The sequence below is a fragment of the Taudactylus pleione genome, unplaced genomic scaffold (assembly GCF_031769625.1).
Source record: "Taudactylus pleione unplaced genomic scaffold, aTauple2 ptg000046l, whole genome shotgun sequence".
NCBI classification, from domain to species: domain Eukaryota; kingdom Metazoa; phylum Chordata; class Amphibia; order Anura; family Myobatrachidae; genus Taudactylus; species Taudactylus pleione.
Window position 1 is genome coordinate 9,207,790 of NW_028284448.1, and position 1,153,433 is coordinate 10,361,222.

Consider the following 1,153,433-nt stretch of genomic DNA (forward strand, 5'->3'; position numbering starts at 1 on the left):
TGAGCATTGTAATTGAACCGCACAGTTTTGGCTAAATTGTGATTGTGAACTGAGTAGAGGGTGAATTAAATCACTGAAAAGGGGAGGTGTTACTGGAATGCCTACATGCTAGCAGTTGAAAGGTAGTCAAAAAGGGATTAGGTGCGTGGAAGCAGCCTGTTTATTCTTCCATAGGTGTGTGGGCGCATCCTGTTAATATCGTCCACAGGTAAAGTGAAAGTATCTTGACTTTCTTTCACCAGTCTAAATCTCCATTGAAAAGCTTAGGGTTCTCCCAGGATGGGAGCCAAGCAAACGGTAGAGCTGTTAGATCATGTGCTGCTGTTGGAAGCGCCGCTTGGGTTGGCACAGCATATTATGCATACTAAGTACGGTGCTTATGCAACTAGGTACTGTGATGTATGGTTTAAAATGATGATGAGGAGTGTTAGACCTTTCCCCAGAATTGGCAGCTTTGATAAGGAGGTACTGAACAATGTCCAAGATGGCATCTGTATGGTGCGCTCTCGAATGAAAATGGTAAAATATAACGAGTGTTTAAAGTTGTGGCAGTATGAGGGGGATGCGTGGCTTAAAGGTGTGCAAACTAGCATCGCAAGCACGTTACAGGAGAGTGCACCCGCAGCGACAAACTGCGGTGCGTGTGCGCCACGAAATAGTGCACACGTGCAGCAAGGTAGCATTGCGGAAGGTATTGCCAGTGGTTCACGCGCTCCACCACTGCCCTATGCGGATAGGGGTGCAGGTACAGTTGTTGAAATAACCCATAAAAATGTAACAAGTAACTTGTACCCTCTCTTGAATAATCACAAAGAAAATGTTAATGATGCGGATGATGAACCTGTTATGTCTTCCATTTCCCATGCTGTACACATGTTAGATGCTCCATCACAACACGCACACGTGGTGGCCCCATCTCCATCAGTGATAGTACAGGAAGTGTTAACATCCACTGCACCTGTAGAGGAAATTGTTAACCCTATCCGTAGCATTAATAGACTAAATCCCCAGCCAGGTAACAAGGTCAAAAGTAGCGGTGCGGCCGGTCTGCATCCCATCCGGACAATAACTGTCCCGAATGCGGATGCGAACGGTGTAGTGCCCACAAGGGAGGTAGCAATGCATTGTCCTTGGACAAGAGTGGAGCTAAATTCCATAATGAATGATTTCCCTGATCCTAAAAAGGAATTAGCCAAATGCCAAAGATTTTGAAAAATTTGGGTAGTGCTCACGAGCCAACCAATAAAGATTGGCGAGTGGTGTTAAGGGCTTGTCTTCCACACAATACCGACGTGAAAAAGTTTATCACGTATTGCGTACTGGATGGAGATATTCCCTTAACCGACGAGAGTAACCAAGGTAACATTACCCGCATAATAACTCAATTAGGTATATATTTTCCAGTAGTAGTTAACTGAAATAAAATTTTCACCGTAAAACAAAAAGAGAGTGAATCTGCAGAGGATTATTGTACCCGAGCTCTGCAGGCTATCACCCAGTACACTGGGATAGAGGATATTAGAGATAGCACTCATCACAGGGGAATGATCATTACGGTACTTATGGATGGTCTAAAAGACAATCTAAAGACCTGAGTACAGACCTCATTACCTGGCTGTAGAGGAGTTACGGTAGACACACTCATAGAATCAGCTATTGAACATGATAAAAACATCCTTAAAAAGAGAGAGACCCAGAGCGAGAAGCTAATGGCTGTTAGTATTCAAGCTCTAGAAGGAATGACTATAACATCACAGCCACCAGACACACATGCACCTGCACAGCTTCATGTTCTCACCAATCCCTAACCACCTCAAACACTACCCTACCCCACTTATCACACACAGCCACAAAACCCATACTATCCACAACCACCATATTACCCTCAAAATCCTTATCCACACCCACAATCTTTCCCTACCGCTCAACCCTTGCAGCAACCCTTCCACCCACTCCACTCACGAAGGTGCTTCAACTGCAACCAAGTGGGACATGTGAGTAGGAACTGTAAAGTGAAGAAGGTAGGACCCCCTAACCAGGGAGTACCTGGATAGCCCCATAAGGGATATACACAGAGTACAGGAAATTTCCAACAGTCACCTGCTCCAATTGTGGCCGTAAATGCTGTATTGGAGAGTGAGAGTCAACGCTAGGATTCAGGTCATACCTGTAGTCTACAGATAGTCAGGTTAACGGGAAGTACTAGGGAAGAACCGGTAATGATGATTGATGTAGCTGGTACTAAATATCCTTTTCTTGTAGACACAGGGGCGACCAGGTCAGTGATAAAATCTCCCGCTAATTTACAGGTGACCAGCGAGACAGTACCAGCAATGGGCGTAACGGGTAAAGTGCAACATTATCCTTTAACCAAATCCACAGAGGCCACTATCAGGCCACTACATACCAGGAATTCTTTCCTCCTGGCAGCAGCGGCTCCTACTAACCTACTGGGAAGGGATTTGTTATGTAAGATGAGATGTGTCATATATGCTACCCCTGATGGTATATTTCTAGATATCCCAGAGAGAGTTGCGCACGAGGTGAGGGATATATTGGACACTCCCCAAAGGATAATGTATCACTCTACTGGTTCAGGTGAAAATCCATCTCAGGCAGATCAAATGCTCTCTCAAATCCCAGATTCACTTTGGACCAAGGATGGACATGACACTGTATTAATGGCAAATGTAAGTCCCGTAATGGTAAATCTAAAAAGTGGTAGGCAAGCTCCAAAAATTCCCCAGTACCCATTAAAACAGGAGGTAGAGTTAGGGGTTTATCCCATAATTGAGTGATTATTACAGCAGGGAATCTTAGTCCATACAGCCAGTGTAGCCAACAGTCCCATCTTTCCTGTGAAGAAGAGTGGTGAGAGGGATTATAGGCTGGTACAAGACCTTAGAGGGGTTAATAAGGTAGTAGAGAGCCAATTTCCCATAGTGCCAAATCCAGCTGTCATTCTTATGCAGATCCCACCAAATGCAACCCATTTCACTGTCATTGACCTCTGTTCTGCTTTCTTCTCTGTACCTCTTCATCCTGACTATCAGTACCTATTTGCTTTTACATACAGGGGTGTACAATATACATGGACACGACTGCTCCAGGGTTTCATAGACAGCCCCAGTATCTTCTCCCAGGCATTGCACGACTGTTTACAATCTTTTCAACCTACCAATGGATCTGTTCTAATACAATATGTGGATGATTTGTTGTTATGTTCTGATTCATTTATATCATGTTTAAATGATACTAAACTTTTGTTACTTCATCTCTCACAAACAGGGCACAAGGTATCAAACTACAAATTACAGCCATGGAAGACTAGGGTCAAATATTTGGGACACTGTCTAACCCAGGGGCTACGACATTTGACAACTGACAGAATACAGGCCATACAAACTGCCGCAGAACCAGCAAAAAATTTGTACCTTCTTGGGAATCAGTAGATACTGCAGAATGTGGATCCCTGGTTTTTCTTTTTTGGCCTTGCCATTACAGGACTTGGGGCCTTATTCAGAGTTGGGAATAGAGAGAGAGAGCACTTAAATGTGTATCTGGACAAACCATGTTGCAATGCAAGGGGTGTAAATACATACATTTTTTTGCATGTGGGGTAAAAACTGGCTGCTTTTACATGTAGCCCACAAATACTGCACAGCTTTATGATTACTCTACAATTTAGATTTCAGTTTGGACACATCCCTCCAAAATCTAAATCTTTCTGCACATTTTAAATCTGCCCCACCTGCAGAGAAGCATGGTCTCACCAAGATGATCAGGTGAGAGAGATATCTCTCTATTCCCAAGTCTGAATCAAGCCCTTAGTCTCTTCCTCAAAGGCAGATTGTGTCATACACACAGAGGAATCAGAACAGGCTTTCCTTAATCTTAAGGATAGTCTGACAAGAGAACCTGCATTGGGAATACCTGATTATGAAAAACCTTTTGATTTGTATTGTATGGAAGCTGATGGCTGTGCAGCAGGTGTCCTCACACAAAAACATGGTGATGCCAGTAGGCCCGTAGCATACTACAGTGCACAATTGGACACTGTGGCAAGATCACTCCCAACATGTTTAAGAAGTGTAGCAGCAACTGCTCTATTGGTCAGTAAGAGTGAGGATGTGGTACTAGGCCATGAGATGATTGTCTATACTCCCCATGCTGTATCTGCTTTGCTAAACTTTGCCCAAACCAGACATGTCTCCTCAGCTAGGTTCACAAAATGAGAACTGACCCTAATAGCACCTGCAAACATCACCATCAAAAGGTGCAGTATGTTAAATCCAGCTACGTATTTTCCATATGTGCAACATGATGCACAAAGGGTGGAGAGAGGTGAGTCACTGGCGAGTTCTACAGGTATATTGATGCACATGATTGTATGGAATATCTGAATCAAACCTTTACTGCAAGACCTGACATATGGGATACACCTTTAGAAAATGTAGATGAGACATTTTACACGGATGGGAGTTGTCATAGACAAACTGACAATGGAGAGTTATGTACAGGTTATGCTGTAGCAAATGACGAGGACGTTATAGAAGCCGAACCTTTAGGCCCACCACACTCGGCCCAAGTGGCTGAACTGGTGGCACTAAAGAGAGCGTGTGAATTAGCAAAAGGTACATTTGCCAATATCTACACTGACTCTAGGTATGCCTTTGGGGTTGTACACTATTTCGGCACCCTATGGCATCTGAGAAAGTTTATGACAGCAGCAGGCACACCAATTGCACGTTCCAGACAAATAAAAGGACTATTGACAGCAATCCAATTGCCTAAGGCAGTGGCGGTAATTAAGTGTAAAGCCCATACATGTGAGGATGATCCGGTGTCACTGGGCAACAACAGGGCAGACAAAGCTGCAAAATGAACAGCAGGTTAAAAATGAATATACCAACTGAACAGATGATGACTTTTCAAACGATTGATATGCTGAAATTAATTGAGATGCAAAATTTGTGTTCCATGCAGGAAAAGGCAGTCTGGAAGTCCAAGGGATGTGGGCAAGAGTCTTCTGGACTCTGGAGAGATGGTCAAGGTAAGCTAGTGGCTTCCCAGGCATACTACCCAAGCCTGGCTGAGGCAGCGCACGGTCTGACTCATTTGGGAAATCAAGGTATGTGCAAATTGGTGAGAGCATACTGGTGTGCATCGGGTTTTTCTTCTCAAGCGGAAAAGCAATGTTCTGTCTGACCTGCTTGAGGAAATACATTGGGAAGACTATCCCTACCGAACCATCCGACATTCCTCCAACTGACGGACCTTTTCAGGTAATACAAATTGATTTCATCCAATTACCACCCTGCAGGAATCCAAAGTATGTATTAGTGTGCACTGATGTGTTTTCTAATTGGGCTGAGGCATACCCAGCTTCCACTAATACTGCTGCGTTTACTGCCAAGAAAATTGTTCAGGAGTTTGTATGTAGATACGGTATCCATAGAATAATTGAAAGTGATAGGGGTACTCATTTAACAGGTGATGTTTTCCAAAGTATGTAAGCTGATGGGTATTAATAGTCGACTTCATACCCCCTACCAAACGCAAGCCAGTGCCAAGGTGGAGAGGATGAACGGGACTATCAAAAATAAATTAAGTAAAATCATGTCGGAAACTGGACTGGGTTGGCCAGAAGCACTGCCACTTTTCCTTCATAGTATCAGGACAACTCCTAGACCCCCTCTCATTCTGTCCCCCTTTGAAATACTGGTTGATTATAAGTCCGCAGGAAGATTTGAAAGGTAACAATGAGGTAACTGTAAGGCATCTTATAACAATGAGTAAACAGTTAAAACAGCAACAGCAGAAACTGAAATTGTTGTCACATGATATGCCTGAAACAAACTGCCATGATGTTGAACCTGGAGAATTTGTTATGTTCAGAAATTTCTTGCATTCAGGTTGTTTGACAGATCGGTGGGAAGGTCCGTATCAGGTGTTGCTAACGAGCACAACTTCATTGAAAATGGCGGAGAGAGAAACCTGGGTCCATTCCACTCACTGCAAGAAGGTCAACCAAACGGTGGAGAAAAAAGGTGGAGACAATGCCGATAACGTGGACCTGTCGATCGCGAGCTTGTTCCGGGAGGGTTAAACGGTTGCAGTGAGATATCTGAGCTAAAGAAATTTGTAGATCCTTGCTACAGCAATGGACTGGTCTGCTGTGTTCATTTTTGTATTCTCTTCCAGAGTTTCCAACATCCTGGTTTGTTCAGGGATCTCTGGTTTTTGTGACGGGGGACCGATAGAAGAGATGGGAACTAATGGCAGTATTGATGGAGTGGAGTCGAGAGGAGGAGTACTATGCCAGTCAGGGGAGTGTCTGACCAATCTTAGTACAGTAATTAAGAGATCTGTTATTTTGGATACTCGGAGACAGTGTGAAGGTCTATCGTCTGAGGATTATTGTATGTGTGAGTTGTTTGGGTCCGTAATTGATGAGAGATGCATCCAACGGTGTCAACCCAAGTATAATCAGTATTGGGGTGGGTATCCTTTAGAGGATTATCATCACATAGTGGGCAAAATTACTAAACCGACTGTTGGGTGTGCTCTCACGTGCCACAAGGACAGCATAATGTAGGATTAGTGCCATTTCCATTAAATGTCTCTGAAATCACAAAGAGGGCATGCACTGGATGTCCAAACCACCTCATTTTAAACTCCACCAGTATCAAGTAGATAAATCAATTTTATGTTTCAACATCACCAACTCCAATGAACCAGGAAGTTGGGAGATGACTAGGAATAACCAGACGATGACCTTCTCACTAAGAGCTGATCATGAGCCTATGAATTACGAACTGTTACGCACACTTAGGTCAGGTGGAAGACACTTCCAGTATAAATATACACTAAGTTCCACCAAAGAAATGGTTGGTAGGGTACCAGAAGGGTATTGTGCCAAGATATTACAACAAGAAACTTGAATGAGTCAAATGGGAGAACCTGAAGTAGGATCACTTGCTAGGGAAATGTGTGGGTTACTGATGTTCACTATTCCTTGTGTTCTCCCCGATGATGTATATTTTATATGTGGAAGGAAAGCATATAAGTGGCTCTCTCCGAGTTCTGAAGGTTTGTGTTACCTGGGAAGAGTAGTCCCAGAGGTTATGACCCTTACACATGGTGAAATGCTTGGTATTCATAAAAACACACCATCACCATATCTTCACACACAGTATGAACACAGAGACAAAATAAATGAGATACCTGGTGATGTGCATAAAGCCACACAGTTAATTAGTGAGACAACTGGCTTTCAAGTTTTGGTAGCATTGGATTCCACCAGGATCGCTCGGGGTACACTAAATTTTAGATATCCAAGATCTTGATAAATTAATAGATAATATCACCGAGATGTATGATGACACATTCAGGTATACAGGTAGGAAATTGCAAGCGTACAAGAGAGAACCGGTGCAACACAGATTAGTCTTAAATTATTCAACAGCTGTCACTGGAGGGTATGCATAACTTTTGCCACCCAATTTGGAGTAAAGTGTTGCACATACATTACAAATGATACCAGCGATCCCAAGGAGGTAATAGACCGGAAGATGGATGAAATTCTGCGGTTAAAATGGGAATTTCGGAAGAACCATAATGCTTCAGTGGCTGAAGTAGAAGAGAAGGTAGAGGAATGGGTTTCATGGTTGAACCCAGTGAAATGGTTCTCAGGTCTAGGAGAGTGGGTCCAGGAAATGGTTGCGAGCATAGGTAAACTCCTGATCCTCATACTGGTTGTCATCATAGTAATTGGCATATGTGTCAGGTGTGTTCCTACTGTGTTGAAATGTGGAGAATGTAAAAATAAGGTGAATCAAAGGAATGAAATAATGATGGTGGTCAGTAGTAACAGTATGAATACTGAGGTAAATGTTGGACTGCATTACAACACTGAACTAGGCAATACCATCATATGATGTATAAGATTTAGACATGCATAAAATGTGTTACTAAAATGTTATTTTAAAACATCTTAAGTAATGTAAGTCCCTATTCCCCCTCAAGACTTCCTTTATAGGTCTGGTGCATCCCCACATCTTTCCCATGATCTCCCAAGATTCGCGGTGTGCGTTTAAGGGTAGTTTTACGTCCCCTCCTAGAGACACATCGATGGTTTAAGAACCACCTTGTGCCATCCCATAACATAACATTAAATAATATGCCATAATGTAAGCCTAAATTAATTTTAAAAATCAGTGTGATAGCATGTTTTTTTGCTATCAAAGGGTGGACTGTTGAAGCCGTATAATTGGCTGAGACAGGATCGGTTTAAAATTCAAATCTGCACAACGGCATTTTGCGAATAGCAATAAGATGCCATTTTAGTGAATCTCGCCCATTATAAGTACATACTGCGATGCTATTATTTAGCGTTGTGCGATTCCCACGCAATAGAAAAAAGTTAAAAATCCTCATCATATAAATACAGTCACTAAAACATATAAAATGATCAACCCTGCAAAACACGTACCATGGTGTACTCCACAAACACGTAGTCGCACAACGTTAACTAGCGTCTTTTCCCAAAACCCCAATACTTACACACTGCACACTTACATAAAGGGTTCCCTAGCATTAAAGTGTAATATTCAAGGTTTATTCAGTAATATTAATGTTGTAAAATAAAGGTTATTTGATATCTAAGGTTTAGTACATGGTAAGCAGACAGTGTTTGGTGTTGTACTGATCCACTGTGTCTCTACAGATTTCTGGTATCGGTGAGAAGATCTGCAAATTATGGACTATAGAGAGTTAAACATTAAAATGCGGCTTTAGATCAATCCTTTACTCCTCATTGCCATTTAATAGCACTCTTACATCTTCACAAAGAGGAATTACCAGAAGAGGTTACTCATAATCCTCTTTTAATTTCAGCTTGGCGAGTATGGCAGTTTACACGAAAACAGAGAAATCTCAATAGTCATTATTCTTTATTTCTCCCGTTAATACTTAACCCTGAATTTCAAAATGGTGCTGCTTCGATGCCTTTTGGTTCTTGGGAACGAAAGGGGATCCTGTGGGTTCGTGCGCTGGTTGACACTGAGACTTGCAAGCTGTTGCGGGTGGCTGACGTATCCACTAAATATAACTTACTCCAATCTCACTCTTGGGCGATCCATCAAGCTCAACATTATGTAAATTCGGTAATTAGGGTGTTCTCACCTTTAGACTGGTCTAACTCGCTAGACCTTTTATTAACCTGTCCTATGGGGGGAGGAGGGACGATATCCCTACATTATAAGATTCTTCATCCTCCAATGGACCATGAAAAAATAACCACAGGTCTTTCTTCTTGGTTAAAGTTATTCTCTCATTTATCTATGGCTAAAATATTGAATTCACTTTCCTATTCTCAATCTATACTCTCAGCAAGTATTTATAGGGAGATGTTTTATAATATTTACCACAATGGATATATTTCCCCCCATCGCAGGTTTGTGATGGGAGCGTCTGACACTAGCAATTGCCCTAAATGTGGGGCTGAGGAGGCAAATTTTGTTCACTGTATGTGGGAATGTCCATTAATACGACAGTTTTGGTCATCAATCAATAGATATGCCTCTTCTTGCCTGGTTAACTATTTACCCCTATCGGCGGAATGGGCAATACTGGGCATTTTACCATCTAATGTTCAAGCTCCATCTGAAAGTAAGAAATTGTTGATGATAATCTCTGCAGTGGCCCGTAAAAGTATACTCCAGATGTGGATTAACCCATTACCTCCATCGATTTCACTATTTAGAGATAAACTATTTCATGTTTTTCGGATGGATTGGTTAGAAACCACCCTACAAAAAGAGGTCAAAACAACTTTTTTCCAATTATGGGAAGGATTTATAGACTCGCTATCTACATCTATCAAACAGCAAATTTTCAATTGTTTTCAATATACCTCATGGTATGAGACTCGTATATTGCTTTACGACCCTCCGATTGTTTTTAACACTCCGGGTTGATATTAAACATTTGATTCTATTTGGATGGGAGTGGGGAGGGGGGGGACCCGGCAGGCCACGTCCAGTGAAGAAAAATCTATGTATACAAATTGTGTTATTGTATGATTGATTGTATACTATATATACTATGGGTTTAAATTGTGATATGTTGTTTTTCTATGCTCTGATGAATAAAGAAAGTTTGAAAAAAAAAAAAAACATTAAAATGTACTCTGTAATGTTACCAGCTTAGATTTATTATGCAGCGGGAAAAAGGACACAAAGGGCTGTTGGAGGCTGGTTTATGTCCATACGAACTGATCTATGAACTATCCTGTAACAGAAGAACCTTTAAGAAGAACCAATGGAATCATGTCAAACTGTTCTATTGTATTGCCTATCCCTTTAAGAGTATATATGTGGGGTCTCTAAACTTGGATGCCAGTCTTCTTGCTATGCTGTTGACGGAGGTTTCTATATTGATGCCGGAATCTGGGTCCAGAGCGCGTGCGTATGTAACAACTGTACATTGGGTCTGTATAATTATTTGCGCTAATTGCATTTAGATCACAGCGTGTAACCATCTGTTTTTATATTGAATAATAACTTTTTGTGCTTTGGAACCACACTCAAAGTCTGAAAGCATTTATTTCTTGTGCGACTCATAACGCTAAATAGCGACAATTTTAGAAGGTATAGAGGCAGGAATCGATAGAAGGTATAGACAGGCAGAAATCGATAATCAGCATAAGATGCAGAACCACCAGTCATAAATTAGCCTTTCCTTGCCACTTCATGTGGTGAAACTAGCATATTGCCAATTTTTTATCTATCTGCAGCTAACTTTCCCTTTGATGTTTTTCTTCTTTACCACTGTAAAAGATTGGTTCTTGATTTTAGATGCCCTGACTTAAGCCCTGTATGCCCTTGGGCATCGGCTTTAGTAGATGATGTAGATGGACTAAGTATCGTCATGACTGGTGGCACTGGCAGCAGCTCCAGCACTAGTATGTGGTTCCTGCTCTCCTCTCATGTCTCAACTGATTGTTCTCCATATCAACAAACACGAATGAAGTGGGGTACAGGACACATGTCAATTTATACCAATTTTAAATGTTACACTGCAGTATCAATGACCTACAGTGTCACAAGATTGTTTATGAATAAGAAAGGAATAACACACTGCGCTGCCACTTAGTGTCACAAGATTATGTATGAATAAGAATAACACACTGTGCTATCACTTACAGTGGGCCTGATTCAGCAAGGAACGCACGCACTCGGCCGATGTTTTTGCACTGCGCATGCATATGCATCGCACTGCGTGTGCACAAACTAGCCAGTGTGATCAGGTTAGGATACGCAGACTACACCCAGTGTGTATGCAGACCCCTCCAATATTGATTGACAGGTAGTGCCATTTGTGGGTGGTGATCAGGCGAACTCGGGCATTATAACGCCGTTATAGTGGCGTGCATAATTAAGGCAGTGCAGCGGCATACACAGCCATACTGTAAGCTGTACACAGGAAGCAGCCAAAATCCTGGTGATCAGGCTGTGAGTAAAGGGAGATGAGCGGCATAGTATGGGGTTGGGCGTCTGCATCTTTTGCTGCAGTTTCCGTGCGTATGCACTAATTGACATTTTCTCGTAGTGGATTGATGCGTCCGTCTGCATCCATGCGTTGCTTGCTGAATCAGGCCCAGTGTCACAAGATTAATTATTTAAGAATAACACACTGCGCTGCCACTTAGGGCCGTATTCATTGCTGGCGAAAAGCCGTGATCTGCAAAAAGTTCTCGCCGGTGACGTAATTTCGCCAGATGAGAACTGTTCCCCGTATTCAATTCCATTGACTTTCCGCTGGTGCGAAAAGTCTGCGCCTTCTAACCAGCGGGAAAGATTCGCCTCTGAAAGGAGACGGAAAAAAGTGCAGAATTGGGGGTTTGGGGTGCAAAGTTACGGCAACACCCCTGCAGCCTTGGGACAGTCCCCCAAAGGTAATCTGCATCAAAAATAGTTTTAAAATTACTTTAGATCACCCCAAAAAAGTACTTTCATTTTGGGAGCGAAATAAAACAAAGTTGGCGGACAGACTTAAAAACTAGCAAAATCGACTCCAGGGGGTCCCCCAAGTATGCCCAAGCTGTTTTTTGGATTGAAGGTGCATTTTTTACATTTCTAAAAAATGCACTTTAGCAATTTTTAACCATGCTTGCACCCATTTTCATGTACCCCAAATTTGCTGGGACTACTTATTTTTGGCAAAAAAAACACCTAAATGCTATTCTTCACCACTTCTGAAAAGACACTAAATAGCAGCAATTGAGAGCATTTAAGCACCCCAAATACCACCAGCAGGGATATTCGGGGGTATCCATAGTGATCCCCCATGTCAGTGCATCTTTTGGGGGGTATCAGGCTAATTTCCCCAAATCTGACAGGACTTTTCACCTGTTTGAATTTCACTGGGACGCGTTTTTGCGTCCTTTGCAATTGAATAGGGCAAATCTCAGTGACTAGCGCGATACTTTTCCGGAGCCTAAACTGGCGTTGACAGCGTAAACTCTGGCATGCGAAAAGTCCAGGACTTTTCGCCTGCAATTGAATACGGGCCTTAGCGTCACAAGATTATTTATGATTAACAATAAAACACTGCGCTACCACTTAGTGTCACAAGATTAATTATATATGAATAAGAATAACACACTGCGCTGCCACTTACAGTGATGCCATTATGTTTTATATATAACGCATGTTATTTAGCACTTTGTTGTGGTCTTGTAGTCGGCGTGTAGACTATTTATTCACAATTGAGGAAAGAAGTGAAAAGTTGACTATTAGACTGCGCTACCACTTACAGTGTTACAAGATTAATTATTTATGAATAAGAATAACTCACTGTGTTATGACGATAAACTGCGGTCGGGCTGGCAGTGTCACCAAACAATAATAGCGCAGCTAAGTTGCTAACGCGCACACACACCAAAAAAACACTTATTTTTTTGGACACTGGGGAAGAGCACCCCTGATTGAGGCAGCAGCCCCTTGATGAACAACACAGACCGTGCCCCTTTTTTATGGACAACAAAGCACAATCTGCCGAGTGCGGAAAGACCACCTGCAGAGTCTCAAATACGTGGACGATAAACTTCAGCAGTGTAACCGAACAATAATAGCGCAGTTAAATTGCTAATGCACACACACGCACACACAAAAGGACTTTTTTTTTTACACTGGGGAAGAGCACCCCTAATTGACAGAGCACCCCCCTCCCGGACAACACAGCTCCCTTTTATGTACTGCAGCCCTAGCCTGATAGACAGGACAACACAGCAGCAGCCACAGTTAATTGACAGGACAAGTGACACAGCAGCTGCAGCACCCACTGAAGGAAGCCCCCCTTTATACTACAGCCTAAGCCCCTTTATGGACACACAGCAGCAGACTTCAGGCCAAAACCCCTACTGGAGACACACACTGAGTGACTGACAGTGACAGACTACGTCTGCTAGCTTCTCTCTCTACAGCCGGAGTGAAAATGGCGCCGATCGCGGGGACCTTTATATAATCCAAAACCTGTGAAAATCTGACAGCAGGAGGATGACGCGTTTTGCCTCGTTTTCGGATCCGAGTCACGTGGAAAACCTGAGCCTAGCTCGGTTCTCACTTTGGATCTGGAAGTTTGGGTGGGTCCGGTTCTCAGAGAAATGGACCCGCTCATCTCTAGTTACAACACAGCTAATGAAGCAATGGGTGCAAGGGCAATATACCTCGTAAGCTGTACCGATTCACCTGAGTGCAACTAACAGGTTTAGAGCTGCTAATAGAGGTGTGAAACTAGAAAAGGAGGGGAGTTTGAGGGCAGAGAGCCCATGGAAAAGATGTAGAGTGTCGCTGGCACGGAAGAGACGTAGGTAGTGAGAGCAGGAGGGAGGATCATCATCTACATCATAATGTCAGTTTTTAATAGTATTTCATTAACTGTTCAGTAGACACGTCGTTTTTTTTTTTTTACAAACATGCATATAAACTGTAGTCAGGAATAGAGAAATGGACATTTAAGCACATATAAATATTACAAAACACCACAAAATTCTACATACAGCCTGTATTTTGCCTTCACAGTATATAATTCTCATTTTATGAGGTTTATGTAATAAGGCGGGTATCCACTACTAGATATACAAACGAGAGCACGATTACGACATTGCAATCGTGCTCTCATTTGTATATCTAGTGATGTGCCTAGACTGAATGTTCACTCGTTCAGTCCAGGCACATCCATCATCCCCGCACATGCTGAACCTGACGGGATCGTCAGATTGACCAGCATGTACGGGCGATGATAGATGTCAGAAGCGACCAGCGTGAACGCGCATCGCTGGTTGCTTCCAACCAAAACATGCCTGATGCATGCGCGATTTGCAAGCGATTGCACGATAACAACGTCATTATTGTGCAATCGCTTGCTAAAATCGCCTAGTAGATACCCCCTATAGTGTGTGCAGGTTGATGGCGATGGTGGGATCACCGCGAATGTGTCTTTTTTTTTTTTTTTAATGAAATATGACAACCTTAAAAGTTTGGCATAATATGAACTGGGGCCAATGGGTGGTATATTGGGAACTGGAAAACTACAATATGAAATAATATGAACTGGGTGTACTGTGTGGCATAATGTGAAGTAATGCAGTACCATGGGCAGTGTCGGACTAGGGCATGAAGAGCCTACCGGGAAATGCAGTGATGGGACCCATACGTGGGGATGTGGCCAGTCTATACTGCTAGTGCATTTATGATAATATACCAGATTAATAAGAGCAATGCATTTTAGAAAATATGCCATAGTCCTGTGCAGGATAATGTTACATATGTATAATTAAAGTGCACAGAATGGAACTTGATCCCTAGAGGAGGGGCTGGGCCCTCAGGGAGTTTCCCCTGTACCTCTGTGGGCCAGTCCAACCCTGACCATGAGGCATGTCTCTCTAGAACAATTGGGGAAATGGCTCCTTCAAAATGTTGCTATGGGGCCCACAGAGCTCTAGTTATGCCCGTGGGCACATTGCCGAGGTGTATGCTTTGGATAATAGTAGAGCATCATGAGAGTGTTTCACTGAATTCTATTTACACATTACAAGGTTTTCTAGGACTAGCTGATTTGACCTGTTTGTGTTTCGTTCCATTTTTCTCTTCAGCTGTAATCTCTTATGAGCCCTCTTTCTTGTTGTTTCTCTATAATATACTTGTATAGTTGATATAGTATCAATGGCCTGTTTTGCTTACTTTACAGAGCTGCAGGACCATTAGTTCTATTTAAATCGATATGATGTGGATGATGCTAATTATATATTTGATTTAAATTGTTGTAGAGCTTTTTATCCCTTGCTAATATTACAAAAGTTTAGTGAAAATGCATCCATAGATGAATTGTCTGCGATTCTTATGCTTGATACATACTTGGTTATACATCGCTCATTTGATCAATGAGTGATATATCGCGAGTGCATCGGCGGGTGTGTACACCCGATATGTCTGTGAACGATATCACAGATGCCCATATATCTAAAAGATACATTGGTGTGTATCTGCATGTGTGTACAGGTGACTCGCCGGCCGCCCGCACACTTGCTGCAGGGACCGCAGACACTGACATCTAAAATGGGTGGGCAAATTTGGCCAGACATGTCGGGTGGCCAATTGGTAAGTGTGTATAGCTCAGCAATCAGCCACTCGGGTGGCGGATCGGTCTGCTGACTGATCAGTCATTGTACTGTGCAGCCATCTTAAAACTATGGAGATAACGTAGCTTTGTGATAGGCTCAATGAACCATTGTTTGACAGTTTTATTTTTGCTTCACAGAAACAGCTACTCCATGAGTCTGAGCACAGACACTCTCAAGAATCTAGAAGCCGGCAGCAGCTTGATGGTATTAAATCTGCCAACATGGACAAGCTGCAGGAGGACATAGAGGAAAAGGAGCAGAGAGTGCGCTTACTTGCGGAGGAAGTGGAGAGATCCTCCAAAATGAGTCAGCTGCACCAAAATAAAGTAAAAAAAGAAGTAAAACAGGTAATACTGCGGAATTTGGTGAAGTTATAAAATCTGACAAATAACGTGCTTTTCCCTACCCCAACTGTACTGAGTGTCAGAGAGGGGTGCAGCTAAAACTATGAGATGGCACACAGGAGAGTTTGGGGGAGATGTATGATGCGGCTAGGTCTGGGCGTTATTTGTCTGGACCCGCTTCTATGCCGCATCGCGGTGAAGTATGTCCAGCTACTCGATGCATCTATTAATGTGGGTGTTTTCTGTCTGGGAAAGCGTTATATCCTCTACTGGTGATATGCGCTCTCCCAGCGTTGGCTCTCCTCTTCGGTGCTGAAGTTTTGACTGCGCAAGCGCCACTTGTGTATTTCCCAGTTGCACCCACGGCTAATTGCAATTAATAGATATAGTTTTTTTTTTTGTTTTTTTTAAGGCACTATCCCTGGTTTTCGGAACTGACAGCCAGGGTCAGTGCTATGCATACAGCAGCAACAGCTGCAGCTGTCAGTACCACTGACCGTTCATATACTGCCAGGCACATTGGCGGGCTATCTTGTAGATAGCGCCTATAATGAAATAGCGCGTCTGTCTTTTAACACAAAACCCCACATTAATACATGGGGAGAAAAACCCCCATATCGCCCATTCATGCATCACTCCCCTTGTCCTTTCCAATAAGTCTGTTCTGTGTAGGTAATGGTGGTAGTGAAGTATACAGCAGAATCCTAGTTTTAGCATGTGTTTCCTAGCTGCCTTGTGTCACACAGTCCCACTCCCGATAGTATTCCTTCCTCAACTTCCTTCACTCTTGTGCAGCAGGGCAGGAAATTCAACATTTATTTCAGCATGTCATTATGCAGGCTAGTAATATGCTCCATATTTGCTCAAAATTGTGAAAAGAAAGAAAAAACCTTTTATTATGGGACACACACTTGAACTAAACTTTACATATAAAACTTAACTTTTATTAAATATGAATAGAGATCCTAAATAAAATGGACTAACAACATAAAACATAGAAATCATTGGTATAAGTGCTGAAACAAGTCAAAGTGATCCGCTATAACTATAGTGAAATATTGTACTTCATGTACATAGCGAAGACCATCCCGTTACAGCCTCACCATCTCTACACATGAAAAAATGTTCCCCCAGCACTCTGCAAAGGACCAGCAATGAGACTTAAATACTACAGGATAACAGAAATACAGATCTCATTTCACATATATTTGCAAAGATATATTTAAGCCACCAGGCCACGTCAAAGCATCTCTGTTCTGGTGGTCCCTAGTGGCTTAACATATCTTTGGAAATATATGCAGGCGGCCTGGTGGCTAAATCTCTGCAAACTGAGATCTCTGTATTTCTATTGTCATGTAGTATTCAAGTCTCATTGCTGGTCATTTGCAGAGTGCTGGGGGCACAGGTTTTCCTTTTTTATGTATAGACAAGGTGAGGCTGTAAGGGGATGGTCTACCCTATCTACATGAAGTACCATATTTTACTATACTTATAGCGAATCACTTCTCCATACTTCTTATTGTATGTGCCCCTAATAACATAGTATTCAAGTCTCATTGCTGGTCATTTGCAGAGTGCTAGAGGAACATTTTTCCTTTCTCTTGTATAGACTAACTCCTCCCTTGTCATGCACCTGTGAAGGGCCATTAAGTTGATTTGAGCAACCACCATTTTATCCATGTCTATACATGGTCTATGTGAGTGCATGATCTATGAGCATCAGAGTGATGGAAACAGTTTTGTTAAACCAGGAAATCTTCTACTTCCACTAAACTGTTGTCGAAGTCGAATGATTGCATGCGACCGCAATTCAACTGTTATCGGACAATTTGGCCGCCCGCTGCCCGATTTATGTTGGTACAGTCTACGATGTAACATTGCGTGCGCATGCACCCAGTGTGTGCACGTATCCACACATTCGCACAACACTAAATAGTGAATAATATACAACACTCTCACACTGACCAACACAATATTCATGCAGGGTTTAGTTAGTAACAACAGACAGCTTCTGTATACATGTCTGAGAAAAGCAATTAAAAAAACAATACACCAGGATACTGTGAGTGTTTTACATATAAATTGGGAAGCCCTGTATATAGACAAGTATGGCTGTGGCAAATGAACTATAACCCAGACATTGATATGCACAATTGAATTTGTCTGTTAACAATGATCAGAGGTTTTGCATACCAGACACAGTGGCAACAACAATCAGCTGGGGGTCCCCACCCTGCTTGAAAGTGAACCTAGCTGTTTGTAACACCTTGCATTATAGATTTAAAAATATGTTAGTAAGGGATAGAAAATATATATATATATATATATATATATATATAATCCATCATGAATAGACTTGCATGCATAAAACACACACAGACTCAAATGCATAAACACAGCACATTATGCACAGTTGTGCTGTTTCACTCTACAAATAAATGCACCACGCATATTACCAACTGTATGCAATATTCTCTTACACATACACAAATTACATGAAAGGTTCCCTAGTATTAAAGTGTAATATTCAAGGTTTATTCAGTGATTATTAATGTTATGTAATAAAGGTTATTTGATATTTAAGGTTTAGTACATGGTAAGCAGACCATGTATGGTGTTGTACTGATCCACTGTCTCCACAGATTTCCGGTTCCATCGTTGAGAAGTTCGGAACCTGCGTCTGCAAACTATGGACTATAGAGATTTAAAACATTAAAAATGTACTCTGTAATGTTAGCAACTTAGATTTGCATGCAGGGGGAAAAAGGATACAAAGGGCGGTTGGAGGCCGTTGTGTCTATTTGAATTTGACCAATAAACGATCCTGTAACCAAGACACCTTTAAGAAGAACTAATGGAATCATGCCAAACATCTATTTAAGGATACTGCCTTTGAACCTCTATATACCCCTGCCTATACCTTCTAATATCCTGCCTATAAACCTCTAAGGATGACGCTAATTTGCATACGCAGTCATACAGTAAATAAAGACTCCAGACCTAGAACCTGTGGTTCCAAAGCACAAAGTATTATTCAAGTAAAAGTACAGCAGTTACACGCTATGATCCTCATATAATCTTAGCGCAAAGAGATTATACACACCCAAGTACAATTATACATACGCAGCGCTCTCTGGTCCAGATGTTAGGCATCAGCAAGAAACCCCTCGTCAATCAGCATTCAGCACAAAGACTAGGAACCCAGGGTCAGAGCACACATATTTATACCCCCCCCCAGAAATAAACAACATAATAGAGAAGTTTGTTGCTAATACCATTGGTCCTAAAGGAGAGGGCATATGTTATAAGGCATTTAACAGGTTGATTCAAATAGACACAACCCAGCCTCTAACAACTGGGGGTCTCTGGTTTCCTGCCTCATGCAACATTCTAACAGTTGTTCATATAATGTACATTTTGTTGCTTGAAGTCTCTGCGGTCCATAAGTTGAGAATGCATGATGCGATCTCCACACCGATGGTACTGGAATACTGTTGAAAGAGTACGCATCAGTACAATACCAAACACGGCTTTCTTATCATGTATAAAACCTTAGTTACCAAATAATCTTTATTTCACAGAATGAACAAACTTAAATCTTGTACTTTAAAGCTTATTAAACCTTTATGTGAATATGTAATGTGTGAGTATGCGGGGTGTGATGTAAAGACGCTAGTTAACTTGGGGCAAATGCATGTGCATGAAGCTAATAAACAGCGTTTTCATACAGGATCTTATGCATTCGCTAATATGTGACTAGTTAACAGCGCAATTGTGCGTATTAATGTGTGTATGAGAAATGGTGCACTTAAATCTCACTTAAACTAAGTGAACACCTAGCAGTGTGGAATGCTGAGCATTATAGTTCCACACGCCCCCGTCTCTCAGCAGCCCCCACCCTTCCCAGGCTCAAAATACTGGTCTTTGTTCTCCCAGGGTCTGTGTGAATGCAAATTAGCACAGCTACAAGACCTAAACATCAGATAACACTCTTGGCTTTGAAGGTATTTTATTGTAGGAAGCCTGCTAATGTAAGGTGCTACAAACGACCCTCTTGCTGTATTCGAGCAGGGCCACCTGGAGTGAGAGCAGACGTTATATCCATGAAGCTTGTCTACACAGGCTAGTCGTCACGTGGCCATTTGTTCTGCTTAGCTAATGCAATCCAATTGTGACATACTGTACAGCCATTTCTGAAATATATCCTTTAGGGGAATTATAATAATATACACTTTATCCAGAGCACCCAAACTATGTAAAGTCATGAAAATGGGCTTTTGATGAATCGCCGTAACTTATGGCGATGGTCACAGATGCAATCTCATTATGCTAATAGTAATATCGCCACATGTACTAAAGTGTGAGTTTATCTAAAATGGCGCTTAGGCGGCCATTCGCAAAATGGCATCTTGCGATCTCATTTCCAAGATGGCGTCTTGAGGCCAGTCGCAAGATGGTGTCGCTGCGATTCAATTTTAAACTGATCTTATCTCAGCCAATAATCCAGCTTCGACATATTGTATTTCTAAATCCCTGCAAGGGTATATATGTGCGCTCTCTGACCCCAGTCTTGAGTCTTCTTGCTGATGCTGTTGACGGAGGTTTCTTGCTGATGCCGGTATCTGGGCCAGAGCGCGTGCGTATATAACAACTGTACCTTGGTCTGTATGATTTATTTGCGCTAATTGTCTTTAGATCACAACGTGTAACCATCTGTTTTTATGTTGAATAATAACTTTTTGTGCTTTGGAAACACATTCAAAGTCTGAAGGCATTTATTTACTGTGCGACTCATTACGCTAAATTGTGACAATTCTAGAAGGTATAGGCAGGATTTAGAAGGTATAGGCAGGATTGTGCCAAGGTTTAATCAGGATATAACAGTTGGGGGCTCTGCTGAGTGAATCACACTATCTGATACACAGTAACACTCGGTCAGTTGTCTCTCAACAAAAGGGTGGAGGCGCCATGACAGGAGACGCATTTAGCCGTTGCCTGTCACCATTTTGTTGCTGAGAGCGCACTGCCGGTTATTGTGTAAAAGGAGTGCTGATTAGAATCCAGGGACGAGGGAGGAAAGTTTGTTTTCCTTCATCGAAAGGTTTTTCTTTGTATTTTGTTTCGTATGTTAAAAAGGGGAAGTCGCATTATTGTGTATGCGGCTAAGTCGCATTATTGTGTATGCGGCTAAGTCGCATTATAGCGTAAGAGTCATAATACGTGTTGTGTAGTAGTCGCATTATTGTGTATGCGACTAGTCGCACAATACCGTATACGTATTTCGGGTCTTGCTGCCACGTGTTTTAAACAAAGCCGTTGAATTGCATTTTCAAGTGTTGCCAATAGCTGGGTTAACGTGTATTTTCTGCACAGGAAAGAAGTGTGTAACAGTGAGTATTTGTTTAGGGTGTAACACGGTTTCTAAATGTTAAGGGTATCGTAGGACCCTTAAGTGCTAGGCGTAAGGAGCGGCCTAGTGACTCAGTAGCAGCTTACCGTTTACTATACGCAAGGCAGGTGTATGGGTTGTTTTTGTTAAGGTTCGGCTCTCAGTGTGATTACAGTATTCAGTTAATCGGTTAGGCTTATTTGAGCCGCATAGTTTTGGCTAAATTGTGATTATGAACTGATGAGAGTGTGGACGAAATCAACTGGAAAACAAAGGGTAAGTATTACCCCCTAGCAGTTGAAAGGTAGTCAAAAAGGGATTTCTGCGTGGAAGCAGCTTTTCTTCCATAGGTGAGTGGAGGCGTCTAGAGGTTTTCCATAGGGTTTGTGGATAAGCCCTTTTTCAAAGACGTCCACAGGTAAGTGAAAGTGTCTTGAGTGTCTTTCACCGGTTTAAATCTTTATTGAAAAACGTAGGGGTTGTCCCAGGATGGGAGCCACGCAAACAGTAGAGATGTTAGACAATGATGTGCTGCTAATGGAGGCGCGGCTTGGGTCGGCACGCCGTATTATGCATACTAAGCAGGGGCTGGCTGGCAACTTTTAGCCTGGGGGGCAAATGCATGCAGGCGGCCCTGGCAGAGGAGTAGTGTGTAGCCAGGGTGCCCAAAGAATGTGCGTGCTACGGCGCCCCCCCCTCAAGTGTTCCAGGGAGGAGGCGGGTCCATATGGGATTAATGTAAAGTAAAAATAAAGATTAGGGACAGCCCCGTTGTGGTGCCCATATACAGTGCCCCCCTGTGCCCAGGAGAGGACCCCCTTATGCAGGCCTCCAGTAGTGGTCCCCCCTGTGCAGTGACCCTTGTACCCCCAGTAGTAAGCCCCTAATATAGTGCCCCCAGTAGTGGTACCCCTTATGCAGTGCTCCTTATGTAGTGCCCCCAGTAGCAGTCCACCCCCCATGCAGTGCCCCCAATAGTGGTAACCCTTATGCAGTGTCCCTTAAATAGTGGCCCCAGTTGTAATCTCCCCCCTATGCAGTACACACAGTATTGCCCTTTTTATAGAGCCCCCAGCAGTAGTCCCTCGATGAAGTGCCGCCAGTGGTAGTCCCCTCCCCCCTATGTAGTGCCCCTAGTAGTTGTCCCCTCCCCTTGTAGTGCCCATAGTAGTAGTCCCCCCCTTGTAGTGCCCCAGTAGTAGTAGTCACCCCCCCTTGTAGTGCCCCCAGTTATAATCCACAGTAGTGGTCCCCCCCTGTAGAGCTCCCAGTAGTGATCTCCCCCTTGTAGTACCCCCAGTAGTGGTCTCCCTCTTGTAGTGCCCCCAGTAGTGATTCCCCCTTTGTAGTTCCCCCTGTAGTAGTAGTCCCCCCCCCTTGTATTGCCCCCCTTGCAGTGCCTCCAGTAGTGGTTTCCCCCTTGTGGTGCTCCCAGTAGTGGTCTCCCCCCCTTGTAGACACACATAGTAAAAAAAAAAAAAAAAACACTTACCTGAATCCCCGCTCTCGCCGTCGCCATCCGCTCCTCCGTCTGTCCTTCCCGGGCTGAGCCGCTCTGCATTATGGGAGAGACATCATATGACATTATGATGCCTCTCCCATTGCCCACTGTGGGAGCCGGCAGATGGAGCGGCTCCTGCAGTGGGCGCAGCAGCAGCTAATGAGAGTCTGACAGACTCTCATTGGCTGCTGATCAAAACACACAGCTGCCGGTGGCGGCGGCTGTGTGTTTGTCACTTGTGTAGCGCTGTCCGAATTCCGTCCGGTTAGCGCTACACATGCGGTGCAGTCTGTGTCACAGTGACACAGATGGTCCGCATGACGCTGCACCCTGCCCCCCGGCCCAGTCCGCCACTGATACTAAGTACGGTGCTTATGCAATTAGGTACCGTGATGTATGGTTTAAGATGACGATGAAGAGTGTTAGACTGTTTCCCAGAATTGGTAGCTTTGATAAGGATGTATTGAACAATGTCCGAGATCACATCAGTCTGGTGCGTTCTCGAGTGAAAAAGGTAAATATAACAAATGTTTAAAATTATAACAAATGTTTAAAATTATGGCAGCATGAGGGAGATGTGTGGCTTAAAGGTGTGCAAGCGACGCAAACTAGCATCACGAGCACGTTACCGGAAAGTATACCCACAGCGCTAAATTGCAGTGCGTGCGAGCCGCGAGATGCAGCAAGGTAGCATTGTGAAAGGTATTGCCAGTGGTTCACGCGCACCACCGACGCCTTATGCTGACAGGGGGTGCAGGTACAGTTGTTGAAAAAAAACATAAAAATGTAACAAGTAATTTGTCCCCTTTCTTAAGTAACCATAAGGAAAATGTTTATGATGTGGATGATGAGCCTATTGTTATGTCTGCCATTTCCCATGCTGTACACATGTTAGATGCTCCACGACGGCAAGCACAAGGGGTGCTGCCATCTCCATCAGTGATAGTACAGGAAGTGTTAGCATCCACTGCACCCGTAGAGGAAGTTGTTAACCCTGTATGTAGCAGTAACAGACTAAACCCCCAGCCAGGTAATAAGGTCAAAACTAGCAGTGGGGCCGGTCTGCATCCCATCCGGACAATAACTGTTCCGAATGGGAATGCGGATGCAAACGGTGTATTGCCCACAAGGGAAGTAGCAATGCATTGTCCTTGGACAAGAGCGGAGCTAAATTCCATAATGAATGATTTCCCCGATCCCAAAAAGGAATTGGCCAAATATCAGAGATTTGTGAAAAATTTGGGTAGTTCTCACGAGCCAACCAACAAAGATTGGCGACTGGTGTTAAGGGCTTGTCTTCCACGCAATACCGGCGTGACAAAATTTATCACGGATTGTGTATTGGATGGAGATGTTCCCTTAACAGACGAAATTAACCAAGGTAACATTTCCCGCATTGTAACTCAATTGGGTGTATATTTTCCAGTAGTAGTTAACTGGAGCAAAATTTTCACCATAAACCAAAAAGAAAGTGAATCTGCAGAAGATTATTGTAACCGGGCTCTGCAGGCTATCACCCAGTACACTGGGTTAGAAGATATTAAAGATGGCACTCACCACAGGGAAATGATTGTCACTGTACTCATGGATGGTCTTACAGAGAACCTAAAGACCCGGGTTCAGACCCCACAGCCTGGCTGGAGGGGGAGTCACTGTAGATACCCTCATAGAATCCGCAATTGAACATGACAAGAATATCTCTAAAAAGAGAGAGATCCAGAGCGAGAAACTAATGGCTGTTAGTATTCAAGCTCTAGAAGGAATGATGGTAACATCACAGCCAGCAGACAACCTGCACCTGAACAGCTACACATTCTCACTAATCCTACACCACCACAAACGCAGCCCTATCCCACTTATCACACACAACCACAACTCCCATACTATCCACAACCCCCATATCTCCCTCAATATCCTTACCCATACCCACCACCTTTCCCTCCTGCTCAACCCACACAACAATCGTTTCATCCACCCCACTCACGGAAGTGCTTTAATTGCAACCAGCCAGGACATGTAAGTAGGAACTGTACAGCGAAGAGGGTAGGACCCTTGAACCAGGGAGTACCTGGATATCCCAATAAGGGATATACATAGACCAGCAAATGTCCAACAGGCACCAGCTCCAATTGTGGCCGTTAATGTTTTGTTTGGAGAGTGGGAGTCAACGCTAGGGGTCAGGTTATACCTGTAGTCTACAGATAGTCAGGTTAACGGGAAGTACTAGGGAAGACCAAGTTAGTGATAAAGTCTCCCGTTAATTTATAGGTAACCAACGAGACAGTACCAGCAATGGGCGTAACGGGTAAAGTGCAACATTATCCTTTAACAAAATCCACAGAGGTCACTATCGGGCCATTGCATACCAGACATTCTTTTCTCCTGGCAGCAGCATCCCCTACTAACCTACTGGGAAGGGATTTGTTATGTAAGATGGGATGTGTCATATATTGTACCCCTGATGGTGTATTTATAGATATCCCAGAGAGAGTTGCGCACGAGGTGAGGGATATGCTGGACACTCCCCAAAGGATAATGTATCACTCTACCAGTTTAAGTGAGAATCCATCTCAAGTAGATCAAATTTCAGATTCACTTTGGACCAAGGATGGACAGGATACTGGATTAATGGCAAACGTAAGTCCTGTAATGGTAAATTTAAAAAGCGGTAGGCAAGCTCCAAAAATTGCCCAGTACCCATTAAAACAGGAGGTAGAATTAGGGGTTTATCCCATAATTGAGCAATTGTTACAACAGGGAATTTTAGTTCGTACAGCTAGTGTAGCCAACAGTCCCATCTTTCCTGTAAAGAGAGGTGGGAGGAGTTATAGGCTAGTACAAGACCTTAGAGGGATTAATAAGGTGGTAGAGAGCTGATTTCCCATAGTGCCAAATCCAGCTGTTATTCTCATGCAGATCCCACCCAATGCAACCCATTTCAGTGTCATTGACCTCTGTTCTGCTTTCTTCTCTGTGCCTCTTCATCCTGACTGTCAGTACCTGTTCGCTTTCACATACAGGGGTGTACAATACACATGGACACGATTGCCCCAAGGTTTCATAGACAGCCCCAGTATCTTTTCCCAGGCCTTACACGACTGTTTACAATCTTTTCAACCTACCAATGGATCTGTTCTAATACAATATGTGAACGATTTATTGCTATGTTCTGATTCGTTTGTCATGTTTAAATACTAAACTTTTGTTGCTTCATCTCTCGCAAACAGGACACAAGGTTGCCAAGGACAAACTACAGCCATGCCAGTCCAGGGTTAAATATTTGGGACACTGCCTAACTCAGATGTTACGACATCTCACAAACGACAGAATCCAGGTCATACAGAACATGACACTGCCGCAGAACCAACAGCAAATTCGTACCTTCTTGGGAATGTGTGGATACTGCAGAATGTGGATCCCAGGTTTTTCTATTTTGGCCTTGCCATTACAGGACTTAGTCTCTTCCTCAAAGCTCGATCGTGTCATACACACAGAGGAATCAGAGCAGGCTTTCCCTAATCTTAAGGAGAGTCTGACCAAAGCACCTGCATTGGGAATACCTGATTATGAAAAACCTTTTGATTTGTATTATACGGAAGCTGATGGGTGTGCAGCAGGTGTCCTCACACAAAAACATGGTGATGCCAGTAGGCCCGTAGCATACTACAGTGCACAATTGGACACTGTGGTAAGATCACTCCCAACGTGTTTAACAAGTGTAGCAGCAACTGCTCAATTGGTAAGAGTGAGGATGTAGTACTAGGCAATGATATGATTGTCTATACTCCCCATGCTGTATCTGCTTTGCTAAACTCTGCCCAAACCAGACATGTCTCCTCAGCTAGGTTCCCAAAATGGGAACTAGCCTTAATAGCACCTGCAAACATCACCATCAAAAGGTGTAGTACGTTAAATCCAGCTACGTATTTACCATATGTGCAACATGATGCACAAAGGGTGGAGAGAGGTGAGCCATTGGCAGCAGGTGAGTTCTGCAGGTATATTGATGCACATGATTGTATGGAATATCTGAATCAGACCTTTACTGCAAGACCAGACATATGGGATACACCTTTAGAAAATGTAGATGTGACATTTTACATGGATGGGCGTTATCATAGAGAGACTGACACTGGAGAATTATGCACATGTGATGCTGTTGTAAATGACGAAGACATCATAGAAGTCGAACCTTTAGGACCACCACACTCTGCACAAGTGGCGGAACTGGTGGCACTAAAGAGAGCGTGTGAATTAGCGAAAGGTAAATCTGCTAATATCTATACTGACTCTAGGTATGCCTTTGGAGTAGTACACGATTTCGGTGCCTTATGACGTCTGAGAAAATTTATGACAGCAGCAGGCACACCAATAGCACATTCCAAACATATAAAAGGACTATTAACAGTAATCCAATTGCCAAAGGCAGTGGCAGTAATTAAGTGTAAAGCCCATACATGTGAAGATGATCCGGTGTCACTGGGCAACAACAGGGCAGACAAGCTGCAAAATGGGCAGCAGTATTAAAAATGAATGTACCAACTGAACAAATCATGACTTTCCAAACAATTGATATGCTGAAATTAATTGAGATGCAAAATTTGTGTTCTACCCAGGAAAAGTCAGTCTGGAGGTCCAACGGATGTGAGCAAGAGTCCTCTGGACTCTGTATGGACGGACAAGGTAAGCCAGTGGCTCCCAAGGCATACTACCCCAGCCTGGCTGAGGCAGCGCACGGTCTACCTCATCTGGGAAAGCAAGGTATGTGCAAATTGGTGAGAGCATACTGGTGTGCACCAGGTTTCTCTTCTCAAGCAGAAAAGAGAGCAATGTCCTTTCTGACCTGCTTCAGGAAAAACATTGGGAAAACGATCCCTACCAAACCTTCTCACATTCCTCCGACTGACGAACCTTTCCAGGTAATACAAATTGATTTAATCCAATTACCACCCTGCAGGAATCTCAAGTATGTATTAGTGTGCACTGGCGTGTTTCCCAATTGGGTTGAGGCATACCCAGCTGCCACTAATACTGCTGCGTTCACTGCCAAAAGAATTGTTCAGGAGTTTGTGTGTAGATACGGTATTCCTAAAATTATCGAGAGTGATATGGGTACTCATTTCACAGGTGATGTTTTTCAAAATATGTGTAAGCTGATGGGTATTAATAGTCGACTTCACATCCCCTACCGACCGACCGCAAGCCAGTGCCAAGTTGGAGAGGATGAATGGAATTATTAAAAGCAAACTAAGTAAAATCATGGCAGAGACTAGACTAGGATGGCCAGAAGCATTACCGTTGATCCTACATAGCATAAGGACCACTCCTAGACCCCCTCTAAATCTGTCCCCATTTGAAATACTGTTTGGTAGACAACCTCATTTGATTATAAGCCCGCAGGAAGATTTAAAAGGTAACAACGAGGTAACTGTAAAGTATCTTATATCAATGAGTAAACCGTTAAAACAGCAACAGTAGAAACTGAAATTGTTGTCCCATGATATGCCTGAAACAAACTGTCATGATGTTGAATCTGGAGAATATGTTATGATCGGAAATTTCTTGCATTCAGGTTGTTTGACTGATCGTTGGGAGGGTTCGTATCGTTTTGCTGACGAGTACCACATCTTTGAAGGTGGCCGAGAGAGATACCTGGGACCATTCCACTCACTGCAAAAAGGTCAACCAACCCGTGGATAAACAAGGCGGAGACAAGGCTGATATCATGGACCTGTCGATCGCGAGCTTGTTCCGGGAGGATTAAAAGGTTGTAGTGAGATACCTGAGCTAAAGAAATTTGCAAGTCCTTGCTGCGGCAATGGACTGGTCTGCTGTGTTCATTTTTATATTCTCTTCCAGAGTTTCCATCATCCTGGTTTGTTCGGGGTTTTCTGGTTTCTGAGACGGGGGACTGATAGAGGAGATGGGAGCTGATGGCAGAATTGATGGAGTAGAGTCGAAAGGAGGAGTGCTATGCCAATCAGGGCAGTGTTTGACCAATCTTTGTATACTGTAATTGTTAAGAGATCTGCTATTTTGGATACTCTGAGACAGTGTGAAGGTCTATCGTCTGAGGATTATTGTATGTGTGAGTTGTTTGGGTCCGTAATTGATGAGAGATGCATCAAACGGTGTCAACCCAAGTATAATCAGTATTGGGGTGGGTATCCTTTAGAGGATTATCACACCACGGTGGGCAACATTTTGAACCAAACCAACTGTTGGGTGTGCTCTCACGTGCCACAAGGACAGCATAATGTAGGATTAATGCCCTTCCCGTTAAATATCTCTGAAATCCTAGAACTGCAAAAAGGGAAGACACTGGACGGAAAATCTCTTAATACCAAACTACCCCATTTTAAGCTCCACCAGTATCAAGTAGACAAATCACTTTTATGTTTAAACATCACCAACTCCAATGAAACAGGAAGTTGGGAGGTGACTGGAAATAATCAGCCAATGACCTTCTCACAAAGAGCTGACCGTGAGACTATGAATTATGAACTGTTACGCGAAATTAGATCAGGAGGACGACACTTCACTGAATAACACCAAAGAAATGGTTGGTAGAATACCAGAAGGGTACTGTGCTAAGATTATACAACCAGAAACATGTATTTGCCAGATGGGAGAACCTGAGATAGGATCATTTGTGAGGGAAATGTGTTTGATGATAATGATGCATACTATTCCCTATGTTCTCCCCGATGATGTATATTTTATATGTGGAAGGAAAGCGTATAAGTGGCTCTCTTCGAGTTCCGAAGGTTTGTGTTATCTGGGAAGAATAGTCCCAGAGGTTATGACCGTCACACATGTTGAAATGCTTGGTATTCATAAAAACACACCATCACCATATCTTCACACACAGTATGAACACAGAGACAAAATAAATATACCTGGTGATGTGCATAAAGCCACTCAGTTAATTAGTGAGACAACTGGCTTTCAAGTTTTAGTAGCATTGGATCCCACCAGGATCGCTCGGGGTACACTAAATTTTAGATATATCCAAGATCTTGCTAAATAGATAATATCACCGAGATGTATGATGACACATTCACCTATACAGGTAGGGAGTTGCAAGCATACAAGAAAGAACTAGTGCAACACAGACTAATGTTAAATTATTTAACAGCTGTCACTGGAGGGTATTGCATAACTTTGGCCACCCAATTTGGAGTAAAGTGTTGCACTTATATTACAAATGATACCAGCAACCCTAAGGAGGTAATAAGACCACAAGATGGATGAAATTCTGCAGCTAAAATGGGAGTTTCGAAAGAACCATAATGCTTCAGTGGCTGAAGTAGAGAAGGTAGAGGAATGGGTTTCATGGTTGAACCCAGTGAAATGGTTCTCAGGTCTAGGAGAGTGGGTCCAGGATATGATCGCAAGCATAGGTAAACTCCTGATCCTCATACTGGTTGTCATCATAGTAATTGGCATATGTGTCAGGTGTGTTCCTACTGTGTTGAAATGTGGAAAATGTAAAGATAAGGTAAACCGGAAGAACAAAATTATGATGGTGGTCAGTAGTGATAATATGAATACTGATGTAAATGAAGAACTGCATTACAACCCTGAACTAGGAAATACCATCATATAATGTATTATATTTAGACATGCATAAAATGTATTGTTAAAATGTTATTTTAAAACATCTCAAATAATGTAAGTACCTATTCCCCCTCAAGACTTCCTTTATAGGATTGGTGCATCCCCACATCTTTCCCAAGATCCGCGGTGTGCGTATAATGGTAGTTTTATGTCCCCTCCTAGAGACACATCATTGATGGATTAAGAACCACCTTGTGCCATCCCATAATATAACATTAAAATGATGTCATAATGTAAGCCTAAATTAATTTTAAAATCAGAGTATGATAGCATGTTGATTGGCTATCAAAGGGTGGATTGTCGAAGTCGAATGATTGCATGCGACCGCAATTCAACGGTTATCGGACAATTTGGTCGTCCGCTGCCCGATTCATGTTGTATAATCCATGATGTAACATTGTGTGCACACGCACCCAGTGTGTGCACGTATCCACACATTCGCACAACACTAAATAGTGAATAATATTCAACACTCTCACACTGACCAACACAATATTCATGCAGGGTTTAGTTAGTAACAAGAGACAGCTTCTGTATACATGTTTGAGAAAAGCAATTAAAAAAACAATACACCAGGATACTGTGAGTGTTTTACATATGATTTGGAAAGCCCTGTATATAGACAAGTATGGCTGTGGCAATTGAAATATAACCCAGTCATTGATATGTACAATTGAATTTGTCTGAGTTAACAATGGTCAGAGGTTTTGCGTACCAGACACAGTGGCAACGACAATCAGCTGGGGGTCCCCACCCTGCTTGAAAGAGAACCTAGCTGTTTGTAACACCTTGCATTATAGATTTTAAAAATATGTTAGTAAGGGACAGTATGTGTGTGTGTGTGTATATATATATATATATTAAATCCATCATGGACTTGCATGCATAAAACACACCACATTATGCACAGTTGTGATGTTTCACTCTACAAATAAACGCACCGCGCATATTAGCAACTTTATGCAATATTCTCTTACACATACACAAATTACATGACAGGTTCCCTAGTATTAAAGTGTGAAATTCAAGGTTTATTCAGTGATTATTAATGTTGTGTAATAAAGGTTATTTGATATCTAAGGTTTAGTACATGGTAAGCAGTGTCTGGTGTTGTACTGATCCACTGTGTCTCCACAGATTTCCGGTACCATCGGTGAGAAGATCGGAACCTGCTTCTGCAAACTATGGACTATAGAGAGTTAAAACATTAAAAATGTACTCTGTAATGTTAGCAGCTTAGATTTGCATGCAGGGGGATAAAAGGATACAAAGGGCATTTGGAGGCCGTTGTGTCCATTTCAAATTGTCCAATAAACGATCCTGTAACCAAGACACCTTTAAGAAGAACCAATGGAATCATGCCAAACTTATCTATTGTATTTCCAAATCCCTGCAAGGGTATATATGTGCGCTCTCTGACCCCAGTGGGGAGTCTTCTAGCTGATGCTGTTGACGGAGGTTTCTTGCTGATGCCGGTATCTGGGCCAGAGCGTGTGCGTATATAACAACTGTTCCTTGGGTCTGTATGATTTATTTGCGCTAATTGTCTTTATATCACAGCGTGTAACCATCTGTTTTTATGTTGAATAACTTTTTGTGCTTTGGAAACACATTCAAAGTCTGAAGACATTTATTTACTGTGCGACTCATTACGATAAATTGCGAAAATTCTAGAAGGTATAGTCAGTATTGTACCAAGGTTTAATCAGGATATAACACTGTGATCTTGTGCTCATTTATTGAATTAAGAGGTATCGTCTATAGACCATGACAGCTGAATCCATAACAGGGTTTAAATCCCCAATTATTATAATCTATCCTTGTGCCACACAACAAATTTTACCCATCAATTCCTCATCAAAATCATTTAGAGTATACAGACTTAAGGCCCCCATACATCAGATTGATTGCAGCAATCGTGCAATCGATTGTGTATAAAAATCTTTCCCTTTTTCAATCGATTGTGGCAATTCTGCAATCGATTGAAAAAGGGAAAGATTTTTATACAGAATCGATTGCAGATTGCTGCAATCAATTGCTGATGTATGGGGGGGCCTTAACTGTAGACTGTATATATGCAATTACTATCACAAACTGAGCTGTGTGTAACTCCTCTGAACTACATATGTACTGTATAAGAATAGAGCCATGCCTAGAATAGGAAGAGTAGGTTGTATGGGATAGGGAGTGGGGGGCTTACAGGCCATGACCCTAGAATACACCTAGGGAGTGCAAGATCATAACAATGCAAAACAGCCATTTATAGCAGTTATTTCCAGGCTGCCGTGTTGGTATATAACACCTAACCAGTAGCAGCTGGTATATAATTTCACAGAATATAAAACTGATTGTTCAGAGTGATCCAATAACTCTTGACACAGTAACACATTGACCAAAACATTTTTCTTGCTGTACCCACCTAGGCTAATTTTGAAGAGCTTAACCCCCAGAAAGTAGAACACTATTACAATGGAGCGTTTATCAGTGCCAATATAGCAAAAACCCCATAAAATAACTTTGTCACCCTTGATTCACTGCAGCTGAGGGATAACTTATACTGAAAGAGAACAATCTGGTTCCCACATCCAGAGCCTTCCCTATAAAGCAAGTTAACAAGTTTGGCTGGGTTCTGCATTTCAGGAGACTAATCAATATCTCCTACATTTCCTAGTATGTATATGGATTATTGCATACTAAAAACTAAAATGGGCAATACAGGTAGTGGTCCAGCATCTGAAGGGTTGGACAATGCAATTTAAGTGAAAGGTATAATAATTACAAGGTTATAGGTCAAGTACCCACATAATGTATCTATATGGGTATCATATGTGTGCAGTCCATAATCCAAAGGGTCTGCTTGTTCTCCAGTAAATTGATGCATGGAATCCGCAATTAATGTGGGTGTAACAGTACTAAATATTTGCCACCCAAAGACGCAGAACTAATCCCACATCCACTCAATTCACAGTAGACTACTTTAAGGGAGCCCCTAGGTTTTTAGGTCTTCCCCATCTAATCCTGTGTTTCTCAAATGTATGAGCTGTATCTATATTTGCCTCACACAGCTTAGCAGGGTAAACTATAATGAAGGCAAAATTTAATTGTTTTATCTAGCCCTTTGGACTGTGCATTTCTGAGATTACATCGGTTGGTGTCTCTCCCTAAATAAACTAATATCTGATATCAGGAAACCACTGATAAAATACTATACCAACAGGAACTGTAATGTACAGTAGACAGCTCTTTTTTACATCGGGGTTGTGTTATCAGGTTGACATTTTACTACAGTGTTTAAAAGTAGAATTCTAACAAGAGTAAAAATGTAATTCAATTCTGTTTGGATTTCTGCTGTAGGTGAAATCTCAGCTCATGCAGGAACGCAACTTAAAACTAGATGCTTTTCAGCGTGTGGACGAACTCCAGAGCCAGGTGTATGATTTGGAAATGGTCACCTCTTTGCGAAACTCACCTGCAGGTAAAACACAAATTTTATTTCATTGTCTAAAATAAGCACTACGCAAAGGGTTTTCACAAAAATAAGGCATTGTTTAACTTCTGAATGAGTTGTACAGGGGCCTGGATTTGAGCAACGTATATCCAGGCCAAGCCTATTGCATACGAATGAGTTATTCATGTAATATAAGCATGTAATCATGGACACTCCTTTTGTATTTTGAGAGAAGCAAGGATGGATGGTTAAGAGTGAGACTATACAACAGTCACTTGCCAGTAAAAGAAAGTCAGAGCACCTGGGCCTGGTTGTACGGTTAAGAAACAGCATGGTAGTGTCATTCCGGGTACTGCCATACAGTTGCTTCCTGTCATTTCAAGTTGATTTATTTATTATTCAAACTTATTTGCTTTGTAAGTTTGGGGTCAACGTCTAATGTCGCAATACTTTTTGCTTAGGCCTAAGGCAGACATCAGCCTCATTCCTGTCTCGTGGAGCCAGAAGTCTTTCAGCAGGTAGGGCTGTTATACACTTAATATTTTAATGCACCAGTTTATCTGTTGCACTGTCTGACTGATGAATTTAGGAGGCAAGTGTTATGGCTTGTAAGGTTGTGCTATGGTAGACATAGTTTTATAGACTGTGAAACACAAGATAAATTAAGGTGCGTACACACACACACGATTTTTTGAACGATTTAACTATAACGACGTCGTTATTGTTCAGTCGTTTTAAAAAATAGTATTTTTTAGTCTAAATGATGAACGATTATCATTCATGCGCGTTCACGTTTGTAGCTTGTTGTTCATCGTCCATTCTGACTGAACAACTTAACGATTTTCATTAAGGGAAAGTTACAAAAATCGTTCATTACATTTAGTAAATGAACGATTTTCGTTCATTTTTCCCTTGAAAAAATTAACTAAAGTCGTTAACTAAAATCGTTCATTTACTAAATCGTTGTGTGTATGCACCTTTAGAGTTACGTGAAGCAAAATGTGATACTGTATAAAGCACAACCATATCGGACTATTGTTACTCACTCCAGAAAGTTTATTGAATAGTCGTCCATAGTTTCCATTTTCCCCTAGAATTCTCCTTTCTTATGCAGACATGTTTCTTATTACATGACGTATGACTAGGCATTACTCCCCATTAGGAATTTAACCTCTCGACCAGATTAGAGAAACCCTTAATTTGTCATTACCACCATCATTGATGCCCAGTAACACCTGCATGAAGAGAATAGTTCTCAAATAACCTAGTAATTGTTAAATTATTATTTTGATTCCAGGGTTTTTGTATCTCAAGGCACAGCTGTCTTCTATTAACCATATATTATATTTTTTTGATTTCACATATATACATGTTGTTTAAATAAAAATGTACACTTTTTATCTTTTAAGTTGGAGTGTCCCACAAACCACATTCCCATTATAACATGATTTCTTCAAAGTTATAATAGGACTATAATGACAAAGTTTATAAATCTCCCCTATTGTATTTTTCTGTTGGAGAAATATAAAGTACCAACCAACCAGCTTCTCTCATTTTTCTAGCACAGGCTGTAGCATGACAGAAGCTGGTTGGTCAGTACTTTATCTCTCTTCAACATTTGATGAAACTCCCCCTTTTTTTTTTTTTTTAAACCTAACTCAATGTTAGTGACTAAAGAAAGTGACCACTTTCGTATATAATATATGGGCTTGCTCATAATACGGTTTTTGCCCACATTGGTTTGCGCGTATGCAGTAAGGATTTTTGTGAATACACAGTAGCAAAACAACGCTCTACTGCAGTATTATCGCCACTCCGTCCATCTCTGAATATACGCACCTAATGTTAACTTGGTGTTTAATTTTAAAATTGTAGTCTCACCCATGCCTGCAGAACCTCTTCATTATAACCAAGTAGTATGGGATTCTCTACATGATTTTCAACCACCTGAAGCCAAAGCAATTACACGGGGACAGAAGAGACTCCAAAGGCCCAAAACCGTGAGTCAATGTGATAGTTTGAGAAATGCATGTTTTAGTGCACATATCTTCTAGCATTGCTTTTTAATGCTAATAAAAATACATATGATGCATTCCATTTGCACTTTTACTAGTGTTTGTATACTTTCCAATGTGTTGGAAATGTAACATTAACAGCAAACATGAAAATTATTTTTAGTGTCAGACACATTTACAATTTACAAACCTTAATTATGGATGTAAAATGTATTTATATAAAAGAAGAATATGGGCTGAATTCACAAAACTGCAGGATGAATTTACGAAAACTTCTAAAAATGAAAATTCACTTCTTTTATAGGATATACTTGGTAAATAACTAGAATTTGATTGTTTCTATGGGCAATACATAAACTTTTCTTTCTTCTTCAAGGTCCACAGGGTTGACCTTGGGGTATAGGTTGGGAACCAAATCCGGGCACCACGCAGTCAAAGCTTGCAGCTCCCTGGATGCACTGGGTCCACTCTCCCTATAACCCTGCCCTCAAGCCAGAGGCACTTCAAGTTTGAGTTGGTGCCCAGCCGGAGTCGGTCAACGCTTGCGCAGGGGGGCTGATTAGCAGCCCCTAATCTTCATTTTATGAGTTAAAAGTTTTTCTTTTACTTTTGGTCTCTTCAGAGCGGCGGCGTCGGACTGTCCATTAGACGTCCAACTGCCGCTCCATCACCCTACCGCAACACCAGTACAGATCTGGGAATCTTGGCGGGACCCCAGAGTCTGTGCTAGCCAGACTCTGCGGGCGCCCAGGACTGCTGCCGGATCGACGGGGAACAGTTAAGGCCGTTGATCACCGCTTGCGGTGATCCGCGCCTTTATGCATTCCATCGCCTCCTGGATGTTGGGGACACACCAGAGGCACTGGCAGTGGCGATGGGCCCCTCACATACCCCGCGTGTCCACTAGACCACCAGGGACTTAACGTTCGGCAGCGGGAAGCCGGCTTTCCGGGGGTTAATAGCTGGCTAGGGGAGACGCCTGTCATTTTCCCGATGCCGATCGAAGGGATGCCGGGCGCCGCGAGCGGGCAGCCGGCGGGGGGGGGAGGCCATCCCTTCAGTGTTCATTCCGGGAGTTCTCCTTTGGGAAGCGGACTTCCTCAGCCATCACGACGTGCATCCCGGGGACCGGTCTCTTCTCAAAGAGGTTTCAACTCCTAGTGAGCAGAGGGGCCTTCCAGAGGTGGTCCTGATGGCCTCCTGACTATCTCACACTGCCAGATCTAGAGGTACTGAAGCAACCTTCGGTTGTCAGTGAAGTGGACCTTCCAATTTGTGTACCTGTTTTCTCCGGTCTCCCTTCTTCCTCAAGTTCTTCGGAAGTTCAATCGAGATGGAGGTACTGTCCTGCTGGTGGCTCCAAATTGACCCAGACGTCACTGGTACTCTCCGACACTCCGTTCCTGCTGCCTCAATATCCGGACCTGTTGTCTCAGGGTCCTTGCCTTTCCCTGGACCGTTTGTCTTTGACTGCGTTCCTACTGTGGTCCTAAGGCTCTTCTGGCTCTGTCATCATGAGGGATGTTTAGAGCACGTAGGCCAGATTTTGCTGGGATCTACCACAGAATGTGGCATATGTAATTCTTATGGTATCGTTACCTGTAGCTACGATCCTCAGGTGTTTAGGATTTCCAGAAGTTCTGGCATTCCTTCTAGCTGGCTTGGGTCTAGCCCTCCGCCTCACCTCCCTGAAAGTCCGGATCTCTGCCCTGTCAGTATGGTTTGGATGTGGAATTGCTCCACTCTCGGGTATCCAGACCCTCCTTCAGGGTGTTTTCTGGAGTCTGCCTCCCTTTATCCCCCCTAGGGGCTCCTTGGGATTTGGCAGTGGTTCTTCGTGTCCTCCTGGGGCCTCCATTTGAACCATTAGTTTTGATAGGCCTTGCATGGTTTATGGCTTAGACTCTTTCTTATGGCGTTTGCATCTGCCAGGAGAGTCTGTATTGGGAGCGTTCTCATGTGGCTCCCTCTTCTGGATATTTCACCAAGACAGGATTGTGAGTCGCACTTGCCCTTGTGTTTCTTCCTAAAGTGGTTTTTAAGTTCCATATTATTCAGGAACTTATTGTACCGACATTTCAGTCTCCAGTTATCTCGGCTAGGGTGGCCTCATTGACTGTGGTCCGGCCTCTCAGGATTTACATGGTCCGTTCAAGTTCCTTATTTGCGGTCTATGGATTTCACAGGAAAGGAAGTCCGGCTAATAAACAGACATTGGCTAGATGGCTTCGTATGACTATCTCAGGGGCATACACATAGGAAGGCCTTTCTGTTTCTGTTGATGCTTATTCTACTCGGCCTGTGGGCGTCTCAGCTGTTCTGCCTTGTAAGGTGGCCATATGGTCTTCTGTCCAGACCTTTCTAAAGTTCTATGCATTGGATATCTTTGCCTCTCAGGATGCTTCCTTGGGCGACGGATTCTCCTCTCCCCACCCTTATAAGGACTGCTTTGGGACATCCCCAAGGTCAACCCTGTGGACTCTGAAGAAAGAGATAACAAGGGTAAGTTATTACCATATCTCTCATTTTCTTCTTCAGACTCCATAGGGTCCACAGGGCACCCGCTCTGACGCACCTGGCTTCATATAGGCTGTGTTACTGGTCACCGGTTTCCTTCTCTGTGAGTGTGATTCTTGAGTGTTCCAGTCTTCTCTCTCTTTCTTTCCTCCTCCGGCTACTTACAAACTGAGGTGCCTCTGGCTTGGAGGCGGGGTTATAGGGAGAGTGGACCCAGTGCATCCTGGGAGCTGAAAGCTTTAACTGCGTGGTGCCTGGATTTGGTTCCCAACCTATACCGCAAGGTCAACCCTGTGGATCCTATGGACTTCGAAGAAAGAGATAACAAGGGTAAGTTCTTACCATATCTGTAGTAATTTTTTTTTTTTTAAGTTTTAGTAAATCTACCTCACAGTTGTGGGAGGTGAAAAATTGATTGATTAAAAATTTTACTTTCTGCATCATATGTTTTAAATAATAGATAAAATGTTGCGATTTATTGCAATAGGACTCTAATGTAAAATTTCAGACAGTGCTCACATTGACATATTAAACTTTTTTGCTCACTGCATCATGTGCCATGGTAGTGTGTAGCTACATAATTATAGATTAGCAGCAGGATGAAGAAACAAATCAAGGAAAACCAAACATCAGCATTATTTTACAATCTGTCACATTGATTAATGTAAAAAAACTTGATTGCTGCTTTAACTAATTGTAAGATACATGGGGTCTATTCATCATTCCTTTATTTTATACAAAAGTGAGTGAAAATTACATTAAGGTAGAGGACCATTCATTAAGCATGTAACACAGGAGATATTACTGATATATCCTAGTAACAATTCTCCCCCAATAATTTCCACAGTTCCCAAGTATCGCAACTCTGAAAAGCTGACTCCGCAAAAAGAGCAGGTTTTTGGAAGTGATACTGTCGTTAATGAGCAGCGAGTTGAAACATAATTATCACTATATGTGATGATTACTAGGCCCCGTAAAAACAACGTTTTATCTGCCTTTTTTTAAAAACAAATTTACAAAGAAAGCGGTTTATAGTATTGATATTTACAATGGGTTGTGTAACATGTAGATACTGTATAAATAAAAGCTGATAGCATAGCCATTAGACTCATTATACTTGTAATTTCCAGGTCCCAAGCCGATGCAGAGCACCTGAACTCACTGACAGCACATCGCAAGCCATCCTCACCCAACTGCATGAGCTAAGACTTAGTACCAAGTGAAATTGGTGATCTGTAAGCTGCTTTGGTACATTGAACCTACTATCACACCTGTAGATTTCAATGCTCTTTTGAAAACGCTCTGCACCTGTTTTGACTAAGTACAGGTTTCTCCCATTTTTTAAAAATGGTGTTATTTGGCGGTTGTGTGGGAGAGTTATATTTGTACATCTTTTAATTTCAGGGCCCACAGGATGCATCTCAGCCAGTTGCAGAAGTTCATAATTTCCCCTTTGCCATGGACCAGACACTAATGGTCTCTAAAAACCTTATTAAACCTGTTCTTATAAAGAACATCAGTTAATTCGGTAATTTATGTGGCCTTTAGATTAAAATACAAAACTTCGGCCAGTAGATGAAAATACTGTAGACTAATATTTCAACATAATTATTACAGCTTACTAGGAACTATTAAAATAAATTGGTATCCAAACTATTGTAGAATTTCTGCTGGTACTACTGTATAAATCTGTTTCCTCCCCCTCATTTACACAGAAACCTGCTTGTGTAATGAACAACTTCCACAAACAAAAGACATCACATAAGCATTTTCATAAGAGATAATTATCTGGAGATTATGTATTTATTAAAATTCTAACATTTTATTAATAACAGATCAATTTAAAATTTCTTTGTGAATCCTGCACTATTTAGTATACAGGATGTTTCTGTGTACTGTGTTCTAATATGCTTTTAATTAAACACAACATAACCTCAAATTCTTCTCATCAGCACTTTTTTTTGACTCGGGACAGTAGTAAGATTAGTTTTTTTTTTTTTTAGTCTATACAAAATACAGTCTTGTTATTTAAATGTCACGTACATAGAGTAGTGTATGGGAAGTCACTTTTCATACAGACCTAATCCAGCCATATGATCTTCCTTTTAGTGACAAAGATGTAAGATGCTTTACTGGTAGCACCAAGGTCTAAGTGCCCACACACATACCGATGTAATCTCAAACACACGATGTGTACGATTTCCCCCTGAACTCTCCCTGGCAGTCCTGCACACGATTTGGTCTGAAAATGCTTTCAATTGGACACATGATCTATCGTGCCTCCTAACTACTCCAGTGCATCCTGACTTTTGTCAGATCTGCCCTACTGCACGGCAGATCTGAAGATGCGATGTGCGACCTTTGGGGACGTGCATCGCATTGTGATCGTGAGTGGGGACTCACGATTTCTTCACAATTTGGCCATATTTTACATGATCAGTCGTTTCAATGCGTCGGAATCGGCCAGATTGGATAAAATATCGCTATGTGTGTGGGCACCTTAATGTAATAGCCAGTCAGATATGGGCATCGGCGCAAGTCTGCCTGTTTTTGTTTTTAAAGTGGCAATAATTCAAAACGGGGTTTTTTTTTGCCTTTGAAATTGCCATTTTTAAAAGCAACTCATCGAATCACACCGATGGCAGCACATTACAGGCTATTACAGTTTTCCACTTATCTTTTATGATAGTATGGCAGCGCTAGTCATAACATCTATGCACGTGTAAATAAATCAGCTTATTAGTATACTCATAAGTTAAGGAATCTACATTTATAACAGCATCCATTCAGGACCACATTTTGCTATTTAAGTCCATATTTTTTTTTACTCTTTTTAAATTGCTTCTAACAGTAACAATAATTTAGTAATTTATCAACATTAAATGTAATTTTTTTTTTATGTTTTGGACAGGATGCACAAGGCATATCTGGGTATTAAAGTAACCTAGAAGTTCTACATCCTCTACAGAAACTGGCAATGACCACATTTTTCTGGACAGGCAGAGGGGGGAGTGATCATTCACCTGCATATCACTCCATTGGTCATTATGCAAGAATGATCTGATGGCCATTAACAACAACTTGTTCCTGTGTAACAGAGAGGACCATAACAAGTGGCCGCCAGTAACAGCACCGTTACTGTGTGAAGTTCCTCGGGCATTTGTGCTGCACTAATCACACCAGGGCGTTCAACATATAACCTGGAGTGTGAAGGGCACTATGTCTAAAAGGTGCGATGGTTATATGAGCATTACACATCCTCAAAGCTCATTATAGTGCTGTAAACTATAAAACATATAAGCAAGTCTGTTAGTGGATCATGCACAGATCAGTTTGGCACAAGACGCTTGTCATGTGTATATTCACAGAACTTCAGGAACACCAAATAAATCAGCCATTAACCACTATTTGCGTTTTACACTTCATTGGTATTTTCTGATTTTATTTTTTTTTGAGCAAGTAAAAAGTGCGCCAAAATTATACTATAAAAATTGATTATATACAAAGTTATTAATACAAAATATACCTGCTATTGACAATTTTTTTTCACTGCAATTTTCTGAATAACTAATGCCACACCCCATAAAAGTAAATAAACTTCTAAAATGCATCTTATTTTTTTCTGGTGTTTTCTCTTCTATCTTTTTTTTTTCTTTTTGTTTTTTATGCCAGTGATGCATAGTAATACTAGAATAATATGTTCTACTGTCTCCAAGTCTCTTATATATGCCAATATCTACGATTGTTTTAATTTTTCTCCTGTTTTAAGGTATATTTCTAACACTCACTATGGTTAATTTAAATATTGTTTCCATTAATGTGAGGGGTCTTAACGTCCCTGAGAGGAGATCTCTAGTATTAAGAGAATTGAAAGCTGAACATGCTGAGGTGGCGTTTCTTCAGGAAACACATTTCAAGGAAGGTGCCGCACCACTTTTCAAGAATATAAGACTTTCCTTGTGGGTTCTTTTCCAATAATCCTGAAGGCAAATCTTTGGGGGTTGCAATTTTTATTCGCTAAACATATCCCCATTACTGACATTACTTGTTAACCACTGATTGCAGGCCGGGTCTTAGTGATAAAATGTAGGGTATATACACAAATATTTACCTTCGCTAATATATACACACCTAACAGAGCCCAACCGGCCTTCTTCGAAAAGGCATTGGAATTGATCCAGGCCCACGTAGAAGGTCTGTTGGTTTTTGGGGGTGACCTCAATTGGTCTTTAGACCCACACCTAGACTCCTCCAACAAATCACCTAGGTACTCAGACAGGTTCCATCGTAAAGTGAAGAAAACTTTCCATGTACATCAATTAGTGGATATTTGGCACATACAACATCCTAATACAAGAGACTATTCTTTCTTCTCCTACCCCCACCAGCTGTACACTAGATTAGATTATTTTTTTATTTCGCACAGATTTCTTCATTTGATAAAAGAAACAAAGATTGGCCACATTTCTTGGTCAGATCATGCTCAAATTTCAATGTGTGTTTCACTTCCATCTTCTCACCCGACTAGTTTTACTTGGAAGCTGAATGAATCACTGCTTCAAGATTCTTATTGTCAACAACAAATTAAGTCAACTCTGGAAGAGTATATATCCACTAATGATCTTCCTGACATGTCCAAGTTAACCGTTTGGGAAGCACATAAGTGTGTTTTAAGGGGAAAGCTAATTCAGCTGGGATCTTATTTAAAAAAACAACACTTAGGGGTAAGAGATGCTCTAATACAAAAGATCCAAGCATTAGAACTAACACACAAATCCTCCCTTTCCCCTGAGACATTCCAAGTACTCTCAGATGTGCGTCAGGACCTTAATATGCATATGTCCAACAAAATTAAATCAGATATACCTAAATGTCATAGCCAATATTTTAGCCGGGGAGACTCCTGGCTAGAGCACTTCGTGAACAACGTGCAACCACATTTATTGCCCAGGTAAAATCACATTCTGGCTCCCTATGTAACTCCACAAAAGATATTGCAGCAGCATTTCAATTTTATTATTCCCAACTATATAATTTAAAAGATTCCAGGTCGGGGATTGACATGTCCTCGCGAAGAGCTTCCATCAAGGCCTAGTTGGAGGAAGTCGGTTTTCCCACTTTATCGGATATAGAAAGAGTCATTCGAAGAGCCATTTACTCCAGATGAGTTAGAAGCTGTGATCAAATCTACACCTAATGGAAAAAGTCCAGGCCCAGATGGGTTTACCATTGCCTATTACAAAATGTTTGGTGAGGTGCTTTCTCCCATACTGCTCTGGGCTTTAAATGAGATCTCAGATCTTTCCTGTTTTTCTTCCCAATCCTTGCTTGCCCATATTACAGTGATACCTAAAGAAGGGAAGGACCCAGCCCAGTGCTCCAGTTATAGACCCATCTCCCTGTTAAACGTTGATCTAAAGTTTTTCGCTAAGCTAATGTCCAACCGTCTCAAATTGTTTCTCCCCAATCTGATCCATTCAGACCAGGTGGGATTTGTCCCTGGTCGAGAGGCCAGGGACAATACTACTAAGGTCTTAGACCTGATCCATGAGGCTGTCTCTAGGAAGATCCCAACTATACTCCTGTCCATAGATGCTGAAAAGGCGTTTGACAGGGTAGACTGGGATTTTTTGATGGGAGTCTTGGAGCATATATGGGCTTGGGTTCGATGGGCATGCAGAGAATTCGAGCGCTTTATTCTACTCCATCTGCGCGAGTGAGGATTAATGGAGACCTATCTGGGCCAGTCTTGATCACTAATGGGACTCGACAGGGATGCCCTCTCTCTCCACTAGTATTTATTTTATGTATGGAGGCCCTGGCGATGGCTATTCGTCTTCATAGCAATGTAACGGGGCTGAACGTGGGAAGGAGGGAATACAAGTTAGCCCTATTTGCAGATGATCTTTTGCCGGTAATTACAAACCCACGGACCTGAATCCCTAACATCCTAAAGGAATTTGACAGATTTGGAGATCTTTCCAATTTTAAAGTAAATTTGGCCAAATCTAGTGCATGAACGATATACAATCTTTCTGTCACTTTTCCTGGCACCCCACGTGCCAGGAGTTTTCCTCCATAAAGATCTCTCTCAAATATTCTCTTATTTTCTTCCTTTACTTACTAAGCTGCGAACAAACCTTTCTACCTGGCGTACCAAGAAGATCTCTTGGACGGGAAGGATAGGAGCTATTAAGATGAATGTACTTCCTAGAGTTCTTTATCTTTTACAAACTCTCCCAATTACAATACCCCGTTCCTGGTTTATCACGATTCACCGAATTGTTCGGGAATTTGTTTGGGCGGCCCGCAAACCCAGTTTCAAACATGATATTCTTTGTAGGAAAAAGCATCAGGGAGGCCTACAATTACCACATTTTCTCACCTACTATCATGCAGTTCTACTTCTGAGGGTGATGGAATGGAGTAGGTTAAATGATAGAAAGCAGTGGATTGATATTGAAGCAGCTTCCTTTCCGTCTGTTGATTTAGGTTTTCCTTGGCCTGTGAACTTACCTTGAACTAATCACCCTCTACTGGGTCCAATCATTTCCTGTTGGAGGTGTCTTCACTCACATCCCCTTCTTTCCCCTATCCCTTCTCCTTTAACCCCCTTATTTGGTAATCCGGCATTTCCGCCGGGGATCCCAGCAAACTCATTTGGATTGTGGCGTGCGTAGGGGATTCTCAGGATTAACCAGCTATTTGAAGGTTCAGAAATCATGAGTTTTCCCTCTGTTGAGGCTAAATGGGTTTTGCTTAACAGCGAGATCTGGAAATACTTGCAAATAAAACATTTTCTTTCAACTTTAGGTTCCCCTAAATCATATGGGAGGGGGAATACTCCATTTGAGAATGTGTGTAGCTCAGAGACCTCCGTCACACTCACTGTCCTTTATTTACACATTGTTGATTGAACACCTTTTTTCTGATAGACCCAAATTTATTTCTGATTGGGAATCAGATCTAAGGGGAATGATAGGAGAGGATGATTGGCTGGAAGTTTTCAGAAATACTTTCTCCGCATCCGCAAATGCTTTAACAATGGAGACACATTATAAAGTTCTCTCAAGTTGGTACCGCTGTCCAAGCCAGCTTTCTAAAATGGACGCGGGTGTCCTTGACTCTTGCTGAAGATGTGAGACTGAACTAGGTACCCCCTTACATATTTGGTGGGAATGCTCTTCTCTTAGACCTTTTTGGGACAAAGTGATTGAGACGGCAGGCCTTATTCTTCAGGAGGATCTGCCTTCTTGCCCTAGCTTCTGGCTACTAAATCTCACTCGGAAGCCTTATGCTCACTTCAAAAAGTCACTACTGAGTGCTTCCAAAGCCGTAATTCCTGTTCACTGGAAATCCAGGTTGGCTCCCTTCATGTCTGAATGGTGTACATGCCTTAATCATTATATGGCTATGGACGATTTAATTTTATCCCATACAGACAAGGGCAAAAATTTCAATGTGACTTGGCATCCCTGGCTGCAGTACAAGGCGTCAGACCACTATAAGACGCTTAGTCGAGTTTAAGGAAGGTAACAAAAAGTCCCTGGTATATACCTAGTAGTTTATTAAAAGTAGATGGTCAGATGTATTGGTTTTGCTTTCTGGCATACTTGTTTGTTTGGTTTTTTTTTTTCTCTCTCTCATCTTTTTCTCTTTTATTTTCTTCTTATTCTGATGTATTTGTTACTGATAAAGTTTATGGTGTAAATTGTGACCATACATAATATTCTTTTTAGCAAAATTGCAATACCAAATATTGACTCTTGATATGTTTTCAATTAGAATTTTTCATTATCTGGGAAAGATTTAATGTTTGTATTTTGTTATGGTTCTCAAAAAATATAATGCAGAAAAAAAAAAGTAAAACAAAAAAAAAATGACTAAAAGCAAAAAACTTCAATTGTGATGAGAGAGCAAAGTGTTTTCTGTATACCAGCCCAGGGGTAGGCAACATGTGGCATCCCAGCATGCCCTGCCAGTTTTGCTGTTAGGGCATGCTAACACAGTGGCAGGGCATGCTGGGTTGTATACAGTAGTTCCACAGGTTGCCTACAGTTGTAATAGCCCATCTCATGGAACAAAAGAAAATGAGATGGTAAGAACTTACCTTTGTTATCTCTACGAAGTCCATAGGGTTCCACAGGATACCTTGGGGTATAGGTGATGACAGGCATCGGGCACCATAGAGTTAAGTTTTCAGTCCTCCCAGGATGCACTAGGGTCCCCCTCCTATACCCCGCCCCCGAGCCAAGGCATCTCAGTTAGTTACCAAGCCATAGGCCAAAGGAGGAGAAGGAAGAGAGAGAAGAAAGATCTGGATACACACAAGAATCACATTCTCACCAGAGGGAGACGGAAAATACGGTGACCAGAGCAAAGCCCATCTGCAGCACAGGTGCGACAGGGCGGGAGTCCTGTGGAACCCTATGGACTTCGTAGAAATAGAGATAACAAGGGTAAGTTCATACCATATCTCATATTTTCTATTTTCTACTTCAGGGTCCATAGGGTATCCACAGGATACCTTGGGGATGTCCCAAAGCAGTATCCTTTAAGGGTGGGGACGCTCCTGTGCTGAAAGGAGAATCCGCCGCCCGAAGGAAGCATCCTGAGAGGCGAAGGTGTCAAACCTGTAATACCTCACGAAGGTATGGACAGAGGACCACGTAGCAGCCTTGCATATCTGGACTGCAGAGGCACCACGTCGAGCTGCCCACGAAGGACCCACAGACCTAGTGGAATGAGCCTTCACAGAAGGAGGAATCGGCAGACCTTCATGAAGATAAGCTTCAGAAATAGCCATACGGATCCAGGCTGCCAAAGTTTGCTTTGAAGCAGGCCAACCCTTTTTACGGAAGCCATAGAGGACAAACAAGGCGTCCGACTTCCTAAACGAAGAAGTGCGGTCAACATAAGTCCTTAGGGCCGCACAACATCCAAAGTGGCCTCACCCACTGAAAGGCCAGGTGAGTTAAAGGCCGGAACAACTATTTCCTCGTTAACATGAAACTGGGAAACAACTTTGGGAAGAAGTTCAGGACGAGTGCGTAGCACTGCCCTGTTCCCATGAAAAATCAAGAAAGGGGGTCTATAAGAAAGAGCCCCTAAATCAGAAACACGTCTGGCCGAAGCAATAGCCAGAAGGTAAACAGTCTTAGCTGTTAGCCATTTAAGATCCACTGAGCCCAGTGGTTCAAACGGCGGTCCCTGGAGAGCCCTCAGGACCACAGCCAAATCCCAAGGCGCCACAGGTGGAACAAAGGGTGGCTGAATGCGTAGAACACCTTGCATAAAGGTGCGCACATCCGGGATTGTAGCAATCCTACGATGGAACCAGACAGGGCCGAAACCTGCACCTTCAAAGAAGCAAGGCGAAGCCCATGGTCTAGTCCCGCTTGCAGGAAGGCGAGAACCCGAGACAGACGAAACTCCCGCGGTGCATAACCTCTCGGCCGACACCACTGGAAGAATGTATGCCACACGCGATGGTATATTCTCGCGGAAGACGGTTTCCGAGCTCTGAGCATGGTACGCACTACAGAGCTGGAAAACCCCCTGGACCTTAACATGGCCGTCTCAACAGCCACGCCGTCAAAGACAGCCGAGTCAGGTCCGGGTGAAGACAAGGACCCTGTGACAGAAGGTCCGGACGTGGCGGCAACCGCAGAGGACTGTCCACGGACAGACCCTGAAGGTCTGAGAACCAGTGCCGTCTGGGCCATGCGGGCGCTATCAACAGGAGCGTCCCTCTTTCCTGTTTGAATTTCCGGATTACCCGTGGAAGAAGGGAAACCGGAGGAAACAGATATGCGAACCGGAACGTCCACCGGACGGACAGAGCATCCACCAGAGACGCCTCTTCGTCTCTTGTGCGAGACCCGTACACCAGCAACTTGTTGTTGTGCCGGGACGCCATGAGGTAGATCTCTGGAAGACCCCACCTGTCCACCAGCCGTTGAAAAACGTCCGGGTGCAGGGACCATTCTCCCGGATGAACGTCCACCTGCCCTGGAACAAGTGTGGACCCGAAACTGCTCCCCAGCCCCGAAGACTGGCGTCCGTCGTCAACAGGACCCAATTCGCCACCCAGAACGGACGACCCTTGTTGAGATGGGTCGTCTGCAACCACCAGGCAAGGGACAGGCGAACCTCCGGAGTGAGCACTATCGTCTGGGATTTTAGAGACTGAGGCAGCCCGTTCCACTTGGACAGGATCAGGTGCTGCAGAGGTCTGGAGTGAAACTGGGCATATTCCACCATGTCGAATACCGACACCATGGAGCCCAGTAACCTCATCGCCGAGTGTAGAGACACCCGGCGGCTCTGCAGACAACTGCGCACCCTCGACTGTAAGGCAGAGATCTTTTCCTCCGTCACAAAGATCCTTTGCTGTCCCGAGTCCAATAAGGCTCCGAGGTGCAGAATCCGCTGAGACGGGACCAGGGTGGACTTCTGCCAGTTTATTAACCAGCCATGCCGTTGCAGTAGCGCAATGGTCAGGTCCAAGTGGCGCAGAAGGAGCTCCGGAGATCCTGCCACTAATAGAAGGTCGTCCAAGTACGGCAACATGCGAACTCCCTGCAGCCGCAGGGAAGCCGCCATGACCGCCATCACCTTGGTGAAAACATGTGGCGCTGTCGCCAGGCCAAAAGGTAACGCCCGGAACTGAAAGTGGTCACTGCGGATTGCAAACCTGAGGAACTGCTGATGGCGCAAAAGAATGGGGACATGCAGGTAAGCGTCCTGTATATCCAATGTAGTCCCCAGGTTCCAGCGCCAGAATGATGGACCGTAGGGTCTCCATCCGAAACTTCGGCACCCGCAAAGATTTGTTGAGAGTTTTGAGGTTGAGAATCGGACGAAATGACCCATTGGGTTTCTGAACCAAAAAGAGATTGGAATAGAAACCCTGGCCCTTCTGGGAGAATGGAACAGGCACTATAACTCCAGCCTGGAGCATAGTGTGCAAAACTTTCCGCAGCTCCGTGGCTTTGTTCCGGTCTGATGGTAGACCCGTGGTGAAGAATCGAGCCGGAGGTCTGTGCCGAAAGGAGAAGCCGTACCCGTGAGAAACCACCTCGAGAACCCAAGTGTCTGTCGTTGTGACCGACCAACACCGGGCGAACTGCAGCAGGCGACCTCCCACTTTGGGATCCCCCAAAGGGAGGCCCGGACCTTCAGGCCGTAGGCTTGTCATCTGGCTTAGGGGCCGGACGTCTGGTACTCCAGGCCTGCTTCCGAGGCTTGGCTGATTTCTTGGGGCCAGCCTGTCGGGGAAAGGACTGTCTTAGGCCTACCCTGGGCCCTATAAGACCGAAAGGACGGAGTACCTGAACGAGAAGGAACAGTAGCCGATGGGAGACATGCCGATTTAGCTGCCGCCAGCGTGGCTACAATTTTGTCCAGGTCCAGACCGAAGAGAACTTCTCCGTTAAAAGGCAACGCCTCCAAACCCTTTTTGGAATCAGCGTCCACCTTCCAGGATCGCAACCACAGCTGCCGAAGAAATTCGAGACGCCAGGGTACTAACATCCAAGGCTGCTTCGTTGATATAAGTGGCCGAATCCCGGAGATTGCCGATCAACTCCGTCTGCTCAGCCGAACAGTCGGAATCGAAGGACGCCTCCAATGTATCAGCCCAGCACTCCATAGCTCTGGCAACCCAGCAAATGGCCATAGCCGGCCGCGCAGCCCCCCCCCTGCAAGGGAATAGACGGACTTCAGGCAGATCTCCACCTTGCGTTCCGTAGCATCCTTAAGGGAGGACATGGATGGCATGGGTAATGTGGCACTACGGACAAGGCGTGTCACATGAGAATCCACCTGAGGAGGGGATTCCCACTTTGCAAAATAATTGTCCGCAAACGGATACGCCACTCCTCAACGCCTTTGAGGCTGATATCGTTTGCCTGGCTGTTTCCACGCTTCCTCTAGGTGGTCAACTAATTGCCCCGAAAGAGGAAACACTGTGGTATCTCTTTTAACATCTTTGAAAAAGGCGTATTTGGACTTTGATACTGGAGGCTCCTCATCTTCAATAACGAAAGCAGTACGGACTGCACGAATAAGGCCAGGTATATACACCTTAGACTTAGCGTCCGACTCCTTAGGGCGGGAAGTTTCCTGGTCAGAAAGATCCAGAATCTCCCCATCATCGGACGTCCCGTCGTCATCCTCATAAGGAGCAGACAGAGACGGCACCGGCCGCATCACAGACTCCCCTTGTAACACTTCTGACAACTGCTGTACAGAGCTTGTTAACGAATTAACCCACGCAGGCTCATGAGAGACCTGAGGGGGGGGAAATAGGGAGACTGTGGGCTACCATCAATTGTCTTGGGAAACCCTGCATGGGTGACGACACCACTGACTGCTGGGACAAACCCATCTGAGGGAGGGCAGGCTGCGGAGCTAACTGGCCCACGAGGGTTGTAAGCGCTTTGGCAAAACAAGCCCAGGGCGGCTCCTGTACTGGAGCCGTGACCGTAATCAGTCGCGTCAACGAATAACACCGCCGACATAGTCCTTCCGCACTGCCGTCCCCCTCCGCTATAGGTACCTTGCATGTAGTACATAAAAGCTGGAGAGGAAAATAACTTTCAGACATAATGGTAAGTATGTGACTCCTCTCACTGATACTCTTTATTATAGTGTGAGACCACCCTGCAAGCACCGCACCGCAAGGGCTTTAGCAGAAAGAACAGGGACAGTTCTTGTCAGTTAAATGCTGACAGATAGAAAATTAAAGTACAGGCAGCAGCGCTAGCACAGTCACCTACAATGCAAAGAAATCAATTCCTGCACTATCGGCGCTGATCCTCAACTACACAGACTAAGCGCCTGGTAGGACACAGCGCTGCATACACAGACCTTATCCAACGGAGGAGAGGTATGCAGGGGGACCCAGACCACGATGCCACCGTTCTTCAGTGTCCAGCAGAGCTCACCATGCTTCTTCCAAAGATGGCCACCAAGGAGCAGAGAGGAGGCCGGCCTGGGGGAGGAGCGCTGACACAGGACCAGTCAGCGTGTGTAGAGAGGGCTGTGTGCAGCGGGGGAGGCGCCGGCTGTGAGACAGGGAAGGCGCGCTCCCCTGGCATGCATTTAACCCCTGGGACACTGCAGCGCTACCGCTCTGCCGCGGTCCTGCTGTCCCAGGAAGGTAGTGGAAGTGCAGTTTAGAACCTGGCTCCACGCTGCAGCCAATCCCCAGGGAGCCCCCTGCCTGGGGACTCTGGACCATGTGTTTCAGCGGGGACCCACCGCGGGACCCCCCTGCTTACCTTTGTCCCCCTTGATTCCGGCCATGGTCCTAAACATCTGGGATCACCGCTAGCTGTGACCCCAGATGTCTACCAGCATCCCCGGATCAGTACCAGCGTTCTGGTACCAGCGGGGGTGTAGGGAAGACAGCATGGACGTCAGGACTGACTGTCCATGCTGTACTTCCAGATGTGCAGCCACAGCTGCTTGAAGAAAACTTCAGGGGCTCTTCTTAGCCCCCCCTCTAACAGGTGCATCCGACTCCGGCCGGGCACCAAACTAAACTGAGATGCCTTGGCTTGGGGGCGGAGTATAGGAGGGGGACCCTAGTGCATCCTGGGAGGACTGAAAACTTAACTCTATGGTGCCCGATGTCTGACGTCATCACCTATACCCCAAGGTGTCCTGTGGATACCCTATGGACCCTGAAGTAGAAAGTAATATACATGAGCATTTTCACAACATGACTCCTATGTTAGCCATTTTGAGTTACAGTTGATGCTTGTCCTCACTTTTTTCTGCTAAGAAGCCACCGTACACTCTGTACGATATAGATGAACAATTGGAATATCGTTCAACGATATATCATTTATTTTTATGCAGTGAACGACCAACGATGCGCATTCCAGCATCAACTATATCTATGATCGTCCATACATGCAGGCCAACTTGCACGATATTGTCAACTTTGCCTTTTCAGGGATGTGGCAGGATGACTTCACTGAAAGATATCTTTCAAATATCTCTTTCAAGTCAGTGGTACAGATCGTACTGTGAGTATGCAGTTTTAAGGGGTACATCAACTAGTAGTTAGTGGAACAACTGTACAATTCCAACATTGTAATCGTACAGTCGTTCCTCTGCCCCTGCAGTGCCTACACTGACCAATATGTCGTTCAGTGCAGGCACCCTCCCTCATCCCTGAACATGGTCAATCTGTCGTTATCGGCAGATTGACCAGCATGTTCAGGCGATGATTGATGTCAGAAACAACCAACGGGAGCGTGCATCGCTGGTCGTTTCCGACATTTCCGTGCACGTTTAATGAGCGTTGAACAATAACGATATTGTTATATCGCTCATTAATATAGCCTAGTGGATGTGCGCCTTAAGATTTCCCTCATCATTTCACTGGTGGTAGAAAGCTCCCTCAAATGTACTAAAGCCTTAAGCATTTACAAAGTGTTCTTAAAGTAGGATTCAACTTGTATTTTAATAAATAAAAAAGTTAATTTTCAAAACTTTTACATCATCTCCAATATTACTGATATACTATCAATGATTTTGGTTGTAAAATAGTGCATATAACAAAGCAGTGCTTGTTCCCTGATGGTACACAGGGATACGCAGTACCTGCATCATTTTTAAGACTAGTTCCAAAAACTTGAAGAAATTGGTGAAACAATTTCAGAAAATGATACTTACGTGCCCAGAGTATGGGAGCTACTATATATCTTGTATCAACTTCTCATTTATAGAAAAAAAAGCAAATCACTTTCAGGTTTATACAACTACCAGTTAGAATATGGACTCATTTATTGTCTCTCACACAATAGTATATACCAGCTTTACATCCTATGAACAATGTACAATCACCAGCCATTTGCTTAGGGAATGGTAGTAGACATCAGATGACCTCTTGTACAGCAATACCATTGCATTCATTTCAGGAACAAATACTTATTTATTTTACTTGTCCACTTTAAACCTTGAGCCTGAAAGGCTAGCTGTATTATACAAGAGTGAAGCTGCACATACTCTATAAGCAAACAAGTCATATATCCATACCTGTCCTGATTGTTTGAAATATATGATGGCATACTGTTGGCACATGATGTCATAGTGCTATTTACATTGAAAACTATGGGTAGCACATGATCAGGTCATATCGAAGGTCGGGAATTCCCTGATCAGCGGGAGACTGAGGGGCAGTCACAGGTACAATTGTTACATAACAAAATGCTTATCTTCATTCATGCAACACAACTTTTTCAAAGTAAATTCCATTTACAATTCTATACACCATAATATTACTTACGGCTCAGGCAGTGTTTTTTTTTTTTATATTGCCCAGCAGTGTTCATTTCTGATATATAATCCCTCTGTAGGTAAGAGTAATCTCCACTTCTGCCATCACGTTTTCTGTTCTATTGGGCTGGGCATAAAGATGTTTTTAAACAGCTTTTCCTTTCTAACGGAAAAACGGCAATAACCATCTTCCTGGGACTGACATATTGCAGAGTGTAGCTACAACCTCAGGCCTGGTATTATACCAACTAGATCATGTCTTGGAGGGGAGCTGAGAACACACAATGTGAACTTGTAAGGCACTTAGAATTTGCTACTTTTATCATTGATGCATTATCTTTCTATGTGGTGCACTAAACAATGTTGGCTGGTCACGAAGAAATAAGACACAAAAATACACGCTTTTTGGAGTGTTGCATTCACTTTAAAACTGTAGATAACCATTATTGATGTATAATATATTCTGCAAAGGAGGCAGTTCCCTGATCTATTAACTTCTTAATCTGAATTATTTATGTGTAAGTGTCATTTTAGGTTATTGCTAAGCCTACCATTTAGAAAAGTGCAGATGATTTAGACACTAATCTCCTCCTTTAGCATTTGCCTCATTCATCATCTACCAATCTGCACCAAAGGTGTACACATTGCAGACCTGCATAATACATCAAGAATCAGTGATTCATATGGTAACTGAATAAAATGCAGTTCATTAACGTGGGAAAGCTTTACTCGCATCTGCCAGGTATAATCCCCGCTGTCTCCCATACTCCATTCAGCACGTTTCAGATTTATTTATTTTTGGCTTATAGCTTTTACTAATATCTTGAGCCATAGAAAGTTAATTGTAGGTAATATCTAAATCCATAGTCCATTTGTGTTATTGCTAACACCTTCAAATGCAGAAATACACTTGTTAGAGAAGAAAAATATATATCTCTATCCACAACTAAATGATTTGCTACTAGCTCATTTGCTTAGAGAATTATATTCAATTAACGAACTCCAAACAACCTGCAAACATCAGGCGGAAACAGGAAAATGACTTTGGACAATGATCATATGGGGGTCGAGGGGGGAAGAGAGAATTTCACAAGGAAAACAATTTGTTTAATAATTAAATAATAAAAAAAAACCTCAAGGAAACCAATGCAATATTAGATAAAACTTGTTAAACACTAATTATATCCTCAAAGTTTTTAAGGCACAATTCTCCCAACCTCATCTTCCTTTAGGAATAAGGTGCACTTAAGAAGATGCTGAAAGGAAATAACTGGCTTTGGAAATCAACTTTTGATTTCACTTTTACAATCAATTTCTAGGTAAAAGACACACCAACAGATTTGAAAAGGGACATAAAAATATATTTCAGCTAAGCCATCAATTATGTACTACCTAGAGACTAGACTACCCCTAACATCACTTACCTAATCAGTTTGATCAAATTGACAATCACGTAAAACCACATTCTATAGGGCCTCTACTCTTTCCATGGTGTAATTTACATTTACCTATTCTATTTCTCAGATGTACGCAGGAAAACATTTGTTCCTCTCCAGGTTCTGGTGCAGTGAAGAAGACAGGGTTAAAGCAGTCTCAAATATTATAGAAAGCAGATGGGATGCATGCAATCCACAGCATTATAAAGCTGGAATAACCTCCTTCTTGTCTGTAATGGCACAAATGTGGCTTCATTCAATTTGTAGAGGGGAAGAAAAAAAACCTTTTTCTGTACTTCTCCCATGAAAAATCTTCAAGTTTACATTTGGGAAGAGCTTAGTTGGCAAGCAGTCCAGAGCAATAGGTCTTAAAGAGTATGGTAATTCCTGTCCTTGGCCTTGCAGAACTTGTACAAGAAGAAGATCACTGCTTGAATACCCAACACAAGGACTATTCCTCCAATGAAGCTTGCAGCATCAAATGTATTTTTTTTCGGAGAGGATGTTGGAGTCACAGCTGTCGTGTTTGAAGCGGCTGGATAGGAACAGAGGAAAGAAATATAAATATACTACCTTTTCAAATTTAGAAAAACAGGCCTCAGCCCAAGAATGCAGAATACCACCCGCATAAAAGAGCCAAGCCTAATCTGTTTTGCACACAATCCTTAAATTGGGAGAATTTCAAGAACAACATTTACATAATGTAATGTTCCAAACGGAGACCATTAAGAAAATGCTTGCACCAGGTTACATACAGCAGAGGTTCCCAAACTCGCTGCTAAAGGCACACTAGGGTTAGGGTGCCTTAAAAGATTGACTTTGGGAACCTCTGCTATACAGACTTAAAGGATATTTCCAGTTTAAATAAGGGTTTGACAAATTTCACATTTATTGGTAGAAGGAGAGACCCAGTGAAAAGATTTAACAATTCTCAAATGGAAAGACTTGGGTCAAGCCTCTACTGCTATGGAGAGAGGTCCTATCTATAAAGGGGTGCCAGAACTCTGCTAAATAGAGCACGGTTAGCGGCCATTACCACAGAACTATTATCGGTGAAAGTGGGATTTAGTACATTTCATATTAAAAACCCTTTTAAAAAGGTATACAAGTTAGAGAGACTACAGGGAATGTAAAGACAAAAAAAAACAAAAAAACAACCACACTTGATACAGAAACACAAAGTTTGCTAAAGACTTACGAGTAGAACTATTCGTAGTGGATGATGAAGGAACTACAGTAGTGTTAGTTGCTGTAGCTGGAATACAAAAGCAGACAATAAATAAAACAAACCAGAAGCCTTCTGCCACCACTCTTAGAAACTTACAACAGAAATGACAGTAGCTATTAAAAAAAAAAAGTCAAGCTTTAGGCCACTTTTTATTCTAACTAGCAGGCAAAAAACTGCAACACGGAAGTTGTCCTATGGCAAACTGCTTCAGACATTATAGAATGTAGTATGTATACCTACTGCTCACTTCTCTCTAAAGGACAGTAATCATATAGGGAAATAGAAAAGAATGTACATGCAGCAATATATTTTGTATAATGCAATGAAAATAGCCATCATGAATCCATGTTTGACTCCTGTTAGAATTTGCTTCATCATGCTGCAGACAAAGCACACGGAAGACCTATAAATTCCTGTGTGTACAATACCTAATTAAACATAAAAGTTGCTATATTTACCAAAGTCTCCTAACCCAACAATATCTTTACGCTACTTTTCACGAGGGCACTGTGCTAAAAACATAAATCCATCTTTATGATTTTATCTACAATGAGCATAAAAGACCTGAAGGATCCATTTAGTTTAATTATCTAACAGGTAGCTGCTATACCAGTCATTACATCTACCGGGGGCTGGATGTCTGCAGTTTCCTCCTTCCATCCAGCCCCACCACCACGTCATATGTCATACAATATTAGAATGTGTGAAAAAGTAGCATGACTTACTAGGTGTTGAGGTGGTCGCAGGAACAGTAGAGTTTGTCAAATTGGCTAGAACAAGAAAACAAAACTGCTAGTGTTGGCACTACCTACTGTATATGTACAACTTTTTTGGAATAAACAATTCTGATAACCCACAGATGTTTTTTAAAAATGCAGCATCAATACAGAAAAGTAAATTAAAGAAAATTTCAGTGGATTCAAAGCATCAATGGATGGATTAAGCAAATTTAATGTAATTTAACAATAAAAGTACATGTTCCATCTTTTGGCAAAAAAAAATATACATCATAACACTTCTCGCACAGAAGCAGATCAAAGACTGTTTCACAGCTGAAACCCACTAATCCATATGCAGCCTCCTAAATGATCCAGGCATTTCTGGCCACTTATCTATGGGTTTATACATGTAAGGTGCCTCCTCTTCTCCCAAAAATGTTCATCTAATGCTGGCCATACACGCTACAATTATTGGGGCGATCCGCCTGATATCGGCGGATCGCCCCCGGTAATTGTAGCGTGTAGGGGGGCGACCGAGGGTTAAATATTGCTTGGTCGGGCATGCCGGATTGTCCAGCATGCCCGTCCGATGCGATATTTACCGGTAAACAGTCGGCCGCATCGGGCAGTGTAGGCGCGGCCGACAGACAGACATTTCCTGTGTTCTTTCATACGGAAGGAACAGGGAAATGTCTCCTCCCCCGGTGGCGGAGCGTGGATGTCGGGCTGATACACTGTGAGAGTAATATCACAGTGTATGCCGGTGATATCTGCGGCTGGCAGGCTGCCAGATAAAATGTCTGTTGGTCTGACAGACATTTTATCTGCCCATGTATCCCCAAGCATTAGTAGCAGTAACAGAATGTACAAAAAAAAAAAAGTTGGAGCTCAAACAGCAATAATATTTGCCAATTGCCTCCAAAAACTGGGGGGAAAAGGCTAAATCCAATGCTGCCACGACAGAAATCAATGTAACGGCACAACTTTCTGTACACATCATAACATTGCCTAAACTATCCATTACCTGTTGGAGTGGCTGTGGCTGGTGCTACTGTAGCAACTAAAATGAAAAACAAGTAGAAATGTAATACATCTCAAGTTTAATGTGTACTTGCACAGTGGACTTACACATTATATTCAGGATTGCCCACCATATATGTGAACATAGCTTTAAACATATAAAACTAGTAGCTTTAATATGAAATGTGAATTGACCAAAAGTAAATGGAGCTGCCACTCCTGCAAACACCTAAAGACAATACTACAAATTACAAACAATGTAATACATACTGGACACTGAGAACATAAAATTATTTAGGGATAAACAAAGTAATCCATCTGCTATTTGTTATGTTCATTCCACCTTTAAGAACAATGGTACATAAACCCCCACCACCACCACCACACACCACATAGGATGAAACAAAGGGCATGATTCATAGGTGGGCGCAGGCACGGCTGCATCTTTTTCGGTCGTCCAGCTTTGATTTCATGCAGATGCAGCTACAAAGTCCTTCCCTGGTGTACATCTATGCGTATGAATGAGCAAGGTCTGAGATGCCCACTTTGAGACGCTGTCATAGAGCCCGATGTGTCTTTAACCACCACCATGGAAATTGCACCTGCGCTGTAGCAGGTGCAGATTTACTGTCTGGCAATGGCCTCCAAAGTGAGCGATTGAGCATCTGAGTATACAAACACTTCATACATGCACATGACACTCATATACCATGCTCTAAGGATGGACCACCTTCCAGTCACCACCCAGAAATGCCAAGCATCTCAATCGTAACAGCGCCTGGGTGAGTATATACTGTGTAACACATGCGTCTCAGGAGTTTATAGGGATTCTTGTGAATGCACAGTGGCAAAAAAAAAAATCGGTGAACATGGGCATTGTGTGCGGGCCTGGATCAGGCCCAAAGTATTTTAACACAAAATACTTGCTGTAATCTGTACTGGTATGTACTAAACCAAAACACGCTCAGTATGAATTAAATATATTCATGGCTACACTTGCTGAGATATATAAGGTATACTGGTAAGCTGTGTTTTTATGGGAATGACCATTAAAATTACTTCACTCAAATATCTTTTTTTCAATAATGTAGCCCAATTGTACTAAACCTTTAGCTCTAAACTATTCATTTCATACAGTAAGGTGCTATGCTTTATCTACGGTTACAGTAATCTGGGATTACTGCATGATTAATAACAGTTATGGCGCATATCCACTACACGATTAAAATTATCGATTGAACGATAATGACATTGTTATCATTCAATCGTTCATTAATCGTGCAGGAATTATGCCGGCAATGACCAACGATGCGCGTTCCCGCAGGTCGTTGTTAGCATTTGTCATTGCCTGAACATGCAGGCTACCCTGACGATATTGCCAGGTTGTGCATGTTCGGGGATGAGGGAGGGTGCCTGCAGTGAACGATATATCATTCAGTGTGGATACAATATCCACTGCACAGTATGATGAACGATTACAATGTTGTAATCATACAGTCGTTCTACACTGGTGTAGTGGATATGCCCCTTTACTAGCTAGGCTCGTTTACACGTTGAGTTGGGAAATGCGTCCATTAGACACACTTTCACCAATAGATTATAATTTTTAAGTGTGAAATTACAATTTTAGAATGCAATGGTGGTAACAAGCCCATAAGAACCCATTCATCCTACATTTAGCCTAGATTTCAGGACATGGCTATCAGCTGAAAAGTATATTAAGAACAGTGCGAATAAGCCTAGAATGCTACAAAGATACTACAGGGTGTTTCACTCGCTATTGGCCCCAAAGTTCTCTCACCAGATACTGAATGGGTGAATTTTGCCGGTGGTTTCCAACATCCAAACTGCTCAATAAGTTGTCTTTGGCATGCCTTTATCAACTCAGTTTTTCCAGTACATCTGGACAATTAAAACTTGTTGTTCAGCTGTGTATCGGTTCATATCTGCACGTAACACAGACACGATGAATGTGGACGCCTCAGTACAGAACACCACTGTCAGAAGCAGGAATACCTACTGGCTAGCAGTGGCGGCTCCAGAGGTGGGGCTGCAGCACAGCCCATAATTCAAATAGGGAACCTCACCAACTGCCATCGTCACTGACATCACCTGCCATCGTCACTGACATCACCTGTCATCGTCACTGACAGTTGGTGTGGCTCCCCTATTTGAATTTTGGGGTGCACACAAGAGTGGGGAACAGCTGGCCTTCACTTCGCACATGCGTGAACAGCTGGCCTGGATGCTAATGGCGAACACTTTCAACACTTGCTATGACCTCCTCATGTTTCTCATAGACCAAGGTATGTCTGTCACATTTCACAAAATTATGTCAATTACTTTAATAGTTATAACAAAAACTTTGGGGCCAATAGCGAGTGAAACACCCTGTATAAACAGGCTGACATTTAAAAACTTTCATGAAACTCTACACAGGATATAAAACAAAAGAATGCAGAGATAAGACGACCATACTACCACAAGTAGATACCCCTATACTCCCTGTCCTAGGCAAAATAAACTTTTAAGGAGATAATCAGGTGTTGGAGCTTTGTTGGTAAAATCAATATTGTTTGCTACATGAACCAATGCTCAGATTATAGGAAACTAAGCAAGTAGAATACAGAAGTTTACTGTAAAATATGGATTTTGTACTCACCATTGAATCCCTTCCTCATAGCCCATCTGGGGGACACTACGTTACTTACATGTGGGTTATGCTGGGCATACACTGCCAGATAAAATGCGTGTCAGACATGTTATCTGGCAGCCTGCAGATATCAAAGGCATACACTGAGATATCTCACAGTGTATTGGCCCAGATATCTGTGCTTCGCCCTTGCTGAGGAGACATTTCCCTGTTCCTTCCCTGTGAAGGAACAGGGGAAATGTCGGTCAGTCTGCCGCAGCTGGGCATACACTGCCCGATGCAGCCGACATTTAACTTACAGAATATCGCATCGGACGGGCATGCCTGACCAATCGATATTTTACAATTGGTCGGCCGCACACACAGTACAATTATCAGGGCGATCCGCTGATATCAGGCGGATTGGCCCGATAATTGTATAGTGTGTGCCCAGCATTAGATTGTGAGGCACTAGGAGTTTAGTGGCAAACTCCTAGTGCCACACACTATTAACCCACATGTAAGTAACGCAGTGTGCCCCAGATAGATGCAAGAGGAACACATAATTGGAATGAACGCACAAAATACTGGACCTTTCATTCAGCTTATTAGTAACCGAAAAAGACAATACATTACCTGTGACTATACAGCTGCCAGTAGAGTTTGTACAGTTTGGTTCAAGTACTGTTTCTAAAAGAAAAAAAATTATGTAAACATTTCATTAAATGTTTCAAATGAAAAATTATTTATTGCAAAAGAAAAACATTTTATTGGGGGTTATACATCTCTACTATAAAAAAAACCCCAAAAAAACGAAACTCCTGTACAGTTATTAGTTAGTAATACATTAAACATTTGCAGCTTTCAGTGCGAACTGAAAACATTGCAGCCTTTGAACCCTGTATTCACAGGGCATCACTTTTTCCACATTTTGTTATGTTACAGCCTTAAGGTGCATACACACACAATGATTTTTTGAACAATTATCATTAAAAAAATCGTTCACTTTCTGAGTGAAAACAATGAACGATCATCGTTCATGCGCATTCACGTTTATAGTGTAGTCAGACTGGCCAACTCAACGATTTTCATTAAGTTAATATGCTAAAATCATTTGTAGTTCAAAAAAATCGTTCATTGCACTTTAAAAAATCTGACAGATAATCGTTGTGTGTGATGCAGCTTTATTTCAAAATGGAATAAATTCATTTTTGTCCTCAAAATTCTACACACAATACCCCATAATGACAACGTGTAAAAAGATTGAGATTTTTGAAAATTTTTTTTTTTTTTTTTTTTTTAAATGTGTTTATTGAAGTTATCATATAGACCATAGCATACATATAAATGCAACGCAAGAATGTATCGTGAATACAACGCAAGTACACGTCATTTGTACATTATAAAAAGAATAACTTCATCACCATTTTCTCTTTTTACCATTCCATGAAAAAAGAATGTTTCAAAAAATTGTTATTATAACTTCAACCACATTTAGATTTCTGCAAATTTAAGTAAAAGAAACCCCACTAAGAAATCACAAGTGCATAAGTATTCACAGCCTTTGTTTGGACATGATTTTGAAAGGCATACACCTGTCTATACAAGGTCCCACACTTGACAGTGTATGTCAGAGCACAAACCAAGCATGAAGTCCAAGGAATTGTCTGTAAACCTCAGAGACAGGATTGTCTCAAGGCACAAATCTGGGGAAGGGTACAGAAAAATATCTGCGGCTTTGAAGGTCCCAACGAGCACAGTGGCCTACATCATCTGTAAATGGAAGAAGTTCGGAACCACCAGGACTCTTCCTAGAGTTGGCCGTCCATCTAAACTGAGCGATCGTGTGAGAAAGGCACTAGTCAGGGAGGTGACCAAGAACCAGATGGTCACTCTGTCAAAACTACAGCATTCCTCTGTGGAGAGAGGAGAACCTTCCAGAAGGACAACCATCTCTGCAGCAATCCACCAATCAGGCCTGTATATTAGAGAGGCCAGATGAAAGCCACTCCTTAGTAAAAAGCACATGGCAGCCCACGTTTGCCAAAATGCACCTGAAGGACTCTCAGACGATGATAAAACAAAATTCTGTGGTCTCATGAGACAAAGATTGAACTCTTTGGTGTCAATGCCAGGCGTTATGTTTGGAGGAAACCAGGCACCGCTCATCACCAGACCAATACCATCCCCTACAGTGAAGCAGGGTGGTGGCAGCATCATGCTGTGGGGATGTTTTTCAGCTGCAGGGACTGTCAGGATACAGGGAAAGATGAATGCAGCAATGTACAGAGACATCCTGGATGAAAACCTGCTCCAGAGCACTCTTGACCTCAGACTAGGGCAACGGTTCATCTTTCAGCAGGACAACAACCCTAAGCACACAGCCAAGATATCAAAGAAGTGGCTTCAGGACAACTCTGTGAATGTCCTTGAGTGGCCCAGCCAGAGCCCACACTTGAAACTAAGTGAACATCTCTGGAGAGATCTGAAAATGGCTGTGCACCGACGCTTCCCATCCAACCTGATGGAGCTTGAGAGGTGCTGCAAAGAGGAATGGGCGAAACTGCCCAAAGATAGGTGTGCCAAGCTTTTGGCATCCTATTCAAAAAGACTTGAGGCTGTAATTGCTGCCAAAGGTGCCTCAACAAAAGTATTGAGCAAAGGCTGTGAATACTTATGTACATGTGATTTCTTAGTTTTATTTTTTAAATTAAAGTTGCAAAAATCACAAAAAAAAAACTTTGTACACGTTGTCATTAACGGGTATTGTGTATAGCATTTTGAGGCCAAAAATGAATTTATTCCATTTTGGAATAAGGCTGTAACATAACAAAATGTGGAAAAAGTGAAGCGCTGTAAATACTTTACGGATGCACTGTACTATTCAAAAACATACAGCATAGGGCATATGAGGCCAATTAATGAATGGGGCAGGGTGGCTGTAGTGAAGTTATGGTGTCATTAAGGCCTACTTCATTACTCTGGTCAGGTTCCATTTTTTACTACAATGGCAGTCCAAGCATGATGAGACATGTAGTTCCACAATAGGGTCATTCCATCCCAAATCACAATAAAAGTAACTTTTCAACCTGACCATCTCAGATTTTAGTGAAATTTGGTAGTATGATAGACAGCATAAAGTTACTTTCATATGTAAAATTTTTAGCCCTTAGTTATACACTGTGTTCATGCTACAGGGTTGCAAACATGACAAAAAGTGTAAAAATGTATGCTTGCAAGGTCAACTAAAAGGAATCATAAATTTGCTTCCAATTGTGGTAGAACTTTCATGTTGGTCTTGTCTTGATACTAAGGGACCAGAATTTTCATAAAATAAAGTTTTAAATTTAAATATTGACTTCTACATTTTAAAGGTCACATGATGTGACCTTTAATCTTGAATATCTAAAAAAAAAGTGTAGGTTTATTTATTTTTGTACATAAAAAGTAAATGAACCCTCTCATTGGTATAAGTTTCATTTTTGAGAAGCCTTTGGGAATAGAAGTAAAAAATAATCTGAGAATTATACATATAGAGTGCCTTGCAAAAGTATTCACCCCTTTTTGAATTTTTCATGTTCTGTTGCCTCCCAACCTGGAATTAAAATGGATTGTTTGAAGGTATGCATCATTTAATTCACAGAACATGCCTACAACTTTGAAGTTGTTGTTGGATTCACAATATATAAAAAAAATAAAAAACACATTTAGGACAACATAACAGAAAACTTCAGCGTGCATAACTATCCACCCCCCTAAAGTCAGTACTTTGTCGTGCCACCTTTTGCGGTAATTACAGCTGCAAGTCGCTTTGGATAAGTCTCTATGAGCTTGCCACATCTTGCCCCTGGGATTTTTGCCCATTCCTCAAGGCAAAACTACTCCAGCTCCTTCATGTTGGATGGTTTCCGCTTGTGAACAGCAATCTTCAAGTCTGACCACAGATTCTCAATTGGATTGAGATCTGGGCTTTGACTAGGCCATTCCAACACATTTAAAGTTTGCTCTTAAACCACTCGAATGTGGTTTAAGAGGAAAGAACTGGTTTAAGAACTCAAAACAGTTTCCCAGTCCCTGCTGCTGAAAAACATCCCCACAGCATGATGCTGCAACCACCATGTTTCACTGTGGGGATGGTGTTCTTGGGGTGATGGGATGTGTTGGGTTTGCGCCAGACACAGCGTTTTCCTTGGTGGCCGAAAAGTAAAATTTTAGTCTCATCTGACCAGAGCAACTTCCTCCATACATTTGGGGAGTCGCCCACATGCTTTTTCCCTAACTCAAATCGTGTCTTCTTATTTTTATCACTAAGTTTAGGTTTTTTCTGGCCACTCTTCCATAAAGCCCAGCTCTATGGAGTGTACGGCTTATTGTGGTCACATGCAGATACACCAGTCTCTGCTGTGGAACTCTGCAACTCCTTCAGGGTTACCTTTGGGTTCTGTGCTGCCTCTCTGATTAATGCCCTCCTTGCCCGGTATGTGAGTTTTGGTGGGCGGCCCTCTCTTAGCATGTTTGTTGTGGTGCCATGTTCTTTCCATTTGATAATGAGGGATTTGATAGTGCTTCGGGGGATCATCAAAGATTTGGATATTTTTTTATTTATTTTTTTTTATAACCCAACCCAGAATTGTACTTCCCAACAACTTTGTCCCTGACTTGTTTGGATAGCTCCTTGGACTTCATGGTGTGATGCCTCTTACACCTTTCAGAAAAGTGTGTTTATACTGACAGATCATGTGACACTTAGATTTCACATAGGTGGACTTCATTTCACTATTTATGTGACTTCTGAATGTAATTGGTTGCGCCAGAACTTTTGAGGGGCTTCATAGCAAAGGGGGTGATTACATATGCACATGTCAATTTTCAGAATTTTATTTATAAAGATTCTTTTTTTATATATATTTTTCTCATTTCACTTCACCAAATTAGACTATTTTGTGCAGATCCATCACATAAAATTCAGATAAAAAAAATAAATAAAAAAATTACAGGTTGTAATGTAACAAAAAAGGTAAACCGCCAAGGGGGGGGGGGGGAAAATACTTTTGCAAGGCACTGTACATACAAAAGCAATTGACCACAGCCTGGGCATGCACCACATTCTTTGAAGAAACACTCTATTTTGGGTAGAGTGCATATTGCCAGATAGTGTTGGTAAGTGAACAGGTGAAAAACCTGGTCCTCAATTAGTTTATTTAATTTGCACCTTTCCATTAACAGTTTCACATTCTAGCCTGTATTCAATTAGATGCGAAATGCAGAGTTCTGCCAAAATTTTGCCGATTGCAAGTTTTCGCCTGTCGAAAAAGTATCACCGTAATGAAATCCATCCACTTTTTGCGTACACGAAAACGCAATGCAATGAAATAGACAAAAAAGCCTCGCCTCTGAGTAGATGGTGAAAAGGTGCAAAAATCGCTATTTTGGGGTGCTAAGGTGGGGAAACCCTTCTGCACCCTTGGAACAGCCCCCCAAAGGATCACTGCATAAAAAAAAAAACCTTTTAAAAAAATAGAGGAACACCCCAAAAAATTACTTAGAAAGAGGGGGCGAAAAAGTGCAAAGTGGGGGTACAAACTTAAAAACTAGCAAAATAGACTTTAGGAGGGTCTGTAAGTAGGGGGTGAGGTATTTTTTTTTTATTGCAGGTGCTTGCCTCTGGCGCGTTTTTTAAAACTTTAATTTAGCAACTTTAAAACATGCTTGCACCCATTTCAAGTACCCCAAATTGACAGGACTACTTATTTTCACAAAAAAAAAATGCTTAATGCTATTCTTCACCACTAGAGCAAAAGATGCTAATTAGAAGACATTGATACACCTTAAGTACCCCAAATAGCTTTATTAGGGCTATTCGGAGGCATGTACATTGATCCCCAATATTAGTGCATCTTTTAGGGGGTGTCAGGCTGATTTCCCCAAATCGGACAGCACTTTTCGAAGGATTTGCATTCGCCGGGTTGCGTTTTTGCGTGTTTTGAAATTGAATATGGCGAATAGCGGGGGCGCACACGATAAGTTTCCGCAGCTAAAATACGCGATGTAGGTGAAAAGTCCGGCATGCGTAAAAGTATTGCAGGTGTAAAACTAATTGAATACGGGCCTCTGATGTAAAGACAAAATGTGTACCATTTGCTCCCACAAGAACACAGTGTTTGGGATGCAGAGAGGCACATTTTGCAAACCTCACTTTTATATCGGGATGTGATTGTTTGAAGTGGGCATAGAATTCTGAAAGGTTATTCAAAATTAGCCTCTTTTGTATGTGTTCTTTGGCACCACCACTTCTTACTGTCACAAAGTCTTTCTTACCAGGCATAATCCTGCTGACATCACTGCAGCAGAAGTTCTTCATTCTCAGCAATATCTGTGTCCAAGCTTCTACCTGGTTTATAATTTGGGGATTACAAAATGCCAGACTCTCTTACTAATTGCTTTGCTTTTCTTATTATGTAGTTAATTGCCTAAGGAAATTGTTGTTCTATTTTTCTAATACTGCAGTCTTTTTGAAGAAGTGTCAAAATAGTAACTTGTTGTGGTCTCTTCAAATTTTTCTTTCAGTTGTTGCAGTATGACACCATCACAACATTGACTATTATCAGGCACACAGGTTCCTCAGCTGGAATAGGGAATATATCAGTGGTTCCCAAACTGGGTGCCTCAGGGTCCTTGCAGGAATGCCTCGGGTTCGTGGTCCAGTACCATATAAAATTATTTTTAGTCAGTGTAATAGGCAAAACCAGTGTTAATAACTGGCAATCAAAAAGAAGCACAGCCCTGTCAACCACCATATACTGAACCTAAGGGTGACATATAAGCCAGGGCCGTAACTAGGGGGAGGGGGGGCTAGAGGTGCACGTGCACCGTGTGCTGGAATGCAGGGGGTAAAAAAAAGCCTGACTCGCGGTGGCTTGGGGGCTGCAGATTCAGAAAACGGCCATCCAAAAATGGCCGCCGCAAGAGAGGAGACAAATGCTAGAGATCCTTACTGGATCTCTACTGTCTGTCTCCTCCTTGACAGCGGCCATTATTGGATGGCCGTTTTCAGCAGATTCCATGCGGACTAGCCGTCCGCATGGACTCTGCTGAAAACAGACCTCCAAAAATGGCCGCCGCCAAGGAGGAGACAGATGCTAGAGGTCCTACTGGACCTCTAGTATTTGTTAGGCCAGCGCAATGCACACAGCGTTCCCGGAAGTGCTGGGAACGCTGGCGCTGCCAGAAGATGCTGAAAGCTGCATCTTCTCCCGTGAAATCCCCTGGCAACGAGCATGTAGCCCCCTGGCAAAGAGCATGGAAATGGTAATGAGCATAAAACCCCTGACAATGAGCAGGTAATTTTAAAGTAATTAGAAGCCTTACTGTGGGGCATAAAATGGTGTCAGGCAAATATGTAAGTGGCACTTTGGTGATAAGCATTACAGTGTGTGGCATAATGTGTAATGGACATTATGGTGTGTAAGTCACTATACCAGGGATGTCTGAGTAGTGCACTGCCTTATGGAGGAGCAAGGACAAAATGCAGGTACAGGAAGGGAGGGGGCGCAAATTGCTGCCTTGCACCGGGTGACAAATATCCTAGTTTCAGACCTGTATAAGCACAATTTACTTCATTTAATTTTTGCTGAATTTCTCAATAAGAAACTGTTGGCCCAGGGGTGCTGTAGAAAAAATGCTGATAGTCTAGGGCGCCATAATACGAAAAAAACATTTTACAGCTTCTGCAATTTTTACAGCTTTCCTTTTGCAACAGTTTTCTTCTTTCATTTTTTTCCTCTTGATTTGTGATGCTCCCACACTGCTTAAACTTTCATTTAATGACTGCAAAGCTGATTCAGTCCAGCATGTTGCCACTTCTGTGTCACTTTCCTCATCAATTGATGTGCTTGGTCCTTCCTCAGCAGTTAAAAATACTTTTTTATTTGTTTCCTACAGTTACCACCAATCATTTGATCACTATAGACATGTGGCAGTATTTCAATCATCCATGGTAGAACCTTCCTTAATGGTTTTCTGCTGCTGCTGTGACCTTTAATATCAAATGGGTTGCAACACTTCGGGGTAAATATACTAAAGTTCAATTTTAATTTTAATGTGATTTCACATTCGATTTTGCATTTGGAGATTTACAAAGGCAAAATCGAACATAAAACCGAATTTTACTAAAATCCCACTCAAAATCGAACATTGGTACCTGTACGTAGACTAACACACAAATCCCTTATTTTCTATTATTCGATTTGAAATCGAGCACAAAATCGAACTTCAAATCCCCAAATGAATAGACCTGCTTTATGCTTTCGATTTTAGCACGAGCAGGTCGAATTGACACAGATACAGAGTCCCCAACTCTCCAGGGATCCCTGGCCTGAGCTGACTAGCAGTCAGGGTTGATGTTTTGGCTGGGCTGGGGCGCCCGGTTGTGGCATCAGCGCCCCCCGCTAGAAAGGGTCTGGTGCTGGTTGTGAAAATTACAGGGGAACCCTACGCATATTTTCCACTGCTATTCCAGAACCAGGACAGGATAAGAGCTCAGTGCTGGTTGTGCCAAGTACAGGGGGAACCCTACGCATTTTTTTTCCCTATACTTACACAACCAGGACTGGCTATGAAAAGTCCGGGGCTAGTTCTGTTTTAGGGGGGGGGGACCCCACGTCATCTTTTATTTTAATTTAACTCTAAGCTTTTTACAGTAAGATACATGCATGCATCTCACTGATAAACTGTATTAGATGAACTGTCTTAGTCCCTTGAATCACTAGTTCTCAATGCAGAAGCTGCAGTCAGCCTGAGAACAAAGAGAGACACTACAAGTCAAGTCTAAACTTGCCAGTTGCATGGTTTGTGCAAGAAGGGTTCAATTGCCACACTTAATTTATTTTAACCCTGCTCCCAAAGGCTTCCCAAAAAGAAACTTATACCAAAGAGAGTGTATTTAACTGTATAACATACTTTGGGGGGGGGGGGAATTCAATTAGACACGAAAAGCCGCGATTACGTGATAAGTTTTCACATGTGCGATTTTTTCGCACCTAAATGCGTATCGTTCAATCCCATGCCTGGAGTTGTCGCACGTATGAAAACTTCAGACAGAAACCGCCAAAAAGTTTTCACTATCTCAGAGAATGTGAAAAGATGTGCAAATTAACCGATTTTGGCTAAAAATGTGGGGACTTGGACACCCTCCGTAATGACCAAGTAGGCAAAAATATAATTTTTTAAATAGGTTAATACCCCTAATAATGACATGTAATTTTTAGGGTGAACATTTTAAAAGTGTTGGAAAATGGGTTTAGTATTTTGGGGGGCTGTATGGATGAGACAGGTGTTTTTAGGATTGAAGGTGGCTGCAGCAGGTGTATTTTTAACATTTTTTTAAAACTACACTTTATAGACACTAGCACCCATTTTAATGTAACCCAATTTAACTACAGCAATTATTTTTTCCAAAAAAATATGAGATATGGTAAGAACTTACCCTTGTTATGTCTATTTCTACGAAGTCCATAGGGTTCCACGGGATACCTTGGGGTATAGGTGTGACATCAGTCGCTGGGCACCATAGAGTTAAGCTTTTCAGCCTCCCAGGATGCACTAGGGTCCCCCTCCTATACCCCGCCCCCGAGCCAAGGCACCTCAGTTAGTTATCAAGCCATAGGCCGGAGGAGGAGAAGGAAGAGAGAGAAAAAAGATCTGGACACATACAAGAATCACATTCTCACCAGAGGGAGACGGAAAACCGGTGACCAGAGCAAAGCCCATCTGCAGCACAGGTGCGACAGGGCGGGAGTCCTGTGGAACCCTATGGACTTCGTAGAAATAGAGATAACAAGGGTAAGTTCTTACCATATCTCATATTTTCTACTTCGGGGTCCATAGGGTATCCACAGGATACCTTGGGGATGTCCCAAAGCAGTATCCTTTAAGGGTGGGGACGCTCCTGTGCAGAAAGGAGAATCCGCCGCCCGAAGGAAGCATCCTGAGAGGCGAAGGTGTCAAACCTGTAATACCTCACGAAGGTATGGACAGAGGACCACGTAGCAGCCTTGCAGATCTGAACTGCCGAGGCACCACGTCGAGCTGCCCACGAAGGATCCACAGACCTAGTGGAATGAGCCTTCAGAGAAGGTGGGACCGGTAGGCCTTCATGAAGATAAGCTTCAGAAATAGCCATACGGATCCAGGCTACCAAAGTTTGCTTTGAAGCAGGCCAACCCTTTTTACGGAAGCCATAGAGGACAAACAAAGCGTCAGACTTCCTAAACGAAGAAATGCGGTCAACATAAGTCCTTAAGGCCCGCACAACATCCAAAGAGGCCTCACCCACGGAAAGACCCGTTGAGTTAAAGGCCGGAACAACTATTTCCTCGTTAACATGAAACTGGGAAACAACTTTGGGAAGAAACTCGGGCCGAGTGCGGAGCACTGCCCTGTTCCCATGAAAAACCAAGAAAGGGGGTCTACAAGAAAGAGCCCCTAACTCAGAAACACGTCTGGCCGAAGCAATGGCCAGAAGGAAAACAGTCTTAGCTGTTAGCCATTTAAGATCCACTGAGTCCAGTGGTTCAAACGGCGGTCCTTGGAGAGCCCTCAGGACCACAGCCAAATCCCAAGGCGCCACAGGTGGAACAAAGGGCGGCTGAATGCGGAGAACACCCTGCATAAAGGTGCGCACATCCGGGATTGTAGCAATCCTACGGTGAAACCAGACAGATAGGGCCGAAACCTGTACCTTCAAAGAAGCAAGGCGAAGCCCATGATCTAGTCCCGCTTGCAGGAATGCGAGAATCCGAGACAGACGAAACTCCCGCGGTGCATAACCTCTCGGTTGACACCACTGGAAGAACGTATGCCACACGCGATGGTATATCCTCGCGGAAGACGGTTTCCGAGCTCGTAACATGGTACGCACCACAGAGCTGGAAAACCCCCGGGACCTCAGCATGGCCGTCTCAACAGCCACGCCGTCAAAGACAGCCGAGTCAGGTCCGGGTGAAGGCAAGGACCCTGAGACAGAAGGTCCGGTCGTAGCGGCAACCGCAGAGGACTGTCCACGGACAGACCCTGAAGGTCTGAGAACCAGTGCCGTCTGGGCCACGCGTGAGCTATCAACAGGAGCGTCCCTCCTTCCTGTTTGAATTTCCGGATTACCCGTGGAAGAAGGGAGACCGGAGGGAACAGGTATGCGAACCGGAACGTCCACCGGACGGACAGAGCATCCACCAGAGACGCCCCTTCGTCTCTTGTGCGAGACCCGTACACCGGCAACTTGTTGTGCCGGGACGCCATGAGGTCGATTTCTGGAAGACCCCACCTGTCCACCAGTAGTTGAAAAACGTCCGGGTGCAGGGACCATTCCCCCGGATGAACGTCTTGGCGACTTAGAAAGTCCGCCTCCCAATTTAGCACTCCCGGGATGAAGACCGCTGATATGGCCGGAAGATTGCGCTCCGCCCAAACCAGGATCCGAGAGACCTCTACGAGAGCCGCCCGACTGCGAGTTCCTCCTTGCCTGTTTATGTAGGCCACGGTGGTAGCGTTGTCCGACTGGACCTGCACCGGGCGACCCTGGAGAAACCGCTGTGCCTGCTGGAGAGCATTGAAGACCGCACGGAGTTCCAAGATATTTATTGGAAGCTCCGCTTCTGTCGGCGTCCACCTGCCCTGGAACAAGTGTGGACCCGAAACTGCTCCCCAGCCCCGAAGACTGGCGTCCGTCGTCAACAGGACCCAATTTGGAACCCAGAACGGACGTCCCTTGTTGAGGTGGGTCGTCTGTAACCACCACGCAAGGGACAGGCGAACCTCCGGGGTGAGCACAATCGTCTGGGACTTCAGAGACTGAGGCAGCCCGTTCCACTTGGACAGGATCAGGTGCTGCAGAGGTCTGGAGTGAAACTGGGCGTATTCCACCATGTCGAACACCGACACCATGGAGCCCAGTAACCTCATCGCCGAGTGTAAGGACACCCGGCGGCTGTGCAGGCAACTGCGCACCCTTGACTGTAAAGCAGAGATCTTGTCCTCCGTCACGAAGATCCTTTGCTGTCCCGAGTCCAATAAGGCTCCAAGATGCAGAATCCTCCGAGACGGGATTAGAGTGGACTTCTGCCAGTTGATTAGCCAGCCGTGCCGTTGTAGCAGTGCAATGGTCAGGTCCAAGTGGCGTAACAGGAGCTCTGGAGATCCTGCCACCAATAACAGGTCGTCCAAATACGGCAACATGCGGACTCCCTGCAGCCGCAGAGAAGCCGCCATGACCGCCATCACCTTGGTGAAAACACGTGGTGCTGTTGCCAGGCCAAAAGGTAACGCCCGAAACTGGAAGTGGTCGCTGCGGATTGCAAACCTGAGGAACTGTTGATGGCGCAAAAGAATAGGGACATGCAGGTAAGCGTCCTGTATGTCCAATGACACCATGTAGTCCCCAGGTTCCAGCGCCAGAATGATGGACCGTAGGGTCTCCATCCGAAACTTCGGGACCCGCAAAGACTTGTTGAGTGCTTTGAGGTTGAGAATCGGACGATATGACCCATTGGGTTTCTGTACCAAAAATAGATTTGAATAGAAACCCTGGCCCCTCTGGGAGAATGGAACAGGCACTATAACTCCAGCCTGGAGCATAGTGTGCAATACCTTCCGCAGCCTTGCTCCGGTCTGATGGTAGACTCGTGGTGAAGAAGCGAGCCGGGGATCTGTGCCGGAAGGAGAGGGCGTATCCGTGGGAAACCACCTCCAGAACCCAAGTGTCTGTCGTAGTGGTCGACCAACACTGGGCGAACTGTAGCAGGCGGCCTCCCACCCTGGGATCCCCCTCAGGCCACAGGCTTGTCATCTGGCTTGGGGGCCGGACGTCTGGTACTCCATGCCTGCTTCCGGGGCTTGACCGATTCTTAGGGCCAGCCTGTCGAGGAAACGACTGTGGTTTGGGCCTGCCCTGGGCCCTAGATGACCGAAAGGACGATGGTCCAGAACCAGAAGGAGCAGCGGCCGACGGGAGACAAGCAGATTTGGCTGCCGCCAGCGTGGCCACAATCTTATCCAGATCCGGACCGAAGAGAACTTCTCCGGTAAACGGCAACGCTTCCAGACCTTTCTTGGAATCTGCGTCCGCCTTCCAGGATCGCAGCCACAAGGTGCGACGAGCAGCTACCGCTGCTGAAGAAATTCTAGACACCAGAGTACTAATGTCTAGAGCCGCCTCGTTGATGTAGGTGACCGAATCACGGAGATTGCCAATCAACTCCGCCTGTTCGGCCGGACAGTCGGATTCAAAAGAAGCCTCTAATGAATCCGCCCAGCGCTCCATCGCTCTGGCAACCCAGCAAATGGCCATAGCCGGCCGTGCTGCCCCCCCTGCAAGGGAATAAGCGGACTGCAGGCAGATTTCTACCTTGCGGTCCGTAGCATCCTTAAGGGAGGACATGGATGGCATCGGCAATGTGGCACTACGGACAAGACGGGTCACGTGAGAATCCACCTGTGGAGGGGATTCCCACTTAGCAAAATAATTATCCGCGAATGGATAAGCCACCGCCAGGCGTCTCTGCGGCTGGTATCGCTTGCCAGGCTGTTTCCACGCCTCCTCTAAATGGTCCACCAACTGACCCGAAAGAGGAAAGACTGTGGCATCGCCCTTCACATCTTTGAAAAAGGCATACTTAGATTTAGCCGCTGGGGGAACTTCGTCCTCAATCACCAAGGCTGTGCGGACCGCCCGAATAAGTCCAGGAATATATACTTTGGACTTAGCATCAGCGTCCTTAGTATGGAGAGGTTCCTGATCGTAAGGATCCAGAATCTCCCCATCATCAGACGTCCCTTCGTCATCCTCATAAGGAGCGGACAGAGACGCCACCGGCCTTTTATGAAGCCGCATCACAGACTCCCCTTGCAACACATCCGACAAGTGCTGTACAGAACTCGTCAGGGAGTTAACCCACGCTGGCTCCTGAGAACCCGGGAGCGGGGAAATAGGGAGACTGTGGGGTACCACCAATTGTCGTGGGAACCCCTGCATGGGTGACGACACCACAGACTGCTGGGACAAACCCATCGGAGTAAACGCGGGCTGCGGAGCTAACTGGCCCACTAAAGCTGTTAACGCCTGAGCGAAACAAGCCCAGGGCGGCTCCTGTACCGGTGCTGTAACCGTAATAGGCCGCGCCATGGACAAACACTGCCGGCAAAGGCCCTCCGCGCTACCCTCCCCCTCCGCTAACGGTACTTTGCACGTGGTACACTGTAGCCGGAGGGGAAAATCACTTTCAGACATGATGGCACCACGTATGTGACCTCTCTCACCAATTAAGTATTAAATAGGCGAGAGACCACCCTGCAGCACCGCACCGCAAGGGCTTTAGCAGAAAGAACAGGGACAGTAATAAAGCTGACAGTTTAGAGAAGAAAAGTTACAGGCAGCGCTAGCACAGTCACATACAATGCAGAGAAATAACAATTCCTGCACTAACAGCGCTGATCACTCAACTACACAGACACAGGGCCTGGTAGGACACAGCGCTGCATACACAGACCTGAGCCACAGCGGAGGGGAGGTATGCGGGGGGACCCAGACCACGATGCTTCCGTCCAGCGCTTCCAGCAGCGTTCACCATGCGTTCTGAGAAGATGGCCGCCGAGGAGCAGAGAGGAGGCTGGCCTGGGGGAGGAGCGCTGCCACAGGACCAGTCGGCAGCGTGCAGAGAGAGCTGTGTGCAGCGGGGGAGGCGCCGGCTGTGAGACAGGGAAGGCGCGCTCCCCTGGCATGCATTTAACCCCTGGGACGCCGCAGCGCTACCGCTCTGCCGCGGTCCGCTGTCCCAGGGGGTAGTGGAAAGCGCAGGTTGGTCGCCTGGCTCCACGCTGCAGCCAGTCCCCAGGAAGCCCCCTGCCTGGGGACTTAGGACCATGTGACCAGCGGGGACCCACCGCGGGACCCCGCTGCTTACCTTTGTCCCCCTTGGATCCGGCCATGGTCCGGAACATCTGGGGTCACCGCTAGCTGTGACCCCAGATGCTCACCAGCATCCCCGGATCGGTACCGGCGTTCTGGTACCGGCGGGGGTGTAGGGAAGACAGCATGGACGTCAGGACTGACTGTCCATGCTGTACATCCAGATGTGCAGCCACAGCTGCACTGAAGAAAGCTTCAGGGGCTCTTCTAGCCCCCACTCCGACAGGTGCACCCGACGCCGGCCGGGCACCAAACTAAACTGAGGTGCCTTGGCTCGGGGGCGGGGTATAGGAGGGGGACCCTAGTGCATCCTGGGAGGCTGAAAAGCTTAACTCTATGGTGCCCAGCGACTGACGTCACACCTATACCCCAAGGTATCCTGTGGATACTCTATGGACCCTGAAGTAGAAATATTGCCTTTTATCATTTCAACACTTATGCAAATAACATGTAACAGCCAATTTACACAATTTAAGAACCCAAAATACTTTATTAGGGCTATTAATACACTTCTATATTGATTTCCGATGTCAGGCTTTTTATGGGGTACAGATTGATTTCCCCAAAATGTGCTGTACTTTTCGCTGGTTTCGCCATGCGCAGTTTTCGCACTTATGCATCTTTTGTAATAGGAAAAGGGCGAAAAATGGGAGCGCGCACTGCCAAGACTAAAAAATATCGCTCCAAAACTGGCGAATAGTGCGAAAACATCTCCAGGGTTAAGTTTTAATTTTATTGCGGCTAATTGAATCCGCCCCTTTATGTACAATTTTTTTTCTACTTTTTAGATATTCAAGGTCAAAGGTCACAATGTCACCTTGAAATGTAGATGTCAATATTTTAATATAAACAATTTTTTCTGAAAACTCTGGTCCCTTACCTTCAAAACAAGACCAACATGAAAGGGTCTACCACAATTAGAAGCAAAGTTAGGATTCGTTTTAGTTGACCTTGCAAGCATAAATTTTAAAAACTTTTAGTAATGTTTGCAACCCTGTTGCATGAACATCGTGTATCACTTCTCTCCCCTCTCCAGTCTGTCTTCAATGCTGCTGCTCGGCTCATCTTCCTCTACAAACGCTCTGCATCTGACTCCCCTCCCCTTTCCTACAAGCTCTCCACTGGCTCCCCTTCCCTTTCAGAACCCAATTCAAGGTTCTCACACTCACTTACAAAGCCCTCACCCAATCCACTCCCATTTATATTTCTGACCTCATCTCCGTTCACTCTCCTGTCCGCCCACTTCGTTTAACAAATGTACGCCGCCTCTCATGCCACTTACTTCCTCTCACTCCCGCCTCCAAGATTTTGCCTGCGCTGCTCCCCACCTTTGGAACTCTCTCCCTCTTCCCATCCGACTCTCAATCTCTCTACAATCCTTCAAATGGGCTCTCAAGACCCAATACTTCATCAAAGCCTTCCAGCTCTCATCTTAACTTGCTGCTACATACTCCTTCTTCCCTGCCTACCCCATCACACCTGTTTGTCTGCCCCTCTCTTTTAGAATGTAAGCTCTTACGAGCAGGGCCCTCTACCCTCTTGTGCTTCTCCTTCTCTACTTTCATCTACTTCTTACTCCCCACTAGGGCACCAAACACTTGGCTGCTTTGCTCTATTGCTTATCTGGGTGTTATGGTCGCTAATGCAGCAATGTATATTAGCCATGTTCCTTGTCCTGTATTGTATTGTATTGTACTGTAAGTCATTGGTAAACTTATTTGTTTATGTACTTTGTAAGGCGCTGCGGAACACTTGTGGCGCCATATAAATAATAATAATCACTGAGGGTTGAAATTTTACATATGAAAGTTACTTTATGCAGGCCATCATCCTAACAAATTTCATGAAAATCTGAGATGGTCAGGTAGGAAGCTCTGATGATTTGGCATGGAATGACCCAATAGCACAACTCAGTGGTTGCACCTGTATTATACAGTTTCCTTAATTTGTGTTCCTGACAATTGCGTTAAAGTGCAGTCGGTGCAGGACTAAACAGAAGACAGAATAGTAAATAAGCCACAGATTCACAAACGCGGCCCGCAAGGCACCCCAACAGCTCAGGTTTTAGAGATATCCATGGTTGAGCACAGGCGGTTAAATCAGATGACCGAGGTATTAATTAAGCAGGGTTGGCTGGTTTAAACCAAATGTTTTTTTTTTTGTTTTTTTTTTTTTAATAACACTCTGGTTTTATTATTATGCTATTAACACCGTGACTGGTATTATTCCACATGCTTGTTGCTTGTGGACTTTATCCTAAGTAAGCTGAACCAATGCAGTACATAAACACACGCTACAGAGATATAGGGAGTATGAACCAGATAAGAGAGGTGCTAAATCTGCCTTGCATCAAGTTAAGACGTCTCCCCCATCAATCCCATAGGGCAGGAAAAAAAAACACAGCTAACATTCTCAATCTTAAAGAGTAAACACCAACACATAAAACAGGCAATATACAGAGAAACACCTCAAGGTTTAATCTCCATGTTTACCTTTGTATTTCAATTCAAAACCTTCGGTCCTATTGAGTGCTAGAAAGAAAGACTTGTGGTGTCACAAGTATCATCTTATGAATGGTGGACGAGCAAAAAAGTTAACCCCAATGTATTTCCCATTATTTAACAACTTCTGACTGCTCAAGCATCTTCAGCTTGTAGAAAGAATTTTTTCTTCTTTTGGTTTAGTTCATTCGAAGCTTCGAAACTGAAAAGGCCTCTAAACTAGTGTTTTTACTCAAAATGTTTAATGCAGTGACATTTCCAGCTCTAATGCTTAACTCCTTTTTTGTGTGCGTTTCTCTGAAAAGTGCTTTTGCATGTTTTAATTATGTTTAGTCTAAAATTGGTTTTATTGAAAGATGTCAAATAAATCATATCAAACCTTAATAACTTTGGTTTGTTAATGTTAGAAAGCATTACAACGTGATAGATCAAGGTTTCTAATACATAGCAAGATTTTTTTTTTTTCATTTAAACATGAATGCAAAAAGACTAGTTTAAAAAATAATGTGTGTTATGGTAAGAACTAACTTTGTTAACTCTCTTTCTACGAAGTCCATAGGGTCCACAGGGAGTACTTGGAGGTGTAGGTGATGGATAGGAAATCCGGGCACTACGCAGTTAAATTCTAACTCCGATGATGCACCAGGTCCACTCTCCCTATACCCCGCCCCAGAGCCAGAGGCACCTCAGTTCGTAACGAGCCAAATGCCGGAGGAGGAGAAGAGAGAAGGAAGTCTGGAACACACAAGATCACATTCTCACAGAGGAGACGGAAAACCGGCGACCAGAACAAAGCCCATCTGAAGCCAGGTGCGTCAGGGTGGGTGCCCTGTGGACTTCGAAGAAAGAGTTAACAAAAAGGTAAGTCCTTAACTTAACTCATTTTCTTCTTCAGGGTCCTTAGGCTCCACAGGGAGACCTTGGGGGATGTCCCAAAGCAGTCCTTTTAAGGGTGGGTAGGCTCCTGCGCTGAGAGGAGAATCCGGCGCCCAAAGGAAGCATCCCGAGAGGCAAAAAGGTATCAAATCTATAGAACCTTAAAAAGGTCTGGACAGAAGACCACGTGGCCGCCTTACACAGCTGAACAGCCGAGGCGCCACAGCGAGCTGCCCATGAGGAACCCACAGACCGAGTAGAATGAGCCTTAACAGAAGGCGGAACAGGAAGGCCCTCCTGAGTGTAAGCCCCTGAGATAGCCATACGAAGCCATCTAGCCAATGTTTGTTTATTGGCTGGCCAACCCTTCTTGTGAAATCCATATAGCACAAATAAGGAGTCCGATTTACGAAGGGAACTGGTACGGTTCACATCCAAAGAGGCCTCACCTGCTGAGAGGTCTGGAGATTGAAAGGCCGGAACTATAATTTTCTCATTAATGTGGAAACTAGAAACAACCTTAGGAAGGAAACCACGGCGAGTCCGAAGCACAGCCCTGTCCTGGTGAAATATCAGAAACGGGGAGCGATAGGAGATCACCCCTAAATCTGACACTCTTCTAGCGGAAGCAATAGCCAGAAGAAACAGTGTCTTTGCCGTCAACCATTTGAGATCCACTGAATCCAGGGGTTCAAAGGGAGGGCCCTGGAGGGCCTGAAGAACTACAGCCAAATCCCAAGGAGCCACCGGGGGGACAAAGGCAGGCTTAATCCGAAAGACACCCTGTAAGAAGGTACGGACATCCAGAAGAGGAGCAATCCTTCATTGGAAACACACTGAGAGGGCAGTGACATGCACCTTCAGTGAGGCTAGGCGGAGACAGAGATCCAGTCCCGCCTGAATGAAGGCCAAAACACTGGAAATCTGAAACACTTGGGGATCGTAACCTCTGGGCTGACACCATTGAAAATATACATGCCACACTCTGTGGTAGATCCGTGCAGAGGCTGACTTACGTGCTCTGAGCATAGTGTTTACAGAGCTTGGGAATCCTTTGGACCTTAGGAGGGATGTCTCAAGAGCCACGGCGTCAAAGACAGACGACCCAGGTCCAGCTAAAGGCAAGGACTTGAGACAACAGGTCCGGACGTTGAGGCAGTAGGAACGGAGCGTCGAAGGAGAGACTCTGCAGATCTGAGTACCAATGGTGTCTGGGCCAAGCTGGTGCCACCAGCAGGGCCGTACTTCCGTCTTGTTTGAACTTCCGAAGAACTCAAGGAAGCAGTGAAACTGAAACAGGTATGCAAACTTGAAAGTCCACTTGAATGACAGAGGGTCTACCAAGATCGCTTCGGTATCTCTTGTCCTGGACCCGTACACAGGCAGTTTGTGATTGTGTCGGGAGGCCATGAGGTCTACTTCTGGAAGGCCCCACTTGTCCACTAGGAGTTGAAACACCTCTTGGTGAATAGACCATCCCCCGAGATGCACGTTGTGACAACTGAGGAAGTGCACTTCCCAACTGAGAACTCCAGGAATAAACACAGCCGATATGGCTGGGAGATGACCATCCGCTTATGTCAGAATGCGTGACACCTCTGTCATCCTTGACGGTTGATGTACGCCACGGTTGTGACGTTGTCTGACTGAACTTGAATGGGTTTCCCGTGAAGTATATGTTTGGCCAGTTTGAGGGTCCTGTAGACTGCCCGAAGTTCCAATATGTTGATGGGCAGGGCTGATTCGCCTGTCGTCCAACGACCCCGAAAACAGCGCGGACCAGTTACTTTGCCCCAACCCCGGAGATTGGCATCCGTTATCATGATCACGCAATCCGGAATCCAAAAGGGGCGCTCCTTACTTAGATGAAACGCCTGTAGCCACCAAGACAGGGACAGACGAACCTCCGGAGAGAGCACCATCGTCTGTGACTTTATCTGATGGGGTCATCCATTCCACCTGAAGAGTAGCAGTTTCTGCAGAGGCCTGGAATGAAACTGTCGAATGTCGACACCATAGACCTCAGAACCTGCATCGCTGAGTGGATTGACACCCAGTGACTGTGGAGACATCTGCATACTGGCTTCTGTAAACTGGAGATCTTGTCTGCTGTTGGGAATCCAACAGGGCGACCAGATGGAGCATCCTCTGGGATGGAGTTAGGGATGACTTCTTCCAATTGATTAACCATCAGTGGAGTACCTCTGGAGACCTGCCAACAACAGGAGGTCGTCCAGCTATGGTAGCAGTCGGACACCCTGCCTCTGCAGAAGGGGAGCCATGACAGCCATAACCTTGCAAGAAAATGCCCGCCGGAGACCTCAGAACTGTGGAATCAAAATGCTCTTATATCCTGTACATAGCACATAGACCGGTATCCAATTAGCAGTGAAAAATTCTCGGATGCAAACATTTTTTTTCCCCCCGACAATTTTCGGGTGTTTTTCGCCAATTTTTTTTTTTGTGGTATCCAATTAAACCCCGTTTTTTACGTCTGAAAATCTGTTATTCTCACGAAAACACATAGGACCTGCGAAAAGTCACGGACCTATGTATTTTCACTGCTGCGATAGGGAGAGAAATGGCTTCTTATCACGGATTTGGTGGGCAGGCGAAACAAAATCCCTGATAAGTGTCGGCATCGGGGCTAATAGAATAGCCCCGGGCAAGTTAATTAGCCACTGTCATTTATCATGGTTAATTGGATACCGGGCCTTAATCTGAAGCTCAGAGGTCTAATAAGCACATACTTAAAATCATGTTTCCTTTTACTGGTCAATGATAACTAAAACTAAACTACATGGCCAAATAATACATATGGGCACATTCTACACATCTTTAACATTGAAACAGACGGTTGCGGTTTGAGCCTGCACAAGACTTTATAAGATATTATATTTCACATAACCAATTACCAACAATGTACAAATAGTATATTGGTGTGTTCCCCAAGGTTATGGTCGTTGGTGGTGCTCCCCAATGTTTAAATACTGAAATAACAGAAGTCGTTTCTCTGAACAGACACAGAGATAAAAGTGAAACCTCTTTTTGGAGACATTCTTAAAATATAATTATTTTAGAATGTAACTATTAGTAAGATTCTTGCTAAAAATGATCAGGGATAATTGTATAAAATTAATCTGGAAGATAAAGAAAACAAATCTCCCTGTGTTGTGTGGTCTAAATTCTCCTATATGTTGGATGGTTACTCATCCATAAAATGGGCTACATTAGTCCACCATATATTGTGGGTACAATGCAGCCAGCAAATAGCTGCTCATGTCATTATCATTTGTCCTGGGGAAACCGGCACATACACCAAAAGTAATTATGTCTAACATTTAGTAGTATTCCTAAATAAATAAGTGTATTTAACATAATTAGACATATGTTGGCTTTTCGGATCGCTTCCCTGGAAAGGCAAATAAACGTGAATGATTTTTTTAGAACTACTATATTTTGCATCAATATGATGCGATCTATAGTGATAGTAAACGCATGGCATTCTGAAATGTACAGCATTGTGCTTAAAGTGTGCACCTGCATTTTATTTTATTTTTTTCTGCATGGCACTACAAGTCTCAGTCTGGTAGCACCTCTTATGTTTAACATTAGGGTGTGCAGTCCAGCTCCCGCCCAGCTTTATTTTTACACTGCAATTTAGAGCTAGAACACACCCCTCTCAAATCTTAATCTCTCTGCACATTTTACATCTGCCCCACCAGCATGCTTTTACCAAGGGGCAAAGTTACTTGCTCTTATTTTGCTTTGCTCCCAACTCAGAATCAGCCACTGGATGGCAAATAGGGATGCAGTCAGGAACCAGGTGGTCTAAATGCCGACCGCCGGCTTCCCGACTGTCTAATCCCGGCAGGGGTCTAATGAAAGGCGTCGAAATCCCAATGCTGTCATTTTACCTACGCCGGGAGCCTACCCATCAAAGGTAAGCCAGGCGGCGGGCGCTGACCGGGGGGGTCTTAGGGTTAGGAACCCCCCTCCCCCAGGAGACTTGGGGGGGGGGGGGTTAGGCACCCCTAAGGGAGGGTTAGGGGGGGTGAGGTTAGGTTAGTAAATAGTTAAAATACTTACCTGTTGGGATCTTCACTGCCAGTCTTCCGCCGTCGGGATTTCATACCGACCCGGCAAATATATATTGTACATATTATTATGAAAATTGTTTATGACAATGTTTTTAAAGTTTACTATAACTTACCATTCAATGATGTTATCCAGTAGCAGTCTGTTGTATTATAACAGTCGATACAAGTTTTATGATCTTCACAGGGAACTGCAAAAGAAATGAATAGTAAATTAGCATAAATTAAAGCTTTTGAGAGTAAAGCTAGGTACACAATATATAATTATTCTGCCCATTTGCGAATACTCAGGTGATCGGCCTCATTTATTGTATAGTGTGTATGAACAATTGTTTCAGCGTGTCACTGATAAAATGGTTAGAAAACATCCACAAATACATTCCTTCAATTATCTGATCTGTCAGTCAAGACCAAAAATCTTGGCCTCAATTTCCTGATATCGAGCAGTGTGTGCATTCTTGAAAATCTGCCCATAGTTCCTATGTTTTCCTGTTACGATGCAGTGGCGGAACTCCCGGAGACAATGGAGTCAGTTGCCGCCGGGCGCCCAGCCCTGAAGGGGGCATCTGGCTCCATTGTCTCCAGGGTCCCGGCCGTTCCAATTCCTTCCACCGCATCTATACCTACCCATATACCGCTACCGCCGGCTTCACTAGTCTGTAAATAAAAGAAAGCTCCTCTGAAGAGCCGCCCGACACTGCAGAGTGCAGACGGACCGTGGTGGTGGAGACACTGTCTGTGGAGAGTGCGGCTGGGACCCGGGAGACAGGATCTGCGTGGTGGACCACCTCCCGGAGAAATAAAACTGGCTGATCGGGAGCCGGCAGCCTCTGCTGTCTGACAGCTCAGCCACAGGTAAGAGCTCCCGTCCCTTTGCCCCCCAGAACTATCACCTCCCTCTCCCTTTGGGTTCTGCCATGTTGCCCACTCCTATTACCCTGTACCTCAGCTTTTGCATGTCCCCGAATATTAGCAATGCCCCCTCTCTCTGCTAGTCCATGATAAGTTTCTGAAGCCCCCTCTATTGCCAAGCCCCTGCCTCACACCTTGCTGGCAGCTCACTTTGCACCCTCTTGCCAGTCACAGTCCTGCATCACCCTCCTGGCAGCTACCCATCAGTCCCCATTGGAATGGTCTTCTCCTCTCTATGCGTCCCTTAAACCTGGGAGGGGGCGGTGGGAGACAGGATGGATGGAGAGGCGGCCCGGAATAGCTGTTTACCTGCACCGGGGACGTGGGACAGCACCTTTCTGCGAGGGAAGGAAAATTGTATCTGTGGCGTAGTGTAAAATCCATCAAAGGCTGGAGAGGAGGAGAAGATGAGAGGGCGGGCAGCAGCAGCACACATAGCTATCTACTGTATGTGCAGGACAGGCTGATGATCTATACTTACTATATATTATATGTGTGGCACAGAGATTATATATATATATATATATATATATCATGGGCAGGGTTATGATTAATCTTTATACTGGAGAACCGAATATAACTGTTCTGGGTGCGCCAGGACGTATTGTGATACTATAGGACAGTGACAGATACAGGGGCAGAACTATGGGAGACAATGGAGGTGCCTGCCGCCGGGCTCCTGCTCTAAAGGGGGCACCTCCTCCATTGTCCACAACATATTCACCCCACTTAGGGCTGTAACTATGTACCATCATGGCCCTTCATGGCACCTGATAAGCCACCATACACTAGTGGAGAACTTCGTGTCAGACCATCAGCTGCTGCCTTCGTCTATCTATAGCCTGTCTGCATGAGAATTGCTACATTACAGTGTCAGCGGCTGTGACGGGGGGGCACCAAATTATAACTTGCCTCCGGGCGTCTGGGATGAACTTACGCCACTGTTATGATGTCATCATCTTTGTAGGCGGACATATGCAAAATCAGTGTGGTGGAAAATGTAGTTTCTGATAAAAAATTACATAATGTGTAGCACAGATAATGCGTCTTTCAATTTGCCTCCCCCCCCCAAAAAAATCACCCCTTTTGTCGTCCCAATGAAAATTCATAGGCTCCTCTTTCTATTACTATGTGTGAGAGGGAGAAACCACAGACTCATGCCTGGAGGCAGGGGCTTCCAGCTTAGGCAACAGGAGCTACATAGAAAGCCCTTTCCCCAGTTAGTGCAGATGGTGGAGATGTGCTGGCAGATTCACAATAGCACACTCAGTTGCCACTGACAATCATTAGTACTCGCATCATCATTTCTCTCCGACCCCGTGCAAGTGACCTCTCAAATGCCCTCATGGCAGATCTGTATCATGCACATCTGAGAGAGAGGACTAGACAAATGATCAATGAGAAAGTCATAGCAGTGCGAGGGCACAATTGGAAGTGCCTCTCCAGCTTTAGGTGACTTATTTAATGATCTAATGTATATGAAACATCATCCAATGTTACTAAATGCATGGTTTTCTCCTCCAGGATTTCAGCTACTCCTTACTATTATCATGCATTCATATTGGTCACAGGATTTTCTCATTGCAAAGCAAATACCAGATATGTGCCAGATTCCAGAGCAACCAAAATGTGTATCTGAGAATACAAATACATGACTGAAAAGCACAGAGAGAAGCCAAAGACCTAAAGTAATGTATTTAGATCATTTGAAAGGATTGCATTTACAAGCCAATAAATAGGAAAAAATAAAACTCAGCATTTCCCCCTCTTCCCTGAAGCAAGCTGTGGAGGTAGCTAAACCTACGTAGCCAAGTAACAGCATAGCCAAACACTGCTTCTTTAACAGAACTGAAGTGGAGCAGGACTCTGAACGTCTTGTTATGTGTGGAGTTGGAGAGAGGGGAATGTGGTACTACAGACTTGATGGAGGGTACAGAGTTGTTACTACAAAAAGGTGGCAGATGCTAAATGTGTACGAGGTGAGGGGCATGGCTCTAACCCTGTGGGATGTGACCACACATTATATGAAATGGAATAGGTATGTAATGCCGGCTTTCGGGATGCCTCCAGTCAAAATATAGTCAGCGGCATCCCGATGGTTGGTATCCCGACAAGGGGTCGGGCAAGTCTACTTACCCTCCCCCCTTCTCCCCCAGTTAGTGCCTAAACCTAATTCTCCCCCCTTTGTGCCTAACTTCCCCCCCAGTGGTCCCTAACCCTCCTCCGAAGGGGTGCCTAACCCTAAACTCCCCCCCGCCATACCTAACCCTCCCCCCTAACAGCCAAGGACGCCCTGGATTTACCTTGTTCGGGCTGGTGTCCTGGATTCCGGCATCAGGATTAAGATAGGCGTCAGTATTTCGACACCTATCTCAAATCCCTTGTCTGGATTCCCGTCGGGATTTAGACTGGCGGCATCCCTGCCGCCGGTCTCATAGTTACATCCCATATAAAATAGCCATGCAATTCTGGTGGTACTCAGCCACTTCACAGTCATGCAAACCACTTCTTTTCTCATGGGGTCTGTTTTTTTAACAGTGTTAAAAGGTATGGCATACCTCCAAAGTGGTTCCTCTTTGCCTCTAGTAAATTCTATACATTTTGCACATTTAAAGGAGTTCTGTTTAATTTGGCCCTTTGTTTAGGAGCACCATGTCCCAATGTGGACCTAGCACTAGGGCCCGTATTCAATTAGATTTGCACCGGCGATACTTTTTCACCTGCCGGACTTTTCGCCTATATCGCGTGTTTTGCATGCAGAAACTTTTTGCGAGCGTCCCGGCGATTCCCCGTATTCAATTTGAAAGTACGCGAAAACGGCACCCAGCGAAACTGAAACAGGCAAAAAATCCTGTAAGATTTGGGGAAATCAGACTGACACCCCCCAAAAGATGCACTGACATGGGGGATTACTATGGATACCCCCGAATAGGCCTGCTGAAGGTATTTGGGGTACTTAAATGTTCTCAATAGGTTCAAATTCGCGTCTTTGTATAAGTGGTGAAGAATAGCATTTAGCAGGTTTGTTTTTTTAAATAACTTATCCCAGCAAATTTGGGGTACCTGAAAATGGGGGGGGGGGGGGGGTATCATATTTAAAAGTTGCTAAAGTGAAGTTTAAAAAAATCGTGAAAAATCCACCAGCCGCAAGCACCTGTAATTAAAGAAACACCTGGGGCATACTTGGGGACCCCCCTGGAGTCTATTTCGCTAGTTTTTAACTTTGTCCCCCAACGTAGGTATTTTTCACCCCCAAAATTAAAGTACTTTTTTGGGGTGTTCTTAAGTTTTGTTTTTTTGGGGTTTTTTTTTACACAGATTACATTTGGGGGATTGTCTTAAGGCTGCATGGGGGTTCCCGCAACGTTGCACCCCAAAACCCCAATTCTGCACTTTTTTCTGCCTGCTATTCATAGGTGAAACTTTTCCGCCGGGTCCATTGCATTAACTTTCCGCCTAGGCAAAAAGTCTTTGAAACTGAATACGGCGAAAAGTTTCCACCTGGCGAAATGACGGCACCCGCGATACTTTTTCGGCAAACTTGACTTTTCGCCTCAAATTGAATACAGCCCTAGGAAGGTTAAACACCCCTGCTTTATAGAGTAGGTCATCCTGTGTTTTCCATTCCCTAGTTGCCTGGTACATTCATACTTCTTAGACTGGAAAATTGTAAATTATAAGCTAATAGGCTGTCATTTCAGCACTGCCATCAGTTACTTTACACAGATTATTATAAGACTGTCACTGCAAACATCTGTCTCACTCTTTTTGGTCTTTGGTTACATCTTCCAAAGTAAAATAACTCATATCCAAGTCTATGCCAGTCATCCAGGGCCTCCTCTGTGGGCATGTCATAGCCCAGGGAGAGGTGCTAGGGGTGCAAAGCCTCCCTATCTTATGCTATGTGATTGGTTGGGTTGTCAACTGCATGACTGAGCAAACTCATTTTTTGTGGCAGATTAGATGACAACTCTAAAGAAAAATGAATAAGTAACCAGGATTAATACTCAAAGACAAATATGCAACCAATTTATTCAGTTGTGTGCTTGTGACTACATATGTGACGAAGATAAATATGAAAAAAAAACAGCTAGCTCATACTTGGCTTTATTTTTAACAATGAGAACTCCTGAATTAGTTGGCAGTGTCTCTTTACTCTGCACCAAGGTGCAGTACATGATGTGCCCAGAAACTGACTCTTATGCAAGAACAGATGTACAGAAGACAAATAAGCATAAAAATTTGCCTACATGAACAAAATTGTAAATACTCTGCACTGTGAAAGACCAGGAAAAGCTACAGCCTATGTTTTACTTCCAATACAATTATCCAGATTGGTAAAACTCAAAAAAGTGCCATATGCTCACATATAAATTAATCAGTCTAGATGAATAACATTGGCAGTGCATCTTCTAATGTAGACATCTAGCAGTGATTTTGTTGGAGTCACTTAAATCTTACTCAAATTAATTACAGTACAATTTTAGTAACAACTTCATAACTAGAACAAACCAAATAGCCAAAGATAGGGCCCATTTCAATCTTTGCATTTTAAGTATCCTAAGGAATGCATCTCAAACCATTTGTATTGTTCATTTGCGGATTCATTCATTTGATCTTTAATGGCAGAAAAACATTTGTATAGGCTGTGTGAATGGAAAACAAAGTAAAAATAGCAAGCCATAAATAACATTACAAAGTACTCCAAAAAGGTGCCCGCCTAAGCGACTTTCTTGTGACTTACTGTACAAACAGTATAAACCATTAGAAGCAGCTAACATTTGTCAGCAATAGCCATAGACACACAAACAATTAACAGGAGACACCCTATGGATACTATATCGTACATAAACATGGTTATGGTCTGGGTTGTACTTGAGTACATAACTAAACTTTGAATAAAATATGCCATGTGCATCAGAACAGAGCAATGATAGGCACCCTACCATTAAACGCCAGTCACTAACAATCCTGATTGTGATATTATAGTATAATAGGCTGCTATCCTGCCTCTGTGGTGGGTGAACGGCTGGCGAGACCTAGAAGAGGATATGCCCAGATGCCGAACTGGGAACGCTGTACAGTATACATTTATAATCACTCAGAGCCGGGGGGGTGTAACAGCTGACAGTCACTACTATTAATGCCACCTAGGAGTAGGTGCAGCAGCATGCTATTAGGCCGGGACAGGGCAGCCGGCGCTGATACGTACAACATGGAGCCGGACTGTTCCCCCGTGTTGCAGAGCACTAGCACCGGGCAGGGTAGCTGGCAGAGTGTCCTATTACTGCTGCTGCATATATGGGTATACTTACCGGCGACGGCCGCTGTCACTCCCAGCAGTAGCAAGAGCAGCAGCGCCCCCAGCGGCAGCAGGTGGGGTGAGATGCCCCGTGCTGTGCCCGCGCTCATCATGCCGGTCTCCTCCTGCCTGTGTCTCGCCCTCTCCGCTGTCACCGCCGCCTGTCCTCGCTCCCTCACTCGGCGACTCTGCTGCCTCGGGATGCTCACGTGAGCAACGAGTACTGTAACCAACCACCGGCGACTAGGTGTGGTCTGTCAGGCGCGGGCAGCCCGGCCTTGCCCTCTGCGTGCGGCGCTCTGGGTGAGGTGACCCGGCTGGCGATGCTCTCCCACCTCCTGCGGTGACGCACTGCGCACGTGGCACTAGAAGGCGCTGCTCACCTTCCCGGGACCTTTCAATGGACTGCAGCGCCACCTGCTGGTGGTGCGGAGTGCTGCAGAGTCACTACCTGTACCTACTGTAGCCTATGATTAGCACATAGTACAGTTATCATAGCATAGAGTTGCCAACTGTTCCTCATTGTTATGGAAAGTCTCAGGTTTGAAATATTTTATGTCTGGAAATATCGTTTATGTTTTGGTTTTAAAAATGGACGATAGCCAGAATATAATTATCTCAATGTTTAATGTAATTCTTAAAACCCACCCTTATTTTCTGGGTTATATAACCTAAACTAGTGACCTGCCGCGGCTTTGCACGGGAACAATTTTGAATTTACCACAATAGTCTTTTATTAACCTAGGTCTTACAAGGTTACCTTCTAGCCGACATTAGTCCTAAATTACCTGGGCCCGGGCTTCCTGAGGGGCATGGCAGGTGCCCGGGTCCAACGCCGCCCCCCCCCTCACAGTAGCCCAGCACACAGCGTGCGCTGAGCTGCAGTGGGAGACTGCTCGTGGCTGCTGAGCACTGAGCAGCAGCCACAGCAGTCTACTATGCCTGTGGATGGGAGCGAGCACACTGATCGCGCCCCCCCTGGCTTTGCGCCGGGCTGAGGGGGCTCAGAGCGCCCCCCTCGCCAGCGCGCAGCGCCACTTTGCGGCGCTGAAATTCTTTTTTTTTTTTCAAGGGGGCGTGGCCACGTTTCCCGTGATTAGGCCACGTTCAGTGTATGCACATCAATCATCACTGAACATGGGCAACCTGACGATGGTCGTCAGGTTGACCGCCATGTTCGGGCGATGATAGATGTTGGAAGCCTTGCTGGTCGTTTTAGACATTTACAGGGGTATTCAATTTGGAGCGAAAATTTCGGAATCAATGATTTCAAATATCCCCATATTCAATTTCAAATACTTTTTGCAGGTTCGAAAAGTCTTTGAAAAAAAATGGGGATAACTTTTCACCACTGAATAGGTGGCGAAAAAAAGTGCAGAATTGGAGTTTAGGGGTGCCGGCTTTAAAAAAAAAATAGCCTGCACCCCTGGGAATGTCATTTAAAAATAAACTGCGTCAAAAAAAGTTTTAAAAAAATTAGGGACACCCCACAAAAATTATTTAGACAATGGGGGGGAAAAAATAAAAATGGAAAAAAGTGTTTAAATATAGGGAAATAGGTTCAGGGCTATTCTGCAAGTATGCGGTAGTAGGTTTCTAGAATAGATTATTAGCGGCAGGTGCATTTTTGCAGAATTTTTAAAATATTACTTTTTATCGACATAGAATTATGCTAGTACCCATTTTCATGTACCCCAAATTTGATGGGACCACTTAAAAAAACAAAAAAAATAACCTAAGTGCTCTTCTGCATCGCTTCTTCAATGTCGGAAAAAAACATCTGCTGCAGCTATTTAAAACCCCGACTTTCATTTGCAGGCTAAAACAGGGGACCCATAGTGATCCCCCATGTTTTGACAGCTTTACGGGGGTCCTACAATTTATTCCAGGTAAATCCTGTTTTTTTTTCGCCGATCCTATTTCGCCGGCTCCCGTTTTCGTAGCTTTTTAATTGAATACTGGGATAAAGTGGGCGCGCACCCGATACTTTATCCCAGGATAAGCTCCGATGTGGAGCGAAAAGTCCAGCACGGACTTTTTGCTTCCAAATTGAATACGGGCCTTAAATGCACGATTTGCAGCCGATAACTGAGCGATTGCGCGATTACGATGTCGTAATCGTGTAATCGCTCAGTATTATCGGCAAGTGGATGGGCACCTTTAGTTTTGACCACGTAAAGTTGTCCATGAGAACAGTCTCCACTTAGGTCAACTCCAGCCACGTTAAGTGTCTGTCCCTGTGCTTTATTTATTGTCATGCCTAAGCAGACTATGGGAATTGGACTCGTTTGAAATTAGAGAATTGTTTTTCACATCAGTGAAATAGGAACTGTAAAAGAAGGAAAAAAATTAAATTCTGTATCAGTAATCAGGGCTTACATACATTTTTATGAAGAAACTGGATAATACATATGAATCTCTACATGGTATAAAATAAAGTCCATCATTGTGATATATCTTCAGGGGCGGCTCCAGGCATGTTCAGTGTGTGCGGCCGCACATGGGCAACAGGTGACCGATGTGGCTGCACACTGCAGAATCCTGCAGCAGCGGCAACTTGGCGGGCTCGGCAATATCCTGCCCTCAACCTTCCTGCTGGTGTTTAAAATCGTCACTGCTCAGCTCCCTTTTGTCATACATCAATATTTCATACACCTAAATCTTCCACGACAAATGCTCTATAGAAATAGTAAAAATTGCATCAAAATCCATCCAGTGGTTCTCGAGATTTGCCCGAACAAACAGACTATTTAGAGCTAGTTAATTGTTGAAGAGTTTTCAATATGGTAAAAAAAATTTCATTTAAATTCAGCAAACTAGTGCTTCAAGGTCTACAGAGTATTTTGTGTTATACTAAGATGCGCTGACTCAATACTAAACATAAACTTCAGCAATAAAAAACACAAGCTGCATACAGTAACATATTGTAAAAAACTCCATAAGGCCTTTGATTAACAAGTGAAGAGTCACTATGTTTCAGGCATGCTGAAAAAGACTGAGGCCCTGATTCAGAGCCGGACGCTCTAACCAGAGCGCTCGCTCTGAATCAGGGCCCACCTCCATTAAAATGGAGCGTCCTCCTGGACGCTCGTATAGCTGTGGGTCACCACCCACAGCATATACGAGTGTCCAACAAGATGGTCGCGATGGTCTTGACCATCGCGACCATCGGACTTGCGAGTGAAACCCTGTGGTCGGGTTTCTCAACCGCAAGGCCAGGAGTGATTTTGGCTCTATCAGAGCCAAAATCACTCCCACTGATATCACTAGTGATGTCAGTGGGGCCGGCTTCAGACGGTAGGCGTTCCCATAGGAACGCCTCCGTCTGGCAGGCACGCCCCCAGCACGCCCACCAAAGGGGGCGTGCTGTCAATCAACATCGACAGCATGCCCCCTTTGGTGCGAGACCCGGAGCGATGGAAAGTCCTTCGCTCGCCGGGTCTCGCGCATGCGCACGACGGAGCTCCCTCCATCGTGCGCATGCACAGTGGGGAACATCGACCCACTTGCGAGCGTACTGCCACTCGCGAGTGGGTCTGAATGACCCCCTGAGTTATTAATCCGACTGTCTGTTTTGGGACTTGTAGTCCCACAAGTGATTTTCTCCAACAATAAGACTAAAGGGGCCTATCCATTAGCAGATAAGTTTGAACGATGAACGATTTATCGTTCAGTCGTTCAATTTATCTGCTAATGGATAGGCTCTGAACGAGAAAAATGTGCACTCCCGCAGCCGACAAATTGGGTCTTTTGTCTCCAACATGTTGGTCAATTATCGTTGATCGCTGACAGATATGAGAAATATCTGTCGCGGTAAACAACGAACGACAAACGATTTTTTAATGAAAATGAATAGAAACATTAAAAAAATTCCACTCCCAGAATGATGTCATGCAATATCGTTCGTCGTTCGAAAAAATCTGTCATGTACATGACAGATATCTGTCACAGCAGCCCCAGGAATTTTCAAAAGATAAATCTTTTGTCTTTCAGAAAGATCTGCTAATGGATAGGCCCCTTAAGGGGGAGATTTAAAAAGCCTCGAGAGAGATAAAATTGTGAGAGATAAAGCACCAACCAATCAGCTCCTAACTGTCATTTTTCAAACACAGCCTGTACAGTGACAGGAGCAGATTGGCTGGTGCTTTATCTCTCACAATTTTATCTCTCTCCAAGCTTTAGTTCCACAAGTGTTTTCTTCCAGTTTTGAGACTGCGTATATATTACTCATTCTAACATTATATTGGATCCTATAAGGGACTTATGATGCGATGACACCAGCATGGGCATTAGAGGGGGGCCCAAACATGTGAAAGGAACGGCGGCCGCGGACAGTCAAGGGCTGTGTTTTATAGCAATAGGCTGCACGGCTCCAGCACCGCATGGAGGAGAAGGTGTAAAGTGCGGCTTTTAAGTTAAAAGACCGCACATTACACCTCCTCCTCCATGTGGTGCAATTGCAGTGCAGCCTATTGCTATAAAGCACAGCCTCTGACTGTCCGCAGCAGCCGCTCAGTTGAAGGTGAGGGAGGGAGGAGGGGCAGTGCCAGAACGATTTTATGTTGCCCCCCCAACATAAAAACGTTCCGATGCCCCTGAATACCAGCATATGTGTTTTTATTGTATCTTTTAGGGCTTATATAAGCTTGAAGTTCTTATTGTCTTGATTCATTTTTTTTCCATATATTCACTGATTCACTGTTTTGGTATACTCTTATTAAATTGATATTATTAATTTACAAAACAGCATTATGTGCTTCTTGGACTCTCACTAGCCTACCAGTGTCATATATATATATATATATGTATATATATATATATATATATATATATATATGTGTGTACATTTAATTTCTATATCTATCTTTATAAGCACAGTTCCACTTTTATTTATTTTTCTGGATTGTTGATTTATTTTTGCTCTTCTTAATTTTGTACACTTTTAACAATAGTCTTATCAATTCGACAACACCCTACTGTGGCAGTGCCTTACCTTAATATGCCTTTTGATGTCTGTCATCATTCTTGTAACTACTTTTAACCATTTACTGAGCCGCAATATGTATGTTATTATATGTATGTGCGCCAACCCCCGTGTTTTGGTTTTGGATCTGGATTTGGTTTTACAAAACCCTCCTTGGTGTTTTGGTTTTGGATCTGGATTTATTTCTAAAAAATCATAAAAACAGCTGAAATCACATAATTTGGTCCTGTTTTTGGCCCTGATTCAGAGCCGCTCGTAAGCGGCCGCTCGTTCGTTCTGACCGATGTTCGCACATCTGCGCATGCGTACGGATTTTAATACGCATGCGCGAACCAGTCAGTGCGGCTGAAAATCGTTTGTTCGCTATATTATAGCGAATGTCTGCTATTTTGAGTGACAGAAGGAGGCGTATGTGGGTGGTAACAGGGGAAGGTGCTTGAAAACGGGGGTGTGGAATTAGATCGCAGGCGTGCTTAAAGGTCAAAACGGGCGTTTTAAAGGAGTGCATAATTAATACAGCTGCTTCATTGACCACGTCACTTGTTTTTTTTTTAACCCCGAACTGATCGCAAAATAGCGGTTGAAAAAACCAGCCACAAGAATAGCGAGCAGTTCATACGCTGTTCGATGTGCACGATTAATCTAATAAATAGCGGACATGACGTAGGATGCGAGCGGCCAGGGGGCATATTTTTCAAAATTACAACTGCAATTTTGCTCGCTCGTTCAGACTTAGAGGCGTGAACAGACCGCAATTAGCGAACGGTTCATTTGAATAGCCACCCCTTGTTTTAGAACGAACGACCGCAAATAGCGAGCGGCTCTGAATGAGGGCCTTAGTTCCTACAGTATTATTTACCTCAATAACATTTATTTCAGGTAATTTGCAGTCAATTTTGACCACCTCACAGATCACAATATTGATTTCATCCAGTTTAGTCCAAAAGGTTGCACGAGTTAGCTGGCTGAATAAGCTAAGCAACAGCAGTGGGCGGCACTAACATGTGAAAACCAGGGACAGGGACTGCCAAATGTGGCTGACCGATTGGTTTGTTTGGGCCCCCACAAAACAAGCTACCAATGGGCAGCTGAAATTTCTGGCAATGATCTCTCCGTGCACAAACTGGCTTCACAGAGGCAAGATGTTGTCGCAATCATCATCCGATTCCTCACCTTCATCTGTATGTACATCATCTTCACACAACATGAATTCATCTCCGCTGGAATCCACCATTACAGCCTCAGGGGGCTCTGTAATTTTTGGATGTAATTGGCGGTAAAGGTCTTCCACATGAAATTTGTAGTTCATTTTGATGAACATCATCTTTTCCACATTTTGAGGAAGTAGCTTCCTACGCCGATCGCTGACAAGGTACCTGTCAGGATGCGGCCTGGAATCGGCCGCTACTCACCATTGTGCTTGCTTCCCCTGATCTGTCAGACACCAGGATCAGCGGCGGGTGGCGTGCTGAGTATTCTCTAGGACATCCATATGTTGCTCCATGAATTGGTTCTTATGGTGACCATCATGGACGCAGCCATGACCGTCTACTTCACCTGATTAACCCTTCACCTAATGGTAGCATTGGTTGCTGTCAGCTGACACTGTCCTCCAATGGACTGCTACCTTTGGGTATTTATTCTGACTCCAGGAACAGGAAAATTGCTGTTCAACTTCGCTTTCCCAGTGACTTTGATCCTGGTACATGGCTCCAGGCTTATGCTATTTATTTCCATTGACCCTTCTGCTAATCAGTGTCTGACTGCTCTCCTGTACCAGTTCCACGCCCAGATCTCCAGAGATACTCCCTAGTGCAGCCCATGCTGGAATTCTCTACAGTGTACGAACTTTCAGTATTCTTGCATTCATTATTCTGCGTATTCATCTCCGCTCCATATCATTACACGGAGAACGCAGTTTCTCAGTTATCCCACTCCTAGTGTTATCTCCCAATCCGTGTCATTCCCAGGTACCTGACCAGAGGGCCGCGACCTGCTCACTTGGCGCGGCGAAACCTAAATCCCAATAGTAGGGGTCATTGGTGAAGACCATCAAGGGGTTTAGACTCCGCGTCTCTGGACAGGTCTAGCCAACACCTGGGTTTGATTATTTAGGAGGACCTTAGTACTGTCACTACTCCGGTTGCTTCCTAGCCACCCTAACTCCCCAGCTCCCAGTCCCCCAACTGAGGAATTCCCTGTGACGGATCGTGGCAGTTCCCGGCTGTGCTGAAAACTCTTCTAAGTAGTCACCTGGCCCTGTCATTTTTTTTTTTTAATTTTGCACCACCAAGTTGATTGTGTGAGCAAAACATGGGACGTGTTGGAATTCACTCTGCTGTAATGCTCTCTCAATATTGGAGGCATCAGAAATTACAAAACCTGAGGAGAGTCCAAGCGGGTAAGCCATTTTGCAATGACTTCTCTGAGTTTTTCTATGAGGTTGTCAGTGGTATGCCTCTTAGTGAAACCGGTGATACACAGAGTAGCCTGCCTTTGAATGAGCTGCTGTTTCTTAGATGCTGCTGCTGTTGGTGGCGCTGAAGGCAATATACCCTCCCAGTGGGCTGTTATAGTCATGTAATCTTGTGTTTGCCCTGTTCCACTTGTCCACATATTTGTGGTTAAGTAGACAGTGGGTACAACAGCATTTTGGAGGTAAGTGGACAGGGGGTACAACAGCATTTTGGAGGACACTAAGTTTTTTTCAACGTCCCTGTACAGACTGGGAATTCCTTTTTTAGTTAAGTGGAATCTAGATGGGATTTGGTAACAGGGACACAGGACCTCAATTAACTGTCTAAAACCCACTACACTAATGGCGGATATCGGAGGCACATCTAATACCAGCATAGATGTTATGACGTCAGTGATTCGCTGTGCAACTGGGTGACTGCTGTCATTCTTGCTCCCTCTTGCAAATGATTGTTTAACAGTCAATTGTGTTCTGGGATGAAGATCAAGGATTTTTCTGAGGAATCCAGAATAGGGGAGGACTTAGTTAGCCTTATCAAATTCAATGCATGACTAGTTCCGATCACAATTGAGGATATTGTTGATGAAGGTGTTGGTGGTGAAGATGCCAGGTGCTTGGATCTAGCAGAGAGAAGTGAGCTAGCTTATGCTGGACTAATTGTTGTTCCTTTTTTAACCAAAGTTTCTGAATTTTGCAAACACTTTGGATGGATGCGCTGTAGATGACGTAACAGGGAGGAGGTTCTTAGATGGTTAAGGTCCCTACATCTACTTACTCTGGCATGAAAATGGGTACAGATGGCTTGACAATTGTCCGGATTTGGGTAGAAATTATTCCACAAATAAAAAATGGAATGTTTTATGCCCAGGCATGGCAATGGTCTTTTCTTTATCATGGGTAACAACTGTTTCCACTGGGGAGCCTGATTTACATAAACATCCTAATCAACAACATAGTCATCATCAGCATCATCATCAACATCCTTATTAGTGTCAGCTACACAAATATCCTCCTCATCCTGGTGCACATCCACAGAAGCATCCTCTATTTCTATGTCAGCATGTTGATAGTACTGCTCATCCCCACATTTGCAGAGGACACGCATGTGGTAGAAGGAGGCTCCTCTTTGAGTACAGTTTGGAAAGGTCAGGCTCACACATGGTACCCGCTGACACACTTAGGACGTCATTCAGAGTCGATCGAAGCGGCCGCACGGTCATACGGGAAAAGGGGCCGGATATGCAAATGATTCCCTCGCAAGTTGCGTCCCTAAGTTCGGATCGGCAGCTGGCCGACCAAGGGGAGGAAGCGGTCGGAAGACAAAAAAATACGCCCACTTCTCGTACGCATTGCACGTCATCTCCGGGCATATAAGGATTAATCGAGACCATCGGCAACCATCGAAACTGGTCGTAGAGCTTAAGGTTGACCATACCCTCTCTTAAGCTCTACGATCATGTCAGTGTAAAAACCTCCCATATCACCTGTGCCATGACGCTACTTTGTTAATTATGCACTCCCATAAACCGTATGCACTCCCACAAAACGCCATTCGCATAATTAGGCACGCCTGCGTTCGGATCTCCACTCCCCCGTTTTCAAGCACCTTCCCCTGTTACCACCCACAAACGCCTCATTCTGTCACTCAAACTACCGACCTGGCTGTGTTCAAGGAGAGAGATATTTCTGATCGTAGCGGCTAGTTTGCGCACGCGCATTGCGAACTTTACGCATGCGCAGTATAGCGAACATCGGTGGCGTACAACCGTGCGGCCGCTTCGACCGACTCTGAATGAGGTCCTTAGACTCTCCTCAGGGATTTGTGACATTTCTGAGCACACAGTTGGTTCATGTCCCTTAATGATTTAAATTTTTTTTAAAAGTCTAAGGCTTACATCATCACAAGAGATAGAACCACCAGTCATAAATAAAAGCCAAGGCCTTAGCTTTTCCTTGCCACTTCATGTGGTGAAAAGCATAGTGCCAATTTTATGTCTTTCTGCAGTTAACTTTCCCTTTGATGATTTTTCTTTACCACTGTAAAAGATTGCTTCTTTGATTTTAGATGCCTGACCTAAGCCCTGTATGCCCTTGGACATCGGCTTTAGTAGATAACGTAGACTGACTAGTATCGTCGTGACTAGTGGCATTGGCAGCAGCTCCAGCACTACTATGTAGTTCCTGCTCTCCTCTAAACTGATCATTCTCCATATCAACAGACATGAACAAAGTGGGGTACAACACGCACGTCAATTTGTAACAATTTAAAAATACTACACTGCGATATCAATGACCTACAGCGTCACAATATTTTTTATGAATACACAGCGCTACCACTTACAGTGTCACAATACATGTTGACTATTACACTGCGTTTCAACTTAGTGTCAAAATATTTTTTATGAATACACTGCACTAACACAGGGGTAAATTTACTAAGAATTGAGTTTGGTCGAGATGCCAATCTCAGGAGAGTTTAGGCATGATTTTCAACTCGCAAATTGACTAAAGGCAAAGTCGTGTGAGTTAGAGAGAGATTTCTCTCTTCTCACTCGTAGGTGAGATAGCAAACTTGAATTTTATCACCATCGGGCAAACTCAGAAGTACTTTTCATCTAAAAGATACAGCTCACAAATTTACCAAGAATCGAGATGACAATCTCAGGTGAGATGCCTGCAAACTCTCTGCCAAATTGAAGTTTTAAACACTCAACTCCAGAGCTGCGAGTTTGGCTGAAGCATACACAAATCATTGTGTATGTTTCTGCCTGTACATAGTTTAATTGCGTATATTTTAAAAAAATTACATAGGGTCCCCCCCAAAAGCCTAACCAGTCCCAGACTTGCCACCAAGTCCTGGCGCTGGTATCTGTAGTTCACCTGTAAAGAAATGTCTTAAAAAAACACAAAACACACACACCGTGAAAGTAGTTTTATTGCAAGCATACACACACACACATACTGATGCACAGGAACAATATACACAATTGTGCGCACTTTGTACACAATAGTGTGACTCCGGACGCACCAGAAGACCTTGGAATAGTACCTAACGATGTGTATTTTGTACACAAAGGTGCGACTCCGGACGCACCAGCATAAGACCTTGGAATGGTACCTAACAATGTGTATATTGTACACAAAGGTGCGACTACGGATGCACCGGCAGATGACTTTAAAAGTCTACTTAATGGTATGTATTTGTACACGAAAGTGCAACTCCGGATTCAATGACTGAGGACTTGAATTGAACACAGAGATTTTAATACACGGAGGTGGAACTTGAGACACTCAGGATAATTATATTGGACACAGGCAGAGGAGTAGCCGGAACCTTAGCGCCCGGAGAAACTGCATGCCATAGCGCCCCCATGTACTCAAGTGTGCCAGTGGGGTATGGCCAGCCTGCGGGGGAATACTGAAGTGAAGAGAAAAATAGCAAACAGTGGCAGTATCATGCTGGGCATTGAGGTCCCATTGGGGGAATGGAATGCTGCGGTGATGCGCTATCTGACAGTAATGGGTAGTTCCTTTGGCAATGCTTTATTTATGTATAGCATCTAGGATCTGACTTATCTCCTTAGAATCATTGTTATTAGTCAATAGAGGAGACTGTATTATATATTCTGATCATTTAACTTAAATTGACAGAATACATGTGGTAGAGTGAGATTCCACAGAGTGCACAGCTTATTACTGCACTTACTGCCCTGAGCAGCTTTCACTGGAGTGGGGACACTTATGGGAAGCTCCCTTCTCAGCTATGCTCCTACTTAGCAAATATACATTGCATCTATATTAATGTGAGTACAACTAATCATGTTCTGTCTACCAACATTATTTCAGGTCTCCTAATACAGTATTTTATAAAAGACCTTTCAAATAACACTTTGTGGTCATGCCTAGGAACACCTCATTACTTTATATAGCAAAGCAGAGACTTTTTTTTAAACTCTTACCTGCCAATAAGAAAAGGTGAGGAGAGGGGTGGTGACAGAAGCCAATAAGAAAAGAGTGGACAGGGACAAAGCCGATCACATGGTAGAGAGGGGAGGGAATTAAAGAGGTGAGCAGTGAATGTAATCTGACAGGAAAGGGGAGGTGACAGAAGACGATCACAGAGGAGGGAGGGCTGGAGGGGAGGAATCTGGGCAGCTTGAGGGAGCATGAAATGTAGAAACGGATGTCAGATCAGTAACTTATTTAGGATATAAAGCAAACAAACCGAGATAAAACTAACAGGCGGCCGTCATACTGTGCAGCGCCCCATGAATTTCGGAAACCTGAATTGCGCCCTCTGTCCATTTTGGCGCCCGGAGCTCATGCTCCACTGGAACCACCCTCGCTACTCCACTGGACACAGGTACTGGATAAATGGAGATCCGAGTGGAGACACACAGGATGAATTGTACTGTACACAGGGACTGGATACACGGATATCTGAGTTGAGACAAACAGGATGAATTGTACTGAACACAGGAACTGGATACACGGAAGTGCGACTGGAGACACACAGGATGATTTGTACTGGACACGGACTGTATACACGGAGGTCTCAGAAAACAAACAGGAAACCAGGAAAACACTGAGGGAAGGAATACAGCCTCTGAAGCATAAGACGGTTGTCACAAGGAATGACTACGTGCAGTCATACGGTGATGTTGAACAGCAACTTCCTATTGCAGGAGTCGGTCCTGAGGGATGCAATTGGGAAACCGGCTGACGTGATCCCGACAGCCAGCTTCCCGACTGCTTTATCCTGGCGTGGGTTAAATGACAGGCATCTATATCTAGACGCCTGTCATTTTCCCGACGCCGGGAGACAGGCACCCAGCATCCCGATCGAAGGGATGCCGGGCACCGCGAGCGGACAGCCGCGGGGGGGAGGGTTAGGTTTAGGGCACCCAGGGGGACTTAGGGTTAGGCACCCCCCCGGGAGGGTTAGGCTAGGAGGAGGGAGGGTTAGGGTTAGGCACCCCTGGGGGGGACTTAGGGTTAGGCAGCGGGGAAGAGGGGGTTAGGGTTAGGCACTTAGAGGGGTGATTAGGGTTAGGCACTTGGGGGGAGGTTAGGGTTAGGCACCCCTAAGGAGGGTTAAGGGGGTTAGGTTAGGTTAGTTTTTACTTACCTCAGGACGTTCAGGATTTCCAGCGCTGTCGGGCTGCCACTGCCGGGATCTGTTGAGCTGTCGGGCTGCCGCTGCCAGGAATCGAACCGCAGCCGGCGGTATTTCATACCGATTCCGGTCCTAAATACAGGCAGCTAGTCATTGGATCACGAGATCAGCTGGGAGACTAGCAAGACTGCCATTGGAGACTGGTCAGGTGAGATGAACCAACATGGCTGTGCCCATGCCTGCTAACACAGGAGTCCGGACGCATGCATGGAAGTCCAACAAGACCCTGGGGAGAATCCTCAGCCATAACCCACCACTGCCATCTGAATGCCTCGAAGCCTAAATACACCAGTCCAGCGGTGAGTAAAGGCCGATCCCAGGCCGGATCCTGACAGCTACCACTTAGAGGTAAATTTACTAAGATTCGAGTTTGGTCGAGATGACAATCTCGGATGAGTTTAGCCATGTTTCTCATCTCGCAAATTTACTAAAGACAAACTCTGGTGAGTTTGGGAGAGATTTCTCTCTTCTCACTCGTAAAACTTGGGTTAGATCGCAAACTCAAAACAACTCACCCTTGGGCAAACTCGGAAGTACTTTTCATGAAAAAGATCGAACTCGGAAATTTACCAAGAATAGAGATTTCAATCTCGAGAGAGATTGAAGCAAACTCACAGAGAAATTGAAGTTTCAAACACTCCACCTCCTGAGCTGTGAGTTTTGCAGAAACATACACAGATCAGTGTGATTTGTGTATGTTTCTGCATGTGTACCTAATTTAAAGTGTTTTTATATTTGAAAAAAAGATGTGGGGTCCCCCCCAAAAGCATAACCAGCCCCAGACTGATCAGCCAGTGTCCTGGTTCCTAAAATTACGTGAACAAAACAAGTAGGATTATCCCGTAATTTAGGAACCAGCACCTGGCTGCAGGGCCAGTGCTGGTTTTAAATATAGGGGGGAAAAAATGCGTAGGGGTCCTCCTATATTTAAAACCAGCACCAAACCCAAACCGACCGGGGTGTAAGGCCACAGCCAGGAGACCCTATCATTGGGTCTCCAGGGCCAAAGCATTCACACCCAAAGCCGGTCAGCCCAAGCCCTCAGGGGAGATGGGAACTCCCCCAAGAATGGGGTTCCCCCTGTCCCGAAAACCCCAGGTTTACGCTGAAGCCCGGGGCTATTCCCCGCACCCCCGGAGCAGTGGGTACGGGGGTAATAATGTGTTAAATAGTTCTAAACTATTGTAATTTATAGTGAAACTACAGGTGCCAGCATGCCTGCCCTTTGGCACTTGTGGAACTACAAGTGCCAACAGGCGGCTGGCACCCGTACCTTCACTGTAAAATAAATAGTTAAAAAACACAGTACACACATAGCGTCTAAAGTAAAAATGTATTATACACCTACCTACCTCACTCACACATACTTACCTGCAGCCAGCTGGTTGGTCCCCTACTCTAGTAGAATCCATTTGGAGTACCTGGAATAAAGATCCTATACTCACCTCCATCCTCGCGCTGGTCTCCGTAGCATCCAGGGGTCTTGGCAAAATAAACAAACAGAACCTGATCCATATACTTACTGTAACGGTGTATGTGTGTGACCACATACACCGCTATCCGCCTCCTGACTGATCAGTGTGAACTGTCAGGAGCTGGCAGTCAATCAGCGGCCGCTAACTGTAGAGCGGCCACTGATTGGCTCCGGCTCCGACTCACTGACCAGGCCATGTGGGAACTGTTACGAGCTGGAGCCAATCAGCAGCTGCTCTACAGACAGCGGCCGTTGATTGGCTGCCGGCTCCTGACAGTTCACACTGATCAGTCAGGAGCCGGGTAGCGGTGTATGTGGTCACACACATAAAAAGCTAATGTAAGTATCTGGATCAGGATGCATTTTGTTTTTTTACAAGACCCCTGGATGCTACAGAGACCAGCGCGAGGATGGAGATGAGTATAAGATCTTTTTTTAGGTACTCCAAACGGGTTCTATGGGACAAGTGGACGTGACCAGCTGGCACCAGGTATGTGTGAGTGAGGTAGGTAGGTGTGTAATAAAGTTTGACTTTAGATGGTGTGTGTGTGTACTGTGTTTTTTAACAATTTAATTTACAGTGGGGGTACGGGTGCCAACCACCTGCTGGCACTTGTAGATCCACAAGTGCCAAAAGGCAGGCATGCTGGCACCCCTAGTTCCACTGTAAATTACAATAGTTTACAACTATATACCACATTATTACCACCGTACCCATCCGCTCCAGGGGTGCGGGGAAGAGCCCCGGGCTTCAACCTAAGCCTGGGGTTTCGGGAGAGGGGGAACCCCTTCTTGAGGGGTCCCCACATCCCCTGAAATCCTCGGCTTGGGCTGACTGACTTGGAGTGTGAATGCTTTGGCCCTGGAGACCCAGTGAAAGGGTCTCTTGGCTGTGGCATTACACCCCGGTCGGTTTGGGTCCGGTGCTGGTTTTAAATATAGGGGGACCCCAATGCATTTTTCCCCTCTATATTTAAAACCATAATTGGTCCTTCAGCCAGGTGCTGGTTCCTAAATTACGGGGGAACCCTACTCGTTTTGTTCCCCGTAATTTTAGGAACCAGGACTGGCTGAGCAGTCTGGGGCTGGTTATGTTTTTAGGGGGGACCCTACGTCTTTTTTTTTTTTAAGATTTAACCCTTGTTGAACAGGTAGACCACACAAGCAGCCTTCACATATTTCACTGATTTCTGCAGGCTGCTTGCTCAGGAGAATTTTGCAGAGAGAAAACATTGCAATCTTGGGTGAGTAATCTCATCTAAACTTGCTACTTGAGGGAGAAATCTCGATCTGCTTCACCATCAGCCAACTCACTTTCAGCTAAACTCACTTCTTAGTAAATTTGCAAGTTTAAAAATGGGAAAAGCACCAGAGTTTCGGCGATGCAAATCGAGTTTAAAAAAAACTAACTTGATCAGACTCGATTCTTAGTAAATTTACCCCTTAGTGTCACAATATTTTTATGAATACACTGCGCTACCACTTAGTGCCACAATACGTGCTGAATATTACACTGCGTTTCCACTTAAAGTGTCACAATATTTTTTATGAATATATTACACTGAGGTATTACTGACCAAAAGTGTCACGATACTTGTATGAATATTTTTTTTTAAACATAGTTTATTAGTGAGACGAGACACAGTAAAAAAGAAACCTACACAGAGGTCTAAACGTATAAGCACACAATATTGCAAAAATTAGCAAATGCACAATACACCAGTAATAAACAGATGTGCAGCAAAACAGTCTCATCTATTTTTCTCTATATTGAAAAAAGAGAGAAAGAAAGAACGGAAAAAAGGAGAAAAATAATAACGAGAAGAAAAAGGGAAAGAAAAGAAAGAAGGAGATTGGGGAAGGAGGGAAAAGGGAGAGACCCGACTGGTTGTGGCTATAGCAGAAAAGCTAAATAAACTAAAAACTGGGATGAGATAACAAATTAACATATCAATAAGTGTTCATAGAAATGCTTGGGGGACCTGAAAATAAGAGGTCCAGGGTTCCCAGACCTTAATGAAATTCGTGGAGGAGCCCTTCATTATGCTAGTGATGTATTCCATGGAGTGGACATGCCATATTTTAGCTATAATCAGACCCATACTAGGTGTTTCAGACTTCTTCCATGCTGAAGCAATAACGCATCTGGCCGCCAAAACCATCTGAGTAAATAATTTACTTTGATGAGGAGATGCCCCAGGGATGCCTATAGGAAGTAGAACATATTTAGGGCTAAAAGGGACCTGAATACTTAAGAGGAGTTAGCCAATATACACAATTCCTTCCAGAGGGAAATTAATTTCGAGCAGCTCCACCAGATATGTAGGAACGTCCCATCTGTCATGCAACATCGCCAACACAAAAGGGAAGTCCCAGGGTACATTTTGTTAAGACTAGCAGGAACATAATACCATCTAAAAAATAACTTGTACACATTTTCCTTTATGCGAACGCATATTGAGCTTTTGATCAAGTTAGAATAGATATCGGTCCAGTCATCGTTGTCTAAGGTTTCTCCCAAGTCAGTCTCCCAGGTCCTTTCATTATCCGGTGATGGGGGCAAGAGCAAATTGTATAATGTGGAGATGAGTCCTTTGCCATACGAAGGGCCAGGCCCTCCAACGTGGTGAGAGACCTGTGGGTAAGTTGGGACACCAATGTCGAGTGAAAGTGTTGTATTTGCAAGTATTGGAAAAAGTATGAGGGATGGAAAGTTTGGCCTGTATATCCGAAAATGTGGGGAAGGGCCAGGTTTGCGTAATATCATTTAGCAATCTAATTCCACCGTTCTTCCAATGCACCAAGATGGAGAAAAGACAGCCCGTACGGAAAAGTGGATTGTCAAACAGCAGAATCAAAGGGCTAGGATGTGGGGTAATATAATGTTGGCGGTTAGCCGTATCCCAAATATCTAAAGAATGAGAAATCACAGGGTGATGAAGGGCAACCCCAGGGCGGGCCATTCTGGGAAGCCACAATAATGAAGAAATGAAATGCAGTTTAAGTTCATTAGTTTCTATCATGACCCACACCCTCTCAGACTTGGGTCCATTCCACAATACACATTATGCTAATCTAGTGGCAAAATAGTATGAATTAAAATTGGGGACCCCCAGGCCGCCACCAGAGGTGTGCCTCTGCATCACCCCGCGTCCCACCCAAGGTTGCTTATTGGACCAAATAAATTGTGCAGTGATGTGCAGAGAGAAAATGTAGATGCTTAAAAACATAATGAGGTATCCGGATAGGCATAGATATAACAGTCTGAAATAGATATAACAACCTTGGCAATAAGTTAATTTTGACAGCATTAACACGGCCAATCCAGGAGATGTGACAACCTCCCCAGTCTTTAAGACCTTTTTGAAATTGTGCTAACAATTGTTGAAAGTTAGTTTGGAAAAGTTGTCTATAGTGTACTTCAAGTACTTCAACTGGCGTCGATTCCAACGAAAGTGGAAGGATTGTTCTTTAACAGCTTGTGGGAGATAGAAGTCAAGAACCTAAGTTTTTTGTGCATTAATTTTCTAGCCAGAGAGTACACCAAAATCCTCTATCTCCCAAAAAAGATGGGGTAAGGAATGGACTGGATCGGATATCGTGAGCAAAACGGCATCCGCGTAAAGTGCTATCTTATGTTTGACAGACCCAATCTTAATACCCTTTATATATGGATTGGCACAGTGCTTGAAGTGAGCCGGTATACGGCAGTATGCCATACCGCCACTTCAGTCTGTGCTCCAATTTAAGGTTGGTGCTGGGACCAGGGCCGGCACAAACCACTCAGCGGATCCTGCACTGCAGGGAGGCGCCAGGCTGGAGAGGCGCTCTCCCTGCAGATGCTGCTGAGTCCGCTGTTCTTGCTGCCGCTGCGCCTGTCATACTGTATGACAGGCAGCAGCAGCTTGCTGCGGAGAACCTGGGCAGTTCCAAGTCCCACCCCCGGCTGTTCCCCCTCCTGCCAAGTCCTCCCCTTCCCCACCTCCCTGCTGCGCTGCAACTGACTTGCTGTGCTGCCTGTCAAACTTAATGACAGACAGCGATCTGAGCCTGCCCTAAGTAGCCCTTCACCACCAGAACCGCTACACTTCTCCCTCTGGATGCCCCTCCTTCCTCTGTTCTCTCCTGCTGGCTCCTTAGATGTGAAGAGGAGAGGAGCCGGGCCGGCCGACATGAAGAGGAGTGGGACCCACCTAGTGACATGTAGATGCAGGCTGCAGCAGCAAAGGCTCAGGTAAGTGCTGCCTCTCCTGCAGGAAAAACAGGGGGAGGCATGTATTAACAACGGGTGAAGGGTGCACCCAAGATGGGGGGGCTAGACTGTGACACAGGTGAGAGCAGGAGTGTTATATGGGGGCTAAACTGACAGGTGGGAACAGGAGTGTTATATGGGGACTAAACTGACAGGTGGGAGCAGGAGTGTTATATGGGGGCTACCCTGACAGGTGGGAGCAGGTGTGGTATATGGGGGGTAGAATCTGACACAGGTGGTGATGGAGTGATATATGGGGGGCTGTACTGTCATTGTGGAACTAAAGTGACACATGGGTGAGCTAACAAAGCATAGGGGAGCTAGAGTAACATGTGCGGAGCTGAAGCCAGAGAGACACAGGGGTCTAGTTACTAAGTGGTCTATTTACTAAGCAGTGTTAGGAGACAGAGTGAAAAGTGATAAGAAAGTGATAAGGTGCCAGCCAATCAGCTCCCAACTGTCATTTTTCAAACACAGCCTGTGAGATGACAGTTGGGAGCCGATTGGCTGGCTCCTTATCATTTTTCACTCTGTCTCCTAACACTGCTTAGTAAATAGACCCCTCAGCCTTGAATGGAGATAGAGATAAAGTGCCAACCAACCAGCTCCTAACTGTCATTTTTCAAGCACAACCTGTGACATGGCAGTTAGGAGCTGATTGGCTGGTACCTTATCTCCGATCACTTTATCTCCATCCAAGGCTTAATAAACAGACCCCATATGGAGGGGGATGCCTGCTGTAGAAATGCAGGGGTAGTGGGGGGTGGAATGAGTTTGCTGGACAGTCACAATAGGGATGAGGCCACTGTTGTTACACAGAAGAAATTAGGAGGCAGCTGGGGAGAGACAGGGATGAGGCAGATGGAGAGACACTGGTGGAGGATGTGGATGAAAATACACTGGAAGCAGGAGCCTAGTGTCATATGGGGCATGTGGCTGAAATTACACACAGGGCAGGAGGTAACACAAGAAGCACGAGGCCAGAATTAACACAGTGAGCATGAGGCTGGAGAGACACGAACATGAGGCTGAAGGGATACGTTGGGTTGTATGATGATGACATTGGTTATATTCTTACATAAACAGGCGTCTTCCAGACTATGGGATTTCCTACATGAATAGTGAGTACTGACGGAAGACCTCATCTGCCCAGGGAGGATCAATTTCTTCAGAGGTTCCCCATCGCAGAGAAACCACCATATAGGTAAGGTGTATTTTTATTTAGTACACACAAAAAACTGTATATTTATTTTTTAAGGGGGGCGGCAAAGAGACTTTCGCTCAGGACTCTACTTGGTCTAGAACCGGCCCTGTATGGAGGGCACTGATGGTAGCTGCATTATATGGTGGTCACTGCAATGCTTTTTGTATTATATAGTGATCACTGATGGTCTCTGCATTATATTGCGGGCACTGCAACACTCCCTATATTATAAGGCAGTCACTACAATGCTCTCTGCATTATGGGCCCGATTCTGACCCGGTCGCAAGCGCTGTGCGCTCGCAACCGGGTCGATGGTGGGCCAGTGCGCATATGCACGATGGAGCCGGCTCCATCGTGCGCATGCGCGAGACCCAGATAGCGACAGGCAAGCCGTCGCTCCTGGTCTCGCACCAAAGGGGGCGTGCTGTCGATGTTGAGTGACAGCACGCCCCCCTTTGGTGGGCGGGCCAGGGGGGTGGCTGCCCAGATGGAGGCGTTCCCATGAGAACGCCTACCGTCTGGGGGCAGCCCCACTGACATCACAAGTGATGTCAGTGGGAGAGCTTTTGGCACTATTTGAGCCGAAAGCTCTCTGGGGCTTGTGGCAACGAGACCCTACCACAAGGGTCTCGTCGCAAGCCCGATGGTTGCAATGGTCTTGACCATCGCGACCATCTTCCTGGACGCTCGCTATAGCTGTGGGTGGTCACCCACAGCTATGCAAGCGGCAAAGAGGCCGTTCTAAAACAAAAATGCCCGGCCCTGATTCAGACCGAGCGCTCTGTCAGAGTGACTGGCTCTGAATCAGGGCCTATATGTGGTCCCTGCTATGTGATCTACATTATGTGGTGGTCACTGCAATGCTCTTTGCATTATATGGAGGTCACTGCTATGCTCTCTGTATTACATTAACAGCACTAATGGTCTCTTCATTATACAGTATGACAATCACTGCAATGCTCTCTGTATTATCTGACGGTCACTGCATTGCTCTCTGTATTACAGTATATGTCAGTCATTGAGATGCTCTCTGCATTATATAGCTGGCAATGTAATGCTCCTAGTGAGACCATGTTCCTTTTTTGCAGTGCATGCCAAAGGCGCGCACTGTCCCTTTATAAAGAATGGGAAGGCGCAAATTGAAAGTTTGCAGAGGGGCGCCGAACACCCTAGCACCGGCCATGGCTGGGACCAAATATGGGATCCCAGCAGCAAAAGAGCAGCGGCAGGATTATTTGGAGATGTGTCCCACTGGGGGACTGGCGACCAATCAAAGAGAAGCATCGGCTGTGGCCATTTAAATTTGGAACTGGCTGCTAGCCAATCACGGCTTGCGGACCAGCAGCCAATCAGAAGTAGCCACGTGGCTGCTTGTGATTGGCTGCAGGTCCGCCCCGTGATTGGTTCACGGCCGGCACAATGCTTAACATGACGCTGCATCTCCACTCATGCCCTGGCCAAAGCTGTGCCCCTGCTTGGTGCCGGGCGGCTGAGCAGCGCCCACTGTCACCCGGGAAGGAGAGGCAGAGAAGCAGCTGTCTCAGCAAACGCCGTCAAAGATGTGACCCTGATTGTGCAGTGCCACCCACAGAGAGCCCACTGTCAGCCGGGGGATTGGGAAGCATCTCTGTCAGCGCAGACAACAGACTTGGACTGAGAGGTACTGTGGGAAGGGTGGGCACTGTGAGGACCAGGAGGTGAGAGGGAATAAGGTAGTGCTAGGTGCAGGAGATGAGAGAGGGAAGCAGGTAGTGTGTGGTGCAGGGGGTGAGAGAGGGAAGCAGAGGCACTTCGAGCACTGGATTGGCACATATTCACGCCGCAAGGGGTTCTATCATCAGGGCGAAAATGAGGGGTGACAACTGGCAGCCTTGTTGAGTCCTGTTAGAGATCGGGAATGGGAAAGATGAAATCCCATTGGCCAGCACAGTTGCACGGGGGGGGGAGCTACAGTGTGTGTGTATATATATATATATATATATATATGGCGGTGTCTTGCTTCCTGCCTGTTCTGTTTTATGAAGTTGGAAGTCTGCTTAAATACCAGAAACATGGAGGATTGACACTACTATATGCAGTATACTTTGCAGTATCCGTTACGCAGATTATATATACAGTCAGGTGCATAAATATTGGGACATTGAAAGAATTTTCATATTTTGGCCTCTATTCACCACAATGGCTTTGAAATGAAACAAACAAGATGTGCTTTAACTGCAGACTTTCAGATTTAATTTGAGGGTAATTACATCCAAATCAGGTGAACGGTGTAAGAATTACAATGGTTTCTATAGGTGCCTCCCACTTTTTAAGGGGCCAAAAGTAATGGGACTATCAACTCAAAAGCTATTTCATGGACAGGTGTGGGCTATTCCCTCATTATTTCATTATCAATTAAGCAGGTAAAAGGTCTGGAGTTGATTCTAGGCATTTGCATTCAGTTGCTGTCGACTCTCAATAGGAGATCCAAAGAGCTGTCACTATCAGTGAAGCAAGCCATCATTAAGCTGAAAAATCAAAACAAACCCATCAGAGAGATAGCAAAAACATTAGGTGTGGCCAAATCAACTGTTTGGAACATTCTTAAAAAGAAAGAACGCACCGGAGAGCTCAGCAACACCAAAAGACCCGGAAGACCACGGAAAACAACTGTGGTGTATGACAGAAGAATTATTTCCCTGGTGAAGAAACACCCCTTCACAACAGTTAGCCAAATCAAGAACACTCTCCAGGAGGTAGGGGTATATGTGTCAAAGTCAACAATCAAGAGAAGATTTCACAAGAGTGAATATAGAGGGTTCACCACAAGATGTAAACCATTGGTGAGCCTCAAAAACAGGAAGACCAGATTAGAGTTTTCGAAACAACATCTAAAAAAGCCATCACAGTTCTTGAACAACATCCTATGGACAGATGAGACAAAGATCAACTTGTACCAGAGTGATGGGAAGAGAAGAGTATGGAGTAGGAAAGGAACTGCTCATGATATAAAACATACCACCTCATCAGTGAAGCATGGTGGTGGTAGTGTCATGGCGTGGGCATGTATGGCTGCCAATGGAACTGGTTCCCTTGTATTTATTGATGATGTGACTGCTGACAAAAGCAGCAGAATGAATTCTGAAGTGTTTCGGGCAATATTATATGCTCATATTCAGTCAAATGCTTCAGAACTCATTGGACAACACTTCACTGCGCAGATGGACAATGACCCGAAGCATACTGCAAAAGCAACCAAAGAGTTTTTTAAGGCTAAAAAGTGGAATGTTATGCAATGGCCAAGTCAATCCCCTGACCTGAATCCGATTGAGCATGCATTTCACTTGATGAAGACAAAACTGAAGGGAAAATGCCCCAAGAACAAGCAGGAACTGAAGACATTTGCAGTAGAGGCCTGGCAGAGCACCACCAGGGATGAAACCCAGGTTCTGGTGATGTCTATGCGTTCCAGACTTCAGGCTGTAATTGCCTGCAAAGGATTTGCAACAAAGTATTAAAAAGTGAAAGTTAGATTTAGGATTGTTTAGTTTGTCCCATTACTTTTGGCCACTTAAAAAGTGGGAGGCACATATAGAAATAGTTGTAATTCCTACACCGTTCACCTGATTTGGATGTAATTACCCTCAAATTAAATCTGAAAGTCTGCAGTTAAAACACATCTTGTTTGTTTCATTTCAAAGCCATTGTGGTGGTGAATAGAGACCAAAATATGAAAATTCTGTCAATGTCCCAATATTTTTGCACCTGACTGTATATATATGGCTACTTTAATCTATTTGCATAACAGTACTACACTATATTACGTTCATGGGCTTGTATTAAGTCCATTTTTTAAGGTTGATTCAAGCAACATCACCCATGGATTAACATCCTGATCACATTGTTGCCACGTGGATCCTGGTATTAGGAGGATTTACTGACTATCAGATAAGCTTGATACAATTTTATTTTTGGTACGCACAATATTTACCGTTTGAGCACTTTAATAATTATCTTAAATACTACACTATTAGTCTCTTATTTTTCAGCACCCCTATTCTCCTGCTTGCCACAAGGATTATTAGAAGACTGCTGCCACCTGTTATCTTCAGGAGTGTTTTTTATACACAAACATATGATCACTTTTGTTACCATAAGGAACCCAAAATTTTTGTGTGCTAGTGTTCATTTCACTTAATATATACGAATTTATTATCCAATCACCACTGTTGAATACTGTGAATACTGTTCCTGTTTTTTTATCTTGCACATTTATGTGTGGTTACAAAATTTCTGCAACAAATGATAAACATTGCAAAGTACATGGATTTATTATCAAAATTTCCAGTGAGCCACAGCAACAAACAATTTTTTTTTATCTGTTAGTACAAGTTAGACAATGAAAGTGTCAGATTAGATGCCACGGTATGGTGCAAATTTTGCACTTAAATGCAATGTTAGTAAATTTGCCCTATTAGTTTACCAGATGCAGACTGAGAATCGTTGGGAAGTTGTTATATCAGAATAAACACTTGTGTCTGCTGTCAAAGTGTGAAAAGACCACAATCTACAACTATGCAGTCCAGTTTTGGTCTCTCACTGTAAGTTGGGATAGCTTCCATTTTCTGAAGCACCTCGCTACCTTCAATCAGTTGTCTGTAAAATAAAATATGCAATTGGTTTCAATAGTATATTATTCTTCCATTTTCAAATGGTAATATATCTGATATTGAACTTTTACATTTTTGTCTTAAACTCTCCAGGAAGCGCTTAGTAAATAAACCCCTGTGACTCTGACTATTCAACATATGTTATCAGTCGGTGACTTGCACAAGATGACTGGCGCCCTGAACTAAAAGGGCTATTCCACAGCATTTTGCAGCACCATGCAATACCCTGTGGTCTACGCCGAGTTGGTCAAGGGTTCATCCTACAGCAAAATAATAACCCAAAACATACCTCCAAACATACAAGATGATAGGCTTCAAACCATGGAATGGCCAACACAGTCTCCAGACTTAAATCTCACTGAACTGACTTAGGATGAACAGGGCTAAATAATTAAAGCAAAGCAACCTGTGAGTGCAACACATTTGTAGGAACTTCTGCAACCGTGTGGACAGAACTTCACGAACCATGTTTGTGTGCTCAACAGTTATATCTGCAAAAGGTGGCTACTTAGATAAGTTAAAAACTTAGATTAAATCTTGTTAAACAAAATTATTCTATGATTCCTTTTCTATCTCCAACTGTTTATTTGTTCTATGCTTTAATATCAGTGTACACTGAGACATTAAACTACTCAAAGTTCAAGAACTGGAAATGGAGAATGGAGTTGTTTTAAACCTTGGAATGGGTGTCTGTGTGTGTATGTATGTATGTATGTATATATATATATATATATATATATATATATATATAGTGTTCACTCTAGCTCCGGCGGCAGGCAGGGCGCCGGAGCTAGAGAGGGCAACCTTGTGCGCGCGCCCGAAAAGGGGGCGTGTCATGAAAAGGGGGCGTGTCTATAAGACGCATCCCCTTTTCGTCATACTTGGGGGCGCTTACGGACATGCCGGGCAGCCCCCAAGCGCTGCAGAAAGGGAGAATAGATGCCGGGCGCATGCGCCCGGCATCTATTCTCCGGCGGTGACCGGGACACGGCATGTTTCTCCACCCGCGGGACACTGCGTCCCGCGGGTGAGAACAGCACCCGCAGGCTGTGAGGGCAGGGCGCTTTTTGCCCTCCTCCTGGAAGACAGGGTGCTTTTTGCCCTCCAGAAGGAGGGCAGGGCGCCGCGCCCAGCTAAAACAGCCTAGCGGGAACTATATATATATATATATATATACACACACACACAGACACACACAAGGGTGGTTCAATAAGTAAGGTAACAAGACCTCTCACGTGTGTAATGTTCTCTATTTCATTCTGATTTCCCACCAGGCCAGAGCAGGTAGACCACTGCTTCCTCTTACGGAAATTAGACTGTGCTTCATATCAGTCGTACTGTCCCAACATCAGTTGTAAGATGGCGGGGCTGACAGAAACATGGTCAAACATTGAGGTGCGTAGTGTGATCAGATTTCTGCGTCTAACGTGCACATCAGCAGCTGAAATTCCACACCAACTTATCGAGATGTACAGTGATATCGTCATGTCACGGAAACAAGTTTGGGTCTGGTGCACTGCCTATGATAACGGTTTACGGACTTGTTTTTCCAGAACATCACACAGATGCTTGATCGGATTGAGATCTGGGGAATTTGGAAGCCAAGTCAACACCTTGAACTCTTTGTCATGTTCCTCGAACCATTCCTGAACAATGTTTGCAGTGTGGCAGGGGCTCATTATTCTGCTGATAGAGGCTTCTGCCATCAGAGAACACCATTGCCATGAAGATGTGTACTTGGTCTGCAACAATGTTTAGATAGGTGGTACATGTGAAAGTAACATCCACATGAATGCCAGGACCCAAGTTTCCCAGCAGAACATTGCCCAGAGCATCCACAGTGCCTCCACCAGTTTGCCTTCTTCCTATAGTGTAGCCTGGTTCCATCTTTTCCCCAGATAAACAGCACCCATAATGTCCACATAATGTAAAAGAAAACATGATTAATCAGACCTCCATTCTTCCATTTCCAGTTCTGATGCTCATGTGCCCATGGTAGGGGCTTCAACAGTGGAGCAAGTTGTGTATTCTGACACCTTTCTATCATAGCCAGCATTAACTGTTTCAGCAATGTGGACTACAGTAGCTCTTCTGTGGGTTAGGAGCACATAAACTAGCCTTCGCTCTCCATTCTCATCAATGAACCTTGGGTGCCCGTGATCCTGTCAACGTTTCACCAGTTGTCCTTCTTTGGATCACTTTTGGTTGTTTGTGGGTTTTAACCTCTGCATACAGGGAACAACCCACAAGACCTGCCATTTTGGAGTTACTCAGATCCTTATGCTTGCCCATTTTTCCTGCTTTCAACACACCAACTTCAAGAACTTGCTGCCTAATATTTCCCAACCTATGACAGGTGCCATTTTAACAAGATTATCAAAGTTATTCACTTCACCTGTCAGTGGTTTTCATGTTATGGCTGCTTAATTAGTGTACTGTGTGTATATATATATATATATATATATATATATATATATTTCCCATGGAGGCCTGGCACTCTGGATGAATAGACCAGCGGAGGGGTGCCTTCCTAAGCACATGCAGTCATCTCACGTCCCACTCCAAGAACGAGGCGGCTCTCCCAAATAATCATGATGCAAAAAAAACGTGTATTTAAATCGATTCAGTGACACATGTTATAACATGTGTCACTGAATCGATTTAAATACACGTTTTTTTTGCATCATGATTATTTGGGAGTGCCGCCTCGTTCTTGGAGTGGGACGTGAGATGACATATATATATATATATATATATATATATATATGTCAGGTGCACAAATATTGGGACATTGACAGAATTTTCATATTTTGGCCTCTATTCACCACCACAATGGCTTTGAAAATGAAACAAACAAGATGTGCTTTATCTGCAGACTTTCAGATTTAATTTGAGGGTAATTACATCCAAATCAGGTGAAAGGTGTAGGAATTACAACGGTTTCTATATGTGCCTCCCACTTTTCAAGGGGCCAAAAGTAATGGGACTATCAACTCAAAAGCTATTTCATGGACAGGTGTGGGCTATTCCCTCGTTATTTCATTATCAATTAAGCAGGTAAAAGGTCTGGAGTTGATTCTAGGTGTAACATTTGCATTTGGAATCAGTTGCTGTCGACTCTCAATATGAGATCCAAAGAGCTGTCACTATCAGTGAAGCAAGCCATCATTAGGCTGAAAAATCAAAACAAACCCATCAGAGAGATAGCAAAAACATTAGGTGTGGCCAAATCAACTGTTTGGAACATTCTTAAAAAGAAAGAACGCACCGGAGAGCTCAGCAACACCAAAGGACCCGGAAGACAACGGAAAACAACTGTGGTTAATGACAGAAGAATTGTTTCCCTGGTGAAGAAAAACCCCTTCACAACAGTTGGCCAAATCAAGAACACTCTCCAGGAGGTAGGTGTATATGTGTCAAAGTCAACAATCAAGAGAAGACTTTACAAGAGTGAATATAGAGGGTTCACCACAAGATGTAAACCATTGGTGAGCCACAAAAACAGGAAGACCAGATTAGAGTTTGCCAAACAACATCTAAAAAAGCCATTAGAGTTCTGGAACAACATCTTAAGGACAGATGAGACAAAGATCAACTTGTACCAGAGTGATGGGAAGAGAAGAGTATGGAGAAGGAAAGGAACTGCTCATGATCCAAAACATACCACCTCATCAGTGAAGCATGGTGGTGGTAGTGTCATGGTGTGGGCATGTATGGCTGCCAATGGAACTGGTTCCCTTGTATTCATTGATGATGTGACTGCTGACAAAAGCAGCAGAATGAATTCTGAAGTGGTTCAGGCAATATTATATGCTCATATTCAGTCAAATGCTTCAGAACTCATTGGACAGCGCTTCACAGTGCAGATGGACAATGACCCGAAGCATACTGCAAAAGCAACCAAAGAGTTTTTTAAGGCTAAAAGGTGGAATGTTATGCAATGGCCAAGTCAATCCCCTGACCTGAATCCGATTGAGCATGCATTTCACTTGATGAAGACAAAACTGAAGGGAAAATGCCCCATGAACAAGCAGGAACTGAAGACATTTGCAGTAGAGGCCTGGCAGAGCATCACCAGGGATGAAACCCAGCGTCTGGTGATATCTATGCGTTCCAGACTTCAGGCTGTAATTGCCTGCAAAGGATTTGCAACAAAGTATTAAAAAGTGAAAGTTAGATTTAGGATTGTTTAGTTAGTCCCATTACTTTTGGCCCCTTAAAAAGTGGGAGGCACATATAGAAACCGTTGTAATTCCTAAACCATTCACCTGATTTGGATGTAATTACCCTCAAATTAAATCTGAAAGTCTGCAGTTAAAGCACATCTTGGTTGTTTAATTTCCAAGCCATTGTGGTGGTGAATAGAGGCCAAAATATGAAAATTCTGTCAAAGTCCCAATATTTATGCACCTGACTGTATGTGTGTGTGTGTGTGTATATATATATATATATATATATATATATATATATATATATATATATATATATATATATACACACATACATACACACACACACACATTCCATCTACTACATATATAATTGTTCAAGGAAGGCACTAACCAGTATTTTTTAATGAAAATAGTCAACTGCATTTCGCAATTTACAGGTGGTTGATGTTTTGGTTACATCTTGACCTTTGTCAAGACAGCATCATCCTCCACATAGCTAAGAAATATTTCCATAACCCACGCCCCTGATGATGTCATAGCAAACAATACATATTGGAAAGTGGTTTCACACTACAGTTAGAATTGTACTCTGTTCAGCTGCTGGTACTCTAGTGAAACTGCTCTGCTTAGCCATGGATATAGTAGTTTTGCCTGTGCTGTGACACATTTTTAACAATAACAAGGCATTTTTTATTAATATAGTGCAGGATCATGTGTCAGTTTTCCCTGCAATACCAATTGTACTCTGATTTTTTTTTACAACTGTCAGCCACTTGCCTCACAGCATCGATCTGTTGGGTTTACTTTTCAAATAACCCTCAAATGTTAAAAACGAAATGTTAACAGTAAAAGTCTTCTAACAGTCTTTGCCTGTATTAGCAGTTCATGAGCTGGGGCTATCTTTGCAGTATTACCTGTGGCACTGTACATCCAGTACAGTATACCTAGCCAACAATCGCCTGGAAAATAGCCATGGCGGACATTTTCCAGGCGATTTGTACAGCAAAGGAAATAAGGGCGCTTCAGTGAGGGTCCGCTGGAAACCTTCTCTGTATGCAGCTCACCTTATAGGGATGGCAAGCCCCTCAATATCTAATAGAAAAAAAAGAAAGACTGGGAGTACAATTTAATTATATAAATTTCCCATAGTAGTATAAAAGTTGAATCAAAAATTACAAATATACAGTTAGAACCATCCTGTAGACATAAATCACTGGATGTGAATTAAATACACTACCGTTCAAAAGTTTGGGGTCACTTAGAAATTTCCTTATTTTTGAAAGAAAAGCACTGTTTTTTCAATGAAGATAACATTCAATTATTCAGAAATACACTCTATACATTGTTAATGTGGTAAGTGACTATACTAGTTACAAACGTCTATGTTTTAAAGGAATATCTACATAGGTGTATAGAGGCCCATTTCCAGCAACCATCACTCCAGTGTTCTAATGGTACATTGTGTTTGCTAAGCGTGTTAGAAGACTAATGGATGATTAGAAAACCCTTGAAAACCCTTGTGGAATTATGTTAGCACAGTTGAAAATGGGTTTGCTCATTAGAGAAGCTATAAAATTGGCCTTCCTTTGAGCTAGTTGAGTACCTGGAACATCACATTTGTGGGTTCGATTACACTCTCTAAATGGCCAGAAAAAGAGAACTTTCATATGAAACTCGACAGTCTATTCTTGTTCTTAAAAATGAAGGCTATTCCATGCGAGAAGTTGCCAAGAAACTGAACATTTCCTACAACGATGTGTACTACTCCCTTCAGAGAACAGCACAAATAGGCTCTAACCAGAGTAGAAAAAGAAGTGGGAGGCCCCGATGCACAACTGTGCAAGAAGATAAGTACATTAGAGTCTCTAGTTTCAGAAATAGACACCTCACAAGTCCTCAACTGGCAGCTTCATTAAATGGTACCCGCAAAACGCCAGTGTCAACGTCTATAGTGAAGAGGCGACTCCAGGATGCTGGCCTTCTAGGCAGAGTGGCAAAGAACAAGCCATATCTGAGACTGACCAATAAAAGGAAAAGATTAATATGGGCAAAAGAACATAGACATTGGACAGAGGAAGATTGGAAAAAAGTGTTATGGACAGACAAATCGAAGTTTGAGGTGTTTGGATCACACAGAAGAACATTTGTGACACGCAGAACAAGTGAAAAGATCTGGAAGAGTGCCTGAAGCCATCTCTCAAGCATGGTGGAGGTAATGTGATGGTCTGGGGCTGCATTGGTGCTGGTAAAGTGGGAGATTTGTACAAGGTAAAAGGGATTTTGAATAAGGAAGGCTATCACTCCATTTTGCAACACCATGCCATACCCTGTGGACAGCACTTTATTGGAGCCAATTTCCTCCTCCAACAGGACAATGACCCAAAGCACACCTCCAAATTATGCAAGAACTATTTAGGGAAGAAGCAGGCAGCTGGTATTCTGTCTGTAATGGAGTGGCCAGCACAGTCACCACATCTCAAACCCATTGAGCTGTTGTGGGAGCAGCTTGACTGTATGGTACGCAAGAAGTGCCCATCAAGCCTATCCGACTTGTGGGAGGTGCTTCAGGAAGTGTGGGGTGAAATTTCTTAAGATTACCTCAACAAATTAACAGCTAGAATGCCAAAGGTCTGCAATGCTGTAATTGCTGCAAAAAGAGCATTCTTTGACAAAAGCAAAGTTTGAAGGACAAAATTATTATTTAAATCAAAATTAATTTTTCTAGCCTTGCCAATGTCTTAACTAAATGTTCTATTCATTTTGCAACTCATGTGATAAATAAAAGTCAGTTTTCATTTAAAAACACAAAATTGTCTGAGTAACCCCCAACTTTTGAATGGTAGTATATATGTTGAGTTTCACAAGTTTCTGTGAAACTTCAACATATATATAATTCACATCCAGTGAGTTATGTCTACAGGATGGTTCTAACGGTATATATTTTTAATTCAACTTTTATACTACTATGGGAAATATATCCCTTTAAATTTGTACTTACTCAGATTGCGCTCCCAGTCTTTCTTTTTTATCTATTAGATTTGTACAGCAATGCTACCACCGGCGCGGGACTCCAGAGAGGTAACTATTTAATAAATGCAGGGTGTGCGGTGTGGACCACCTGGACCCAGGGGTCCGTGTGCACTGCACAATCTGCACCCATTATAGATAAGTCCCTGCAATGAAGGACCTCAATGGTGGCAGCTACTATGCTCCCTTAACTGGGGCATCATATTGGTAGGGTGGGTACATTACTTAGACCAGTGGTTCCCAAACTTTCTCTGTGCGTGGCACCCTTATTTTCTCACAATTTTTTCGTGGCACCCCTAAGTCAAGGGGTAGATTCAATTAGTGTTGAGATTCCACTGGAACTCACGCTAATGTAACACTGGCAAAAGTGAGGTTCTCTTACAATAATAACCTCTTAAGTGTGCAAAAGACATACACATACATATCGTACAGGCAGGGTCACGCATAGACATATACATACATACCGGCAGGGTCACACGGACATATACATACACACATACAGGGTCACACCAACACAAACACACACACACACACACACACACACACACACACAGTCATACAGACACACATAGGCAGGGTCATACATACATACACACAAGCAAGGTCACACAGACATACATATATACATACAGGCAGGGTCACACATACATACATACACCCAGGCATGGTCACATGACATACATGCACACAAGCAGAGTCACACATAGACACATACATACAGCAGGGTCACACATACATACACATATGCAGGCAGACTGCGGTACCTCTATCGCCTTGCTTGATGTGGATTCGGATCCAGCAGCTCCTTCTTCCTCTATGTTGCTGTAGTCGTGTCATCTCTGCTGGTGTCAGAGGAACATGTGCTGAGCTCTACCAATCATGGTTCAGGACACGCTCCTCTGACCCTGAATATCACTAGCACATAGAGCAGCAGCAGGAAGGAAGATCTGCAGGGAGCTGTCTGCTGCTCCATATCCCAACCCCCACCCAGCCCTTCCCTAATGCGGTTCTCTCAAAATCGGGAGAACCGCATTGCTACAAAGACTGGCTGCCTGAAAAAAAAATTATGAAAAAAATGCCTGCACGGCACCCCTGAAAGTGCGATGCGGCACCCCAGGGTGCCGCGGCACACAGTTTGGGAAACACTGACTTAGACAGTAATTTTTAGATATTCAAAACATAGGCACCATAATGTCGACAGGTACAATAAATAGACAACCAGAATTTAGACATGGACTATATGCAGACAATGTATATATAGACAGTCAAAATGTAGAAGGAATATAATTTAGACAAGTGCATAATGTAGACAATTAATATTTAGACAGGTTAAAATGTCAACAGGGTCAAAATGTCAACAGTCAAAAAGTAGACAGTGTCAAAATTGAACCACTCAAAATGTAGACAGTGTCAAAATTTAACCAGACAGAATGTATTCACAGGGCCTGATTCAGAGATGTACACTATTTCAATGTTCACACAATTGACCGATTATTGGTGGTCTGCGCATGTGTCCCAGCTGCAATTCGCCGCATGGCGATTGAATTGAGATTACGGTTGCGGTGAGAATTCATTCACTTATGATTGACAAGATGCAACTGTTTTGTGGGGGGTAACGGTGAGTGACAGCTAAAATGGAGGCGTGTTCAGGCTGTTTTCGGGGCGGTTTTCCGGCAGTGTCTGCGGTTCAGTACACAGAGAACATGGCTCCAGCATCTGAGTTACAGCGGTCATTCTGATTGACCATAGACTCACTCAAGAAGTCCATGTTTGCGTCAGATGCTGCGTATATGTAAGCAGTTTTCTTTTTGACTGTGTCTACATTTTAACTGCCTAAATTTGGTCTGTGTCTACATTTTGACTGCCAACATTTTGACTGTGTTTACATTTTAACTGTCGATCTTTTAACCCTGTTGACCGTATGTGCATGTCGACCTTTTGGTTGTCTAACTTTTGACCATGTCTACATTATGTCAGTTGACATTTTGGTGTCTAAGTTTTGACTGTCTAAAATTTGACTACAAATTTGGAATGGTCAATAATGAAAAGTTGCTCATGGTAACCTCACATCTCAAACCAGAGCCGTAGCTAGGGCTGTGAGCGCCCTGTGCTAGCCCCACCCCCTTTGTGCATGATGTCATGACGTCACGCATATGGGAACGGCGGTACCTGAAGCTGTAGCAGTGCCCGGAGCCTATTCAAGATGCTCTGGGCAGCTGTAATTATGGTAGGGTGCCTGCTTGTAGCATCCAATGGACGCTACAGGCAGCACTGCGGCGGTGATACTGGCTGCAGGGTGCTGTTCCAGAAACCTTGCACCCAGAATCAGGGGCTGAGGGGTGGAGACAGTGCTGCCCACAAAGGCCTGCGCTCTGTGCGGCCACACTAGTCTCATACTCCTAATTACGGCCACGTCTCAAACAATCTCTAACCCCCACTGACAATGTGGAAAAGTAAGTTCACTCTGTTACAGTCTAAGAGAAATAGTTAATGATAACCTGTTCAGTGAAAGAGGTTACCTCATGTGCTGGATAAAACAAGATTTTTTGCACTCACCGTAAAATTATTTTCTCTGATTCCATAGGGGACACTGGAACACTGGGTATAGGAGTGGGTGAGAGGAGCTTGGCACTTCAATCTAACTGTTTTGAATGTTGGCTCCTCCCCCTTCTATACCCTGGAAGCCTCAAGCTCTCTGTTATTTACTAACAAGGCACAGAAAGGAGAAACAAAGTACAGAAGAAGAAGAAAAAAACTAATAAAGCTTATCAAAAATATGTTAAACATAAAAACAATAAAACAAAAAAAACAAAAAACAATAAAGTAGCAACAACAGCACAGGGAGGATTTCCAGTCTACTCTATTGAATAGGAGAAAAGGATTTTGCAGTGAGTACAAAAAAATTAAGAGTTATGGTAGACTTACTGTACCTTTGTGAACTCTATTTTTTCAAAATCCATAGGAGCCACAGGGATACCATGGGGTGTGTGTGGTTGGAGTGATCCGGGCACCAAACAGTTGAGTTTTAGCTCCCAGGATGCCCCGGTCCTCCTCCACATATACACCGCCCCCAGCCATAGGCAGACAGTTTTGTAAATAAGCCCAAGGCAGGAGAAGGAGAGAGGAGAAGGAAGAACCGTATATTCAAGAAACACTGTCCCAGAAGATGAAGGAATCAGTGATCGAGAGGAAAAATAACCCAATGAGGCCAGGTGCATCAGGGTGGGCGCCCTATGGATCCTACGGACTTTGAAGAAATAGATTTAACAAAGGTAAGTCCACCATAACTCTTAATTTCTTCTTCATAGGGGATCCACAGGGATACCATGGGGATGTCTCAAAGCAGTATCCCTAAGGGTGGAGATGCTCCTGAGCAAAAAGGAGAATCCGATGCCAAAAGGAAGCATTCTGAGAGGCAAAGGTATCAGGCATAGAACCTGAGAAAGGTGTGGACGGAGGCCACGTGGCCGCCTTGCACAATTGTTCAGCAGAAGCATCACGTGGAAACGCCCATGAGGGTCCCACAGACCGAGTAGAATGAGCTGTAACCTTGTTTAGAGAACAGGAAGATCAGCTTGCGTGTAGGCATGAGAGATTGTCACGCGGAGCCAACGAGTCTGCTTGTTAGCTGGCCAGCCTCGCTTGTGAAAGCCATACAATACAAAGAGAAAATCTGATTTCCTAAAGGACTTAGGAGCTCATTCAGACCCGCTCGCTAGATGTGTCCACTCACACTCAGCGTATGCAAATCCGGCACACAATCAGCAAGACAGGCGATCACACGGCAAGGCATAAGCACACCCACTATGTCTTGGCGTGCGATCACTTTGTGTATACAGACGCCCACCAGCCTGTCTTAATACGCCCACTTGCGCATGTCATCTCCAGGAAGTGTAACCATTGATACATCGAGGACCATTGGATGCGATCGCAGCGCTTGAGGTTGACTATAACCTACCGCAAGCACTGCGAGCACTTCAGTGTAAAACCAGCCAGGTGACATGTACTGTGACATTGCCTGTTAATTATGCACGCCTCTGAAACAGCGTTAAGACGCTCAGACATGTCTGCATTCGCACCTCCACTCCCCCGTTTCTAGTGGCCTGCCCCTGTTACCACCCACAAACTGCTTGACCTGTCACTCATTCAGCTGTTAGTCTATGCGCAGTGAGCAAACGCTTCCCGAGCTTTCGCACTGGTTCGCGCACTGCGATCCATACACATGAGCAGAATGCGAACATCGACCAACTACGAGCGAACGCTTCTTAGCGTCCGGGTCTGAATCAGGTCCTTAGTACGATCCACGTAGATCCGAAGAGCACGAACGACATCCAAGGAAGCTTCACCTGCAGAAAGACCCAAGGACTGTAAGGCCGGAACCACAATCTCTTCATGCAAAAGAAACCGGGATACCACTTTAGGGAGGTACCCAGCCCTGGTATGAAGGACAGCTCTGTCAGGATGAAAGATCAAAAATGGGAAGTGACAGGAGAGTGCTGCTACATCAGATACCCTGCGGGCAGAGGAGATAGCGAGGAGAAAGAGCATCTTCGCTGTCAGCCACTTGAGGTCTGAGTCCAGAGGTTCAAACGGAGGAACCTGTAGAGCCCGGAGAACCAAGGACAAATCCCACATAGCCACCAGAGTGACAAAAAGGAGGTTGAATGCGGAGAACACCCTGCAAAAATGTTCTAACATCAGGCAAAGGAGCAATTCTTTGCTGGAACCAGATTGACAGAGCTAAGGAAGGCCAGGCAGAGACCCAGGTCTAACACAGCCTGGAGACAGGTAAGCACCCAGGAGACCCCAAACACTAAGGTCATAGCATCTGGAGGAGCACCATTGAAAGTAAGAGTGACAAACTCTGTAATAGATGTGGGAAGAGGCAGGCTTATGTGCCCTGAGCATCGTCTGGACCACAGAGTGAGAGAAACCTTTGGCTCTTAAGAGGGAAGACTCGAGAGCCATGCCATCAAAGACAGACGAGGTTGGTCCGGGTGCAGACAAGGTCTAGCTGTAGAGGAAGTGGAAAGGGAGTGTCTATGGGTAGACTCCTTAGGTCGGTGAACAATGTCGCCTGGGCTAGGCTGGGGTTATTAGTATCACCGTGCCGCCTTCTTGATTGAACTCGGGAGGAGGGACATCGGCGGAAAGAGGTATGCGAGATTGAAGATTGAAGTCCCACCTCACTGCCAGAGCATTCATGAAGGCAGCTGAGGGGTCTCTGGTCCTGGACCCGAACCTGGGGACCTTGTGGTTGTGACGTGAGGCCATGAGGTCTACATCTGGCAGGCCCCATTTGTCCACCAGGACTTCAAAGACATCCGGGTGGAGAGCCCACTCTCTGGCATGTATGTCCTGATGGCTTAGGAAGTCAGCTTCCCAGTTGAGGACTCCGGGAATGAACACTGCTGAGATTGCCGGGAGATGACCTTCGGCCCAGACCAAAATGTTTGCCCACATGGCTGCCTGACTTTGCGTGCCTCCCTGATGTTTGAGGTACTGATGTACGCCTCCATAGTTGCGTTGTCGGACTGGATCTGGACCGGCCTGCCCCGGAAAAGATCTTGCGCCTAAGTGAGTGCTCTGTACACTGCTAGAAGCTCCAGAATGTTTATAGGCAGGTGACTTTCCTGAGTTGTCCACCATCCCTGAAAGGTATTATGATCGATTACCGCACACCATTTGTGAAGGCTGGAATCTGTTGTGAGAAGTTCCCAATCTGGAATCCAGAAGGGGCGACCCTTGTCCAGATGGGACGTCTGTAGCCACCATGAAAGGGAAAGCTGAACCTCCGGAGAAAGGATGGTCACGTGAGACCGGATCAGATGTTACTGACCGTTCCACCGGGAGAGAATCAGTTGTTGAAGGGGTCTAAAGTGAAACTGGGCGTATTCCACCATATTGAAGGTGTATACCATGGATCCCAGGACTGCATTGCTGAGTGAATGGATACCCTCTGATTGTGAAGCCAGCTGCGCACACACAAGTGTAGTGTCAAAATCTTGTCTTGTCTGACCTCTTAATCTTGGCACACTCACCGGCTGTGTTGCAACGCCATCTCCAGCTGACTGTGGAGTGTCTGCAAACACATGGATGTATCGTCCACTGTGTCGGAGATAGGGAGGATTTTTTGCAATTGATGATCCAGCCATGTGTTTGCAGACACTCCACAGTCAACTGGAGATGGCGTTGCAACAGAACCGGTGAGTGTGCCAAGATTAAGAGGTCATATAGGTATGACAGGATTCTGACTCTCTGGCGCTGAGGTGTGTCGCCATCACTGCCATTATCTTGGTAAAGACAAGAGGGGCCGTTGACAGACCAAAGGGCAGCGCCCAAAACTGGTAATGTTGCTGCAGAACAGCAAACCGTAGGAACTGCTGGTGGATTGGAGTAATAGGTACATGCGAGGCAGCCCCAATAAGGCAACACCGCGACCACCTGATCCGACCAGCAGGCACCCCGCCGAGAGTTGATGCCCAACGGTATAGCCAGACCAAGCAACGCTGTTGGCTGCCCCTCAAACAAGGGGCACCACCACAGCCTGAAGTTCAACAGGATCACACTAAAGGACACCGCATAACCGAAGGTTGAGGTAACAGTGTTGTCGCTGAATCAACAAAACCCCCACTTATATATTTTTTTTCTGGACTATTTTTACCCCTTATGGTACGCAGCCCTCCAACATCAGTACTGTATTAAGATGGTAACCAATAAGTAGGGCAGGACGCCGCTGTTTTATACTAATAAGACACCCCGCAACACACCACTAAGCAAGTGGTATACCCCTACAGGCGGCTATTAGTCACGAACCCAAAGGCAGACAGACTTATACCCCACCTTGATTAATATGTTATGTTTTATATATGCAAATGTACTACAATTATAACTGTTATTAATACTATGCAACATTAGTAACTCTGCTATCCCTGTATGTAATGAATAACCTTGAAACCCTGTCATACATTGTTTACCATATATGATTGTTCAAACAACTGTACATATAGTGTTATATTGGTCTGAGGTTAACACTGTGATTAACCAATAAACAGATTCTTCGCACACTTTTTTCACGCACATCATTGTAGTATATTTGTAGAACACAGAAATACGCAACAGATTTAGGGGTATAGCACGGTACATCTTGTATTTATCTCTAATCGAGAGGTTAGGCATCTCTATCTTACCAGCAGCAAACCCCACCGCATAATAATCCCAGTGCGCAAGGAAACCAGTACCAGGCTAAAAGGAACATGCAGGTATGCATCCTGAATGTCCAGAAAAACAATGAAATCCCCAGGCTCCAATGCCAGGACAATAGATTGTAGTGTTTCCATGCAGAACTTGGGCACTCGGATGAATTTGTTGAGTGGTTTGAGATTCAGAATAGGCCGATGAGACCCATTCGGCTTCTGAATCAAAAAGAGCGTGGAATAAAAACCAGTTCCTCTCTGAGCCGAGGGAACTGGTATTATCATACCTGAGCGCAGCAGGGAGTGAATGGCCTCCTGGAGGGCCAAGGCCTTGATAGGGTCTGATGGGGGACCTGTACAAAAAAATTGCTGGGGAGGACACCTCAGGAAGGTGAGAGCGTACCCGAGAGACCACTTCTCGGACCCTGGCATCTGTTATTGTCTGAGTCGGCAAATCAAAGAAGTCGGCCTCCCACCCTGGAATCCCCCAGGAAAAGGCCGGCCCCATCAGGCGGAGGGTTTGTCATCCGACTTGGAAGCCGGACGTCTGGCCGACCAAGACTGTTTGACTCGCAGCTTGGGGGTCTTGTGCAAACTATACTGCCTAGGAAAGGACTGTCCTCTGGCCTTACCCTAGGGGCAAAAGGACCTAAGCTTAGAGGCAAGTGCTGAAGGCAGAAAGGCAGATTTTGAGGCTGACACAATAGCCACAATCTTGTCCAATTCTGTGCCGAACAGCCTGTCTCCAGAGAAGGGTAAGGATTCAAATGCCTTGTTAGATCCCGCATCCGCCTTCCAGGACCGTGGCCAAAGGACCCAGCGGGCGACTACCGAGGTCGCATATGCACTAGAGGAAAGGAGTCCAGTATGCAACACAGCTTCTCCCAAATAAGAGGCCACTTCCTGAATATGGGAAATGTAGGCCAGTTGTTCCCTGGTAGTGTCTGATGGCAAGCTCTCTTCCAGTGCCTCTGCCCATCCTTCGATAGCCTTAGCCATCCAGGCCGCAGCCATAGCTGGCCTAATGATAGCGCCAGAAAGAGAGCAGACTGACTTGAGACAAGTTTCTAGCTTTCTATCCTTGTCATCCTTAAGGGAGGATGTAGACAGTAAAAGCAGCGTAGAGCTTCTGACTAAGCGTGCCACATACGATTCAACAGTGGTTGGGACTTCCCACTTAGTACACTCCTTAGTAGTGAGAGGGTAAAAAGACGCTAGTCTTTTTGGGAAACTAAAAATTATATATATAACAACAGCGCAATAAGAATATTGGATGCCAATTTATTTGCAAATATATCAATCATAAATTATGGAAGTGGTTTCATAAATTACAATGATAATATAAAACATACACAATGTGTACAATTCATGTATAATGGCCACAAATGTTGAATAAAACAAATTTAAAACCAAATAATGCACCAGCAAAAAAATATATAAATGTAATAGATGGCTTGAAGGTGATCTGTATCAATAAATGTTCAGTCTTTGAATAAACAATAGCTGCTTTATTTGCAGGGCCAGATTAAGGTCTGTGGGGGCCCCTGGGCAACAAACATTTGGGGGCCCCTATCAATAAAAGTTGAAAATATATATATAGATATCACAAGTCCCATGAGGTTGGCACTCCCTTAGAGAGAGTTTAAAAGACCGTGGTGCCAGCAATTCAAATTCCAATCAACACATATCAATATATATATATAAAATTATTACACACATGCATATATATATATATATATATATATATATATATATATATATATATACACACACACATTTTACATTTTTAACACATGTATATGTATGTATATATATATATATATATATATATATATATACACACATATACACACACATATACATACATACTGAGTGTGTGTGTGTATATATGTATTTTTTATTTTTAACACACATACTGTATATACCCAGACACTCCCCTCATTCACCAATTACTTCCCTCCTCTGTAATGCACCAAGGACACCCCAGCAGCACCCAATCATACGTTCATCACCAACACACAGTCCAGACACAACCCTCATCATTAGCTATCAGCACCCACCGTCACATACTGCACTAAAAACACACAGACACCCCCCTTGTACATTAAAAACACACAGACACCCCCATCCCACACTAAAAACACACAGACACTCCCCCTCCTACACTAAAATACACAGACACCCCCCCTACCTTCCGACTGCAGTGTGCTGCTTGTGCTCCCTCCATGGTGCCCCCTGACCTGAGCAGAGGAAGCAGGTCCCGGGCCTCGACCGCCTTGTGTGTGGGCGGAGAAGAAAGGAGCTGATAGGTAGCCCGGTCAGTTTGAAAAGGGGGCGGAGTCAAATCGTGGGGGCGGGGCCTAATTGTGGGCCGCGGCACTGTTAATAAATCATTTTTTTAAATGTTTTATGGGGATGTGGCTGGGGGTTGTGTGGGGGGGCCCCCTATGTGTGGGGGCCCCAGGACAACCGCCCCTTTCGCCCTGCCCTTAATTCAGCCCTGTTTATTTGAATAAGTGGCTTTAGTTAATTTTTCAATGTATTCACTCCATGTATCCTTTTATAACTCCAATGGTTTGTGATATGCACACATTAAGATAGTGTTTGTCAGAAAAGATATAAAAGATTTTTTGTACAAAGCCGGCTTTGAACATAATTATGGTATACGATACCCGTGACAGCTCCCGAGATCACGATAATAATTATATTCAAAGCCGGTTTTGTACAAAAAATATTTTGTTTCTTTTCTGACATACACTATCTTAATATTTATTCAAAGACTGAACGTTTATTGATACAGATCACCTTCAAGCCATCTATTGCATTTATATATTTTTTTGCTGGTGCATTATTTGGTTTTAAATATGTTTTATTCAACATTTGTGGCCATTATATATGAATGTAGACATTGTGTATGTTTTATATTATCATTGTAATTTATTAAACCACTTCCAGAATTTGATTGATATATTTGCATATAAATTGGCATCCAATATTCTTAGTGCGCTGTTGTTATATATATAATTTTTAGTTTCTTCTTTTTAGCTTGCTACCATTCTTTTCAATGGCAGCAGTAGATTGGGTGTATTAGTGAGATTTATTCATTTACCTATATAGACATTTTGTAGGTTCATTTTAAATAGACTGTGGGAATTTTTGCCCTTCCAAGTGCCACAGGCTATTTGTTTTCTTTGCTAGTCTTTTTGGGACCTGGAACTGCTTGCCAGGAGTACCCCAGGCTTCTCCCATGAGCTCAGTGAGCTGTTCTGATTGAGGGAATTCAGCCTTAACCACCTTTTGATGGTTAAACATCTGGGTTTTAGGTTTAGGGTCCGGTTCATCATCCCCTATATTGAGGATTAATTTAACCACCATCACTAAAGCAGAAACATCCACTGTTGATTGATGGTGCTACTCACCCGAGTGCGACCTCAGATGATGCGTCAGAATCCGAAAGCTGGGTGGACTGGGAAAATGATACAGTCTTTGGTGGGTAATGGTCTGTCCGCCTATAACCTCTGCTGAGAGGCGGCAGATGTCTGAGCCATATTCTGAACTGGATGTTGAGTGGGCATAAACATCCATCCATGTTGAGTGGGCATAAACATCCATCCAAGTAGGATGCATAGGGGGTATCAACATAGTAGACTGTAATAGCTGTGGGTACCCCATGGTGGAAGCCAGCATGGGAGTTGATAAACGATCCACTAGCTGCATCATGATCTAGGATAAGGAGAAAACCCAAGGTGGCTCCTGTACAGGGGCTGGTAAGTTGGACTGGTGAGCAGATTTAGAACAATTAGCACATAGACCATCCTATATGAAATCCTGAGAGGGAAAGCCCGCAAAACAGGATTTGCATGTAACCAGCACAGGGGCCTCAGCCGCCTGTTTATCCTTGCCTTTGGAAGACATAGAAATAGCCAATAAGTAGCACACAATAAGTGTCTAGCTAATAATGCAAAGTGACACCCTTCACAAATACAAATATATGTGAAGTACTAATGAACCCCTAACACCTGTTAGTTGAGGGTTCGAGAAAGAGCAGCAGGGATAGATGTAACTGACAATAAGAAAGTTTAAGACAGTATATCACAACAACAGAGCTAGCATAGGTCACATACAGTGCATATAAATAATGGGATTTTGGTACCTACCGGTAAATCCTTTTCTCTGATTCCACAGGGGATACTGGAGGTGCTTACGCTGGGGTATAGAGGTGTGGATAACTGGAGCCGGAACTTTAAATAATTTAGAAGTGTGAAGCTCCTCCCCCTCTATGCCCCATCAGCCCTCAGTTTAGAAAATGAAGACCGAAAGGAGATGGAGAACAAGCAGAGTAAAAAGGGAGAGAACACACAATCAAAACATACAACATATGGAACAAACCAAACAGGCAGGCTAAGAGTGCAGAGGTGGGCGTCCAGTGTCCCTTGTGGAATCAGAGAAAAGGATTTACCGGTAGGTACCAAAATCCCATTTTCTCTTTCATCCACTAGGTGACACTGGAGGTGCTTACGCTGGGGACGTCCCAAAGTTTTCCCCACGGGCGGGAGCGCTCTGCGGGGCCTGCAGAACAAGACGGCCAAAACGGGATGCCGAAACCACGAACATATCAAATTTGTAAAACTTGACAAACGTGTGCACAGAAGACCAAGTGGCCGCATGGCACAACTGTGACGTGGAGGCTCCCCTACCAGCCGCCCAGGACGCACCCACAGAACGTGTGGAATGAGCCGAAATGGACGAAGGAGGCCGGCGTTCGGCACCAACATAAGCCTGATGAATAGTCAGTCGGATCCAACATGCCAAAGTCTGCTTAGACGCTGGCCAACCCCTCCGAACCGCATCATAGAGGACAAAAAGTGACTCAGACTTACGGAGGGAAGCAGTCCTGTCAACATAGATGCGGAGAGCTCTAACCACATCCAAGGTAGAAGAACCACCAGAGTCCTCCACCAAAGACGGTACCACAATAGGCTGATTAATATGAAAAGCCGACACTACCTTGGGAAGGAAGGCGGCTACCATCCAGAGTTCCGCCCTATCAGCATGAAACACAAGGTAAGGTGGCTTATAGGACAGAGCACCCAATTCCGAAACTCTACGAGCCGAAGCTAGAGCCAAGAGAAGGACAGTCTTCCAAGACAAGTACTTAATATCAACCTCTTCCAAATGTTCAAACATGGACGACTGAAGAAACAAAGCACTAAGTTCAAGTCCCAGGGAGCAATCGGAGGTACAAAAGGAGGCTGCACCCGCAAGACCCCCTGAAGAAACGTCTGCACCTCAGGAATGAGGGCCAATTTCCGTTGAAAGAAAATGGAAAGGGCAGAAACCTGCACCTTTAAAGTTCCAAGATGAAGGCCAGAATCCAGACCCGTCTGAAGAAAAAGCAGAAACCGGGACAACCGAAAAGTCCTAGATGGAAGATCCCAACTGGAACACCACGAGATATAAGAACGCCAGATGCGGTGATAATGCGCAGCAGAAACTGGTTTCCTGGCGCGTAGCATGGTGGAAATGACAGAGTCTGGGATTCCTCTGCGCCTTAGGATATCGGTTTCAAGAGCCACCCCGTTAAACGCAGTTGCGCTAGGTTGGGGTGTACTAAAGGACCTTGCTGTAGCAGATCCGGGCGCAGAGGAAGGGGCCACGGATCGTCTGACAATAGGGACCGAAGGTCCGCGAACCAACTCCTCCAAGGCCAGTTCGGAGCCACGAGAATGACAGAGGCTGACTCGTGTTTTATCCTTTTTAGCAGTCGAGGAAGAAGTGGAATCGGAGCAAAGAGGTAAACCAAGTCGTAGTTCCATGGAACTGTCATAGTGTCTACTGCCACTGCCTGCGGATCTCGAGTTCTTGACACGTATACCGGGAGCTGACGATTCAATCATGATGCCATGAGGTCCACCTGAGGGCATCCCCATCGACGTATCAGCGTGTTGAACACGTCTGGATGAAGCTTCCATTCCCCGGGGTGGATATCCTGTCGGCTTAGGTAATCTGCTTCCCAGTTGTCCACACCCGGGATGAATACCGCCGACAGGATTACTGACTGGCTTTCGGCCCACCTGAGAATCTGAGTTACTTCTCGCATGGCCATGTGACTCCGAGTCCCTCCTTGGTGGTTGATGTATGCGACGGCCGTCGCGTTGTCGGACTGAACTCTTACCGGACGAGTTCTTAGAAACTCTGTTGCTTCAATCAGAGCATTGTAGATCGCTCTGAGTTCCAACATATTTATGGGCCACTTTTGTTTTAGAGGGGACCATCGGCCCTGTAAATGATAATCGAGGACTACAGCTCCCCATCCTCGAAGGCTGGCATCCGTTGTTACGATGATCCAGTCCCACACTCCGAATCTCCGGCCCGCAAGAAGATTGTTGGATTGTGTCCACCAGAGAAGGGCCACTCTGGTAGCTGGGCTCAGACGGATCTGGCGATGTAGGAGCAGATGAGACCCTGACCCCTGTGTTAGTAGGTCCAGCTGAAACACCCTGGAATGGAACCGCCCAAACTGTATTGCCTCAAAGGCCGCTACCATCTTCCCCAGGAGACGCAGACAAAGAAGGAGGGACACCCTCTTTGGTCTGAGGACCAGCTGAACTAACAACCGGATATCCCGGGCCTTGTCTACTGGAAGGAAGATCCTCTGTGATGCCGTATCTAAGATCATGCCCAGAAACAGGAGCTTCTGGGACGGATTGAGATTTGATTTCTTGAAGTTTATTATCCAACCGTGTTGGATTAGAGTCTGATATGTCAGTAAGGCATGACTTGTAAGAAGAGATACCGACTGCGCCTTGAGTAACAGGTGGTCCAAATAAGGGATTATGTTCACTCCCGATGACCGAAGGAGAGCAATCATGACTGACATGAGTTTGGTGAAGATGCGGGGAGCCGAGGATAACCCGAACGGCAATGCCCGAAACTGATAATGATCCTTCAATATGGCGAAACGCAGAAAGGCTTGGTGTGGTTCCCAAATGGGAACGTGGAGATAAGCATCCTTGATATCCATGGATAATAGGAACTCTCCTGGTTCCAAGCTAGCAATAACGGACTGCAGAGACTCCATTTTGAACCGATACATCTTCAGATACAGGTTCAATGACTTGAGGTTCAAGATGGGCCTGACCGATCCATCCGGTTTGGGTACTACAAACAGGTTTGAGTAAAACCCCATACCTCGTTGATGTTCTGGAACTGGGACTAGCACAGATGATACTACTAGAGACTGGATAGCCTCCTGTAGAACCCTGGCCTTGTCTGCAGGTATTGACAGACTTGTAGTGAAGAACCGAGGTGGAGAGGGACCTCGAACTCTATTCGGTACCCCAGGGAAATTAGTCTGCGGATCCACGGCTCTGAAGATGTCTGGTTCCAAACTTGTTGAAATCTTTGCAGGCGGCCTCCCACTGTAGGTGGTCCCAGGTGGGACGGAAGACCGTCATGCCACCTGTTTTTCAGCTGGCTTAGGCTCCTGTCTACGTGCAACCAAGTGTGGGCGACCTCTACCTCTGCCGCCTCTTGCTTGGGAGGGAGGACCTCTGGCTCTACCACGAAAGGGATGTGGCGCACAAAAGGAATGAAAGGAAGGTCCAGTGTAAGATCATCTGGGAGCCAGTGCAGTTGACGGGAGGAAGGAAGACCTACCCCCCGTGGCGTGGGATAGCCATTTGTCTAATTCCGGGCCAAACAGCATGTCGCCATTGAATGGTAATCCCTCCACCGCACGCTTGGATTCTGCGTCCGCATGCCAGGCGCGCAACCAGAGGGCTCTGCGGCCCGAATAGCAGAAGCAGATATGCGAGCACTAATGTGACTGATATCTTTTGACGCTTCTCCCAGGAAAACTGCAGACTCGCGGATGTGTTCAGCTAGTAAGCGTAACTCTGCTCTAGAAGTACCCGAGTCCAAACCTGTAATCAACTGGTCAGCCCAGCAAACCACCGCTTTGTTAACCCAAGCAGTAACAAGGGTGGGCCTAAGTTGAGCACCCGCTGCGGTATAAATAGATCTTAGCGTTGTCTCTAATTTACGATCTGAAGGATCTTTTAGTACTGTAGCTCCCGGTACTGGGAGTGCTGCTTTTTTTTAGAAAGACGGGAGACGGACGCATCTACTGGAGGGGTGTTTCCCACTTCTCCATCATGGATGATGAAAAGGGTAGCTAGAATTTGGAACCGTTTATCCGGTTGCTTCCAGGCCACCGAGAGCTGCCGTTGAAGATGCAGTGAGAACAAAAAAAACGCCGAACTCTTTGGTTGATCATGAAATAATTCACACTCCTGGGATGCAGGAATAATATCCTCAGGTAAGTTAAGGATTTTTCTGACCGCCAAAATTAAAGATTCCACCCCGGGAGAAGTGGACTCTAACTCTAGAGGGGTATCGTCCTGTAATGCTTCCTCCAATTCCCCTTCCTCAGTATCCTCCGTAGCGAGGAATTCCTCGTCAGGCTCGCTTTTGTGTCGGTCCCTGTAAGGAAGTGGAGGGTGTGGACACAGCCATACCCATTACCTGTACTAGGGTGTCTAGAGACTTGGTTAGCCCAGCAACCCAGGGAGGCTGAGACTTACGTGACTCAGCTAACTGAGACGTTAAATCCGTCATTACTCCTACCATGTCAGCGGCCCATGTAGGCGCAGGTGAGGCAGTATTGGCCACAGGTGGATCAATTGCTATACAAGCATCACATAACGTGGACCCAGCAGCATGCGGCTTGGGTAGTTTGTTGTTACACCTAGAACAAACAAACATCTTTTGAGATGCTTTTGTCCCACACACAGAGGGACAGAGTATATACATAAGTAAAGAAAAAAACAGAAGGCTGGCTTGGGACACAGAGGAGATACACCCCACTCCCTTCCCATAGATCAGATTCCCTGCACCCCCAGTGTATTATGCACAGCCTCTGCTTAACTTGTAGCTGCTGTAGCCAGGAATAGGGAGCCAAAGAATCCAGCCTTCAGATCTGCTGCACTCTTCCTGTATAAGGGAGAGATGCAGGCATTTAAGAGTTAATAAACGGCAGCCACGCTGTTACTACAGCCGCTTGCCGCATATAGAGAGCCCGTGCTAATTAGGCCCCGCCCCCTTCTTCATACCCTAAGGGCTCCATTATGGCTGCTATATCCACCCCCCCCTCCCCTCCGCGCTACCCGCGTGTTCAACGGGGAGAGGGAAGAAGCAGGGAGCCGCGTGTAGCGCTGTGTATTCTCTAACACAGCGCAGGGCAACGCTGACAGCGGGACCCTGCAGCGCTGTCTAACAGCGCTATGCACATAGTAACACAGCGCAGTATGCTGTGTCAGCGCCGGGCAGCGGGGGCAGGAGCCGGGGGATGTGGGCAGGAGCCGGGGGATGTGCAGCTTGTTACTCACTGCGTGTCCCCTGTAGTCAGTCTCGGCAGGTCAGCAGAGTCTTCTCTTCTTGTGTGGAGACCTGCTGTGGCGATAAGGAGCTGTCAGGAGCTCTTGTAATGAGCCCTGTGCACTCCTTCCTGGTGTTTGCTAAAACACCAGGGCGCCAGGTACCCGGACCCCACCTTTTAGATAGGTGGCGAAGGGTACCTATAGGAGTGTAAAAGATGTATAAAATAAAATAAATGTATTTGCTGGAGCACAGCATAATGTGACCAGCTTCTAGTAGGCACATTTTCGAAACTGAGGGCTGATGGGGCATAGAGGGGGAGGAGCTTCACACTTCTAAATTATTTAAAGTGCCGGCTCCAGTTATCCACGCCTCTATACCCCAGCGTAAGCACCTCCAGTGTCCCCTAGTGGATGAAAGAGAAATATAAATATACTTATAATGGGCACTAAAATCAACTAGTCAAGCCTCCAAGGGCTGGTAGGATTTGTGCACTGTATAACCTGGCCCCAGGGACAGTCATACAGGGAGACTGCACCTGACATTCCTGAGACCTGTAGCTTCATAAAAGCATTGATTAATGGCTACTGAGCATCTCATATAGGAGGAGGGGCAACCCAGAAGTAAAAACTCTTGTGAGGGATCGCGCTGTTGGCTGGGGGAGGGGCTTCAGGGGGAGAGCCTACCTCCCCATTGCTGCATCAACCACCGGGTGCCACTGGCCTCTACATGGCCCCCGACGCCGGCTTTTAACCGCCCGGTGATCTAGTGGGGGAGCGGACGAACCAGTCCCCTCACTACAGTGTCTCCACCGCCAGAAGCAAGGACTGCCCAACATGTGATTCCCCGCAAACAGGGAATCGCCTTACCTGTTCTTCTCCATTTGCCTGACTGCAGCCCTGGGTTCCCAGTGGAGCGGCTAGCCAAGCCCCACTGGCGGCCGCCGAAATCACCAGACCGCTAACTGGTGTTGCGGCGTCGGCAGAGGTAGTAGGAGCAGCGGCACAGGCACTCATTAGGACGCCTTGCTGCTTGCTCAGATAAACAGAAAAAATAACTAATAAAATCAAAAGCTTGGGACTAAAGCAGTCCCCCTGTTATAAAAGATGCAACTGATCCTGTGCAGCACCAAATGAAAAACTGTCTGCCTGTGGCTATGTGGAGGAGGACTGGGGCATCCTGAGAGCTAAAGCTTAACTGTTTGGTGCCCGGATCACTCCAACCACACACACCCCATGGTATCCCTGTGGATCCCCTATGGACCCTGAAGAAGAAAAATCTTTTTTTTTTTTTGTCCTGCACAATCTGGGAAACAATAGGGACGTCCCAAAGCTATCCGTACAGCAGGGGGCACTGTGTTGTGGCATACAGCTTAGACACCTAGGCACCATGCCTTGTCAACCCAAACGCTCCCACAGATCAAGTCGAGTGAGCAGTAACATGCTCAGTGACTAGCTGAACCAGCCGCAACATAGGCAGCACATATGACTTTTGTAATCCACTGGGCTATAGTCTGTTTTGACGCCAGCCATCCCCTCTTTGGGGAGTCACAAAGCACAAAAAGACTTTCAGTTCGACTGAGGTCTTTAGTCTACTTAAGATAGATGCTCCCTACATCTAGAGTCTGGGAAACCTGAAAATCTGTTGATGAACCAGACCAATCTACAGCCGGATCCATAATTTCTTGATTAATGTGGAATTTTGAAAACCACTTTAAATTGAAAGGATGGTTTCTTTACTAAAACTAACTGAACGTGCAAACTAAGGCAAAAAGTTGGGAGACTCTTCTTGCTGAAGCATTAGTAAGGTAGTTTTCAAGGATAAGAACTTAAGCTCAGGCTCCTATAATGGTTCAAATGGATGTTCCTGAACAAAATGCAGTACTAGACAAAGGTCCCAGGGTGCCACAGGAAGTATATAGGGGGCTGCATGTGGAGTATGCCCTGCATAAAATGTGAACTTTCAAAGTTAATGCTAGCTTTCACTGAAAATATATAGACAGAGCAGAAACCCGAACCTTTAAACATCTGAGCCCCCCTTCTAGGCCATTTTGTAAGAATTGTTAGATTCTACTAAGACAGAAAGTGGACGCAAGAAAACTCATTGATTCGCACCAGGAAATATATGATTTCCAAATGATAGTTCCTTGCTGAGGCTGGGTTTCTGACTTCAAGCATGGTTTAAGTGACAGTGTCTGAAAAACCCTTTGCTTTCAATATGGAGGACTCAACAGCCACCCCGTTAAAGCTAGATGACCTAATACGTGGTGCATTATGGGTCCTTGGAATAGGAGGTCTGGTCTCAACGGAAGGTGCCAATGGGAATTTATTTACATCTTCTGCAAAGCCAACCCAGAGCAACAAGAATAACTCGAGCCTTCTCCCTCTTTATTCTCTCTAGAACTCTCAGCAACATTGCCAGAGGAAGGAATAGATAAAATTAGACAGAAGTTCCAAGGGGCTACAATTTCCTCTACCAGACTGGCTGCCAGATTTCGAGGTCTGGAGCTATAGGTCAGTAACTGGTGATTCTGCCTAGATGCCATCATATCTACGTCTGACAGGCCCCATCGATCTACGAAATCATCAGGGAGGCAAACCACTCCCTGGATAAATGCTTTTCCTGCTCAGGTAGTCTGTTTCCTAATTCTCCACAACGAAGATGACTTTTCCGCCACCTAATTATAAGAGCAGTCTCCTGCTCCTGGTTTTCCCTGGTGATTCAGGTATGCTATTGCCATAGCATTGTCTGGTTGAGTTCTCGCTGGAAAGCCCTGGTGCACTTAGTAGAGCATTGTATACTGCCCTCAGCTCTAAAATATTTATTGAGAGATCATATTCTCCCATTTGAAATGGGATGGTAAAAGTCAAACAAATATAGCAGCGCTTGGAGTATTCAGTCAACGAGATAGATATCCTATATTGTTTATTTTATAAAGTATATTAGAGTAGCATAAATGCAATTTATTTTAATGTAATCATAGTAGCGCTACATATTGTTTTTTATTCTTCTTTGGATGGTAAAAGTCATCTGGTTTTGAAACCAGAAAAATGGTTTGCTTCAGGACAGCAATAACTTCTGCCTGGAGTAGATCTAATATTGCCTTTTTTTATACATCTGTGGTAGTCTTTGGAAAGATCCGTGATAAAGAAATTGTGAGGTGTCTGCAAAAGATCTAATTTGTAACGTCTCAAAATAATTTTCCTCACATATCTTATGTGGTCGATGATCACCTATCCCAAAAAAGGAGAAGAGGGGCTCCCACCTCAGGGGCCCCTTTGTGGAAGAGTGACTAGTCTTGCTAGGCTTAATGGATGGTTTGGAGGGTGGGCAGCGTCCTGTCCAAGCTTGCCTTTCTCTGGAGAGAGTTCCTCGCCGGACAAATAATTGTCCTCTAGCAGACACTTGCCCTTTCGTTTTTACAGGGAGTAAAAGGGAATGAAATGAAATTCCTCTTGGCCTATGAGCCGAGGAAGGGAGAAAATAAAATTATTGTTCTCGCAACATTGGGTAAAAGTTATCAAGCTCAGCACTAAAGAAGACTTCTCCTTCAAAAGGAAGTGCTTCCAATGATCTTTTAGAATCTGAGTCTACATGCCAGACTCACAGCCACAAATCTCATCTAACTGCAACAGCTGTTGCAGAGATCCTAGAAGAAACTATAGGTGCATCAATAGCCACCTCACCAAGATAATTAGCAGACTCCTTAATATGCTCTAGTCTACAAGTTGTAGCAGGTTTGATCTCTGAGTGCAAGAAGAGAGACCGTGAGATAACTCATCCCATTTTTCAATCTCTTTCTTAACTGAAGTAGAAGTTAACTGAAAGTGGCCTAAGATATAAATAGCAATGAGAGTGGTTTCCGTTTTCCAAACTGAACTATCCTTAAGGACAGCAGCTCCAAGAACAGGAATAGCTGTTTTCATAGATAAATGAGAAACAGAGGAATCCAAAATAGGAGGAAGTTCCCATTTGGCTCTATGTGTACGGGATAATAGATAAAAAGACATTAAATGGCAAGATACCATGAATTTTGATCTGGAGGTTGCCATGCTTCAGTCAGAAGATCCACAAGTTGAGAAAGGAGCGGGCAGCATGGAAATGCATTAAGTTTCTCATACATCTAGCCTCAATATGCTATGCAGCGTGACTGCCATGAGTGAGCCGCCAGGTCCCATGCTACTCTGCTAGTGTTGGGCATCTTTTTTTGCTGAAAATGCATCTAACTTGCAATGCAATGCGACTAGGGAAGCAGTCGGAAAGCCGATAGACGAAATCCCGCCCGCCGGCTTCCCGACTATCTAATCCCGGCAAGGTACTAATGACAGGCGTTAAAATCCCGACGCCTGTCATTAGACCTACGTCGGGAGCCTGACACCAGCATACCGATCGAAGGTAAACCGGGCGTGGACAGCCACAGAGGGGGGAGGGCTAGGCACACCCCCGGGAGGGTTAGGGTTAGGCTAGGGGAAGGGGGGGTTAGAGTCAGGCACCCCCCGGGGGAAGGTTAGGCACCCCCCGGGAGACAGGGTTAGGCTGTGGGGAAGGGGAGGGGGGTAGGTTTAGGGAACTTAGAGGGGGGTTAGGGTTAGGCACTTGATGGGAGGTTAGGGACCCCTAAGGGGTTGGGATTAGAACAACCGGCCATGCGGCCAGCGGTAAATCATACTGATTCCCTTTGATTTATAACACTTGCATATCTGTGTGCACCTGAGTTTGTATATGAAGCACAATGGAATATGGAATGAAAAACACTGCGACCGCTACATTGTAGCACTTCATATACAGATTCAGAGACATCAGGTGCACACAGATATACAAGTTTAAATTAATCAGCACAGTCTTCTGGTGTGTCCTAGTTGTGTCGCAAATTAGAAGCATTTTTGGCAAAAAAGACAAGCAGCGCTAGCAGAGTCTCACGGGACCTGACACGCAGAGAGGGGCTTTTTAGCGCAACTGCAGCAAAGCTGTGTAAGGACACATATGTAGATGTATGAGGATAGTATGTTCATCCAAAGGAGTTGTCTGATCGCCATACTGGGGTCAACAAGAACTAAACTTAACCTCTGCTTTATTATTTGATGTTTTCAATTTCCTCTGCATTAAATGTTTTTCTTTTTTTTTAATATTGAACAATGGACAAATTTATATTCAACCGAAACTATGGTAACAAATTTACATTTAAAAACCATATAGAATTTACTTACCCAAATGCCACAAGCTTTCTATCCATATACGGAGTGGCCTGCAGCGTGATATAGAATTGGGAACCATTTGAATGTCGCCCCTTATTGGCCATTCCAAGGATTCCACGTTTATTGTGAGAAAATGCAAAATTTTCATCTGTAAAACAGATCACTATAAGTAATCACTATAGAACTTCTGCATGTGTTCATGAGAGAGGAATGAGATTTATCTGAAAAGGGAATTAATTGTACAAGGCACTGTCAATATATGCTATTAAGTGACATAAGGAAAGATTTACGATTTTCCTCTGACAATTAAAGCATGCGAATGCTAGCATAAGCATGAGAGGACATAAGCACCCTGTTTTTTTTATTGTACTAGTACTGGTTAGAACTGGCTTTGGGTTGCAGTCTCGTTATTGGTAATTGTATTGGTTCAGTCAAAGCTGACAGCCTATCAGGGACCTGTTTAGGCGGGCTCTGTTTAGGAATATTAGGGCACTGGGAGGAGTCAGCTTCCTCTTTTCCAGTTGTGATCCCACCCACCCACCCTGAAAATTTTGAATTGGCTTGGGCCGATGTTATTCGTCGGAATGTTGTTTTCTTCCAACAGGCGGAAAGCAGTGCTTCTCGGCGGCTCAATTTAGTGCGGCTGAACTTGGCTAGCATCCCCCCTTTGAGAGAGGCAAGTCGGTTGCTGCCTTAGGGGAGGACCAGGTCTCCATATTATGGAGGGACCAGCACTTTGCTAGATTAAGGGGGGATGGTACTACTCAAGATAGCTCACACTTGGCGGTGGAATCTCCACCCCCATCTTAGTAATACATTCTTCATATGGGCTGATCGAATATTACAGATCAATTTATAATACGATTTAAATAAATTTGGCTGCGACCTCTTTTTTGCAAATCTATTCAGTTGTTAGTGTCGTTATTTTAGATGGTTATGTTTAAGTTAAGTATGGTAAATAATAAAACTATGGGTGACTTATCTATTTACCTTCAAATGTACCTCCATAAATAGATTCTCCTTCATTTCCTTTTCCAGACAATATATCTATTTAAAATATAAAAAGTATCAGTTACATAACAACATCACATTGTAGGGCTCACACATGGGGCCTGATTCTGAGTGGTATGCAGTGGCGGCCGTGTCTGCATCTTTTGGAGGTCACACGTCTGTGACTTTATGCAAATATGCTACAAGCCCCTCCCTGGTGTACATCCGTGTGACTGAGACACCCAATTTAAGCATCTGAATATGGCCACCAATGTGAGCGATGTAAGCGTCTGTGTACACAACCAATTCAGTGAAACGCCAGCGACACTCCCATAACACACCCATAAGACGGACCAACTCTAAGTATCTGAATAGCCTCCGCTTCTGGCATCACCCAGTCATGGCACAATACATTTATACCTGCCACTCTTCATGAACACAATCAGGGCGTATGCACGAATGCCCCCTGGCCTGCTCTCTCACTCCCTTCCTTTCAGAGATGAGGAGCAGGGATGCCGGGCTGAGAAGAGTCAGTGGCCCTGATTCAGAGCCGGACGCTCTGACAGAGCGCTCGCTCTGAATCAGGGCCGGTCTTTTTTTTTTTTACAACGGCCTCCTAGCCGCTCGCATAGCTGTGGGTGACCACCCACAGCTATAGCGGGCGGCCAGGAAGATGGACGCGATGGTCAAGACCATCGTGACCATCGGGCTTGCGACGAGACCCTTGTGGTAGGGTCTCGTGGCCGCAAGCCCCAGAGAGATTTTGGTTCTTACAGAGCCGGAATCTCTCCACTGACATCACTTGTGATGTCAGTGGGGCCACCCCCAGACGGTAGGCATTCTCATGGGAACGCCTCCGTCTGTGCAGCCACCCCCCGGCCTGCCCACCAAAGGGGGCGTGCTGTCACTCAACATCGACAGCACGCCCCCTTTGGTACGAGACTCGGAGCGACGGATTGCCCATCGCTATCCGGGTCTCGCGCATGCGCATGACGGGCCACCATCAACCCGGTTGCGAGCGCTCAGCGCTTGCGACCGGGTCTGAATCAGGCCCAGTATTCAGTGTTCTCCTCAGAATTTTTTTTCACCTGGGTGGCATCAAGAAGTCGCCGGGTGGGGGACTTCACAATAATAAAAGGTTTTAAACCCTGACCTTATAATGATTTAAGAAAAAAAAAAACACCTAGAGCTAGGCAAGCAGGAGTATCAAGTATTAATGCAGTAGTAGAAGAAAGAGGTAATAGCCAACCTCACTTGCAAAAACAGAAAAATTGTATACTGCGCTCTAATACTTATGTTGGGACATTAGTATACTAGAAGAATAGTATATATGAAAATGTATTAAAAAATGCAGTTATTAATACAAAACAGGAATCATAAGAATGAATAAACAATCTTCACATGTATCTTATAGTTTCTCATATGACGATTAATTAACTATAGTCAGATTCACATTGTGAGCATATTGTATTCCAATTACATAAAGAATTGTATTCAGAGTAAAAAAAAGAGATGATCAGGCTCTTTATGAATTATAAAATGGGAGTGATAATTCCAATATGAAGCAGCTAAATCTTTGCAATAAAAAACTCAAATGTTACTGTTGCCAGTAACTAGTTTCAGACTGTGGTTTGATTATATCCACATAGCTGATACTGTTGCAAATAGTATCTAGGTGGCGATTCCCTGGAGATTCTCTCTGATAGAAATGCAGCTTTAGAACCAGCTCTCCTTCGGATATCAGATGGAGAAAAATTAGCCAGTCACAATAGGATAATATAGTCACTGTTTTATCAGCCAGACCCAGTAAGTGTATAAAAGTCTTGTCGTCTTATATAGCCCAAAGTCACAGTTTATGTCACCTTAGCTCATCCACTGTTAATAGTCCCGTATATATGCACACCGGTCGACAGGGTCTTGTTAGTATAGGTCACTAACAGCCCGTACCTAGCACTGCACCTGTGAGGCAGCTTAAACACGGCATAAGGGGACAGCTTGATACACTGTGACACCGTGATCTCAGACGGCTCACGTCTCTGTGTTTCTTTGGCGGCGTAGAGTATTTACTGGGTAGTAGCTAGCACTCGGTGGCCGCGTGTTATACCACCGTAGTCGTGGTCGGCTCCCGTATTTGCAGTAGCCTAGCGGTGTGGAGCTTGTAGCGGATAGTGGGTACTGGTTAATTGCCGCGTGCTGATTAGCAGGCAGCTGGACATAAAATGTAATCCCCGGTGTTCCTGTAGGAGAACAGCAATGTGTTTCGGCTACCACCGTAGCCTTTTTCAAGCTGAGCAGAAACCTCAACTCTAAGGAAGGCCAGACAGAGACCCAGGTCTAACCCAGTCTGGAGAAAGGCAAACACACAGGAGACCCCAAAAACTGTAGGGTCTGGATGAGCACCATTGAAAGTAAGAGTGCCAAACTCTGTAATAGATGTGGGCTGAGGCAGGCTTACGTGCCCAGAGCGTCTTCTGGGCCAAAGATTGAGAGAAACCTTTGGCTCTATGGAGAGACTCTGTAGGATGATACCCCAATGTCGCCAGGGCCAGACTGGGGATATTAGTATCACTGTGCCACCTTCTTGCTTGAACTTTCAAATTACCCTCGGGAGGAGGGAGATCGGAGGAAAGAGGTATGCGAGATTGAAGTCCCACCTCACTGCCAGAGCGTCCACAAAGGTGGCTGAGGGGTCTCTGGTTCTGGACCCGTACCTGGGGACCTTGTGGTTGTGATGTGGGGCCATGAGGTCTATGTCTAGCAAACCCCATTTGTCCACCAGAAGTTGAAAGATATCCAGGTGGAGAGCTCACTCTCCGGCGTGTATGTCCGCTTCCCAGTTGAGAACTCCAGGAATAAAACACTGCAGAGATTGCCGTGAGATGACATTCAGCCCAAACCAGAATGTATGCCACTTCTCGCATGGCTGCCCAACTTCTCGTGCCTCCCTGATGGTTGAGGTACGCTACCACAGTTGCGTTGTCGGACTGGATCTGTCCCGGCCTGCCACGGAAAAGATCTTGCGCCTGAGTAGTGCTCTATACACTGCTAGAAGCTCCAGAATGTTTATAGGCAGATGACTTTCCTGAGTTGTCCACCGTCCTTGAAAGTTATGATGACCGACTACCGCGCCCCATTCACTAAGGCTGGCATCTGTCGCGAGAAGTTCCCAGATTGGAATCCAGAAGGGGCAACCATTGTCCAGAAGGGACGTCTGTAGCTACCATGAGAGGAAAAGCCGAACCTCCGAAGAGAGGAGGATCATCTGGGACTGGATCAGATGATACTGTCCATTCCACCGGGAGAGAATCAGCTGTTGAAGGGTCCTCAAGTGGAACTGGGCGTATTCCACCATATCGAAGGTGGATACCATGGACCCCAGGACTTGCATTGCTGAATGAATGGATACCCTCCGATTGTGGAGCAAGCTGCACACATGCAAGTGTAGTGTCAAAATCTTGTCTGCTGGCAGAAAGATCCTCTGTATTCAAGAATCTTGGATGATCCAGCCGTGTGTTTGCAGACACTCCATGGTCAGCTGGAGAATGTGTTTTAACACAACCGGTCAGTGTGCCAAGTTTAAGAAGTCATCTAGGTATGGCAGGATTTTGACTCCCTGGTGTCTGAGGTGTGCCGCGATCACTACCATTATTTTGGTAAAGACCAGAGGGGCCGTTGACATACCAAAGGACAGCACCCAATGCTGGTAATGTTGCTGCAGAACAGCATATCATAGGAACCGCTGGTGGATTGGAGTACTAGGTACATGCATGTATGCATCCTGAATGTCCAGAGAAACCATGAAATCTCCAGTCTGCAATGCCAGGACAATAGATCATAGAGTTTCCATGTGGAACTTGGGTACTCTGATAAACTTGTTGAGGGGTTTGAGATTCAGAATAGGCTGATGAGACCCATTCGGCTTCTGAATCAAAAAGAGAGTGGAATAAAAACCAGTTCCTCTCAGAGCCAAAAGGAACAGTATTATCACACCTGAACGCAGCAGGGAGTGAATGGCCTCCTGAAGGGCCAAGGTCTTGATAGGGTCTGATGGGGGACCTGTACAAAAAAATTGCTGGGGAGGACACCTCAGGAAAGTGAGGGCGTACCCGTGAGACTACTTCTCGGACCCAGGCGTCTGTTGTTGTTTGACACCAAAAATCGGAAAATTGAAGAAGTCGGGCTCCCACCCTGGGATCCCCCAGGAGGAGGCCCGCCCCATCAGGCAGAGGGTTTGTCGTCCGACTTGGAAGCCGGACGTCTGGCTGACCAAGACTACTTGACTCGCAGTTTGGTGGTCTTGTAAGAACTAGACTGATTGGGAAAGGGCTGACCTCTTGCCTTACCCTGGGGGCAGAAAAATTGAGAAGAGAACATCCTAGGCTTAGGGGCAGCTGCTGATGGCAGAAAGGCAAATTTTGAGGCTGCCACGGTAAAAACAATCTTGTCCAATTCTGCGCCAAACAGCCTGTCTCCAGAGAAGGGTAAGGATTTGAGTGCCTTCTTGGATCCCATGTCCGCCTTCCAGGACCGTACCCAAAGGACCTGGCGTGTTACTACCGAGGTCGCATATGCCTTAGAGGCAAGGAGTCCAGTATCCAACGCAGCTTATCCCAAATATGAGGCACCGTAGAGCTTCTGACTAAGCGTGCCATACTGATTGAGGTAATTCAGCCTTAACCACCTTCTGACGTTTAAACATCAGGGTTTTAGATTTAGGGGCCAGTTCATCATCCTCTATATTCAGGATTGATTTAACCGCCCTCACTAAAGTAGGAACATCCACTGTTGCGACTCGGAATCAGAACCTTGCCTCCTCAGATGATGCATCAGAATCTGAAAGCTGGGTGGACTGAGAGGATGATAGAGTCTTCCTATGTGCTTTGGTGGATAATAGTCTGCCTGCCTGCCTGTAACCTTTGCTGAGAGGCGGCATACATATGAGCCATATCCTGAACTGGGTGGGCATAAACATCCATCCAAGGATGCATAGGGGGTACCAACATAGTAGGCTGTAATAGCTGTGGGTACCTCATGTTAGGAGGCAGCATGTGACTTGACAAACGATCCATTAGCTGCTTCATGACCTGGGATAAGGAGGCACCCAAGGTGGCTCATACACAGGGGCTGGTAAGGTGGACTGGTGAGCAGATTTATAACAATTAGCACATAGACCATCCTATATGAAATCCTGAGAGGGAAAGCCCGCAAAACAAGATTTGCATGTAACCAGTACAGGGGCCTCAGCCTCCTGTTTATTCTTGCCTTTGGAAGACATAGAAATAGCCAATAAGTAGCACACAATAACTGTCTAGTTAATAATGCAATGTGACACCATTCACAAATACAAGTAAATGTGAAGTACTAATACCCCTACACACCTGGTAGTTGGGGGTTGAAAAAGAGCAGCAGGGATAGATATAACTGACAGTCATAAAGGATAGATATAACCGACAGTCAGAAAGTTTGAGAGTATATCACAACAACAAAGCTAGCACAAGTCACATACAATGCATATAATATACTTATAAGGGCACTAAATCAACTACTCAAGCCTCCAAAGGCTGGTAGGATTTGTGCACTGTATAACCTGGCACCAGGGAGAGGCATACAGGGAGACTGCACCCGACACTCCTGAGACCTGTAGCTTTAGAAAAGCATGGATTAATGGTTACTGAGCGTCTCATATAGGAGGAGGGAGAGTAGGAGGAGCAGCCCAGAAGGGAAAACTCTTGTGAGGGATCGCGCTCTGGGCTGGGGGCGGGGCTGTCGGGGGAGAGCCTACCTCCCCACTGCTGCATCAACCACTGGGTGCCGCTGGCCTCTACCTGGTCCCGGACGACGGCTTTTAAACGCCCCAGTAGCCTAGTGGAGGAGCGGATGAACCAGTCGCCCCACTACAGTGTCTCCACTGCTGGAAGTCAGGACAGTACAACATGCGATTCCCCTCAAGCAGGGAATTGCCTTACCTGTTCATTTCCATTTGCCTGGCTGCAGCCCTGGATACCCAGTGGAGCGGCCAGCAAAGCCCTGCTGGCGCCCGCTGAAATCACCAGACCACTATTTGCGTTTCTGCGCCGGCGGAGGTAGTTGGAGCAAAGGGCAAAGGCACAGGCACCCATCAGGACGCCTTGCTGCTTGCTCAGACGAACAGAAAAAATTAAATAACTAATAAAGTTAAAAGCTTGGGACTGCTAGAGCAATCCCCCGGTTATAAAAGATGCGACTGATTCTGTCCAGCACCAAACAAAATACTGTCCGTATGTCCAGTGCAACCTGGGAGCTAAAGCTTAACTGTTTGGTGCCCGGATCACTCCAACCACACACTCCCCATGGTATCCCTGTGGATCCCCTATGGACCCTGAAGAAGAAAAATCTTTGTAACTTTTAGTTCCTCGTTATATGCATTACTTGCTATACATACAGAGGGCCTGATTCATTATGGATCACTATTGCAATCGCAGCTGCGATTATGCACGCAGTTCTGCTGCGAAAATATGCTAATGTTTGCAACTGCTCAGCCAGCATAGAGACGCCCACTACCGCTTTCTCACATCCGTAATACCTCACAGTCCTGTGTATACATCAGTAACATCGGCCCCTCACGAAGAATTACAGCAGGTCTCACCTGTCTCAGAAATTGCAACCCTTGTTGTATGCAGTGAGTACTCAAGCTGTGTATACTTTCGCAGTGGCTAATTTTTGCACGCCCATGTAATGGTGTTCAAGCGGACTGGCACACCTGCGTTTCTCCGACCACTCCCTCCTCACCACCCCCAAACGTTGCAGTCCCGTCACTCAGACTGTGATGGCTCTCTGTCGACGTGCGTCAGCAGTGCTATCGCAATCCTGACTTGCGCATGCACACTGCGTTGCATACGCAAGCGCAGTACACACCATCGGCAGATCTGCATACGCTGTTGCAATTGCGATCTGTGATGAACCAGGCCCAGAGTACCTTCTGAATGTAGAGATGCTTTGATACTTAAATTTGATTTTCTAGAATTTTTCGTACCATACTTAATACATGCTCCTTTTAAAGGTTTTCTTTTTCTACAATTTTGTAATTGATTGTATGTTTGGAATGTGAAACTTAAGACACTATCAGGATCGTACATTGTATTCTATTTTTATGATTCCAATAAAAAAAAAAAAAAATGCAAGGACAAAGTACAATACTTATGTCTCTAATGAAGAGCCTTTATAGTGTGTGCAGGCGTCCAGGTCATGCAAACATTGATACAAGAAAATTTACTGTGATCAGATAAGACTAAAGCTGCCCATCCACTAACAGACCTCAAAACGACTGCGCAATTACGACGTAATCGTGCAGTCGTTTGTCAGTCTGTGATGAGCCTGCACTGATAGAGCAGTCAGTCAGTGTAGGCACATCAATCATCTGCAAACATGCTGAACCTGACGTTATCATCAGGTTGTCCAGCATGATAGAGGTCTAAAACGACAGCGGGAGCGCGCATCGCTGGTCATTTTAGACATTTTTCTAAATGATTTGCAAACGATTAGTGAACAATTGAATGATAACAATATCGTTATCGTTCAATTTAATCATCTAGTGGATGGGCACCTTTAAGCTGGGTACACACTATACAATGTATCATACAATATATTGTTTTGACGTGTATCGGAATGATATATTTTACACATCATATAGTGTCGGCCGATCCGTCACTCTCAATGGTCGTTCGTCGCATTGTCCCATCTGCTGTTCTGCACGGCAGATGGGAAGAGGCAATGAACAACGCGGTGCAGTTACCTGCAGCATGTAACGATGCATCGTACACCAGATCATTCAGTGTGTACGGCTCGCGCAATATATTACATCGCATCGCACCGTCGCTGGGTTGCATGGTCGTACAGTGTACACAGTTTTAGAACAAACTGACATTATCTACTTTATTGCTGCCTACTCCTACTTTTTATTTATGTGACTTCTCTTTTCTTCATATCTCCTCTCTGCTGTGATATATTATATGAAAATTAAGTTTTTCCCAAGTTATATAAATGCATACACTTTGGGCCTGATTCAGAGTTGGGAATAGAGAGAGATCTCTCTCTCTCAATTGATCATCTTGGTGAAACCATGCTGCACTGCAGGTGGGGCAGATTTAAAATGTGCAGAGAGATTTAGATTTGGGAGGAGTGTTTTCAAACTGACATCTAAATTGTATAGTAATAATAAAGCTGTGCAGTATTTGTGGGCTACATGTAAAAGCAGCCAGTATTTACCCTACATGCAAAAAAATGTATGTATTTACACCCCTTGCCATGCAATATGGTTTGTTCAGATACACAGTTAAGTGCTATCTCTCTCTCTATTCCCAACTCTAATGGAGCATACACACGGTCAGATTTGTCAGATGAACGATTTTACCAAAGTTTTGAACGATTGAACGATTTTTGACTGCATTAAAATGAATGGAATCGTCGAAGTCTGACTGCAAACACATCAGATGTCAGATATCGTTATCTGACAAACGGGAACGCTCATCGTTCATCGTCCATCGTTCGGGCATGTCAGATATGTCAGCTTTTCCTTCAGATATGAACGACTGAACGATTTTTAAATCGTTATCGTTCAGATCTGAAGGAAAAATCTGACCGTGTGTATGCACCATAAATCAGGCCCTTTGTTTCGTAAGATACATTCAGTTACGTGTGAAACCATAGTTACCTCCCCCTTGTATCCAGCCATTTTTCACTATGCGGTGGAACAGAGACCCTTTGTAATGCAACTTCACGCCACTTGCAGAGTTCCCTGCTTCTCCGGTGCACAACAGCTGGAAGTTTTTACATGTTTTAGGATATAGATCTGAGAATAACTGTAATATAGAAATGCAAATACTTTGCTGATAAGGAATGCATAAATATGATTTAAAGTCATTAAAATAGCATATATTGTGTCACGACCAGGGTTTCGTGGCATGGTGGTTTGCGGTCCTTGCCGGTGAGGGCGCTGTGGCACGGTCCTTCCGGCGAGGGAGCTGGAGCGTGGAGACTGGCATTGGGTGTGCGCAGGGGTCTGCCAGCATTGGGCCATCCTGGCAAGGGTAAGTCTAGTGGCGTCTCAGCACCATAGGTACATTGGCGCAGCCATCTTGCCTGAGGTCATGTGACATAGTGGTCTATCTGGATGCGTCAGGTGAGCTTTCCAGCCACTCACGCTCTGCTGCTGGGTACTTAAGGGGGTTTAGAGCTCCCTGTAGTTGCCAGTGCAACGTGTGACATACATACATACATACATTTATTTCTGCGCTCCTGAACCTTAGCCTTGTGCTTCAGTGCTTGTCCTAGCTCCTTGTCAGCCTCCGGCTCCCTGCATAACCTGCACCGCTCTGCCCTGCCTTGCACTCCGCTGGAGATCAGCCCTGCACCTTCCACCAGACCCACTCCTGCCTGAACCTGTCTCCTCAGTTAACCCATTCCTGCGCAGTCATCCCTCAGCATTTCTGGATTTCCCTTCAACCATTTTCACAGCATTTCTGAATTTCCCTTCAGCCATTATCACAGTATTTCTGGATTTCCCTTCAGCCATTATCACAGCATTACTGGACTTCCCTCTCAGTCACTGTTCAGCATACCTGGATATTCACTTCACTTTCACAGCCTAATTGGATTCACCTGATTCATCTCTGTCACTGATCTGGACATTTGCTTACTCCCATCCACCTCAGTCTCCTTCAGTCACATATTAACTATGTCATTACAGGACTTTAGTTATATTATTGTTCATGTCTACCAACATTCACATTAAACAACCCACCTTTCAATTTAAACCTGTTTCTATGTCTACTCCTGTTTCCAACCAGGGTCCACAACAAACACAGGTCCTAACATATTGCTTGTTTAGATGATAAGTGTACTTTAATGTAATATGCTCATGCTGGTATTTATCGCAGTGTTTTATATGTTTTGCCATTTTGGGACCCACTGGCCCATGAGGGATGTAGTCAGGATCCCGACGGTCACAATATTGACAGCAGAATCCACAATCCCTAAAGACTAGGGGATAAATTAACTAAAGTGAGAGCTTTAAGAAGTGAGTTTTAGAAGTGATGTCGCCCATAGCAACCAATCAGATTCTACTTAACATTTAACTAGCACCTTCGAGAAGATAATAGCTAGAATCTGATTGGTTGCTATGGGCAACATCACTTCTAAAAACTCTCACTTTAGTAAATTTACCCATAAGTATTAGTGTTAGGTGTATGCACTAGGTGGAGGGCTATGGTTACGGTTATACTGCGGTACGGGAGGGTTATGTTTGGCTGCGGTACAGGAGGGTCCGGGTTAGGCTGCGGGATGGGAGGGTTAGGGTTATAATGCGGTACGGGAGGGTTATGGTTAGGCTGCGATACAGGAGGGTTAGGGTTAGGCTGTGAGAGGGGACGGTTAGGGTTAGGCTGCGGGATGGGGGGCTTAGGGTTATACTGCGGTACGGGAGGGTTATGGTTAGGCTGCGGTACAGGAGGGTTAGGGTTATAATGCGGTACGGGAGGGTTATGGTTAGGCTGCGGTACAGGAGGGTTAGGATTAGGCTGCGAGAGGGGACAGTTAGGGTTAGGCTGCTGGATGGGAGGGTTAGGGTTAGGCTACGGGATGGGAGGGTTAAGGTTAGGCTGCGGGATGGTAGGGTTAGGGTTAGGCTGCGGGACGGGAGGGTTAGGGTTAGGCTGCTGGATGGGAGGGTTAGGGTTAGGCTACGGGATGGGAGGGTTAAGGTTAGGCTGCGGGATGGTAGGGTTAGGGTTAGGCTGCGGGGCGGGAGGGTTAGGGTTAAGATTTGGGTTAAAACACTTACCAAAATCAGTCAGGATTTTGACCATAGGGATGCCACTGTTGGTATTCTGACAGTCAGCATCCTGACTGTCGAAATCCCGTACCTAACCCGTCCTTGAATCACCTTTTAAAATGCCTGTTTATCATACTGTAATCCATTTTTGTGCTATGTTAACATTGTAAATGACTACGAAGATCTCCTGATGTGGTCTAGTCTAGTGGTAGTAAGATGGAGTTTGATATGAACCTTTTAGTGGTTCAACCAAGTCATACTGTATATTCACCTAAATAAAACAAATGGGAGTGACAAAACTGCACTGATCACTTTGATATGCGGCATTTGTACATCTGTGTGCGACTAAGGGCCGTATTCAATTGCCGGCGAAAAGCTGAGATCGCCGAAAAATTCTCACCGGTGACGTCATTTTGCCAGGCGAGAACTTTTCCCCGTATTCAATTGCAAAGACTTTTCGCCTTTGCGAAAAGTCTGCACCTTGTGACCAGCAGAAAATATTCGCCTGTGAATGGAGGCGGAAAAAACTGCAGAATTGGGGGTTTGGGGTGCAAAGTTGCGGGAACACACCTGCAGCCTTGGGACAGTCCCCCAAAGGTAAACTGCATCAAAAAAAGTTTAAAAAATACATTAGAACACCCCAAAAAAGTACTTTCATTTTGGGGGCGAAAATAATAAATAAATTTGGGGGGACAAACTTAAAAACTAGCGAAATAGACTCCAGGGGGTCCCCCAAGTATGCCCATGGTTTTTTTTTAGATTGAAGGTGCATGCTGAAGGTGCGTTTTTTAAAAACACACTTTAGCGAATTTTAACCATGCTTGCACCCATTTTCATGTACCCCAAATTTGCTGAGACTACTTATTTTTGAAAAAAAAAACTAGCTAAATGCTATTCTTCACCACTTGTGCAAAGGTGCTAAATAGCACCAATAGAGAGCATTTAAGCACCCCAAATACTTACAGCAAGGCTATTCGGGGGTATCCATAGTGATCCCCCGTGTCAGTGCATCTTTTGGGGGGTGTCAGGCTGATTTCCCCAAATCTGACAGGACTTTTTTGCCGATTTCAGTTTTGCCGGGACGTGTTCTCGCATCCTTTGCAATTGACTAGGGCGAATCGCTGTGACGAGCTCGATACTTTTCCGGAGCCAAAACAGGCGATGACGGCAAAAACTCCAGCATGTGAAAAGTCAGGGACTCCAGCAATTGAATACGACCCTAAGTATGAATCGGCGTAAAAAGTGCCACGATGCAGCGGGCGCGGATTTTTCTCACGCCAAGTTACGTTGTGCTTTATCTACGACTTTGTATGTGTTTAAAACAAATTGTGTGGTAATTGTGGCAGGCCAGCATCTGTAGTACACTGTGAGTTGTGTTTTGCTGCATCTGTGATGTGAATAAGATGCATAATGTAAATAAAAAGATGTGTTACACCTCTAGCGTGTCAGTCGCACTGGGCTTCTCGCGCCTTATAGTGTATAGGCGCTAGGTGTATGAGGACAAATCTGTACAAGATGAGCCAAGATTTATAGTTTCTTTCATACCCTGGATGACTGTGCAGATGCTGATTTTACCATTTTTCGGAAAAGTTCTAAGAATAAAAATTTACAGCAAACAAAATAGTGCGTGATCCAGACAGCACAGCTTACAGTTGTATTGGCTCCTTGTTGACCATATTTAACTTATATTATAGTCATCTGACATTTTTTGGTGGAAAATGCACCTTTTAGAAATGTAGTGTAGAGCTGGCATTCACTGTAAAATCAAATCTGCAGATAAATGAAATATATCACTAGAAAAGAAGCTCCTCCTCTTTTGTATGAAATATTTTAAGCTTGCACTGCTAATATTTATAGTTTTGTCAACAAGATTAACTTGCAAACCACAGAGAATGGACCAGCACTGCTTCTGTATGCGGGCAATAACACATTTGTGCATTTTGAGGAACACACACATTTCCCGATCTTTGGGACACTCCTATAAAATCTTTATGGCTACATTTGTGGGGTTGCAGATAAGCTGTAAAAAGACACATATTAAGTGAGAAAGATCAGTGCGACTGAGTTGCCCAGGACCTGGGGTGCTGAGCGACTTGCACAACAGTTTATGAGGACACATCTGTAACTTTAGATGAGTACCGCACCTGTTTCTCTCAGTACCGGCCACTGGCAATATCAAACAACCTACCTCAAACAGTAGCCTTCCAATGGGTTTATCCTGAATTGTAATGTCAATGTATACAAACACATGCTGGAAGAGGAAATAACACAGAGTTAGATAGACAGAAAGTATCAGCACATAGACAGCATTTATCATATCAGCATACTCAGCTTTGTTACCCTCTTATCACTCATGAGGGGAGATGTACGAAGCCTTGGAGAGTGATAAAGTACCAACCAATCGGCTGTTAACTGTCATTTTTCAAACACAGCCTGTAAACTGACAGTTAGGAGCTAATTGGATGGTGCTTTATCTCTCTCCAAGGCTTAGTGCATCTCCCCCCTGGACAGACAATGCTATTTCGGCAATAGACGTCACTACTTTGCAAATATCCCCATTTTGGATCTAACATACTTAAAATTTAAGTCTGACTAGTTCTTAAAGTCTCAATAACCGTATCCACCATATGTAGTACTAGATTTTATCTTTACTTAGTAAAGAGACAGTTTGTATAGGGATGTGTAGTTCCCTTCCCCTTAGCTGAGTAGTGTATACAGGTAATTAAGAAAAACTTACTGTAGCAATTAATTGCTTTACAAATGATTAGGATATACAATTTGGAATGTTAATTGGAATTCCCCATTGGTTTTTGTCATACTGATCTGTGCAGGCCTTCAGCCTAACACGCTGCTCACCGGCAGGTATCTTTATTTTCAGCAATTTGACTAACGCGATTCTTAGTAAATCTGTGATTTCTATTCTTGCCAATGTTAACCATATGATGTTTGGTCCGATGGTGTATTGACATGTACTGGAATGTGAAGTTGTGTTTCACCTGCGATTTGCCTTCGATTTGTGCTTTAGTAAATCTCTGATTTACAAAATCACCCAAATCGCAGAAAAAGATAAAATCGACCAAAAACTAATCTTAGTAAATTTACCCCATGGACTCAACACATTTAGGAACTTTTGCTGAATGTCTGTTACACGCAACACTATGGGCCTCATTTAGTGTTGCATGTAAAAAATTTTATGTTGGTACTTTAAATTGCTTTTATCTTAAGATACATTTTTTATAACAAAGTTTTCTTTATCAAAGCATGAACACACAAAGTATGAAAAACAAGTCTGACATTTATGACAGACGTAAAGTACAAAAAGTGTCAATATGACACATAAACAAATAACAATATAAAAGAAGCAATATCCATGTATTAGTAATTACACAAACCCAGACCTGCATATCACAGTCACCCAGAGTTTGAATAGTATCAATAGTTATTGGGGGGTCTTGGGAGTACATGTGTGTTTCATACCACAATGTACCTTGGAAACATTACCAGAGTTGTTCCCTAAGTAGCGGGGCGGGGACAGAGTGTCAATGTAGCTCCCCCATGTATCAAAAAAGCATTCCGTAAATTATTATTTTTTCAGCAAAGCTTCCAGCCAATGCATTCTAAAAACTTAGAATAACTTTTCTAGAAAAAGTGAGAATGGACGGATGGTGGACTGTATCCACTTTTCTAGGATACATTTCTTAGCCGTCGCTGATATCACTAATAATAATTTACATACCCCCTACGCCACATAGGTACCCCCAGGTAAGATGCCGAATATGGCCCATTCGGGTGTCAGAGGTAATTAAGTGACCAAGTGGCGAGTGACATATCTCCATATTTAAGATACATGCAATATAAAATTGAGCCTACAAATGTGTCCGGAGCAAAGATATAGTGGTCACTGTCATTAACTCGTAGACTTGCAACATCTTATGGATATTACAGATACACCTTCTAAGTACTAAATCTAAACATATGTGAAACGCATCTCAATGAACTAACTTCTGAATATCCTTAATGTATTGAAATTGCAGTGAATGATCCCAATATGCCTTTCAAAGTGCAAAGAGATGTAGATGCAACTCTAAATCTGGGGCAAGTTATGTGCAATGATACAAACTGTATAAATAAAAGCAAGGCTGCAACATGCAAATACACATGTGTGTAACATAAATGAGCCCTACATGTGTATCTTGGCAAATATGAAGCAACAAAACACCAAAACCTTTTGAATAAACTCATTAGTGAAATAACATAACTAAGATATAAAGTAATGGAAATCATAAATTGACAGGAAGCATAAAGTCTGTATAATACATTTGTTATTTTTCTTACTTGTCAATCAAAATAGTAAAACTACTCTCAGTGGTCTGGATTACACAAAACATACTGGATACATAATGGAACCATTTCATATATTTTATCACAGTCACAAAGGTTAAGTAACTGTATGGGGCTTTATAATAATGACAAGTGGCGCTGGGTTGTCACTTACTTTTGTGCTTTTCATGTACTTTGTGTAATAGTCCTCTGCCAAGGCCTTGTACAAAGGCACAGGTCTGTAGTCTTTGTAACCCCACATATCATTAGCCCATATCCTCATGGTTTTTTCATCTCCAATAAACTGTCCATCAACAAAGCACATGACCAGGGAGGAAAACTCCCATGCTTCCCCTTTTATTTCCTAAAACAAATGTGACAGAATGAAGAGGTGAGAACATATATACTATACATTGTACAAGTGTTTGGCTTGCAGCTAAGAAAGTATTCTGAAAGTAGATATCTTTACAAAACAGTTAATTGAGCAATAGCCATCGGTAAGTAAAAAATAATTAGCAGTATATTTAGTAACTGTTAGGAAACAAAACAAATTTCATTTAGATTATAAAGAACGTGAGTGAGTCCGTCAAATACCATAGCAACTCTGGTCCAATCTCCAAGCAAAGTAGCTAAGCGAGACCTATCACTATAAACATCTATCGCTATCCAGCAGCTTACATACCAGGATGTCGTAAAAACAGGTAAGCTATCCTTACGTATCACTTGTGAAGCAATGGGGACCCTCCACATGGCTATTTCAGGGTAATTTAGGATTCTGCCATTGCGACTTCTTCTCAACCTATAACTATACCTCCCAACAAATGCAATTTGGAATTTGGGACCCCTCACGTGTGCGGACGAAAGGGGGCATGGCCTCGGAGGAGGGTGCGTGGCCTCGCAGCACGTCCCCTGATTTCGTCACTCTGAGGGCTCGCCCACTAGACATCTATCCAGCAGTCACTTGCTGCGGTGATCAAATGTTTTATTTTCAATACACTCTCCCTGTAATATTAACTGTGCTTCTACCACATCATTTTCATAAAGGAAAATCCTGCTTCTCAGGGGTGGCTTTATTTCAAAATTGTGGTGGTGTTGTCAAGGTTTGAGTGATCTTACAAAGCAGCCTGGCACAAGAAAAGAGCCAAAAATAAAAAAGGAAAATAGTTAATTGCTGTTGGTATGTCTCTATATATTCAATTAACTGGTTAGAATTAACCATATATTGAGCATACAACTTGCATCAATGGATATGTATTCATTATTATTTTAATTCTAATTTTAATCAAATAAATCCCATTGTTCAAACTTTTTCTAGTGTCTGTTTTCACTATTATTATCTAAACATCACACTCTAAGGTTAGCATCTGGGTAACACAATGTTGTACTTTTACTGTATCATTACCTACAAATGCACCACTATCTGTACCCTCTTCCCAACAAGATGTAGTTATGATCCCAGCTGTCAGGATGCCGGCGCCGGAATCCCGTCACCAGTTAGAATCCCGTCACCAGAATCCTGACTGCTGACATAGACCGCTGACAAAGACGAAACGCGTAGGGTGTATGAATCCTGTGCCCAGAACATTGTAAGCCACAATTAGTACTAGCTTGCATCCTTCTCTTGGATGGTACAAAGATTGGCATTTTCCATCAAGCAGTCATAATGGTAACAGATCTCCAGCTAATGGTGGATGAACACAGTGATTGTGAATCTGTATTGAAAAAGTCTTCTATGTAAAAAGTTAGTTATGAGAAAATGGTTAAATAAATTTTACAAGATTTTATTTGATGTTTAATTCTGTGTCACTCTCGGATATACATCTGTTCTGTATATATATATATATATATATATATATATATATATATATATATATATATATGGGATGCGGTTAAGATACCGCCGCCCGCAATCCCCGACCAGGGACTAAAGATAGGCGTCTAAATCCCGACGCCTATCTTTAGCCCCTGCCGAAATCCCGATACCCGGCATCCCGAACGAAGGTAAGCCAGGGCTTTCTAGCTGTAGGCTGTGGGGAAGGGGGGGGGGGCAGAGAGGGTTAGGTTTAGGCACTCTTGGGGGCTTCAGGGTTAGGCACTACTGGGGGGATGTTATGGGTTAGGCAACCCCCGGGAAGATTAGGATTATACACCACTAAGAGAGGGTTAGGGTACTTACCAGGTCTAGTCGGGATCTTCACTGTTCGGGCTTCCGGGGTCGGTATTTTGTCTGCCGGGAATAGATCCGGCGGCATTACATACCGATTCCTATATACAGTCAGGTCCATAAATATTGGGACATTGACAGAAGTTTCAGCTTTTGGCCTCTATTCACCACCACAATGGTTTTGAAATAAAACAAACAAGATGTGTTTTAACTGCAGACTTTCAGATTTAATTTGAGGGTAATTACATCCAAATCGGGTGAACGGTGTAGGAATTACAACAGTTTCAATATGTGCCTCCCACTTTTTAAGGGGCCAAAAGTAATGGGACTATCAACTCAAAAGCTCTTTCATGGACAGGTGTGGGCTATTCCCTCGTTATTTCATTATCAATTAAGCAGGTAAAAGGTCTGGAGTTGATTCTAGGTGTGACATTTGCATTTGGAATCAGTTGCTGTCAACTCTCAATATGAGATCCAAAGAGCTGTCACTATCAGTGAAGCAAGCCATCAGTAGGCTGAAAAATCAAAACAAACCCATCAGAGAGATAGCAAAAACATTAGGTGTGGCCAAATCAACTGTTTGGAACACTCTTAAAAAGAAAGAATGCACCGGAGAGCTCAGCAAAACCAAAAGACCCGGAAGACCACGGAAAACAACTGTGGTGGATGACAGAAGAATTATTTCCCTGGTGAAGAAAAACCCCTTCACAACAGTTGGCCAAATCAAGAACACTCTCCAGGAGGTAGATGTATATGTGTCAAAGTCAACAATCAAGAGAAGACTTCACAAGAGTGAATATAGAGGGTTCACCACAAGATGCAAGCCATTGGTGAGCCACAAAAACAGGAAGACCAGATTAGAGTTTGCCAAACAACATCTAAAAAAGCCATTACAGTTTTGGAACAACATCCTATGGACAGATGAGACAAAGATCAACTTGTACCAGAGTGATGGGAAGAGAAGAGTATGGAGAAGGAAAGGAACTGCTCATGATCCAAAACATACCACCTCATCATTGAAGCATGCTGGTGGTAGTGTCATGGCGTGTGCATGTATGGCTGCCAATGGAACTGGTTCCCTTGTATTTATTGATGATGTGACTGCTGACAAAAGCAGCAGAATGAATTCTGAAGTGTTTCGGGCAATATTATATGCTCATATTCAGTCAAATGCTTCAGAACTCATTGGACGGCGCTTCACAGTGCAGATGGACAATGACCAGAAGCATACTGCAAAAGCTACCAAAGAGTTTTTTAAGGCTAAAAAGTGGAATGTTATGCAATGGCCAAGTCAATCCCCTGACCTGAATCCGATTGAGCATGCATTTCACTTGATGAAGACAAAACTGAAGGGAAAATGCCCCAAGAACAAGCAGGAACTGAAGACATTTGCAGTAGAGGCCTGGCAGAGCATCACCAGGGATGAAACCCAACGTCTGGTGATGTCTATGCGTTCCAGACTTCGGGCTGTAATTGCCTGCAAAGGATTTGCAACAAAGTATTAAAAAGTGAAAGTTAGATTTAGGATTGTTTAGTTTGTCCCATTACTTTTGGTCCCTTAAAAAGTGGGAGGCACATATAGAAACCGTTGTAATTCCTACACCGTTCACCTAATTTGGATGTAATTACCCTCAAATTAAATATGAAAGTCTGCAGTTAAATCACATCTTGTTTGTTTCATTTCATAGCCATTGTGGTGGTGAATAGAGGCCAAAATATGAAAATTCTGTCAATGTCCCAATATTTATGGACCTGACTGTATATATATATATATATATATATATACTCGCACACGTACACACACACACAGATGCTTCAGTTGAATAGTCCACTATTGCGAACGGTTAGCACTCAGTTTACAAAGCATAGGCAGTTTATTAGGGAGAGCTAAGAGAGTAGTGTACCTTTTTCTTCTCATATACGTACTCACTCCAAGCAAATTCAAGAAGTGGCTTTAGGACTGGGTCTTTGAATTCTGCATCAAATGAATGTTTCAGCACCTGGCAATAAAGGTTGTGATAACAATTAGTTGCAGAGAAGCAGCAGCAGTTTATCATTAGATTATTTATATTTACTTTTAATCACCCTTTGCTTGGGTTACATAACACTTGTTAAGGTAAAAAACGTACAGTATCTTAACAGGAGTAAATGTGCCCAGTGACTGGATTGGGGTAGAAGTGAATCCAATATAAAGTTGTATCTTGTAATTTTCATGTTTTGTCATATCATCTCAGGAGACTCACTGTTAGAAAGACGAATAATGTGCATAGGCAAGAAAAATTTGCAAACAAAAACCTTATTTATATTCACTACGTTCCATTGGTCACTACTGAGATTATTTTTTTTTACATACGTTATACGGTTAGTGACCATTTAAATCAAAATCCTTTATTGGCTGAGTTACATCATTTCAGTTTCTAGGACAGGTAAGTAGTAGGAGATGTGCTGTGAGATAACAGTGTAGCACGTCTCCGCTGCCACCTATCCCTGTGCTGCCTGCCAGGCTAATGTGATCTCCCTGCCCAGGAGACTACAAGACATTTCCCGCACGTTTACCTCCGCCGTGCATTTGGCTATGTGGAAAGGGGGTTCACTGAGGAGCCCAACAACCTCCAACTGCAGACGGACCGAAGCCATGACCACTGCCTCCAGCGTCCCCCAGTCACTATGACAACCGGAGCGCGGTCACAGCAGCATGGTGCGGGCACTGTGGTTGCTGGGCAGCAGTGACGTCATCACTAGTAATAACACGTGCCGCCCTCAGACAGCAGGTTTCCCCTTACATGTCATATCTGACGTTCCCCAACCTAACTTGCTGCCATTTGGGATCAATTTAGTAAATATGCTGGTAATCAAATAACTGCCAAAAATGTACCATTAAAATAACAACAAAAAAATAAGTACGTTATTTTCAGATTTCCAATACATGGGTAGAATACATACAATTTTCTTTATAATACTTTTACACCCAACATTACAGTAAACCCATTTGCTTTACTAACACGAGGTTTAAGTAATCTCTGTCTGGAAAACACCACAATGGCTTCTACCTTGTCACAAATTATGGTAATGGAGCTTGCCCAAATCAACAAAAGCAGGGTATTGGTGTAATTCATAGTATATTTGAGGACTTACATTTCAGGATTTAAATGACAACAGGGCATAGTTATCAATTATTGTGTTTTCGATCTGATAAATGAAATTTCTTATCACCGCTATTCGTGGCTATAATAAATTATTTACCACCCGAATGTATCAAAAAACACATGCAGTGACAGGCACCGAAAGGAGCCTATTCCAGAAATGTGAAGGAGCCTATCCCAGAAATGTATACTGATCTCAGCGGGATAGTCCTGTTTTACAGGCACTGTCCCGCTGTCCCACCCACGGGCTGCAGTGTCCCACGGGCGGGGTGAAGTTGGGGAAGACACTCACACCGATGCTCTGCACTGCTGAGCAGGGGTGACTTGATGATGTGCGCATCATCCATCTATACTTTCGTGGCTCTGGAAGAGGCTGGGGGCTCTCCAGCTGCTCCCAGAACACTGGACAAGCCCCCAGCATGACGAAAACAGGGGCATTTCTCACTGGGTTGTCATTTCCCACTAGGCCATGCCCCTTGGCTATAGGAGACACCCCTATTTTCAGGCACAAGTGTCCCTCCTCCCTGGTTGTAAAGTTGTGATATATAAAAATGTGTTATGCCAGGCATACACTATACAATTATAGGGGCAATCCGCCCGATATCAGCGGAACCGCCCGATAATTGCAGTATGTGTGCAGGCGACGGAGGGTAAAATATTGATTGGTCGGGCATGCCGGATTGTAAAGCATGCCCGTTAACGATACTACCTTTGAACCTCTATATACCCCTGCCTATACCTTCTAATATCCTGCCTATAAACCTCTAAGGATGAAGCTAATTTGCGTATGCAGTCATACAGTAAATAAAGACTCCAGACCTAGAACCTGTGGTTCCAAAGCACAAAGTATTATTCAAGTAAAAGTACAGCAGTTACACGCTATGATCCTCATATAATCTTAGCGCAAAGAGATTATACAGACCCAAGTACAATTATACATACGCAGCGCTCTCTGGTCCAGATGTAGGCTTCAGCAAGAAACCCCTTGCCAATCAGCATTCAGCACGAAGACTAGGAACCCAGGGTCAGAGCACACATATTTATACCCCCCAGGAATAAACAACACAATACAGAAGTTTGTTGCTAATACCATTGGTCCTAAAGGAGAGGGCATATGTTACAAGGCATTTAACAGGTTGGTTAAAATAGACACAATTCAGCCTCTAACAACTGGTGGTCTCTGGTTTCCCGCCTCATGCAAATCCTAACAGTTGTTCATATAATGTACATTTTGTTGCTTGAAGTCTCTGCGGTCCATAAGTTGAGAATGCATGTTGCGATCTCTCCATCAATATTACCAGAATACAGTTGAGAGAGTACACATCAGTACAATACCAAACATGGCTTACTTATCACGTATAAAACCTTTGTTCCGAAATAACCTTTATTTCCTAGCAATGATAATAAATGTGCATACTCGAATCTTATACCTTAAAGCTTATGGAACCTTGTATGTGAATATGTAATGTGTGAGTATGTGGGGTTTGATGTAAAGACGCTAGTTAACTTGGGGCAGATGCGTGTGCATGGAGCTAAAACTCAGCGTTTTCATACAGGGTCTTCGCTAATATACGACTAGTTAACAGTGCAATTGTGCGTATTAATGTGTGTATGAGAAATGGTGCACTTAAACTCACAGTGATTACGCAATTATAGCATGAGCCTCTACAGGCACGTGAATTCATTACAGCACAGAGATAACGCTGATCTGAAGTCTTAGAGAATCTGTGTGGAGGGAGACCACCATAGACCGACATGGGGAGCACTTCTTCGCTCTCAGCTATCCCTAGAAGTGAACACCTAGCAGTGTGGAATGCTGAGCATTATAGTTCCATGACTTGCTCATGCCCCAGCAGCCCCCACCCTTTTCAGGCTCCAAAATACTGGTCTTTGTTCTCCCAGGGCCTGTGTAGATGCAAATTAGCACAGCTACAAGACCCAAACCTCAGATAATACTCTTGGCTTTGAAGGTATTTTATTGTAGGAAGCCTGCTAATGTAAGGTGCTACAAACGACCCTCTTGCTGTATTCGAGCAGGGCCACCTGGAGTGAGAGCAGACGTTAAGTCCATGAAGCTTGTCTTCACAGGCTAGTTGTCACGTGGCCATTTGCTCTGTTTAGCTAATGCAATCCAATTTTGACATACTGTACAGCCATTTCTGAAATATATCCTTTAGCGGAATTAGAATAATATACACACTTTATCCAGAGCACCCAAACTACGTAAAGTCATGAAATGGGCTTTTGATGAATCGCCGTAACATGGCAATGGTCACAGATGCAATCACATGATGCTAATAGTAATATCGCCACATGTACTAAAGTGTGAGTTTATCTAAAATGGCGCTTAGGCGGCCATTCGCAAAATGGCGTCTTGCGATCTCATTTCCAAGATGGAGTCTTGCGGCCAGTCGCAAGATGGCACCGCTGCGATCCAATTTTAAAATGATCTTGTCTCAGCCAATTATCCAGCTTTGACAGTCTACCCTTTGATAGCGAACATGCTATCACAATCTGATTTAAAAATATAATTTAGGCTTACATTTATATACTATTTAGTGTTATTATGGGATGGAACAAGGTGGTTCTTAATCCATCAATAATGTGTCTCTGAGTGGGGACATTAAACTACTATTATACGCACACCGCGGATCTTGGAAGATCATGTGAAAGGTGTGGGGATACACCAGTCCTATAAAGGCAGTCTTGAAGGGGAAATTTGAGACTTTACATTATCTGATGTGTTTTAAAATAACATTTCAATAATACATTTTATGCATGTCTAAATATAATACATTAAATGATGGTACAGTATTTCCTAGTTCAGGGTTGTAATGCAGTTCTGTATTTACCTCTGTATTCATACTGACCACCATCATAATTTCGTTCTTTCGTTTTACTCTATTTTTACATTTTCCACACTTCAACACAATAGGAACACACCGGACACATATGCCAATTATTAAGATGACAATCAGTATAAGGATTAAGAATTTGCCGATGCTGGCGATCACTTCCTGGACCCATTCCCCTAGACCTGAGAACCATTTCACTGGGTTCAGCCATGAAACCCATCCTTCTATCTTCTCCCCTACTTCAGCCACTGAAGCATTATGGTTCTTACGAAATTCCCATTTTAGCTGCAGAATTTCATCCATCTTCCGGTCTATCACTTCCTTAGGGTCGCTGGTATCATTGGTGACATAGGTGCAACATTTTACTCCAAACTGGGTGGCCAACGTTACGCAATACCCTCCGTTAGCAGCAGTTAAATAATTTAACACTAGCCTGTGTTGCACCAGTTCTTTCTTGTACGCTTGCAATTCTCTCCCTGTATACCTGAATGTGTCATCGTACATCTCGGTGATATTATCTATCAATTTAGCAAGTTCCTGAATATATCTAAAGTTTAATGTACCCCGAGCAATCCTGGAGGGATCCAATGCGACTAGAACTTGAAAGGCAGTTGTCTCAGTAATTAATTGAGTAGCTTTGTGCACGTCACCAGGTATCATATTTCGTTTGCCTCTGTGTTCATATTGTGTGTGAAGATATGGTGATGGTGTATTTTTATGTATACCAAGCATTTCAACATGTGTGAGGGTCATAACTTCTGGGACTACTCTTCCCAGGTAACACAAACCTTCGGAACTCGGGGAGAGCCACTTATACACTTTTCTTCCACATATAAAATATACATTATCAGGGAGAACATAAGGAATGGTATGCATCATTATCATTAAGCACATTTCCCTTGCAAACAATCCTATTTCTGGGTCTTCCATCTGGTACATGCAAGTTTCCGGCTGTATTATTTTAGCACAATAACCATCTGGCACCTTACCAATAATGTCTTTGGTGGAACTCAATGCATACCGGTACCTAAAATGTCTCCGACTAGATTTAATTGAGCGTAACATATCATGGTTTATGGACTCATTATCAGCTCTTTGTGAGAAGGTCATCGTCTGATTATTCACTGTCACTTCCCAACTCCCGGGTTTATTGGGGTTGGTTATGTTTAAACACAAAAGTGATCTATCTACTTGGAAATGATAGAGTTTGAAATGAGGTGGTTTGGATGAGAGGAATTTTCCATCCAATGTTTTCCCTTTCTGTAATTCTAAAATTTCCGTGATATTCAGCGGAAATGGCACCAACCCTACATTATGCTGTCCCTGTGGCACATGTGAACACACCCAGCAATCAATTTGATTTAACACTTTGCCTTCCATGCTATGATAATCCTCTAAAGGATACCCACCCCAGTACGGGTTATATTTAGGCTGCCACCGCTGGATACAATTCTCATCTAGGGACCCACAAAGCTCACAAATACAGGAATCTTCAGACGATAAACCTCCACACCATCCCCGAGTATCCGGAATAACAGCTCTCTTAACAATAACAGTACTAAGATTGGCCAGACACTCCCCTGATTGGCATTGCACTCCTTCTGACTCCACTCCATCAGCGCTGCCATCAGCTCCCATCGGTCCTCCATCACAGAAACTGGGTATCCCCAAACAGATCATCACGACAAAAACTCTGGAAGAAAGAACTAGGATGACAGGTCCACGTTATCGGCCTTGTCTCCGCCTTGTATCTCCACCGGTTGGCTAACCTCCCTATAGTGAGTGGAATAGACCCACGTATCTTCCCCGGCCACCCTTTGAGGATGTGGTACTTTGTCAACAATCATCAGATACGGACCTTTCCACCAAACAGTCAAACGACCTGAGCTAAAAAAAATTGGATCATAACAAATTCCCCAGGTTTGACATCATGACAGTTTGCATTAGACATGTTAGTTAATAACACTTTTAATTTCTGTTATTCTTATTCATTTTCATATCTCAAAGGGGGGACAGATAAAAGAAATGACAGTCTGGAATGATCTTGGTTTTATTACCCATCACCTTACACATGGTCTGTGAAACGTCACCTGTAAAATGAGTCCCCCTATCACTTTGAATAATTCTAGGGATATAGTATCTGCATACAGGTTCCTGCAATTAAATCTTGTTATTAATAGCTACTGCCCTAAATAATGCCTGGGCCCCTGGGTTGGATAGTACTCCGAGTATTTGACCTTAGCCTGGCATGGCTGCCGTTTATCCTTAGCAACCTTGTGTCCTGTGTGTGAGGATAAAGCACAATAGTTAAATATCATTTAAACATGACCTAAATGCAACAATAAATCGTCCACATTTTACATTAGAACAGATCCATTGGCAGGTTGAAAAGATTGTAAACAGTCATATAAGGCCTGGGAGAAGATAGTGGGGTTGCCTATGAACCCATGGGAAACCCGTGTTCATGTGTGGTATTCTTCACTTTGCAGTACTTACTTATGTGTCCCACTTGGTGACAGTTAAAACATCTTTTTTTGAACGGGGTGGATGAAAGGATTGTTGTGGGAGTTGAGCAAGAGGGAAAGATGGTGGGTATGGGTAGGAATATGGAGGATAAGGGTATGGTGGGAGGTATGAAATTTGTGGGTAGCATGGGACCTGTGGTTGTGTATGATATGTGGGGTAAGGATGTGTTTGCTGTGGTGTGGGATTGGTGAGGAAGTATAACTGTTCAGGTGCAAGTGTGTGTATAGTGCAGGTGTGTCTACTGGCTGTGATGTTACAGTCATTCCTTCCAGAGCTTGGATACTGACAGCCATTAGTTTTTCGCTCTGGGTCTCTCTCTTCTTTGAGATGTTTTTATCATGTTCTATGGAAGATTCTATGAGGGTTTCTATTGTGACTCCCCTCTGGCCAGGTTGTGAGGTCTGAACCCGGGTAATATTATCTTGGTTTACTTGGTCTGTTAAGGGAATGTCACCATCCAATACACAATCCGTGACAAATTTTGTCACGTCGGTATTGCGTGGTAGACAGGCCCTTAACACCACACGCCAATCTTTATTAGTTGGCTCATGAGAACTACCCAAATTCCTCAAAAATCTCTTCCATTAGGCTAGTTCCTTTTTGGGATCGGGGAAATCATTTATAATGGAATTTAGTTCTGCTCTTGTCCAAGGACAATGCATTACCACTTCCCTCGTGGGCACTACACCGTTCGCATCTGCATTTCCATTCAGAACAGTTATTGTTCGAATGGTATGCAGACCGGTAGCACTGCTACCTTTGACCTTGTTACCTGGCTGGGGGTTTAATCTGTTGCTGCTACATATGGTATTAACAACTTCCTCTACGGGTGCAGAGGGTGTTAGCACTTCCCTTGCTGTTACCGATGGAGATGGCGGCACCACTCGTGATTGTTGTGATGCAGCATCTATCATCTGTACAGCATGGGAAATGGCAGACATTACAATAGGCTCATCATCCACATCATGAACATTTTCTTTATAGTTGCTTAAGAGAGGGTACAAATTGATTGTTACATTTGTATGGATATTTTTGATAACTGCACTTGCACCTCCATCCACATAAGGTGGGGGTGGTGCGCGTGAACTGCAGGCAATACCTTCCACAACGCTACCTTGCTGCACGTGCGCGCCATTTTGCGTCTCGCCCGCATTGCAATTCAGCGTCGCAGATGTATTCTCTGGCAATGCGCTCGCAACGCTAGTTTGCGTTGCTTGCGCATTTTTACACCACGCATCCCCTTCATGCTGCCACAACTTTAAACATTCATAATATTTTACCTTTTTCTCTCGGGAGCGCATCAGACGGATGTGATCCCGGACATTATCTAATACATCTTTATCAAAACTACCAATTCTGGGAAACAGTCTAACACTCTTCATTGTCATTTTAAACCATACATCACAATACCTTATTGCATAAGTACCGTACTTAGTATGCATAATACGACGGGCCGATCCAAACGGCGCTTCCATTAGCAGCACATCATTGTCTAACATCTAACATTATCTAAAATGGCGCTTAGGCGGCCATTCGCAAAATGGCGTCTTGCGACCTCATTTCCAAGATGGCGTCTTGCGGCCAGTCGCAAGATGGCGTCGCTGCGATCCAAATTTAAACTGATCTTGTCTCAGCCAATTATCCAGCTTTGACACCGTCTGATGCGATATTCTGTAAGTGAAATGTCGGCCGCATCGGGCAGTGTATGCCCAGCCGTGGCCGAGCGACAGACATTTCCACTGTTCCTTCACAGGGAAGGAACGGGGAAAATGCCTCCTCCCTGGGGGTGGAGCGCAGATATTGGGGCCAATACACTGTGAGACATCACAGTGTATGCCCGCAATATCTGCAGGGTGACAGGCTGCCAGATAGAATGTCTGACAGGCATTTTATCTGCCAGTGAATGCCCAGCATTAGTAGTGAAGTGATCACATTAGCTGTTATCTCACTTCTATATCAGGACTGCTACTGCGCATGCGCTGTCTGCTGACCCTGCATGTACGGCTGCCTTTCACAGGGAGGGTCCCGGAGTAACCTTCTCCAGGTAAATTTTGCGAAGTATAGTTACAGCGACTAACGCCATCCTGAGTTGTCTTTAACTGCCGGGGCCAAACTCCAGGAGTGCTTCGCATTACGGAGCTTGGTAAATCTGACAGCTTCACAGCCCCAATAGAAAATTATGGGGGCTGCGGATGCTATCGGAAATAGAGGGACCGCAACAAATAGAGATATCTGCTGTGGTCCCTCATTCATGCTTCTGTTCATGACACTTAATATTTGTGAGTATCCCCTGAAAACTGCTGTTTTAGGGGGATATGCTGTATATATTATTTGATAAATAGGCCCCTGGCACTCATTAACAAGTTGTGATTTTTCACATGCTTCATTTTACACAATTAGTTCCTGTATACAGTAGCGGTGTGCACCGTCCACTTTTCGTGTTTTGTGTTTTGGTTTTGGATCTGGATCTTTCTTCGTGTTTTGGATCTGGATTGGTTTTGCCAAAACCACCCTTCCGTGTTTTGGGTTTTGGGTTTTGTGTTTTGGGTCTGTATTTAAAAAAAAAAAAAAGCATAAAAACAGCTAAAATCACAGAATTTGTGGGTTTTTCTGCTCCTATGCTATTATTAACCTCAATAACATTCATTTCCACTCATTTCCAGTCTATTCTGAACACCTCACACCTCACAATAGCGTTTTTATGTCCAAAAGGTTGCACCGAGGTAGCTGGACGACTATGCTAAGCAACACGAGTGGGCGGCACAAACACGTGGCCCATCTAGGAGTGACACTGCAGTGGCAGACAGGATGGCAGTTTGAAAAACTAGGCCCCAAACTGTACATAATGGAAAGAAAAAAAAGAGGTGCAAGATGGAATTGTCCTTGGGCCCTCCCACCCACCCTTATGTTGTATAAACAGGACATGCACACTTTAACAAACCAATCATTTCAGCGCCAGGGTCTGCCACACGACTGTGGCTGAAATGATTGGTTCGTTTGGGCCCCCACAAAACAAGCTGGCAATTAATCTGTCCCTGCACAAACTGGCTCTACGGAGGCAAGATGTCATCCTCATCCTCCTCATTCACCGATTCCTCACCCTCTTCAGTGTTGTGTACATCCTCATCCTCACAGAGTATTAATTCGTCCCCGCTGGAATCCACCACCACAGGTCCCTCTGTACGTTATGGAGGCTGGTCTCCCTGGAAGAGTTGTGAACATCATCTTCTCCACATTTTGTGGAAGCAACCTCCTACGCCTTTCGCTGACAAGGTTCCCGGCTGCACTAAACACTCTTTCGGAGTACACACTGGAGGGGGGGCAACTCAGGTAAAATAGAGCCAGTTTGTACAGGGGCCTCCAAATTGCCTCTTTTTCCTGCCAGTACATGTACGGACTGTCTGACATGCCTACTTGGATGCTGTCACCGATGTAATCCTTTAACAGACAGACACACACTTGTCGCTGCTGCTTTGAGAATGCAGGTGCAGCTACAGCCCACACATTTCACAAAGACAGAAAAAAAAAGAAGAATTTTTTTATTGTTTGTGGAGCGCACTTTGATGGTTACACCACCCTTTAACAGAGAGACACACGCTTGTCGCTGCTGCTTTGAGGATGCAGGTGCGGCTACAGCCCACACATTTCACAAAGAGAGAAAAAAAAGAATTTTTTTATTGTTTGTGGAGCGTACTTTGAGGGTTACACCACCCTTTAACAGACAGACACACGCTTGTCACTGCTGCTTTGAGGATGCAGGTGCGGCTACAGCCCACACATTTCACAAAGACAGGAAAAAAAAATAATTTTTTTAATGTTTGTGGAGTGCACTTTGAGGGTTACACCACCCTTTAACAGACAGACGCACGCTTGTCGCTTCTGCTTTGAGGATGCAGGTGCAGCTACAGCCCACACATTTCACAAAGATAGAAAAAAAAGAAGAATTTTTTTATTGTTTGTGGAGCGCACTTTGAGGGTTACACCACCCTTTAACAGACAGACGCACGCATGTCGCTGCTGCTTTGAGGATGTAGGTGCGGCTACAGCCCACACAATTCACAAAGACAGAAAAAAAGATTTTTTTATTTTTTGTGGAGCGCTTTTTGGGGGTTACACCACTCTTTAACAGACAGACGCACGCTTGTCGTTTCTGCTTTGAGGATGCAGGTGCGGCTACAGCCCACACAATTCACAAAGACAGAAAAAAAAAGAAGAATTTTTTTATTGTTTGTGGAGCGCACTTTGAGGGTTACACCACCCTTTAACAGACAGACACACGCTTGTCGCTGCTGCTTTGAGGATGCAGGTGCGGCTACAGCCCACACATTTCACAAAGACAGAAAAAAAAGATTTTTTTTATTGTTTGTGGAGCACACTTTGAGGGTTACACCACCCTTTAACAGACAGACACACACTTGTCGCTGCTGCTTTGAGGATGCAGGTGCAGCTACAGCCCACACATTTCACAAAGACAGAAAAAAAAAGAAGAATTTTTTAATTGTTTGTGGAGCGCACTTTGAGGGTTACACCACCCTTTAACAGAGAGACACACGCTTGTCACTGCTGCTTTGAGGATGCAGGTGCGGCTACAGCCCACACATTTCACAAAGACAGAAAAAAAAAGAATTTTTTTATTGTTTGTGGAGTGCACTTTGAGGGTTACACCACCCTTTAACAGACAGACACACGCTTGTCGTTGCTGCTTTGAGGATGCAGGTGCAGCTACAGCCCACACATTTCACAAAGACAGAAAAAAATAAGAATTTTTTTATTGTTTGTGGAGCGGACTTTGATGGTTACACCACCCTTTAACAGAGAGACACACGCTTGTCGCTGCTGCTTTGAGGATGCAGGTGCGGCTACAGCCCACACATTTCACAAAGAGAGAAAAAAAAAGAAGAATTTTTTTATTGTTTGTGGAGCGCACTTTGAGGGTTACACCACCCTTTAACAGACAGACACACGCATGTCGCTGCTGCTTTGAGGATGTAGGTGCGGCTACAGCCCACACAATTCACAAAGACAGAAAAAAAGAAGATTTTTTTTAATTTTTGTGGAGCGCTCTTTGGGGGTTACACCACTCTTTAACAGACAGACGCACGCTTGTCGCTTCTGCTTTGAGGATGCAGGTGCGGCTACAGCCCACACAATTCACAAAGACAGAAAAAAAAAGAAGAATTTTTTTATTGTTTGTGGAGCGCACTTTGAGGGTTACACCAACCTTTAACAAACAGACGCACGCTTGTTGCTGCTGCTTTGAGGACAGTATCATATGCAGTGACAGTAGACTTGTCAGAAATTGTTGGCACGTCCTTCAGTCCGGTCCAGATGTCCAAACTGGCCCTTGACTTATGACACAGGCGCACGCTTGGCGCTGCTACTGTGTTGATGCACGTGCGGCTACATCGCACACAAGTCACAAACACAGAAAAAAAAGAAGACTTTTTTTATTGTTTGTGGAGCGCACTTTGAGGGTTACACCACCCTTTAACAGACAGACGCACGCATGTCGCTGCTGCTTTGAGGATGTAGGTGCGGCTACAGCCCACACATTTCACAAAGACAGGAAAAAAAAATAATTTTTTTAATGTTTGTGGAGTGCACTTTGAGGGTTACACCACCCTTTAACAGACAGATGCACGCTTGTCGCTTCTGCTTTGAGGATGCAGGTGCAGCTACAGCCCACACATTTCACAAAGATAGAAAAAAAAGAAGAATTTTTTTATTGTTTGTGGAGCGCACTTTGAGGGTTACACCACCCTTTAACAGACAGACGCACGCATGTCGCTGCTGCTTTGAGGATGTAGGTGCGGCTACAGCCCACACAATTCACAAAGACAGAAAAAAATATTTTTTTATTTTTTGTGGAGCGCTTTTTGGGGGTTACACCACTCTTTAACAGACAGACGCACGCTTGTCGTTTCTGCTTTGAGGATGCAGGTGCGGCTACAGCCCACACAATTCACAAAGACAGAAAAAAAAAGAAGAATTTTTTTATTGTTTGTGGAGCGCACTTTGAGGGTTACACCACCCTTTAACAGACAGACACACGCTTGTCGCTGCTGCTTTGAGGATGCAGGTGCGGCTACAGCCCACACATTTCACAAAGACAGAAAAAAAAGAATTTTTTTATTGTTTGTGGAGCGCACTTTGAGGGTTACACCACCCTTTAACAGACAGACACACACTTGTCGCTGCTGCTTTGAGGATGCAGGTGCAGCTACAGCCCACACATTTCACAAAGACAGAAAAAAAAAGAAGAATTTTTTAATTGTTTGTGGAGCGCACTTTGAGGGTTACACCACCCTTTAACAGAGAGACACACGCTTGTCACTGCTGCTTTGAGGATGCAGGTGCGGCTACAGCCCACACATTTCACAAAGACAGAAAAAAAAGAATTTTTTTATTGTTTGTGGAGTGCACTTTGAGGGTTACACCACCCTTTAACAGACAGACACACGCTTGTCGTTGCTGCTTTGAGGATGCAGGTGCAGCTACAGCCCACACATTTCACAAAGACAGAAAAAAAGAAGAATTTTTTTATTGTTTGTGGAGCGGACTTTGATGGTTACACCACCCTTTAACAGAGAGACACACGCTTGTCGCTGCTGCTTTGAGGATGCAGGTGCGGCTACAGCCCACACATTTCACAAAGAGAGAAAAAAAAAGAAGAATTTTTTTATTGTTTGTGGAGCGCACTTTGAGGGTTACACCACCCTTTAACAGACAGACACACGCATGTCGCTGCTGCTTTGAGGATGTAGGTGCGGCTACAGCCCACACAATTCACAAAGACAGAAAAAAAGAAGATTTTTTTTAATTTTTGTGGAGCGCTCTTTGGGGGTTACACCACTCTTTAACAGACAGACGCACGCTTGTCGCTTCTGCTTTGAGGATGCAGGTGCGGCTACAGCCCACACAATTCACAAAGACAGAAAAAAAAAGAAGAATTTTTTTATTGTTTGTGGAGCGCACTTTGAGGGTTACACCAACCTTTAACAAACAGACGCACGCTTGTTGCTGCTGCTTTGAGGACAGTATCATATGCAGTGACAGTAGACTTGTCAGAAATTGTTGGCACGTCCTTCAGTCCGGTCCAGATGTCCAAACTGGCCCTTGACTTATGACACAGGCGCACGCTTGGCGCTGCTACTGTGTTGATGCACGTGCGGCTACATCGCACACAAGTCACAAACACAGAAAAAAAAGAAGACTTTTTTTATTGTTTGTGGAGCGCACTTTGAGGGTTACACCACCCTTTAACAGACAGACGCACGCATGTCGCTGCTGCTTTGAGGATGTAGGTGCGGCTACAGCCCACACATTTCACAAAGACAGGAAAAAAAAATAATTTTTTTAATGTTTGTGGAGTGCACTTTGAGGGTTACACCACCCTTTAACAGACAGACGCACGCTTGTCGCTTCTGCTTTGAGGATGCAGGTGCAGCTACAGCCCACACATTTCACAAAGATAGAAAAAAAAGAAGAATTTTTTTATTGTTTGTGGAGCGCACTTTGAGGGTTACACCACCCTTTAACAGACAGACGCACGCATGTCGCTGCTGCTTTGAGGATGTAGGTGCGGCTACAGCCCACACAATTCACAAAGACAGAAAAAAAGATTTTTTTATTTTTTGTGGAGCGCTTTTTGGGGGTTACACCACTCTTTAACAGACAGACGCACGCTTGTCGTTTCTGCTTTGAGGATGCAGGTGCGGCTACAGCCCACACAATTCACAAAGACAGAAAAAAAAAGAAGAATTTTTTTATTGTTTGTGGAGCGCACTTTGAGGGTTACACCACCCTTTAACAGACAGACACACGCTTGTCGCTGCTGCTTTGAGGATGCAGGTGCGGCTACAGCCCACACATTTCACAAAGACAGAAAAAAAAGAATTTTTTTATTGTTTGTGGAGCGCACTTTGAGGGTTACACCATCCTTTAACAGACAGACACACACTTGTCGCTGCTGCTTTGAGGATGCAGGTGCAGCTACAGCCCACACATTTCACAAAGACAGAAAAAAAAAGAAGAATTTTTTAATTGTTTGTGGAGCGCACTTTGAGGGTTACACCACCCTTTAACAGAGAGACACACGCTTGTCACTGCTGCTTTGAGGATGCAGGTGCGGCTACAGCCCACACATTTCACAAAGACAGAAAAAAAAGAATTTTTTTATTGTTTGTGGAGTGCACTTTGAGGGTTACACCACCCTTTAACAGACAGACACACGCTTGTCGTTGCTGCTTTGAGGATGCAGGTGCAGCTACAGCCCACACAATTCACAAAGACAGAAAAAAATATTTTTTTATTTTTTGTGGAGCGCTTTTTGGGGGTTACACCACTCTTTAACAGACAGACGCACGCTTGTCGTTTCTGCTTTGAGGATGCAGGTGCGGCTACAGCCCACACAATTCACAAAGACAGAAAAAAAAAGAAGAATTTTTTTATTGTTTGTGGAGCGCACTTTGAGGGTTACACCACCCTTTAACAGACAGACACACGCTTGTCGCTGCTGCTTTGAGGATGCAGGTGCGGCTACAGCCCACACATTTCACAAAGACAGAAAAAAAAGAATTTTTTTATTGTTTGTGGAGCGCACTTTGAGGGTTACACCACCCTTTAACAGACAGACACACACTTGTCGCTGCTGCTTTGAGGATGCAGGTGCAGCTACAGCCCACACATTTCACAAAGACAGAAAAAAAAAGAAGAATTTTTTAATTGTTTGTGGAGCGCACTTTGAGGTTTACACCACCCTTTAACAGAGAGACACACGCTTGTCACTGCTGCTTTGAGGATGCAGGTGCGGCTACAGCCCACACATTTCACAAAGACAGAAAAAAAAGAATTTTTTTATTGTTTGTGGAGTGCACTTTGAGGGTTACACCACCCTTTAACAGACAGACACACGCTTGTCGTTGCTGCTTTGAGGATGCAGGTGCAGCTACAGCCCACACATTTCACAAAGAAAAAAAGAAGAATTTTTTTATTGTTTGTGGAGCGCACTTTGATGGTTACACCACCCTTTAACAGAGAGACACACGCTTGTCGCTGCTGCTTTGAGGATGCAGGTGCGGCTACAGCCCACACATTTCACAAAGAGAGAAAAAAAAAGAAGAATTTTTTTATTGTTTGTGGAGCGCACTTTGAGGGTTACACCACCCTTTAACAGACAGACACACGCATGTCGCTGCTGCTTTGAGGATGTAGGTGCGGCTACAGCCCACACAATTCACAAAGACAGAAAAAAAGAAGATTTTTTTTAATTTTTGTGGAGCGCTCTTTGGGGGTTACACCACTCTTTAACAGACAGACGCACGCTTGTCGCTTCTGCTTTGAGGATGCAGGTGCGGCTACAGCCCACACAATTCACAAAGACAGAAAAAAAAAGAAGAATTTTTTTATTGTTTGTGGAGCGCACTTTGAGGGTTACACCAACCTTTAACAAACAGACGCACGCTTGTTGCTGCTGCTTTGAGGACAGTATCATATGCAGTGACAGTAGACTTGTCAGAAATTGTTGGCACGTCCTTCAGTCCGGTCCAGATGTCCAAACTGGCCCTTGACTTATGACACAGGCGCACGCTTGGCGCTGCTACTGTGTTGATGCACGTGCGGCTACATCGCACACAAGTCACAAACACAGAAAAAAAAGAAGACTTTTTTTATTGTTTGTGGAGCGCACTTTGAGGGTTACACCACCCTTTAACAGACAGACGCACGCATGTCGCTGCTGCTTTGAGGATGTAGGTGCGGCTACAGCCCACACAATTCACAAAGACAGAAAACAAGAAGATTTTTTTTAATTTTTGTGGAGCGCTCTTTGGGGGTTACACCACTCTTTAACAGACAGACGCACGCTTGTCGCTTCTGCTTTGAGGATGCAGGTGCGGCTACAGCCCACACAATTCACAAAGACAGAAAAAAAAAGAAGAATTTTTTTATTGTTTGTGGAGCGCACTTTGAGGGTTACACCACCCTTTAACAGACAGACACACGCTTGTCGCTGCTGCTTTGAGGATGCAGGTGCGGCTACAGCCCACACATTTCACAAAGACAGAAAAAAAAGAATTTTTTTATTGTTTGTGGAGCGCACTTTGAGGGTTACACCACCCTTTAACAGACAGACACACACTTGTCGCTGCTGCTTTGAGGATGCAGGTGCAGCTACAGCCCACATATTTCACAAAGACAGAAAAAAAAGATGAATTTTTTAATTGTTTGTGGAGCGCACTTTGAGGGTTACACCACCCTTTAACAGAGAGACACATGCTTGTCGCTGCTGCTTTGAGGATGCAGGTGCGGCTACAGCCCACACATTTCACAAAGACAGGAAAAAAAAGAATTTTTTTAATGTTTGTGGAGCGCACTTTGAGGGTTACACCACCCTTTAACAGACAGACGCACGCTTGTCACTTCTGCTTTGAGGATGCAGGTGCAGCTACAGCCCACACATTTCACAAAGACAGGAAAAAAAAGAAGAATTTTTTTATTGTTTGTGGAGCGCACTTTGAAGGTTACACCACCCTTTAACAGACAGACACACGCTTGTCGTTGCTGCTTTGAGGATGCAGGTGCAGCTACAGCCCACATATTTCACAAAGACAGAAAAAAAAGAAGAATTTTTTTATTGTTTGTGGAGCGGACTTTGAGGGTTACACCACCCTTTAACAAACAGACGCACGCTTGTTGCTGCTGCTTTGAGGACAGTATCATATGCAGTGACAGTAGACTTGTCAGAAATTGTTGGCACGTCCTTCAGTCCGGTCCAGATGTCCAAACCGGCCCTTGTCTTATGACACAGGCGCACGCTTGGCGCTGCTACTGTGTTGATGCACGTGCGGCTACATTGCACACAAGTCACAAACACAGAAAAAAAAATGTTTTTTATTTTTTGGAGCACTTTAGGGGTTACACCACCCTTTAACAGACTTATGGGACACAGACGCACGCTTGGCGCTGCTCCTTTGTTGATGCACGTGCAGCTACAGTGCACACAATTCACAAAGACAGAAAAAAAAGGAATTTTTTTTTATTGTTTGTGGAGCGCACTTTGAGGGTTACACCACCCTTTAACAGACAGATGCACGCTTGTCGCTGCTGCTTTGAGGATGCAGGTGCGGCTACAGCCCACACATTTCACAAAGACAGAAAAAAAAGAATTTTTTTATTGTTTGTGGAGCGCACTTTGAGGGTTACACCACCCTTTAACAGACAGACACACACTTGTCGCTGCTGCTTTGAGGATGCAGGTGCAGCTACAGCCCACATATTTCACAAAGACAGAAAAAAAAGAAGAATTTTTTAATTGTTTGTGGAGCGCACTTTGAGGGTTACACCACCCTTTAACAGAGAGACACACGCTTGTCGCTGCTGCTTTGAGGATGCAGGTGCGGCTACAGCCCACACATTTCACAAAGACAGGAAAAAAAAGAATTTTTTTAATGTTTGTGGAGCGCACTTTGAGGGTTACACCACCCTTTAACAGACAGACACACGCTTGTCACTTCTGCTTTGAGGATGCAGGTGCAGCTACAGGCCACACATTTCACAAAGACAGAAAAAAAAAGAAGAATTTTTTTATTGTTTGTGGAGCGCACTTTGAAGGTTACACCACCCTTTAACAGACAGACACACGCTTGTCGTTGCTGCTTTGAGGATGCAGGTGCAGCTACAGCCCACATATTTCACAAAGACAGAAAAAAAAGAAGAATTTTTTTATTGTTTGTGGAGCGGACTTTGAGGGTTACACCACCCTTTAACAAACAGACGCACGCTTGTTGCTGCTGCTTTGAGGACAGTATCATATGCAGTGACAGTAGACTTGTCAGAAATTGTTGGCACGTCCTTCAGTCTGGTCCAGATGTCCAAACCGGCCCTTGTCTTATGACACAGGCGCACGCTTGGCGCTGCTACTGTGTTGATGCACGTGCGGCTACATTGCACACAAGTCACAAACACAGAAAAAAAAATGTTTTTTATTTTTTGGAGCACTTTAGGGGTTACACCACCCTTTAACAGACTTATGGGACACAGACGCACGCTTGGCGCTGCTCCTTTGTTGATGCACGTGCAGCTACAGTGCACACAATTCACAAAGACAGAAAAAAAAGGAATTTTTTTTTATTGTTTGTGGAGCGCACTTTGAGGGTTACACCACCCTTTAACAGACAGATGCACGCTTGTCGCTGCTGCTTTGAGGATGCAGGTGGAATCTAGACGGGATTTGGAACCGGGGACACACTTCATCCTCCTCGCTAAGGACTCTTGGAGGGTCAATTGTTTAGTAAAAGTAGTGGTGTTCCTACTTCCTCTCTGGGATGATGAACAACTCCCAGCAGCCGCAACAGCAGTAGGAGGAAGTGGTTCTTGATCTTTCCCTATTTTATTTTTATCGGAGAAAGTTTGGTCCTCCATTTATGTTATATTGATATATACGTGCAGCTAAGGCGCACACAAACACATAAAATATTTTTTTATTTTTGTTGGAGACTAGTGCACTTTGTGTGTTACACCACCCTTTAAGAAATGAGCCAGCCGGCCCTTTACTTATGGGACACAGGCGCACGCTTGGTGCTGCTCCTTTGTTGATGCACGTGCAGCCACAGTGCACACAATTTACAAACACAGAAAATATTTTTTTATTTTGTTTGGAGTGTACTTTGGGGGTTACAGCACCCTTTAACGGTCAAGCCAGCCGGCCCTTTACTTATGACACAGGTGCACGCTTGGCACTACTTGGTTGATGCACGTGCGGCTACTGTGCACACAATTCACAAACACAGAAAAAATATATATTTTTTTTGCACTTGGGGGGAGTACCCCTGATGGACAGAGCACCCCCTGGACAACACTACAGCACCCCTTTAGGACTGGGACACTGCACAGGACTTTGGAGTGGACACAGCCCCTATGGACAACAGCAGCACAGCGCAGTACAGCACAACACTACACTGCACTACACTACACAGCCCAGCCAGCCCTAACTCCCACCCTCCCTCTTCACTGTCCACAGCCGAGTGAGAAAATGGCGCAGACGCGGGTACCTTATATAGGATCCAAAACCCGCGAGACCCGGAAGGCGGGATGATGACGTTTTGCCTCGATTTCAGATCCGAGTCAGGCGGGAAAAGTCGAACCTGATTCGGATCGGCCTCGGATCGGGGGGGCTCGGATTTCAGAAATCCGAACCCGCTCACCCCTAGTATACAGTAGGTACTTTGTGTAAAGTATGACAATGATAGAAGTATTAAGCAAAATGTCGATATTTTATTTTACACTTTGTTTCCTAAATTGTAACAAGGGAGACTGTCTCGTGTATCCCTAGTACCAGAGTAACAACAGGACAACCAGGGCAGTCGCTCAGGCGCCCCCCACACACAGCTACATCATCAGTGTGGGGAGCACTGTGGCATATGGTAACAGGGTTTTCTGTTTAGCATAATGTGAACTGGGGGCACCACAGTGTGTATAGCACATTTACGGTTCTGGGAGTATATACACCTTATACTTTTCAATAACATCACCAGCATATCATATTGACAATTTTATTGGTAGAGCCTCCACAAGTTAGTTGCCCTGGGGTCCCCATAAACCTTAATCTATTGCTGGGTAGCCCCTAATATTAGTATTGCAAAATGTAGTGTAACCTTGATTTAACATTCAGTTCACAGTTACAGTATATCTAAATTACATGGAATATGTCAATGATACTAATATCTCGCCCATCTGCTTACTATATTGTGGCTGTCACTGTGGCCGTTGTTCAAAATTAAAAGGACAAAAAAAAAAGGAGCGATTTGCTTCTGTAATAAACCATGTTGCAATGTAAGGGCTGCAAATGCATTTATTTGTTTGCATACAGGGGAAATATTGATTGCTTTTGCATTTAGCAAACAAATAATGGGCAGCTTTGAATTGAGCTAAGAAATGCCCTTCCCAATTACAAATCTCCCTGCACATTTTACATCTTCCCCACCTGCAGTGCCATATGGTTTTACTAAGGAGCACATTTGTCCTTTTTTGCTCTTACTACTAATTTGAATAAGACCCTACGTGTAGTTAGGAAGGGTAGGTTTGCTGACAGCTGCATAATGGAGAAGGTTAATATACTATAATATTATATAATACTATTCTGCGCAAATTAAGTATACTACAAGGAGGGGCGGATTGGGCCACAGGAAGAACATTTCCCACTAGGTCGGACCCCTCTCTCACCAGTACCGCGCCAGATTAATAAGGGGAGACACTGTGGACTTGTCCCCCAGGCCCACTGATTGGATCAGCAGTGACAGCACCGCGGCCACCATGACGGTATTGCTTACTGAACTGTGCCTGCAGCCAATCATTGCAGCAGTGATAGGCAGTCTGCACATGCTCAGTGTACTATGCATACACTGGCTGCGCAGGCTGCAGGGATACAGGGGGTGAACATGGAGGCACATACAGTGCAAATCATTTACAGTAAAAAAATCACTTTGTATAGAAATATTTGGAGTACCCTAGTCCTTGTAATAAATAATTATTATGGCTATGTTCCAATGTAGAAATTCTTGATGGTGGATATCACTAAGTACAAAAAAAGGGCTATCCTTTGCCTATAATATATTTTATTGAATCCAATATTCACTTTAAGAGAATTAAATGTGGGGGTGTCACTAAAACACACTGTAACACTTTTCATTTAATAACCAATTTATGTATGTAATGTAAAATAGAAGGATATTTAATAGTTACCAAGGAGTTCCAGGACCAGGCCAAGTGCTTTTATATAGGCCAAGGAGCTATGAAGGTGACATTTCAAACATATATTGTTTTGTGTTAAATTTCCATTTGAGCTATATGTCTTATAAAATCCAAGTTTCACTTCAGAATAAAAACAGTATATTTTTTCCAAAACTTTGTACATACATTTGGCTCATTCAAAAATAAAAATAAATTGCAAACCAAATAATTTATATTACAGAGTGCCTAACTGCTATACTTTCAAGAAGCTTTGTGTATTCATTTTAAATTTTGTATCATTTGCTGTTGTTATAAGATTAAAGAAAACAAAACTTTATATTATACAATATTGCTGTCAGCCATCCACTTGTTTACATGAAAGGCAAACCGATTGCAGGATATATTTAATATATAAATAATACAAATACTATTTGTTTAAAGCTACAGATGAATGCAGAATACACATTTGCAGTAAAAATATAGCCCTCTCTTGTTGGAAACCTGTGCAGAAATACAAACATTTGGTAACACAAAAGGCTTCTGCATTGAGTATTATGCATGTCCCTGATACAAAAAATAGTTTGTAATCCAGTGTTAGATATCTATAGAGAAGTACTATAAATTACACGGACGTTGAGTTAGTTGCTTCCAATGTTTGGTTTATAAAGGAGACGGTGCCGGCTTGTATCTGGAATGCCTGTGCTTGGATTGGATGTCCAGGCACAGGCTGGGCTACAGGGTGTACAGTTAAAGCTTGAGGAGTATGGTCAGGGACACGGACATTTTGGTTTAAGATGCCATGAGATTGGTGAGTATGCACATGGGTCCGTCCCTGCAGCTGATCAAGTGCTTCCTTTGAGAGAGTGATAACATGCATCTGCTCTGGCAGCACAGTTTGCACCCTGCTTTCCATGAAGCAGGGCTAACCAGATGCATTATGAAAAATACGCTAATTTGCGTATGCAGTCATACAGTAAATAAAGACTCCAGACCTAGAACCTGTGGTTCCAAAGCACAAAGTATTATTCAAGTAAAAGTACAGCAGTTACACGCTATGATCCTCATATAATCTTAGCGCAAAAGAGATTATACAGACCCAAGTACAATTCTACATGTAACCCCCCTTCAGTGTGCGGTGTGGTACATAGGTGCATTTGGAGTGATACACCTCCTATTGCCTCAGGCTAGCTCTCCAGGGTGTGGGCAATACCTGAGAAGGGGGTCCCTGCCCATGCAGGCTTTATAACAGTCACACATATAGATACAGGTATAGATAGACACATGCAGCAACAGTTCTATTGAATAACTTGGGCGCCAGACCTTCTCTTATAAAAATAAACCAATTTATTTCTCTCCTCCTGCACATGACTTTACAGGACAAGAATATCCTCTCCCTCCAGCTCATATACTTGGCATGTCAGATGGTATATGACAATCTTATGGATATGGTTACATTACATCACCCTCTTCTTCACCAGCACAGTCTTGAAGCATAGTCACAATGAATGCTTTGCATTTTACCCACACAGGTCCACCTGGCCCTTTGCTGGCTGGTGCCTGTAGTTCTCCACTTCATATGTGCAGGTCCACCTAGCCCTTCGCTGGCTGGTGCCTGTAGTTCTCCACTTCATATGTGCAGGTCCACCTAGCCCTTCGCTGGCTGGTGCCTGTAGTTCTCCACTTCATATGTGCAGGTCCACCTAGCCCTTCGCTGGCTGGTGCCTGTAGTTCTCCACTTCATACGTGCAGGTCCACCTAGCCCTTCGCTGGCTGGTGCCTGTAGTTCTCCACTTCATATGTGCAGGTCCACCTAGCCCTTCGCTGGCTGGTGCCTGTAGTTCTCCACTTCATACGTGCAGGTCCACCTAGCCCTTTGCTGGCTGGTGCCTGTAGTTCACTTTATACATGCAGGTCCACCTGGCCCTATGCTGGCTGGTGCCTGTAGTTCCACAGCTTCACACACATCTCACATAACTTCTTTTGCACTCTGCCTCTCCTTTGTCTCTTCTAAGACAATATACAGAGTGTCTCATACACAGTCTGCCTCTCTCTGCTCCCCTTCTCTTTCACATGGGACAGCAATATACAGACTTTTCTATTGCAGCTATCAGACGCTCAGCTGCTGCCCATCCCTATCCTACAGGAATGGCTCCTATAGCCACACTGCTACCACAGTGACCCCCCCTTTAATGGCTGCTGGGTGGATTTTATGCATAAGGGACTCCTCTGGTACCTTAACAGTAAAAGCTCCTGGGAAATTCCTCTTCCCCATCTCTTCAACACATATACTTGCGTCTCTTACCCCTCTCATGGGTGCTGAACACTTCACTGGGCGGCTCACACTGCAACCTTCCAGCTCTTTCTCTGTGGTCTCTCACAGACTTTATCTCAGTGGTCTCACTCCAGACCTATTTCTCCTTTGGCGTTAGATGGGCATCGTGGCAGTCACCACGGCCCCGCCAATCTCCCCCTGCCAGGGGAGCACGAGGGCTACATTTCTGCTTCCAGCTCTGAAGCTTCCCAAAGATGTCTCCCCTCTCCCAAATTCTTCTTCCCAACCCCCATTTGTTCTCTCCCCCTCCTCCCTCTGCTCTGCCAGCTACACACCCAGTCTTCCCACCCATGCGTGTCTATCTCTCCAGCCCCTCCTTTACCTGAAAACTGATCCCAGGGTCTCAGGCATGTAATATCTACAACAGGAAGCAAGCTCTAACAAACACTGAGAGGGGTGTATTTACAAATACCATCCCTTAGAGGGTGTTACATACTCCCCCCATTAGGTAGGTATGCTTTAAAATATATACATTATTTTGGTATACCTGGCTAATCACTTGCACATGCAGGCACACCCAACTTACACTGGTGCACACATGTAAAACCTTGCAATTTCGTACGTCACACCACATAATAAAACAAAAATCTCAGTGGTGAAAATCACATTATATCACATTTGCATGGAAAAAAACATTAGCAGTGAACAGTATGCAAAAAAAAATTCACATTTCCAACAATATATCCCACTACCCCCAATGTGTATAATAACACAAGAGTCACGGGTGTCCTCAAACACGGTTGTTCATACATGAGTTATAAATGACATTTTTAATGTCATACAACGAAGTACCTGCCAGGCCTGCCCGTTGAGTCTCCTCCCCTCCTCGGGTCAAAAGGAGACAGGTGGCTCTCGTGGCCCCTCCCAATACCCCCAAACTTTTGCGGGTGCAGGGTGCACTCCCCCCCAGCTCTTCTCTAATGCTGGGCAACTTTTTACATGTGCTCCCCCCAACTTCTGGAGGAACACACAACAATTCCGCTGAGCTTGCTCTCCTCGCTTCCCACGCAGATGGGATGAACGGCACTACAAGTCCCAAGAAAACTTCACACATGTGCTTCTGCTTTTAAACAGTCTCTGAAACACTTTGGCACTACCACCATTTTGTACTTGACACTTTGTCCTACAGCGAAGTTACACTGGTAACTTTAAACAATGGGGTCAATCTCCGCCTCCTGAACCCTTGGTCTCGCTGGGACACCCAGAGAAGATCAGACACGGTATCTACCAAGGGGTTTGCTCCGGCTGGATTTACCGCATTTAGTCTCTGTATCCTGCGAGCACTTCTTCCATCTTACTGTGCTCGAGCCCCACGTTGGGCGCCATTTTGTAACCCCCCTTCAGTGTGCGGTGTGGTACATAGGTGCATTTGGAGTGATACACCTCCTATTGCCTCAGGCTAGCTCTCCAGGGTGTGGGCAATACCTGAGAAGGGGGTCCCTGCCCATGCAGGCTTTATAACAGTCACACATATAGATACAGGTATAGATAGACACATGCAGCAACAGTTCTATTGAATAACTTGGGCGCCAGACCTTCTCTTATAAAAATAAACCAATTTATTTCTCTCCTCCTGCACATGACTTTACAGGACAAGAATATCCTCTCCCTCCAGCTCATATACTTGGCATGTCAGATGGTATATGACAATCTTATGGATATGGTTACATTACATCACCCTCTTCTTCACCAGCACAGTCTTGAAGCATAGTCACAATGAATGCTTTGCATTTTACCCACACAGGTCCACCTGGCCCTTTGCTGGCTGGTGCCTGTAGTTCTCCACTTCATATGTGCAGGTCCACCTAGCCCTTCGCTGGCTGGTGCCTGTAGTTCTCCACTTCATACGTGCAGGTCCACCTAGCCCTTTGCTGGCTGGTGCCTGTAGTTCTCCACTTCATATGTGCAGGTCCACCTAGCCCTTTGCTGGCTGGTGCCTGTAGTTCTCCACTTCATATGTGCAGGTCCACCTAGCCCTTCGCTGGCTGGTGCCTGTAGTTCTCCACTTCATACGTGCAGGTCCACCTAGCCCTTCGCTGGCTGGTGCCTGTAGTTCTCCACTTCATATGTGCAGGTCCACCTAGCCCTTCGCTGGCTGGTGCCTGTAGTTCTCCACTTCATACGTGCAGGTCCACCTAGCCCTTTGCTGGCTGGTGCCTGTAGTTCACTTCATACATGCAGGTCCACCTGGCCCTATGCTGGCTGGTGCCTGTAGTTCCACAGCTTCACACACATCTCACATAACTTCTTTTGCACTCTGCCTCTAATTTGTCTCTTCTAAGACAATATACAGAGTGTCTCATACACAGTCTGCCTCTCTCTGCTCCCCTTCTCTTTCACATGGGACAGCAATATACAGACTTTTCTATTGCAGCTATCAGACGCTCAGCTGCTGCCCATCCCTATCCTACAGGAATGGCTCCTATAGCCACACTGCTACCACAGTGACCCCCCCTTTAATGGCTGCTGGGTGGATTTTATGCATAAGGGACTCCTCTGGTACCTTAACAGTAAAAGCTCCTGGGAAATTCCTCTTCCCCATCTCTTCAACACATATACTTGCGTCTCTTACCCCTCTCATGGGTGCTGAACACTTCACTGGGCGGCTCACACTGCAACCTTCCAGCTCTTTCTCTGTGGTCTCTCACAGACTTTATCTCAGTGGTCTCACTCCAGACCTATTTCTCCTTTGGCATTAGATGGGCATCGTGGCAGTCACCACGGCCCCGCCAATCTCCCCCTGCCAGGGGAGCACGAGGGCTACATTTCTGCTTCCAGCTCTGAAGCTTCCCAAAGATGTCTCTCCTCTCCCAAATTCTTCTTCCCAACCCCCATTTGTTCTCTCCCCCTCCTCCCTCTGCTCTGCCAGCTACACACCCAGTCTTCCCACCCATGCGTGTCTATCTCTCCAGCCCCTCCTTTACCTGAAAACTGATCCCAGGGTCTCAGGCATGTAATATCTACAACAGGAAGCAAGCTCTAACAAACACTGAGAGGGGTGTATTTACAAATACCATCCCTTAGAGGGTGTTACATACATACGCAGCACTCTCTGGTCCAGATGTAGGCATCAGCAAGAAACCCCTTGTCAATCAGCATTCAGCACGAAGACTAGGAACCCAGGGTCAGAGCACACATATTTATACCCCCCAGGAATAAACAACACAATAGAGAAGTTTGTTGCTAATACCATTGGTCCTAAAGGAGAGGGCATATGTTACAAGGCATTTAACAGGTTGGTTCAAATAGACACAATCCAGCCTCTAACAACTGGTGGTCTCTGGTTTCCCGCCTCATGCAAATCCTAACAGTTGTTCATATAATGTACATTTTGTTGCTTGAAGTCTCTGCGGTCCATAAGTTGAGAATGCATGTTGCGATCTCTCCATCGATATTACCAGAATACTGTTGAGAGAGTACGCATCAGTACAATACCAAACATGGCTTACTCATCACATGTAAAACCTTAGTTCCGAAATAACCTTTATTTCCTAGCAATGATAATAAATGTGCATACTCGAATCTTATACCTTAAAGCTTATGGAACCTTGTATGTGAATATGTAATGTGTGAGTATGTGGGGTTTGATGTAAAGACGCTAGTTAACTTCGGGAAGATGCGTGTGCATGGAGCTAATCAGCATTTTCATACAGGGTCTTATGCATTCGCTAATATGCGACTAGTTAACAGCGCAATTGTGCGTATTAATGTGTATGAGAAATGGTGCACTTAAACTCACAGTGATTACGCAATTATAGCATGAGCCTCTACAGGCACGTGAATTCATTAGAGCACAGAGATAACGCTGATCTGAAGTCTTAGAGAATCTGTGTGGAGGGAGACCACCATAGACCGACATGGGGAGCACTTCTTCGCTCTCAGCTATCCCTAGAAGTCAACACCTAGCAGTGTGGAATGCTGAGCATTATAGTTCCATGACTTGCTCATGCCCCAGCAGCCCCCACCCTTTTCAGGCTTCAAAATACTGGTCTTTGTTCTCCCAGGGCCTGTGTAGATGCAAATTAGCACAGCTACAAGACCCAAACCTCAGATAACACTCTTGTGTTGAATCGTGCAATGAACCTTTAGTACATTCCTGCCTATAAACCTCTAAGACAAAACCTGCCTATACCTCCTAAAACCATACGGTGTCGCTAATTAGCGCTGTGTTTAATTATACCATTAATAAAACTCTAAGACAGTTGAATAGCGGTCCAACGCGCTAAAGATTATTATTCAGGTAAAAGTACAGATGTTACCACGCTATGATCTAACAATGAGCGCAAACTAAATTGTACAAACATTAGGTCATAAGGTACAGTCAATAGATACGCGTACGCTCTGGGACCAGATACCGGCATCAATAATGAGACCTTCGTCGGAACAGCATAACAGGAACACCGCAGCCTGGCATCTCGTTTCAGAGCACTCACATATATACCCGTACTGGGATAAGCAATACAATAGAATACGTTGGCAGGTTCTCATTGGTTCGTCTTCTTGCTTCTTCCATTACGGTACAATTCATAGGTCAGTGCAAAGACTCAACCCAGCCTCTAACAGCCTGATTGTGTTCACCTTCCCGCTGCATAATAAATCTAATCTAACTATGGCATACAACATTTCAAGAAGTTATTCTTTCTAACATTCATATTTCATAGCCGCATGTTCTGATCTCCTCACCGATGCCACCGGAATGCTGTGGGAACAGAGTAGATCAGTACGGCACCAATCATGGTCCAATTGCCATTTACTAAACTATAGTTACAGAAAACATTCATTTCTTTATATGCTGACATTGCGATTAAACCAAATAATAATCATTCCTTTCGTGCTGCGGGACCATTGCTTTTAAATGTGTATGCGGGGAGAAATGACATTAAATTGTGTTGTGCGTTTGAGGGTCTGTGGGGCACTTAGCGACCAGCACTAAGTTGGAAAGGCTTCTGTGTATGTGTGTGAGCATGCCAGTATGGGTTTGGGAAAGATCACTAAAAAGCTTGCTGTGTGCCTAAATAGCTATTTTGCGTTGTCCTGTGTTTAACATGAAGTGCAGGGAAAACAGCACTAATTTGCTACTGCTCAAATATAAGTCTGTAGTGATTTTAATGTGTTGGAAAGTTATTTTATGTCTGCTAAACACCGTCGGTAGGTGTTTGGGGAAGATTGTTAAAAAGCTGTTCGTGCTACTTTTAGTAATTTTGCACTGTGGATTGTGTACTATGTATTTTTGACAAAATGGCGCTTGTGTAAGCTTTCTTTTCTAAAATGGAGTCTTGCTGCCATTCACAAGATGGCGTCTTCCGGCCAGTCGCAAAATGGCGTCGTCGCGATTAAATTTTAAACTGAACTTGTCTCAGCCAATTATTCAGCTTCGACACTTGGCTTTGAAGGTATTTTATTGTAGGAAGCCTGCTAATGTAAGGTGCTACAAACGACCCTCTTGCTGTATTCGAGCAGGGCCACCTGGAGTGAGAGCAGACGTTAGGTCCATTAAGCTTGTCCTCACAGGCTAGTTGTCACGTGGCCATTTGCTCTGTTTAGCTAATGCAATCCAATTTTGACATACTGTACAGCCATTTCTGAAATATATCCTTTAGGGGAATTATAATAATATACACACTTTATCCAGAGCACCCAAACTACGTAAAGTCATAAAATGGGCTTTTGATGAATCACCGAAACTTATGGCAATGGTCACAGATGCAATCACATGATGCTAATAGTAATATCGCCACATGTACTAAAGTGTGAGTTTATCTAAAATGGCGCTTAGGCGGCCATTCGCAAAATGGCGTCTTGCGATCTCATTTCCAAGATGGAGTCTTGCGGCCAGTCGCAAGATGGCATCGCTGCGATCCAATTTTAAACTGATCTTGTCTCAGCCAATTATCCAGCTTCGACAGTCCACCCTTTGATAGCAAACATGCTATCACAATCTGATTTTAAAATATAATTTAGGCTTACATTTATATACTATTTAGTGTTATTATGGGATGGCACAAGGTGGTTCTTTATCCATCAATAATATGTCTCTGAGTGGGGACATTAAACTACTGTTATACGCACACCGTGGATCTTGGAAGATCATGTGAAAGGTGTGGGGATACACCAGTCCTATAAAGGCAGTCTTGAAGGGGAAATTTGAGACTTTACATTATCTGATGTGTTTTAAAATAACATTTCAATAATACATTCTATGCATGTCTAAATATAATAAATTAAATGATGGTATTTCCTAGTTCAGGGTTGTAATGCAGTTCTGTATTTACCTCTGTATTCATACTGACCACCATCATAATTTCGTTCTTTCGTTTTACTCTATTTTTACATTTTCCACACTTCAACACAATAGGAACACACCGGACACATATGCCAATTATTAAAATGACAATCAGTATAAGGATTAAGAATTTGCCGATGCTGGCGATCACTTTCTGGACCCATTCCCCTAGACCTGAGAACCATTTCACTGGGTTCAGCCATGAAACCCATCCTTCTATCTTCTCCCCTACTTCAGCCACTGAAGCATTATGGTTCTTACGAAATTCCCATTTTAGCTGCAGAATTTCATCCATCTTCCGGTCTATCACTTCCTTAGGGTCGCTGGTATCATTGGTGACATAGGTGCAACATTTTACTCCAAACTGGGTGGCCAACGTTATGCAATACCCTCCGGTAACAGCAGTTAAATAATTTAACACTAGCCTGTGTTGCACCAGTTCTTTCTTGTACGCTTGCAATTCTCTCCCTGTATACCTGAATGTGTCATCGTACATCTCGGTGATATTATCTATCAATTTAGCAAGTTCCTGAATATATCTAAAGTTTAATGTACCTCAAGCGATCCTGGTGGGACCCAATGCGACTAGAACTTGAAAGCCAGTTGTCTCAGTAATTGAGTGGCTTTGTGCACGTCACCAGGTCTCATATTTCATTTGCCTCTGTATTCATACTGTGTGTGAAGATATGGTGACGGTGTGTTTTTATGTATACCAAGCATTTCAACATGTGTCAGGGTCATAACTTCTGGGACTACTCTTCCCAGGTAACACAAACCTTCGGAACTCGGGGAGAGCCACTTATACACTTTTCTTCCACATATAAAATATACATTATCAGGGAGAACATAAGGAATGGTATGCATCATTATCATTAAGCACATTTCCTTTGCAAACAATCCTATTTCTGGGTCTTCCATCTGGTACATGCAAGTTTCTAGCTGTATTATTTTAGCACAATAACCATCTGGCACCTTACCAATAATTTCTTTGATGGAACTCAATGCATACCGGTACCTAAAATGTCTCCAACTAGATTTAATTGAGCGTAACATATCATGGTTTATGGACTCATTATCAGCTCTTTGTGAGAAGGTCATCGTCTGATTATTCACTGTCACTTCCCAACTCCCGGGTTTATTGGGGTTGGTTATGTTTAAACACAAAAGTGATCTATCTACTTGGAAATGATAGAGTTTGAAATTAGGTGGTTTGGATGAGAGGAATTTTCCATCCAATGTTTTCCCTTTCTGTAATTCTAAAATTTCCGTGATATTCAGCGGAAATGGCACCAACCCTACATTATGCTGTCCCTGTGGCACATGTGAACACACCCAGCAATCAATTTGATTTAACACTTTGCCTTCCATGCTATGATAATCCTCTAAAGGATACCCACCCCAGTATGAGTTATATTTAGGCTGGCACCGCTGGATACAATTCTCATCTAGGGACCCACAAAGCTCACAAATACAGGAATCTTCAGATGATAAACCTCCACACCGTCCCCGAGTATGCGGAATAACAGCTCTCTTAACAATAACAGTACTAAGATGGTCAGACACTCCCGATTGGCATTGCACTCCTTCTGACTTCACTCCGTCAGCGCTGCTATCAGCTCCCATCGGTCCTCCATCACAGAAACTGGGTATCCCCAAACAGATCACGACAAAAACTCTGGAAGAAAGAACTAGGATGACAGGTCCACTTTATCGGCCTCGTCTCCGCCTTGTATCTCCACCGGTTGGTTAACCTCCCTATAGTGAGTGGAATGGACCCACGTATCTTCCCCGGCCACCCTTTGAGGATGTGGTACTTTGTCAACAATCGTCAGATATGGACCTTTCCACCAATCAGTTAAACGACCTGAGCTAAAAAAATTTGGATCATAACAAATTCCCCAGGTTTGACATCATGACAGTTTGCATTAGACATGTTAGTTAATAACACTTTCAATTTCTGTTATTCTTATTCATCTTCGTATCTCAAAGGGGGGACAGATAAAAGAAATGACAGTCTGGAACGATCTTGGTTTTATTACCCATCACCTTACACATGTTCTGTGAAACGTCACCTGTAAAATGAGTCCCCCTATCACTTTGAATAATTTTAGAGATATAGTATCTGCATACAGGTTCCTGAAATTAAATCTTGTTATTAATAGCTACTGCTCTAAATAATGTCTGGGCCCCTGGGTTGGATAGTATTCTGAGTATTTGACCTTAGCCTGGCATGGCTGCCGTTTATCCTTAGCAACCTTGTGTCGTGTGTGTGAGAGATAAAGCACAATAGTTAAATATCATTTAAACATGACCTAAATGCAACAATAAATCGTCCACATTTTTCATTAGAACAGATCCATTGGCAGGTTGAAAAGATTGTAAACAGTCATATAAGGCCTGGGAGAAGATAGTGGGGTTGCCTATGAACCCATGGGAAACCCGTGTTCATGTGTGGTGTTCTTCACTTTGCAGTACTTACTTATGTGTCCCACTTGGTGACAGTTAAAACATCTTTTTTGAACGGGGTGGATGAAAGGATTGTTGTGGGAGTTGAGCAAGAAGGAAAGATGGTGGGTATGGGTAGGAATATGGAGGATAAGGGTATGGTGGGAGGTATGAAATTTGTGGGTAGCATGGGACCTGTGGTTGTGTATGATATGTGGGGTAAGGATGTGTTTGCTGTGGTGTGGGATTGGTGAGGAAGTATAACTGTTCAGGTGCAAGTGTGTGTATAGTGCAGGTGTGTCTACTGGCTGTGATGTTACAACTTTAAACATTCATAATATTTGACCTTTTTCTCTCGGGAGCGCATCAGACTGATGTGATCCTGGACATTATCTAATACATCTTTATCAAAACTACCAATTCTGGGAAACAGTCTAACACTCTTCATCGTCATTATAAACCATACATCACAATACCTTATTGCATAAGTACCGTACTTAGTATGCATAATACGACGGGCCGATCCAAACGGCGCTTCCATTAGCAGCACATCATTGTCTAACATCTAAAATGATCTAAAATTGCGCTTAGGCGGCCATTCGCAAAATGGCGTCTTGCGATCTCATTTCCAAGATGGCGTCGCTGCGATCGAATTTTAAACTGATCTTGTCTCAGCCAATTATCCAGCTTCGACACCGTCTGATGCGATATTCTGTAAGTGAAATGTCGGCCGCATCGGGCAGTGTATGCCCAGCCGCGGCCGAGCGACAGACATTTCCACTGTTCCTTCACAGGGGAGGAACGGGGAAAATGCCTCCTCCCTGGGGGTGGAGCGCAGATATTGGGGCCAATACACTGTGAGACATCACAGTGTATGGCCGCAATATCTGCAGGGTGACAGGCTGCCAGATAGAATGTCTGACAGGCATTTTATCTGCCAGTGTATGCCCAGCATTAGTAGTGATCACATTAGCGGTTATCTCACTTCTATATCAGGACTGCTACTGCGCATGCGCTGTCTGCTGACCCTGCATGTACGGCTGCCTTTCACAGGGAGGGTCCCGGAGTAACCTTCTCCAGGTAAATTTTGCGAAGTATAGCTACAGCGACTAACGCCATCTTGAGTTGTCTTTAACTGTCGGGGCCAAACTCCAGGAGTGCTTCGCATTACGGAGCTTGGTAAATCTGACAGCTTCACATCCCCAATAGAAAATTATGGGGGCGGCGGATGCTATCGGAAATAGAGGGACCGCAACAAATAGAGATATCTGCTGTGGTCCCTCATTCATGCTTCTGTTCATGACACTTAATATTTGTGAGTATCCCCTGAAAACTGCTGTTTTCGGGGGATATGCTGCATATGTTATTTGATAAATAGGCCCCTGGCACACATTAACAAGTTGTGATTTTTCACATGCTTCATTTTACACAATTAGTTCCTGTATACAGTAGGTACTTTGTGTAAAGTATGACAATGATAGAAATATTAAGCAAAATGTAGATATTTTATTTTACACTTTATTTCCTAAATTGTAACAAGGGAGACTGTCTCGTGTATCCCTAGTACCAGAGTAACAACAGGACAACCAGGGCAGTCGCTCAGGCGCCCCCCACACACAGCTACATCATCAGTGTGGGGAGCACTGTGGCATATGGTAACAGGGGTTTCTGTTTAGCATAATGTGAACTGGGGGCACCACAGTGTGTATAGCACATTTACGGTTCTGGGAGTATATACACCTTATACTTTTCAATAACATCACCAGCATATCATATTGACAATTTTATTGGTAGAGCCTCCACAAGTTAGTTGCCCTGGGGTCCCCATAAACCTTAATCTATTGCTGGGTAGCCCCTAATATTAGTATTGCAAAATGTAGTGTAACCTTGATTTAACATTCCATTCACAGTTACAGTATATCTAAATTACATGGAATATGTCAATGATACTAATATCTCGCCCATCTGCTTACTATATTGTGGCTGTCACTGTGGCCGTTGTTCAAAATTAAAAGGACAAAAAAAAAAAGGAGCGATTTGCTTCTGTAATAAACCATGTTGCAATGTAAGGGCTGCAAATGCATTTATTTGTTTGCATACAGGGGAAATATTGATTGCTTTTGCATTTAGCAAACAAATAATGGGCAGCTTTGAATTGAGCTAAGAAATGCCCTTCCCAATTACAAATCTCCCTGCACATTTTACATCTTCCCCACCTGCAGTGCCATATGGTTTTACTAAGGAGCACATTTGTCCTTTTTTGCTCTTACTACTAATTTGAATAAGACCCTACGTGTAGTTAGGAAGGGTAGGTTTGCTGACAGCTGCATAATGGAGAAGGTTAATATACTATAATATTATATAATACTATTCTGCGCAAATTAAGTATACTACAAGGAGGGGCGGATTGGGCCACAGGAAGAACATTTCCCACTAGGTCGGACCCCTCTCTCACCAGTACCGCGCCAGATTAATAAGGGGAGACACTGTGGACTTGTCCCCCAGGCCCACTGATTGGATCAGCAGTGACAGCACCGCGGCCACCCTGACGGTATTGCTTACTGAACTGTGCCTGCAGCCAATCATTGCAGCAGTGATAGGCAGTCTGCACATGCTCAGTGTACTATGCATACACTGGCTGCGCAGGCTGCAGGGATACAGGGGGTGAACATGGAGGCACATACAGTGCAAATCATTTACAGTAAAAAAATCACTTTGTATAGAAATATTTGGAGTACCCTAGTCCTTGTAATAAATAATTATTATGGCTATGTTCCAATGTAGAAATTCTTGATGGTGGATATCACTATGTACAAAAAAAAGGGCTATCCTTTGCCTATAATATATTTTATTGAATCCAATATTCACTTTAAGAGAATTAAATGTGGGGGTGTCACTAAAACACACTGTAACACTTTTCATTTAATAACCAATTTATGTATGTAATGTAAAATAGAAGGATATTTAATAGTTACCAAGGAGTTCCAGGACCAGGCCAAGTGCTTTTATATAGGCCAAGGAGCTATGAAGGTGACATTTCAAACATATATTGTTTTGTGTTAAATTTCCATTTGAGCTATATGTCTTATAAAATCCAAGTTTCACTTCAGAATAAAAACAGTATATTTTTTCCAAAACTTTGTACATACATTTGGCTCATTCAAAAATAAAAATAAATTGCAAACCAAATAATTTATATTACAGAGTGCCTAACTGCTATACTTTCAAGAAGCTTTGTGTATTCATTTTAAATTTTGTATCATTTGCTGTTGTTATAAGATTAAAGAAAACAAAACTTTATATTATACAATATTGCTGTCAGCCATCCACTTGTTTACATGAAAGGCAAACCGATTGCAGGATATATTTAATATATAAATAATACAAATACTATTTGTTTAAAGCTACAGATGAATGCAGAATACACATTTGCAGTAAAAATATAGCCCTCTCTTGTTGGAAACCTGTGCAGAAATACAAACATTTGGTAACACAAAAGGCTTCTGCATTGAGTATTATGCATGTCCCTGATACAAAAAATAGTTTGTAATCCAGTGTTAGATATCTATAGAGAAGTACTATAAATTACACGGACGTTGAGTTAGTTGCTTCCAATGTTTGGTTTATAAAGGAGACGGTGCCGGCTTGTATCTGGAATGCCTGTGCTTGGATTGGATGTCCAGGCACAGGCTGGGCTACAGGGTGTACAGTTAAAGCTTGAGGAGTATGGTCAGGGACACGGACATTTTGGTTTAAGATGCCATGAGATTGGTGAGTATGCACATGGGTCCGTCCCTGCAGCTGATCAAGTGCTTCCTTTGAGAGAGTGATAACATGCATCTGCTCTGGCAGCACAGTTTGCACCCTGCTTTCCATGAAGCAGGGCTAACCAGATGCATTATGAAAAATACGCTAATTTGCGTATGCAGTCATACAGTAAATAAAGACTCCAGACCTAGAACCTGTGGTTCCAAAGCACAAAGTATTATTCAAGTAAAAGTACAGCAGTTACACGCTATGATCCTCATATAATCTTAGCGCAAAAGAGATTATACAGACCCAAGTACAATTCTACATGTAACCCCCCTTCAGTGTGCGGTGTGGTACATAGGTGCATTTGGAGTGATACACCTCCTATTGCCTCAGGCTAGCTCTCCAGGGTGTGGGCAATACCTGAGAAGGGGGTCCCTGCCCATGCAGGCTTTATAACAGTCACACATATAGATACAGGTATAGATAGACACATGCAGCAACAGTTCTATTGAATAACTTGGGCGCCAGACCTTCTCTTATAAAAATAAACCAATTTATTTCTCTCCTCCTGCACATGACTTTACAGGACAAGAATATCCTCTCCCTCCAGCTCATATACTTGGCATGTCAGATGGTATATGACAATCTTATGGATATGGTTACATTACATCACCCTCTTCTTCACCAGCACAGTCTTGAAGCATAGTCACAATGAATGCTTTGCATTTTACCCACACAGGTCCACCTGGCCCTTTGCTGGCTGGTGCCTGTAGTTCTCCACTTCATATGTGCAGGTCCACCTAGCCCTTCGCTGGCTGGTGCCTGTAGTTCTCCACTTCATACGTGCAGGTCCACCTAGCCCTTTGCTGGCTGGTGCCTGTAGTTCTCCACTTCATATGTGCAGGTCCACCTAGCCCTTTGCTGGCTGGTGCCTGTAGTTCTCCACTTCATATGTGCAGGTCCACCTAGCCCTTCGCTGGCTGGTGCCTGTAGTTCTCCACTTCATACGTGCAGGTCCACCTAGCCCTTCGCTGGCTGGTGCCTGTAGTTCTCCACTTCATATGTGCAGGTCCACCTAGCCCTTCGCTGGCTGGTGCCTGTAGTTCTCCACTTCATACGTGCAGGTCCACCTAGCCCTTTGCTGGCTGGTGCCTGTAGTTCACTTTATACATGCAGGTCCACCTGGCCCTATGCTGGCTGGTGCCTGTAGTTCCACAGCTTCACACACATCTCACATAACTTCTTTTGCACTCTGCCTCTCCTTTGTCTCTTCTAAGACAATATACAGAGTGTCTCATACACAGTCTGCCTCTCTCTGCTCCCCTTCTCTTTCACATGGGACAGCAATATACAGACTTTTCTATTGCAGCTATCAGACGCTCAGCTGCTGCCCATCCCTATCCTACAGGAATGGCTCCTATAGCCACACTGCTACCACAGTGACCCCCCCTTTAATGGCTGCTGGGTGGATTTTATGCATAAGGGACTCCTCTGGTACCTTAACAGTAAAAGCTCCTGGGAAATTCCTCTTCCCCATCTCTTCAACACATATACTTGCGTCTCTTACCCCTCTCATGGGTGCTGAACACTTCACTGGGCGGCTCACACTGCAACCTTCCAGCTCTTTCTCTGTGGTCTCTCACAGACTTTATCTCAGTGGTCTCACTCCAGACCTATTTCTCCTTTGGCGTTAGATGGGCATCGTGGCAGTCACCACGGCCCCGCCAATCTCCCCCTGCCAGGGGAGCACGAGGGCTACATTTCTGCTTCCAGCTCTGAAGCTTCCCAAAGATGTCTCCCCTCTCCCAAATTCTTCTTCCCAACCCGCATTTGTTCTCTCCCCCTCCTCCCTCTGCTCTGCCAGCTACACACCCAGTCTTCCCACCCATGCGTGTCTATCTCTCCAGCCCCTCCTTTACCTGAAAACTGATCCCAGGGTCTCAGGCATGTAATATCTACAACAGGAAGCAAGCTCTAACAAACACTGAGAGGGGTGTATTTACAAATACCATCCCTTAGAGGGTGTTACATACTCCCCCCATTAGGTAGGTATGCTTTAAAATATATACATTATTTTGGTATACCTGGCTAATCACTTGCACATGCAGGCACACCCAACTTACACTGGTGCACACATGTAAAACCTTGCAATTTCGTACGTCACACCACATAATAAAACAAAAATCTCAGTGGTGAAAATCACATTAGATCACATTTGCATGGAAAAAAACATTAGCAGTGAACAGTATGCAAAAAAAAATTCACATTTCCAACAATATATCCCACTACCCCCAATGTGTATAATAACACAAGAGTCACGGGTGTCCTCAAACACGGTTGTTCATACATGAGTTATAAATGACATTTTTAATGTCATACAACGAAGTACCTGCCAGGCCTGCCCGTTGAGTCTCCTCCCCTCCTCGGGTCAAAAGGAGACAGGTGGCTCTCGTGGCCCCTCCCAATACCCCCAAACTTTTGCGGGTGCAGGGTGCACTCCCCCCCAGCTCTTCTCTAATGCTGGGCAACTTTTTACATGTGCTCCCCCCAACTTCTGGAGGAACACACAACAATTCCGCTGAGCTTGCTCTCCTCGCTTCCCACGCAGATGGGATGAACGGCACTACAAGTCCCAAGAAAACTTCACACATGTGCTTCTGCTTTTAAACAGTCTCTGAAACACTTTGGCACTACCACCATTTTGTACTTGACACTTTGTCCTACAGCGAAGTTACACTGGTAACTTTAAACAATGGGGTCAATCTCCGCCTCCTGAACCCTTGGTCTCGCTGGGACACCCAGAGAAGATCAGACACGGTATCTACCAAGGGGTTTGCTCCGGCTGGATTTACCGCATTTAGTCTCTGTATCCTGCGAGCACTTCTTCCATCTTACTGTGCTCGAGCCCCACGTTGGGCGCCATTTTGTAACCCCCCTTCAGTGTGCGGTGTGGTACATAGGTGCATTTGGAGTGATACACCTCCTATTGCCTCAGGCTAGCTCTCCAGGGTGTGGGCAATACCTGAGAAGGGGGTCCCTGCCCATGCAGGCTTTATAACAGTCACACATATAGATACAGGTATAGATAGACACATGCAGCAACAGTTCTATTGAATAACTTGGGCGCCAGACCTTCTCTTATAAAAATAAACCAATTTATTTCTCTCCTCCTGCACATGACTTTACAGGACAAGAATATCCTCTCCCTCCAGCTCATATACTTGGCATGTCAGATGGTATATGACAATCTTATGGATATGGTTACATTACATCACCCTCTTCTTCACCAGCACAGTCTTGAAGCATAGTCACAATGAATGCTTTGCATTTTACCCACACAGGTCCACCTGGCCCTTTGCTGGCTGGTGCCTGTAGTTCTCCACTTCATATGTGCAGGTCCACCTAGCCCTTCGCTGGCTGGTGCCTGTAGTTCTCCACTTCATACGTGCAGGTCCACCTAGCCCTTTGCTGGCTGGTGCCTGTAGTTCTCCACTTCATATGTGCAGGTCCACCTAGCCCTTTGCTGGCTGGTGCCTGTAGTTCTCCACTTCATATGTGCAGGTCCACCTAGCCCTTCGCTGGCTGGTGCCTGTAGTTCTCCACTTCATACGTGCAGGTCCACCTAGCCCTTCGCTGGCTGGTGCCTGTAGTTCTCCACTTCATATGTGCAGGTCCACCTAGCCCTTCGCTGGCTGGTGCCTGTAGTTCTCCACTTCATACGTGCAGGTCCACCTAGCCCTTTGCTGGCTGGTGCCTGTAGTTCACTTCATACATGCAGGTCCACCTGGCCCTATGCTGGCTGGTGCCTGTAGTTCCACAGCTTCACACACATCTCACATAACTTATTTTGCACTCTGCCTCTAATTTGTCTCTTCTAAGACAATATACAGAGTGTCTCATACACAGTCTGCCTCTCTCTGCTCCCCTTCTCTTTCACATGGGACAGCAATATACAGACTTTTCTATTGCAGCTATCAGACGCTCAGCTGCTGCCCATCCCTATCCTACAGGAATGGCTCCTATAGCCACACTGCTACCACAGTGACCCCCCCTTTAATGGCTGCTGGGTGGATTTTATGCATAAGGGACTCCTCTGGTACCTTAACAGTAAAAGCTCCTGGGAAATTCCTCTTCCCCATCTCTTCAACACATATACTTGCGTCTCTTACCCCTCTCATGGGTGCTGAACACTTCACTGGGCGGCTCACACTGCAACCTTCCAGCTCTTTCTCTGTGGTCTCTCACAGACTTTATCTCAGTGGTCTCACTCCAGACCTATTTCTCCTTTGGCATTAGATGGGCATCGTGGCAGTCACCACGGCCCCGCCAATCTCCCCCTGCCAGGGGAGCACGAGGGCTACATTTCTGCTTCCAGCTCTGAAGCTTCCCAAAGATGTCTCTCCTCTCCCAAATTCTTCTTCCCAACCCCCATTTGTTCTCTCCCCCTCCTCCCTCTGCTCTGCCAGCTACACACCCAGTCTTCCCACCCATGCGTGTCTATCTCTCCAGCCCCTCCTTTACCTGAAAACTGATCCCAGGGTCTCAGGCATGTAATATCTACAACAGGAAGCAAGCTCTAACAAACACTGAGAGGGGTGTATTTACAAATACCATCCCTTAGAGGGTGTTACATACATACGCAGCGCTCTCTGGTCCAGATGTAGGCATCAGCAAGAAACCCCTTGTCAATCAGCATTCAGCACGAAGACTAGGAACCCAGGGTCAGAGCACACATATTTATACCCCCCAGGAATAAACAACACAATAGAGAAGTTTGTTGCTAATACCATTGGTCCTAAAGGAGAGGGCATATGTTACAAGGCATTTAACAGGTTGGTTCAAATAGACACAATCCAGCCTCTAACAACTGGTGGTCTCTGGTTTCCCGCCTCATGCAAATCCTAACAGTTGTTCATATAATGTACATTTTGTTGCTTGAAGTCTCTGCGGTCCATAAGTTGAGAATGCATGTTGCGATCTCTCCATCGATATTACCAGAATACTGTTGAGAGAGTACGCATCAGTACAATACCAAACATGGCTTACTCATCACATGTAAAACCTTAGTTCCGAAATAACCTTTATTTCCTAGCAATGATAATAAATGTGCATACTCGAATCTTATACCTTAAAGCTTATGGAACCTTGTATGTGAATATGTAATGTGTGAGTATGTGGGGTTTGATGTAAAGACGCTAGTTAACTTCGGGAAGATGCGTGTGCATGGAGCTAATCAGCATTTTCATACAGGGTCTTATGCATTCGCTAATATGCGACTAGTTAACAGCGCAATTGTGCGTATTAATGTGTATGAGAAATGGTGCACTTAAACTCACAGTGATTACGCAATTATAGCATGAGCCTCTACAGGCACGTGAATTCATTAGAGCACAGAGATAACGCTGATCTGAAGTCTTAGAGAATCTGTGTGGAGGGAGACCACCATAGACCGACATGGGGAGCACTTCTTCGCTCTCAGCTATCCCTAGAAGTCAACACCTAGCAGTGTGGAATGCTGAGCATTATAGTTCCATGACTTGCTCATGCCCCAGCAGCCCCCACCCTTTTCAGGCTTCAAAATACTGGTCTTTGTTCTCCCAGGGCCTGTGTAGATGCAAATTAGCACAGCTACAAGACCCAAACCTCAGATAACACTCTTGTGTTGAATCGTGCAATGAACCTTTAGTACATTCCTGCCTATAAACCTCTAAGACAAAACCTGCCTATACCTCCTAAAACCATACGGTGTCGCTAATTAGCGCTGTGTTTAATTATACCATTAATAAAACTCTAAGACAGTTGAATAGCGGTCCAACGCGCTAAAGATTATTATTCAGGTAAAAGTACAGATGTTACCACGCTATGATCTAACAATGAGCGCAAACTAAATTGTACAAACATTAGGTCATAAGGTACAGTCAATACATACGCGTACGCTCTGGGACCAGATACCGGCATCAATAATGAGACCTTCGTCGGAACAGCATAACAGGAACACCGCAGCCTGGCATCTCGTTTCAGAGCACTCACATATATACCCGTACTGGGATAAGCAATACAATAGAATACGTTGGCAGGTTCTCATTGGTTCGTCTTCTTGCTTCTTCCATTACGGTACAATTCATAGGTCAGTGCAAAGACTCAACCCAGCCTCTAACAGCCTGATTGTGTTCACCTTCCCGCTGCATAATAAATCTAATCTAACTATGGCATACAACATTTCAAGAAGTTATTCTTTCTAACATTCATATTTCATAGCCGCATGTTCTGATCTCCTCACCGATGCCACCGGAATGCTGTGGGAACAGAGTAGATCAGTACGGCACCAATCATGGTCCAATTGCCATTTACTAAACTATAGTTACAGAAAACATTCATTTCTTTATATGCTGACATTGCGATTAAACCAAATAATAATCATTCCTTTCGTGCTGCGGGACCATTGCTTTTAAATGTGTATGCGGGGAGAAATGACATTAAATTGTGTTGTGCGTTTGAGGGTCTGTGGGGCACTTAGCGACCAGCACTAAGTTGGAAAGGCTTCTGTGTATGTGTGTGAGCATGCCAGTATGGGTTTGGGAAAGATCACTAAAAAGCTTGCTGTGTGCCTAAATAGCTATGTTGCGTTGTCCTGTGTTTAACATGAAGTGCAGGGAAAACAGCACTAATTTGCTACTGCTCAAATATAAGTCTGTAGTGATTTTAATGTGTTGGAAAGTTATTTTATGTCTGCTAAACACCGTCGGTAGGTGTTTGGGGAAGATTGTTAAAAAGCTGTTCGTGCTACTTTTAGTAATTTTGCACTGTGGATTGTGTACTATGTATTTTTGACAAAATGGCGCTTGTGTAAGCTTTCTTTTCTAAAATGGAGTCTTGCTGCCATTCACAAGATGGCGTCTTCCGGCCAGTCGCAAAATGGCGTCGTCGCGATTAAATTTTAAACTGAACTTGTCTCAGCCAATTATTCAGCTTCGACACTTGGCTTTGAAGGTATTTTATTGTAGGAAGCCTGCTAATGTAAGGTGCTACAAACGACCCTCTTGCTGTATTCGAGCAGGGCCACCTGGAGTGAGAGCAGACGTTAGGTCCATTAAGCTTGTCCTCACAGGCTAGTTGTCACGTGGCCATTTGCTCTGTTTAGCTAATGCAATCCAATTTTGACATACTGTACAGCCATTTCTGAAATATATCCTTTAGGGGAATTATAATAATATACACACTTTATCCAGAGCACCCAAACTACGTAAAGTCATAAAATGGGCTTTTGATGAATCACCGAAACTTATGGCAATGGTCACAGATGCAATCACATGATGCTAATAGTAATATCGCCACATGTACTAAAGTGTGAGTTTATCTAAAATGGCGCTTAGGCGGCCATTCGCAAAATGGCGTCTTGCGATCTCATTTCCAAGATGGAGTCTTGCGGCCAGTCGCAAGATGGCATCGCTGCGATCCAATTTTAAACTGATCTTGTCTCAGCCAATTATCCAGCTTCGACAGTCCACCCTTTGATAGCAAACATGCTATCACAATCTGATTTTAAAATATAATTTAGGCTTACATTTATATACTATTTAGTGTTATTATGGGATGGCACAAGGTGGTTCTTTATCCATCAATAATATGTCTCTGAGTGGGGACATTAAACTACTGTTATACGCACACCGTGGATCTTGGAAGATCATGTGAAAGGTGTGGGGATACACCAGTCCTATAAAGGCAGTCTTGAAGGGGAAATTTGAGACTTTACATTATCTGATGTGTTTTAAAATAACATTTCAATAATACATTCTATGCATGTCTAAATATAATAAATTAAATGATGGTATTTCCTAGTTCAGGGTTGTAATGCAGTTCTGTATTTACCTCTGTATTCATACTGACCACCATCATAATTTCGTTCTTTCGTTTTACTCTATTTTTACATTTTCCACACTTCAACACAATAGGAACACACCGGACACATATGCCAATTATTAAAATGACAATCAGTATAAGGATTAAGAATTTGCCGATGCTGGCGATCACTTTCTGGACCCATTCCCCTAGACCTGAGAACCATTTCACTGGGTTCAGCCATGAAACCCATCCTTCTATCTTCTCCCCTACTTCAGCCACTGAAGCATTATGGTTCTTACGAAATTCCCATTTTAGCTGCAGAATTTCATCCATCTTCCGGTCTATCACTTCCTTAGGGTCGCTGGTATCATTGGTGACATAGGTGCAACATTTTACTCCAAACTGGGTGGCCAACGTTACGCAATACCCTCCGGTAACAGCAGTTAAATAATTTAACACTAGCCTGTGTTGCACCAGTTCTTTCTTGTACGCTTGCAATTCTCTCCCTGTATACCTGAATGTGTCATCGTACATCTCGGTGATATTATCTATCAATTTAGCAAGTTCCTGAATATATCTAAAGTTTAATGTACCTCAAGCGATCCTGGTGGGACCCAATGCGACTAGAACTTGAAAGCCAGTTGTCTCAGTAATTGAATGGCTTTGTGCACGTCACCAGGTCTCATATTTCATTTGCCTCTGTATTCATACTGTGTGTGAAGATATGGTGACGGTGTGTTTTTATGTATACCAAGCATTTCAACATGTGTCAGGGTCATAACTTCTGGGACTACTCTTCCCAGGTAACACAAACCTTCGGAACTCGGGGAGAGCCACTTATACACTTTTCTTCCACATATAAAATATACATTATCAGGGAGAACATAAGGAATGGTATGCATCATTATCATTAAGCACATTTCCTTTGCAAACAATCCTATTTCTGGGTCTTCCATCTGGTACATGCAAGTTTCTGGCTGTATTATTTTAGCACAATAACCATCTGGCACCTTACCAATAATTTCTTTGGTGGAACTCAATGCATACCGGTACCTAAAATGTCTCCAACTAGATTTAATTGAGCGTAACATATCATGGTTTATGGACTCATTATCAGCTCTTTGTGAGAAGGTCATCGTCTGATTATTCACTGTCACTTCCCAACTCCCGGGTTTATTGGGGTTGGTTATGTTTAAACACAAAAGTGATCTATCTACTTGGAAATGATAGAGTTTGAAATTAGGTGGTTTGGATGAGAGGAATTTTCCATCCAATGTTTTCCCTTTCTGTAATTCTAAAATTTCCGTGATATTCAGCGGAAATGGCACCAACCCTACATTATGCTGTCCCTGTGGCACATGTGAACACACCCAGCAATCAATTTGATTTAACACTTTGCCTTCCATGCTATGATAATCCTCTAAAGGATACCCACCCCAGTATGAGTTATATTTAGGCTGGCACCGCTGGATACAATTCTCATCTAGGGACCCACAAAGCTCACAAATACAGGAATCTTCAGATGATAAACCTCCACACCATCCCCGAGTATGCGGAATAACAGCTCTCTTAACAATAACAGTACTAAGATGGTCAGACACTCCCGATTGGCATTGCACTCCTTCTGACTTCACTCCGTCAGCGCTGCCATCAGCTCCCATCGGTCCTCCATCACAGAAACTGGGTATCCCCAAACAGATCACGACAAAAACTCTGGAAGAAAGAACTAGGATGACAGGTCCACTTTATCGGCCTCGTCTCCGCCTTGTATCTCCACCGGTTGGTTAACCTCCCTATAGTGAGTGGAATGGACCCACGTATCTTCCCCGGCCACCCTTTGAGGATGTGGTACTTTGTCAACAATCGTCAGATATGGACCTTTCCACCAATCAGTTAAACGACCTGAGCTAAAAAAATTTGGATCATAACAAATTCCCCAGGTTTGACATCATGACAGTTTGCATTAGACATGTTAGTTAATAACACTTTCAATTTCTGTTATTCTTATTCATCTTCGTATCTCAAAGGGGGGACAGATAAAAGAAATGACAGTCTGGAACGATCTTGGTTTTATTACCCATCACCTTACACATGTTCTGTGAAACGTCACCTGTAAAGTGAGTCCCCCTATCACTTTGAATAATTTTAGAGATATAGTATCTGCATACAGGTTCCTGAAATTAAATCTTGTTATTAATAGCTACTGCTCTAAATAATGTCTGGGCCCCTGGGTTGGATAGTATTCTGAGTATTTGACCTTAGCCTGGCATGGCTGCCGTTTATCCTTAGCAACCTTGTGTCGTGTGTGTGAGAGATAAAGCACAATAGTTAAATATCATTTAAACATGACCTAAATGCAACAATAAATCGTCCACATTTTTCATTAGAACAGATCCATTGGCAGGTTGAAAAGATTGTAAACAGTCATATAAGGCCTGGGAGAAGATAGTGGGGTTGCCTATGAACCCATGGGAAACCCGTGTTCATGTGTGGTGTTCTTCACTTTGCAGTACTTACTTATGTGTCCCACTTGGTGACAGTTAAAACATCTTTTTTGAACGGGGTGGATGAAAGGATTGTTGTGGGAGTTGAGCAAGAAGGAAAGATGGTGGGTATGGGTAGGAATATGGAGGATAAGGGTATGGTGGGAGGTATGAAATTTGTGGGTAGCATGGGACCTGTGGTTGTGTATGATATGTGGGGTAAGGATGTGTTTGCTGTGGTGTGGGATTGGTGAGGAAGTATAACTGTTCAGGTGCAAGTGTGTGTATAGTGCAGGTGTGTCTACTGGCTGTGATGTTACAACTTTAAACATTCATAATATTTGACCTTTTTCTCTCGGGAGCGCATCAGACTGATGTGATCCTGGACATTATCTAATACATCTTTATCAAAACTACCAATTCTGGGAAACAGTCTAACACTCTTCATCGTCATTATAAACCATACATCACAATACCTTATTGCATAAGTACCGTACTTAGTATGCATAATACGACGGGCCGATCCAAACGGCGCTTCCATTAGCAGCACATCATTGTCTAACATCTAAAATGATCTAAAATTGCGCTTAGGCGGCCATTCGCAAAATGGCGTCTTGCGATCTCATTTCCAAGATGGCGTCTTGCGGACAGTCGCAAGATGGCGTCGCTGCGATCGAATTTTAAACTGATCTTGTCTCAGCCAATTATCCAGCTTCGACACCGTCTGATGCGATATTCTGTAAGTGAAATGTCGGCCGCATCGGGCAGTGTATGCCCAGCCGCGGCCGAGCGACAGACATTTCCACTGTTCCTTCACAGGGGAGGAACGGGGAAAATGCCTCCTCCCTGGGGGTGGAGCGCAGATATTGAGGCCAATACACTGTGAGACATCACAGTGTATGGCCGCAATATCTGCAGGGTGACAGGCTGCCAGATAGAATGTCTGACAGGCATTTTATCTGCCAGTGTATGCCCAGCATTAGTAGTGATCACATTAGCGGTTATCTCACTTCTATATCAGGACTGCTACTGCGCATGCGCTGTCTGCTGACCCTGCATGTACGGCTGCCTTTCACAGGGAGGGTCCCGGAGTAACCTTCTCCAGGTAAATTTTGCGAAGTATAGCTACAGCGACTAACGCCATCTTGAGTTGTCTTTAACTGTCGGGGCCAAACTCCAGGAGTGCTTCGCATTACGGAGCTTGGTAAATCTGACAGCTTCACATCCCCAATAGAAAATTATGGGGGCGGCGGATGCTATCGGAAATAGAGGGACCGCAACAAATAGAGATATCTGCTGTGGTCCCTCATTCATGCTTCTGTTCATGACACTTAATATTTGTGAGTATCCCCTGAAAACTGCTGTTTTCGGGGGATATGCTGCATATGTTATTTGATAAATAGGCCCCTGGCACACATTAACAAGTTGTGATTTTTCACATGCTTCATTTTACACAATTAGTTCCTGTATACAGTAGGTACTTTGTGTAAAGTATGACAATGATAGAAATATTAAGCAAAATGTAGATATTTTATTTTACACTTTATTTCCTAAATTGTAACAAGGGAGACTGTCTCGTGTATCCCTAGTACCAGAGTAACAACAGGACAACCAGGGCAGTCGCTCAGGCGCCCCCCACACACAGCTACATCATCAGTGTGGGGAGCACTGTGGCATATGGTAACAGGGGTTTCTGTTTAGCATAATGTGAACTGGGGGCACCACAGTGTGTATAGCACATTTACGGTTCTGGGAGTATATACACCTTATACTTTTCAATAACATCACCAGCATATCATATTGACAATTTTATTGGTAGAGCCTCCACAAGTTAGTTGCCCTGGGGTCCCCATAAACCTTAATCTATTGCTGGGTAGCCCCTAATATTAGTATTGCAAAATGTAGTGTAACCTTGATTTAACATTCCATTCACAGTTACAGTATATCTAAATTACATGGAATATGTCAATGATACTAATATCTCGCCCATCTGCTTACTATATTGTGGCTGTCACTGTGGCCGTTGTTCAAAATTAAAAGGACAAAAAAAAAAAGGAGCGATTTGCTTCTGTAATAAACCATGTTGCAATGTAAGGGCTGCAAATGCATTTATTTGTTTGCATACAGGGGAAATATTGATTGCTTTTGCATTTAGCAAACAAATAATGGGCAGCTTTGAATTGAGCTAAGAAATGCCCTTCCCAATTACAAATCTCCCTGCACATTTTACATCTTCCCCACCTGCAGTGCCATATGGTTTTACTAAGGAGCACATTTGTCCTTTTTTGCTCTTACTACTAATTTGAATAAGACCCTACGTGTAGTTAGGAAGGGTAGGTTTGCTGACAGCTGCATAATGGAGAAGGTTAATATACTATAATATTATATAATACTATTCTGCGCAAATTAAGTATACTACAAGGAGGGGCGGATTGGGCCACAGGAAGAACATTTCCCACTAGGTCGGACCCCTCTCTCACCAGTACCGCGCCAGATTAATAAGGGGAGACACTGTGGACTTGTCCCCCAGGCCCACTGATTGGATCAGCAGTGACAGCACCGCGGCCACCCTGACGGTATTGCTTACTGAACTGTGCCTGCAGCCAATCATTGCAGCAGTGATAGGCAGTCTGCACATGCTCAGTGTACTATGCATACACTGGCTGCGCAGGCTGCAGGGATACAGGGGGTGAACATGGAGGCACATACAGTGCAAATCATTTACAGTAAAAAAATCACTTTGTATAGAAATATTTGGAGTACCCTAGTCCTTGTAATAAATAATTATTATGGCTATGTTCCAATGTAGAAATTCTTGATGGTGGATATCACTATGTACAAAAAAAAGGGCTATCCTTTGCCTATAATATATTTTATTGAATCCAATATTCACTTTAAGAGAATTAAATGTGGGGGTGTCACTAAAACACACTGTAACACTTTTCATTTAATAACCAATTTATGTATGTAATGTAAAATAGAAGGATATTTAATAGTTACCAAGGAGTTCCAGGACCAGGCCAAGTGCTTTTATATAGGCCAAGGAGCTATGAAGGTGACATTTCAAACATATATTGTTTTGTGTTAAATTTCCATTTGAGCTATATGTCTTATAAAATCCAAGTTTCACTTCAGAATAAAAACAGTATATTTTTTCCAAAACTTTGTACATACATTTGGCTCATTCAAAAATAAAAATAAATTGCAAACCAAATAATTTATATTACAGAGTGCCTAACTGCTATACTTTCAAGAAGCTTTGTGTATTCATTTTAAATTTTGTATCATTTGCTGTTGTTATAAGATTAAAGAAAACAAAACTTTATATTATACAATATTGCTGTCAGCCATCCACTTGTTTACATGAAAGGCAAACCGATTGCAGGATATATTTAATATATAAATAATACAAATACTATTTGTTTAAAGCTACAGATGAATGCAGAATACACATTTGCAGTAAAAATATAGCCCTCTCTTGTTGGAAACCTGTGCAGAAATACAAACATTTGGTAACACAAAAGGCTTCTGCATTGAGTATTATGCATGTCCCTGATACAAAAAATAGTTTGTAATCCAGTGTTAGATATCTATAGAGAAGTACTATAAATTACACGGACGTTGAGTTAGTTGCTTCCAATGTTTGGTTTATAAAGGAGACGGTGCCGGCTTGTATCTGGAATGCCTGTGCTTGGATTGGATGTCCAGGCACAGGCTGGGCTACAGGGTGTACAGTTAAAGCTTGAGGAGTATGGTCAGGGACACGGACATTTTGGTTTAAGATGCCATGAGATTGGTGAGTATGCACATGGGTCCGTCCCTGCAGCTGATCAAGTGCTTCCTTTGAGAGAGTGATAACATGCATCTGCTCTGGCAGCACAGTTTGCACCCTGCTTTCCATCAAGTCAATGTTGTGAATGGATTGTACTTGTTGTTGGTGGGATGTGACAGACAAACCATGCAAGGCTGGAGGCTGATGAGTGATCAGGGCAAGGTTTGCAGCTTGGTCTGTTATGCTTTGAGGCACATCAGTAGTGACAATACTAATGCCTTGCCCGTGTCCTGACATGAAGTTCAGATTATGGACACCATCTGTGACCAGTAACTGTATTTCCTGTCCATTAGGTGTCGCTAGCTGATACTGCTGCAGCTGGAGTACGTTCCTTGCTTCGTCTGTTGCTCCAACGCTGGCTTCAATGTCCTGTGACTGCTTTTCTTTACTATGGATCTTCATGTGAGCCTTCAGATTGTCCATGCGGGAGAACTGCACTTTGCAGTCTGTACAAGAGAACGGCTTCTTTCCTGTATGTAGAATGCAATGTCTCCTCTTGGCACTGGAGTCTGAAAAAGTTTTCCCACAAATGTTGCAGGAATAAGGCTTTTCCCCCCTGAAAAGAAAAGCAGTTTTCATGATGTCTGGTGTTTTATCTGAAACAGTATATACACTATAAGAAACGTAGAAAAACTGAAATATAACAAGGCCTCACATACTGTGCATTAGAAAGATGTGTCAGAGAATAAAACAACCCATAAATAACATAACGGTTAGACAACCTGTGGCACTCCAGCTGCTGTAATGGCAGTGCCCGGGCATATTGGAATGTGTATATCCACAACTACATGGCAGATTACTCAGCTCACACTCTTCTGTACGTCATTAGAAGTTCTTCATGCTTACTTTATTATGACATTGGGACGTTGTCATGAAATATGAAGCAGGGCTAACCAGATACATTATGAAAAATAAATACATATCTGTATGTTCAAATTAAATTGTTATACCGGTGGCGCTCTAATTGGAGGTGAATAACACCACATAGGCTGCTCGGTGGCAGATCACAGCATTATAAACAGAGATAGTATATCTAGACATCTAGTTAATGATCTATTAATGGACCCTGTATCTCAATATATGTGCATAATCAGCCCTGATATTCCAGCTGTTTCCTTAATTGCTGGGTAGTCACATGAACATTTCTATCATGTAAATGTAACATATGTACTGTATTATCAGGGAATCATGAACTCAAATTTATACAGTTAATCAAAAAAGCTCTTTCCATCAGGTTGGCTTTATTGTCTCAGTCTTTGTAACATGTAATATACAGTAGTTGTGTCTGGTCTTAATGCTCCTGTTTTGTGATGAAGCCCTATCAAATTATGGGCCTGATTCAGAGGTTGATGTATTGTCGGCCAATATTCCCACTCTGCACATGCGCTAGTCGCACTGCGCATATGTCATGATGGTCTTGTGATGGCGGTCGTATTGCGGATCAGGAAGCAGAGTGACGGGCATTGCGTTCACCTCTGAATCAGGCCCTTTTTCTCGATATACTGTATGTTCTCGTATTGTTATCCAGGTTTGCTCTGTTCCTTGCTAACCATCATTATAGAACAAGCTGCCACTTTATAAAGAACAGAAACAATAATTAGCAACACCTTTTTTTTTGGTGAGTATTGTTTTATATGGCTAGTTTCTACACTTACATATATTAATGATCACTGCAGGCAGTGCTGGGAGTGTCATCAGTCTTAGTCTGGCTGGAACTGTGTGCTTTCATTGCTTATTTTGTACAGGATAACAGAGTAAATAAGCTCAGAATCCCCAGAGGCTAAATGATGCAAATAAAGTACTGCAGTTTGCAGAAGGTGTGAGACAATATACATATTTGTGTGTGTTATAGCTCCTATGTATTGCCTTGCTAGAAAAACAGGGGAATAATTATTGCTGAGGCATGAGGCTGGCTAGGTTGGCCTCTGTATTAGACTTTATTTCTGCACACTTAAACATGATAGGTCAGTGGTTCTCAAACTCGGTCCTCAGGACCCCACATGTCATGTTTTCCAGGTCACCCAGCAGGTGCACAGGTGTATTCATTACTCACTGACACATTTTAAAAGGTGGTATCTAATTATTTCATGTGTGATTCTGTGAAGAGACCTGGAAAACATGCACTGTTTGGGGTCCTGAGGACCGAGTTTGAGAACCTGTGTGATAGTGTATACCACCTAAGTAGATATTAGACAATACATAAACATAACATACCTGTGTATTCTGATGTGTGTCTGTAGTGAACTTTTAGCAGTAAATGATTTTCCACAGATCTCACATGTAAATGGTCTTTCACCTAAATGAATGAATAAATAAATAAATACAGACTATTACAGGTAGTAGAAAATATAGTAGTGACCGTGAGAACGCACAACATAATTTCATGGATCAATTATTATTAACAAATGATCTGGTGAGCAGCAGCAGTCTTCTCTCATTCCCTACCCGATGTACTGCTGCTCTACTATACAGCTGCCAGCAATAGTGGGCAGCGGAGAAGTTTTACAGGTGAGGGCGAAACACAGCTCAAATTCTGAGCTTGACCTAAGCTAAGTAACTTTTAGTTATATAGGAAAATAAGTGTACCTGTATGAGATCTTAGGTGTTTCTTCAACTGTGCAGCATCCATGAACTTTCGTTGGCAGACATTGCACTCCGGTAAACTACCACCTTACATTGATAAATAAAGGATACGAGTAATTAATAGAAAACCTGAAAAGCACTGACATTTACAATTTTTGGCATTAAAACTAAGGGCAAAATGTACTAAGCGGCGGGTTCTAAACCCTGGCGGTTTGACGGCGGGTTCTATTCTGTTCTAAACAACGGGGGTTTGGTGGCAGTTTTGCAGCAGTTTCTAAATGACAGCCCTGTTCTATTCTATTCTAAAATGTGTTTTGCAGCAGTTTTGGCCTTAGTAAATCTGCAGATAGCCAAACCGCAGTCAAAACACATTTTAGAATAGAATAGAACAGGGCTGTCATTTAGAAACCGCTGTCAAAACACAATTTAGAATAAAATAGAACAGGGCTGTAATTTAGAAACCGCTGCAAAACTGCCACCAAACCTCCGGGGTTTAGAACAGAATAGAACCCGCCTCAAACCGCCGGGGTTTAGAACAGAATAGAACCCGCCGTCAAACCCCCGGGGTTTAGAACAGAATAGAACCCGCCGTCAAACCGCCGGGGTTTAGAACCCTCTGCTTAGTACATTTGCCCTAAGTCTTTCGCCAATATTATGGGCATGAAATATGAACTATGTTTTCAGTAATGAGATACATTAAATGTAGAAGTCTCCTGTTGTCTTCTCTCTATAGGGCTGTCGACTTGTGGATATACTGAATGGAGGTAAGGGTGAGAGATTCTCGGTACTCATCACCTAAATTTCTATACATACATGCCAATTTATGATGCAACGTTACAGGCAGAAGGTGCAGCCTCTATGCCTATGATTCATAATGTAATGCACTCAAAACATTTCTGAAAAAACTGCTGCTGCACATAACTTCTAACAATAGGCATAAACCATATATTAGGTGGAAAACGCAGATCCATGTCCTGTCCACTTAGAGAACTAGATCCAGTCAGTTAGTGAGTTTTGCTGCTGTGAAAGTGTAAACAGGAAGAGTCCAGAACTTCTTAAAATCCAGATAAAAGCAAAATCCTTTCTGGCACAGCTTCCACCAAATACAGAATCAGTAGCAGTTCTTTAAAACCAGTAGTTTATTTAATAGTCTAACAGGCTAATGGTATTATGTTTATTACGGATGAAATTGAATCATCAGATACATCAGGGGTTCCCAACCACGGTCCTCAAGGCACACTAATAGTCCAGGTTTTAGGGATAGCCATACTTGAGCACAAGTGACTTAATTAGTACCTCAGTTATATTGATTTAACCATCTGTGCACAATCATGGATATCACTAAAACCAGGACTGTTAGTGTGCCTTGAGGACCGTGGTTGGGAATCACTGAGATACATCATACAGAGAACTTGAATAAACTTGTTACGTGTTTCACGGGAGCACTGCCCAATTCTTCAGACGGTTTATATCACGGGTTCCCAAACCTGGTCCTCAAGGCACACTAACAGTCCAGGTTTTAAGGACAGCCAAACTTGTCTTAATTAGTACCTCAGATATTTTGATTTAACCATCTGTGCTCAAGCATGGATATCACTAAAACATGGACTCTTAGGGGTAAATTTACTAAGGTGAGAGTTTTTAGAAATGGAGATGTTGCCCATAGCAACCAATCAGATTCTACTTAACATTTAACTAACACCTTCTAGAAGATAATAGCTAATATCTGACTGGTTGCTATGGGCAACATCTGCACTTCTAAAAACACTCACCTTAGTAAATTTACCCCTTAGTGTGCCTTGAGGACCGAGGTTGGAAAACACAGGTATATATGCCAGCGTTTTTAAATGATCAGTAACTCATTCAATTAGTGTACGAATAAACTGCATTTTTTAAACACATGACATCTTCAATGCAGGCTGTAAGCAGAGTTACCTGTATGTACACGATAATGACTCTTCAGTTGTCTTTTTTGACTGAAAAATTTTCCACACTGGTCACAAGTAAATGCTTTTTTGCCTGATTACAAAAATAAATAAATAATTATATACTTTTACAAGCACTACATATCTACAACACACACTGAAAGACGTATTAAATACTAGTAAAAAGTTTGTACTAAAATGTTAATATATAATATATTTAGTATTAAACTATTCGTTCATTTATAACATAAACCATGGTTGAAGTTTTGGGATGGGTGGGGAGTGAATAACATGCAGCCAATTAGACGATGGGCATTACCACGCAGTACAAAAGAAATGCAGAGATGATCTTGTAGGGAATACTTTGAATATTATTATTATCATCCTTTATTTATATGGTTCCACAAGGGTTCCGCAACGCCTCATGAAGTACATAAACAAATGAGCAAACACAAAAACAGTGACTTACAGTACAATATCAATGCAGGACAAGTACATTGCTTCAATAGCGATCATAACACTAAGAATAAGCAGTAGGGCGTTAACTACCAAGTGTTAGGTGCCCTTGTGGGGAGTTTGGAGTAGCTGATCGTATGAGTGAGGGAAGGAGAAGCACATGAGGGAAGAGGGCCCTGCTCATGAGAGCTTACATTCTAAAGGGGAGGGGCAGACAGGGGTGACACAGATGGGATAGACCGTGAGGAAGAAGCATGGAGCAGCAGGTTAGGATGAGAGTTGGAAGGCTTTGATGACGTAGTGAGGTTTAAGAGCCCGTTTGAAGATTTGTATGTAAAAGCTTCCACAATCTTAAGAAACCTCTACTGATCCCAAAAAAGCCATAGAAATCTAGCTAGAATAGGAGTAGAAATAAAAAAGTGATTTCCAATGTAAATGATAAAGCATTTATCATGACCTGGTCATGGCAGGTATTCCAAACATCATATACAGTGTGCGGCATTTTTATGCCCAGTGATCGCAAATACGCGCTAGAGCGCGTATTTTACCCGGTATCGGGTACTCACTTTTTTAGAATGGGTGGGTCCCCAGGGACGCGCTTCTCCCTGGCCAATCCCTGTCTCCTCATTAAATGATTGATGGCCCTGGCCCTGCTGCAGGCAATAAAAACCAAAGGTGGAGTCCGGCCAGCCAGCATTGCAAGAGACCTCTCTGGCGCCTTTACTGGATATTTCATGCTGCGGCATTACAGGGAGATGACCCGGCGTGATGATGGCCCCTGCACTTGGAGTGAAGACATCCTCCAGTGAGTGTAGGCGGGTAGCGTCTGTTACAAAACTGTCTGAACGGAATTGGTATGTAATACCGCCGGACGGAAGCCTGGCGCTTGAAATCCAGACGCTGGAAGATGAAGATCCCGACAGGGGAGGTAAGTAGGCTATCCATACCCTTCTCCGCCCCCTAGCCCTCCCTTAGTGGTGCCTAAGCCTAACCTCCCCCCTAGTGCCTAACCCCCCCATCCCCTAGCCTAACCCCAAGTCTCCCCGGGAGTCCCTAAACCAAACCCCCCCCGGCGGCTATGAGCTCCCGACGCCCGGCTTACCTACATTCAGTATGCTGGGCATGGGGATAATGATAGGTGTCAATATTTAGAAGCCTATTTTTAGTCCCATGCCGGCTTTCAGTGTCAGGAAGTTGGCGGTCGGCATTTTGACCGACGGCTTCCTTACTACATCACGTCTGAACGCATTGATACTTGCAGGCAGTCTTGACTGGTATGCTCCCTTGAGATAATATACACAATAATATTGATTTAACACCAGATATGGCCATTATAAAATACAATTTATTCCTGCTTATACATTCCATTATACATATATCTGTGGGTTTTATTATCAGTTTTAATCTTAAAATCATGGATAGCAACAGTGACCATTACTGGTACAGTCCGGAATATGTAATCATCACATCCATGTCCCATTTATGCTCTATGGTACTCTTTTTGTCAGAAGCAAACTAACATACAAGTAACTTTTTAGAGGAATTGGGTACGCGATCCCGGCGCTTATAATGCCAGCGGTCAGAATCTCAGCAGCGTAATCCTGACGGTGGAAATCCCGACACATGCAGGTGTATTCTAACCATTCCCCTAAAGCTACCCCTAACTCCACCTTTCCCTTAGCCTAACCCTTACCTCCCGTAGCCTAACCGTCTCTCCCCCTCAGTCTAACCCTAACCCTCCCCCTAGTACTCACCGTCAGGATTCTGGAGGCAGGACTCTGACTGCTGTCGGGATTACGGCGTCGGGATTCTGTCCGTCGGCATTGTCTGCGTGGGGATGGTGACTACATCCCTGTTAGAGTGCAGGAGGAAACCAAAGCACCCGGAGGAAGCTTACCTGTTAGTTCCAAATAATCTGGGAATACAGCCAGTTGTTAAAGGTTCAACATTTGTTACCACAAACTATTTACCTGCATGCAAACTCATGTGCTCCATTAAAGAATGCTTGGTTGCAAGAGATTTGTTGCATACAGTACAGCTATAGGGCCTCTCTCCTGTGTGTATTCGCTCATGGACCTGCAGAGAGTGCTTTTGGGAGAAACCTTTTCCACATTCTGCACATCTGAAGGGGCGCTCTCCTGGAAGATCATAAGACATACCGACAGCAATCAGTCACGTACATAGAAAACACAGGACCACATTTATTAGCAATGTAGTAAATGAAAGGCTTTTAGCTTCTGAGAAGTATAAAATACCCCCAATTCCTATTTTTTTTTCCTCAGGTGAAGAGTTTAATATTTTACATTTTTGGTAAATGTTAAAAAAAAATAATAAAAAAAAATAGACAAATTAATCTAGGACAGAAACGTGGATAGAAGAACAAGTGACTGTGCTGATAATAACACTAAAAAATGTATAATAAATATACCAATAGCTATCATACAAATTAAAATGTACTAAACAACATATCAAATTATTATAAAGTGATAGAATTTTCTTCTAAAATGGTTGCTGAATAGGACAAATACAAATCGACAGAATAAGGCACAATAATACTCATATTGTCGCCACTAGTGGACTCATGGATAGAAACATGTAAAGTGATAATTCTATGTAAGAATAAGGATGGAGTCCTAGCTGGTTTAGATGTCCTATGATGAACATTTTTTCGGGATACAGGACCTCATTCAGAGCTGCTCTCAAAAAGCGAGCACTCGTTCAGATTGAGGGCGGCCACTTTTTTTTTTTTTAAGCCGGCCTCCTGGCCGCTCGCTAAACTGTGGGTGACCACCCACAGCTTTTGCGAGCGGCAAGGTGATGGTTGCGACCATCAGGCTTGCGATGAGACCGTTGTGGTAGGGTCTCGTCTGCCGCAAGCCACAGTGAGCTTCCCGGCTCTAATAGAGCCGGAAGCCCACTACTGACATCACTGGTGATGTCAGTAGGGCCGAACACAAATGGCAGGCGTTCCTTAAGGAACGCCTGTAAAGCCACCCCCCCCACCGCCTACAAAACTGGGCGAGCTGTCGATCAACATCGACAGCCGCCCCGTTTGTAGCAAGCCCTGGAGCGAGTGAATTTCTCACTTGCTACGGGACTTGTGCGTGCACAATGCACAACCATCGACCCGCTTCGAGCGCATAGCGCTTGAGAGCGGGTCTGAATCAGGCCCATAGTCAGATGTTGCCAGTCACTATATTGGAAAGCTGCATGTTTAAAGTTATCAAGCCTGAACAGTTTATATGCTTTAATTAACATCAGAACCATGTCGGGATACTGGCACATGCATTATGTTGTCGACATAGTGATTGTTGACATCACATATCCATCCCCTCTTTGTATGCCATGTGGTTTTGCAGGATACCGAGATAGGGCTGTCTCCATTACAACAGCAATTCCCTGCTATTTACTATCAACAAATGCAGGCGGAGCACGAGATCCATCAAGTAGTGGAGATATTCTAATGGCATTTTCTGGTACATTGGATATAGGGCCTGATTCAGACCAGCTCGTTAGGAAGCGTTCGCACGTAGTCAGCCGATTGTTTGCATTCTGCGCATGCATACGCATCACGATGCACGTGCGCGAACCAGTGCAAGCGATCGGGAAGCGTGCCCCGCTGAATGAGTGACAGAAGAAGCCGTTTGTGGGTGGTGACAGGGGCTGGCCACTAGAAACAGGGAAGTGGAGGTGCGAATGCAGGCGTGCCTGAGCGTCTCAACGCCGTTTCAGAGGCATGCGTAATTAAGAGGCAGCGTCATTGTACACGTCACTTGGTTGTATTTCACACTGAAGTACTCGCAGTGTGGCAGGGTATGGTCAGCCTCAAGCGCTGCAAGCACTTCCGATGGTACTCGATGTACCAATGGTTGCATACACTTCCTGTACATGACGTGCGCAAGTGGGTGTCTTAAGACAGGCAGGTGGGCGTCTGCATACACAGAGCGATCGCTCGTCAAGACATAGTGGGCGTGCTAATGCCTTGCGATCGCTTGCCTTCTGAAATCGAGCCCAGGGTCTCATTCTGGCTGTTTATGGTTTGTAAACAAGCAAGAATAAAAAGTCTAGATTATTCTTACCAATACGTCAGTTTCCATGCATCCTCCATGACAGCACTGATTATGAGATTGTCCCCTCCCATCTGTTTAAGAACAGGAAGTAGAACAGATTACAGGTCCTCTCACTGCTAACAACCAAGTGTATTGCAGATTACCACTCATCGACAGCAGTATGGTTTGCATAAACTAGCCCAATATAAATGCATATCAGGCGGTAAGGAGAGATTAAAAGTGCTATCATGGAGGAATTATGCAAACTGTTAGAGGTGGAGAACTAAGCAGTTTACCATTGTTCGGCAACGACACTAACTTCCACCTTGCAGCGCCGTCTTTTGGCCAACAAACCCAGATTCTAGGCAACTGGGACACTTTAAGTTTCTATTCAGCTGCTGATGATCATTTGGTTAAGGCTGGTTCTCCAGACTTCACTCCATTGGTCAGTTAGGATTTAAATAATTTCCTACCTTTTTCACTTGTACCAGTAATAGTTCCTACTTTGCTAGCAGCTCAATCTGCATTCCTCAGTTTGTCTTTCAGATTCTGCCGACTTCTCCTGTCCCTGTCCTTGGCCTGTTCTTGGATTACCAGTTTGTCTGCCACCAGCCCTGATCCAACATTGTCTAAAGGCTCATACACACTAGACGATATGCTCCATGAGCGATATCGTCAGTGTTTGCCCTTGAACTCCCGGGCAAACTACATAGTGCATACACACTAAACGATATTACTAACGATATTGTTCAGTGATGTCATCCTGCCACATCTCAGAACAGGCAGTTCCTGATGATATCGTCAGATTGACCCGCATGTTTGGACGACAGCAGACAACGTAAACAACCCGCAGGAGTGCGCACCGTTGGTGGTTTAGACCATACACATTGAACGATATATCGTTCAACGATATCGTTATCGTTCATAAAAATAGTCTAGTGTGTACGGCCCTTGGATGAAACTTTGTCTGCCGCCAATCCTAGCCCACAATTGTCTAATCATTAGTCCGTTTACTGCAAGTCTGACCAAGTGTTGTCGAATTATTAGTCTGTCTGCCACCAGCCCTGCCCCAGTATTATCTAATCATTACTGTCTGCTGCCAGCCCTGACCCAAAATTGTCTAATCGCTAGACTATCTGCTGCCAGCCCTGACCCAGCAATATCTAAATGCTGCATGCCTGCCATCCAGCTCTGACTCAGAATGGTGTACACAGCTTTCTGCTGCCAGTGCTGTTCCCCAATTGCATCTGTCTTCTACCAGCTGAACCGTAGTCTTAGGGCAGCATTACTTCTGTGTCTGGTCTTTTGTACTCAATATTTGTACTTTCTGTAAGGTGTAATGTTCAAGAAATACCTTGAAAGGATAAGCCTTTATTTCTTGTATTCAAGCCATGGGGACAACAATAATAGGGGAACTCATCAGTACTCTACAAGTATTGCCCTAACACAGTGGTTCTCAAACTCGGTCCTCAGGACCCCAAACAGGTCACCCAGCAGGTGCACAGGTGTAGTCATTACTCACTGACACATTTTAAAAGATCCACAGGTGGAGCTAATTATTTTACTTGTGATTCTGTGAGGAGACCTGAAAAACATGCACTGTTTTGGGTCCTGAAGACAGAGTTTGAGAACCTGTGCCATAACACAACTCATCATCCTAGGACAGCATTGACAAGGTGATACACTAAGGATTCAGGTAGAGACTGCTGCTTGGAGCAATTTGCGTCTGATGGTGACTTGTTTATGTAATACTTCCAGCCTGTTGAGAAAATGTATGAATGTTGGACCATGTTGGGACCCTGCAAATCTGTTCAATGTCACATAAGCCATTTCTTTCCTAGTCAAGTTTGTCATCATGCTCAACAGTGATAAACATGTAGCGCTATCAGATCACCTGTTTTAACCATCTTCCTAATGTATCTATGAGGTTCTTTAATCCTTTGTTAATCTCTTGCATTTGTAAATAAAATGGTTATGTTTCTGGCAATTACTTGCGATTTTCATGTACTAGATGAAGCATCTTCACATGATGTACATGACTGATTTTGCATATAATGACGGACGGATAATTTTATCCTGTGAACCAAGGAGGGTAGAGACGACTTTAATATAGAAGTTTAGGTTTAATTTTAGGATTACTATATTTCCTAGGATTGAAGATGGACAGAAAAAAATTGGATTTTAACAATTCTGCTTGCGTACTTAACTGCAAAAATTACACCTTTTACGGTCAGAAATTTCAAAGAGGCCTCTTCACCAGGCTTGTGTGGGGGAATGGAATAAGACCATAAAAAAAACAGGTACTAGATTATGGATCATTCTTAATTACTTTTTTCAGCCAATAAAGGAGCAAGGAGGATAATCGTTATTAGACCTCGTATTTTGATTGATGTTGTTGAAAAGTACTATACATCCCGCTTACTTTTGCCATTTTGTTTCGGCGACCTGTCTGATTACGATGACCTTATTGCATTACATTATTTTTCATGAGATTATGCAATGCTCTGTGAAGACATTTTTCTAGTTCCAGGCTTACCAACATCTGGAATAGATTGAACACAGATATGGATCATCTTCAATATTTATAGTTAATAAAAGAGCTCCTCCATGTCATCTCATGAAAAACAAAATCTCCCAAAGGGGAGAATTTTTTTTCCCCATTCAGTAGAACTGTTCACTGGAACGCTGGGACTGTCTCTATACAATAGTCCGCGATGCCTCCAAAAGAATCTTATTCAAGATCCTAAAACATATAGCGAATTTCCTCTTTCAGTTAAGATAAAGCCTCCTATTTGTTCAGCTCTGAAGTACAAACAAGGTAAAGTGGTTTTTGGTATAAATCTGATTTGGGCTTCTACACAGTCTTATTAACTCTTTAAGACATAGAAAGGAATGAGAGAAAACAATGTGGAGGAGAGGTCAGAACGTTATTACTATTCATGCCAGCCGAGTCCAGAGGGAGATACTAGGCCAGGGGTTCTCTCTGGCTATGCAGAATCTGGGCCCATGGACACGACTGGTTTGTCACGGTTTCAAAGCTCAAGTTTACCTTGAACTTTCTCCCAAACTAGTTACAGATCATTCATGTATTTTTTAATGTCGTCAGATGGCAGTGCTAGTAACCTCATACGAATAATGGGTCAAAGTGAGAATCTGGCAGTCGTTAATGAGGTCACTTGCCAGAGTTCACCGGCGCGTATATATACCAAAGACATGCAGAAATACCAGGCTGTAGAATTAACTGCACTTGCTAAATCAGATCAAGCCCAGATCCTTGCCAGCAGTGGCGCCTCCAGACACTGGCAAGGCAGGCTGTCGCCCGTAGCGCCATTGTAGCCGGCGTGCGCAGGAAAAGCCCACCCTCCCTCCCGGCAGTAGTTGGATAATGTAAGTTATATGGGGGGGGGCAGAGGAGGGAAGGGGCGGCACTAGACAGCAAAGCCTAGCGCCGGTCTTGCTTGCCAGACCAAAGGTTAATTCTTTAACCTGTCTTAGACTGGTGAAGATGCAATCAGTGAGTTGGTGGCATGACGTAATTTTAGTAAATGCACTTGGAAATCTTGTAAGCTGTATACAAATGTTGTCATAGGGCCACAGTAATTTCTAGTTATTATTCTGGGAGTAAATGCCTGTTACTAATTAATGATAGAGATGGCATTGGCAGAAGGCAGTGTGAAGGAGTAAGTCATAATCACCTGCCTACTGTAAACGCAGATGATTTGTAGGTTTTCAATCAGTGTAAAATGGGTCCTACAGCAGTATAAAACACGTTAGCACCTTGACTTTGTAGTCCACAGGAAATAACTGGGGACTACAGTTATTTCCTGTGAACAGGTGGAGTCCATTAATGGAAGTTCTCCACAGGAAACACAAACTGTATGTCTAAAAGTGCCCTTACTTGTAACTATTCTTTTCGTACCTGTATGAGTTCTACGGTGAATTGCTAAAAAGTGCTTGTATTTGAACACTTTGCCACAATCCTTGCAGTGTGCTTCAGTGCTGGGTTGTTTCCTCCTGCCTAGAACATGCTTATTTGGTTCATGCTCCTCATTATCCTCAGAAAGTCTGTAGTCTCGCAGCTTAATGGATCTCTGAAGTCTGCGCTTGCTGTGCCTCTTGTGAAACATTTGCAATTCGAAAGGTCTGGGGTTTATATCACAGGTCACCTCTACGGCATAATCACCAACAACTTCCTGCTCATTTAATGTATTTCCATTGGGAACAGTTGTAGCATTGCTGTGTCCTGAGCTATGTCCATGGTTTGAGTCTGTCTTAGTGGGTGACACAAGGCTAACATTCGCCTTTCTGTTATCTTGAACACACAACAGTTTCTTTGGTCTTCCACGTTTACGCTTTGGCAAGTCACTGTCTGTCCCCTCTATTAAGCCATTGTCTGATACATCGAGGAGCGATTTGACATAGCATTGGCTCTCCTGAAAATCTGCACAGGCTTTTACTAAATCATCCACTTTTAAAACCTGTGCAGTTGTGATTATTTGTTGAAGGCATTTTTCACTTACATGTACATTTCCAGTGTAAATAAACTGCAGCAGGGTTCCAAAGATCTCAGCAACCATTCCTTCCATGACATAAATTGACTGGCCTACATCTCCCTCATCAGCAAACATCATGCAGAAATATTCACTGCTAGCAGCTAGTAGGGCCTTGTGTGCACGAAACTGCACATTCTCTACTATCAGTGTGATATCACATAAGAAGTTCTTTCTCCTCTGCTCCTCTAGGCTGGAGAGCACGGTGTCCACATGCACTCTGGAGTGGATATTGATCTGCACTTCTGTTTCTAACTCCAACTGTGGATCCGCTTCTTCCATTGTCCACAGAGGAACCCTACAAAGTTAAATACATGCAAATAAATATCCAACTTCAATATCTGGTATGAGCAATGTAAGACATTCACTTATGTTTGTTTATCTGCAGGCAATCGCAAAAACATTGTGATAGAAGATTTAATACAACCACATTAGTTTATTTATTTAGTATTTATTAGCACCAAATAAATGCATTTTCAGATCAAACTGGGAACCCAAACAGGAACAAGTACAAATGTATATATTTATACGAAATAGGAAACAGTTATCTAGTATTCTCCATCTGTACATCCATGTACTGTAGTTGGAAACATGTAATACAAGTTGAACTAAATATATTTGAGAGAAACCTATGGCTGTGGAGGAAAGTTTAATTCCTATACATGGCCTAATTTATACTACAATGAAGGACATGGGGCCTCATTCAGAGATATACACTATGCCGATGATCATGCTGCAATTTTTTGCTACTGAGCATGCACGAAACGCAGAGGAACGTCTCACTGCGCACACGCAAGCTGTAGTCTTACATAGCATTTGCAATGTCTCCCTAAGTGTTGACAAAAGGAGGCCGGTCCATGGGCATGTTATGGGAGTTCCAAGGGTGTCTGCGATCGCGGCTGCATTCCCAATCTCAGAACCAGTCTCTGAGGCCATTTTTAGAGAGAAAGTTAACATTAAATCTGTGCAGCCCAGGACTCACTCACGGAGTAGATGTTGCGTTGATGGTGGCGTGTTCTCAACCCCAGGAGGATCTGCACAAATGCATATAAAGTGGGTGTAGCAACATTCGCTCAGTCTGTCACACACTATTACAGTCAGGGAGTCTGTTGGCAGGCATTGGCACACTTTCGTACATAAATTGAGAGCATGAATGCAGCTGCGAACGTAATAGCCTACATCTCTGAATCAGTGCCATTGACAGGCCCAACTCAGTCTGAAATTAGTTATAACAGCATTGTAAGGGGTAAATTTACTAAAGTGAGAGATTTTAGAAGTGGAGACGTTGCCCATAGCATTATCTTCTAGGTGTTAGTTAGACGCTAAGTAGAATCTGATTGATTGGTTGCTATGGGCAACATCTCCATTTCTAAAAACTTTCACTTTAGTAAATATAGGGATAATGAATGCTTCCTATTAAAAACAAAAAAAGGTTTTTGTAAAGCCTATCTTCATCAAAAATGAAAATAATGGCAAAAAAGTAACTTATGCTAAAAATGCCCACCTTTACCAGGACTTTGCCTACCTGGCTGAGCACAGTGAGAGGGGTAGGCGTTGCATAGGGATGTAGTCAATTTACCTCCGATCGGTAGGCCGGTGATTGAAATCCTGGCGCCGGAATCCCAACCAGTGGCCAGAACACCAGAATCCCAACATCAGTTGAGATAGCAACGCCGGAATCCTAAACAGCCGGCTGGGTTAGCTGTTAGCCGCAGGGGGGAGGGTTAGGTTTAGGCACTATAGGGTGGTTAGGCTGCGGGAGGAGGGAGGTTAGGGTTAGGCTGATTGGCTGGAGCACCATTATCATACGCAACGAGTTTTATCAGTCGTTGTGAATGATAAAACTCATTGATAAATGAGGCACAGAATCAGCAACTATTGCTGAAGGCTTGCGACTTGAGATGCCGTTGTCATTAACGATGGTGCGATTGCTATACCCTGTTAAAAGGAGACAAAGCAGTAATTAAGTGCCGCACTCCAGTTTTATTAAAACTTCTGTTGGCCGCAGTGTCTTATCAACGCTTTTCGTACTAGGTCGCTGTCTCCCCAGTCACTGCCGTGCAGGTCTGAACATGATACGTCAGTTCATTTGTGACTGCAGTGCAAGAAAAATGGCTGAGCCGCTTGTGATTTGCAGGAATGAAGAGCAGAGCAGCGTGCAGCGATTTGCTTTTGTGGTCTGAGGCCGATATTTATAGAAGACACTATGCACAGTATGGAGAAAGTGTTTTGTCACGAAGTGTGTATGAATGTATAGAGAAGTTGAAAGAAATTCGCACAAGTGTCAGCCATGAAGACAGAGCCGGACACCCGTCCATGACTGAAGAGAACATTGAGCATGCATGTGAACTGATTCTGTTGGATAGACGAGTGACAGTGGATTATGCTGCAAATCAACCATGATTCACTGTCAGGGGGGATATAGTTATGAGACCGGCGGTCTCAATACTGACAAGGGAAGCCCAACAAGGGACTTAAGATAGGCGTCAGTATTTTGACGCCTACCTTAATCCCGATGCCGGAAAACCGAAGGACGCCAGAACGCCAGCCAGAGTGAGGTAAGCCTGGGGCGCTCTTGGCGTTAGCAGCAGGGGGAGGGTTGCGTTTAGGGAGCGCAGCAGGATTAGGTTTTGAAGGGGGAGATTAGGGTTAGGCGCCCCTATGGGGGAGGGTTAGGCACCACTGGGGGAGGCTTAGGTTTAGGGACTAACGGGGAGGGTTAGGCTACAAAAAGGGAGGGTTAGGGGGAAGAAGGGTGATACCTGTTGGGATACCAACCATCAGAATGCTGCTGTCCGTATTCTGACAGAAGGCATCCCGACAGCCGGCATTACATATCCATTCCGTCAGGGGAGCGCATAGGAGGAATGAGGGACAACCGCATCATTATACATTGCAAATTGTTGGGAGGCACGTTCACGCGCGGCTCCCCAATGCGTCTTTCTCCTCTGTCCATACTAACAGATGTGCTCCTGCAGTGGGAGAGTGTATTAACCCCATTAATACACTATCACCACAGCACTGTGTAATTACTATTCCACATAGGCTCTCACAGTGAGCATGCAAACTTGCACACCACAATGACCAGCATACCCCAAAACTAGAGTGCACCATTATCTGGACACCAAGCCTCCGGGCACCATGTCGGAAGTTTCGGCACTGCCACTGGGTACTATAAACATGCTCATAGCCACTGGGCCCAATTGTGCAGAAAAATCCACCGTGATATCAGATAAACTACAATGACAGTAGTACAATGACAATAATTAAGTAGTAATCATCCAAACAAACTGGGAAGTTCTGCCGAACGTGTTCAGCCCCACATCGCCGCCAGCCGTGCTGCCTATTTAATGTCAGCGCACAAACTGCCCCCGTCCTCCAACCGTACACTCACCTGTACCTACATCCAAGGTTCCTGCTGATGACATCACGATCATGTGACCTGCCAGCATCATGTGATCACACGGCAGAATCAGATAGGAGGAGTAGGAGATGGGCAGCGGCAGCCGGCGCTGTGCGTGTCACGTGACCGCGTGTATGCGCGTGATACGGTCGGGGTATTGAAGTACAGCAGCACATTGCATAGCCTATACGTAGGTACGGATGGCAGCCCTCAGTAATGATAAGTAATGTTAGTATGTGCCAGTCTGTCATAGCAGTAGCTTTATGTGAGTACGGCCAGATAGAGGAAATTTGACCCAAATTTCATTTCTGGTAAGAAGACCTGGTCAGGGAATATTACCCAAATTTGCCCGGGTAGTGTATATTACTTATCACCAGCAGTATACTCCTTACACGTCAATAGGGTTTGAAATAAAGGCAACCTAATGACTGTGTGCAGTGGCAAACGCAGGATTTCTAGAGGGGGGGTTTCCAAATGCTTGATTTTAGAGCGAGTATGGCCAGTCAATGAAGAGGGCAGAATTAGTACTTATCCAGTTTTAATATGCATCATACAATGTGTATTGTGTGTCATAATTCCAGCATATACAGGATCACAGTAAGCCATCCTGCCTGAGCTGAATGTATTTATTTTAGATGTGGGCACCATTCCAGAGCATTGGAGCAAGTCCGGGAGTCTGGGGGAGCAGCAGAAGAACCCAGCACTGCCCTGGACATATATGTACATATTGGGCTCTATAGCAGTGCATCCCTAACAGTGCATGTTTTCCAGAGCTCTTTGTTGGTGCACAGGTTATTTATTACTGGCTGATACATGTTAAAAGATCCACAAGTGGTGGTAATTATTTAATTTGTGATACTGAGAAGAACATGTAAACTAGTAAAATTCTATTCTGTTACTATTTCTACTGTGATCATGGTATGTGCTGGGGAGGGGGGTTTCCAGGCAGATGGAAACCCCCCCCTGCATTTGCCTATGGTGTGTAGGGCCCATGCTAGGGTGTTTGGTGGGGATGAGTACGCGACGCCGGCGGTCAGGATCCCGACAGGGATAGACTTCCTTTCCCTACCCTAACCCTCCCCCACCCGCTCCCTGACCCTAACCTCCCCCCTAGTTCTTAAACCTAACATCCCCCCTTAGTGCCTAACCCTCCCCCCAAACCCGTTACTTACCTTTGGGATTCTGACAAGTGCCAGGATTGCGGCATCGGCATTTTGAGCGTTGGAATCCCCACGGTTGGGATATTGACCGCATCCTGTTTAGCGCCCCCTGCAAACTTAAAATTTGCATCCTCCCTCCCACTGTTATAAAGTAAGAACATATTCCATCACATATTAGTGTCCCTTATTCACATTACAACACACAGTAGTGCCAACAGTAAATCATCCTGAGACCATTCATTTGTGGGGTTGCTTCTCAGTCAAGGGAGTGGGTTCACTCACACTTTTGCCTAAAAACACAGCCATGAATAAAGAATGGTACCAAAACATCCTCCAAGAGCAACTTCTACCAACCATCCAAGAACAGTTTGGTGATGAACAATGCCTTTTCCAGCATGATGGAGCACCTTGCCATAAGGCAAAAGTGATAACTGAGTGGCTCGGGGAACAAAACATTGAAATTTTGGGTCCATGGCAAGGAAACTCCCCAGACCTTAATCCCATTAAGAACTTGTGGTCAATCCTCAAGAGGCCGGTGGACAAACAAAAAACTACAAATTCTGACAAACTCCAAGCATTGATAAGGCAAGAATGGGCGACCATCAGTCAGTATGGGGCCCAGAAGTAGATTGACAGCAATCCAGGGCGAATTGCAGAGTTCTTGAAAAAGAAGGGTCAACACTGCAAATATTTACTTTTTGCATAAACTTAATGTAATTGTCAATTAAAGCCTTTGACACTTATGAAATGCTTGTAATTTTACTTCAGTATACCATAGTAACATCTGACAAAAAGGTCTAAAAACACTGAAGCAACAAACTTTGTGAAAACCAATATTTGTGTCATTCTCAAAACTTTTGGCCACGGCTGTACACATGTTGATAGTAGTAGTGCCCCTTCCTTACACATAATGCCCACCGTAGTCGTGCCCCTTACACATAATGCCCACAGTAATAGTGCCCCTTATAAACCGCAATACTGTCATAGAAGATTTACAAAGCCTTCACAAATTGCAGGCACTGTGAGCGATGCAAGGATATAAAGTATTTCCTCTCCCAGTTAATCCACTGCATAGCTCCGGTCAGACACCTTGCATGGTGCAGCAAATGTTCACTTTTCTGCAGATGACCCTTTCCAAATGTCGCGGCTTACAAACTCCCTCATGGAAGTGGTGGACGCTGGGCTGTCAGATTTTTAAGCACTCAATGGGCCAGATTCAGCAAGGAACGCAGTTGCGTATATGCACGCAATCGGTCGATTAATTTGCACTGCGCATGTGTATGCATCACAGTGCGTGTGCGCAAACTAGCAATTTCTATGGGAACTGTGTTTGCAGAGGCAACGCAGACCCAGAGCAGAGTGACAGAAAGTGCCATTTGTGGGTGGTGATGGGACGGGGGGGGGGGTCGGGTGAACACAGGCGTGCCAGTGCGTTTCAACGCCGTTGCATGGACGTGCATCCACTGCGATACCAGACACCTCCTGAGGGCTCATAGCGTGCACAGAAGTTAGCAATTCCTGAGTGAGGTCTGACCTGCCTTAACTGTGCGCCTGGGTCCGATATCACCAATTGTTTCGCTATGTTGCCCTAGTATCAGTGCTCGAAGTGTGCCGTATCAAACGGTATGTCATACCGGCACTTCACTTCGGCACCTGGCGCTGGGACTGTCACTGTTCCAGTGCCAGTTAACAAGCGGCTGCGCTGCCTGTTTACACTTGGCTCCAGCCACAAGCCAATCGTGGCTCGCGGACCGGTGGCCAATCAGCAGCGACCTGCGGCATATTGAATTTGGCGCTGGCCGCAATCCAGTCAGGGACGGCCCCTATTTGGCTGCCGGTCCGCGGCTGGAGCTAAATTCAATATGCTGTGCCGCCGCCGAGGAGTGAGAAGAGGCGTGAGCAGTGCCAGTCAGAAGAGTGCAGAGCAGCACTGGTCAGCAGGGTGCAGTGCGGCACTGGTCAGCAGAGTGTAGCGCGGAGTGGTGTGTGCTGGAAGATGACCTGGTAGGGACTTGGAGGTGAGCTGGTAACTGTGGTGTGAGGGCAGGTGAGCGGGTAGCTGTAATGGGAGGTATGAGGGGAGGTGAGATGTGAGGGGAGGGCAGGAGAGCTGGGAGCTGTGCTGTGAGGGCAGGTGACTAGCAGGTGTGCTGGGAGATGTGAGGGCGGGTGAGCTGGGAGGTGTGAGGGCGGGTGAGCTGGGAGGTGTGAGGGCAGGTGAGCTGAGAGCTGTGCTGTGAGGTGGGAGGGCAGGTGAGCTGTGCTGTGAGGTTGAAGGGCAGGCGAGCTGAGAGCTGTGCTGTGAGGTGGGAGGGCAGGTGAGCTGTGCTGTGAGGTGGAAGGGCAGGCGAGCTGTGAGGTGGGAGGGCAGGTGAGCTGTGCTGTGAGGTGGAAGGGCAGGCGAGCTGTGCTGTGAGGTGGGAGGGCAGGTGAGCTGGGAGCTGTGTTGAAAAATCAGTATTTCAGAAACTAATGGTTAGACAGTCGAGATATTTAGCAGAAATAGTTATTTTTACATCTCTTATAGTCATTTTTGTAAAAATCTGAGATGGGTGGTGGACATTTTTTTGGGGTGATCTGATGTGGAATGACCCGGCTGTGCAAATCCGTCTATCTCCGATGCAAATGCAGAAGGAGGTGTAAGACACCTCCTTGCTGCGTTAGCGTTCCCAGCACTGCGACTGATGTTGCAGGCTGGAATCACCATCGCGTGGCTCCTTTGGTAAGGTTGTGGGAGCTGAAGCATCCTACAGCCTGAACGGGATCAGGTCACATAAGATGCCGGGAAACTGTGTCCATCGAAGCAGACCCTTGCCTCGTACCTCCTGGAAAATGGGGTGAAAAGCCCCCGTTTCCAGGAACAGTGGCCAGACACACTCCTGCTCCACCCCCTAAATGGGGGTGTGCGAGCGAGATCGCAGGACCAATTCTGCACATACGCAGAATTGGTCCTGTGCAGACGCAGACCCCTAACAATCGGAGATGTGCGTTCATGGCCCTTAAATTTTAGTGCCTACAATATTAGATTAGATCTGTTGACTGTTGTATTGATGCAAGTCATATTATTCATTTACTGGACTTATCTGTTCATTTGCTAGCATTGTGCGTTATTCTACACCTCTCTTGTTTTTTTTTCGTTGTAAAATTCTAACAATTCCTTTAATCTTTAAACCAAACATGTATTTTAAAAGTATAATGATTGTACATGTCTCAAAATAGTTTTTATGTTGTATCTTCTACATACACCATCCCCTTAAATATGAGAATTCCCTTAACTGTTCATTCACTGAACAATTCACCTTAGCATGAAAACCACGTGGAAAGTGCAGTTTTTGCAAAATTTTCCTGAAAATGGCCTTGATACTTTTGTCCCCTGGCTCTGTGGCCATTGAGTGTTGTATATATGTACCGTATATTGCATAAAAAAAAAGTCCCTTGTAGAGCAAATAAATGTCCACTGGATATAATATGTGATTTTCAGTAACGAAGGCAGTTCCTCTTTTCCAGTTCCAATAAGCAAGGAACTGACCAATTACAAGAGTCTATACACAAGAAGAAAGGGGCACCCATATTATATTATCATTAGCAAAGGAATTAGGGTCTCATTCAGACTCAGTCTCAAGCACTGAGCGCTCACAACCAGGTCGATGTTAAGGCCCTGCGCATGCGCAGCGACCGCACTGCGCGTGCGCAAGCCCCGGAGCGAGAGAAACTCTCTCGCTCCGGAGCTCACTACAAAAGGGGCGGCTGTCGATATTGATCGACAGCTCACCCCGTTTTGTAGGCGGGGCAGGGGGGGGTTTCTACACAAACGGAGGCGTTCCTGACGGAACGCCTGCAGTTTTGTGGGCGGCCGCACTGACATCAGCAGTGACATCAACAGTTTGTGGGTGGTAACAGGGGAAGGTGCTTGTGAGCGGGGGAGTGGAGATCCGAACGCAGGCGTGCCTGACTATGCAAACAGCGTTTTATGGGAGTGCATAATTAACTAAGTAGTGTCATGGCACATGTGACATGGGAGGTTTTTACACTGACTTGATCGTAGTGCTTAAGAGAGGGTATGGTCAACCTTAAGCTCTACGACCAGCTCCGATGGTCTCGATTAATCCTTATATGCCCGAAGATGACGTGTAATGGGAACGAGAAGGGGGCGTATTTTTAGTCTTATGGCCGCATCCTCCCCTCGCTCGTCCAGCTAACGATCCCATCTTAACGACGCAACTTGCAAGCGCTTCATTTGCATATCCGGCCCCTTTTACCTTACGACCGTGCGGCCGCAACAACCGACTCTGAATGAGGACCTTAGTCTTTATGACAAAAACATATGTACATCTACTCAAGAAAAATGGGCCTGTCTGTAGTATCTTTGATCTGATGACTTCACAAACAATGATACAGGAATCCCTCCTCAGATGTAGAATAGTAGAATATATACAAGGCGCACAACCACTTAGTGCATTATTAGAAGTGCAAAATTTATTAAATCGGAATCGGTATGATGCCCGGCGGTTCAAATCCCGACAGCGGCAGCCCGGCAAGGATGAAAATCCCGATCGTCCCCAGGTAAGTATTCACTAACCTATTCTACCCCCTAACCCTCCCTTAGGGGTGCCTAACCCTAACCTCTCCCCTAAGTGCCTAACCCTAATCCTCCCTCTAAGTGTCTACACCTAACCCCTCCTTCCCCGACGCCTAAACCTAAGTCCCCCGGGGGTGCATAACCCTAACCTCCCCCAGGGGTGCCTAACCCTAACTCCCCCTTCCCCTAGCCTAAATCTAACCTCCCGGGGGGATGCCTAGCCCTAAGTCCCCGCAGGGACCCCTAAACCTAACCCTCCCCACCCCAGCGGCTATCCGCACTAGGCGTCCCTTCGATAGGGATGACGGGCGTCGGTCTCCCAGCGTCGGTAAAATGACAGGCATCTAGATTTAGACGCCTGTCATTTAACCCTCGCTGGGATAAAGCAGTCGGGATTAGGTCCGCAGGCTTCCTGACTGCATACCATTAAATCTGGTTATAAAAAACTTACAATGTAAAAACAATTAAGTGCTTATCTCAGCTTTCCAGATACAGCTGGAGTATGGAGCTCAGATAGCATCCACCGGTGTCAATGTCTTCAATCTTTAAAGTAGTCAACTAAACACTGCATGGGAGGCCTACCTACGCAACTTGCCTGGAATCTTCATATCAGGGGTGTCTGAGATGGGATACAGTCAGTATCCCGGCACATGGAATGCTGGCGCTTAGAATACCGGCGCCGGAATCCTGACACCTGCCAGAATCCCGACGCTGGCATCCCGACCGCCAGCATCCCGAAGCTAACTAGCGGGTTTAGGGGGAGGGTTAGGCCCTAAGGGGGGAGGGTTTGGGTTAGGCCTTAAGGGGGGAGGGTTAGGGTGAGGGGAGGGGGAGGTTAGGTTTAGGCACCTGGGGGGTAGGGGGAGGGTTAGGATACTGACCAACAAGTTTGGTTTCGGTATCCTAACCCAGTCGGGATGCCGGCATCTGGATTCTGACCGCCGGGATCCCGACCACCAGCATCCCGTACCCAATCCATCTGATATATATACACACACATAAACTCTTGCATTGGACTTCCCAGATTTGTACCTCACTATAATAATATCTGTGACTTTTTAGGAATGCTCTTTTATCTTCTCTTTAAATCAGGGTCTGACATCGGAAGCCTGGCATAGAACAATTGCCAGCAAGGCAGGACTGGCCATCTGGCAAATGCCAGAAGGGCAGATGGCCTGATGGGCTGGTTCGCACTGAAAGCCCAGCCGAGCAGCGTCGCCTCATGCCCTGCTTGGCCGGAATACTGAGAGACGGGGGAATGTTGTGAGGCCAGGCCCCCATGAGATTTAACCACGCCCCCTGTGAGACGAGGAGCACACACAGAGGTAAGTGCCAGGGCTGATCTAGTGCCCTAGTCCGTCCCTGATTGCCAGGCTTCCAACATCAAATCAAGTGATGAGATGGCTACTAGTCATTGCATCAAAACCGTTTGAGGCTTAATGGCAAACTATTGATGGTTACTTTGTGCGCAAAAGCAAGCAGAGCTTCATACATGCACATGAAAGCTGGGCTGCAGACACCACTTCCGGGTGTCTGCTGCTGCATACCAAACTATGAGCCATTGAATGGGTATTGGAAAGCTGCATCCGATGGCTGGTGACCGTTGAAAACCCGCAATTCGATGGAAAATTAAAATTGCTAATTGCTTTCCACAAATGACTAAAGATGCAAAATGAAAATGCAATTGCAAGATGCAATTTACACTAGTTACAATACAAATGAGGATCACTGTTGCCAGTTATTTTTTAAATATAATTAAAACTCTTTCTTTGAAGTCTTACAGCTTGGCAGAGACTAAAAATAATAATTCAAAGTAGGGATGGACGTCGGAAAGCCAATGGTTAGCAATCATCGATGTTCCCAATCCAACGTAAATACTTTTTACATGTGCACTTTGTGGATCAGGGCCGAGATAAACCTACTTTAACCTATTAAATGAGAAAAATATGTAGTTTTCTGTGCATTGAAAATAACATATTTTAGAATAGTCAAAAACAGTTTTACAATGTATTTATATGCCAACCTCTAATATGTGCACAGTCAACTAAACTTAGCATGATAAGCTCAAAAAGACTTGGATATGGTCTGGAGAATGTATTATAAAACCATGTAATAAACTATGACTGATGATGATCAAGTCCCATTATGGCCACTTTTATTTATTTTATGTACTAATATATATGGGTCTATTTATTAATTAGTGGTCATACTGTAGAGCTGATTATGTACTGCAGTTCATTGCAGTGTTAAAAAATTTCTTATAGCAGCACTACAGTACAGGTTGAGTCTCCCATATCCAAAATGCTTGGGACCAGAGGTATTTTGGATATCGGAATATTCCGTATTTTAGAATATTTGCCATAATGAAATATCTTGGGAATGGGACCCAAATTTAAACAAAGGATGCATTCATGTTTTATATACTCCTTATATACACAGTCTGAAGGGTAATTTTATACTATATTTTCAATAATTTTGTGGCTCAAACAAAGTTTGTGTGCATACATGCAAATCATTTATGTTTTATATACACAGGGCCTAAAAGTAATTTTATACAATATTTTTAATAATTGAGCCTTAAACAAAGTTTGCGTACATTTAACCATCAAAAAGCAAAGGTTTCGTTGTCTCAGTCATGCTAAAAAAAATTCCGTATTTCGGAATATTTGTACCAGTAAATTATTGACTGAGCAGCTGAAAGTTGTAAGCCTCTGAGATAGCGACCCAGCCTTGAAGTGCAACTGGGAGCCTGGAATTTTGCTTCTATTTCCACTTTCATAACAAAAAAAATAAAAATTTTAAAATAGAAAAAATAAATGTAATAATGATCTTGCAATTTTTATTAGGTAAAAATATTCTTTATTTAAATAAATTAAGTATTTTTTTCTCTTAATATCCCCTTAATTGCCATCCTGAGATGACGATAGCGATAAGTGGATTGCTGTGGTACCTGTACCACCATGATCCTTATTAAATAGTCTTCCTAATGCTTCACTGATCACAGAATTTGCTTTCTAAATTATTTTAGAAGAATTACAGAATCTGGTTGCTATAATAATAAGTCTTTTTATTCTTATAGAAATTTCTATAAACCTCCCTCATGTCAGTAAAGTTACAGTACTGTTGTTTCTCTTCACAAGGATCATTAAACAATTTAACAATTTCGTACACATACATATAGACAATTACATATTGAAGATTTAATAAAGAATTGTACAAAATACACATGAAAACAGTTGCTGCACATTTCATTGAATAGCTGCTAATAAAAGGAATGTATGTGTCAAATACATGTTGGATCCACATTCTTAAGTGAAAGAAAAGACTGCATTTTATAGTCAAAATCTGCAGGTCTCCTTTGAGGTTCTTTATATTTGTGAGTCATCTTGTTGCCAAGGTAAGTAATGAGTTCACAATACTTCACAAACTGCTCCATTTTCTCCTTGTATTTGTTCCGTATGTAATCTGACTTCCGTGGGTTGTATGCTAGAAAGGCACAATTACCATTACTTGGTGAAAACAAACAATGCAAGATGGCCATCAATCAGACTTATGCTGCGTACACACGGTACGATAAACTGTCAGATTTTAACGATAACGTTCCTATCATTAAAATCTGACAGTTTCTGGCCCCTGAAAACGTCCATACGATGTCGTTATCAATCAACTACCGTCGTCTGTGCAGGCAGGCAGAGATGGTCGATATCGACCAGGTTAGCCAGCTTACTATAGGGACCCGCGAACGTAGTACGCGGGTCATTATAGTCGTTAAGGGGTTACTGCATGTGTTGGATGAACATCCAACACATGCAAGACGATCAGACAACGATCGTCTGATCGTTGCTATCGTACCGTGTGTACGCAGCATTACACTATATAGCAATCCAATTAAAACATCAAAAGCTACAAGTAAATTTGTATGAAATGTAGCAATTTGTCCTGTAAATAAACTGACTTTGCTCTGTGAATGTTCTTACCTTTTAGATGATATGCAATGTACAGCAGGGCTGATTGCTTTACACTTAAAAATGGATACTTAGGCTTCAGACAACCCACATCATTTAATGCCTTTATTAGAGCAGTCGCTGCTCCCTGGACAAACACAAACATAATTGTCAGAAATAGAAAGATGTTATACATTTATTTATTTTTTGCCTTTTGTTAATCTACAAAAGTCAATATACTTGGCAAACTTTGTTATTGAACTAACAATTCACATTTAGGGGCCAAGCTAATCCGGTGTAATAAGAACAGCTCACACAGGTGAAAATAGCACACCTAACATTCCATTTATCATGCCTGATGTTTCAGCCAATTCAATGTAACTGACTGCTTACCATACCTCTGGCTAACAAGCAAGTTGGATCCTTTTACCACTAAATTGTGCTGAGCATATTCAGATTATAATAGTTAATTTTGTATGATTGAAAATATTGCACCACCTAAACAAATATGCCTTTCCCTTTAAATAAATAAATAGACAAAAGGAAGGAAATACTTGCACAAACCTAAAAATGTATCCCTGAAGCATTATCACTTGTGAATTTGGGAGATTAGATTGAAATGACTCGCTAAAGTGTCTGTCACTTTGGAATCCTCTTTGCTATGTTATGCCACCTTAACCAAGTAGCACGTATCTAAGGGACCCGTCCCTAGAACACATACTGATTAGATTGGGATTCGTTTTTGTGTAATGAAGGAAGCGTCTGATCGGGTAGCTGGGGCACTTACGGAGGAGGGATGTCTGAAAGTGGATCTCTTATGCTGTGTACACACGGGATGATCTGTTCAGCGATTGATATCGCTGAACGATCTCCCTTGAATTTCCTGGTGTGTTGGATGAACTATATTGTTCATCCACACACAAAAGATATCACCAACAATGAACGACCAACGATCGCAAACCCCTATGGAGAATGAATAATATCGTCCAGGTTGGCCTGCATGCATGGCCGATCATTGATATCGCCATTCGTCCATGCGCGAACGCGCATTGTTGGTCGTTCACTGATCGTTGGCTACATAAAAATGAACGATTTAACGATGAACGTTATCGTTCATACTGTACATTGAAATCGTACCGTGTGTACGCAGCTTAACTCATACAAACAACAGTTACAGATTTGTTTCTTGTTGCAAATCAGACAGGACAGAGTAACAAATGTTCAAATAGAATAGAAATATGAAAGAAAAGTGTGACCGCTAACATAGCGATGCACAGGGAGCTGATGATATTGTATGACGTGCATAAATGGCAGTGTGGAGCAGGAATAGTGACAAGGATAGCTGTAACTGAGAATATACGACTTTACATCTGCCATCTTGGCCGCAATTCAAGTCAACAAACTTCTCACATGCACTTACTGTACATTGGCTTTGTCTACACGACCCCTACAATCCCTAACCCGGCCCCCTTGTTGTAAGGAGTCGAAATGCAAGTTGTCTCAAAAAAGCTGCTTACAAGTTGCGGCAGGAAAAAAACACTATTTGGATTTACATCTCACTCTGAATGAGGTCCTGTATATATTGGTTGCATATGTGTTCTTCATAAAAAATCTCCATTAAAATGAATACAGAACCATGTTACTACTTCACTAACTGATGCTCCAGCAATGCGGGGTTCACACTGGTGACTTATCATGGTGACACTGCACCAAAACATTTCACCACTGACCATGTTAAAATCTGTTGTATGTTACCTTTCTCACGTGTTACTGGTGCAAGTAAGGAGGTATGGGCTGGTACAGCGTACCATTAAGTAATTAGTAGCCGGTAGGCTGTACTGCCCAACTACCTTACCGCCATTAGCTACATACTTGTGCTGCCAAACGAGTCACAGCTCTCGACGAGATGGACCCCGGAGTGACTGGGGGCAGCCCAGCAGCTATTGGAGCGCAGAGTGCCGAGAAACGGGTTTGTTTAATCATCTTTAATCATAGTGAAGAACATGATGTGAACCAGTACTGTAATAATATAGCTTTCTAAATACTAACCTGTTCAAGGTACCCAGATATAGGAAGAGATGTCAGCATGACTGGCTCCATCTTTGGAGGAAGTTTAGATGGAAGCTTAGGATTCCAATATCTTTCTGGAAATCTAGAAACAAAACATTATGGGTTATATCTGGAAAATCAAAATATACCTCTGATTTACTGATGAATTTCCATACTGCTAATGTTAACACATTGGATGCTGATCTGCCATTTCTAAGCTGGCAGAGGATTAGAACTTTAAAAGGCAGATTTCCACTTAAGACACAGAAACAGACAAATCTCAGGTGCACAACTCCAAATTATTAATAATATATATGCAGCTGCTCCTAACTATCTCTTTACACTGCACTTTTCTTACTATGGTGGTGCCCTGGGGCGGCTTGGCTGGGACAGTTTTGGGGGGTCCTGCGCTCTGGATTTGAACCCTAGTATGTTAGGGACCTACCCGAAAGAGGTTACCTGGATATGGTGGGTAGGCCCATAACCTTGGCCATGATTATGCTAAAAACCTCTATTGATTGCAAAATTTGATTGCATTTATATATATTATTAATAATTTGGAGTTGTGAACCTGAGATTTGTCTGTTTCTGTGCCTGCAATTAGTCTCATCAGGTAGCACCTCCCATCATATATATAGTCAGGTTGTGTAGTCCAGAAATCTTTCCCATATGCTCCATTTAATGTGCTATATTTTACTTCTGAGGGAAAAGAGATGCCCTCATTCTGGACTAGCACCCTTCCTTATTGGTTTCAAAGCATGGAGTATGGTAATGTATATGCACACTGTATTAGGCACAATTCTAGATAAGTCCTACAAGTTATATACTGTAGTGCAACTTTGGTTCATTTTTGGGGTGTGGGTCCCCCTGGATTGCATTGGTTAATCTGTCTCAGGGCACCGCATTATAACACATTTTCCTTTATAACACATTTTAACCCTTCACTGTGTGTGTTTAATATATATGTACTTCACTTTTTTATTTTCATTCTTTATATGCAGCTGCTCCTAACTATCTCTTTACACTGCACTTTTCTTACTATGGTGGTGCCCTGGGGCGGCTTGGCTGGGCCAGTTTTGGGGGGTCCGGCGCTCTGGATTTGAACCCTAGTATGTTAGCGACCTACCCCAAAGAGGTTACCTGGATATGGTGGGTAGGCCCATAACCTTGGCCATGATTATGCTAAAAACCTCTATTGATTGCAAAATTTTATAGCATTTATAATTATATATTAATAATTTGGAGTTGTGCACCTGAGATTTGTCTGTTTCTGTGCCTGCAATTAGTCTCATTAGGTAGCACCTCCCATTATATATATATAGTCAGGTTGTGCAGTCCAGAAATCTTTCCCAGATTTCCACTTAAAAAATGAATCTTATGTAATGATCACTCCTGCAGCACGGCACCCACCACTCGCTATATGTAAGAGGGTACTGTCACTTCCAAATTGCTATGACCTCTGCCAACCACTTTAGCACTGACTGTTTTCTGTAGAAAGGATGATTCAATACAGGACGTCCAAGCGTTTAACTTAAAGTTAGAACATTTAATATCCTGTGTAGTATTATTGGGAAAGCATGGGTATGTGGAAAAATTTAATATCCTGTGTAGTATTATTGGGAAAGCATGGGTATGTGGAAAAATTTGTATTTAAAGTTTGCTCACATGGGAAGGGAAAGACATTTTGGACTCTTCATTTGATACATGCATTTGTTGTAAGGGCAATGCATCCAATAAACATATTTGAAATATAGCTATGTCCTTGCTAACAAACACTACACTGCCTAACGCACATTCCCGATGTTTGGGAATCTGCGCAGGCGCAGGCCCCATTATGCGAGTGTGCAGAATGGGTCCTGCTAACACGCTTGCAGACTGTCAGTGATAGAGAGTCTGCTGGCGTTTGGAGTCGGCGATGCCCTCCATTTCCCAAAATGGAGGCGTGTCGCTGCCGTTGCAGGGGAGGGAAGAAACCAGGATCTCCGTTGGCTGACGGAGATTCCCTGGCCTCTTCCTCTAAATGGCGGCAGCCGGCTGAGGGACCCCATGGGTCACCGCACATAAAGTGTATTAAAATCTGAAAATGCATCAAATTACAAATACAACTGTTTTACTCTGCAACAACAAGCAAGTGCATTTAGCTAACATAAGGGCCCTGTTGCTTCCATTTTAGTCTATCAACACAGTGTATAAACAGTATAGAGAGGATAATTGAAAACATAGAAACAATTCTAAAATTACCTCATAAACCTCTGCAGATTTTCTTCACTTTGAAATATATAAATATTGTCTCTGTATTCCACAGCATTTTCAATGTGTCCAGGAACAAGGGCCTCATAACTTGGGAGAAAATATAAACAGATACAAGTTACTTAACACAACATGCTCAGCTCCTTGACAATCCTGGCTACGGTAAGACTGAACTTAACCTTTCATTGGGCCAGTGTGAAAACAAATGCTCATGCGTAACATGTTTTTGCCGACCCACGTATTTGCCAGAAGTACCAGATGGCCAGTCCGCCCATGTTGTCAGTGGCTTGGAAGCTGGCAAATTTTTTTTAATAGGCCTCCCCTTGCTTGCAGGGACGCAATCGCTATAGGCAAGGCAGTGGGACTTCCATTAAAAAAATCAAAAGTTCAAGTTGTGTGCGAAACAAAATAACAGCACTCCAAACTGAGATAATCATTAAACACTATGCTTTATGAACTTCCCTTTCCGGTGGCTATGCTGTGAGACGCAAGTTGGCTTGGCTCTGCTGCAGGTAAGGCAGAATCCCTTCTATATGGGCTCCCCTGGGACTTCAACCGCTGCACCTACTGCAAGAGGCTTCCCCTCCTTTTAATGGAGAACTTTTTATCCACATATGTCAGCTAAACAATAGCGGAGCTTACAGAAGAAGTGTCACACTGACACCAATATGTCTCCCCGGCTTATGTGCCTGCAGGAGATGCCAAAGCACAGTCTGATTCCTCCTTCCCCGGATATGGCAGCTGAACGCCCTCTATCTTACACAGACATTGTTTAGGTGATTAATGACACTATGGGCCGTATTCAGTTACAGGCAAAAACCCGTTATCGGCAATAATATATCACCGATGGCGTCATTTTCGCCTATTGTAATTATCCCCGTATTCAATTACAAAGACTTTTCGCCCGGTGCGAAAAAGTCTTTGTAAAAAAACGGGGATAAGTTTTCTCCAGCCTTTAGCTGGCGAAAAAAAGTGCAGAATTGGTGTTTAGGAGTGCAGGCTTAAAAAAAGTAGCCTGCACCCCTGGGAATGCCCCCTAAAAACAATCTGTGTAAAAAAAGTTTTTTAAAAAAATCGGGACACCCCCAAAAAAATATTTACAATTTTGGGGTTTTAAAAAAAATAATATAGGGAAGACACTTGTAAAATAGCTAAATTCAATCCAGAGGGGTTCCAAAGTATGCAGCAGGTGTTTTCTTCATTGCGGGTAGTAGCGCCAGGTGCATTTTTGAAGAATTAAAAAAAATTATTTTAGGGACTTAAAAAATAAGATATGGTAAGAACTTACCCTTGTTATCTCTATTTCTACGAAGTCCATAGGGTTCCACAGGATACCTTGAGGTATAGGTGATGACGTCAGTCTTCAGGCACCACAGAGTTAAAGTTTTCAGCCTCCCAGGATGCATCTGGGTCCCTCTCCTATACCCCGCCCCCGGGCCAAGGCATCTCAGTTACGTCACAAGCCATAGGCCGGAGGAGGAGAAGAGAGAGAAGAAAGATCTGGACACTCACAAGCATCACATTCTCACCATAGATAGACGGAAAAACCGGTGACCAGAATAAAGCCCATCTGCAGTACAGGTGCGACAGGGCGGGAGTCCTGTGGAACCCTATGGACTTCGTAGAAATAGAGATAACAAGGGTAAGTTCTTACCATATCTCTTATTTTCTACTGCAGGGTCCATAGGGTATCCACAGGATACCTTGGGGATGTCCCAAAGCAGTATCCTTCAAGGGTGGGGACGCTCCTGTGCTGAGAGGAGAATCCGCCGCCCGAAGGAAGCATCCTGAGAGGCAAAGGTGTCAAAAGCGTAATACCTCACAAAGGTATGGACAGAAGACCACGTAGCAGCCTTGCAGATCTGAACTGCAGAGGCACCACGTCTAGCTGCCCACGAAGGACCCACAGACCTAGTGGAATGAGCCCTCACAGAGGAGGGAACTAAAAGACCTTCATGAAGATATGGGCCTGAAATTGCCATACGAAACCAGCCTGCCAAAGTCTGCTGTGAAGCAGGCCAACCCTTTTTACGGAAGCCATAGAGGACAAACAAGGTGTCCGACTTCCTAAACGAAGAAGTGCGGTCCACATAAATCTTTAAGGCCCGCACAACATCCAAAGTGGTTTCACCCACTGAAAGTCCAGGTGAATTGAAAGCCGGCACAACAATTTCTTCATTGATGTGAAAACTGGATACCACTTTGGGAAGGAATCCCGGACGAGTGCGAAGCACCGCCCTATTCCTATGAAAAATCAGAAAAGGGGGTCTACAAGAGAGAGCCCCTAAATCCGAAACCCTTCTGGCCGAGGCAATGGCCAGAAGGAATATGGTTTTAGCTGTAAGCCATTTAAAGTCCACTGAGCCCAGTGTTTCAAACGGCGGTCCCTGGAGAACTCTGAGGACCACAGCCAAATCCTAAGGCGCCACCGGTGAACAAAAGGTGGCTGAATGCGAAGAACACCTTGCATAAAGGTGCACACATCAGAGAGCGCAGCAATCCTATGATGAAACCACACTGACAGGGCAGACACCTGCACTTTCAGAGAAGCCAGGCGAAGCCCACAATCCAGTCCAGCCTGTAGGAAAGCCAACACCCTAGACAGGCGGAACTCCCTAGGGGAATACCCTCTAGGTCTACACCACCGGAAGAAAGTATGCCACACACGATGGTAGATTCTTGCCGAGGAAGGTGTACGAGCTCTTAGCATGCTTTGCACCACAGAGCCAGAAAACCCTCTGGACTTTAGCATGACCGTTTGAACAGCCACGCCGTCAAAGACAGCCGAGTCAGGTCCGGGTGAAGACAAGGACCCTGTGACAGCAGATCCGGTCGTAATGGTAACCTCAGAGGAACGTCTACTGACAGACTCTGGGGGTCGGAAAACCAGTGCCATCTGGGCCACTCGGGAGCTATCAACAGTAGCGTACCTCCTTCTCGTTTGAATTTCCGTATTACCCGCGGAAGAAGGAAAAACGGAGGGAAAAGGTAGGCAAACTGGAACGTCCACTGGACGGACAGAGCATCCACCAGAGATGCCTTTTCGTCTCTTGTTCGAGACCCGTACACCGGCAACTAGTTGTTGTGCCGGGACGCCATGAGGTCTATCTCTGGAAGACCCCATTTGTCCACCAGACTCTGAAAGACGTCCTGGTGTAAAGACCACTCTCCCGGATGCACGTCCTGCCAGCTTCCCAGTTGAGGACTCCCAGGATGAACACTGCTGATATTGCTGGGAGATTGCGCTCTGCCCAGCCCAGAATACGGGACACTTCTGCAAGTGCTGCCCGACTTCGGGTTCCTCCTTGTTGGTTTAAATAGGCCACCGTGGTGGCGTTGTCCGACTGGACCTGCACAGGGTGACCCTGGAGAACCGGCTGTGCCAGCTGGAGAGCTCTGAACACTGCACGGAGTTCCAAAATGTGTATTGGAAGCTCCGCTTTCGCCCGAGTCCACCTGCCCTGAAACAAGTGTGTACCCGTGACAGCTCCCCAGCCCCGGAGACTGGCCTCTGTTGTTAACAGGACCCAGTTCGCCACCAAGAACAGGCGACCCTTGTTGAGGTGGGTCGTCTAACCAGGTTAGAGACAGGCGAACCTCCGGAGTGAGCACCATCGTCTGGGACTTGCGACACTGAGGCAATCCATTCCATCTTGACAGGATCTTTTCCTCCGTCACAAAGATCAGCTGCTGCCTGGAGTCCAATAAGGCCCCGAGGTGCAGGATCCTCTGAGACGGGACGAGAGTGGACTACTGCCAGTTTATCAACCAGCCGCGACGTTGCAGTACCGCAATCGTCAGATCCAGATGGTGTAAAAGAAGCTCTGGAGACCCAGCTATCAACAGGAGGTCGTCCAGATAAGGCAACAGTCGGACTCCCTGCGTCCGCAGGAGAGCCGCCATGACCTTGGGGAATACCCGTGGAGCAGTCACCAGGCCAAAAGGCAGCGCCCGGAACTGGAAATGTTCGTTGCAGATTGCAAATCTGAGGAACTGCTGATGGCGCAAAAGAATAGGGATATGCAGGTAAGCGTCCTGGATGTCCAATGACACCATGTAGTCCCCAGGTTCCAGTGCCAGAATAATGGACCGCAGGGTCTCCATCCGAAACAGAGGCACCCTCAAGGACTTGTTGAGGGCCTTTAGGTTTAGTATTGGACGGTAAGACCCATTGGGTCTCTGCACCAAAAATAGATTGGAACAGAAACCCAGGCCCCTCTGGAAAATTGGAACATGCACTATAACTCCGGCCTGGAGCATAGTGTGCAAAACCTTCCGCAGTTCCGAGGCTTTGCTCCGGTCTAGCGGAAGGCCTGTGGTAAAGAACCGGGATGAAGGCCTGTGCCGAAAGGAGAGGGCATACTGTGAGAGACCACCTCCTGAACCCAAGTGTCTGTCGTAGTCCTCGACCAGCACTGAGCGAACTGAAGCAGGCGGCCCCCCACTTTGGTATCCCCCAAAAAACCGTTTACCTGGATTTTTCCACGCCTCCTCTAAATGATCCACTAATTGATCAGAAAGAGGGAACACCGTAGCCTCACCCTTAATATCCTTAAAAAAGGCATATTTGAAATTGGCCATCGAAGGATCAATATCCTTAATAACTAAAGCCGTGCGGACCGCACGAATAAGACCAGGGATATACACCCTGGACTTCGCGTCCGGCTCTTTGGTACGGAGAGGTTCTTGGTCAGATAGATCCAGAATCTCCCCATCATCTGACGTCTCATCGTCATCTCCATAAGCAGCAGATAAAAACGCCACCGGCCTATTATGAGGCCGGCCGCAACACAGACTCCCCCTGTAAAACATCGGACAAATGCTGAACCGATGTAGTTAGAGTATTAACCTACGCAGGCTCCGGAGAAACCTGGGAAGGGACAGCGAGACTGTGGGGTACCATCAATTGTCTCGGGAACTCCCGCATGGGTGACGACACCACTGACCGCTGGGACAAACCCGTCTGGGTAAACGCAGGTGGCAGAGCTAGCTGGCCCACAAGGGTTGTAAGCGCCTTAGCGAAACAAGCCCAGGGAGGTTCCTGTACCGGGACCGTGACCATAATCGGCCGTGACAGTGCCAGGCACTGGGGACATTGGAGGTCATTCAGACCCGCTCGCGAGCAGCAGTACGCTTTCAAGCGGGTCGATGTTCCCCACTGCGCATGTACGAGACCAGTGGAGCGACGGGCTTTCCATCGCTCCGGGTCTCGCACCAAAGGGGGCGTGCTGTCGATGTTGATTGACAGCACGCCCCCTTTGGTGGGCGTGCCGGGGGCATGCCTGCCAGATGGAGGCGTTCCCATGGGAACGCCTACCGTCTGAAGCCGGCCCCACTGACATCACTAGTGATGTCAGTGAGAGTGATTTTGGCTCTGATAGAGCCAAAATCACTCCAGGGCTTGTGGCAGGGAGACCCTACCGCAGGGTCTCCATCGCAAGTCCGATGGTTGCGATGGTCAAGACCATCGCGACCATCTTTTTGGCCGCTCGCATATGCTGTGGGCTCCACGCTGCAGCCAGTCCCCAGGGAGCCCCCTGCCTGGGGACTCAGGACCATGTGACCAGCGGGGACCCACCGCGGGACCCCGCTGCTTACCTGCTATCCCCTTGGATCCGGCCATGGTCCAAAACATCTGGGGGCACCGCTAGCCGTGACCCCAGATGTCTACCAGCATCCCCGAATCAGTACCGGTGTTCTGGTACCGGCGGGGTGTAGGGGAGACAGCATGGACGTCAGTACTGACTGTCCATGCTGTACTCCCAGATGTGCAGCCAGCGCTGCCTTTACAACAAACTTCAGGGGCTCTTCATAGCCCCCCTCTGCACAGTGCCTCCGACTCCGAGCCAGGCACCGACGAAACTGAGATGCCTTGGCCCGGGGGCGGGGTATAGGAGAGGGACCCAGATGCATCCTGGGAGGCTGAAAAATTTAACTCTGTGGTGCCTGAAGACTGACGTCATCACCTATACCCCAAGGTATCCTGTGGATACCCTATGGACCCTGCAGTAGAAATATGCTTGCACCCATTTTCATGTACCCCAAATTTGATGGGCATAGTTATTTTTTTTTTTTGAAAAATTGCTAAATGCTATTCTTCATCACCTTCTCAAAGCCGCATTTATGCACCTGCCGCGGCTATTTAAAAACCCAACTACCCTTCAGCATAAAAAAACGGGGGGACCCATAGTGATCCTCCATGTCTGGACATCTTTAGGGGGGTGATAGGATGTTTTCCAGAAAATTCCCATTCCCAGTTTCGCCGGGTCCCATTTTTGCGTCCTTTGGAATTGAATATGGGGAATAGCGGGCACGCGCGCAATACTTTCCCGCCTGGAAAACAGACGAAGGAGGTGAAAAGTCCAGCAGGCGAAAAGTCTGGACTTTTAGCCTCAAATTGAATACGGGCCTATGCCTGAATCTGAGGCAGTGGCTATGTCAGATACAGTGGATCAATGTTTTTTTTTATCTGCACATCTGCCTGATTTGCACCGTGCATGCATCATGATTTGTACATACAGTACAGAGTCACAGTTCAGATTTGGATGCACGTTAGTAAAGACGTGAGGGACGTTCCTGGATGATGATAAATGGGAGGTTACTAGGGGTGGGGGATGGCTAAAAAGATGCATGATATGGTGTGTCTTATGGGAATATTGGAGTGTTGCATAAAGTGTTTCCCTACAAGGACATTGCACCACTCACATAAGAGGCCATGCTCGGATGGAAAAACTGCACCTGCTATAATGCTGGTGCAAGTTTTACTGGTGTGATCGATGGTAGTGTCTAAATTTCGGTACTTCAACGTCTTCGGATGCTGACAGTGGGCGTCTCAGTCCTTGCACATTCGGACACACGGATCTCCAACATGAAAGGACTTTGTAGTAGAATTAGTATAAAGACGCAGATGCGATTCTGGCAAAAGATGCAGCCACATCTACATCCGATTCAGTATCTGTCCCGCTATATCACTGCTGCTACAGGAACAAGCAGCTAATTTCACTCAGATGCGTAATAGGATTATTAGCTCGATCCAATTAGGTGTTACTTTCGGTGCAAGTCTGGGGAGAGATTGGGACGGGAGGTGGGCGAAATGCCATTCTGTTGCCTGCCTTTCTACGGCATTGCTATGGCAACTCGCCCCCTTCCAACCTAATTGGATTGAGCCCTAAGAGTCACTTGCAGCAACTGTCACAGAGGGTGACTATTATAGAGCAGAGACTGGGAGTATCTGTAAGGTTGTTTCTGACCTGAAAAGCCACACTACTCATTTCCAAAAATATCAACACCACCTATTAAATAAGATTGCTGATTTAGAAAACCAGTCCAGGCGTAATAACTTGTGGGTGGTGGGATTACCAGAATCCTTAAAGGGTCCTGCACTATATCCATTTTTGAGATCTACTCTGCCCGAATTGTTGGTGATATTCCGCTGCCTGAATTTGTATATAAGGAGGCCATCTAGATTTCATCTTGGAGACATCAGAATCTATTTTGGAATGACAACAATTGTTTTATTTTTCAGGACTATTCAGCAGAGGTGACGAGAGCCGGTAAGGACTTTTCTATTGTTTGCTCCAGTCTTATCAAATATGAATGAAAGTTTGCACTGCTTTAGCCAGCTAGATTGTGTCTGTTTGATGGCTACTCCTATAAGGATTTTATGCCAGCAGCAGATGTATCCACCTTTCTCCAGTAAGAACAAAATTCGACATCGATAGTCCAGACACCCACATGATCTTCTGATGAGGAGACCTATTTGCTTCTGACCACTCCACTATATATCTCCTGACAGCAGCGATTGGCTTCACTTTACCAGGTTTTTACTCTCCCATTTGTTATTATTCTCTGCCATCATTCTGTGTACTATGTTTATATGACTGTTTATGATATTCATTTATATTTCTTCTAAGCCGTAGTTTGAGAAGTTTTTTTTTCTCTTCAATGCAAAATGTCCTGCTAGGAGCCACTGTCAGATTCTCTATCTCTAAGATTAATGTTTTTACTTAAATATTTCTGGACGTCTTCCATTACGCTCTATTTTCACTTTTTTAAATTTTCTTATGACTAGTATTTGCAAGTATCCACTTGGTAATCTTGCACCTTGGTTCCCCTTGGTACTTCAAATTGTTTGTATGACTTATGCTGGGTACACACTAGACGGCCCGGTATTCTTGTCGGTGGTTGGGGTGAATTACCTTTGCCCTGTACCAGTACACATTAGAAGAATTAATGAACGACGGTACAATGGGTGGTTCTGTTCTTCATTACTATGCACTGCACCCCTATTCGGCTCAAAACGACAAATCGCCCAATATATCTAGTGTGTACCCAGCTTTATGGTTAACAATGCTGTTAGGTTTTGCCTATATGTTACATTGATTTTATGGTCTATCTCAGTGGTTCTCAAACTCGGCCCTCAGGACCCCACACAGTTCACGCCCAGGTCACCCAGCAGGTGCACAGGTGTATTCATTACTGACTGACACACTTTAAAAAATCTACAAGTGAGCTAATTATTTGTGAGGAGACCTGAAAAACATGCACTGTTTGGGGTCCTGAGGGCCGAGTTTGCAAACCTGTGGCCTATCTAAAGATAGGCTCATGGAATGTTGGTGGTATTAACTCCCCTATTAAACAGAAAAAGTTCTTAACTTATCTAAAGAAGTCTAAATAAATAAGTTGATTTAGCATTCCTGATAGTAACTTACTAGCCGATGAAGTGTTAAAATTGAATAGGTTGCATAGATTTCTGTTTGCCTCGGCACCATGAGTTGGTGATCCTGGCAAGGTGGCAGCTCCCGCTGGAAATTCACTTCATTATTGCTGATCCCGAGGGAAGATATGTTACAGCGGAAGTTACCATATATTATTCTTGTAATTCATTGTGTAATATCTATGCTCCTAATGTCTACAGTAAATTTGTTTTCCAGAAATTGCTAGCAAAATTATACTGTTACTCTAATTCCTCTCTCATAGTTTGTGTGGATTTTATTCTCATCTTCTGTGCCCTCTCAGATAGATCTGTTTTGAGTGGTAGGAAAAGTAGGCCACACAGGGTTGGCGTTCCATTTTTTTCAACAATTGCAGTTGACAGATATCTGGAGGGCACAACATCAGCTCGATCATGAATGTTTGTCAGCAGCTCATGGAACTCTATATAGACTGGGCTCTATCCTTGTGTCAGACACGCTTTTCCCTAGAATTGTAGCTACAGAGATTGAGTTGATATGTTTGTCGGATCATGTGTTGATTTGGGTTACTAGAGACACCTCCACAGATAGAGGCCCTTACCGTCAGTCATTGGCAATTTTTATCTCAACTCCCTGTCCTTATGAGATATGTTGGAGGTGGCTGAGTCAATTAAAAACATAATAATTTATATCATGAGCAAGAGAATCCCCTTTTATTTTTGCAAGCTTCTAATGATGTGCTTAGAAGACAAATGATCTCTTATATAAGCAAGTCTAATAAAGACTTTATGACTCTTAATAAATCTGCCCGTGCCGATTTAACCACTGCCTATCAGGCCTTTGTCTACTCATATGACTAGGTCCACTTACCTAACTCAGAAAGCTCACTTTGATAATGTACTTACTTATCTTAGGGATCATTGTTCCTTTCAGAGAGATTTGAAGATTTTATAAATTTGGGAATAACGTAGTATGGGGGAGAAGAAGAAAACTCTCTTGTTGGGGGCACTCGAATGTAAAGGTTATAATAAGAATAATATATAAAAAATAACTTTTATTAGATATATTTTAAAATACCAAAAACAAGTCTGAGCCTGTTACTTATTGGCATTACTGTTGGAATAACAGCTATAAATTATCACAAGCAGAACACGAACATACATAGAACATAAGACAACATATAATACAATACTTATCACAATTATGTGAAGCTAAGTGAAATATTACAAATAGGTCTATAATTCTCTGTCTCATACAATATTGAGACCTATATAAAACATATACTAGTTCAATGACCTCATAATGTCGTTATAGCACAATGGCTAATCAGAATTACGGCAGAAGCATACAAGGAAATCTTCTAGAAAAGAATGTGATAATAACCATACAATATTCAATATAGGTTACGTGAGATATCACAGCACAATAACACTGAACAGTAATCAGAGAAATACAATGATAAGGGGGTCAGATGAAATAATAGCTGACCCTGCAAATATCAAAATGAATATAAGTAAATCACAGGTTGTAATGAGAGGCAGATCACACGTAGGTCGCCTGTGATGCCACCCAGGTACTTGTAGACAGTAAGGTTATAGGAAAAAGTAAAGCTACTCCTTTATGTGGAGTTTACAAAATTGATATTTGCAGGGTCAGCTATTATTTCATCTGACCCCCTTATCATTGTATTTCTCTGATTACTGTTCAGTGTTATTGTGCTGTGATATCTCACGTAACCTATATTGAATATTGTATGGTTATTATCACATTCTTTTCTAGAAGATTTCCTTGTATGCTTCTGCCGTAATTCTGATTAGCCATTGTGCTATGACGACATTATGAGGTCATTGAACTAGTATATGTTTTATATAGGTCTCAATATTGTATGAGACAGAGAATTATAGACCTATTTGTAATATTTCACTTAGCTTCACATAATTGTGATAAGTATTGTATTATATGTTGTCTTATGTTCTATGTATGTTCGTGTTCTGCTTGTGATAATTTATAGCTGTTATTCCAACAGTAATGCCAATAAGTAACAGGCTCAGACTTGTTTTTGGTATTTTAAAATATATCTAATAAAAGTTATTTTTTATATATTATTCTTATTATAACCTTTACATTCGAGTGCCCCCAACAAGAGAGTTTTCTTCTTCTCCCCCATACTACGTTTATCTATACTCTCATGGGGAGCACCTCCACACTTTACAATATTTTTGCTTGACACCTATACTAGGGTTTGATATTTATAATTGTGGATTTTCATTATTCTTTTGACTAATTATATCCAATATATTATATCCTGTGCTCAAACTATATCCCCCTATTCCCCCCTTCCCTGGTCATTTAAATTTGGGAATAAATCAGGTCGCCCCCTTTCTAATCCCTTTTGGGGCACAAAACGGCCCACGATCATAAAATCTTTCACATTGTCAGATGATTCTCTTGCATATGCAGGGGGGCCCAGATTACTGAAACACTCAAGTCCTTTTATGAATCCCTTTATGCTCACCCAGTTATTAATGATGAGCGTAAGCAACCTTTTTGGGATGGGGTGCTCACTCCCCCAGCTAGCAACTTCTGCTGCTACTTTATTGGCACCTATTTAATTTGAAGAAGTCAGAAGGGTTATTCAGTGTTTGAATGGTTTAATCCAGGTCCTAATGGATTAAACAGGGATTACTACAGAATTGTCTCTTCAAAGATTTGAGGTGCTTCAAACAGTATTTCATTATATTCTGGATGCTACCCACTTACTTCAACTCTGTGATACTAAAGCCTAAGCCGAGCAGAGAATTGACTTTACCGAGATCGTATCGTCCCATCTCTACTTTAAATGCAGGTTATAAAATCGTAATGAAAATCCTGGTTGAGAGATTAATTAATTCTTACCTCTAGCAGACATGAATACCAAATGGGCCTCAATTAGGCCATCACTCAGTTTTACATATAATGAAGGTACTTTCTAGTTTCGCAATAGTTGGAGACTTCTGGGGACCGGGGTGTTCATGTCATTTTATACCTTGATGCAGAGAAAGCATTCAGTCTACTTATGTGGGATAACCTCTATAAGGCCATTGGGCCCTTCAGTTCCCCAGACAAATTCATATTTATTATAAAGGTTTTTATGCTGATGCTACTACCCAGGTAGCAAGTAATGGTTATACAGGTTGAGTCTCCCATATCCAAATATTCCGAAATACGGAATTATTTTGGCATGACTGAGATAATGAAACCTTTGATTTTTGATGGTTCAATGTACACAAACTTTGTCTAAGGCACAAATGATTAAAAATATTGTATAAAATTACCTGCAGGCTGTGTTTATAAGGTGTATATAACATATAAATGTATTCTGTGTGTATATTGGGGTCCCATTCCCAAGATAATTCATTGAGATATGCAAATATTCCAAAATACGGAATATTCCTTTATCCAAAATACCCCTGGTCCCAAGCATTTTGGATATGGGAGACTCAACCTGTATTTGTTCCACATTTTTCGTCTGACGAGGCACCAGACAGGGGTGCCCATTTTCACCTGTACTTTTTGCTATCACCTCGGAACCATGGGCAGTGGCTTTACATAGTTCTCCCTCATTCACAGGGATTTCAGTTGGATGGGTGGATACTAAGTTAACTCATTTTGCTGATGTTATGTTGCTATTTAATTCTGACATGACCACCTGTTTCTGCGGTGATGGATATTATTTCTACTTTTAATGCTTTTTTAAGTACAAGGTGAATATTGATAAGTCAGAAGTTCTCCCTCATGCTAGATGTTCCATGGCTGTGAAGTCTATATCAACTATGTAGATAGAGCAATGTCAAAGTCTGCATACCTTTTTTTCCCATCCACGTAGGCAACTGGACAATACCCCTTCATCTCTGCATTTTTGGGGAATTTAGATTTTACACCAGCCACTGTTAACTTCTTTGGTAGCATTTCAGGAGGAGGCAGAGGACGTGGTGCCAATGGAGGCACATATAATTCTGGATCTTGCAAAAAGGCCTGTAAGTAAACATGCACCATTATACATTGTAAACCTATTTAAAGTGCTGATATATTAGTTTTTTAATATTACAATGTATAAAAAAAATTAAGATGGACATTCATGTACTGTTAGTCGGGTTTAAGAACCAGATGCCTACTGCAGTGATGCACACTAATGGGTTGATTCTGAGTTGGGCGCAAAGCAAAAAAAACAAATAACTTTGCACCTGGACAAACCATGCTAAAGTGCGAGGGGTTCAAATACATTTACTGTTTTGCATGCAGGATAACTACTGGATGCTTTTGCATGTAGTCCACAAATGCTGGACAGCTTTATTTTTACAGTGCAATCTAGATTTCAGTTTGGACACATCCCTCCCAAATCTAACTCTCTTTGCACATTTTAAATCTGCCCCACCTGCAATGCCGCATGACATTATCAAGGTGCAAAGTTAAGGCCCCCATACACTATCCAACAGATTGCTGGATCCTGCAATGGGATGGAAACACCGATCCGCCGGCCGGCGTCCATCGAAGTTCTGCGATCTGTCGGAGGAACCGTGAAATTATACATATTCAATTTCACCGATTTGCTAATCACGATCATATTTTGATCGTGATTGACAAATCAGTGAAATGCAACATGTTGTAATGTTTTAAAAGCATGCAGTTACTTCTACTGACATAAATGTATGATAATGAAACTAACTTACATCCAGCTCTGTCTGTGAAGCCATTTTGTAGTAGTGTCCACGGAATTCAGCTGCAAACTGCAGGGATGATGTTACAGAACAATCGACAAGCTCTCCCCTTTGTGCCAGACTCACAGGGCAGTATTGTGCAAACTCTCCCAGCCGAGACAGCAGCTCATGAGGGGTAATGCAGAAGTCAACAATAGCAGCAGCTTTACCTGTTCAAACCATAATTAAAATCAACATCTATGTAGCATGTTTTTCTATGGCACAATAATCAATTAAGTCCAAATTACAAACATTACTGAGAAATTTTAGTAATAAAACATCAGCAAGGCATGGAATTCAGGTATAAGTTAATTTTCGGCTGGATAAATATATTTATTGAATGTCATATAATTGCCAGTTGTCTTTATAGTACTCAGCATTTAGTTGATTTTGGTGCAATGTGTTACTGTTATATTCAAGCAAACACATCACTTTACTTTATAAGTATAATATGTCTGAGTGCAATTATGTGCACAAGTATATTTCATAATTTTGTATTCCATGATGTCAGGGCCGGCTCGAGGCATGTTCGACCAGTGCGGTCGAACAAGGGCACCACCCCATAGAGGGCGCACCTCTCCCAACATCCCAATATCAGTGGGACTGCACTATCCCATTGTTCCACCTGTGAGCCGAAGTGTCCCGCGGGTGGTCTGGTCGGGATGCCGGACCCCGGAGTAGCTGATTGGATGCTGCGCCCATGCGCGCAGCATCCATTCAGTGCCGGGAGAGGGCTGGGGGAAGCCCAGCTAGTGACGGAGTGCTGGGCTCGCTCCCAGCCTGACGTTACACGGGAGGCGTGCTATGCGGGCACGCCCCCAAATAACGGCATTTAGTGGGCGTGGTCTATGGTAATTAGGCCACACCTCCATTTTCAAATGCATAATACTGATCTTGCACGGGAGCGGCTACCCCTGGAGCCGGCCCTGCATGATGTAATAATTATTTCCCTCAGTGGTTGCTAATAGTTATATGTTACTGATTGTCTTGGGTAGCATGCACATGGAGTTCTATTTACTTATAGGGATAAACGTACTAAACATCGCCTTTCAAAACACTGCGCCTTTAGACATTTCACCTACTGGATTTAAAGGGTTAATAATATCAAATAAAAAACAGGTGTGTTTTGTATTTAATAATATTGCTCCTTTATATCTTACAACCAATACTGCAGAAGACACAGCTGCATGGAAAGGAGCTGTATAGTAAATTTACCCCATAATAGTCTGTAAACATCCTCTGTCAATGTAGTTGAAACTCTGAGTATGGCCAAGTGAACTGATGGTGATCTCAAAACAAATTGGTGAAGAGACCACACAACAGTTGAATATATCATTTTAGTTAGTGGCAGAATATGCCTGGAACCTAGAGCATACACTCTGTACTTTCATGGACATAGGCCCTGATTCAGAGCCGGACGCTCTGACCAGAGCGCTCGCTCTGAATCAGGGCCCACCTCCATAATTATGGAGCGTCCTCCTGGACGCTCGTATTGCTGTGGGTCACCACCCACAGCATATACGAGCGTGCAGGATGATGGTGGCGATGGTCTTGACCATCGCCACTGCGAGCCGAAGCCTGCGGTTGAGTTTCTCAACCGCAAGGCCCGGAGTGATTTTGGCTCTATCAGAGCCAAAATCACTCCCACTGACATCACTAGTGATGTCAGTGGGGCCGGCTTCTGACGGTAGGCGTTCCCTTGGAAACGCCCCGTCTGGGAGGCACGCCCCCGGCATGCCCACCAAAGGGGGCGTGCTGTCAATCAACATCGACAGCACGCCCCCTGTGATCAGACACAACGAGCGAAGGAAAGTCCTTCGCTCGTCGCGTCTCGCGCATGCGCACGACGGAGCTCGCTCCGTCGTGCGCATGCGTAGTGCAGACCATCGACCCACTTGCGAGCGGACAGCCGCTCGCGAGTGGGTCTGAATCAGGCCCATAGTTTGGACAAGTTTTTCTCACACTTATGCTGCTATAGATGTGTTCTCACGCACCTAGTCATAAATCCAAAAGTCAAATCTTTGCCAGGACAGCTCTATATCGGAAGATGGTGGGGTTGGAATATTACCCAGTCTTTCACATACACAGTTCTACTGTACCACAGGTTCTATCACTCACATTTACATAATTTGAAGTACATTCTATCAGGCTCTTCACCCCTTTCTCTCTGCATGTTGCTGCTATTGCCCACCTGGGCCACCCCAACAATTTCTGGACCATTTTTCTGCCTGGCTCCCTCACTTCTTATGCTCTGACAACTCTATCTTCATCATGACGTAAATTTTGTACTCCAACTGACTTCCTCACATATAAGACTATCTGCCACACTTATCGTAATGCTCTGGCCACTGCCAAACAAACATATTTCCAATCTCTCATCTCTGCCCAAGCCTCCAACCCCAAGAGACTTTTTAATACATTTAAATCACTTCTTACCCATCCCTCCCTCCCTCACCCAACCCACCTGCTACTATCGGTGCACAAGATCTTGTTTCCTATTTCAAGGACAAGATTGATAAGATCCTAAATGAAATGGTATGCTCTTCTTGTGCTTTCTCCTATAGGTCCCTCCCTATATGTTTTTATGTTGCTGTGCTGAAACTCTCTGCTGTGTCCTGAGCTCTGGATTGTTATATATCTCTATTTCCCTTGTGCATCTACAGCATTATCTTTTCATAGTGGTGCATTAGTGTGTATGTTTCTACTAACTATTATATTGTGTATGTGTACAAGGTCCTATAGAGTGCTGGTGTAGTGTGTTTGCGTCAGGACACCACATACTGACCATACACTCAGGACATCACATACTGACCAGACCACACACTCAGGACATCACATACTGACCATACCAAACACTCAGGACATCACACACTGCCCAGAACAATTTACTCAGGACATAACAAGCTGACCATACCATACACTCAGGACATCACATGCTGACCAGATCAAACACAATCTGGACATCACACGCTGACCATACCACACACACAGGACATCACACACTGACCATACCAAATACTGAGGACATCACCATCTGGCCTTTAGTCAAAAGGCCCCATTATGTTACATCATATCATCATATTGTATTTCAGACATGTTCTTGAGCTGGGTACACACTGGAGCGATTTTTCGCCGTCCCCCTCCTCCAAAGACCCAGAACCCACCCCTATTTTGTTTCCAGAAATTAACTGGGCTGGTTTTCCATCCCAATTCGAACCTACGTTGCCATGCATTTTTTGGGTCACTGTCAGAACTTGACAGTCCCAGTCTATTTATTAAATAGGACATCCCTTTCTCTGGCGTTTTGGAGGTCTATCTCTAGTTAACTCCTCCTTTATCTATTTGCATATATTATTGCCACACCTCTCTGTTCACTGGGTACACCCACTTTGGCAGATGGTTACGCCCCTTCAGCGGACACCTACTATTGCAATCCCCTGGTGGGAGCTTCATGCCCCAGTCTAACACTGATCTGGTCATGCTAAGTCTAAAGGCCATTACTCACTTCTTATTCTCTCTGCTGCTTTTGACACTGTTGGCCACTCTCATACAAACACTACAATACCTAAGTCTTCAGGACACAGCCCTTTCTTGGTTCTCATCCTACCTATCTCATGGCTCTTTCAGTGTTAATTTCTCTGAATCCTCTTCGCTACCTTTATCAATTGGAGTGCCACAAGGCTCAGTCTTAGGTCCTCTGCTTTTCTCAATCTATAGTACCTCTCTCGCCAAACTAATCAGCTCTTTCGGCTGTCAGTACACTGGTTTTTATAAGTTATGTTTTTTTTCTAGTGATTCCTGAGCTCCTATACCACTAAACTTATTAAAAAAACCTCTTTCTACTTCAGGGTCCATAGGGTATCCACAGGATACCTTGGGGTATAGGCGATGGCGACAGACATCCAGGCACCACAGAGTTAAATTTTCAGCCTCCCAGGATGCACTGGGGTCCCTCTCCTATACCCCGCCCCCGAGCCTCAGGCCACTCAGTTTTCGTCGGTGCCTGGCCGGACCAGTCGCACCGTACAGAGGGGAGTCTTTTTAAGGCCCCTGAATATTTCTTTGCAGCTGTGGCTGCACAACTAGAGTGCTCCAGCATAGGAGAGTCAGTATTGACGTCCATGCTGTCACTCCTACACCCCGCCGGTACCAGAACGCCGGTACCGATCCGGGGATGCTGGTAGGTAGCTGGGGTCACAGCTAGCGGTGACCCCGGCTACCTGGACTGTGGCCGGATGCACGGGGAACAAGGTAAGCGGCGGGGTCCCGCGGTGGGCACCCGCCGGTAACACAGTCCTGTTTGGTCCCCAGGCAGGGGGCTCCCTGGGGACCGGCTGCGCGTGGGGCCAGGTACTGATCCTGCTCCTTCCACTAGACCACCAGGGACAGCGGGCCGCAGCATGTGCGGTACAGCGTGGCGTCCCAGGGGTTAATAGCAGGCCAGGGGAGAACGCCTTCCCTGTCTCACAGCCGGCGTCTCCCCCGCTGCACAGTGCCATTCCACAGCGGTCTGAGCGGGCTGTGTCAGCGCTCCTCCCCCGGGCCCTGCCTTCTCTCTGCTCCTCGGTGGCCATTTTCTCACTACATGTGCTGTGGATGGCAAACGCTGCTGGAAGCTGATACAGATGCCATTGCGGTCCGGGTCCCCCGCATACCTCTCCTTCAATTAAGGTCAGTGTATGCAGCACTGCTTCCTACCAGGCTCTGGTCTGTGTAGTTGATCGCAGTGCTTGTAATGCAGGATGTTATCTGTGCATTGTATGTGACTTAAATGCTAGCGCCGTTTGCCTGTACTTTCATTTCTGACTGTCAGCCTTTTTCCTATCCCTGTTCTTCTGCTACAGCCCATGCGGTGCGGTGTTGCAGGGTGTTTATTACCTCACAGTAAACGTGGTTTTTCAGTGTGGGAGGTCACATACGCTCCGTTCACATTCCTCATGTCTGAAAGTGAACGAGGGTATCCTCTTCCAGCTATAATGTACTGATATCATGTGCAGTTAGCGGAGGGATATGTAGACACTGAGGGTTTATGGAGGGCATGTTGTATTATATATCACGCCCCATTTCTGTCACTGTGCCTGCACAAAAAAGGGGACCGCCCTCGGCTGGCTAAGATGCTTACAGCCCTTGTGGGCAACGCCCCCTACGTTTCCCCATAGGGGTTATCGCAGCCTGTGGTGGTCTCATAACATGCAGGGGTCCCTGGACAGTTGATGGTACCCCAGTGTATCCTGTTTTCGCCCCCCCAGGTCTCGCAGGAGCCTGTGTAGGTGAATTTATTGTCCAAATGGTATAGCACCTGATGGACGTTTTACAGGGGGAGTCACCATTTCGGCCTTCTAAGCGGCCTTTCGGGTCTCAGACGGGTAAAGGCATGACGTCTGATGACGGTGACATTATTGACTTTTTCAGACACGAGCCCCTTAGTGCAAAGGAGGCGTAGTCTGGGTCTAAAGTCTATATACCTGGCCTTATACGGGCAGTCCGTGTGGCTTCGGTTATTACATATCCCCCGTGGCTAAATCCAAATATGCCTTCTTTAAGGATAAGGGTGTTGCCACTGTAATTCCTCTATCTGGTCAGGTGGATCATTTAGAGGAGGTGTGGAAAATCTGGGTAAGCGGTTCCAGCCTCAAAAACGGTTGACTTTTTGCATACCCCTTTTGCGGATAATTACATTTCCGAATGGGAGTTACCTTTACGGGTAGATTCTCATGTTACATGTCTAGTGAGGAGTGCTACGTTGCCCATGCCCTCCAGGTCCTCTTTGAAGGAGGTTCCAGATTGCAAGGTGCAAATATATCTAAAATCCAATATTCCCTTGCTGGAGGGGCTTCCAGGTCGGCTATGGCCGTGTGCTGGGGGGACAGAGCCATGGAGCGCTGAGTAGGTAACTGGATCTCTGCACACTGACTCTCCAGTAGAGCAGGTGGATAGTGGCAAATTCTCAGAGACTTAGCCACGTTCATAATGAGACGGTCTTACATATAGCCTACTCCTTTCCAGAATCTCCTCGGCAGCAGTAGCGGCTTGCCGCTCCCTGTGGTTGCGCTCTTGGAAAGCGGATGCAGATTCCATTTGGAATGCTTTGCCTTTTACGGTACAAGTCCTGTTTGGCCCTCGTCTTGACACAATTGTGGCCCCGCAGGCAGCAGCTACGTCTGCGTGTCTGCCATCGGCTACAGTCCCATCAGGGTCTGGGGCTTTGTCTTTTCGGCCCTGTGAGGCCAGGGTAAGTCTAAAATACAGCTTTCCAAGACAGTCAGTAGCCAGGAAATCTGCTCAGCCATAAGAACAGGCTTGGAGTACAAGACGTCCTACTCCCAAGTTGGACTATAAGCCTTCAGTCTCACGGGACGGGCCTCCTCTCGGGAGACCCCAGAGTTGGAGGCCGGCTTCTCCAGTTCGGCCAGTGCTGGTGTCTGACCACCACGGACACTGGGGTAAGAGAAGTATTTTCTTGAAGGTATGTCCTCTCCTCCCGGTAAAAGCCTCCCAGACGGTTTTTCGTTACAGGTCTTCTGTCAATTCAGGACAAGGTCCTGTAATTTTTGAGGGTGTTACACTCTATGCTCCAGGCAGGAGTTATAGTACCTATTCCGTTGCCCCAAAGGGGAACAAGGTATTACTCCATCCTCTTTCTGGTACAGACACCCAAAGGGTCTTACCAGGACATTCTCAACCTCGAATCCTTCAACAAATTCTTAAGGGTTCCTCGGTTCAGGAGGGGGACCCTGCATTCCATCATTCAATGGAGCCTGGGAATTTTGTGGTGTCGTTGGATGTATTCAGGGTGACTACCTGAATATCCCTCTTTTCTTAGCACACCAGTGTTTTCCTCAGGTTTGCAGTGGTCGATAAGCATTTCCAGTTTCTGGCATTGCCCCTTGGTCTGGCCTCCGCGCCTCACGGTTTACCAGGGTCATGGCAGTTATGGCAGCCCACCTGCGGATGCAGGGGGTCCGCTTGTTACCCTATCCAGGCGACCTCCTGTTGTTACCACGGTCTCCAGAGATACTTCAGTGCCATATGCAAAGGACAATATCTGTGTTGCTACGTTAGGGCTGACTGATAAACTGGAAATGGTCCTCTCTGATTCTTCAGAGGATGATCCATATCCCAACATCGGAGGATCTTTGTGATTGAGGAAAAGATCTCTGCATTACAGGCAAAGGTACGCAGTTGCCTGCAGAGTCGCCGAGTGTCTATTCACTTGGCAATGTGGTTCCTGGGTTCCAGGGTGTCGCTGTTCGACATGGTGGAGAGTACCCAGCTTCACTCTAAACCTCTGAAAAACCTGATCCTCTCCGGATGGGATGGGTTGCCCCATAGGATAAAGTCAATAGGCTTTCCCCAGAGGTTTGTCTCTCTCTGGCCTGGTGGCTGCGGAAAGCTCACCTAAACAAGGGGCACCCCCTTTGGGATTGCGGACAGGGTCCTTCTGACGACGGACGCCAGTATCCGTGACTGGGAAGCAGTGACGGGTCCACACTTGTTCCAGGGCAGGTGGACACCAGTAGTTTTTGCGCTTCCCATAAACATCTGAGAACTCTGAGCAGTATTCAAGGTTCTCCAGCATGCAGGATAGGTCCTCCACGGAAAGACCGTGCAGGTACAGTCTGACAACGCCATCATGATGGCTTATGTAAACCACCTAGGAGGTTCCCGAAGTCAGGCGACACTAACAGTGGTGTCCCGAATTCTGACTTGGGTGGAAGGCTATATCCCTGCCGTCATCGGCAGTGTTCATTCAGGAATCCTCAGATGGAAAGCAGGCTTTCTCAGCCGTCAAGACGTGCATTTAGGGAAATGTCCTCTTTATCAGTAGGTGTTCAATCTTCTGGTGAACAAGTGGAGCCTCTTCTGATAGACGTAGGTAGGTCCAGTGGACCTTCCAAGTTGTGTACCTCGTCCCTCCGTTATCCCTTCTTCCTCCAGTAATAGCAAGAAGGAGGCACGCTCCTGCTGATAGCTCCAGCGTGGGCCAGATGGCACTATTACTCAGATCTTCGGAGCCTTTCAGTTAACACTCCGAAGCTGTTGCCTCTACGCCCGGACCTGTTGTCTCAGGATCCTGGCTGATACCCAGACCTGGGTTGTCTGTCCTTGATGGTGTGGCGGTGGAGACTGCCCTCTTAAGGTCTAGGAGTTTTTCCAGCTCTATAGTTAACAGGGGCTCTGTCCATGCTAAGAGCTCGGAAGCTTTTATCTGCAAGAATTACCATTGGGTATGGTATACTTTCGTTCAGTTGTGTCGCCCTAGAGGCTAGGCTCCTCGGGTATTCCGGATATCCAGAGGTTGGCTTTCCTACAGGTGGGCTTAGAGCACGGTCTTCGCCTTGCTTACCTGAGGGTGCAGGTTTCTGCCCTGTTAGTAAGTTATATTCAGCATCCCTTTGTTCCACCTGTGGCTCCTTGGGATTTGGCTGTGGTCCTTAGGGCTCTCTGAGGACCGCCATTTGATCCACTGGGCTCAGTGGATTTCAAATGGCTTACGGCTAGGACTGTATTCCTTCTGGCTCTTAATTTGGCCAGTAGGATCTCAGAATGGGAGGCTCTGTCATGTAGACCTCCTTTTTTCTCATCTTTCCTAGGAACAGGGCAGTGCTTCGCACTTGCCCTGGTTTTTACCTACGGGGGTGTCTAGTTTCCACATCAATGAGGAAATTATTGTACCGGCCTTTACTTCCCCAGTCCTGTCTGCTGGTGAGGCCTCTTTGGCTGTGGTACGGGCGCTAAGAATTTAAGTTGACCGTACCAGTCCATTTAGGAAATCAGACTCTCGGTTTTGTCCTTTCTGGTTTCCATAAAAAGGGTTGGTCTGCCACTACGCTAACTTTGGTAGGATGGATTCACAGGTCTTCCTGTTCCATCCTCTATTAAAGCTCTTCCACTAGGTCTGTGGGTCCTTCGTGGGCAGCTCGACGTGGCGCCTCAGCGGTGATTGGCAGCCACGTGGTCATCTGTCCATATTTTTGTAAGGTATTATGCTTTTGATACTTTCGCCTCTCAGGATGCTTCCTTCGGGCGGCAGATTCTCCTTACAGCACAGGAACGTCCCCACCCTTAAAGGATACTGCTTTGGGACATCCCCAAGGTATCCTGTGGATACCCTATGGACCCTGAAGTAGAAAATATGAGATATGGTAAGAACTTACCCTTGTTATCTCTATTTCTACGAAGTCCATAGGGTTCCACAGGACTCCCGCCCTGTCGCACCTGTACTGCAGATGGGCTTTGATCTGGTCACTGGTTTTTCCGTCTCCTTCTGGTGAGAATGTGATTCTTGTGTGTTCCAGACTGTCTTCTCTCTCTTTTTTGCTCCTGCTCCGGCCTATGGCTTGTTACGAAACTGAGTGGCCTGAGGCTCGGGGGCGGGGTATAGGAGAGGGACCCCAGTGCATCCTGGGAGGCTGAAAATTTAACTCTGTGGTGCCTGGATGTCTGTCGCCATCGCCTATACCCCAAGGTATCCTGTGGAACCCTATGGACTTCGTAGAAATAGAGATAACAAGGGTAAGTTCTTACCATATCTCATATTATCGTATCCCAGTTACTGATATGCACTATAAGTAGTAATGTAATCATGGGTGCTAGTGTGGGTATGCAGTATGTATTCGGTCTAGATACCACTTGTAATGCTGTGGTACTTGTTAATTATTGTATTCTGTATTAATTAAACAGTAACGTAAATCCCATCTAAAGATTAATGGACACACTAAATTCACTGTCATATTGTTATAGACACTATATGGCCAGTGTCATATAATCAACCTCTGGTGGCCACTGTATTTGTAATGTAGTAATTGTAGTATTTTATGTCTGTTAATATAGTACTGTTATGTACGATATCGCCCTCTCTCAAATTGTGGGTATCGTGTAACAGTCAGTAAAATTGGGTTCTAATGTATATAGCACTGAGATTTGTTTAACAAATTCAGTCATTACGGAATAACCCATACAGCGTGGGAGCCAGGGCCGTTGTAAGGCCCACATGGGCCTGGGGCTGAAAATGTTCAAGGGCCTATACTGAGAAGGGGAAGAGCTGTGATGGGTGTGGTCAAAGTCACCTTAGTGTTTACACCCCCTACACCAGGGGTGGGGAACCTTTTTTCTGCTGAGGGACATTTTGATATATATATATATATATATAACAGTATTCGCGGGCCTGGTGCAGGCCACGACCATCTATGTGACATCACATGGGGGCATGGCAGCAATCGCCAGTGATTACAGCAATGCCTGGAGCATCCTGAAGATGCTCTGGGGAGCTGTAAGGGCAGTTGTGTGACCATCTGAAGCATCCTAAGGACACTCCAGATGGCACTGCTGCATAGATTCTGGCTGCAGGAAGCCATTCTAGGCACCCTGCTATCCACATGAGGTTTAACAGAAAATAGCACTGAGGGACATACCAAATAATTCTGGGGGCCTTATATGGCCCCTGGGCCTGAGGTTCCCCATCCCTGCCCTACACTATGAGACACAGTGTCTCCCTAATTACACAGAAATAGAAAAATAGCATAATTTTTTTTGAGGGGGAAAACTAGAAAAAATATTTAAATACTTAAAATGTATGGCCAGTTAGGCAGCTGGTAATCATGCTGTCATGTTGCTGGGCCTAGTTTTATGTGGAGGCCTGGAGCTGTAGCTCCATCCGCCCCATTGTTAATCTGGCCCTGGTGGGAGCTGCTGGCTGTACTGTAGGATTTTCTATCACTGAAATAAACCATGATAGAAAATCTCTACCTATCACCACTTGTTAAATAGACCCCTTTTGTTTCTTTATGGATTAGTTTGAATAATCCACCTCTGCCTAGACTGTGTACTTTTTCCTCCATTGTGCGGTTTTCCTATTTTGCGTCCAAGTGCGCTTATAGTGTTCAAAGTATTTAGGATTAGTGGTATTTGGTGCAGCTAAAACGCAAAGTCCATGGCGCACTAAATGAGGCTATTTGGTTTGATTTGAGGTTAGGTGTATGTGGATAAGTGTTGCCCACAGCATTCATGGAATACACCACAACATAAACTGCCTGTTATGTGTGAACAAATACAGTGTGATGCAATTAACATAGCAGCTTTTTTTTGAAGTTTACTATAATTTAAAAAGCTGCATCCTTTTAACCATAATATCAGCTAAACATGACTGTGAAATTAAGAGAATTTAGCAGCGTTACGTGGCAAAACAGGAATGAAAAAATATTACTGTACCTTCTTTTATGCTTTGCAGGTAGGTTTGTATTTGATTGATGCTTGTCTGAACCTCTTCAATAATTTTGTTTGACACCCACCATTTGCTGTGCATGGCATCTACTTCACACCAGTTTTGATGTTGTATTACATAATTTTTCTTAATACGTTGGACCTCCTGTTTATAATTGGTATTACGTACAGCTAATATCTGTGAACTGTCGTGTGCAGGGTACAACATACTGTGAAGATAAAACATATTTAGCAAAAAGTGAGTGTTGTTATTAATTAGATTTCAAACATGGCAGTAAAATAATAGCGAAAAACTTTCACTATGCTATTCCCACGATATCAGGACAAGCTCTTATCAGAACCACTGTTTCTGCAAAAGTTTTTTAATTAATAACCCCAAAAAGCCATTGCTTGTTGCTGCAACATGAGGCAATAAGAAATTATACTTTTCGGGCCAAATTTGAAAAGCCTTAAATCGATCCTATAAATCTGCCCCCCCCCCCCAGGGCCTAGCTACGCCCCCTCATCATGATGCAGATCGTGGGGCAGTGGGGACTGATCATCGGTCCCCTCTGCTGCAGCTAATCTCTGCATACGAAGAATTCAGCATTCCGGTGCTTGTAGGGGTACTAAGTTCCCCTCCTCACACTTTTACTATCGGTGCATGCACCCCAGAGCACCGTTTGCACAGCATTCTGGGCCGTGATTCCGGCAGTAATGTTGGTGGTCACAGACCGTCGCATCACTTTCGGGGGGTCCGGGGAAACAGAGGACACTTGAGCAGAACGGATCTCCTCTGCTAAAGCCGAGGGACAGATCGGGCTGATGTGGTCGCATGTGATATGACCTTGCCAGCTGAACCACTTATGGCTCCGGTAGCAGTACATACGAACACGCGAGTTAAGTCGTTAATCAATTACAAGCGAGCTGTGTCTGGCAGCTTTCGCTTAGCCTATATTGTAAAATTACGGTTTGCTGATTCTGCTAGCACCTCCATAGGCTGGGAGCAGAAAGCTCCCTGTGATACAAATTACGCAAATCCACTGGCAGTTGGTTCTTGGGAAAATAAATCCCCTACCCCCCAAAAGTAAAACGTCTGATTACCTGAATACAGATAAGTGTTCAGACCCTAGTCAAATATACCGTAAAGTAATTACATTCAACAAACAATATATAATCTGTAACACAAAATATAAAACTGACATTTCTTGTACCTTTTTGTATCTTTCTTGTCAAGCAAACCTCTTTTTAAAACTTCTTGCATGGATATTTCTAACTCAAAGATCTTTATTGGAATAATGCTGTATGCTTCTAGGAGGTCAGCTTGTTGTTTAGTTGCAGGATATCCATCAAGAACAACTCTGGATTAAACAGTCAGAATGTATACAGTAAAAAATGTCATTAAGTATTGGTTATCATTTAATATAATCAAACTTAATTTGTTTTCAGCAAGGGACATATTTTATGGTCCATACGTTATGCTCCACCACTATCCTACATTATTATGGGTATTTTGGCCAAAAGTGAAACACATTTGCACATTAGAACTTATTTAATAAAATAATAAGAACAAACAGCTTTCTATTACAGCACAAGCACTAATATCTAATTACATCCCCTTTCACAGTCCACACATAACCTCACACATTCTTTCTTTCTTTCACATCCTCCTGACATTTGGCCGAAATTCCTGTGTGATTGGATTATACAGCCCAACAAGAAACTCTGCATTCTGGCTAGACCGAAATGCGATATATAACACCTATCCTTGTGTATCCAATGCCTATTTCCCTATAGACTGTAAGCTTGCGAGCAGGGCCTCCCTACCTATATATCCATCTGTTATTACCCAGTTTTGTTCTATTAATGTTTCCAATTGTAAAGAGCAATGGAATATGCTGCACTATATAAGAAACTGTTAATAAATAAATAAAATAATGTAAATATTCAATTTCATTACAGTGGGAACTCACCTGCATGAAGTATGTTATTCAATATGGTTCAATTACCTATTTTATACTAAATTATATTAGCAGCTTTATAATAATTACAAAAGCAGGAATTGGGATTCTCATTTAGGGCCGAATTCAATTAGCCACGAAAAGTGCAGTCTGGCGAAAAGCGAAATGAATTTGCCTCATTCACCTGTTTTGACGGAATGTTTTCTCCATGCGCGTACCCGCTTTTCGTCCTATGCAATTGTAAAACAGGCAAAAACACAGATAGGCAAATGTTTTACAAAGCGAAACTAGCGAAAAGGACATATTTTTTGGGGAAATCAGTCTGTTCCCCATAAAAAGGTTCAGTGACCCTGGGAATCAATATAGAATAGTTGTAGTAGCCCTAGTAAAAGTATTTAGTAAACTTATTTTGTGGCAAAAGGCTGTTATATGCATATTTGCATATGTGTAGAAAAGTGATAGAAAGCAATGTTTTTTCAGAAAAATAAGTACCGAAAATAAATTTGGGGTACATGAAAGTGGGTAGCAGTATATTTTGATGTCTCTAAAATGAAGATTTAAAAATACACCTGCAGCAGCCTCCTGCAATCTCAAAAACCCCTGTCCCATCCATATAGCCCCCCAAAATATCAGGCCCCCCCACTATTTACCCATTTTCCAACACTTTTAAAACATAATTGGGGTATTTTAAAAAAAGTTTTTAACGTTTTTTGACTGATTAGTCATTAGGGGGGTGTCCAAAGGGTTCTGGATCAAATCCTCACACTTTGCACCCCAAAATAGCGATTTTGCACTTCCAATTCGCCTGCCTATATGTTGAGAAACTTTTTTGCCTATTTTTCCATGCAAAGTTTTTGTGCAGGCGAAAACGTCCAGGAATTGATAATGGAGAAAAGTTGAAAACACGCGAAAAGTGCAAACCGTGAAAACTTTTCTCCAAATGGCACTTTTTGCGGCTAATTGACTTCGGCCCTTGGTTCTAGTTAGATGAGATTATTAGATTTCTTGACACAAGAATGTTCTTCGGGGTCATAACTCTTCCAATACAGAATATGTTCTAGGAGATTTTAAAATGTAGGAAATAATTGGATGCTTGTCCACCGATAGGTATTTGAAAAGATTGTTGCAAGAAAGAAAAGGCACTGTTCATGTTATATTCCCAGAAGATAGCCAAACTTTGGGCCATGATTCAGAGCTGTACACTAACCTTATGGTTAGCGCACATCTCCGTTGGTAAGTGGTCTGTGCTTGCACAGGACCCATTCTGCACATGTGCAGAACATGTCCTGCGATACCACACAGAGTTCCCCCAAGCCAGGCAGAAGCATTTAGGGGGGGGGGGGGAGTGTGAGGGAGGGGGCCTGCGTTCCCAGAAAAAGGCAGCGTGTCACCCCCATTTTCTGGAAGTGCTGAAGCCAGGGTCTGCGTCTATGGATGCAGACTTCCTGGACTCGAAAGCCTCCAGGACCTGGTCAGGCTATGGTGAGCTTCAGCTACTGCAGCCTAGCCAAAGGGACAACCATTGCAACCGATTGGGGTGATGGTGATCCCAGCCTGTGATCTCGGTCGCAGCGCTGGGATCGCAGATGCAGCAAGGAGGTATCTGTTTCCTAAAGACACCTCCTGCTACATTTGAATATAAGATAGATGGACTTGCACAACTGCTTGTGTGCGGCTCTTTGATTCCGTCCATCTCTGAGTCAGGCCCTCTGTCTTCTGGTCTTAAACGACAGCCCTATGATATTTATCAGATGTTTGCTAATTTCTTATTGGCTCTGCAGATTTCAGACCACCAATTATTAGATTGTTTGTGATGTCATCGTCTGCTGGGTGTTTATCATAAACCATGAAGAAGGGTATTTTGCCAGTGAAGTCAGGAGTGTGAATATTGGGCCTTATTCAGAGTTGTTTGCAGGTTTGCGTACAACTCTGATGGTGGCCGATTGGTGCATGTGCAGGATCTGTACTACGCATGTGCTTATCCGTGTTTGCAATGATGGTCACAGTGCCCCCTAAACTGCAGCATGATTGAGATGCTCCGGCCGTTTCTGAGCGAGGAAAGGGCGGTGACGGTCAGCATACCAGAAAACAGGGGCATCGACCCATTAAGGAGACCATACTCAATGGAGAAACGGCACCTGCCATATGGTCGTTGCAAGTTTTGATGGTGCGACCGATAGTGGAGTATAAGGACGCACCAATTGGTATTACAGCATGCACGTTTGGCCGCACGGATGTACACAAGGAAAGAAGTTTGTAGGCAGCCAAAATACGCTGCTGCGTGCGCTTTTGATTGCGACTCAGAAGCAGGCCCCATGAGTGAAGCTAAACTAAAAACAAAATAACAACAGGGTGTAGAGCAGGGTTTCCCAACCTCGGTACTCAAGGCACACCAACAGTCCAGGTTTTAGTTATAGCCAGGCTTGAGCACAGATGGTTAAATCAAAATAACTGAGATACTAATTAAAACACCTGTGCTCAAGTATGGCTATCCTTAACACCTGGACTGTTAGTGTACCTTGAGGACCGTGGTTGGGAACCCCTGGTGTAGAGGATGCAGCCAATATGGGTAAAATGGTTCCTATCTTTGTAAAATAAAAATTTTACTTACCCTGTCGTATTACATGTTATATCCATCATGGCTACTTCCAGACACTTGATTGCAAGCTCATCTGGCACAACTAATCCCTTCACAAGATAATTCTTTATCTCTAATGCAAGTTCAGTATCTGGCTGGTTTTCCAACATAAACCGTATGGCATCTCCCATTGACAGGCGCTGTAAACCATATATACTGGTAAACATCTTGGCAACTGAAACATAAAGGAGAATACAGTTATAATTATAAGTGAATAGTGTGCAGGCTTATTTCACATTGAAATTCATGTGCTCTATTTGCATCCTAACATCTGTCAAATTTAAATGTTTCTGCTGATATATGCCATTTTCATATAACCACGTTTTGAGACTCATATAGAGGTGAATGCATTTGCGTTGTGTACGTAAGTATAAATATAAAGGAACATAAATAAAATCATGTTTATATGCAAATATTGAGTCAGGTGTGTAACAATATATAAAATGTATTATTGTTTACAGTATTTATAAAGTACCACCATATTACACAGCACTGTACTGAGTATATGTGAGCATTCACATAAGTCCTTGTCACATTGGAGCTTATAGTCTCAGTATAGTTTTAGGCTCTACGGAGAAACCAGAAAGTATGCAGGAAACCAAAGCTAATAAGAGAAGAACATGCAAACCCCCCACAAGTAGGACCCTGCTCAGAATAAAACCCATGCTGTGATGCAACAATGATAATCACTGCGTCACCATGACTGAATCCGGCTGAAAAGCAATAGCATTTGTGTCAAGCATATATCAGGTTTAACATGTGTGTGTGTGTGTATATATATATATATATATATATATATATATAAATATATATACTCCCTGATAGAGTAGAGATTCCAAAATGCAAACTTGATGAAGTAAAAACAACTGTTGTTTTCTCCTTTGCAAATCAAATAAGAATCTTCTTTTCTGCATTAGTTCATAATGTGAATAGACAGCCCCAACTTCATATGCTAATGATTTAAGTCCTACAGTATCAACTAGGGGAGTCCATATAAAATCTGCAGTCAGAACAGCTAGTTATTACCAGTCATAGGGCCTGATTCAGACATGGATGCAGTGTCGATTTGTAAGCAACCAATGTTTTCAATCTGTGCTTGCATCCTGCGATGGCGGTCGTTGTGTGTATTAAAATGTAGAATGATTAACAGACTGTGACCATTTTGGGGAGTTATCGAGGGAGTGGTGACTAAAACGAAGGCATGACGCGACTGTTATGGGGCGTGTGGCAGCAAGTGACAACAAACTTTTATGCAGTGGTTAAGGCCCCAGAATCTTACTTGTAACAGGCATTCTGAGCAACCATTGGGTTGCTCAGAGGTCTGCTGGTGTGAATGTTTCGGGGCATGTCGCAGCAAGCGACTGTGAATTTGCATGCAGTTGTTCAGACCCCGGCGTCTTACTTGCAACAGGTATTCTGAACAACCATAGGGTTGCTTAGAGGTCTGAAGGCGCGACTTATGTTCATCCCATGCTGCATCTTTGTACGCAAGCGGCAGATCTCAGAAGCCAACGGTGGGCACCTCTGTACAAAAGACGGCGACTGCGACATTTGCATAACATTTAAGATCCTGTGTGTACAGGATTGCAGCAGCGAAGGTCATTGCATCCACCTCTGAATCAGGCATAGTCTAATCTGCCTCCTACAGACATATCTGCTGTGCTCACCTAGAGCAATATTACATTTTTATTGAATTTCACAATTCAAAACAAAAGGGAGGGAGGGGAGAGTATAGGGTATATATATATATATATATATATAAAAAAATATCCATAAATCCAATTATAACCATAGATTTACAATAAACAATGCACTAAATACAAAATTGAAAAATAGTGCTATGAAATATTCGTAGCAATATTAATAAACATATTACAAATTATTACAATTAAGAGGTTACAGCAAAATCTATGGTTCTGTGATTAAATAACACACAAATGCATACAGATAAGAAACTTATATTACCAAGTTACCAAGACGAGGGATAATTACTGCTTTGGCCAGCAGTCAATTGCCTATGAGACCAAAACTCACTCCAACTAAACCAACGAATCAGAGGATTGGACACCGAAAATTGATATAGACAACCTGCTGTCTCAAATTCGAAATGGACTTGTATCCTGGTATCGATAGTATTTATATTTATAATAACAACCAAATGCCATTGTTGAGCAATAAGCAACTTGGTCATTATAAGTATATGAACCATTATATAACGGTCATTATTAATAAGATTAGTAAGATCCCCATAATATATATGAAAAATAGCTAGTATAGGATTTGGGGCTATAGGAACATTTAAAACCTTAGATAAGGTAACTATTTGGCCACAGTGTAGTTTCTCTGGAGTAAAATACAGTTTAGATAAACGGAAACATGTACTATATACTGAATTCCAATCTTCTTCAGTAAATGAACAAGACAGATCCGCCTCCCATTTCACTAAAGATAACTTAGGAGGTTTCTGCGCGCTAATAATAATAGCATACCATCAAGTTATACCCCCTTTATATGAAACTTTTACAACTCTATCATCTAGGGACAGTAAACACTGGAGGTATTTATAAAAATCTTTAGCTGATATAGAAAACATCTCCCGGATCTGAGTAAAGGAGGGCAAAGTGCCTTTAAATATTACATCATGTAAAGAGATGGCTCCCTGGGCTTTCCAATGATCAAATTGTAAATTAGGAATGAGGGATGCCACTCTTCTAGGGAAAGGTTAGTAGCGGGTAAAGTAACATCCTCCATTTTGGAAACCACCTCATGCCACGCTTTATGTGTGGACGAAACGACCACGAGACTGGTGGACCGGTGTGGTTTGATAGATTGGGGTAACCATAGTAGATCTGTTAAGGGGAACAGAGAAACAAAGTTCTTTTCCAAATGGACCAACGTTTTAGGGTTTGTCCTGAACAAACCAATCTCCTGCCTGACTCAGTAAACATGCAAATTGGTAGAAATGTAAATCTGGGAATGCTAACCCACCTTCCAATAGGAAGCGACAATATTCTTCTAGACAATCTAGGTTTTTTAGTTTTCTAAACATATGAACCAGAACAGGAATTGTCCTAAATAAATAGAGCAGCTTAGGGAGAATGATCATTTTCAATGCAGCTATATGCCCCATCCATGAGACCCCCGGCATCATCCAGTCCTTAACAGCATTGAAATAGAGGACAATAGGGGAAAGTAGTTGCAGAAGATTAAATCGTCAACTCTCAGTGTAATCTGAATCCCCAAATATTTACTTCTACCCCACCAAACATAGGAAAAAGTAGCTCTGAGCATGGTCAATAAACTTGGGGAGAAATTAATTGGAAGAGCCTAGAATTTAGAAGTATTTAATTTATAGTAAGAGACTGGAGAGTATTCTTTTAAAGCTGCATGTAAATGTGGCAAACTAGATGTGGGGTCAGTAAGAGTTAGCAGTACGTTGTCTGCAAATAAACACATTTTGTGACTCATACCAAAAAACATTGGACCCTGAATAGCTGCTTCCGATCTAATAGTCTCAGCAAGAAACTCTATGGCCAGCAAGAAAATCAAGGTTGAAAACGGGCAACCTTGACGGGTTCCATTAGATATAGGGAACCCAGATGAGAGTACACCATTAACAAATACACTAGCTGATGGGGTGGAATACAAGGCCATTATAGAGATTAAGGCTCTATTACAAATTCCAAAGCATTTCAGTACTGCAGTCAGGTATCCCCAGTGAATACCTTCTCTGCATGCAAGAACAGTGGTTCACCTGTAATTGAGAAGGCTTCCACCAGGTCTATAACTTGCCTAGTATTGTCCAGGGATTGCCGGCCAAGAACGAAACCAACCTGATACTGATGAATTAGGGAAGGTAGCAACGGTCTCAGTCTATAAGCTATTTGTTTGGCATAGAGTTTAACATCTGAATTTAATAATGCTATTGGGCGATAATTAGAGTTCAAAGAAGGGTTCTTCCTTGGTTTAGGGAAAGCTACTATCCTCGCTTCCAACATTTCTTCTGGAGAAAAAACCCGCTCAGAGACCTCGTTGAAAAGTCAAACCATAACAGGGGTTAGCATAACCTTAAACTCTTTATAAAATTAATATATCCGTCAGGACCAGGGGCCTTGTCTAATGGTAGAGAGTCAATACCCACACCTACTTTCTCTGCTGACCATGGTGCATCTAAAGACTGAGCAGATGTTTCATCCAACAAAGGAAACTGCATAGTATTTAGAAGTTTAGCAATGCCCATCAAGTGGGTTGTGTACTTGGGGATCCTCTGCGAAATTATAAAGTTTAGAATAGTAATCTACAAAAGCATTCGCTATTTCCAGAGGATCAGTTACTTTAGTGCCGACAGTATTAAAGACCACCCTACAGTATTAAAGACCACCCGAATCCTCTCCCTTGCCAATTTTCCCCTCAACTTCCGCACTAATAATCTCCTGGCCCTATCGCCATAAACATAAAATTTCTGTTTCAATTTAGAAATAGTTTTATGAACCTCCTTTAGAGCTAATACATTCCATTCCTCTCAGGCCTTAAGAAGCTCACAATATAATTTATCATTGAGAGGAGACTTTTTATGTCTGGATTCCAGATCTGCAAACTTAAGTTCCAGATCCGCTTGATGTTTCTTAACGACCTTCTTAAGTCGTGCCGCAGATTGAAGCGCGGAACCTTGTACAACCATTAAGGGGCACCAGAATGTATACAACGATAAGTGTCTGAAAAATATTTTGTTTAGCTTCTAAGTAATTTAATATATGGTCTCCAAGATGACAGAGTCTGGGAGGGGTTTTAATTAATTAAACCTACATCCCAAAACAAAATAAGAGCTGAATGATCAGACCATGTTAGTAAGCAGGATAGAAGCCCTTTTTATTTGCTGCAACGTCCATTTGTCAGCAAGGGCTAAATAGGTCATACTCAAGTAAAATTCGGCTAAACAAATGAGAATGATCTCTGACAGTTTGAGGACGTGACTTGCATGTAGGGAAAGTCTAAAGTCGGATCTAGGACCATATTAAAGTCCCCTAAGAGGATAACTGATCCGTTACAGTATTTTTGGAGGATGGTACAAAATTTTCTACATAATAAAATTGTTTGGTATTCGGGGCATATATAGTAGCAATTGTAACGACCCGATCCTCCAATTTCCTGATCAGTATAAGAAAGCAGCCATTAGAATCTGGAATTTGTTCATCCAACACAAAATTATGTGTGTGCGAAAATAAAAGGGTCACACCAGCCTTTTTCTGAGGACCGTTAGACATATAACAGTGAGGATAATGAGATTAAAAAAAACTAAGAGGGCAAGAGTTAATAAAATGTGTTTCCTGAAGCGCAACTATGTGCGCCTTATTCTTGAAAAAAATATTTCAGAGCAAGTTGCCTCTTATTAGGTGAATTTAATCCTTTAACATTTAAAGATAGTAATTTAAGCATCGCACAAAGCAAATTCAGTAATCTAAACACATATGGACTTGGAGAAATACAGGTATAATGAAGCAATATTCTTTGTACCCAATCTGGAAAAAATAAAATAGGGGGACACATAAACACAAATATAGAAAACAGAATAGTAACTGCAAAAAAAAAATACAAAAAGAGAGAGATAAAAAGTAAATGGGGCTAGAGAAGGCCACCTCCATAAGTGGCACATAGAGAGGAAATGGGGGGTAGCGGCCTTCTCCCACCACTCCATATAAAACATTTATTAAACATTATAGTAACTAACATATAATTATCATTAATGAGAAAATACCAGCTAGTCAAAATATCCATTGACAAAGAAATATCAATAAGAATTAGCCAGTTGTGAAGTTGAAAGTCCATGATTCAGGTATCATTGTGACCCTAGATGAACTTCATATGACACCAGCAAAACATATTTATAGAAAAGGCATCTAAACAAAATATATGTCAGACAGAATGTCCATGTTTAAGACCATTCTAGTTCAATCTGTGGACTGTTGGAAACTTTTAAGGAAATGTCCTCCAGGTTCCATGAAACCAGGAGTTTGATTCCATCTTCCGGTGATGAAACGGCCGTGGTGGATCCATTTAGCCTGATCAGTAGTTTGGTGAGAAAACTCCAGTAATATGGAATATCAGCATTTCGAGAGAGCACTTGTAACTGGGTCAAAGGATCTGCATTTGGCTAATGTATTTGCAGAGAAATCTCCAAACACTTGAAGGTCACCCAGGATCAGAGACCTCAGAGGGCCTGGCTGCTTGAGGAATAGCATCCTTAACGTGGAAATAATGCATTCGCATAAGAGTGTCTTGGGGAAACTCAGCTGGAGCATTTCTCTCTTTAGGTAGGCGGTGTATGCGGTCCAAGAGAAAGTCTGTAATGGGACCCATAGGAAGCATTTTGGAAAATTCCTATAGTTCAGCATATGTACAAATTCAGGAATGCCACATTGCGTTGACACCTATCTTCCAGATCCCCAACTTTGTCTCTCAGGGTGGTGACGTCAGTCTGGAGTTGCTCATGTAGCGTTATTAGATCATTGTGCGACTTAACCACTTCCAGTTTATTCTCTAGGTGGTCTGTACGATCTCCCAGGACGTACACAGATTGTTGGCAGGATTGCAACGCTTCTTTGAATTCGGTGGTAATGTCCGATTTAAAGGATGTAAGAAGTAGTTTCATAGAGCCCACAGTTAAGGGTGCATCATCACCTAGAGGGTCCTGTGATGTGGAGGTTAATGAGACAGGTTTAGACACCATGTCAGGGCTAGTAGATAGTTTAGCTCCTTTTTCACTAGACACTTATCCTTTAGCACCTTGCGCTGGAGACGAATGCTAAAAAAAACTCACAGGAGGAACCTTTGTATGATCTTTCTGTTGCTTGGGGGCCATTGGAATTAATAGAACTGAAGCAACTGACTTCACAAAAGGCTTCGTAAAAAAAAGTTATGGTGCTGTTAGAGCCACTTGTATAAAATACGTTAGAGCATCAAAAAGTGGTGTGGAGTTTGGAGCACACACTCAAACCATCATAGCAACAGTTGCAGGGTTACGGTAAAAAAAAAAAAAAGAGTGCAACTGGCCAGCATAAATCAGAAAGTTACATCTAAATTCTAAGAGTAATGGCTTGCTGCTTAGAAAATAAAATACAGTGAACTGGCAGAAGACAACCACAGGAGGGAGCCAAAATATCAGGAATGAAAACTAATAGGTAAACTGCCTAGACCATAGAATGGCAGATAATAATTAACTGATATTGTCCACAATATAGGGCCAATACTGAGACGAACAGGATTACAGTGCTAATGAATAAAAAACTCACCACTACTAAATTATAATAGGTACAATAGCCACTCAACTCTGGTGTGCGCTGGGTATTGTCTTGCCAGTAACCAGGAGGTAAGCAGACTGAAACCTGCTGGGAGCATGTGCTGCTGGGAGGGAGGGATAGAGAAGATGGCGTCTGCCCAACTCCCAAGAATAGAATACCTCTTCCCTTCCACGAGTTCCGGACTATAGATAGACAGTAATTAGATAGACACCAGGGGCTAAATGTAATAGGGTGAGAGTTTATAAACTGTGAGCGTTTAGCAGTAAAACTCTCACACTAATACATTGATCAAGATGTATTTTCAAAACAGGAAACACCTGGATGAGAGTTTAAATCTTGAGAGTTTTTTGAGTCTGAAAAACATGCGAGTTTCCATGTTCTATGACTTTATTACATTGGCTGAGTTTAAAAATGTGAGAGTTTTCTCTTACATTTTCTAAACTCTCACCCTATTACATTTGGCCCCAGATGTTAGACAGACAATAGTTAGACACGTAAAAAGATAGACAGGTACAAAAGGTCAACATGGTCAAAAGTTCAACATGAAAATGGTCGACACAAAAATGGTCGACCAATTTTTACACTTTTTTAGGGTTAGGCATAGGCACTTACTGGAGGGTTAGGGTTAGGCACATACCCAGACAGTTACAATTAGGCACCAGGAGGGAGGGTTAGAGTTAGGGTGAAGATTAGGGCTAAAAAAACAAACAAAAAAATTGTCAACCATTTCTGTGTCGACCATTTTCACGCCGAACTTTTGACCCTGTCGACCTTTTACATGTCTAACTTTAGTGTGTCTGACTTTTTTACCTGTCGACCTTTTGTTCCTGTCTAACTATTGACTGTCTAACATCTGGTGTCTAGCTAGACATTGTCTATCTAATTACTGTCTATCTCTTATACCACACCTCCCCTCCACTGGCCGGGTAGAGTAATATAGGAGGAGACCAATATCACAGTCTCCTCCCTCAGACTAGAACAACAGAGCCGCAGTGGGAGCAGAGACTGGGCGGGTCTGTTCCAGGTTATTCACAACCCCGGGAGGAAGTGCTAGCTCGAGTCCCCAGTCAGGTGAGCAGGCTGAAACCTATAATACCACTTTTATACCAAAGTCCTGGGTCTGACCCGGGATTTGGAACACGTTTCCAACCCGGATCAGACCCCTTTTACACCGTGGCGCCAACTCGGGCCCGGAGCTGCAGTGACCAAGCTCTTCCGTTGCAGGTAAGCAGCGCTCTTACTCTCCCTCCCTCTTACCTCACTCTCTGCAGTGGTCCAAAGGCAGGGAGTGGGGGTGGGGAGCGCTGGTTGGGCAGGCCCTGGTTGCAGTGGATGCTTGGAGATGATGTCATCTCCAAGCACAACTGAAGCCAGGCAGCATGCGGCATCAATCCGGGTCATTGTGACCCGGGTCGCGCTGTTTACACTGCAGGGTGACACGGGAACGACCCGTGGCCAACCCTGAAAGCTACCCAAGTTGGATCCCCGGGTCCCTGGACCCGGGTGGATCCATTTACACTGACAAACATCCCAAGTTGATGCGCGTTCACGTGCATCAATCTGGGATTTTTATGTCGGTGTAATAGGGGTATAAATGACTGACAATCCTCAATCCCACAATGTCATAGTATTCCATGGCAACAATATTAACATGGTGCATGATGTAGATAAGAAGCTTTGGAACAACCCTGTGAGCTCTGTTTTTACTGAGATAATCTCCCCCTTCTACTCTTCCCACCCCTCTCTGCTATCACCCATCATATAAAAGCTGTAAACTTTTGGCAGCCATTGTTTAATCTTCAGAGAGGTATTGAAAAGGAAATAATAATATGTAGGAGGATAGCTAAGAACAATGACATTTTAGGTTTCTAGATTTAATTTTAAGCAGATTTAGAAAATTTATAAAAGCAAAGCTAAAATTGACTTTAATTTTGGTTTCCATCTGTAAAGTTTAGAAATGTGATGGGCATCCTCATCCTAGAGCAGAGAGCATCCTACACTTGCAACTGTTCAACACAACAGAAAGAAGCCACCCTTCTTAAAAACTGTTAACAATGTCGATTTCAGAGACTTTGTCAAAACTTAGATACAGTCATTTACCACAGTCCCCATAGGCCTAAAAAAAACCTAAATGTATCAAATGGCACAATGTATCTCTGGATGGTGTAACTTACCTTTTACATAGGATCCTTCGCTTCTGAAGAGACTTAGCTGACTCCCACACACTGGCCCTCATTCAGAGTCGGTCGTAAGCGGCCGCTCGGTCGTACGCCTAACGACCGTAAAACTGAAAAAGGAAGCAAACGGCCGGTCGGTCGCAACCAAAGTGACGCCCATACGTGAACAATGCACCTCCTCTAGCTAGCGAGTGATAGCAGCTAGCGATCGAGTCAATCGTTGTCAGACGCTGTATGTTAATTTTCTTCTGATGGTTGCGGCCGCTTGTGTTGTGTGCAAATTACAACAAAAATTAACAAAAAAACGCATAGAATAAGCCATCCTCATGAATATATATTTATTCTTTTTATTCTCTAATGCAAACGCAAATGAATCAATTACAAGCCAATTAGCAGTGTTATTAGCAACAACAAACGATTATTAGCTGCTTGCATTGTGTGGCACAAAATAGAAACATCAAACATAACATCAGTCACATTCGATAGTATCGATTGTACTTTGGTGCTTGAGAGAGCATATACCCAAGCTCAAGCTGTACGATCAGCCAGGCCTCTAACCTGCTCGCAGAGTGACGTTTTACTACTGCCGGCGTTCTATGTCGGTCGTAGCAGGAAATTTATGTAAGCCCCTAATACGCCCTGAAAACGGTGAGGAAGCCTGCGTTTTTAGACCACCACCCCCGTCAACACCCACAAACGGCCTTTCATGTCAATCAACTCTCGGAAGCCACTTCCTGCTCGTAAGCCGTACGATCAACAGCATTTTGGATCGCAGGGTCTCGTACGCACATGCGCACAACTAACCGTACGCATGCGTGGTTTGGAAACATCGGATGCGTACGACCGAGCGACCGCTTACGACAGACTCTGAATGAGGTCCACTGTCTCAGCTCAGAGGAGGGTGGTTTTCATGGTGGCTCAAAGAGCAGCCCAGGCATGTTAATTAGTAGAAGTACTGCTATGATATACAGCAATATAGAATAGTTACCGCCGCCCACTAGCCACTACTAATAAACAGACCCTATACTGTTCAGCATTTTCTTATAACAATTTAGTAAGAGCAACTGTGGTCCTCCAAAACCATGTGTATAATAGGACTCAACCATTTCAATTTCTACAGGGCTGCAATAAAGCTTGTAGGAGCCTCAGAGCAACTTACTTGTTGAGGTCCCTACCAATAAAATTGTCACAATAATATGCTGGTAATGTTATTAAAACGTATAATGTGTAATTACTCCGAGCACCACAAATCATGCCACAGTGCCCCCAGTTTCACATAATGCTACAAAGTGTCCTCAATTCACATCATGCCACACAGTGCCTCCCGTTCACATTATACCACTGTCCACACAGTACATATAATACTACACTGTAGTGCCAGTTCTCATTATGCCACATAGTGCCCCAGTTCACATTATGCATCCCCACTGCTATTAGTACCTCCATGTGATCTAAAATCTTGGAATCTGCAGGCTGCAGCATCTGCTACACCATGGCCGTACCATTGGTCCTGCCCGGGACTTTCTTGTTCCTCCTCCTTACTCCTCCCACTCAGCTCCTCCCACCCATGCTGACAATGTTGCCTATCACAGCATCATTTGTGGCAGTCTACACCCTGTTCCTGGTGGGAGAGTCCAGTGCTGGTGATGTAGCGGTTTGTGGGTGGGCCCTGTTTGACCCTGGTTGATTGCCTTGGCTGCCATGTTAAGCCCTACTGAATCTATATATATATTGGCAGGAATGCTATTAGAAATTTGATCTTGATGATTTATGGACCATATAACTGTGACCTGAAAAGGTAGGATCTCTAAGAAAAATAGTGTTCTGCTTTTATATTAGAACCTATTTTCAAAACTGATATATTAGGTCATAATATTTCAACAACTTTGAAAGATCTACACTTACTTGTAGTTTTTCCAGATTTGGGAGGTCCAACAACTGCAATTCTAATTGGCACTGATGGTTTGGGTTTCGGCTGATGGATAAATTTAATGGGGTTTTTCATAAAAGTGTCTCTGTTTTCTTTTGTTGAGAAGAAGTAAATGAATTGCCGGAAGAGTAATGGGAAGCCAGGATTTTCTTGGTTGTTGAAAGGCTTAATTACTTCTCCTTGACTCAGCTAAAAAAATGTTGAAATAAGAAATGCTGGGTTGAAAAAACATTAGTAAGGACAAAGGGGTGTATTTACTAAGCAGTGTTAGGAGACAGAGTGAAAAGTGATAAGGTGCCAGCCAATCAGCTCCCAACTGCCATGTCACAGGCTGTGTTTGAAAAATGACAGTTGGGAGCTGATTGGCTGCTACCTTATCACTTTTCACTCTGTCTCCTAACACTGCTAAGTAAATAGACCCTAAGTTATTGTTAAACTATGTTTTATACATATACACTCATAAGAAATAACTTTTACATAAAGAGATAAATTTGTTCTTTGTATAAGCTTCAATATGAGATGTATTAAAGTGGATTATAATAAAATGTAATAAGAAGTGGCATTATTTAGTAATAATGGTTGCGGGACTGTAAAATATGTAAAATTCTACTTTCATGTTTCCTTACTCCACACTTGCATCATGTTTCCTATAATTTGTGAGTAAGATTATAACGCAAGTGACTATTTCCGTTTCATTTCAATAATTTGGAAACAGGTCAATCTATTCTTTGTTTCTAATGATGTTTTTATCCTTCTGTTCCTTTTGATAAAATGGTAACTGGATAAATTACTTGGTTCAATCACCCCAATAATGTCTTCTAATAATAGTTACAATTATTTCTTCAATCATTTATACATTTTAGGTGAATTTGCCATAACCACCTAATGTATCAAATCATTTACAGCTTATCTGCCCTTAGAGTAAATGAACACTTCCTATACTCTTGGTTAAACAGTCTTTTGTCCTTTCAGTAACGATGACCATTGTCTTCTGTATGGTTCTTGGTATAAAAAGTTTGTTAAATAAATCTCTGTATTGACTTGGAATATATTTATTCATATTAATTGTGTTACCTCTAAAGCTGTGTAAACACCATACAATGGAGTGACCCAGTGGCACGATGTAACGATACATCAGGTGTGCTGTACACATTGCATAATCCGGCGTACGCAATCAGTGGCGTCCCTCCCCGTGGTGACACCCAGTGCAGGGAGGCTTGTAGTGCGCGCGGATATGCTGCGCATTATAAAAAAAGGGAGCGTGGCCTTGCAGACAGGGAGCAAGGGAGCATGGCCTCGCCGGTGAGGGGCGTGGCCTCGCGGGCCAAAACCCAGTTTTAGTCACTTCGGGGGTCCCGGAGATGCGGACTGACCAGTCTGTGTGCAGTGCCGACTCCCTAACTGTGTCAGGAGCCAAGTGCTGCATGTAATGCTAATGAGTCGGCACTTTGGTGTCACCCCTTGGCAGGTGACACCCATGTGCGGCCCGCAACCCCCCTTGTGACGCCACTGTACACACTGTATTGTTACATGCTCCATGTAACTGCACCGCGTCATTGATTGCATTGTCCCAACTGACCTGCAGGACAGCAGATCGGATGATGCGATGAACAACCGTCGGGAAGAACGGATCAGATGCACACACTATACAATGTGTACCATATATTGTTCCTATCTGTGTCAGAACGATATATTGTATGATATATTATATAATGTGTACCCATTTTAAGGCTCTTTTTCAAAGTAATTCATCCAAGGTTTTTAGGTTTGCTTGTGTGATTGTAGCAATTGATGTAGGGAATACTACTATGGACACATAACAGTTTTCAAAGTTGTTGAATTATGGTGGCTTTCACCACTGAATTCAAAATGTCTATAGTAATAATAAATGATTAATGAGGTTTATTTCGCATTTATTGCTATTGCTGCCAGCGGTCAAAATTGCTGAGTGACTTTGCAAACACGCTATTTAGTAAATATACCCCAATGTCTTCCCTCAGTAGGTTCTAAAATACCAGCAATGGCCTAATCTGAACAAAGGAAAAAAGTAAATGACAGAATGTTATTAGGCTCAAAGTTCCAAAATATGAACCAAAGACCAATGCAATTCAGGGTAAACTCATAAAAATGGAAAATGTACTTTCTGTTTAACATTACAATACCTTGACAGGGTCCCATCGTCCAAAGACACTGGGATGTTTGTACGATACATGCAGCATCTTGTTAGCAAGAGGTAAGCTAATTGGATAACTTTTTTCAAAGAGACTCTCACGATTTTCCACTATATGCTTTAGCTTCTCATATAACTGGTAATGTACAATATGTGGTTTGCGGCCAGCATTTATTGTAACACAAGGTATCATTAGACTCTGAAGTTCTTCCTGCAAATAAATGAAAAAAAAAATGAAAACAAATTTCCTAATACTGCAGTATTATTGTGTCAAATACTATACATCAGGCATGTCAAACGCATGTGGCCCAAAGAAGCATTTTATGTGGCCCAACTGTGTGGGCACAAATACATATATTATGCAGCCCAGTTACCCCTGCCGCGATTGGAGCTCAGCTCCGATCGCGGCAGGGATGACTGGGCCACATAATATTTGTGTTTAAACTTGGAACGCTGGTCTCTGAAGCGATCAGAGAAGCCTCTGATCACTTCAAAGGCCAGCGTTCCCAGTGATGTGAGCGGCCTGCCCTGCTAGATCTAATTAGATCCAGTGAGCGGCAGGCGTCTACGCGAGAGCGGTGCCCAGCGGCCAGCGTGAAGAGAGGTAAGTAAGAGAGAGGTAAGTGGGGCCTGTTCTATACTGGGAGGGGGCACTACTAGGGGCATTAATGGGGGCACTGCATAAGGGGCACTACTGGGTGCACTGCATAATGGGCACTACTGGGGACACTGCCTAAGGGGCTCTAATACAGGAGGCATTGCATAAGGATCCCTTATAAAGGGGGCATTGCACAAGGGGCTCTAATACAGGTGGCATTGAATAAGGGGCGCTACTGGGGGCACTGCATAAGATGCACTACTGTAGGAACTGCATAATGGACACTACTGGGGGCACCGCGTAAGGGGCTATAATACAGGGGGCATTGCATAAGGAGCTCTTATAAAGGGGGCATTGCATAAGGGGATCTTGTACAGGGGGCACTGCATAATGGGCACAACTACAGTGGCATTGCATAACGGGCTCTAATACAGGGGGCATTGAATAAGGGGCGCTACTGGGGGCACTGCATAAGATGCACTACTGTAGGAACTGCATAATGGACACTACTGGGGGCACTGCGTAAGGGGCTATAATACAGGGGGCATTGCATAAGGAGCTCTTATAAAGGGGGCATTGCATAAGGGATCTTATACAGGGGGCACTGCATAATGGGCACAACTACAGTGGCATTGCATAACGGGCTCTAATACAGGGGGCATTGCATAAGGGGCACTACTACAGGGTTCACTGCATTGGTTTTTATTAATAATAACCCTTTCAAAATTGGATATGACTTTTTTTTATTCTTGCGACCCACACATTCTTAGACCTTGAATATTCGGCCCGGTTGGTATTTTGAGTTTGACATGTTTGCTGTACGTGTGTTTTAATTAGGGATGTGCAGGCTCGGATAGGTTTGAATTTTCCCGCCAAGTTCGTATTTTTCTCGCCAAAAATTGGGACTCGGAAAGAGGCAAAACGTCATCTTTCATGGACAAACATCATCAGTCCTGGACAAAAGTCCATGGAAGATGATGTTTGTCCATGACAGATGACGTTTTACCTCTTTCTGAGACCGCTTTTTGGCGGGAAAAATCCGAACTTGGCGGGAAAATTCAAACCTATCCGAGCCTGCACATCCCTAGTTTTAATGCTACTAATATTTTTTAACAATTCTAGAAGTAGATGTTTTGAGGTGATTCATTCAGGAACAAAATTTAAATGATCAGACCATGAGAATTCACTGACATTTAATAAAAGTGCTCTTTAAGAGTAACCCTTATTTAAAAACTTACAGCTACAAATGGCAAAAATATTTGAGACAGAGGCCCTGATTCAGAGCCGGACGCTCTGACCAGAGCGCTCGCTCTCAATCAGGGCCGTCCAAGTTAAATTTGGAGCGGCCTTTTGGAGGCTCGCATAGCTGTGGGTTACCACCCACAGCTTATGCGAGCGTCCATGATGATGGTCGCGATGGTCAAGACCATCGCAACCATCGGGCTTGCGACGAGACCCTGCGGTAGGGTCTCGCTGCCGCAAGCCCTGGAGAGATTTTGGCTCTATCAGAGCCAAAATCACTCCCACTGACATCACTAGTGATGTCAGTGGGGCCGGGCCCAGACGGTAGGCGTTCCCATGGTAACGCCTCCGTCTGGGCAGCCACGCCCTGGCACGCCCACCAAAGGGGGCGTGCTGTCACTCACCATCGACAGCACGCCCCCTTTGTAGCGAGACCCCGAGCAACGGCTTCCCCCGTAGCTCGTCGGGTCTCGCGCATGCGCACGACGGAGCAGCCTCCGTCGTGCGCATGCGCATTTGGGTAACATCGACCCGCTTGGGAGCGTCCTGCGCTCGCGAGCGGGTCTGAATGAGACCCAGAATTCGGATAAAGGGGTCTATGTATTAATAATCGCAAAACTGCAGCGATTATTATCCGACCATATCGCAGTGGGGATATACAAAGGGGAACTTGCAGAGACATCGGTTGCTGTAACCACTATCCCTGCTAACTATATCCCCGGTAAATTGTAAAAGTCTTTCACATTTGTGAGGGATTTCTCCTGTAGAAACTGACACTGCGCATGCGCACAGTAATAGCTTCTGGAACCATCCAGAGGCTGTGAGAGAGAGATCAATAGAGCCTAGTATGCATGGAATGCATTTCACTTGCACGGGAACGTCCAATCACTTTTGTCTACACAGTGTATTTGGAAACACACACATCTCTTCAATGTCCAAAATGGTTTGGTGAGTCGTTTTTTTAATTTCATTGGCCGGGATCTCTACTGGAGAAGGGGACCGAAGAAAACAAGATCTCTACTGGATAAGGGGACCGAACACCGGGGACAAGTTGAGTATAGTGTATGTAATAAAATTTAAGTTTAATAAAATTTTACTGTGCACGGTGTATGTGTGTACTGTGGTTCTTTTACTATTTTTTTTGTGAGGTACCGGTACCGGCCACCTGCTGGCACGTAGTTCTACAAGTGCCAGAGGGCAGGCATGCTGGGACCTGTAGTCCCACTGTAAAAAACAATAGTAGACATTTATTATTATCACTATTACTCCTGCACCCACCGGCCAGGGGCTTCAGCCCTTGCCTGGGGTGCTCAGGAGAGGGGGGATCCCTTTATTGGGTAGTCCCCACCTCCACTGGGATTCCTGGCCAGGGCTGACTAGTTTGGGGTGCTAATGCTTTGGCCAGAGGACCCAGTAAAAGAGTCCCCTGGCTGTGGCATTACACTCCGACTAGTTTAAGCCTAGTGCTGGTTTTAAAAATACAGGGGCTTCCACGCCATTTTTCCCCGTATTTTTAAAACCAGGACCAGCTCACAGAGCCCAGTGCTGGTTCATAAAATAAGGGGGACCCCTACACATTTTGTCCCCTGTATTTTTAGAACCAGGACTGTCTCACAGAGCCCGGGGCTAGTTTTGCTTTTGGGGGTGGGGGGGCCCACACTGTTTTGTGTCTATGTTTACACATATTTTACCACAATACACACATACACGTATCTCACTGATATATGCAGACTGCATGTTTGGCTGTGGTCAGACACATAGAACATGGGGAGAAACATGAACACATACGCCATCGAAAGAACACGATTCTTGGTAAATTTGAGTGTTTCAGCTGTCAAAAGTCTCCCATGTTTCAGCGATGCTGTGAGTGTTACAACTTGGACCAGACATGATTCTTGGTAAATTTACCCCTTATAGTGTGCCATTTTGTGGAATTCTATTGTCATATATTAAATATTATCCTATAATGTTCACAAATAAATGGAAACATTTCTATCCTTTGGCAAAATATCGGTCATTACAAATAATGTGTAGTTTCCAGGCATTTCTTATTTTAAGCCACTGCTCAAGTCATTGCTGTATTGAAAGCCCCAGTGGACATTATGATCAGCCAATTATGACATTCTGAATGGTTTTAAGTTACCAGTTATACATAATGTGAGAAAAAAAAGTACCAGGCACTTCTGAATAAAGTTAAAGTAGCAAATTCAATCTGGATGCTGCTCACCAAGTCAAGGGGCAGCTGACCCCTAACTGAGGAAACAAGAACAAAATCAAAATACTGGGAGCGCAAACAGATTAAAATAAATTTTACCTAGTTGCAAAATAGCAATAAAATATGTAAATACATGATACCTCACTACCATTACCTAATAAGTGGCACCCTGCAGCTTCACACCTCCAGACTGGTGAACAATCATTCCGACAGGAGCCGCAAATGATACCTAGCCAACCGCTTTGGCAATGGTGTTCAACTACTGCCATTAAGGACTAATACAGACGGCCCACCTTCCAGTCAGCCTGCCCCTAGAACTGGCACACAACCATCAGGTCCCACCTTCAGTGGTCTCCTCCGGTCCCTGTGACCCACGTCCTGCGCTCAATATGAAATGAACCATAAAGCACATATGTACTGGATGGACTCCCACTTCTATTGAATATCAGCTATTCCTAGCCGTCCTCTGCATCTGTGTGAGTAATGCCTAGCCGGCACAAGGCTCTCACTACATAGTTGAATTATGCAATGCTAACATCACAAGGCAGTGTATGCTGGTTCTACTTGTTTGACTCTCCTACTGCTGCCCTATTTATTCAAAGGATTCTCCAGATCAAGTCCTTTGGATTAAAATAATACTTGCCTTTACCTGACATTTGAGGTATTAATTGCTGAATATTATCACATCTTCAATAATTCATAGATAATACTGCTCTGGAAGGGCAGGGGCCACAGAGCCACTGTATGTCTTATACTTGATGGTAGCCTTAGACATAAAATTAGTCATTTTCATTATACTGTATGTCAAGTATACTTGTTAAGAGATGCTGCTACATCCGCTTATATGACAGTATGCTGCAATTATGTGGCTAATGCTCAGTTGGTCACATACAAAAACCATGGACGTGCAGTCAGGGTAGACGGGAGGCAGAGCCTCTCCTGTCATACTCCCTTTCAGACTACAGAGTTTTAACTACAAAAATGATTAGAATAATACAAAGAAGATATTTATACCTTATAATTTTCTTCTTTGTATTATTCTGATTGTTTTTATAGGCAAAACTCACCAAACTTGCTGCACTCCCTGGAAATACAGGGAGAGAGGAAAGATCAGGCAGTAAGAACTCAGCCTCACCTCTGATAGCTCAGACACTGCCTGGAGATGGGAGCTGGGCCACAATGCAGCCAACAAAACACAGAGAAAAATAGCTAATGGAGGCATGCCTCACTGTGAGGGGCGTGCCACGAGCTCTGACGCACACCTCTGACGATCAACTGACCAGTCCAGTAAGTACTCCAGCATCGGAGCTCAGCAGCAGCACTGAGGAGGGAAGGAAATTGTCATATGCAGACAGAGGAAACACAGAGAAAAAGGCGAGAAGGGTCCGCTGCTAGGGGGAGATCTGTGTGCGTGAAATATTTTGTGCTAGAGGGAGATATGTGTGAGGGTGATCTGTGCTACAGGGAATCTGTGTGTGTGGAGGATTTGTGTTGGGGGGAGGAGATCTGAGCAAGTGGGGCAGGTTCATATATGTGTGTGTGTTATCTGGCTCTAATACTAGCCAGTGCCTCCCCATCCATTGACCTCACCGCATGTCCCTGAAAGAAAATCCTCTTAAAGCGGCAACAGCACTAAATTGTCATATGGATGTGGGCATTATTATTATTTATTGTTTATAAACATTTGCTGCATTAGCGATCATAACCCTCAAATAAACAGCAGGGCGTTGGCAACCAAGGAGAGACAGATGTAGAATGTTTAGAGAGGAAGATAACCCAGACAGCAGCAATGATGGAGAGAGGCGGTAGTAAGGTAGGCCAGATAGGAGGAGGTTACAATAGTCCAATCTGGAGATGACTAGTGAGTGGATGAGGGTTTTAGTAGCATCAATTTAATAGTTTTAGTAGAGACGGCCTGATCCTGGAAACATTTTTAAGATGGAAATGGCAGGACTGCGAGAGCTACTGAATGTGTGGTTTTAAGGAAAGGGAAGAGTCCAGGATGACTCCAAGATAGCTCACTTTGGGGCTAGAGGAGATGGTTTTGCCGTCAGTTGATAATGAAATTGTGTGAGGTGAGGTTATGCGGGAGGGTGGGAAAATTAACAGCTCAGTCTTATACATGTTAAGTTTAAGAGAGCGCTGGGACATCCAGGAAGAGACAGCACAGAGACAGTTGGAGATACGAGTGAGGAGATGGGAGGAGAGGAAAGGTAGATCTGAGTATCATCCGTATAGCATATGATTGTTTTTTTTTTTTACATGTGTTGAGCAGATACTGATAGAGGATATAATAAGAACAACAAAATGTAGACAAATGCTGGGAAATAAGAGCAGGGTCCATAATGAATTTGATTATTATGTTAAAAAATGTATTTTCAGTGCATACTTACCACTTTATAAGCAGGGGTTAATGAGATAATGTGGGTTAGTGTGTTCCAGGTTAGGCCTGGCATGAAAGAAAGCTTGTAGACAGGCAGGAGATGTGCAGGTCACATGCAGGTACTATAACATGACTAGAGTTAGTTACACAGAAAATAGAAAAGAGATGAGGGAGGACACGCCATTTTGGGAGATTTTGTGTATAAGAAACATAATTTTAAATGAAATGATGTCATTGTGATGACTGGCACAGTTGCAGAATTGTGGCTATGTCACCTCTGGAATTATTATAGGAGTATAGTCTGGTGATAGCTGCATCTGGGGAGGTAGCCTATTGTAATATGAATTAACTCATTTCAGATACTTTAAATCTGCACATATGACCTCAGCATAGCTTGCCCTGTGGCTATTGGCTTGCTCATCATTGTACTTGTCTATATATCTTTGATAAAGGAATACATAGAGCTGTCCACATGCAGTAACCAATTAGAAAGGGAGAAGTGTTTTGTAGTACAAGGAAAAATAGACAAACAAATTCAGTAAAACAGGTGTTTCAGGTGTCTGGGAAACTGTTTTCTGGGCTGAAATATAACAATATGGAAAGCCTTATCATTCATTAGTGAAATTACATGGGGAAATAAAGTATATGGGTGAAGTCTCTGCAGAGTGATTACCAGGTAATGAACATGGCAGCACCACTCACAGACTATTTTATTTCTACAAAACATAACTATGGACCTATATACTCAGGGTATCAGCGAGGGTGGGAGAAGGTACTGATTACCTGGGCCCAGGCTTACTGGAGGGGCCTGGCGGGGGCCCAGGTCCGCTGCCCCCCTCCTAGTCCTATCAGCGGCAGCAGTTCAGCGCATTAGGCCATGCCCTCTTGCCATTGCCTGGGCTTGGCTAGACTCTCCACAGTCCTGTATATACTCATTTATTATATGTTATGTTACAGCATGGGAGCAGTTGTGTATAGATCCCTTTACCTTCACTGCCTGTAAAGATTCAGCATCTCCTTCACACTTTTCTCCAATTTCAGTTTTCATTCTCTCAATGGCATCTTCCTCCTGTTCGTTTTCCTCCGGCTCCTCCTCTTCTTCCTCTGGGAACTCTTCTGAAAGAATCAGCTCAATGCTGTCAATTTCTTCTTCTTCTGCCTCTTCCTCCTCCCCCTCCTCTTCTCCATCTTCAGGATCCTTCTTCCCCTACACAAAACAAATGTACCATTAACATCTGAAGGACTGACAGCTAAATACTGCATTGAAAACAATAAGTAATACATGTTTTGCTCCAATAGGAAAGGTTATTCTCTGATGCTCAGGAATAAACCGTGCCGACCTTGCCGCTATCTATAACCACAGACCACCATTCCCCCTTCCCGCCCCCCTCCCCCACGGCAGTGTCTGTCCGTCACACTGCCGTTATCTGTACCAGCCCCCTACCACCCGTTGTCTTCCACCTGCATCCTCTCACCTCACCTGTCTCCTTGCAGCTGCACCGTGTATCCTGAACAGCCTGGACCGGAGGAAAAACTGAGGTAAACTGAAGGGCGGCACCGGGCTATGGTGCCGCTGGAGCGGGGAAGGATTTGAACAGATCATTCTGCTAGCTGCAAAGGCTGACATATATATGTGTGTGTATATATATTTACACGGCAGCCTGTGAAGATTATCGGCTGCACCACCAAAATCTGAAAAACAAAATGCTTTTTCAGAACTTGATGAATGGCCCTGACACTTAGGGCCTGATTCAGAGGTGCTCGCAAAAAGCAAAAGCTCGCTCTGAATCAGGGCGGGCGCTGTTTTTTTTAGGAGCGGCCTCCTGGCCGCTCGCATAGTTGTGGGTACAGCTAGTGAGCGGCCATGGTGATGGTCGCAATGGTCAAGACCATCGCGACCATCGGGCTTGCGACGAGACCCTTGTTGTAGGGTCTCGTTCATCGCAAGCCCCAGAGAGCTTTCAGCTCTAACAGAGCCGGAAGCTCTCCACTAACATCACTCGTGATGTCAGTGGGGCCGCCCCCAAATGGCAAGTGTTCCCTCGCTCAGCGCTTGCGACCGGGTCTGAATCAGGCCATTCATTTATAAATAAGTATGTGAAAGTGTTAATTTTCAGCTGCTTTTGTATAAATTAAGTGATGATGTAAAGATCCCAATATGTGTAGTTTACAGGCAATTCTTACTTCTGAGGCCATTGCTAAACTCAGTGCTATAGAAAAAACCCCGGTGGGCATGGTAATGTGGTACATATCCTTTTCCTGACAGTTGAGGATTTCATTGCTCCCCACAACAATGAATATTATCTTAAATCTACTTGCTAACTGGGCAAAAAGATGCTGCTATATCAGCTGATGGGCTTTATCTCTTACTAAGGGACAAAAACAGACATATCTACAGGTAGTTTTCCCCATAAAACTCTACAGTGATACATCTAATGGCCAAGCACTGCTCATTTGATTGTTTATTCCTGAGGATCTCAGATAAGCAGATAATAATTTTTATTTAATTTAAGGGCAACCTTTGTCCTTCTCGCTTAATTGGGCTTGCGACAAGACCCTTGTGGTAGGAAGTGAGTCGGAAGCTCACTACTGACATCACTGGTGATGTCAGTAGGGCCGCCCACAAACAGCAGGCGTTCCTTCAGGATCAACATCGACAGCCGCCCTATTTGTAGCGAGCCCCGGAGCGAGAGAATTTCTCTTTCGCTACGGGGCTTGCGCACGCGCATTGCGTACGCCGTGCGTGTGCAATGCACAACCATCGACCCGCTTGCGAGCGGGTCTGAATCAGGCCCTTTGGCCAGATCACAATTCCCATTACAATTATTGGAAATGCTATCTGCTTACTAAAAATAAGTGATAATTAGGGCATGGAGTAGAATTTTACGAATTCTACTCCAATTGCCCTTTAGTAACTTTAGGTGATGCTAAAATAATGTGAAAAGGGTGTGATAACACCCTTTTTCACTTTATTTTAGTAAAAGTAATGTTAATAAATAGAGCCCTTAATGTGTAGCCATGTTTACCGGTCGCCGCCAACTCCCTGATGTCATGTAGGCATCATTCTTACATTTCTAAATAATTCCTTATTATTACTATACATTGAAGTATACATTTGGTAGTTAATTTGATTGTTCATTTCTGAAAATAACACATCAGTATGGTGATGGCAATTAAATATCTTACCCTCTTTTCCTCATCTATTTTTTGTTCCGCTAAAAGTTCTTCTCGTCTCTTGGCAATCTGTATGTCCTGTGATAATTTAGTTATAACAGATTTGTTAATCAACTTGCAGCAATGAACATCCATTCAGCTATAGCTAGGATTGGAACATAGGTCAGGAAATAGGCTTCAAATACTTTTACAGTAAACAAAAATTATTAGACAAACTGATTATTATTTTCTTGATTTTTGAATTACTGCATTTGGAATTTTGATTTACAAATCAAACAGATCATTAGTACATTGTTCTACCAGAAAATATGATCACTAGTGCAAACAAAACTACTCATTTTAAAGAGTCTGAAGTTTTATCTCGCCTGCATACAGCAGAGAGAGACATTTTGTATACTGAACATTAAAAGGATTCATCATATGAATTAACTAGGAACCAGTGACATAATTGAGACTGTAAAAGCTGTATTTCTATGAATAGTGGTTCATCTTACAAAATAGATGCCTTCATTGTGTGTAGGTGACAAATTTATATTATTATAAAATGTATAATCCAGTGAACGACTACCAGAGGACAGGTAACAAGCCTTGTGATGAATACTGTGCATATAGAATATCCTCTAACATCAGTGAAAACAGACAGCCATTGCTTGTAAAGATATCCAGGCTATAAGATGGCGCATACATGCAAATTTGGCACAGAGGGTTGAGTAATTTAGCACATACATTAGGGGGTCTATGTACTAAGCAGTGTTAGGAGACAGAGTGAAAAGTGATAAGGTGCCAGCCAATTAGCTCCTAACTGCCATCTCACAGGCTGTGTTTGAAAAATGACAGTTGGGAGCTGATTGGCTGCTACCTTATCACTTTTCACTCTGTCTCCTAACACTGCTTAGTAAATAGAACCCTATGGGGTCTATTTACTAAGCAGTGTTAGGATACAGAGTGAAAAGTGATAAGAAAGTGATACGGTACTAGCCAATCAGCTCCCAACTGTCATTTTTCAAACACAGTCTATGAGATGACAGTTGGGAGCTGATTGGCTGGTACCTTATCACTTTCTTATCACTTTTCACTCTGTCTCCTAGCACTGCTTAGTAAATAAACCCCTATGTCTTTAGTCAGATTATGTTGCAATTTGACACCCTCACCTCCAGTCACAGTGAAGCCAGTGCAGTCACAGACTGCAACTGGCTTACTGAAGTAGCAAATTTTACAGAGGGGGGGGACTGCAGCCTATAGGTAAAATCCACCACTGGTAGGGAATATAGGGCCTGATTCAGACCCACTCGCAAGCGGCTGTCCGCTCGCAAGTGGGTCGATGTTGTGCACTGCGCATGCGCACGACGGCGGGAGCTCCGTCGTGCGCATGCGCCAGATGCGACGAGCGAAGGACTTTCCTTCGCTCGTTGTGTCTGATCAAAGGGGGCGTGCTGTCGATGTTGATTGACAGCACGCCCCCTTTGGTGGGCGTGCTGGGGGCGTGCCTCCCTGACGGGGGCGTTCCCAAGGGAACGCCTACCGTCAGAAGCTGGCCCACTGACATCACTAGTGATGTCAGTGGGAGTGATTTTGGCTCTGATAGAGCCAAAATCACTCCAGGCCTTGCGGTTGAAAACCTCAACCGCAGGCTCCGGCTCGCAGTGGCGATGGTCGCGATGGTCAAGACCATCGCGGCCAACAAACTGCACGCTCGTATAGGCTGTGGGTGGTGACCCACAGCTATACGAGCGTCCAGGAGGACGCTCCATAATTATGGAGGCCGGCCCTCATTCAGAGCGTGCGCTCTGCTCAGAGCGTATGGCTCTGAATGAGGGCCATAGTTTGTATGTCCAATGAGACTGATGTGAATGACTAAATATTCTCTGTAAAGTGCTGCGTAATATGTGTGCACTGTCTAAATGTTAACAAATAAAATATATTATACTGTATAGTAACTAACATATGTTTTGTGTAAATACATTTCTGCTATATCATTGAAATACTTAGCTTGTATTTCATATTAACTTCAAGAAGCAGCGCACCTCTCACTTATATTAGTGAACACAGCTATATAAGGAAATCGTAGTTTTTGCATAATGACTGATAGCCAAACATATTGCTGAACAAAAATGGAGAAACAGAGTAACTTGCAAATTGGGTCTATATTGCCTTTACACAGAATGTAATTACACTGAAAACATACCCTTATATTTTTCTTCATATCTCTAAGCTTCTGTTCGCGTTCTTCCTTTTTTCTTTTTCGCTCTTGCCACTTGGCTAAGCGAGGGGGCAGTAATCGATCACAAATGTCACTCTCCTCTGCTTCAAGCAAGACAGCAATGTCAGGGAAAAAGCCGCATTCTCCTATGTATTGGACCTCCTCCACTGTGTTGGGGAAGCCATCTAGTATAAATCCAAGGGAGCTGTAATGTATAAATGAGAAGAATGACTCCATTCTAGCACGAATATTAGTAAGAAGATGTATACAGCTGGATTATAGAAGAGGAAAAATGACTGTGTGGGCCTATAGCTTGGAGTTGTTACACACCACCTAGGCTGTGCTTACAATGCCTGCAGTCATCTCCCACATCTTTAGGACAGTGTCCTACATATATACGTAAAAAAAACAACAACATAACATAATTTTAATTAGTGGTATGATGATCTGTCTCTATGTATGAATCCACCAATACATGTAGCTCAGTTCTGAAGTAGAAGCCTACAGACCTGTCACTCACAGAAAAAAGGAGCACGTCCATTCTAATACAGTGAGTTGCTGTGAAGGTGGAAGGTTGACACAAGACATATATATGTAGTTAGGTATAGACATATCTGTTATTTCCAGTGTACTTTTCAGCTCAGAGGTATTATGGCTTTGATATGTCTTATTGTAAAACAGTGGCTTTATCTGCTCTTTAACATCTGCAGCATTTCTCTGCACTGTTCTTCTCCCTGCTCAACTCTTTTTTCCTAATCTGGAGATTTACCACAAAATGTGTGTGTGTGCGCCCGCGTGTTGTGTGGGGCCCCCCTTGACCTATGTACACCCTGCACCCATTATTTATACACAACACTGATATTCCACCTTACCATACCTTAGCCACATTGGTGACCTTTTTAAATGTCAAAATGATGGGAGAAATACACTAATGTGCTATGGTACTGCAAAGCTATCTGTCCCTCTTGTTTAAGGTTCTCCTTAGACTTATACTAAAAGATATGAGGTCTACCAGTATTCACCTTCACTATATAGTCACTTGAAAGATCTCTGAAAGAAGCACACGCTCTACTTGGTGAATTATCTCCCAACGGACATAGGGCCTGATTCGTTAAGGATCGCTATTGCGATCGCTGCTCCGTAATTGCATGCAAAACTATGCTAATGAATGCTATCGCAGTGCCGTCGCACTGCAAGCATAGAGATGTCCACTGCCTCCCACTATCGCTATCTCACATCTGTAATACCTTGCAAACCTCCAAAAAACATCGGTAACATCCAGTACCATCGGCCTCTCACACAGAGGGCCTGATTCAGACCCGCTCGCGAGCGATGAGCGCTCGCAAGCGGGTCGATGGTGCCCTAGTGCGCATGCGCACAACGGAGGAGGCTCCGTCGTACGCATGCGCGAGACCCGCATAGCGACGGCCAGCCGTCGCTATGGGTCTCGCACCAAATGGGGCATGCTGTCGATGGTGTGTGACAGCACGCCCTCTTTGGTGGGCGTGCCGGGGGCGTTGCTGCACAGACGGAGGCGTTCCCATGGGAACGCCTACCGTCTGGGTCCGGCCCCACTGACATCACTAGTGATGTCATTTGGAGTGCTTTTGGCTCTGATAAGGTTATGGCATCATCCTCTGGGGTTTTTCAGCCTCAGGCTGTCAAGCCAAAGCAGCCTAAATTTAGGCGCCATGTACCGCCTTACATGGGTGAGCACTCGAGTGCCTCCTCCAAGGAGGAACAGGCACAGGACTTTTCGCAGGAGTCTAGCTCCGAGGAGGGTGATGATCATTTCCCAGTAGCCGATGTCCCTTTTCTGATAAGGGCTGTAAAATCGGTGTTAAATATCGAGGAAGGGGATCTTCCGCTTAGGAAAGCCCCCCTGTTCAAGCGCCAAAAAGTGGTTAAGGCAGAATTCCCAAAGTCTGAACATTTATCAGAACTTATGGAGGAAGCCTGGGTCCCTCCGGATAAGATAAGCCATTCTTCTAAAAAGAATGGCGCCTCTATATCCTTTTCCAGCAGAGGACTGTGCCAAGTGGGAGAATCCACCATCAGTTGATGCGCATGTGGCACTGCTGATTAAACGTACCACTTTGCTAATCCCAGCAGTTTCGCTGAAGGAAACCACGGATAGGAGACTGGAGTCTTGTCTCAAATCAATTTTTTCGCTGGCAGGAAAGGCCACCCGCCCAGCTATGGCCACTACCTTGGTAGCAAGAGCTATTGAGGAGTGGGCCAAAACTCTAACGGAGTCTTTACCAGATGCCTCTAAGGAGCAACTGGATATGATCTTCTTTATTAGAGAAGGGGCCTCTTATTTGGATGATGCAGGGATCCTTTCCTCTAAAGTTTCAGCTGAGTCCGTGGTGGCACGTAGGATCGTCTGGTTGAAGGATTGGAGGGCAGATGTTGGGTCCAAAAAGGCCCTAGAATTCCTTCCATTCACAGGAGGTTTGCTCTTTGGTCCAGAACTGGACAAAATTGTATCCTCTATGGCAGCCTCAAAGACGGCAGGTTTACCATCAGCAACTTCGTCTAAATTGAGGAGGGCGTCCTTTCGGGGGTTTCGGCCGCAGGGCAAGGCCAAAAGTCAGCCCTCAGCAAGATTTCCACCAAGAAAGGCAGGATCCAGGAAGCCCTGGCAGAACAAACGTCCAGGATCTAGGGTCCAGGATAAACTAGTGGCCTGATAGGACGGGCCTCCCCCTGGGGGATCCCAGGGTGGGGGGCCGACTGCTTCGGTTCTCAGAGCCCTGGCACCTCACGACGTAGGATGCCTGGGTTCGGGGAGTTGTTTCCCGAGGGTACGCCCTGACGTTTTGGAGGACTCCTCCTCAAATGTTCTTTTGTGTAAACCCGCAGGTGGGTTCAGAAAGAGCTTTGGCCCTTCAGAAGGCTATTCTTGCCTTACTAGCATCAGAAGTAGTGATTCCGGTGCCAGAGAACCAGTTCCCGAGAGGGGTTTTACTCCAATCTGTTCTTGGTTCTGAAACCGAATGGGTCATACCGGCCTATTCTAAATCTGAGAGAGCTCAACAAATTTGTTCAAGCCCCCGGGTTCAGGATGGAAACATTGCGATCGATTGTGTTGGCAATGGAACAGGGGGACTATATGGTGTCCCTAGACATACAAGATGCCTACCTTCACATCCCAATCACACAGGCTCATCAAAAATTTCTTCGTTTTGCGGTAGGGGAGGAACATTTTCAGTTCCAGGCCCTGCCGTTTGGCCTGTCCACAGCCCCTCGGGTATTCACCAAGGTGATGGCAGTGATGATGGTATGCCTCAGGCGCCAAGGCATCAGGATTTTACCTTACTTGGATGACCTCCTGTTGCTGGGGCAGTCCCCACAGCAGTTACAGGATCATTTGAGGCTGACAGTATCATGCCTGTACAGTCACGGCTGGATCATAAACTGGCAAAAGTCGTCACCCTGTCCGGTACAACAGATGTGTCATTTGGGAGCGAGATTGGACTCCGTGGTGCAGAGAATATATCTGCCGGAGGAGAAGATCCTAGCTCTACAATCACGAATACGCAGGTTGCTTCGCAACAGGCAAATATCCGTTCTAGTAGCCATGCAGGTCCTGGGGTCGATGGTGGCCACCTTCAGGATGGTGGAATACGCTCAATTCCACTCCAGACCACTGCAGCAATTCATTCTGTCTCGCTGGAACAAGGATCATAGCACGATCAGGTCCCAGCTGCTGCATCTCTCTCCAGAGGTATGGTTGTCCCTGACCTGGTGGTTGCAGACAAAGCATCTCAGTCAGGGTCGCCCCTTTTGGGTGTCGGATTGGACATTAGTCAAAACCGACGCCAGTTTTCAAGGTTGGGGGGCGATGACGGGGTCACACACTTTCCAAGGAAAGTGGTCAGTGACGGAAAGCCGGCTACCTGTAAATATCCTTGAACTAAGAGCTATATTCAAAGCTTTAGTGCAGGCTCAGGAAATCTTAAAGGGCAGGTCGGTGCAGATACAGTTGGACAATCACACCGCGGTCGCCTACCTAAATCATCAAGGGGGCACGAGGAGTCGGGCCGCCTTGGCAGAGGTATCAAGAATCCTGGTATGGGCAGAGACTCATCTGCCCACGATATCTGCCGTGTTCATTCCAGGAATCCTGAATTGGGAGGCCAATTTTCTCAGTCGGCAAGAGATAAATGCAGGGGAATGGGCCCTACATCCACAGGTTTTTCGGAACCTTGTGGACAGGTGGGGTCTACCAGAAATAGATCTGATGGCATCAAGAAGGAACAACAAGGTTCCCAGGTACGGATCCTGGACAAGAGATCCGAGAGCCGAGTTTGTAGATGCACTGACAGTAAAGTGGCGTTACAAGCTGGTATATCTGTTTTTCCTGTTTGCTCTTCTGCCCAGAGTGGTCAAAAAGATCAAACAAGAGGGCAGCACCGTCATATTAATAGCTCCGGCGTGGCCGAGACGGCACTGGTTCACAGATCTACAGTCTCTCTCCATCGACTATCCATGGCCTCTGCCATTGAGACCGGATCTGTTGCTACAGGGTCCCTGCTGGTACCCGGATCTTCATCGGCTATCTTTGACGGCATGGCTCTTGAGGCCTCCGTCTTGAGGGAAAAGGGGTTTTCCGAGTCTGTTATACGGACGATGCTGAAGGCACGGAAACCATCCACAGCCCGTATATATTATAGGGTTTGGCATACTTTCTTTCAGTGGTGTGAACTGAAAGGGTATGATCCACATAAATTCCTGATATACAGAGTGCTGGATTTTCTTCAAAGCGGTCTGGAAAAAGGGCTATGCCTGGCCTCTTTAAGGGTACAGGTGTCAGCTCTTTCAGTCTGGATCCAACATAAAATTGCTCTGAGACCGGATATAAAGACCTTTTTTCAGGGGGTGTGAGGATTCAGCCTCCCTTCGTTTCCCCGGTTGTTCCGTGGGACTTGACTCTAGTTGTGAAGGTTTTACAGGCTCCTCCGTTCGAGCCTTTAAATTCAATAGACATCAAGTGGCTAACATCAAATACGGTATTCCTCCTTGCTATGGCATCTGCACGTAGAGTGTCGGATTTAGCTGCGCTTTCCTTCCGGGAGCCGTTCTTGATATTTCATCAAGATAGAGCAGTACTACGTACTAGGGAGGGTTACCTTCTGAGAGTGGTGTCTAAATTTCATATTAATGAAGAAATAGTAGTTCCAGCATTTCAGGGCACAAGTCTCTCACAAGGTGAGGCTTCCCTGGATGTGGTCCGTGCGTTGAGAATTTATGTTAAACGCACGAGCAAATGGAGGAAGTCCGATTCACTTTTTGTACTTTATGGTTGTCATAAGCGTGGCTGGCCAGCCAATAAACAGACACTGGCCAGGTGGATTCGCATGGCAATGTCATTGGCTTATACACAGGCTGGTATGCGTGTGCCGGATTCAGTGACGGCACATTCTACTAGGGCGGTAGGTCCATCATGGGCTGCCCGCCGGGGTGCTTCTGCTGAGCAATTATGTAAAGCAGCCACATGGTCTTCCATCCATACCTTTGTCAAATTTTATGCCTTTGACACTTTTGCCTCTCAGCATGCCTCCTTCGGGCATAGGATTCTCCTCTCTTCCGAGAGTCAGGAGCGTCCCCGCCCGTAGGGTTAGCGCTTTGGGATATCCCCAACGTAATGGCTGTGGACCCCATGGACCCCGAAGAAGAAAATAAGAGTTATGGTATAACATACCTTTGTTAACTCTTTTTCTTCGAGGTCCATGGGGTCCACAGGACACCCACCCAGACGCACCTGTAGTTCTGGGGGAGGTTTTCCGTAGTTTCTTCTCTTGAGAGTCTGGACTCGTAAGTATGGGTCATTTCTTTCTTACCCTTTGTTTGTCTCTGCCTGCTTGAGCTTGGTAACGAACTGGCTACCTGAGGCAGGAGGTGGGGTATATGAGGAGGAAACCCGATGCATCCTGGGAGCAGAGAGCTCGTTTGTATTAACTGTTTGGTGACCGGGATTCATACCCCCAACGTAATGGCTGTGGACCCCATGGACCTTGAAGAAAAAAAGAGTTAACAAAGGTATGTTATACCATAACTCTTATTTTTGCTGTGCGCTTGGGAGGGGGGCGCTGTGATTGCTCCCCCCCACAGGCATAGGAGACTGCTGCGGCTGCTGCTCAGTAGCAACGAGCAGTCTCCCTCTGCAGCCCAGCACACGCTGTGTGCTTGGTTGCTGTGTGGGTGGGAGGAGGGAGGGGGAGAATGGCACTGGACTTGGGGCCCCCGCCATTCCCCTCTAGTAAGCCCGGGCCCGGGCAAAGAGTATCCGCTCCCTCCCCCCCTCTCGGTGCCCCAGGTGGTGCCTTCACGCACGCGCACTGCTATGCATGTGCAGTATGCAACAATCGCACATCTGCGTGCGATTTAGCAATAGCGATCCTTATTGAATCAGGCGCATAGAGCCTAGTTCAGAGCTGTGCATAAACCCGATATTTACGCACATCTCCGATGTTTTTAGATCTGCGCATGTGCAGGAGCCACACGGCACATGTGCAGATCTGGGGCTACAATGTCACTCGCAGTGCCCCAAATTCCGAAGCAGGATTAAAATGCTGGATTTGGGGGTGACGACAGGAAGTGTTACAGAAAATGATGCGTGTCGGCCCCATTTTCTGGACATGTCGAAGCCAGTGGCTGCGCCCTTGGATGCTTCTTTAATGGCCCCAGATGCGTGATTTAACCAAACAACCTGATGGTTACTCAGATGTCTGATGGTCACACAGTTAATTAGATGCTGCGTCTTCGGATGCAGCATTGGATCAAAGAAGCCAGCAGTGGACATCTTTTAGCTCAAGACGCCTCCTGCGGCTTTCCATATTGTAGCACAGCCGCTGCATACAAAGACGCAGTAGTGGTGCTAACTGCGTCCATCTCTAAATCAGGCCCATAGTTGGAGAGGATTTGTTTTACAGTGATAAAGCTATGATAGATGGCCTGTTGGCTTATCTCTCTGTCTGAACCATATCAGAAAAGCTCTTTCAAGTGGTCTGAATGTATTCTTAGTTTTACTAAATCTATCAGAAAATACAACTCCTCTGAAGCCAGCTTGCATGCAACTGTGTGTGATTATCATACTAGTCCTTGACCTTAGCTTTTAGGGACACCACAGCTACTCATAAGAAATAATATCTCCTAAAAACAAACTTTAATTTAACTAAGGGCCTGATTTAGCAAGGATTGCAGTTGCTAATACGCACGCAATCGGCCGAGTATTTTGCACTGTGCATGTAATGTGTGTGCGTGAACCAGACGTGATTGGAAATGCGATCGCAGAGGCTATGCAGACCCACTGCAGAGTGATTGACAGGAAGTACCATTTGTGGGTGGTGACGGGGGTGGTGGTCGGGAGAAGCCAGGCGTGCCAGTGCGTCGGGGCGGCGTTGCAGGGGCATGCATAAATTAGCCACTGCAATACCAGACGCAGCCTGAGGCATCATAGTGTGCATTGAAGTAAGCAGTTCCTGAGTGAGGTCTGACCTGCCTTAACTGTGCATTGTGGGTAATATGTTACTTGATGTTACCGATTATTTTGTTATGTTGCCAAAGTATACGGATGTGAGTATGGGGAAGTGGGCGTCCTTATGTTAGGCTGCGATCGCAATCACCTCTGATATTAGCAACTGCATTGCGTGCGTATTAGCAGAATAGCTATCCGTAGTGAATAAGGCCCTCAGTCCCCAAATCCCCCTATATAAATTATTATAGAAGTAGATGTTTAGTAAGGATATTTTTTATTCCAACAATAGTATATTAGGCATGTCATGTCTTTTATGTCTACTACTCGCTTCCCGCAAAATACAGTATGCATCTTTTAGTCAGTCAGTGTAGTTCATTTTGTTTTTCTTGGAGATTACAAATATCTACTATGCTTGGTATACAATTGTATCCGCAAAGCAAGTGTGTACTGTATCATGTCAAAGAACAACAAAAATCTTTGCCTGTTTGATATACATGATTTGCTGGAAAGCACAGAAATAATGCATTTAGTGAAAGGGAGATGTAGGAGGACATGTACAAAGCAATACATTTAAGGTGTCTGAAGAGGGGAAAGGGCTTTAAGGTTGAGGGAGAAAAAGGAAAAAATAAAAGGAAAAAATACTGTAGCGCTAGTAGAGACAATATACAATTTAATATCAATTATAACAATTAATGAAACAATGTAGCATGTGCACAAAAATCAATACACTGTATCTTCTAAAAGGTAAATATAAAAACTCTTAGAGGGGTAGCAGATATATTCCAAAATAGTATATACACAATTATTGTGATATCAAGGAGAACTTCCACTTAGATATAACCCGAATGGGTATATTTTCCTCAAGTGATATGCTGGTATGTTGTTCTCCAAGTCAACTGCCAGCAGCTGCATCCCACAGTTCCCTGATTGAGAGTACAACCATCTGCCCGCGGTCTGAGCCTTCCTCCACTCAGACTGCGCCAGCTCTCTCCGGTCGAGACTCGAATGTTTTCGACAGCAGCTGCATTCACTTCCCCGGACGAGTGCATTATACTTACCCCACCGGCTGAACTCATACAGCGGCAGCTTCTACACAGACGGCACATCGGTCTGGGGCTGCTTTTGGTTACACTGCCGTAGATAACTAAGCCGCTTTTATCACACGCTACTGGATTTCTCCCACCAGACATTGCTTGAGAACCAGGTGAGCCGCAAGATAAAGCTACCATATATCACGGCTCCAATAATAAATTTGTTATTTAAGTTGACTTGGAGAACAACATACCAGCATCTCACTTGAGGAAAATATACCCATTCGGGTTATATCTAAGTGGAAGTTCTCCTTGATATCACAATAATTGTGTATATACTATTTTGGAATATATCTGCTACCCCTCTAAGAGTTTTTATATTTACCTTTTAGAAGATACAGTGTATTGATTTTTGTGCACATGCTACATTGTTTCATTTATTGTTATAATTGATATTAAATTGTATATTGGCCCTGATTCAGAGTCGGACGCTCTGACCAGAGCGCTCACTCTGAATCAGGGCCCTCCTCCATTAAAATGGAGCGTACTCCTGGACGCTCATATAGCTGTGGGTCACCACCCACAGCATATACGAGCGTCCAACAAGATGGTCGCGATGGTCTTGACCATCGCGACCATCGGACTTGCGAGAGAAACCCAGTGGTCGGGTTTCTCAACCACAAGCCCTGGAGTGATTTTGGCTCTATCAGAGCCAAAATCACTCCCACTGACATCACTAGTGATGTCAGTGGGGCCGGCTTCAGACGGTAGGCGTTCCCATGGGAACGCCTCCGTCTGGCAGGCATGCCCCCGGCACGCCCAACAAAGGGGGCGTGCTGTCAATCAACATCGACAGCACGCCCCCTTTGGTGCGAGACCCGGAGCGATGGAAAGTCCTTCGCTCGCCGGGTCTCGTGCATGCGCACGACAGAGCTCCCTCCGTCGTGCGCATGCGCAGTGGGGAACATCGACCCACTTGCGAGCGTACTGCCGCTCGCGAGTGGGTCTGAATGACCCCCATTGTCTCTACTAGCACTACAGTAATTTTTCCTTTTATCTTTATTTACTGGTGGGTTGCAGCTCCCTCCAACTGTAGCAGCTCTGAAGATTCAATTAATTAAATATATTTTATTTATTTGTTCTTACTGGATTATAATTGCACACCATACCTTTCTCCTTGAGGGAGAAAAAGTCCTATAAGAGCTGCAACTTAAAAATGGAAGGTTTCCTGGCAAATATTGATTCACACAAAATAGATAATTAATATGTTATAATTATATGCAACTGGGATGATAGTGCCTCTAACAATGCCAATTATATACTATTCATATATTTTCAAATTACCGAAATGGCTCTTTTGTCCACCACTCTGCTACAACCTGGTCCAGCACTTCTGTTGGCAGAGGCTCATTGTCTGCTAAATAAGACCTGACTGCTTCCTCTTCTGGCGTCAGAACCACCTCTTCCTATATAAAGTAAAGTAAGGCTGTATTAATGCATTCAATCATTTTCTTCTACAACATGCTAAGTCATTGCTGCACCAGATGTGCTAATGTAGACACTAAACAGAAAAACATACATTATATACCTTTGAATCCACAATGTCCTCTTTTTGCCTTTCATCCATGTTTCCATTTTCTAATTCATGCAGAATAGCTTCATCAGTTGACTCTTCTTGAGCAGTGTCTTCTTCATACTGAGGTCCAATCTTTTTCTGCAGCTTAGACAACATGATTTCCTGCAGTCGCTCTTGAAATTGGATGTGGAAAATGCCTATTTTTTCTGCTATCCATCTGGCATTCACTGTTTTCCCAGTACCATTTGTACCAATCAATAACACTCTCAATGGTGGAGCCTGAGAGATAAAAGGAACAGAACATGAGAGGCTAAGACAATGGTCATAGGGCCTGATTCACTACGGACCGCAATACTGCGTATGCACGCAGTTCAATTGTGATAGCTATGCAAACTCAGCACAACATAAAGATGCCCACTTTACCTTACACACATCAGTAATGCTTAGCAGAATAGCGAAACCATCGGTACAATCGAGTACCATCGCAGCCTTACGCACACTTGCACAAGCTCTGACCTTACTCAGAAATTGCTAACAACCTCACACGCTATGAGACCTCACACTGCGTATGGCATCACAGTGGCTAATTTATGCACGCCCCCTGCAACGGCATCGGAATGCACTGCCATGCCTGCGTTTCCCTGACCACCCCCCCGTCACCACCCACAAACGGTGCTTCCTGTCAATCACTCTGAAAGGGGGCTGCAAAGCCTCTGATCGCAGTCCCGATCGCAATAGCTGTTTCGTGCTCGCGCACTGCGAGAACTAGCTGTGCAGAATGCAATAATCGTCTCCGTTGGGGAGATCCTCTTAGACAGCATTTTATTTTATACAGTGGATATTAACTTTTTTTTAATTTAATATTATATTTCCTATGTACCCTTTTTTCTCTTTCTTAATCAAACAATGAGGGGCAATTATAAAAACAGAACCTACTAATAATCAAGTCACAATAATGTAAAGTAACTTTTTAAATATTGTTATATATTTATAGCAGCATTTGTGTGTTTTTAGTTTGTAATGATTGCACTTTGGCCCTGATTCAGACCTGCTCGCTGCCTGAGGCAGTTCGCAGATCTGAAGGGCGTTTTTTTTTCTTTTTTTGGACCGGCCTTCTGGCCGCTCGCTAAGCTGTGGGTGACCACAGCTTTAGCGATCGGCCAGGTGATGGTCGGCCAGGTGATGGTCGCAATGGTCGCGACCATCGGGGCTTGCGACGAGACCCTTCTGGTAGGGTCTCGTCTGCCGCAAGCCCCAGTGTGCAAGCCCCAGTGAGCTTCCGGCTCTAATAGAGCCGGAAGCTCACCACAGTGGGGCCGCCCCCAAACTGCAGGCGTTCCTGGCCTCCGTTTGGCCAGCCACCCCCCCCCCCCCGACCCACCTACCAAATGGGGCGAGTTGTCGATCAACTTTGACAGCCGCCCCTTTTGGATGCAAGCGCCGGAGTGAGTGATTTCTCGCTCGCTCCGGGGCTCGCGCGTGCGCACTGCCCGGCCTTCGACCTGCTTGCGAGCGGGTCTGAATCAGGCCCTTTGTGAGGTCAAAATAGAGAATAGCTTAAACAGAGCTAATATGTGCTTTAAAGCATTCACTATGCATATAATTATCAGAGAGAAACACCTACAGAAACACTGCCACCACCTGTTACAATATCCATCACAGCTGAAAAGCACTGCAGTGCAGAGCAGGCTTGTGCAGAATAAATGAATGTTAATAATAATAATAATGATAATGAAGGGAAAGGGGAGTCAGTCTTAAATTTAGCAAATTTTTTTGTGTGTCATCTGTAATATTTACACTAAGGGGTATGTTTACTAAAGTGCGGATTTTATAGAAGTGAAGGTGTTGCCCGTAGCATCAACCCCAATCTCAAACAGAGTCGAAAGCTCCCCCTCTGACATCACTTGTGATGTCGTTGGGGCCGCCCCCAAACGGTAGGCGTTCTCATGGGAACGCCTCCGTCTGGGCAGCCACTCCCCCCCCGGCCCGCCCACCAAAGGGGGCGTGCTGTCACTCAACATCAACAGCACGCCCCTTTTGGTGCGAGACCCGGAGCGACGGATTGTCCGTCGCTATCCGGGTCTCGCGCATGCGTACGATGGAGCCGGCTCCGTCGTACGCATGCGCTCTGGGCCACCATCGACCCGGTTGTGAGCGCTCAGCGCTTGCGACCGGGTCTGAATCAGGCCCTGAATCGCTAACACTTGAGAAGGGGTTTGCGATGCCTGGGTGTTCCAGGGCGGAGACTGGAAAATGGCCTAAAGTGATGGTAAAAAGGGGCTGAATCATGGGTGTGTTATGGGAGTGTCACGGGCGTGTCTGGGAATGCTGCTACGCTTCCAATCGCAAATCCACAACTTCAGAGGCCATATATAGAGGAGAGTAGCTAGAGTAGACCCTAGGCTACCGTAGATATCGATAGAGCGACCAATGTTGCCTCGATGTTGAATTGTTGATAATCTCAATAGCAAATGCACAGACCATGCAGCCTGATAGTGGGCATCTCACTGCTCGTACACTCCACCACACCGTCCAGCACAAAAGGAACGCTGAGATTAGCATTTGTATAATCCTACAACCACTATTACAAGAGCGGCTGCGACAGTGGCTGTATTACCAACCATCTCTGAATCAGGCCCTAAGTATGTCATTATATTTGGGCTGCAAAATTTAATTATGAGCGTCGATTAGATGGTATTTTTTCAATGAAAAACAGCAAACATACTACGGAACACTTGTGTTACAATATGAAAACTTTAGTAAACTAGAACTAGAGGGTATATTTACTAAAGTGAGAGTTTTTAGAAGTGCAGATGTTGCCCATAGCAACCAATCAGATTCTACTTAACATTATACTAGTACCAATCTAGAAGATAATAGCTAGAATCTGATTGGTTGCTACGAGCAACATCTCCACTTCTAAAAACTTGCACAATTTACCCCTAAGGGGCATATTCAATTGGGCGCGAGATCTTAGAAAAAAATAAAATAAAACTTGCTCTGAAAGTGCGAGGATAAAAACCTCCTGACGCGCAAAATAGAAAAAAAAACGCACCTACAGTCAGGTGCATAAACATTGGCACATTGACAGAATTTTCATATTTTGGCCTCTATTCACCACCACAATGGCTTTGAAATGAAACAAACAAGATGTGCTTTAACTGCAGACTTTCAGATTTAATTTGAGGGTAATTACATCCAAATCAGGTGAACGGTGTAGGAATTACAACGGTTTCCAGTGGCGGAACTCCCGGAGACAATGGAGTCATTTGCCGCCGGGCGTCAGCCCTGAAGGGGGCACCTGGCTCCATTGTCCCCGGGAGCTGCATGGAGAAGGAGCGCCGCTGATCGGCGCTCCACCTCCATTGGCGTAACTACGGAGGGTGCAAGGGGTGCGGTCGCACCCCTGCACCCTCCATTTGCCGGGCGCCCGCTGAGTGTGTTACCAGCGGGCGCCCGGCTCCTATCCTCCTGGCGGTAGCCGGAGGACGGAGCTCCCTCCGTCTTCCGGGACCCGCAGTGCACTATGGGAGTGACGTAATGACGTCACTCCCATAGTGCCGAGGAGCAGACACCAGGGATGGACGGCAGCAGCACTGGAGCGGGGATAAAGGTAAGTGTTTGGTTTTTTTGTGTGTGTGTGTGCGCGGTGGGGGCCATCACTACTGGGGGAAACTACAGGGGCCTACTACTGGGGGCAACTACAGGGGCTCACTACTGGGGGCAACTACAGGGGCCTACTACTGGGGGCAACTACAGGGGCCTACTACTGGGGGCAACTACAGGGGCCTACTACTGGGGGCAACTACAGGGGCTCACTACTGGGGGCAACTACAGGGGCCTGCTACTGGGGGCAACTACAGGGGCCTGCTACTGGGGGCAACTACAGGGGCCTACTACTGGGGGCAACTACAGGGGCTCACTACTGGGGGCAACTACAGGGGCCTACTACTGGGGGCAACTACAGGGGTTCACTACTGGGGGTAACTACAGGGGCCTCACTACTGGGGGTAACTACAGGGGACTCACTACTGGGGGTAACTACAGGGGCCTCACTACTGGGGGTAACTACAGGGGCCTCACTACTGGGGGAAACTACAGGGTGCTCACTACTGGGGCAACTACAGGGGCCTCACTACTGGGGGCAACTACAGGGGCCTCACTACTGGGGGCAACTACAAGGGGCCTCACTACTGGGGGCAACTACCGGGGGCTCACTACTGGGGGCAACTACAAGGGGCCTCACTACTGGGGGCAACTACCGGGGGCTCACTACAGGATGTACTGCATATGGGGACCATTACTGGGGAGCACTACATAGGCGGACCACTACTGGGGGCATTATATAAAAGGAACTGCATAAGGGGGGCGGCGGCAGCTGGGGCTGGCATAGGTGCTGGTACATTTTAGTTTGGGGGGGGGCACCAACATTTATCTTGCCTCCGGGCACCTGGGATGAAGTTACGCCACTGACGGTTTCTATATGTGCCTCCCACTTTTTAAGGGGCTAAAAGTAATGGGACTATCAACTTAAAAGCTATTTCATGGACAGGTGTGGGCTATTCCCTCGTTATTTCATTATCAATTAAGCAGGTAAAAGGTCTGGAGTTGATTCTAGGTGTGACATTTGCATTTGGAATCAGTTGCTGTCGACTCTCAATATGAGATCCAGAGAACTGTCACTATCAGTGAAGCAAGCCATCATTAGGATGAAAAATCAAAACAAACCCATCAGAGAGATAGCAAAAACATTAGGTGTAGCCAAATCAACTGTTTTGAACATTCTCAAAAAGAAAGAATGCACTGGAGAGCTCAGCAACACCAAAAGACCCGGAAGACAACGGAAAGCAACTGTGGTGGATGACAGAAGAATTATTTCCCTGGTGAAGAAACACCCCTTCACAACAGTTGGCCAAATCAAGAACACTCTCCAGGAGGTAGGTGTATATGTGTCAAAGTCAACAATCAAGAGAAGACTTCACAAGAGTGAATATAGAGGGTTCACCACAAGATGTAAACCATTGGTGAGCCACAAAAACAGGAAGACCAGATTAGAGTTTGCCAAACAACATCTAAAAAAGCCATTACAGTTCTGGAACAACATCCTATGGACAGATGAGACAAAGATCAACTTGTACCAGAGTGATGGGAAGAGAAGAGTATGGATGGGGAAAGGAACTGCTCATGATCCAAAACATACCACCTCATCGGGTTAAGCATGGTGGTGGTAGTGTCATGGCGTGGGCATGTATGGCTGCCAATGGAACTGGTTCCCTTGTATTTATTGATGATGTGACTGCTGACAAAAGCAGCAGAATGAATTCTGAAGTGTTTCGGGCAATACTATATGCTCATATTCAGTCAAATGCTTCAGAACTCATTGGACGGCGCTTCACAGTGCAGATGGACAATGACCCGAAACATACTGCAAAAGCAACCAAAGAGATTTTTAAGGCTAAAAAGTGGAATGTTATGCAATGGCCAAGTCAATCCCCTGACCTGAATCCGATTGAGCATGCATTTCACTTGATGAAGACAAAACTGAAGGGAAAAAGCCCCAAGAACAAGCAGGAATTGAAGACATTTGCAGTAGAGGCCTGGCAGAGCATCACCAGGGATGAAACCCAGCGTCTGGTGATGTCTATGCATTCCAGACTTCAGGCTGTAATTGCCTGCAAAGGATTTGCAACAAAGTATTAAAAAGTGAAAGTTAGATTTAGGATTGTTTAGTTTGTCCCATTACTTTTGGCCCCTTAAAAAGTGGGAGGCACATATAGAAAACGTTGTAATTCCTACACCGTTCACCTGATTTGGATGTAATTACCCTCAAATTAAATCTGAAAGTCTGCAGTTAAAGCACATCTTGTTTGTTTCATGTCAAAGCCATTGTGGTGGTGAATAGAGACCAAAATATGAAAATTCTGTCAATGTCCCAATATTTATGCACCTGACTGTAATTGAATTGCAAAAAAGGTGCAGTTTTTTTGCATTACTCGCACCCAACTGAATATGCCCCTAAGTGTGTTTATTGCAAAAATATGAGATATGGTAAGAACTTACCCTTGTTATCTCTATTTCTACGAAGTCCATAGGGTTCCACAGGATACCTTGGGGTATAGGTGTGACGTCAGTCGCAGGGCACCAAAGAGTTAAGCTTTCAGCCTCCCAGGATGCACTAGGTCCCCCTCCTATACCCCGCCCCCGGGCCAAGGCACCTCAGTTAGTTACCAAGCCATAGGCCGGAGGAGGAGAAGGAAGAGAGAGAACAAAAATCTGGACACATACAAGAATCACATTCTCACCAGAGGGAGACGGAAAACCGGTGACCAGAGCAAAGCCCATCTGCAGCACAGGTGCGACAGGGCGGGAGTCCTGTGGAACCCTATGGACTTCGTAGAAATAGAGATAACAAGGGTAAGTTCTTACCATATCTCATATTTTCTACTTCAGGGTCCATAGGGTATCCACAGGATACCTTGGGGATGTCCCAAAGCAGTATCCTTTAAGGGTGGGGACGCTCCTGTGCAGAAAGGAGAATCCGCCGCCCGAAGGAAGCATCCTGAGAGGCGAAGGTGTCAAACCTGTAATACCTCACGAAGGTATGGACAGAAGACCACGTAGCAGCCTTGCAGATCTGAACTGCCGAGGCACCACGTCGAGCTGCCCACGAAGGACCCACAGACCTAGTGGAATGAGCCTTCAGAGAAGGAGGGACCGGTAGGCCTTCATGAAGATAAGCTTCAGAAATAGCCATACGGATCCAGGCTGCCAAAGTTTGCTTTGAAGCAGGCCAACCCTTTTTACGGAAGCCAAAGAGGACAAACAAAGCGTCCGACTTCCTAAACGAAGAAGTGCGGTCAACATAAGTCCTTAAGGCCCGCACAACATCCAAAGAGGCCTCACCCACGGAAAGACCCGGTGAGTTAAAGGCCGGAACAACTATTTCCTCGTTAATATGAAACTGGGAAACAACTTTGGGAAGAAACTCGGGCCGAGTGCGGAGCACTGCCCTGTTCCCATAAAAAAACAAGAAAGGGGGTCTACAAGAAAGAGCCCCTAACTCAGAAACACGTCTGGCCGAAGCAATGGCCAGAAGGAAAACAGTCTTAGCTGTTAGCCATTTAAGATCCACTGAGCCCAGTGGTTCAAACGGCGGTCCTTGGAGAGCCCTCAGGACCACAGCCAAATCCCAAGGCGCCACAGGTGGAACAAAGGGCGGCTGAATGCGGAGAACACCCTGCATAAAGGTGCGCACATCCGGGATTGTAGCAATCCTACGGTGAAACCAGACAGATAGGGCCGAAACCTGTACCTTCAAAGAAGCAAGGCGAAGCCCATGATCTAGTCCCGCTTGCAGGAAGGCGAGAATCCGAGACAGACGAAACTCCCGCGGTGCATAACCTCTCGGTCGACACCACTGGAAGAACGTATGCCACACGCGATGGTATATCCTCGCGGAAGACGGTTTCCAAGCTCGCAACATGGTACGCACCACAGAGCTGGAAAACCCCCGGGACCTCAGCATGGCCGTCTCAACAGCCACGCCGTCAAAGACAGCCGAGTCAGGTCCGGGTGAAGGCAAGGACCCTGAGACAGAAGGTCCGGTCGTAGCGGCAACCGCAGAGGAATGTCCACGGACAGACCCTGAAGGTCTGAGAACCAGTGCCGTCTGGGCCACGCGGGAGCTATCAACAGGAGCGTCCCTCCTTCCTGTTTGAATTTCCGGATTACCCGTGGAAGAAGGGAGACCGGAGGGAACAGGTATGCGAACCGGAACGTCCACCGGACGGACAGAGCATCCACCAGAGACGCCCCTTCGTCTCTTGTGCGAGACCCGTACACCGGCAACTTGTTGTTGTGCCGGGACGCCATGAGGTCGATTTCTGGAAGACCCCACCTGTCCACCAGTAGTTGAAAAACGTCCGGGTGCAGGGACCATTCCCCCGGATGAACGTCCTGGCGACTTAGAAAGTCCGCCTCCCAATGGAGCACTCCCGGGATGAAGACCGCTGATATGGCCGGAAGATTGCGCTCCGCCCAAACCAGGATCCGAGAGACCTCTACGAGAGCCGCCCGACTGCGAGTTCCTCCTTGCCTGTTTATGTAGGCCACGGTGGTAGCGTTGTCCGACTGGACCTGCACCGGGCGACCCTGGAGAAACCGCTGTGCCTGCTGGAGAGCATTGAAGACCGCACGGAGTTCCAAGATATTTATTGGAAGCTCCGCTTCTATCGGCGTCCACCTGCCCTGGAACAAGTGTGGACCCGAAACTGCTCCCCAGCCCCGAAGACTGGCGTCCGTTGTCAACAGGACCCAATTTGGAACCCAGAACGGACGTCCCTTGTTGAGGTGGGTCGTCTGTAACCACCACGTAAGGGACAGGCGAACCTCCTGGGTGAGCACAATCGTCTGGGACTTCAGAGACTGAGTCAGCCCGTTCCACTTGGACAGGATCAGGTGCTGCAGAGGTCTGGAGTGAAACTGGGCGTATTCCACCATGTCGAACACCGACACCATGGAGCCCAGTAACCTCATCGCCGAGTGTAAGGACACCCGGCGGCTGTGCAGACAACTGCGCACCCTTGACTGTAAAGCAGAGATCTTGTCCTCCGTCACGAAGATCCTTTGCTGTCCCGAGTCCAATAAGGCTCCAAGATGCAGAATCCTCCGAGACGGGATTAGAGTGGACTTCTGCCAGTTGATTAGCCAGCCGTGCCGTTGTAGCAGTGCAATGGTCAGGTCCAAGTGGCGTAACAGGAGCTCTGGAGATCCTGCCACCAATAACAGGTCGTCCAAATACGGCAACATGCGGACTCCCTGCAGCCGCAGAGAAGCCGCCATGACCGCCATCACCTTGGTGAAAACACGTGGTGCTGTTGCCAGGCCAAAAGGTAACGCCCGAAACTGGAAGTGGTCGCTGCTGATTGCGAACCTGAGGAACTGTTGATGGCGCCAAAGAATAGGGACATGCAGGTAAGCGTCCTGTATGTCCAATGACACCAAGTAGTCCCCAGGTTCCAGCGCCAGAATGATGGACCGTAGGGTCTCCATCCGAAACTTCGGGACCCGCAAAGACTTGTTGAGTGCTTTGAGGTTGAGAATCGGACGATATGACCCATTGGGTTTCTGTACCAAAAATAGATTTGAATAGAAACCCTGGCCCCTCTGGGAGAATGGAACCGCCACTATAACTCCAGCCTGGAGCATAGTGTGCAATACCTTCCGCAGCTCCGTAGCCTTGTTCCGGTCTGATGGGAGACCCGTGGTGAAGAAGCGAGCCGGGGGTCTGTGCCGGAAGGAGAGGGCGTATCCGTGAGAAACCACCTCCAGAACCCAAGTGTCTGTCGTAGTGGTCGACCAACACTGGGCGAACTGTAGCAGGCGGCCTCCCACCCTGGGATCCCCCAAAGGGAGGCCCGGACCGTCAGGCCGCAGGCTTGTCATCTGGCTTGGGGGCCGGACGTCTGGTACTCCATGCCTGCTTCCGGGGCTTGACCGATTTCTTAGGGCCAGCCTGTCGAGGAAACGACTGTGGTTTGGGCCTGCCCTGGGCCCTAGATGACCGAAAGGACGATGGTCCCGAACCAGAAGGAGCAGCGGCCGACGGGAGACAGGCAGATTTGGCTGCCGCCAGCGTGGCCACAATCTTATCCAGATCCGGACCGAAGAGAACTTCTCCGGTAAACGGCAACGCTTCCAGACCTTTCTTGGAATCTGCGTCCGCCTTCCAGGATCGCAGCCACAAGGTGCGACGAGCAGCTACCGCTGCTGAAGAAATTCTAGACACCAGAGTAATAATGTCTAGAGCCGCCTCGTTGATGTAGGTGGCCGAATCACGGAGATTGCCAATCAACTCCGCCTGATCGGCCGGACAGTCGGATTCAAAAGAAGCCTCTAATGAATCCGCCCAGCGCTCCATCGCTCTGGCAACCCAGCAAATGGCCATAGCCGGCCGTGCTGCCCCCCCTGCAAGGGAATAAGCGGACTTCAGGCAGATTTCTACCTTGCGGTCCGTAGCATCCTTAAGGGAGGACATGGATGGCATCGGCAATGTGGCACTACGGACAAGACGGGTCACGTGAGAATCCACCTGTGGAGGGGATTCCCACTTCGCAAAATAATTATCCGCGAACGGATAAGCCACCGCCAGGCGTCTCTGCGGCTGGTATCTTTTGCCAGGTTGTTTCCACGCCTCCTCTAAATGGTCCACCAACTGACCCGAAAGAGGAAAGACTGTGGCATCGCCCTTCACATCTTTGAAAAAGGCATACTTAGATTTAGCCGCTGGGCACATCCGACAAGTGCTGTACAGAACTCGTCAGGGAGTTAACCCACGCTGGCTCCTGAGAACCCGGGAGCGGGGAAATAGGGAGACTGTGGGGTACCACCAATTGTCGTGGGAACCCCTGCATGGGTGACGACACCACAGACTGCTGGGACAAACCCATCGGAGTAAACGCGGGCTGCGGAGCTAACTGGCCCACTAAAGCTGTTAACGCCTGAGCGAAACAAGCCCAGGGCGGCTCCTGTACCGGTGCTGTAACCGTAATAGGCCGCGCCATGGACAAACACTGCCGGCAAAGGCCCTCCGCGCTACCCTCCCCCTCCGCTAACGGTACTTTGCACGTGGTACACTGTAGCCGGAGGGGAAAATTTCAGACATGATGGCACCACGTATGTGACCTCTCTCACCAATTAAGTATTAAATAGGCGAGAGACCACCCTGCAGCACCGCACCGCAAGGGCTTTAGCAGAAAGAACAGGGACAGTAATAAAGCTGACAGTTTAGATGAAGAAAAGATTACAGGCAGCAGCGCTAGCACAGTCACATACAATGCAGAGAAATAACAATTCCTGCACTAACGGCGCTGATCACTCAACTACACAGACACAGGGCCTGGTAGGACACAGCGCTGCATACACAGACCTGACCACAGCGGAGGAGAGGTATGCGGGGGGACCCAGACCACGATGCTTCCGTCCAGCGCTTCCAGCAGCGTTCACCATGCGTTCTGGAGAAGATGGCCGCCGAGGAGCAGAGAGGAGGCTGGCCTGGGGGAGGAGCGCTGCCACAGGACCAGTCGGCAGCATGCAGAGAGGGCTGTGTGCAGCGGGGGAGGCGCCGGCTGTGAGACAGGGAAGGCGCGCTCCCCTGGCATGCATTTAACCCCTGGGACGCCGCAGCGCTACCGCTCTGCTGCGGTCCGCTGTCCCAGGGGGTAGTGGAAGCGCAGGTTGGTCGCCTGGCTCCACGCTGCAGCCAGTCCCCAGGGAGCCCCCTGCCTGGGGACTTAGGACCATGTGATCAGCGGGGACCCACCGCGGGACCCCGCTGCTTACCTCTGTCCCCCTTGAATCCGGCCATGGTCCGGAGCATCTGGGGTCACCGCTAGCTGTGACCCCAGACGCCCACCAGCATCCCCGGATCAGTACCGGCGTTCTGGTACCGGCGGGGTGTAGGGAAGACAGCATGGACGTCAGGACTGACTGTCCATGCTGTACATCCAGTTGTGCAGCCACAGCTGCATGAAGAATAAGCTTCAGGGGCTCTTCTAGCCCCCACTCCAACAGGTGCACCCGACTCCAGCCGGGCACCAAACTAAACTGAGGTGCCTTGGCCCGGGGGCGGGGTATAGGAGGGGGACCTAGTGCATCCTGGGAGGCTGAAAGCTTAACTCTTTGGTGCCCTGCGACTGACGTCACACCTATACCCCAAGGTATCCTGTGGATACCCTATGGACCCTGAAGTAGAAATCCTAATATGACCTCTGATAGACTTCAGCATCTTGCCCAAACTGTGTTGTGTATTGTAATTATTGTACAACTTGGTAAACTCATTACTTGTAATGGATCCTTATGAGCAATATAATTTTCAGGATTCTCAAGAAACTTCTTTCTTGCTTCAGGACTTGAGCAGTGGTATGTCTTCTCCCTGTATATGGCAGCGTTATCCTGAAGTCCTGGGTGAAGTATAAGCTTGTCTTTTAGAGCCACTGGACAGAAGTGCTTACAATCTCCATAATGTTTCTTCTTTTCACGGATAATATCCTCATCCTATGTGCAATTAAAATGACATACATTACTAATTACAATCCAACTATAATTTGAACTTGTATAAGCAAAATCACCAAGTCCTGAATCTGTGCCACTAGGTTAGTGTGTTTAGATGGTCACTGCAATCTTATACCCCTTTTCCACCAAAATTCCGGGTCTGACACGGAGTTGGAACAGAGTTCCTATCCGGATCAGCCCCGTTATTTAGCCGGCGCCGACTCGGGATATTCCCGAGTCGGCGCCGCTCACACCGGAGTCGGGTCTGCATAGACCCGGCTTTCCCGGCGTGAAAGTGGATGCTTGGAGAGGACATCATCTCCAAGCACCACTGAAGCCGGGCCAATCATCCGGCTTGCAGCGCACTCCAGGTCATCGTGACCCGGAGTGCGCTGTTCTCACAGGAGGGTTTCACGGGTTACGCCCGTGTTAAACCCTGCTAATTACCTGGGTTGGATTGCCGGATCACTCGACCCGGCGATCCAACCCTCTCCCCTTTTAGACCAGGGCGGATTAACCCTGCAATAACCCAAGTTTTAGCTCCGGTGTAAAAGGGGTATTAGAGAACTTGTGGCATTTTAGAAAATAAAGGCTTTGGCTTATTAGAGGGGGACACTTATGTGCACAGAGAAAAAAAACACATATATTCACATGCCAGAGGTGTATTAATGTTTGGAGGTGGCCCGTGTACAGTGCACCCCCATTTGCCTTCTGCTGGCTGCACCACCTTCCATTTGATGTTTTCAGAAGATGGCGCGTGCACACTGCCAGAGTCTTCACCTATGTTGGGGACGTCATTGTGAATATACCACATGACAGATGGCTCCACAGGCAAAAGGAGTGATACCAGCTGCAGGAATACTTTTCTGGGTGCAGGGTATGCCCATGTGCACCACACATGGTGTACCCATTAGATATGCTAGTGCCATGCATATGTTGAGTCTGATGTACTTCACTATGCATCCAGGGCCTGATTCAGCAGCAGACGCAATGGCGATTACGGGCGTAGATCGAGCGTTTGTTTGCCATTGTGCATGCGTATAAGCCGCACTGCGCATGCACAGCGATCACATTGCGATTACGTACGCACAGAGGGATCCATCGCAGAGTGAGTGACAGGCTGTCAGCGTTTAGGGGTGGTGACGGCTGGGTGGTCAGAAAAACCAACGGAGTGTCTGTCCGTTTGAACGCCATTTTGTGGGTGTACATAAATTAGCCACTGCGATGGCATGCACAGCATGAGAGCTCTCTGCGTGCGAGGAGACTTGCAGTACTTGCAGCTGGTCAGACTTGTTGTAATTGCTGCGTGACTGGCCGGTGTGCTTTGATGGTACTGATGTTTCCGCAGAAGAGCGACATTGGACAGATATAATAAAGCAGCAGTGGGCCTCTTTATGCCGGCTGAGCTTTGCCAAGCATTAGCATATATATTCGCAGCTGCATTCTGTGAAAAATCGCAGCTGCAATCGCTTTAGCATCCTCTGCTGTATCAGACCCCCAGTTCAATAACAGAAGCATTTGCACCAGGCCGACATCAGGGGAAACAAGTATTCAACAACCAAAATAATGTAGCAATGGGGTAGAGCAGGGGGCCTCAACCCTAATCCTCAAGTACCCCCAGTAGGCCATGTTTTGTGGATTTCTTTAATCATGCACAGGTGAGTTATTTTATTTAGCTGGGTCACTAATTATCCCACCTGGTTCCACAGACAGAAATCCACATAACAGAGGTATTTGAGGATAGTGATTGAGAACCCCTGGTGTAGAGAAACCATACAGCTGTGACTTCTGAGTGTACTGTATGTTGTGAATGCTAAAGTCAGACTACCCTTTGTACACAATTAATAAGTACAGTAGTTAGGTGTCATTTACACACGAAGGAATATTAACTTGACAATGTTGTATTATTTATTTTTATTATTAATATTATTATTATTATTTAATATAAAGGTCACTTTACATATAAAAAGTAATTTATTTGTTTTCCTCTTTAAATGGATATATCAGTTAAATAATGCAATTTCCAATGGCAACCAACCAGAAACAGCTATACCAGTTATAGGCAACAGGCGGCTCAAGAGCTGCATTCAGCCATCTGAGCCTTCTCCTGTGGCCCCCAGCTCCTTCTTGCTTCATTGTCAGGTTCATTTGTTATGGCTTGTGACACTTGTTTAAATGCCTGTGGATACATATGAGTGTCTCTTTCTTTGATTAAGTGTATTGCTGTAACTTAATAGTGAGACTAATGCTGGGTACACACCTGGCCGACTTGTCCGCCGACCCAGGGATCTGCCGACTGAGCGGCCGATTGGTAAACCAATACGCACTTACCAATCTGCTGCTTGATATGTCTGGGCTGACATCACAAGTTGAATGTCAATGTCGGTGGTGCCTGCAGCAAGTGTACGGGCGGTAGGAAGGTCCCCCGCAAACACAGCCAAATGCATCAATATATCTGCAAGAGATATCGGCATCGGCTGTGCTGTAGGGCTGATGTGATTTGTCTGTGAACAACATCATTCACATACAAATCGTCTGTATACATGGTCAGATGCACTTTGCGATATGTTGTTCGTCTGCTGAACGAAACGACATATCGCATAGTGTGTACCCAGCATAAGTGTAATGAAGGTTAGAAGGCTGCCCATGTGGTCTCTAAAGATTGTAACACTGTCTATAACTGGGCAAAATAGTGCTACTGATAGTAATCATCATCATCACTGCCTATGGTTGCACGGAATGGGTATGAAATACCGCCGGCCGCAGCATTTTTGCTACATGTGCACAGCATTAAAATATATAACTTACACTGAAAAATCAGACTTATATCTATTCTAAATGATCCCCTTTGTGACATGAGCTGTAATAAGTATTGGTATGACACCTACTTCTTCTTCTTCTGTCTCTTCTCTTCCAGGTTCTTCCTCTTCCTCCCCTTCTTCTTGCTCAGCTTCCAGCTCTGCCTGCATGTCTTCTGCTTCATTATCTATGTCCTGTGATGTTACTTCCCAGCCTTGATATTGAAATGTTTCTGAAGAAATGAATAATTAGATATTAGGCAGAAAACAGATCATGGACAGGCCCATTACCCTTTCAAACATTCACACACCAAACACAAAACGTATCTGGCCTCCATTCCAACATGCAGTAAAAATGTACATCTTCCTTACTCTCCAATGCTCCTTCCTGCACTGCTGACCTATCTATACTGTCAATGTTTAACTTCAGCACTGCAATACTCATGCTTTCATCTTCCTTTCTCTGCTTACACTATTCTCTCAGTAATACAATGCTTCCTGCTTGCTCCTCCATTTGTTACTAACCATCAGCTTCTAAATGCCAGAGATCCTCTGTGTCTGACCTGCTGTAAATGACAGCTACCTCTGCCAGTAATGTAATCTCTTTGCTCATATCGGTACACACCACAAGTCCTGAATAACAGGCCATCAAAATTGCCAATTCTCCCTTTTCCTCCTGGCAATTAAACTGTAGTAAACTTCCCACAAACTCACTTGTCATACAAGTGACGGCTTCTTGCAGAAGGGTTTCTGGCGATTTATCAGCTACTTCCAGGTAAGCGACATTTACGTGGGATGAGTCAGTGAACACTGGCTCCAGTAGTTGCCACTCTTCATTAAATGTGTTTATGAGTGCCTTCAGTGGTTCTATCTCTGGTACATCTGGAAATCCCCCCTCAGGAACCTCAGGTAAAGTGATTTCTGGGTACAAATTAAAATTTCACATTGTAATTGTTCTTCTGTAACAAGCAATCTTAGCACAAAATAGATAAATGTCATAAAGCAGATTTATAACTCTCCCACAGGCGGTATCATATAGTGAGCCACCATATTTCTATATAGACATTGGGGTAGACTTAGTAACCTGTGGTTGCCAAAGCCGTCAATGATCAGCGGCTCTGACTGATGGATTTAAAATGACAAATGCTAACCAAGCTTGATTTAGCATTTAATACAGTTGACAGTTTAAATTCATCGGTCAAAGCCACCGATCATCATGGGTTTGTAAATCTACCCATGTGTGTGGTAACTTGCAATTATATCACAAAGGCAGATGACAAAAATTTTCTTGTGAGAGCAGAATAGCAACAAAATAAGAATGGTTTCACTGTGCTGCATGAATGTTTCCTACATTATTACAAGTTGGGGAAGCATGGTTACTCCTCGTATAGGACCAGGGGCGGACTGGCCATTAATTTAAGCGGGAAGATTCCCGGTGGGCCGGTTGGACTATGGGGCCGCTTGTCATCTGAGGCCCCGCCCCCAAAACTCATCACCTGGCTGTCAGTTTTATTGCATGACAGGCAGCCCGGAACCTGCTGTCTGTCACTGCTAGTAGAGCTGCCCGCGGCCCGCCTCTATCAGGAGAAAAGGCTTGAAGTCCCCACCGAGCAGGAAGGGAGCTGCACCAGCACCATGGACCAAGAGCGGGTCCGTGGCCGGCAGGCAAGTCACAGGGCCGTTGTTCCAATCCTGGGATTTCGGGACTGGCTTTGTTTATTGCCGGGCAGCGCTGAGCTCTGAGCACTCAGCTCCGATGCTGCCCGGATGCTCGGCTGTGCGTGGCGGCGCGGCATGACGTCAGAGGTCATGTAGCGTTGCACAGCGCAGACCCACACTATCCATCCTTCTTCAGCTGCGCCCGCGGAGGAGGATGGAGCGGAGTGGTGTGGCTATGGGGGCTAGTGTAGCGTCAGGCAGCCGGCCAGGCACCTGTGAAAAAATAAATACCAGTGCTAAACTATTATGGAGGAGGGAGCCCAGCTGCTGCACCCCCAGGAAAGGAGCCCTGCTGCACCCTTACCTCTAGGGAAGGAGCCCTGCTGCACCCTTAACTCCAGGGAAGGAGCCCTGCTGCATCCCCACCCCCAAGGAAGGAGCCCTGCTGCACCCTTACCTCCAGGGAAGGAGCCCTGCTGCACCCTTAACTACAGGGAAGGAGCCCTGCTGCACCCCCACCCTTAAGGAAGGAGCCCTCCTGCACCCCTTCCCCCTATGTTAATTTATTCCTGCTGAGGACTGTTAGGGCCCGGGTGGGGGCAATAAAAGATTTTTTTCTGTGGGCCTATGCTGGGCCATGAATGTTATTTATTTTATAGTACCTGTGGTGTTGGAGGGCCCGGCTGAGCCCTAACACCAAAGAAATAAAATAACATTCATGGCCCAGCACAGTTTATGTGTGGGGGGAATGATGATCTGTCTGTCTGAGAGGGAGGAGGGATCTGTTGTACTAGGGGGAGATGATGATGATCTGTCTGTGGGGAGGGGGGCTATTCTGTGCTAAAGGGAGATTATGATCTGTATGTGGGGGAGGGGGTTATTCTGTGCTAATGAAGATGATCTGTGTGTGGGGGAGGGGGGCGACTATGTTAAGGGGAGATGATGATCTTTCTGTGGGGGAGGGGGATATTCTGTGCTAGGGCAGGATAATGGCATTGGGGAGACTCAGAAGGATAGTGCTGGAGAGAAGCAGGGGGATGTTGCTGAGGGGTGTAGGGAGATAGCACGGGGGATACACGGGGGGGGATTGGCTGGAGACACACCAAGGCGATGGTGCTGGAGACACACAAATAGGATGGTAGGACCACTGGTACTATTAGAAGAAAAGAATGGGGGACAGTAATCTTCAGTAAGACAACAATTCTAATGAAACCATATTTCTAATGCAAATGGTACCAAATGAGCAAATATATTTTATTAATATAACATTTTTGATAAGGAAACCCACATGTTGTCCTGCCCCAAAACTTGTTACTATGTATTGTATGATTGAACCTCTGTTGCATGAGGCTGACATTGGCTTTATTCCTACACAAACAGGCGACTTCGAGACCATATGATTTCCTGCATGAATAGTAAATACTGACTCAAGACACTGCCTGTCCAGGGAGGATCAATTTCTTCAGAGAAGCCCCATTGTGGAGAAATCATATAGTTAAAAAAATACTTATTCACGTGCTGTGATTATTCACTGGAGAGAGGGACTGTGGGCATATCCGTCATATCCTGGGGCGGTGGGCATGCCCCCAGCATGATGAAAATAAGGGGAGTAATTTGCAGCCATAGCATTTAACATGCGGCCACACCCCTTTCCGCAAGGCCACACCCACTTATCCAGGCGCGCGCCTAAGGCGCGTGCATATAGGGCCTCTTTCAGGATTTTATCCAGGGCCACTTTCAATTCCCAATCCGCCCCTGTATAGGACGCTGCTTGTTCTTGTAGGTTTGTTGCCAGTAATAGAGTTTGGGCCAATGATAGGTTTTAATCTATCTCAATCCTCAATCCTAAAGCTATCAACTTGTTTAAAGTTTAAGGAAAGGTCCAATTATTTTAAAAACAAAATTGACCCAGGAGATACAATAGTAACCATGGTCAAGCAACTCATCTGAAAACAGTCTTCCTAGAACAACTAGAGGACTGTGCATGGAGAGCCATTTGAATCTGGGCTCTGATACTAGAAAGTATAAAGGTGAGACCATTTTAGCATTCTAATTTTTGATTATGTATTTATTTTTAAAGTGCAACCATAACTCAAAGCATTATATATTATCTATTCAATATTATATAGATGGATATTTACAAAAAAATATGGTATATTAGTAGTACAATTTTTATGGTGCCCACACACATACCGACTTGCTCCCAATCAGCCGATGTACATGATTTCCCCTGAACTCTCCCTGAACTCTCCCCAGGCAGTCGTGGTCACGATTTGGAGTTAAAAATGTCCAATCTGATTTAAGATGTATCTTGCAGCCAGTGCATTGTATCCCAGATTGGCTAATCTGCCCTACAGCACGGCAGATCTGAAGATGCGAGGTACGACGAGCGGGGACGCGCATCGGCATCGTGATCAAGAGTAGAAACTCACGATTTGGCCATTTTTTACATGATCTGTTGTCACAATTTGTCAAAATTGGCCAAATTGGATGAAAAGTCGGAATGTGTGTGGGCACCTTTAGAGATATGCGGTTTTGGTTTTATTTGTTTTTTACTCGGTTAAGTTCGGATCTCAAAAAGAAAGAACTGTTTCAAACATGGGAGATCTCCATGGAAAAAAACAATGTATTAGTTAACCTCGTTCTGGTTGTGGGTCAGGCTCTACAACACTGGTCTTTGAATCCTCTATTTGAGAAGTTGTTTCTGGGACAACAACTTGATCCATTGGAATTTGGTGACCATTATCTACCAAAAAACAAGAATGTTACATTGACCCTGTCCTCATATAAATGCTGGAGTCCTAGATACACATAACATTTGTACAAGTTTTTTAATTTCTACCCAAAGCTAAAAACAAAATGGCAATATTTAATTTCAGTCTACTAGAATGCCTGCAGAATCTTCCCCTTGTGTATAATGTAAGATGCGAAAGCAATGGTAAAGGAAATAAGACCGTATAAAAAGTAAGCACTGAACAAACCAACACATTGACACATGTAATGAAAGTTGACAAATATGGACTTTGGAGTGGGCTATAAATAATAACTACTCTGATGCGCACAATATGTTGAAATGAGTAAGCAAAAATATTTAGATATTAATGAAAATTCAAAACAAGACCAAACATAAGAGAACAGTAGACAATTTGAATGACTGGAAATCTAATTTTAAGTAATATTATCACTAACTCGTCTAACATAATTAATTATTAAGAGTAATTTACAAAATGACATATTGCAGGGTAAGCTCTTGTTTATTATGTCATGTGCCTACGATTGAGCTTGTGTAAGCATGTGGATTTGTGGACCAAAATGGTTTTATGAGCTGAAAAAAAAGTTTGCATCATCTAAGGAGGAGTTAAGCAGATTGGAAAATGTCTACACAAGTACACCTAGGTTTACAGTGTATAAATAAGATTACATTTTGCAGGACTGGATTATTTAAACAAACTGAATGAGGCTACAGAGTGTCCCCCCGTTTTATGTGGGCACACAGCCTTTCCCTCTCCATAAATAACTGAAATTGTCTGCCTGGTCGTAACTGCTGGAATCCCAACCTTTTACTTGTAATAAAATACATTTTGCACCTTTTGAAGGTGAGCGAATATCAAGTAACATGCAATAGACATTTTGCGGGTTTTTAGAAGTGGAGATGTTGCCCATAGCACCTAATCAGATTCTACTTAACAATTATCAAGCACCTTCTAAAAGATAATAGCTAGAATCTGATTGGTTGCTATGGGCAACATCTCCACTTCTAAAAACCCACAGCTTAGTAAATATACCCCATTGTATAGACACCTTAAAGTGCACTGGGTGGAGAGTTAGGCTCTCTAATATATGCTGATCAGAACTGCTCTTTTATTACTGCTACAGTTTATAAAATAAAATTACTGAACTTTAAAAATGACAAATGTCCATTAGCAGTCTATTTTCCACTGTAAATAAACTGAACCTTGACAGCCTCTCTTCACAAGTTAAAGCTTTAATTCCCGCTAATTAATTTATTTGCACCATTTCCTTTTTATGTGGCAAAATCTCACACCATTTATCTAATTCTCAAAGTTGAACGGATTGGAAAAAAGTAGATTGTATATTAAGATAATAGTCATTATATATTTTGGACAAGCTTTTTATATTAATTTAAACTATGTGATGCGCCTTACATTTCATTTTATATTTAATTGGGGTGATGCTAGTCAAAAGTAGATTATACAAAAATGGAGATTCTGTATTAATGTAATTACTTTCAATTCAGCCGCATTATGCTTAGCAAAGTAATCATTGAACTAACCTTCCGTCCTTTCTTCTGTATGCTGTGACTCTTCCTTCTTGTGTTCTTCCTGTAATTTCATTATTTCTTGCTGCTCTTTTCTAAAACAAAAATTATATAGTTTGTCATTTCAGCAGTTTTGCAAATTTAACAAAATAAAAAAAAAATGGAATATGGAAAAGTAAAAAAAGTTATGATTGTCGCAGCACGTTGGAGCCCAGAGCTCACTTACCAGTTCCTGGTGGCGCTGGTCTCTCTGGGCTACCAAGTCTGTACTGCTGTTAGGTCTCTGGCTAGCCATAGTGACATGCAGGTAGCCAACCCTCCTCTCTGCTAGTGTGCAGGCAGCCCAGCTCCTTGGGAGCATGCACGCCAACCTGCTTAGAATTTAAAGTGAAAGTATGTGCCGAACATGACGTCACGTTCAGCACCAAATTCAAAGCTCCTCCCTACAACGTCTCCAGTTCCATTCAGCCTCCTAGTCAGTGCCTACCAGCTCCATACAGGGAACTCAGACAGAGGGCTGAAACCTGCGTATTTGGTGTCGCAAATACGCACGTTTCTTTGCGGAGGTCCCTGGTGAAAACCCCCGCAACGTTAGACTCCTCTGTTTTGGGTATTAGCCAATCCACAGTTACCTCTAAAGTTTTTTTTTTAATAAGCTAGTATTTTATCTAATCACCAATTTTTTTATTAGTTTTGTGGTGGGATATATATTTTTCAATCCCACACACAGGGAGTTTCCTTTTAAACATATTGACGCTCTAAATCCCGCTGCAAAAATCATTGAAAACCATGGCTTTTGTAAATGCTGATTCAGAGAAGGACACAATGGCGATATTTACGCAGATTGAGCAATTGCTGCCAGTGCTCAAGCACATAAGTCTCAATGCGCACGCGCCACGATTGCTTTTCAATTACGTTGGCACAGAGGATCCACTCGCAAAGTGAGTGACAGGTAGTCAGCGTTTGGGGGTTGTAACACAGACGTGTCGGACTGTTTGAAGGCATTTCATGAGCATGAATAAATTAGCCATTGTGATTGCATTGGCAGCATGAGAGCTCTCAGAGTGCAAGGAGAGCTGCAGTGTTTGAGGCTGGTCAGAGCTGTGGCAAGGGCAAGATGGCTGCTTGAAGTGCGTCGATGTTACTGATATTTATGCAGGTAAGCAACGTCATACGCATGTAAGAAGGCTGCCGTGGGCGTCCTTATACGCGTGTGATCTTTGCAACCATTAGCATATTTTCGCAGCTGCGTTGCGCACAAAATCATAGCTGAGATCACATTAGCGTCCATCTCTAAATCAGGCCCACAGTGTTTATACACAATAGGTCTGTTACCCTTTTGTATGTTATACTGTATAATGCAACATCTTCTGTAAGCACAATGACACATGCACAGCCGGGCCAACATGTTTTTTTTTTAATCAAAGAATGTCAATTCTTTAGAGATAAAAAACACAAGGTTACAACAATAAACATAAGTAAATACCTTGCTTCCTCTTCTTCCTGCAACTTTCTTGCCCTTTCCTTCTGAAGCCTTTGTAATATATTATTATTTATCTCTTCTTTATTCAGCAGGTACAGTCTGTTCAGTAAATCATTTCCTAAAATGCCCAAAGTTTTGCAAAATAAGTCAGCAATAGAACTGTCTGCACCTAGCAAGAGCAAACAAAACCTAAACCAAATGGAAACTGATGCAAAATTGGGTCTGTCTGAATAAAACAAAGTTACTTCTATGTCTGAGGGAGGTCTTGTTCACATGTATTGCAAGGTAAATTCAAGCGAGTATTCTGCAATATTCCATAAATAGTCCATTAGGGCCAGTGTTCCATTGTAGTCTCAGGCTTATATCTGATTTTTGCCTGGGCCTTGAACGCCACTGTATTTAAAGAACCAGCGCCCGCTCTGAATCAGGGCGTTTTTTTTTTTTTGGTGCGTCCTCCTGGACGCTCGCATAGTTGTGGGTTCCCACCCACAGCTTATGCGAGCGTCCATGATGATGGTCGCGATGGTCAAGACCATCGCGACCATCGGGCTTGCGACGAGACCTTGCGGTAGGGTCTCGCTGTCGAAGCCCTGGAGTGATTTTGGCTCTATCAGAGCCAAAATCACTCCCACTGACATCACTAGTGATGTCAGTGGGGCCGGACCCAGACGGTAGGCGTTCCCATGGGAACGCCTCCGTCTGGGCAGCCACGCCCCGGCACGCCCACCAAAGGGGGTGTGCTGTCACTCACCATCGACAGCACACCCCCTTTGGTGCGAGACCCCGAGCGACGGCTTACCCGTCGCTCGCCGGGTCTCGCACATGCGCACAACGAAGCAGCCTCCGTCGTGCGCATGTGCATTTGGGTACCATCGACCCGCTTGCGAGCGTCCTGCGCTCGCGAGCGGGTCTGAATGAGACCCTCAGTTTCTTTGCCTAAAATGTGTACTCTCAGTTTATAATAAAAAAGATAAACTCGGCTTTGAAAGACGATATTATTTCTTAATAAATGCTGTATTAATAGAAGATGTAAGGATTCACAGTGTTTTTGTATTTATACTGTAATTGAAAAACACAAGAGTCAGAAAGCTGAAATTCAATTTCATTTTATAGATTAAAAAAAACTCTTAAGGACTAGAGTTTGAGTTTCCCTGTATGTAAAATTAGAAAATATTCAATACAAGGTTACAGAGTGATGACCAGGGGCGTATCTATAATGGGTGCAGGGTGTGCAGGGAACACGGGGGGGCCCCGCACCGCACTACTTGCATCTATAATATTACTTACCTCTCCGGAGTCCCACGTCGGTGCGGGGATCCAGCGCTGTAAAACAACTGGAAAATGGCCTCAGCGGCCATTTTCCCGTTGTTTGCGCATGTGCAGAACAGGGAAAATGGCCGCCGCAGCCAATTTCCCGTTGACCTGGGCATTCATTATAGACTCTGGGCACACTCTAGTGCCCAGAGTCTATAACTCCGGCGCTGGCCGCGCACAGCTCAGTGCGCAGCCGGCCGCCGGGCAGAGAGGAGGGGGCCCGTGTCGGAAACTGCACACGGGCCCCCTCCTCTCTAGAAAACACCCCTGGTGATGACCCCCTAATTAGCAGAAAAACTGTTGATAAATGCCTGGGATCCTCATGGTTAGGGCCAACTCTCCCTGATTGTCAGGGAGACTCCCTGATATAGTAGCAATCTCCCTGACTTCATGAAAAGTCTAGTAATCTCCCTGAATGCATCTTACACACATTATGAAGCTTTTATATAAAAGAAAACACAGAGATATATACATTCAAATAGGCACAATGATCCCTATGGCTACATGCATTATTTGAAAAGTATCAGTGTGTTTTCATCAACACGTAGATCTGACTAACTGCTTTAGGGCTCATTTACACTGCGCTCATAGGTGGTGCTTTCACAATCTCCCTGAAATGCTTTTTCAAAAGTAGACAAGTATGGGTTAAGGTGATACGAGCATGGCATCCCTCCCTGCACCAGGTGACACCGTGGGGAGGGACGCCACTGCATGGACCCCTTCCTCTCTTGAAACGCCCCTGGTCAAGAGTAAAGCTAAACATGACAAACAGCTCTTTTTACAGTTGGAAAAAGATTTGGGGGTATATATACTAAAGTTTTTTTAAACTAGTTTTTAGAAGTGGAGATGTTGCCATAGCAACCTATCAGATTATAGTTATCTTCTAGAAAGTGCTAGATAAATGATAATTAGAATCTGATTGGTTGCTATGGGCAACATCTCCACTTCTAAAAACCCGCACTTTAGTGAATATACCCCTTAGTCTTATTTAAATATAAATGGCGCATAACCGAAAACATTAAATTGTTGATATACCAGCAATGACACAAAATGCAAATTGTGTATGCAAATTTAGGCTGAACTAATACACCATACAATATCTTCCATGTTAAAATTCATTCTAAATGGAAATCTACATTGCCAGTTTAATTATGCATGCGTCATCTTTCTTGCAAGAAAATTTAAGTGTTCTAACTAAATTGCCGGCCACCTAATAAAATTAAAATGCAAATTAAAATGTAAAACAAAAAAACAAAAACAAAACAAGAAAATAAAAAAATTTATATAATAGCTGTCACATGAATCACTAGATAATTCCTCAAAGTTGCTTTATCTTAATAAGCTGCATATTTGCTGATCACAGGCCTGGCACTCTTGATTATGTACCAATTACTACTACAGGAGTGGTTTACAGTTGCACACAAAAGATGCTCATTTGCTAAAGGGAAAATATGCATCTGCACACTTACATTTCCATGTCTGTACCTTGAGTAACACACATGTTCAGATATTTGCAACCTTAAACCTAGCAAACATATGAATACATAGCAAATATATACATCAGTCTCGAACACTAGGCCTGATTCAGTATGGATTGTAATTGCGATCGAAGCTGCGTAATCACACGCAATGAAGCTGCGAAAATATGCTGTCTGCCACAGCTCAGCCAGCATAGAGACACCCACTACCGCTATCTCACATCTGTAATACCTCGCAGTCCTGCATATACATCGGTACCATCGATGCACATCGGCCCGTCACGCACAATTACAGCAGGTCTGACCCGTCGCAGAAATTGCAAGTCTCGTTGCACTCAGTGAGTACTCAAGCTGCGTAGGCAATCACACTGGCTAATTTATACATGCCCATGCAACGGCGTTAAACCGGACAGACACGTCTGCGTTTCTCCAACCACTCCCCCGTCACCACCCCCAAACGCTCACGGCCTGTTGCTCACTCTGCGATGGATTCCTATCTGCGTGCGTAATTGCAGTGTGATTGCAGCACACGAGCAGTAAGGTGCATACTCAGTACTGATCAATCGGCCGATCTGTGTACGTAGTTGCAATTGCGTGCACTACATTCAACTGAAGATACTAAGCAGTACTGTGCAAATCTACACAACTCAAATACACTTGTGATTATTAGGGCAAGCAATGATGATTTATTTTATTAACACATGTGCTATTATAAATGAATGTATGCCTTTAAGATGATTTGCTGTTTTCCTCTCATAAGTAAATAATTCAGATATTTTCTCTTCAAACACTGGCTTACAGGAAATGCTAGCTTACAAGAAAGGAGAAGACGAGCATATTATTAGAGTCGAAACCGCTACTGCATTAACAAAATGGTAAGATACAGACAAGTCAAAAATTTTCCTCGCAACAAGCTCAAGCTAAATTGCCTTATTAGTAAAACTGTTTTAAAAGCTAAAATGTATGCCCTTATGGCAAGAGTTGCTTGGTAAAATGTACACCATCAATTTAAGGTATTAATAAAGATGACCAGGAAGTTGCTTGGCACTTCTTGCAGAGCTGATTTGAACTCCACTACTTGTTGAGTCCATCTCTCTCGCCGGCCGGCCGCAAGGAACTACTGAGGCAGAATTTCCTAAAATTGGCAACTGAATGACCCTAGCATTCTGGGGGCTCGTCCGGGATCCACTCCTCCACAGCACTGATCAGACACCACTCTGAATCTTGGGAACAGCAGAATAAAACCTGGGTGAGTATTCAGTGAATGCATAATTATGCTACTGTTTGCTCTGTCTTCTGCCTTTCCTAACTAGTAAGATGGGATCAGTGCGTGTGAGGTAACGGATTTCTTGAACCCCTAGCAAATTCTGCCTTTCCTATAGAGTATAAGTTGTTGTCAGTAGGGTATGTATGATGAAAGGAGTGTGCCTCTACATGTACAAAACTGAGATGTATATGAGGGAAGGTCCTTAAAAGTACAGTCAAAGACTGCAGTTCCCATCTGCCACTAAAGGCTTGTCCTATCTTTTGGAATCTGTGACCCCTGGACTGACTATTCATTGACCTCCTAGCTCTCAGTTTTTGCTTGAAGTGACATGGAGTGCCTTACTCATGAGGGAAGTGGGTAGGCATGAGAGAACCATGCCCCCTTGCGTGTTTAGATGCACCTGCAGTTCTTGGTGTGTGACCCCTAGGGGCTCCCCAAGTCAGGTGTTTGTTTGTCTAATTATTTGTATATGCTGCTAGCACACTTTCATGCTGTGCAATCAGACAGTAGACATAGTACAGATAGTCTGTATAGCGGGGGTAGCCATCTTAACAACACTAATTTGCTTATTGGGATTGTGGGAGATTCTCAGCTACACACCGCCAATTAATTAGAACCCACCCACACCCACACAATGTGCTGAGCATCAGGAGAAGAATCTGACCATGATAGATATCCCTGAGGCTACATTAATAGTGTGTGTATCAGTACTTGCAGTAACAGTGGTGTTGTACTGCTTGTGGGAACTGAGGACAGGAATTTTGGGTATAAAAGAAGTTTTACATGACCCAAACAGCCACACTTAAGTTGAAGTTCCGAGCGATGTTTGCCCAACTGCGCATGCGTACGGATTTTAATACGCATGCGCAAACCAGTCAGTGCGGCCGAAAATCGTTTGTTCGCTAAATAGCGAATGCCTGCTATTTTGAGTGACAGGAGGAGGCGTATGTGGGTGGTAACAGGGGAAGGTGCTTGAAAACGGGGAGTGGAGATCCGAACGCAGGCGTGCTTAAAGGTCAAAACGGGCGTTTTATGGGTGTGCATAATTAATACAGCAGCGTCATTGACCACGTCACTGGGTTATTTTATATTCAGAACTGCTCGCAAGATTGTGGTAGGAAAAACCAACCACAAGAATAGCGAGCAGTTCATACGCTGGTCGATGTACTCAATTAATCTAATAAATAGCGGACATGACGTAGGATGCGAGCGGCCAGGGGGTGTAGTTATCCAAAAAACGACCGCAAGTTTTGTTCGCTCGTTCAGACATGGAGGCGTCAACAGACCGCAAAGAGCGAACGGTTTATTTGAATAGCCACCCCCATTTCCTGAACGACCGTCCGCAAATAGCGTCCGGCTCTGAATCAGGCCCCTAATCCACCCTCTGCAGCACTACCCCCAGCAGCATCACACATACATCCTGCACCCACAGTACCTCCTATCAAGTTTAGCAGATGGGAGGGACAATGGCGAGTAGGGCCAGCCCCACCTAGACCTTTGTACCCCACAATTTCAGAAGTAATGGGAACAACTCCCAGGGCAGGTAGGAAATGCGCATATTGTAGATTTTGCATACCACCTGCCTACAATACCTGCCCAAATTGTCACAATCCAGTTCCAGAAAGAGGGGAACCATGTAATCCAGATCCCCCTCAAATGACATCTGGAGTTTCATACAGTACACCAACCATACCCCAAGGCCAGTCCCTCTTTAAAAGAACAATAGGATCGATCCCTTGGAACAGTTTAACAAGCCCTCTAAGGCCTTATGTGGGAGACAGAGTACCCCATAGACATAAAGTCTGTAAGAAAGCTATGAGCAGGCGGGCTACTGAGCCATGTGACTGCTCATATTGTAGAGAACCAGAATCTTATTTTGTGCAAGACGCAGAACCACCACCATACCCAAGAGAATCAGCAGGAATTTTTCCAGTGATGGTTCAGAGAGTCCTTGAACCATACCTTGCCCATCCAAACCAGGATAGAGTAGTAAGAATACATGTCCAATACAAGCCCTGGACTTCCAGGGAACTGGATGATATTGTTGCTAAAGCTCCAGACCCTAGAAATAACCCCATGGCTTACCACAGGTTTATGGAAAGATTAGTATCTGTGTGGGGAGCTGTATGGGTGGATCTGGATGAAATCTGCAGAATGACTATAGGGAGAGGTAGTTGGGAGATATACTGGCTCTACAGCTAATGACCCTGTAGTAGACCCCCCCGGAGAGGGGGATAAAAAGAATCCAGAATCAGGACCACTCTTTGTTACTAGAGTAAAAGTGTGGTGTGAAATGCAGCAACAACATATGCCTGCGGTACCAGAAGCAAGGCAAAGAGCAGGACAATCCGTTAAGGAATATTATGATCAAACCCATCAATCACACCTAGACAGGGGGTTTGAGGATGACAATGAGATGCACCAGTGGATGCTCAGAACTTCCTTTTTAGGGGGACTGTTAGAAAATCTCAGAGTAGAGCTATACCAGAAAAGACCAGAGGCGGGCACCATGACAATATCAGCAGTACTTGAGGTTTTGAGAGGATCAAAATTAAGAAAAGAAGAGAAAAGCTAAGTTTTAACCACAGAGGGTTACAGTCCATGTAGTACAGGAAAGGGGTTACAGACCAAAAATCAACCTAGGGCAAACAAAAAGGTTAGCCCCGAAGAGATGGAAAAGAAAGGATTGTGTTTCTTTTGTCAAAAAGCAGGACACATGAAAAGGGATTGTCAGAAGTATAAACAGTGGCTAGAGAATAGGCCAACAGAGTCAGACAATGCCCAGGTGTATACTGCATAGGAAACAGGCCCTCCAGTGTCACGCCCTCAATTGGATACCATCAATACCCCCGACCCAAAAGCAGTGGTAACCTTAACACTGCCAGAAGGGGATCAAATTCAATGCATCATAGATACTGGAGCCAGTCGAACTGTCTTGAGGGCGGCTGAGGAAGGAGTATTTAACAAAATAAACCGTCCCAGGTACAGGACTTACAGGACATAGCATACCTTTGCACATTAGCAAACCAGTAAAGGTATCAGTAGGATCAGAAGAAATTAAGGTACCAGTGAAGTTCCTGACCTCCACATCTTGTCCTGTTAATCTGCTTGGTGCAGATATTTTAAGTGTCTTGCAGGCCACAATTGAATACAGGGATGGAAATGTTGTTCTCAAAGGTAAAACAGGCCAAACCCTGAAAACCAGATTAAAGCAGCAATTTATCTGCTAGAAAGTGCAACCCCTAAACACCAATCCACCCCGCCATGGTTGTCAGTAATCCCAGACAAGTTATGGTCAAAGGGAAAAACAGATGTGGGATTACTAAATGTGCAGCCTGCCACGTTGCATCTAAAGGCAGGTACGATCCCTGTCAAGATAAAGCAGTATCCCCTCACCAAAGAACAGGAACAGGCTATCCAGCAACATATTTGACCACAGGGGTAATAAGGGAATGTAGGTCCTCATGGAATACTCTGTTGTTTCTTGTTATGAAGAAAATAGGGCCCCCTGGTGGCCCCCAAGAATATTGTATGGTTCATGACCTTAGGGAGGTAAACAAAAGATTGGCAGTGGATGTTCCTATTGTCCCTAATCCACATTCCTTGCTAAATCAATCAGATACCGCCCACAGCCAAATACTTCACAGTAATTGACTTGGCCAATGCTTTCTTTTCAGTACAATTAACACCAGAATGTCAGTTATACCAGGCAATCACCAGCATGGGTAAACAGTATTGCTGGACCAGACTTCCACAGGGAGGGGCCAAGTCTCCTTCAGAATTTTCAGAAGCAATGTCTCTAGCGCTGCAAGGGTGGAGACCTCAGTAACCATCTACTCAATTATTGCAGTATGTAGATGATTTGCTTCTATGTGCAGACACAGAAGAAATTTGCCAAACTGAGACAGTCTCATTGTTGAATTTCCTATGTGAACAGAATTGAAGAGTGTCTAAGGACAAGTAACAGGTTGCTAAGATGCAAGTTACCTTTTTGGGACATTGCATTTCACAAGGTACTAGACACCTCACATAAAACAGGGTATCTGCAATACAAAAAGTACCCGAACCCACCACTACTCGGCAGCTGAGAGCTTTCTTGGGTTTAATAGGGTACTGTCGAGAATGGATATCAAATGCATCATGGCTAATGCAGCCGTTATATGATGCCCTGACAGACTCAACAGATAAAAAGGTTAGTCTCACTGTACAGCAGAAGCAGGCTTTCCAAAATATCAAGACAGTGGTATCCCAGTCACTGGCCTTGGGCTTACCTTGGTATGACAGACCTTTTATGCTGTTCTGCCAAGAGAGGGAGGGGCATGCACAGGGAGTACTAGTAAATAAACATGGAGGTAAACACAGACCTCTTGCATATTATTCCCTGCAGCCTGATAGCATAATAAAAGGAGCCCCCCCTCTAGCATCAGAGCTGTAGCAGCAGCTGCACTTCTTAAAGACAAGGCTGCAGATTTAGTCCTGGACCACCACTTAATAGTACAAGTCCCACATTCTGTTACAATGCAAACATTACAATCAAGAGAAGCACAGTGTTGAATCCTGCTACATTGCTCCCGATGCAAGATTCAAGAGAGGGGAGGGAAGGAAGTACAAACACATCTGGAGACAGATCCAGATGAGTGTAGCACAGCTAAAGATCAAGATACACTCACACAACAAAATTTTTCCCAACAAAGCTCTCTAATGTTACTGATGTACCCCTCCAGGACCCCGATTGGGAGCTCTTTGTTGATGTCTCCAGGTACTACCACAACGGGTCTCCAAGAACAGGGTATGCTGTCACTACTCTGGAAGAGGTACTGATTCAGAAACCACTCCCACCTTCCTGTTCTGCACAGGAAGCGGAGTTGAGGGCACTCACTGAGGCATGCATAATGGCTGAACATCAGACAGCAAACATATACACTGGCTCCAGGTACTCCTGGGGTGTGGCCCACGATTTTGGCCCAATTTGTAAGAGTAGGGATTTCATGGGGGCTTCTGGTAAAACCATTGAGCATGCTGCCCTCATCAGGTCGTTGTTTGCAGCCTTGCAGCTTCCCACCAGAGTGGGGATAATCAAGGTGCAGGCTCATAAAAAAGAAAGAACGGCTGAAGCCAGGGGTAATGTCAAAGCTGATGCTGCGGCTAAGCAAGTGGTCCTGATAGAAGTACCAGCCCTATATTGTAAAAAAACTGACAGCAGATAGTACAAAAAGAGAACAAACAGATATACAGACCCTGATGAAGTTTCAGGAACAAGCACTGACAGGTGAAAGAAAGGGCTGGGAAAAAGAGAGAGCCACCTGTGAGAAGTTATAGAGGAAAGGAGACAGGTGGTGCCTCCCAAGGGCCTCATATCCCCTTATGGCTCAGTTGGCACACAGTCCAGTGCATAACTTGAAGGAGTCTATGGCAAACACAGTCTCCCAGCACTGGATAGCACCAGGCTTTAATGCGGCAACTACCGCCTATGTGGCTGCCTGCTTGGTGTGTGGAAAACACAATCCAGGACAGACGGTTAAGACACCAAAGAAACATACACCCAGGCCATTGTACCCGTTTCAGAGACTGCAGATTGACTACATCCAGTTACCCAGGGTGGGGACATTTGAATATGCCCTCGTTTGTACGGAACTATTCAATAATTGGCCGGAAGCTTTTCCAGTAGCTAAGGCTACCGCCAAAACGACGGCAAAAAAACTGATCAGTGAAGTGATCTGTAGATATGGGATACCAGAAACCATTGAATCAGATAGAGAATCACACTTCACTGGAGAAGTAATGCAACACATAATGAAAGATATGGGGATAAAGCAAGCTTTCTACGCCCCCTACAGACCGCAAGCCAGTGGGCGTGTCGAGAGACTTAACGGTACTCTAAAACTAAAAATTCAGAAAATGATAGCTGAAACAGGGAAAACATGGGTTGATTGTCTACCAGTGGCATTGTTAGGACAACACCCAGTAAGAAGCACAAACTGTCGCCATATGAAATAATTGTTTCTCAGTATACACCAAAAACAGGGTGTTACTTTCCACAGCAGCTTCAGTACAATCCTGCAGACTTAACTGAATACGTAGCCGCATTATGTAAGCAAGTAGCTAACACCCATTCTCTAGTTTTCTCCTCCCTTACAGATCCAGATACAGTTCCAGGTTCACACTCTCTTGAACCAGGAGATTGGGTCTACACAAAGAAACACGTTAGAAGGCCACTGGAACCAAGGTTTGAAGGTCCATTCCAGGTCCTGTTGACCACACCTACCTCAGTAAAGCTTGGAGGACGGCCTACGTGGATACACAAATCTCGCAAGAAACTCACAGTCAAGCTGGAACGTGCACAATGAATCCTTTTATCTGGTTGTCAGTGTTTGTAATTGTGATTATGATGAGTACGTGGTCCCAAAGTAAGGGTATTCTCACAAGAAAGTACCATAAAACACTAAATGAGCCTTGGTCCAATTCACTTGTCCAAATGCATTACACAGCAGCACAGCAGCTCAATATAACCAATTGTTGGGTATGCACACATTCACCTCTTTCCTCAAAGACCATGAACTGGGTGGCGGTACCCTTAACACTGGAAGAAGTTATAGCTGTCAACTTTTTTTCCTTACTCCCAGTCACAAAAGCAAAATATGTTACTAGGCCTGTACCCTTACTGACTGGTTTGCTAGGCAGGAATGTAAGCTTTTGCTTTTCAGTGACCCCTACCACCGATATTCCAGAGATGCATGGATGGAATCATCAGATAAAATTGGCAGATGGATCTGTGGTGAAACCAAAAAGAAGGTCCCTTGGCCAGGTTAAATGTAAAGAGGCCATATTCATGTTTAAGGACCTAACTGAGAGATTTAGGCACCCCACTGATCATGATTTACCCTACGCAAACAACCTCCCCTGGCAATAGATGGCTGCACCAATAGATCCATGCCAATGATAGGAGCATGGGTGCAGGGTGAGATACCTGGGTATTGGAATACATCTACCTATAAGGGAAATCACACTAGATTGACCCCAAATATGACGATGGTGAAACCTTTCCTCTATTTCCTCATTCAAACAATGGTGGGACATGCCCCTAGTACTCCCCCTGACAATATATATTATTTGTATGGAAGATATGCATATAAATGGTTACCATATGGGGGTTTGGGAAATTGTACACTGTGTTATCTATTACCTCCCACCTATTATGTAGAAAAGATACACTCCACCCACTTGAAACAATGGGATTTCAAAGAACAAGTTATAAGGAGGGAAGTCCAGCCAGCTAGTAAGGCCAGTCAAGACTTAATCACATTACCATGGATCAATAGGTTTTGTATCAAAAAGGCATTTTATTATATCATTTATCTAGCTAACCTCATTGATAACATAACCAATTTATATGATGACAATTTCAGATTGATGCTTAGGGAACTCCAAATGATTAATAAGGAATTATTGGCACATAGATTGGTATTAGGTTACCTGACAGCTCGAGAAGGAGGAATGTGCTTGATAGTGAAAGAGGCTTGCTGCAATTACATAAATCAGACCTATGAAATTGAGGAAACCATAGAGCAGCACCTGGACAAGGTTCAGGAGCTAAAGAAACAGTTTGCCAAGGACCACACGGTGGAGCCATGGTTTGGTACGTCATGGTTCTCATGGCTAAACCCAGCTAATTGGTTCAAAGGAATAGGCGGTTGGTTCATGGGAATAGTTGAACTTATAGGAAAAGTACTCCTGGCAGGCATTGCTCTGTACGTCATGTATAGAATGATTAATTGCCTATTTGAGAAATGTCCGAAGAAACTTGTAACAGCAGCTTTAATAACCGTGTAAAAAGTGCCCTTGCATGCCACAGTGACTTGGTGTCCTAGATGTAGGAACAAGAACCCAATCACAGCAAGGAACAGTTGTGTATTTTGTAGTCATTGTCTGTATGGCTAAATAAGTGTTAACGCAGTTATGGTAATTAGAACCCCTCTAGCTAAGCTTGTGATAGGGGGCAATATCGTGGTATTGATTGATTGGTTTTAATCTACCTTCATGCTGTCCTTAAGATAGTGATGTATGGTAAAGCAGGTACTGTCAACGACATATTGCGATCTTATCACAAGTATAGGGACAAGTGTTAAATAATAAAAAGAGGGGATTATTAGGGTAAGCAATGATGAATTTATTGATTAACACATGTGCTATTATAAATGAATGTATGCCTTTAAGATGATTTGCTATTTTCCTCTCATTAGTAAAGAATTCAGATATTTTCTCTTCAAACACTGGCTTACAGGAAACGCTAGCTTACAAGAAAGGAGAAGACAAGTATATTATTAGAGTCGAAACCGCTACTGCATTAGAAAAACGGAAGATACAGTCAAAAATCTCCCTCGCAACAAGCTCAAACTAAATTGCCTTATTAGTAAATGTTCTAAAAGCTAAAATGTACGCCCTTATGGCAAGAATTGATTGGATGTTACCATGCTTCAGGAAATATGTTTAATTGGTGGCTTGGTAAAATGTACACCTTCAATTTAAGGTATTAATAAAGATGACCAGGAAGTTGCTCGGCACTTCTTGCAGAGCTGATTTGAACTCCACTACTTGTTGAGTCAATCTCTCTCGCCGGCCGGCCCCAAGGAACAACTGAGGCAGAATTTCCTAAGATTGGCAACTAAATGATCCTAGCATGTTCAACCCTGAATCACCCTGTGTATGTGTAGGTTGTGAAGGGTTGGGTATGAAATACCGGCAGTCGGGACGCCAGTTGTCAATATACCACCCGTGGCATCCTGATGCTCAGTATCCCGACAGGGGTACGTAAGTATGTTAACCCTCCCCCCTCTAACCCTCCTTTCTTGCACCCTAACCCTCCCCACCCCGAACCCTCCCCATTAATTCCTAAACCTAACCCTCCCCCCTTGCTACCTGAACCTAACCCTCTCCCCTTAGTGCCTAACCCTAAACCCCCTCCAGTGGTGCCAAACCCTAACTCACCCTGTTCGTAGCCTAATCCTAACTTCCCCCACCAAAGCCTAACCCTAAACCCCCCGTGGTGCCTAAACCTATCCCTCAAGTACCCGTGGCTAACACCTAACCCGGCCCTGCTATACTTAAGTTCAGGCTGACGGCTGTCGGGATTCCGGCGTCGGTATCTAAACTGGCATCAGGATTTAGGCGTTTATGTTTAGTGGATTGGTATTCCGACGCCGGAATTTCAACAGCCCACATTCCGTTCGTCGGCAAGATAACTACATCCTGGTTGGGAAAGTAAATACTAATGTTAACTACATATTGAAAAAACTTCCAACATGAATTTTCTATTGGAAACTCTGTAAAATACTTTTATTGGGCTGATCCACGTATTGCATTGCCGTGTTTAGACAATGTTGAGTTAATTTATACTTGGCCATTTTTATACAAAAAAAGCACACTGCAATTCAATATAAACCTGTAAATGTGGAGACACCTGTCATCATCATCAACTGTACTGTCTATAACATTTGATTTTCATGTACATTTCAATTCATGGAGCATGGTTGGTAAAATGAGTAATGTGATATTTTCTGCTAGCTGTTCTCAATCGCATCACAGTTATACTCACCATTACTTATTGAATTTCTTAGACAAATGACCGTGTCTGGAGGAAGTCCCTTTTCCATCAATGGAATCCAATAATTTGGTGAATTAGGGAAATTATCTATCACCCATACTCCAACAGGTTGGGATCCAGGAAAGCGCTGTTTATTTTCTTCATGGAACTATGTAATGATATAGCACAGTAAATGAACATATGTAAGAGGATCACAGCTTCACACAGAATCATTTCATTCTTATATGGTCACATATTATATGCCTTTCAATCAGCATAATATAATTATCACTACATATTACTTATATTAAATACATAAAACACTGTATGGCACTCCAATAATAAAAATTGTGTAGCAAAATGCAGTGTGGCCACTAATGAAAGAAAAAAAATAATACATTTCATTACAACATAAATAAGATCACTCTATGTATAACACCTCCACGGTAGGTAAGGTGACTGAAGGTAAAATGGAGAGCCGCTACTTACTGACACCAAAAGTCACACTTAAATGCACTATTATGCTTTCATTTTCCTAAATTATTTTATTGTAATATTAAGTTAATAAACATTGTTACACTATATTCTTCTTCTACTAATCTCTTGAGTGGCTTAACTTTGGACAGAACTAAAATATGTTTTATTATATTGATTAATTTTAGTAGATTAGACCCATATACGGAAAATCCTGTTTTTCCCAGGGCAGGGTAATATTGTCTGGGCAGGATGTACTAACACTAAAATGCGGCAAAACCTCAGAAATCTAACGTTTTAGGAGGTTTGCCGCAATACCCATATGTATCAAGCTCCGGACAGCTAAATTTTCCAGAGCTTGTACCCAATAGGCAATGCCATCTATAGATGGCATTGCCTATAGAAGCCTATGGGCTTCTTTACATGTCCCCCGCGACTTGCATATGCAAGATTAATGATTAAAGATGAATGCAGTCAGCGCGCATACACGTGCCAACAGCACTTCCATGACTTCCTGGCAATTGCTGGAGTGTCCGCACCAGTCATCCCGACCAGTGGGGTAGGTAAGTTTTACATATATTTTTTTTGTCATGTGCCGTTTTAGTATACAAGTAGATGACGAGTGGGACTCGTCATCTGCAGCAAAGAGGTTAATGATGTGCATATATACATAATGAGGTACATTATGAAAACTGTTCTACAGGTAACTGTGTAGAGAGCATGTTGTTGCTCAAAGTAACTAATCAGACTTCTGCTTTCGTCTTCTAAACTATAGTTGCACATCAGTCTCAAACATGTGAACTTTTTCAAACCTGCAAAGATAAAATAGATGAATTGTCCTCTACAGCAGTGCTAATTACCTTGACTTCTGTCAAGCAGGCCGAGAAATGGATGTGTTACTGGTGGATACAGGCTATAGACATTCATGCCAAAGAAACCTGTATAACTATTCCTCATAGCAACCCCCTATAGATCATTTGAATAATGGTTATGTTCTAGTGCCCTGCTGTGTACACCATTTATTACTATGTATTATTTTTGTCACAACTCTCGCTGGGATAATATGGATGTTGGCCGGACTTGTAGTATTTGCGAATACCCAGAGCAGAGGCGAGGAGTCTAATGTATCGGTGGTTTTCAAAAGGGACCCCTGTAAGGGGGTTTGGGCTGCACTATGCCTCAACACTCCAACCCCTTTTTGTTGGGCTGCACTACGCCTGATACGTAGGTCGTGGCCCTTTGGCTGGATTACTATTGTACGGACTAGGGTGCAACCTTGGCCACACAGTGGTTGTCAGAAACAAGTCAGAACCTTGCAGGCAATGCGGTACCAGGAGGACAGATAGCCTCAGGTCAGAAGGAAGCCAAAGTTGGGACCAGGAAGTCACTAGAAGCAGTACCAAAGGAACAGGCGAGGAGAATCGTGACATGGCCCAGATCAGAACACAGGTAAGTATGCAGGGATATCAAGAAGAACAGACACTGGAGATCAGGTAGTGAGACTAATACCCTGGCTCTGAATAGTGTCCAGTGAATATCTTATATAAGGATGGATTCATGTTTTTTGGAGTGCTGGTGTGTTTAAATTATAAACAGAGTGGTGCGCATGTCCCTACTGGAGCCATGGTCGTCTGTAACGGAGCTGCGCGTAGCAGCTGATGAGAGACGATTTCCTGCAGTAAAGGATCCAGTTGCTGACTCCAGTTAGCCAGCGCCGCCAGACCCAGTAAGAGGTAGCTGGGCTTCAGAGCGTTGCAACAATTTTATGGAGGGATAGGATAAATAAATTTACAATAAATTTCTGCAATCGTCAGTCATGAATAGAATATTCAAGTCCTGTGTGAAATGTATGTTTCTAGCATTTGCTACCAAAGAACTTGACTTTTAAGAATAGTTTTAAGCTTCCAAATAAATATATAGCTTACTGTTCTTTTTAGCATCATAAGCTCTAGTATGTTTTGTTAGTGTTGAGTTAATATAACCAATGTTTAGAATATAAGCTCTTTCAAGCAGGGCCCTCTACCCTCTTGAGCTTCTCCCTACTGTATTTTCATTTATCTCTTACTCCCCACTAACACTTAGCTGCTTATGTGGGTGTAAAGGTCGCTAATGTAGCAATGTATATTATCCATGTCCATGTCCTGCTTTGTATTGTATTGTTAGTCGCTGGTTACTTGTTTTTGTACTTTGTAAGGCGCTGCGGAACACTTGTGGCGCCATATAAATAAATTATAATAATAATTAAGCACTATGATTGCTATATAATTGTGTGGAGTCAATACTGTTGGTTTAAAATATAATCTTAAAATAAGTAGAAATATTTTATAACAAACATTGCTGAATTCTCCAGGATATTCAGACATTATTGTTTTTACCATTTTGTTTCAGAATATTTCATTTCTAAAACTAATTCTACTTTTGACTAGGTCAGCAGTATGTGGAAAGCTACATGATCATTTGCATGTATATTTTGTAAAAAGATTCAGTAAGGAAACATGTTGCAACAGTTGTTTGTGAAAGAATTGGAGATACCTGGGCAGTTATGATAGTTAAATATGAAGAACAAATTGCATGTTGAAGAACAATCGACAGAGCTAGACACCATAAACAATTGCAAGGTTACCAAGTACTTGAGCAAGTCATGGATGATCCTGTAAAAGTTTACAAATATAACTCTTTGGAGATAATAGTTTGGCCAATCATATCATGTTGCCAGGACTTGTCACACACTGGAAGAAAGGACTTTTCTAACTGATAAAGATGACTGTTGAGATGTGATTTCATTTATACAAATATGTTTGAGGTAAAAACAAAGATATGTCTAACAGACTTTTTATGCAGAATTTAAAAATTGATTGGATAACTTTTTTTATTTTGTAGCTTTAATTACTAGAAAATATTTAGAGTCTGATCTATCCAGGAGAGTTTTCTGTTTGCAGCTTTTGGGGTCAGTACGGAATTTTTCCCCACTGTGAGGCTAAATAGTCAATTGTCACATATTAGGTATTTGTTCGGTTTCCTCTGGATGAACACTATTAGAATTTATAAAAGGTTGAATTTGATGGACCTAACTCTTAAAATCAACTTTACTATCTACGTACTTTATCTATAATTAATCTGTTTGATAATTAAACTGTCAGGACTATAAAATGCATTTTTAAACTTATACTTGGGGGGAATTAATTTAGCCACGATAACTTTACATTGGGAGAAAAAGGAAGGTAGCCTTGGGCTTCATCGCCCAAGGCTATTCAATTAGGCTCCCTTTTTCACAAGATACCTTTGTTACCACCCATTAAATTGGCGTGTTAACGGGTGTTAACATGGGTTAACGGGTGTTAACACAAAGAATCCATGAAAAGTTCACGGATTCTTGCGTTAACAGGTTCGCGACACTGGTTAACCATTTAGTTATCTGGGTTATTTTTTCACTGCCTGTGAAGTGGTGAAAAATAACCCCAATAAGTGCTGCCAGCGTAGCCCCGGGGGATCAATTAGCCCACAGTAAATTACCACGGCTAATTGAATTTCCCCCTTGGTGTGGTAAAGCACTTTCTATTGTGATACTAGTATCTCCAAAATGACACTCACAATGTAACTTTTGTGTATAGCCTGCTTTATTTGTCAAGATGGCAGACAACTGATGCAAACAGCATCCTTCTGGTGATGCCTAGCAAAAAGCTAACACAGTCCAACCAACTGTCAGATTGGCCAGCTTCTCTTGTGTCTATTGCCCCATCCACAGCATTCTTTGAAAGATAGCTTCATCCCAACTCTATCCTTACTGGATTTCCTGAGGCAGGTCCCCACTTCTCTATATACAACTCATTAGCCCAGGTACTCTGTTTGGCTTGTCTGCAGCGCCACCCAGCAGCCGGCTAGCATTAGTTAGAGTTAGTTTCACTCTAAAGGGCAAAATTCTGGTGTCAATTTCCCCGTCCACAGGAATCAGCATCTTTTTAATGGCTAAGCTCCAACCCAACTCAATGCTTACTGGAATTAACCCAAATTTTCCTTTCCTAGAGGCAGTTCCCTGCTTCCCTATATAAAGCTCATTAGCCCATGTGCTCTGTTTGGCTAGTCTGACTGCAGATCCACAGATTAGCCTGCTAGCAGTAGTAAGAGTTAATTTAACTCCAAAGGCATGTGGTAGGTAATTCACTTTGCCCCACTGAATCAGTGTGTGGTACTGAGAGTGCCTGTGTCAGGGTGAGATAGATCCCTCATACCTCTTTGATGGCTTTCTCCAATGCACTGATATAATCATCAGGAGTTAGTGTTATTGGACTCTCGCTTGCTATTTTCATAGCTTCATCCACCATTTGCCGGACTTCAGGATGATCAGCAGTTACTTCTTCAGTTTGGTCTACAATGTAATTGAAGAAATATAAAAGTCCCTGTTATATTAAATATAACAGTGCAGTTAATTATGAGATATTACCATTCAAATAACTTTAAATGGACCCACAATATGTTAAACAGAACTAATCACTCTCATAAGTACAGTACATTACAAGAATAACCCAATTCTATTTGAAGTCAGAGGGATTGATTATATCAACTGATAAGATGATAAAATTTTATATTTTATGGGTATATTCATAGTTATAATTAATATGTAGAATGCGGGGACATTATCAGGATTTCAAAATATGTTTGCTAATTATTATATTAATTATTCATACTGTATGTGTACCAAATAAACTGTGTTAACATTTCTTTTTTTATAGCAGATTATTGATTTGAATTTGTTGTTGCAGTTGTTACCATTATGATAGAGTCACAGTGTGTGGTTAGTCCCAATGGTGTTGGTTTTGTTTGATACACGATATGGGATTGGGTACACACTTATTTGTTGTTCTGTACAAACTACATATAGGTGTTGGTATATGCTTACTTTAGCCAGTAAGAATACGTCTCTTAGTTCTGCTACGTCATGTAAACTATTACATATTCATCTGTCAAATCAATAGGTATCAGTATCACTTTAAAATGCAGCATATCAATGCCTCGTCAGTTGTCATGAAATGTTCTTCATCCCAATGCTTCCCCCTCTGCTGTGTGTAGACCAGGGGTTACATTTAATGATCATGAGATGTACATCTGAAGTAGTGTTTAGTGAATTGATGTTTTTACCTTCTGCCTGAAGGGTACTTTTCGGTTCTATATTCTCTGTTATTTCGTCTTTTTGGGCTGTCTGCTTTTCAGTTGTATTTGATTCCTCTACATTTTCTGTTTATAGAACACAATATGACTTAGTCTGCATATATATGACACTTTTAGGAATTGTTAGGCACATTAAGAGTAGCCTGGGACAAGAAATAGACAGCTATTGTCCTGATGCATAACTCCAACATAAAGCATAGGACATAGTGATGCCACTATGTTAATCTGAACCTTTTTCAGGGCATTACACATACATTTTTCTTCAGTGATTAACATAGCCCACTTGTGATCTATATTACTCATCACACCATTCACAAGTGAAGCTACAGTCCTTGTTTTTACCATAAAGGCTTGCAATTCCTACCAAACAATAATTTTATATGTTTGGACTATCCCTCCGATTATAATTATTATTATCTTTTATTTACAAGTTGTCCACAGCACCATACAGGGATTTAACTTGTCAATTATAATGCACCTTTTCACTGAAGCTAACCACATCTCCTTCTAACTCCAAAAATGTTGCACCCCATTACTCTGCACCCATGCCCCCTCTGTGTCGCCTCATTGTGATTTTATAATGTGATCTCTTGCAAGCAGGGCATCCTCTCATGTTTTGTTTCTTAGTAATGCATTTTGCAGGTTGTAACTATGTATATATGTCAACTTGTTTATTTATCTGTATCTGTCCATGTTGTTCACTGTAATACCTATGTAATAATATATTATTCAATATAAGACTCTACAGAACTCTTGTGTGCCTTAGAAATAAAAATATAATAATAGCCAGTAGACAAGGTACAATCAAATGTTTATTCTCAATTGATAAATCTAAATTTATAGGGCCATATTCAATTTGAGGCAAAAAGTCCTTTTCGCCTGTTTCACTTATCCCCATATTAAATTTCAAAGACTTTTCGCAGGTGCGAAAAGTGGGCATAAGTTTTCACCATGTAAATCATGGCGAAAAAAAGTGCAGAATTGGGGTTTAGGGGTGCAGGCTTAAAAAAAATAGACTGCAGCCCTGAGAGTGTCCTCTAAAAAGTAATCTGTGTCAAAAAAGGTAAAAAAAAATCCTCAGGACACCCCAAAAAAATTTACTTTCATTTTGGGGGTGAAAAAAAAAATATTGGGGAACAAAGTTTTAAACTAGCAAAATTGATTCAGGGGGGGTTCCCAAGTATGCGGCAGGTGTTTTCTATAATGCGGGTGGTAGCTGCAGGTGGATTTTGAAGAATTTAAAAAAAATGACTTTAGGGACTTAAAAATATGCTTGCACCCATTTTCGTGTGCCCCAAATTTGATGGGCATAGTTACTTCCCCACCCCCAAAAAAAGATAAATGCTATTCTTCACTACTTCTTCACAGGCGCATTTATGCACCTAGTGCGGCTATTTAAAAACCCGACTTACCTTCAGCAGGCCAAATCGGGGGTACCCAAAGTGATCCCCCATGTCAGACCATCTTTAGGGGGGTGCCAGGATGATTTCCCAAAAATTGACAGGACTTTTCCATACTTACCTTTCCTCCGGGTCACGTTTTCGCCGGATCCTAATTGGCGGGGATAAGCAGGCACGCGCCCGATACTTTATCCCTGCAAAAACAGCGATGAGGGCGAAAAGTCCGACCTTGGACTTTTCACCCCATATTGAATATGGCCCATAGTCTGCAAGAATGTTTAAAAAAATAATAATTTCAGTGTAACGTATCTTTTATTACTGCTAAAACATGGAACCAATTACATGTGTATCAGTTATTGTACTTTGTTTTCAGGTCAAATGAAAATGCTTTATATCCAGCATATCTCCTCCTAGCGAATTCTCATGAATACAGTATCTGTATATCCCACAACATTGTTCCCTCTGATGTGTGTAGAAAAGAGGTGGAATTTACTGAAATTTAAAATTGATGTTTTTACCTTCTGTTTGAAGGACATTTTTCATCTTTATCTTCTCTGTTATTTTTTCCTTTTGGGCTGTGCGCTCTTCAGTTGTATCTACATTCTCTACATTTTCTGTTTATAGACCACAATATGTATTATACTGTATGTCTGACACTTACTATTATTTGTACTACTATTATTTCTAAAATAAAATCTAGAGATGAGCAGTTCGGTTCTACTTGGTTACGTTCGGATCCGAAAAACTGCATCTTATTGGCTAATCGGCTCTCGTGTTTTGGATAGTCAATAAAATAAATCCATACTTGCGCTAATTTGGTGAAAAGAACTGAGTAGAACCGAATCGCTCATCTCTAATAAAAACACTCAAATCCTGACAATCCAATGGACATCATATATGTTTGGACTAGGAAATTAGCCAGCAGGCAATTAAAGTACATTGTTTATTTTCATTCAATGCTACAGTATATGTAAGCTGAAGTATTCTAAAAAATAAAAAATATTTTTTGTATGGTTAGCAGGGGCAGATTGGCCGTTAAAAGTCACTGGAATGTTTCCCGGTTGGCCGACGGGACTGTGGGGCCGAAGGGACCGTGGGGCTGCCTGTTGCCCCTCCCCCAGTAGCACGTCACACACTCTAGTCCTTGTATGATAGATAGCCATGGCTTGTTAGTGGCCCCGTCCCCTGTTGCGCGTCTCTCGCGCTGGTCCTTCCTGCATGGTTCACAGGCAGCCCACCCGAGTAGTATGTCACTCATCTTGTGCCTTCTGGATGATTGACAGTCTGCCGGAGCCTGTCAGTAACCCCGCCCCCTGTAGCGCATGCATCCATGGAGAGACTGAGGGAAGGGCCATACGAGGGCTAACCCACTTGTAGCTTAGGAGCTCCGCATCTCCTGCTTCCCTAACCAATAGGAATAAAGCTGGTAATTCACGCGACGTGACCGATGACGTCATGCTGTGCGTTATGTGCGCATGGCCATGGCATCCCTGGGTGAAGAAGAGCCGAGGAGGAGAACGCTGAGCTGCATAATAGCAGAACTTGGTGGATACCGATTTGGCTCAGTGACAGCTGTCTATCGCTGACAGAGACGAGAGGTAAACTGCTGCATAAAGTGTGAGTGGCTCTCTTCTTTGCTGTAGTCACAAATGAAGAATAATTGGTGAAATCCCAAATTTAAAGCATTCTTTTGCTTTGAAAAATATTTCCTTGGTCTCATACTAAACAGGGGAATGTGTAGAATGACATTTTGATTAATAGGTGTATATAGAGTCAGGTCCATAAATATTGGGACATTGACAGAATTTTCAGATTTTGTCCTCTATTCACCACCACAATGGCTTTGAAATGAAACAAACAAGATGTGATTTAACTGCAGACTTTCAGATTTAATTTGAGGGTAATTACATCCAAATCAGGTGAACGGTGTAGGAATTACAACGGTTTCTATATGTGCCTCCCACTTTTTAAGGGGCCAAAAGTAATGGGACAAACTAAACAATCCTAAATCTAACTTTCACTTTTTAATACTTTGTTGCAAATCCTTTGCAGGCAATTACAGCCTGAAGTCTGGAACGCATAGACATCACCAGACGCTGGGTTTCATCCCTGGTGATGCTCTGCCAGGCCTCTACTGCAAATGTCTTCAGTTCCTGCTTGTTCTTGGGGCATTTTCCCTTCAGTTTTGTCTTCATCAAGTGAAATGCATGCTCAATCGGATTCAGGTCAGGGGATTGACTTGGCCATTGCATAACATTCCACTTTTTAGCCTTAAAAAACTCTTTGGTTGCTTTTGCAGTATGCTTCGGGTCATTGTCCATCTGCACTGTGAAGCGCCGTCCAATGAGTTCTGAAGCATTTGACTGAATATGAGCATATAATATTGCCCGAAACACTTCAGAATTCATTCTGCTGCAGTCACATCATCAATAAATACAAGGGAACCAGTTCCATTGGCAGCCACACATGCCCACGCCATGACACTACCACCACCATGCTTCACTGATGAGGTGGTATGTTTTGGATCATGAGCAGATCCTTTCCTTCTCTTCTCTTCCCATCACTCTGGTACAAGTTGATCTTTGTCTCATCTGTCCATAGGATGTTGTTCCAGAACTTTAATGGCTTTTTTAGATGTTTTTTTGGCAAACACTGGTCTTCCTGTTTTGTGGCTCACCAATGGTTTGCATCTTGTGGTGAACCCTCTATATTCACTCTTGTGAACACTTCTCTTCATTGTTGACTTTGACACATATACATCTACCTCCTGGAGAGTGTTCTTGATTTGGCCAACTGTCGTGAAGGGGTTTTCTTCACCAGAGAAATAACTCTTTTGTCATCCACCACAGTTGTTTTCCATGGTCTTCTGGGTCTTTTGGTGTTGCTGAGCTCTCCGGTGCGTTCTTTCTTTTTAAGAATATTCCAAACAGTTGATTTGGCCACACCTAATGTATTTGCTATCTCTCTGATGGGTTTGTTTTGATTTTTCAGCCTAATGATGGCTTGCTTCACTGATAGTGACAGCTCTTTGGATCTCATATTGAGAGTCGACAGCAACTGATTCCAAATGCAAATTTCACACCTAGAATCAACTCCAGACCTTTTACCTGCTTAATTGATAATGAAATAACGAGGGAATAGCCCCCACCTGTCCAGGAAATAGCTTTTGAGTTGATAGTCCCATTACTTTTGGCCCCTTGAAAAGTGGGAGGCACATATTGAAACTGTTGTAATTCCTACACCGTTCACCCGATTTGGATGTAATTACCCTCAAATTAAATCTGAAAGTCTGCAGTTAAAGCACATCTTGTTTGTTTCATTTCAAAACCATTGTGGTGGTGAATAGAGGCCAAAATCTGAAAATTCTGTCAATGTCCCAATATTTATGGACCTGACTGTATATATATATATATATATATATATATATATGTGTGTGTGTGTGTGTGTGTGTGTAAATAAATAGACACGCTGGGTCACCACAGTTGCCGCCTTTGCAGCTCCTCCTGTCCCCATGCCCTCTCTGCCCCAACCTCCTGTCCTGTTATACTTAACCCAGGCCTCCTGATCCCAGTGCATATCTCACCCATTACTGCGGTGTGCGCGTGCTATGGACACTGGGGTGGACGCTGTGCACATTAGGTTTGACATGCCAGAGCTGCAACCTAATTTAGATCAGGGTCAAATTTTATAATAATGTATATTATACATTATTATTATATAATTTGATGATAATGTATATATGTATAATATATATATATATATATATATATAAAATATGTGTGTGTGTGTTTGTTGCAATAAATAAAAAAAAATCTGAAGAACCTGTATCCCTTAGATGTGGACCATGATCATGATCCCGGGACCATATTATTACAATCTGGTTCAAGTTTTATCTTGTAACTCATCTTTTGTCTAGTAGGTACAAGTAAATATATTTTATTTTATGTACAGTAACTGTGATTTTTCTCCCCCACACGCCCGTTTCTTGCTGTCTCCCACCCCCGTCTATTGTTTTCTCCCCCAAATGTCTCTCCCTCCCCCAAATGTCTGTGAATTGTGGGGACTATGGTTTGGCATAATATGAACTGTGGGCTTTACTATTTGGCATAATGTGAATTGTGAGGACTACTCTTTGGGGGGCCCTGTATCAACCATAAAGGCAGCTATGCAGGCACGAACAAAATCTCAGTAGCATACTAACTAATGTGCTTTGCACGTCGATTCTATAGCAATGAGACTTAAAAAATCTCTTGAGAGTTGAAACTGGGACCACCCTTTACTAAGTGTCTACTTTTGCCTATGACTGAGGCAGATCCGCAGTGGCAGGCAGAGAGGTCATCAGCATCTGGATGGTGAGTTATAATAAGAATTGACAGTGGCTGCAGACTCAGTCATGATCATTATTTAATATTGTTTAAGGGGGTGTGACTTAGTGAGAGAGTTAAGTTTATATCCATTTCTAAAAGTCTCAATATTGGAGGAAACATGAGGCTGTTTGCTGTCCTCTTCCTATTCCCGTTGAAGAATGGGTTGGGTATGGGATGCCAGCGCTCAGGATCCCGGTGGTCAGAATCTCGATGCCAGCATCCCAACATGGTTAGGAAACCGACACCTGTCGGTAAGTATCTTAACTTTCCCTCCTAACAGCCTAACCCTCCCTCTAACCCTAATAGTTATCGTCGGAATACTGGCGCCGGGATTCTGACTAGTGTCGGTATTCTGGCACCGGCATTCAGACCGCCGGGATCTCAACTGTATCCCTAAAGTACACAGGTACATTCAATTTTGCACAGTTGGTTATACAAAATTTTACTTACCGAGGATAGTTTACAGTATCCTATGCAATGATGCATCTGGTGCAGTAGCAGTTATTTGGTTACTTGGAATGTAAAGTATGTGTAACTACATTGGTGTGAGATAGTGGGGCTACATGAAAGCATCATAATTAGCACTGCTGTCTTTCATCAAACAGGACCTTAGCTTCAATTCCGGAAATGTTCTATACATGGAGTTTTCATGTTTTACATTGGTTTTCATTTGCTTTAGTTTCTTCCCATACTCCAAATACGTACTTGTAGGCAGGGGCGGATTGGGCCGCCGGGCCATTTCCTGCTGGACCGGTCCCTTTATATGTCTTCAGGGGCTGGCGGCCGCCTGGCGTGCTTCCACCACCCACCACCTCTATGATATGCCAGTCCGGCCCCAGCTGCCGCGATCGGAGCTGTTCAGCTCCGATCAGGCAGTTACAACTTCTGCGCATGCGCAGTAGCTTACCCTACGAAAATAGCCTGCACTGGGCAGCTGTCTGTCCCATGTGCTCCGCCCTCTCCCTGGCCCGTCACTCTTCGGGGACTGGGAGAGACGTCATGATGGAAGTCTCTCCCATCCTGGCCCACAGTGCCCTGCGCCACCGAGCAAGACCATGGTGCTCAGCGGCATGACAGCTCCTCCTATCTCCAGTCCAGGACTGCCAGGACCCGGGTGTGACATCACTCTCTGCCTGGAAGAAAAGCCGTCTGCCCCACACAGAGAGGAGGACCATGCAGGCTGCAGACAGAAAGAGCAATCCAGTAAGATAGCGGGGGGAGGGGAGGGGAGACAGGAGGCTTGGAAAACGGGGCAGGGGCAGGAAAGACAGGGGGCAGGAAAGACAGTGTGTGTGTGGGGGGTCTTGAAATTACATAGGGGAGCAGGAGACTTGAAAAACTGGCGGTGGAGGCAGGATTGACAGAGGGGCAGGAGGCTGGAAATACAGGTGAGGCAGGAGGCCGGGAATACAGAGCAGGTAGGCTGGAAATACACAGGAGGCAGGAGGCTGGAAATACAGAGGAGGTAGGCTGGAAATACAGAGGAGGCAGGAGGCTGGAAATACAGATGAGGCTGGAAATACAGAGGGAGCAAGAGGCTGGAAATACAGAGGAGGCAGGAGGCTGGAAATACAGAGGGGGCAAGAGGCTGGAAATACAGAGGGGGCAAGAGGCTGGAAATACAGAGGGGGCAAGAGGCTGGAAATACAGAGGGGGCAAGAGGCTGGAAATACAGAGGAGGCAGGAGGCTGGAAATACAGAGGAGGCAGGAAATAAAGAGGGGAGCAAGAGGCTGGAAATACAGAGGAGGCAGGAGGCTGGAAATACAGAGGAGGCAGGAGGCTGGAAATACAGAGGAGGCAGGAGGCTGGAAATACAGAGGAGGCAAGAGGCTGGAAATACAGAGGAGGCAGGAGGCTGGAAATACAGAGGAGGCAGGAGGCTGGAAATACTGAGGAGTCAGGCTGGAAATACAGAGGAGGCAAGAGGCTGGAAATACAGAGGGGGGCAAGAGGCTGGAAATACAGAGGAGGCAGGAGGCTGGAAATACAGAGGAGGCAGGAGGCTGGAAATACAGAGGAGGCAGGAGGCTGGAAATACAGAGGAGGCAGGAGGCTGGAAATACAGAGGAGGCAGGAGGCTGGAAATACAGAGGAGGCAGGAGGCTGGAAATACAGAGGGAGCAAGAGGCTGGAAATACAGAGGAGGCAGGAGGCTGGAAATACAGAGGAGGCAAGAGGCTGGAAATACAGAGGAGGCAGGAGGCTGGAAATACAGAGGAGGCAGGAGGCTGGAAATACAGAGGAGGCAGGAGGCTGGAAATACAGAGGAGGCAGGAGGCTGGAAATAAAGAGGGGAGCAAGAGGCTGGAAATACAGGGGGAGGCAGGATGCTGGAAATACAGAGGGGAGGCAGGAGGCTTGAAAAACGGGGCAGAGGCTTGCAAGACAGGTGGCAGGGGCAGGAAAGACAGTGGGGGCTGGTCTTGAAATTACAGAGGGGAGCAGGAGGCTTGAAAGACAGGTAGCAGAGGAAGGAAACACAGTGGGACAGGAAGCTCATGTGACATCGGCAGAAGGTGACACAGGGAGCAGGAGGCTGGAATTATATGGAGTAGGAGGCTGGAATGTCACAGTGAGCTGGAGACAAAATGGAGTAGGAGGCTGGGGGGGGGGGTCATGTGGCAGAACATGACACAGCATGATACAGAGAGCAGGAGGCTGGAGGCGACATTGGACAGGAGGTTGGAGATGACACCGGGACCTGGAGGCAACATTGGACAGAAGGTTGGTGGGGACCTGGAGCAGGAGGTAACACAGGGAGCAGGAGGCGACACGGGGCACAAGACTTGAGAGACATGGGGCATATAGCTTGAAAGACACATTTATGAATTGGACACGGAGCAGGAGGCTAGAGTGACACAGGTAGGAGGCTGAAGGGGACATGAGGCACGAGTTTGGTTGAACCTCTGTTGTATGATAATGACATTGGTTATATTCCTGCACAAAGAGGCATCTTCCGGTACATGGGATTTCCTACATGAAGGCAGGAAGTGAATACCGACTGTTTGCCCAAGGAGGATCAATTTCTTCAAAGGTTCCCCATTGCAGAGAAGCCACCATATAGGTAAGGTGTATTTTTATTCAGTACACACATACACACTGTGTCTGTGCCAAATACATAGTATATGTGTAATATATAGTACACGTGCTGGGGTTACATAGTATAAGTGTAATATATAGTACATGTGCTGGGGTACATAGTACAGTATATGTGTAATATATAGTACATGTGCTGGGGTTACATAGTATAAGTGTAATATATAGTACATGTGCTGGGGTTACATAGTATATGTGTAATATATAGTACATGTGCTGGGGTTACATAGTATATGTGTACTATATAGTACATGTGCTGGGGTTTTGGAATTGCATTGCAGAAAGAGAGTACAATGAGCTGCAAAACAAAGATGTGGAAAATCAATTCCACAGATGATATCTTTTGTATTGCAGCTCATTGCTCTGCTCTCTCTACAATTCCAAAACCCCAGCACATCTACTATTTGGGGGAGGGGGGGGAATTTGCACCAATGCTGTTTCTGGCACTGGGCACCAAAATATCTAGTTATGGCTCATGTCTCAGTTCTTTCACATTTAGATGCAAGGCTGTGCACCATGCAAGGAGTTTGCAGCGACATTAGTATAAGGTTGCAGATGCGACTGCAACAAAGGACGCACAGATGGGCTCTGCAGTATCCCACTCAGAATCAGGCCCTTTGATAAAATAAAGTGCTGTTTAACTCTTTATTTCTGCGAAGCAATATCAATATTTTATATGTGTTGGGCAATCCTGGGAGGTTACAGGTGGTTGCTAATCAGCTGTATATGTAGCATAGTATGGGCGTGTTATTGGAAGGTTGCGAGTGTTTGCTTAAGTAGTTGCATACACATTCAAGCCATACGGATGGATGAAATGGAACTTGTATATTGCTGGTGCAACCGATGGTGGCATCTAAAAGCGTACCAAGCGGTATTGCGGCATCTATAGACGCTAAACGTAGGCGTCTCAGTCCTTGCACATTCTGACACAGCTGTGCACCATGCAAGGAGTTAGAAGTAGCCGCGACTGCATCCAATTTAGAATCAGGCCTTATAAGGAGTGAGTATCACATTCCATCAACAGACCCCGCCTTTCTACAGAACCCGCCCCCATTAGGGCTGCTTTCAAAAAGTTCCCGGGCTGGTTTACCATCCCAATCCGCCCCTGCTTGTAGGCTAATTGGTTCCTGACCATAGTAGATTAAGACCACATGAGCAGAATACTAATTTGGGCCACTTTCCCACTCCTTTTTGTAAAAAAAAAGAAAATGCAAAAATAGGTTAGAGCATTAAGGGGCCCTCAATGGCTTCTGTGCCCTAGGCATGTGCTTAAGGTACAATATGGATGATCCTGCATTGACTCTGATATGTGCGTTTGTAAAAATGAAAAGGTAAGCTACACTGGGGCAAGGACTGCTGTGTCTGAGTGTATAGCTCTGCTCGGAGTGGAGTGTTCCAGGCTTTCATGCTTACCCACTATCTGTTGGGTCTGATTTATCATTCTGGCATGGGATGGATTTCTCTCTGTATTAAGGGACTGATTCTGAGATAGTCACTATAGCACAGCCACTGTGTCTTTGTGAAATTATGCTAAAGCCGCAGGAGGCATCTTAAAGAGACACCCACTGGAGGCTTCTCTGATCTGCTGCTGCATTCAAGTAGGCAGCATCAGAACAACTGTGTAACCCTCAGGTTACAAATCACAAGAGAAAAGAAATTCCTTAAGTGGGGCACTCACGGATCAGAATTTATTGCATCTGCATAAAGAAAATATATGACTGACAAGGGAAACCATAGAATGCACAAAATGAAAAATATAAAATTTAACTTTTATTGTGTTATTATAAAATATCGCGAAAATATAAGGAAATAATAATGAAAAATTAAAGTAGTGTGACCACTGTTAATTATACACTAATATCCTTTAATGTATATTCCTCCTTATATAGCATAATAGCTGAAATGAGGTTATTATATTAGGGTGTCTGTATATTGAGGGACAAACACCAACTATTTTAAGTTGTCTAAAAATAATATATCTCACAAGGATATTAAATTCAAAGACAAATAGTCAATCCCTGCCAGTGTGGTACCTATGATTGACAAAAGAGGGTAAGTATATCCTATGAGGTCTATTAATACAAAAAATGAATGTCACATATATAATTATGTCCCTGATAGAATGTACATTATCTCCTTAATACTCCATCTCAAGGTCACTACAATATTGTGAAATTAAAATTAAGGAGAACATCAGAGATTGTCATAAGCTGTGACAAAGAAATAGTCAAAAGGTGTTTAAAGTGTCACTGTCCAGAAAAGGAGAAATTACTATGTATACGGATACGGACAAAATATAGTTTTAAACAGTAGTAAATTTGCCCGTATCTACTTGGTAGAGTGCTTGTAATATAATATAGTAAATATATCAGTTCTTTTTAAATCCAAAATATTAGGAATTAGCCTTAATCGGCTGTCCATTCATATGTATCAAATCAATATTGTTACAAAATGTCTCCAGATCTCCTCCAATATATTAACCCCTGTTATCTTCAGGGTAGGGAGCTGTTTAGAGCGTACAATTGGTAATGCCACTAGCTATTTCATATAAATATAATATATCCTTTAATCATCAATCCATTAGTTATTATCAGAGCATATATGATGATATATATCATGGCATCCGTAGTACAAAAAGTCCTAACAGAGATATAGTGTATCCCTAAATCCCCTTATGGATGTTAATCTTTACATAACCGGGGTAAGGAGCTGGCTGAATGAACAGTCCTTAATACCATATGAGGCCCCTTGTATTATAATGTATCCCTGAGTCTCCTAATTCTGGCAGGACACATGCGCCTGCTGGCATGTCCCTAAGTGTAACAGACACCCTCCAATAATGTCAATTATATAGCATAGACAATGGTTTCAACACATATTAATAAAACATGACACACGCTGACAACAAGTGCCGCGTGTCTCCCCGACGCGCGTTTCGCATATATTGCTTTTTCAGAGGATCAAAGTTTGATAGCAGTAATTACTATCACATGTTACAAGCACACTGTTTAATGTCTAGAAAATCTGAGCAGTTCATTTAGTGCTAAAATCAAAATACCTTTCACATTCTGTTCACCCTGGTGTTCTTTATCTACTTGAGAAGAGGAAATATCATCTGACTCTTCTTTCTGAGCTTCTGCCAAAGAATAAAAAATTATAATAAAAGCGGAATATATTCTTCTGCTGTCCGTCCCTGAAAGCCCTGTCCCTTATAGGAGGTGGTCTTGCCAACCTAGAAAGACTTGTGGTCTAAGAAAAGAGAACTCTGCTACATGCATGTATATAATTTTAATTGTGTTCTTTGTTGTTTGTTTTGTGATCTTAATAATTAAAAGTTAAGGTTTAAAATAACTATAAGATTGCCCCTAATGTCCCTTTTTCTCAGACCACAATTCTGTTACCATATTACTTCTTTCTCTTTGTGGATTATGAATACTCATTTCTTTATTTTTCTCTGATCTTCACATCATATATGTTATTGATATACTACTAATATATGCCAGTTTGTATATTCACCACTTCAGGGTGGAACTTGTGCACTAAACTACTACCTCTGCAACCCAGGAAGTCATCAGGTACAGAGAATAGAGCAAGTAAGTCCATGTTTGCCCAGAACCACCTCAGGACTGTGAGGAGGTTTGTGATGATGAGTGTGTCTATGATGAGAGACATTCATATTCTTGAAAGTGGACACATTGCCAGATAGAGTTAAGTAAAGTCATGTCGGTGTCTTGGTAGGTAGAAGCCTCTGCAAACTGAGATCTCATTGCAATGGATGAGGAGGGGTGTATTTGTTGTGGACAATTAATTGATGTGGAGCTGAGTTTGGGTAGTAAAAATGGCATTAAATGTCAGGGCAGTAAATAACTAATTAGGAAAATTGTGTCAACATTATTTTGCCAGAATTTTTTCACGGTGCCAGAGTCTCGGCGCAAGCGTTTATGAGAGAGGCTATTAAATAAAAGTGAACCCTAGGGATTATTGCAGACCTAATTAAATATGGGTGCTATTAATTGAACTTCAGGGCTGGCTGAGGGAAAAAATATCCGCTCATTGTTAAGTTGTCCGTGTTTCATGTATTTATCCTATTTTTTCAAACAGGGCCCCAATATTACAGGATCCAGACAATTGCCAACTGAACTTAATACAAGAGCAGCCGCAGGTTGTCAAGGCTTCAAAAACAGGTAGGAGAGAGGAGAACATTCTGCCATCTGTCTTGACTCTGGTGGAGCAGTCCCGAATTTGAGTTACAGGTTGAGTCTCCCATATCCAAAATGCTTGGGACCAGGGGTATTTTGGATATCGGAATATTCCATATTTTGGAATAATTGCATACCATATTGAAATGCCTTAGGAATAGGGCCAAATCTAAACACAGAATGCATTTATGTATTATATACATCTTGTATACACAGCCTGCAGGTAATTTTATACAATATTTTTAATAATTTTGTGGCTCAAACAAAGTTTGTGTACATACATGAAATTCATTTATGTTTCATATACACCTTATACACAGCGTGAAGGTAATTTCATATCATATCTGTAATATTTTTGTGCCTTAAACAAAGTTTGTGTACATTGAACCATCAAAAAGCAAAGATGTCACTATCTCAGTCATGCTAAAAATATTCCATATTTCGGAATATTCCGTATTTCGGAATATTTGGATATGGGAGACTCAACCTGTACTAACCTGCTTTGCAAGGAGAGTTAGGTAATACATACTGCTTCACACTGGTTTGCTCATGACGGTAAAACTGTGTGACTCCAATGTTTGTTTTAGTTGCAATGAGGGTTGCACTTTGAAGTTTTTTTTTACTTGGAATGTTGAAGGTCTGGCCACCAAAGTGTAAAATGTTGCCTACCCCTGCTTTAAACCTTTGTTTAAAATTAGCCAAATGACTTTAACTAGCCCTGGCTACACTTCTTGTATTTTTGCCAGATCACAGCATATATGGGCACCTTATGAATACAGCAATAATGCTTTTAATCGATGATCACCTATTCATCAAGGAATTCTCACCTTAAAATATATGGAAACTGCTGTTTTCTTATGTTTTAGGACAGATTTAAGTGTTGCTGGAAGGTTATTGTAAATATTGGCAATGCCTCCTGCTTTCTGGTTGCCAGCCCTCGCATCAGCCGCCCCGTAGTTTTCTATGGGGACTGTATGTAACAAAATCTGCAAAGCATAGTTTTCCGGATCTTACATATATGGGCTAACGCTATCTTTAGCCCGCTAGCTTCAGTGGGGCAGCCCTGCCGGAAAGGATCTTGCGATTTCAATCACCATATTTTCTCACTGAGCATGCACGGTTTCGCTTTACGCACCTTGTGATTTCAACACTTTTTCTTGCTGCATCTTTAGTTTGACACTTTCTATAGCTTTTAGGGTGGAGTCTTCACAGGCCTTTGCTATAGCATTTTGTTTTGCTTCTTCAACATATGATGTCATAAGCTGAGACATATCAAAGACCTAAAAGAGACATTTAATGTTTAAACCAAAAACTGAAATCTAAACGTAATATTAATGTTTCCTGCAACATCAGAATTTTAACAAAATAACTGATTTCAGTTCAGACAAAAACATGTGAAGTGATAAACAAGCATTTGTTTTTCATAGTCTGAAAATGCTACAATGCATGTGTAGACTGGTCACAAGACACAAATGGAAGATGTTACAAAGAAGTTTAGCTCCCCGTCCTAGTTTGAGATATTTTCAAAGTAGGCACCACTGTCAGAGTGGCAGATTGGTATGCTATACACACTTACCAATTGGCCACTCGATATGTCTGGGCCATACTTGCTAACTTTTAATGAACCTTTCCGAAAGCAGCCCGGTCATCTTGGCTTCATGGGGTGGGGCCAGGCTACAGCTGTCATTAGGCCCCGTCCAATTTACTGGAAAGGCCGCTATTTGCGGGTCGAGGAGGCGGAGCTAAATGACACGATTCACGTCATTTAGCTCCGCCCCCTGCATATGGACCCACAAATCTGTCCTAATATCTCCCCATCCTGTCCACTTCACTAGGAAGTGGGCGGGATGCAGGAGATATGACTACTCTTTCGGGGGTGCGGGGGGTTACCCGAAAAATCGTGAGCCTCCCGCGACTCCTTGGAGAGTAGACATGTATGGTCTGGGCTGACATCACAACTGGGCAGGCATTTAAATTTGTTCGCCCACTTGATGTCAGTGACGGCGGTCCCTGCAGCAAGTTATACAGGTGGTCGGTTGGTCTTTCAGATATATTGTGCTGCAGGGCTCACCTGATATGTCTGTGAACTACATAATTCACAGACATATCGGGTGTACACCTCTGATGCACTTGTTATATATCGCTCGTCGATAGAACAAACGGTATATATCAACAAGTATGTATCCAGCATAATAAAGAGGCCACTGAGTGCATACAGTATCTGGCTTTATTCTATCTACATCCAAATCCTTTTTATATAGGATGTCTCTTTTAGAGTCATTATAAGTCAAAATCAGGAAGAAAGTTGTATGTAGAAGGCAGAACAGACCCATGTGTGGCAATCTGGTAATTTATCGCTTAGAATCTTGGATCACTTATCCTTTGATGATCGGGGCCAGATTAACAATGGGGAAGATGAAGCTACAGCTCCAGGCAGAGCCGTAACTAGACTTTTTGGTGCCCTGTGCCAGAGAGCACTTGCGCCCTCCCCCCATTTTTTAAATAGGGACATAAGATAGAGCACCTGAAAAAGGGCCATGGCCTCATGGGAAAGGGCCAGGGAAAAGATAGAGGAGGCCAGGAGATGCTGGGGATAAATGAAGAGGAAGCTACGTGAGAATGATAATAAACAGGAAAATTGACAGGTCCAAACAGTGCCATGTAACTGGTCGCACTACCCTAGTTACGGCCCTGGCTCCAGGCCCCCAAATAAAAATAGGTCCATCATCATGGCAGCATGATGATGACCAGCTACTGTTCTTAGTTGGCCATTAATCAATCATACTTGTTAAAATTGTATTTCTGGTTTTCTTTCAAAATTTTTTCACTTTTATGTATTTAGAGAGACAGTGGGGCTGATAGTATATGGGGTGTACACACATGCATGGCTCTGGCCACACCCACATAGAACTGTTTACAGCTCCTCCCCTTCTCAATATAGGCCTTTGAACATTTTCAACCCCAGGCCAATGTGGCTCTTAATCCGGCCCTGCTGGTGATTCTCTTTAAAGTTATCTAGTGAGGTTTCTTGAAGAAGTTACAAGTCTCCGAGGTCCTGAATTGACCCCACACCTTTCAGTGGGTAAAAAAAGTATATATTGTGGTAAAACAAGTGCTGGTGACTTACATAATAAAGGAGATAATTAGTGACATGTGCCTGGATGTTTCAAACACATTTAAAAAATGTATACGACTTAATGTATTTCATATAAACACTCATGATTACTTCCCACTCTTATTTTAAATGATTTTTTAGAAATCATTTTTTACCCACTTTTCTACCTTTAACTTATGTTTTGCTTTCACTTTTCATCTATTCATAGGACTCATGTCTTTGAAGACACTCGCTAGGCAACACTAAAGAGAATTACATTGCAGGATTAGAGCTCCAATATATCAAAAGTGTAAAATATGTATTTCTAGGTTATTCCATAGGTGGAGAAACTTCATATGATTGAGATTATGGTAGTCCAACCACAATATTGCACTATACGGTATGTCCATGGCTCTACAGAAGTAAACAATGTTTGTGATAAGTTTGGCCTGGGAATAATATGAGATATGGTAAGAACTTACCCTTGTTATCTCTATTTCTACGAAGTCCATAGAGTTCCACAGGAAACCTTGGGGTATAGGCGATGGCGGCAGACATCCAGGCACCACAGAGTTAAATTTTCAGCCTCCCAGGATGCACTGGGGTCCCTCTCCTATACCCCGCCCCCGAGCCTCAGGCCACTCAGTTTCGTAACAAGCCATAGGCCGGAGCAGGAGCAAAAAAGAGAGAGAAGACAGTCTGGAACACACAAGAATCACATTCTCACCAGAAGGAGACGGAGAAACCGGTGACCAGATCAAAGCCCATCTGCAGTACAGGTGCGACAGGGCGGGAGTCCTGTGGAACCCTATGGACTTCGTAGAAATAGAGATAACAAGGGTAAGTTCTTACCATATCTCATATTTTCTACTTCAGGGTCCATAGGGTATCCACAGGATACCTTGGGGATGTCCCAAAGCAGTATCCTTTAAGGGTGGGGACGCTCCTGTGCTGTAAGGAGAATCCGCCGCCGAAAGGAAGCATCCTAAGAGGCGAAGGTATCAAAAGCATAACACCTTACCAAAAATATGGACAGATGACCACGTGGCTGCCAATCACCGCTGAAGCGCCACGTCGAGCTGTCCACGAAGGACCCACAGACCTAGTGGAAGAGCTTTAATAGAGGATGGAACAGGAAGACCTGTGAATCCATCCTGCCAAAGTTAGCGTAGTGGCAGGCCAACCCTTTTTATGGAAACCAGAAAGGACAAAACCGAGAGTCTGATTTCCTAAATGGACTGGTATGGTCAACTTAAATTCTTAGCGCCCATACCACAGCCAAATAGGCCTCACCAGCAGACAGGACTGGGGAAGTAAAGGCAAGCACTGCCCTGTTCCTAGGAAAGATGAGAAAAAGGGAGGTCTACATGACAGAGCCTCCCATTCTGAGATCCTACTGGCCAAATTAAGAGCCAGAAGGAATACAGGGCCTGATTCAGACCCACTTGCGAGCGGCTGTCCGCTCGCAAGTGGGTCGATGTTATGCACTGAGCATGCGCACGACGGAGGGAGCTCCGTCGTGCGCATGCGCCAGACGCGACGAGCGAAGGAAAGTCCTTCGCTCGTTGTGTCCGATCAAAGGGGGCGTGCTGTCAATGTTGATTGACAGCACGCCCCCTTTGGTGGGCGTGCCTCCCTGACGGGGGCGTTCCCACGGGAACGCCTCCCGTCAGAAGCCGGCCCACTGACATCACTAGTGATGTCAGTGGGAGTGATTTTGGCTCTGATAGAGCCAAAATCACTCCGGAGCTTGCGGTTGAAAACCTCAACCGCAGGCTCCGGCTCGCAATTTCGATGGTCGCGATGGTCTCGACCATCGCGGCCATCAAAATGCACGCTCGTATAGCCTGTGGGTGGTGACCCACAGCTATACGAGCGTCCAGGAGGACGCTCCATGAAAATGGAGCCCGGCCCTCATTCAGAGCGTGCGCTCTGCTCAGAGCGTACGGCTCTGAATGAGGGCCACAGTCCTTGCCGTAAGCCATTTGAAATCCACTGAGCCCAGTGGATCAAATGGCGGTCCTCAGAGAGCCCTAAGGACCACAGCCAAATCCCAAGGAGCCACAGGTGGAACAAAGGGATGCTGAATATAACGTACACCCTGCACAAAGGTGCGGACATCAGGAGGAGTAGCAATCCTACACTGAAACCATACTAACAGGGCAGAAACCTGCACCTTGAGGTAAGCAAGGCGAAGACCGTTATCTAAGCCCACCTGTAGGAAAGCCAACCTCTGGATATCCGGAATACCCGAGGAGCCTAGCCTCTAGGGCGACACCTGAAAGAAAGTATACCATACCTAATGGTAAATTCTTGCAGATAAAAACTTCCGAGCTCTTAGCATGGACAGAGCCCCTGTTAACTATAGAGCTGGAAAAACTCCTAGACCTTAAGAGGGCAGTCTCCACCACAGACAACCCAGGTCAGGGAATCAGCCAGAATCCTGAGACAACAGGTCCGGGCGTAGAGGCAACAGCTTTGGAGTGTTAACTGAGAGGCTCCGAAGATCTGAGTAATAGTGCCATCTGGCCTACGCTGGAGCTATCAGCAGGAGCGTGCCTCCTTCTTGCTATTACTGGAGGAAGAAGGGATAACGGAGGGACGTGGTACACAACTTGGAAGGTCCACTGGACCTGCCTACGTCTATCAGAAGAGTCTCATCTCTGAAAGGCTCCACTTGTTCACCAGAAGATTGAACACCTCCTGATAAAGAGGACATTTCCCTGAATGCACGTCTTGACGGCTGAGAAAGCCTGCTTTCCATCTGAGGATTCCTGAATGAACACTGCCGATGACGGCAGGGATATAGCCTTCCACCCAAGCCAGAATTCGGGACACCACTGTTAGTGTCGCCTGACTTCGGGAACCTCCTAGGTGGTTTACATAAGCCATCATGATGGCGTTGTCATTTCCGTGGAGGACCTGTCCTGCATGCTGGAGAACCCTGAATACTGCTCAGAGTTCTCAGATGTTTATGGGAAGCGCAAAAACTACTGGTGTCTACCTGCCCTGGAACAAGTGTGGACCCGTCATGCTTCCCAGCCACGGATACTGGCGTCCGTCATCAGAAGGACCCTGTCCGCAATCCCAAAGGGGGTGCCCCTTGTTTAGGTGAGCTTTCTGCAGCCACCAGGCCAGAGAGAGACAAACCTCTGGGGAAAGCCTATTGACTTTATCCTATGGGGCAACCCATCCCATCCGGAGAGGATCAAGTTCTTTAGAGTGAAGCTGGGTACTCTCCACCATGTCGAACAGCGACATCCTGGAACCCAGGAACCACATTGCCAAGTGAATAGACACTCGGCGACTCTGCGGGCAACTGCGTACCTTTGCCTGTAATGCAGAGATCTTTTCCTCAATCACAAAGATCCTCAGATGTTGGGATATGGAGCATCCTCTGTGAAGAATCAGAGAGGACCATTTCCAGTTTATCAGTCAGCCCTAACGTAGCAACACAGATATTGTCCATTGCATATGGCACTGAAGTATCTCTGGAGACCGTGTAACAACAAGAGGTCACTCGGATAGGGTAACAAGCGGACCCCCTGCCTCCGCAGGTGGGCTGCCATAACTACCATGACCCTGGTAAACCGTGAGGTGCGGAGGCCAGACCAAGGGGCAATGCCAGAAACTGGAAATGCTTATCGACCACTGCAAACTTGAGGAAAACACTGGTGTGCTAAGAAAAGAGGGATATTCAGGTAGTCACCCTGAATATATCCAACGACACCACAAAATTCCCAGGCTCCATTGAATGATGGAATGCAGGGTCCCCCTCCCGAACCGAGGAACCCTTAAGAATTTGTTGAAGGATTCGAGGTTGAGAATGTCCTTGTAAGACCCATTGGGTGTCTGTACCAGAAAGAGGATGGAGTAATACCTCGTTCCCCTTTGGGGCAACGGAATAGGTACTATAACTCCTGCCTGGAGCATAGAGTGTAACACCCTCAAAAATTACAGGACCTTGTCCTGAATTGACAGAAGACCTGTAACGAAAAACCGTCTGGGAGGCTTTTACCGGGAGGAGAGGACATACCTTCAAGAAAATACTTCTCTTACCCCAGTGTCCGTGGTGGTCAGACACCAGCACTGGCCGAACTGGAGAAGCCGGCCTCCAACTCTGGGGTCTCCCGAGAGGAGGCCCGTCCCGTGAGACTGAAGGCTTATAGTCCAACTTGGGAGTAGGACGTCTTGTACTCCAAGCCTGTTCTTATGGCTGAGCAGATTTCCTGGCTACTGACTGTCTTGGAAAGCTGTATTTTAGACTTACCCTGGCCTCACAGGGCCGAAAAGACAAAGTCCCAGACCCTGATGGGACTGTAGCCGATGGCAGACACGCAGACATAGCTGCTGCCTGCAGGGCCACAATTGCGTCCAGACGAGGGCCAAACAGGACTTGTCCCGTAAAAGGCAAAGCATTCCAAATGGAATCTGCGTCCGCTTTCCAAGAGCGCAACCACAGGGAGCGGCAAGCCGCTACTGCTGCCGAGGAGATTCTGGAAAGGAGTAGGCTATATGTAAGACCGTCTCATTATGAACGTGGCAAAGTCTGAGAATTTGCCACTATCCATCTGCTCTGCTGGAGAGTCAGTGTGCAGAGATCCAGTTACCTACTCAGTGTTCCATGGCTCTGGCCCCCCAGCACACGGCCATAGCCGGCCTGGAAGCCCCTCCAGCAAGGGAATATTGGATTTTAGATATATTTGCACCTTGCAATCTGGAACCTCCTTCAAAGAGGACCTGGAGGGCATGGGCAACGTAGCACTCCTCACTAGACGTGTAACATGAGAATCTACCCGTAAAGGTAACTCCCATTCGGAAATGTAATTATCCGCAAAAGGGGTATGCAAAAGGTCAACCTTTTTGAGGCTGGAACCGCTTACCCGGATTTTCCACGCCTCCTCTAAAATGATCCACCTGACCAGATAGAGGAATTAACAGTGGCAACACCCTTATCCTTAAAGAAGGCATATTTGGATTTAGCCACGGGGGATATGTAATAACCAAAGCCGCACGGACTGCCCGTAGAAGGCCAGGTATATAGACTTTAGACCCAGACTACGCCTCCTTTGCACTAAGGGGCTCGTGTCTGAAAAAGTCAATAATGTCACCGTCATCAGACGTCATGTCTTTACCCGTCTGAGACCCGAAAGGCCGTTTAGAAGGCCGAAATGGTGACTCCCCCTGTAAAACGTCCATCAGGTGCTATACCATTTGGACAATAAATTCACCCACACAGGCTCCTGCGAGACCTGGGGGGGCGAAAAACAGGATACACTGGGGTACCATCAACTGTCCAGGGACCCCTGCATGTGATGAGACCACCACAGGCTGCGATAACCCCTTGGGGAAATGCAGGGGGCGTTGCCCACAAAGGCTGTAAGCATCTTAGCCAGCCAAGGGCGGTCCCCTTTTTTGTGCAGGCACAGTGACAGAAATGGGGCGTGATATATAATACAACATGCCCTCCATAAACCCTCAGCGTCTACATATCCCTCCGCTAACTGCACATGATATCAGTACATTATAGCTGGAAGAGGATATCCTCGTTCACTTTCCGACATGAGGAGTGTGAACGGAGCGTATGTGACCTCCCACACAGAAAAACCACGTTTACTGTGAGGTAATAAACACCCTGCGACACCGCACCGCAAGGGCTGTAGCAGAAGAACAGGGATAGGAAAAGGCTGACAGTCAGAAATGAAAGTACAGGCAAACAGCGCTAGCATTTAAGTCACATACAATGCACAGATAACATCCTGCATTACAGGCACTGCAATCAACTACACAGACCAGAGCGTGGTAGGAAACAGTGCTGCATACACTGACCTTAATTGAAGGAGAGGTATGCGGGGGACCCGGATCGCAATGGCATCTGTATCAGCTTCCAGCAGCGTTTGCCATCCCCAGCACATGTAGTGAGAAAATGGCCACCGAGGAGCAGAGAGAAGGCAGGGCCCGGGGGAGGAGCGCTGACACAGCCCACTCAGACCGCTGTGGAATGGCACTGTGCAGCGGGGGAGACGCCGGCTGTGAGACAGGGAAGGCGTTCTCCCCTGGCGTGCTATCAACCCCTGGGATGCCGCGCTGTACCTCACATGCTACGGCCCGCTGTCCCTGGTGGTCTAGTGGAAGGCGCAGGATCAGTACCTGGCCCCACGCGCAGCCGGTCCCCAGGGAGCCCCCTGCCTGGGGACCAAACAGGACTGTGTTACCGGCGGGTGCCCACCGCGGGACCCCGCCGCTTACCTTGTTCCCCGTGCATCCGGCCACAGTCCAGGTAGCCGGGGATCACCGCTAGCTGTGACCCCAGCTACCTACCAGCATCCCCGGATCGGTACCGGCGTTCTGGTACCGGCGGGGTGTAGGAGTGACAGCATGGACGTCAATACTGACTGTCCTATGCTGGAGCACTCTAGTTGTGCAGCCACAGCTGCGAAGAAATATTCAGGGGTCTTAAAAAGACCCCCCTCTGTACGGTGCGACTGGTCCGGCCAGGCACCTACGAAAACTGAGTGGCCTGAGGCTCGGGGGCGGGGTATAGGAGAGGGACCCAGTGCATCCTGGGAGGCTGAAAATGTAACTCTGTGGTGCCTGGATGTCTGCCGCCATCGCCTATACCCCAAGGTATCCTGTGGATACCCTATGGACCCTGAAGTAGAAATACTAGGTATGCTCTTGTACCATAGTTAGTGCCCTTACATACAAAGCACCTCTACGCAGAATATAAAGTTGCAATAATTTGTTAGTTACTACATGATGTACAATTGTTTATAAACAATGTCATGTTAGCAATTCCCAGGGATAAATGGTCACAATGTTCAGGTGTGTCCATCCCTAAGCATTACGGTACAGCAGCGTTACAGATTATCTTGCTCAGGAAAAATATGCGATGTGGTGGCTCCGAGTTGCCAGAGAAATGGTCGGATCACCAGCACCTAACAGCCTTCGCTGCTAACTGAATTGCTCAAGGAGAGCTTATGCAGTGAAACAAGCGTAAACAGAGTGTTATGAGGATTCACAGACGGATTGGCTCTTACAGCAAGTCATAAATGAACATATTCACCTGCAGGGTACATATTACTTTATTACTTTAACATTACACAATGTTTCCATCCTTAAAAAGTTAATCAAGTACAATAGTTAGATGGACTCCTCAGCTGGGAAGGTGGCTACAGATAAAACATGTAGCTACTCACATAATTTACTGCATTTTTAAAAGTAGACTTATTTAAAAATATTTGAAAGGAATACAAAGTTACAGTAGCTCCTTTCACTAAAGTCACCCTGTTCTGTCTAAGCTGGGTGCTGTCATCAGGTCCCAGCTAATGTGGGAGTGGAAAAGTAAACAGCAGGCACATGGACATATCATGGTGGAGCACACCTACAATATTGAAGTTTATTAAAGTCAACATCTGTAATTAATGATTACCAAGCAAGTGCATGAGGACTGTGCACTCTGTTTGTCCTCCTTCTGGCTAAGGCACCCAGGCTACACAGAGGTATAAGACTGGGCCAGTATACAGCCACATTCACATAGTAGATTGATTCTGAAGATTACTATAATAAAATATAAGCTAAGATATGTTGAATTTTACATTGGTATTCTCTTTTTTTTTAATAAATATTATATTCACCCACCTTTCCTGAGTATTTCTGGGCTATTAAATTGCAGACAGCTGTTTTCCCAGAAGACTTTGGCCCGATGACAGCCACCTTGCAGGGAGGTAATGGCATAGGAGGAAGAAGATATGGACGAGGATTCTGCATAAATTTTATCAACGAATCTTCAGATGATAATAAGTACATTTTATCTAGAAAACTAAAAATCCATAAATAAGATATGATACAATAAAACAATACAATAATTATAGCATGTAATTTCCAAACAAACTTCACCTAACAGCAAACTCTGCCAATCCTTTCTTAATATATCCTTCTTTCAGAGCCACAGGACATAGATTGCCCCAGCAGCTTCTGCGCCATCTATATCGGGGAGCAATCATATGGGATGATGAAAGTATCCGCAAAATTTCATCCTATCAAACAAAAAATAAAATCTATTTCACTAGTCAAACATTTGTATTGAAATTAATAGTGTGTCCATAAAATGTAATAACTATTTGGTTTGTTTTCAGTAATATAACATTTATCAGGTTTTATAGTGTATTTCTCATATTTCTACATTTTCCACTGGGTTATCATTAGTGGTGGATTTTACCTCGGGGCTACAGGGCTGCAACCCCCCCACCAAAGTTTGCCAGGGACTGCCTAGCAGTGGCTTCCCATTGGAAGTGCTCTCTCTGCTAATCACAGCCGGACAGTCAGTCCGGACTGCAATTAGCAGAGAGAGCACTTCCAATGGGAAACCACTACCTTGCTATAATATCAGCCCTATCTGACTTCTAGGGGCTGGACCCGTTGCAATCCCTAGAAGCCTGCTTGTTGATCTGTGCATGATCCCGCATATGAGGGTATGCAATTGTGAAGCCGACTGTCTAAATACCGGCAGCCGGCTTCCCGACTGTCATATCCCGGCAAGGGTGAAATGCCGGTCGTCTAGATGTAGACGCCCGCATTTCCCTGACGCCGGGAGACCGGCGCCCGGCATCCCGATCGTAGTGATGCCGGGCGCCGCGAGCGGACATCCGCGGGGAGGGGAGGGTTAGGTTTAGGGCTCCCGGGGGGGACTTAGGGTTACGCACCCCCCCGGGAGGGTTAGGCTAGGGGGAGGGAGGGTTAGGCACCCCCGGGGGGGACTTAGAGTTAGGCACCCCCCCGGGGGACTTAGGTTTAGGCAGAGGGGAAGGGGGTGGTTAGGGTTAGGCACTTAGAGGGGGGATTTGGGTTAGGCACTTGGGGGGGAAGTTAGGGTTAGGCACCCCTAAGGAGGGTTAGGGTTAGGGGGGTTAGGTTAGTAGATACTCACCTTTCCACGATCGGGATTTCCAGCGCTGTCGGGCTTCCGCTGTTTCGAACTCTGCTGATGTCGGGCTGCCGCTGACGGGAATCGAACCGCCGGACATGCGGCCGGCGGTATTTCATACCCATTCCCATATAAGCACATTTCGGACTGGTCCAGTAGTGGGCACCAGGCCATCCGAGAAATAGAGGTAGGAGCCGCCACTGGTCATCATATTAGATTGGGATAATTTCAGCCATAGTGGGACAGTATTGCTGGGACAGACAGCATGATTGATCTACTACTATAATACTTTTCTACAAAACAAAGAAAGTAATAAAATACAAATATAATACAACAAAATGCTGTATTGGCACAATGTAAAAATCAGTTAGATAACACATCTTAACTCAGTGCAAGGTGAATAAATTCACTGATGGAGAAGTTATATTGTTTGTATTAGGAAACTCAGAATTACCTACTGGGGAGCAGTGTGTATACAAATTGTGAGAATATTTGCTTGTTAATATATGCGCCTGGTTATTAAGTTTTGTTTTAGATAACACATCTTGCTTGAGATAGGGACATCTCTCTTAGAGATGAGGCTCTGAGCAGTTTAGTGACCAGCAAGCCGATGACTAAATACAGACAATTCACTGTAATATAGGGGAATGTAGCAAACCTTGGAAAGAGTTAAAGTGGAAATAGATAAAGTACCAACCAATAAGCCAGGGCCGGATTGGGATGGAAAACCAGCCTGGGAAATTTATGGAATGAGCCCTAATGGGGACGGGTCTGTCGAGGGGGGTTGGATCCCTCCTCGGAGGGCCTGCTTCTGAGTTGGATGCAGTTGCAGCCTTCCTTGTGTCTTTTGCTGCTGTTGCGTCTGCGACTTTATCCTAATGCTGCAACAATGCCCTTCCCTGGTATACATCAGTGTGTCCCAATGTGCAAGGACTAAGATGCCCACTGTCAGTGTCTACAGATGCTGCAATCATGCTTTGTGCATGTTTTGGCGCCACCATCAGTCGCACCATTGAAACTTTCACCAGCCCTATGCTAGGTGCAGATCTGAGTATGACCTCCACTGTGAGCATTACAGGGTCTCTTTCATCAGCATGCCTGTGTCAATCCTATAACACTCCCATACTACGTTACAGCTGCATTTGGTTAGCCAACCCCCTGTAAACACCTTGGAATGCCCAGCACATTTCTAATACACACCTTAGTGAATGCATCTGAATTACCCATTATAAATAAGCCCCTGCTTCTAGGAGAACTGGTACACAAGGGACCATTATGGAGGAAAGGAAGGTGCACATTTATAGTTTGCAGGGGTGCGCCGAACACCCTAGCACCTGCCCTGTCTGCACACGTACAGGCACATAACATAAAATACACAAACAAACATAAAAGTCTCAGCACTCCTTGTGCTAATCAGTCAGCAGTGGCTTGCAGCCACAATTTGGGCATGATCTCCCAGCATAGCCCTTGGACCCTGGCACTACAACACTGTGTCCCTAATTCCTTGCTGCTACTCAGCATCAGGGCAAGGAGCATCAGGTGTGTGGGAGTTTTAAACCCTTCCTGTGCTCAAGTGATTATTCCAGCTGGGTCTGTGTAAATGTGAAAACCTGGAATTCCACACCTCCACTGCTAATGCAGAATGCACAGGTTTCACTCCAGCCTTCCTTGGAGGGAGCTGATTCTACCAGAATGTGGGTAATTCAGGTGATAGACAATCCCTCTCACCACAATACTAGATAAATGATAGCTAGAAACTGATTGGTTACTATTAGCCACTTCTCCTCTTGTCCCCTTCTGCACTCTTTACAAGATTTAATACATATCCCGCTCTGTTTCGGATTGAGGTGCAACAATAAAATAATGATGGTATGGGAGTTCCCTTAAACCCCTTTTCCAACAAAATCCTGGGTCTGTTCTGGGATTTGGAACAAGGTTCCAAGCCGGGTCAGACCCGGGATTTACCCCATTCCCACTGTGGCGCCGACCCGGGAATATCCCGAGTCGTCGCCGTTCACACTGCACATGGGTGCAGTACCGGCACTTGGGGATAATGTCATCGCCAAGCGTTGGAAGTTCCAGCTCTCCCCTGAATACCAGACGGGAGTGGTCTGGCGACCGGGGGAGGGGGTCCTTCCCGATGGGGGGGGTGTCCTTTTGGGAGACTGTGTGATGTCACAGCTGTCACCGGGGAGATGGGCGGGGGAGATTATGGCCTCCCCGTGTGAATAGGGGATGGGGTAGAAACAGGAACGGTCCGGACCATATGGGGAGGCTGTAATCTCTCCCTCCCCGGTGACAGCTGTCATAGACAGCTTTGAATTCCACCCAATCACCATGCTGTAAACAGGTCCCGAGTCAGAAGACCCAGGTTATCCGTTTCCACTGAGCCTGACCAGGGTTTTACCCAACTAAAACCCTGCTCAAGACCCAGGAAGAAATGCCAGGTCAATTGATCCGGGATTTTTTTCCTAGGATCCTTTTCCACTGAGCCGCTACCCGGATTTACACGACAATAACCTAGGTATTTTGGCCAGTGGAAAAGGGGTATTAGGCATAGGCAATCAATCTGGTTTAGTGTTTTTCAATGTATAGTGTAAATCTGGAAGAGCATTTGCATCACTTACATCATCCTGCCCTTCATGTGTCTCTACTTCTTCAGAGTTGTAGAGTTTCATCACAACAGCTCCATGACGAAGACCCAAAGATTCCAGACGGTATATCACAGACTGAAATATATATATATATATATATATATATATATAAATAAACAAAAGTGTCAACATTTTATAATATTAAAATTCTGAAACTCAATTTATTACGCTTCAAAAAGCAATTATTTAGAAAAATATCTACTGTTTTCTTTACACTTGTGATTCCAGAAATTTTCACTTATGTTTCATTCGAAGGTGAATTGTCTAATAAATACACAACATTTATTATAAATATAGCATTTTATAAATAAATACACAGCATTTTATAAACATGATATGTATTTATTTATAAAATGTATTTTTTGCCTCTATTATATAAATTTTCCAGCTATACTGGTGATAGCTTGAAGAATCCAGCATTGATGGACCCAGAAATAGATGAGATCAAAACATGGGGAAAAAATCACTAAATATTGGTTTGTAGTTGGTTTGAAAACAATGTGTGTTGCTGCCTAAAAAAACACAGATTATCAAACAACAAATTTCAGCTTCAATTGACACCAGACGGCGATGTCAGATGTTTTTTGCAGCTCTAAGGGGCTGAACCAGTGCCTTAGCTCTGTGAGGTTCTGAATTTGTTGTGGACTCGGGGTGGTGATAGGAGCAGACACAGAAGCAGACTTTAATGAAAAAGTGGGGTTTTTAAGTGACTTAGAAGACATGGGAATGACAAAAGAAAAAGTCCAGTTATAGCACTAAAGTGCACTTGAAAACTGTAGTGGGGGTTAATAGGGAAATGTCCAGATAGTGACAGGCAGGAACAGTCCAGTATACAAATATGGTGACCTGTAACAAAATGCAGGTATGATGAGCTGTAACTGAATGCAGGAATGATGAGCTGTAACGAATGCAGGTATGGTGAGCTGTAACAAATGCAGGTATGGTGAGCTGTAAACAATGCAGGCTGAGGTAATGAAGTCCAGCTGGGAGTGAAGGGAGGCAAGGTGCAGGGAAACAGCAGGTTCAGGTACTCAGGCAGGTGAAATGTATGTGGAGGGTGCAGGGTACATCCAGCAGGTTGGAGCAGGCAAGGTTCAGGCTAGTAGCGTAACAGGCAGGCAGGCAGGTAAGGCACAGGTACTCTCTCTCAGCCGCAGTTGAGAAACACGTTGCACTGGCAAAGGAAGGAAGGCTCTGGACCTTCCTAAATACTCAGTGCCGCGCTGAGACTGGCTGGAATGAGCACATGACCTACCAGGATTGGACAGCCGGGATCACATGGCCGGGATCAAGATGGCGGCGCCCATGCTAACGGAACGGAAACACCGCCAGACCTCACCAGGCCTAGTGACAATGTGCCCGCACAGAACCAGCCAATGCCCCTTGCCAAACACCAGCACCTTGCCAAACACCAGCACCGCTGCCAGAGACCCCCCACCATAACGACCTCACAGGTAATACCCGGTGACTACCATGCCGAGAAACCCTGGCCGTGACAGTACTCCCCCCCCTTATGGGTGGCCTCAGGACACTCACCAGGCTTCTCCGGATGGGCAGCATGGAACCTCTTGATGAGTGCAGGAGCATGGACATCTCGGGCATCGGTCCAACAACGTTCCTCTGGGCCGTAGCCCCTCCAGTACAGTAGGTACTGCAAATGTCCTCTGCGGAGATGGGAATCCAAGACCTGGGAGACCTCAAACTCTATGCCCCTTTCAGTCTGGACACGGGGAGAAGCAGGCAGGACTCTGTGGAACTTGTTTAGCACCAGGGGTTTCAACAGGGAGACATGAAAGGGATTGGGAATTTTCAGATAAGGGGGTAGCTGAAGGTGATAAGCCACGGGGTTAATGACTTCTATGATGGAGAAGGGCCCGAAGAAGCGTGGAGCAAATTTCCGGGTGGACAAGCAGACCTGGTCTCCAACTTGCATACGTGCTATTTTCCTACGCTTCTTATCAGCTTGAAATTTGTAACAGGAGGACGCCTTCTCCAGGTCAGTACGAACTTGAGACCAGATTGAAGCAAATCTCCATACAGTGTCTTCTACAGCTGGGACATCAAAGATGGGCAGGCTTTGAAATTCAGGGACCCGAGGATGAAGGCCGTAGACCACTTGGAATGGTGTTTGGTTCGTAGAAGAGTGGTAGGCGGCATTATGAGCAAATTCAGCCCATGGCAGCAATACGGACCAATTGTCTTGGGAAGATGTCATAAAAATCCTCAGGAAGGTCTCAAGGTCTTGATTTACCCTCTCAGTGGAACCGTTGCTTTGTGGGTGATAAGCCGTAGAAAAATTTAGCTTTACTTGCAATACAGAACATAAGGCTCTCCAAAATTTTGCTGTGAACTGAACACCATGGTCAGAGACTATCTCAGCTGGAAGACCATGGAGACGGAAAATATGTTGAACAAACAAGTGAGCCAAGTCAGGGGCAGAAGGCAGTTTGTAATGGACCATTTTAGAGAATCGGTCTACTACGACCCAGATGGTAGTGAACCCTTGAGATTCGGCAGATCCGTGACGAAGTCCATGGAGAGATGCGTCCATGGGCGTGATGGAATAGGTAGTGGCAATAACTCACCAGCCGGTGCCTGATGTCAAGATTTATGCTGGGCACACGAAGAACATGAAGAAATAAATTCTGACACGTCTGCTTTCAAGGATGGCCACCAATAGCCTCTCTTTAAAAATTCCAAGGTCTTCCGGGTACCTGAGTGACCTGCAAAGCGAGAGGAATGAGCCCAGGTGAGAAGCTGCTTCCTTAACTCCGGGGCCACAATGGACTTCCCTGTAGGAGGCTGTAACTGTAAGGTGGCGAAGACTCTTGACTCCAAAACAGGGGTATTTTGTTGATTCTCTGATATGTCATCACAGCGGAAAGATCTGGACAGGCATCTGCCTTTTGATTAAGGGCTCCAGACCGGAAGGTCAGGGTGAACTGGAGCCGAGCAAAGAATATCGCCCATCGGGCCAGACGAGGACTCACGCACTGAAGATTCTTGAGGAAGAGCAGATTTCTATGGTCCGTGAAGACAGTGAAGGGAAACTTGTCCCCTTCCAGTAGGTATCTCCATTCTTTTAAGGCTAAGTTTACTGCTAAAAGTTCTTGTTCACCAATGGCATAATTTCTCTCAGCAGGAGAAAACTTCTTGGAGAAGAACCCACAGGGATGAACTCGATTATCGTCATAACGCTGGGAAAGAACTGCACCCACTGCCTCTGAAGACGCATCCACTTCCACTAGAAATGGCCTATCCAGATCTGGTTGTCGTAAGACTGGAACTGAAATAAACACCTGTTTTAAAAGTTGGAAGGCAGTCTCAGCCTCAGGTGGCCATAGGGCAGGGTTAGCGTCTTTTCGGGTCAAGGCGGTAATGGGAACCAATAATGATGAAAATCTTTTAATAAAATGTCTATAGCAGTTGGCGAACCCAAGCAATCTCTGGATGGCTTTCAAAGTTTGAGGATGGGACCAATCCAAAATCGCCTGCACCTTCTTGGGGTCCATTTCTAGACTGGAGCCAGAGATGACGTAAACATGGAATGGCATACTGGGAACCCCAAAGACACATTTCTCCAGTTTGCAGTAAAGGTGGTTCTTTCTTAGACGGGACAATACTTCCTTCACATGTTCATGATGTTTTGTTACAGAAGATGAAAAAATCAATATATCGTCCAGGTAAACTACAACTGAGACGTACAACAGGTCCCGGAAAATCTCATTGACAAAGCCCTGAAACACGGCAGGGGCATTGCACAACCCAAAGGGCATCACAAGGTATTCAAAGTGTCCATCTCTAGTATTAAAAGCGGTCTTCCATTCATCGCCAGCACGAATGCGGATGAGATTATAAGCCCCTCTCAGATCCAGCTTTGAGAATATGATGGACCCTTTAACTCTGTCAAACAATTCTGTGATCAGGGGAAGAGGATATCGATTCTTAATCGTTATAACATTGAGGCCCCAGTAATCTATACAAGATCTTAGGCCTCCGTCTTTCTTGCCAACAAAAAAGAAGTCGGCTCCAGCGGGAGAGGTGGAAGGACGAATAAACCCTTTTGCTAGGTTGTCCTGGATGTACTCTGACATGGCTTGAGTCTCAGGCATGGATAGAGGATAGGTGCGACCACGAAGTGGCATCTTGTCAGGTAGCAGTTCGATAGGACAGTCCCATTCTCTGTGGGGAGGTAAGACGTTTGCCTGTTGCTCGGAAAAAAACATCAGAGAACATCTGGTACTCCTTGGGAATATCTGGAGATGTTAACAAAGCTGTCTTTGTTACAGGTCGTATTTTGGGAAGACAGGATTTCTGACAGTCAGTTCCCCATGAAAGAATCTGCATTGAACACCAGTCTATCCTGGGATTATGTTGGCGTAACCAAGGCAGTCCTAAAATGATTTCTTGAGAAGCCTCTGGTATCACTAAGAACTTTAAAGACTCGGAGTGGAGTGCCCCAACACGAACTAATACTGGTTGAGTTCCTTGGTGACCACTCCTTTAGCTAGAGGACGTCCATCTACAGAAGTCAGGGAAATTGCTTGCTTGAGAGATGAACAAGGAATCTGTAGCTTATCATCTAGGCTGGAAGTCATGAAGTTTCCGGTTGCTCCAGAGTCTAATAGAGCAGAGACGAAGACAGGGTTGGGCTTGAGAGCCAAAGCCAAGGAAATCTTGAAATCTTTAGTGTTTGGGGACGGGCAAATAACTCCTAACTTGATGTCCCCAAGGTCAGTTAGGAACGGGCGTTTCCCGACTTGCGGGAGCAGGAGGCCACCAGGTGACCCGAATCTCCGCAGTACAGACAGAGTTTTTTAGCATCCTTCTCTGACGTTACTCTTTGGAGAGATGGGTTTGGTTCACCTGCATGGGCTCCTCATCTATAGGAGGATGGGGTGGACGGGTAGGCAAGGGAGACATAAATGACCTTTGCCAGTCAGTTCTGTGTTTTTCAGCCTGACGTTCTCTGAAGCGTAGGTCAATTTTGTTGCAGAGTGAGATCATATCATTTAAATTGGTAGGAAGCTCACGGTTAATCAGATCATCTTTTAATCGGTCGGACAGACCATGCCAAAAGGCTGAGGTGAGGGCCTCCTCATTCCACTTAAGCTCTGATGCCAAGATTTAAAACTTAATTGCATATTGGCTGACAGGACAGGTTCCTTGTCTCAGGGTCATGATGCTGGACGATGCTGACACTGTGCGTCCAGGTTCATCGAAAATCCTCCTGAATGAAGATACAAAGTCTGTATAGTTATCCAGCAGTGAGTCTGAACAATCCCAGAGTGGGGAGGCCCAATCCAGAGCCGAGCCGGTCAGCAAGGACACGATATATGCCACTTTGGTTCTAGCGGTGGGGAAGTTATCAGGCTGTAACGAAAAGTGTATATCACACTGATTTAAAAAACCACGACAGAGCTTAGGATTGCCGTCAAATTTGCTAGGCATGGGTAGATGTAGACGAGGGGATACCCTGGTCCCTGTATTACCAGGCACAGGAGGAGGTGAAGTTGCTGATACCCCAGGGGTGATTGACGAGGTTTGCAGATTATCTTGGCATTTAGACATCTCCTGTAGGAACCGAGCCATTTGATGTTGCATAGCTTCCAGGTTTTCTAAACGATCAGCAATACAGCAAAATAAATCCACTCCAGACTCCTGTTCCGTGGCCGGATCCATGGGGCCAGTGCAAACTGTGAGGTTCTGAATTTGTTGTGGACCTGGGGTGGTGATAGGAGCAGACACAGAAGCAGACTTAAATGAAAAAGTGGGGTTTTTAATAAGTGGCTTAGCAGACATGGGAATGACAAATGAAAAAGTCCAGGTGTAGCACTAAAGTGCACTTGAAAACTGTAGTGGGGGTTAATGGAGAAATGTCCAGATAGTGACAGACAGGAACAGTCCAGTATACAAATATGGTGATCTGTAACAGAATGCAAGTATGATGAGCTGAAACTGAATGCAGGAATGATGAGCTGTAAAGAATGCAGGTATGGTGAGCTGTAACAAATGCAGGTATGGTGAGCTGTAACAAATGCAAGCTGAGGTAATGAAGTCCAGCTGGGAGTGAAGGGAAGCAAGGTGCAGGGAAACAGCAGGTTCAGGTACTCAGGCAGGTGAAATGTATGTGGAGGGTGCAGGGTAAATCCAGCAGGTTGGAGCAGGCAAGGTTCAGGCTAGTAGCGAAACAGGCAGGCAGGCAGGTAAGGCACAGGTACTCTATCTCAGCTGCAGCTGAGAAACACGTTGCACTGGCAAAGGAAGGAAGGCTCTGGACCTTCCTAAATACTCAGTGCCGCGCTGTGACTGGCTGGAATGAGCACATGACCTACCAGGATTGGACAGCCGGGATCACATGGCCGCAGGCAAGATGGCGGAGCCCATGCTAACGGAAACACGGCCAGACCTCACCAGACCTAGTGACAATGTGCCCGCACAGAACCACGCGCAGCCAATGCCCCTCGCCAAACACCAGCACCGCTGCCAGAGACCCCCGCCATAACGACCTCACAGGTAATACCCGGTGACTACCATGCCGAGAAACCCTGGCCGTGACAAGCTCTAAGCACTATGCTGAACCAGCAGGGAGGGGCTTACACCATAGCAAGGAGACACATCATGGGGTTCCACAGCCAACATGTAAAACCATCCCCAAACTGGTCAGCATAGGCCTGTAAATCCTCGGAAAGTGAGGACCCCAAAAATAAATTTGGGTCCACTCTCCCGAGGATCAACCAGCCCTGGACAGATCCTAGCCAGAAAGGAGGAGGACGCGCTGAGAACGGGTAAGTATGCAGCCATGAGAAGAAGGGGGCGGAGCGGGACAGAGCAGCAGAGGTGAGTGGGATGGGACGGAGTAGCAGACAGAGAGGGTAGTGGGGTGGGACAGAGGAGGGAGATGGGATCAGCTAGAGTGGAGCAGAGGACAGAGGGGGGAGGGAGGCAGGACAGAGCAGGTGATTGGACCAAGCATATGCCGGGTCCCTTACTAGTAATAATAATCACAGCATTATGACTCACAGTTTCATAAGAGTAACTTACAACACACAGTTCATCTGATTTCTTATTTCCATCAAGTTCAATTAGATAGTGAGGGTCATGATCAATCATCAGATCCTACAATACAAACAGCAAGCCGTGAAAACAACATAATATTCACATAATTACTCTTGCCTGATGGGGCTAAGGATGTAACATAACTGCAGGTTTTGGATTTACTGAAAAGTGAGAAAGTGGTGATTTGCTTTAAAAAAAAAAAAAAAAAAACATTCAGTAGTACGATTTCATATACAATTTTTAAAAACAGAAAGAAATCACGACTGTTAAAATAAATTAAATATTCATGAATTTGTTGTTCTATCAAAAATTATTTCATTTTTGTTTGAATAAATTGAAAATGTAATTTATATTTTATGTAAATATGCTTTAGAATCATTGAAAGAGCTGTTAAATGTGATATTTGCAGATCTATAATGTTGTTGGGCTTTTGAGAGCAGGCTGTTATTTGTTGTATAAAAGAATATCAAATATAAGTTTCTAGTTTTTTTCTCAGATTAGAGTATTTTTTGCACAGCTATAGCACGCAAATCTATTAGTGGTGTATAGGATACACATACTCTGTGCTTGAACACATTAGCAGTGCTAAAAAGATGGAGGCAAATTTAGTAAAATATTGAGCGAATGAGGATGCATAGTGCAGCTTAGTCACAGTTTTCATTGTGCGCCAAACAGGGCTATTTGGCACAATTTGAAGAGCGGTGTATGTGGACATATCTTTATAGTATCTCTTTGTATTTCATCTGAATACATTGCAATGTTCTAAAAGTTTCTACTAAATATGATAATTTTATTTATGAGTGTATTTATGTATATTTTAAAAACAAATGAACTTTTGCCAATATGATTTGGGTCTCAGGAAAAAAAATGTTGACTGCACTAAAAGGCACAGTAGGTGCTTCAATATATTAATAATACAGATCAGGTAATACCGTGTAGACACTAGTAATATTGTAATACTTTGGAAATACAAATCTACAAAAGGGATATTGGGAATATTCCAAAAAAAACAAAACAAAAGATATTTCAGAAAGTTTGACACACAAGGCTAAGTTTATGTAATTAAAGGTATCATATATATATATATATATATATATATATATATATATATATATATATATATATATATATATGTATATAAATAAATGTATATTGGTTATATATTAAAGTAAAGTTAATGTTAACAAATTAGAGTGTGAACAAAAAGTGCAAAACTACATTTAAATTTAAACAAGGAATCTCAGTACTCTGTAATGTAGCTCAGTAGCTTTTAAAACTGCCTTTCCTACCTACTGTAAGTCCCAATTAAATAGCCTAATGTAATGATTTAAGCCTATAATATAGTGCCAAATAATTCTATGAAACAGTGGAATACCCAGCAGTAAGATTCATATAGCTGGAATTAAAATGAACAGAGGGCCTGATTCAGGCCCAGTCGCAAGCGCTGAGCGCTCGCAAGCGGGTCGATGGTGGCCCACAGCGCATGCGTATGACGGAGCCGGCTCCGTCGTGTGCACGCGCGAGACCCGGCTAGCGATGGGCACTCCGTTGCTCCGGGTCTCGCAACAAAGGGGGCGAGCTGTCGATGTTGAGTGGCAGCTGCCCCCTTTGGTGGGCGGGCGGGGGGTGGCTGCCCAAACTGAGGCGTTCCCATGAGAACGCCTGTCGTTTGGGGGCGGCCCCATTGACATCATGAGTGATGTCAGTGGAGAGATTCCGGCTCTGTTAGAGACCCTACCACAAGGGTGGGAGATTCCGGCTCTGTTAGAGGCCACGAGACCCTACCACAAGGGTCTCGCCGCAAGCCCGATGGTCGCGATGGTCTTGACCATCATCATGGCCGCTCGCTGTAGCTGTGGGTGGTCACCCACAACTATGTGATCGGCCAGGAGGCCGTTCTAAAAAAAAAAAAAAAACGTCCCTGATTCAGAGTGAGCACTCTGTCAGAGCGACCGGGTCTGAATCAGGCCCAGAGTGAATAATCACCTTGTATTAAAGGGTTAATAGTATATCAGACATATTGAACTGGATAGTATGGTCTCATATCAGGAAATGTACCACATGAGTTGCTACCATCACTTTTGATGTTCAACATCACTTTTGATGTTCTCTATGAGTTCTTATTGGAATATTATAGCCTCACAACCGAATTGTACAACATAGATCTCATATTATGAATATAAGTGAATGAGGTATACTGCATATGTTCTTAAAAGTATCTGTGTGCCTCCAAAAGATAAATGAGGTACAGTTGGATTATGCAATTCTGGATATTGACAAGCTGAGGCTCTAAAAAAGGTATTTTTTTAATTACATTTATTTAATAGTATCTATTTCACAAGGCTGCTATTTATGATCGAATTGTGTGCCTTGTATCAAATGCTGCTCAGGATACAGTATCCTTTTATTATGAAACCTCCTATGCCAGTGGTTCCCAAACTATGCGCCATGGCACACTGGGGTGCCTCGGGACACTTGCAGGGGTGCCTCAGGTTGGTGGTCCAGCACCATATCAAATTATTTATGGTCAATGTAATGTAAATATGTGGACAAACAGAAGCACAAACCTGTCCACCACATAACTGACCCTAAGGATGACAGGTAAGCACAGTTTACTTCACTTCACTACTTTACTACATTTTTTTCTGAATTTCTCAATAACAAGCTTTTGGCTTAGCGGTGCCATGAAAACAATGCTGATAGGACGCCGTGGTTCAAAAAAGTTTGGGAACCACTGTCCTACAGTATGCAATAAATAGCTTTTATTCACATTATTTACTAAGAATGTTTCATAAAAACATACTGTATCCTGAACAGCATTTTATACAAACATTTTGCATTGGGTAACAACTACCTCCAGGGGGCGTAAAAGTGTGTCTTTGTATAATTGTATGCGCTCGTCAACATTTTCAGGGAAGTCCTCAGGTCTGTACACAAGCTGGTCCATTTTTTCTTTTAAGTTCTCAGGTTCTTCTTCCTTAGCAAATAAATAAATCCCAATTGATACATTATTGATCAGTATACAATGCACTACATACATTATGTTTGGCATTTTCCCTGATACTTCACCTGAAAAACTAATAACAGGGAAAAACAAAGAGAAATAAAATAATTAGACATGCCACATAGACAAATGAGACAACCATAATTGATGTACTGGGCAGGACCAATTCTTCCCAAATAAGTAACTATAGAAAATCAATAGTAGATCGCTGAGACAATTGCTGATTTAGCTTTCGAAAAACAATTCAGAACCCTGTGTTATAGTAATACATTATCACACGGCCTGTTTAATCCAGCAAGTTCCATGGGACTGACAGGATGCACTATATATGGTGTGCAGCATAGTATTACCTCTTCTTCCAGCTCTTCCTCCTCTTCCTCTTCTTCTTGAGGCTTCTTTTTTTCCTTGAGAGCAGGATCCCAATATTGCCGTTGATAAATTATCCCTGTATCTGGATCTTGCTTCTGTCCAGCCAGTCTTTTGCCCAAGTCTTTGTCCGGACACTAGTAGAGACAGAGACATTTTAAATATTCGGGGTAATAAGTCAGAAGTATGGGCGTAGCTATAGTGGGTGCAGGAGGTGCTATTGCTATGGGGCCCAGAGGTTTAGAGGGTCCTGGACCCAGGTTGCACAGTTGTCTATCAAGTTCCCGGAAATTGCCTGCTAAGCAATTGAGTCCAACCCATTGCCCAGTCTGAAAAAGAGGACTCATCAGCAATCTCTGTGTCTCCCTCCCAGTAAAGATCCACACTGATATGAACTATCTCCTGGAGGGCACTGTAATGTTACATGTTGTGAACTAGAGGGACATAAAATAAACTAGGGTCACTGTAATGTTGCACAGTAGGTACTGGGGGACACTACGCTTTCTCCCGGGACAGTGCTTCTGAATAGAGGCTGCACTGATTAAACAATTTCCCCATTGTGAAGCCTTTCAGCAAAACACTTCCTAGATACCAGCAGTTTGATCATTTGGGCCTGACCACAATTCCCATTTAAAATAATGGGGACTGCGGTCAGCAGCGTTAGTGTGCCTAACGCAAAAGAGATAGCTACTCTGTTCAAACTTTGTTAAATAGGCTAGCTACTTAAATAAGGCTAAAAAAACACACATTCACATGATTTTCAGGAGAAATTAAATTAATGAACACTAGGGCCCTCATTCAGAGCCGGACGCTCTGAGCAGAGCGCACGCTCTGAATGAGGGCCGCCCTCCATAATTATGGAGCGTCCTCCTGGACGCTCGTATAGCTGTGGGTCACCACCCACAGCCTATACGAGCGTGCAGTTTGATGGCCGCGATGGTCTTGACCATCGTGACCATCGCCACTGCGAGCCGGAGCCTGCGGTTGAGTTTTTCAACCGCAAGGCCCGGAGTGATTTTGGCTCTATCAGAGCCAAAATCACTCCCACTGACATCACTAGTGATGTCAGTGGGCCGGCTTCTGACGGTAGGCGTTCCCTTGGGAACGCCCCCGTCAGGGAGTCATGCCCCCGGCACGCCCACCAAAGGGGGCGTGCTATCAATCAACATCGACAGCACGCCCCCTTTGATCAGACACAACGAGCGAAGGAAAGTCCTTCGCTCGTCGCGTCTGGCGCATGCGCACGACGGAGCTCCCGCCGTGGTACGCATGCGCAGTGCACAACATCGACCCACTTGCGAGCGGACAGCCGCTTGCGAGTGGGTCTGAATCAGGCCCTAGGTTCCTAAGTCCTAACATTAGAAAAGGAATTTTGAATTCTAATATATTTGTATTCACAGAATGAGTGAAAATCAACTAATATAACTGGCACTAAACAGAAAGCACATATGGCTTTAGGTTGTAATTATAAATAAATGGCATGTTAAGTCACTTAGACAAATCTTGAATGTCTCTGGTAAGGATTGATTAAATAGTTCCTATGGTTACCACATTGCAGAGATGCAATATTGTAGTTTCAGACGCCTGTGAACGTAATCATAACTTGAAGTAAATATCATATTACAGCTGCACTACCACCCACGGAGGCAGCGTGCAATACAGCTCCACCCACTCCATGCAGCCGTAGGTCTCAAAGACAGGGGCTGTGTGACATTTTAGGGGGGAGTGTGAGTAGGAAAATCAAAGAAGCAATCACTAACAGCGCAACTTCACATGGATCTGTAGCCTTTTTAAAGTGGTGGAATAAAAATGTCCATCACATTAGGTCAGAGGTTCCCAAACACGGTCCTCAAGGCTCCCAAACAGTTCAGGTTTTAGAGTTATACATCGTTGAGCACAGGTGGCTTAATTAGTACCTCAGTCAATTTGATTTAACCACCTGTGCTCAACCATGGATATCTCTAATACCTGAACTGTTGGGGAGCCTTGAGGACCGCCATTGGGAACCTCTGCTTTAGGTGATACAATCTTCAGATGTAAAAGATTTGATTACAGAGCATGCGCAATGCAAATTCATGCAATATATACGCTCTCTACAAACAGCGGACGTTCAACTCTGCATCAGCTCCAATATGTTTAACAAATTGGACCATGCAGTGGCGTCACAAGGGGGGTGCGGTGGGTGCGGGCCGCACCGAGTGTCACCCTCCAAGGGGGTGACACCAAAATCCGACTCATCCCCGCCCCCCGCTCAGCAGAGCCTGCACTGCAGGGAGACGCCAGGCTGGAGAGGCGCTCTCCCTGCAGCAGCTGCTGAGACAGTTTTTACTTCTGCCGGCTGCCGCTGCGTCTGTCACACTGAGACAGCCAGCGGCAGCCTATAGTACAGTAAGTGCGGCTGTGCTCTTCATACAGTCCCCTACATGGGGGGGGGGGAGGAGCGCTAGAGGCACGGGGCTGATTACCTACTGTAAACAGTGTAAAGACGATCAGCCTGACTGAAGCCGCTGGGGTGGATCATGGCAGCTGAGCTCCTGCTCCTCCTCTCTTCAGTGAGTCAGCTCCCTCCATGTCTGACAGATCATCACTGGGAGCAGGCAGGGACAGTCTACAAAACATTTGCCAGTTTACAAGTGTATTCAAATACTGTTGATTACACTTGAATACTGACAAGTAGTTTGTACACGGTCCCTGCTTCTTCCCAGCGTGACCCTCTGACCTCCCATTCAGAGAGGATGAGAAGGAGCAGGGACACAGCATGCAGTGCAGCAGCAGCCAGCACAGTGACTATGCTCTAATGTATACAGTAGGTGTAATGGGAAGTAACTAATTCAGTGAGGAGAGAGTGTCTATGCTGGGGATGGTGTATTAATGTATATGCGTGGGTATACTCATTGTGTTTCTGTGTGTATAAGGGGTGTATTCATGTTATGTGTTATATGTGGGTCAATGATGGTCTCTGCATTATCTGGCGGTTACTACGACGCTCTCTGCATTATCTGGCGGTTACTACGACGCTCTCTGAATTATCTGGCGGTTACCATGACGCTCTCTGCATTATCTGGCGGTTACTACAATGCTCTCTGAATTATCTGACGGTTACCATGACGCTCTCTACATTATCTGGCGGTTACTACGATGCTCTCTGTAGTATCTGGCGGTTACTACAATGCTCTCTGCATTATCTGGCGGTTACTACGATGCTCTCTGCATTATCTGGCGGTTACTACGATGCTCTCTGTATTATCTGGCGGTTACTACGATGCTCTCTGTATTATCTGGCGGTTACTACAATGCTCTCTGCATTATCTGGCGGTTACTACGATGCTCTCTGCATTATCTGGCGGTTACTACAATGCTCTCTGTATTATCTGGCGGTTACCATGCCGCTCTCTGCATTATCTGGTGGTTACTACGATGCTCTCTGCATTATCTGGCAGCCACTGTTACACTCTATGCAATACAATAGGGGGCATTACTTCTGGGGGTAATATTATAGGGGGCATTACCACTGCCATTGTGGGCACTATTAGGGGGCATTACTAATGGGGGCACTACTACAGGGAGCATTACTTTTGATGGCACTACTACAGGGGGCATTACTACTGAAGGCATTACTACTAGGGGCACTACTAATGGGGGTATTACTACTAGGGGCATTTCTACTGAGGGCATTAATACTGGGGTCACTACTATAGGGGGCACTAATACTATAGAGGGCACTACTATAAGGGGCATTACCACTACCGCTGGGGGCACTATTAGGGGGCATTACCACTGGGGACATTGCATAGGGGCACTGCATAAGGGGCAACACTACTATGGGCACTACATATGGGGCACCACTACTGGGGGCATTGTGTAAATGTGTCTGCTGGACTGTTATTTGGGGAGAGTTTGCGGAGCTGCGCATTAATTAATTTATTTTTTTATGGGGGGGGTGTCACCATGAGTTATAGCACCGGGTGACACCAACACTAGTGACGCCTCTGGGACCATGCTACAAGCTAAAGTAATATGACATTTTAATCAGCAATGTAATAAAAATAGATGGACATCTTTGTAGGCTATTTTACATAAATGACAACAGATGCAGAATATCAATTATGTCATTAACAACATGTAAACATCAGCAATTCTTAGCTCATCCACAGTGCATACAGTTTTACCACTTTCAGACCTAAAATCCCAGGTTGAGCATGGGTTGAAGCCAGGCATCCCTTTCACACTTAGGGGACGACCCGGGTTATTTCTGGGTCGTCACCCTTCACAATGGACCCGGGTCTTGCAGTGACCCAGGATTCAGTGGGCGTTTGGAGATTATTTCATCTCCAAGTGCCACTGTCCCTCGTCAATCAGTTTGTTTTAGGAGTGACTTGGGTCATCAAGACCCGGGTCGCACCTTTCACACTTGAGCCTGGTTGTCGATCTGGGTTGCAAGTTCCGGGAAAATCCTGCTAGCTAGCAGGGTCGTGGACCCAGGACTGTCAACCCGGGTCGCACCTTTCAGACTTATGCTAGACCCAGATTGATGCGCGTTCACGTTCAAAAACTAGGGTTTTAGGCTTAAGTCTGAAAGGGTTATTATTTGCATTTCAAAGCTGCTGATATCTGAGAGGTGATAAGGAGCATACACACGGTCAGATTTGTCAGATGAACGATTGAACGATTGAATGATTTGAACGATTTGTACGATTTTACCAAAGTTTTGAACGATTGAACGATTTTTGACTGCATTAAAATGAATGGAATCGTCCAAGTCTGACTGCAAACACATCAGATGTCAGATATCGTTATGTGACAAACGGGAACGCGCATTGTAGATCGTCCATCGTTCAGGCATGTCAGATATGTCAGATTTTCCTTCAGATATGAACGACTGAACGATTTTTAAAACATTATCGTTCATATCTGAAGGAAAAATCTGACTGTGTGTATGCACCATTAGTGACGGATGGCCCTATGCAAAAGAGTTTTCAGATCAATGTAACTATAGCTGCACTCTGCTAGATAGAGCAACAAAAATGTAGATTTAAATGTAAAAATGAATGTAACCTCTAATTAATGTACATAATATTGCAGATGAAAAAATCTATTGAACATTTAGATAGGTAAAACAATAATAAACTCTGCATCTGTAAAAGTACTACTGGCCTAACCTAAACATTGCCTTCTGAGAGGTTGGCGTGAAAACTCAAAAAGGTGAACTTTTGCCACTGGAATGCTTGCAAGTACAACAAGCACCTGAGAAAGTTTGCAGTAACCCAGTGATCTTGATAGCTAAATAGTTTAGTCTGTATTTATTGTTTATTATTGCCAAGTGTCATCCATTATGAAAGTCATTTAGTTCTCTATTTAATATGTACTTTTCTAAAAATCTGACAATTGCCATGATTGGCTAACAATAGGATACACTGGGTAAAAACAAGCCAAACACCATGTTAGTCAGAGGAAAAAAGGTAATAGCAATACAAATGTTTATGTTTTCAATCTACTGCAAATGTCCATTTTGACAACCATTACCATAATGTACAGTATGTGAAACAATACATTTGTATAATAAATACTTGTACCTTGATATTAATGATGACATCCGGCTTTAATTTAAAGTTTTTAATTAGCTCAATTTGTTCTGGAACCTTTATATATTCCTCAGAGAGTGACGGCAGCCCACATAGCACATAGCCTAAATTGGGGATAAAAAGATGGAAGAAATTATTTGATATATCCCAGGAGTTACTTTTTGGTTTCCAATATCTCGGATAAAATGTGAAAACCTCTGTGCTCAATAATGGCAAAAATATAAAACAACTGATATAAAATGTATAATGCTACAAATCATGGAAAAGCATCAATGGTATGAAATGATATTTCCATTCTGCTATCCCGAATGCAAAAATATATTGGTCCTGATTCTGAGTCGCACAATGCTGAGGTTTTTGCTACTGCGCATGCGTCTATGTCCCTAAGAAGCCATACAGCTCATGTATGACAGTGTGTACGTACAGAGGCGCAGTTGCTATTGCGACTCACGGTATCAGAAATGTAATAGAGAATTGCTGGGCGTTCCGGGCAGTGACTTGGAGTTGGCTATTCAGACCCACAGAGATGGTCCGTCATATGGGTGTGTTATGGGAGTGTCACTGAAGTTTGCATAAATAGATGCTTCATCGCTCATTTTGGGGGCCATACTCAGACAAGACATCTGCACCTACCATAGGGCTGATGCAAGTTTTGAAGGTGCATCCGATGGTGCGACTAAAGATACACCAAGCATGATTGATGCGTCTTAAGATGCTTAAAGTGGGTATCTCAGTCACATTCACGCACACGTATATACAACAGGGAAGGAAAGAAGCGGACACTCTACTTTGTATAATCACTGAACCTTTTAAATGCCAGTCTCAGCTCAAGAGGAACAGCAATTTCTCTGCTGCATTGTCAGACAGATACAAAGGTTTATAATACAGCTGCATCAGACCGCTCACTTACATATCTTGATGCTGAACAGATATTGGAACCATTTTGGCTGTTCCCCACAATACATAGCACAATAGGTTAACCAATCAGGAATGTCCTGTAATGCATTTAAAAAAATGTATCTTTCTTCATCAGGCTACAAGGATACTACTGTAAACAAACACAGGTCAGCCAATATAAATGCCCCCACCTCACAATGAATAAAATCAAATCAAATTAGTTTTACTTCTAATAGTAATGGCAAATCATTTATATGGAGCAATGTGAACTGTGGATATAGTACACCTACTGTATGTCATCTATATACCATACTTCATTTGAGGATTACAATTAAATGGGTGCACGATTAGAGCTTATATCAGATTCCTTGTTATCCAGGCTGTAAAACCAAGTAGGCATACATTTCTGATGGAATGGGTATGAAGTTCAGGCGGCTGAATATCTCGACGCCGGCAGCCTGAAGGGAAAAGATCCCGACAGGGCAGGTAAGTACCCTATCCCTACCCCACTCCCCCCCTAACCCTCCATTAGTGGTGCCTAACCCTAACCTCCCCCCGGGGGTGCCTAATCCTAACCCCCCTCTAGGGGTGCCTAACCCTCCCACGTCTAACGCTAAGCGTGCCCCAGACTTACCTCGTTCGGTCCAGTGTCCTTTGGCATTCCGGGCGTCGGGATCAAGATAGGCGTCGGTATTTCGACATCTATCTTAAGTCCCTTGTCGGGATTTGGGTGTCGGTATTGAGACCGGCGTCTCATAACTACATCCCATTCCGGATATATATATCAAGAGCTAATAGGGTTATGTCCTCCATCTCAGTTTTTTTGGAACCTGTCATGGATTGGCAGGGTAGTGATCTTCCAGTATACTGCACTAATGGCTTTCGCAGAATTACTGAAATATTTGAGAAAAGCCAAAAACCCCTCTGCACCGACCATCTGTCTAGTAATTTTGATTATAATTTTCCAGAAAGCCTGTAGCATTCCCTCCAGATATGAGGTGAGGATGTTAGTGACAATCCACACCTACAACAAGTATTAGTAAGGCTTGTGCCCAGTGGCGTAACTTCATCCTAGGTGCCCGGATGCAAGATAAATGTTGGTCCCCCCCCCAAATTAAAATGTACCACTCCCCCAGCACCTATGCCAGCCCCAGCTGTCGCCCCCCTATGCAGTTCCCCCTGGAGTGGTCCCCCTGTGCAGTGCCCTCTGTAGAGGTCCCCCTATGCAGTCCCGCCTATGTAGTGCCCCCCAGTAATGGTCCCCTTATGCAGTACCTCCAGTAGTGGTCCCCCTTTGCAGTGCCCCAGTAGTAAGGGCCCCTGTAGTGCTCCCAGTAGTAAGTCCCCTGTAGTAAGCCCCCAGTAGTAAACTACCTGTAGTGTCCCCAGTAACGCCCCCTGTAGAAAGCCCACAGTAACGCCCCCTGTAGCAAGCCCCCAGTAATGCCCCCTGTAGTAAGCCCCCTGTAGAAAGCCCCCTTTAATGCCCCCTGTAGTAAGCCTCCAGTAATGCCCCCTGTAGTGAGCCCCCAGTAATGTCCCCTGCAGTGAGCCCCCAATAATGCCCCCTGTAGTGAGCCCCCCCATGAGCGCACACACATACAAAAAAAAACAAAAAACAATACTTACCTGAAACCCCACTCCAGTGCTGCTGCCTTCTGTCCCCGGCGCCCGCTCCTCGAAACTATGGGAGTGACGTCATGACGTCACTCCCATGGTGCATTGCGGGACCCAGAAGCGGAGCTCACCCAACCCGGTGAATGCAAACCAGGCGAAAAGTGCTGTCAGAATTCAGCCTGACACCCCCTAAAAGATGCACTAACATTGGGGATCAATGTACATGTCCCCGAATAGCCCTAATAAAGTTATTTGGGGTACTAAGGGGTGTCAATTTCTTCTAATTAGCGTCTTTGCACAAGTGGAGAAAATAAGTAGTCCTGTCAAATTTGGGATACTTGAAAATGGGTGCAAACATGGTTTATAGTTGCTAAAGTAAAGTTTAAAAAAACGCACCTGAAGCAAGCACCTGCAATAAAAAAAACACATCACCCATACTTGCAGACCCCCCAAAAGTCTATTTCGCTAGTTTTTATGTTTGTACCCCCACTTCACACTTTTACGCCCCCTTTTTCTAAGTAATTTTTTGGGGTGTTCCTCTATTTTTTTTAGGTTTTTTCATGCAGTTATCCTTTGGGGGGCTGTCCCAAGGGTGCTGTGTGGTTTCCCCACCTCTGCACCCCAAAATAGCGATTTTGCACTTCTTTCCTCCACCTATTCATAGGCTAATCTTTTTCGCCTATTACATTGCGTTGCGCTTTCGAGTACGCGAAAAGTGTTTGCAATTGAATGCGGAGATAAGTTTCCGCCTGGCAAAAAATCGCAATCTGCGACACTTTTTCGCAGATTCAGACGTTTAGTGGCTAATTGAAATTGGTGATTTACAATGTAATGTATTAAATATCGGCATTCAGCTGAAATCAAAAACAGATTATGGGGCACTGCGTAGCTTCTTCCTGCTTCAACACTGGCAGGCTTGTCCTTGTTTATTTACAGAGAGGATAGGGAACCTTAGGACCGGGGGCCATGTAAGGCCCGCGGAATCATTTGGTCTGGCCCTCTGAGCTTTTTTCTGCTAGCCTCATCTGGCAAGCAGGGTGCCTAGAATGGCACCCTGCAGCCAGAATCTATGCAGCAGTGCCACTTGGAGTGTCCTTCAGTGGCAAACGCAGGATTTCTAGAGGGGGATTTCCAAATGCGTGATTTTAGAGTGAGTGTGACCAGTCCATGGAGAGGGCATAATTACCACTTATCCAGCTTTAATATGTGTCATACAAAGTGTATTGTGTGTCATAATCCCAGCATATACAGGACCAGCGATCACAGTAAGCCATTAAATGCGGCAGTAGGGCCATCCTGCCTGAGCTGAATGTTTTTATTTTAGATGTGGGCACCATTCCAGGGCATGGGAGCAAGTCCGGGAGTCTGGGGGAGCAGTAGAATAACCTAGCACTGCCCTGGACATATATGTAAATATTGGGCTCTATAACAGTGCATCCCTAACAGTGAATGTTTTCCAGTTCTCCTAGTTGGTGCACAGATTATTTATTACTGGCTGATACATGTTAAAAGATCCACAGGTGGTGCTATTTATTGCATTTATGATACTGAGAAGAACATGCAGCACTAGTAAAATTCCATTATATTACTATTTCTATTGAGGTCATGGTGTGGGCTGGGGAGGGGGGTTTCCAGGCAGATGGAAAACCCCCCTGCATTTGCCTATGTCCTTAGGACGCTTCAGATTGTCACACTGCTGCCCTTACAGCTCCCCGGAGCATCTTTAGCATGCTCTGGGCATTGCTGTAATCACAGGCTATTGTGGCCCGCCCTTGTGGCCTACTCCGGACCCGCAAATAATGTTATATATATCAAAATGGCCCTCAGCAGAATAAAGGTTCCCCACTCCTGGGCTAGATTATAGCTCCGACTTCCCTGATTGGGTGGAACACACAAATCAAAATTTACAAAGGAAGGTTTGTTTCCAGATCAGATGTATAGAGACCAGTAAATAGCTGTTGAGGAAGATATGCTATATCACTATGTTTATTACTCACAAAGCAGTTTTTTCTCTTACAAAAGTTATCAGACATAGGGATCATGTGATCTCAGTACTGGCTATTTAGTGAGTTTAGAAATGTTTGAGCATGGAGACTCTTTTCTTAAGAAAGCAATGCACTCTTACCCTTGGGGCATCCTGGATAATCTTGCCAAGCATCACATTACCACAGAAATGTAAATTAAAACAGTACTTTGAACAATCAACATTATTTTATAGAATAGACCCAGCATACATGAAAGCTGCTGCATACTGGATAGGAAGCTAAACTGTGGTAGGGAATGGTATGCAGTCAGGAAGCCGACGGACCTAATCACGACAGTCTGCTTCCCGACTGTCATATCCCGGCTAGTGTCTAAAGATAGGCGTTGAAATGCCGACGCCTGTCATTAGACATATACCGGGAGCCCGACGCCCGGCATCCCGATCGAAGGGATGCCAGGCACCGAGCGAGGATAGCCGCGCGGGGGCGGAGGGGGGGTCACTTAGGTTTAGGGTTCCCGGGGGGGACTTAGGGTTAGGCACCCCCCGGTAGGTTAGGTTTAGGCTAGGGGAAGGGGGGGTTAGGCACCCCCGGGGGGGACTCAGGGTCAGGCAACCCCCTGGGGGACTTAGGTGCAGGTGGCGTGGAAGGGGGGGTTAGGTTTAGGCACTGGGGGGAAGGTTAGGGTTAGGCACCCCTAAGGGAGGGTTAGGGGAGAGAATTAGGCTAGTCAATACTTACCTTAGGGACGATCAGGATTTTCACCCATGTCGGGCAGCCGCTGTCGGCATGTGTCCGGCGGTAAATCATACCGATTCCGTAGAGAATTTCAGGACACCTCATTAACAATGTCTTTCAGAAATAAGTTTGTAATAAAAACATAGTACTTACTTTCTACAAAAGCATCTACCACATCTGTTCTGTCCATTCTCAATTAATAAGCAATTTATGCTAAGTAATAATAATCAATTTCACAATTTTTTCTTGACAGTAAATAATAAGGAAGAAACTACCATGATGGGTAACTTCTGCAGAATTTATCTTGTCCACAATCAGCGGTATTATTATTTCCTCGTGAACACTTTGACCCTTGTATAGGAGTTCTTGAATCTGTAATTTGAAACAAAGAGAATAATCTGCAACAGTCTGTGGCTAGAGGAGATGTTACTGAGCTACGGTTCTTCACTTGCTTTTAAGTTCCTACTTCACTTGGGTGTAAAATTCTGATGTGTTTCTGGTCTCTGATTGGATGTTGCTGAACCTGGCTTTGTTTTAATCTGCTGTTACTCTTTACAAATATATTGTGGGGCTGATTCTGAGAAGCACGCAAAGCAGCTGTAGTTGTGGGCAGCCGTGGAAGCTAAACTTACAACCTTATGCTAATATGAGCATCCATTCATTATGCTAATACGAGCCTCAATTCATTATGCTAATACGAGTACCCATTCAACTAATGTGGAGGTTCATACATGCGCAAGGGGAAACCCGTGCTGCCCACTGCCGCAACCCGTGCCGACGCAACTGCCATCTTTAGTATCTGCACTCCATCCAACCCCATGCTAGGTGCAAGAGATGCGTGTGAAACAGGCTTCCCTTCCCCATATACACAACTCAGTTTCACACTGAGCTTTAGATACATGCCTACAACACTCCCATAAGTCAGGGTGGTTACGTATGATCGGATTGTCATCACCCAGTTCCCGTCACGAAACGCCCATATTTCATGGAGAGGCAAATCCAGCCAAGTAGAAAACCACAATTTGCATCCATACTAAGAGATCCGTCTGACTCAGATCCTGTATGTGTATTTTTTGTCTGTGTGTTTTAGATTAGTATTCCCAATAGTCTTATGTTTATCCCAAACATTATGACATTATTTAACTATATGCATCCCCAGCACATCTCATTGAATCAGGTTTCATGGATTTATCACTCTTTCTTTAAATAAATGATGTAATGTTACTTTTCAATTAACTTCCTTTTAATTTCAGTTTATATCCTTTCTATCATATCATTGTATAATTTTATTCAATATGTATTTATTAATAGACTGTACGAACCATAATGCCTTGTTCTGTTTCTCTCCTAATGTGTTCATTAATCAGATCTTTGACTAGAAAATAATCAAAAGACAAAAAAAGCATTATATGTAATGTATTTATCATACATGAATTTTGATACAGAATAAAGATGTAGTTCAAAACAGCAGTTTTTTAATAGCCCATATTAATTTTTAATGCCTTCTTACTAATAACTAGGATTCATAGTAATGCCGGGACTGAAGAGTTTTCATTCCTGTGGTAAAGCAAAGTGTATGCAACATTTCTGAACGCTTTAAGCATCTACCAGCATTTAGATATGACAGGCAAGTATAAAGTGCAGAGATGAATGTTCCATATGACAGCAGGAATTTTCAGGCAGTTATTAAACGTGGTGAATGCCATGCAGTAACGTGCTTAGATAGAATCAGTTTGATTTACCGCATGGCCGGCGGTTCAAACCCTGATAGAAGCTGCCCGGCAGGGGTGAAAATCCTGATCGTCCAAGATAAGTATTTCCTAACCCTATTCTACCCCCTAACCCTCTCTTAGGGGTGCCTAACCCTAACCTCCCCCCCAAGTGCCTAACCCCAATCCCCCCGCTAAGTGCCTAAGCCTAACCCTAAATCTCCCCCCCTAGCCTAACGCTAACCTCGGGGGGGTGCCTAATCCTAAATCCCCCCCCCCCGGGAGCCCTAAACCTAACCCCCCCCACGCGGCTGTCTGTGCCCGGCGCCTGGTTTATCTTCGATCGGTAAGCCGGGCGTCGGGCTCCCGGCGTAGGTCTAATGACAGGCATCGAGATTTCGATGCTTGTCATTAGACCCCTGCCGGGATTAGACTACCCGCTTAGATTACCTCTCAGCTCCAAGCACCCAATTTGGTTACATATGTGTAAACTGGCAAAACTACCAGAGGCAATGGAGGAGTCACTTGTGGGTGTCAGTCCTGAGCACACAATGTGCTCCTACCTCTTGGCAGCATCCCTGACAGGAATAGAGAACAGGAGGATATGGAGAGAATTCTTACTGGGGTGTGCATGCATGTGTGTGAAAGTGTGTGTGAATGTGTGTATGTGTCAGAATTCACTTCCATGAGATATTGACAATGACCTTCTACTGTCCAGCTGGCATGCACGATGCATAATTAGGTGACAGCTCTTCAGACCTTGCACACAATACCAGAACATTGATATACAGGTAATACCATTCTAAAACTACAATGATATTACAGTAACATCTTCAATGCATAAGATAGCCTATACGTGATTCACATTGCATAACTAATATGATAAACATCCTTCTTCTATCTACTTTATTTCTCTTTTCATTTTTAAAAACCTCATGTTATAGTTGATCTTTATATGTATTTAGGGTATTACAATTGGTATAATCTTTTATTGGGCCTGATTCAGATTTGTACGTAAACTCGTTTGTATAAGTACAACTCCGATGTTTGGTGATATGCACATATGCAGGATCTGTACTGCTCATGTGCAGATCTGTGTCTGTGACAACGGTTGCGGTGCTTCATACGCTGCAGCATGACTGACATGGTGCAGTCATATGGGGGCAGGTAAGAGACAGCAACGGCCAGTGTCCCAGAAAACAGGACTGACCCGCAGCTTCACTGGTCCCGGCAGCATCAAATACATGGCCATCCTGAGTAACCTGAGGGTTACAGATAACTGACATTCACGCAGTTAAGCCAATGGCTGCATCCATGGACACAGCATCAGATCAGAGAAACCAGCATTGTCGTTTTATTACTTAAGAAGCCTTCTGCAGCTTTTGCATATTGTAGCACAAAGACAAAGACATACAAAGACGCAGCGGCTGTGCTATAGCGTCAATCTCTGAATCTGACCCATTGTTGGAGAACTCTATTTCACAGGTTTTTTTATTTTTAAATAACGTCAGACCAGTCGCAGTGTTTTAAAATTGTTTCTTGTGATCAGAAGCACAATTAATACATTACCTTCAATATAAATGCAATTCCATGCCTGTGAGAGCTTCTTCCCTAGCGATGCCTTTCCAGTGCCCTAAAAAGACAGCGTTAAAGTAAAGTATCATCAATAAGCTGCTCATAGTTCACATATTCTTATTGTGACAAACCACAATAAACCCCATGCACTTACATGCTACTATAAGTATGATTTTGTTTCCTCTACATAAGTAAATTACCAAATTCAATTTAACATGGCATTAAAAAAATTATTAATTATTTAACCAGGCATTAAAGGAAAAAATAAAAATATCTAGACGGTAACGTTTATAATTTTCTACCACTAATCATACAAAAATATGTCAGTTAATGCATAATTATTTAAATTCATAATGTGACGAAACAATTAGGTAGGTGAACTGCACAGGGAAAAGGATTATAAAGTCAATGACCCTATTAAAATGTATGTTAGAATGAGGAGATGAAAGAGACACTGTTACAAAACCTTTTTCTTTGATAATTGAAATGATTAGTTGTATTATGGGACTTTCAGACATGGAAAGAGATTAATGAAAGTAAGGCAAGCTAATTTCTTTTGAACTTCTATGTTATTCATGTGAGGCACATTTGCAATTATAATAGTCTTCACAGCCTAGCACAATAATAACAGTGATCTGCACTATTGGACAAATTATATTTCTCTATAGATGCATTTTTCTGGATGGTTGTAACTTTGATTTTTGTGCTTTTGTAAAAAACCAGGATGTATACTTATGTATATACAGATATATTTTACATGACACAAGGTAGCAGCTAAAAGAAAAATGTAAATACAGGGCACTTCCTATCAGTGCTTAGATTAATAAGGCACACCAATAGAAAAATAAATCTTACAGGTTTTCCAATGATAAGGAAACAAGTTGGTTTGGATAGGAGAAAATTTCTCTCAACTTCATTCTCATCAAATGTGTCCGCAAGTGGGGAGAGACAACTGTTTTCTTGCAGAGCCATTACAAAGTCCTGCAAACAAAATGAACACAAGTGTCTGAAGTAAATGCATTTTTTTTATTTATAATCTTAACACTTTCTTTACAGTCTTACAACTAAAGTAATGCATACTGTGTTTTCCTGCATCTTTTGACGGAATCGGTATGATTTACCGCCAAACCCCTGGCCGGTGGTTCAAATCCCGACAGCGGCTGCCCAACAAGGATGAAAATCCTGATCATCCCTCGGTAAGTATTCACTAACCTAATTCTATCCCCTAACCCTAACCCTCCCTTAGGGGTGGCTAACCCTAACCTTCCCTCTCAGTGCCTAACCCTAATCCCCCCTCTAAGTGCCTAAACCTGACCCCCCCTTCCCCCGGGGGGTGCCTAATCCTAACCTCCCCCCGGGGTTGCCTAACCCTCCCTCCCCCTAGCCTAGCCCTAACCTCCCAGGGGGAGGGGGGTGTGCCTAACCCTAAGTCCCCCCCAGGAGCCCTAAACCTAACCCTCCCCCCCAGCGGCTGTCCGCGCCCGGCAACACTTCGATCAGTGAAATGACAGGCGTCTAGATTTAGACGCCTGTCATTTAACTCTCGCCGGGATAAAGCAGTCGGGAAGCCGGCTGTCGGGATTAGGTCCGCCGGCTTCCCGACTGCATACCCTTTTGACTCATATGCATAACCAATGGTTTTAAAATGTCTTTTCACACATTGCACCTCAGTGCAGTACAATGTGGACTTTTCCTAATACGAGGTGATAGTATTGTTTTTTTTTTTTTAACAATAGAAAGAAAACTATTATGATCTAAATATATTGTTGCAAGCTTAGGGACGTATTCAATTAGCCGCAAAAAGTCGTCAGCTTTTCGCATGCCGGACTTTTTCCCGTCATCAATGGTTTTACTAGCGGGAAAGTTTTGCACTTGTCACCGCTTATCCCCGTATTCAATTCCAAAGGACGCGTAAATGGGACCCAGCGAAACTCAAACAGGCGAAAAGTGCTGTCAGTTTTGGGGAAATTAGCCTGACACCCCTCAAAAGATGCACTAACATTGGGGATCACTATAGATACCCCCAAATAGCCCTACTGAAGCTCTTTGGGGTACTTAAATGCTCTCAATAGCTGGTAATTAATGTCTTTTCACAAGTGGTGAAGAATAGCATTTTGCAGGTTTTTTTTAAGAAATAAGTAGTCCCAGCAAATTTGGGGTACATGAAAATGGGTGCAAACATATTTTAAAGTTGCTATTGTGAAGTTTTAAAAAAACTTTAAAAAATACACGTGCCGCAAGCACCTGCAATTTTAAAAACACCTGGGCCATACTTGGGAGCCCACCTGGAGTATATTTCGCTAGTTTTTAAGTTTGTCCCCTATAACTTTGTACTTTTTCACCCCCTTTTTAAAAGTCATTTTTTTGGGTGTTCTTAAGTTTTTTAATACTTTTTTGACACAGTTTACCTTTGGGGGGCTGTCCCAAGGGTGCAGGGTGGTTCCCGCAAGTTTGCTACCCAAAACCCCAATTCTGGAATTGAATACGGAGATAAGTTTTCGCAGGGGGAAATGACATCACTGGCGAAACTTTTTAGCCGAAAACGGCTTATCGCGGCTAATTGAATATGCCCCTTATTTCTAGTTAATTTTTCCTTGTTACCAAATATAGCAATTAGTTCCTTTAACTCGGACAAGTAGGCAATGCATTTCCTTATATTTGAAGGAGTGAATACCCTTATATATTAAAAACAACATAAATAATATAAACAATCATTGATGTTTGGATTCTAATTATCATCAAGGAGACACAGTATATCTATATATATATATATATATATATATATACATACACAGAAACACATGAGTGCTGATTGAAAAGTAATGAGACTGCCTCTGTTTTTCTGTCCCATAGGTAGAAGTGGCAATGCTATGCTAGTTATTGTGAAGTTCATTCATCCATGTGTCTGAACCTGCGGTTGGACTGCTGTAGTCTTCTTTGTTTGGTCACAGCGAGTAGAAGATCTTTGTACGTTTCGTTATGGCGGATGAGGACGTGTCTGTGAGATTACGTCAGAGATGTGTGATTGAATTTTGTGTTAAACTTGAAAAAGCGGAAATGAAACTCATGAAATGTTACGGCAAGCAATTAGCCGTGCTGCAGTACTTCGGTGGTGGAAGCACTTGAAAGAGGGTAATACGCAAGTGACTGACACAGCGCATTCTGGGAGACCATCCACCGTAGTTACAGATGTCAACATTGAAAAAGCTGCAGAGATATTGCTTAATGACAGAATGATAACTTTACACTAACTTGGCAACTCATTCGAATGGGTTCAGCATATTGTGACAAAGGAACTGAAAACGCATCACGTGTGTGCCAGGCGGGTACCCAGAAATCTCACAGAAGAGAAGATACGACAACGAGTTGAATCATGCAAGAACACCGTTTGAATGTCCGAGAGGATGCCTGATTTCCTGACATCGATTGTGACGTGTGACGAATCGTGGATTTGTCATTATGATCTGGAATCCGAATGGTCCAGTGTATGGAAACACGAAAATTCGCCTACGCCAAAAACATCCTGTGTGAGTCCTTCGGCGTGTAAAGCCATGCTACTGCTGTTCTTTGATGTGCACGGTATGATCCTACAGCACTGGGTTCCCCGTGGACAGACAATTAATGGTGACTACTATACAAACATCCTGAAAACCCATTTGCGTGGAGCCATGAGGAAGAAAAGATCATATTTGCTGAAGAAACAGTGGTTTTTGCCTCAAGACAATGCCCAACCACATGTTGCTGCTGTTGCATTGTCAGTACTGACTGAAATTAATGGGACAGCACAACACCCTCCATATAGCCCGGACTTAGCACCCTGTGATTTCTGGGCATTCCCAACCCTGAAAATACAACTGCGCGGAAAGAAGATCTCAACAGATGATGAAGTGAAAAATGCCACAGCTGCAACACTAACAGTGATGTCACTAATAGTCTACTGTACATCTTTTAATCTTTATTAAGATGCTGCAAAAAATTTCTAGAATGTGAAGGACGCTACTTTGAAAAATCAAAATGTTCAGATCCTGTGGAGTCATCTGATTCTGAATAAAAAAATCAGTCTCATTACTATTCAATCAGCCCTCCTATATATATTTGATATGTAAGCACATTTGGTTTTTATATTCACAGAGGAACTTTTTATATGAGCAGTACATACTAATGACGCTGGGCATTGCATCATGAGAGGAGGAGTGGAGGGAGTTCAGTCATCTGCACAGACTGATAGGACGATGTCCCTACAATTTTCCGCCAAAATAATGATATTTCTCATATGTCACTATCAGATGGCGGCATATAAGGTTTTGTTTAATGTTTGTCTGCTTGCTGAATAGCAAAAAAACGGTAAGCTCTGTAGAGAATAATGGTTTGATCTCTAAATGCCATGTTTTAGGAGTTGGCATTTAGGCCCCAAATTAATAATGATCGCTATTGCAATGCATTCTGGGCATGACATTGCTGCCCATGATTGCATTGCAATATGTGATCATAGTGCCCGTATGTACCATCCGGCACATGCAGGGAGAGGGTCTCCGAAAGGAGCCCGTCCCTGCAATGTGCCCGGAGAGGGAGAGCTGCCGGGGCTAATGTGTATGTGCAGTCATGCTGACTGCACATGCACAGCTGCCATTGCCAGGGAGGGTTCCAGTGGAACCCCTCGCGAGCTAATTATGCGCGGTGTAGCCCATAGGCTACAGCGGCTAATGCCATCTTCAGATGGCGTTAGCTGTGAGCGCCAATATCCAGAATGCATCGCATTCCGGATGTTGGTAAATTTGGCAAAATCGGATCCCCCATAGAAACCTATGGGGGAGGCGGCTGCCTGCGGGAATGGAGGGATCACAGCAGGTATCGGAGATACCTGATGTGGGTCCCTCCTTAATACATCCAGGTGTAACTTAATATTTGTGGTCAACCCACGAAAACGGGTGTTTTTGGGGATTATACCTCAAATATACGATATATGGGCCCCTTAATGAGAAAATAATGGTGGTATCTACAAAGCAGTAATACTTAAATTACGTGGAATAAGTTTCATTGGTTTTTCTTAAAATTAGCCATGAAAATAAATCACTTTTATATTATATTTTTGTTGTTTTCTTCACAAGAGATTATGGCCCTCATTCAGAGCCATACGCTCTGAGCAGAGCGCACGCTCTGAATGAGGGCCGGGCTCCATGAAAATGGAGCGTCCTCCTGGACGCTCGTATAGCTGTGGGTCACCACCCACAGGCTATACGAGCGTGCATTGTGATGGCCGCGATGGTCGTGACCATCGCGACCATCGAAATTGCGAGCCGGAGCCTGCGGTTGAGGTTTTCAACCGCAAGCTCCGGAGTGATTTTGGCTCTATCAGAGCCAAAATCACTCCCACTGACATCACTAGTGATGTCAGTGGGCCGGCTTTTGACGGGAGGCGTTCCCGTGGGAACGCCCCCGTCAGGGAGGCACGCCCCCGGCACGCCCACCGAAGGGGGCGTGCTGTCAATCAACATTGACAGCACGCCCCCTTTGATCGGACACAACGAGCGAAGGACTTTCCTTCGCTCGTCGCGTCTGGCGCATGCGCACGACGGAGCTCCCTCCGTCGTGCGCATGCTCAGTCCATAACATCGACCCACTTGCGAGCGGACAGCCGCTCGCGAGTGGGTCTGAATCAGGCCCTATGTACTGTATCATATATCTTACTGGCTATACATCACTTATATTTTTATAATCTCTAAAAAATTAAAACTGCATGTGACTTCACTCCAGGATCAATATGCCTCATCATTTTGTGGGGAACAGAGACTGAGATTTTGGTATATTTCATAATTTGCTTCTATCAAAAAGATTGGCATTGCTTTATTATTCTGCCACCATTATTCCATATAAAGTTTCTGTAAACTGCAAGAGCCTACAATAGTTTCAGTGCTCCTCTATAAACTTTCATAAAACCTTCTGCACTAGACAATACTAATCTTAAATCAAAACAACTGTGCCTGAAGTCTGTTTTATAGAATGTAAAAGTGTCTGTTTTATAATATTACATCGTACTATTATAATGGGTGTGCAACATTGGGGTGCACCCTGAATAGCAAAAATGGACTCCCTGGGGACATTATTTAATCTCTGCAGGGGATGCACTTACCGTTATGTCATTCCCAATAGGACAGAAATGATTTAAAACCCAAACTTTATCAAATTCATTGAAATACCTAATAAAAAGCTAAGTCGTGGTGCTTGTGCTTCAGAAGTCCTTCACATTGCCAGCACGTCATTGCAGTTTGCATTTACTTATAAGGGTCAATTATATTGAGATTAGAGACTTGTGTAGGCAATGTGAAGAACTTCTCTACACCAGCATCCCTATTTGAAAACAGTAATTTAGTTTAAAACTATTATTTTGCAAATCAAGGGCACTTTGAATGTATTATCCTCTGAGGTAAATGATCAGTTCAAGGAAAACAAATCATTAATAATTACTATATAGCAACAAGCACTATAGTCACAATTATAATTACTGTGTAGCATCGAACAGCACTGAACATCCCATAGCTGTAGTCATGTGATGAACTTGTTAACTCAACATAACATAATATATGAATCCATATTAATATATAACAGACATTTTACTTACCTACTGTATGAACGAGTTATGTGCTTATAATTATTCCGCAAGTTTACTATGATAAAGTAACACTGATAACTATACCTGTCTACGAGTGCTCCGTGTTATAGTAAATACACAACGGCTTTTTATATTTCGCTTTTTATTAGATATTTTAATGAGCTTTAATAGTTTGGATTTTAAAACATTGATGAACCCTCTGGTAATGTCGTAACGGTAATAAGCAATGTTGCGGAGTGCCCCATTCACAGATGCAGCGATGGCACCGTGGGGTGCCCCCAGCAGAGGAGAGCTAGTGTGGCGATACTGGCAGCAGGGTGCCTGCAGCAGGTAAGGCACCGCATACTCACCGCTCAGCCTCCCGCACCTCCGTCTCCACTGTGTGACTCGCACTGATTTTTGTGTACAGCCCGGGGGTCTCCATGGCGACAGCCCCGCCCGCCCCAAACCAAGCACCCGTCACGTGTCCCGCTCCCCGTCCAGCACAGTGACAGCGCTGAGGTTGTCAGATCCGTCCCTTTAATAAGCAACACATGAATTACACAGGTTCTGTGGATGGCTGACTTCTAGGGATATACTATATATTATTAGTTATAGTTAGTATATCCCTATATGTCACCCATCCGAGAACATGTAGCGCTGCTGCGGTCACACTATGGGGGAGATGTATGAGATGTATTAAGCAGTGTAAATTATAGGTGACCCTATTACCCCGGATAATTCAGCAGCAGCAGCCCACAGTGCTGCGCAGTGACCATGATCTGCAGGCTGGGCACGGCGCAGGCAGTCATACATAAGGGGTCTTCCCAATCCTCTAACAGCATTCTCTATGTCCCATGGACAGAGTGACCGTGTGCCCTGGCTGCTGGTACAGAGGTCACCGCATTAGTAACAGACAGTCACACACTGGACCCTGGAAAAAAAAAATTCTGTTCGTAGATCATTCATAGCACCAATAGTGCGCAACACAGCTCGCGCTGCTTTAGTCCCATTAGGCTTCCGTCCAGCACGTGATGCCCTTTCTACCAAACCCGGAAACTATGCCATCTGCCCACACTGAGCAGTGCCTGTAACGCCCTGATTGCTGACGGCATACTCTAGTCCTGTCTCAGGTATGTGAGTTTTCTTGCCTACTAGGAGGATATTACTCTGCTAGCAGCAGCCATGTCAGTACTGAGCCTGTCAGGGGCCCGGTCTCCGGGGGCAGGGGGCGGTTATTCAGCAGATGTGATATCATTGTGTGTTACTGGAAATTTATCTTTTTTTTATGGATAATCATCTAAAGCCCAGCGGTGCTTGTGCTCTATCCAACCGTGCCTCAACGTGTAGGAGCAGGGTTGTCACATGTCTTGTACTGAGGAATCCAGGGCTTTTTGACTGGCTGCATGGCTGCTGAATAGGGCAAATCAGGAGCAGTTGTCTAAATTATGTCCTTGTCCTGCATTATATTGTATTGTACTGTAAGTCACTTTTTTGGTTATGCACTTTGTAAGGTGCTGCGGAACACTTGTGGCGCCATATAAAAAAACGATAATAATAATCCCCTTCACGGAGAGGATCCTGACGTAATCAGCCAGTGTCCAGCGTCATTCCCTACCATCCAAGTGGGCATAGAGGGGGAATATAACCTTAGAATATACAGGGTGTCCCTAAAGTCTGGACTTATAGGAAATCTCATTAACTATATATTTTTTTTACCAACACATTAAATATGGCTTTGTCAAAAGAAGAAAGAGTTGGTCACATCTAAAGATGGCAGATGAATTTAATGCACGTCATTTCATTTTTTGAAAATATGTTTTTTTGCCTCTGTGTCCAGACTTTAGGCACACCCTGTATATGTCTGCCTAGCATTCCACTGGGGATGCCTAATTCTTTTCGCCTTGACTCCGAGGTATAATGCTAAGTTGAAATACTAGCTATAAAAATGCCTATGTTATCAGAAAAATTTCCATGAGTTCACTGTCCAGTTATTTGCTTTCTAAAAAAGAGGGAAGATTAGTGATGGGCATACATATCCTTTAAAAAACAAACAGATTTTCATGTTCGATGTATTGTGATAGGATGGATATTTTTAAAACCTGGACTGTAATGACAGAGTTTGGGTACCTCTACCATACACTATACAACTTTATTAATCAGACCAGCCAACTAAAAATGTTCTGATGACACAGACACTCTACTTCTGTATGTAAAAAATCAGAATGAAAATAAAGAATAAATGTGTGGGAGTCTCCCAAGTTTTTAAACCAGCAAAGGTCCCCCCAGATTTTATGGTAACAAGCACTAGACTTTACCAGCCTGGGCTGGTGGAAGTATAGAGGGAAGACTTGCAGTTTGGGGACTTCCCCACCATGTTTCCAACCTGCTGCATTCCAGTTGGCAAAAGGGCTGATTTCCACAGGGAAGTTGGGCCACCATTCTGCATGCAACCAGCCCTAGGGTGTAATTCAGTTAGCTGCTGGACTTACCGCAGGCTTTTGACTCCCAAGTTAAATGCCCAGAGCAATATAATTATATCCTGTGGAAAACCCCGTGGCTAATGATTAGGTATAGATTCCAGATTTATAGGGGTATTCAATATGGGAGCGATAACATCGTTTTTGCGTTAATATCACACTTATGACGTCGTTATCGCAGGTTTTAGTTTTACACCGTATTCAATTTCAAAGACTTATCGCAGTTTTGAAAAGTCTTTGATAAAAAACGGTGATAACTTTTCACCATTGAATAGGTGTCGAAAAAAAGTGCAGAATTTGGGTTTAGGGGTACAGGCTTAAAAAAAAATAGCCTGCACCCCTGGGAATGACATTTAAAAAAGAACTGTGTCAAAAAAAGTTTAAAAAAAAAATAGGGACATCCCAAAAAATTAATGTAAAAATTGGGAAAAAATGATTAACAATAGGGAAATAGGTTCAGGGCTATTCTGCAAGTATGCGGCAGGTGTTTTGTAGAATATATTTATAGCGGCAGGTGCACAAATGCAGAATTTTTAAAAACTTACTTTAGGGACATCAAAATATTCTAGTACCCATTTTCATGTACCCTAAATTTGATGGGACCACTTAAAAAAACGAAAAAAAACACCTAAGTGCTCTTCTGTATCACTTCTTCAATGTCGGGAAAAAACACCTGCTGCGGCTATTTAAATCCCCGACTTTCATTTAAAGGCTAAAACGGGGGTACCCATAGTGATTCCCCAAATCCAACTTCGGAGGCTCCCGTTTTCGTTAATTTTATATTGAATACGGGGATAAGCGGGTGCGCGCCCGATACTTTAACGCAGGTAAAAGTAGATATGAAACGTTAACTTCGACAGTGAAGTTAACGTTTCATATTGAATACCCCTCTAAGTGCCCAAAGCAAAGCAGCCACCACGTGCAGTAAGCCTAGAGGCTGCACTCAATGCAGATTTCTGTTCACACCCTCCTGAGGTGTGAACAGACATCCGCATTAATTGGATCCTCGGGGCTAACTGTGTACTCATTTTTTTATTTTTTATTCTCTTTATTTAAAGTAGTTGACATAAAATACAGTGCAGTGAAAAACAAATGCAATACAAGTACAGCATAGTTAAAATAAGTGTGCAGTAATTTATTTGTTTAGATTCGGGAGCTAAAAGCCTGTGGTAAGGCCCACAGTTAATTGAATTCCCCCCTAAGTGCCAATATCACTAAGGCTCTTCTCCATACACTATGAGTTTGAGGGTATTTGTGAGAATAAGTTACATACTACATAATATATACTTATAATTACAACACTTATGTAGTGCATATAGATATTCTTCAACAGTTTTGTTCTAAATAAAAAAAAAAAAATATATATTTTTTTTCTTTCCCACATTAGGTGCAGAAGGTTCATAATTAAATAGTACTGTATATACCGAAAGTTTTGTCATACTTTCCATTATTGTGTTTTCTTGTGCTGGAGTATAGCAGTAGAGGGCACAAAGCACCAATGAGTCTGCTTTATGAGCTCTTTAGTTTAACCCCACACAAAAAAGACCTCACTTTATTGCCAGGGTCGGATTATTGGCCCCATGGACCTGGGGCTAAAAATAATCAAGGGCCCATTGTGAGAAGTGGAGGAGCTGTGACCAGCGCTCTGAGGATGTGACCAGTGCCATGTGACCATGTACACCCCTACTCTATCAGCTCCAATGTCATCTTAAATACGTGAAAGTATAAAGATTATATCATTTTGTCAGGAAAATAGAAATGCAATTTTAATACTTATATGTAATTTATGACTTTACGCGTGGGAGGCTGGTTATCATGCTGTCATGAAGATGGGCCAATTTTTATGTGGAGGCCTGGACTGTAGTGCCATGCACACCATTGTTAATCTGGCCCTGATTGTTGCCTTTTTCCACGTTTTACTCAAGTGAGACTAATGGGTAATATGTAGGTAAATATTGATATCAACTGGTATATTTCAGTACAGTTAAGTGGAACGGATACCCGTTGTGCGCACACGAGATCTGGTAGACAGACCCACCCCGCCTACATACACGCCAAGGACCAGGCATCTCAATTCCACGGTATCAGTACCCTTACTCCGGTGCTCTCTCATCCAGCCGCAGACTGAACCATTAGAAAAGTACTGAGGTAACTGGAGTATTTTTTAATCCCTCTTCCTGTCAGCATTGGATGTCTGCTGTCCATTCCTGGCTATTACAGCTCTTCTGGACAAGTGTTCGAATTCTGCACTACAGCAAGGCTAATGTAGGCTCATCTGCTTGACCCAAGACGTTAAACTTACTGAAACCCATGTGCCTTAACACTGCAACATGGCGGACAGCACTTAGAACATATTTTATAAACTTTATTATAAAACTCAAGAATGCATAAAGATATGTTAAAACGAAGAACAATATTGTTTTTCTTATGAAATTCTGCATCTGTTTGATGTCAGATGACTACCTTCCCACTTAAAAAAAATTACATCCAAGATTGCCGACTTCAAGATGGCCACCATACTGGTGACATACCCTAAATAGTTTTCCACTCCCATATCATATGTGTAGACACTAGATTTAATTTTCTTTACTAATTTCCTTTTTATAAGGGTGTTTCCACACTTATGGACCACTTTGGTCATTGTTGAAATGGCGATATTGAACTTGTCGGCACTGCAGAATGTCAACATTTTGCAAGTACCAGAGGGGGAGGCTCAGTCTATGGACGGGTAAGGTTAGGGTTAAGTGCTTGGAGGATGGATAAAGATACCGCCGGAAGAGTGCTGCAGTATCTGCCAAAAGGCATCATGACGTCATCGTCAGACATGTAAGACACCGCTTGAGCTGCCGTACCAGAAAGATTTTGTCAACTTTCTAATCACGTTGACATTTAATCAGTGTCGATATGACGAATGTCGACATTATGAATAAATGTACTGTGTGTGTGTATGTATATGACTTAGATGAAAATTGATCATACCATTGTTGGCCAGACAGCATAGTTTTCAAGCATAAGCTAGCTATAGTGGATGAATATTATTTTTATACATTAAAAAAACATATATGGTAAGTGCCTTATATCTCCCCATTGTGTTTTCTCAGCCTCTATTATAATAGTCTGTGAAGTAGCTAACATTGCTGCATATTTAACCAGCTAGAAATGTAAATAGGCGATGGAGACGCTAAATACCAGTTCATTTATATACATAACTGTAATTATTAAAATACACACAATCATAGGGGGGAGGGAGGGGGGTGGGCAAACTTTTTTTCCCCCTTATTCTATAACTAGACTAAATATTTCAAGGAAACACATACCCTAAGATTTCCCTCCCCTCACTATCTGACCATCACTGTAATTGACCAAGTTGTAGCTCCATGCACTAAGGAAAGGTCCCTTTGCTCTTCCTCCAGGTAATGCACTTCATCAGTAGTGAGTGGTAGTGCAGCAGCGCCTTCCCACCAATACAATCACTGCCTCCAGGAAGATGATCGACCCAGTAGTTGCAGCAGTCTCCATCGTATCCCCGTCAGCAGTTCCTCATATAGTATATATATGCCACGAAGCAGAGCCGATCGCTGCAGCAGCTGACCCGTGCCCCTCCAACAAGCCTGAGCCTAGGTAAACATTATCCGCTCTCCTACCCTCTTCGTGCTCTTGCAGAGAATTTAGTTTACAGTACTGACTCTGATTCTCTCGTTGGAAGTTTATCTACTTGTGCCGATCAGGGCCGGCTCGAGGCACGCTCCAACCGTGTGGCCGCACGAGGGCGCCACCATATTCGGGCACACCGATTTCCTAAGCTTACTGCTCTTTAATTGCAGATATCCCCGCTGCCTGCCTGCTTCCTAATTGTAGTGTAGTGTACACCTAGACACACCCACTACACACCTTTCACATCGATATTGGCAGGTCTCACCTTGGATTTGTACACTCATCGATCCCGGGCGTGACCTGTCTGAGACCCCTTTCAGACCCGTGGCCCGACCCTGCAATAATGATGGGTCGATCACGACACCTCCATCACTGCTGAGCCAGCACTTGGAGATGACATCCTCTCTAAGCGCCGGCTCTCCCTATGCAGTGAACTGGACCCGGGTCACCCGTTCACACCCAGGTTGAATTGCCGGGTCGCTCGGCCTGGGTTATTTCAACTGGCCCCTTTCACACTGCGCAGTAACCCAGGTTGCTGCACGCTCAGGTGCAGTAATGCGGTTATTTGATGGCAGTGTGTGTGAAAGGGGTAGATTCAGCCTTCGTTGATCGGGCAGCACGGTGTGCCGGGCCTGCTCACAGCTCTTCTCCCAGCCTGCCTTCTTCCTCCCCCACAGCTCTTCTCCGCCCACCTGCTTGCTTCAGAGTAGCAACAGTTTGGGCTGGACGGGGGGCAGGGTCTCCTTCCCGAGTCCCCACAGCCCTCCACCTTCTTCCTCACAGTCCACACAGCTCTGTGCTGCGCCTTTTCCCTCCCAGTCCTCATAGCTCTTCACCCTCCCCAGTCCCTACAGCCCTCCGCTGGGAGAGGGAGAGTTCGGGCGGAGCATTCGCTTCCCCAGATCCTTTCCTGACTGCGACACAGGGTGGGACTGCGTTAAGGAGAGGCTGAGGGACGTAGGAGAGGAGGCTGCGCAGACCGAGGAGGTGGTGGAGGGTTGCCAATCGGTGAATGATTTCTGTACACTACCTGTGCAGGATTGCTAACACTCCGTACTCCTGACAGATGTCCTGGTTTCTTGATTGTCCGGGGCAAACCCCGGATGGGTGGTAACGAATGCAGTCCTATAAAAAGTGGTAACTGCAGAAAATATGTGGTACATCGAAATATACAATAAAGCTCACATTCTTGTAACTCCTGTACTATGCAGTCTCATTCTATCCTGCTTGTCCAAGCACGAGACAGGTTGACCATGTACTTGAAGTCTGATAGGGGCCCTTCAGTACACCTACAATAAGTGGGTTGAATCGGCGATTGCTTATAATCAAGGGGTAGGTGGTTGAAGGAAAAAAGGTGCTGCAAATCCCAATCCTAGACTCCCCCAGGTCTAGCTATAGCAACTTGTAACTGAAAATGATCTGTGTACAGACACACATGTATCATGAGCGGGATTGCGCTCCGTAAATGGTGTATGAAAGATGATATATGCGAATAAATAAATCTGGAATGTTCTCTTGAACTGACAGATCTTTGTTTATAAGAAAAGGGTCTTAATCATATAGGTGGTGAATGTGGTTGAGCAGCCCCAATAGGGGGGAGGAACAAGATGATGATGGGAACTGGTTATATGTAAACAGGGGGGGGGGGGGGGAATGAAGATCAACACCACAGTGAAAGACCAATGTGATTGTATTGCTCAGTAACTTGTATTGTTGGTACAGTGGGAGGGCGTCCCACACCCCACTGAACCCAAACAGAGATCCAAAAAAAGTCAAATTCACAGTTTAGGAGTATAGTTAAGTCAAACAAAAGTTAGTTTGTATGCAGTCACAGTCTTAGTGAGGCCTCACCTGATGATAAGCATCTGAAGATTCCCGGTCCTGTTCTGTCCTGCAATGAGACTTCCTGCTCCCCTCTACTGTCGCCGATGGTAGGGCCGTATTCCGGTGCTTGGCGCTGCACGGCTACCGGCTTGGCCCCCACAGAATCCGTATGCCGTATCTCGTGCAGCACCGCGATCTCGCGAGAGGTCGTGGGCTACAAGGGATCACGCGGCTCCGAAATCCTGTGCGCTCTACTCGCCAAAGTTGAGGAGACTTTGGCAGACAGGAAGGGAGGATTAGGTCACAATGCTGGCAGTGTGGTAGAGAGAATAGTGATAATGCTCTGGTGCTCCTACGCGTGTCGGCTAACAGCCTTCCTTAGGGAGTGATGGTCAGCGCCATCTTGGAGGTGGAATTTAAATCGCATTGGGCGGGCTTCAACCCTGCTGCAAGCCCACGTCATAATGTAAACAAAAGTTGCCATAGCTACTGAGCATACTCACACAAACAGACACGGGGAAGAGGAGGAGGATGTGGGGGGCGGAGGTTGTCTTCCTCCTAATATGAGAATAACTGAACATCTGTTATTAAACTGTATTGGAGACATTAGAATACCTTATTGTAATAGGGACTACTCGCTATCGCATCTGGTTGTCCATAACCTGTATTCTATATAAGGGAGAGAGGAGGTGATGGGGAGGGAAAAGGAAGGGGGCGAGAGGGATATAGAAGGATCATCTACTTCACTTTACTGGCTTAAGATGTGTTTGTAACTTCAAGGATGTATTAAATTCCAGGCGGACTGATCATACTATTTCCACCCAGTTGATCTATGTACTGGATACCGTGTCTACATCTATCTTAATACACTGTGTCTACATCTACCTTCAGTACACCTGTTGACAATTTTGAAATGTTTGCCCAGCAGCCTTCTTTCCAACAACTGTGGCAGTCAAAAGATAATGGTATACTATCTGCAAGTGCTCAAGTGAAGAGTGTACCTTAAAGATAATGAAGCCACAATAGACTTTTTCTCTGGGGCAAGCTTTTACACTAACTTTGATTGGAGCCCTTTTAATTTTCTTTAATGGAGCATACACTCTTTTCTATTGGTTACAGCGGGCTCTCTTCAGTATGTATCAAGCTTACATCCTTCTATGAATGTATATATAATATAGATATGTATACAACATAGGTTGGGCTTTACAATGAATTTGACAAACATTTAGGGCGGAAGTCAATTGATTACGCGGTCCGGATCTCCCGTCTAAAGTGACAGGAGATCGCGGGCCGCCATTCAATTGCTGCCGTTCTTCGCGCTGATCGCGCCCATACAGGTCAGGTTTAGCCGCGTAAAGCAGCTAAACCCAACCAAAGTGCTGGGCGCGATCGCGAAAAGTGATGTTTGGGCGCCCAAACATGTCACTTTTCGCACATTTCAGCTCTCATCCCCCAGGGGCTGCGAGCTGAAATGTAGCGCTTGGCAGCTGATCGCGCTCGACAGGAGCAAGAATAGAATAGCTCCGTCGGGCGCGATAGGGGATGAAAAGAATTCAATTCCGCCCTAGTATTAATAGTTGGAAAGTGTCTACTCTAGGCAAACCACTTCCAGAGACAATCCATTGATGTTCCCTTTTCCTTCAACTGTGATTTAAAGATTACTCAAACTCAAAACTTGATCTAGTATATATCTGTAAATTAAGTTGCATTATGGTGTCTGCAAAAAAGAATCACACTTAACATCCTCAGACCCCCTGGCATTTCAGTGTGTAAATGTTAATATTGAGCGTAATATTAACACAAGTTAAGTAGTCTGATGTTGGTTTCCAAAGCTGGCTCACTGACTTATTTTCTTTTGAGTGAGTTGCGTTTACAGTGTGTTTTGAGTCCTCGTTCCATGCCCAGAGTTTAATGCACGTTATATCCATTGAGAGAATTTTTGTGTTGGCTGTACATTGCCTTGCTTCTTACTGCTTAATTAATCATGTTCTTATTCTGTTTAATATAAAATAGCCTCTAGGCAGCTCCAATCCCAATTGTCCCTTCTGCACCGTGGATGAAGATGGTGTAATTTTTCTTTGCAGTATGTTTGTCAATACCTGTGGCATTTTATGCTTTGATTTCTTACTGTTGAGCTTGAAATTTTTAGTTCTTTGTAGAGTATATTGTGTTTATTGGACTGGTAATTTCAGAGTTGTGGTCTCTGTATAGGTCTGTTGACATGACAGCTTTTCTAGTCACCCTTTATGTATGTCAGATCAGTTTATGCAATTGAAAGATAATGTATGTTATCCACAAAATTGTTGCAAGTGATTCCCCATGTATGTAGGGATGTTTTTTGCGTAATATTGGTCTCTTTGACCAATATTGCATATCTCTGTACTTGTAATTAGTGGTACGATCTTCAAGCAAACTTGGATGTACAGTATGGCTTAAATTTTTTTTATAAATTGTTTTATGACTACTCATTTAACTGTGTTCTGTATAACAAATTCACATAGGTAAAAGTTTGAGCAGAATAGCAAACCGTACCTTTCATTTATCTATAGATGTCAGGAGAGAGCCACATTTAACAATAACTGAAAGTGCATATTTTCTTCTGCAGAGGAATGAAATGCTCAGAGCTATAACACACAAATGAACAAACAAAATTGTTTGTACTGTATATATTGTTTGATATAAAACATTACATTTAGCAGGCTCCTGGTGATAAGGAGTAATTGCATTATTGGCTCTAATCACTTCTTTTGGTGGGATTTGGGAGTTTAATTTAGTACAGACACATCTTACATTGCATTCAGGCCCTGATTCAGAGCCGGACGCTCTGACAGAGCGCTCGCTCTGAATCAGGGCCGTCCTTCCTGATTTTTAGAGCGGCCTCCTGGCCGCTCGTATAGCTGTGGGTGACCACCCACAGCTATAGCGAGTGACCAGGAAGATGGTCGCGATGTTCAAGACCATCACGACCATCGAGCTTGCAACGAGACCTTTGTGGTAGGGTCTCCTTGCCGCAAGCCCTGGAGTGCTTTCGGCTCTAACAGAGCCGAAAGCTCTCCCACTGACATCACTTGTGATATCAGTGGGGCCGGCCCCAGACGGTAGGCGTTCCCATGGAAACGCCTCCGTCTGAGCAGCCACACCCCCGGCACGCCCACCAAAGGGGGCATGCTTTTACTCAACATTGACATCACGCCCCCCTTGGTACGAGACCCGGAGCGACAGTTTGCCCGTCGCTATCCGGGTCTCGCGCATGCTCACGACGGAGCTGGCTCCATCGTGCGCATGCGCACTGGGCCAACATCGACCCGCTTGCAAGCGCTCAGCGCTCGCGAGCGGGTCTGAATCAGGCCCTCATTTCACTAAACTAAACTCTGAGTGAGAAGAAGGGTTGGCTAAGTAATACAACTTGTCCGGCGGTTCAAATCCTGACGCCGGAAGGCCGACAGCTCCAAAGGTAAGTATTAACTAACCTCACGCCCCCCCCCAACCGTAACCGTCCTTTAGGGGTGCCTAACCTCCCTTCCTAGTGCCTAAACCTAACCCCTCCCCCTTCCCTGCAGCCTAAACCTGTCTTTTGGGGGGTTGCCTAATCCTAACCTACCCCCGGGGGTACCTAACCCTAACCCCCCCCTTCCCCTAGCCTAACCCTAACCCTCCCGTGGGGGGGGTGCCTAACCCTAAGTTCCCCCCGGAGCCCTAAAACTTAAACCCTCCCCCCCAGGCGACTGTCGTTCGGTATGCCAGGCGTCGGGCTCCCGGCGTAGGTCTAATGATAGGCGTCAGGATTTTGATTCCAGTCATTAGTACCTTGCCGGGATTTCACAGTCGGGAAGCCGGCGGTCGGCATTTCAACCGTCTGCTTCCTGCTTGCATTCCATGCTGTCTACAGAGCCCCATGCAACTCTGTAGCGCTGAGCGTCTTTTTATGCGACTATTTACTTTCAAATGTGTCTTATTCTCAAAGTGATGTAAATAGGAAGCACAAGCAGCTTCTGCTGATTAAAATGATATGAGCATGCCTATATTCTGTGTGCAACTGCGGTTATATCTGCATGTGAAATGCTACGTTACAGTGGCAGGGGCTGCTTGTGCTTCCTATCTACATCACTTTGAGAATAAGACGCATTTGAAAATAAAAAGGCGCAAGAAAAGATGCTCTGCGCTACCACATCACACCACAACATGGCGCGATTAGAAGGGCTGTTTAATGCGAAAGGAAATAAGATGTATGTCGACACATCTGTATATAAATCTAAAATAGTTTTTTTTTTTGGGAACACATTACAATTGATTCACAATTTTCCCATGTATGCTATAAGACTAAGATTGGCTAGTTAAATAAGGTGAGCACCATGTACAGATAATATAAGTCTATTCCACTGTAAAACATTATTGGTTAACCTCTCTTTTTGAGTGAGTATAAATTGATTAAATAATCATGGGAAACTCAAACTGAATAGAATATATTAATAACATTTATTGTATTTAGTTTTAGCTTTTTTAAGACTATCTTCTTGCCTGACATGAAGCACTTTCATAAAAACCTCTATTAACTACTGTATAATGACTTCCCTAAATTTATTCGGGGGGGGGGGGGGGAATTGGGCAGCCTAAAACAGGCCACATCTGGTTGGAACCCTCAACATCAACCAACCCCATCTACTGCATTATTGCACCCCAGTCATCAGGTTTGAAAGCCCCAATGTGACTAGCTCGCGCTCCACCCCATTATGAACACCCAGACAGTCCAGAAAATACTTAAATAACGTGTGCTCACATCCATGTGAAACACACAAATTATTTTTGTTGAAACATTCACGTTTCACTTTTACAGGAAACATGATATTGCCACAAATGAATCCATGGAGAAGAATTCAATCTGAATTATAGTTCTGGTGGTGCAATTCCACATGCCGACTAGGGAAAGACTGTACGATTACGACATTGTAATCGTATAGTCGTTCCCCATCCCCTGCAGTGCCTACACTGAATGATCAGTCGTTCAGTGTAGGCACCCTCCATCATCCCCGAACATGGGCAATCTCTCGTTATCACCAGATTGACTGGCATTTTCGGGCGATGATTGATGTCGGAAACGACTAGCGGGAGGGCGCATCGCTGGTTGTTTCCGATGTCGTTATCGTTCAATCGCTCATTAATATAGCCTGGTGGATGTGCGCCTTTAGACTGGTTGGGCATTATTCTTCACTTTGCATGCTGTATAATGTAGCAATATACACTGGTGGCCAAAGTTGCGGACACATTTTGAAATGTGAATGTTTTTCAACTTTGAATGCTTATAAAAACTGTTATACTTCACGCAGTGCAATGATTCATATATCAAATGAAAGGAAATTTAATGCTGAATTCAACACAATAAACAGAGGTAAAATATTTGCATTACAAGGGAAGTTATGCTACTTTCAATCAGACAAAGAAGCACAGAATCGTGAGATTCAACAAGCGGATTGTAGTGACAGCTACTACCGTACCAGCTAATCGGAATCGTCGTTCTGAGGACCAATCAGCTGTCGTTTATGAGCAGGTGCAAGGTCATGTTCAGAGGTGGGAAAGGTCAGTTTGGCTGTTTCATTTTGCAGAATAAAGTTGGTTACTGAAGTGCAATTATGGTTGGATGTTTGTGTGTATTGTTTAGTGCTTTTGATGGTGTAAAAAATAAGTACAACATTGTCTTCCAGGCAAAGTGGTGACTGGTCACTCAGGAAGAGATCCAGGATTGTGATGTTACGTGAAAATGGTCTTTCGTATGCAGCAATTGCAAGAGAAGTTGGTGGGAATGTGACAACATCAGGAGTACGAAAGTTGTGTTTACGCTATCAGGAAACACAATCTATACAAAACAAAGAAGGAAAAGGCCAGAAAAAGTGCACAACAGCTGTTGATGGGACAGATGGATGTCATCTGCGGCCATTAGCAGTGAACTGAGTGCAACTGGTGTTTCTGTCAGTGCAAGAACGGTATGGAGAAGACTAACGGAGGCTGGCCTAAAAGGTAGGATTCCCCGAAAAAAGCCATTGCTGACTAAAAAGCAGCGACAGAAACGAATACAGTGGGCAAAAGAACCCATTGCATGGACAGAAGGTCAGTGGAAACAAGTGATATGGAGTGACGAAACTAAGATATCGATATTTGGTAGTGATTGGGGAAAATATGTGAGACGTCACATCGGGGAAGAGGTACATCCAGATTGCATTCAAGCGACAACAAAGAATCCTACAAGTGTTATGATCTAGGCATGTATGACAGCAGATGCTGTAGGCCGCCTTTATGTCATAGATGGCACACTGAATAGCAGAAAGTACATTGACACCATCCTACAACCAAAACTTCTACCATCTATCAGGGATCTTTGTCCAGATAATGTCCCATTTTTTTTCCAGCAGGATTTTGCTCCCTGCCACACTGCATGGATATGCCAACAGTGGTTCACGGAGAATGACATACAGGTACTGGGATGACCAGGAAACAGACCAAACCTGAACCCCATAGAACATTTGTGGTTCCGTTTGAAAAATCTGGTACCTCTGAGGCATCCGGCCCATGAAAGACAATTAATTGAGGCTATAATTTTCTCAGGGCACCACATAATAAAGAAGGAAGAGCTCCAAACATTGGTTGGCTCAATGCCACGTCGCTGTGCTGCTATCTTGAAAAATAAAGGATACCCAACAAAATACTGATAGGACAGTAACATCATAAGTACACAGGGATCTTCACCATAAGTGTTGTTTTCACTGCATAACTTCCCTTGTAATGCAAATATTTGACCTCTGTTTATTGTGTTGAATTCAGCATTACATTTCCTTTCATTTGATATATAAATCATTGCACTGCATGAAGTGTAACAGTTTTTATAAGCATTCGAAGTTGAAAAACATTAAAATTTCAAAATGTGTCCGCAGTTTTGGCCACCACTGTGTATTCAGAGTAGAAGCCATTTTCTAGCAGTCTGCTGTGTGAGTTTTTACTTACTCTATTTTTGGCATCCATACTTACCATTCTCTGTTTTGTATTTAAGATAAATCACCTCTATGTCCTAAGAGTTGAACAATATCGCCCTCATTCGCCTTACAATGCCTCCTGCTGCTCATCTTATAAGTGGTATACAGAAGCTAATACTTTATGAGACAAGAGCGGTGAGTAACTGTATATAGAGCTATATTTATGGTTTAAAGGTCAGCAAAACATGCAAACAGTAAATGTAGCCACTTGTACTATGAACCTTTGTGTTTCTAAAAAATACACAGTCCAATTAATGATTTCATGTCTAGATTACACTGTGTGAAATGAAGATTATAACAACATATATTGAGGGCTAATTCCATCCTGAGCGATGCGCCACCTGGCAGCACCATGTCCAGCTGTGCCATCTGTTAAGGTAGCCAGATTTTGCTAAATTTCCTGCACACCTTTTGTAACGTTTCTGGCTGCGGAAGTGCCTTTGCCTAAGACTCTTCTCAGTCATCATATTTCTACTTCAGGGTCCATAGGGTATCCACAGGATACCTTGGGGTATAGGTGTGACGTCAGTCATCGGGCACCAAAGAGTTAAGCTTTCAGCCTCCCAGGATGCACTAGGTCCCCCTCCTATACCCCGCCCCCGAGCCAAGGCACCTCAGTTTAGTTTGGTGCCCGGCCGTCGGGTGCACCTGTCGGAGTGGGGGCTAGAAGAGCCCCTGAAGCTTTCTTCTATGCAGCTGCGGCTGCACATCTGGATGTACAGCATGGACAGTCAGTCCTGACGTCCATGCTGTCTTCCCTACACCTCCGCCGGTACCAGAACGCCGGTACTGATCCGGGGATGCTGGTGAGCATCTGGGGTCACAGCTAGCGGTGACCCCAGATGTTCCGGACCATGGCCGGATGCAAGGGGGACAAAGGTAAGCAGCGGGGTCCCGCGGTGGGTCCCCGCTGATCACATGGTCCTGAGTCCCAAGGCAGGGGGCTCCCTGGGGACTGGCTGCAGCGTGGAGCCAGGCGACCAACCTGCACTTCCACTACCCCCTGGGACAGCGGACCGCAGCAGAGCGGTAGCGCTGCGGCGTCCCAGGGGTTAAATGCATGCCAGGGGAGCGCGCCTTCCCTGTCTCACAGCCGGCGCCTCCCCCGCTGCACACAGCCCTCTCTGCACGCTGCCGACTGGTCCTGTGGCAGCGCTCCTCCCCCAGGCCAGCCTCCTCTCTGCTCCTCGGCGGCCATCTTCCTCTGAACGCATGGTGAACGCTGCTGGAAGCCTGGACAGAAGCATCGTGGTCTGGGTCCCCCCGCATACCTCTACTCCGATTTGGCTCAGGTCTGTGTATGCTGCGCTGTGTCCTACCAGGCCCTGCGTCTGCGTAGTTGATTGATCAGCGCTGTTAGTGTAGGAATTGATATTTCTTTGCATTGTATGTGACTGTGCTAGCGCTGCTGCCTGTAACTTTTCTTCTAAACTGTCAGCTTTATTACTATCCCTGTTCTTTCTGCTAAGCCCTTGCGGTGCGGTGCTGCAGGGTGGTCTCTCGCCTATTTGATATATAATTGGTGAGAGGGGTCACATACTTGGTGCCATCATGTCTGAAAGTGATTTTTCTCTCCGGCTACAGTGTACTACTTGTAAAGTACCGTTAGCTGAAGGGGAGGGTAGCGCAGAGGGCCTCTGCCGGCAGTGTTTGTCCATGGCGCGGCCTCTTACGGTTACAGCACCGGTACAGGAGCCGCCCTGGGCTTGTTTCGCTCAGGCGCTTACAACCTTAGTGGGCCAGTTAGCTCCGCAACCCGCGTTTACACCGATGGGTTTGTCTCAGCAGTCAGTGGTGTCGTCACCCATGCAGGGTTTCCCATGACAATTGGTGGTACCCCACAGTCTCCCTATTTCCCCGCTCCCGGTTTCTCAGGAGCCGGCGTGGGTTAACTCCCTGACGAGTTCTGTACAGCACTTGTCGGATGTGTTGCAGGGGGAGTCTGTGATCCGGCCACATAAACGGCCGGTGGCGTCTCTGTCGGCTCCTTATGAGGATGACGAGGGGACGTCTGATGATGGGGAGATTCTGGATCCTTACGATCAAGAACCTCTCCATACTAAGGACGCTGACGCTAAGTCCAAGGTATATATTCCTGGACTTATTCGGGCAGTCCGCACAGCCTTGGTGATTGAGGACGAAGTTCCCCCAGCGGCTAAATCTAAGTACGCCTTTTTTAAAGATGTGAAGGGCGATGCCACAGTCTTTCCTCTTTTGGGTCAGTTAGTGCACCATTTAGAGGAGGCGTGGAAACAGCCTGGCAAAAGATACCAGCCGCAGAGGCGCCTGGCGGTGGGTTATCCGTTCGCGGATAATTATTTTGCAAAGTGGGAATCCCCTCCACAGGTGGATTCTCACGTGACCCGTCTTGTCCGTAGTGCCACATTGCCGATGCCATCCATGTCCTCCCTTAAGGATGCTATGGACCGCAAGGTGGAGATCTGCCTGAAGTCCGCTTATTCCCTTGCGGGGAGGGCAGCACGACTGGCTAAAGCCATTTGCTGGGTTGCCAGAGCGATGGAGCGCTGGGCGGATTCATTAGAGGCATCTTTTGATTCCGACTGTCCGGCCGAACAGGCGGAGTTGATTGGTAATCTCCGTGATTCGGCCACTTATATCAACGAGGCGGCCTTAGACATTAGTACTCTGGTGTCTAGAATTTCTTCAGCAGCGGTGGCTGCTCGTCGCACCTTGTGGCTGCGATCCTGGAAGGCGGACGCAGATTCCAAAAGGGGTCTGGAGGCGTTGCCATTTACCGGAAAAGTTGTCTTCGGTCCGGATCTGGATAAGATTGTGGCCACGCTGGCGGCAGCCAAATCGGCTTGTCTCCCGTCGGCTGCTGCTCCTTCTGGTTCTGGACCATCGTCCTTTCGGTCATCTAGGGCCCAGGGCAGGCCCAAACCACAGTCTTTTCCTCGACAGGCTGGCCCTAAGAAATCGACCAAGCCCCGGAAGCAGGCATGGAGTACCAGACGTCCGGCCCCCAAGCCAGATGACAAGCCTGCGGCCTGACGGTCCGGGCCTCCCTTTGGGGGATCCCAGGGTGGGAGGCCGCCTGCTGCAGTTCGCCCAGTGTTGGTCGGTCACTACGACAGACACTTGGGTCCTGGAGGTGGTCTCCCACGGGTACGCCCTCTCCTTCCGGCACAGACCCCCGGCTCGATTCTTCACCATGGGTCTACCATCAGACCGGAACAAGGCTACGGAGCTGCGGAAGGTATTGCACACTATGCTCCAGGCTGGAGTTATAGTGCCTGTTCCATTCTCCCAGAGGGGCCAGGGTTTCTATTCAAATCTTTTTTTGGTACAGAAACCCAATGGGTTGTATCGTCCGATTCTCAACCTCAAAGCTCTCAACAGGTCTTTGCGGGTACCGAAGTTTCGGATGGAGACCCTACGGTCCATCATTCTGGCGCTGGAACCTGGGGACTACATGGTGTCATTGGACATACAGGACGCTTACCTGCATGTCCCTATTCTTTTGCGCCATCAACAGTTCCTCAGGTTTGCAATCCGCAGCGACCACTTCCAGTTTCGGGCGTTACCTTTTGGCCTGGCGACAGCACCACGTGTGTTCACCAAGGTGATGGCGGTCATGGCGGCTTCTCTGCGGCTGTAGGGAGTCCGCATGTTGCCGTACTTGGACGACCTTTTATTGGTGCCAGGATCTCCAGAGCTCCTTCTACGCCACTTGGACCTGACCATTGCGCTACTGCAACGGCACGGCTGGATAATCAACTCTCAGAAGTCCACTCTAATCCCGTCTCGGAGGATTCTGCACCTCGGAGCCTTATTGGACTCGGAACAGCAGAGGATCTTCGTGACGGAGGAAAAGATCTCTGCTTTACAGTCGAGGGTGCGCAGTTGTCTGCTCAGTCGCCGGGTGTCTCTACACTCGGCGATGAGGTTACTGGGCTCCATGGTGTCGGTGTTCGACATGGTGGAATATGCCCAGTTTCACTCCAGACCTCTGCAGCACCTGATTCTGTCCAAGTGGAACGGGCTGCCGCAGTCTCTGAAGTCCCAGACAATTGTGCTCACCCCGGAGGTTTGCCTGTCCCTTGCCTGGTGGTTACAGATGACCCATCTCAGCGGGGGACATCCGTTCTGGGTTCCAAATTGGGTCCTGTTGACAACGGACGCCAGTCTTCGGGGCTGGGGAGCAGTTTCGGGTCCACACTTGTTCCAGGGCAGGTGGACGCCGACAGAAGCGGAGCTTCCAATCAATATCTTGGAACTCCGTGCGGTCTTCAGTGATCTCCAGCAGGCACATCGGGTTCTCCAGGGTCGTCCGGTACAGGTCCAGTCGGACAACGCTACCACCGTGGCCTACATAAACAGGCAAGGAGGAACCCCAAGTCGGGCGGCTCTCGTGAAGGTCTCTCGGATCCTGGTATGGGCGGAGCGCAATCTTCCGGCCATATCAGCGGTCTTCATCCCGGGAGTGCTAAATTGGGAGGCGGACTTTCTAAGTCGCCAGGACGTTCATCCGGGGGAATGGTCCCTGCACCCGGACGTTTTTCAACTGCTGGTGGACAGATGGGGTCTTCCAGAGATCGACCTCATGGCGTCCCGGCACAACAACAAGTTGCTGGTGTACGGGTCTCGCACAAGAGACGAAGGGGCGTCTCTGGTGGATGCTCTGTCCGTCCGGTGGACGTTCCGGTTCGCATACCTGTTCCCTCCGGTCTCCCTTCTTCCACGGGTAATCCGGAAAAGCTCCCGCGTGGCCCAGACGGCACTGGTTCTCAGACCTTCAGGGTCTGTTCGTGGACAGTCCTCTGCGGTTGCCGCTACGACCGGGCCTTCTGTCTCAGGGTCCTTGCCTTCACCCGGACCTGACTCGGCTGTCTTTGACGGCGTGGCTGTTGAGTGGCCATGCTGAGGTCCCGGGGGTTTTCCAGCTCTGTAGTGCGTACCATGTTGCGAGCTCGGAAACCGTCTTCCGCGAGGATATACCATCGCGTGTGGCATACGTTCTTCCAGTGGTGTTGAACGAGAGGTTATGCACCGCGGTAGTTTCGTCTGTCTTGGATTCTCGCCTTCCTACAAGTGGGACTAGATCATGGGCTTCGCCTTTCTTCTTTGAAGGTACAGGTTTCGGCCCTGTCTGTCTGGTTTCAACGTAGGATTGCTACAATCCCGGATGTGCGCACCTTTATGCAAGGTGTTCTCCGCATTCAGCCGCCCTTTGTTCCACCTGTGGCGCCTTGGGATTTGGCTGTGGTCCTGAGGGCTCTCCAGGGACCGCCGTTTGAACCACTGGGCTCAGTGGATCTTAAATGGCTAACAGCTAAGACTGTTTTCCTTCTGGCTATTGCTTCGGCCAGACGCGTTTCTGATTTAGGGGCTTTTTTTTGTAGACCCCCTTTCTTGGTTTTTCATGGGAACAGGGCAGTGCTCCGCACTCGGCCCGAGTTTCTTCCCAAAGTTGTTTCCCAGTTTCATGTTAACGAGGAAATCGTTGTTCCGGCCTTTAACTCACCGGGTCTTTCCGTGGGTGAGGCCTCTTTGGATGTTGTGCGGGCCTTAAGGACTTATGTTGACCGCACTTCTTCGTTTAGGAAGTCGGACGCTTTGTTTGTCCTCTATGGCTTCCGTAAAAAGGGTTGGCCTGCCTCAAAGCAAACTTTGGCAGCCTGGATCCGTATGGCTATTTCTGAAGCTTATCTTCATGAAGGCCTACCGGTTCCTCCTTCTCTGAAGGCTCATTCCACTAGGTCTGTGGGTCCTTCGTGGGCAGCTCGACGTGGTGCCTCTGCAGTCCAGATCTGCAAGGCTGCTACGTGGTCCTCTGTCCATACCTTCGTGAGGTATTACAGGTTTGACACCTTTGCCTCTCAGGATGCTTCCTTCGGGCGGCGGATTCTCCTTTCTGCACAGGAGCGTCCCCACCCTTAAAGGATACTGCTTTGGGACATCCCCAATGTATCCTGTGGATACCCTATGGACCCTGAAGTAGAAAATATGAGATATGGTAAGAACTTACCCTTGTTATCTCTATTTCTACGAAGTCCATAGGGTTCCACAGGACTCCCGCCCTGTCGCACCTGTGCTGCAGATGGGCTTTGCTCTGGTCACCGGTTTTTCCGTCTCCCTCTGGTGAGAATGTGATTCTTGTGTGTGTCCAGATCTTTTTTTCTCTCTATTCCTTCTCCTCCTCCGGCCTATGGCTTGGTAACTAACTGAGGTGCCTTGGCTCGGGGGCGGGATATAGGAGGGGGACCTAGTGCATCCTGGGAGGCTGAAAGCTTAACTCTTTGGTGCCCGATGACTGACGTCACACCTATACCCCAAGGTATCCTGTGGAACCCTATGGACTTCGTAGAAATAGAGATAACAAGGGTAAGTTCTTACCATATCTCATATTTTCATTGAATTGCCCATTAAAATTTTAGAAGGTGCATCCCAGACGTTATTCAAAGTGAAATGGTTAGAACAATAATGTGGTAAAGTCTTATCCTGTGTGTTTTCTATTGTTTTGCAATGTGTAAATATTGTATTTGCTTCTGTATGCAGCTTTCTTTCAATGCGTAAGTGTAATAAATTTGTATGGGTATTGTATGTCATTTAGGAGTCTGTGTACTAAGCTTTGGAGAGGGATAAAGTGGATTGAGATAACGTACCAACTAATCAGCTCCTAACTTTCATTTTTCAAACACAGCCTGTAAAGCTATTAGGTCCTCTGTGGTAATTCTCCACCACTAAAATAGTTAAAAAATATATATCTTTAAATGTTGAGCACCATTAAGTGCTAACCTCCTTTAATTTCTGGGCCCCTTCCTGATTCAGTTCTGGAGACAATTACCGGAATCATTAATATCACTAAACACCTGGAGTTCACATCATCCAGCTCTTGTGCATGACCACTGTAATTATGTAATAAGCACCTAATGGACTCTGAGATCAGAAAATCTCACAGTTAATGTCACTGTATGAGGACTAATATTTAAAATTCCTTAAATACTCTATCTGGCGCCTAGAATATTCTGTATTATAATGTAAGATAGACGTCTGCCCTGAGTCATTTCATAAGGGATGTAGTCAAAAGGTCGACAGGGTCATATCTTAGACAGTCAAAGGTCGACATGCTGAAAAGGTCAACATTGAAAAATTATCTGCTGCTATTCCACCTTCGATTTTAGTTTCATACAGATGTCCGATATTAATAAAAGTAGATATATGTATTTTTTGTTCTAGTATAGTATACTATTTACCGCCTGTAAAGGATAGGTTGTGAAAAAAAAAAGTTGGCACCCCCCCAATAAAATACAAATAAAAACACTAAAATCGAAGGTGGAACAGCAACAGATGATCGATAGCATATATCATCTATGCCACTCAAGCCTGATGCTCCCCTATGATCCTTGATATCAATCATTAGGGCTTAAAAACAGTAACATTTTTCTATTGATCGATTTTCATTAATCAAAAAGTCTTTTAAGTCTTACTTTGTCGATAATCAATGTTATGAAACACAGATCTATATTTTGGATGTTGACATTTTAACCTAAGTTTTGTAATGTCTATATTATGAATGCCAACATTTTGACCATGTTGAACTTTAACTATTGACCTTCTGTCCATGTTGATATTTCAAACTGTCTAAATATTGGTTGTCTAACTTTTGAGTAAGTTGTGTCTCTGTCAATATTTCGACTGTTGACATATCGAATGTCGACATAGTGACCTTGACGGCATTTTGATTGTCGATGTTTAGACTGTCGATGTTATGTACCCAATCCTCTCAAACACAGAATCGTTAAATATAATAATGACCAAATTAATTTTTTCACTAAAAAGTGAAATCCTTATTTAATCATGATAGTGTTTATCCTTACCTTTGTGTAAGCTTCTATCTTTGTACATCCATGTGTTTATATTGTAGGGTTTTCTTATTAGTGATACTTGGGATTGCCTGCTGTCATGTTTGCACAAACCTTATTATCAGACCTGTAATCAGGCATCACTGCACCGACCTCATTTACAGGAACACAATGTCTACTTTATTGCTAGCCAAATTATCCTAGGCCATTGCCTGGTATATATTCATTGCATTGGCAGCCATACTATTACACACCACATTCTAAATGGAAATCTGTATACTTGGACCTAAAACTGCATGTGGAAACCCTGGTGATTCCAACATTGCATTTTCCTTGTAGGGGGGGAATGTGTCTGGTATAGTCACTGATATATACTTTTATTAATTAAATAAACGTAAATTCAAGTCCATTTTCTTGCTCTTAGAGCAAACTTCTGCTATTCTTTTTTTTTTTTTAGCCTCTGTTGGCCATAGACAATATAGTGATACATGTAAATATCTTGTAGCAATAATAACTGGTTAGCAACTTTTTAACTATTGTGTTCTCATAAGGAAATAGGAGATATCTATTTTATAAGGTTTCATTTTTTGAAGGCACACGTGCAGACTACGTTGGCCAGTTTGGCCATATTGTTACTGAATTTAACATTGCGATGTGAGGCCAGAGGAAGACGGATTACATTTTTTCGTCAGGTTGGCTCTTTTACTTATTTAGACAGAATGGAACATTTTGCATGCCATTGTCCCTGACAGACATTTTGCATGTTAGAGCCTAGGAATATCATAAATACAACTATAATATACAGTTGTTATCTATATATGTTCCCAAGTTAACTATAGATCCTGTTAATTGACTGGGCCGAATTACTGTATCGCATAGTATATGATCATCATTTGCAGTTTCTGTTGCTGTACCCATCTGTACGTCATACACATTGGTGTTAAATTACATTTATTTTATTAGCATTTTGTTCTCTTCCGTATTTTCTAGTTTTCAGCATTTATTAGTCTCTATATAGTCATCCGGAAACTGCTGTTTTTTCTTTTCTTGGTATTTAGCCAGCCAGCTAATTACATTATTTTGTATGTTTTGCAAACTACTGATGTGCCCAGCTAGTTTGTTACTCCATACAACCATGTAGCGCGCCATGCATCTCGCGCCACACAGTAGCCTTGAGTCGCGCCACACAGAATGTTTCGTAACGGAACGTAGCGGAGCACTGGAAAAAAGTCATATCGTGTAATACAACTATTTGTCCACCAGGTGGCACTTTTCCTGAACTACACAGCGCATGCGTCAGATTTCCAATGCATTTTCTGTATCACCGCCCGATGATTGACAGAAGCTGTGATTCGTTACACTGTAGTACAGCATTTTGGTCATGGAATCAGTGAACTGTAGAAGAATGTGTAATAAAGTATTAAATAATAACAGTACAGTATGTGTGTGAGTCCTGCACTGTTAAAAAAAAATTATATATATATTTAGTCTCATGGGCTCACGCATAGGTCACAGGCGCGCATAGCTTTCACTGAGATGTGATGAATGTGTTTACATGTACTGTACTAATAAGGCATGACTCTGTAGCGCGAGCGTCTATTATGCAACTTTTTACCTTTATCACACAGCGATGCGAATTAATAGCACAAGCAGCTTATGCTGATTAAAATTATATGCAGCATGCCTATGTTCTGTGAGCCAGTGCGGGTGTATCTGCATGTGAAACACTACGTTACAGCATCAGCGACTATAACACTCCCCTCTATTGACATTGTACACATTGGTTTAATTCGTACACTTCACATCACATACACGACAGGTGCAGCGCTCAACATGGCTAGTGTTTGTGTGCTAGTGGTTAAAGTCTGCACCTTGGGTTTCCCAGGTTCGAATCATGGAAGGGGAGTTTTTTTCTTTAGGTTTTACATCTTCACTACTGGATTAAAAATAAATCACTTGGTGGTGTGTGAATTCTGTTATTTATACAAATACATATACAGATGGGTCCTCATACATCCAGCCTCCTTGCACTTTAAACAGGCCTTCTAGTCGCGCCATGCCATGGTAGTGCAGAAATGCTACGTTTCACTAACAGCCACTGTAACACTGTTCATAGTGATTTGCTTGCAGATACACCCGCACAGATGCTGCTTGTGCAAATAAGCTGCATTTTAGGGTAAAAAGACACTCGGCACTACCAAGTCACACAGCACTCCTGTGACTTTAGACTCAAAACATATTTCTTTTGACATCCCACCACTTGGCATTTCTGCTATACAGTAGACCTTGTATTGTACACATGACGGGGCAAGTTTTTCATAAAGAGAGATCATGTCAGGTTCAATACTTTTAAAACACACTACTTTGCACTTCCCTCCTCCCTTCCCTGTGTATGGCCACCCAAGTACCTTTACCACCTCCCTCCACCATCACGCAATTACTATTAAACTCCACTGAGCTCATTGTATGGCCCACCAACACCTCCACCATCATTCGCTTCTATTCAATGCCGCCGCAAGCTGAGCCTGCTATTGCCTGCTTTAATTTGCACACTTCACATCACATATACAACAGGTGCAGCTCTCAACATGGCTAGTGGTTAAGGTCTGCACCTTGGGGTCCGGGGTTCGAATCATAGAAGGGGAGTTTTTTTTTTCTTTAGGTTTTAAATCTTCACTACTGGACTAAAAATAAATCACTTGGTGGCGTGTGAATTCTGTTATTTATACAAATACATATACAGATGGGTCCTCATACATCCAGACAGGCCTTCTAGTCGCGCCGCGCCATGCCATGACTCTGTAGCTCGAGCGTTTTTATGCAACTGTTTACCTCCAAATTCGTCTGAATCATACAGTGAATCGAATTGATAGCACAAGCAGCTTCTGCTGATTAAAATGATATGCAGCATGCCTATGTTCTATGAGCCAGTGTGGGCGTATCTGCACGCGAAACGCTACGTTACACTAACAGCCGCTGTAACATAGTGATTTGCTTGCAGATACACCCGCACTCGCTCACAGAACATAGGCATGCTGCATATCATTTTAATCAGCAGAAGCTGCAATAACATTTTAGGGTAAAAAGATGCATAAAAGACGCTAGGCGCTACTGAGTCACACAGCACTCCTGTGACCTTGGGCTCAAAACATTTCTCTCGACATCCCACCACTTGGCATTTCTGCTATACAGTAGACATTGTATTGTACATATAACAGGGGGCAAGTTTTTCATAAAGAGAGATCATGTCAGGTTCAATACTTTTAAGTACTTTTAAAACTTTTAAGAACTCTACTGAACTGAAAGCATTTCTCTCAACATCCCACCACTGTACAAATTTTATCAGTGGAGCATTCGCTACCCAGAGGTTAAGCACTGTATTACATGCCATGGCTTATATTTCGTTTCGGTACGCCACAGTACAGCCATCACATAATGTTCCATGGCGCAACACAGGAGGCCTGAATGGCGTGCTATGAGCAACAAACTAGCTGGGCCCATCTGTACATTGTATCATATGCCAGGATTTTTCATGTAGAGAATTAAAAAAACAATTAAAATTAAATAATAGAAAAACCCTGTTTGAAATGCATAGGGGCATTTTGAATTGGGGGCGACAATAGCAAAAATCTGCAGGTGCTGGATTTTTGCTATTCAATTAGGAGCAAGATTTTTTATTTTTTTTTGAGCGCCGGGAGGTTTATTTTTTTTGCGCATCTCGAGAGCATGACCAATTTTTCAGAAAATCCACAATTTTAGGAAAAATGGTCGGGAAATGCTCTCGCCTTCCGAAGTGCTGTCTTTTGCATACAGCGCCTGGACCAGGTCTCCTGTAGCAACGGTGAGTATGTCAGTGTGTGTGTGTTTGAGTGAGTGTGTGTATGCATGAGTGTGGTGTGTGTGTGTGTGTGAACCCCGGTGTGTGTGTGTGTCCAGTGTAAGTATGCCCCCCTGTAATGGGCACTGTGAGAACTACATCTCCCAGCAGCCCTTGTGCCTCCCTGGAGCCTCCCAGCAGCCCCCTCTCCAGTCAGAAGATGGAGGGGAGGCCACCGGGGGCCGCAGAGACCCCGGGCAGGTAAGCGTAATTTTTATTTATTTATTTTTTTACGCGGCGCAGGATATACAAATGGGGCCTACCAGATGTAGACCTCATGGCCTCATGTCACAACCACAAGGTCTCCAGGTTCAGGTCCCAGGACTAGATATCCCTCAACCGCCTTCGTGGACGCTCCGGCAGTGCGGTGGGACTTCAATCTTGCATACCTCTTTCCTCCAATCTCCCTCCTCTCAAGGGTTCTCCGAAAATTCAAGCAAGAAGCCGGTGCAGTGATACTGATACCTCCAGTTTGGCCCAGGCACCATTGGTTCACCGACCTACGGAGTCTCTCCAAAGACACTCCTTTTCCACTTCCTCTATGGCCGGATCTGTTACCGCAGGGCCCTTGTCTGCACCCTGACCTACCTCGTCTGTCTTTGACTGTGTGGCTCTTGCGTCATCCCTATTAAGAGCCAAGGGTTTCTATCGCTCTGTGGTCCAGACTATGCTCAGAGCACGTAAGCCTTCCTAAACCCGCATCTATTACAGTTTGTCACTTTTACTTTCAATGGTACAGGCTATGACTCTACGGTTTTTAGGGTTTCCTGGGTTCTTGCCTTTCTCCAGGCTGGATTAGACCTCGGCCTCTGCCTGGCCTCTCTTAAAGTTCAGGTTTCTGCACTGTCAGTCTGGTTCCAGCGAAGGATCGCTCCCCTGCCTGTTGTAAGAACTTTCCTTCAGGGTGTTCTCCACCTTCAACCTCTCTTTGTCCCTCCAGTGGCCCCGTGGCATTTGTCCTTTGTTCTCCGGCTCTACAGGCTCCTCTGTTTGAACATGTAGACTCAGTAGACCTCAAGTGGCTCTTTCTCCTCGCTATCTCCTCTGCCCGCAGGGTATCTGACTTGCTAGCGCTCTCCTGTCGCTCCCCCTTCTTGATCTTTCATCCGGACAGAGCTGTCCGTACCCCGGCTGGTCACCTTCCTAAAGTGGTATCCCAGTTCCATTTGAATGAAGAGATTGTGGTTCTGGCCTTCCAGTTCTCAGACCTCTCTGCAGGCGGTTCGTGCTTCTCAGGATGCTTCCTTTGGGCGCCGGATTCTCCTTTCTGCTCAGGAGTGTCCCCACCCTTAGGGGAAACTATTTTAGAACATCTGCATGTGGATCCTTATGGACCCTGAAGAAGAAAATAAGAGTTATGGTAGACTTACCTTTTGTTAACTATTTTTCTTCGAAGTCCATAGGATCCACAGGGCGCCCACCCTGACGCACCTGGCTTCATTGGCTATTGTCCTCTTGTTTACTGATTCCCTCATCTTGTGTGAGTATGTTTCTTGTGTGCACTGTTCTTCCTTCTCTTTCATGCTCCTGCCTTGGGCTTGTTCACAAAAACTGTCTGACTTTGGTTGGGGGTGGGGTTATAGTGGAGGACCAGGGCATCCTGGGAGCTGAAGCTTTGACTGGTGCCCGGGTAGCTCCAACCCCCTACACCATAGGGTTATCCCTGTAGATCCTATGGACCTCGAAGAAAAAGTGTTAACAAAGGTAAGTCTACAATAACTTATTTTCTGTGGGGGCCAATCAATGTGAATGTTTGTTTGTTTTTTCTGTGGGGGACAATGTGTGTGTTTGTTTTCTTTTTGTGGGAACTATTTTGTTTTATATTTTTTTCTGTAGGGGCCTAATGTGTTTGTTTTTGTTCTGTGGGGGCCATTGTGTTTTATTTTTTTCTGTGGGGGACAATTTGTGGGTGTTTTTTTCCATGGGGGCCAACATGTGGGTTTTTTCCTATGGGGAACTGATGGTGTGCCATAGCAATTTTAAAATCTTGTTTGGTATGCCGCGAGTTGAAAAAGGTTGAAAATCACTGGTCTATGGGCTCTGTTGATGGATTTTTTTTTTGTTTGTTGATGTCAGGAGCTAAAGGTAAGAAAAAAAAAATCTGTCAAAATATCTGGTTTATCCCTAGGGTTAAAATTTTTTGGATTCTATTAATTCAAAAAGGGGGTCTATTCAGCATTTGATTTTTTGACATAAAAAATACGGAAGCTATGATTTCCGTATTTTTTATGTAGCTCCCCTGTTCAGAAATAGGATATTCATTCCCATCTCGCTGAAGACCGCACTGTAGGGATCAGCCATTGATCTCTACAGTGCTTTAACACTTTTTGATATTCAGCAAAGCAAAAAGTGTTAAATCACGCGATAAATATTTCCTTTATATAATGCCATTTCAGAATGGCGTTACATGAAGAAAATACTTACATTTCCCGAAAACTGCAGGTACAGAGGGAATTTTTCCCATAAGTCCCTGCAGCATCTTGTAACTCCGCCCAGTCTTCGTTCCAGCTTCCTGGTGATCAGCAGCAGGTAAGTCACTCTGGAGGCTTTTAAACCCCCCGAAATTGATTGATATGTGTATACAGGCTTTATACTAGCCTGTGTACATGTATATTTATGTGTGATTATATTTAACATTTATTTATAAATGTTAAATATAAAAGCACATAAATATGCATGTATACAGACTAGTATAAAGCCTGTATACACATATCAATCAATTTCGGGAGGCTGGAGCTGTACTTACCCCTCCGCAGTCACCGGGAAGCCAGGACGTAGACTGTTCCCAAGTGTATGACTGAGCATGCGCAGGGAAAGCAATACCTTCTGTGACATCGCAGGGACAGGGTGTTACCGCAACAGCTGTCCCTGCTGAAAATGTTGCTGAATAGCTTACATATTTTATCATAATTGATAAAATATCGTGACGCTGTTGCCCGATAACATCGTCACTGTTGCTGAATAGACCCCATAATGTTATAATGTGTTGACAACTCTAAAATAATAGTCACCCAAAGCTCATTTTAGTGGTGTTAATGTAATATATTACTTTACATATGTAATATGTGAAGTAATATATATTGCCAATATACAGTACCTTGCAAAAGTATTCTCCCCCCCTTTGCACTTTTCATATTTCGTTGCCTCACAACCTGGAATTAAAATGGATTGTTTGATGGTGTGCATCATTTCATTCACAGAACATGCCTACAACTGTGAAGTTGTGTTTTATTTTATATTGTGAATCAAACAACATTTAGGACAACATAACAGAAAACGTAAGCGTGCATAACTATTCACCCCCCTAAAGCAAAGCTGCTCCAGCTCCTTCATGTTGGATGGTTTCCGCTTGTGAACAGCAATCTTCAAGTCTGACCACAGATTCTCAATTGGATTGATATCTGGGCTTTGACTAGGCCATTACAACACATTTAAATGTTTCCCCTTAAACCACTCGAGTGTTGCTTTAGCAGTATGCTTCGAGGCATTGTCCTGCTGGAATGTGAACCTCCGTCCCAGTCTCAAATCACAGGCAGACTGAAACAGGTTTTGCTCAAGAATATCCCTGTATTTAGCACCATCCATCTTTCCCTCAACTCATATCAGTTTCCCAGTCCCTGCTTCTGAAAAACATTCCCACAGCATGATGCTGCCACCACTATGTTTCACTGTGGGGATGGTGTTCTTGGGGTGATGGGTTGTGTTGGGTTTGCCCCAGACATAGCGTTTTCCTTGGTGGACGAAAGGTAAAATTTTAGTCTCATCTGACCAGAGCACCTTCCTCCATACATTTAGGGAGTCGCCCACATGCCTTTTGGCAAACTCAAATCGTGTCTTCTTATTTTTATTACTAATGCTGGGCATACACGGCAAGATAAAATGTCTGTCAGACCGACAGACATTCTATCTGGCCGGCTGCCAGCCGCAGATGTCCGCGGCATACACTGTGAGAGAAATCTTACAGTGTATAGCCCGACATCTGCGCTCCGCCCCCGGGGGCGGATACATTTCCCTGTTCCTTCCTTAGGAAGGAACACAGGAAATGTCTGTCTGTCGGCCGCGCTGGGCATACACTGCCCGATGCGGCCGACAGTTACCGGGTAAATATCGCATCGGACGGGCATGCTGGACAATCCAGCATGCCCGACCGAGCAATATTTAACCCTCGGTCGCCCCCCCCCCCCCGCTACAATTATCGCGGCGATCCGCCGATATCGGGCGGATCGTCCCCATAATTGCAGCGTGTAAGGCCAGCATAAGTAATGGCTTTTTTCTGGCCACTCTTCCATAAAGTCCAGCTCTATGGAGTGTACAGCTTATTGTGGTCACATGCACGGATACACCAGTCTCTGCTGTGGAACTCTGCAGCTCCTTCAGGGTTTCCTTTGGTCTCTATGTGCCTCTGATTAATGCCCTCCTTGCCCAATCTGTGAGTTTTGGTGGGCGGTCCTCTCTTGGCAGGTTTGTTGTGGTACCATGTTCTTTCCATTTGATGGTGCTCTGGGGGATCATCAAAGATTTGAATATTTTTTTTTATAACCCAACCCAGAATTGTACTTCTCGACAATTTTGTCCCTGACTTGTTTGGAGAGCTCCTTGGTCTTCATGGTGTGATGTCTCTTGCTTAGTGGTGTTGCAGCCACTTGGGCCTTTCAGAAAAGGTGTGTTTATACTGACAGATCATGCGACACTTGGATTTCACACAGGTGGACTTAATTATGTGACTTCTGAAGGTAGTTGGTTGCACCAGCATTTTTGAAGGGCTTCGTAGCAAAGGGGGTGATTACATATGCACATGCCAATTTTCAGAATTTTATTTATAAAGATTCTTAGATATATAATTTTATTTTTTTTTCACATTTCACTTCACCAAATTAGATTATTTTGTGCAGATCCATCACATAAAATTCAGATAAAATAAATAAAAAAAATTACAGGTTGTAATGTAACAAAAAAGGTAAAAAGCCAAGGGAGTGAATACTTTTGCAAGGCACTGTAAAAATTTTTTGCAAGGCACTGTAAAGCATTCTTTTGTGAATTGTGGAAAATAAAGTCGTTTTATACATTATTAATAATGATGTGACCTACTGTGAACTATTTTTACTTTGTACTGGAGTAATTCACAATTGTATTTTTATACATTTCTGTTTAGCTTTATTTCTTTAAATACTTGTTTCGGTATAACCATAGAATAAATAATTAAGTTAGCCCAGAGGATTTTGAGAATACTCATGTTGAGTAACTGTCAATGTGGCAAGTTGTCGCTAGGAACAGTTTACAGTTTTATGGCCTAGACTCCTTCTTAGGTGTTTTGTAGGTAATTTGAGTATGTTGGGGTGTATGGATGTGATGCCAACATATGAAAAGATGAAAGTGGGACATAACCGATTGGTGCCGTGTCCTTTTAGGGGTTTTCTGTGCATGGCTAGTGCTTCCAAAGAACTATGCTTCTCCCTCTTCCCTCCACAAAAATACCACTTCAAAGCCACCTAAACTCAGACAGTTGTGACGTAATGATTTAGGGCCTGAGTCAGCAAGGATTGCAACTGCGATGACGCACGCAATCGGCCGATTTTTGTGTTATGCGTATGCATCGCAGTGTGCGAAGACTCCACTGTGATTGGGACTGTGACCGCAGTGACTACGCAGACCCGTCGCAGAGTGACAGGAAGCACCGTGGGGGTGGTGATGGGGGGGTGGTCGGCAAAACCCAGGCGTGCCAGTGCGTTTGAATGCCATTACAGGGGGGTGCATAAATTAGTCATTGCAATGCAGCTTGGGATTTCACTGCATGCATTGAGGTTCTGAGTAAGATTTGACCTTGTTCAAGTGTGCGTGAGGCTCCGATGGTACTCGATATTACCAATGTTTTCGCAGTCTTGCTAAGTATTACGGATGTGTGTTAGATAAGGTGGTTGTCCTTATGTCGTCGCTTAGCGATCGCAGTGGATTAACATATCATCACAGTGAGACTACGTGTGTAATCACAGCCACGATCCATACTGAATCAGGCCTTTATGGCCGTATTCAATTAGGGGCGAAAAGCCGTTTTCCGTAATTTCGCCAGGCGAAAAGTATCGCCGTATTCAATTCCATATAGTTTTCATGGACGCGAAAACGCAATACAATGTAATAGGCGAAAAAGAATCGCCTATGAATAGGTGGTGAAAAAAAGTGCAGAATTGCGGTTTTGGGGTGCAAACGTTGGGAAAGCATAACTACGTCAAAAAATTCCTTAAAAAAAATTAACAACACAGCAAAAAATTACTTTGAAAAAGGGGGTGAAAAAAAAATCAAAGTCTGGGTACAAACTTAAAAACTAGCGAAAAAAGCTTTTGGGGGGTCTGTAAGTATGGGGGAGGTTTTTTTTGTTTGCAGGTGCTTGCTGAATGTGCATTTTGACGTTATTTGAAGCGTAACTTTTGCGATTTTTAACCATTCTTGCACCCATTTTCATGTGCCCCAAATTTGCTGGGACTAGTTATTTTCTCCTTTAAAAAAACTTCTAAATGCTATTCTTCACCGCTAATTAGCAGCTATTGAGAGCATTTAAGTACACCAAATACCTTCAGCATGGCTATTCGGGGGCATCTAGATTGATGCTGGTTTCCCCAAATCTGACAGCACTTGTCGCCTGTTTGCGTTTCGCCGGGTCTCGTTTTCACATTCTTTGGAATTGAATAGGGCGAAAAGCGGGGCCGCACACGAAAAGATTTCGCCTCCAATACACGTGAAATCGCCAAAAAGTACATTCCGCCGACGACTGCAAAATTATGGCGGCTAATTGAATACGACTCTTCGTTCCATGTTCTGGTCAGGGACAGAGTAGTATTCCAAATGCAGGATAAATGGGGTATCCTAGAAAAAGTCAACTGTTTAATGTTTTGAGGAAACTTGGGGCCTGATTCAGACCTGCTCGCATGCGCTTGTCCCCTCCAGCGACGTCAGCTCAGTCGCTACAGGTCTCGCTACAAGACGGGGCGGCTGTCGATGGTGAGTGACAGCTCGCCCCGTTTTGTAGGCGGGGAGGGTGGGGGTGGCTGCACAAACGCAGACGTTCCCTTAGGAACGCCTGGCGTTTCTGGGCGGCCCTACTGACATCACTAGTGACACTAGTGATGTCAGTAGTGGACTTCCTGCTCTATTAGAGCAGGAAGTCCACTCGGGCTTGCGGGAGCCGAGACCCTACCACAGGGTCTTGTCGCAAGCCCGATGGTCGCGATAATCGCGATGGACTCCAGGCCACTCGCACAAGCTGTGGGTGGTCACCCACAGCTTTGCAAGCGGGCTGGAGAAAAAAAACACGCCCTGATTCAGAGCGAGCGCTCACCAGCAGCGAGCGGCTCTGAATCAGGCCCTTGGTACAGTTTGATACATTTCTTAAGGTGTTTTAGTGGATTATGCTGGCTAAAACCAGGGTGTGCTTAAATGTAAGCTTGTTTGAAGAGATGAACCAAAGCTATATCTAGAGACTTATTATACAAGTTTCTAAGTTTGCTTTTATACTGTGTCTATTAGCACTAAGACCCGCCAGTGGCATTCTGGGTAAATGTTGTGTCTTGCAGAGTATCTGACATAAATGTATTTATCACCTTTAGCTTGGACTAGAGAACAAAATTGAACCATCTCAACAGTAGCAATTTTAACATTTTAAACCACCAGCGCTTGACCTAAAGCCATTGTCAGGTACAATACTTAATGATATTGGAATTTTCCAGTCTTGCTGTGCTTGAGCTTGGAGCTCAGATCCTAATTACAGCATCCAATGGAATTATATCTGTCTTTTTATAGTACATTGTAGAAAATGTTAGCTAAAGTCTGATTGCTGTTTTTTTCCCCCTGTACATGTTTTTATAAATGTTTTCCTAGTAGTCTAATCTTCTATGTGTGTTTTGACAACAATAAAAGTATTATTTTGTCCTGTTCCATCTGTTTTATCACATGACTCCATCTTAGGGGTCAATCCAATTAGGTGCGAGTTTGCGTAAGTGAGCTTGTATAATGAAACTTGCATACATAGCACTAGTGCGTGCACCCAATAACTGCAAGATCCAATTACAAATGTCATTTTGGGGTAGTAGCAACAAGGGTGCGCAACTTTTCTACAAAATGCGACCTGGGAGGAGTACATGAAAAAGTGGGAAACCACCCTGGACCCCCAAAAAGTGACAACTGAGATAGCAGGATCATATAAGACTGTAAGTCTCCATAAGGAAAGTACTGGAGGTTTTTAACAAGTGGCACTTCATTGATGGTGGAAAAATGATAGGAAGCAAGTGTTTTTCAGCAAATCAAAGTATTTCCAGCATTTTTGGGTACAGAATAATGTCTGTATAGTAGTTTTTCAGTGTTTTTATACAAGTTTGTAAAAAGTTAAAATAAACACATTTACCTCTCATCTGCAAGTTTTAAAACCCCTCTCCCATCAGTACACCTCCATATACCTGCCCCACATAATTTACACCACCACATACCTGCCCCATATCATTTACACCTCCACATCCCTGTCCCACATCATTTACACCTCCACATACCTGTCGCACATCATTTACACACCGCTTATCTGTCCCCCATAATTTACACCTCCACATACCTGTCCTACATCATTTACACCTCCACATACCTGTCCTACATCATTTACACCTCCACATACCTGTCCCACATCATTTACACCTCCACATACCTGCCCCACATCATTTACACCTCCACATACCTGCCCCACATCATTTACACCTCCACATACCTGCCCCACATCATTTACACCTCCACATACCTGCCCCACATCATTTACACCTCCACATACCTGCCCCACATCATTTACACCTCCACATACCTGCCCCACATCATTTACACCTCCACATACCTGCCCCACATCATTTACACCTCCACATGGGGGGGGGGTGCACACAAAAACCGGCAAAATTATTGCGAGTTTGGAATTTAAAGTGTGAGTTCGCCATGAGAACGGTTCGCAGGACATGAGTTGGAACGAATTGGATTGACCTCTTAAGGCAGGGATGGGAATCATTTGGTCTGGCACTCTGAGCTTTTTTTCTGCTAGCCTCTTTTGGCTAGCAGGGTGCCTAGAATGGCACCCTGCAGCCAGAATCTATGCAGCAGTGCCGCCTGGAGCGTCCTTAGGACACTTCAGATGGTCACACCGCTGCCCTTACAGCTCCCCGGAGCATCCTCAGGATGCTCTGGGCATTGCTGTAAGCATTGGTGATTGTGGCCCCGTCCACGCGCGATGACACACAGGGGGTGTGGCCTGCAGCTGGCCTGTGAATAATGTTATATATATCAAAATGGCCCTCGGCAGGATAAAGGTTCCCCACCCCTGTCTTAAAGTGTATCTGGATGGATGTCATGACTATCTATAAGGATAAAAAAAGAGAAGAACTTGTCTAATGTGGAGCGCTGCTGTAGGTTTAGGAAAGTGCAAACTTCATTCAGTATATAATCAGATTTATTAAAACATATACATAAATAAATAGAGAAATAAAATATATATAACGACCATTATCAATATGTATCAGAATAAAATTGACAATCCTTAATGACCATAATAATTAAGAAATAAAATTATGCATGTAGAAAGACATATAAATGGGTCCCCAGACTCTTATTTTCACATTGAAACAAATAACAAATGTATCTCTTGTGTTGTTGTATTGATTATACATCTAAGCAGTTAAGTCTCTATGGTTACAATAGTAATCTATTTGTAAACAAAAAAATGACATGTAATTCTTTAGTAATCCTCTGTACGATGGTAATAGTTCCAACAAATGAATAATTATATAGCTGTGCCTTAGCCAAAAGATATTACTCATGAGTTGTCAAGCATTTGTCTATAGTGCTCTGGATATATTCATAAACATAGAAATGTAATCACTGCTATTGCGTCTCTCTGTTGTGACTTGCTCCGGTTTTAGATAAGTTTAAGTTAAATTCGTCCTACCGTCCTTCTGGTGACAGACTTCACTGAGGTGATCAGGCTCTGCTGCCTGGTAGGAGTAGTAGTGTTCCGTAGAGAACCGGGTGTTATTCCGATCCCACAGGTGAGTTAGTGTGGGCGGCTGTAGTCAAAAGTCTCTCCTCCGGCTTTGTCTCTATTTTATAGGCCGGAGCCTGTGTTGTCAGCGGTGTAGCTGTCTCAACCTCGGGCGGGAGAGCACGGAACACTGAAGTGCAGTGGATGGGGGATCCCGATCTACGTCACGGTCAAGGGGAGTGGCGACGAGTTTCTCGGCTGGCTGCCGTTTCTTCAAAAAGCTCCCTATCTATAAGGAGACCGCTTCTCTACAACTTGCTTTTTCCTCTGTGGATGTTAGTTTCAGTGGTTCCAAGTAACATTTTATATCGATGTCTCTGTTGGCAGCATGTGTAGTTCCACGAGCAACACACTAGTAGAAAATGTAATTGGCTTATCACTTTTCCCTGTCTACATTATGTGCTATACAGTATATCTAACCTCTGCCCCAAATATCTGACATGTAGCGTAAATGTAAACTCTCATCTTGAAGCCTAAGGCAATTAGACTTTCTAATTTGATAACTGCGTGTATGAAAACAAGCTTCATTGGTTGCCCAGCAACCACAGCAGTCAGATGCTTACAAATATTTCCCACTAGTTGTATGCTCTACTGTTGGTGTTTTGCATGTTCACAAAAAAATTGTATTCCATACTGTATGTCTTAAGGATACTGCCTTTGAACCTCTATATACCCCTGCCTATACCTTCTAATATCCTTCCTATAAACCTCTAAGGATGACGCTAATTTGCGTACGCAATCATTCAGTAAATAAAGACTCCAGACCTAGAACCTGTGGTTCCAAAGCACAAAGTATTATTCAAGTAAAAGTGCAACAGTTACACGCTATGATCCTCATATAATCTTAGCGCAAAGAGATTATACAGACCCAAGTACAATTATATATACGCAGCGCTCTCTGGTCCAGATGTTAGGCATCAGCAAGAAACCCCTCGTCAATCAGCATTCAGAATAAAGACTAGGAATCCAGGGTCAGAGCACACATATTTATACCCCCCAGAAATAAACAACAAAATAGAGAAGTTTGTTGCTAATACCATTGGTCCTAAAGGTGAGGGCATATGTTACAAGGCATTTAACAGGTTGATTCAAATAGACACAACCCAGCCTCTAACAACTGGGGGTCTCTGGTTTCCTGCCTCATGCAACATCCTAACGGTTGTTCATATAATGTACATTTTGTTGCTTGAAGTCTCTGCGGTCCATGAGTTGAGAATGCATGATGCGATCTCCAGACCGATGGTACCGGAATACTGTTGAAAGAGTACGCATCAGTACAATACCAATCACGGCTTACTTATCATGTATAAAACCTTAGTTACCAAATAATCTTTATTTCACAGATTGAACAAACTTAAATCTTCTACTTTAAAGCATATTAAAACTTTTATGTGAATATGTAATGTGTAAGTATGTGGGGTGTGATGTAAAGATGCTAGTTAACTTTGGGCAGATGCGTGCGCATGAAGCTAATAAACAGCGTTTTCATACAGGATCTTATGCATTCGCTAATATGCGATTAGTTAACAGCGCAATTGTGCGTATTAATGTGTGTATGAGAAATGGTGCACTTAAATCTCACTTAAACTAAGTGAACACCTAGCAGTGTGGAATGCTGAGCCTTATAGTTCCATGACTTGCTCATGCCCCTGCAGCCCCCACCCTTTTCAGGCTCCAAAATACTGGTCTTTGTTCTCCCAGGGCCTGTGTGGATGCAAATTAGCACAGCTACAAGACCCAAACCTCAGATAACACTCTTGGCTTTGAAGGTATTTTATTGTAGGAAGCCTGGTAATGTAAGGTGCTACAAACGACCCTCTTGCTGTTTACGAGCAGAGCCACCTGGAGTGAGAGTAGACGTTATGTCCATGAAGCTTGTCTACACAGGCTAGTTGTCACGTGGCCATTTGCTCTGTTTAGCTTATGCAATCCAATTTTGACATACTGTACAGCCATTTCTGAAATATATCCTTTAGGGGAATTATAATAATATACACTTTATCCAGAGCACCCAAACTACGTAAAGTCATGAAATGGGCTTTTGATGAATCGCCGTAACTTATGGCGATGGTCACAGATGCAATCGCATGATTCTAATAGTAATATCGCCACATGTACTAAAGTGTGAGTTTATCTAAAATGGCGCTTAGGCGTCCATTCGCAAAATGGCATCTTGCGATCTCATTTCCAAGATGGCGTCTTGCGGCCAGTCGCAACATGGTGTCGCTGCGATTCAATTTTAAACTGATCTTGTCTCAGCCAATAATCCAGATTCAACAGTCCACCCTTTGATAGCGAACAACATGCTATCACAATCTGATTTTAAAATATAATTTAGGCTTACATTTATATACTATTTAGTGTTATTATGGGATGGCACAAGGTGGTTCTTAATCCATCAGTAATGTGTCTCTGAGTGGGGACATAAAACTACTATTATACGCACACCGCAGATCTTGGAAGATCATGTGAAAGGTGTGGGGATACACCAGTCCTATAAAGGCAGTCTTGAAGGGGAATTGAGAGTTTACATGTCACGACCCTGTCTAGTTGTCACCTTTTTGCCTTGGGACTTACCCCTGTCAGCTTCCCCATGGATCTGTGTGTGTAATTTGCCTGGAGGATTTGCTCTGATTATTGCACCTGGTCTCTCCTCTGTCTGTGAGCACTGCTAGCCCTGATTGGAATCACAGGTGTGGTTCTGATTCTCAGAGCTGCAGAGATGTATACTCCCTCTGCATGTTGTGCCTTCCACCACTCAGAATGCTACTACCAGACCACCTGTCCGTATCCACCAATTGCTGCCAGACCCATGGTATATATATCCTCTCCTGATAGCATTCTGGGCCTGAACATCTCGTCTTCCCGTGGTGTATGGTTCATGCATTCAAGTCTGTCCCTGAAACCTGCTACAGCAATCCCTGGCGCTATCCAGAAAACCTGTTTCAGCTGTACCTGGCAATCCAGTAAATCTGCTGGCAGCAACCCCCGGTGCTTACAGAAAACCTGTTACAGCCAAACCTGGCAATCCAGTAAGCCTGCTGACAGCAACCTCTGGTGCATCCGAAAACCTGCTACAGTAATACCTTCCATCCAGACGTCCTGTTACAGCAATACCTGGCCTGTGCTCTGCTGCTAGTCCTACTCCTGGTTGGTCCCTGGCACTCTGTAAACCTGCATCGTGTTACCCTGCCTTGCTTCCTGCTGTGGATCAACTCCTGCCCCTGTTACGTACCTATTCTCTCCCTGAACCTAAAATTCCCAAACCTACCCATTCCTTCCTGAAACCTGTTATTTCCAATTATCCTGTCCAGCCTGCAAATTCCAAAACTTACCCATTCCTTCCTGAAACCTGTTATTTCCAATTATCCTGTCCAGCCTGCAAATTCCCAAACCTACCCATTCCTTCCTGAAACCTGTTATTTCCAATTATCCTGTCCAGCCTGCAAATTCCCAAACCTACCCATTCCTTCCTGAAACCTGTTATTTCCAATTATCCTGTCCAGCCTGCACCTGAGTTCTAGCCTTTGTCATAGTAATTCCAGATTACCCTGTTTAGCCCTCGTCTCAGCATTACCTGACTTCCCTTCAGCCATTGTCACGTTCCAGTCCAAAGTCAAGTTCCAAGCTCATCAGTTCAGTCCACGTTGCTCCAGTCCAGAGTCAAGTTCCAAGCTCATCAGTTCAGTCCACGTTGTTCCAGTCCAGAGTCAAGTTCCAAGCTCATCAGTTCAGTCCACATTGTTCCAGTCCAGAGTCAAGTTCTCAGTTCATCAGTTCAATTCAACAAGTCTTCCTGCCGGTCCCAGTCCGGTCCCTCCAGTTCCTGTCATTTATTATCAAAGGCAGTTTTCACTGCTACCCAAGTCTTGTAAATAGAGCTATTTACATTATCTGTAATTCCAGTCATGCCGGCCTCTGTTGAAACCCGATCACCACCTGAGACAGGTGACTCGCAGACACCAATCATGACAGAATGTTCAGGCCCAACGATGGTGGCGGATCAAGCACCTCTTAAGGGACTAGATGCTTTCCGTAACCTGGTCACCCACTTGGATTCACAGGAGGCCGTACAGCATCAAGTGCTACAGCTTTTGAAAATCTGAATAACAGGCTAGATGTTACCCAAACCTTACCTGAACCCCTAACTACCTTCCATCGACTGCTGGAACAGCTTCAGGCTCTACTCAGCAAAATTTTTCAGATCATTCCTGAATTTCTTAGAGCTGCCTCTGTCTCGACTAAAACCTCTGCCTTGGAATCCCTAAGAAACAAGGATTCTTCTGAACCAAGTAATGTCAGACATCGTAGTTACCCACGCCCCAAGCTCTCTGTGGCCGAACGCCAGCGGCACAAAGATTTACAGCTCTGCCTCTATTGTGGGAGTTCTGACCACTTCATTAAAGACTGTTTCCTTTGCAACTCCAGCAGTGGTTCCAAGTGTCAACGTCTCAGTGCCCGTTCCGGTCCCAGCCCGGATTCTGCCCGTTCCGGTCCCAGCCCGGATTCTGCCCGTTCCGGTCCCAGCAGGGGATTCCAGTCAGCAGCCCCAGGAGGGGGTCTCAAGTCTCGTACCCCAGGAGGGGGTCTCAAGTCTCGTACCCCAGGAGGGGGTCTCAAGTCTCGTACCCCAGGAGGGGGTCTCAAGTCTCGTATCCCAGGAGGGGGTCTCAGGTCTCGCGCCCCAGGCGGGGGTCTCAGGTCTCGCGCCCCAGGAGGGGGTCTCAAGTCTCGCGCCCCAGGAAGGGGTCTCAAGTCTCGCGCCCAGGAGGGGGTCTCAAGTTCCTGTTATCAGGGAGAAGTGTCTTGTGCTACAAAATCTGATTATGGTTCCTGTTCACCGTCTCCTGCATATATTGTTCCAGAAGATGACAATCTCTGTAGTCTGTTCTCAGCTTTGATTGTTGATGCTACTGTCTCTAGCTCCCCAGGACTCCTTCCAGTTCCATCAATTGGTCCGAATTACGAACATCGGTCAGCTTCAGTTATTTCGACTCCTCATCAATCGGAGCATCCTCAAATTTCCTCCTGCCAGGCACCTGAAAGTGCTCCACAATCCTTGAACACACAGGATTCGTCAGATACTTCACCATGCATTTATTTTGATGGGGACTTAACTCAATACTATGCTTTATTGAAACAATTCTTCGGTATGATGAATTCTTCCCTGCCATGTGGAGTCAAGTCTACTAATATTGTAGAGTTTATCTCATCTTTTCAAGGTAAGCTTGGGACTGGGTTGCCCCTATTTACAACTCCAAAGATCCAATGCTTCAAAATATAAAGACTTTCAGTGAAGCTGTTGTCAAAGAATTTGGTCCTTACCCTGTAAACCAAAATTCTAGCGAAGTTCTCAGTTCCAAAATATTGTCCAAGCACTCTGTTTGTGCTACCAAGAATTCATCCTCCACTCCTCTGAAATCTGAACAAGGTCAAGTTTTCAAGGGTCAGCGTGCCGAATTCCAGGCATCCCAAGAGAGCAGTACTTTTGAATCTGTAACCCAGAACATGACTTGTGCACACACCTCCTTGTCCCCTTTCTGCTACTGTTCCTCCCAAAATTCTGATCCTGTCCTTCCCAGCCACATATTTCCACAGGAGTTACCAAAGATTCCTGGTCCGTTGGTTGGCACAAAACGTTCTCGCAGCAAAAAGAAGAATCAGCGAAGGTCTTGAACTGTCTCCTTTGTAGACTTTCCACTCAAAGTATCCCAAGAAATTGAGAATTGGGAAGATGTCTGAAGGAAGTTTTTGTTTTGGTGTACGGAGTCCACCCATAAAGAGGGGGGTACTGTCACGACCCTGTCTAGTTGTCACCTTTTTGCCTTGGGACTTACCCCTGTCAGCTTCCCCATGGATCTGTGTGTGTAATTTGCCTGGAGGATTTGCTCTGATTATTGCACCTGGTCTCTCCTCTGTCTGTGAGCACTGCTAGCCCTGATTGGAATCACAGGTGTGGTTCTGATTCTCAGAGCTGCAGAGATGTATACTCCCTCTGCATGTTGTGCCTTCCACCACTCAGAATGCTACTACCAGACCACCTGTCCGTATCCACCAATTGATGCCAGACCCATGGTATATATATCCTCTCCTGATAGCATTCTGGGCCTGAACATCTCGTCTTCCCGTGGTGTATGGTTCATGCATTCAAGTCTGTCCCTGAAACCTGCTACAGCAATCCCTGGCGCTATCCAGAAAACCTGTTTCAGCTGTACCTGGCAATCCAATAAATCTGCTGGCAGCAACCCCCGGTGCTTCCAGAAAACCTGTTACAGCCAAACCTGGCAATCCAGTAAGCCTGCTGACAGCAACCTCTGGTGCATCCCGAAAACCTGCTACAGTAATACCTGGCATCCAGACGTCCTGTTACAGCAATACCTGGCCTGTGCTCTGCTGCTAGTCCTACTCCTGGTTGGTCCCTGGCACTCTGTAAACCTGCATCGTGTTACCCTGCCTTGCTTCCTGCTGTGGATCAACTCCTGCCCCTGTTACCTACCTATTCCCTCCCTGAACCTAAAATTCCCAAACCTACCCATTCCTTCCTGAAACCTGTTATTTCCAATTATCCTGTCCAGCCTGCAAATTCCCAAACCTACCCAATCCTTCCTGAAACCTGTTATTTCCAATTATCCTGTCCAGCCTGCACCTGAGTTCTAGCCTTTGTCATAGTAATTCCAGATTACCCTGTTTAGCCCTCGTCTCAGCATTACCTGACTTCCCTTCAGCCATTGTCACGTTCCAGTCCAGAGTCAAGTTCCAAGCTCATCAGTTCAGTCCACGTTGTTCCAGTCCAGAGTCAAGTTCCAAGCTCATCAGTTCAGTCCACATTGTTCCAGTCCAGAGTCAAGTTCTCAGTTCATCAGTTCAATTCAACAAGTCTTCCTGCCGGTCCCAGTCCGGTCCCTCCAGTTCCTGTCATTTATCATCAAAGGCAGTTTTCACTGCTACCCAAGACTTGTAAATAGAGCTATTTACATTATCTGTGATTCCAATCATGCCGGCCTCCGTTGAAACCCGATCACCACCTGAGACAGGTAACTCGCAGACACCAATCATGACATTACATTATCTGAGGTGTTTTTAAAAATAACATTTCAATAATACATTCTATGCATGTCTAAATATAATACATTAAATGATGGTATTTCCTAGTTCAGGATTGTAATGCAGTTCTGTATTTACCTCGGTATTCATACTGACCACCATCATAATTTCGTTCTTTCGTTTTACTCTATTCTTAAATTTTCCACACTTTAACACAATAGGAACACACCGGACACATATGCCAATTATTATGATGACAATCACTATAAGGATTAAGAATTTGCCTATACTGGCGATCATTTCCTGGACCCATTCCCCTAGACCTGAGAACCATTTCACTGGGTTCAGCCATGAAACCCATCCTTCTATCTACTCCCTTACTTCAGCCACTGAAGCGTTATGGTTCTTACGAAACTCCCATTTTAGCTGCAGAATTTCATCCATCTTCCGGTCTATTACCTCCTTGGGGTCGCTGGTATCATTGGTGACATAGGTGCAACATTTTACTCCAAATTGGGTGGCCAACGTTACGCAATACCCTCCAGTAACAGCAGTTAAATAATTTAACACTAGCCTGTGTTGCACCAGTTCTTTCTTGTACGCTTGCAATTCTCTACCTGTATACCTGAATGTGTCATCATACATCTCGGTGACATTATTTATCAATTTAGCAAGTTCCTGAATATATCTAAAGTTTAATGTACCCCGAGCGATCCTGGTGGGATCCAATGCGACTAAAACTTGAAAGCCAGTTGTCTCACTAATTAACTGAGTGGCTTTGTGCACGTCTCCAGGTATCATATTTCGTTTGCCTCTGTGTTCATATTGTGTGTGAAGATATGGTGACGGTGTGTTTTTATGTATACCAAGCATTTCAACATGTGTGAGGGTCATAACTTCTGGGACTACTCTTTCCAGGTAACACAAACCTTCGGAACTCGGGGAGAGCCACTTATACGCTTTTCTTCCACAGATGAAATATACATTATCAGGGAGAACATAAGGAATGGTATGCATCATTATCATTAAGCACATTTCCCTTGCAAACAATCCTATTTCTGGGTCTTCCATCTGGTACATGCAAGTTTCTGGCAGTATTATTTTAGCACAATAACCATCTGGCACCTTACCAATAATTTCTTTGGTGGAACTCAATGTATACCGATACCTAATATGTTTCCCACTAGATTTAATTGAGCGTAACAGATCATGGTTTATGGACTCATTATCAGCTCTTTGTGAGAAGGTCATTGTCTGATTATTCCCCCGTCACTTCCCAACTCCCGGGTTTATTGGAGTTGGTTATGTTTAAACACAAAAGTGATCTATCTACTTGGAATTGATATAGTTTGAAATGAGGTGGTTTGGATGAGAGAAATTTTCCATCCAATGTTTTCCCTTTTTGTAATTCTAAAATTTCCGTGATATTCAGCGGAAATGGCACCAACCCTACATTATGCTGTCCCTGTGGCACATGTGAACACACCCAGCAATCAGTTTGTTTTAACACTTTGCCTACCATGCTATGATAATCCTCTAATGGATACCCACCCCAGTACTGGTTATATTTAGGTTGGTACCGTTGGATACAGTTCTCATCAACTAGGGACCCACAAAGCTCACAAATACAGGAATCTTCAGACGATAAACTTCCACACCGTCCCCGAGTATCCGGAATGACAGCTCTCTTAACAATAACAGTACTAAGATTGGTCAGACACTCCCCTGATTGGCATTGCACTCCTCCTGACTCCACTCCATCAGCACTGCCATCAGCTCCCATTTCCTCAATCGGTCTCCCATCACAGAAACTGGATATTCCCGAACCGACCAGGATGGTGAACACTCTAAAATAGAATATGAAAATGAACACAGCAGGCCCGTCCATTGTCATAACAAGACCTGCAAATTTCTCTTAGTTTAGGTTTCTCACTACGACCTTTTCAATCCTCCCGGAACAAGCTCTCGAGTGACAGGTCCACGCTATCAGCCTTGTCTCCGACTTGTTTCTCCACCGGTTGATTGACCTTTTTGCAGTGAGTGGAATGGACCCAGGTATCTCTCTTAGCCACCTTCAAAGATTTAGTACTCGTCAGCAGCACCTGGTACGGACCTTCCCACCGATCAGTCAAACAACCTGAATGCAAAAAATTTCTGATCATAACATATTCTCCTGGTTCAACATCATGACAGTTAGTTTCAGGCATATCATTTGACAACAATTTCAGTTTCTGCTGCTGTCTACCAAACAGTATTTCAAATGGGGACAGATTTAGAGGGGGTCTAGGAGTGGTCCTTATGCTATGTAGGACCAAAGGTAACGCTTCTGGAAATCCTAGTCCAGTCTCTGCCATGATTTTACTTAACTTATTTTTAATAGTACCGTTCATCCGCTCTACCTTGGCACTGGCTTGCGGTCGGTAGGGGGTGTAAAGTCAGCTATTAATACCCATCAGCTTACACATATTTTGAAAAACATCACCTGTGAAATGAGTACCCCTATCACTCTCAATGATTTTAAGGATACCGTACCTGCATACAAATTCCTGAACTATTTTCTTGGCAGTAAACGCAGCAGTATTAGTGGCCGCTGGGTAGGCCTCAACCCAATTAGAAAATACATCTGTGCACACTAATACATACTTAAGGTTCCTGCAGGGTGGTAATTGGATTAAATCAATTTGTATCACCTGGAAAGGTCCATCAGTCGGTGGAATGTGGGACGGTTCGGTAGGGATCGCTTTCCCTATGTTCTTCCTCAAGTAGGTCAGACAGGACATTGCTATCTTTTCTGCTTGTGAAGAAAAACCTGGAGCGCACCAGTATGCTCTCACCAACTTGCACATACCTTGTTTTCCAAGATGAGTCAGACCGTGTGCTGCCTCAGCCAGGCTGGGGTAATATGCCTTGGGGGCTACTGGTTTACTTTGTCCGTCCCTCCAGAGCCCGTAGGACTCTTGTCCAAATCCCTTGGACTTCTAAATGGACTTTTCCTGAATTGAACACAAATTTTGCATCTCAATTCATTTCAGCATATCAATTGTTTGGAAAGACATAATTGTTTCAGTGGGAGAAAACATTTTTAACCCTGCTGCCCATTTTGCAGCTTCATCAGCTCTGATGTTGCCCAGTGACACAGGATCATCCTCACATGTATGGGCTTTACATTTAATTACTGCCACCGCTTTGGGCAGTTGGATTGCTTCTAAAAGATGTTTTATGTGTCGGGAATGTGCAACTGGTGTGCCTGCTGCTGTCATAAAATTTCTCAGACGACATAGAACCCCAAAATCGTGCACCACCCCGAACGCGTACCTCGAGTCAGTGTAAATGTTAGCAGATTTGCCTGCTGCCAGTTCACATGCTCTAGTTAGTGCTACTAACTCTGCCACCTGGGCTGAGTGAGGAGGACTAAGAGGTTTAGCTTCTATGATGTCTGTGTCATTTACAACAGCATAACCTGTACATAATTCACCTGTGTCTGTTTGTCTATGACAACTCCCATCCGTAAAAAAAGTCAGATCCACATTCTCTAAAGGTGTGCCGTGTATGTCAGGTCTAGCAGTAAAGGTCTGATTCAGATATTCCATACAATCGTGCCGATCCTTATGTCCGCTGAACTCACCTCCCGCCAGCAACTCACCTCCTTCCACCCTTTGTACATCATGTTGTACATATGCTAAATACGTTGCTGGATTCAGCGTGCTGCAACGTTTAACAGTGATGTTTGCGGGTGCGATTAGAGCTAGTTCCCATTTGGAAAACCTAGCCGAAGAGACGTGTCTGGTTTGAGCTGAGTTCAACAGAGCAGATACAGCATGGGGAGTGTAGACAATCATATCATGACCCAATACTACGTCCTCACTTTTACTCACCAATAAAGCGGTAGCTGCTACACTTCTCAAACAAGTGGGGAGTGATCTTGCCACAGTGTCCAATTGGGCACTGTAGTATGCTACGGGCCTACTGGCATCACCATGTTTTTGTGTAAGGACACCTGCAGCACAACCATCGGCTTCCGTACAATACAAATCAAAAGTTTTTTCATAATCGGGTATTCCCAATGCAGGAGCTTTTGTCAGACTATCCTTAAGATTAAGAAAAGCCTGCTCTGTTTCCTCTGTGTGTATGACACGATCGGGCTTTGAGGAAGAGACTAATTCCTGTAAAGGCAAGGCCAAAATAGAAAAACCTGGAATCCACATTCTACAGTATCCACACCTCTGTATGTAAATGCGAATAGATACTTACAGTCAGGGTGGAGAGGCACAGAGAAGAAAGCAGAACAGAGGTCAATGACAGTGAAATGGGTTGCATTTGGTGGGATCTGCATCAGGATGACAGCTGGATTTGGCACTACAGGGAATTGGCTCTCTACTACCTTATTAACACCTCTAAGGTCTTGTACCAGCCTATAACCCCTCCCACCACTCTTCTTCACCGGGAAGATGGGACTGTTGGCTACACTAGCTGTACGAACTAAAATTCCCTGTTGCAATAATCGCTCAATTATTGGAAAAACCCCTAATTCTACCTCCTGTTTTAGTGGGTACTGGGGAATTTTTGGAGCTTTCCTACCGCTTTTTAAGTTTACCATTACAGGGCTTACGTTTGCCATTAATCCAGTGTCCTGTTCATCCTTAGTCCAAAGGGAATCTGGAATTTGGGACAACATTTCATCTACCTGAGATGGATTTTCATTTAAACTTGTAGAGTGATACATTATCCTTTGGGGAGTGTCCAACATATCCCGCGCCTCGTGTGCAACTCTCTCTGGGATATCTAAAAATACACCATCAGGGTGCAATATATAACACATCCCATCTTACATAACAAGTCTCTACCCAGCAGGTTAGTAGGAGTCGCAGCAGCCAGAAGGAAAAAATGCCTGGTATGCAACGGCCCAATAGTAACCTCTGTGGACTTTGTTAAAGGATAACGTTCCACTTTACCTGTTACACCCATTGTTGGTACTGTCTCGTTGGTCACCTGTAAATTAACTGGAGATTTTATCACTGACCTGGTCGCCCCTGTGTCTATAAGAAAAGGATATTCAGTACCAGCTACATCAACCATCATGACCGGTTCTTCCCTAGTACTTCCCGTTAACCTGACTATCTGTAGACTACAGGTATGACCTGACCCCTAGCGTTGGCTACCATTCTCCAATAAAGCATTTACGGCCACAATTGGAGCTGGTGCCTGCTGGACATTTGCTGGTCTCTGTGCATATCCCTTATGGGGATGTCCAGGTCTTCCCTGATTTGGGGTTCCTACTCTTTTTACTGTACAGTTTCTACTTAAGTGTCCTGTTTGTTTACAATTAAAAATGTTCGTGGATCGGGTGAAGACACGTGTTGTTGTGAGGTTTGAGCATAGGGTAAAGGTGGTGGATATGGGTAAGGATAGAGAGGGTAAGGGTATTGTGGGGGATATGAGGTTTGTGAGTAGTATGGGACCTGTGGTTGTATAGGGTTTGTGGAATAGAGCTGTGTTTGTTGTTGCGTGGGGTTAGTGAGGGAATATAACTGTTCAGGTTTAAGTGTGTGTACAAATGATAGTGTGTCTGATGGCTGTGATGTTACCGTCATCCCCTCTAGAGCTTGTATACTGACAGCCATTAGTTTTTCGCTCTGGATCTCTCTTTTCTTTGAGATGCTTTTATCATGTTCTATGGCAGATTCTATGAGGGTATCTATTGTGACGCCCCTCCAGCCAGGTTCTGAGGTCTGAACCCGAGTCTTTAAATTCTCTTTCAGACCGTCCATGAGTACCGTGACTATCATTCCCCTGTGGTGAGTGCGATCTTTAATATCTTCTAACCCAGTATACTGGGTGATAGCCTGCAGAGCCCGGTCGCAATAATCTTCTGCAGATTCACTCTCCTTTTGCTTAATGGTGAAAATTTTGTTCCAGTTAACTACTACCGGAAAATATATACACAATTGAGTTACAATGCGGGCAATGTTACCTTGGTCTGTTAAGGGAACGTCACCATCCAATACACAATCCGTGATAAATTTTGTCACGTCGGTATTGCGTGGTAGACAGGCCCTTAACACCACACGCCAATCTTTATTATTTGGCTAATGAAAACTACCTAAATTTCACAAAAATCTTTGACATTTGGCTAGTTCCTTTTTGGGATCAGGGAAATAATTTATGATGGAATTTAGTTCTGCTCTTGTCCAGGGACAATGCATTACTACTTCCCTCGTGGGCACTACACCGTTCGCATCTGCATTTCCATTCGGAACGGTTAGTGTCCGAATGGGATGCAGACCGGCAGCGCTGCTACCTTTTGACCTTGTTACCTGGCTGGGGGTTTAATCTGCTGCTGCTACTTATGGTATTAACAACTTCCTCTACGGGTGCAGAGGGTGTTAGCACTTCCCTTGCTGTTGCCGATGAAGATGGCGGCACCACTCGTGATTGTGGTGATGCAGCATCTATCATTTGCACAGCATGGGAAATGGCAGTCATTACAATAGGCTCATCATCCACATCATAAACATTTTCTTTATGGTTGCTTAAGAGAGGGTACAAATTGCTTGTTACATTTTTATGGGTATTTTTGGTAACTGTACTTGCACCTCCATCCACATAAGGTGGGGGTGGTGAGCGTGAACTGCTGGCAATACTCTCCACAATGCTACCTCGCTGCACGTGCGCGCCATTTTGCGGCTCGCCCGTATTGCAATTCAGCGTCGCGGATGTATTCTCTGGCAATGCGATCGCAATGCTAGTTTGCGTTGGTTGCACATTTTTAAGCCACACATCCCCTTCATGCTGCCACAACTTTAAACATTCATAATATTTTACCTTTTTCTCTCGGGAGCGCATCAGACTGATGTGATCCCGGACATAATCTAATACATTTTTATCAAAACTACCAATTCTGGGAAACGGTCTAACACTCTTCATCGTCATTTTAAACCATACATCACAATACCTTATCGCATAAGTACCCTACTTAGTATACATAATACGACGGGACGATCCAAACGGCGCTTCCATTAGCAGCACATCATTGTCTAACATCTCTATTGTTTGCATGGCCTCCATTCTGAGACAACTCCTATACTTTTCAATAAAGATTTAAACTGGTGAAAGACAATCAAGATACTTTCACTTACCTGTGGACGATTTAAACGCCCACACACCTGGATAAGATTTGAAAAAGGCAACTTACACACCCGGATAAGATTTAGTAAGGCAACTTCCACACCTATGGAAGTTTAAGTCGGCTACTTCCACGCACCTCTCTACAACAAAAACAACATGTACACCTGCTACTGTGTATAGAACGGTAAGCTGCTTACCGAGCAACTAGCACTTAGCTCTTAAAGGTCATACGGTACCTTATATGGTAGGGAACAAGTTACCCCTACCAACAAATACTCACTGTTACACACTTTTTCCTGCACAGAAAAATACACGTTAACCCAGATATTGTTAACAATTGAAAAATGTAAGCCTCAACGGCTTTATTTGAACACATGGCAGCACAACTGGAAGTACGTATACGCTATTGTGCGACCAGTTACATACACAATAATGTGACTAACACACATCCGTATGACAACTTTTTAGCTGCATACGCAAAAGTGCGTCTTTAGTGTGTGCAAAACTGCGACTCAGCCGCGTGCTCAATACTGCGGCACCCCTTTAAACGTTAGGTTCTATCAACAAAGGAAAACAAACTTTTTCCTCTCTTGTCCCTGGATTCTAGTCAGCTTCCTTGGCTCACACGAAAACGGATAGCGATCTTTCAGCACAAAGCGGTTGCTGGTAAACCCTGCATGTGGCCACTCCATCCTTTGCTGAGATATCGATAACCGTATGTGCCGTGTGAGTAGGTAAGTTCCTTCACGATGAGCCCCCAACTAAGGATACTGCCTTTGAACCTCTATATACCCCTGCCTATACCTTCTAATATCCTTCCTATAAACCTCTAAGGATGACGCTAATTTGCGTACGCAGTCATACAGTAAATAAAGACTCCAGACCTTGAACCTGTGGTTCCAAAGCACAAAGTATTATTCAAGTAAAAGTACAGCAGTTACACGCTATGATCCTCATATAATCTTAGCGCAAAGAGATTATACAGACCCAAGTACAATTATACATACGCAGCGCTCTCTGGTCCAGATGTTAGGCATCAGCAAGAAACCCCTCGTCAATCAGCATTCAGAATAAAGACTAGGAACCCGGGTTCAGAGCACACATATTTATACCCCCCAGAAATAAACAACACAATAGAGAAGTTTGTTGCTAATACCATTGGTCCTAAAGGAGAGGGCATATGTTACAAGGCATGTAACAGGTTGATTCAAATAGACACAACCCAGCCTCTAACAACTGGGGGTCTCTGGTTTCCTGCCTCATGCAACATCCTAACAGTTGTTCATATAATGTACATTTTGTTGCTTGAAGTCTCTGCGGTCCATGAGTTGAGAATGCATGATGCGATCTCCAGACCGATGGTACCGGAATACTGTTGAAAGAGTACGCATCAGTACAATACCAATCACGGCTTACTTATCATGTATAAAACCTTAGTTACCAAATAATCTTTATTTCACAGAATGAACAAACTTAAATCTTATACTTTAAAGCTTATTAAACCTATTATGTGAATATGTAATGTGTAAGTATGCGGGGTGTGATGTAAAGATGCTTAACTTTGGGCAGATGCGTGCGCATGAAGCTAATAAACAGCGTTTTCATACAGGATCTTATGCATTCGCTAATATGCGATTAGTTAACAGCGCAATTGTGCGTATTAATGTGTGTATGAGAAATGGTGCACTTAAATCTCACTTAAACTAAGTGAACACCTAGCAGTGTGGAATGCTGAGCCTTATAGTTCCATGACTTGCTCATGCCCCAGCAGCCCCCACCCTTTTCAGGCTCCAAAATACTGGTCTTTGTTCTCCCAGGGCTTGTGTGGATGCAAATTATAACAGCTACAAGACCCAAACCTCAGATAACACTCTTGGCTTTGAAGGTATTTATTTGTAGGAAGCCTGCTAATGTAAGGTGCTACAAACGACCCTCTTGCTGTATTCGAGCAGGGCCACCTGGAGTGAGAGCAGACGTTATGTCCATGAAGCTTGTCTACACAGGCTAGTTGTCACGTGGCCATTTGCTCTGTTTAGCTTATGCAATCCAATTTTGACATACTGTACAGCCATTTCTGAAATATATCCTTTAGGGGAATTATAATAATATACACTTTATCCAGAGCACCCAAACTACGTAAAGTTATGAAATGGGCTTTTGATGAATCGCCATAACTTATGGCGATGGTCACAGATACAATCGCATGATGCTAATAGTAATATCGCCACATGTACTAAAGTGTGAGTTTATCTAAAATGGCGCTTAGGTGGCCATTCGCAAAATGGCGGGGGCTTGCGGTCTCTTTTCCAAGATGGCGTCTTGCGGCCAGTCGCAACATGGTGTCGCTGCGATTCAATTTTAAACTGATCTTGTCTCAGCCAGCTTCGACAGTCTCTATGCAATTTAAATCAATAAATGAACGTTAGATTTAAATATATCTGAGAAAATCTTTAAACATATTAGGCCAAAATTAATAAGCAGGTGTGCTTGTTCAATTATTTATATTTGTTTCTGAGGAACAAGCTTTATTTTTAATGTTTTAGATGTTGAAATGTATAGCTGTTGATGAGGATCATTCATGAAGCTACAAAATAGCGTAGCATAGTGATTGATTATCTTGTAAAATTGTTGCAGGAGTAAAACAGCATAAGGCCTGATACAGGACAGATCGCAGCGTTACGTTCGCACGCATCCAGCCGATATTTGCATTATGCCTATGCATCGCATTGCGTGTGTGCGAACCAGCTACTGCGATCGGGATGCTATCGCAGTGAGCATGCAGAGGAATGGCAGAGTGATTGACAGGAAGTGACCGTCTGGGAGTGCTCAGAGAAATGCAGGCATGCCTGTGCGTTTGAATGCCATTACAGGAGCATGTATAAATTAGCCACCGCGACGGCATACGTACTCACTGCGTGCAGGAAGTTTAGCAGTTTGGGAATGAGGGTCAGGTCAACCACAACTGTGCGTATGGGTTCGATGGTTTTTTATGTTACCGATGTTTTCACTGTCTTGCTAAGTAATGCGGATGTAAGTAAGGTGTAGGGGGTGGCTTTATGTAGTGCTGGGCGTCTGCATATTGTGCTGCAGTGGCAGTGCAGTCGCATTCATTTGCATAATTTTGCAACAGACGGGTGAGTGCAAATGCAGCGTTGCGATCCGTGCTGAATCAAGCCCATACTGGAGTTAGTTATGTTTAAGCACTTGCTTCAGGTATTATTCAATTCTATAATATACAGCCTTTGGTATATACTATTTTGTAAAAGTGGCAGTTGCATAAGCCCACACCTGAGTGCAGAGCCTGGCCTGCGGCCTATTTTTAAAATTTATTTAACATAAGGTTTACTGAGACAGTCCCCTTATCTGGAGGCAATGATATACATACAGGCATCAATGAGCATCGAAAAACAGAGCAAAGTCCATGCCTAACAAAATATTGCATATCGCCTAGGGGATATAGTTATCATCCCGGCTTGCGGGATGCCAATGGTCTAAATATCAGCGCCACAATACAAACGGTGTCGAGATCCCAGCTCCAGTATCCCGACCGCTGGCATCCTGAAGGTAAGTATCAGTGGCTTAGGGAGTGTTAGGGTCAGGGTTAGGCACTAGTTGGAGAGTTAGGTTTAGGCACTAGGGGGAGGGTTAAGGTTAGGTTTAGTGTGTCGGGGAGGGGGAGGTTAGGTTTAGGCACTAGGGGGGAGGTTAGGTTTAGGCACCGGGGACGGAGGGTTAGGGTAGGGTTAGTGCTGGTATATTTACCTACGAGTGTCGGGATTCTCACTATCGGGATGCCGCTGTCAGTATTCTCCCCAGTATTTTTTCAGGTGTTCTGTGCAGCGCTGACACCAGCTGTGGGACCACGGACAGGTAAGTTTAAAATAATATGGGTGCAGTGTGTATGATGCGGGGCGCCCCTAGACCCGGGTGCCCATGTGCCCAGCACACACGGCACCCAAAATAGATAAGCCACTGTCTATATGGTATAACTAACTCAGATTAAAGTCCTGAAAAAGAGGAAAAATTGGCTTACGGAGCTAGGGGAGGGACGAGACAGTGGACAAGCCCAGTCCATTTGCGTCAAAGTCCGACCAAACCTTTTGTGCTCCAGTATTGCACCATAATAGGCACAGGGCGAGTTGCGCAGCCATATGGTATCTCTTGAAGTTATCCGTGTAGAATGCTGGAGTAGTTTTAGACAAACATGAGGACGCCTACCTGCCGAAATTTTATACTGTAAGGAATGAAATTGCAGGAATTTAAATACATATGGGGGAACATAGATTAGGAGAGTTTGAAAGAGGTAAAGGATCCGAGGGAGAACAGTCCTCTTCACCGAAAGTACCTGACCTACCCAGGAAATAAATTGATTAGACGATTCATTCAAGTCAGTTTTAATTTGGGAAAGGATACAAGGATAATTAGCCTGGTAGAATGATGATAACGCCAGGTGATAGACACCCAGATATTGTATCCTTTGAGTGCCAGTTAAGCAGAAATTAATCTACTAAAGAATTAGTCGCACTAGGTATATAGAAGTCTAGAACTTCTTCCTCTTTAGTGTTAATTTTATAACCTGAGTATTTGTCGTATAGTTCAATCTTAGCAAATAGAGGCTGAAGGGATTGGAATGGATTAGCTAGTGAAATGAGAAAATCAATCGTGTATATAATGCAATTTTATGTTCAGAGGATCCATCTTTTACACCCGTGATGTTGTTGTTACTGTGAATCCTTGCTGCCAAGGCTATCAAGGCAAAAATTAAAGGGGAGAGGGGGCACCCCTGCCTTGTACCGTTAGCGATCCAAATAAAATTTTTACAGAAAAACCCATCAACCTGAGTACTCCAAATATAAACGACCAAACAATATGGTGGAAGGATTTTTCAGCATTAAGTGGCAAAATAAGCAAGGGGAATTTCTGAGCATGAATGGAATAAATCAGATCTATGGCTCTCCTAGTCTATTAGTGTGGAGCAGCCTGTCTGCCTGCTATGAAACCTACTTGATCTGGGTAAACTAAATGAGCAAGGAGAGGGGCCAGACGGTTGGCTAAGATTTTGGTGTAGATTTTAAGATCCACATTTAACAATGAAATTGGTCTATTGTTAAAACATTGAGTGGAATTTGTTTTTAGGATCACCGCAATATTTGCCAGGATCGAGGCTGGATCAAAGAAGCCACCCTCGAGAATGTTTTTAAAAAGATACGTGAGGTGAGGGGCAAACGCTTTTGAAAACTTGTAGTGTAGTGTTTAGTAGAGAAGCCATCAGGCCCCAGAGCAGCAAAGGATTCCAAAGATGTAATAACGACAATGGTTATTGTCCTCATTAAGCATAGAAAGCTGAGAACCCGACAAGCAGGGTAACTGGACTTATGACTGTACTCCCTCAGAGGAATAAAAGGGGGTGGGTCATTGAAAATTATTATAGAAGGAAGTATAGAATTCTTTAAATTCCTCTGCCGTAATCTTGGGATCATAAATTATTGATCCTAGTTTTTTTTTTAGAGTAGTTTATCGATCACACCCAATGCATGTGTTCACCTATGTTTATTTGCTAGCATAGTAACAATTTTGTCTGATTCATCCTAAAAGCTTTATTGTAATTTCTTTAGTGTGACCGCAGCTCTACGGAAGAGAAGAGTATTCAGTTGTCCTCTAAGGCATTTAATCTGGGAGAGAAGGGCAGCAGCAGGAGAGTGTAATGCTGGCCATACACCTGCATGATTTCTTGCCAATTGCCAGATTTTCGACGAGTCCTGAGGACGGATCCTGTGAAAATAGTGTATTTTTGGAGTAAGATCCGATCCGATGTGCGCTCCCGCAGCTCCTAAAACGGATCGTATGACCAGATGTGCAACACATATGTTCCATCCTATCGTGTGCAGATCATACCGTGTATTTTGTGCATGCGATGCATCGTGTGTCCATTCAAGTAATTTCAATGACTTTTTCCCTGATGAGCGTGTGAGGCACACGATTGATCGTATGACAGATCGTGTGCTAAGAAAAACACCAAATATGCTGCCAGGACTGCCAGGGAGATCCGGGGAGTCGGATGGTGAATCTGATCTGATGCTGGTCGTGCAGGTGTATGGTCAGCTTTAGTGTTTAGCCAATTTTGTGACTCTAAAGATTAGATTTCTTGCACCACCTTTTTCTTGGTGGATTATGAATTTTTCTATTAATATGTGAGATAAGTGGGTTATTAGAGTTGTAGATATTTTTCAGGTTATTTCAGATACTCACCCTTGGGTATGTGATGTGTTTTATAATGTAAATTAACGCTTTCAGCTTCCAAAAAACAATAGCTATGCAATAATGAGAAAGTGACAGTTGAACGTGTTTTATATATATTTTAACCATACAGTCATGACCAAAAGTATTAAGAATGACACAGGTATTGGTTTTTGCAAAGTTTGCTGCTTCAGTGGTTTTAGACCTTTCTGTCAGATGTTACTATGGTATACTGAAGTAAAATTACAAGCATTTCATAAGTGTCAAAGGCTTTTATTGTCAATTACATTAAGTTTATGCAAAGAGTCAATATTTGCAGTGTTGACCCTTCTTTTTCAAGACCTCTGCAATTCGCCCTGGCATGTTGTCAATCAACTTCTGGGCCACATACTGACTGACTGGCCTCCCATTCTTGCCTAATCAATGCTTGGAGTTTGTCAGAATTTGTGGGTTTTTGTTTGTCCACCCACCTCTTGAGGATTGACAACAAGTTCTCAATGGGATTAAGGTCTGGGGAGTTTCCTGGCCATGGACAAAATTTTGATGTTTTGTTACCCGAGATACTTAGTTATCACTTTTTTCTTATAGCAAAGTGCTCTATCATGCTGGAAAAGGCATTGTTCATCACCAAACTGTTCTTGGATAGTTGGGAGAAGTTGCTCTTGAAGGATGTTTTGGTACCATTCTTTATTCATGGCTATGTTCTTAGGAAAAATTGTGAGTGATCCCACTCCCTTGGCTGAGAAGCAACCCCACACATGAATGGTCTCAGGATGCTTTACTGTAGCAGCAGCAGCAGCGACGGCAGGACTCTGGTGGAGTGAAGACAGGTACGTTTTTTTTTACAGGGGTGTGAGCGGGGAGGGGGAGCTAGTACTGGGAGCACCACTTCAGGGGGCATTGAAGAAGGGGCATAACCACAGGGTGCATTGGAGAAGAGGCATAGCTACATGGGGCATTGTGTGTGTGTGTGTATGTGTGTATATATATATATATATATTAGGGATGTGCAGGCTCGGATAGGTTCGAGTTTGCACGTGGAGTTCGGATTTTTCCCTCCAAAAAAACGGAACTCAGAAAGAGGCAAGACTTTTGTCCAGGAATGATGATGTTCGTCCATGCAAGATGACGTTTTGCCTCTTTCGGAGTTCCGTTTTTTTGGAGGGAAAAATCCGAACACCACGTGCAAACTCGAATCTATCCGAGCCTGCACATCCCATATATATATATATATATATATATATATATATATATATATATATATAATATTTTGTATATGTTAAAATTTATATATACAGTGCATCCGGAAAGTATTCACAGTGCTTCACTTTTTCCACATTTTGTTATGTTACGGCCTTATTCCAAAATGGAATAAATTAATTTTTGTCCTCAAAATTCTACACACAATACCCAATAATTACAACGTGTAAAAGTTTTTCTGAGATTTTTGCAAATTTAATTATCTATTACCAATCTTTGGGAAGTTTCGCCCATTCCTCTTTGAAGCACCTCTCAAGCTCCATCAGGTTGGATGGGAAGTGTCGGTGCACAGCCATTTTCAGTTCTCTCCAGAGATGTTCACTTAGTTTCAAGTCTGGGTTCTGGCTGGGCCACTCAAGATAATCCATCGCCCCAGTGTGAGGTCAAGAGTTCTCTGGAGGAGGTTTTCATCCAGGAGGTCTCTGTACATTGCTACATTCATCTTTCCATCTATCCTGTCTAGTCTCCCAGTTCTTGCCGGTGAAAAACATCCCCACAGCATGATGCTGCCACCACCATGCTTCACTGTAGGGATGGTATTGGCCTGGTGATGACCGGTGCCTGGTTTCCTCTAGGGATGTGCAGGCTCGGTTCTACTCGGTTCCGTTCGGTTCTTTTTACCGAATCTTATTGGCTATCCAAAACTCGTGACAGCTGAAACCCAATAAGATCCGGTAAAAAGAACCGAACGGAACCGAGTAGAACCGAGCCTGCACATCCCTAGTTTCCTCCAAACATAACACCTGACATTGACGCCAAAGAGTTCAATCTTTGTCTCATCAGACCAGAGAATTTTGTACATGGCAAAGGCTGTGAATACTTATGTACATGTGATTTCCTATTTTTTTTTTTTTTTAAAGCTTCAAAAATCTCAAAATAAAACTTTTTACACGGTGTCATTATGGGGTATTGTGTGTAAAATTTTGAGGCCAAAAATGAATTGTTTCCATTTTGGAATAAGGCTGTAACATAACAAAATGTGGAAATAGTGAAGCGCTGTGAATACTTTTCGGATTCACTGTACGTGTGTGTGTATATGTGTGTGTGTGTGTGTATATATATATATATAATAAATATATATATATATATATATACACACAACTTTTACTAGTAGGGGCCCCCACGGACCTTAATCCGGCCCTGGCCTTGTTTACTCTTAAAAGCTATTTCACTTAAAGCCCTCCATGTTTAGCAGAGGCAGACTTAACATTTCTTGACAAAGCAAAACTACAATGAAAAGGAAATGGATTGGTCTCCACATTCCAGGTATTTTGAGGATAGCGTCACTGGTTTCTGAAGTATAATAACTGTAATGGTGCATACTGTATACACAGTCAGATTTTTCTTCAGATCTGAACGATTACGATTTTAAAAATTGTTCATATCTGAAAGAAAAATCTAACGTGGGCAACGATGAACGATGCGCGTTCCTGTTTGTCAGATAATGATATCTGACATCTAATGTGATTGCAGTCAGATTTGGTCGAATTCATTCATTTTAAAACAGACTGAAATCGTTCAATCGTTTGCAAAACGTTCAATCAGTCAATCGTTCATCTGCCATATCTGACCGTGTATATGCACCATTATGGTGCATACACACGGTCAGATATGTCAGATAAACGATTTGCAAACGATTTAACGATTTCAGCCTGTATTAAAATTAATGAAAGCGACCAAATCTGGCTGCAAACACATCAGATGTCAGATATCGTTATCTGACAAACAGGAACGCTCATCGTTCATCATTCATTGTTGCCCACATGTCAGATTTTTACTTTCAGATATGAACGATTGAACGATCTTTAAAATCGTTATCGTTCAGATCTGAAGAAAAATCTGACCGTGTGTATGCACCATTAGTGTAAAAAACGTGTGTGAGGGAGCTTCTGTAGAGGGGCCATTGACATGGCATAATCTAATTCCACCTTGTATACAGCAGACATGTGCTCTCTGTCAAAAGTGCTAGGAATAGTTCCTCTAAAAAGTGCACCTTGGCAGATCCCTCTGCCGCATCCAGGAGGCCAACAAATGTTGCAGCTATGGAATATGTGCTTGATTCCCGATGGCAAGAATCTGCGCAGGCACATGTGCAGAATGGGTCTGCGATCCCACACACAGACTGTGGGCAGGGGAGGGGGCGGTGACGGCCTCCGTTTCCCAAAACTGAGATGTGTCACCACCGTTGGCGGGGAGGGAAGAAGCCAGGATCTCCGTCTGCTGATGGAGATTTCCTGGCATCTTTCTCTCATCTGCGGCAGCCGGCTTGTGTGACCCCATGGGTCACTTAGCCGGCTGATGTTTCCGCAGATTTTTCGATGCTGCGTTGTACAACGCAGCAGGGATAAGTACTGCATGCAGAAGGCATATTGCCTCCTGCTGCATTACCAGAATTGCAAGGACAGAATTGCAAAGCTGTTTGCCTGCAGCTTTGCAATTCCGTCTTAAGCTCAATCAGGCCCTATGTTCCTTTTGATCCTCTGTGTGTTGTTGGATAAGAGATCTGAGCATCCCAGTTGGCAAGTCCATTCCCCCGAGGCTGCTGAGTTTATCCTCTGACTTTTTTTGGTTCTTGCAACAGGTTGGGTATAATATCCCGGCTGTCGGGATGCCGCTGTTCAGAATACCGACAGCGGCATCCCAACAGCCAGAATACCGACACCCATTGGAACACAAAGTATGTTTTTTTCCCTACCCTAACCCTCCCTCCCCGGTGCCTAAACCTAACCCCCCCTCCTTCCTAGTGCCTAAACCTAACCTCTCCCTCCCATAAACCTAAGACCCCCTTCCCATGTGCCTAAACTAACCTCCCCCCTAGTGCCTAAACGTAACCTCCCCCTCCCCGCAGCATAATCCTAACCCTCCCTCCCTGTGCCTAACCCTTAACCCTCCCCCTAATGCCTAAACATAACCCCTCTACCCAATGTTACCGTCCCCGTGCACCCCGATACTTACCATTCTGGATACCGATGGTCGGGATACTGGTGCCGTTGTTTAGACCATCGGCATCCCGCATGCCAGGATGCCGGCTACATCCCCTTGTAACAGCAGTGTCAATCTAACCCATCATGCTGTGATGGGAACATCTTTTTGGATCATACTGAGCTATTGTTTAGAAGTTCATAGTGAACTCCATACTTATGTATATAATGACCAGCTTTCATGTCTCGTTGGACCACACACCAATGTAAAATCCTTTTCAACAGATACATATTGCTGCCCAAAAAAAACCATATAGAGCAATGTATAAGACAAGCAGAATCAACAGAAGGTTATGTGATGTCAGAAGTTAGTGCCCTCTACCCTTCCCCTCGCCCAGTGGTAACAGAGAACCATTGTGTAGAAGTGCTCAGTATCTCTAGCTTACTCTCCAGAAATATCCATGAGACTCACAACCTCTTGTTTCTTCTTCAGGTTCCATAGGGTCCACAGGATGTACCTTGCGGTATGTAGTTGGATCGCATCCAATGCACCAAACAGCAAAGCTTTGCAGCTCCAAGCATGCACTGGTCTTCCTCCCTATATACCCTGCCCCCAGCCACAGGCATTGTTTTTTTGTTTGGTGCGCGCCAAGACGTACCTGTTATAACAGTGGGACTGCTAGTCAGTCCTAGGCTTTTTTCTTTTATGTTTTACATCAAGTTTTTCGAACTTTAGAATTTATCGGTACCAGGCGCCGTGAAAGACTCTTGCACCGCGACTCCTTCTACCTCCACCAACGATGTCGCTGAGACCCGCGACTGCGGTCAGGTCACGGAGACGGCAGGTAAGCGATTCCTCCAGTGTTAAGACGCATCGGAGGCCGCTGCGGGGGAAGGCCTCGTGCAACGTGTCCTCACTAAGGCGGCCGGGGCCAAATCGTCTGTCACCGGGGTCGGGTGGTAAGACTCACTAGAGCACACTAGTAAACTTCTTGCTGCCGTGAGGTCCACATACCCGGCCGTCAAAATCGCAGCCTACAGGACATAGGCACTCCCCCAGCTGCTCCTCCCCCAGACACAAACTTCCGGGTATGGATTCCCGCGTCTGGCTTGCTATAATTGACCACCTAGTGTGTGAGATGCGCGCAGTTTAGCGTTGGTCCGTGCACTGAAGCGGTTGGTCTCAGAGGATTTGGTCGGTCTCTCTACATACCTCTCCCTTGGGTTTGGCATATAGCGCACTCTATATCCTACCATTGCCCCTTCGGGGCTGGTCAGTTGATCCAGAGTCCATATTGCTTTAGCAAATATTTGTATTTATGCATTATATGTGACTGTATGCTAGCTGCTGCTGCCTATTTTTTCAAAACTGTTGGGTATAACTATCACTGTGTTTCTCCTCATCCCTCTGAAGGTGTGTGGGGTGTTTCATTGATACAAAGTCATATTGCATTTAGAATGTATACCTTATACCATTTATACATTGTAATGTCTGAAGGTAAAGGTGAGGATGGAAGCCCTCCAGTGCATATTTCCTGTAAGTCCTGTTCGGCAGGCTTATCGGACCATGATGTTAACCAGTATGGATTGTGTAATAACTGTTGCAAACAGCTATCCAATATATCTGGTACACCAGAGTCATCTTGGATGGCCATTACGCATGAGGTTTTGTCTTATTTAATTGGCAAGGCCAGGGAGATACGGGCTTCGGGTGCTGTAACGCCTCATGCTATGGGGTATGCACAGCATGTGCATCGTCCTATGTGTATACTTCCATGAATCCCTGTTGGGGTAATTTGCCTGCTCACTCTAGTCAGAGTATACTGCCATCTTCAGCCTCTCCACAGGTGGATAGACCGGTGGTAGTAAAAATGCAGGGGCATAAAAGAGGTTATCGTCATGTGTTGCCTCACGAGTCTGACTCAACCTCCTCATCAGACTCTGATACTCAGAGTTCTGGTTCTGTCTCAGTGAAAGAGGACCATCAGTCCCTGGTGGATGTTCCCTCTCTAGTAAGAGCAGTCAGGTCTGTCCTCAGTATGGAGGAAGAGCAGGGCTCTTCATCCGGAAGTGTTTCAACTCCTGGTGGACAGGTGGGGGTTAACGGACGTAGATCTCATGGCATCGCGTCACAACCCCAAGGTCCTCAGGTACCGGTCTAGAACAATGGACCCCTAAGCCGCCTTCGTGGACACTCTGGCGGTGAGATGGAACTTCAGGTTGGCATACCTATTCCTCCAATCTCCCTCCTCTCAAGAGTCGTCAGAAAATTGAAGCAGGAGGGAGGCAGGATGATACTAATAGCCCCTGCCTGGCCCAGGTGGCATTGGTTCTTCAATCTGACATGTCTATCTGTGGACTGTCCACTTCCACTGCCTCTAAGACAGCATTTGCTAATGTAGGGTCCCTGTCTTTACAGGGATTTACCTCGATTCGCTTTGACGGCATGGCTCTTGAGTCGTCCGTCTTAAAGGCCAGGGTTTTCTCTGCTTCTGTGATTCAGACGATGCTGAGAGCATGGAAGCCTGCTTCTGCTCGCATCTATCACAGAATTTGGCGGTCGTTTTATCTTTGGTGTCCCCACAGAAAATATCCTAAAGTTTTCAGGATATCGAGAATACTGGGTGTTCTTCAGGCTGGATTAGATTTAGGTCTTCGTCTGGCTACCTTGAGAGTCCAAGTTTTGGCTTTGGCAGTGTGGTTCCAGCGCAAGATTTCTCCTCTGACGGATGTTAGAACATTCTTACAGGGGGTTTTGCAGCTGCAACTTCCATTTCTGCCATTGGTGGCACCGTGGGATTTGTCTTTGGTTCTCAGGTCACTGCAGTCGCATCCCTTTGAACCCTTAGATAAGGTGGACTTGAGATGGCTGACTGCAAAGACACTTTTTTTCTTCCCGCCATCTCTTCAGCTCGCAGAGTTTCTGACTTGGTAGCATTGTCATGTCATACTCCATATTTGATCTTTCATCCAAATAGAGCGGTCCTCCGTACCAAGGCGGTCTACCTCCCAAAGGTGGTTTCCCGTTTCCATATAAATGAAGAAATTGGATTCCCAGCCTTCAAGTCTTCAGACCAGTAGACTGCACACCCTGAACATATATATAATGGGAGGTGCTATATGTGGAGACTATTGTTGCAAACACAAAAAGAAGAATTACAAGTGCACAACTCCAACATTACTAATTATATATAATATAATACATTTTGCAATAAAATGTTGCATAAATAGCGGTTTTGGCATAATCATGGCCATGGTTATGGGCCTACCCACCGCACCCAGGTAACCTCTGAGGGTAGGTCCCTAAAATACTGGGGTTTAAATCCAGAGCGCAGGACACCCCCAAACAGGCCCAGCTGAGCCACCCCAGGGCATCACTCTAATGAGGAAAGGTGAAGTTTAAAAAGGTGTTAGATGGATAAGAGCAGCTGCATATAATAAGGTGAAAAATAAAGATGTGAAAATATTACATATATATTAAATAAACAATAGAGGTGCAAAAAGTGCAAGAAAGGCAAAGTGTGTTTATAATGCGATGCCCTGAAGCAGCCCAACCAAAGCAATCCAGGGGACCCACGCCCCAAAAATTAACCCATAGCTGCACTACAGTATAAACATTTGTAGGACTTATCTAGATTGTGCCTCTTACTAAAGTGCAGTCAAAATGCCAGATCCCTGCTTAAAACCAATAGGGGACGGGGAAAGGGGTGCTAGCCTAAGCTGAAGGCGTCTCATGACTTCAGGTGTGCATAGGAGCACGCTAAATAGATTATGTAGAAAAGGGCCCTACATTACTAATTCCAACATTACTAATTATATATTATACATTTTGCAATAGAATTTTGCAATAAATAGAGGTTTTGGCATAATCATGACCATGGTTATGGGCCTACCCACCACGCCCAGGTAACCTCTGAGGGTAGGTCCCCTAACATACAGGGGTTGAAATCCAGAGCGCAGGACACCCCCAAACCAGCCCAGCTGAGCCACCCCAGGGCATCACTCTAATGAGGAAGTCATTTTACCAACACCAACAAAAGAAAGCTAATAGCTAAGGGGTCCTTCAAATGTGAGAATTGTAGTAATCTATTTTCCAAAATATATATTTATAGATCATTTTCCATCTATAAAATTAATTCAGACAAAACAGAAATTTTAGACCTCCAGACCCCTCCTGCAGATCTTCGAATATTACAATCCACATTCACTGTCAGATGGCAGGTGGACAAGTAAAAATATCTGGGCATTTATCTAGCCAAAACATACTCCACTCTATATGCAGCTAATTTTCCTAGACTATTCGCCTCCATTAAGTCCGATGTACATACATGGAATAAGTTTTTAATTTTTGGATTGGGCGAATGGCCTCAGTTAAAATTAACATATTACCCCGATTACTCTATCTTTGGCAGACACTCCTGATACATATTCCTGTTATGATACTGAAAAATTTACAGATGGAGATCTCACATTTCATCTGGGCTGGGAGACGACCCAGGGTAAAAATGCGTCTACTACAAAAGCTTTGCAGTGATGGAGGGCTGAACACCCCCGATCTCATTAAATATTATCGAGCAACTCAGCTGGTCTCGTGTGTTCTTTGGCATGCCCCACCTGACCATAGAGTCTGGACAAATATTGAAGCCCAGGCTTTATCTATATATTCCCCATATTCCCTCCTTTGGTGAACTGCTCCCTCACGGTCAAATGTTATCATAATCCTACCCACTGTTCGCTTCACGGTCTCAGTATGGAATATATGTTCCCGTTTATACAATATACGCTCCTTTCACCCCCTTTTGACACCTTTATGGAACAATTCTGCGTTTGGCCCAGGTATGCAGCATAAACTATTTTTTCAGTGGACTAAATCCAATATTCTGTTTCTAATTGATTTAGCTCCCTTGCGTACGTTTCCAGAATTTGCTGAAGTACAGAAACAATTTTCCCTACCTAATAAGGTTTTCTATCAATTCCTTCAGCTCCGCCACTTTTATCAATCTCATACGCAAATCTCTTCAACACTTGATAAAAAACCCTTGGAGTCACTCTTGTCTACATCACCGTTCTACTAAGGGTCTTATCTCTACAATATATCACACACTACTTTCGCATAATCAACCCTTAAAAGAAGCTAATGAGGTGGCCTGGGAGAGAGAGGTAGGAGAGACACTAACTCCCGAGGACTGGCTGGACATAAGAACTGAGGTTGCAAAAAGTTCAATATCAGTCCGCATCCAGGAAAACTCCTATAAATTGTATTATCGCTGGTATCTGGTCCCCGCCCGACTACATTCTATCTACCCCTCCTCTTCTAAATTCTGTTGGAGACTTTGTGGACAAATAGGAACCTTGCTGCATATATGGTGGTCCTGCCCTAGTATTCAGCAATACTGGCGGGATATTCATAAATTGATTGAGGATATAGTCTGTATACAGGTTCCGAACACTCCTCTGCATACTCTTTTGTCGCGTCCCATCTCAGAAAATAAACAAACAGTTCTGGCGCTTAACTCAATAGTCAAATGTAACGTAATGAAGGACTGCAGCAGATATCAAACTCTGTGTCAGTTTGAAAAAAAGATTGAAAGAATGGAGAATCTGCACTGTCTTTACATAACATCAATAATTGATTTACTTATTAATAAATTAAAACACAAGCAAGTGGTGAATATAAGCATATATAGATAATAAATGTAATACATATTAACATCACATAACAATATCAATAAAAAAAGGGGATTGTGTGAAAAATGCAATCACCAGTCAAACACATATACAATAAAATTTATTGCCAGTGACTGTGATTAAACACAGTTTCAGTCCGACTAAGGAAAATTATATGAATGATTGAATCTGGTACTGCAGAGCGCTCTTATCGTACCAAATAACAATGTTTCGACAAAGAGAAAAATAGTTGCTATCAGTAGTTCTTGTAGCATATAGAAAGATGCAGCTGATATTTATTCTCCAGAGATACAAAACAAATACGTGTTAGCTATATTATAGGAATAATGTCTCCGTTCCTTAGAAGAACAGCAATTAGGAAATAAAGCACGTATAGCTGTACAACTCGTGCAATGTTCCGACACTGATTGTAGCTCTGATAAAGGACTTGTATATAAAGTCAATTATATGTATAAAACCCGAGTAGTTACCCGAGTATATACTAATCAATATTAAAGACCCAACATATTTTCCTGTGTTAAAAACACATGAGTAGCCACTGAGCTATTACTGCATAATCACAGTGTTGTTGGGAGTACTCACGGACTGAAGAACCGACTGGTGTGGGGGTCCCCCTTGCAGTTCTGTCCTCTGGTTCCCAACGCCGTCTGTTGTGCCTTGTGACCAAGTTAGAAGCTGCCAATGCAGTGTGTGTCAGTGCTGCAGCGTACCTATGTATATGGGCAGGCTGTGCGCGCTATCCAGCCGGATCCTGCTGGTGCGATAACAGGGTTACAGGGTTCCAAACAGAAGCTACCAAGCCGAGTGTCGGAGTCGTGTCAATTGGCAATGGTGTGTCCAGTGATGAAGAGGTCCCGCCTAACTCGTTTCGTCACAATCATGTGACTTTTTCAAAGGTCTTATATATATCATTGACTTTATATACAAGTCCTTTATCAGAGCTACAATCAGTGTCGGAACATTGCACGAGTTGTACAGCTATACGTGCTTTATTTCCTAATTGCTGTTCTTCTAAGGAACGGAGACATTATTCCTACAATATAGCTAACATGTATATGTTTTGTATCCACTGGAGAATAAATATCAGCTTCATCTTTCTATATGCTACAAGAACTACTGATAACAATGTTTCCACAAAGAGAAAAATAGTTGCTATTTGGTACGATAAGAGCGCTCTGCAGTACCCCAGATTCAATCATTCATATTATTTTCTTAGTTGGACTGAAACTGTGTTTCATCACAATCACTATCAATAAATTTTATTGTATATGTATTTGATTGGTGATTGAATTTTTCACACAATCCCCTTTTTTTATTGATATTGTTATATGATGTTAATATGTATTAAATGTATTATCTACTGTCAGGTGCATAAATATTGGGACATTGACAGAATTTTCATATTTTGGCCTCTATTCACCACCCCAATGGCTTTGAAATTAAACAAACAAGATGTGCTTTAACTGCAGACTTTCAGATTTAATTTGAGGGTAATTACATCCAAATCAGGTCAACGGTGTAGGAATTACAACGGTTTCTATATGTGCCTCCCACTTTTTAAGGGGCCAAAAGTAATGGGACTATCAACTCAAAAGCTATTTCATTGACAGGTGTGGGCTATTCCCTCATTATTTCATTATCAATTAAGCAGGTAAAAGGTCTGGAGTTGATACTAGGTGTGACATTTGCATTTGGAATCAGTTACTGTCGACTCTCAATATGAGATCCAGAGAGCTGTGACTATCAGAGAAGCAAGCCATCATTAGGCTGAAAAATCAAAACAAACCCATCAGAGAGATAGCAAAAACATTAGGTGTGGCCAAATCAACTGTTTGGAACATTCTTAAAAAGAAAGAACGCACCAGAGAGCTCAGCAACACCAAAAGACCCAGAAGACCACGGAAAACAACTGTGGTGGATGACAGAAGAATTATTTCCCTGGTGAAGAAAATCCCTTCACAACAGTTGGCCAAATCAAGGACACTCTCCAGGAGGTAGGTGTATATGTGTCAAAGTCAACAATCAAGAGAAGACTTCACAAGAGTGAATATAGAGGGTTCACCACAAGATGTAAACCATTGGTGAGCCACAAAAACAGGAAGACCAGATTAGAGTTTGCCAAACAACATCTAAAAAAGCCATTATAGTTCTGGAACAACATCCTATGGACAGATGAGACAAAGATCAACTTGTACCAGAGTGATGGGAAGAGAAGAGTATGGAGAAGGAAAGGAACTGCTCATGATCCAAAACATACCATCTCATCAGTGAAGCATAGTGGTGGTAGTGTCATGGTGTGGGCATGTATGGCTGCTAATGGAACTGGTTCCCTTGTATTTATTGATGATGTGACTGCTGACAAAAGCAGCAGAATGAATTCTGAAGTGTTTCGGGCAATATTATATGCTCATATTCAGTCAAATGCATCAGAACTCATTGGATGGCGCTTCACAGTGCAGATGGACAATGACCCGAAGCATACTGCAAAAGCAACCAAAGAGTTTTTTAAGACTAAAAAGTGGAATGTTATGCAATGGCCAAGTCAATCCGCTGACCTGAATCCGATTGAGCATGCATTTCACTTGATGAAAACAAAACTGAAGGGAAAATGCCCCAAGAACAAGCAGGAACTGAAGACATTTGCAGTAGAGGCCTGGCAGAGCATCACCAGGGATGAAGCCCAGCGTCTGGTGATGTCTATGCGTTCCAGACTTCAGGCTGTAATTGCCTGCAAAGGATTTGCAACAAAGTATTAAAAAGTGAATCTTAGATTTAGGATTGTTTAGTTTGTCCCATTACTTTTGGCCCCTTAAAAAGTGGGAGGCACATATAGAAACCGTTGTAATTCCTACACCGTTCACCTGATTTGGATGTAATTACCCTCAAATTAAATCTGAAAGTCTGCAGTTAAAGCAGATCTTGTGTGTTTCATTTCAAAGCCATTGGGGTGGTGAATAGAGGCCAAAATATGAAAATTCTGTCAATGTCCCAATATTTTTGCACTTGACTGTATATATGCTTATATTCACCACTTGCTTGCGTCCCATTTCAGATGTCACCCAAGCTCAGTTGAAACTAATTAAACACATTTTGAATGCAGCCAAATGTATGATAGCCTCACAGTGGAAGTCTACCCTCCCCCTTCTGTATTATCAACTATTAATGCTATTTGGTCCACCTACAGAATGGAACGAATCTCCTCAGTTTTACATGACACCCCGGCACAACTCATTAAAGTTTGGTCCCCATGGACTGCACATTTCTCAGCTGAACCCCCTTTGACAACGATTTAAACATTTCCATTGATATACTTTTATCCAATATATCTTACTCTTAATTGACTGGCACTCCCCCTCCCTCTCCCTCCCCCCCCCCTTTTTTTTTCCAACCTGTCCTACTTTCTCTTTTCTTTTCTCCTGTTCTATTTAATTTCTCGGTATTTAATATATATTTTTTATTATTTACTGTGATTTATCACTGCTTTTGGAATCTGATTGATTCCTCTTGTTTATGACTATCTGTTTTCTTGATTATAGCAAATGTTATTTTATTATAGGAATATGAAACATTTTCAATAAAAATATTTAAATAAATATATAAAACAAAAATGTGGAAATTGTAAGTATTGCGGCCATATGCAACGAACCATGAAATTTGAAGGTAAATATCATACAAAACACACCATACATACATTGTGTCTGTGCTTATATCACTTCCAACCCTCTTCGACCACATGTTGTATATATTTGAGTCTGAGAACTTAATGGTTCATTTTTGCTATCTAACACTTGTGGAAATCTATGGTTGAGGGGAGGCTGTTTAATATACACACAGTACTGGTTTATTTGCTCCCTTTTGTACAAAGAGTGTGTTTATTTTTTATTCTATCTTATTTCTGCTGGGTGCAGGGGACGCTGGTAGAATATTGTATTGCAATAGTATACTTGGTATGATACAATTAACTTATTGGTAACTCATGATGTTCATTTCATTACCTACCATACTATCTATGCTAGCTTATATAAAACTTCTCTCTATATTGAACAAACTGCTGTCTTAGATACTGAGTATTTACACTCAGACAATTACAATACAGAATAATAATATTTTGCTGTATTATCACTTATAAGTATTATAAAAGTTATATTTTATATTCACGACTAAAGGCCCCCATTCATGGTGCGATTTTTTACACAATGTGCACGATTTCGATCAATCGTGCACATCGCGTGTAGTTTCTGTGTATACGATGCCGATGCGCGTCCCCGCAGTCGTATAGTTGGATCGTAGATCTCTGCAAAACAATAAGATCTACAATCTTGAGTACAATGTGTAATACACTTCTATGCATCATATTGGAAGATCGTAACGATCAATCGTACAGCATTTGACCACATCGTAAGAAGAATTTCAATAGCAATCGTACCACACATCTTACCAACTTTGAATCGCACCGTGTTTGGGTGCCTTTAGTGTGCCCCCCAAAAAGATGAGCGTTCTTTTTCTCTTTTCTCACTTACAGGATTATTATAAATAGTAACAACTTTCCCTTCTTTTTGAAGGAAGCCATTTGAGGGACAGTTAATCTGTTACATTGTGAAGGATTTATTACTGAGTCATAGCAACCTGCTACATAGACAAATTATTATCTAAACAGGTAGAGACAGAGTACCATGTATTTTTGAAGAAAGCATTACCCTTATACAGCTTTATAAACTTCTATCCATTAATACATATATGGAATATCCTGTTATTATAACACAACTTTGGGTATATTAAGTAACTCTCAGTGATATAAGATCATATAGATCCAATTATAGGATTCATTTTACGGAGCTATCATAGATTGGCCTATTTAGATAGGCTCCTTACATATATAATCCTGAGAGGTTGTCATATACTTTAATGGTGTACTGTTCACTATATGAGATCATTTGAATAAATAAGTTGGTACCGTATATATTCACATCGATATAACAATATACATCACAAGGTAATTTACATTACGGAATAAAAGTATAATTACAAGGGAATAGTGTCTTTTAAATCACTTTATTTCATATAATGATACAATTGACACAATCACAATACTTTGCTGTTTTTCTTTAATTATAATAAAACAAATAAAAATAGAAAATAAAATATTAATAAACAGTAATTTTATTGACAATAAAAGTTATATTTTATGTTTTCTTTGTATCTGGACCTCTAAAGGTGGGTACACGCCTGCCAGATATATCTGCAGATGATGGTCGTTCATACACAACGGCCATCATCTGCTTGTGCCCTCGGGTCCCGGCAGCGGGACCCGGTGGGCGCGTCGGGGGCGTATTCTGCCCCCCTCCTTACGGTTCCCGCTGTGTGTGTTTGGGCGGTCTGCAGAAATATCTGTCCCATCAGCTGTGCAGCACAGCCAATAAGATATGTCGGTGAACGACGACGTTCTCCGACATCGCGAGTACACACTGGCCGACGGGCAGCAGATACATTGGCCGATCAATTGATCGCCCAATGTATCTGTCAGTATGTACCCAGTTTAATACAACTAAGTTACGCATAAATACAACTCATCCAGTGAGTGCCCCTTATAGGAATACTTTTTCTCTGTGTAATGATTGATTTTATTCCTGGGTGCACTTCCACCTGAAAATTATGCACTGAATGAGTCCTTTATAACTCAACATTATATGGATTGGAATGGATAAGTGGTTAATATATGTTTAATATATGAATAATCTGTAGGTCTGTTGCGGACACTTTCTTTCTTGTGTGCAGATATTATTACATTGTCAGCAAGTAAGAACTTACTACTTGTATTATTTGGTTCCTGGTCAAGAAAAGGGCAGATCCATTGTCAACTAGCAGTAATATGAGATGAGAAGTGACCGCACATTGCAATGTAGAATGAAGGTATCATTGTTTGGACCGTGGAGGCTCTGTGCAGCTGTTACCAGTGAGCACCATGACTGGTGAAAGATTACTGACTGATCCAAGTAGGCATGGGTTCAGTGACTATGTTGCTATATAAAAACATGAGAAGGATACAGTGAGGCAATGTTTGTGCATTGTAAGCACAGGAAGGCACATGTCACAATGAATGGCATATGTGGGGACATTGGCACACTTTAGTAACATGTGGAGGGCATAGTAATAGTATTTATGGGCATGGTCCATGGCATAATATGGCTGGATCACTTGGTAGAAGGCCAGTAACACCAAGTGTTGAGTTAGCCAGGATGGGATGTAGTTATGAGACCGGTGGCTGCAATGCTGCCAGTCTCAATCCCGACGCTGAAAGTCCAACACAGGACTTAAAGTAGGTGTCAAAATACCGATGCCTATCTTATTCCCGACACCGGAATCCAGAAGTTAGCGTTCGGTTTTGGGGGGGGAGGATAGGGTTAGGTAACCTTATGGGGGAGGGATAGGGCACCACTGTGGGGGGGTTAGGCACTAAGAGGGGAGGGTTAGGTTTAGGCACGAGGGGGGAGACTTGGGTGTAGGCACTAACGGGGAGGGTTGGGGTTAGGCTACTGGAAGGGAGGGTTAGGGGGAAAATGGGGGAGGGTAAGTATACTTACCCGACCCCTGTCGCGGGATACCAACCATCAGGATGCTGCTGTCGGTATTTTGATAGGAGGCATCCCGACAGCAGGCTTTACATACCGATTCCATCTGGGACAGATACAGTATGTACACTTGTGCTATAAAATATTACTTCTTTCTTAGAACAGTAGCTATATGATGTAGAGTTTCATGCTTTCATTATATTTTCTTTATGTATTTTGTACAAGTATTTACAGGGCAGTATGTAGATAAGGAGTCGAATCCTCACAAAATAATGGGTCTATTGCATCCTTATTGCAAAAACTATTATTTTTTCTTTATGATGAAATAAAGCATTTGAAATCACTGTCTAAAAATCCTGCATTTGCATGGCAGTAAAACAACATGGAATTTAATGTAACATTTTCACTTAAGGCCCCAGACACCTAGATAGGCGGCTCAAGGGTGTACCAACACAGCTCATATTGACTCTCTTAATGTACTTAATTATGGCATGCCCCAGGTTATGCTGACCATTTAGAGAAAACCGCATATCCACTAGTTAACAGACCTAATTCTTTTGTGGGTATTTGTTACCTTGTGTAAATCTACATGTTGAGGTGGGAAAATAGTTAAATAAAGGGGTGAAAAAAGATTTGTCCCATCTTATTGATTTGCCTGTCGGTTTTAAAGAAAGGAAGTGCCTTGGGAAAAATGCCTGCGTTTAGCAGTCCACAGGGCATCAGATTTTTTTCTAGCTGGTAGTGGAGTGATAATTCAGTACATAGGTTAAGATAGGCTACACCATTAAGCAGGAGAAAAAGAATGGCACTTCTATTAGATAAAGTTAATATTAATCAGAAACTAATAAGACAAAGCTTCACATTGTAATAAAAATTTCAGCAATTGACACTTAAGCTAAATATTTACAGCACTATTTATTTAAAAGGCCTAATAGTACCTGCCATGAGATGTGAGATTGTTTGTGTGTGTATGTGTGTGTGTATATATATATATATATATATATATATATATAAGTCAGAAATCCACTGCACTCGCCACTCCTAGATTTGGGGTGCAGACCTGCACTCGCCATTCCCAGGACTGGGGTGCAAGTGGCCTGTGACCACATTGCTTAAATAAATAAAAACAGAAAACCCAGCACTCACCATGTTTAAACACCCACAATGATGTATAAATAAGTAAATAAATAATGGGGATATATATATATATATATTTTTTTTTTTTCATTATTAGTTTAAATATCAATTTATGGCGTGTTTGTTTGGAAATAATACCCATTGTAGGTTGGCCTACTGTACATATGGGCATGTGTTTACTGCATATTGTTATTTGTTGTTTCAAAAGCAATAATGGGTTAGATTTGTTTTTTTAAACAAAGACTGTCCTTATTTCTCAAACTTAGAATAAATACATTTGAAAAGAATAAAACAAACTAATATTTAAATGAAGACTCCTTAGTAATAAAGGAGTTAAGGTTTTCCAAAGAGAACATAACTCTCCTGGTCAAATAAATGTTCTAGTATAGACATGTTTAACATTTGATTAAGTTGGTTAATCTGCAAAGACCCATAAGACTTGCCTATTTGTCAGGGTTGCAGGACTGGAATCAGCTTGGTGCGACTGTCAATTCAGTATTCATTATATACTCCTGACATCTAACTCTCATATACTGCCAATCATGCAAAGCGAGTCCCTGTTCTGCTCCGTGGTCAAAAGTAAAGGGATTATATGACTGATATTTTCTGAATTGATATAAATAAGTCATAGTCAACTGTAGCCTGGGATATTTGGAGAGATAATTGCACAATGTAATCTAATGTGTATGTGCAATGTTTCTGCACATGCACAACCTTAAAAAAGAGTAAGAGGGATCTGAAAAGATTTTCTGTTGGAGAGAGCTGCTAAAGCCATCTTTAGAGATCGGAGATAAATTCCATAAAGCCAAGCTTTTTAGAGATGTTAAATTTGGAGAAGGCCGCCATTGCCAAGCAATACAGTGAAATCGTTGGTGTCCAGTGCTACATGGATTTGCCCCATGCGATATATCCTATGTTAAATACCATGGTACTTCAATGCAGAAACAGCCATTTTAAATTAAATGAATCTTGTAGGGAAAAGGGGTTAATAAACTGACCTCTACACTTACAGAAAGAGCATATAACCACGGCATGCTGTCTGTCCTCAAGTGTGGTGGATCCTGCTTATTCTTTGCTTTAGTGTACATGCAAGGCACTCTAACTTGCTTGAAGTATAACTTGTCCAAAAAGGCTTATATATTCCATACTTCTCCCTTCTTATTATGCCTGGCACCTTCATGGCACAGGTGTTACTCAAAATAGCCACTTCTCTTTGACACACAGCCAAAATATTTAATCTGTGTGGTGTGATTCCAGGACCTCACCTCTGATTCATAAAGTAAGTTACTAGAAACCTTGCACTATGGGACTCAAAGCTGTGACTCCAACAGAGATAACTAATAGAGAGAAATATGTGTCATAGCGTATGCAAGTCTATTCTGCAGCTTTGAACATCTACGGACGATTCATCATCATAAGCATCACGTCTCCACTTGTGGCTGAGAGGGAGTAACTGGGCAGTACTAGGACGTCTGCACGTAGGCTAAGTGTTCTGAGGGCGTGTAGCTGAAATTGCGGGTTATTCAGAGTTGTGCGTACACAGAGATCCAGATTGTGTGCTGATAGTTATGACGACTGCTCCCACAAAAGGATGCATAGGTGCTGTGTGGCCAAATCTGAATACAAGATCTGCATTTCTTTCCAAGCACTCAGTGTGGACACATTTGCCTCTATATAGTGACATAATATTTTGCAAAGTTTTATCACAAATATTAAATTGGATTTATCTTTTAACAGGAATGAGTAATTGTTTAGTCACACATTAATTATGATTTAAAATGGATACTGCTTTTTCTTTCTCCAAATTTTTAATATATTTTAACATTATCCACAGACCTCTATTGTGACTTAAACATGGCTTTCCATGTATACTCAGTCTTTTAACATTATTATTTTCTGTACTACCCCCCCACTGAGCTACAACTGAGTTAATTGGCTGAAGGAGCAGAACAACAAGGGCAACTTCCAATAAATCAACACTTTGCATCAGCTGTTTGTCTCATGCTGCTCAGAACTTTAACAGCATGTGTATTGCACAGATAGAATAAGGATCAAGTTGTTCTGATGCCTAACGATAGATAGATCCTCTTCACGGTGGCTTTCATCAAATCACTTAGAGAAGCGTCCTACTTTCCGCCTTGGATCATGGGCAGCCAAGGTGTAAGGGCACTTTTTGTTTTATTATTCAGCTTTGTCAAAAATACCATTTTCTGCACATTTGTTTCTGGCATTTACTGTTTTAAAGCCGCAAAGATGACACTGCTTTATTTTGTCATTTTTCTTCTGATAATGAAATCAAACGCTTGCCCAATATAAGGGAATACGTATGTCAGGAGTAGTGTTTTGTTATGTTTCGGTATAGGCTGCGTTTACTTAGACGGGTAGGTCTAGCTTGCTTTACCTATTCACATCCATTGTATGAGCCACACCTCCTGCCATAACGCTGTTTTATTCTGATAGAATTATATCATTGGTAGACAGAGCATTGCAAGGACAAATACAAAAACAAGTGCACTTTAGGGAAACCTACTTTCTGCTAGCAGAGTTATTAACACCTTTAACCCCTTCTGTTCCATGCACCTCTTTATAAAGTCAAATTCTGGAGATGCCTTGACCTTGTGCGCCAGAGTGTGCTGCCATTGCTACACCCTGCTGTCCATGACAACCAGGGTGTCCCACATTGGTACCATGTATTGTTAGTTCTTGCCGTTTACCAGCTGTCATTGCACATAGTATTAAATCTGAATTCTGTGTGCTAATTGTGTAGGAACCAATCAATATACAAGTTGGCTACAAGTTTAATATACTTCTCTTGTAGCCAACAGCTGAACCATACATGTGTCTGCTGCTCACACAGCCAGCACTGTTATCCGCTAGTCATAGCTAAACTAGCTCTAGATGCATGCAGGCAGTAGGATTAATCTACTGCACAAACCTCCTTGGAGCCGGTAATTTACAGTGAAATGTACCTGTGCATACATTTTATTTACAAACTACAACAATATCACTGTAATAATTAAATGCATTGTTATTTTCTATGAAACATTTTTTTAATTTTCATAAATTGATCTTCAATTGTTCAGTTATTAGCCAGATTTTTTTTTTTCTACAATTTTAGTAGCTCTTCAGGAGGTTTAATTTTTCTAAAGTAGCTCACACCACAATTAAGGTTGGCTACCCCTGTACTAGATTCTATTAATTATGGAAGTGATGGAAGGAGTCTCTTTATGGTGTATACAATCGGGAAACCGACTGCCTTAGTACCGGCAGTCGGCTTCCCGACTGTCATATCCCGGCGAGGGGGAAATGCCGGGCGTCTAGATGTAGATGCCTGACATTTCCCCGACGCCGGGAGACAGGCGCCCGGCATCCCAATCGTAGTGATGCCGCGAGCGGACAGCCGCGGGTGGGGGGAGGTTTAGGTTTAGGGCACCCGGGGGGGTCTTAGGGTTAGGCTAGGGGGAGGGAGGGTTAGGGTTAGGCACCCTCGGGGGGGGGACTTAGGGTTAGGCACCCCCCAGGGGGACTTAAGTTTGGCAGCGGGGAAGGGGGGGTTAGGCACTTAGATGGGGGATTAGGGTTAGGCACTTGGGGGGGAGGTTAGGGTTAGGCACCCCTAAGGAGGGTTAGGGGGTTAGGTTATTATATACTTACCTTAGCAACGATTGGGATTTCCAGCACTGTCGGGCTTCCGCTGCCGGGCTCTGCTCATCAGTCGGCCAGGGAACCTTTCATACCGATTCCCTTTATGGATTTCCAGGCTGAAGAGAGCACCCCCTTCAACAGTCGAATGGAACATGAGTTTTTTAATTTAGTGGTAACATTGTACTATCTGATGTATCTCTTTTTTGGACATTGTTTCTTGTCTAACGAATAATGAGCTTTTATGTAGATTAGTTTTATCAGTTTTCTCCAGGGGCTGTCCAAAGATTGCTTCCCTTTTAGAGTTCCTGAAGTTCTTTAGTGTGTTGTTGTTAAACAAAATGTGGTATAGGGTGGATATAAAGCCTTTGAATGAAGCAAGGCATTTTACTAGTTTGGTATTTTGGTAGAGTGCCAGTCAGTGGCGTAGCTAGGCGGGGGTGAAGGGGAGCGACTGTCCCCCCTGCTCATAAAGTTTTTAAAATTGGCAAGCATACATTGAAACAGTATGTATTCTTTTCTTTTTAGGGGTGATGCATTCAAATGTGTCTCTCTCTTAACCTCTGCATGTTTGAAAATAAGACTGTGGCCTGGCAAAGCACTTATGGACTGACGGCAAATTTAGAAGATTATACAATACGCCAAGTATAATTTGTCATATTTGTCTGCAATGTTCTTGGTATCATATGCCAAGTTTCCTAACGTGTCTTTAATTACATATAACACCAATCCCAAGTGATTGTTTCTACATTTATTGCCAAGGTGTTAGCCTTGGTTGACTCCCATTGGCTCATATACATTACCATATTTTTGTTCCAACCAGCCATCAAGTTGGCTGGTTGGAATTATAATCTTTCAATGTGAGGACAGCTTTAAGGTGTATGGCCAGCTTTAGATGTGCACATTCTTTACGCATTAACAAAGTATCTTAACTCTGTTCCCTTAAACACTCCTTATGCATAGTGATTGTGTCAGGTATTTGGATGACTTTAGATGAAACAATGTGATCACTTAGTAATGTACTACAGATAAGTACATATGTGAAAGTTAAAAAATTCAACGGTATGTAAATACTAAATATCTTCTTGGGGAGATTTCAATTAGATGCCGCTAAGCTCCAGAGGGTGGATTTTTCCTCACAGCCTCAGGAGCTGCAAGTAAACACCCGTGTTAAAATGCAGAAGCCTGCATTCAACGTGCTGGGAAGCCCATACACCCCAGCACTTTGTGCGGAATCTATAGGTTAGTATCCCAGAGTTTAGTGCGTGGGGTAAAATTTATGAATAATTGAAAAGCTCTGGGTGTGAATTCCCCCACCCTACAAGTTCTAGTATTGTTTCAATTAAAAAAATATTTAATTGTGCTAAATGGCTCCATTCCTGGTCATTGCATCTTCTGAGTCCAAGGATGCTTCCTTGGCTCTAAGAAACCGGAAGTAGCTCCAGTGGTGCTTTCTCCGACTACATTATTGTTGTGCCTCCAATATTTTGTTAATTTGAATTTAAAGAAATAATGCACCACCCCTACTTTAAATATAGATATCAGAAGTTACCTTAGAGTTATGAGATCTGTATAAAAGCACTCAGCAGTTTTATGTGATATCTGTTGCTTCTTTTTTGTAATGTCCTTACAATTTACGGTGACTGGTACATTATCCCATATATCAGGTCGTGGTATGAAATAAATGTTTTATCTTTAGTGGAAACTTGCTAAGTCGATTTGTTTTCTTCTTTATAATTAGAGATATTTTGTCGTTGGGAGTAATCATGCTGAAACAAAATACAGGGTTTTTAAAATTGATCGGACAGAGCCAAAGGACTTGGTTATTATTGATGATAAGGTGAGTAGAATGCATGCCCACATAAATGTATGATCAAATGCAGTGTAAACAATTGGTAGTTCATTCATTACTCGTTGTTTATATATATATATATATATATATATATATATATATATAGTTTTACAGGAAGCATAGAAAGTAGAATGAAGCAAAGGTTACTTTATCAAATCAAGACATGATGTTTCTCGTACAATACTAAAAGGCTGGGTACCTGGGTCGGTCTACATTACAGAGGGCCGATACAGGAAGAGAACATTCATTTAACGAGTTTTAATTTGTGAAGTGTTCAATATGGAAATTGTAGCTGAATTAGTATTTACATAATGTGCTATTGCATTCACTGAAGTATATATGAGCATGTAATGTTACAGTAAATGCCACCAGATGTGTGAGACAATTGCTTTTAAATACCAACCAGCATTGTTGTTTTAAAGTTATCTATATGTATACTGTTTTTTTTTTCTTAAATAAAGTCATTTTTATTGGTTTTGCAACAAAAGAAACATAAATACAATTGAAACAGAGTGTAGTAAAGCCATCAAACATTACAAAATGAGCATCACATTATAGTGGACCTGTTGATAGCTAATACATAGAGTAGTATCTCTTACCAGACCACAATCTGTCCACACTCCTCATCAGTAATGGCACCCAGGTTTGCCTCCCATTTCAATTTCAAGGCTGCCACTTCAGAGCTATTACCCATGATTGATTCTCCACAAGACAAGTAATGTCAGAATTCTTCTTTTAAAACTGTAACAAAACAATGTGTGTAACTTTATCATTGAGGCCTTGCACCACCAAGCCCCCCACCAGTATTAACTAAAACCATGTAGAAAAGTCAGCATAAAGAGTCTGGAAAATTGGCATGCAGGATAAAACAGATGCTCGTAAATGCACATGTCGACAAAAAATAATAAACTGTCCCTACCCAACTATTGAATGCCTTAAACCTAAACAAGGAACTAAACCCAAATAAACTAACCACCCAAAGGCTTCTGACAGTGCGCTCCGAGTCTCCTGCTTAACGTCCCCACTGTGTTTCCTGAGCTCCACGAGCGCTGTGTGCTGATGGGTTATTCCTCTTTGCCTGCTGCTGTGCCTCGCCTCTTTATGGTGCAAAAGGACCTCCTTTGGCCACCATCTTGTGTGAGACTCTGTTTTTCAGCTGCTTCTCCCTTCCACCCTGCTGAGGGTGTGGAGTCAGAAACTTCAAAGGTATCTGTGGCTACTACTCTTCCAACTTCACACTCATTATTTATCATTCAATAATCTATTATTATAAAGCAGCAGAATATTATTCCGTGCTCTAAATTGAATGGATCGTGTTACAAACAAACAAAATAACATGAAATATAAAATAAAATTACTCTGCCCAAATGCGTTTGAGCAATTAATGTAATCTACAGTAAGAGGTGTAAGCTAAGTTTGTATAGTTGTTTCCCCCCATGATTTTTAATAACCCCCATTTCATTTATATAATGTTAAATATTGACCACTGTCAGTGAAAGTTTATCTAACTTTTCATATGTGCTATGTATGTTCCTTTCTGTATGACATCATAATGACTGCATGTGGGCATTGTGATGTTGTTCACCATGGTAACATTAGAATGTTTTGCTTTAAAGAATCTTAAGAGAGCCTGCCGTACATTTTGGTTCCTGCCTAACCTTGTGATGGCGCACTGTGGGCAAGATTAGCATTAAATTGCTGTCCTGAGTTGCACCTTTTACCTCAGATCTATTTTATACAGTGCTTTGTATCTTACAAAGTAAATATTCTTAGATACTTGGAGAACAAAAAGATCCCAGGATACCATTTTCTTAATGCAGAAAGTAGTCTGTAATAGAGGTTCTACATTAGAGAGACTGATATTGGAATTCATCAAATTTATTTCCTTTCATACCCTGTTTTCTTAAGCATGTATATACTCAGCAAGAAGTGCGGGAGCTCCTTGGTCGCCTAGATCTTGGAAACAGGACAAAAATGGGGCAAAAGGGGTCATCTGGATTATCCCGAGCAGTGTCTGCTTTTGGCATTGTAGGTAAGACTGTTTACATATAACTTTATATATTATGGTTGGTATCTAAAAAAAAAATATTGGAAGCAGCGGTTATTCACACTGAATTGCCTCCAGACTTTCAATGCATATTCCACATAGCACTATAACTGTGTCTGCACTCACCTCCATGTTTAATACTATTATAATACCATTTGAAGGTGAGCAAGGGCAGGTTATTGTAGATGTGGTAAATTTGAGGGGGAGGTGAGCTGCAATCACGTTAAAGACTATAAAGACTATATAACTTAGGGCCTGATTCAGACCCGGTCGCAAGCGCTGAGTGCTCGCAACCGGGTCAATGTTTGCCCATTGGGCATGCGCACGACGGAGCTGGTTCCGTCTGGCGCATGCGCGAGACCCGTTGCTCTGGGTCTCGCACCAAAGGGGGCGAGCTGTCGATGGTGATTGACAGCTCGCCCCATTTGGTAGGTGTGGCCGGGGGGTAGCTTCACAAACGGAGGCGTTCCCAAGCGAACGCCTGCCGTTTGTGGGCGGCCCCACTGACGACATCAGTGATGTCAGCGGGAGAGCTTCCGGCTCTATTAGGGCCAGAAGCTCTCTGGGGCTTGCGGCCACGAGACCCTACCACAACGGTCTCGTCGCAAGCCCGATGGTCGCGATGGTCTTGACCATCGCGACCATCAACCTGGCCACTCGCTATAGCTGTGGGTGGTTATCCACAGTTATGTGAGCGGCCGGTAGGCCGCTCCAAAAAGAAAAACACCCTGATTCAGAGCGAGCGCTCTTTCAGAGCGTCCGTCTCTGAATCAGGCCCTTAGACAACAATGGGCCAGAGATGACATCACAGCACTGGAAAACCTCTTTCAAACTAATACAGATTTAAAATTTTTATCTATAAATATAGAGTTGTCTGAAGTTTCCTGTGAATTTGGTGAACTAGTGTGCAGCTAAATCATAACAAAATATAGTTTATAATGTCATTTTATAGGCATTTTCTAAGTGGTTCATACTATTCAAAAATATAGGGGATACACAGTGTATTCCTTGTAATGGGTTTAAAATGAAATGATTAACCTCTAGTATAATGGTAGATTACCTTCTGTTGTATTGTGATTTTATATGAGAGTAGAAATAGACCATTGCTAGTGTCATTACAGTGCTGTTTTAGAATTATATGTACAAATGAACAACCAACTGTTCACTTTACAGAGACGTAAGAGGTTAAAAATGTTCTGTTTAAAAAAAAAAAAAAAAAAATCAGGATCTACATTGTATACACACCAGCATGTGCTTTCCAGTAGGGGGAGATGGTTTCATCAATATCGCTTCCTTTCATTTGCTGTAGCAGTATTGTGCTTCTCTTTCAAGCGTACACGTGAGCTGTAAACCAGATCTCTTCTGGTGATTGAACGTATGAATCAGGCACTTTAGAGCAGCAACGATGAGTAACACATAAGAGGCTGTATTTTACTGCAAACTATTGCATAGCTGCAAAAAACAACTCTGCCTTTTTGCTGCATACAAAGTATAACTAGTTGTAAAAAAACATATGTACATTGCCATGTAAGTCTCACTGACTTGTTTTTATTACACAGCATTCTGCCAGTGTTTTCTATTTAATTTTATAAAGAGAATCATTTTGAGGTGTATAATCACATTTTCTCTGGGATAGCTTTGATTCTTTTTGTGGGTTAAGAGCTGTGAATGAGTCAGTTGTGACATTTGCTCAGGCTCGCTGTGGTGACACTCACAAAATGTCTTCTTAAATCAATTCTGCTATTATTAAGAATTCATTTTTGGTTGACTGGTGCCCCCAGACAGCATTTCCTGATTATTTTTTTTTATCTGAGGTCACAACTACAACAACTCTCAAATAACAGTAAAGATGTGTCCATTTTGTCTTTCACACAAAATTATTTGATTACATGCCAAAATGAACAAATATAGGGCCTGATTCAGACCCACTCGCGAGCGGCTGTCCGCTCGCAAGTGGGTCGATGTTAGGCACTGAGCATGCGCACGACGGAGGGAGCTCCGTCGTGCGCATGCGCCAGACGCGACGAGCGAAGGAAAGTCCTTCGCTCGTTGTGTCCGATCAAAGGGGGCGTGCTGTCAATGTTGATTGACAGCATGCCCCCTTTGGTGGGCGTGCCGGGGGCGTGCCTCCCTGACGGGGGCGTTCCCACGGGAACGCCTCCCATCAGAAGCCGGCCCACTGACATCACTAGTGATGTCAGTGGGAGTGATTTTGGCTCTGATAGAGCCAAAATCACTCCGGAGCTTGCGGTTGAAAACCTCAACCGCAGGCTTCGGCTCGCAATTTCGATGGTCGCGATGGTCGAGACGCTCGTATAGCCTGTGGGTGGTGACCCACAGCTATACGAGCGTCCAGGAGGACGCTCCATGAAAATGGAGCCCGGCCCTCATTCAGAGCGTGCGCTCTGCTCAGAGCGTACGGCTCTGAATGAGGGCCATAATTCACAACTAAAACTCCCTTTTTATGATCTAGTTGAAAAAAAGTTTTAAACTTTTCCACACACATACAGATCTGATCATTTTGATACGGTCTTTTGGGGGATCCACATAAATAATAGAAATCAATGTGCTCCTTTATTTGCTGTTTGATTTATGAGCCAACATGCATGCCCCAGAAATTAAGGGCCAATTAGATTTTTAGTTTGCATCATAATTCAAGCAAATCAAATATGAAAATGCACATTGAAATTTCAGGCCCGTTGTTGTAAAATTACCAATTTGGATCCATTTTAAGGCAAGACATGTATATCTGTTCTACCACACTGAAGCCAGAATGGAGTCATGCATAAACAGAAGTGCATACCCTTCTGCCTATAAATGTGTCCATGCAAAACAATTAGCCCAGAGGTTCCCAAATGCTGTCCTCAAGGAACCCCAACAGTTCAGGTTTTACAGATACCGTGTCCATGGTTGAGCACAGGTGGTTAAATCAAATTGACTGATTTACTAATTAAGTCAAGCATGAATATCCTTAAAACCTGAACTGTTAGGATGCCTTGAGGACTGAGTTTGGGAACCTTTGAATTAGCCTACTATGGTATGCAGTGACTTAACTGGTCCTCATGGCAGCGGCAACATCCACTAATCAGCACACACATGAGAAACTCATTTGAAATCATGATGAGCGTGAGCACCCATCTGCCTACTTGCCCGGTCTAAGGTAACTTTTGTAACTATCGCTTTTCCATCTCCCGAAAGCCTTGATGCTACTAATGGCTAACCCTGAGGTGGCAGCAGTAGTTGCTCTCCAATCTAAAGGGAGTGAGAACTGAAGTTCTTAACATCCAATCAAAGGTGCACCAATGTCATGCGACAACCAGGCCCATGGGCTTGCTTTAGAGATACCACTATGGGTCGCCAACTGGAGTTGGCAGATATCTTTATGGCTGAGGCCATTGAAGAAGCCACCAGCTCTCCTATCCGAAAAGCTCCAAAGTTACCAAAAGGAAAAACCACCCTCAAAGGGGCTGCTAGTGACTCAACTGGTCGCGCACATAAAATTTGACAATATGTGTGGGTCGATAAGCCTGCTTACATATGCTCTTTTTGTGGGTTGATGCCTTGCAACCAGCCTTTCAGAGCCTTTAAGATAGTAAACCCTTGAGGACATTCTTCTGAACTGTAACCCTCCCAGATGTAGTCTAATTGACCCTGCCTGCTGCTTTACCTGATTTCACCTCTAGGAATTTTAGCCACACTTTCCAAGCAGCACTGTACTTACGGTATGTGGCAGGAACTAGGGTATTAACTGTGAGGACTTCGATGTCCGCTCAAGAATTGACAAACATCAGATGGGCATTCCTCACTAAACAGGCCGAAGGCACTAACTGCTGGAACCTTTCCCATTGAAACCTAGACAACACATCTGCCACCAGATTCTCAGCTCCTGCATATGTCGCACTGTAAACGTAACATTATTCCTAAAACAAGCCAGTTGTCAAACCAGAACACACTCTGCATGTCTCGCAGGCCTAGAGCTCCACTGCAACCACTATGGGGAATGCTCCAGCACCTGCTATCACCCATTAGAGGACCAAGGTGTGGCATACCAGCGGCCTCCTAGAAGGCCTCGAAGACTATGCCCCAGCCACATCTGTAAACATCTGTTACTCGGGGCTAGCCAGGTTCTCCCTACGCCGTATTCAAACTCCATTGAAATCGCGCACAAAAAATATCTTTGGACAGGTGCACTAGATGATGCGATAGCCTAGCACCCACCGTGGCCCTCTCCAGCTAAAGGCAGCGAATCCTGCTCATGGGTAAAACCCTGCACACAAAATTAAGGAGACCCAGCAAGAGACTACATGCACCTCAGGGAGCGGAATGTATCCCCAAGCACTCTGCCGACAATGTCTGAAGCTTGCTAACCTTGTCCACTCTTCACCCCACTACTAATATCTCAATGCCCAGGTAGGAGACGTAGCTAATAGGTCCCTCCATTTTGTCATGTGCCATGGGTACACCAAAATTCCAAAACAGGGCCTTGGCTGAGAATAAAACTTTCTTGCAACCCAGTGAGTCGACGAATAAAAAATAATCAAGGTAGTGTGATGGCTGGTTGGTACAGTAGCTTGAACTGTTCAATGGAGAAAAGTGCTGAATTTATCTACAAAACCACATAACACCGCAATGTAATATCCATCCTGCAATCTGAAAGGCATAAATTAGAGGTGTGTAGAGGCAGCAGCTGGAAAGAGGACTCCACGTCCAGCTTGGTCCCAGGCCCGCAGCTCCTCACCAAGTTGAGTATCTGCAACCAACTGGTACACTACCTTACATTGACTATCGTCTATGGCGTCACTTACTGACTGCCCCGCAGGGTTCAATGCATTGGATGAGGGGAAACTTGCCCAGGGGGATCAGGCTCACAGTCAAGATGCACAAATCAGTTATTGGAGGCATGTCAAAAGGGCCAACCCTTCAGCCTAAGTACACCTCCTCGTTTACTTTCAAACCGACTTGTTCGGGAAAATATCTAGCAGACTTAAGGTTTCTAGGGGAATCCGTCTGAACAACCGGGATCTAAAACTAAATCTCCCTTTTCTGCCTGTCTCACAGTCTTGGCAGAGTGTCTCATTCTGCATTGTGCACACACGTGCTTAAAGCAACATGCTTTGCCAGACCCTCATTGCCCCCTGTAAAAGACAAAATAATGCCCTTGTTAAAGAAAGGGCTCATTAGGCCAGGCACTATCCGACATCCTACCCTCCCACGCCATTCTAGGTGCAGGGGACCTATGCTGTGATACTTTAAAACAACACTTCCATGTCTCATGACCTGAAATCTATGTATGTTCCTTCCATCTTTTTTATTCTGAAGGATTTGTTGTATAATAACCATGTCTCTGACTCTGCGTTGGCACATATGCATGTTTCTCAGCAATATCAAGTCCTCGCTGGCACTGGTTTCTAAGTAGCAGGAGGAAAAAAACAGCATATTCCCATCCAGCAAAAGAAGGTCTTGTAGTCCTGCTCGCCAACACCCCCTTTCCCCTTGGCAGCTTCAAGGCCCAGTTGCCTGTTTCTGTAACCTTGAAAATTTTACCATACTTTTCCATGCCTAATTTTATCACAGGCGCAAATCCCACCTAATGGCTGTATAGTCACACCAGCCTTTGGCCTCCTCACACTTGGCTAGGTCACTGCCTCCAACCACGGCTGTGGTACACTTGTGCGCCTTTTGCAGACTGCGCAACAACAAGTCATGAGCTTGTGTGGATGGGTGGTAGAACAAGTTGAGATACTCAAGCTGCTTGCCCTGACATGTCATTGAAATAAAAAGATTGAACTTTATTATACTCCTGCTCCATGGTGTGAAACTGAGGCTTAACATGTGCGCCCAAGGAACCCAATGGAGATGGGGACCAGCTACCCTGATTCCGACCGATGTAGTCACCAAGTAACCTGTTGATCAGATGGGGACCTGGTACTCAAAGTCTGACTGCTCTAGCCAAATCAGTCTGTCCATGATGAGGAAGCTCCTGGAGGACATGTTAAACTGGTACACCAGCTGGGAAAACAGATGTTAGCCGTCCCTATGTGCATGTGGCACCCCAGCCTCCCTGTCTATTCCTTGCTCGCTATAGGCCCAAAGGTTCTTAGCATCTTTCAACAAAGCTCTCATGGCCCCTGTCCACTAGGGGCCAGAGGTGCTAGCGTGACAGTGGCTACCAAGATCCCCATCTCCCATGATGGACCAACCTGTGTGATCCCTGTCCCCCTTGCACCGTACAGTAATGGGCAGAGGCTAGATGCTGACCAAGTGCATGAATTGGAGGGACTAGCCAAACCCCATTGGGCCCTATCTCCCACCCATCCTCTCCGGGATTCCTTAATCAGTCCCCCACTGGACTTAGTTGAGCTACGTGCGGCCAGATAGGGGTACACAGACGCCCCTTTGCTGACTCGTATCCGCTAGGGCAGTGGAGTGACTGTCCACTTCCTCACATAGGGGCAGGCCTTTACCATCTTTCCCTCCCTCATCCATATTACTATCACTACCCCCTCTAATATGGCAACCCAACTATATGTGGTTCTGTCTGCCCCAACTAAAATGGCCACTGGGACTGGTAGGGGGAGGGCTAAACATTTTAAGATTGCCAGCGGTACTTCTCATTTCCCTGCCTCTCCAAAGATGGCCGCTGCACCTGCCTTGTCCGGATGTATAAAGTTGTTCACAGCGGGGGAGTTTGGCCGACCCCCGATGCTGTGATTTCCTGTTGTCCCAGAGTGCAGCTTCTGAAAGTACTGCTGTATTTTTATGTTTTGTAATGCCAGGACAGACCTTGCAGTAAAGGTCTATCTTGGTGAGGAGAAAAGGAGCATTGATTCAGCATTGTTTGCCATCTATCGCAAATACAAAAGATGCCATAACATTTCTCTTGCCCACTGCGCAGTTGTTATTATCATATATACAGTACAAGTGGTTTTCTCTGACATTGTGCTTTATTGTGATCGTATAATGTTATTTCCTTAGCATACTGAAGTCACAGAAACATAGAATATTGCTGCAGATAAGAACCACTTGGCCCATCTAGTCTGCCCCATTTTTAAACATATTATTACCTCAACCCTTATTGATCCTTACTTCTTCTGAAGGATATCCTTATGTCTATCCCATGCGTGTTTAAATTGCTCTACTGTCTTAGCCTCTACCACCTCTGATGGGAGGCTATTCCACTTGTCCACTACCCTTTCTGTGAAGTAATTTTTCATCAAATTTCCCCTGAACTACCACCCTCCAGTTTCAGAACATGTCCTCTTGTTCTAATACTTCTCTTTCTTTGAAGAATGTCTCCTTCCTTTACCTTGTTAAAACCCTTTATATATCTGAACGTTTCTATCATGTCCCCCCTATCCCTTCTCTGCTCCAAACTATACATATTAAGATCTTTTAGTCTTTCTTTGTATTTTTTGTGGTGTAGACCTTGCACCATTTTAGTTGCCCTACTTTGTACAGACTCTAATGTATTAATATCCTTCTGGAGATATGGCCTTCAGAACTGAACACAATATTCGAGATGAGGACGTACCAATGACCTATACAGTGGTATTATCACTTATTTCTTTCTGCTACTGATTCCTCTCCCTATGCAACCAAGCATCTGACTTGCCTTCCTCATTGTTTTGTTACAATGTTTGCTTACCTTTAAGTCACCTGAAATAGTGACTCCTAGATCCCTTTCCTCTTCAGTAGTTTCCAGTATAGTGCCATTAATACTATATTTAGCCTTTGGATTTTTGAGACCCAAGTGCATGATCTTGCATTTTTTGGCATTAAACTTTAGTTGCCACGTTCTTGACCATTCCTCTAGTCTACCTAGATCATCAATCTTTTGTTTTACCCCTCCTGGTGTGTCTACCCTGTTGCATACCTTTTATGTCATCTGCAAAAAGGCATAGTTTCCCTTCAATACCATTTGCAATGTCACAAATAAAGATATTAAAAAGCACTGGTCCAAGTACAGATCCCTGAGGTACTCCACTGGTAACATTTCCCTCTTGAGAATGCTCTCTGTTTACTAAAAAACTCTGTTTCCTATCCTGCAGCCATGATCTTATCCATTCAACTATCTTTGTGTCCAATCCCATGCTTTCCAGTTTATTTAACAGTCCGCGATGTGGAACAGTGTCAAAAGCCTTACTAAAGTCTAGATAAGCTAAATCTATGGTCCCCCCTTTATCACCCAGTCAAAAAAGGCAATAAGATTTGTTTGACATGATCTCCCCCCAGTAAATCCATGCTGTTTGAGATCCTGCAAATTGCTGGATTTGAGATAATCTACGACTTTCTTTTAAGAGTGTTTCCATCAATTTCCCTACTACTGATATAAGGCTCACTGGTCGGTAGTTGCTTGCCTCTTCCTTGCTTCCACTTTTGTTCAGTGGGACAACGTTTGCTCTTTTCCAGTCCTCTGGAATTACTTCAGTAGCTAGTGACTGGTTGAATAATTCTGTTAATGGTGTTACCAGCACCCCTTAAGATCTTTTAGTATCCTTGGATGTATCCCATCTGGCCCTATTGATTTATCCACTTTGTTTTGAGATTTCTGATCTTCTCCTCTGTAAATGTGTTTATTCCTACCTCATTTTTCTGATTACACCTGCAACTTATCTGTGGCCCCTTTCCCTCTCTCTCAGTAGTGAATACTGAACAAAAATAATTATTAAGATGATCAGCTATTGCATTGTCTCCGTCAACAAGACTCCCTCTTTCTGTCTTTAGTCTCTTTTCTTCTAAGGACCTGATTCAGAGATGTACACTAATTCTACCGCAGCAGCAATTTTGTGTGCAGTGGCTGTATGAAAACATGCAAACGTTTCAGCCTCCCAAAAATTGTATTGAGACGCTGGTGACTTCGCAGTTGCAAGCGACTGTGTACAAATACGCAGCTTGGTCGCAGATCAGTCGATAATCTGCCTTCTTAATGACCCTTTGGTCTCACGGGGGCGGGAACTGAGATGCTGGAACCATTCTGACTACGTAAGGGATCACAGTCGCTGCCTTAGACATCCCCTGAATAAAATTATGACGTCTGCATTTCAGTCGCCACCTCCCTGTTGCCTCCCACAAACAGTCCCTGCCTGTCAATCACTTTGCAAATAAATCCTCAATGCGAAAGACATCTTAATGAAACTTGACGCATGGGGAATACATCTCGGGCACATGCACAGACCACTGATAATGTCTCAGCTGCGTATAAATCGACGCTGCGCCTATCTCTGCATCAGGGCGAGATTAAGTGCCATATGGACCTGGGGCTGAAAATGTTCAAGGGCCTATTGTGAGAAGTGGAAGAGGTGTGACCAGGACCATGTGGGTGTGTACATGCCATAACTAATCAGCCCCACTGTCTCCAATAATACATAAAAATCGAAAAATTACATCATTTTGTGAGAAACCTAGAAAAAATATTTCAATACTTATGATTTGTGGCCTACAGTGCTGGTCATCATCATCCTGCTATGACGATAGTCCTATATTTATGTAGAGGCCTGTAGCTGCAGCTCAATCTGCCCCATTGTTAATCTAGCCCTGCAAATGGTGTTTGTGTTCGTTTTGTTGTTTACAGAATCCTTTTCTGCAGAGCTCACACAACTACAAAGACAAAAGAAAGTATATAATTGCACAGACATGATCAATAAGTATCTCCTACAGACACTGTGATGAGCAATGGTGTAATGGGGAGGGAAATGCCACAGGTTAGGGATTACATTTATTAGAAGTATTATATACATTTTTTCAGGCATAGTGCTCCATATGAAAAAAACCCCTAAACTTTATCTGGAATACACTGTGTCAAATCATTGTGTATGAAATGTATGATTGCTTTTCTTTGTAAAATACTGTTTTCTTTTTTACCATGCCCACAGGTTTTGTACAGTTTTTAGAAGGATATTACATTGTGCTAATCACTAAAAGAAGAAAAATGGCTGACATTGGTGGTCATGCAATATACAAAATAGAAGATACCAGCATGATCTATATTCCAAATGATTCTGTACGAGTTACACACCCAGATGAAGCCAGGTAATGAATATTGCATCATAATAAATAAAATCTGTTGTTTACATAATCCTATTTTTTCCAGTACTCTAGTGTTGTATACATTTAATTTAGTGTGGTAAGAAGGGTGAATATATTTACAAATTAAAATTACACCTGTAGTTGTATTGGCTGAATCTATTGGACTCCCTTTGACATCTGCTTGTTCTTTTTTGATCTTACATGGTTTCATAAAGTTTTCTGAAAAGTTTAGTTTACAGTTTTTCAAGCAACATTTACCATGTGGTGACTGAGCTGGAGTACAACCACTGGGATAACACTATATGTATTGGCAAAGTGAACTTGTGATCCTAGCTACCCTAGTATAGAAACATGAAATACGTATTTTGTAGATTTGTTGTTATTATTTACATTTTTACTTTTTTTTTATAAAGATTGAAAACATTGCACAATAAACAGGGCATAAAATTGAAGTGCAAACAGAGGACATGAACATCATTAGAGCAGTGGCATAACTATCCCTTTACATTGTAGAGCCGTATAATGCACCATAGTGCTCTGCAGCATACATAATAGGTATACAACTAAAGGGAATGTTTTGACTTCCCATCGACGTTGTTCTACAAATATCTTCAAATTACACACCGGATACAGGAAATGATCAAGTCTTCTAACTCCTTTCGTATGCCACCTTCATAGACCCTTCGCAGACCTTCTAGCACTGGGGTGGGAAACCTTTTTTCTGCAGAGGGCCATTTTGATATATATGACATTATTCGCGGGCCTGGTGCAGACCATGCCCCCTCTCTGCATGATGTTAGAAGGGGCGGCGCCGCAATCGCTGGTGATTACAGCAATGCCCGGAGCATCCTGATGATGCTCTGGGGAGCTGTAAGGGCAGCTGTGTGACCGTCTGAAGCATTCTAAGGACGCTACAGGCAGCACTGCTGTATAAATTCTGGCTGCAGGGTGCCATTCTAGGCACCCTGCTAGCCAGATGAGGCTAGCAGAGAAAAATTCAGAGGGCCAGACCAAATGACTCCGAGGGTCTTATACGGCCCCCGGCCTGAGGTTCCCCATCCCTGCTCTAGCACCTCCTCTGTTGGTGCTGTTACTTTTTTGGTTCCGACTTCTGTCCTCCACAACAAGTCATCTGTACAGTTGCAATGGGAGACAGCCTTCCACCAAACCTTTTTGCCTAATCAATGGGAATCCATACACTGCTCCTCCTATAGATTGTTCCCATGCATGAACCATACTGAAATGCATATTATATTATAAAATATGCTCTATTTGACTCCTGCTAAATTACTTTATATGTAGTCCATCTGCTCCAAAATGTGCTGGCGTCAGTGTGGCCAGGATAGCACTATCCTAAAACTATTTTGTGATTTTCCCAGTATTCAACCTTTCTGGGGCTTTCACCCTCATTTGTAATGTCCCCAGATTTAGCTTTTACAAGACCCAGTGCTAGCTTTGCTCCAGTGGTACTGCCTTGCTATTCCTAAATCAGATCGCCTTGGGCCATCTTCTCATAGTGGCTCATACCGCTATTGCTCAAAATTGGAAGTCAACGTCTTTACCCCCTCTAGACAAAGTAATATCCTAACCCCAATACCACTTTGATATGGAGACTATGGATGCACAATACGCCATGTGAGATTCTTTGCCCTTTATAAAATGGTACACCTGGCACCTCTATGTTACAGAGGGAGAGGAGCATTCTCGTCCTGCCCTTTTTACTAGCCGGGACTCTGATCCCTTTAATTTGAATGACTCTATTACTGATGGCGGCGACCCCTGATTATCCTGCCTGATATGTACCCCTTGATTTGCTATTGCCTTATTAATTCATCTATGCAATTGTATTTATCCATGTTTATTATATATGCCTTATAACATGTCTCTTCCATTTGTGTCCCCCCACCACCCCTCCCCTTTTTTCTTACCTGCACCCCACCCTTAGAAATGTGTTTTTCATAAAATATGTATATTGGAAAAAAACAGACATACAAGGTAGACAAAATCAATGACGACATAAAAACAAAGAGTGATGTAGGGCCCTGCTTTTAAATGATCATAGAATTTAGTGGAAAAAGGATAGTTACTGAAATAAGTGGGTATGGCTAAGAAAGGAGATTATGGCCGTAGCAATGATGTGTACATTCAGACAAATGCAAGGCTACAAAGTGATAGATTATTTACTCAAAACTTGCTCAGTATCGCTATTTTATTGTAGCAGAACAGATTAACATTAACAGATCTATTGGGCCTAAAAAAAATGCCCTTCCTTAGGTGCAGGAAGATTTACAGATGGTATAGGGAGAAGCATTAATTTACCAGTATGAGTAGGGTAGGCTTTAGTAAAAAGGGGGTTCTTGTAATGCAGGAAAAAGGGAATTAAAGGTTCCTAATGCGCTATCTTAACAGCAACCTCTTGTATAACGGAGAGATATTTCACAACTCTTATTAAGATACCATAAAAACAATATATGCAAGAACCGGCACCCACATGTAGTCCCAACAGTACAAATATCTTGAGGTCTTCAAACATTTTTACTTTTCAGTAATGTTCCAAAACATTAAATTAAGCAAAAAATATATCAACATACAGTAGTGTAACTGTCACATAGCAACCACCCTTAGGGATAAATTTACTAAAGGTCAATGTTAGCTTTTCAGTGTATTTATAGGTGATTTTAAGTTGATTTAGCAAAAAACGGTGTGGGCCTATCCCTATTTTCCATTTACCAGAAGTGTTGTGGTCTTTCTGACAAAGCATAATGCAGCCCCAAACTGGTCTGCCCAGTGCTGGCAATTATGGGAAAGTGAGCTCTCCCCCACCAAATAAAATGGGTTCCCTGTCACAGCGCCGCCGAATCCAGTTTGCTCCTACCTGGTCCGGCGACGCTGGCGTCCGGGCTGGTGTGTGACAGCGGGTGGGAGATCCCCGGCACCCGCTGTCAGCTGGTCCTCTTCTCCCCCGGCGGCTGTGTGCAGGCGGCCGCGGCTTCCTTAGAAGCGCGCGCGCCGCTCTGTTAAAGCATTTAAAGGGACAGGCACCTAAGTAGGGAAGTGCTGATTGGGGCTAGTTCAACTCTGACCTATAAAAGGAAGTTCCTGGGAGCACTCCAGTGCCAGAGTATAGGCTCCATTACCATACTCCAGCGTTCCTGTGCATATCCTGATTATTGGTTTTGACCTTTGTCGTGTTTGTGACTCTGATTCTGCATGACCCCTGGTTCTACGTTGATATCTGGTCTGACCTCAGCTTTTCCCTGTGACCCGTTTACGTCTGCTCCCTGGTACCGCCTCGTCCGTTTGGTTCTGACCCGGCTAAGTCGACTACGCTCAAGTCTCCTGTATATTGACCAAGTGCCAGCACCTGTATAGGGAAACCTAACCTGAGGGCCGCGACCTGTGTGTCGGACGCAGCCAAGTCCATACCTTCTTGCGAGGGTCCCTGGTGAAAACCACCGGCACATTAGACTCCGCGCCTCAGGAATAGGTCTAGCCAATTCCTTGAATACGGGTAGCATCCTCTATCCGCCCGTGAGTTTGTGACATTCCCCCTTCCGAGCATTACTCACCGCCAAGGGTTTTTCCCTGTATCCCTGGTGGCGGTGCGGTGGATGCAGAGGTAATGTGTTAATTTATGTAATAGTATTGTTCTTCACAGTGGAACTACAGATACCAGCCAGCCTGCCCTTTGACACTTGTAGAACTACATGTGCCAGCAGGCCGGCGGCACCTGTATCCCCACTGTGAAAAAACATATATTAAGAAAGAGTACTCACACTCCGAATATTGTACATCTGTATTACACATTCATTCATCCATTCACTCACATTGATGTTTAGAAATATCGATGTTGAAATTTAAAACTATTTTCATATTTCATTTTGATTATGGGGATCATGTATTGATAAAGAATATCAGTATGAGACCGATTAGGGATAAACAATTTATATATGTCCTAATAGTTTAATAGTGTTTAACTTTCATGTTCATGCACAGTATACTAAAAAAATTATTATTTTCTTTTTGGGGGAAATGGGGGGTGGGGGGCACACACCTCCAAAATAACCTGAGGAAAAAAAGTACATTGCTGCAAAGGGGGCCTGTGTAGATCCCTGCCTAGCACTATGGGGGAGATGTACTAAGCTCTGGAAAGTGATGAACTACCAGACACTCAGCGCCTAACTGTTTGAAAATGACCATTGGAAGCTGATTGGTTGGCAGTTTATTACTTTCCAAATTATCACCTTCCAGAGCTTAGTACATCTGCCCCTATATACTCTCATGCCCAACATCACACCCCTTCCCTATAAAGCCAGTCACCCTATATCACACAACACTAGAAAGGAGATCAAACGGGTAACAGTTATGTCTCTCTCACTCATCACTTCTTTCACCCAGCAGGCACCCACACACTCTCCTGCACAGGATCATCCAGTGTGTTTTGTTTCCAATGATATGCTATTTGTCAAGTTATAGTGTACATTTTGGTGCCAAGCTATTTTCCAGATTCAGATAACACTTGTTTACTAAAGTGAGGGTTTTTAAGGTGGAGATAGCAACCATTCAGAGTCTGCTTATAATTTATCTAGCACCTTCTAGAAGAAAATAGGTAGAATCTGATTGATTGCTATGGGCAACATCTCCACTTCTAAAAACCTGCACTTTAAATATACCCCTAAGGCTGGGTACACACCTAAAGATTTTCTGTCCAACCATCCAACTAGTTGATTGGTTGGAGTGAAAATCTGGTAAGGTATAAAAGCAAATGACAATCAGCAATTTGCTCCCAAACGTCGGAAAATGGACAAAAACTGTTGTTTTAACAAATTGCTGAGATCAAACATTTAACAAACTTGTCTGACGACCATTTTCATCTGTTTTCTGGCATTTAGGAGCAAATTGCTGATCATCATTTTCTCCCATACGTTACCAGATTTTCATTCCAACCAATCAACTAGTTGGATGGTTGGACAGAAAATCTTTAGGTGTGTACCCAGCTTAAGTGTTGTGGACAAAGTCCTGTGAGAGGATTACACCCACCATGATTATCATAAATTCAGATAAGCTTGTTAATTCTTCATTGAAGTGTGCACAATACTGACAATTAATAGCCTAATTTTGGTATCATACTTACTACATGTGCAGAATCTTAGTGTTGTCCTGGATAGTGGCTTGACACTTAAACATCAGGTATCAGCCACAATCAAATCCTCATTCTTTCATCTGAGGAACATTGTCAAAATCAAGCACTTAATTCCCTCAGGAGATCTGCCTAAAGTCATACATGCATTTATATCATCACACCTAGACTACTGCAATGCCCTCTACCTTTGTTTCCCAGCAAAAGAATTTCACCGCTTGCAGATGGTACAAAACGCAGCTGCCAGGCTATTAACTAAACCAGCCCCGTTCCAGTCACATAACACCCACTCTCTACTCCCTTCACTGGCTGCCTGTCAGATGGTGAATTGTTTTCAAGATTGGCTTACTAATTTACAAAGCCCTACATGACCATGGCCCAAGGTACCTGAAGCAGCTTCTGATTCCTTACTGTCCCACTCGATTACTGCGATACGTTGACGAAGGACTATTAACAGTACCTAGAATCTCCCGGAATTCGTCTGGGGGTCGAGCTTTCAATTTTGTGGTTCCAACCTTATGGAACTCACTTCCCCGCACAGTTCAAGAGGCCTCCACTCTAGAATCCCTCAAAAATAGACTCAAGACTTACCTATTCATCCAAGCATTTCACTAATGTCCCTTGTTTAAGCTTATTTTGTACTGTAAAGGCAAATGTAAAGCACTTTGAGTCCTTTAGGAGAAAAGCGCTATATAAATAAAATTATTATTATTACACGTGCTCATAGTGTAGTGATTGGTGAAAATTTACGTGATTGACGTATAATGCGTACTTAAAAGTAGAATTTGTGAACCTTATCTGAATCAAATCTGTATACACACACACCATTTGAATAAGATGATGTGATTGCAATAATGGAAAGGTTAAAAACAAATACTGATGTACAATACATATTCTTATACCTGTGAACAGAGGTACTTTGTAAAAAGACATCTCTTTTTTGGAGCGCACTAAATTTATATGTCCCCAGACTTGCTTTTAGCAGTGACTCTCATCTTTTATATGAGACATAATGACATCTATCAGGAAAGCCATGTATGTTACAGATGGGCACCTGTTGTGAGCCTGCAGCAAGCAACATCAAAGCATGCATAGAGGCCCATTGTTGGTGTATCACTAGTATTTGGGATTCCCTGGGCTAGGGTAGGTCATGTGTGGTGTAATTTGAGAGGCAAAATGTTTTGGCTACCAATCATGTGTTTTCAGAATGATTAGTGTAATTCAGCCGGTGTACTAAATACACTTGGTAAGCACACACCCCATTTTCAAACCCTGCTGATAGACCCACTCAAAGCAGTACGATTTATTTATCAGTGTTTGCTAGCGCCTGATTAGAGTTAAACCTGTGAATTGTTATTTTTCTTTTGTCTGCATTGTTGATTTCTTGTTGCTTGCTCATGTTTTATTTTCACATATTTGCTATTTTAGGTATTTAAGAATATTTCAGAATGTAGACCTATCCAGCAATTTCTACTTCAGGTAACCACAAAAAGCTGAATTTCTGTTTCTACCAATGCATGAAATTGTTGCTGTCTAAGAAAATGCAAATCCTAGAGGGGAGATCCAGGTTCAGGTGCTGAGGGGATTGTGACCAAACTCCTGTCAGCTGGGGTGCCCTGCTCTCCTGAGAGTCCAGAAGAACTCCCTTAAAATTGAGAGAGCTGTCAAGTATGACACACAGAGATTGTAAAAGTTATCTCAATCTACAATGTAATTTCAACTATTTCATATTTTGCCAATATATAGTTCCTACTCCTCCTCCATGGGTGTTATAGGTAGCAATAATAATGCTTTCAGAGGGCACCCTTACAAGTCATCACCATTGTTTATTTGTAAGGTGTCATAAAATTCTGCGTCCCCGGACATCCAGAATTAGAAATTGCACATAAAATGAAAATAAGTACATGTGAGGTTGATGAAGTAGTTGCACTTGTGAAACAAAGGGTAGAGAGGTTCTGCTTGTGTTTGAGATAAATAGCGTTATTTGGAACAAAAAGTCTGGAGATTGTGCTGTTTTTCTTCATATCCTACCAGCTCAGTACAGCGTGGTTATAGTAATAACTCAAATGCTTTAAATCAGGGGTCTTCAACCTTTAAGGCAGTGTGGACCACATAAAAAAATTCAACAAAGCCAATGGCCACTAAGCTACACTGCGGTATTTTAACTCTGCCCCCTCCTCACACAATTATGACCCATATGTGCCCCTCCTACAATTTTAATTATGTCCCATAACTGCCCCCCTCTGCAGTGCCCTCAGTAGTGGTCCCCATTATGAGGTGCCCCCAGTAGTAGTCCCCCACCTCCTGCTGTTCCCCCAGTAGTAGTCCCCCCTATGCAGTGCCCCAGTAGTGCCCCTTATATAATGCCCCCAGTAGTAATGTCCCCTGTAGTGGTCCCCCTTATGCCGGCCCCCAGTAGTGCCCGTAATACAGTGCCCCCAGTAGTGGTCACCCTTATGCAGGCCCCCAGTAGTGATGCCTCCTATGCAGTGCTTCTTATACAGTGCCCCCTGTAGTGGTCCTCCCTATTCAGTGCCCCCAGTAGTGGTCCCCCCTATGCAGTTCCCTTTATATAGTGCCCCCATTAGTGGTCCCCAACTATACAGTGCCCCCAGTAGTGGTCCCCGATGCAGTACCCCCAGTAGTAGTCCCCCCCCAATTGTCAATATCTGCAAACAAGTGTGGATCATTAGTAGTGATGTGTTTATGAATGGTATAATATAATATACTACCATTTATTACAGACATCATTTCCTTTTTTTCTCTTAGTATTCGTGAAGGTTTCTCTACCATCAGACTTTGCAATTATTTTAGTTCTGCCATTATTTTTCACTTTCAGCTACAGTTACGATTTAAGCCACTCGCTACAGTACAATCTAACAATCCTAAGGACACCCACTGAGATGAAGTCTGAGATGACCACGCAGACTCGTCAGGAAGGTTTTGATATATTTGAAGATGAAGCGTTAAGTAGCCATGGAGGAAGTGGTGAGTAATTAATGTTTTTTTTGAGCATGTCAGATTGGCAGTATTTATTATAAATATTTAATTTAAATGCCAAAACCTGTATGTTGGTCTTTGTCAGTTCACTTGTAATTTAAATGCGCTCCACAGCCGTGATGAATATTGGGTTGTGCAACAACTTTTCTTTTGAGAAGGACCTCAAGCTTCAATTTCTTTCAACCCCTTCCCTGTTGAAGTTTTTTTGGCACTTTGTGTTGGTCACCTTTGAGCATCAATATCCATAATTATTTCATCAGTACACAAAGAAATTAAACCTGTTTTTTCTTCTTCCTCCACAGGGGACACAGCCTTTACGCTGAGTATAGGTTGGTGGGTTGGAGTCCGGGCACCACATGGTTAAACTCGTTGCGCACAGCCCAGACTTCCCCTCCCCCTATACCCCGCCCCCAGCCACCGGCACCTCAGTTGAGTGTTGGTGCCTGCAGCTATAAGGCACAATGTGGAAGCTGTACTAACAGCTTAATAGGTTTTACTTGTATTTTATTTGTTTTATTGTTACTTATTTTTGCTGAGTAAGCAGTGCAAGGCATCCTATCTGTGGTGCTGGCGAATGCGTCAGTGTCCTCGGCCGCAGCTCCGGACACAGCAGGGAGCTGCAAGGCGCATTGGGGACAAGGTTAGGCGGTTCCCTGCTTGCAGTGGTCGCGGCTCTACACCGCCGGTATGGGAGACACCAGCGGTGCTGGCAGGGGGGGACCAGGTCTTCTCTGCATCCCCACTAGACCAGCAAGGAACTTTTTTTAAGCAGTGGGGCGCCGCAGTAGTGGCGGCCATTGCCCTGGGGTCCATGCCAGAAGGGGGAGGTAGGTTCTCCCCATTGGCTCCTCCCCCACCCCTTGGCTCTTTCCCTCATTAGAGGCACTCCGTCCCAGGGTCACTCCTCTTCCTCTCTCCCCTCCTCACAGACTCTGGGCAGCCATTTCTAGGTGCCTGCTGGTGCAGCTTGTTTGTGGAGATTGCAGGCTCCTGTCTCCCTGTGTTGCTCGCCCTCAGCGGTCAGGTTATACATTTAGCTCCTCCCCCCCCCCTTGGGGTGGTTTGTTGAGCATTAATTGCCTTAAATATTGCATTTAATATTGCCGTTATTATTGCATTGAATGTGTCTGTGTGTTTGACTATTTAATGTACTTTGCTATAGTCTCAGTCTCTGCATAGCCCCAGTTATATTTCGATTTGTGGTGCTTCTACATTGCTCTACCCTGTGTGGCACTTCTACATTCATTGCTCTACCCTGTGTGGCACATCACGATCTCTTGCTCTGGTGTGTGGGGTCCTCATGGATTGCTGTACGATGGCCCTCATTCAGAGCCGTACGCTCTGAGCAGAGCGCACGCTCTGAATGAGGGCCGGGCTCCATTTTCATGGAGCGTCCTCCTGGACGCTCGTATAGCTGTGGGTCACCACCCACAGGCTATACGAGCGTGCATTGTGATGGTCGCGATGGTCGAGACCATCGCGACCATCGAATTTGCGAGCCGGAGCCTGCGGTTGAGGTTTTCAACCGCAAGCTCCGGAGTGATTTTGGCTCTATCACAGCCAAAATCACTCCCACTGACATCACTAGTGATGTCAGTGGGCCGGCTTCTGACGGGAGGCGTTCCCGTGGGAACGCCCCCGTCAGGGAGGCACGCCCACCAAAGGGGGCGTGCTGTCAATCAACATTGACAGCACGCCCCCTTTGATCGGACACAACGAGCGAAGGACTTTCCTTCGCTCGTCGCGTCTGGCGCATGCGCACGACGGAGCTCCCTCCGTCGTGCGCATGCTCAGTCCATAACATCGACCCACTTGCGAGCGGACAGCCGCTCGCGAGTGGGTCTGAATCAGGCCCTATGTCTTCTAGGGGTAAAGTACCTAAGGAGGTGGGTGCTTCAGTACTGGGTAATTGCAGGGCTTGTGCTGCTGTGTTTTCTTCTTCTGGACCACGATTGTCTTTGTACTCGCTGTTTTACAACCTCACAGGAGGCGGGTCCTTCAGCTTCACCTGCTACCCAAGAACCTGCTTGGATTGCCTCGCTATCTCAGTTAATGTTAAAGTTAGTTGATAGGCTTTCAGCTCCCTCGGCCCGCTGTCTCTTCAGGTGTGGCCCCCAATGTGCTGCCGTCTCCCTTGCTTCCTTCTGCCGTAGAGCCTCCTTGGATGCAGTCTTTTGTGCAATCAGTTCAGGGTTTAGTGAAAGTGTCAGAATCCTTCAAACAGATGCTGGACAGAGAGAGTGCTTCTACGCGTAGACCCTCTAAAAGGGACAGCTCTACACCCCTGTCTGATATTCGTTCAGACTCTGAAGTTTCTTCAGATCATGAAGAACATATATCTGTAGCTTCCGATGTGGAATCTTCCTCTGTTCTAGAAGATTCCCAGTCTCAAGTAGACGTTGTTTCCTTGATTAAGTCAGTTTTGCTTATCAAGGATGTGGATCCGGCCCCTATGTCCAATGCTTCAGTGTTCAAACATTAAAAGAAGGTAGTTGCAGAATTTCCTCTTCTGCACAACTTGAGGACCTTTTGGCGGCCTTGAGGCCTGGTCCCACCCTAATAGGCGCTTCCTGGTTTCTAAGCGTATAACTTCCTTCTATCCTTTGCCTGCTGCAGTTTGGGCTAAATGGTCTTCCCCCCTCGGTTGATGCGCATGTTGCCCTCCTTGTTAAAAATGTCACTCTTCCTCTTCCTAACATGGCACCCCTTAATGATATGATGTATAGGAAGCAAGAGACTTTTCTTAAGTCTGTTTATTCTAATGCAAGTACGGTAGCTCGCCCAGCCCTTGCATCAGCCTGTGTTGCTAAGGTCATTGGTCGCTGGGGTGGACGCCTTGGAGGATGGCCTTACTTCAGGTACCCAAAGGAATGCGCTTTTGTCGCTGGTGGAGCATATCGGCGAGCGGGCTTTTTATCTTGGGGAAGCGGCTATTGACACTGGTATTTTAACTTCCAAGGTTTCAGCTTTTTCACTTTCATCTAGCCCTCTGCCTTTGTTCCTGCTGGGCAAGCCTGCAACATAAAGGGGCGGGTCTACACCTGGGGGTCACCAGCGTGGGAGGCCGGCTTCTTTTTTAAAAAATCTGGAAGGCGACCACAGAGGACGCCTGGGTAAGAGTGGTGGTCTCTCAGGAGTACGTGTTGACCTTTCGAGAGAATCCTTCCTTTGGATCAGGAAAAAGCAGGAACTTTAAGAGAGTCCATTCGCTCTCTACTGACCTCCAGGGTTATTGTTTCAGTTCCCACTTCTCAGTGGGGCACAAGCTTCTATGCCAATCTGTTTCTGGTCCGGAAGCCGAACGGATCTTTCCAACCAATTCTCAACCTGAAGTCTCTCAACAGGTACATGAGAATTCCCAAGTTCCGAATGGAATCGCTTCGCTCAATTATTCTAGCCATTTAGTTGGGGGACTTCATGGCCTCCTTAGACATCCAGGATGCCTATTTCCATGTTCCCATCCGTCTTGGCCACCAGCGGTTCCTCAGGTGTGCGGTCCAGGAGGGTAATTTCCAGTTAACGCTTGTCTGCAAACAATGTATCAATTAAAATATCCACAATAATAGAAAAATCTGGAACTTGTGTAGCAATAAATGGCTTTGAGTGCTTGAAGTGTTAACCCCGTCGGGCACACAATGCTGAAATAATAAAAGTACTGGCCAGTTCCAGAGGTCTCAATCAATTGCAAGGAAAGAAATAATATAGTGTCTCACCGGCAAAGCAGTGTATAGCTGACCAGGTCAGAATAATTCAGAGATGCGTTGTCTCAAAGATCCGGTGCAGTGGCTCTCCGTCCGGCTACATAGTCTGGATACCTGCCGGAAACCAGGGCCAAATGAACGCTGAGAGGAGATCCAAGTAAATGATTGAGCGCGGCCGCGGCTTGTGGATTCTCCTCGCGCCGGGATCAAACACTGCGCGCCGGGATCAGACACTGCGGACACTGGCAGCACTTAGCAGGAACAAGTTGAAGGACAAGACGCTTTGAGTAGGTAAGGACAGCAACGCGTTTCGTCCTGGGACTTTTTCAAGCTAGATTTTAATTGATACATTGTTTGCAGACAAGCGTTACTTAATTTCAAAACTATGGATTAACTAGCCAAGTGTGTCAAAACATCCTTCATATGCTCATTTGGAACTTTTTCAATGCAGGAATCATCAATTCTGATTCCAAACCAGTACAACTATTATTATTATGTGTACATGTGCTAGTTATTCACCTTTTTACTATTTTTATCCTTGATTTTTTGTCATTTATATGTGTTCATTCTGATATATGTTCTATTTATTACCATCTCATTTGCATATTTTTGCCTATATTAAATTTCTATTATATTTCTATTCATATTCATATTTATTTCTTACCAGCGCGGTGTGCGTGCTTTTGTATTTACCTGGAAGACTGTCAGACTGTCTTCCTCCTTGCCGTAGCTTCTGCCCAACAAGTGTCAGACTTGAGCACATTGTCACCATGAAAGAGCTGTCCTTCGATCACGACTAGGCAACCTTTCTAAAGTTGTTTCTAAGTTCCACATCAATCAAAAGATTTTGCTTCCTTCTTATCAGGTTCCGGATTCCTCATCAGAGGAGGCCTCTTTGGTTGTCGTGCAAGCTCTCTAGATTTATGTGGACAGGACAAACGACTTGCGTAAGACAGATTCTCTCTTTGTCCTGTATGATTTTCACAAACTGGGCTGGTCAGCTACTAAGCAGTCGCTGGCCAGATGGATCCGTTTGACTATTCGCTACTCTTATACGGCAGTGGATATTCCAGCACCGGCCATGGTGACTGCTCATTCAACCTGGTCCCTGGGAACTTCGTGGGCAGTGCGACATGGTGCTTTTGCGGAGCAGCTGTGTAAGGCGGCCACGTGGTCCTCTGCCAATACATTTCTAAAGTTTTGACACCTTCACCTCCCCTGAGTTCTCAGCGTAGCCCAGGAGCATCTCCTCCCTTAGGGGAATTGCTTTGGGATGTCCCAGCGTAAAGCCTGTGTCCCTTATGGAGGAAGAAGAAAGGGAGATTTATGTGCTTACCTGTTAAATCCTTTTTCATCGATTCAACAGGGGACACAGGGCTCCCACCCTGCAGCACCTGACCTGTCGGAGCTTTGCTCTGCCTCTGTTTCTCTTGTTCACATTTCTTGTGTATATGGACCTGAGTGCGTGTCAGTCTTCCTTCTCCTTCTTCTCACCCCTAGCTTTAGACTTGTTAACTTAACTGAGGTGCTGGGGGCGGGGTATAGGGGAGGGGTAGTCTGGGCTGTGCACAACAAATTTAACCGTGTGGTTCCCAGACTTCAACCCACAAACCTATACCCAGCCTAAAGCCTGTGTCCCCTATGGACTTGAAGAAAAGGATTTAACAGGTAAGCACATAAATCTCCTTTTTTCTTCTTCAGGTTCCTCAGGGATACCATGGGGATATTATGGTTGGAGATATCCAGGCACCAAACAGTTAAAGCTCCCAGGATGCCTCGGGTCCTCCTCCATATATGCCCCGCCCCTAGCCATAGGCTTTCTGTTGTTTGTTTGCTGTGGCAGGATCAAGACGCACCTTTGTAACGGGGCTGTTCAGGCAGTCCTAAGCTTTTATTTTATGTTTTTGTTTTTTTTTCTTATGGCAATACTAAGCTCCTGAATTAAGACGCATATACTGCGACTCCATCTACCTCCGCTGGGCCGCCACACCAGTAACTGGGCTGGTGATTTCGGCAGATCGCGGCTGAGCTTGCTAGTAGCAATGCTGCGACCTTAACTGCAATCTCCCTTACAGTGAATCTCGCGCGGCAGTCCATCTGGTGTCAGAGACGCACCAGAAGCCGCTGCAGTCAGGGCCTTGGATTGTCTGCGTCCTCACTACACCACCGGGGCCTTATCGTCTGATGCCGGGGATCTGCAGCAGACACTTCTGCTTCACGAGGCCAGCGTACCCGGCTGGTTAACGCAGCTATGGGGAGGTAGGCGCTTCCTCGGCAGCAGCTCCTCATCTGACCCAGGCGCAGTCCCTATGAAGGGTGTCGCGCGTCTGAGTTGCTCCGCCTATCCTCCACTTGTATATGAGAGAGCACAAGTGCGCTGTTGTAGCTGTTGGTCTCAGGAGGGTTTGGGTCAGTCTCCGTGTATACCTCTCCTGTGGTTAAGGTACTGTATACAGGGCTCTATATCCTACCATTCCTGGTGTTTGTGTAGTTGATTTAGAGTCCACTGTAATTATATTACATATGCATTGTATGTGACTGTTTGCTAGCTGGTAATTAACACTGGGCCTGATTCAGACCACGCTTGCAAGCGCTTTGTGCTCGCAAGCGGGTTGATGGTGGGGAACTGCGCACACGCGGGCCCTGTAGCGAGTGAGCAATTCACTCGCTCCGGGGCTCGCTACAAACAGGGCGGCTGCCGTTTGTGGGTGGCCCTACTGACATCACTCGCGATGTCAGTAGTGAGCTTCCTGCTCTATTTGAGCAGGAAGCTCACTGGGGCTTGTGGGAACGAGACCCTACCACAAGTGTCTCGTCGCAAGCCCGATGGTCGCGACCATCACCTGCACGCTCGCAAAAGCTGTGGGTGGTCACCCACAGCTTAGCGAGTGGCCAGGAGGCCGGGTAAAAAAAAAAAAAAAAAAAAGCGTCCGTCCTGATTCAGAGCAAGCGCTCACTTTTTGCGAGCGCCTCTTTTTATTTCTATCACTATTTTTTCTCTCCATCCTTTGGGTTGGAAGTTTTTCTTTGAGAACTTCGCATTCATTTGAGATTTTGTGAAGGCTGTCACATAGCATTGCATTTATTACCTTTATGAACATGTCTAAAGATAAAGGGAAACAGGGGGGGAGCCCCCTCTTCTGGTTTCATTTAAATCATGTATGGCCTATGTAAAGGATGGTTTGTAAAGGATGGTTTGTGTGTTGTCTGTTATAAAGAGCCACCTCACCAGTCCAGTTTACCTGTCTCTGGAGAAGAGCCATCTTGGATATTCTCTTTGTCCCAGGTAATTAAGCAATTTGTGGATCGTATGGCTGCTCCCACAATGTCTCTTTGGATGGGGTGTCCACAGCATGCTATGTTTGCACCTCCTATGAATGCTTCCTGGAAAGATGTTTATGGCCATTCTAGTCAGAGTATGGCACCATCTAATGTTGAAAGCAGACCGGTAGCTACTAAGGGGCCTAAACGCAAGTTGTCTTTTTATCAGTCTGCTCAACGTATGGATTGAGACGCATCATCAGAGGAATCAGATGATGCGCAGGGTTCTTCTCCAGGGTCTAGCTCGAGGGAGGAGGACCATCCATCCACAGTAGATGTTCCTTATTTTGCGAGGGCTGTTAAATCAATCCTAGATATTCAGGATGATGAACCAGCTCATAGTAAGAAGGCTCCAATGTTTAATCACCAACGGAAGGTAGTCAAGATGGAGCTTATGGATGAGGCATGGGGTAACCTGGATAAACAATATTATGTGAATAATAGAATAACAACGTTGTACCCTTTACCAGCTTCTGTATGTACTAAGCAGAGGTACCTCCTACTGTGGATGCTCATATAACGCATTTATCATATACAGGTTGAGTATCCCATATACAAAATGCTTGGGACCAGGGGTATTTTGGATAACGGAATATTCCGTATTTTGGAAGAATTGCATATCATAATGAAATATCTTGGGAATATTACCCAAATATAGACACATAATGCATTTATGTGTTATATACTCCTTATACACACAGCCTGCAGGTAATTTTTACAATATTTTCAATAATTTTATGGCTCAAACATAGTTTGTGTACATACATGAAATTCATTTAGGTTTCATATACACCTTATATACACAGCCTGAAGGTAATTTTATACAATATGTTTAATAATTTGTGCCTTAGACAAAGTTTGTGTACATTGAACCATCAAAAATCAAAGGTTTTATTATCTCGGTAATGCCCAAAAAAATCCGTATTTCGGAATATTTGGATATGGGAGACTCCACATGTACATGCATTGCCTATTCCGTCAGCATCTTCTCTGAAGGATTCCACAGATAATAAAATTGAAGCATTTCTTAAGGCAATATTTTCATCATCTGGAGCTGTTACTTGTCCAGCTATGGCTGGAGCCTGGGTAGCCAAAGTTGTTGAAGAATGGATGGGAGCATTGGAAGATTCTCAGATGCTACCAGAGAACAGAGGATGTATATCTCCCACATACGTGAAGCGGCTTTCTATCTGGGAGGAGCTGCGGTAGATGCTGAAATTTTAGCTTCTAAAGCATCTGCAGCTTCAATAGTGGCACACAGGGCCCTTTGGTAATAATCCTGAAAACTGATACAGGATCAAAGAGGGCGCTAGAAGTCTTACCTTTCTGTGTAAAGGTACTTTTTGGAGCAGAGTTGGATAAAATTATAGCTACTCTGGTGGTTTCAAAATCAACAGGTCTGCCATCTACTGTGACTATAAGCAGGTTTCTTTTTGGTCCTTCCGTCCTCAGGGATGAGCAAGAGAATAGTCTTCCTCTAGGTCGAGTAGTTTTCACAAGGCGACAAGCTACGAGGTCAAACCTTCGGCCTGATGGGGTGGGCCTCCTCCTGGGGTATCCCAGGGTGGAAGGCCGACTTCTTCAGTTTGCGGATTATTGGCATCAAACAACAACAGATGCCTGGGTCCAAGAAGTGGTCTCTCAGGGGTATACCCTCACTTTCCGGAGGCATCCTCCCCAGAAGTTCTTTTGCACAGATCCTCCATCAGATGCGGTCAAGGCCTTGGCCTTTCAGGAAGCTATTCACTCCCTGCTGCAGGGGGAGGTAATAATCCTGGTTCCTGTGTCGCAACAGGGACGGGGATATTATTCCAATATGTTTCTGGTTCAGAAACCAAATGGGTCTTATCCCCCTATACTAAATCTAAAAACCCTGAACAAGTTTATCCATGTACCCAAGTTTCGGATGGAAACTCTCCGGTCAATTATTTTGGCAATGGAGCCTGGGGATTACATGGTTCCCCTGGACATTCAAGATGCATTTATGCCTGATCCTATTATACCACCAGCAATTTTATGGTTTGCTGTCCTTCAGCAGCATTACCAATTTCAGGCTCTATCCTTTGGCCTATCTACAGCTCCCCGGGTATTTACCAAAACAATGGCATGATGGCCTTTCTCAGGCGTCAGGGAGTCAGAATTCTGCCATATCTGGACGACCTTCTGATATTGGCACAGACGCTGGTTTTTTTTTTTTTACAAAGCCATCTTCAACTGACAATAGCCTGCTTACGAGAGCATGGCTGGATAATCAATTGGAAGAAATTGTCACTTTCTCCAACACAGCAGTACATCCAGGGGCGGAACTACCGGCGGTGCAGCCGGTGCAGCGCACCGGGGCCCACGGCAGTGAAGGGGCCTGCAATCCGCAGCTGGCTGCGTTGATGAGTCAGACTGACTCATTACAGCACGTCGCGGCAGGCTGGGGGCCCTAACATAGAAGCAGGACACCGCTGCGGTCCGGCCAGAGGAGAGAGGAGGGTAGTGGGCGGTCTGGCCGAAGGAGGACAGCCCCTCGGAGCCTGGACAGCGCTCGGGCTGACACTCCGCCTCACACTCATCGTCGTTTTCTCCCCCTCTGCCCGCGGCCTGAACTTTCCCCGTGTCCCCCCCTGTCCCGGCTCCTGCCAGCGCCTCCTGTGCGGTCCATGAGCGGGATCGGGGCCACCGCCGGCTCCCTCCTCTCCTGAGAGCCGAGGAGCAGGAGGCTACCACCCCCTCGCCCGGAGCCGCGGGCCTCCTGCGGTAACTCCCAGCAGCGCTCCCTGCAGACCGACATCACCAGCCGGGTATCTGAGGACACCCGGGGCTGCCCTGTCTCCTGTCACAGCGTCACTAGGGTGGTGCGGCGTCACTAGGCGGGTGCGGACCGCACCAGGTGTAACCCTTCGAGGGGGGTGACACCAAAAGCACCTGCACCCCCTCCCCCAGCAGCCTACAGTATAGCGCCCACACCCCAAGTACCCCCACCCGTCCCGCGGCCCCTGTAATATAGCAAGTTCCGACCTCCACACGTGTGACGTCATCATGCCCGTCGGACGCCACCCAGCATTCTGGAAGGAGCGCAGCTGCACTCCTCCTTTTTGTTCTCGTCCGGAGTCTCACCACTCTGGCAGTCAGCTCGCAGTGATGTATGGAGAGGAGTCTGTGACTGTGCCTCCCCTGTGGATGGTTCTTGTAGAAGTAAGTCTATCTTTATTTTATCTGACGCTTATTTTTTTATCATCATATCCACAGTAGTTGCCCTTTTTCTATAACCCCTGTGTGCACCTATATATATATAGAAGTCCATGAGACCGGCACTCAGTGAGAAATATTTATGAATAAGTATACTAAGTTACTTGCCTGGGTGCCCTCCCTGGGTAGAATGGACTACTCGATACACAGAAAAAGAAGTTACGGCGGCACTCAGCAGGACTCATAAAGAAAGACTCGCTACAGGAGTGTAGTTTAGAAACTACACTCCTGTAGCGAGTCTTTCTTTATGAGCCCTGCTGAGTGCCGCCGTAACTTCTTTTTCTATATATATATATATATATATATATATTGTGTAGAATAACAGAAGGAGCGGGGTCCCGCAGTCCCAGCATAATGGCCATAGTGCCTCCTCCTTTTGGACGCTGGGAACTTCAGTCTTTATAGACTCCGACATCATACATCGAGCCGCATGGCCAGAACGCGACTGCATCCGCCCTGCGTCCCCACTCTTAGTGGAGGTGTAGCTAGCCCGTGTCACTGTCTCTCTCCCCCTATACCACCATGTTGGTGACTCCTATCTACAAGCCTGGCTTGAGCTGGGTCGGGTCTTACAGCTGGTGGTCAGCACTGGTTAATGGTCCCCCTATCGGGTGGTGCCCACGAGCGGCCGCATTGCCTTACAGCCCTGAAGCCGGCCTTGACACTCGCATATTTGAATAAATTACAATTATTATTTTATTGCCTAATCTGCTAAGATTTGATCCACAAGTATTTTGTACACTAACAATAGGGGACAGTATCTGCACTGAGTCTTGCTACAAAACCCATTTTTTACTATTTTTCATAAAATAGGGAAGCTCTATAAGGCCCCTATTTCCAACTATCCACATTTCAAATGAGTGCCTCCATCCATGCACTGACGCCGGCTAGCGGAACCCCCCCATCCCTGCGGGGGAGTGGTTGGGAAAAACTAAGGTGTGCCTATCCGTTTGAAAGCCATTGCATAAATTAGCCACTGCGACGGCATACGCAGCTTGTGTACTCACTGCGTGTGATGAGGTTTCCAATTTATGAGTAGGGTCAGACCTGTTGTAATCGTGTGTAAGGGACCAATGTTACTGGATGTTCTCGATGTATACACAGGCCTGCAAGGTGTTACCGATGTGCGAAAGTGATAGTGGGCGTCTCTATGCAGGCAGACCTGCATGCTGCGATCTCAATAGCAATCAGGCCCTCCGTATGGTTTGATAAGGGAGGAGGACCCGGGGGGGTGGGGTAGGGTGACACCACTAAAATGGTGGAAAATAATACAGTGCTAATAAAAATATGGATTAATGACATTTGTAATCTCCTGTGTCCACAGTTTTTCTTTTGCTTGGTGGGGTGGAGGTGGCGGGCCCATAGCATATTTTTGCACCTGGGCCCTCCACTCTCCTGTTCCGCCACTGAGTACATCTGGGAGCGTTGCTGGAATCTTGGGCACAAACTGTGTTTCTGCCAGAGGATAAAATAGTGACGCTGTCATTACGAATGCGCCAGCTGCTACGCAAGCGAAGGGTATCCATTCTGTTTGCAATGCAGGTCCCGGGATCGATGAGATCCACCTTTGACATGGAGAGGTATGCTCAGTTCCATTCCAGGCCTCTGCAAAAGTTGATTCTCTCCAAGCTGAACGGACAGTATCATCTAATAATGTCTCAGAGGTTCGTTCTCAGTCCAGAGGTTTGTCACTCTCTCCTGTGGTGGCTGAGAAGGGATCATCTGAACAAAGGGTGCCCATTCTGGATTCCAAATTGAGTGCTTCACGCCACAGACGCCAGTCTTCGCGGATGGGGGGCAGTGACAGGTCATCACACCTTTCGGGGAAGATGCACAAATCAGGAAATTTATCTGCCAATAAACATTCTGGAACTGCGAGCAGTGTACAAGGCACTTATCATGGCACAGGACCTGCTCCAGGGCAGGCCGGTCCAAATTCAGTCTGACAATGTGACTACAGTGGCCTACTTCAATCATCAGGGAGGCACATGAAGTTCCGCAGCCATGAAAGAAGTGACAAAGGTTCTGATTTGGGCAGAACATCCTCTCCCGGACATTTCGGCAATATTCATACCGGGAGTACTCAATTGGGAAGCAGACTTCCTAAGTCGCCAGGACATACACACCGGAAAGTGGACTCTCCATCCGGGAGTGTTTCAGCTCCTAGTAAACAAATGGGGTCTACCAGAGAGAGATTTCATGGCGTCACAACCACAAGTTCCCCAGGTACAGGTCCAGAGACCCATCAGCAGCCTTCGTGGATGCACTGGCAGTAAGATGGGACTTCAATCTGGCGTATCTCTTTCCTTCCGATTTCTCTACTTCCAAGAGTTCAAACAGAAAGGCAGAACAATAATACTGGTGGCTCCGGCTTGGTCCAGATGTCATTGGTTCACCGATATATAGAATCTATCCATAGACAGTCAGTATCCTCTTCCTCTATGGTAGGATCTGCTAACGCAGGGTCCCTGCCCGGCATCCGGATTTACCTAGTCTGGCTTTGATGACTTGGCTCTTGAATCTTCCATCCTAAGAGCAAAAGGTTTTTCTAGTTCTGTAATTCAAACGTTGCTTAGGGCACGGAAGCCTGCCTCTGCCCACATCTATTACAGAGTTTGGCATTCTTTTGGTGCTCCCATAGGAAGCATGATCCTAAGGTGTTCAGGATTTTCAGGGTACTGGCTTTTCTTCAGGCGGGGTTAGACAGCGGTCTCCGCCTGCCCACTTTGAGAGTGCAGTCTGGTTCCAGAAGAAGATTGCCTCATTAGCAGATGTTAGAATTTTTTTCCAATTTTTTTCTTCTTTTGTTCCACCGGTAGCACTGTGTTATTTGTCTTTGGTTGTTAAGGGGCTACAAGCTTCCTCATTTGAACCTCTAGACTGTAGATTTGAAGTGGTTGACAGCGAAGACACTTTTTCTTCTTGCTATCTCTTCTGCTCGCAGAGTCTCTGATTTGGCAGCGCTTTCTTGTCGCTCTCTATTTGTAATTTTCACCAGGATAAAACTGTTCTTTGTACAAAGGAGGGTTACCTTCCTTAGGTAGTGTCCCGTTTTCATGTAAATTAAGAAATTGTAGTTTCAGCCTTTCAGGCTCCAGATCTTTCTGTAGGTGAAGCCTCCCTGGATGTAGTTTGTGCTCTCTGTATCTATGTGGAGCACACAAACTCTGTTAGAAAATCAGATTCTCTTTTTTGTATTATATGGTTTTCACAAACGGGGATGGCCAGCTAATAAGCAGACTCTGGCGAGATGGCTACGCATGACTATCTCTCAGGTGTACACACAGGCTGATCTCCCTGTCCCAAGCACAGTGATGGCACATTCTACTAGGTCTATAGGGCCATAGTGGGCATTTAGTCGTGGTGCCTCTGCTGAACAATTGTGCAAGGCAGCCATGTGGTCTTCTGTCCACACTTTTCTTAGGTTCTATGCCTTTGATACTTTTGCCTCTCAGGATGCTTCCTTTGGGCGATGAGTTCTCCTTTCTGCTCAGGAGTGTCCCCCATCCTAGGGGAACTGTTTTAGGACATCCCAATGAAATCCCTGTGGATCCCTATAGATCCTGAAGAAGAAAATTAGAGTTATGGTAGACCTGCCTAGAGAACTCCTTTTTTTCGAGGTCCACAGGACAATCACCCTGACGCACCTGGCTGCATGGATAGTTTTTTCTTTCAGTCTTTCGGTAAGAGTTTTTCTGGTGTACGATTGCTCTTCCTTCTCATCTTTCCTGGTTCTACCTTGAGGCTTGTTAACTAAACTGAAGGCTAGGGGCGGGGTGCATATAGAGGAGGACCCGAGGCATCCTGGGAGCTGAAGCTTTGACTGTCTGGTGCCTGGATCTCTCCAACCATAATATCCCCATGGTATCTCTGTGGACGCTATGGATCTTGAAGAAAAGGAGTTAACTTGGTAAGTCTACCATAACTCTATTTTTTTTTCATCTGAAGATTTTCAGTTTTCCAAAATTAGCACTAATTTGGCAATTTCTTCTCTCATGACAAAGCCAATATATTGAAAATAGCCATTAAAGTGGGGGACTCCCTTGCTTCAAACTAGGGTGCCTCTGAGTGTGTAGGTGCGAAACGGGCTTATCATGCATATTAAGTGCTTTTTGTCAGCTATAATAGTATTTCTACAGTGCAGGTTGATATTGTATGGTTATGCACACGATAACTGCTAAGGGGATCATTTAAAAGAGGGGGCTCTTCTTTTTCAAATGAGGCTGCCACTGAGTTTATTCAAGCCAGGATGGGGAATTATATTCCCCCATCTCTGGACTTCTTAATGATTAATGATTTCTGAAGTACAGGGTGTTCTCAAATCAAATATAATCACATGATTTGAAAGAGTGGGACTCAAATAAGGTTACCCCTGAATCTGTGTGTCAGGATATGGAACATAGAGAACTTTTATTATGCTCACTTCAATTTACTGCATTGTGCGGGACCTTCTCAGGTCTGAGCAACAGTAACTATAAGTATTGGCCTTTTTAGTTAAGTTTAGTCCTCCATTTGAACCTGTGCATTTCCCAGGACGAGTCCCACCCATCTTTAGCAGTAAAGGGGTTAACCAATGGAGTGTAAAAAACATTTTATCTATTCAATTTAGAAGTCTCTAAGGTATTTCAGTATTATTTGTATTTGTTTTGTAATTATTTGCTTCTAGGTATTAGTTGGTACTTGTTATTGCCTGTTCCTCCTGCCCATCCTTACAGATTCTTGTGTAGGATGTGTAATGACAAACAGCTGAAGTTTCACCCACACATTAGACATGATAGTGAAAGGCATAGTAAGTTATTATAATCCTCCAGGCCCTTGGTATGACATCACTAGTATGGAATTGGTTGGAATCACTTGTTCACTTATGTCATGCAAGTAAGCAATGCCACATGTAATGCAGGAAATGTTAATAACTGTTTCTTTAGGAATAAAATTAATATTTTCTAGTTTTTTGTTTATGAATTTATTTATTCCTACTTCTCCACCCATATCAGAAAACCTACATTTCCCATAGACCACCTTTGCCTTTTATCGCAGACGTTGCATAATTTGCATAATTGGACATTAATTAACCTTACAAAATATTTTACTTTAAAAATTAGTATTTTCACACTTGGCTTGCTTTAAGTTGCCTGTGCTGTACCTAGTAGGACTTGATTTATTGAGGGGGTTATTCTTGTGTATGTATGTTTTATATTGAGAATGTTTGCTCTTTGCAGTTTTTCTTATAAATATAGTATCATTATAAACATTGTTTTGCATATGGCAAAGTTGGTTTGGTGTAATAATCAGTTGGCTTTTTATATTTTCAAATATGGCAATTTCAATTTCCTTTTATAACCATATATAGATAAAATGAAATAATAGCATGCAGCATTAGTTTTCTGTTTGCTTTTTCGAGCTTTTAAGGTTTGGAAAATCGACATGGTTCCATCATGCAAATCATCCACTTCCTTTACCACGGCATGTCATTGCAGCCTTGTCTCACAGTGATTGCATAACCAGCAAATTATAATTCTTTCTATTTCTCAGTGCATTTTCTGAAGTTGATTAAGCATTGCTGAAAACTGGAAGGGATTTAATGAGGCATTTTTACATTTTTTCGGTAGCTGATTATACCGAGCACCCTTACATCATATAAAATGGCAAGATGTGTTAGGAGGGATGCTAAAGCATCTTCATTTTCACAGAAACAGCTGCTTGTATTGTAGGCATTGGGCAGAGTTATATAATTATAAAACCATAATCATTATCATGTATATGATAAAACACAAGTACACCAAGCCAAATGATATCCTATAGCAATTGACTAGAATACTGTATATTCTGCTCCTGTCTTCTCTCAGAGCACAGTATATAATTGCACAGGTTTAGAAAAATAAAAATACTTGCCATTGTTGGATAAAAATATAATGCTTTGCTGAGCATACAGAGCTATGCATTTGTATTTCAAGCTGCTTACATTAGTGTAAAAGTTAAAATATTTTGCCTTTATATTGTACCATAGTAACCGATAAAAAACTGCAGACTAAATGAGAAAAATACCTTATTTATATAGATAAGGTGGGACTTTCTCCCACCTACCCACCCACACACAAAGTTTGCCCACGCATTGACTGTCTTTTTAGACTTTCACATTTTCTCAAAACTGATTGAGGCTGTGCTATGCGCCGGGATTCTGACAGGTGTCGGGATCACGGTGCCGGTATTCTCAGCGCCGGCATCCCCTGTGCCGGGACACTGAATGTATCCCGTATATTTACCTGGACAGACCACCCTGATGAAATTAGATCTTGACAATCTTCCTAGACTGCATTGTGGCAATTAGACAACTCACTTCTCAACCGTAACACATCCCCAGGTATTACTGCTTCAGTGGTTTCGAAAGTCTGCAAAGTTACAATAAAAGGAAAATGTAAAAGTCTTTCTGTTGCTAGGAAAAAAAAATAAGAGAGCTTTCAGCTTTCCAGTAGTTCTATTTCAGGCCCATCTCAACCAGCATCTTACTTTACTTTGCTCCAAAATGCGACAGACACTCTTTTCCTTCCAGGGTAGCTTCACACAAGCAGCTCCATCGGCAGTGGAATGGAAATAAAATGTATATGTTTCAAGATTAGTCTGCAGAACTTGCCAAAGGTAGTAAAGCATTCTCTTCCCTTTGTTCTCAACTGATCAGTCATGGCTGCCAAATTTACATTATTGTACCCGAAAAGATTGCGCATTTATAATGGCGACTTGTTTGTGGACTTCACCCAGCCAGCTGACACTGAAGCGTAATTGCGGTAGGAAGATGCTAAGTTTGCCCATGGGGATGACTCTGCGATGACCTGATCATTTCCCAGATCTGATGGCTCAATTGTGGTCTTCATTTCTGAGGCGCCAAGAACCTCGCAAGTTCTTTCACATGTGATTTCATTATTAATAGAATCTTTAGATTGGTTCTGACCTTTCGTTCTTTATGACTTATGCTTTGTCTCCTTAGTTATACCCTATCAATGGTCTATCTAATCTACAAGGCTGTGATTAGTTATGAGTTCAGTTTCTCTAACAGTTTTCTGAATGCCTAATAACTACTCAATGTTGATGAAAGTCGTTGTTATAACATTTTCAGGACAGCTTTGCTATTCCCTCGTTTGTGCTGATTTTTTTTTTTAAATTATGTTTTTACTTTTTAATTTTGTTACTGTTTATGTAAATTTCCTTTTCTGTGTGTCTTTCCCTGTGTGCTGCCCTTCCTCCCCCCATTGTTTATATTCCTATACTTTTGTTGCAAATACGAGATCACACCTTCACCTGTCATATATCTTTTGGTTAAATTATCAAAGTTAAAATAGGCTCACGGAATGTCAGTGGCATTAATTCCCCTCAAAAATGAAATAAAATATGAATGCATCTAAACAAAATTAAATAGACATAGCTTTCTTGCAAAAGACCCATTTTGTCCACAGGAAATTCTTAAATGAAACACGTTGAAAAGGAACGATGTTACTTTCACTCTCTATACCTGTACTTTCAAAGCAAGGGGACTGGTAGTTTTAGGTAAATTTCACTTTCAGTTAGAGGTACATTCTTTTGTTGCTGACCACGGTAATCGATATTTAATTAGTAGCGCAGAATAGATTAGTTTTATGTAATTTATATGCTTCTAATAAATACTCTAAAAAATGTTTTTCAAAAGCTGTTTGCCCTCCTTAAGTCATACTCTAGTGTTTCCCTTTTAGTATGAGGGGATTTTTTCTCTCATTTCTTCCTTACAGATGGATAATCTAAACCCACCCAGGAGTGCTAATAAGCCCCCTAACTTGGGAGTTCCTCTCTTTATTCATAGATTACAACTGTTAGAGATCTGGGGGTAGGTGTATTATAGCGGCACATAACGTGCCACTATATAGTTTCCTGCTACGCCTCTTTACCGAGACAAAGCACTACCGATAAGATGTATAAACATCTCATCAGCCAGAGCGGGGGAGCGATAAATCCCACCCCTCCGGCGCTACCCGCTAGAGACCGCAGCGAATCAGCCTAGTGCTGATGCACTGTGTCTCAGTCCTGGCTGACTCCACTGAGCATGCAATGGATCTGTCAAGTATCGCGGGATCCCCTCGTGCAGCCTGGAGCCGGCAGCCGCCGCACAGGGACATTGCTGTCCCTGCTGTGGGGATAGGGTAGCGCCAGACTGTAGCTGTCGATAGCTACAGCGGGCTGAACAGTCAGGCGATCTGACCGTTCATACATGGCCCAGGCTATCTGCGTTGCTATCTTGTAGATAGTAGCGCCTATGCGCCCCTGTCATTTACCGCTCAACCCCCAAACATACTGTACATCGGAGAGAAGCGGTATCAGCGCACATAACGTGCACTGATACCACTTCTGAACTTCATACATCTCCCCCACTATCTAAAATAAACAAAATGTTTGGCCTCCATTTCATTAATGCCACAGATATCTGAAGTGAAAATTTTACTTTTATGTTTATTGGATCATGTGCTTTACAGTATTTGGGTTTCCCATTTCATTGGTGTGTATATACATTGGCAATCTCCGTCACCTCTATCCCAATCTCTCAAATTTAGTAATAAAGAGGAAGCAGCATTGAAGGAATATCATCTTTTTTTTTTTTTTTATATCAATATTTTTTTATTGAGACAAAGAAAAGTTTACAATCATGAGGGATTATAAAATACAAGACATTCCATATGGTATGGAGGTAGATTAAACATAGTATTACAGTTACAGGAGTTATAATCATAGTGTATTTAAGATGCCAGCAAACAATAATATAATTGTATTTAGTTGTCTCTTATTTTGCTTTATGTCGTCATAGCATCCAGAAGAAAAAAGTCCATGACGTAATACAGATTCCTCATGAATAAACATGGAAGATTTTTAAGCTGTGTCATCAATTTTGTAATTTTCATTGTTAAACATAACATAGACACAAAGATTCATCATTAAAGAGAGAATAAGCTTAAAGAGTCAATTATTTGTCTTATTTGAAGATAAAAAAAAACTTTGTGAGAAAGGAAGAAGAAGGGGAGATTAAGATAGGGTAGGTTATTGGAGAAATAGCCAGGAGGGGTGTGAGGGGAGGGACGGGGAGCAGGTCAAGGTGATGCGGCGGACCCAGGACAAGGGATCATCTATGATGTATGATAATATGGAGTCATGAATCATATGTCGTACTTCACGCTTGGGGTGTGTGGTTATCGGAAGCTAATTGAGGTTGTAGCCATTTCGTGGGTTGGAAACATGTAAGTATGAGGTTTTTGATGTTGTTAGGTTGTGAATAGATATATTGTTCACAGGTTTCAAAGAATTTCTTTATGCAAAGCTCCTTTTGGAGGGAGGCTTCCACCAGTCCATTTTAAATATAAAGAAGAGTTTGTCTTTAAACATACTAAGAGAAGGAGGGTGAGGAGAGAGCCATTGCTGCAGGATACTCTTTCGGGCTACATTGGATATTATGGTAATGACCTTCCGTCTACCCAGTGTTAAGCAAGCACAGGGATCAAGAAACCCCAGTACAGCCCATTCTGGGGTCAATGTAAATGTTTGGGTGATACTTGAAGATACAAAGTGTTCAATTTGCACCCAGAATTGTTAAATCTGGTCACAGCCCCAGACACAGTGAAACAAGGTGGCAGGAGAGGTGTTGCATTTGGGACAAGAAGAAGAGTTAGCCAGACCAATTGTATGTGCGCGGGATGGGGATAAGTAACCCCTATAAAATATTTTATACATCATTTCTCTGTATGTGGTCGCTGATAAGGTATTTAGTGAGTATGAGAGAGTGTTTAATATGTCAGATATTTGGAGATGTGGGAATTGTTCCTGCCATACCGTTATACCTGTGCGATGTTCACGGGAGAAAGAGGGTGCACGTACAAGAGAATAAAAAGAAGAAATCAATCTGGGGATGTGGTTAGGTCGGGTGAAGTCCGAATCTATTAAGTTGTTCCAGTCATTTGGTGAGAGATTGTTCAGAACTTTGTCAACATAATGTTTAGATTGAAAAAGGCGAAGGAATGGAGTTTTAGGAAGTCACATTTTTCTACCGCTTGTGAAAAATGTAATGTTGTGTGCAGAGAGGTATTTACTATGCATCTAATTGAGGAGAGTCCTGCTTTTGACCAAGAGCGGAAGGGGTAATTGGCTTGACCATTTTGAAAGGCTGGGTTACCCCATAGTGAGAGAAAGAGGGACAAATACTGGTTTAGATTCCAGGATTTTCTCAATTTAAACCATGTTGATCTTGTGGAGGTTAATATTGGGTTGTCCAGAAGTGCAGGAGGACTGCCTTTTTTTTTGCCATATGTAGATATGTCACTAGATGTGTATGAGCTGTTGTTCTAGCTCTGAGTTAGCATAATGATTGGTAGAGTTGATCCAATCTTTGATGTAACGGCATATGGCTGCCTGGTTATAGAAGGTAATATGTGGAAAATGTATACCTCCCTCCTTTTTATTTTTTTGGAGAATTTTAAGACTAATTCTTGGTTTATTACCATTCCATATGAATCTACGAAAAGCTGCATTTAAAATGTGTTCATCTTTATTGGATATTACTAGGGGCAGGACTTGTAGGGGATAGAGAAGTTTTGGAAAAGTTATCATTTTTATGAGCTGGGCTCACCCCAGAAAAGAGAGTTGTAGATTTTGACAGTTTTGTAGTTCTAGTGTGATTTTAGATATTATCTTAGTTATATTAAGTGAATATAAAAGGGATATGTTTTTTGGTAATTGAATCCCTAGATACGGGATATAAGAGGGGGTACTTGTAAGGTTGAGATTATTAGCCCAACGGGGACATAGTTCTTGAGAAAGTGTCATAGCTAGTGAATTTTGAACATTGATTGTGAAACATGAAATCAACCCAAACTGAGAAATCTTAGAAAGTACTTCCTGCATGGTCTCTTGGGGATTGGAAAAGAAAAGCAGTAGGTCATCCGCAAAGGCTAAAATCTTAAGAGAACTGGAACCTATAGAGATACCCCTGAAACTATTTAAGGATTGAAGTATGCGTATTAAAGGATCTAGGGCTAGGTTGAACAGAAGGGGGGACTTTGGACATCCCTGCCGTTTACCCCTAGCCAACCCAACTGGTGTACTTATCGAGTCATTGATAATTAGTTTGGTTTTGGGGCTGGTGTAAAAGAATCGGATGAGGTTAATAAAGTGGGGACCAAATTCTCTTTCTTCTAGTACACGATAAAGATGTGACCAAGCTATTTTGTCGAACGCCTTTTCCGCATCAAGGGTCAGTAGTACGTTTTGTGTAGATTTAGCCTGATACTGAGTGATGTGTGCTGGTGAAACCTAACTGGTGCTGTGTTAGGAGAGTAGGCATTAATGTTTGTAAGCGGGAGGCAATGATTTTTGCTAGAAGTTTAAAGTCTTGATTTAAGAGTGTGATAAGGCGGTATGATTCTACTAGTTCCTCGTCTTTATTAGGTTTGGGTAATAATATGGTGTGGGCTTCATTGAAATTTGTGTATTGTGCCTGTCCTTTTAGAATAAGTTGAAAGAGAGGTAAGGGTTGGGGTTAATTCTTTACGGAGGAGTTTATAATATTCGCCACTAAAACCGTCTGGATCTGGAGATTTGTCAAGCTTTAGGGCCCCAACGGCTTGGTGAATTTCTACTGCTGTTATATCGGCTTCCATTAGTCTCTCTGTGAACTTTCTAATTTAGGAAGATTTGCTTCCACGAGTAAGGAAATTTGATAATTGAGGAGAGTCTGGGGTGGTTTTATAGAGTGTAGAGAAATATGAGTGGAATTGAGAGGTTATATCTGACTGATAAGTGAAATAAGTTCCTGAGTGTTTTAATCTTGGGATATACCGTCTTTTGGCTTGTTGGCGAACCATATATAATAATAGTTTGCCCGCTTTACCTCCCCATCAGAAGTATCTGTTTTTGGTATAAGACACTTTCATTTGGGCCTCATTAGAGACAAGGAATATCATCTTAACAATTTGTCTCAAGAGGAAGAGAATCCTCCATTATTTTGGCATGCCTCTAAGGCTGTGGTATGCAAAACAATAATTTCTTATACAAAATAAATTGTTGAATAATTGTTATTGCCCAGAAGGCTCCTACTGATGCTTATCGAGTTTTGAAACACTCCCAATCTTCGGTTTCTGGAACCAGCTATCAGCAGTCTAAAACCTATTTTGATGGCCTGCTCACCCAAATGAGCAATCAGTACTCCTATCAGAAAGACTACTGTTTTCATAAAACATGATGCCTATTAACCAATTTACTGTGAGGATCTCGGGTCCCCTATGGAGGTTCACCCAAAATGTTCCCAGATGACACAGTTACTACCTCTACTGCGCAGACTGCAGAAGTAATGAGATCTTTTTATGCTAACGTTTACTCACAGCAGTCCTGGTGAGACAAGTTTTTGGTATGGTTTACCTAGTTGAGCTGGGGTCTTCATTGGTGACACCTATAACTGGGCAAGAGGTCAGATTATCAATAAAGCATTTGAAACCTGCTAAAGATCCAGGTCCTGATAGTCTCACAGCTGCTTTCCCCAGAATTTGTCCTACCCTAATTATATACTTGATCATAAATTGCTCTCTACTTCTTTTGATTTGGCCATATGGAAAGTTTTGACTAAAGCAGGTTGAGATCTCACTGACCGCAATCAGATCCGACAAACCGCTTCATGAGACTGATTCATTTGATATGTGACGCTTGTATATGCTACGATGCAGCAACTTAGTATGCAGATTCAGTCACACACATATATACAAGTGTTGCATGTCAAATTTATCAGCGCAGTGTCGTTAAGCAGTTTGTCATATTAGTTTCTGATTAAGATGCATTTTTGGGCACCGCTTGACGCAAGCCGAGTCGCACTGTACCTGGCGTAGGTTTATGGGAACACATCTGTGTGGTGCAGACATTTAATAGTAAGTATACAGAGAGCACAGTCCATTGTTTGACAAGCTTAGGGGATTTGTCTTCCAAATTGATCTTGTATTACGATGCCGAAAAGGTATTTTACTAGGTCACTTGGTGCCATCTTTATCATATATTAAAACGCTTTGATTTTCCATACTCTTTCATAACTATATTACATTACATTATACACTAACTCTTCCACACAGGTGTCCTGTAATGATATCTTTCCTGTACTTTCGCCATCCAATTTCACTCTTACTGATTCCGTCACAAAACTAAGTGAAGATTGGAAATTTCTTCCTCTCTCCTTCTTGGGGAGAATTGCAGTAGCTAAGTCTATACTTTTCCCCAAACTATCTTATGTTATACAGATGCTCTGTGTTCGGCTTACAAACTATGGCCCTCATTCAGAGCTGCTCGCTATTTGCGGTCGTTCGTTCTAAAACAAGGGGTGGCTATTCAACGAACCGTTCGCTAATTGCAGTCTGTTCACGCCTCTAAGTCTGAACGAGCGAGCAAAACTTGCGGTTGTAATTTTGAAAAATACGCCCCCTTGCCGCTCGCACCATACGTCATGTCCGCTATTTATTAGATTAATCGAGTACATCGAACAGCGTATGAACTGCTCGCTATTCTTGTGGCTGGTTTTTTCAACCGCTATTTTGCGAGCAGTTCTGAGTAGAAAAAAACCAAGTGACGTGGTCAATGACGCTGCTGTATTAATTATGCACTCCCTTAAAACGCCCGTTTTGACCTTTAAGCACGCCTGCGTTCGAATTCCACACCCCCGTTTTAAAGCACCTTCCCCTGTTACCACCCACATACGCCTCCTTCTGTCACTCAAAATAGCAGGCATTCGCTATATAGCGAACAAACGATTTTCGGCCGCACTGACTGGTTCGCGCATGCGTATAAAAATCCGTACGCATGCGCAGATGTGCGAACATCGGTCAGAACGAACGAGCGGCCGCTTACGAGCGGCTCTGAATCAGGGCCTATGTACATAGACAAAAAAAGAAAGAACGCTTTGCAAAATAGCAAATTATCAATCCAAGCACAGCACTCAGCCAAAATACATTTGCCAAAGTAAAAATTAAGAGCGATGCTATTGAGTTTCTGAATATAAAATGTATTAAATTTGCAGAATATCACATAGAATATTAATAAGAAAATGGTAAGACACGTATACCAAGATAATCAATACCAGTAGGACAAACAAGCATTAAACAATATTATGTGTTCATACAGACAGCAAACAATAAAGTATGCCCGCATTAAATGTTTACTAATATTCCAGCATTGTTAGTACTATTAAAAAAAGTAGAATAAATGTATATCTATCTATCTATCTATCTATCTATCTATCTATCTATCTATCTATCTATCTATCTATCTATCTATCTATCGGGCCTATGCATTAAGCCATTTTTTACATAAAATTATGCAGAAACTGCAGTTTCTGCATAATTTTATGTATCGATCTTATGTACTAATGGCACAATGCAGGATATTTTGAAAAAATCTCCTGCAAAGTGCTAATTAGCACTTCAGATCTCAGTCCCCATTATTATCAATGGGGACTAGAATCTGACCCCTATGTACTAAACTCCAAAAAGCGAAGCTGGTGTAAACTACGGTTTGCCTATGGGCGCTCCAGGGGCAGGAGAGAGATCTTTCAATCTCTTCCCCCTGTAGCCCCCGGCCAGTCCCGGAAGTTGACACTCTGCGCATGCCCAGTGTCAACTTCCCCTGGGGAAGTCTTTCACTTCAGTGAAAGACTTCACCGAAATGCCAGGGATATAACTCGCGGGGATAGCGGTTACCGCAACCGCTGTCTCTGCGATTTCCCGGTAGTACATAGCTGGGATATTTTCATTAAAAATTAAAATATTCACGGCGAGTTGGATTGTTAATAATCGTGGCAGTAGCGCGATAATTAATACATAGGCGCCTATATCTGGAGTAGGATGGTTTGTAAGCCTGATTGTCAGCCTATAGATGTTTCATTTACTATAAGCAGGGTCATTACCTCCCCTGTTTAATACACAGCTTCCCAGGTCTTGCCTTCTGGCCATAGGAAAAGCAAAGTGTCCTTGTTAGACCAGTCTAACTTATTTGTTCTATCCCTACTTTAGCATGTAGCGAACAATAGAGTCCAGCAAGCTTAGATCAGTTCAGTTAGAAATCCGTCACCAGCTTGTTGTTAATAGGCATTCAGTAATATAGTGCTGAAGCCGCAGTAATTAGTATATTTAGTTAGTATATAGTTAAGCTCTTACAAACTCTGCCTTGTCGCATATCTCCAAATCATTTTTAAAATTTGTCTGGTGTGACAAAAATCCTAGGATAGCGTTGGCCAAATTAAAAGCCAGAAGTAAAGGTGGAGGTTTAGGTATTCCAGATCTGTGAGCTTTCTTCCAGAAAGTGTTTTTTCACTACATAGCGGACTGGCTTCTTGACTGAGATATTTATGCTATCGGGATCGGTATGAAATGCCGACAGTTGGGATCAGGGCAGTTAGAAACCCGATGCTGGGATCCCGACAGGGTTAACATAACGACACTTGTTGGTTGGTATGCTAACCATCCCCCTCTTCCTATCCTAACCCTCCCTCTTTGGTGTCTAACCCTAACCTCCCCCGTAGTGCCTGAACCTAACCTCCCCCCTCCCCGCACCCTAAACCGGACCCTCCCTCCTTAGTACCTAATCTTAACCATCCACCTTGTGCCTAACCCTAACCCCTAAACCTAACCATAGCCCTCCTCCCAACCCTGCTGCTAACCTTCGGCATCCCGGCGGTCGGGATGCTGTCGCCGGGATTCTGACCGGTGTCATTATTCCGGCGCTGGTAATGTAAGCGTCGGCATCCTGGCCACCGCATCCCATACTATCAATAGTATCATACTTTCTACTTCAGGGTCCATAGGGTATCCACAGGATACCTTGGGGGTATAGGTGTGACGTCAGTCGCAGGGCACCAAGGAGTTAAGCTTTCAGCCTCCCAGGATGCACTAGGTCCCCCTCCTATACCCCGCCCCCGAGCCAAGGCATCTCAGTTTAGTTTGGTGCCCGGCCGGAGTCGGGTGCACCTGTTGGAGTGGGGGCTAGAAGAGCCCCTGAAACTTTTTCTTCATGCAGCTGTGGCTGCACATCTGGATGAACAGCATGGACAGTCAGTCCTGACGTCCATGCTGTCTTCCCTACACCCCGCCGGTACCAGAACGCCGGTACTGATCCGGGGATGCTGGTGGGCATCTGGGGTCACAGCTAGCGGTGAACCCAGATGTTCCAGACCATGGCCGGATTCAAGGGGGACAGAGGTAAGCAGCGGGGGCAGGGGGCTCCCTGGGGACTGGCTGCAGCGTGGAGCCAGGCGACCAACCTGCGCTTCCACTACTCCCTGGGACAGCGGACCGCAGCAGAGCGGTAGCGCTGCGGCGTCCCAGGGGTTAAATGCATGCCAGGGGAGCGCGCCTTCCCTGTCTCACAGCCGGCGCCTCCCCCGCTGCACACAGCCCTCTCTGCACTGTGCTGACTGGCCCTGTGTCAGCGCTCCTCCCCCAGGCCAGCCTTCTCTCTGCTCCTCGGCGGCCATCTTTTCAGAAGCATGGTGAACGCTGCTGGAAGCCGGCATTGGAAGCATCGTGGTCTGGGTCCCCCCGCATACCTCTCCTCCGCTGTGGTCAGGTCTGTGTATGCAGCGCTGTGTCCTACCAGGCCCTGTGTCTGTGTAGTTGAGTGATCAGCGCTGTTAGTGCAGGAATTGATTTTCTTTGCATTGTATGTGACTGTGCTAGCGCTGCTGCCTGTAACTTTTCTTCTCAAGACTGTCAGCTTTATTACTGTCCCTGTTCTTTCTGCTAAGCCCTTGCGGTGCCGTGCTGCAGGGTGGTCTCTCGCCTATTTAATATATAATTGGTGAGAGGGGTCACATACGTGGTGCCATCATGTCTGAAAGTGATTTTCCCCTCCGGCTACAGTGTACCACGTGTAAAGTACCGTTAGCGGAGGGGGAGGGTAGCGCGGAGGGCCTTTGCCGGCAGTGTTTGTCCATGGCGCGGCCTCTTACGGTTACAGCACCGGTACAGGAGCCGCCCTGGGCTTGTTTCGCTCAGGCGCTAACAGCTTTAGTGGGCCAGTTAGCTCCGCAGCCCGCGTTTACTCCGATGGGTTTGTCCCAGCAGTCTGTGGTGTCGTCACCCATGCAGGGTTTCCCACGACAATTGGTGGTACCCCACAGTCTCCCTATTTCCCCGCTCCCGGTTTCTCAGGAGCCAGCGTGGGTTAACTCCCTGACGAGTTCTGTACAGCACTTGTCGGATGTATTGCAAGGGGAGTCTGTGATGCGGCCTCATAAACGGCCGGTGGCGTCTCTGTCCGCTCCTTATGAGGATGACGAAGGGACGTCTGATGATGGGGAGATTCTGGATCCTTACGATCAGGAACCTCTCCATACTAAGGACGCTGATGCTAAGTCCAAAGTATATATTCCTGGACTTATTCGGGCGGTCCGCACAGCTTTGGTGATTGAGGACGAAGTTCCCCCAGCGGCTAAGTCTAAGTATGCCTTTTTCAAAGACGTGAAGGGCGATGCCACAGTCTTTCCTCTTTCGGGTCAGTTGGTGGACCATTTAGAGGAGGCGTGGAAACAGCCTGGCAAAAGATACCAGCCGCAGAGACGCCTGGCGGTGGCTTATCCGTTCGCGGATAATTATTTTGCTAAGTGGGAATCCCCTCCACAGGTGGATTCTCACGTGACCCGTCTTGTCCGTACTGCCACATTGCCAATGCCATCCATGTCCTCCCTTAAGGATGCTACGGACCGCAAGGTGGAAATCTGCCTGAAGTCCGCTTATTCCCTTGCGGGGGGGGCAGCACGGCCGGCTATGGCCATTTGCTGGGTTGCCAGAGCGATGGAGCGCTGGGCGGATTCATTAGAGGCTTCTTTTGATTCCGCATGTCCGGCCGAACAGGCGGAGTTGATTGGCAATCTCCTTGATTCGGCCACCTACATCAACGAGGCGGCTCTAGACATTAGTACTCTGGTGTCTAGAATTTCTTCAGCAGCGGTAGCTGCTCGTCGCACCTTGTGGCTGCGATCCTGGAAGGCGGACGCAGATTCCAAGAAGGGTCTGGAAGCGTTGCCGTTTACCGGAGAAGTTCTCTTCGGTCCGGATCTGGATAAGATTGTGGCCACGCTGGCGGCAGCCAAATCGGCTTGTCTCCCGTCGGCCGCTGCTCCTTCTGGTTCTGGACCATCGTCCTTTCAGTCATCTAGGGCCCAGGGCAGGCCCAAACCACAGTCGTTTCCTCGTCAGGCTGGCCCTAGGAAATCGGTCAAGCCCCGGAAGCAGGCATGGAGTACCAGACGTCCGGCCCCCAAGCCAGATGACAAGCCTGCGGCCTGACGGTCCGGGCCTCCCTTTGGGGGATCCCAGGGTGGGAGGCCGCCTGCTGCAGTTCGCCCAGTGTTGGTCGGTCACTACGACAGACACTTGGGTCCTCGAGGTGGTCTCCCACGGGTACGCCCTCTCCTTCCGGCACAGACCCCCGGCTCGATTCTTCACCACGGGTCTACCATCAGACCGGAACAAGGCTACGGAGCTGCGGAAGGTATTGCACACTATGCTCCAGGCTGGAGTTATAGTGCCTGTTCCATTCTCCCAGAGGGGCCAGGGTTTCTATTCAAATCTTTTTTTGGTACAGAAACCCAATGGGTCGTATCATCCGATTCTCAACCTCAAAGCTCTCAACAGGTCTTTGCGGGTACCGAAGTTTCGGATGGAGACCCTACGGTCCATCATTCTGGCGCTGGAACCTGGGGACTACATGGTGTCATTGGACATACAGGACGCTTACCTGCATGTCCCTATTCTTTTGCGCCATCAACAGTTCCTCAGGTTTGCAATCCGCAGTGACCACTTCCAGTTTTGGGCGTTACCTTTTGGCCTGGCGACAGCACCACGTATTTTCACCAAGGTGATGGCGGTCATGGCGGCTTCTCTGTGGCTGCAGGGAGTCCGCATGTTGCCGTACTTGGACGACCTGTTATTGGTGGCGGGATCTCCAGAGCTCCTGTTACGCCACTTGGACCTGACCATTGCCCTGCTGCAACGGCACGGCTGGCTAATCAACTGGCAGAAGTCCACTCTAATCCGTCTCGGAGGATTCTGCATCTTGGAGCCTTATTGGACTCGGGACAGCAAAAGATCTTTGTGACGGAGGAAAAGATCTCTGCTTTACAGTCAAGGGTGCGCAGTTGTCTGCACAGCCGCCGGGTGTCTCTACACTCGGCGATGAGGTTACTGGGCTCCATGGTGTCGGTGTTCGACATGGTGGAATATGCCCAGTTTCACTCCAGACCTCTGCAGCACCTGATCCTGTCAAAATGGAATGGGCTGCCTCAGTGTCTGAAGTCCCAGACGATTGTGTTCACCCCGGAGGTTCGCCTGTCCCTTGCTTGGTGGTTACAGACGACCCACCTCAGCGAGGGACGTCTGTTCTGGGTTCCAAATTGGGTCCTGTTGACAACGGACGCCAGTCTTCGGGGCTGGGGAGCAGTTTCGGGTCCACATCTGTTCCAGGGCAGGTGGACGCCGACAGAAGCGGAGCTTCCAATCAATATCTTGGAACTCCGTGCGATCTTCAATGCTCTCCAGCAGGCACATCGGTTTCTCCAGGGTCACCCGGTACAGGTCCAGTCGGACAACGCTACCACCGTGGCCTACATAAACAGGCAAGGAGGAACCCGAAGCCGGGCGGCTCTCGTAGAGGTGTCTCGGATCCTGGCTTTGGCGGAGCGCAATCTTCCGGCCATATCAGCAGTCTTCATCCCGGGAGTGCTCAATTGGGAGGCGGACTTTCTAAGTCGCCAGGACGTTCATCCGGGGGAATGGTCCCTGCACCCTGACGTTTTTCAACTGCTGGTGGACAGATGGGGTCTTCCAGAGATCGACCTCATGGCGTCCCGGCACAACAACAAGTTGCCGGTGTACGGGTCTCGCACAAGAGACGAAGGGGCGTCTCTGGTGGATGCTCTGTCCGTCCGGTGGACGTTCCGGTTCGCATACCTGTTCCCTCCGGTCTCCCTTCTTCCGCGGGTAATCCGGAAATTCAAACAGGAAGGAGGGACGCTCCTGTTGATAGCTCCCGCGTGGCCCAGACGGCACTGGTTCTCAGACTTTCAGGGTCTGTCCGTGGACAGTCCTCTGCGGTTGCCGCTACGACCGGACCTCCTGTCTCAGGGTCCTTGTCGTCACCCGGACCTGACTCGGCTGTCTTTGACGGCGTGGCCATGCTGAGGTCCCGGGGGTTTTCCAGCTCTGTAGTGCGTACCATGTTGCGAGCTCGGAAACCGTCTTCCGCGAAGATATACCATCGCGTGTGGCATACGTTCTTCCAGTGGTGTCGACCGAGAGGTTATGCACCGCGGGAGTTTCGTCTGTCTCGGATTCTCGCCTTCCTGCAAGCGGGACTAGATCATGGGCTTCGCCTTGCTTCTTTGAAGGTACAGGTTTCGGCCCTGTCTGTCTGGTTTCACCGTAGGATTGCTACAATCCCGGATGTGCGCACCTTTATGCAAGGTGTTGTCCGCATTCAGCCGCCCTTTGTTCCACCTGTGGCGCCTTGGGATTTGGCTGTGGTCCTGAGGGCTCTCCAAGGACCGCCGTTTGAACCACTGGGATCAGTGGATCTTAAATGGCTAACAGCTAAGACTGTTTTCCTTCTGGCTATTGCTTCAGCCAGACGTGTTTCTGAGTTAGGGGCTCTTTCTTGTAGACCCCCTTTCTTCGTTTTTCATGGGAACAGGGCAGTACTCCGCACTCGGCCCGAGTTTCTTCCCAAAGTTGTTTCCCAGTTTCATGTTAACGAGGAAATCGTTGTTCCGACCTTTAACTCACCGGGTCTTTCCATGGGTGAGGCCTCTTTGGATGTTGTGCGGGCCTTAAGGACTTATGTTGACCGCACTTCTTCGTTTAGGAAGTCGGACGCTTTGTTTGTCCTCTATGGCTTCCGTAAAAAGGGTTGGCCTGCTTCAAAGCAAACTTTGGCAGCCTGGATCCGTATGGCTATTTCTGAAGCTTATCTTCATGAAGGCCTACCGGTTCCTCCTTCTCTGAAGGCTCATTCCACTAGGTCTGTGGGTCCTTCGTGGGCAGCTCGACGTGGTGCCTCTGCAGTCCAGATCTGCAAGGCTGCTACGTGGTCCTCTGTCCATACCTTCGTGAGGTATTACAGGTTTGACACCTTCGCCTCTCAGGATGCTTCCTTCGGGCGGCGGATTCTCCTTTCTGCACAGGAGCCTCCCCACCCTTAAAGGATACTGCTTTGGGACATCCCCATGGTATCCTGTGGATACCCTATGGACCCTGAAGTAGAAAATATGAGATATGGTAAGAACTTACCCTTGTTATCTCTATTTCTACGAAGTCCGTAGGGTTCCACAGGACTCCCGCCCTGTCGCACCTGTGCTGCAGATGGGCTTTGCTCTGGTCACCGGTTTTCCATCTCCCTCTGGTGAGAAAGTGATTCTTGTATGTGTCCAGATCTTTGTTCTCTCTCTTCCTTCTCCTCCTCCGGCCTATGGCTTGGTAACTAACTGAAATGCCTTAGCTCGGGGGCGGGGTATAGGAAGGGGACCTAGTGCATCCTGGGAGGCTGAAAGCTTAACTCTTTGGTGCCCTGCGACTGACGTCACACCTATACCCCCAAGGTATCCTGTGGAACCCTATGGACTTCGTAGAAATAGAGATAACAAGGGTAAGTTCTTACCATATCTCATATTATCAGTGGTTCCAAAACTTTTTTGAATCATGGTGCCCTATAGTATCAGCATTTGTTTACGGCACCCAGTTTGGGAACCACTGGGCTAGATAGATTCTTATTAGTGCGACTCGGTCACAGTGATCAAAACATCTGACAACTGCGCAAACATCAGCATTGCATCCACCTCTGAATCAGGCCTCTAGTTACCAATATGCGATGTGATTCAATGGTATCTTTGTCTCTCACAGTATCTGCCGTTTATTATATTGGCTGCTTGTAGTTGATACCTGCTCCTTCAGTTTGTCTCCTATAGTCTATTGCCACCGTATCTGTAACCATTGCATAGATCTATGTTTCTTTATTATTTTTATCGCTGATTGTTTGTGTATATTTGAAAAAAAAAAATAAAATCCAGAGGTCTCAATCTGAAGCTTAGCTCTATTCTTTGGCTGTATTCTCTGCTTTATAACATTGATACTTCACAAACTGCAACAGCTAATCTACAATCTGTAATTGATGAAGACTTGCATTCATGTAGCCACTGCAAACTACCAAGCTTGTTTTTAAGTTATATTCCAAAATATTGGAGGCAGAGAAAGTAACCTTCCTTTGCTCGATGAAATTGGCCTCTGCTACTGATCCAGATGGTTTCTGGTCTTATATTACAATGTATTTCTGCTTATTTTTGCCCTATAAACACACCTTATTGTTTCATTTTAACCCAAAAGGTGACTAGATCCAGCAGCTACTAGGGCCAAAATTATGGTAATCTCCAAGAAAGGTAAAACTTTTCCCTCTTTGGAATCTTCTACTTACCCCGTTTCCCTGTTAAACATTAACTTTAAGATTTTTGCACCTAATCTTAACACCGCTCTCCCCTTTTTGATACATCCGGTCTACTCTAGGTCTTTTTTTTTTCCTTGCATAGGACTCCCAGAACAAAGCTAGGATCCATTATGTTACTATTATGTTACTAGACAAGGGAGCCCTTTTTTTTCTTTATTTTTATTGAACTACTGGTTGTTACTATCAGAGCAAATATGGATAAGAAGTGATGGTAGGATTAATGTGACCATAAAATAACCTTGTATAAGCACAATATAATCCTTTTTAATTATGAATCCTTTTACTTCCCTTGCTTTTATCTTTGGACAATTACAGCAGTTCCAAGACAGAAATTAGAAACCTATTTTCCCTCACAAACCAAAAATTTTCTATTTAAATGGCATTTCAACAATGCAGAATTGCACGTACGTTAGTTGCATCGCCACTTGTAGCATATTTTCCCAAGTCCGCTGCGTACGCAATTGCGGTAGTGACAGGCACTGCATGCCTCTCTGAATCAGACCCTTAGTAATGTGGAACACAATCTTTATCTGGTTATTACCTGTATCAAAGTGCTACACTGAGGCTGCTGTGCTGGGAACAATATTGTGTATTTTTTTACATCTTTCAAAAGCTCTTTAATTCTGGTGGTTTTGGTCCTCATGATTTCCATAATTACTACATTGTGGCAATTCCATAACAACATTGCTGCACATTGCAAAGCACTCTCCGTGTAATAAGCACTTCATTCCTCTGTGAGCAGTTACAGACATTCTCTGTGTATAACTAAAGCTGGGTATACATTTTAACTGACAAGCTGAAACCCATCAGATATCCTGGCCATACACTGTGGGACAAATCACAGTGTATCTGTGTTCTATCACAGTGTATGTCCACGATGTCTGTGTTCTATCACAGTGTATGTCCACGATATCTGTGTTCTATCACAGTGTATGTCCACGATGTCTGTGTTCTATCACAGTGTATGTCCACGATGTCTGTGTTCTATCACAGTGTATGTCCACGATGTCTGTGTTCTATCACAGTGTATGTCCACGATGTCTGTGTTCTATCACAGTGTATGTCCACGATGTCTGTGTTCCTTCCCTGTGAAGGAACAGGGGGAAATGTCTGGCGGTCGGCTGCGGCATACACTGCCAGATGTGGCCGACCTATTGGACATGCTGGACAATTTTGGATCTCCGACAGATAGTCAGATAATTACTGTTCGGTCATGGCAATACATTGTTCAATCATCGGCCCGATCAGATGATTATATGGCCGAGCATGAGGCTTCTGCTATGATCACTAATCTGCTCTGCACCAGTGCTCATCAAGTGCTTTATGTAAAGTTATTAATTCTTCAGTCCTACAAATAGTGATCTGTCTTTCTCTTTGCTGCTGCTACATGAGGTTTACTTACTTTTATGCAGCTGCGAACAAGGAAGTAGCCACTGGCTTCAGCATGCCCCCATTATCTGAGACACGTTTGCACACCACTCCCGCTCCTTCCTCAAATGGCCAAAGTCTGTCAATTAGGCTGCCGTGTCTTGCCATTGCGAGCTTGCAGAATGAGATCTGCACATGTGTAGTACAGATCCTGCGTTTGTGCAGATCTTCAATCATCAGAGTTGTACGCAAGCCATCGGCCCATATATTCCCTACCACATTTTTGCAAGGGTTAATTTTTTGTCAAGAACCAGTCAACTTGGAATACTTGGATCAAACCCATGCAAGCCCGAGGAGGATATACAAACTTTACACAGTTAGGGCCGGGTGGGAATCGAACCCAAGATCTCAGTGCTGTGAGGCACCAATGCTAAGCACCATGCCAGCCGTGTTGCCAGAATAATAATCATGACAGCTCATAGAGATATTGGTAGAAAATATAAATGCACATTAATGCCATTAAATTAAATTAATTGGCACAGATATTTATCTGTTATCCCCAGAAGTAACATAAGTGAAGATGGGAATAGCCAGCAATTGACAGCCAAAGACTTTCAACTAATGAAGATAAAATTTACTTTCTAATCTTCTGGTAGATGGGATTATATAGCTGCGCATTCAGTTTGTTTTTAAAAGGGAAAATTCTTTTTTTTTGCTGTAGCTTTTTCAACTCGTCTCCAGAAAGGCAAGAAATCCAGTGAAATCGCTAGTGAGTTTGTTCCGAATGAAAATGGTAACAGCTTTGCTGGTTAGCCATTACCTGGCAACCATAGCCAGACGATAATTATTTATTTTAATAAGAACCAACAAAAAAAAAAGTATTGTTTTTAATCTTCCTTAGTCTTGTTCTTCCTGCATCCTATACTGCAAATTGTGGTTGCCCTGGCAACAAACTGAAAGGGTGCACATCAGCTCTGGTATATTTCCTGATACTCAGCTCATGTGCCTCTATCCTAGGAGATACCTGTATCTGGCCAGGAATCAATGCTGGCTCCATTGAAGCAAGTGTGTGGGAAGAGCGTTAATGCTCATGCATATTGACTTATGTTCACGGGTTTCCTTGCTCACACTACTAATTAAGAGAAGGCAATTCACACACCTCTCCGTACCCTCACAGCAACTCACATTATGAGTTTAGTGTACACCCACACTTTTCTTTTATCTGTCATGCACAAAACAAACTTAATCCACATATGTGGTTAGAAGCCTTTCAGTTAGTCTTGTCCGTCAAGAACACATTACCTCTGCAAATGATAGCATATACAAATACACATTTAATCTGGTTCTAAAGGTATAATACATACAACCTGTAAACTAATCTTACAGTCACGTGTATAAAGTCAGGGAGAGGCAGGTTTTTTTTAAGGAATTGTGATCATATCTTTTTTTTTTTTATCTTGTGTAGACCATACACACTGCATATTATTCTATTAACTTGAAGTCTGAGTTTTAAAGAAGTGGAACAACAGTACATATGTAAACATGCTCATCTCCTCACTAGTCACTCAGTCTAAGCCTGGCATCAAAATGTGTGGCAGGATATGTGTTGCTATGGATTTTTGGGGAGCAACAAGAGAGCGCTGCCAAATCAGAGAATCTGTGTGCATAAGAGAGAGCGAGGAGAAAAATTTTCTTTGCTGTCAACCATTTAAAGTCTACAGAGTCCAGAGGTTCGAATTGGGGAGCTTGTCGCCCCTTAAGAACCAAAGACAGACCCCACGGTGCTACCAGTGGGACAAAAGGAGGCTGAACTCACAGACCTCCGTGAGAAAAAATTCTAACATGTGGTAATGAAGCAATCTTTCTCTGGAACCAGACTGACAATGCAGAAACATGCACTCTCAAAGTGGCCAGGCGAAGACCAAGGTCTAAACCTGCCTGGAGAAAAGCCAGTACCCGGGAAAACCTAAACACCTTAGGATCAAACTTCCTGTGGGAACACCACTGACCAAAAGAATGCAAAAACCCTGTAATAGATGCGGGCAGAGGCAGGCTTTTGTGCCCTAAGCATCGTTTGAATCACAGAGCTGGAGAAACCTTTGGCTCTTAAGATGGAAGATTCAAAAGCCACACCGTCAAAGCCAGACTAAGTACGTCCGGATGCCGGCAGGGACCCTGCGTTAACAGATCCTGCCATAGAGGTAGAGGATACGGATTGTCTATGGATAATTTCTGTATGTCGATGAACCAATGACGTCTGGGCCAAGCCGACCCACCAGTATTACTTTTCCACCTTCCTGCTTGAATTCCTGAGGACTCTTTGGAGGAGGGAATTTGGAGGAAAGAGATACACCAGCTTGAAGTCCCATCTTACTGCCAGTGCGTCCATGAGTGCTGCTGATGGGCCTATGGACCTTGACCCATACCTGGGGACCTTGTGGTTGTGACGTGATGCCATGAGGTCTATGACTGGTAGACCTTATTTGTTCACCAAGAGCTGAAACACTCCCGGATGGAGAGACCACTCTCCAGGGTGTATGTCCTGATGACTTAGGAAGTCTGCTTCCCAATTGCGGACTCCCGGTATAAATATTGTGGCCGGAAGATGACATTCTACCCAAATCAGAACCCTTGTCACTTCCTTCATGGCTGCATGACTTCGTGTGCCTCCCAGATGATTGAGATAGGCCACTGTAGTCATTTTGTTGACTGGATCTGGACTGGCCTGCTATGGAGCAAGTCCTGTGCCATGATAAGTGCTTTGTATACTGTTCACAGCTCCAGAATGTTTATTGGCAGATGACTTTCCTGATTTGTCCATCATCCCTGAAAGGTGTGATGACATGTCACTGCCCCCCATCTGTGAAGACTGGCGCACATGGGGAGAAGCACCCAATTTGGAGTCCAGAATGGGCGCCCTTTTGTCCAGATGATCCTTTTTCATCCACCACAGGAGGGAGAGGCGAACTTCTGGAGTGAGAAGGATCCTCTAGGACCTTATTAGCTGTCCGTTTCACCTGGTGAGAATCAATCATTGCAGAGGACTGGAATGAAACTGAGCATACCCCACCATGTCGAAAGTGGATACCAGAACCTGCATCGCTGGTAGAATGGATACCCTTCGCTTGCGTAACAGTTTGCGTACTCTCAATGATAGGGCCGCAATCTTGTCCTCAGGTACAAAGGGTGTTTCTACCAGATAATCCAGAAGTGCTCCCAGATGTACCACCTGCTGTATTGTGGAGAAAGAGTATTTCTTCCAATTGATGATCCAGCCGTGCTTTTGTAGGCAGGCTATGGTCAGTTGAAGATGGTGTTGTAAAACAACTGGAGTTTGCGCCAAAATCAGAAGATCGTCCAGATATGGTAGAGTTCTGATTCCCTGATGCCTGAGATAGGCCGTCCTGACTGCCATTATCTTGGTAAAGAGCTGTTGATAGGCCAAAGTACAGTGCCTGAAATTAGTAATGTTGTTGTAGGACAGCAAACCGTAGAAATTGTTGGTGGGATGGCGTAATAGGAACATGCAGAAATGCATCCTGAATGTCCAGGAAAACCAAAAAATCCCCAGGCTCCATTGCCAAAATAATTGACAAGAGAGTTTCCCTACGGAACTTGGGTACATAGATAAACCTGTAGAGGGTTTTTAGATTTAGAATAGGGCGATGAGACCCATTCGGTTTCTGAATCAAAAATAGATTGGAATAATAACCCTTTCCTTGTTACAACACAGGAACCGGGATTATTACCCCTGCCTGCAGCAGGGAGTGAATGGCCTCCTGAAGGGCCAAGGCCTCGACCGCACCTGATGGAGGAATGTGCAAAAAATATTTTGGGGAGGATGCCTCCGGAAAGTGAGGGTATACCCATGAGAAACCACTTCTCGGACCCAGGCATCTGTTGTTGTTTGATGCCAGTAATCCGCAAATTGAAGAAGTCGGCCTCCCACCCTGGGATCCCCCAGGAGGAGGTCCGCCCCATCAGGCGTTTGTCGTCCAAGGCCTCGACCGCACCTGATGGAGGAATGTGCAAAAAATATTTTGGGGAGGATGCCTCCGGAAAGTGAGGGTATACCCATGAGAAACCACTTCTCGGACCCAGGCATCTGTTGTTGTTTGATGCCAGTAATCCGCAAATTGAAGAAGTCGGCCTCCCACCCTGGGATCCCCCAGGAGGAGGCCCGCCCCATCAGGCGTTTGTCGTCTGGCTTAGAAGGACCGAAAAGAAAACTGCTTAGATTTTATTGTAACCTTGGGTACATGGATAAACCTGTAGAGGGTTTTTAGATTTAGAATAGGGCTATGAGACCCATTCGGTTTCTGAATCAGAAACATGACAGACTTTGAAGCCTCCAGAGTAGCTATTATCTTATCTAACTCTGCTCCACAAAGTATATTTCCATAGAAAGGTAAGGATTCCAGAGCCGCCTTTGGTCCTGTATCAGCTTTCCAGGATCTTAACCAAAGGACCCTGCGTGCCACTACTGAAGCTGCTGATGCTTTAGAAGCTAAAATTCCAGTATCTACTTCAGCTTCTTTCAATAGTAAGCCACTTCCCGTATATCATCTGTTCTCTGGTAGCATCTGGTAGAGAGTCTTCCAATGTGCCCGTCCATTCTTCAACAGCTTGGCTACCCAGGCTCCAGCCATAGCTGGACGAGTAACAGCTCCAGATGATGAAAATATTGCTTTAAGACTTGTTTAAATTTTCCTGTCTGTAGAATCCTTAAGAGACAATGCTGACGGAATAGGCAACGTAGCATTTCTGACTAAGGGCCTGATTCAGACCCGCTCGCGAGCGCACAGCGCTCGCAAGCAGGTCGATGGTCCCCGACTGCGCATGCGCCGCCTCCGGCGTGTGCATGCGCGAGACCCGTACTGCGACGGCAGCTCCGTCGCAACAGTTCTCGCTACAAGAAAGGGTGGCTGTCAATGTTGATTGACAGCTCGCCCCTTTTTGTAGGCGGTGTCCCTTAGGAACAACTGGCGTTTGTGGGCGGCCCTACTGACATCACTCGTCATGTCAGTAGTGGACTCCCTGCTCTATTAGGGTCTCCTCGCAAACCCAATGGTCGTGAAAATCACGACCATCGCAAGGCCGCTCGCAAAAGCCGTGGGTGGTCACTCACAGCTTAGCGAGCGGCCTGGAGGCCGAAAAAAAAATAAAATAAGTCCCCGCCCTGATTCAGAGCGAGCGCTCACAAACAGCGAGCGGCTCTGAATCAGGCCCTAAGTGCGTAACGTGAGCATCCACAGTAGAAGGTACCTCCCACTTAGTACATTCAGAAGCTGGGAAAGCATACAATGATAATCTTTTATTCACATAAAACTATTTATCCGGGTTACCCCATACCTCTTCCATAAGCTCAGTGAGCTGCTCGGATTTAGGAAACTTCGTTTTGGCCACCTTTCGGTGTTAAAACACTGGAGCCTTTTTACTAGTGGCTGGTTCATCATCCTGAATATCTAGGATTTATCTGCCCTTACCAAAGAATGAATATCCATCGTGGACGGCTGGTCATCCTCCCCTGAGCTAGACCCTGGAGAAGAACCCTGCGCATCATCTGAGTCCTCTGATGATGCGTCTGAATCCATATGCTGAGCAGACTGATAAAAAGATAACTTGCATTTAGGCGCCTTAGTAATTACCGGTCTGCTTTCAACAGTCGACTGTGCCATACTCTGACTAGAATGGCTGTAAATATCCCTCCAGGAAGGATGTATAGGAGGTGCAAACATGGCATGCTGTGGACACCCTATACAAGGAGGCAGCATGGGAGTAGCCATACGATCCACAAACAGCTTCATTACCTAAGACAAGGAGGGGACACCCAAGACGGTTTCTGTTCAGAGGCAGGTAAACTGGACTGGTGAGGTGGCTCTTTATAACAGAGAACACGCAAACCATCCTTTAAAATATCGTGAGGGGACAAACTGTACAGACAAGATTTACATGAAACCAGCAAAGGGACCTCCACCTCCTGTTTCCCTTTACCTTTTGTCATATTCAAAATTAAAGGCAATAAATGCCATACTATGTGACAGCCTACACAACTACAAGTAAATGTGAATTACCCAGATAACACCCCCACCCCAAAGGGATAGTTATAATTGACAGTCAGAAATAAAAGACAGTATCAATACAGCAGCTAGTAAACAGTGACATACAATGCATATGTAATATAGTTGCAATAGAATCTGAATCAACTACCCAAACACAAGGAATGTTAGAATATAGGGCCTGATTCAGAGCCGGACGCTATTTGCGCTCACTCGTTTAGAAAAAGGGGCCGGCTATTTAAATTGAGCGCTTGCTCTTTGCGGTCTGTTGACGCCTCTATGTCTGAGCGAGCGAACGAAATATGCGCTCGCTATTTTGTAAAGACGCCCCTTGGCCGCTCGCATCCTACGTCACCTCCGCTATTTATTTGATTAATCGAGTATATCGAAAGGCATCTGAACTGCTCGCAGTGCTTGTGGTTGGATTTTCCTACCGCAATCATGCGACCAGTTCAGGCTAAGAAACAACCAAGTGACGTGGTCGATGACGCTGCTTTGTTAATTATGCACACCCTTAAAACGCCCGTTTTGACCTTTTGGCACGCCTGCGTTCGGATCTCCACTCCCCGTTTTCAAGCACCTTCCCCTGTTACCACCCACAAACGCCTCATTCTGTCACTCAAATTAGCAGGCATTCGCTATTTTGTGAGCACACAATTTCTGACCGCAATGACTGGTTCGCGCATGCGTATTACAACCCATGCGCATGCGCAGTTGTGCGAACATCGCTCGGAGCGAACGAGCGGCCGCTTACGAGCGGCTCTGAATCAGGCCCATAGAGCACTATATACCTGATCCAAGGGAGAGGTATACAGGGAGACTGACCCAAACCCTCCTGAGATCAACAGCTACAGCAGCGCACTGATAGTGGACTGTGAGTGTCTCATATACACGAGGAGGGTAGGCGGAGCGACCCAGATTTGCAAAAACCTTTGATGGATCTGGGTCGGGGAGGAGCTGCCGGGGGAGCGCTTACCTCCCCTAAGCTGCATCAACCAGCTGGGTACGCTGCCTCATAGCAGCAGAAGCATCTGCTGCCGATCCCCGGCATCAGACGATAAGGCCCCGGCGGTCTAGTGAGGACGTGGACGCTCCATGCCCTGACTGCAGCAGCTTCCGGTGCGTCGCCGGAAGTAAGGACTGCTGCGCGCTATTCCCCGTAAGAGAGGAATTGCCTTACCTGACATCTCCGTGCGTCCGGTTGCAGTCCAGGTCCCAGCATCGCTGCTAGCAAGCTCAGCCGTGACCCACCGAAATCACCAGCCCTGTTACTGGTATTGCGGCCCAGCGGAGGTAGACGGAGTCACAGTACATGCATCTTAATTCAGACGCTCAGTACTGCCAACCCAAAAACATAGAAAATAAAATAGAGGATAAAATAAAAGCTTGGGACTGTCTGAGCAGTCCCTTGTTTTAAAGTTGCGTCTGAATCCTGCCGCACCAAACGAACAACTGAAGGCCTATGGCTGGGCACGAGGTATATACGGGGGAGGACCAGAGGCATCCTGGGAGCTGAAAGCTTTAACTGTTTGGTGCCTGGATCTCTCCAACCACATTACCCCATGATCTCCCTGTGGATCCCTATTGTCGAAGCTGAATAATTGGCTGAGACAAGTTCAGTTTAAAATTTAATCGCGACAACGCCATCTTGCGACTTGCCGCAAGACGCCATTTTGCGAATGGCCGCCTAAGCGCCATTTTAGATAAACATTTTAGTACATGTGGCGATAATACTATTAGCACCATGCGATTGCATCTTTCACCATTTCTCATACACATTAATACGCACAATTGCGCTGTTAACTAGTCGCATATTAGCGAATGCATATGACTTTGTATGAAACTGCTGTTTTATTAGCTTTATGCGCACACATCTGCCCCAAGTTAACTAGCGTCCTTATATCAAAGCCCGAATACTCACACATTACATATTCACACATAAGGTTTAATAAGCTTTAAAGTATATGATTTAAGTTGGTTCAGTTAGTTTAAATGCTGAGAAATAAAGATATTTGATAACTAAGGTTTTATACATGCTAAACAAGTCGTGTTTGGTTTCGTACTGATGCGTACTCTTTTTACAGTATTTTGGTGCTATCGGTGGGGAGATCGCATCATGCATTCTCGAGTTATGGATCGTAGAGCCTACAAGCAACAAAATGTATATTTCATGAACAACTGTTAGGATGTTGCAGGGGGTTGGAAGGGAAAGATCCCCAGCTGTTAGAGGCAGGGAGAGTCGGAGGTCCTTGTGTACCTGTCGCGCCTGGTCCGGGAGCTTGCGGCAGCCTCCTGAGCCTTATTAGAGGCAGCGTCTTGTAGTGTGCAGTAGTCGCGGCGGGTTACGTGGGATGCCGGCGGGCTCCGTGTCCCCGCGCGGCGCTATTATACACAGCACAGCCCTGCATGTTCGGCTCTCTCAGAGCTGGCCCTGTCACCCACACAACAAACCCCTGCTGGATGCCCTTGCCGATGTCCTGATTCCTTGCCTGGGTATCAGTCCTAAACGCTGGAAGTGCAGCTGGCGGCCATTTTGTCTTCTGGTCAGTGTATTGAATCTGTGGCCTCCTCTGTTACAAACAGGCTGGTACTGCTCCTGCTATTTATTCACTTTATATATTTTTATACTGCCTCATCAACTCAATTATGGGGAAAACTCATCATGCTGCTGCAGCTGCAAAGCTGGAGCATTTTTCTCGCTCGTCGACTCCGCAGCCGCCGCCTCGTGAAGACCAGGATGTCGGTTCTCCTCCTGCTTCCCCTCTTGTTGATAACATACCAGAGGACTCCTCTGCGGCTACTTTGCAGAGAGTACTGGATGCTGCAAGTGAGAAGAGGCTTGCTGACAAAATTGGTGCAGTCTGACCTATCTATAATCCACCATGATTTACAGAGAGTTTGTGAGAGAGTGGGAGAGGTGGAAACACGTACTTCTACGCTTGAGGATACGGTATCTCCACTAAAAGAAAAGGTGGCTACTTTGGATTCTCAGATGGCTACGGTGCATAAGAAGATGTCAGATATGGAGGGGCGCCTTCAGCGTAATAACGTCAGATTTGTGGGGCTACCGGAAAAAGAGGAGGGCTCGAATCCGGAGGAATTTTTGGAGAAGTGGTTGCTGGAAACATATGGCCAGGAGGCCTTTACCTCACACTTTGCAGTAGAGCGGGCTCACCGTGTGCCGACCAGAGCGCTTCCTCCCGGAGCACCCCTGCGTACTTTAAAATAAAACGTTCCATAGTACTGAGACAACTTAAAAATTATGGAGCGGATATAGTTTGCCTTATGGAAACACACCTGGTAGGTGGGAAACTGCTCTCTCTTAAAAAATCGTGGGTGGGCTGGGCCTACCATGCATCACATACGTCCGCTTCTAGCGGGGTCTCCATTCTGATCCGCAAATCGGTCCCTTTTATATTGGAATCGGTGCAGATCGACTCAGGGGGTTGCTATGTCTTGTTGAAATGTAGGATTAATAATATATCACTTTTACTATTAGCATTATATATACCGCCTCCTTATTCCTCTGTAGTTTTAAAGAAAGTAGCGGAGTTTATGGCCCTGTTCCCGGGAATGTCTACAATCTGTGTTGGGGATTTCAATAATGTTCTAGATCAGGATTTGGATAGAAGGGGTACAGTTCCGAAGAGTCCTTCGCCACACGGCAACAGGTTTTCGGCTTATGTGTCTTGGTTGGGCTTGGTCGATGCGTGGTGGACGAAAAACCCTACTACAAGGCAGTTTTCCTGTTTTTCGTATTCTCATCTCACGTTCTCCCAGATTGACCTGGCGCTGCTCACATGAGATATGCTGCCAAGAATTAAGTCTGTGCGTTATGAGACAAGAGGAATCTCGGACCATTCTCCACTGACACTTAGCTTAGACCTGGAATGTCAAAGGGGTCAATCATTTTGGAAACTTAATTCATTCTGGTTGACTCGTATGGGGGCGGGTTCTGATCTGGAAGAATTGTGGAATGAATATTTTGAACTTAATTATGATACGGCTCCAGTTCAGATACTATGGGACTCATTTAAATCTTTTCTTAGGGGGACTCTGATTAAACGTGTTGCTGGTTTAAGGTCTTTCTACAAAAAAAAGGAATTAGAGTTGGAGGTCTCTTGCCAATCATTAGAGCTTACCTACCTCGCTGATGGATTAGAGTCATCCAGGGTTGCATGGTTGTCTGCGCAGAGGGCATGGAACGACTGTTTGACAGATAAGGCTCGATTATAAACTTTTATTCAACTCGCACTCTAGATATGCAACAGGTGATAGACCTGGCAGTTACTTGGCCAATTTGGCAAGATTGGAACGCCCTTCAACAACTATAGTAGAGATTGTGGGTTCTGGGGGTATAATTTATAATCAATCACCAGATTTCACACAGGAGTTTGTTAGATACTATCAGCAACTATATAGTTCTGGTATGTCATATAACATTGTGGAACTGCGTCACTATCTTAAGAATATAGTTCTTGCTGAGTTGTCCTCTGAGGCCAGGGATTTCCTGGATTCCCCTTTGACTATAGAGGAAATTGACTTAGTTATAAGATCCTTCCCAGATGGAAAGGCCCCGGGGTTAGACTGAATTCCCTTGGAGTTGTATAAAAAACACAGCCAGTTTTATGCGCCTCGCTTGCTTGAGCTATTCAATAAATTGTATGAGTGTAATTCTGTCCCTCAATCCATATCGGAAGCCCTTATAGTAGTTTTACCAAAGCCGGGAAAAGACCCTAAGCAGACGGAGTCATATCGCCCTTTCTCTCCTCCCTAAAGACATCAAAATCCTTGCTAAAGTCTTGGCCATTAGGTTAAACCAGGTGATTGCCCAGTTGATACATTCGGATCAGACTGGATTTATGCCAGGAAAATCAACTTCGCTTAATCTTCGACGCCTATTTACCCAATTGCAGATCTCGCATGATGACCCCTCTTCTAAAATAATTGTATCACTGGATGCCGCTAAGGCGTTTGACTCTGTAGAGTGGCCATTTTTATGGGAAACAATGAGTGGCTTTGGGATAGGCTCTGGGTTCATTAAATGGGTTAAATTGTTGTACTCGGCGCCTATGACTAGGGTATCGATTAATGGATTTACCTCATCCTCCTTCCCTCTCTCTTTCGAGGGGTACGCGACAGGGCTGCCCCCTGTCACCTATTTTATTTGCCATGGCCATTGAGCCACTGGCTTGCTTGATTAGGGCTAACCCTGATGTTCAGGGATTTTCCACGGGATCTAGATCGGATAAAATAGTACTATATGCTGACGATATCCTGCTTTTTGTCTCAGAATATGATACTTCTATGCCTAATGCCCTTGCAATTATTAATTCTTTTGGGAAATATTCGGGTCTGAAAATAAACTGGGACAAATCTTGTATACTTCCCATTAGAGGAGCGTGTCCAGTTCTTCCGCTTATACCACTCCCACTAAAATGGGTAGACTCGCTCAAATACTTAGGTGTATGGATAACTAATGACCCTCGTGATTATGCGTCCTTAAATATTAAGCCGCAAATAGAATATTTAAGATCCCGGGTGGACACTTGGGGGAAAATGCCCTTAACGCTTACTGGCAGAGTAAACCTTTTAAAAATGGTTTTACAACCCAAACTTCTTTACGTGTTGCAACACTCTCCAATTTATCTTCCTCAGAGTGTGTTCAAACAAATAGATGGATTATAATCCTCTTTGATTTGGGTTAAACGTAGAGCCTGTATTCAGCTGAATACACTTACTAGGTCACGGGAGGCTGGGGGATTGGCGTTACCTCATTTCAAATTTTACTATTATGCATCACAATTGGCGCAGTTGAAGACATGGACACAGGTTTTGGAGGTAGATGAAATATCTACTTTTCTGGTGGGACAGGAATCCCGGGGACATACTACACTTCAAATACTACTCAGCAGTAACTTGAGGGGTGTTAGAGCTCCATTGGTTAGACAAGCGGTTTTGATTTGGAGGCAGGTTACACGGATTTTTCAGGGCCAGGGATGGGATCCTGATACTCCCCTACACAATACTAGGGGGCTTGAGGAACTGGCTTTACTGCAAATTTAATAATGCCTGGGGTAAATGGGGGGGTGAACGCACTAGGTCAATTATATATGTCTGGGGTGTTTAAATCATTCGAACAGCTGCAGCGTGAGTTTAATATCCCAAACAAGTAGTTTTATAGATATCTTCAGCTTCGTCATGCCATAGACGCAAAATTTTCGGATGCCCCTCCAATGTTCCGAGATTCCCCTGTCAAAATTCTATTACAAGCTGCTGGACCAAGGCACTTGGTGTCTGTTATGTATGCAGCTTTAATGCGTGAACATCATGTTACAGACTTGCCATCTATTCGACAAAAATGGGAAGTTGACCTTGGAATATTGCCAGATGATGTGTGGAGAGGGGCCCTGAGTGGTCCAAAGATGGCTACTACAACAATTCGCTTTCAACAGATTCAGTTGTTTCTTCTGCATAGAATATATTTAACACCAGATCGTTTGTTTGTATTCGGAGGTAGATCTGATTCAAAATGTCCAAAGTGTGATTCCCGTGGTGCTAGCTTCTGGCACTCATTATGGTCATGTTCGGCTGTCAGTTCCTTTTGGGAAGAGGTTAATGCTATATTGGTGTCCACTGGTGTTCCTCGTGATGTGCTAACCCCAATGGTGCGTACTCTAGCTATTATTGAAAAAGATACATTAGATAAATACTTTGCACAATATGTTATTAACTTATGTATGTTAGCCAAGGTTTGTATAGCCGGAACATGGTTGGCTTCTGAAGCCCCAACGATAGGACAGTGGATAGCACTGGTAAATGAGACCTTGGCGCATGAGAAATTTGTGTATTTAGCTAGGAAGGCTGAGAAGAAATTCCGGCTTGTTTGGGGTAGATGGCTGGACTCGACATATGCACGGAGATTGGGAGAGACTAGACTTGATCAGATGTAGCTAACCCATGCGATATAATTGTGTGTATTACTTAATTTCCCCGTACCCATTATGGTGCAACAATGGTGATATGTACACGATCTGTGATGTATATCTATGTAGAGAAGCTGTGTGTTTGTCTAAATTTTTTGTTATACAAATTGTGCCCGAGTTATGTGCTCTAAATGTAAATGTGAAATTTCATTGCAGTATGTCTTGATGGACCTATAGTATTAGATACATTCAATGTATAAGACCACACATAGGTTGTCTAATGTGCTGTAATCACTTATATATATATATTTTTTTTTTATTATTGTTTGTACAAATGTTGTGTTTGTTTTTTCTTGAAAACAAATAAAAAATTATCGAATTTAAAAAAAAAAAAATTCCATCATAAATGATTTCCCCGATTCCAAAAAGGAACTAGCCAAATGTCAAAGATTTATTTGGGTAGTTCACATGAACCCACTAATAAAGATTGGCGTGTGGTGTTAAGGGCCTGTCTGCCACGCAATACCGACGTGATAAAATTTATCACGGATTGTGTATTGGATGGTGACGTTCCCTTAACAGACCAAGTAAACCAAGGTAACATTTCCCGCATTGTAACTCAATTGGGTATATATTTTCCAGTAGTAGTTAACTGGAACAAAATTTTCACCATTAAGCAGAAGGAGAGTGAAACTGCAGAAGATTATTGCGATCGGGCTCTGCAGGCTATCACCCAGTACACTGGGATAGAGGATATTAAAGATAGCACTCACCACCGGGGAATGATAGTCACGGTACTTGTGGACGGTCTGAAAGAGAGTTTAAAAACTCGGGTTCAGACCTCACAGCCTGGCTGGCGGGGACTCACAATAGATACCCTCATAGAAACCGCCATTGAACATGATAAAAACATCTCCAAGAAGAGAGCAGCCCAGAGCGAAAAACTAATGGCTGTCAGTATACAATCTCTGGAGGGAATGACGGTAACATCACAGCCAACAGACACACTTGCGCTTGCGCACACACTCACTTCTGAACAAGTATGTGCTCTAACTAACCCCACGCAACAACAAACACAACTCTATCCCACTAACCCGATGCAACCACAGGTCCCAGGCTACCCACCAACTTCTTATCCCCCACAATACCCTTACCCTCCCTATCCTTATCCATATCCACCACCTTTACCCTCTGCGCAAACCTCACAACACCACATGTCTTCACCCGATACACGAACATGTTTTAACTGTAAACAAACAGGACACTTAAGTAGAAACTGTACAGTAAAAAGAGTAGGGACCCCACATCAGGGAAGACCTGGATATCCCCATAAGGGATATGCACAAAGGCCAGCAAATGTTCAGCAGGTACCAGCTCCAATTGTAGCTGTAAATGCTTTATTGGAGAATGGTAGCCAACGCTAGGGGTCAGGTCATACCTGTAGTCTACAGATAGTCAGGTTAACGGGAAGTACTAGGGAAGAACCGGTCATGATGGTTGATGTAGCTGTTACTGAATATCCTTTTCTTGTAGACCCAGGGGCGACCAGGTCAGTGATAAAATCTCCCATTAATTTGCAGGTGACCAACGAGACAGTACCAACAATGGGTGTAACAGGTAAAGTGGAACATTATCCTTTAACATAGTCCACAGAGGTTACTATTGGGCCGTTGCATACCAGGCATTCTTTTCTCCTGGCTGCTGTGGCTCCTACTAACCTACTGGGCAGAGACTTGTTATGTAAGATGGGATGTGTTATATATGGCACCCCTGATGGTGTATTTTTAGATATCCCAGAGAGAATGGTATACGAGGTGCGGGATATGTTAGACACTCCTCAAAGGATAATGTATCACTCTACAGTTTTAAATGAAACTCCATCACAGGTAGATGAAATTTTGTCCCTAATTCCAGATTCCCTTTGGACTAAAGATGGACAGGACACTGGATTAATGGCAAACGTAAGTCCCGTAATGGTAAATTTAAAAAGCGGTAGGCAAGCTCCAAAAATTCCCCAGTACCCACTAAAACAGGAGGTAGAATTAGGGTTTTTTCCAATAATTGACCGATTATTGCAACAGGGAATTTTAGTTCGTACAGCTAGTCCCATTTTCCAGGTGAAGAAGAGTGGTGGGAGGGGTTATAGGCTGGTACAAGACCTTAGAGGTGTTAATAAGGTAGTAGAGAGCCAATTCCCTTTAGTGCCAAATCCAGCTGTCATTTTGATGCAGATCCCGCCAAATGCAACCCATTTCACTGTCATTGACCTCTGTTCTGCTTTCTTCTCTGTGCCTCTCCATCCTGACTGTCAGTATCTATTCGCATTTACATACAGAGGTTTACAATACACATGGACACGGTTACCCCAAGGTTTCATAGACAGCCCCAGTATCTTCTCCCAGGCATTCCACGACTGTTTACAATCTTTTCAACCTGCCAATGGATCTGTTCTAATTCAATATGTGGACGATTTATTGCTATGTTCTGACTCGTTTATGTCATGTTTCAATGATACTAAACTTTTGTTACTTCATCTCTCACAAACAGGACACAAGGTGGCTAAGGACAAACTACAGCCGTGCCAATCCAGAGTAAAATATTTGGGACACTGCCTAACCCAGGGGTTACGACACCTTACAAATGATAGAATCCAGGCCATACAGACCATGACACTGCCGCAGAATCAACAGCAAATTCGTACCTTCTTGGGAATGTGTGGATACTGTAGAATGTGGATCCCAGGTTTTTCTATTTTGGCCTTACCTTTACAGGAATTAGTCTCTTCCTCAAAGCCCGATCGTGTCATACACACAGAGGAATCAGAGCAGGCTTTCCTTAATCTTAAGGATAGTCTGACGAAAGCTCCTGCATTGGGAATACCCGATTATGAAAAACCTTTTGATTTGTATTGTACGGAAGCCGATGGTTGTGCTGCAGGTGTCCTTACACAAAAACATGGTGATGCCAGTAGGCCCGTAGCATACTACAGTGCCCAATTGGACACTGTGGCAAGATCACTCCCCACCTGTTTGAGAAGTGTAGCAGCTACCGCTCTATTGGTGAGTAAAAGTGAGGACGTAGTATTGGGCCATGATATGATTGTCTACACTCCCCATGCTGTATCTGCTCTGTTGAACTCAGCTCAAACCAGACACGTCTCCTCGGCTAGGTTCACCAAATGGGAACTAGCTCTAATTGCTCCTGCAAATATTACTGTTAAACGTTGCAGTACGCTGAATCCAGCAACATACCTACCATATGTACAACATGATGTACAAAGGGTGGAAGGAGAGGAGTTGCTGGCGGGAGGTGAGTTCGGCAGACATAATGATACGCACGATTGTATGACATATCTGAATCAGACCTTTACTGCTAGACCTGACAAACATGACACACCTTTAGAGAATGTGGATGTAACTTTTTATACGAATGGGAGTTGTCATAAACAAACAGACACAGGTGAATTATGTACAGGTTATGCTGTTGTAAATGACACAGACATCATAGAAGCTAAACCTCTCGGTCCTCCTCACTCAGCCCAGGTGGCAGAGTTAGTAGCACTGACTAGAGCATGTGAACTGGCAGCAGGCAAATCTGCTAACATTTACACTGACAAACATACAAAAAAAGATTTACAGATGCACAACTCCAACATTACTCATTATGTATAATACATTTTGCAATAGCATTTTGCAAATAATAAGAGGTTTTGGCATAATCATGGTTATGGGCCCACCCACCGCGCCCAGGTAACCTCTGAGGATGGGTCCCTAACCTACTGGGGTTGAAATCCAGAGCGCAGGACACCCCCAAACCAGCCCAGCTGAGCCACCCCAGGGCATCACTCCAATAAGGAAAGGTGAAGTGTAAAAAAGTAGGATAGATAAGAGCAGCAGCTGCTGCATGTAGGGAGGTGAGAAATAAAGAGGTTACCTGGGCGCGGTGGGTGGGCCCATAACCATGGCCATGATTATGCCAAAACCTCTTATTATTTGCAAAATGCTATTGCAAAATGTATTATACATAATGAGTAATGTTGGAGTTGTGCATCTGTAAATCTTTTTTTGTATGTTTGCAACAATAGTCTCCACAGGTAGCACCTCCCATTACGTATATTTTCAGGGTGTGCAGTCTAGGGCCCCCCTTTCCACATATTCTATTTAGTGTGTTTTTATGCACACTTGAAGGTATGAGACGCCTTCAATCTAGGCTAGCACCCCTTCCCACCTGTCCCTAATTGGTTTTAAGCAGGGATCTGGCATTTTGACTGCACTTTAACAAGAGGCAAAATCTAGGTAAGTCCTAAAAATGTTTATACTGCAGTGCAGCTAAGGGTTGATTTTTGGGGCGTGGGTCCCCTGGATTGATTTGGTTGGGCTGCTTCAGGGCATCGCATTATATACACATTTTTCCTTTCTTTCACTTTTAGCACTTTCATTGTTTGTTTGATATATATGTATTATTTTCACATCTTTATTTCTCACCTCCCTACATGCAGCAGCTGCTGCTCTTATCTATCCTACTTTTTTACACTTCACCTTTCCTTATTGGAGTGATGCCCTGGGGTGGCTCAGCTGGGCTGGTTTGGGGGTGTCCTGCGCTCTGGATTTCAACCCCAGTAGGTTAGGGACCCACCCTCAGAGGTTACCTGGGCGTAGTGGGTGGGCCCATAACCATGGCCATGATTATGCCAAAACCTCTTACATTTTGCAATAGCATTTTGCAAATAATATTATACATAATGAGTAATGTTGGAGTTGTGCATCTGTAAATCTTTTTTTGTATGTTTGCAACAATAGTCTCCACAGGTAGCACCTCCCATTACGTATATTTTCAGGGTGTGCAGTCTAGGGCCCCCCTTTCAACATTTACACTGACTCAAGGTACGCGTTCGGGGTGGTGCACGATTTTGGGGCTCTATGGTGTCTGAGAAATTTTATGACAGCAGCAGGCACACCAGTTGCACATTCCCGACACATAAAACATCTTTTAGAAGCAATCCAACTGCCCAAAGCGGTGGCAGTAATTAAATGCAAAGCCCATACATGTGAGGATGACCCGGTGTCACTGGGCAACAACAGAGCTGATGAAGCTGCAAAATGGGCAGCAGGGTTAAAAATGTTTTCTCCAACTGAAACAATTATGTCATTTCAAACAATTGAGATGCAAAATTTGTGTTCAATTCAGGAAAAATCCATTTGAAAGTCCAAGGGATGTGGGCAAGAGTCCTCTGGGCTCTGGAGGGACAGACATGGTAAGCCAGTAGCCCCCAAGGCATACTACCCCAGCCTGGCTGAGGCAGCACACGGCCTGACTCATCTGGGTAAACAGGGTATGTGCAAGTTGGTGAGGGCATACTGGTGCGCACCAGGTTTTTCTTCACAAGCAGAAAAGATAGCAATGTCCTGTCTGACCTGCTTGAGAAAGAACATAGGGAAAGCGATCCCTACCGAACCGTCCCACATTCCACCGACTGATGGACCTTTCCAGGTGATACAAATTGATTTCATCCAATTGTCACCCTGCAGGAACCTTAAGTATGTATTAGTGTGCACAGACGTATTTTCTAACTGGGTTGAGGCCTACCCAGCGGCCACTAATACTGCTGCGTTCACTGCCAAGAAAATAGTTCAGGAATTTGTATGCAGGTACGGGATCCCTAAAATCATTGAGAGTGATAGGGGTACCCATTTCACAGGTGATGTTTTTCAAAATATGTGTAAGCTGATGGGTATTAATAGCCGACTTCATACCCCCTACCGACCTCAAGCCAGTGCCAAGGTAGAGAGGATGAACGGGACTATTAAAAATAAGCTAAGTAAAATCATGGCAGAGACTGGACTAGGATGGCCAGAAGCGTTACCTTTGGTCCTACATAGCATAAGGACCACTCCTAGACCTCCTCTGAATCTGTCCCCATTTGAAATATTGTTCGGTAGACAACCTCATTTTATTATAAGTCCACCGGAAGACCTGAAGGGTAACAATGAGGTAACTGTAAAGTATCTTATATCAATGAGTAAGCAGTTAAAGCAACAGCAGCAGAAACTGAAATTGTTGTCTAATGATATGCCTGAAACTAACTGTCATGATGTTGAACCAGGAGAATATGTAATGATCAGAAATTTCTTGCGTTCAGGTTGTTTGACTGATCGGTGGGAGGGTCCATACCAGTTGCTGCTGACGAGTACTACATCTTTGAAGGTGGCCGAGAGAGATACCTGGGTCCATTCCACTCACTGCAAAAAGGTCAATCAACCGGTAGAGAAACAAGTCGCAGACAAGGCTGATAGCGTGGACCTGTCGATCGCGAGCTTGTTCCGGGAGGATTGAACAGATTGTAGTGAGATACCTGAACTGAGAGAAATTTGCAGATCTTGTTGTGACAATGGACAGGCCTGCTGTGTTCATTTTCATATTCTCATTTAGAGTGTTCACCATCCTGGTCGGTTCGGGGATATCCAGTGTCTGTGATGGGGGACCGATTTAGGAAACGGGAGCTGATGGCAGTGCTGATGGAGTGGAGTCAGGAGGAGTGCAATGCCAATCAGGGGAGTGTCTGACCAATCTTAGTACTGTTATTTTTAAGAGAGCTGTCATTCCAGATACTCGGGGAAGGTGTGGAGGTTTATCGTCTGAAGATTCCTGTATTTGTGAGCTTTGTGGGTCCCTAGTTGATGAGAACTGTATCCAACGGTGCCAACCTAAATATAATCCGTACTGGGGTGGGTATCCTCTAGAGGATTAGCATAGCATGGTAGGCAAAGTGTTAAATCAAACTGATTGCTGGGTGTGTTCACATGTGCCACAGGGGCAGCATAACGTAGGGTTGGTGCCATTTCCGCTGAATATCACGGAAATTTTAGAATTGCAAAAAGGGAAAACCTTGGATGGAAAATTTCTCTCATCCAAACCACCTCATTTCAAACTCCATCAATTCCAAGTAGATAGATCACTTTTGTGTTTAAACATAACCAACCCCAATAGACCCGGGAGTTGGGAAGTGACGGGGAATAATCAAACGATGACCTTCTCACAAAGAGCTGACAATGAGTCCATCAACCATGATCTGTTACGCTCCATTAAGTCTGGTGGGAAACATTTTAGGTAAGGTGCCAAATGGTTATTGTGCTAAAATAATACAGCCAGAAACTTGCATGTACCAGATGGAAGAACCAGAAATAGGATTGTTTGTAAGGGAAATGTGCTTAATGATAATGATGCATACCATTCCTTATGTTCTCCCTGATAATGTATATTTCATCTGTGGAAGAAAAGCGTATAAATGGCTCTCCCCGAGTTCCGAAGGTTTGTGTTCCCAGAAGTTATGACCCTCACACACCTGGTGACGTACATAAAGCCACTCAGTTAATCAGTGAGACAACTGGCTTTCAAGTTCTAGTCACATTAGATCCCACCAGGATCGCTCGGGGTACATTAAATTTTAGATATCTCCAGGAACTTGCTAAATTGATAGATAATATCACCGAGATGTACGATGACACATTCAGGTATACAGGGAAAGAATTGCAAGCGTACAAGAAAGAATTAGTGCAACACAGGCTAGTGCTGAATTATCTAACTGCTGTTACCGGAGGGTATTGCGTAACATTAGCCACCCAATTTGGAGTAAAATGTTGCACCTATGTCACCAATAATACCAGCGACCCCAAGGAGGTGGTAGACCGAAAGATGGATGAAATTCTGCAGCTAAAATGGGAGTTTCGTAAGAACCATAACGCTTCAGTGGGTGAAGTAGGGGAGAAAATATAAGGATGGGTTTCATGGCTGAACCCAGTGAAATGGTTCTCAGGTCTAGGGGAATGGGTCCAGGAAGTGATTGCCAGCATAGGCAAATTCTTAATCCTTATACTGATTGTCATCATAATGATTGGCTTATGCGTCCGGTGTGTTCCTATTGTGTTGAAGTGTGGACAATGTAAAAACAGAGTAAAACGTACGAATGAAACTATGATGGTGGTCAGTAATGACAATATGTATACCGAGGTAAATATAGAACTGCATTACAACCCTGAACTAGGAAATACTATCGTTTGATGTATTATATTTAGACATGCATAGAATGTATTATTGAAATGTTATTTATAGAACACCTCAGATAATGTAAAGTCTCAATTCCCCTTCATGACTGCTCTTCTAAAACTGGTGCATTCCTACACCTTTCACATGATCTTCCAAGATCCCCAGTGTGCGTATAATAGCAGTTTTATGTCCCCACCCAGAGACACATTATTGATGGATTAAGAACCACCTTTTGCCACCCCATAATAACACTAAATAATATGTAAATGTAAGCCTAAATTAAATTCTAATAGCAGATTGTGATAGCATGTTGTTTTCTATCAAAGGGTGGACTGTCGAAGCTGAATAATTGGCTGAGACAAGTTCAGTTTAAAATTTAATCGCAACGACGCCATCTTGCGACTGGCCGCAAGACGCCATCTTGAAAATGAGATAGCAAGACGCCATTTTGCGAATGGCCGCCTAAGCGCCATTTTAGATAAACTCACATTTTAGTACATGTGGCGATAATACTATTAGCACCATGCGATTGCATCTTTCACCATTTCTCATACACACATTAATACGCACAATTGCGCTGTTAACTAGTCGCATATTAGCGAATGCATAGGACTTTGTATGAAACCGCTGTTTTATTAGCTTTATGCGCACGCATCTGCCCCAAGTTAACTAGCATCCTTATATCAAACCCCGAATACTCACACATTACATATTCACACACAAGGTTTAATAAGCTTTAAAGTATATGATTTAAGTTGGTTCAGTTAGTTTAAATGCTGAGAAATAAAGATATTTGATAACTAAGGTTTTATACATGCTAAACAAGTCGTGTTTGGTTTCGTACTGATGCGTACTCTTTTTACAGTATTCCCGTGCTATCGGTGGGGAGATCGCATCATGCATTCTCGAGTTATGGATCGCAAAGCCTACAAGCAACAAAATGTATATTTCATGAACAACTGTTAGGATGTTGCAGGGGGCGGGAAGGGATAGACCCCCAGCTGTTAGAGGCAGGGAGAGTCTATTTGAACCAGCCCGTTAAATGCTCTGTAACAGGTGCTTCTCCCCTGGGAACCAATGACATCAGCAACAAACTTCTCTATTGTCCTGTCTATTCTGGGGGGGTATAAATATGTGTGCTCAAACACTGGGTTCTTAGTCTTCGTGCTGAATGACGAGGGGTCTCTTGCTGATGCCTATCTTTGGGTCCGGAAGCGCTGCGTATGTATACTGTACTTGGGTTTGTATAATTCAATTTGCGCCAAATTGTGTCTGGATCAATTGCGTGTAACTGTCTGAACTTTTACTTGAATAACACTTGTGCTTTGGAACCACAGATTCCAGGTCTAAGTCTTTATTTACTGTATGACTGCGTACGCAAATTAGCGTCATCCTTAGAGGTTTATAGGAAGGATTTTAGAAGGTACAGGCAGGGGTATGTAGAGGTTCTGATAAAGTATCGTTACTATGGACCCTGAAGAAGAAAACATAAAATGTAAAAAAACTAAGTTTAAATAAATGTACAGAGTACACAGCGATGTTAGGGAAGAGGGTGGAGTTATTGGAAAGGAGATGAGAGGATACAGTGGAGAATGGGAGAGTAGGGAAACAAAGCTCAGAGCAAATTCATGTTCTGTGAGGCCGGTGCGGTGCCTGGTGCTCCGAATGCTGGCTCACCTTCTGATGGTATGGGGTCTTGGAGATACATATCTGTCCCTAAGCTTCCATACCTTTTGCAGCGATCTGTGGTGTGCGTCTGGCCGGTGGCACTAGCTGATGACGTCACTCCAGTTCAGGTGGTCTCTCGCGCTCTGTCCTGTTCTGTTTGCACTCCCACTGTGCTGTCCAAAGCACTTTTTCAAGGATAGATTGGAAGCAGTGAAAAGCCCTGTTTTAATGTCCTCTGCAACTTCTAGCTAATTTATTGCTTTCCACATAGTGTATTATCCTTATCAGCCATGTGTTTCAGTATTGTATCAGAACCATTTGAATAAATGTATGATATATGATTAATGCATTCATATTTATTATTTATACTTTGTATAGTGCTCTAGTAACCTTCATTTTTGAAATAATAAAGTTGGGATATAACAATAGAAGATTATTAATTAATATGACCATGGGAATCTTTAGAGAGGAAGGTGCCCGTGTGCATTCCCCGTCCGGGGCCCCCTCCAATCTTCCCGGCAGCCGACTGACGCGGCTGGCCGGCCACCGGAGCCTTAGTAGACTCTGGGCACTAGAGTGTGCCCGGAGTCTACTGCACATACGCAAAACGTCGGAAAACTGGCAACAGCGGCCATTTTTCCGGCTTTTTGTACAGCGCTGACACCCGGCGCGGGACCTCAGGGAGGTAAGTTTTAAATAATATGGGAGCACGGTGTGCAGTGTGGGCCCCTCTGGACGGGGGCTCGTGTGCACCCCGCACCCTGCACCCATAATAGATACGCCCCTGAATATGACTGATTCATATTTGAGATAAATACAGTCTAATAGAAGCATAATCGACCCTGAGCACTGCAAACAGTATGGAGCAAGATACATGGTATTGTGCTTTTTTCAGCCTCTTCCAGGTTGTGGCTAAAGACATAAGCGGGCTTCAACTCACCGGTATAGATGGATCACAGAGAGTAGGATTTCATAACAGGTTATATTTTTTTAAGATTTCCCTTGCACTTTGCATGTTTTAGCTATAGATTTTCTCTTAAGTAAGTCTATTGTGAGGTGTTTTGGGGGTGGACTCATTGACTGACTGACTCACCCTTCCAAATCCTGAACTTAAAAGAAACTAGAGTAACAATTGGGAGCAAAATAAAAGTTATGGCTTCTGCTCAGTAATGACTATTATGGGTTCACATAAGATGTGTGACTCATCTCTTCTACCTTCCAATGTTCACCTTTTGCACTTTAAAATTTTAATGCTATTTACATGTATCATTTCAGAGCAAGCTGCCACGCTCTGTATTGTAATGGTTTAATTATCTAACTGTTGTTCAAATTTAACTGTTAAACTATAAAAATATGACAAGATGATGTCACTGCATACTAAATCCGTTTTGGTTATCACATGTTCATCGTTCATCCCCTAACAGAATGAAACCTCAATATTTGTATTACGTTTTTCTGCTATATTGCTCATTTTTTTTATGCCATTTGTTGCAGCCGGTAAGAAGTTTTTATTATTATTATTAAAAATAAAAGAGGTAAAAAAACGGCCTCTGGCGCTGATTCAGAGCCGGACGCTCTGACAGAGCACTCGCTCTGAATCAGGGCCGTCCATCTCTTTTTTTAGAGCGGCCTCCTGGCCGCTCGCATAGCTGTGTGTTACCACCCACAGCTATAGCGAGCGGCCAAAAAGATGGTCGCGATGGTCAAGACCATCGCGACCATCGGGCTTGCGACGAGACCCTTGTGGTAGGGTCTCGTTGCTGCAAGCCCTGGAGTGCTTTTGGCTCTATCAGAGCCAAAAGCACTCCCACTGACATCACAAGTGATGTCAGTGGGGTCGGCCCCAGACGGTAGGCATTCCCATGGGAACGCCTCCATCTGGGCAGCCATACCCCCGGCACGCCCACCAAAGGGGGCGTGCTGCCAATCACCATCGACAGCACGCCCCCTTTGTAGCGAGATCCGGAGCGATGGCTTGGCCATCGCTATCCGGGTCTCGCGCATGCACACGCCGGAGCCGCCTCCGTCGTGCACATGCGCACTTGGCCAACATCGACACGCTTGCGATCGCTCAGCGCTCGCGAGCAGGTCTGAATTAGACCCTCTGTTCTGCCTTGTTTTACACCAAGAAAACATATTTGACTATCTATATAATAAGTGAGAAAGTGTGCGTGTCTGTTTGGCCTTTATGCATGGCCAGAGTTTTGTACCTAGCTCCTTCAAATTTAGTATGGTGGTGTAGTTTGACTAGGATTAGGTTTTCGGCTATGTTTGAAGTTCATCAGGGCCATGAAGGTCTCTGATTTTAAATTTTGGTTTAAGCAAATTCACTCAGGATGTCTTCAAGTGCGTCATACTGCACTGATCTGAAGGCACAGGCTGATACGTACCAGTGGGGAGCAGGCAGAGCTCCAATGGAAGAGCAGTGAGTGGGAGGATCAACTGTCACACTGCACCTGCACTGACAGTTACTGATTTCCTCCAAGCACATTTTCATATGCCATGCTCTCCTATGTTGGTCTGCTGTGTAAAAAATCAGGTTGCAGATGTTCTTAAAGATCCATTCTTCAAGCCGGACAATGCCAGGTATTCCAGCAAGATCAAGGCAAATATTTCTTAAACGTAATTATGTATTTAGATTTTTATATTTTATGGAATGTTATATTTTCATTTTTGCTTTGTTTTTTTCTTTTCTTTTTAAGTGACTTTGGAGATCTTGATCAACACATAGGGCCTGATTCAGAGGTGGCTACTGTATCCGCTCTTGCGTCTGTTGCCGGAGTCGTGGCTGTGATAATATGCGAATGCTAGTTTCTGCCTAACCCTTGTGTAGCAGCCTGCTTCTGTATAAGCAAGCCCTGAAACGCCCACTTTCAGCGTCTCTGCACGCTTAAACTCCACCGGTGATTTCTGACATGCCCCTATCGGCACACCATCGACATTTGCACCACTGTTAGCAGGTGCAGTTTCTCCATCTGAACAAGGCTCTGCATCTGAGAATGCAGATGCTTTCACTGACTCGCTCACAACACTCCCATTCCCATACTACACCCATGAGGTGGACTTTTTTTGTGTTCACTTCAGGTCACCTCCCAGTCACCACCCTGGAATGCCCATCACTTTGCCGCCCCATATCCGATACCGTCTCTCCTGATCGCAACAGCTTCTTTGTGCATACACTCTATGTTTTGCATGCGTTGTAGGGGTTTTTAGGACTTTTTTGTGCATGCCCAGTTGCAAATAATTGCTCAACTACGCGAACATTGGCAGTGCATTGGAATTGCGTTCACCTCTGAATTAGGCCCATAATGTGGTCAATATTAATACTCCAGTGCATAGATGAAAATGCTTTAAATTGTGAAGTGGGGTTGATCATGCAACCATTCGTGCATACTTGTCTGTCATCAGTTGCCTATGCTAGATATGAAATTCTGTATCTCGCAAACAATGTAAATATATGATAAAGAAATTTAATTTAGAAAAATATGATTTTTGAACTAATAAAAATTATAACCACTTTCATGTTTGAAAAATCTTTTCAGGTATACTTGGAATATGCAGTGAGCCATACATGAAGTACGTATGGAATGGAAGTCTCTTAGAGTGCGTAAAAAACATTGTTCACCATGACTGGTTACTTCATATAATTCATGGATTTTGTGGACAATCAAGTATCCTTTTCATGACCAAATAATGGCTAATTATGAAGGCTCCATCTTTACTTAACAATTTTTGTCCTCACACTTCAAATTTACCTTAACAAATCATAAAAGAACTGCTTATTTATGGTCGACCAGTCTATGTAACTCTGATGGCCAGAAGATCAAGCAAATTTGCTGGGACTCGCTTTCTAAAGAGAGGAGCAAATTGTGAGGTACTACAAATTATGCATTTTTGAAGTCTGGCTTTTTTGATATAAAAAAACATTGTTACAGTTATTTCTTGTAAAGCAGACCGTAAATCCTAAATCATAGCTTCAGGTCAGATTTTATTTTACTTGATGGATTATGAATGGCTGCGAGTTACACATGCAGAAAAACAAGTACAGTATAAAACATTGTTATATTTATACATGTGAAGGATATGTCTGAAAGTTTGGACCATTCATTACCAGTCAGCAATATCTGATATGTATTAAATATTCTGCCTAAATTACAAATGTAAGAAGTAGAGCTGGAGCAAACATTATGGTTGTGAGCTTAAAGTCCCTATATTATTTTGAGTATACATAGGGCCGGTATACGTTCAGGAAGCCGGCGGTCGGGGGAGGTTAGGGTTAGGCACCCCCCCAGGGGACTTAGGTTTAGGCGGTGGGGAAGGGGGGGGTTAGGTTTAGGCACTTAGAGGGGGGATTAGAGTTAGGCACCCTAAAGGAGGGTTAGGGGGTAGGATTAGGTTAGTTTATACTTACCTTTAGGACGATAGGGATTTCCGCCTTTGTCGGGCTACCGCTTGTGGGATTTGAACCACCGGCCATGTGGCCGGCAGTAAATCATACCGAATGCATAGGGCCTCCCCATGTGTTCTGCTCCTTTGGGTTTTAATAAGATGACCAGGCTTAGATGATCAAACCTGTGTTGTGATAAGTCTGCTGCCATTCACATCAAGAGGTTTACAAACATAAAGAGGTTTCTGAAAGTGAATGTTTCTATGAGGGAAATGTACCTAGCAGTGCAAAGAGTGGACAAGTGGAGGAAGCCCTGTGCTGCCGGCAGCATTGACAATTGCAGCACTGACCAGAGCGGCTGTATAGGCTGAGAGGTGCCTGTCTGTAGGGTTCCAACACTGATCCTGGCTGTAGGGTGCCGTTCCAGGCACCCTGCTACTCAGAAGCAAGTGCTGTAGGGTGGCAACAGTGCCGCCCACAGAGCCCTGTGGTCTGTGTGGCAGCATCTGTCGCACACCCGACAGTTACGGCCCTGAGTGGAGAAGTTGTCCATAGCAACTAATCAGCTTCTACCTATCATTTTATAGAATGTACTTGATAAATGCTGCCTAGAATCTGATTAGTTGCTGTGGGCAACTTTTCCGCTCTTTACATTGCTTGATACATTTCCCCCTATATTTGAAACGGCTAATGCTGCTTGTGTGCTGCAATCTGATCAGTTTACTTCAGATTACTGAACCACATGAAAAACCAATTTAATTTCACAGATCTGCATGTTCAGGTTTTGGGGTAAAAAACTTATGGAAATGTCAGACATATTGCATACATGTACTTACCTTTCCATTGACATCATGCACAGGGCAGTGGGAGACTGATTAGGTCTTAAATGATTGCATGTTCACTCATTAGCTATTTTTGTAAAATGACCAACAATTATACATTTTGTGCAAACAAATCATCACATGTAATGCCAAGTTAAGAGACACCCTGAAATCCATTCATATTATTGCTTTAGGTAGCCTGCTCCTAGTCTAGAGTTACAATTTGTAGGGTTTTCTCTGTGTATTGCTACATTCATTGACATGCTATTTAAGCACTGTTTTGTCACTTCTACAGGGCTTTGATTTCTATAAAAGCAGAATAGACATCGAATAAAGTTGCATGCAAGTCTGTTTTTGTTGACTGATTTTACGATTTTTAGAACTGTGCCTGCTCCATAGCCAGGCGTATGCAACAGGATGCAGTCACGATACTGGCGGGCGCTATCCCGTCCGCCGGTATCCCGACACTTACATCCCGACATGGGACTAAAGATAGGCGTCGAAATCCCGACGCCTGTCTTTAGCCCCACTACGGAATCCCGACAACCGGCATACCGAATGAAGGTTAGGTTTAGGGGGAGGGGGGGTTAGGTTTAGGCACTAATGGGGGGAAGTTAGGGTAAGGCACCCCCCCGGGAGGGTTAGACTTAGGTACCACTAGGGGGGGATTAGGGTTAGGAACCCCCCGTGAGGGTTAGGTTTAGGCACTAACAGGGGGAGGTTAGGGTTAGGCACCCCTAAGGGAGGGTTAGGGGGGGAGAGGGTAGGGTTAGGGTACTTACCTTCAGCTGTCAGGATTTTGACCCGCTTGGCTGCCACTGTCAGTATTTGATCCGGCGACTAAACAGCCGCCGGCGTTACATACGGATTCCATTTGCAACTGTAAGCAGCTACAGGCAATTTGTGGGAAAATCATACACAACTCACCTGCATCTCCAGTTGTGGGCTCAAGGGATGTAACTAGATGGCATTAAAGTATTTGAATATAGGCTAAGTTGAGTGAGGGCATGTCATGGGCGTGTAGGTGCACATGCGAGCTATACAGAGTTGTGCGTACACTGAGAGCAATGTGAGTTTAAATAGTGTGCGCTGATAATGATTACAGCTATTTCCACAAGCTTGTAGATCAGTGCTTTTCAAATCCAGTCTTCGGGACACACTAACAGTGCATGTTTTCCAGGTCTCTTCACAAAATCACAAGTGACATAATTAGAACCTCATGTGGATCTGTGTGTCAGTCAGTAATGAATACACCTGTGCTCCAGCAAGGAGTTGTGGAAAAAATGCACTACAAATGAGTCTCGAGGTCTGTGGGGGTGATTCAGCAGAGAATGCAAGTGCTATCGCAGCTGCTAACGTGGTAGCAGCTGCGATCGCACTATTATGGTAATGCAGCAGGAGGGTGTCACACCTCCTGCATGCATTACTTATGCGAGCGGCGCCCAAGGACACAACATCGGATAAGTCTGCAATCCCATCAGCCGGCTGAATGACCCATGGGTCACACAAGCCGGCCGCAACAAAGAGGCCAGGAAATTTCCGTCTGCCAAGGAAATCCTGGCCTCTTCCCTCCCCTCCAATGGCTGCGACACGCCTCCGTTTTGAGAAACAGAGTTCGTTGCCGTGCCTCCCCGCCCACAAAAGGCAGCAGACTGTCAATCACTCAGTATGCTGCAACTCTGCGTGCGATCACACAAGATCGGTCCTGCGCATGCGCAGATTCCCAACTTTCAGGATTCTGCGTGCAGGCACACATCTGCGTCCTCTGCCGACTCATGCCCTGTGTTTGAAAAGCACTGGTGTAGATAGGGGTATAGCAGTCACAAAGATATAAACCCCTTGACATAGAAATATCTTCATTTAGATCAGTACAAGTGCAGTTGCTGCTGACTTGCGCGCCACTGTGCATTAGCCCTTTGGTATTTTGCAGCAACATTTATACACCAGCTTAGGATGTGTTTCTTTGGCAAAAGAAGGTACCGGAGGAGCACAAATACATGCTTTTTACTTCTGGCAGTATAGAGTTCTTATCTCATTATACAATGTTATAAGGGGACTATAAAGTTTTCCCTGTTTGCTCTGTGTGCACAAGATAACACACCTGAGCAGCAATGGGCTGTGAGGTTATGAAGCAGATTATGTCGATTATGCTTATATGTGCCAACTACTTGTGACTGAATAGTGGTTACTAGAGCCATCAACATTTTCTTCAGCTGTGATGTTACTGTCTATGTAAGCCACTTGTTGCTGGACTGTTTCCTGGCAACAGAGGAACAGATATTTGTTACATTCTCAAATGTTATGGCCGCTACGTTGTATTTTATAGGAAGCTGATTTCTGAGCCTAGCATAATATTGCTCCTCTATATTGCATAATTTTACAAACCATTGCAAATGTTTTTTTCTGTAGAGGGGCATATACCGTAGGTTTGCAATGATTGTAGTACATGCTTAAAATAGTATTTAACAAATTTTATGCAGACAGTATTGTGATTTATTGATTAAATCATGCTGTAATTACCCAGCCCTCTTTCCTTACCTTTTTGCCTATTTTTTATGTTATGTATATCACTGCAGCACTGTAACAGTGCCTAGTTTTTATGTTATGTATATCACTGCAGCACTGTAACAGTGCCTAGTTTTTATGTTATGTATATCACTGCAGCACTGTAACAGTGCCTAGTTTTTATGTTATGTATATCACTGCAGCACTGTAACAGTGCCTAGTTTTTATGTTATGTATATCACTGCAGCACTGTAACAGTGCCTAGTTTTTATGTTATGTATATCACTGCAGCACTGTAACAGTGCCTAGTTTTTGTTATGTATATCACTGCAGCACTGTAACAGTGCCTAGTTTTTATGTTATGTTTAGCACTGTAACAGTGCCTAGTTTTTATGTTATGTATATCACTGCAGCACTGTAACAGTGCCTAGTTTTTATGTTATGTATATCACTGCAGCACTGTAACAGTGCCTAGTTTTTATGTTATGTATATCACTGCAGCACTGTAACAGTGCCTAGTTTTTATGTTATGTATATCACTGCAGCACTGTAACAGTGCCTAGTTTTTATGTTATGTATATCACTGTAGCACTGTAACAGTGCCTAGTTTTTATGTTATGTATATCACTGCAGCACTGTAACAGTGCCTAGTTTTTATTTTATGTATATCACTGCAGCACTGTAACAGTGCCTAGTTTTTATTTTATGTATATCACTGCAGCACTGTAACAGTGCCTAGTTTTTATGTTATGTATATCACTGCAGCACTGTAACAGTGCCTAGTTTTTATTTTATGTATATCACTGCAGCACTGTAACAGTGCCTAGTTTTTATGTTATGTATATCACTGCAGCACTGTAACAGTGGCTAGTTTTTATGTTATGTATATCACTGCAGCACTGTAACAGTGCCTAGTTTTTATGTTATGTATATCACTGCAGCACTGTAACAGTGCCTAGTTTTTGTTATGTATATCACTGCAGCACTGTAACAGTGCCTAGTTTTTATGTTATGTTTAGCACTGTAACAGTGCCTAGTTTTTATGTTATGTATATCACTGCAGCACTGTAACAGTGCCTAGTTTTTATGTTATGTATATCACTGCAGCACTGTAACAGTGCCTAGTTTTTATGTTATGTATATCACTGCAGCACTGTAACAGTGCCTAGTTTTTATGTTATGTATATCACTGCAGCACTGTAACAGTGCCTAGTTTTTATGTTATGTATATCACTGCAGCACTGTAACAGTGCCTAGTTTTTATGTTATGTATATCACTGCAGCACTGTAACAGTGCCTAGTTTTTATGTTATGTATATCACTGCAGCACTGTAACAGTGCCTAGTTTTTATGTTATGTATATCACTGCAGCACTGTAACAGTGCCTAGTTTTTAAGTTCAAAGCATTTTTACTCACTGGTATATTTCTGTACAACAAAAGAAATGGTGTCCCTCCATGGGGGCCAATTCAGAGTCACACACAAGATGGCCGCAATTACCCCTGCATCGCGTGCTTGGAGATAAATAGAAGTTTTCTCCCATGTGATGAGATGAACACATCTATGTGACCACACTGCCCCTGTCCATACGCTTGATTTCAGAGCTGCCTGTCATCCTTATCAGTGTGCACCTGCACCAAGCGCTCTCCTTGGTGCAAGATTTGACCAAGCGCTCTCCTTGGTGCCAGATTTCTGTTTGAAAACAGATGGAACTCTGCGTACACACAACTCAGATAGCCTGTAATTATATTGACACACCTCATGCTAAGCTTTGCCTACTTTCATATTCCCCTTTACCACCCAAATAAGCCCCTTTAAAAGTTGTACGCAGCTCAGTGATATCTTTAATCACACATAGTTGTGTGCATTCCACTATGAAGCATGTGCAATGCGGAAATATACCAAACACCCTGCACCCATACATTATACTTACCTCTCCGGCATCGGTGCTGCAGAGATCGCCGGGAAAAAGGCATGGCTGCAATTTTTCCAAAGAGGTGCACATGTGCAGTAGAGAAATCTCTGATAACGTGACTCCATGTTCCCAGAGACTTGCACATGCGCAGTAGACTCTAACATTGCCAGAGTCTACTTAGAAACTGCGCTAACAAGGTAGGGGGGCTTCTTGGAGACTGCACAAGTGCCCCCTCCTCTCCTAAGCCGCCCCTGGTACACTTAGTGCATTGTCTCCTTGCTTAATGTTCATACAAAAGCTGGTTTTATTTTGTTTAAATATTGACTATCCTGACTATCTTGAAAGAAAACAACTTGTAAGTCACTGAAAATTACATCTATTTAGTTCTGGGTTTTCACTTGTGTATTTCAGGGAGATGTTGCCAATGAAGTAGAGACAGAGCAAATCGTGCATGATGCCTCTGTGATGTCATTTACTGCAGGCAGCTACTCTTCATATGTTCAAGTCCGCGGCTCTGTCCCATTGTATTGGTCTCAAGATATCTCCACTATGATGCCAAAGCCACCAATTACACGTGAGTTCTCATATGCAATGGCATTTCCAATATTCTGTGTAAAACCTAAACTAATTCCAACTTCCAAACAAAGGAAAAGAGTCAATGGTTTTACAAAAAATGCCGACCGATGTACTAGAATTAAGTAGAACTAACTGCCGTGAGAAAGGAAATTGCAAACTTGTGTTTTTTTTTAAATGTAATAATAAGTATTCGATAATAACAGAAGCGCAGAAAAATGTTATGGATTATTTTTTTATTATAAATTGGGGTGTAATAGAAAGATTACTGTTTTAATGTCACATTTGTGAATACTGAAGCTTTAGCCAAGGGGTTTGTACATTACCTTTTTAGAGAAGAACCAGATTACATTTTTAGATGGGAGCACCAGCATAAAATATTCACATAACCCAAGCAGTTTGTTAACTTTTAAGACTGAGTAGACAGGCTAATTATAAGTAGTTGCCATCCATCAGTGACTGACCTGGTACACTACAGGAAAATGGATCACATAGCAATGTTTTGAAATCAACTCTTTTAGGCTGGTTACAAACCACTGGAAAATTATAGCCATCCCAATTACTTGTGAAGAATACACACCACCGCATATATTAACCAATACATGTGCACACATTTTATTTTTAAACAATAGGGGGACACTGTGGTTTACTTTTTTTTTCCTCTGGTATCCACACACTAGTGGTACCAAGGTTCGGTCCAATGCTACTTGGCATTGGACCGGACCTTCCTAGGTGCAGGGACACGAACATAACAGGACTGATGCTAAGTATTACGATGCTTTAGTGAGGGGTTATGGAGATTTTCTTGGTAAAAATAAAGGTGTTTTCCGTAGCTTGGAGGACACAGGGCCTGATTCAGCAAGGATCACAATTGTGATCCTTGCAATAATGCAATGCAGCAGGAGGTATATGACGACTTACTCGACTGGCCGTCTTGCAAGCCCAGCAGACTGTGTACGTCCACGCAGTTTCTGGGCTGGCCAGTCCCAGAAAACGCCCCATTTCCTGGAACGCCGCCCGCCCCCGCACCGCCACTTAAATGCCTCTGCCTGTCAGTCAGACAGAGGCATTCAAGGGCTTGCTTGTGTCTTAGCAGGACCCATTTTGTACAATCTCAGAATGGATCCTGAACACGCGCAGATTCCCTTTAATCGGGAATCTGCGTTCAGCAATGCACTGCTAAATCAGGCCCACAGTTACCTGCTATGTATGGTGGTTTCAAACCCACACAAGAAAACACTCCTTGGTAAACTTACCCTACTATATGACTACTCTAGGCCCACCAGTGAGCATAAGTAGAAATATATAGAAGTCAAATATAAATGCTATTAATACTGTGTGTTTCTGTTCTGCTAGTGGACCAAGCTGATCCATATGCACATGCTGCTGCTTCTCACTTTGACCAAATGCTTCAGAGATTTGGGTCACCCATTATCATTCTGAATCTTGTAAAGGTAGGAGACGCCGTAATATTTACTGTCATTTTTGTAATGTATTAATGGACTGATGTCATAGCACATTCTGTAGCTCACTTTGCTGCAGTCTAGCTAAAAAGCACTTCTCGGAGTGCCAGGTCCCTTGAGACCCTGCTAGCACCAGACGTCTTTTTTCGCTGGAAATGAATGCGACTAGGGTGCACCAGCAGACTGTGCTGATTAATTTGATATGCTACACTTTTATATCTGTGTGCGACTGAGTCTCTGAAGCTGGGTACACACCTAAAAGATATATCTGCATATCGACTGATCTGCAGATGATGGTTGTTCATACACACTGAACAACCATCATCTGTCATCTGGCTCCGGGTTCCGCTGGCCAGGTGTTGCGTCGCGCCCACCTCCACGCAGCCTCTGTTGCAAGTGTATGGGCGGTCGGCTGACCACCCATACACACAGCACAATGGACAGATATATCTGCCGTCTGGCTATGCAGCATATCCGACGCAATATGTCTGTGAACAACGTAATTCACAGACATATGGCTGGTACATACTGGCCGACAGGCGCACATGATATTGGCCGATCAATTGATCGGCCAATATATCTGCCAGTGTGTAGCCAGCTTGAATCTGTATACGAATTGCTACAATGTAGCGGCCACAGCTTTTTTCATTCCAAGTTCCGTTGTGCTTCATACAGTATACAGACTCAGGTGCACACAGATATGCAAGTGTCAAATATTAAATTAATCAGCACAGTCTGCTGGTGCCTCCTAGACGCATCGCGTTACGATCTAGAAGCATTTTCGGTGAAAAAAGATGCCCAACGCTAGCAGAGTAGCACAGGACCTGGCTGCTCACTCACGCCAGGCAAGTTGCGCTGCATGGCTTATTGAGGCTAGATGTATGAGGTCACGTGTATGTGACAAACATCACATAATATCACTACATGTCACATGCTGTTACCATTGTTCTTCAGTTAAAAAGTGATCACTTTAAATTGGTTCAACTGCAGTAATACATTTATTTTCGTCAAGTGTGCTCCCGCAATTTAATTGTGAAAGCTTGTTTGCAGCACCTGCAACAATGTTGCACAGTTAAGCCTACAGTACATGACCTGGGGAAGTGCATGATAAAGTTTGGAAATCACCCCGAACTCTCAAAAAGTAGCAAATAACACTGGATAACAGTATAGAAGACTATTTGTTCCTATATGTAAAGTATTTTAGGTTCTTAACAGGTGTATAATCACTGAATTTGACCTTCTTTTTTTTTTTACAGTGGAAAAACTATAGTTTAAAAAAAAAAAGTTTTTTTTTTTTTTAAATCAAATGAAATCCTCTAGATTACTTTGGGGTACAGAAAAAAATTATATAATGTGGTTTTTAATTGTTTTTAAGCAAGTTTACATTTTTTTGTGAAAAACCATCTGCAAGCTAAAAAAAAAACAAAAAAAAAACAATTTCCCATCTATACAACACCCTCAAAATGCATTTTCCAGATAATTCAACCCACATTTCAGCTTTTTACTGAAAAATGATGTACTTATTGGCCAAATCATGGGCCTGATTCAGAGATGGACACTTATGCAGGCACGACTGCGTTCCTGTATACAGTGGTTGTGAGAAAATATTCAAATGTCACAGCCACCTGGATTCACTTGCAGCACAAACACACCATCGGTTGCACACTGTTTGCCGCATCGATGTTTTGAACAACAGTATGGTCATTCAGAGTATCCGTCGGATGTAATATATAATTGCATTGTATGTGACTTATGTAAGTTCAGCTGTGTGTTATACTGCCTTTTTTATTTCTGAATAGCTGTCAGTTATAACTATCACTGCTATTTCTCCTCAACCCTCTGCTACAGGTGTGTGGGTTGTTTTGGGGGTGAACATTGTCACATTGTATTGCATTCATGACTACTTTTATATCCAAAAATAAGGAGAAGCAGAAGGCTGAAGCCCCTGTGCTGGTTTCATGTATAGCCCGTCAGGGGGCTTATCCCCTCAGGTTTTCATACAGGATGGATTGCGTGGTCGCTGTTATAAGGATCTACCACGTCACTCCGGCCTACCAGCTCCTGGGCAGGAGCCACCTTGGGTGTCTTCTTTTTCTCAGGTTATGATGCATGTGTGGACCGTTTATCTACACCCACGCTGACCTCTACTATTGGGTACCCTCAGCAGCTTACAACCTTCTATGTTTATGTCTCATATTCATCTATCCTTGATGGATGTTTATGCCCACTCAAGCCAGAGTATGGCTCCGTCTCTTGCTGCATTTCAGCAAATGCTGCAAGCAGGCAGGCCGATAGTACCTAAAACCGGAAGGCGGTCGGTTTCTTCTTATCAGTCCATCCAGCCTGTAGATTCTGATGCATCTTCAGAAGAATTTGAAGAGGTACAGTGCTCCTCTCAGGAGTCTCTCTCAGGAGAGGAGGACCTTCTGGCAGCAGACCTATTTGGGGGAGGCGGCATTAGACGCCAGTATTCTGGCTTCTAAGGCATCAGCTACCTCAGTTGTTTCAGATGCAGGATCAAAGAAGGCTCTAGAATCCCTGCCATTTGCTGGAGGTATACTGTTTGGCATGGAATTGGATAAGATTGTGGCTACTGTGGAAACTTCTAAAGTGGCCGGTCAGCCTTCAACGACTACCCCTAGGCCTAGGCAGTCGTTGTTTTGGGCCTTTCGCTGCAAAGAAAAGCAAAAGGACAGTCTTTCTTTAGACAATCAAGTTCTCGTAGGAGGCCGCAGACTAAGAGATCTTGGGCGATCAGATGTCGGATGACAAACCCTCAGCCTGATGGGGCAGGCCTCCTTCTGAGGAATCCCAGGAGGCCGTCTAATTCAGTTTTCGGATAACTGGCATCAGACAACAATAGACGCCTGGGTCCAAAAAGTGGTCTCTTGAGGGTACGCCCTGACTTTCTAGAAGGGTCCCCCGCAAAGGTTTTTTTGCACAGCTTTTCCTTCAGAGTCTAACAAGGCCTTAGCCCTCCAGCAGGCCATTCGGGGGTGTTAATCCCAGTTCCGTTGGATCAGCAAGGAAAGGGTTATTATTCCAATATATTTTTGATCCAGAAGCCCAATGGGTCCCACTGGCCTATTCTGAATCTGAAAGGCCTCAACAGATTTATCCGGGTGCCCAAGTTTCCGTATGGAAACTCTTCGACCAGTTCTTTCATCCCGACAAAAGTTTCTGTGGTTTGCTGTTCTGCAGCAACATTTCCAATTTCAGATGCTGGCTTTTGGTTTGTCTACGGCCCCGCGGGTCTTTACCACAATAATGGCAGTAATGACGGCCTACCTCAGGCGTCAGGGAGTCAGAATACTGCCATACTTGGACGACCACAGTCTCCAGCTGTGTTACAACATCATCTCAGACTGACGATTGCCTGCCTATACAGGCACGGCTGGATTATAAATTGGAAAAAGTCGTCTTTCTCCAGTGCAGCAGATGGTGCATTTAGGTGCATTCCTGGATTCTCTGGCGCAGATGTTATTTCTCCCAGGAGCCAAGATTTTGGCCCTCCAATTACGAGTTTGCAGATTTGTCCACAATTAGACGGTGTCTATCCACTCAGCGATGCAGGTTCTGGGATCCATAGTGTCCACCTTCGACATGGTGGAATATTATCCGTTCAACTCCAGACCACTGCAACAGCTGATTCTCTCCCGGTGGAGCGAGAAGTACCAGTTAATAAGGTCACAGACAATCCGGCTTTCCCTCTCATGGTGGCTACAGACGTTTCGTCTGAACAGGGGTCACCCCTTCTGGATTCCAGATTGGGTGCTCCTCACCACTGATGCCTGCCTCTGCGGATGGGGCGAAGCGACGGGTCATCATACTTTTCAGTGAAGATGGACAACCAAGGAGGGTCACCTATCCATAAACATCCTGGAACTTCGTACAGTATACAGGGCACTCGTTCAGGCACAGAATATACTAAAGGGTAGGCCTGTCTAGATACAGTCCGACAGCGCGACCGCAGTAGCCTACCTCAACCATCAGGGAGGCACTCGAAGTCTGGCAGCCGTGGCCGATGTGACAAACATTCTGGTCTGGGCAGAATGTCATCTTCCAGCAATCTCGGCAGTATTCATACCAGGAGTCCTCAACTGGGAAGGGGACTTCCTAAGTCATCAGGATATACATGCCGGGGAATGGGCTCTTCATCCGGATGTCTTTCAGATCCTAGTGAACAAATGGTGACTACCAGAGGTAGACCTCATGGCCTCAGGCCACAACCACAGGGTCCCCAGGTACGGGTTCAGAACCAGGGATGCCTCAGCCGATTTTGTGGACGCTCTAACAGTGAAATGGGACTTCAAACTAGCGTATCTCTTTCCTCGATCTCCCTCCTCCCTAGGGTCATCAGGAAATTCAAGCAGGAAAGTGGCACAGTAATACTGATAGCCCCTGCTTGGCCCAGACGCCATTGGTTCACTGACCTTCAGAGTCTCTCCATAGACACTCCATGGCCTCTTCCTCTAAGGCCGGACCTGTTAACACAGGGTCCCTGCCTGCATCCGGACCTTCCTCGTCTGTCTTTGGCGGCGTGGCTCTTGAATCTTCCATCTTAAGAGCCAAGGGTTTTACTACCTCTGTAATTCAGACAATGCTTAGGGCACGAAAGCCTTCCTTTGCACGCATCTTTTACAGAATTTGGCACTCATATTTTCAATGGTGTAGTCATAGAAAATATGATCCTGAGGTTTTTAGGGTCTCACAAGTGCTTGCTTTTCTCCAGGCTGGGTTAGACCTGGGTCTCTGCCCAGCCACCCTGGCTGGCCGCGGCGTACTTCTTCATCCGCTGACTTCCTTGTTGTTTTGGTTACGTGCCTGCTGTGACGCTGGCGTCCGTATCTGGTGTTAACCCTCTTGGTGATAGAGTAAAAGGCGAGTGATGATAATGTGTCCCAATGCGCTTCAGCTTGCTTAGCCTTCCTCCTGTCACACTAGCCCGCAGTGTGACGGGACCCTGGTACGGAGAGACAGAGACAGCACAGGGACAATCAGGTAAGTCTCTGTAGTGGCAGGGGCACCCGACGACAGGCCCCCTGAAGGCCCGAACCGGTGACATACCCTCCCCAGACAGTAGCACCCCTGTGACCACCAGGCTCCGGGGACGTCTCCCAACAAGACCGACTCGAGTGCCTGTTAGTCCGGAGAGGTAAAATAGTCCGGAACTCCCGATCAAGCACTGTGCAGGTCCACTTATACGTGTAATTATATTCACACGATTTAGGTTGTTTCCTGGTCGCTATGGTGATGGGTAACATGATCGGGTGGCGACCCCGGGGGTTTCTGGGACGTCTGAAGCTATGATGCGGCTTGATGACGTCATTAGACCCACGGGGTGCCGCGTCGATGGAGACATGCACATTGGGTGAGTGGTTTATAAATGTATTTTGATTCATGTATTTGTTACGTCTTGATAAAAGAGATTAAAATCTCTGAAACGTTGACCGTGACACTGGAGTGAGAGTCTCCGTTCTTTCATTAAGTTGGAATAACGAGTGCCGTCCATATACTACATTATATATATATATATATATATATATATATACATATACATATATAATCATTGATTATACTAATAGAGACAGTGCTAAACATACGCACTAAACGCACACAATACATCAAGGGTGAGTGCGGTAATTCTTTCCTCCCTTCTCCATTGGTAACAAACTAAGGGCCTGATTCAGAGCCGGACGCTATTTGCGCTCGTTCAGAAAAAAGGGGTGGCTATTCAAATGAACCGTTCGCTCTTTGCGGTCTGTTCACGCCTCTAGGTCTGAACGAGCGAACAAAACTTGCGGTCGTTCTTTGGAAAACTACGCCCCCTGGCCGCTCGCATCCTACGTCATGTCCGCTATTTATTAGATTAATCGAGTACATCGACCAGCGTATGAACTGCTCGCTATTCTTGTGGTTGGTTTTTCCTACCACAATTTTGCGAGCAGTTCTGACTATAAAATAACCCAGTGACGTGGTCAATGACGTTGCTGTATTAATTATGCACACCCATAAAACGCCCGTTTTGACCTTTAAGCACGCCTGCGTTCTGATCTCCACTCCCAGTTTTCAAGCACCTAACCCTGTTACCACCCACATACGCCTCCTCCTGTCACTCAAAGTAGCAGGCATTCGCTATTTAGCGAACAAACGATTTTCGGCCGCACTGACTGGTTCACGCATGCATATTACCATCCGTACGCATGCGCAGCTGTGCAAATATCGCTCAGAACGAACGAGCGAGCGGCCGCTTACGAGCCCTAAGGCCCTCATTCAGAGGCGGTCGCAAGAAGCGATCGCTCTCTCTGAATGAGGGTGGCCGCTTCATTTTTGAAGTGCGGCCTCCTGGTCGTTAGCTAAGCTGTGGGTTACCACCCACAGCTTAATGACTGACCAGGTTGATGGTCGCGATGGTGATCACCATCGCGACCATCGGGGCTTACGACGAGACCCTAAGGTTGGGTCTCGGCAACCGCAAGCCCCTGGGAGCTTTCTGCTCTGATGGAGCAGGAAGCTCCCTACTGACATCACTGATGATGTCAGTGCAGCCGCCCACAAAACGGTAGGCGTTCGTTAAGGAACGCCTCTGTTTTGGAAGCCACCCCCCGGCCCGCCTACCAAACGATGCGAGCTGTCGATCAACATGGTAGCAAGCTCCGGAGCAAGAGAGTTTCTCTGTCACTCCAGGGCTTGCGCACTAACCATCGAGTCGGTTGCGAGCGCATCGGTTGCGGTTGCACACTAACCATCGGGGCTTGCGCAACCGACTAACCATCGAGTCGGTTGCGAGCGCATCGCTTCTTGCGACCGACTCTGAATGAGGTCCTAAGTGCCTGTAGCCAGGGGTGGGGTATATATGGAAGAGTACCAAGTGCATCCTGGGAGCTAAAGCTCGTAACTGTTTGGTGCCTGGATCACTCCAACCACATACCCCAAGGTAATTCCTGTTGACCCTATGGACCTCGAAGAAAGAGTTAACAAAGGTATGTTATACCATAACTCTTATTATTCACATGTATGTGGTTCGTTTGTGTTGGTAGCATATTTATCTGACTCAATATAGACCAAAAAAATGGCAATTACATCACCACATTCCCAGAAAACATTGAAAATGCATCAACAGTTCTATAGTTTTGTGCCATTGGTTATGATCTTGGCACTTGAGTTGGCAGGGGAATATTATCGGCCAGTGTTTCTTTCATCACGTCAGATACTCTAAAGAAGATTGTGTGGGATATACATGATCTATACCTGTGCATAAGATATCTGATTGGTTCCAAGCAATAAAGGTGCGTACACACAACGATTTTTTGAACGATTTAACTATAATGACGTCGTTATCGTTAAATCATATATAAAATCGTTCATCTTTTTAAGGCGAACGATGAACGTTAATCATTCATGCGCGTTCACTTTTGTAGTTCATCGTCCATTCTGACTGTCCAACAAACGATTATCGTTCAGAAAATCGTTCATGTTGTACAGAATGAACGATGCCCATTCACTGTATGCATGATTAAAAATCGTTCAACGTTCATGAAAATCGTTCATTAATTTAGTTACCAACGATTTTTAGAAACGATTTTCGTTCACTTTTTCAAGGGAAAATCTGGACGAAAATCATTCACTAAAATCGTTGGTTACTAACATTGTTATGTGTGTACGCAGATAAGAAGTGCCACTAAAGAAGGCTTAAGCAAACAATTTCAATCCAGATTGTTCTGCAGTTCATATATAAAACACAGATGATTAGGTTATGTAAGATGGACTGAAAATGAAGAACATTTTATAGCTTGGTATTATCTTCTATAGTAGCAATTTTGCTTCCTTAGCCTTCCTGCTAAAAAGTAATGAGTTCATGGCCAAGCTGCCACAAAAAGGTAAATGGTCTGATAATTTATTTTTTCTTCCTTGCAATGGTCCCCCTTCCCTTTACCACCCCTGATTCAGAAATTTACACAATGCCGATATTTACGCAGACTGAGCAATAGCTCGTGCAGGCGTGAAAGCTGTAGCTCTATTGCGCAGGCGTGAAAGCTGTACTGTGGACACTCAGAGATTGGTTGCGATTACGCCCGTACAGAGGATCCACTCTCAGTGTGAGTGACAGTTAGTCAGCGCTTAGGGAAAGTAACGGGGGTGGTTAAGGAAACGCAGAGGTGTTTGCACACTGTTTTGTGGGTGTGCATAAATTAGCCATTGCAATCTCCTTCGGAGCATGAGAGCTCTCACCGTGTCAGGAGAGACGCAGTGTTTGAGACAGGTCAGAGTTGACTTGCCCGATCTGTGTTGATGTTCCAAATGTTTACACTGTTGCATGTCGACATACGTATATGAGAAGGCAGCAGTCCATATGCTCGGGTAAGCTTTGGATGACATAAGCATATTCTCGCTATTGCGGACCGTGAGAGTTGCAGTTGTGATTTAATTTACGTAAATCTGAATCGGGTCCTGTGTGCTTACGCTTCACCTCAAGAAACGCTTAAACATTTGCCTTACCAATGTCAGCCTAAACAATCTATTGTACTATGTTTTGTTTCTGTAGATATTTCCAAGATTCCTTCAATAAATAAATAAAAAAACAATAAAAAAAAAACAGGTATCACAGTTTTACATTGATGTACATTCAGAAAGCTCACTTACTGGAGAAGGAGATGGTCATTTCCAAATTCTAGGGCTGGGAACAAAAAATAAAATATCAATAGTTTCAGTGGCAGAACTACAGTAGAGAGTGGTGGGCCCAGGTGCAAGAATATGCTTTGGGCCCCCTTATGCAGTGCCCCCAATAATGGTCCCCCTATGCAGTGCCCCCAGAAGTTCTCCACCCTATGCAGTGCCCCCAGTAGTGGACCCCCTGTGCAGTGCCCCTTATACAGTGCCCCCAGTAGTGGTCCCCCTATGCAGTGCTCCCAGTAGTGCCCCTTATACAGTGCCCCCTATGCAGTGCCCCCAGCAGTGGTCCCCCCTATGCAGTGCCCCCAGTAGTGGTCTCCCTATGCAGTGCTCCCAGTAGTGCCCCATATATAGTGCCCCCAGTAGTGCCTGTTATACAGTGCCCCCAGTAGTGGCCCCCCTACATATTTAAGACACACACACACACACAAAACCACACTTCCCTTAATCCCTGCTCCTGCCACGCTGCTGTCAGCTCCTCTCTGTCCTCCCGCTCTGCACGATGGGAGAGACGTCATGACGTCTCCTATCACCCACTGGCGGAACTAGAGAGTGGTGGGCCCAGGTGCAAGAATATGCTTTGGGACCCCCTATGCAGTACCCCCAGTAGTTGTCCCCCTATGCAGCGCACTCAGTAGTGCCCCTTATACAGTGCCCCCAGGAGTGCTCTCCCCTATGCAGTGCCCCTTATGCAGTGCCCCCAGTAATGCCCCCCCCTACATATTTAAGACAAACACACACAAAAAAACAACACTTACCTGAATCCCCGCACTTACGCCGCCGCTGTCAGCTCCTCTCTGTCCTCCCGGTCTGCACGATGGGAGAGACGTCATGACCTGTTCTATCACCCACTGCGGGAGCCGGAAGGCGAAGCTCATGAGTGAGCTCCATCCTGGCTCCCTCCGTGGACGCAGCAGCCAATGAGAGTCTGTCTGACTCTCATTGGCTGCTATAACAAACACAAAGCCCCCGCTGTGTTTGTTACTGTGTAGTGCGGACCGCTCTCACTGCGGTCAGCACTACACTTAATTACTGTGGGCCCGGGGGACACTGGCGGCGGATGCAGCAGCGCTGTTGGATGCAGGAGCCTATGGGCCCCTGCACTACAGTGGGCCCCGGTGCAAGGCACCGGCTGCACCACCACTAGTTCCGCCACTGAATTTTTAAAATAATTTTACAACTGAAAAAAAAGCGATCACCTCAGATATTGCCTGCACAAATATCTGCACAAAAACACATCTGAATAAAATACTAAAGAGTAAGCCAGTGGGCTGTCTGGGTATCATGATGTCTCTCTGTGACTGTAACGCGCTGTGTCACTTGACTGACCTGACCAGATTAGTCTCTCTCTCTCCTCCCCTTTGCTACAGAAGTGTACAGTGCCACCAACCTGGCTGAGTCAGAGGCGCAGAGTAAGGGAACGCGGTATTGCCGCTGCGATATAGTTTAAAATAAATGATAATGAGGAACTATATAATCCTCACCAAGAATTTGCAAGTAGCAGTGGCGTAACTACGGTATTTGGGGCCAAGGGTAATTTTGAAAATGGAGCCCCCCCCCCCTCCCACCACTATGTTCGCGCGGCGAAGAATGGGCGTGGTGACAAGGGGCGTGGCCACTGAAAAATGGGGCGTGTCAACATGACACACACCTCTTTCTTGTCACTGGGAAAATTTTTCCATTTGCACCTTAATGCAGTGCCCCTTATACAGTCCCCCCCTATGCAGTGCCCCTAGTAGTGGTCCCCCTTATATAGTACCCCCAGTATACAATGCCCCCAGTAGTGGTCCCTCTTATGCAGGCCCCCAGTAGTGCCCCTTATACAGTACCCCCAGTAGTGGTCCCCCTTATGCAGCCCCCGATTAGTCCACCTTATACAGGCCCCCAGTAGTGATCCCCCCATATGCAGTGCCCCTTACACAGTTCCCCCTGTAGTAGTTCCCCTTATGCACCCCGCCATTAGTTACCCTTATACAGTGCCCCCAGTAGTGATCCCGCATATGCAGCCCCCCAGTAGTGCCCCTTATACAGTGCCCCCTGTAGTTGTCCCCCTTATGCAGGCCCCCTGTAGTTGTCCCCCTTATGCAGGCCCCCTGTAGTTGTCCCCCTTATGCAGTGCCCACTATAGTGGTTCTCCCTTTTCAGTTCCCCCCTGTGCAGTGCCCCTAGTAGTAAGCCCCTTATATAGTGCCCCAGTAGGAGTCCCCCTTGATGCAGTGCCCCCAATAGTAGTGGTCGTCCCCAGTAGTGGTCCCCCCAATGCAGTGCCCCCAGTAGTAGTCCCCCCTACACAGTGCCCTTTATAGAGGCCCCAGTAGGAGTCCCCCTTAATGCAGTACCCCCTGTAGTAGACCCCAGTAGTGGTCCCCCCCAATGCAGTGCCCCCAGTAGTAGCCCCCCCAGTAGTAGCCCTCAGTAGTGGTCCCGTGCCCCTCCTCGAAGCAGTGCCCCCAGTAGTAGTCCCTTCTTTAGTAATAGTTCCCCCCCTGTAGTAGACCCCAGTAGTGGTCCCCCCCCCTGAAGCAGTGCCCCCAGTAGTATCCCCCCCTAGTAGTAGTACCCAGTAGTGGAACCCGGCCCCCCCCCCCTCACCCAAAGCAGTGCCCCCAGTAGTAGCACAGGACGGGCGCTGGGAAGCCTAGCGCTGGTCCTGTGTAAATGTGTAGAGCTGACCGCACACACTGTGGTCGGCACTACACTGGCTAACTAGGGCGGGCCGGTAAAAAACAAAACGCACCACGGCACCCAGGGCACGTGCCCCGCTCGCCCTGCCCTAGTTATGTCACTGGCAAGTAGTGTTCCTAAATTATTGATAGGACCCATAAGTTATGTATGGAATCCCATCCCTAGTCATATCCAGGAGCAGTATGCTCTTCCTTCCTACTGTACCTTATGCTTTATTGCCGCGATCTCCACAAGGCTTTCTGGGTGCACCTGTAAAAAGGTAGCAAATGCTGCATGTGTTAGGGGCCTATGTATCAAGCTGTTTGGTACATAAAATTATGCAGAAACTGCAGTTTCTGCATAATTTTATGTATTGCTCCTATGTACTAGTAGCACAATGGAGGAGATTTCACAGAAATCTTCGGCAAAGTGCTAATTAGCGCTGCAGATTGCAGTCCCCATTATTATCAATGGGGGCTGCAATCTGACCCCTATGTACTAAACTCCAAAAAGCTAAGCTATACTGAGTTTAGCCCTTGTAGTTTACACTATCTTTAGATGTGATCTGTAAGCGTATGGAGGCTCCAGGAGCCGGGGAGAGATCTTTCAATCTCTCTCCTGCAGCCCCCAGGCGGCTCCGGGAAGCTGACACTGCGCATGCGCATGCGCAGTGTCCGATTCTGCCGGAGAAGTCTTTCACTCCTGTGAAAGACTTCCACAATTCGCCGGGGATATATCTCGTGGGGACAGTGGTTACCGCAACCGCTGTCCCTGTGAGTTCCCCTTTGTACATAGCCGGGATATTTTCATAAAAATGAAAATATCCCCTGTGAGTTGGGCCGATAATAATTGCGGCAGTACCGAGATTATTACTACATAGACCTCTTAGTGTTTATATTATTATATACAAGGCTTTTGTTAGTTATTGTATTCATTTAGGAGTGTTCATGATTTTTTTTTTAATTGCCTTGCTTGCAGTTGCTTAATTGTATTTTCTAAAGCATGTCATTGGTCATGTTGATTATAGTGTAATTGTCTGCATTTCAGTTACTGATGCTACAATTTTAGCCAGGGAAGAAAAGAAAATATAGGCGGAAAACTATATCAATTATGTGATCATTAAAATGCATTCCTGTTATTAGCCTTGTTCTGTTATAGTGACCATTAGGCAAAATTCCAATAAGAAAGAAGCAATAAGTTGGAGATAGCTGAGAAGTGAAGGAGACTCTGGTTTTATTTATAAACTCCGTTGTCAGAGGCAGCGTGCAAGGATCTGCCTCACCAGGCTCTGACATGTGACTTGTTAAGTGTTTTTTTTTTTTTATCCTGACGTTTGTAGTGTGGATGAAAATGTGCTCTTGCTGGCCGAGCTAGGATTTCAGCATTAATGCATTTCTGTAGTAATTGAAATGTATGATTCCCTATTAAGGCAAACCCTGTGTTGTGCGTCTTTTTATGTTTAATGTTTAAAATTCTTTCTTTTTTTTTGTCCAGAAAGGTCAATGGTATTTGCAAACATGTGCTCAGGATATAGGGGTCTGTTTACTAAGCAGTGTTAGGAGACAGAGTGAAAAGTGATAAGGTACCAGCCAATCAGCTCACAACTGTCATTTTTCAAACACAGCCTGTGAGATGGCAGTTGGGAGCTGATTGGCTAGTACCGTATCACTTTCTTATCACTTTTCACTCTGTATCCTAACACTGCTTAGTAAATAGACCCCATAGGGTTCTATTTACTAAGCAGTGTTAGGAGACAGAGTGAAAAGTGATAAGGTAGCAGCCAATCAGCTCCCAACTGTCATTTTTCAAACACAGCCTGTGAGATGGCAGTTAGGAGCTAATTGGCTGGCACCTTATCACTTTTCACTCTGTCTCCTAACACTGCTTAGTAAATAGACCCCATAGTCATTAGTGCTGTTTAGAAGTTTGAAGTCGCGTTTGGTGACAAAACATGGTTTTCCTTCTTTTCTTTTTCATTGCTAGTAAAGACTGGGTCAGCTCTCCAGTGTTATAAATCATTTAGCCATTCAAAATTAGGCCAGTGCAATGAACCTGCCAAGTTCTTTTCATACTCAAAATGTTCAGAAATTCGTAATGCTTGTAATTTTCTCTTTTTATGTCTTGAAAGGTCAATGGCTTGCACAGACGTGCTTGGAATATACATCCATGCTGTGTAGATGCTTGAAGTCATGTTTGGTGACAAAACATGAATTTTTTCTCTTTTCTTTAGGAATACCAGAATAGACTAGGTCGGGTCTCCAGTTCATAAGAATTATTTAGCTGTTCAAAATAAGCAAAGCATACCAAGTTCTTTTCATACTTAAATTACATTTGGTCTGGTATTTTTAGATTGTTTTTGCTGATTATGAATAAAAAGCCATGTCTACCTGCTCATTCACAAACAGTCTGGAAAGTGCGTTTGCTCCGGAGACCAAAACTAACCCTGATTTACTGTTAGTGGGTGATGAGTAAGGTTTTCCCACTAATATTGCTTGAATAACTATTCCATAGTTGCTCTGTGCAATTTACTTGATTAATGATTAATTTCCTTGTACAGATGAGCAATTAATGCATAGACTTAGTTGGCAGTCATTATACTATATTTTATTATATAGTAAAAACCATTATAGGTCTTACATTTTGTATCAGTTAAAGGGTGTTGGATTATGCACAACATGCCCATCTACTACCCAAATCAACATTATAAGGCATTGCTAGGATCAGGTAGTGGAAAAAAAATAGAAACAAACATATAGGGGTAAATTTATCAAAGGTCGATTTGCAGGTTGATTTGAAGAGTGATTTAGCTCTTCTCAAACCGACTCAAATCGAATGTGGCAAACTATTACTATTATTCGTTTTGTTTTGCGATTTGCAAAACAAATTCCATTTGAGTCGGTTTTGAACAGTGATTTGCTGTTCGATTTGGCATGTTCATGTGTAAATCGAACGGCAAATCACACTTCAAACCGAACTGCAAATCCCCGACAGGATAGAACTACTTCATGCTTTAACTTTCAGCATGAGCAGTTCATTCTCACACAGATACATGCAGACATCAGTGAGATGCCTGCATGTATCTGACTGTAAAATGAAGAGTTAAAACTTAAAGAAAAATTGACGTGAGGTCCCCCCCCCCCCCCCCCCCCCCAAAACAGAACCAGCCCCGGACTGTTCAAACCCAGGTGTGGTTGACTAAGTACAGAGAAAAAATTACGTAGGGTTTCCCTGTACTCAATACAACCAGCACTGGTCTATGGGAAGCAGGGCCGGTTCTGGAATTACAGAGAAAAATTTGCGTAGGGTCTCCCTGTAATTCACAGAACCAGCCCTGGACCCTTTCTAACGGGGGGGACTGATGCCACAGCCAGGGGAGCCCTATCACCGGGCCCCCAAGCTGCAGCATCAGCCCTGACCGCTAGTCAGCCCAGGCCAGGGATCCTTGGGGAGTTGAAGATCCCTCCAATAAAGGGGTCTCCCTCTCCAGGGCACCCCTAGCCTAAGCTGTTAGCCCGGGCTATCCCCACCACCCCTGGGCGGTGGGTGTCGGGTTGATTGTGTTAGTTTAGTGTAAAAATAGAAGAATATAAACATTGTCTTTACAGTAGAACTGCAGGTCCCAGCAAGCCTCCCCCGCATGCTGGTACTTGGAGAACCACAAGTACCAGGTTGCGGGGCATTAAGGGCCCACAAATGTTGAAAGAAACACAACACACACCTTACACAGTATAAGTTTAATACAGTTCTTACATACATACACACTCACACATACTCACTTATATTACCTTGAGTGGTCCCCTTGTCCAATAGGCATCCATGGGTCTTCTTAAAATAACAAAACGATAAACGTGACCATCGTACTTAGCAATATTCATCCTAACGAGGATGAATATTCCTTCCCAAATGAAGCGCACAGACTGTTACTTTTAACTGTTTAATTACTTTTTACAGTCAGATACATGCAGGCATCTCACTGATGTCTGCATGTATCTGTGCCAATCCGACCTGCTCATGCTCAAATCGAAAGTCTATTTCAAAACGAATGATAGTAAATAAGGGTTTTGTGTGTTGGGCTATGTAAAAGTACTGATGTTTTTCCGATGGTCGATTTGAGGCCGATTTGACTAAAAATTCGATTTGAAATTCGATTCGGCCTTTAGTAAATACCCTAAAGCAAAATCGAATACAAATCGAATGAAAATCGCACCTCAAATCACTCAAAATACCAAATTGACCTTTGATAAATTTACCCCATAAAGTCATTTGGACCACCACATTCGGCCAGTATGCCCTGTATGCATCATTACATTGTGTCTACCGATGTGTGGAATTGTGCAGGAGAAATATTGCTCAACTGACGCCTGGAAAAGTAGATTATTGGCAAACCTAGAACCACAAAGTATTTATTTGTGGTGTTTATAAGATGGGGAAAAAAATCATGTTTGCTTTTGGTTCCCTTTTAAAATAAAAACACTATTTTGGCCAATTGGGCAAAATTTTTTGTTTGACATGTTAGATTGAGTAAATAGACTATTGGTATTTTCTGAAAATACAAAGTATCCTAAAGAAAACATATGGTTACCGCATTAAAAAAAAAAATCAGTGCTATTGATGTTGGAATGTGACGAGCGCTGCTGAGGGTTTTCTCACCTCAGCACAAGGTGAGAAAACCCTCAGCAGCAAAGGGGTTAAACTCCCATCAGACCTACCCATATGCCCCTTTAATGTTACACAGAATGCCTTATATGCCCCTATAACCACTTAACTGGCAAGGTTGATGGGAAGCAAACGCAGTCAGATTGGCTTTCCCTGACATGGTTGCACCCCAGGTGGGCGTTCCACACATATTTTAATGCCATAGTTGTGATATTGTAGCATATGTTACAGAAATACTTGCCTTGCATGCAGTTCTGTACCTGTTTTCGAATATATGAAAAATATACCCCTTTCACACTGCCATCCCGGGATTTTGTACACGGGTCCATCCCAGGTGTCGGTTGAGACACCTTTCAGACTGGTGGCCACACCCGGCTTATTGCCAGGTTGATGACGTCATCACCATCAAGTGCTGAGCCGGCTCTTGGAGATTAGATAATCTCCAAGCGCCGGCTCTTCCAATGCTGTGAACGACCCAGGTTACCCGTTCACACTGCACCGTGAGCTGGGTTGAACCAATGTTCAACCCTGCTCGTTACCTGGGTTGAACTGCCGGGTCACTTGACCCGGGTTATTTCAAATGGGTCCTTTATTTCAACTGGGTCCTTTCACACTGCACAATAACCTGGTTTGCTGCGCGTTCACGTGAAATAACCTGGGTTGTTTTTGGCAGTGGGAAAAGGGTAATACTCTCTGTAGCTTGGTAATGTATTAATATATTTCTGCTGGATGTTCCATGTTTCATGCTAATTATTAACAAATTATACTTACAGGAGCAGTGTACTCCATACTTTTTGCCTGTTGCTCCATGTTTCCAGCAACATGTTTGGAAAGATGGTGTATACACAGGAGATAGCAAAGACTCTGGCACAGTGCCAGGTGTGCCACTGAGTTCTTACCAACACATCATCTGGCAGATATAACCAACATTGATCTTCTTTTCTCACTTACTTGCAAAATGTGTCTTGCAGTGGTAAAGTTGCCTGGGAACTGCTCAGTGGAGGAGAAGCAGAAGTAGGGTCTGGAGGTCACCTCACATGTGCTATGCACAGAAAGATGCTGTGCCTTGGTGCTCACTATATAAACACAGTGGCCGCATGCTGCCTCTGTAGGGGAATAGGCACCATGCAGTCGATTGTGCAGGAGAATAGGAACGATCCTGCTTTCGTATCCAGCAAGTTGCGCCTTACGGGGTGCCGAAATCATGCTGTCGCGTATCTTCATCAGTCTGTGTCGGTCTCAGTGGCTGCTACTTGACTGCCCGCCATGTGGCCAGATGGTCGGCTGCTCATCATCATTTTTCATAAGTGGTCCCGTTTTTATGTGGAGGCCTGGGGCTGTATCTGCACCAATGTTTATTCGGCCCTGCCCATATGCTATAGACTCTGAACCACTGAGGATTAACAATGGTAGTGACTACATAGCACTACATTCAGTGATAGTCACACATCCCTGTGTAATAGCTGGTGCATCATTTTTAAACTTTGGTAGAACATTCAGATCTAAGAGATTTCATCATTTTATACTGGCATATAATATAGACCATTTGTAGACACCCAAGTTAAAATATTTATATATATTTTTTTCTCCACATGATTTTGTTGAGGTTATTTTAGAAATGTAATCACTCAAATTGAGATGCCTTACCTTGTCACTTATGATTATAAAGCATCTTCAGTATGTGGACTTAATCTTCAACTACAACTTCTAGCATTGTCATAGCAACTGTCTATGTAGGAACTCTCTCAAGGGACCAAGATTCTTTGAAATGTCAGTGATCATTTGCATTTTAGCATTTGTTTTCCCAGCTGACAGGAGAAACCCAGAACAACCCTAATGATTTCAGTACTGATTTCTGAAATGTTCTAATCAAAGTATTTCAATTCATTATAGAACACAAAGCAATGCATATTATTTATCTTGTTATGGCTAAGGGCATGCAGTATCATTATACATGATATTATTACAAGCTTGAAAGGCCTCAAAGTGCATATGGAAAAAATGTCTAAACCAGCGCATGCTTTTTTATTTTTTGTTTATAAAAAAAAAAAAAAGAGTTGTTACACATATTTAATGACTCATTTAAGAAAAAGCCTGACTTAATATAGACAATTATTATTCTAGGTTTATCCCACAGTTGTAGTAAATATGTTGAATTCTGTATAGCTCCCAAGCACATGATGCAACATTAAAGCACCTTATTTGTATCAGTAGCATGCTTTGTGCATTGCTATTGTGTTGATTGTTAAATGGCTATGAACCACCACAGTTTAAATGTTCAGATACTATTCAGATTGGTTGCTGTTTTATTCTGGTGGTATAAAGAGGGAGCACTCTACTAAGGTTTGTCTCTTAATTATAACAAGTACTTGTCTGATTTTTTTTCTTTTCATGTATTTTAATATAGGAGCGTGAAAAGCGAAAACACGAGAGGATTCTAAGTGATGAGCTTTTTGCTGCTGTTACGTATTTGAATCAATTTATCCCACCCGAGCACAGTATTATTTACATTCCATGGGATATGGCTAAGTATACCAAAAGGTAAAATAACATGTGGACCTCTCCGCAGATCCCGGTGTAAGCCAGATATAGATGATGTAAAGGCCCGCAAAATAGTCTCTTTCAATGGTACTTTGAACTATAGTGTTCATAGAGAATATATTTGTTCACCATGAGCTGGTCAGTTGCAAAAAAAAGGAGAAATCTAATTATATTTGTATGCAATGTATCTACTCTTCAACCATTGTTTAGCACATAACAATTTCTTCTTTGAACAACGAACTGGCAGTGGATAGGAACGCATTGTAAGCAGATCCTATTACACAATATCCTTTTTAATAGTTTTGGAATGAAAAGGGATCTAGAGGTAATATGCTGATGAATAAGTTAGAATTGTAGAGCCCGTCTTATAATTTATGCACCTATCTACAGTACAGCTAATGTATACTTTTATATACTGTATCAAAAAGTAAATTGAATTCACATTTGATATAGGGTAATGAATGTGCACCATATTTAAAACTTGAGAGAACTTGTCATCTCTTCATCTAGTGTGTAAACATACAAAAATAAATATACAAAACAAAGGGGGGAATTCAATTAGGGCCGTTAATTTAACTGGGGTGAAAAAGGAAGGCAGCCTCGGGCTTTATCGCCTGAGGCTATTCAATTGGACACCCGTTAAATTGACGTGTTAACGAGCAACAACACACAAATCAGTGAAAAGTTCACGGATTTGTGTGTTAACAGGGCCGTGGCACCCGTTAACCACCTAGTTATCTGAGATTTTTTTTTCAATGTGTATGTAGTTGTGAAATAAAATCCCAGATAAGTACTGCACTTCAGGGTTAATTGAATAGCCCCGGGGGATCAATTAGCCCGCGGTAAATTACTGCGGCTAATTGAATTCCCCCTAAATCTATAGAATAATAGCAGGCTTTAGTGTATGCTCACAAATGCTAGGAGTCTGGAAAGCAAAATGGGAGAGCTGAAGTTGTTTTCATTTTTGGAAAATTATCATTTGGTTAGTGGTGGTAAAACATGATGGATAATTCACACAATTGCCCTGTTCATTCTTAAAGAGAGCACAGCTATGAAACCTAAGGGCCTGATTGTGAGGTGGCAGTAGAGCAAAAAAGAGCAATTAACCGTGCACCTTGGCAAAACCATGTTGCACTGCAGGTGGGGCAGATGTAAAATGTACAGAGAGATTTACATTTTGGAGGGGTACTGTATTAAACTGCAGTGTAAAAATAAAACTGTCCAGCATTTGTGGGCTACATGCAGAACCAGCCACTATTTACCCTACATGCAAAAATAATGTATTTGCACCCCTTGCATTGCAACATGGTATGTCCAGGTGCATAGTTACTTGCTCTTTTTTATTTTTATTTTTTGCTTCACTCCCATCTCCGAATCCGGACCTCAGTGAATGGAAAATATGGTGGAGTTTGTGTCTCTATGTTAGTAGTGATATCAAGGTGGTATGATAACAGAATGCTCTGTACACCATTGTATAAATAATTAGGACTGATTACATATTAAAAGGCTTTACAACTGGGCATTTTTGTAATAATAGGTGATTTTATTCATCCCAAATTTGACTGATAACTATATATTGGTAACTTTAACATGTACAGTTGGAAAGTCATTTGAAACTTCAACTTATAAGTTGAATAATGTTGGGTAAATCTTAAAGAGCTAGGTATATTTGTAGATCATATCCTTAGCAGTTGTAGTTAGTGCAACTCTGCCTCATTTGGTGCCAAAAGGATATTATCATGTATTAAAAAGCCATAGTCATGAGAGAAAAGGTTTCAAGGCCTCACCTTGAATATGTAGTCAAGTTACAGGTACCAAATCACATTAATAGTGATATGATCACTGTTTAGTAATAGCCCATACTGAGTATTATGTGGGAACCTGTTCATTTTAGAGTTCCCACAGAGAATTTAAGACCACCCCTTGTGGCAGAAAAAAAAATATTAATTCTCAAAAATATTCTTAACTGTGATCATTCACTCCCACAAGAACTGCTATTGACAGACACAATAGAAAAATGTAAGATTTTTTTTTTCTAGCTAAACAGAATATAGAGGACTATTATCCTTATTAACATAATCAGTGTTCTCCCCAGAAAATTTTTCCAGCCGGGGTGCATCAAGAAGTAGCCGGGTGGGACCCTTCGCAATAATAAAATGTTTAAAATCCTAACCTTATAATGATTTAAACTTGAAATAACAATTTATATATTAATTCTCTTCTTCATAGAGGCCCAGATACTGTTCCCACTTGAAGAATATATTTTTTATACAGCTCTACAGATACTGGCCCCACTTGCAGGCTCTCTTTAATCAGTTTAGATGACTGTTCCCGTCTGAACTTTTATACAGGAGGAGGGATCTTTGCCCTCCAGTCTGACAGAGCCCCTGCACTGTGATGGACAACTACCCCCCGCCCCAATGCCACATCCCCTGCTCGGCACTCTCCCATGACCCAATGCCATGTCCCCTGCCCCAATGCCACATCCCCTGCCCAGCACCTCCCCCCGCCCCAATGCGCCGTGTCCCGTCACCTGGAACATTCACGAACATGTGCTTATTGCTGGCGGACACGGAGCCTCCAATGTGAAGAACGTGACGTCGGCACAGCTCGGCGTCGCATCCGTGTCCATGGCAACAAGGACACATTGAGGGTGACCTGGAATGCAGTGCATTGGGGCGGGGGGAAGTGCCGGGCGGTAGGCTGTTTCTGCCGGGCGATGCGCCCACAGAAAACAGCCTGAGGAGAGCACTGAATATATAATATGTTAATTGAGGGAATTGTCTGATTTGCTAATATGGAGTCAAATCTTAGGGAAAATAATAGTGTTTTTATAGGTTTTGTTTTTCTTGTGTCAAGAAATGTTTTAAAGGGTGGAAAGTTCAACTGAATAGGGTTTTCTGAATGTATCACTTAACTACAAGAAAAATTGTGCTTTTAGAAGCATTGACTGACAACTTTCTTTAATGATACGCCATATATTCGGATTCATATTATAAAATAGTGAGAGCACTGAGTGATAATGTGTTAGTGGTTTTGCAGTATATTCTGGAAGGAATCACCCCTGTTTCTAATAGGGCACTGGCTCTTTATATGTGGAAACACACAGCTTTCAGTATGAGCACTGTGTGCACAAACTACAGGACTAAGGACCAAACAACAATTCCTGGAAATAACACTGAAATACTCCTGACTTTTTGACACTTGCAGGGAGTCAAGTTAAGGCAGTATGTGCTGTAGTACACATTGGCCCAAGGGTTCGGTAGTGCTCTTCATATATTCATATCCTGTGTAGTTTCACTACAGTGTTCTTAGAACAAATATTTGCTTCAGAGTACATGGCTGCTTGGTTTGCAACTCCAACCAGGGTAAGTATAAGGTTACACAGCAGCTGGTATTTCTGCCTTATATCACTTCTCTTGTATTTACTTTTGATGATCTGCATGAAAGTTTGATATTTTCTTCCTGGATGTTCAGATGTCTTCCCATGATCCAGTTGCATACTCGAAGGCTGGTTCACCACTAAATTATATGTATTAGTGTTCCTCTGTACCTAGGTCATGGAGATTAATTGTAAACCCTCAATAATTGTTCTATTTATACTGTAATACTAGTCTAGAAATATTGTTTTCTGAGATTAAAATGTCAAATTTTAGGACTCTTTCATTGACTAAAGCTGGCCACACACTAGACCAACTTACATCCAACCAGCCAACTTGTAGATTGGTTGGAATGAAAATCTGGTAACGTATGGGAGTAACTGATGATCAGCAATTTGCTCCTAAATGCCAGAAAACAGATGAAAATGGTCGTCAGACAAGTTTGTTAAATGTTTGATCTAAACTATTTGTTCAAACAACAGTTTTGGTCCATTTTCCAGCGTTTGGGAGCAAATTGCTGATTGTATTCCTTACCAGATTTTCATTCCAACCAATCAACTAGTTGGCTGGTTGGACAGATAATCTTTAGATGTGTGGCCAGCTTAAGGGTGCATACACACCTGCACGATATCGGCCCGATTTAGCCAAATCGGAACGACAAATCGGGCATATAGTACAGTGTGTGTGCCCAATTTGCACGTACCCGAGGTCGCATGCGATATTGTGCGATTGGCTGTGCTGCACAGTCAATCACACGATATCGCATGTGAGCCTGTACATGTTAATGAAGGACGGAACTGTGATTGTTCTGTCTTTCATTACATCTTTCAAGTGTGTACCGGCAATTATGAGATGTCCAAGGTGAAGGCAAATCGCCCTGAACATCGGCACGATTGCCGGTCGTTTAGGTGTGTACCCAGCCTAACAGTGAATTACACATCCCAATTGTTTCTATATTTTAAGGGTAATCATTAAAAGTTGATTTTTAAATATATAATCATTACATTATTATATTTTAGCAATCTAAAAATAATCTTCTTTGCTTCTTAGCAAGTCCCCTTTTAGAATATTGACTTATCCGACTCTTGGGTGCCCACCACCAACATTAGAACATAGACCGCAAATATATACTAAAAATGTCTGACAAAGTTGGTTACCACTAATTATAACAAATCCAGTGCGGCCTCACCTTTTTCTTCTTGGACACACTCAATATATGTAATAAAAGGATAATCTTGTGTATAAATATTATGGATGTGCAGGCTCGGATAGGTTCGAATTTGCACGCCGAGTTCGGATTTTTCCCTCCAAAAAACGGAACTCAGAAAGAGGCAAAACGTCATCTTGCATGGACAAACATCATCATTCCTGGACTTTTGTTCAGGAATGATGATGTTTGCCCATAGCAGCCTGTCTTTTATCTAGAACTGTATTTGAAATGGCAGTTTAAAGCTGATTGGTTGCTTTGGGCAACTCTCAACTGTATCTCTCTTCAAAGCCTGATACATCCCATCCAGTATCCTTGGAAGTTTTAGTAAGGGAAATATTATCATAAAAATCATATATATAATGGGAACATTTTTGTCAATTTTTCCAGCAAACTGTGCAATGTTCTGGATCGACTCAATGTAATTGCTGAAAATGTTGTGAAGAAAACAGGTTTCTTCGTTAATCGACCTGACTCCTATTGCAGTGTTTTAAGGCCTGATGAAAAGTATGTATTAATGTTTTTTTAATGCTTAGAATTGTCTTTTGCTCATCTAGTAAATTATCTAAATAATACATTAGCCTGTTCCACAGCTTATCAGCCGTTTGATTACATATTGTAGCTGAACTTGATTAAGTCAGAGGCAATGAGTAGACGTGTGTCCCTATCTTTATTATATGTAGCGGAGGACATAGCAAATACTGTAATTCATTAATATACTATTCATCTTTTATCAGGGTTGCTCTATTCCTTTTAAATTACCTTCATCTCATAAAGGATTAACATTGTGTTTGTGTTCTGCAATTTGCATAATACAGATGGGGAAAATGCTGGTAAAGCTGCATTGGTGTTGCTGCTACTTCTCAAATTACTTGCCCAATAGGGGATGGTGAATGGATCTCCCATATTTGGGTACATTTTGAGTGCTGACCATCATCCATTTTACTTTGGAACCTCAATTTAAGTATATAGTTTGACAAGATCAGGGTGAGGGTGCCATCTCCTTGTCATGCTGCAGCCAAGTAGTAGTGCATAAGTCCAGAGCCTTGGTACAAGTACCTGCAGCTATTTTTTTTTAGAAGCATAGAAAAAAACAAAAAACCTAAAAGTAAATCCTGGCCTGTCCGGCTCTAACTAAACAAAATGATTCCCTCTCTGAGTGGAATAACCTAACATCACTCTTATAAAGCAGAAGTCTTTAGCACAGCACTTACATTCAGTAATCACAGCTTCTCTCGACAGGCCTCTGGTCTGTTCCCCAGACAGTGAGAGAGAGACTACAGGTACCGACACACCCTTTATCAGCCTCTCACATGTAGTCTGGCAATCAAGGCTGCTAATCAGCTTCATTCTACTAGACAGAAGCTAAAAACCTGCGACATATACAGTATATCTCCCCTTGACCTCCTATTTCCAACTATTTGTAAATGATACTTTTAAAGATATCTTTTGGGCTAAATGTATTATTTGCTCTTCCTTAAAAGACCATTAATCTGTGGGACATGTTGAAAACCAATCATTCCTCAAACACTTCACACATTTTTTATATATTAATTCCTTAAATGTATTCGTCAAGTACATAAATGCCAAATGTACATTCAACTTTTACAGTTTGAGTCTTGTTTTAATTGTCAGACTACATTGTAAATTTACAGATGCGTCCACATACATCTAGCCTCCTTGCACGTTAAACAGCCCTGGCGTGACTCTAGCGCTGAATGTCTTTTTGTGCGACTTTTTTCCTTATAATGCTTGTTTGTTCCAAAGCGATGCAAATATATGTTGATTAAAATGATATGCGACATGCTTATATTCTGTGTGCGACTGCTGCTGTATCTGCATGTGAAATGCTAGGTTGCAGTATCACAGCCACTGGGGAAGGATGTATGTGAACACATCTGTAGGGGGGAATTCTATTAGCCGTGAAAAAGTGTCAACTTGTTGTGCATTAAGTTTTCAAACCTATCGTTCAAAAACATCTATGCGCGCTCCGGTTTTTCATGCAATTCAATTGCAAAAGCCGTGTTGCAGTACACACACGAAAAGCTTGTCGCTTTTACCCTTGATAAGTGCAGGCAAAAATGGGAAAATCTGCCAGTACCCCAAAAAAAGGTAAAGTGATATAGGATAACAGTATAGTAGTGTATTAATGGCCTTAATAAAAAAAATGTGGGGGTTCTTAAATTGTAAAAAAAAAAAAAAAGTATATATTTGTGTCATTTAAAGACACTTTGTAAAAAAATTAAAATTAAAAAGCCTAGAATTCCTAGGTCTAAATTGATACTATCTAAGTGCAATGGTGGACTGGGCTTTCCTGACATACAGGTCTCACGCAACTTTTTTCAGGTACATATCAGACTGGCTTTTATCTCACTCCAAATACACAAACAAGGTTCTAGAGGATGCTGTATTTCAGCCTGATGCCCCGCAGCTCTATTACATCTCCACAGGCCAGATATACCCCCACACTTATACAATCACCCCCTTTTCAGAGATGCTTACAATGCTTGGAGAGCAATCTCTAAGCGTCTCTCTCTAGAATTCACCTCATCTTGTTATATACCCATATGGAGCAACCCAGACTTCCCACCCTCTCTTCAAAATGTATGGTATTATTATACATGAAAACACAAAGGCATTATAGCCATATGCAATGTATTTAAGCCAGGAGGGACTCTTATGACTTTCCTACAACTTAGTGAAAAATTCTCCTTACCTCGCAAACACTTTTTCATGTACCTTCAATTTCGTCATTATGTAAATTCTAAACTATCCAATTTCTTAACTATCATGAATGCTAACTCTAACCCCTTCGAGACTCGCTTACTTAAAGCCATCTCATTTCGGATTAGATACCTATATTTTGATTTGATTCAAGGAGATCTTTTGAAATTATGGTCTAATTCACATGATAAATGGTTTAAAGAGTTCGCTGGTTTAGAGAATTTCTTAACTATGATCTCCTCAACAGATAAAAGTTTTAAAATCATTCGCTTCTGCAAAGCTTCAAGAAATTCATTATAAAATTCGTCATAGAGCCAATATTGCACCAAATTGCAAAAAGTATTTGGTATTGGAAGACACTGGCCGTTGTCCCAAATGCTCTATGGAGCATACTTATTTTACACATGTTTTTTGGTTATGTCCAAAGATCCAAAAATTCTGGCACAAAGTACTACAGTTCATTAATCAAACTTTTCAGACACGACAATGCTCGCCTAGTCCTTTCCTGTTCACTAATTTTGATCTATGGGGTACTCAAGCCTCCATTGAACATGTAATTCCATTACTATCTCTTAAAGTAACCTTAACTAAAAAAATTATCTTCAATAAATGGATCAAGAAATCACTCTCGTTGAGGGAATTACAGTCTGCAATGTTGGACTATTTATATCTGGATAGGCGGGATGCTTTGTTTTACATTGAACATGGTGTTAAGCGTTTTTATAGAAAATGAGAACCTTACTTCCTGGCTATACCGTCAGAATATCTGAATAATATATGCAAGGTTTTTGAGCCAACTACTTGGTACATGTTTCGGCAACTGGAGTAGGTCTACTTTTAACACTGATAATATTACTGTTACTTTATTATGGTCTGGCTGGCTTTATGAAGCTCTTAACCCCTTCACGCCTCCTCCCCCCCCCCACCCCCGGCTCTCCCATAAACTAATTTTCTCTCTTATCTTAACATATGTGCTTCTGATGTATGTTTTTTGTAGCTATGCTGACATAATGATATTATTTTGTCAATCCTTTATTACATTGCTTGATTTGTAACTACAAGATTTGATGCCATCCCTCTTGGGTGGCATATTATGTAATCTGTTACTTCAAAGTACTTTAATGAAATGCTTTTAAAAAAGAACAAACCTTAAAACTGCACCTAATAACACCCACCTGCAATCTTAAAAACAACGGTCCCATTAATATAGCACCCACATATACCTGCCCCAAATCAATTAACCTATTTTCATGCACTTTATCACCCCAAAAATGACATGGCATTATTGGCAAAATGAAGGTAATCAAAAATTTGTTTTGCCTAATTAGTCATTAAGGAGGGTGTCCCAGTGGTTCTGAACGAAGTCACAATATTTCTACCTTAAAAGAGGAATTTTCCCCAACTTTTCACTAACTCTGGAGGTGGTGAAAACTCATTCCCGAAAAATTCTATTGAGAATTCACATCTACGAAAAAACGCAGCTATAGGATAGCGTGATAAGTATTTATTTGCACGATGCAACATTTTTTTTAATTTTTTTTTAAAGTGGCTTATCACGGCTAATTGAATTCCCATTTAGGATTGTTTTGAATTGGAGTGCTCTGTAATTCTGATAATCTGCTGGATATAAGTAGTAATTTTACTTTCTTTTTTAGCATATTATGATAAATGGAGTCGATAGAGTGGGTGAGGGATAAAACAAAGATTATGGTATGAGCAGTATGCAGTCAAGGTAACATAGCGACAATGGAATACAAAAAAAGGGATTGCAGGCACATCACCAACGTAGAGACAAGTACATAAATGTACACATCAGCTAGCAGCCACATACAAACCGTTGTCCAAACACATTAAAATATATATATAGAATATATTTTATGACTCTTCTTTCTATTATGCCACAGTCTTTTTTTTCTGCATCTAACAACTACATGTAACCATTATGAGGTTAGTACTGGCTGAATAAATAAAATTTCCAGACTACCGAGACTCCTGAACAGTATTATGTAGCTTGCTGCTGCTTTACTCTCATTGGGCTCGATTCAATTCAGCGCAATGCCGAATAGCCCCGGGAGGGAGCTCCCTGAGCAATTCAACTCACCACGCTGTTTGGTCCGACTAAAGGATATCTTCTCGCACCCCCCTTGACGGTGCGAGGAGAAATCCGACTAAAGTGCCAGTAGCGCTGCTGTTTTCCTGATAAGCAGGGCACTAACACTTGCGCAGCCGGCACTTTAGTCAGAGGTTGCCAGTACTCGCCACTAAACACTCAGGTTAAGTCATGAGAACTGGCATTCTCCGACTTAACTGGCAACTGTCAGACCAAACAGCGCGGTGAATTGAATAGCTCCAGGAACTCCCTCCCGGGGCAATTTAGCATTGCGCTGAAGGAATCGAGCCCATTGTCACCATTGTAAACCAGTGAGGAGGTTTATCCTTATGCTACACATAATAGCCAACCAGTCCAGCCGTGATTTTAGGATTACTGTCTACCTATGAGTCTCTGTGACCTCCAGCAGTAAGTCATTGTAAGGTGAACTTTAGCTGCTGTGGATCAACAGCGTAGTGTCAGTAGTGGCTCTACCAGTGACATCACTGGCTTCTCTCCTTATCCCATTAAATTCAGCAATCCCATTGTGTTTTGTTGGTATAGATGCATTCACACAACTGCAAATAATATTATGAAATAAATAATTTGATTGACTAAATTGCAGTTTTATCTGTTTTTGATGTATTTTAGGTGGCATGAGCTGGGAGGTGTGGTTGGACCATCTGGACGTTTGCAGGTAAAGCTGAAGAGTTTGTGTTTAGCAAATTAATGATTCATATACACTTAGGTATCTTGTGCCATTCTGTAGCTTCTGACGATACGCATAACGAGTTGTCTAGGAAACATCATCTTATATATAAAATTCATTAGTCTGTTTGTTTGTCTGTCTGGTTATGCATTCGGACAGCCCTGCACCAGTTGGATCCTGGCCAGGTTTTAGAGGGGGGGGGGGGGGTAGTTAGGGTCAGACCTCCCGTTGGTGTACAGTGGGCCTGTTCCCAGCCTTCCACTGGATGGATTTTGTACGAAAACTGCATAGAGTGGTAACATTGGATCCCAGAAGACATACTAGAGTGTTGAGGTCCCAGTTGGTGTACGCTGGGCAGAACTTTGACCCGTGGATGCTGGGCAAAACTTTGACCCAGGGAGTCTGTTTTGGGCCTTCCACTGGATGAATTTGGACGACATCACATAATAAAACGTAATAACCCGGGCAACGCCGGGTACTTCAGCTAGTGTGACACATAAATCTGAAAAGTTAAATTGCAAGTTATCAGATTTTATCACCTAGTCTCTGTTTCATTCTAAGGCAGATGCACCAATGAGCAAAGCTATCTAACTGTCTTGTGTTTAATCTATAGTGCATTATTATTCAGAATGGTAAAACATCCTTTTAAATGAAATAGTATCAAATAAAATAAATGTTAAACTTCGGTCATTGTCAAGAGTTTTCTTATAGCATTCTAAACTTTCCAAGCTGAAATTAAGCTTAAATTTCTTTAAGAAATATTGTTGACAATTTTGCATTAATTGCAAATTATTTTGTTTTTCTAGTTTTCAATAACACTCTTTTGGTAACAGTTTGTTATATAAAAATCTGTGTTTTTGTCAAGTAACCTATGTATGTTACAATAAATTGTGAAATTAGATTGATGACTTTATAAGTTGCAGACTGTTGGTACTTTGTTTTGAATGTAATTATACAAGTGTATAACCAAAATTACTTTATGGTTTTATTCTTAGACTGGCGTTCTTCGAACAAACTGTGTTGACTGCTTAGACCGAACCAATACTGCACAGTTCATGGTGGGGAAATGTGCTTTGGCCTATCAGCTGTACTCTTTAGGGCTTATCGATAAGCCTAATTTGCAATTTGATACAGATGCAGTTAGGTATGATATGGTTTGAGAATGTATTTATTATTTGGTTTCCTTTATAAAAATCTATATATGTGTGTATATACACACAAACTGCTGCACTCATGGGACTTTGGGCCTGATTCAAAGCCGTTCGCAAGCGGCTCGATGGTTCCCTACTGCGCATGCGCCGTGTCCGCTGTGCGCATGCGCGAGCCTGATGAGCGACTGAGCTTCAGTCGCTGTGGGGCTCGCTACAAGATGGGGTGGCTGTCGATGGTGAGTGACAGCTCGCCCCGTTTTGTAGGCGGGGTGGCTGCACAAACGCAGGCGTTCCCCTAGGAACGCCTAACGTTTGTGGGAGGATCTACTGACATCACTAGTGATGTCAGTAGTGGTCTTCCTGCTCTATTAGACTTGCGGCAGCCGTGACCCTACCCTAGGGTCTCGTTGCAAGCCCGATGGTCGTGATAATCACGACGGTCTCCAGACCCTCGCACAAGCTGTGGGTGGTCACCCACAGCTTTGCGAGGGGCCTGGAGAAAAAAAAAAAAAAAAACACCCACAGACCCTGTGAGCTACTTCCGGCAGCGAGCGGGTCTGAATCAGGGCCTTTGTACTGAATTAATCATCCACTGCTTATATCAGGAGTAGTTTCCAACGTTTCAGATTACAGAATACAGCACACCTGTACGTGCTGTATTCTTGACAAATGATTAAATGTACTCTGAAACGTTGGAAACTACTCCTGATATGACCAGTGGATGATTAATTCAGTACAAAGTCCCATGCGTGCCGCCGTTTGTGGATCTATTTATCACTCTGAACAGTGTGTGGAGGGCACCTGGCCAAGTATAATTTTTTTCTGGGAGTGCCGATCAGTTTGGATTGTGTGTGTGTGTGTGTGTGTGTGTGTGTGTGTGTGTGTGTATGTATGTATGTGTATATATATATATATATATATATATATATATATACACACATATATATACACACATATATACACAGTGCCTTGCAAAGGTATACATCCCCCTTGGCTTTTTACCTTTTTAGTTACATTACAACCTGTCATTTTTTTTTTCTTTTTTATCTGAATTATATGTGATGGTTCTGCACAAAATAGTCTAATTTGGTGAAGTGAAATGTGAATAATATATATAAAAAAGAATCTTTATAAATAAAATTCTGAAAATTGGCATGTGTATATGTAATCACCCGTTTTGCTATGAAGCTCCTCAAAAGTTCTGGTGCAACCAATTACCTTCAGAAATTACATAATTAGTGAAATGAAGTCCACCTGTGTGAAATATAAGTGTCACATGATCTGACAGTATAAACACACCTTTTTTGAAAGGCCCCAGGGGCTTCAATACCACTAAGCAAGAGGCATCACACCATGAAGACCAAGGAGCTCTCCAAACAAGTCAGGGATGAAGTTGTTGAGATGTACAATTCTGGGTTGGGTTATAAAAAAAAAATATCAAATATTTGATGATCCCCCCCAGAGCACCATCAACTCCATCAAATGGAAAGTACATTGTACAACAACAAACCTGCCACGAGAGGGCCGCCCACCAAAACTCACAGACCGGGCAAGGAGGGCATTAATCAGAGAGGCAGCATAGAAGACCAAAGGTAACCATGAAGGAGCTGCAGATTAGTTGTAATTCAAACAAATTACTTTCTTGAATTAGCATCACACTTTTCTTCAATCTTGTAATCAGTTATTCAGTCTATTTGAATGGACAAAAGTAGTCACTCTGCTGTTTGGTATTATGGTGTACATTATACTGAACATGGACCAGAGAAGGCAAATGAAAGAGTTGACTGAGGAAATGAGAAATAAAATTATAGACAAGCTTGTTAAAGGTAAAGGCTTCAAGACCATATCCAAGCAGCTTGATGTTCCTGTGACTACAGTTGCAAATATTTAGACATTTAAAGTCCATGTGACTGTAGCCAACCTCATGGTATGTCAGTGTCTAATTGCACCATCCAACACTTTTTGAGTAACAGTGGGCTTTATGAAAGAAGACCCAGGAGTAGGGCCAGACTGGGACTAAAAATAGGCCCTGGCATTTACAGCACACAGGCCCACTTCACGTCAGCACCTGGCTCCTGGTATAGACTCCTCCCCTTACTATTCCTGACTCCTCCCACTTAGTCTATACTTTCCCAAATATAATTAATATCAGAACACCATCCAAGTGTACATCATTCTCTGTTATAAATGCACACAACAGAGCTCACCCGTAGGGGATTCAAACATGTGCCATAGTCAGACTTTTGTTATTTGATTGGTTCTGTTCGGTAAAGATGGAATTTCATTGGTGGAGGTCACACACATAAAAAAGGGAAGGCAATTTCCCAATTGACCAAGCCCTAGCTTGATTAGATCATTATGCCAAAACAGTAAAGTCCCCAGAACATTATGCCAAAATAGTAATGACCCCACCCCAGCAACTCACCTACCCCCTAGGAGACTGCTTCTGCTCCCTGTGCTGCTGACTGCCCAGCCTCCAACTGCTGCCGCCGGTCTCCTCATGACCATGCCAATGCCACCCGCATCGGGATAGCTTGAAGATCTGACTAGAGTGCGTCCTCAGCTCCTCGCGCCAGTGTGCGGTCGTTTCATGATGTCACAACGCGGCCGCACATGAACCTCCACCTGCTGAGCATAGGCGAAACTAGACATTTGGTAATGTGTGGTCCCAGTTAAAACCCTTAGGGCCGCCCCACAATTCACATTATGCCTAACTATAGTCCCCACAGTTCACATTATGCCGAATAGCAGTCCCCAAAATTCACAATATGTCAAAGAACAGCCCCCACAATTCACATTATGCCTAACTGTAATCCCCACAAATTACATTATGCCAAAGAGTAGTGCCCACAATTCACATTATGCCAAAGAGTAGTGCCCACAATTCACATTATGCCAAAGAGTAGTGCCCACAATTCACATTATGCCAAAGAGTAGTGTCCACAATTCACATTATGCCAGAGTAGTCCCCACAATTCACATTATTCCAAAGAATAGTCCCCACAATTCATATTATGCCTAACTGTAGTCCCCACAATTCACATTGTGACAATTAGTAGTGCTATAAATTTATTTTGTGCCAAACAGTAGGGCCCCCGATTAATTTTATACCAAACATATGTGTCCCCAATTAATTTTATTAAACAATAGGGTCCCTAATTCATTGTATTCCAAATATTAGTGCCCCCAAATTATTGTATGGCAAACAGTAGTGCTCCCAGTTCATATTATGCCAAAAAGTACATCCTCCATTCATAGTATGCCAACCAGTAGTACTGACATTTAATTTTATGCCACACCAAGTGCCTCCAGTTCATTTTATGCTAGCCACACATATGGAAGTGCTTCCTGCTCCCTCAGGGTAAAGCTGTGCATTACAAACCTACAGGTCTAAAACAAAAAGGTGTTAGATGATTATTTGAATTATGTCTACCTGCTGCAATTTGACATATTTTACATTTTAAAGAGGCAGATCTATTAACCAAGAAAGCTATAGAAACGTCATAATAAATAGAAGTCCACCATCCACATTGTTTTGGATGTGACATTCCTTAGAGTGCATCAGTATAAAATATATATTGCGGTAGGACAAAGCCCCATTAGCCGTCCTATGCCAGATGAGCCCCTTGGACACATATCAACTAATTTCTTATCCAGTCTGATCTGACTGGGTGAATGAGCATCTAGGCATGACCAACAGGTACAGACCCAGCCTAGGCATTATATGATAATATGCCATGGCACACACAGAACAAAATGCCTCCAGAGGATTTGAACACTGAATAACTTCTAGACTGAGAAACTCTCAGACTCCAGCCCAACAGCCAAGACATACCTCACACACATTGTGGGCCTTATTTATCAATGGGTTTTTATCATGCACAACGAGTATGATAATGGTGCTCCAGCCAATCGGCTCCCAACTGTCATCTGTTTGAAAAATGACAGTTGGGAGCTGATTGGCTGGAGCACCATTTATCATATGCAATGAGTTTTATATCGAGTTGTGAATGATAAAACTTGTTGATAAATAAGGCCCACAGTCACTGCAGGAGATGAGAAGCGATGTCTGTTGCCACCCCACCCCTCTAGCTACCGGAGGAGCAGGTCCCAAGCCAGCACAACTCCACAATCCACCACTTCCCTTCAGAGGAGAGACGACACCGAGCCAGCAAAACATCCACCCTCGCTGGGGTGTTAATGCCACAGAATTGTCAGTGCAAATGGTCTGAGAAGAGAGTGAGCCTCCCTGTGACTAGAGGAGGACCAGGGTGATATTGTCATGATTGCTATGATAGGTAAGGAGGAGACAGGGAGAGAGAGGCAATGGGGAAAGAAAGACACTTGGGGGAGAGACATGGAGGAGAGAGTGGAGGGGCAAAGAGGGCGAAAAACCTTTTACAATAGCTAGTGACCCAGCAAATGAGTCCAAAATAGTAGTATGATAATACCACATGTCAGTGTGTGCTGGGAGCTCTTTTATTCCTCCTCATATATTACTGTACAGCCCCCTCTACTGTAAATGTTAAAAATAACCCCCATTTGTGTGTATGATGGGAGTTAATAATTAAATTAATACCGCCTCTCTATACTGTCCCTGCCAGTCTGCAGTCTTCCCAGAGTATCACTTACCAGCCTTTCTAATGCTAGTGTTCAAAGCCCCCCGTAAAAATCTATAATGTTTTCTTGTGTGTACTAAATAGAAATACACCTTACCTGTATGGTGAGTTCTATGCAACAGGTGACCTCTGAAGAAATTGATCCTGCTTGGACAGTGTCTTCAGTCGGTATTCATGTTGGAGATCACATGGTCCAGAAAATGCCTGTTTGTGTAGGAATATAACCAATGTCATCATCATACAACAGAGCCTCCTTCCTTCCTGTGTCACTCCAGCTCCCTATGTCTTTCCCGTCACTTGTCCCATGTCCCCTCCAGCCCCCTGTCACTCTAGCCACATGCCCCATGTCTCCCTTCCAGCACACTGTCACTTTAGCCACATGCCCCGTGCCCCTCCAGGCCCCTTTGTCACTCCAGTCCAGCCACATGCTCTATGTGTACCCTCCAGCTACATGCCCCGTGTGTCCCCTCCAGCCCCCTCTGTCACTTTAGCCACATGCCCCTTGTCCCCTCCAGCCCCCTCTGTAACTCCAACCACATGCCCCTAGTGTCCCCTCCAGCCCCCTGTCACTCTAGCCACATGCCTTGTGGGTCCCCTCCAGCCCCCTCTGTCAACCAAGCCACATGCCCCATGTGTCCACTACAGCTCCTGCTGTCACTCCAGCCACATGTCCCGTGTGTCCCCTCCAGCTCTGTAATTCCAGCCACCTGTCCTATGTGTCCAGCCCCATCTGTCACTCTAGCCACATGCCCTGTGTCTCCCTTTCAGCACACACTGTCACTTTAGCCACATGCCCCATGCCCCCTCCACCCCCTTTTGTTACTTCAGCCTCATACCGTGTGTCCCCTCCAGTCACATGCCCGGTGTGTCCCCTCCAGCCCCCTCTGTCACTTTAACCACATGAACCATGTCTCCCCTCCAGCCCCCTCTGTCACTCTAGTCACATGCCCCGTGTCTCCCTTCCAGCACACTGTCACTTTAGCCACATGCCCCGTGCCCCCTCCAGCCCCCTTTGTCAGTCCAGCCACATGCCCTATGTGTCCCCTCCAGCTACATGCCCGTGTGTCCCCTCCAGCCCCCTCTGTCACTTTAGCCACATGCCCCGTGTCCCCGCCAGCCCCCTCTGTAACTCCAACCACATGCCCTTAGTGTCCCCTCTGTCACTCCAGCCACCTGCCTTGTGGGTCCTCCCCAGCTCTGTCAATCAAACCACATATCCTGTGTGTCCCCTCCAGCCCCCTCTGTCACTCCAGCCACATGCCCTATGTCTGCCCCCCCCCAGCTCTCTGTCAATCCAACCACATATCCTATGTGTCCCCTCCTGCCCCCTCTGTCACTCCAGCCACATGCCCTGTGTCCACTCCCCAGCTCTCTGTCAATCCAAGCACATGTCCTGTGTGTCCCCTCTGTCAATTAATTTTCTCCCCTCTCCTCCTTTGTTGTCAGAAAGCACCTGTCAGCCTGCCACATTCTCACTAGTTACTCACTACTAGTCAAAGGCATCATCTTCCATGAACTGCTGTACAGCTCCATCACTGCTCTTCTTAACAGAAAGCAGAGAGCGCTCGTGCGGCATGACGTCACATCATACACTATGGGCTCTATTTATTATTATTATTATTATTATTATTATTATTTTTACTAAAATAAAGTGAAAAAGAGTGTTTTCACACCCTTTTCACATTATTTTAGTTTCACCTAAAGTTACTAAAGGGCAATTGGAGTAGAATTTGTAAAACTGTACGCCAACCCCTAATTATCACTTATATTTAGTAATCAGATCACATTTCCCATCATTGCAATGGGAAATGCGATATGCCTGGTAGTTACTAAAAATTATTTGTGAAAAAAAATCCGGGGGAAGCCCTGTGATAATAACGCCATCTGGAGGTGGCGTTATCCAGGGTCTCCCCCGGTTACCGGACTCCTGCTCCGCTCAAACATGCAGAGCCTTGAGCCGACCCCAGTGATCAGCTGTGTGGTCTAAACAGACCACACGCTGATCTCTGCTAAAAAAAAAAAAAAATTTGTAAAAAAAAAAAAAAGAAAACTAACTTACCTGAGTCCAGGGACCGTATATCGGGGCTCCGGTGATGTCCTCCCTCCAGTCAGCTGGTCTCCCATCCTGCACTGGGACCCGGTCATCAGGTGACCGCGTCCCAGTGCAGGATGGGATGTCAGCTGACCGGAGCCATGGAGGACATCACCAGAGCCCTGATCACTGCAGGCAAGTACAATTAAGTGAGGGGGGGTCGCGATAACGGGGGCGGGACTTAGCAACGGGGGGCGGGACTTAACGGTGTCCGGTCGGCGCATGCGCAGGCACTTGTCACAGTATTTTTTGTGAAAATACTGTGATAAGTGTGCGGAGGGGACTCACAGGGGCAGAGCTTTATCGCAAGCTCTATCCCTGCAAGCGATTTTTAGTAAATCCCTGTGATATTGCCTGAATTTGCAATGCAATTTCACTTGGTAATATCACACTACAATCTGCATTCAAAATGCGGATTGTAGTACATAAAGCCCTATACGTCCTCTTTATAAAAAGGATGGCAGCTCAGTCTTTTCAATGGAATGTTTGGTTTAGACGGTTTCTAGTAGCCATGTGGAAAAAAGGGGTGATATTAATCTATTAATATTGTACTGAACCACAGCAGTCAGATACTTGTTATGTTCCTCTTGTCCTAGGCATATATAAGGTGCCGAAATACTTTATCTGTGGCATACATTGAGTCTGGGACAGTGGTGATACAGGAGTGAAACTTCTGAGTCTGGTGTTTGCCGCAATTGTTATATGATAAACGCTTACAAAACAAGCGTATAAGGGTACGCATGTATGGAGTCATACATAATTCTGATTGGTTATTTCAACTAATTACACTATCAGGCGCTTGCTTTTTCTTCCCCCTTTTTTCCACACACACATATATATATATATATATATATATATATATATATATATATACACACACACACACACACATATATATATATACAGACATTCCTCACTTAACGATCCGGTCGTTAAGCGAGGACATATTGTAACCGGGAAGCAGCAGGACCCAGGCCGAGGGTGAACATACCTGTGTGTGCCCCACTTCCTCCGAGAGCGCGCTGCATCGCTGTCTGTAGTTTCCGTTATGGGAGGCAATGTCTCCTGTGTGTCCCGCGCCACAGCCACGGCTCTCTTGTTGTCTTTTTTTTTTTTTTTTAATCAATCAAGCCACAGTTAGCTGGTAGGAGCGCCGGTCGTAAGTCCGAAAGGTCGCTAAATAGGTAGGTCGTTAAGTGAGGAATGTCTGTGTATATATATATATATATATATATATATATATAAACATTAAGTGTTCACTCTAGGTCCAGCACTGTGCTCGGCACCGGACCTAGAGAAAGGGGCGTGTGAATGAGCAATGCAGATCTTGTGCAGAGTGGAGCGGTTAGGTTGGGAGATATTTTTGAGATAAGTGAAGGGATGTAGGTTGGTGTAGTTTGGTTAATAGCCTTATGTTTAAGTAAAAGTATATTGAATTCGGTAGCATACAGGTAAACAATGGAGGGACTGACAGGAGTAGCAGATGAAGAACGTTTAGCGAGGAAGATCAGCCTCGCAGCTGAATTCAAAATAAATTGTAGTGGTGAAAATCTGTTTTGGGGGAAGACAAGTAAGGAGACTATTGCAGTAATTATTGCCGGAGATAAAAAGTTCATGAATTAGAGTATTTGAGGTGTCTTGTGTAAGATATTGGTGTATCCTGGATATGTTTTTTTTTTAGATGTTTGTAACATGAATTGGAAAGACATTGAATGTGAAAGGATAGTTCAGAGTCAATGTTGACACCTAGGCAGTGAGCTTGTAGGGTAGGGTTGATTGTCGAGCTATCAACAGTGATAGAGATATCAGGTTGGTAATATTATTAATTCTATTTTATTATGTTATAAATATGTTAAATGGAGTGCGCTTCTAGAGTTTTGCCACTTTTCTCTTTATTCTGTTTACTTCTATGTTGAAAAGGTTAGGATGGTGAGATGACATCCAGGATGAAATGGCAGAAAGACTTTCAGTAAGAAGAATAAGAAGTGAGTAATTCCCTTTAGACATAGCAGTGCCTTAGTCAGTGCTGTTTCTATGGAGTTTTGGGAACGAAAGCCTGACTGAACTGAGGCCCTGATTCAGAGCCGGACGCTCTGACAGAGCGCTCGCTCTGAATCAGGGCCGTCCCTCCTCCTTTTTGGAGCGGCCTCCTGGCCGCTCGCATAGCTGTGGGTGACCACCCACAGCTATAGCGAGCGGCCAAAATGATGGTCGCGATGGTCAAGACCATCGCGACCATCGGGCTTGCGACGAGACCCTTGCGGTGGGGTCTCGCTGCCGCAAGCCCTGGAGTGCTTTTGGCTCTATCAGAGCCAAAAGCACTCCCACTGACATCACTCCTCAGCTCCTTTCTTCAATAATTGTCCTTCAGCATTTGTATCAACTGAACCTCCTTACTGTTCTGAAGAAGGTTTGTACTTCCATTGTGCACAACTAATTGTTTACATACTGGGTTTTGTCATAAAAGGGATATACTGTCTGCACCCAGATTGTTTTTAATTTGGTGCATGCTGGTGTATGATTGTGTTGTATGGCCAACCTTGGTGTCCCTGACCATCTACATTACATTCTTCCACCCTCACCTTGTGATTATGCACAAGGTTGGAGTAGCTGCCTGACCATTATTTTTCTTTGGCATTGTGCTGGCTGCTTGACATATAGGCATGGCAACAGTTCCTCGTGTCTGCACTTAGGTAAGCCCACAAAACAACCTGGTGCTTGGTGTGATGACACTCCTCACCAGCATCCTGTCATTTCCCACTGTGCTCACAAATTATACATGTCAGAAAATGATCTTGGAATTAGGGCACAAAGCTTTATACTAGTTTTCCCGCATACATTGGCGACTTAATGTTATATTGCTCAATTTATATTTGTCAACTGTCACCCGAATTTTTTTTTATTTATTTATTTTTTTTTATCATGCAAATGGCAATGGCTGACTTATTCCTCATCTTAGGCTGAGGGCTGGAAGGAAGTTTGCAGTCCATAAGGTTAGGGCTGTGTAAAGGAAAAAGGGATGAGTGAAGATTACAAGGACAAAGTTGGAGGAGGTATATTGGGAAGGATGTGAGCAGCTGAGAAATGGGGGTAAATTTACTAAGATGGGAGTTCTATTAAGAAGTGATTTTGCCCATAGCAACCAATCAGATTATACTTCTCATTTATCTAGCACCTTCTAGAAGATAATACATAGAATCTGATTGGTTGCTATGGGCAACATCACTTCTTAATAGAACTCCCATGTTAGTAAATTTATTCCATGGTGTCCACAAACTGAGGCTGTGGAAGTGGAATGCGACTGAAATAGGATTTTCCATACAGTACTGATAGCTGTGGTGACCTGTGCATCAACAAGAATTACTAGAAATATGGGGTCTTTCTTAGCAAAAGCAGGTTTTTCAATAATATTTTATTGAAAGGTTGTCAAACAATACATTACAAATGGGTATCAGTACAGTGCAACATATAATAGTCTGTTATATCTGTAGTGCAAATGATGGAGCATCAGAAAAGAGGATATTACCAGGCAACAAGCTCCCACATATCATTCTTTATAAGGGGGTGGGTATATAATGCCGCCAGTCGGGATCTCAGCGGTCAGAATCCTGATGCCGGGATCCCAACAGGGTTAACATACTGACACTTGTTGGTCGGTATGCTAACCCTCTCCCTACCCTAACCCGCTCTGTTTGGTGCCTAACCCTAACCTCCCCCCTAGTGCCTGAACCTAACCTCCTCCCTGGTGCCTAACTCTAACCATCCCCCCTTAGTGCCTAACCCTAATTCTCCCCCTGATGCCTAACCCTAAACCTAACCCCTGATACTTGCCTTCGGCATGCCGATGGTCGGTATTCTGGAGCCGGTATCCTGACTGCTGTCGGACTTCCGGCGTCGGGATATAGTCCATCGGCATGCCGTGTGGAGGCATGCTGACTATATCCCCTTGATAAGTCATATACTGTATGTTGATATCATTCAAATATAAATAATCACTTACAGCAGGGGTGACCAAAAGGCATATTGTACCAATACATAAAAATAATAATACAAAAACTGTTCTAATGAAGACAGCTCACATTAATGAAAAATAATACATTATTCACCCTCCAAAAATGTCATGTAAAAATGTAAAAGGGACACCATGTTCAAGAACCTCAAATTGTACCATGAGCTGAGTTGAAAACTCCTCATTAAAGTGTCTTTAAGTGTTGGGGATAAGGTGTGTGTATATGGTAACCACATACCTTAAACCTTTTCACCGAAACCCTTTTTGTTTACCGATGTCTCAAGGTTTATTTTTTTTATGACTGAAAGTGCAAGTTACGTTACATATGATAAAAAGCTCTTTGTTTGAATTTGGTTGGTATTGCAAATACAGATTTAAAGATTTCCCTTAAATATATGTATCAATTTTATAATGAGTATCATTTTAATATATATTCACAAATTTATTTAGCCTGAAAAAATTACATTTAAAACAACTAATTTGTACCTATATTTGAATGTGATTTTGGAGTGAGCTGTGGCATTAAAATTGTTGGTAAGGCAATAATAAAAAGCTATACTCTGGTGCTATCCACTACCTCTATGAGTATAACTGTAGGTTTGCGTCCCTGGTACCATAGGGCTGCAGCCAGACTCATTAGAAACAGTAGTGATAGCATTATACTTTTTTTATGGAGGTTCATTTTTGAAACTAAGCCTTTGTGAAAGTGATGCCTTCTTTATTTTCTAACAGATTATTTGAAGAATTATATGAGGATCATGGCGACACTTTGTCTCTACAATATGGTGGCTCCCAGCTTGTTCACAGAGTCAAAACCTACAGGAAGATTGCACCGTGGACCCAACATTCTAAAGATATCATGCAGACCCTCTCTAGATACTACAGTAATGCCTTTTCAGGTAATACCCCAGTAATCAGCTACTTTTTTATATATACTGACACTGGATGTCACCTTTAGGGCCATATCCAATTAGCTGCGGTTGTGCGAAAAGTTTACACTTGTGCAAACTTTTTGCCAAAAATGCGTATCACGCTATCCTATCAGCTGGGGCTTTTCGCACATGCGATTTCTCCAAATTCAAAAGCGGTGAAATGTGTTCACCATTTCAGAGCAGATGAAAAGTTGTGCAAAACCCCTATTTTTGGCTAAAACTGTGGGGACTTGGGACCTGATTGAGGTTGGTTCGCAAGGCTGTGTTTGCACGCACCCGCTCGCTGCGAAAATATGCTAATGATTGCGATCACAGTTAAACCGCAGCACTATACCAAGAAGGCCCACTACTGTATAAAGCCGCTCATTTCCCATGACATGCATCCACAAGTCAGCGAAAACATTGGTAACATCGAACGACGAACCCATACGCACAGTTGTGGTTGACCATGACCTGCCGCACAAACTGCTCAACTTACTGTCGCCAACTAGATCTCTGGCTACGTATGCAATTGCAGGGGCTTAATTGTGCATGCCCCTGTAACGGCTTTCAACACACAGGCCTGCGTTCGCCCGACCACCTCCCCTCTCCACCCACCAACGTGCACTTCCTGTAAATCACTGTGTAATGGGACTGCATGCTTACTGCGATCGATTCCCGATCGCAGCGGTCGGTTCACGCTTGTGCACTGCGATGCATGCGCAGAATGTAAACATCGGATGGCTACGTGCGAACGCAGCCTTGCGAACCATCCTGAATCAGGCCCTTGGTTCAGAACCCCTTGGACACGGGATGCAGTCAATAAGCCGGCGGTTGAAATGTCGACCGCCCGGCTTCCCGACAGTCAAATCCCGGCAGGGGACTAATGACAGACGTCGAGACCTGCGAAAAATAGCAGAAGCGATAGATGCGAAAAGTGACATTCGGGAGAACAGTGCGCAAAGTTTTCACATGCCAAAATTTTACGTTTTCACGTCTAATTGGATACGCCCGTTAAAATCACCACCCTGTTGCAGACAAATATCAATATATGTATGAGTAAATTACAAACCGTAATCGCTTCATAAAACATGCTGTGCATTCTGCACCATACAGAAATAATTTTTGTACCCAATTTAAATACTTTATGCTTGTTTAAAATGATATTACACTAAAACACCATCTATTTTGGGATGTAGTTAATAGACTGGCGGACGCAATGCCGCCGGTCTAAATCCTGACACAACCTGCCCGACAAGGGACTTGAGATAGGCGTTGAAATGCCGACGCCTATCTTAATCCCGACGCCGGAAGACCAACCCCGGACCTTCCCGATCGTCCTCTGATGGGTAAGTATAACATTTACAGGGGTATTCAATATGAAACGTTAACTTCACTGTCGAAGTTAACGTTTCATATCGGAGTTTTTACCTGCGTTAAAGTATCGGGCGCGCTCCCGCTTATACCCATATTCAATATAAAATTAACGAAAACGGGAAACTCCGAAGTTGGATTTGCGTAAAGTTACGAATTTTTCCTTAAAAAAATTGTAAGACCCCCCTAAAGTAGTAAAAACATGGGGGAACACTATGGGTACCCCCGTTTTAGCCTTTAATTGAAAGTCGGGGATTTAAATAGCCGCAGCAGGTGTTTTTTTCCCGACATTGAAGAAGTGATGCAGAAGAGCACTTAGGTTATTTTTTTTCGTTTTTTTAAGTGGTCCCATCAAAGTTGGGGTACATGAAAATGGGTACTAGCATATTTTTATGTCCCTAAAGTAAGTTTTTAAAAATTCTGCATTTGTGCACCTGCCGCTATAATTCTATTCTAGAAAACATCTGCCGCATACTTGCAGAATAGCCCTGAACCTATTTCCCTATTGTTAAACAATTTTTTCCAATGGTTTTTTTTTCACCCCAATTTTTAAATACATTTTTTGGGGTGTCCCTATTTTTTTTTTACTTTTTTTGACACAGTTCTTAAATGTCATTCCCAGGGGTGCAGGCTATTTTTTTTAAGCCTGCACCCCTAAACCCCAATTCTGCACTTTTTTCGACACTTATTCAATGGTGAAAAGTTATCCCCGTTTTTTATCAAAGACTTTTCAAAACTGCGATAAGTCTTTGAAATTGAATACGGTGTAAAAGTCAAACCTGCGATAATGACGTAAAAAGTGGGATATTAACGCAAAAACGATGTTATCGCTCCCATATTGTATACCCCTGTTAGCCTGGGAATGGGGGGGTTAGGTTTAGGGAGCCCGGGGGGACTTAGGGTTGGGCACCTCCCCCCGGGGAAGGTTAGGGTGAGGCACCCCTGGGGGGAGGTTAGGGTTAGGCACTAGGAAGGGAGGTTAGGGTTAGTCACCACTAACGGAGGGTTAGGGGTGGAGATGGGAGGGTTAGGGTACTTACCAACGCCTGTCGGTATCTCGATCTGTCGCACTGTCATTGTTGGGATTGAACCGGCGGCTGTTGAGCCGTCGGTATTTCAATCCCATTCCTCTATTTTGTCCACTACAGCTTTTGCTTAATAAAGCAATGTCACATTTATAACCAATGCTTGTTTGAACATTAGGGACACTGTTGCATTGGATTTTATAGATAAGTGTGCATTTTACTTTGACTGAGTAAGAAGTATGGCAGCTACCAATCATACTAATTTGTGTAATCAGTGCATCTGTAGTACTAAAAAAAGCTACATTTACATTTGAATTTTAAGCAGTCTTCCTGTGCAGCTCTGATGTTGCCAATGTACCCCAGAGGGGAAGCCGACCGACAGAATCCCGACTGTCTAATCCCGGCGAGGCTTAAATGACAGGCGTCGAGATCCCGTCGCCTGTCATTTTACCTACGCTGGGGCTCCCGGGGGAGACTTAGGGTTAGGCACCCCCCCCAGGAGGGTTAGGTTTAGGCAGCAGGGAAGGGGGGTCAGAGTTAGGCACCCCCGGGGGAAGGATAGGGTTAGGCCCCCACTGAGAGACTTAAGTTTAGGCAGTGGAGAAGGGGGGTTAGGTTTAGGCACTTAGAGGGGGGTAAGGTTTAGACACTGGGGGTGGAGGTTAGGTTTAGGCACCCCTAAGGGAGGGTTAGGGGGGGAGGGAGTTAGGGTACTTACCTTTTTTAGCTGTCGGGATCTTCACCCCTGTCGGGCTTCCGATGCCGGGAGTTGAACCGCCGACCATGCGACCTGCGGTAAATCATACCGATCCCCCCCCCCCCCAGAGCATGCATGATTTTTAGGAGTGAGCCATGTGGGTCATTTTAGATTGAGGAGCATTGGTTAGAAATGGGGGGGTGGAGGCATATTAGTAGTTGGATACCTTTTCTTATTCCAAGGGTAGCAGCAGCAGCTTTGGAGAAATTCCGTGGTGCTCAAAATCACTAAATGAGTGACATGTCACTGAGTTTTTATTTATATATATATATATATATATATATATATATATATACATACATATATATTATATATATATATATATATTATATATATATATATATACATATATTATATGAATATTTTAAATATAGTTTGACATTGATAGGAAGGTTACTATTATCATGTATGCTTCCTTTATTAAAGCTGTAATTTGTAAAATGTATTTTATGATCATTCTTATAATGGCATTTTTTTTTATGTACTTCTAAACATGGAACTGAAAGGTGTGCTTGGTGTTAGTAATGTTCTCTATGGCAACGTCATGATGATGTAAATAGTGCGCAATATGAGAAGGTGAAAATATCTGTCATTGATTTGTTTAACCAGTTTCTAACAGTCTACAAGATAAACGGTGGCAGCAGCCATTTCTTTTTTCAGCCTTGTGTGAAAAGTTTTATTTTCTCCTGCCAATCTGGCTTTTTAACATGTAAACCAGCTAAAGGTGAATATATTTTCATTAAACCCTTAGACCAGGCCTAGCCAACCTGTGAGAAATCACATGTCCCAGCATGCTTTACCAACTGAATAGTGGGGCGGTATGCTGGGCTTGTAGTTTCACAACAGCTGGAGAGCCACAGGTTGGCCAGGCTTGCCTTAGATAAAAAAGAAAACAGAATCAATGTGCATATTTAAATTAATTGCTGAAGCTACTGTGTTAGGGAGCCATCCATTTGAGATAAGAGGATAAAATACCAACCACTGCATAAGAAGATGATTATCAAGATTGAAAGATACCTTTATGGGCCTATGAATTTACGAACAGTGTGAGTTGGGGTACGCCCGCCTTTTATATTGCACCCATATGCATGGGTGAGATACACTATTGGAATGATTCACAGTGGTGACGTGGCCTTCTAACTTAAAGATACCTTTATATGTGGAATCCATAGTATTTGAACATGAGTGCGGTACGACCATCCCTTCTGTCCACAATTAGAGAAAGAAGTCACACTTTTGTGTCACCTAAGAACCTCCTTGTCACGAACTACTACACTATATTGTTTTCTTTTTGTTGTTTTCTCTTCCCATACCTGCAAGATTCTATACAAGAAGGACTACTATTCTATCCACCATATTGAACATCCCCTATGAGCAGCAAGATAAGACTTACAGTATTGCATTGGTTTCTTGGTTGAACAGTGTTTTGTTACTTTATAAGGAGTGCGCAGAGTTTTGAGAGATGCCTAGTATGGTTTTGGACTCCCTCTAGCCTGGCAAAATGCAGCAACTCAATGTGGATGGAAGACCTATGGAGAGATGTTGACCCATGCAGTCTGGATAGCTTACCACAGCTCCCTGTTATTTGTAGGTGCAGGATCTTGGGTGTAAATGGACATCTCCTCCACATTTCATAAATGCTCGATTGGGTGTATGGCAGGTGAAAATGTACAAAACATTTCAGAACATGGGATACAAGCAAGGTTGCCAGATGGTCCCTTTAATAAGCAACACATGAATTACATAGGTTCTGTGGATGGCTGACTTGTAGGGGTATACTATAGGCTGTAGTTAGTATCGCCCTAGAAGTTAGCCATCCACAGAACCTGTGTAATTCATGTGTTGCTTATTAAAGGGATAACCTGGCAACCCTGGATACAAGCTATATAAACATTGTTTTATATGCAGTCATACCAACAAAAGTAGCCCCTGCTGTTGAACCCAAAGGTTTGGTGCCAATGTGGGCAGTGGAGGGAGATGATGGTATAATTAAGGGAGGGAAAAGCACATGAAAGAAGAGAACCCTGCTCAAGAGAGATTACAATCTAAAAATTGTAAGCTCCCACGAGATTTAGTAGTTTATTAATTACATCTTGTATTATTGTATATGCAGTACAATATGCAACAAACAGTGGTATTGTATGGGTTCTCTTGTTTTTTGATAAATAGATTTTTATTTCATTCTACTCAGATGCAGACAGGCAAGATGCAATCAATCTCTTCCTGGGTGTTTTCAAACCAGCTGAAGGCAAACCTCATCTTTGGGAACTACCCACTGACTTTTATTTGCACCATAAAAATACAATGAAACTCCTTTACTCAAAGAAAAGGTAACAATGTGTTCTTTTCCTGTAATGCAGTGTATGTGAAGTTATATGACCAGTGGTGGTTCATACATTTGTAAACTGGACTCCAGTGTGTATATGTAACAGCCTGCAGACTGCTGACATCAGGGAGTCCCGTACGAGTCTGCCCGATGTTTAAAAGTTGGAGTAATTTAAAAGGCAAAAAAACAAGGTTGATTTTGCCTTTTAAATGACTGCTACTTTAAAACATCAGGAAGTTTTTCATGGGACTCGCCGATGCCTGCAGTCCGCAAGCTATTACATATACCCCCAGGTGTTGGTGTTGTTAAATGGGTATACTGGTGTGGGATAGAGATGGTTCCAAATGTAAAAGGTGTGACAGAATGAAAACTAACCCACAGTTATTCACAGGATTTGTATGACCACTAGTCCACACTTTTAAGGCTAGCAATATTCTCTCTCTGGGCTTAAGAAAATGCCACAATTCTGCAATTACATTTAAAACATTATGTACAAGTATATATTCGTCCATATACTAAGTTGCACGCACTTGCACCCGGCCTATACAAGTTGCAAAAGATATGTATCCAAACATGCATATTTTCTTTTACGTACAACTCTAGCAAACCCACTGTTAAGTAGACACACCATTCATGAACTTTACCAACATGAGAATGCACTAATACAGTCAGGTGCATAAATATTGGGACATTGACAGAATTTTCATATTTTGGCCTCTATTCACCACCACAATGGATTTGAAATGAAACAAACAAGATGTGCTTTAACTACAGACTTTCAGATTTAATTTGAGGGTAATTACATCCAAATCAGGTGAACGCTGTAGGAATTACAACGGTTTCTATATGTGCCTCCCACTTTTTAAGGGGCCAAAAGTAATGGGACAAACTAAACAATCCTAAATCTAACTTTAACTTTTTAATACTTTGTTGCAAATCCTTTGCAGGCAATTACAGCTTGAAGTCTGGAACGCATAGACATCACCAGACACTGGGTTTCATCCCTGGTGATGCTCTGCCAGGCCTCTACTGCAAATGTCTTCAGTTCCTGCTTGTTCTTGTGGCATTTTCCCTTCAGTTTTGTCTTCATCAAGTGAAATGCATGCTCAATCGGATTCAGGTCAGGGGATTGACTTGGCCATTGCATAACATTCCACTTTTTAGACTTAAAAAACTCTTTGGTTGCTTTTGCAGTATGCTTTGGGCTATTGTCCATCTGCACTGTGAAGCGCAGTCCAATGAGTTCTGAAGCATTTGACTGAATATGAGCATATAATATTGCCCGAAACACTTCAGAATTCATTCTGCTGCTTTTGTCAACAGTCACATCATCAATAAATACAAGGGAACCAGTTTTATTGGCAGCCATACATGCCCACGGCATAACACTACCACAACCATGCTTCACTGATGAGGTGGTATGTTTTGGATCAAGAGCAGTTCCTTTCCTTCTCCATACTCTTCTCTTCCCATCACTCTGGTACAAGTTGATCCTTTGCCTCATCTGTCCATAGGATGTTGTTCCAGAACTGTAGTGGCTTTTTTAGATGTTGTTTGGCAAACTGTAATCTGGTCTTCCTGTTTTTGTGGCTCACCAATGGTTTACATCTTGTGGTGAACCCTCTATATTCACTCTTGTGAAGTCTTCTCTTGACTGTTGACTATGTTACATATACACCTGCCTCCTGGTGAGTGTTCTTGATTTGGCCAACTGTTGTGAAGGGGTTTTTCTTCACCAGGGAAATAATTCTTCTGTCATCCACCACAGTTGTTTTCCGTGGTCTTCCGGGTCTTTTGGTGTTGCTAAGCTCTCCTGTGTGTTCTTTCTTTTTAAGAATGTTCCAAACAGTTGATTTGGCCACACCTAATGTTTTTGCTATCTCTCTGATGGGCTTGTTTTGATTTATCAGCCTAATGATGGCTTGCTTCACTGATAGTGACACCTCTTTGGATCTCATATTGAGAGTCGACAGCAACTGATTCCAAATGCAAATGTCACACCTAGAATCAACTCCAGACCTTTTACCAGCTTAATTGATAATGAAATAACGAGGGAATAGCCCACACCTGTCAATGAAATAGCTTTTTAGTTGATAGTCCCATTACTTTTGGCCCCTTAAAAAGTGGGAGGCACATATAGAAACCGTTGTAATTCCTACACTGTTCATCTGATTTGGAGTAATTACCCTCAAATTAAATCTGAAAGTCTGCAGTTAAAGCACATCTTGTTTGTTTCATTTCAAAGCCATTGTGGTGGAGAATAGAGGCCAAAATATGAAAATTTGTCAATGTCCCAATATTTATGCACCTGACTGTACATCCCAATTCTTTCTCCTCAATCTTAAGTGTAGATACGATGAAAATGTGTACGACTTTTCAACGTCCATACTTGCTTGCACCCATTTCCTGAGCAGGCACAGCTTAAAAGCACTCAAGATATGTTCTGTGAATGGGTGTATGTTCAACACTGAATCCATAGACTTCACCGGGTCTGGTAACCCCTGGTGCGCAATCCATATCCGCCTCATGCATGTCAAAAAGGGTGTGGCTTAACTGCGGTACCCTCCTCGGGCGTGCCCAGCTTCCCCAGTGTTGCTGCTCTGCCATCGGAGACTAGTTCCTGCACTGACGGCTCCTCCTCTGTGACAGGAGCAGAGTGCTACAGGAAAATGTCACACTGCCGCTCCCGGCTCCTGTCACTGATGAGGAGCCGGCATAGTGACGCCACTGACTGCTTCACCCCCAAAATATGCAAGTTCGTTGAAATGTAAAGCAGCAAGTGTTAAATCAAATTTTGCTACACCTGTATATGTGTTAGTGTACCATCTACTATCTAGCCAACTTCTTTCCCTAGCTTGACCCCCAGAAACTACTTCATGCAGCCATTTAATTTGGGCTACAGTTCTTTAATACAGAACTTGCAATTGAATTCCATTACGCCGCCTTTAGGAAACACCCTCTCTTGAAAAAAAAAAGTACTAATTTAATTGAATTATTATAAAAGCCTTGAAGTGGTTTTTAAACACCAGCAATAAAAATGTCTCTACTATTTATTTTTGGGGGTGCACGTCTTGTCTACACAAAAAAAGCAACAAATATTTGAATTTAAATATTAGAAAAGCCTGGAAATGTTTTTGTTTTGCCTCCAGCAAAAAAAAAAAAAAACATTTTAGTTTTTTGTAATAACAGGAAAAGAGGTGTTTTTTCTTTTGGGTACCGCTCACTCTGAGTGACCCAGCGCACTAGCGCAGTAAGGGGTGTGGGTGAAAGCCGGAAACATAGTAACTGCATTGAAAAAGCCGGAAACAATGTAAATGTATTGGAAAAGCTGGAAATCATAGTAAATGTATTGAAAAAGCCGGAAATCCATATTAAGTGTATTGAAAAAGCCAGAAATCATATTAAGTAAATTGAAAAAGCCGGAAACCATAGTAAATGTATTGACAAAGCCGGAAATCATACTGTAGTAAATGTATTGTAAAAGCCGGAAATCATATTAAGTGTATTGGAAAATCTGGAAATCATAGTAAATGTATTGAAAAAGCCAGAAATCCATATTAAGTGTATTGAAAAAGCTGGAAACATAGTAAATGTATGGGTTTCCGGCTTTTCTAATACATGTAATGTGATTTCCAGCTTTTCTAATACATTTACTACGATTTACTATGATTTCTGGCTTTTCTATTACACTTACTATGGATTTCTGGCTTTTCTAATACGTGTAATATGATTTCCAGCTTTTCTAATACATTTACTACGATTTACTATGATTTCTGGCTTTTCTATTATACTTACTATGGATTTCCGGCTTTTCTAATACATGTAATATGATTTCCGGCTTTTCTAATACACTTACTATGGATTTCTGGCTTTTCTAATACATTTACTACGATTTACTATGATTTCTGGCTTTTCTATTACACTTACTGTGGATTTCTAGCTTTTCTAATACATGTACCGTATATACTCGAGTATAAGTCGACCCGAATATAAGCCGAGGTACCTGCTTTTACCACAAAAAACTGGGAAAACTTATTGACTCGAGTATAAGCCTAGGGTGGGAAATGCAGCAGCTGGTAGTGCCCCCAGTAGTAATCCCCCCTGGTTGTGCCCCCAGTAGTAATCCCCCCTGGTTGTGCCCCCAGTAGTAATCCCCCCTGGTAGTGCCCCCAGTGGTAATCCCCCCTTTCAGTGCCCCCAGTAGTATTCCCCCCCTGGTAGTGCCCCCAGTGGTAATCCCCCCCTTTTAGTGCCCCCAGTAGTAATCCCCCCCCTGGTAGTTCCCCCAGTGGTAATCCCCCCTTTTAGTGCCCCTGGTAGTTCCCCCAGTGATAATCCCCCCTTTTAATGCCCCCAGTAGTAATCCCCCCCTGGTAGTTCCCACAGTGGTAATCCCCCCTTTTAGTGCACCCTGTAGTAATCCCCCCCTGGTAGTGCCCCCTGTAGTAATCGCCCCCTGGTAGTGCCCCCTGTAGTAATTGCCCCCTGGTAGTGCCCCCAGTGGAGAGAGACATAATAAAAATAAAAACAAAATCACTTACCTGAAACTCCCGCTTCTGGTCCCGCCGCTAACAGCTCCTCCGGCTGCTTTGCATGGGAGAGACGTCATTACTCATGACGTCTCTCCCATTACCCACTGCGGGAGCCGGAAGATGGCTCCCGCAGTGGGATCAGCAGCAGCTGCTGAGAGTCTCACAGACTCTCAGCGGCTGCTGATTACAACAAACACACAGCTGCCGGCTCCGGCGGCTGTGTGTTTGTGCTGTGTAGCGCTGACCGAACTCCGTCCGGTTAGCGCTACACACTTCACTCGAGTATAAGCCGAGGGGGTACTTTTTCAGCACAAAAAATGTGCTGAAAAACTCGGCTTGTACTCAAGTATATACGGTAATATGATTTCCGGCTTTTCTAATACATGTAATATGATTTCCGGCTTTTCTAATACACTTACTATGGATTTCCGGCTTTTTCGATGCATTTACTATGATTTACTATGATTTCCGGCTTTTCTAATACACTTACTATGAATTTCCGGCTTTTTCAATGCATTTACTATGTTTCCGGCTTTTACCCTCTTCCCGCAGTAAGCTTGAAATTGAACTGAAAATCGCACTGTCTCTGCCCTCATACACAAGTGACTGACACATGTGACTATGTATCCACCGCAGTGTCCCTCACCCTGTAGCACCTCACTGACTCCCTCACTCTGTAGCACCTCACTCCCCTCATAGCACCTCTCACTCTCCTCATCTTGTAGCACCTCACTCCCCTCACCCTGTAGCACTTCACTCCCTCACCTCATAGCACCTCTCACTCCCCTCACCGTCTGTCATCTCACTCCCCTCACCCTGTAGCACCTCACACCCCTCACCCTGTAGCACTTCACTCCCTCACCTCATAGCACCTCACTCCCCTCACCGTCTGTCATCTCACTCCCCTCACCCTGTAGCACCTCACTCCCCCCCACACCTCATAGCCCCTCTCACTGAGTCACTCCCCTCACCATGTAGCACCAGGCACCTCACTCCCCTCAAAATTTATATACAAAAGAGAGACTGCGCTAGCCAATCCAGGTTAGAATTATATTCAATAAATTAGTCACAATATGGTCTGATATAAAAACCACAGACAATATCACTGCAGCCGTTCAAAAATCAGTGGTTATCTGGTTGAATAGGTATAACTACATGTATAAATAGGAACTGCGCAAAGATACTGTAAGTAGGTAAAACCACTGCACAGAATGGGTCAAACATCAAAATTTATTAATACATATTGCATATACTTATATATCCATGAAATTAATAAAGTAAAGTAAAAATGTATGTTGTTAAAAAATGATATATAAAAATTAGCATAGAATGTCCCGATAATGATTTTGCACATTACTGGTTCAAAAAGTCCAACCTATCCTGCAGGTAGGAAATTAGATAGATTACCGCATCCAAAAGTGAGTGTCCATACCATCCATTAAAGATGTATATGGAGATAAAAATAATTCCTGCAGCTTCGTGCAGTCCCGTAGAAAGGGGGCGGGTGATGGTATTTCAACAGGAGGGTTAAGGTGTTCCTGCAGCTCTGTCTCGTCCCGCTTGTGGTGTACCTGTACTCCTGGAAAATTTAGGGAGGTATGGCTCAGTAGTACCGGAGCAGACTTCTTTGTCGTTATGCAATGAACCAGGTAGATATAAAGGTATTCCGGGACATGTGGGGTCCGACAAACGCGTTTCTCTGTCCGTCACAGCTTCGTCAGAGGTTTAAGGACCCAGTGAGTTGTTCAGGATTTAAATACCCTTTAGTCTAGTGTTAATTGCACAGATGTGTCAATAAAGGATAATAATTAAAACATGCTTAGGTTAATATCCATTATGTGCAGTGGAATTTTTTTATTAAAAACGACCTGTAGTCCAAGAAATCTTAGGTATACTGCATTTAAACAATATACTGTATAAAACACTTAGAAATTATATATGTGTATATATATATATATATATATATATATATATAATTTCTATCGATTCCTACCTATCTATACACTCTATAATTGTCGCTATTTAGCGTTATGAGTCGCACAAGAAATAATTGCTTTCAGACTTTGATTGTGGTTCCAAAGCACAAAAAGTTATTATTCACCATAAAAACAGATAGTTACACGCTGTGATCTAAATACAATTAGCGCAACCAAATTATACAGTCACAAGGTACAGTCATTACATACGCACGCGCTCTGGATCCAGATCCTGGCATCAAAGATGAAACCTCCGTCAACAGCAAAGCAAGATGACTAGCATCTAGTTTCAGAGAGCCTGCATATATACTCTTACAGAGATAGGCAATACAATAGAACAGTTTGGCATGATTCCATTGGTTCTTCTGTTACAGTACAGTTCATAGGTCAATTCGTATGGTCACATTCCAGCCTCCAACAGCTCTTTGTGTCCATTTTCCCACTGCATTACTCTAAACGGGCTGCATTACAGGATACATTTTAATGCCTAACTCTCTATGATCCATAATTTGCAGACACATGTTGCGATTTCTTTATCGAAGGAACCGGAAATCTGCAAAGACACAGTGGTTTAGAATGACACCAAACACGGTCTGCTTAGTATGCACTAAACCTAAGATATCAAATAACATGTATTTCACAACATTACTGATAATGAATAAAACCTTAAATATTAACCTTAATGCTAGGGATCCTTTTTCTGTAAGTGTGCAGTGTGTAAGTATTGGGGTATTAAGAAAAGACGCGAGTTAGCGTTGTGCGACTACGTGTTTTGTGGAGTACACCGTGGTACGTGTTTTGCAGGGTTGATCACATTATATGTTTTAGTAACTGTATTTTTATAATGAGGACTTTTAACATCTTTCTATTGCGTGGGAATCGCACAACGCTAAATAATAGCATCGCCATATGTACTTATGTGTGAGATTCGCTAAAATGGCGCTGGGTGGGCAGTCGCAAAATGGCGTCTTGTTGCCATTCGCAAAATGGCGTCGAGCAGATTTAATTTTAAACAGATTCTGTCTCAGCCAATTATCCGGCTTCGACAATATATATATATATATATATATATATATATATATATATACTGTATTTATACACACCTTCAGCCTCTTTACACGTTGTCCTTATGGGGTATTGTGTGTAGAATTTTGAGATTTTGAGGACACATTAATTTATTCCATTTTGGAATAAGGCTGTAACATAACACAATGTACATATCATATATTATACATACTGCTGCCCTAAAATATGACATCATAAATTTTGAGAGGTCCAGAAGGATCATAAAGGGGATATACAAACATTAAAACAACAGTTTGCTTTGCAGCACTAGATTGCAGGTGCTACTATATCTGACAAACACATGGCTGTTTGTTTGCACTACTGTGCAATGGATTGCAGTTGCTGTTGTTGCTAGCTAGTGTGTCTGACACATAAACAGTGAGAAAGATGCCTGCAGCCAGTCACCCTTCCCATCTTTCTACTACTGCAACTCTTTCCTCCTAATGGTGTCCTTTTTAGACCCACTAAAGCCCACACCCAGTCCCTACAGTCTGTGTAAAATGGCGTCGCAGCCTCATCATGAGGGAAGGACTGTTATATGCAATTCAGGCTTCAGCTACCGCAGCCTTGCCAAAGGAGCAACAGTCGCAATAGTGATCCCAGGCTGTGACCTCGGTCACAGAGTTGGGATGGCAGATGCAGCAAGGAGGTGTCTGTGTCCTAAAGACACCTCCTACTGCATTTATATTTGAGATGAACAGAATTGCACAGCCGCTCATGTGCAGCTCTGCAATCCCGTCTATCTCTGAGTCTGGCCCGGTTCCGATGGTGATCCCAGGCTGCAACCGCAGATGCAGCAAGGAAGTGTCTGTGTCCTAAAGACACCACCTGCTGCAATTGCATTTGAGATGAACAGAAATGCACAGCCGCTTGTGTGGGCTCTGCAATTCCGTCTATCTTTGAATCAGGCCCTTTAAGTGTACCGACATTTCCGCACAAATGGTTTCTCAAGTAGAGAGCAAGAAATTGCACAGCATTGAAATTCTGCATAGCCATAGCTGTAATGCTATCCACAGAAACTGCAATGAAATATCATATGGTGCCATGAAAAAAAATTTGTGTACTTTTTATTTGGTAATAGAACTACTCGTTAACTTTTAATATCCTAAAATGTTGTAATTTGCAGTGCGGTGTATATTACACACATATCCTACAATACTATTAGCAACATGTTTAAAACCGTTCAATTATTTCTAATCAATGCAACATTAAAAGGCTCAGTGACTGCAGATGATTTATTACTTGACACACACAGTAGACATTTCATGGAATAGGATATCTCTAGAGAATGCATATTATATTGAAAGGTTTACTCAACCTCCTCAGCAAGTAGCAATTAAATATTATGCCAAGTCAATTGATTTGATATCATTTGGGATTATCACAGTCCAAAGAACACGTGTAATACTGTTGGTTTGTTTTTCCTTGGAGTGCATTGGTAAAAATAAAGAAGATTGACTCAGATAAAAATCTGTAAAAGTATATGTATAAAATAACTTTAAAAAAAAAGGTGGGCGCAAGATAGCACTGATAGGGTCTGCTGCCTTCACTACTTCAGTTTATGCTAGTGACTTGGGGGGAGATTTATCAAACCTTGGAGAGGGATAAAGTGGAGAGAGATAAAGTACCAACCAACAAGTGTCTAGTTGTAATTTTACAGGCTGTGGGGTCTATGTACTAAGCCTTGGAGAGAGATAAAGTACCAACCAATCAGCTCCTAACTGTCACATTACAGGCTGTGTTTGAAAAATGACAGTTAGGAGCTGATTGGTTGGTACTCTGTCCACACTATTTTTCAGCAAGGCTTAATACATAGACTCCTGTGTTTGAAAAACTTTAGGAGCTGATTGGTTGGTACTTTATCTCTATCCACTTTTTCACTCTCCAACCTTTGATAAATCTCTCCCAAGTCCAATGTACAGTACCTTGTATCCTTTTTGTGAATCAGATTTTGCTACTTGCAGACTAAGGTCTGAGTGAGATACTTTAAAAGTAGTTGAAGATAATCCATTTACATCTTTCAATTTTTTTTAATGTTAAGAAATAAATGTAAAATAAAGAGAAATGATATAAAATATATTTTTAGCTACAGTATATGGCATTGGGCGTTATTGTGTGTTTGTACCCGACTGGTCAATGGACATAGTGACTGCAGTCCCAAATTATATAGTTTAGTAGGTATGATTCTGTGAGGAGAATCTTGATTGGTTAGTGCTGTTCGTGGGTGTTGAATGTCCTATACTCTTTATTGCGACCTAAACCAGACCTCTTTGTTGTACTCTCCTCTTTGGGTTTATTTTAATTTGGGTTTGTTGTTTAGTGGAAGCTCCACAGTATTATTTATCTGTACATACCAATGAAGGAAGAGCATGATCCTCCCATTCTATATTACTATATTTATTTCTAGACTTGATAAGGGTGACTGCATGTCACATTTTTTTCTTCATTCTTCCTGCACAACAATTCTCATACAGATGGTAGCTTTGGTCTGGCTGTCAGAGCCAGATTAACAACAGGGCAGCTGGGACGTTTGCCCAGAGGCACCCACACACTAGGTGCACCTACACATAGCTACATTACCAGTGTAGGGGGCACTGTGGCATATGTGAATTAGGGCTTCATGTGGCATAAAGTAAAATGGGGGCACTAAAGTATGTTTAACACATTTGTAGTGCTGGGAGTATTTAAAACATTCTTTTTAATAACATCACCAGCATATCAAATTGATACTTTCATTGGTAGACCCCCCCACAAATGAGTTGCTCTGGGTCCCCCGCAAACCTTATTCCAGCCCTGCTAGCTGTTGTGGAAATTCTTGAAATGTTTGTCCAGGTGGAGTGCTTATTGTTCTACATGTATGTTGCTTAGGTTTTCCAGGATTCTTGTTTGGTGTGTTCTCCCTGTTCTTACTATATACTGTAACCTACATTGGCATGTGTCACTTAGATCACTCTTCTGAGTGTATGTAGCTAAGGGTTAATTGAAATAAAAAATCGGATTTGTCTAAAAACTATGAATAAAAATAAAAACTATCTATAATTAAATCCCACATTGCAACCACCAAGATATGAATTCAATAATGCTTTTCAGTAGTTGTTAGGTTGCCCAAGACTTTTATTATTAACCAGCTGGGATACCCAGCGTTGCCTGAGTTGAAGACTGAACTCTGAAGTACACCTGCAGCCTTCATTTTTTTACATTTCCCTTGTCTATAACCTGGATAACTATGCAAATTAGGAGTAAATGACAGTGCAGGCAGGCGTACTCTCTTACCGTTTGGAATGGGGTATGTTAGGAGCAGACTGACTTACAGAACAGAAATCAGTATAGCTTCCAAAATCACTTCAGAAGTAACTGCAGAACAGAGGGGGTTATTCAGCTGCGGACAGATATGCTATTGCAGCTACTAACATGTTAGCATGCATCTAGGGCCCAGTGGTACTAGGGAGACCGGCGCCCACCTGTCGCCACCAGGGCTGCATAAGGGAAGGGGCACTGATAGGGCATACTCAAAGACAGTTCCTTTCTTCTGCTTCTCTATGATCACACTCCTTTGACCCCTGCGTGTCTAGCCCTGTACTCACCTGCTACATGAAGACAGCCAATGCTGGTCTCCGATAGAACCAAGAGCTGGACCATTAGGGGTATATTTACTAAAGGTCGATTTTAAACAATTTTAATACATTTAAAATCAATGAAAATCTACACATTTACTAATACTTAAAAACCAAATCAAAATTAGTTTTTTAGTAAATGTGTGATGCAGCAGGTGAGTACAGGGCTATGGCTCCTGGCTTTCTACCTGATGTTTTCGATTATGGGTCTCTTGATCAGAACCTTAGTCCCTGGCTGACCAGTTTGGACCATGTCTACATCCTTTGGGAGTCCCATAGGGACTCTTATTTCAGAACTACGAGTGATCAGCTCCTTTATTCCAGGCCTAAGGAAACCTAACAGGTTTAGCTTTTCTGAACTTTGAGAGATCCGGGTACCACAGCGATATCGCAGTTGTCTGCCTGAACCATGGGCCCGACTTGACAGTGTTGCACATGGCATTGCCAGAGCATACCCTCATCTTTGGCTTGCTTTGGGAAGGGCCATCATCTACCAGTGTTCCCCAGATAGGCTGAAAGAGGAAACAGGATTTATTACTAAACGTAAAATCAGTTCCTCTGATTCCATCTGGGGGGCACTGGGATTATTTTAGTTTTTCTTGGTGCTCATTTGTGTTCTCCATTAGACTATGCTAAATTAGAATTAACTATTTAGTGCTTACTCCGAAGTCTTCCCTCTTAACCCATCGCCTACCAGTGTCCCCCCAGATGGACTCAGAGGAATTGATTTCAATGTGAGTAACAAATCCTGTTTTTACATTCACAAATTTACACACAGATACATATAGTAAATGACAATATCATGTATGTAATCCTGGATAAAAATTGATTAGCATATATCTTCTCTACGAACAGTGCATTATTTCTTCTTCAGGGACAATAGGGATCCACAGGAATATAATGCGGATATTCTGGTTGGAGACCAGGCATCAAACAGTTAAAGCTTCAGCTCCTAGGATGCCTTGGGTCCTCCTCCATATATACCCCGCCCCTAGCCATAGGACTTCAGTTGTTCATTTGGTGCCACAGGATCAAGATGCACCTTTGTAACAGGGCTTTTATTTTATGTTATGTTTTATTTTATGTTTTGGGATGGCAGTACAATGTGTCTGATTTAAGACGCCTGTGCTGCGTTTCCATCTACCTCTCTCTGCCGGGCTGCAACACCAGTAACTGGGCTGGTGATTTCGGCGGGTCATGGCTAAGCTTGCTAGCCACAATGCCTAGACTGCAACCGGATGTACAGAGATGTCAGGTAAGGCGATTCCTTGCTTACGGGGAATCACACGCGGCAATCCTTGCTTCTGGTGTTAGAGACGCACCAGAAGCCGCTGCTGTCAGGGACCAAGGGGGTCATTCAGACCCGGTCGTTAGCGCCGATGCGCTCGGACCGGGTCGATGTCCCCTCACAGAGCATGCGCACGACGGTGACGGCGCCGTCGTGCGCATGCGTGAGACCCGCTACAACCGACAGCGCCGGTCGTAGCGGGTCTCGATCCAAAGGGGGCGAGCTGTCGATGTTGATTGACAGCTCGCCCCGTTTGGAAGGCGGGCCGGGGGGTTGGCAGGCCAAACGGGGGCATTCCCATGGGAACGCCTAACGTTTGGGGGCGGCCCCACTGACATCACTAGTGATGTCAGTGGAGAGCTTCCGGCTCAGACATAGCCGAAAGCTCTCCGGGGCTTACGACAAGGGAGACCCTACCCTAGGGTCTCGTCGTAAGCCCCGATGGTCGTGATGGTCTTGACCATCGCGACCATCACCTTAGGCGGTCGTAAGGCTGTGGGTGTTAACCCACAGCCTTACCACCGCAAAGGAGGACGTCTTGAAAATTCAAGAGGTCCTCCCCTCATTCAGACCGACCGCACGCTCTATGCGACCGGCTCTGAATGAGGTCCCAAGATTGTCCGCGTCCTCACTACACCACCGTGGCCTTATCCTCTGATGCCGGGGACCGGCAGCAGATTCTTCTAAGTGCAGTCAGCACGGACAGTCCAGAGGAAGTTCGCACTGCCACGTCATCACCCCACTGGTGCTGAGATGCTGGTACTGATCCGGGGATATCGTAGGACCTCTGGGGTCTTGGCTAGCAGAGATCCCAGAGGATCCCTAGACTGCGGCTGAACGCTACTGGGACGCATGTAATAGACACGCACCGCGGTGGTGCGTGCCGAGTCGCAGTCTTTTCTCTCCAGGGCTGGGGGACACCCTGGGGATGACAGCAAGTGTGGCCAGGTACTGAGTCCTGCGTCCACACTAAGCCGCTTGGTACTTGAAACTGGAGTTCTGGAACACTACAGCGTCCCACGGGTTAAACGCTGGCCAGGGAAGGCAACCTTCCCTGTCTAACAGGCGGCTCCTCCCCGCTGCTCAGCGTGCCATTTCACTGCGGTCTGGCGCGGCTGTGACAGCTTCCTTCTTCTGACTCCACCACACATGAGTTCTTCGACTGTCATTCTCCTGGCTGTGTGTCGTAGATCTCGTCTGGTGGTGCGGAGTACGGGTCCCCCTACATACCTCTCCTCTGGATGGTGGTCAGTGTTTGTAGCACTTTTGCCCTACTAGACGCTAAGTCTCTGTAGTTGACCTAAGTAAGTGCCATTACGTGCAGGTATTGTTATTTTTCTGCATTTGTCTGCGACTGTATGCTAGCGCTGCCTGTCTGCTTTCTTTTCTAAAACTGTCATTAATTTTTTTTTTTTGCTATTCTGAGCCATAGCACTGGTGTTGTTCGGGTGCGTCTAAAATCGCAGTCTGTGATATAAAGTATCCTCTTTACTATGTCTGGCAGTGAGAGAGATATGCCTAATTTAGCCCCTACTAAGCTGCTCTGTAAAAAAATGTACAGCAGTGTTAGGGGCAGGGGACATGAGGACCTCTGAGGAGTTATGTTTGTGGTGTTACACTCCCCCGGGTCCCTCTGCGACTTCTGCCCATCAACAGGAGCCACCATGGGAGTGCTTTGCAAAAGCACTGACAACCATTGTGGGGCAATTTGGCAGGCCCTCCTGTATTTCCACAGTTCGGTTTTCAACAACAGCACCTTTTGCCAGCTCAAAACCTTCTGCAACCACCTGCACCTACACATGTGTTGCCCCTTCAGTGGGTTAATATAGTTCCTGCTAAATTGCAGAGTGCGACTGAGGTACGGCAGATTGACGCACGCATGAGCAGACCAGCTAAAAGGGTCTTGCTGTCATCACAATCTACTGTATGGGATGAAGATGTTTCTAGGCATGCATATTTCTATAGGGTATCCACAGGAAAGGTGGACATCGGTAGAAGCTGCTCTTCCATTAAACATATTGGAACTGCGGTTAGTATTCAAGGCTCTCCAACAAGCAAGACAGGTCTTGCAGCTAAAACCTTTGCAGGTACAGTCGGACAACGCCACCACGGTGGCATACATAAACCGCCAAGGAGGGACTCGCGCGGCTCTGACAGAGGTGTCCCGCATTCTAGTATGGGCGGAAAAGCATCTCACCGCAATATCAGCAGTGTTCATACCAGGAGTTCTCCACTGGGAAGCAGACTTTCTCAGCAGTCAAGACGTGCATCCAGGAGATTGGTCTCTTCACCAGGAAGTGTGTCAGCTACTGGTGAACAAGTGAGGCCTTCCAGAGATAGATCTCCATGGCCTCACGACACGACAACAAACTGCCGATGTTCGGGTCAAGAACAAGAGACGCAAAGGCTTGTCTAGTGGCTGCTCTGGCAGTCAAGTGGACCTTCCAGAATGCGTACCTCTTCCCTCCATTCTCCCTTCTTCCTCGAGTGATACGCAAATTCATGCAAGAAGGCGGCATGCTATTGCTGATTGATCCAGCGTGGCCCAGGTGGCACTGGTACACGGATCTTCAGGGTCTCTCAGTGGACACTCCGCTGTTGTTGCCTCAACGTCAGGACCTGCTGTCTCAGGGTCCTTGCCTTCATCTGGACCTGAGTCGGCTGTCTTTGACGGCGGGGCTATTGAGACTGCCCTCTTGAGGTCCAGAAGTTTCTCCAGCTCTGTGGTCAACACCATGCTGAGAGCTTGGAAGCCTTCATCTACCATAGAGTGTGGCGGGCTTTCTTCCAGTGGTGTCGCAGTAGAGGTTATGCTCCTCAGGTGTTCAGATTGTCCAGGGTTCTGGCCTTCCTACAGGCGGGTTTAGACCAGGGTCTTCGCCTAGCTTCCCTGAAGGCACAGGTGTCTGCACTTTCAGTGTGGTTTCATCGTAGGATTGTTATGCTTCCTGATGTCCGCACCTTTATGCAAGGGGTGCTTCTTATTCAGCCTCCCTTTGTTCCACCTGTGGCACCATGGGATCTGGCTGTGGTCTTGAAGACTCTTCAAGGACCGCCATTTGAACCACTGTGCTCGTGAATTTGAAATGGCTACCCATTCAGACTGTATTCCTTCTGCCTATTGCTTCGGCCAGAAGGGTTTCAGAATTGGGAGCTCTCTCATGCAGACCTCCATTTCTAATTTTTCATAGACACAGGGCTGTGCTGCGCACTCGTCCTGGGTTTCTTCCAAAGGTGGTATCTAGTTTCCATATCAACGAGGAAATTATTGTACCATAGTTTACTTCACTGGACCTTTCGGTTGGTGAGGCCACCTTGGCTGTGGTGCGGGCTTTAAAATCTATGTGGACCGCACTTCTGTCTATAGGAAGTCAGACTCTTTGTTTGTCCTTTATGGCTTCCATAAAAGAGGTTGGCCTGCCACTAAACAAACATTGGCTGGATGGATTCGACTGGCTATCTCTGAAGCTTTTGCTCACGAGGGCTTTCCTGTTCCATCTTCTGTTAAGGCTCATTCCACTAGGTCTGTGGGTCCTTCGTGGGCAGCTCGATGTGGCGCCTCAGCTGTTCAGCTTTGCAAGGCGGCCACGTGGTCATCTGTCCATACTTTCGTACGGTATTATGCTTTTGATACCTACGCCTCTCAGTATGCTTCCTTCGGGTGACGGATTCTCCTCTCAGCACAGGAGCGTCCCCACCCTTGAAGGATACTGCTTTGGGACATCCCCAAGGTATCCTGTGGATACCCTATGGACTCTGATGTAGAAAATGTGAGATATGGTAAGAACTTACCTTTGTTATCTCTATTTCTACGAAGTCCATAGGTGTTCCACAGGACTCCCACCCTGTCGCACCTGTACTGCAGATGGGCTGTGGTTTTGGTCACCGGTTTTTCCGTCTCCCTCTGGTGAGAATGTGATTCTTGTGTGTGTCCAGACTTTCTTCTCTCTCTCTTTATCCTCCTCCGGCCTATGGCTTGTGACGAAACTGAGTGCCTGAGGCTCGGGGGTGGGGTATAGGAGAGGGACCCCAGTGCATCCTGGGAGGATGGAGAAGTTTTTAACTCAGTGGTGCCTGGATGTCTGCCTATATCGCCTATACCCCAAGGTATCCTGTGGAACCCTATGGACTTCGTAGAAATAGAGATAACAAAGGTAAGTTCTTACCATATCTCATATTTTCTTGGAAGAAAAGGTGACTGAGGCTACATTCCCATTGTCTGACCAACTGGTGAATTACTTGTAGGTTTGGAAAAAGCCTGGAAAGCGTCATCAACCGCAGAAGCGTCTAGTCTCTGCTTATTCTTTTGCTGAGAATTATTTTTCCAAGTGGGAGACTCCTCCGGCGGTGGATTCTCATGTCACGCGTTTGTTAAGAAGCGCAACGCTTCTTATGCCTTCCATGTCGTCCCTGAAGAATTCTACAGATAGGAAGGTAGAGGTTTGCCTTAAATCTGTTTATTCCCTTTTGGGGGCTGCATGTAGACCAGCTATGGCCATTTGCTGGGTGGATCGGGCCATGGAATGCTGGGCTAATAGCCTGGAAACGTCCTTAGCCCCGAATGCTACCAGAGAGCAGCTGAATCTTGTGGGAAACCTCTGAGATTCTGCTACCTATATAAATGAGGCAGCATTGGATATGACCTTACTAAATGCTAGGATATCTTCGGCGGCCGTGGCTCCATTCATGGAGGGCTGACGCGGAAGTAGGGGGCGGAGTGTTTGCCTTTTGATGAAGTCTTGTTTGGCCCTGATTTGGACAAAATTGTGAATACCTTAGCAGCAGCTAAGTCGACTTGTCTACCTTCTGCTCCAGCCTATTCAGGAGCTGGGACTCTGTCCTTTCGGACCTATCGGGCATCAGGTAAGGCCAGAACTCAGTCTTTCCCCAGGCCATCCACCACCAAAAAATCTGTCAGACCTAAGAAGCAGTCCTGGAGAAACTGTTCTTACCGTCCTATTCTCAACCTCCGGTCCCTGAACAAATTCCTCGGGGTACCCAAGTTCAGGATGTAAACCCTATGCTCCGTTATACTGGCTATGGAACCTGGGGATTTTATGGTGTCTCTGGATATCCAGGAGGTGTACCTGCATATTCCGATTACTTTAACTCACCAATGTTTTCTCAGATTTGCTGTGTCACAACAACATTTCTAGTTCCAGGCTCTACCGTTTGGCCTTGGAACTGCACCTCTGGTGTTTACAAAGGTCCTGGCGGTAATGGCAGTCCATCTGCTGCTGCAGGGGATCCGCCTGTTACCATACCTGGATGACCTCTTACTGTTAGCAGGGTCCCCAGAGGTTCTTCACCACCACCTGCAGCTAACGATATTTGTGCTCCAGTTACACGTGTGGTTGTTCACTTGAAAGAAGTCCTCACTGATTCAGTCTCAAAGAATGCTCCATCTGGGAGGTTTGTTGGATTCACAACAGCAAAGGATTTTTCTGACAGCAGAAAAGATCCCCACTTTGCAGACGCAGGTACGCAGATGCCTTCACAGTCGCCGAGTATCAGTCCACTCAGCGATGCAGTTACTGGGATCTATGGTGTCGGTGTTCGACATGGCGGAGTATGCCCAGTTTCATTCCTGGCCTCTGCAGAAATCGATCCTCTCCAAGTGGGACGGATTTCCCCATCATATATGGACTCAAATGATGGTGCTCTCTCCACCTGCCTCTAACCTGGTGGCTACAAACGATCCAACTCACCAGGGGGCGTCTCTTTTGAATCTCGGACTGGGTCCTTCTGACGACGTATCCCAGTCTTCGGGGTTGGGGCGCAGTGACAGGTCCACACTCCTTTCAGGGAAGGTGGACCACAGAGGAATCTGCGCTACCAATCAATATACTGGAACTGCGGGCAGTTTTCAGGGCCCTGCAGCAAGCCAGGCTGCTGCTTCACGGAAAACCTGTGCAGGTGCAGATAGACAACGCCACGATGGTGGCTTACCTAAACCGTCAAGGGGGAACTCGAAGTCAGGCGGCTATGACAGAGGTGTCACGCATCTTGACATGGGCGGAAGGCCATCTACCAGCCATATCAACGGTATTCATTCCAGGAGTGCTAAATGGGGAATCGGACTTCCTCATCCGTCATGACGTGCATCCCAGGGAATGGTCTCTTCACTATTGATACCCCTAAATCGCTAAACAGAAATAATTGCTTTCCAGACTTATATTGTGGTTTCCAAAGCACAAAAGTTCTTATTGCAATAAAAGAAAATTACACGCTTTGATCTAACACAATTAGCGCAAAAGACAATTAAATACAAAGGTACAGCCGACACATACACTGGAGCTCTGGTTCCAGATTTCCCGGCATCAAATGTGAAGTCTCCGTCACACAAAGAAAAAAGAAAATGAGTGACTATGGGATCGAGAGCGCTAGTATATGTATCATTCAGAGAGTAGACAATACAACAGAAATGAGCTGGCATAATTCCATTGGTTCTTGTTCTTGGTTCTTCTGGTACGATGCAGGTCATAAGTCAGTTTGTACAGTGATAGTTCAGCTCTCCAATGGCTCTTTGTGTATCTTTCCTGCCGAAGAACTGGTTTAAACTAGTATAGGACACTACATACAGATTTTAAATTTTAACCACTGATTTCATACAATTCATAATTTGCAGACGTATAATGCAATTTCCTTGCTGATAGAACTGGAGATCTGCAAATAAACAGTGATTCAGAATGGTACCAAACATGACTTGTCTACCATGTACTAAATCTTAGATATCCAATACATTCATTTCACGACATAATTGATTACGAATAAAACCTCTTAATATTAAGCTTAATGCTTGGGGACCTTTTTATGAGAGATTGCATGTGTGAGAGTGAGATTATTGTGTAAAGTCGCTAGTATGCGTTGTGCGTCTGTGTTTTATGCTTATATGTGCTTCGATATACAGCGCAACTGTGCGTTGTGCGTCTTGTATATTTTATATGTATGATTTAGTGTGCGTATAGGTTATGGTAGGACTTTTAACAATATGCGGGAGCAAAGCAGTTGCACAATGCTAATAGTCTAATATAGCATCGTACTCAATGGTTTCGTGCTGACGACGCAAGATGGCGTCATCAGGGGCGACACAAGATGGCGTCGCCCGATATTGGATTAAGAAATGGTATCAGCCAATCATCCGGCTTCGACAGTCCACCCTTTGATAGCAAACAATACGCTATCACATACTGTCTTTCATCTATTTTAGTCATACACCACAAAATATTATTCAATGTTATACTATGGGATGGCACAATTCGGTATTTAAACCATCAATAATGCGCCCCTGGGAGGGACATAAAACTACCCTTATACGCACACCGCGGATCTTGGAAGATCATGGGAAAGTTGTGGGGATGCACCTAACCTATAAAGGAAGTCTTGAAGGGGATAGGGACTTACATTATTTAAGATGTTTTAAATATAACATTTAATAACACATTTCATGCATGTCTAAATCTATTTATATATCATCTGATGGTACATTCTAGTTCTGGATTATAATGCAGTTCTTCATTTACCTTGGTATTCATACTATTACTACTAACCACCATCATAATTTCATTCTCCCGGGTTACCTTAGCATTACTTTTTCCACACTTCAACACAGTAGGAACACATCTGACACATATGCAAATTACTAAGATGACAAACACTATGAGGATCAAGACCTTACCTACGTTAGCAATCATTTTCTGGACCCACTTTCCTAGACTGGAGAACCATTTTACAGGGTTCAAACACATGAACCACTCTTCTACCGTTTCCTCTACCTCAGTTAATGAGGCATTATGGTTCTTTCGAAATTCCCATTTCAGCTGTAGAATCTCATTCATCTTCCGATCTATCACCTCTTTTGGATCACTGGTAGTATTTGTGATGTAAGTGCAACACTTGACACCAATTTGGGTGGCTAGAGTCACACAGTATCCACCAGTGACAGCTGTTAAATAAATTAACACTAGTCTATGTTGCACAAGTTCTTTCTTATACACCTGTAGCTCTTGACCTGTGTATCTGAACGTGTCATCATACATCTCGGTGATATTATCTATTAATTTAGCAAGGTCTTGAATTTAAAATTGAAAGTACCCCGAGCGATCCTGGTGGGATCTAATGCTACCAAAATTTGGAAGCTAGTTGTTTCGCTAATCAACTGTATGGCTGTATGTACATCACCAGGTATCATGTTCCTTTTGTCTCTGTGTTCATACTGTGTATGAAGAGATGGTGATGGTGTGTTTTTATGAATACCAAGCATTTCACCATGCGTAAGGGTCATAGCCTCTGGGAGTACCCTTCCCAGATAACATAAAACTTCAGAACTCGGAGTGAGCCAGTTGTACGCTTTCCTTCCACATATAAAATACACATTGCCTGGGAGTACATAAGGGATAGAGTGCATCATTATCATTAAACACATTTCTCTAACAAAGGATCCTATCCCAGGTTCTCCAATTTGGCTAATACATGTCTCTGGTTGTATAATATCTGCACAGTACCATACTGGTACTCTGCCAACCATCTCCTTGATGGGACTATGAGTATACCTATACTGGAAATATCTCCCACTGTTAGTAATGTTATGTACAAGTTTATCATCTAGTGGTCCATTATCAGCTCTGAGTGAGAAGGTCATTGTCTGATTGATCCTGGTCACCTTAGAACTTGGTGAAGTTAAAACATAAGAGAGTTCTATCTACCTGGTACGGGTAAAGCTTAAAATTTGGAGGTTTGGACTTAACGAACTTCCTGTCCAGCGTTTTCCCCTTATGTAATCCAAGAACCTCAGAGACATTTAACGGGAATGGTACTAAACCAACATTATGTTGTCCCCGAGGCACATGAGTGCAAACCCAACACTCAGTCTGGTTTAAAACCTTACCCACTAAGGAATGATAATCCTCTAAAGGATGCTCGCTTAAATATAGGTTACTCTTGGACTGGCATCGCTGGATGCACTATTCATCAATTAGGGATCCATAGTTTGCACACATACAGTATTCCTCAGACAATAGACCAACACACTGACTCCGAGTTTCTAGGGTGACAGATCTCTTAATTACTGTACTGAGTTTAGTCAGATACCGTCCTGGTGAATGTATTGCTCCTTCTCCCAACTCCACTCCATCGGTATCACCATCGACCTCTCCCTCCATCATCTGTCCACCGTTACAGAAACAAGACATCCCGAACCAAACAAGGATGATGAGAACTCTGGAAGAAAATAGGAACGCAACCCCAGCCCGCCCTCCATTGCTGGAATAGTGGGCTGCAAGTATCCCTAGCTCAGGTATCTCACTACAGTCTATAACTCTCCCGGAAAAAACTCGCAATTGACAGGTCTGCGTTGTCTGCCTCGACTCCGCCTTGTATCTCCACCGGTTGGTTGACCTTTCTGCAGTGAGTGGAATGGACCCAGGTATCTCTCTCTGCCACTTTCAAGGATGTCATACTTGCCAACAACACTTGATACGGACCTTCCCACCGATCTGTCAGACAACCTGAAAGTAAGCAATTTCTGATAACAAATTCTCCAGGTTCAACATCATGACAGTTTGTTTCTGGCATATCATGTGACAACAATTTCAGTTTCTGCTGCTGCTGTTTCAACTGTTTACTCATTGTTATAAGATACTTCACAGTAACCTTGTTGTTATTCTTCAAATCTTCCTGTGGACTTACAATCAGATGAGGTTGTCTCCCAAACAGTACCTCGAAAGGGGACAAATTAAGAGGGCTTCTAGGAGTTGTCCTGATGCCATGAAGGACTAGCGGCAAGGCTTCTGGCCATCCTAGTCCAGTTTCCGCCATAATTTTACTCAGTTTATTCTTAATAGTACCGTTCACTCTCTTCACCTTCGCACTTGCCTGTGGTCGACGGGGTGTGAAGTCTACTATTAATACCCATTAACTTACACATGTTCTGGAAGACGTCACCAGTGAAATGAGTACCCCTATCACTTTCTATAATTCTAGTACTTTCCACAGTCTGAGCAGCTTAGAGCACTCCTGATAGACGTTTTCATGCTACAAAGAATGTAACAAGTGGGAAGTTCCTCCGGCCGTTGATGCTTATGTGACATGATTGATCAAGAGCTCTACATTACCTATTTCATCTGCATCCTCACTTAAGGATGTTACAGATAGGTAACTCGAATCATGTTTGAAATCCATTTTCTCATTGTCTGGAGCTATTACCCTGCTGGCTATGGCCGTAGCCTGGGTAGCCGAGGCGATGGAGGAATGGGCAAAAGCTCTGGAAGACAGTATGCCACAGGTTACCAGAGAACAACTGTCCTATCTCTCCCAAATGCAGGAAGTGGCTGCTTATGTGGGAGAAGTGGTAATTGACGCAGGACTTCTGGCTTTTAGAGTATCGTCAACTTTGGTTGTGGCTCGTAGAACCCTTTGGTTAAGGTCCTGGAAGGCAGATACAGGATCCAAGAGAGTCCTTCAATCTCTGCTTTTTGCTGAAAAAATGTTGTTTGGTCCAGAATTTTATAACATAGTGACTACGTTGGCAACAGGATTGCCATCTGAGACTACCTCTAAATATAGGCAGTCTTCGTTTCGGACCTTTAGCTCGCAGGGAAGGGCAAAGGGGGCAGTCCTTTTCCAGACAAGATAATTTCTGCAGGAAGGAAAGGCCTAAGACCAAGAAATCATGGTCAGCCAGACATCCACCTTCCAAGCTGAACGGTAAGCCATCTGCCTGATGGGGCAGGGTGGGAGGCCGACTTCTCCAGTTTTCCTGTCTGGCATCAGACAACAACAGATGCTTGGGTTCGAGAAGTGGTCTCACAAGGATATGCCCTCACGTTTCAGAGGCAACCCCCTCAGAATTTTTTTTTGTAGAACATCTCCATACGACACGGTCACGGCCCTGGCCCTTCAAGAGGCTATTTGTGCCCTGTTGGCTGCAGGAGTAATAATCCCCGTTCCTCTGGTCCAATTGGGAAGGGGTTAGTATTAAAAAATTTTAGTTTTGATTCAGAAGCCAAATGGATCTCACCGCCCTATTCTGAATCTGAAATCCATGTGCCCAGGTTCTGTGCGGAAACCCTACGGTCAATTATGCTGGCAATGGAGCCTGGAGATTTCATACAGGATGCATATTTGCATGTACCTATTGCACTATATCACCAAAGGTTTCTGAGGTTTGCTGTTCATCAGCAACATTACCAGTTTCAGGCTCTGCCCTTTGGTCTGTCCACAGTCCCTCGGGTATTTACCAAGATAATGGTAGTCATGAAAGCTCATCACAGATGAAAGGTCAACAGGTCTTTCTACAGTACTAGAAGACAAGACTTTGATTCTACAATTGCGGGTGTGCAAATTGCTCTGAAATCGAAGAGTATCGGTTCACTCAGCAATGCAGGTCCCTGGGGGCCATGGTATCCACCTTCAACCATGGTGGCATATGCCCAGTTCCATTCCATACCCCTGCAGCGATGGATTCTGTCTCAGTGGGATGGTCAGTATCATCTGATAAAGTCTCAAACGATCCTCATTTCGCTAGAGGTTCGGCTCTCCCTCTCATGGTGGCTACAGACAGCCCATCTAAACAAGGGTCGCCCATTATGGATCTCAAATTGGGTTCTCCTCACCACGGACACAAGTCTTCGAGGATGGGGGGCAGTGACAGGTCATCACACCTTTCATGGAAACTGGACGGCTCGGGATGGTCACCTGTCCATAAACATTTTGGAGCTTCGTGCAGTGCACAAGGCGCTAATTCTGGAACAGGACCTCCTTCAGGGCAGGCCGGTCCAGATTAAGTCAGTCAACGCGACCACAGTGGCCTACATCAACTATCAGGGAGGCACACACAGTCCGGCAGCCATGAGGGAAGTGGCGAACATTCTGGTGTGGGCAGAACACCATATTCCAGTAATCTCTGCAATATTCATCCCAGGAGTCCTCAACTGGGAAGCGGATATCCTAAGTCGTCAGGATATGCACGCCGGAGAATGGGCTCTCCATCTGGACGTCTTTCAGCTCCTGGTGGACAGGTGGAGACTACCAGACGTAGACCTCATGGCATCACATCACAACCACAAGGTCCCCAGGTACGTGTCCAGGACAAGGGACCCCTCAGCCACCTTCATGGATGCTCTGGCGGTGAGGTGGGATTTCAGGTTGCCATACCTGTTCCCTTCAATCTCCCTCCTACTAAGGGTCCTTGGAAAATTCAAGCAAGAGGTCGGCAGGTGATACTAATAGCCCCGGCTTGGCCCAGGCGACATTGGTTCACTGATCTGACCTGTCTATCCATAGATAATCCACTTCCTCTTTGACTGGATTTGTTAGGGCAGGGTCCCTGCCTACATCCGGAACTACCTCGTCTGGCTTTGACGGCGTGGTTCTTCAGTTTCCATCTTAAAGGCCAAGGGTTTTTCTACTTCTGTGATTCAGACGATGCTCAGGGCAAGAAAGCCTTCCTCTGCCCGCATCCATTACAGAATTTGGCATTCTTTTATTCATTGGTGTTTCCACAGCATGTACGACCCTAAAGTTTTCATGGTCTCCTGAGTTCTTGCTTTTCTCCAGGCTGGACTAGACCTCGGTCTCTGCCTGGCTACCCTGAGAGTTCAGGTTTCTGCTTTGTCAATTTGGTTCTAGCGCAGAATTGCTCCTCTGCCAGATGTTAGAACATTTTTGCAGGGTGGCACCATGGGATTTATCCTTGGTTCTCAGGGGCGCTGCAGGCTCCTGCCTTTGAGCCCTCGCAGAGTGTCTGATTTGGCAGTGTTTTCATGTCGCTCCCCATATTTGATTTTTCATCAGAATAGAGCTGTCCTCCGTACACAGGTGGGGTACCTTCCAAAGGTGGTGTCCCGTTTTCATATGAATGAAGAAATTGTAGTCCCGGCCTTTCAGTCTTCAGACCTTTCTACAGGTGAAGCTTCCCTGTATGTGGTTCCGAGCCCTTCGTATCTACATGGATTGTACCAACTCCATCAGGAAATCAGATGCGCTTTTTGTGTTAAATGGTTTTCACAAACGGGGCTGGCCAGCTAACAAGCAGACTCTGGCTCGCTGGTTGCATATGACTTTTTCTCAGGTTTATACACAGGCTGATCTCCCTTTTCCTAGCACGGTGACAGCACATTCGACTCGGTCTGTGGGACCATCGTGGGCATTTAGACATGGCGCCTCTGTGGAACAGTTGTGTAAGGCGGCCACCTAGTCTTCTGTCCACACTTTAATCAAATTTTATGCCTTTGATACTTTTGCCTCCCAGGATGCTTCCTTTGGATGGTGGATTCTCCTCTCTGCTCAGGAGCATCCCCACCCTTTTTTTTCGAGGGCCACGGGGCACCCACCCTGACGCACCTGGCCTCAGTTGGGATCTGTTCCTTCTTGTCACTGATTCCCTCATCTTTGTGAGAGTGTTTCTAGTGTATTTTATACTTCCTTCTCCATTTTCCTTCTGCCATTTAGGCTTGTTTACAAACTGAATGTCTGTGGCCGTGGGCGGGGTATATATGGAGGAAGACCAGTGCATTCTGGGAGCTAAAGCTTTGACTGTGTGGTGCCTGGATCTCTCCAACCACATACCCTAAGGGTAGTTCCTGTGGACCCTATGGACCTCAAAGAAAAAGAGTTAACAAAGGTAATGGTGCATGCACACGTAGCGATCAGCCAGCGATACGATATCGCTGGCTGATCGTCATGCACCCTCCCTGGTGTGCTGGATGATCGATATCAATCATCCAGCACACCACCTACTTACCAACGACTAGCGTTGATTGTGGGTCCCTATAGTAACCTGCTCGATATCAAGCAAGTTGACCAGCAGTCACGGCCGATGGACAATATCGCTATCATCCATACGTGGCCGTGCATCGCTGGTCGATGGTAAGTTGGTAGCGACCATTTAAATGACCGATTTGAACGATAACGGCAATGATTAAATCACTACGTGTGTACTCACCAGTTTACCATCACTCTTATTATTTTGTACACTATGCAGAGTCTCGGGCATCTTAGGATCTCACAGAGGGAGATTCATCAAGTCTTACGAGAGATAAAGTGAATAAGTTGCTGATAGCATCCAATCTTCTTGTAATTTTTCTAGCACAGCCTCTAAAATTACAGTTAAAAGCTGATTGGTTGGTACTTTATCTCTCTCCACTGTATCTCTCTACAGGATCTGATAAAACGCTCCTACAGAGTATTAAATGTGGTGGTTTTAAAACTACTAGAAAGTCACATATGCACAATTATGTTATGTTTTTATAGTTGGTACATGTAATAGCTAGAACCACTCATGTTAATGGAAATATAAACTCTCTCTCTTCTGCTTTAAGCTGGGTACACATTAAACGATGTGTACCCAGCACGACATCATCGGCGACGGGACCCGGCATGCGGCAAGTGCATACACACTTGCCGTTGCTAGGTCCTATGGGGGGAGGGACATGTCATGCTGCATTATTGGTGACATCCCCTGCCGAGCCTGCAGCAGGACTGACTGCGACCCGCGGGAGCGTGCATATCATGAGTACACACTAGACTATGTACCTGATATGTCGCTCCAATCCTTGGGGTTAGACTACATATCGTCTAGGGTGTACCCAGCATTACAACTCCTACTCACTAATGGTAATACTGTATAATGTATACTCACCGACTTTCTGGCAGCCCCCTCGGTGCAGCAGGGTTGGCTTAAGTGGGCAGTGTGGGGGCGTGCTGACGTAATCGCATCATCGCGGCCCCACCCCCCGCTTTACAATGCCAATATTACTTGCATTGTAAATCAGGGAGCGGTGCTATGATGACGCGATTCAGCACGAATCAAGTAATTGCACCACCCGCCACGGACCGGCCACTTTCGCTCACTAAGTGGGTGCTACCGGGTGCCGGGGTGGTGGACATGGGGAGGGCGGCGGCCATTTTGGGAGACTTGCTACTCTTGCAGGAGGCCGGGAACGGCACCAGATTTTCTGGAGGCTCCCGACCATCCCGGGAGAGTAGACAACTATGGTATAAATGGAACAAATGATTTCCATTAACTTCTACTTTGTTTTACATGTTATTGTGTTTGATTCATTAACTTGCATTTATTAATAAACTCAGTGGTGAAGCCTAGATTAAATCTACTGGCCATATAAATGCAAGTAACAGCCACTTGTCAAATGCATTTGGTTTGTACTAATGCTTTTTTAATGCAGATGAAGCAGCTAGTGTGAATATATGAGGACTTGCCTAAATTTGTGATATTCCCAATTTTGTTTCTGTGTAGTGCTCTCTGATATTTAGACATAGTGCAATTTGTTCTAGTATGTTATCAAGACGACCTTGCTATTTAGTGTACAGCTTCTCTTTGTTCCCAGCTTTCTATTATTGTGATATTCTAGTCAACTGAACTGTACCTTAAACTAATAATAATTGATGGTCTCAGTCATTCTGTGGCTTTTAGCGCTCACACTTCCATCAGTTTCAGACTATTCAATCAGACTATAGAACAGAAGGTTACATAGGATCTTTGTACCAGACAGGTAGAACTGCACACACAGATTTGTCTGATATCATATTCCCAGTTTTGTCACATAATTCAGTAACTATGAGCAATCATCTTGTTACTGTTATTTGTTGTGCCTCTATTGAGAGTTTAATGGTAGGTGGGTTTGTATTCACTGCAAAATGTGTGCAGGTGCTTTTTGATATAATGGCATTTTAAAATTACAGGTGTGGTAAAGTTCAGGTTAATGTTTGCATTGTGATACTGTAGCTGAGGCACAGATGAACAAAACTGATAATGCTAAAAGTTCCTAATCTGAATTTGTTATATAGTATATTTTTTTTTAATCCGTTTAGCTGTAATGTCATTTATTTACAACTATCAAAAGTAACAATATGTTGCCTATTATACAATTATTGTTCAAGGAGACGTTATGTCATTTACTTTTTCTTCAACATAAAGATGTATCCACATACACCTACTGTATCCTCAAAGCACGCCAAATATCCCCGTTTAGCATGCTACTTACCTGTACCAAAACACTAATCCTAAGTACCAAATAGCCCCGTTTAGCGTGCTACTTCCCTGTACCAAAACACTAATCCTAAGTACCTAGTACACTATAAACGAATTAAGATGCAAAGTTGAGGAAAAGTACATAATCCAGTTTGAACAGGCAAAAGACCGGTCTGATACGAGCGACCCCTGGCATGCAACGTTATGCTTAATATGCGTCTTCATACCTATTCTTTTGCTACAAACAAATCCTGATTTCTAAGTACCTAGGGCAGGGGTTCCCAACCACGGCCCTCAAGGCACACTAACAGTCCAAGTTTTAAGGATAGCCAAACAGGTGACTTAATTAGTACCTTAGTTATTTTGATTTAACCACCTGTGTTCAAGCATGGGTATCACTAAAACCAGGACAGTTGGTGTGCCTTTGAGGACCAAGGTTGGGACTCGCTGACCTAGGGAGTTATTTAGCTTAGGGTGGAATTGCAAAGCTGCACACAAGCAGCTTTGCAATTCCGTCCTTTCTAATATGCAAATACAGCAGGAGGTCACAGGCTGGGATCAACGTCGCAACCATAGGTCGCGAAGGTTGGACAGCGCCGTGCCGCCGGCCAGCTGAGTAAACCTCACTTACGCAGGCTGGCCGGCTTGCGAGGCCAGGAAACTGCGTCTGTGGATGCAGCCCCTGGCCTTGTTACTCCCGGAACATGGGACCAACACGCCCCATTTCTGGGAACACTGTCCGTCTCCGCACCGCCCCTTAAATGCCTCTGCCTGTCAATCATACAGTGACATAGCAGTGGCTGCGTGTGATCACACAGGGCCTGTTATGCACATTCGCAGAACGATTCCTGTGCACACACAGATTCCCGAAAATTGGGAATCTGCATTCAGAAAAACTAGCAACATTGCTGAAAAACTATGCAGTCTGTGCAAGATGCCCAAAGACCGATCTGTTACGAGTGATCTGCGCCATGCATCATTATGCTTTATATGCAACTTTATATTTATTTGCAATAAAAACACCCTAATCTTAAATACCTAGTACATATTGGCCTGAGTTGCACTCTAGGTTGATGTCCGATGTAGTTGTGCGTTTTTTTTTTATTGCATATGTGTCTAAGTCGCACCATGCATACGTTCCAATTGTGTATATACAGAGTCGCAGTTGCGATGTTGGATGCACGCATGGAGGAGTTTATTGATAATGTGTTGTGCGTTCCTTGGCGGTGACTGGGAGATGGCTATTCAAATGCAAGGAGCTAGTCCGTCTTATGAGTATATTATGGGAGTGTCATTGGCGTATCTCCGAAGTGTTTGCGTACACAGATGCTTAGGGTGTATGGTCCAAAAGTGTAATGTTCCAGTGTATTGGGTGTACTTACATATTTAGCAAATGACTATCGCTAAATATCTGACATTATGCTAATAACCCAATTTTTTTAATGTTTGTTAAATATTGTCTCTAATAAGTCTGAAAACTGTAATTGTTATAATGCTCCCTTTTTTTCCTCTATGCAGTTATACATTTTGGTGGACTCCAGGGGTCCTGGAGCATTTACCATTGCCACTTGATGAAGGTAATATATTACATTTGTATAGCGTCTTGGAATTATTTGGCCTTTAATATTTCTGGAATTATGCATTTATGTACATCAAAGAGCACATCAGTGATTTCTAGCTTGCTTTGTGGCACAGATCCCTATACATTTTATTAGCCTACAACTGCAAATATATCTCTTTCCAAAAACAGTCTCTATTTCGTTTTTTTAAAGTGCAGTTAGTGAGATAACTGCATTAGTACAAAGTACAAACACAAGACCTGTCTCTGGGTTCAGTGTAAGAGAAGCCACATGAGAACCTTGCATTTCTCCATTCGTCAGGTTACTTATCTTATTGCAAGAGAGAATGTAGGGGGGCCTACCACTTAGCTCTTCAAAGACCAGATTTTGGCACTAAAAACTGGCATTAAACCCAAAGGTCTAGGCGTTTCTTCAGGGACAGCCCTTTGAACCATTGGACTCAGTGGAACCAAAGTGACTTTCTTGCAAGACTATGTTTCTCCAGGCCGTATCATCAGTGAGAAGGTATCAGAAATTAAGGAGAAACTGGGATACTTGCACTTGCATTTCTACGATTCCATGGGGGACAGTGAATAACCTCCTCTACGCACCTTTTTTGTTCTGTTTCTTGTCCTGTCCTAATTTGTTTTTACGATTTGTGCAGTGTTTCTCTGTCATTCCCTGTATTCTGTGCCTCTGGCTTTAGAAGCTTCCAACAGCGTTTCGAGAGGGAGGAGCCTGAATTAAGCTGTAGTTTTAAAAGTGACCAGGCTCCTCATACTACGAGTTGTGGCTCTTAAATAACAAGACTATACTTGTAAAAAATAAACCATACGGTGTTAAAAGTGAGTGGGGGACATTGACCTTGGACTATCCCAAAACTGTTTTGCAAGTTTCATCCCTCTTGCACAGGTTGTATCACACAGCATTCAAAGAAGTGATGCTTCATAAAAATGCTTGATGCAAAAGTAGAGCAACGTGTTAACTTAATGTGTTTAGTTAAATTGAACAAAACACCCACTGAATCTTTCCGTATGTTAACCAAGGCTTACGGGGCAGATTGTATGTCACGTACATGTGTGTTTGAATGGCACAAAAGATTTATTGACAGTGTGAGGATGTTGAAGATGATGAACGTCCCCGGAAGGCCTTGTACATCAAAAACAACTGAAAATGTGGAAAAAATAGAATTGAATTGACCATTGACTCATCATCCGAATGATAGCAGATATGGTAAACATCGACAAATAAACTGTTAGGCAAGTTTTGCATCAAGATCTTAACACGACAAAAGTTTGTGCTAAGATGATTTCAAGGCTTCTCACTGCCGAGCAGGAAGAAAATCAAAAGCAAATTTGTACAGACATTTTGGAACAAATTCAAGCTGATTCACATTTTTTAGATAAAGATATTACCTGTGATGAAACATGGATCTTCCAGTACGATATTGAGACAAAACGTCAGTCCATGCACTGGAAAAGGGTTGGGTATGGGTTGCCGACACACACATGACTGGCGGTCAAAATGCTGATGCTGGAATCTCGATTGGCCTGCAATATCAACACCTGAAGGTAAGTTGTCTAACCCTACCCCTAACAATTCCCCATCAGCCTAGCACTAACCTTCCCCACCACAGCCTAACCCCTTCCCCGCAGCTGAATCCTAACCCTCCCCCTAGTACCTAACCCTAATACTTACCATCGGGATGTCTGCGGTCGGGATGCCAGTGCCGGGTTTCTAACCCCTGTTGGGATTCTGGTCCCGGCATCCTGTGCCCCGCATTCTGACCGTCGGGGTACCAACTACATCCCCTGGAAAACGCCACCATCACCAAGAATGAAGAAAGCATGTCAATGCAAATCCAAATTCAAAGCCATGTTAATTGTTTTATTTGATATCAATGGTGTTATTTTGGAAGACTGAGTACCAGAAGGCAGTGAATCAACATTACTACAAAAATCTTCTAGTAACTTTGCATGAAAGAATTAGAAGAAAGAGTCCAGAGTTGTGGAAAAATGGTTTAATTCTCCAACAGGACAAGGCACCAGCCAACACAACTCTCTATGTGAAGCAGTTTTTGGATGAAAAACATATTGCAGTGCTAGAACACTCTCCATACACGCCAGACCTAGTGTGACTTCTTTCTTGTCACTAAGCAAATCTGTACTCAAGGGAACCCTTATACATCAGTTACTGAGGTAAAGAAGAAAATGACAGCGCTGTTTAGACAGGTGACAGATAATGCGCTACTGCACGGCTTTGACCAATGGAAAATAACAATAGAGCGGTTTGTGGATGCTTAATGTAAGTAAACATAAATTATAGCATCAGTCTGGTCATTTAATAACCACACCTCGTATACCCCAGTATTCCAGTGCCCCCTTAACAAGAAGGATTAAGCAGAAGTATGAAAGTTCCACTTTTGTCATATCCAACATATTTGGTTTAGTAATTCATGACTTATTTGATGACTTAAGATATTTCTTTACCTTGCATTTTTCACTATTGATATTTTATGGCGTGGTGGTTTATCTGAAGATGACTGGCATATTAAAATTAAGTCTTTCTATAGATATTGTTTTGTTCCTTCCCTTCTAGATAGCACATGATAACCATAACAAGTATTTATAACATTGCTGAAATATGTAAGGTTCCACTAAACAAATAGCAGCCAATCATTATTTAACTTATACTAAACAAAGATAACTAATTGTTCATTGTATATTTTGGTTTCATTATAGATCTACATCATGTGTATCATTTTACAATTTTATATCATCTATCCCAAAGCCTTGCACACCATAGTAATTTATATAGTGTGACACATTTCTATGACATTGGATCTTCCCACCACCTTTCCAGTTATTTTTCACTTAGGTGACCTTGGCAAAAGTATGTATTTGGAGTTAAACACAAGACCACTTCATTATTTCAGTTGGAAATTAAATAAGGATGCAGAACATTATCACACGATAAAGTTGGGTTATATGATGATGGGTCTGTGGTGTTGTATGTTACATCCCAGTATTTTTTTCTACAGTACCCAATTCTGAAAACCGAAAGAAGATGGTAATAAAGAAGTTTAAAAAATGTGACGAAGAGGTCAATATTTACAATGAGTTCTTCCGACCTTACGAATTGATCAGCTTTGATGACACTTTCTGTTTGTCAATGACAAATTCAGCAAGGTACTTCTAAACATCTGACAAATAGTTTAATTTATGCAAAAAAAAGTGACTTTGTTCAATGATAAATAAGCCTATAACAATAAAGGTATATTAACCTACTTTTTTCTTTCCCGCAGAGACTTTATGCCAAAAAATGTTGGCATTGATCCAAGCCCATTTACTGTACGTAAACCGGAGGAAACTGGAAAGTCTGTTCTAGGGTAAGACTGGCATTTATGCTATTGATAATATGCAAAACTTTCAATGAAATTGTATTGGATAGCTGTCCTCCAATGCAACAAATTATTTATTTACATTTAAAGGACAATTCTAAAATGCACCACTGGACTTTTGCCCTTTGCAGACATATAATTTTGTCTTTCATTCAAATCTAGAATTGTAGATGAATGTCTCATACTGCAGTTAGCATTTAGCAGAGTGCAAAGTAGTTATATTGATGAATAAATAAGAGCTTCAGTGCACATAGGAAGTACTTTATATACTGTATGATGGACAGTTTAGTTTTTTCATTATAAAACATCTTGCGCTGTTTTTAAGTTTATATTGTTTCTTTAGCCTTTTGGTTTATCATACAATGTTAAACGTGTTGTTGTTTTTAATGTGCTTTTGAAATTACCATAGTATTGTACAGAAATAATGACACATTGGTTTGATAATTCTGTGTCTGAAAACTTGCTTGGTTGCTTAAATACTGATCTTCAACATAAAACTTACAAATAAACACTTTGCCAAGTGAGTCCATTAACATGTCCCTGATGTATTTGTTTAGAAATATCTGCAGATTTCATAAAGTATTTGACTTATGCTCTGGCTTTCTTTGTAGTGCTTATTAGAGAGACACTGAATTTAAATTCATTTGGCTTAGTTTCTGCATATCTCCAGGCTCATGTTCTCATTGCCAGTATCGCCAGGGATTTGATCTTCATCTCAGCAGATATTCTATTGCCACATCAGTGCCAGTCATTATCTCTCTTATCTTTTCAATTACTACTTGATGAGAAGAGTCGCTGTGGATTTGTATGCTGTAGCTACATACAAAATACAAAGCTTGTGTTATTGTGTTTTTTCATTATTTTCTTTTGTCTTCAGTGTCTACGATTCAATGTTAAATCATCTATTTTTATTACAAAACTACTCACATAACAAATTGCATATATTCGTGTAGTTTTTTTTTTAAAAAGTGTATGTAGTGATTTTAAGACATTATTTGTAGATATTATGTGCAACTACAGAAAGAAATAAAACATATACAGTGTCTGAAGACCACTATTTACATGTAATGAACTCTGGAAATTTGTTTAAAATCTGCATTTAGTTTGGTGCAAAAGTATTGTGAAGTTTGCTGCTACATGCAGGGTGCCGACTTCCGCGCACAGCTCTTATTGGTTGTCAGACTCCAGATACAGCCTCACTTCTGTTTTCTCCAGTACAGTCCAGCGTTGTTTGGACAGTACTGTTCCCTCCTGTGAGCGCCTGCAGCACAGCCAGCACCCCCTCACCCGCAGTTATACACACAGGGCGTGGGACTGGACCACCGAGACATACTGAGGGCCCAGGAGATACAGAGGGGGTTTGGCCAAACCAGTAGGTGAGGCCACTTCCCCCCTGAAAAAAATTCTATGCATGCTGCCACATTGCGTAAGCATATACTCCCTATGGGAATTTGTCCTTCTAGACAGGTGGTCCGGCATGAGGGACAGTGATGAGAGGAAAGAGGGACAGAGTTGAGGCACAGGGAAACATGGGAGAGTGATGAAAGAAAAAGGAGACGGGAGATGGCAGACAGCAAAATGAGGTAGGGGATGAGGGGGACAGAGATGAGAGATGGGGGGGGGGGAAAGCCCAGCAATCCCAGCAATCCCAGATAACTAATAACTTTAATAGGCTCTGTACATTTTAAAGTGAAAAAATATGATCATGAGAATTCTGGGTTGAACCTAGGACAAAAGAATGCTTCTGATGGTAGCCAAAGAGATAGTTGTCCAAAGCCAAGGGATCGAAAAACAGGTAATCATTTATAGGAAGAGGAGTCAAGAATACTTGACTAGAGAAACTGGTTCAGCATACTGGCAGCTACTTTATATAGCATTTTATATTCCAGTCTATAACGTTTGTCTGTGGCGCAAAAATGCTGGAATTGTGCTGTAGACATGGATGCTTCTTCATCAGTTGTCTGCCTATGACACAGGTGGACAGACAATGTAAAAACCGTATGGAAGCAAAGTGAATGCACCATTCTATAAACGTTTTTTTACTTAAGCTGTGGCCATTGTGTGCGTACAGTAGGGCTTTCGAGCTGAAGGAAAATCTTGAAAAATTATTTATAGCAGCAGTGATCGCATTGAGCGAAAAAACTTGTGGGTCACAGGGACCCTTCACTTTAAAAAATTGGGGTCCTACTCCACAGTTTCTGTGTCCCATCACTTATTATTGGAGATGAGGATGGGCAGCAGTTGGGACAGTGCTGGTAGCAGTTGCGGTAGAGGGGGCTAAGGGCAAGCAACAGTTGGGGTAGAGCTGGGAGTATAGTCAGGGAGGAGTTGGGTTAGAGCTGTGGGTAGAAGGGAGTAAGGGCAGGCAGTGCCACGGGTAGGGAGGGGTAAGTGAAGTGCACAGTTTTGACAGTGCTGGAGGGCAAGGAGGGAGCTATGGGTAGGCAGTGCTGGGAGTAGGGAGGGGGCAAGGGTAGATAATAGCTGGCGCAGTGCAGGGGGGCAAGGAGGAGATTAGGGGCATTCAGTACTGGGGATATGAAGGGGGCAAAGGTAGATAACAGCTGGGGCAGTACTGGGGGGCAAGGGGGGTTAGGGGCATGCAGTACTGTGAGTAGGGAGTGAGTAAGGCTAGATAGCAGCTAGGGCAGTACTGGAGGCAAGAAGGGGGTTAGGGACAGGCAATATTGGGGGCATGGGGGTAGGGAGAGGGTCAGGATAACAGCTGGGGCAGTACTTGGGGTAGGGACGGGGCTAATTGTAGATAGCAGTTGGGGCAGTGGATACCTCTTGGTTGGAGCCCCCTGTCGGGTAATTGTTGTCCTCCTGCTCAGTCCTGGCCCGTGCAGTCTCCACCTCCCTGGCCCCCTGCATGCAGGGAACTGGGATGTAGGCATCGGGGACGGAGCGCAGGCAGCTAGAGGAGCTCAGCACCACCACAGCAAGGAAGATCTGCCGGCGCAAATGGAATCTGCAGGGTCAGGACGGAGAGCAGTATGCTGTCAGTCAGGGAGGGAAGGAGGTGATAATGATACTGGATTTAAACCTCTATAAGCTCCTGCCTATACCTTCTAAATCTTGCCTATACCTTCTAGAATTGTCGCTATTTGCGTACGCAGTCATACAGTAAATAAATGCCTCCAGACCTTGAAATGAGTTTCCAATGCACAAAGGTTATTATTCAACATAAAAACAGTAGGATACACGCTGTGATCTAAAGACAATTTAGCGCAAAGAAATCATACAGACCCAAGGTACAGTTATTAAAAACGCACGCGTTCTGGGACCAGTTACCGGCAGCAACAAGAAACCTCCGTGAACAGCATCCGCAAGAAGACTCCAGATTGGGGTCTGAACGCAAATATATACCCTTACAGGGATAAGCAATACAATAGGCAAGTTTGGCATGATTCCTTTGGTTCTCCGTCACGGTGCTTCTGTTACAAGACATTTAACAGGTCGATTCAAATGGACACAGGTCAGCTTCCAACAGCCTTTTGTCTCCTTTTTCCCGCTGCATGCAAATCTAAGCTGCTAACATTACATAGTACATTTTAGTGTTTTAACTCTCTACAGTCCATAAGTTGCGAACGCATGTTGCGATCTTCTCACCGATGATACCGGAAAGCTGTTGAGACAGAGTAGATCAGTACAACACCAAACACTGTTTGCTTATCATGTACTAAACCTTAGATATCAAATAGTCTTTATTTCACAACATAAGTAATAAATGAATAAACCTTGAATATTGCACTTTGAAGCTATGGAACCTTTTATGCGAGTGTGCAGTGTGTAAGTATTAGGGGTTTGGGAAAAGATGCTAGTTAGATTTATGTAGTGAGGATTTTTAACTTTGGGCAGATGCGTACGCATGAAGCTAATAAACAGTGTTCGCATGCAGGATATTATGCATTCGCTAATGTACGTCGTGTTAACAGCGCAACGGTGTGTATTTAATGTGTGTATGGGGTATGGTGAAATATGTGATCGCATGATGCTAATAATAGCATCGCTGTATGTACTTAAGTGTGAGTTTCTCTAAAATGGCGCTGGGCGGCCATTCGCAAAATGGCGTCTTGCAGATCTCATTTTTAGGATGGTGCCTTGTGGCCATTCGCAAGATGGTGTCGTTCCAATCTAATTTTAAACTGATTCTGTCTCAGCCAATTATCCAGCTTCGACAGTCCACCCTTTGATAGCAACCAACATGCTATCATACACTGATCTTACATTTAATTTTTAGGCTTACATTTTGACATAATATTTAATGTTATTATGGGATGGCACAAGGTGGTTCTTAATCCATCAATAATGAGTCTCTAAGAGGGGACATAAAACTACCATTATACGCACACCGCGGATCTTGGAAGATCATGGGAGAGATGTGGGGATGCACCAGTCTAGAGGGGGAATAGAGACTTACATTATTTGAGGTATTTTAATAATACATTTTGTGCATGTCTAAATATAATACATTATATGATGGTATTTCCTAGTTCAAGGTTGTAATGCAGTTCTACATTTACCTCAGTATTCATATTGTCACTACTGACCACCATCATAATTTCATTCTTCGGGTTTACCTTATTTTTACATCTTCCACACTTCAACACAGTAGGAACACACTTGACACATATGCCAATTTCTATGGTGACAACCAGTATGAGGATCAGGAGTTTACCTATGCTTGCTATCATTTCCTGGACCCACTCTCCTAGACCTGAGAACCATTTTCCGGGGTTCAACCATGAAACCCCTTCCTCTACCTTCTCCTCCACTTCAGCCACTGAAGCATTATGGTTCTTTCGAAATTCCCATTTTAGCTGCTGAATTTCATCCATCTTCCGGTCTATCACCTCCTTGGGTTCGCTGGTATCATTCGAGACATAAGTGCAACACTTCACTCCAAATTGGGTGGCCAAAGTTACGAAATACCCTCCAGTGACAGCTGTTAAGTAATTTAACACTAGTCTGTGTTGCACCAGTTCTTTCTTGTACGCTTGCAATTCCCTACCTGTATACCTGAAGGTGTACATCTCGGTGATATTATCTATCAATTTAGCAAGATCTTGGATATATCTAAAATTTAGTGTACCCCGAGCGATCCTGGTGTGATCCAATGCTACTAAAACTTGAAAGCCAGTTGTCTCACTAATTAACTGTGTGGCTTTATGCACATCACCAGGTATCATATTTCTTTTGTCTCTGTGTTCATACTGCGTATGAAGATATGGTGATGGTGTGTTTTTATGAATATCAAGCATTTCACCATGTGTGAGGGTCATAACCTCTGGGATTACTCTTCCCAGGTAACACAAACCTTCGGAACTCAGAGAGAGCCACTTATACGCTTTCCTTCCACATATAAAATATACATCATCAGGGAGAACATAATGAATAGTATGCATCATTATCATTAAACACATTTCTCTCGCAAATAACCCTATCTCAGGTTCTCCCATCTGGCAAATACATGTTTTTGATTGTGTAACCTTTGCACAGTACCCTTCTGGTATACTACCAACCATTTCTTTGTTCATAATTCATAGGCTCACGGTCAGCTCTTTGAGAGAAGGTCATCGTCTGATTATTACCAGTCACCTCCCAACTTCCTGGGTCATTGGAGTTGGTGATGTTTAAACATAAAAGTGTTTTATCTACTTGGTACTGGTGGAGTTTAAAATTATGTGGTTTGGTATTAAGAAATTTTCCAGCCAGTGTCTTCCCTTTTGGCAATTCTAAAATTTCAGAGATATTTAATGGGAATGGCACCAATCCTACATTATGCTGTCCTTGGGGCACGAGACAGCACACCCAACAGTCGGTTTGGTTCAAAAAAATTTCCACCATGATGTGATAATCCTCTAAAGGATACCCACCCAAATACTGATTATACTTAGGTTGACAACACTGGATGCATCTTTCATCAATTACGGACCCACAGAACTCACACATACAATAATCCTCAGACGATAGACCTTCACACTGTCCCCAAGTATCCAAAATAGCAGATCTCTTAACAATTACAGTACCAAGATTGGTCAGACACTCCCCTGATTGGCAATAGCACTCCTCCTCTTGACTCGACTTCATCAGCAATGCCATCAGCTCCCATCTCTTTTATCGGTCCCCCGTCACAGAAACCAGATATCCCCGAACAAACCAGGATGATGGAAACTGTGGAAGAGAATATGAAAATGAACACAGCAGATCAATCCATCACTGCAGCAAGGACCTGCAAATTTCTTTAGCTCAGGTATCTCACTACAACCTTTTTAATCCTCCTGGAACAAGCTCGCGGTCGGCAGGTCCACGTTATCAGCCTTGTCTCCGCCTTGTTTCTCTACCAGTTGGTTGACCTTTTTGCAGTGAGTGGAATGGACCCAGGTATCTCTCTCGGCCACCTTCAAAGATGTGATACTCATCAGCAACACCTGATACGGACCCTCCCAACGATCAGTCAAACAACCTGAGCATATCATAACAAATTCTCCGGGTTTGACATCATGACAGTTTGCACAAGACATTTTAGGAAATAATATTTTCAATTTCAGTTGTTCTTACTCATCTTCGTGAGACGCTGCACTGTAACCTCATTATCATATTTTCACATGAGGCTGCCTGTCAAACAGTATCTCAAAGGGGGACAGATAAAAGAAAAGAGACAGTCTGAGGTGATCTTGATATTATTATTACCCACCAACTTACACATATTTGTTTTTAAAGACATCACCTGTGAAATGAGTATCCCTATACTCTAGGGATACCGTAACTGCATACAACCTTCTGTACAATTAAACCCTGTTATTAATAGCTACTGCTCTAGGTAGTGTCTTAGCCCCCTGGGTTTGGACAGTATCCCAAGTACTTGACCTTAGCCTGGCATGGCTGCAATTTGTCCTTAGCAACTTTGTGTCCTTTGTGTGAGAGATGATGCACAACTGTTTAGTATAATTTTAAATAATTATTTTAAACATGGCATAAATGAAACAGGGCACAGCAATAAATCATCCACATATTGTATCAGAACAGATCCATTGGCAGGTTGAAAAGATTGTAAGCAGTCGTATAAGGCCTGGGAGAAGATACTGGGGTTGTCTATGAACCCATGGGACACTCGTGTCCATGTGTGGTGTACACCTCCCCCTATGTGAAATCAAAGAGGTACTGACAGTCAGGGTGTTATGACACAGAGAAGAAAGCAGAAGAGAAATTGGTTATCAGCTACATTAATTACCACTACCAGTTTTTTTCCTAGTACTTCCCGTCAACCTGTCTATCTGTAGACCACAGGTATGACACGACCCCTAGCATTGGCTCCCACTCTCCAATAAAGCATTAATGGCCACAATTGGAGCTGGTGCCTGTTGGACATTTGCTGGTCTCTGTGTATATCCTTTATGGGGATATCCAGGTGCTTCCCTGGTTAGGGAGTCCTAACCTCTTTGCCATACAGTTCTTACTTACATGTCCTGGCTGGTTGCAATTAAAACACTTTCGTGGGTGGGGTGGATGAAAGGATTGTTGTGTGGGTTGAGCAGGAGGGAAAGGTGGTAGGTATGGGTAAGGATATTGAGGAAGAGGATAGTATGGGAATTGTGGTTGTGTGTGATAAGTGGGGTAGGGCTGTGTTTGCGGTGGTGTAGGATTAGTGAGGACGTGTAACTGTTAAGGTGCAGGTGCAGGAGTGGATGCAGGTGTGTCTGCTGGCTGTGATGTTATAGTCATTCCTTCTAGAGCTTGAATACTGACAGCCATTAGTTTCTCGATCTGGGTCTCTCTCTTTTTGTGGATGTTCTTGTCATGTTCAATTGCGGATTCTATGAGGGTGTCTGCAGTGACTCCCCTCCAGCCAGGCTGTGAGGTCTGAACCCGGGTCTTTAGGTTCTCTTTAAGACCATCCATGAGTACAGTGACAGTCATTCCCCTGTGGTGAGTGCTATCTTTAATATCTTCTAACCCAGAGCCCGGTCACAATAATCTTCTGCAGATTCACTCTCATTTTGTTTTAAGGTGAAGATTTTTTTCCAGTTAACTACTACTGGAAAATATACACCCAATTGAGTTACAATGCGGGAAATGTTACCTTGATTAATTTAGTCTGTTAAGGGAACATTTCCATCCAATACACAATCCGTGATAAATTTTGTTACGTCGGTATTGCGTGGTAGACAGGCCCTTAACACCACTTGCCAATCTTTGTTAGTTGGCTCTTGAGAACTACCCAAATTTCTCAAAAATCTTTGACATTTGGCTAATTCCTTTTTGGGATCGGGGAAATCATTCATTATAGAATTTAGCTCCTCTCTTGTCCAAGGACAATGCATTACTACTTCCCTTGTGGGCACTACTCCGTTCGCATCCGCATTCCCATTCGGAACAGTTATTGTCCGGATGGGATGCAGACCGGCCGCACTGCTACTTTTGACCTTATTACCTGGCTGGGGGTTTAGTCTGTTGCTGCAACATATAGGGTTAACAACTTCCTCTACGGGTGCAGTGGATGTTAACACTTCCTGTACTATCACTGATGGAGATGGCGGCACCACTTGTGCTTGTCGTGGTGGAGCATCTAACATGTGTACAGCATGGGAAATGGCAGACCTAACAATAGGCTCATCATCCACATTATAAACATTTTCCTTATGGTTACTTAAGAGAGGGTACAAATTACTTGTTACATTACACACACACGTCATCCATTGTCTCACACATACACACACGTCACCCATTGTCACACACACAGCAGTCACCCATTGTCTCACACACACACCAGTCACCCATTGTCTCACACACACACCAGTCACCCATTCTCTCTTACACACACACCAGTCACCCATTCTCTCTTACGCACACACAGCAGTCAGACTTTGTCACACAGACACACACACAGCAGTTATCCATTGTATCGAACACAACAGTCACTAATTCACACACACATATCACCCATTGTCAATATCCTATCACCATTGTATCTTAGATTAAAATTGCCCTTTACTTACACATACCAGAAGGGGCTGGCTCCAGCATCCAGTGTCCGCTACCCCGCCCGTGCTACTGTATCTTCCTACTACAGCACAGCCAAACAGCTCCCTTCCTAAGTTCGTACTACAACACTGCATGCGCGCGTTCCAGCGTTCCCCATGATTGAGCAGCGGCATCTGGCAGCCAATCACAAAGATAGGACAGGGTGGGCGGGGGAGATTTCTGGACTTCCCTCTCCACAGAGGCCCCTTCCTCAGTGTGCCCAGCGTAAATATTAAAGCGCTGGCCTGCCTGCACTGCTCCCGGCCTCTGTCGGCTGATATTACATGTCGGGCCGTCCCTGGGGGAGACGCTGTTGGCAGTGATTGGCTGCCTCAGACACAGAGCACGTCCTACAGGACTCGCTCTGTTTTAAAAACCGGGTCCCTAAATGCCTATAGTGCGTAGAAAACGTGATATAGCGCGTATTTTGCGATCACTGTATCAGGTTAAGCCTTTATTCAGGGTCTTTATCAACAGGGGACCTGACCGTAACCACCTTCTTTCTATTTCAGGGTCCATAGGGGTCCACAGGGTGACCTTGGGGTATAGCTGGATCCTGGATCCTCTGGCACCACGGAGTTAAAGCTTTTAGCTGCTCCAAGGATGCACTTGGGTCCAACCTCCCCTATACCCCGCCCCCGAGCCACAGGCACCTCAGTTTAAGATGGTGCCCGGCCAGAGTCGGGTCACCCTGCGGGGGGGGGGGGCTGCAGGAGCAGCCCCCCAAAGCTTTTTATTTTAACTTAGTTTATTTATTTTTTTTACTATAGTTTTTTTCTGCAGAGCGGCAGCGATGGGCTGTCTGTACAGACGCCCACGCTGCCGCTCCTTCTCCCTGCTGGCGCCGCGACGCCAGCACTGAACTGGGGATCGCGGCGGGGGAAGCCAGAGTCTGTACTAGCCGGACTCTGGCTTCCCCCGGGACTGCTGCCGGAAGACGCCGGGGAGATTAAGGTAAGCCGCGCACCGCTGATTAGCGGCGGTGCACGGGTTCCTTGTAAATGCAGTCCCATGCCCCCGGTCTAGGGGACAGACCGGGGGCGCTAGCGGTGGCGGCGGGCCCCCCCTCCAGCGGAGGCATACCCCGCCAGACCACTAGACCACCAGGGTAAATTATGCGGCAAGCGGGATGCCGGCAACCCGGGGGTTAAATATGCTAGCCAGGGGAGGAAGCCTTCCCTGTCTAGCGGCTCCTCCCCTCAGCTCAGCGCGCCTTTCAGCACGGAGTCTGGCGTCGCTGAGCTGCAGTTACTCGGCCACTCCTCCTCTGAGGTCTCCAGCAGCAATTTTCTTTAAGTGGCAGCGCAGATACTCTCAGGGAGCACGCGGACCGGTCCCCCTGTGTACCTCTCCCCCGACAAGGACAGTGTACACAGCACTATAGCCCTCCCAGACACTGAATCTGGGAGGTTGATTGTAGTGGAAAGGTGCAGTGAGTATATCTTCCTGCATGGTATGTGACTTTTGCTAGTGCTGCCTGTCTGTGTCTTTTTTCTACTTACTGTCAGCCTATACCTATCCCTTTCCTTCTCCTACAAGCCCTACAGGTGTGCGGGGGAAGGGTGTTTCTACAGACCTCACCTATATAAATCACGTATTTGTGAGGTCCGTCACATACAGTTGTGTGCTACACAGTACCATATTGTGGGCTGTTGTTCAGCACACTGGTGAGTGCGCACGTTTTCTTCCTAAGTCATGTCTGAGGAGGAGATTGAGCACTCCAGGGCTCCGGTATTGTTCTCCTGCAGGCGCTGTTCTGCAGGAGTGGATAGGGAGGATTTGTCACAGGACGGCCTGTGCGGACGGTGTCAGGCGCTCCCTGGTATGTCTAAACCTCCCATGTCGCAGGAGCCACCATGGGCGATGTTTTCCCAGGTGCTGGTGTCCATCGCGGACCGTCTGTCGGTCCCGACTGCCGCCCCTACTAGGGCGTTGCCCCAGCCTGCCATCCCCCATTCCCCGGGTGTCCCACAATTATTGCAGACTCCCCCGGGGTCTCAGCCTGTTGGTCCCTATGCGGGGTTGCCAATGTATATTCAGTCCACCCCTGTGGCACAGCAGGCTGTGGTGCCGTTTCAGGTTCCTGTGGCAGCTCCTCCACCCTGGGTGGATGCGATTTCCCACACTGTCCAAGATTTGGCGGCAGCATCTTCGGCTTTTCAGTCGATGTTGCGCAGTGACGTGCCCTCCAGGGCGTCTAAACGCTGAGTCATGGCGCAGGCTGCGCATCTTTCGGATTCTGAGGGGTCCTCGGATGATGGTGAGGTGCAGGATGACTCAGCCTCAGATGCCTCAGTCCAGGAGGTAGACACTAAGTCTTCCATCAATGTGCGGGCTCTGGTTAAGGCGGTGCGGGCCATTCTTCTGATTGAGGATGAGGCACCCGCTCCCAAATCGAGGTATCCTAGTTTTAAAAAAGCTAAGGTTACTTCTGCAGCGTTCCCCTTGCCTGATCAGTTCACTGATCACATGGCGGTGGCCTGGCAGACACCCAGTAAGCGTTTCCTGCCACAGAAACGCTTGGTGTCCAATTATCCATTCCCGGAAGCGCATTGTAAGAAATGGGAAACTCCGCCTGCAGTCGATTCCCATGTAACACTCCTCATCAGGAGTGCTACTTTGCCATTGCCGTCTATATCCTCGCTGAAGGATCCTACGGACAGGAAGGTGGAGACTTGTCTAAAGTCTATTTATTCTCTCTCAGGGGCTGTAGCCCGGCCGTCCATGGCCATCTCCTGGGTGGCCAAGGCCATTGAGGGGTGGGCCAACGCCTTGGAGGACACGTTTACGGATGAAGCTCCGGACGTCCAGAGGGCGTTGTTAGGACAGATGATAGATGCCGCCTCCTACATTGGAGAAGCATCGTTGGATGCTAGCCTGTTGACCTCTAGGGTTTCGGCGGGAGCAGTGTCTGCTCGTAGATCCTTGTGGTTGCGGTCTTGGAGAGCAGACGCGGATTCAAAGAAAGGCTTGGAGGCCTTACCTTTTAATGGAGAATTACTATTTGGTCCGGACCTGGACAAAATAGTAGATACCCTGGCAAAATCCAAGTCAGCCTTCCTCCCTTCAGCTACTACACCTGCTAAGGTCAGGAGCTCGGCCTTTCGTTCCTTTCGGGTTCAGGGCAAGGCAAAGGGTCAGTCCTTCCCGAGGCAGTCCGCACCCAAGACCGCCTCAAAGCCAAAGAAGCAAGCCTGGAGTGCTAGGCGCCCTTCTTCCAAGCAAGAAGATAAGCCTTCTGCGTGATGGGACGGGCCTCCCTCTGGGGGACCCCAGAGTGGGAGGCCGACTTCTTCAATTCGCCCAGTGCTGGCACAATACCACCACGGATGCCTGGGTGCGAGAAGTGGTCTCCCAGGGGTACGCCCTGTCTTTTCGGCACAGGCCGCCTGGCCAGTTTTTTTGCACAAGTCCTTCTCAGGACAAAACCAAGGCCTTGCAGGTTCAGGAAGCCATAGAGGCCTTGCTGACGGCGGGGGTCTTTATACCCGTACCACAGTCTCAACGTGGGATGGGGTATTACTCTACGCTGTTTCTGGTGCAGAAACCCAATGGCTCTCATCGCCCCATCCTCAATTTGAAGTCCCTGAACATGTTTCTCAGGGTTCCCAAATTCAGGATGGAAACTTTGCGTTCCATCATTCTGGCGATGGAACCAGGGGACTATATGGTCTCCCTGGATATCCAGGACGCCTACCTCCATGTGCCTATAGCAACATCGCACCAACGGTTTCTGCGGTTTGCTATTCTCCACAACCACTACCAATTCAGGGCTCTACCCTTTGGTCTCTCCACGGCACCGAGGGTATTTACCAAGGTGATGGCGGTCATGGCTGCTCATCTTCGGAGCCAGGGAATACGGTTGCTACCGTATCTAGACGACCTCCTCTTGCTGGCAAGCTCCCCGGAGGTACTAACCCAGCATCTCCACCTGACGGTCGCTTGTCTACAGGCGCACGGCTGGTTGATCAACTGGAAGAAGTCCTCCCTCATCCCATCACAGCGGATGGTTCATTTGGAGGCCCTGCTGGACTCTCGTCAGCAACGGATTTTTCTGACTCCAGAGAAGGTCTCCTCCTTACAGCTGCTGATTCACAGTTGTCTGAGCAGTGGCAGAGTGTCGGTGCACTCAGCGATGAGAGTTTTGGGGTCCATGGTGTCGGCATTCGACATGGTGGAGTTTGCCCAGTTCCATTCCAGGCCCCTGCAGGGGCTGATTCTTTCGGAATGGAACGGATTGCCACACAGGATCCGCTCTCAGATGCTGGTGCTGTCCTCGGAGGTGCATCTGTCCCTAGCCTGGTGGCTGCAGACGGCTCATCTCCTAGAGGGGCGCCCCTTTTGGATCCCGGAATGGGTTCTGCTCACGACAGATGCCAGTCTCCGGGGTTGGGGGGCGGTGACAGGCTCCTTGTCACTTCAGGGTCGTTGGTCGGCGGAGGAAGCGATTCTTCCCATCAACATCCTGGAACTGCGGGCAGTATACAGAGCCCTGCAGTTGTCCGGCACCACTCTTCACGGAAGGGCCGTTCAGGTGCAGTCAGACAACGCCACCACGGTGGCGTACATCAATCACCAGGGAGGGACTCGCAGTCGAGCTGCGATGTCGGAGGTGTCCCGCGTCCTGGCTTGGGCAGAGCGCTATCTTCCAGCTCTCTCGGCAGTTTTCATCCCAGGAGTCCTCAATTGGGAGGCAGACTTCCTCAGCCGTTACGACGTGCATCCCGGGGAATGGTCGCTTCATCCAGAGGTATTCCAACTACTCGTGGACAAGTGGGGGCTGCCAGAGCTGGACCTGATGGCGTCCCGTCACAATCACAAGCTGCCTGTGTACGGGTCAAGGACAAGGGACGCAGGCGCAAGTCTGATAGACGCGCTGTCGGTGAAATGGCTGTTTCATCTGGCTTACTTGTTCCCTCCGATATCTCTGCTGCCTCGGGTCCTGCGCAAGTTCAAACAGGACGGAGGCACACTGATCCTGGTGGCCCCAGCGTGGCCCAGAAGGCCGTGGTACTCCGATCTGCGGAGCCTGTCCATCGATGCTCCATACCTCCTACCTCAACGGAGGGACCTGTTGTCTCAGGGGCCCTGTCTTCACCCGGATCTGGGTCGACTATCTTTGACGGCGTGGCTCTTGAGACAGCCGTCCTGAGGTCTCGGGGCTTTTCTAGCTCCGTTATTACCACCATGCTGAGGGCGCGCAAGCCTGCTTCCGCGAGGATCTATCACAGAGTGTGGCACACTTACTTTCAGTGGTGCGAGGCCAGAAACTATGATCCCCAGGTGTTCCGGGTTTCGCGTATTCTGGCTTTCCTTCAGTCGGGTTTGGACTTAGGATTACGTCTTTCTTCGCTGAAGGTGCACGTGTCTGCTCTGTCGGTGTGGTTCCAGCGCAGGATCGCTGCTATGCCGGACGTACACACCTTTTTCCAGGGAGTTTTGAGAATCCAGCCTCCCTTTGTGCCACCTGTGGCCCCGTGGGATTTGGCGGTGGTTCTTCGGGCCTTACAGGGTCCGCCTTTTGAGCCCTTGGAGTCAGTGGAGCTCAAGTGGCTAACTTTTAAAACTGTTTTCCTCTGGGCAATTGCTTCTGCCAGGAGGGTTTCAGATTTGGGGGCGCTTTCTTGTCATCCCCCTTTTCTGATTTTTCATCAGGACAGAGCGGTGCTTCGCACTCGTCCTGAGTTCCTGCCTAAGGTGGTTTCCAGGTTCCACATTAATCAGGAAATTGTTGTACCAGCCTTTCAGTCGCCTGATCTTTCGGCTGGGGAGGCTTCCTTAGACGTTGTCCGTGCACTCCAGGTTTATGTGGACCGGACTAGTTCTGTGAGGAAGTCGGATTCTTTGTTTATCCTCTTTGGTTTTCACAAGAGGGGTTGGCCTGCCAACAAAGAGACTCTAGCCCGTTGGCTTCGTTCTGTTATTATTGAGGCTTATATGCAGGAGGGTTTACCTGTTCCAGCCTCTGTTAAGGCTCATTCCACTCGGTCTGTGGGCCCTTCTTGGGCTGCTAGCCGTGGCGCCTCTGCTATTCAGCTCTGTAAGGCGGCCACCTGGTCTTCCATTCAGACCTTTTTGAGGTTCTATGCGTTTGACACCTTTGCCTCTCAGGATGCATCCATTGGGCGCCGGGTTCTCCTATCAGCACAGGAGCGTCCCCGCCCTTAGTTGGACTGCTTTGGGACATCCCCAAGGTCACCCTGTGGACACCTATGGACCCTGAAGTAGAAAACAAGAGATATGGTAAGAACTTACCTTTGTTATCTCTGTTTCTACAAAGTCCACAGGGCACCCGCCCTGACGCACCTGGCTTCATATGGGCTCTGTGTCTGGTCACCGGTTTTCCATCTCCCATTTCTGTGAGTATGGTTCTTGTGTGTTCCAGTCTTCCTTCTCTCTGTTTCGTCTCCTCCTCCGGCCTGGGCTGCTTACCAACTGAGGTGCCTGTGGCTCGGGGGCGGGGTATAGGGGAGGTTGGACCCAAGTGCATCCTGGGAGCAGCTAAAAGCTTTAACTCCGTGGTGCCTGAGGATCCAGGATCCAGCTATACCCCAAGGTCACCCTGTGGACCCTATGGACTTCGTAGAAACAGAGATAACAAAGGTAAGTTCTTACCATATCTCTTGTTTTCAAAACTACTAGCAGGTGCACCAGTTTTGCCTGGGTAACGAGAATGTAATGAACCAAATATTCGTGGTGCATGAATATCAGCTGCAGGTTCCCAAGATCTTTCTGCCGGATTATAACCTTTCTATTTAATAAGATATTGGAGCTGGACTTCCGGTGGGCGGACCTTGTAGATAGCTGCATTTTAGAGAGCTCTCGCTCCCTTCACATACAGGCGCAGATAAAACACCTGCAGCTCCAGGAGCAGTGATGCGCGGACATCAGCGGAGACCTGGAGACAGCGGTGGGTAAGTGGACACTATTCCCGGCTCCCCACCGTCACCATACTGCCGGAGTTTAGGTGCAGTACAAAGCACCACTAATCGCGGCCGCCATTTTGGATCCGAACGGATCGCACAGCTGCCTCCCTTGTCACCTCTTCCCCTCAAGTGTGCTATCGGAGGAGCCACCTACCTTCCTGCCTCTCTGACTTCACTGGCCCCCTGTGACAAGTGCTGTAGTGTGGACAGTGCAGTATATTAGCTCACGACCGCCATCTTGGGACTGGCAGGGCTCTAGCTGCTGTTCCTGCACGACATTTTTATACAGAGAACTATCAGAGTTTTTCTGCATCTCCAAAGGCACTATCAGCTCCCCCTGCTGGTCAGGATTATTCAGGGTTTTTTTTTGGCATATTAAATATAATCAATTTTCCTAGCAAAGTCCATTATCTGAGATTTATATATGGATAAGCACGTGACCAAAATACAGAAGGGTGGTAAGGGAGGTCCAGGTGTCCGAGGCAGAGAGACCAGAACCACTGCATCTACCACCTCTAGTCCTCCTACTTCCCCGGCTGGGAATGATATTATGGACGGCGTGTCTGATCCTTCCAAATTCAGTGCTGCGTCTGTGGCCAAAGCACAGGAAATCTCGGATCTTCTCTCACCATTGCTTGATAAAAAGTTGGCTGGTCTGAAAGAGGCGATAGATTCGGCTGTATCGCAGCTTCGCGAGCATAGTGTGCGGTTTGATGAAGCAGAACAGCGCATTTCAAATCTTGAAGACGATCTTACTACGGCCAAATCGGTAATTGAAAAGCAGGAAGCTTCCATTGTCACCATGCAGGAAAAGCTGGAAGATTTGGAAAATCGCAACCACCGCAATAATCTACGTCTGATTGGCTTACCGGAATCTGTCAAACAGCGGGAACTTATGGACTTAGTTTCCACCTGGCTTCCTCAGGAGTTGGGTTGCAGCTCTACATCAGGCCCTACATTGATCGAACGTGCACACAGAATTGGTCCGGATCGTCAAACAGATCGCCGCAGACCTAGACCTGTCATCTTCAGGTTCCTTAATTATATGGATAAAGTCAGACTGATGGAGGCTTATCGTAAATCTCAAAATTTATCCTATAAAGGGGACAGGTTGCTTCTCTTTCAAGATTTTTCTTATCAAGTGGCAATGAAACGAAGAGAATTTTCACCGATATGCAAGTCGCTTTTTGATGCTGGAATCAGATTTGCCCTCCTCTACCCAGCTAAACTTAGAGTACAACATGATGGCAAACAGTATTTCTTTGATTCCGTGTCCCCGGCAAAGACATTTGTTACTTCTCTCTCGGAATCTAACGTACTCTCAACTGTCGATGAACATTGAGTTAATGCTTAAATCGCAAGTATTATATTACTCACGTATGCCTCATTATGTCATTAATATTTGTTAATGAGAAATTGATTTTCATCTGTTTTTGCATATTATGTGTATTTCTTACTATTTTTCTGGAAAACCCTGTTTCCTCTAAATTGTTCTTTTTTATTATTTGTTTTGATTTTTAATTTTTTATTTTATTTTCTCATATTTGGAATATAGTTACTGGTTATTATTGGCCACAATGGCCTTATGTTTGGGTTCAAAGGAAAACACAAAATGGTAGAACTGTATCATTTTGGTGTATATATGTTTGGTTAAATGTAGTGATAATGGGATTGAGAGACCGCACGTTTATAATAACAATGGCGTCCCTACTCGCTGGGACATGGGATGCTATGTTTAACGAATTTCAACAAATTAGTATTTTCATGAAACAAGGTATTGGTTGATAACTTGAATTCCTTGGGTACACCTGTTAATTATAAGGATCGTATAAAATTCCTCACCTGGAATGTAGAGGGTCTTAACACACCGCTCAAACGGCGGAAAGTATTACAACACCTACAGAGGGTCAAACCAGATGTGGCTGTGCTTCAGGAAACGCACTGGAGGGAGGGGGATCCAAATACGTTAAGGAGCAATTGGTTGAATGAATACATAGCAACTTCATATACATCCAAACGAAGAGGTTCTTCCAAACGAAGAGGTTTTTTTTCTACCCAAGTCCCTTAACTACACTATACTTGATAAATTGTGTGACCCTGAGGGTAGATTTCTATTTGTTAAAATACAATTGGAAGGGGTTTTGTTTACTATTGTCACCATATATGCACCAACTGGTCCTAACAGTGTTTTTTTTACAGATTTATATGTTCAAATACAGGATTGGGCCGAAGGGACCATTATTTTAGGGGGGATTTCAATACTACTCTCAATCCACTATTAGACAGATCAGGCGATGGGGGAAGGGACACTATACCTAAGGCTTTAGATTTTCTTATATCTTCTCTCCAACTCTCTGATCCCTGGAGGTATCAACACCCCGTGGAGCGTGATTATACGTTTTACTCACACCCACATCACACATCCTCCAGGATTGATTATTGGCTTCTTCCCACAAATCTCCTTCCTAAAGTTTATGATGCTAAAGTAGAAAATATAGCTATCTCTGATCACGCCCCAACATGGTTCTCCTTATCCCTTCCTACACCAAAACCTTCCTCCTTTAATTGGAGATTTCCCTCCTATTTATATAATTGTCCTGATTTCAAGCTGTATTTGGAACAACAATACGGGAACTATGTCAACCATAATAATCAACATATTGAAGATATCAATTTATTTTGGGCAGCATCCAAGCCGGTTTTGCGTGGCTCGATCATAGCTTATGCTGCCGGAAAACGTAAGAAACTCTCCCAAAAATTTCAAGCTATAAGTACAGCTCTTTCTACATCTTATACAAATTTATTAAGGTTTAATACCCCAGAAACTCGTCAGATTTATATTGATACTAAAAATTTATATGACACACTATGTACAGAAAAAGCCCAATGTTCTTTAGATTACCAGAAACATCGTTATTTTAAGTGGGGAAATAGTGCAGGGAAACTGTTGGCCAATGTGGTTAGAAATCAGCGTCCTCAGGTTAACATTTCAAAAATTGTCTCGGAATCTCATGTTCTTACCTCCACTTCTGATATAACAAATTCCTTTTTGGAATACTTTAGAAATATATACACTGCACCATCAGATAACCAAATTTTAGGTATGGAATTTTTAAAGTCGGCAGGTTCCCCTATATTAACTGAGGAGGAACAGGAGATACTGACTGATTTAATTTCTGAGCAAGAAATCTTGGCGGCTATTGGACATTCAGCAATTGGTAAAGCTCCGGGCCCTGATGGGCTTAGTGCAGAATATTATAAATGATTATCTCCATCTCTTACTCCTCATTTATTAAAATTGTTTAATTCTATTCTCTCTGGCACAGCGGCTCCATTTTCTTTTAATGAAGCCCGTATAATAATGTTACCGAAGCCGGGTAAAGATCCAACATTAGTACAGTCTTACCGTCCCATATATTTATTAAATCAGGATTTAAAGTTATTATCCTCCATTATGGCACAAAGATTACAGATGCTTTTACCCAAGTTACTCCATACATCACAATCTGGCTTTGTAAAGAATAGATCTTCAGTACATAACATTCGTCAGGTAATAGCAGCCATAACGCAATCGCTACAAAACTCAGAGGATACGTCTCTTTTGGTCAGTTGTGATGCTGATAAAGCATTTGACCGTGTGTCCTGGACACATTTGTTACGCGTCTTTCATTTTCAAAATTTTGGTCCAAGTGTTATATACGTTTTTTTAATTCACTATATAATACCCCCACAGCATTTCTCACCATTAATGGTTTAAATATGGAGAACTTTCAATTGTATCGCGGTACAAGACAAGGGTGCCCTTTATCTCCCCTACTTTTTAATTTAGCGTTGGATCCCCTTATCTGACATTTTTATTTGCATACTGAATGGAAAGGGATTCGAATTGGAAATCAAATATTAAAAGTGTCAGCATACGCTGATGACTTGCTATTATATTTTGCTAATTCACAAGCTGCTTTCCCAGGTTTTATGCAACTTCTACATGATTTTGAAATTATATCAGGATTTGTGATAAATAAGTCTAAGACAGAAGCTTTAGCCTTACACGATGGTGCCCAGGCTGCCTGGAATGGTTCTTTTCCTTTCAGATGGGCGAATACCTCTTTGACTTATTTAGGTTTACATATACCTGTCAATCCCTCTGATCTCTACATGGCTAATTTTCCTGCTATAATATCTCGTATTATTGCTGACTTTCAGGCCTGGAAACACTTGCCACTGTCTTACATAGGTAGATGCCACTTGATAAAAATGATCTCTTTTCCTAGGTTGCTATACCCAATACAAATGTTACCCTTACTTTTAAAAGATTCAGATCTAAAGTTATTGAATAAAGCTATGAGCAGGTTTATTTGGGCGGATAAGAAACCAAGAATATCTTTATTCAAATTAAGTCAATCCACACAATTGGGAGGTATTAACCTTCCCTGTATAAAAAGCTATAATCTAGCTGCAAACTATCGTTATGCAGTTGATTGGTTACAGAATTCTGAAGAGTTCGCTAATACTGGCTTGGAACAAGCCTTTTGTCCTGACATTACACTCCCTAGCCTATTACATATGAGACCCACAGATTTTCCTCTCTCGGTTACTAATAATTTGTTGTTAACCACTACGTGCACAGCCTGGCGTCTATCTAGACGCAAGATGGGTATTTCAACATATAACACTATTTTTTTACCCATATATCATAATACAGGGTCTCAAGGATTCTCTGCTTTACATCATACTTTAGTGCGTTTTTGGGGTTCAGGGGGTCCGAGACTGGTTTATCAAGTTTTGGATGGACAGACACTTAAAATTCTTACATATGAAAAATTACAAGAAATATTTCCTCAGATAACTATTCCTTTATTTACATATTACCAACTTAGAAGTTATGTGACTAACATTCTCTCCAAACTAACAGATTCTGACAAGACACATACATTAGATAGAGTGTTGAGTAGTTGCTCAGGAAGAAGTTGCTCTACCTCATATTTGTATTCTCAAATTAAACGATCTATAGATTTGGAAAAATGACAGTCTGGTATTGTTAAATGGAAGATTGATTTTCCTGACATTCCACTTAACGATGTTCTTCAAGCTTTTATTCGTCTAAATAAAATACTTATTTCCGCTTCTTACACAGAAATGCATTATAAACTGCTACATCGTGCTTACTACACACCCAAGTTGCGTTTTTTGATGGGGGCCTCCAATGATTCTAAATGTTTCAAATGTCAAGCTTTAGAAGCAGATCTTTATCACTGTATGTGGAATTGTCCTGAAGTTAAAAAGTTTTGGCTTATAATTCAAACTTATATTAAAGATGTTTTAGGTATAACTATTAATATCTCTCCCGAATGGGCCCTTTGGGACATATACCTTGATCAAAATTTACCTAAACCACCACTGGGTCAACGAATTTTGTTAGCTAAAATTGCAGCAGCAGGAAAGAAGACCATCCTGTCTCAGTGGATATCCACAGATACCTTGACATTACCTTTGTTAATACCTCGTATTTCCTATTTGTTCCACATGGATTGGCTTGAAATGTCAATTAACAAGGAAAAAAAGGTCAAAAAGTTTTTCGAGACATGGTTACCATATGTTTGTGCGTTACCTTCTGAGACAAAAGATAATTTACACCAAGCGGTGAGGCTAACAACTTGGTACAACCTAGAAGTTGTTTCAACAGGAGGCTCACCCTTCTAAAGTAGTAATTTGGCTGACCCATAATGTTTATTGGGGATACGTGCGGTTCTCTCAATCCATTTGTTTCTGATAACTTGTATATATATATATATATATATATATATATGTTTCATGATAAACATGGAATGTAACTGTTTATATATTTGATTGTGATACATTGTATACTATATTTGTTTTATTAATGTATACAGTTTACCAATAAAATATTTTGAAAAAAAAAAAGATATTGGAGCTGGCCAATACTTTGCTGGAGTTCAAGATATAGGGCCTGATTCAGAGATGGACGGAATTGCAGAGCCGAACACAAGTGGGTGTGCAATTCCATCTATCAAAATGCCAGTGTAGCAGAAGGTGTCTGTAGGAAACAGACACCACTTTGCTGATCTGCAAAGTTGCAGCCTGGGATCACCATCGCAACCATCGTGATGGTTGCTCCTGTAGCCAGACTGCGGAAGCTAGGTCCTGGTCACTTGCAAGGCGAGGTCACTTGTGAGGCCAGGAAATTTGCATCCATCGCCAGGGGCGTAGAGAGCCCTGCCGGGCCCAGAAGAAGAGGGTGCATGACCTAATCGCGGGAGATGTGGCTACGCCCCCTTGAGCAAATAACAAAACAAACACTTTGCGGCGCTGGGGAGGGGGGAGCTGTAAGCCCCTCAGCCCAGCGCAAAGCCAGATGGGGGCGCGATCAGTGTGATCGCTACCCCCCACAGGCATAGGAGACTGCTGTGGCTGCTGCTCAACAGCCACGAGCAGTCTCCCACTGCAGCTCAGCACACGCTGTGTGCTGGGCTGCTGTGAGGGAGGGAGAAGGGAGGGGGGGCGACACCAAACTTGGGCCCCTGTGAGCCCCTCAGGAAGCACGGGCCCAGGTAAATAGTACCCGCTCCCCCCCCTCAGCACCCCTGACCATTGCGCACACAGAACCTAGCCTCAGCAGTCCCAGAAATCGGGGTGACACACGCCACGCCACGCTCCGCCCCCAAACGCAGCAGCATGTCAATCATTCTACGGTTTGGGGGGGGGGTCTGCGAGTGAGATCGCAGGACCCGTTCTGCACATGCGAACGGGTCCTGTGCAGACTCCAAAACATTGGAGATGTGCACTAGCCATTGGGTTAGCATACATATCTAACTCAGGCCCATAGTACACACTGTAGTCTACCTGCCCTTGGCCTCGGACAGGCAGGTTGGTGGCGATTTTGAAGGTTTTGGAAGTGGCTGCATTAGGTTTAATAAAGATCCATAATACAAAGAATGTATCCGATGCATAGAATTCGGTAACTACAGTTACCAAAAAGTTGACAAATCACAATACTGTGTGTGCAGCTTGTAAAGATGGGGTTGTGTAGTACAATGCATTCACACATAGGTTAAGTGTTCTGATGGTGGGTTGCAGGAGGAATTGCGGCCTATGCAGAGTTCAGTGGGTGCAGATATCCTTCTGATTTCAGATGACTTTCTTGAACCAGATATAAGCCTTGTGCAAATGCACAGTAAAAAAAATAGGCAACTTTCACAAGCAAACGGATAGGGAGGTGCAGCCGCACAGATGCATCCAACTCATACTTGCCAACTCTCCCTCATTGACAGGGAGACTCCCTGAAATAGCAGCAATCTCCCTATCTCCCTGAAGAGTCTACCAATCTCCATCATTTCACCTTACCCCCATTATGACACTGTTATATAGAAGAAAAAACAGAGATACATACATTCAAATGGGATCATTAATATAATTTCCCTGCATTGGGTATAAGGCACAATGATCCCTGTGGTTACATGTATTTTCTAAGAAGTATCAGTGTGTTTTCATCAACAAGTAGATCTTACTAACTGCTTTGGGGCTCATTTACATGTGGATGTAAATCAATCTTATGTCACACCTCTCAGATGTAGCAGTACACGCCCACTTTACCACCGCGCACATAGGTGCTGCTTTCACAATCTCCCTGAAATGCTTTTTCAAAAGTAAGCAAGTATGATCCAACTCCAGGGGCAAGCAAAGGATTTCAAGAGGGGAGGGGGCTGTTTATATTTCCTTACTGAAATATTTGCAAACAGGAGTGTGTAGCTTCATCTTGTCTGCAACAAGTCCCAGAGTGCCGCCATAAGGCCTCTTTATATTTCATGAAACTGCTAGGCTGACTTGAGTACCGGTTTACTGATGCTTATATATAGATAAATATATATATATATATATATATATATATACATATACACACACATACAGTATAACACACACATAGATGTATATTCTATATAACACACAGGCCCACATATATACAGTATTATATCACACACACCCTTACACTTTTCATGTAGCGCAGGGCAGGACATGTTGCGTCTTTAGGCCCCGCCCCCATGAAACATAAAGTCGTGATTCATAGGTCTATTGAGGGGCAGGCCTAAAATAACATGATTCTAATATAATCTAATCATATTTCCACCCCCCACAGACCCGTGTATTGCGGCATTGCGTTGCCAGGGGGCAGGACCCGCAACCAGCATGCAGAACAAAATTCGGATCGTCAGGGGGGGTCTCTGGGTACTCGGAACCCCCCTCCCCCCGTATATGCCTGTGAACAATGAATACTGCCGAAGATCCACATTATTTCTGTGCATGCAGGGCAGCAGCTCTTGCAGCCAACTCTTAATCAGGCCCAATGTGAGCAAACTCCTCTTAAAATCAAGAGTAAACATGGGTGTACAATTTTTCAGTGTTTTGCTATGACCCGCTGTTACTACTCTTGATTTTTTTGTACATCAGAGCCTTGCAGGAACTGGGATAAAATAATCAAGGTATTAGAGCAGTTTGCTCATGCCATATTCTGTGGACTGTAACATAATTTAATTATATTTTTGGGGGAGGTGATTTTGACATAATCATGCCTTCATATTTAGTGGGTGTGGTATCATCATGTATAGTTATTAGCGTTGCCCATTTTAGCTGTTTTATGTGTTTTAGGTTTAGCAGTATTTGTAAACTTGTATGTTTAGCATTGACATAGGATGTTCACACTGAAGATTTTCTATATCTAATATAAACAATGGACCAGATTCAGAGTTGAACCAAAACTGACTGTAGCTGCAGTATTTTGCACTGCGCATTCGTCCATCTTTGAGGGTCTTTGGGGCTATTCAAAGTCAACTGGATCTCAAAGGTGTAGCTAGGTGACAAAGGGGCATTTACAATTCACATAAGTTTGCCATAAGCATATAAACAGAATTGTAGCTATACGTGGGTGAACATATGCAAAGATGTAGCGATTTGATACGGATCTCTTGCACCTAGGATGGGGCTGGTGTAAATCCATGCTACTAGTGTTTCATAGGCAAATGCAGGGGTGGTTTCCGTCTGCCTGGAAACCCCCCTCCCCGGCCCACACCATGACCGCAATAGAAATAGTAATATAATAGAAATTTACTAGTGCTGCATGTTCTTCTCAGTATCACAAATGAAATAATCAGCACCACCTGTGGATCTTTTAACATGTATCAGTCAGTAATAAATAACCTGTGCATCAACTAGGAGATCTGGAAAACATTCACTGTTAGGGATGTGCTGCTATAGAGCCCAATATGTACATATATGTCCAGGGCAGTGCTAGGTTCTTCTACTGCTCCCCCAGACTCCCGGAGTTGTTCCTATGCTCTGGAATGGTGCTCACATCTAAAATAAAAACATTCAGCTCAGGCAGGATGGCCCTACTGCCGCACCTAATGGCCTACTGTGATTGCTGGTCCTCTATATGCTGGGATTCTGACACAATATACGTTGTATGACGCATATTAAAGCTGATTAAGTGCTAATTCTACCCTCTTCATGGACTGGCCACACTCACTCTAAAATCAAGTATTTGGAAACCTCTCTCTAGAAACTCTGCGTTTGCCACTGTGTTTTGTCGGCTGCTCTCAGAAGTGGATATACAGTATAGGAGCAGGGCAGCTGCATCGAAAAGGCCAACTCTGAATACGAGTGGAAGTTCGCAACTATTTTAATGCACATGATGCATCTGCAGATGCAGGCACTCTGCATGCATCTCTGAATTAATCCTAGAATGTTATACAGGTTGAGTCTCCCATATCCAAATTGCTTGGGACCAGGGGTATTTTGGATAACGGAATATTCCGTATTTTGGAATATTTGCATATCATAATGAAATATCTTGGGAATGGGACTCAAATATACCCACAGAATGTATTTATGTGTTATATACACCTCATACACACAGCTTGCAGGTCATTTTGTACAATATTTTCAATAATTTTGTGGCTCAAGCAAAGTTTGTGTACATACATGAAATTCATTTGTTTCATATACACCTTATACACACAGCCTGAAGGTAATTTTATACAATATTTTTAATAATTTGTGCCTTAGACAAAGTTTGTGTACATTGAACCATCAAAAATCAAAGGTTTCATTATCTCAGTCATGCCAAAATTATTATGTATTTCGGAGTATTCCGTATTTTGGAATATCTGGATATGGGAGACTCATCCTGTACTATGCATAAAAGTAAAGTGACACTAATCTAAAACAGCCATTATGTTAATGTTATTGTATCTTAATGCAGTGTTAATTGTGTGGCCAAGGGCCCTATCTCCCAGGGATGATTTAATCAATGTTCATGCATTCATTTGTTAAAGGTTTATTGCAACATGTGGTGGGATCTGTGCATCAAAACAAAGCCAGTTGCTACATGAAATGCTTTTGAATGACACTTAAGTTAGGAGGCACAGCAGCTGATTTACGCACTGCATGGCAAGTCTGTATATGTTGTTTGTATAAATCGAAAGGAAGAAGATAAATGACACAAAAACACAATGGGGCATGTGTAGAACCAGGTGTTCCTGGAAGAAACTGTTGACTCAATTAGTTTGTGAAGTTCATTATTTGTAGCCTGCAGTACACCGTTACTACAGTCTTGGCCAGTTACATATAATTCTTAAATGAGAAATAGAATTTGCAAACAAAGCCAGGCATATATTAGGTAGCTATCGATCTGATGATTATCGGCAGTTTGGGACAATAATTTCATAGTGTATAGCCGAAACCGATCAGCGATGATATATGGTCGGGCATGAATAATCTTCCAAAATGCCCGTCTAATCCGATCAATGGTCGGCTGTATCTAGCAGTGTATGCAATACCACGTACAAATGCCCAGCATTTTCCCTGTGCCTTCACAGGTAAGGAACGGGGAAATGTTTCCTTCCCAGGGGAGGAACCCAGATATTTTGTGTCCATACAGTGTAAAATATCTCTGAGTATGGCAGCAATAGCTGAAGGTTTTAGGCTGTCAGATAAAATGCCTGGTTACACATTTTTCAATAAGTAGCATTTCAAATGAGGCTACTTTGTAATTAGCTCTGGTTAGTTTGTCATACGTATGTATTTATCATATGTAACTTGTTCACCCAGGTGCATGTCCAGCAACAGCACCAGTATTTATATATAAATATACTAGTGTGTGTATGTTTATTTACATATATATATTATATATATATATATATATGTGTGTGTGTATGTATATCTACATTTACTGTTATTATTTTTATTTACTGTTTCCATTTACATCTCACCACTCCAGTAACTCATTAATTCTTTACCTCTGTAGTAATGCATCACTGCTATAGTAAGACATTACCTTCCCACACATGTGTACTAACACATTCCACTCCCTCACCTCTGTAGTAACACATTTCCTTCGCTTGCCCATTTTGTAACACATTAGTCGTTCCCCTCCCTTACCTGTGTAGAAATACACTCTCACACCTGTAGTACATTACCCTCACTCACACATTACCCTCACTCACACCTGTAGTAACATATTCCCCTCCCTCACCTCTGGCATTGCACATTCCCCTTCCTCACCTCTGTAGTAACACATTACCCCCACTCACCTCTGTAGTTACACATTCACCTCCCTCACCTCTGTAGAAACACTTTACCCCCACTCACCCCTGTAGTAACACATTACCCTGCTCGCCTGTGTTGTAACACATTCACTTCCTTCACCACATAGTAACATATTTGACATTCCCCTCCCTCACCTATGTAGTAACACATTTTCCTGTAGAATTATAAGATGTGCATTAATTTAAAACAAGTCTGGTATGAGCATATCATGTTCTTAAGGTCTGCATAATAATACATTGTGGAACAGTCTGTCGAACAGATGTGCACAAATCACGGGCTATGAAACATGCATGGAATATACAAAAAAAAATCCTCAATCCCATGGAAAACATAGATAATATCTATACCAACCTATGACTATACAAAAGTCTCCTCACAAACAGCTAGCCTCTAGAAAACAAACGTGTCAATGTGGAAAATTCACCTTGATTACAATTGTACTCCTATTTCGGATATATTGCTCCCCAGTTTAAGAGGCACTTGATCAATATATACACTAATCAGCCATAAAATTAAAACAACTGAGAGATGAAGTGAATAACATTGATTATCTGATTACAGTGGCACCTGTCAAGTGAACAGTTAGTTCTTGAAGTTGATATGTTGGATGTTGGAAAAATTGGCAAGCGTAAGAATCTGAGCAACTTTAACAAGGGCCAAATTGTGATGGCTAGAAGACTGGGTCACAGCATCTCCAAAATGGCAGGTCTTGTGGGGTGTCCCCGGTATACAGTGGTTCGTACCTACCAAAAGTTGTCCAAGGTAGGACAACTTGTGAGCTTGCAACAGGATCATGAGCGACAGTCTTATTGATGCACAAGTCGAGCAAAGGCTAGTCGGTCTGCCTGATCCTACAGAATTGCTACTGTAACACAAATTGCTGGAAAGGTTAATGATGGTTATGATAGAAAGGCATCAGAACACACAGTGCGTTGCAACTTGCTGTGTATCTGCAGACTGGTCAGAGTGCTCATGCTCTGACCTCTGTTCACAATCAAAATCACCTACAATGGGAACGTGAGCCTCAGAACTGGACCAGGGGACAATGGAAGAAGGTGGCCTTTCTTACATCATGTGAGTGGCCAGGTGCGCATACATGTCGTTTACCTGGGGAAGATATTGCACCACAATGCACTATGGGAAGAAGGCAACCCGGCAAAGGCAGTGTGATGCCCTGGGCAGTGGTCTGGAAAAACCTTGGGTCCTGGCATTCATGTGGATGTTACTTTGACACATACTACCTACTTAAACATTGTTGCAGACCAAGTACACCCCTTCATGGCAATGATGGCAGTGGCCTCTTTCAGCAGGATAATGCGCCCTGTCACACTTCAAAAATTGTTCAGGAATGGTTTGAGGAGCATGATCTAGAGTACAAGGTGTTGAGCATCTGTGGGATGTGCTGAAAGAACAAATCCGAGCCATGGGGTAAACTTTGCAATGTACAGGACTTAAAGGAGGTGCTGCTAACATCTAAAGGTGCGTATCCACTAGGTGATAGAGGAACGATAGTACGATTACAACATTGTAATCATACAGTCATTCCTCATCCTGGACACGATGTGTCGTTCAGTGCAGGCACCCTTCCTCATCCCTGAACATGCTCAATCTGTCGTTCAGGCAATGATTGATGTAGAAAACGACCAGCGGGAGCACGCATCGCTTGTCGTTTTCGAAATTTTTTATGCCTGATTTGTGAACGATTAATGATGTCGTTATCGTTCAATCGCTCATCTTAATCACCTAGTGGATTTGCAGCATTAGTGCTAGATACCACAGGAAAACTTCCGAGGTCTTGTGAAGTCCTTGCCTTGAGCTGTTTTGGTGGCATGCAGGGGCACCAACCCAATATTAGGCAGGTGGTTTTAAGGCTATGGCTAATATATCTACACTAATATAATAAGAATGTTGTGTCTGTTTGTTTTTTCCAAGTTGGCACAAAAACTACTAAACCGATTTTCAATATTTTGTAGTGGGAACTCCTAGAAATTACCTGCACTTTTGTTTAATTTTGATCTGTCAAGTTAAAGCTGAGCAATAACAAAAACATTATTTATTGACATCAGTGCAAGAGATAAGTGTGGCACCATGCGTGCGGCCGGTAAGGGGTGGGGGGTGTAGAGGTGCTTTGAGCCCGCATTCACTTGTATAGGATAGGCTACATAACAGTCTGTGCACAGGGCACACAGTGACATTGGTGTGAGTGGTGGGTTTAGAGTGCTGCTGCCAACAGTCTGTACATCTCTGCTGGTCACGTGGGTCGCTCCCGTGACTGAAAGCAATACAACTACAACACAATAAAAAACATTTTTTGCTAGAAGTGATTTCATCATGGTCGAAGCTGTTGGCAATAGCTAGTATATGTACTTTAAATTTATCTAGATTGATCTCATTATTTTACTCATCCTTCAGTACTGGAGGACTACTATATGTGTAGACACCTTTTGTAGACATTAATTTATTCCAGTATGTTCATCTCTATGTGTTTGCTAGATCTATTGGTGATGACCAGTTTTGTTCTTTATACAGTGCCTTGCAAAAGTATTCACCCCCTTTGCATTTTTCATGTTTTGTTGCCTCACAACCTGGAATTAAAATGGATTGTTTGAAGGTGTGCATCATTTCATTCACAGAACATGCCTACAACTGTGAAATTGTGTTTTTTTTTATATTGTGAATCAAACAACATTTAGGACAACATAACAGAAAACTTCATCGTGCATAACTATTCACCCCCTAAAGTCAGTACTTTGTCGAGCCACCTTTTGCGGCAATTATAGGTGCAAGTCGCTTTGACTAGGCCATTCCAACACTTTTAAATGTTTCCCCTTAAACCACTTGAGTGTTGCTTTAGCAGTATGCTTCGGGTCATTGTCCTGCTGGAAGGTGAACCTCTGTCCCAGTCTCAAATCACAGGCAGACTGAAACAGGTTTTGCTCAAGAATATCCATGCATTTAGCACAATCCATCTTTCCCTGGACTCGAATCAGTTTCCCAGTCCCTGCTGCTGAAAAACATCCCCACAGCATGATGCTGCCACCACCATGTTTCACTGTGGGGATGGTGTTCTTGGGGTGTTGGGATGTGTTGGGTTTGCGCCAGACATAGCGTTTTCCTTGGTGGGCGAAAAGTTCAATTTTAGTCTAATCTGACCAGAGCACCTTCCTCCATACATTTGGGGAGTCGTCCACATGCATTTTGGCAAACTCAAATCGTGTCTTCTTATTTTTATTTTAGTAATGGCTTTTTTCTGGCCACTTTTCCATAAAACCCAGCTCTATGGAGTGTATGGCTTATTGTGGTCACATGCACAGATACACCAGTCTCTACTGTGGAATTCTGCAGCTCCTTCAGGGTTACCTTTGGTCTCTGTGCTGCCTCTCTGATTAATGCCCTCTTTGCCTGGTCTGTGAGTGTTTGTGGGCGGCCCTCTCTTGGCAGGTTTGTTGTGGTAATATATTCTTTCCATTTGATGATGATGGATTTGATGGTGCTTCGGGGGATCATCAAAGATTTGGATATTTTTTTATAACCCAACCCAGAATTGTACTTCTCAACAACTTTGCCCCTGACTTGTTTGGAGAGCTCCTTGGTTTTCATGGTGTGATGCCTCTTGCTTAGTGGTGTTGCAGCCTCTGGGGCCTTTCAGAAAAGGTGTGTTTATACTGACAGATCATGTGACACTTAGATTTCACACAGGTGGACTTCATTTCACTAATTATGTGACTTCTGAAGGTAATTGATTGCACCAGAACTTTTGAGGGGCTTCATAGCAAAGGGGGTGATTACATATGCACATGCCAATTTTCATAATTTTATTTATAAAGATTATTTTTATATATATATTTTTCTAATTTCACTTCACCAAATTAGACTATTTTGTGCAGATCCATCACTTAAAATACAGATTAAAAAAAATAAATAAATGACGGGTTGTAATGTAACAAAACAGGTAAAAAGCCAAGGGGGGTTAATACTTTTGCAAGACACTGTATATCGCATATGCTATTACTTTGTCAGTATCGTAGTAAGTCACTTTGTAGCAAACCCATTTGTACTGAGGGCCTGATTCAGAGCCGGACGCTATTTGCGCTCGCTCGTTCAGAAAAAGGGGCCGGCTATTTAAATTGAGCGCTCGCTCTTTGCGGTCTGTTGACGCCTCAATGTCTGAGCGAGCGAACGAAACATGCGGTCGCTATTTTGTAAGGACGCCCCCTGGCCGCATCATACGTCATCTCCGCTATTTATTAGATTAATCGAGTACATCGAAAAGGCGTCTGAACTGCTCGCAGTGCTTGTGGTTGGATTTTCCTACCGCAATCATGCGAACACTTCAGGCTAAGAAACAACCAAGTGATGTGGTCGATGACGCTGCTTTGTTAATTATGCACACCCTTAAAACGCCCGTTTTGACCATTTGGCACGCCTGCGTTTGGATCTGCACTCCCCGTTTTCAAGCACCTTCCCCTATTACCACCCACAAACGCTTCATCCTGTCACTCAAATTAGCAGGCACTCACAATTTTGCGAACACACGTTTTCCGACCGCACTGACTGGTTGGCGCATGCGCATTATGACCCATACGCATGCGCAGATGTGATAACATCACTCGGAGCGAACGAGCGGCCGCTTACAAGCGGCTCTGAATCAGGCCCTGAGTCCATTGTTATTGTTTGTAATGTTACATGAGAACAGCAAGACCAGCAGCGTAGATTAGCAGGAAGATGTTCTGCTGTGTGCGCAGGGTTGCCATGGCAGCATACTGACACACGGATGGTGATATCATTTTTAGGCACCTCCCACTGCATTAGCAGCAGCTGGGAGAGTACTCACACGTGGATGGTGGGGAGTGTAATACATAGAGGTAAGATTTTATTGTAACTTATTGCATTGGAACGCTGATACTTAGCAGTCCTTGTGTCTGAGCTTAGTGATGTGTTCCTTGAGTGCCGCCAGCATCTGCCTGTCTACATATGTATGTATGGACAAAGTCCATCTAGTGAAGAAACGCGTAGAGCATGGCTTACAACGTGTGACCGTGACTTCATGCACTGTATCCAGCAGCAGGAGATTCCCTTTAAGATCAGGATTTAGGGTGATCAGGAACACCTGCGTTGGCTTGTGTGGGGACCCACTCCTGACTGTGTGGGGACCTAAACACAGTAGCTACATCCCTGCTTACAGATGTGTCCACATACATCTATCCTCCGAGCGCTACACATAACGTGGGAGCTCCATGTGACTCAGTAGCGCTGAGCAGTCTTTTTGTGCAACGTTTTACCTTCAAATGCCTCTATTTCGCAAATATTTAGCACAAGCAGCTTCTTCTGATTTAAATGATATGCAGCATGCCTATGTTCTGTGTGCGACTGCGGGTGTATCTTTATACGAAATGCTACGTTACAGTGTTACAGCTGCTGGCACTGTAACGTAGCATTTTGCATGCAGATACACCCGCAGTCGCTCACGGAATTTAGGCATGCTGCATATCATTTTAATCAGCAGAAACAGCTTGTGCTAAATAGTCACATCACTGTGCGAATAAGACGCATTTGAAGGTCTAAAGTTGCACAAATAGACGCTTGGCGCTACCAAGTCATGCCATGGCATGGAGCAACTAGAAGGGCTATTTAGCGTACAAGGAGGCTAGATGTATGAGGACACATCTGTATTTTCACCTTCATGAACATGAGCAGCCCTTCAGCGAACAAACTGCCTTCTGTTACACCCAAATATTTCAAATTTTGACTCATAAGTTCAGAAAACCTGCTGCCATTTTTCTGCACCTCAGTTTCTATGTTTCATGCATAGTTGAGTCGCTTAGCCTTTTTTTCACGTCGAAGGTATGGCTTTTGGCCGCAATTCTTCTATGAAGACCACTTCTGGCCAGACTTCACCGAACATTAGATGGGTGTTACTGGATCCCACAGGTGTCTGCCAGGGCTGGAGACCGGTACAATAATGAGTGTCTGCCGGCAACAGTGAAGCATGGTGTAGGTTCCTTGCCAGTTTGAGGCTGTATTTTAGCAAATTGAGTTGGAGATTTGGTCAGGATTAATGGTGTCCTCAATGTTGAGAAATACAGGCCGGCTTCCCGACTGTCATATCCTGGCACGGGTCTAAAGACAGGCGTCGATATGCCGACGCCTGTTATTAGACATACGCCGGGAGCCCGACGCCCGGCATCCCAATCGAAGGGACGCCGAGCGCGGAGAGCCGCAGGGGAAGGAAAGGTTAGGTTTAGGGTTCCCGTGGGAAACTTAGGGTTAGGCACCCTCTCCCGCGAGGTTAGGTTTAGGCTAGGGGAAGGGGGGTTAGCGTTAGGCACCCCGGGGGGGACTTAGGGATAGGCACCCCCCCGGGCTGACTTAGGTTTAGGTGGTGGGGAAGGGAGGGTTAGGTTTAGGCACATAGAGGGGGGATTATGGTTAGGCACTCGGGGGGAAGGTTAGGGTTAGGCACCCCTAAGGGAGGGTTAGGGTTAGGGGGTAGAAATAGGTTAGTATATACTTTGGACGATCAGGATTTCCTCCTCTGCCGGGATGCCAGTGTCGGGATTCCAACTGCTGGGCATGGGTCCGGCGGTAAATCATACCAATTCCTGTATGATTGGCTCCAAATTTATTCTGCAGTGGGACAACGACCCCAAACATACAGCCAATGTCATTAAGAACTACCATCAGCATAAAGAAAAACAAGGAGTCCTGCAAGTGATGATATGGCCCCCACGCATTCGGTATGAAATCCCGGCTGCCGCATGGCCAGCAGTTCGATTCGTGGCAGCCCGACAAAAGAGCAGAGCCCGGCAGCGGAAACCCGACAGCGCTGGAAATCCTGATCGTCCCTAAGGTAAGTAAAAACGAACCTAACCAACCCCCCTAACCCTCCTTAGGGGTGCCTAACCCTAACCTCCCCCCCCCCAAGAGCCTAACCCTAACCTCCCCCCCCCCCAAGTGCCTAACCCTAACCCCCCTTCCCTGTTGCCTAAACCTAAGTCCCCCGGGAGGGGTGCCTAACCCTGTCCCCCCCGCGAGTGCCTAACCCTCCCGGGGCGTGCCTAGCCCTAAGTCCCCCTCGGGTGCCCTAAACCTAACCCTACCTCCTGCGGCTGTCCACACGCAGCGCCTGGCATCCCTTCGATTGGGATGCCGGGCGCATGTCTCCTGGCGTCGGGAAAATGACAGGTGTCTAGATTTTAGACACCTGTCATTTAAACCTAGCCGGGATTGAGGATTCGGGAAGCCGGCGGTCAGTATTGCGGCCGCCGGCTTCCTAAACGTATCCCGGCCCCCACAGAGCCCTGATCTCAACTTCATTGAGTCTGTCTGGGATTACATGAAGAGACAGATGGATTTGAGCAAGCCTACATCAACAGAAGATCTGTGGTTCTCCAAGATGTTTGGAACAACCTCCCTGCCGAGTTCCTTCAAAAACTGTGTGCAAGTGTACCTAGTAGAATTGATGTTGCTTTGAAGGCAAAGGGTGGTCACACCAAATATTGGTTTGATTGAGATTTCTCTTCTGTTCATTCCCTTTGCATTTTGTTAAGTAATAAAAATAAACTATTAACACTTACATTTTTGAAAGCATTCTTACTTTGCAGCATTTTTTCCACACCTGCCTAAAACTTTTGCACAGTGCTATGAGTGTGTGTGTGTGTGTGTGTGTGTGTGTGTGTGTGTGTGTGTATATATATATATATATATATATATATACACATACACAGTCAGGTGCATAAATATTGGGACATTGACAGAATTGTCATATTTTGGCCTCTATTCACCACCACGATGGCTTTGAAATGAAACAAACAAGATGTGCTTTAACTGCAGACTTTCAGATTTAATTTGAGGGTAATTACATCAAATCAGGTGAACGGTGTAGGAATTACAACGGTTTCTATATGTGCCTCCCACTTTTTAAGGGGCCAAAAGTAATGGGACAAACTAAGCAATCCTAAATCTAACTTTCACTTTTTAATACTTTGTTGCAAATCCTTTGTAGGCAATTACAGCCTGAAGTCTGTAACGCATAGACATCACCAGACGCTGGGTTTCATCCCTGGTGATGCTCTGCCAGGCCTCTACTGCAAATGTCTTCAGTTCCTGTTTGTTCTTGGGGCATTTTCCCTTCAGTTTTCTCTTCATCAAGTGAAATGCATGCTCAATCAGATTCAGGTCAGGGGATTGACTTGGCCATTGCATAACATTCCACTTTTTAGCCTTAAAAAACTCTTTGGTTGCTTTTGCAGTATGCTTCGGGTCATTGTCCATCTGCATTGTGAAGCGCCGTCCAATGAGTTCTGAAGCATTTCACTGAATATGAGCATATAATATTGCCCGAAACACTTCAGAATCCATTCTGCTACTTTTGTCAGCAGTCAAATCATCAATAAATACAAAGGAACCAGTTCCATTGGCAGCCATACATGCCCACGCCACGACACTACCACAACCATGCTTCACTGATGAGGTGGTATGTTTTAGAACAAGAGCAGTTCCTTTCCTTCACCATACTCTTTTCTTCCCATCACTCTGGTACAAGTTGATCTTTGTCTCATCTGTCCATAGGATGTTGTTCCAGAACTCTAATGGCTTTTTTAGATGTTGTTTGGCAAACTCTAATCTGGTCTTCCTGTTTCTGAGGCTCACCAATGGTTTACATCTTGTGGTGAACCCTCTATATTCACTCTTGTGAAGTCTTCTCTTGATTGTTGACTTTGACACATATACACCTACCTCCTGGAGAGTGTTCTTGATTTGGCAAACTGTTGTGAAGAGGTTTTTCTTCACCAGGGAAATAATTCTTCTCTCATCCACCACAGTTGTTCTCCATGGTTTTCCGGGTCTTTTGGTGTTGCTGAGCTCTCCGGTGCGTTCTTTCTTTTTAAGAATGTTCCAAACCGTTGATTTGGCCATACCTAATGTTTTTGCTATCTCTCTGATGGGTTTGTTTTGATTTTTCAGCCTAATGATGGCTTGCTTCACTGATAGTGACAGCTCTTTGGACCTCATATTGAGAGTCGACAGCAACTGATTCCAAATGCAAATGTCACACCTAGAATCAACTCCAGACACTTTACCTGCTTAATTGATAATGAAATAACGAGGGAATAGCCCACACCTGTCCATGAAATAGCTTTTGAGTTGATAATCCCATTACTTTTGGCCCCTTAAAAAGTGGGAAGCACATATAGAAACAGTTGTAATTCCTACACCGTTCACCTGATTTGGATGTAATTACCCTCAAATTAAATCTGAAAGTCTGCAGTTAAAGCACATCTTGTTTGTTTCATTTCAAAGCCATTGTGGTGGTGAATAGAGGCCAAAATCTGAAAATTCTGTCAATGTCCCAATATTTATGCACCTGACTGTATATAAACACAACACCGTTCTGCGATCAGACTGGCATTGAACGGCCGTGAAATTGACCAACCTGTGGCCCGTCATTTCCGAAACAACAACCATTCTCTTGCCACTTTATGCTGCAAAATCATAGATCATGTTCCACCATTACCGCGAGGAGGCAATAGAGAAAAACTTCTTCTGCAGTGCGAAGCAAAATGGATTGACCGGCTAAATTGCTTGGCACCATTTGGCCTAAATGAAAGCCTGTCCTTTACTTGTTTTCTTTGACCATAAATTTATCATTGTTATTTTTTCTTTCATTTTTTATATTTTTTCTTACCTCTTTCTGAATTTTTTTCTGTTTTTTGCTATGTGTCATGGTCTATTGACCATTAATTGATTCTACATTATTGGATATCCTATCAGCATCACATTTTATTTGTATTCACACATTTTCTAGTATTTGTTGTGAGCAACACTGTTGTACTTTCTAAAAATGTTCCTTTAGCTAAGATTGATATGCTAGCCGATGTATTTTATCACAGGTTTATTATGTGGCTGGACATGCTATTTTGTATTTTTCATGATACGACATTTCCTATGCTGCTTATGTTCTATATCGCTGATTTTTTTCATTGGTCTGGTTTGTCTAATTAGGTACCACTTTGGTTCTGAAGTATTGGTTTTTAATTTATATTTGTTTGATTTATTCCTGTGCATTTCCCTTTGCTGTATTTTCTTTTTTGATTCTATGCTGCCCCTACAAAGTATTATTTATTAATATTGGTAATTTCTGTTGTATCTATGATCATTGTATGGGTGTTTGGTTTTGTTTATGTTTACGTTGTTACCTTGGTGATGGGCTGTTGCACATTGTGCGTCTTGTGGGCGGCCCGGACAGACTGACGACCAGCGCTGTCTGGTGACGTCACTTTTCCTGTCTCGCGCCTCCGGCTTGCTGCACACTTCCTAGCACCTGGGTGAGTTTTTATGTTTGTATGTATATGTATATGTTTACTTGTCTTGTCTTTAGTTGGTCCCTGAGGAAAATCTCAAAATTAAAGAGATTGAAATGTTGGAATACAACTGACCTGTTTGTTTCATCTATTGTGAAGTCATGTGAGTGTCGCCGATATACATTTATTATTCGGTGAGATTGCATCTATCCGGGGGAGGGCACCCAGGCAAGTAACCCTCTGTTATTTTACTTTTGGGAGTGCCGGACGTCAAGATTATCTAATTCCCTGACATATATATATATATATATATGCTAAATAAAACGTAATTGCCAAGGTGCACTGCATCAAGTCCGTAGGAGTGCCGCTTACACATGCTGGATATCAGTTATTGATGCAGTGCACCTTGGCAATTACCTTTTATTTAGCAGAGTGCCATCTACATGGGAAATGTCTATATGTGTGTTCATACATATAGATCGATAAATATGTGTGTGTATATATATATATATATATATATTTGACAGGTACAGGCGAAACTTAACAGACTTATAAAGTGATTAAAACGAACGTCCTTTATACCAGCATTTCAGGGTACTCACCCCGTCATAAGGGACAACCGTAATAATGTGCAAAAATCTACAAACCTATATGCAGCCATGGCCAAAAGTTTTGAGAATGACACAAGTATTGGTTTTCGCAAAGTTTGCTGCTTCAGTGTTTTTAGACCTTTTTGTCAGATGTTACTATGGTATACTGAAGTAAAATCACAAGCATTCCATACGTGTCAAAGGCTTTTATTGACAATTACATTAAGTTTATGCAAAGGGTCAATATTTGCAGTGTTGACCCTTCTTTTTCAAGACCTCTGCAATTCGCCCTGGCATGCTGTCAATCAACTTCTGGGCCACATACTGACTGATGGCCGCTAATTCTTGCCTAATCAATGCTTGCAGTTTGTCAGAATTTGTGGGGTTTTGTTTGTCCACCCGCCTCTTGAGGATTGACAACAAGTTTTCAATGGGGTTAAGGTCTGGGGAGTTTCCTGGCTGTGGACCCAACATTTCAATGTTTTGTTCCCCGAGCCACTTAGTTATCACTTTTGCCTTATGGCAAGGTGCTCCATCATGCTTGAAAAGTTATTGTATGCCACCAAACTGTTCTTGGTGTTTGGGAGAAGTAGCTCTTGGAGGATGTACCATTATTTATTCATGACTGTGTTCTTAGGGAATATTGTGAGTGAGACCACTCTCTTGGCTGAGAAGCAACCCCACACACGAATGGTCTCATGATGCTTTACTGCTGGCATGACATCACACGACTGATGGTAGCGCTCACCTTTCCTTCTCCGGACAAGCTTTTTTCCAGATGCCCCAAACTATCTGAAAGGGGATTCATCAGAGAAAATAACTTTACCCATCAAATCATGATGAAATGGTGATTGTTTATGGTGATAGAAGTTCATCATATGACACTGTTGTGAGGTGGAAAAGGAACTTTCAAACTGGACACATGTCCTTCTCCAATGAGCCTCAATCTGGGAGACCCTCAATCACGGATGAATTTGACACGGTGAAGAAAGTGGAGGCTCTTGCCCTGGAAGACAGACAAATGACCATTGAAGTGATCATGAAAGAAGTTGGTCTTAGTTATGGAAGTGAGTGGAATATTATGCATGAGCAACTGCACATATCTAAAGGGTCATCACGACAGGTTCCCTGCTTACACCCCCCTTTTCACAAGCAAACTCGATGTGAACTTTAGCAGTGGATGATGACTCTGCACACACACATCCCAGCCAAGCATCCACTGTGGAAGCCGGCAGGTGTGGCTATGAAATTTTGCCCCATCCCCTCTATTCGCCTGATCTCGCACCCAGCGACGACTTGGTCTTCCCTGAGATGAAGAAGCCACTTTGGGCTAGGTGATTTGATAACACAAATTATGTAATTCTGGAAGTGGAACAGTGGTTCTCGAGGCAATCGCAGGACTTCTATAATGATGGGTTGCGGAAACACTGGCAGAAATGTATGGCTCTGCAGGGCAACTACATGGAAAATACTTAAGTTCAACATACCACATTTAACTTTCTATCTCATTCTGTTCATGAATCGCGTCATTAAGTCCTGTCCCCTACATGGGGACCCACGATCGCTGCAGAAATTGTCCCCATTCTGCCCACTTCTCTAGCAAGTGGGCAGAATGTGGGAGAAGTGCCTACCCTTCCGGGGGTGCGGGGGGTTACTCGAAAAACTGGGAGCCTCCCGCGAAAACCGGGAGGGTAGGCATGTATGCCCTCATCCCATGCATGAAATGAAACAAAAAGAGATCTGACATGCTATCCTAATCACAGCAGGCATCCTCCAATCGCAGCCTAGCTTAAGGGATCGTTGTCAAACTCTGAAATCTGAATGCTGAGAGCAGCGGCTTGCTGCTCACAATGGCACATTTTATGTGCACTGCAGAGGGCGGGCACATGACTGATGATCAGAGTCCATCATTGGTCCCAGCGGCAGCCACACTGCACCTCCTATGAGGTGGCACTCTTTTGTGACTGCTCCACGTGAATGGCACTTGAGCTGGCCCTCTGTCTCTTATTCCCTAATCCCCTTCCATTTACCCCTAAATCTTCTCTCTGTTTTCTCTTTCTCTTACGTCTTTCTTTCACCCACCTTCCTCTGTCTGACTCTCTGCCATTTGTCTGTCTTTGACAGTGAGGAGGAGAATAAGTAATGAGTACATCTGTGTGCCAGAGAGCAGCAGTCATTTTCTTGTAGCACACCTTCAGAAGCACACAAATGTTACCATTACTAATTCTTTTTGTATTTCCATGTGAAATGCTATGTTACAGTGTCACAGCCGCTGACCCTGTAACGTAGCATTTCGCATGCAGATACACCTGCAGTTGCACACGGAATATAGGCATGCTGCATATAATTTTGAGGCTTGTGCATCCTATTTGCATCATTTTGTGAATAAGTTGCAGTTGAAGATACATGAAAAGACACTGCGATACCGAGTCGCATGCCGATCATGCGTTATGTTTAACGTGACTTGTAGCGCACGGAGGTAAGATGTATGTTGTGAACACATCTGTAAGTACTTGGCACACTAAGGGCCTGATTCAGCAAGGAACGCAGTTGCTTATAAGCATGCAATTGGCCAATTGTTATGTTCTGCGCATTTGTCTGCATCGCAGTGTGCGCGAACAAGCTATTGCGATCGGGAGTGTGATCACAGAGGATACGCAGACCCATAGCAGAGTGATTGTCAGGAAGTGCCGTTTGTGGGTGGTCACGGGGGTTGGTCTGGCGAATGCAGGAGCCAGTGTGTTGGGACGGCATTGTATGGGCGTGCATAAATCAGCCACTGCGATACCATACGCAGACTGAGGCCTCATAGCGTGCGCTGAAGTTAGCAATTCCTGAGTGAGGTCTGACCTGCCTTAACTGTGTGTATGGGCCCGATGTTACCGATTGTTTTGCTATGTTGCCCAAGTATACGGATGTGAGTAAGGGGAAGTGGGAGTCCTTATGTTAGGCTGTGATCGCAATGCGAATGCAAACATTTACATATCACCTCTGATAGTAGCAACTGCGTTGCGTGTGCATAAGCAGAATAGCGATTCGTAGTGAATCAGGCCCTAAATGCGATCTAAGATGCAATATTGAGGAAACAGTAGCAAAATTTGAGGAAAAACTGAACAGCATGGGAAGAGCCCTGGCGCCTCCACTGAAGCGACCTGATGGGACTTTCAGTGAAAGATGGTTCATTGGGCACTCACAGGCTTGCCTACCCTCCCGATTTGGCCAGGAGCCTCTCGGTTATCGGGTGCCGCTCCCGGCCCCCCGGAAAGGCAGGCAAGCCTCCCGGTGGCCGCCGACCCTCCCGCCCCCACCAGAGTAAATTTAGAAACCCCCACAGTGCGGGAGTCGGTGATGTGATTAGTGCTGAATCGCATCATCGTGGCCTGACCTTGCACATGCCTGCTTCCTGCTGCTTGATTAAACAGTTTACCAGACTGGAATTTGAGCGAGCCCCTGCCTACCCCCTAATGATGAACACAAATAGAATGACACACAAACCATTCAAAGAAAGCACATGTGGGACCTAATTTATTACGGATCGCTATTGCGATCGCAGCTGCGATTATGCACGCAGATCCACTGCAAAAATATGGTAATGTTTGCAATCGCTATGCCGTCGCAGCACAACATAAGGGCGCCCACTTCCCTTTACTCATATGCGTAATGCTTTGCAAGTCTGCAAAACCATCGGTAACATTGAGTACCATTGGAGCCTAACGCACAACTACAACAGGTCTGACATTACTCAGAATTTGCTAACCTCATTGCATGTAGTGAAAGCCCAAGCTGTGTATGGCATCGTAGTGGCTAATTTATGCACGCCCCTGTAACGGCGTTCAAACACACTGACACACCTGCGTTTCGCTGAGCCCCCATGTCAACAGCCCCAGTTGCTTCCTCTCAATCACTCTACGATGGGTCTGCGTGGTCCCATGCAGGGCAGTGAAGCCCACATGCCCTGTGATGCATGCGTGGTATGCAACAATTGGCCGTCTGCGTGCGTAATAGCGATGCGTAATTAATCAAGCCCATAGTGTCTTAAAAAACGGAGTACAATGTGTTAAAACAAAATGCACATAAGTAAAAAAAACATATATGAAATGTCAATGATTAGTTAATATAATACCCTCTGATGAGATTGAGCCCATATATTATGATATAATATATAATATTCCTGTAGTGTGCAGATAGAAGATGCAGGTTATTAGTATTGCATTAGTATTTTAAAGTGAGTTACTGTATTTATACCTCCAACAACCAATCGTGGAAAACCACCGACACTAAAAAAACCCTCTGAAGAAACGGCCAACAGGAGTGGTTGTGAAACATGTTAGGGTGCTCATATACCCTCTGGTGATTCTATTTTGGAAATAGCCCATTGCTGACTTTGTTTGCCTGCCCACTGGAAGTCCCAAGCTGCTCTCCCTCCCCTGATACCGCTGTGAGGAATCCTCAGACTGCAGTGCCGGTACCCGGCTGGGGTAAGATTTCGGCTGGCTGCCTTGTCACATGACCTATTCACAAAAGAGGGGGAGTGTGTTTAAATATTACTGGGTGTCTGGCAATTCTGACAAACATGCAGTGTCTATGGGGCAATACTAATGTACTAATGGTAAGGAGTGACTGAGATCTGTCTTTTGGTTCCATTCAAAATAGAGTGTATGGAGATTCCATATGTAGAATGCTAGCCTCAATGTCTACTCATCTGGAGTGAGAATTAGAGTTGGAGAGTACAACCTGTGTGAGATGAGTTACAAGATAATGTTTGTCTAGGCATAGTAGGCTGAGGCCACCATCTCTAGCATGTCTATATAAAACTCTGATGTGGACTCTGGGGCTCCTTCTGGACCAGCTAAAACACCAGATGTGCTGTTAAAGATCTTTAAAGACATTGGAGGGGACTCTGACTGGCATGGGTTGGAATAGGTAAAGGTACCTGGGCAAGGCATTCATTTTTACCTTAACGATTCTGCTTATCCAGGGGATACATTGACTGTGCCATGCACAGATGTCTTTTTTAATAGCCTATTTACAGTGGGAAATTTGCAGCAGAAAAGTTGGTTGTAGCACTCTGTTAGGTAAATACCTAGATATTAATTTTTCTGGGGCTGCCATTTTATCTGAAAATTAGCTTGGAGGCATTGTTGCTCGGAAGAGGCAATATTAAGAGCTAGAATTTGCTATATTATCAGAATTAACTTTAAAATTGGATAGCTGCTCATAGATTTTAATGTAATTTAAGATGGAGGGGAATGAACCCTGCAGAGTTCTATAATGGCAAGAAGAATATCCTTGCCAAATAATAGCATCACCAGAGCAGAGGTCCCCAACTCACTTGCTGCTTAAATAAGGTCATTAACTTTCCTGGTGTTATCAAAAGCTTGACATCCAGGAATGAACCTAACTTGGTCAGGATGAATAAGGTTGGTTACAACCACAACCATTCTGTTTGCAAGTATCTTGGCAAACAGCTTGAAATCTTCATGTTACAATGAGATTGGCCTGTAGCTAGAACAAAGGCTAGGGTCTCTACCACCAGCTGCAGTGCACTGCTCTTACGAATCCTTCCTCCAGCACTAAGGGAGACCACGGTGACCAAGTGTATTGCGGCACCTCCTTGTGCCAGGTGCTTTCCTCCTTGCTTATCCAATCTGAATGAGTAGCAAGACCTTGAAAATGCTGCGGATACGGAGCGAAACACGTTGACGAAAACGAAACGAAAAGGGTTAGCACAAGCTGCTTTTTGAAGAGCCTGAGTAATAACCCGCCTAGCTGCTGCCAATTATTGGCATAAACCACATTTCGGGAGGACTACACTTGCTACTCATGCATTGCGTTTAGAGGCCAAGAACTTTTCCTTGGTAAAGAAGTGATAAAAACTGAAGATCCCTCTGGAGCTGGTTATAATGTGGTTTAGGTCTCTGAAATGCAATCTCTGTCATAAGGCATCATCTGTCAGCATGCATTTCAGATTGGATGATGAACTTCTAGAGGTGCCTCAGTTCAGGAGTAAAGCATGCAATTCCAGTAAGAGCCAGATCCTTCGTTTCAGAGTCAGGAGAAGAGCCGGAATATTGCTCAATTGAAGAAGCGCTATCTTTTTTCACAAACATGGAGGGAGTTGATGAGAGAGTAGATTTCTTGTGTGACATTGTTTCAGTTACTGAGGAAAACAACGGTGATGCGCCAGATGTACAATAGGAAGTGATATAGTCACAGTCAGTGCCTTTTTCCCTAACTCGTCTTGTCACTCAGGCTCATGCTGACATGGCTTGCCAGGCTGTCCAACATCTAATGTCAGAGGTGAGAGATGAGAGGAACAGCAGGTTATAGGGATATAGGATATGATGAGTCCAGAATCACACATACAGTATAAACAAAAGGTAGATAACGAAGTTTACAGGGCTCTGCAATAAAGGCACAATATGGGAGCAGTTGGTTGGGAGAATTACAACCCTTTCTGGTGGATTTAGGGGTCTTGCACCAAAAGATAAAACTGTGAGGAACCAACAAGGAAAGTCCTCCAGACATGGATTCAGAGGGGTGCTCTGTATTAATAAGTTATTAGGGAGAGTGCAGTGCAAAAAAAGTAAAATGGAATTTTGCTCTATTCATTAAGAAATTACTACACATTGGACTTTGGGCCTGATTCAGAGCCGGACGCTCTGACCAGAGCGCTCGCTCTGAATCAGGGCCCTCCTCCATTAAAATGGAGCGTCCTCCTGGACGCTCGTATAGCTGTGGGTGACCACCCACAGCATATACGAGCGTCCAAAAAGATGGTCACGATGGTCTTGACCATCGGACTTGCGACGGAATTTCCCAGCCACAAGTCCTGGAGTGGTTTTGGCTGTATCAGAGCCAAAATCACTCCCACTGACATCACTAGTGATGTCAGTGGGGCCGGCTTCAGATGGTAGGTGTTCCCATGGGAACGCCTCCGTCTGGGAGGCACGCCCACCAAAGGGGGGCGTGCTGTCAGTCACCATCGACAGCACGCCCCCTTTGGTGCGAGACCCGGAGCGACAGCTTGGCTGTCGCAGTCCGGGTCTCGCGCATGCGCACGACGGAGCTCCCTCCGTCGTGCGCATGCGCAGTGGGGAACATCGACCCACTTGCGAGCGTACTGCTGCTTGCGAGTGGGTCTGAATGACCCCCTTTATCTTTTTCATATTATCCCCATTCGAATGGAGTGAATCATCACTGATACAAGGAAAGGACAACTTAAGGACTTCGCTCACTTAATAAGGGACGTATTGAAATATATTGTGTGTATGATTGTTTTTTAAATATACCAACATAATTCCAATCCTGTAGCGACCAGTCTCTATTGTTTATTGCTTCGTTTATGTAATATGGTTATGTAAAGTTCACAAATAAGTGCTCAGGTAGCTTATGACATTTTGACAGTTGTACCAATATTTATATGACTTCAGTTCATTGAAAATATCACACAAGCTTGGCATCTATCATGCAGAAAATGGAGCTGATGTAGAGATGGGTGCAAAAACCACTTTAAAATGCATTCGATAAAATCCACAATAAAATATATGTGGAAAGTTCTAAATAACGCATTGAAAATCATACAAATCTGCACACGTGTATACGTTCAGTCGGTGCTCAGGGTATGCGCTGAGCAATTTAAGAAAGGTGCAGTTCTCGCTCAGCATCAACCGAAAGATGAGCTTGTTTACATGTGTTTGATTTGAAAGTGTAGGTGTGTGTGTTGGAAACACAGATTTCAGATATGTTTGCCTGGTTTAAGGGTTCCTGAAGTGAATGTAAGAGAAAGGTAGGACAAACTTGCTAGTTACAACTATTGTGTGTGTGGGGGCTGCATCCTAGGTTAACCCAGAATTAGAAAAGGAGTTTACGGGCCTGATTCTGAGTTGCATGCAAAAGCAAACGCAGCAGCGTGTTTTGGCGGTCACCCGTCTGCGAGTTTATGGAAATGGAATACTCCTTCGCTTGTGTACATCCATGTGCCGACTGTGTAAGGACTGAGACGTCCACTTTTAGCGCCCGTGCTTGCTGTAGTACCGATTGGTGCATCCTTATACACCACCATCGGCCCTATGGCAGGTGCAGTTTTCTCTCTCTGACCATGGCCTCCTATACTTGCAGCTGTGCCAGCACCACTTGCATTAACACATTCAGGACACTCCCATAACGCGCCCACTGAACAGCCCATTGTAGCATGCATTTCTAGTCATCACTAGTCCAACATTTTTCCACTACCTTTCTAATACGGTCTGTACTGATCTCCGCTCCTTTGTGCGTACACTCTGTGTAACACATGTGGGGTTTTCAAAACTTTTCACAAATGCACAGTTGCAAATAATCACTTAACTGCGTGAACATTGGCATTGTGTGCGACTAAGTATCAGGTCCTATGTGGATAACAGCTGGAACGGATATGCTTTATTTTGTTATTACAGTTCCTTGTTCCTATTCCTGTCATTATAATTATAACAAAAATGAAGAATGGGTGCATATGGGGTGTGAAAAATTAAGTGATTATTGTAACAACCCACTGGAAGGTGATTGTATGTGCTGTAAATTATTGTATATACAGTATGAGGATGCAGTGAGAACTGTAATTTGCACGGAATGGCAGGTGTGGGCAACAATAATGAATTCCTTTAATTTTAGCTGACTACATTGGCACATACTTGCCTACCCTCCCGATTTGGTCGGGAGCCTCACGAAAATCGGGTGCCGCTCCCGATCTCCTGGGATGGTAGGCAAGTCTCCCGGCTGCTGCGGATCCCTCCTTTCCCACCGCAATAACTTGTAAAAACCCCGGCAGCAAAGAGGGGCGGTGACGCGATTCGCGTCATTTTGGCACCGCCCCCTGCTTCACACTGCCTGTAATATCGGCAGTGTGTAGCGGGGGCGGGGCCAAAATTACGTGCTCGCGTGGCTCCGCCCCGCCCGCAAAAACTTGTCATCTGGCCGGCCCCGCCCCTGTTTGCTGGCCACGCCCCCCAGTAATGCCGATCTGGCTGCTCCCTCCCGGAAGGGGCAGCCAGATAGTCGGCATGTATGCATTGGCATGGTCTGTGGTTTGAAACTAATTTTATAGGCTTGGATGAGTGTTACTCCTCCTACTTTTAAGTTGTTTCGGGAGCTTTTCCATGTGATCAATATGGATTGGAGAGTGACCAAACTGAAAAAGAATATCTGTGTTTCTAAATATTTTGAGACCTTGAAGAGCTATATCTCAACACTGTCTGGTGATTTTCAGACAATATAAAACAAAGAGAATAGCTTGAAAGAGTGCGCAATAAGACTCAAAAGCAGCTATATTCTAGTACAAGCAAATTACACACCCAGATACTTCAAAATGAATACAAAAATAGTAGGTATTGAACCAGAAAAAGCGCTAATAGAGTGACATAAAATTTGCAAAGGATCACCAAAGTGTGTAACACATCTAGTGGGGACACAGGATAAATCACCTAAAAGGAAGTCCATATACTAATCCTTCAGTCTGGAGGATACAGAAACCATATATGGCTAGTGTAGAGACACAGGATATGTGACGGATAACCTCTTCATTCCTCCTTTTAAATCCCAATGTTGGATTTCTGTATAAGAAATGCCTTCCAGCTCCTGATCACTCAATGCAGTAGATCAGCCAGGGCATAGGAGGGCACATAGAAGATAGAACAATAATAGTGCAGATTCCTTTAAAATGGCACAATTTTAATCACAGATAACACTTACAAAATAAAAAAACCAATGAAAGCATGTATAAATCTCCTCTGGTCAGAATCAGCAAATAGGTCCCAGCAGATGTCAGCACCAAGTCCCAGATGAAATGAAGGATAGTGGTACCTGGTTCTGGATACCAGGGTCCAACTAGGGGGATGACAACACTGACACAGCCGATACATATCCTGTGTGTCTACACTAGCCATATATGGTTTCTGTATCCTCCAGACTGAAGGATTAGTATATGGACTTCCTTTTAGGTGATTTATCCTGTGTCCCCACTAGATGTGTTACACACTTTGGTGATCCTTTGCAAATTTTATGTCAGTCTATTATAGGGATGTGCAGGCTCGGATAGTTTCGAGTTTGCACGTTGAGTTCGGATTTTTCCCTCCAAAAAAACGGAACTCAGAAAGAGGCTAAACGTCATCTTACATGGACGAACATCATCATTCCTGGACTTTTGTCCAGGAATGATGATGTTCGTCCATGTAAGATGACGTTTAGCCTCTTTCTGAGTTCCGTTTTTTTGGAGGGAAAAATAGTCCAGGAATGATGATGTTCGTCCATGTAAGATGACGTTTAGCCTCTTTCTGAGTTCCGTTTTTTTGGAGGGAAAAATCCGAACTTAACGTGCAAACTCGAACCTATCCGAGCCTGCACATCCCTAGTCTATTAGCGCTTTTTCTGGTTCAATACCTACTATCTTTGTGGTGATTTTCAGAGGCATATACATGCATCACTTAAACATACTCAATGGTATAGCCTCCGTGTATTATCTAATGACACTCCGATTATTTTGGATTCTTAGAAGAACATATTTGAATCCCTTCTACTGAAAAATATTTTGATTTTGTTTATTTCAATTGGTGCTTTGCTGGGTTCTTGCTCCCGCCTTGTGACTCTTACCCCCTTTACCACAAATTGCATGGTGATGTAAATTGTGATATTCTGTAAGTTATTAATTGATTTTAAATTATTATTATTATTATTGTATCCTATGTATTTTTATGAAGAACTGTTTATTTTATCAAATGTAAAACTGAAGCTGTAATATTTTTTTTATAATATTAATCTTTTTTTTTTTATACAGGGTTTCAATAAAAATGCGTTAAAAAAAAATATATAGAAAACATCTGGCCAACAAATATTCACATTCCATCCCTGCCCCCTACCACTGCTACTCACACCGGCAAGTCACCACACCGAGCGGCACAACTGTCAGCAGACCAGCCAAGGCCATCTGGCTGTGGCCCCCGACATCACCACAGGCCAGTGGTGCGGTGCACCAGCTGCGCCGCCGGTAGTTCTGATTCTGTTGGCATAGTCAGCATAAAGTAACCCCAAACATTATCCAAAAATGCTAATGCTTGTTTTATATTTAGATAATCTGCCAGACAATTTAAGAGGACTATGGGCCTGATTCAGAGCCGGACGCTATTTGCGAACGGTCGTTCAGAAAAAGGGCCCGGCTATTTAAATTGAGCGCTCGCTCTTTGCGGTCTGTTGACGCCTCTATGTCTGAGCGAGCGAGTGAAACATGCGCTCGCTATTTTGTAAAGACGCCCCCTGGCCGTTTGCATCATACGTCATCTCCGCTGCTTATTAGATTAATCGAGTACATAGAAAGGCGTCTAAACTGCTCGCAGTGCTTGTGGTAGGTTTTACTTCCCGCAATCACTGCGAGCAGTTCAGGCTAAAAGACAACCAAGTGACGTGGTCGATGACGCTGCTTTACTAATTATGCACTCCCATTAAACGCCGTTTTGACCGTTTGGCACGCCTGCGTTCGGATCTCCACTCCCCGTTTTCAAGCGCCTTCCCCTGTTACCACCCACAAACGCCTCATTCTGTCACTCAAATTAGCAGGCCCTCGCTGTTGTGCGAGCGCACGGTTTCCGACCGCAATGACTGGTTGGTGCATGCGCATTACGACCCATACGCATGCGCAGATGTGCGTACATCGCTCGGAGCGAACGAGTGGCTCTGAATCAAACCCTATGTGTTATAGAGTGTATCATGCCTTTCCTAAGCCAGTCTCCTGGTTTTCACAAAATATGTGCACATCCTCACCTTACGTTTGTCAGATAGTGGTATATATTGGTTGTCAAAACAATTCAGTTGTTTTAGAAAATTGTTTAGGTGCTCTGTGCCTGCTGTCTTAAGGTGCGTATCCACTATGCGACCTTACTGAGCGATAGCATGATTACGGCATCGTAATTGTGCAATCGCTCAGTAATCGGCCGCAAATCGTGCATTGAAATGTCAAAAACGACCAACGATGCACGTGATCACGTCAGCTTCAGCATGTACGGGGATGATGGATGTGCCTGCACTGAACGACTGAACGTTCAGTGTAGGCACATCACAGTCTGTGAAACGACAGCACGATTACGATGTTGTAATCTTGCTCTCGATTCTCCATCTATTAGTGGATACGCACCTTTACTCCTGAGAAATATGTCTACAATATTGCAACTCTCAAACAGCGCAGTTGATTGTACTACTGCTGCTGTTATATTTTTCAGATGTCTTTTAAAAGCATGAAGGAACTGAGGGCCTGATTCATAGCCGCTCATAAGCGGCCGCTCGTTCGCTCCGAGCGATGTTCGCACATCTGTGCATGCGTATGGGTCGTAATGCGCATGCGCCAACCAGTCAGTGCGGTCGGAAAACATGTGTTCGCAAAATTGCCAGTTCCTGCTAATTTGAGTGACAGGATGAGGCGTTTGTGGGTGGTAACAGGGGAAGGTGCTTGAAAACGGGGAGTGGAGATCCGAACGCAGGCATGCCAAACGGTCAAAACGGGCGTTTTAAGGGTGTGCATAATTTACAAAGCAGCGTCATTGGCCACGTCACTTAGTTGTCTCTTAGCCTGAACTGTTCGCATGATTGTGGTAGGAAAATCCAACCACAAGCACTGCGAGCATTTCAGACGCCTTTCGATGTACTCGATTAATCTAATAAATAGCGGAGATGACGTATGATGCGGCCAGGGAGCGTCTTTACAAAATAGCGAGCTCATATTTCGTTCGCTCGCTCAGACATAGAGGCGTCAACAGACCGCAAAGAGCGAGCGCTCTATTAAAATATCCGGCCCCTTTTTCTGAACGAGCGAGCGCAAATAGCGTCCGGCTCTAAATCAGGCCCACTTTCATGTTTTTTGTCTCTCTGGACAAATACGATTTATTTTTCTTTAATTGTTAAGCTGGTTGGTTTAGACAAGACAACATGATGAATATTACACTAAGAGTATGTAGTATTTGCTGAAGCTTGATTTGTATATGTATATTTTGTTTTTAGCTCTTACAAAGAGGCTAAGGGCACGGTTATTTTTTTTCCCATGTAATTATAGCGAGCTAGATTATTCCATAGAAAATTGACCACAATACTTGGAATTTAAATGAAGCAAAATAGATTCTGAGAGCTTATTTTGTATTAGATGGAAGATTTTGTACTGTGTGTTTTGTTTACCAAAACAAGCTTTGTACATCTCGAATTTTGTTTGTTTTAAACCAATTTTGTTTAAAAAATATTAGTCATTGCGTATCTCATAATAAATTGATAATAATTTATATAACTACAGACTTGATGTATTACTTCTAGGGATGTGCACCGACGCCCGTGTTTTGGTTTTGGATCTGTATCTCCTTGTGTTTTGGATCTGGATTTGGTTTTGGTTTGCAGTTAGGAAGCCGGCTTCCCGTCAGCGTAATCCCAGCAAGGGATTTAACATAGGCGTCGAAATACTGACACTTAGTTCGGGGATGGGGGTTAGGTTTAGGGACCCCCGGGGGGACTTATGGTTAGGCACCCCTCCCCCGGGGAAGGTTAGTGTTAGGCTAGGGAAAGGGGGGGGTTAGGGTTAGGCACTAAGGGGGGAGGTTAGGGATAGGCACCCCCCGGGAGGGTTTCTTTTAAGGTGCAGGAAGGGGGGGATTAGGCACCCCTGGGGGGAGGTTAGAGTTAGGCACTATGGGGGGAGGTTAGGCACCCCTAAAGAAGGGTTAGGGGGGGGTAATGGGTTAGGAATACTCACCCTGTCGGGAGCTTCACTCGTCTAGCTTCCGGCGTCTGTATTATATCCGCCGGTCTTAGGTCCAGCGGCATGTCATACCAATTCCTTTGGTTTTGCCAAAACTGCCCCTTACGTGTTTTGGTTTTGGGTCTGTATTTTTTCAAAAAAAATCATAAAAACAGCTAAAATCACATACTTTAGGCCTGTTTTTGTTGCTACAGTATTAACATCAATAACATTTATTTCCAGTCAATTTTGACCACCTCACAGCTCACAATATTGGTTTTTTTCATCTAGTTTAGGGCCAAAAGTTTGCATCCAGCAGCTAGCTGACTGACTAAGCTAAACGACAGCAGTGGGTGGCACTAACATGTGACAGTTCAGCTTCCAACATGGCACAGAGTGGCATTACAGTGGTAGACAGGACGGCAGTTTACGACCCCTAGGAATTTTAAAAACCAATAATGTTTTCCTTAACCTGGTCAGAGGTCCGGGACGGACTGTTAAGCAGCTAGTGGACATTATGGTGATACCTGATCATCCTTCTATTATCGGGTAAGAATCCCCATTCACTGGTTTCAACAAATAAACCAGAGTTTTTAATCACAAAGCTCTACTCATCACAATATACTGCATTCCAGCTTATATCGACAGCAATTTTATTTAATATTTTTTACTTTTTGTTTTTTCTTCATTGGGATTACATGTTTTCCTAAAGGACTATGGCCCTCATTCAGAGCCGCTCGCTATTTGCGGTCGTTCGTTCTAAAACAAGGGGTGGCTATTCAAATGAACTGTTCGCTAATTGCGGTCTGTTCACGCCTCTAAGTCTGAACGAGCGAGCAAAACTTGCGGTTGTAATTTTGAAAAATACGCCCCCTTGCCGCTCGCACCATACGTCATGTCCGCTATTTATTAGATTAATCGAGTACATCGAACAGCGTATGAACTGCTCGCTATTCCTGTGGCTGGTTTTTTCAACCGCTATTTTGCGAGCAGTTCTGAGTAAAAAAAAACCAAGTGACGTGGTCAATGACGCTGCTGTATTAAGTATGCACTCCCTTAAAACGCCCGTTTTGACCTTTAAGCACGCCTGCGATCTTATTCCACACTCCTGTTTTCAAGCACCTTCCCCTGTTACCACCCACATACGCCTCCTTCTGTCACTCAAAATAGCAGGCATTCGCTATATAGCGAACAAACGATTTTCGGCCGCACTGACTGGTTCGCGCATGCGTATTAAAAACCGTACGCATGCGCAGATGTGCGAACATCGGTCAGAACGAACGAGTGGCCGCTTACGAGCGGCTCTGAATCAGGGACTATTTTTTCATGCACATCTTTTTTTACTGTCTTCCTTATACCTAGAATATTGCTTGTTTCATATGATATATGTGTCACATGTGTGATAACTTGTTTCAATTGAATGTATACTCCAACCATCAGGACTACTAAGGTTTATTATTATTCATTCATTTCATTCATTCTTTTTCATTAAATTTTATATATTTTAATCTGATTGAATCAAATTTATTTTCCATCAGTCATATCAGTGTTTTTCATCAGCGCTCCTTGGTTATCTGTCCTTGTATTCCATATTTAGGATTGGCCTATCCTTCTAGGTGAGCTGCCTTTGACAACACCCATTATTTCTGGAGCGCCCCTATTTGTGTTTTCTTCTCACCTGGATTATGCCCTGTTTATCTCTTGGGTGTGGACATAAGTGACCAGAGGACTCATGTAATTTTTACAGCAGTGTCGGTATTGAGACCGGCGGCCATGCGTCCACCGGTCTCATAACTGCATATCTCTTGTAAATGTGGACCCAGGTATTGTAGCATTTCAGTGCATTAGATATCACAATAAGGTGTGTGCCCGACCATGTCTATATTACAGAACATAACTCTTTATTTACCTGTCTTCTTAACTGTAGCACATTACTGGAGTTACAAATAAATGAATTAAATATACTCAAAATTTGCATCAACCAGCACAACTCTTAGGTGGTCATTGCTAATCTGCTTACAGTGTATACATCTCATCTTTACACAGTTAACACAAATATGGTTGCAGTATATCACAGTCCACAAACCCCGAACTTCTGCAACACAGATCTTCAGTTACTTCAGTAAACAACATGGTTAAATGTATATTCTTGTCATGTGACATATAGGGTTCTCCTGGGCACAGTAGTTCCACATTCATGTACATATAAGCCTTTCACTGCTCCCTTGCAGCAGGCACTTCCAAAACTTAGCTGGGTATTACCCTTTCATTCCTTAGGGCACTTACATGGATGTTGAACAATATAATATTTCTATTATCTGTCCAGTATCTCTTCAATTACATTCTCACTCCAGAATGCTCCACTGCAGCTCACCCCTGCTCTATGAGGTGATGTTTGCACTTGGACTCTGACCCTTTCTCTCCATTTACTCTCAGCCTCACTTGGGTTATGACCACTACTTTTACACTACTTCTCCCTGGAACAGTGGGAGATCTACTCCCCTCCATCCCAGGTATCCAGCTATGACAGTCACCCTGTCTATAACCCAGATAGACTCTGCTACCCATGTGTGCAGCCAAGTGGTTGCATTAGGTGCTTTTGCTTTTCACTGACCAGCCACCATGGACGGTTTTGCCATCAGTGATCAGTGGTTTCTGATAATCATCGGGAAGCTATTGATGGTTTGTGGCCATGCATCTGCTATTGGTCCTCAGCCTCCAATGTACAGCATTGATAGCTGGTTGCCACCTGTACTTCCTCTGACCTCAGGAGGCCCGTAACCCACCCCCAACTTCAATGGCTTGGTGACCGTCCCTGAGGGCATGCACTACTAATGCCTAAATATACTGGTGTTTTGGGATGTATTCCCCTGAAACTGTGGCAATAAAATGGTGGGGGGAGTTGCAAAAAATGTAGACTGTGGATGTAGCCATCTATGTTGGAAGGTATTACGTCTTTGTGATGGTGAAGTTATAGAACAATCAACTGAAGTAGTAGCAAGATTCATATAAACATTTAAAAGAGCAATTTGCAATATTTTTCACTGACACAACTAATGCATTTTGTAATGTGTGCGGAATCCTACTTACATAGTAGGATGTGTTTGATCATCTCTGCAGCATTTGGTGGTGTGCCCACATATTATTTATTTTCTCTTTTACTTGGTATTACGCTAGGCCTACAGATGTTTCCTCATACATCTAGCCTCAATACGCCACGCAGTTTCTGTGCTAATCTGCTAGCGTCTGGCATATTTTTTTGCCAAAAATGCGTCTGTCACAATGCTATGCGTCTGTCACAATGCTATGCGTCTGTCACAATGCTATGCGTCTGTCACAATGCTATGCGTCTGTCACAATGCTAAGCGTCTGTCACAATGCTATGCGGCTAGGATGCACAAGCAGACTGTGCTGATTACTGTAATTTGCTATGCAACACTTGTATATCTGTGCACCTGAGTGTGTATACTGTATGAACCACAACGGAATTTGGAACAAAAAAAGCTATGGCCACTACATTGTAGCACTTCTTCTTACACAGATTCAGAGCCTCAGAGGAAGGAGCAGCAAAGTCGCCAAGTATGTGTCAGCTTCTGTACTTTTGGATCTACAACTCTCAGGTTTATTTAAGTATTTACACTTTTTCGGTGTCATTTTTTCAGGGGCATTTGAACAATAAAGATGGTATCCACTAACTCTGTAGGAACAATATGGCTGCTTAACAAAATACAATAGAGCAAGTCCATGAGTATGGATAGCACAAAATACTTAATCCTGTTACTGAGAAAACAGCATTGTTTCCTAATGACAGAATAACTTTCGCATTTGGAAGTTCCTCTGCTACCTGTCCTCATAAGTGCACGCAGGCACTTGGCAAAGGGTATTCAGGACGGAAAGACAAACAACAAAGCGACATAGCCAAATTCTATTCTTCACAATTTTCTTTATTGTGCACATCATTCACTACTAAATGTGTTATTCTCACAATATTTCACATTTGTTGCCATTTTAATAAATACCTTAAAAGTTCTCCTTCCAAGGACATCTTTTCTTCCTCTTTAAGGCCGGTTACACATCAGAACAATGTGTAGTTGGCCGATTAGATGGGCGACGGGACTCTGCACTGGCAAGTGCATACGCAGGGGGCGACGGCGCAATGTAGGATGCCATGCTGCATTCGGCACACCCCGTGCAGACCTCGCACCCACAATACTGTTCACGTACCCCCAATCGCTCATTTTAATCGTCTAGTGGATAGGCACCTTTAGCCTTCACATCTCATTATATAAATTTTGAGCCGTAGTATAAATATAATGATGGTGGATCGCACAATTCACAGCTTTTATTTATTTATTCATATAATTATTGCTAAGCATGTGTGCAAATGTTCAGGATAATGTTTTTTTGTTTTTTTTTAATAACACTGCAAATCATTTATGATCAGGTTACTTCCCCAAAACGATCAGTGTAATGTCAGAACAATGAATATTTACATTGGTCTGTGGCATGTAGCCACATAATACAAATTCAGATTTTAATTATCAACAAATTTCTTTTCAAGTAGTTTACCTAGACTGCATACTGGTCTGTAGCTATAATCATTCCGTGCAATCCATACAAATTAGCATTACATTACAACTTGTTGGAGTTTAAGCCTCATAATTGTATTACATTTTCACATGTACTGTGCAGTTGTTTCAGTTTTTCCAGACATTTTTACATTTATTTCTTTTTGAATAACCTACAAAAGATCCAGTTATTTGGAAATAGTCTTTTAGATGAGTACTTGACCTTGGGTAGCATATTACAATAATGCTGGCTAATATGAGTCAAATAATATAAAAGAAATAAAGGCCACATGATACTATTAATTTGAGAAATTAGTTAATAGAGGAAATTTGCAGAAAGTTTAGCAATTCAGGACATGTTTTGCCTGTGGCTAAATAAAATGGTTTGCTGAGACATTTGAAATCATTAGAAACATTAGCAGAGCAGAGCAAATATATATTTATGCCAGCAATAAAGCCCATTCTTACATGGTTTTATGAAGTAAAGAGTTGGTCAATCTAGAGGGGAAATGAGGACATTTGCCTTTTTTTTTTTTTTTTTTTTATAACCCATAAAAGCCTGTGGGCACCCAGTTATGTGAATGGAGCTGGTCTTGTATTAAAAAAGATGTTGAATGTTTACTACTACAACTACTACAATAAATAGATAGTTTTAATGGTTTACTATTTATATAGTTTAATGTCTTTATAAATCTGATTAAATGTTAAAGTGGATTCTTTCTTCCACATCTACAGTGTGTATATATATATATATATATATATATATATATACATACATACACACAAATGTCCTGACCCACTGACTCGTCAATGCTCAGCCCAAACCCCTGGACCTAGAAACATGTAATTCGGGAGGAGTAAATGCCTTCCATGACGAAGACACCCACTAAGCAGGGATTTTTCGAGATTCAACTGCTAAGGGGATGAAAAAGACTAAAATGTCCCCTGTGGAATGACCTGACTGACTCATCAACGCCCTGCCCAAACCCTTTTTTGATTTTCAACCCCTTAAGGGATGAAAAGTAGTAAAACATTTCCTCTTGACCGAGGTGATTGGGTGACAAAACAAAAGGTTTCAAGTGCTGTAAGCACTTTCTAAGCTCATTGTCTGGGTCGAGTGGCGGCTTCAGTGGCTCACTTATTTGAATATTGGACTGTGCTGCAGACCCACCTCTGGAGTCGCCACTAAGGACTTAACACTTTGATTAGGTTTTTTCCATTTAGATACTTCACTTGCTTTGTATTTAGATTTTTAATCTTCTCAAACATGGCAATTGAGTATTTGCATGTTAAGGGGAGATTTAGCCTCACGTCATTGTTCCCATCACAGGAGACAGAGCCTGTCTGTTCCGAGCCCTCCCCTATTTCATGTATGACACTCACCTCTTCCTGTCCACCAAGAAGGCTTCTGCCAAAAGTCGTGCCAGATACACCCATGCTAACTGAAGGATGTGACAAGGAAATATGTGCAGATTAATTCTACTAGCAGGCTCCTTTACACTAGGGGCATAAAATAAACTAAGCATTGCAGTTAAGATGGTTTAAAGGAAATGAAATATCTAAGATTTACCTGGATGAAACCGGGTACATCAGCTAGTATATTCACAAATTTATTTAGTCCATGTTGTCATTAGCAAATAAAAGAAAAAAAAGAATGAAAAAGGTTGGGGGACCGACTTTTAAGTTTCTCTGTCTCCCCTTACATGGAAAGAGTATTAGTATTATTAATAGCTACTAATATAGCACCAGCATATTCCGTTGCGCTCTAAAATCTAATATCTATAATAAACTTAGACTTAGTAAATAGGTACTAACCTTTTGATAACTAAGAGACAGTGGCGTCACAAGAGTACTGTGGGCCGCACCCGGGTGTCAACGGCTGAGGGGTGACACCAAAGTGCCGACTCCTCAGTGACAGGAGCCGGGTACTGCACTGTAGCATTATGTGCAGCACTCTGCTCCTGACACAGTGAGGGAGCCGACACTTTCAAACAGACTTGTCCCCGGGGGCAGCCCGCATCTCCCAGACCCCTGGAGTAACTAAAACAGGAGTTTGGGCCGTGAGGCCACACCCCCTACCTGGGAAGCCACGACCCCTGTCCCACAAGGCCACTCCCCCTTTTGATGGTGCCATGCAGAACCACCATCCCCGCCCCTACCTGCACCGGGTGTCACCTCAAGGAGGGACGCCACTGCTTAGAGAAGCTGAGAAAAACCCTTTCTCCGGTGAAAACGCTGGGTGAAGTGCTTTTCTCCGCTTCATAAATAAACCTCTTATTCAGCTTTCAATAATGCAATTATCACTTGTGTTTATATTGCTATTAATCTACCACTGAATAGCGATGGAAGAATTACACAATAGAGATTTAAATGCATTTCTTTCAGTGGTCAGTTTATTTCTTATGTGTTTTTGCTTTAAAGAATTTCACAGACCTCAAAATTTTATTATTTTGAAAAGTATAATTTTTGCTCATTGGCATAAAATAGGCAAATTTAAAGTTGATATTCTTAAAACTGAAGTTAAAATTTTGCTAATAGAGCATTTTAAAAATGATCAAGTACATAAAGAATATTACATATATTGCCACAATATTGGAGAACCGGTCCTCGATGGTCCAGATGACAGAACGGGAAGACATAGGGAGATCAACAGCAAAGTCCATCGCAATATGGGTCCACGGCTTAGAGGGCATAGGCTGTGGACACAGCAGACCTGAAGGAGTAGTCCGGAGAGTCTTATTTCTAGAACAGACATCACACACCAAAACAAACTCACGAGTGTCACGAGACATGCACTACCACCAAATAGAACGGGACAGAAGTTCCAAAGTTCTAGAAATGCCTGGATGACCCACCACCTTAGAAGAGTGAAAATCCTTCAACACAGCTTTGCGAAGTCTCTCATGGACAAAGTGCACACCAGACGGTTTTTCAAGAGGGGCTTCAGTCTGACAAGCCCTGAGAGAATCTGCCAGGGTCCTGGTCACAGCAGAATGGATTCTGGTAGCCGGAATGATGGTCTCTTCTGAGGTCCTTGGAGGATGACTGATGGAGGAGCTTCGAGACAGGGCATCCACTTCTATATTTTTAGACCCAGGTCGGAACAAAATCACATAATTTAACCTGGTGAAGAATAGGGCCCAGCGAGCCTACCTCGGCTGTTTCAATTTAGGCCAGATTTTTGTGATCCGTGAGAACCGTCACTATACGGTTAGCCCCCTCTAACCAATGCCTCCAGTCCTCAAAATCCCATTTAATAGCCAAAAGCTCCTGGTTGCCAACATCATAGTTCTTCTCCACCGAATCGAATTTCAGTGAAAAGAAAGCACACGGATGAAGCTTGCCAACTTTGACGTCCTTCTGCAAAAGGATAGCGCCCACTCAAATTTCAAACACGTAAACCTCAACGGATGGAAACTCTGGATAGGGATGCCGGAGGACAGGAGCAAACACAAAAGCCGCCTTCAGAGTGTTAAAGGCTTGAATGGCCCCAGACGACCAATTAGCGACCTTGGCTCCCTTTTTTGTTAACTCAGCGATGGGTGAGACTATGGAGGAGAAAGACTTAACGAACCTGAAGTAATAATTCGCAAAAACCCCAAAATCACTGGATGACCTTCAGCGTGGTGGGTTGTTCCCAGTCCAAGATGGCCTTTACCTTGCCAGGATCCATAGAGAAACCTTGCAAAGAAATAATATAGCCCAAGAATGAGACCTCCTTCACGTCAAAATCACATTTCTCCAGTTTGGCATATAAATTGTTATCCAGTAATCTTTCCATTGATCCAGCAAGATCTGCCTCACATGTCTACGATGTTCCTCCATGAACTTAGAATAGATGAGGATGTCATCTAAATAGACCACTGAAAAGACTCCCAAGAAATCCCTTAAAACCTTATTAATGAAATCTTGAAAAATGACTGGGGCATTGGAGAGGCCAAATGACATAACAAGATTTTAAAAATGTCCTGAATGGGTGTTAAATGCCCCTCTCTGATGCAAATGAGGTTATATGAGCCTTTGAGATCAATTTTCGAAAAGATGGAAGCCTCACGCAGTTGGTCAAAGAGATCGGAGATGAGTGGCAAGGGATACGCATCCTTGACTGTGATCTTACACAGTGCATGGTCAAAGGGATTCATCCTTCTTCTGGACAAAGAAAAACCCTGCTCCTACTGGGGATTTAGAAAGACGAATGAATTCCTTATCCAGAGCCTCTTGAATATATTCCTGCATAGCTATATCCTCCGGAATGGATAATGCATATGATGTGCCCTTAGGGAGCCTGGCACATGGTAACAAATCGATGGCTCAGTTGAAAGCACTGAGGCGGCAGAATATCCGCCCTTTTCTTGGAGAAAACGTTGACTAGGTCACGATAAGGAGCAGGAATTGACGAAGACTTGGATGAGACGGCAGCAGCAAGAAGAACAGGTCGGGACAGACACTGGGAGAAGCAGGTAGACCTCCACTCTAGAACCTCACTGGTTTGCGACTTTAGCCAGCGGTCACTGAAGAAGGAGGAACAATAATTCTTCCAGATGCAGAGCACCAATGGACAATTGCAGAGGAGGAGTACGGAAGACAACTGAGAGTTTGGAAAGATTTGTCCTGTCCAGACTGATAACCAACACAGGAGTGGATAAAGGCACGGGATGCAAACACAAGGTCTTGAAAAAGGACATGTCCATAAAATTATCCGCAGCTCCACTATCGACAAATGCAGGAACGGAGATTTGAGCATTGGGTAATTTAATCACTGTGGTAATTAGGACAGAATTTTCCGGGGAGATGGATGCCAGGCCTAGATGTACCTCCCCTTGCTCAACTAGACCTTGCCTATTCCCAACTTTACAGGACAAAGCTGGGCTACATGTCCTTTTCCGCCTGGTATGCCTTGGCTTGCTGGGCCGTAGAACAACATGCAGCCTTTGGGCCGTGCAGCAGCCTTGAGGGCTGGTATGACTTGGCTAAATGCGGCAGATGAAGGACTAGTGCCACAGGAGAGACACAGGCGTTGGCACAGAGGATTGCATACTTTGAACACTGTAGTGCAGCCTGTGCCGCTGGGTTGACACAAGCAGCTGATGTTGGACTGCGGCCTAAGCCGCCGGGTTGATAGAAGCAGCTGACGCCGGAGTGCGGCCTGTGCCACCGGGTTGACACAAGCAGCGTATGCAGGACTGCGCACTCTTGGACACAGAGTGCTGTCCGTGCTGCCTGGATGACAAGAACGGCAGAGGACAGGTATGCGGACCGTGCCGCCGAGATGACACAAACGGCAGGTAGATGTTATGTGAAGTGTGCCGCCTGGATGACACAAACGGCACAATAACAATATAGACAGGAGAACTGGAGCTCGACTGGATAACAGGAGACAATGCTAGAACCGGAAACACGAAAACTCTATCACCGGCATCGGAGCAGCTTTCGCACCAGGAGGAAATAGATGCAAGAGCTAATCCAGATCACTCCCGGAATGATGGACAGGAGAAAGGAGGAGTTTCAGCAAATTCACATCGATGTTTGTCTTGCCCTGCATTCACAGTGTGGTGGCTTGTGACAGTTACATTCAAGATATATTAATGGTTGGTGTATATTATCACCTAGGAGCCAACTTATTTAGTACCTATTCGTAGCAGTACAATACTTAGATAAGATAGTGACTATTCGCAATGCAATGTTTTTACATTAATGACAGTTGCTAGGCAACGCTCACGCAGCCTGGGTCCATTAGTCACTGTTGTTACTATGTCACTTCCGGTCGTGGTGCGTTCCACCTGCTGGAACGCATGCCGCTTCCGATTTGCACTGGCGAGGGAATGTTGTGCTACTGTATGGCCTTGAAGAGACAGGTTAGTCTTCCATCTTTTGTCCATTTGTCAAGCGCAGTGTTGTGTCTGCCTGTGGTGAATGTTAGGCTCACTCCATAGCGCTTTTGACTGGTTAGAGTTCCTTGTTGTTTAGCCTGGTACTTTTGGGGGGAGGAGCCACAGGCTAATGGTTGGTGCTATTTAGGTCAGCTCAGGGTGAGTGCGGGATGTGGGTTTATTTAGTGACTTTGCTGTCTTGAAAAAGGTCTGTTTTGACCGAAATGTCGACTGACCTGCTGTATTGATAGTCATGAGTTAAATAAATGGTGTCTTTTTTACTTCATTATGGTGAGTGCCCATCCTTTTGGAGTTATATTTGGGACCTTTGTGTCTTTAATGGAGCACCCCCCATTTCCGTATTGAATATAAGCAGTGAGCTTGGACTGACTACAGGAGCAGAACTATGGGAGGCAATGGAGGCCCCTGCCGCCAGGTGCCAGCACTGAAGGGGCACCTCCTCCACTGCCCACAATATATTCACCCCACTTAGGGCTGTATCTGTGTACCCAGAGTGTACCGTCATGGCCACCCAATACTTTGCACCTTTTCCCAGCACCTGAGAAGCCACCATACACTAGTGTAGAGCTCAGTGTCAGACCATCAGCTGCTGCCTTCGTCTATCTATAGCCTGTCCCTACTCATTGGTGTCGCTGCTCCTCAGCAGATTCTTATGTGAGTGTGACATGACCAGCCCTCACCCACAACTACCCGTCGCATGCCTCCCTGGCGGCAGCCCTAGCCTCAGACCCGTGCAGCAGTCCCTGCGCACCCCCTCACCCACAACTACACTTCCCACTCCATACATCTATCCTCTGTGTGCTACAATTCGCGTTACACATAACGTGTGATATCAATGTGACTCAGTAGCGGCGAACATCTTTTTGTTAAAATATTTCCCTTCGAATGCATCTTATTTGCACAAAATGCGAATAGGACACACAAGCAGCTTCTGATGATTAAAATGATATGCGGCATGCCTATATTCTGTGTGCGACTGCAGGTGTATCTGCATACAAAATGCTACATTACAGTGTCAGCGGTTGTGATGGGGGGGGGCACCAAATTATAACTTGCCTCCAAGCGTTTGGGATGAACTTAAGCCACTGACTGACATATATATATATATATATATATATATATATCAACAATCCACTTAGAGCAAACCTGCGACCAGGTTGCCCCAAACGTAAAGAAATCGTCACTCCATTAGAAATCCAATAAAGGTCACTTTTACTGTTTCATCAAGTAAGCAGTCATGAGCTTGCAAAACAATACATATGTAGCAAAGCTATACTTATCAGCAGTCTGCTGGTTGCGGAGAGAGCCATATAACAGACATAATCCAGGTCTCAACAGCTATTTCGGTGCGTCAGCACCTTTGTCAAGAGACTGTCACACATACCATGGCAAAAACCCGACTGAAATACCCCCTTAATGAGCAATACTGACCTCACCTGTGTGAGCACCTGCAAGCCATCACCGCCGGTCACCACGATGCTCCCAATTCCTCACCGGCACACACAGAACAGAGCATTGCGCCGTACCGGAAGTTCATCATATATAATCACACACACACAGATAAGTTTATACATTCCATTTGTACAGTATCTGCAATTTATTTCCGTGCAAATTAAATTTTACTGTTGTCATCAGCTTTTGTTTTCACCATGACTTTGTAACATGTTCCATGTCCTTTATCTATTTCTCATTTTCTTTGCTTCTTCGAGTTTGTTCCTTAACTCTATCACTCAATTTATAATGCACTAATTACCCAAAGGGTATGCTGCGCAGTATGTGCCCTGCAGCTCTTCCTTGGCTCAGTTGCTGTTTCCCCCTCTTTTCCCCATTAATGTTTGGATTTTCAGTTATTTGTTTTGGTCAGGCTTTTCCTCACAGTTCTCAAATACTTAATAAGACAACACAGATGCCTTTTTTTTTTTTTTTAAATAACCATCATACCTTATTTAGGTGATCATCTCCACAACATTTCTTGAAACCAGTTATTTCAGCCTTAGCTTTGTGTTAATTAAGTTGCACTTGGTTCCAATTCATATTTTGTATTGATCATGTGCAGTCTGTTTAAAACCTTAATTATGTTGCATTTCATTTGCCACATTTTTCATCACCAGTCCATAGCATATAAATAATATAAGCAGTTCAAATGATTTCTGTGTAGGAAGTGAGAGGCGATGAAAATCCTGTAATAATTGCATTTGTAATGGAATATGCCGTTTTTACTTGGAGGTATTATGACATTTATAGGCAATACTGGTGAAGGTCGACGGACCTGTGAATACACTTTAAGCCTCTTATTGCAAGGAGTCAATTGCTATTTTCCACTTGTATAGTTCTAGATAGTCTGTAATTTAATTATTTTGAATATGGTTATTTTTGAGAAGGAAAAATTTCATATACACGTGTGTAATGGTTCACATGTTTTGTGCTTTTCATGATTGAGTGCCTAATGATGACACAAGTAAAACTGTGTGTGTGTGTGTGTATATATATATATATATATATATATATACACAGTATATATGTGCATATGTATGTATGTGTGTGCATATATATATATATATACATATATATATACATATATATATATATTATATATATATATAAACAAAACAGAAGTATGCGGGGGCGCCACATCGTGCATAAACAAGATAAAATTTATTGGCAAATAAAAGCAAGCAGATCGTGCGTACCACAACAAGCGAATAACCACCACGGAGTTTGACAGCAGAGTAATGGAATGATGCTCCTGGCTGTTGTTCTGAACGTCTCCAGGACCTCTTCACCAGAGCACTAACCACAGAAAGACAGATCACCAGACCACGCCCTTATATATTTCAACACTAGGACTTCATCAGGAGGCTGACTGCTGATCTGTTGAGGGCAGTTAAATAGGACTCATGAACCAATAAAAAAATATGCAGCACAGCATTATCTCATTACATTGAGTTCATTAATAAAATAATTCGTCTATACATATAAGCACATATAAAAATATATGCACGCTTATATAAAAATATATACACATATACTGTGTATACAGTGTGTGTGTGTATATATATATATATATATATCTATCCCAGTCAATCAGGTGGTACCCTCCAGGATAATGGTAAATACATAGGTAGCAGTAGAGGCGGCACTCAACGTACATTCATAACTGAAATAATGACATCGCAGGCACGGTTACAGTCTGACAATTCAGATATAATTATCTTTCCTCAGAGTCTCTGAGGAAAGGCAAATATATCTGAAACATTAGACTCTGGCCGTGCCTGTGGTGTCATTATTTCAGTTATGAAAGTACGCTGAGTGCCGCCTCTACTGCTATCTATCTATCCATCTTTATATCTGCCACCGTTGTCATGGCAATTACTATGCTTATATATTTCTGGCTGGTTATCAGTAGTTTGTTTTGGATGCTGTGTATTGCATTTGCAACTTACATGTTTTTGTTATTTTTGTGCAGCAGTAAGGCAAATCGAGAAGAGACTGTATTGCAACGAAAAACTGCTGCAAGTGCTCCTCCTCCCCCAAGTGAGGAAGCTGTGTCTAGCAGTTCTGATGATGACTCTGGGACGGATAAAGAGGAGGAAGGAGCTGTGTCCCAGCGCTCTACACCTGTCAAAATTACAGATGTGGGTGACAATCCCAAGACAGCAGAGGTGAGCAGGTATTTTAAATATTTGAGATCCTGTATATTATAACACCAACCTTTTATACAAGGTGGTAAGCTTTACCATTATTGACATGTATCTATATACAGTATTTCTGTAAAAATAATGTTAAAATAAACAAGCAATGTTAAAATATTTGTAAACACCTGTAAAATTTACTATATAATTCAGAAATCATTGTTTATTATTTGTGAATGTTGATGTCATCACTTCAGTGTTCATTACAAATATACAATATATTAATTGTAATGTCATGCTTGGCGGATCTACTGCTGTCGCTTAGCCCATGCAGTATGATTTATCCACTCATAATGTTGCCGTTAAACAGCAAACCATTGATGACTTTTAATGCCAATATGATGGTTGACCACGTTGTTTACTTTTGAATCCTTGTAAATATATGGCTGCCTTTAAGAACAGCAGTTTACACTAAATGACAGATGCTGCTGATAAGTAATAGTGGAAAACACATTTAAACGAATGAATCAGATTTATCTGTAGTGCTGCTGATTCATTAAGCAGAGGTAAAAGTCAGTCGCTTGCAGTAAAAACAGTATAGGGAGTGGTAATGGTAAGTGAGCAATCCACAGCTACAGAATTGAAGTACCTTGTCCTCTTGTAGAGAATGTGCAGCCTATCGCTGCAGTGCTACCTCCTTCCCCAAGGGCCCCTCCACAGTCGTAGTCAGGATTCAGCCACAGCGTTTCCCTACATACCATGGTGCGCTCTGTGACAACTGGACAGGTAAGATTGTGCCCCGCAAAGTGAAAGCTGGTCAAGCTGCCTGCTTGTTTGCACCAGGGAAAAATACTGTCAGTAGGTACAGGCCTGAGCTGACTCCCCTGCACCTGCCATTGCCATAGCATACTAGTGTGACCCAAAATAATGAGAAACACTAGTTTAGGGCAGTGGTATGCACTGCTGCAGTATGCTATGGCATCGGTATGAAATACCACCGGTTCGAATCCCGACGCCGGAAGACCGGCAGCAGTGAAGACCCCGACAGCTAAAAAGGTAAGTATTTACTAACCCTCCCCCTCTAACCCTAACCCTCATTTAGGGGTGCCTAACCCTACACTCCCCCCATAGTGCCTATCCCCCCACTAGTGCCTAAACACCCCCCCCAAGTGCCTAAACCTAGCCCCCCATGCCCGCAGCCTAAACCTAAGTCTCCCTGACTGCACCCCATTTAATCCAACATAGTTTAGTCCCTAAAATACACTTTCTATTAAGGAAACGCAAAGTAAAAGTGCTGCATGCAGACTTTTTTTTTTTTCATAGCAAAACTTACCCACGATACATCGGTCGCAACACCCAGCGTAAGCAAATAATTAAAGCATCTAGTTACATCAAGTAATATACAATGTGGCCATAATTAACTTACCATATTCAGAGTCATCTGTAGCGCTATCTAACAACCAGAATGTTACCAAATTTGGTAGGAAGAATAATACATGGATTCCACGGAAATCATGTTTTGTAAAAAAAGTCACCGATAGGGAGAATATGTAAAAGGGCAGTTTAATTATGGTCAGACTGTATAGTGAAACATCCCTAGTGCTCAATACAAATAACAGATATACTGTAAATATGTTCATAGCTATTGGCTTTAGGTGGGAATTCAATTAGAGATGAAAGTAGTACGTTTTCACGGGTATTAACTATTCAGGCATATCACCTGTATACGGGTGTTAACTTATTGTGCAATCCAATTACAAAATGGGTGATAAATGTTTCACCTAATAATTCTTGCTGGTTTTACACGTGTTAGGTATAGGTGAAAATGGGGAATTCTTTCTGTACCCCCAAAAAAGATAAACAAATATTGGATAACAAACAGTATAGTAGTCTATTAGTGGCCATATTAAAAGTATTTGGGGTTCTTAAATTGTGTCAAATGGCTGTTAGAAAATGTGTTCTTAAACAGTGAAAAAATGATAGAAAGCAAGTGTTTTTCTGTCTAATAAGGCTCTACTTAAATTAGGGATGCATAAAAATACCTGTAAGTATATATTTGTGTCATCTTAAGCCACTTTTAAAAAAAACCTTCAAAAGCCGCCTCTAACACCCTCCTGCAATCTTAAAATCACCTGTCCCATTCATATAGCACCCCAATATTCCTGTCCCATATCAATTAACCTATGCCATGGCATTATTGGCCAAATTAAGCTAATTAAAAAATAAATTTTGCCTAATTAGTCATTAAGAAAGGTGTCCCAGTGGTTCTGAACCATGGCCCTGATTCAGAGCCGGACGCTCTGACAGAGCGCTCGCTCTGAATCAGGGTGTCTTTTTTTTTTTTTTTTTTCATGGAGTCAAGACCATCGCGACCATCGGGCTTGTGACGAGACCCTTGTGGTAGGGTCTCGTGGCTGCAAGCCCCAGAGAGCTTTCGGCTCAATCAGAGCCGAAAGCTCTCCCACTGACATCACTTGTGATGTCAGTGGGGCCGCACCCAAATGGTAGGCATTCTCATGGGAACGCCTCTGTCTGGGCAGCCACCCCTCCGGCCCGCCAACCAAAGGGGGCGTGCTGTCACTCAACATCGACAGCACGCCCCTTTTGGTGCGAGACCCGAAGCGACGGATTGCCCGTCGCTATCCGGGTCTCGCGCATGCGCATGACGGAGCCGGCTTCGTCGTGCGAATGTGCTTTGGGCCACCATCGACCCCGTTGCGAATGCTCAGTGCTTGCGACCGGGTCTGAATCAGGCCACAAGTCCTGAAATTTTTACCTTTAAAATAAGGAATTTCCCCAACTTTTCACCTGCTTAGAATGTGGTGAAAAAATAAATGTTGTTAAATCCTATCGAGAATTTTCAGGTGTTAACTTCACCTGCAGTTGAAATGGGCGATAACCACTTTTCACAAAAAGTGAAAACTTTTCACATGAAAGAGGCGTATCACCTCTAATTGAATTCCCATCTTAGTCTGGCATAGCTTAACAAAGGCAGGTATGTGTGCACACCAGACTATTTGTTATTATAGAAAAAAAAGCTTCAGTGCACCACCATTCCAAATCTAGCTAATTTAAATAGGGGAGGGTAGCCAGGGGGCCCACCTAGGGGCCTCACACAGGGTCAAATTGAACATGAGAACAGATGACCAGCGGCACCTGTTTCCAGATGTAGCTTACTTGAGTGGCTCTTGAGTCCCTTAAGCATTACGTTGCGTACGCAACGCTTAAAGGAATTGAGAGCTGCTCTGTCTGCTCTCTGTTTACTGCAGTAGCAGCCTTGTCAGGACCTCAGTGGAATGCAGGGCCACCTCTACAATGTCATCAGGAGCCCATCAGGACTCATAGGTGAGTAGCAGTAGTGGGTGCACTGTGTGGCATATGGGAGATATTGTGTGGTTTTATAGTTGGACACTGTGTGACATAATATTGGGGCACTGTGTGGAAGATGGGAGACACTGTGCCATAACAGGGGGACACCATGTGGCATAATTGGGACATTGTGGCATATGAGTGACAGTGAGTGGCATAATATTGGAGCACTGTGTGGAATAATTGGGGAGCACTGTGCGGCATAATAGGTGGACATTGTTAGGCATAATAGGATTCCACTGTGGGGCATATTGGAGGAACACCGTGGCATTTGAGCGGCACTCTGTAGCATAATGTCATTTTTTTGGTAGGGGTCCACACAAATGAGTTGTCTTTGGTAGCGTTTTAGTTACATGTATTTTTATTTCACAATAATGGGCGTATATAGGTACCGGCTAATCCATTATACTAGGATTTCTGTGATGGCAATGGTGGCATTCCTGGGGTCTCAATCGTATTAACTATTTTGCCCCACCTCTCCCACCCCACCCTACAGTGTGCGTAGATTGCCCCAGTTGGGTAAATTCTCCTCTCCCGACCCTATCTCATGCAGAGCGCAACTGAGTGCATAGACAGATCAGTGAATTGTTCCCAGAGGGGAATTCTTTGCACTTATATTTTATTATAATGTCCTTCGGATGGCATTCTGGGGCATAAAATTGCCAGTGATGTTGGTGGTCAGAGACAACACTACTGGTGGGCTAAAGGAGGAGGGATATATGTTGAACCTGTGCCAGCGACAGAGAATGGTGGCACGGCTGCTGTGTCAAAGAAAGCTCATCTGATTGCAGTCACATCCCATGTGACCATACCAGATAAGTGGCTAAAGGCACCAGCTCTAAGCTGACCTGCCTGAGTCTCATGTCCATTACAATCTGGGGACCTCATGTGTGTGGTCTCCCTATGATACTACAAACCAGGCAACTATGTTTAGCTCTGACATTTTAATGGTACAAGGCAGTAAGCTTTACAATACATGTTCTTTAGTAATATACTTTTACATTTCTGTGCAAAATACACTGTTGCTAACAGAAATTGTTATTGATTAAAGTTGCTGAGTAATGTCAGACAGACTAAATGTGTATGCAATTTGCAGCATTCGGTGGAAAACTTCTGATTCATTTTCTGAGTAACCTGGGCTATTCTGACATTCCTTGAAAGGAAACACAATACAACGTAACTGTTTACCCATGTCCACAAACGTCATGTACAGTGGGTGGACTCAGCTGGGGTTTAATCTCTGCAATTCAGCAGCTACAGTAGTTAGAATGTTATGTCAAGTGATTCTAGGTCACATAATAATTGTGGTAATGATTCCCAGTAAGCGCAGTAAAGTCTGTTTTGTAAAAACATTTTTGCCAGCTTGCAACACCTACTTATCGAACAGTGGCGCTCGCTCTGAATCAGGGTGGCTTTTTTTTTTTTGGAGCCGGCTTCCTGGCCGCTCGCTAAGCTGTGGGTGACCACCCACAGCTTTTGCGACCGGCCAGGTGATGGTCGCAACCATCGGGCTTGCGACAAGACCCTTGTGGTAGGATCTCATCTTCCGCAAGCCCCAGTGAGCTTCCTGCTCTAATAGAGCAGGAAGCTCACTATTGACTGGTGATGTCAGTAGGGCCGCCCCCAAACGCCTCCGTTTGGCCAGCCACCCCCCCCCACCAAACGGGGCGAGCTGTTGATCAACATCGGCTGCCGCCCAGTTTGGATGCGAGCGCCAGAGCGAGTGCCCGGCCGTCGACCCGCTTGCGAGCGCTAAGTGCTCACGAGCGGGTCTGAATCAGTCCCAGTGTACACAACAAACAAAACAAATCCATAATGGTATACGATGTGCATCCCGTATACAGAAAACATTCTGAAGCCATTCTGCACATCATAGGGCTGCCGAGAAGGCTGAATACCGAATGATCGCAAAGGGGGCGAGGCTTAATTATGTGGCCCGTCAGGCCCCGCCCCCATCACAGCCCATCTGCTTGTCCTTTCCAGGCTTCTCCCAGGTAGGACAAGCAAAAGGTAGGCAAATGGCTCATTATCTGTCAGCTGTGTCAATAGCTCCATCGTTTTCTTCTTTACCTATGTAACTGATGCAAAACGGGTTCCCTTGAGTACAGATTTGACTTTACGAAAAATAAATAAGTCACACTGTGCTAGGTCTGGTGAGTATGGAGGGTGTACTCAGGGGCGTAGGGAGGGCGGTTCCACCGGAACGCGAGCTCCAGGCGCCTTAGTTGCCAGAGGGCGCCCCGAAGTCTGACTCCAGAAGCAGCTGTGAAATAGCTGTCAGCTTGCCGAGTTCATGTCCTGCCTGCCAAGTGCTGTGATACAGAGCAACAGCGTCCTGTCTTGTCTGCCTTCCTGCTGCTCTAGTGAGAGACTACGTGGTCAGAGGAGTTAGTGCTGAGCCCTGATTGGTGGAGTTCAGCACATGTTCATCTGACCCCAACAGAGGGCGGGTCTATAGCAGTGTGTCGACGAGGAAGAAGCTGCCGGGTCCACATTAATGTGAGAGAGGTACCCCAGTTATGTCTATCACCCTCCTTGCCTGGATATGTGACCCTTCATGTCTATATGTATGTATGTGACCCTGTGTGTATGTGTGCGTGTACAGTACGTATGTATGAATGTGTGATTCTGCCTGTATGTGTATGCATGTATGTGTGATCCTGCCTGTATGTGTAACCCGTCATGCCTGTATGTATGTATGTGACCCTGCCTGTGTGTATGTATATATGTATGTGTGACCCTGCCTATATGTATGTATGCATGATCCTGCCTGTATGTACGAATGTATGTATGATTGTGTGACCCTGTCTATATGTATGTATGCATGATCCTGCCTGTATGTATGTATGATGATTGTGTGACCCTTCCTGTATGTATGTGTGACCCTGCCATGTCTGTGTGTGTGTATATATATATATATATATATATATATATAGCGTTTATATTATATAGCACACACTTTGGTGTGCTATATGCGTGCATATTTTCGCAGCAGATCTCCGTGCGATTACGATGCTGCAATCACAATAGCAATCCTTGCTCAATCAGGCCCTTAGTGTATTACCTAATGAAGAGGAATGGAAATCAATACTTCTATATTTCTAATAATGCATGTACCACACTGGAAGCAGACTATTAGGGGTATTCAATATGGAACGAAAACTTCGTTTTTGTGATGTTTTCGCACCAATGACATCATTTTCGGAGGTTTTGGTTTTACACCGTATTCAATTTCAAAGACTTTTCGCAGGTTCGAAAAGTCTTTGAAAAAAAACAGGGATAACTTTTCACCACTGAATAGGTGGCGAAAAAAAGTGCACAATTGGGGTTTAGGGGTGCAGGCTTAAAAAAAATAGCCTGCACCCCTGGGAATGACATTTTAAAAAGAACTGTGTCAAAAAAAGTTTTTTTTTTTAAAAAAAAAATAGGGACACCCCAAAAAATGTATTTAAATATTGGGGTGAAAAAAAAAATTGCTTAAAAATAGGGAAATAGGTTTAGGGCTATTCTGCAAGTATGCGGCAGATGCATTTTAGAATAGGCTATTAGCGGCAGGTGCATTTTAGAATAGGCTATTAGCGGCAGGAGCATAGTTGCAGAATTTTTTAAAACTTACTTTAGGGACATAAAAATATGCTAGTACCAATTTTCATGTACCCCAAATTTGATGGGACCACTTAAAAAAACTAAAAAAATAACCTAAGTGCTCTTCTGCAACACTTCTTCAATGTCGGGAAAAAACACCTGCTGCGGCTATTTAATTCCCTGACTTTCATTTGCAGGCTAAAACAGGGGTACCCATAGTGATCCCCCATGTTTTTACAACTTTAGGGGGGTCATACAATTTATTCAAGGAAAATTTTTTTTTTTTACGCAGATCCCACTTCGCACCTCTTCGTTTTCGTAGGTTTCATATTGAATACGGGGATAAAGTGGGCGCACGCCCGATACTTTATCCCAGGAAAATCTCCGATGTGGAGCGAAAAGTCCAGCACGAACTTTTCGCTCCCATATTGAATACCCCTCTTACGGTCTTGTGGGATAGCCAGTTTTTACAGCTGGAGGAAAATGTGTCCACATAAATCTATCCTACGTGCGCTACAAGTCGCGTTACACGGGAGTGCCGTGACTCGATAGCGTAGTGCGCAAAAGCAACTTCTGCTATGCAGCATGCCTATGTTCTGTGTGCGACTGTGGGTGTATCTGCATGCAAAATCCTATGTTACAATGTCAGTGGCTGTGACACTGTAATGTAGCATTTCACATGCAGATACACCCGTAGATGCACACAGAATATAGACCTGCTGCATATCATTTTAATCAGCAGATTAACTGCTTGTGTGTTGTATTCGCACCTCTGTGCGAATAAGACTCATCTGAAGGTAAAGAGTTGCTTGAAAAGACGCTCTGTGCTACCGAGTCACGACATGGCATGACTAGAATAGCTGTTTAACATGCAAGGAGGCTACATGTATGTGGACACATCTGTACTACTTTCAGTCTGATCAGTTATCAGTCTGAAGTTCTTAAAAAGCTAGATGCCAATCTATTCTTCAAAAACCTGTAGAACAGATGGGAACACCTGACATTCGGGAGATACTCACCACTGACAACACTGAAGCAGCTAATTTAACTGCTGTGTATGTACTGTAGAATACACCAATAATGAGTATTTCCCTGTTGTTTAAAATACTCTCTATGTCAGAGGTTCCCAAACTTTTTTGAATCACGGCACCCTAGAGTATCAGCAGTGTTTTCACGGCACCCTTAAGCCAAAGGTTTTTTATTGAGAAATTCAGAAAAAAATTTAGTAAACTAATAAAGTGAAGTATATAGTGCATACCTGTCATCAGGGCCGGATTTACCGCTATGCAACCTAGGCGGCCGCCTAGGGCCCTGCGGGTCCCCCCGGTAATCCGGCCCTGGAGAGAACCTGCAGTGCTGCTCTGAGCTTTGAGCGCACCAGCCGGGGCCCGGGGAGGAAGCAGTCTAATGAATCGCAGATTAAAGGGTGGGGGGTGGTCATTGGAGGCAATTCCTCCCGGGCCCCCCCGCCGCAGATCGGATCCGATCCCACGATCCGCAGCCAGTGAAGTAGCATTCACAGAGTCCCCGCCGGCGCCACAGAGCAGTGCTAAATTGCCGGCCGGCGGTGGACCAATCAGATGCCGAGTAGCAGCCTGCGGCTCCCAGTGACTGGTTGGCGCGCAGGCTGCAGGGAAGAGAGGGTGCGACGTGGAAAGGAGGGGCGGGCGCTGGGCACACAGCCACAGAAGAGAAGGTGGAAGCTGCAACATGCCGCAATGCAGCTCAGGGCGGCTGTGACTGAGCCAGTCTGTCAACATCATCATAAAAGTAAGACAGACAGTATTGAAGAGCTTTTTTTTTTTTTTCTTCATTTTGTCACCAAATAAAATGTAATTACTATAATTGAAGGCACTGGGTCCTATAGCATTGTATTTGTGTATATATAAGTATATGTATGTATGTATGTATATATGTATGTATGTATATATATATATATATATATATATATGTGTATGTATATATACATATGTATATATACATATGTGTATATATATATATATATATATATATATATGTATGTCTTTGTCAAGACGTAGTCAAGTAGAGAGGTGTCCTGTGAAGGGAGAGGGGTGCTGAGAGGGGTTTGTGCGTGAGGGGAGAGGGTCTGTGCTGAGTGGGTTCTGTGCTCTGAGGTGACAGGGCTTTTGTGCTGTGAGGGGAGAGGGGTTTTGTGCTGTGAGACAGGAAGTGAATGGGGTAGTATGTAGTTCTGTGAGGGGGCAATACGTGGTTCTGTGAGGGGGCAGTGAAGGGGGTAGTATGTGGTGCTGTGAAGTGGGCAGTAACTGGGTCAGTGTGTGCATTGGGGGTTGATGTGCTATGGGCGGGAAACAAGTGAGTTGGGATGAAGTTCAGTGTGCTGAATGAGTGATTGCTGAGAGAGGGCAGTGAGTCAGTGTAATATGGACTGGCAGTGAGAGCTATAGAGGGGGCAATCAGTGGGGCCAAACTCTGAAAAGCTTAGCAAAAATCAAGTGTATTTATACATACATAGCCGACGTTTCAAGGCTGTGGCGTATCAGGGTGCTGTACAGCAGCATGAATTAGGAATGAAAGTATAGTGCTATGGATTGCTTGGGGGAGGGGGGCCCCAAAACCGGTATCTTGCCTAGGGCCCCATGAGGTCTAAATCCGGCTCTGCCTGTCATCCTTAGGTTCATTTAGTGTTGGACAGGTTTGAGCTTCATTTTTGTCTACATATTTACATTACATTGACCATAAATAATTTGATTTGGTGCTGGACCACCAACCTGAGGCACCCCTGCAAGTGTCCAGAGGCACCCCAGGGTGCCATGGCACACAGTTTTTGGAACCACTGCTCTATGTACAGATATGCCCAGCTACATACTTGTCATTGGTGCAGCAAATCGTGCCATGCATAGTGCGTGATGCGCGCCCATGAGCGGATAAGAGCACTGCGTCCTCGCCTCCATAGGAATGCATGATGAGATCGCGGTGCATGCTATAGTGTACCGTAGCGTATGCAGGCACAGGAAATTGCATAGCGCGATGCGTGCGCACGTTTGTGACGTGATCAGCCACAATGTAACTGTGCGTACCTCCTGTTATTCCAGTTAATAACTCCTGTTATTCCAGTTGCCACACACCGCTGGTCCACGACAGAGCCTGTTTCCTCCAGTGAGAGACTGAGAATTCATATCACTTTTAGATTTTTTTTTTTATTTCCTCTCTATATACTGTATAGGGGCAGATTTATTAAATCTTGGAGAGAGATGAAGTGGTGAGAGATAAAGTACCAACCAATCAGCTTCTGTTATTGTACAGGCCGTGCTACAGAAATGGCAGTAGCTGATTGGCTGTTATTTTATCTCTCTCCACTATCTCTCTTCAAGATTTGATAAATCTCCCCCTATGTCCTAATATATATGTCCATTCCCCATCAGTGAGTGCCTCAGATATCTTTCCCGTTCTTCCAGGCACTTTCTGAAGCCACACCAAGACTGCTTAGGGGGGGAATTCAATTAGCCGTGATAAAGCGATAGCTTGTCATTCGATAAGGGTACTGTAGGTGAAAGTGGGGAAATCTGCCTGAACCCAAAAAAAAGGTAAATATATATAGTATAAAAGTGTATTTGTGGCACTAATAAAAGTTTACGGGGTTCTTAAATTGTGTCAAAAGGCTGTTATAAGCAATTTTCTAGAACAGTCAAATAATTATAGAAAGCAAGTGTTTTTGGCAAAATAAATGTTGTACTTAAATTGGGGGTGCATAAAATTGCCTATAAGTATATATTTGTGACTTTTAAATACACTTTTAAAAAAACCTTCAAAATACACCTCTAACACCCACCTGCAATCTTAAAACCACCTGTCCCATTCATACAGCACCCCCATATACCTGTCCCACATCAATTAACTTTTCCTGCACTTTATCACCCCAAAAGTGACATGTCATTATTGGGTAAATTAAGCTAATTAAAACATTGTTTTGCCTAATTTGTCATTCAGGAGGGTGTCCCAGTGGTTCTGAACCAAGTCTCGACATTTCTACCTTAAAATTGGATTTTCCATAACTTATCACCTGCTCAGGAGGTGGTGATAACTAATTTGCGTTAAATGCTGTGGAGAATTCGCACTCACGAAAACTGCGTCTAATAGGATTCCGCAATAAGTGTTTATTCGTACAATAATCATTTTTTTGCGAAAAAAAGCTTATCACAGCTAATTGAATTCCCCCCTGAGAGTTTAATGTTTTTAATCCTGCAATGTTTATGCTCGTACATATTTAAAACTGCAATTCACATTTTCTCAGTCTTCTGAAACAGCCTGTTTTGTATCTGCATAACATGAATTTGATACAGATGTGCCCTCACTTGTCTTTGCTGCAATCGCACCAATGAGACTCTGCTAGTGTTAGGCGTCTTTTTTTTTTTTTTTTTTTTACTTTTTGTACTGAAGATGCGTCTAAGGCCCGTATTCAATTTGAGCCGAGTTAACTTAACGCTGCCCGGACTTAATGCTGGCTTCGCCTGTTTTCCAGGCGTTAAAGTATCACGCGCGTGCCCGCGTACCCCGTATTCAATTTGAAGGTAGGCAAAAACGGGACCCGGTGATACTTGGATCAGCGAAAACAAACGAGAGTTTTTGGGAAATAATTGTAGGACCCCCCTAAAGATGTCCAGACCTCGGGGATCACTATGGGTACCACCGTTTTTGCCTGCAGAAGAAAGTCTGGGTTTTTAAATAGCCGCAGCTGGTGTTTTTTTCCCGACATTGAAGAAGTGATGCAGAAGAGCAATCTAGCTTTTTTTTTTATGCGACTTTGCATAAGGTGATGCAGAAGAGCATTTAGAATTTTTTTGGGGGCAAAATAACTATGGGCATCAAATTTGGGGTACTTGAAAATGGGGTTCAGCATATTTTAAAGTTGCCTTCAAAAAATTGTGAAAAACCCTCCTGCCGCAAACACCTGCAATCAAAAAAATACTTGGGGCATACTTGGGGGACCCCCCCCCAGAGTAAGGTTCTCTATTTTTTAAGTTTGTACCCCAACTTTTTTTTTTTTCGCCCCTTTTTTCAAAGTCAATTTTTGGGGTGCCCTTAATTTTTTTTTTTTTTTTTTGACACAGATTACCTTTGGGGGACTGTCTGAAGGCTGCACGGGGGTTCCCGAAATGTTTCACCCCAAAACCCCAATTCTGCACTTTTTAACGCCTGCCATTCATAGGCGATACTTTACTGCCTATTACATTGCATTGACTTAACGCCTAGGCGGAAAGTCTTTTAAATTGAATACGGTGGAAAACTAAAACAGGCGATAATGACGTAATCGGCGGTAAATTACCGCAAATCCGGACTTAACGCCTTAAATTGAATATGGCCCTAAGTCGCAATGAGACTGTGCTGATTAATTTAATATGTGACACTTCTATATCTGTGTGCGACGGAGTCTGTAAACAGAATGTGGCGCGATAAAAGGCTTCGACTGCTGCATCTTAGCACTGTGCGCGCTTGTGGCCTGATTCAGACCCGCTCGTTGCAGACGATGTTCGCTAATGTGCGCATGCATGTAGTTCGCAGTGTGTGTGCGCAAACTAGTACGAGCGATCGGATGTGCTCGCTAGCCCTGCAAAGACAGCCCAGTGGAGTGAGTGACAGGAGAGGCCATTTGTGGGTGGTAACAGGGGCAGGCCAGTAGTAACAGGGGCGTGGAGTTGTGGATGCAGGCGTGCCTGAGTGTTTTCACGCCGTTTCTGGGGCGTTCATAATTAACAGACAGCGTCATAGTACACGGCACTTGGTAGATTTTTACATTGAGCTGCTCGCAGTGCTTACGGTAGGGTACAGTCAACCGCAAGTGCTGTGGTCTGATCCGATGGTTCCCGATGTACCGATGGTTGTATATGCTTCCTGGAGATGACGTACACTAGTGGGCAGCTAAAGACAGGCTGGTGGGCGTCTATAAACACAAAGTGATCGCTTGCCAAGACATAGTGGGCGTGCTTATGCCTTGCTGTGCAAGCGCTGCCTTGACGTCACTTAGCTGAATTACCATACGCTGGGAGCGAGCGGCCGCATCTAGCGAGCGGGTATGAATCAGGCCCTTTGTCCCATGAGACTGGAGGAGAGGATCACCTGAGACAGAATACTTGCTCCATGTACATGATGGCAGAGAAGGGGGATTGTGCTGTGAATTATTATCCTGAAAATTTGTCTTTCAAAGTCTCTCAGCTCACTACCTTGTAGTTCATGTGACTGTGGGTGCCATGATAGTCGCATAAGAGTAAATTGTAAATCATTAATAGCTGTTACGATTTGAGTATTCAGATCCGAGTCTGGACCCATGGACTAGGCTGACGAGCTATATGGGACTTGGGGTGGCTGGATAAGATGTCTGCTCATCGGTTGGACCCATAGGGCATGTAGTCTAGCATCATCAAAGGTAACAGGGATTACTGAAGGGCTCCTTGCCTGCTCTTGGACCCAATTGAGTGGAGCTCAAACCTAGCTCTGACCTCATGACCATGGTGCTGGAACCATTGTTGGAGAACCCTGAGAGTTATACAGTTAACCAATAGCCCACGTGGAATCCACTAAAGATAGTGCGACCCGGATACCGGAGCTGGTTGCCTGAGCCTATACACTCCAAGAGGGATATAGATCCAGTCCCCAACACCAGGAGAAGACCACTCTACCGGAGACTCAGCACGAACCCCAACACTCAGAGAGATCTCCATCAGGATAACAACTACCATTAATGGTGACACCGATGGGACGATGAGCAGAGAGTCCCAGAAACAGGCTTGGGGCATGAGATGCTGAGACAAATAGCAGAATCTGCTGAGCAGCAATACAGTCTGAAGTGAAACCAGGAATCGACTGCTGAACCTGCAATGAGCAGGTGAGATGAACTCAGAAGACTTGGCATTTGAAAGTGCTAGAAAAGTAAGTGATTATAAATGTGTACTTCAGACTACTGCAGGAATAATAAAGGCAGATCTTGAACTGATACCGGAATGGAGGTAGCAGGCTGAACCTGACTGGGACTGGAATGAAGGTAGCAGGCTGAACCAGACTGGAATCAGAATGAAGGACACAGGCTGACATTTGCAGGCTAATCCATACCAGGACTTGAATGAAGGACACAGGCTAGACCGGACTGGGCCCGGATGTAAACAGCAACTTCAGATGGACTGGAATAGGCAGAACTTGAACCGGAATGGAACCAGCAGGAGAAAAGCAACTTGAACACAGGCTGAAGGGGTGCAGACTGGACACCAGCACTAGCGATATGCTGCAGAGTAGATGAGACTGACTCAGAGGCAGTAGTTCCCAGAGATCCAGGTGACTGGAGCACAGGTTTAAGCAACAGATCAGAGACAAGAAATATACACTGGTGAGTGAGCACACAGAGGAACATTGTTCCACGTTATTCCGATGATGGGCTAATGGCAGGTGCAGCTTTAAATAGGGCGCTCTTGCCCTGGATAGGAGGAAGCAGTCATGTGAGCGCAGCAGACAGGTAGTGACTGGATACTGGCACTCATCTTATCAGAACCAACATGGCTGCGGCTATGACCTTTAGGAACGCAGTGACATCGCCCTCGAACAGAATGGCCCACCTTAATAAAGCACCGCCAGACAGGGTATGATTAACGTTTTGTGACAATAGCATTTTGAATAATTAAAAAAGTAAAGAGAACACCTTGGGGCTGATGCATAGTTTAAGGAAAGTCGGGCTTATTTGCTCCTACATTGTGTAACAATAGACATGACAACATGAAAATTGTCTGAACTTTTAAGTTGTCGTCATCACATGCTGAATATTTTTTTATTTATTCTTTTATTTCTGGTGATAATATATTTTTAGACTTGTTTATGTGTAGATTATTGTAACCATTTCCTGTAGCATTGATTCTTATGCTCATAGCTTGTGGCCTTAACATTGTTTCATGTGTTCGAGACTTTTACACATACAGATATGCCCAGCTACATCCTGTCCTGTAGTGCAGCGAATCGCGACATGCGTGGCGCGAGACGGACTCCCGTGAAATGATAAAATGTACATTAGATTAGATTAGAGCGCAGGTCCTATAGTGATAGTTTTCAATGATTTTGAATTGATGATTTTATAGTTGCTACCATGCCCGCTGTGCTGTAGTTCTGTAAGTTGCTGAGTAGTCACATCTTATTTGGCGATATTTCTTTCTTTCTTTGTTGCAGCAGCAGCAGCACAGACCTGTCCTAGGAAAGACAAATGAATCCCGAATTTGGGGTTAAATATGTAAGAGGAGGTATGGGTGTTTGGCTTGGAAGGAAAAGGCATATAGCCTGTGTAGCAAATTGAGTAACTTACCACTTGTTCGTAGTAAACAGGCCTCCCGGGGAGTGACTGTAATGAGTCCTTACAGAAAGGCAAAATAGAGCACCTGTCCTAATCAAATCTACTGTATGTAGAAAAGTTGGGGGTTATTAAGAACAGTTTGGCCAAGATCAGCCCGGAAGCTAACACCTTCTGAAGATGGGCTATGGCACCTGGTTCGGATATGGACCCAGGCCCTGATTCAGAGCCGGACGCTCTGACAGAGCGCTTGCTCTGAATCAGGGCCATCCCTCCCTCATTTTGGAGCGGCCTCCTGGCCGCTCGCATAGCTGTGGTTGACCACCATGGTCGCGATGGTCAAGGGTCTCGCTGCCGCAAGCCCTGGAGTGCTTTTAGCTCTATCAGAGCCAAAAGCACTCCCATTGATATCACTAGTGATGTCAGTGGGGCTCGCCCCAGACGGTAGGCATTCCTATAGGAACGCATCCGTCTGGGCAGCCATGCACCCGGCACGCCCACCAAAGGGGGCATGCTGTCAATCACCATCGACAGCATGCCCCCTTTGGTGCGAGACCGTCGTTATTCGGGTCTCGCGCATGTGCACGACGGAGCAGCCTCCATTGTGCGCATGCGCACTAGGGCAACATCGACCCGCTTGCGAGCGTTCAGCGCTCGCGAGCGGGTCTGAATCAGGCCCCCAGTTAGCACAGCTACTGCATCTTTGTATGCGGTGGCTGTGGTAATAGATGCAAAAGCTGCAGAAAGCGTTGTGTGTAAATAGATTCCCACTGCAGACTTCTGTAATATGCTGCTGCATCCGAGGACATCCCCAATAGACCAGCGCCTCGGGGTCCCAATATAAAAGATAAGTGAGCGCTAATGCGATAACTTCCCTTCTAACACATTGCAGAGATAAGCTTTAGGAGCCCTGTCCCTGGATGTGATTTTTGATACATTTGGATGGGACATACTCTCTAATTTCTGCAAATAGCAGCGATAAGGAACTACAATTATTGGAAGTGCTGTAAATGAAAGGTTTAGCCATATGACACCATTCATACCTTTACACAGAAACCTTCCAGTCAAGCCTTTCTATTCATAAGACCTCCTGCTAGGGAATGACAATTAGCATCTAGTTTCTGCAGTCACAAGCTTGTCATGTCTTATACAGGCATATTCAGGAAGTGCATTTTCTCTACAAAATATACATTTCAAATCATACATTTTAAATACCTTCACATTTCATGCCTGTGCACAGCATCAGGCTTTGCACATACCATTTTAAAGACGTTTTTATTTTTTAAACACTCGGCGCGTAGCGCAGAGTACACATTTACAATGGGCGCCTGGCGGGATACTTGTGCCCCTATATTTGCAGGGCCACCATATTTACATTGCCATTAACCCTTTAGTTGCTGACCCGGAGTACAATAAGAATTTGCAGACCCTTTCTTTCCCGGTTCCTAGGCTCTGCCTGCTCATAAGAAAAATGGAATTTCTATTTTTTCTAATGAAATGTAAATGGCCGTCAGTGGGTGGCTGGCAGGCCTCCTAGAACCCACTGAGCCCTTGGTGTTTGCCTAGACTGCCTCATGGGCAATCCAGTGCAAAAATGACAATGAACAAAATGTTCCAGTGTGGAATACAGTATTGCGTACAAATCCAATCAGTGTTGTTTCCAGTACTGAATTTTTGTTTTCCCCACTTGAGTTGAGACCTCAGAATTCCCTGATTAAATTATTTCCTCCCCCTGAACCGGACAGGAGAAACATAATCTGAAGGGTTTTTGATAATTCTTACAATATTAGCATTCATGTAAGCATATGTTTTGTGTTTACTAGACTAGCATGTAAACCAAGTTATGTTAAGCATTTTGGGCCTTAAGCAGAATTGGAAGCAATGCAAGAAAAAAATAAAGGAGCAATTTGAACCTTGGTCATTCCATGTCAAGTGGACCAGGGGTCCCAACCTGACCAACTCCAATTTTGAAAAAGTGAAGGCTGGCACATTTGTCAGACTAACTTTGGGAAATTTTTAGTTCACACTATGTAGCAAAACTATGGCCCTCACTGTCACCGACTCCGCAGTGGGGATGAACTTCAAAATTGGTCCACTTGACATGGAATGACCTACCTTGCAAAACCATGTTGCATTGCAGGGGGGCTGCAGGTTTATAATGAGCATACATATTGAGAGTTGCGAAAGACGTGTCAGACTCCTAACTAGCTCAATTCTGATTTTGTTGTACAAACTAAAAAATATGTGTTGGCTCCATGCAAACTTATCCCTTATTTTCCCTGCATGGTAGAAGTTGGGGAAATAGGAGAGCTGCTCAGCAATATTTGTACAGCTCTAAAAAAATTCCTATTTTAAGGTCTGTTTGTGTCTGTTCCCAAGGATGTGTGCTGAGATTCAGGTGAATTGTGCCCAAGAAAGGGTGCTGATTTACTGTACTCCATTACAGGTGTGCTGCAATGTTCACTTTTCACATGTCTTCCTATATGCTTAATTGTTGTTATTCAGTGATGAATGACATCTAAATTTCACTTTTTTTTTTTTATTTTTTTATTTGTATACGAGCTAAGCTATCCCTTCCACTAACTAAGCACTTGAAATCAAGGCTTGAAATGTTAGGTATCGTTGTGCTTACAATACAAATAACGACACTACATTTATACCTTTTATTACTTCTGGTGGCAGTAAATAATTTTCAGCAAAAGTTTTCAGGAACTTTATGATGACGATGATGATCAGTGTGCTTTATGAGCTCTGGCACTTACAGTGCTTGCTGCGTTTCATATGATTTTTCCATTACTAGGAAAATCTATCAGAACTTCAGCTGTGATTGGAATGGAGCAGGCACTTTATTTCCCTGTTTCTGACAGAGTAATTTTTGCAATAGCATGACCCCACAGCCGGAACATTCAAAGCACCTTTTCTTCTGAGATGTTGTCAGCACAACAGCCAAGATAAATTATTTTTTCATAAAGAGACATTTCTGCTTTGTTACTCGGCAAATATATATATTTTTTAATGTAATACTGTATTATACACATCCTACAGATTCAGCTAAACTGGCTTACATAAAACGAAATAAATGTAATGCCTATATTATCACTTCCACACAATGGTTATTCATTATTGGATTTGAAACTTGTATATGAGTAATTTATACAAATGCAATAATATTCATCTCAGCCTTTGCTACTATCATGTGACTTCTCTAATTGATAGTATACGCAATGAAAGTTCTGTAATAATGTCTTTATTTTGAAAAGTGTGAGCTGTGACCAGCTTAAAACCATAAAACATTCTGTTGTTGCCTACATTGTTGCTAAAGCAGTTCAGTGACTTGTATCAGGAAATTGACCCTGATGCAGATTCATCTGTGAGTATCCAACTTAAGGGGCCTATCCATTAAGCGACCTGAAAAACTGCACGTCTAGTTGTCAGTCACTAAAATGTCATTCAGTGCAGGAGACTGACCACCTATCTGTGAACATGTGGAACCTGACGCTCGTCGTCAGGTTGACAAGCATGTTCCTCAGATAGTCGGCATCGGCGAGGACCCATCATGCACGCACATCGCTGGTCCTTGCCGGCTATCCATTACCCAACTTTCTGAACGTTCCGACCAAAACCTCCTGCTTTTGGTTGAATCGTTCAAAAAGTCGTCTAATGGATAGGCCCCTCAACTGTAGGATTTCTTAAGTGAACAACTTTATTTAGGGTCATAACGCCTGTTATACTGATAGTGAAATTTACACACAGTATGTTTGTGTAACAAGGGGGTGGATTCTGGCACTGGACTAGTCACTTTAATTTAATTCAATAGGTGACATTTAGGAGTATATGGAATATGTAATATATTTATGTCCGTTATCTGTTATTATGATTTCAATCCTGTTGATAGTACAGGAGTGCCACTGATACCCCTTATGTTTATCAGTTTTGAAGAAAGGAAGAAAGATAGGGGTTTCTTTACTCAGTGCACTTACTCCTCTTTTACATACAACAAAAGCATACAGCTGTGAGCATTCATTGGATACTTTAAAACATAACTTTAATTTATTATGATCCTTAAATATAGGCCTATATTATGATAGATAGCAGGGAAATTTAACATGCAGTAGTGATATCAGATAAGAATGTGAACTAAAATAAATATAAAATCAATTGTTTACCTGTATCTTAATCCCCAACAGATAGTTATTTCTATATATCTTGAAATTATAATATTTATAGATGTATTATAATACCATTTGTTCTGGGAACCTTACCACAGTCTTTGCCTTTATTAGTTCCCCTTGATTCCTCGTTAAGAAACGAACGTAGCTGAACAGAAATATTAATATTGGTAATACCCCTTTTACACTGCCATCAAATAACCTGGGTTACTGCACATGAACGCGCAGCAACCCGGGTTGCTGCGCAGTGTGAAAGGGCCCAGTTGAAATAACCCGGGTTGAGCAACCCGGCACTTCAACCTGGGTAATGATCTCACGGTGCGGTGTGAACGGGTAACCTGGGTTGAGGCGACCCGGGTTCCATTCACTGCATAGGGAGAGCCGTTTCTTGGAAATGATCTCATCTCCAAGCGCTGGCTCAGCAGAGCTGGCGGTGATGTCATCGATCCGGGAATTATTGCCAGGTCGGGCCGCCAGTCTGAAAGGGGTCTCAGTCAGGTTGCACCCGGGATCTATGTGTGTGCGACCTGCCAATAGCGGTGTGAAAGGGATATAACTTATGCCCCTTTCACATCTCCAAAATAACCCGGGTTATTGCTGTGTTGAGGCGGCTCGACCCGGGTCGAGGTGCAGTCTAAAAGCACCAATTTGGAATAACCCGGGTCGAGCAACCTGGCATTTCAAATCGGGTTGTAAGCAGTGTTAAATACGGGTCGGACTCGGGTCTATGTGCACTTAAAAGTGTCTGACCCGGTTATTCAACCTGGGACTCAGGGAAAAGTGCTGATTGGCTGCTTTTTGTATGCCTTGATTATGTCACCAGCCTGAGCCCTGCCAGCATACTACACAGAGAAAGAGTGATTTTCAGCACCATGGCAAATTGGAGTCCTGATGAGGTGAAGGAGTTTCTAAGAATAGGGGTGAGGCAGAGATTGCCAGACAGCTGACAGGAACTGTAAAGGATTCTGCTATATATAAAAAATATAGCACAATTGCTGCAGTCCTCAGGCTTCCACAGGACTCAGTAGCATGTAATAAATAAATTAAAATCCTAGGAAAACTACCTAAAAATGAATGACCACAATAAAAATTAAAGTGGGGCAGCCAGGCTTGAGTGGATATTTTTTGACCTTTGTGCTCTGTCAGCCATGATTGCTGCTATGCTATGAGCTGTCCCCACCCCTCTCCTTTTGTTCCATTCTGACACCTCATCTTTGTGAGCCTAAAAGTCCATTTAAAATGACATCCATGGAGTTTTGGAAAAGGGCCAACCCGGGAATAACTCGGGTAGAAAGTGCAGTGTGAAATGGTTTGACCTGGGTCGGACCTGGGTTCAGTGTCCCTGATTGGACCTGGGTTTGAGATGTGAAAAGGACATTACATGTCTAAACTAAACTACAGAATCTAGCCAGATCTAGATTAGCAGCCAACATTAGATACACAGTATCCCAATATTGCAATAATTATGGGAACATTCTATTAAGTTGCGAATGTGAAATTACATTTTAAATACTAAAGGAAACATAGTGAATAACCCACTTAAGTTGCAAGTGGAAACCATACTACAGATATTCATGGGAACTAATAAAGGCAAAGACGTAAGGTTCCCAGAACAATTGGTATCCTAATACATCTATAAATATTATCTATTAATATTATCATTTAATGATATATTGGAATAACTATTTGTTGTAGATAATAAAGGATTAAGATACAGGTGGACAATTGGTTTTATCTTTATTTTAGTTAACATATTCTTATCTGATATCACTACTGTATTTTATACTTCCTTGCAATCTATCATAAACTAGGCCTATATTTTAAGGGTCATAAATAAAAGTTATGTTTTAAAGTATCAAATGAACTCTCACAACTTTTTTTCCTTTCTTCAAAATAGTATGTTTGTGTGTCAGTTTAATATTTCAGGAGACAGGTGAGCTGGTTCTAGGTCTCATGGGAAGCAGTGACCTGTTCACTTATCTAATTTAGCAAGTCAGGGCATTAATATTAGCAGTAGGACTACCACAATCCAACCACTAGTAATCCTTTAGTTTATAACAGCCAAGCCACCACATGTGTGCTACTGTACTGTATTAGTAATGACTTCTTATGAAGGATAAAGTGTGAGTACACACTATATGCACACTACAGCCATGGGCAAAAGTTTTGAGAATGACACAAGTATTGGTTTTCACAAAGTTTGCTGCTTCAGTGTTTTTAGACCTTTTTGTCAGATGTTACTATGGTATACTGAAGTACTGTAAAATTACAAGCATTTCATATGTGTCAAAGGCTTTTATTAACAGTTACATTAAGTTTATGCAAAGAGTCAATATTTACAGTGTTGACCCTTCTTTTTCAAGATCTCTGCATTCACCCTGGCATGCTGTCAATCAACTTCTGGGCCACATACTGGCTGATGGCCGCTCATTCTTGCCTAATCAATGCTTGGAGTTTGTCAGAATTTGTGGTTTTTGTTTGTTCACCCGCCTCTTGAGGATTAACCAGAAGTCCTCAATGGGATTAAGGTCTGGGGAGTTTCCTGACCATTGTTCCAAAATTGTGATGTTTTGTTCCCCGTGCCACTTAGTTATCACTTTTGCCTTATGGCGAGTTGCTCCATCATGCTGGAAAGGCATTGTTCATCACCAAACTATTCTTGGTGGTTGGGAGAAGTTGCTCTTGGAGTATGTTTTGGTACCATTCTTTATTTATGGCTGTGTTCTTAGGGAAAATTGTGAGTGAGCCCACTTCCTTGGCTGAGAAGCAACCCCACACATGGATGGTCTCAGGATGCTTTACTGTTGGCATGACACACGACTGATGGTAGCGCTCATCTTTCCTTCTCCGGACAAGCGTTTTTCCAGATGCCCCAATCAATCTGAAAGGGTTTTCATCAGAGAAAATAACTTTACCCCAGTCCTCAGCTGTCCAATCCCTGTACCTTTTGAAGAATATCAATCTGCCCCTGATGTTTTTCCTGAAGAGAAGTGGCTTCTTTGCTGCCCTTCTTGACACTAGGCCAGCCTCCAAAAGTCTTCGTCCTCTGTCATGTCAACGGTAAAGCATCCTCAGACCATTTCACTTATGAAATGCTTGTCATTTTATTTCAGTATACCATAGTAACATCTGACAAAAAGGTCTAAAAACACTGAAGCAGCAAACCAATACTTGTGTCATTCTCAAAACTTTTGGCAATGGCTGCATACTGCTTTTTTTGTTGGCATAACATATATATGCCATTGGACTCTAATGAAAGGTACACACTGGCGTTAGAGTTTTGCATCTAGACTGAGTGTTTAGCAGGAGTCACGCTCAGTTAAATGGTTGTGAAAATAACACTTATTGTACCAAATGAGACCATACATATTTGTTATATTTGTTTATAGATTGTGTTGTGCAGAACTCATCTTCTGCCTTTCAGCAAGTCTCACTCAAATGTATGCAGCTGAAAGCTTACATTCATCTCTCTCTCTCTCTCTACCCATTGTAAATGCAATTAAATGTAATTAGGAAGCATTTGCAAATGCATTTCAACACAAGCTTTATCACAGGCACATATTTGGAAATGCACATTAAACACACTTGTAAACTAATTTCTTTTAAACGCATATTAAATGCATGCATAAACACAATATGATTTACTTGTCTTTTAACAACAGTTAAAAATCTAATTTAAAACACCAGTGTGTAAATAATACTGTAGCTTAAAAATTAGATTTTTGAATTTCATCTTACATTAGTGGGGTCTGTTTTATTGGGGGGTTTTGCTGGAGAAACGGGGTACTCTATCACCACTTCCTCCTGTTTAATAAGAGATTTACCTTCTCTTGTTCTCTTTCTTTGTTTATTGGTTACCACATACCCATATGGGGACTGCGGTGTCTGATCTATTTATTCATCTTGAGATGGTATTATCCACTACATTTCAATGGGGGACTTGCAAAGCAGGCATAAAAATGATTGCCTTCTCTGCCCTGGTTCCCTTCTCCCAAAATCATATCATCCATTCTCACTGAAACTAATGCATCTTGCAGGAAAGCCACACAGAATGCTTCTTATCTTAACCATACAAAAAAGCTTCATCACTGCTGTGCCAGTATATTCCTGGATTTGTCCTCACATGCTCCAATCCTAAATGTAAAACTTAACCTGGACCTTAAAATTCAGTAGATTTTTATTTTTTTTTAAATGTTTTTTTGTGGGATTTGTACTAAAAGTAATTTTTTTTGCTTTACTTTTTGTTTATTTGCATTTTTATGTAATCTATTCTTATTGAAAATAAAAAAACGAACAGTTCACATGCAACCATCAAAGGCAGGATCATAGGACAAGCAGCAAAATCTACAAATATACTAAGTCTAGAAAAATTATGCTAGCCCAGTGATAAACCAAGTATTGCAACATTAACGGCTTAAACATAACAGCAGTGAACATCTTTGACAAAGAAAAAAAAATTGATTCAGAGGCCTCGTTGTATCTCTAACATAGGTGAGAGAGGCTGGGATTAATATTTTTGAGGAAAGTCAGGCAAAGGTGCAACCTAAAAAGAAGTTTGTATTGGGTTGTAACACCTGCATAGTGCTGGAGCTAGCATGGGTGTATTTGAAAATCTGAGACTTCTGCTCCTCCTTTATATTTACATCCAGTTCTATATTCCAAACTAACAGATGAAGGAGGACAGGAGAGGAGACATCTAGATGTACAGTTGTGAAATCAAATAAATAGTGGGAGTCCTTTGGCATGCACAAGGATTTGAATGAGGAATGTGGTCTGCTGAGAGTGTGGGGCTTGGGTAGTGAGAACACAAATTGTTACAGCTGGAAATGCTGCCAAATGAATGAGTAGGCTGGGTAAAGATGCTCTTTATCTAGTGATTCTAATCATGGGATCCTGCATGTTTTTGATTCCCAATAATACCGGAGATTATAATAATTAAATCCCAGGTATTACATGATTCAAAGCACACTGTGGATTGGAACAGGGGGCAGTGGGATGAAATGTACATTCATGGTCTTGGTCGTATCTTGTCCTCTCAGGCTTCTCACAGAATAGATGGACTGGAGTCCCTTAAATCAGTTGCTGATAGGAGAGAGCGAGCCGCATAATGACTTCATCACTGCGCGGTGCCCTACCAGCCAACCAGTGACTGAGAGCAGCCGCATCACAGTACGCAAAAGAAAAGAAAAAGAATATCCTTGTACTCCACAAGAGATTTCTGTTCTCCCCGAGTTTACCGTAGAAGGAAGGTCAGATTAAGCCTTTGGGGGCCCGGGGCACTTAAAACAGGGGGACCCACCACCACTCCTATGGCCCTCCTCCTCTTGTCATACCGCCCCACTTCAGTAGTGGCACAGTGGATATTGGATTCTCATGGGGCTCTTTTACTTACGGGACCACTTGGGCACGTCCGTATTCGTCGGACAGAGAGGAGGATGAGGAGGGATGCTGTTCATGCGCAAATGACACATGTCTGAGGTTGCACTTCTGTGGAGAGCCACTGGGACCTATTGCCTGACAGATGCTCTATAGTAAAGCCCTCTTACACTGCACAATGTAACCCCCCCATGGGCCTCATCTCGTAACTCCATCACCCTGCTTCTTCCCTCAAACCCCAGCCACATCCTCTCCTTCATCAATCTGCAACTTCCCTCACACCACAGCCACATCCTCTCCTTCATCAATCTGCAACTTCCCTCACACCCCAGCCACCTCCTCTCCCGGTGCCTGCATCCAGAAGGTCAGCAGCGGGGTTAGGGGGCGATTTAGGTTTAGGCACTAGGGGGGATGCTAAAAAGAAAAGGAATAATTTTCCGCACCAGTCACTGTCTTATCAACAAATATATGTAAGAGATGTATTGGGGATAGTTACCGCTGTATAATATAGGTTGTTGTCTATTATACCCTTCAAGGGATCCTCACAATATATAGTAGTGCCACCAATACCCCTCTAAATGATAACTTCAAATAAGCCAAAGAAAGTGGCTTATTTGGAGGGATGCTAAAAAGGTAAAGTATTTTCACCCCCTTACATTGCAACATGGTTTGTCCACATGCAGAGTTGCTTGTATATTTTGCTTTGTTCCCAAATCTGAATCAGCCTCTAAGATTAAATAAATCTCAACTGTTGCAAAAGTGTAACATGTAAGTGTTTGTCTTTCTTCCAGACAACTTCTCAGTCAACAAAAGAAACATATGGCATTAATCTCTCAGATGCTCCTTCAGAGGTTGATCTACAAATCTATACAAGGTAATAATTTATTATGTCAAAACTTGAAAAGTCTGACATGCTGTTTTCAGATTGAGGGAAAATGAATGCTAACACACTGGTGACTTCATACAGATTGGATTTCATAACAGTCATAACATTATATGTAAATCTGTTTCTTTCCTTAACATAATGCATATAGAAATATATGTGCATTGTGAGCAATTTGCTTTCTACTGCAGAAACTCTGGGGTTTAACAGTACTATGTTAAAACATGCTACGTGGTGACCTTCCAGGAGGGGTCGAGGTAGCTTCTGTTCTCAGTGAAAAGAGTAATCGTTATGGAGCCCACCTACCTCAGTGCTGACCAAGTTGCTGGGTCTTTATGATGTCCCACACATTTTTAACTGGAGTGAGTACGGTTTGATGAGAAGGTGTGCAACATTGTTACACCTCTAGTTCTACATGTAAGCACAAACAAGAGATTTGGGGTTATATTTACTAAAGGTTGAGTTTGCAATTTTGGTGTATTTGTAGTGGATTTTAATTCGATTTTGCAAATTGGGGATTTACTAAAGGCAAAACTGAATATAAAGCTGACTATAAAACCGAATCCCAATCAGAATTGAACCATGACCAAACGTTGAACTTTTCCCATTGTTAACTACAGGATCCCCCTCATTTAGCAATAGCCGGATTGGAAATCGAATAAAAATTGACTTCAAATCCGACTTTCAAACCACCCAAACAATACTTGAGACAATCAAGTATGGGAAAAGCATCACTATGATCTGTGCATGCTTCTTGGGCTTAAAAGCAGCTTTTTCCATGGCTGAGGCCACTCTCAGCCAATCATTGAAACCAGCCACTGATTGGCTGACAGCGGCTGTTGCCATGGAAACTGCTTCTCCACTGAAGTAAATAGAGCTGAGCGTGAATGACCTTAAGTAATTTCAGGTGCAGTCCATGGGGTCTCTCATAGTTTTTTTTATTTTACCAAGACCTTTGGACTACTATCTGGAAAAGGGGACCGACCTCCTTCAAGGAGTAGGAAAGTATGTAGTGTGGGCCTGATTCAGAGCCGGACGCTCTGAATCAGGGCGTTGTTTTTTTTTTTTTTTTTGCGTGGCCATCCACAGCTATTGCGAGCGGCCAGGTGATGGTCGCGATGGTCTCGACCATCGGGGCTTTCAACGAGACCCTTGTGGTAGGGTCTCGTTCCCGCAAGCCCCAGTGAGCTTTCGGCTCTCTTAGAACTGGAAGCTCACCCACTGACATCGCTCGTGATGTCAGTGGGGCCGCCCCCAAATGGCAGGCCTCCGTTTGGCCAGCCACCCCCCTGCCCGCCTCCAAAACGGGGCAAGCTGTCAATCAAAATCGACAGCTGCCCCGCTTTGGTGCGAGACCCGTAGCGACAGAGCGCCCGTCGCTAGCCGGGTCTCGCGCATGTGCACGTCGGAGCCAGCTGCGGCGTGCACATGTGCAGTGGCCAAACATCGACCCGCGCGCGAGAGCATAGCGCTTGCGAGGGGGTCTGATTCAGGCCCTCTGAGTGAGATAAATCACATTTTTACTAACAGACAATTTTTGATTTGTACTTTAAGTATTAATAAAGGTGTGATTTAGCCCCAGAAACACAACATCAGTGTTTATATATTTTTTATCTATTGAAAATCGACCTTTAGTAAATATGCTTTATTTGTGTTGATTGTGATAGATCTTTGTATCTGCAATTTGGTTGTGGATTTACATTTTACGGTTTCCTTTTTTTGCTCATTGCTTGGTTTCAACAGAATAAAACTAGGATCACACACACTCACACTCTAGATTCATAAACCTGTTGTAATGTCCAAACACAGATGAATTAATAAGGACTAATGGAGCATACACACGGTCAGATTTGTCAGATGAACGATTGAACGATTTTTGACTGCATTAAAATGAATGGAATCGTCCAAGTCTGACTGCAAACACATCAGATGTCAGATATCGTTATCTGACAAACGGGAACGCGCATCGTTCATCGTCCATCGTTCAGGCATGTCAGATTTTCCTTCAGATATGAACGACTGAACGATTTTTAAATCGTTATCGTTCAGATCTGAAGGGAAAATCTGACCGTGTGTATGCACCATAAGATCGAATATATAAGCTGTACATACACTGTGTGCATGACATGTAACAGTATTTACAGGTACACTTCTAAAAGTTTGTGGTGAGTCTTATGGTCTTGCATGTCCAATGATGTGCAAAGCTCCTTTGAATGTGGTCTAACATTGCGCTATTATTGCTTTGCTACTATTGCTGCTAATTTTTACATAATATTTGCCTCTAACAGCACTTTTTTGTTTTTGTTATACTATTATTCTATTATTCTATTAAGTGTACGCTGACCTATATTCCATTGTTTGCACTAGGTTTGTGCATTTGGGTCTCTGCCAACATAGACAAGAAAAGAGAGTACTAAAAACAAGCCAATGGCCCATGGACACAATTGCAAAACTGTAAGTTCTCATTTGCGAATTCACTGTTTTCATTGTTTAGTTTTACATTCTTTTCAATTAAAAAAATATTGTAATTAAATTTGGTGTGCCTAAACTAACAAAAAAGTTGATTTTGGGGTAATATGAGGACAGTTTTTTTTTTTTACCTCAAAAATTGACATGTAATTATTGGACTAATTAAACTAACTGGAAACTTCCAATTTCCTAATTAATCATTTTGGGTCGTCCAAGGTTCAGCACAGTGTCCCGACATTGTAACCTTAAAATAAAGATTTTCCTTTCCATCTATCACCCTCAGGTAGTGTGCGAATGGAAAGATGCGAATTCAGTCTGACTGATTCAGTGCGAATTGCTAATTGGATTGCACAATAGCAACTCGCACCTTCTTGGATTGACTTGATATTGTCAAATTTTAAAGTAATGTTTTATCAAAGGATGACCACATCTTTTCCTACAATGTAAAAACTGTATGAAGTTATACCCAATTCTTTACATACTGTATGCATGAGGGGATTGGTAATTAAACCAAAGAACACTGTGTACTCAAGAGCCATGAGCCAACAGAACTTTGAAATAGAGGGCTATGGTTCAGAAAGGGCTCTTATGAGACTGTTCTGATCCATTTAATAGAATTTTTGTTTAAGTATTGTTTACTAAACATCCTTTCTTTCAAATCTACCATAATAAATGCAAGTGTTAAGTATAAACATTTATATTACCATACTTTTTAACCTGTACTGTCATGTGAACTGGAGCTAATGTCATTGTTCAACTTAAGAAGCATAAACTGCATTGTCATTACTGATTTAAGTATTTCGGCATGATACCAGCAATTTCGGTGGAGTAAGCCCAGTTTCATTCCAGGCCCCTGCAGGGGCTGATTCTATCCAAATGCAACGGGTTACCACACCGGATCAGGACTCAGATGCTTGTGTTGTCTCCGGAGGTGCGCCTGTCGCTTCCTTGGTGGCTTCAGACATCACATCTCAACAAGGGTCACCCCTTTTGGATCCCGGACTGGGTTCTGCTCACGACAGATGCCAGTCTCCGGGGTTGGGGTGCAGTGACGGGTCCACTTTCGCTTGAGGGCCATTGAACGGCGGAAGAAGCGGTTCTTCCCATCAACATTCTAGAACTTTGGGCCGTGTATAGGGCCTTCCAGTTGTCCGGTCACGCTCTTCAAGGAAGAGCCGTGCAAGTTCAATCCGACAACGCCACCACAGTGGCGCACATCAACCGTCAAGGGGGGACTCGCAGTTGAGCAGTGATGTCGGAGGTGTCACGCATCCTGTCTTGGGCGGAGTGCCCCCTGCCGGCAATCTCGGCAGTCTTCATTCCAGGAGTCCTCAATTGGGAGGCGAACTTCCTCAGCCGTCACGACATGCATCCCAGCGAATGGTCGCTTCACCCAGAGGTATTTCAACTACTCGTGGACAGCTGGGGACTGCCGGAGGTGGACCTCATGACCTCCCATCACAATCATAAGCTGCCCGTGTACGGGTCCAGGACAAGCGACGCCGGCGCAGGCCTGGTCGACACGCTGTCAGTGAAATGGACATTTCAGCTGGCATATCTATTCCCTCCGATATCCCTGCTGCCTCGGGTTCACCAGAAATTCAAACAGGACGGTGGCACCCTTCTGGTGACTCCGGTTCGGCCCAGATGTACTTGGTACTCTGATCTTCGGAGCCTCTCCATCGACGCTCCGTTTCTTCTGCCTCAACATCAGGACCTGTTGTCTCAGGGGCCCTGCCTTTACCCGAATCTGGGTCGTCTGTTTTTGACGGCGTGGCTCTTGAGACATCCGTCTTAAAGTCCCGGGGTTTTTCCAGCTCAGTCATCGGCACATTGCTACAGGCGCGTAAGCCTGCTTCCGCCAGGATTTACCACCGAGTGTGGCATACTTATTATCAATGGTGTGAGTCCAGAAACTACGATCCTTAGGCTTTTCGTGTTTCTAGGGTTTTGGCGTTCCTTCAGTGTGGTTTGGTCCTAGGCTTACGCCTAGCTTCTTTGAAAGTTCATGTGTCTGCACTATCTGTGTGGTTCCAGCATAGGATAGATACTCTACCAGATGTCTGCACCTTTTTCCAGGGTGTTCTCAGGATTCAGCAGCTCTTTGTACCCCCAGTGGCTCCTTGGGATTTGGCGGTGGTGCTTCGGGCCTTACAGGGTTTTCCATTTGAACCTCTTGAGTCGCTGGACCTCAAGTGGTTAACGGTTAAGACTGTTTTTCTCCTGGAGATTGCTTCGGCCAGAAGGGTGTCAGAATTGGGGGCACTTTCCTATCGTCCTCCTTTTCTGATTTTTCACCAGGACAGGACAGTACTTCGCACTCGCTCTGGTTATTATGCACAGGAGGGTTTGCCTGTTCCGGCCTCTGTTAAGGCTCATTCTAATAGGTCTGTGGGTCCCTCGTGTGCTGCTAGCCGTGGCGCCTTGGCTGTTCAGCTGTGTAAGGTGGCCTCGTGGTCTTCCATCCAGACCTTTCTGAGGTTCTATGCTTTTGACACCTTTGCCTCTCAGGATGCATCCTTCAGGCGGCGGATTCTCCTTTCAGCACAGGAGCATCCCCGCCCTTAGTTGAGCTGCTATGGGACATCCCCAAGGTCAACCCTGTGGACCCCCTATGGACCCTGAAGTAGAAAACAAGTGATATGGTAAGAACCTACCTTTGTTATCTCTGTTTCTACGAAGTCCATAGGGTCCACAGGGCACCCGCGCTGACACACCTGGCTTCATATGGGCTATGTGGCTGGTCACTGGTTTTCCATCTCCCTTTCTGTAAGTATGGTTCTTATGTGTTCCAGTCTTCCTTCTCTCTGTTTTTCCTCCTCCGGCCTTGGCTACTTATCAACTGAGGTGCCTGTGGCTCGGGGGCGGGGTATAGAGGAGGATGGACCCAGTGCATCCTAGGAGCTAAAGCTTTAACTGTGTGGTGCCCGTGGATCCAAATCCAGCTATACCCCAAGGTCAACCCTGTGGACCCTATGGACTTCGTAGAAACAGAGATAACAAAGGTAAGTTCTTACCATATCTCTTGTTTTTGCCACTGTATTCATACTTTCTTTTTTTTTTTTCACCTGGATGTTCTACTTCTACAAGCACATCCTGCCAGATTTAACTTACTCAGTGCGCCCAAGATGGCTGCCTCAAATGGTGCTGGCATTTGCGGGATAAGCAACTTGTTGGTATATTCATTCAGTGCATATCACACCACACTTGTTTCGGTTACCCGTATTTGTTTGTTGTATAATATCTCACACACTGTAACCTTCATAGTGCTCCGAAGATGGCTGCCTCACATGGTACACCTGTGGGTGGGATGAAAAATACTTGGATCTGTTGACTATGTAAGGTCTCTGCTCTTAGATTTAGTATGCTGCAATATCCCCATTTTGTGTTATCTTTCTTAAGTGTTACCTATTCCACCCTGGGTATCCTATGTAGCAAGTCCAAAATGGCTGCCTCTCCTGGTCCCCTTGGCTCCACCAACCCTGCATTTTTGTTCTTCAGGGTCCATAGGGATCCACAGGGATACCATGGGGATAATGTGGTTTGAGTGATCCAGGCACCAAACAGTTAAGCCTTCAGTTCCCAGGATGCCCCAAGTCCTCCTCCAAGAATACTCCGCTCCTGTCCACAGGCATTCAGTTGTTCATTTGGTGCGCCAGAATTCAGACGCACCTTTGTAACGGGACAGCTCAGGCAGTTCCAAGCTTTTATTTTAAATGTTATTTTATTTCTATGTTTTTGAGTTAGCAGTGCTGAGCATCTGAATTAAGATGCATGCACTGCGACTCAGTCTACCTCCGCTGGGCCGCAAAACCAGTAACATCTCTGGTGATTTCAGCAGGTCACGGCAGAACTTGCTAGCAGTGATGCTGGGGCCTGGACTGCAACTGGACGCACGGAGATGTCAGGTAAGGTATTCCTCGCTTACGGGAAATCTCGTGTGGCAGTCCTTGCTTCCAGCGCTGGAGACGCACTGGAAGCAGCTGCAGTGAGGGCCCGGGGCCGTCCGCTCCCTAACTAGACCACCGAGGCCTTATCGTCTGACGTCGGGGATCGGCAGCAGACGCTTCTGCTGTCATGAGGCCAGTGTATCCGACCGGTTGACGCAGCTTAGGGGAGGTAAGCTTTCCCCTGGCAGCTTCTCCCCCGACCCAGTCGCATATCAATCAAAGGTTTTCCCACGTCTGGGTCGCCTCTCCTACCATCCTCGTGCATATGAGACGCTCACAATCCACTATCTGTGCTCTGATGAAGCTGTTTGGTCTCAAGAGGTTTTAGGTCAGTCTCCTTGTATACAGATGTGTCCACATACATCTATCCTCCGTGCGCTACAAGTCACGCCACACAACGCGGGAGCTCTGTGTGACTTCGTAGCACCGAGTGTCTTTTCGTGCCACTTTTTACCTTCAAATGCGCTCAGTGATGTGAATAGATAGCACAAGCAGCTTCTGCTGATTAAAATGATATGCAGCATGCCTATGTGCTGTGTGCGACTGCGGGTGAATCTGCATGCGAAACGCTACGCTACAGTGTTACAGCCGCTGACACTGTAACATAGCGTTTCGCATGCAGATACACCCGCACTAGCTCACAGAACATAGGCATGCTGCATATCATTTTAATCAGCAGAAACTGCTTGTGCTATTTATTCGCATCTCTGTGTGAATAAGACGCATTTCAAGCTAAAAACTCGCACAGAATACGCTCGGCGCTACCAAGTCAAACCACGGCATGGCGCGACTAGAAGTGCTGTTTAATGCGCAAGGAGGCTAGATGTATTAGGACCCATCTGTACCTCTCCTCTGGGTCAGGTATATGGTGCTCTATATCCTACTAAACCCTGTGTTTGAGTAGTTGATTCAGAGTCTATTGCAACTGAATTACATATGCATTGTATGTGATTGTTTGCTAGTGCTGTGTTGATACTGCCTTTTATTTCTGACTGTCAGTTATAACTATAACTGTTTTTTTCTCCTCATCCATCGGTTACAGTTGGGTGGGGGTTTTCCTTTGTACTTCACATTTATTAGTTATTTGTGAAAGCTGTCACATTACAATGCATTGTTGCCTTTTATAATTGATTTGTCAAGAGGCAATTGGAAACAGGAGGTTGAGGACCCTGTTTGGTGGGTTTGTCCCCTCAGGAATTTATACAGGTTGGTTGTGTGATATAAAGAACAACTTCACCAGTCCAGTCTACCAGCCCATGTACAGGAGCCATCTTGGGTGTCCTCCTTGTCTTAGGTGATGACGCAGCTAGTGGCTACTCCCACGCTGCTTCCTTTAATGGGATACCCACAGCTTGCTATGTTTGCACCCCTATACGTCCTTCCTGGATGGATGTTTTTGCCACTCAAGTCATGTGTATGGCTCAGTCGGATGTTGCGAACAGTCCGGTAGTCACTAAGGCACCTAAGCAGACGTTATATTTTTATCAGTCTGCTCAGCATGTAGATTCAGACACATCATCAAAGAAATCAGATGATATGCCGGGTTCTTCTCCAGGGTATATCTCGGGAGAGGAGGACCATCCTTTTTCAGTGGATATCCCTTTTTTAGTGAGGGCGGTCAAATCCTAAATATATAGGATAATGACCCAGCTGCTAGACATAAGGCTCCAGTGTTTGAACACCAGAAGCTGGTAAAAGCTGAGTTTTCCTAAATGAGCAGCTCACTGAACTTATGGAAGAGACATGGAGTAAATGGTTCCATGTTACGAAAAGATTAGCATCTTTGTATCTTTTCCCAACTACTGAAGGTACTAAATGGGAAATTCCTCCTACTGTGGATGCTTATGTGACACATTTAGTCAGGAGTGCTATGTTTCCTATACCGTCAGTATCCTTCCATATACTGTAGATCCTACAGATCGAAAACTTGAAACATGTCTTAAACCAGTATTTTCAATGTCTGGAGCTGTTACTCGATCAGCTATGGCTGGGGCTTGGGTATCCAAGGCTGTTGAAGAATGGATGGGGGCATTGGAAGATACTCTACCAAATGCTACCAGAGAACAGCTAACCTATATTTCCCACATACAGGAATGGCCTCCTATCTGAGAGAAGCTGTAATAGATGCTGGGCTCCTAGCTTCTAAAGAATCGACAGCCTCGGTTGTGGCTGATAGAGCACTTTTTGGTTAAGGGCCTGGTAAGCAGATACGGGGTCAAGAGGGCTCTGGAATCTTTACCTTTTTTATGGAAACATACTTTTTGGAGCAGAATTGGATAAGATAGTGGCTACTCTGGTAGCCTCAAGTCTTTTCACCCTCAGGAAAGAGCAAAAGCACAATCTTCCTCCAGACGTCTAGTTCCCGCAGGACCACCAAGCAGCAAGCTAAGAGGTCCTGGCCGGCCAGACGTCCAGCTTTTAAGCCGGACGACAAACCCTCTGCCTGATGGGACGGACCTCCTCCTGGGGTGATAATCTTGGTTTCTGGATTTCAACACGAAAGGGGTTATTATTCTAATCTATGTTTTTGGTTCAGAAACTGAATGGGTCTCATGGTCCTATTCTAAATCAGATAACCCTAAACAAGTTTATCCATGACCCAAGTTACGTATGGAAACTCTTTGGTCAATTATTTTAGGGATGGAACCTGGGGATTTTATGGCTTCTCTGGACATTCAGGATGCGTATTTGCAGGTGCTTATTATGACATCCCAGCAACAATTTCTACAGTTTGCTGTCTGCAACAAGATTCCCAATTTCAGGCATTACCCTTTGGTCTATCAACGGCCCCTCGGATCTTCACCATAATAATGGCAGTTATGATGGCCTACCTCAGGCATCAGGGAATCGGAATATTACCATACCTGGACGACCTTCTGATATTAGCACAGTCTCCAGCTGTTCTACAGCACCATCTTCAACTGCCTACAGACACACGGCTGGATCATCAATTGGAAGAAATCCTTTCTCCAACACAGCAGATGGTACATCTGGGGTCACTTCTGGATCCTCAGGCACAAAGGTGGTTTCAGCCAGAGGACAAGATTGAGGACCTATCATTGTGAGTACGCAAATTGCTACGCAATCGAAGGGTATCCATTCTACTAGTGATGCAAGTCCTGGGGTCAATGGTATCCACCTTCGACATGGTGGAATATGCACTGTTCCACTCCAGGCCTCAGCAACAATTGATTCTCTCCTGATGGAACGGACAGTATTATCTAATAAGGTCCCAGAGGATCCTTCTCACTCTGGAGGTTTGTCTCTCTCGTGGTGGTGGCTACAAAAGGATCATCTGGACAAAGGTCGCCCATTCTGGATTCCAAATTCGGTGCTTCTCACCACGGATGGCAGTCTTTACGGATGGGGGGGCAATGACAGGTCATCACACCTTTCAGGAAAGATGGACAAATCAGGAAAGTCATTTGCCCATATACATTCTGGAGCTTCTAGCAGTATACAAAGCACTTATCATGGCAAAGGACCCACTCCAGGGCAGGCTAGTCCAGATCCAGTCCGACAACGCGACCACAGTAGCCTATCTCAATCATCAAGGAGGCACGCAAAGTCACGCAGCCATGAGGGGAAGTTACAAACATTCTGATCTGGGCAGAACTTCATCTTCCGGCTATCTCTGCAATATTCATCCTGGGAGTCCTCAACTGGGAAGTGGACTTCCTAAGTCACTAGAACATACACGCCGGAGATTGGGCTCTCCACCCAGGGTTTTTTCAACTCCTGGTGAACAAATGGGGCCTACTCAGCAGCATTTGTGGAAGCACTAGCAGTGAGATGTGGCATTAAACTGGCGTATCTCTTTTCTCTGATTTCCATCCTCCCAAGAGTCTTCAGTAAATTCAAGCAGGGAGGTGGAGCAGAGATACTAGTAGCTCCTTCTTGGCCCAGTCACCATTGGTTCTCCGACATACAGAATCTATTCATAGACATTCCGTTTCCTATTCCTCTATGGCCGGATCTGTTAGCGCAGGGTCCCTGTCTGCATCCGGACTTACCCAGTCTGTCTTTGACGGCGTGGCTCTTGAGTCTTCCATCTTAAGAGCATATGGTTTCTCCAGCTCTATGAATCAAACGATGCCCGCATATGTTATAGAGTTTGGCATACTTTAGTCAATGGTGTTCCCACAGAAAGTATGACCCTAGCGTTTTTTGGGTTACCCAGGTACTTGCTTTTCTCCAGGCTTGTTTAGACTTCGGTCTTCGCCTGGCCACTCTGAGAGTACAGGTTTCTGCGTTGTCAGTTTGGTTCCAGCGAAGGATTGCTTCTTTGCTGGATGTTAGAACTTTTTTAGAGGGTGTTCTCTGAGTTCAGCCACCCTTTGTCTCACCGGTTGCACCGTGGAATTTGTCCTTGGTTCTCAAGGGGCTGCAAGTTCCCCCATTTGAACCTCTGGACTCAGTAGATTTCAAATGGTTGACAGTGAAGACACTTTTTTCTCCTCGCTGTCTCTTCTGAACGCAGAGTCTCTGATTTGGCAGTACTCTCTTGTTGCTCCCCCTTTTTAATTTTTACCAGGATAAAACTGTTCTCCGTACACGGGTGGGTTACCTTCCTAAGGTAGTGTCCTGTTTTCATGTGAATGAAGAGATTGTGGTTCCAGCTTTTCAGTCTTCAGACCTTTCTGAAGGTGAAGCCTCCCTGGATGTGGTTCGTGCTCTCCGTATCTATGTGGATCATACAGACTCTTTTAGAAAATCAGACGCTCTTTTTGTGTTATATGCTTCTCACAAACAAGGATGGCCAGCTTACAAACAAACTGGCTCGATGGTTACGTATGACTATCTCTCAGGCTTACATGCAGACTGATCTCTCTGTTGCACACATGGCAACAGAGCATTCTTCCCGGTCTGTGGGACCATCGTGGGCGTTTCATCATGGTGCCTCTGCTGAGCAATTATGCAAGGCAGCCACGTGGTCTTCTGTCCACACTTTTCTTAGGTTCTACACCTTTGATACTTTGGCCTCTCAGGATGCTTCCTTTTGGCGACGAGTTCTCCTTTTCTGCTCAGGAGCTTCCCCTTCCTAAGGGGTACTGCTTTAGGACATCCCCATGGTATCCCTGTGGATCCCTAAGGACCATGAAGAAGAAAATTAGAGTTATGGTAGACTTACCTTTGATCACTCTTTTTCTTCGAGGTCCATAGGGTCCACAGGGCACCTACCCTGACGCACCTGGCTTCATTGGGTCATTTTCCTTTCGGTCACGGATTCCCTCATTTCTGAGAGTGTTTCTGGTGTACAATTGCTCTTCCTGCCTTGGGCTTGTTTCTAAAACTAAATGCTTGTCGCCAGGGGTGGGTTATATGTGGAGGAGGACCTGGGGCATCCTGGTAGCTGAGAGCTTAACTGTTTGTTGCCTTGATCACTCCAATCACATTTTCCCCATGGTATCCCTGTGGACCCTATGGACCTCAAAGAATGAGTTATCAAAGGTAAGTCTACCATAACTCTTATTATGTCCATCGTACCCATTATGTTGACTGTTTTCGGTTTGTTTTCTTCTTTTTGTAATACTAAAACCCCTGGAATTGTTTTTGAATGTTGTAAAGCAACTTTGAGTCCTCATTGAGAAAAGCGCTATAGAAATAAAATTATTTTTATTATAACACAGATCTGAAGCAATGTCAGGCCAGCAAGAGCTAGACCTGAACCTAACATCTCTCGTTGTGTTGGAGATCTAGGTCTAGACCTCTCTCTTTCCTTACATATATGTTATATGCTTATAATGCTAATAATACCTGTATAGTTTTATTATAAATATAATTTACAAATTCTACAACTGCTTATTCCATGGTGCTATATGAACAGAATGCTATCTTTACTGCACAGCATTGTGTCTGTACGGGTTTAATTATTATTATTATTATTATCATTTATTTAATGCAAATGTATCTCTTCCAAGGCACTTTAAATACACACAGTACAGTACAAGAACTACACAAAATGGAGCACTTAATTTTACTTTTACCAAATAAATCTTTAACTAATGCATATTAGCATCAACAAACATTTATGAGCAGCGCTGCACTCCCAAGAAATGTGGCTGCCATGGTAACAAAGATTTCAGAGTTTCTACCTTTTTACCCTCATACATTCCCCCTCCTCTTATTTCATAAAGATAAAATGTCAGTGCTTTTCTTAACAGCTTAAACCAATGTTAACCATTTCATGGCACAATATATGGATTTGTAGATAAAAAGAGGGATCTAATGTGCAATTTCATTAATATGAAATAAGAAATATGTAAAATATTTGTTAGTAAAATCAAGATAATTGGTAAAATATTATTATACAAATTGGTGAGAGGTGACGTTAGCTCTACAAATTAAATAGCTATCCTTTATTCTGATACATCATCACTCGTTGCTGCAAGTGTGTTTTTACGTCATTTTATTTATCATACTGCAAGAGATGAACTTTGAGATTGCATATGTGCTCAGTGGGATGCAGTCAGGATACCGGCGGGCGGAATAGCCAGGCACCCACATCTTGACATGGGACTAAAGATAGGCGTCGAAATCCCGACGCCTACCATTAGCCCCACTACTTATCCCGACACCCGGCTTACCGAACGAAGGTAAGTCGAGTGTCTTAGCGTGTAGCCGCGGTTGTGGGGAGGTAGCTGTAGGTACCCCCAGGGGGACTTAGGGTTAGGCACCCCCCCGGGAGTGTTAGGGTAGGGAAAGGGGGTGGGTTAGGGTTAGGCACCACTAGGGGGGTTAGGGGTAGGCGCCCCCCGGGAGGGTTAGGTTTAGGGTGCGGGGAGGGGGGGTTAGGATTAGGCACTAACAGGGGGAGGTTAGGGTTAGCTACTAGGGGGGGGTTAGGGTTAGGCACTACTAAGGAAGGGGGAGGGGAGGGTAAGAGTACTTACCTGCTGCAGTTGGGATTCCGGCCTGTTGGGCTGTCGCTGTCGGTATTACATACTGATTCCGTGCTCAGTAACTGTTTTATTCACATCCAACTTTATTATTTCCTATGAAGCTGTTTAACCCATTCATCTCCATCTACAGACCATGTTCATACTGGATAACACCGTTCTTCTGGGTACCAAGTATGTGACAGCTACTCTGCCTTCAACCACCCCCCAGGGGTTTAACCCTTTGTTGCTGAGTCTATTTTGGTACTTTTTGATCTGGTGATATCCCAACATTGAAATTAGTGATTTTGTCTAGAATACCTGCACAAACTACAGTATGCCATTTTTCTTTTCAGAACATTTTGATTTTCCAGAAAATAGCATTAGTTTGCTTATAACTACTCAGACGGCAAAGAAAGTCTACCAAAAATAGCCAAAAAAGTGTTTTTGTTAAATTGAAATTGTAAGAAATACTTTGAGTCTTGCTTCAGCATTAAAACAACCTTTCCAAAAAAGAAATAAAAAATGGATACTACTGTACATGCCAGTTTTCAGAATTAGATCTGCAAAAAGAGATAAATTAAAATTGTCGCCAAAGGGAAAGTATCCCATGGGCCCCTCAAACAATCATCAAGACAATCACTGTTCATATGAAAGGTGGACTGTATTTTTCTTTAGGTATTAGTGCTGATATTCTACCTGATACTTTAGCAATAGTGTCATACTATTTTCTTCTAAAGAAGGGAAAACTACTATATTGGAAAGAACTAGTTATGCTTCCATAAAATTTTGCAATTTAATAGAGAGAGCATCCTAGTGCCCGCCATATAATATACTGCAGAGACTATTCTAGTGACCGCCATATAATATACTGCAGAGAGCATTCTAGTGACTACCATATAATGCAGAGCGCAATCTAGTGCTTTGGTAATTGCATTGCATGATGTGCCAGCGGTTAGCCTTGGATTCGAGAAACAGAAAGGTGAGGGCGGATATGTGCAACCTATTGATAGGGTAGCTGGTCCCTGGGGATGAGCCAGCTACTGTGAAGAAATCAATGTCTTGGCTGGTCTCGATCTGTGCTGAATCATTTACCTTCGTTGTTTATAAAAGAAAAAACTACCTCCAATAACAGAGGGGGGCACGTGACCTGATACCACCTCTCATGCAACCCTACCCACATACCCCACCACAATTAAATGGATATTAATTAAATTTTTAGCTGACTTGCCTTTTACAATGCTATGGAAGCACTGCATACCCCAGTGTACTCCTAGCCTTTCTCTTGGTCCTGTACAAGAGGATATAAGTATATACCATACATGTATTAGGTTCCAATTTGCAGGAACTGGTGTGGTTTTGGTGCTAAAGCTACTAAATTTTAAGTTCCAATTTGTTTTTCCTATATTGCCAAAATCGCATCAATCCAAGTATGTTTCATGATGGTTTTAAGTGATGCTTTGGCATTCACTGTCATATAGAGATTTGGCTTTTGTGTTACAGCTATCTACTATGACTGTATAAAACATAGCTTACTTATTACTAAGAAGAAATCTGGTCCACTGAAAGCTCAGTTATGATAGGAGTACAATAAGCTTTACTATTATACTGACTGCAACATACTGTATCTATGTCCAGTTTGCAAACACAATTTGTGTGTCTGTAACAGTTAAACAATTTACTGTTTTACTATGCTGCCCAACGCTTATTAATAAATGTGCAATGCCTTCTTTACTTCTCTGTGAGAAATGCGGACAGAGCAATAGTGTAGGATGTTCCAAAAGCATTTTTCTCTCCAGCACTTTCCTTGCTCGATATCATGTCCCCCACAGATGATTGAGGAAGGAGTGCTCATAGAGTACTCATAACAGTGCATTTCCTTCTTCCATTAGTGTATGAGCAACTGGATGACACAGAGCGCTCTTGCACATTGATGGGTCTATGCATTTTCATTGCCATTGCACCCTCGACAATTAACATTCCATATCTCCTCATATTGATACAATTTGAAAAGTTTTTCTTTTTTTTTCACTTGTTTATCAGTCTGGAGCTCTAAGGGGCCTGGCAAAAAACCCTGCTCCAAAGCTGTGGTTTTCCTCAGTTTCACAAGCAGCCTAAGATGAGAAGTTCCATGCAATATACGTGGCCATTGGGACACGTATGTGCAAATGTATTTTGCCAGAAAGGAATCCTAAGGATCCTTCTTGGGGATGGAGGGGAATGGATAATATAGTCTACAATGGATAACACCATCTGTATGATATGTTATGTTGACAGTTATCATGTTGACATGCATAAGGTTGACATGAGAATGTTGACATGGCGACAAGTACAGCATGACTAGACGGATGATATGTTGACATGAAAGAATGCTGACATAACATCCCTAGTGCCCACTTACCTGGTCCCGGTGGCAGCAGAATCTTTCGGGTCCCAGAGGTCATGTGACAAGCGGTTCTGGCGCAGCCTAAGCTCCTCCTGGTGGCTAACCCTAACCCTCCTGACGACGCCATCTAAACATCGGCATTTCAGAATGTTGGTGTTTCATATGGCGACATTTCAGATATTGACATTGTGAACATATTAACATTCTGTGGATGTCGACATGGTGCCTGTCAAAATGTTGAACCGTGATGACATTCTAGTGTTGGCATTGTGTTGTTTACATGGTAACTGTTGACTATGTGACTGGATACCTCTTCTTAAATACTCACGATTCCTAAATCATGTGGACACTGCATATACACTTAAGGAAAAGGCTGCTTGGTAAAAAGGCCCCACAGTAATAGAGGAAGTTCCTGCTAAACACCATGTCATAATGACCTTCCTCTTGCAGTCATAATGCAGCTAAATGACTGTGTCAGATTAAAATAAGTGTTTTTACCTTCTATTTTTTCTTTTCCCGCAAAATACATATGAATTAGTCCTTCCCTGAACATCTTGCTTCATAGCAGAAATGCCACTTTCATCAACACTGCTATTAACTTTTATAATAGGCCTGCTTCCATATTATAGAACATTACAACAATGGACCAATATAAACAGGGGATCAAATCGTTCCAAAAACTTTTGTTCACGTTTTTGTATATAAAACTTTTGTGAGACCTAATTTTTCTGGGTGACTAAGGGAGCGATTTAATTCAACGTGATTTTGAATAGCCCGGAAGGAGTTCCTGGAGCTATTCAATTGACCGCGCTGTTAAGTCCGACTACACTCCGACTCTGAGATGGGAGCAGAAATCTGTCTTAAGTGTTGGCCACAATGCGGTTTTCCAGCCTAGCGCTGCGCTAACAATATCACATTTGGCACTTTAGTCGAAGAATGTCGGTTATCGTGACTAAACACCCAGCTTACGGTGCGGTAATCGTAATTTTCCGACTTAAGTGCTTCTAGTCATCAGGCTTAACAGCGCGGTCAGTTGAATAGCTCCAGGCACTCCTTCCCAGGGCTATTCAACATCGCTATGAATTGAATCGCCCCCAGAAATTGTCATATTATTTTCATTGTTTGGTAATAAGTATATTTTAGATTATGGTCGCCCTCTAATACCTTTTTCCTTTTTGTTGGTTGGTTTTGTGAAATTCTAATATAGCCAATTTAGTTAGCATTTATTTTAGTCAGAGCTGCTGCCTGATCAGAGATTTTTCCAGATTGGAGAGAGGTTTGCAGTCCGTTATATAAATTTAAATATTATTGTATCGGACTAAATAATCACCACTTGTTCTGGACTAACTAGACTTGAACATTAACATACAGTTATCAAGCCAAAAACTGATGTTAAATTCATTGAAATCTAGGGGAAACATTTGATGTATGGTTTCTTTCCAGGAGGCAGCAGCGTTCTGTCTGTATGTTATGTAACTGCTACAGTAATTGTATCTAACCTGCTGCATCTCAGTTACTTGAGGTGATCTTTGGTCTAAGCAAAGTCTTGTTTATTATATAACAAATAAACAGATGGCAATTGAGAACAAAGAATGAAACAAACATTGCGTGTCAGTGTTATGCAATGTCTTATTGTTTACTGACAATGGCCCTGATTCAGAGCCGGACGCAAGTGGCTGCTCGTTCGCTCCGAGCGATGTTTGCCCAACTGCGCATGCGTACGGATCGTAATATGCATGCGCGAACTACTCAGTGCGGCCGAAATTCATGTGCTCGCAAAATAGCGAATGCCTGATAATTTGAGTGACAGAAAGAGGCGTATGTGGGTGGTAACAGGGGAAGGTGCTTGAAAACGGGGAGTGGAGATCCGATCGCAGGCGTGCTTAAAGGTCAAAACGGGCGTTTTATGGGTGTGCATATTTAAAACAGCAGCGTCATTGACCACGTCACTGGGTTATTTTATAGCCAGAACTGCTCGCAAAATTGTGGTAGCAAAAACCAACCACAAGAATTGCGAGCAGTTCAAACCCTGGTCGATGTACTCGATTAATCTAATAAATAGCGGACATGACGTAGGATGCGAGCGGCCAGGGGGCGTAGTTTCCCAAAAAACGACTGCAAGTTTTGTACGCTCGTTCAGACCTAGAGGCGTGAACAGACCGCAAACAGCGAACGGTTCATTTGAATAGCCACCCCTATTTTCTTGACAAGTGAGCGCAAATAGCGTCTGGCTCTGAATCAGGCCCAATGTCAGTTGTAAGTCTAATGCCATTTTTATGGAATATTCTGATACTTTTTAAAATTTTTCGAATCACCAATATATTCTATAGTGCTATTCCAGCCTAGGAAGGACTTTGCTTAGAAGGCATTTAATATTTTGTCAGGTAACGGTTGCTGCCTCTCTCCCTACATTTCCTGCACATTAGTAACAACTGCTCTCATCTGTTCGATTAGTGATAGGTTTTTCCTGCATTGTTTAGTAAAACCAAACAATCATTTATAAAAGTGCAGGTCTGCTGTACAATTGTCATTTAGTAGAGTCACATATTTTTTAGTAGTTGCATGAATTTGCAGACTAGTCCTTTAGCCTCTTCTGATGGCAGTAGTTGGATAGATTGGGGCAATCCTTACTGAGATGGCTATTTCATTTTGTGTAAATTAGATTATTTTCATTCATTTCAACGGGGGAGAGTGCTTATGGTCATTACTTGGTTAGTGGCAACTATAGATTATTATCTTCCCTACATTATAGTTTCCAACACTTTTTGTGAGTCCTGGCCAGTGATGTTTGGCAGCGTTTGAATAAACAGGAATAACGATAAATGGATAAAAAGGAGGATATCAGCTTATCTGAGTAAAAGAGGAGTCAGAGTTCATAAGGTAAGAGACTGCTGCACCAACGGGTTTCGTCCAAAGACTTCTTCAAGGGCATCCCTCCTCTTTTACTCAGATAAGCTGATATCCTCCTTTTTATCCATTTATCGTTATTCCTTTTTATTAATTTTTTTATAAGTAATTTCCATTTGTCCTTAATGTCTTGGATCATGTATTAGTGATTCTTTCATCATTTTACCTTTTGCATATCTATGTGGTTTTACCTGTTCTTAGAAAATATATACGTAATTATTCTATTTCACTGTTGCACTTTATATATCATCACTTACTATGTTAATTATGATCTAATCATTTATTTATGCATTAGCACTCTTGTAGCAAACTGGTCGCCCATCAGCCAATCACATTATTCATATATAATGTATGTATATATATATTATATATATATGTGCGTGTGTACTCTGTTGTGGTATAATGTCCTTATAAGTAAAGGTTGGAACTACTCACCTCTATTGTTTGGTTGAGATAATGGCCCTGATTCTAAGTGCACGCGCTGCCATTTCTTTGTTCTTCTCCGCATACATCTGTTGCACTGCGCATGCATTCAGATAGCAGGCACACAAAGTCAGAGTTGCTATTAAGGCGCACGGTCTCAGAAATGTCTTGAGATGTTTTGGGCTCTCCCGAGCGGAGACAGGGAGGTGGCTTAGTGAATGCACAGAGATGGTCCGTCTTATAGGCGTGTTGCTGGCGTTTTGCTGAAATGATCAACCACTCAAAAAGGAGGCCATACTCAATGGAGTAACTAGTGAGGTTTAAGTCCACTTGAACCTGCAATGAGCAGGAGAGAGATACACAGGGGACTTGCTAGTAGAGGAGATCACTGTGGCAGAATACTTGGCACTGGAAGCACTAGGAGAGTCTTTGAGATGCCCAGGAGACTTCAGAATACAAGCAGGCTGGAATTGCAGAATAACTAGCAGACTTGGGGCCTGATTCAGAGTTGGGGATAGAGTAAAGGTGCATATCCACTATGCCATATTAATGGACGACTGAACGATAACGACATCGTTATCGTTCAGTCGTCCATTAATCATGCACAATAATGCCAGAAACGACCAGCGATGCGCGCTCCCGCTGGACGTTTCCGACATCAATCATCGCCTGAACATGTCGGTCAATCTGCCGATAACGACAGATTGGCCATGTTCAGGGATGAGGGAGGGTGCCTACACTTTACTACAGGGGATGTTGTGATCGTACTGTCTTTCCATAGTCGGGTAGTGGATGCGCAGCTTAAGAAACAGCAAGTAACTGTGTACCTGGACAAGCCATGTTGCAATGCAAGGGGTGCAAATACATACATTGTTTTTGCATGTGGGGTAAATACTGGCTGCTTTTGCAAGTAGCCAACAAATGCTTGACAGCTTTATTTTTACACTGCTATTTAGATATCAGTTTGGGTGCACCCATCCCAAATCTAAATCTCTATGAACATTTAAAATCTGTCCCACCTGCAGTGCAGCATGGTTTTGACCAAGTTACACAGTTACTTGCTCTTTCTTACTCTATTCCCAACTCTGAATCAGGCCCTTGGACAGAAGCTAAACTAGATAAGAACTGGCGGTTCCAGCCGTGGAACCGGGATGGAAACGGAGGTTTGAGCCGGACTGGGACCGGTGGTAACTGCAGAATAGCCTGAGTGGAAGGGATATTTGACCCCAACTGGAGATTATTGCAGAGTAGCTGGAGTGGAACTGGACAGGGACGGGAAGTAACTGCAGAGTAGCTGGAGTGCAACTGGAGACTTAAACCGGAGGTAATTGAAAAGTAGCCATATACTCAGAACAGGGACACCGTCAGGTCGAAGCTGTTATGTCAATCTGTTAATAATAAGATATAAAACATTTTAACCGTGTCGGCTTTAAAACTTTAAACATAATGCTTTATCGCTGTTAAAATCTTAAAATGCATTATTAACAGGCCAGCATTATAACTCTGGTGGTGTTTTTTTCCTTATGAACTGCATTTAGTATCCAGATTAGTAAATTTATTGTGCAGATTCTCAATATATAAAAAATTGGGACATTTACAATGCCAAACATTTATACAGTAAACAAATCTACAAAACCTGAGACTGTCCCTGGAAATTATAGATAGTTTGCTACTATTATGCAGGATGCCCCACCTTATACTTTAATTAGATACTTTGTGTACAGTCTTGGCACACTTTATACAGGAATGTGATTGCCAACCAATGAAATAAAAACAGCAATACAAAACAAATATTTTCAAAAGTAAGTACTTTTACTCACATGATTAATTTCTAAGGAAGCGGTATGAAATACCGCCACCCGCATGGCCGGGAGTTCGAATCCCGGCAGCGTCAGGCAGACAAATGAAGAGATCGTGGCAGCGGGAGCCCGACAGCGCTGGAAATCCCGATCTTCCGTAGGTGAGTACTTACTAACCTAACCCTCCTTAGGGGTGCATAACCCTAACCTCCCCCCCCCTGTGCCTAACCCTAATTCCCTCGATATTGATTTAGTAATGAGACTAGCTCATAACAGGATCTTCCAAAGTGTATTAAAAACCTTTTGGATATTTTTTCGCTCAATTTTTATTCATAGAAAAACAGATACTGTCCTAAGAGCTTTCTTTATTTATTTATCTGTTTGCTGGTACTAAATTGACTATTCATGATTCCTTATAGGCCCGTTACACATAGGGCTGCCTAGCATACAAGCCCTAGAAACTGAACGTTTTCAGCGTCTGCTTGCGGGAACCAATGCCATCTTCAGATGACGTTGATTACCAGAGCCCTGCTCCTTCCTGTGGCACGAAGGTACGGCGTTGCAAAGTGGGATTCATTCAAATCCCCCCCGGCCGCGTGCTTGTGTTGACTCAGGTCATGCATGCATGGTCGGCATGACTATGTATCACTACTACTTCTGTAGCAGTCTTAGGAATCGCTGGGACAGCTGCTTTTCAGAGTAGCAGTCTGCCCACACAAGCAATACTATTGCTTTGGTAGTTAATTATTCACTGTCGCAACTCGCAGCGAGTTGGATACTTAATTATAGGAGGCCTGGCTCCCAGTGATAAACAGGTCTCTGAGTACTGTCTAAATATACTGTAGCTTTAACAAGGAGTTTTGTCAGAATTCAAATTGTTTAGCCATATGTTGACATGATTTACAGACACCAGTAATTTTCTAAGGGTTATTTGATTCTCAAAACATCACAAAAAAAGCTGTATTATAGAAGAATAAAACAAAAGCGATTTTATGTCTTACTGATTTTATAGAGGTCATCTGTTGGTAGAGCCCAGAACGTCTTCTACCAAACTACTATAGCATATACTAATTCGGCCATTAGGGGCTCTCTTTATTTGATTGGACGTTATTGATGATTTCTTTTACATTTTTATTTTGAATACAGTACCTGTCATAATCAAGTGGAGTTCATGCTTGAAATAATACTGCAGCCTTTTAATTCAATACAGATGTGTTCACATACATCTATCCTCCATGCACTACAAGTCGAGCCACACATAACGCGGGAGCTGCGTGTACCTCGGCAGTGTTGAGCATCTTCTGTGCGATTTTTTTTACCTTCACAGTGATGCGAATAGCTAGCACAAGCAGCTTCTGATATGCAGCATGCTTATGTTCTGTGTGCAACTGCGGGTGTATCTGCATGTGAAATGTTATGTTATGTTACAGTGTCAGCGGCTGTAACACTGTAACGTAGCGTTTTGCATGCAGCTACACCCGAAGTTACACAGAGAACATAGGCATGCTGCATATAATTTAATCAGCAGAAGATGTTTCTGCGTCCTTTTCACATCACTGTGTGAATAAGACACATTTTGTAGATAAAAAGTCGCACAAAAAGACACTCTGCACTACCGAGTCATGCCATGGTATGGCGCGATTAGAAGGGCTGTTTAACGCGCAAGGAGGCTAAAAGTATGAGGACACATCTGTAGGTTCCAATGGCTTTGGTCTTACTGATAAGTATTTATGGACTGGTTCCTAGGTAAATGATTGACTGCATTCTCATTCCAAAAAATGCCTTAAGGCTGTTTAGAGGACAGGTATTCTTTAATTTTATTATGCAAGGAGTATGCCAGCTCTCCCTTAGTAGCACCAAGATAGGAAAAGGTTTTACTATCTATGATTTGTTGCTATACAATCTTTATTTAAGAAGATATCTCTTTGTGGCAGAAATACTGTTTATCATTTTTTGTGGAGTTTAGATACACTGATATTTTGATTCCTGTGCATAAGTAGGCTGTAAGTATATACGTACAATACATACATAATAAACTAGTCGTACAAACCCTGCAATCAGTCAGGTGCACTACTGTGTAGTACAGAGTGCTACTCTTGTTAAAATACATTTGTTTAATTTGAGACAGGAAATACTTTTATTTTATTAAACTGAACTGTACATTGCTCCCAGCAGCTGTCACACAGAGCTGGGGTGGTTGTTGCTATGCAGGAGAGAGCATAGGATCCTGCTCGATTTAACCATACTTGCCGACATTCAGCTCTCTCCTTCCAGGAGGGAGCTGAATGTCTACTTACAGAGGGGGGCGTGGCTGGGCAATGATGAAGTATTGGGGGCAGGACTGTGGGCGTGATCGTGTCATCGTGGCCCCGTCCCCACTTCACAATGCCGAAATTAATGGCATTGTGAAGCAGGGGGTGGGGCCACGATGACGCGATTCAGCGCGAAGCGTCGGTGGCCGCCGGGAGACTTGCCGGCCTTTCCAGGGGGGCCAGCAGCGGCACCCGTTATTCGGGAAGCTCCCGGGCAAATCGGGAGAGTAGGCAAGCCTGATTTAGACTTCAATTTCACATTGTGTTTGGATAAAGAGGCAGGATGATATAATTATTAACATTTATTTATATAGTATATTCTGAAGCACATTACAATTGTGAACAAACACCATAATAAAAATAAAACTGGGTTTTAAGAAACCTCACAACTGTCTCAATTTGAGGCAACTGTACCAATATTTGGCACCTTTGTTCTGACTCCCCTGAGGTATGCTTGTGAACGGTGAACATTACAATGTTGACCAGGTGTTGTGCATACCTGCAACTGGCGCGCACAACATATACCTCAGTGTATAGATTTACATGTAAAATTTGTACAGGGAAACATGTTTTATAATAACTATATGTTTTCACAATCCGGCTGCTGGGAAGTTAATCAAACAGTTAATACTGCAGGCTGACATTAGCAGCCAGGTTCTAGTTCCAGTAGAAAGGGATCTCTGGTCTTTTGCCATTTCAGAACTTTGTTTTTATGCAAACTTTTGGGCTTCATTAAAGCTTAAGTAGACAGATCTATACGTATAATCATGCAGATAAATGAGGCTGTACTCTGTTCTGCTTTAGCCATACTTACCTACTCTCCCGGAATGGCCAGTAGACTCCCTCTTGGGTGCTGCTGCTGGCCGTCTGGAAGAGCATTCAAGTCTCCCGGAATCTTCCTGCGTCTGGCCAGTTCCGTCCACTTCCCGAGTAAAGAGGGCGGCCTGGGTGGCCCATATCACGATTTGCACTGAATCTGGTCATTGTAGCCACGCCCCTGCTTTATAATGCAGGTAATCTCGGCATTGTGGGGGTAGAGCCGTGTTTATGCTATTGCTCGGCCACTCCCCACACCGCCCCCTATGCCCTGCTGTCCTGGAGATGGACAGCCAGAAAGTCGGCAAGTATGACTTTAGCAAACATACTTGCCTACCCCCCGGAATGGCTTTCACGCTCCTGAAAATCAGGTGGCGCTCCCGGTCGCCCAGATGAATGGGCAAGACTCCTGGAGCTGGCCGCCGCCTGCCCACATCCCCCGATCCCTGCAGCTGCCCACACATATCCCCGCAGCTGCCCCCCTTCCCGCAGTTGCCCACTGTATTTTGTGCAGTAACATTTTTTGTTTCGTTATGCTTACACTTGTAGGTGACCTAAAAAAAACTCTAACTCAGAACTGTTTGTATTAAATTGTTTCATTGTTTTTTAAAAGGATCGACCAAATACTCTCTCCTGCATGTATCATTCATGGGATATCATGATTTAAAACCTGATTCAGCGTTGTACACTGATGCTGTCACACCTGTCATGCTTAAATATGCAAATGTCGCTGCCACCGGGTGATGTATTGAGACGCCCACCTGCGACTTTGCAAAACACAGCAACGGTTGCAGATCATTCGATTATAGCAGTCCTGAGTGTGAGTCTATGGTCCCGCAGCAGTGGCAAACGCAGGATTTCCAAAGGGGGGTTTCCAAATGCTTAATTTTAGAGCGAGTGTGGCCAGTCAATGAAGAGGGCAGAATTAGTGCTTAACCAGCTTTAATAAGCGTCATACACAGTGTATTGTGTGTAATAATTCCAGCATTACAGGACCATTGATCACAGTAAGCCATGAAATGTGTCAGTAGGCCATCCTGCCTGAGCTGAATGTATTTATTTTAGATGTGGGCACCATTCCAGATCATGGGAGCAAGTCCGGGAGCCTGGAGGAGAAGCAGAAGAACCTAGCACTGCCTTGTACATATATGTACATATTGGGCTCTATAGCAGTGCATCTCTAAAAGTGCATGTATTCCAGATCTTCTAGTTGGTGCGCAGGTTATTTATTGCTGGCTGATACATGTTAAAAGATCCACAGGAGGTGCTAATTATTTCATTTGTGATACTGAGAAGAACATGCAGCACTAGTAACAATCTATTATATTACTATTTCTATTGTGGTCATGGTGTGGGCTGGGTGCGGGGGGGGGGTTTCCAGGCAGACGGAACCCCCCCTGCGTTTGCCTATGCGCAGAATGGCCTTGGGAATTGAGACGCCTGAGCCATTTTCCTTCTGTATGGGATCACAGTCACAGGATATGACATGTCCTCAAAAAGGTCTAGAGATGCCTGTATCTTTTTACCGTCACTCCCAGTTACTTCCTCCAAATGCTAAAAAGAAAGATTGATGATAGCGCACATCTATGTTATGCTATAGAAGGTAAAGAGCTGGAGCGACAGTGTGTGTCTATTAGTAATAGAGCATATGACATAGGCAGATAATTTTAAAAGATAAGAATTTAATAAAACATTAATTCAACCTCATATGATAATAAGGAAACATGTCCTAAACAGTACCTGGTTCAGTGTATATGAATGTATTCAGTAAGTGCAATCAATACAGAATATATCAAAAGAAAAGGAAAAAAATAAAAAATAAATAAAAATGGAATCAGCATATAAATTGGATTGGTAAATAGACAGATCCCTTTTGGAAAATCTGAAAGTTCTCCAGCACGTCACTGTAAATAATTGAGACCTGACCTGCAGGTTGGTATGGTAGATTGTCCGTGTCTCACACTGTGTGGGATGTGTTTGTAATTTTATTTGCTTCTCGTTTGTTTTACATTATGCTTTGTTTGTCCGAATATTTTTGATTTGTAGTATTTTGCTTGCTGTTTACTACTTATTATGTATAATACATGGATGCCCAGTATATGGTGCTGCAGAATATTGTGGCAACATACAGTATAAGCATCCAATAACAATAGTAGGTTAATTTTGTATGTTATTTGAGGGAATCCTCTGGGTGCTCCTGATCCCTCTGTCAGTTTAAAAACATACTGGTACAGTAGGTTAATTGACTTCAAACTAAATTAGCCTATTGTTTTTTATATGAAAATTAAGTTATAGGCCTCACTGGGGTAGTCATTAAGGTAAATAAAAATTTGCTATATAGTGTTATGCATACTTGCCAACTCTCTCTGATTATTAGGGAGACTCTCTAAAATAGTAGCAATCTCCCTGATTGCGCCTTACCCCTATTATGTAGCTGTTATATATACAAAATAACAGAGATATATACAACGGGCAAAATAAGTATTGAACACATCAACATAGATGTCCATGAATAAAGTTATGTGTAATAATGTGAAATGACACAGGGAAAAAGTATTGAACACGCTTACTGAGATTTATTTAATACTTCATACAAAAACCTTTGTTGGTAATGACAACTTCAAGACGCCTCCTATATGGAGAAACTAGTCACATGCATTGCTCAGGTGTGATTTTGACCCATTCTTCCACACAAACAAATTTCCAAATCTTGAAGGCTTCGTGGGCCACTTCTAAGAACTCTGATCTTTAGTTCCTCCCATAGATTTTCAATTGGATTCACGTCAGGTGATTGGCTGGGCCATTCTTGCAGATTTATTTTCTTTATCTGAACCCAATTGAGAGAGTGTCCTTGGCTGTGTGTTTGGGGTCATTGTCTTTCTGAAATGTCCACCCTCATTTTATCTTCAGCATCCTGGTAGATGGCGGCAGATTTTTATCAAGAATGTATCTGTACATTTTTACATTCATCCTTCCATCAATCACATGTAGTATGCCAGTACCATATGCTGAAAAACAGCCCCACACCATGATGTTCCCACCTCCAGACTTCACTGTTGGTATGGTGTTTTTGGGGTGATGTGCAGTGCCATTTCTCCTCTAAACATAGTGTGTATTATGGCATCCAAGGAGTTACATTTTGTTCTCATCTGACCAGACTATATTCTCCCAGTATTTCACAGGCTTGTCCAAATGTTGTGCAGCAAACTTCAAACGAGCTTCAACATACTTTTTCTTCAGCAATGGAGTCTTGCATGGTGAGTGTGCATACAGGCCATGGTGGTTGAGTGCATTACTTATTGTTTTATTTGAAACAATTGTACCTGCTAATTTCAGGTCTTTCCGAAGCTCTCCACAAGTGGTCCTTGGCTCTTGGACAACTCTTCTGATATCTCTTTTTGCTCCTCTGTCACAAATCTTGCGAGGAGCACCTGGTCGTAGCCGGTTTATGGTGAAATGATGTTCCTTCCACTTCCGGATTATGGCCCCAACAGTGTTCACTGGAACATTCAGAAGTTTAGAAATACTTCTGTAATCAATGCCATCAGTATGTTTTGCAACAATAAGGTTGCGAAGGTCTTGAGAGAGCTCTTTGCTTTTACCCATCATGAGATGAGACACCTTTTTATAGGCCATCAGTTGGGACTGACCCAGTTTATATTAATTTGCAGTGACAAGGGGCAGGATTGCTTGCTAATTACTGTTAGATCTCAGCTGGTGTCTTGGCTTTCCATGCCTTTTTGCACCTCCCTTTCTTCAAGTGTTCAATACTTTTTCCCTGTGTTATTTCACATTATTACACACAACTTTATTTATGGACATCTATGGTTTGATTTCGTTGCATGTGTGGATTGCATGGGTTGTTGCTGACATTTGGTGAGAATTTCATTAGAATAGCCCTATTAGCATCATTTTTCTCAGTAGATATATTTGTATGTTCAATACTTATTTTACCCGCTGTACATTCAAATGAGATCATTATTGTAATTTCCCTGCTTTGGTTATAAGGCACAATGATCCCTATGGGTACATTAATTTTCTGAAAAGTATCAGTGTGTTTTCATCAACAAGTAGATCTTACTAACTGCTTTGGGGCCTCATTTACATGTGGATGTAAATCTATTTTATAACACGCCTCTCAGGTTTATCAGTACACGCCTACTTTACCACAGCGCTCATAGGTGCTGCTTTCACAATCACCCTGAAATTATTTTTCAAAAGTAGGCAAGTATGGTGTTATGTGATACAGTATTTTGAAGCAGTATAAAAAGAGAGTAATAATTACTATGTGTACATCACAAATATAATCTAAAACTGCTGTCTAGTTGAAACTAGACACTCGTCTATGCTGCAGTTGCGCCAAATAGTCCCTCTCACTCTTGAGCTCCGGCTCCCGCAATGCACCATGAGAGAGATGCCATGACTACTCTCCCACAGTTCAGAGGAGAGCAGCCAGGCAGACCAGACGGCAGCAGACGCGGGAGCGGGGCTTAAGGTAAGTATTAGGTTTTTTTTTTTGTTTAAGTGGCTTCACTATACTTAGGGGGCATACTACTCAGGGGGCACAAATACTTGGGGCATTACTCAGGGGGCACTACTACTGGGGCACGCACTATTACTGGGGACATTACTCAGGGGGCACTACTATAGGGTCATTACTACTAGGGGCACTATTAAAGGAGGATTACTAATGGGGACATTGCATAGGGGGTACTGCATAAGTGGCACCACTCCTGGGGGCACTGCATAAGGGGGGCACTATCACTACTGTGGGCTCTGCATAAGGGGCACTACCACTGTGGGCACTGCATAAGGGGAACTACCACTACTGGGGGCATTGCATAAGGGGCACTACCACTACTGTGGGCTCTGCATAAGGGGCACTACCACCACGGGCACTGCTTAAGGGGAACTACCACTACTGGGGGCATTGCATAAGGGGCACTACCACTACTGGGGGCACAGCATAAGGGGCACCACTACAGTGGGCATTATGTGTAAGGGGCACTACTGCTGTGGGCATTATGTGTAAGGGGCACTACTGCTATGGGCATTGTGAATAAGGGGCACAAATGTGGGCATTGTGTAAAAGGGGCACTGCTGTGTGTCATACATGAATAAGGGACACTACTATGTGGTGTAATGTGAATCAAGATTGTGCTACTGTGTGGCATAATTTGAATTGGAAATACTATTGTGACCACGCCCCTTTGTCCCTTTATTGAAAAAGCACCGAGGGGGGGCGGTGATTTCCACCACTTCGCTAGGACCACTCTAAGCACTGTACAGGGGTATATACCTGCTGCACCTGTCACCACCAACAAAGTACAAGATGAAAGCAAAGTGTATAATGATGCACATCTTATTAGGATACTATACATATGTTATAAAAATGACCAATAGACAAAAACATAACATTTCTTTTAGTATAGAAAGCCTTTCTTTAAATCATAATTTAAAAGTCCACCAAAAGGTAGGGTGAAATGTCCTTAAACATTATACAGTGATATTTCTTCTAATGTCACTTTCCCTCTGTTCTTGGGAGTTTTCCACCCAATCACTCCACAAAGGATCAGATATTCAGGGGTGTAATTTCCACACACACAAGTTCGCATGAGCAGTAAATCCAGAGGTCTCCCGGGAATGGACCGGGACGATTGCTGGTAATGTGGAATAGTCACTCCAGATGTTAATCCAGGTAGTGGTTTTCCTTGCTGATGTCCACCGAAATGTTTCAACTCACGGAGGAATCTTGTTAAAGGTCTTGTGGAGTGATTGGGTGGAAAACTAAAAAATATCACAGCATCTTGTTTGGGGACATTTTACCGTATGTTTTGGTGGACTTTAAAATCACGATTTGAAGAAAGGCTTTCTAGCCTAAAAGGAATATTATGTTTTTGTCTATTGGTCATTTTTATAACATACCTGTATGTATAGTATCCTAACAAGGTGCGCATCATTATACACTCTGCTTTCATAACATGAAAATAATCCACATGTATTTTTGAGTAGGTTATCATCACTTCATGTAAATCTAATCTGCTAGTGTACACAATCAGCTAAACAAAATATAAAATGCTGAAGGTATCTGTCTTTTACTTTCAATTAGTAATAATAGTAATATTCTTCGTACTTACCTTACTTTCCAAATACTGCAGGTTTTGTATCTGTAACCCTTTTTTGACTTCAGAGATGGACACAAATCCCATCGCGACTACATCTATGTATGCAACTACTGTACTGTGCAAACATATGCGATGTTGCTGGGATTTGCATTGAGACACCCACCAGCAGCTTTGCAAATCCAATCGATTACATACAAAGATGCAGCATCAGATGCACATCAGTTGATTATGGAAGTTCTGAGTAACCCTATGGTCGTGCAGAATGGGCATCAGAACTGAGATACCAGAACCTTTGCAACTGTGTATGGGATGGCAGTCACAGGCTGACACACACCCAGAAAATGGTCATGTCATACTTGTGTTTGAGTCACCACTCTCCTCACTTTTCAAATAAATTCTTACTCCGTCAGGGGGAATATTCCGTACACAGGGTCGTATCTATAATGGGTGCGGGGAACACGGGCCCCGAACCGCACACTCAGCACACATAATATTACTTACCTCTCCGGAGTCCCATGTCGGCGCAGGGATCCGGTGCTGTAAAACGACTGGAAAATGGCTGCGGCCATTTTCCCATTGTTGCGCATGTGCAGTACAGGGAAAATGGCCGCCGCGGCCATTTTCCCGGTGACCTGTGCATTCATTATAGACTCAGGGCACACTCTAGTGCCCAGAGTCTATAACTCAGGCACTGGCCGCGCACAGCTCAGTGTGCTGCCGGGCGGAGAGGAGGGGGCCCATGTCAGAGACTGCACACGGGCCCCCTCCTCTCTCGAAATGCCCCTGGCCGTATGGCATGACTCCGATGCACGTGCAGTGAAACGTAAAACATCAGACTTTCAGAAAACATAGTTCTCTACCTGGAGACATTTTCTATTACACCCTAGTTTGATATAATTTTCTCTCCAAGTGCAGTGTCATACAGACACGTCTTTATGACTGATTGCTACTGTGCTACTGCAGGTAATAGTGCAGGCACAGTCAGTCCTCATGATACAGCTAAATGCTCATGTAGAACATAAACTGCTGCAAACGCAATACTTCCACATAAGCCTTCAATTTATTCCACACTTATTTTTCTTAAGTACCCAGGTGACCATCACTAAGCTGAATAAAGGAAGCCTATTAATGAAATCTGAGACTCGATTTGTTATTTGCAGGGAAGCATCCACATTTTATTACTGACAGTCGTCATTGATCTCTCTCTGCTGCCTTTAACTTGATAGATCATGACTATTTCTCAAGATTCTGTGGGATATCATGATGCTGTATTTTATTGGTTTAAATGTTAATTGTCTAACTGCTGTTATTATCTCTGTTTCTTTCTCAGTAGGCGTTCTGCAATGTTCAATACTAGGGCGCCTCCTGTTTTCTCTGTGTATCTCAACCCTTGGCAGACTGATGCAGTGCATTGGTATCACTTTGCAGTCTTCTCTTTACTTTCTGTAAAATGAACTAATTGTCTTTCCCTCATCCTACACAGCACTTTTGCCCACAGTCTCCATCACAGTCAATCCAACTACAGTAATTTTCCCCAAGTTGCAAGCATTCTGCACATAGGGTTAATTAATTGCTTTTACTCACCATATAAGTTCTGTTTGAAATTCCTGCCATGTGTAGGTTAGATATGCAAGCATTCTTCTTCACCTCTTGCCTTGCACAAAAGCCACGTACTTGACATGAAGCAATTTATGTTTCATTTTAAAATGTCTGTGATTATTCATAAGATCATAGTATAGATAAGCATTTTAACTTGGAGTAGTATGAGATTTCTGTATCTTGTGTTACTAGTTGCTGCTCATTATTTTAAGTGACGCAGGGCCTTATTCAGAGGTGGATGCAATGCCGATGTTTGCAGAGATGAGCGATATTTATTGTACTGCATAAGCGTATGAGACGCACTGCGCATGTGCCAGGATTAATTAACTATGAAGGTTGGTGTGAGAATCTAGACGCAGAGTGAGTGACAGTCAGTGAGCGTTTATGGAAGGTAAAGAGGGGTGAGTGTGGTGGCTAGAGAAACGCAGGCATGCCCCGACCATTTCATGGGTGTGTCTTGACCAGTGACTCTGTCTGTGTACGCAGTTGTACTGGTTCCAGCTGCTTACTTCCGATGGAACCATAGGTTTGCTCAGATGCTTGATGGTTTCGTTAGAGAAAAAAACATCAATGCATCATGTCCATATCAGAACAAAACACAATGCAAACCGATCATTATACATAATAAATACTAACAGGCTATCACTGTTCAAAGGTGAATTAACCAGTGCCATTTTCATGTAGTCCCTATTAGAGGACAGGTTCACATTTTACAACGTCATTTGCCTATAATCCCTGTCATAAAACAGGTAGACAATTCATAACAGAAAATTACATATAATAACCAATCAATACATACAACGGAATGGGTATGTAATCCCGGCAATCGGAATGCCTGTTGTCAATATACTGACAGCGGCATCCCGATGCTCAGGATCCTGACAAGGGTCAGGTAAGTATACTTACCCTCCCCCCTTCTCCCACTAACCCTCTGTTGTACATCCTAACATGGTGAAGTCCTAACCAGCCCTGCTATACTTACATTCGACATCCTGGCTGTTGGGATTCCGGCGTCGGGATGTCACCTCATGTCAGTATTCCGGTCCAGTCTTCTAGCCAGGTAGTGGCATTCTGGTGCTGGGATTTCTTTAGCTAGGATGCCGCACGTCGATATTATAACTACATCCCCATACAATAAATAGATAAAAAATGTCAGTTAATACCAATCAGGTTCCATCTAGAACAGTAAACACCTGTAGTTCACAATGAATACTCATAATAACTCATATATTATCAAAAAACTATTTTAGATAAAAACAATATATTATGGTTAAAAATAATCCTTCACAGAACAGACTAATATCAATGTTGGTGGATAAACCCACTATAGGCAACAACATCGGAGCACGCAGCTCAACATCAATGTGCCACCAAGAGGCAGATCCATCAACATAAAACTAATGTAGAAAAGGCGTTATGTCATACGTCTCATTTAACCCCATTGGTGCTAGGGTACCTAGTGTGATGTTCTGGGTTGTTTGTGGACCCTAGGTGGTAGCAGGAGCGATCACAGAAACAGATTTAAAAATAAAACTAGAATTTTTAATAAGTGCTTGAGTAGACATATAATGGCAGTAAATAAAAGTCCAGGAATATATAATGTGCACAAGAGTTCTGTGGTGGGAGTAAAAGGGTTAATGTCCAAGTAGAAACAATTAGAGCTGTCCAGGTGTGCAGGTAGTGAAACTGAAAATAATCAAGCCAGGTTTGCAGGTAGTGAACTGAAAATAAACAAGCCAGGTATACAGGTAGTGAACTGAAGCGCAGGATGTCAGCAGGCACTCAGGTATGGGCAAGGGTGATGGAGGAAGCGGGGTAGTCCAGTGGGAGCTAGGAGCTGACAGGCAGACTGGCAGACAGCGAATTCACAGGAACAGGGAAGCACAGAGAACTCCCTCTCAGCTAGGCTGAGATACACGTTGCACTGGCAAAGAAGGAAGGCACTGACCCTTCCTAAATACCCCATGCCGTGCTGTTACTGGCTGGAGGGAACATGTGACTCACCAGGATTGGCCAGCCGCATCACATGGCCAGAAGGCAAGATGGCGGCGCCCATGCCAAACGGGACGGAGACGCCGCCAGGCCTCACCAGCGCAGAGTGACAACAGGGCCGCACAACAAGTTGCGAGTTGCGCAGCCAAAGCCCCCCGCCAGACACCAGCTCCGCCACCAGACAGCCCGCGCCACAACGACCTCACAGGTAACACCCGCCTAGCGCCATGCTGAAATACCCTGGCCGTGACACCTAGAGAGTAAATCCAAAAGGTTTATCTTTTGGCTAACAACTTAAGAAACTTTCACCCCTTTCATCTAAGACAACATGCTCAATAGCTTTGAAGGAAAGGTTATCTAGTTTGGACCACAGCAGTTGGAAAAATTGAAATAACCATTAAAATTAGAATTTTGGAGCACACTAGGAACATTTTAAATAATGTACAGTATCATAGTGTACCTAGGCATTTTTCCAACTGCTGTGGTTCCAAACTAGATAACTTTTCCTTTAAAGGTTTGGGAACCTGCACCCCTCAGACAATATGATCCTCTACTTCTAAATATGAGATAAGCATGACTTTGTTTTTAGTCTACAGATGTGTCCTCATACATCTAGCCTCTTTGTGCGTTAAACAGCCCTTCTAATCACGCCATGCCATGGCGTGACTCGGTAGCACCGCATGTCTTTTTGTGCGACTTTTTACCTTCAAATGTGTCTTACTCACACAGTGATGTGACTAGCTAGCCCAAGCTTCTGCTGATTAAAATTATATGTGGCATGCTTTTGTTCTCTGTGTGTTTGCGGGTGTATCTGCATGCGAAACACTATGTTACAGTGTTACAGCCACTGACATAGCATTTCACATGCAGATACACCCGCAGACAGGGGTGTAGCGAGGGTGGTTCCAGTGGAGGTTGAGCTCCAGGCGCCAAAATGGACAGAGGGCGCCATTTAGGGTTCCCGAATTCATGGGGCGCTGCATAGTATGACAGCCGCCTGTTAGTTTTATCTCAGTTTGTTTGCTCTATATCCTAAATACGTTACGGATCTGAGATCCGTTTCTACATTTCATGCTCCCTCAAGCTGCCCAAATTGCCTCCCCTTCGGCCCTCCCTCCTCTGTGATCATCTTCTGTCACCTCCCCTTTCCTGTCAGATTGATTACATTCACTTCTCACCACTTTAATTCCCTCCCCTCTCTACCCTGTGATTGGCTCTTTGCCCCTGTCCACTCCTTTCTTATTGGCTTCTGTCACCACCCCTCTCCTCTCCTTTTCTTATTGGCTTCTGTCACCACCCCTCTCCTCTCCTTTTCTTATTGGCTTCTGTCACCACCCCTCTCCTCTCCTTTTCTTATTGGCTTCTGTCACCACCCCTCTCCTCTCCTTTTCTTATTGGCTTCTGTCACCACCCCTCTCTTCTCCTTTTCTTATTGGCTTCTGTCACCACCCCTTCCTGATCGACTCTTTGCCCTTCCCTTCTCCTGTTTTATGGGCTTCTGTCACCTCCCCTCTCCTGTTTCATTGGCTTCTGTCACCACCCCTCTCCTCTACTTTTCTTATTGGCTTCTGTCACCACCCCTCTCTTCTCCTTTTCTTATTGGCTTCTGTCACCACCCCTCTCCTCTACTTTTCTTATTGGCTTCTGTCACCACCCCTCTCTTCTCCTTTTCTTATTGGCTTCTGTCACCACCCCTCTCTGATCGACTCTTTGCCCTTCCCTTCTCCTGTTTTATGGGCTTCTGTCACCTCCCCTTTCCTGTTTCATTGGCTTCTGTCACCACCCCTCTCCTCTACTTTTCTTATTGGCCTCTGTCACATTCCCTCTCTGATGGCACTTTCCTCCCCCCTGCCCCCTTCTCTCCTCATGCATTCATTGTTTTTCAATGGACTTAATAGTGACACATCTGAGGTAAAATTCTAAACATCAATTATAAGGTACAAGTTTAAAAAAAAGTCACTGCTTTTCTATTAAAAGTAATAAGGTGCTCCCAGGCATGACCACAAAGGTTTGTTTGAAAGGTATTTTAAAAAATATTAGGAGACCTGAAATAATAATAATAATGGTGGTAGACATGACATGGTTAGTAGTACTCACATTAATATAGGTGCAATGTATATTTGCTAAGTAGGGAGCATACAGTAGCTGAGAAGGGAGCTTCCCATAGGTGTTCCCACTCCAGTGAAAGCTGCTTGGGGCAGTAATTACATTAATAAGCTGTGCACCTTGTGCAATGTCACTCTAGCACATGTACTCTGTCAATTTAAGTTAAATGATCAGAATATATAATACAGTCTCCTCTATTGACTAATAACAATGATTCAAAGGAGATAAGTCAGATCCTAGGTGCTATACATAAATAAAGCAGTGCCAAAGGAGCTACTCATTAATGTGAGAGAGTGCATCATAAAAGCTATTCCTCCCAATGGGACCTCAATGCCCAGCGTGATACTGCCACTGTTTGCTGTTTTTCTCTTCACTTCAATAGTCCCCTCGCAGGCTGACCAAACCCCAATGGCACAGTTCAGTACAGGGTGGGTGGGGGCGCTATGACATGCATTTTCTCCAGGTGCCATAGGCATGTTGCATATCATTTTAATCAGCTGAAGCTTGTGCTAGCTATTTGCGTCACTGTGTGAATAAGACGCATTTGAAGGTAAAAAGTCGGACGAAAGACGCTCGGCGATACCAAGGCACATGGAGCTCCCACGTTATTTGTGGCGTGACTTGTAGCGCATGGAGGATAGATGTATGTGGACACATCTGTATTTATGCATCCATATCTACCTCAATTGTAACTCCGGTTTTATCTGCATTGATCTGTATATGTGTTTTGTCTGCTTTTTAATACTTATCTATTTATTATATATATATCTGTGAAAAATGATTTGTGTGGGTTTGGGATATGGCGCTCAAAGCCACTTACAGGAGATGAGTCATCACCAGGGTATGTAAACCCTGCATCACCACACTATACACATGCCTTGAGAAAGACCCAGGTGGGGTCGAAACGCGTTGACAGCTGTGTAATGTGGAAGTCTGGAAACTGACCTTATCTACATAAAGCTTTGGGGCTCATACAACTATCCCCTTTCTCATTCGGGGATCCTAGGTCCGGATGGTCGACGGGCCCCAAGTTTTTTCTATGGGTATGAACCATTCACACTGAATACTTTTATCTTTATCAGTGTTTATCTATTTTATTTATTCCCTTTTTATAGGGTATTTTTTCACTTGTTGCTGCTAAGAGTGTATTTTAGCATATGCAGTATTTATTCCCTTATCTAAGGAGAATTTTTTATGTTTTGTACGTTTTATTGTGTTGAAATATCTTTTATCCCTATGTTAGAGTGTATCTCTTGTAATAAATTATTTCATTTTAATCACGACAACTATCTCATGTGGTTATATACTGTCAGTGTATACAGTAGGAGAACATCATTGTCTCTATATTAATAGAGGTTAGCACCAATAGACCTTTCACTCATAAGTTTATATATATATATATATATATATATATCTGAGTTTAAATAAATATCTATTTTTTAAATGTGTTCTATATATATGATCATATACATTTAATCACTTGATGGATTTTTGCACTGTTGATGCACAGGCACTTTAAGTTTATTTGTGGCACTTTATGGCGCTCTGCTCTGATTTCATTGTTCATATTTTTGTTTTAAGTTGTTGACCACTGTTTATAATTTATCAGATTGAGCTGACACCCCGCTGACTTGGGGGGGTGTGCCTTTTATGTGTGACACTTGGTTTTATTTGTTTATACACTATTTATAAATTGCTTTGTATACCACACCTACTGGCGCTATATAGATTCACTGGCTATATGTATGTATATATAGAAAAAGTTATGGTCACTTGGGCCAAAAGAGGGCACTCACCAGTATAAGTAAAATAAAGGCTTTATTGATTTAACAGGTGTATCATAAGTCGACGTTTCGACTCCTGAGGGTCATTGTCAAGACAGTGCAAAAAGGCATCACCACAGCATGCTCAATAGGTGTACCTATTGACTGCATGCTCTCCAAATAATAGACACTTAATAGAGAACATAAACCTATTTTATAATCATATAACATTATTTGGCCATAGTTAGTAGCAGTGTATATATACAGTCAGGTGTATAAATATTGGGACATTAACAGAATTTTCATATTTTGGCCTCTATTCACCACCACAATGGCTTTGAAATGAAACAAACAAGACGTGCTTTAACTGCAGACTTTCAGATTTAATTTGAGGGTAATTACATCCAAATCAGGTGAACACTGTAGGAATTACAACGGTTTCTATATGTGCCTCCCACTTTTTAAGGGGCCAAAAGTAATGGGACTATCAATTCAAAAGCTATTTCATGGACAGGTGTGGGCTATTCCCTCATTATTTCATTATCAATTAAGCAGGTAAAAGGTCTGGAGTTGATTCTAGGTGTGACATTTGCGTTTGGAATCAGTTGCTGTCGACTCTCAATATGAGATCCAAAGAGCTGTCACTATCAGAGAAGCAAGCCATATTAGGCTGAAAAATCAAAACAAACCCATCAGAGAGATAACAAAAACATTAGGTGTGGCCAAATCAACTGTTTGGAACATTCTTAAAAAGAAAGAACGCAGCGGAGAGCTCAGCAACACCAAAAGACCCGGAAGACCACGGAAAACAACTGTGGTGGATGACAGAAGAATTATTTCCCTGGTGAAGAAAAACCCCTTCACAACAGTTGGCCAAATCAAGAACACTCTCCAGGAGGTAGGTGTATATGTGTCAAAGTCAACAATCAAGAGAAGACTTCACAAGAGTGAATATAGAGGTTTCACCACAAGATGTAAACCATTGGTGAGCCACAAAAACAGGAAGACCAGATTAGAGTTTGCCAAACAACATCTAAAAAAGCCATTACAGTTCTGGAACAACATCCTATGGACAGATGAGACAAAGATCAACTTGTACCAGAGTGATGGGAAGAGTATGGAGAAGGAAAGGAACTGCTCATGATCCAAAACATACCACCTCATCAGTGAAGCATGGTGGTGGTAGTGTCATGCCGTGGGCATGTATGGCTGCCAATGGAACTGGTTCCCTTGTATTTATTGATGATGTGACTGCTGACAAAAGCAGCAGAATTAATTCTGAAGTGTTTCGGGCAATATTATATGCTCATATTCAATCAAATGCTTCAGAACTTATTGAACGGCGCTTCACATTGCAGATGGACAATGACCCGAAGCATACTGCTAAAGCAACCAAATAGTTTTTTAAGGCTAAAAAGTGGAATGTTATGCAATGGCCAAGTCAATCCCCTGACCTGAATCCGATTGAGCATGCATTTCACTTGATGAAGAAAAAACTGAAGGGAAAATGCCCCAAGAACAAGCAGGAACTGAAGACATTTGCAGTAGAGGCCTGGCAGAGCTTCACCAGGGATGAAACCCAGCGTCTGGTGATGTCTATGCGTTCCAGACTTCAGGCTTTAATTGCCTGCAAAGGATTTGCAACAAAGTAATAAAAAGTGAAAGTTAGATTTAGGATTGTTTAGTTTGTCCCATTACTTTTGGCCCCTTAAAAAGTGGGAGGCACATATAGAAACCGTTGTAATTCCTACACCGTTCACCTGATTTGGATGTAATTACCCTCAAATGAAATCTGAAAGTCTGCAGTTAAAGCACATCTTGTATGTTTCATTTCAAAGTTCTGCCGGAGCACTGGGCCATGAGGTCCAGCCGGGACCCTGTACACTCCATTAGGCATCCACCATCCCTCTGTGAAGTTTTCATCCAAATCCATTCATTGGAAGGCCCATTACTGGCTCCCCAGGTCAACGTTCTGTTTTACACCAACAGGAGGTCCGACGAGGACCTCAACCCCCTAGTATGTCTTCTGGGATCCAATATTACCACTCTGTGAAGTTTTCAAATCCATTCAGTGGAAGGCTCAGAACAGGCTTCCCGGGTACTGCCGGCGCACTGCGCCATGAGGTCCTACCAGGACCCCACCCACTCAGTTATGCATCCCAGACCAATTAACACTCCTCTGTGAAGTTTTCATCCAAATCCATTCAGTGGAAGGCCTAGAACAGGTTCCCCAGGTCAAAGTTCTACCGAGTGAACCCGGGTAAAAGTTCTGCTCAGCGTACACCAACAGCAGATCAGACCTGGAATCCAATGTTACCTTTCCTCTGTGATGTTTTCATCCAAATCCATCCATTGGAAGGCTCAGAACAAACTCTCTGGGTCAAAGTTCTGCCAGCATACACCAATGGTTTTTAGGGGGGTTAGGGTCCGACCGGCACCCTAACCCCCCTAAAACCTGGCCAGGATCCAACTGGACTACCTCGCGTTGGTTTCATTTCAATCGGTGCAGGGGTGTCTGAATGCATAACTGGACAGATGGACAAACAGACCAATTAATTTTATATATAAGATTTGTCACTCTGTTGTGTTGTGGTCTAATAGCTTTTTTGATACTAATTAACTATGTGAGATTTGGCAGCTTTACCTTGAGAGCTGTGGAAGATAGTCGACAACAATCAAACTTCTTCTTTTGTTATTATGTTTTACTATATGATGTCGTCCAAATCCATCCAGTGGAAGGCCAAGAACAGGCTCCCTGGGTCAAAGTTCTGCCCAGCATCCTCGGGTAAAAGTTCTGTGAAGCGTACACTAACGGGAGCACCTACCGGGAACTCAACCCCCTAGTATGTCTTCTGGGATCCTATGTTACCACTCTGTGAAGTTTTCGTCTAAATTCATCTAGTGGAAGGCAAAGAACAGACTTCCCGGTCAAAGTTCTGCCCAGCGTACACCAACAGAAGGTCCAACTGGGACCTCAAGCCCCCAGTATGTCTTCTGGGATCCAATGTTACCGCTCTGTGAAGTTTTCATACAAATTATGTGATATCGTATGTAAGGAGAAAAAAGAAGAAAAGGAGGAGTTTTCAGGCGCACTCTGGGGAAAATTGCTGAGAAAAACCACTGTTATGTCATCCAAATCCATCCACTCTATTAGGATTCACCGGACCAATTTTCACCCCTCTGTAATGTTTTTATCCCCGGGTCAATGTTCTACCAATCGTACACCAACAGGACATCCGACTGGGATCTCAACGCCCTAGTATGGGATCCAATGTTACCACTCTGTGAAATTTTAGTCCAAATGATGTGATGATGTTCAAATCCATCCAATGGAAGGCCCAGAACAGGCTCCCCATTTTAAAGTTCTGCTCGGCGTACACTAACGGGAGGTCTAAAACCTGGCCAGGATCCAGCTGGACCACCTCGCGTTGGATTCATATCAATCCATGCAGCGGTATCTGAAAGCATAACAAACAAACAGACCAATGAATTTTATATAAAAGATATAATTTAAATATCGAAACCAATCCAATTCAATAGATTAATAAAATATACAGAAATAGCAGCTAGTTCCAATAATAGATTTGTGCGTAAAATCCAACAAATAAAATCAATTACAAAAGAAAGTATAGGGAATTGCGCTCATAATAGAATACCACATTCATTGTTATGGCATAAATAGAACGTCAAGACATGCTATTTACAAGTTACACAATTTAATGAATATGTATCATACATGTAAAAATATAAAATCTGCAACAATCACTACAAATATATATTTCCATAGGAAAATCAAAGTTGAGGCAGTTATTAGGGTTGATACCTCTTTAAAAGTATAGCACGCTGCCAAAACTATTTTGCAATATAGAAGCAGATTAATGTCCACAGGATTCCGATAGAGGCTTCAATAGACTTAAATGAACAAATCACTTGTGAAGTAAGTACGGAACCACAAGTCCCATAGTGATTTTTATTATGAGCACAGTCTTGGACTGATGAATGAAGGATAAATACTTTATTACTAGAAGCTCCAGCTGTATACAGATATCCCAAGTCCGATGAATGTGCAGGTGGCTACCCAGATTGTAATGCTCCACTGTCGTTAACAGCCGTGGCACCTCTGTCTCCTACGGAAGTACAATAAAAGATGCACCAGTACTGATGATCTTCAGTACGAACAGGGGTAATCGTCACAGGTAACGGCTTATAGAAATAAATAGCTGTGTGCTAATAATTCTCTGATTAAGCCTCAAGTTGTGGGGACGAAACATGTCAGAAGTTTATTACCACGCTGCTCCTTTTTTTATATATATATCAAAGTTACTTGCTCTCCTATGGTTATTGAACTACAATGTGTAACTACTTTCAATTTATGAAAAATTATTTGTCATTCCAATTGTCTGATTTATATTTACAGATAGGATAAAATGAAATCTTTTTTTTTTGTAATTTATAAAAAAAATTCTTGACATTTAAGAAGTATCCTAATCTTACCATATTAACACATATACCTTTTAGGTACAGACTTTTTAGAGTGCAATGTCAACTTGATTTATTTAAACCCAACTGCCTCACATTGCTCATTAGTACTGCTTGAATATAGTTGTGTCCATGTAGAGATTTCATTGCAGGAGATATATTGATTTGTCATATCCTGCGGCTTCTGAGTAACTTGTTTCAATTTCAACTGAATTACGTATTTTACTGAAAATGGCTTGGATTCAAGGTAAAGAATCAATGAAAGGGAAATATATGCCAACATATATATTTTGTGTGTTAAAAAGAGAGTGATATTTACTGGCTCAGGTTTCCTTGCACATGAGATTTTTGTTCAAATAAATCATTTTAGAGCTTTCCAAACTGCAGTTGACAAAACTGTGAAAATCTCAAACTAATTTACAAGTCTCAAAATGTTGGCTGAAAATATACATCACCTTCATGGGATTTCACTTTCTTATACTTGGGGAAAAAAGCTTACACTAACACAAAGTTGTTTGCGTTTGTCTATTATCTTCAATTTTATACACTGCTTTTACAGCTGTAATCCCATAGAAGAAGGCACGGGGTGTCATTTTTATTCAAGCCTCTATTCGTCATTTACATTTTATTACTTGTCATGTGACTACCACGGCCGCCACAGTCACATGATGTATATTGTATTAAGCAGAACAGCAGACTACTCAGCATGGTTACCAAATTTCTAGTGCTATCATGTACATGCAGATAGGGCTTTGAATCAGAGCTCAGGTGACCTCCTCAAGCTTGAGTGCTGAATCACAAATGCATTACATCTGAGTTATTGTCATATAACTCTCCTGCACAGACAGATTTTGAAAAGAAGAAAATTAAGCTATAAGGGTACAGGGTACAGCATTCTGTTTATGTTTGGTTGTTAGTTTTTTTTTCAATTCTGTGTGATTTAGCAGCTTTACAAAAACCATAATCTTGACCTCTTTTGAAACCACAGTGTCTTAAATAACATCTCTTATCACTACTCTTCACTATTTGATACTACTACAGGGCATTTTATCTAGATACTCTTGCAGAGATAGCATATTGATAAGATGTTGTCCCAGACAAGAGTTTGTGTAGTAATTGCAATGGCTATCACTACTGTATACTTATGGGGCTTGCTGACAGTGCTTGGCCATCAGGCCATGCATGCACATACGGGTATACTGTATACTTGCAAAGGAGGACTTAAGGAGCATATTTGGCCTACTTGGGAAGGATCAGAAGATCTTTCTACTGTCAAGTATTCCATGTCCGTAAAACCCATTCTGCAGATGGAATTAGCTCACAGAAACCACCTCCTGAAAGCCAAGTTGTTCAGAGCTTGTTAATAGCATCATTTACTGTACACATACAGAACTATGGGGATGACGATGCTTAAATAAATGCAATGGTACTTTAGTAAATCATGGAGAGATCTGAGCATTCATGACTTAATAAATAGGTCCTTAAAACCTTAATGAAGGGTATGATTGCAATTAGAACTGAATTAGGGGTAAACTTAATAAGCAGCCACATTTTGAAGCCTTTGCTTCTAGGTCTATGTTTGTGTATCTCAGTGTTGCTGGGAATTGTGACATGGCTAGGAGTTTAATTCATGTCTTTTTGTTGCTGCCCTACAATCTATCTTTTGTGGGCATGGAAGTAAAACGTCCTCTTGAAATAGCACTTCTTCATCATCATCACCTCCAACAACTTCTATCATATAGCAAATATGTCTCCGGCTATATTGCTATTGCTACGAGGGCAGCTTTGGCTCCATATTGGAAACCATTAGCTCCTCCATCCATCTCTAAGATTATCTCTAATGTCCAGAGAAGCCATGACATGGAGACCCTGGGTTTCACTTACTCAAAATCTGTCTCATCACCCCTACTCAGGTGGCAACAGTGGCATGATTATTATGCTGAGCACCTTGACCCTCTACTTTCCTCTTACAATACATAACTTTGTTGTGTATTCATTTCTCCATGGGCAATTATTGTCTCTTTTTTTATTTACCACTCTCTTACCTGCCTTAATGTTCCTACTTGATGCTTTTGTCAAATGTGTTGTATGTTCTTCCTTCTGTTCCCTCAGCCTCTGCCAGTTATTTGTTCCCCCCCCCCCCCCCAAGTTTTTCCTTCATTTTTCTCTCATCAGTATTATTACTTGCTAAAATAAGCTGTATTGTCAAATTTTCAGAGAATTCATAAAGTAAAAAAATACATGCTTTATTCTTGGAATAAAGCTTTTTTTTAATGCAGCTCTGTTTTAAATGAAGCAAAAGATCTGAATACAGCAGGACGGCACTGGTGAGCACCAATAACATACGTGTACCTAACAAGTACGAAGGGAAAAAAAATGTTTAAATAAGATATATATGTACTGTATATACAGAGTTGAGTCACGTTATTATGACCACCAGCTAATAGCCAGCATAACCCACGTGTGCAGCACGGACAGCAGCTAGACTGGCTAGGAGTGACTCAATAAGGTGCTGGTAGGTTGGCACAGGATTCTGGAGCCACGCTGGCTGCAGTGCATCCCACAGCTGCTGGAGGGTGCGTGGTGGAGTATCCATAGAGTGAACACAACGATCGAGGTGGTCCCACATATGTTTACTTGGGTTCAAGTCCGGAATTAGGGACCCAGGGAAGTACTTGGAAGTTTTGGTCGTGCTCGTCCAACCACTGTCGGACATTTCTAGCCGTGTGACATGTTGCATTGTCTTGCTGGAAGATCCCATCCGCCTCAGGGAAGACAATCAGCATGTATGGGTGTACATGCTCTGCAAGGATGGATTCATAATCAAATCAGTTGAGGGTGCCTTCCACATGGATGAGTGGGCCCAGAGAATGCCATGAAAACATTCCCCACACCATAACTACATAACTATACCACCACCAGTTTGTGTTCTTCCAGCAATGGTTGCAGGCTGTTTGTTATCCGATGTTTCTCATCTAACACAAAGAAATACATATATATATATATATATATATATATATATATATATATATATATATAAAGAAAAAACTCTATATATAAAACCTCTGCGTACTTTGCACGAGAGTGACTTTAAGAAATTGCTATCAACTTTTAAGCTATCTCAGTATACATTTTTATTAGAGGTACTATGTGATATATGTAAAAAATTTTATTTATATGTGTATGATTAAATATATGATCGAGTCCCGAACAATTTCTGCACAAGCAATGGTTGCTGTGATTTATCTGCCAATTCACATTTTTTTAGTTGATTTTTATTAACGCAGAGGTTTTATATATAGAGTTTTTTCTTTATATATATATATATATATATATATATATATATGTATATATATATATGTATGTATATGTATATATTTCTTTTTGTTCTTTCTTTTAGGGTGAGTTTTTTCACAGACCCATCCAAATTCTCTGCAGCTGAGATTTATTTAAATTTAAGTGTTTATATATTCATTTTCTATTAAGCGCCGGAGTTATTTTCTTTGTTTGTTGGTTCTCATTTAACACGCCAGCGTCCATCCATTCGATGAAGCAGAAAACGTGACTCATCACAGAAGGCTACCCTTCGCCAATCAGTGGAGGTCCAATTCCGATACAGGTGTGAAAATAGAAGCCTTTTCCGCCGATGCACCTTCGTTGACGGTGAAAAAAGAAATGGTGGAGCGCTAAATTCAACCAGAGATCATCAGTGAATCATTGGAAGCTGATACAGGGGGATTCCTGCCTTATTAACCCCAGAAAACCAAGTAATAAAAAATAACTATGTGTCTGCGCCTGAGATCACTGAAACATATATATCAAACAAAAAAGCTTTGGCTAGAAGTTAATTTATTCATATTCAAAAATGGCAGCAATAAATCTAATATAAGAACTGCAGTTCCTAAAATCAACAATAAAAGTTACATAACAAATACAATATAGCACTGTGCATAAATACACTACCAGTAGAAAATCTAGTGTAGTTCCCTATGGGACAGAATAGATGAACTGACTGTAATTAATCAGGAATAGATAGTTCAGCATGAAAGGGATCCCATAGAGTAGTACATATAAAATTGAATACTTATGTGCTCAAAATAGAAAATCACCAGCGTCTGTCTCCCAATGTTGGGAATGGCGTGGATCGTCAGTGATGTTAAAGTCACTCACCACTCTATTTAAGGTAATTATGGGCATGGAGCATAAACCCGGGAGGTAGGTATATTAAGTCGTCTGTCCTGAGCAGAAATGCAGACAGCTGTGAGCAAGCTTCCTGTTAGATATTAGCCGGAGTGAATGCCGCGGCTGCTTGTCCTGCGTGAAGCCACAGCAGTGTAGTGCAGATGATTGTAGGGGGCGTGCAGCCCAAGCGCCGTGCCTCAGCTGGTTGAAGGTGGCTGTAACAGGAGGGCCCGGACGGCAATAGAATCTATGCACCTTGCTCCCACACTCCAGTGTGTTCCGTATCCTCGAAAAAAAAAAAACAACAGCGGTAGCAGAGATTTATCTGGTAAAAGACTGGTGGTTCAGAGAACGTAGGCAGTTCAGTAAAAGCACATAAACCTTGACGCGTTTCTCCTCTGTAACAGAGGTTTTTTCAAAAGGCATTTTGACGGTGAGCTGCTTCACTGTAGTGTGTCGGTCAGCCCTCATGCACCTTCATAGCCGACGTTCACCTCTCACATCAATGGCATGTGGTGCTCCGCAGTTTCCACATCGATTACTTGCAATGGTGCCATTTGTCTAGTCACGATACAGCTTCGCCACAGCAGCATGTGAACAGTTCACAAACTTTGCTGTTTCAGAAATACTGCCACCCTTGGCCCGAAAGCCAATAATCATCCCTTTTTTGCAACTCTGATAAAACGGCCCCTTTTACCCATGACAGCAACTAGTGATATGTGTGCAGACAGCCTATCGCACACCTTATATACCCACCAAGCCAGCGCACGGCACGTGCTGCTGTCATCAAATGTAGGAGATGGTCATAATAATGTGATTCGACTGTGTGTGTGTGTATATGTATATATATTTATATATATATATATATATATATATATATATATATATACACACACACACAATACCATGATCCGGTACTCCACTGGTTAAAAGGTTAGCTGAGCCGGGTGCCCTCCACAGTCTGTCCCACTCCGAGGCACACTGCAATATAACAATCCATAGGCGGCACTCCGGACGAAGTAATAAATTTTCAATCACATAGCCATATAGTGCAACGTTTCAGCGCTTTTGTCAAGCCAGAATAAACATGTATGTTTATTCTGGCTTTACAAAAGCGCCAATAAAGGCGCTGAAATGTTGCACTATATGGGTATGTGACTGTACATTTATTATTTTGTCCGGAGGGCCGCCTGACGATTGTGTGTGTGTGTATATATATATATATATATATATATATATATATATTTATTGTGTGTGTGTACATATATATATATATATATATATATATATATATACCCTGATGACTGACTCATCAGCGCTCAGCCCAAACCCCTGGACCTAGAAACATGAAAATCTGGGAGAATATTCCTTCCACGACGTAGGCACCCACTAAGCAGGGATTTTTCAAAATTTGACTCCTAAGGGGGTGAAAAGGGCAAAGATGTCTCCTCCCTATGTGCAATGTCCTAAAGGTGCATACACATGGGACGATACCTATGAACGATACCTATATTGTTCAACGATATATCGTTCCGTGTGTATGCAATGGACGACCAACGATGCTCGCTCCTGCTGGATGATAATGTTATCTTTGGTCATCCGATATCATCAAGAATTGTCTGCTCGGAGATGTGGCAGGATGACTTCACTGAAAGATATCTTTGTGTGTACACCCAATATCGTTTGTCCTGCACTACAGAAAGTTCAAGGGAAATCTTTCACCAATATTCTTCATACAGCACATCGTCCCGTGTCTATGTACCTTTACTGACAGACTCATCGTGGCTGCAGCACAGTTCAGTATTCAAGCACCAACAGTCATTCCAAGTGCTGCCAAACATCACTGGCATTTGGTGTGGCTCCCCTATTTGAATAGTGAGAGAAGGGAATGTGTTACTATAGCGGTTACTACAACAGCAGTGAGAGGGAAATGTGTTACTGTAGAGGTGAGGGAGGGGAATGTTACTACACAGGTATGGGTGTTACAGGTGAGGGAGGGGAATGTGTTACTAAACAGGTATGGGACAGGAATGTGTTACAGGTAAGGGAGAGGAATGTCAAATGTGTTACTATGGCGCGAGGGAGGGTAACGTTACTACAGGGGTAAGTGGGGGTAATGTGTTACTCCAGAGGTGAGGGAGGGGAGTATGTTACTACAGAGGTGAGGGAGGGGAATGTGTAACTACAGGTGTGTGAGGGTAATGTGTTACTACAGGTGTGAGGGAGTGCATCGTCGAATGTGGTATTACAAATGATGGGAGACATTGGTTTATATACAAAATTTGAAGGAGTGACCTAAACAAAGGCACACAAGAATAAATTAAGGCAAAAATAAAGGGGAGAGAGAGACAGGGTAGGGAAACACAGGGTCTGGAGCAGTTGTAGGCCTCCGATCACTGACCTTCTCTTCTACTGGCCTGTTCCAACGCAGTTCATACTTCAGTATGGGGAAAGAGTGAGGCCCAGTAGAAAAAAATGTATACATAGAGTCAGGACCACATGTGCACATCAAATGGTGGGGCTATGTTAACTAAAAGGTCACTGAGGCAATAGACATGGTGCAGCACACGTTATGCAGCCCCACAGATTCTGTTGGCCAGAGTGAATGCTGCATTTTCAGTGGGGGATGTGCCTACATCTATGAATTTTGCCTAACCGATTAAGAACCTGGCAGATCTCCCAATATCCATGGAGTCTCACGGACATTCTTGGTTGGTTAAGCAACTATGACACAGGCTTCATAGGTTCTAAAGAAAATAAGCTATTTTCATCTATCCTTATTTCCCCTGATCCATCCTGTATGAATTGAAAATAACATCTTGTACTGTGAGAAGTGGTGTTAAGTTGCAACTATTGTTTTGATTTTAGTGAGTGAAACAGTCTTTCAGGCTAATATCTTCTAGGCACAGAAAAGCATCTGCTCTTTATCTTTGCAAAAAGACTATTGAAATACATCAATAAACATTCTTTAGTTTTCAAAAAATATTTAAAGTTCTGGCCACATTTTTTTTCCACTACTTTACGTAAAGCCCTTGGGAGATGGAGAAATAACGGTTGCTCTAACTCATGGACCACTTGACATTTTGCAGGTCTTTTTTGTGAAAGACAAAGTGCCCCAAATGGAAAAGCCCTGAAAGTAAGATAAATATCCTGAGCGCTTTACTTGTACGCTGTGTTCTGGTCACAGAAACCCATGTAACTAGCAGCTGCATAAACACCAAGGGAATCGGTATGATTGGAATCCTGGCAGCAGTGGAAATCCCGATCGTCCTCAGGTAAGTATTAGCTAACCTAATTCCCTCCCCTTACCCTCCCTTAGGGGTGCCTAACCCTAACCTCCCCCCCCCAGTACCTAACCCTAATTTCCCCTCTAAGTGCCTAAACCTAACCCCCCCTTCCCTGCTGCCTAAACCTAAATCCCCCGGGGGGTTGCCTAACTCTAACCTCCCCCTGGGGTGCCTAACCCTAACCCCCCTTCCCCTAGCCTAAACCTAACCTCCCGAGTGGGTGCCTAACCCTAAGTCCCCCCCGGGATCCCTAAACCTAACCCTTCCCCCCACGGCTATCCGCTCTCGGCACCCGGCGTCCCTTTGATCATGACGCCGGGCGTCGGGCTCCCGGCGCATGTCTAATGACAGGCGTCGGCATATCGACGCCTCTCTGTAGACCCTTGCCGGGCTATGACAGTCAGAGAAGGCCGCTGTCAGGATTATGCCCGCCGGCTTCCCGACTGCATACCACAGGGTTTCCTTACAGATATGACTTGCGTCAGCCTTCATTTCGATATGCAATTTCGCTATTTTGTGAATCTTCTAGAATAAACGGGTGAAGAAACATAATGGGGCTTCACTGAAGATACTTTTTTAAGCATTGCATTTGTGAACGTTTTGCCTATATTTTGCTCTAACAAAGTAACAAAGTTGCAACTGTGAATATTAATCAAGAGCAAACACAGGATTTGTAGTGGTGTAATGTAATGTGAGGTCACACACTGATATACGCACGTCTTGGAAAATTTTGCCAGCCAGGTGGCATCAAGTAGTAGCCGGGTAAGGGCCTTCGCAATAATGAAATGTTGACATACTTGCTTTATAATTGATTTTATTTTGATATTAACACTTTATATTTTAATTATCTTTTTCCCAGAAGCCCTGTTGTATACAGCTTTTTCATAATCAAAGTCTGTAGGATCTGGTCCCTCTACTAGTGAAATTGGCCTCAGATTATTTAGTGTGCTCTGCTTCATGCAACTCCTTAAACAGGTTTTAATTAGTTTTAAAGTAGAAAATCCTCTTTCACATTCAGCTGTCCTTACAGGCATTGGCTCAGTTGTTGAAAATGTATGCATTATTTGTTTTGAATCTAGATTTTTGTAGGACTGTAGTTCAAACAATTTAGATGCAGCTACCCATTCTAGTTTACAATTTTCGTAATTTAAGATTGCAGGATTTCCATTTTTAGACTAATGTTTAAAAATTATATCTTTGCATTGGAAACTCTTTAAAAAAAAACTTGAAAAACAGGTTATAATTGGCATATATAGAAATCTTGCATCTAGGTGGTTTATAACTGTGTCTATGTATTTACCATATATATTTGTCTTAAAAGCATTAGCATTAGAACTATTTATTTGAAGGTCTGACCATTCACCAGCAAAATGTAGATGGTAGTTTTTTAAAATGATTAGCAGGTATGTTTTTCAATTCCATAGTGCATTTTTTTGTAGATTCTAAAGATTAGGGCTATTTCTGTAAACTTAACATCTTTGTCAAACTTGAAATAATTTACACAAATGAGGTAGCACAACTGAAAGCATCATAAGTGAAGATACAATTGTATGTTCTCATATATTTGCTTAAACCTTCAGCTATGATGTCATTTCTCTCTGTGTCCTCTCTTTCTACTGCAACAATGACACTCTCCAAGGATTCTCTTGAAGAATGTACAGCAAAGTAAAAAGATACCACCTAGTGTCACTATCAGTTTAAGGTCCACATAGGCCTGGAGCTGAAATTTATGAAGGGCCTATTGTGTGCCGCTGCAGGGGATGTGACAAGTGCTACGGAGGTGTGATTAGTGATGTGGAGGCGTGACCAGTGTGGTCTATATAGGGGGTGTGTTCTGTGCCATGGATGTGGCTAGCTCTATGGAGGGCATAGCTAGCGCCTAACTTCAACTCCTTTATAGTGGAGCTAAGGGCCTTACTCAGAGTTGTACGCAATGCCGGTATTTTTGCAGTTGAGAGATTGCACATTCATCTAAGTCGCACTGTGCATGCATCACTGTAAATTACTGTAGTCGCTCACATTGACGTTTAACTCAGTGTGATTGACAGTCAGGAAGCATTTGGGGGAGATAACAGGGAGTGGCGGTAAAGAATGGCGGAATTCCGCAACCATTTTGGGGGAGTGTCACATCCTATAACTGTGATTCCGTATGCAAGAAAAGTGACTCCGACTTCTCAGTTCTCACATCCATTCTGTGCGACCAAAACCTCAGCACATTGTCTATATTCTAATATTTGTCACAGCCTGCAGTGGTGCAAGAAAGTTGGTACGAGCCCTTACAGCTTACCATTAACAAATTAACAGCTGATAAGTGGTACCCCCTAAAATTTTACTGTCGACGCCATTAGCTGCACCGCTGGAGCGAGTCACAGTGCTCTGCGGCGAGGTGGACCCTGGGCAATCAGTGACGGGCAGCCCAGCAGCTCTCGAGTGCTGGACATGCCCCCAAAGTGACGAGAAATAGAGGAGTATTGTGCGTACACAACCACACCCCTCGTGATTTGTGGCTAAGCCCATTATTTGTGTGTGCACCTTCGAGGCCCACACAGAGTGCAACTAATAAATTGTCATCAGTATGTATTAGAACAAATCCATACCACCTCTTGTCATCAACATTTCTGTCCTTGAAGAAACTTTGTCAAGACTCTATAGGTGCAGCACGACCACAAATACACAGCTTATCATGCAGAGATTACAGCGCTAGCTCCCTGAGCCCCATATTTCTACTCATGAAGAACATGTATTCAAAAATAGCGCCAAATTGTGTTCCAGTGTGGAGTGCAAACCAAAAGTGACATCACAACCTCCATTTTATTCATATAAAGTCTGCAAGTAGGCTATCAAAATTGTCAGTTAACATGTGAATGGATTTGGTCTTAGAAATGCAGACATTCTCATACTGGAACCATGTACTGTATGTAAGTATATATATATATATATATATATATATAGAGAGAGAGAGTAATTGAGGAAAAGGACACTCCAGCAGATAATACAAACACCTGAGTGTTTACTGAGACGTCAATCCAAAACAAGTATACAGCGACATGTATACTTGTTTTGGATGTCTCATTAAACACTCAGGTGTTTGTATTATCTGCTGGAGTGCCGTTTTTCCTCATTCGTATATATATATACACACACACACACACAGTGGTGGCCAGAATTGCGGACACTTTTTGAAATTTTTATGTTTTTCAACTTCGATTGCTTATAGAAACTGTTACACTTCATGCAGTGCAATGATTCATATATCAAATGAAAGGACATTTAATGCTCAATTCAACACAATAAACAGAGGTCAAATATTTGCATTACAAGGGACGTTATGCAGTGAAATCAACACTTAGGACAGTAACAAGTACACAGGGTTTTTCACCCTATCAGTATTTCGTTGGGTAACCTTTATTTTTCAAGACAGCAGCACAGCGATGTGTCATTGAGCCAACCAATGTTTGGAGCTCTTCCTTCTTTATTATGTGGTGCCATGAGACAATTATAGCCTCAATTAATTGTATTTTATTGGATGGACGCCTCAGATGTACCAGTTTTTTCAAACAGAACCACAAATGTTCTATGGGGTTCAGGTCTGGGCTGTTTCCTGGCCATCCCAGCACCTGTATGTCATTCTCCGTGAACCCCTTTTTGCATGTCCGTGCAGTGTGGCAGGGAGCTGAATCCTGCTGGAAAACAAATGGGGCATGATCTGGAAAAAGATCCCTGATAGAAGGTAGAAGTTTTGGTTGTAGGATGGTGTCAATGTACTTTCTGCTATTCAGTGTGCTGAATGCATGCCCAGATCATAACACTTGTAGGATTCTTTGTTGTCACTTGAATAAAATCTGGATGTACCTCTTCCCCGATGCGACGTCTCACATATTTTCTCCCATCACTACCAAATATCGATATCTTAGTTTCGTCACTCCATATCACTTGTTTCCACTGACCTTCTGTCCATGCAATGTGTTCTTTTGCCAACTGCATTCGTTTCTGCTGCTGCTTTTTATTCAGCAATGGCTTTTTTCGGGGAATCCTGCCTTTTAGGCCAACCTCCGTTAGTCTTCTCCATACCGTTCTTGCACTGACAAAAACATCAGTTGCACTCAGTTTATTGCTAATGGCCGCAGATGACATCCATCTGTCCCTGACGCAAATTTGTTTTATTCTCCTATCATCAACAGCTGTTGTACACTTTTTCTGGCCTTTTCCTTCTTTGTTTTGTATAGATTGTGTTTCCTGATAGCGTAAACAAAACTTTCGTACTCCTGATGTTGTCACATTACCACCAATTTCTCTCACAATTGCTGCATACGAAAGACCATTTTCATTTAACACCACAATCCTGGATCATGTCGCTGTGCTGCGGTCTTGAAAAATAAAGGATACCCAACGAAATACTGATAGGACAGTAACATCATAAGTACACAGGTATTTTCACCCTAGGTGTTGTTTTCACGGCATAACTTCCCTTGTAATGCAAATATTTGACCTCTGTTTATTGTGTTGAATTCAGCATTACATTTCCTTTCATTTGATATATGAATCAGTGCACTGCGTGAAGTGAAACAGTTTTTATAAGCATTCGAAGTTGATAAACATTCAAATTTCAAAATGTGTCTGCAATTTTGGCCACGTGTGTGTGTGTGTGTGTGTGTGTGTGTATATATATATATATATATATATATATTAAAATCATACTTGCCGTCATCCTGAGTAGCTTTCTGGGAGCAGCAGGAGAGGACCTGCTGCTCTCCTCTTTGGGGGGCAGGGTCAGACGATAGATGTCATTAGGCCACGCCCCTTTACAGGGAAACCCCCCCCATTTGCGGGCCTGTGAGGAGGGGGCAGAGCTAAATGACGCGATTTGGGGCATTTAGCCCCGCCACTTCCCTACAGACTTGAAAATTCCAGATAAAATCTCCCCATCTGCCCATTTCACTAGGAAGGGCAGGACTCAGGAGATATGCCTACTCTTCCGGGGATGCGGGGGGTTACCTGAAAAATCGGGCTCCCACGATTCCCGGGAGAGTAGACAAGTATGATATATATTTACACTGACCTGTGGGAAGGGACTCTGGCTGTGCATGTTGAATTCAGCGCCCGGGCCATAAGCCAACTCAATTGCTGAGAGTGAGGTGATTGGTGAATGGCCGGGGCTGGGGGCTTCAGAAGATGACCCAAGAGACGGAGCTTTGGATCACCGGGGAACCCAGGTGTGGGTGGCCAAGGGGGGGAGCCTCCTGCTGCATGGAGGCGGGCTTCAGTCATTATGTGGGCAGGGCTTTGAAAGGTAGGGGGCAGGACTTCTGGCGGTCTTGGGGGTCAGTGCCAGTGGGGCTTCAGACAGTCAGTCGGTAGGTTGGAGAGTGTCTATGGGCAATGCTTCAGGGCAGCAACCAGGACTCTGAGTCGGTGATCTGGGTGGTGACAGGAAATTTTTTTTCCTGTCAACACTGCACTGCAATGGATCCTATGGGCCTATTTTCGTGGGGGTGGCTGGACCTGCAGCTCCACCCACCCCATTGTTAATCCGACCCTAGTCACTAACCGTTTTAGTTTTAATCTGAGAAATGTTCAGTATATTTTGGATTTCAATTAAAGTAGCCATTCTCTAACTGGGAAATTTTGAAAAAAGATCCGTTATCTTAAGATAACATTTAATTTTACTAAGTAATGCACCTCAGCAGCTGCTTGGGCACTAGTAAGAGCCAGGCGGTGGTTTATACAATTACAGTTGACCATGACTTCGTCTGTTTCATCTTTTAATAGTTTTCTACTCCTTTGTGCTTCCCAATCAAGACAGCTACTGCATCACAACCAAGGCCTTTTCAACCCTATATTGGTATTTTTTTCAATTATTTTTTTAGTTATAGTTTTGCCATCAATTATTCTGTATGTTGATATAATACTAAAGTAATTTCTTTAGTGTACAAACCTAATAACCTGCTTCAAAACTAAGTTATCTGTCGTTTCATCACTCAGAACGCTGAAAAAATCTGCCCAATGCAAATGCTTAAGTATTTCACTTATTTGTGAAGCTAAGATGTCATGCAATTCTTGCATTATTCTTCCAGAAGTGTAATGTTCAACCCATAGCCTTGCAGTGCTCAAGCAAATATCTGTAAAATGTAATATGTGGTAGTTTGTTTTTTACTAACCAATACATAGAGCCTGATTCACTACGGATCACTATTGCGATCGCAGCTGCGATTACGCACTGAAGTCTGCTGCGAACATATGCTAATGAATGTAACTGTAAAGCCTTCGCACAGCCGTCATAGAGATGCCCACTACCTCTATCACACATCCATAATACCTTGCAGTCCTGCATATACATCGGTAACATTGAGTAACATGGGCCCCTCACACACAATTACAGCAGGTCTGACCTTACTCAGAAATTGATAACCTCTTTGTACGCAGTGAGTACTCAAGCTGCATATGCTGTCACAGTGGCTAATTTCTGCACGCCCATGCAACGGTGTTCAAACGGACAGGCACGCCTGCGTTTCTCCGATCACTCCCACATCACCACCCACAAACGCTGACTTTCCGTCAATCACTCTGCAATGGCTTTCTTTCTGTGTGAGCGATCACAATGCTAATGCACACGCACTGCAGTGCATATGCATGTGCAGTGCGCACCACTGACCGATCTGCCTACGCTGTTGAAGTTGCGATCCGTGATGAATCAGGCCCATAGTTCTTAAAGCTCCCACAAAAGCATCTCTCTGCAAGTTCATAAAAACTGAAACTGATCCTTTAATTTCTCCTAACCCAGATTCTGTAAAAATACATTTTGCACGGAATAGTGACCCAAGTCACTTCCTTGTTTGTGGCCGTTCTCTTTCCATATTTTATACACATGGAACCTGTTATTCCATTCTCTTTTACCAACAACAACTGAAATGTTTTAAGCCGGTCACTGTTTACTCCTGATGTGTGATGTTTAGAAAATATTTTTTCATGCGAAATGGACTGTGATTCATAAGATGGACAAGCTTCGTCTGCAATATCTTTGTTGGAAATTTCTGGCTCTGTTTTCAGGTTCTTACTTTCATTTTCCTTAAAGAAACCAAATATTGTTGTTTTCTGATATACATTCTTTTTCATTATGGGTAACAGCTGGCTGAACACAGATATATTTTTTTAACAGCAACCAGATATTGCCCAATAGCTTTTTGGACACTTCTAGCTAGCTTCTAGCAGATATGGCCTACTGGCCGCCTGGCTTGGCTGTAACAACCCCACTTGGGTTGTATCCTCTGGGCACTAGATATGTATGGTCACACCCCATTTTAAACTTATTGAGCAGATCCCACAGCACAGAGTCAGTGGATTGCCAACACCACCTACCTCCATTCTACCACAAATCCTTCTCCCCAAATCACAACCCTTGGGGTGACAGAATTGGGACAAGGCATTTCCATGCAAAAGTGCCTCTTCACTTTCCTCATGACGGCCTAGCACCACATTTAAGAGCATTACCCAGACTCTGTCATCTGGTGGAATCCAAGTTCCTGTGCCTCTTATTTTTCTGACTTTATGGAACTTTATACGTTTCCTCCGGCAATTGTGTGCCAATGCTTTGAAATTTCACAACAATTTTCTCCATTATAACACATTTCATTTCCCTTTGTGCTTCTTCCTCCATTTCAAAGCTTCCAATTCTTTCTCTATAGCCGCATATATCTCTTTTTGGACGAACTTCAACAAATTCCCCCACATTAGAAGGCAAGAGGTTAGAATATTCATCCTGCACACTCTGTGATATCTGGAATTAAAGAAGCGACGTCAGTAGATCAATACTTCACAATTTCTCTTCATTTCCAACACATTGATCCAACAGGGCAGGTTACTTTGACTAAAGACCTAATGAGCTTTGAACAGCTCTGTAGCAGCACATTGCTGACCAAGACTCTCTCAGCAGATCAGATTTCAGATACAGGGACTGCTTCCTAAGGGCTGAATCTTTGAATAAAGAAGTACCATAATTCTCAAGACAGTCAATTTCTATTGGTTTCCCAGATACTTTAAATTCTGCAGCAGATTTGATCTCATTGCCTTCTATATCCAGTAATCAAAATGCATTATTGGACACAGTTTTAGACTTCGAGAATTTAAAGTAATGTTTCGAAAATCGATTTAGGAATGTGACTAGCACTAAAGTGGAGAAATGTACTTAACACAGGGGTGAGTAAACCGTCAGTAGCAAAGGGGTTAATACTCATGAGTGTTTTATCTGCCCAGAAGATGGCTAACTTCTTACTGCCATGTACTGTAAAAAAAAAAAGTGAATATTGGAAAAACTATACAGCTATAATACAATAAATATCAGTTTATATATGTGCTCTGTTTATATATCCATGTAATGTGCATTTGTGTGTGTGGCAGGTGATTTTTAAGTACTTGCCTTGCCTGGTCTGATGAGTTGCAAGCCGGCTGGGTGTTCCCTGACATGGTCGCATCTGAGGTGACTGCCGGAGCTAATCTTCCAGCAACAGCCGGGTTCAACCCACCTGGCCTACCTCCTCCTGCTGGCTGAACTACAGAATGGTGCAATCCTAAAAGGATTGCTCACTCACAACGACAGTCTTCCTGCATCCAGGGCTCAGGGTGCCTTGCCTTCTCTCTCCCGGCTACAGGTACTGCCGGGGGCTGCTGCGATAGGCCACCCTAGGGATAACCACCAGCCTGGGCTGACTGCACTGCTCTCCACCTCTCTCTCGGCAGAGTCATGGTTTAAATAGCTATTATTTACATAATTTTTTAATAAACTAAACTTACAATTTTGGGGGCATTTTTGTAAAAAAATATTAGCCAGTTAAGTAAAGCCATGATTTTGAGATTATTAGATATCAGACTGTACTATGAAGTTAAATATATTTTATACATAACAATGGTTATACTACACCATATTGTTTCACCTATAATGAACTTGTTCTGTTTTGATGCATTTATGCATGCACTTTAGCAGAATGCCTTGTAAGGAGGTGACAGGAGAAGAGAGACAGAGCGAATGACAATTTATGCAAATTGGGCTTCCAAAATGCACCGTAATTAATTCCTACTGTGGTCCAGAACCAGTGATGTCACATTAATTCAGATAACAGCATTATTATCTATTTGTCTGGTAGCAGATTGCATCAGGACCAGGGGCTTATGTTCATACCAGGCATCCATAGGCAAAATAAATGTCAGGACTGAGGATTTTTCTGTACCCAGAGTGGAGTTTTCAGTGGGAGCTGGTTAGAAGGCTACGTGGAGAAAATTAGCTGTCTTGATTAAGTTTCTTTGCATGGAGTAAGAGCTCAGGAGAACAGCAGGCACTGCATAGGAAATATCATGATGTGAGCTAGTAGATAACTAGAAGACTACTAGTATATGATGACGGGCAGAGACCGGCAATGCACAAGAATCAGAGACATAAATCACAGACATAAATGATAAGTTCAGACAGTAATACAAGTAAGAGATATGCGCCTTGTGTAGGTGATCTACTGTAGATCTTGAATGTAGAACCCTCCTGGCTGGCACAAACTGCACAATGGTAAGCAGGTTGTAGTGTAAGCTATGTACAGGAATAGCCAGGCTGTAAATAATAATGCATTCAGGGATGCTCAGGTTGAGACTGTTCACAGTAAAGTGCAAGTTGAATCCGTAGGCAGAGATATGCAGGAAGCTATAGTGAATAGCAGACTGTAGGTGGTATTGTTGGGTATATTACAGGTAGAAGACCGCACACAGGTTTAGTGCTGATTGCAACATGGAGAACTTGGAGAAGGATACTGCTATTGAGTAGTTTGGTGGCTGATTCAGTTTTGTAAATGATAGCTGGTTGCAGGCTAGGAGGTAGCAATGTTAGAATTGCTCTGGTTTGCAGATTGGAGCCGCAGGTGCTTTGCAGAGTAGAGCTATGGATGCTTGCAGTGTGGAAACTGCAAGAAATTGTAGATTAGAGTTGCTAATGCTTTGCAAATTAGATCTATGGGTGCTTGCAGTGTGGAAACTGCACAGGTTTGCAGATACTGGAGCCAGGAGTAGCTTGAAAACAAGATGAACTGGCAAAGCACAGGTGCCCATGGAATGATTTATATAGGACACCCTGTATCAGGATTGGATCCTGGACTCATGCGAGAAGTAATCCTCCTGTGAATGGCTGCAATAGTGTCAACTGACTTCAGGTAAGATGCCAGCACCCATGCCGCACTGCACTACAACAGGGAGATCCTGAAATGGCTAGCCAGCAGAGACATGCCAGCCAGTGAATCGGCCGCGCCAGGTGAAGTAAGAGGGTCTGATTACCTGCAGTGTGACAGGATGGTAGTAGTCCCCCTTCTGTGGCTCTGGCTTGCACAAGTCTGTGGGCACATCTGTAGTAGCACAGCTGAGTGTACAAAGAAGAAAGAAATGTGCCAGTAATACTGCCTGTGGATAATCTCCAGCCACTTCCCCCGTATTCCTCATCTCCCCTTGTCCCTGCAGCCTTATTCCCCCGTATTTCTTCAGCTCCAACGTACAATGTACTACAGCCCCCCAGTGTTTCTGCAGTTCCAGCCAGCCCCCTTCTGTCACTCCAGCCTTTTTCTCCCGTGTTCTGCAGCTCCAGCCTGCAGTGTTGCTCCAGTACCCCTGTGTCTCGCCAGCCCCTTCTTTCTCTCAAGCCCCCCCATTGACTCTCCAGCCAGCCCCCTTCTGTCTCTCCAGCTCCAGCCAACTCTTCTGTCTCTCCAGCTCCAGCCAACTCTTCTGTCTCTCCAGCTCCAGTCAGCCCTTCTGTCTCTCCAGCCCCCTAGTGTGTCTCCAGCTCCAGCCAGCTGCCTTATGTCTCTCCAGGCATGCAGTATCTTCCTAGCTCCAGCCCCCACAATCCTCCATCTCCACAGACACTTACCTTCTTTTGGGTCTTCTGGCTTCTCCACTTTGCACCACAGCTCCTCTGCCTTTTAGCGGTACGGCATGGCATCACATGCGTTTCGTCTCAATAAACAAAGAATAGAGCCAATGCCTCTATTGCCTCCAGGAGTTCCACCACTGATCAGGACACTGGTACTAAAGGTGTAGAAAAAAAATTCTGCTGCTTAAAAATAGTAAGTTACCATGGAACAACATATTTTACTGTGATGGATCATATCTGAGTTTAGTAAATCATTTAAACCAATTTTATTATTAACCTTTTGAAATATGTTGTGCTGTTTTAGCATTCTTTGAAACCAGATGAAAATACACAGTTTTTTCTTAGTAATGTTCAAGAATTAAAAATTTATGAATTAATGCTGATGGCTAAATGAGTATTGTGTGACCCATTGATTTCCTCATCATCTACAGCAAGTAATAAATGACTACAGGAGTTTGAGAAGGGTTTCAACCATAATAATTATTTAAAAAATGTGTATGTGTCATACCTTCAAAACATTATAATAAATATTTTATTACATATTCTGGTGGCTGCAATCAAGGGCAAAAACAAGATAGAGGATTTATAGAGGTGGCTTCCAAATGTGTGCATGGGGAGTCATATTTAACAAGCATCACAACAGGCACTGCCGCAATACTTATACTGTTATATATTTATATCATGGTCATAAATATTATTGCAGGACACTGTACACTTTCCTAAAGCTGGGCATACATGTCCAGATAAAATGTCTGTCAGACCAACAGACATTTTATCTGGCAGTCTGCCAGCCGTAGATGTCCGTGGCATACACTGTGAGATTTCTCAGTGTATTAGCCCGACATCTGCACTCCGCCCCCGGGGTAGGAGACATTTCCCTGCTCCTTCCATGGGAAGGAACACAGGAATGTCTGTCTGTCGGCCGCGGCTGGGCATATACTGCCCGATGCGGCCGACAGGTTACCCCCTCAACATCGCATCGGACGGGCAAGCCCGGACAATCCGGCATGCCCGACCGAGCAATATTTAACCCTCGGTCAGCCGCACACAGGCTACAATTATCGGGGCGATCCGCTGATATCGGGCGGATCGCCCCGATAATTGTAGCGTGTATGGCCAGCTTCACACAAACACACTCTGCCAGCGCCCGCCATATTTTTTTTGGCGAAAATGCATCTATGTTGAAATGCGTACGAAGCAACAGCCACAGCTTTTTTTCCCCACAACAAGTACCATTTCCAGTCTCGGCTGCACACAGATATACAGGTGTCGCATATCAAATTAATCAGCATAGTCTCCTGGTGCATCCTAGTTTAATCCAGGGCCGGCGTTACCATTAGGGAGCTGCCTAGACCGCCAGTCACCAGGGGGCGCCTCATAGTCCCCTCAACAAAAAAAAAAGTTTGTTTTAAACTATACACAGCGGCCACGAGTCTGCAGCCGCCGCTATGCCCTACCCAGGGGCGGATGGGGACACCGGGAAAGTTCCTGCTGGGCCAGTCCCAGGCACCCCTCTGTCGGGGCAGCTAACAGCGCCTGGTCCCAGGTCAATTTCTTTGTGCTGGCTGCTGCACTTCCTAGATTTGCGTTCCACTGTGGAACGCAAACAGCAAGCTGTCATCTGCTCCGGTGTGGCGTGGAGAGGCAGCTGGAGAACGTTTTAAGGCTGGTGGGGCTGCTCGTCCGCTCTGTCACCGACTTGCAGGGTAAGAACTGGCGTTTGCAGGAGCAGGTAGAGAGGCTTAGCCTCCATGTGGAGGCACTGAGCCTGGCGGCTGGGCTGAGTGCCAGGGAGGGGTAGGGGTAGGGCAGGTAATACAGCCATGCTCTGCACTCCAAGTATGGGAAACTGGACACTATTCATTATATCGATCTACATTATCAGTCACACACTGTGCTGTCTGTGTATGTATATATATATATATTTCTGAAATCCGAACCCCCCCCCCGATCCGAGTCGTATCTGAGTCAGGCTCGACTTTTCCCGCCTGACTCGGATCTGAAATTGAGGCAAAGTGCAATCCACAAAAAATAAACAATTCTTTTTTTTCTGTGTTTGTGTGCAAAATGTATGCGCAGTAGCCGCACGTGCATCAACACAGCAGCAGCGCCAAGCGTGCGCCTGTGTCATAAGTCAAGGGCTGGTTTGGACATCTGGTCCGGACTGAAGGACGTGCCAACAATGTCAATTTCTGACATGTCTACTGTCACTGCATATGATACTGTCACCACTGACAGAATGGTGGAGGAATTATTTTCTGTGTTTGTGAATTGTGTGCACTGTGGCTGCACGTGCATCAACAAAGGAGCAGCGCCAAGCGTGCGCCTGTGTCATAAGTAAAGGATCGGATGGCTTGTCCGTTAAAGGGTGCTGTAACCCCCAAAGTGCGCTCCACAAAAAATATAAAAATTCTTCTTTTTTTTTCTGTCTTTGTGCATTGTGTGGGCTGTAGCCGCACCTGCATCCTCAAAGCAGCAGCAACAAGCGTGCGTCTGTCTGTTAAAGGATTACATTGGTGACAGCATCAAAGTAGGCATGTCAGACAGTCCGTACCTGTACTGGCAGGAAAAAAGAGGCAATTTGGAGGCCCCTGTACAAACTGGCTCTATTTTACCTGAGTTGCCCCCCCTCCAGTGTGTACTCCGAAAGAGTATTTAGTGCAGCCGGGAACCTTGTCAGCGAAAGGCGTAGGGGGTTGCTTCCAGAAAATGTGGAGAAGATGATGTTCATAAAAATTATCAACTCTGCCAGGGAGACCAGCCTCCAGAACGTACAGAGGGACAATTCCATCTTGCACCTCTTTTTTTTCTTTGCATTATGTACTGTTTGGGGCCTAGTTTTTCAAACTGCCATCCTGTCTGCCACTGCAGTGTCACTCCTAGATGGGCCACGTGTTTGTGCTTCCCACTCGTGTCGCTTAGCATAGTCATCCAGCTACCTCGGTGCAACCTTTTGGACATAAAAACACTATTGTGAGGTGTTCAGAATAGACTGGAAATGAGCGGAAATTAAGGTTATTGAGGTTAATAATATCATAGGAGCAGAAAAACTCCAAAATTCTGTGATTTTAACTGTTTTTATGCTTTTTAAAAAAAAATACAGATACAAAACCCAGAACCCAAAACACGGAAGGGTGGTTTTGGCAAAACCAATCCAGATCCAAAACCAAAACACGAAAAGTGGCCGGTGCACACCCCTAATTTATAGTGACAAGAATCACATAGACTGGAGTTAAATCCAACAGAAGTTTATTTTCTCACCACAGGCAGATATACAGGTCAGTGCAGTGTTCACAGGCAAGATGTTACAGCAGGTACACAGTATCTTCCATACAGCAACACAGTTCTTTTAGAGGACCCTCAGGTCCAGGATCCCTAACACTAGTCATCCCCGGGCCTATAACCTGGGCGACTAATTCACAGTCAACTTTAAAGACAGATAACAGGTGCTGCTAATTAGCCTTGCTTGTGGCTTACAAGTGATCCCAGGAAAACCTGGACTGGATCTCATTACCATGCTGTTTATTGCTCCATCTTTGCACAAACCTGCTCCACATTAACTTCATGTGAAAGCATGCTGTCCCTGTCACACTCCTTCCCCCTTCACCCTGGTGAAGCTAAAATTTTCCAGGCGAGCTCTCTGCCTCACTCACCTCTGTTTGCATCATCCGACTGGGAACACAATCCTCTACCACTTTCCAGCGCTCGCCTTGCACCCCCTCTTCCTGTCCTAGCTTCACCAGGAAGCTCCACACTGACATCACTGCTGATGTCAGTGCGGTCGCCCACAAAACAGCAGGCGTTCCGTCAGGAATGCCTCCGTTTGTGTAGCCACCCCTCCGCTCCGCCTACAAAACGGGGCGAGCTGTCGATCAACATCGACAGCCACCCCTTTTGTAGTGAGCTCCGGACCGAGAAAATTTCGGCCGCTGCGTGTGCACAGGGCCTTAACATTGACCCGTTTGCGAGCGCTCAGCGCTTGCGACCGGGTCTGAATGAGACCCAGTGTGTCTCTGGAAGCTGTTTAACAATATGTTCACATTGCGACTTAGACACAGTTTTGTAAAAAAAAAAAGATGCGGAGTTGCATGGGACCTGATGGCTCACTCACACCAAGCATATCCAGATGCATTGCATATTGAGGCTAGATGAGCAAAGACCAGTGGTGTAACTAGGGGGGGGTCGGCCGGGGCATGTGCCCTAAGTGACGTCGGACCAGCGGCGTTGGGGGGGGGCGTCGACAGCCGCGGTCCAGGTCCGTGGTTTCAGTCAGTAAAACAAGCACGCCAGCGCCAGGTAGTATACTCACTGACAGGGAGTGTACTACCCGGCGCCGGTGTGTTTGTTTTAGCAGCCAATGAGAGTCAGACAGACTCTCTTTGGCTGCTGCATCCAGGGCCGGAGCCAGGCTGGAGCTCACTCATGATGTCCGCCTTCCGGTTACTGCAATGGGTGAAGAGAGAGACGTCATGACGTCTCTCCCATAGTGCCGAGCAGGAGGACGGAAGAGCAGGGATTCAGGTAAGTGTTTTGTTTTGTGTGTGTCTTTGTGTTATGTATGTAAGGGGCACTGCATAGGGGGGGCACTACTGGGGGCACTGCATAAGGGTGACCACTACTTGGGGCACTGCATAGGGCGACCGCTACTGGGGACACTACTGGGTGCACTGTATAAGGGGAGCACTATTGGGGGCACTGTATAAGGGGCACTACTACTGGGAGCACTGCATAATGTGCACTACAATGGAGGGCATAGCATAATGGGCACTACTACTGGGGGCACTGCATAATGTGCACTACATTGCATAAGGGACACTACTGGGGGCACTGTATAAGGGGCACTACTACAGTGGGAATTGCAAGAGGGGGCACTATTACTTGGGGCATTGCATAAGGGGTACTACTACTGGGGGCATTAAGGTGCATATGGAAAGGAATGTTCCCAGTGTGACGAGAAATGGTGGTGCATTATGTTGACACGCCCCCATTATTCAGTGGCGATTCCCCTCGTGGTATGTGGCCTCGCCCACTTTTTCAGCACGCCTTCAATTATGTTGACACGCCCCCATTTTTCAGTGGCGATGCCCCTTGTGGTATGTGGCCTCGCCCACTTTTTCAGCGCGCATTCTACACATTATTAACAGTTTTTATTAACAGTTTCTTATATAGCGCAGGAAATTCCGTTGCGCATTACAATTTGATGCGCATACTTGGGGTGGGGGGGGCTCCATTTTATTTGTCCTGGGCTCCAAATACCCTAGTTACGCCACTGGCAAGGACATATCTGTATGTGGTATGCAGTTACAAATATATATCTATGCTTAGAATGATTCTATTAAAATATTTAAAGCCAAGAGAATATGTATACAAGAACAACCTTCATCCTTTGCACAGTAAGCTGCTAAAAACCTAGTCAGCCTATCGTGTTTCACCACCTACACATTCATAAATCCAAATAAATATAGGTGACTCTGGTTCAGCGCTCAACAATACAAATCCATATAATAGTGCTTATAATAAAATATGGAATGGATGTGGGTTCCAACACGTGAAGTCCATTATTTGCTCCCCTTAAAAAAAAGAAGGAAATCAACTTGTAGTGGCAATAAATAAACAAAATGCAATAATTTATCTTACTCAAACATAGGAGTCTTGTTCCCGGTATATCTGAACTGTGTAGGATTGTATCACACTGGAGATGTCCACAGCATACTGATCCCAGTCAATAATAGCAGTAAACCCCCATTAATTGAAATTGTATTATTGTCCATAAAAAACCCAGGTACACTGTACCACTACCTTCTTAGAAGTCACACTCCTCAATTCTCTCCCACATAACCACAGCTCAAAAATTGGATAGATTTTTGGTACTCACTGCAGGTATAGTAACAGTGTCCAGTAATCAAATACAATAAATAGAATAAAGCTGCAGAAAGGCGCTAATCCTAATATGGTATGAAGTATTCAATCCACATATAATCAACAAAATTAGAGTCTTACTCTGTAAATAGAATCACAAAAAGTCATGTGATGCCATATGTCCATCCAAAATTAACAATTCTTTACCCTTCCTTTAGATATCCCATATCGATATTGGGGGTAGATTGATACAAATGTGGTCATTCAGTTGGTCTCATTCTTGTTCAATGATACGCTCAAAAAAAGAAAACAAATCATAGTGCAACACTGTATGATTAAAATGAAAATCAGTTTATTTACATATTGCACTCACATTTATAAAGGCAAAAAAAAATAATAATATCACCACAATAGTGGTATCCCCAAACGTGGCTGCTCGTCCAGATAATTCACTACTCCAGATGGCATATGGTTTAGGATACTCACTGGTCCTGGGTGCTGCTGGGATGCCGAATCACTGCTATCTGCAGTGATCGGCAAACACTGTGGGGATATTCAAGCATGCAGAGGGGCCGGAGAGTCCCACTGAGAATGGCGGCTGCCATAAAATTGCCTTCTGGCAGCCACCCACTGAGCATTTCTGACTGGTCTTATCAGATACGACCATGTCAGGGAAAGCCCAGTCTGGTATGGTCGTATCTGATACGACTGTGCCAGGCAAGTGGTTAAACAGAGTTAGGAGAGCTCATCACTATGCTTCTGAGAAAGGACTGAGGAGTCCGAGACATGTTAAGCAAGGCAGTGATGAGAATTATTTATGGTTTCCTTACATTGCTGCTGGACTGAAGCTTCACTCCCTACTTTAGGACCTCTGGTATTTCCTGGGACCATCTGGAGTGGTAGGAGTAGTGAATTATCTGGGCAAGCAGCCACGTTTGGGAATACCACTATTGTGGTGATATTCTGTTTTTTGTCTTTAGAAATGTGAGTGCAATAAGTAGATAAATTGATTTTCATTATTCAGTGTTGCACTATGATTTGTTTTCTTTTTTTGAGAGTATTATTGAACAAGAATGGGACCAATGGAATGACAACATTTGTATCAATCTACCCCCAATATTGATCTGGGATATCTAAAGGAAGGGGAAAGAGTTGTCCATTTTGGATGGACATATCACATGACTTATTGTGACTCTATTTACAGAGTAAGACTCTAATTTTGTTCTATATATGTAGATTAAATACTTCATACCATATTAGGATTAGCGCCTTTCTGCAGCTTTATTCTATTCATTGTAGTTGTCTTCTAGAGGAAGTGGTAAAAGTCCTCGGCGAGCAGTGGGCAGCTTTCTTCCTTTTTTTTTTTCGCTGCGCAATTGTATGAATCACTATTAATTGAGTCTTCAGTAGTCATCCAACGCAATTTGAAGTGCTTGCTTCTTTATCAATGTATCTTGGGCAAAACTAGCCATTGGGAGCTAGTTGACACAGGAGTCTTGGTTGGGCTAATCTGGCGCAGCTGTCAATCACACAGAAACCCTACTGATCCTTCCCCAGTGAGTTTAATGATTTTTCCCTAGCAGCAGCATTTGGAGGAGACTTGATTTTATTGTTTATACAGAACTCCCCCTGGCAGTGTTGGTAAGGCCTGCAGCCCCCAGCCTGCAACCACCTCTGATTATAATAACCTTTAAGGACAATACATATTTATTGGATTATCCTCAGACCGGACATGGCATCATATATAATATTCATTGAACTGGGTTTTTTTTTTATTGGTGATCACGTTGATTTTATATTCTGCATATGTCCTTTATGTATTCTTATGTTAGTTTATTGTGATTTGATGTTTTAGGCTTGATTGATGTATATAAATGCCTAGGGATTTTGGGAGTTTTTAAAACCGTTACTTTTTATATTCACATATTGCAATTTCTACTTTTTGAACTCATACATTTTCTTTTTCAGTTGCACTTTTGCATTATTGGGATTCAGCACCCCATACCTTATGAGCAGCATTTGGATTTATTATATTATTGATATTCATTCAATACATACATTTTAATATGTTAATATTGATTTTTTTTTATACACTGAAGTGCCAAAAGTCATGGGATAGATGCCTAGTATCATGTAAGACCCCCTCTAGCCCGGCAAAGTGCAGCAGCTCGACGTGACATCAATTCCACAAGTGGATGGAGAAGACCTCTAGAGAGATATTTACCCATGCCATCTGGATAGCTTCCCACAGCTCCCTAATATTGGCATATGAAAGATCTTGGGTTTGAATGGACCTCTCCAACACTTCTCATTAATGTTCGATTGGGCTCATGTTGGACGAACGTGGTGACCACACCATTCGTCGGAACTCTCCAGAATGCTCCTCAAACCAATTCTGAACAACTTGAGACTGATGACATGGTGCATTATCATGCTGAAATATTGCATAATTGTGGTGGTACATAAAGTTCATGAAGGTCTGTAAATGGTCATAAAGCAATGCAAAGTAGCGGTTCAGGTGGACCAGCAGATCCTACCTATGAAATGTGAACACACCACACACTATTATAGAACCACAACCAGCCTGTATGGTGCCTTGTTGACAAGTGGGGTCCATGGCCTCATGGGGTCTGCACCACACTTGAACCCTACCATCAGCCCGAAACACGTCTGGGGCTTTGATAAAGCCCCAGACTCGTGGAGCGAAACACGTCAAGGGACTTTCTTTGGACCCGTTGGAACACTTATATCCATTTGAGCACTTGCTACAATATCTGTAATCCGAGACGCGAGACCCGCGATCCCGGTGGACACTTGCCGGCAGTTGGAGTAGAGACTAGGATCGAGACGCAGCTGGATTAACATCACCCAATTGCAAGGGAGCCGCTACACCTCTGTCTCTCCGGCAGGCCCGTTGAGAGCTGTGGCGGGCCCAGGTAATAGGGGGCTTGGCCTAATCATGGGAGGAGTGGCCACGCCCCCTTCCCTGAAAAAAAAAGATATGCAGCGCCGCTCTGTGCCCCCTCAGCCCTGCTCAAACCAGGGGGGCGCAATCAGTTTGATCGCTCCTCCCCACAGGCATAGGAGACTGCTGTGGCTGCTGCTCAGCAGCCACGAGCAGTCTCCACTGCAGCTCAGCACATGCTGTGTGCTGGGCTGCTGTGAGGGAGGGGGAGCGGCGCCGGACCCGGGCCCCTCAGGAAGCCCGGGCCCTGGTAATCTGTACTCGCCCCCCCCCCTCTCGGCGCCCCTGCTCTCCGGGTGCATCAGCCTCCTACACCTGTACAGTTTCTTACCTGGATGTAGACTAAATAATTCGTAAGTGAACTCTTTATGATATTGTCTCCCAGGATATACAGCTCTACGGAGCGTGTCACGATTGAACAAGTTTATTTAATCCCTGGTGAGAACAACGATCACTAATTGCAGGTGTGGATATATATGGAATAACCTACGTTTTTATATTGGATGACAACAATTGTCCATACAACAAAATTGGATCCACCGCCTCCAGCGATCCTTTTTAATATATTGATATAATATGTTTATTCATTTTATAATGATTTAATTTTTGTGATTGTTAGATCCATTCTTTATTTATATTGACCGGTCAATTGAATTAATAGTAGCAAAAATATTTATAAATTCTAATTTTTGTGTCAGTGGTGATCCATTCACATCGATCCTCTTGGAGACAAATTTATATTAGCACAGCTATCCATACTTTTTTACATTTTTAGATACACCTGGTATCCAGGTGTTTACATGTGCTGCCACAAGCACATCATGTTCTTATGATGCTCATTTATATGATCATTGTGATGACCTGTATTTTCCTTCACTTGGTCAAACATTGTATATATAAATATATCTAATTAGCGCTGGGTTTTGTTCTCTTGTCTATTGTAAATATTGAATGTTCGCACAACTTCAGAAATGAAATGTCCCATCAGTCAGGCACCCACTATAATGCCCCTTTCGAACTCCAATAATTCATGTCACCTTGCCATGAGCAGTCTAGCCGGTGTTCAAACTGAACTGATGTCAGATACCAATTTATGCAGGTCTGGGAATTTCCAAGACGTCACAGTACGATGACACCACCTTACATACTGCTATCCCATGACTTTTGGCACTTCAGTGCATATCTTAATTAGAAGTGCCTGGTAATCTTTCTTCTTACAATTAACAGGACTGTTTATAATAACAAAAAAAAAACTGATGGATTTAGCATTTTTGTGTACATAAACAAATCGCCAAGTGCCCGATAGACCAGTGATTTTCAACCTTTTTCAACTCGAGGGACACTACACAAGATATTAAAATTGCCAAGGCACACCATCCGGCGATGCGGCTTCTATGACCAATGAAAAAACATACACATTGGATCCCATATAAAAAAATACACACACATTGGCCTCCACAGGAATAAAAGGCACTACATTGGCCTCCACAGGAATAAAAGGCACTACATTGGCTTCCACAGCAATAAAAGGCACTACATTGGCCTCCACAGGAATAAAAGGCACTACATTGGCTTCCACAGGAATAAAAGGCACTACATTGGCCTCTACAGGAATAAAAGGCACTACATTGGCCTCCACAGGAATAAAAGGCACTACATTGGCTTCCACAAGAATAAAAGGCACTACATTGGCCTACACAGCAATAAAAGGCACTACATTGGCTTCCACAGCAATAAAAGGCACTACATTGGCCTCCACAGGAATAAAACGCACTATATTTATTTATTTATTACCAGTTATTTATATAGCGCACACATATTCCGCAGCGCTTTACAGAGAATATTTGGCCATTCACATCAGTCCCTGCCCCAGCGGAGCTTACACTCTATGTTCCTTATCACATACTCACACACACACATACACACTACGGTTAATTTGTGTTGGGAGCCAATTAACCTACCAGTATATTTTTGGAGTGTGGGAGGAAACCCACGAAAGCACAGGGAGAATATACAAACTCCGCACAGATAGGGCCGTGGTGGGAATCGAGGCGGTAATGCTAACCATTACACCGTCTGTACTGCCCTACTATATTGGCAAAGACTTTTTATTTCTTTATTGAGGCAACATAAGGTTTAATCAGCGCAGTGATATTTATAATTATTTTTCTATTATACATGTATGCCAAGAGGTAGCGCAGTTCCAGTACTGTATGTTAACTTGAACTCAAAATACCATTACATTAATTGATAAACTGTAACACCTATTCAATTGTATCAGAAAGGGTTTTTACACAAATGTCTAAGTAGCGGATTGCTATAAATTTACTCTGATTAAGTTGTACTTTGAATATATTTACACGCATTAGCAGGCATTTATTATGAGCAAACATTTAGGGGTCTATTCCTCATCGGAGGCCCATTAGTGGTGATAGGCAAACAGTTACATGTTAAAAAAATAAATAAAAGTTGCAGAAACATGATCTGTGTAATAGTGGAGAGCAAAAAGGAACAGCACTTGCTTTGGTAATAGAGTAAATAAGTTTGCGTTGTATGACCTAGCTTATTGTGTAAGGTTTGTAGCACTTGTCTGGCATTAAGCATCATTCAGTCTCTGTAACATTTGATATAATTGTACATGTGACTGGGATGGAGTCCCATTATTTTGAATGGAGCTGAGCTTTTAATCATTACAGCCATGCAGTTTACTTGCAGTTTTTGCTAACTGTGGAAAAAAAAAAAAATTATATTTTGTATTTGTTTGCCTTCCTGTTCAATACACCTGTTACTGCTACAACACCCTTAGCTATGCATAACAAGGATTCACGTGCACAGTTACACTGGACTGATTCCAAGTTAGCAGATAGCAACAGGCCTTTAAGGGAAATGTGTGGGTGGAATGATGGAACTCACACAAATTAACAGTTCCTTTCATCAGAATTAATAAATAGTATATAAAACATTACATTTAAAAGATGTAACTTGTGGATATCCTAGAAAAAAATGTGGTGTTTTGCTAGTCATTCCAAACAGTTGTATTACAGCATGATTCAGAACAATCTGGGTCTCACAGCAGCTTCATGTCCCTTTAGAAATAATTTACTGTACATAATCATAGGCTATAGCTCACATGCCGTGTTATGTTGCATGTCTTACTACCATTGAGAATGCATGTGCATGTTTCTAAATCAAGAAGAAAATATGTATTTGTTTTTAACTTTCATAAACTATAACAAACCAGTTGCTGGGTACACACTGGCAGATATATTGGCCGATCAATTGATTGGCCAATATATCTTGTGTGCGTCGACCAGTATGTACCAGCAATGTGTCTGTGAACGTTGTTGTTCGCAGACATTGCGTCGGTTGCACAGCCAATGCCCAATATATCTGCAGGTATTTTGGGTCATCGTGCTGTGTATACAGACGTTCAGCCGCGGGGAGGGGGGGCGTGACACGACCCCCGGCCAGCAGGACCCGCAGCCAGATGACAGATGATTGTTGTTCAGTTTGTATAAACAACAATCATCTGCAGATATATCTTCAGATCACTTGATCTGCAGATATATCTATTCAGTGTGTACCCAGCTTAAAGCTGGTCACACACTACACGATTTTCTGCCCGATTTCGATGCATTGGAACAACAAATCGTGCATATGTGCCAATCGTAAGTGTACACTGATGATAGCGATGACGATGTGCGTACCCGCGGGTCGTTTGTCATATCAGGCAGGATCTGGCAATCTCATACATGACTCACCGGAAATCATTATCGACGCACAATAGGTCGTTGGTCAAATTGGACATTTTAAAGCACCATATCGTGTCTTGGAGTGCCGGGGAGATTTCAAGGGAAATCGTTAACGACATTGCATCGTTTGGCGAAACTAGGATTTCTGTCACTCAGGGCAAGACAGTAATTTGGCGCCCCTTCCCCCACAATTAAAAAAAAAAAAAAACATACAGTAGAGCACAAAAAGGATGTATGGTTTTGTAACACAGTAATGCTCCTTACAACACATTATGCCACAGTAATGCCCCCCCAGTGACAGCAGCAGTGCTGCATTACAAGTGATCTGTCCCCAAGGATTTGTGCTACTTTACAGGAGATGTGTCGAATTGCATGTACCTTGTCAGTGGCGTAACTATAAATTTTGCTCCCCCATGCCAAAAAAGTTTCAGCCCCACCCCCCCCCCGGGCCAAAGATTAAACACACCCAAAGACGATGTTTAAGGTGTGTGGTTACATGATACAGCAACGTGCCTTACACATTATGACACACTAAGTAATGCCCCTTACAACACATTATGCCACACCGGTATGCCCCTTACAACACATTATGCCACACCGGAATGCCCCTTACAACACATTATCATTATGCCACACAGCAATGCCCCTTACACATGCCACACAATGCCACGTATAACACATAATGACATACAGTAAAGCCCTTATAACAAATTTATGCCATGCTGTAATGCCCCTACTTCACATTATGCCACAATACAACACATTATGCCACACAGTAATGCCCCTTACACATAATGCCACACAGTAATGCCCCTAATAGCACATTGTGCACACAGCAATGCCAAATACACATTATGCCAAACAGTAATGCCCATTACATCCCACCCTGACAGATCTACTTCACCAACCCTCCTCTCTGCTCCTGCCAGTCTGTCACCTCAGCTCAAGACAGGTTGCACAGTTTTTATGTCCGTGTAGAACCAGATTATTGGGAACATAGTTTATAACCTGTAAACTGTGTGTATCAAGTTAGTGCCCCTTATACAGTGCCCCCTGTAGTTGTGCCCCAAAATGCAATGCCCCCTATACTAGTGCCCCTTATGCAATGCCCCCTGTAATAGTGCTCCTTATGCAATGCCCCTGTAGTAGTGCCCATTATGCAGTGCCCCCTGTAGTTGTGCCCATTGAAGTAGTGTCCCCTATACTAGTGCCCCTTATGCAATGCCCCCTGTAATAGTGCCCCTTATGCAATGCCCCCTGCAGTAGTGTCCATTATGCAGGGCCCCCTGTAATTGTGCCCATTAAAGTAGTGTCCCCTGTATTTGTGCCCCTTCAAGTAGTGCTCCTGTAGTTATGCCCATTTTAGTAGTGCCCCCTGTAGTTGTGCCCAGTAGTTGCCCCCTGTAGTTGCCCTCAGTAGTGAGCCCCCTGTAGTTGCCCCCAGTAGTGAGCCCCCTGTAGTTGCCCCCAGTAGTGAGCCCCCAGTTTTTGCCCCCAGTAGTGAGCCCCCTGTAGTTGCCCCCAGTAGTGAGCCCCCTGTAGTTGCCCCTTGTAGTTGCCCCCAGTAGTGAGCACCCTGTAGTTGCACCTAGTTGATCCCAATAGTGAGCCCCCTGTAGTTGCCCCCAGTAGTTGCTTCCCCCCTCCCACATACTCAAACACACACACACACAAAAAAAAACACACTTACCTTTATCCCCACTCCAGTGCTGCTGTCGTCCATACCCCGGCGTCCGCTCCCATAGTGCTCTGCGGGACCCGGAAGACGGAGCTCACTCCTGAGCTCTGTCCCCGGTGGCCGCTCCTCGGCACTATGGGATTGACATCATGGCCTCACTCCCATAGTGCCCTGCGGGACCCGGAAGACTGAGGGAGCTCCATGCTTCGGCTGCCGCCGGGGGTTTGAATAGGAGCCGGGCGCCCGCTGGTAACACACTCAGCGGGCGCCTGGCAGATGGAGGGTGCAGATACTTGATAACTCCAAAATGGGGCTCATTTACAGTTGGATGTAAGTCAGTTGTTTGACAATCTCTTCAGCTTGTACTGTAGGTGTTGTTTTTACAATCTACTGAAAAGTTTTTTCAAAAGTAGGCATGTACAGTATATAATGTATATTTAAAAAAATACTGTAAAATCTAATTCTATTTAAACCATATTGGTTTCATGTTTGTAAGTGGTTGATCTTGAGGCAACTTTTGCTCATGTGCTACACTATTTTATGTATAATTTATTAATTACATTGTAATCAGTAGCACAGTTTTCATGATTTTTCTACTGAACATATTAATGAAATGTTCACTGTGAAAAACGAGTGTAGACTACAATCCTCCAGGACATTGCACGCTTATGAAGCTAGGTACACTAAGATAAGAGGAATGATCCCCGTTTTTTTTCTGTCAGGTGAAATGATCCAGACATCATCCGATTTCTTGTATGCACACTACACAATTATTGTTCCTATATGAATAATACATTTCTTGAGGTGATTTTTTTTTTTACAAATAGTTTGTCAGAAGATGTCTGTCACACTGCATTTGCTGCATGGCATTGGCTCGTCTGGACAGAAGAAAGTACTGCAGCCTCTATTGTGTCAGGAGATGATCTGATGTGTTTGTGAACAACCGTTGGCTATGCGTAAACACTGCAATAATCAGATCAACCAGCTGATAATTGGCTGATTGGTCAATAATTGCACTGTGTATACCTAGCATAAGGGAGAAACTTGCATTAGATGTTACAGTGAATGAAATGACCATCAGGTACTTTGAAGTTATTTTAAGAAGCCACGGAAAAACAAAAACAGATGGCCTGAATGTGGGCCAAGTGGGAGGTATACAAACAGGTGTTACCATCAGAATCTAATTTTTTTGTGTTACAAAGCCATCGACATCCACAAAACAGATACAAGGTACAACATTATTTGGGGGTGACTCAACTCTGCAAAGTGCAGTTATCCTCTATGGCAGGGGTGTCCAAAATTTTTTATTTGAAGTACCACATTAAGAAAATTTATTTTGGTCGGAGAGCCACAATTTTTGCTTATTGTTAGTCTCTCAGCAATTAGCTAATGGTTTTTGAGTAAATCTTAATCTAAGAAGCACTAAAACTAAATAAAATATTTCGAAATAAATGTATTTAATTTTAGATTTAAGTTTTGGTCACTGTGATGCATAATATGTCACGCATTAGTGACCCCAATTGATAATATGCCTCATAGCAGCATTCCCAGTTCATAATATGCCACACATTAATGCTCTATTAATAATATGCCACACTGTAATGCCCCCAATTGATAATATGTCACACAGTAATGCCACCAATTGATAATATGCCACATAGTAATGCCACCAATTGATAATATGCCACACAGTAATGCCCCCATTACTGTGTTACAAATCGATCCCCTCACTCCTGCACCTTTTATATGCCAGTCTCTGAGCCCCTCAGTCATGCCCTTTTAAATGTCAGTTTCGGAGCTTCTCAGTTCTGCCCCTTTATATGCCAGTTTCAGAGCCCCTCAGTTCTGTACCTTTTATTTGCCCGTCTCACAGCAGCTCAGTCCTGCACCTTTTATTTGCCCGTCTTAGAGCACATCAGTCCTGTCCCTATTGAATGTCAGCCTCAGAGCCCTTTCAGTCCTGCCCCTTAAAATGCCATTCTCACAACCTCCCTCATTTCAGCAGGGAGTGGGCTGTAGTTTGCCTGCCCCTGTTCTATAGGAAAATGTGTCATGCATGCCTACTCTCACGGAAAGGCTGGGGGCTCCCAAAAATCGGGCGTCGCTCCCAGCTACCTAGAAAAGTGGATTCCCCCTACACACACACAGACCCCTGCAGCGCGGGAGAGGGGGGGACAATGACGCGATTCACTCTGAAACGCATCATCATGGCCCCGCCAACTTCTTCACTATGCCGGTAATCTCGGCATTGTGTAGCAGGGGCAGGGCCAAAATTACATGATCACGTGGTCACCACCCCGCTCTGTCCCTCATGCCAGGTAATGTCCCTGTCCACGCCCCCCCCAATGCCACACCATGCCCCTCACTATGCCGACTTGGTTGCCCCCTCCAAGAGGGGGCAGCCAGAATGTCGTCAAGTATGACGTGTGATGTTGGTGAACCCTAGGTGCCAGCATTTTGACTGTTTCTCCAGCACTCCATTAATTGAATTGCCCAAAGGAGAGCCCAATTGAAGAGCCAGGAATAGTCAGCCAGATACAATCACTTCAGAAACATACAATAGTCCACGGCTTTTAAAAGAAGCAGAAGCATAACAAATGACTGTGCGTCTCCAGACTCCTCTTGTAGGTGAATGCTTTTTAATCCACCATGAAAATACACTGTGACTGAGAGGTATGCTATGAAGTAGGATTACCAATGTTCTGCGAAAGTACCTGGTTCTCCTCAATCTTCTCTCCAGCAGCTATTCTCCTTTGGAATGCATAGCCATGGCTTCTCATTTGAACACTGATGGTTTAATGATGCTGTAATTCTTGAAGGGGAACTTATGTTTGCATTTTCTTTTATTACAGATGGGTTCATGAGATTAACATAATACCTTAGGGTCGATTGGGCCAGCAGAACTGTTCAGCATGGGAACCTGTGTCATGGCAGCCTTGCCTTATATTAAATTCATTGGTGTAAAATAAACATTTTTGTGTTAGACAAAGATTAAATAATGTTATAGTGAACATTGTAACGTAATATGCTGCTCTACAAAAGAAACTGTTAATAAATAAAATAACATGATCAGATTATATTTTAGGTCAAACTAATGCAGGTTACTAATAATCCTAAATGATTCACTAACTTTCTCTCACCCGTTTTATACTTTGTGTATTAGCAACTGCATGTGCTACACTTGTTTGTTTATAGTATATGAGGCAGGGACAACAACATTTTGTATCAGCAAACTTTGAACAGAATTATGTAATTTCCTTTCACTGATGGATGAAATTATGCTTTGTCACTTAGTTTCTGTTATTAGGCTAGCTGATATAAAAGTACTGTAGAAGGAAAGCTTCCTGCTATTACAACACAATTACATTTTAGAAAGAGCAGTACCATTAATACTAAATATGAATATTAAAGAGAGTTTCATTATCTTGAGCAGAATGGATTTTGGCTGTTATGTCAAAGTTGTCATGAATGAAAGCAGGATGTTGACTAGATTTATACACTGGTTATGCACATGTCCAAAAGAAAGACACAGATCTTTCACATTACCAAAAAATGTGATGTTATAATTTTGTTAACGTGCCAAAGTATACTAATATACAATGGGGTGGTTGCAAAAGTAATGCAGGTCTTAAGCATGTGCTATATTTCTGTGTTATCAAGATGTTTGAGTGCAAGTAATGTTTTATGGCTGTTGTATATTTTGTGTGTAGAATTCAATCATTCTTTGCCTGCATTGTGACTTTTCTTTTGTCTCCTTTGTAAAATTTGTAAAATCCATTATCCATAAGTATGGATATTCTCTTGTAGGATGACATTTTTGCAGGCAGATTGCAGCACAATTTTCTGTTATGCATCTTTTTCTAATTAATAATTCCATTTAAAAAGATAATTGTACTTTGACATTAAATTTTGGGTGAAATATAATAAGTAAAACATAATTGCAAAATGTTACCTATATTGCAGCAATCTGCCCAAAACAGCATGTCCCCCAAAGTCTGCTACAGTCAGAGGAGGCTGTCCTTGCTCCTTTATATGCCTTATTTCATGCAAGATGTTACTGGCAGGACAAGGACGAGTTTTACGTACTGAACTGTACCCACAACTGAATTTTCAGTTTTTGCTGGAGTGATACAACTGTGTAATGATGGAGTGATCATATGTGCTGTATTTGTACATACTGTACAGTATAGTATATATTTACTCTAAATTCTAAATAGTCTTCACTGTTGACATATTGTTGATTACCAGCGATGCCAGCATCTTGTAATCTTCAGCACAGGGGTTGGAAAAAAATTGTACACATTATATATATATATATATATATATATACACACACCACCAATTTTCCACATCATTAGACTTGTACGCAAGAAACTGATTTCAGACAGGCCAACTCTAGGAGGTGGAAATACATAGACTTTAAAACTACTGGCTCTTTCAGATGGCAGTTAGCCCCTTCCTCGATTGTGTTCCTGGTGAATATCAGAAATCCTGGTACCACATGGGCCTGAACTGCAGATAACCTGCTTGTTTTTCTGTTTATCCACCATATTCTCCATCCTAGTAGACTTAAGAGGTGCCAAATACATTGCTCCTAGGCAAGTAACATTTTAAATAGGGAGTTGAATGAAAATAAAATTCCTCCGACTGGCGCCTCTCAAATGTTTGGGGGAGAGGTGAGCAGCCCCCTTGCCCCACCCCTCCCCCGTTCCGGTGCCTATGGTGCCAACATATTTCCCCACATTGTACTAAGGAGTCTGTTTGTCTCATTATTACATGAATGGGAAGTCACATTTTATTTCTTTAAACCAAGACTACAAAGTAACACAATGTACCACTATATAATAGACAGGTCATAGTATTAGTAGTTTGCTATAATGTACCAGTAATAGAAAGGTGACCATTCACATCCTTCTGAATATTTTGCAACTTCTGAATGTTTAGATTTTTGCCGACATGTACTGTTGTACATTTTATTTTCACTAATGTGTTTTATGTATGTTTCCTGCAGGGGCTGTATCTCTTCCTTCTCACAGGACAACATATATGAAGTGATACCACCCAAAGTAGATAGGAAGTCAGTGGATATATTTCACGCTCACATCCAAGCCGGCAAAGGTATCATGCAACCACTGGGGAAAGACGACGTGCTAACATACAGAGAATACATAAGAAATCGATACATGTAAAGGTTCATTATGTGAATATTGAGATTACTGTAGCTTTAGATTTTAATATTAGCATGAAGTTATTACCAAGAAAATAATTTTATTAATACAAATAACATATCCCATGTTGAATGTTGTCCTACAAAATAAATATTGCTTGAATAATTAAATAGCTTTTGTCTTATTAAAATGCTTGTATATAAAATATGTGATGAGTAATAGATTATGCTCTCCCCAGCCCTTCTGTATCCCGTACAAAAGTCTCCTTTTGTATTCTCTCACATCTTTATTTGCATACAGAATGTGTGCTTGCATAAGGACAGGACCATATATACAGTGTCTACATAATGGTGTTCCTCACCAGCATCGGGACATAATGTATATAATGGGGAGTGCTCAACATTTGTCCTGCTTTCCGATGTTGCTAAAAATCTGTTTGATGCTGATTAAAAAATGAAGATGAGAATACTCATATTATAACTTCTGTCTCATGAAATGCAGTTGACCAGTACCCCACAGAATTCTTCAGCAGGTACAGTATATAGTGCAAAAGGGAATTTGGATGAATATGGTATGATATGTCGACAGTCATAATGTTGACATTCATCACGTTAACCTAAAATTCATTGTGGTGTCATCTTCAGTTGATGTAGTCAGCATCCCGGCTGACGGGATACAGACGGTCTAAATACCGGAGTCGGAATACCGACCATCGGCATCCTGAAGATAAGTATTGGGGTTAGGATTAGGCACTGAGGGCGGAGGGTTAGGTTTGGGGTGCAGGGATGGGGGTTTAGGTTGGTTCAGGCACCAAGAAAAGAGGGTTAGGGTAGGGAAAGGGAGAGGGTTAGCATACCGACCAGCAAGTGTTGGTATGTTAACCCTGATGGGATCCCGATGTCTGGATTCTGACCGCCAGGATCCCGTCTGCTGGCAAATCATACCCAACCCATCTTCAGAACCTTAGGGAAGCTGGATTCTGCTTTTCCCCTTCACCAAGAGATAACATGGAAGACATAACTAAGGCCCTGCTACAGGCTACCGCGGCTCTGGAGGAAACCACCAGGGTGCACCAATTGGCCATTCAGGAGGCCCAGTGGCAACAGCAGTTGGATGTTGTGGAGATCTGGAGACCACAGCAATTGGCTGTTGAGGAAAACAGGTGGCAACAGCAATTGGTTATTGATGAAATCTGCAGGCAACAGTTCCACAGCCGTGAAGTCTTAAAAGAGGTGGAGCAGCATCTAGCAGCACTGGCGGGAAATGCTTCCCCAGATGTCACAACTAGCCTGGTAGCCCTAGTGTGGTTCCACTGTAGTCACTGTGGAATTAGTGTTTTCATGTATGATCTGAAAACTAAAGGTGAAAAGCAGCGCTAAAGCTTAAACTCATTTATTGGATAATATCACAAACACATGAAAACATAAAAGATAAAATGACTTTGGGTGTCAATCAATCTATAGACAATACTTGCAAGTATGAGAAAAATATTGAAATATAAAAAAAAAAAAAAAATACTAAAAAATTAAAAAAGGGCACTGATACATTAAAAATCGACATGCATGTCAAAAAGTCAAGATAACTAGATAGCCTCTTGGATAACCATTACAGGCGCTACACAATATGATGCACCATGGAATAAACTAGAATTCAGTTCTTTTGGTTAAACCCAAAGAATCAATCAGCCAAGGATGGAAATCCAATATGGGACTGAGCATATGTAGTCCTCACCGCTGGGACCCTCCTATATGTACAAATATTACCTCTGTGAGTCTCTTAGGAGTGGTCCAATGTGCAGTGGCGGTGGTCTGAAAAGAGGTGCTCAAAGTCGCAAATCAATATCCACAAAGTCCTGGTGCTGAGCTAGTAGTCATAGGGGTTTCCAATGAAGAGAAATCCACATATGTTGAACTTCCAAATAAAGTGCAGAGATATGTAGGTACAGGTGCTGGTAGTGCCTGAATCCTGGTAATACACCAACGCGTTTCACTGCTCCTCTGGCAGCTTTTTCAAGACCAAGAGATAACATGGAAGACATAACTAAGGCCCTGCTACAGGCTACCGCGGCTCTGGAGGAAGCCACCAGGGTGCACCAATTGGCCATTCAGGAGGCCCAGTGGCAACAGCAGTTGGATGTTGAGGAGATCTGGAGACCACAGCAATTGGCTGTTGAGGAAAACAGGTGGCAACAGCAATTGGTTATCGATGAAATCTGCAGGCAACAGTTCCACAGCCGTGAAGTCTTAAAAGAGGTGGAGCAGCATCTAGCAGCACTGGCGGGAAATGCTTCCCCAGATGTCACAACTAGCCTGGTAGCCCTAGTGTGGTTCCACTGTAGTCACTGTGGAATTAGTGTTTTGATGTATGATGCTATATTGGGGGGAGATTTTTTCCACTTCTGGAGCATATGAGAAAATCCGATTTGTTAAGAAGTAAATAACCCAGACCTGTTTGGTAATGTTACTGATACAGTAGTAGTGGAGTGTCCTTTGGAATTGTTCCCTTTTTCAAGCATGATTGGGGAGTCCGGCTGAAGTAGAAATTGTTGAACCAGTTAACAATATACATGAACTTGAATGAAGAAAATATATATTTGCCTCAGGACAGCTAAAAGACCCTACTCTGATAAAGGATAGAGAGAATGGAAAAGTAGTTAAATATAAGGGAAAAGAAAACCAAACCGATCTCTCTGATACTGTAAATATTATAAATCGTGGAAGGGGAGAGTAGTTCTGTGAGCCACCCCATTCTCTCCTGTAAACTTAGTGCCTTTGGTTCATGAAGTAACAATAGCTGAACCCCTCTCAGCCAGTCAACAGCATGAGGCTAAAGAATTTCTCATAAGAAATAGAGATTTGTTTTCTGAAACACCTGGTAAAACAGTTATTAAACAAGACATAATCACTGAACTCGGCATTAAGTTTAACCTAAATTCCTATAGAATACCAGAAGCCCAACAGGAGGTGGTGTCTAAAGAAATAAAAAAAATGTTGGAGTTAGATATAATTGTAGCATCACATAGTGAGTGGTTAAGTTCCATTGTACTCATTCTAGTATTCGACAGGAGTTTACACTTCTGCAATAATTACTGATAAAAACTAAATAAGTAGTGTGTCTAAAGGTGCATATCCACTAGGCGATTGAGGAACGACAGTATGATTACAACATTGTAATCATACAGTTGTTCCTCATCCTGTATAGTGCCTACACTGAACCATATGTCGTTCAGTGCAGGCACCCTCCCTCATCCCCGAGCATGCTCAATCTGTCGTTATCGGCAGATTGACCAGCATGTTCAGGCAATGATTGATGTCGAAAACGACCAGCGGGAGCGCCCATCGCTGGTTGTTTTCGACATTTTCATGCCCGATTTGTGAATGATTAATAAGCAACGTAAGGTTGATCCCTATCCAAGGCCTGGTGTGGATGAACTAATTCAATGGCTGGAATCGCATGGTGCTTAACCACTCTAGACTTAACAAAATGACAGACAGTGCAAAAGAAAAGACTGCTTTTTCTGCACCGGATGGTCTGTTCCAATGCAAAATGTTACCATTTGGGTTACATAGAGTACTCGCCACCTTTCAGAGGATGATAGATAAGATAAAATTCTAAGGTCCTATAGATAGTATGCTGCTTCTTATCTCAGTGATGTAATCACCTACAGTACTGATTTGCAGTCTCATTTACCCATGGTACAAGCAGTGTTGGACTCCATCTGTAATGTTAGATTGACTACCGTCCCCCAAAAAAGTGTTGTTTATGGATGGAAGAGCTGAAGTGTCTTGGATACACCATAGGCAGAGCTTTGATAAAGCCCCAATGTGATAAAATTGAGGCAATACAAAATTGGGCATGACCCCTATGCACAATAGACTATAGACCACAAACCTGTTGATGTACTATTAGTGATGCTGGATGTTTCAAATTTGTATACAAACATCACTTGATCAGAGCAAGGAAGCAGTGAGGCAATCGAACACACATAGTCCTGTCTACAAGCTATCCATCCGGACCTCACCCGTCAAGCCAGGGGTACTGATTTCTTTTGACTTGTGGGTGCACTGATCCTTGACAAAGGTACGGCAAGCACTGAAATGGCTACTGTGGTTTCTATACCACTATGACATGGTCCTGTTCAGATGAGAAATTTTTTATTTTTTGTGTTGTAAAATAAAGTGCTTTTTTTTTTTTTTACAGCTTTTTACTTCTGCTGGATAACCATCTAGTTTCAAGGAAAGGGTGGACTGAGGTCTCTCAAAATAATACAACCAGGCACTAAAAACAATCCAAAATGTATCTATTTGTTTCACATTGTCATTAGGTAGATATATATATATATATATATATATATAATATATATGAATGAGACAACAAGACACGAAGGCACTCATAGTGTAGTAAGTATGACACCAAAGTTAGGCTATTAATGGTAAGTATTGTTAGGCTATGAATGGGTAGTATTGTTTGTGCTTCAATGAGCTGATCTGAATTGTTCCACTGTGGAATAATGGGAATCGTGATGTGATCCTCTCAAATCTGTAATAAACTGAAGCCTGGTACCAAACACAGAAAAGAGTATCATAGTGTAGTAACGTGTTGTTTTATATTTGAAAAGATAAGATTTAAAGCAAGTACAATATAAAAACTTGTCAATTAGCATACCAAAGGAATACATGAGTCACCCAAATGGAAGAGATGGCAGAGGTTCCTCCTAGGTATGGGTGTCCACAATAGTACGAGAAAAAGGAGAGAGAGTCCGCACAAGTAATACAAATTTTGATAGAAATTTTTAGTTTTTTTGTAATAAGATAATATATACCAACATATTGGTCTATCACATAGAATAATTTCTGGATGACACTAGGTTGGTGGTGCACCCACAAAAATTTGTGCAATACACATATGACAAAGTTTAGGTAAAGAACAAAAACTAAGAAAAGACAAATATGTCTATGTGGGTGCACTCGTAACAAAATATGTTAAAATGGATAGGAATTAATTAAAACTTAACTTTTAATGAAATTAATTAATTAGTCAGAAAAAAAGAAAAGATCTCTTCACTACAAAGTATCACACTTATTTATAAATCGACGTAATAGATACAATGGTCAGAAATTTAAAGAAGAAAATATTAAATCGAGGTGATACACAATAATTATTATATTTCCTGCATAAGAGGCCTAAGATATGGAGAGCAAAGACTGGTATACAATATATAGGATATACCTATTATAATTAGCCCATGTTGGAGGGCATAATGCAGGATATTCATAAATCGACATATAGATACAATAGTCAGAAATTTAAGGATATAGATATTAAATCAACGTGATACACAATGATTATTATGTTTCCTGCATAAGAAAGCCTAAGGCATAGGAAGCAAAAAAATGGTATACAATATGTAGGATATACCTTTTATAATTAGCCTATGCTTAAAGGCATAATGCAGGAAGAAATGGCGAAAATAAATGCTTAAATTAGAGGGATCTCTAAGGTCCTGTTTCTATGATTAAAGTCCACAGTGGACACAGAGACACCACACACAATAAACATCAGATACAAGTGACATACAATAACTTAGTTCAATACAAATAATATGTAGAGTATCAGTCAGTGTAATCGCTACCGATTCCAATCACATTTGGGTTCTCCCAATATTAATTCAGAGTCAAATCAATGTAATAATTGCATATTATTAACAGGGTACAAACCAATACGGGCTTGATCTCAAAGCACGGAGGTCTGAAACCTGAATATATAAGTGTAATATCGGGAGTCACGTGGTTAGAGGAAAACAGTAAAGTCTGAGGTGAGATAAACGCTCTAAGTCTCTTCTACTGTTCCCAGTCAATCAAACTGGGAATGAGAGAGTGACAATGGCGTGGCCTCAGATGAAACAACAGAAAGGCACTTCTGCTTTCTGAGATGTAGCTGCGTCTGAGCCCTGATACCAGCTGGGCATTGCAGGGGGAGTCACATGCTAAGGACTCAGATGAGAGAGCGCATCTGAGCGATAGTGAAAGTACCTGTGTTGGAGACGGTTGTGCTGGATTGCAGTGTGTGTGAGATCCTAAAGCTGAATGCTGTCACAGGATGCGCGTTTCGCCGGGAAGGCTTGGTCACCTGGTCATTAGGTTGCACTGCTGCTTCTCATTATTAAAGGACAAGCATCCAATCATAAAGTTAGTTGTCTGAGTGACTGATGTAACAGCCAATCGTAACGTAATAACATTAATTGTTGCTAATACAGACGGAGTTTAGAGGATATTAATCCAGACACAAAATAAACATATATAGGTATATCAAAAGCATGAAATGAGTGTTAGGGAAAGAAGAGTTTGTTAATCTCGTTTAGGAGGCACTTATTGTATCAATTTAAAGTAACGGAAAGAATATCCTATCATGGGGCTGTATTTATAAATGACAGACGGACCAGCCAATCAAAAGAGGGAAGTGTCAGCCAATACGTGCATCCACATGGTTCAGAAGGTGTTCAGACTACATATGGGATTAGCATATGTAAACAGAGTATTTTAGAGAGCGTTTTATACATACAAAGAGAAACTAGAATTTGGATATAAGGCATATGTTTTAGTCTGCAACAGAAAATGCTAATTAAGTGAAAGAATATATCAAAAAATATAACAAATTACCAGTGATAATTAATTTATTAATGATGATCAATTATAAAAAGAATATTATTAGTCAATGTAAGCACAGACAAAAATTAAGGAGATAAAATAGAGAGATGATAGATAATTCTCAGTTAGGAAACAACATTTTATGAATTAGAGTGTCAGAAAGCGAGTCGGATCGTGACTATGTATTTACTAGTGACGGACAAGCCAGTCATTCTGAAGAAACGAGTACCAGCCAATGCGTACATCCGCATGGTTCTGAGGGTGTTCTGACATAGCATAGAGTTAGCAAATGTAAGCAAAATAGTTGAGAGAATTTATATGCGCAAGGAGAGCCTAAAGTCTCAGGTATGAAACATATATTAATAACATGCAAACGAAAGTACTAATGAGATGAGTAAATATATAGATAAGAAGGTATATACAATATCTATAATTATTTATATGGGATTTGTGGTGACGTTAGTCAATGTAAGTGCAAGTAATAATTAGAAGTGTTAGACCAAATTATAATAAATATTGATAGACTTCGGAGGAATGTGAAGAGAAAATGAAAAATATAAGATATGGTCATTAATGAAACGCCTATTCAGCGGACTGTGTGGGTAAGTGACAGTTACATCAATCAGACCCTACCGGGTGGTGGTAAAGATGTGTATATAAACATGTTTGGGGAGGCGTGAAACTTAGACATATAACTAAAGTGTAATGGGGATATAAATAGGGGAAACCTATAAGGACTATAGACAATGTGTTGAAACCTAGTGAGGGGGATGAAAGTATAATGGATGAGGAAAATATGATGTGATGTGAATACTGTGCTGTGCAGAAGATAATAATCAAGTGAGTGAATCGTGGACACTAATTAGTAAAGACAGTGACTATATGGGTGTAAAACATGAAAGAAGCAGAGCTAATGATTGTAATGAGAAATATACATGTTATTAAAGAAATTTAATGGATATGAAAAATCAATAGTTCAGAAATGTGAAACGTACAGGGAATAGATCTGAGTCAAGTATAAAATAAAAACCATTTGAGAAGGAAAAGTAAGAAAGGAGTAAACCAATGATGTATACAGAAAAATAGAGTTGACAAGTCAGCAGGAAAATCGAACCCTTAAGAAGGTCATTAGTACAAAGGAATACCGTCATAAGTTATTCTGCAAGGAAAACACTAAAAATGTTCTCATTGAGGCTACCGGATATTACTGTGCCCAGTCTAAATATCCACTTGCTCTCTTTTTGTTGGAGGGCTCTGTTGAGATCTCCCCCTCTTAGGCCGAGTTTAATTCTTTCAAGGCAAAAAGCCTTCAGATCTTGCGTTCGTCCAGAATGTTTAGAGTGAAAATGCCTGGCTACTGTGGTTAGTTGTTTCATCTTTTTTATATCTGTCTCAGCATTTCGAATGTTCCCCAGATGTTCAAGGATTATAACTTTCAACATCCTAGATGTCATGCCCACATATTTTTTATCACATGGGCATGTGATGCAATAGATCACGTTCGTTGTTCTGCAATTGTAAAGCTCTTTCATTTTAGTGACCTGACCAAATTTATCTGTAGCCTTATCCACATTTTGTTTGTGCGCACACACTTTACAAGCACCACAAGGGTAGCTCCTGACAGTGTTTGAGGTTGGATTTGGGTGCATATTGAAGTGACTTCTGACTAATTTGTCTCTAAGGTTTGGGGCTCTACGCCAGCTCATATTTACTCTACTGCCTAGATTGTCAGCCAGGTCGGAGTCTGAGAGTAAAATGTGCTAGTATTTCTGTAATATGTCCCTAGCCTCTTTCCAGCTATTACAGAAGTCTCCTATGAATCTGATCTCACTGGAATCCTGTTTTGGCGGTTTGTCCACAAAAATCAGAGTCTCCCTTTTGGTTCCTGAGACTTCATTTACAGCCTTTTTAATGGATCGCTTGCTGTATCCTCTTTCATGAAGTCTTGATGTTAATTCTTTGCTCAGGGTCTCGAATGAATTCTCATCTGAGCAATTTCGTCGTAGTCTCAAACTCCCCTTTTGGGATACTATTGATGGTGGGTGGAAATTGAGAGCTACTATTGTGTAGTAAGTTATTAGTGGAGGTCTCTTTTCTGTAGAGCTCAGTACAGATTTTATTATTAGGGCCCTTGAAAATTGTAAGATCTAGAAATACGACACTCGTGCTGCTACTATTACAGGTAAGTTTCAAATTGATGTTATTGTTATTCAGATCTTGGACAAATTCATCCAGTTGATTCTGTGTGCCATCCCAGATCATCAAGATGTCATCTATATACCTCATCCAGGTGATGACATGCTGAGTATAATTTTCATTTTCTTCCTGAAAAACATATTCCCTCTCCCACCACCCTAAAAAGAGGTTGGCATATGTAGGTGCGCAGGCGCAGCTACATATGCGATGGGCACAGCTTGCGCACCTACATATGCCAACTTTTTAGGGTGGTGGGAGAGGGAATATGTTTTTCAGGAAGAAAATGAAAATTATACTCAGCATGTCATCACCTGGATGAGGTATATAGATGACATCTTGATGATCTGGGATGGCACACAGAATCAACTGGATGAATTTGTCCAAGATCTGAATAACAATAACATCAATTTGAAACTTACCTGTAATAGTAGCAGCACGAGTGTCGCATTTCTAGATCTTAGAATTTTCAAGGGCCCTAATAATAAAATCTGTACTGAGCTCTACAGAAAAGAGACCTCCACTAATAACTTACTACACAATAGTAGCTCTCATTTTCCACCCACCATCAATAGTATCCCGAAAGGGAAGTTTCTGAGACTACGACGAAATTGCTCAGATGAGAATTCATTCGAGACCCTGAGCAAAGAATTAACATCAAGACTTCATGTAAGAGGATACAGCAAGCGATCCATTAAAAAGGCTGTAAATGAAATCTCAGGAACCAAAAGGGAGACTCTGATTTTTGCAGACAAACTGCCAAAACAGGATTCCAGTGAGATCAGATTCATAGGAGACTTCTGTAATAGCTGGAAAGAGGCTAGGGACATATTACAGAAATACTGGCACATTTTACTCTCAGACTCCGACCTGGCTGACAATCTAGGCAGTAGAGTAAATATGAGCTGGCGTAGAGCCCCAAACCTTAGAGACAAATTAGTCAGAAGTCACTTCAATATGCACCCAAATCCAACCTCAACCACTGTCAGGAGCTACCCTTGTGGTGCTTGTAAAGTGTGTGCGCACATACAAAATGTGGATAAGGTTACAGATAAATTTGGTCAGGTCACTAAAATGAAAGCGCTTTGCAATTGCAGAACAACGAACGTGATCTATTGCATCACATGCCCATGTGATAAAAAATATGTGGGCATGACATCTAGGATGTTGAAAGTTAGGATCCTTGAACATCTGGGGAACATTCGAAATGCTGAGACAGATATAAAAAAGATGAAACAACTAACCACAGTAGCCAGGCATTTTCACTCTAAACATTCTGGACGAACGCAAGATCTGAAGGCTTTTTGCCTTGAAAGAATTAAACTCTGCCTAAGAGGGGGAGATCTCAACAGAGTCCTCCAACAAAAAGAGCGCAAGTGGATATTTAGACTGGGCACAGTAATACCTGGTGGCCTCAATGAGAACATTAACTTTAGTGTTTTCCTTACAGAATAACTTATGACGGTATTCCATTGTACTAATGATCTTCTTAAGGGTTCGATTTTCCTGCTGACTTGTCAACCCTATTTTTCTGTATACATCATTGGTTTACTCCTTTCTTACTTTTCCTTCTCAAATGGTTTTTATTTTATACTTGACTCAGATCTATTCCCTGTACGTTTCACATTTCTGAACTATTGATTTTTCATATCCATTAAATTTCTTTAATACCATGTATATTTCTCATTACAATCATTAGCTCTGCTTCTTTCATGTTTTACACCCATATAGTCACTGTCTTTACTAATTAGTGTCCACGATTCACTCACTTGATTATTATCTTCTGCACAGCACAGTATTCACATCACATCATATTTTCCTCATCCATCATACTTTCATCCCCCTCACTAGGTTTCAACACATTGTCTATAGTCCTTATAGGTTTCCCCCTATTTATATCCCCATTACACTTTAGTTATATGTCTAAGTTTCACGCCTCCCCAAACATGTTTATATACACATCTTTAACACCACCCGGTAGGGTCTGATTGATGTAACTGTCACTTACCCACACAGTTCGCTGAATAGGCGTTTCATTAATGACCATATCTTATATTTTTCATTTTCTCTTCACATTCCTCCGAAGTCTATCAATATTTATTATAATTTGGTCTAACACTTCTAATTATTACTTGCACTTACATTGACTAACGTCACCACAAATCCCATATAAATAATTATAGATATTGTATATACCTTCTTATCTATATATTTACTCATCTCATTAGTACTTTCATTTGCATGTTATTAATATATGTTTCATACCTGAGACTTTAGGCTCTCCTTGCGCATATAAATTCTCTCAACTATTTTGCTTACATTTGCTAACTCTATGCTATGTCAGAACACCCTCAGAACCATGCGGATGTACGCATTGGCTGGTACTCGTTTCTTCAGAATGACTGGCTTGTCCGTCACTAGTAAATACATAGTCACGATCCGACTCGCTTTCTGACACTCTAATTCATAAAATGTTGTTTCCTAACTGAGAATTATCTATCATCTCTCTATTTTATCTCCTTAATTTTTGTCTGTGCTTACATTGACTAATAATATTCTTTTTATAATTGATCATCATTAATAAATTAATTATCACTGGTAATTTGTTATATTTTTTTATTTTTTGATATATTCTTTCACTTAATTAGCATTTTCTGTTGCAGACTAAAACATATGCCTTATATCCAAATTCTAGTTTCTCTTTGTATGTATAAAACGCTCTCTAAAATACTCTGTTTACATATGCTAATCCCATATGTAGTCTGAACACCTTCTGAACCATGTGGATGCACGTATTGGCTGACACTTCCCTCTTTTGATTGGCTGGTCCGTCTGTCATTTATAAATACAGCCCCATGATAGGATATTCTCTCCGTTATTTTAAATTGATACAATAAGTGCCTCCTAAACGAGATTAACAGACTCTTCTTTCCCTAACACTCGTTTCATGCTTTTGATATACCTATATATGTTTATTTTGTGTCTGGATTAACATCCTCTAAACTCCGTCTGTATTAGCAACAATTAATGTTATTACGTTACGATTGGCTGTTACATCAGTCACTCAGACAACTAACTTTAGGATTGGATGCTTGTCCTTTAATAATGAGAAGCAGCAGTGCAACCTAATGACCAGGTGACCAAGCCTTCCCGGCGAAACGCGCATCCTGTGACAGCATTCAGCTTTAGGATCTCACACACACTGCAATCCAGCACAACCATCTCCAAAACAGGTACTTTCACTATCGCTCAGATGCGCTCTCTCATCTGAGTCCTTAGCATGTGACTCCCCCTGCAATGCCCAGCTGGTATCAGGGCTCAGACGCAGCTACATCTCAGAAAGCAGAAGTGCCTTTCTGTTGTTTCATCTGAGGCCACGCCATTGTCACTCTCTCATTCCCAGTTTGATTGACTGGGAACAGTAGAAGAGACTTAGAGCGTTTCTCACCTCAAACTTTACTGTTTTCCTCTAACCACGTGACTCCCGATATTACACTTATATATTCAGGTTTCAGACCTCCGTGCTTTGAGATCAAGCCCATATTGGTTTGTACCCTGTAATATGTAATTATTACATTGATTTGTGTCTGAATTATTAATATTGGGAGAACCCAAATGTGATTGGAATCGGTAGCGATTACACTGACTGATACTCTACATATTATTTGTAATGAACTAAGTTATTGTATGTCACTTGTATCTGATGTTTGTTGTGTGTGGTGTCTCTGTGTCCACTGTGGACTTTAATCATAGAAACAGGACCTTAGAGATCCCTCTAATTTAAGCATTTATTTTCGCCATTTCTTCCTGCATTATGCCTTTAAGCACAGGCTAATTATAAAAGGTATATCCTACATATTGTATACCATTTTTTTGCTTCCTATGCCTTAGGCTTTCTTATGCAGGAAACATAATAATCATTGTGAATCACCTTGATTTAATATCTATATCCTTAAATTTCTGACTATTGTATCTATATGTCGATTTATGAATATCCTGCATTATGCCCTCAAACATGAGCTAATTATAATAGGTATATCCTATATATTGTATACCAGTCTTTGCTCTCCATATCTTAGGCCTCTTATGCAGGAAATATAATATTTATTGTGTATCACCTCGATTTAATATTTTCTTCTTTAAATTTCTGACCATTGTATCTATTACGTCGATTTATAAATAAGTGTGATACTTTGTAGTGAAGAGATCTTCTTTTCTGACTAATTAATTTAATTAAAAGTTAAGTTTTAATTAATTCCTATCCATTTTAACATATTTTGTTACAAGAGTGCGCCCACATAGACATATTTGTCTTTTCTTAGTTTTTGTTCTTTACCTAAACTTTGTCATATGTCCACAATAGTATACAGGATCATCTAATGAAATCGGATCATCCAATTATTTAAACTTCATCAGGGATGAAGTGTCTGTATTCATGAAGGTTCTTTAATAGGGCTAGAAATTAACTAGAGCCAATTATCGTTAATCTAAAATTGGCCACCAAAATTACTCCCCCGAATCTGTTTTTTAAAAGGGATCTCATTGCTCTTAAGCTGCATACACACATAAAGATTCTCTGTCCAACCATTTAACTAGTTGATTGGTTGGAATGAAAATCTGGTATGGTATGAAAGCAAATGACAATCAGCAATTTGCTCCCAAAAGTCGGAAAATGGACAAAATCTGTTGTTGAACAAATTGTTTAGATCAGACATTTAACAAACTTGTCTGACGTCCATTTTTATCTATTTTCTGGCATTTAAGAGCAAATTGCTGATCATCAGTTACTCCCATACGTTACCAGATTTTCATTCCAACCAATCAACTAGTTGGATGGTTGGACAGAAAATCTTTACGTATATATGCAGCATTAGAAAATTGAGAATCAATAGATTCTTTGCTCCATGTGGTTGATTTCTTACCCTTACTGGCAAACATCACAGTTTTTAAAGGGTACTGACTTTTAATCTTCTAATTGCTGGAATATTGATCTAAATGATATCTGGAACTATTTCCCAATTTTTTACCTTGTTTTGTTCACTTTTGTCCCTCAAATACTTTTATTGTTTTTTAATGACGATCTCATTTGCCATGCTATTCAATTCCATTTGAATAATTTTAACATCTCCATTGAACTCATCCAAACGCCTATGGGGGACAATTTTATTCTCCAATTGTTCTAATTGAACTTTGATTAATACTATTTATTTTCTGTTATAAGTGCCATTAAGTTTATATAACATTCATCCAAAATTGTGTTCCATTTTTTTATAAAATCATCAAAGTTGGAGTTTTTAGAATTCTAAGTCCTCTTGGGACATTCTTACTGTATCTTCAATATATTTTTCTAATGTGATAACATTATACCACAATTTCATCTATGTTTTGCCAACTTCTCTATATAACACAAAAATTACAATACAAACCATTATCGTCCATTCTAGTTTTAAATTTGGTCAAGAGAATATGGACTGACATTTTTGTGATATTTTAAATTGATCTACAAATAGGGGTAATTTTGAAAAAGCAGCAAAGTGAGTACTTGCAAACCAACAGATTCAAATAACAAACCCTCAATGCACTAATTGTAATGTACAGTCAGGTCCATAAATATTGGGACATTGACAGAATTTTCAGATTTTGGCCTCTATTCACCACCACAATGGTTTTGAAATGAAACAAACAAGATGTGCTTTAACTGCAGACTTTCAGATTTAATTTGAGGGTAATTACATCCAAATCAGGTGAACGGTGTAGGAATTACAACGGTTTCAATATGTGCCTCCCACTTTTTAAGGGGCCAAAAGTAATGGGACTATCAACTCAAAAGCTATTTCGTGGACAGGTGTGGGCTATTCCCTCGTTAATTCATTATCAATTAAGCAGGTAAAAGGTCTGGAGTTGATTCTAGGTGTGACATTTGCATTTGGAATCAGTTGCTGTCGACTCTCAATATGAGATCCAAAGAGCTGTCACTATCAGTGAAGCAAGCCATCATTAGGCTGAAAAATCAAAACAATCATCAGTGAAGCATGGTGGTGGTAGTGTCATGGCGTGGGCATGTATGGCTGCCAATGGAACTGGTTCCCTTGTATTTATTGATGATGTGACTGCTGACAAAAGCAGCAGAATTAATTCTGAAGTGTTTCGGGAAATATATGCTTATATTCAGTCAAATGCTTCAGAACTCATTGGACGGCGCTTCACAGTGCAGATGGACAATGACCTGAAGCATACTGCAAAAGCAACCAAAGAGTTTGTTAAGGCTAACAAGTGGAATGTTATGCAATGGTCAAGTCAATCCCCTCACCTGAATCCGTTTGAACATGCATTTCACTTGATGAAGACAAAACTGAAGGGAAAATGCCCCAAGAACAAGCAGGAACTGAAGACATTTGCAGTAGAGGCCTGGCAGAGCATCACCAGGGATGAAACCCAGCGTCTGGTGATGTCTATGCGTTCCAGACTTCAGGTTGTAATTGCCTGCAAAGAATTTGTAACAAAGTAATGAAAAGTGAATGTTAGATTTAGGATTGTTTAGTTTGTCCCATTACTTTTGGCTCCTTAAAAAGTGGGAGGCACATCTAGAAACCGTTGTAATTCCTACACCGTTCACCTGATTTGGATGTAATTACCCTCAAATGAAATCTGAAAGTCTGCAGTTAAATCACATCTTGTTAGTTTCATTTCAAAGCCATTGTGGTGGTGAATAGAGGCCAAAAAATAAAAATTCTGTCAATGTCCCAATATTTATGGACCTGACTGTATAAAAAATTGTGAGTAGTTAGATAGCACCTCCTTCTGTGTGATCCTAGCCAGCAATGGATCTATAAAATAAGGACATTGTGCCCTTTCTGGGTCAAAATTAATGTGCTCTATTGGTTTTTATTTTCCAATTTATTGTTAAAAAAAAACCTATATAATGTGTTCATAATAAATCAATTTACAAATATCATGTTTTTATGTATTTTTGTATTCGGATTGTAATAATGAATTGTATTTGATCTTTTTATTCTAAGTAATGTAACATTATTTGTAGTTTTATATGATTTTTATTGCCCTATACTGTAAAATATTGTATTGTCTTTTGATGCTTATATGGAAGATTTGTAATTCTATGTATTAATATATATTTAAAAAAAAATGAATTATGTAGTTGGCAGCCACAATGCACTCTTCAAGCACACACACACATTTTCACTCATATACAGTCAGGTGCGTAAATATTGGGACATTGACAAAATTTTCATATTTTGGCCTCTATTCACCACCACAGTGGATTTGAAATGGAACAAACAAGATGTGCTTTAACTACAAGTGGGAGGCACATATAGAAACCGTTGTAATTCCTACACCATTCACCTGATTTGGATGTAATTACCCTCAAATTAAATCTGAAAGTCTGCAGTTAAAGCACATCTTGTTTGTTTCATTTCAAAGCCATTGTGGTGGTGAATAGAGACCAAAATATGAAAATTCGGTCAATGTCCCAATATTTATGCACCTGACTGTATTTTACATATTTTAAATTACATTTTTATTACTTTCGTTTTTATCTTTCTTTGTATTCATTTAAATTTTATCTTCATTTAATTTTTTGTATTTTCCACCAATTTTATTTTTCTACATTTTATATACACATTTCCATGAATTTATTAATAACTTTGTTATTTGAATTTTAGGCCACTAATCGCAACAAAATATAATCCACTTATCAGTATTTGATATGGTATCCATTTCTACTGTATGTAGACCTATTCCTTATGCAAAAAAACTCCAACAAAAAGGCATCAAGATGCCATATTAATGTAGCTGAAGCAGTATGCTTGAGATATTGGCCCCAGACATGGAAGCCGCGTCATTTCTGGTAGAAAGTGCAACCTAACTTCCGGCCATTAGTGCTGCGTCACTTCCGGTTGTGGTGACGCGGTTGCAGTTATCAGTAAGAGATTTTAAATGACGCCATCAAGCACTGACATGGGCATTCTATCAGCGATTTAGGGTTGCAGTAAATTTATGTACTGTAACTAAGTTGGTTTTACAGTTGTATGAACTTAAGGTTTAGAACTTTAGTTACTTTTTAATTTATATGTTCTATCACTAGATATTTAAATTGGTCAACATAGACTATGTTCTGTATGGATTACTAGACACTCTCCTCTTATTGTTCACATATTTTTTCCCTCCCGAAGGACAACCAGCAATATTGGCAGACTACAGGTCCCCACAAGCTTCCCTAGAATGATGGTACTTGTAGAACAAGGCCCTTTGCGCCTGTATTCCACCTGTAAAGAAAATATTAGACAAAATACACTCCCCCACACCTCCATATTTCACCAATTTATTACTTAAAAAATGCAGGGATCACGTCCTCTGCATTCCATGTAGCATTACAACACTTGACAAAAAAAAAATCCAGTGGAACTGCCTCTGTGCACATTATGCTGCAGAGCTGCGACAAATGTGACAGGTTACTGCCAGTCACTCGGAATGGGTATGAAATACCGCCGGCCGCATGGCCGGCGGTTCGATTCCCGTCAGCGGCAGCCCGACAGGAGCAGAGTGCGACGCAGCGGAAGCCCGACAGCACTGGAAATCCCGATCGTGGATAGGAAAGTATCCACTAACCTAACCCCCCTAACCCTCCTTAGGGGTGCCGAACCCTAATTTCCCCCCCAAGTGCCTAACCCTAACCACCCCCTTCCTCGCTACCTGAACCTAAGTCCCCCGGGGGGGTGCCTAACCCTAAGTCTCCCCCGGGGGTGCTTAACCCTAACCCTCCCTCCCCCTAGCCTAACCCTCCCGGGGGGGTGCCTAACCCTAAGTCCCCCCCGGGAGCCCTAAACCTAACTCTCCCCCCCCCCCCGCGGCTATCCGCTCGCGGCGCACGGCATCACTACGATCGTGATGCTGGGCGTCGGTCTCCCGGCATCGGGGAAATGCGGGCGTCTACATCTAGACGCCCGGCATTTCACCCTTGCCGGGATAAGACAGTCGGGAAGCCGGCTGCCGGTATATAGGCAGTCGGCTTCCCGATTGCTTCCCAGTCACTCTATAGAAATAAATGGTGAAGTGCTGACTAGCTGAGGTCTGTTCCCACAATTGCTCAATCACGGGTAACTAGGTCTAATTTGCCACTGCAGCCACAATTGTCACTTTCATTCAAATCTGCTTAGGGGTATTTCTATGTATTTGCCTAATGATTTTTGCATATGTTATACTACACAAATTGGTTTAAATTCAACTCTGCATAAACCTCTAAATTAATAATTAGTTTTAAAAGTTTAATATGCAATTCAGTTGCGTATTGCTGCTATGCATAATTTCAGGGCTAAAAAACACAATTGTCCACTCCACATTTTCTGTGAATTGCCTTTGCACTTCCTTGAAGTTCTGAAACATCTTGGTTATTACTAGGCAGCTGCCTGCACAGGTAGTACAGTTCCTGTACAGAACTGTGCCAATGTATTGAAAGTAGGTCTGTGTATAGGGAAACATCCTTTCACCTTCTGAATATCAGACACAGGCAATATCTGAGACTAGTACCAGAACCACCCACTGGCAGACGCTTTTATTTTTTTCACAATAGCTGATGGGAGCCCTGTGATTTATAAGACAATGGGGGGAGGGGGCAATATGATGCAATTCATTTAGACTCACTTCACTTTGTCCACTTCCCCATCCCCTGCTGATAGACCCATAAATCATGGCATTATGTCTCGAGGGGACAGGGCCTAATGATGTGAAGTACTGTACCTGGCCTCACGCCTATCAGCCACCTGCAGCTGCTACATTGTTTTTGTGTAATGCATGTGATATATACTGAGTGTGTATAATATATATACATATATATATACACTACTGTTGAAATTGTCTGGGTGACCCCAAACTTTTGGTGTTTTACATGGAAACTGACTTTTATTTATCTGAGTTGCGAAATGAATAGAACATATAGGCCCTCATTCAGAGCCGTACGCTCTGAGCAGAGCGCACGCTCTGAATGAGGGCCGGGCTCCATTTTCATGGAGCGTCCTCCTGGACGCTCGTATAGCTGTGGGTCACCACCCACAGGCTATACGAGCGTGCTTTGTGATGGCCGCGATGGTCGAGACCATCGCGACCATCGAAATTGCGAGCCGGAGCCTGCAGTTGAGGTTTTCAACCGCAAGCTCCGTAGTGATTTTGGCTCTATCAGAGCCAAAATCACTCCCACTGACATCACTAGTGATGTCAGTGGGCCGGCTTCTGACGGGAGGCGTTCCCGTGGGAACGCCCCCGTCAGGGAGGCACGCCCCTGGCACGCCCACCAAAGGGGGCGTGCTGTCAATCAACATTGACAGCACGCCCCCTTTGATCGGACACAACGAGCGAAGGACTTTCCTTCGCTCGTCGCGTCTGGCGCATGCGCACGACGGAGCTCCCTCCATCGTGCGCATGCTCAGTCCATAACATCGACCCACTTGCGAGAGGACAGCCGCTTGCGAGTGGGTCTGAATCAGGGCCATAGTCCAGACATTGGCATGGTTAGAAATAATGATTTTTATTTGAAATAATAATTTTGTCCTTCAAACTTTGCTTTCGTCAAAGAATGCTCCTTTTGCAGCAATTACAGCATTGCAGACCTTTGGCATTCTAGCTGTTAATTTGTTGAGGTAATCTGAAGAAATTTCACCTCACGCTTCCTGGAGCACCTCCCACAAGTTGGATAGGCTTGATGGGCACTTCTTGCGTACCATACGGTCAAGCTGCTCCCACAACAGCTCAATGGGGTTGAGATCTGGTGACTGCGCTGGCCACTCCATTACAGACAGAATACCAGCTGCCTGCTTCTTCCCTAAATAGTTCTTGCATAATTTGGAGGTGTGCTTTGCATCATTGTCTTGTTGGAGGTGGAAATTGGCTCCAATCAAGCGCTGTCCACAGGTTATGGCATGGCGTTGCAAAATGGAGTGATAGCCTTCCTAATTCAAAATCCCTTTTACATTGTACAAATCTCCCACTTTACCAGCACCAAAGCAGCCCCAGACCATCACATTACCTCCACCATGCTTGACAGATGGTGTCAGGCACTCTTCCAGCATCTTTTCACTTGTTCTGCGTCTCACAAATGATCTTCTGTGTGATCCAAATACCTCAAACTTCGATTTGTCTGTCCATAACACTTTTTTCCAATCTTCCTCTGTCCCATGTCTATGTTCTAATTGCCCATATTAATCTTTTCCTTTTATTGGCCAGTCTCAGATATGGCTTCTTCTTTGCCACTCTGCCTAGAAGTCCAGCATCCCGGAGTCACCTCTTCACTGTAGACGTTGACACTGGCGTTTTGCGGGTACCATTTAATGAAGCTGCCAGTTGGGGACTTGTGAGGCGTCTATTTCTCAAACTAGAGATTCTAATGTACTTGTCTTCTTGCACAGTTGTGCACCGGGGCCCCCCACTTCTCTTTCTACTCTGGTTAGAGCCTGTTTGTGCTGTTCTCTGAAGGGAGTAGTACACATCGTTGTAGGAGATGTTCAGTTTCTTGGCAATTTCTCGCATGGAATAGCCTTCATTTCTAAGAACAAGAATAGACTGTCGAGTTTCACATGAAACTTCTCTTTTTCTGGCCATTTGGAGAGTATAATCGAACCCACAAATGTGATGCTCCAGATACTCAAGTAGCTCAAAGGAAGGTCAGTTTTATAGCTTCTCTAATGAGCAAACCCATTTTCAGCTGTGCTAACATAATTGCACAAGGGTTTTCTAATCATCCATTAGTCTTCTAACACGCTTAGCAAACACAATGTTCCATTAGAACACTGGAGTGATGGTTGCTGGAAATGGGCCTCTATATACCTATGTAGATATTCCTTTAAAAACCAGACGTTTGCAGCTAGTATAGTCATTTACCACATTAACAATGTATAGAGTGTATTTCTGATTAATTTAATGTTATCTTCATTGAAAAAAACAGTGCTTTTCTTTCAAAAATAAGGACATTTCTAAGTGACCCCAAACTTTTAAACAGTAGTGTATTTATATACAATATATATCACTAATCCAAATCGTAAAGCGCAACGGAATTTGCTGCGCTATATAAGAAACTGTTAATAAATAATATATATATATATATATATATATGTGTGTGTGTGTATATATATATATATATATATATATGTAGAAAGGGAAAGGCGGCACTCACAGGTCTGATGAAATGAAAGAATCAAACTTGACAACTGTGTCTGCCTTGTTCAACATTTCAGTCTCACATGACTTTTATCAAGAACATCGTGTTCTTGACAAAAGTCATGTGAGACTGAAATGTTGAACAAGGCAGACACAGTTGTCAAGTTTGATTCTTTCATTTCATCAGACCTGTGAGTGCCGCCTTTCCCTTTCTACATATGTAAGTGGGTGTTCTATTGAACTTCCAGGAAGGCACCAAGGCAAGTAATTTACACTATGTAGACACAAGTGATTGAACACTCCCGCACAAGCAATATGCATACCATTGCACATGAGTTCCAAATGGCTACTAATTGGCGGTTTCTACAAGAACACTTCGTAGGGAGTCCCATGTACTACAGAAAACAACAAATGTTTTCACCAGGATGACAATGCCACCTGTCATGTTTCTAGGATGACGCTGGACTGGTATACAAAAAATTTGGTAACTCGGATGGACTGGCCAGCTCAGAGTCCAGATTTTAACCCCTTTTGGAACCTATGGGATGAGTTGGAGCGACGGGTGCATTCTAGGCAGACTCAACCTTCTTCAGTGCCCCAGTTGGTCACTGTACTATACTTAAGGTGGAATGGCAAAACATACCGCCTGTTGTTACCCAGGAACTTGTGGACCGTTTGCCAAGAAGGGTGTCTGCAGTAATCACTGCACGTGGTGGATCTACAAAGTACTGACGTCAATAAAATCTCATTGATCTATTTGCTGTCAGTGTCCAATCACTTTTGTTTACTGAGTGTATATTTATATATATTTATGTGCATGTATGTGTATATATATATATATATAATGTGTGTGAATGTGTGTATGTACAGTATATATAAAATATATATATATATATATGTATAGACCATCCCTAAAAATCCTGTTTGCCCCTGTGACATGTGGCTGAGTCTCATTGGAGAGAGCTATAGTCGCCATCCCAGCGCAGACAATGCCGTCTAGAATCCTGACCGCTGTGATCCCGACGGTATTAGGGTTAGGGTTAAGGTTTGGGTTAGGCTGCAGGAGGGGATGGTTAGGGTTAGGCAGCAGGAGGAGATGGTTAGGGTTAGGCTGCGGGAAAGGTGGGTAGGGTTAGGGAAAGGATTACTTACCTGCATGCATAGGGATTTCCACCGTTTGGATTCTGACCGCTGGCATGATCAGTGCCGGGATCATGTACCTATCCCATTGGAGATAGGAATAGTTCAGTATCTTAATATGCAGCTAGTGTTTCTTGTTTTAAGCAAAATTTACTGTGTGCACAAAACATATGTAAATATTTATAAACTATATAAAGGATAGGCTAATGCTGCCCATCCACTTAGCGATTAGGGGGACAACGGCACGATTACGATGCCATCGTCTCCCGCAGGGTGAAGGGCATACACTGAACGTGCAGACGTTCAGTGTATGCAGATCAATCATCCCCGAACATGGCAACCTGACTGTGGCTGTCAGGTTGACCATCATGTTCGGGCGATGATTGATGTTAAGAACGACCAGCGGGCGTGCGCATCGCTGGTCTTTTTTAACCTTTTGCTGCCCGATTTGCGGGCGATTACCAAGCGATGGAGCATAACGACCGTCGTTATCGCTCCATCGCTAGGTTTAATCACCTAGTGGATGGGCAGCTTTAGAATGTTGATAAAAAGCACAGGAGTCATTAGACAACAAAGTGGCAACTAATAAGACCTGACTTTAAAAAAACAAAAAAAAAAACAACAGATGTCAACAGTTTGACCTGGCAATTGAACAGTCTTCCATGCAGTACACACTTCAGCATGATTTCTAGTGGAACATGAACAGCTGTCGTACAATTAAGGACTTTAATGTGGAACGAGTGATCATGTTCCATAGTACAACATGTATCACTTGAATAATGAAGTGAGTAAGGCATCAATAACAATACAGATATTCACCATTTTGCAATGTTTTATGTGTTTGTACTTATCATATGTCTTCAACTGTTTTAACAGCCTGTAGAATACCTAAGAAATTAAGTTACATTTATATTTTTTCAATGGAATTAAGAGCAGGAAAGTATAAGTCCCTGATTTTAAAAATTGACTAAATTCCAGTAGTGTACAGTCAATTTATTGGTAATCTTAGTAAAAAAAAAAAAGAAAAACTCACCATATTCGTAGCAAGATATTAGCTGGTGCACTCCAATATGACATAGTTGTGTATGATTAGTTAAAATTCATCATATCAACATGAGAATGTGGATATGGTCAAACTGTGGACATTCATCATGTCTACAAGGATGATAGGTAGACGTTGGAAATGTCTCCGCAGTGGCGTTCTACTGAGTATTGAACCCCTTGTCCCTAATCCTTCCCTAGTGCCTATCCCTAACCTCCCTCCCCCTGCATCCTAACCCTTCCAGTGGCGCCTAGCCCTTCGGAATCCTCAGCATGTTGACGTTCTGAGGATGTCGACGTGCCTGTCAACAGTTTGAACCATGTCAACATTCTGATGTTGACATTGTGGTGTCGACATGTTTGTTGACATGGTTAGTGTCGACTATCAGACTGGATACCAGCTATGTAAGTCTCAAATAATATACATAAAGTCTCTGTACATTTGTTATCAGCATGTTTTCTGTAGTTAAGTGGAGCTTTATCAGAAGGTATAATAGTCCATGGAGAAGCCGGTATGTATAGTCAGAGAGGTAGTTATCCATTGCCAAATGGCATACTCCAGGATCAGTCAGAAGAACATACCTACTTTATGGACCTTCCTCTGGAAAAGTCAATTGCTGGGGGTAGGGACGGAATTCCCAGCTCCAACCATATATATGGTTAACACACTAGGATTAATGTACTCCTATGTAACCTGATCTGTGACCCTTTAATTGCCATTTTACAACTTTTGTCAACCTCTTGGAATATGCCCAGGTATTCTCCTGAGGGAAAGACCAAGGTCCCACGCTACTACAGTACCTTTTGTACCCCTATGGGCTAGGGCTACGGATAAGCAATGCTTTCTTGCCAGAGAAAAGTACAGGTACTACTGCCTAACACTCAAGTGAACCTAGAGTGCCACCCCAAAATAGACACTAAAACCAACCATGACCAAGAAGAAAACACCAACCTCACTCAAGTGCATGCCATCAAGTCTTAAAGATCGGTACCACAAAGCCAATGTAAAGGACAGGATGAACAGAACCCCCTCCCCATGTAAATCTAAAATGTACCTACCACAACATTAGCATTCACCAAACCCGGCTCAAAACAGCCCTGACTCTTGGGGTAGTCTCAATTTGAAACTAAATGTTATCAGATGTTACTTTCAGCAAATTCTAGACTGCTGTAAGACAGAACGTTATGCTACAGTGAATTTTAAATACATGGTTTGCTGTTCTTACGATCTACTCTATCTTTGTTAGGACTTTTATTGCTAGTCAATGGAATAACTTGTTATTGAAGGTTGATTGAAATCAGTTTGCACGTGTTTGTTAACCTGAATTATTTATGGCTACAGAGCCATTTTATCTACACAGACAGTGTATAGTTTAGAAGTATATACAGTAGTTCAAATTGTAGCAATATTTTCAAGCATAATTTTAAAGGGATGCAATCGGGAAACCGGCTGATGTGATCCCGACAGCTGGCTCCCCGACTGCTTTATCCCGGCGTGGGTTAAATGGGACAGGCGTCTATATCTAGACGCCTGTCATTTTCCCGATACCAGGAGACAAGCGCCGGGCATCTCGATCGAAGGGATGCCGGGCGCCGCGAGCGGACAGCCGCGGGGCGGGAGGGTTAGGTTTAGCGCACCCGGGGGGGACTTAGGGTTAGGTACCCCTGGGAAGGGTTATGGTTAGGCTAGGGGGAGGGAGGATTAGGGTTAGGCACCTCCGGGGGGGGACTTAGGGTTAGGCAGCCCCTGGGGGACTTAGGTTTAGGCAGCGGGGAAGGTGGGGTTAGGGTTAGGCACTTGGGGGGGAGGTTAGGGTTAGGCACCCCTAAGGAGGGTTAGGTTAGTTATCACTTACCTGAGGTCGATCAGGATTTCCAGCGCTGTCGGGCTGCCGCTGCCGGGATCTGTTCATCTGTCGGGCTGCCGCTGCCGGGAATCCAATATATTAAATAATATTTCATACCGATTCCATTTTAAATTATACCGGAGTTCATCAGGAGGAAAACGGAGAAAGTTTTACCAGAAGTCACTGCTACTGCAGAACTACATTTAACACCCTTCAGTGAGTTCTGTTACCCTCCATCTCAAGGCCGGGCTTTCTAAACATCCTGATCACTCCTAACTGATTTCCTTGCTATCCTGCAAATGTAATCTAATTACCACTTTGATTATAGCCCTTATTGACTATTTTTATTATTATACCCATCTCTGTCTCTTGCTGTGCCATTGCCATTTTAACTGGATTCCTAATAATTTCTACCTGCACTGCCATTGTATTCTACCATTGCTTCTCACCTATGGTTTACTAACATTCATTAATTCAGTAATATACTACTGTCATATTTTCTGATTACTCATTTTCATATTATTTGAACTCCAATAATATGAAAATGAGTAATCAGAAAATATATTCCATGTATCATATTTACAAGCATAGTCTTTTTTTTATAATTTGTATATTACCTGATTTTTTTCATTTTAGTAGACCTCAGGTTCTCAAACTCAGTCCCATAACAGTGCATGTTTTTCAGGTCTTCTCACAAAATCACAAGTGAAATAATTATCTCCACCTGTATATCTTTTAAAATGTGTCAGTGAGTAATGAATACACCTGTGCCAAAGGCGTATCTATAATGGGTGCAGGGTATGCGGGGAACACGGGCCCCTGGGTCCAGGGGGGCCCCGCACCGTACACCCTGCACCCATAATATTACTTACCTCTCTGGAGTCCCACTTCGGCGCGGGGGTCCGGCGCTGTAAAACGTCTGGAAAATGGCTGCGTCAGACATTTTCCCGTCATTTGAAGCATGTGCAGTAGAGTGAAAATGGCCGTCATGGCCATTTTCCTGGTGACCGGACCTGTGCATATATTATAGACTCTGGGCACACTCTAGTGCTCAGAGTCTATAACTCCGGTGCTGGGCACGCACAGCTCAGTGCACTGCCGTCCGCCGGGTGGAGAGGAGGGGTCTGTGTCTTTAGAAACGCCCCTGACCTGTGCACCTGCTGGGTGATCTGCAAAATGTGAACTGTGTGGGGTCCTGAGGACTGAGTTTGAGAACCACTGTACTAGACTGTTATTTGCATCTCCTGTTACCATTGCTATTTGCATCTCTCCTCCCCTCATCCACACTATGGCCCTCATTCAGATGCGGTCACTAGAAGTTACCACCCACAGCTTAGCGACCGACCAGGTTGATGGTCTCGATGGTCAAGACCATCGCGACCATCAGGACTTGCAACGAGACCCTAAGGTTGGGTCTCGGCAACCGCAAGCCCCAGGGAGCTTCCTACTCTCAGTGTGGCCGCCCACAAAATGGCAAGTGTTCCGACAGGAACGCCTCCGTTTGTGTAGCCACCCCCCCGCCCCATCTACAAAACGGGCCAAGCTGTCGATCAACGTTGACAGCCGGCCATTTTGTAGTGAGCTCCGGAGCGAGAGAGTTTCTCGCTCCGGGGCTTACGCACACACAGTGCGGCTGCTGCGCGTGCGCAGGACCAAAACATACAGCCAGTTGCGAGCGCTCAGTGCTTGCGACCAACTGTGAACGAGGTCCTATGTCCTTCCTATTTCCAACTCCCCCTTCAGTCATCTGTTTGATACTTTTTGATACCACCCACTTCAACCTCTTTCTCCTCCCTGCTGGCATTTTCTCCTCCTGCTCCTGTCCTATCCCAACACTCTCCCTGATCCAAATCAATCTCACCACCATGCTTTATCAAGTTAATCTCATTCACTTCACTCTGTCCATTTCTCCTATACCCTCTGGAATGTTAGGTCTGTATGTAACAAACTGGATCTCTCCTTAAGATGCTATTTCTCATGCTGCACTCTCCGCTGATGGACTCTTATTCTCTCACCCCTGCCCTTGGGGTGAGCATGGTGGTGTTGGAGTCCTTCTGTTCGCCTGCTGCTCCTTACATTTTTTTTTTAAGTTTATTAAATCATCAGATTATAATACAAAAAAAGACAAGCAAACGTCAATATTAATCCCACACAGGGGACTAGTAAAGAGGTAGAAAGACAAGTCAATTCCTGAGCAAGGTGACATACAACAGACACAAGATGTTTCAATAACATGTAGATGGAGTGAGGAAAGGAAAACTCAGATATTTCAACATAGTGGAGAGAGAAATGAGAGCAGAAATTAGCCATCAACCATGATTGGAGTGAAAGGCACACTAAAATGGAAAAGCCTGGTCATGCTTGTGTTGAAGCCAGGGCTCCAAAGTTTTCTGGGACAAGCCAAATAAGCCCTTCAGGGAGTTGGCCATCCTTTCCATTAACCATATCTTCTGAATAAGGGAAGCCATGGAGGAGGGCTCAGGGAATTCCAGGTTGCAGTGATGACAGGTAGCAACCCTCAGGACATAGGAAAAAGGGGACGCTGGGCTACACATCCTAATTTAAACATAATAAGAGGTGAGACCTGTAGTTCTAATGCAGAAAAAAGTGCTTCAAGTGTGCATCTGCATTTTTACCCTAAGAATACTGATTATCAAATATATATATATATATATATATATATATATATAATAAACTGATTATTAAATATATATAATAAACTTCAACAATTAACATAGTTTTATAATAAGGTTCTTAGTACATGTTTGGCCAAAGATGTTTGCCTACCTACCACGTCACAATGAACCTCATCAGGTGGGTCCCTAACATCCCTAATACAGACACATTATATAAATTTATATAGGACACCTTTAATAGTGCCCATTAAATGTGTGTACTTCAGTGCAAAAACCTATATGAATTAAAATCACCTGGAGCAGGTGGGAGGAGAGCTAGCCCAGGAGAAGGAGTCTCGTCTTCAAGTGTATCTTAAAAACACGCATACATAGGAAAAAAGGGGTGCTTGGCTGCATATCCTAATTTAAACATAAGAAGTGTTACCATGCTGAGACTTGTAGTTCTAATGCAGAAAAAAAGGAAAAAGTGCATATGCACACTCTAAGCACTAATAATACTGATCAGAGCTGTAAGCTAGACTTTTTGGTGCCCTGTGCCAGAGAGAGCATTGGAACCTGAAAAAGGACCATGGCTTCATGAGGAAGGACCAGGGAAGAGATGAGGGAGGCCAAGAGATGGTGGGGATAAAAAAAAAGAGGAAGCTACAAGTGAGAATGATAATAAACAGGAAAATTGACAGGTCCAAACAGTGCCCCCTGCCATACGGTACCCTGTGCCATGGCATTGGTCGCACTACTCTAGTTACGGCCCTTCTGCCCTGCAGGTGGCCCAGTTTGCTCATCAAAACCCTAATGGTTAATAAATTATAAAAAAGCAATGACATTCCCATTAAGGCTTCTTACACATAATCTGAAATTTCACAAAACCTACTGAATTTGTGCCACTCAAACTAAAAAAAAGCAATGAAATTATGATAATTAAGGCTGACGCCTTAATGGACGTGTTCCTTACGCAATACAGATATGATATGCCATCAAACCCTGTGGTTTGTGGTTCTGTGAATTAGCAGCTCCACCATTTTGTGAGTGACAGCAATCTCACTCTGTGAGAGTGCTGAATCTGCAGTTAACCACAGGGTTTGGTGGCATACCATATCTGTATTGTGCAAGGAACAGTGGCACAAATTCAGTAGGTTTTGTGAAATTTCAGATTATTTGTAAGAAGCCTTAATGGGACATGTGAAACCATAAGGTTTTTTGTCTATGGCAGAGGTTCCCAAACGTGGTCCTCAAGGCTCCCCAACAGTTCAGGTTTTAGAGATATCCATGGTTGAGCACAGGTGGTTAAATCAAAATAACTGAGGTACTAATTAAATCACCTGTGCTCAACCATGGATAGCTCTAAAACCTGACTGTTGAGGAGCTTTGAGGACCGCGTTTGGGAACCTCTGGTCTATGGAATATATATATATATATATATATTATAGAGAATAAAAGCTGCAGCACTTAAAGACATGTAATAAATCAGACGTGAATTAAACATATTATACCGACGTTTCAGAGCCAGTCAGCCCTTTTGTCAAGGTTCACATAAATGAATGCAAACGGACAGCAAATATAAGCTTACCTAAATAGCAGATCAACATAACGTTGCTGGAAAGGGCCGGTGGGCAGACAGACACTGAGTATTCCCCGCGTGCAAAGGTACGTGCATAACCAGGCGTCCAATGCCAATGACGTCACCCGTGGCACATCCCTGTCGCCATAGTTACTAGATGCCCAGCGGGTGGAGCGTCTCACTGGCCCCAATCAGCTAAAAGACAACAATAATAATAAAGGACTATAGTAATTACAGCCATACATATATACTAGATAATATGTGGTGCTGTCATACAACCAGGATAGTCTTCAAGAAAGTATATCTCTATTAGTTCACTATTTAGTGAAATAAATGTTGGTATGTGTGTGTGTACAGCAGTGGTTTAGCAGAGTAATGTACTCACCCAGTAGAACTGTATTTAACCCATTCACAAGTCCAGTGGCTTAACCAGTAGTGCAGTTTATTGTTAAATGAAGATACTCACTGTTACACTGGTTGGGACAGCTCACCAACCGGTCACTGCCTTCTGGATATGGGTAGCGATGGCAGGGTGCTGGACCAGCAGTATCGCAGGTAAAAGTAAAGTTTCAGCCGGCTCTCTCATCTGGCAGCCACCGGCACTTCCACCCTGCAATGTATTCACACAACATGGGGTAACTGAGGACCACAAGGAAAGCAGAAGCCGGTGCTCTCTTTCTTTACTTCCATTCTGTACCTGGGGGTCTCAATCTCATGTTGCTCTGTTCAATACAGGGGCGGATTGGGCCACCGGGACAGCGGGGTAGTTCCTGCTGGGACGGTCCAATTCAAACATCTGCCAGCACAGGCTAATTCACCTATGTATGCCTGCCTGTGCCAGCTGCCGGATTTGCGTTCTACTGTAGAATGCAAACAGGAAGCTGTCATAGGTTCTGGCTAGCGGGCATTTCAGAGTGCCGTTAGCCAGGAACTGCAGCACTGAAAGAGTCAGTGTATATGGAGCTTGTGCTCCAACCAGGGAACCACAGTGGGGGAGGCAGAGTGCGGCACTGTAAGCAGGGCCAGGTGAAACCAAGGGGTGGTCCGTTTGTGAGAAGACCACCCCTTAGCAGTGTCGTACCACCCACAATTACCACAGTCACAAGCACTGGTGGATTTAGTCTCCCCTTTCCAGTGGTCCAGTGACGTCTATCCCCTGCAACTACAGTCAGCGCACAGAGATCCTGGACCCTGTGGCAGCTGCACTTAAACAGCTCTACATTTAAAGGTAAGCAAATACTATGTGCAACTAAATCACTGACTACCTATCCAGCTGTGATGAGACTACAAGTCCCAGCACACTTTGTCAACTAGATGTGCAGGGACTTGTATGCCATCACAGCTAGAAATGCCCTGAAAAGACAAGTGTGTGTGTATACATGTATATACATATATAGTTATATACCCTCATTGTCTCTGCCCTCGATCTCCCTGTAACTCCCCCATTATTGTCCCTGCCATCACCCTCCCTGTAACTCCCTCTCAGTATTTCTACCATTACCCTCCCTGTAACTCCCCCTCAGTGTCTCTACCGTCACCCTCCCTGTAACTCCCCCTCAGTGTCTCTACCGACACCCTCCCTGTAACTCCCCCTCAGTGTCTCTTCCATCGCCCTCCCATTTACTCCCCCTCAGTGTCTCTACCATCACCCTCCCTGTAACTTCCCCTCAGTGTCTCTACTGTCACCCTCCCTGTAACTCCCCCATAGTGTCTCTACCATCACCCTCCCTGTAACTCCCCTCTCAGTGTCTCTACTGTCACCCTCCCTGTAACTCCCCCATAGTGTCTCTACCATCACCCTCCCTATAACTCCCCTCAGTGTCTCTACCATCACCCTCCCTGTAACTCCCCCTCAGTATCTCTACCATCACCCTCCTTGTAACTCCCCTCTCAGTGTCTCTACCGTCACCCTCCCTGTAACTCCCCCTCAGTATCTCTACCATCACCCTCCCTGTAACTCCCCTCAGTGTCTCTACCATCACCCTCCCTGTAACTCCCCCATAGTGTCTCTACCGTCACCCTCCCTGTAACTCCCCCTCAGTGTCGCTACCATCACCCTTCCTGTAACTCCCCTCAGTGTCTCTACCATCACCCTCCCTGTAACTCCTCCTCAGTGTCTCTACCGTCACCCTCCCTGTAACTCCCCCTCAGTATCTCTACCATCACCCTCCCTGTAACTCCCCTCAGTGTCTCTACCATCACCCTCCCTGTAACTCCCCCTCAGTGTATCTACCATCACCCTCCCTGTAACTCCCCATCAGTGTCTCTACCGTCACCCTCCCTGTAACTCCCCCTCAGTATCTCTACCATAACCCTCCCTGTAACTCCCCATCAGTGTCTCTACCATAACCCTCCCTGTAACTCCCCTCAGTGTCTCTACCATCACCCTCCCTGTAACTCCCCCTCAGTGTATCTACCATCACCCTCCCTGTAACTCCCCATCAGTGTCTCTACCATCACCCTCCCTGTAACTCCCCTCAGTGTCCCTGCCCTCACCCACCCTGTAACTCCTCCTCAGTGTCTCTACCGTCACCCTCCCTGTAACTCCCCCTCAGTATCTCTACCGTCACCCTCCCTGTAACTCCCCTCAGTGTCTCTACCATCACCCTCCCTGTAACTCCCCCTCAGTGTATCTACCATCACCCTCCCTGTAACTCCCCCTCAGTATCTCTACCATCACCCTCCCTGTAACTCCCCTCAGTGTCTCTACCATCACCCTCCCTCTAACTCCCCATCAGTGTCTCTACCGTCACCCTCCCTGTAACTCCCCATCAGTGTCTCTACCATCACCCTCCCTGTAACTCCCCTCAGTGTCTCTACCATCACCCTCCCTGTAACTCCCCCTCAGTGTCTCTACCATCACCCTCCCTGTAACTCCCCATCAGTGTCTCTACCATCACCCTCCCTGTAACTCCCCATCAGTGTCTCTACCATCACCCTCCCTGTAACTCCCCTCAGTGTCCCTGCCCTCACCCACCCTGTAACCCCCCTCAGTGTCTCTACCATCACCCTCCCTGTAACTCCCCCTCAGTGTCTCTACCATCGCCCTCCCTGTAACTCCCCCTCAGTGTCTCTACCATCGCCCTCCCTGTAACTCCCCTCAGTGTCTCTACCATCGCCCTCCCTGTAACTCCCCTCAGTGTCTCTACCATCACCCTCCCTGTAACTCCCCATCAGTGTCTCTACCATCACCCTCCCTGTAACTCCCCTCAGTGTCCCTGCCCTCACCCACCCTGTAACTCCCCTCAGTGTCTCTACCATCACCCTCCCTGTAACTCCCCTCAGTGTCTCTACCACCACCCTCCCTGTAACTCCCCTCAGAGTCTCTACCATCACCCTCCCTGTAACTCCCCCTCAGTGTCTCTACCATCACCCTCCCTGTAACTCCCCCTCAGTGTCTCTACCATCACCCTCCCTGTAACTCCCCTCAGTGTCTCTACCACCACCCTCCCTGTAACTCCCCTCAATGTCTCTACCACCACCCTCACTGTAACTCCCCTCAGTGTCTCTACCATCACCCTCCCTGTAACTCCCCCTCAGTGTCTCTACCATCACCCTCCCTGTAACTCCCCCTCAGTGTCTCTACCATCACCCTCCCTGTAACTCCCCTCAGTGTCTCTACCATCACCCTCCCTGTAACTCCCCCTCAGTGTCTCTACCATCGCCCTCCCTGTAACTCCCCTCAGTGTCTCTACCATCACCCTCCCTGTAACTCCCCTCAGTGTCTCTACCATCACCCTCCCTGTAACTCCCCTCAGTGTCTCTACCATCACCCTCCCTGTAACTCCCCCTCAGTGTCTCTACCATCACCCTCCCTGTAACTCCCCCTCAGTGTCTCTACCATAACCCTCCCTGTAACTCCCCTCAGTGTCTCTACCATCGCCCTCCCATTTACTCCCCCTCAGTGTCTTTACCGTCACCCTCCCTGTAACTCCCCCTCAGTGTCCCTGCCCTCACCCTCCCTGTAACTCCCCCTCAGTGTCCCTGCCCTCACCCTCCCTGTAACTCCCCCTCACTGTCCCTGCCTTCACGGTTAAGTCTAGATCCCTACAGCTAATGGATCTGGATGTGACTTTGAGCGAGGGCAGAAGTGCGGCTCTATGCCCTGAAAGCGCTGGTATTTTGTCTCAAATGTAGTATCCAGCCACCAACAGTATAAACTTGTACCCTCGGTCCGCTTTGCTCGCCACAGACTAGTAACTCCAATAGATGTACATGTATGAGGGTATTCCCATATGATTTTGTGTTATTAAAAGCATTTCTATATGGTTTATTAATTCATCTGTTTCTCCTGCTTTAAGTAAGCAATTCTTATTTTGTGGTTCTATTCCTTAAGAAATTATGCATTAGATTCTTGCACAAAGTCACAAAAACCTCGGAACATATTATCAGGAGAAATGCCTATACTCAAGGCCTGTACTTCGATGTTCCCAAAACAATCAGCATTCATGATGTGAAACCACAGCAGAATTGGTCAATACACCTTCTGGGACATTATTTGTTTTGTTCTTAATTTACCAAGTATTGTTATGTTCCTAAATCACAAACCTTGAATTAGAAAGGTATATTAAACAATTCTATGAGAATGTACTTATGAAATTTGTTTATCTGAAAAATAATGTGATTGGCTAAAATGTGTACCATACCCCTTTTATGTTTTCAATTAATATAGTTGATTTCTGAACAAGCCCTTAGAAGCAGTTCAGTGCAACTTAAAACTCCCTCTAGTGTTAAGTGCCTTTTCTGCTCTCCAGTCGACTGCCATACTGTTGTCTTCATTTTCAGGTCCTCACAGAACATTGAAGGTGGTTGATAAAGGTGCTGGGACACCCCAGTACCCTGTCATTTCTGGGGGCTACGTCCAGGATACCCCAATAATTTCTACAACTGGCAGAACAGACCTCAAAGTGCCCAGGAATAAACTTAATAATCTCCATACGGTGGGTAAGTTACAGTGTGAATTTGCACCTTCTTACCCTTTTCAGCTCTTCCTAGAGGTATTTAAGGTGTCCAGTTGTTGAGATTAAGCGGGTATCCTAACAACCCAATGTTTTTGAGGACAGAAAAGTGTTATTTTGTTATAAATTGGGAGAGGGAAATTCTATTGGGATAAATTGTAAAGCAGGATTTAGATTGCAGGGAAACTGTCCTAAATGTACATGTAGTATTGTGTTGCAACAACCTAGTGGTATAAAGTAGGGGTGAGCGGGTTCAGATTTCTGAAATCTGAACCCCCCCGAGCCCCCCCGATCCGAGTCAGGCTGCACTTTGCCCGCCTGACTCGGATCTAAAATCGAGGCAAAACGTCATTATCCCACCTTCCGGGTCTCGCGGGTGTTTTGGATTCTATATAAGGTAACTGCGTCGGCGCCATTTTCTCACTCGGCTGTGGACAGTGAAGAGGGAGGGTGGGAGTTAGGGCTGGCTGGGCTGTGTAGTGTAGTGCTGTGCTGTGCTGCTGTTGTCCATAGCGGCTGTGGACCTGATTCAGACCCGTTCGCAAGTGCTGAGCGCTTGCAAGCGGGTCGATGTTGCCCAAGTGCGCATGACGGAGGCGGCTCCGTCGTGCGCACACGCGAGACCCGAATAACGACGGCCAAGCCGTCATTATGGGTCTCGCACCAAAGGGGGCGTGCTGTCAATGGTGATTGACAGCATGCCCCTTTGGTGGGCGTGCCGGGGGCGTTGCTGCCCAGACGGAGGCGTTCTCATGGGAACACCTACCGTCTGGGGCCGCCCACACTGACATCACTAGTGGGTCAGTGTGGGCGCAAGGGTCTCGTCGCAAGCCCAATGGTCGCGATGTTCAAGACCATCATTTTGGTCGCTCGCTATAGCTGTGGGTGGTCACCCACAGCTATGCGAGCGGCCAGGAGGCCGCTCCAAAAAGTAGGAGGGACGGCCCTGATTCAGAGCGAGCGCTCTGTCAGAGCGTCCGGCTCTGAATTAGGGCCTGTGTCCACTCCTCCAAAGTCCATAGGGGCTGGCTGTGTTGTGCTGTGCAGCTGTTGTCCATCGGCGCTGTGTCCACTCCTCCAAAGTCCATAGGGGCTTGCTGTGTTGTGCTGTGCTGCTGTTGTCCATAGGGGCTGGCTGTGTTGTGCTGTGCTGCTGTTGTCCATAGGGGCTGTGTCCACTCCAAAGTCCTGTGCAGTGTCCCAGTCCTAAAGGGGTGCTGTAGTGTTGTCCAGGGGGTGCTCTGTCCATCAGGGGTGCTCCCCCCAAGTGCAAAAAAAAATATTTTTTTTCTGTGTTTGTGAATTGTGTGCGCAGTAGCCGCACGGTTATCAACAAAGTAGCATCAAGCGTGCGCCTGTGTCATACGTAAAGGGCCAGCTGGCTTGACCGTTAAAGGGTGCTGTAACCCCCAAAGTGCACTCCAAATAATATATATTTTTTTCTGTTTGTGAATTGTGTGCGCAGTAGCCGCACGTGCATCAACAAAGTAGCACCAAGCGTGCGCCTGTGTCATACGTAAAGGGCCGGCTGGCTTGACCATTAAAAGGGTGCTGTAACCCCCAAAGTGCACTCCAAACAAAATAAAAAATAATTTTCTGTGTTTGTGAATTGTGTGCACTGTGGCTGCACGTGCATCAACAAAGGAGCAGCGCCAAGCGTGCGCCTGTGTCCCATAAGTAAAGGGCCATTTGGCTTGTCCGTTAAAGGGTACTGTAACCCCCAAAGTGCACTCCAAACAAAATAAAAAATTATTTTCTGTGTTTGTGAATTGTGTGTGCAGTAGCCGCACATGCAACAACAAAGTAGCGCCAAGCATGTGCCTGTGTCATAAGTAAAGGGCCGGTTAGCTCGTCCGTTAAAGGGTGCTGTAACCCCCAAAGTGCACTTCAAAAAATATTTTTTTTTTCTGTGTTTGTGAATTGTGTGCACTGTTCGTGCATCCTCAAAGCAGCAGCGCCATGCATGCGTCTGTCTGTTAAAGGGTGTAACCCCCAAAGTGCACTCCAACAAAAATAAAATATTTTCTTCTGTGTTTGTGAATTGTGTGCTCTGTACGTGCATCCTCAAAGCAGCAGCGCCAAGCGTGCATCTGTCTGTTAAAGGGTGGTGTAACCCTCAAAGTGCACTCCAACAAAAATAAAATATTTTCTTCTGTATTTGTGAATTGTCTGCACTGTACATGCATCCTCAAAGCAGCAGCGCCAAGCGTGCATCTGTCTGTTAAAGGGTGGTGTAACCCTCAAAGTGCGCTCCACAAAAAATAAAAAATTCTTTTTTTTTCTGTCTTTGTGAATTGTGTGCACTGTAGCTTCACGTGCATCAACAAAGGAGCAGCGCCAAGCGTGCACCTGTGTCCCATAAGTAAAGAGCCGGCTGGCTCATTTCTTAAAGGGTGGTGTAACCCACAAAGTGCACTAGTCTCCAACAATAATAAAAAATTATTTTCTGTGTTTGTGTGTGCCTTAGCCTTACGTATATATCAATATAACATAAATGGAGGACCAAACTTTCTCTGATACAAATAAAGTAGGGAAAGATCAAGAACCACTTCCTCCTAGTGCTGAAGCTGCTGCCACTAGTCATGACATAGACACTAACATGCCATCAACGTCGTCTGCCAAGGCCGATGTCCAATGTTATAGTAGAGGGCATATACAATCCCAAATGACAAAGTTCAGGAAAATGACCTTAAAAAAAACATTTAAATCATCTGATGAGAAACGTAAACTTGCCAATATGCCATTTACGACACGGAGTGGCAAGGAACGGCTAAGGTCTATCCCTATATTCATGACTAGTGGTTCAGCTTCACATGACAATGGAAGCCCTCATCCCACTTAAAAAAATCAAATGAGTTAAGCTGGCAAAAGCACAGCGAAGAACTGTGCGTTCTAAGAAGATATCACAAATCCCCAAGGAGAGTCCAAGTGTGGTGGCGGTTGCGATGCCTGACCTTCCCAGCACTGGACGGGAAGAGGTGGCTCTTTCCACCATTTGCACGCCCTCTGCAAGTGCTGAAAGGAGCACCCACAGTCCACTTGCTGATATGCAAATTGAAGATGTCACTGTTGAAGTACAACAGGATGAGGATACTGGTGTAGCTGGCGCTGAGTCATGACGTCTCTCCCACAATGCAGAGCGCGCCAGCCCAAGAGGACTGACGTGTGGTGGCGGGAGCAGTGGCCAGAGCTGGAGCATGGATTCAGGTAAGTGTATTTTTTTTTTACTTGTGTGTCTGCACTACAGGGGGGGGGGCGCTACTACTGGGGGCACCATTACTGGGGGTGGGGCACTGCTGGGAGCACTGCATTGGGAGAGGGACCCTCTACTTGGGACTACTACTGGGGGGAAACTACTATTGGGGGCTCTATATAAGGGGCTTACTATTACGGGTCCACTACTGGGGGCACTGCATGGGGGACTACTGCTGGTTGCACTTTATAAGGGGCTTACTACTAGGGGCACTACACTGGGGGGGACCACTACTGGGGGCACTAAATAGGGAGGACCACTACAGGGGGCACTGTATAAGGGGCACTGGATAGGGGGGATCACTGCTGGGGGCCTGCATAAGGGGGACCATTACTGGGGGCACTGCATAGGGGGGACTACTGCTGGGGGCACTATACAAAGGGCACTGCATAGGGGGTACCACTACTTGGGGCACTGCATAGGGGGGACTACTACTGTGGACACTATATAAAGGACACTGCATAAGGGGTTACCACTACTGGGGGGACTGCTACTGGGGGCACTTAATAATTGGGACCACTACTGGGAGTACTTCATAGGGGGGACCACTACATGGGGCACTGCATAAGAGGGACCACTACTGGAGGCACTGAATAAGGGGAACTAATGAGGGGCTGCATAAGGGGGACCACTACTGGGGGCATTGCATACTGGGGGTACTGTATAAGGGGAACTAATGGGGGTCTGCATAAAGGGGACCACTACTGAGGGTACTGTATAAGGGGCACTACTATGGGCCTGCGTAAGAGGGACCAAAACTGGAGACTTTGCATACTGGAGGTACTGTATAAGGGGCACTACTATGGGCCTGCGTAAGAGGGACCAAAACTGGAGACTTTGCATACTGGAGGTACTGTATAAGGGGCACTACTGGGGTTAAGGTGCATATGGAAAGGAATGTTCTGAGTGATGATGGGGTGTGTGTCATTTGATATGCCCCATTTTTAAGTAACCACGCCCATTTTTTGATGCGTGCACCTTCGGCGCGCACACATAGGGGGACTCCACTTTTTCATTTGCCTTGGGCTCCAAATACCCTAGTTACACCACTACTTTTAATGCTATTAATGTTATAACCTGTCCTAACAGTGAACAAGGGCTGCTGCTACACTTGAGGCTTTTACAGTCGTTAGACGCTTTACAGGTGATATATCATTATTATTATCACGGTTTTATCCACTACTTATGGGACGAGGCTAGAAGGGATCTGCCCATATTGTTCTGTAGGAGGGCTGCTTAGAAACATTTTGCAAGGCAAAGCATCACAGGGCAACCGATTGAGTCTCCCCTTCCATAAAGGTATCATAATCTCTAGTCAGAATTGTGACCAGCAACTCAGAAATGGAGGCACATTACAGTAAGGATCCCCCTCTCCTGGGATCACCCCTAGAGATTATGAAGGAAAGGGAAGGTAGGGAAGCCACTAAAGGAATACATAGAGTATTCAAGAAGGCAGGCATGCCACCTACAGGATGCTTAGAGGAGAATGAATGGAAATTGTTTTGAAGTACACATAAAGCATGGATAAAGAAACATAATAAGGAACAACAAGATGAAGGTTTTGAAGGTAAAAACCCACAGCATCAGAGGTTGTTCAAGGCTAAATTTCTGAATGGTTTGTCCAAAATCTACAGGCAACAATTATATCTAACCAGGCCTGAAGCAGGAACTATAATGGTACAAGCCCTTATAACGGTTTTGGAAGGTATTGAAGATAGAGAAGCAGAAAAACAATGTAAAGCTAAAGAACAGAAAGCTATTCCAAAGGTAACAGTGTATGTAGCGCAAGAAGCCCTGAACAATCCATTAGGGGCTATCCTAAAAAGAAATAACAGACAATAGAGCCAGAGAGTACAATTTACTTCTGAACAAATGAGATCACAGGGACTTTGGCCCTCATTCAGAGGCGCTTGCAAGAATGAGGGCAGCCGCTTGTATTTTTAAGTGCGGCCTCCTGGTCGCTAGCTAAGCTGTGGGTTACCACCCACAGCTTTAGCGACCGAACAGGTTGATGGTCGCGATGGTCAAGACCATCGCGACCATCGGGGCTTGCGGCGAGACCCTAAGGTTGGGTCTCGGCAACTGCAAGCCCCAGGGAGCTTCCTGCTCTGATCGAGCAGGAAGCTCCCCACTGACATCACTGCTGATGTCAGTGCGGCCACCCACAAAATGGCAGGCATTTGTGAAACCACCCCCCAGCCACGCCTACAAAACGGGCCGAGCTGTCAATCAACTTTTGTAGTGAGTTTCCGGAGCGAGAGAATTTCTCTCTTGCTCCGGGGCTTGTGCATGCACAGTGTGGCCATTGCGCATGCGCAGGGCCTAGACATCGACCCAGTTGCGAGCGCTCAGCGCTTGCGACCGGGTCTGAATGAGGGCCTTTGTTATTTCTGCAAGCAAAAAGGACACATGAAAACGGACTGTCCTAAACACAATACTTGGCAAGAAAACAGAGACAAGGAGGAAGATACTGAATAGAAAGCAGGCAATCCAGTGTGCCTCCCACTCTCTACTCCAGAAGAAACTGATATCACCAAAGGTATCGGTACTCTGAGCCTACCTTCTGGAAAAGAGTACAATTGTTTAATTGATACACAGTTTTAAGAGAAAAGGAGGTACCTGCTAACCTATTAACCCCTTCAACCCTTACAGCCACAGGTTTAACAGGATTCCCAACCCCTTTAAAGCTAAGCACTCTAACAATGGTAAACAATGGAAATGAGCATATTGAAGTCCCAATAAGGTTTTTTACTTCACCCACTTGTCCATATAATCTGTTGGGAGCAGATGTCCTGTTCAAATTGCAAGCTAACATCAAGTATACACCAAATGGAGTCGTCATGACAGCCGGAGGAGACCAAAGACTTAAAAAACACAAATTGAGGCTGCAGTATGTTTCCTCAAAGCAGAAGAATAAAGGGAAGAGCCTGATTTAGGATGGCTTTAGCAAGTCACAACACAGGTCTGGTCTAAAGGAAGAATGATGTGGGACTATTGACTGTCAGCCCAGTAGTGCTGAGGCTTTAACCAGGTATTCAACAATACCCACACAATACCCACTGAATACAACATAGACAGCAGCAATTGACTTACAGATTCAACAATATAAAGATGCGGGAATATTAAAAAAATGCAAATCCCCAGGGAGTACCCCAAAGACTTCTGGTTAAGAAAAGGGCCATCCCTGGAGATACACAGAAACATTTTATGAGGGTTCATGACCTCAGAGAAGTCAACAAAAGGTTGGTGATCAACACACCTATTGTTCCAAACCCACACACCATGCTCAATATGATACCATCAACGTCTGAGTGGTTTACTGTCATTGATTTGGCAAATGCATTTTTCTCCATATCTATTGCTGACAAAAGTCAACAGATATTGGCCTTCACACATAATGAATGTCAGTATTGCTGGACAATATTGCCTCAAGGGGGTGCCTCCAGTCCTTCAAAATTCTCAGAAGCAATGAGCTTGATATTGCAAGGATGGAGACCTAAGTGGACAACCACACAGTTGATTCAATATGTTGATGACCTGTTGCTGGCCACAGACTCTAAAGATCAGTGTAAAGAAGAAACGTTATCTTTACTATCCTTACTGGCTCTACAGAATTACAGAGTATCCAGAGACAAATTGTAAGCAGTACAAAAGATAGTTGTATTTTTGGGACACTGTATTACTCAAGGTACAAGACATCTGACAACCAGAAGAACTGAGGCCATACAAAAAAGCACCTCTTCCAAAAACTATAAAACAGATAAGAGCTTTCTTGGAACTTATAGGATATTGCAGAGAATGGCTCTGTTCTGCCTCTCTACTAAATGCAACCTTTGTATGATGTCCTCAAGAAGAAACAACAGAGTGAACCTATTAATCCACAGGAAGTTCAAGAGACTGTCCAGGTACTTAAACATGCTATTACAAATGCACCAGCATTGGGACTACCAGACTACAGTAAGCCTTTTAATCTCTTCTGCCATGAAATGAAAGGACATGCTTTAGGAGTTCTCACTCAGAAACATGGAACAAAGCAAAGACCAGTGGCATATTACTCTGCCCAGCTTGATCCCATTGTTCAAGGAACTCCATCCTGTATCAAAGCAGTAGCAGCAGCAGCAATTTTAAAGGATAAAGTCTCGGATATAGGCCCTCATTCAGAGCCACTCGCTATTTGCGGTCGTTCGTTCAAAAACAAGGGGTGGCTATTCAAATGATCCGTTCGCACATTGCAGTCTGTTCACACCTCTAAGTCTGAACGAGCGAGCAAAACATACGCTCGTTTATTTGTTAAAAACGCCCCCTGGCCGCTCGCACCATACGTCATGTCCGCTATTTATTAGATTAATCGAGTACATCGAACAGGATATGAACTGCTCGCTATTCTTGGGGTTGGTTTTTTCAACCGCTATTTTGCGAGCAGTTCTGAGTTAAAAAAAACCAAGTGACGTGGTCAATGACGCTGCTGTTTTAATTATGCACACCCATAAAACGCCCGTTTTGACCTTTAAGCACGCCTGCGTTCTGATCTCCACTCCCCGTTTTCAAGCACCTTCCCCTGTTACCACCCACATACGCCTCATTCTGTCACTCAAAATAGCAGGCACTCGCTATATTGCGTACAAACGATTTTCGCCCGCACTGACTGGTCTGCGCATGCGTACTAAAAACCATACGCATGCGCAGATGTGCGAACATCGCTCGGAATGAGCGTACTGCCACTAGCGAGTGGCTCTGAATCAGGGCCATAGTCCTCGATCATCCATTTGTTATTCAAGTACCACATTCAGTAACAGAAATTCTCAATCAAACCAAAACAAAACACTTGTCAACAGCAAGATTGACTAAATATGAAGTGGCACTACTCAGCTCTTCACATGTGACCATCAAGAGATGTACTGTTCTCAATCCGGCCACTTTCCTCCCTATTGATGATTCAAAAGAGGGGAGTGCACAGGAAAATTTTAATGAATCATCAGACAAGGGTATCACATACCGAAGCATATTTCCTAAAAGAGTAACCCAACAGGATGAAGCTGAAGATGTAGATACTGGATATTTGTCTGAGGATGAAGAAAATGTACAGACAAACTATTTTCGGCATAATTGTCTGGAACTTATGGAGACTGAGATGAGTACACTATTTAACATCACAGAAGACTGTCTGCCCAATGCTGACCTTACCTTGTTTCTGGATGGGTCAATATACTATGTGGATGGTTCACCCAGAACAGGATATGCTGTTATCTCTCACCATGAAATACTAGTTCAGGAAGCCCTACCAGCTCACTGCTCAGCACAAGAAGCTGAACTAATAGCCCTAACAGCAGCCCATGTTATGGCTGAAGGACAAAAAGTGAACATCTATACAGACTCAAGATACGCGTGGGGAGTTTCTCATGGCTATGGCCCAATCTGGAAGAGTAGGAACATCTTGGGCTCCAATGGAAAACCCATCAAACATGCAGCTCTTATTAGGCATTTGTTGTCTGCTTTATAGTTACCTACTAAACTGGCCATAATCAAAATTCAAGCCCATACCAAGGAACAGATGCCAGAAGTCAAAGGTAACGCTTTTGCAGATGCAGCAGCAAAGGAGGCAGCCCTGAGGGTGTCACCTGTCTGTCTGGCCCAGTTGGAAAATACTGCAGAACATTCCCCACAAGAAGAACAAAAAGAATATCAGGATACTTTCCAGACTCTATGCAAGTTCCAGGAACAAGCTACACAAGCAGAATATAAGACTTTGATTAAAATGGGAGCATACCAGAATGCCGAACTATTGTGGTGTGTAGGATGCAAATTATGTTTACCAATAGCCCTATACCCAGCTATGTTGTCACTTATACATGGTCCCACTCATCTAGTCAAAGAATCTATGACCAATACAGTACACAAGCATTGGATAGCACCAGGATTTAACTTGGCAGCTACAAGGTACACCGCAGCTTGCTGTATATGTGGACTTCATAATCCTGGACAAAAGGTCAAGGTACCTGAAAAACACACTCCAAAAGCATACTAACCATTTCAAAGACTACAAATAGACTATATCCAGTTACCAAAATGTGGAACATATGAGTACATGTGTTAGTGGTTACGGACATATTTAGCCAGAAGCTTGGCCAGTAGCCAAAGCAACATCTAAAACAACAGCAAGGAAATTGATCTCAGAAGTGATATGCAGATATGGAGTACCAGAAGTCATAGAGTCAGGCTCATTTTACAGATGAAATTATGCAACATGTCATGAAAGAAACAGGGAAAACCTGGTTAGAATATCTACCATTAGCATTATTTTCTGTTAGAGTTACACCAATTAGGCCTCATAAGTTGTCACCATTTGAATTTTTGTTTGGGAGTCCACCTAAGACAGGATGTTATTTTCCTCAGCAATTACAGTATAATCATGGTAATTTAATTGATTGCATGTGTGTTTTATCACAGATTCTAACTAAAATGCATGTTCAGGTTTTTTCTTCCCTTCCTGATCCAGAGTCTCTCGCAGGAGCTCATATTTTACATCCTGGAGACTTTGTATATTTGAAAAGACATGTATGAAAAACTTTGGAACCCAGATATGATGGTTCTTATCAAGTACTGTTGACCGCGCCTACAGTTGTGAAGCTGGAAGGAAGAGACACCTGGGTTCACGCATCACATTGCAAAACAATTGACTGTGTCCATTGAAGAAGTTAAATTAAGTCGTATATCCTTTTCATGTTGTGTGGTGTCCAGATAGCTATTGATTATGCCTGGACACCTGGGGAGCTTTTGCAGTGATTAGAAAAAAAAGGTGCAAAAAGTGAGAATGAAGGAGTATTAACGTTTAAAGGGAGTAAGAAGATTTGTTTGTATAGAAACTTATAAGCCTGTGGTTAAGGAATGTATTACTAAACATGCGATCTATCCGTTTGCATATCTACATCTCAAGGGATGGTATGTAATCAGCATCCTACATTTTATGAACCTTGTAAGTAGGATCATCCAACAAGTGCCTGTAATTGGGCCTTGCATAATCATGAAAAAGATATGTTCATCGAACTAGGTCCCCAATTTGTCTGTGTTATTAGCACAAATCAGTGAGATCTGAACCAGGCACCATTCTCAGGGTGTATGTATAACATTTCATCCTTAGATTGGAGAAGACATACTTACATCTTTTTTAAATATGAAGAAAAAAACTGTGCAGCTACAGGGAACAGGTTATTCCATATATACAGCAATTTCATATAATTTACAGCCCCTCAACGATGCTGTAAACAATACACGGCTATTGGAAGAACATCTTAAGAAAATGAATTATTCAACCAATCATGCCCTAATGACTACAGAAGTAGAACAAGTAGAACTGAAACATCTGGCCACAAGCCTTAAGGATGGATTAGAATCCAACTGGTGGGACATGTTTGTACATGGCTCACCGTCAATGAAAAAAGTTACTAACAGATTGAGACACCCATTAGTGGTGATTGTAATCATATTATTTGTTTTAGCTATTTGCAATTGTTATTTGTCATATAGTTTTAAGAAAATAATACAAAGAACAGAACAAAGTATGCCCTTGAATTTCCCCCAAAATATGGTATACTCCAGTAATGGGTTAGGACACTAGGGTTTAGACCCTGCCAGAAGTATTCAGAAACCAGCAGCCTGGCTTTTAGTAAAGACAAAGAAATGATAACACTTTGTATTTCTGCACAGGAAAGAGACTGATTGGTATGTGTCAAATGACATATTGCTCTTCTCGAATGTGGTCCTTATGATAACGGGATGCAATCGGGAAGCTGGCTGACATTACACCGACAGCCGGCTTCCCGACTGTCATATCCAGGCGAGGGTGAAATGACCGGCATCTAGATGTAGACTATGCTCATTTTACCGACGCTGGGAGACCGGCGCCCGGCATCCCGATCGAAGGGATGCCGGGCGCCGCGAGCAGACAGCCGCGGGGGGGGAGGGTTAGGTTTAGGGCTCCTGGGGGGGATTTAGGGTTAGGCACCCCCCCCGGGAGGTTAGGGTTAGGCTAGGGGTAGGGAGGGTTAGGGCTAGGCACCCCCGGGGGTAGGTTAGGGTTAGACTTAGGTTTAGGCAGTGGGGAAGGGGGGATTAGGTTTAGGCACTTGGGGGGGAGGTTAGGGTTAGGCACCCCTAAGGGAGGGTTAGGGTTAGGAGGGTAGGTTAGGTTAGTTAGTACTTACCTGGGGACGATCGGGATTTCCAGCGCTGTTGGGCTCCTGCTGCCGGGATCTCTTCCTCTGTCTGCCTGACAGAGGAAGAGATTCGAACTGCCGGCCATGCGGCCAGCGGTATTACATACCGATTCCATGATAACATGTGAGGAAAGTAGGCACTAGCAACTATATCCTCTCTATCGTCTTGGTGTCTCAGGTAGCTTTTTTTGTGAATGTTTTAATCAAAAGAGGGGTTTATGAGGATATGTGATTAAAAGCATTTCTATACGGTTTATTAATTAATCTGTTTCTTCTGCTTTAAGTAAACAATTCTTATTTTGTGGTTCTATTCCTTAAGGAATTATGCATTAGATTGCACAAGGTCACAAAAACCACCATCTGGGACATTATTTTGTTTTGGTTCTTAATTTACCAAGTATTTTTATGTTCCTAAATCACAAACCTTGAATTAGAAAGGAATATTAAACAATTCTATGAGAATGTACTGAAGAAATTTGTTTATCTGAAAAATAATGTGATTGGCTAAAATGTGTACCATACCCCTTTTATGTTTTTAATAAATATAGTTGATTTCTGAATGAGCCCTTAGAAGCAGTTCAGTGCAACTTACAAACACACACTTGTGGTAAGTGTCTTTTCTGCTCTCCAGTCGACTGCCATACTGTTGTCTTCATTTTCAGGTCCTCACAGAACATTGAAGGTGGTTGATAAAGGTGCTGGGACACGCCAGTACCCCATCACATTTGAATAGTAAATGATGACATCAGGGTCCATTAGCTAAAGGGGTTCTAGTTGCAACCGTGCCTTCATCCTCCCTACCCCCATAACTCACATTGTGTGTCCTTACACTGCCTGTAACTCAGTCTCATTATTCCTGCTACTCATACTGCCCGTCACTTACTCTGTCCTTTTATAGTCCTATCATTCAATCACATTCACCTTTTGTATCACGCACTGACCCTCAATGTCCCTACACTCATCAATTACAGTAGCCCTGCCAATCACATTATCACTCAAGCTAAGTGCCACACAAACAGCAAACAATGTCACAGTCACACTAAATAACAAACAATCACTTCGGCATGCATGCCGAATACGATGCATCTTGCATCCTGTCCTGTATGTTAATTTTTGTGTGGATATGTTTTTTGCTATATATGTATTTTAACAGTTATAGCCGAATCCACACTAAGGGGGTCATTCAGACCCGGTCGTTAGCGCCGATGCGCTCGGACCGGGTCGATGGCCCCCCCACAGAGTATGGGCACGCCGGCGCCGTCGTGCGCATGCCTGAGACCCGCTACCACCGACAGCGCCGGTCGTAGCGGGTCTCGATCCAAAGGGGGAGAGCTGTCGATGTTGATTGACAGCTCGCCCCGTTTGGAAGGCGGGCCGGGGGGGTGGCAGCCCAAACGGGGGCGTTCCCATGGGAACGCCTACCATTTGGGGGCGGCCCCACTGACATCACTAGTGATGTCAGTGGAGAGCTTCCGGCTCAGACAGAGCTGAAAGCTCTTCGGGGCTTATGACAAGGGAGACCCTACCCTAGGGTCTCGTCGTAAGCTCCGATGGTTGCGATGGTCTCGACCATCGCGACCATCACCTTAGGCGGTCGTAAGGCTGTGGGTGTTAACCCACAGCCTTACCACCGCAAAGGAGGACGTCTTGAAAATTCAAGACATCCTCCCCTCATTCAGACCGACCGCACGCTCTGTGCGACCGGCTCTGAATGAGGTCCTAAATACCCACACACAAGATCACACACACATACACTAACTCACTCAGAAATGCAAGATCCATACTGGGCTCTATGTAAAAAGCGAAGTGTAAATTGACATAAATAGACTTCAGCTTTTTCCAAATATTTTTTGCGTCCAACTAAGAATCCGGCTCTATGAGGAGGGATCTTGCCCTCCTCGACAGACCCCACCCCCTCAACAGACCCCGCCTCTATAAGGGCTGCTTCTGTAAATTTCCCAGGCTGGTTCTCCAGCCCAATCTGCCCCTGGTTCAATACCTTGGTAAACAGAGTTCATGTTAGAGGTGTCTTCCCCCAATTGGTTCAGAATATCTTTTCTATAGGGATCACTGCAGTATATCTCCCTGTCATCTGAAATGTTAAAACAAGAAAGATATTGTATTATACTATGTGAAGTGAATGCTTTTGTGGATGTTTTTCCATATGACTGTAATGTTAACATGGCTGATGCAATGTGGAATAGGATACATTATATCCACTAGACACTGATCACACAACATACCCTATACGATTTAAATTAAAATGTGGCTGGTGTAAAATAGCATATATAACATCCACAAGCCACTGGTGACATTGTGAAGTATATTTAGATACAGTATACACCTGAGGTCTAATGCTGAGCCTATACTAACTTTGAATATCCGTGGGAAAATTATTAAGATGTTTTTGCCTGCTGAAACTACTTACCATTTACAATAGAAAATTAAAATTTTTGGATTCCTCAATACTTAAGGATCTGAAGATTCTTATTATGTGCAAATTCTAATATGGGTAGATATTTTCACTTTTTGTTTCACAATATATTGGTCTCATAAATACAGCATATGATTGATGTTTTTTGCGATTGAGCACATATATTGTTGCATAAACAGGACTATATATAAGACTAAAAATATGCAGGATTCTCTGAGCCAATATTAAGATTGTAGGATTATTGCTTTCTTACAATCCTTTATATATCTCCTTGTTATTGGAATAGATAAGGAGATAATCATAATTATTTCAGTTTAATTTTTTTAAACAATTGTCTGTACTTTTGTTCTATGTCTTTTATGTTTTATATGTAAGAACAATTAAAAGTTAAGTTTTATATTCTTATTCAAAAGGTAGAAATTAATTTTCACAAAAATAGTTCACCAAAAAGGAAAATCTGTCTTACTGAATCAATCTTTATGATTAAGCACTCTCTATATAAGTATACTGTACTTTTTCCATGGTGCACCACCATCCATACCCTAAATAGGTTTATGCATAAAAGACACCCATTTTTCTCTAATTATTGGGTTGGCTTTATATTCAATATCTTATAATATGTTTCTTGTGTGGATTCAACACACTTTCCCTCAATAAAAGTACCAGGTCTCTTGGAGCTAAAAAGAAGACGTCCATCTTCCACTATGTCAGTCTACACACACACACGGAGGGCCTGATTCATTATGGAACGCAACTGTGAATGCAATAGCGATTATGCATGCAGTTCAACTGTGATACTATGCTAATTAATTGCGATTGCTATTCTGTCGCAGCACTACATAAGGATGCCCACTTTATCTTACACACATCCGTAATGGAAGCGGTATGAAATACCGCCGGCCGCATGACTGGCGGTTCGATCTCCGGCAGCGACAGCTGAACAGATCCCGGCAGCAGCAGGCCGATAGCGCTGGAAATCCCAAATGTCCTGAGGTAAGTGAAATCTAACCTAACCTAACCCCCCTAACCCTAACCCTCCTTAGGGGTGCTTAACCCTAACCTCCCCCCCAAGTACCTAACCCTAATCCCCCCTCTAAGTGCCTAACCCTAACCGTCCCTCCCCCTAGCCTAAACCTAACCCTCCAGGGGGAGTGCCTAACCCTAAGTCCCCCCCGGGTGCCCTAAACCTAACCCTCCCCCCCTGCGGCTGTCCGCTCGCGGCGCCCGGCATCACTACGATCGGGATGCCGGGCGCCTGTCTCCTGGCGTCGGGAAAATGACAGGCGTCTAGATATAGATGCCTGTCATTTAACCCACGCCAGGATAAAGCAGTCAGGAAGCCGGCTGTCGGGATCACGTCAGCCAGTTTCCCGATTGCATCCCTCCCTAATGCAAAGACTGCAAAAGCATTGGTACAATTAAGTACCATCGCAGCCTCACACACACTTGCACAGGGTCAGACCTTACTCAGAAATGACTTCTTCATTGCACGCTATCATGCCTCAGGCTGCGTTTATGCATGCCCAGGCAAATGGAACTTCCTGTCATAACTCTGCGATGGGTCTGCGAAGTCACTGCAGTCCGAATCGCGATGGCTAGTTCCAACACTGTGATGCATATGCATGCGCAGTATGCAACAATCGGCCTATTGCGTGTGTTATAGCAACTGCGTTCCTTGCTGAGTCAGGCCCTGAGTCAAGATGACACTGTAGTTACTTAGGTGGCCATTTTGGTGAGGGAATTGAAACATCATCCCTCAAGCAGACATATTGGAGAATTCTCAGTAATGCTTTCCCATCCTAAATCCCCCTCTCTACAAGCTTCTCCATGATATACAAACTCACAAATTAACAAACAACTTTGGTTTGACCATCTTGACAGGTACATCAGCAAGGCTCCTCTCACTGACAGCATAGGTGTTAGGGCTCACCTAGGAAACTGCATATTCCCTTAGAAACATGCTACAGAGGTTTTCACCAATAACAGCCGCAATTTTCCAAAGGAGAATGATGCTCTCACCCTTACTTGGATGCCACCAGGACTTAACTCAGGATTGTACAAGTTTATGCAAATAACCAGGTGGCTACAGAGCTGGAGTGGTAACAGGCAAAAGAATACCTGAAGTAGATGTAAACAGGAGACAGGATGTAGGCCAGGAACTGTGTGCAGACTAAAACATGGAGCATTTGCTGCAGGAGACTGCAGTGGAACTGGAGGTGCACTAGTAAGCAGAGGAGTAATGAGAACAGACTCAGCAAGGAACAATAGGGAATGACAGGAGTCCAACAGGATCCATTGACAGGCACAGGATGGACTGGATGCAGGAATTCACAGGATACCAGCAGGCTAGACAGGAACACAGCAGACACGTCAGCTAGTTTGCAGGGCAAAACACTATAACCGGCAGTGAGGCTACATCCTCATTGCCTTTTACCCTGGCGACTGCCGAATCAGGAAGCCAGCAAAGACAAGCCCCCTAATTAGAGGAAACTTGCTGTAGCCACCGGGCAGAAGCAGCAGTGACAGCCAGAACCATAACTAGACTTTTTGGTGCCCTGTGCCAGAAAGAGCATTGGCACCCCCCGCATTTTTCAAATAGGGACATAAGACACGCACCCGTGTGGAAGGGCCATGGAAGAATTAGGGGAAGCCAAGAGTTGCTGGGGATAAAAGAAGAGGAAGTTATAAGTGAGAATGATAATAAACAGAAAATTGACAGGCCCGGACAGCGCCCCCTGCCCTGCGGTACCCTGCGCCATGGCACAGGTTGCACTACCCTAGTTATGGCCCTGGTGACAGCGTCCTGGCTGCTAGGCAACAGTTGGGACCAGCATGCCATGCGGCCGGCATGACTTAGCCGCCAAGCATCCCAGACACCTAGCAACTGTTAGGACCTCGCAAAGAGTGTGAGCTGCTGCCAGCAGCATGGCAGTTCATAACAATAGGCCTTGGCAACAGTCTCTTGACTCACAAACTTTGGACTGCTCTTATTGTCACAATTCTTGATGTCTTTTGTACTTTTGACTCCCAAGTCTTACAAAGTCTCTTTTCCTACTTTGGGCTTCCGCTCACACCAATCAACCTTTGACTTTGGCTCATATTTAAAACATCACATTAAATGTTCTCTAAATGTGATGTTTGCAAATTTATCATCATATCTTGCAACTAACTTGCAAACATTTGATCTAGCAGACAATATTTTCTGTGGTTCAACTTCCATGCTGGTAGTCTCTGGTTCAGATATATCTCTAGCTGCTGCCATGTGCAGTGACACATACTTGTTCTGCATGTCAAAGTCCAGCTTTTCTGTAACTTGTACTGTCTTTTTAAATACAATGGGCCAAAGTAATAGGGTGAGGGTTTAGAAATTGTCAGAGAAAACTCTTCACATTTTTAAACTCAGCCAATGTAATAAAGTCACAGAACATGCAAACTCGCATGTTTTTCAGACTCAGAGAACTCTCAAGATTTAAACTCTCACTTTGGGTGAACGGCTTTTACATAAGAAAAATCAAAAAGAAGAAGCACTAACCCAAATTGGTATCACAATTTTAATCAAATTAAAACAGAATGAAAATAAGATAAAATTTGATTGGGCATAAAAAGTTTCAGCTGATCCCAATAAACAATGGTAGCATGAATAAATAACACAATAATGAGGTACAGAAAATCAATACAATAAAACTGTGTAAAATAATATATGCAATTGGTTACATAAATGGTTAACTCCTTCTATCTCACATTCAGATATACGACTTAGAACCAATGATTAAAGGAAAATCTGCCACAATTCCTAGATCTGTTTTAATGAAGGAATCTTCCAGTTCCTGGAGTGGTAAAATCCCTTGTTGTAGGAGAATATTATGTGTGCACACAATTGATTACATTTGGGAACTTCTCATAATAGGTCAATTTGTGCGGTTTCCTTTTTCTTGATAAGGTCTTGCAGCACTGTATTTGTAACAAGATGCAGACACAATTTGATAAAAAACACCTGTGATGTTTCAATCTGCTGGCAACAGAAACACTAGTTCAAATCTTTCATCCTGCAGCAAGCCGTCAGACCGCAATCAATTAATAGACGCTGGTACAGATGAATGTATCTTAGTGTAGATTAATTCACCTTAAATTGTATGTTACAAACTTTTATGATCAAACTAGCAGCTTGGCACATAAGATGTTAATAGTTTAACAGCTATTGACAGTGTTCAGTGTATCCTCCGTACATGGCTAGAATCCACTGTGCTGTGGAACAGTCCATCAATAACGGTGAAGCCAGGTAATGTTGGTGAGTGCTGCTTACCGCTACCTCAGACGGGGACCTCCGGAGGTCTGTAATGCTGCGGATGATTGATCCAGAAAAATTTGGCTGCTAGTGAATTGGGTGAACCGTGGGAACAACGTGCTGGTGCGGTCCAGAAGCCTGATGCCCGCTCTGATGGAAGAGAGCTGTTTGCCAGGTAACATCCTTAGTGGTGAACAACCGGAGGGGTTGGAGCTTGACGCGTTTCTCAGCCACGATCAAGGGGCTGTTTCCTCAGAAGATGTTAAACCAGGGCCGGATTAAGGAGGGGCGACAGGGGCGGTCGTCCCTGGGCCCCCACACACAGAGGGCCCCCACAAGCAGTGGTGCAGCCGGTGGCTTCACCCACTGCTAGTGTCCCCGACGCTAGTGTAGTGTAGACCGCGCAGTGAGCGTGGCCACACTACACAGTGACAAACACATAGCCGCCGGTGGCAGCTGTGTGTACTGTATGTTACAGCAGCCTATGAGAGTCACACAGACTCTCATTGGCTGCTGCTTCAATGGAGGGAGCCGGCTGGAGCTCACTTATCAGCTCCGGATGATGGGAGTGACATCATGATGATGACTTCTCTCCCATAGTGCAGGAGAAGAGGAGCCGGAGTGGACAGCAGCGGTCGCGTCAGGAGCGGGGTTTCAGGTAATTTTCGGGGTTTTTTTGTGTGTGTAAGGGGCACTGCATAGGGGGGGCTGCTTCATGGGGGCACTGGGGGCAATGCATAGGACAACTACTGGCAGCACTGAATACAGGTGGGCTACTACTGGGGACAGTGTATAGGGGGGACTACTTCTGGGGGCAATGCATAAGGGGGGGACTACTGGGGGCACTATATAAGGAGCACTGCATGTGGGGGACCACTACTGGGTCTGGGGGCACTATATAAGGGGCACTACTGGGGGCACTGTATAGGGGGACCACTACTTTGGCATTATATAAGGGGCACTGCATAGGGGTGGGACACTACTGGGTCTGGGTGCACTAATGGGGGCACTGTATAGGGGGGCCACTACTGGGGCATTATATAAGGGGCACTGCATAGGGAGGACCACTACTGGGTCTGGGTGCACTACTGGGGGCACTTCATAGGGTGACCACTACTGGGGGCACTGCATGAAGGGCATTACTACAGGGGACGGTGGTATATAGGGGCCCCCACAAGTTTGTTGCCCATGGGCCCCCACAGACATTAATCTGGCCTTGTGTTAAACTATTAACATCTTATATGCCAAGCTGCTAGTTTGATCATAAAAGTTTGGAGCATGCAATCTAAGGTGAATTAATCTACACTAAGATACATTCATCTGTACCAGCGTCTATTAATTAATTAATTGATTGCGGTCTGACGGCCAGCTGCAGGATGAAAGATTTGAACTAATGTTTCTGTTGCCAGCAGATTGAAACATCACAGGTGTTTTTTTTATCAAATTGTGTCTGCATCTTGTTACAAATACAGTGCTGCAAGACCTTATCAAGAAAAAGGAAACCGCACAAATTGACCTATTATGAGAAGTTCCCAAATGTAATCAATTGTGTGCACACATAATATTCTCCTACAACAAGGGATTTTTACCACTCCAGGAACTGGAAGATTCTCTCATTAAAACAGATCTAGGAATTGTGGCAGATTTTCCTTTAATCATTGGTTCTAAGTCGTGTATCTGAATGGGAGATAGAAGGAATTAACCATTTATGTAGCCAATTACATTTATTTTTTTACACAGTTTTATTGTATTGATTTTCTGTACTTTATTATTGTGTTATTTATTCATGCTACCATTGTTTATTGGGATCAGCTGAAACTTTTTATGCCCAATCAAATTTTATCTTATTTTCATTCTGTTTTAATTTGATTAAAATTGTGATACCAATTTTGGTTAGTGCTTCTTCTTTTTCATTTCTCTTCTGTTGAACTTTTACATAAGGTCCAGCCCCTTATGCTTAGCAGCAGCAACCAATTTTCAAGTATCAGAAATTATTTAATTAATTGTAAAGCACACTAGCGCCTGGTGAGGTTCTCCTCTGTGTGATTTGGCTTTTACATAAACTGCTATGGACACGGTTTCCTTAAACACACAGCTTGCTCTCACCACTATTGTACAGTCTACTCTTTCACTGCCACTATTTTGCTCAGGACTATAGATAATGGTCAATTGGTGCTCTATTACATATTTTCTCAAGAATTGTTCCACCTCTCTGTTGAGCTATTCTCCAACATTATCAGATCCTGGTTTTATGCAAGTCTCTTATAATCTGCAATCTTCTTTGCCAATTCAGATTTTTCTTTTATGAAGTACAGTTGTGTTATTCTCGTGACGTCATCTGTAAATGTCACGCATTATCTGTATTCACAAAGACACTTTACTTCCATTGGACCACACATATCTGAATGTACTATCTCGTGTTGTGCTGTAGTCCTACTTGTTGACTTTGGAAACGGATGATGACTCTGTTTCCCAAATATGCAGCTTTTACATACAGTCTCTCTGTATTAGTCACTGACATTCCTATGACCATCTTGCTCTGTAGCTTTTGAACACTATCATATCCAAGGTGACCAAATCTTCTATGCCATAGTTCCAATGGCTGTTATTAAGTTGTCATCTTTGCATGGCAGTGCTGTGTATCAAGGGCATAGAAATGCTGACACTTTGTGTCTGTAGTGGTAATTGTGCCACTTCTGTTTCTCACAATGCACTCTCCTTTGGTGAAGTTAACTGTGTAGCCTCTCTATTCTAGGACACTGATGGTGATAAGATGTCTTCCCATCTCTGGTGCATAAAATACATTTTGGATTTCTGTGACAGTTCCCACATGGGTCACTGCACTACACAATAGTGAAGAGTCAGACACTCTCAGCCAATCAGCAGAAGGTTTCAGTGGCAGCATCTGCTGATTGGTTGAAAGTGTCTGAAAGACACTTGGCTGAGTTGCCTGGGAACTGGCGCACCGAGATGCTGTTTGGTGCAACTGAAGCCACAGTGTATGCGGACACATCTGTATATTCCATTGCATGTTAATGCAAAGTAATATGTTCAGGCCTACAATTTAGAGAACCTGACAAAAAAAAAGATTTTAGAAGATAAATTGAATAAAATTAGCTACTGTACAGTAAAAAGTGCTGCTTGGAACTGGCTTCATTTACCTGCAAGCAGAAAATGGTTGCGAAATGTTCTATCCATAAAAACATTTAATTTTTCTTACCTTGAAAGTGTATCCAGGATTATTGGTATAGCATGACCTTTACAACTTTTGTGTCCCAATTACTAAGTCTCCAATGAGTCATATGCAACAAAGATTACTACAATTGCAATCAGAATTTGTTCTCCTACAACCCTTCATAATATAAATGTTATGCAAAAACAACATTTTACTGGCTTTCAATAAAGACTAACATCTCACAGCGAATGCAAGAAGCAGCAAAAAGCACAAAATTGTTTTTCAGCATGGTTAGTTTTAAATACAGTTATAATTTCTAAGAATCCAAAAGATGTTGATTACAAATTGTGTGAAGCCTGTATGTTTCAAAAGACATTTTTGTACAGATGCATTACTTAACAAGCCTTAAATTGGAAAAGAGTGGCAAAGCATGACAATCAAAATTGTTGTAAAGACACAAAAAACACACTTGGGTACAAATTACCATAAAACACATGAGGCCAACCAAGCACAGGACAGACATAATGCTATACATGGTGAGCGCATTTGCTGGCGCTCCGGATAGAAAGTTCACTGCAAAGTGTGACATGTTCCATCTGACAAACCATGGCCATTTGGGGCAATACTACTTCCTTTTTCCAGCATGTCATGCCAGTTTAGTGAGCTAAAAGCTGGGACAGTCTTGGGAATATACTGTAAGTGCTGTTGGTGAATGCTATTGTACATATTTGTGCTGGACAGTTGCTTTGGAAATCCAATGGTTAGTTTATCCATGCAGTCTGTATACAGTACGTGAAACAGAGGGCTGTAGTCGGTGTTAACACTGTAATGTAGACAAAATATGGACACTAATGTTAACAGGTTCAGAATGTAAACATTCAACATGTCGTGATTCACATTGTTGACACTAATACAATTTTGACATGTTCAAAATTTGGCATTATGAATGTCAACACATGATATTAGGGTTAAACTAAAATAGGAGTATCGATATTATGACTGTCGACATTCATAATATTGACATAATGAACAAGTCGACATTGTCAGTGTCAACACTGTGAATGTCGATATCCTGAATCTGGCATACCCGAAACAGAACCCATGTGAAAGAACAAGGAAATTAGAGTCCAATAGGGACACTTGTATTTACACACATAGGGGCATATTCAATTGGGCGCGAGGTAAAAAACCTTGCGACCCTCGCACCCAATTTTGGATTGCTGCAGTCCCGATACCCACAGTATCCAATTTAAAAAAAGTTGTTGCAGGGTTTTCAGTTTTGAAAACCCCACGCCGCTTAAAGAAAATTAAAAATTTCTGCACTTACCTACCTGGGGGTCTCCGGTGGTCTCCGCGGCTCCCGGTGGCCTCCCCTCTATCTTCTCACTGGAGAAGGGGCTGCCTGGAGTCCCGAGGGCTGTTGGGAGGCTCCAGGGACTGCTAGGAGGGGCAAGGGCTGCTGGGAGATGTAGTTCTCCCAGCACCCATTCCGGGGGGGCCACACTAACACTGTGGGGGACACACATACACTGGGGGTCACACACACACACTCATGCACACACACACTCACTCATACACTCTCACACACACTACATACTCACCACTGCTGCTGGAGTCCGGGTCCCGACGCTGGATGCAGAAGACAGCACTTTGGGAGGTGAGTAATTACTGACTAATTAAGCTAATTGGAAACTACCAAAAGCTTAATTAGTTATTAGGAGGGGTGCCGCCGGGATCCCAGAGCAAGTCCCAATGATTTTTCCTAAAATTAGCGATTTTAGAAAAAAAAAATCACACTTGCTCTGAAGGTGCGAAGATAAAAACCTCCAGGCGCACAAAATAGAAAAAAAAAAACACACCTAATTGAATCGCAAAAGACCCGCACCTGCAGGAAAAATCTCACAGGTGCAGGTTTTTTGCTTTTCTCGCACATATTTGTATATGCCCCATAGGGTCAGATGCAGAGTTGATAGCACCGTAAGCATATACTGGGCCTTATTTAGTAGTGCACGCTAGTGCACTGCTAAACGCAGATTCCCGATGATCTGCAATCTGTGCAGGCGCCTGACCCGTTCTGTGCATGTGCAGAACAGGTCTGTGATCCCGCACGCAGACTGGCAGCACACTATCATTGATCATTGATTGACAGTCTGCTGCCATTTGTGGGCGGGGGGGCGGTGGTGATGACCGGCGCCGTTGGGGGTAGGGAAGAGACCAGGATTTTATGGCCTCTTCCTCTCATCTGCAGCGGGGGTGGCTTGTGTGACCCCATGGGGTACCTTAACTGGCCGATGTTCCTGCAGAGTATCCGATGCTTCTGTGGACAACGCAGCTCGGATAAGTAATGCACAGCGGGCGTGATGCCTCCTGTGCATTACCATATCTGCAAGGACCGCAATTGCAAAGCTGCCTGCGTGCATACATCAAAGCTATAGCCTGCGTGCAGCTCTTTAATTGCGATCCTTGCTGAATCAGGCCCATTGTTCACAAGTGCATGGAAAAAGTGTATTACCTCACACATGTGTATTACCTTACACACCTTCTGCTTTGGCAGCATATATGCCTCGGTTACTACAAGTCATTATCATCACTCTGTGGACCTCATTCAGAGTCGGTCGTAAGCGGCCGCTCGGTCGTACCCAGCGATGTTCGCAAAACAGTGCATGTGTAAGTTTCGCAATGCGCATGCGCAAACTAGCTGTTGCGATCGGAAATTTCTCTCTCCTTCAACTTGGCCAGGTCGTTAGTTTGAGTGACAGAATGAGGCGTTTCTGGGTGGTAACAGGGGAAGGTGCTTGTGAACGGGGAAGTGGAGATCCGAACGCAGGCGTGCCTGACTATGCAAAGGGCGTTTTATGGGAGTGCATAATTAACTAAGTAGTGTCATGGCACATGTGACATGGGAGGTTTTTACACTGACTTGATCGTAGTGCTTAAGAGAGGGTATGGTCAACCTTAAGCTCTACGACCTGCTCCGATGGTTCCCGATGGTCTCGTTTAATCCTTATATGCCCGGAGATGACGTGTATTGCGAACGAGAAGGGGGGCGTGTTTTTAGTCTTACGGCTGCATCCTCCCCTCGCTCGTCCAGCTAACGATCCCATCTTAACGACGCAACTTGCTAGCGCTTCATTTGCATATCCGGACCCTTTTCCCTTACGACCGAGCTGCCGCAACGACCGACTTTGAATGAGGTCCTGTGTGTGCACCTGTTCTATAGCAGGTGCAGGGCATATGCCACCTAACAGTTGCAGTATGTACTGCTCTGCATAGGCCACATTTGTGCAAACACCCTGTCACTGAAATTTGCTTACAGTCTCTGTAACACAGATTCAGACAATCTTTGCTACAACTGTAACAAGCACTAATAGGATTCTTACAGCTGAAATGAGTCTTAGATTATTACTCAGAAAGGGGTTGATATGTGGGAAGCTGCCTCTGCTTCTCACTGTGGAAATATCACATTTGTTTAGTGGAGTTGTTGGAAACTGTAATATCATCTTCACAAACTGGAGAAAATATAATTGTCACCCTGCGGGAGTGGGAGAGTGATTAGCAATGCACTGCTAATTGGCTGGCTGCTTCTGAAGATGGCACCTACTGTTTAGATTGAATCTCTCAGCAGGTGCGACGGGTGATGTGTTTATGCAAATGTATGCTTTTGTGTACATGAAGAATGAAGAGGATAAATAGGTGCTCTATGTGCAATCTAATTGGATTATAAAAAGTATTGCTTCAGTTTTATATATTAGAAAGAAAGAGTCGCACTAGGGGCCTAATTCAGAGATGAATGCTATGTGATCGCAGCTGTGATTTTGCATGGAACGCAGCTGCGAAAATATGCTAATAGTTCCAAAGTTTACTGAGCATAAGGACTCCCACTGCTGCCTTCTCACCTGCGCCCGACGTCCCGTACCAGCGTAAATATCAGTAACATCTATGCACATCGACCAGTCATGTGGCCCTTGCAACAGGTCTGACTTGTCTCAAATACAGTGGCTCTCCTGACATGTAGAGAACTCACATGCGATCACAATGGCTAATTTATGCGCGCTCATGTAATGGCGTTTAAACAGTAAGACACACCTGCGTTTTTCTGACCCCCTCCATTACCTCCCCCAAACTACCTGTCACTCACTTTGTGAATGGGTGCTCAGTGCATGCGGAATCGCAAGACAATCACAGACCCTGCACAGTGCGAATTTGACACATGTGCAATAGCTAAACATCTCCCATTCTGCAGAAAAGTCGCCATTGTGTCATCTCTGAATCAGGCCCTAGGTAAGTATACAAAGAGCAAGATTGCCCTTTCTTATGTTTTTGAGTTATTAATCATATTATGTCCTGATGGGGTGATACTCCAGGACACAGAACAACATAAACAAATATATGAGGGTAATCCCGAATACAGAAGGTAAAGACCGTTTGCGCATTCCCACCATGCAGGTCATTCATCCTCCCCAATTCATGATCTGGCAGTTACCCTAACCTGTTTTCTAAGTGCTCTCTGAGTGGTGTGCTGCTATGGTTGTTTTTGGTGATGTTGTGCATTGTTAAAATGAATGCTGCAATAGGAATTCCTCCAACTATGAAGTGTTATTTCATTCTTGAATGCACAGAAAATGAGACTTGCCGGAATTTATCGTCAATTGAAGCAGGTGTATGGTGTCCAAAAGTGGTGTGAAATTATCAATAATGGACAAACAAATGTGCATGACGAAGACCGACCAGGACGCCCGTCACTTGTCACAGTTTTGGGTGAGACGTTTTCGATTTAATGGACTGGAGGCAGCCAAGTACAACAAGGGATTTGAAAGCTTGTGCACAGATATGATAAATGCTTAAATGAAGGAGGTGACTATGTGGAGGAATAGACAAAGGTTCTCTGTGTTTAAAAAAAAAATTAATGAAAAATAGTTTTCTTGTTATACATTTAATTTACAGGCAAACAGTCTTTACTTTCTGGATTACCCTAGTGACAAACAGAGGGCCTGATTCAGCGATGTATGGTAATGCCACCACAGCTGCAAATGTGTGTAGCGCTGTGCGAAAATATATAAATGACGCAGCCATCTGGATTCATATTGACACACCTACTAGCAGCTTTGCAACTGCGGAAAAAGACGCAGCATTGACCACAGATCAGTTGATAATCGGACTTCTTAATAACTCTATGATTACACATAATGGGTATGGGAACTGATACGCTGCCGCCATTTTTACTGCATGCGGAATCACAGTTTCAGGCTGAGACACACCCTTGAAATATTTGCGACACACTTGTCGTTTTTTTAGCCACCCCCCATTACCACCCACAAATGGCCCCGTCTGTCATTCACTCAATCATTTTGCAAAGAAAACCTCATTGCGAGCGACATCAGTACTGAAAGCTGACGCATGCACAGTGTGACTCATACACAGATCACCAATAGTCACTCAACTGTGTAAACATAGGCATTGCGTCAGGCGTATAGTCCCTCTACTGGATTGCACTACTGTCATGCAAATGTTAGAGAATAAATATATCCTTATTGATGTACACAAAGAAATGGGAGGTAGTTCAAATGCTGGCTGTTAGAATGCCGGCACCGGAATCCCGACCCGACATCCCGATGGTAAGTAGTGGGGTTAGGGGGTGGGTTAGGGATAAGCACTAGGGGGGTGGGTTAGGCACTAAGGGGGGAGGGTTAGGTTTAGGGTGCGGGGAGGAAGGGTTAGGTGTAGGGGTAGGAGTTGGGTTAGCCGTTGTCAGTATTTCAACCCTGTCGGGATGCCAGAGACGAGTTTCTGAGCATCACGATTCCAAGCGCCGGCGTCCCATATCCAACCCAAATAAACACATCACCAAGGATGTTAAACATTAAAATTCAGCTAAATAAAATGAAATAAAGATTAACATTGATTAAGATTAAAAAGCCTCTATTACAATATGTCAGTGTGGTTGTTACTCCCCTGGATAATATATGTCATTTTGTAGAATGTAATTATTTAATCTTATTGTGCATCTCAGGAGAAATTATTCTGCATCAGGAGTTTTAAGGCGAGTATCCACTACCCGATTAAACAGAGCGATTGAATGATAACGACATCGGACACAAATCGGGCAGCTTAATGTAAAAAACGACCAGCGATGCGCACTCCAGCTGGTCATTTTTTATATCTGTCATCACCTGAACATGCTGGTCAATCTGCTGATAATGACAGATTGGCCATGTTCGGGGATGAGGGGATGACTGATCGTTCAGTGTAGGCACAGCACAGACTGTGAAACGACTGCACGATTACAATGTCGTAATCATTCAATCGTTTCACAGTCTGCTAGTGGATATGCACCTTTAGACAGCTTAATTAAATAGATGTAAATAATTGTATAGTTATTGAATTATATCATTAAGTTCTCTAGTGAATTGTAAAGTTAGATCTATAGCAGGTCAGTATTCTAATATTATAATAATATGCCAAATGTAAAGTAAGTGATAGTAATCATAGAGTAAGTGTCAGGATTTAGTATACAATTATATTAATCATAGCCTTTTTGTTCTGTGAATTGGGATATTAAGGCTACATAGGATCACACTTGTTAGCAACAGTGTATTAAATATCTGCCGTGTTCAGTATTTTATTATATATTCAATGTTACTCAAACTTCAACAATGTATCTAGAGACCATTAGGAGTTTTATTTGTAACACCCCATTCAGCAGTGTCACTATTTTTACTGAGTATAGTTACATGCTGAGTAGCAACAATGTACTGAATATCTGTTTGTATGAACTGTTTATATCAGTGGTTCCCAAACTGTGCGCTGTGGCTCCCTGGGGTGCCTCGGGACACTTACAGGGGTGCCTCAGGTTGGTGGTCCAGCACCAAATGAAATTATTTAAGGTCAATTTAACCACCACATAACTGAACCTAAAGATGACAGGTAAGCACAGTTTACTTCACTTTACTACTTTACTAAAAAAAAAAATCTGAATCACTCAATTACAAATTTAAACTAGGGGCACTAGCGCACGGAGGGGGGGTTTCTAAGTACCCAGAAACCCCCCCCCTGACCAACCAATATTTTTTTTTATTCAGAGATGGAGACAGCCTTGTCTCCATCTCTGCACCATCCCCATGCCACCCATGATCGCCTGCGCGGCGCTGTCCGGCAGGCCCCTGCCAGTTCAGATGTCAGCGCTTCCGCGTCAGGTGGCTTTCATACCACCTGATGCGGAAGTGCTGGCAGCTGAATCGGCAGTGGACGGGCTGTGCGCCATGCACAACCCTCCCAGAGGGAGCTACACAGAGGGAAGCATTGCCGGAGCCGGGCTGCACCTTCCGGCTCACGGACGGAGGCGGGCACAGGAGCGGGGATACAGGTAAGTGTTTTTTGTTTGTTTGTGTATTTTCTGTTGTATATGTAGGGGGCTGCTGCTGGGAGAGGCACTACTGGAGGGCACTATATTGGGGGCACTTCAAGGGGGGACCACTAGTGGAGGCACTGTCACTGCTGGGGGTCACTGCTGGGGGGAGGCACTACTGGGGGCACTGGCACTGCTGGGGGGAGGCACTGCTGGGGGAGGCACTACTGGGGGCACTGGCACTGCTGGGGGGTACAATCTAATGGGCACTACTGGGGGCACTAAAAAAGGGGCACTGCATAGGGGGGACTACTACTGGGGGCTCTGGCACTGCTGGGGGGGCACTACTGGGGTACTATATAAGGGGCACTAATGGGGGTACTGCATAGGGGGGACCACCACATAAGGCACTGCATAGGTGGGTCTACTACTGGGGGCATTATGTAAGTGGCACTACATAGGGAGGACTACTACTGGGGGCAATACATAAGGGGCACTGCATAGGGGGAGGACTACTACCGGGGGCACTATATAAGGGGCACTACATAGGGAGAACTACTACTGGGGGCCACTGTCGTGCGCAACTACTTATATATGTGTGTGTGTGTGGACATATATATTGGAAACCCCTCCCTGAGAATCCTGCGTTTGCCCCTGAGGGGTGCTGTGAAAACAATGCTGATACTCTAGGGTGCCATGATTCAAAAAAGTTTGGGAACCACTGGTTTATATATTTATGCATAGCACTTTTGTTGCAGCTATTGCAGTTTATTGGGAGACATTTAGGCAGTGTCAAACTGAAAGGTCCATCAGGGAATTGCAATCACATATGGCCACTAAGGAGTGTGGCCATCTGTCCAGGGAAGAGTGGCCAGGGATTAAAACACACACATTGGCCCACACTGGAAAAAACTCATAGACATTAGCCCCCAAAGTAAAAAAAAGACACATTGGCCCCTACAGTAAAAAGACCCCCAAAAACAAATACACGTTGGCCCCTACAGTAAAAAAATAAAACACACTGGCCCCCACAGAAAAAAAAAAATATAGCACGCTGGCCACCACAGTGAAAAAAAAAACACGCTGACCACCACAGTAAAAAAACAAAGACATTGTTCCCCACAGGAAAAAAGTAAAACACTTTAGCCCCCACAGAAGAGCAAACACACATTAATTATTGCCCCAGCTCCCCACAAAAGTCTTACCTGACCAGTTGAGATAAACTCGGCACATGCTTCTCTAACCCCTTTCCAAAATCTCATGGAATTGCCCCAGTAGCTGCTGGGCCCTATTAACCCGCTTGCTGCCTGCAGTCACAACCTGGTCAGTCGAAATAATTGATGACAGGATGCAGTGACATTACCGCCGCCCAGAATGCCGGCCGTCGGAATCCCGACAGTGGAAGGCCGACCAGGGACTAAAGATAGGAGTCGAAATACCGATGCCTATATTTAGCCCGACGACGATATCCCGACAGCTGGCATCCCGAACGAAGGTAAGCAGGATAATTAGCTCTTATCTGTAGGGGGGCATTAGGTTTAGGCATCCCCGTGGGGACTTAGGCTCAGGCAGCCCCCTGGGAGGGTTAGGGATAGGCTAGGGGTAGGTGGGGTTCAGGTTTGGCACTCCTGATGGAGGTTAGGGTTGGGCACCCCCTTGGGAGGGTTAGGTTTAGGGTGCAGGAAGGGGGGGGTTAGGGTTAGGCACACCCCAGGGAGGTTAGAGTTAGGCACCACTAAGGGAGGGTTAGGGAGAGGGGAGGGTTAGGGTACTTACATGCCCCTGTCAGGATATTTTGTCATTGGGCATCCAGCATCGGTATGAGAACCGGTGGCTATTCAGCCGTCTGTATTTCATACAGATTCCTTGATGACTGCCCATCAAGCGGCTGCACTGTACCTTGCCCTCTGCTATATTGAATGGTGTCATCACTGTAAGCCCAGCCCTCCTGCAAAATCGGGCATGGCTTTGAATCATTGGGCCCCGATGGGGATCTACCCGACTCCCCTGCAGCCCAGTCCAAGCCTGAACTCTTCAGTCATCCCAGTGGTAACAACTTAGATAACTGAATCTTTCATTTCACAATGGGATGTATTTCCTCTTTACTAGACCTAATGCACTTTTCATAGGCACTGGCTGGTGTGTACAGGGTCCACAATCATATGTAGAGTACATTAATGTAATATATATCATTTTTTATTATACACATGCTACATTATACTGCATTCCCAGGACTATAGTGTATTCACTACAGTGCATAATCAGGTAGATTTTACTGCATCAACTAAATACAGTATAATTTTTCAAAAAAGGGGCCCAGGTAATACACTGCAGTGTCCATGTTGTCTGCAGGGGGATGGGTATGGAATGCTGGCAGTTGGGGTCCCAGGGGATCTGAATCCTGATGCCGGGATCCTGACAGGGTTAACATTCCGACACTTGTTGCTAGGTATGCTAACCCTACCCCTCTCCCTACCCTAACCCTCCCTATTTGGTGCCTAACCCTAACCTCCCCCCTAGTGCCTGAACCTAACCTTCCCCTCCCCGCACCCTAAACCCAACCCTCCCCCCTTAGTGCTTAACCCTAACCTTCCCCTAGTGCCTAACCCTAACCGTGCACCCTAAATCTAACCCTCCTCTAACCCTCGATACTTGCCTATGGGATGCTGGCGGTCAGGATTCTGGAGCCGAGACCCCAACTGGCATTTAGACTGTTGGCATCACACACGCTGGGATGCTGCCTACGTCCTGTCTGCAGGCTATGTCCTCTCTAATGGTTGGCAAAGTCTCTGTGGTGGCTGGCCACACACCTTAAGCATAGGCCCTACCACTTCATTCCCTTGGTAGGCCTTCATGTCCCACGCCGATACCATGTCCCTGGAATTTAGAGACATTTAACAATTATACAGTGTGCCAAGCAATATATAAATTACCAGCTGAAATTAAGAGAGTGGTAATGTTTTATCACATAGCTACTTGCCAGTTGATGTCAAGTCAAACCGATCTTTTCAAGTCCTGTGTCATATATTTAATACAGCACTGAAGACATTTTTTAAATGCCATGACTAAGCTCTCACAAACAGATCCCCTTGCCCTCTTTGTTCTCACCCTGCACTATCCTTGCCTGTAGTGCGCTCCCAAAGTCAGCAACTCTGATTCTTTCTGTCCACCCTTGCAGTGATATGGTGGTGTGTGACTCCAACATCACTGCCGGAGTTGCACCCCAGAATGCTGTGAGAATGACATTCTGAAGTACATGCACTGGGGAACAAAGTGCAAGGAGGGGGATCTTTGTTTACCCTGAGCACTATTTGGCTGATTAGCTGCAGCAGGAGGGACTGATCATCAGTCCCCTCTGACACACGCTCCACTGTGCTCTGCATGTGGGGGAGGATGGGGGGTAATGCCCTTGGGGTGGGGGGTAACCCCTTATGGGATCTGCTATCAGTGGGGAAGGACAAAATAAAGTAATATGATGCTGGTGGGTTAAAATAATAAACAAAAAATGACATTGGTTACAGGGGAGGAGGAGGGTGCAAAAATGGGCTTTTTACAGGGAGGGCAGTTGGTTTATAAAACAGTGATTCTTTCGCTGCTAAGGGGGTATGGGGTGAATTGTTATTAGGATCTATTTTGATTATTGCAGCATATGCATCAGTACAAACATTACAATAGATAGAACCAATATATTGTACACCACATAAGGTGTGCATCATGATTTTACCTAAAAAAAAATGACTTAAAACAAACCATATGTAATAGCACACCTTATGCAAGCAGAATTAAAGCAAATATATACTGTACAACAAAATACCACACATTTTAAGATATGCCGTAGTAAGTGAAAAAACAGCATTCAAAATTAAGTAGTATACAATAAGGTTGCACAGATCATTTAATTAAACTTTTTTAAAAATAAAAAAGATAGCAACCTAACTAATGTTGGATTAACAGTTTTGTGATCAATGCTTCTCCAATTATCTTAGCAGAATTGATTTTCAATATTTTTTTATAAATTACCATCTTATTTAAGGTTATATATATATATACTTATGTACTGTATATAGGTATACAGTCAGGTCCATAAATATTGGGACATTGACAGAATTTTCATATTTTGGCCTCTATTCACCACCACAATGGCTTTGAAATGAAACAAACAAGATGTGATTTAACTGCAGACTTTCAGATTTCATTTGAGGGTAATTATATCCAAATCAGGTGAATTGTGTAGGAATTACAACGGTTTCTATATGTGCCTCCCACTTTTTAAGGGGCCAAAAGTAATGGGACAAACTAAACAATCCTAAATCTAACTTTCACTTTTTAATACTTTGTTGCAAATCCTTTGCAGGCAATTACAGCCTGAAGTCTGGAACGCATAGACATCACCAGACGCTGGGTTTCATCCCTGGTGATGCTCTGCCAGGCCTCTACTGCAAATGTCTTCAGTTCCTGCTTGTTCTTGGGGCATTTTCCCTTCAGTTTTGTCTTCATCAAGTGAAATGCATGCTCAATCGGATTCAGGTCAGGGGATTGACTTGGCCATTGCATAACATTCCACTTTTTAGCCTTAAAAAACTCTTTGGTTGCTTTTGCAGTATGCTTCGGGTCATTGTCCATCTGCACTGTGAAGCGCCGTCCAATGAGTTCTGAAGCATTTGACTGAATATGAGCATATAATATTGCCTGAAAACCTTCAGAATTCATTCTGCTGCTTTTGTAAGCAGTCACATCATCAATAAATACAAAGGAACCAGTTCCATTGGCAGCCATACATGCCCACGCCATGACACTACCACCACCATGCTTCAATGATGAGGTGGTATGTTTTGGATCATGAGCAGTTCCTTTCCTTCTCCATACTCTTCTCTTCCCATCACTCTGGTACAAGTTGATCTTTGTCTCATCTATCCATAGGATGTTGTTCCAGAACTGTAATGGCTTTTTTAGATGTTGTTTGGCAAACTGTAATCTGGTCTTCCTGTTTTTGTGGCTCACCAATGGTTTACATCTTGTGGTGAACCCTCTATATTCACTCTTGTGAAGTCTTCTCTTGATTGTTGACTTTGACACATATACATCTACCTCCTGGAGAGTGTTCTTGATTTGGCCAACTTTTGTGAAGGGGTTTTTCTTCACCAGGGAAATAATTATTTTGTCATCCACCACAGTTGTTTTCCGTGGTCTTCTGGGTCTTTTGATGTTGCTGAGCTCTCTGGTGCATTCTTTCTTTTTACGAATGTTCCAAACAGTTGATTTGGCCACATATAATGTTTTTGCTATCTCTCTGATGGGTTTGTTTTGATTTTTCAGCCTAATGATGGCTTGCTTCACTGATAGTGACAGCTCTTTGGATCTCATATTGAGAGTTGACAGCAACTGATTCCAAATGCAAATGTCACACCTAGAATCAACTCCAGACCTTTTACCTGCTTAATTGATAATGAAATAACGAGGGAATAGCCCACACCTGTCCATGAAATAGCTTTTGAGTTGATAGTCCCATTACTTTTGGCCCCTTAAAAAGTGGGAGGCACATATAGAAACCGTTGTAATTCCTACACTGTTCACCCGATTTGGATGTAATTACCCTCAAATTAAATCTGAAAGTCTGCAGTTAAAGCACATCTTGTTTGTTTCATTTCAAAACCATTGTGGTGGTGAATAGAGGCCAAAATATGAAAATTCTGTCAATGTCCCAATATTTATGCACCTGACTGTATATATAGGGAGAAGAAAGAAAGATTTTTGACCATTGGGGGTCTATTGTGAATCCCCCATTGTGGGAAGTGATTTTATAATGAGCGCTTATGGACCCGGCGTGGCGCAAGACACACCTAGGCATTTTTTTTTTCAATAAAATATTTAAATATATTTTGAAAAATACTTTTTAAACTATATTCTGCTCTTTATGATTTACCATCTGACGCTGTGACCCCACAACCTACTAGCAAAACCATCTCCTCTTTCCTTTCTGGTTTGAAATTGCCATCTTTGTCTAGGGATGATTTAACCTCACTTAATGCCCCTTGGACTCTTGTGGAAGTTGAGCATGTTATTAATAATCTCCCTAAGGGTAAAGCTCCAGGCCCTGATGGCTTTATTAACACCTGTTATATTTATATTCCTGATGTTCTAGCTCCTATCCTAGTAAATCTTTTTACAAAGCTACTAAACTAGGCCATCTCCCCATTGAACTTTTGAAAGCCCAAATAGTTACTATCCCTAAACCGGGTAAAGATCTTTCAGACTGTAGGAACTATAGACCAATAGCGTTATTAAATACGGATGTCAAAATATTCCCCCGGCTTATAGCAAATCCAATATCCCCTCTTCTCCCAAAGCTTATATATCCTGATCAGGTTGGTTTTGTGTTGGATCGACAACCCTCTGATAATACCCGCAGAGTGTTTAATATAATCCAATTGTTGTCTCAGTCCCAGGAACAATTTGTCCTGCTTTCTTTAGACGCTGAGAACGCCTTTGACTGATTTAAATGGGATTATATGAGGCATACGCTGTCTCTCTTTGGTTTTGGCGGTGCCATTCTTGATTCAGTGATGGCTTTATACCAACACCCCTCTGCTTGGGTATTTAGCAATGGCTTTCTCTCCAACACTTTCCCCATCATTAATGGCAGGTTTGCCCACTTTCGCCTCTCATTTTTGTTCTTGCTATGGAGCCCCTAACTCAAAAAATCAGGGACTCTACTGAATTTCCAGGTTACCCGCTCAGAATGGTCCTCACAAACTTTGTCTCTTTGCTGATGAAGTCCTCCTATTTGTTACCAAACATTTAACTTCTTTACCTGTTTTAGTTTGGATAATTTTAGTGCAACCTCTTTTTTTAAACTAAATACATCTAAATCTGATGCCCTCCCAATCAATATTTCTCTGACTACACTATCCCTCCTCAAACTGAATTTTCCCTATAATTGGAAGACTATGGGGTATATTCAATTTGGCGTGAGGTTTAGCGAGGCTAAAACCTTACGCCCCGTGTGCCCAATTTCGGAAATCCTGCGGGGTATGTGTGCTCCCGATACCCACGGGATTCAATAAAAAAAAACAGTGGATGCAGGGTTTTCATCACTGAAAACCATGCACCGCATAAAAAAAAAAAAGTCACTTACCTGCCCGGGGGTCCCACGTGGTCTCCATGGCTCCCGGTGGCTTCCTCTCTGTCTTCTTACTGGAGAGGGGGCTGCTGGGAGTCCCGCTGACTCCTGGGAGGCTCCAGGGGCAGGTGGGTGGGGCAAGGGCTGCTGGGAGATGTAGTTCTCCCAGCGCCCATTACGGGGGTCCACAGTGAAACTGGTGGGGGCACACTGACACCGGGACACACACACTCATGCACACACACACACACACTCATACACACTTACAAACACCACACACACTCACATACTCACCCCTGCTGCAGAAGAGCCGGCTCCTGACGCAGGATGAAGAAGACAGCGCTGCCGAAGGTAAGTAATTAAGGACTAATTAAGCTAAATGAATACTTCCAATTGCTTAAAGGGTCCTCAGGGGGGGTGCCGCAGGGGTGTCAGAGCAAGTCCCAGTGATTTTACTTAAAATCATCGATTTTAGGAAAAACCATGCTTGCTCAGGAGGTGCGAGAATAAAAACCTCCCGGCGCGTGTTTTAAAAAAAACACGCACCTAATAGAATAGCAAAAAACCCGCACCTGCAGGAAAAACCTCACAGGTGCCGTTTTTTTGCTATTCTCGCAGCCTATTGAATATCCCCCTATGTCTCTCACTTCCCTTGGTGTGCAGATTCCAACCCATGTTAATGATGTTTTTGAAGTTAATCTATCTCCACTGTTTACACATATGTCTGCGATAGCTCGCACCTGGGGTTCCTATGAGATCGCATGGTTAGGCCATATGGCTGCCTTCAAAATGACATTACTTCCTAAATTAATGTATCTATTTAGAACTATCCTTTATATTTTCCGTTACCGTTATTTAACGATGTTTAAAAAATTAATGGACTAGAGCTAGTGAAAGTACAAAGCATTTAACGTAGTAAAAACCACAACAAAATACAATAGGTTATACTGTTGCTAGTCAAAGTCACAATGGGGGTAACTAAAATATGGGTACAGTAATATGGAAGGTGAATGCTGATATAGTAGAGGAAGTCAACAGGTGGCATCCAAACCTGAGTTGATCCTTTTCAGTCACTTCTTCAACAAGTGAAGTGATGGGTATGTAGAGGATGATCGCACTGTGTGGGGTAACACAAGTGCGGGGGTACCTCTATGTTGGAGTCTGTTTAAGGCTGTCTGGAGTTCACCGGGTTTTTCTCCAGGGACGCAACAAGCGGCACACCTGGTCCTGGTGGTCCGCTTAGCGTCAACCTGGAGTGTAGCTCCGTGGTTGGTACAGCAGGTTTTGCGGTGTTGTTTGGAAATTAGTTGGGTTGCAAGGGTTTGTCCTTGTGTTAAATAGTCGGAGGTCTTAGAGCAGTTGCGCTTCAGTCTTTTGAACTGTCCTGCTGGTATGTTCTGTAGCCATTTTGTGTAATGTGTACTTGATGCCAGAATGAAACTATTCACGTCTACTAGCTTATGAAATGTCTTGGTTTCTATCTTCCCTTCTTCAATAAAAATTTCTAGATCTAAAAATTCAACTTGTGTTTTACTGTATTTGGATGTGAATGTCAAGTTATAAGGATTGTTGTTTATATGGTTCAAGAATGCGTTGAGAGATGCTTCAGAGGAAGGCCTAAAGGGCCGAAACGCATTGGGACCCACACTCAATCTCCTGCATGATACTGAAATTTTCCTGAATTCCGAATCACGTGACCGCTACCTGCCCCTAGAGTGCGCTCTACCCGGAAGAACATAGGAGCCAGACGATCAGCGCTGCAACACAGAGGAGACTGTTCCACTCAGGATGAGAGGAGAGGAAGGCACAGCATTAACGCGGCTCACCCCCCACCGGCAACACCGCAAAACTTGCTGTACCAACCACGGAGCTACACTCCAGGTTGACGCTAAGTGGACCACCAGGACCAGGTGTGCCGCTTGTTGCGTCCCTGGAAAGAAACCCGGCAAACAACAGACAGCCTGAAACAGAGACTCCAACATACAGGTACCCTCGCACTTGTGTTACCCCACACAGTGTGATCATCCTCTACATACCCATCGCTTCACTTGTTGAAGAAGTGACTGAAAAGGAGCAACTCAGGTTGGGACGCCACCTGTTGACTTCCTCTACTATATCAGCATAACCACGTTACCAGTTTTACTTATCACGTGCATTGGGATTCACCAATATTACTGTACCCATATTTTAGTTACCCCCATTGTGACTTTGACTAGCAACAGTATAACCTATTGTATTTTGTTGTGGTGTTTACTACATTAAATGCTGTGTACTTTCACTATCTGTAGTCCATAGTGTGTATGACACATCACTAAGCCACATGGTATTACGCCCACTGTGATGTACATAGTACTCGACAATCATCAGTTATATACTCCTTAAAATACAGTAGACAATACCAGTACAGCACCAGGGAGCGCATTAGATTATTATTGTTTATTGTATTTAACCCCAGAGGGATTGGCACCCTCATATCTAAGTGACGCATACCTCGTCAGATATAATCCAGTGTGCAGGAATATCGAATCTCTTATTGTTAAAAAATTAATGGTATCCTATGTTTCAAAAAACAAGCCCCCACGGTTACCGGCCCATTAGATGGCTCTTCCAAAGAGGTATGGTGGACTGAAACTCCCTGACCTTTCTTTGTATCAATCAGCCTGCATACTGGCACATCTTTATAATTGGTTCCTGCCCCCTGGGGTCAAGCCCTGGGTTGATCTAGAACGTACTGCAGTGGCGGGATTTTCCCTAACAGACCTGCTTTGGCTTGCAAAATGGGTCCACCCCCTTCCTCAGTTTTGCACAATAGCTATCATGGATGCTCTGAAGGTATGGGATACTACTGTTATCTGTAGTGCAGATTGGGGTCCTCTAGAAAGTTATCTGTTAAAGAGTTGAGTTTTTTTAAGCCCCATCTGTCTCTTACCTTATGGATCTCCCAAGGGGTATCTACTCTAAATGATCATCTTCTAGGTGATTCTCTATTGCCTTTCTCCCAGCTTCAAGCAACTGTTGGACTTCCCACTACAGCCCACCATTCCTACCTCCAAATAGCCGATTGGCTTCGTGACATGCATAAATTACCCAAAGCATTGTCCCTACCTCCTCCATTGCTCTTGAGTAAACTATCTTCACAAACTTCTAGAAGGGATATTTATTTTTGGTATGTGTTTATACAGTCTACACCTGTCAACAATTCTACAGTGCAACTCTGAAGGGAATCTGATCTGCAGCGTACCTTTACCCCACTACAATGGGAAAGTATTTATACCAACTCAAGGCCTGATTCAGACCCGGACGCTATCAGCCGTTCGCCCGCAGGAGGTACGTCCGTCCAAATGTCAAACCAAGCGCTCGCACGAGTGATCGCTCGTAGCGAGTCTTCCGCCCCATATTTCCACGAGCGTCCGAAATAGCGAGCGCACTACTCGTTTTTTGAAGAAGTGTTCGCTCGCACAAGTACGACCGGAAGTAGGCCTGTCATTTGTCGATTGCCTTGTTTTTCCTTCGTTAATCATTTGTGAATCGATTGGTGGCAATCATTACCTTAATTGACTTAATTGTTGCTCGAAAGTTTTCAATCTTGTTTTTTTTTTGAATGTCAATAAACTTTATTGTTTGTTTTGTGTTCATTTTGGTCTGTAGAATCTGTCCGCTTTTAACGGGAAACTAGTTTTTTTTCAATCCAAAGGCAGTTTCTTTTATTTTTTCTTAGCTTTTAATTTGTTTTCAAATTATGAAATTGTTTGATTTCCAGCTTGTTGCTAACGCATCCAAATGCAGCAAGCCAATCATAAGTCACAATATATTTTTAGGGGTTTTTCACATGACTCACACATTAACCAATAGAATGCTTCATATTATTTATGAAAGTACATTAGCCAATCAAAATGTAGGGGTCCCTGTAATAAAACAGATTTGTGTAAAAAAAAAACCCCATTGCCATCATGAGAGCCAGTGCTTTCACATGGCGGGAGCTACTGGTGCTTACGGAAATAATAGATCGCCGTATAACGGACATGCCGCCCCCCATCACCAACCAAAGCAAGCGCTGCGCGTACGCGGAGGTGCGGCGCAGGCTGCGGGCCATTGGCTTTCGTCGAACCATTGGCCAATTGGAACGCTGGTGGTCCGATTTACGACGCCGGTCCCCACACCTGCTTGCGCATCTTCGGATGAGGATCCGTCGGCGTAAGTGGATATTTGAATGTTTATATATCTATGACAATCTGTTGTTACTTTTAGTCTTTGCTAATGTAAATTTGCATTAATGCGTGTACATGTGTGCAGTATGCGTTTTTTTTAGGCCTAAATGACACTTTTTTTTTTTGTTTTATCACGATTAATATTTTCTTTTGGTTTCATGTTTTAGCTTTAAAATCTTTTTGGGTAAACACATTTGCTAATATTACAAAATATACATCATTTAGGTCAGGTGCGGATATGGAGACATAGAAGGAGGCCTGCCCGACCCCTCTCCCCAACTCCCACCATCTCCTCCCCTGCCCACTCCTCCCAAATTTCCCCACCCTCCCCTGACCTGCTCATCCCTATTTCCCCTCCCTCTCCTGCTCCCCAAATACAAATAACCCCTCCCTCCCCTTCCTACCCATCCACATTCCCACACCCTCCCCTGATGCACCCACTCCTCAATCCAACTCCTCCCCTTTATCCCCCATGGACATTTCTCCTCCGTCTACACCCATCCACTGGCCCACCTCAGAGGAAGAGGATCTGAGCCAACCTGGCCCACAACCTGCAGGTATATTGTTTGTGATGTTTTCATTTTTTGTGTTAAAATGTGCCCTATATGCATACATTGTTGTATCCCTGATTACAATCTAAGGGCAGTCCTGGTTTTTTTGGGGTGTTTTTTTTAGGAAAATTGACCTTTCAATTTTTTTTTTTTTACTAGAGGTTTTTTTTTTATTTCTCTAAAATGTATTTACTTTTTGTCTTAATTTTTGGCCCAATTTATTCCTGTTTCCAAAAAAACAAGAATAAATAAATAAACATATGCCAGAGCCAAATACAAGTTTAATTGTGATGTTTAAAATGTATACACTAAAATCAAGATACAAATGGTGTAAGGATTATTTAAGTTCCCAAAGTGATTGTTCAAACCACTCTTCTCATGTCTCTGTTTTTTTTTTGGCTTTTTGTGCCAATTGGTTTTTTTTGCAAATTTTTGATAACACTATAGTTTTGCATCCAAATTAGCATGGTATTAAAATTTAATTTAAGTGTCAATAATCCTGTTTTTCTGGTATGTATTTGTTTGACAAATCACATTTAATTTAAATACATATTTGTTTTTCTACAGACCCCAGGATGCGTGATCGTGCCATTTTGGGGCAGAAAGTGCAAATACGAGGACATTTGGTGCAGCTCCTGGTTGCAATGGACCATTTGCTTGTTTTGATGCGACAATAAATTTTATGAATTTTTCTATTATGTTAATAAAAGTTTTTTGTTTAAACCAATCTCATTTATTGACTCCCAAATTAGCTCACAAGGTCATTTTGAGGTATTTTTATGGTGTAAACATTTGGGTTTATGGACTTTGCATAGGAAAATGCAAACAATGTGGCATACCAAATTCAGGGAGTATGTAATCTTTTAAAGTAAAACTTTTCACCAAAAAAAGTGGTTTCCTAGACTTTAAATATATATTTTTACATTCCAAAAATGTTTCCAATTGTCATTAAATCCATAATGTTTTTTGAAAAATACCTTATATAATTATTATAGTTAATCCAAAAAATCCATGCAACTCCCAAAACTTAAAAAAAATATGTAGGCCCACTATGCAAACATGTTAATTGTTATGTGGTTTTTTTATTTTTTAACAACCCAAAAAATAATTTTAGAAAAAAACCCAATTAAGTTAAAAGGTAATGTACATTTGCTGGTTTTTCAGGTAAAAAAAACAATTAATTTTAAAAGTAGTTTATTAAACAATATATGACAAAAAAAAGCAAATACACACAAAGAATGGCAACAAAAAAATCAAGAACTGTTTGAAGATGGTGCATGCCAACATGTTGTCCCAAAATCAGGTAAGAAACACATTTGTCCAGGTGTAAAGGTCATTTTGGAGTCATTAATGTCACAGGTGAGCATTTTCAGGAAGTAAGAAGGTTGTTGCTTGGATTTTGCATAAAAAAACAAACAAAACAAATAGGTTAAAATTCGAAACATAAGATAGTAAACACACATAATTTTTAGTCTTCACAATGTCAACACATGTAAAACCAAGTAAATTCAAATACCTGAAAAAGCGGGAAATGACATCATCACGTATGGCCCCCCTGACACTCTCCTCCGACCAACCTCGGGGGGGCCATCCTCAGGCAAGGCATCCTCTGGCTGCATTGGGACACCACTCCTTATGGCGATGTTGTGAAATATCCCACACAGGACAACAATTTTGGAAACCATAGCCGGCCTTTTAAAAGGCCGATACAATGCTCCACCACCTGCCTGGTGGCAGTAAGTGCAGAATTATATTGAGTTTGTGGCCCTGGTGTGGGAACCAAATAAGGAGTGAGCAGCCAGGGCGTGCAAGGGTAACCACTGTCTCCTGTGAAATAAAAATAAAAATCATTACCATTTCTAAGTCAACAGTGTTTGGTTTTCAAATTAGGGGTACCACTTACCCGGAAGCCACGTGTCACCAGCTTGTAGGTTGTTAAATTTGTGCCAAAGCCCTGATTGCCGGATGACAAATGAATCATGTGCACTTCCTGGAAATTTGGCATACCGCTAAATGTTACGCTAACGCCACAGACAGGAGCTGGCCAAAATATACGCAAGAGAGGACAATAAATACCGCTAAATGGTACGCTAACGCCACAGACAGGAGCTGTCCAAAATATATGCAAGACATTTAGCATTTTTGATGGCCAAATAATCATTTGGGCACAAACAAAAAAAACCATAATGAGATCCCTTAAAAAAACATGATAAATGTTAACAATAAACAGGGTCTAATGTATCGCAATAAACACTTACTGTACAAAGACGATACAGAAACTGGAATTGAAGTCCACAGGACGATAGGAGATTAACGTAAAAAAAAAAAAAAACTAAAAAACAAAACAAAAAATTAACAACAAAAAAAAATTATTAAAAAAAAACGAACCTCTAAACTTACCTCAAAACCAAAAAAAAAGCTGTTTACAAAAACGCAAAAATGAGAAAAAAAAATAAGCACTCGACAACTCTCTGCTAAACCACACACCTTCACAAATCACCACCTCCGCACCTAGAACATCCACCAACAACTTCTATCAACCCACACCGAAACAAGGCGACAAAAAAAACCTTAAATAGACCTAACTTTCCCGCTCAAATCAATGACGCTCAATAGATGCGCCCGTATAATGCACACGCATCTATAAAAACATCACGAGAGGCCACAATGGGTCTGCTGAAATCAAGGTTTTAATCATGTCCACTGAACAGCAGCAAAGCCAAATTCCTGGACCAAACAGTAAGTAGCTCCAAATGTAAAGTTAACACCCCCCCCAAAAAAATGAAATAATGTTTGTTATTTTTTTTGTAAGGTGTTGAGACTGACAATGAGGAGGCTGCGGGGCCTAGTACCCAGGCCAGGGCCAAACGAAAAAGGCAGCCACAATTCATAAGAAAGGAGATGGAGGCTTTGGTGCAACAGTGCGTGGATAACCTGGCACAGGCACCCCGAAATATGGGTGCAAGCCAGGGATGGAAACTGTGGAAGGAAATAGCCAGTGCTGTCAATGGTGTGGGTGATTTTGTCCGTTCAACCAAAGAAGTCAAACGCCGATAAGTAAATGATAGAACCTATTTCCACAATTCTAAAAACTAAATTTAAAAAATAAACATACATTTTTAACCAACAGATGGAGCGACTTCAAATATCGGCTCAAACAAAAACTGGCTGATAGGGCTAGGCATGCAGGGGGGACAGGTGGTGGGCCATCCCCTTTGTAATTGGAGTTAACCGATTTGGAGGAACTGGCACAGGGGTGTGTGCAGGAAGAGGAGGTGTTTGACGTGTTCAACATGGACACAGACATGCCAGACTTTGTGGCTCCACATGTTGCTGCAGGTAAATTTGTCTAAAAAGTTTGAACAACTTGTTTAAATACAAAGACAAATGTACTAATATTTTTTTAATCTCTCTTTTTCACACAGGCACAGAAGAGGACGAGTCTGCTCCAGAACTGAGGTTTGGCCGCAGTAGATCTGCTGGCTCCGCAGGGGAGGAAGCAGTATTTCCGGCTGGGGACCCTGTGGCGGACAGTCCAGGGCCTTCCCCCTCGCAGGCAGTGGCCCTTCTCACAGATCTCAATGATAAAACTGATAAAAACTCCAAGATTCTGCTGAGGATGGACGCCAATCTGCTACGGGTGGTGGCCGCCCTGGAGGAAAACGCTGCGGCCAATGTCAGAATAGCTAATGCCCTGGAGCAGCTCGTCCGCCTGCGCATGTTGGAGCCGGCCTCCCTTCCTGCCGGAACATCAGGATCCTCCACCTCTGGCGCAACATCAGCCATCCCTCCAAATGTGCCTAGCCCTATGCCTAGCCCAGAGGAAACACCAGGCACGCCATACTACCAGACAGACAAAATCATGCTCCCTCCAAGATCAAGCCAAGCGGGGGAGAAGGCGTTGACAGCACTGGCTAATTTCCCCAAATTCCATCTCTGTGTTTGCCCCATAATTTGGCTACACCAAACCTCCCTCTCCTTTCTTAACATTATTTTTTTTTTAATGTATCAAAAATTAAAAATTTGACTGTAAAAAATACAACATTTGGCAAGAAATTACATTTAATTTTAGCCAAAATAAAAATCCATTATTCCAAAAATGTGTGTCCAATTCATTAGCAAATGGCTGAAAGGGACTGGAAGAAACATACTTAAATACATAACAAAGGTCATATGCTTCAAAAAATATTTTAAACCAAAAAACATAAGGTAACAGGTAGGTAAACAATAACACAAGCAAAGCAATTAGTAGATGATTGTCTTTCTGTATTGTAACCAAATTGTCCAAAAAAATTAGACATAAAAAAAAAGGTGTTGGCCTTTTTAAAAAAACAAAAAAACTGACAACAACATGCGTACGGAATTTAACAAAAAAAACCAAGCATTTTAACCTTTATTTAAACTTATTTTTTGTGATTGCTGTGATTACAAAACCCAAACAAATAGCAACACAACATGCATTCCAAATTTAGCTAATAAATCATGGCCGTTGAAAATCACCTTCTCGCAAGTGATCAAATTATTAGGTGATTGGTCTTGTGCCTTGTAAAGGAGACTAGCAAAACATTGATTCGCTAAGGGAGCTACGAAGAGACCATCGTCTTTGCGAGATCCAATACCCTACCACAAGCTGAACGAGCAGTCATAATGGAAACTGGATCACACAGTGACGTGTACAAAATAGCGTCCACATTGGACGTTCGCACAAGATAATACATGTACGCCCAAAAAACGGCTTGCCACGCCTGCGTTTTCTCATCTCCACCCCCGTTACCACCCATAAACGGAATATTCTGTCAATCAAATGACATAGGTCACTTCCTGTTCGCTGTGTATACGAGCGAACGAAAAATGACCGCAATGATCCGGCCGCACATGCGCAATGAGAACCGGACACATGCGTGGTTTAAAACAATCGAATGCGTACGAGCGAACGGCTGATAGCGTCCGGGTCTGAACCAGGCCCTCATTTCACATATCTAGGTGCACTAGATTGTAAGCTTATGAGCAGGACCTTCCTACCTATAGATCTGTCTGTTATTACCCAGTTTTGTTCTATTTATGTTTCCAGTTGTAAAGCACAACGGAATATGCTGTGCTTTATAATAAATTGTTAAAATACAAATAATAAAATAATATAGAGATGCATTTTAAACTACTCCATAGACTCTATCTCACTCCAATTAAGTTGCACAAAATGTGGTCTTCCTGCTCGAAATTCTTCTGGAGACAATGGAGCTCATTCAGACCTGCTCTCAAGATGCGGTCGCTCGCTGGCGAAAAGGAGCCGGATATTCAAATTCCTCAATCACACTGCGTAGCGTAAGGACGCCCTCTATGTCTTAGCGAGCTGCAGCACTGATCACTCGCTAGTGTAAAAAGACGGCCCCTTTCCCCTCGCAACACACGTCATGTCCTGGAATTGTTTGATTAATCGGTAACATCAAGAGCCATCGGAGCTGCTCGCAGCCCTTGAGGTTGCCTTTCCCCGCCGCAAGCACTGTGATCAGTGCTGGCTGAAATACATGCAGGTGACGTGTACAATGACTCCACTTTGCTAATTATGCACGCCCATTAAACAATGTTTTGTCGGCCTGACACGCCTGCGTCCGTAACACCACTCCCCTGTTTACAAGCACCTTCCCCTGTCACCACCCACAAACGGCACTATCTGTCACTCAAAGTAGTGACCTGATAGTGGCTTATGAGCAATCAAAATCTGATCACAAAGACTGGCTTGCGCACATGCACTTTGAATTATACGCATGCGCAGATGGGCAAAAATCGCTCAGAGCGAGCGAGCGCACCTTAGCGACCGGGTCTGAATCAGGTCCCATGTTTGCAGGAGGCTACTCTTTTTCGTGTTTTCTGGGATTGCCCAATCCTCCGTGGTTATTGGATTGAGGTATTTGAATTATTGTCTAAAGTTCTTAAAATGATTGTTAATCCGAATCCAGTTCTAGCATTGCTCAACTGGTGTCCCCGTTCTATTTCTAAAAGTGAACAATATCTGACATGCTAAATTTTGCTGGTGGCTAGAGCTACACTTGACCAATTGTGGAAATCTCCGAATCCTCCTACTATATCTCGAGTATTTTCAAATATTCAGTATAATTTTGAAATAGAGACTTATGCTGTTCCGTACTCCACCCAATTTGTCCTTTGATGAAAATGTATGTCTTGGCATCTTTACATTACTGAAGGAGCTGGAGCTGGTGCTCTTCAACAGATCCCTATATATAGTCCCCCTACTCCAGATTTCCAAGTTTTGACAAAGCAAGATGCCGGATTCGGATCTTAGTGTGCTATATTTGTTGGTAAGATATTACCTGTATGATGTATATGTGTTTCACTGTGTCTCCAGATGTTTATTTGTGATATTGTTAATTGATTTTTATTTATTTATTTGTAATTTTTTTTTCTCTCCCCCCCGCCCTCTTTTGTTCTTTTTCTTTATATATATATACAAAAAGTTGTATTTGAATATTTTGGATTTTTGTATTTGAAATTTTTTGTAATGAATATTATATATAAAACTTTATTAAATAAAAAATAAACCTAACAATTTATGACCGGTTTTACCGGGAAAAAAATCATCAGTTAAGTGGTTAAAAAAAAACAAATAAACATATTGTTAGGTTCCCATACTGACTACTGTGGATTTCTTGTTCCCATACCTACCACTAGAACTAACTCAGAGTTAGAACTTCTGTGCAGGAAACTAGGTGGAAGTATATAGGTCCTATTCATGAGGTGTGCTGGAATGTGCATAGTAAGAATGTGGAGCAGGAACAGGTAGCACAATGGATGCTGGAGTGGAACCGGCTGGCATACATTGGACCGGAGCAGGACTGGTAAGAGCAATAGATGCCGGGCTGGAACCGGTAGGCTCAATGGATGCCAGGCTGGGACTGGATAATGCACACTGGATTGGACTGGGACCAGTAGGCACAATGGATCCCTGGCTGGGAATGGCTAATGCACGCTGGACTGGCTCTATGGATACTGCTGCCACAGTTAGCTGCTTAGGATAGTCTGGATCTGTGGGCACTGGTGTAGGTGAACAGTACACAAGCCATTGGAGCAGTGGTGAACAGCCCCACCCTCTAGCGATTGACCCGCGAAGCGCAGCATTTTGCTGCTAGGGGGAGGAGCCTAATTGCATGGTGACTGTCTGACCCCATCTGCTATCTGGAGCTGCTCCAAGGTGAGAGAGAGAGTGTATGTATTTTGTGTTGTATGTGTGACATATATGTGTGTGTGTATAAAATATGTATGTCTGTGTGTGTATATATATATAAATGGAACCAGAGGCAATGCAGGGAGTGACATGCATAGGGTGATCCCGGAGACGTGGTATGCACAGAGGACCACAGGACACACCAGGATGCCACATGAGCAAGGTAAGCTGATCCAGAGGAATGGGACATGACACATATGATAATATGTGCTTGGCATTTAAAACATAAAAATATTTGAAACTGCACCTTATATGTTTTTCTTAAACATGCAACTTGAGCTCCATGTCTGTATGGGGTAGGTATGGGACACCGGCAGTCAGGATGCCGTCTGTCAAAAGACCAACAGCAGAATCCTGATGCTCAGAATCCTGACAGGAGGTAGGTAAGTATACTAACCCTCCCCCCTTAGTGGTGCCTAATCCTAACCCACCTCCGGGGTTGCCTAACCTTAACCTCCCACCCCCACAGCCTAACCCTAACTCATACTTACCAACATTTTACCAGTCCCCTCTGGGAGGGGGCTGCCAGGTCGGTGCAACAGGGCAGGTGGAGGCGGTTCAGGCACGCAGAGCGGAGCCGTGCTGGCGTGATCACGTCATTGCGGCCCCGCCCCCTGCTTTATTATGCTGATATTACCGCATATTATAAAGCAGGGTATGGGGCTACGATGACGCGATTCAGCGCAAATTGCGCCATTGCACCCCAAACCCGCCCACTTTTGTGGCGATCATGGGGGTGTCGCAGGGGGCCGCTCACCATTCCGGGGGACTTGCCTACTCTTGTGGGGTGCTGGGAGTGGCACCCGATTTTCAGGAGGCTCCAGGCAGTCCCGGGAGAGTAGGCAAGTATGCCCCAACTCCCCCGTGGTGCCCAAACCTAACCCACCCCCCCACGGCTAACAGCTAACCCGAGCCACTATACTTATGATTGGGATGCCGGCTGTCGGGATTCAGTTGTCGGCATCTCACTCGATGTCGGCTGCATGTCGGGATGCCGGTGCTGGGATTTCGCCCGTCTGCATTCCGATCATAGGTAAAGTAACTACATCCAATATGTATTGCCCAGATGAAGACACTGCTTTCAATTTTATATTTTTGATTTGATGGTTCCGTGCACCAATTACTGTTAACTGTGCTAGATCTAGTTACAATAACTGATTCAGCTTACTGACATTTAGGCAGCTTTCTTCTTAAGCTTTGCACATTTATGATAAACTAAGAATGCCTGGAAGATGAACAAAAATGAAATCAATGTCTGAAGCAGTATTTCCTCAAGCTTGTTTACATAGAGCTAACTGTTTATGTGGCGGTAATGGCTGACACCTTCCTGTAAATCATCTTTTCCTAAATCTTTCTTTAGATAGGGACCGCAAAGAGATGCATACAGTAGATGAAGAGAGGGAATAATGGAGAGAGTGATGAATAGAGGAAAAAAGTAAACATAATAACACAATAATGACTTTTGTACAGTGATATAGTAATAATACTTGCAATTCAACTTTGTTATAAGCAATGTTTGAAGTACATATCCAATGTATATACAGTATAGAGAGATATCCTATTAGCCGCGGTAAAGCGATAACTTGCCACGTGTTATAGCATGCATTGCGTGATAATTTCACTGATTGCGTATATATGCGTGCTCCCGTTTTTCGCGCTATCGAATTGCTAAAGTTGCGTTGCGACATTCATGCAATAATTCTTGCTGATTTTACCTGCGATAAGTATAGGTAAAATTGGTTAAATCTGCCTGTACTCTCCAAAAAAGGCAAACTGATATATGATAACAGTATAGAAGTGTATTAATGTCCATTATAAAAATATTTGAGGTTCTTAAATTGTGTCAAATGGCTGTTATATGCATTTTTCTAAAATAGTTAAATAATGATAGAAAGCAAGTGTTTTTTTTGCAAATTAAATGTTCTTTGTAATTTGGGGGTGCATAAAATTGCTTATAAGAATATGTTTGTGTCATTTAAAGCCACCTTTAAAAAAAATCTTAAAAATATTCCTCTAACACCCACCTGCAACCTTAGAAAACACCATACTTACCTATTCTCCCAAAAGTTGCGGGAGGTTCCCGAATTTTCAGGAAGCCCCCCGCACCCCCTAAAGAGTATCTACACTTTATCACCCAAACAATGACATGGAATAATCAGACTGGGAGTCTCTTGCAGATATAGAAGGCAGCAGGCTGAGTTGTTAGCTAGCTCCTCTCGTGGACATCACAATTAGTAGACTCACTGAAGTTCTAAAATGCAGACACCAGAGCAGATCTGTGGAATGTAATCCTAGCTAGTAAGAACACAGGAGTAACTAGGAATAATTGTAGCATGTACGGGCAATCGATGCAGGGACCTTATTTCAGAAGGAGAAGAGCAGAATTTGTGGCTGAGATTAGCCACCAATACTTATGTATGATGGAGCCTTTCTTTGGTTCACAATGACCAGTGTCATGAATCATGTGTAAGCTTTTCTGTCTACTGTAGGAGGTTTTGATGACACTCAGAGGATGACACACTCTTTCACGTGCCTCGGGCAACATTTGACTGTTTGGTTAAATTCATCACTCTATTTCTATTAAAACTAATGACAAACTAATGAAAACCCCATTGTATCAAGTAGGAGACTAATCATTGTGCTCCGTTGGTTTGCAAACCCTAGTTAATAATACCACACAATGTCTTGCTTATTTGGAGTTAGGATAGCCACTGTATATAATATAATGTGAGAAGTTACCAAAGCATTGGCTAAAAACCTTTTACCAGTCTTTCATGTTTATTTCACATGGGCAGCACCTAGATGGCATGGTTACCCCCAGTGTTTTAAACAACAGGAAAGGCTAGCATTCAATTATTCTACAGGCTGTAGTTGACCACAATTTGTGGTAAGCATCACATGTATTAATGTCAGTCAATGGCAGTTAATAATAAATAATAATTAAGCTCATTAAACAATATATTTTTTGCCTAATTAATCATTAGGAAGGTGTCCCAGTGGTTCTGAACCAAGTCCTGACATTAGTACTTTTAAATAGGGATTTTCCCCATCTTTTCCTTGGTCAGGAGGAGATGAAAACGAATTTGTGAAAATTCTTCGGAAAATTCACACCCGCAAATTCTGAGGCTAGTAGGATTGAGAGATAAGTATTTAGTCGCGAAAAAGTGGCTAATCGCAGCTAATAGAATATCCCTCATAGTAGCAATGCAAGTCCTTAAAAATTACCTGGATTTCTGTATAAATTGATAATAAAATGTGATGCTATCTTCATCTAAAGCTGGTAACACACTTGTTTAATCATGCTTTCGATGCATTTTTATTTTCGATTTTACTTATGTTTGGAAGTCCCATTCAAAGTGGCGATTCATGCCTACACACCTTTACAATCTAACTTTTGATCCAGGAAACTTATCTCTCTAAAATATCTGCTAAAAGACACAAAGGTGGCACTACTGCTGGAGGAGTATGGGCAGAAGCATCGGACAGTGCGCACACATTTCACTTTTTTGTCCAATATTGTAACGTTGAATATGATGAAAATTAAACTGCATGTCAAACCTAATCTTTTGAAGCAACCAGTTTTCTTCCAACAAAACATTATCAACAGTGCATACACACTCTTATGATATTGGATGGATGGGTTTGTAATCAAAAGAACGGTTGTATAGGTATATACCCATCTTTAGTCACAATAATAGACAAGCCCAGTCTGCTTAAACTAACACACAAACAATGATACATTGTTATATCTTTATGAAATGCACCATGTAAACATTCACAGTGCAAGGTGCAAAAAGTATGGGAATCCCTTGGATTTAATAACTGGTTCACCTTCCATTAGTAGCAATAATCTCAACGAAACATTTCCTGTAGTTGAGGATCAGACCTGCACAACGGTAAAGAGCAATTTTGGACCGTTCCTCCCCACAAAACTGTATCAGTTAGCAATATTTTTGGGATATTTAGTGTGAAGTGTTTCAGGTCATCCCACAGCAACTCAATCAGGTTTAGATTATGACTGTGACTGGGCCACTCCAGAAGGCAAATTTTCTTCCACTGATGTTATTCAGTTGGTGATTTACTTCTGTGGTTTGGGTTGTTGTCCTGTTACATCACTGAACTCTTGTGGAGCTTCAATTGGCAGAAATCTAGCCATGTATTCTCCTGTCTAAAATTTGGAGATACATTTTCCATCAATGAGAGCAAGTGGTCTAGGCCTTGAAGCAGCAAAACAACCACAAACCATGATGCTTCCACCACCATACTTACTTGTCACTTTGCTAGTAATTTACTTCTCTGAGTAGGTAACAACAAAAAGACTTTATCCCCAGGTGAAAAAACTTGAGTTCGGGCATTACGGTTATAGAGAAGTTTTTGAGCCTCCTGTACATTTACCAAATTTTCCCGGGCCAATTGACCCAGTAGGTCTATGCGATTACGCATCTGGACCCCATATTGAAGGGTGCTTTCGCCCTCTATTGGTTGTTCTTCCCATGCTTCCCGCAGAAGGTCAAGAACACCCCGTGGCTTCCTCCCATAAAGAAGCTCAAAAGAGGCAAAGCCAGTAGAAGCCTGGGGCTCAATTCTGATTGCAAATAACAAATAGGGTAGAAGCTCAAACCACCGTTTTTCATTCTCTATAAACTTCTTTAACATAGACTTTAGTGTACAGTTGAATCTTTCAACTAAGCCATCCATTTGGGGATGATATACTGAGGTTCTGACAGATTTAATTTTTAACAACTTGAACACCTCCTGCATTAACTTAGACTTAAAGTTTGTCCCTTGATTGGTATGAATTTCTTTAGGTAATCCAACCTTTGAAAAAGCAGAGCCAGTGTAATGACTTCTTGCATAAGGCAAATACAGTTCAGGAACAATAATACAGCTTACATGAGACAGCAGTTCAAACAAGCAGAGTATTCCCAGCACAGTCATGGTTCAGATTGTCCAGCATAGAGAGAGCTGCTAAAGGTGCAATCTCTCCCTCACATTTCCACTGGCTAACTAAACTTACCAGGTTTTTATACCTTAGCTGGTCTTAATTGAGGTAAGGGTGTGGTTCCTCCCTAGCTACAGGGAGGTTAAGCCTTTCCTCAGAATGTGGAAGAGACCCACTCTGTCACAGCTGTAAACAATGAGGGGTAAATTTACTAAGCTGAGAGTTTGGGAGAGTTTGCAAACTCGGGTGAGTTTGGGCATTTTTTTCCACTATCAAATTTACTAATGTCAAACTCAGGAGAGAAATTTCCTTTGCTATGGGAAGGTGTCACCATCGGCGAAACTCGAGAACCTTTTCACTGGTGAAGATAGGATTCTGGAATTTACCAAGCAGAGAGTTTCTAAACTCTCATGAGATGGGAAAACTCTCCTGTAAAAACTTGTGAAAAAAATACACCTGCCTGTGATCTGAGAGTTTGGCAGAAACATACACAGATTGCTGTGATCCATGTATGTTTCTGCTTGTAAATATGGAAACAAAATTTAAATATCGGAAAAAAAATGACATAGGGTCCCCCCAAAAAACCTAACCAGCCCCAGGCTTGCCAGCCAGTCCTGGTTTCTAAAATTATGGGGAACAAAATGTGTAGGGTTCCACCGTAATTTAGAAACCAACAATAGGCTGCAGGGTCAGTCCTGGTTTTAAATATAGGGGTGAAAAAATTGCGTAGGCTCCACCCTATATTTAAAACCAGCACCAGACCCAAAACGGCTGGGCTGTAAATGGCCGGGCTTGTGGAACTACAAGTGGCAGCAGATGGGTGGCACCTGTACCCCCACTGTAAAATAAATAGTTACATAAAGACAAAACACACACACCGTGCCAAGTATAACTTTATTACATACACCTACCCATTCACACATACTTACCTATACCACATGCTTCTGTCCTCCTCTCCAGTAGAATCTGTATTGACTGCCCTGCAAAAAAGATTGCATACTCACCTACATCCTGGCGCTGGTAACCGCAGTAATCCATGGGCTTTGGTAAGAAAAAAAAAATGAGCTAACCAATCCACGTGCACCCAGTATCAGTATGTTTGTTGCCACACATACAGAAAGCTCACAAATGCCAGCTGACGGGACTGCATGGGGTTTGCACATCCCGCCAGCCAATCAGTGGCCGCTAACTGTAGAGCGGCTGCTGATTATCTCCGGCTACTGACAGTTCCCACATGGGAACTGTCAGTAGCCGGAGCCAATCAGCGGCCTCTGTACAGTTATCACAGCCACTGATTGGCTGGCAGGACTGCAAAGCCTGTGCAGTCCCATCAGCTGGCATTCGGGAGGTATCAGCATATGTGGCAACACACATACTGATACCGGGTGTGCGTTGATCGATAAGCTCATTTTTTTTCCCAAAGTCCATGGATTCCTGCGGAGACCAGTGCCAGGATATAGGTGAGTATGCAATATTTTTTGCAGGGCCAGTCATTACGGATTCTACTGAAGAAGAGGGCAGAAGCATCTGGTATAGGTAAGTATATGTGAATGGGTAGGTGTATGTAATAGTTATACTTGGCACGGTGTGTTCTGGCACAGTTTGTCTTTATTTAACTATTTATTTTACAGTGGGGGTACAGGTGCTGCCCATCTGCTGCCACTTGTAGTTCAACAAGTGCCAAAGGGCAGGCATGCTGGCACCTGTAGTTCCACTGTAAAATACAATAGTTTACTTCTATTTCCCCACTTTATTACCCCCATACCCAACAATCCAGGGGTGTGGGGACTTCAGTCCAAGCTTTGGTTTCAGGGGGGACCCCTTCTCTGGGGGGTCCCCACCTCCCCTGAGATCCCCGGCTTGGCCTGACCATCTTGGGCTGATAATGCTTTGGCCCCGGAGCCCCGGTGAAAGGGTCTCTGGGCTGTGGCATTACAGCCCAGCCGTTTTGGGTCTGGTGCTGGTTTTAAATATAGGTGGGACCCTACACAAGTTTTTCATCCCTATATTTAAAACCAGGACTGGCCCTGCAGCCTGGTGTTGGTTTCTAAATTACGGTGGCACCCTACACAGTTTGTTCCTCGTAATTTTAGAAACCAGGACAAGCTGGCAAGTCCAGGGCTGGTTAAGCTTTAGGGGGGGCTATGTAATATTTATTTACACTTTTAACCTGTTTTTTTACATGTACAACACAAGCCACTTACTCATATCTCACTGATGCTTGCTCGGGGGAGTTTGCAGAGAGAAGACACTGCAATCTCAGGTGAGCCATCTCCTGCAAAACCTGCTACTCGGGGGAGAAATCTCCTGCAAAACCTGCTACCCGGAAGAGAAATCTCGTTCTGCTTCACCATCGGCCATCTCACTCTCAGCTAAACTCACGTCTTTGTAAATTTGCGAGTCTCAGGAGCTTCAAATCACCTGAGTTTAGCTAATCGAGTTGAAAAAAAGCAAACTCTCCCAGACTCGATTCTAAATGTGTAAACCTTGCATTCAGACTTTTGTTTTATTTATTTGTGCATATATAAAAGACATCACTCCAAACCCTTGGACGTTAGAATTATTCTCAGTCCAATTCAGGATTAGTTTTGGTCTCTTAGGGGTCTATTTACTAAGCTGTGCTAAGAGATAAAGTGAAGTGTGATAAGGTACCAGCCAATCAGCTCCCAACTGTTTTTCAAATACAGCCTATGACATGGCAGTTAGGAGCTGATTGGCTGGAACCTTATCACTGTTCACTTTATCTCCTAACACAGCTTAGTAAATAAACGCCTTAGGATGTTAGTGTCGTTTATGACTCTTTTCCATATGGAATGTCACTGTATATTTCTACATCCAGTAGTTATATTAATTTGAGGATTAATAACTTTGACACTGAAGTTGTATAATCCTCAGTTTACACTAGTCCAGATTTCTTAAAACACAGTTTAGATTATAATTAAAATCTAACTGTATACGATTATGCACAGAATCTGCCGATTGTTTCACACTGCGCATGCATGCACGAACCAGCCGCTGCTATGGGACTGCAATCGCAGTGACTATGCAGACCCATCGCAGAGTGATTGACAAGAAGTGCTGTTTGAAAGTGGTCCGGGGGGGGGGGGGTGGTCTGCGAAACGCAGGTGTTCCAGTGCCTTCGCATTCCATTACAGGGGTGTGCATAAATTAGCCACTGCAATGCCATACGCAGTCTGAGGTCTGATAGCATGTGTGGTTGTTAGCAATTTCTGAGTAAGGTCAGGGCTTGTTCAACTGTGCGTGAGGCTGCGATGGTACCAATGGTTTTGCTAAACATTAGGATGTGTGCTGAGTAAAGTTGGCGTCCTTGCAGTGCTGAAGGAATAGCGATCGCAATGTATTAGCATACTATCACAGTTGAACTCCGTGCGTAATCGCTATTGCATACGCAGTTTCATACGGTAATGAATCAGGCCCACAGCTCCTTCTTTTCCCTTCTATATTCTTAGAATCGCCCTTCCTTCCTTACTGAGGATTTTTTCATGGAATGGTATTTTGTATGGTTTTTATTATGTATTATTATGTATTATATGTATGTATTATGGTTTTACTTGTAGATGGCTGCTAATTTTTTTATCTGATAGACTTCAGGTGGTCAAGTTGGGGAAATCCAATTCCAAGGAGTTGGTGCTGAATGTTGGAGTGTCGCAGGGGTGTGTCTTGAGCCCATCTCTGTATTCATTGTTCACCCATGATTGTGCTTTTCAGTCTATTATGGTCGTTAAATTTGCAGCAGACATCACTATCATTGGTCTAATAACTAAAGGGTATGAACTTGCCTATAGAGCTGAGGTGGCAAGAATGTTTGAGTGGAGCTGTGGAAACTGCCTACTCCTTAACACAATAAAAACAAAGGAAATTATTGTAGCCATATTAATATATGTTTATAAGATTAAATATAGAGATGAATCTTTGTAAAATGTTATGTTTTGATTGTAAAAGGGCGGGACTGGCAGGGGTTAATGTTGGAACATAAGCATGCAGAGCAGGGACGGAGTAGTATAGGTGGGAGTTATTTGGTTTCTGTCAGGATAAGAGGATCTGTTTAGAGAGCGGTTAGCAGCAGCTAAAAGTGAGTCTGGATTTCCCCTCACCAGAGGCTGCCAATCATCACTCCATCGGTGCTGTGTGAAGGGAGAGCCTAGCAGCATCCGGGAGTGTGAGTTTGCACAGGGCCAGAGTGAGGTTGCCGTGGCTGGATGGGTAGCGACTTGGTCAGAGGTGACCACAGTTCCCAGCAGCTGTTTCAGTAGAAGGCGGCTGGAAGCAAAGAGTACAGCGGCGTCAGAGCCGGGGCAGGTCAGTAAGAGACAGCTGACAGCCGTGCCTGAGTCCCAGCCACTGATACCAAGGCAAGGAGAGCCTGCATTATACAGGCAGCTGACAGCCAGTCTCAGAGCCGGCCCTAGCCATTTTGGTGCCCTAGGCAAAATTTTGAGTGGTGCCCCCTGGCAGATAATCCCACCACCAATCTAAGGCCCCCTTTTATCAATGAAGCATAACCCCTTTAGTGATCATTAAAGGAATTATGCCTTCTTTTCTGGATTTAACAAACAGCAGTAATCAAAGATTACCGCTGTTTGTCAAGCATCGCTCTTGCTATCTTTTAGATGGCGAGTGTAATGTGGTCCCCATTGCCTGCAATGAGACCCAGTGGTGCCTTTACGGCTTCGGTGAAGCCTTTCGGACACTGCCGGGTCCCTGTGTTATGCACATGTGCAGACGGACCGTTGCGCATGCGCATAACACCAGAGCCCTGACACTGGCAGTGTTAGGTAGCCAGGAGCCCTGCGGAGGAGGACTTCACGGGACCTCACTGGAGGGTTAAGTATTGGTAAATAACAGTAAATTTTTAGTTTGTATCACAGTGATACTAAACAAAAAATTGCACTGGTGTTTACCATCGTCGATAAACAGGGGCCAAACTGTTTATACATGATGCCAAAAATATCACAGTTGTATATATAGAATATATATATACATATACACATATATACACTTATATACATAAATACACACATACATTATACACACACATATATATATATATATATATATACATACATACACACACACACATATACATATATATGTATATATATTGTCGAAGCTGGATTAGTGGCTGAGACGGAATCAGCGTAAAAATTAGCGTGCGCGACGCCATCTTGCGAATGGCAGCTAGACTCCATTTTAGAAACAAGAATCTGCAAGACGCCATTTTGCGACCAGCGCCATTTTAAGTTACAACTCACGAGCTACGTACAGATGGCAATGTTTTTGATAATCTTTTTAGAAGCCATGACAGGCCCATTCTGGGGACATAGAGAAATACCAAAACAACTAGAAAAACAGCCTCCTGATAAAAGTAAATAGAATAGACAATACACCAGAATACTGTGAGTGTTTTACATACAAATTGGGAATCCCTGTATATAGACAAGTATAGTTGTGGCAATTGTAATATAACCCAGACATTAATCTACACAATTGGATTTGTCTGAATCCTAAACAGGTTTTAGTCTCACTCCCAGACAGAATGGGGGTCTCCACCTTGTTTGAGAAGTGAAGCTCACTGCCCATAACATATTTGTATTGCAGTTTGAAACTGTTAGTAAGGAATGAGATATGTATATATATATATATATAAAGTCAGAAATCCACTGTACTCGCCACTCCTAGATTTGGGGTGCAGACCTGCACTCGCCATTCCCAGGACTGGGGTGCAAGTGGCCTGTGACCACATTGCTTAAATAAATAAAAACAGAAAACCCAGCACTCACCATGTTTAAGCACTCACAATGATGTATAAATAAGTAAATAATGGGGATTTAGTTCATGGATTGATCAATGCATTTAAGCCCGCAGCTCACATCACGGGACCCCACTTTCTGCAGGTCCTAGAACAGAAACATTTTTTCAGTCTAAACTATGTGGTAGCAGCTAACAAGGGATGTGGTAATGCATTGTCCTTGGACAAGAGCAGAGCTAAATTCCATCATAAATGATTTCCCTGATTCCAAAAAGGAATTAGCCAAATGTCAAAGATTTTTGAGAAATTTGGGTAGTTCTCATGAGCCCACCAATAAAGATTGGCAGGTGGTGTTAAGGGCCTGTCTACCACGCAATATCGACGTGACAAAATTTATCACGGATTGTGTATTGGATGGTGACATTCCTTTAACAGACCAAGTAAACCAAGGTAATATTTCCAGCATTATAACTCAATTGGGTATATATTTTCCAGTAGTAGTAAACTGGAACAAAATTTTCACCATAAAGCAAAAGGAGAGTGAATCTGCAGAAGATTATTGCGACCAGGCTCTGCAGGCTATCACCCAGTACACTGGGTTAGAGGATATTAAAGATAGCATTCACCACAGGGGAATGATTGTCACCATACTCATGGATGGCCTTAAAGAGAACCTAAAAACCCGGGTTCAGACCTCACAGCCTGGCTGGAGGGGAGACACAATAGATAACCTCATAGAATCCACCATAGAACATGATAAAAACATCTCAAAGAAGAGAGAGACCCAGAGCGAGAAACTAATGGCTGTCAGTATTCAAGCTCTGGAAGGAATGACTGTAACATCACAGCCAGCAGATACACCTGCACACACACACACACCTGCACCTGAACAGTTACACGCCCTCACTAGTCCCACACCACTGCAAACACAACCCTATCCCACTTACCCTGCACAACCACAAGTCCCATACTATCAACAAACTACATATCCCCAATCATATCCTTTCCCTCAATATCCTTACCCATACCCACCGCCTCTTCCTCCTGCACAACTCGCACAACAACCCTTTTCTTCATCCAATCCACGAACGTGTTTTAATTGTAACCAGCCAGGACATGTAAGTAGAAACTGTACGGCAAAAAGGGTAGGACCCCCAAATCAGGGAAAACCTGGATATCCCCATAAAGTATATGCACAGAGACCAGCAACTGTCCAATAGGCACCAGCTCCAATCATGGGCGTTAATGCTTTATTGGAGAGTGGGAGCCAATGCTACGGGTCAGGTCATACCTGTAGTCTACAGATAGTCAGGTTAACGGGAGGCACTAGGGAAGAGCCAGTCATGATGGTTGATGTAGCTGGTACTAAATATCCTTTTCTTGTAGACACAGGGGTGACCAGGTCAGTGATAAAATCTCCCGTTAATTTACAGGTAACCAACAAGACAGTACCAGCAATGGGTGTAACGGGTAAAGTGCAACATTATCCTTTAACAAAATCCACAGAGGTTACTATCGGGCCATTGCATACCAGGCATTCTTTCTTTCTGGCAGCAGCAGCTCCTACTAATCTACTGGGAAGGGATTTGTTATGTAAGATGCGATGAGTCATATATTGCACCACTGATGGTGTATTTCTAGATATCCCAGAGAGAGTTGCGCATGAGGTGAGGGATATGTTGGACACTCCCCAAAGGATAATGTATCACTCTACCAGTGTAAATGGAAATCCATCTCAGGTAGATCAAATGTTATCCCAAATTCCAGATTCACTTTGGACCAAGGACGGACAGGACACTGGATTAATGGCAAACGTAAGCCCTGTAATGGTAAACTTAAAAAGCGGTAGGCAAGCTCCAGAAATTACTCAGTACCCACTAAAACAGGAGGTAGAATTAGGAGTTTATCCAATAATTGAACGATTATTACAACAGGGAATTTTAGTTCGTACAGCTAGTGTAGCCAACAGTCCCATCTTCCCGGGGGAAAAACAGTGGTGGGAGGGGTTACAGGCTGGTACAAAACCTTAGAGGTGTTAATAAGGTGGTAGAAAGCCAATTTCCTGTAGTGCCAAATCCAGCTGTCATTCTTGTGCAGATCCCACCAAATGCAACCCATTTCACTGTCATTGACCTCTGTTCTGCTTTCTTCTCTGTACCTCTTCATCCTGACTGTCAGTACCTTTTCCCACATCTTATGCGAGCGGCCAAAAAGATGGTCGCGATGGTCAAGACCATCGCGACCATCGGGCTTGCGACGAGACCCTGTGGTAGGGTCTCGCTGCTGCAAGCCCAGGAGTGCTTTTGGCTCTATCAGAGCCAAAAGCACTCCCACTAACATCACTAGTGATGTCAGTGGGGCCGGCCCCAGACGGTAGGCATTCCCATGGGAATGCCTTCGTCTGGGCAGAAACGCCCCAGGCACACCCACCAAAGGGGGCGTTCTGTCACTCACCATCGACAGCACACCCCCTTTGGTGCAAGACCCATAGTGACGGCTTGGCTGTAGCTATTCGGGTCTCGCGATTGCATACGATGGAGCTCCCTCCGTCGTGTGCATGCGCACTAGGGCACCTTCGACCCGCTTGTCATACACACAGAGGAATCAGAGCAGGCTTTCCTTAATCTTAAGGATAGTCTGACAAAAGCACCTGCATTGGGAATACCTGATTATGAAAAACCCTTTGATTTGTATTGTACGGAAGCCGATGGTTGTGCTGCAGGTGTCCTCACACAAAAACATGGTGATGCCAGTAGGCCCATAGCATACTACAGTGCCCAATTGGACACTGTATCAAGATCACTCCCAACATGTTTAAGAAGTGTATTAGCGTCAGCTCTATTGGTGAGTAAAGGTAAGGACGTAGTATTGGGCCATGATATGATTGTCTACACTCCCCAAGCTGTATCTGCTCTGCTGAACTCTGCCCAAACCAGACATGTCTCTTCAGCTAGGTTTACCAAATGGGAACTAGCTCTAATTGCATCTGCAAACATCACTGTTAAACAATGCAGTACGCTGAATCCAGCAACGTATTTACCATATATACAACATGATGTACAAAGGGTGGAAGGAGACGGGTTGCTGGCGGGAAGTGAGTTCAGCGGACATAATGATACACACGATTGTATGGAATATCTGAATCAGACCTTTACTGCTAGACCTGACATACATGACACACCGTTAGAGAATGTGGATGTGACATTTTACATGGACGGGAATTGTCATAGACAAACAGACACAGGTGAGTTATGTACAGGTTATGCTGTTGTAAATGACACAGACATCATAGAAGCTGAACCTCTTGGTCCTCCTCACTCAGCCCAGGTGGCAGAGTTAGTAGCACGAAGAAGAGCATGTGAATTTGCAGCAGGCAAATCTGCTAACATTTACACTGACTCTAGGTACGCGTTCAGATGCTGTGCACGATTTTGGAGCTCTATGGCGTCTGAGAAATTTTATGACAGCAGCAGGCACACCAGTTGCACATCCCAGACATGTAAAACATCTTTTAAAAGCAATCCAACTTCCCAAAACGGTGGCAGTAATTAAGTGCAAAGCCCATACATGTGAGAGTGACCTGGTGTCACTGGGCAACAACAGAGCCGATGAAGCTGCAAAATGGGCAGCAGGGTTAAAAATGGTTTTACCAACAGAACAAATTATGTCTTTCCAAACAATTGATATGTTGAAACTAATTGAGATGCAAAATTTGTGTTCAATCCAGGAAAAGTCCATCTGGAAGTCCAAGGGATGTGGGCAAGAGTCCTCCGGGCTCTGGAGGGACGGACAAGGTAAGCCAGTAGTCCCCAAAGCGTATTACTCCAGCCTGGCTGAGGCAGCACACGGTCTGACTCATCTGGGAAAGCAAGGTATGTGCAAATTGGTGAGAGCATACTGGTGCGCACCGGGTTTTTCTTCACAAGCAGAAAAGAGAGCAATGTCCTGTCTGACCTGCTTGAGGAAGAACATAGGGAAAGCGATCCCTACCGAACCATCCCACATTCACCGACTGATGGACCTTTCCAGGTAATACAAATTGATTTCATCCAATTACCACCCTGCAGGAATCTCAAGTATGTAGTGTGTACTGACGTATTTTCTAACTGGGTCGAGGCCTACCCAGCGGCCACTAATACTGCTGCATTTACTGCCAAGAAAATAGTACAGGAATTTGTATGCAGATATGGTATCCCTAAAATTATTGAGCGTGATAGGGGTACCCATTTCACAGGTGATGTTTTTCAAAATATGTGTAAACTGATGGGTATCAATAGTCAACTTCACACCCCCTACCGACCACAGGCCAGCGCCAAGGTAGAGAGGATGAACGGGACTATTAAAAGTAAGTTAAGTAAAATCATGGCAGAGACTGGACTAGGATGGCCAGAAGCATTACCGTTGGTCCTGCAAAGTATAAGGACCACTCCTAGACCCCTTCTAAATCTGTCCCCCTTTGAAACACTGTTTGGTAGACAACCTCATTTGATTATAAGTCCACAGGAAGACTTGAAGAGTAACAACGAGGTAACTGTAAAGTATCTTATATCAATGAGTAAACAGTTAAAACAGCAACAGCAGAAACTGAAATTGTTGTCCCATGATATGCCTGAAACTAACTGTCATGATGTTGAACCAGGAGAATATGTTATGATCAGAAATTTCTTGCATTCAGGTTGTTTGACTGATCGGTGGGAAGGTCCGTACCAGGTGCTGTTGACAAGTACTACATCTTTGAAGGTGGCTGAGAAAGATACCTGGGTCCATTCCACTCACTGAAAAAAGGTCAACCAACCGGTGGAGAAACAAGGCGGAGACAAGGCTGATAATGTGGACCTGTCGATCACAAGCTTGTTCCGGGAGGATTGAAAAGGTTGAAGTGAGATACATGAGCTAAAAGAAATTTGCAGGTCTTTGTTGTGACAATGGACGGGCCTGTTGTGTTCATTTTCATATTCTCTTTTAGAGTGTTCTCCATCCTGGTTGGTTCAGGAATGTCCGGTTTCTGTGTCGGGGGACTGATAGAGGAGATGGGAGCTGATGGCAGCGCTGATGGAGTGGAGTCAGGAGGAGTGCAATGCCAATCAGGGGAGTGTCTGACCAATCTTAGGACTGTTATTGTTTAGAGAGCTGTCATTCTGGATACTTGGGGACAGTGTGGAGGTTTATCGTCTGAAGATTCCTGTATTTGTGAGTTTTGTGGGTCCCTAGTTGATGAGAACTGTATCCAAAGGTGCCAACCTAAATATAACCCGTACTGGGGTGGGTATCCTTTAGAGGATTATTATAGCATGATAGGCAAAGTTTTAAATCAAACTGATTGTTGGGTGTGCTCACATGTGCCACAGTGTCAACATAATGTAGGGTTGGTGCCATTTCCGCTGAATACCACGGAAATTTTAGAATTGCAAAAAGGGAAAACCTTGGATGGAAAATTCCTCTCATCCAAACCACCTCATTTCAAATTATATCAATTCCAAGCAGATAGCTCACTTTTGTGTTTGAACATAACCAACCCCAATAAACCAGGGAATTGGGAAGTGATGGGGAATAATCAGATGATGACCTTCTCACTGAGAGCTGATAATGAATCTACAAATCATGATCTGTTACGCTCAATTAAATCTAATGGGAGAAGCTTTAGGTATCGTTATACATTCAGTACCACCAAAGAAATTATTGGTAAGGTACCAGATGGATATTGTGCTAAGATACAACCAGAAACTTGCATGTACCAGATGGAAGAGCCTGAAATAGGACTGTTTGCAAGGGAAATGTGTTTAATTATAATGATGCATTCTATCCCTTATGTTCTCCCCGATAATGTATATTTTATATGTGGAAGAAAAGTATATAAATGGCTCTCCCCGAGTTCTGAAGGTTTGTGTTACCTGGGAAGAGTAGTCCCAGAGGTTATGACCCTCACACATGTTGAAATGCTCGGTATTCATAGAAACACAACGTCACCATATCTTCACACACAGTATGAACACAGAGGCAAAAGAAATATGATACCTGGTGACTTGCATAAAGCCACTCAGTTAATTAGTGAGACAACTGGCTTTCAAGTTTTAGTAGCATTGGATCCCAATTTTAGATATATTCAGGATCTTGCTAAATTGATATATAATATCACCGAGATGTATGATGACACTTTCAGGTATACAGGTAGAGAATTGCAAGCATACAAGAAAGAACTGGTGCAACACAGACTAGTGTTAAATTGTTTAACCGCTGTCACTGGAGGATATTGTGTAACCTTGGCCATCCAATTTGGAGTGAAGTATTGCACCTATGTCACCAATGATACCAGCAATCCCAAAGAGGTATGAAATTCTGCAGCTGAAATGGGAATTTTGGAAGAACCATAATGCTTCAGTGGCTGAAGTAAAGGAAAAGGTAGAGGAATGGGTGTCATGGTTGAACCCTGTAAAATGGTTCTCAGGCCTAGGGAAATGGGCCCAGGAAATGATCGCAAGCGTAGGTAACTTCCTGATCCTTATACTGGTCATCATCATAGTAATTGGCATATGTGTCCGGTGTGCTCCTATTGTGTTGAAGTGTGGAAAATGTAAGAATAAAGGAAAACGAAGGAACGAAATTATGATGGTGGTCAGTAATGACAATATGAATACTGAGGTAAATATAGAACTGCATTACAACCCTGAACTTGGGAATACCATCATATAATGTATTATGTTTAGACGTGCATGAAATGGATTATTATTAAAATGTTATTTTCAAACATCTCAAATAATGTAAGTCCCTGATCCCCCTCAAGACTTCCTTTATAGGGCTGGTGCATCCCCACATCTTTCACATGATCTCTCAAGGTCCGCGGTGTGCATATAATGGTAGTTTTATGTTTCCTCCTAGAGACATATTATTGATGGATTAAGAACCATCTTATGCCATCCCATAATAACATTAAATAATATATGTATGTATGCCTAAAATTAATTTTAACATCAGGATTTGATAGCATGTTGTTCGCTATCAAAGGGTGGACTGTCGAAGCTGGATTAGTGGCTGAGATGGAATCAGCGTAAAAATTAGCGTGCACAATGCCATCTTGCGAATGGCAGCTAGACTCCATTTTAGAAACAAGCATCTGCAAGACGCCATTTTGCGACCAGCGCCATTTTAAGTTACAACTCACGAGCTAAGCACAGATGGCAATGTTTTTGATAATCTTTTTAGAAGCCATGAGAGGGCCATTCTGGGGACAACCTTGCATAGAGAAATACCAAAACAACTAGAAAAACAGCCTCCTGAGAAAAGTAAATAGAATAGAAAATACACCAGAATACTGTGAGTGTTTTACATACAAATTGGGAATCCCTGTATATAGACAAGTATAGTTGTGGCAATTGTAATATAACCCAGACATTGATCTACACAATTGAATTTGTCTGAATCCTAAACAGGTTTTAGTCTCACTCCCAGACAGAATGGCCCCAGCTTCACAGCTGGGGGTCTCCACCTTGTTTGAGAAGTGAAGCTCACTGCCCATAACACATTGGCATTGCAGTTTGAAACTGTTAGTAAGGAATGAGATATGTGTATATATATATATATATATATATATATATTAAATCCATCATAAATAGAATCTCATGCATAAACACCGCACATTACGCACAGTTGCGCTGCTAACATGACGCACCTTAGGGAATGCACAATATCCTGCATGCGAACGCTGTTTATTAGCTGCATGCATGCACATCTGCCCCAAATCAGATAAACCTAACTAGCGTCTTTTCTCATATCCCTAATACTTACATAATGCACACTTACACAAAAGGTTCCATAGCTATAAAGTAAAAGATCCAAGATTTATTAATTTATTACAAATGCTGTGAAATAAAGACTATTTGGTATCTAAGGTCTAATACATGATAAATAAACCGTGTTTGGTATTATACTGATCTGCACTTTATCCACAGCTTTCAGGTATCATCGGTGTGAAGATCGGAACATGCGTTCGCAACTTATGGACCGTAAAGACATAAAGAACCAAAATGTACTTTGTAAAACCAACAGTCTAGATTTGCATGAGGTGGGAAAACGAAGGCAACCAGCTGTTGGAGGCTGGACTGTGGCCATTTGAATCAACCTGTTGAGTGCCTTGTAACAAACGCACCGTGAAGGAGAGCCAATGGAATCGCAACAAGACCTCTCTTTTGTTCAGCTTATTTCTGGGGGGGTATAAATATGTGTGCTCTGACCCTGGGTTTCTAGTCTATTCTGCTGATTGCTGATTGACGGAGGTCTCTTGCTGATGCCGGAATCTGGTCCCAGAGCGCTTGCGTATGTATGACTGTATCTTGGGTCTGTATAATTTCTTTGTGCTAAATTGTACTTAGATCACAGCGTGTATTATCTGTACTTTGGTTGAATAATACTTTGTGCTTTGGAAACACATGTTCAAGGTCTAAGGTCTTTATTTTACTGTATGACTGCGTACGCAAATAGTGTAAATCTTAGAGGTTATAGGCAGGTTTTAGAAGGTGTAGGTAGGAAGGTACATAGCCAGTATCCTTAATATATATATATATATATATATATATATATACACAAATACAGCAGTCTGGCACTCCCACAGCAACATGGTAAAACTTGCAATGGTGCCTTCACAGAGAAAATCCACAAAGTGATAAGGTGTGGCACTCATCTTATACAAAATTAACTCCACACACGTAGTATGTATTATCGACGTTTCAGTGCTTCTTTAATTGCACTATCTTCAGGATAAAAACAAAACAAAACATACATCCTACCTTTATAGACTTCACCCCTGTGAAGGAACTTGCCAGGCGCGGGACCACACACCCGACCGGCATCCCTGAACAAATTATGTCATCGCGACGTCCATGTGACTTGCAGACAAACCATCACCATGACAACAGGAATAATGTAACGCTGTAATAAATACACATTATCAAACAAGTGAAATATACAATGCAAATTGAACAACGTCACTTTTAAAGCATACATAACATACTGCTTACATCGATGCTGAAATATATAAGACCATTACCTCAAGATTAACTCTAAATACACTAAGGTATATTCCAAAAATGTAAAATGAGAAACAGTACTGTATTGTTGTTACAAAAATAACCACCCAGAGTCAAAAAATTAGAAACAGGAAAGAGGAAGATTTTCATTTAAACCCCTCCGTACACAAGTCCCCAGGCGATGAATCCATCGAGCCTCACTTTGCAAAAGTAAACGTCCCCTATCACCACCTCTTGGGGGGATTGGGACATGGTTGATCATACGGCAACATAAACTTGCTAACGTATGGCCCTTTTCCAGAAAATGACGAGCTACAGGGAACTCACTACAACCACTAGTTAAGGCTGATCTAATATTTGAGCGATGCATCGCCATTCGCTCTTTAAATTTACACTGCGTTTTGCCAATATATGAAAGCCCACAAGGGCAAATAATTTGGTATACAACGAATGTACTGTTGCAATTTAATGAGAACCGTATCAGGAATTTCTTTCCTGACAAAGGGTGATAAAAAGTATCAGCACTTAATAAATACTTACAAGTTACGCAGGAGCATTTGAAACAACCCTTCTTAAGATTGATATTTGTTAAAAAATGTTTAGGGGTCACCTCTCGAGACAAATTGGAGATGTCGGCCTTAACTAATAGATCTTTCAGGTTGCGTCCTCGAGAGAAACTCGGCATTAACTCAGTATTAGTAAGGGGAAGTGATTTATCCGATTTGGAGTAAGAACATTATATCTGTTAACCCAAGGAAAAACTTGACTCTGCACTTGCTTATTACTTTTACTGAGAAGATCCTTGCGATCCAAAACCAATGCTCGCTGTTTAGCAACTTGTAAAACTTGTGGGGAGTAACCCCTATTCCTAAACTTCAAAATTAAATCATCAATTTGTGAAATCGCTACTTATTTCTGGTTATTAATTCTCAAAATTCTAACCATCTGTGAGTATGGTAAACCAATTTTGAGGTTTCTAGGATGACAGCTATGCTATCTTCTCAGTAAAAGTAATAAGCAATTGCTGAGTCAAGTTTTTCCTTGGGTTAACAGATATATAGGGGTATTCAATATGGGTGCGATAACATTGTTTTTTGCGTTAATATCGCACTTTTTAATGTTTTTGCGTTAATATCACTTGTTTTACTTTTACACCCTATTCAATTTCAAAGACTTCTTGCAGTTTTGACAAGTCTTTGATAAAAACGGTGATAACTTTTCACCATTAAATAGGTGTCGAAAAAAAGTGCAGAATTCGGGTTTAGGGGTGCAGGCTTAAAAAAAATAGCCTGCACCCCTGAGATCGACATTTAAAAAAGAACTGTGTCAAAAAAAGTTTAAAAAAAAATAGGGACACCCCAAAAATTAATTAAAAAATTGGGGTGTAAAAAAAAAGGGAAAAAATTGTTAAACAATAGGGAAATAGGTTCAGGGCTATTCTGCAAGTATGCGGCAGGTGTTTTCTAGAATAGAATTATAGCGGCAGGTGCACAAATGCAGAATTTTTAAAGAATTACTTTAGGGACACCAAAATATGCTAGTACCCATTTTCATGTTCCCCAAATTTGATGGGACCACTTAAAAAAACGAAAAAAATAACCTGTGCTCTTCTGCATCACTTCTTCAATGCCGGGAAAAAAGCACCTGCTGCGGCTATTTAAATCCCCTACTTTCAATTAAAGGCTAAAACGGGGGTACCCATAGTGTTCCCCCATGTTTTTACAACTTTAGGGGGGTCTTACAATTATTTTAAGGAAAAATTCGTAACTTTATGCAAATCCAACTTCGGAGTTTCCCGTTTTCGTTAATTTTATTTTGAATACGGGGATAAGTGGGAGCGCGCACCATACCTTTACGCAGAAAAAAACTCCGATATGAAACGTTAACTTCGCTAGGGAAGTTAACCTTTCATATTGAATACCCCTCTTAATGTTCTTACTCCAAATATCACCAAGGCAGCAAAAAAGCATTGGCATCTGATTAAATCGGATAAATCACTTCCCCTTACTAATACTGAGTTAATGCCGAGTTTCTCTCGAGGACGCAACCTGAAAGATCTATTATTTAAGGCCGACATCTCCAATTTGTCTCGAGAGGTGACCCCTAAACATTTTTTAACAAATATCAATCTTAAGAAGGGTTGTTTCAAATGCTCCTGCGTAACTTGTAAGTATTTATTAAGTGCTGATACTTTTTATCACCCTTTGTCAGGAAAGAAATTCCTGATACGGTTCTCATTAAATTGCAACAGTACATTCGATGTATACCAAATTATTTGCCCTTGTGGGCTTTCATATATTGGCAAAACGCAGTGTAAATTTAAAGAGCGAATGGCGATGCATCGCTCAAATATTAGATCAGCCTTAACTAGTGAGGCTCGATGGATTCATCGCCTGGGGACTTGTGTACGGAGGGGTTTAAATGAAAATCTTCCTCTTTCCTGTTTCTAATTTTTTGACTCTGGGTGGTTATTTTTGTAACAACAATGCAGTACTGTTTCTCATTTTACATTTTTGTAATACATTTTTGTAATATACCTTAGTGTATTTAGAGTTAATCTTGAGGTAATGGTCTTATATATTTCAGCATCGATGTAAGCAGTATGTTATGTACGTTGTTCAATTTGCATTGTATATTTCACTTGTTTGATAATGTGTATTTATTACAACGTTACATTAATCCTGTTGTCATGGTGATGGTTTGTCTGCAAGTCACATGGACGTCGCAATGACATAATTTGTTCAGGGACGCCGGTCGGGTGTGTGGTCCCGCGCCTGGCAAGTTCCTTCACAGGGGTGAAGTCTATAAAGGTAAGATGTATGTTTTGTTTTGTTTTTATCCTGAAGATAGTGCAATTAAAGAAGCACTGAAACGTCGATAATACATACTACGTGTGTGGAGTTAATTTTGTAAAAGACGAGTGCCGCACCTTATCACTTTATATATATATATATATATATATATATGTATATATATATATATTCATACATACATACACGGATGCACATCCAGAGGAGTGTAAGTGTAAAGTTGTTCGCTTTTTATAGCCCACTGCGGGTTCAAAAGGTCAAGGGTCTGCGTCACATCCTGTGTCATCCAGGATCCCTATACCTAATAAATTTCATATTTATATTAGTTCATCAGTTCCTAATAGGTAAGTTCCAGTCGTATCTTAGAGAATACATTAATAACGAGTTTTTCTTTAATGTTCTATCGTTGCGGCAAATCTTTGCCCTTACTGACCTTACTTCCGCCCTTACTCTGGCGCGGCACATCAATGGTGAAAGAACCTGTCTATCAAAGGTGCGCGGCGTCCTTGCATCCACGTCATCTCCGTTGGTATGCACGTGTTCCGTGACGATTCACGTCTCCTCCGCATCGCCTTGCATTGACGCCTGGTTCCTCCTAAACCTCCGATCATGGCCGCTCACATCTTGGGCTGGGCAACACTTCCGCCCTGACTATGCATGTGACAATGCATGTGACCGCAATATTTTTGGTACATAATTTCCACCCTTCTGTTATACATGGTGGGGATAACTTCCGCCCATCTTTATAACGCAATATAGAATTGGAAAAGTCTCCAGTTTTTTCTAAAATAGAAAATTGACATTAGAGTTGGTATCAAAGGTGTATATTTAAGATTAGAACTATATTAAATGGCTCATTTTAATCGCTTTGGCAAAGAGATGATGCCATTGGAAAAAAATAAATAAAGAATGTGTATAAAAAATGTATATAAAAACAGCTAGCTAATGTATATTGGGGCAAAAATAAGATGTAAAATGAGAGGATGTATAAGTATATATAAAATTGGGTCCTTTGCTACAACTTTAAGAGAGATAAATTTGTATATATAATGTTCTGGATGAAAGCCATAGTTCATAATTAATAATTAAGTCCATAGATTCAAAATAGCCATAGTTCATGATAAAGTCCATAGGTTCAACATGATTTCTTCGATGATACTCCTAATTTTCTTTTGTCTTCCTTAAACATAGGTTCTTCTTTTTCTTGACATGTAGAGCCATACAACACCTGGAATTCCTAAGATGTCACCAATCTAAGTACTAATCAGGCCCAATGATACTAAGCTCCTGAATCCAGGATTGGAGCTTATGTAAATTGGTATAGTTGTATATGCATCTCCAACCAATGTATGTACATTCAGATTCCCTTTTAGGTCATGCCACCTTATGTTCTTTGCAGGTTCCTCCTATATTTGCAGCACCAGGTATTCCTAAGAGGTTGCCCTTCTTAGTACTGACCTGGCCCAATCATGCTTTGCTTCCAAGATCAGACGAGATTGGGCTCATACATGATGGTATGGCAGCAAATATAATCTGCAAAAAAGGGGAGGAAGGGGGAGGTGTAAATACTACCAAATTATTCCTACTATACCTGATATTCCCAATAGGTTCATCCCTAGAGGTACTGGTCAGGCCCATCCCTATAATGGGGAGGTATAATAGTAGGTGGGAATTGAATGGATCATAAAAAGGGAGCAATTTCGTAGTACTCATTGAAGCCTTTTGGTGCCAGTGTGTCCAATTCAAACAGCCAGAACATCTCTCTTCTTGATAATAGATTACCCAGATCTCCTCCTCTCTCTCTTAACGTCACATGCTCAATAGCTTTAAAAGTAATCTCCTCAGCATTAGAATTATGTTCTGTTAGAAAATGTTTGGAGACTGCATGTCCCTCTACTTGGTTTTTAATATTCCGGATGTGCTCCTGGATCCTCATTTTTAAGGATCTTTTGGTTTTGCCCACATATTTAAGTCTGCATGTACATTCTAGCAGATAAATTATTGATGTCGAGTTGCAATTCATGAAATTCTTTATAGTATATTCTTTAGATCCCTCTGAATTGGTGAAGGTTTTTCTTTTAGGGTGGAGGTATTTGCAAATGTTGCAACGGCCGCACTGATAGCTTCCCTTACATTGCAAAGTGTTCGTGGTTCGTTTATCCTTATCCCTTAGCATACTTGGTGCTAATATGTCTTTCAAATTCCTTAATTTTCTATAAACAACTCTGAGATAACACTACTAAGTAGAGGATTGAATTTCGCACCAACAAGGAACATGAACAAATTCGACACATTTATTGATTTAAATAAGTTTGTGAGGAATCTCACTTTGAAACGACATTTTTTAAGGAAGGAATCGGCACCTCTCAAGAACTACAGTGCCTCGATTTCGAAATCTGGTTTGAAGGGCAAATCTGTATACTACCCATTAGAATCAAAAGGGAACCATTTGAATATTTTTTATGAAATGGTGAAAAAAGATCTTTGCAGCCATGAGGCAAACTATACAACTATTAAGAAACTAAATCTCAGTAATAGAGAGAAAGAAGCCCTCAAGAACCTGAGAGACAATCAGGAAATAGTTCTTAAACCGGCTGATAAAGGGGGGATTTGGTTATCATGGACCGTACATACTACCTTAAAGAAGCAAATAGATTCCTTGATGATGTAAAACTCAACAACTAGAAAGAAGCACACTTCTCCAATACAGAACTGAGAAACCACAGAGAAATGAAACAGTACCATTTATAACTACATACAGTGGTCACGAGAAACAAATCAAGAAATCCCTCAATAAAAATTGGAATATCCTTCTGATGGACCCAATTCTCAATAACATTTTACCTCCCAAACCTTAAATTGTCTATAGAAAATCAAGGAATTTGAAAGACATATTAGCACCAAGTATGCTAAGGGATAAGGATAAACAAACCACGAACACTTTGCAATGTAAGGGAAGCTATCAGTGCGGCCGTTGCAACATTTGCAAATACCTCCACCCTAAAAGAAAAACCTTCACCAATTCAGATGGATCTAAAGAATATACTATAAAGAATTTCATGAATTGCAACTCGACATCAATAATTTATCTGCTAGAATGTACATGCGGACTTAAATATGTGGGCAAAACAAAAAGATCCTTAAAAATGAGGATCCAGGAGCACATCCGGAATATTAAAAAAAAGTAGAGGGACATGCAGTCTCCAAAAATTTTCTAACAGAACATAATTCTAATGCTGAGGAGATTACTTTTAAAGCTATTGAGCATGTGACGTTAGGAGAGAGAGGAGGAGATCTGGGTAATCTATTATCAAGAAGAGAGATGTTCTGGCTGTCTGAATTGGACACACTGGCACCAAAAGGCTTCAACGAGTACTATGAAATTGCTCCCTTTTTATGATCCATTCAATTCCCACCTACTATTATACCTCCCCATTATAGGGATGGGCCTGACCAGTACCTCTAGGGATGAACCTATTGGGAATATCAGGTATAGTAGGAATAATTTGGTAGTATTTACACCTCCCCCTTCCTCCCCTTTTTTGCAGATTATATTTGCTGCCATACCATCATGTATGAGCCCAATCTCGTCTGATCTTGGAAGCAAAGCATGATTGGGCCAGGTCAGTACTAAGAAGGGCATCCTCTTAGGAATACCTGGTGCTGCAAATATAGGAGGAACCTGCAAAGAACATAAGGTGGCATGACCTAAAAGGGAATCTGAATGTACATACATTGGTTGGAGATGCATATACAACTATACCAATTTAGGAGCTTAGTATCATTGGGCCTGATTAGTACTTAGATTGGTGACATCTTAGGAATTCCAGGTGTTGTATGGCTCTACATGTCAAGAAAAAGAAGAACCTATGTTTAAGGAAGACCAAAAAAAATTAGGAGTATCATCGAAGAAATCATGTTGAACCTATGGACTTTATCATGAACTATGGCTATTTTGAATTTTACACATTCTTTCTTTATTTTTTTCCAAAGGCGTCATGTCTTTGTCAAAGCGATTAAAATGAGCCATTTAATATAGTTCTAATCTTAAATATACACCTTTGATACCAACTCTAATGTCAATTTTCTATTTTAGAAAAAACTGGAGACTTTTCCAATTCTATATTGCGTTATAAAGATGGGCGGAAGTTATCCCCACCATGTATAACAGAAGGGTGGAAATGATGTACCAAAAATATTGCGGTCACATGCATTGTCACATGCATAGTCAGGGCGGAAGTGTTGCCCAGCCCAAGATGTGAGCAGCCATGATCGGAGGTTTAGGAGGAAGCAGGCGTCAACGCAAGGCGATGCGGAGGAGACGTGAATCATCACGGAACACGTGCATACCAACGGAGATGACGTGGACGCAAAGACGCCGCGCACCTTTGATAGACAGGTTCTTTCACCATTGATGTGCCGCGCCAGAGTAAGGGCGGAAGTAAGGACAGTAAGGGCAAAGATTTGCCACAATGATAGAACATTAAAGAATATCTCGTTATTAATGTATTCTTTAAGATACGACTGGAACTTACCTATTAGGAACTGATGAACTAATATAAATATGAAATTTATTAGGTATAGGGATCCTGGATGACACAGGATGTGACGCAGACTCTTGACCTTTTGAACCCGCAGTGGGCTATAAAAAGCGAACCTTTACACATACACACCATCCCCTTGATGAAGTCATAAACGAAACGCGTTTGGAGTGTTTGCTGCTACTTCATGCACGTTGGGCTACTACTTCTCTTTCTCATTCAGATAAGCTGCTATTTTTTAATTTATTTCAATTTTTAAAACATTTTTCTTCACTGTTTTTTTCATCATATTATGTATTTTAAGGGATTTTCTCAGCCTATTTAGGAGGAAATCCTACAATTGTTCACAATAAATTGCTATTTTTATATATATTTATTTTTTACACTGTTATTTATTGCATTAGCACTTTTTGGTCTCAACCTATATTCAGCACTTGCCTAATAAGGATTGCACTATTCTGAATAAGTATTGGTTTTTGTGTAAAGTCTTCCTTTATTATGCTGATGCATTAATATGTGGTATTCACTGGATACAAGTTATGTCTATGTATGAGTATCTTATCACACTGCAGTCACGTTTATTTATTTTTTAATAGCAAACTGGTCGCTCTATTGTCAATTTACACTTTGTCCATGGTTTCTCAAATACTCACACTAGTATTATATTATTGACTCAGAGCTGACGCCTACAAATCGGAGGCTTAGTTGCTATATTTATACACCACATACAATTCCTCTTTTGTCTTAACTTATTTATTTACAAGTTCTGGCGCTTTATCTACCATTTTTCTCCATGTATATATATCTATAAAATATATGTACACATGATACAGCTGCTCAGCCCCCCTCTCTGCCCACAGTGCCTACCTGTCTGAGCAGGTTACACCTACCTTTCGATGCAGCTAATGCTGCTGCTCTTAACTCCTGGGCGCTGCAGTTGGCGGGTGGCAGGCGTTGGGCCAACAGCTTATCTGGAAGCAGAGCTGACCTCACGGCTCTGCTCCGCAAAGGCCCATGGGAGGACTGGCCATGGCTGGGCATGCACAGCATTCCCTCCTGCGGCCATCTTGTCTCCCACTGTAGCCAATATCCAGAATGAGCTTCTATGCAGAAGCTCATTCTGACCTGGCTCACAGGCATTCAGTGCTTCATTCCCCAAGGCATTCCAGTCACCCTTAGGCATTTGCTTAGAATGCCTATGCCTAAGGCCGGCTCTGGCTAGTCTGGTAGCAGAAGTGAGAGAAGCTAACTAGTGTCAGTGGGAACAGCAGTAGCGCTGTGAGTACTATAACACCAGTAACACACTCAGCGGGATCTCTCATACAGCATTAATAATTGACCTTAAATGTAATCAGCACAGATAGGAGTAATTCTACCCCATTGAGACTTATACTAACATTATTATTCAGAATCCTAATCAAACATATAGCAAAATAGGAAGAAAAGTACTAGTGAGATAATCCTGAGGAGAGAAGAGCACCTGGAGTACTGATCTATCCTGAGGTTTTGGGCAAGCAGTGACATATAAGTTATCTACAGTATAAGTATTGATTGATCTCATCAATAATTGGGGATATACTATAGCTCTAGCCTAGGTACAAAGTGAAATAATTATATTAAATCAATAACATCCCCACTATTGGAGGACTTATATATGACATTGTGGCTTAATTGGGGTACTGCTACAAATTCTTTTCAGAACTTATTTTACAGAGCAGTGATAAATAGCTAGAGATACATTAAACTCCTTCATTGACTCCTGTTTCACCCGCCCTTATTGTGATATTTATGTTAGTTTAAGAAACTATTGGTAATACAAGAATTCGTATATGAATGTTTCAAAGACATTGAAAGCTGACTAACACACAGTGGATATTAACAAGGATATCTATATAAACAATTGATAGAGGACTTTGTTATTCTTGAACACAGTAATGTATATTGGTATATATGCATGTTCCCTAAATGTATGCTGAAAACTAGGATGTGTTGTTAATGCGTTTGCTCTTATTCTTTCACATCTGTTAACATAAAATAACAAAAGTCTATACTAACGTGTGTTTACTTACCTGGAAGAGCATTAAGAAGGTCCCATTTCATCTGTACCTACTACCTACAGGATACAAAAGGGAGAAAGAAGTAGGTGATTTATTGTGATAATTATTGTGTGCACCACATACACTTAAGTTTAATCAGGCTTACCCAAGTGAGCCTAGGTATTATACACTCATATAAATAAGCTTGTATGGAGGCAAATTTTATTGACCCAGTAAGAAAAATGGTTACATGATTGTTGATTTCAGTAGACGGAGTGATCCTACAAAGGCCCCTATTTTTAAAGGTGGTTTGACCAAAGAGGTAGTGTCTTCTTTTATATTGCTGTTTTTTTTTATTTTGGATACGTTGACATGGTCCCTGAACTCAGCCTTCTTGGCTAAGAAGGCACATCAATGCTTGTTTTTTCTGCGTTGTTTAAGATTAGCGTGTGTGAGTCGGGAGACCCTTCTAAAGTTTTATCGTAACATTGTGAAAAGTATCTTGCCTTATGGGATTGTGGCCTGGTATGGGGATTGTACTGTTGATGAACGTAGAGCGTTGGATCAGGTGGTTGGGATGGCTAGTAGAATTATTGGAGTTGTGCTACCTTGCACTCAGGAGATATATGAAAAAAGGCTCCTGAAGAAATCTAGATCTATTCTAGCAGATCCCAGCCATCCTAACCATGTTCTTTTTGAGAAATTTCCATCTAACAGGCGTTTCAGAGCTCTGAGCACTTGCACAAAACGTTTGCATAATAGTTTCTTTTCAACTGCAGTGCGTATGCTAAATGTTTGATTTAAATTTCTGATTGATCAATGCTGTTTAACTAGTAATGTAATTGCTGCCTGTTTTATTATGTGGTATAGTTCTGTTTGGTTTTCGTTGACATTATTCGTGCTGTCAATGACAATTAAGTATTATTATTATTAATAATTATTTTTGATGGTGTTCTGTTTATTTTGCCCACCTACTGCTATTTTGGCAGAAGTGTAACGCTGTATTTGACTGCTGTATCTAATATAAACTATACTATGTCTCCTGTTATTTTCTTGTGTGACTTTCACAATAACAACAAAACTTTGACTGTGGACATATTTGCAAACCAGCAATAATGTCAGGTATAATCCACCATTCAATTAATGCAGTTCAAATGTGCATATCAAATCTATAACCGACCTCGATTCACAGGTAAAAAAACATGAATGTAAGCAGTGTCACTAGATCCATTACTTGGAGGACCTGATGTCTTAACCTGGGTACAAAGTATCCAATTATCAGATCGATCAACTGATAATTAGATGATCGGCCCAATAATTGGATAGTGTGTATGCAGTAGTGTAAGCCGATAAATGGCTTCAAATGCTCCTGCAACGGTCAGACCGGGAGGTTTGGATCTGGTGTGCTGCACATGCTATCTTGAATCCTGACTTCCTTATCCTGTTAAGGAGATCTACAGAAAGAACACTGAGTTAGAATGTCCAGTGTGTATGGGTATACAACGATCTGATCATTTCTGTCGGATCAGAGCATTTATCAGAGTGGTACAATATATCAGATAGTGTGTACCCAGCCAAGCAGGCTGGTGCAGCACTTATTAGAGTGTGACTGTGCCAGACTGCATAATTGATCTAGTTTTTTGATAAAGCAGACAAAAGGTATATAGACCATGTTACAGTGTGCTGTATTTCATTAGTCATAATTTTAGACATATTTGTTATATTGCATATAGCTTGGTCATTGCTCAGAAACCAGTTAGTTTAGTGCATAAGCATATGAACAAACATGACTCATGCACACAGTGCCTTACCTGGACATTAGGTTTTGACCAGTTCCTGTGCTGGACACACCCACAGAGGTGAGCACAGTCTCAATATACAGTACCAACGCACCCATGATGGAGTGGATAAAATCTGGATGGCTAAGTATCATCTCTCTCCTTTATGTTTGATTACACACTTGGGTTATTTCACACCAAATCAACACAGGGTTTCAACCTATAACAAAGAATATATGCAGCGCTCGAGAATTATAATGTATATATAAAATGTATTAATATAAATCACATTAAATAAATGATAAAAATGTGCAGTTTGAACAAAATAAATGATGTACATATACTAAAACAGCAATAAATTAATCCTGAAAAGGCATATACATATTATACCCTGTAGGCACTGTTATATAGGATGAATTAAACCAAAGCACCGGTCTTTAGATGGTAAATGTCCAGCCAAGAAAAAGTTGTAGTATTGAAAAAGCTGCCTGGATGCAGCGAAATGCGTAGGTGGACTCACCCTGTCCTTTTGGCACTATCTACAAGCACTTTGCAATCTTACATCATCTTGGATTTGGGACACTGTGCAATATTTTCAGCTACTGGTGACTAATAATTACAAGGATCTGCTGTTTGCATTTGATTTGTGGGGTCCCCTGTATTATCCAGAACCAGCACTGGACTTTTTCTAGCATGGGGGATCCCTGGGGAGCTGTGGACCCCCACCCAATAAAGGGCTCCCTCTCTCTAGGGCACCCCCGGCCCAGGCTGATAGCCCCGTGATATCCCCAGGAGTGCTGGGTTGATACTGTATAAGTGTAGCATAAAAAAATAAGTGAAAACATTGTCTTTACGAGTAGAAGTGCAGGTCCCAACAAGCCTCCCCCGCATGCTATCCCCAGCATCTTTGGGTGGTGAGTGCCAGGTTGATTGTGTAGTGTGGTGCATTTGTTGATAGTAAAAATATTGTCTTTTACTGTGGAACTGCAGGACCCAGCAAGACTCCCCTACATGCTGGTACTTGGAGAATCACAAGTACCAGCATGCGGTGCATCACTGGCCCACTGGTACCTGTAGTTCCACAGCAAAATAAATATTAAAATAAACACGACACACACCGTAGAAAGTAAAAGTTTATTAAAACATACATGCACACACACATGTACACACACATGTACACAGTATCTCACATACTCACCTAGTATCCCTGAAGCCAATCACATCTACTTCTTCAGTAGGAATCCATAGGATACCTGTAATAAAAAATCCATACTCCCCTCCTCCTATGCCTGGATCACGTCCTCTTTGTTCTTTGTTCCATGTAGGTATCTTTGGGCTTGGCAAAAAAAAACCCTGCAAATACCCGGACCCAAAAACTGATGGCTTCGTATAGGGATTTCACTACAGAGATCCCGGTGCCGAGTGCTCATTGACTGAGAGAGGCGAACCTTCCGCCTCTCAGCCACTGAATGGTTTTCACCATTGACTTCAATGGCGAAAACCGCCAAAGTAACTTTAGGTTACTTCCGTGCCAATAGCAACTCAGCCCCGTTTTTGAAATTTAAAGATGGCCGCTGCGAGCCAATCACGGCTCGAAAAGTCATCACCCCACCCCTTCGGCTGGCTTATATAATCCAGCATGAGGCAATGGCATGGCTGTCCGATGGTGGGAAGGCAGCAGAGTTGCTGAAGAAAGAAGACGCTAGGAAAGTCCTGGATAGGCGGCGCCCTCCAGGTGAAGCTGGCATAGAAGTCCTGGGAGAGGCGGCAGCCATGTAAAGTGCTTAAAGGCTGCCGCCTCCCAGGTGAAAGTGCAGGAAAATAAAATATTAAAACAATCAGTGATCTTGTTTAATTTTAATATATCTTTTACAGGGGTACTATAGGTACCAGCAGGCCCTTAATCCCACACTTGCTGGTACTTGTGGTTCTCCAAGTACCAGCATGCAGGGGAGGCTTACTGCAAAAGACAATTTTTTAACTTTCATATACACCACACTACACTATCAACCCAGCACCCACCTGCCAGGGGTGCTTGGGATAGCCCCGGGCTATCAGTCCAGGCCTGGGGTGCCCTGGAGAGGGGGACCCCTTTATGGGGGGTCCCCAACTCCCCAGGGATCCGCAGCCTGGGCTGGCTAGTGGTCAAGGGTGATGCTTTGTCTGGGTGACCCGATGAATGGGCTCCTCTGGCTGTGGCATTACTCCCCCGCTGGAAAAAGTTTCGGTGCTGGTACTGGAATTTACAAGGGAACCTGATGCGGATTGGAGGGACAAAGTGATGCAGATGGGTAAAGACAGGTGGGTACGGATGAGGGAATATAGACTAGTACAATGGGAGAACACACATCAGTAGGGATTGGGGAAGACAGATTGGTGCGGATGGGGAGAAGACAGAGTGCCACGTTTTGGGGTGACAGAGTGGTACAGATGGAGGAAGAAAGACTAGCACAGATGAGGGGAACACAGAGTGACGTGGCTGGGAGGAATGTAGTGATGCAGATAGAAGGAACAATAAATAAAATAAAACTGGTATTCTCTGTTTCCTACTTGATAATCTGAAGATTTTCTGGTGTCTGGAAATACCCAAAACCAAATTTGCAATTAGCGAAGCTAATTAACATACAGTGATTCCTATGTGGGGCACTCTTTTTTTATGTACAATTGACAATAATTAAAACATAACTTTTAATGTAGTTCTCTTTAAAAAATAAATGACAAAGTATATGTAGAAATGGAAAAACAAAATGACTAAATTAATTAATTCTAAATAAATCAGTCCTGATAGGGACTAAATCATCTAGGCCATTGGTTTTCAAACTCTGTCTTCAGGACCCCACAAGGTTTATGTTTTCCAGGTCACCCAACAGGTGCACAGGTGTATTCATTACTCACTGTCACAATTTCAAAGTTCCACAAGTGTTTATTGTAAATATTTATTTCTCAGCATTTAAACTAACTGAACCAACGTAAATCATATACTTTAAAGCTTATTAAACCTTATGTGTGAATATGTAATGTGTGAGTATTCGGGGTTTGATATAAAGATGTATTAATGTGTGTATGAGGAAGGGTGCACTTAACTGTCACTAAGTGAACATCTTAGCAGTGTGACATGCTGAGCCAGATAGTTCCACATGCCCACTCTGCCAGCAGTCCCCCCCGCCTGTCCCAATCTTGAAAAGAAAAACTCTTTATTCTCCCAGTCTCCTGTGTGAAATGCAAATAGCCCAGCTACAAGAGACAGACCTAAGATGACACTCTAGTCTTTGAAGTCATGTCATTGCAGGAAGCTTGCTAATGTAGGTGTGTATTCTAGCCAGACCACCTGTAGTGAGGGCAGACACTGTCCAGGAAATTTATCTACACAAGCTAGTTGTCACGTAGCCATTTGCTTTATTCAGCTAATGCACTCAATTTTGGCATACTGTAAAGCCATTTCTGAAATATATCCTTTATAATACGTAAAGTCATGAAATAGGCTTCTGGTGAATCGCCGTAACTTATGGCGATGGTCACAGATGCATTCGCATGATGCTAATAGTATTATCGCCACATGTACTAAAGTGTGAGTTTATCTAAAATGGTGCTTAGGCGGCCATGTCGCAAAATGGCGTCTTGCGGCCAGTCGCAAGATGGTGTCGCTGCGATTCAATTTTAAACTGATCTTGTCTCAGCCAATAATCTAGTTTCGACAGTTCTCATGGGAGAATGAGACGATATGGACGATTAATGAATACAAGGATGATCTGATTGTGTGGGTGAGATTCATTGATGATGTCCTGATGGTATAGAAGGGAAATAAAGAAAGAGACACTTGAAGACTTTATCAGATATATAAATGATAACAACTTGGGTCTGGAATTTGCTAATTAAATAAGCAAGACCAGCATTAACTTTCTCGACTTTCCATATTTATAGAGGACAACAAAATAGACACAATGAACTACACAAAGCCCATAGAATGTAATAGTATTCTACATGCCACAAGTAACTACCATGGTAAGTGAATTTCTAATATACCGGGCGGACAACTCTGGAGAATAAGATGGAACTGCTCTATAGACAGTGATTTTAAAATACAGTCTGAAAAATTAATGACCAACTTCAAGGAGAAAACTATCCAACAGATCTACTCAAAAGGGAATTCACCAGAATAACAATTTTGGAAAGAAAAGACCTCTTGACATGTAAGAAAAGGAATAAGCAACAGCAAGAACAATTACTTTTCATTACCAACTATTGGAGCCAGAGCAAGTATATAGAAAGAAGTATCAAAAAACACTGGCACGTATTGATGGCCGATGAGGAACCGAAGACGCTACTCCCAAAAAGACCTAAATTGGTATATAAAAGAGCACCAACACTAAGGACTAATTTGGTTAAAAGCCACCAAGAGGATATATAAAATAAATGGAATATAGGTGATTCTTAGATGAAAACTAACACCTCATGGTTCTTTTATTGTGGTAGGTGTGCATCCTTTAAGAAGGCAGGCAAAAAAAGCTGAAAATCCAGAAAGAGTGTTATCTCACATACCACTACCCAAGAATACTATATTAGGGACAAAATTACATGCCATACCAAAGGGCTAGTTTATTATTTACAGTGCCCCTGCGATTTTCAGTACATTGGATGGACTATCAGAAAACTAAATACCAGGATCAATGAACACCTTTGTAATATCACCAATAAAAAGGAAAACCACAGCATACCGCTGCATTTTTTAAAAGCATATGAGAGTTGAATAATCAGCCTTATTAATGGTGGATTATATATAAAACAGTATACCCCCTCGCATACAATGTAATGAGTGCTCTCCTTAAGGGTGGAAGTCAGCATTCTGTGAAATTGAAAGGGCATGTCACCAATAATGTGTAGTGATTGTAAGGGCTGAAGCCAACATCTGATGAAACTGAAAGTGATGTCACTATCGGAGATCATTGAGATATTCAGAGGCGATGTAACTAGTGATATACAATCTAGCCCAATGTGCTGTGAGGGTGGAAGTGACCCTCGACATACTTCTACATGCTGAAAGGGTGGATGTGATGTTACCGCTGGGAACTGAGTGATGCATATGGCCATGATGCAGATATGCCCAGAGCAGAAGTGAGCACCAGGGGATATCAGAAATAATGTCCCCACCAGATGGAACGGACCAATTGTACCTCATCTGTAATTATGGTGAGTAGGTCTATAGGCACATCCACATCCCATAACCCTGATGAAGCCTCTTATGAGGTGAAACACGTAGGTGTAGGATCACTGCGGGCCGAGTACTACGGACTATCTACACGTGTACCGATTACCTACATGTGCTGTTTGCCGGCAAACCTTATACACCATCCAAGATGGTTGTTATTCAGGGTAACCATTTAAATATTCTCCTGTTGTGAATACAGTGATTACATCACAGCAATTGAATTATCAAGCATAGATTACTTAACCATAGATGAAAAGTTTGGATTTGAAGCTGGAATCATTGTTACCTCGAGCAGGATTATATTTCCCCTTGGATTACGTCTTTAACGGAGAGGAATTTACCCTCAATTATACCTTTATGGTGCATACACACGGTCAGATTTTCCTTCAGATCTGCACAATAATGGTCAAATCATTCAAATTGTTGGCAAATTGTTCAAATAGTTTAAATCGTTCAATCATTCATCTGACATATCTGACCATGTATATGCACCATTACATAACATTTTATCCTAAATTTTTCTATCATTAATATTTTTGGGATTTTTGAATCATTATTTTGATTTATTTATTCCACACACACAATATACTGTATGTCTTTTTGAACTTTTTGTTTTTATTTTAAATTTGTATTTTTTGAGTCTTTACCTTCTATCTTATTTTTATCTACATCTATTTACGTGTTGTATACTGGTATTAAGTTTTTATATGTATAGTCATAGTGATCAGACATCACAATATCTGTATTATTCATAATTCCTAATAAATGTAAAATTTTAAATCGTATATCCAGTTTTTTGTTACCCCATTACAATATATTTACACACTGACTTTGAAGGTTGTGTGCTGGGAGATTCCTTGTGATTATATTCTAATAGCTATCTAGGGTTGAAAGATTCCCTACCTCCTCCCAATAGTGGCCGTATGTTCTTATGTTGTTATTTTTCTCTACACTGGTAAGATGTCATTATCATCTTCATCTTCCTCACCATCATCAGTGCTAACATCATCATCACACAATATTAGCTCATCCCAACTGGAATCCACTGTTATAGAAGTCTCTGTACTTTGTTGCATTTAGTGACAAAGGACTTCTTCATAGAATTTGTAGTTCATTTTTATGAATGAAGTTTTCCACATTTTGAGAAAGTAGCCTCCTATGCCGATTGCTCACAAGGTTCCGGGCTGTGCTAAACACTCTTTTCGAGTACACACTGGAGGGTTGGAAGTTTAAGTACGCCAAAGCTAGTTTGTACAAGGTGATCCTTTTTATCCTCCCAGTAATCAAAAAGATATGACTTGGTAATTTGTACATTGTCATTAAAAAACTGTAATCCTTCACCATCCTATTGATGCCTAGTGTATCAGATTGAATCATGGTAGAGGTGTCAATAACTATGGGCAATTCTTTTAAGCCTGACCAGATGTCAAAATGGTTTTTCACTTTGGTGCGCTGAGTTGACTCACCATCCACACCCACAGTGGGTTTCTTGGAAAGGCCAGTTGTTTCCCTGGTAACAGCTTCCTGGAAAGAAATACATTATATATGACTTAAACCTGGGATTAAGCATGGTTGCCAAAATGTAGTGATTGAGTTGCAAGACCTTGACAACCCTTTGGTCCTGGTGAAGCAAATAAAGAACTTGATCTACAAGTCCAACATACAGTACTTAGAGGAATCACTTTGTTTCATCTCCTCCTTCAGTTTCTCTTGCTACTTTTCCAGTATGTTTATTAATGGAGTCAACTGACTCAAGCTGCCAGTGTCTGAACTCACTTTATTAGTTACTACTTCAAATGGTTTCAGTAACTTGAATAAAACAGAGTATTGTTCATTTTGCTTGACTAAGGTACATTCCCCCTCCTCTTCTAGGGTATATATTTTTAAAACAGAAATGTTATATTATTACAGTTTTTTAATAGTAAAAAAGCAAAAATGTTCACCAAGCACATTGCAAAATACCAGCAATAAGAGTTGAATACTACATGATAATAGAAATCCAGAGATCTTTATTGCATATATTTGCAAAGATATGTGTAAGCCATCCGGGCTGCATCAAGGCATCTCTGTACCAGTAGGCCCTAAGGCTACATGATAATAGTACCCACTTTTGGTCATATCATTGCATACTGTTATGCCACATGATAATAGCACATACATTAATATATCTAAGTTGAAAGCCAAGTTACCTGGAGGTACCCTGAAGTACACCAAATGTCACTACAGGAACCAGCACACCCTCCAAATGCTGGTCCCATCCATGCCTCTCAGAACAGTAATATAAAATGGTGGCTTCTCAGATCAACTTAATGGTCTTTCACAGGTACATGAAAAGTGAGGGGTTTTATCTAGACAAGAAAAAAAGGAAAAATGTTCCTCCAGCACACTGCAAAAAGACCAATTTTTTAACAGTGCCTAAAGGCCCAGAACACATAACAAATTATTTCATAAGGCCCCTAGTACAAGCCGGATGGCACCCTAATAATGATGTTATATTTTTTAACACACAAGTTTTATATCATTACAATTTTGTAACAGTGCCTCAACACACAACAAACTGCCTCACAGCGTCCCTAGTATAAGCTGGGTGGTGCCATTATAATTACATTATATTTTTTAACACACAAGTTTTGTATCATTACAATTTTGTAATAGTGCCTCAACACACAACAAACTGCCTCACAGCGCCCCTTGAAAAAGATGTCATATCCACACAGCAAAATGCATCAGTGCCTTGCCTCTATCCAATCAAGTGACTTTGTGACTCTAACTGGATGCTATAACAAGCCTGGACCAGCTTACCAGTAATAAAGGAACCAGAATCATTTTTTGAAAACATCTGTCTAACTCTATTTGGATCAAACCACCTTTTGTGGACATCTGAGGGCTCCGAGTGCAGCATATGGAACTTTATGCCAATAGGACCATCCCTCTACCGGTGTAAGGACTTGGAAATTATATACCTGCTGGACAATATTGTCTTCTCAAATTGAGATTAATGCAACTTGCTATCTATTATCCGGAAGCATTTATAGGAACAGGAAATGTTTAATATGAACAGTCATTTGGATGAGGCTTATTGCTCATATGTTATTGTGTGATATATGCTAAATATTTATATTTTTATTAAAGTGTCAATATTTTACATCCATCTATGTATACTCATTAATATTATATATGCATCACAGCTCGCTACCCATTGTTTTGTATACTTGCTTGTTCGGGTTTGACTACCCCTGTTTTAGCAGCTGCTTAGTAAAAACAGACCATTCCAGCGCCTGCATCTTCACCTACTTGGTTTCCATATATCATAGCGCCACTAGTAAAAGCCGGGTGATGCCCTAATTCTGATGTTATATTTTTAACACACAAGTTATCTATCATTACAATTTTGTAACATTGCTACAACACACAACAAACCGGCCTCACATTGCCCCTAGTATAAGTTGGGTGGTGCCCTAATAATGACATTATATTTTTTAACACATAAGTTTTATATTATTAATTTTTTTTTACAGAGCCTGAAGGCCTTGAACACACAACAAACTGCCTTATAGCACCCCTAGTATAAGCTGGATTGCACCCTAATAATAATGTTATCTTTTTTAACACACAAGCTTTATATTAGTACATTTCTTTAACAGTGCCTGAATACACAGCAAACTGCCTCACAGCACTCCTAGTATAAGGGTGGCACCCTAATGATGTTATAATTGTGTGCTTTTTTATTTTACACATACAGTGCTGCAGACCACTCCTATGGTGTTTTTTTTTGTGCCTCACAGAGTGCTGCAGCCAGCCCAGTGTCCCTGCCTTAACATTGCCCCCAATCTTTTTTTTTAAGTGCTCCAGTAGGCTTTTCTTTAAATAACAAACAGTCAAACAGTGCTGCAGTCCACTCCTATGACACTTTTTTGCGCCTCACAGAATGCTACAGCCAGTCCACAGTACACAGGGCTTTATTCAGAGGCGGCCGTACGGTCTACGACCGCACGGCCGCCTCGATGTTTGTCTAGTGCGCATGCGCACGAGGGAGCCGGCTCCTTCGTGCGCATGCGTGAGACCCGCTACGACCGACAGCGCCGGTCGTAGCGGGTCTCTTACCAAAGGGGACGAGCTGTCGATGTTGATTGACAGCTCGCCCCGTTTGGAAGACGGGCCGGGGGGGTGGCAGCCTGCCATTTGAGGGAGGCCCCGCTGACATCACTAGTGATGTCAGTGAAGAGCTTCCGGCTCTGACAGAGCCAGAAGCTCTCCGGGGCTTATGACAAGTGAGACCCTACCCTAGGGTCTCGTCGTAAGCCCCGATGGTCGCGATGGTCAATGACCATCGCGACCATCACCCTAGCAGTTGTTAGAGCTGTGGGTGTTAACCCACAGCCTAACGACCGAAACAGAGGCGGCCGGTCAGGATGCAAGCAGCTGCCCAGTTTCTGAGCGACCGCTTGCATCCTCCGACCGCCTCTGAATGAGGGCCACAGTGCCTCTGCCTTCAGTGCTCCTAATTGTTTTTTTATTTAGTACAGTGCCACTATACTACCCACATCCTCTCCCTCTCCCTCCTGTCTCCAGTGTCTAATGGTGCCTGATCATGAGGGACAGACTTTGTATGCAATCCAAGACACGAGAGATTCGATGCCGGGTAGATTATGTTTTGCTTAATTTAGGATTCAAGCTTGCTGGAAAGATCCGAGCCGGGGCTTGGTTCAACCCGTAACCCTTAAGTTCGGGTGTGTTCGGATTCCAGGAATCCGAACCCGCACATCTCTATGAAAGCTTAAAATTATCAGTATAATTATCAGGGCTAAAATGCTTTGTGGGGCTATTATTAAATAGACACCACAGAGCTTAATAATGTGATTATTAATGTGCGTGTCGTTCAGGTAAATTCCAGTTTTAGATTTACGCTATGAATGTTTTTGTCTGCTTCTTTACATAGATTTCAATTATTTAAATAAAATAAATTATACTTGTTAATTATTTAAAACAGATATTTTCCTGATCCAGGTTTAATTTTTTCCTGAAATGTGGTATATTCCTTACAGCAGTTTGCATTGAATGAACCCTATCTCAGTTCAGTTTATTGATGTTTGTATTTAGCAGCATTGATATCTGTTTTTATTGCATTTTATTACCTTCTAATTACTTTGTTTCCTAACATTTGAGTCTACATTTATGTTCTTAACCTGACCATTAAGAATGGACTTTTTGTGATGTTGTGGTAAATGTAGATTAAACTAGAAAGTTAAAATAGATGCTTGAAGAAAGTGGTATGAGTAAAATGAATGATTTTACTAATGATGATAATGTACATAATTGCTGTCTAACTCTGCCTTTGTTTACACTGACCTTAAAAGACTTCCAGACACATGGCGGTAGCTTGCATGCAACTAGAAGTTCTATTTATGATGTTGGCCTCAAAGAACACAGACTTCTGTAATTAAATTGTCACCAAATAGTGATTGGAACTCATACATTACATTCATTAACTGCTGCAGAATTTTTCTACATTTGTTAGTTAAGAAGGCGATAACACAACAGTATACATTAAAATTTTAATCTAATTTCCCGAATACCTGTTATGTTAGGTCAGGGTCAAATAAGTTTACATTTTATTTTGCTCTCAGAACAAACAGCTGCCTCACTTAAATCATTTTTATTCGATTCACCAAATATATGTAATATATACATCATTTGTATATTAATAACATTTGTATCATTTGTATATTAATAACAGCGTAGGGCCTAATTCAGATATGTATGTAAATTCGATCAGTGGGGTAATTAGGGTATATGGGGCCCAGGGCAAGATGAAAAATGGAGCCACCCCCTCCTATGTGCGCATGCCAAAGTGGACGTGGCCACATGCCACAAGGGACGTAGCCACTGAAAAATGGGGGCATGTCAACATGAAACATCACGACTGTTTCTCGTCACTCTGGGAGCATTCCTTTCCATTCCATATGCACCTTAATGCCCCCAGTAGTATTGCCCCTTATAAAGTTTCCTCTATTGTAGTGCCCATTTTGCAATACCCCTAGTAGTAGTGCCCCTCATGCAATGGCCACTGTACTAGTGCCACTTATGCAATGTCCCCAGTAGTAGTGCCCCTTAGGCAATGCCCCCTGTTGTAGTGCACATTATGCAGTGCCCCTTATGCAGTGCCCAATATATAGTAACCCCAGTAGTGCTCCTTACACAGTGCCCATTATGTAGTGCCCCTTGTAGTGCCCATTATATAGTGCCCCTTATACAGTGCACCTTAGGCAGCGCCCAATATATAGTGCCCTCACTAGTGCCCCTTATGCAGTGCCCAACATATAGTGCCCCTTATACAGTGCCGCCAGTAGTGCCCCCAGTAGTGCCCCTTATGCAGTGCCTCTAGTAGTGCCCCTTATATAGTGCCCCCTATGCAGTGTCCAAAATACAGTGCCCCTTATGTAGTGACTCCTATGAGGTGCCCCCAGTAGTGCTCCTTATATAGTGCCCCTATGCAGTGCCCAATATACAGTACCCCCAGTAGTAGTGCCTTTTACACATAAAACATGCAGACACACAGACAGACAAAGTTACATTTACCTGAATCCCCACTTCTATCCGCTCCTCCGTCTTCCCGCTCGACAGTGCACTATTGGAGAGAAGTCATGACATCTCTCCCTTCACCCAGTGTGGGAGCTGGAAGGTGGAGCTCATGAGTGAGCTCCACCATCACCCCCTGCATTGTCTCTCAGCACACCATCATATTCCCACCGTGTCGTCTCTTAGCACACCATCACCTCCCCTGCGTCGTCTCTCAGCACACCATCATCTTCCCACCGCATCATCTCTCAGCACACCATCACCCCCTGCCTCGTCTTTCAGCACACCATCACCTCCCCCCTGCATAGTCTCTCAGCACACCATCATCTTCCCACCGTGTCATCTCTCAGCACACCATCACCTCCCCCCTGCGTCATCTCTCAACACACCATCACCCCCCTGCATCATGTCTCAGCACACCATCATCTTCCCACCGCGTCATCTATCAGTCACACCATTACCTCCTCCCCTGCATCATCTCTCAGCACACCATCGCCCCCTGCTTCATATCTGTCACACATATTGCATGTTTGTGTATTTGATGACAGACATACACACAGACACACACTGCCACAGGTACACACACTGGCACAGATACAAACACACAGTGACACAGACATACACTGACACAGATAAACACACACTGACACAGATACACACTGACACACTGACACAGACATACACTAACACAGAAATACACACACTGACACAGATACACACTGACACAGATGCATACACTGACACATATACATATACACACTGAGAAAGCCTACAGGGACACACACACCTCACATGAAAAAACTAAAACACACTTGCGGTAGGCAGTGAGCGGAGGTCCCCCCCTCGGCAGTTTAACCCCCTGCCACCTCAAATACACACCTGCGGTGAGCGGAGAGAGCGACGGGGAAGGAATAATCACTCTTCACCCGGTGCAGGCGGCAGCTCTCTGGCAGTGGCGCTGAGAGGGGAGGAGTGGGTACTATTTACCCGGGCCCAGGATTTCTGAGGGGCCCGGTGCCGCCCCCTCTCCCTTCTCCCTCCCTCACAGCAGACTACTCGTGGCTGTTGAGCAGCAGCCACAGCAGTCTCCTATGCCTGTGGGGGGGTCACGCATGTGCACAAGAGTCCCGACGTCTGGCGTAAGGAGCCGGACAGGGGTGGAGGGATCCATAGGGAAGGAGCAGGTTGTGAGCCCAGAGTGAGAACATTTGCCATCTGAAAATAGCATTTTCTACTGCACTCAAGCTCTGAAAATATTGATTTTCGAAGTTTGATGAATTCTGTCCTCATACTAGTGTATGTGGACAGCGGGCCATTCCGCCAGAGGAAGGTGACCAGGAGATATCTGTGATATCTGCTGCTTTACCTTCCTAATGAAGGGCCTGAAAACTTAATTTTTACAATTGCAGGTGAAAATGTTAGTTTTGACCTACTTTTGTAAAATAAAGTAATGATGAATAGGCCCCAAAAGGTGAAAAGTGAAAAAAGGTGAAATACAGCTGTCAACGTGAAGGACTACTGCTCTGCACTCAGACAAAACTCCTGCCACAGGGAAGTAGAACCTACCAGCTCCATTAGCGTCATTGACCTATGAGCCCATTATTTAAACTACCAGTTTGGGTTTAGCTCCTTCTAAGAGGCTTTACCTTGTAAAATATGCTGCTTCATGAATCAAGAGTCCTGTACCTCCATATAGTCAGGTCATGGGCCTAGGCTGAAAATTATAAAGGATCTATTGTGATAAGTGGAATAGCTATGACCAGTGCTGTGTGGGTGTGGGCAGTGCCATTGGGGTGTGTACACCCCCTACACTATCAGCCCCAATGTTTCTCTAAATTCAGAAAGTTGAAAAATAGCATCATTTTGAGATGAAAATAGAAATACTATTTAAATACTTATGATTTATGTCCAACCATGTGGCCAGCTGGGCGGCTTGTTATCATCATGCTGTCATAATGTCGGGCCTATTTATATGTGGAGGCCTAAGGCTGTTTTTCTCATCTGCCCCTTTATTAATCTGACCCTGCATATAGTAGGTATGGGAGTTCTTATTGTACACACAAGAATTAATATTTTCTCTTATGCCTACCTAGATATATCTACAGATCTAGCAGCCATGGGCGTAACTACTATAGGTGCAAGAGGTGCAGCTACTATAGGTGCAAGAGGTGCAGCTGCCTTGTCAAACTTACATGTGCTATATACATTTTTCACCATTGGGTGGTACATAGGGGCCCTTACAAGCTTTTGCTATGAGACCTTCAAATACCTGGTTACACCGCTGATAGCAGCCAAGAAGTTTAAAGATGTATTACACTTTTCTTCATTTCATTCCCTTTTCTTACTTATTCTCAACTTAAAGGACATGCACTATGCACATGTAGTACACGGATAATGAAGTCCCTAGTTTATTCTAGGGATGTGCAGGCTCGGTTCTACTCGGTTCCGTTCGGTTTTTTTTCCCGAATCTTATTGGGTTTCAGCTGTCACGAGTTTTGGATAGCCAATAAGATTCAGTAAAAAAAAACGAACGGAACCGAGTAGAACCGAGCCTGCACATCCCTAGTTTATTCCAAGGTCCATTTACTCTAATAACCATTCCTTATGTATATTCCTACCAGGGGCATCTTAAGAGTGGAGGGGGCCCGTGTGCACTCCCCGTGCGTGGCCCCCTCCTCTCTTCCTGGTGGCCGGCAGCCGACTGATGTGGCTTGCCAGCCACAGGAGCATTAGTAGACTCCGGGCACTAGAGTGTGCCCGGAGTATACTGCGCATGCGCAGAACGCCGGGAAAATGGCTGCGGTGGCCATTTTTCAGTGTTCTGAGCAGCGCTGACAACCGCCGTGGGACCACGGACAGGTAAGTTTAAAATAATATGGGTGCAGGGTGTGCGTTGTAGGGCCCCGCACACACTGCACCCATTATAGATATGCCACTGATTCCTACACTGTACATGTGTGTCAATTGAAAACCAGCATGGAGCCTTCAGAATTGAAGAAAGCTCTTGCAAATTGTAGAAAGACACTTGGGATCAATCGTCCAAGGCAGCACACCTTTGCTTCCAGAGAATAGGATCCATGCATACTGGAAACAGCAACTATAACCTCAATGTACAAAGTTAAGAATGTTCAGTGCGTTCACTATAATGGATCAACTTAGAGTATCTCTTTTGTTATGCTAGACCTTTAGTAATTCTTGGATAACAACTTTAGGTTAACAAATGAACCCCACAACCAGGAGTATTCCACTGTTGGCTTTAATGTATGTATTCTACTCTCTTAAGGCCCCCATGGATAAGATGTGTAAGAGAGTAGGATACTTATTACCATACTTTTATGCATGTGGAAAAAATGCTGTCAAGTTGGCTCCCTTAGAATTGTTTTGGAGGTTGCTATCAAAACTGTTACCAACAATGGGACATCCCACATCTCTGCCTCAAAGAATGATTAGGAATTTTATAATAAGAATATATAGGCAAACATAAGGATCTTTTGGGATATCATTACTCCCATGTGGAGTATTCCTAGCTAGGAATTGTGTAAATGACATGTCAAATATTATACATAAAGTTGTTACCAAGACCTTTTCAGCTTTCAGTAAGTTAATTGAAGAGGTTAGAGCCAATAGATTTGTTATTACACAGGGAGGCAGGCATGCCTTTATAAGGTCAGAGCTGCTGTACTCCTTCACCTGATACTGTACTGTACTTCTACAGAAATTGAACAAAATATGAATAATTTAAAAAGGAAATTTGAGCTCTAAGAGCCAAAATTGCATAAGAAATGTTAATATTTCCTAGTATGATTACTGTATATGCCTTAATCTGTGCATTATATTAATGATAACTACTCAGTCCCATCCCCACCATTAGCACAGAAACCAGTCCAGACTATAATCACTGATGCTTAGATCACTCATGAGGGGACACATTGATTAACCTATTTTTAAACTATTTTTACATTGCAAAGACTTGTGCTGATGATCATAACCATAAGCATGGATCGATGTACCCATGGCTGAGCACCCACAACAATTGCCTCTTGAATGGCATATTTGCATCTGCTTGAAGCTCTATATATGTATCTATTACATTAATATATGCCCTTACTGTAGTAATCCTAATTCTATGCTTTCCCACCACTGCCCCCCCCTTCTCACTGTCTCAAATATGGCACCAGCTTAGAAGATAGCAAAGATTATGGCACAGTTCCTGAGTCTTTACTATATTCTGTGCTAGTGCCATATTTCCAAAGATATCAGCCTGATAACCTAGAAGAGTCTGTTCTGGATACAGGTTGTGCTGTGTTTAGCCCCCATTAACTCATGGGCCTGTGTACACTGCACACCCTGCACCTGTAACAGCCCTAATGTAATTGCTATGGCTGCTCACAATGGGCCTGATTCAGACCCACTCGCGAGCGGCTGTCCGCTCGCAAGTGGGTCGATGTTCTGCACTGAGCATGCGCACGACGGAGGGAGCTCCGTCGTGCGCATGCGCCAGACCCGACGAGCGAAGGACTTTCCTTCGCTCGTTGTGTCTGATCAAAGGGGGCGTGCTGTCGATGTTGATTGACAGCACGCCCCCTTTGGTGGGCGTGCTGGGGGCGTGCCTCCCTAACGGGGGCGTTCCTAAGGGAACGCCTACCGTCAGAAGCTGGCCCACTGACATCACTAGTGATGTCAGTGGGAGTGATTTTGGCTCTGATAGAGCCAAAATCACTCCGGGCCTTGCGGTTGAAAACCTCAACCGCAGGCTCCGGCTCGCAGTTTCGATGGTCGCGATGGTCAAGACCATCGCGGCCATCAAACTGCACGCTCGTATAGGCTGTGGGTGGTGACCCACAGCTATACGAGCGTCCAGGAGGACGCTCCATAGTTATGGAGGACGGCCCTCATTCAGAGCGTGCGCTCTGCTCAGATGTTCTTCTGTTGGGAGCAGGGGCGTTGGAACAATTTTATGTTGGGGGGGTGGCTTTCCCCTTCTCCCCTCTCTTACCCTCCCATCCATCTAAGCGGTGGCCTCGGACTGTCAAGGGCTGTGCTTTATAGTAATAGGCTGCAAGTGGAATGTGAGGTGTTTCAACTTAAAGAACGAACATTACACCTCCTCCTCCAAGCGGTGCAGGGGTTGTGCAGCCTATTACGACGAAATGTTTATGGGGGCGGGCCGCCCTCTTGTCTCCCCCGTTCCGACACCCATGGTTAGGAGTGATGGAGGGTGGACAAATTTCTTCACCTGCTGGACTCAGAGTGGGCTGATTCATTATGCTGCTTTATATTTTTCACCACACAGCAGAGAGGCAAGTGGTCCTAATCCCAATACAATAATTGTCACAAGCAATAGAGCTAAATTCACTTTATTTATCCTACTTTGAGGTGATATTTCAGCAGACTTCTCCAAAGCCATGTACGAGTAACATAGTCAGTAAAATACATCCCCTTTAATAGTGTAAACAAGATACTAACTCCCTCTGTTAGCCTTCCCTCTATCCCCTAAATCTCAGCTATAGATTATTATAAATATAACAGGCACATTAAAATCATACTTATGCTTATACTTATGCTAATCATTACAACAAAGTATATACACTCATACATATACAGCATATTGCAATGACTAATCACAATTAACACAAGTAACTTATTACAGAGCTTTGTTTATCTCATTAGTTTACATAAGTGGATATGCAAATCTGGGTTTGATAAGTGGGAAATGACAATTGTGTGGCTTTAAGCAGGAACAAGCAGAAACTCAGGGCCCGATTCAGACCTGCTCGCCCGATGCGTTCGCATGCAGCCATCAGCTGCCAAAGTATGCATATCCCGCAATCGCACAGCAAGACATTAGCACGCCCACTATGTCTTGGCGTGTGATCGCAGTGTGTATTTAGACACCCACCAGCCTGGCTTAAGATGCCCACTTTCCCTTAGTGATACATGTCATCTCCAGGAAGTGTATTCAACAATTGGTAATATCGAGTAACATCAGACCCATACGCAGCACTTGTGGCTGACCATACCCTACTGCAAGTACTGTGAGTGCTTCAGTGTGTAATTCAGCCATGTGACGCGTATTGTGACACTGCGTCTTAATTATTCACGCCTCTGAAATTACGTTAAGATGCTCAGACGCAACTGCGTTCACACCACCACACCCCCGTTGCCATCGACCAACCCCTGTCACCACCCACAAGTGGCTGGTCCTGTCACTCATTCTTGTGGAGCGTCTATGTACATGGTGCGAACGTTTGCCGATCGCATGGACTATTTCACGCATGAGTACTGCTTTTTATATGCATGCGCACACTGCAAACATGGGCAGGCTACGTGAACCTCTCATTAACTGTCCTGGGCCAAAATGTATTTTCCACAAGATACGTTTTATTTTAAAGGCTCTTTTAAGTGCCTTCTTTTGTAAATACTATATATATATATATATATATATATATATATATATGTATATTAGGGATGTGCGCTGTCCCTGTGTTTTGGATCTGAATTAACTTTCGTGTTTTGGTTTTGCAAACTATATTCTCACGTGTTTTTTTTTTGGATCTGTATTTTTTTTTTATAAACTGCTAAAATCACATAATTTGGGCTTTTTTTTGTTCCTATAGTATTATTAACCTCAATAACATTAATTTCCACTAGTTTTCTGTGTGATAGCGGTATAAGCAAAGCGACAGCAGTGGGCGGCACAATCACGTGGCAGTTCAACCTCCAACATGGCACATCAGGAAACATATGTTTTCATTAATCAAAAGGCCTGAGGGAGATGGAGTATGTGTGTAGTTGAAGGCCAGGAAAGGAAGGGTAGGCATTTACAAAAAATTTTTTTAATCATTCACATCAGTCCTTGCCCCAGTTGAGCTCTTTGGTGGTTCCGCAGTTTTGGAAAAAATTGAAAGGGACATGCAGGAGATGCTGCCTGTGGCCAAAAAAAATTCTGGACATTTTTGGCATTCAGCAACCGCATGTTCAAGACTTCAGCGGCTGTGGCAGTTCAATTACCAACATGGCACATATAGGAAAGAGAATGGCACTGCAGTGGCAGACAGGATGGCAGCTTAATAAACTATAACAATAATGTTTGTCATCTACACAAAAGACAGTCAGCAATGCCCCAAACAGCGCATAATGCAAGAAAAGAGGTGCAAGATGGAATTGTCCTTGGGCCCTCCCAAGGATGGGAGTAAAGTCGATGTCGCACCTGCCCATTTCGATTTTTGAATGGGTGGATGAACTATTAATGTGGCAGCACACAAAATGGAAGCTTTGAACAGGAAGGGGGCAGAGGTATTTAAAGTCTAGTACTAAACATCTCTTACCATTGTGCTTCTGGGATATGTATGGGAAGACTGGGAGGGGAAGACGGAGAACATCTCCAGATACCACCACAAAATAGCCGCTTCATTTGGTGCTTGAGTTGCATCTGACCAAACATGTTCCAATTTTTTCCAGCAAAATAGTCCTATATTATAAGGGCACAGTCGTGCCCTTATATTAAGTCTGAATCGAAAAAAAAAAAAGAATTCTCCAATAGAGAATTCCTGAGGGATGGGCATGATATTTAAAGGCTACTCCTCAAGCGCTATTGGAGGTACGAAACTGAAATTTGGCAAGGGTGGGTAGAACTGTAGCTAGGTGTTGCATGCAGAATTTCAGGGCAAAAAATAAAAAAATTAAATTTCCAACTGTCAGTTTTTTCTGGCAAACTCAATTAAGACCACTTTTCTGCTGTTCACTATGGGGGATATTTGGGAAGGCATAAGTCAGGGTACAGGACAAATTTAGACTTGGGGTTTGTTTTATTGGGTAGCTCTTGTTTCAGGGTAGAGCCTTTTGGGGTCCAGGTAATTGAGAAAGTTACTATTACCTCACAAATGCCCCTTTATATAGATATGAAGCTTCAACCTGTTGCGTAGCCTCAGTAGGTGCCTCCAGCACCTTGGCTTCACCTGGGTGCACCAAGATGGCTGTCCTTTGTGGGAATTAGCGGCAGGGACCCGGCAATGGTAACGGGCAGTAGCAGCGATGGGGACCCAGCAACAGTGTTTGAGTTACCCAGATGAGGACCCTGCGGTGGTGCGGCCATCTGTGGTGGCGGCGGTGCAGGAATCAGTGGTGGGGGCAGGTACTGGAGGAGGCAGAACTGGATCCGAGAGGATCCAGTCCCTGCCAGTCATTCTACAAAGTTCGGGCACAGAGCCCATATCAAAAATGGTGCCTTAGCGACATTTTTTAAATTTGAAGATAGTTGCCGTGAGCAAATCACGACTCGTGACATCATTGCAGAGTTCGGCAGTGCTGCCCATTTCAAAAATGTTGCATCAGCACCATTTTTGAAATTCAAAGATGGCCCTTAATGCCCCGCATGCTGGTACTTGTGGTTCTCCAAGTACCAGCATGCGGGGGAGGCTTGCTGGGACCTGCAGTTCTACTGGAAAGACAATGTTTATTTTTATCTATTTTTACACAACAGCTACACAATCAACCCGCCACCCACCGCCCAGGGGTGGCGGGGATAGCCTCGGGCTATCAGTCTAGGCTAGGGGTGCCCTGGAGAGCGAGACCCCTTTTTTGAAGGGGTCTCCAACTCCCTAGGGATCCCTGGCCTGTGCTGACTAATGGTCAGGGCTGATGCTGCGGCTGGGGGGCCCGGTGATAGGGCTCCCCTGGCTGTGACATCAGTCCCCTGTTAGAAAGGGTCCAGGGCTGGTTCTGGATCTTACAGGGGAACCCTACACAATTTTTTCCCTATAAATCCAGGACCAGCCCTGCTTCCCATAGCCCAGTGCTGGTTGTACTAAGTACAGGGAGACCCTACGTCATTTTTTCTCTGTACTTAGTCAACCAGAACTGGGTTTCAGTAGTCCGGGGCTGGTTCTGATTTAGGGGGTGACCTCACATTTTTTTTTGTTTAAATTTAACTTTTTACACACTTTTTACAGCCAGATACATGCAGGCATCTCACTGATGTCTGCATGTATCTGTGTGACAACGAACTGCTCATGCTGAAAGTAAAAGCAGGAAGCAGTTTGTGTGTCGGGGATTTGCAGTTCGTTTTGAAGGGTGATTTTGTCACGATCCTGTCTAGTTGTCACCTTTTTGCCTTGAGACTTACCTCTGTCAGCTGCTCCATGGATCTGTGGCCCTCATTCAGAGCCGTACGCTCTGAGCAGAGCGCACGCTCTGAATGAGGGCCGTCCTCCATAACTATGGAGCGTCCTCCTGGATGCTCGTATAGCTGTGGGTCACCACCCACAGCCTATACGAGCGTGCAGTTTGATGGCCGCGATGGTCTTGACCATCGCGACCATCGAAACTGCGAGCCGGAGCCGGCGGTTGAGGTTTTCAACCGCAAGATCCGGAGTGATTTTGGCTCTATCAGAGCCAAAATCACTCCCACTGACATCACTAGTGATGTCAGTGGGCCGGCTTCTGACGGTAGGCGTTCCCTTAGGAATGCTCCCGTCAGGGAGGCACGCCCCCGGCACACCCACCAAAGGGGGCATGCTGTCAATCAACATCAACAGCACGCCCCCTTTGATCAGACACAATGAGCGAAGGAAAGTCCTTCGCTCGTCGCGTCTGGCGCATGCGCACGATGGAGCTCCCTCCATCGTGTGCATGCTCAGTGCAGAACATCGACCCACTTGCGAGCGGACAGCCGCTCGCGAGTGGGTCTGAATCAGGCCCTGTGTTTGCAATTCTCCTGGGACATCTGCTCTGGCTGAATCATGCTGGCTGTGATATCTCTGTGTGTGCAGACTGCTCTCCTAGCCAAACTGATTAATCACCTGGACCCTGCTCTGTCTGTGAGCATTGCTAGTCTTAATTGGAATCACAGGTGTGGTCCTGATTCTCAGAGCTGCAGAGATGAATACTCCTTTTGCATGCTGTGTCTTGCTCCACTCTGAATGCCACTGCCAGACCACCTGTCTGCATCCACCAATCGCTGCCAGACTCTTGGTATATAGATCCTCCTCTAATAGCACTCTGGGCTTGAACATCTCGTTACGTTCCGTGGTGTACAACTTGTGCTGTAGCTGTACCTGAGTTCCAGTGTGTCCCAGGCTCCTGCTGGTTCCTAGACCAGTGCTATCTGTAAAGCCTGCTACGTTCAGTTATCCACATGGCTCCCAGGCCGCTCCAAGTGACTATCCACGCTACCCACTTCTCCACACGGCTCCCAGACCGCACAAGGTAGCTTCCACGCTACCACTTCTCGCCTACGGCTCCCAGGCCGCTCCAAGTAGCTTCCACGCTAACAGCTTCTCCAAGTGACTATCCACGCTACCCGCTTCTCCACACGGCTCCCAGGCCGCACCAAATAGCTTCCACGCTACCACTTCTCGCCTACGGCTCCCAGGCCGCTCCAAGTAGCTTCCATGCTACCAGCTTCTCCAAGGGGCTACCCAGCTACCAGCTTCTCCACACGGCTCCCAGGCCGCACCAAGTAGCTTCCATGCTACCACTTCTCGCCTACGGCTCCCAGGCCGCTCCAAGTAGCTTCCATGCTACCAGCTTCTCCAAGTGGCTACCCAGCTACCAGCTTCTCCACACGACTCCCAGGCCGCACCAAGTAGCTACCACGCTACCACTTCTCGCCTACGGCTCCCAGGCCGCTCCAAGTAGCTTCCACGCTACCAGCTTCTCCAAGTGGCTACCCAGCTACCAGCTTCTCCACACGGCTCCCAGGCCACACCAAGTAGCTTCCACGCTACCACCTCTCGCCCACGGCTCCCAGGCCGCTCCAAGTAGCTTCCACGCTACCACGTCTACCCACGGTTTCCCAAGCCACAACAAGTAGCTTCCATGCTACCATCCGTCTGCAAGCTCATCTACTGGCACCCCGACCACCTCAGTCTGCCTACCTGCCGGCCCCAGTCCGGTCCCTCCAAGTTCCTTCTGGTCTCATTCCAACCTCTCAAGTTTCCAGTTCCAGTCACTCATCACCCAAGGCAGTTCTCACTGCTACCCAATTCTTTTATTAAAAGAGCTATTCATGTCCCCCATGGTTTCAGTCCAGCCGGCCTCCAGTGTTTCCAGTTCATCACCTGATACAGGTTACCCTCGAGCACCAATTGTGACAGATTTGCCGTTTGATTTGGACGTGAACATGCCAAATTGAACTGCAAATCACTCTTCAAAACCGACTCAAATCAAATTTATTTTGCCAAATCGACTTTCAAATCAAATATTAGTAAATTTGGAAAAATCACTGGTTTTCAAACATTCGGTTTGAGTCAATTTGAGAAGTGCTAAGTCACTCCTCAAATTGACCAATAGTCAATTTACCCCTAAATCTGCTCTCCCCGGAAGAAGCCTGGGGCGGGGCAGCAATCGGGCAGTGATGGGGGAGGGACAAGACCATTTGTGTCATTAGGCCCCACCTCCTCGCAGTGAAACTCCCAGAAATCGTGCATATTTTAATAGGGGCAGGGCCAAATGACGCAATTATACTAGAGTCGCGTCATTAAGCCCCGCCCCTAACAACGGACTGCGGATTTTAAGTAAGTTTCTCCCCATTCTGCCCACTTCACTAGGAAGTGGGCAGGATGTGGGAGAAGTGCCTACCCTGCCGGGAGTGTGGGGGGTTACCCGAAAAAACGGGTGCCTCCCGCGACTTTCAGGAGTATAGGCATGTACTGGATGATAGAAGTTGCAAGCATTGTGCTGACATCAGGGCCAGATTAACAATGGGGCGGATGGAGCTACAGCTCCACACCTCCACATAAAAATAGGCCCATTGTCCTGACAACATGATGTTGACTGGCCATCTGCTCTCCACACGGTCAGCCCTAAATCATAAGTAGTAAAATTGTATTTCTTTTTACCTCACAAAATGAAGGATTTTTTTTCCTTTACATATTTAGGGAGACATTGGAGCAGAGAGTATAGGGGGTACACGCCCACATGGCACTGGACACACCCACACAGCACTGGTCATGCCTCCTCTGCTTCTCATAATAGGCCCTTGGCCATTTTCAGCTCCAGGCCCATGTGGCCATCAATCCGGCCCTGGCTGACATCAGCATGTTTGAGATGTATAGAGTGAATAGCTTTTCTTTACATTTCAAACCCACACTATGTTTGCACAGTGATATGGGGCTGTGTGGGTGGGCATGTGTGAGCAGAGCTGGCTGCAGATTTATTTTTTGTTTCCTGCTCATGTTAGATACACTCTAGTGGAGATTGTATCTAACATGATTAGATAAATAAGAATTGTTGTTAAAATAAAATAAAAATGCATTTATTACATTGATCTATTAAATAAAAAAAGACATCTGCTTTTTAAAGACTTTCTCATCTAATATTACATATGTTGTGTGGAGTTTTCATTGGATTTTATGTGTCATTTGAATTAATTTCCGATAGCCTCAGAATGCCCTGTTATTTGGGAAATGTGGGCAATGAAAATACTGATGTGGGGCCACCCTAAATCATGTTAATCAAACTTCTGGCACAACATTATGACCTTAAATTTAATAGTAGACTGTAATTAAACTAAAATTAGAAGCACTTATTTCAAACATAAACGTACAAACTTTTACAGTATCATAGCAACCAAAAGTAATATGAGACTTGAAAGGTGTAGTTCAAACTATGGAATGTTTATTATATATCTTGTTTAATATTGATTTACTCATATCTCCAGTATACCCAAGGTTCTATTGACCAGTATTAAATTCCAAGGAAGACAATAGCTCTCAAAATCAGAATTAGTTTTATTTGTTACAAATAAATAAATGAACAGTGACAGTATTTATTAACAATATACTTGACCAAAAGCTAAAAAATAAATTATGCATTTTAATATCTGTATGGCAATGTCAGCTTACTTTTGCACCCACCTTGATTACTATACAGTATTCATGCACATAAGCTAAGTTTCAAAACAAAATTAGACACTAAGATATGATAAGCACGCAAACTAATTTTCATACATGACCGTCATAGCCATCAAGACAAACTACTGTATCAGTAAGTTTTGTTTTATGTGGGGACTGTGGAGACTATGGAGCCTATTCATTATCTCTTATGGGCCCATTACACATGCGGAAATGATAGTTTCTACATGTTTTTTTATAGAGATGTACATGGACCCTTGTGTTTTGGTTTTGGTTCTAAATCTTTGTGTTTTGGTTTTTGGTAAAACCACTCTCAAATGTTTTGGTTTTGGATTTCTTTAAAAATCTATAAAAAACATCTAAAATAATGTAATTTGGTCCTGTTTTATTCCTACAGTATTATTAACACCAATAACATTCATTTTCAGTTCATTTTTTGAATATTGTTTTCACAAAGGCTGCAGTGAGCTGGCTGGCTAAACTAAGTGACAAAGCAGCACAAACACATAGCACATCTATGTAACATAGTGGCACAGCCGTGGCAGACAGAATGGCGGTTTAACAAACTATGCAACCTTATATAATGTTTTCATTGATCAAGAACTAAAAGATTGGAAGTAAAAACCTAGTGGAAAAAATATAATATATTACCAACACACTTCTCCAAACAGCAAATCACACCACTTAGGCCAGTATAGGTAAATGGAGATGGAGTAACATGCTAGTAGTCTTTACACAAATGCAACAAGGTGGGTGAAGCCCATAATGTAACCTGGTGCACAATGGAATTGACCTTGGACCCTGCCACCCACCCTTATGTTATATATTAAAAAGGACTTGCACAATTTCAGAAACCAAGCACTTCAGCAACAATGAGTGGCACACTTTTGTGATTGAAGTGTTTGGTTTGTTTGGGCCCCGCAAAGGAAAACATCTTGGTGGTTTGGTTAAATCAAGCTACCAATGGGCTTAGGGTGGCTATCAGTGTTGTTAATCATCCTAACAGTGGAAAGGTATCATTAGTATCCTCAGCAGCACCCTCAACCAATGCAGAAGTCTCTGTTGTAATTGTCGGCAAAGGTCTTCTTCATAGAATGTGTAGTTCATTTTTATATTTTTCAACATTTTTTGGAAGTAGCCACCTATGCTGATTGCTCATAAGGTTCCCAGCTAAACACTCTATATGAATACACACTGGATGGTGGGTAGCTGAAGTACTGTAAAGCAAAGCTAGTTTGTACAAGGGACTCCAAATTACATTTTTTCTCCCAGTATTCAAAAGGACTGTGTGAGATGTTAATTTTTACATTATTATTAAAGTTAAATTCCATAATTCAATTGATGCTTACTGTATCAGATTGAGTCACTGTGGATGTGTCAATATATGTGAGCAATTATTTTAAGCCTGACCAGATGTCAAATGTTTCTCACTGGTGCGCCAAGTTGACTCAAATAGCCACCGCCCCCCCCCCCCCCAAAAAAAATAACCGGGGGCCCACCAGTATTCACTACGGTCCTGGCTGTCACATGTAATCTTATCTGTAGTTAAGTGAATAGTCAGTACACAGTCAATTGCTTAAAACTACTAGTTTTGATGGCCCCCTCCTGTGATGAAGATTCACCCCCAGCAGCAGCAGCCCTAACTTGCAATGATTATTTTTGGGAATCCTGGAGTCAGTTTCGCTTTGCTATTTTGTTGTAGGACTACCTCAGTTTATTAATGAATAGGTTGATGATGAAGGGGATGGCTGTGGAGATTGCATGTACTGGAACCTGTCTATGTTGCTGGCTTGTATTTATTTTACATGATTTTACAGATTTTGCTAATTATTTGCATAAACTTGCTGCAAATGATGTAACAGGGAGGAGGTGCCTAGATGGCTAAACATCTCTACCTTTACTTACTTTGGCATCATGAATGCCACAGATGCCTTGACAAATGTTGTCAGGATTTAGGTTAAAATATGTCCACACTGAAGAGGTGGCTTTTTTGATTTTATGCCCAGGCATGACAATGTTCTTCTTCTTATCACTGGCAAAAACGGCTTCAACTGGTGGCTGACTTACTTTGACACACACAACATCATCCTCTTGAATTTTATCAGCTTCTTCTTGTCCAACAAATTCATCATCATCATCCTCATTAATGTCAGATACACAAATATCCCCCTCATCCTGTTGCACTCTAATTTCTATGTCATAATCACTACTTTTACTACCACTCAGCCTCACATTTTCTGGGGGTTCAGAAATGGTGGAAAGAGGCTTCTCTATGATTACAGTGTCAATATCAGAAGTGTCAGACTCACACATAGTACTCGTGAACACCATTAGACTCTCAGGGATTTGTGAAGTTTGTGAACACACAGCTTGTTCTCCAGCCTTAGTGTTCTTTTTGTGCACTGATTTGCCTAGACTCAGGGATTAATTAAGGATCACTATTGTGATTGCAGCTCCGTAATCACACTCAGGTCTGCTGTGAAAATATGCTAATGAATGCTATCGCAACGCCGTCGCACTGCCAGCATAGAGATGCCCACTGCCTCCCACTACCACTATCTCACATCCCTAATACCTTGCACACCTCCATAAACATCAATAACATTGTGTGCCATCGGCCCCTCAAACAGAATTACAGCAGCCCTGACCTTACTTAGAAATTGCTAACCTTGTTGCATGCAGTAAGCACTCAAGCTGCGTATGCAATCGCAATGACTAATTTATGTACACCCATGCAATGGCATTCAAATGGACAGACACGCCTGTGTGTCTCCGACCACCCCCAAATGCTCACTGCCTGTCAATCACTCTGCGATGGCTCTCTGTGGTCTTCATGATTGCAGTGGTGCTTTGCACATATGCACTGCCATGCATACACATGCACAGTATGCAACAATCAGCCATTGCGTATGCTTTACCAATAGCAATCCATCAGGGGCGTCTTAATAGAGGAGGCGGCCCATGTGCACTCACCGTGCAGGGCCCCCTCCTCTCTCTCTGGTGGCTGGCAGCCGACTGACGTGGCTGGCCAGCCACCGGAGCCTTAGTAGACTCCGGGCACTAGAGTGTGCCCGGAGTCTACTACGCATGCGCAGAATGCTAGAAAAGACCACGGCGGCCATTTTCCCGGTGTTCTGCGCATGCGCAGTAGACTCCGGGCACACTCTAGTGTCCGGAGTCTACTGCGCATGCGCACAACACCGGGACAATGGCCGCGGCGGTCTTTTCCGGCGTTCTGCACATGCGTAGTAGACTCTGGGCACACTCTAGTGCCCGGAGTCTACTACGCATGCACAGAATGCTGGAAAAGACCGTGGTGGCCATTTTCCCAGTATTCTGCGCATGCGCAGTAGACTCTGGGCACACTCTAGTGTCCAGAGTCTACTGCGCATGCGCAGAACACCGGGACAATGGCCGCGACGGCCATTTTCCGTTGTTCTGTGCAGCGCTGACACCCGACGTGCAACCACGAACAGGTAAGTTTAAAAACAAATGGGTGCAGTGTGTGCGGTGCGGGTCCCCCGCACACACTGCACCCATTATAGATACGCCACTGCGATCCATAATGCATCAGACCCTCAGGGCAAGAAGGTGTTGCATGCGAGGTTACAGAAGTTGACTGACTGTGTTTGGCCCTGGCTTTCACAATTGGCCTTAAGTGCAAGAAAGAGCAGTATCAAGACCACCACTTGCAAATAAAGGCCATTCCCTGAGACTTCCTTTGCACTGCATGTGGTGTATGGCAAGTAGGCAATTTTTTGTTTTTCGGTAGTAAATTATCCCTTTATAGTTAAAGATGCTGTTACTGTTTAGATTTGAAGTGCCTTTTACACTGTCTTTCCCTTCCCCTTGAAAATCCTTTAGTAGATGTTGAAGAAGTACCATGACTTGCAGCACTAGTATGGAGTTGCTCCTGCTCTTACATTGACTGACCCATGATTGACTTTATTTTGTACAACAGGGGGTATATTTACTAAAGAGAGAGATTTTAGATGTGAAGATGAGTCATTCCAATGAGGCTGTGCTACTGCTAATCTCTTTGGGTCAGTGGAGCATGTGATGTGTTCCTCTAATCAGAGCTCAGCACATGCTCCTCTGACCTCTTTGCAGAATCTCATGGGAATTACCCAGTAGTGCAGTGCCCCAGTAGCTGTTGGGCCCCATTAACCCACTCGCTGCCTGTAGCCGCTGCCAGGTAAGTTAAAACAGTTGATGACTGCCCGGCAAGCAGCTGAGCAGCACACTGTGCCCTGCTATAGAAAACGGTGCCACTGCAGTAGGCCCCACCATCCCATGATAGAGGGCATAGCTATAAATCAATGGGGCTCACTGGGGATTTCTCTAATTTCCCAGCGACCTAGTCTGAGCCTGCCCCCTTCATTAAAATACTGCTAAGAATCATGTAAAATATGTAATAAGAAGTTGAGATTATTGTTATATAAGGCGTCACTCTTGTACATGGTAATATTCTATTTACATTGGAAGAAGTGTGTTTAATACACTTTCTTATAAAAATTGCACCTGGATGGTGTTTAAGGCAGACCACTAAATAGATATACTGAGACCTGGGGTCAAAAGCAATAGGGTGAGAGTTTAGATAATGTGAGAGTTTAGCAGTAAACCTCACACTTTTTAAACTCTCCCAATGTAATAGTGTCCTAGAACAGGCAAACTTGCATGTTTTTAGACTCAAAAAACTCTCACGGTTTAAAAGCTCATCCAGATGTTTTTCCATTTTAAAGATAAATCTCGACCAATGTGAGAGTTTACTGATAAACTCTCACATTTCTAAGCTCTCACCCTATTACATTTGGCCCCTGATCTCTGCCAACTCAGATGAGACAGTATGCAGGGGGTAAAAGGCTTTGTATTCTAGCCACCAGATACTGAGCTTGTTCGTGTATACTAGCTATAGAAGAATTGATTTTGTATTGATCACTAACTAGCTGATTAGATTTTGTACAGGGTCATTGTGCTAATACTAGTAGTATGATTCTCCGAAAACAGTGTGACCAAGATGACAATACTTTCATAGAGACACTATGACGTGGGCAGGGCTAGTTTGGCACAGCCCAATGTTTCCTACTCACATTGGCAGGCACCACATCATATCATTTGTCTAATTTTATCATGCTCTAGCTGTAACTATATTGGGCACTATGTCGTAAATTGTGTGGTGTCAAACTTCTTGTTTAATGTGTGAGTTCACTGCTGGTTTTAGTGAAGATCTAATCGGTGAATACTTATGGCGAGAAAACTATATGTGGCATTTTGCTTATACTGTATTATGTGCCAGTACACTCCTGTTGCTGACTGGCCCACTTGGGTCCCTGAATATACCAATCTGCATTATTTATGTGTACATGGCAGGTCTGTCAGTCAGATTCTACATGCTCAGACAGTGAAACATCTACTCCTATCATGGATTTTGCAATAAATTGGTGATACATAGCATGATAGCATGATAGACATATCAGTTCAGTTATTTTACAAATACTATAAGACTATGGGGCAGATGTACTAAGCTCTGGAAATAATAAATTGGAGAGTGATAAACTACCAGCCAATCAACTCCTGTCATTTTTTAAACACAACCTGTAACATGACAGGTAGGAACTGAGTGGCTGGTAGTTTATCACTCTCCATTTTATCACTTTACAGAGCTTAGTACATCTCCCCCTTTGAGTCATACATATAAAGCACCACATGTCACAGAGGCATTTTAATTAGAGATGAGCAGTTCAGTTTTGACTCGGTGCTTTTCACCAAATTTGCGCAAATTTGGATTTATTGGCTATCCAAAATACATGAGAAATAGATAGCCAATAAGATGTCGTTTTTGAGATCCGATCATAACAGAGTAGAACCGAGCCACTCATCTCTAATTTTAAGGGGATGCTGTTAAGATGCCGGCGGACGGGATGCCGGACGTCAGTATATCTACGCCGAAATCCTGATGCCCGTCAGATAGCCGTCACCGTGATCCAGGAGGGATCAAGACCCCAGACCTGTCGGGATATTGAAGATCGGCATACCGTTGTCGGTCTTCTGACCGCAGGAATTCCATCCAGCAATATATCATTATATTAAGTTATACCATCTTTTTATTTGAGAAGCTGAATATGTTAAAAACAGTTGTACACCCTTTTATATTTGTTTCTTAAATTTCCTGCAAAAATGCCTTATCCCTTTTCAAACTAATTGCTGAATCTGCTCACAGAAAGTCTCTACCAATAAGGAGACCATTGAATAATAATTTTCTATATACTATTTGATCACACAATGTGAATGCATTTGCCAAATTTGGTAGCCTGTAGATCATTAACAGTGGTGTTTCCAGGGAAAAGACCCACGGCTGGGTAACGATTTGTTTAAAAAAAAAATAATACTCTTTCCTGAATGTTTAGTAAGGTCCAACAAACTGCTCTATAAATCATTAACAGAATTGTTTTTTTTATAAATGATTGTTTTAGTAACTGTCACTCTTTAATATACAAGCATACAGTATTAAGTGCGAATATGCACTAGCACTAAGTAAGATTACATTACATGGGCATTGTCAGTTACAGCTGATATTGCTTGTTGGAATCCTCTTCATAAATTACTGGTCAAAGCATCAGCAAAATTAATCAGAATCCATTAGATAATTATAAAATGTGTTAACATCATTACTATGTGTTAATTGACTTTTACTTAAGTGACATTTGCATAAGCAAAGGCTATTAAATGCTACAGAAGAAGTCTCAGAATGTCAGATTGTCTTTGGTGTACTAATTACTCTCACAGCTTCATTAAAGGACATAGGCTGTAGCTGAACATTGTAATGAGCCTACTGTATTATATAACTTATATTGTTACATCCCACCAACTTCCAACCATCCTTATTAGTAGATGAATTAACAGCACAAATAATGACATTTCTCTGATAACTGATATAAATGAATGTTATTCCTTAACAATCACTGTTTTATTGTTATTATTATTACTATTATTATTGTTATTTATAAAGTGCTAACAAATTACATAATACTGTACACTGACAGTATCATGATACAAATCACATACAATGGGGTCAATCCTATTCCATGCAAAGGATGCGAGTAGCTGTTGCAATGGCGTTAAAACGCCGGCACCTCGCACCCTTCATGGCCCTCTCCGAGACCGAATTTTCCTATAGGACTGCGAGCACTTTCAAGCGATTCTGGGCTGCCGTCAAGCGTGGCCATTCTTGCAATGACTAAGACCCGAGAGAACATTGCAAGGAATAGGATTGACCCAATGATACAAATCAGATGGTACAAGAGGCCCTGCAGAAATAAGCTTACACGAGGTGTGAGGAACACTTGATGTTTATGGTAGCGCAATAACAATTGTACAGTAGTGATAATTCACATACAGTCTATGCTCTATTTGTGACAGCACTCAGCTCAATATTTTCATTGTTGATGTTTTGTGACCCAGGAAAATATTAATCACTACACTCACAAAATGAACTTGTATCACTTAAACATATTTAAGTATTTCAATTGAGCAACATAGAACATTCATATTTTACACAAAACCCAGAAATGTACCCCCCAAAGCGCTGAGTATGCAGCAAATCTCAGCAGCTGATAATGAGACTGCAACTCAATAGGCAAAATAAAAAACCAAGGGGGAGATGTATTAAGCAGGTAAATGGTGGGGATGTGGACCAGTGTATAAGTTGCCCAATGTAAACAATAAACTTTTACCTATCATTTTATAGAAGTACTTAATAGATAATACATCGAATCTGATTAGTTGCAATGGGCAACTTCTACACTGGTCCATTTCTCCTCTTTATACTGAATACTTGGTACATAAAAGCTTAGAGAAAAACAATAGGCTCTTTAGTGAAATTCTATTGCAATGCAATTCAATAAAATGTATTCTACATGTAAATGTTGACTTCACACCCACTTCACATCTACAATTGAATCTATCTGTCAAGACATCACATCTCACCAGACCCACATCATTCCATCCTCTTCTTCCCCAGCCTACCCCTCCCCGTATACTCCATCCATTTGACCAACTCTTACTTCCTTCTCCCCAGTATCTGGAGATAAATTCATGGCCCTAATCCAGTCCTTGCCCCTTCCACCTTCCCCCTTGACCTTATTATCTCTCACCTCCTCTGCTCCCTTTCTCCCATTGGAATGAAAAAATGGTTCCAGCACCTCCTCTGTTCTGTTTATAGTAGTTGTCTAGTGCTATACTCAAACGTTCATATATAGAAAAGTTAAAAAACAGCATACACTGTGTAACCTATTGAAGAAAAAATTCCAATAAGGAATACACTCACCTTTCAGAATTACAAAACACTAAACATGTGCGGAATCTTAGTGTTGTCCTGGATAGTGGCTTGACACTTAAACATCAGGTATCAGCCACAATCAAATCCTCAATCTTTCACCTGAGGAACATAGCCAAAATCAAGCACTTAATTCCCTCAGAAGATCTGTCTAAAGTCGTACATGCATTTATATCATCACACCTAGACTACTGCAATGCCCTCTACCTCAGTCTCCCAGCAAAAGAATTGCACCGCTTGCAGATGGCACAAAACGCAGCTGCCAGGCTATTAACCAACCAGCCCCATTCCAGCCACATAACACCCATTCTCTACTCCCTTCACTGGCTGCCTGTCAGATGGCGAATTGTTTTCAAGATTGGCTTACTAACTTACAAAGCCATATGTTTAGGTGTGCTAAACGGCATTTTCCAAATAAAAGCCTTGCTAAACTGAAAAGCAGCATCGCAGCCGGCTTTTAGTCAGATTTCTGCTCGCACCCTCAGGATGGTGCGAGCATAGATACTTTAGTCGGACTAACAGTCTGGTCAATTGAATAGCTCCGGGAACCCCTTCCCGGCAATATTGAACATCGTGCTAAGTTGAATTGCTCTGAATGGCACCGATATTAAAATAAATATACATGCCACAGAAAAAATCATACACACTGGCTTTGCAAAAAAAAAAAACACAAACATATTGGCACCGACAGGAAAATGTTGTGTGGTACACAGGGGTAGTGAAACACACAAAGGTAATGAGACACACAGAGAAGGTGGGGTACACAGAGGAGGTGTGGTACACAAGGTGTGGAGAGGAACATACTATAGAGGAATAATTACTGAAATCTAGTATTACTCAACAGTAGCTGCTGACTCCAACTGGTGGAGTAAATGTGGAGTGGGGAGGGTTCCATCCAGAGGATTGATAGAAGTGCAGCAAGCGCTGTACTAGGGAGGGGGAAAGCCCCAGCAATTAAGAGGCCTCAGCAGTAAAAACAAGCTCCAGAGCTCAGCAAGCCAAAACAGTCACCTGTGCAGTATGAGGGGTTGTTCTGAGACTCCTGTCACTGAATCAGGTGGGGGTATGTGCACACGCTGGTGGACAGTCAAGAAGGCGGGTGGTGACGGAGGCACAATGCTGGACTCTGCAGAGTAGATGTGGCAGAGACCTTCCAGCAGGGGGCGGGTGCCGGTGGCTGGGCGGGCGGTAGTACACTGCCAGACTCCAGCATCACTGCTAACAGCACCAAACCTTTGGGTTTGGCCACCCAGCTGCTCATTTCGTTATTATGACTAAGGCTGTAGCAATGCATATAAATCTTGTCCATGTTCTGCAATGTTTTGTGCTGTAAGTCACTTCTTTATTGTTTTGTTGATACTGTTTTTGTTCATGTACTCAGTAAGATGCTGCGGACCCCTTGTGAAGCCATATAAATAAAGCATAATAATAATAATATATCTATATAATAATTCCACACACAGTGGGAGCAAGTCTGACTCCGGACAGACTTGCATCCATAAATCTGTCCAGTAATGGCTTCCATAGTTTGGGAAGGTGGAGAAGGAACCATGCTAAAGTGAAGCTGGATTAAGTGTAGGGAAGAGAGATTGGGGAGGGTCCTCTTGATCTGTCAATATACCAGTCTTTCATATAATTCTGTATGACGTCTGTCCTGACATGCTCAGGAGATGCTACAACTTTCAGGTACTGACATAACTGACACTGGTGAGAGGTGTCAGGTTTCAAACCAACTGTCAGTAACTGTAATGTAGCTGTAACTTGGTAAAGTTGTTTTTTGATATCTACTCCAGATTTGTATGCATCCTTTCATTAGCACCAATCTACAAAGACAGTGATAAGATGGGATACATCCAGGAGGCATTTTTCAGAAATATTTTGTGAAACTCTGTGGTCTACATAGCAACTGACTCAAAAGTGATTGCTCTGAAAACCCATTATATCTCACAAAATGGGAATTTATATCCATACTTATACCACTGCCCTGGGCCAGCTTGACCAGGCCACTTACCCACCTTCTCTACTAACTTACCTGGGAGGACGCTTAATTTGACTTCAGTAAACTCTTCTGTAGTTTTGATTACAGCTACCCATGTAGTTCACATTTTTCCTACATTTTCCATGTTCGTGACCTGGGGAGTGAGTGATCCAAAATACTATATAGCCCCTCTATTCACATGATATGATAGGCTAGGCTATCCACTTGGTTGATGCATTCTTCTCTCTACATCAGTCTTGACATTGCCTCCACCAAAGCCTTGATGATGGTAAATCCACCATGGGTTGGCTTGGGGTGACCCCTATACCTTAGATATGATGATTTGTACATTTCCTAAGGGTTGAGAGGATGCAAATTTTATTATTCAGCAAATCGGTACTGAGGACGTCACTAAACTTCAACTTAAATAGATGTTAGCCAATGTTAACATACATATACAGCAATATACTGTATGCTTACTGGTTACAATAACAATATATATATAGTATTTTTTTCAAGTACCCTGGCTGCACCAGAGACCATTTTCCTACATTTGTATATACTCCTCTTCCCTGCATTAATTAGCCCCCATTTACTGTTACCTAAGAATCCCAGTGAGTAACTTCCCCAAAATTTTTTATTATTCTGAGATTTGGCCTACATTCCCTAATCCCCTATTTTTACTCACATAATAACAAAATATTTAATCCAATCACACCACTATTTTACCATTTAAGCCCTGCTTGATTGCAAACTGGTGCAGCGCTATACCTTCCTTAAACTGTCTGGTTGTCTTTCCTATATATAGGAGAACACATAGGTAACTTACTGTATATAATATACAACAAACTTGCTGAAATATGTTAGAAGACAGTTAATCTTTCTTCCCTGAATGAGGGTGTACAAACAAATTTCCAACTTCGAGTTAACTGGTAGTTGTACATCTAATGTAACAATAGTTCCCTGGTTTATTTGTCATAAAATTATTACAGTTTTTTAGCGGATCAATGCTGTATATATTATGATGGTGTTGGGTTTTATTTTCACTACATATTTACAGTCACATTTTCAAGGAGTTGAGCGATTATTTTCAACTGTGCAAGGTTGAACATTTTGGAACTTTCCTACAGCATATGCATTACATGCACGCACAAAGGTGTTGTTGCTCTTGGACAGATGCTATCAGGTGTGGCTGAAAAGTGATTGGTGTTTCTGGGCAGTGACTGGGAGGTAGTTAGAAATTCCCGCAAAGAATGGTACTTTCAGTGAGAGTTTTATGGGAGTGTCACGGTCATGTCAATGCAAGTAGCTGTGTTCACAGATGCACAGCAATAGGCACAGGATGCCATAGTAGATGGAGACACTGCACATGCCATAGGGCTTATATTTAACATCTATTGGATTTCTATATATGGAAGTGGTAATAGTGGAATCAATGACAAATCTAAAAAATCCATGGAGGTCCAATAATAATTGTCAGTGAATTTAATGGCTCATACCTATTAGCAGAGAGTTCTCTCACTGTGTAAGTAAGTGCCTTATGGTACCTCTGCACACATATGGATTTTTGTTTGCAGCCCCATAGGGCTGCATACAAAAATTTGTGAGTCTGGAGTAAGATTGCAATCATGATGTCATGCCAGCACCAGGAATAACAGCAGTGCCGCAGCATCCTCAAGATGTCAATGTCTGCAGCAATTCTGGCTGCAGGATGTTATTCCAGGCACTATGTTAGCCAGATGCAAGGACCAAGGAGTCAGAAACCAGGAGATATAGCCATAGCCTGAATCCCCTGTGTAGACATAAAACACATACAAACATACCAGTAACATATAACATTTCAATACATGAGTATTTATATCAAATATACATCACTTATCCAGCAGCCATCTCTCTGCCATTTGGTCTGCCTCAAACTTTGCATGGAGGGATGATGTACTGAGGATGTAGGCATCGTGACAAGAACCAGGATAGCCAGATAGCACACTCATAATAATTTGGTCTGCATCACACACCACCTGAACATTCATAGAGTAGGTGTGGTGCTTACAGATGTAAATAAATGCCCTTTTCTTAGGTGGTCTCAGCCCTATGTGTGTGCAGTCTATAGCTCCCAGGACATTAGGCATGCCTGCAAGACTATAGAAGGCTGCCTTTAGTTCATGCCACTGTGACTTCTGGCTGGAAGACAGATTTAGCTTTTACAAAGGGGGATGAGGGCTTCCATAACAAGTGTGCAGTGCCTACTAAAAGTAGCCTGCAATATTCCAAACACTTTCACAGAAACTGATTGAAAGGAGACAGTAGCAAAAACTGCACAGCACACCACAGCTTGTGCAGGCCTGATACAGCATATGACCATGCAGTGTCTGGCTCAATTTGAGTCTTGATGAGGTCTTAATGTACACCAGTATTATGTTCTAGTGATTGAAGCAGAATATCTATTTGACCTCACCAGCAGACAATGCATTGAGATTTAACTGTGCATGGCAGAACCTAGGCCTGCATACCACAGGAAAGTGCAGAGCAGATCATAGCCTTCTAATTCCAGTTTTCCTACAGCCACAGTGTACCACATGCTTACGTCTTTTTTTTATAGGAATCATAATGAAGTTTGGCCCAATAGAAGCTATTTTAGTAGTCAAACACACCTGTCAGTTGAAAGTCTATTTTGTGGTCTATTTTGATGTAGATTCTATAGTTGTCTATGTAAAAGTATTGATAGTTGCGCCAATATTCTAACTTGTTGAAAAGTCTATTTTTAGATCGATTTGACATTGAGTTTTACTGTAGTAAATCTCTGATTTGTAAAATAGATGGAAAATCGACCAAAAATCGACATTCAGAATGAGAATATGGTCAAATTGTTGATATTGAAAATGTTGACACTCACAATGTTGTCATGGATATAATGTCAATGTCAACATGATAGGTTGCGGTTAGACTTAAATACTGTAAAAATGCTATGTCGACATGCCGACTGTCAACATGCACAATGTCGACATGATGATACCCATACTACTCTTCTTATAAAAAATTTCTTCCTATATTTGTTGTTTGTAGATTTACAAATATATGTAAGAGGAACTACCACCTATAGCTCAAAATAGACTATTAAGATAATAGGAGAGGAAAGGGAGTCGTATTGCATTTGTCTGGGATATAATTGATACATAACTTTTATTATAATTATCTATAAAATATTGCAATTACTGTACTTCAAGCTCAACATCAGCGAAATAAAAAGCAGAGAGTGATGAGAAAATCAAATGAAAAAACTGCTAACATTGTAACAATGTAAATGAGTGTAATATTGATTTAGTACACAAATAATTACAGATTCTCTGTATGTGGTCACATCTAAACAGACTTCAAGATAATTGGTTCAGAAACAGTATATGGCTATTTCAAACATATCCGGTTATAATATTATATACTAAAGCAGACAGAAACAATTTCAGATGAATAAATAGCAGATCATACAGAAATGAATCCCATAAATATTTGCATAAGATCAGAGCAAATTGATAATTGTCACAGGATCTTAAATATAGAATTGCTACCAGTAGATGATGTCGCAGTTGTCCAAGATATTATACACACTTGCCTATTCTCCTGAACCTGCGGGAGGCTACAGATTTTTTGGGTAGCCCTCTGCAAACCCAGAAGAGTAGGCACTCCCTTCGCAGAATAGGTAGACTCTTATCTGGAATCTGCCAATACGTGAGGAGGGTGCAGGGTATAATGATGCAATTGTATGATAATCACGCCATTTGACCCCAGCATGATTCTCTGCATTTTGCAGTGAAGGGGCAGGGACTAATGACGCAAATAGTCTGGCACCGCGCCCATCACTACCCACCTACATCTCCTCTCTGGGCTCCTGGAGAGAAACTTATACATGTAGGCATATATGATATTATATTACATATGTTTCAAAAACATGACACTATATACCTGTATAATCTAACTGTAATATTTCAAACAGATGACAGGAGCTGATTGGCAAGAGCACTATTATCATACGCAATAACAAAGGGTGTGAACGCGCTGTCACAATGCAGCTGGTAAAAAGGGATAGTCAGTCCCTAAATGGAAAGAAACAAATATAAATGCAAAACCAGCGCTATAAAAGATGGACGGTGTGATAAAAACACAGTAATTTTTTAAAAACAACAAATATACAGTATCTCAAGAGTATCAAAATAAAAAGTCCATATTATGAACCAAAGTGAAAGTCTGTAAATCAGGTACATATATATATGGATATCTTGATTTTGGCAACTATGTACAGTTTATTTTTATATATTTACCTTATTTGGTCATGTGACTAGTGTCACGTGACCATTCCTAGTATGGAATCGTAACTAGCCTTGGCCGTTCAATTCACCTGGTCATGTGATCAGTAACACGTGACTATTCCTGTATGAAAATCAGTCAACACTGGCCATTTATATTTACAAGCGCCGGTCTGGGGCTTTCTTCAGTGTAATGATCATTCGTATCCCCGTTACCGTACAGCCTTGTGATCTTTATCACATGACTGCATGCTCGCTGCCGCTACTTGTTCAGGCGGCTTATGCTGATTATTGTTGTTACATTGAGTCTTGTGATCGAGTGACGTGATCCGGTCACATGATCAGACAGGTGTATATGCCTGTATCTAAACCTGAGGTTGGTAAACATCTTTAGAGGTTTATATTTGAATATATGGTGCTAAGTTGGATTGCCTTCATTCTTATTGACACAAGATCGTGTCTGTTTTAAAGTTTTTTGATGATGGACGGTGCGTTTTGTTTAACTGATTGTCTAATTACCTCTAAGTATAAAGAGGGCTAACAATGGACATACTCTTATACTCCTGAAGAAGCTGGTCAGTCTTATCCAGTGAAATGCGTTGAGACCCCTCTGTTTTCCTGCATTACTACTGGACCATTATTTGGACCCTGCTATACTCCTCCTTGGACTTTCTGGCAATATTGGAACTTTCCATGTGGATTCCTTCTACAGCCGACTAATTTGCGTCTTGGATGCTAAAAGGACTGTGCTGGTGATTGTTACACCACCTCATGGTAAATAAGTGCCTGCCTATTAACACCCCATTCATTTCATTTGGGATGGATTGGAGTTTGTCCTAGGTCCAGCTGTTTATTTACAGAAACAAACTTTCACTTTGGTTCATAATATGGAATTTTTATTTTGATACTCTTGAGATATATTTGTTGTTTTTAATAAATGACTGTGTTTATATCACACCGTCAATCTTTCATAGCGCTGGTTTTGTATTTATATCTATTATCATAAGCAACAAGTTTTAAAACTCGTAGTTAATGATAAAACGCATTGATAAATGGGCCCCAAAGCACCAACCAATCATCTCATCTCAAACACAACCAGTAAATTGATAGTTAGGAGCTGATTGGTTGGTACCCGGTATCTCTCACCACTTTATCTCTCTCCAAACCTTAGTACATCTACCCCTAAAGGGAAAAATGACATCATTAGAACCACCTCTTCTGCAACACACGCTCCTGCTGTAGGTATTCAGGATAAGGTATAAATTATAGAAATGTAACAAGTAATTATATGAATAATAGGCATACATTTCCTTACATAGGAATTCTCCCACCATGTTCATAAACAAATACTGGATAACATTAAGAATGTCTCACAAAATATAACACACACACACACACACACACACACACACACACACACACACACACACACACACACACACACACACACACACAATGGTTTTACCACTCAACTATTAAGTTTATCCCAAATATTAGCATGTTTGTGTGCATTCTTCATGTGTTTATAAAGAGATAAATCTCCTGTTGAAGGGTAAAATATCAAAATGTGAAATAATCCAAAAGGAGGTTGATAACCAATACCTCACAAGTATGAAAGAGGTTTCCTCCTGGACTAAATCAGGTGTGTGAGGTAAGTAAAGCATACTTGCCTATCCATCCGAAGGTTGCGGGAGGCTTCTAATTTTTGGGGTAACCCCCTGCACCCCCAGGAACAGAGGCCAGATCTCCCGCATCCCACCTAATTCCTTGTGAATGGGGAGATAAAAACAGGAATTGCTGGTCGCCATTGCATGGGCGTGCATTAGTCACTGCGAAGCCATACGCAGCCTGAGGCCTCATAACGTGCGCTGAAGTAAGCAATTCCTGAGTAAGGTCAGAGCTTGTGCAGGTGTGCATGAGGCTGCGATGGTACTTGATTGTACCGATGAAAATGCACAGCTATAAGGGCCTTTAGAGACAAAACATGCCATGAGAATGATAGCAGCTGCTATCCATCACAGTGACTGTATGCAGAGGTTACCAATAAGCAAGTTATGCAACAAGGGCATGAAAGCAAAGGCACTCTTGTATTGCATACTTTGTAATAATAGTTTAAATAAAGCATTTTGTTTTCTTTATACACTGATATTTTTATGAAACTTTAAGTACGTCAGTAGTAATATATATATATTTTTTTACTTTTTTACATTTTTTAACTATAGATGAATACCTTCATTGTCTTGGTCGAAGTATGATTGTTTACAATTGTTTTTATTTAATTGGTTATAATGTAGTCTGTTGTTATAATGTAGTGTGCAAGGCATGTATACATAAAAACCTTGAAAAAAACCTTGTGAATGTGTCTATATTAAATGTCATGCATATATAATAGTACAAACAAGTTTTTTTCCTAGTTTAAAATATAATTTTACAACAAATAATAGTTTTATTAAATTAAATAAAGTAAAACAAATTTGGCCATTTGGAAGTACATACTTCAGATGTGTAATGGTGCTGATTCTGCTACTGTGGCTGCACCAATAATCCCTCCTCCACTTCCACCCAAAAAATATTCACCTCTAAATGTGTCTGCCAGAACTTCAGCAGACCCAACATATGATGGCAAGATACCAGAACCAGGTATTTATTAGTAAGAAGGAGATGCATCCAAGAGGCATTAATGTCCAGATTTCATAGTAGCCAAAGTTCATAAAGATCGTGGAATGCTCTGGATTTAAATTGGCAAAAAAGTTCATTCTGTGCAATGACGCTTTGCAGCAGACTCAGGACCTGATTATACCCGGATCCGGGTGGACATTCTTACACCCTGCCCCGAGCTGTTTTCTGGCTGGGCAGGGCACTGCCCACTTCCTTGGAACGTGCATTTGGGCCAGGAAGTCTATCTTTTATCTCCCTGAGATCTTGGCGAATTTCCTTTAGAACGGAGGTTCGCTCCCGCATGCTGGTTTGGATTGAGTCGCTCATTAACTCAATGGCTGCAGTCTGTCTTTCCACTGCCACCCTAATCCCATTGATAACTTCAACAAGGGTGGCAGTGGTGGATGGGGGTGACACGGATGATGAAGGTTGTGTCCCCCCCCCATCCGACTGCAACCATTGAGGGTGTTTGTAAACCTGTTTTTGTTTATTTTTAGGAGACAATTTTTAAGTTAAAGAGAGATAGATAGATAGATAGATAGATACATAATATATATATAGAGAAATAGATTGACAGACAGACATAAAAATACCCAAGTACCAGACTCAGCATGTGGGGCATCACTGGCAGGCAACACCAGATGCATGCTCTAAGTGGCCATCTGCCAACAACCTCCGTTCTAGGGTCCCCACAATTTTTAAATCTTGTGAGGTCAATTCCAAGATCTCAGGGAGGGGCCTTCCTGGCCCGTCTGCGTGCTTGATCCGGGAGTCGGCTGTGAAGGTCACTCCATCTAAATAAAATATATGACAAGTCTAAATTTTAATATTTTTTTTTAAATTCCGATAAGCACATTATAAGAATTATAACACATCTATTGGCTACAAGAAAAGCAACACACATATTAGACAGTACACAGGTCAGCTAAATACTATCACCTCAAACACTATGGTTTAAAACAGTGGTTCTCAAACTCAGTCCTCAGGACCCCACACAGTTAACTTTAAACTTTTTAACAGTTAACCAAAGTTCTAATTCCATCTGAGGATTTTTATACGCACATGCGTACGCGGGGAGGAGCAATTGATTACGTATGCATCCAATACGCAATCAGCAAAACGACTATAAAACCACTCTTCCTAGGCAGAAGAATCATTAGCCAAAGAGATCTTCAAAATGCCGTCCATGCGCATGACTGCCAAGGCATCTGGTAAGACACCTATAGAGTTTTGTTTATAATTCCATATAGAGGGTGCTGTAACTCGGTTAAAACATAGCCAGTGATATTTTCTAAGCAGCCATTTTTATGAAGACAGCCAATCAGAAACCACCAGAGTCTTAATAAAGTACGCATTCTGTTATAATCGCCATTGCCATCATGAGGAGCTGCATCCTTCAGCCGGCGGGAGCTCCGCATCCTGACGGAGGTAATGGATCGCCAGTTGGGGGTTGTAGCACCGCCTATCAGCAACCGCACCAAGCTGAGGGCTTACGCGGTTGCATAGGCACCTTTGGGGTATCGGATCCAGCCGCACCATTGTGCAGCTGGAGTGGCGGTGGTCTGACCAGAGGTGCCGCTCCCCAGTTTTTCTAGCCTGCTTGCGGGCCATCAACACACGCAGTAAGTATGCATAATTAGGTGTATGTATGACAGTGGTAAATGTGTATGCATTTCTGCATATATACGCCCGCACCTCACGGGCGGACTGTTATATGCTACCATTTGTGCATGTGTGCTGTTAGACTTGTCTAACAGTTTGGTGCTTCCATTTTTTTTTTACCCATTTTGTATGTTTGGAAAGTGATGTACTGTGTAGGTCAAGTGCAGAAGGAGGTGTCAGACACCTGCTTGCTGCATCTGCATCGTCCCATCACTGCAATCAAGGTTGCAGCCTGGGATCACCATTGGAACAATTGCAAATATCTATGGGTATTAATTTCCATTTGTCCACGCTGCTTTAGGAAATGTTTGCACCAGCCTGGGTGGCACCTAGTCACGCAAGAGGCAAGGATTCTACCTCCATTGAAAACCTGCACTTTAGTAAATTTACCCCAAGTGTCATCTGTGTGCTTCTGCACCATTTAGCATATGCAACAAGTTTCGTGCATGCAGGGGGAATGCAGATCCAACGGGCAATGGTGATGACAACGTGCAGGAGTGCTTATCATCAGCCACATAGCTGGTACACACTGGGAATATGTTGTTCAATCAGCTAGACTGTCAAATATATCATCAGGTGTTGTTTTCAGCATTCGATTGTGCTGTTTTTTTATTTCATATTTAAATCTAACCTTGTGCCTATTTTTTAAAAATGTATGTAATTGTTTGCATTTGTACATAAAGTGTCAGAAATGTTTTTTTTCTTTTATATTACTGTAATATAGATTGAAAGTGAATAAATATTAACAATACACACAGTAAACAAAATATGATATTTAACATAACATTTAATACATAATGTAAAAACAATACACATTAATTTATAAAAAGGTACACAGGCAGTTATATTTAAAAAATTGTAAATCTGCAAATGCTACAGGAGGTGTCTAACAGCCCTTGCTGCATTTGCTAGGCCAAAGGTCATAGGCTGGGATTACTATGGTGAACTTTGGTTTGGATGGTGAATGGTGCCTGGCCACCAGCCAGCTGAGTAAGCCTCAATTTACTCAGAGTGGGCATCTTAATCAACCAGGGAAGTGCAGGGCTGGATTAACAATGGGGCGGGTGGAGCTGCAGCTCCAGGCCTCCCATTGAAAATAGGCCCACACAGACTGCATTGCAGGCAGAAAAAAAATGTTGTTTTTTTTCTGTCACCACCACTGAGCAGCCCAACTCACTCACCTAACGGCCACCAGAAACAGTTTAGCCCATTCTGACCCCCACCCTACCTCCTCCTCTTGGAGGATCGACCGGGGGCTGAAGCCCCTCCCACCCTGAACCGCCAAAACTCTCAGGCCCGCAAAAGCCCTGCCCACATTCTGCCCACCGAAGCTCCGCCACATGATACCATGGCTCTGCCTCCTGTAACATCCTGCTCCAAAGCGGTGTCAAGTTCAACTAGTCGCTTAGCTGAGGGAGGAAGGCATCTCAGCCCAGCATGTCCAGATTAACTTTACACAGGTCAGTGCAATGTCTGGCCCCTGTGTATATATTAGGGGTGAGCGGGTTCGGATTTCTGAAATCCGAACCCCCCCGAGCCCCCCCGATCCGAGTCCGATCCGAATCAGGCTCGACTTTTCCCGCCTGACTCGGATCTGAAATCGAGGCAAAACGTCATCATCCCGCCTTCCGAGTCTCGCGGGTTTTGGATCCTATATAAGGTACCCACGTCGGCGCCATTTTCTCACTCGGCTGTGGACAGTGAAGAGGGAGGGTGGGAGTTAGGGCTGTGTAGTGTAGTGTAGTGTAGTGCTGCTGTTGTCCACTACTTCAAAGTCCATAGGGGCTGGCTGTGTTGTGCTGTGCTGCTGTTGTTAATAGGGGCTGTGTCCACTACTTCAAAGTCCATAGGGGCTGGCTGGACTGTGTTGTGCAGTCAGTTCTCCATAGGGGCTGTGTCCACTCCAAAGTCCTGTGCAGTGTCCCAGTCCTAAAGGAGTGCTGCAGTGTTGTCCAGGGGGTGCTCTGTCCATCAGGGGTGCTCCCCCCAAGTGCTAAAAAAATAATATATTTTCTGTGTTTGTGAATTGTGTGCGCAGTAGCCGCACGTGCATCAACAAAGTAGTGCCAAGCGTGCGCCTGTGTCATAAGTAAAGGGCCGGCTGGCTTGACCGTTAAAGGGTGCTGTAACCCCCGAAAGTACACTCCAGTCCAAACCAAAAAAAAATTATTTTCTGTGTTTGTGAATTGTGTGCGCGGTAGCCGCACGTGCATCAACAAAGTAGTGCCAAGCGTGCGCCTGTGTCATAAGTAAATGGCCGGCTGGCTTGACCGTTAAGGGTGCTGTAACCCCCGAAAGTACACTCCAGTCCAAACCAAAAAAAAATTATTTTCTGTGTTTGTGAATTGTGTGCGCAGTAGCCGCACGTGCATCAACAAAGTAGTGCCAAGCGTGCGCCTGTGTCATAAGTAAAGGGCCGGCTGGCTTGACCGTTAAGGGTGCTGTAACCCCCGAAAGTACACTCCAGTCCAAACCAAAAAAAAATTATTTTCTGTGTTTGTGAATTGTGTGCGCAGTAGCCGCACGTGCATCAACAAAGTAGTGCCAAGCGTGCGCCTGTGTCATAAGTAAAGGGCCGGCTGGCTTGACCGTTAAGGGTGCTGTAACCCCCGAAAGTACACTCCAGTCCAAACCAAAAAAAAAATTATTTTCTGTGTTTGTGAATTGTGTGCGCAGTAGCCGCACGTGCATCAACAAAGTAGTGCCAAGCGTGCGCCTGTGTCATAAGTAAAGGGCCGGCTGGCTTGACCGTTAAAGGTGCTGTAACCCCCGAAAGTACACTCCAGTCCAAACCAAAAAAAAAATTATTTTCTGTGTTTGTGAATTGTGTGCGCAGTAGCCGCACGTGCATCAACAAAGTAGTGCCAAGCGTGCGCCTGTGTCATAAGTAAAGGGCCAGCTGGCTTGACCGTTAAGGGTGCTGTAACCCCCGAAAGTACACTCCAGTCCAAACCAAAAAAAAAATTATTTTCTGTGTTTGTGAATTGTGTGCGCAGTAGCCGCACGTGCATCAACAAAGTAGTGCCAAGCGTGCGCCTGTGTCATAAGTAAAGGGCCGGCTGGCTTGACCGTTAAGGGTGCTGTAACCCCCGAAAGTACACTCCAGTCCAAACCAAAAAAAAAATTATTTTCTGTGTTTGTGAATTGTGTGCGCAGTAGCCGCACGTGCATCAACAAAGTAGTGCCAAGCGTGCGCCTGTGTCATAAGTAAAGGGCCGGCTGGCTTGACCGTTAAGGGTGCTGTAACCCCCGAAAGTACACTCCAGTCCAAACCAAAAAAAAAATTATTTTCTGTGTTTGTGAATTGTGTGCGCAGTAGCCGCACGTGCATCAACAAAGTAGTGCCAAGCGTGCGCCTGTGTCATAAGTAAAGGGCCGGCTGGCTTGACCGTTAAGGGTGCTGTAACCCCCGAAAGTACACTCCAGTCCAAACCAAAAAAAAAATTATTTTCTGTGTTTGTGAATTGTGTGCACTGTGGCTGCACGTGCATCAACAAAGGAGCAGCGCCAAGCGTGCGCCTGTGTCCCATAAGTAAAGAGCCGGCTGGCTCATTTCTTAAAGGGTGGTGTAACCCACAAAGTGCACTACTCTCCAGCAAAAATAAAATAATATTTTCTGTGTTTGTGTGCGCTTTAGCCGCACGTATATATATCAATATAACATAAATGGAGGACCAAACTTTCTCCGATAAAAATAAAATAGGGAAAGATCAAGAACCACTTCCTCCTAGTGCTGTTGCTGCTGCTGGGAGTTGTTCATCATCCCAGAGAGGAAGTAGGAACATCACTACTTTTACTAAACAATTGACCCTCCAACAGTCCCTAGCGATGAGGATGAAGTACGACAGCAGTCATCCTGAAGCAAAACGTATAACTGAGGCCTTGACTGCTATGTTGGTGTTAGACGTGCGTCCGGTATCCGACATTAGTGCAGTGGGATTTAGACAATTGATGGAGGTAGTGTGTCCTCGGTTCCAAATCCCGTCTAGATTCCACCTGCATCCTCAAAGCAGCAGCGACAAGCGTGCGTCTGTCTGTTAAAGGGTGGTGACACCCTCAAAGTGTGCTACACAAACAATTAAAATATTGTTCTTTTTTTTTCTGTCTTTGTGAATTGTGTGGGCTGTAGCCGCACCTGCATCCTTAAAGCAGCAGCGACAAGTGTGCGTCTGTCTGTTAAAGGGTGGTGACACCCTCAAAGTGTGCTACACAAACAATTAAAATATTGTTCTTTTTTTTTTGGTCTTTGTGAAATGTGTGGGCTGTAGCCGCACCTGCATCCTTAAAGCAGCAGCGACAAGCGTGCATCTGTCTGTTAAAGGGTGGTGACACCCTGAAAGTGTGCTACACAAACAATTAAAATATTGTTCTTTTTTTTTCTGTCTTTGTGAATTGTGTGGGCTGTAGCCGCACCTGCATCCTTAAAGCAGCAGCGACAAGCGTGCGTCTGTCTGTTAAAGGGTGGTGACACCCTCAAAGTGTGCTACACAAACAATTAAAATATTGTTCTTTTTTTTTTGGTCTTTGTGAAATGTGTGGGCTGTAGCCGCACCTGCATCCTTAAAGCAGCAGCGACAAGCGTGCGTCTGTCTGTTAAAGGGTGGTGACACCCTCAAAGTGTTCTACACAAACAATTAAAATATTGTTCTTTTTTTTTCGGTCTTTGTGAAATGTGTGGGCTGTAGCCGCACCTGCATCCTTAAAGCAGCAGCGACAAGCGTGCGTCTGTCTGTTAAAGGGTGGTGACACCCTCAAAGTGTTCTACACAAACAATTAAAATATTGTTCTTTTTTTTTCGGTCTTTGTGAAATGTGTGGGCTGTAGCCGCACCTGCATCCTTAAAGCAGCAGCGACAAGCGTGCGTCTGTCTGTTAAAGGGTGGTGTAACTCTCAAAGTGTTCCAAAAAATAAAAAACTATTTTTTTAATGTGTTTGTGACTTGTGTGCGATGTAGCCACACTTGCATCCTCAAAGCAGCAGCGACAAGCGTGCATCTGTCTGTTAAAGGGTGGTGACACCTCAAAGTGTTCTACACAAACAATTAAAATATTCTTCTTCTTTTTTCTGTCTTTGTGAATTGTGTGGGCTGTAGCCGCACTTGCATCCTCAAAGCAGCAGCGACAAGCGTGCGTCTGTCTGTTAAAGGGTGGTGTAACCCTCAAAGTGTGCTCCACAAACAATAAAAATATTCTTTTTTTTTTCTGTCTTTGTGAATTGTGTGGGCTGTAGCCGCACTTGAATCCTCAAAGCAGCAGCGACAAGCGTGCGTCTGTCTGTTAAAGGATTACATCGGTGACAGCATCCAAGTAGGCATGTCAGACAGTCCGTACCTGTACTGGCAGGAAAAAGAAGCAATTTGGAGGTCCCTGTACAAACTGGCTCTATTTTACCTGAGTTGCCCCCCCTCCAGTGTGTACTCCGAAAGAGTGTTTAGTGCAGCCGGGAACCTTGTCAGCGAAAGGCGTAGGAGGTTGCTTCCACAAAATGTGGAGAAGATGATGTTCATAAAATGAATTATCAACTCTTCCAGGGAGACCAGCCTCCAGAACGTACAGAGGGACCTGTGGTTCCAGCAGGGACGAATTAATACTCTGTGAGGATGAGGATGTACACACTGAAGAGGGTGAGGAATCGGTGGATGAGGAGGATGAGGATGACATCTTGCCTCCGTAGAGCCAGTTTGTGCAGGGACAGATAAATTGCCAGCTTGTTTTGTGGGGGCCCAAACGAACCAATCATTTCAGCCACAGTTGTGTGGCAGACCCTGGCGCTGAAATGATTGGTTTGTTAAAGTGTGCATGTCCTGTTTATACAACATAAGGGTGGGTGGGAGGGCCCAAGGACAATTCCATCTTGCACCTCTTTTTTTTCTTTGCATTATGTACAGTTTGGGGCCTAGTTTTTCAATGCCATCCTGTCTGCCACTGCAGTTTCACGCCTAGATGGGTCACGTGTTTGTGCCGCCCACTTGTGTCGCTTAGCATAGTCATCCAGCTACCTCGGTGCAACCTTTTGGACATAAAAACACTATTGTGAGGTGTGAGGTATTCAGAATAGACTGGAAATGAGTGGAAATTAAGGTTATTGAGGTTAATAATAGCATAGGAGCAGAAAAACCTACACATTCTGTGATTTTAGCTGTTTTTATGCTTTTTTTCAAAAAAATACAGATCCAAAACACAAAACCCAGAACCCAAAACACGCAAGGGTGGTTTTGGCAAAACCAATCCAGATCCAAAACCAAAACACAAAACACGAAAAGTGGCCGGTGCACACCCCTAGTATATATGTATGTAAATATCTATTTTATATATATATATATATATTTAGTGTGTGTTTGTGTGTATAACTATATATATATATATATGTATGTATATATATATGCACATACATATATATATTAGGGGTGTGCACCGGCCACTTTTCGTGTTTTGGTGTTTTGGATCTGGATTGGTTTTGCCAAAACCACCCTTCCGTGTTTTGGGTTCTGGGTTTTGTGTTTTGGATCTGTATTTTTTTTAAAAAAAGCATAAAAACAGCTAAAATCACAGAATTTGTGTGTTTTTCTGCTCCTATGCTATTATTAACCTCAATAACCTTAATTTCCACTCATTTCCAGCCTATTCTGAACACCTCACAATAGTGTTTTTATATCCAAAAGGTTGCACCGAGGTAGCTGGATGACTATGCTAAGAGATACGAGTGGGCGGCACAAACACGTGGTCCATCTAGGAGTGACACTGCAGTGGCAGACAGGATGGCAGTTTGAAAAACTAGGCCCCAAACAGTACATAATTCAAAGAAAAAAAAGAGGTGCAAGATGGAATTGTCCTCCCACCCACCCTTATGTTGTATAAACAGGACATGCACACTTTAACAAACCAAACATTTCAGCGCCAGGGTCTGCCATACGACTGTGGCTGAAATGATTGGTTCGTTTGGGCCCCCACAAAACAAGCTGGCAATTAATCTGTCCCTGCACAAACTGGCTCTACGGAGGCAAGATGTCGTCCTCATCCTCCGATTCCTCACCCTCTTCAGTGTTGTGTACATCCTCATCCTCACAGAGTATTAATTCGTCTCCGCTGGAATCCACAACCACAGGTCCCTCTGTACGTTCTGGAGGCTGGTCTCCCTGGAAGAGTTGATAATTCATTTTATGAACATCATCTTCTCCACATTTTGTGGAAGCAACCCCCTACGCCTTTTGCTGACAAGGTTCCCGGCTGCACTAAACACTCTTTCGGAGTACACACTGGAGGGGGGGCAACTCAGGTAAAATAGAGCCAGTTTGTACAGGGACCTCCAAATTGCTTCTTTTTCCTGCCAGTACAGGTACGGACTGTCTGACATGCCTACTTGGATGCTGTCACCGATGTAATCCTTTAACAGACAGACGCACGCTTGTTGCTGCTGCTTTAAGGATGCAGGTGCGGCTACAGCCCACACATTTCACAAAGACAGAAAAAAAAAGAAGAATATTTTTATTGTTTGTGGAGCACACTTTGAGGGTTACACCACCCTTTAACAGACAGATGCACGCTTGTCGCTGCTGCTTTGAGGATGCAGGTGGAATCTAGACGGGATTTGGAACCGGGGACACACTACCTGTATCAATTGTCTAAATCCCACTGCACTAATGGCGGATACCGGACCCACGTCTAACACCAACATAGCAGTCAAGGCCTCAGTTATACATTTTGCTTCAGGATGACTGCTGTCGTACTTCATCCTCATCGCTAGGGACTGTTGGAGGGTCAATTGTTTAGTAAAAGTGGTGGTGTTCCTACTTCCTCTCTGGGATGATGAACAACTCCCAGCAGCAGCAACAGCACTAGGAGGAAGTGGTTCTTGATCTTTCCCTATTTTATTTTTATCAGAGAAAGTTTGGTCCTCCATTTATGTTATATTGATATATACATGCGGCTAAAGCGCACACAAACACAGAAAATATTTTTTTATTTTTGCTGGAGAGTAGTGCACTTTGTGGGTTACACCACCCTTTAAGAAATGAGCCAGCCGGCTCTTTACTTATGGGACACAGCCGCACGCTTGGCGCTGCTCCTTTGTTGATGCACGTGCAGCCACAGTGCACACAATTCACAAACACAGAAAATATTTTTTTTTGGGGGTTTGGACTGGAGTGTACTTTGGGGGTTACAGCACCCTTTAACGGTCAAGCCAGCCGGCCCTTTACTTATGACACAGGCGCACGCTTGGCACTACTTTGTTGATGCAAGTGCGGCTACTGCGCACACAATTCACAAACACAGAAAATATTTTGTTATTTGGACTGGAGTGTACTTTGGGGGTTACAGCACCCTTTAACGGTCAAGCCAGCTGGCCCTTTACTTATGACACAGGCGCACGCTTGGCACTACTTTGTTGATGCACGTGCGACTACTGCGCACACAATTCACAAACACAGAAAATATATATTTTTTTGGTTTGGAGTGTACTTTGGGGGTTACAGCACCCTTTAACGGTCAAGCCAGCCGGCCCTTTACTTATGACACAGGCGCACGCTTGGCACTACTTTGTTGATGCACGTGCGGCTACTGCGCACACAATTCACAAACACAGAAAAAATATTTTGTTATTTGGTTTGGAGTGTACTTTGGGGGTTACAGCACCCTTTAACGGTCAAGCCAGCCGGCCCTTTACTTATTACACAGGCGCACGCTTGGCACTACTTTGTTGATGCACGTGCGGCTACTGCGCACACAATTCACAAACACAGAAAATATTTTTTTTTTGGTTTGGACTGGAGTGTACTTTGGGGGTTACAGCACCCTTTAACGGTCAAGCCAGCCGGCCCTTTACTTATGACACAGGCTCACGCTTGGCACTACTTTCTTGATGCACGTGCGGCTACTGCGCACACAATTCACAAACAAGGTAAAAATATAATTTTTTTAGCACTTGGGGGGAGCACCCCTGATGGACAGAGCACCCCCTGGACAACACTACAGCACCCCTTTAGGACTGGGACACTGCACAGGACTTTGGAGTGGACACAGCCCCTATGGAGAACTGACTGCACAACACAGTCCAGCCAGCCCCTATGGACTTTGAAGTAGTGGACACAGCCCCTATTAACAACAGCAGCACAGCACAACACAGCCAGCCCCTATGGACTTTGAAGTAGTGGACACAGCCCCTATGGACAACAGCAGCACAGCGCAGCACAACACTACTCTGCACTACACTACACTACACTACACAGCCCAGCCAGCCCTAACTCCCACCCTCCCTCTTCACTGTCCACAGCCGAGTGAGAAAATGGCGCCGACGCGGGTACCTTATATAGGGTCCAAAAACCCGCGAGACCCGGAAGGCGGGATGATGACGTTTTGCCTCGATTTCAGATCCGAGTCAGGCGGGAAAAGTCGAGCCTGACTCGGATCTGCCTCGGATCGGGGGGGCTCGGGGGGGTTCGGATTTCAGAAATCCGAACCCGCTCACCCCTAATATATATATATATATATATATATATATATATATAAATGTAAATATTACACATATTTGTTTTGGCAAACACAACAGATTAATGGAAAAATAATAGAATCTTTGTTATCTTCCATGTAGGTCATTAGGCTATGAATTGGTAAAGTAGCCGGATCAAAGGTATAATTACTGTAGCACTATTTGTGTGTGCACAACAATCAATCAATACGAACATAACATTGAAAGCATTAAAATAACCCTCAGATATACTTAGCAAAACAGGACCTGTGATATATCGCGATGAACCAAGGTAGCAATTGCGATTGCTATTCTATTGTAATTGCACTTGCTTATGAAATCGCAACCACTGCGAATGGTGTGTATCATTTTCCCATCGCAGTGCTGCTTGCGATCGCAATATGTGCGTACACAGGGGCGGTGGCGATCCCTAGTGAATCAGGTCCTAAGTACTATCAAGTAACAAGTGAATCCTCAAGCATCCACTCAGAAACACCTAGCTATTGCTGCTAATTTGCACCATCAACATTTGATCACACTGCTCCCTGCAACACCTGCAATAGATATGCCTCCTGGCAGACTTTTACTGTGCTCGGCCAAGGTTTGAGCACATATTGTACATGTTCATTTAGCATATTTTAGTCTAATAAAATAATCGTATATCCAACTCTGCATAAGGCTCTACATAAATGCCCTCATATAGGACGCATTCTACCATGATGGAGTGTAAACTAATTGGTAGTAAATCCAAGATCTATAAATCCTGGATGTGTTTTGATAAATACTAAAAACATGAATTTAATGTTTTCTAGTTATGCAGCAAAAAAAATGTGTGTACCAGGAATACCTCATGGAAAGCATTACCACCCACCGTGAACAGCACAGTGGCCGACCATGGTTGCTTAATGATCGTAACCAGTGGCATCTGGCCAGAATTGTCCATGGTAACAGACAAGCAACACTGGCTCAAATCACATTTACATTCAAAGCAGGAGGTACCAGACGTATATCCAGCAGGTCAGTGTAGCATTCTTTAGCTTCCATGGGTTATGGGAGCTGAAGACGCACCAGAGTGCCTGTTAGCACTACGACACTGGACACAGCACCTCACCTGGGCTTGTGGCATCGCTAATTGGACACTGGAGGACTGGTAACATGTGGTGTGTTCTGATGAGTCACTGTTCCAGTTGTTTTGGGTTGATGGTAAGGTTCAGGTGTGTTGCTGACCCCATGAGGCCAGTTGTCAACAAGGTACCGTGCAGGCTGGTGGTGGCTCTTTAATGGTGTAGGGTGTGTTCACATGGCATGGGTTGGGTCCGCTGGTCTGCCTTAGGTTAGAAGAGCATTCTGGAGAGTTCCGACAAATGGGGTGGCCACCACATTCCCACATGAACCCAATCGGGCATTTATGGGATGTGATGGATAGGTCCATTCGCACCCATGATTCTGCATCTACAGGTATCAGGGAGCTTTGAGAAGCTATTCAGATGGCATGGGTCAACATCTTACCAGAGGTCTTCTGTCCCCTTGTGGAATCAATGCCACATTGAGTTGCTGCACTTCGCCGGGCTAGAGGGGATCTTACACGATACTAGTCATCTATCCCATGACTTTTTGCATATCAATATTAATCAAGTGGCTAGTAACCAAATTAGAAGAGCTTAATATTTGACAAACATCATCATCATGGATCTATATTAAACAGATATAAAAATAGTTGTGAGTTTTAAGAAATAAAAATCTTCAGCTGAAGTAGATGAAAATTGCATCTGATCTTGGAAAAAATGAGGTCAGAAAAAGTCCTTTCCACACATCTGGTGGAACTGTACCAGTTCCATCAGATCAGAAACCTGACTTTATGCATTATGGCTATTATGATCTTACCAAGCTCCAAATTCCCCTTATCCCTTATTCTTCCCATTCTACAAATGCGCCCAAGTTCATTGTGGCTGATCACGACACAAACGTACATGCACATAGTGCTATGCACCACGATACGCTATGGCGCGTCACCGATCGCGGAAGTGCTTCTCCATTTAATCCTATGGAGATGTTAATGCGCATCTCCGATCACGGGAAACCATCTCGCGCCACGCATGGCGCGATTCGCTGTGCTACAGGCAAGGATGTAATTGGGCATATCTGTAGATGTACCTAAAAAGTCAGCGTAAAGTCATCAGGGGAGTTTTCAGCTCTACAGTGAGACAGCAGCTTCCTGTAGAATTCCAAGTCTCTCAACCCTGACTCTGGTCACCAAACATGTTTGGCAAACCTTCAAAATGGCACATATGAGCAGTATAATAGCCTCTCGCCAAATATATATTGCCCATACTTGCACTGATATCGAACACCTGATACACTGTTCATAGATCATGCTGATATCACACAGGTTTGCTGTCACATACAAGATACACTGTACAAACCATAGTAAGGACTGGTGATAGACAAAGGTGGTCAAAACAAGCAGAATCAAATATTCAACAGAACCATACAGATAGAGAATATAGAGCCTAAACAAGTTAAAGCTACAGCAATGAAAGTGTGCTTCTTACAGCCTTCACAGTGCTGATTACACACACTTGATACTCACTGCCTCTGACATCGTACTCTTGATACTTACTGATCACTAAACACATGTCACATTCATATCCACACCTGGTGCTCACTGATCACCACACACTGGTCACACCAATATCACACACCTGGTACTGTACACACTGATCTCTATATACAGGTCACCAGGGTTGCCATCAGAGATTGTGGAGCCTGAGACTGTCAAAATAGATAGGGCCCCTTCTTGGGATGGGGGGGGTTCTTGGGATGGGGGGGCAGTATGTCAGATATGGACGTTGCTGTAGATGTGGGTGGAGCTCTAGCAGAGGTGTGGCATTGGTGCATAAACCAGTTTAAGTAAAATATCATTTGGGCTGTGGGGGTGGGTGTTATAGCATGTTAATCTATAATATAGAGGTGAGAGTGTGGGGTTAAGGTGTCAAAGCAAGATAAAAGTGGGAGAGCAAGGTGAGGGTGGGAGAGCAAGTTGAGGGTGAGAGAGCAGGGTAAAAGTGGAAGGCAGGGTAAAAGTGGGAGAGCAGGATAAAAGAGGGAGAGCAGAAGGAGGGTGGGAGAGAGTGTAAAAGTGGGAAAGCAGGGGGAGAGTGGGAGAGAGGGTAAAAATGGGAGAACAGGCTGGGTGGGAGAGCAGTGTAAAAGTGGGAGAGAGGATAAAAGTGGGAGAGCAGGGTTAGGGTGGGAGTGCAGTGTAAAAGAGGGAGAGCAGGGTAAAAGTGGGAGAGAGGGTAAAAGTGGGAGAACAGGGGGAGGGTAGGAAAGCAGGAGTCTCTGTACCTGGATGGGAAGTGGGATCCCCTGCAACCTCTCCTCCCCCTATTTACAGTGGCTGTAGGAAGTAGGTTCTCCCCTCGCCACTGCTGCTCACTCCCCCGCTGCTGCTGCTCTTCTGGCTGCTTTCCTCCTGGCCCAGCCTCTTCCCGCTGGCTGTTGCTGGACTGGCTGTCGCTCATGGTCTTACCTGCACAGACACAGGGCCCAGGGACTGAGAGGCATTGGCATTTTGAATTTGGTGCTGCCCGTGAGTTAGTCGGAGTTCGTGGACCGGCAGCCAATCAGGAGCCGCCACTGTGGCTGCTCCCAATTGGCTGCTGGTCCGTGAGCTACGATTGGCTCATGGCCAGCGCTGCTTTCAAAATGCCCCCGGAGCTTATCTACTCCGCTGCCGGCTGGGCTCCCATTCTGTCCGGGCCCGGGACTCTAGTCCCGGCAGTCCCCTCCTGATGGCGACTCTACAGGTCACACGGACACCACACATCTGATATACACTTAGCGCTATACAAAAGCCAAAAAGATATCACACACGATACATACTGATCACTATACACAGGCCACACTGGTAAGAAGGAGGTAAGTAATCCCCTGTGAAGGAACAGGGGAAATGCCAGGCGGTCGGCCGCGGCGGTACATACACTGCCAGATGCGGCCGCCTCTGATTGGATCAATCGGGAAAGTTGGCCACTTTTCCGACTATCCGATCATCGCTGGTCGGTAGCAGCCAAACACTATGCAATTATCAGCCTGATCCAGTGCTCAAAGTGAGAATTTTGAAGTGGGGGTATGGAAATTTTTGTTGAAACCCCCCCTCCTGAGTTTTAGGGATATTGATAATAAAAAGTAGCCTCTGCTTCCCTCTCTCACCCCCTGCACCACACACTACCTGCTTCCCTCTCTCATCCCCTGCACCTAGCACTACCTTATTCCCTCTCACCTCCTGGTCCTCACAGTGCCCACCCTCCCCACAGTACCTCTCAGTCCAAGTCTGTTGTCTGCGCTGACAGAGATGCTTCCCAATCCCCCGGCTGACAGTGGGCTCTCTGTGGGTGGCACTGCACAATCAGGGTCACATCTTTGATCGGCATTTGATGAGACAGCTGCTTCTCTGCCTCCCCTTCCCAGTGACAGTGGGCGCTCCTCAGCCGCCTGGGACCAAGCAGGGGCACAGCTTTGGCCAGGGCATGAGTGGAGATGCACCGTCATGTTAAGCATTGTGCCGGCCGTGAACCAATCATGGGGCGGACCTGAAGCCAATCACAAGCAGCCACGTGGCTACTTCTGATTGGCTGCTGGTCCGCAAGCCATGATTGGCTAGCAGCCAGTTCCAAATTTAAATGGCCACAGCCAATGCTTCTCTTTGATTGGTCGCCAGTCCCCCAGTGGGACACATCTCCAAATAATCCTGCCGCTGCTCTTTTGCTGCTGGGATCCCATATTTGGTCCCAGCCAGGGCCGGTGCTAGGGTGTTCGGCGCCCCTCTGCAAACTTTCAATTTGTGCCTTCCCATTCTTTATAAAGGGACAGTGTGCACCTTTGGCATGCACTGCAAAAAAGGAACATGGTCTCACTAGGAGCATCACATTGCCAGCTATATAATGCAGAGAGCATCTCAATGACTGACATATACTGAAATACAGAGAGCAATGCAGTGACCGACAGATAATACAGAGAGCATTGCAGTGATTGTCATACTGTATAATGAAGAGACCATTAGTGCTGTTAATGTAATACAGAGAGCATAGCAATGACCTCCATATAATGCAAAGAGCATTGCAGTGACCACCACATAATGTAGAGCACATAGCAGGGACCGCATATAGGCCATGATTCAGAGCTGGTCGCTCTGACAGAGCGCTCGGTCTGAATCAGGGCCGGGCATTTTTTGTTTTAGAACGACCTCTTGGCTGCTTGCATAGCTGTGGGTGACCACGCACAGCTATAGCGAGCGGCCAGGAAGATGGTCACGATGGTCAACACCATCGCGACCATCGGGCTTGCGACGAGACCCTTGTGGTAGGGTCTCATTGCTGCAAGCCCCAGAGAGCTTTCGGCTCAAACAGAGCCGAAAGCTCTCCCACTGACATCACTTGATGGTCGGTGGGACCGCCCCCAGATGGTAGGCGTTCTCATGGGAATGCCTCCGTCTGGGCAGCCACACCCCCGGCACGCCCACCAAAGAGGGCGTGCTGTCACTCAACATCGACAGCACGCCCCCTTTGGTGCGAGACCCGGAGCAGAGACCACCAGTGATCACTATATAATACAAAAAGCATCGCAGTGACCACCATATAATGCAGCTACCATCAGTGCCCTACATACAGGGCCGGTTCTAGACCAAGTAAGTCCTGAGCGAAAGTCTCTTTGAAGCCCCCTTTAAAAAATAAATATACAGTTTTTTGTGTGTACTAAATAAAAATACACCTTACCTATATGGTGGTTTCTCTGCGATGGGGAACCTCTGAAGAAATTGATCCTCCCATGGCAGATGAGGTCTTCTGTCAGTATTCACTATTCATGTAGGAAATCCCATAGTCTGGAAGACGCCCGTTTATGTAAGAATATAACCAATGTCATTATCATACAACCCAACGTATTACCCTTCAGCCTCATGTTCGTGTCTCTCCAGCCTCATGCTCACTGTGTTAATTCTGGCCTCGTGCTTCTTGTGTTACCTCCTGCCCTGTGTGTAATCTCAGCCACATGCCCCATATGACACTAGGCTCCTGCTTCCGGTGTATTTTCATCCACATCCTCCACCAGTGTCTCTCCATCTGCCTCATCCCTGTCTCTCCCCAGCTGCCTCCTAACTTCTTCTATGTAACAACAGTGGCCTCATCCCTATTGTGACTATCCAGCAAACTCATTCCACCCCCCACTAACCCTGAATTTCTACAGCAGGCATCCCCCTCCATATGGGGTCTGTTTATTAACCCTTGGATGGAGATAAAGTGATCGGAGATAAGGTACCAGCCAATCAGCTCCTAACTGCCATGTCACAGGCTGTGTTTGAAAAATGACAGTTAGGAGCTGGTTGGTTGGCACTTTATCTCTATCTCCATTCAAGGTTGAGGGGTCTATTCACTAAGCAGTGTTAGGAGACAGAGTGAAAAGTGATAAGAAAGTGATAAGGAGCCAGCCAATCAGCTCCCAACTGTCATCTCACAGGCTGTGTTTGAAAAATGACAGTTGGGAGCTGATTGGCTGACACCTTATCACTTTCTTATCACTTTTCACTCTGTCTCCTAACACTGCTTAGTAAATAGACCACTTAGTAACTAGACCCCTGTGTCTCTCTGGCTTCAGCTCCGCACATGTTACTCTAGCTCCCCTATGCCATGTTAGCTCACCCATGTGTCACTTTAGTTCCACAATGACAGTACAGCCCCCCATATATCACTCCATCACCACCTGTGTCAGATTCTACCCCCCATATACCACACCTGCTCCCACCGTCAGTTTAGCCCCCATATAACACTCCTGCTCCCACCTGTCAGAGTTTAGCCCCCAATTAACACTACTGTTCCCACCTGTCAGAGTTTAGCCCCCATATAACACTCCTGCACCCACCTGTCAGAGTTTAGCCCCATATAACACTCCTGTTCCCACCTGTCAGAGTTTAGCCCCCATATAACACTCCTGCTCCCACCTGTCAGAGTTTATCCCCATATAACACTCCTGTTCCCACCTGTCAGTTTAGCCCCATATAACACTCCTGCTCCCACCTGTCAGAGTTTAGCCCCCATATAACACTCCTGCTCCCACCTGTCAGTTTAGCCCCCATATAACACTCCTGCTCCCACCTGTCAGAGTTTAGCCCCCATATAACACTCCTGCTCCCACCTGTCAGTTTAGCCCCCATATAACACTCCTGTTCCCACCTGTCAGTTTAGCCCCCAATTAACACTCCTGCTCCCACCTGTCAGAGTTTAGACCCCATATAACACTCCTGTTCCCACCTGTCAGAGTTTAGCCCCCATATAACACTCCTGCTCCCACCTGTCAGAGTTTATCCCCATATAACACTCCTGTTCCCACCTGTCAGTTTAGCCCCATATAACACTCCTGCTCCCACCTGTCAGAGTTTAGCCCCCATATAACACTCCTGCTCCCACCTGTCAGTTTAGCCCCCATATAACACTCCTGCTCCCACCTGTCAGAGTTTAGCCCCCATATAACACTCCTGCTCCCACCTGTCAGTTTAGCCCCCATATAACACTCCTGTTCCCACCTGTCAGTTTAGCCCCCAATTAACACTCCTGCTCCCACCTGTCAGAGTTTAGACCCCATATAACACTCCTGTTCCCACCTGTCAGAGTTTAGCCCCCATATAACACTCCTGCTCCCACCTGTCAGTTTAGCCCCCATAAAACACTCCTGCTCCCACCTGTCAGTTTAGCCCCCAATTAACACTCCTGCTCCCACCTGTCAGAGTTTAGACCCCATATAACACTCCTGCTCCCACCTGTCAGAGTTTAGCCCCCATATAGCACTCCTGTTCCCACCTGTGTCACAGTCTAGCCCCCCCATATATAACACTCCTGCTACCTCCTGTGTCAGAGTCTAGCCCCCCCTCCTCCATTACACCCATAATACTTACCTCACTGGCTGCATTCTCCCTGTCTGTACATCTCCCTCATGCTGGGATAAAGGGAGTGTCTACAAGCTGCTTGCCACTATACAAGTGTATTCAATAGTGTTTGAATACACTTGTAAAATGGCAAATAGTTAGCAGACACTCCCTTGTTCTCAGCTTGAGCTCTCACAGAAAAGGAGAGATCGGATTATACTGCAGGGAGACAGGCAGCTGCTCATCTGTCATCCACCCCAGCGGCTCCTGTAATGTGTTACACCACTGAGCTGGGACTGAAAGTGAACACCCCCATTATTAATACATGCCCCCCCATCTTGGGTGCACCCTTCACCCGTTGTTAATACATGCCTCCCCCTGTTTTTTCTGCAGGAGAGGCAGCACTTACCTGAGCCTTTGCTGCTGCAGCCTGCATCTACATGTCACTAGGTGGGTCCCACTCCTCTTCATGTCGGCCAGCCCGGCTCCTCTCCTCTTCACATCTAAGGAGCCAGCAGGAGAGAACAGAGGAAGGAGGGGCGTCCAGGGGGGAGAAGTGTAGCGGTTCTGGTGGTGAAGGGCTACTTAGGGCAGGCTCAGATTGCTGTCTGTCATTAAGTTTGACAGGCAGCACAGCAAGTCAATTGCAGCGCAGCAGGGAGGTGGGGAAGGGGAGGACTTGGCAGGAGGGGGAACAGCCGGGGGTGGGACTTGGAACTGCCCAGGTCCTCCTGCTTGTCTCCGCAGCAAGCTGCTGCTGTCTGTCATACAGTATGACAGGCGCAGCGGCAGCTGGCAGCAAGAACAGCGGATTCAGCAGCGTCTGCAGGGAGAGCGCCTCTCCAGCCTGGCGCCTCCCTGCAGTGCAGGATCCGCTGAGCAGTTTGCGCCGGCCCTGGTCCCAGCACCAACTTTAAATCGGGGCACAGACTGAAGTGGCGGTATGGCATACCGCCGTATACCGGCTCACTTCCAGCACTGGCCTGATCCACCAATAATCTGCAGATTGGACTGATAGTTACATAATGTATACCCGGCATAAGCTTACTGGGAAGACTGAAGGGTCATCAAATTGCTGAAAATGAATCCAGTTAATAACTGCAAGAAAAAAGCAGAGAAATCTGGAAAAATGTTGGATGTTGAGCTTACACACAGAGCAATTGTATTGTTCTTGAAGAATGGATTTAATTTTGTGAGCAAACTGTATCCAAGGTAATAATAGACCGCCAGTCATCATAATGTGAGAAATTTCAAAAAGGTTTCAGCAAAATAATGTTCTCCAAAGAGCTAATATTTAAACATATATTTACACAATACATACAAAAATGCAGGCTGAGTATACCATTCATTATCATAGCAACCAATCCTATGCTTTTATCTGTTTAAATATGAACTATTTTCTGCGTAAAGCGACTGAGACAGCAGCAGATGGGAAAAGACTAGAGCAGATGGATTCTGTGGTTTTCTCTTCCATCAGTCTCTGCTGTGCTACTAAGTTCACACAATTAGAAGTATTTATCTAAGATCCACTGCGCGAATTGGATCATCATAATTGTTCATTTATATTTCACACTCCGGACTTCATATTTCTTTAGTTAGCAATAATGCAGCAAGTTTCAGTTAGAATCAGAGACAAACGAGGCTGAAGTTAGCTTCCTATTCAATTCTTATTTGAGCTACTACTTCTTATTCATTATCCAGCTTCTTATTCAGAACATATTATATTAAAACATTTTTATCAAGTAGAATCACTAAGCTTACATTGAATAAACAAAATATGGTATCTATTACACAAATTTCAATTGTATTTTGCTTGATCCACAAAGCTTTTGGACATGAAATAGGGTGGTAAAGTGGGCACAGGGACCAGATTTTATATATTTGAATAAGTAGCTGTAGTTGTGCAAGGGTTAACTAAATTGGGCAACACATTTGACACTTGGAATCCACACAGAGGGGTCACTTACATATGACCCACTTGCAAGTGGCCTTGTCCAACAAGGTTTTGGGCATGAAATAGGGCATTAAGGTGGGCACAGACACCAATTAATACATTTGAATAAGTAGCTGTAGTTGTGCAAGGGTTAAAGAGCCTTAGGCAACAAATTTAAAACTTTGAATCCACACAGAAGGGTCACTTACATATGACCCACTTGCAATTGGCCTTGCTCAACAAAGTTTTGGGCATGAAATAGGGTGGTAAAGTGGGCACAAACACCATATTTTATACATTTGAATAAATAGCTGTAGTTGTGCAAGGATTAAATATCCTTGGGCAACAAATTTGACACTTGGAATCCACACAGAAGGGTCACTTACATATGACCCACTTGCAATTGACCTTGCCCAACAAGGTTTTGGGCATGAAATAGGGCATTAAGGTGGGCACAGACACCAATTATTACATTTGAATAAGTAGCTGTAGTTGTGAAAGGGTTAAAGAGCCTTGGGCAACAAATTTGACACTTGGAATTCACAGAGAGGAGTCACATACATATGACTAATTCACAATTGGCCTTGCCCAACAAGCTTTTGGGCATGAAATTGGGTTGTAAAGTGAGGACAGGGACCAGATTTTCTATATTTGAATAAGTAGCTGCAGTTGTGCAAGGGTTAACTAGCCTTGGGCAACACATTTGACACTTGGAATCCACACAGGGGGGTCACTTACATATGACCCACTTACAATTGGCCTTGCCCAACAAGGTTTTGGATATGAAATAGGGCATTAAGGTGGGTACAGACACCAATTAATATATTCGAATAAGTAGCTATAGTTGTGCAAGGGTTAAAGAGCCTTGGGCAACAAATTTGACACTTGGAATTCACAGGGGGGGTCACTTACATATGACCCACTTGCAAATGGCCTTGCCCAACAAGGTTTCGAGCATGAAATTGGGTAGTAAAGAGGGGACAGGGACCAGAATTTCTATATTTGAATAAGTGGTTGTAGTTGTGCAAGGGTTAAAGAGCCTTGGGTAACAAATTTGACACTTGGAATCCACAAAGGGGGGTCACTTACATATGACCCACTTGCAATTGGCCTTGCCCAAGAAAATTTTGGGCATGAAATAGGGTGGTAAAATGGGCACAAACACCATATTTCATACATTTGAATAAGTAGCTGTAGTTGTGCAAGGGTTAAAGAGCCTTGGGCAACAAATTTGACACTTGGAATTCACAGAGGTGGGTCACATACATAAGACCCACTTGCAATTGGCCTTTCCCAACAAGCTTTTGGGCATGAAATTGGGTGGTAAAGTGGGCACATGGACCAGATTTTATATATTTGAATAAGTAGCTGCAGTTGTGCAAGGGTTAACTTACCTAGGCAACAAATTTGACACTTGGAATCCACAGATGGGGGTCACTTACATATGACCCACTTACAATTGGCCTTGCCCAGCAAGGTTTTGGGTATGAAATAGGGCATTAAGGTGGGCACAGACACCAATTAATACATTTGAATAAGTAGCTATAGTTGTGCAAGGGTTAAAGAGCCTTAGGCAACAAATTTTGCACTTGGAATTCACAGGGGGTCACTTACATATGACACACTTGCAATTGGCCTTGCCCAACAAGCTTTTGGGCATGAAATTGGGTGGTAAGGTGGGCATAGGGATCAGATTTTCTATAGTTGATTAAGTAGCCGTAGTTGTGCAAGGGTTAAAGAGCCTTGGGCAACAAATTTGATACTTGAAATCCACAGAGGGGGTTCACTTACATATGACCCACTTGCAATTGGCCTTGCCCAACAATGTTTTGGGCATGAAATAGGGCATTAAAGTGGGTATAAGCACCAATTAATACATTTGAATAAGTAGCTGTAGTTGTGCAAGGGTTAAAGAGCCTTGGGTAACAAATTTGACACTTGGAATCCACAGAAGGGCATCTCTTACATATGACCCTCTTCCAATTGGCCTTGCCCAACAAGCTTTTGGGCCTGAAATTGGGTGGTAAAGTGGGCACAGGGACCAGATTTAGTGTATTTGAATAAGTAGCTGTCGTTGTGCAAGGGTTAACTAGCCTTGGGCAACAAATTTGACACTTGGATTCTACAGAGGGGGGTCACTTACATATGACTACTTGCAATTGGCCTTGCCCAACAAGGTTTTGGGCATGAAATAGGGTGGTAAAATGGGAATGGGCACCAGATTTTATTCAAATGTATTAATTGGTGCCTGTGCCCACTTTAATACCCTATTTCATGCCCAAAACCTTGTTGGGCAAGGCCAATTGCAAGTGGGTCATATGTAATTGACCCCCCTATGTGGATTCCAAGTGTCAAATTTGTTGCCCAAGGCTAGTTAACCCTTGCACAACTACAGCTACTTATTCAAATATAGAAAATCTGGTCCCTGTGCCCACTTTACCACCCAATTCATGCCCAAAAGCTTGTTGGGCAAGGCCAATTGCAAATGGGTCATATGTAAGTGACCCCCCCTATGGATTCCAAGTGTCAAATTTGTTGCCTAAGGCTATTTAGCCTTTGCACACCTACAGCTACTTATTCAAATGTATAAAATCTTGTTCCTATTCCCACTTTAATACCCTATTTCATGCCCAAAAGCTTTGTGGGCCAAGGAAAATTCAATTGAAATTTGTGTAATAGATACCATATTTTGTTTATTCAATGTAAGCTTAGTGATTCTATTTGATAAAAATGTTTTAATATAACATGTTCTGAATAAGAAGCTGGAAAATGAATAAGAAGCTGTAGCTCGAATAAGAAGTGAATAAGAAGCTAACTTCAGCCTCGTCAGAGACAATTATATTCTGTTTGTGGAAGTGAAAATAACATTAAATTTCTTCCTAAAATGATCACATAAGTAACTCATTTACCTTATGCTATATCATAACTCATAACTCCGCTGAGTATGCTCGTTTTGGTGATGTTATGGTCTCTGCCCTGTGAAAGACGCCACAGAAAGGTGTTTGCTGCATTAGTGAGCCTCTGCTTCTGATCAGTTTGCTTTCCATGGACGTCAGAAGCTTAAGACATCCCCTGGTCCCATGCAGTGCTACCCAGCTGACGTAGTCTATGATACCCCCCTGAGCAGCATAACCCTGCGAGCCAGTCCTAGCACTGTCCTCTCCTGTCTCCCCCTCCTGTATACAACCCGCCCTGTCAGCGAGTACAGTACTGTGCTTGCTCCTACATTATTCTCTGCCGGCTTGCAACAGCACCAGTCCCTCAATCGACGGGTCAGAGGACTGAGCTCTACATCCTCTTTCACAGCTGTATTCACATCCATGTGACCTGCTCATGCCATTCTATATGCTGACCACAGCTCACCCATGAAATACGCTGCTAAGCCTTGCTAAAGGTAAGCGAAGAAATGCCTACAAATGAATCATTTAAATGTATCTTATTTTTATTTTACCAAACAGCAGCAGTCATTTTGTAAAAGATTTTGCGAATATATAGGATAAAACACAGCCTTCCTGTAACCTTAACTACATTATTAAATATAGCCCTATCCTGACTGCACTGTTCTGTAAATAACACGCGTGTCCCAGGTCTCCGGCGCCCTGCTAAGTCCTAACTGCGGCTTCAGCACCATGGACAGCGGCGGATGCAGTGGATGAGAAGCGTCAGGAAAAATGTTCATTTATTTTTGTAATTAATGTATCCAACGTATATTACATTATTTTAACATAGTATTTGTTATTTTTTCAGGCACTCGTACATTGGAGAGATGAATGAAAGCCTTAATGACAACGACACCAGTTTCTCTCTTCCCTGGATCCAGACAAGCGATGTCAACGCTTCCCTGGAATTGTCTGCTTTTTTCTCAGTGTTCACTATCAACCCATGGGATATTATGCTGTGTATCTCAGGAACAATCATCGCATGTGAGAATGCAATAGTAGTGGCCATTATCTTCTACACGCCAACACTGAGAACCCCTATGTTCGTGTTGATCGGAAGCCTGGCTACAGCAGACCTCCTAGCTGGGTTTGGCTTAATCCTAAATTTTGTTTTTCAATACGTAATTCAGTCAGAGACTATCAGTCTTATTACCGTGGGTTTCCTGGTAGCGTCATTTACTGCTTCTGTGAGCAGTTTATTAGCAATCACAGTGGACCGATACCTCTCATTGTACAATGCACTTACTTATTCTTCAGAGAAGACCATCCTCTGGATTCATCTCATGCTGGTTGTTACCTGGGGGGTGTCAATATGTCTAGGACTCCTTCCAGTGCTGGGGTGGAACTGTATAGATGATATATCTTCATGTAGCATTGTCAGACCACTGACAAAAAGTAATGTGACTCTGTTATCAGCCTCTTTCTTTTTTATCTTTGTTTTGATGCTGCATCTCTACATAAAAATCTGCAAAATAGTTTGCAGACATGCTCACCAGATAGCTCTACAACAACATTTTTTGACAGCATCCCACTATGTAGCTACAAAAAAAGGAGTCTCTACTTTGGCCATCATTCTTGGGACTTTTGGGGCCAGTTGGTTGCCTTTTGCTATTTACTGTGTGGTGGGAGACCATGACTATCCTTCAGTGTACACTTATGCTACCCTTCTGCCTGCCACTTACAACTCAATGATCAATCCTATAATTTATGCCTACAGAAATCAAGAAATACAGAGATCCATGTGGGTTCTCTTCTGTGGCTGCTTTCAATCCAAAGTGTCCTTTCGCTCCAGATCACCGAGTGATGTTTAAAAAGAGACTTTACAAAACTACTTTACAAAAGCACTAACAAGTGGCAATTTAGTGAATTAATAGTGCCTGTGATGGACAACTAGATATGTGTCATGTAATTGTTGGTAAGAGACTTTGAAACATAGCACTTTATATACATGTACAGTATATCTCTGGGAATGGTCCATCCTGAGTATGCGGTGCTGTTGTGTATCTGAACAATGTGGATGTGTACTACCAATCGTGTATGACACATGTGAAGAAGTGAATACATCTCCAAAATGCTTCAATATCGCACTTTATATTGAGCTGCTGTACTGCCAAAACAGTGTTGCAAAAATGTTTTATGTGAGAATATATTTTGCGACCAATGTTGATACCTTTTGTATGCAACGAAATAAAAATCGTTGAATTGTAGTTAATTACGTGTTGGGCTTTTATTCCAGTTGGGTTGTTTGCCTGTAGTGCTTTTACTGAACTGAGAAATGTGTTGTAAATAAATCACATCAATAATCAATAGCACGGGTAATGTATAGATTCTTGAGGTTTCTTAAGAGTATATGATGGCTTATGGGGGAGATTTAATAAAGCTTGGAGAGAGATAAAATTGTGAGAAATAAAGCACCAACCAATCAGCTCCTAACTGTCACTTCAGAGGCTTGTTTAAAAAGTGACAGGAGCTGGTTGGTTGGTGCTTTATCTATCACAATTTTATCTACTTTCAAACTTTATTAAATCTCCCCCTTAGTCTTTTACTGCCTAAAGATATAAAAATTACATAAACATATTTTTCTATGAGAAATAATGTACATACAATTACTTTTCATTAGTAATTTTACCAACTAGTACTTGTTATAATGCACAGATGTGCCATACAATTTTACTGTGCATCACATTGCCTGGAGGTTTAGCAGTTTTAGCAGACCTTAGAGATTCTGCTATGGCTTGTTGTAGTTATTCCTTAGAATGATATTTACGCCAGTGCTCTTGCAGTAAAATATGCTTTCAATTTGAAACTGAGCACTGATCTGCATGGATACCTGAGCAGAATACCATTAACGCCCACACTACAGCCAGACTCCAGGTCCTAATAGCCCTCTCTCTTTGCCAGAAGACTTCAGTACTGATGTTCTTTCAAAGATAAATCTTGACCTAATTGGGCACATACAGCTATAAGGCACAGTGCACACAGTGGTTTACAATAGGTTGCTCTGTTCTTGGGGTTTGGTTATGACAAATGGGAGATGATTTGCCATGGTGCTAGCTGACCTTTCTTGGATATAGAAGGTAGATCCTATATAATAATTTTATAATATAGTTGTACCCATCATATGTGTATTTTGTTTTGGCACCACAATTGCAAATATATGCAAAAAATAAGATTTGTGACAAAAAACTATGATATAATATACAGTATATATATATATATATATATATATATATATATATATATATATATATATATATAGTGTTTTGTAATAAAGGTGCAGAATGCAAATTTTGGATTATTAAATACTTTATTCCAGCAGGCTTAGGTCACAAGCTGCCCTTCATATGCCAGTTATTTGTCATGCTTTATTTATGGTAAATAGAGGTGATACTGGCACATTCATAATCAGTGATGTCTATAAGAAACTATTCAGTCAATGGGATTTTTTTTTTTACTTATATAGGCATTAACAGAAAATGACATATTCTTTGTGATGTGTGCCTGTTTTGCTTGGCTTCTGTGAAATTGCCCATATGCATGAGTTATACTTTTTCTCATAGGGCTGAATGAACCCTACATTCCCTCGGTGTATCTCTGGCTATCAGAAGAAAAAATTGCACAGGCAAATTAAAATGATCCTTGAACACTCAACTCTATAAGAGTAAAAATAAGAACTAGCACTTTCCTGTTCTAGGTTTTGACTCCTTAGCATGATGGAATTGAGTCTAAAGAACTACTTGATCTTCACCAAAAGACCCCACAGGTCTCCACTGCCAGGTTTCCACAGGTCACAACCCTAGTGGAACCCCAATAGGGGTCTGATGACTACTTATAGTTTAGGTAATGGTAAACTCTATTGAGTGGATATTAACAAATTTGTTAATTTGTTAATATCCACTCTTTATTTTTATTGCTTTAATTTGTTAATATCCACTCTTTATATTTATTGCTTTATTTTTAAGAATACACTCAGAAGGAAAACATCCTAAATCTGTTATAACAAAAATAAACTGTGAAGTAAACTATATTGGGGTAACATGGAATAGTGAAAAAGCATAAATGGGAAAGAATAACATTAATAAACTATGTTAGAACCAGACAAAATTATCAATATGAAGATCAGTCATAGTGGTAGTAAGTCAATTACAAACGTATCTAAAATTGGTAGGAGTTTTGTGACATTCACCCTATTTTATATACAGTAAAGCAAATCTCTTTAAAGTTTTATGGTAATAAAGGGTGATGTATAGGGTAATAGTTCTACCAACAAAGCAATTTCAATCCTCTTACAGTTAGCAAAGTTCTAAATCGAGCAGCTAACGTGAGAATTTAGATCCTTTGATGGTACAAGTAAATCTTTGGGTTGTATTTTTTCTCTTTTGAAATACATACAGTCTAAAGGACTAAAAAGGGTTAAAACAATTGCAAACTAAGGTATACTGTAAAGAAAATAATAACTGGTCAATACCACACTTACCTACATGTAAGTAAATCATATGAAAATAAAACATACTTCTTTGAAAATGCATTTTTCCATTCTTCTTTTGAAAAATCTCTTTATTGAAAGTTTTGTGGTATGAACGGGAGAGCATGTCAATATATACTGTATACAGAAATAAAAAGAGAGCATGTGCAGGAAATTCCAAACAATAACATGGTAAGGACGCAATACAACAAAATTGTTGGTAGCTTAAATGACCGAAAATATTAAAGAAGGAAAGAGGGAGGTGAGAGGGGAAAGAGGGATAATTGGAGAAAGGGGGCCAATAGGAGCAGACTGTAAGCGATAAGATAGTAGGAGTGTAGTTGTTAGATCGTAGCTAAGGGGGGTTTGGCCACAAAAATATGTGGTCCTAGGGGGCCAAAACTTCACACAGTACTCTGTGGTGTCGTGCAAAAAAGAGGTGATGCACTCCATCCAGTATGTGAACCAGATATCAGAAAGGAAAGGTCAATTTCCAGTATAAGGCAATTTGACAATTAGCCATATTAAACATATGCTTAATTAAGTTCTGTGTTGGACATGAGACATGGGGGATAGCAACCAGTCAGTAATCTGCAGTCTACAAGTCACGCTAAGCAAGCCAAAATGTTTATCTAAATGATATTTGCAAGTGTATGTAGTACTAATCATAGAGAGCTTCTCATCTATCATGCAAGGCAAGAAATTAAATTAAGTTACTGTTTGCTTTAAGCCCAAGCCAATGTTACATTTTTGCATCAAATCTAACTGGAAAGTTGGTAATTGGTTTTAAATAACTGACATTTAGAGATACTAGTGATAGTAAAGTGAGGGCTAGCCCAGAATTAGAAACAATCACTTAGCTCACCACAAAATGAACAAAGTAAAACTGAGATAAAGTGTTCATCCTGCATCCAGCTACACTTTGTATGCTACTATGATAAAATATTAGGTTGACAGGTCCGTTTAATAAATGTGCCAAAACAGTATGTGCATACAGCGCATTGGCGCTTTGCCTCCTGCAGATCACATAGCCCCGCCCACAGCAGCCAGCACCTATGGGGAGAGACTTCCTCCTGAGTTCAAATACCCCCACCCTCACATTCCCTCATCCTCGCCGCTGTACAGAGGGCACCAGGGCCACAAAGGAGGACAATGTCCCCCTTAGCAACTGACCCAGGCCACGCCTCTCTAAAAAAAGCCAGTCCCGGGTAAATAGTACGCACATCCCCCTTCCTCGGCGCCCTGTGTGGACTTACATAGACTAACTTTAATTGTATTGTAGGTGCTAAGTGAAAATTCAAAGAGAGCAGGTAATGTTAGGTATTTATAACATATTTTATGAGTTTGTGTATAAGATACAAAGATTAAATATAAATTCACTTTTTCCAAGAATAGATGTTGAAGGCTGCACACTTTTATTAGCAAATTGAACAGAGAACTAAAACAATGGTGCATTATAACAGTTCATAGTTGTCCATTAAAAAAACTTTAAATGATTCCATCCCCTATTTTATTAAGAGAACTTATTTTTAAACTACTGCTGTGAACAAATATTGTTCTGCAAAGACAGCATTAACTTAAATGTTTTCAGATAGAAAAGAAAATTAAGTGGTTAAGTGGGTATACACATGTATCTTGACACTGCTATCCACTAAATTATATTGAACAGTTTGCTAGTTCTGCGTACAGTATTGTAATTTGAATTGAAATTAAGTGGAGGGACTAAACTGGGCATTTCTATGGGAGGAATTTTTATGCTATCTCCAGTTAATATATAATGCAATCCTTTCATAATGACAATATTGATTTCTGGTCTCATTCCTCAAGTCGGTCACTGACACCTTGGGTAGGTTTTAATTCTGAAACTACATTGTCTAACATAGCTCTTTGTGCAAACAATTACAAAGCCTGTGTTTTATTTAACCCTTTTCAATCATACAGAAAACAAAAGTACTGCAGAAAATAGGTTCTTCTGATGATACAATTATAGTAGATAGCAGATGTATTTAAATTCCATATGATACGACTAGATTGCATATTATCATAATAATAATCACATTCACACAGTTTTAAATATCCTTCAAGAGCTGTATGTTAATGTATGGAAATTATTTAAAAACAAGGCTTGGTATGCCTCTGTGACTGCAATTAGCATAACTTGCTGCTGGTGTTACCTAGTAGTGCTAGCACCTAGGCGTTTATACCATGTCTCTGTTTGCAGCTTTTTCCAAGTCTGTTATGAAAAGGCATCACTTGCAGACATATCTGATAATAAAGTAGCTCCATCCCAACACAGACATGACAGGCTCTTTTCAGAGATAAGTATCAACATATTGTTATGAGACAAGTGATACCTAAACAGAGCATTCATGAGCCTGGAAAATAAATTGTTATGGAGCTTTGTTGGAATCCAAGCACGTGACTCCTAATTATCACTCACTGATAATATTTATACACACAGAAGCAGAAGGGACACAGTTTTGTCAGTATTACATACTGAAAGATATTTAAGAAGGCAGAGTGTAAAAACTGATGCACAAAAAGTATTGGGTATTTGATAAGTCCATGGCATCATTGAATAGATTAACTTCATTTTCTACTTCACTTTTTTTTAACTGTCATAAATGTCCCTTGCTGCCTAAGGTGAGGTTATATATACATGTTTTTAGTTTATTTGTATTATTATTTTGATATAGTTTTGTGTGGCTTGGTGCACACATAGGGCCATATTCAATTACCCGCGCGGGGTTCACCCGCGACTAATTGTCGCGCTGATCCAATTCAATTAGGGGGGACTCCTCGCGCGGGAGTCCCCGAGATCCCACGTGAGAGTCCCCGCAGTCGGACTTTACCATGCACCTCATTGAGGTAGAGGTAAATCCGCGGAAAAACGGCCTAGTCAGCCTCGCGCGCGTGGGAACAACACACTGATTCTGCTGTTTCAGTGTGTTTACGCGCACGAGTCCCAATTTTATGACGCAGGGAAAAAGCTATTTAATCGAATAGCTAATCCCCGCGCCGTGGGACTTTGGGCCGGCAATTAGTCGTGGGGAACTCCCGCGGCTAATTGAATATGGCCCCTAGGGTTTTATGCAGTTTTGCTAACAAGTTGTATTGGTCCTCAGGGGGACCCTGAAAGGGTGGTCCTGGTGGAACATATTGGGGGTGTGGCTCCATGAATTACATCTTTGAGCCCCCATCCCACACTATGCCATGCCACAATTTGTAACATTGTGCAATGGCCCATATTGGTGGGAACATGCACCATTAAACCCCGGACTACTCATCTCACTAGGGAAGTGGGTGTGACCAGGGAGGCTGTTCTACTCTTCCAGGAGTGTGGGAGAATACCCAAAAATTCAGGAGAGAGTAGCGTTGACAAATATGGGCAGGGGAAACAGTCGAGAAGCAAATGGATGGAATCCTGACCGCCGGCTTCCCGACTGTATAATCCTGCAAGGGTTAAATGACAGGCGTCGAAATCCAGACGCTTGCCATTTTCCCTAGGCCGGAAGCCTGACACCCGGCTTACCGATCGAAGGTAAACCAGGCAACGGGCGTGGACAGCCACGGGGCGGGGGAGGGTTAAGTTTAGGGTTCCCGGGGAGGGCTTAGGGTCAGGCACCCCCCGCGAGGTTAGGTTTAGGCTAGGGGAAGGGGGGTTAGGGTTAGGCACCCCCCTGGGGCACTTAGGTATAGGCGGCGGGGAAGGGGGAGTTAGGTTTAGGCACTTAGAGGGGGATTAGGGTTAGGCACCCCTAAAGGAGGGTTAGGCGGGTGAATTAGGTTAGTTTATACGTACCTGAGGACGATCAGGATTTCCTCCTCTGCCGGGATGCTGCTGTCAGGATTAGAACCGCTGGCCAAGCAGCCGGTGGTAAATCACACTGAATCCATGGGCAGATATAAAGTTGGGCAAATTTTTGGAAAACATTAGTATAAAATGCAACTTTATAAAGGTGCACTTTGCACAGCTTTGCAGCTTGAGATGTGTGCAAACCCCCATTTTGGTTTTCATTCAAAATTTCCATTGTGTTATGTTTCTGGCAAAACCACCATCACATGTTTTGGTTTTCTTTAAAAATTTATAAAACAGCTAAAATGTTATTTGGACATGTTTTTGTTCAAAAACTTTATTTGGACATGTTTTTGTTCCTACAGTATTAACATCAATAACATTCATTTCCAGCCAGTTTTGACCACCTCACAGCTCACAATATCTCCAATATTGGCCAAAGGCTACAGATAGCTGGCTGGCTAAACTAAGCAACAGAGTAGCAGAACAAACACATGGCAGATTAAAAGAATATAGCACATCTATGAAACATACTGTAGTTGCACAGTAGTGGGAGACAGAATGGCAGTTCAATAAAATATATGCTAATTTGCACATTAAAGTTAAAGTAATCCTCAACCACCATTCTATTGATGCTTACTGTATCAGATAGAGTCACGGTAGAGGTGTCAATATAGGTGGGCAATTCTTTTAAGCTTAACTAGATGTCATATTGTTTCACTCTGATACTCTGAGTTGACTCATCATCAACACCAGTGGGTCACTTGGAAAAGGTCAGTTGTCCCTGGTAGCAGCATTTGCAGGAGCAACTGAAGTAGAAAACATTGAGTCATGTGCCACTTGTGCTGACAATGTGCTCGCAACTTTCTGCATCTCTTAAGATCTGTTTCAGTTAAAAAGAAAGACATTGCATAGGACTTAAACCTAGGATCAAGCATGGTTGCCAAAATGTAGTGATTCAATTGCAAGATGTTGCAAACCCTTTGGTCCTGGCAAATCAAATAAAGAACTTGATATACAAGTCCAACATAGTTAGTGGAATCACTTAGTTTAATTTCCTCCTTCAACAACTCTAGCTACTTTTCCTGTAGTTTAATTAAGGGTATGACCTAACTGAAGCTGGCAGTGTCTGAGCTCACTTTATTGGTTACAGTTTCAGTAATTTGAATAAAACCAAGAGTATTCTCCAGTGTGCTGCAGTAAGGTAACATATCACCCCTCTCCCTATTTCATGACTTCATGTGTGTGCCTTGATGGCTTGTTGCTGTTCTTCCAGTTACTGAAGCATATAAAGGGTGGAATCACCTGGTTACTATCTCTTGCTTAAGTTATTGGCAGGGCAAATGTAACTGTCCTTGCAGCTGCTGCAATGTTCAACATAAGGTTGCCGAATGCCAAAAATGGACAGTAATTTACGGGCCACAGCCAGGATATCCTGCACAGGACTGAACCATCAAGTTTAGTGTGTGCACAAAACATGTTAATTGTTCAGATTCACCCAGTTGTAATGCTCATACAGTGTTAGTTGCATTATCAGAAATTACAAATCCTGAGTAGAAAATTAGCAGGGTAAGCCATTTTGCTGTCATATCCTTGAGTGTTTCCAACAGAATGACACTGGTATGCCTCTTAGTGAAGCCTGCCTGTGAATTAGCTGGTGTTGTGTGTTAGGTACTACTTCTCATAAAGGATATACCTCCCCCTCTCAGTGGGCTGTCACAGTCATGTAATCTTTAGTTTGACCAGTACCGCTTGTCCACATATCAATAGTGAAAAGGATAGTTAGTACAATGTCATTTTTATGGGCAAATAATATCTTTTGTTTATCGTCCTGGAAGAGGTGAGGAATAGCTGTTCTGGCAAAATAGATTTGAGATGGAATTGGTAGAATGGACACATGACCAGTGGTCGAAGTGGGGCGGTATACAGCGGTATGACATACCGCCACTTAACGGCCCCACTTTATTTTAGCTGCAAAAGAGAATGCACCAGCGCAGGGATGCAGTATGGCATCCCAGCATTGGAACAGCAGCAGAAATGTGTAAAGATGTATCTCGCAGGGGACACATCTCGATCGGCAGCAGCGGAGATGCTGGCATGTAGCCGGGACAAAGCATCCGGTCCCGGCTACCGTCAGCACACACTGGCCACATGCCAATCGCAAGGCTCGCAAGCCAATCAGGGGGCTCGTGGCTGCCAGCCAATCACGGGGCTCGCGGCCACCAGCCAATCATTGGGCTCGTGGCCGCCAGCCAATCACAGGGCTCGCGGCCACCAGCCAATGAGAAGCTGCCAAGTAGCAGCTTCTCACTGGCTCACACAACTGCATATCCTGACAACATTTGTAAAGGCAATGTAAGTAGAGGTAGGGACGTTAACCATCTAGGCACCTGAACCGTTAAGTCATTTGCAATGAGTTAATTCAAATAATTTATCAAAACCTGGAAAATCATATCATATAATAGCAACAAGCAGTCCAGCATCAGCTACCAGCAACATGGATAGTTATCAGCACATGCAATCTCCACCGCCAACACCTTCATCATCAACCTCCTCATAAGCGATCGGCAGTAGTCCTGCATCCAATTTAAAAAAGGCAAACTGACTCTTCCCTTTCCAGGATTCCCAAGAAGAATCCTTGTATGCTAAGGCTGCTGCTGCTGGGAGTGAATCTTCACCACAGAAGGGGACTAAGAAGAAGACCAGTAATTCCATACAACAATGAATACTTACATTGCCTTTACAAATGTTGTCAGGATTTGCGTAAAAATAATTTAACACAGAAGAGGGACATTTTTTTTGTCTTTTGCCCAGACAAGAACTGTTGCTATTGGTAGCTGACTTACTTTGATACAAACAACATTATCTTCCTGAATTTTATCAACTTTTTCTTGTCCAACACATTCATTATCCACAGCCTCGTTAGTGTCAAATTATCCTCCTCATCCTGTTGCACTTCCAAAGTAGCATCCTTAATGTTTATGTCTAAACCATCATCATTATTTTCACTTTTAATGTATTGATGCCAGCCCATACAGTAGATACAATATCATGTCAGTGGCAGAGGTAATGCTGGAATATGCAGTAACTAAACATGTAAAACAAATATACAGTAGTACTGTTGTCTGACCTGCAGTAATTATTTTTTTATTTTGTTTTCAGTCACCATTCTGCACTGAGCATTGTCCAGTTCCCAAGAGTGCACATTTTTTAAACCATCAGCTCTGTGTTCATTGAAGCGTGTTACTTTTTAGCCATTTTGTAAAATAATTACATGTACAATATTTTAATCTACTGTTAATTGTGACTAGTAATTTGCTTAATTCTAAGGGGACTTTGACTGTAAATAAAGTCAGAAAGCTACTGTACAGATTAATGTAAAACTACAGTGATTGCATGTTATGTTGCAACACATTTCTTCTCTAGAAGAGGGCTATTGCACTGGTTTTAATTGATATTCTCTCCAATAATACTTATACTGTCATATGCAATATAATTGAGTAGAGGTGCTACCAACTAACAAAACATACAGTACTGTATACAGTATGGCCCAGCACTCAAAAGAAACAGTGGCAAATGCAGGAGTTTGAAAGGGGGGTTTCCAAATAATGAATTACAGAACCAATGACAAAAAAGTCAAACCAGAATAAGCCTGCAACATTCACTTTATTATGTACTTCAAGTGTTTTAATATAAATAACAATAAATAATATAAATAACAAGGTATCTGGGGAAAAAAATGTCAACTACCAGTGCAATTTACGCCACTCAGTAGTCCCTTATTCATGTTATGACACACAGTAGTGCCCCTTTTCCACAATGCCCACATTAGTGCCCCATATACACAATGCCCACAGTAGTAGTGCCCCTTACACAAAGCCCACAGTAGTAGTACCCTTTATGCAATGCCCACAGCAGTGGTTCCCCTTACACAATGCCCCCAGTTGTGGTGCCCGCTATGTAGTGTCCCCAGTAGTGGTGCCCCTTATGCAGTACCCACAGTAGTGGTGCCCCTTATGCAGTGTCCCCATTAGTATTGTCCCCACTAGTAATGCCCTCAGTGGTAATGCCCCATGGGTAATGCCACCTATAGTAGTGCCCCCAGTAGTAATGCCCCCATTAGTAATTCCCCATTAGTAGTGCCCCCAGTAGTAATGCCCCCTATAGTAGTGCCCCCAGGGGTAGTGCCTCTAAAAAAAATACAATTAAAAATACAAACATAATCCTTTCCTTAAGCCCCACTTCTGCATCCGCTGCCGTCCGGTCCGACTGCTCCTTGGATCTATGGGAGAGATGTCATGACGTCTCTCCCACAGTGCTCACTGCGGGAGCCACTCAGGAGTGAGCTCCAGCCTCCGGCTTCTGCTGTGGGGAAGGAATCGGGTGTCCGCTGGTAACAAAATCTCAGCAGGTGCCTGGCAAATGGAGCCTCCCTGTGGCAGCTGGAGGGGGGAAACGGGTAGATAGAGCAATGGGCAGGGGGGGTTTCTATGTACTCGGAAACCCCCCCTGCGTGCACATATGACAAAGATAGTGAATTGGTGCACTGGTCTGCAAAGTAGAGTACACAAAACATACAGTATACAGTAATTGCTTGTATTAGTTAAGCTAAACAAAAGACACCAATAAATAGCTAACATTTTAAAATTATAAATTTAGTATTAACACAGTATGTGCCAGGAGCTATATTCAGTAATATACTGTAATAGGAGGCTATACTGTACATTACTGTATATTGTAATGTAAAAACATAAGTAAGCCAAACATACAGTACTATACAGTACATACATATAATATAGTACAGTATGTTTACAGTCTTATTGCATAAAAAAAAGTGGTTAAGCAATCTTACAACTAAATTCACTATACTGTTTAAAGAGTATATTTTTCATTTCTGATTTATCACGAATGGTAATAAATAGATTATCCTAAAATAAACCTGGTGTGGTGTCATATTTTTCTATTTTAAACAGTATCCCCAATTCACATTATGACATACTATACAGAGTACCAAGTTCAAACTATGAAAATATAATGTCACACAATTCAGGCTGGGCAATGGATCAGACCCATTTGCTAAGCTGGCAAATATGGGAAATTGGTACAGTATACAGCTTTGCAGTGGTGTCCCTCCCTGGGGTGACACCTAGTGTGGGGAGGGATGCCATGCGCACAGCATGGTCTCGTGGGCAGGGGGCGTGGCCTCTCTGCCGAACCCCAGCCCAGGTTATCACTGGGGTGGTGGGGGGTGCCGAAGGTGCGGAATGCCGGCTCCCTCACTGTGACACGAGCTACAGTGCAGCACCCGGCTCCTGTCACTGAGGGGGATCCAGCATCTTGGTGTGACCCCTTGGTGGGTCACATCCTGGTGCGCCCCACGCCCCCACCCTTGTGATGCCACTGCAGCTTTATATCCTGGGTCCTGGTCCCATTAAGCCTCTGGGCCCCATAACAATGGTACTCCTTGCAAGAACTATAGTTACTGTATGTCATTGTGCTTGGGATAGAAATACAGTACAGTACTGTAAGTATATATCCACTTATTGTCTCCATCTCCAAAATATCATACTATTATACAACATCATAATGTCATACAATGATGTGCTTTTCATGCTAGGATTTGTAGTTCCACCCGGTTGTCAATTTAAGAACAAAAGAAAAAAATAACCCCTCCAGCAGTACTGTATTGTATGTGTGCACTTAGAATCATCCGCTATAGTCGCACCTTTATTGTGTCATACAATGATGGGCTTTACGTGCTGGGACTTGTAGCTCCACTTGGTTGTCAATGCTGGAGCAAAAGAGAAACACATACTTTCCAAAAGTTTTTTTTTCCGTATACCCATATTTACCATATGATACTGTATTCAGTAGTAGAGCAATCCGCACGCACACACACTGATCACTGACACTATAATTGCACCCACTATACTGTACTGCTTTACTGTAGTCACACCCTCAGTGAGTCATGCAATGATGGACTTTTCATGCTGGGATTTGTAGTTCCACATGGTTGTCAATGCTGGAGCAAAAGAAAAACACATAAACCCTCTTACTGTTTCCTTAGACACATATTCACCGTATGATACTGTATTCAGTAGTAGAGCAAGGCACACATGCACACATTGATCATACTATAGTCGCAACCGGTATACTGTAGTCGCACCAGCTAACACTATACTGTAGTCGCACCCGCTATGGCTATACTGTAGTCGCACCTGCTACCGCTACCTGCTACCGCTATACTGTAGTCGCACCCGCTATGGCTATACTGTAGTCGCACCTGCTATGGCTATACTGTAGTCGCACCTGCTACCACCATACTGTAGTTGCACCCGCTATGGCTATACTATAGTCGCACCTGCTACAGCTATACTGTAGTCGCTCCTGCAATGGCTATACTGTAGTTGCACCCACTATGGCTATAGTGTAGTCGCACCTGCTACTGCTATACTGTAGTTACACCGGTTACCACTATACTGTAGTCGCACCACTACGGCTATTCTGTAGTCGCACTGCTATGGCTATACTGCAGTCGCACCCGCTACAGCTATACTGTAGTCACACCCGCTACCACTATACTATAGTTGCATCTGCTACAGCTATACTGTAGTCACTACTGCTATATTGCAGTCGCACCCGCTACAGCTATACTGTAGTTACACCCGCTACCACTATACTACAGTTGCATCTGCTACAGCTATACTGTAGTCACTACTGCTATACTGCAGTCGCACCTACAGTGTGTCATCCAGTGATGGGCTTTTCCTGCTGGGACCTGTAGTTCCACCTGGATGTTAATTCTGGAGTAAAATAAAAAGAATGAAAAAACTAATAATAATGTGTTCAACAAAATGAGGTGTTATTTTGCTTTAACTTGTAAATGTTAAAAAATATATCCTGCATCTGCCCCCAATTGGATAATTTGTTAAGCAATGATCATTCCACTAGCCCAAGGTAGCCACATAGTCTGGTGCAGCGCAACTGCAGTGACATAGTAATGTCACTGATTGTATTGATTTTTTTTTATTTTGGTGTGTTTCCACACCCTGTATTTATAGTACTATTCTGCATCAATTACTCGTTATTTCTGCTGCTGCACAAGTCGCACAAGTAGTGTTTAATCTAAACATCCCTTTCTTGTGCTGACACTTGTAGTTGAGTGTTAATTTCATAGAGCGCCCCTCAACCCCACCACTCATTTGTAAGGAATGTCAGCACTACAGTATGTGAGTGTTGCACATCACTGCCGAAATTGCCATAATGCGCTTGCAGAACAATATGCAGATACTGTACACTCTTGAAATTGGCGCAAGTGACTTGCAGAACGATGTGTAGATACAGCATGGTAGCAAAGGTTATATGAAAAAAATATGCAGTACACTGTAGATAAAATAATATTGATTAAAAAAAATCACATTGCTGAAAGCCCCTGGCCTTAATGGGAATCGAACCCAAGGTGACAGCTCTGTTAGATATTGACTACAGGTGTGAAGCATCTTGGTAGAAGCCTCCGTAGGTCAGAATGAAAGCAGACACCACACACATTTATGGTGGACGGGTGTGAAAGCCAGAGAACGCCAGCTCACAGGAATGACCTCACACACTGTGTGTCTGGCTCCCGCCATCACTAGCTTCCCCTCAGCATCTGGGAGCTATGTTAACAATAAAAGTATGTTGCTGTTTAGAACCCAGTGCACCATGGGAATTGTGCGATCTAATGCACAGCATGAATGTGAACTATGACACATTATAAAAGTGCACACACAACATCATAAGCATTTGGTTAGCATGCCGTTAATAAATGTTAGCAACTATCATTAGTGAATATTAGCAAAATGCAGCACAAAGAGAAATCATTTACATGTAATATTACCAACAACTTTTTTTATAGAAAAACCCACGTATCTATATAGAGACTGCGGGGAAAATTTACTAAGGTTCAATTTAACTTTCGTTTTGTAGTTCGATTTAGCTCACCTCAAACCGAAAGTTCAAATCCCTCTTCAAATCCCTCATTTACTAACTTTCGATTTGAGAAGCACTTCCCAAATCGAATTCAATTTGGTTCGGTTTGGAACAGTGATTTGCTGTTCAAATTGGCATGTTCATGTACAAATCGAGCAGCAAATCCCACTTCAAACCGAACTGCAAATCCCCGACTGAATAGAACTGCTTCATGCTTTCACTTTCAGCATGAACAGTTTGTTTCCACACAGATACATGCATACATCAGTGAGATGCCTGCATGTATCTTATTGTAACAAGCTTATAAATAGTTACATTTAGTAAAAAAATGATGTGGGGTCCCCCCCCAAAACAGAACCAGCCCCGGACTTTTCATAATCAGTCCTGATTGTCTAAGTACAGGGAAAAAAATTCCGCAGTTTTTTCCCCTGTAATTCCAGAACCAGGACTGGTTTCCAGAGCCCAGTGCTGGTTGTACTGAGTATAGTGGAACCATACATATTTTTCCCCTGTACTTAGACATCCAGGACTGGCTATGAAAAGTCTGGGGCTGGTTGTGTATTTAGGGGGGGATCCCACTTAATTTTTTTTCTAAATTTAACTTTTTCTTAGCTTTATACAGTAAGATACATGCAGGAATATCACTGATGTATGCATGTATCTGTGTCAATCCGACCTGCTCACGCTCAAATCGAAAGCATGAAGCAGGTCTATTCATTTGGGGATTTGAAGTTCGATTTGAAGTTCGATTTTGTGTTCGATTTCAAATCGAATGATAGTAAATAAGGGATTTGCGTGTTGGTCTATTTAAAAGTACTGATGTTTTTCCGATGTTCAATTTGAGTGCGATTTGAGTAAAATTTTTTATATTTGATTTGGCCTTTATTAAATACCCAAATGCAAAATCGAATGCAAATCAAATGCCAAATCACTCAAAATACAAAATCGAATGTTAGCAAATTTACCCCTGTATGTATGATAAAATAAGACCGAAAAAAGTTTGCAGCAATACCACTTTACTAATTTCAAATGAAGTTTGAACAATAGTAAATATTTAATTACAAATATATATCCTAATATCACTCTCTCTCTCTCTCTCTCTCAATCTCTCTCTCTCTCGTTGTACTTGCAGTTGGTGCCCTCCAATTACCTTGTCCAGTAAAGGAACAAGGAATAAACATCCAGTATAGCTGGCAGCACTCAGACCGACTTGATTAAAGACAATGAGGTCCCGAAATAGAAATCAACGTTTCAGAACTTTAATTGTTCTTTCATCAGGATAACAATGAAATGAAAACAGGCTTACCTTTATTCTACAACACCTCGTGCAGGTGAATGCCTAGAAGCCCGTCACAGAAGCGGCTAATTGACGTCATCAAAGTGTGTAACTGACCATCACCATTAATGTGATTTAAAAAACTACGGAGACTTATGAAGCACAAAAACATACAAAGTTAGATTATCATCATAGCTGTACATTAAGCTTGGAATTGATCACATAATCATACTGCTTTGCTCAAAATAGTAAACTGAAAAAACCTAATAAATGACTGTAGAACAAAGTATTGTAGCTTTTAAAAAAGTGTTTTGCTAAGGCTAAGGCTACTATCAGTTTTACAGCATTGATGCCTACTCTCCCAAAAGCCGCGGGAGGCTCACAATTTTTTGGGTAACCCCCCACACCCCTGATAAAGTAGGCACTTCTCTTACTTTCGTGCCCACTTCCTAGTGAAGTGGGCAGAATGTGGAGAATTTTCATGGCAATCGGGGGTCTCTGAGTAGGGGACAGGGCTTAATGACATGAATTGCTTGAATGATTTACACGCTATAAGATGAGTACATGTCACACAATTGTTACACCTACAGAACCCCAGGGGTTTTTGTATACATTGGGTATCGGAGAAAGCTGTTTGTTTTACAAGAGTGCCGGCATACATTGTATGTATATATATAAATATATATATAGTTCCAAAAAAACGGCACTCCACGTGTACAAAACACAAACCTTGCCTTAGTGCCCCCCGGGGGAATTTGTAAATCCTCCAAGATAGATATCGGTGAAATGGTGGCACTCTCAGGACTTTCAATACATATATACATATATATATATATATATATATATATATAGATAGATAGTGTATATATTTATATGTACACTACTATGAATTCCTGTAAAACCTTTATACCCTAAAGTCGCTATTTAGCGTTGCATACGCATATGAAATAATTGCTTTCCAGACTTTGAGTGTGATTCCAAAGCACAAAAGTTATTATTCACATAAAAAGCATAAAGTTACATGCCTTGATCTATAATACAATTAGCGCAAAGGTTATACAAAATACAAGGTACAGTCGAAACATACGCATGCGCTCTGGATTTCCCGGCATCAACTATGAAACCTCCGCCAGCAGAAAGAAAAGATGACTAACTACGAGATCTAAAGTGCTTGCATATGTACCCTTGCAGAGATAGGCAATACAATAGAACAAGTTGGCATAATCCCATTGGTTCTTCCTCTTGGTTCTTCTGTTACGATACAGTTCATAGATCAGTTTGTATTGTAATAGTTCAGCCCGCCAACAGCTCTTTGTGTGCATTTTCCCACCGAAGAACAAGTCAAAACTGGTTAATAAACATTACATTACAGAGTACATTTCAATGCCTATCTCTCTATGATCCATAATTCGCAGATGCATGTTGCGATCTCCTTGCCGATGAAATCGGAGATATGTAAATAAACAGTGGTTTACAATAGCACCAAACACGGTCTGCTTATCATGTACTAAACCCTAGATATCAAATACCTGCATTTCATAATAGATTTGATAACGTATAAAACCTTTAATATTAACCTTAATGCTAGGGAACCTTTTTGTGTAAGTATGCAATGTGTCAGTGTGGGGATATTGCATATAGTCACTAATATGCGTGGTGCGTTTTATGTGTAGAGAAACAGCACAACTATATATACTTGTATATTATATGTATGATTTAATGTGTGCATGGGGTATGGTAGGACTTTTAACAATATGCGGTAGCAATGCAGTCGCACGATGCTAATAATATCATATTAGCATCACACACAATGGTTTCATGCTGATGATGCAAGATGGCGTAGTCAGGGGCAACATAAAATGGCATTGTGCAGATTTTAATTTTACAATTTAGGTCTCAGCCAACCATCCAGCTTCAACAGTCCACCCTTTGATAGCAAACCACATGCTATCACACTCTGGTCTTAAATTTATTTTTAGTCTTACACTATGACATATTATTTAATGTTATATTATGGGATGGCGCAAGGTGGTTCTTAAACCATCAATAATGTGTCTCTGGGAGGGACATAAAACTACCCTTATACGCACACCGCAGATCTTGGAAGATCATGGGAAAGATGTAGGGATGCACCTAACCTATAAAGGAAGTTTTGAAAGGGATAGGGACTTACATTATTTTAGATGTTTAAAATAACATTTCATAATACATTTCATGCATGGCTAAATCTATACATCATCTGATGGTACATTCTAGTTCAGGGTTGTAATGCAGTGCTAAATCTACCTTGGTATTCATACTATCATTGCTTACCACCATCATGATTTCATTCTCACGGTTTACTTTAGCATTACATTTTCCACATTTCAACACAGCAGGAGCAAACCTGACACATAAGCCAATTACTAAGATGACAACCAATATAAGGATCAGGAGTTTACCTATACTAGCAACCATTTCCTGGACCCACTCTCCTAGACTGGATAACCATTTCACTGGGTTCAACCAAGAAACCCATTCTTCTACCTTCTCCTCTACTTCAATCAGTGAAGCATTATGGTTCTTCCGAAATTCCCATTTCAGCTGCAGAATTTTGTCCATCTTCCAATCTATCACCTCCTTGGGGTCACTAGTGCTATTTGTAATATACGTGCAGCACTTGAAACCAAATTGGGTGGCCAAAGTTACACAATACAGTAAGAAAGGTAAACATAGGGGATACCAATAGGCGCTAGAAATTAAAAAAATACTTAAATATGTATGATGAACTGGAACAATCCTTATATTGCTTGAAGTTCTTTGCATACAATTCTTCCTCAAGGGACACCACCATAAGATAACTCCAGTGTATATGCAAGGAGAAATAAATCGGAGGTCATTGAGGGGTGTTTTAAAAAAAAACATGAATTTATTCTTTATATAAAAACCATTTGTGTGTGCTTCAAATAGTGCGTACCCAACTCACATAGGGTATACATGAGTATCTCCCAAAAAGGTATCTTTAAGTGTTCACAACCATAATGTGTGTGATGAAAAGGAAAGTGCCACGTACCATTCACTCACATCAAAAGAGTTGGGGGAAATCACATAGAGGTTTCTTTTATAATAACTCGGTGCGTACCGAACTCACAATTCTCATGTAGTTTATACTGCACATCAAGGTATCTTTCTTTTTCCCATTTGTTCTCAAAACATCATCCAGATCAAATAGTGCTTTCCAAAAATACCAAGTACCAGCGAAAAAGGTTTATTCATACAAATATTCCAGACAGTACAATAAAAAATCCAATAGTGGCAATATAAAAAAACATGAAATGACCAAAATACAAAAGGTAAAAAATAGATATAAAGCTGACCAGAGGTAGTCTAAATAGCTGACTGGAGAAGATGGTAAATCCCAGCAGACAGAAGATGGAAAAATGACATACCTCTTGATTCCAAAAAAAACCCATACACCTTCTCAATCTGTCAATGCGTTTCAGCTCTCCTTGGGAGCCTTTGTCAAGACATAAGGAAAGGTGTATGATTCTAATATATTTATACAAATGGTAGCCAATCAGTTTTCATGAGGGGAGGAGTTCCCGCTCAATATCAGGCAATTGATAGGTCCAAAAAAACTTCAATCATCTCTGGTGGAATGGGTAACTAAAAAGCCAATCTGGAGAGTATCTTCACATCCGGCTCTATGTCAATGGACGGGAATCACATACTCACATAGTGCGCGAGTATAGTATCCCCCGTATTGGATCTTCCATTGACATAACTTATATATCCCTTTTACTTCCAGTAACGTGGTGTGGTGGAACGCACTGACGTCATCATCGTGCGCATCCACCACACCAGCGCATTATATTTCCTATCAGCATGACTCGCGCATCGAGCCTACTTCCGGTCGCGTGATGTGGTGGAACGCAATAACATCATCGTCATGCGCATCCACCCCACCGCTTGTTGGATCAGTTTCACCGCCGGAAATGACATGCATATGTCATCCGTCGGTGATCGATGCGGTAACCATAGTACCCAATGTAAACATTCACCATATTAAAATAATACAATAAAACATCAGTTATATAATATCTACAGCCATATAAAAATATACAACCATCAATTATGCACATTTAGAAGGGACAAAAAATTGTAAATAATAATAAACAATAATATTAAAATCTATATATAACTATATTGGTACCAGAAAAACCACTTTATATTTATAGGAAGGCACCCAGTTTGAAGTCGAAGTTAGTCAGTAGCATGTTGGTTGGCAAGAACAAAAATATTTCCACTGTTGTATCAAAAGGTTTCTTCAGATGTGGAGGTTGCCAAGCATGTAAACTAATCAAAAGTGAAGGGAAAAGTAAAATTGAAAATATAGAGATAAATGGAGTGAATGTCGCAATCAAAGATTTTATCACCTGTAACAGTAACAATGTTGTTTATGCTGTAAAATGTACTTGCAATAAGGTCTATATAGGACGAACAACTAGACCTTTAAAAGTACATATTGGGGAACACCTCCGAAATATCAAAAAAAGGTTTTGACACCCATTCTTTGGCATCACACTTCAAGGAAGTACACAATTGTTCATATACTGAAATAGTGGGCTTCTATGGGCTTAAAATCATCAAACCTAATAGGAGATGTACTGATATTACTTCTCTGTTAGCTAGAACAGAAATGAATTTTATATATACATACAAGACTCTAACTCCAAGGGGGCTTAATAAGGACTTCGAGTTGAAATGGTTTCTTTGATCTAGGCCGGTCCTTAATACTTGTTTTCTTAGCCCTAGATTTTCTATGATCATTGGATTTTGGACATCTCATTATATGTTATATATGAACTATCTGAGAAGAAGTCACCCTAAGGAATGGACAATTCATTTATAGACCTAAACAAAATGGAAGGAGATTTCAACACCTTTTCCTATACTATGCAAGGAAGAATTAAGTGTGGAAAATTATTATTGTTAATTATTTCTAACAGTTCTTTATCCTTTCTAAATGTGCATAATCGATAGTTATATATAGATTTTAATATTATTGTTTATTATTATTTACAATTTTTTGTCCCTTCTAAATGTGCATAAGTGATGGTTATATATTTTTATATGACTGTAGATATTATATAACTGATGTTTTATTGTATTATTTTAATATGGTGAATGTTTACATTGGGTACTATGGTTACCGCATCGATCACCGACGGATGACATATGCATGTCATTTCCGGCGGTGAAACTGATCCAACAAGTGGTGGGGTGGATGCGCATGATGATGATGTTATTGCGGTCCACCACATCACGCGACCGGAAGTAGGCTCGATGCGCGAGTCATGCTGATAGGAGATATAATGCGCTGGTGTGGTGGATGCGCACGATGATGACGTCAGTGCGTTCCACCACACCACGTTACCGGAAGTAGAAGGGTTATATAAGTTATGTCAATGGAAGATCCAATACGGGGGATACTATACTCGCGCACTATGTGAGTATGTGATTCCCGTCCATTGACATAGAGCCGGATGTGAAGATACTCTCCAGATTGGCTTTTTAGTTACCCATTCCACCAGAGATGATTGAAGTTTTTTTGGACCTATCAATTGCCTGATATTGAGCGGGAACTCCTCCCCTCATGAAAACTGATTGGCTACCATTTGTATAAATATATTAGAATCATACACCTTTCCTTATGTCTTGACAAAGGCTCCCAAGGAGAGCTGAAACGCGTTGACAGATTGAGAAGGTGTATGTTTTTTTTTTGGAATCCAGAGGTATGTCATTTTTCCATCTTCTGTCTGCTGGGATTTACCATCTTCTCCAGTCAGCTATTTAGACTACCTCTGGTCAGCTTTATATCTATTTTTTACCATTTGTATTTTGGTCATTTCATGTTTTTTTATATTGCCACTATTGGATTTTTTATTGTACTGTCTGGAATATTTGTATGAATAAACCTTTTTCGCTGGTACTTGGTATTTTTGGAAAGCACTATTTGATCTGGATGATGTTTTGAGAACAAATTGGAAAAAGAAAGATACCTTGATGTGCAGTATAAACTACATGAGAATTGTGAGTTTCGGTACACACCGAGTTATTATAAAAGAAACCTCTATGTGATTTCCCCCAACTCTTTTGATGTGAGTGAATGGTACGTGGCACTTTCCTTTTCATCACACACATTATGGTTGTGAACACTTAAAGATACCTTTTTGGGAGATACTCATATATACCCTATGTGAGTTGAAGCACACACAAATGGTTTTTCTATAAAGAATAAATTCATGTTTTTTTGAAAACACCCCTCAATGACCCCCGATTTATTTCTCCTTGCATATACACTGGAATTATCTTACGGTGGTGTCCCTTGAGGAAGAATTGTATGCAAAGAACTTCAAGCAATATAAGGATTGTTCCAGTTCATCATACATATTTAAGTATTTTTTTAATTTCTAGCGCCTATTGGTATCCCCTATGTTTACCTTTCTTACTGTATTTGTATTTGTGGATTTGGTGATTTCCATTTAACTTGGGAGATTATTTTAGGCTGCTGTTGCGCATTTACAGTGTAACCTACCACGATTCTTTATTTTTTATTTTGTACTACTTCACCAGTGGTGGTGGGTTCCTATTTTTTGCTGCATAGTAATACATTAGAATGTTTTCTTTTAGAGAAGAAAGATTAGACACCTTGAAACAAGTTTTTAATGAAAACACAGAATATGTAGAATTGCTTGATGATGATTTGGAGGGGATTATGAAGAGATTAGAATCTGTGCTCCTCAAAGAGAATAAGATTTGGTGGGAGGCAGTGATTTTAGAAAAATATTTGGCCCACCAATTAATCCCTAAGGGACTCAAGATTGATAAAAAACCATCTTTTGGTACAGCGAGTGATGAGTTCACAAAAGAATGGACAAAAATGTTCCTTTTCATTGAAGGATCTTATTGTTAAAGAACATAGAAAAGAACTCAATATTTTAGAGGATGAAATTAACATCTATAAGTCCTTGGCAACTCCCTACTCAGAGTCAGAAGATTTCAAAGAATTAAAAAACACTATTGAGTATAGAGTAAAAAGGGCTGAGAAGAATATCATTGCTAAAAAAGTTAATAAATTCAATAGAGACAAAGCTGGTGTTCAGCAAGATGACTCTATAAGTTTAGACTCAGACCCGATAAAGAGAAATAACAAAACCAAATATTTAGGGAATATAAGAAACCAGAGGAAATATATTCCATCTTCTAGAACTTTTGATGACAGGGAAGGGGAATATCAATTTAAAACAGAGGTATTTAGAACTCCCCCTAAAAGATGGGATAGGGGATGGAAAACTCCAATTAGTCGCCAATCCCATAAGATAGAGAGACTGTTTTCATATAAAAGGAGAGATCCTAACCCCTTGAAATTTAGACAAACTAATTGTTCCGATTCCTATAGAGATCAGGAGTTCAACATTCCAGTGAGGAATAGATATTCGGCAATATATGAAGATGATGAGCCCCATTTTTTAGAGGAGCCCTCAAAGAATTGCCACTACAGATAACCGGTCCAATAAAGACTAGGGGAAAAAGGGGTGGACAAAAGAGATCAAAACCCAAAAGGCCTCATAGAAGGAAGAAAAATAATAGAAAAAGGAAATTTACCAAGAAGGATGTAATTAATAATTTCTCCAACACAGATATAGGTACAAAAAAGGATGATTCCTTATCGAAAGTAAAAAATTTTAACCTCAGCTCACATAACCTACAAAAAGAAGAGATCTCTTTGTTAGAGAAGGGTTTAAAATATGCCCCTAGTAATTTTGTATATCCCTTTGAGGTATTTGTAGATGTACAAAAATTTATTAGGAAATTAACTATTAAAAAGTTTTTTCTAAATAAGGAGAAGCAGGTTTTGGACCAAGAGGAGGAGATGTTGGTCACCCCTTTTCATCCAAAATCAGTTTTCTTTCCTCAACATTTAAAAGGGTCCTTTTTAGACACCTTCAGTTCTTTGGTCTTGGAAGATGTAGAGAATTTAACTTCTAACAAAAATAAAAAAAGAAGTTTGAATTTGACGTATAAAGAGAGAAGTGCACTCAAAGGTTTGAAAGAAAATAAAGAATTGATAATTAAGCCCACAGAAAAAGGGGGGGGCATTGTCCTTGAAAACTATGAAAACTATGAAAATGAAGTTTATCGCCAATTGAGACACAAAGACATATAAAAAACTAAGAGGGGACCCAACTAAAAGTACACTAAATAAATTTAATAATTTAATAGATAAATATAAAAAAAAGGGAACTATTACTTTAAAAGAATCACAGTTTCTGATGATCGAACAGCCAGTGACCCCAGTGCTATATGTTTTGCCCAAGGTGCATAAAAGCCTTACATATCCCCCCGGAAGACCAATTATTTCTGGGGTAGACTCAATGACATCAAGACTTTCAGAATTTATTGACTTTTTTTTGCACCCGTTAGATTTGCTCAATAAATCACATTTAAAAGATACTCGTGATTTTCTTTTTACATTAAACACTATCTCTTGAGAAGAGGGTGACCTGTTGGTCACGTGCGATGTTAATTCATTGTATATGATCATCGATCATTCCATAGGCCTGGAAGCCATTAAAATTTCATTGGATAGATCCAGTTTAGTAAAAGATCTACAAGACTTTATATTAGAAGGTGTTGAATTTATTCTCTCCAACAATTTTTTCCTTTTCAAAGAGGATTTCTTTTTACAGAAGATAGGTACCACGATGGGCACTAGGTTCGCTCCGAGTTATGCCGACCTCTTCATGGGTCAATAGGAGGAGGAGGTTGTGTGGAGCTGTGGAGATCTCGGAGCGAGCCTAGTGTCCTATCATAGGTATATTGATGACATTTTTTTTGTTTGGAGAGGTGGAAGAACAAGTTTAGATGCCTTCTGTAACATGTTGAATGACAATGAAAAAAATATAGGCCCTCATTCAGAGCCGTACGCTCTGAGCAGAGCGCACGCTCTGAATGAGGGCCGGCCTCCATGAAAATGGAGCGTCCTTCTGGACGCTCATATAGCTGTGGGTCACCACCCACAGGCTATACGAGCGTGCATTTTGATGGCCGCGATGGTCGTGACCATCGCGACCATCGAAATTGCGAGCCAGAGCCTGCGGTTGAGGTTTTCAACCGCAAGCTCCGGAGTGATTTGGGCTCTATCAGAGCCAAAATCACTCCCACTGAGATCACTAGTGATGTCAGTGGGCCGGCTTTTGACGGGAGGCGTTCCCGTGGGAATGCCCCCGTCAGGGAGGCACGCCCCCGGCATGCCTACCAAAGGGGGCGTGCTGTCAATCAACATTGACAGCACGCCCCCTTTGATCGGACACAACGAGCGAAGGACTTTCCTTCGCTCGTTGCGTCTGGCGCATGCACATGACGGAGCTCCCTCCGTCGTGCGCATGCTCAGTCCAGAACATCGACCCACTTGCGAGCGGACAGCCGCTCGCGAGTGGGTCTGAATCAGGCCCATAGTTCTAACATTCGATATAAGTGAATCTACTATCAACTTTTTAGATATAACAGTTTATATAAAAGATGGTATCATACATACCAAGACTTATAGTAAGCCGACTGACTCCGGTTCCTATATAGGGACCAAAAGTTGTCATCATGAAAACTGGCTCAATTCCATTCCTATAGGACAATTAAAAAGACTCAAAAGAAATTGTACAGAACAAGAGGTTTTCATTGATCAAGCAAAAAAAAATGGAGGAGAGGTTTGTAGCTTGTGGGTATGATAGGGATAAAGTGAGTGGAACTGTAGAAACAATAAAAAAACTGGAACGTAATGATCTGTTTAATGTAACACATAACATAACTGGTAATAGGATCATTGGTACCAGAAAAACCACTTTATATTTATAGGAAGGCACCCAGTTTGAAATCGAAGTTAGTCAGTAGCATGTAGGTTGGCAAGAACAAAAATATTTCCACTGTTGTATCAAAAGGTTTCTTCAGATGTGGAGGTTGCCAAGCGTGTAAACGAATCAAAAGTGAAGGGAAAAGTAAAATTGAAAATATAGAGATAAATGGAGTGAATGTCCCAATCAAAGATTTTATCACCTGTAACAGTAACAATGTTGTTTATGCTGTAAAATGTACTTGCAATAAGGTCTATATAGGACGAACAACAAGACCTTTAAAAGTACATATTGGGGAACACCTCCGAAATATCAAAAAAGGTTTTGACACCCATTCTTTGGCATCACACTTCAAGGAAGTACACAATTGTTCATATACTGAAATAGTGGGCTTCTAATGGGCTTAAAATCATCAAACCTAATAGGAGATGTACTGATATTACTTCTCTGTTAGCTAGAACAGAAATGAATTTTATATATACATACAAGACTCTAACTCCAAGGGGGCTTAATAAGGACTTCGAGTTGAAATGGTTTCTTTGATCTAGGCCGGTCCTTAAAACTTGTTTTCTTAGCCCTAGATTTTCTATGATCATTGGATTTTGGACATCTCATTATATGTTATATATGAACTATCTGAGAAGAAGTCACCCTAAGGAATGGACAATTCATTTATAGACCTAAAGAAAATGTAAGTAGATTTCAACACCTTTTCCTATACTATGCAAGGAAGAATTAAGTGTGGAAAATTATTATTGTTAATTATTTCTAACAATTCTCTGTCCTTTCTAAATGTGCATAATCGATAGTTATATATAGATTTTAATATTATTGTTTATTATTATTTACAATTTTTTGTCCCTTCTAAATGTGCATAATTGATGGTTATATATTTTTATATGGCTGTAGATATTATATAACTGATGTTTTATTGTATTATTTTAATATGGTGAATGTTTACATTGGGTACTATGGTTACCGCATCGATCACCGACGGATGACATATGCATGTCATTTCCGGCGGTGAAACTGATCCAACAAGCGGTGGGGTGGATGCGCATGACGATGATGTTATTGCGTTCCACCACATCACGCGACCGGAAGTAGGCTCGATGCGTGAGTCATGCTGATAGGAGATATTACGCGCTGGTGTGGTGGATGTGCACGATGATGATGTCAGTGCGTTCCACCACACCACGTTACCGGAAGTAGAAGGGATATATAAGTTATGTCAATGGAAGATCCAATACGGGGGATACTATACTCGTGCACTATGTGAGTATGTGATTCCCGTCCATTGACATAGAGCCGGATGTGAAGATACTGTCCAGATCGGCTTTTTAGTTACCCATTCCACCGGAGATGATTTAAGTTTTTTTGGACCTATCAATTGCCTGATATTGAGCGGGAACTCCTCCCCTCATGAAAACAGATTGGCTACCATTTGTATAAATATATTAGAATCATACACCTTTCCTTATGTCTTGACAAAGGCTCCCAAGGAGAGCTGAAACGCGTTGACAGATTGAGAAGGTGTATGGTTTTTTTTTGGAATCCAGAGGTATGTCATTTTTCCATCTTCTGTCTGCTGGGATTTACCATCTTCTCCAGTCAGCTATTTAGACTACCTCTGGTCAGCTTTATATCTATTTTTTACCTTTTGTATTTTGGTCATTTCATGTTTTTTTATATTGCCACTATTGGATTTTTTATTGTACTGTCTGGAATATTTGTATGAATAAACCTTTTTTGCTGGTACTTGGTATTTTTGGAAAGCACTATTTGATCTGGATGATGTTTTGAAAACAAATGGGAAAAAGAAAAATACCTTGATGTGCAGTATAAACTACATGAGAATTGTGAGTTCGGTACACACCGAGTTATTATAAAAGAAACCTCTATGTGATTTCCCCCAACTCTTTTGATGTTATGAATGTACGCGGCACTTTCCTTTTCATCACACACATTATGGTTGTGAACACTTAAAGATACCTTTTTGGGAGATACTCATATATACCCTATGTGAGTTGGGTACGCACTATTTGAAGCACACACAAATGGTTTTTCTATAAAGAATAAATTAATGTTTTTTTGAAAACACCCCTCAATGTCCCCCGATTTATTTCTCCTTGCATATACACTGGAGTTATCTTACGGTGGTGTCCCTTGAGGAAGAATTGTATGCAAAGAACTTCAAGCAATATAAGGATTGTTCCAGTTAATCATACATATTTAAGTATTTTTTTAATTTCTAGCGCCTATTGGTATCCCCTATGTTTACCTTTCTTACTGTATTTGTATTTGTGGATTTGGTGATTTCCATTTAACTTGGGAGATTATTTTAGGCTGCTGTTGCGCATTTACAGTGTAACCTACCACGATTCTTTATTTTTTAAAGTTACACAATACCCTCCAGTGATAGCTGTTAAATAATTTAAAACTAGCCTATGTTGCACAAGTTCTTATAAGCTTGTAACTCCCTACCTGTATACCTAAACGTGTTATCATACATCTCGGTGATATTATCTATTAATTTAGCAAGATCTTGAATATATCTGAAATTTAGAGTACCCCGAGCGATCCTGGTGGGATCCAATGTTACTAAAACTTGAAAGCCAGTTGTTTCAATAATCAACTGTGTGGCTTTATGTACATCACCAGGTATCATGTTTCTCTTGTCATGGTGTTCATACTGTGGGCCTGATTCAGACCCACTCACAAGTGCTATGCGCTCGTGAGCGGGTCGATGTTTGGCCACTGCACATGCGCATGCCAGAGCCGTTCACCCACAGCTAAGTGAGCGGCCAGGAGGCCGCACAAAAAAAAAAAGCCCTGATTCAGAGCGAGCCCTCTTTCCTAACATGCGGCTGTGAATCAGGCGCTGTGTGTGAAGGTATAGTGATGGTGTGTTTTTATGAGTACCAAGCATTTCACCATGTGTAAGGGTCATTACTTCTGGAACTACTCTTCCTAGATAGCATAAACCTTCTGAACTCGGAGAGAGCCATTTATATGCTTTCCTTCCACATATAAAATACACATCATCAGGGAGTACATAAGGATAGTAAACATCATTATCGTCAAACACATTTCCCTAGCCAGTGATCCTATTTCAGGTTCTCCCATTTGACTCATACAAGTTTCTGGTTGTATTACCTTGGCACAGTACCCTTCTGGTACCCTACTAGCCATTTCATTGGTGGCACTTAGGACCTCATTCAGAGTCGGTCGTTGCGGCCGCTCGGTCGTACACCACCGATGTTCGCTAAACTGCAGATGCATAAAATTTGTAATGCGCGTGCGCAGACTAGCTATTACGTTCATAAATTGCTCTCCCCTTGAACACAGCCAGGTCGTTAGTTTGAGTGACAGGATGAGGCGTTTGTGGGTGGTAACAGGGGAAGGTGCTTGTGAACGGGGGAGTGGAGATCTGAACGCAGGCGTGCCTGACTATGCAAACGGCATTTTATGGGAGTGCATAATTAACTAATTAGTGTCATGGCACATGTGACATGGGAGGTTTTTACACTGACTTGATTGTAGTGCTTAAGAGAGGGTCAAGTCCAAACAGATAAAGAAAGAGTTGTCTTTTTAGATGCACAGTTAATATTAAAATGTAACTTTTATTAGTATTTTAAAATATACATATTTTTACAGTCTGTGAAATATTAAAAGAAAAAAGAGTGTGATCAAAGAATTAGAAATAGTGCATTAAAAATAATTATTATGGCTAATACAAGTCTGTATATCTATTTTCCATGAAAAATTATATATATATATATATATATATATATATATATATTAGTGGTTTATATTGTTATTTATATATGTATATATATCAATTATTAATTAAATCCACTTATTTCTTCCTATCAGAGTTGTTATTTATTCCACAGTCAGATTGTATCAGTGTGTAATCAAAATTACATAGACAGTTGGTAAACCTTGGATTTCTAGTTATACTGGATACATTTGTAATTCTTGTGCTTTTGACATAAAGAGGCAGATTGAACACAAACTCTGTTACAAATAGGACTATACTCCAGGGAGTCAGACACCTCTCCTCTTTTCCATCACTATGTGTACTACATTGGTTATTCAATCACATCCACTCATATGTTCCATTTATAAGTGCACAGAATCCATATATTGGTTGTATAAAATCAATATCTCAGGTATAGTAAATATATTTAAATTTAAATGAATGGTTTTGTTGTTCTCTATGTATTGGGCTTATCGGTTATATTATTCTGACGTGAAAAGACTACTAATAGTGGCAGATGCAGCAATTTTATATAGAGTCCATATTATTCAACCATATTAAACTGAAGGATATGGCTTTTATTTAGTCAGTATACATGCTATACTGCCTCTTCAGTGTTGCTATTATAATCAGCTTTTGTTAATCTGGACAGTGATACTATTAATTCATTGTTATTTAGTGCTACAATTGTGTTAACCATATGTTAGTTTGTACATAATATAAAGCTTATAATCTATCTCTCCTGTTGTATTTCCCACTGTTACACAGTCAGAATTGTATAGACAAAATCTTACAGACCAATCGTTATACGACCAGTGGGAACTTGTTAAGTGATTGTGAGAAATAAATGCCTCATACATTGAGTTTATACCACACTGTTATTATACCATGCGGTGCTGTGCTTGTACCAAACACTGACACGCTCTTTCAAGTTTATCACTCACTTATTATTATAAGTAAATAGTGCTGATGGATTCCAGATTAACAAAAGCTGATTATAATAGCAACACTGAAGAGGCAGTATAGCATGTATACTGACTAAATAAAAGCCATATCCTTCAGTTTAATATGGTTGAATAATATGGACTCTATATAAAATTGCTGCATCTGCCACTATTAGTAGTCTTTTCACGTCAGAATAATATAACCGATAAGCCCAATACATAGAGAACAACAAAACCATTCATTTAAATTTAAATATATTTACTATACCTGAGATATTGATTTTATACAACCAATATATGGATTCTGTGCACTTATAAATGGAACATATGAGTGGATGTGATTGAATAACCAATGTAGTACACATAGTGATGGAAAAGAGGAGAGTTGTCTGACTCCCTGGAGTATAGTCCTATTTGTAACAGAGTTTGTGTTCAATCTGCCTCTTTATGTCAAAAGCACAAGAATTACAAATGTATCCAGTATAACTAGAAATCCAAGGTTTACCAACTGTCTATGTAATTTTGATTACACACTGATACAATCTGACTGTGGAATAAATAACAACTCTGATAGGAAGAAATAAGTGGATTTAATTAATAATTGATATATATACATATATAAATAACAATATAAACACTATTATATATATATATATATATATAATTTTTCATGGAAAATAGATATACAGACTTGTATTAGCCATAATAATTATTTTTAATGCACTATTTCTAATTCTTTGATCACACTCTTTTTTCTTTTAATATTTCACAGACTGTAAAAATATGTATATTTTAAAATACTAATAAAAGTTACATTTTAATATTAACTGTGCATCTAAAAAGAGAACTCTTTCTTTATCTGTTTGGACTTTGCTATAACTGTTGTCAATGATAGCACCCCCTACTAAGAATAAATGAGAATAGTCTATATGTAACACTAGGGGTTCATAGGAATAATTTCTATCTACGATTGACCTGTGCGGAATATATTTCCTCTATCCTTTTATGCTTAAGAGAGGGTCAACCTTAAGCTCGACGAACAGCTCTGATGGTTCCCGATGGTCTCGATTAATCCTTATATGCCCGGAGATGACGTGTCATGCGAACGAGAAGGGGGCGTATTTTTAGTCTTACGGCCGCATCCTCCCCTCGCTTGTCCAGCTAATGATCCCATGTTAACGACGCAACTTGAGAGCGCTTCATTTGCATATCCGGCCCCTTTTACCTTACAACTGAGTGGCTGCAACGACCGACTCTGAATCAGGTCCTTAGTGTATATTTATACCAGAAGTGTCTTCTGCCTGTTCTAATTGTGAGTAAAAGTTCAACATTTCACTATCAGCTCTTAGTGAGAAGGTCATCGTCTGGTTATTCCCAGTCACCTCCCTAATTCCTGGTTTGTTGGGGTTGGTGATGTTCAAACACAAAAGTGATCTATCTACTTGGTACTGGTGGAGTTTAAAATGAGGTGGTTTGGACATAAGAAATTTTCCATCCAGTGCATCCCCTTTTTGCAATTCTAAAACCTCAGAGACATTCAATGGGAATGGCACTAACCCTACATTATGTTGTCCTTGAGGCACATGAGAGCATACCCAACAGTCAGTTTGGTTTAAAACTTTGCCTACCATGGTATGATAATCCTCTAAAGGATACCCACCCCAATATGGGTTATACTTAGGCTGGCACTGTTGGATGCATCTCTCATTGACTAGGGACCCACAAAACTCACACATACAATAATCCTCAGACAATAGACCTTCACACTGTCTCCAAGTTTCCAAAATAACAGATCTCTTAACAATTACTGGGTCTGGTCAGATACTCCCCTGATTGGTTTAGCACTCCTTCTCTCAACTTCACTCCATCGATATCACCATCAGCTCCCCTCTCCGTCATCTGTCCTCCTTCACATAAACCAGAAATCCCGAAACAAACTAGGATGATGAAAACTCTGGAAGAAGACACAAACATAACCCCAGCATACCACTCCATTGCTGGATCAGTGATCTACAAATTTCTTTAGCTCAGGTGTCTCACTGCAACTTTTAACCCTCCTGGAACAGACTCGCAATTGACAGGTCTACATTATCTGCCTCGACTCCGCCTTGTCTCTCCACCGGTTGGTTGACCTTCTTACAGTGAGTGGAATGGACCCAAGTATCTCTCTCTGCCACTTTCAAGGAAGTTGTACTTTTCAGCAACACTTGATACAGACCTCCCACCAATCAGTCAAACAACCTGAATGCAAGAAATTCCTGATCATAACAAATTCTCCAGGTTCAACATCATGACAGTTTGTTTCTGGCATATCATGTGACAACAATTTGAGTTTCTGCTGTTGCTGCTTCAAATGTTTACTCATTGTTATAAGATACCTTACAGTTACATCGTTGTTACTTTTCAAATCTTCCTGTGGACTTATAATGAAATGAGGTTGTCTACCAAACAGTATTTCAAAGGGGGACAGATTGAGGGGGGTCTAGGAGTTGTCCTGATACTATGAAGGACTAGTGGTAAGGCTTCTGGCCATCACAGTCCAGTTTCTGCCATTATCTTACTCAGTTTATTTTTAATAGTACCTTTCATCCTCGCCACCTTGGCGCTGGCTTGCGGTCGATAAGGGGTGTGAAGTCTACTATTAATACTCATCAACTTACACATGTTCTGGAAGACATCACCTGTGAAATGAGTACCCCTCTCATTTTCAATAATTCTAGGGATACCGTATCTGCATACAAACTCCTGAACAATCTTTTTATCAGTGAACGCAGCAGTATTAGTGGCAGCTGAGTATGCCTCTACCCAGTTAGAAAATAGATCTGTACAAACTAATACCTACTTGAGATTCCTGCAGGGTGGTAATTGGATGAAATCAATTTGTATTACCTGAAAGGTCCGTCTATCAGAGGAACATGGGATGGCTCAATTGGTATTGTTTTTCCAACATTCTTCCTCAAGCATGTCAAACAGGACATTGCCCTCTTTTCAGCTTGTGAAGAGAAACCTGGTGCACACCAATATGCCCTGACCAACTTGCACATACCCTGCTTTCCCAGGTGAGTCAGACCGTGCGCTGCCTCAGACAAGCTTGGGCAATATGCCTTGGGTGCCACCAGCTTACCTTGTCTATCTCTCCAGAGTCCAGAGAACTCTTGCCCACATCCCTTAGATCTCCAGACTGCCTTTTCCTGAATGGAACACAACTTTTGCATTTCAATTAATTTCTGCATATCAATCGTTTAGAAAACCATCATCATTTGATTAATTGGCATGTTTACTCTTAAACCTGCTACCCATTTGGTAGCTTTGTCTGCCCTGTTATTGCCCAGTGACACCGGGTCATCTTCCCATGTATGGGCTTTACACTTAACGATGGCTACTGCCTTAGGCATTTGGATAGCTGTCAATAGTCCTTTTATATGTTTTGAGTGTGCGACTGGTGTGCCTGCTGCTGTCATAAAATTTCTTAAACGCCCTAGAGCACCACAATCATGTACTACCCCAAAGGCGTACCTAGAGTCAGTGTAGATATTAGCAGATTTGCCTTTTGCAAATTCACATGCTCTCCTTAGTGCCACCAGCTCCGCCACTTGGGCCGAGTGCGGTGGACCAAGGGGTTTGGCTTCTATGATGTCTTCATCTTACAACAGCATAACCTGTACATAACTCTCCAGTGTCAGTTTGTCCATGACAATTCCCATCCATGTAAAATGTCACATCTACATTTTCTAAAGGTGTATCACGCATGTCAGGTCTTGCAGTAAAGGTCTGATTTATATATTCCATACAATCATGTGCATCAGTATACTGTACCTGCAAAACTCACCTTCTGCCAGCAACTCATCTCTCTCCACCCTTTGTGCATCCTGAGGCACATATGGTAAATACGTTGCTGGGTTTAACGTACTGCACTGTTTAATGGTGATATTTGCAGGTGCTATTAGAACTAGTTCCCATTTTGTGAACCTAGCTGAGGAAACATGTCTGGTTTGGGCAGAATTCAGCAAAACAGATACAGCATGGGGTGTATAAACAATCATATCATGGCCTAATACTACATCCTCACTCATACTGATCAATAGAGCAGTTGCTGCTACACTTCTCAAATACGTTGGGAGTGATCTTGCCACAGGGTCCAATTGTGCACTGTAGTATGCTATGGGCCTACTGGCATCACCATGTTTTTGTATGAGGACACCTGCTGCGCAACCGTCAGCTTCCGTACAATACAAATCAAAAGGTTTTTCATAATCAGGTATTCCCAATGCAGGTGCTCTTGTCAGACTATCCTTAAGATTAAGGAAAGCCTGCTCTGTTTACTCTGTGTGTATGACATGATCGGGCTTTGAGGAAGAGATTAAGTCCTGTAATGGCAAAGCCAAAATAGAAAAACCTGGGATCCACATTCTGCATTATCCACACATTCCCAAGAAGGTACGGATTTGCTGTTGGTTCTGCAGCAGTGTCATGGTCCATATGGCCTGGATTCTGTCAGTAATCAGAGGTTGTAATCCCTGCATTAGACAGTGTCCTAGGTATTTAACCCTGGACTGGCATGGCTGTAGTTTGTCCTTAGTAACCTTGTGTCCTGTTTGTGAGAGATGAAGCAATAAAGGTTTAGTATCATTTAAACATGACATAAACAAATCAGAACACAACAATAAATCATCCACATATTGTATTAGAACAGATCCATTGGCAGGTTGAAAAGATTGTAAACAGTCGTGTAAGGCCTGGGAGAAGATACTGGGGCTGTCTATGAAGCCCTGGGGAAATCATGTACATGTGTATTGTACTCCTCTGTATGTAAATGCAAATAGGTACTGACAGTCAGGATGAAGAGGGACAGAGAAGAAGGCAGAACAGAGGTCAATGACAGTAAAATGGGTTGCATTTGGTGGGATCTGCATTAGAATGACAGCTGGATTCGGCACTACAGGGAATTGGCTCTCTACTACCTTATTAACCCCTCTATGGTCCTGTACCAGCCTATAACCCCTCCCACCACTCTTATTCACAGGAAAGATGGGACTGTTGGCTACACTCGCTGTATGGACTAAATTTCCCTTCTGGAGCAATCTCTCAATAATAACCGCTCAATTATGGGATAAACTCCTATCTCTACCTCTTGTTTTAATGGGTATTGGGGAATTTTTGGAGCTTGCCTACCACTTTTTAGATTTACCATTACAGGAGCTACATTTGCCATCAATCCAGTGTCCTGTCCATCTTTGGTCCAAAGTGAAGTGGTATTTGAGATAACATCTGCTCTACCTGAGATGAATTCTTATCTGAAACAGTAGAGTGAAACATTAACCTTTGGGGGGTGTCCAATATATCCCTCACCTCGTGCGCAACTCTCTCTGGAATATCTAAAAATATACCATTAGGGGTACAATAAATGACACATCCCATTTTACATAACAAATCCCTTCCCAGTAGGTTAGTAGGGGCCGCTGCTGCCAGGAGAAAGGAATGCCTGGTATGCAATGGACCAATAGTAACCTCTGCAGATTTGGTTAAAGGATAATGTTGCACTTTACCCATTACACCCATTGCTGGTACTGGCCCTCATTCAGAGCCACTCGCTAGCGGCAGTACGCTCGTTCCGAGCGATGTTCGCACATCTGCGCATGCGTACGGATCGTTATACGCATGCGCGAACCAGTCAGTGCGGCCGAATTTCATGTGCTCGCAATATAGCGAATGCCTGCTATTTTGAGTGACAGAATGAGGCGTATGTGGGTGGTAACAGGGGACGGTGCTTGAAAATGGGGAGTGGAGATCCGAACGCAGGCGTGCTTAAAGGTCAAAACGGGCGTTTTATGGGTGTGCATAATTAATACAGCAGCGTCATTGACCACGTCACTGGGTTATTTTATAGCCAGAACTGCTCGCAAGTTTGTGGTAGCAAAAACCAACCACAAGAATAGCGAGCAGTTCATACGCTGGTCGATGTACTCGATTAATCTAATAAATAGCGGACATGACGTATGGTGCGTGCGGCCAGGGGGCGTTTTTAACAAATAAACGAGCGTATGTTTTGTTCGCTCATTCAGACTTAGAGGTGTGAACAGACTGCAATTTGCGAACTGATCATTTGAATAGCCACCCCTTGTTTTTGAACGAACGACCGCAAATAGCGAACGGCTCTGAATGAGGGCCTCTGTTTTGCTGGTCACCTGTAAATTAGATGGAGATTTTATCACTGATCTGGTCGCCCCTGTGTCTACAAGAAAAGAATGTTTAGTACCAGCTACATCAACCGTCATTACAGGTTCTTCCCTAGTACCCCCAGTTCACCTGACTGACCGTAGACTACAGGTGTGACCTGACCTCTAGAGCTGACTATCTTCTTCCAGCAAAGCATTCACTGCTGCAACGTGAGCAGGTGAAGGCTGGAATTGTCCTGACTGCTGTGGGTGCCCCTTCTGTGGGTATCTCGGTGTTCCCTGGTTTGGTGTTTCCCATTTCTTAGCCTTACAGAACTTACTTATGTGGCCTTCCTTGTTACATCTATAACACCTTTGTGGTTGACATGTTATGAAAGGTGGTTGTTGTGTGGGTTGGGGAATGAGGAAAGATTGTGGTTGGGTATAGGGATAAGGGATTGGAGGTTGTATGGGATGAGTGTATTGTGGCAGAGGGGCCTATTCATTAAACCTACAAATTCTCTAGAGATAATTAGGGTTAGAACTCGCATGGAGTTCTACCTAATTATAGGTGGAATTCATCATTCCACCTCTCCATAAGTATCTATTCCGAAAAGCTGTCATTTTTGCGATGACAGCTTTTCGGGAAATAGATACTTTTCCCTGCCTACACTACCTTATTGCATCTGGAAACAGTGCTGCGCATGCGCTGTTACATCTGTAAAACCAGCGCATGCGCAGCACTGCCTACAGATGCGTTAAGTTTGCGTATCCCCCTGACCCCCCCCTCCGCTCACCTCCCACCCCGACTTACCTGTCCGCGCAGCAGCCTCCGGCTCCGTCCTGCTGGTCTGTCATGTGGTTTCCCAGCAGACCACATGACAGATTAGAAAAAATAATAATTATTTTTTTTCTCAAAACTTTCTTGTGCTCTGCTGGGGAGCACACATGTCCGACCAGCCTCCGGAGCCTGAGGATGGAGCAGAGCACCGGAGGGACTCATTGGGGGACCTGCACACATGGATACAGGTAAGTTGATTCTGCTATTCGCCACCTCATAGTAACTGCATCAAATTCCGAAAATTCATAATTTTCGGAATTTGATGAATACCACAATTTCCACATCCCCATACTAATGTATGGGGAGTGTGGAAATTAACGCAGGGGAACTTAGCAAGGAGATATCTGTGATATCTCCTGTGCTAAGTCTGTTCATGAATACCAAAATAACGTTATTTAAGGAAAATGTCCTTAAAAACGTTATTTTAGTGTTGATGAATAGGCCCCAGAGTGTGATAAGAGTGCTGCAGTGTTATTTGCATTCCTTCCAGAGCTTGAATACTAACAGCCATTAGCTTCTCGCTCTGCTTTTCTCTCTTCCTAAGGAAGTTTTTTCATGTTCAATTGCAGATTCCTTGAGTGTGTCTACTGTAATTCCCCTCCACCCAGGAAGTGAGGTCTGAACCCTGGCCTTTAGAGTGTCTTTAAGACCATCCAAAAGCACTGTGATTGTCATTTCCCTGTAATGGGTGTTGGCTTTTATATCCTCTAAGCCTGTGTATTGGGTAATAGTCTGCAGCGCTCTGGTAAAATAATCTGCTGCAGACTCACTCTCTTTCTGCTTAATCGTGAAGATTTTACTCCAGTTAACAATTAATGGGAAAAATACAGCCAATTGGATGACAATGTGAGTTATATTGTCCTGATTACCTGCATCAGTTATGGGACTATCTCCATCCAATACACAGGATGTGATAAACTTTTTCACGTCGGTATTGTGTGGAAAACATGCCCGTAATACCACTCGCCAATCTTTATTGGTTGGCTCATGAGCATTACCTAAATCCTTTACAAATCTCTGGCACTTTGCTAGTTCTTTCCTAGGGTTGAGGAAATCTGTCATTATGGAACGTAGTTCTGCTCTTGTTCATGTACAATGCATCGCTACATCTCTTGTGGCCACCACACCATGTGCATCCGGATTCCCATTGGGAACAGTTATTGTCTGGATGGGATGGATGCCTGGCACACTGCTACCTTTGACCTTACTAACTGTTTAAGGGTTCAGCCTATTGCTACTACATATGGTATTAGTAATGTCCGCTACTGTTACAGTGGGTGTTAATACTTCCTGCACTGGTGGGGCTACCTCCATTTCTGGTACTAACGGGGCAGCTACCTGTGCAACATGGGAAAGAGCGGACATCACAACAGGTTCATCATCTGCATCATAAACATGTTCCTTATAGTTACTTAGAGGGTACAAGTTACTTGTTACATTTTTATGATTTTGAGATCGACTGTACCTTCACCCCCATCCGCATAGGGCGGTGGTGGTGTGCGTGCGCTACTAACATTACCTTCTGCAACGCTACCTTGCTGTGCATGCATACTACTTTGCGGTGCGTGCGCAATGCTATTTGCGTGCGTGCTACTTTGCGGCTTGCATACAACGCTATTTGCGTGCACGCTCCCTTGTGTCGTATATGCAACGCTAGTTTGTGTCGCGTGCACACCACTAAGCCACATGTTCGCCTCATGCTGCCACAACTTCAAGCAATCATTAAACTTTACCCTTTTCTTCAGAGACTTCACTAAACATATACTGTCTCTGAGATTGTTCAGAACCTCTGAATCAAAGCTACCAATCTTAGGAAAAGGTGTTCTACATTTCTTGGTCATTTTGACCCATATGTCACAGTATGCTGTAGTGTACGCACCATACTTTTTAAACATAACATACCGGCCCTTCCACCAGCAGCACATCATCGACCATTACTAGAGATTGCCTTGCACCCATCTGAGTAAACGCTTAGCAATTTCTAGAGAATTTCAATTGATGAATGATTTTCAGTGAGCTACGTTCATGCACTCCCTCCCATCATACACAGCAGACCCACCTGGCGTTACATTCGGCTTGTATTATGAGGAGCAGAATATACACCTATTGAAAATTATTCTACTTGCGATGATATTAACTCAAGCTTCCGTCGCTCGCTTCCTACTTTGAGTTTACTCCCGCTGGTAGCATCTAGAAGTTCCAATAACTCCTATCCTTGCCAGCAGTTTCACTCCCACGACAACCCACTTCACAATCACGGTTTATATAACCATGCGGTTCAATCGCATTGCCCAAAGAACCTAACTGATTAATGGACTTTGCGATTAATGGGTGCCATACCAAGAAACCCCTTAGTTCCTAGATAACCACAATGTACCTGCTTTGTACACTGGCCCAGTAGTTTGTACTGCCCCGTCAGGCACCTACCGAGTTTTCACTGAGGTTTAACAGACAGTAACCTCCACTATTTAGGCTTAACAGACAGTAGCCTTCACAATCACACGTTTCAATTTACATACACCTTTTCTGCACAGAAAATAGAACCTTTTCCCTTAATATAGCAGTATAATACAGAGTAGGGGTGTGCACCGGCCACTTTTCGTGTTTTGTGTTTTGGTTTTGGATCTGGATCTTTCTTCGTGTTTTGGATCTGGATTGGTTTTGCCAAAACCACCCTTCCGTGTTTTGGGTTCTGGGTTTTGTGTTTTGGATCTGTATTTTTTTAAAAAAAAGCATAAAAACAGCTAAAATCACAGAATTTGTGGGTTTTTCTGCTCCTATGCTATTATTAACCTCAATAACCTTACTTTCCACTAATTTCTAGTCTATTCTGAACACCTCACACCTCACAATAGTGTTTTTATGTCCAAAAGGTTGCACCGAGGTAGCTGGATGACTATGCTAAGAGATACGAGTGGGCGGCACAAACACGTGGCCCATCTAGGAGTGACACTGCAGTGGCAGACAGGATGGCAGTTTGAAAAACTAGGCCCCAAATGCAAAGAACTAGGCTACATAATGCAAAGAAAAAAAAGAGGTGCACCCACCCTTATGTTGTATAAATAGGACATGCGCACTTTAACAAAGCAATCATTTCAGCGCCAGGGTCTGCCACAAGACTGTGGCTAAAATGATTGTTTCGTTTGGGCCCCCACAAAACAAGCTGGCAATTAATCTGTCCCCGCACAAACTGGGTCTACGGAGGCAAGATGTCGTCCTCATCCTCCTCATCCACCGATTCCTCACCCTCTTCAGTGTTGTGTACATCCTCATCCTCGCAGAGTATTAACTCGTCCCTGCTGGAATCCACCACCACAGGTCCCTCTGTACGTTCTGGAGGCTGGTCTCCCTGGAAGAGTTGATAATTCATTTTTATGAACATCATCTTCTCCACATTTTGTGGAAGCAACCTCCTACGCCTTTTGCTGACAAGGTTCCCGGCTGCACTAAACACTCTTTCGGAGTGCACACTGGAGGGGGGGGCAACTCAGGTAAAATAAAGCCAATTTGTACAGGGGCCTCCAAATTGCCTCTTTTTCCTGCCAGTACATGTACAGACTGTCTGACATGCCTACTTGGATGCTGTCACCGATGTAATCCTTTAACAGACAGATGCATGCTTGTCGCTGCTGCTTTGAGGATGCAGGTGCGGCTACAGCCCACACAATTCACAAAGACAGAAAAAAAAGAAGAATTTTTTTATTGTTTGTGGAGTGCACTTTGAGGGTTACACCACCATTTAACAGACAGACGCACGCTTGTCGCTGCTGCTTTAAGGATACAGGTGCGGCTACAGCCCACACATTTCACAAAGACAGAAAAAAAGAAGAATTTTTTTATTGTTTGTGGAGCGCACTTTGAGGGTTACACCACCCTTTAACAGACAGACGCACGCTTGTCGCTGCTGCTTTAAGGATACAGGTGCGGCTACAGCCCACACATTTCACAAAGACAGAAAAAAAAAGAATAATTTTTTTATTGTTTGTGGAGCGCACTTTGAGGGTTACACCACCCTTTAACAGACAACCGCACGCTTGTCGCTGCTGCTTTAAGGATGCAGGTGCGGCTACAGCCCACACATTTCACAAAGACAGAAAAAAAAAGAATTTTTTTATTGTTTGTGGAGCGCACTTTGAGGGTTACACCACCCTCTAACAGACAGATGCACGCTTGTCGCTGCTGCTTTGAGGATGCAGGTGGAATCTAGACGGGATTTGGAACCGGGGACACACTACCTCCATCAATTGTCTAAATCCCACTGCACTAATGGCGGATACCGGACGCACGTCTAACACCAACATAGCAGTCAAGGCCTCAGTTATACGTTTTGCTTCAGGATGACTGCTGTCGTACTTCATCCTCCTCGCTAGGGACTGTTGGAGGGTCAATTGTTTAGTAAAAGTAGTGGTGTTCCTACTTCCTCTCTGGGATGATGAACAACTCCCAGCAGCAGCAACAGCACTAGGAGAAAGTGGTTCTTGATCTTTCCCTATTTTATTTTTATCGGAGAAAGTTTGGTCCTCCATTTATGTTATATTGATATATACGTGCGGCTAAGGTGCACACAAACACAGAAAATATATTTTTATTTTTGCTGGAGAGTAGTGCACTTTGTGGGTTACACCACCCTTTAAGAAATGAGCCAGCCGGCCCTTTACTTATGGGACACAGGCGCATGCTTGGCGCTGTTCCTTTGTTGATGCACGTGCAGCCACAGTGCACACAATTCACAAACACAGAATTTTTATTTTTATTTTGTTTGGAGTGCCCTTTGGGGGTTACAGCACCCTTTAGCGGCAATCCAGCTGGCCCTTTATTTATGGGACACAGGCGCACGCTTGGCACTACTTTTTTGATGCACGTGCGGCTACTGCGCACACAATTCACAAACACAAAAAAATATATTTTTTTATTTTGTTTGGAGTGCCCTTTGGGGGTTACAGCACACTTTAGTGGTCAATCCAGCCGGCCCTTTATTTATGGGACACAGGCGAACGCTTGGCACTACTTTGTTGATGCACGTGCGGCTACTGCGCACACAATTCACAAACACAAAAAAATATATTTTTTTATTTTGTTTGGAGTGCCCTTTGGGGGTTACAGCACCCTTTAGTGGTCAATCCAGCCGGCCCTTTATTTATGGGACACAGGCGCACGCTTGGCACTACTTTGTTGATGCACGTGCGGCTACTGCGCACACAATTCACAAACACAAAAAAATATATTTTTTTATTTTGTTTGGAGTGCCCTTTGGGGGTTACAGCACCCTTTAACGGACAAGCCAGCCGGCCTTTTACATATGGGACACAGGCGCACGCTTGGTGCTGCTCCTTTGTTGATGCACGTGCAGCCACAGTGCACACAATTCACAAACACAGAAAAAATATATATATTTTTTGCACTTGGGGGGAGCACCCCTGACGGACAGAGCACCCCCTGGACAACACTACAGCACCCCTTTAGGACTGGGACACTGCACAGGACTTTGGAGTGGACAACTGACTGCACAACACAGTCCAGCCAGCCCCTATGGACTTTGAAGTAGTGGACACAGCCCCTATGGACAACAGCAGCACAGCGCAGCACAGCACAGCACAACACTACACTGCACTACACTACACTACACAGCCCAGCCAGTCCTAACTCCCACCCTCCCTCTTCACTGTCCACAGCCGAGTGAGAAAATGGCGCCAAAGCGGGTACCTTATATAGGATCCAAAACCCGCGAGACCCGGAAGGCGGGATGATGACGTTTTGCCTTGATTTCAGATCCGAGTCAGGCGGGAAAAGTCGAGCCTGACTCGGATCGGCCTCGGATCGGGGGGGCTCGGGGGGGTTCGGATTTCAGAAATCCGAACCCACTCACCCCTAATACAGAGGTTTAACAAGCAATCACGCTATGCATACAATGACCGTTTGAACACGTAGCAGCAATACAGGAAATATGCATACGCTATTGTGCGGCTTCCCCTTTTAACAAAAAACTTTATAAATGAAGGAAAACAAACTTTTTCCTTCCTTGTCCCTGGATTCTAATCAGCGCCCCTTGAACTCACACAATAACGGATAGCGGTCTCTCAGCATCAAGTGGTAGCAGGTTTTCGAAGGCAAGCGTTCTTTCCTGCCTCCACCCTTGTGTGCATTTTCCCGCCAAAGAACAAGTCTAAACTGGTTAATAAACATTACATTACAGAGTACATTTCAATGCCTATCTCTCTATGATCCATAATTCGCAGACGCATGTTGTGATCTCCTTGCCGATGGAGCCGGAGTTCTGTAAATAAACAGTGGTTTAGAATAGCACCAAACACGGTCTGCTTATCATGTACTAAACCCTAGTTATCAAATACCTGTATTTCACAATAGATTTGATAACGTAGAAAACCTTTAATATTAACTTTAATGCTAGGGAACCTTTTTGTGTAAGTATGCAATGTGTCAGTGTGGGGATATTGCGTATAGTCGCTAATATGCATGGTGTGTTTTATGTGCAGAGTGCTTTGATAAACAGTGCAACTGTGCACAGTGCGTCTTGTATATTATATGTATGATTTAATGTGCGTATGGGGTATGGTAGGACTTTTAACAATATGCGGTAGCAATGCAGTCGCACGATGCTAATAATAGCATATTAGCATTGCACACAAAGGTTTCATGCTGACGACGCAAGATGGCTTCATCAGGGGCAACATAAAATGGCGTCATGCAGATTTTAATTTTACAATTTGGGTCACAGCCAACCATCCGGCTTCAACACTATATATATATATATATCAAGCAAAAAGGAAGCGCTTAGGTGATCCAATGTGACATATACGTGTGGCCAATTCCTGGACACAATTTGCAACATAAGTTTTGGATAAAAATTAGCAACAAATGTAATTCAATGTAATACTGAATTTGTTATAAGTGAAAATAATATTAGATGACTACCAAATAATGAAATCAAAATAAATGGAAAATATAAATAATAAAAATAAATATAAAATAAATAATGAAATTAAAATGAAATGTGAATGCTTGGATAAGTAAAAACTAATAGACACTGGTGTGCTATTAGTGATGTATAAGCTCTTTTGTACAGGTGGGTACCTGCTGCTGAAGTGCAATGCAGCGGCTGCTGTCCCTACCTTACCCTAAAGCTTGACCAGACGTGGAGTTTCTATTCCTCTCCCCCGTGCCGCTGATGTCTTTGCCGGCGTTCGTGGAGGTTGCAGGAGAACACTTAGCCCAGTCTTCTTGTGCGGCGTGGACGTCCGACTTAGACCTCTTCAGGGTTTGCGTCCTTCCCGGCTTTTGGCTTCTGAATGTACAGAGCCGTCAGCAGTGGTGTGTAGAAAAGCTCCAATGCATTTCATCCATTTCCAGACTTTATCAAGGAAGTCAGAGTGCCCGTTGTCATTCTTATTTATACCATTAGGTCCTTTGTAATTGGCTGCAGGGGTCTCCTGCACTTCTGTTGCTTAACTCGTTAATTATCTTTATTGTTAGACTTTAAAATGACTGTTTGTGGACCGAATAAGGTCACCAACGTTTTAGATGCAGAATAATATGTGCAAAATAAAATCAATAATATGGGAAAGATATATGTGGGAAAAAAAAAAAAAAATATATATATATATATATATATATATATATATATATGAATAAAGAAATATGACTAATAATAAATAAAAATGAAATTATAATGAAAATAAAAATAAAATAATGAAAATAAAATTAAATAAAATGATATTGTAATCTTGCACAAAAAAAACAAAACAAAAATGATTTCATATTAAAGTGGTCACTAAAAAATGGTACTAATAAATTTGGTTGCTGAAAGTCGAAAATGTACTTCATAAGTGTGTTTATTATTTATTAAAGGGTTGATTCATGTATTCTTCAAAAAAGAGCTGAGTTCAAAGTCTACATTTAGACCTCCAGGATGTAGGGTTTTTAACTCATAAATCCACTGAGTTTCTTTCTTTGACATCTGCTGTATATAGTCACCCCCTCTCCAATCAGGATCGATTTTCTGAATTGCCATGAACTTGAGTCCCTTAGGGTTACTGTTGTGATGGGTGTGGAAGTGATCTGAAACACTATGTGTTCGTAAGCTCTTCCTGATATTAATAATATGTTCACTTATTCTTGTCTTCAGTTTTCTTTTTGTGCGTCCCACATATTGGAGTCCGCACTCGCACTCCAATAAGTAGATCACTCCTTCTGTGTTACATGTGAGATGCTGTTTCACAGTATATTCCTTATTAGTTACTTCTGATTTATACTACTTTTTTCCTTTGATAGACGCTGTATCTACAGAGGTGCAGCTTTTACAATTGTTACAATGATAAAAGTCTATATTTCTTTCAATGCCTCTCTGTCCTTCTAGTGGTAAATAACTGGAAGTCAATGTTGTTTTCAAACTCTTTGCTCTTCTATATATCATAATAGGTTTTCTTGGAATTATCTCATTTAGAATAGGGTCCGTTTTAAGAATGTGCCAATGTTTAGACAGAATGTCCTCCAATGACTTTGTATTGCTATTATATTTTGTGATGAAAGATAATTGTGGTTCCTTCTCTTTTTTGGAGTTATTGTATGTGATTAGGTCACTCCTATTTTTCTTTTTTATGGCTTTAAGGCTGTTTTCCAGTAATGTGTTATCATAATTTCTTTCTTTAAACCTTAACTTCAGTTTTTCACTTTGTATATTGAAGTCTCCATCCTTCGAACAGTTTCTCCGTAGGCGTTGGAATTGTCCTCCAGAGATGTTTCTTATCCATTGGGGATGATGATTGCTGGATGCCAGTATGTAATTATTACAGTCTACTTGTTTAATGAAAGTCTTGGTTTCGATCTTATTATTTTCTATAAATATTTCCAGATCCAAAAAATTTATGGTGTTTTTGCTAAATGATGATGTGAATTCTAGATTTAAATCATTGGAGTTGATGTATTGCAGAAAATCTTTTAGGGTGTCCTCAGTGCCATCCCAGATCAATAGTACATCATCTATGAATCTCGTCCATAGATGTAAATTGGCTCTATAGGGGTTGTTATTCCAAATCTTGTCGTCTTCCCACTTGGAGACGATCAAGTTCGCATAACTCGGCGTGAAACGACTACCCATTGCGGTCCCCGTCAGCTGTTTGTAATGATGGCCTTCATACCAAAAGAAATTATGTTCTAATATGAACTCTATGCAACTCATAATGAAATTGGCCTGACTGTTAGGAATGTCTAGCGTTTTGCACAGATAATGGTAGGTGTATATATATATATACTGTAGCTCTTCTCAGAGCTTGTCAACTTTCTGTTCATACTGCTCTCTCCCCCACACGTTCCTCTGTGGAAACTCTACTTGGGGGATGGAGTAATGTGTGGGTGAGAGAGCAATATGAATTAAAGATAGACAAGCACCAGGAAGGCTATATATATAGTGTACATTTAAATATATACACTATATACATATGCTGTGCATAGACGGGGCATGCGCATTGCCGAACGGTCTTATCGGACAACCGAAAAGACTGCCTGCGGGGACTTCGCAGGGACAGTGTGTTAACGCAACCATTGTCCCTGAGAAGATTATAGTCGGGAAATGGCTGAGAAAAAAAAAAAGCATCCAAAAATATAAAAAGTGAATAGACCCCATAGTATATTAACTTTCACAAATATTTATACATTTCCCAAAGATGCCTAAATACATGCACATATGTATAGAGTTAAGATTTGAAGACTTTAATACGATATAAGCTATTTTTTATTTATGATGTTTGTTCAGGTATTGGTCTGTAGTTTGTAAGAATTTTACAAAGTAGATCTAAAGTAGAATCTGAAATGCATCAGCATCACCAAGACCTTTAATATCGAGAACTGAAGTCACAAAGTTCAGTGTTCTCCTCTCATGATCTCTGTCACCTAGCAACACAGAGTATCTGTGGTTTGAAAGAGTTCTCTCTGCATCACTCTGTTTGTGTGCTAGGGGGCAATTTAAATGGACTTTAGACATTAGATCAGAAAGATTTTCTCAGGTATGTTACTTTCCTAGGTATTATTCTAAACAGCTACTCCATCTATATTTCTAATTGTCTGCACAAATATTATCATTTTGCTCATGAATATATGAATGTTGAGAGCATTATTTAATATGGTTTCACTTCGGTGTAAAAATCAATGGACTGAACATAGTAAATAATGATTTTATCTCTGTCAATAAAAGAGCTAGTTAAATTTTTTGTTATGCCGTCCTACAGTACTTATGAAGAACTTAGTTGCTGTCATTTATACATTGCCAAATAATACATTATGATGTTTCTTTTGATCACATTTTGACAAAGCCATAATGGTGAAACACGCATCAAACACACACTGGGGATTAACGTTTAGATTTGATGCTCTCTCTCTCTCTATATGTATATATATATATACGTCCCCTCTATGCTGGCACTCTGTCACACAAACAGCAAAGTTCCTTCGGTGCCTGTCCAAATATCTCATGTAGATCCACCAAAAACGGGACGGCACTCAGAGATTTAGTATGCAAAACATATATTGTAGAAAAGCATCCAAAGCAGCAGCGATGTTTCGAGGTGTAACCCTCTTTCTCAAGCCTTAGGACAACAGACAAACAACACATAGACAAACTTACCCAGTTTAAAAAGCCCCGTTCGTTCATCGCTCCACCTGCGTTGCTCCCACGAGGGCCGCCCACCGGAAACTGCATCAGACGCACTTCCGGAGCCTGTGTTTCACCGTTGCCAGGCAACCACCGCATCACCTTCCAGTACACTTCCTGGTTGTGAGCGCAGCCCCCGGTTCCTACAGTGATACCACCAAGCTGTTAGTGTATTGTCAGCGCTCATCACGGGGGGTATACACGCCCAAGTCAGGAGGTAACTAAGGGAACAATAAGCGGACAGGGTCATCCCATTAACCCCTACATATCAATCTAGTGCATATAAAATCACAGAAATCTACAGTTACATTCAACCAACTAATCCACATCTCATGTGAACTAAGGTACATACAAACATATCCCCACAACCAGTAGAGCAGTAACCACCAGTATACATACAATTCTAGAGTTACATCCATCTAATGCATAGGACCATTAAATCTGATCAGTATAGTCCCCCAACTACAGTCAGCTCACAAAATATTCCAGTTAATTTTATCGTTTAAGCCTTTAGGACGTGTCGTCTCCAATCTAAATATCCACTGTGCTTCTCTGTTTAGTAGAATTTTCGAGCGGTCACCTCCTCTCAGGGATTTCTTTACATGATCGATAATGATGTATCTCAACGATGTCAGAGGATGACCCATTTCTTTAAAATGACGAGCTACCGGCTGTTCATTTTCTCTACCAGCCAAAGCCAATTTTATCGAAGATCGATGTAGAGCCATCTGTTCCCAGAATTTTCAAGTAGTTTGCCCCACATAATACAGGCCACATGGGCAGATTATAATATACACGACAAACATCGATGTACATGTCAATACGTGATTGATCTTATAGCTCTTCTCCCTGTGCGGATGTTGAAACTGATTACTGTCAATTAAACTTTTACAGGTTATACAATTAGTACATCTGTAGCATCCAGGAGCTTTCACATAAACGTTCGGTTCACGTGGTATATTTCGTCCCGTAATGTCCGTATGGACAAGCATATCTCGGAGATTCCGGCCTCGTCTAAAGGCTGCCACCGGTCTACTGGTTTTAAAGGTAGATAAGTCCTTATCTGTGGTTATTAACGGCCATAACGCCCGAGTGGCTCGCTTGATAATGGGGCTGGCTGTGGTGTAATTGCTGGTCCATGGTATCAACTGGTGCTCAGGTCTAATTTTGGGCCGCAGTAACTCCTCTCTTTTCATATTTAGCACTTTTTTTTTCTGTTGAAACAAGAGTGTCTTGTCATATCCTCTGGCAACAAATTTTTTTATTTGATCATCCAACCTGTGTGGTAACTCAGTTGTATCGCTCGTAATTCTTGCCACACGCATCATTTGCGAGAGTGGAAGACCCTTCTTCAAGGCTTCTGGATGGTGGCTGGTCGATAATAGGAAGGTATTCCTGTCTGTGTTCTTTTGAAAGACTTCTGTATATATTTTACCTTCTTTGATTCTCACAGTAACGTCCAGGAAGTGGGCAGATTCATGACTATATGTGTAGGTGAATTTAATCAGGGAACAAGAACTGTTGATGAATTGCATTATTTGTTCCAATTTTTGTTCTCCACTCGACCACAGCATAAATATGTCGTCTATATAACGAATAAATAACTGTATATGCTCTTGTGCCTCACAATTGTTGGTTAATAATAATTTTTCTTGAGTGAACATATACACATTTGCATAAGATGGTGAGACCAGGGATCCCATCGCGCATCCACGATTTTGTACATAGAATTTTCCGTCAAAGAAGAAGTAGTTTTTGCGCAATGTCATTTCTAAGAGAGACAGGAACAAACCATGATCAAACATTGACGGGGGTACATATTGCATAAGAAAATCCTGCATTGCTTGTAGACCATCTCCATGCGGTATAGACGTGTACAGATTGCACACGTCTAAACAGCATAGGAGTGTATTGGGCGAAATGGTATCCACTTCCATAAGAATTTTCAAAAAATTAGTCGTATCTTTCAAGAAAGTCTTCTCCAGTGGTAATAATGGTTGGAGTACACAATCCAGCAATTGCGCTACAGGATATAACAAAGAATCTTGAGCCGAACTTAGCGGTCTACCTGGTGGTCTAGCGGCATCCTTATGCACTTTCGGTAACGTGTATATTATTGGCACCTTCGGGTGCTCAGGACATAATATATTAGCCACCTTCAATGTAATGTCCCCTTTATCCACTGCAGCAAATAACAGGTTCTTTAAATCTTGTTTATACCTTGCAGTAGGATCTGATGGCAATCTACTATACACGTTGGGTTCCAACAATTGTCGTTCAATTTCATACCTGTAGTCTTCGATGTTTTGTACTACAATAGCACCCCCCATGTCCACTGGCCGTATTATTATATCTTGATATGATCCCAGAGCTTTCAGGGCCTGTTGTTCAAGTTTTGATAGATTAGGGCGAATGCAATATGGTTTATTAGTATATTTAATGACGGAATCATCTAGCATCCTTGTAAAGGTTTTTATGGATCAATTAGTAGATATTGGATCGAATGATGATTTAAAGACTGTTTTCAAGAATTGTTCCACAGGCGGAGCGTCCTTGGTTGATGTCATATGTTGGAAAAATTCTTTTAACCGCAGCTTGCGGGAGAATTGATGCAGATGTTTCTTCCAATTAAATTCATTATATACATTAGTTGGTAGAAATGATAACCCTTTTTTAAAACATTCAATTCTACCTCCCACGAGGGCCGCCCACCGGAAACTGCATCTGACGCACTTCCGGAGCCTGCATTTCACCGTTGCCAGGCAACCACCGCATCACCCTCCAGTACACTTCCTGGTATTAGTGCAGCCCCCGGTTCCTACACTCATCAGGAGGTAACTAAGGGAACAATAAGCGGACAGGTTCATCCCATTAACCCCTACATATCAATCTAGTGCATATAAAATCACAGAAATCTACTCAGAAATCTGAGTTTGTCAGGAAATGGGTTGCTATTTTAAACCGTTGTGCATTCGATCTGATGGTCCTCGTGATAGAGGAAGCGGGGAAAGAGCTGCAGAACACTAAAACTAAAATCATTAACCTGGAGAAATTACACAAAACAACTTTAGAGGAGGATACCAACATGCATTGGATTAATAAATTGGAGAGACAGTGTGATCAATATAAAAAGGAGTTATGGCGATTTAAAAATAATAAAAAACAGCAGGTGGATGCCGATTATGAAAAGAACAGAGTATACGGATGGTTGGTGGGCGACACCAGTAGGGGGGTGGAAAAATCATCAACCTATCGCCGGAGACCATGGCAAGCGAAAAAGACTAAGGGTCCGGAACATCGACAGGCCTATAATTATAGTGACAGTGATTTTGTAGTGACGGATTCGGATGAGGCTACACGAACGGAGGCTGCCCCTTTGGAGCGAGATACACAAAGAGACAAGGAGCCTTTAAAAGAAAGGCCACCCGCAGGGGCAAACAGAACAAGAGGAGTGGGCAAAAAGTGTCCAAAGAAGATCATAACATAATATTCAATTTATCAAATAGGCAACTTGCGGAGGTTTATCATTTCTATCAACTAATGTATATAATGAATTTAATTGGAAGAAAGATCTGCATCAATTCTCCTGCAAGCTGCGGTTAAAAGAATTTTTCCAACATAAGACATCAACCAAGGACGCTCCGCCTGTGGAACAATTCTTGAAAACAGTCTCTAAATCATCATTTGATCCAATATCTACTAATTCATCCATAAAAACCTTTACAAGGATGCTAGATGATTCCGTAATTAAATATACTAATACACCATATCACATTTGCCCTAATCTATCAAAACTTGAACAACAGGCCCTGAAAGCTCTGGGATCATATCAAGATATGATAATACGGCCAGCGGACATGGGGGGTGCTATTGTAGTACAAAACATCGAAGACTACAGGTATGAAATTGAACGACAATTGTTGGAACCCAACGTGTATAGTAGATTGCCATCAGATCCTACTGCAAGGTATAAACAAGATTTAAAGAACCTGTTATTTGCTGCAGTGGATAAAGGGGACATTACATTGAAGGTGGCTAATATATTATGTCCTGAGCACCCGAAGGTGCCAATAATATACACGTTACCGAAAGTGCATAAGGATGCCGCTAGACCACCAGGTAGACCGATAAGTTCGGCTCAAGATTCTTTGTTATATCCTGTAGCGCAATTGCTGGATTGTGTACTCCAACCATTATTACCACTGGAGAAGACTTTCTTGAAAGATACGACTAATTTTTTGAAAATTCTTATGGAAGTGGATACCATTTCGCCCAATACACTCCTATGCTGTTTAGACGTGTGCAATCTGTACACGTCTATACCGCATGGAGATGGTCTACAAGCAATGCAGGATTTTCTTATGCAATATGTACCCCCGTCAATGTTTGATCATGGTTTGTTCCTGTCTCTCTTAGAAATGACATTGCGCAAAAACTACTTCTTGTTTGACGGAAAATTCTATGTACAAAATCATGGATGCGCGATGGGATCCCCGGTCTCACCATCTTATGCAAATGTGTATATGTTCACTCAAGAAAAATTATTATTGACCAACAATCGTGAGGCACAAGAGCATATACAGTTATTTATTCGTTATATAGATGACATATTTATGCTGTGGTTGGGTGGAGAACAAAAATTGGAACAGATAATGCAATTCATCAACAGTTCTTGTTCCCCGATTAAATTCACCTACACATATAGTCATGAATCTGCCCACTTCCTGGACGTTACTGTGAGAATCAAAGAAGGTAAAATATATACAGAAGTCTTTCAAAAGAACACAGACAGGAATACCTTCCTAATATCGACCAGCGACCATCCAGAAGCCTTGAAGAAGGGTCTTCCACTCTCGCAAATGATGCGTGTGGCGAGAATTACGAGCGATACAACTGAGTTACCACACAGGTTGGATGATCAAATAAAAAAATTTGTTGCCAGAGGATATGACAAGACACTCTTGTTTCAACAGAAACAAAAAGTGCTAAATATGAAAAGAGAGGAGTTACTACGGCCCAAAATTAGACCTGAGCACCAGTTGATACCATGAACCAGCGATTACACCACAGCCAGCCCCATTACCAAGCGAGCCACTCGGGCGTTATGGCCATTAATAACCACGGATAAGGACTTATCTACCTTTAAAACCAGTAGACTGGTGGCAGCCTTTAGACGAGGCCGGAATCTCCGAGATATGCTTGTCCATACGGACATTACGGGACGAAATATACCATGTGAACCGAACGTTTATGTGAAAGCTCCTGGATGCTACAGATGTACTAATTGTATAACCTGTAAAAGTTTAATTAACAGTAATCAATTTCAACATCCGCACAGGGAGAAGAGCTATAAGATCAATCACGTATTGACATGTACATCGATGTTTGTAGTGTATATTATAATCTGCCCATGTGGCCTGTATTATGTGAGGGAAACTACTCGAAAATTCTGTGAACGGATGGCTCTACATCGATCTTCGATAAAATTGGCTTTGGCTGGTAGAGAAAATGAACAGCCGGTAGCTCGTCATTTTAAAGAAATGGGTCATCCTCTGACATCGTTGAGATACATCATTATCGATCACATAAAGGAATCCCAGAGAGGAGGTGACCGCTTGAAAATTCTACTAAACAGAGAAGCATAGTGGATATTTAGATTGGAGACGACACGTCCTAAAGGCTTAAATGATAAAATTAACTGGAATATTTTGTGAGCTGACTGTAGTTGGGGGACTATACTGATCAGATTTAATGGTCCTATGCATTAGATGGATGTAACTCTAGAATTGTATGTATACTGGTGGTTACTGCTCTACTGGTTGTGGGGATATGTTTGTATGTACTGTAGTTCACATGAGATGTGGATTAGTTGGTTGAATGTAACTGTAGATTTCTGTGATTTTATATGCACTAGATTGATATGTAGGGGTTAATGGGATGACCCTGTCCGCTTATTGTTCCCTTAGTTACCTCCTGACTTGGGCGTGTATACCCCCCGTGATGAGCGCTGACAATACACTAACAGCTTGGTGGTATCACTGTAGGAACCGGGGGCTGCGCTCACAACCAGGAAGTGTACTGGAAGGTGATGCGGTGGTTGCCTGGCAACGGTGAAATGCAGGCTCCGGAAGTGCGTCTGATGCAGTTTCCGGTGGGCGGCCCTCCTGGGAGCAACGCACGTGGAGCGATGAACGAACGGGGCTTTTCAAACTGGGTAAGTTTGTCTATGTGTTGTTTGTCTGTTGTCCTAAGGCTTGAGAAAGAGGGTTACACCTCGAAATGTCGCTGCTGCTTTGGATGCTTTTCTACAATATATGTTTTGCATACTAAATTTCTGAGTGCCATCCCGTTTTTGGTGGATCTGAATATATATATATATATATATATATATATGCATGCACAGACGGTGTAATAGTTAGCATTACTGCCTCACAGCACTGAGGTCATGGGTTCGATTCCCACCACAGCCCAACCTGTGTGGAGTTTGTATATTCTCCCTGTGCTTGCGTGGGTTTCCTCTGGGTACTCCGGTTTCCTCCCACACTCCAAAAATATACTGGTAGGTTAATTGGCTCCCAACACAAATTAACCCTAGTGTGTATGTGTGTGCTCATGTGATAGGGAATATAGATTGTAAGCAGGGACTGATGTGAATGGCCAAATATTCTCTGTAAAACGCTGCGGAATATGTGTGCGCTATATAAATAACTGGTAATAAATAAATATATATAAATATATATGTAACTTATGTCATGCACCGTTACATAGGTTACCCACCACACACTACCCCCCACTACCCTGCGGCTAACACTGGGAAGCGTGCATCATTGAGACAGCGGCACACGCCGGGCGTCATGACATGCACAGTGACACTCCAGCCGCATGCTGATGATGTCATCCACCCAGAGACAGGCAGGAGGGGCGGACACAGCACATCACTATACGAATGTAGTCCTATAAAGTTATTTATTTATTATTTATTAACAGTTTCTTATATAGCGCAGCATGTTCCATTGCGCTTTACAATTGTAAACATTAATAGAACAAAACTGGGTAATAACAGACAGATATATAGGTAGGAAGGCCCTGCTCGCAAAGCTTACAATCTATAGGGAAATAGGCATTGATACACAAGGAAAGGAGCTATATATTGCATTTGGTCCAGCCAGAATGCACAGTTTCTTGGTTGGCTGCATGATCCAGTCACACAGGAATGTCGACCAAATGTCATGAGGATGTGAGAGAAAGACAATGTGTGAGATTGTGTGTGGACTGTAAAAAAGGGATGTAATTAGATATGGAAGCTATGAAGGTTATGTGGGAGGTTCTGGAATTTGATAAGCTTGCCTGAAGAGGTGAGTTTTCAGGGATCACTTGAAGGATTGGAGACTAGATGAAAGTCTTATTGTGCAAGGTAGTTCATTCCATAGAGTGGGTGCAGCGCGAAGAAAGTCCTGTAACCGTGAATGGGAGCAAGTAATGCATGGGGATGAGAGATGCAGATCTTGTGCTGAGCGGAGAGGTGGGTTTGGGAGATATTTTGAGATGAGTATGTTGGTGTGGTTTGGTTAATAGCCTTATGTGTAAGTGAAAGTGTAGCCTTATGTGTAAGTGAAAGTGTAGCCTTATGTGTAAGTGAAAGTATTTTGTATTGAATACGGTAGAAAACCGGCAACCAATGGAGTGACTGACAGAGCGGGGCAGCAGAAGAAGAACGTTTTGCAAGGAAGATGAGCCTTGCAGCTGCATTCATAATGAATTGTAATGGTGATAGCCTGTTTTTGGGAAGACCAGTAAGGAGGCTATTGCAATAGTCAATGCGGGAAATAATAAGTGCATGGATTAGAGTTTTTGCAGTGTCTTGTGTGCGATATGGTCGAATTTTGAATATGTTTTTTAAGTGTATGTAACATGATTTTGAGACAGATTGAATGTGGGGAACAAAGGACAGTTCAGAGTCAAGGATGACACCAAGGCAGCGAGCTTGTGGGGCGGGGTGGATGGTCGAGGTATCAACAGTGATAGAGAGATCAGGTTGGTAACTGTTATTGGCCAGTGGAAATATAATTAATTCTGTTTTAGAAATATTAAGTTTCAGGTGGCGAGATGACATCCGAGATGAAATGGCAGAAAGACATTCAGTGACACAGACCAGTACAGATGGAGATAAATCTGGAGAGGATAGGTAGATTTGAGTATCATCTGCATACAGATGGTACTGAAATCCAAAAGAGCTGATTAGTTTGCCAAGAGAGGTGGTATAGATTGAGAATAGCAGAGGACCTAAGACAGAGCCTTGCGGTACTCCAACTGATAGAGATAGCGAAGACGAGGCAGAATCAGAAAAATGAACAGTAAAAGAGCGATCAGATAGGTAGGAAGAAAACCAAGAAAGAGCTGTGCCCTTAAGACCTATGGATTGTAGTGTTTGTATGAGAAGAGAGTGGTCAACAGTGTCAAAAGCAGCAGAGAGATCTAGAAGAATTAGGAGTGAGTAATGGCCTTTAGCCTTGCCAGTGACAAGATCATTTACTACCTTAGTCAGTGCTGTCTCTGTGGAGTGTTGGGAACGAAAGCCGGATTGAAGTGGGTCCAATAAGTTGTGTGAGTTAATAAAGTGTGTGAGGTGGGTGTAGACAAGTCTCTCAAGTAGCTTGGAGAGGCATAGGAGCTAGGAGATAGGACGGTAATTTGAGAGAGTACTAGGGTCAGAATTTTGTTTTTTCAGAATGGGAGTAATCACTGCGTGCTTGAACAGTGATGGAAAGTTGCCAGTAGAGAGAGAGAGATTACAGATTTTAGTTAGGGTTGGGATAAGCACAGGAGACAAAGCTTTACTGATTTGTGAGGGTATAGGATCTAGAGGAGAGGTAATAGAGTAGGAGGATGAGAAGAGTGTAGATACTTCATCTTCGTTTGTGAGATCAAATGAGGAGAATGTGCCAGAGGGTTCAGGTAGGGAATTGAGCAGGTCACTAGCTGAGGAAGAGCCTACTATTTCATTTCGGATCTTATCAATCTTGTCCCTAAAATAGGAAGCAAGATCTTGTGCACAGATAGTAGCAGGTGGTTTGGGTGATGGAGGGGTAAGAAGCAGTTTAAGGCCCTGATTCAGACCCACTCGCAAGCGGCTGTCCGCTCGCAAGAGGGTCGATGTTGTAAACTGCGCATGCGCATGACGGCGGGAGCTCCGTCGTGCGCATGCGCCAGACGCGACGAGCGAAGGAAAGTCCTTCGCTCATTGTGTCTGATCAAAGGGGGCGTGCTGTCGATGTTGATTGACAGCACGCCCCCTTTGGTGGGCATGCCGGGGGCGTGCCTCCCTGACGGGGGCGTTCCCAAGGGAACGGCTACCATCAGAAGCCGGCCCACTGACATCACTAGTGATGTCAGTGGGAGTGATTTTGGCTCTGATAGAGCCAAAATCACTCCGGGCCTTGCGGTTGAAAACCTCAACCGCAGGCTCTGGCTCGCAGTTTCGATGGTCGCGATGGTCACGACCATCGCGGCCATCAAACTGCACGCTCGTATAGGCTGTGGGTGGTGACCCACAGCTATACGAGCGTCCAGGAGGACGCTCCATTTTTATGGAGGGCGGCCCTCATTCAGAGCGTGCGCTCTGCTCAGAGCGTACGGCTCTGAATGAGGGCCTAAATGTATTAAAAAGTCGCTTTGGATTAGAAGCTTGAGCAGAGATTAGAGATTAGAAATATGTTTGTTTGGCAGTGTCCAGAGCAGTACGATAAGAGTTGTAGATAGTCTTATATGTGAGGAAGTCACTTGGAGTATGAGACTTTCGCCACTGACATTCAACTTTACGTGAGAGTTTTTGTAGATGCCATGTTAAGCTAGAATGCCACGGTTGATGTCTAACTCTACGTGGTGTGTGATGGGTAGCTGGAGCTACTTCATCGAGGGCTTTTTCTAGAATCTGGTTTAGGTGTGATGCAGCAGTCTCAGGAGGAGTGAATGTAGAAATTGGCGAAAGTTGTTGTTTTAGAGAGGTAGATAGTTGTTGAAGGTTAATGGCATTAATATTTCTATGGGTTTTGGGTTTAGGTTTGGTTGATTTCAATTATGTTGATGTAATGGAGGAGAGTGTGCAGGTGATAAGGTTATGATCTGAGAGAGGGAAAGGAGCATTAGTGAAATCAGAAACTGAGCATAGTCTGGTGAATACAAGATCAAGACAGTGGCCCTCCTGATGAGTAGAGGAGTCAGTCCATTGGGAGAGGCCAAGAGAGGATGTTAAAGAGAGTAGTTTGGAGGAATGAGGCGATTGTGTACTGTCAATGGGGATATTGAAATCACCCATAATGATGGTGGAGATGTCTGAGGATAGAAAGTGAGGGAGCCAGGCAGAAAAGTGTTCCAGAAATTGTTGGGGTGGCCCAGGTGGGCGGTAGATAACAGCAACTCGCAGAGAGAAAGGGGTGAAAGTCCTGATAGAATGCACTTCAAATGATGTAAATGTGAGTGAAGGTACCTGTGGGAGTACTGTGTATGTGAAAGATTGGGAGAGTAACATTCCTACCCCACCTCCTTTACAATTACCAGGCCTGGAGGTGTGTGAGAAGTGTAGGTTACCATGTGAAAGTGCAGCAGGGGAGACAGTGTCTGATTGTGTAAGCCATGTTTCTGTTATTGCCAGAAGGTTGAGGTTGGTTGAAATAAAGAGGTCGTGGATGGATGTTAGCTTATTGCAGGCAGAGCGTGCATTCCATAAGGCACATTTTAGTGACTTGGAGGGTGAAGGGAGGCACGCAATTTTTATGAGGTTAGCTGGATTTATAGTTCATTGTGGGTGTGGCATGTGGGTTGGGCCTGGATTTGGTGATATGTCACCAGCTAATAGAAGCAGCAGGAGAGAGATATAAATATAATTGTTGGATTTGTCCGAAAGATTTTTATGGCGACAGGTTGTAAATGTTATTTTCAGTGTATGTAGATAATTTAAAAGCTCATGTGTGTTCATAAGTGGAGAGTAGATTAAAGAGGCAGCAATATGTACAGAAGGGTGAGCTGCAGGAAGAGTAAAGGATGTAGTAGCCTTAGAGAGTATTCCATGGAGTGAGATTATAAAAAGAAGTTTTTGATACAAGTTATGTACACTTGATTATCTCTGTGTTCTTGATAAAAGTCTTCACCGACTGAAACGTCGAATCTTTCACACTGCTGTGTTATGAGTCTCATTTGGAGGTCCTGTGAGTGCCGCTGTCTCTTTTCTCCCTGCACGTAAGGTTACAAACACCTCAGAGGGATCCCAGGCGAGTATCTACTTACAATGTGGATGCCGGCTTAAATTGACTTTTGATTTTACAATTGTTGTTCCACTATATGTGCGTATAATTGGCTTGAAAGGCACCTCATTCTATTTAACTCTTTCTTTATCTTGACTGTTCTAGTGAAATGTGACCACCTCTATTGGATACCCCTATTAAAGGTGGATGATTTTGATCAATCAATTTGTTTTGCCATTTTTTTGCTATTTTTTCCCATATCTTTGATACGTATTATAAAGAGGTTAGTGGTGAGACTATTCTGGCTGTTGATATATGCACCTGTGGACAGTTATCTATACTTTGTATGTAGCATTTGACACAAAATAAGTGTGTATCAGAACTGTAACATGTCACAAACCAACAGTAGTAACATCAACACTCCCGCTCATGGAAGTGGTTTTTTAAATCTTCAACATCCCATTGGTGAAGTGCTCAGTTTCAGTGAATCTGAAGCTGAAAATCTTTACTTTAAAGATACACTTTTGGATACAGCAGGACTAGACTCTGAGAATGATTTATATCACTCCCTATTAAAACTAAAAAAGAAAGAGGTTGACTGCTACCTACACGGTGTCACCTTATCCGATTATCACAAAGAAAGGAAGATACCGAGAGGTTTTCGGATCAAAAATGTCCCAACTATAGGGAGAAATAATGTGGTTTTCTGCAAGGGATGGGTGGCAATCTTAAATAAATGCTTAGACCTGATTCTAATAGTCATTGAGGAATCAGGTAGGGAGCTTAATTGCATTAAAGACAGAATCAAAACTTTTGAAACTACACATAAGTTGTCCTTGTCAAGTGACGGTTCCACAGATTGGTTAACGAAACTGAAAATTCAAATTAACGAGTACAAAAAAGACCTCATAAAATATAAAAAAGAAAAATTATTTAAAGTAAACACAGATTATCAGGAACAGTGGGTTTACACCTGGGCGTCAGGTAGAGCCCCACCCAACCGGTCACAAAGAACCAGGTACAATAAATATAGACCTAACATAGACATAGACCAATCTAGTGCAGCTAATTCCTCACAAAGTAATACTGACAGCTTCCCCATACCAGTGTCCCAGAAACCTCCTTTAGGGGTGTCCACGCGTGCTCAAAGAGGAGGAGGGCCTGCACACGACATGGTGGGCAGAGAGAAAGGGAGAGGGAAAAGACCCTACAAAAAGAGAACATACTGTAATTGTTAATTTATCTAGCAGACCGATCACTGACATTGAAATGAGACTCCTTAACAAGGGGTTATCTTTTGTGCAAACATGCAACTTTGTGGAAATTTCACCGTAACCTTAAGCTAAAAGAATTTTACACAGAAAAAGAGTCTGACATTGCCACTTATTCCAAAGGTCCAGTGGACAAACAGTCCACTTTTGAACCCCAATCTTTGAATGCCTCTATTAAAAGCTTTTAGACTACTGGACCATCATGTTTCAGTAGAAACTAAAGACAGACCCAAAACATACCATAATCTAACCAAAGAAGAATACCGAGCTTTACAGTCCTTAAGTAAAGACAATCAGCGGATAAGGGAGGTGCAGTGGTCCTCCAGGACACTGGACCTCATTCAGAGTCGGTCATAGCGGCCGCACGGTCGTATGCATCCGATGTTTTTATTTCTGCGCCTGCGCATGGCTAGCTGTGCGCATGTGTGTACGAGCTCTACCGATGCAAAATACTGTCGGTCGTAGGGCTTCCGAAACAGAAGTGGATTGCTAAAGTTGATTGACAGGAAAGTCCGTTTGTGGGTGTATACGGGGGTGGTGGTCTGCAAACTGAGGCGTTCTTCAGCGTTTACAGGCGTTTTAGGGGAGTGCATAAATTATCTGCTTCGTACGACCATGAATTGCGGATGCATGACAATGTCACTCTACGAACAGGATGATCGTCCAGGCTAAGGTAGGCAAGAAGCGTCCGTAAGCCACAACAGTACAATCGTTAATCCGATGTTACTTGTGATGTTTCTAATTGGAACCACACAAACCAAGCAGCTAAGATTGGTGCATTGTAACTATTAACACTGCTAATTACCTTGTAACTGATTTCACTTGCGTGTGCATTAGGGAATTTGTAACACAAATGTTTATTTGTGCTTTTTAAACTTATTTTGTTTGGACATTTTTTAAAACACCTAGCATTGTTTTTTGCGTAGCAGCCTTTTCAGATACCATACCTTTTAAACCATGTATACATTGATATAGTTAAATATAGACATTTTCTTTTTAAAAAAATTTTATGTTTCGGAAATTAGCCTTTCATCACAATTTAACTTACAACTGTTAGGGCAACATTTGCATATAAATAAAAATAACAAAAAAAACCACAATTCTAAAAATAAATTAATAGAAACAAAAAAAGAGCTTGAGACATTGGTGACAAGAAATATGGGGACTGGACAAGAGGTGAGGGAGGAGATATCCAGGGCTACTTTCATCGTTTGGGCCGGCTCGGAGCAAGAGGTAAGCTACGGACAGCTGGCTGGCATGTAACATGCTGACTGGCCTGGCCAGAGGTAGATGGGATTTTCTCAGGCCTAGGTATAGGGCTCTCCATACTTGCTGGGGTGGCTGTTGGGCTGCCAGAGGTGGTGGTCCTGGGAGGAAGGGAGTCTCGCTCCATCATGGCAGGTGGGTTTGCCTGCTCCTGGGTATTGGCCCAACGGTCTATGGCCCCAGCAATGGTCTCCAGGGCCACCACCACCCTCACCAGAGTGGTCTCCATCCTCAGAAGAGCACATCTGTTCTCCTGAGTTTGGGAGACCAACCTGGTGAGGAGAGGCACTGCTCGGTCCGATGGTTGCCCTGGAGTAGACTCCACAGGGTCCCCAGATGGAGTACTTGGATCCTCCCCTGCAGAGTCTCCATCTGTGCTGGACCCAGACCTGACCTCAGGAGCAGGCACTACCTCCTCTGAGTCTGGAAAAAAAAAGAAAAAAATAATTTGTATTTTTTGAAACAAAAAAACGCATACATGTTTTAGCTTTATACTTTTTTGAGTCCTAAAAATATTTACATTCTTGTACATGTGGAGCGTTGAAGTCGGCCATGTCAGTGTCCATAGTGGACACGCCGACTATCTCCTCTTCCGTCACACATCCCTGAGCCAACGTCTCCAACCTCATCAAGGTCAGCTCCTCAGGGATGGGACCACCACCTGTCCCCGCAGCATGGTCCACCCTACTCCGTAGCTTCCTCTTCAACTGGTACTTGAAATCGGTCCATCTGACAATGTGATTTTGCATTTTTCAAGGGTTAGTTTTTTAAAATAAGATCTCGCTTTTGACTTCAGTACACTCACAATATAATTTTCTTACCGTTTTTTCACGACATTCATGGTTCTATGGGTTGTCCCCACAGCATTAACAGCCCTGGATATCTCCTCCCAAATCCTGTCTTTGGCTCCAGCCCCCATATTTCTTGGGGCATGGACAAGGTTATCCATTGTCATGCTCACCAATGTCTCAAGCTCTATCCTTGAAAATGGAGGGTTTCTTGCCCTTGACCTGCTTGGCCCCGCCACCTCCTCTATTGGTGGGATTGGATTCCCAGCACCTACAATATTTGTAAAAGTAGATAAAATTGAAAATGTTTTTTTTGGAAATATGAACTGTTCTTGTGTTTTTATCAAAATATGTTTCACACTTACCTGCCTCAGTTGGCCTCTGCCCACCATGTTCCTCGCTTGACATTTTCCAAACATGTGAGAGAGCATGAAGAATAGTGATTGTGAAGACTTTTTTATAGATGTGAGCGCATCCCTGGATTGGTTACCCGTGCATCCCTATTTGCCTACGTACAATGCACACCTTTCCTGCATTCTGTAATCACTGCGTGGGTTGGGCTAGGTGTGAGCGCATCCCTGGATTAGTTACCCATGCATCCCTATTTGCCTACGTACAATGCACACCTTTCCTGCATTCCATAATCACTGCGTGGGTTGGGCTAGATGTGAGCGCATCCCTGGATTGGTTACCCATGCATCCATATTTGCCTACATACAATGCACACCTTTCCTGCATTCCGTAATCACTGCGTGGGTTGGGCTAGATGTGAGCGCATCCCTGGATTGGTTACCCGTGCATCCCTAATTGCCTACGTACAATGCACACCTTGCCTGCATTATTCAATCATTGTGTTTTTTTGGGCCTTATTTAAGGCAAAGCCAAATGTTCCCTTACTTGTGGGTTGTAGTTGGAGTGATTTGTGCTGCAGGAAGGGATTGCTATAGTGTTTGGAGTTGTTTGAGTGTTGCTTGTGTGTGTTTTTGGAGTGTTGCTTGTGTGTGTTTTTGGAGCGTTGCTTGCGTGTGTTTTTGGAGTGTTGCATGTGTGTGTTTTTGGAGTGGTGCTTGTGTGTGTTTTTGGAGTGTTGCTTGTGTGTGTTTTTGGAGTGGTGCTTGTGTGCGTTGTTTGAGTGGTGCTTGTGTGTGTCGTTTGAGTGGTGCTTGTGTGTGTTGTCTGTGGTTTTTTTATGGGTGTTGGGTTTTTTTGGGTGCATTTTTATTTTTTGTTTTTGGGTGTTGGGTTTTTTTTTGGTGTTTTTTTGTTTTTGTTTTTGGGTGTTGTGTTTTTTTTTGGGGTGTTAGGTTTTTTTTAAATTTATTTTGGGTGGTGTTTTTTTTTAAATTTTTGTTTGCCCATACATTTCCAAAACTCGGTTACTTTGTGTGTTTGGGTGGCCGTGTTTTTTGAGGATCCAAATAACAACGTGCTTTGCAGACTCAAGTAAGTGTGCCAGCCTACTGCAAGCTTTTTTTTTTTTTTGGTATTTAAAAAAAAAAAGGACATTATTCACACAATTATTGTCATGTTCTATTGTTTTGTTTTAGGTGTTTAACAGTCCAGTTTGTACTTGATTCAGGTAAGTGTCTATTTTTACAAAAATAAAAGTTTGTTGTCTTTAATAATGAAGGGTGTTTTGCTGTTTTGTTTACATTTAATAATGCATTTGTGGTTTTTAATGATAAAACAATAATTATGCTTTCAAATTTTAATATTTCCCAATTTCAAAGTTAAGGATTGTTTTCACAATAATAGTAGTAATAGTGGTGTTTTTTTATAAAAATTTAATTTTCTTTTTCTTCCAGAAAATAAAAACCCATACACAAACAACACCTGTAGGGGTTCCCGAAGATGGCACAGCCCGACCCTGTAAGAATATGCACCATTATTACTAAGCTAAGTATTTTTGGGAAAATTTAGAAAATTCTTTATCAACAACACTTTTTTTTGTTTATTGTAACTTTACAGAGCGATGTGGGCCAGCTAATAGTGGCCATGTTGCCCCCCACCAACCTTCCTCAGCCTTCTCCTGGGCGTAGGCATAGGAGGCGTGCAAGAGCCAAGATATGTAGAACACGTGTCACCCTTTTTGGAATGCCTGATGATGTGGTTGTAACCACTTATCGCCTGCCTCCAAATATTATCCTATACACTCTTTCAATAATAAAGAATGATCTAGATAGTCAGATTCACATTCCTACAGAAATCACACCACTTACACAGTTGTTGGCGGTGTTACATTTCTGCACCTCAGGGTCCTTCCAAACCACTGTGGGGCTGGTGGGTGGCCTCTCCCAGCCCTCATTTTCATGGATCCTGAGGTGTGTGCTAGATGCATTCTTCAATCATATAGCACATTTTATTAGTATGCCTTTGGATACGGAAGCCCTTGATGTGGTAAAGCAGAAGTTTTTTGAGATTGCAGACTTTCCACATGTCATAGGGGTAGTGGATGGCACTCACATAGCACTTCAGCCCCCTGCATGCAGAGAACAAATATATAGGAACCATAAACATTTCCATTTGCTAAATGTAATGGCGCTATGTGATGCCTCCCTCCAGATCCTCTCCCTGAATGCCAAATTTCCAGGCTGCAGCCATGATACGTACGTGATCCAGCATTCAGGGATTTGGCCAAAATTAAGCACACTGCAAGCTGGTGACGTGTGGCTTCTTGGTAAGTATAAATCCAGGATGTAGCTATAGTAATAGTGTAAACATGTTTTCATGGTCAATTTATGTATCTGTTGGTGTCCCATTTCCATCAGGTGACAGTGGATATCCTTGCACACCCTGGCTGCTGACTCTTTATTTGACTCCCACACCAGGGCCACAAACTCAATATAATGCCACATTTACTGCCACCAGGCAGGTGGTGGAGCACTGTATTGGCCTTTTAAAGGGCCAGTTCCGGTGTCTCCATCTCTCTGGTGGTGCACTCATGTACTCGCCAGATATGGTTTCTTGCATTGTGGTCCTATGTGGGATTTTACACAACATTGGAGTCCAGTACCCATGCAGCCATAGGATGCCTTGCCAGAGGATGGCCCCCTGGAGGAAGGTGTTGTGATGCTGTCGGGGGGGCCAGACGCGATTCTGTTGTTTCAAGATTTTGTAGGTAATAATTTTTACATTTATTTTGAATTTTACACTTAGAGCAATGTATTTTAAGGTGTACCTAATTTTTGTTTTATTTTTTCTTCCACAAAAATCACAACACTTTCCAAAACTGCAAAACTAATGGAACCCATTGGCAATACCCTGTACTGTTTTTGGACAACAAACAAAATTTGCCCGGATATACCACAACATGTTTAGTTAATTTGCCTTTTATTTGATTAATTTGTCTGTTAAAAAAGAAATTTTATGTTTGTTTTTGCCTATTGTTGTTTATGTCTGACTAAGCAAGATATTTTAATTTTGAAAACCCTGAGGAATTTTTTATGTTTGATTCTGTGATGAAATGCTTTTTACGATTAAAAGCATGTTGGCAACATGTTTGTTATTTAATAAATGTTTTTCCCAAAAAAAAGGTTTGGTGTAAATGTTTTTGCAAAGCCATTTTGAGGTGGATAATGTAGGGCAACCCCAAACCAAAAAAAAAAAAAAAACATTACTGCAAATGTTCTTAAGGTTTAAATAAACATTTTTAAATTAGTTACACTATGGAAAGGCACCCAGCTTTGTTCACAAACTATTTGAAATGCAGAATTAGACAATTTAATTTTTTATAAAAAAGAGGACAAATGTTTTTCAAACAAAAACTTTACTAGAATAAGCACAATTTTAAAATGTACAAAGAGGAAAAAAAAACTAAAAATGCTCAAGCCTCCCCACAATCCGCTGTAGGCAGCAGTAGGCCTCCAACAAATGTCCACTTGTTCCCGTGAGCTCCTCACGAATTTCCACCATGATGTTAGTTAGATCTGTGGACAGAAAAATTTATTTGTAGGTTAAAAACATCTAAAAAATTACCAACATTTGAACATTAAACATTATTCAATGTCCCAAAAAGTGGGAAAACACAATGATGTTAGGGTGTGTTCGAAAGATTTCTCCACACAACATAATGAATATGTATAAACTTTTATGGTGTAAAAACAATTGGAAACCCTAACTATGTGGCATAACCAAAAAACCCCTAGGATGTTTAAAAAACAACTGGGAGGTGTATTCTTAAGTCATGATGGCCATATCCTTAAAACACACTGCATGTATTCACTTCTAGAATGTTCTTGATAATCCAAAAATACAATGTTTTTGTTTGCTATGGCAAACATCACTTTTCCTAATGAAGTTACATCTTAGTACATTTTAAACACAGTGTACACAACATTAACAAGGTCAGTCTGGTTCCTATCACCTTCCCAAGTTCTGTGACATGTTTTATTTAAATCTAAAATACTAATCCAAATGTAATCATTTTTTACACCAAATAAAAAGTATTTTGGAAACCCCAAAATGCATACATTTTTGTGCTCCCCCCCCAAAAAAGGGCCCAGGAACAAAACATAAGCACAAAATATTGAATAACAGCATTACTGTGCAATGATTATGACACCCATACTGTAAAAAAGAAAAGAAACACACAGCCCAAAAATGTAAAAAAAAACATAGATAACAACAACACTCCAAAAAAAAAAAATAAGATTAAAAAACACATACCATCAGAGTGTTGCAACAAAGCACCCGATGGAGATGGTGCGGGAGATGGTGCAGAAGATACAGATGGGGAGTAAGTTGGAGTTGGGGGAATGGTGGGAGGGGAAATGGAGTGGCAAAAATCAAAGGGAGGGGAAATTTGGGATGAGGACTCGGGCACAGAAGTGGAGATTTGGGATGAGTGGGCAGGGGAGGGAGGAATACTATGGGAGTTTTGGAATATGGAGGGAGGGTTACTGGGGGAGTATGGTGGTGGGGAGGGAGGGCTGGGTTGAGCGGATGGGGAAGGTGAGGGGGAGGGCTGCAGGTTGGGACCTGCATTTGCATCCAAATCTCTGCTGTGTTTCTAAAATGTAAAGATATTAAAAAAAAATAAGTTTAGTTTTCACTTTCGGCTACACAATACAAGTACACTTTACACATTCAGGACAATAGGGACAACATACAGGAGGGTTTGTTTACATTTAATAAAAGAATTGGAAAAGGAACATACATTTTTAACAGTCCACTAATTATAACATTTATACAAACGCATACTTACGTCTGCGTAATCACGCCCGCAAATTTCGCAAAAGTACTGGTGACCGGCGGCGCAAATCTGACCACCGCCTCTCTAGTTGCGCTATATTGCGCCTATATCCCGCACTGCGAAGGGCTCGCCTCACCTCCGCATAGGCCGCCAGCTTTATGCGGTTGGAAATTGGAGGCTGGGCGTTCGTAATCCGCCTGTCCATAATATTAACGAGAATCATCAATTCCCGATGGGTAAAGTCCGCGGCTCTCATGATGGCAATGGCCGATTTTTCAGAAAACATGAAATATACAAGGGGTAAAATAAAGATGATTGGCTAAAATATTTACTCAGTTTGCTTAAAAAAAACACTATTGGCCAATCCTTTAATCATGTGACCCGAAAAATAAGGACAGATTTGATTGGATAAAACACGCAGTGTGCAATTGCAAACATAAGAGTGCAAATGATCCTAACACAAAATGCACATGCATTATTAAAGTAAACACAATTAGCAACAGCACATTCACAGATAATAAACATTACTTTGTTTTGGCAATTGTTTAAAAAAACGAGAAAGGGAAAAACACAAACTAAAAAAAACAATAAAGTTTATTGACACATGAAAAAAAATGAATAAAAAGAACAGCAAGAGTTAAACACTCTTAATTAGATAATTGACAACAAGCTAATAACAAGCTGATCGATAGTCCATGTAAACATGACGTGACCATCAATACAACACATACGGCCGCAAACATCAGAACATAATTAGCATACAGCGGCTGACAGCGCCTGACTACGACTGTCTCATTCGTTCGATCAGATCAGTCGGTAGCTAGAGGAGGTGCAGCGCTAATGAATGGGCGTCACTTTGTTTACGATCGACCAGCCGGACTATTGGATTTTGCGGTCGTAGCCCATACGACCGTGCGGCCGCTACGACCGACTCTCAATGAGGTCCACTATCTCCTATAAGAATGAAATCTACAGACAACTCAATGACCAGTCCATCTATGTAAAATTAGAAAGTGACACTACTAATATCTATAAACAGGAACTGGACAGTATACTTGACGATGCAGTAACTAAAAAGTGGATTGATACCAACACAGGCAATAACCTTAAAACCACTAAACCCATTGTGCCTCTTATATACACCCTGCCCATAAATTCCTACAATCACCACCTGGACGACCAATCATATCTGCCAGAGGATCCTTATTTAGTACTGTATCTAAATTTTGGGATTTTTATGTGCAACCCCTGATTATCAGTGAACCCATGTACCTTAAGGATACTAACACCTTCCTTGAGAAACTACGACAGCTAAACCAACTACCAAGAAATCTTCTGTTATGTACTATTGACGTGGTTTCTCTGTACACCAGCATCCCTCACACACAGGGGCTGGAGTACATGAAATCTTTTTTACAGTCCAAACAGGAATACAAGGGGCTTGAGATTGAACTCTTAAATTTGCTTTTAGAAAAAACACTCACCAGAAACTATTTTTTCTTTGATAATTCATTTTTTTTACAGAGGAAGGGATGTGCTATGGGGTAGCACCCACTTTTGCAAATATGTACATGTTCAATGTAGAAAAATCTCTGTTTCTACTTAATTCTGAATTCTAAGAACATCTTGTGTATTTCATTAGATATATAGATGACATCTTTGTTTTATGGTCTGGGACACTTCAACAATTCTCTGCAGCAATGTTCAACATCAACCATATGCCTGAACAAATTAAGTTTACATATAAATGCAGCCCACAGAATGTCCACTACCTGGATGTGGACATCAGTTGGTCTGTCACTACCTTCATTACGAAACTTTATGCTAAACTGACTGATTGTAGCACCCTTCTGCCCGCCGAAAGCCATCATCCAATACCGCATCAAGAAAATCCCTAGTGATATCAGGACCGCAGAGGATAAATTGAACCGCATGATGACTAAATTCCTAAATCGAGGATATAATGCAACAGAACTTTTGACAGCCAAAACTAGGGCTCTCAATCATCAGAATGCCTACTATGTTCATCACTCAGTATAACACTTCAAGTAACTTCATCAATTCAACTGTCAAAAGACTCTGGCCAGTTGTCAACATGGACACCACAGACACCAGGCATCCCAGACCAATTGCCACACCCCTGTGAAGTTTTCATCCAAATCCATCCAGTTGAATGCCCAGAGCAGACTCCTCGGGTCAAAGTTTTGCCCAGAGTACACCAATGGGAGGACTGATCGGGACCTCAACTTCCTAATATGTCTTCTGGGATCTAATATTACCACTCTGAAGTTTTCATCCAAATCCATCCAGTTGATGGATTTACACCAACGGGAGGTCCGACAAGGACCCTAATCCCCCTAAAACCTGGCCAGAATCCAACTGGATTACCTCACACTGGTTTCATCCCAATTGGTGCAGGGGTGTCCGAATGCATAACCGGACAGATAAACAAACAAAAAACAATTAATTTTATATATAAGATTTGTCACTCTGTTGCTTTGTCGCCTTGTTGTTATGTGATCTAATAGCTTACTTTATCAATACTAAAAACTATGTACCAATTGGCAGCTTCACCTTCAGCTGTTGAAGATATTCGCCAACAAACAAAGAAACAATCAAACAAACGTATTTTATATATATATATATATATATATATATATATAGATGTACAGTTTGTATGTCTATCTCCTTCACAAACATTGATGCTCTATCTCTCCTTCCTATTAGAGATAACAAGTCATTATATCACGTCACTACATTCCCCTTCCAGTAAACCCGCTTCCTGCTCACTTCCATCCCAAGCTCTTCACTTACTTAAACCCAGCTTACTCCCAATTGGCTGCTGCTCCTGTCTGTCACCTCTAGTGCTGTGCCACCTTGCCCTGACCTGCATGTAGTTGCGGAGGATGAGGTGAGAAAACAAAAACATGGACAATGATGAGCGGACGCAATGAAAGGAAGCGCCCTGTAGGCCAGAGACATGGTGTAGACACTGAGCTCACTCCCCCAGGGTGAGTGACTGGGAGGATAGGCCGAGTGGCACCCGCTGACCTGATCCCTCATCGTGTGAGCTATGCCTCATCCCTACTCTATATTCACTGTACTCTTCACCTCCTCCAGGACATGGGAGCCCCTCTCTTCCACCTGCTCCTGCTTCTCACCCTGCCCTCTGACCTGGTGCACATGCTGAAAACTCCCCCACCACCCTCACTCTCATTATTGTTTCTTCTATACTGTGCAGAACTATCTCTAGCCAGGAGACATGAGAGCCACCACTAAGCTTGCCTTTGCCATTTTACCCATCTCCTGCTCCTCAGGTAAGAACTGCACATACTAAACACCAGGGGCAAATGCACACGTTCCCCCTCCTCCCTTGCGACCAGCAGCAGATTGACGGCTGACCACAGGAGCAATAGACTATGGGCACTAGTCTGTGCCCAGATCGACGGGAAAATGGCCAGGCACCGTTTTACTGGTGATTTCCTCACTGTGCATGTGCAAAACAAAGAGAAAATGGCAGCGGCGGCCATTTTATGGCTCTTTGTGAGGGGTTGAGACACCCAATGCAGGACCTTGGAGAGGTAAGTATTAAAAAATATGGGTGCAGAGTGTGTGCGGTGTGGGCCCCCCTGGACCCAGGGGCCCTGCACCCATTATAAATACGCCACTGCTCTCTAGTAGGGACTGCAAACTCCTGTGTGTTGGACTGCATGGCAGAGTCAGATTTTTTTATGTATATAATGTGTTACCATGTTAGGATGTGTTTTGGGGTTCACACATTGTTGACCACTCCTGCCGTGGTAAATACAGAGATCCTTGGCAGGTCCGTCAGTCACCCCATATAAAAAAAAAATTATATATATATATATATATATATATATATATATAAATAACCTGTATATTATATATATATATATATATATATATATATATATATGCCTAGTATAGACATAGGCCCTGATTCAGAGCTGGACGCTCTGACAGAGCTCTCGCTCTGAATCATGGCATCTTTTTTTTTTTATGGAGCGGCCTCCTTGCCGCTCGCATTGCTGTGGGTTGCCATCCACAGCTAATGCGAGCGGCCAGAATGATGGTCACGATGGTCAAGACCATCGCGACCATCGGGCTTGCGATGAGACCCCTGTGGTAGGGTCTCGTGGCCACAAGCCCCAGAGAGCTTTCGGCTCAAATAGAGCTGAAAGCTCTCACACTGACAACACTTGTGATGTCACTAGGGCTGCCCCCAAACAGTAGGCATTCCCATGGGAATGCCTCCGTCTGGGCAGCCACCCCCCCGACCCGCCCACCAAAGGGGATGTGCTGTCGATGGTGCGAGACCTGGAGCGACGGATTGCCCATCGCTATCCGGGCCTCGCGCATGCGCACGACAGAGCCGGCTCTGTCGTGTGCATGCATTCTGGGCCAGCATCGACCCGGTTGCGAGCGCTCAGAACTTGCGACCGGGTCTGAATCAGGCCTATATACCCCCAATTGCTACCGTGCAAAGCCAGGGCAGATCACTAGTAGCTGAATGAAGCAGCAGAGATCAAGAGTGGAGAGCGAGGACCTGGCTACAGTAAAGGGGACTTGTGCTCAGAGGAAGAGGTGGGCTGTGTCACAGCTGAGGTCTGAGTCTTAAAGGGAAGCCCAGGCTGGAGAAGGACAAAGAGCAAGCTTTGAATGAAGTGTCTGCCCTATTGCACATTATCGGGAAGGAGGGGGCAGACTGGAAGCTGAGGGGGAAAAAGGTTGAGGTGATCTCCTAGAAGTGAAGCTGCCGGCCTCACTCGCAGAGCTAAGGAGTAGAGATGGACATCAATGGTCAATGGGCCTGATTTAGCAAGGATCGCTATTCTGCTTATATGTACAAAATGCAGTTGCTAATATCAGCAGTGATATGCAAATGTTTGCACTCGCATTGCAAATGCAGCCTATCATAAGGACGATCACTTCCCCTTACTCACATCCGTATACTTTGGTAACATAACAAAATAATCAGTAAATCAAGTAAAATTGGACCCATACGTACAGTTAAGGCAGGTCAGACATCACTCAGGAATTGCTACTTCAGCGCACGCTATGAGGCCTCAGGTTGCATCTGGTATTATGCACTGGCATGCCTGCGTTCGCCTGACCACCCACCCGTCACCACCCACAAACGACACCTTCTGTCAATCACTCTGTGATGAGTCTGCATAGCAGTCCCAATCGCAGTAGCTAGATCACACACTGCGATGCGTGCGCATGAGCAGAATGCAACAATAGGCGGACTGCGTGCATATAAGCAACAGTGGCCCTGATTCAGAGCCGGACACTCTGACAGAGCGCTCGCTCTGAATCAGGGCCGTCCCTCCTTCATTTTGGAGCGGCCTCCTGGCCGCACGCCAAGCTGAGGGTGACTACCCACAGCTATAGCGAGCGGCCAAAATGATGGACGCTATGGTCAAGACCATCGCGACCATCGGGCTTGCGACGAGACCCTTGTGGTAGGGTCTCGCTGCCGCAAGCCCTGGAGTGCTTTTGGCTTTATCAGAGCCAAAAGCACTCTCACTGACATCACTAGTGAAGTCAGTGGGGCCGGCCCCAGGCAGTAGGCGTTCCCATGGGAACGCCGCCGTCTGGGCAGCAACGCCCCCGGCACGCCCACCAAAGGGGGCGTGCTGTCAATCACCATTGACAGCACGCCCCCTTTGGTGCGAGACCCTTAATGACAGCTTGGCCGTCGTTATTCGGGTCTCGCGCATGCGCACAACGGAGCCACCTCCGTCGTGCGCATGCACACTTGGGCAACATCGACCCACTTGCGAGTGCTCAGCGCTCCCGAGCAGGTCTGAATTAGGTCCTGTGATCCTTGCTGAAACAGGCCCAATGTTTGCTAAATGCTAACCATCAATGTTTTTATTTCGATGTTAGTATCTTTACTATTCGATGCTGGCATTCTGATGTTTGTCCCCACGAATGGTAATGATTCAATGGGGTTCCGATGGTTGTCCTTCTTTAATTCCTTAGAGTTGCACCACCCCTGACTCCTTCCTGGCTGCTGTGTGTGTGGGCCATTTGTGTTACTGAGAGCACTGCAGCAGTGAGCAGTGCTGCTGTAGGTTAGTGACAGGTGCAGAACTGAAGCTGAAGCGCTGTAGTATCTGTTCCATGCACCACCCTCGATCCCACCCCCTGTCCCGTCCACTGCCAGCCACACTGAAGGTTTATTGCGCATGCGCAAACTGAGGTTTTTGTGCATGCACATATCATATGAATAGTTTTTTCTATTGAATTCTTTTGATGCGATGGTTAGTTACCATCACATTTGATGTTTCGATAGCGGAAGCTCAGCCATCATTTGATGGTGGGTTTCCGATGCTCATCCCTACTAAGGAGAGCCAGGTAGATGCTGGTGCTGGTGGGAGGGATACTGGGCATCTGTGTGACACAGAGGTGGCGATTTACAGCCAGGGAAGCGGTAATGCTGGCCATACACCTGCACGATTTTGGGCTGATTGTCCGATTTTCGACGAGTCATAAGATGGATCTTGTGAAAATCGTGTATTTTTTTTTAGTAAGATACGATCCGATGCGTGCTCCCACAGAGCCAAAATCTCTCCCACTGACATCACTCGTGATGTCAGTGGGGCCGCCCCCAAACGGAGGCGTTCACCGGGAACGCCTCTGTTTGGGCAGCCACTCCCCCGGCCCGCCCACCAAAGGGGGCGTGCTGTCACTCAACATCAACAGCACGCCCCCGTTTGTAAGAGACCCGGAGCGACGGTTTGCCCGTCGCTATTCGGGACTCGCACATGCGCACGACAGAGCCGGCTCGCATGGCACTCACTAGCGGGTCTGAATCAGGCCCAGTGAGTCATGTGTAAATGCTGGTCGTGCAGGTGTATGGCCAGCATAAGTAAGGAGAACTACTGCTGGCAGCTTGTGCAGGGCTGGCCAGTGGAAGGGAGCTGTCCAAGTGCTGAATGGCAGGAGAGGTACAGAAATCCCTCAATTTACTTGCAGCCCATCCAGTCCATTATTACCCCCACAGATTAGAGCAGTGGAGACAATCTAGAATGACTTTTACCCTATAAGACAACATAGCCTGAAATAAGAAACAGACATTTCTTAAGTAGATATTACTGCAGACATCTGGGACTTAATAAAATAAGGAAAAACAAATTCCTATTTAGCTCCCTTTAGAGACTTTCTTGTTTTCAGCCCTTGTTAAATCAAGTAAATGTGTTACCACCCGAAGCTCATCTATATGTATATACAATATATGTTCACTAAGGGTGAGTACAACCCAGAGCAAAAGGAGATGGTTTTCATTCAACTCTCTCTAAACCTATTTCTAACACTATAGATTGTCACTTATACCCCTTTTATACTGCTGCGATAACCCAGGTTATTGCTGGGTGTACCCGGGTTGCAGATCAGTGTAAAAGGGTCCCTGAAAAATAACCCGGGTCAAGTGACCCAGCAATCCAACCCAGGTAGCTACCAGGGTCAGATGCGGGATGGACGTAGTTAATGGTGCAGTGTAAACAGCGCAACCCGGGTTATCTGACCTGGGTCATGCCTAAAATGAGCTGATTGGTGGTTGTGGAGCAGTCACCTCCCACTTTTTATGACCTCACAAGTTTAACAGGGCAGACCCAGGTTCAGTGTGAATGGGGCTGACCTTAGAATAACCCAGATCGACGGTGCTGTGTAATACCCCTTTTCCACCTAAATTCCGGGTCTGACCTGGAGTTGGAACAAAGTTCCTATCCGGATCAGACCCGGAATTTTGCTGGCGCCGACCCGGGATATTCCCGAGTCAGCGCCGCTCACACCGCAGTCGGGTCTGCATAGACACGGCTTTTCCAGAGTGAAAGTGGTCGCTTGGAGATGCCGTCATCTCCACGTGCCACTGAAGCTGGACCAATCGGCCGGCTAGCAGCGCACTCCAGGTCATAGTGACCCGGAGTGCGCTGTTCTAATAGCAGGGTTTCACGGGCTACGCCATGTTAGACCCTGCTAGCTACCTGGGTTGGATTGCCGGGTCACTCGACCCGGCGATCCAACCCTCTCCCCTTTTACACCAGTGAGCTGCCCGGGTTAACCCTTCAAAAACCCGGGTTTTAGCTCCGGTGTAAAAGGGGTATAAATGGTGTCTGACCTGGGTTGGAACCATGTCTGAAAACCCAGAGAGAGGTATAAGAGTCCTCTCTTTAAGGGGAATAATATACCTATTCATTCAAATCCAACCACAATCTAAATTCTTTGAATTTTACCCTGAAACTTATATGTGGGCATGAAATAAAGTGACCAAAGATTTTTGGAGGAATTACTAGCTTAATAAATTACCCTTCGTTTCAAGCAGCAGCACTGTGGAAATTGTCTTATTGTCTTTCCAGCATTTTGGGGTACAGAAAAATGTAAAGTGATTTTACAGTGTTTGAATACAAGTTTGTAAAAAGTTGGAAAAAATGCTTTTTAGCTCCCATCTGCAAGTACTAAAACCCCTCCCCATCAATACAACACCTCTACATACATGTCCCACATCTTTTAACACATTATTTGAGCTATTTAGAGAGATATTTATATATAAATAAATATATATTCCATAGACAAAAAACCTTACGGTTTCACATGTCCCATTAAGGCTGCTTAGACATGATCTGAAAATTCACAAAACCTACTGAATTTCTGCCACTCAAACTCCAAAAAGCAATGACGCCTTAATGGACATGTTCTTTGTGTAATACAGATATGGTATGCCATGACACCATGTGGTTAACTGCAGATTCAGCACTCTCACAGAGTGAGATTGCTGTCACTCACAAAATGGTGTAGCTGCTAATTCACAGAATTGTGTGCTCATTGGAATACACACATGCAGTCTATGCAACTGAGGTCTGAGCAGTTCATACAGCTATGCAGATCTGATAAGAGTATGGTGGATGGGGGAACAGGGGCAGAACTAAGGGAGCAATGAAGGCGCCTGCCGTCGGGTGCCAGCACTGAAGAGGCACCTCCTACATTGCACACAATCTATTCACCCCGCTTAAGGCTATTTTAGTGTTTTTGTGCATATGTAATAGATAGATAGATAGATAGATAGCTGGATAGATAGATAGATAGATAGATATGCACAATATATATTTTCCCTTTTTTTAGGGGGGGTACCAAATGAAAAAGGGAACACAGTGGCACAGAATCAGGAAGACAGGAAGGTTGCACAAGGGAAAAGACATATTGGTGTGGATGAGGGCATGCAAACTAGCACAGTTGGGAGAACACACAGCTGTAGAGATTGGGGAAGTTATAGCAGCATGGAGGTCGAAGATAGTGTACATGCATAGACAGAGTACGATAGTTTTAGCAATTAGGGAGCTGAATGTGTATAATGAATGAGATGGATGTTTGGAGTGACAAGGATGTTGGAATCCAGTGGGATTGTTGTGGTGAATGAATGGGAAGATTGTGGGCACTGAGTGGGATGTGTGCCACATAACTGTTCAGACCTCAGTTGCATGGAGTGCATGTGTGTATTCCAATGAGCACACAATTCTGTGAATTAGCAGCTCCACCATTTTGTGAGTGATAGCCAGGGGCACCAAGAGAGGGGGGAGCGGGCACAAATTACCCTTGCTCGGTCTTCCTGAGGGGCCCGGCGGGGGCCCGGGTCCACTGCCGCCCCCCCTCCCTGACAGCAGCCCAACACACAACGTGTGCTGAGCTGCAGTGGGAGACTGCCACAGCAGTCTCCTATGCCTGTGGGGGGGAGCGATCACACTGAATGCACCCCCTTGGCTTTGCACCGGGCTGAGGGGGCTCAGAGTGCCCCCCTCACCAGCGCGCAGCGGCGCTGAAAATCTTTTTTCTCCCAAAGTGGGCATGGCCACACCTACCGTAATTAGGCCACGCCCCGTTACCCGGATCCGCCGCGGCTCTTGGCGGGCCTGGTGACAGCAATCTCACACTGTGAGAGTGCTGAATCTGCAGTTAACCACATGGTGTCATGGCATACCATATCTGTATTACGCAAGGAACACTTCCATTAAGGCATCAGACATAATGATCATAATTTCATTGCTTTTTGGAGTTTGAGTGGGAGAAATTCAGTAGGTTTTGTGAATTTTCAGATGTCTAAGCAGCCTTAATGGGACATGTGAACCGTAAGGTTTTTTGTCTATGGAATTTCATAGCTTTTTTTAAATGTATTAACTATCAGGGTTTTGACGAGCAACCTGGGCCACCTGCAGGGCAGAAAGACAACAAATAGGTACACTAGCGCAGGTGGAAGAGGGGACAGCACACAGGAGGTGGTTTGGGAGGTGCAGAGTGCGAGATTGCTGTAGGCATGCGGGGTAGTGGCAGCAGCGATGGTGCAGAGCAGTGGCAGCGGTGCAATGCAATGGGGTCATCAGTGGGTGACAGAGGGCTCATTGGTAGTGTGTATGCACTTGAGAAAATAAAATCAATAAGTCACAGATGCACGAACTCAGCAGTGAGATCCATCTATGCGTCTATGTTAAAAATGTAATGTGTAAAATAATAAAAGGTGCCCCCCCAGCAAGTAAAGTTTGCAAGTGGTGCAAGTAAAGTTTGAATATTGGCTTTTTGCTGTGTAACTACAATTCCCAGCAAGCCTTCCCCACATGCTGGTACTTGGAGAACCACAACTATCCGCATGCGGGGCATTACGGGCCTGCTGGTACCTTTAGTTCCACAGGAAAAGCAATATTAAAAAACCACACAACACACACACCGCAAAAAAGTAAAATTTTATGAAAACATACATGCACACACACCTGTACTCACACATGCAGACACTATCTCACATACTCACCTACTGTATGTATCCCTGTAGCCAATCTGTCCAATGGAGCACCTGTAAATATGGAAAGAAAGAAAAACAAAAAATGCCCCACACCCCAAAGCCAACAACCAGCACTGGGCTTTGGAGACACAGTACTGGTTGTGCTAAATACAGGGGACATATGATATAGGGGTCCCTCGTATTAAGCACAACCAGCACCAGGCTTTTCAGAACCAGTCCTGGTTGCCAAAATATGGGGGACAAATGATGTAGAGGTCCCCGGTTTCAGCGCAACCAGCACTAGGCTCTGAGCTGGTTCTGGTTCTGGAAATACAGGTGGAAAAATGCGTAGGGCCCCCCTGTATTTACCAGAACCAGCACCGGACCCTTTCTAGCAGGGGGGTGATGCCACAGCCAGGGGAGCCCTTTCACCGGGCCCCACCGCCAAAGCATCACCACTGACCGCTAGTAAGCCCAGGCTAGGGATCCCTGGGGAGCTGGAGACCCCCCCAATAAAGGGGTCCCCCTCTCCAGGGAACCCCAGGCCCAGGCTGATAGCCCGAGGCTATCCCCAGCACCCCTGGGCGGTGGGTGCTGGGTTGATTATGTAAAGTGTGGTGCATGAGAAAATCTAAATATTGGCTTTTGCAGTAGTACTACAGGTCCCAGCAAGTATCCCCACAAACTGGTACTTGGAGAACAACAAGTTCCAGCAGGCGGGGCAATATTAAAATTAAAAAACAAAGACACAGTTTTTTTTAAATATTTTATTTTGCCGGACCTTCACCTGGGGGGGCGGCAGCCTTTAAGCTCTTTTTCATTGCTGCCGCTCCCTCATGACTTCTACAGTGTCTTCACCTGGAGGGCGGCAGATGCCACCCATCCAGGGCTTCTCCGACATCTTCACCTGGAAGGCGGTGGCCATTAAGCTCTCTTTCCTGGCCGCCGCCAATCCAGGGCTTCCGAGGCATCTTCTTCCTTCAGCTTGTCTTCTCTCCAGCTCCCCAGCCGATGATTGAGTGGACGGCACCTCGCGCTGGCTGTATTTAAGCCAGCCGACGTCGGCGGGGTGATGACGTCGCGAGCCGTGATTGGCTTGCTGTGGCCATCTTGAAATTTAAAAAATGGTGCTGAGGCTCCATTTTTGAAAATGGCGCCCTCTGTTCTCACCATTGAAGTCAATGGTGAGAACAGCTCATTGGCTAGGAGGCAGTATGTGAGATAGTGTGTGCATGTGTGAGTACATGTGTGTGCATGTATGTTCTAATACAATTTCACTTTTCTACAGTGTGTGTTGTGTGTCTTTTTAATATTCAACCTGGCACCCACAGCCCAGGGGTGCCGGGGATACCCCCTGACACCTAAGGCCCAGGCTGATCCGGTCCTGGTTCTGGAAATACAGGGGAAAAAAATAAGTAGAGTTCCCCTGTATTTACCAGAACCAGCACCGGACTTTTTCTAATGAGCGGGCTGATGCCACAGCCAGGGGAACCCTTTCACCAGCCCCCCAGCTGCAGCATCTACCCTGACCACTAGTCAGTCCAGGCCAGGGATCCCTGGGGAGCTGGGGACCCCCCCAATAAAGGGGTCCAACTCTCCAGGGTACCCCAGGTCCAGGCTGATAGCCCGAGGCTATCCCCGGCAGCCCTGGGTGGTGGGTTGTGCATTTTAAAGACTGTTTTCTTTTGCAGATAAAACATAGGTCCCAGCAAGCCTCCTCTGCATGCTTGTACTTGGAAAATCACAAGTACCAGCAAGCGGGGAATTTCGACCCACTGGTATCTGTAGTGCACCTGTAAAAGAAATATTAAAATGAACAGATACTGTTATTTTTAAATAAAATTTATTTTATCTGCACCTTCACCTGAGGGGCGGCGGCCTTTAAGCTCTTTTTCATGGCCGCCACCACCCCAGGACTTTGGTGTCTTTGCCAGGCAGGCACCAACCTGACAAGGCTTTGGTGTTTTTGCCTGGCAGGTGCCAACCCGCCAGTGCTTCAGCATCCTCACCTAGTGGGCGGCAGCCTGTGTCAACTCTTTTTCGTGGCTGCCACCCAGTAAAATTTCCGGTGTCTTCGCCTGGTGGGCGCCAACCCACCTGGGCTTTGGCGTCTTTGCTGGTGGATGCCAACCCACCAGGGCTTCAGTGTCTTCGCCTGGCAGGCACCAGCCCACCAGGGCTTTTGGCGTCTTCGCCTGAGGGGTGGCAGCCAATTAGCTCTTTTGCATGGCTGCCACCTGCCCAGGGCTCCTGTTGTCCTCTACACCTAGTGGGCATCAGCCTGTGTCAGCTCTTTTTGCATGGCCGCCGCCCACTAGCACTTCCGGCGTCTTCGCCTGGTGGGCGCCAACCCAGCAGGGCTTCGGTGTATTCGCCTGGTGGGCACCAACCCACCATGGCTTCAGTGTCTTCACCTAGTGAGTGGCAGCCTGTCAGCTCTTTTTCGTGGCTGCCACGCACTAGGGCTTTGGACCACTTCACCTGGTGGGTGCCAACCCAGCAGGGCTTCGGCATTTGGTGGCAGGGCTTTGGTGTTTTCAACTAGTGGGCAGCAGCCTGTGTCAGCTCTTTTTCGTGACTGCCACCCACTAGGACTACTGGCGTCTTTGACTGGCGGGCGCCAACCAACCAGGGCTTTGGCGCTTTCGTCTGTTGGGCGCCAACCCACCAGGGCTTTGGCATTTTCACCTAGTGGGCAGCAGCCTGTGTCAGTTCTTTTCCGTAGCTGCCGCCCACTTGGACTTCCGGGGTATTCATCTGGCAGGTGCCAACCTGCCAGGGCTTTGACATTTTTGCCTGGTGGGCGGCAGCCTGTGTCAACTCTTTTGCATGGCCACCGCCCACTAGGATTTCTCATGTCTTCGCCTGGTGGGTGCCAATCCACCAGGGCTTCGGCATCTTCGCCTGGTGGGCACCAACCCGCCAGGGCTTTGGCATCTTCGCCTGGTGGACACCAACCCGCCAGGGCTTCGGCGTCTTCGCCTGGCGGGTGCCAATGGGCACTGCTACCGTACTCAGCAGAATGGCTGGCAGGGACTGGATCCTCTCGGATCCATGCCCGATGCCAATGCCTGCACCGCCGCCGGTTCCTCTGTTGCCGCTGTAGGGCTGAGTACTGTGCAGTGTAGTTAGGCTAGGTGGGTAGCACACCATATCTTGGTAGCTATGGTATTCTAGTTGGTTGGGGAGGGATACCTGTGCTTTGTTCGAGGTGTAGTGGACATCAGTCAAGGTGACCAGTGTGAGCATGTTGAGTAGTCTCTTTGTCGTGTGTTTTGTCATTGTGGGCCCTGTGTTTCTGACACATGTGGGTGCTAAGACAGAATGAGTGTTTTCCCATTAGGTCAGTCGGGTTGTCAGGTGGTTGTTACAGGTAATCAGCACCTCAGCTTGCAAATGCACATAGGTGGGCATCTGAGGTGTTAGCGACAAGGATGATGACACCTCAACCTACCTAGAGGGAGTCATCTGACTTGTGCTTCCAGACCACCGGCAACACTTCAGAGGTCTGGAGGAGCAAAGTTGGCAGGTAAGTACACTGCACCACACCAGTCTCCACCTCTCAAACATCATACTTGCCTATTCTCTCAGGAATGTCCATGAAACTCCCAAATTTGAGCAAGTTCACCCCAGGAGAGTAACCTATCCTTCCAGATCTCGTCCACTTCCCCAGTGTTGTGGGTAGGATGGGATGTGTTGATGTGAGACGTATCATTATATCCCTGTCATCTGCTGTATGATAGCCAGATTAATTTTGTAGGTATTTAGACTTGCTGCACCACTATAAGCAATTGCAATATATACTGTAATTAACAAATTGGCAAGTTATTTGAATATATAAATAATCATTAATTAAAACTGTTGTAAGCAATATTTTTTATTTTATGTATCTCAAATAGTTTCATATTTAGTTTTAGCTTAGTTTCAATTTAAATGAAAAGGTTGTGTGCTTCATATCTTGTGACATCTTGAGCATAATATTTCAGAATTACACCTGTCTTGATGGGGTCACAAATTAGCATGTCAGCATGGTGTAGGAAGCAGGCTGAGTCTGAGCAATTATTTTCTAAGGATGGTGGGTGACCCTTGCCATACGTGGGTGTCACGTAGACTATTCTATTTGTTTTTTGAAATATCCACAGTAAGCAACTTGCTAATGCTCAGAAAGACAAAAACAACCACAGTTCCCTTCTAGCAGATAATTGTAGCAACCCACCCATTCATGTTTGTTAAGATCTGATTAATACCCCTTTTCCACCAAAATTCCGGGTCTGACCCGGAGTTGGAACACGGTTCCCATCTGGATCATAACCGGAATTTTGCCAGCGCCGACTCGGGATATTCCCGAGTTGGCGCCACTCACACCGGAGTCGGGTCTGCATAGACCCGACTTTTCCGGGGTGAAAGTGGTCGCTTGGAGATGACATCATCTCCAAGCGCCACTGAAGCCAGACCAATCGGCCGGCTAGCAGCGCACTGCAGGTCATCGTGACCCGGAGTGCGCTGTTCTCACAGCAGGATTTCACGGGCTAGGCCCTTGTTAAACCCTGCTAGTTACCTGGGGTGGATTGCCGGGTCACTCGAAACGGCGATCCAACCCTCTCCCCTTTTACACTAGGGAGCTGCCCAGGTTTACCCTGCAATAACCCGGGTTTTAGCTCCGGTGTAAAAGGGGTATAAAGGAGATCTGTCATAATGAGTTAAAACTTTTCCAGCAGAAACACAGGCTTTGTGTAATGAATGCATACACATTGTTTGCAGCATGGCACAGAGATCTTCAGATTAAACACCATAAGGGGAATAAAGTAACAGCTACAGTTTTCGCTCTGTGAAGTGCAATTAACACGTTTGTAATATTTGCCATGAAGATAATTGCTTCATACTTTTGAAAGGGTGAGGAGTTCTGGTTTGCATCATTGGATAGTTATTGACTGGTGTCTGTGTGCAGTCGCACTTTCACTTAAGCCTCTCTTGCTTCTTCCAAGACATATGATACTGTATTGTCATGAATTTACATGAACATTTTAGAGTTTCAGCCTTAAGGGCAAACAAATTGTGATTTTCAAAGTCAGTGAACAGCCAAATAATTACTATATGACTGTGATTGGAAGCAGTACTTAAAATCTTATATTGATCGTATAAAAAATACCATTCAGTCAAAGCAAATCATTATCAAATCAAATGCTGCATAAATATTTGTTTCCATAGAATATTCATCTGTGATGTGAATTCTGCCAATGCTGAATACATAGCTATTACCTGCTTTCCATTTTCATGCAATCTGTTCTCACAGTTCCCCAGACCCTCAAATTTTTTAGAATTACATCAACAAATAAGGCACGCAAATTGTAATGGCAATTTAGTAGCAACCTGTGAACTAATTAGTTGAGTATTTCAATTATGATGGAAATATTTCTTAACAATTGTAATTTTAGCTGTGATGTGGGGAGAATCTGCCTGATTATGTGCCTGCCCTGTGTTGCCATACCTCCTACTCCTACACACTACTGTATGTCTCCTAGCAAAGAATATGATTTTCATCGCAGTGACAGGTGAGCATGAAAAAAACAATGTTTTATTAACTGTTCCATATTATTACAACAAAACCTGTCCATAACTGCTTTTGCTCTACTGTGTCTCTGTGTATGTATGCAAGTGTGTGTGTATACAGTATAAATATATGTATATCTATATACAATATATATTGCACCCCATTTTTCCATCCTGTATGTAAACCAATTCTTGTCAGGTGCTCGTTAATTGATATGCTTGGGTGAGGTTATGGCTCTTTAAGCCAATGAGCTAGCATACCTTAAGTAAACCCATGAAAAAAACATAGTTTGTGTATAAAATCTGAGAGATACCTGGTGGCAAATTGATACAGAGCAATAGTCATGTGTTTTGAGAGTAATCAGTGTAGGGACTGGCCAGAAGGGAAGACTTTTATACAGTTGGCCAGCTTGACAAATGATTGCAATATTTTGGAACTAACATTCCCTGAATTTAAATGAAATACAATTTGGAGTGAAAATTAGGTGAGTGCAGAGCCTGTATGATTTATATATATATATATATATATATATATATATATATATATACACAGTCAGGTGCATAAATATTGGGACATTGACAGAATTTTCATATTTTGGCCTCTATTCACCACCACAATGGCTTTGAAATGAAACAAACAAGTCGTGATTTAACTGCAGACTTTCAGATTTAATTTGAGGGTAATTACATCCAAATCAGGTGAACGGTGTAGGAATTACAATGGTTTTCTATATGTGCCTCCCACTAACTTTCACTTTTTAATACTTTGTTGCAAATCCTTTGCAAGCAATTACAGCCTGAAGTCTGGAACGCATAGACATCACCAGACACTGGGTTTCATCCCTGGTGGTGCTCTGCCAGGCCTCTACTGCAAATGTCTTCAGTTCCTGCTTGTTCTTGGGGCATTTTCCCTTCAGTTTTGTCTTCATCAAGTGAAATGCATGCTCAATCAGAATCAGGTCAGGGGATTGACTTGGCCATTGCATAACATTCCACTTTTTAGCCTTAAAAAACTCTTTGGTTGCTTTTGCAGTATGCTTCGGGTCATTGTCCATCTGCACTGTGAAGCGCCGTCCAATGAGTTCTGAAGCATTTGACTGAAAATGAGCATATAATATTACCCAAAACTCTTCAGAATTCATTCTGCTGCTTTTGTCAGCAGTCACATCATCAATAAATACAAGGGAACCAGTTCCATTGGCAGCCATACATGCCCATGCCATGACACTACCACCACCATGCTTCACTGATGAGGTGGTATGTTTTGGATCATGAGCAGTTCCTTTCCTTCTTCATACTCTTCTCTTCCCATCACTCTGGTACAAGTTGATCTTTGTCTCATCTGTCATAGGATGTTGTTCCAGAACTGTAATGTCTTTTTTAGATGTTGTTTGGCAAACTCTAATCTGGTCTTCCTGTTTTTGTGGCTCACCAATGGTTTACATGTTGTGGTGAACCCTCTATATTCACTCTTGTGAAGTCTTCTCTTGATTGTTGACTTTGACACATATACACCTACCTCCTGGAGAGTGTTCTTGATTCAGCCAACTGCTGTGAAGGGGGTTTTCTTCACCAGGGAAATAATTGTTCTGTCATACGCCACAGTTGTTTTTCCGTGGTCTTCCGGGTCTTTAGGTGTTGCTGAGCTCTCCGGTGTGTTCTTTCTTTTTAAGAATGTTCCAAACGGTTGATTTGGCCACACCTAATGTTTTTGCTATCTCTCTGATGGGTTTGTTTTGATTTTTCAGCCTAATGATGGTTTGCTTCACTGATAGTGACAGCTCTTTGGATCTCATATTGAGAGTCGACAGCAACTGATTCCAAATGCAAATGTCACACCTAGAATCAACTCCAGACGTTTTACCTGCTTAATTGATAATGAAATAATGAGGGAATAGCCCACACCTGTCCATGAAATAGCTTTTGAGTTGATATTCCCATTACATTTGGCCCCTTAAAAAGTGGGAGTCACATATAGAAACCATTGTAATTTCTACACCGTTCACCTGATTTGGATGTAATTACCCTCAAAGTCTGCAGTTAAAGCACATCTTGTTTGTTTCATTTCAAAGCATTGTGGTGGTGAATAGAGGCCAAAATATGAAAATTTTGTCAATGTCCCAATATTTATGCACCTGACTGTATATAATTTATATATATATTTAGAGAGAGAGAGAGAGAGAGAGAGTGAGAGAGATATCCCAAAAGACTGGCACTCCACTTAAATAGGTAAGTCTGTGGTCCAGGGCCCTCTGAGAAATGATTCCACAGGGTAATACAGAACAGTGGTACTTGAAGACTTGCAGGAAGTATTAATGTGACATTTCACATAGACAACCAACATTTCGGGGCACACATGCCACTTTTTCAAAATAAGTACAAAGGGTCATGTGCTCCCCGAAACATTGGTTGTCTATGTGAAATGTCACATTAAAACTTCTCAAAGTCTTCAAGTGCCGCTGTTCTTTGTTACTATATATATATATATATATATATATCACACACACACACACCAATCGGCTATAACATTAAAACCACCTGCCTAATATTGTATAGGTCCCCCTCATGTCACCAGAACAGCTCTGACCCATCAAAACTTGTGAAGGTGTCCTGTGGTGCCTAGCACCAAGACATTAGCAGCAGATCTTTTAAGTCCTGTAAGTTGAGAGATGGGGCCTCCATGGTTTGGACTTTTTTTATATATGGTATCCCAGGTGTTGTAGTGGGCACAGATGAACCCACTATCTTTGTCTTCTTTTGGCAATGACTACACAAGATTTACAAGTGTGTTCTGTTTTCTCCTTCATCAACAGGGGACACTGGAGTCAAGACTGTTGGGATGTCCCAAAGCTATCACCACAAGAGGGAGAGCACCTGTAAAATCGAGTGGCCAAACTGAGAATCAGAGCCGCAAAGGTGTCAAACCTGTAGAAATGAACAAAGGTGTGAGTTCATGACCAAGTGACCGTGCGGCAAAGCTGGGAAACAGAAGCCCCCCTGGCAGCCGCCCAGGATGGGCAGACAGAATGCATAGAATGCGCAGAAATGAATACCGGCAGAGGCTAAGATGCAGCCAAATAGGCCTGATGAATAATCAGATCCAATGTACCAGAATCCGTTTGAAACAGGCTACCCATGCTTCACCACATCGTGGAGGACGAACAAGGAACTGGACTTGCGCAATCGATCAGTCTGATCCACATAGATTCTCAGGGTGCAAACCACATCCAAGGAATGTGAGGATGGCTGGTCTCCCGCCAAAATGGAAACTACAGTAGGATGGTTGATATGAAAAGATGAAACCACCTTCGGTAATTGGTTCAAAAACAGATGACTGGAGAAAGAGAGTACCAGGTTGAGATCCCAAGGAGCTTTCGGGGGAACAAAAGGAGGTTGAAGACGGAGAACTCCCTGCAAAAATGTCTGTACATCAGGAAGCAAGGCCAACTTGTGTTGGAAGAAAATAGACAGGGCTGAGATCTGGCCCTTTAAAGATCCCAAGTGAAGGGCGGTATCCAAACCTGACTGAAGAAAACTCAAAAGATGGCACAGACAAAAAGACGAGGTATGAAAACCCCGCCTTTCACACCATGCCACATAAGCCTTCCAAATTCGATGATAGCTGGCTGAAGTCGCCGGTTTCCTAGCCCAGAATGTGGTAGGAATAACTGCACATGGATGTGCTTCAGCACCCAAGGGAGAACCATGGAGCTGTCAGTGCATCCACTGCCACTGCTGCTGGATTCCGGGTGCGGGAGCAATAATGAGGAAGGTGATGGTTGTGTCTGGATGCCATAAGATCTATCTGGGGGCTGCCCCGTAGCTAAACCAGCTGCTGGAAAACCTCAGCATGAAGATCCTGGCGACTTAGATAATCCACCTCCCAGTTGTCTACACCTGGAATGAACATAGCTGACAGCATCACGGTGTGGCTTTCCACCCAATGGAATATGAGTGACTTCTTGCATGGCGCCATGACCTATGCATGACACCAATTGATGTACGCCACCATGGTGGCATTGTCTGACTGTACTCGAATGGCCAGCCCCCGCAGCAGAGGAAATGACTCCCGCAGGGTGTGGTAAACCGCCCTGAGTTCCAGAATATTTATTGGGAGAAGGGCCTCCTGACCAGTGACTCTGGTAGTGATGACCCAGAACCACCACCCCCCAGTCTCTGAGACTGGCATCCATCATTAGGAGGACTCAATCCCAAAGTCCAAAGTGCAGACCCGCCAGCAGATGGCTGGACTGTAACCACCAAAGAAGGGAAATGTGCATGTTGGGAGACAGACACACCAGGCAGTGCATGTGGAGGTAAGACCCTGACCACTGGTTCAAAAGATCCAGTTGGAAGGTCCAAGAGTGAAAGCGACCAAACACTAAAGCCTTGAAAGCTGCTGTCATCTTCCCTAGCAGGTGGATGCAGAGATGCACCAGCACCCACTAAGGCTGGAGGACGAGTCGTACTAGCTACTGGATTGCCGTGGCTTTGTCTTCTGGCAGAAACATGTTCTGTAGATTGGTGTCCAAAATCATCCCCAGAAACTGGAGGTGCTATGATGGAACCAACTGAAACTATGGAAAATTTATAATCCAACCCTGTTGCAGCAGAAGGAGGTACAGTACATGACAGATACATCCTGTAGGAGTCTTTCTGATGAAGGAGCTTTGAGGAGGAAATCGCCCAGATATGGTATTATGGTTACTCCTTGAAGTCGAAGAAGAGCAACCATTGTAGCCATGACCTATGTGAAGACTCTGGGGTCCGAACAGGAGAGACCAAAGTGATTCCTGGATTGCAGACTTCAGAAAAGCTTGATGTGGTTCCCAGATGGGAATGTGTAAGTAAATGTTCATGATCTCTAAGGACACCAGAAATTCCCTCGGTTCCAAAAGTGCTATCACCGATTGAATTCCATCTTGAATCTGAAAAATGCTAAGTGAAGATTCAACAACTTCAGATTCAGAATTGGCCGGACAGAGCTGTCCGGCTTTGGAACCACAAAAAGATTTGAATAGAATTCTTCTTTGCTTAGGTTATGTGGAACCGGCACCAGAGCCTCTGAAGCAAGGAGCCTGCTGTAACACCTTACTCTTCACAGCCGAGGATGGGAGGCCGGTCATAAAGAAAGAAGAGGAGGGTGAACTGCAAAATCTATCCAGTAACCCTGAGAGACCAGACTTTGGACCCAGACATCGGAACAAGTCTAAACTAAGCCATACATCCTTGAAAAGAGAAAGACAAGCTCCCACCGTGGGGGCCCCCAGGTGGGCAGGGAGCCCATCATGCCACTGGTTTGTTGACAGGCTTAGCATCTTGGCAGTGAGAGGGAGCGGCAGCACTACCTCTACTCCTTGCTCCTCTAGAAACAGAGGAGGAGCCTCTTGCACAACCTCAAAATCTAGTGGGGACACATAAGGAAGTCCCTGAATAAGATGAGGAAGAAGGCAGAAAAGTGGACTTGCCTCCCGTGGCCTGCAAGATCCACTTGTCCAATTCAGGACCAAAGAGAATATCCCCAGAGAATGGTAATGCCTCCACCACCTTCTTGGACTCAGCGTCAGCTTGCCAGGGGTGGAGCCAGAGGGCTCTGCAAGCAGCAACCACCGAAGCCAAAATTCGGGAGCTAAGCAAACCTACATCCCTGGGTGCCTCCCTAAGGTAGATGACTGATTCTCTGATGTGCTCCTCTAAGATGAGGAGTTCTGACCTTGGTGTCCCAGATTGCAAGCCAATAGCTAACTCTTTGGCCCACCATTCTGTAGCCTTATTGACCCAAGATCCTACCAGCACAGAGTGGAGAAGCAACCTGGGTTTGGTATAGATGGATTTTAACATAGTATAGAACTTACAGTCAGAAGTTTCCTTCAGGGAAATTACCCCCGGAACTGGACGGGTAGTTTTCTTAGAGACACAGGAAACCGATGAGTCCACCAGTGGAGGAGAAACCCATCAAGCCCTATTCTTCAGAGAAAAGGGATAGGTGGAGAGACGACGCTTAGATATCTGGAATTTCTTATCAGGATGTTTCCAAGCAACCGCCATCTGCCCTGTTGCTTAGCAAAAAGGGACATAATAGCCAGAGATTCCGCATCCGTTACTTTAAGTACCTGATGTACTGCGAGAATGAGGGGCTCCAATCCTTGAGGGCCCACATCTGCCTCCTGAGGATCCTCCTCTGGAAGCAGCTCCTCCTCCGAGTCCTGAAGAAACTCCAAAAGAGACAACCGGTCCTCCTCCAACTCATCTGACTGCAAAATATCCAGCAGAGTTATTTTTTCTGGGTGGCAGTTGTGGTGGTGCCACTTGAACCTGCGAGGTAGAACCCACCACCTGAACAAAACTTTCCATAGATCAGACTAAGGCTTGAGCTGAGGTTGGCTCAGCTGTCTCCCTAGAAGCTTTCCTCTCAGTGAGACTCTGTTAATACTGCAGAAAGATCTGACATGACACCTGTTAGTGTGGAGATCCAAGGAGGAGAGGGGTTCTGGACTGGGATAGCCCCCACAGGAGCAAACTCCATAGAGTCACAAGAGTCTCATAATAGAGGCCCCTCTGAGTGAGCCTTAGGAGCTCATTCAGACCCACTCGCTAAGATGCATACTCTCGCTGATGCCGATGGTATGCAGTGTGTATGCATTGTGCGCATGCGTGCGTGCATGTGCATACCTTAGCAAAAGTACACAATGCATTCGTTCACTGTGCATAGACAGACCAGCAGAGTGTGTGACAGGGGAAGCCGTTTGTAGGTGGTGACAGGGGCTGGCCATTAAAAACGGGAGTGGAGGTGCAAATGCAGGCGTGCCTGAGCATCTCAATGGTGTTTTAGAGGTGTGCATAATTAAAAGACAGCATCATAGTACATGTCACTTGGCTTGTTTTTACACTGACGTGCTCGCGGTGCTTGCGGCATGGCATGGTCAACTTCAAGCTCTGCGATAGCATCCGATGTTACCCAATGTACCGATGGTTTCATACACTTCTTGGACATGATGTGCACAAGTGGGCATCTTAAAACAGGCTGGTGGGTGTCTGCATACACAATGTGATCACTCTCTAAGATATATTGGGCATGCTAATGCATTGGTGTGCGGTAGCACTGCCTACGCAATTTGCATACACATCGTGCAAGCAATCGCATCTAGCGAGTGGCTCAGAATCAGGCCCTTAGTGTCCCACTTTTTACAGGCATAAAGCTTCTTGAGAAGCAGCACCCTTGCCTGTTATACCGTCACAGAGGAGACAGTAAAAAAAAACCCAGCAATCTTTCCACTCACACACAGGCACACAGTGACAACGGGAGAGAGAAAGAGAGACACAGCAATAAAGAGGAAGGATTGTCACACCAATCCCCTCAAGAAGGCTCCCCTAAACAACCCCCCCACCAATAATTTACTGTCCCTGATAGGATGGACATGATTCTGGAGACTGTTGATAGAACAGACTCTGGAGGATGGTACTGGAGGCAAGTGCTGACTATGCTGTGCTGTGTCTATGTCAAGGTCAGGACGTCTGCATGCTGAGCGCGACCTGTGTAGAGCGACCAGTGGAGTGGGAACAGAGCATGGGAATCTGCATTCTCAGCAGTGCCCAGCTCCCCGATCGGGGGAGAAGCTCCACCACCCGCTGATGACTGGCATCCAGCCAGTTTCTATGGCTGTTGCCTGTACCTGCCTTCCTCTTCCTTCGCACCTCATCGCTAACCAGCTTTTCCCCAACTAGTGGGGAAGGTTGGTGTACTTACCCCCGCCTTGCCACCAGTATGTGATGAACCATAGGGACCCAGTCACAAGCAGCTGTGGTGGGTCCCCAGTGCGCACAACTCCTTCCTGCCCTCCTGTATGTGCAGTGGTCAGGGACCTGGAATGCGCATCTCAAGAAGTGGCAGCGAGTACTTCCTGGCAGTTCCAGCAATACAGGCAGATAGGGATAATCTGATTGTCTGCTTGTTGTAGAAAAAAATAAAGAAAATAAAGAAGTTGCCCGGGGAACCGGCTCCCTCAAGGCACAGGGATGGGGGGGCATAGAGGGGGAAGAGCCAGTCACAATTTTTTAAAGTGCCGGCTCCACTCTACACGCGTCTATACTCCACAGCCTTTACTCCAGTGTCCCCTGTGGATGATGAAGAAACAGTTATTAACAGTACAAAACAACACAGGACAAGACATTGTTTATAAACATTGCTGCATAACACTTAAATAAGCAGCAGGACATCAGCAACCAAGTGTTAGGTGCCGTTGTGGGGAGTTAGGAGTAATTGATAGTATAATTAGGGGAAGGAGAAGCACGTGAGGGAGGAGGGCCTTGCTCGTGAGAGTTTACATTCTAAAGGGAAGGGGCAGACAGACAGGCATGACACAGATGGGCTAGATAGTGAGGAATGAGCATGGATGTTGCTGGATGATCACTAAGTTATAACATGCATGTAGTTGTAAGCCACAATTGGTAATAGCAATAAGCTTAGCATCTGATGCTGTTCTTTCCTGATTCCAGAGAACAATAGCATTGGTTTTCAATGACAAGGCACAATAAGCACAGTTACACTTGCTGTATAAATCCCATTTGCACCACACAGTGGCAATAACAGTTTCAAAATGCTCTTTAACAGCAATTCCCATTATCTCTAATATATTCTCATAATAGCTCTATAACAGATCTAAGTAGCTCTTAAAACAGTAAGTGCATATCCCTTTTACAGGTTTTTTACTCACTCTCAGCCTCCAAGGATCTCGGAAGTGGTTCCCAGTGCTGATACACTGCCTCTGGTTCTCAGTCTCATTCTTAGCTGGAGCTTCTGCAGTGGTCACTCAGCATACCATCAACCATCAGTGTTCTGTTCATCTTGCCCAGCATTCCACTCCCCAGCATCTCCCAGTATCAACTGTGCACATGCAACCACAAATACTCTCCTATTGCTGACTTGTCTCAGGTTTGGTGCAAATCTACTCCACCTGGCGGTAGCCTCCTATATTGCAATGTCCAATGGCTCCTGTCAGAGCCAGGGGTGTTAAATCTACATACAATGTAGAATAAGGGCACTCACCAGAATGTAGACAAGTTCCAAGGCTTTAATTCACTATATCCATATGGTTAATACAGCGACTCTCTTGCTGATGTAACTTTTTACTTGTAAACTCCCCCGATATGGCCGAGAAGCTCCCAAAAATCAGGTGGTGCTCCCAGCCAACCAGAAGTGTAAAGAAGTCTCCTGGTCAGCACTATCCACACCCCAAAGTTTCTGTGTCCTTAATTGATAAAATAAATTGTTTCAGTATTGCCTGAAGTTTTGCCTTCTGATAGGGTTCCATTGCATCATTAATTGTTGGCAGTGGTGGCATGGAAAACTGGAGCTGATTCGTGGAATGGCATTGCTAATCAAACATTTTTTCTATGCACAGTATTAAGGTTTTAGAACATAGGAGCTTATATTGCTACAGGCATAATATCAAGATTGGAAACACATTTTTTGGCTCCACATTTGAGGTCACTTGAGGCTTTGGCTGTTTGCTATCTTTATTGGTTGGAGCCCTTGAGGAATTTTACCAGTTTTTACCTACAGTACCGTGGGGACCTGACTGGCTTTTGGTACCCTAGTAGGTTTACAGTTTTTTTCCTCTTGTCAATATACCACTACCTTCTCTCCCCTTTTAACTCCTTTTCACCCACACATTTTCCCACGAGAGTATGCAGAAGGAGATCTGCACATGTGCAAATCTTTAGACATCGGAGTTGTGCACTATCAGGTTTGAGTGCAACTCTGAATCAGGCACATAGCTAAGAAGTTTCTAATTTGGCTCTAGAAAAATGGGAAATTTAGGCTTGGAAGCTTGAGCAGCTGTATGTTTTGTTTTTATTTTTTTGTATGTTTTATTTACATTTTTTTGTGCTTCAGTTTATTCAAATTGACATTAAGATTAAAAGATTGGGCACAGGACACAGGTTTTCGTGAGATCTACCCAATTTGACTTGATGTGTTCACAAATTTGAAAACATACAGACATTCAGTGACCAGACCAAAATAACTCATCCTTAGTGTGTGGGACCACAGGAGACCAACATCTACAGTATTACTTTCTGGTTTCTTTCTTCGTCATTCAGCATAAGCAGTGTTGGACTTGGGCAGGAAGGACCCACCAGTGGAATGCAATCATATGGTCCTACTATTTATATTGATTTGTGCCAAAATACGGGGGACAAATGAGGTAGGGATCCCCTGTATTCTGCGCTACCAGCACTGGGCTCTGATCCAGTCCTGGTTCCGGAAATACAGGGGGGAAATTGCGTAGGTTCCTGCTGTATTTTATACAACCAGCACTTTTTGTAGTGGGGGGCTGATGCCAGGTCCCCAAGCCAAAGCATCAACCCTAACCACTAGTCAGTCCAGGCTGGGGATCCCTGGGGAGCTGGGGACCCCACCAATAAAGGGGTCCCCCCTACAGGGCACCCCAGGCCCAGGCTGATAGCCCAGGGCTATCCCCGTCACCCCTGGGGCAGTTGGTGCTGGGTTGATAGTGTATAAGTGTAGTGTAAAAAAGAAGTGAAAGCATTGTCTTTACAATAGAACTGCAGATCCCAGCAAGCCTCACCCGCATGCTGGTACTTGGAGAACCACAAGTACCAGCATGCGGGGCATTAAGGGCCCACTGGTACCTGTAGTTCACCTGTAAAGAAATGTTTAAATAAACACAATACACACACACCATGACAGTAAAGTTTTAATAAATACATATATACACTTTCACACATACTCACCTACATTACCTGGACTGGTCCTCTTCTCCCTCTAGGTATTCTTGGTCTTGGTAAAACAAAAAAATTGAAAAAAATGACCCATAACCTAGGTACCAACCATAACCTAGGTACCAACCATAACCTAGGTACCAACCCATAACCTAGGTACCAACACAATACACACACACCATGACAGTAAAGTTTTAATAAATACATATATACACATTCACACATACTCACCTACATTACCTGGACTGGTCCTCTTCTCCCTGTAGGTATTCTTGGTCTTGGTAAAACAAAAAAATTGAAAAAAATTACCCATAACCTAGGTACCAACCATGATGGTTGATACGTCCCGAATGAAGATTCCCTTTGTAGTGCCCTGTCTGAGTGTTCTTTGGCTGAGAGAGGTCAGCCACCGCCTCTCTCAGCCAATGAATGGCTCCGACCATTGACTACAATGGTGGGAGCATTCATTAGCTGTAAAGGCGTTCAAATGCACTGACATACCTGCACTTTGTCGACCAACCCCCATCACCACCCCCAAACAGGCACTTCCTGTCAATCACTCTGTGATGGATCTGCGTAATCACTGCGATCACAGTCCTGAACATAGTGAGACCTTCGCGTACATGCATTGCTTTGCATATGCATGCACAAAATGCAACAATCAGCCAACTGCATGCGTAATCGCGTTGCAAAAAGAAAAATTATCATCATATAGATTCTGCAGGTGCTTGAAACATGAGCCAATTTTGTATCAAAAATCGGGAATCTTTGGGATGTCCTCCAAGTCACTCAAAGAAGAAAAGAAAAACACAAACAACCAAATAGTGAAGTATATCCAAATTGGAGTAGTACTCTCAAAATTAACAAGGTACTCCTACCAGCTGTTGTGGTCAACCGATTAGGTAGACTGTAATCGCTAAATCACACTTCTCTCCGTCCTTCACAGTTCCATAATGTATTACCGATTTTGCATATAATTCAAAAGAAATAAAACTATAAAGTGTAATATAGTAAATGTCAAGGAAAACATGTAGTAAAGATAAAACATCTACACACTGCATATAAGTTATGGATAAGTCTCTCACCAGATGATAGTGTCCATCAAGGTAGACAAGTGGGCATGGAATATGGATATCTCAGGCGTCCCCGTAGCCCATAGCCAAAGAGTCCCAACAGAGAGTATTATCTCAATAGACTGGATCCTGATACCACCAACACGTTTCGATTTTCAGTTTAATCTTTTTCAAGGCATAATGGTAATAAAGTGGGAGGAGATATATATATACTCCTTCTCATAAACAAAGACGGAGACCTATTGCCTGACATGGAATATCTAATTAGCTAATGTCCTATGGGGAATATACGGCATTCACTGCAAGAGGGGTCAGTCCAAGATTTCTCTCTATCCACCTCCTTAGTGCCCCTGCCGTTCCACACATGCGGCGGCAAGAAGCGGATGTTGACTCCGGACCCGGGAGTGACGTCCCATCATAGCCGGACAGTCATCATCTCTATGGTCATAGTTACCAGTCTTCCACATCGTTGCGTACATGGCAGGAACTGGATATTCATAGCTGTAGATCCGTCATATCCTCCCCAAACATTGTATATTGGTCACCATGGTAATCGCCTTATTATGAGAAATATGGCTATACATATTAATCGCCACTGCGAATATTAAATATATTCTCAGGAACAAGTCCAATTGGACCGTATAACAACTATAATAGGTGAAAAACAATTAAGCAATCAGCAATCCTGATCATAGATCTGATGTTATGCTCCTGAGTATCACATATGGGGTAACAGTATTATGTGCACATATAGGTGTGGCGAAAATAAGTGAAAGTTTACGTATCATAAAAAGTAACAAATGACAAATATTAAAAAAGCTGAAAACCACGGATATAATAAACAATGAAATTCCCAATGAGTAATTTATTGGAGGCGTCAGATCTATGATCAGGATTGCTGATTGCTTAATTGTTTTTCACCTATTATAGTTGTTATACGGTCCAATTGGACTTGTTCCTGAGAATATATTTAATATTCTCCTTGTGTTGATATTTATCTTTCGATCTCATGGGTGCAGCCAGCACATACAGGATCACTTGTGATCACTTATCTTTATTTGTTTGTCAGTCTATCTTGCACTTATTGTTCATGATTATAGGCTCCTTGGCAGCATTATTTTAAATGATAATCAATAAAGATTTATATTTTAATTTATATCATACCTATATATATATCTCTAAAAGGAGTTTCTTTTTTCTCTGTTTTCATTTAATCATAGCAAATCTATTAGAAAAGCCGGAAATCCATAGTAAATCTATTAGAAAAGCCGGAAATCCATATTAAATGTATTAGAAAAGCCGGAAATCATATTACATGTATTGAAAAAGCTGGAAATCTATTGTAAATGTTTAGAAAAGCCGAAAATCATAGTAAATGTATTAGAAAAGCCGGAAATCTATAGTAGATGTATTAGAAAAGCCAGAAATCATATTACATGTATTGAAAAAGCCGGAAATCCATAGTAAATGTATTAGAAAAGCCGGAAATCATATTACATGTATTAGAAACACCGGAAATCACAGTAAATGTATTAGAAAAGCCGGAAATCTATAGCTAATGTATTGAAAAAGCCAGAAATGATAGCACATGTATTAAAAAATTTAAAAATCCATAGTAAGTGTATTAGAAAAGCCGGAAATCATATTACATGTATTGAAAAAGCTGGAAATCCATAGTAAATGTATTAGAAAAAACGGAAATCCATAGTAAATGTATTGAAAAAGCTGAAAATGATAGCACATGTATTAAAAAATCTAAAAATCCATAGTAAGTGTGTTAGAAAAGCCGGAAATCATAGTAAATGTATTGAAAAAGCCGAAAAATCCATAGTAAATGTATTACAAAAGCCGGAAATCATAGTAAATGTATTAGAAAAGCCGGAAATCATAGTATCACCGCACTTCACTAGACTCCCAGGGACAATTGGTGAGGGAACCAGTGTCCCGGGGGTTAAATAATCAGCAAGGGGAGACAGCTTCCCCATTAAAGCTGCTCCTCTACTCAGCTCATGGCGCCTTTCCTCTGAGGTCTGGCTTCTCTGAGTTGTTCTCCTCCGGCCACACCCCCTCTGAGGTCTCCGGCTGCTATTTTCTTCAGTGGTTTAGTCGCAACTCTCTCAGGACAGCGCGTGTTCCGATCTCCCTACATACCTCTCCCTGGGGTCAGCGTATGTAGCGCTATAGTCTACCAGACACTGAGTCTGTATAGTTGATTGTAGTGCCAATTTGCAGTGTGATTTCTGCATTGTATGTAACTTATGCCAACGCTGCCTGTCTGTGTCTTTTTTTCCTAATTGTCAGCATATATCTATTTCTGGCCTAATACAGGTGTAGTTAGGGTGGTTCCTATACCTCCCATATATAAAAAAATAATTGTGAGGTATGTCACATACTGTTGTGTGCTGCACTTTGCCATATTTAGGCAGTGGGCTCCTGCAGCTTACCCAAGCATCAGACAGGACCAGTGTATCACTCTCCTACTAGTATCCTATATACTTGTGGTTGTATTGTACCAAGTGCCATATTGTGTGTCATATTATTTTGCAGATATGTCTGACAAGGGTAACGAGCACACTTCTGCACCCATTCTGCTATCTTGCAGATTATGTGCTACAGGTTTAAGTGAGGATGATTTGGTTCGGGATGGGTTATGTGTGAGGTGTTATAATCCTCCATACACCTCAAAACCCCCAACACCGATAAAGGAGCCCCCTTGGGCTGGTTTTTCTCAGGTCCTGGCCTCCATTGTGGGACACCTAGCAGTCCCAGTTGTTTTTCCCCTTATGGAGTTACCTCGGCAGACCATCATTCCCTCACAGGGACTACCACAGATAATGCAGACTCCTCCTGTGCCACAGCAGACTGTCATTCTCTCACAGGGACTACCACAGGTTATGCCTCCACCATGGGTGGATGTTTTCTCTACTTCAGTGCAGAGCCTGGCAGCTTCCTCTACTGCCCTACAGACCATGTTGCAGGGTGAGAAACCCCTAAAGCCAGCTAAGCATCCTGTGTTGTCATCTCAGTCCACACAGCTCTCAGAGTCTGAGATGTCATCTGACGATGGAGAGGTTGCTGATGCCTCTAACCCCAACTCCCCTCTGCAAGAGGCGGAGACTAAGTCAAATATTAATATTCCTGCCTTGGTGTGTGCTGTCAGATCCATATTGGTAATAGAGGATGACGAGCCAGCCCCTCAATCCAAACACCCTCTGTTTAAACGGAAAAAGGTGACTGGCAGTATTCCCGCTATCAGATCAGCTAGCAGAACACATGGCTGCTGCCTGGCAATCGCCTGGTAAGAGGTATCAACCTCAAAGGCGTTTGGCCTCACATTACCCATTTCCTGATGCTCATTGCAAAAAATGTGAATCACCCCCTGCAGTGGATTCCCATGTTACATGTTTAATTAAAAGTGCTACATTACCTATGCCTTCCATTTCTTCTTCAAAAGATCCTACAGATAGGAAAAGTGGAAAATTGCCTGATATCTATATACTTTCTTTCAGGAACTGTTGCCCACCCGTCCAAGGCTAGCTGGGCCGATGTACTGGAGGATTCCTTCCCCTCAGAAGCTCTTCAGAATCAGGTGTCATTGGCTGGCCATATTCGGGATGCGGCTGCAAATATTGGTGAGGCTGCTCTGGATGCCAGTCTACTGACCTCCAGAGTCTCAGCAGTGATGTCAGGAAGCTCCCTGGGGCTTGCGGCTGCCGAGACCCAACCTTAGGGTCTCGTCGCAAGCCAGCCTTAGGGTCTCGTCGCAATGGTCTTGACCATTGCGACCATCAACCTGGTCTGTCGCTAAGCTGTGGGTGGTAACCCACACCATAGCTAGCGAGCAGGAGGCCGCACTAAAAAATTGAAGCAGCCACCCTCATTCAGAACGAGCGCTCGCTTCTTGCGAGTGCCTCTGAATGAGGGCCAATGTATCTATCTGGTTTCAATATCTTGGCTTCCCTCAGTGTTTACAAGTGTGCTGAAGTTCATTCACACTATGCTAAGGGTGCAGTTATCATGCAGAGTTAGTGGAACCGAGTGGATTAATAGAGGTAGGCACTCACTCATATTCCATACTGTTATTTGGTATTAATCATCATATGCATATTGGTCCTGTATTCCCTATTCACTTACCACCCATACATGTTTCATGTGTAAACGTTAAAACATTTTAAACTGAGAAAGTCTGAGCACTCATAATATACACGGTAACAGTGTGTGCCGCGTGTCTCCCTGGCGCGCGCTTCACTTGGTCATCTTACTCATCGGGTTGACACATGTAAAATAGCAATGTCCCATCAATCAAAGGGCCTCCTGAGTGATTGGCATTACTCACAGCCAATCTGGATTCACCCTCCTGACTGACCTTTCCATGGTCCCATCAGATTTGCCTGTCAGTTTCTCATAGGCTGAATCACGGGCAATGGTAACATCCACAGTGTATTATTGTATAGGGCTGTTCCTTCTCCTTCCTGATCTGACGTTAACTTACAGCAGTTCTCCTATTGGTCAATGTCTCATTCACATTATTACAGCATCCCAGGTGTCCAGTATGAACATTTATTTCTGACAGTTTACCATGTCCTACTGTAGGTAAAACATGGCCTGTTATAACTATATCATATAGCGGTCAATAGTACCTATTGACCGATATATGATATAGATATAACAAGCCATGAATGAATAAATACCATTTATAATACTCCAGTGGTTACTCTCCTATCCGATCTTTAGTATTGTTATCTGTTATCTATTACATAACTCATCATGTTCATAACCTCTAAATCCAAATTAACCTACATTAATATTGCATGTGAGATTATACTGTGCAGTGTAAATCAATTACTATTATATTATAATAACATTATTTATGTCCCATATATATATTCACTCTATTATTATAATTATTGTTTTTAAGTGTTAAATATATAATATATATTAATTAATCCCTATATTTACTGTGTCCCATAATCAGTGACAACATATCAAATTCTCTTATGTTAATAATTATGTAATTGTGATGTGAGAAAGTGTTATAATGTGACAATGTGAAGTTAAAATATATATTCACTCTGATGTTGAGTGATAAAGTGTGTATACAGGTTGTCATGCCTTCAGCATAGGGTTTGTTATGTTACACTAATTCACATTAGCAGCCCCACCTAGTGGTCAGGACAGCAGCAGTTTAAATCTGATCCATTTTGACCTTCTTAGAATTCCATAGCAGTCTAGCAATGCATTCTGGGCTAAAGGAGCTGTAAGCAGCCATTTTCCTTTTCACATGGTCCAAGACAGTCATCATTACATATGCTCAACCTGGTATAGCATCCGATGGTGAGTTCTAAACTTCAACCTTGCCATCATATTGTAGATCTGTTTAGCCAGTTATGTTATGCATTTTAGCTGTACTATGTGACACTACAGCCTATAATTTGTATACTGTATGTTTCATGTTGTTTGCATATCTCATGTTATGTATATGTTTGCCTTGCATTCCCATGTACATATAGTAATCGCTTTTTATTGTTTGTTTACAGTTTTACCACATTACTTGCCATTACTTCACATCACTTGCCATCACTCATCTCATCACATCACTTATCATTTCCACGCAAGTTCCTCTATCGAATAATAAACTCAGTTATTCAGATCACATCTGACTGGATTATTGGAAGATAGAGTATTGGTTATGCTGGCTGCTCCAAATTTGTCAAACACTTAGTGCGGGGCAGTACACAGGTTGAGTCTCCCATATCCAAAATGCTTATTTTGGACATCGGAATATTCCGTATTTTGGAATATTTGCATACCATAATTAGGTATCTTGGGAATGGGACCCAAATCTAAACACAGAATGCATCTATGTGTTATATACACCTTATACACACAGCCTGCAGGTAATTATGTACAATATTTTCAATAATTTTGTGGATGAAACAAAGTTAGTGTACATACATGAAATTCATTTATGTTTCATATACACCTTATACACAAAACCTGAAGGTAATTTTATACAATATTTTAATAATTTTGTGCTTTAAACTAGGGATGTGCAGGCTCGGTTCTACTCGGTTCCGTTCGTTTTTTTTTACCGAATCTTATTGGGTATCAGCTATCACGAGTTTTGGATAGCCAATAAGATTCGGTAAAAAAAAACGAACGGAACCGAGTAGAACCGAGCCTGCACATCCCTACTTTAAACAAAGTTTGTGTACATCGAATCATCAAAATGCAAAGGTTTCTCTATCTCAGTCATGCTAAAAATATTCCGCATATTGGAATATTCCATATTTCGGAATATTTGGTTATGGGAGACTCAACCTGTATAAACATGATCAATATCGTAAACTATCATCGTGATAATGGGTATCCCTACAACTAGTAATCCTGATAATAAAGTATTGCATCTCCCCATCTATAATTAAATAACCCATAGTATATAAGTTGGTGTAAGGTAGGATAATTATACCTTTATTACGTGAAAAAAGAAGATAAAAAGAAGAAAAAGTGCAATGCATATCATACCCCCTCCGCAGACTAAATCACACTGTGAAACAATTTGTGTCAAAAAAACATATTAAATCTATCATTATTGTTATAAATAGTATTTATAAAAAGGCCCCATAATTAATCTGTTCATTGAGACCCATGGGTTGAAGACCTCCCATCAAGAATGTCCAAATGGCTCTCCATCTTCAGAAGTTCCTGTGTGGCATTACCTCCTCTAATGCCCATCCTGAATTGATCCACACCAAATACTCTTAAATTACTGGGTTTCCCCGATGTTTCTCATGAAAATGTTTTGCCACCTCCGGTCTCTCACTCTGCGATGGCGTTCTTTCTGCCTGGGCGATCACAGAGTGATCGCAATTCTAACTCACGCACGCGCGCTGCGATGCATACACATGCGCAGTACGCACCATTGACCGATCTGCGTACACTGTTGCAGTTGATATCCATGATGAATCACGCCCACAGACAACAGCATTTTAGACAGTGCTGTGTCTGTGTATCCAAGAATGCATAAGATTATTATGTATCCTTTGTGGGATGGCCATAGTCCCAAGTGGATGGCCACACCCACCCTTTGACTGGCCACGCCTCTTCAGTGGGCCCCTGCCGCTGCATTTCCCTGTTGGGACTTGCATGCCCCAGTCCGACACTGTTCACATAAAATGGGAAATGTGCAGTATCAAGCCTTCTTAAGAGAAGAGAAGGGATCTTGTGGAGAAGTTGCCCATAGCAACAAATCAGCTTCTACCTATCATTTTAAAGAATGTACTTAATAAATGCAAGCTCAGAGCTAATTGGTTGATATGGGCAATGTCTCCACTTGTGTACTGCTACAATCTTTAAGAGACTTTATACATTTCCCCCATATGACTGTATAATTGCAAATAGAAAATCAGTTTGCTTTTAGAAGCTCTTTTTGTATGACTCATACAAAGGTATGCAGCATGTCATGTCACATGAGCAGTGTGTACAAACTGCTAGGACCTTACTTTTATCAGACTATCGTGTTTATCTGTATGCTGAAAGCCAGCTATTATTAAGAAAAGCGCATCACTTACAAATGTTTTGAACATGAGAGAGTGTTTGTTTTGTTTGTGATCACCTGATTTATCATATTCAGGTAGATTGTAAACAGTACAGCAGGTGGCATGTATTGAATATTATTGAATATTAAATGTATTGAATATTAAATACTGAGAATCTTCTTGGTAGGGTCAATTATTCAAGAGTATAAGGCTACATGAGTGATATTTAGTTGCATATAATTTTATTTATTACATTATTATTTATTTCTGTTTTGTATTTTAAATTATGTTTGTGTTTTCTGACTAAGGATGATTTAATACTGTTTACATTCATATGAATGGGTGTGATTAATTGCGTGCGATCAGATGACATTTCAGCACACTGCAACTGTGTCATACTATGTGTTCTGCAGTGTAACAAATATAGTAGGCCCAATAATCATTACTTGTGTTGTAATCATGAGATCAATGTTACATTATGTGCAAAAGTTGGACAGAAGTTGATGCTTTCAACTTGTTCCTGTATTTTGAGTTGCACATATCTAAAACTTGTGGCCCCTTGTGCTTGGAAAGGCATATAAGTGGCTTTCAAATAGAGGGCCCGATTCAGACCCGGTCGCTAGGCTGCGTTCGTACGCAGCCAGACGATTTTTGCAATTTGCGCATGCGTACGCATCGCATTGCGCGTGAGCAAACCAGTCCGTGTGATCAGGAATCATTCGTTCGCTGCGCATAGACAGCCCGGCTGAATGAGTGACAGGACAAGCCATTTGTGGGTGGTGACAGGGGTTGGTCGGTGAAAACAGGGGAGTAGTGGTGCGAATGCTGGCGTGCCCAAGCGTCATAACGCCGTTTCAGAGGTGTGCATAATTAAAACACGTCATAGTACACGTCACTTGGTTGAATATTACACTGAATCAATCGGAGTGCTTGCAGTAGGGTATGGTCTGCCACAAGTTCTGCGATCGCTTCCAATGGTACTCAATGATACCAATGGTTGCATACACTTCCTGGACATGACTTGGGAAAGTGGGCATCTTAAGACAGGCTGGTGGGCGTCTGCATACACAGAGCGATCGCGCGCCAAGACATAGTGGGCGTGCTATTGCCTTGCCGTGCGATTGCGGATTTGCATACTTTCACTGCATGCGAACGCATCTAGTGAGCGGGTCTGAATCGAGCCCAGAGTGCAGTAAAGCCATGAAGACATGGGCGTAGCTATAGTGGGTGCAGAGGGTGCCATTGCTATGGGGCCCAAAGGTTTAGAGGTCCCTGGTTCAGGGCATATAGTTGTCTAAAAAGTTCCCAGAAGTGCCTGCTAAGCAATTGGGTCTGGCCCATTGCCTGTCTTGAATGGGATGACATTCCATTTTCAGTGAGTGACGTGTAGTGGCATAATATGTACTGGACACTGTAATGTTACATAATATGAACTGGATGCACTGTAATGTTGCACAGTATGAACTGTGAGAACCACAGTGTTGCATAATATGAACTGGGGGCACAACAATGTGGCATATTATGAACTGGGGGCACTACAATGTGGCATAGTAACCGCCGCCACCCTTCTCCCTGTCAGCTGAGCAGCCCAGCAAACGCTACTGTGTGCTGGGCTGCAGTCACCTCTGCCTGTGGGGGGGAGCAATCATCCTGATCGCACCCCCCTGGATATGCGCTGGGCTCCACACATTACGGGCCCCCACACTCACCAGAGTTAAAGTGGTCCGGAATGGGAGACGGAACCAGTTCCGCCTCTGCCGGCCCACCTAACCCAGGCACAGCTGGGAGGCTCTATTTGCCGTGCGCCCGCTGAGATTTTGTTACCAGCAGGTGCCTGGCTCACTCCCCACAGCAGCAGCTGGAATCGGAGGCTGGAGCTCACTCCTGAGCTCTGGATTCTGGGTCCCGCAGTGCTATGGGAGATACATCATGACATCTCTCCCATAGTACAGGGGAGCAACCAGCGGACCGGACGGCAGCGTATGTAAATATTAGGGGTTTTTTTGCGTGCAAGCAGCTTCATTATAGGGGGTACTACTACTGGGGGCAATACTCAGGGGGGCATTACAATTGGGGGCTCTACTACTGGAAGCATTACTTAGGGGGCACTACTACTGGGGGCATTACTCAGGGGACTCTACTACTAGTGGCATTACTATTGGGGGCATTTATACAGGTGGCACTACTACTGGGGGCATTACTACTGGGGCATTACTACTGGGCCTACTACCACAGGGGGCATTACTACTGGGGCATTACTAATGGGGGCACTACTAATGGGGGCATTGCATAGGGGGCACTGCATTAGTGGCACCATTCCTGGGGCACTACTACTGGGGGCACTGCAATAAGGGGAACACTATTGTGGACTCTGCGAAAGGGGAACTACCACTGCGGGCACTGTCAATACTGGGAGTACTGCATAAGGGGCACTACCACTACTGGGGGCACTGCATAAGGGGCTCTACCACTACTGGGGCATTGCATAAGGGGCACCACTACTGGGGGCATTGCATAAGGGGCACTACTGCTGTGGGCATTGTGTAAGAGGCACTACTACTGTGGGCATTATGTGTATTAGGGGCACCACTACAGTGGGCATTGTGTAAAAGGGGCACTACTGTGTGTCATAACATGAATAAGGGGCACTAGTACTATGTGGTGTAATGTGAATTGGGCACTATGTGCGGTGTAATGTGGATAAGATTGTGCAACTGATGAGTAATATTTCATGTGGGTGTGATAGGTAGCGAAAACTCGTTAGCCAACACTCACCACTTTCCCACGGCAGGGTCCTAGAGCCTTCGTTCCCAAATTGCCAGCTGGTCTATGATCCGGATCCTCTTCACCGATTAAGTATGAGGTTCAAACCAGCCTGAAGCTGTAAGAGAATGGGATATTCAATAACAATCCTCCTATGCTTGACGACAATATAACCGCTAGGGATGATCGCGACCTTCACCGGTTGGGTGAATGGTCATCATCGGCACGGGGCCTCAGCTACCCAGTTTTCACCTATACAGTGCTCACACACTCAGGTGTAATTTGGATCCCCACCATTGTGCGAGATCCCCTAACCAGTGCTCAAGGGAAGAACAGACAGAGGAAGAGAAAGTATAGAATGTTTGGATCTCTCACCGTTGTAAGAGATCCCCTATCTGACGCTCAAATGAAAGGCAGACAGACACTGAGAGATACTCACACTAGACCTCTTGTCACCTTGACGAGTCATCCGCCGCCCCTGAAAATCAAACAAAACAATCCCCCTTCCTCCACGGACAAATCACGCATACAATGTTGTACCAACTGGGTTACCTGATCGTATGCCCGGAAGCATGAACTTCACTTCCAGAAACTTCCTCCGTAAACTCTCCGCTATAATAACGAGAAGATTCAAGGCAACCAACAAATAAACATTTTCTTACACACTATATGAACTAGGCTTGGGAACAATACACATCTAGCGGAAACACTCCGGTTACGGCTGTCCCTCTCTTTCTCTTCCCGGCCGGCCCTATCTGTGCCCTTCTATGAAAACACTGCTGCCTTGATCCACTAGGCTGAATCTTCAGAGTTCCCTCCACCAGGGTCCAGCACCGGAGCTGCACAGCCCCTTGCACTGACTCCCGAAGGGGACTTACTCAATATCCTATGCCCAGTACTCAACCCCACCCAGCTGGGGCCAAAGCAGGTGATCCGAGTCTAATACTTGGATTACTTTATTCCGCAAACCACCTACCAGCACTCGGTACTCAGTGGTCCAGACTTCAAGCGCCGATCACTCTGCTGCGCAGGCCCACCGACCTGTGGATGATCGCTTCTGTTCTGGCCGGTTGCCAGAACACCTTTCAATTCAGGCCCACCTTCCTGCAGCCAATCCCTAGGGATCTAAGCCTAACGCCCAGACCGCTTTGATGCTGGGTCACCTCTGGTGAGTCTAGTGGTCTAGGCCTAATGCCCAAACAACTTTAATAAGGGCTGCCTCTGGTGAGTCTTTTAGTGAACTGGGCCTAATGCAGTATATGCAGTGCTGCCTCTGAGGGTCGTTTAGTGATCTGGGCCTAATGCCCAGACCACTTTATATGCAGGGCTGCCTCTGAAGGTCATTTAGTGATCTGGGCCTAATGCCCAGACCACTTTATATGCAGGGCTGCCTCTGGAGGTCGTTTAGTGATCTGGGCCTAAACAACCTGGGCCTAGTGCCCAGGTTGCTGACAATGGAGGGCGAAGAATACCCTATAGGGCCAAATGCCCCCTGCTGTCCCCGGGGCCTTGTGCCCCTCCTATGTGACCACAGGCCTAGTGCCTGATTATATCCACGGGCCTTATGCCTGACAACAGATGACCTGAGTTGATTTTAAATATAAGTAAAGGTGGCCCACGGCCGCCTACCCTGTTCGTTGGGAGAGCCTGCAGTGGGGAACTTCGATAAGCTCTTTAACTTCCCTCCACTGCAGAGCTCTCCGGTCCTCAGCTTCGGCTCCGCTGCCCGCCGCCGTCTTCCGTCTTCTGGGGTTGAGCACGGCGTCTTCCGGCGTTTTCCGGCGCCTCTGGAACTCTTCCTCTCCGCAGACAGTCTTCCTGGCTTGCTCTCCGCCAACGGACTGACTCGCCCCGCTCAGCAGCACCTAATATATGGAGCCGCGAGGGGGCGGAGCCATGACGCGGCGAGCCATGACGCAGCGAGCCATGATTGGCTCGCCGCGTCAGAACTGGATTGGCTGTCCGCCCGCGAGCCATTACTGGCCCGCAAGCGGCGCCAAATTTTCAGATGCAAGCTCGTCCAGCCCTGTCTCCTGCCGCCGCACCGCGATTCCCGATCCGCCGACGCCCGCCGGTCCAGTATACACTGGATTTCGGGCCAGATCGGGCCCTGTACTAATGCCCCCGCTCACATGGGTGCCTATATGTGTGTTTTGTTTCCTATTGGTGTATATTTTGTATTTTTTTCTTATGTGTGCTTGAAGTCTGGGGTTATGTTGCTCGCTAAATGTCCTCCTTTCATTATTTAACAAACAGCGCTAAGCTCAGCCGATTGTGTATACCCCCATTTCGTCCATATTTAATAGGGGTTCCCACATGTTTGTTGCTTAGGGGCCCCTACAGACCTACGGCCTGCCTGCATTCAGCACCTTCTTGCTCTAAATTAGAAATGTGCGCCGATCCCTGTGTTTTGGTTTTGGTTTTCAGTTTGTATTAACTTTGTGTTTTGGTTTTGGATCTGTATTTTTATAAAAACTGCTAAAATAACGTAATTTGGGCCTGTTTTTGTTCCTACTGTATTATTAACTTCAATAACATTAATTTCCAGTCATTTCCAGTCAATTTTGACCACCTCACAATATTGTTTTCATTCAGTTTAGGCCAAAAGGTTGCCCTGAGCTAGCTAGCTGACTAACCTAATCGACAGGAGTGGGCAGCACAAACACATATCCGTTCAACTTCCAACATGGCACGTGGAAACAGAGTGGCACTGCATTGGCCGACAGGAGGGCAGGATGGCAGTTTAAAAAAATGTTTGTCGTCTACGCAAAAAGACAGCAATGCCCCAAGCAGCGCATAATGCAAAGCAAATATGTGCAAGACGGAATTGTCCTTGGGCCCTCCCACCCACCCTTATGTTGTATATATTAAACAGGACATGCACAGTTTAACAAACCAATTACTTCAGCGACAGGGACTGCTACTTGTGGCTACTGTAAGTGGTTTGTTTGGGCCCCCACAAAACAAGCTACAAATGGGAAGCTGACATTGCTGGCACACCTTCCCCCCCCAGCAAAAGGCGCCCCTATTTTCTTTGTCTTTTTTGTTGGCAGCCATGCACCCTAAGCCCAGCGCAAAAAAGAATACTTTCGCCCTGAGCTCCAAAAAGTCTAAAACCGGCCCTGTATGTGCAGCCATTAGCAGTTACTTTTGAGTAGTTGCAATTTAGGATTACCTACAGAGCAGCCTATTCATTTTTTACTTGGAAGGATGTATCCTTTTTTTTAACCTGTATTATTGGTGGGAGATCCGTTTACCAAAATGTTGACATTAGAATGACGACATGGTTCAACATGTTGACACACACCACAGAATGTCAGCATGTTTATTTTGTTGACAACTGAAATGTTTCAATGCAAAGTGTCTACATTATTAGAATGCTGAGTTGGGGGTTAGGTGCTACCGGAAGGGTTAGAGCTGGGTTGTAATGGAGTATGCTTAGGCACTAGGGGGAGTGTTGGGGTTTGGAGTAGGGATTAGGGTTATGAGTAGAGGCTGATATCTTCCCAGAATGCCTCTCCTCAGACACCTGCAGCAGAACTGCACATCACATGGCCGCCAGGACCCAGAAAAAGACGCTGGAGCAGTTGCAGCTGCTGGGACCAGGTAAGTGACAGCTGGGCCACCAGGGATGTTGGGTCAACATTCTATCATGTTGACATGTCATCCGTGCAGACGTGATGAATTTCGACATGTCGACCTAACATACCATACCCAATGGTGGCTGCATTTTGAGGCTAATTCTGTAGCATAATGTCAGGATGAAGTGATGTGCAAGTTTGGATTGGCAGCTGGAGAAAAATGCAAAATAAGTTGTTCAGTATGACACATTGGGGAGGGACTGAACGGAATGGGTATTAGATACGGCCGGCGGTTCGATTCCTGTCAGCGGCAGTCCGACAGGAGCAGAGTGCGAAGCAACGGAAGCCCGACAGCGCTGGAAATCCCGATCGTGGCTAGGTAAGTATCTGCTAACCTAACCTAACCCCCCTAACTCTAACCCTCCTTAGGGGTGCCTAACCCTAACTTCCCCCCCAAGTGCCTAACCCTAATCCCCCCTCTAAGTGCCTAACCCTAACCACACCCTTCCCCTCTGCCTAAACCTAAGTGCCCCGGGGGTGTGCTTAACCCTAAGTCCCCCCCGGGGTGCCTAACCCTAACCCTCCCTCCCCCTAGCCTAACCCTAACCCTCCCGGGGGGGTGCCTAACCCTAAGTCCCCCCCGGGAGCCCTAAACCTAACCCTCCCCCTGCGGCTGTCTGCTCGCGGCACCCGGCATCACTACGATCATGATGCCGGGCGCCGGTCTCCCGGCGTCGGGGAAATGCGGGCGTCTACATCTAGATGCCCGGCATTTCACCCATGCCGGGATAAGACAGTCGGAAAGCCGGCTGCCGGTATTTAGTTTAGGCAGTCGGCTTCCCGATTGCTTCCCGACTGAACTGTTAGGGCTATTATGACTTGAGATGCATTAGGTCCTGGAAAGCAGCGGGGATTGTGACTGCTTGCAGTCAGAATGCATGGTGGTATGGCTTTATTTGTTAATGTAAAATCTGAAGAGTAAGAACCTTGAGATTAATAAATAAGCTATGGAAAATATAGAACAGGGGGCCTGATTCAGAGCCGGACGCTATTTGCGCTCGCTCGTTCAGAAAAAGGGGCCGGATATTTAAATAGAGGGCTCGCTCTTTGCGGTCTGTTGACGCCTCTATGTCTGAACGAGCGAACGAAACATGCGCTCGCTATTTTTAAAAAAACGCCCCCTGGCCGCTCGCATCCTACGTCATCTCCGCTATTTATTAGATTAATCGAGTACATCGAAAGGCATATGAACTGCTCGCAGTGCTTGTGGTAGCATTTTCCTACCGCAATCATGCGAGCAGTTCAGGCTAAAAGACAACCAAGTGACGTGGTCGATGACGCTACTTTGTTAATTATACACACCCTTAAAATGCCCGTTTTGACCGTTTGGTACGCCTGCGTTCGGATCACCACTCCCCGTTTTCAAGCACCTTCCCCTACCACCCACAAACGCCTCATTCTGTTACTCAAATTAGCAGGCATTCGCTATTTTGCGAGCACACAATTTCCGACCGCAATGACTGGTTCGCGCATGCGTATTACAACCCATACGCATGTGCAGTTGTGCGAACATCGCTCGGAGCGAACGAGCGGCCGCTTACGAGCAGCTCTGAATCAGGCCCTGGGTCTTTGCAAGATCTTTTAGGAACTTTGGGAACAGGAAATATAGAATAGTGTTGGGGTGGCAGATTTACATGCAGAGACCTAGGTGCATTTGATGTACTGGATCCCTATATAATATTGTTATACATGGTAAGACTACTTGCATTGATTTGCCACTTATTGATTCTAGGGTCTATTTTAATTGACTAAAAATCATTCTAGATCGATCAACATTGATGTCATGTTTCAGGGGCTAAATCGCACATTTACTAACACTTAAAAAATCGATTTAAAAAAAAAAGTCTGTTAGTAAATGTGTGATTTAGCCCCTAAAACACATTGATGTTGATTAATTTAGATTTTTAAATATTTTTAATCTAATAGATTAAAATTATTTAAAAATCTAAATTAATCAACTTGACATTTGGTAAATTTACCCCTAGATCTCTTTTGTTCCTGTCCAAATATTTAATTTTTTATAATTTTTATTGAACTTATGTTTATATGAAGTACTAGCAGTACAACCATTCAAGTAAAATCTTGCATCAATATTAGGAAATGGTGATATTGCTGCAGGCTGTTCGTTGCTCTAATGTTTTATGTGATATTAATAGTGATGTAGAAAGTTCATGCAGCATACAGTAGGATGATTATGCATCAACAAAGTAAATTTTATTGCATCGTGCAGAGCACAATGTAGATATTTCACCCAAAATATGAATCATATTTATCAGAATATACTTTTTACATTATTTTCTTTATATTTTTTGGAAAGATGCATATGTGTGCACCCCTCAAATTCCATCTCGGACCACCTCCTAGATGGGGATGACATGCCTTCATTCAAAAACAAAGTGTGTAAAAGCACTGTTTATAAACAATGTATTCAATAATACAACCATATAATATGGCTAAAAAAAACTGTACTATAATGAACAACAGCCACAACCATCAACAACTGACAATTTAGGTCTCTCTATGGTATTTTCCAATAAAGTCTGAAAGTTGGTATGGTATACTACAGTACATATCAATCCCCTTGCCAATATAACTATAAAGAATGGATCCTGTAAATAAGCAGGAGCAGCCACTCTCAGACAATCTGCTGTGGATATTGTTAAGTCTCTAGTATAGATCTACGATGTAATCCATCCACAAGGTTTAAACCAGGGATGGGGAACCTCAGGCCCGGGGGCCATATAAAGCCCGCAGAATCATTTGGTCTGGCCCTATGAGCTTTTTTTTTGCTAGCCTCGTCTGGCTAGCAGGGTGCCTAGAATGGCACCCTGCAGCCAGAATCTATGCAGCAGTGCCGTCTGGAGCGTGCTTAGGATGCTTCAGACGGTCACGCCACTGCCCCTACAGCTCCAGGCATTGCTGTGATCTCACATGGAGGGGGCGTGGTCTGCACCAGGCCCGCGAATAATGTTATATATATATCAAAATGGCCCTCGGCAGAACAAAGGTTCCCCACCCCTGGCTTAAACTATAAATGTTTCATATATACAAAACGTATCTCGCCAAGTCAACAGACACAATCCAGTTTGGATACAATAGGCAGCTTGTTATGCCCACCAAGTTAATGTTACACCCCGTTTCTTCTGGAATGTTAGATAACTGTTAGCCCACAGATGTTACAATGGTAGTAGTCAGCATAGAATGGTTATTGCTGCAGTTGTTACAGTCACTGTTTCTGTACTTGAACTTGTGCAGCATTTAAGTACAGCCATAAGCTGGGAGCCAAAGAACCGTGAATCGCTCTGCACCCTACAGGAAACTGTATCTCAGAATACGTATCTCTGTGTGATAGACAGATAATGAGGCTGGTGGATAAGTTCCAATTGGTCTGATTGATTCATTCTTTCCCTCTGGGTAAATTAATTGTATGGTAGGCGCACATTAGAGAATTGATATAACAACTTTTGCATAAACCAGGCACTTGCCCACAACCATTTGCCACGGGAGTTCAATCAAACCAATTGGAACACACAATCCCATTTTTCTGGCTATTAGCCTGGCTGCTTCACATTATTGAATAACAAAGTCCGGTGAGTGCTGCAATTCTCCTGCATGTACTGTGTACTGTTTTCCCCTTGCATATACAGTATATATACTTTGCAAAGTTTCGGTTTATTAATTAAACCATCATCAGGCATGTGCAATACAAAAAGGCCCGGGGGCCATATAAGGCCCCCGGAATCATTTGGTCTGGCCCATGGAGCTTTTTTCTGCTAGCCTTATCTGGCTAGCAAGGTGCCTATAATGGCACCCTGCAGCCAGAATCTATGTAGCAGTGCCACCTGGAGCGTCCTTAGGACACTTCAGACGGTCACTCCGCTGCCCTTACAGCTCCCGGAGCATCCTCAGGATGCTCCGGGCATTGCTGTAGTCACTGCCAATTGTGACCCCACCCCTGTATGATGTCACGGGCCTGCACCCGGCCCGTGAATAATGTTGTATATATCAAAATGGCCTTCAGCAGAAAAAAGGTTCCCCACCCCTGGTTTAGTGAGTGGGGGAAGCACCGCTGGCAGCCTGTTTCTGCGGTGGCTGCTTCTCCCTGCAGCTGCTGGGTTGTGAGGGAGGAGGTACCGATGGCAGCTTGTTTCCCCGGTGGCTGCAATTCCCCGGTGGCTGCCTTGCTCAGCGAGTTGCATTTCTCTGCAGCCGCCAGGTTTAGTGAGTGGGGGAGGCACTGCTGGCAGCCTGTTTCCCCGGTGGCTGCTTCTCCCAGCAGCCACCAGGTTGTGAGGGAGGAGGGACCGCTGACAGAATTTTGCCCCAGCGGCTGCTTCTCTCTGCAGCCGCCGAGTGAGGGGTGTCTCTGGGATACCAATAAGCAGTGATCAGCACCAGCCAGAGCAGGTGCAGACTAGAGGGATCTGGTGGTCCCTGTAAGATGGGCAGCTGCAGGAAGATATGGAACTACCATTTCTGGCTACCTAAGACATAGGGTGGCATGATTACTGTTTAGTGAATAAAGGAAGCACCACTGGCAGCCTGTTTCCATGGTGGCTGCTTCTCCCTGCAGTAGCCGGGTTGTGAGGGAGGAGGTGCCGATGGCAGCCTGTTTCACCTGTGGCTGCGACTCCCTGCAGATGCCATGCTCAGTGAGGGGGGAAGGTGCCGATGGTAGGCTGTTTCCCTGGCAGTTGTGTTTCTCTGCAGCCACCAGGTTGTGAGGGAGGAGGCTCCACTGGCAGCCTGTTTCCCCAGCAGATGCTTCTGCTTGCAGCTGCCATGCTCAGTGAGGAGGAGGCACTGTTGACAGAATTTTCCCCTGGCGGCTGCTTCTCTCTGAAGCCACCAGGTGAGAAGTGTCTCTGGGCTGCCGATCAGCAGTGATTGGCACCAACCAAAGCAGGTGCAGACTAGAGAGGTCTGGAAGTCCCTGTAGAATGGGTGGCTGCAGGAAGATATGGAACTACCATTTCTGGCTTCCAAAGACATAGGGTGGCATAATTACTGTTTAGTGAATCAGGGAGGCGCTACTGGCAGCCTGTTTCTGCGGTGGCTGTTTCCCCCTGCAACCGCCAGGTTGTGAGGAAGGAGGTGCCGATGGCAGCCTGTTTCCCTGGTGGCTGCGATTCCCTGCACCCACCATGCTCAGTGAGGGGGGAGGCACCGTTGGTAGGCTGTTTCCCTGGTGGTTGCCTCTCTCTGCAGCTGCTGGGTTTAGAAAGTGGGGCAGGTGCCGCTGACAGCCTGTTTCCTCGGTGGCTGTTTCTCCTTGCAGCCGCCAGGTTGTGAGGGAGGGGGCGCCACTGGCAGTCTGTTTCTCCAGCAACTGCTTCTGCTTGCAGCTGCCGGCCTCGGTGAGGGGAGGCACCACTGACAGAATTTTCCCTCAGCAGTGATCGACACCAGCCAGAGCAGATGCAGATTAGAGGGACCTGGAGGTCCCTGTAAGATGGGCAGCTGCAGAAAGATATGGAACTATCATTTCTGGCTACCCAAGACATAGGGTGTCATGATTACTGCTTAGTGAGTGGGGGAAGCACTGCTGGCTGCCTGTTTCAGTGGCGGCTGCTTCTCCCTGCAGCTGCCGTGCTGTGAGGGAGGAAGTGCTGATGGCAGCCTCTTTCCCCGGCAGTTGCGATGCCCTGAAGCCACCGTGCTCAGTGAGGGAGGAGGCGCCGATGGTAGGCTGTTTCCCTGGTGGTTGCGCTTACCTGCAGCTGCTGGGTTTAGTGATTTCGGAGGCGACGCTGGCAGCCTGTTTCCCAAGCAGCTGCTTCTTCCTGCAGCCATCAGGTTTAGTGATGGGGAGGTGCTGCTGGCAGTCTGTCTCCCCAGTGGCTGTTTCTGCTTGCAGCTTCTCTCTGCAGCCACCGGGTGAGGGTTGTCTCTGGGCTCAGCAGTAATTGGCACCAGCCAGAGCAGGTAAAGACTAGAGGGACCTGGAGGTCCCTATAAGATGGGCGGCTGCAGGAAGATTAGCTTACCACAGCCACCCACTGGATGTTTCTCACTGGTTGCATCTGATGTGACCATGCCAGGCAAGTGGTTAGGACACCAGGTGGACTTTAATGCAGCAGCTTTGGATGCCAAAGGGACTGCTTTGGATCAGTGGTGTATCTAGGGCAGGGCGAGCAGGGCACATGCCCTGGGGACTGTGACAAGCCCAGCAGAGGGGGGCGCCACTGGTAAGGGCATTGTACCTGCCCTCCCTCCCCACCCCTGCCATTGCACCCGGACCGAAGAAGATAACTTTTCATGTTATGATCAAGCAACTGTGCCTGCTGGGGATGACTGTAGGGGGAGCTGCAGCAGAAGCAAGCAGCACCTCCCCGTTAGTCATTCCCATCCTGAGAGCTGCCAGGGGACTTACTTCCCCTGCAATCTCTCAGCTCCAGAGCGCCAGGTTTGTCTTCAGTTTTTTTGCGAGGAGTAGGTTTGGACTGCCGCGGGTTGGGGGGAGGGGGCGGAGGACTGTTGCTGGTGGGGTAGGGACAGCGGACTGCTGCAGGTGGGTGGAGGGGGGCATTTGTGTGCATTTGAAAGTGGTTTTTGTATCTTTCTCAGTGTGTATCTGTATCAGTATCTGTGTGTGTGTGTGTGTCAGTGTGTGTGTATCTTTGTCAGTGTCTGTGTCAGTGTGTGTGTCAGTCTGTGAATCTGTGTCATTGTGTGTGTAACCTTGTCAGTGTGTATGTGGATGTGTCAGTGTGTGCAACTTTGTCAGTGTGTGTATCTGTGATGGTATGCTGAGAGACAACACAGGGGGGAGGTGATGGTGTGACTGAGAGATGACACAGGAGGAGGTGATGGTGTGTCTGAGAGACAACATGGGGGGAGGCGATGGTGTGGTTGAGAAACGACATGGGGGGAAGTGATGGTGTGGCTGAGAGATGACAAAAGGGAGAGGCAATGGTGTGGCTGAGAGATGACGCGGTGGGGAGGCAATGGTGTGCTGAGAGGCAATGCAGGGGTGAGGCAATGGTGTGGCTGAGAGATGACGCAGGGGGAGGCAATGGTGTGTCTGATAGATGATGCAGGGGGGAGGCGATGGTGTTGCTGAGATGACGCAGGGGAAGAGGCGATGGTATGCTGAGAGACAACATGGGGGGAAGCGATGATGTAGCTGAGAGTCAATGCAGGGGGAGGCGATAGTGTGGCTGAGAGACGATGCAGAGGGGGAGGTGATGGTGTGCTGAGAGATGACATAGGGGGAGATTGTGAGGCTGAGAGATGCAGGGGGCAGGAAGTTACACAGGGGGAACGAGTCTGGTGAACCGATGTTGTATGATGATGACTGTTTTAATATTCTTACACAGACAGGCATCTTCTGGACAATGTGACCTACACGAATAGTGAATACCAACTGAAAATGCCGTCTTCCCAGGGAGGATACATTTCTTCAGAGTTTCCATGTTGTGAGAAACTACCATATAGGTAAGGTGCATATAGAATGGAAAGGAATGTTTCCAGAGTGATGAGAAATAGGTGGTGTGTCATGTTGGCACATCCCATTTTCAGTGGCCATGCCCATTTTTTGCTGCACACCTACGGCGCGCACATATACTTTGCTGTCTACTTGTGTGTGAGCGTGTGTGTGTGGGGGGTGGTGTGCCATTTTTCAACTTGCCCTGGGCTCCACAGGCCATAGTTACAACACTGCTTTGGATACACAGTGTCATGTAATGGTAACACCTTGATGTTTAACATATTCCTTTTGGATACAGAGGAGAGCGTCCTAATTCCGATATTGATGACACAGGAGCAAATTTGTTAGATATAATATATTTTTATTGTGTGACTTTTAAATCTGTGGTGACCAATCATACATTTTTCTGAATGTGTTTAAATTTAGAATTTTAATAAATGTGTATTGGTTTATTTTTAAAACCGTCCATTTTAGTGCTGGTATCCTATTTCTACAAACTCAATATTAATTTGGAGGAAGATTTTAAAAAGCTCAAAAATGTATTACAAAGACAGATAAGGACTAGCTGGAATCTATCGAATACGAGAATTAATTGAAACATAAAAACACACCCAGAGGTCTTAGACTGACGGTGTTTCCAGCATTCAAACTTTTTACATGAAATCTGAAAACTGAATTGGAGAATTATGACCAAACCTGCTGCCAAACAAAGAAGTACCCAACCTAAAAGAGTTATAAATTCCACTAGCAACAATATGGTCTGGCAAATTAAGGATAACATGACATGTAATAGTAAAGGGGTCATTTATTTGTTACAATAACCGTGCCATAAGCAATATATCGGGAGAACCATTTGCACATTTAAAACAAGGATGAGTGAACATCTTTACAACATCAAGAAAGGATGCGAGGACCATCCCCTTTTGTTACATTTTAAGAGATTTCATGAATCAGATCCCACACACCTGATCTTCACTGTGCTTAAGTTAGTCAAACATAACTTGCGGGGGGGCGATTACCTCAAGAAAATCAATAAGGAAGAACTTAGAACCATGATTAACATGGGTACTCTTTACCCTAGGGGATTAAACTTAGATAATGAGATCAGAGCCATTGTATGTGATACTTGATCCCTATAACCATGACCATCCCCCTATGATGTAGGGGATACATCATTCACTCACGTACTTATGTATTCAACCATTTTTTATCTATTTATTATTTAAATCTTATATTTATTTACTTGTTCATTCATTCATTTTTTTCTTTTTTCTCAATTTTTTCATTTTCTTTATTTTGCTATTGTTTTATATTTTCATATTTCTATATTTTCATATTTTATTTTATTTTAGATCAACATCACAATTATGTTCTAATTTTTGTATATCTTCATTACATTCTAAATTTCCTCATGATCTTACTGGTATATACATTAGGCCATTTCAATCATTTTGATCAAAGATGGCATTAATAGACATGTGATCACCATGTGAAAGAATCCCATACAGATATGCATTGACTCTGTCATGCAGTCAAGCCATTTGATTGACGTGTCCATGCACCTGTGACAACAGATCCAACTACTAATTGATTTACCACACTACACAGTGTAAACACCAATCAACGGCACTTTTTCACCGGGACCATATGGTTTAAACCACATTCTGTACACAGTACCCTCACAGCATTGCCTGGAAGAAGACCCCACAGGGGTCGAAACGCTTTGGCACAAGACTATATCCATCTTTCAAAGTATTCCTTAGCGAGGACTGGAGATCATCACCCCCCATACAGTGTCAGCTTACACGAGCCGTGAAGACACAGAGATAAAATACACAAGACAAGAGAAGAGGATTCCAGAGAACACCGAGCCAGCAGGGGTAAGAGCGGAGTTCAGTTGAAGCAAGAGGAGGTGAGTTCCTAGGCAGCAGGGGGAGAGCGGGGACCGTTCCCACCAGAGCCGTCCCCGGTGATCCCTCTCTGCATGGACCATACAGTCCCACCCGACGAGACACGCCGGTGGTCACGAGGTGGCCCGGTGCCCTCTGGCGATTCCGCGGGTTGGACCTGGTGTCAGTGTTCAACGCCTCCCACTGCATTCCAGGTAACATCCATACTACTTACCCCAGAACATCACCCCGGGCATCCTATCATCCTTCACACGGCTGCTGTAACTGACTTTTGCAGTGCGGGATGCCGCACCAGCATACTTTCAAGTTACCCTTAGAGAATATTCTTATCCGGCCTAAATATCTCCAGACCCTCGCCTTACACCCGTATCCCCTGACAACCATTCCCAATTATCTACATTGTAGGATTGTATTTGTACTTTAGAGGTACACACCTCTAACATCTGGCATTCAAGCCTTGTATATATACTAAGCAATATCACAATAAAGTAATATGAATGAGAGCGCTACAGTATAATCAATATTTATTAAAGCATTTATTACTCTAAACAGCAATTAGCAATAATAAAAACAATAAAGTGCATAAAGCCTATAAGGCTCAATCATATAAAAATATCAAGAGATATATGATCTATACCAGCTATACAAAAAAGAAAAAAAGAGTCTTTTTAAAGGAAAAAATCATCCATAATCAGTTCAATGAACAATTATATTCCCAGTTAAATGGCACAGTGATGATTTATTTGTAAATCCAGGAATCCAGTGATTTAATTAAGAATCCTGAAAATTAAGTTCTGCTGACTGCCGCCCGCTCGCCGACTAGGCAGAGAAACAGGCTAAATGCAACTCATGATGACAGTGCCTCCAGGGCATGTATTGCAGGAGATTCCGCTTATCAGCACTCACTTGCCGGCGTACTCACAGTCTCTGTCCAGTTTTAGTGTATAGGATCACCCGTCTCAAGCTCCCAGGTTCAGCTGTGAGATGCAGTGCCACTTGTGCCGCAGTCTCAATATTTGATGTCGATGCAAATGGAGTCAGCCTTAAACTTCATCAACTGATGCACAGGGAAAATAATAGCTAGTATATCCAAGTCCTTAATGCGTTTCTCCGTTCTTGTAATTATAACGGTTTCATCAGAAGGTAGATCTCACTGTGTCAAGGATGGGTATTTAAACCCTAATTCAACCAATCGCTAGTTTAGTAGAACACTTAATAGCACTTAATAATCAGCATAATTAAATATAAATCAGCTGTATAATCATTAATCAATACATATAAACATAAGATATATATAGTTTAACATTAAAAAATACATATATATATAGTAATGATGGCATCGCCGATGTATATAGGTGATATCATATGTATCTCCAAACAAACTCAATTCGATCCAAATAATCTTTGTCTGGCTGAGATATAATTAATTGGTTAATCAGCAGTCTCCCAAGACTGAATCAATTATAAATGTTAGAAGCAAGTAAATACCTCTGGTTTTAACAACAGACTAAATGGTCTAGTGGTCTAATGCACAAGTCAGTCCCCACAGAGACCCAAGTTTCAATCCAACTCCAGACACATTAACCATTCAAATACAAAAAAACAATTAATTAAATATAAAAAGGAGTTTCATTTAAAATTATTCTTTTGTATGAATATTTGTATAAACATCCCATTGTTTCTAAATTAGGGTGAAACTTGCTTCCAACAATTAAGGAACCAACACTGAACTATTATCCATATAGTTTACCAAAATATCTGCCCAAGGTTGACATGATGAATAGTGCTTAAAAAAAAAAACATCAATAAGGATTGGTGGCCTATCCAGATACATAAGATCATAGAAAGAACACCTCAACCATAATGAACCTAAACCAATAACTGTTATATAAGTATAGTGAAAATAACATTAACAAATTACAAATATTATTGAAATAAAAAAAAATCAAAACCATGCTGTCTCAAATGAAACAAAATAAATGATATATTTTATCAAATATTAACCAATAATCATTATGGCTAGAATACTTCAGAGACTACAATTGCCAGGTAGGAACCCAAGCCTAATCACCTATATTATTAAGCTCAATATTGTCATTAAGACCATCTGGATATAAGGTGCCCAAGGAAAAGATCCAGAATGCTTCTCTCTTACAAAGATGATTAAAAAGATCACCTCCCCTGTCCGTCAATTGAACATGTTCAACACCCTGAATCTTGAGGACTTTGACATCTCCTGCATGTTTGTGCTTAACATGAGATGACAAACTATGAGTTTTCATACCTCTTAGGACATTTCTTCTATGTTCCATGAATCTTGTGTGGAGCAAACGAGTGGTTCTTCCCACATATTGAACTCCACAAATACATGAGATAACATAAATGACATAGGAAATCCTACAATTAATACTGCCAAGAACATCAAAGGTTTGACTATTAGAAAATGATGTAATAGATCTACTTTCATCACACATAAAACTGCAGGTGATACAGCCTAACTTTCTGCATCTATAGTTACCCTTTATCGGCAGATGGTTATCCAACCAGGTCATCCTGCTTTCCTTTTATCATTTTTAAATTTGTTACAAAATGACTCGGAGCCAAGTGTCTCTGAAGATTCCTAGCCTTTTTAAAAATAGCACAAGGCTTAGCCCCAATGCATGTGGATAGTATCCCATCCGTTCTCAATATTGGGAAATTTTTGTTAATCACTCTTTTTATCTCACCAGAGAGACTATTAAACTTAGAGATGAACTTAAGATCACATGTATCACTCAAATCATTTTCCCTATTTTTTGACACTATCAATTTAAGAAGTGTGTCTCTATCTTTATCAGAAGCCAATTCAAAGGCTTCCTTTAGGATCCCCTTGGGATATCCCTGTTCTATAAAGGAGGTAGTAAGATGTGCTGCCTGAGTGTAAAACTGTCCTAACTCCAAACAATTATGCCTCAATCTCAGGTATTGACTTTTGGGAATATTAGGCAACCAAGGACGAAAATGACAACTCCAAAAATTCAAATAGCTTTTACAATCCACCTCCTTTTGGAAAGTGGATGTAGTAATAGAAAAATCCTTAAACTCAAGGGCGATATCCAAGAAAGTAAGTGAAGTTTTATTAATAGATCCAGTGAAATTGAATTCATAATCATTAGTGTTCAAGTGCTCAACAAATGCATGTGCAGAACGTGAATCACCATTAAAAACTAAAATTAGATCATCTATGTACCGCCCGTAGAGCACCAGGTCTGCACCGAATGGACCATCCCAGATAAGATGTTGTTCCAGGTGTCCCACATACAGATTGGTGAAACTCGGTGCAAACCTGGTGCCCATCGCAGTACCTAGCACCTGTAAATAATATTTACCATCAAATGTGAAATAATTATGTGTTAAAATAAACTTAACTGAATCCAAAATAAATTGCCATCTTACATCACTCAGAGAGTCATCACCCTTCAAATAATATTCCAATACACTAAGACCTTTCTCATGTGGGATATTTGAATATAAAGATTCCACATCACAAGTGATAAAGATGTAATCATCCTTCCACTCAACAGTTTTTCTATTACTACATCCACTTTCCAAAAGGAGGTGGATTGTAAAAGCTATTTGAATTTTCGGAGTTGTCATTTTCGTCCTTGGTTGCCTAATATTCCCAAAAGTCACCTGAGATTGAGGCGTAAATGATCGGAGTTAGGACAGTTTTACACTCAGGCAGCACATCTTACTACCTCCTTTATAGAACAGGGATATCCCAAGGGGATCCTAAAGGAAGCCTTTGAATTGGCTTCTGATAAAGATAGAGACACACTTCTTAAATTGAAAGTGTCAAAAAATAGGGAAAATGATTTGAGTGATACATGTGATCTTAAGTTCATCTCTAAGTTTAATAGTCTCTCTGGTGAGATAAAAAGAGTGAATAACAAAAATTTCCCAATATTGAGAACGGATGGGATACTATCAACATGCATTGGGGCTAAGCCTCGTGTTATTTTTAAAAAGGCTAGGAATCTTCAGAGACACTTGGCTCTGAGTCATTTTGTAACAAATTTAAAAATGATAAAAGAAAGCAGGATGACCTGGTTGGATAACCATCCGCCGATAAAGGGTAACTATAGATGCAGAAAGTTAGGCTGTATCACCTGCAGTTTTATGTGTGACAAAAGTAGATCTATTACATAATTTTCTAATAGTCAAACCTTTGATGTTCTTGGCAGTATTAATTGTAGGACTTCCTATGTCATTTATGTTATCATGTATTTGTGGAGTTCAATATGTGGGAAGAACCACTCGTTTGCTCCACACAAGATTCGTGGAACATAGAAGAAATGTCCTAAGAGGTATGAAAACTCATAGTTTGTCATCTCATGTTAAGTACAAACATGCAGGAGATGTCAAAGTCCTCAAGATTTAGGGTGTTGAACATGTTCAATTGACGGACAGGGGAGGTGATCGTTTTAATCATCTTTGTAAGAGAGAAGCATTCTGGATCTTTTCCTTGGGCACCTTATATCCAGATGGTCTTAATGACAATATTGAGCTTAATAATATAGGTGATTAGGCTTGGGTTCCTACCTGGCAATTGTAGTCTCTGAAGTATTCTAGCCATAATGATTATTAGTTAATATTTGATAAAATATATCATTTATTTTGTTTCATTTGAGACAGCATGGTTTTGATTGTTTTTTATTTCAATAATATTTGTAATTTGTTAATGTTATTTTCACTATACTTATATAACAGTTATTGGTTTAGGTTCAATATGGTTGAGGTGTTCTTTCTATGATCTTATGTATCTGGATAGGCCACCAATCCTTATTGATGTTTGTTTTTTTTAAGCACTATTCATCATGTCAACCTTGGGCTGACATTTTGATAAACTGTATTGATAATAGTTCAGTGTTGGTACCTTAATTGTTGGAAGCAAGTGGCACCCTAATTTAGAAACAATGGGATGTTTATACAAATATTTATACAAAAGATAATTTTAAATGAAACTCCTTTTTATGTTTAATTAATTGTTCTTTTGTATTTGAATGGTTAATGTGTCTGGAGTTGGATTGAAACTTGGGTCTCTGTGGGGACTGACTTGTGCATTAGACCACTAGACCATTTAGTCTGTTGTTAAAACCAGAGGTATTTACTTGCTTCTAACATTTAAAATTGATTCAGTCTTGGGAGACTGCTGATTAACCAATTAATTATATCTCAGCCAGACAAAGATTATTTGGATCACATTGAGTTTGTTTGGAGATACATATGATATCACCTATATACATCGTCGATGCCATCATTACTATATATATGTATTTTTTAATGTTAAACTATATATATCTTATGTTTATTTGTATTGATTAATGATTATACAGCTGATTTATATTTAATTATGCTGATTATTAAGTGCTATTAAGTGTTCTACTAAACTAGCGATTGGTTGAATTAGGGTTTAAATACCCATCCTTGACACAGTGAGATCTACCTTCTGATGAAACCGTTATAATTACAAGAACGGAGAAACGCATTAAGGACTTGGATATACTAGCTATTATTTTCCCTGTGCATCAGTTGATGAAGTTTAAGGCTGACTCCATTTGCATCGACATCAAATATTGAGACTGCGGCACAAGTGGCACTGCATCTCACAGCTGAACCTGGGAGCTTGAGACGGGTGATCCTATACACTAAAACTGGACAGAGACTGTGAGTACGCCGGCAAGTGAGTACTGATAAGAGGAATCTCCTGCAATACATGCCCTGGAGGCACTGTCATCGTGAGTTGCATTTAGCCTGTTTCTCTGCCTAGTCGGCGAGCGGGCGGCAGTCAGCAGAACTTAATTTTCAGGATTCCTAATTAAATCGCTGGATACCTGGATTTACAAATAAATTATCACTGTGCCATTTAACTGGGAAAATAATTGTTCATTGAACTGATTATGGATGATTTTTTCCTTTAAAAACACTTTTTTTTTCTTTTTTGTATAGCTGGTATAGATCATATATCTCTTGATATTTTTATATGATTGATCCTTATAGGCTTTATGCACTTTATTGTTTTTATTATTGCTAATTGCTGTTTAGAATAATAAATGCTTTAATAATTATTGATTATACTGTAGCGCTCTCATTCATATTACTTTATTGTGATATTGCTTGTTATTTCTGTTTGTGGAGTGTCCCCAAACACTCCTTCTTGAGAGCTGCTGAATCAGCTGTTTGTAATTCATTTTAATAAAGTGCGTCTGATATATGATCCTTTGTATATATACTGCATGTGTACCTCCCAGTTTGTTATTCTGATATATACAGGTAATCACCTGTTGGATTACTCACCTCAAGCTTTACTGCCTCTATTACATTTGTTTGTGATTATATTTACATATGTGTGATTTTTAATTAAGTAAATACGATTTTTTTCATCTTAGTTGGGAAATCTTTCACATCTTTATTCACATTCATATGCATGGTTTCTCTCTGCATCCACTAACGCTTACTAATTAATTAGGGGTATAGAGCGCATTTATCTGCATTTTGGAATTGGAGAACTACCTTATTATGTGCTCCCAGGAACTTGTGTCCATAATTCTTAAACACAATAACTTATTTTTGGATGAGGTTGATAAAGGGGTTGACAATCTTGTCAAGAAACTTGAACGGTGGAAAAAGATACCCAAAGTTTGCCGGATATAAATGTGAGTTTGCAATGGGGAGGATCTTCAAGTGCAATCAAACTGCATAACATAATATGGAAATCCCCAGATACAACTTCCTACACCACCTCCGTGGCAAAGTTATATAAAATGGAAAATACCACAGAATCCTTCTCCGATAAGAATTCCCATTTCCCAAGTAGACACTGTAACTCCTCCCTCTCCCCTTATTATTGTCTTTTGTAAACAAGTTCAGAGACCAAAGAGGATTAAATTGTTATGCAAGGGGAGGACAGGAAGAAGTAAGAAGAAAGGGAAAATAATCAAGAATCTGAGAGACATCATTATCTCAGAGATAATTGACCAGGACAGCACATAAGGAAACAACTTCACAGAAACTAAAGATTGTTAATTAATATTATATTGACCCAAGATGAAATGAAAATACTCTATATGGTTCTTTTTCCCTGAAGTGGTCTTTTAACAGATTTGGATGGAAACAAGACCAACATCTCTTTGGGCCAAATTATTACTAACAAAGTTTTTTGCTACACAAACTTTCCAGTCTTTAAACATAGTTGTTTCTTCCAATACAACTACCTCATCATCCAATAGCTTGGACAACATATTAAGCTCTCTCCCAGAAGATGAGGTAGAAGATTTTAGGACAATAGAGGACTTATGATCATTATCCTCAAACACTACAGATCATGACCTCATATCACACAAGAGTCCAATATGCCAAAGAAGGTTAACCTTCTCATAAGAAAATATGTCCAGTGATTAAAATTTTCTTGGATCTATTGTGACACGGGATTTGGATGAATTACAGCAGAACAATCAACACAGGGATTTTTCATTTGATAACCTCACAAGAGGTGTCCTAGATCAAATAAAAAGAAAACAAAATCACAGAATGTTACTAGAAAACCCTCGGTTAAGGGTGGGATATTGTGATTTAGCCAGTAGAAAAATATATGAAAGAAGCACATAGACTATTAGATGATACTAAATGTTACCAACAACTCACCTTAACCATTATGGTGAATTATACTATACAATATATGAGGATCATCAACAATAACAAATCTAAGGAAACTTTAACCCAACAAGGGCATGATTTCCTTACAGTGGAGCATTCTAAAATGCCAAACTGTTACTTACTGTCCAAGGTTCACAAGAATTCCTTTGAATGCCCCAGAAGACCAAGTGCCTCAGGAATAAAAGGGCTTTCTGAACAAGCAAGTATATTTCTCAACACCCACTTGAAAAGACATGTAACATTTCTACCATCCTATCTCAAAGATATTTCTGACATTCTTTATAGAATAAATTATATCAAACTGGACAACAATAATCTACTGATAAAATTAGACATACAGTAGATGGTCTATTTATGAGCATCAGACATTATGCAGCTAGCAGCTTCCAAGTACTGTACTTTCTTGAGATGGGAAGGCAAAGACAAGTTTCGTGAATTTCCACTGGAACTGCTCGACTTTATCCTTTATAAGAATTACTTTACATTTTACAATAAGTTTTCTTTATAGACCATAAGGAACAGTGATGGGAGCAACTTGTGCCCCCACTTAGACCAATATGTTCTTAGGATGCTGAGAGCTGAGAAGTTGTCTTTAATAATACTATTGAAGTCTATACACCCTAGTTTTTATTTGGCTGAGGTATATTGACAACCAATTTGTCATCTGGGCTGGACAGGAGAAATAATGTTTGGAGTTTAATAAAATCCTTAACTCCAACCAACTGAACCTTACCTTGACAAGTGATATCAGTAAAGATCAGGTCACTTTCCTGAATCCACTAATACACAAATACAGGTTAAGGAGGATGGACAACTTACAATTGATTTATATAAAAAAACAAAAGCTACGAACAGCCTACTTCATAAAACAAGCTCCAATTTCCTACAAACAACCTTTCCTAGAGGATAATTTCTTCACCTTAAAGGGAATTGTTTGGGTAATCAATTTTTTTAAGAGCGAAGTCAAGATCTCACAGAGAGACTAAATGGAAACATTGGCATGTCCCTTTATTGGATGATGACCACCTGGCTTCTGACAGCATGGCTAGTCAGGGGAAGTGGCACCACGATGAGTAATGGCCGATTCCAGACTGAATCCTGACAGTACCCCCTCCTCTTAGGGTGGACTCTGAACACCTTGAAAGTTTAGCAGGAAACTTTTTGTGAAAAGCACGAATTAGCTGCGGAGCATGAACATCAGAGGCTATTATCCATGCTCATTCTTCTGGGTCATAGCCCTTCCAGTCAATTAAATACTGAAGATGACCCAAATGATGTCTGGAATCAAGAATCTGTTCCACCTCAAATTCAATCCCACTTTGAGTACGAACCTGTGGAGTTTTAGGTGGATGTTGATGGAATTGATTGAGAATGAAAGGTTGAAGCAAGGAAATATGAAACGTATTAGATACCCTCAGCTGGGAAGGTAATTCCAATTTGTATGCCACTAGGTTCACTACCTTTGAGATACAATAAGGACCAATGAAACTCGGAGATAGTTTCATAATTGGAACTCTCATTCTCAAATTCTTGGTGGAAAGCCAGACCCTATCTCCAGGTCGTAGAAGAGGAACAGCTAAATGTTTGCGATCAGCAAATTTCTTGTAGTTGCTAGATGCTTTCTTTAATGAAGATGGTATTTTCTTCCAGATATCGGAGAAAGATTCAAGGCCGGAGACAGCAGGTACTTCTACTGGTGGTAAAGCTTGAAACTCTGGGACACGAGGATGCTTTCCAAAAACAGCGAAGAAAGGAGTAGAATTCTTGGATGTGTGGTAACGATAATTATGAGCAAATTCTGCCCAAGGCAGCAGATTACACTAGTCATTTTGAGAAGAAGATACAAATAGGCTGATGAATGTCTCCAAATCTTAATCAATTCTTTCTGTCTGTCCATTAGTCTGTGGTTGATAGACAGAGGAAAACTTAAATTTTATCTTACAGGAAGAATACATGGCTTGCAAGAATCTAGCCACAAATTGTACACCACAGTCAGACATGTTTTCTTTAGGTAGGCCATGCAGATAAAATATCTCTTGAAGAAAGACTTTGGCTAATTTTGGTGATGAAGGGAGACCAACCAGAGGTATGAAGTGAGCTTTTTTAGAAAATCTATTCACCACTAGCCAAATTGTGTTGTGAACCTTGGAGGAAGGTAACTCAGAAATGAAGTCCATGGATAAATGAGTCCATGAACTCAACAGAATCGGTAAAGGTCATAGAGGACCTACTGGTTTCTTTGAACAGGTTTATGCTGAGCGCACTTAGCAGAGAAGGCAATAAAATTACTGACATCCTCTTTCATGGATGGCCACCAGTAGGAACGTTGAAGGACTTTAAAGGTTTTATGATTTCAGAATGACCTGCAAATAGAGAGGATTGGACCCAAGTAAGTAATTTTTTTACGATGATGGGGAGCCACTAAAACTTTGCCAGGAGGATTAACAGAACTAACTTGAGTGTGTACAAACACTAGAGGGCTGAGAATAGAATGATTTTTCTGTTGATTTTCATCTTCTTCCAGAGGCAAAAAGGATCTAGAGAGCACGTCAGCTTTCTGATTCTGTATTCCCAGATGAAATAGGACCTTGAAATTAAACCTGGAGAAGAATAGAGCCCAGTGGGCCTGTCTGGGATTAAGACATTGAGCCATCTTTAAATATAGCAGATTCTTGTGATCTGTAAAAATAGTTACTGGGAACTTGGCTCCTTCCAAAAGATATCTCCATTCCTCGAGTGCAAGTTTCATGGCCAATAAATCCTGGTCACCAATAGCGTACTTTCTTTCTGCTGGAGAAAATTTGTGGGAGAAATATCCACATGGATGATTCCCTTCATTCTCGGCTATTTGAGATAACATGGCTCCCACACCAACTGAGGAGGCATCCACTTTGACTGTAAACGGTTTATTCATATCCAGTTGACACAGGATAGGAGCAGAAGAGAAAGCCTGTTTGAGAGTCTGGAAGGTGGCTACAGCAGATGGCGACCAATGAGAAGGAATAGCCTCTTTCTTAATGAGTGCTGTAATGGGGGCCACTGTGGCAGAGAAGTTGTGGATAAACATCAGGTAGTAGTTTGAAAAACCGAGAAACCTTTGAACAGCTTTCAAAGAATTAGCTTTTCTGGATCCATCTGTAAGGATTCCCCTGAAATTATACAACCAAGAAATGGCGCTGAAGGTTTTTAAAAAAAATGCATTTAGAAATTTTTCCAAAAAGGTGAGGGCTCGAAGACTGGAGAGGACCTCTTTTACATGAAGATGCTGAGACTGGATGTCCCTTGAAAAAAAATCTAAATATCGTCCAGATAGACCACTACAGGTCAGGTCAATTTCTGGCTGGGTGAAATTATATTAATACATAGAATAATCTTAATTATACATACATATGCTTAATTACTTTTCTCAAAAACCATCAGGGTCTTATAATCGAAAGAGAGAAGAGAAAAAAGAGGCAGGTGAAACCATGTTATTTGCTGCAGCATGTATTTATACACATGTATCTGCAATCCTCAAAAAAAGATAGGGTAATCAGACATATATATATATATATATATATATATATATATATATATATATAAAAAAAATAATACGTTCTATATTCAGCAATTGTCATGAGAGCAAAATAGTGTAACATTTTATTCCTATACACACATAGGTAAAACCATTTGTTGTTGCTATAGTAGACAAGCATGAAAATAATTCCCACAAGGCAGTAATAAAATTTGGTCAAAGCATATTATTCTATCAATAAAGCATAAATAATAAGTGACATTTCTGCCTTGCAGGATTATAACAATACAGCAGAGGTACAGACGTCTTTTTGGCTCCGAAACCAAATGGTCTGTGATGATAGACAAAAGAGATACAGTACGTAAATACCACTATTGCAACCCCCAGGACCAGCTGTGTGCCCTAAGGCAGTGAACAGTCAGCCAGAGGGTCAGGTGAGCGGTGACTACAGATAGAAGAAAGAAAAAGTCACCTCTGCAGTCCATATAGATAGTTAACTGGAGTGATCCATGATGCATGGCATTGCAGGGTATCACTAACAGACCTGATGAGAGGGTGACTAGAGAGGGAAAAGGTACCTGTGTGTATATGAGGGACTATCAGCAGAGTTCCCTGTTGCCATAAGTGAGGTTCCCATCAGTGCCAACAGGAGTTACTGGACGCGCATTTCACCCTCCAAGTGTGGGCTTGTTTACCAGTATCAGCCTAATCAGCTGCTGCAGATGTCTGAACTGATATGCAATCAAGGGGCCAATTAATGGACATCCCTGGAGGTGGGCATGTCCCCTGACCGATAGAAAAATGATGAAATCTGAGCCTATAAATTCAGTGGGCTGGAGCCACTATTACAGGAAATTGCAAATTATGCAAACCATGCTAATGGTAAAAAAAAACAATTAGCGGTTATGGCATTCAGAATTCATGTGATAAAAGACTATTATAAACAATATAACAAATTTAAGATATATAAAATAATATATGAAATGAACTGTGTGTGAAATAAAATAAAATGCTTAGATGCTAAAGTGCTGTCGCAAAGAGAGATATCTGATATATTGATGCAGATCCAAATAGCCAGATAGAAACGTCTAAATTCTGAACCAATAAATTCTGGGGGTTGGTGCATATATATAAAGAAGAATCTAAACAATAAATACATCGCACTAAGGGGTAAATTTACTAAGATTCGAGATAGGTCAAGAAGACCATCTCGGGTGATTTATTAATTTTTTCACCTTTCACCTGGCCCCCCAGCCGCAGCATCAGCCCTGACCATTAGTCAGCCCAGGCCAGGGAACCCTGGGGGGTTGGTGACCAACCCAATAAAGCGGTCACCCTCTCCAGGGCACCCCTGGCCTAGGCTGATAGCCCGGGGCTATCCCCACCGCCCCTTGGTGGTGGGTGGCGGGTTGATTGTGTTAAGTGAAGTGTAAAATTAAGATTTATCACCATTGTCTTTACAGCGGAACTACAGGTCCCAGCAAGCCTCCCCTGCATACTGGCACTTGGAGAACCACAAGTACCATCATGCGGGGCAGTAAGGGCCCACTGGTACCTGTAGTTCACCTGTAAAGAAATGGTTAAATAAACACACAACACACCTGTAAAATAAAGCTTTATTACATACATACATACACACACATACATACTCACCTGGTTCCAGATGTTCACGTCCACTTGTCAACGTAAAGTATCCAAAGGGAAGTACCTGTTAAAAAAGATCCAATACTCACCTCTCTGTCCCACAATGTTCTCCGTAGAAATCCAAGTCGGGCCGCTGATACAGTGTAACAGCATGCTTCTGCATGGTGTTACACTTCGCTACTGTCTGCGCGTGGGAACAAGCAGACTTCAAAGGGGGGGCCGCCATAATGAATGAGAGGGTATGAGTATACCCATGAAAGTGTGAAGAGGTGTATATGGTGGATAGATACACAAAAAACTAAACAAATCAGAATATAGAAGCATGGACCCCCAAGGATATATAGAATAACATATAGCCTGGAAAAAACTTTTAAAAATATATCATAAAGGCATCATATAATTAGAAGGTGATACAGAATAAAAAGATAATTCAGAAAGAGATAAAAGGCTAGGAGGCAACCAAAATAGGCTAGAAAAAAACAGGCTAGAACAAAAACAAGCTAGAAAAAGACAGGCTAGAAAAAGACAGGCTAGAAAACAATAAACTCCTAGCATCGAAATAATGATCATGTCGGAAGAAAAACTCCAAAACTAATATATTCATTAAGACCATTAGGGGGCAAAGCTCCAATCTTACAAGTCCCAGAACTCTTTCTTCAATAATTCAGTGGTGATATTGACGCCTCTTATTCCAAAGTGGATTCTCTCAAGATTGAAGATCTTCAAATCGTTAAAAGTATTCTTGTGCTCAAAATAAAAGTGTCTTGCCACAGTAGTGATTTGTTTGTTCTTTAAAAGGTCTGAGGCAGCGTTCCTGATGGATCAAATGTGCTCTAATGCCATTCCTTGAACATGCGTGTTGTCATTCCTACATACATATTTTCACAATCACAGGTAATGCAATATACTACATTCATTGCACGGCAGTTCATAAACTGTTCTGCTTTAGTATGTGTTTGCAGACTTTACAAGACCTACAGGGGAAAGTACCTGTTTTGAGTGATTTCTTGGGAGGGTTCTTGGTGTAGTGACTGAATTAGTTCATCCCTTATATTGAGAGATCTCCTCCAAGTCATGGCCACTTTATCATTCAGGTTTTTCTCTAGATCAGTGTTGGTAAGTAGTATGTGCCAATGAGTTTGTATATCTTGTATAATCTTCCACTCCTTACAAAGATCTCCTATAAACCTGATGGTGGGATTTTAATCCGAAAGGTATTCCTTCTTTTTGAAGATCAGAGATTTTCTGTCCATGTGGTCAATGAAATTTCCCTAAGATTAGGGGTAAGTGCCTGACTCTTGATTTCATAGATTTCTTCATCCAAACAGTTCCTCTTCAGATGGAGAAATTCTCCTTTAGGGATGTTTCGCATAGTGGGAGGGAAATGTGAGCTAGAGAAGTGTAGAAGACTGTTGGTGGCAGTGTCCTTTTTATACAGAGATATCTCGATTGAGTTGGTATTGCCTCTGTATATAAGGAGATCAAGATATGATAACTTCTCCTTGTTGATATCAAAGGACAGCTTAGATTGACATAATTGGTTTTCAAAATTTTACAAAATCAGTGACGGAGTCAGCATCACCCTCCCAGATTTAAAACACGTTGTCTATGTACCTCAGAAATGTTATAATGTTTTTCGTGTAATGTTCATCACAAAAAATATAGGGTCGATGAGCGCTCGCAACCGGGTCAATGTTGACCCACTGGGCATGCGCACGTCGGAGCTGGCTCTGACGTGCGCATGCGTGAGACCTGGCTAGCGACGGGCGCTCCGTCGCTATGGGTCTCCCACCAAAGGGGGCAAGCTGTCATTGTTGAATGACAGCTCACCGCATTTGGGAGGCAGGCAGGGGGGGTGGCCGGCCAAACGGAGGCGTTCCCGATGGAACGCTTGCCATTTGGGGGTGGCCCCACTGACATTAGCAATGATGTCAATGGGAAGCTTCCTGCTCGATCAGAGCAGGGAGCTCTCTCGGGCTTGCACTTGCCGAGACCCAAATTTAGGGTCTCATCACAAGCCCCGATGGTTGCGATGGTCTTGACCATTGCGACCGTCACCCTGGTCAGTCGCTAAGCTGTGGGTGGTAACCCACAGCTTAGCTAGCGACCAGGAGGCTGCACTTCAAGATGCAAGCAGCCGCCCTCATTCAGAGTGACTGCTTGCATCTAACAACCGGGTCTGAATGAGGGCCATATTCCCTCTCCCACCAACCTAAAGAAAAGGTTAGCATAAGTAGAGGCACAGGTAGCTCCCATAGCTGTTCCCTGGCATTGTATGTAGTACTTGTCATCAAACATAAAATAATTAAAGATTAAGACACAATGTAGAAGTTTCAGAAGGAACTCATGGAATTCATTGAATTACTCCATGGCCAGAATATATTTTATGGCATTGATACCTTGTTTAGGGTCGATGCTGGTATATAGTGCTTCTACATCCAGACTCACAAGAAATTGGTTGTCCTCTAGTTCGACATCATGTAATTTCCTTAGAATGTCAGCCATGTCCTGAATGTAAGATGGTAACTCAAGTACATGTTGCCTCAAATGGATGTCCAGGAAATTGTTTGCAGTCTCTAAAAGTCCCCCTATCCCGGACACAATGGGTCTCCCCAGTGGTTCCTGCAGATTCTTATGAATCTTAGGAAGAAGATTGAAAGTTGGCATTTTGGTTTTATTAACTTTTAAGGAAGTCATATTCAGCTTTGTTGATGATGCCATCTCTGAGTCCTTTGTCGATAATCCTGGTGTAGTAGATCACAAAGTTATCTGTGGGGTTAAATATAATTCTCGTGTAGCAATTGCTGCTTTCCAGCTGTTTATGCACCTCTTTGATATATAAGTCCTTTGGCCAGATAACAATGTTCCCTCCCTTGTCAGAGGGTCTCAGGACCACATCATCCCAACTGTTAATCTCTTCTAGTGCCTTTTTCTCCCGTAAAGTCAGATTTACATTATCATGGGTTCTCCTGCATTTTTTCATGTACAGTTTGTCCAAGTCTCTGGAAACCAGGTTCATGAATACCAGGACTTCCGGGCAGATATTATCCTGTGGAAAAAGTTGGATTTCTTCCTACATATGGGTCTTTTTCCAGTTATCCTGAATGGAATTCCTGATTCAGATTCTAAATTCTCTAGAACAGATTTTTCTTTTGATGATTGTCATGCCAATTAATATCAACTCTTACTTGTTTAAAGGAACAATTCACCAAATTAATATTTCAATAGCTATTTATGATTGGTCATTAATATATGGCAAAGAGCCAAAAAATATATGTAGTCAAGCGAAAGCATGTGTCAAACCCCCGTTTTTAGTCATGCTGGGGGCGAGCCCAGGACATTGAAAATACACATTTTACGTAATCTTCCCAATATACATTTTTCACTGTTGAAGTGAAAGCCAGACCAAAATAGAAAACATTGAAATAGCCACGTTCACATAAAATACACAGAAACAAGCCAGATCCACATAAAATACATTTAAAATACACATCCACATAAAATACATATTGAAATCCAGAACCACATAAAATACATTGAGAATGCCAGTGCCCATTATGCTGTGCCCCCTGTAGTTGTGCCCCATATGCAGTGCCCTCCTGTAGTTGCCCCCAATAGTTGTGGCCATTATGCAATGCCCCTGTAGCTGTGCCCATTAAGCAATGCCCCATTAGATGTGGCCCTTATGTAATTCCCCCTGTAGCTGTGCCCATTAAGCAATTGCCCCAGTAGTTGTGGCCCTTAAGCAATTCCCCTGTAGCTGTGCCCATTATGCAATGCCCTTTGTAGTTGTGCCCCTTCTGCAATCACCCCCTGTAGCTGTGCCCATTAAGCAATGCCCCCATTAGTTGTGGCCCTTATGCAATGCCCGCTGTAGCTATGCCCATTATGCATTTGCCCCACTAGTTGTGGCCCTTAAGCAATGCCCCTGTAGCTGTGCCCATTATTCAATGCCCTCTGTAGTTGTGCCCCTTCTGCAATGACCCCTGTAGCTGTGCCCATTAAGCAATGCCCCCATGGAGCTGTGCCCATTATGAAATACCCCCCAGTAGTTGTGCCCCTTCTGCAATTCCCCCTGTAGCTGTGCCCATTAAGCAATGCCTCCAGCAGTTGTGCTCCTTCTGCATTGTCCCTTGTAGCTGTGCCCCCTAAGGAAGCGCCCCCAGTACTAGCTCCTCCCCACTAGTGCCTCCCCACCCACACCACTATGAAGAAACTTACCTTCATGCTGGTACCGCTCCATGCTGTCAGGGTTCCCGAGTCCCACCATCGCTACTGCTGCTTCTGTCACCTGCTGGATCTAACTGGATCCAGCAGACAAGCAGGCTCCTCACATCATGGGTGATGTCATGAGATCTCCCATCCACTGCATTACTGGGAACGCTGGCCTCTGAAGTGATCAGAGGCTTCTATAGTCTCTGATGGCTTCAGAGACCAGTATTCTCAGTAATAATGGGGGTCTGCTGAGCCGTGAGCCTGGGAGCTGCATTAGAAGCTCGAAAGAGCCTCATGCGGCTCGAGAGCCGTGGGTTGGCCACCCCTGCCTTAGTGCATAAATGGGTAGTACACCAAAACATTTTCCAAACAAGCAATATATTTTGGGGTTGCCCTATATTAGATTTTTCTAGACTTAGATCTGTGTCCTCAGATAGTTGAATACGTTGCAGAAAATTGGGTAACTGTAGACGTTTCAGATTTTTTACCATTTTTTCTTTGGTTTTCGGAGACACTCCATTGTCAAAAAATGCGAAAGCTACCAAGTGTTCAGAAAGAAACCAGAGCTGTCTGGTAAAAGCAATGTAAGCTTTCTTACCAATTTTTACATCAGGGTAGATTTTTAGGAGACTTAAGAGCTCAATGTCATTATATGGTGCTCTAATTCCCAATGGAGCTTCATTCCAATGCTTTCTATAATACAGACTTACAAACAAAGCCAAATACACCATGTTGCTTGCATCTCTAGGTGTTTACTGGAACTGATTTCAAAAGAGACATACTTTCAGAGCCTGTCATACTATTGGAATAATAGCATATCCATCAACATAGTCTCTATTCTGATTGGGCAGATAATATTTTACCGTGACTGGATGGACTACACATAAAGTCGATAGTCCGGCACCTCCATCCACACCCACCTGAATACATCACCTTAATTTCAACAGGATATCTTCAATTGTCTTAAAAGTTTGCCTAGATTGTGACCAAACCCTTGGTGAAACATGCATCAATACGCTTAGGGACACTTAGTTTGTGCATAAACAGAGACCCACTTTCTCACACTGATGATGAACTGACATTTTCTGAACTCAGGTACTTCATTTCACTTTGTTTTTATAGGCACACTCATTGTTTAGAAATCTCTTGGCAGATCCCTGCTCTGCCTAGCAACAGGGTTAGCCTGAGAGAGAGAAAATCAACAGAAAAAAAGCAACAGTAGAAACCTTTCTATTATTCCTTCAATACGTCCCAAATGTATGATGTACTCTCATCGGATGTTCACTGCACTTGTGTACACATCTGTCAGCAGATACAGACCATTCACTAAATATTTACCTGTCATTTCCTATTTCTCTCTTTCATTTTTAAAAATACAGTACCTATATCTGCATTTCAGATTTGGAATTGTTACCAATTTATTTTTGCAACTACCCCTATTCTGTGGATCATGTTGAATTTATTATAGGCACAACCCTATAATAATAATTGCTTTTGGGCTCAAAAGTCTATGTTATATAAATATAACCCTTTTTTCCATGTGAGGAGTTCACTATTAATCTGTGTGGCCTTAATATTTACTCAATGTTTCTTTACATATTTCTTTAGTGGACTATTGCCACACGAGCAATTTTCTACTCTACCTTGTTAGAGTAGCTTTATTTTAAATACCCTGTGTGGTTTGGTTGAGTCCCTACAGGTATGATTTAATCTATAGTATTTTATTAGCATAACAATTAAAAGTTATATTTTATGTTTCTTTCATTTCTTTACCAACCAGAGTGCCCTACTTAGCGAGTACTTTTGCTTTTTTTATATTCATGAGCTATATTTACTCACAGCTGCACCACCATTAATTAGGCATTTGGTTATATATCCATATTTGTCTTTAATATGGAAGGTTGTATTACTTCATCTTGTTGCAGATACCTAAAATAAAACCCTGTTTTCTGTGAACTTCTCCCTTCAATAATACAAAAATATGGAAGTAACTTATGAGGGGGCATGCTTCATTAGGGCAGACCTAATTTATTCTGTTCTATTATCCTATTACAAAATTGGAGTTGTGCTGGCCGTTCTGCACTGTAGAATCTAGGTGTATGAAGACACATCTGTATGAGTTGTACACACTTATTCTGAGTGCAAGATTACATCAGTTTTCAGCAACTCTGCATCTGCCCTATATACCTTAATATAGTAATGAAAGAATTAAGCTGTACAACAGGCCAGTGAAGAAGATGACTAAAGGCAAATGCTACCATTATGATGTTGAAAATCCCTAAGCTTTAAAAATCGGTCACCAATATTGGATGTAATTTGTGCTGTAAGTCCACAGTTTTTCATAGTTCTAAATTACTGTAATTGCCAGAAGGGGGAGACATTTGATTATTTAATTTTTCTGAGTTTCGTACTGACTTCTAAAACCAAAACTGATATATTGAGCAGAGGGATGCTGAGTGTTCAAGTTGCTGCTCTTGCATGTCATCACTTGTCTCTCCTGGGGGTATATTTACTAAAGTGTGGGTTTTTAGAAGTAGAGATGTTGCCCATAGCAACCAATCAGCTTCTACTTACAATTTATCTAGCACCTTCTAGAAGGTAATAGCTACAATCTGATTGGTTGCTATAAGCAACATCTCCAATTCTAAAACACCTGCACTTTAGTAAATATACCCCAAAGCATAAGTGAATACAAAACATTAAAATACCTTCAGCCCCAATGCCTATCACCTGCAGCGGAATCGGTATGTAATGCCGCCCGATGAAATGCAGACGCCAGAAGACTGAAGGCTCTACATCAGTGGTGGTTCCAGAGGTGGGGCTGCAGTGCAATCCAAAATTCAAATAGGGTAAACAGACCAACTGCCATTTCAAATGCTGCCAAACATTTGGGACTCACTGACAGTTGGTGTGGCTCCCCTATTTGAATTTTGGACTGTGCTGCAGCCCCACCCTTGGAGCCGCCACTGCTCATCATCCTGAATGGAGCTGGTAAGTACCCTAACCCATCCCTGTCCCCCCCTAACCCTCCCTTAGTGGTGCCTAACCCTAACCTCCCCCGGTGGTGCCTAACCCTAACCCCCCCTTCCCCTAGCCTAACCCTAACCCTCCCCGGGGGTTGCCTTACCCTAATCTCCCCCGGGGGTCCCTAAACCTAACCCTCTCCCACCCCATGGCTAACGCTATCCAGTCCCCGCTTAACTTCGTTCGGGATGCTGGCTGTCGGTATCTCAGCGTTGGGCTAAAGATAGGCATTGGTATTTCAACGCCTATCTTTAATCCCAAATCTGGCTTTCCACGTCAGGATTCTGGTGGCCAGCATTCTGGATGCCGGTAATTTAATCCCCCTGCAGCAATAAATGTTGAATTAACCTCACATTGAGTATCACAGACCAATAGCCAATGCTAGTCCTACATAGTATTAAAAGGTGCTGCAAATTAAAAAACACCATAAAAATTCATATGTGAACAAACCATACAAAATATAAAAAAATATACATATAATACCTAAGCAAAAAACAAGAAACAAGAGCCTATTTAGGGTTAGGCTGCAATTACAGTTAGGCTGCAAGTAAGGTTAGGCTGCAATTACGGTTAGGATTAGGCTGCAATTACGGTTAGGGTTAGGCTGCAATTACAGCTAGGCAGCAAGTAGGGTAAGGCTGCAATTATGGTTAGGGTTAGGCTGCAAGTAGGGTTAGGGTTATTCTGCAAGTAGGGTTAGGCTGCAATTACGGTTAATGGTCGGCTGCAAGTAGGGTTAGGCTGCAATGTGGTTTAGGTAGGGTTAGGTGGCAATTATGGTTTAGAGTAAGGCTGCAATTAGGGTTAGGCTGCAATTAGGGCTATGGTTCATTTTAAGATAAAATAGTACATCGGCATTCACAATGTCAACATTACTGAAATGTTGATATAATTCCAATGTCGATATGTCTTCTATTGACATTTTGTAACAGTAGACATGCTGAATGTTGACTTTCTGACATATCATGCCCAACATGTTATTGGGATTTGCATCCTAAATGATTGCACTCCTGAGGAGTACAGAGTATATACAACAGCATATTGAAAACTGCATTTTACAACATAATGGCATATATTGCAAGAGAATACTGTGTAACCTTCATAGAGCCTGACATTACACCTTCATTTCTGCTGTGATTAAAGACACAAATGGCAGATATTCTACAATTAATCTAAGCTTATTCACATGCACGCCTATGCCAAAGGTACAAAAGAAAAGTGAAAGCTTGCTCTTCGAAAGTAAGTGTGTTATTAGTTAAAGTGTATTGATAACCTGCGTGTACCTCGCTGTGACAACATTGTGATTATTGGGAAATATAGGGAAAGTGTGATAGTGCAGAAAAGTGTTTAGCAAGGTTAACACTGTGTATTTGTCTATCTGAGTATTTTGGTGCATACACACGGTCAGATAAAAAGGATGATATAAACGATAACGACATTGTTTAATAATTTATATCGTCCTTTATTTAGCACCCTCCAACGACCAAACGACCATCGATGCGCGAGCACGGATGGTCGATATCGACCATCGCCCGTGCATGCAGGCCAACCTGGTCATTATCGACCAGGTTAGCCTGTTTACTATAGGGACTCACGATCGTTGATCGCGGGTCGTTAAGTCGTTTGCAGGTTGGTGCATGTTGCTGGATGTTCGATAATGATATCTGATCGTTTTCTGATTGTCCCGTGTTTACGGGCCATTACAGTTCCCAATGCAATAGTACTGTAGTTATTGCTGTTTAGAAAAGAAGTTGCTAGAGTTTAGCTATACCAAGCCACAGGCATATTTACCACATAATTATTTCCTATAATAGTTAACAGTGTTTGTGAATGTACCAGTACTGTTGAGATTAATCTCTTTTGTGATTCATTCCAGTGTAATTATCTGTGAAATTCAGATTTGGATACCATTTACATAGTCTTCTGGTATTTATATTTTTACATAAAAATAATAGAAAAGCTTCCAACCATTACTTATCCTCCTTTGCTGAATAAATGTGCCATGATGGTTTCAACAACAAAATTTGTGTGTTTCATATTAAATAAGGTCACACTTTTCTACTCTCCCGAAAGTTGCAGGAGGCTCACGATTTTTTGAGTAGCACCCCAAGAAGAGTAGGTGGATTTCCTGCATCCTGCCCACTTCTTGTGGGAATCAGCTGGTCCGTATGGAGGGGCAGGGCTAAAATGATGTGAACTGTGCCATTTAGCATTGCTCCCTCATCGCAGATCGGCAAATCGTGGCATTTTGCCATGACAGGGATGGAGCCCCCAAAGCTGTCAACTGCATCTCTTTTCTGGGCTTCTCCCAGAGAGGAGTTAACCAAAGTCAGCAGTTATGAATAAGGTTGGGTTGTAACTTTCAAGATTCAGGTGGAGGCACTGTCAGAAGTTAGAAGGCGAGAGACAGACTGAATACATGTATCACCAATACTCCTTGACCTAGCTAGGGACTAGGAGGAAAATGGACAAGAGAAGCAGAAGAGACAAGATATACCACTGCATGTTTAAGATAATCAAATAAGGGGCAGGGGTGAAGATTGATAATGAGGTGGAGAAGGGGAAGGGCCATAAATAGAGAAGAGATGGGGGTATAGAATTAAGCTGGGCATAAACGGCCAGACCAACAGACATTTTATCTGGCAGCCTGCCAGCTGCAGATGTCTGCGGCATACACTGTGAGATTACTAACAGTGTATGAGCCCGACATTTGCGCTCTGACCCCGAGGTAGGAGACATTCCATGGGAAGGAACACAGGAAATGTCTGTCTATCGGCCGCGGCTGGGCATACACTGCCCGATGCGGCCGACAGTTTACTGGTAAATATCGCATCGGACGGGCATGCTGGCAATATTTAACCCTCGGTCGCCTCCCCCCACACGCTACAATTATCGGGGCGAGCTGCGGATATCGGGCACATCGCCCCGATAATTGTAGCGTGTATGGCCAGCTTTAGGATGTGTGTTGTAGGAAGATTTTGTAGGGGCATGGTGTGCAGGCATGTGAATATAATATGTAGAGTGGGATGAAGAGGAATGTGGAATATGTTTAAGTAAAATAATATGGAATAGCATTTGATCCAATTATAAATGAAATGTCCACAAAAATATTTGAAGTACAAAAGGAAAGGTATTTTATTTAAAACATATGCAATTACATACATATTCATATTGTAGCGATTCTCATCCAGAAATGCTTGTTTAAAGGGATAATATCATGCAGCATGAAGACAGGGCCTGATTCAGAGCCGGACGCTATTTGCGCTCGCTCGTTCAGAAAAAGGGGCCGGATATTTAAATAGAGCGTTCGCTCTTTGCGGTCTGTTGACACCTCTATGTCTGAACGAGCGAACGAAACATGCGCTCGCTATTTTGT

The 1,153,433-nt window shown here is 43.6% G+C and overlaps 7 protein-coding genes and 2 pseudogenes across 18 annotated transcripts in view; 4 read left to right on the forward strand and 5 right to left on the reverse strand.

The window, feature by feature from the left end:
- LOC148537665 (uncharacterized) overlaps positions 1-41,918 on the forward strand; it is a 259,972-nt gene extending 218,054 nt beyond the window's left edge. For 4 of the 5 annotated variants that reach the window (XM_088460467.1, XM_088460466.1, XM_088460470.1 and 1 more), the window contains 5 exons: positions 15,826-16,035; positions 33,897-34,017; positions 34,452-34,508; positions 35,866-35,990; positions 39,653-40,488. In XM_088460467.1, the coding sequence (XP_088316593.1) occupies positions 15,826-16,035; positions 33,897-34,017; positions 34,452-34,508; positions 35,866-35,990; positions 39,653-39,745 (606 nt within the window). In that variant the 3' untranslated portion in view covers positions 39,746-40,488. Of the gene's footprint in view, positions 1-15,825; positions 16,036-33,896; positions 34,018-34,451; positions 34,509-35,865; positions 35,991-39,652; positions 40,489-41,433 lie in introns of those variants that run through there. The other variant, XM_088460468.1, reaches the window with a different exon arrangement.
- Positions 41,919-53,290: 11,372 nt separating this feature from the next.
- Positions 53,291-89,872, reverse strand: CD164 (CD164 molecule). The gene is made up of 7 exons (XM_088460471.1): positions 89,512-89,872; positions 83,401-83,475; positions 61,488-61,541; positions 58,224-58,259; positions 57,206-57,250; positions 56,451-56,507; positions 53,291-55,787 (listed from the first exon to the last, which is right to left on the reverse strand). The coding sequence occupies exons 1-7, from the start codon at positions 89,609-89,611 to the stop codon at positions 55,621-55,623; spliced, it is 534 nt and encodes a 177-aa protein (XP_088316597.1). The 5' UTR covers positions 89,612-89,872; the 3' UTR covers positions 53,291-55,620.
- A 23,501-nt stretch (positions 89,873-113,373) lies between these two features.
- Positions 113,374-163,609, reverse strand: PPIL6 (peptidylprolyl isomerase like 6). Of its 2 annotated transcripts, none has more exons than XM_088460409.1 (8): positions 163,519-163,609; positions 162,867-162,962; positions 158,974-159,162; positions 156,667-156,729; positions 152,361-152,466; positions 143,672-143,728; positions 142,694-142,829; positions 113,374-113,699 (listed from the first exon to the last, which is right to left on the reverse strand). In XM_088460409.1, exons 1-8 carry the CDS (start codon positions 163,597-163,599, stop codon positions 113,588-113,590), a joined length of 840 nt encoding a protein of 279 aa, XP_088316535.1. In that variant the 5' UTR covers positions 163,600-163,609; the 3' UTR covers positions 113,374-113,587. The 2 variants fall into 2 exon arrangements, with proteins under 2 accessions (XP_088316535.1, XP_088316534.1); XM_088460408.1 differs by having other exon boundaries at positions 152,361-152,508.
- Positions 163,610-210,950: 47,341 nt separating this feature from the next.
- Positions 210,951-230,198, reverse strand: ZBTB24 (zinc finger and BTB domain containing 24). 5 transcript variants are annotated; one of them, XM_088460475.1, is made up of 7 exons: positions 230,141-230,198; positions 226,116-227,044; positions 220,118-220,285; positions 217,702-217,785; positions 215,770-215,853; positions 215,398-215,479; positions 210,951-213,739 (listed from the first exon to the last, which is right to left on the reverse strand). In XM_088460475.1, exons 2-7 carry the CDS (start codon positions 227,026-227,028, stop codon positions 212,962-212,964), a joined length of 2,109 nt encoding a protein of 702 aa, XP_088316601.1. In that variant the 5' UTR covers positions 227,029-227,044; positions 230,141-230,198; the 3' UTR covers positions 210,951-212,961. The 5 variants fall into 5 exon arrangements, with proteins under 5 accessions (XP_088316601.1, XP_088316600.1, XP_088316602.1 ...); XM_088460474.1 differs by having other exon boundaries at positions 230,151-230,171; XM_088460476.1 differs by lacking the exon at positions 230,141-230,198 and adding an exon at positions 230,038-230,115.
- An 8,676-nt stretch (positions 230,199-238,874) lies between these two features.
- On the reverse strand, positions 238,875-410,255 carry AK9 (adenylate kinase 9). 2 transcript variants are annotated; one of them, XM_088460477.1, is made up of 40 exons: positions 409,976-410,255; positions 403,510-403,635; positions 402,649-402,712; positions 400,693-400,745; positions 399,646-399,742; positions 394,128-394,240; positions 388,539-388,691; positions 388,039-388,161; positions 385,170-385,244; positions 378,099-378,200; positions 374,445-374,584; positions 374,187-374,367; positions 364,587-364,731; positions 362,311-362,388; positions 352,306-352,401; positions 350,358-350,453; positions 349,451-349,587; positions 344,760-344,916; positions 331,112-331,226; positions 329,641-329,720; positions 327,985-328,092; positions 324,402-324,608; positions 323,778-323,920; positions 320,680-320,892; positions 308,851-309,117; positions 308,607-308,728; positions 298,734-298,953; positions 296,561-296,626; positions 294,363-294,581; positions 286,929-287,147; positions 284,742-284,955; positions 273,335-273,536; positions 269,977-270,123; positions 268,772-268,992; positions 257,534-257,730; positions 256,669-256,838; positions 244,123-244,221; positions 241,882-241,984; positions 239,866-239,980; positions 238,875-239,374 (listed from the first exon to the last, which is right to left on the reverse strand). In XM_088460477.1, exons 1-40 carry the CDS (start codon positions 410,057-410,059, stop codon positions 239,172-239,174), a joined length of 5,670 nt encoding a protein of 1,889 aa, XP_088316603.1. In that variant the 5' UTR covers positions 410,060-410,255; the 3' UTR covers positions 238,875-239,171. The 2 variants fall into 2 exon arrangements, with proteins under 2 accessions (XP_088316603.1, XP_088316604.1); XM_088460478.1 differs by lacking the exon at positions 409,976-410,255 and adding an exon at positions 409,615-409,643.
- FIG4 (FIG4 phosphoinositide 5-phosphatase) lies at positions 409,809-830,451 on the forward strand. 2 transcript variants are annotated; one of them, XM_088460480.1, is made up of 24 exons: positions 409,809-410,376; positions 424,241-424,358; positions 489,345-489,443; positions 491,364-491,487; positions 501,375-501,531; positions 508,097-508,147; positions 509,508-509,656; positions 570,058-570,186; positions 570,289-570,389; positions 576,554-576,716; positions 578,072-578,169; positions 596,579-596,712; positions 601,690-601,806; positions 606,764-606,809; positions 607,817-607,965; positions 619,425-619,591; positions 624,951-625,089; positions 655,067-655,125; positions 658,148-658,295; positions 658,412-658,495; positions 724,640-724,832; positions 750,398-750,480; positions 752,857-752,943; positions 830,125-830,451. In XM_088460480.1, exons 2-24 carry the CDS (start codon positions 424,296-424,298, stop codon positions 830,300-830,302), a joined length of 2,718 nt encoding a protein of 905 aa, XP_088316606.1. In that variant the 5' UTR covers positions 409,809-410,376; positions 424,241-424,295; the 3' UTR covers positions 830,303-830,451. The 2 variants fall into 2 exon arrangements, with proteins under 2 accessions (XP_088316606.1, XP_088316605.1); XM_088460479.1 differs by having other exon boundaries at positions 409,810-410,376; positions 724,637-724,832.
- A 105,790-nt stretch (positions 830,452-936,241) lies between these two features.
- LOC148537671 (5S ribosomal RNA) lies at positions 936,242-936,360 on the reverse strand (annotated as a pseudogene).
- A 2,025-nt stretch (positions 936,361-938,385) lies between these two features.
- On the forward strand, positions 938,386-938,504 carry LOC148537672 (5S ribosomal RNA; annotated as a pseudogene).
- A 70,743-nt stretch (positions 938,505-1,009,247) lies between these two features.
- Positions 1,009,248-1,011,170, forward strand: GPR6 (G protein-coupled receptor 6). The gene is made up of 2 exons (XM_088460410.1): positions 1,009,248-1,009,464; positions 1,009,818-1,011,170. The coding sequence occupies exon 2, from the start codon at positions 1,009,837-1,009,839 to the stop codon at positions 1,010,818-1,010,820; it is 984 nt and encodes a 327-aa protein (XP_088316536.1). The 5' UTR covers positions 1,009,248-1,009,464; positions 1,009,818-1,009,836; the 3' UTR covers positions 1,010,821-1,011,170.
- The last annotated feature ends 142,263 nt before the right edge of the window (positions 1,011,171-1,153,433 follow it).

What these genes read in the sequence shown, in the direction of transcription:
- GPR6 (XM_088460410.1), top strand. Translation starts at nt 1,009,837, where the DNA reads ATGAATGAAAGCCTTAATGACAACGACACCAGTTTCTCTCTTCCCTGG.
- PPIL6 (XM_088460408.1), bottom strand. Translation starts at nt 163,599, where the DNA reads ATGGCTTCGGTCCGTCTGCAGTTGGAGGTTGTTGGGCTCCTCAGTGAA. An exon ending in ACGTATATGAGAAGAAAAAG is followed by an intron (nt 159,163 to 162,866) that starts GTACACTACTCT and finishes CATTTGTTTTAG; the next exon opens with GAAATAAAAGGGGAAGCATG. An exon ending in TGGCTGGATACAAGGGGGAG is followed by an intron (nt 143,729 to 152,360) that starts GTAACTATGGTT and finishes TATTTTAAATAG; the next exon opens with ATATATTGTCTGGAAAAGGA.
- AK9 (XM_088460477.1), bottom strand. Translation starts at nt 410,059, where the DNA reads ATGTATGACTGCCTGCGCCGTGCCCAGCCTGCAGATCATGGTCACTGC. An exon ending in ATGTCATCATTAATATCAAG is followed by an intron (nt 388,692 to 394,127) that starts GTACAAGTATTT and finishes TGTCTCTACTAG; the next exon opens with TGTCCGGACAAAGACTTGGG. An exon ending in TATCTGGGTACCTTGAACAG is followed by an intron (nt 239,981 to 241,881) that starts GTTAGTATTTAG and finishes GTGTTTGTCCAG; the next exon opens with GGAGCAGCGACTGCTCTAAT.
- ZBTB24 (XM_088460472.1), bottom strand. Translation starts at nt 228,402, where the DNA reads ATGTTGGGATTCTGGTGTTCTGGCCACTGGTTGGGATTCCGGCGCCAG. An exon ending in GCACATGAGTTTGCATGCAG is followed by an intron (nt 217,786 to 220,117) that starts GTAAATAGTTTG and finishes TTTTGTAATCAG; the next exon opens with GCAAAAAAGCATTTACTTGT. An exon ending in ACACCTAAGATCTCATACAG is followed by an intron (nt 215,480 to 215,769) that starts GTACACTTATTT and finishes TCATTCATTTAG; the next exon opens with GTGAAAGACCATTTACATGT.
- CD164 (XM_088460471.1), bottom strand. Translation starts at nt 89,611, where the DNA reads ATGATGAGCGCGGGCACAGCACGGGGCATCTCACCCCACCTGCTGCCG. An exon ending in CTGGATAACATCATTGAATG is followed by an intron (nt 61,542 to 83,400) that starts GTAAGTTATAGT and finishes TTTTTCTTTTAG; the next exon opens with AAACAGTACTTGAACCAAAC. An exon ending in TGGCAGCTGTATAGTCACAG is followed by an intron (nt 58,260 to 61,487) that starts GTAATGTATTGT and finishes TTTTCATTTTAG; the next exon opens with TTGCTACAGTAGCACCAGCC.
- FIG4 (XM_088460479.1), top strand. Translation starts at nt 424,296, where the DNA reads ATGCCTCCTGCTGCTCATCTTATAAGTGGTATACAGAAGCTAATACTT. An exon ending in TGGTTATTATTGATGATAAG is followed by an intron (nt 489,444 to 491,363) that starts GTGAGTAGAATG and finishes TGTTTTCTTAAG; the next exon opens with CATGTATATACTCAGCAAGA. An exon ending in TGGATTTTGTGGACAATCAA is followed by an intron (nt 570,187 to 570,288) that starts GTATCCTTTTCA and finishes AAATCATAAAAG; the next exon opens with AACTGCTTATTTATGGTCGA.